This window comes from Pelophylax lessonae (genome assembly GCF_965119305.1).
Source record: "Pelophylax lessonae genome assembly, chromosome: 9".
NCBI classification, from domain to species: Eukaryota; Metazoa; Chordata; class Amphibia; order Anura; family Ranidae; genus Pelophylax; species Pelophylax lessonae.
The window spans coordinates 84,393,784-85,436,283 of NC_138776.1; the positions used below are offsets into that span (position 1 = coordinate 84,393,784).

Here is a 1,042,500-nt window from a genome sequence, read left to right on the forward strand (position 1 = left end):
AATAAGGTAAGGAGACTTGCGCTACATCTGCAGAACTCTAGTGGCACCACAATGATCAGCATATTAATACAAGCTAAGGATATTTGTGCTACATCTCCAGAACTCTGGTGGCACCACAAGGATCACCAAAACAGGCAGACTTGTGGTACAGCTCCAGACTTTTGATTGCACCACAATGATCAGTATAGCAAACAAGCTAGAGGGACTTGTGCTACATCGCCAGAACTCTGGTTGCACCACAAGGATCAGCATAACAAGCAAGCCTTGGAGACTTGTGGTTCCTTACTATTCTAAAGTTGGTTCCTCACTTCAGATAAAACAACACAAAATAAAGATGAAAGAAAGCAGGCACATTGGTTCTCACCTGCACAAGCCAGTGTAGAGTCTCCCCAAAAAATGGCCAGCCCATGGAGCCTTTGGGAAGAGGCAGCGTGTTAGCCCTGTCCCTGGTGCTGTGCCATCTGAAGGACCAGAGCTGGTGGGACACTGCCAGGAGAAGCGCCAAGGACAAGACTGATGTGATCGCAGCTTCCAAGAATGATATGTAATTGAGGTCTGTACTCAGAAACATTTTCTGCCCTCCTCTGAGTTGCAAAGCTTCAGCTTGAGGATCTTGTGGTGGGATTAGTGTCACCTCCAACTGTACAGTGATTAGTTGTGGAAAGAGCCAGTCACTTGGTGCTTTAATTGACAGTGGGAGGCGGATCTACACTTCGGGATGCTTAACACTTTGATTAGTCTATGAAGAAATCCAAAGCATGCAAAAGAACACAAACATGTCTTATAACCATGGACAATTCTATCTGCACTTCTTTTCAATAAATGTTAAAAAAGTAAAAATTAAAAAAAATAAAATAAATAAAAAAACAACAAATTCAGTGGGTGATCTATTTAGGTGACCCCCTCCCAAAAATGAGGTATTTTTAGTCTAGGAAGAAATAAATAGTCAGGTCTTAGAACGCAGCTATGATGATTATAAGGGCTAAAATTGCAGCTTTCATGTTTTTATTATATATTTGGCATGCTATGGGGAAGAGATATATTTAGTCTTCTACAAAAAGAAAAAAAAACTCTCATAAGGAAGTTTTTGACTGATAAGATTTATTTCTGAAAGATAAAGGGGGTTAGCTGCAGGCTATATAGTGCAATTTCCACTTTAATAAACACCCTGCTGTTTCCTTTTAACTCCCAGAAAAAAAAAGAAGTATAGGTAATAATCCAGAAGGGGAAAATGTATTTAAAGCAATTAATGACTTTGCATTCCCCTTTGGAACTTCCTAAAGTTTCATAACAGGTGTTTAAAAAAAAATTAAATAAAATAAGCTTTTTTATTATTATTATTATTTGAGGCTGATGATGAGAAAAGGAATACTCACCTAGCATAGATCTCACCAGGCTGCTCCAGCACAATGGTTGATGTCTTCAATGGGCTTCCTAGTTGATCACTGCAGAGCTCAGCCTGCCTCTTGGCTAGATTTATATACATATTGGCTTAATATACGTTCCACCTTCAGGGGGTGACGTGCTAGTTCTGCATAGTTAAGTAGCTGGGGAAAGGGCTGGGATTGGGCACTGGGGTAGGTGATGGTATTGATTAAAGGAATGTGAGGACTAGGCTGGGAGCTCACAGGGACATTCAGCATTATCCACATACAGTGCATATGATGGGGTCCTCCAGGTCTGGGGTGACTACAAGTCCCAGCCTGCCTGCCTGTACCCTCTGATGTTCTTCTATATGGCTGATTTATCTTTCTCTATTGAAAAAGTACAGTAAGTGATTAGAGAAGGCTTCTGCCTTTAATTGAAGTGTCTGATTACAATTAACGCATATTTATTTTATACACAGAAGGATTTCCTCCTAGCTCTGGTTATTCCAGGTGACACACAAATCATTTCACTTTCTGCAGCTTCCGATCCTTTTCTTCTGTAGGGAGCAGATGATCCCTAATGATTCATATGCCCCTAGCCTAACTTATCTGTATAGGAAGGTGACACAGTGACACCAGCAGAAAGGTGACCGCCTCCTATACTGCAGGAGGGCTGATTAACCCTTCATAGCCCGGGCACTCATCTACACAGCCGGGCTGGTTCTACTGGAAACACCTGTTGTAGTGGCAGAGGGTGATATATGGGATAGAAAATGCCCAGACCGCTGATGATCGCCCTACCTACAAAGCCTGAGCCTGGGGGGACAATGTCCAGACACACATTAGTGGCAGTAATGTCACATTCCTGATAGTAATAATATGCACCTGACAATGACTACTCCGGATGGAAGGAAACAGATTCCAGAACAAACAAAATACTATGGCCAGGGTCAGGTATTGGGGGTTCTGAGGGTAAGGGAGGCACAGCATGGGGGGATTAGGTAGATTATAGGGTCCAAGATTGGGATCTATACATAGATGTCCCACAGGAGGACCTGAAGGGTGACAAACTCTTCAGCTGCAACACATCATAAACCTGAATGACCTGGAGGCATCATCTGAACATAGGTGGATGATTGGAGGGATGAGGATTAAGTAGAAATACTGATAGAGAAGACAAGGGAGATAGATAGATAGATAGATAGATAGATAGATAGATAGATAGATAGATAGATAGATAGATAGATAGATAGATAGATAGATAGATAGATAGATAGATAGATAGATAGATAGACTGTATATGAAATAGAAAGACAGAGAGACCTGGATTGAGTAATTTACATAGGATAGATAGGTAGACGAAAAATAGAGATGGATATATAGACAAGAGAGAGACCTGGATAGAAAGCTTGATTTATATGGATTAGAGAGAAAGACTGAGAGATACCTGGATAGGGAGAGAGTTTGAGTCATTTACATGGAATAGATAGGTAGATTAAAAAGAGAAAGGAGAAGAGAGAGAGCAAAAGAGGAGAGAGAGAGAGAGAGAGAGAGAGAGAGAGAGAGACATAGGGAAAAAGAAAAAACAGAGAGAAAGAAAACAGAGGTAAAGAGATAGATAGATAGATTTATATGGAAACGAGAGAGAGAGAAAGGGAGGAAGATAGAAAGGAGAGAGAGGGGGGGGGAGGGAGGGAGAGAGAGAGAGGGGGGGGGGGGAGAAAGGGAGGGAGAGAGAGAGAGGGGGGAGAGGGAGGGAGAGGGAGAGAGGGGGAGAGAGAGAGAGAAAGGGACGAAGATAGAAAGGAGAGAGAGGGGGGAGAAAGGGAGGGAGAGAGAGAGGGGGGAGAGGGAGGGAGAGAGAGAGGGGGAGAGGGAGGGAGAGAGAGAGGGGGGGAGGGAGAGAGAGAGAGAGAAAGAGAGAGAGAGAAGGGAGGGAGAGAGAGAGAGAAAGAGAGAGAGAGAAGGGAGGGAGAGAGAGAGGGGGGGAGAGAGAGGGGGAGAGGTAGAAAGGGAGAGGGAGAAAGGAGGAGAGGGAGGGAGAGAGAGAGAGAGAGCAAGAGAGAGAGGGGGGGAGGAAAGAGAGAGAAAGGAGGGAGGGGAGAGAGAGAGGGAGGGAGGGAGAGAGAGGGGGAGAGGTAGAAAGGGAGAGGGAGAAAGGAGGAGAGGGAGGGAGAGAGAGAGAGAGCGAGAGAGGGAGGGGGGGGGAGGGAAGGAGGGAGAAAGGGAGGGAGGGAAAGAGAGAGAGGGAAAGGGGGAGAGGGAGGGAGAGAGAGAGAAAGGAAAGAGAGGGAGAGATACCTGGACCAGTTGTATATTGGATAGATAGATAGCCAACAGGCAGAGATAGATATAGACATATGAAAGAGAGATACCTGCATAGGGAGAAAGTGAGTTTGAGATAGATAGAAAGATAGTAAAGGTTTGAAGATAGATATATAGATAGATAGATAGATAGATAGATAGATAGATAGATAGATAGATAGATAGATAGATAGATAGACAGACAGGCAATAGAAAGAAAGATACCCGCATAGTGTTTTATAAGGGACAGACAGATAAATACAAGATGTCATTCAGGGGACAATCTAAAACTACAGCAGGACCCCAGCAATGATCCCACCATCACATTGGCACTGTTTATCTGACACACATGTACTTGGCAGATCAAACTTGCTATAAGAAATGATGGGCACAGTGCTGGATTTTGGCTGCACAGTAAAAAGAGAACAATTGGCATCATTAGACAATATTCCAGCCTCACCGGACTGACATCATACTGATGGTGTTGATTAAGTGGTCTGTTGCCATTGCTGTGCTCATACATTGTCAATTTCTTGCACAATTGTATCAGAACTCCTTGTATTGTATGTCTGTCTGTCCTTGCATGGGTACTGATGCAGGGAGGGTAGAGACAGGAAATAATTGGCTTATATTATAGCCAGTGTATGCCAATTTGGTATGCAGAGCTGGTATTAAATCATTTCTCAAATTGAATATTTATAGCAGAACACTAGCCAGATGTGAAAAAAAAGTCATATATTTATGCTTAATGCAGCTTTAAACAACTAAAGTATTAGAATACTGTCTTTATTTGAGCTTCCTGCAATCTGCACAGCAGCACTCAGATTGGGAGATGTGCTTTTCAAGGCTATTACCTTGTGCCTTTTTGTCAGTCTAACACTGTGAACATGGTTACAGGATGGCCGGATGATGTCATCTGTGTTCTGCTTCTCCTCCATTGGCCAATCAGCAGTCGGGGGCGGTCCTTAAGATTGTTTTGCCCTAACTGCACTAGAAGTCAGGGATCTGGTTGTGCTTTCTAGCAGGAGGCCCACTACACACAACTGGCCATAAAGAATTACAAATCCGTTCACATGTTTGCATTTCTACTGTGTATTTAGCGGTTTGGGATCAGCTTTTAAGTTCTTTGGATTTACACGTGGATGTGATCAGCTTAATGTAAATAATCTCATTAATGTGTTTGAGAAAAAACAGTTTCAGAGTCTAGCTTGTAATAAAAGTGAACCCTACATATGAGAAATGCTGATCTTGTTCAGAAAATATTAGTCTGGGTCACATGCTGATCCTTATGGTTTTTGGATTTTTAAAAAACTGACCCAGAAAACGTATATAAAGCATGAGGGTCAGCGAAAAGTCAGAGAATTTATCAACATGTTTGTTCTGGATCACCGACTCCAAGTACTAAAATCAGTGAGGCCCCATGAAGGCCAGGCAACTAGCATCTAGTATAAGAAGCAGGGCCACTGATAGGGGGGACCACCAGTCCTCTTGTAGGGGGCCCGGGCACACAGGGGGGCCCAACAGCACGGGGAATTGGTGCGGTTGGACGGAGGGGCAATTACAGAAGGAAGCCCTGTGCAGCTCTCTACAACAGCTGAAAGCCAGTTACTCCCACTCCTGCCAGCTTTCAGCTACTGCAGGGAGAGACACAGGGCATCGTTCCTGTAATTGCGTCTCCAACACCAATCCCCCTCCCTGTTCTGCCTGCTTCTGATCCCCCCTTCCCTGTGTGCCCCCATTTCACTGTGCCTCTTCCCCACCCCTCCCAGAGTGCTGCAGGCTTCCCTGTCCTGTAAAAAAATAACAAATTCTAAAAAAAAAAAAAAAAAAAAAATTAAACATTGTAATAAATCATTTAAAAAAATGTAAAATAAAATAATTGGAAACATTTAAAAAAAATTATATATATTTTTTTAATGTAAAAATCTATTAAAAATGGCTAATTCACAAGGGTTCTCTGTTATATTTGTGTCTGCTTATAATGATTTTAGTGTATTTTTAGGGTCCTTGATATGTTCGGGGGGGGGGGGGCCTTGATATATTTGGGGGGGGCCTTTATATATTCGTGGGGGGCCCTGCCAGGTAGGGTGTGCCGGGTCCAATGATTTCTAACAGCAGCCCTGATAAGAGGCAATGGAGGTGTCCATATTTCTCGAAGGTTTACATTAAAGCTGAACTCCGGGAAAATTGAAAAGTGCAGGGATAAATCGGTATGTTATGCTTGTGTGAGCATGCGGATGTGTACCCCATTTCTGAACTTATCTAATAAATCCAATACATACAATACAATAAATGTCCAATACATACAGTGCATGTCCAGCTCACTGTGCAGATTGAAAATCCAAATAATGCTGCTTCTGCACTATGGAATGCATGTGGCATCCTAACAGTTACAAAATAAATTAAAATAATGTGACCAGCAGGCAGCAGCATGATTGAAACAAGGCACACATTCACCAACACACCGCCGATCATCAGATAATATTCACAACTTTTATTGCAGAAAGATCACATCACAATGGAGCAAGTGCAAGGTTTCGGGGGCCGCGCAGGACCCCTTTGTCAGGCATGTGATGTGTGCGATAGGAACATAGGAATATGGACAAGCACCATGATTGCTCACTAAGGAATGAAGTGCGTATGTATGAAGAAAAGCAGCAGGTCTTTGTTCATCGTTCTGTAAGAACAAGGAAGGTAGCATACATAGAGCTATTTATTACTGGCATCAGCATATGAAACTGAATCCAAAAACAGAGAAAAATCACATTTTTATTTTAGGCGTGCCGCTGCATAGCTCACATACACATTTTTACCAAAAGTATTGGGACGCCTGCCTTTACACACACATGAACTTTAATGGCATCCCAGTCTTAGTCTGTAGGGTTTAATATTGAGTTGGCCCACCCTTTGCAGCTATAACAGCTTCAACTCTTCTGGGAAGGCTGTCCACAAGGTTTAGGAGTGTGTCTATGGGAATGTTGACCATTCCTTCAGAAGTGCATTTTTGCAGTCAGGCACTGATGTGGACGAGAAGGGCTGGCTCGCAGTCTCTGCTTTAATTCATCCCAAAGCTGTTCCATTGGGTTGAGGTCAGTAATCCGTGCAGGTCAGTCATGTTACTCCACCCCAAACTCATTCATGTCTTTATGGACCTTGCTTTGTGCACTGGTGCACAGTCATGTTGGAACAGGAAGGGGTCATCCCCAAACTGTTCCCACAAAGTTGGGAGCATGAAATTGTCCAAAATGTCTTAGGATGCTGACGCCTTAAGAGTTCCCTTCACTGAAACTAAAGGGCCAAGCCCAACCCCTGAAAAACAACCCCACATCATAATCCCCCTCCACCAAATGATTTGGACCAGTGCACAAAGCAAGGCCCATAAAGACATGGACGAGCGAGTTTGGGGTGGAGGAACTTAATTGGCCTGCACAGAGTCCTGACTTCAACCCAACGGAATTAATTAGAGCGAAGACTGCAAGCCAGGCCTTCTTGTCCACATCAATGCCTGACCTCACAAAGGTGTTTCTAGATCTAGAATAATGGTGAAACATTCCCATAGACACACTCCTAAACCTTGTGGACAGCCTTCCCAGAAGAGTTGAAGCTGTTATAGCTGCAAAGGGTGGGCCAACTCAATATTGAACCCTACAAACTAAGACTGGGATGCCATTAAAGTTCATGTGTATGTAAAAGCAGGCACCCCAATACTTTTGGTAATATAGTGTACGTTCAGATGCTGGAGCATAAACTCCACAGCAAACCACGCTTTTGGTAAATTCATTGCATGTACAATTTACCTATGCGCATGTCTCCACTAGGCATCTACTTACTTAGTAAGTACCATGAGGATAGGATTTGGCTGCCTATGTAAATCGATGAGCCGTTGTACACAGGTAGGGTTTATTAAATCAGGGCTAAAGTGTTTACTGGTCTGCGTAAAAACTATATACTCTGGAGTGGATTTACTAAAGGCAAATAGACTTTGCAAGTTCAGTGGCACTCTGGAAATTCAGTTGCTACCGAGCTTTGTAAATGAGGGGAAGTGCTGCTGACTTCCATCATCCAATCATGTTCAAGCAAAAATGCTGTTTTTTTGTTAAAATTTTCCTTGCATGTGATTGGGTATTCTTTGCAAAGTGAGGCTTCCCCTTTACTGAAGCCACTGCACTTGCAGAGTGCAGTGTCTATTTGCCTTGGTTAAACAACCCCTCTGTGTGGCAATTTGAAATGATGATGGCCATGTTCCCTGGCCTACATCTGGCCTTACATAAATATTACTTTAAAGTGGTTGTAAACTGCAGACATGAAATAATTACAAAGCATTTCCCTCTATAGTGTGTGCTTGTCTCAATCCAGAGCACAAAGTGTAATTTCTGTCTGACGTCTCCTTCCCCTGCTATAAGCATTAGTCACTTCTGATGAATTTTCCTGACACCAAGAGAAAAAAGGTGACAGGGGAGGGATCTCCAGCAGATTGACAGCCTCAGCTCTGTTCCTGTGTGCTGTGTGAAGGGGGGCATGTCATTTTCCGCCAATCAACTCTTAGAGCTCTCCTCACTGATGTACCTTTAGCTCTCTGCCCTCTTCTTTTCAGAGCTTAGAGATCTCATGTAAATTCTGAACTTTGAATAGTTGTAGGGGAAGGATGTCTATAGATAAACAGGTGCAACGTATGTAGCAGGATTTGTTTAATCTCAGTGTATCACCTGAGGCCAGTCACTTCACTAGGTATATGTAAGGGTTTACAACCATTTTAGGGCCCATTGCATTGCTGTACATGTGCCAACAAATGTTACACAAGTAGCTGCATTGCAATGCCATTAGTTCCATATGTCACTCCAACTCCAGAGAAGGGCAACTAAACTAATTAGGGGATTGGAGGACCTTAATTATGAAGAGAGTCTGCAATCGCTTGATTTATTCTCCCTGGAGAAGAGAGACGTCTGAGAGGGGACATGATAGCAATTTATAAATATCTCAATGGGGATCTCAGCTTAGAAAAAAAGCTGTTCAGTCGAAGGGATTGCATGAGGACTTGAGGGCATACAATGCGATTAGAGGAGAAGCGTTTTAACCTCAGACAACGTGGAGGGTTCTTTACTGTTAAGGCTACAAGATTGTGGAATTCTCTACCACAAGAGGTGGTTTCTGCGGGTAGTATGGTGGCTTTCAAAAGACTCTTAGACGTACATCTCAAGGATCAGAACATTCAGGAGTATGAGAGATGATTACGGCCACACACACCTACACAGGTTGAACTGGATGGACTATTGTCTTTATTCAACCTCAACTACTATGTAACTATGTAACCCACCAAGGTATTGCATTGCCATGCACCATAGCGTGTTGCATTGCACATTTTGTACTACATCTGTTTTGACATTTGACATCACAGCCAATTATTTTCAATGGGCTGCCTTAACACAGCCAACACTGCAAAAATGTAAATGTACCCTCAATAAATGTAATGTGTACTCCGTAGAAATGCACTATAAAGAGATCCTAGCTGTTACTGTGACATTGTTCTAGCCTCCATTGTATGACACTGATGAAAAGAGTTAACTGTCTGCCTCTTATCAGAGGAGAGGAGGCTGGAGGCACACTGCCCAGGTCCCTGTTCATGCAGTAAAAGTCCTGGACATGGGCATGTGAGCTCAATCAATATACATGTCTTCCTACATTCCCAGCATTATCGGTGGCAGCACAAACATGAAATACACTCGCTAATAATTTATAGCGCCATCAGTATAAATCTCTTTGGAGTTGGAGTCCACTCTCTGATAATTTACGGCTTCAAATGTATCTCCCATGAAGGCCAATTCCCCAGATCACAAACTGCAATAAAAGCAGAGTAGCTGGCCCTGCACACCGCTAAGGAACGCACACTCATCTGCCAACTGCCATTTGGAAAGCCACCAAAGCCAATACTGGAGTAACGCTAAGTGATCGGAGCAGGTTTTATAGAGAACAAAAGAGGAGCATTACGTCAAAATCCGACTTGTAAATAAGGCCAAAGCAGTTACTGTTATTTCTCCGAAGACTGAACAGAAGCTGACTCTGGAAGATGCCACATCTAGGCTTGGACTATCTCAGGACTTCCATGGATTGAGGGACTGCAAGTCTCAGCATGTGCACCAACCTCTAAAGAGCCAATACACAGGCCTGTAACAAAGATCCCAATAGGACCATACCACCTTTGGGTCAATATTGAAAAATATACTGTTGGGATTTTTTAACAATGCTGTAATTTAGATTATTTAAACAGTTGTGCCCAGATTCCTATAATTGACTGAAATGCCTAAATTATGTATGGTATTTTATGCAAATTTAAAGTCCACTTGATTTGCCACACTACATAAATTACATAAATTACACAGCCGGCCTTAATATAACGCAATTGAGCAGGAAATTCTATCTATACTATTATAAACTACTCTAATGGAGTCAAAATGTACAATACTGTACAGTCAGGTCCATAAATATTGGGACATCGACACAATTCTAATCTTTTTTGCTCTATACACCACCACAATGGATTTGAAATGAAACAAACAAGATGTGCTTTAACTGCAGACTTTCAGCTTTAATTTGAGGGTATTTACATCCAAATTAGGTGAAAGGTGTAGGAATTACAACAGTTTGTATATGTGCCTCCCACTTTTCAAGGGACCAAAAGTAATGGGACAGATTAACAATCATAAATCAAATTTTCACTTTTTAATACTTGGTTGCAAATCCTTGGCAGTCAATTACAGCCTGAAGTCTGGAACGCAAAGACATCACCAGACGCTGGGTTTCCTCCCTGGTGATGCTCTGCCAGGCCTCTACTGCAACTGTCTTCAGTTCCTGCTTGTTCTGGGGCATTTTCCCTTCAGCAAGTGAAATGCATGCTCAATCGGATTCAGGTCAAGTGATTGACTTGGCCATTGCATAACATTCCACTTCTTTCCCTTAAAAAACTCTTTGGTTGCTTTCACAGTATGCTTCAGATCATTATCCATCTGCACTGTGAAGCGCCGTCCAATGAGTTCTGAAGCATTTGGCTGAATATGAGCAGATAATATTGCCCGAAACACTTCAGAAATCATCCTGCTGCATTTGTCAGCAGTCACATCATCAATAAATACGAGAGAACCAATTCCATTGGCAGCCATACATGCCCACGCCATGACACTACCAGCACCATGCTTCACTGATGAGGTGGTATGCTTTGGATCATGAGCAGTTCCTTTCCTTCTCCATACTCTTCTCTTCCCATCACTCTGGTACAAGTTGATCTTGGTCTCATCTGTCCATAGGATGTTGTTCCAGAACTGTGAAGGCTTTTTTAGATGTTGTTTGGCAAACTCTAATCTGGCCTTCCTGTTTTTGAGGCTCACCAATGGTTTACATCTTGTGGTGAACCCTCTGTATTCACTCTGGTGAAGTCTTCTCTTGATTGTTGACTTTGACACACATACACCTACCTCCTGGAGAGTGTTCTTGATCTGGCCAACTGTTGTTAAGGGTGTTTTCTTCACCAGGGAAAGAATTCTTCAGTCATCCACCACAGTTGTTTTCCGTGGTCTTCCGGGTTTTTTGGTGTTGCTGAGCTCACCGGTGAGTTCTTTCTTTTTAAGGATGTTCCAAACAGTTGATTTGACCACACCTAATGTTTTTGCTATCTCTCTGATGGGTTTGTTTTGTTTTTTTCAGTCTAATGATGGCTTGTTTCACTGATAGTGACAACTCTTTGGATCTCATATTGAGAGTTGACAGCAACAGATTCCAAATGCAAATAGCACGCTTGAAATGAACTCTGGACCTTTTATCTGCTCCTTGTAAATGGGATAATGAGGGAATAACATACACCTGGCCATGGAACAGCTGAGCAGCCAATTGTCCCATTACTTTTGGTCCCTTAAAAAGTGGGAGGCACATATACAAACTGTTGTAATTCCTACACCTTTCACCTGAGTTGGATGTAAATACCATCAAACTAAAGCTGAAAGTCTGCAGTTAAAGCACATCTTGTTTGTTTAATTTCAAATCCATTGTGGTGGTGTATAGAGCCAAAAAGATTAGAATTGTGTTGATGTCCCAATATTTATGGACCTGACTATATATAGTCTACAGCACAGTTATACAGGCACAATCAGCACACCATTCTCTCCCACACTTTAACCTACAGTATACAGTGTCCAAACTTGTTACATTTGAATCCTATTCTCTATGTATATTAACTATCATTTTGATTATAAGCTGATTTTTGAAGATACTGGGGTTGATACCTGTGGTCTCCAAACTGTGGCCCTTTATTGCCTTTATATGGCCCTTGGGGCACTTTTCCTCCCACTGATATAAAGCACTATTCCTCCCACTAATAAGGCAATCTTCCTCCCACTGACACCATTAATTGGGAACTATTCCTCCCACTGACACCAACAATGGGGCACCATTTCTTCCACTAACACCAACAAGGGGGCACCATATCTTACACTGAGACCAACAAGTGAGCAGCATTTTTTCCACTGACACCAACAATGGGGCACTATTGCTCCCACTGACACCAAAAATGGATTTGAGTTTTCCTGGCTGCCTTCCCCCCCCCCCCTCTTCTGGCCTGGTGGAGCTTTGCCCTCCTTCCTGCCCTCCCTACCTGAGAAAAGTCAGAGGAGTCTCTCCTCCCCACCCAGAGCAACTATTTTGTTGGGAGGCAAGCTGGTGAATACGCGGTACACCTGAGAGTACTGGGCAGCGCAGTGTCAGCTGGATGCTGAACTCGAGTGGTGACGTGGTTACGATGTCATGGAGATGGCCGAGGGCAGACGGAGCAAGCTGAGCGGGGACTGCCGGAGCCCGGCGGTGTCTGGAGGCGCTCCGGGCGGAGCAGAGCAGATGCAGGAGAGCTGGAGGTGAAATATGTCCTCAGACTAAGCAGCTTCGCTGGGGAAGAGCTGAGTGTGGAGAGAGTGGAGGGGAGCATTCCTGAACCTCCTGGAACCAATTAACCCCACCACAGGAACCTGCATTTCCCTCTAAGGCAAAATAAGTATACCTCTCTAGACCCCTCTAACAAAGAGGTGAGTCCTTCCATCTTACTTTGCTTTTTTATTTCACATTTTTACGGCTGCGGACTTTTTTTGCACTGACTGTTGACTTTGAACAGCCACACCAGGGACATAGGAACATCATAGGGGTTTAAGAGGGTTGAGTAGAACATATACAAACATGAGAGGTAAAACAGTAAGAAGGGGAGCAACAGAAAAGTCACCCAGAGTAAGCTCAAGCCCTGGAACAATCAAAAAATACATGATGCAAGAAGATGGCTTAGATAAACAGGCCTTAGAGAAACAACAAGTGACCCGTGTAAGACAGACAGAGGTAAAAGAAAAAAGTGGACAGAAAAGACCACCATCTGATATAAATACCACAGGGTATTCAAGATTCGAGCAGGGTTTGGAAAGTGACCCAGAGCAGGACCTCACAGTAGAACAAGGGGTGAACACCCAATTGCCCACAAAGGGGGAAATGGCCGCTATGTTTGCAGCGCTAGAAAAGTCCTTAAAAACAGAAATGACAACAATACATAATGATCTGGGCCATTTACTGTCACACGTGGAAAATATGGAAAAAAGACAAGATGAAGGATGAAGGATTTAAAAATGGAACAGAGAAACCTGGAATCTAAATTGGAAGATCAAGAAAACTGGAATAGAAGGAAGAACTTGAGAATCAGAGGCCTACATGAACCAACACATGGAGTGGACTTAGAAAATGAGGATAATATTTATTCCAATATTGGACAGAGGAGAAGCCAAACACCAATGAAAATGGAAAGAGTACACCGGGTGAGAAGATCAAAAGGTGCACCAGCAGAGGCCCCACGAGACGTAATCATAAGATTCCAGAATTATACAGAAAAAGCCCAAATCTGGGAGAGTTTGAAAAGAAAAACACCCACAAAATATGAAGGTGCCAATATCAAGATCTTTACAGATCTATCTCATGTTACATTAAGAAGAAGGAGATTATTGAAACCATTCTTAGAGTCGATGCAAAACCATGAAGTAGGGGAGGAGAAAAAAACCTATCTGGGCCCTGAATCATTTCTCCCGAACAGGGAAAACGAGCTCTACAAGCGTACTAAATAGAGCACCACCTAGAGGTATAGTAGATGGGCAAGGAGCATCCAACAGGGCTAATATTAACTACTCCAGAACCATTAGTTGATCAATTCTACATTACGCTAAGTATAACAGCAGAATAGTGGGGGGAGAAGGGAGGGAGGTAGCAGGGGTAGAGGTAGGGATGGGGGGCAAGGGGTGGGGGAAGGGAGGTAGTGGGTTGGGGGGGGGGAGTTAAGAAAAAAAAACTGTGTAAAATTGGTAAAATTACTTGTCCATGTTGTCTTCCCTCCTAATCCCAGGTCTAGCTGTATAGTCTTTGGGAATTGGCCCCTGTCCCTGCACTCGGTGTTGGCTGAGAGTGGAGTAAAGGGGGGGCAGAATGCAGGAGGAGGGAGAAGGAGGACAGATAACATAAATACCCTAAATTTCATAACATATAATGTAAGTGGACTAAATATGCCAGCTAAAAGGCACAAGGTTCTAGAAGAACTCAGATGGTACTCTGCTAGTGTAATATTTCTACAGGAGACACATATAGCACAGGATACAAATGTGAAACTATACTCAAAATATTACGCAACATGGTTTTATGGAGATTCACTATCTAAAAGAGCAAAGGGAGTAGCAATTGGTTTGGCAAGGGATGTTAGGTTTTCCCTAGAGGATAGGTTGGTTGACCCAGAGGGACAGTATATTTTTTTGAAGGGACAACTGCAGGGAATGGAACGCACAGTGGCAAACGTATACTGCCCAAACAAAAATCTGAAGGGCTATTAAAAAGAGTATTAGAAAAGTTGATGCAGTTTAAAAAATGTAAATTGATCCTGCCAGGAGATTTTAATTTTTGCATGGACCCATACTTGGATTGTACATCTTGTGTACAGGTGACTGGAAATCACCAATTTAGGGCAGTGAAAAATATTTTTTTTCACTGTCAGCTGGTAGATGTTTGGAGAACACAATACCCCAGGGTCAGGGATTACTCATTCCACTCCCCTGTGTATTCAAGACTGGATTACATCTTGATCGAACATAGAATGTTGGAATCAGTCGTTAACACCTCAATAGGAATTATGACGCTTTCAGATCACGCCCCAGCAATTATGAAAATAAAACTGATAGGACCTCAAAAGAGCGTAAATATTTAGAGGCTTAATGAAGAACTGATATAAGATGAAGAAATAAGGGAAAAGATGGGAGAAAAATTGGAACAATACATTAAAAGTAATGAAACCCCAGACATATCAGATGCGATAGTGTGGGAAGCTCACAAGGCATACATTGGGGACGTACTGATTTCGATAGGCTCTAAGAAGAAAAGGGAAAGAGTTATCAATATAAATAGATTATTAACAGAAATACAAAGAACAAAAACATAAAAAGAGTGTAGAAGCAGAGATACAACAAGCCCAAGTAATAAAAAGGAAAAAAAAAATAACCAGATAAAGATATAAATGGGGAAATAAGCCAGGAAAATATTTAGCAAGAACATTAACCACTTCAGCTCGGGAAGGTTTTACCCCCTTAATGACCAGGCTATTTTTTGCGATTCGGCACTGTGTTATTTTAACGAAAAATTGCGCGTTCGTGCGATGCTGTACCCAAACACAATTGATGTTCTTTTTTTCCCACATATAGAGCTTTCTTTTGGTGGTATTTGATCAACTCTGCGGTTTTTAGATTTTGCGCTATAAACAAAAAAAAGAGCGACAATTTTGAAAAAAACACAATATTTTTTACTTTCTGTTATATAACATTCCCAATAAAAAAATATATTTTTTTATTATCATTTTAAGCCAAATTGTATTCTGCTACATAATTATGGTAAAACAAAAATCTCAAAAAGCGTATTTTAATTGGTTTTCGCAAAAATGATAGCGTTTACAAACTACCGTATAGATTTTTGGACTTTTTTTTTAATAGTAATGGCGGCGATCAGGGATTTTTAGCGGGACTGCGACATTGCGGCGGACAGATCGGACCCCTAACTGAATTTTTTTTACACTTTTTGGGGACCAGTGACATTACTACAGTAATCAGAGCTAAATAATATGCACTGTTACTGTATAAATTACACTGGCAGGGAAGGGGTTATCACTGGGGGTGATCAAAGGGGTTAATGTATGCCTAACTGTGCTTACTCACTGTGGGGGGGGGGAGGGGAAGGACTCTGTGAAAGGCACAGAGAGATTGGGGTTTTAGCTTAGCTGAAACTCCTGATCTCTCTGAGAGAAGACCCGCCTACTTTGTTTACATAAGCAGGCGGGTCTTCTGTTAGTTTCTCTGACGATCGCGGGAGGCCGGAGGCGATCGCTGCTGCTCCTCCCACGGCCTGCCTTCCGCTGTGTCTAAACACGCGTGTGCCGCCAAGACCGCGTGCACAAAATCACGTAGATTTACGTGATTTTGCGCAGCCAAGCCGCCCTGCCGCAGTATATCTGCATGGGCCGGTCAGCAACTGGTTAAAGAATAAAAAAACGATCAACTATATTGAAAGCATAAAAAACAATAGAGGAGAAATGGTACATTCAACAACAGAAATAGCTAAAGCATTTCACAGTTATTATGAAGCTTTATATACAGTGAGGCAAAAGGGATCATATGAAGAAGAACAAAAAGAAAACAAAAGATGCAAAAATATATAAAGGAGGCAAAATGACCTAGAATAACAACAGAACTACTACAATATATAGTTTAATCACAGTGTATTATTTTAGCAATATTTTTTTTACACAGCACACTCTGTGCTGAAGCGCTGCTATTGTGTGATTAATATTTAATTATACATATTATTATATATTTACATTGTTACTATTTATAGTGGCTGCTATTTGTGGGTGTTTAGTAACATGTTCAAAACTTTTAATTATATTTTGGCACTGGGTGGATACATTAATTGAATTTTCCATTGATGTGTCCCTTATTTGCTAGAACTACTACAAGCCCTCGAGGTACCAATCTCACAGGAGGAGATAAAGATTGCATTAAAAAAATTCAGCAATAGTGAAGAGCCCAGGACCCAATGTGTTTACCACTCGCTACTACAGGATTTTTAAGGAAATATTGGTACCAAAATATGTACATATATGAATGGGATAGGAGAAGGAAAGGAAATGAGAGCAGAATCCTTACTAGCGTTCGTAACGGTTATTCCAAAAGAAGGAAAGGATGCAACTTTGTGCTCTAGCTACAAGCCGAATAGCGTTATTAAACTCTGACATAAAACGTTATGCAAAAGTCCTAGCAACTAGATTAAAAGAGCTAATGCCTGAATGTGATTCATGCAGACCAGACAGGTTTCATTCCAGGTAGAGAAGGGAAAGATAACAGGGTAAGAAGGTTACTATTACTACAAAAATCTAGAGGTTTTAAGGCCCATGATTTGCTACTGTCAATAGATGCTGAAAAAGCATTTGACAGGGTGGACTGGGGGTTTATGTTGGAAATAATGGAAGAATTAGGCATTGGCCCTAGGATGAATCAATGGATTAGATAGAGCACTATATAGGAACCCAACAGTCTCGGTAAATATAAATGGAAACCTCTCTCCTCCGTTTGTAATATTTAACGGGACAAAACAGGGGTGCCAACTCTCTCCCCTGTTGTTGGGACCATTATAAGTCACCATTCGGAATAACATAGACATAGGGGGAGTAAAAGTGGTCCTGTTTTACATCATTAACCCTACAATAACCCTCCCAAATGTAATAAAAGAACTAAAAATATACGGGGAGATATCAAACTTTAAGATCAATCCAATAAAATCAGAAATTTTGAATATAGGGCTAAATAAGAGAGAAGAAATAGTCTTGTAGAAGGAATTCCCATTTAAATGGGCAAAATCAGACTTAAAAGATTTAGGGATGAACCTAACTCCATCATTAAAGAGCTTATATCATGCCATCTACATCCCCATGTTAAACGAGATAAAAGCAGATATTAAAAAACTATCAATACGGCCCCTTCCTTGGCTGGGACAAATAAATATGGTTAGGATGGTAATACTTCCCAAAATCCTATATAAATTTCAAATGCTACCAATAGACATCCCACAGACATCTTTAAATCAGTGAAAACAATGATATCAAAGTATGTTTGGCAGGGAAAGAAGCCATGAATACCGTACACGACACTTAGTAAAGGGAAAACACAGGGGGGGTTGGTTAGCATCACCACATTTTAAAAGATATTATAATGCAAATATAATATCACAAATGATAGAATGAACAAAAATAAATTCATATAAAAGATGGGTTAAGATAGAAACCACATTGTCCCTGAATGAATGGAGGTACTTTCAGTTAAAGCACTTTGTGGGATCCCTACCACAAGCGATTAGATCCAAGAAGGATCTGAACCTAGTGGAAATACTATGTAACCCACAAACAAAAGTAAAACACAGCATATCCCAGATATACAAAATGCTTACGGAAATGGTGGGCCTGGGGAGACCTCCATTCATAGAGACATGGGAGATGGAGTCAGGAACACGATTAAAAGAACAAGAAGTAAATGTATTGTTGAAAGCTGCCCATGATTATGTGGTCGATGTAAACACCATTGAAATGAACTATAAATGTTTATTGAGATGGTATAGGACACCGGTAAAAGTACAAAAATGTCAACCAGAGAAGTCCCCTCTATGTTGGAGGAACTGTGGTATGTTGGCCCACGTCTGGTGGGATTGTCCTAAGATCCGTGATTATTGGCAGAAGGTGCAACAATACATTGGGGAAATCCCAGGAGTAGATATTATCTACTATTATTCTATTTCATAAAACTGGTAATTCAAAAAAACATTATAAAGGTATGAGTCCCAAATTTAATAAATGCAGCCAAGGGGACAATCCAAAAAAATGGTTAGAATAAGAAAGTCCTGCAATTAGAGATTGGTGTAAAAGAGTAGACTATATATTCAATATGGAGTTCCTGGGAAGCAGAGAGGAAGATCAGATGGAGAGTTTTATAAACAAATGGGTAAAATCGTCAGACTTTAAGAAGACGAGTAAATATGTAGAAATTTGGGCGGACTAGGGTATAAGAAGAAACAAGGGTAGACGAAGACGAAAGGGAGGAGGTACAATAGATGAATAGACAAATAATGCCGAGTGGAAGGGGAAGAGAACCTGAGAGGGGGGTGGTCTGGGTAATTGTTTCAATAATATGTTGAAGTGTATTTGTATTTTTGGATTAACCTGAAACTTAATAAAACTTTTGGATAAAAAAGAAAAGAAAGCAATGTTATTTCCATTGTCATGCAATTCAGTGCAACCCAAGCCGCATCTGAAATCTCCTCAGTGTGAACCAGGCCTAAGTGAAAACCCTCTAAATTAATTCTAATTGAATGGCAGGATCCATGATTTATATCCATAGGCTGTAGGTAGGGTGAAAAAACATATACATGGGACACTGTTTTAGCAGTTATCCTTGCCCTCAATGAAAATGCCATGTTTAACTTAGGAAATGTAACAGGCCATGATACTTGAGAAACATATATAAAAGGAGGTTGTAACGGCGCTACCTTAAAGTGAATAAGTGCTTGTTATATGTGCCAACTTAAAATAAAGTGCCAATAAGGAAAAAATGTGTCATAAAAAACGTTGGTTTAAAATAAAGTGCACTAGTGATTTGTGGTGTGACCAAGTTTCTCATGATACTTGAGACTTACAACAAGACTTGCTGACGTGATCCAAAGGGTCTAGTATAATGGGATACCTTGCAAGTGAATTACCGAAAGTGGTCCCTGGTGCCATTTTGCAAGACCATGTGTGATTGGTAAGAGCAGCCTCAGCCCATACTCCACCCAGACCATGCCCCCCAATGCATTTTGCCTCGCCCACAGGGCTTAGTCATGGCTAAGCCCCATGGGTGGGGTGAAAATCGTCAGGGGCGTAACCTGGGCGGAGTCCGGGCTGAGGCTTCTCTTACCATTCACACAGGGTTTTGTGAGATGTATGGCACTCGGGACCATTTATTTCACTTGCATCTATTGAGCGTAGAGGAGCTCCTTCCTTGCCTGCACTCCCAGTGGTCGCTAGCGGATGAGGACTGACAGGAGCCTGGAGTGGCACCCCTCATTCTTGTAAGGGTTCATAATGGGATACCATGCTTGGTTGCATATTGAGCTTTGATTACACCTACAATGCCATGTTCTTTTGCGTTTATTAATTTATTTTTCTTCTTTAAAAATTTGAAACATGAAGAATTTATAAAAAAGAAAATGTCGTGTTTAAATTTAGTAAAATTTGAAGTGCCTGTTCATCTTCTGTAGTATAAACATGGCGTAAATTAACTCGCTTTCTTTATTTTTGAAATTTGTGCTGAAAAAATAAAAATCCATTTGTTAAGGGGAACATGGTTAGTTTTTCTATCATTTTCTCTGTGAGGCTAAGCGTATTCTCACAGTTCAAGTGCAATTACAAAAAACAAACATACAGGTTATTTGTCAACATTCTTTTTTTTATTCCCAAAAGAGAATAAAATCCATTATTTACAGGTATAGTTGAAAATCACAACCCTGAGAACCAAGAATATAATAAAAGTGGATAATGGCAGCCACGTGCTCAGATCGGAAGACATGTCCATTTGGAGGCCATTGATCCAAGTCTGCAAGATAATGCCACACCGTTTCCGGTACCAATGCTTGCAGACAGTTCATCTCAATGACCAGTTCTGCCCTCGTCATGGTACTGAGGTCACATGACTCAGAAATCCCAGCATGAAACGCCCTAGAAAAGTGGCAGCCTTTAGCAGCAATATTTAAAATACAATATTCATGATCCATTCTTTATATGCACCTTTCAGTGACTTGAATTACCCAGGCAATGCTGAACCACTTCTGTGCAATGTATAAAACATATTCTTAAAACCTAAAAATATGGTATCACCCCACCCAAGCAAGCCAGCATCTGATCTCCCCTCTTTACTCAGCAAAACAGTAAAAACAGAAGAAAAGAGATGTGCTGATTGGGATATTTCCATATGTACACTGTGCAGGAGAAGGGCCATCACTAGGAGTGCTGTGACATCCCGTTCACCAAACTTCTAAGCTGCTTCACCACAGTGTCTATTAACTTCTGTCTGTCCCGATCATTCTTCTTGAACTGGGCAAAAATATTATTCTTCTTGTTGACGTCCTTCATCCTAGGGGAAGTAAAGGAAAAAGTGAAAGACTTAATTTCATTCCCCACATGAGACTCTTGGCTGTGGCAGAACTTTTAGCATGCTCTGGTATTTGGTGGCCAGCAGGCAATTGTAGTTCCTTCTCAACTGGGGAACTGAACATTGCCTAAACCTGCCACACGCAATGATAGCACATAATGGGCTGCCATAACTTTGTTGAAGTGATCTGTAGGCACAATCCTATGGTAGTAAGGAAGTATAAAGGAAGACAGTGTCACAGGTTTTTAATAAGCCCAGGATGGATTTTTTTAGTCTTGATAAAAAAATCAGTAAGAAAAAGCCAAAGCGTTTCGGGGGCTCACAACTCCCTCTTCATCATGGCTAACAGATAAAACAACATAAAACTTTACCAATACGTAAGCAGAGCAATCAGTAAAAAAAGTATACATACATCTCAGAAAGCAAATCATATTACATGACCTCCATAATATAAATAAATACATGTGAAAATAAGAACAGCAAAGGCAACAGTGAACAAATTAACAATTATATATCATATTGCGTGCCATAAAACCCATAGGTTTTATAACTGGACAAATATTTACTACGTTTAGATCCATCTATTGATAATGTTTTATGTTGTTATGTCTCATAGCCCTGGTGAAGCAGTGAATCCCTAAAACACATTGGATTTACCTACTGATCACTTATCAAGAATACAAAATCTATAGTGTACTTATATTAAATGTGTGGCATTCTCTTTCTTTACACTGTCTTTGGGCCCCATGAGGATACCTCTAAGTATAAGAGAGTGGGACTAGCGTTCCACCAACACACAACAACTGTCAGGAGAGAAGGGTGAAGTGTGGGCACATTCTTATTTTTGCATCAACAACAGTAACTGGATAAGAGTTTTTCAATTTTCCTGAACAATTGTATTTCCTTCAGAACAGTTAGTTGGACATCTCTGAAACTCTCATACACAGGGGGAGTTTGCCTGACCTGGCTGGTTATAAATAGTAATCTCATGTCTATGGGTGGCTTTAGTGTAGTAGCAACTATATATACCAATATATACACTGCAATCAGGAATATTCGTAGGCAGTCAAAATAGGCCAAACATGTTGCTTGCAGTAACTGGGAAGTACTTGCCCTTAAAACTTTTACAACAGGCTAAAAACCCTCTGACAAATCAGCAACTGCTCCCTTTTCTCCATAGACAATATCCACTCTCTAGCAAGGGCTGCTGTAATATGTTGCACAAGTTGGATTTAAAAGTCGTAGAAGGTCCACAAATAAAGACAAAATCAGCCCAACTATACCCTTCTTGAGTGGAAATACAATGATCCAAAACCGAAGCAGGAGGTCATGTGGATCTTTAGCTGCAGTGGAACAGTAGCTTTTGTACATCTTGTGATGTGGTCCTGATACGTACTGCTTTTATGTATATCAAATTTCAGGGTGACCAACTCAGCAAAAAGTTTTGTTTTTTATCTTTTATATGTACTGTATGTATGTTTCTATCCACTCTATCTAACATGGAATACTGTAGGTTCTGATCACATATTCCAGATAACAGCGACCATTATTTTATGTAAAATTGTATACAAGATCATTGTTTTTGGGAAACACAAACACAGAGGTCCTGAAAAACAGTTAGAACAAGCAAGAAAATATATACTGTAGAATGTATACTTCACAAAAAGATATTTCAGTTCTCTTGGGGATTCTGCTCCATGATATAGTCCCTGCCCACCTTACACAAACGTTCTGCTTTGTTCTTATTATGTATATATGATGAAGATGGTCAGCAACTTCTTGTGTCAAAAATTATATTTATCTTCTGCTTTGCATTTTAAAATGTCACATAACTATACAGCAGTGCTGTAAGTAACTTTCGCCTTCATCAAACAGCTTACAAAGAGAAACCTACTTTGAAACTGTTTTTCAACACACATATGCACATGCTGCAACTGAGCATGCCATTGTCAGTTATTTTCCTACCCTTCCTGTAGCAACACACCAGAAATAAAACAGGGGTAGAATGACCCATTAAGATCCACTGAAAGCAGAATCATACATTAATCTGAACTGAGGAAAGTAGCAAAATTAACAAATACGTGGACCCCCAGTTATACAAAATCTAATGCTTGTTTTGTCTTCCTCCTTGACAGCTCTGGTTTTAATGACTGCCCCCTTCTCTTCTTGAACTGTTCTAACTTGGCACTAATGTCATCACGTATAATGATGGACCGGATGCCACGTTAATCCTGAATTAAATGTGAAGATCTACATCATACCAAAGCTGAGGGAAAGGGAGTAGGGAGTTGGTATATTTATTAGTTTGCTACTTCCTGGAATTCAGCTTTAAAGAATCTAGGTGTAATATTAGATCTATAAACTATAAGATAAGGACATTTCACTCATGTTTAGTATTTATGTCACTGAGTACATTAATGATGAAATATGGAAGTGTGTTATGCACTAGGGGGCAACCCTAATGACATATAAAAAAAACTTGCATATCCACTCTGTACAATGTACAGGACACCAGGGATCAATCCTGAATAACAGGTGTATTTACCCACTATTTGGTTTGTTGTCCCATTAGAAGAGGAGTACTCAGGGGTTCTTCACCCATGCAAGGTTCCGTATTAGTCTGGCTGGAGAGGACAAAACTGATTTTCAGTACTCTCTAAATTGTCCTCATTAGGAACCCTGAATTTCTGATTTTTGAATCATTTTGGACAGGAAGAACTTCCAAACCCTGAATAAAGGGACTCTAGTCCTGGGGGGTTAAGCCACATACAAGGGAGCCTTGAAAAGCAGCAGGAAGGAAGCATCGGTGGTCTTTGCGATAATATGGAGTGGTTCACAGCTGTGAAAAAGGGTGGATCCTCTGGAGAATTGAGACTCTGGTTTTGCTGAATTCCTGCTTGTCTTGTACCCCAAAAAGTGTGGAATTGAAAGACTGGTGGTAAGCTATGTTGTAGGGTTTTCTTTATACCAGGTTTGTGAATTTGCTTTACTTTTGCTGAAGAAAGCCCTTTGTGTTTGCCTGGTTTGGAGAAGCCAATAAAAACTACTTTTTACAAGCACCTTGCTGCTGATCTCGGACATCACTTATGTAAAACCGTAATTTTTGTCACTAACTTCTTTTTTCTTCCCTCGTCACCAATTTCTATGAACCTTTTAAAGAGTTTTGTGCTGCTTCCCATTTTTGGGGCTTTTCATATCCTCGTGCATATTCAACAGCTCTATGAGCTCTAAAGTGTATCGAAACCCCCAAAAAATTGTATTATATTGTAGCCTACTGGTTCTTTTTTTCTTTTCATGTACAGTAGTGATAAGCCAATAATACATTTCCTGTCCTATGGTTATAATGCTGATTCGCACTGGAGCTATGGAGGAGCAGCGTTGTCACCCTAGGTTGCTCTCCTGGTTTGAACTACAAACATCTCCCTCTGTCTGTTACATAGAGAGATGGTGTCAGTTTATAGTTCCCAGTGGACAGCTGGGGAAGCTGATAACATTGTTTGAAATTTCAGTTCAGTCCACAGAGGATCAACAGGCAATTTTATTTGTACTTGCAGAAAATGTACTTAGCCTCAAAAAAGAAAACTAATACTGCACTGCATCTAACGCTTGTAACATGCTATACATTACATTTTTTATTCTTGCGTATGGATAAGTTTTAAGTAATTAGACAACACCTACCCTTGCAGTAACCCCCCCCCCCCCCAATGATGGTTGCAGCAATAAGGTGTATTACTTACCCTATCCCTTGCTTCAGTTCTGTTGTTCTCTTCTGCCCTTAGCTACCGGCTATGAGCGGCCCCTGTGTCATCACGCATGGTACAGGGAGACAAGAGGGGAGCTTACAACCAGGGCCTGAAGAGCCTTAGAGAGGTCACTACACTGGACCGGCTGCATGAACCAAGACTAAGGTAAGTATTACACCTTATCCCTGCACCCCTAGACTAAACAAACAAGAGTAGTTTTTGTCTAACTCCTGCAGTTTAGCTTCAGGAAAGGCATATGACCTTGAGCTCTATCCCGCTTCCTTATTTTTCCTATAATAACTATTGTGATTCACATTTTCTGATGTTTGCCTGCCTGTGCCTGTTTTGTATCTTGCTCCACCCTAGGTAATGCATGCGAGTTGTGCCTTTGCTGTTCTGTATGTCGTTTTATTTGAATATAAATCTTGCTTTTCTTTCAATATTAGATGCTGAATCAAGCTCTCTCTAAAAGTTCCTGAGGAAGCGGTTAAATTCTGCGAAACATGTCGGGCAGAATCTACTAGGATGATGCTCATTGCAGTCAATACACTGTTTTTTGCTGTTTCATCCGTGGTATTTGCAATATAGCGCTCCTTCAGATGTGATGTATATTCATTTATGACTTGTTTATGTGTATGTGTTTTCCACAAATGATTTTATGGTGATTTAATAAATACATATTTTTATACAAAAAATTGGTATTCTCAGTTTACATCCAGTGTTTATGGTACTATCAAAGTCCATTATGCCTCCATTTTTTTCTTCTATACATATTGTGATTCACAGCATAACTACTACTGCCAGAACATGATGAACTCTTGTATCTGTCCTATTTTTTTAATTGTATGCTCATTTAGACAGCACTTCTGGTTGCTGTTGTCACATATATGAAACATGAGCTTGATGGACTTGTGTCTTTTTTAAACCTGACTATGTAACAATTGTAATTTTTTTTTTACACATTGTTTCTTTATTAAACTGTGTTTTTACAATAGCAGTACATAACCAGTAGCAGAATATATCATTTCTCAGGATCTGTATTCTTACACTGACAGTGTTACACAAAATATTGGAACAATATGTCCCATCAGTTATAATAATGTGTACTCCCAGAGCTATATACTCACTTCTCCAGCAGAATTAGCGCAGTACTGGGATTCACCCTCAGGTATTTGGAGTTGGGTTGACCATAATCAGCGAGATAAGTAGACCAATCCCAAATCATAAACAAGTCAAGAAGCTAAAAGACACAAACCAATTTGTTTGCATTAGCATAACATGCATACATAAATGGCATCTTTCGTAAAAGAGATCCACATGGTACAAGAATCTCCTATTTGGTAAAAATAGTTTTATAAAAATTGGAGCAAAACTAAAGCCAGCCAAGGTTTCTCTTATCCAAATTAAATCATACATTTGGTAGATAAGAGCTCTATTTCTGCTCCAATTTTCATAAATTTATACTAACTGGGAAAGTATGTGCTACCATAGTTACTCCCCAAACTGTGTAGGACAGAGGGTATGGTACACTGCAATGAGTGTATACATAGTATACAAATATTTATTATACACACACGATAGGGGTCCTGGGTTCAGCTCAGTTTCTAAATTCTCTCTGTATTACTGTATTTGTCTTCGTGTGCTCTAATATTCCACCCTACTTGTCTTCTATTGGATATGCTTGGTTAACAACAGTAGACCACATTCTTTTTTCGGGTAATGGATGCAAGTTGTCCATGTATTTGTAATGCATAGATAAACCAGTTAATGCTATACAAATAAATGAAATATTTTTTACCTTTTATATGCAACTCTATAAATTTTATTTTGAAAAGTCAAGATAATAATTTGGCTCAAAGCACAGCTCAAGGGACATTTGTCCAGAAGGTGGGGCTGTCCCTGGAAATGAGCCATACATATAGGGCACAGTCGTGATGTTAAGTGCCATGCCATTTGTAATACAGTACTTCCGTTTTCACTGATACTTTAGCGACAGGGTGGGGTGTGTGGAATTCCAAGCTAATTTAAACCAGATCTTTACCTAGGCCTAATTAAGCACATTAAAACAGTCCCTTTCAGATTATCCTCGGTAGGGAATCCGTGGCTGAGAAGCTCCAAGCTTCAGCAAGACTCCAGGGATTCCCTCCCTCCAAAACAAAATAAAATGATACCCCCTCAGCTCCCATCGTTATTGTAAGATCTGCTACAATGGTTGTTGGTCAATATACAAATAATCTTTTAAAAGCTAATGTGTCTGAACTAAAACAGCCAAGCATTTATTAAGCTTTAAATCCGTAATCCCTTTAAGCCATTTTAAACCCACTTCCTATCCCGTTTATAATTGTTTGTAACACTTAAATACCATGCTTACAAACTTACTGGGCTTCGCTACAGCTTTCCGGTACTCAGATAGTCTACACAGAGATCTATGCATATACAATCAATATACATCCAAAATCAGTAACGGCAGGTGCCCCTCTATGCAAATCGGTTTTTGTAAAGAATAAAAAATTCACAGCTGCCCTGTAAATATATCAGTAGGACATATAGGCTTGAAAGCTTGAATAATAAATACATATATATATATACGGTATATATATATACATACACACACTATATAAATATTATATATATATATATATATATATATATACATATACACACACACACACACACACACACTATATTGGCAAAAGTATTGGGACACCTACCTTTACACGCACATGAAGTTTAATGGCACCACAGTCTTAATCCATAGGGTTCAAAATTAAGTTGGCCCACCCTTTACAGCTTCATGGATGCATTCTTGGATGAGAAGGCCTGGCTCGCAGTCTCCGCACTAGTTCATCCCAAAGGTGTCAGGTTGAGGTCACATTCCTCCACCCCAAACTCGCTCATCCATGTCTTTATGGACCTTGCTTTGTGCACTGGTGCACAGTTATGTTAGAACAGGAAGGGGCCATCCCCAAACTGTTCTCACAAAGTTGGGAGCATGAAAGTGTCCAAAATGCCTTGGTATGCTGACGCCTTAAGTGTTCCCTTCACTGGCACTAAGGGGCCAAGCCAAACCTCTGAAAAACAACCCCACACCAAAATCCCCCGTCCACCAAATGGTTTGGAGGGGTGGCCCAATACTTTGGCAATATATTGTGGATGAGTGAGTTTGGAGTGAAGTAACTTGGCCTGCACAGAATCATGACCTCAACCTGATAGAACATCTTTGGGATGATTTATAGCAGAGACTGTGAGCCTGGCCTTTTCGTCCACATCAGTGCCTTACCTCACCAATGCGCTTCTGGAAGAATGGTCAAACATTCCTATAGATACATTCCTAAACCCTGTGGACAGCCTTCCCAGAAGAGTTGAAACTGGTAAAGCTACAAAAGCTACAAAGGGTGGGCCAACTCAGTATTGAACCCTACAGACTAAGACTGGGATGTTATTAAAATTCATGTGCATGTAAAGGCAGGTGTCCCAATACTTTTGGTAATATAGTGTTTATACATATGTATGTATGTATATACATACACACACACACACATTTATTTCTGTTTTGAATAATAAGGGGTTAGGACCCTATGTGTGTCCCTAATGGGCAGATTCCCCCTCTATTTATCCTGGTGACCATTGTCACTGTGAATGAAAGTTAGAAAAAATGTGGAGCTTTCACAGGAAAAGAGAGGAATACACAGGAAAAGTCTTGGTTTTAAATTAACTTTAATGCATTCAAAATGACCAATATTGCATGTATATTTAAACACATTAGAATATACTGTATTTTTTGTCACTATTTATTGCTATTTCTTTTTTCTCCACCAAAAAGGGGAAGGACTCTTAATTGTGTGACGAATTGTGAGATTTTGCCATCAATTGGCACTTTTCCACTGCAAGTACCGGCTCGGCTCTACTTGGCCCTGTTTGGTTTTCCACTGCATGGTACCGCATGGTACGGTGTTGGAACGGTTCGGTACGGTTTGGTATGGTTTGCTTTTCCACTAAAGTAGTACTAAAGTAAGTGGGTGGGATAGTGGGTGGGATAACAACGATTCTCTGACCAATCAGTGGCTAGTAGTGACAAACAGTCAGCTGCATGCAAAGGATTGTGGGATATGGTACCGGTACGGTACCTCTTGGAACCACAATCGAGGTGGTACTGTTTTAGAGAGCCGTACCGTTCGGTTCCATGCAGTGGAAAAGCGCCGCCGTACCGTACCGAACCGTTCCTACACCATACCATGCGGCACCAGCAGTGGAAAAGCACAAAAGCGAGCCGAACCGTTCGGTTCCATGCAGTGGAAAAGCACCAAATGAGCAGGCTTATGTTGAGTATGGTACAAGGATATTGGTGCAAATTTGGGAGTATTGCCTAATGGTACTAAACACAATGCTTAAAAAGCATTGCCCGTGCGCTCCATGGCTCCAGGAAGTGCCGGCATCCACTGGCAGCACCCCCCCGAGTCACAGTCGCTTGAAGCCATCCTGAAACACCACTCCGAAGACAGGGATGATTTGCAGTGCTTACCTACATGCCCTTTGATGTTTTTACTTTGTCAGAAATGACAGAAATGATATGATTTGTATTAAATGCTTCATGTGGTGCACTTAGTATGGCGCTTGTGTTCTCTTCTCAGGTATGTTGAGTATAGGCAGCCTTACAGTAGTTGCCTATATATACTTCCATGACACATTTGCCGACCACTCAGAAAAAGCTGGACAGTTCCATCTGGCGCTCCAGTGTGCGACTGGCCATTCCTGAACACAGAACAATGTAAGTGGACATGGCACATGCTCCAGAGGAAGGGCCAGGACAAGAGGGGGTCAGGAGTGACAGCCGCCTTGGGTACAGTGAAGAGAATACTGCATGCATGATCCAGATCGGTGGGGGCCAACTAGCGGATCGTGGCTTCTTTTCGACTAGGCTGCGACTTTTCCGTCTGCTCTGACAGCTACAGCTCTCATGCCAACTTGCATCATGCCCACTCTCTTCCCTCCTCACCCCAACTGCCCACAGCTGATATAAAAGATACACCATGCATGCACAACTGCCCATCCACCCCTAGCTCCTAAAAAGCAAGTTAATGGCAATGCTTTTGCAATGCATGCTCTATTCCAACTATGATCAGCTTGAGCACAGGGTAGCGGAGAATGGATGTGCCAAAGCATGCAGGCTAGTCCTATTACTTCATGCAGCAGCAGAAAGCAAGGGGATTGGAGTTTAACATCTTCTCTCTGTGTGCTGGACAATCCGATCCCATCACTGCTAAATACAGCAGGCAATTAAATAACTTTCCATTAACAATAATGTGCGAACACATAACTACATTAAATATAATGATACCCAGTCTTCTGACATTACCACTTAAAAGTACAATGGCACGCTACATAAATACGAACATTGCATTGCACATACTGACAATGTCCTACCATCTCTGCCTGAAATTGCAGGAACGCCTATTAATTCTATTGTTTTGATTAGTTAAAAAAAACTAGGAACCCGTGAGGTCAAAAGAGTAATAAAACTGCCATTTATGGATTTAAGGCAACTGCACAAAATTGAAGTCCTGAGTATTTATATTGTGACCCCAATGTAAATTTTACCACCTATCTAATTTAGCTGACGTTTAGTGTAAGGGTTATTGCTTCTCTCCTCTGTGTTAGGCGCACTGGGATGTAATATGTAACTCTGGAGACAAATTTATTGAAATAAGAAAGCATTCAAAGAGTGCTCGGAGCGAGGGTGGGGGTGCATCTGTCCTGTATAGGTCTGGCTGCAGAAAGACAGATTTGAGTGGACTGAATGGTGAGGCTCCTGCTGTGAGTATGTGATCAATCCTTCCATAGTCACAATGGACCCCCTTCTGGTGTTTGCTGCCTTTCTCCATAAAACAGTTAGCTGTCTTTCACTGTCAATCAAACATTACAATTTTATTATTTCCTAAAATCCTTGCCTACACTGATGGCTCTTGTTTAAGAATGACGTTCTTGCACAAACAATACAAAAAAACACAGTGGCCAAGAGGTTGGGAACAGGGTCCCTTCATTTATATAAATGAATGTATATAATTGCCAGCACACCATGGATCTTCAAATATCTTCCCAAAGGTTTTATTCAAAGCAGTCACATCACAGCAGAAAAGTGCAACGTTTTGGGGCCGCACAGGACCCCTTTATCAGTCATATGATAAGTGCATACCATAGTGAATCATTAAATAAAATCGTTTGGATGATATTTGAAGATTCATGATGTGCTGCTAATTATATTCATTAACCTGTGAAATTTCCAGTCTCCAGCACCCACTATTCCGCTATTATTGCTTCATTTATAGAAGGAAAACACAACAGAGTTATTAAAAGTTCAAATTCCTGGTGGTGATCACACTGCAGACGTAGCTTTAAAAGAAACGTAATGGTACTGTCTTTGCCAGACATTGGTTAGCTGTATTCATGTACCGTATTTTTCGGACTATAAGGCCCACTGAAAATCCTAAAATTTGATCAAAAACTGGCAGTGCGCCTTATAATCCGGTGCGCCTTATATATGAAAATAGTTTGAAAATTTACCGTTAACTGGATGGTTTGAGCAAAGGGGTGCAACCACTGGTCATAAGTGTCAATCGTTCCTTCAAGGCGAAACTGCGAATCACGTGGGAAAACTGGATGATGGAAGGAGAGCACTCCATCACGAAGACCGGGAGGCAACGCCGGGCCAGTTATGCCACTGTGTGCCAGTGGATAGTGGATGCTTGGCATTAAGTATCCGCCAGAACTGTCATCCGAGGGTCCGCGATGAGCAACTGCCAGTAAACCTCGCGCGGATCAACGTTCCAAAAAAAAAAAGTGCGCCTTATATATGAAAAAAGTTTGAAAATTGACCGTTCACTGATACTGCGCCTTATAATCCGGTGCGCCTTATAGTGGTGAAAATACTGTAATTCTTGCATTATTTGGAGAAGGATGTTTGCAATATATATGCATTAAATGTTTTTTCTTTGAGTTGTATGTGCTAACATTTCATTCTAGTGAGGTGTGCCTGGTAATAGATTGGGGATTCTGAACTCGGGATTTGGGAAGCAAATGGTGGGAGGTATGAGATGGCATCTTTGAATAATCTCTGCATTATTAACCCGAAATTAAAGTGGCGAAATCTTGATATGACAGATTCAAGAACATCAGCAATAATGGTACCTCAATTTCTTGCTTTGGGTGCACAAAAACAATAGCAAAAATGCACTAATTGTAGCCAACATTTTTATATAAATAATTCTGATAAAATCTTTATGATTTTCTTTAAACTGTTCTGTTTCTAAACAACCCTATTTAAAGTAAAACCAACCTATGACATTATTTAAAGGCATATTGGTACCTAACAGGGCTGGTGATGATGATTTTGACAGTCTGGTGAAGGAGGTATGGGGACATATTGGGCAATCCATGCAAGTATGGGAATAAAAAACAAACAAACATGAATAGTCACTTCTTTAGAGCCGGTTCACACTAGCGCGACTTGTCAGGCGACTTGTCCATTGACCGCTACAGGACCCGTTCTAATAGGAGCGACACAAGTCGCTCGAACTTAGAAAAAGGATCCTGTACTATTTCGGGGTGACCTCAGAGCGACTTGCATAGACTTCCATTATGTGAAGTCCCTGCAAGTCGCTCCGAAGTCGTGGTGCATGGTAATGCACAAGTCGCCCCCGAAGTAGTAAGGAGTCGTTTCGCCTCAGTGTGAACCAGCTCTTACTGTGCCATTCATGGCAGTTTACTCCCCATCCACGGAGGGTGGCATGCAGTTGGTTGGAGTCTCTTAGGGGTATTTTTATTGGCCCCTCTACCTGATGTACTTAAGTGAATTATATTACCTATTCTATACTGTGCAGTTATGCATTCTCCAGTATATATTTATTTGGCATACCAGCTGGTGTGATATATGTCTGAGCTGCTGGCCAATAGTGATTTGCAGTACATCTTTGATGATTCTTTGATGACTTGGACTCCTTATCCACTCTCCCCGTTATGTGCTACTTCTTTGCTTCTAACGTTTATGACTTGCTGATTTTGTACAGAGCATTGATCTATTAGCTCCAGAGGAAGCTTAATGCGAAACATGTCGAGCAACACGGCTCAATGAAATAATATACCTATGTATTAACACATCGACCGATCTCCCTGGGAAGACAGTATACGTCCCTGTCACCTTCGGTGGATCGCCTTGATGTGAAGTATTGTTTAATCTATCATGCTATTCCAATGATCTGTATTTGTTCACTATTTATCAGCAATGTAACTGCTAGAGTTGGTTATTTTGTATATTTTTGTCCATTTTTCATGAATGGGATACTCATGTTATTGTTTCCTTTTTTTTTTATGTTTTAACGTATGTGATTCAATAAAATGTTATATTTTATGTACCCAGTGCCTTCAAAGTCCCTGTTTCTTTCCATTTTTGTTTATACTGTGGCATTGGTGTGAAGCAGAAGCTGTCCCGCATTGACTCTAAGACTGAGAACTGAGCGATCACAAGACCACTGGTTGCCCGGTTCTTGATCTGCTTGGAGCGAAAGGCCAGTGACTGTCAGTCACTACACTCTGCTTTGGCCCTCCAGTGCTCACTGGACCCCAGGCTGGAGTCAGAGCCAGCTGTAAATCAGGCAGCTGGTTGAATCCTGGCAATATCTTGCTACAAAAGCTGACTCACAGTCTGGGTCACTGGGAGCGCAAAAGTAAGTGCACGCCTGTGACCCAGAAGAAAAGATTTGGTCATATCTCTCTTTTAAAGACACCTGTTTAAGTGGGAACACAACAATTTAGGTCCTGGAGCCAAATTGTCCTTTTATACCCTCTTCATCCAGCCCACTGTTTTATTCCAAATGCCACCCAGTATAATCACTCAGTCACCTAGATGTGTGCCATCTATGTTATGTGTATCATTGGGAATAGCGTGACATTATCATTAAGTTTTAAGTCAATCATTTTAAAACAGATATAGAATAAAGAAAGGTCATTTGAAACTGGTCATCTCATCAGCATACAGTAGGGAAATTAATTATTTGATTCCCTGCAGATTTTGTAAGTTTGCCCACTTACAAAGGAATGAAAGGTCTATATGTTTTATCATAGGTGCATTTTAAATAATTGAGACAGAATATCAACCAAAAACCCATAAAAGAACACGATACAAATGTTATAAATTGAGTTGCAGTTCAGTGAGTAAAATAAGTATTTGATCCTCAAGCAAAACATGACTTAGTACTTGGTGGAAAAACACTGACAAGCACAGAGGTAAGACGTTTCTTGTAGTTGGTGACCAGGTTTGGACACATCTCAGGAGGGATTCTGGTCCACTCTTCTTTACAGATCTTCTCTAAATCCTTAAGGTTTCTTGGCTGTCACTTGGCAACTCGAAGTTTCAGTTCCCTCCATAAATTTTCTAAAGGATTAAAGTCTGGAGACTGGCTAGGTTACTCCATGACCATAATGTACTTCTTCTTGAGCCACTCCTTTGTTGCCTGGTCGTATGTTTTGGGTCATTGTCATGCTAGAAGACCCATCCACGACCCATCTTAGTGTTCTGGCTGATGGAAAAAGCTCCTCCTCTGAAATTTTACAATACATGGCCCCGCAAAGTCGGCCTGTACCTTTAGCAGAGAAACAGCCCCAAAGCATAATGTTTACACCTCTGTGCTTGACTCTAGGGATGATGTTCTTAGGGTCATAGTCAGCATTTTCCTTCCTCCAAACAGTTAATGCCAAAGAGCTCAATTTTAGTGTCATCTGACCACAGCACATTTTCCCAATCCTTTTCTGAATCATTAGGATGTTAATTGGCAAACTTTAGATGGGCCTGTACATGTGCCTTCTTGAGGGGGGGGACCTTGCAGGCACTGCAGGATTTCAATCCATGGTGGTGTATTGTGTTACCAATGGTTTGTTTTGTGGCTCTGGTCCAAACTGCTTTTAGATCATTCAAAAGCTCCTCCCATGTAGTTCTGAGGTGATCCCTCACTTTTTTTCATGATCATCTTTACCCCATGAGGTGAAATCTTGCATGGAGCTCCAGCCGAGGAAGATTAATGGTTATTTAGTATTTCGTCCATTTGTGAATAATCGCTCTAACGGTTGTCTCCTTCTCACCAAGCTTCTTGCTGTTCTTGTAGCCCATTCCAGCCTTGTGCAGATCTGCAATCTTGTCCCTGATGTCCTTTGACAGCGCTTTGGTCTTGCCCATGATGGTGAGTTTTGAATTGAATTAGTGCCGGTTCACACTACCACGGCACGACTTCGGGGGCGACCTGTGAAGTCGCATGCACCGCGACTTCGGTGCGACTTGCACGGACTTCATATAATGAATGTCAATGCAAGTCGCTCCGATGTCGCCCCGAAGTAGTACAGGAACTATTTTCTAAGTCGGAGCGACTTGAGTCGCTCCTATTAGAACGGTTCCCATAGCACTGCATGGACCGTGACTTGTCAGGCTGACCAGTCGCCTGACAAGTCACGGTAGTGTGAATGGGCACTAAAGGGATTCTGTGGACAGGTGTCTTTTATACACATAATGAGTTGTCGTTAGGAGCACCTTCTTAAATTGACAGGACTAATCTGTGTACCATATGAGCACATACTGTAGCCAGTCTGTGGGAGCCAGAAATACTGTTGGTTGGTAGGGGATCAAATACTTATTTTACTCACTGAACTGCAACCCAATTTATAAAAATAACATCTGTATAGTTTTTTTTCCTGGATTTATGGTTGATATTCTGTCTCTATCATTTAAAATACACCTATGATAACAGTTATAGACCCTTCATTTAAACATGCTGGTTAAAAGGTGATTCCATAAGAACAGCTTTAGGCAAGGTGTATAGAGGAGGTTCTGGGGACTGCCCAATCCATTTCTGTCTCTGCTGTGCTCAATCTAAATCGGAGAAAGAGCAGTCCCTTATCTGCTTTTAGGGTGTACTAAGCTCAAAGAGCAATGCTCCAGAATAATAAACCTGCGCTATTCAGCAGAAAACGGTTGGTAATACTGCATTCATTCAGAATGGTCAAAGTGTGCACTGCAGGGAAACAAGGTTCAAGAACTACTAAACACAGTCATTGGAATGTGCTGCACCAGCTCCAGGTTGAGTTACACAAAGGGACTGGTGGGACTCCTCAGAAGCCCATGTACTACCCTAATAAATGATTAAAAACATGCAATCAAGCAGGGTTTTTTTTTTTTTGGCAGAAAATTTGTAAAGTATTGAACATATGATTTACACCAATACCTATTGTGCAATATGGATGCCCGACTTTAAGAAATTGACAACATTTTTCACACTTTTGCACACTGTATGCCACTGCATTGGCTCAAGCCTGTTATTTGACCAGCTAGTGAACTTAAGCTGGCCATACATTAGTAGAATTTTGTTAAAAAAATGTTTTAAGGGAATTTGTTTGATTTTTTAATGGTTTGTGGGGTCAAAACAACGTGTTTTCGACAGCAGAGAGGAGAACGTTTAAAAAGCAGAACAGAAAATTGTTCTTGAACGAATGAATTTTAAATGTGGTTTTTAGGGATGCACCGAAATGAAATTCTTGGCCGAAGCCGAATAATAATGAAATGCTTGGCCGAAGGCCGAACACGGTGTTTCACATTTTTTCCATTTATTTTGCCAATTTTTTGTCCTCTCTCTTGTCCTCTCGTGTCTCTCTTTCTCTCTCTTGTCCTCTCATGTCTCTCTCTCTCTCTCTTGTCCTCTCATGTCTCTCTCTCTCCCTAAATGTTACTGTAGGGAATGGGATTCAGTGCACACTGCAGCCTTGTACCATAGGGTTAATGTTAGTGACACTGTAGGGATTGGGAAGGATGCTGGGAATGGAAATCAGGAAGCATGCAGGCAGACTTGTAAATTTTAATTGCAGATACAGGGCACTGGGCAGGTCAGGGTTAATATGGTAACATCAATTACTCAGTGACAGTCAGTCAGTGTCAGTGTGGACTCGATCAGATTATACAGATAGTCTCTCATAGTGGTGGTAGTAGGAGGCTGGAGGTTGACTAGTAGGAGCCTGGAAAGGAGCACAGCCGCATACATACATTACTCACTCGTGCACTGCAGCCCACCCCACACATTCAGTGAGTCTTACTCTCCTCCCTAGTTTTTTCAATGGCACATTCATATGAATATCGCCTACGGCCACAGGACGATAGTCAATATCATATCGACTATCGTTCAGCCCTATTGTTCGGCACAAAATTATTCGGCCTTTTGACTTATTCGGCCGAACACCGAAAGTGCTATTTTTTCTATTTTCGGCCGAATAATGTTCGGCCGCCGAACATTCGGTGCATCCCTAGTGGTTTTGGTTGGGCAAAGTTCATTCACTCCATAATCTAAAGTTAAAAGCAAACATTTTTAATCCCTTCCCACTGCTGCACCAGCTCTTTAAGTTAATCAAAATGCCGGGAGACAAAGGCGGGCATCCTGACCACATGACCGCTGTGATTGGCTGTCACAGCAGTTACATGGTTGGAAGCTCCAGATTTGTAAGTATGCATCAGGAACTTCCTATGACATTTTAGTTACTGTGCTCGGAGTGCACAGCATAAAAAAAAAAAGAAAGAAAGAAAAAGAAAAATCAGCCCAGAAATGTTCCATGATAAAAACCAACCACTGATGATCTTATATAGCAGTGACTCTCTGTTACCATACTAACTATGAAAACTTCAACACTGCAACTGCCCCCCTGGTCACATCTATACATGATTGTCCATTAAAATTAACGTTCACTAGTCACTGCTGCAGTTGTGGGAGACTTCAGGAAGGTTTTCAGACAAAGAACTTCAAACTGATCCCTAAGTTTAGGCTTTAGTGCACCTACACCATTGTAAAATGCATGTCCACTGCATGATATCTATGCAGCATTTACCATATTGGATGCCCCATAGTTCTCAAATTTAGGAACATGTTCTAAGCAGGAGGCAGGAAAGATAGTGTTTGTTTCATAGGAAAAAACTGCTGGTTTGCACAGACAGCATCTTCAGTTTAGTCTATGTCTGCATCTCAAGCCTTTTCTTTTTTTTTTTATTATTAGGCCTTGTGTACACATTTGTACTTAAAGCGGAGTTCCACCCTCAAAGGTGACTTTGGCCCATCCGCTTGCTCTGTGTCACCTGAAAAAGAAATGGATGACAATTTTTTTTTTGTTTACTTACCTTGTTTTTGAAGAAAATATACTTACCTTACTTCCTCTTCCTCCCTCTGCGGCCGCGGCCTTCGTCGTCACTTCCTGCTTGCGTCGACTCCTGGGAGCTGAACGTCATCGATCCCAGGAGTCAATGCGCCTGCACCGACCCGACTCGTCAGTTCCGGTGCAGGCGCATCATTCCCTGCTAAACAGCTTCTGGGCATGCCCAGAAGCTATGCAGGGATGACGCGCCTGCACTGGAAGTGACGAGTGGGGCTGGCGCAGGGCATTCCGGGGCCGAAGAGGACACGGAAGAGGACACAGAAGAGGACGCCCTAGCTTCAGCTGCCCACACCAGAGCTGGCAGCGCTGGACAAGAAATTTTAAAGGTAAGTATTTCTTCTAAAAGGTAAGTGCAACCTGGGACAGTTCAGAGGCTATCCATTCTGAAATGCACTAGCCCTGACTGTCCCGGGGGGAATTTTTATTTAAAAAACCTTTCCGAGGCTGGAACTCCGCTTTAACCGTATATCAGTAAGAAGGGATGTGTTTGCCTGCAAGGGATGCACAGGTAGTGTATGCATCCATGTACAGGCAGTCCCATTCATGCCCACTGGAATGCAGCAGCTGCATGGACACAGCTGCTGCTTTCCAATTTGATAGCTGTGCAGGTACGGGTCTCGGAATGCAGACAGTGTCCTTCATATAAATGTATACTGAAGAACGCCTGTATGAATGAGGCCTTATGGGAGTTGAAAGTTTTAACTTGAAAATTGTGTCAATGTTTACTTCAATTATCCAGTTATGCGCAAAGCAAATTCCTGTCCACTTTGAATACCTAATCATGGGCAGATGCTTTTCATTTAATTAGATAACTGAAGTGAGCAATGACTGTAAACTTCTTAGGTAAACCAGCACAAGTACATCTGCATACATCTGTGCTTACATGTCCCATAAAAAGGAGTCAGAAGTAGGCAACAAGCAGACCAAATACGTCAATAAAAATGACGTCTAAGGTAGAAGTGCATTATTGAACCACATGGTCCAATAATCCAATTAAACAATTTTCCTGCAAGGAACTATAAATACTGCAACAGTAAAATCAGTATTTTCTGATATAGCAGTAAATAGTCTTAAAGTGGTTGTAAAGGCTGAAGGTTTTTTACCGTCATGTATTCTACGCATGAAGGCAAAAAATCTTCAGTGTCCATCTGCCCTCTCAGCCCACCCTAATACTTACCTAAGCCTGATCTCTTTCCAGCGATGTGCACAAGAGCCAAGGCTCTCCTGGGTCTCTCCCTCCTGATCGGCTGAGATGCAGCAGCATGAGCCATTGGCTCCCACTGCTGTCAATCATAGCCAGTGAGGCGGAAGTGGGGCAGACCCATGCTCTCTGTGTCTTATGGACACAGAAAGCTGTCTCGGGAACAAGCAAGCATGAATGCCCCCATAGGATGCCGCTTTCTATGGGGGCACTCTGCAAGGGAAGTGAGGGGCGGGGGAGGCGACCCTAGAAGAGGAGAATCAGGGCTGCTCTGTGCAAAACCATTCCACAGAACAGGTAAGTATAACATGTTTATTTTCACTTTACAATCACTTCAACTTAGCAAGGATATTTTCCCTTAGCTTAGTGAATAAGGCAAAACTCTGCTGACTTCCTTCATCCAATCTTGTTCAAGTACAATCATTGTTTTTTTTTTTAATTTTCTTTGCACATGGGCATTGTTTGCAAAGTGAGTTTTATCACATTCACTAGAGAACATTCCCTTGAAAATGAAAAGCCTATTTGCCTTTAAATGAACTCCAATTTATTTTTTTAGATTCTCAGATGTCAGCAGGCACCCAAGCCAACCTATTCTGCACTGAAAGCTGTTTAGATGGGTTGAATTTTCTTTCTGAATGCTGCTAGACTGGAATCAAAACAGTGTCCGCATCATGTTATATAGGCATGGTTAAAGAAAATTTACATAATTGCATATATAATGGCATTTTTATATATATATATATATATATATATATATATATATATATATATATATCTATACACATACAGTGCCTTGAAAAAGTATTCATACCCCTTGAAATGTTCCACATTTTGTCATGTTACAACCAAAAGCTTTATTTTATTAGGATTATTGGGACCAACACAAAGTGGCACATAACTGTGAATTGGAAGGAAAAAGATAAATGGTTTTCCACATCTTTTACAAATAAATATGGAAAAGTGTGGCGTGCATTTGTATTCAGCCCCCCCTGAGTCAATACTTTGTAGAACCACCTTTCGCTACAATTAAAGCTGCAAGTCTTTTTTCATATGTCTCTACCAGCTTTGCACATCTACGGAGTGATAGAACACTTTTGGGATGAATTAGAGCGCAGACTGCAAGGCAGGCCTTCTCTCCAACATCAGTGCCTGACCTCACAAATGCGCTTCTGGAAGAATGGTCAAACGTTACCATAAAATGTCAGGTTTCTGTGAAGTAAAAAAAATGAGACAAAGATATATATTTTCAGAACGTTTTCCACCTTTAATGTGACCTATAACCTGTACAAGTTAATTGAAAAAAAAAATGAAATTTTTTAGAGGGGGAAGTAAAAATAAAAAAACCTAAATAATGTGGTTGCATAAGTGTGCACACCCACATAATTGGGGATGTGGCTGTATTTAGAATTAACCACTTCTGGACTGGAAGGTTTTACCCCTAATGACCAGGCCACTGTGTTTTTTACTTTAACGGCACTGTGTTACTTTAACTGACAATTGTGCGGTCGTGCAACGCTGTACCTAAATAAAATTGATGTCCTTCATCTCTCACAAATAGAGCTTTCTTTTGGTGGTATTTGGTCAACTCTGCGATTTTTATTTTGTGCGCTATAAACAAATAAAAAATCTAATTTTTTTTTCATTTTAGGCAAAAATGCTACATATTTTTGGTAAATAAAATCCCTAAAAGTATATATTGATTGGTTTGCGCAAAAGTTATCACTTCTACAAACTAGGGGAAAGATTTATGTCATTTTTATTTATTTTTACAAGAATTGGCGGCGATCAGCGATTTTTAGCAGGACTGCAACATTGCGGCGCACAGACCGGACACCTAACTGACATTTTTGACACTTTTGGGGGGACCAGTGACATTATTAAAGTAATCAGTGCTAAAAATATGCACTGTTACTGTACTAATGACACTGGCAGGGAAGGGGTTAACACCAAGGGTTATCAAAAGGTTAAATGTGTCCCTAGTGGGTGCTTTCTAACCGTGTGGGGGATGGGTTAGCTTAATGAACCCACAGACCTGTGTTCCTAAATAGGAGGAACACAGGATCCCTGTGTTCATTACTGACAAAACAGCGGTCTGCTGTGTTTACAATGGCAGACTGCCGTTCTGTCTCTAAGGGGAGCAATTACGGGTTCCCAGTGGGCATTGTGGCTGTAAGCGCTAAAAAAACACTAATAACAACATAAATCATTAGGGAGAAAATCAGAGTCCATGCACAAAGCCCGTGATGAGAAGTGAACACACTTTCTGGCAGGATCAACAGGTGCTCTAAGTGTTAGAATCCACCACCGAGTGAAATGGCCTCTCACCTTAGGCTTATTGGATATAAGCATATGACTCAAAAACTCTTATAGCGATCTCCCCTTGGTGGATGGGATGTACTCCTTCTTGTACTTCACCTCCAAGAGACCTCACACTGAACAGAAGCAACACCACAAAGTTCCCAAAGCGGACTATGTTCTGCTCACAGATAGGCTTCAACCAGCAACTCCCCTTGAAACCATGGAATAGGGAAAAACACCGGGCAAGCCCATAGCGTGATACTGATAAACTTTCTCTGATATAAAGTGATGTTTCAGAAGAGAGGAGAGGATGAAACATCACTTTATATCAGAGAAAGTTTATCAGTATCACGCTATGGGCTTGCCCGGTGTTTTTCCCTATTCCATGGTTTCAAGGGGAGTTGCTGGTTGAAGCCTATCTGTGAGCAGAACATAGTCCGCTTTGGGAACTTTGTGGTGTTGCTTCTGTTCAGTGTGAGGTCTCTTGGAGGTGAAGTACAAGAAGGAGTACATCCCATCCACCAAGGGGAGATCGCTATAAGAGTTTTTGAGTCATATGCTTATATCCAATAAGCCTAAGGTGAGAGGCCATTTCACTCGGTGGTGGATTCTAACACTTAGAGCACCTGTTGATCCTGCCAGAAAGTGTGTTCACTTCTCATCACGGGCTTTGTGCATGGACTCTGATTTTCTCCCTAATGATTTATGTTGTTATTAGTGTTTTTTTAGCGCTGCCTATTGTACCACACATTATTTACACAGGAATTGTATTTTGACCTGAGGAGTGCAGCTGCTTTTCGATTTGATATTGTCCTTCTGCGCCGATATTATTTTCTCTCATATTGTGGCTGTAAGACCTGCTGATTGGCTCCCCATCTGCCCAATCGTCGCGTGCCCCCCATTAGCGGTCCCACGAAGTGACGTACAGGTACGTCGTTTCGCGGGACAGAGCCGCCCTGCCGCAGTAAAACTACGACGGCTGGTCGGCAAGCTGTTAAGCAATCACATTCAAACTAATGTTAAACAGGAGTCAGTACACACCTGCCATCATGTAAAAAGCCTCTGATTAACCCCAAATAAAGTTCAGCTGTTCTAGTAGGTCTTTCCTGACGTTTTCTTAGTCGCATCCTACAGCAAAAGCCATGGTCCACAGAGAGCTTCCAAATCATCAGAGGGACCTCATTGTTAAAAGGTATCAGTCAGGAGAAGGGTACAAAAGAATTTCCAAGGCATTAGATATCCCATGGAACGCAGTGAACACAGTCATCATCAACTGGAGAAAATAAGGCACAACAGTGACATTACCAAGACCTGGACATCCCTCCAAAATTGATGAAAAGAGGAGAAGAAAACTGGTCACGGAGGCTGCCAGGAGGCCTACAGCAACATTAAAGAAGCTGCAGGAATATCTGGCAAGTATTGGCTGTGTGGTACATGTGATAACAATCTCCCGTATTCTTCATGTGTTTGGGCTATGGTGTAGAGTGGCAAGACGGAAGCCTTTTCTTACAAAGAAAAACATCCAAGTCCGGCTAAGTTTTGCAAAAACACATCTGAAGTCTCCCAAAAGCATGTGGGGAAATGTGTTATGGTCTGATGAAACCAAGATTGAACTTTTTGGTCATAATTCCAAAAGGTATGTTTGGCGCAAAAACAACACTGCACATCACCAACAGAATACCATACCCACAGTGAAGCATGGTGGTGGCAGCATCATGCTTGGGGCTGTTTTTCTTCAGCTGGAACAGGGGCCTTAGTCAAGGTAGAGGGAATTATGAACAGTTCCAAATACCAGTCAATATTGGCACAAAACCTTCAGGCTTCTGCTTGAAAACTGAACATGAAGAGGAACTTCATCTTTCAGCATGACAACGACCCAAAGCATACATCCATATCAACAAAGGAATGGCTTCACCAAAAGAAGATTACTGTTATGGAATGGCTCAGCCAGAGCCCAGACCTGAATCTGATTGAAAATTGGTGGGGTAATCTGAAGAGGGCTGTGCACAGAAGATGCCCTTGCAATCTGACAGATTTGGAGAGTTTTTGCAAAGAAGAGTTGGCAAATATTGCCAAGTCAAGATGTGCCATGCTGATAGACACCAAAATGACTGAGTGCTGTAATAAAATAAAAAGGTGCTTCAACGTAGTATTAGTTTAAGGGTGTGCACACTTATGCAACCATATTATTTTATTTTTTTATTTTTACTTCCCTCTACCTAAAAGATATCAGTTTGTTGATCAACTGAATTGAACAGTCACACTTGTGCGACTTGTGGGACTGCAAAGTGCACACTTGTGGGACTGCAAAGTTGCATGACAAGTCGTACTCCATGATTTCCAAAGAGTACCGTTCATATTTGTACGACTTCAAGTCATGACGACTTTAAAGTAGTCCCTGCACTACTTTGGGTGGATTTTAATGCGTTTTGAGGTCCATAGACATAGGCATTGCTTTAGGCCCAGTCAAAATCGCGGCAAAAAAATTGTGAATAAATCGATGTAAAATCGAGTGACTTTTAGGTCGCATAAGTGTGAAAGGGTTAAGATCAGGAGACATACTTGGCCACTTAATCACTTTCTTCAGAAATGCAACAGTGGTCTTAGATGTGTGTTTTGGATCATTGTCATGTTGGAAAAGTGCACAACGACCAAGGGCACGGAGTAATGGTGACATCTTCTCTTTCAATATAGAGCAGTACATCTGTGAATTCATGATACCATCCATGAAATGCAGCCCCCTGACACCAGCAGCAACCATGCAGGCGCACAGAAGGACACTGCCACCACCATGTTTCACTGTAGGCACCATGCATTTTTCTTTGTACTCCTCACCTTTGCAACGCCATACAGTTTTGAAGCCATCAGTTCCAAAAACACTTATCTTGGTCTCATAACTCCAGAGTACAAAGTCCCAATAGTCGTCTTCTTATTCAGCATAGGACCTAGCAAATTCTAGGTGGGCTTTTTTGTGCATGGGTTTTAGGAGAGGCTTCCTTCGTGGATAACACCAATGCATGGCATTCCTCTGCAGTGTTCACCGTATTGTGTCATGGGAATCAATCACTCCAGTTTAGCTTTCTACTACTTTAGCTAACTGCAGTGAACTTGCATGGTGAATTTCTTCAACCCTTCTCATTAGAAGACGCTCCTGTCGAGGTGTTAACCTCTGTGGACAGCCTGGATGTCTCTTTGAGATGGTTGCAGTTCCATCTTTGTATCACTTTTGCTACAATTTTCTGACTGATAAGTAAAGCTTTGCTGATCTTCCTGTAGCCTTCAACTTTCTTATGTAAAGAAATTATTTTCTTTCTATTCCATGTGGTGCCATTGCTGACAGCATGAAATGAGAAGGGGTTTTCTTTGTTAAGTAACGCCCTTTTATAATCATCTATCTGCTGGACACCTGTTTAATGAATAATTAGACTCATCTGTAGTTGAATTCTTGTTAATTAGGATTTTGTTGTCTAAGGCCTCTTTCACACGGAGCGGACCGTATTGCGATCCGCTCCGGCACTTTTTTTTTTTTTACGGACACGGATGACACTTGTGTCATCCGGTCCGTATGTCCGCATATCATCCCATTAATTTGCGGATGATATACGGACATAATATATGTCTATGGGATTGCGGATGTCAGCGGATGACACCGCTGACATCCGATTTTGCGTCCTTTCCGTTTTTTAAACGGAAGAAAAATATAGATTGGGGCACCTGATGTAAGAGGACACTCTGATTGGGACACCTGAAGTAAGGGGGCACTTTGATGGAGACATTTTATGTAAGGGGCACTGTGATGGGGACATGCGATGTAAGGGGGCACTGTGATGGGGGCACCTGATGTAGAGAGGGCACTATGATGGGGAGACCTGATCTAGGGGCACTATAAAGGGTATATCTGATGTAAGGGGGCACTGTGGCAGAGACACCTGATGTAAGGGGGCGTTGTGATGGGGACACGATATAAGGGAACATTGTGATTAGGGCACCTAATGTAAGGGGGCACTCTGAAGGAGATACCTGATGTAAGGCGACACTATGATGGGGACACCTGATGTAAGGGGACACTGTGATTGGGACACTTGATGTAGGGGGGCACACCTGATGTAAGGGGGTACTCTGATGGGGATTTATTTTCTGACAGACATATAATGACTACATCTTATTCATAGCACAAACATAGGATTCAGACCTCTACTGCAAGAACATTTTACTGACTGGTCCTCTTTGAATTTTAATTCCCTACCCCTGTACAAGATTAGGGCTACTCTGCAATTCTTTTGCTACTGACAATTAGTATTAATTTAAGTCCCTGCCTTTGCATGGAATTAGTTACTGCAACATAAATCTATCGAGCCACAATTACAGCAACATTTTGTACTCTGCATTGTACTGTGAATGCAGAATGCTTTGGTGACACACCCTAGGGGGCAGATCCATGACACCCTGCACTCACAGAAAGTGGGTTAAAAGATGCTGGGTGTTCTTTAATCCTTAAGAGGACCAGTAAATTGCAGAGTGGGTGAGTCTGTGGGGAACTGCACTAAAGTGGAGGTGAGTATTGCAACAAGATCTTTATCTCAGTTTTACTGAGATATTTTAGCAAGAAAATGGTTACATTCTATGTCTAGAGGCTCGACAACATTACAATACACAGTGGACCCCCCTGGAAGTGAGATTGTTAAATGAGAGTCTATTGCCAATGGATATCTTTCTGCAGGGAGCTAATCTGTTCTCTCATTCTCAAAACTGAAAGTGATCAATCCATACCTTGCTCTACCCCATCTATCTCACTTGAGCAGATATCTTTAGGCTCTTGGCAGCCACAAGCTAGATGATGATCCATTAATGGCCGGGTGATTGTGTTATTTCACTGCGGTGCCTAAAATTCATTACAAGTATTTTTCTTAAATGCTTTGTTTGTTTTGTTGTGAGAATGAGAAAAAGCCTAATGCTTCAGTAGGAGACAGATTTTATCTCAGTTATCCTAAATTGTAGGTAAAGCTGTCTGTATTTTTTAAAACCCTATTTAATTTCCACGTTGAAGTTTCCATTTTCAATAGGAACTCCGTTTAGACCCAGGTGAGGTGAAAGACAGCTCTTCGTACAATAGAAGAATTATGTATCTGCCATAATAAGGCATATATATTAAAGTAAACCAGGAAAATTCAAATAAGCAAATGAAAAAAAATTAAAGCCGTCACTCAGAACTTCATGTCAAAACCATCAGTAAATCCAAAGCTATAGGCTGCTGAGATTAAATGCAAAGATTGACATTTCCTGTAAAATGATGAGCTTGGTCCGTTTCACCACTAGACCCTCCCTATTGGACAATTGGAATATTTATTCCATTAAAAGGCCAAACTTGACTTGTATAGGAAAAGTCACAATATGCTTTAGTCTCTTATAACTCTGGATCTTCTGATTATTATTGTGGTGCATACTTTAAATTTAAAATAATCCCTGCTTAAGACAAATCTTTTTTAGAAGCTAAGTTCAATTGTTCAATATTTATGACAGGTTTATTTTATACAGCATCTGTATTTTGTAAAAGAATGCTGGAATATGCACTTATTCTCAAATCAAAGTATCATTTTCACCAAGTCTCTCTGTGTTTGGATAATTAACAAATTACCTTGGGCTAAAAAAATTAAACAATTCTCTGTCTACCTACACCTAATAGGTTTTACAAAGATTTAAAGTAAAAGTGATAAAACCACAGATTTTTCTTGGCCTGCTCTGCAACAATATGGTTTGCAGCTATTTGAACCCTTATCTTTTGTAAAATGTTTTCTTTTTTATGGCTTGTTTTTTACAGTTCAACTTTTGCTAGCCATTGTCCAAGCATTGTTACAATATTTTATTGGAAAACATCACATTTATTAGAAGGTGTACATGAACTTTGATAACAAAAAATTGCCATGTAAGTATGGCCTATAAAAGTGATAAGGACAATTACTTGTAATACTGCCTCCCCTTCTGGCAGACTTGTCCCAGTTTGGCAGGTCACCATTTTAACCCAAAACATGGCACCTATTTTATAATACATATTCCCTTCTTTTTACAAATTTCACCGTTTTTCCCGTACATCGATAGATGATGAGTTCTTTACAATGTGGTTGTTATTATTTTGTGCAATAAAGCCTAGCGAGCCATGTCTGAACTCATTGCAGCTTGCTATGTATTGTTGTAAATGAGAAGACTTTATTATCGTCAAAAACATTTTAAGTTTATTCGTGATCATGAATATTGCTACAGGTAACAGGACTTATAACTTCAAATTTTTTCTGGCCAGGCATTAAATCACACGAGCCAAAAAGCCAAAAGCAGAGAACTGTACATAAATTCGATAAATAATATCAGTGCATAGTTCTTTGTGCATACAATCAATTTACATCTTTATGACTAATTGCACAGATATACCTAAAAATAAATAAATCTAAAGCAAAATATTTTATTTCGTTTTGGATAGAGTAGAGCATCATTAACCGCTTCCATATCGGGCGAATTACGGCATTCGTCTCCTACATATAAAATCATCATTTTTTTGCTAGAAAATTACTCAGAACCCACAAACATTATATTGATTTTTTATAAAGAGACCCTAGGGAATAAAACTTTTTTACGTCACACGGTATTTGCACAGCAATTTTTAAAACGCGATTTGTTATATAAAAAACACTTTCAGGAATTAAAAAATAACATAACAGTAAAGTTAACCATATATTTTTGTATAATGTGATAGATGATGTTATGCCGAGTAAAAAGATACCCAACATGTCATGCTTTAACATTGCGCACACTCATGGAATGGCGCCAAACTTTGGTACTTAAAAATCTCCATAGGCTACGATTTAATTTTTTTTTACAGGTTACCAGTTTAGATTTATAGAGGAGGTCTTGTGCTAGAATTATTGCTTTTTGCTTTCTAACGTTCGCAGTGATATCTCACATGTGAGGACGCAACCAAAGTATGTGTTCGCTTCTGCATGCAAGCACGAGGGGGACACTTTCATTTTTTTTATTGTTTTATTTATTTTTTACACTTTTTCTTTTAAAATCACTTTTATTACTATTACAAGGAATGTAAATATCCCTTGTAATAGGAATAGGGCATGACAGGTCCTCTTTATGGAGAGATGTGGGGTCTATAGGATCCCACATCTCTCCTCTAGGCTGGAAAGCCTGAGATAAAAAAGAAAAAGGAAAATAAAAGATCTCAGGCTTTCCAGCTGAACACACGGCAGTGTTTACAACTGCCATGTCTGGGCATGATGCCATTACGTTGCACCCGGTCTTCGAGAGTCAAAGAGATGTTCGGGGGCGGGAGCGACATATTCCCTCCCGCTGCCTGTAAAAACAATCAAGGGTCTGAATTGCCGCTATGATTGTTTTTACTGTGCAGGGAATCGCTGGCTGAAAAAAAAGCTATCTGGATGATGCCTGTAGCTGCAGGCATCATTCATATATCTCCACTCAAGCCTAAGGACGTCAAATGACAGCTGGCGGTATGGAAGTGGTTAGGGCTCCATGCACTTTAGCATTTTTTTAAGCTATTAGCATTTTTTTTTCTGCTCCCTAGAAGCTAGTGTTATCCTGTGTCCATGCACACTGCTTTAGGCTATAAGCGTTTTTGAGCTTCAGCGTCTAGGAGCAGAAAACAAAAATATTTTTGTAGAGATCCCTGGAGCGTTTTTCCAGCTAATCACTCCTAAATCCTAATATAGTATTTTTTTTTAGCTTTTTTTTTTTTTTTTAAAGGAGCTGCAAAAAGCCTTGAAAAAATGCTAACGCTCTTAAACACTACTACGAAAATCTATTACCAGAGTTTTTTATACAGCATTTTTTTAGCTTAAAAATGTGCATGGAGCCTAAAACCCTGTGAGATTTGTTTTTCTGTGTCCATTGTGGAAAATTCCCTTCAACCCCTTTCCTAAAGACACCCCAAAAGAAACAATAAATTAGTAAGGGGAAATCACCACTGATAGTTGCTGCAGGAACTGGTGTGCACATTGAAAGAATTACTTAAGGCCCGTACACACGATAAGAAAATCTGTAGGGAAAATTTGTCCGACGACCGATCTGCCGATTTTCGGATTGTTAGTATGGTGCTTTCGACAGCCAACTCCGACTGTTCGGCTGACAAAATCCTGATGTGCAGGCTATAAAATTTTTGTCGTCCGTAATACAACGTCCGATTTTCGTCTCATTAGTACAGATTTTGATGGAAAAAAATCTTAAGAGCAAGACTAGGCATGCTCAGAGACGAAAGAACACCTACAAATCAATCCAACACATGACATCACTTCTGAAGTAGAATTCTGTCCTACGGGAAAATTCGTATGAAAATAACCTCTTCACTTTCCACATCAGACTAGCATGCCACAAAAAACGGACGACAGACCGTTCGATAATCTGATCGTGTGTACGGGGCTTAACTCATCAATTGTTTCTCTGGTGACAACTACATTGTGTGTTTTTTAATGATTGTGTAATGTGGACTAATGTGGACTAGAGGAGGAGCCAAAAGCACTATATCCTTAAATACATTATAACAGGAAAAAACTACAAAAACCTGGGATTTTTTAGGTGGCAAACAGTGCAAAATATACACATATAATAAAATATATACAGTTTTAGTCACATATAGTAACATGAAGTTGTCTCAACATGTTTCACTTTGAATGCAGCTTCCTCAGTAGAATTTACACTAAACTGTTGTAGTGAAAATTCTCCTAAGGAAGCCACATTCAGTCTAAGTTCACACTGAGAGAGGGTTTCAGCTGAACTCGCACAATTTCAAACCAGCATTTTCAGTCCAACTTCGATTTGACAGACAACTGTGCAAGTTCCTGCATAGATGTTGCCCCCTGAAGTCACCAAAAGTAGTGCAGAAACTACTTTTGGGATTCGGACAGTGCCATTGCAGGCAACAGGCTCTGATTTGACATGTCAAATCGGTCCAATGTGAACTTGGGCTCAAGGCAAAAATTGTTGAGATGACTATGATTGGCGCAAATAAAGTATTCAATGATATATAAAAAAATCACCAATTATATTTGCATGGTTTTAGATACATTTTGATATGTTTTATGGATTCTTTAAAAATGTGAATAAAATGTATATTTTTTTTATATGTATGAATTTTTCCTCTGTTTTATAGGTATGATTTTTTCTCTGTTTGGCAGTCGCCAGGAAAATAATTAGGGCAAAAAATTATAACATCTCTTGCCCTTCTGCATAATGGGGTGACACTGCCTCCACATAATCAATAGGAAAATACTGTAAATAACATATTTCCAATTACCTGATTGACTTGAATGATAAGAGAAGAAAATGTTGTCCATTATTGCCCCTGACCATCACTGAATAAAATAAAGAGTGAACACAAAAGCTTGAGGGGATAGCCTCCAAAGTCAGGGGTTGGGTGGAAGGAAGAGCTGAAAGCTATGAATGGGAGTTTGACAGCCACACAGCCAACTACCATTTAACAAACCCAAGGAAGCTATGGGACTTGTGGAGTGGAGAAGAGGGATGCACATGAAACACACTGCAAAAATGTAGGAGACAGCAGGCCTTGTTCAGCAAGGACTGGGAAAAAAGAGGCAACTGGTCTAAATAATGCCCAAAAGTGAGATAGATGAAGCAGCTGGGGCAGGATCAGAGCGAGCTGACAAAATGAATGATGGGTGGAAAACAGCATCACAGAGAAGAGCAAAATCTGAGGACCATGGGGTGAAGAATAGCATTTCTGAGTAACCGGAGGATGGATGGGCTGAAGGTGAGAGCCAAAACATGAAATCATTGGAAAAGCAGTAAGGGTATGACCCCTCAAAAGAGCTGGTACAGGTGGACAAAGCTGTAAGCCAACTTTTAGCAGTCTGGTTGGGATATATGTGATGCTGGTGGTGAGATATGAAAGTAAAACATCACTAATGGCACCAGTGCACAAAACAAGATTCATAAAGACATGGATGAGCAAATTTGTTGTAGAGGAACTTGACTGGCCTGCACAGAGTCCTGACCTCAACCTGATAGAATACCTTTGGGATGAATTAGAGTGAAGACTGCGAGCCAGGCCTTCTCGTTCAACATATGCCTGACCTCACCAATGCGCTTCTGGAAGAATGGTCAAACATTCCCATAGACACACTCCTAAACCTTGTGGACAGCCTTCCCGGAAGAGTTGAAGCTGTTATCAATGCAGAGGGCAGGCCAACTCAATATTGAACCCTACAGACTAAGACTGGGATGCCATTAAAGTTCATGTGCGTGTAAATGCAGGCGGTCCCGATACTTTTGACAATATAGTGTATGCCTGATTGGTGTACATAGGTATCTAAACCAAAAAAAAAAAAGTAATATAGTGTAGAGCACCAGTCCCTATAAATGTGGTGGCTACATTAGTTTTAGCTGTTTTTTAAACTTTTGTTCCTTCATTTTCATCTGGTGATCCTACCAGCAGCACACTTCCTGTCCTAGGATAACAACATTTACATGCACTGTAATTATGGAACAGCAGCGTTGTCACCTTAGGACAGGACTATAGATAAGGACTAAAGAACACCTCCCCTCTCATCTAATCCACAACATGGGGGGGGGGGGGTGAAAGTTCTGTAGTTAACAGAGATTGCTGGTTCAACAAGTATTTGTATCAAGTCCTTATAACTCATTATTTGTTTCAACGCAAAAAAAAAAAATGGCTGCTGTTTACAAATATTGCACATATATATTCTTTCATATTGGGCTAAATCAAACTTTACTTACCTATGAGCAAACTAGTTCAAATGCTTAATATTTATTAAGCCCTAATCAGGCAGTCTTCTCTACATTTAATTGTAGATGTAATTACCTTTTTGTAAGGTGCAATTTACTTGATAAACACGTTCGAACACTTGCTGGTGTTCCGTCTGAGCGGATAAATGTCATCGTTCCCCACCCTGGGGGCATCATTATCACAGAAAAAGCAGTTATAAAAACACATAGGAGCTGAATAGGGGTGCAAGAGAAAAAAAAAATAAAATCCCTTTCTGACCTTTGAATAACCCAAGCAAGAGATTAGCCCATTTCCAAGCAAGTATGTTGTCACACTGTTAGGCCAATTGCTGCTATTGACACTTTGCATAAGCACCTTAAACTGGGTGCTTAAAGAGAACCATCATGCCATTAACTCATAAATATTTTTATACAGCTGGATTTAAGAGAATAAAAGAGTGCTGGAAAGTTTCAGCAAGTTGAAAAGGTCACAATGTTTGCGCAACAGGGCATTCACAGGGTTTGCGGTCAAAAAAATATTATGACTGTATCTAGGGTTAACTGGTGTGGTATCAAATAGGCTTGCTGGACTTAGAGTCTATATATTGTATTATTACGGGTAACAGAAGCGTACACCCTGTTTACTCACTACTGAATAATTGTTTCCTTTTAGAAGGATTATACAGACTGTAAACTCAAACTGATGACTGCAGGGAAAATAACATATTTAAAGGCTCCTCTAAGTGAATGTTCCCAGGAACTAATAATAATTTAGTGTTTTTGTAAAGGGTGATTGGGACCTTCCTCCAGCCCTTATTGCCAGTGGCAGTTACAGAGGGCTTTCATATAACAATATAGTTCGGTCCTCCTCCAAATGACAGCAATCACAATGCACTTTTGCTTCCACTAGTTCAAAGAGGTTCTACATCTCAGTAGTTAGGGAACCTGCAAACCTAGAATAAATCTGCGTGGATGCAAAAAGCAACTTGAAGCAACCCAGAAGCAGTTTAGAACTTCTGAAATGAAAATCAAAGCAACCCAGAAGCACCAGAAAGCAAACTGCACTTAATCTGCATTTAAGTCCGATGCTTTGTATACATGATCTCTAATATTGGCCTCTGCACTCCCAATACAAAGGATTTTAACTGCAAAGTTCAGGTCTTGGCATGCTTCTGTCTTTTGTGCACCACTCTGAAGATTGACAGAATCATCTTTGGCTCCATATGTGTCAACAGAGACAGCTGGCCAGTTTAGGAGTGATTTTCAAATGGAGGGATGTTGGAATCAAACTCTGCAACTGGAGATGTATGGATAAGGTGTATTCTGGAAAGCATCAGTATATGTTTTAAAGAAGTTGTATTCTGTCTTGGACACGCATTATGGGTTGTTGTACTGAATCAGTGGATGGCATCACCATGTAATCATAGGATAATCCAATCACTGTCCAAATATTGTACATTTCATCTCCAAAATACATCCCTTCCAAACCAATGAAACCACATAGTTGCTCCTTCGCTCCCCGATTTCTCTTGCATTGACTAATGCAACTTCCTACTCATAGGCCCTCCTCTACACAGGTTTTCTTCCCTTCAGTCTATTCTGAATGCTGCTTTTAGACTCATCTACCATACCAATTGTTCCATCACTCCTCTCTGCCAATCTCTCCACTGGATTCCAATTGCCCAAGAAATAAAATTCAAAATACTAAGATATTAAACCATTTACAACTCTGCCCCAAGCTACATCACCAATCTTGTGTCAATATGTCGCCTAAACCGTCCTCTCCATTCATCCCAAGACCTCCTGCTCTCTAGCTTCCTCGTTACCTCCAGGACTTCTCCAGCTCTCATGCTCTGGAACTTCTTAACTCAATCTCTCTGGATACCTCCTATTCTCTCCACCTTGACGATCTCCAAAAATGCTTATCTTCAGGGAAGTCTATTCTGCCTTCACCTAAAAACTGAACTTTGAATTTTCCCATCAGCCCATTCCTCTCACCGTTATTACCTTTTGTATAACTGTACCTATTAGGTTGTAAGATTTGGGCAGGTCACACACAGTTTGACTCTTTTGGACGGTTCAGCAGGAACCGGCCAAGATTCAAACTGTGTGTGAGCAGGCTAAATGTACCAAGTTGATCGATTAATCAACTTAGGTACAAGCCTGCCAGATTCCCTTGCAATTATCGCAAGCCGCTAGTATAGGCGCTAGCGATAATCACTGTCTTTTTCCTGGCAGGGACAGCTTCCCCTGCCCGCCCCCAACCGGTAGAAGACAGGCAGGAGGGATTCCCCTGTCAGCACATTCTGTATTGAAGGGGGGAATCGTGTGCATTTGTTTCCTGCATCCAAGAAATTCGCACCATGTATGGCCTGCCTTAATGAGCAGGGACCTCTAAACCCTCTTGTATTGAATTGTATTGTAACTGTACTGTCTTCCCTTATATTGTAAAGCACTGGGCAAACTGCTGGTGCTATATATATCCTGTATAATAATAATAATGATAATAATAAAGATCTTCACCAGTGAAGATCCCTATTATTGCACTGGTGAAGATTATTATTATTAACGCGCAACTATAATATTACTCACTGTGCACTGAAATATGGAGTATGCAACGTTCCGGAAACATCACCCTCTGATGCCTATTGCTTTATGTGAATAAAGGACAGGATTATCACTATACCAAGGTGTACTGGTGGGGATCCATATTTTCCTAGAATATGTTTTACATCCAATTTGCTGGATTAACAAAAATTCTGTATGTGTGCTCACATCCCTTATACAGCACTCCAGATTTGTACATCTCCATATCTAGCAAAATGAGATTGACATGTTTTGGGTGTAACATTTTAATTTTCTTCTCACTTGAAAACAAAACTTTCACTCCTGAAAAACTAACCCCACACCTAGTCCTTGACCCTTAATCTGAATCCATTCCTTATTCTTACACTTTAACTAACCTCCCAATCATAAATCACAAACCTTTCAATTGTGCTATCATGCCAATGCCCACTATTAGTTAACCTATGACATTATATAACTCAGAAAAACTTTAAGTAGAAATGATTTCACCCCAGAAGAATGCCACTATCCCTGCATCTTGAAACAAACAGCTGCACTTTTCTATATGGGACATTTCATTCATTCAAACCTGGCTACACAAAGATAAAAAAAAAAAAAAATTATATATATATATATATATATATATATATATATAATGATCAGATAAAATATCCATTTTGACCTCAATGTATGAAGAAATCTGATTTTTTTTTGTTTAAATAGTATTGAATATTTTAGAACAGAAAGTAAAAAAAGTATTGTCTTTATTTCAAAATGTATGCTATTTTTTTTGTTTATAGCTCAAAAAATAAAATACTTAGGGGTGATCAAATAGCACCAAATGAAAGCTCTATTTGTTGGAAAAAAATGATAACATTTTTGTTTGCAAACAGCATTACATGATGGGGCAATTGTCAGTTAAAGTAACGCATGTGGAATAGCAAAAAATGGCCTGGTCATGAAGGGAGTAAAATCTTCTGGAGTTGAAGTGGATATACAGTGGGGAAAATAATAATTTGAGCCCTTGCAGATTTTGTATGATTGCCACCTTACAAAGAAATGAAGGGTCTATATTTTTTACCATAGGTGTATTTTAAATGATTGAGACAGAAGATGAACCAAAAATCCAGAAAAAAACTAAATAAATGGTATAAATTGAGTTTATAGGTATTTAAACCCCTATCAACCAACAATAATTCTGGCTCCCACAGACTGGCTATAGTATGTGCTCATGTGCTACACAGATTAGTCCTGTCAATTTAAGAAGGTGCTCCTAACGACAACTTGATATGTGTAAAAAAGACACCTGTCCACAGAATCTTTCTTCAATTCAAACCCACCATCATAGGCAAGACATAAGAGCAGTCAAAGGACGTCGGGGACAGGATTGTAGATTTGCACAAGGCTGAAAGGGGCTACAAGATCATCAGCAAGAATCTTGGTGAGAGGGAGACAACTGTTAGAGGGATTATTGGCAAATGGAAGCAATGCAAAATACCATCAATTGCCCTCGGTCTGGAGCTCCATGCAGGGTTTCACCTCTTGGAGTAAGGATGATCATGAGAAGAGTGAGGAATCAGCCCAGAACTACACGGAGGAGCTTATGAATGATCTCAAGGAAATTAAGACCACAGTCACCAAACAAACCATTGGTAACACAATACACCGCCATAGATTGAAATGCTGCAGTGACTGCAAGGTCCCCCTCTTCAAGAAGGCACATGTACAGGCCCATCTTAAGTTTGCCAATGAACATATAAATGATTCAGAGAAAGTGCTGTAGTCAGATGCGACCACAAAATTGAGCTCTTTGGCATTAACTCAACTTGCCCAGTTTGGAGGAAGAAAAATGCTGACTATGACCCTAAAAACACTATCCCTACAGTCAAGCATGGAGGTGGAAACATTATGCTTTGGGACTGTTTCTCTGCTAAAGGTACAGGTCGAATATGTCACATTAAGGAGCCAATAGACAGGGCCATGTACTAAAAAATATTGGATGAGAACCTTCTTCCCTCAGCCAGAACACTGAAGATGGGACGTGGACTGCCAAGGCAACAAAGGAGTTGCTCAAGAGGAAGCACATTAAGGACATGGAGTGGCCTAGCCAGTCTCTAGACCTTATTCCTATAGAAAATTTATGGAGGGAGCTGAAACTTTGAGTTGCCAAGCGACAGCCAATAAACCTTAAGGATTTAGAGAAGATCTATAAGAAGAGTGGACCAAAATCTTTCCCAAGATGTGTGGTAACCAACTACAAGAAACATCTTACCTCTGTGCTTGCCACGCCCATGGGCTATCCTCAGCTTGGTATATAATCCCCCTCTCTGCTCTAGGTAATCAGTTTAGTAGCAAGCAGTATAAGAGGTTTTAGAACTCCATAGAGGGGTAAGTGCTGTGTCCGTCGATGAACTCAGAGAATGGATTTTACGGTAAGCACAAAAAAATTGATTTTTGTAAGAACTTACCGTTAAATCCTTTTCTCTTAGCTCATTGACAGACGTAGTCCTCTTTGATTAATATCAAATTGGGTTATACTGCCCTCTACAGGAGTAGGACACTAGGCAGAAGAAAACGTTCTGGCCACACCTTAGGGGCAGTCCCAGAGGGTATATCCTCTCTCTCTCTGCTACAGGATGTCAGTTATGTCACAAAGCAGTGTCAGAGAATTTAACCCAACCCAACTCAAAAATAGAGGGGCGGGTACTGCGTCTGTCAATGAGCTAAGAGAAAAGGATTTTACGGTAAGTTCTTACAAAAATCCATTTTTCTCTGTCGCTCATTGACAGACGCAGTCCTCTTTGATTAATATCAAATTGGGACGTCCCAAAGCAGTGCCACAAATGAGGGGTGGGATAAACGGAAATCAAAATCCAATCCAGAAGGCCCAACCGGTGCCAACTAGAAGTCTTAAAGGCTCATCAGACAAAAGGATGAGACTCAACTGAAAACCCAACAGAAAAACCCTCGAGGTAGACCCCCGTCTCCTCAAATAGCGGCCTGCAGAACCTTGCCGCCAAGAGAGGCATCCGCCGATGCCATCACATCAACTTTATAAAATTTTGCAAAGGTATGCACCGACGACCATGTAGCCGCCTTGCAAACCTGAAGCACTGACGCCTGATGGCGAAAGGCCCATGAAGCACTAAGCGCCCAAGTGGAGTGCGCCTTAACAGGGAACGGAGGCTCCCGACCCTTAATAGAATAAGCCTGTACCACCGTCTGCCTGATCCATTTGGAGATAGTCGCGGCAGATGCAGGCAACCCCTTCTTAGGGCCATCCGTGATCACAAAAAGTGAATCCGTCTTACGAAATGAATCCGTAGTATTCAAGTATACCCTGATCGCCCGAACCACATCCAAGGAATGCAACGCGAATTCCCGAGGATGAGTGGGCTTAGGACACAGGGAAGGCAATACAATGTCCTCATTCAAATGAAACTCTGAAACCACCTTAGGAAGGAAGGATGGATTCGGACGAAGAACAACCTTATCCCTATGAACCACCAGATATGGGGAACGACAGGATAATGCAGCCAGTTCTGACACCCTGCGTGCAGAAGTGATAGCCACCAAGAAGGCCACCTTCTGGGATAAAGTAAGCAAGGGAATCTCCCTGATATTTTCAAAGGGAGGTTTCTGAAGAACCGACAGCACCAAATTAAGATCCCAGGGCGGTAAGGGTGCGGCGTGCACTGGTGGAGCCAGGTGCCGCACTCCCTGGATGAAACTCCGCATCAAGGAATGAGTAGCCAGAGGCTTCTGAAAGAAGATTGCTAACGCTGAAACCTGACCCTTGATGGTGCTCAAGGACAGTTTCTGCTCAACCCCCTTTTGCAGAAAGGCCAATATTCGGGCCACCGAGTAAGAACGTGGAGGGAACCCAAGGGATTCACACCACGCGATATAAGACTTCCATGTGCGATGATAGACTTTTCTGGAAGTCGCTTTCCTTGCTTTAATTAGAGTAGGAATAACTGAAGTTGACAACCCCTTGTCCTTCAGCACCTGGGTCTCAATCTGACTAGACAGAAAAAAACTGACATCCTGTAGCAGAGAGAGAGAGGATATACCCTCTGGGACTGCCCCTAAGGTGTGGCCAGAATGTTTTCTTCTGCCTAGTGTCCTACTCCTGTAGAGGGCAGTATAACCCAATTTGATATTAATCAAAGAGGACTGCGTCTGTCAATGAGCGACAGAGAAATCACATTTTCTCTTTTGTTCATCGACGGACACCGCTTCATAAATCATAACCACTGGGATGCCCAAAAGCAGTGCCAAAAGAAAAATGAGGAGTGGGGAAAATAACCCAAGGCTAAATATAAGTGCCCTTAACCAGAACACAGGAGCCTTTATCGGGTCACAGGAGCCCCCCCCCCTGAAAAAATAAAAGTTTAAAGAAAAACACTCCTCAAGAGGGAACAGCCCCTCTTAAACAGCAGCCTGCAAAACTTTGCAGCCAAAAAAGCATCTGCAGATGCCAAAGTATCTACCTTATTGAATTTTGTGAAGGTATGCACCGACGACCAAGTGGCTGCCCTGCAAACTTGCGATATTGATGCCTGATGACAGAAGGCCCAAGAAGCACTCAGCGCCCGAGCAGAATGCGCTGTGACTGGGAAAGGTGGAACCTGATCTTTGTTGGAATAGGCCTGAGACTCTGTCCGATCCCTTTTCTTGGTCTGTCCGTAACAAAAAGTGAGTCTGACCTCTGAAAGGACTCAGTAGCTGCCAATTACACCCGAATTGCCCAAACCACATCTAAGGTATGCAAAGCAAGTTCCTTGGGATGAGCTGGCTTGGGACACAAGGAAGGCAACACAATGTCCTCATTCAAATGGAAGTCAGAGACAACTTTGGGCAGGAACGATGGACAGGGACGAAAAACCACTTTATCCCTATGGACCACCAAATAGGGACTGGGACAGGATAATGCCGCCAATTCCGATACCCTGCAGGACGAGGTAATAGCCACCAAGAATTTCACCTTCTGGGCTAATGTAGACAAAGGAATCTCCTGAATATTCTCAATGGAGGTTTCTGGAGAACCGAAAACACTAAATGCAAATCCCATGGTGGCAAAAGAGACTGTACAGGTGGAACCACATGTCGAACCCCCTGAATGAAGGTACGAACTAAAGAGTGGGTGGCTAGGGGTCACTGAAAGAAGATTGCCAAGGCAGACACCTGGCTCTTGACGGTACTCAAGGCCAACTTCTGATCAACCCCGTTGAAGAAAGGTTAAGTTCTGAGCCACAGAAAAGGACGCCAACCGACTCACCCCAAGAAATGTACGCTTTCCACGTACGATGGTATATCTTGCTGGAAGATAAATTCCTTGCCTTCACCATATTAGGGATCACTGATCCAGACAAACCTTTATCCCTCAGTACCTAGCGTTCAATAGCTAAGCCATTAAAACCAGCGACTGTAAAGCAGGATGGTAGATTAGCCCTTAGGACAACTGGTCTTCTCTAAAAAGAAGAAGCCCCCAAGGGATGTTTACAGCCACCAGGATGATTGGAAGACCCTTGCTCTTGATTCCTTGCAGGAACTGCAGAAGAAGCCTGAGCCGGCGATTAAACTGGCCTTACCATGGCCCTTGGACGCCTGCGGAGTCTGTCAGAGGACCTCGTCACAAACTTCAGTATCCTCCTGTGGAGCCGAACCTGCTAAAGGAGCTGCATGTAGGACTGTGAAAACAGAACTGTCTTGAAGGTGGATACCACCAGACTCAGAACCTGTATGCAAAGCGGGAGAGAGAACTGTCTGTGTGTCAGCAGCCAGTGAATCACGACCTGTGGTTCCTGAAATTTGTCCAGAGGAAGGACCATCCTGGTCAGAATTAAAATCAGACCTAGGTAAATCAATTCCCTGGACAGGGACAGGGGGACCTTAGGTAGTTCCGACATCACCTGAACCTTTGCAGGAATTAAATCCGCACAAGGAAACTCGGTACCTAAAAAAACCTGAAAAGAACAAGCTTTGCCCCCCTTTCTGGGTACCCCCAAAAGAAACATTTTGCGGATGTCCTTGAAGCTCACAAAAGAAGTCCACGGGGCCGGAAACCAGCAAAGATGTCCCCCCACCCCAATAATGTGTGAGGGCAGACCTTCATGCTGAAGGGGTCTTGTCTGCTGGTCCGGAAAAGCTAGCTCTTTTAGACAAAGGTTGCTTGGAACCTCCCGGGGAAGATTTAAAAGACCTATTTCCCTTATTCTCTGTCCCAGAAGCACAAAATAATTTTCTATGAGCTGAGAAGGAGAGCCTTCATCTGAGACAAGGCTCCTTCCCTTTCCTTGACTGTGGCAGGAAAGTACTCTTTCCCCCCGTGATACCCTTAATGATGTCATCCAGGGTAGTTCTAAACAGGCGATCGCCTTGAAAGGGCAGATCAATGAGAGCTCTCTTAGAGGCTTGGTCTGCAGACCAATTCTTAAGCCACAGCATGTGCCTAATCACCACCGCTGAAACAGAAAGTTTGGACAGCACAGGAGTTGTATCCAAAGCTGCATCACAAATAAACTGCAGCCCATGGACCAACTGGTCCACTAAATCAACATAAGCAGTGGGGACCTGCTCACTCCCCAGTCCCTGGCACAAAAGCTTGGCCCATTTAGTTAGGGTCTGAGACACCAGGGCTAAGGCAAAGACTGGCCGCAATGCAGAACCAGCTATAGTAAACATGCTGTGTGCCACAGCCTTTCCCTAAAGGACGGGGATTCCTCTAATGGGATCATGGTTGCTTTATTCAACTTACAAACAGGAGTTTGCTTTTTTTCTGGATTTTTGGTTGATTTTCTTTATCATTTAAAATACACCAATGATAAGAAATTATAGACCCATCATTTCCTTGTAAGTGGGCAAACTTACAAAAATTTGCAGGGGATCAAAAAATTATTTTCCCCACTTTATAGCACTAGGTGTGGGTCGAAAAGAATGCTCTGGTGCATATAAACATTGGCAGCCTTGATATTTTTACATATACAACAAGCTATGTTTGATCAAATGATTACAATAAAATGATTTTGCTTTATGTCTTTGTGTAAGCACATTTGAATACCTAAAAAGTCCAAGCTACGAAAATTCAGTGACATAATTTAACTGTCAATAATGTCAATGTCAAACATACCACAAAGGAAAAGCATCCAATACTAAAAGATTTGCAATGTGTTGTACCAGGAACCCTGAAACCTGATACACACTTGTTATGGAAGTCTAACAGAGGCTCTCATACAGGAGATGTGGTCCTGTCCCCTTCCACACCCTACTATTGCTTCATAGCTTTAATGGGGAAATTAGCTGGTCAAACCTGTAAAACATAAGCGCCTTGGGTTTTAGGGTTCTAGAGAATTAAAATAGGGCATGCAAATACAAACATTCTTATCTGTGCGGCCCACTGAGCATTTTAAAAGTGACTACAAGCTTAGTTTATTGTGAAAAAACTGTCAGACTTTTCTGTATGCACTAATTTATGATCTGGTGAGCTGCGCAGTGTATGCACTGCAACTCTAGGTGAGTATAGATCACCCATAATAACCAGGAAAAAGTCTGGAAGTGGGCAGGGCACAAGGGATAAAAATGTGAAAAATAAAAAAGGGAGAAGAAAGGTAACTTGCTGTAATATTAAAGAACAGTAATTGATTATTTATTAGGTGGAAGTAAATACAATTTATTGCTACTAGTTATATACAGAATGTGTACTGATTACATTTGATACTGTAAACATCTGCACTAATTGTAAAATCACAATTACAATCCCACAAAAGAAAAAAAAAAAACATATTGCACACCGAATGAGCTATACTCAGCTCCATTAAATCTTCCTAACAGAGCTGCACAATCCGTAAATAACACCTCCTTGCTTTGATCAATGATGCAAGTCTCTTTTCTTTTTTGCAAGACTGGATTTAGAGTCCCTGCAGTGGACAGGGTATTGAGGAAAATAGACAAATTCCTTAAATCAAGACATTCTGCCTAGATCTTTGCAAGTCACAGGATAATGATCTGAATAGCTCATGACAATGAGATTACAGGGACCCTGTTTTATTAGTATGGTGCTCATGGTCAGATTTCATGAACATGGATTATCGACTAAAGTTGCCAGAGGATGACATTCTTAGACCTAAGACCATTTCGTAGGAATCTGGACGACAAAGAACTTCTAACATTGGTTGGGCTTACAGTGCAAACTGCAACATCTACATTTTCCTAATTTGATGGTTATCAGGTAATACCATCCTCACATTACTAATACTTACAAAATTGCTTATACTGTTATTAAAATGCTGCACTTGTAGACTGTATCTAGCATGATGGACAGGTAAGAGACTCAAATTTAAAGCTGAAGTTGAATCAGCTTATATTTTGCCTTAGCTTCCCCCTCCCCCCACCGCATCAACATGCAAATACATTTAAAAAAAAAAATGTTTTTGTTACATTTTTTTTTAGACCCAGTGATGTCATCAGGGTCTCTGTATTTTCTATGCAGTGCAGGCTTATCATGGCTTGTGGGAGGTGCCTCAGTACTACTCTAAAGAGCACTGATGCAAGCAGCGGGCTGGGCTCTTGGGAGAAATCTCGGTGAATTTACCATCCCTGTTAATGCCAATAGCCCCGATACCTCTCAACATCTTAACCCAACCTCATCTTTTGACTTACTGGTTTTAATAAAAGTTTTTTTTTCCCTTTCATGCATTCAAAAAACCTTCTGTGTGCAACGACCCCCCCCCCCCCCCAGCTCCCCCTAATATTTACCTGAGCTCCCTTTCAATAAAGTGATGTGTACGAGAGCCAAGCTTCTCCCGGGTCTCTCATTTCTCATTGGCTGAGACAGCAGTAGGACCCATTTGCACCTGCTACTGTCAATCACAGCCAGTGAGCCAATGAGGAGAGAGTAGGGGCAGGGCCTGTTTTTTTTTTTTTTAATGCTACTATAACACAATTGACACACAGTCTTACTCATTCTGATTGCAACACCCTTGACCTTGTATTTGCCTGTCTCTTCTCTCTATTTTTAACCTCTTATCCTTCCAACCCGCAGTTACCCAACAAAACCACCGCCACGTCAGCCCTTCTCTTCTCAGTTCTGCTACTGACAACTCTTTGACAAAATCTCATCCCTCTCCTGCCCTGACCTGGACTTTATTGTCTACAACAGCTCACTCTCCCCCTCACTGGACACACTTCCCCCCCTCACTACACACACAATTAGGCCCCAACTGCTACAACCTTGGCAAACAAATGACACCAGAAGTCTCAAAGGATAAAGTCGCGCTCTTGAGGGGGTTTACAAGACTTTAGCCTCTAAAAAGCTGCCCAACTAAAATATAATTCCTCCCTCTGTCCTGCCAAATGGACCAATTTCATTACAATTATTATTACCCCCCCTCATCCAGTTCTTGTCAACTCTTTTTTAATTTTAAGGGTTCTTGCACACGGGCCAGCTGAGCCCATTCAACGCAATGGCCAGTGTATTCCCTCCACCCAGCCAACTCAGGTACAGCATACAGCCTGCTATTGGCATGAATGACTGTGCGTTGCTGTAGTCATGACTACAGCATATAGGTGTATGCAAAAAGTTGAGAATTTTCAATCATTCAACAATGTGTGAGCAAATATCCTGTTCTTTTTTTTTTCTAATTTCATACATGTAGAGGTGCTGCTGCACTAGACAGGGGGAACCAATTGGTGCACAATTAAATGATACACAAATTTATGAATTTTGAGCCACGTGCCAAGTAACGAACCCTAGATTGTTTTATTGAATGTGTTAAGAACACTGAGGGTTCAGATTCTATATGGGACTATCCCCTGATATCAATCAATGCTCAGTGAAAACCTATACTGCAAACTGTGCAACTCCTAATACTGAATGTAAGAGTTCAAATGTAGGCCTGCAGAAAACAATATACTGTAAGTAAACTAGGTGGAAAGGGTAGGTACTACTACTGTTTATTATGAAGGGTGTTTTGCAAAAGTGATATAAAGCCCCACCTTGTATGCCTAAACTCCATCCATATTGTAAATAGCTGCCTTAGGCTTTGTTCACACCTGAGCGTTTTTCAGCTCGTAAAACGCTTTTCTCTGAAGTCTCAAAACGCCCACCAAGCAAAATCCCATTCATTTCAATGGCCCCTGTTCACATATGAGCGTTTTGTTGCCTCAAGCAAAACGACTGAAGCTCAAAAAAGTACATGAGCTTCTTTTTTGGCAGATTACAAGTGTTTTTGTTAGATGTCAATGCCTGCCTCCAAACACCTGCAAAAAATGCCTGAAAATGATACATTAAAGTGGAGTTCCACCCTAAAATTGAAGTTCCGTTCATCTTCTTGCTCCGGGTCACCTGAAAAACAAATGGATAATCGCAATTTTTTTTTTTTTACTTACCTTGTTTTAGAAGATAATATACTTACCTTACTTCCTCTTCCTACCCTCGGCGGTCACGGCGAGTCGTCACTTCCTGACTTGCAATGATTCCTGGAAGCTGAACGTCATCGCTCCCAGGAATCAATGCGCCTGCACAGCCCCCGACGTCAGCTCCGGTGCAGGCGCCGTCGTGCCCAGAAGCTGTGCAGGGATGACGCTGCAGCCCCGGAAGTGACGGCGGGGCCGGTGCAGTGCATCGTGGGACCGAAGAGGACACAGAAGAGGATCGCAATGGCTTCAAGCTGCCCACACCTGAGATGGCAGCGCTGGAGAAGACATTTTCAAGGTAAGTATTTCTTCTTGCAGGTAAGTGCAAGCCGGGACAGTTCAGAGGCTATCCATTGTGGAATGCACTAGCCCTGACTGTCCCGAAGGTATTTTTATGTATTGTTTTTGGTTTTAGGTGGAACTCTGCTTTAAGGTGTGAATGGAGCCTTAAGGGGATTATGATGTTGAAGAGTTTGGGGTCACAGCAATGTTTTGAAGTGTTTATTCAGACCAAACTGTACCAAAAGCTAACCTACTAGCTGACTTAGTAACAGGAAATCAGTATGGAGATACACAAGACTGGACTGAGCTTAAATAAGAACTATAAGTAAAACTTTTTATTAATTTTGGATAGAGCAAGAGAGGGTTATTACCCAATAGTTTTTTTTTTCACCTTCTGTGTCCCATTGCAGTGTTTTCCCTTCACTTCCTGCTCCAAACAGGAAGTGAGAGGAAATACCTGCAAATTAAGGGAATTCCTTGGGGACCCCTAGGTCACCAGAACTAGTGTCCCCATTGAAAGATTTCCCCTCTATTACTTTTCTTTTTTACTTTCACTTTCAATGTTAATGGTAAACAGGACAAATAGAGAAGTTGATATGCCTTAACCACTTAAGCCCCGGAAGATTTTACCCCCATTCCGACCAGGGGGTATTTTGCGATTCGGCACTGCGTGACTTTAACGGACAATTGCGCGGTCGTGCGACGCTGTATCTAAACGAATTTGGCGTCCTTTTTTTCCCACAAACAGAGCTTTCTTTTGGTGGTATTTGATCACCTGTGCGATTTTTTGATCACGTGCTATAAACAAAAAAAGAGCGTCAATTTTGCAAAAATAGCAATATTTTTCACATTTTTTTATATGAAATTCCCCCCCAAAAAATGTAAAAATCAAAATTTTTTAACATTTTCGGGCCAATTTGTTTTATGCTACCTATGTTTGGTAAAAAAAATCGCAAAAAGCGTATTTTGATTGGTTTGCGCAAAAGTTATCGCGTTTACTAACAAAGGGAAAGATTTTTGTCATTTTTGTTGTTTTTTTTTTAACGCGTAATGGCGGCGATCTGCGATTTTTTTTTTGCGGTACTGCGACATTGCGGCGGACAGATCGGACCCTTGACTGACATTTTTGACACTTTTGGGGTTACCAGTGACATTTCAACAGTAATCAGTGCTATATATATGCACTGTTACTGTAAAAATACACTGGTAGTGAAGGGGTTAACTTTATTTGGGAGGGAGGGGCTGTGTGTGTCCCTAGGGGCGTGCTTTCTACTGTGATTGGCTGTGGCTTGAGCTGTAAGGACACTGATCAACGGATCTACATAGTAGATCCATGTGATCAGTGTCTTTACAGCGAGGAGAATGACAGGTCGCTTGTTTACACAAGCTGCCTGACATTCTCCCTCTCCCCCGCCGATCGCCGAGTGGCCGGCGGACATCGGGTCCGCTGGTCACACGCGCGGGGGGGTCCGTGACCACGCGGGAGCGCGCCTCCGGCGGCGCGCGCACGCTCCCTAGACCCTCACAAGCAAGCAACGTAGCCCTACGTTAGTTTGCCTGTGAGGGGCTGACCGCCGACGTAGATAGTCGTGCGGCGGTCGGCAAGTGGTTAACAGGGGCACAGAAAGCAAAGAAAAAAAAAAAAAAAAAATGACACGTTTTCTAATCCCTCCCCCCTCTATCTAAACATTAAAAAAAAAGTTTTACCTTTAGTTATACTTTAACCCACCTCAGCCCGGAAGGTTTTACCCATTTTTTGCGATAAGGCACTGAGTTATTTTAACTGACAATTGCACGCTGTACCCAAATACACAAATACAGCTTTCTTTTGGTGGTATTTGATCACCTCTGCTGTGTTTATTTTTGCGCTCTAAACAAAAAAAGAGCGACACTTTTGAAAAAAAAAAATATATATTTCTTTACTTTCTGCTATAAAACATATCCAATAAAAAAAATGTGAAAAATCGAATTTCTTCATCAATTTAGAACAATATGTATTTGACTACATATTTTTGGTAAAAAAAATCCCAATAAGGGTATATTGATTGGTTTGCACAAAAGTTATCCCGTCTACAAACTATGGGATATTTTTATGGTATCTTTATTTATTTACTTTTTTACTAGTAATGGTGGCGATTAGCGATTTTGAGTGGGACTGTGACACTGCGGCGGACAAATCTGATACCTAACTGACACTTTTTTTGGGAACCAGTGACATTATTACAGTGATTAGTGCTAGATATATGCAAGGCAAGGGGTTAACGTCAGGGGCAATTAAAGGGTTAAATGTGTCCCTAGGGGGTGCTTGCTAACTATGTGCCACCTGTGTCCTGTTGCCGAGATTTCCCTTCACTTCCTGTCCCATAGCCAAACAGGAAGCAAGAGGAAATTCCTGCAAATTAAGGAAATTCCTTGGGGGCCCCCAGGTCACCAGAACTAGCGTCCCCATTGGAAGATTTCCCCTCTAATACTTTTCTGGGGACAACCAAAATGTGAGATTTTCCTTTACTTTCAATGATGATGGTAAACAGGACAAATAGCAAAAGGTAAATTTCCTCAATGGGGGCACAGACAGCACTACAATTTGACAAGCATTCTAATTCCTCTCCACTGTATCCAAATTTAAAAAAAAAGTTTTGCCTTTAGTTATACTTTAACGTCTCCCCATGTTATTCTATGTGTCCACACACACACGCTTTTAGGAGCTGTAAGTGGCATAGGCTGCAAAAAAAAAAAAAACAGGGCCAGTGCGTTCTGCAGCAGCAGCAGTACAGCCATAAAAACGCCTGACGTGGCTAAATGCGTGTTAACGCTCTATACAGCGTTAAGTAATTGGATTCGGGAGTGGAAAATAGAAAAGGGCAGAGAAACACTGCTTAACGCTAACGTGGCTAAACGCGCAACAATGCCAATGCATAACGCTTCTAAAAGCGTGTTTTTACAGCCGCCTTTAGCCGGCGTTGGTACTGGTTTTGCAGCTTGTTTTTTTTTAAAATGCCCCATGTGCATGAGGCCTAAAGCTCGACTCTAGACAAGTTTTTCTTTTCTTTTTCCTTTTAGTAGAACTATAGGCAAAACTTTTTTTTCATTTTGGATAGAGCAAAAGGAGGGTTATTTTTCGCCATCTATGTCCCATTGCAGAGACTTCGCTTCACTTCCTGACCCCATAGCCAAACAGGAAGTGAGAGGAAATCTCTGCAAATTAAGGGAATTCCTTGGGGACACCCAGGTCACCAGAACTAGTGTCCCCATTGAAAGATTACCCCTCTATTACCTTGCTGAGGACAACCTAAAATGTGGGATTTTCTTTTACTTTCACTGATAATAGTAAACAGGATCAATAGAGTGGGGGAAAATCTCCCTAACGGGGACACAGACAGCAATAACAACTGACAGGTGTTCTAACCCAAAACGAAAAAGAAAAGTTTTGCCTTTATAGGCTAAGGAACCCCTGTGCCAAGTATAAAGCTATTTGTATACTTACTATACTTACAGTGCATTGCGAAAGTATTCGACCCCCCCTTGAACTTTTTGACCTTTTGCCACATTTCAGGCTTCAAACATAAAGATATAAAACTGTAATTTTTTTTTGAAGAATCAACAACACAATCATGAAGTGGAACGAAATTTATTGGATATTTCAAGCTTTTTTAACAAATAAAAAACGGAAAAATTGGGCGTGCAAAATTATTCAGCCCCTTTACTTTCAGTGCAGCAAACTCTCTCCAGAAGTTCAGTGAGGATCTCTGAATGATCCAATGTTGACCTAAATGACTAATGATGATAAATAGTATCCACCTGTGTGTAATCAAGTCTCCGTATAAATGCACCTGCACTGTGATAGTCTCAGAGGTCCGTTTAAAGCGCAGAGAGCATCATGAAGAACAAGGAACACACCAGGCAGGTCCGAGATACTGTTGTGGAGAAGTTTAAAGCCGGATTTGGATACAAAAAGATTTCCCAAGCTTTAAACATCCCAAGGAGCACTGTGCAAGCGTTAATATTGAAATGGAAGGAGTATCAGACCACTGCAAATCTACGAAGACCTGGCCGTCCCTCTAAACTTTCAGCTCATACAAGGAGAAGACTGATCAGAGATGCAGCCAAGAGGCCCATGATCACTCTGGATGAACTGCAGAGATCTACAGCTGAGGTGGGAGACTCTGTCCATAGGACAACAATCAGTTGTATACTGCACAAATCTGGCCTTTATGGAAGAGTGGCAAGAAGAAAGCCATTTCTTAAAGATATCCATAAAAAGTGTTGTTTAAAGTTTGCCACAAGCCACCTGGGAGACACACCAAACATGTGGAAGAAGGTGCTCTGGTCAGATGAAACCAAAATCAAACTTTTTGGCAACAATGCAAAACGTTATGTTTGGCGTAAAAGCAACACAGCTCATCACCCTGAACACACCATCCCCACTGTCAAACATGGTGGTGGCAGCATCATGGTTTGGGCCTGCTTTTCTTCAGCAGGAACAGGGAAGATGGTTAAAATTGATGGGAAGATGGATGGAGCTAAATACAGGACCATTCTGGAAGAAAACCTGATGGAGTCTGCAAAAGGCCTGAGACTGGGACGGAGATTTGTCTTCCAACAAGACAATGATCCAAAACATAAAGCAAAATCTACAATGGAATGGTTCACAAATAAACATATCCAGGTGTTAGAATGGCCAAGTCAAAGTCCAGACCTGAATCCAATCAAGAATCTGTGGAAAGAACTGAAAACTGCTGTTCACAAATGCTCTCCATCCAACCTCACTGAGCTCAAGCTGTTTTGCAAGGAGGAATGGGCAAAAATTTCAGTCTTTCGATGTGCAAAACTGATAGAGACATACCCCAAGCGACTTACAGCTGTAATCGCAGCAAAAGGTGGCGCTACAAAGTATTAACTTAAGGGGGCTGAATAATTTTGCACGCCCAATTTTTCAGTTTTTTATTTGTTAAAAAAGTTTGAAATATCCAATAAATCTAGTTCCACTTCATGATTGTGTCCCACTTGTTGTTGATTCTTCAAAAAAAATTACAGTTTTATATCTTTATGTTTGAAGCCTGAAATGTGGCAAAAGGTCGAAAAGTTCAAGGGGGCCGAATACTTTCGCAATGCACTGTACATCCGATTTCCCAGTCAAGGCCACAATTTGCATATATCTGCTAAACTGAAGGCCACCACACACCGATCAGCTATAACATTATGACCACCCACCTATTATTGAGCATAGCCCTGACCCATTGAGGCATGGACACCAAGGTAACATCTACATGAATGGCAGAACCCAAGGTCTCCCAAGAACATTGCCCAAAGTATCACACTTCCTCTGCTGACTTACCTTCTTATACCGCATCCTGGTGCCATCTCTTCCCCGGGTAAGTGAAGCACACGCACCCGGCCATCCACATGATGTAAACGAAAACGTGATTCATCAGAGCACGCCACCTTATTCCACTGCTCCGTAGTCCAGTTCTGATGTTCATGTGACCATTGTAGAAGATTTTGGCTGTGGACATGGGTCCCCATGGGCTTCACAGCCCCATACACAACAAACTTCGATGCCCATTTTTTTCTGCTTTCACCACATCAACTTCATGGACAACATATTCTAATATACACAAATTTTCAGATGCCATTGTAACGAGATATTCCCTTTACCTGTCAGTGGTTATAATGTTAAGAAGCCTTTGGTTGTTGATGTTGGGTTTCCAGTGAAAGGAGGTCCTTTAAAAATAAGTGCGCTTGTGTCAAATAGCTTCCACTGTCTCTATGACAGTTCAGTGATTACTAAGAGATTTTACAATCTCCCTTCTCACATTAATCATAGCACAAGAAAACATTTCCTAGACATTCGTCAGTACAGATGTCATACAGAGTATATCGGTTATAGATTTATGAGGGTAAATCCCGAACGAAAACATTTCGTCTACATATGCCACAAATGGCTTCCTGTGGAATCTATTACTGGAGAGGGAGAATGAATTGGAATCAAACAATTTCTAACCCCTGGGCAGAGAAAGATCTGGAAAACACACTTAAAACCTCACTCAGCAACGTGTGTGAGTTGAAGACCTCACCTGCTGGGCTGGGAATTCATGCAGTGCACTGATCACCACTGCTCTGTCAGATGAGAGGTTAACCAGGAACAGGTTTGGTTGCCTATATTCTGGCTTCCCATGATGAGCAAGAATACCACCACTGATAAGAGATGTCTGTCAAATTGCTAGGTTTAAAGAAAACCAAAAAAAAAAAAAGCTTGCCCATTTATTAAACAGATGGAATTTGTATATCTCAGTGGTATGGATAGCAATGTCTGGATGAATAGCAGAGTGGAGTATATAACGTACAGCACAGTATTTAGGGCCAACTCACATTTGTGCTAGTTGGCACATTTTTATTTTTAGAAGCCCAAAAAACACACCCCACTTATTTCTTAACCACTTAAGCCCCGGAAGATTTTACCCCCTTCCTGACCAGGGCCTATTTTGCAATTCGGCACTGCATGACTTTAACGGACAATTGCGCGGTCGCGCGACGCTGTACCAAAACGAATTTGACGTCCTTTTTTTTTCCCACAAACAGAGCTTTCTTTTGGTGGTATTTGATCACCTGTGCGATTTTTTAATCATGCGCTATAAACAAAAAAAGAGCGTAAATTTTGCAAATATAACAATATTTTTCACATTTTTTTATATGAAATTCCCCCCAAAAAAATGTAAAAATCAAAATTTTTTAACATTTTAGGCCAATTTGTTTTATGCTACATAAGTTTGGTAAAAAAAATTTGCAAAAAGCGTATTTTGATTGGTTTGTGCAAAAGTTATTGCGTTTACTAACTAAGGTAAAGATTTTTGTCAATTTTGTTGTTTTTTTTTTTTTTTAACGAGTAATGGCGGCGATCTGCGGTTTTTTTTTTTGCGGTACTGCGACATTGCAGCGGACAGATCGGACCCTTGACTGACATTTTTGACACTTTTGGGTTTACCAGTGACATTACTACAGTAATCAGTGCTATACATATGCACTGTTACTGTAAAAATGACACTGGCAGTGAAGGGGTTAACTTTTTTTGAGAGGGAGGTGTTAAGTGTGTCCCTAGGGGCGTGTTTCTAACTGTGATTGGTTGTGGCTTGAGGTGTATGAACAGTGATCAACGGTCCTACATAGCAGAACCGTATGATCTCAATTCTTACACAGGGGAGAATGACAGGCGGCTTTGTTTACATTAGCCGCCTGCCTTTCTCCCGCTCTAACGGACAATCGCGAGTGCCCGGCGGACATCGGGTCCGCCGGGCACACGCACGGGGGGGGGGGGGGTCTGTGAGCGAGCGGGAGCGCGCCTCCGGCGGCGCACGCTCGCTCCCTAGAGCCTCACAGGCTTTGCCTGTGAGGGGCTGACTGCCGACGTAAATCTGCGTTAGGCAGTCGGCAAGTGGTTAAAGTGCACAGCAGTTCTTTACTGTGTAGACTGCGCTGCTAGGTGTGTTTTTTGTATAAGAATGCCTGTAGCAGTGCCAATAAAGCAGAACTAAACTCTCTCAATCAAAATTAACTATTTTTAATACTCATGCTGCTAGCATTAGTAAATTGATAAGAAGGTATATTATATTTACTTCTTCAGTTGCTTCCTGGTTTATGACCTAGGTCCAAATGATGTCATACATCCCAGGAGTCTTAATGGCCATTTTTTCTTTCTTTCGTCTAAGCACATCCTTCTGTCTGCATGCCTGAACTAAAGGCAGATGGATTCCAGGAAGTAAATGGTACAATAAATATCTGACTATTGCAACTCCCTTCTCATTGGCTTACCTCTCTTCAGTCTATCATGAATGCCGCTGCCAGACTTATCCTCCTTACTAACCACTCAGTGTCTGCCACCCCTCTACGCCAATCCCTACACTGGCTCCCGATCGCCCAGCGAATTAAATTCAAATACTAACCACACTATACAAAGCCATCCTCCACTCTGCCCCGAGCTACATCACCAATCTTGTCTCCAAATATCACCCACGCTGTCCTCTCTGCTCATCTCAAGATCTCCTGCTCTCAACCTCCCTTGTCTCCTCCTCCCATGCTCATTTTCAAGATTTCTCCAGAGCCACTCCCATCCTCTAAAACTCTCTACCTCAACCTGTCCTATCTCCTACTCTAGCTGCCTTCAAGCAATCCCTGAAAACTCATCTCTTGAGGGAAGCCTATCACGCCTCCTTCCCCACAGTTACCACTTGCCTCACCCTATTAGATTGTAAGCTCTTCTGAGCAGGGCCCTCTTAACCCTCTTGTATTTTATTGTATTGTAACTGTATTGTCTTCCTTTTAAATAAATCTGAATAGGCTATAATTGAATTGGACCTTTATTGTTCTTTTTTTACAGTGTGATTGCAAGCACAAGCCTAGTCAGCAGCTGGTTTGGATTGTCCCCCCTGACTTTTCTTGGAATAAAATTGTATCTGGACTTCCTACCAGTGGTGTTTCAATTTCCATTTTTGGTCTTGCTTTAACCTCTTTAGGTCCACCTTGTAGTAGTTTTATTGCTACAGGGCAGCACCTGTGCACCAGATCATGCATATATATGTGATCTGACACTTCTGAGTAGGGAGCACGCATGGGCGCCGCCAGCGGCTCGCTTTCGCTGTGATTACACAGTGGAAGCCGATTGGCGATTGCATGGAACCTGATGTCCTCGGGCACCTTCTGATCACTAAGCAGAGAGAAAGAACTGCGATTTGCCTATGTAAACAAGGCAGATCGCCATTCTGACAGGAGGGAAGAGATGGAGTTTGTGTCCCTCAAAGCAGGGAATAAATTCCATCCCTTCCCCTAGTAAGAGCACCAAACACAGTATAGTAAAATACTAGTTAGGCACACTGATAACTCTTTGATTGCCCCTGATGTTAACCCCTTCCCAGCCAGTGTCATTAGTACAGTGACAGTGCATATTGTTAGCACTGATCACTGTATTAGTGTCACTGGTCCCCAAAAATTGTCAAAAGTGTCAGTGTCAGAATGTCCGCAGCAATATCGCAGTCCCGCTATAAGTCCCTGAACGCCACCATTACTGGTAAAAAAATAAAATGAAATTAAATATATCCCATAGTTTGTAGACGCTATAACTTTTGCGCAAACTAAAATACGCTTACTGGGATTTTTTTATCATCTGTAGCAGAAAACATATTACCCCAAACTTCTGAAGAAATTTGATTTTTCCATTTTTTTTATTGGATATGTTTTATAGCAGAAAGTAAAAAATATTGTTTTTTCTTTTCCAAATTGTTGGTCTTTTTTTTTTTTTATAGTGCACAAAATCAAGGAAAAAAAACGCAGTTGTTTAAATACCACCAAAAGAAAGCTCTATTTGTGGGAAAAAAGGACATACATTTTATTTGGGTACAGAGTTGCATGACTGCGTATTTGTCAGTTAAAGTAACGCAGTGCTGTATTGAAAAAAATGGACTGTTCATGAAGTGGGGTAAATCTGCTGATGGTCAAGTGGTTAACCTTCTGTGCATGTTGGTAGAGAAGAAAATCTGAACATTAAATAGCCTGCCCAGTTCCCATCCGAAACTCAGCACATGTGCCAGGTAGATGCCATTATTTTCTATATATAGATCTGACTTCTGCTCACTACTATGCCAACTTTAAAGTTATTGTAAAGTCTCAATTAAACAAATAAACATGTTATACTTACCTGCCCTGTTGCAGTGGTTTTGCACAGGGCAGCCTGGATCCTCCTCTTCTCGGGTCCCTCGTTGCTGCTCCTAGCCCCTCCCTTCAGTCGAGTGCCCCCACAGCAAGCAGCTTTCTAAAGGGGCACCCGAGCCGAGCTGCAGCTCCGTGTGTCCATTCACATATGGAGCTGCCATTCAGTCCCACCCCCTCTTTCTCCTGGAGGGAGAGTCCCAGACGGCCGAGGGGCTCGTGGACATCGCTGGACCTAGATGGAGTTCAGGCTGGGGAGTACCTAGAGCATTTGGCACCCGGGGGGATCCTATATCTGGCCGCCCCCCACAGGACCTATATTTGCCCCCCCAAATACATTTTTTAACTTCTTGCCGCCTGCGCTATAGCCGAAAGACGGCTACAGCGCGGGCTCTAATTTCCGGGAGGCCGTCTTTATACGGCCTCCCAGTGACAGGCTCCCCGCACGCTCCCGTGAGCTCACATCGGGGAAAATCTGTGTCGGCCGTGTCCCTTGGACACAGCCAATCACAGATCGTGGTAAATGGCCAATCACAGCGGCCATTTACCACGTGATCGGACCATGCAATGAGAGATGATCTCATATGTAACATATGAGATCATCTCTCATCGCCAGCTCTCCTTCCTCACACAGAGACTGCGTGTGAGGAAGAGGTGAGCTGCTCAGCGACACAGAGAAATGTAATCAGGGCACTGATCACCAGTGCCCTGATTACACAAGAGGAAATAAATGCCATAACTGCCCACCATCAGTGCCCACAGTGCCCGCCATCAGTGCCCCCATCAGTGCCCACAATCAGTGCCCATAGTGCTGCCAGTCAGTGCCCATCAGTTCCTGCTCATCTAGGAACTGACTAGCAGCACTATGGGCACTGAGTGTGGGCACTGATGGTGCTGCCCATCAGTGCTCATCAGTGCCACCAGTCAGTGTCCATCAGTGCCACCTCTCAGTGCCCATCGGTGCCGCCCGTCAGTGCCACCTCTCAGTGCCCAGCAGTGCCACCTATCAGTGCCGCCTATCAGTGCTCATCAGTGCGGCATATTAGTACCTCCTCATCAGTGCCACCTCATCAGTGCCCATAAGTGCCACCTCATCAGTGCCCATAAGTGCCACCTCATCAGTGCCCATCAGTGCCGCCTCATCAGCGCACATCAGTGAAGGAGAAAAATGTATTTATTTTCAAAATTTACTCGCAGAAAATAAGAAAAACTTTTATTTTTTCAAAATTTTCTGTATTTTTTCTTTGTTTTTTTGTAAGAAATAAAAAACCCAGAGATGATTAAATACCACCAAAAGAAAGCTCTATTTGTGTGAAAAAAATGATAAAAATTTCATATGGGTATAGTGTAGCATGACCGCGCAATTGTCATTCAAAGCATGAGAGCACTGAAAGCTGAAAATTGGTCTGGGCAGGAAGGGGGTGAAAGTGCCCGGTAGGCAAGTGGTTAATATACCAGGTTTTTATCATACAAATCATGAATTGGCTCTACCATACATAAATGGCTATTATGGGTCATATAGTCCTTTCACCTATTATCACATTGGGGGCAATTTAATACACCAGGAGCAGCTGTGAATAGTGACCAATCAGCTTGTAGCTTCAGCTTGCTCAGTTAAACTTTGCAAATAAAAGCTGGAAGCTGATTGGTGGCCAGTCTTAAGATTGGTACACACTAATAGTTGGTCGGCTGCTGGTTTTCAAGCATGCTTGTCTGACATAAGTCGCCCAAACGTACAGACCGACATACACACGGGCGGAATGTTGGACGTTTTTTATGGAACTGGCCAATGTCACCTGGTATTTGGCCCATGTGTACCCGGCTTTAGTAAAGAGATACTGTGTCCTGGGTGAAATTAAATTGGAGCAATTAACTCCTGATGAAGGAGAACTTCCAGCAGTCAGAATTGGATGGGTAAGCACACTCAGCTAAAGGTCCTGTGCCCACTGACAGGTCAGCAAGAATGTGCTCTGATCCCCCATTCATTCCTAGAATTAGCATCCAATCAACAGCTACAGGTCCAATGATGCCCCAGCAGCCTGTATCTGGCTGGGCATGCTGGGATGTGTAGTTCCTGAGCAGACCCAAGGAGATGGGAAGTGACAGGCAGGACTCACATGACCTTTTTTCCTGTTTGGGTCCTTTGTTTCTTGCTACCCCGAGCCATGTCTGCAGTGTGCAGACTATGTGCAGTATTGCACACTGGAGAGGAGATCAGGGAACTGCAGCAAGCATCACCCATATGGGTTCTTCACACAGCAGGAGATCCAAAACATGATGGAGAGGGGGACGAACCAGGAAATGAGAGGACATGAGGCCTCCTACTGACCCTGATCAGTCAGCCCTGGCTGGAGAAACATCTTGCGGGCAGCACAATAGGCTTCATTTAAATGACAGGACCCCGGGGCAACTGCCGCTGGCCTGACACCCACCCCCCCAATGTGTGACACCCCCCTCCCCCCTTGGTACGTCACATGGTTCAGGTAAGTATGAGGGGGTGCTGGGGAGGCTGCTACACACAGAAGACTTTTTATCTTAATGCATAGAATGCATTAGGATAAAATATCATCTGCCTTTACAACTGCTTTAAGGCATGGGCTATGCTGTGAGTTAGACTTTGCAGTACAATACTTACTTTCCGTTCCATCATATAACAAAGCGCTATCAAGAGTCTGAACAGGTAAGTAATACACAGATTCCAGCACTTCTTCAGGCATTCAAGCCATACAAGTGTTAAATTAGACACATTTATGTCAGAAGTGCATATTATCCTAAGCACAGCTTTTGTCAGGACCCAGGTCTGAACCTGCAACCTCTACTGTGTCTGGCTAAACCACCTGGGATGCTGGACAGCAGCCTGGACAATTCCTTGAACAATTTAGCCTTGTTTCTCTTGAACCTTGAACCCTTTGCTCCTCCCATGAACTGTTTGACAGATTTTTGTGCTCTTTCCAGTCAATATCTCTCTTGTATCTACTGCTGCCGTCTGCATCTTTGCTACAAATCGTTACCGACTTTTGGCTTGTTCCTCGACTACACTTCTACTTGATCCCAACCTGCAACCACTTGTTACCCACCTTTGGCTTGTTACTGAATACAGTTTTCCATGATCCCTACCTGCTATATCTGCTACTGGACCCCGGCTTGCTCACCTCCTTGGGGGCAATCCGGAGAACCATAATCTGGTACTAACATGCAGCGAAACCCATCTCCAACTTTAGGAGCTCTAGTGAACACCGGTTTTTGCTTAGACTCTGCACCTCGGGTGAGCTCATGTCATCCACCAGGGTGGTCTGCTTCCTACTTATATAGCTGGTCAGTGGGAGCCTCGCTACTGCTATAGCTACTGGTCTCTGAGCCTGACCCCTGACCGTGACAGCTTTTTGGAGATGGCTGAAAAACTCTGCAATAGCTAATTGTTATCATTCCCACATAGAAGATGAAAAAATCCTATTCATAGCGCATATGCTGCATTGTGACACCATGCAATTGTTATGGGGGAATCCCTCAGCATGGCCATTTGTGGAAGAACAGACACGTCTCTTATCACTCACTTTTTGCCTTCTGTAATAGATCTGCCTATTGATGACCATCATAACAATTCTGCATAACAGCGATATATAGTGCATGATGGTTTGCTGCAAAATGGTCTATACCTTGCTCACTGAACAGATCAGTTCCCATATATTTCTCCCAACATTGCTCCTTTCTGCTTTGTTGTTAATTTTATCAGTTTACAAGGAGCTTGCGTTTCATGGTGATTTAATACTGCTCCTCAGCAAGATGATTTATTTCTGAGAGCACACTTTTACTGCTCTCCAGTGGTGTAACATACGCTGCATATTTAATCAGGTCTACCACAATATATATCCCCAGCTACTTACAAGCACACTGCATAGCGCTGACATGTAATTTACTCCTATAGGGTAAAGTCCTGTGTTCGGAATACAGACCTGCACACATCTTTCAAATTGACATAATTGCTTCATTTGTACTCCCAGCAAGAATTTAAATAATTCCCCCACCTTGTCCCTGACTGTGTCTTTGGTATGTGTAAGAATAGCATTATTCCACTGTTAGCAGCTTGGATAGGGGCCGGACACCTGTAAGATGTACAACATTGTCACTTGTCCATCTCATTCATGACAGAGCAGAAAACATGTCCTCATTTTCTCACATTTAACTCATCCACTGAGCTTTCTGGAAATGGTTGAGTTTTTTACAGTGTCATGTTGGAAATGTAGTAAATGCATACATGCCGTGTCCTTCCAACCGATTTAATGTGAACCTAATGCTAAAAACACATTTCACATTAATCAATAGGGCATGGGTCAACCTTAACAGATCACAATATTCTTTTCAGCCAAAAAGTACCTTTTTCTTGATAGGGCTAAAAAACAGCTGCCCCTGAGCTCTGTCATGTGACCTATGGCCTAGGCCAGCCTTTTTCAACCAGTGTGCCCAGGCACACTGGGGTGCCTTCACGTTACTTCAGGGATGCCTTGGCAAAATGCCTACAAATTGTATACAGGCCAGTGGGTGGATAAAGCCTGCCTTTTACTTACACAAAGCAGGGGAGTAACTACAGGGGTTGCAATTGCAACCGGGCCCCATGCTCCAGGGGGCCTATGCAGCTCCCCTGTACACCTGGATAGGAGGGGGGGGGCAGCATGTACAGAAATCATTGTCCTCCTTTTTCCTCCTGTAGCTGCAGGAGGAAAATGGAGGGGATTGGTTCCTTTGTATGCTGCCCCCGCCCCTCCTCTCATCCAGTTCACTTGTGTTCTGCTGTCTCTGGGCCCCTGTGTGCTCACCTGGTCCCCCCCCCCTCACTGTGTCCCCCCCCCCTCCCTCAATAGAGAACCAGAAAGGGGTCGGTAAATAAGGAATTTACCAGATCCTTCCTTTTCTGAATGGACAGAGTCATAGTCAGTGACATTGTAATAAAATAAATTATAAAAAATAGTACAATTAAAATACCAAAAAATAAAAACTACTGACACCAGTGGGTGAACTTCCAGGATCACAAAGGTCACACTTGCGACCGGGCCCTGGCATTCCGCCACTGTGGGGAGGCCCCAAGATGGCAGGAAGGGGGCCCATTGCAGAACTTGTGAAAGGGTCCCGCAACGAGAGTAAAGGGCCCCAGGATCAGTGGGAAGAGCCCCAGGCTTGAAGGGAAGAGCCCCGGCCAGGGGACCGGGGAGCCCTTCATGGTTTCTTGCACCCAGGCCCTGAAGGTTCTAGTTACGCCTCTGACACAAAGCCACAGGTTTTCATTGTGCACAACCTTCTACCATGATGACAAGTTGGGAATAGGTACATACACACAGCAAAGGTTAAAGTGTATGAAACGTAAAATCTCTAAAAATCAAAAAACATGCCTCATACGGTTTTCTTAAGCAAATATTTTTTTTGGGATTTGGGAAAAATTTTCTGGAGATCCAGCCACTAACAAAATGTCCTGTTTCAGGTTGACAACGCTAAGCCACCGCCTTGCAATTACCAGCAACGTTTCACACTAGGCTAAAGCCAAAGAACATGCAGGGCCAAAAGTAAAAAAAAAAAAAAATGAAAATGAAAGAAAAGGAGACACTGCTGGAACAAGAGGAGGATAAGCTATTATTTAAAAAAAAAAAGTTTATTATGACATAGGAAAAAATGAGGAGGTAAGTGGAAAGCATATAGTTTAGCCATACAAGGTAGACACCAAAAAGGTAGAGTGTTAAATGTGACAATTATGACATTTTCTTTTCATTCTTCTCAAATATCCAGAGAATGTAGGTAATCGTACTGTGAATAACCTCAGCAATATGAGACACTTTCTCTTGTCTTGTTTTTATTTGGATCTTTAGATGTATGTAGGCTAGATGATATTTTTTCACATGGCCTTCCCTCCCGAAACCACTTAATATCATTAGTAAATGGCACAGTCTTTTAAGTCTATGACATCAGTTGGAACTTGAAAGAGAGCCGCTATAAGGATCTTGCTAAAGTGACAGTATTAGTAAGAAACAAAGCTAAAAATGTTCCATAACCTTTCTGAAGTCACTGACAAATGTCCAGATGTTCCCTGTACAACTGCCCTGAAGATATCATCTCCCTAAGCCATGAAAAGACAGGTCTCCTTGAAGTTGACTGCTTCCTAGTTGTGAAGTGACAACTGCAGGACAGCTCTCCAGCATTACACACCCCATATCAAAGAAACAGTTACATGTTTCAGTTCCTCCAGACTCACTACATGTCAAAAATGTCCAGCAGGAAATCATTAAGCCGTCTGCTTAACCTGCAGAAATGTGATCCCCTCTGTCAAATGAACACATATAATAAACAAAAGCAGGCATTAAAGACGGGTATTACACCTCCAACTGCCATACAACACAACCTCAATGTAATTCCAGAAAAACCCTTTCTTTGGAAAAAAACACATAGGGCCTATTTATAGTGGATTGTTTCATTAAGGTGCAAGTTTTTTTTCTTTTAGCACCAATAATTTGATAAGTTTGATAAAGGCATCAAATCTTTGTTTGTAAAGATTTGTTATGGCACATGACAATTTTGGCATCATAGTATTAACAACATTACTCTTAAAGTAATAGTATTTATTGCTAAAATAATTCACCTGAGGTTAACCACTTAAGCCCCAAAAGATTTTACCCCCTTCCTGACCAGGGCCTATTTTGCGATTCGGCACTGCGTGATTTTAATGGACAATTGCGCGGTCGTGCGACACTGTACCTAAACGAATTTGACGTCCTTTTTTCCCCACAAACAGAGCTTTCTTTTGGTGGTATTTGATCACCTGTGCGATTTTTTACTTTTTGCGCTATAAACAAAAAAAGAGCGTCAATTTTGCAAAAATAACAATATTTTTCACATTTTTTTATATGAAATTCCCCCCCAAAAAAAGTAAAAATCTAAATTTTTTTAACATTTTGGGCCAATTTTTTTTTTTACCATATGTTTGCAAAAAGCGTATTTTGATTGGTTTGCGCAAAAGTTATTGCGTTTACTAACAAAGGGAAAGATTTTTGTCATTTTTGTTGTTTTTTTTTAAACGCGTAATGGCGGCGATCTGCGATTTTTTTTGCGGGACTGTGACATTGCGGCGGACAGATCGGACCCTTGACTGACATTTTTGACACTTTTGGGGTTACCAGTGACATTTCTACAGTAATCAGTGCTATACATATGCACTGTTACTGTAAAATTACACTGGCAGTGAAGGGGTTAACTTTTTTGAGAGGGAGGGGTTATGTTTGTCCCTAGGGGTGTGATTCTAACTGTGATTGTGTAAGATTCTGGTACCTCTGGTACCCTTATTTTCCATTTTCTTTTCAAATATGCGTCCCACCTTTCTAATTAGGTGGTACGCATACACCTTTAAGACGGATGACGTCATCGCCGAGCGCCGCAGAGCGGCTATTTCAACCGCCGGCGTTCTCTCTCACATTGTTCGTTCAACCTGCCTGTGTGTCCACATGCTTACAAGCTTGTCTTGCTACCGGAACCTCCAGCTACTCTCTTTTACTTGGAACAGACCGGAACCTCGCTACTGATCCCTGTATCTCGCTACTGGATCACTCCCTCACTACTGGACCCTTCTACTACTAACCTTACTAGTGATAAGTACCCCACAGGGGAATCCTCCATAACCTTACTTACACTATCTACCTCTGCACATAAAGGACTGTTACTATCTATGCATACTAATTCTATCATCTGCACTGTTACATAGATTGCTAGCTCTTGAGTCTACTACCATCTATCCTTGCACTGGGTTAGTCTATCCTGTATTTGTCATCTGCTATCCTTACCACCTGTTACCATTACGATTACTAACCTATCTGCATTCTACCTAATACCATCTAGTACTCTCCTGAACATTTCTATCAAGTGCTTACCATCTCTGTCACTGTTCACACCTGTCCCTTCAGCACATCATCTTCATACTAACATATACATCCTATCACTCCAGGAACATCTTATTGAGTGTGTATATCTGTATGCTGAAGCTGACAGGCCCACAGTGATGAGTCTGGAGAGTTGGATCTGGTTATTCAACACATCTCTACATGACTACTGAGTGGAGATTCTGCAGCTGCAAATCCAGCCTACTACAAAAACGCAGGAGCGTTACAGATTGGCTGTGGCTTGAGGTGTAGGAACAGTGATCAACGGTCCTACATAGTAGAACCGTGTGATCACCATTCCTACACAGGGGAGAATGACAGGCGGCTTGTTTACATCAGCCGCCTGCCTTTCTCCCTCTCCACCGACGATCGCGAGTGACCGGCGGACGATCGGGTCCGCCGGTCACACGCGCAGGGGGGGTCCGTGACCACGCGGGAGCGCGCCTCCGACGGGGCGCGCTCGCTCCCTAGACCCTCACAGGCTAGCGACGTAGCCCTACGTCGCTCTGCCTGTGAGGGGCTGACCGCCGACGTAAATAGTAGTGCGGCGGTCGGCAAGTGGTTAAGGATAAGGCTGAGTTTATGGATTAAATGCAGAAGTTAGGTTGAAGTTAAAGTGGTAGTAAAGGTCTTTTGTTTATGTTTTAGCTACAGCTAAGCCTATAATAAGACTTACCTGTAGGTACTGTAAATTTCTCGTAATTGTGCACTGTTTAGGAGATATTTATTTGTGAAGCTGTCGGTAAAATCACCGGCGCATGCCCTTTGAAGGAATGCATACTCGTGCCATTCCTTCAGAGCCTTGTGCCGTAAACAGTGACTCCCACAAGCATCGTCATAGTACCCTGGCCATTTAAAGCAGTGGTCCTCAACTCCGGTCCTCGGGGCCCACTAACAGGCCAGATTTTAAGTATTACCTTGGGGAGATGCAGACTAAAATACTGCACTCACTGAGCAGCAAATTAGATCACCTATGATGTAGTTTAGTTATCTTGCAAACATGGCCAGTTGGGGCCGGAGTTGAGGACCACTGATTTAAAGGACCGAAGCCCATGGAAGGATGACCGGCAGAAGGTGGAAGTTCTGTCAGTGGTGACCGCGCACTGCTGGAGGGCTTTGTTTTAAGGTAAGCTTCACATAATGTACTAGTATGTGATGTATACTAACACATTATAACATTGCCTTGTAGGAGGAAAAGTTTTTTTTTTTGAGTTTTACTACCACTTTAAGTGTTTAATTTTTAAGGATCAAAATGAGGTTATAGTATATGTTAAAAAAAAGTGTACAGTAAGCATATGCACAAAATGCAGGAACCCTGAAATGTCTACATATGGCTTCAACATCACGGCAGGACACCCAAAACGTGGGCGACTTTAATTTGAAAGTGATGACACTTCAAAGGTAGCATTGAAGGCTAGTCTGGCCACGCCAGCTTCCTACACCTACCTCTTGGCCATTAAGACCACCCATCATAGTGATAGGCCACATAGGGAGCCAGGACAAGCCTTTAACACCACCAAGAAGTAGAGATCCTTGTAGATTAGAAAAACCTAGGTTTAGAGAGTCCTGCATAGCCTAGAACACCTTTATGTGCAGATAATGAATGTGGAAATGTGTTATCCTAATAGATTTCACCTTTTTAATAACTTGAGTGGCAGGTAGCTTATAACAGTCAGATTAACTTCAAACATATAAATACTCTTTAGTCGATTAATATCCCTATTTAAAGGATTTTACTTCAGCTACTGAAATTACATGAAATCCTAATTTCTAGGTTCTGCTCACCAGCTGAATATTGAATTTAGGTTTCCAAAATGATTGTCTGCTGCACATAATACATGGTATATGTGCACTGTGGTGTGTGTGGCCTATCAATCCGAATGGCACCCAAAGGCAAATATACAGTACAGTAATAACAAAGACACTTGTGCACTACAGTGCAATGATGGGACTACTCCATAAATTGTATTGTTCTGTGTTGTTCAAAAGTAGCACAGGTCCTTTTTTATTATTCATTGGGGAGCGTTTTATTGCAAAGCGCATCAACACACAATGAACACATAGCTGGGAATTGGCCCTTAGGCCTCTTTCACGGGGGACGGATCCATTTGGATGGACTCTGCTAGATTAGCGGGGATTGCTTTATTCATCAGTCCCTGATCACTGTGCAGAGATGGACCCATCAGAGTCCCAGTTTCCTCTATGGAGAGATCGGATGAAAACAGACAGCCTGCCCATTTTCATTCGATCCCATCCGATCCAACCCGCTGGACGGATGGCAAATGTATCGCCATATGCCTGTTTTCAGCGGATCTTGTCGAATTGGATGCCAGACGGGTTTCAGCGGATCCGCCTCTCCATAGAGGAGAAAGTATGACCCGATCTGGTTTGCCTGAAAAAGGTACAGGCGGACCTAATTGGTCCAATCGTGTGAAAGGGTCCTTGGGGTTTGGTTTACAAAAGGGAAAGCTTAGGGTGAATATCACAGATGTGGTTGCCTGCCAAAAGGGCATGCAGGAGGTGGGGCAGTGGCACGGTGTGGGAAATGTGTTTCCACCCTCATTATGTGATGTAGCCAGCTCAGGTAGATCACAGATCTAAAACAGTATTATAAATGTATATGTAGCCATTATGCTTATGTTGAGCTTTGGGTTTCTGTGAGTGGTATTAGTTTGTCATCAGTTTGAGACACTTCTGAGATCATTCAGAATTAAAGCTGAACTCTAGGTATGGTATGGTATTGCATATCTGCCTTGGACCAATATAAGAAAGAATATGCCATACCTGTAAGGCTGTTGTGGAAGTGGAGAATTAGTGTAGTGGTCTTAGCTACTACAATTATCGCTGCTGTCTCCCGGGTCTCAGAAAACAGCGGTAACAACATGGGGTCACTCGCTCGGCATTGAAATTATTCACAGAATATCTTGCATTTTTCTCAGTGAATGCAAGGTGTTCTCTGATTGGACAAGATTGGCTGATGTCACATCACAATGTCTATCTTGTCCAATCAGAGAATGCCTTGCATTCACTGAGAAAAAAGCAAGACATTCTGTGAATAATGACCATGCATTGGACCTGCAGTTGACCGAATTCTGACCTGTAACTGACCTGCTTCAAGTAGATTTTGCATCCCCAAAGACTTGTATCAGAATGCAAAAACCCATTTGAAACAAACAAAAGGCTACCCACACAGGCCCTAAATAATAACTGTATTGTAGCATGACCAGCATATTGCACTTCTTTTCGTCTACATGCCTGTGAGATGGGGAATAGAAATCATTTAAAATAACAATAAATGTCTGATCACATCAAATTACAGTTTTTACTCAATTGCCTTATTTTCCAGCAGTTTGTGCCCGAAACAAATAACAGGGAACAAACAATAAAACCAGATAATGGAAGCCTTGGCAGAACAGTGTATTTCACTCTTCTGCAATGTCCTAATATAACAGCTCAACTCTGCATTAACAAACTAGAGTATTCATCGACAAAGGCTGCTCCTGTGTATAATCTAATTTATTGCTCTGCTTTAACTAACTCGCTGCTACATCAAATTTACGCTAACTGCTGTATTTTATAGTGCACAATGCACAAATGTTCAGAAGGAAATTAGTTCCTAAAATTTGTATTCTTGTCCTTCAAATCGGCAGTTAGCTCAGTCCTTATATTACCTCTACAGACTTCTTTTTTTTTTTTAAGTAACAAATGTCAATTCTGATTAGCACACAGTTTTGGAAAAAGCCTGCAAGACCTACAGCAATTATTTGCATGACAGAAGAAGGCAAGGAAGGTACTGAAATCAATGAAAATATACTGTATAGTTCACTTAGAGGGGATAGATTTTATTTCTCAATGAAAATGACGATGTACTAAATTATTGGGGAAGATGAAAAAATGTAGAGTAACAGGATATCATCAGGGAACGTTTTTAGAAGTGTTTGGAGCAATAATATCAAGCATGGACTTCTCCTGTGGCCCGCAGAGGATCCCATCTTCCTGCTGAAGATTGGCAGACAGAAGGACAAATCTGTACTGTAAAGGCGTTGGCTAGCAGGCAGGAGATGCCACTGTGGCTAACAGTGACAGGTGGTGGGGAGGCAAAATAACCAGATTCAGGCAGTAAGTGACAGGCGGAGGGAGAGAATGATACTCTGTGCAGCTCTAGCAATGCAGGGGAGGTAAGATATTTGGATGCGAGGCTGTGTGAAGCTGTGTGAGCTTGGCCTTGTCACTGTTTGAAGGTAGTGGACTGGTAGGGATCCAGTTCTGAGGTTGGTGGGCAGTGAATATAAGCTGAAGAGGTTGGAGGTCCCGATCTCACATGAAGATGTACACACACAGCTAGGTAAATTTAGACAATTGCCACCTGTGTGACTTTGGATTGTGGGAGGAAACCAGAGTACTTAGAAGAAACCCAAGCAAGCATAGGGAGACCAGGCAGACTCAATGCAGGTGTTCTGGTTGGGATCTGAACCGAAGACCCCACTGCTAACCACTAAGGAGGCTGTGAATTTAGGCTGAAAAACTGCAGGCAGTGAATCTGAGCTGGAGAAGTTAGTGGGCAGTGAATCTGGGCTGGAGAAGTTGGTGGATAGTGAATCTGAGCTGAAGAGTGTGGCAGGCAGTGAATCTGAGCTGAAAGAGGCGGTGGGCAGTAAATCTGACCTAAAAAAGTAGCTGAACAGTGAATCTAAACTGAAGAAGCTGTTGGGCTAGCTGCAAAAGGTGGTGGGCATTGCATCTGAGCTAAGGAAGTTGGTAGGCAGTAATTCTGATCTAAAGAAGTTGGTGGGAAGTGAATCTGAGCTGCAGAAGGTGTTGCGGAGCTAATCTAAGCTGAAAAGGGTGGTTGCCAGGGAATGTGAGCTGTTTGTGAATTTGAGCTGGAAAAGAGAGTGGGCAGTACATTCGAGCTGCAGAAGATGATGGACTATGGTCAAAGATTTTATAAGATACGTTTTGAAATTAAAATAAACTTTTTTGATTTGAAATATTTCCAATTACTATTTATTTGCTAAAGTGTGGCCCATCCTGACCTATGGATGACACGTTTTTTTTTAGAAAAATGTGCAAGTTAGAAGATAAGTCAGTGTTACAATAGCAGCCAGATTCCAGGTTTCTATTTTTTTTCTAATGCGCATTGGAAAAAGATATGCATAGCCTTTAGGGTGTATTTTGCCAATAACTATTGCCTCTTTAGATGTTTTCAATTGAGTAGATTTAACTAGTTTCCTCCATTCTTCCAATGTAAATACTGTCTAATTTCTACAAGGATTAACATTTCCTACAATAAAACTAAGGAATGTACATTGAAACTAAACATTCACCAGCATTCTCCTTGTCATGCACCAGAAATGTTTAAAAATATGAACCCCGTTTACCCATTATGCACACCCTTCTTTACCTGCAGCTAGTTATGCGCTGGTATAGGCAGGGCCACCATCAGGGGGGTACAGCCAGTACTCCTGTATGGGGCCCGGGCACATAGGGGGGCCCGGGCAGCAGGAGGATTGGTGGGGAGAGGGATCAATGACAGAGCAATGCACTGTCTGCCTCTCCCTCCACCAGCTGAAAGCCGGTTTCTCCCCCTCTCGCCGGCTTTCAGCTGTTTGTCCCCCGCCCACACTCAGAGCTGGGACACGGGGACAGCAGTCTGGAGAAGTGGTGGAGTCATGGAGAGGTAAGACCTTGGAGGAGGTGCGCTGTGTGCTGCTCTGTGGGCTCTCCCCTCCTGTCTGAACAACACTCGTCCCTGCAGCATAAGAGACAGCCAGGTTCGCTCTTACATTGCATCGCACTGTACACACACACACACACACACAGTTTAATTACCACCCCCTACATCCTCCACGGGCTGCTCATTTCCCGACAGCAAGAAATGTGGGTAGGGGGCGGTAATCAAACTGTGTGTGTGAGTGTACAGTCCGATGCAATGTAAGAGCGATCCTGTCTCTTATGCTGTGTGTTGTTCAGACAGGAGGGGAAAGCACAACACAGTGCACCCCCTCCTGGCTTAGTAGTGGTTTCGTCCTGTCGGTTTGGGGGGCTTACAGAAATAATAATGGGAAAATAATTTATGTCTTGGATGTTTAAGGGATTGGCAGCTCTCTTTGCTAGAAAGTGTAATGGGGATTTGGTAGAAGGAGGAATGGGGGGGGGTATGTGCTTGTAGGAGGGTTTGGGGGATTTGAGCCAGAGGGGGGGATTGGGGGGAAAGTTTGTGCTAGGAGCAGGGCTGGGGGATTTAGGCTAGGAGGGGGGATCGGGGGGAAAGTTTGTGCTAGGAGGGGGGAATTTGTGCTGGGGGGATGGGGTTCTGAATTTGTGGAGGGATTTGGGGGGTTATGCTGGGAGGGGTGATTGGGAGGAATTTGCGCTAGGAAGAGAGATTGGGGGGGGGGGGTGATAATATAATTTTCAGATTTTTGCCGGAAGTGGGGGGGGGGGGCTGTCAGGTAGGCTGTTTGGGGCCCTGGGATTTATAGCGGCAGCCCTGGGTATAGGCACTAAGGCGCTGACAGATCATCGAATCACCAGTGTGTAGTGGGGAAAGCGTATGATCACCTAAAAGTGACAGTCAAATCTGCTTACCAGATAGTTTGACCCTCCTGTTACAGAGCGGACAAAAAACGCCAGAGCATTCCAGAAGCACTTGACATAAAGGATCCCTCAGAGTTCCTCCGGTCTGTGATGACACCTAAACTCTCCACTCACAGGACAATGCAGAAGGACAACACCAGCCTGAACCACTTAGAAAGCTCCAACCAGAAAGGTAATACCTCAGGAGGACAGAAGCAGGCCAATGGTGTAGTACGTAAAAACAAGCAACTTTATTAAAAAAGTAATGCACTTACATGGATGTAGATTCAAACAACATGTGAATAAAAACCGCAGTATAAATAGAGCGTGCTGTACATCAGAGTGGCCGGTCCGCCTGCACTATTAACATGTAAATGGGTATACTTTTTGTGCTGAACTTTAGCATCTCTTTTTCTCTTGTATATCTTTAGGATACTGTTCTAGAATATACTGATACATCAACAATGCTTATACAACTACATATGGCTGTAGTTTGTATTCTTTAAAACTTTAATAAAAAAAATATTGAAAGAGAAACTGAACATTATGTTCTATACAAAATAACCATTTTTTACATGGTGTGGTCCAAGAGTCTACAGCAGTGGTTCTCAACTCCGGTCCTCAGGGCCCACCAACAGACCAGGTTTGCAAGATAACTGAAATACATCACAGGTGATATAATTTACTGCTTAGTGATTGCATTATTTTAGTCTTCATCTCCCCAAGGTAATGCTTAAAATCTGGCCTTTTAGTGGTCCTGAGGACAGGAGTTGAGAACCACTGGTCTAGAGTCCTTTTTATAAATTGGTATTTTTTGGGTTTTGTATCAGTTGTTAGTGGTGTTTAATTGAACATAGAATTATAAACCCTACTTTAATCTTCTATATAAAAACACTCCTTTAGCAGGGTAGTTTAGAGAGGTTCTATGTGTACCCTATAGCTTTATAAACAGTAATAAATACCTGACAGTGGTTCTCACATTTCCCTCCTTTACAAAACTTAAAAAATAGTTTTAGGTTGCTGTTGCACTTTAACCGCTTGCCGACCGCCGCAAGTAAATTTACTGCGGCGGTCAGCCCCTCACAGGCAGAGTGACGTTAATTAATGTCACTAGCCTGGGAGGGTCTGGGGAGCGAGCGCGCGCCGCCGGAGGCGCGCTCCCGCGCGGTCACGGACCCCCCCGCGGGTGTGACCGGCGGACCCGATGTCCGCCGCTCACTCGGCGATCGTCGGGGGAGAGGGAGAAAGTCAGGCAGCTTGTGTAAACAAGCCACCTGTCATTCTCCTCAGTGTAAAAACACTGATCACACGGTTCTAGTATGTAGAACCGTTGATCAGTGTCCTTACACCTCAAGCCACAGCCAATCACAGTAAGAATCACGCCCCTAGGGACACACACAGCCCCTCCCTCTCAAATAAAGTTAACCCCTTCGCTACCAGTGTATTTTTACAGTAACAGTGCATATGTATAGCACTGATTACTGTAGAAATGTCACTGGTAACCCCAAAAGTGTCAAAAATGTCAGTCAAGGGTCCGATCTGTCCGCCCCAATGTCGCAGTACTGCAAAAAAAAAAAATCGCAGATCGCCGCCATTACGCGTTAAAAAAAAAAACAACAAAAATGACAAAAATCTTTCCCTTTGTTAGTAAATGCGATAACTTCTGCGCAAACCAATAAAAATACGCTTTTTGCGATTTTTTTTACCAAACATATGTAGCATAAAACAAATTGGCCGAAAATGTTAAAAAATTTTGATTTTTACATTTTTTTTGGGGGAATTTCATATAAAAAAATGTGAAAAATATTGTTATTTTTGCAAAATTTACGCTCTTTTTTTGTTTATAGCGCAAAAAGTAAAAAGCGCACAGGTGATCAAATACCACTAAAAGAAAGCTCTGTTTGTGGGAAAAAAAGGACGTCAAATTTGTTTAGGTACAGCGTCGCACAACCGCGCAATTGTCCGTTAAATCACGCAGTGCCGAATCTCAAAATACCCCCTGGTCGTTTAGCAGCCAAATCCTCTGGGGCTTAAGTGGTTAACATAAAACCATACTTATTTTTACCTAATCCCTTTACCTCCATACTTAAGCTGAGTTTACCCCAAATAATGTCACTTTACTGACCAGGTACTTAAAGTGGAATTCCAGCATTGATCTAACTAAGCTTAAACCTGCTCCCACCCACCTCCTAACTCAAATATTAACTACCCTGTAGAAGGAAGATGCTTATACTTGCCTATTCTTAGGATGCTCTGGTCTGGTCATGTGATCAATTCTCAGCAGCAAGCTTCAGAGGAGAGGAGGGACTAGTGACATTGGATGCCCAATAGTAGGTTTATGGGTGACGCCACTGTTCTAGCAATCAAGCCAATGTCACTGGTCTCTCCTCTCCCTAAAGCAGGCTGGGGAGGTCATGTGACCAGAATGGAGCGTCCTGAGAATAGGTAAACATAAGCATCTTCCTTCTACAGGGTAGTTGGTATAGGAATTAGAATGGGGGTGGGAGCAAGTTTAAGCTTAGGTAGATCAGATCTGGAATTCCAATTTAACTTATTGGCACCCAAAGCTAACAGTCCTATGATGAAAGGTACCCATGCCTAAATAGTGCAATTGAAAACAAATTATTTGAGCAGTAAATATAATGTACAATAATACTAGAGGAAGTGATGGACTGCAGTATCAACATTACCAACTGACAAAGGAGACAAGTAAGCGTTCTCTCTTTGGTTTACCATGTCATCTCAGTTTTCCTTGGAGGGTGTTAAGAAATGCTACTAATTGGAAAGAGAATCCAGGTCAAGCACCGATCAGCAAACATTCCCGGCAGTCCAGTTCATCTCCAGAGATCAGTTACAACTTCTTAAATGTGTTAAGGATTGTTTTTGACATATCAAGTTTTGTGAGCTATTATAATGATTGTATGCAAAGTGCTGCTACCAAAAGTGAATCCAGGAAGAAAAGCCAGCAGCATTCAAAGCAGATGTAGCTTAATTGTTCCCAACAAACAGACATGCATTCCCCACCTGGACCCTCCTCCTCTGACGTGTTTCGTTCAAGGGACTGGGCTTAATCATAGTATCTGTGATTAACTCCAGTCCCTTGGGTTAAACGTATCAGAGGGGGTGGTCCCAGGCAGGGACCCCATGTCTGTTTTCCACAACAATAAAGCTACATCCATTTTAATGGAGTACCCAACGCTTTTTCCTGGATTCACTGGCAGTTCAGGGCATGGGATGATTTCCTAACTGGCTTATGGCATACAACAGGTTGAACTCGATGGAATTTTTTCAACCAGATTAACTATGTAACTGCTCAGAGGGTGACCCAGCATTATGGGCTTGTGAGTGACAAACCTATATTTTTTTATGGAAAGCTCTCAGTTTACAACAGTGAGACCACTGAAAGATTGGTTTCTGAACTCTGACTTTGTTCTTTCTCCCCAAAGAGTGAGCCGGATTGTAAAATTGTTTACAGTGACATGTGAATGGAGTGTAGTGAATGAGTTGAAGCTTTGCGGACTTCAATTATCCAATCACCTATGGTCAAAAATCCTGTATTTTCTGTTTTTTTTTCCTTGCACATGTTTGAAAATTCAAAGTGAAAACTCATTTCACAAAGTGAACATGCCTTACCACTTTCGTAAATCCACCCTGACATGTCTGAAGTCAGAAATTACAAATATAAAAATCAGAAAATGGCAATGGGGACTATTCATATGTTCTATAGCTAAACCACAGAGTCGCTAAAATTAATAAACTTTGTTGAGGCAAGTAGGATTGAATTCTGACAGTGCAGCTTATGAATGATGTATGTTCAAAGGTTCGCCACACACTTCCAATAATCTTATGTCTGCTTTTCGGCTTAAGGTGTGACAACGGATGCAACTGAGGGATTTCCTTTGCATTGTGTCTCCACAGTTTTTGAAGCAGTAGGTCTTTTGAAGCCTTACTTACCACCACCCTCCCAGTGATATACAGCCCTTGGAAATTTCAATTAGAAATAGTGCCCAGGGCTGTGTGAAGACTAGATCTGTTCTATAGGAACACCTGACTGGGACAGACTAGGTATTGTGGAAGATCTTTGACCAAACCCATTTGGTTGTGTACATTAAGCAAAACATTACTACAACCTTCCTTACAACGGTAACTATTTCATTTCATCTAGCTAAATACCATGGGCCTCTTACCACCGCGGGCCCTCAATTCAAGGTAAAGCTGAACCATAGTATATATGTAACTGTTTTATGTGTCAAATGATCAGATTGCTCATCAACCTGCATCTCCCCTGTTACGTAACAACAAAGGAGGCACAGCACATTAATGAAGTCATCACTTTGCTTTCTCCTCTAGTGGACATGTTCAAGCTGATGCCTGACAGCACAGTTGAAAGCAATAGAGCTCTGACTGGCTCAGAATATATCCTTTCTTCTCCCAGTGTGATTACTGCTGTGTAGGGGACTACAGGAGGTCTGTCCCAGCACAATTTCACATGTTTAGCCCACTTCTATCTAAAAATACATTTGATATTTTTATAAATACAACACTAGAATAATACAGCCCAAAGTAGTAATAAAGTAAATGCCCACAGTTCTTTAATGCCTTTGTAGAAACCTGTTCCCCATTTTCCAGTGTGCATACCTAAATTTCTAACTGCAAACTATTGTTGGCCCCAGGTTGAACAGCGCTGTGTCCCCAAATTTTCTGGCAAAGAGAGTGCACACCCTGAGTATCTCCGAAATCAGGGGTGTCAAACTCAATTTCACTGAGGGCCGCATCAGCATTATGATTGCCCTCAAAGGGCCGGTTGTATCTGTAAGATTAGGTGTCCAGAGCACCCCATCCCCTCTATATCAGATGTAAAGAGCCCCCTCACTATCAGAAGTCAAGAGTCCCCCACCCTCCCTTACATCACAGTAAAATCAGAGGAGGGCTGGAGTCAGCTGCATGGTGAGTCCAATGGAGGAGGAGATGAGGGGGTGCTGCGGCTACTTAGATAAGTGCAGGATCTGTAGGAAGAGTCCTGTCCTCCTCTCTGTTCCTGACTGCTGACATAGGGTGGGGTGAAGATAAGGGGGGTGCCTCAGGAGAGGTGTGAGGGCCACATGAAATGGCCTGGCGGGCCGCATTCGGCCCGCGGGCCTTGTGTTTGACACATGTGTCCAGCCAGGACAGCACAGGTGCAGGGAGGAGCAGGGGAGTGACTTTCATCAGGGCTGTCTGTTTTAGTTGATGCGCACAGCATCAGCTTGAGTCCCAGCCAAGCAAGGGCGACTCCATGGGATCCTGCAAGGTAAAGGAGCCACACTAAATCCAGAAAGCAGGGCAGGCACTGAGGGGGCCAGGTAATTATGGGGGAAAGGACAAGTTTAATAAAATAAGGAACTGCATAGGCTGTAAGCATATATCTCAGCACTGGAAAAAAAATGATATGGATAAATACCTTATGCTGGCCATACACTGTATGAAAAATCGTTCAAACAAATTTTCGAAAAAAATGAACACTCAGCCGTGAGAGCACACAATTGTGCCATCACGTAATGACTGATAAATCGTTCAATGGACATAAATGAATGTGTTTTTTGTTCGTTTTTCCAAATATATCTAGTGGAAACAGTTTGGATGAGAAACACATTAACCTTTCAATTTATCGTTCGTTCGGCAGAAAATTTCCAAACTTGTACTTAGTTTTTTTGGCTGAAAAACCTCACAACCAATTACCGATTTGTGCCCATTAACTGGCCAAAAAAACAAACAAACTGTCTAAATGACTTCGTATAGTGTATGGCCAGCATTAGTCATATACTTGAGATAACAGCCAAAGACTGCACATTGACCCAACCACCAAAAAAGTTTGGACATTTGTGTGCAAATGTTTAAATATATCCTACCAGCATGTGTAGACTGTAAACTGACAACACGCTGACCTCAGCACTGGTATTGAAGATAACAGATCAACCAAAAATCTTGTAACCACCTGATAATTATTTTGGGCTATGCCGGTGTCTTGGGGTCATTGGGTAAAATTGTTCATGCTTCGTAAACTGATTGCTGTACAAAGGTGCCAAACAACTAGTCCTTCTGAATGGATAGCATTAAAGCTGCAGTAGATGGTTGTTGAGATAACTGGATTCCATTAACATGTTTTTGATTGGCAGAGACCACACTTTTTTTTTTTTTTACAGGTCAAGTCTTCTTTAGAAAAAAGGGCAATCCCGCTGATCTTAGTCTGAGCTGTAGTGTCTGCTCAGGTCCCAAATCCCCAGCTAAGCATCCTGACTAGAGCTCAGTGCCTCCTTAGCAGCAGCTCCTACCTGTCATCGGTTCCTCTCTAAGGCCAGGACACATCAGGACCCTGACCTAAGGGCGCTGACCGGGTGGGCAGGTAACCCTGTGCTACTGGACCAACTTCCTTATCTTTCATAAGCAAGATCCATGTAAGAGTATCACATTCTATTCAAGAAAACAGAAGCCTGACCTTTCTAAGGCATTTTACAAAAGGAAAAAGGCTCAGTTACTTTCTAACAAACATCAGAAAAAAAGCTGTCATTCAGCATATTAATGGGAGTACGTCACATGAAAACAAACAGAGAGGCTACAGAGGTGAAACACCATAATGATACTTTGATGGTAATCTCACCAACTAGGTCTTCCCAGGGAGACTTCCATATAACATTCTTTTACACTCACACACATTCTGTATTTCCACAGGGAGCAAACATTGTTTTGAGCACAACTCTATAGAGAAAATTTAACTAATATCTATAGTAAAGTGAAATTCCTGCTATTCACCTAACTAGTCTTAAAATTGAACTCCCCCTTCTAAAACCTAGGCTAACCAATCTGTGCAAGAAAGATGTACTTACCTACTGTATTTTTAAGCTGCTCCGTACCAGTCACATGATCCAGCTGCCCTGTGTTGGCCAATGTGGCTGCAGGAGAGAGGAGGGAGCACCAACAGATGTGTCATTGAAGCCTATGGGAGTCGTCACAGCTCCAGGCTATACTAGCCATTGTCAGAATGCTCTCTCCTTCCCCCTGCAGCCACTGCTGACTGATACAGAGGATCACATGACCAACAGCAGGTTTTCAACTTTAACTAATGCCCCTAAAAGGTTTAGTTGGAAGAAATTTAAAATAAAATTCTTCTCAATCAGCGGCTTCAACCACAGATCAATGTGTTCTGGCAGCAGCAGGGTGGTGGTGGGGGAAATCTTCCAACTACCTTATTCCGCCTGCTAGGTGAACAAAAACGGTTTAACAGTGTATACCCAGCTTTACAGCCTGGCTATCAACCTATTGTATATATCTATGTATGTATCTATCTATCCTGTTCTTTTTTTTTACACTTACTAGCAGGATCCCAGATATGATCTCCCCTCCTAATTTCCTGTTATGGGCTGAAAATGTGAGAATGCAAGAAATGGTGTCAGCCCCCCCCAGTCGTCTTTTGCTAATCCCACCTATTCCCCTCATCTCCACACCACAAACTGTTTTGTAGCCCAGTATAAGAACTGAGAGAGCTTATTAGACTTCTTGAGATAAAACAGGCAAAGAGCACAAGACACAGGACCGCTCTGAATTTCTGACAAGATCAACTATTATATTAAGTATCTATCAAACAAATATGACAAAATACTTTTAATGGTATATTTAGCAGACCAAAACAGAGCAAATAAGATATGTTTGTTATAGTTAACATAAAGTTTCAGCTAGATTAATTTATAGGAGATTGGCTTTTTTGGTTGTTTGTGTTATCTCAGTCATTTGCAGTTACACTAGATTTGTAAATGGCATTTTTGCTTTGTTTCCTAGGTTCTTTACATCTAAATTCAGTGGCACTAGAGATAATCATTAGATAATCTGTACAGAAGCTTCATAGAAGTGACGGGAGAAAAATAACTATTTATCCAATGACCTCCTTATCATAAATAACCACACATATCTGAAAAATACACATATGGACAAATGGGGTATTCTTAGCCTAGAAACATGAAAACCTATTTCGACTTAGTTGTCAACTGTTCTTACTAAGTGATCCATTTAGTCAACTCTAACCTTTCTGCAAGGTTTTCGGCTAAAATAGAGTTTCTCATTTCGGACTATAAGGCTCAGGGGAGAAAAATTATTTCACTAGCCCTGACATCAGACCCAATAAAACCCAAGAGGCTCTTAACGATGTAACATAAGTGTTTGCAAAGTTATGTTTTTTTTCTCTAGGCCCTGGTGTCATTTTCCATCCCTAAAGAAAGATTGTGGGTGACCTTTAAATCCTCTAAATGGTGGAAGAAACAGTTCGATTGCTATGTATAAAATCAGGGCTTTTTACATTCTTGTATTTTTATGATAAATGACTTGCAAAGCTGTCAACACCCAGATATTTATATTTAATTTCAAGTGAGAAAATTGTACTTAAAGGACAAATCTACAAAAAAAGCACCCTTTAGTCAAGCTATTTATTCATTACAAATAAATAATTAGTTTTAAATAAAAAAAAAAATAAAAAATAGCGTATTAACAAGAACATTTCTTTTGTCCATTGCAACTAATCCAAAAGTATATCATGCTACACTTAGTACATAGTACAAGCGGTCTTCAAAAAGTTTCCACACTTTTATATATGTTACTTAGTAAAAAAAAAGTGTGGAAACTTTTTGAAGAACCCTCGTAGTACAGTGTAGTATTCCTATACATCACATAGGCACCCTGTAAGATCCTCTGTTAAGTTCTGTAGTGTTTACAAAAATTAACAAACTGAAAAATGTATCATGATTAGCAAATGCAAGAGGACAGCCGCTATTGCATTGTCTACATAACTTAGGAGCAAGTCACTTATTCTAGTTTCAAGCAATGACTCTATACTGCCAGGTTGTATCTCTACTATAAATTAGCGGTTTTAGCAGTTCTGGATGCCGAGTTAGCCCCAAGAGCCTAAAGGAATAATTTGCATACTTCCACATGCTATTCTACAATAAAGGCATACGCTCCTTCTTTCTTGGACTGCAATTACCTTCTGTTTCTGAGATTCTGCTGTGCTTCAGCGTGGTTTAGTGGAGGACCTTTGGTAGAATCAAAGCCAAAGCTTTTTATTTAATTTTGGATAGAGTAATGGAGGATTATAACCCTTGTCTGATTTTATTTTTTTTATTTTTTGCCATTTGTGTCCCATTTGGGGAGATTTACCTTTACTCCCTGTCCCATAACCAAAACAGGAAGCGAGAGGAAATCCCTGCAAATTAAGGGAATATCTTGAGGCCCCCCCAAGGCAATCAAGACTGGTGATTCCCATGGGAAAAATTCCCCTCTATTACTTTTCTGGGGACAACACAAAATTTGGGATTTTCTTTTACTTTCACTTTTAATAATGGTAAACAGGACAAATAGAGAGGATGAATCTCCCTAACAGGGACACAGACAGCAATAGAAACCTAATAGGTGTTTTAACCCCTCTTCACTCTATTCAAAACTGAAAAATAAAAACAAAAGTTAAGCACACCTTACCATAACACATCTGCTAATACTTTATGCTTGGATTTGGTACAGAATTCAAAATAACTGTGATAAAATTGTTAGTATAACTGTGATAAAATAATTAGTTATAACCCATTAAGGCTCGGTTCACACTTATGCGATGCGGGAAGGCTGCGAATTCGCAGCCTGTTCCTGCATCGCAAACGCACCCCCGGCAGTTCACACTGCCATATGCGATACGCTGGGGGTGTCAATGTAATCTTGACGACACCCCCAGTTTGATCGCATATCGCAGTGCGATCTTGCAGTTCGCACAGGATCGGATCGCACAAGTGTGAACCGCTGTGCGATAGATCCTGATGCGGCTGCAAAAAAGGGTCCTGTGCGTGTTTGCTGCGGGTGCGGTGCGAATTTAGCCATACAAAGTGTATGGCTAAACTCGCACCGCACAGCCGATCGCATGTAATGAAGGAGCAGTGCGCTCCGATATTACATGCGATCGGCGCAGCCGCATAAGTGTGAACTGGGACTCACAATTACCTTGCCTGGAAGTGATAACACAGCCCAGACACTTCTAGTTATGTGTAAAATTAAAAGGAATAAGACACTTGTCTTACTTGTCTGAGGTCAAGGAAAGCCAATTGCAGGGTGTCCTCCTGGAATCCTGGAACAGGATCAGAACTGGCAAACACTGTAAATACAAATATAAACACATGTTATCTGGAGGACTTTAATCACAAATGTGATTTTTGACTTACCATAAAATCAATTTTTCTGATATTCATTGACAGACGCAGCTCCTGATTGTCTTAACCATTGGGTCATACTGCCCCCTACAGGAGTAGGACACTAGGCAGAAAAAAAAGTCTGGCTATGCCTATGGGCAGTCCCAGGGGGGTATACTCCCTCCCTCTGCTATAGGTTCTCAGTTTTGTTACAAGCAGTGTCAGAAGAAAATACAACTCCACAGAGGGGTGGGTGCTGTGTCCATCAATAAACATCAGAGAAATGGATTTTAGGGTAAGTCAAAAATCCAATTTTCTTTTTTGTTCATTGACGGACACGGCTCCTGATTTTCTTAACCATTGGGACGTCCCAAAGCAGTGTTAAACATGAGGGGTGGGAACAGCAAAAAAATTCCAGGCAACAGGAGCTCAAACAAAACAACTGGAGCTCATCTGAAAAAAAAAAACAAAACACCCTCAAAGAGGACCAGGTCCTCTAAACAGCATCCTGCAAATCCTTGCGGCCAAAACAAGCATTAGCAGATGCCAACACATCCACTTTATAGAACTTTGTGAAAGTGTGCACTGATGACCAGGTGGCCACTTTGCAAACTTGCATCCCCGACGCCTGATGACGGAAAGCCCAGGAGGCCCTGAGCGCCTGAATAGAGTGCGCCTTGACAATAAAAGAAGGCACCTGACCCCTGATGGAATAGGCCTGAATCACCGTCTGTCCGATCCATCTGGAAATGGTCGCAGAGGAAGCGGACAACCCTTTCCGAGGCCCATCCATAAGCACAAATAGTGAGTCTGACTTCCTAAAAGACTCCGTAGCTGCCAGGTACACCCTAATTGCCCAAACCACATCCAAGGCATGCAAGGCAATTTCCTTAGGATGTTTTGGCCTGGGACACAGGGAAGGTAACACACTGTTTTCATTCAAATGGAAGTCAGAGACAACCTTTGGAAGGAAAGACGGACAGGGGCGAAGAACCACTTTATCTCTGTGAATCACCAAGTAAGGTGAACGACAGGATAAGGCCACCAGTTCCGACACCCTGCGCGCAGAGGTGATAGCCACCAAAAAAGCCACCTTCTGAGACAGCGTAAGCAAGGGAATCTCCCAAAGATTCTCAAAGGGAGGCTTCTGGAGGACCAAAAGCACCAAATTGAGGTTCCAAGGCGGCAAAGGAGACCGCACTGGAGGAACCAAATGTCGAACCCTGAAGAAAGGTATGCACCAGGGAGTGTGTGGCCAAGGGTCGTTGGAAGAAGACCGCCAAAGGCGGCCAAAACGCCAAAACCCTTTATGGCCAGTTTCTGTTCAACCCCCTGTTGAAGGAAGGTCAAGATCTGAGCCACTAAGAAGGAGCTAGGATTAACCCCAAGAGACCACACCACGCGATGTACGTCTTTCACGTATAATGGTAGATCTTCCTAGCTGTTAACAGCGTTGGAATCACAGATTCAGACAAACCCCTATCCCTCAGCACCTGGCTTTCAACAGCCAAGCCGTCAAAGCCAGCAGGAAGGAAGATTGGCCCCTGGGACAGCAGATCTCCCCCCGAGAGGAAGCTTCCAAGGATTGTCAGCGACCAGCCTCACTAGATCAGCGTAACAGGCCCGGCCAGGCCAGTCTGGGGCCACTAAGATGACCGGAATCCCTTCTGCCTCGATCCTGCGTAGAAGGAAAGGCGTAAATCAGACGATACTGACTCCAAAGGGCCACCAGCGTGTCTGTGGCGTCCGCCAGAGGATCCCATGACCATGCCACAAACCTCTGCACCTTTCTGTTGAGCCAAGACACCAACAGATGTGAGTGCCAAAGGGAACCTGCGCCTCCATCACAGCTGCGTCCTCCCATCTTTAGGGTCCACGCACAGATACAATCAGTGCGTCCACCAGTGCCTTTTCGTGCGTGGTTGCAGAAGTGGAGGAAACCTCCTTACTATCTGAGAATTTAGGGAGAGTGGTTGCAGACTTAGCAGGGTGATTCACATCCACGGCGGCCGAATCAGATTCAGGGTCTGATGAGACAAATGAGGCAGGGGAAGTCGGGGGGGGGGGGGGGGGGATATGACGCTTTTTGCCAGGCCAAAAGACACCTGCACCTGGGACACGAAGGACTCCAGGACCGCCGTCAGTGCATTGATGGATGGTTGGGACCCGGAGGGCCCTGCAGGATCAGAGAGGGGATCAGGTGGGGAGATGTGCTCAACCCCACTGCACTAGCACCACCTGGTTGCCAGTCACAAAGCACCAATAGAACCTCAGCAGAGATGGAGAGGACCCCACCAGACTCACCACCCCGCAGAAACCAGGCACCACAGCCACCAGGAGAATCTGCACTGCAGCGATAGGAAATGAAAGGATCCAGGAGTCAGCACCAGGGGATGAGGAGGGGCTCCCACCACCGAAAATGCAGCACAAGGATACAAAAAAAAAATGGCGGCCCCATGAGGCTCCCAGGCCTCAAGGACAGGCACAGGCAGGACAGGGGGCCCTGGCAGGAGCCCCCACCAGGTACAGCCCCCCACACACAGCCGATCATCCACATGATCCGCCACCCCCATTGCCAACATAGCGCCCTGCCCCCACCCCAGGAGGTGGACCAGACCACACACTCAGCCCCAGCATAAGTGGAGGGGGGGTAGGATGGGGTGGACAGATGAGGGGGGCGACTGATGGGAAGGAGGGGAACCTGGGGGTCCGACCGTCCCATGGAGGGGCCCACGTCCACTCCAAAACCCCCACGGGGGAAAGGGGGGGACAGCTACTCACTATGTCAGGAACCAGGCAGGCACCACTCCAGAGAGAACCCCTCGTCATCGAAATGGGGGGCTGTCAGCCAGGAGGAAACCCCGTCCGGTGGGGCTATGTTGCGGCTGACCTAGCACAGAGCTGAGGTCTGCAGACTGGGGTGACCACTGAATCTAGATTATCCAGCCCATCGCCCAGTTCGGCAGTTGTAGATCTCACAGGAAAAAACAGGAGAAAAAATCTATCTAAAAAGAGAAAATTTGCCAGGACAAGAGATCCCAGTAAGAAACTAGGTCCTTACTCCTGACTAGGCAAAAAACTGAGTACCTATAGCAGAGAGGGGGAGTATACCCCTGGGACTGCCCACAGACTTTTTTTCTGCCTAGTGTCCTATTCCTGTAGGGGGCAGTATAACCCAATGGTTAAGAAGATCAGGAGCTGTGTCCGTCAATGAAGAGAAGAGAAAACTGCTTTTGCAGACATAAGACACCATCTCGATTTAGCTACTAAATTAATAGAATTATTGTACAATTTCCCAACTTTGAGAAAACAGTTTAGCACTTCCAACTATCAGTGTTATTCATTATAACTCTTAAAGTATATGTCAAGGCAAAAATAAGCACATGCAATACATCTCTACTATACAAGCACATTTACCCATGTTTCATCCATAAGGCTGCATTCTAGCCTGAGCATTGCATTTTTGAGCATTTTTTCTAGCGTTTGTATGCATGTTTTGGAGCGTTTGTGTACAGTGTTTTTATAGGGTTTTTGAGCTTTGCTGTTTTTTAATTAGCCAACAGAGAAAAATATAATCTATTTCCTCATTTGTTACTATGTTTTTAAGCTTTTTCATCTGCTTTTTTTTTATTTTTTTACTTTTTTTTGTAAGGGGTTAAGGGTTATGGTTTAAGGCAGGCATGTCCAACATGCGGCCCAGAGCCGCAGGTAATGCGGCCCACTGCCCCCTGACAATTTTTTTTTGCTGGGAAGGAAGGAAGTTGGGTCGAGGGCACGGCCACAGCAACTTCCAACTAATGGTAGGCAGAGGCTGCCTCAGAGGGGGGGGGGGGGGGGGGGAGGCGAGCATGTGCATTGTTTCTGACTCCTACCACCATGACCACTTCAAATCACTGAAGTGGTCATGGTGGTTAGAGTGTTCCTTTATTATCTCTCAGAAGAAGTAAACCTCTGTATACAGATTCCATTTCATTTGATCATCCTCTAATTGTATTAAATTAGTGCGGTGGCGCGGGAAGGGCCCAGCGGCATTTTATTACATACCTTAACTATAGTATACATTTTATATGCGGCCCGAGAAAAAAATCTCTACACTCAATGTGGCCCAGAGAAGCCAAAAGGTTGGACACCCATGGTTTAAGGGTTAGGAGTTGATTTATTATTTATTTTGATAGGTTAGAGGTTAAGGTTAGGATTAGGGTTTCATATTAGGGTTAAGGGTTGATTTTTTTTTTCTTTATTTTATTATTTACTTTCATTTTATTATTGCATTTGAGCAGACAAACCCAACAAAACAAACTAAAAACACTAAAATCAAGCATTTAAATGCATTTCTATTGAACAAAAAATGCTTCATAAACGCACCAGTCTGCGTGATTCAGTCTACAAAAAAAGCTCCAGAACTTCTTTGCGCTTCAGGCATTTTGCTTAAAGCGACTTGTAGTGGAGATGTGAACCAACTCCATACAGAATCATTAATTTTTTTTTCTCCTCCAGCATTCTGAAGCTTCGAGCTTCAAACTACAAAACGCTAAGGTGTGAATGAGGCCTTAACGAGGGAGGAAACATACTGAGAGATACCTGTTGATCTGCCAGAAACGCACGCAGCTATTAAGTCCCATTGTTGGCTGACAACATACAGCATTTTTGTAGACCAAGTAGTGTCAGCCCTGCCTTGTTGTCTTAAACTATTAAAACCCTTCTAAGCTCCCTATTTCTACAATAGGCACTAATTATTTTAGAGTCCCAGATAAGAACCAGGAGGGCTAATTTGACTCTGTGAGACATCACAGGCAGGGTACACAGGAGAGCTCTACATTTCTGACAAGAATTTTTTGCACTTATCAACAGATATAACAAACACTTTCAATTGTATATTTAGTAGACCAAAAGGGAGCAAATAAGAGAAGTTTGTTGTTATGGATTACATACACTTTAAGAACATAAGAACTGGTCCAAACTTGCAAGCAATAATTCAAATCAGAAGCATTACTGCCTTTTAATGAGAAATTTCTGAGCAGGCTCAGTTTGGTATTCAGGGTAAGAAGAATCCATGGCTTAGTAATTTGGAATAATGTCTGGCATTGAGTTCTCAGAGTTGGGATGCCTTGCTGAGCCTATCATATAAGAAAGTGCACTTATAGGTTCATGGGAGTAATGAGTGCCCTATGTTGCTGATCCGCACCTCCTCAGGTATGATCTGCTATGGAACAAGAGACAAGAGTGAAAAGGAAAGGTCCTAGATTTATTAATCATTCTTCATGTTTGGCACTCCCAGTTTATAAACACCCATACAATGAAAATGCTGGTGGAATTCTGAAACCACAAACTGATGTTACATTATGTTCTTAGTTAAGATAAAACAATGGTAAAATCTAAATTTATCTGACGCTCTGATGTAAGGGGGGACCTAAGATGGGGACTCTGATGTAAGGGGGGCTGTCATGGGGACACTGGTATAAGCGGGGCTGTGATGGGGCATCTGATAAAAGGGGGACTGTGATGGGGACTCTGATATAGGGGGGACTGTGATGGGGACTTTGATATAAGGGAGACTGTGATGGGAACTCTGATGTAAGTTTGGACTTATTCAGAATTTCTTTGCTTTGCTAACTGAAGTTTTTATTTCTCTATCATGCTGATTATACAAAATGGCAAGTAAAATGTATTAATTACTTTAAATTTGTTCATTTATAACTATTTTTTTTTTTCACCCTGGAAAGATTCGTAAAATATACAACGTGGCCCTCATACTAAAAGCTCCTTTGAAAGATGTGGCCCTCGTACTGAAAGTTTGAATACCCCTGCTCTAATGTATCAAAGGGAGCTTGTAAAACAATCTCCAGTAAAATTTTTAATTCCAATGCAAATATACATACAATTTTGGTTTCTCACTGCCACAGCTCCTGGTCCCCAGATTCCACTTTTCCAAACTTCTGGGTGCCCGGATTACATCACATCAGGCCTGTACTAGGGCCTGTGCAGGCTCCAGCTGTGCCCTAAATATTACTCGCTTGGAGGTGGGAGGATCAGGGAAGTAGTTGACACCCTATGGATGCAGGCTGGAAGTTGAGCCTCCAGTGGAACCCTGGGAGGGGAGGGAGGCACCTGAAACCCCCACCAGGAAAGACAGCACTTTCTAATGGGGAAATAAAGGCAACTGCACCTCTGGAAAGAAAGGACCACAGGAATGTCGGTAAGTGCTGATGTTTGCAGCACTGTATGCATTTTACTTCTAAGGGTTTAATCTCACTTTAATACTACTCATTCAGCTGTAAGTCTCTTGTAGCATGTTAATCGCTGAAATTGCTACACATATTGTATTCTTAACATGTTAGGTATTCAACATTTTGTCCCAATCACAATACTTTTTTTAAGAGCTTTTCAAAGTTTAAAAACATGGACTATGCTGTACTCATGGAAGAAGCTTATAGATGTCCCAAGGGAAATGATTACTGCAGGATTCTGAAAGATACTAATTCTTAAGCTGTCAACTTATTTTAAACATCTGCTTTTGTTATAACAGTTGCACAGTAAAAGGTCTTCATGTAGCAAGACAGCAATCAAAGAGAAGCTCTCAGGTGGGCGCGAGCTTAGCATGCTCACATTAGGTGTAAGCCTCTAAGTACTGCCTAAGAATGCTATTCTCTCTCTCTCTATATATATATATATATATGTAACCAATAAAATGTCTGAGGCAAATATACTTTACTAGACTGGGTCTTTCATGTGTTTAGGAAAACACTTAAAGGGGAATTAAATTTGTACGCTAGTTCAGTGCATGCTAAGAGAATTTTCTGTTTTGAATATGGCAGTTGTGAGAATTCAATGGTAATTTTCAATGATCACAGACATCTAGGAAGTCATACATATTTGTTGCTAGGAGGAAGCTGGGCAACAATTCAGATCTACTAGGCTATGATACCCTCATCATTTACACTATAACTTGCATACTTCATGTAAAAATGTATATGTGTGGGTAAGACATGGAGGATTAATAAACTACAGCCAACGTCTCTAGTTCATCCAACAGGTTTTCCTATATTCATGGGGTTATCTGTACCACCTTACTCAAAATCGGCTATACAACCAAATTGAAATGAAATCACAAGTACTAAAAACTAGGCATTTCATGTCTTTAGGTTCTTTATGTATTGGGGGAACTACTGCAGAGGTTGTAGCGGAGACTCCGTTTTTTATTTTTACGATCAATTATGGTCACCTCTCTCTATTCTTCAGTTCTCTGATTATATCAGACAACGTGGGGTATACAGTGCTTGGCCATTCCCGTTACTCCGGTGCCCGCCCAGGGAGACTCTGTATGCATACGTATTCATATTCAGGCAAGGTGAATATAAATGCAATTGGGTATATTATGTATAAAATATTTCCATTATATATTTTTTTTTTCACATGCAACAATAGATATAATGCAATGTGATTTATTTTTTTCATCTATACAGTGAGGCCTGTTTTTTTCCTGTATTTCCCCTTTGTGTGTCCTGAGGAAGAGGGATAGTGAAACGCGTTAATGCCCAGGGGCTCACCTGAGATCACGTAACATTAAGAGAACTTTGGAAGTACCCAGCCATTGTTGGCCATATATGAATACATGTTTTTAAATGAAACTTTGTTTTTTTGTCTATTTAAACTCTTTTTTTTATTTTCTATGTATAAATAAAATATTATTTTTTTATATAAATGTTGTGGTTCAATCTGCCTCTAAAGTCCGACCTAGTGGTTTTCTGTTGTTTAAAATTTTGGGACACCATTTTCTAAAAAAGTCTGCATATGACCACTCATCTCATTGATTACAGTGGATTAGGGACTGATGTGTCCTGGGCTTTTCATCTTCCTGGAAAATAGGCTTTTCACTTTGCAAGGGCATTCTCCCCTAGCTTAGTGAATGTGTAAAAAAAATCACTTTGCAAAGAACACAATCACATGCAAGTAACAAAAAACAGTATTTTTGCTTGTGCATGATTGATTTTTTTTTTTATATTGGTTGAATGTTGGACTGTTATCCTTTTTTAACCTAACTATGCACCTATGGATGATGGAAGTCAGCAGAGCTTTACCTCATTCACTAAGCTAAAAGAAAACTCTTTTGGATGCTGAACAGCCCATTTGCCTTCAGTAAATGAATCCATTTGGGTCAGATTTACTAAAGTTTTACAGTTAGGTGAAGTGTAGCATTTTACAGAAGAAATTCCTAAATCAAAGTGGGTGTGGCTATTGCATATGTGAGCTTACCTAAAGAGTATTTCCACTTTTGCAGCCAAATTGGCACTGTTAATTTTGTCAATGAAAATATTTTCGTAGACTAAAATAATACTATTTTAGTTGACTAATATATGGCTAAAACTAAAACAATTCAGATTACTAAAATGCAACTTAAACAAAATGGCATTTTAGTCAAGAGACTATGATTAAAACTAAAATCGAAATTTGATGTCAAAATGAACACTGCACTACCATATAAGGAAAAGTAGGGGGCATCTACTAAGCTGCTGAAAGAAAAGAAAATTAAGGAGAAGGCTTTTCTTATTTTTTTTTTCTTAATATTTAATTTTGGTAACTTATTCAAGTAATATGTGCAAAGGCAATACAACCAATAGAGTTTATTGTTTTTTGGTGTTTATTTTATATTTTAAAGTTGCCCCTCTGTTTGTCAAAAAGCCATTTTTTTGTTTGTTAATGAAACTTGGTTTTATTTATAAAGACGTTATTTATCACAACTAAGGCCCCTTTCACACACGCTGTCCGTTTGTCCGTTTTTCATCCATCCGTTGACGGATGAAAAACGGACATCAATGCATCTCTATGTAAAAACGGATGACAACTGACGAAAAACGGATAACAACTGACGAAAAACGGATAACAACTGACGAAAAACGGATGACAACTGACGTTGTGTGAAAGGGGCCTTAGGGCTCATGTACACTACAGCTTTTAACCACTTGCCGACCACCCGCCACAGTTTTACTGCAGCAGGCTGGCTTTGGCTGCGCAAATCGACATAGGGGTACATCAGTTCGCAGGAGTGATGCTGGGGGGCAAGTGCGCTCAATAGGCAGCGGGGATGCCGATCCAGGGGACCCACCAGCGATCGCTCCCTGCTGAGAGAGAAGGGCAGTCAGCTGTTGTAAACACAGCTGACCGTTGTTCTCACTGAAATGATCACAGAGCGCCTGTGATCCTTCTATATAGGATCACAGGTCTCTGTGTTCATTTCACAAGTCACTCCCCCCACTGTTAGAAAACACTCCCCTAAGCTCACAATTAACCCTTTGATCACCCCTAGGTTAACCCCTTCCCTGCCAGCGTCATTACTACAGTAACAGAGACCTGACCTCAACCAGATAGAACACCTTTGGGATGAATTAGAGCAGAGACTGCGAGCCAGGCCTTCTCGTCCACATTAGTGCCTGACCTAACAAATGCACTTCTGGAAGAATGGTCAAACATCCCCATAGACACACTCCTAAACCTTGTGGACAGCCTTCCCAGAAGAGTTGAAGCTGTTATAGCTGCAAAGGCTGGGCCAACTCAGTATTGAACGCTATGGACTAAGACTGGGATGCCATTAAAGTTCATGTGCGTGTAAAGGCAGGCGTCCCAAAACTTTTGACAATATAGTGTAGGTTAACATGGAGGGAGTTTAGAAGCAGAGAGAAAAAAGCTCAAACGCCTGTAAAAGCAGCGCTTTTAAGCTCAAGTGTACAGCAAGGAAAAATTTGAACGTGTTCTCTTTGTTTGTGAGTGGGCTGGGCAACTAGGTTTGCCATAACAGACTCACTCTAATACTGTTTAAAAAACCTTGCAGTCAGCCCTGACACCTTTTCCTGAGAAACATCTAAAAGGCAAGAAATATTTTTAAAAACTTTTTGCAGGCATGCTCTGTAAATGGGAACACATAACAGACATATAGTGCGGGTTTCCTCAAATTTGACTGTAAAAGTGGAAATCAGAGTGAATAAAAATCAATGATTAAAAAAAAAAAAAAAAAATCTGATTTTTTTAAATTTAAATCAGATTTTACAAAATAGCATTTGAAGTAAAGATCTATCTAAAATATTTTTCTATTTACCAGCTTTCGACTGCCCGCCGCACATTTACTGCGGCAGGCTGACCCTCCTGCGTGAACCGACGTAGCCTTATGTCGGTCGCGCGCTAGGTGCTGGGGGGCGAGTGCGCTCCCGCCCCTACTAGGCAGCGGGGATACCGATACACAGGACCCGCGATCACTTTCTGCTGAGAGAGAAGAGCTGTCAGCTGTTGTAAACACAGCTGACCGTTCTTCTCTCTGAAATGATCACAGAGCGCCTGTGATCCTTCTATATAGGATCACAGGTCTCTATGGTCATTTCACAAGCCCCTCCCCCCACAGTTAGTAATCACTCCCCTAGGCTCACATTTAACCCTTTGATCACCCACTAGGTTAACCCCCTTCCCTGCCAATGTCATTATTACAGTAACAATGCATATTTTTAGCACTGATTACTGTAGTAATGTCACTGGTTCCCCCAAAAGTGTCAAAAATGTCAGTTAAGGGTCCGATCTGTCCGGCACAATGTCGCAGTCCCGCTAAAAATCGCTGATCGCCATTACTGGTAAAAATAAATAAAAATTACATAAATCTTTCCCCTAGTTTGTAGACGCGATAACTTTTGCGCAAACCAATAAAAATATGCTTATTGGGATTTTTTTTAACCAAAAATATGTAGCAGAATAAAAAAGGATGAAAAATGTAGAATTTTAATTTTTTTTTTTTTTTTTTAGAATGTTGTATAGCAAAATCTGAAAAATATTGTTTTTTTTTTGTTTTGCAGAATGGTCGCTCTTTTTTTGTTTATAGCGCAAAAAATAAAAATCGCACAGGTGATCAAATACCACCAAAAGAAAGCTCTATTTGTGGGAAGAAAAGGACATCAATTTTATTTTGGTACACTGTCGCACAATCGCGCAATTGTCCGTTAAAATAAGGCAATGCAGAATCGCAAAAAAAAACCTGGTCATTAAGGGGGCAAATACTTCCGGTCCAAAAGTGGTTAAGATGTATTAATAATTTAGTTTATTCAGCAGGAAATGGAGCTTAGTTATGTAGTATGAAGCTGTAAATTCTTCAATATTTAAATTTTTTGGTAAACTCATTTAATGAATCCAATCTCTGCAAGCTGAGAAAACATGCACTGCATTGATGCATTCACACAATTTCACACTAACTACCAGCAAGAATGAGTCCTTACATTAAAAGAGCACCTGTCATTACAGATGCATCATGGCAGCGCCTGTGAGCGGGCATCCAATCATCTGCTGCTGCCACATCCCTCACCTTGTTGTGTCACTGCCGCTTCACCAGCCGTCCCACTAAAGTGAATAGGATTGTCTGTGAGTCAACAGCGCTGGTCAGAGAAGGAGCCGCTGCAGGACAGAGATGACAGTTCCTCTTTAAAAATGATGATTTAAATCAAATTGATTTAAATCAAGCCTTTTTACTAGTGATTTAAATCAAACCCACCGTAATGGAAAGACACTTTAAAGTGAACTGTACAGCACATCACCATGTTTTGCAGCTCATTGAGCACTGGTATTGTTTGTACAGGTCTGTAAAATTGTATGTGGTGCATTCCCATGCTGAAAAGTGATCCTTTGTGACAACAGAGCAAAGTAAAGGGCTTATCGCAATAAATACCTCAAAACCATTTCCTACCGATTATACATGAAAAACAACTGGGCATGAAGTAGTTGCCGTGTTCATGATGTAGAGCTGCCAGGACATCTCTCTCCGGTAATAATAAAACACAGCAGTCGTAAACAGATGAGAAAACATATCTGAGTTTTACAGGACACGGGAAAGACAAAAGTGCATCATATCTGTCTTATAGCTTTCCCTAGGGAGGGACAAGTCATATGATTTCTCCTATACAGATGGCCATGCATAATTTATTCCTTGCATCAAACACACCTGCCCATATGTACCCCATCCAAACACACCATAAATCATAGAGTCATGTCTGGAATTTCATATCTGCTCTGTGTGCTATGACTCTTAATGTACACACATCTCAAACAGACTTTGCTGCTAAGCTTGACATATACATCTGTAGGCTTCTGGCAATGTAAAAAACTATTATTAATTCCTCACCTGCCATCCACATCACTGCCAGCTTACAACCCAATATCCCTACCATAGTACATGAAGGCCAGTCTAGTCAGAAGCCATGTAGCCTAGCTGTATGTTTTTGTGGTAAAGGAGGAAAGAGGATAACGTAAAGTTTGGGAAAGCAAATTCACATGAATTATCAGTAGAGATTAATATAAGGACTTCAGTGCTGCTGCAATACAGGCATGCTATCCACTTGCCTGCTGTGCTGCAAATGAGAACATGTACAATTCCTATTGCTAGCGGCTATAGCAGCCGCTAGCAATAATCGCATGCAAAGCTGGCCATAGAGGGTTCGAATCTCAGTCGGTTCAGCAGGAACTGGTTCAAACCATGTATGGGCAGGCTAAAGGGACCCAAGTTGATAGATCAACTTGGGTACAACAAGCCTGCTGAATTTTACATGTGATTATCACTAGTGGCTGTTATAGCTGCTAGCAATAATGACTGTGTTCTCCTGGCGGGAACAGATCCACATGATGCTCCTATTGCCAACATGTTTCAGACTTTTAGGAACAGAGACAAACCATTAATATACACACTTCTGTGGCTTACATAACTTCACAAAACCTACAGTATTATTCTAGCTTATCAACATTTTTTATATAGAGTTCTCTTTCAAAGTGAACCTGGGCTCAGATCATGCACACAAACGTGTTTACATATTCTCAACAAGTAGTAAAATCACTTTAAATCAAGCCTTCATGGACCTATGTATCCATAGACATTGTTGAGAAACAATTTTCAAAATTCTCAACTGAGGCGATGTCAGGGCCTGGACTTGAACCTGGGACCTCTGCTGTGTCTGGCAATGACTCTTCTCACGGAGTTACCTGAGATGCTGGAAAGTGCCCTGTCTGATCCATTGGACAACGCTGCCTTGTGCGTTGACTTTTGCTGAACCTTGAATTCTTTGCGCCTCCCATAAAATTCCTGCTTTAAGCCATGTCTCTGCACATCACTTCCTGTTTGCCAGATTATTGTACAATCCTTAGCCAGTTTCACGCTCTCTTTCCTGCTGCCATCCATATTGAGCTACCACTCATTATCAACCCTTGGCTTGTTCTTCGACTGTGCTTCTGCCTGATCCCAACCTGCAACTACTCGTTGCTGAACTTTGGCTTGTTTTACTGACTATACTTCTGTTTGATCCTTACCTGCTTATCCGCTTCTGTACCCGGGCTTGCTCACCTCCTGGTGGGTTGATCCTAAGAATCGTGACCTGGTACTAACACACAGCAAAATTCATCTCCACCATCAGGAGCTCTGGTGAACACCAGTTAGTACTTAGACTCTGCATCACCCTCTGGGGAGCCCATGCCATCCGCCAGGGTAACTGCCTGTGTACCTATTCTGCTGGTCAGTGGTAGTCCTGCTACTGCTATAGCAACTGGTTTTCAAGCCTGACCCCTGATCGTGACAGGCAATGAACTTCACTTTTGCTTTTTCTAAGCTGTTAGAAACTGACTGCAACCTGACTCTAGAGTATCTGTTGTGATCCTTGAGAATTAAGTACTTCACATTACAAGCAGCTAGAGAGGTAAAAGTTTGCTTGAAAGCTCATTCGCTGCTTGTTAATAAAACAAAAATAGTTTATTGTCCATAGTCTGGGCACAGGGGTGCTTTAAAAGATAAAGACTCTTTTAAACTCTCCCGCTGAGCTCATCAACCTCACTCGTTTTTCCCAGATGCAAACTCGCCTCAAAATCATGCCCATTTGTTTATATCCTGGCCGGTCAATCTTCAGTTTACTGAGCACCAGCATATCCTATAGGGCTCTATAGGCCACCTCCCAAGGTTAAATTCTTAAGGGGCCAATTTAAGAAAGGTGGAGGTATGAATAAACATCCACTTTCTGTTTACAGTGGAACATCAATTTCAAGAAGACATATGACAGATGTGTTTGGCTTTATGTTTATTTTTAAGAGGTGTGGTGCATTTTTTCTCATATATTTTTTAAGAAAATTGGCACAGTACAAAAAGTATAAAACCATACCACAAAGAAACAGGTAAATTAAAAATGGTACATACAGAACGGGTGCACTGTGCTAAAAGGGAATGGGGTTCTAAGTTTCTTATTTTTCTGAATTTAAGTACAATCGATAGCAGGGTACAATCTGGTTTGACAGAAAATAGTAAGTAAAACATGACCTACATAATGACTGAACCTTTAAGGCTGGTGGGAGAGATCTAGGTAGACAATGGATCTCCTTCTTCATAGTCCATGGTGGCCTCTGTCATCATCTAGTTCTAAATCAGCAAGGGTCCCTGTAAATTTTTTAGTGAAACCACACAGTGTTTTTTAAAATAAAGAGAAGTTGTTTAAGGTGTGTTTGGGTAGTGCGTGAATCATAAATGGAGTTCATGCTTTAAAGAACTTTTTGGCCTTGTTTCATTTACGTTTTTCTTGCTAGTTTATCTTTGTGCATAACTTTATTGAGAGTATAAATAATATTTATTTTATTTTTGGAGCACTGGGCCACCAGTAGGCAAAATGCTCAAAGTGGCAGTTCTGGAACTGGGCGAGCTTAGGAAAGAGTGTTCTTTTCTGACCAATCATGTCTTTGAAAAAGGTATAGGTCAGTTGCCAAAATCTCTGTATAGATGGGTATTGCCAGAAAAGATATTTTAAGTCTGGTTTTTCTAGGTTACATTTAGGACAGGCTGTAAGATATGGAATGGATGATGTTAATTTTAGGGTAATGTGTAATAGGTTTGTGTGTGTTTCACATAGACTAGTATTCATCACTACAGTGTTTTTGTTAAAACTGCATCAAAAATGCACCAAGCAGGATTTTTTTAAATGCGCCATATCTGCAATGCGACAAAACGCATAGGTGGGAAATCATTCTCAAAAACGATATGTATGCATAGAGCTTACAGCAAGAACATAATTCTGAGATCATTTACTGCAATTTGTAAACTAGAAAAAAAAAAAAAAAATAACGATGAAAAAAATTGTTCAGCAGCCATTAAATGCTGCACATTAAAACATAAGATAGTATAAAACACACCTCCCTCCCCTTCTGTGTCTGTAAAACAGAGAAAGCCATTTATCAATACAGTAGGAAGCTACCTGCCATTTGTGAGTTATCTGCACACTCTGAGTGCTAATGGAACTGTCACCATTGTAGCCATTAATCCCAAGATGTCAAAGCAGAAAAGCTAGAGGAGGCCGATGGGAACAGTTATAAATCACACAGAGCATAGGGATGCACAGAATGCCTCTGACAGGGCTTGTGAATGAAATCCCTGCAACAAAAGCAGATTTTCTACCCAGATCTTCCTCTATCTGACAAGCACTTTACAAAAAAAATAATATATATATGTATATATAATTTTCTCCCTTAAAACTGAAATGACAAAGTCATGTGTTTTGTAAACTGATGTTGCAGCTTTGTAAATCCCTTGTATGTGCACAAAATGACTGTAAAGAAAGTGATGTCTTCACATAACACTCAAAAACAGAGCTGACTAAAGTGCCACTAAATAAATGCCAGCAGGATTGTGTAGAAGTCACTATAATACCCTTCATAAATGAATATACTGTATAGAAGTTTGAAGACACTTTTAGGAGATATTCAACAGGACAAAATAGTCACCGGCAGCATTCATCTCTGGCACACTCCTGCTCCCATGAGCAGGTGGACTCAGGAGTCAGTGGACATACTAGGCTTTATTTTCAAAGGTTTGGGCCCAGGACCATTAAAAACAGGTATTCTTGGGAGTATGGGGACCAAATGATGGGGGTATGGGACTTGATTCATGAACAACTTAAAAAATATTCTTAGATTAGAACACAAATAATAATTTAATCATTAGATTGGTAACTATTAAACACTTCTCTCCATGAAAATGAATTTCCTGCTTCACTGAACCCAAAATCAAAGAGGAGGTATTGACTTTTTGCCAGTAACAGTACCTCGAGATTCCATTTTTTGATTGTACAAATCTTACTATTTGTAGCTTATTTGTGTATTTATGATTTGCAATTTGAAATCAATAAATTAAATTAAAATAAACAACGGTATCACACAGTGCATTCCAATAGGCAATAAATAGGGAAGAGGCTGGATGGCTAGCCCATAATTTAAAAATTCTTATTAGAGAGAAAAAAATGGCGGAGGGGGCATTGTCAGCATTTCAACACTACAAGGAATGCAATAAGAAGTGTAAGAATGAAATAAGGGCAGCTAAATTAAAGACTACGAGAGACACATAGAGAGTAAAAAAAAACACAAGGAATTCTCTAGATATAATAACAGTAAAAAAGCAAACTCAGAGCACATTGCCCACATAAAGACGATGAAGGGAGGGTGGTTACAGAAGACACAGAGATGACACACACTAAATGCTTTCTTTTCCTCAGTTTTTACACAGGAAAAGGAGGGGGTATACTGATCACGAGAGTATTGTTCGTAGCTAATCACAGGATGTACCCTCATGACTAACAGAGGCTGAAGTCAAGAAAAGACTAGATAAGCTTAACACAAATAAATCACCAGGAACAGATGGCTAACACCCAAGAGTCCTCAAAGAACTTAGTCAGGTTAAAGCTAGACCATTGTTCCAAATCTTTGCAGACAGCATACTGACAGGAATTGTACCAGCTGATTGGAGAAAAGCCAATTGGGTACCAATATTCAAAAAAGGGCATAGACCTATTCCCGGAAACAACAGGCCAGTCAGCCTAACATCAATAGTAGGTAAATTATTGGAGGGGATGATAAGGGACTATTTCCAAGAATTTGCTGAAGAAAACAGTATCATTAGTAGTAATCAGCATGGGTTTTGAAGGGTCGTTCTTGCCAGACCACTCTTTCAACATTTTATGAGGAAGTGAGCTGCCATCTAGATAGGGGGAGGCATGTGGATGTGGTGTATCTGGATTTTGCAAACGCATTTGATACAGTTCCCCATAAATGCTTAATCTACAAGCTGGGTCTGCAGGCATGGACCATAAGGTTTGTTCCTGGACAGGGGCACGTCCAAAGGGTATGTAACGCTCTGGGTTCTTAGTTCAATGGGGCTGGATCTACAGCTGCAGAATTCCACTCAGTAGTCTTGTAGAGATATGTTAAATCACCTGATCCAACACTCTTGACTCATCACAGTGGTTCAGCCTGATTCAGTATGCACATACACAAACACTCAGTTAATGATGTTGCAGGAGTGATAGGTAATTATGCAAGTAGCAGTGAAATGATACACTGAAGGTATAGGCTTTGAAGAGTGACAGTAGATGATGATAAGCACTCAGATAGTGATGTTACAGGAGTGATAGTAGTTATGCATGTAGCAGTGGTATGATACACTGAAGGTATAGGCTTTGAGGAGTGATAGTAGATGATGATAGGTAGAAGTAATAATTACACAGCTATGTTAGTCTCTTTGTAGGTGTGTGGAGGTAGTTTGATAACTGATGCGAGAATCAGATATAGCTGGTAACCGATGTGAGAATCGGATAGGGCTGGTAACTGATGTGAGAATCAGCTAGGCTGGTAACCAATGTGAGAATCGGATAGGCTGGTAACCGATGTGAGAATCGGATAGGCTGGTAACCGATGTGAGAATCGGATAGGCTGGTAACCGATGTGAGAATCGGATAGGCTGGTAACTGATGTGAGAATCGGATAGGCTTTTGAGGAGTGATAGTAGTTGATGATAGGTAGTAATGACAAGAGCTAGCGATCTAGTACACTCAACAGGTGGTAGGTAGTAGCAGGCAAGATGTACAAGCAAGTTCAGCAATGCAGGTTTTAGGTAGTGGTGAGCAGTATGTACAAGAGCTAGCAATCTAGTTCAGTAATACAGGTTGTAAGCAGTAAGCACAAGAGCTAGCAATCTAGTTTAGTAATGCAGGTGATAGATACTAGGGAGCAAGATATACTAGAGCTAGTAACAGTTCAATATTGCAGGTATTAGATAGCAAGCGTTGTTGATAAGAGGGGGTCCCCTGTGGGGTACTTATCAATAGCCAGTAGTGAGGGAGTGTAGGACAAGGTAGCGAGGCTCCGGTCAATCCAGGTATAGGGTATGTAGCTGGAAGATTCGGCAGCGTCAGGTTAGGCAGGTATCAGGAGCGGTTGCACGAACACTGTGTGAGTGCAGACTGTCAGTTGAAATAGCCGCTCAGTGCGGCGCCTGATGATGACGTCAGCACTGTTAAAGGAATACACTTTAAGTGGTGGAACGCAACCCGGAAGTGAGGAGATAGAAAGGCACTGAGAGTGCCAGGATCTTACAGGGTAGCGATAAATAACATGTACTGGTCTGGAGTGGTAAGTGGGGTACCCCAAGGCTTTGTCTTGGGACCAATTCTGGTAATTTATTCATAAATGACATAGAGGATGGGATATATAGATCAATCTCAGCTTTTGAAGATGACATAAAAATAAGCAGGGCAATACTAAATGAGGTTTGATGTGGAGAAATGTAAAGTAATGCACTTAAGGGCTAAAAACATAAACGCAAACTACTCACTAGGGGGAGAACCTCTGGGAGAATCAAGGATGGAGAAAGATCTGGGAGTCCTAGTGGAAGAGAGACTGAGCAATAGCATGCAATGCCAAGCTGCAGCTACCAAAGCCAGCAGAATATTAGCATGTATAAAAAAGGGGATATACTCCAGAGATAAAACTATAATCCTAGGGAGTAAAGAAACCTAAGCGCTGACCATATAACAGGATGTAGTGCGTGGAGGGTAAGATAAATGTGACAGAATAATGAGTGGCAGCCAATTCTATGTAGTGTCACCACATACGTAAAAGCATAAAAATATATAAATAAATTGGCGCTAATCAATCACAAATAAATCTCATAAATAACAAGAATTCCAACAAATAATCATAAAAATCACATGGGTGATGTAAACTAAGCAATACATTATAATATCAGCAGAGAGCGGAAAATAAATAAAGTGCCAATAGCAAGGTAATGGTGAGGTTGAAAAGTGCACTGTGCTAAACGGTGATCATGAACTCGAAGAAGTGTGAACCGAATAGAGACTACACTAGTCACTTAAGAGCTAGAAGGTAAATGTAGCAGCTAGAGGTGACAGTGGGTAAAGGTGCACTGTGCTGAAAATGATCAAGTAAAAATTATGATCAGAGAATTAAAGCATAAAACGAAATGTAAAATATAAACAATGCTACAGCATCAAAGTAGAAATAAAATAGTGGGAGCGAGATAAATTTGCACTGTGTAAAAACACAACAAACCAAAAAATAAGTGGGTAAAAATAACAGTAATGAAAGGGCAGTGCTGAGACACCCTAAGAAAGTAAGTAAAAAAGTGAAGAAAGTCCTTGTGCATCAAAAATGCATATAAAACATTTGTGCACTCTCAAACGAGAGGATTTTAGCATAAAGAATCGGTGATGGTGTCTTCACAAGTTGCCGGTAGTGCGGGAAATGATATCACCCAGTAGTGAGCATGTATCCATAAATAAGTGAAATGGCCGCTCACCTCCAAATCACTCATAAAGAGCGTTTGTACCAATAGGTAGTAAGGTCTCAGCTGAAGGTATTTTTCTCCGCTTTCCGGTAGCCAGGGAGGGGAAGGGAGTGTCACTGTTAAGATTATCTCCTCAATCACTTAGACAGCCAACATGGATCATCCAATAAATAAAGTATCCTGGTGAGGTTTGAAGCTCAAACCATAGACAGAGGAAGGGACTTCATAGTGTAGTAAATTCACATAAATTTATTGATAAAACATAGTAAAAACTCACATTTCAATATGGGTAAAGCAGCATAGCAGAGTAACAGCCGCTCACATAACTTCCGGTCTCGGCCGAATACCGGAAGTGACGTCAAACGGCTTCTCCCGACGCGTTGCGTCACAGCACGACGTGACTTTTTCAATGGTCGAAAAAACCCTTTTTTGACTCCCTTGAAAAAGTCACTATTAAAGCATTAAAGTAAATGGGAGGTGAAACGTGAAATTCAAATGCCTCTTTTTTTAAGGCTAAACAACAGGAATCGGAAGCTGAGCACTGCCTTCGGGGGATATGCACCAATGCAAACATTTTTAAAAATACCATTCGGCTGGAAGCATCTTTTTAAATAAGATTTAAAGTAAAACATTAAAAATGCATGCTTTTGGACTTCCCTAAACCTGCCTGTGAAGTGGCACATGTGTAGAATGTAGTAAAACAAAGGTGACAATAATCAAGAAAACAAAAAACCATATACTGTGAAATTACATTTCCCAGCCAGCTTTATTCTACTTGTAAACAAAGTGATTTTCAAGGCTAATAGGCAAGGGGTAGTCAAAGGGCATGGGGAGTAGGCCCCACTGCCCTTGGAGACATGTACCAATGCAAAAAAAAATGTAAAATTATTGATCAGCGGGGAGCAATTCTTTTAAAAAGACATAAGCTCCATTCACACCCAGGCGATTTGAATTTCTCGGTGTTACTTTCCCGCAATAAATCACGCTGCAATCACGGCAAATTGCAACAAGTGACACTGTTGCCCAAAAGAAGTTCCTGCGTTGGGATTTTGCAGTGCATCGTGGCAAAATCGCATCGCGTCCCACGTTTTGCCATACATCATGTTGTGCACCCGTATTATGTACTAAAGCAAAAGTGACGTTTACAAAGAAAATTTACTGCTAAATTACATTTTCCGACTGCAAATTTCCCTCAACATTCATATCAGACTTTAATCTTAGATGAGGATCTGGTATGGATTGTAAGAAAGAAGCCCATTGAAAAAAAAAAAGCAAGTGTTCCCCTATGAATCAATACAAGACCCTTATCCCTGATGAGGGTCTGGTATAGAATGGATTAAGGGGGGCCCCTTGCAAAAAAACAGGGGAAAAAAGTGTGGGCCCCCCCCCCAAAATCTATACCAGACCCTTATCCAAGCATCTAACCTGGCTGGCTAGACGGGGACGGGGGCACGGGCAGGCGTGCATGCCCCACCCTCCTAAACCAAGGGAAAAATGCTCTGTGCAGCAATGCAGATCCCTGTCTTTTACAATGAACAACGCCCACCAAAACAGAACACACCGACCTCCAACTCAATATGCTCCAGAAGGACTCTCACCAGATTTGGTCAATGATGCCACCTGAGATCCCCTGTCCCTATGTTTTCATGCAGCTGCCGGGCTGGGAAATGTAATTTGCTGGAGAGTCTGGCTGGACAGTATCATGTAGGTGGTTGGCATGTTTTGTTTCATCAAGTTAATTTTTGCCCAGAGATGGGCTTCAAATAGATTTCACATATCAGTCTGTGTAAATGCAACAAGATTAACAAGGTTTAACCTTTTAAATGAAGATCGTATATTAGAGAGTTACATTTTCAAACCGAAAGAACCATACCCTCTGAGGAATCCCTTTTAGGCAAAATGTGCCAGAGTACCATGAACATGTGGACCCCTTGCTTGCACTGTTCAATACCGGAGCAACTGGATGAGGAAGCCAGAGTGACTGTTCATTCCAATATTGGGGATGCACATGGCGGTGAAATCCCTCTTTATTCATGAACAGATTGTGTGCTTATCAACAGCATCCACAGATGGATTAGTATTTCTCCATGATTCCATCATCATTATAGCTTTGGCATGTTTCTTTAACAGGAACTGCTTATTCTGTCTGTATTTTTCTGGGCTTTGTGGCATTGACATGTGCAGTTTATGAACTTTGCTCACAGGGCATCCTGGCTTTGGGTTCTGGGCTAAAAACTACTGTAAATAATACAACAGTACAAGCTCAACAGACTGCATAGACAATATAGTTATTGAGCCGAACTGATTTGCCCATGAGAATATACTTATTGCATTTACAACAAAAAAAAATTGAGTAATTTTTTTATTGGTATTAACATTTAGAATTTCAGGAAAAACTTTTGGGGTGTTCGCTTTTTGTTGGTCTTCTTGGGCCAAGAAGAAAGAAACCCCCTAAAAGATTGTCCTGAAAATGTAAATAATAGTGCAAACCAAAAAAGTATCATGGACAGTGCTGAATTTTTTTTGTTTTCACTTACCCAAAAAATCTCTTTCTCGGAGTACAGTTCAGGACACAGGAACTTTAGTCTTACCCAGAAATGGATTTTACAGGTAAATCAAAACTCCTATTTTCCTAATAAACCATTGGACATCCGAAAGCAGCCCAACTGAGGGGTGGGCAACACAGCAAACAAACAACTAACAGGCTCACGTAACAACGGGCCAAAAGAAAGGCTCACTAGAGCTCAGAGAGCAGTTTGAAGCACTTTTTGCCTAAATTATGAAACCTTTAGCAGGTAAAACATATCACATACAGTACCTTGAAAAAGTATTCATACCTCATGAAAGTTTCTAAATGTTATCATGTTACAAACAAAAACATAAATGTGTTTTATTGGAATTTTATTTTAAGTGGCACATAATTGTGAAGTGGAAGGAAAATCAGAAATGGTTTTTACATTTTTTACAAATAAATATCTGAAAAGTGTGGCATGCATATGCATTCAGCCCCCAACCAATTGCCTTCAGAAGTCACCTAATTATTAAATAGAGTCCATCTGGGTGTAACTTAATTTCAGTATAAATACAGTTGTTCTGTGAAGCCCTCAGAGGTTTGTTAGAGAACCTTAGTGAACAAACAGCATCATGAAGCCAAGGAACACACCAGACAGGTCAGGGATAAAGTTGTGGAGAAGTTTAAATCAGAGTTAGGTTATTAAAAAAAATAGCCCAAGCTTTGAACATCTCAGGAAACACTGTCCAATCAATCATCTGAAAATGGAAAGAGTATGGCACAACTGCAAACCTACCAAGACATGGCCATCCACCTAAACTGACAGGCTGGGCAAGGAGGGCATTATTCAGAGAAGCAGCCAAGAGGCCCATGGTAACTCTGGAGATGCTTCAGAGATCCACAGCTCAGGTGGGAGAATCTGTCCACAGGACAACTATTACAGTAGTCGTGCACTCCACAAATCTGGCCTTTATGGAAGAGCGGCAAGAAGAAAGCCATTGTTGAAAGAAATCCATAAGAAGTCCTGTTTGCAATTTGCGAGAAGCCATGAGGCGGACACAGCAAACATGTGAAAGAAGGTGCTCTGGTCAGATGAGACCAAAATTAAACTTTTTGGCCTAAAAGCAAAACGCTATGTGTGGGGGAAAACTAACACTGCACATCACCCTGAACATACCATCCCCACCGCGAAACATGGTGGTGGCAGCATTATGTTGTGGGAATGCTTTTCTTCAGCAGGGACAGTAAAGCTGGTCAGAGTTGATGGGAAGATGGATGGAGCCAAATACAGGGCAATCTTAGAAGAAAACCTCTTAAGAGACTGCAAAAAAGTTCACCTTCCAGCAGGACAACAACTCTAAACAAACAGCCAGAGTTAAAATGTAATGGTTTAGATCAAAGCATATTCATGTGTTAGAATGACCCAGTCATCCAATCTAACAGAGCTTGAGCTATTTTGCAAAGAAGAATGGGCAAATATTGTACTCTCTAGATGTGCAAAGCTGGTAGAGACATCCCCAAACAGACTTGCAGCTATAATTGCCGGGAAAGGTGGCTCTACAAAGTATTGACTCAGGGGGGCTGAATACAAATGCACGCCACACTTTTCACATATTTATAAAAAATTGTTTGAAAACCATTTATCCTTCCACTTCACAATTATGTGCCACTTTCTGTTGGTCTATCACTTAAAACCCCAATAAAATACATTTACGTTTTTGGTTGTAACTTGACAAAATGTGGAACATTTCAAGGGGTATGAATACTTTTTGAAGGCACTGTATATGTATTTCAAAAGTGCATTTAAGTGCTTGGCATGCAGCTGGTTTTTAAGGGGCTTGGTAAGCTTTAAAGTGATTCTAAAGGTTTAAATGAAAATATATAAAAAAAAATTAAAAAATTAAAATAAAAAAAAAAAACAGGTTATACTTACCTGCTCTGTGCAATGGTTTTGCACAGAGCAGCCCTAAATCGGCTTTTTTTTTTTTTTGGGTCCCCTGCTGGCGGTTCAAGCTTCCCCCCCCCCCGCCAAGTGCCCCCAATAGCAAGGCAAGGCTCTTGCTATAGGACACTGGAGCAGGCTAGCTCCCGTGACAAGCTCCTGTGAATGGACATTGACTTGGCACCGCCCCCCACTCTCTCCTCATTGGCTCACTGGCTATGATTGACAGCAGCAGGGGCCAATGAGGAGAGAGAGGCCCGGAAGATCCGCTGCTCTAATGCACATCGCTGGATCGAGATGGGGTCAGTAAGTATAAGTGAGGGGGCTGGGGGGGAAGCTGCACCCAGAAGGTCTCCATTAGTTTGCACTGACACCAATATCGGTGCCGATACCAAGTACTCAAATGCAAATGCTCCGATACCTAAAACAGATACCTTTGCAGTGCAATTTGAGTCAATGCAAAATGGGCTCAAATTGCACTGCAAGGAATCACATGCGATTTAAACAGGAATTTGGTGTGATTCCTGTTCGAATCGCATGCTGTTTCCCCCACTGCTCCTGTGTAAACCCACAATAGAAAGACAGAGAAGTGCCATCTAAGCACAGCAATGGGCAGTTTATTAAAAAATGTTACAACAACTCACATGTTAAAAGTATCTTGCATGTCAAATCCAAATCTGCAAAGGGTTAAAGCGGAGTTCCACGCTGGGAATAAAATTTTTAAAAAAAATACCCCCGGGACAGTCAGGGCTAGTACATTTCACAATGGCTAGCCTCTGATCTGTCCCGGGTTGCATTTACCTTTTAGGAGAAATACTTACCTTGAAAAAGTATTCTCCAGCGCTGCCATCTCAGGTGTGGGCAGCTTGAAGCCAGAGCGATCCTCTTCGGCGTCCTCTTCCGTCTTCTTCGGTCCCACGATGCACTGCACCGGCCCCGACGTCACTTCCGGTGCGCGCGCGTCATCCCTCCACAGCTTCTGGGCATGCCCAGAAGCTGTTTAGAAGGGAATGACGCGCGCGCGCCGGAACTGACGTCCGGGCCGGTTCAGGCGCAATGATTCCTGGGAGCGATGACGTTCAGCTCCCAGGAATCATTGCAAATCCAGGAAGTGACGACGGGCCGTGGCCGCAGAGGGAGGAAGAAGGAAGTAAGGTAAGTATATTTACTTCTTTACGAGGTAAGTAAAAAAAAAAAAAAAAAAATGTGATTATTCATTTGTTTTTCAGGGGACCCGGAGCGAGAAGATGGAGGTAAGTATAAATTTAGGGTGGAACTCCACTTTAAACTTGTGCCTAGCCAGTGTTTATGTGTACAGTGTGAGGTGCTTTTACTAGGAGAAGTAATCAATTTCATTCCTTGCTTTGTGGGGAAAGAAAATCCATTACTTCCCCATTGGGCAGAGCCCTGTCCTGTGTGTGTTCCAGATTATCGGCTGGTGCCAGGGGTAATCTATTGACCGGCAACCGCTGATCGGCATCTACTGTGAAAAATCCTACTCAAAGGGGTAGTAGCAAGAACAGAGGGGAGGGTTTGACCTAAAACAGAAAGTATATAATGTATAGGGTCAAAGACTAAATGTACAAGAGGGCCACTGGTGTCTTGTGTGTCCAGCCAGGGTCCCCAGAGTCTAGTAAACTTCCTTGGACACTCTCTGGCCTCAAAGTGGGAGGTTCTGATTAATTAAACATTTCAACAAACCAATGTGCAGGGGGTCAGAACATACTGTATTTAATATAATGCAATGGTTTTTCTGGCGTAATAGAGCAGTATTCTTCAGAATCGTTCCGCTGCAGCAGTCAGAAGACCCCACTTAGGACTACAGACATTGGGGAAATCTAAATTAACCACTTAAGCCCCGGAAGATTTTACCCCCATTCCGAGCAGGGGGTATTTTGCGATTCGGCACTGCGTGACTTTAACGGACAATTGCGCGGTCGTGCGACGCTGTACCTAAACGAATTTGGCGTCCTTTTTTTCCCACAAACAGAGCTTTCTTTTGGTGGTATTTGATCACCTGTGCGATTTTTTGATCACGCGCTATAAACAAAAAAATAGCGTCAATTTTGCAAAAATAGCAATATTTTTCACATTTTTTTATATGAAATTCCCCCCCAAAAAAATGTAAAAATCAAAATTTTTTAACATTTTCGGCCAATTTGTTTTTTGCTACCTATGTTTGGTAAAAAAAAATCGCAAAAAGCGTATTTTGATTGGTTTGCGCAAAAGTTATCGCGTTTACTAACAAAGGGAAAGATTTTTGTCATTTTTGTTGTTTTTTTTTTTAACGCGTAATGGCGGCGATCTGCGATTTTTTTTGCGGTACTGTGACATTGCGGCGGACAGATCGGACCCTTGACTGACATTTTTTACACTTTTGGGGTTACCAGTGACATTTCTACAGTAATCAGTGCTATATATATGCACTGTTACTGTAAAAATACACTGGTAGTGAAGGGGTTAACTTTATTTGGGAGGGAGGGGCTGTGTGTGTCCCTAGAGGCGTGCTTTCTACTGTGATTGGCTGTGGCTTGAGCTGTAAGGACACTGATCAACGGATCTACATAGTAGATCCATGTGATCAGTGTCTTTACAGCGGGGAGAATGACAGGCAGCTTGTTTACACAAGCTGCCTGACATTCTCCCTCTCCCCCGCCGATCGCCGAGTGGCCGGCGGACATCGAGTCCGCTGGTCACACGCGCGGGGGGGGTCCGTGACCACGCGGGAGCGCGCCTCCGGGGGCGCGCGCTCGCTCCCTAGACCCTCACAAGCAAGCAACGTAGCCCTACGTTAGTTTGCCTGTGAGGGGCTGACCGCCGACGTAGATAGTCGTGCGGCGGTCGGCAAGTGGTTAACTGATAAATGCAGTAATCACTGACCAAAATGGTCTGACTTTAATGCGGGGTGTACAGCTGTGGCCAAAAGTTTTGAGAATGACACAAATATTAATTTTCACAAAGTCTGCTGCTTCAGTGTTTTTAGATGCTTGTTGTCAGATGTTACTATGGTATGGTGAAGTATAATTTCAAGCACTTCATAAGTATCAAAGGCTTTTATTGACAATTCAATGATGTTTATACAAAGAGTCAATATTTGCAGTGTTGACCCTTCTTTTTCAAGACCTCTGCAATTAGCCCTGGCTTGCTGTCAATCAACTTCTGGACCCCATTCATGACTGATGGCAGCCCATTCCTGCATAATCAATGCTTGAAGTTTGTCAGAATTTGTGGGTATTTTTTTGTTCACCTGCCTCTTGAGGATTGACCACAGGTTCTCAATGGGATTAAGGTCTGGGGAGTTTCCTGACCATGGACCTAAAATTTTTATGTTTTGTCCCCAAAGCCACTTTGTTATCACTTTTGCCTTATGGCATGGTGCTCCATCATGCTGGAAAAGGCATTATTCGTCACCAAACTGTTTTTGGATGGTTGGGAGAAGTTGCTCTTGGAGGATGTTTTTGTACCATTCTTTATTTATGGCTGTGTTTTTGTGAGTGAGCTCACTCCCTTGGCTGAGAAGCAACCCCACACATGAATAGTCTCAGGATGCTTTACTGTTGGCATGGCACAGGACTGATGGTAGCGCTCACCTTATCTTCTCAAGGCAAGGTTTTTTTCCGAATGCCTCAAACAATGGGAAAAGGGGATTCATCAGAGAAAATGACTTTACCCCAGTCCTCAGCAGTTCAATCCCTGTACCTTTTGCAGAATATCAGTCTGTCCCTGAAGTTTTTCCTGGAGAAAAGTGGCTTCTTTGCTGCCCTTCTTAATACCAGGCCATCCTCCAAAAGTCTTATCCTCACTGTGTGTGCAGGTGCATTCACACCTTCCTGCTGCCATTCCTGAGCAAGCTCTGCACTGGTGGTGCCTTGATCCCGCAGCTGAACCAACTGTAGGAGACGGTCCTGAAACTTGCTAGACTTTCTTGAGTGCCCTGGAACCTTCTTCACAAATGCAGTGGAAATGTTTTTTTATACGATTCATTTCATTTTTATTATTTTATTAAGTACTAGCAGCAAGAAAGATGTATGTAGGGAAATCTGTATACTCCACTGAAGGGTGTGATTGGATCTGTGGTACCCAACCTGCAGACACATGTGGCCCTTTGGCCTGTGATGAGGGGCCCTTTGCAGACCCCAGCAGTCAGTAGCGGCATTATTCATCAATCATGGAGAAGAAAAGTCCATTCATTGTAAAAATGTAACTCCGTCTCTCTAGCAGTAGAAGCTGCGGTTCCCTTTTTGTACCCCTCTCCTACTGAAGTGCCCAAGGCAGTTTATCTCGTCTGCCCCCCCCCCCCCCAAATGGTTGTTGGGGTGTCGGTGTTTAGTGATGGGAGGATTTCAAAGTAAGAACTAACAGAGAGAAGATGGCGACCTGGAAAGGAGTCAGTAGTTCTGCTGATTTATAAACCTGCTGTGTTGGAGTGTTGGAGGAGATATCCTCTGGTGTGAACCCCCTTTTTGTCTTGCTCGGCTCAAGACCTGATACCACACTAAAAACACAGTAGCTGTCGTAACAAGGCAGCATATCGGTCTGGTGAGTGCGCATTCCTATCTTTGGTGAAGGATTGTTTATTTAATTATACCGGCACCGAATATCAATTGTAGATTTATTTCAGACTTTACATGGACTGAGTTATCATTATTTTGTCACTTTATCACTGTTTGTCTAAGCGCTGCAACCTATTTTATATATTCTTTTTGGTGTTTGTATATTCACACTGTTTGCAAGCTGCTACCCTAGAATTATAAGGCGTTGACTTTACCTTATTATTTCATTTTTATTGCAAAGAGGGACTTCGCAATTCATCTGATCACTCTTCATAACATGGTGGAGTACATGCAAATTGCCATCATAAAAACTGGGGAAGCATACTTTGTGAAAATTAATATTTGTGTCATTTTCAAAACTTTTGGCCATGGCTGTATAATATGTTCTGTGTACGTATCTAAATTGTGTGAGTTTGTCCCTAACAGAGATTACAGTATCTGGATAGGAGGCATACACCTCCTTCCAGTTATCTGGAGAGAGGTTCGGGATATCAACTACCCACCTGCCTTGTACTTTAGTTAGCTGGGTAGAAGGTCTGTCTAGTAGTAAGGAGTAGTAAGTAGAAATAAGTTGTGTTAATTAAACGCACCTCCTGGAGTCCCAGCTGTGCCACTGCCACATGGCGTAGTTGTAAGTACCTGAAGTGCCACCCCAAGAGAATATGCAGCTCTCTCTGCAAGTGTATAAAAGTTTAAAATATGCCCCCTTGATATAACTGATGAAGATAAGTTAAAACGTACCTAGCCCAATGCAGACTATCTGGTAGGTCGTAGAAGTGTGGCAAACGGGGATTTAATTATAACAGCTGATTGGGGGAACAGAGGTGCTTGGCCTCATCTAAAATATTTTAGCAGTGGTTATAATTCTGCAGAGAGGCCTTTTGAGTTACCGTCCCTGTAGTAGTGTTAAATGTTTGTCTCTAAATAAGATTACCCAATGTCTCAAATGAGGAGACCAGAGCCACTTCGACTGCATTGCTCTGTTGGACGAAAAGCTACCTACCAGTGGATATAAACCAGTTAGGCGGTATAATAATAGAGATGCAAGATAGGCAATGCCAGACCTCCTCTGTAGACAGGAAGCTGCAGAGTCTCCAAAGAATGTCTGGGTAACTTAGGGTATCTTAGGGTGTCAAAGGAAGTGAGTACATTTTCTGAAAGTAGTGTTTGGAAACATATACTGCGGTATTAGCAAGAATATAAAGAAATTTTAGCCAGAAGACCATTTTAAATAGAATTGCATGCCCCCAAAGAGGTAGAGAGGTGAGAAGTAGCTTAATCCAATTACTAATTTGGGTGCGAAAAGAGGAGATGCAGGGGAGGATATTGTTGACCATTTGTATATTTAATGGTCAATCTGATCTGGTAAGAATCTGAAGTGTGTACTTTTCTTGGGTGCACCTATCTTCATTTATTGTCCTACAATTGTAAGATTGAAGCAAAACTTTATTTTTTGTGCGGACTCTGTATGGACACTATATGCTGTTAATGGGTCAAAATTAACCAGTGGGTTTATGACTATCACTTATTGTTGGTTTATTTATGATTTTAACAAATATATATATATATATATATATATATATATATATATATATAATATTATGGAGTACTTGCTATTTGTTTGATATGATTTAGCACTGCACTGTGTTCATAATATTTTTGGTGTCACAAATTTTGTGCTGGCAGACATTTTGTTTTTTTTACCCAAGCACCATCACTTTTTGGTTTTGTACCAGCCGTATACTGAGCATGTGGGGTTCCAAAGTAAAATGTTGCCATTGTTTCCCAGTAGCTAGGAACAAATATATGTTGCCATTTTCTGTTAAAAATAAAACCTCTTTAAATAGGTCAGATTTGCTAATATTCTGCCAAATACTAAAAAGGTCAGACCCTTCCAACAATGACTCCTGACTGTTTTTACATATATATTATTCAGGATGATAGGTCTCACATTTCTCTTTGAAGCTGTTATTCGTGACTCTTGAACATTTTCTGAACATAGATGTCTATTCATTAGTTATGAAGCAACAAGGACCCATATAGGAAAAGAATTCCAAAATGTTCCTTGAATGTTCATTGAATACCTATTCCACCCACTCACAATGGCCTCTAACCCCAGTCACTGACCACAAGGGTCGCCAGTCTGTCTGGAAACACACATATAATGAGGGCATGAAGCGTGCTGATGTTATGATGGTTGATGACGCTGCTAAAGAAACTCCTAAGTAGATAAGAGTCTATACTCCCTGAGCTGTGCTACATACTACCCTTACATTTCCTAGGTGGCACAGTTAATTAGTGTGACATCAGTAGTGAGGCTGACATGTTTAAACTTGGTTTTACGAAAGTGATGACAAGAAGAGAATTCCCTTATTAAGTATGCACACTGGCACTCTGATTCTCTTGGCATCTTAAATTACTACACAAATCACAAAGTGCATTTATAATACAGCTTTATATCACACTCCATGAATAATATATAAATATCAGATCTACAATATTGTCATCAGTGGCGGCCGGTGCATAGGGGGCGCCAGGGCGCCGCCCCCCCTGAAAAAAGGAAGAAAAAAAAAAAGATAAAAAAAAAAAAAAGATTGCAAAACGAGCAATAAAGTTTGGAAAAAAAAAAAAATTGCGTTCGCCGCCGCCGCCGCCAGCCGATGTGGAGGGGGTGGGGGGGTGGGGTTACCACCCAGAAGAGGCGCCGATTGGCTGCCTTCTGGGGGGCGTGGGGGGCGTAACCTGGGCGCAAGGCAGATTCCTTGGAAACCCCCACTTCGTGGATTCCTGGCTGTGATTGGTCCAGCCTCCAGCCTGGACCAATCACAGCATCCAGGACATCCAACGCTGACCCCGCTGACGTCACTCGCAGCAGTGGACCGGACCGCGGGCGATGGAGTCGGGTGGACACCGGACGGGAGTGACGGCGGCACCGGAGAGGAGACCAGACCACCGGAGGTCATCTGCTGGAAGAAGACATCACCACCGGTGAGTCCTCGTGGTCCTCCTGTCCTGTCAGTCCTCCATGACCATCCATCCAGCTTTTCCACCGCCATCCCCCTATGCTCTGCCTCATCCCATGAGTCATGGGATGAGGCAGAGCAGAGGGGGATGGCGGTGGAAAGGCTGGATGGATGGATGGTCATGGGATGAGGCAGAGCAGAGGGGGATGGCGGTGGAAAGGCTGGATGGATGGTCATCATGGGCCATGACCATCCATCCATCCATCCATCCAGCCTTTCCACCGCCATCCCCCTCTGCTCTGCCTCATCCCATGACCATCCCTCCCACCGCCATCCCTTTGCCTGATCCCATCTCTCCCACTGCCATACCTCTGCAGGGGGCATGTACGCTGGTCACTACATTGAAAGGGGGCCTGTATACCGGTCACTGCATTGAAAGGGGGCATGTACGCTGGTCACTACATTGAAAGGGGGCATGTACGCTGGTCACTACATTGAAAGGGGGCATGTACGCTGGTCACTACATTGAAAGGGGGCATGTACGCTGGTCACTACATTGAAAGGGGGCCTGTATACCGGTCACTGCATTGAAAGGGGGCATGTACGCTGGTCACTACATTGAAAGGGGGCATGTACGCTGGTCACTGTATTGAAAGGGGGCATGTACGCTGGTCACTACATTGAAAGGGGGCATGTACGCTGGTCACTGCATTGAAAGGGGGCATGTACGCTGGTCACTACATTGAAAGGGGGCCTGTATACCGGTCACTGCATTGAAAGGGGGCATGTACGCTGGTCACTACATTGAAAGGGGGCATGTACGCTGGTCACTGTATTGAAAGGGGGCATGTACGCTGGTCACTACATTGAAAGGGGGCATGTACGCTGGTCACTACATTGAAAGGGGGCATGTACGCTGGTCACTACATTGAAAGGGGGCCTGTATACCGGTCACTGCATTGAAAGGGGGCATGTACGCTGGTCACTACATTGAAAGGGGGCATGTACGCTGGTCACTGTATTGAAAGGGGGCATGTACGCTGGTCACTACATTGAAAGGGGGCATGTACGCTGGTCACTGCATTGAAAGGGGGCATGTACGCTGGTCACTGCATTGAAAGGGGGCCTGTATACCGGTCACTGCATTGAAAGGGGGCATGTACGCTGGTCACTGCATTGAAAGGGGGCATGTACGCTGGTCACTACATTGAAAGGGGGCATGTACGCTGGTCACTGCATTGAAAGGGGGCATGTACGCTGGTCACTGCATTGAAAGGGGGCATGTACGCTGGTCACTACATTGAAAGGGGGCCTGTATACCGGTCACTACATTGAAAGGGGGCATGTACGCTGGTCACTGCATTGAAAGGGGGCATGTACGCTGGTCACTGCATTGAAAGGGGGCCTGTACGCTGGTCACTGCATTGAAAGGGGGCATGTACGCTGGTCACTACATTGAAAGGGGGCATGTACGCTGGTCACTGCATTGAAAGGGGGCATGTACGCTGGTCACTGCATTGAAAGGGGGCATGTACGCTGGTCACTACATTGAAAGGGGGCCTGTATACCGGTCACTACATTGAAAGGGGGCATGTACGCTGGTCACTACATTGAAAGGGGGCATGTACGCTGGTCACTGCATTGAAAGGGGGCATGTACGCTGGTCACTGCATTGAAAGGGGGCCTGTACGCTGGTCACTGCATTGAAAGGGGGCATGTACGCTGGTCACTGCATTGAAAGGGGGCATGTACGCTGGTCACTACATTGAAAGGGGGCATGTACGCTGGTCACTGCATTGAAAGGGGGCCTGTACGCTGGTCACTGCATTGAAAGGGGGCATGTACGCTGGTCACTACATTGAAAGGGGGCATGTACGCTGGTCACTGCATTGAAAGGGGGCATGTACGCTGGTCACTGCATTGAAAGGGGGCATGTACGCTGGTCACTACATTGAAAGGGGGCCTGTATACCGGTCACTACATTGAAAGGGGGCATGTACGCTGGTCACTGCATTGAAAGGGGGCATGTACGCTGGTCACTGCATTGAAAGGGGGCCTGTACGCTGGTCACTGCATTGAAAGGGGGCATGTACGCTGGTCACTACATTGAAAGGGGGCATGTACGCTGGTCACTGCATTGAAAGGGGGCATGTACGCTGGTCACTGCATTGAAAGGGGGCATGTACGCTGGTCACTGCATTGAAAGGGGGCATGTACGCTGGTCACTGCATTGAAAGGGGGCATGTACGCTGGTCACTACATTGAAAGGGGGCATGTACGCTGGTCACTGCATTGAAAGGGGGCATGTACGCTGGTCACTGCATTGAAAGGGGGCATGTACGCTGGTCACTACATTGAAAGGGGGCATGTACGCTGGTCACTGCATTGAAAGGGGGCATGTACGCTGGTCACTACATTGAAAGGGGGCATGTACGCTGGTCACTACATTGAAAGGGGGCATGTACGCTGGTCACTGCATTGAAAGGGGGCATGTACGCTGGTCACTACATTGAAAGGGGGCATGTACGCTGGTCACTACATTGAAAGGGGGCATGTACGCTGGTCACTACATTGAAAGGGGGCATGTACTGTGTGGTCTGTGCTAGGGGGTCTGTACTGTGGGGTTTGTACAAGGGGCCTGTACTGTGGGGTTTGTGCCACTCTGTCAGTGTATCCCATAATAGGGCCCCTGCTCCCTATTATGGGATATACTAGTACTGATGGAGCCCTTAATATGTGATATATTGGGAGAATTGGTTCACGCAAGCAAAATACAGGGGACAAAATGGGTGGGGTCTATAAGGGGTGTGGCTTCTGAGAAATGGGAGGGGCCAAAATAGAAGGGCGGGGTCTTGCGCCCCCCCATCTTAAAACTTCACCAGCCGCCACTGATTGTCATGCTGATCACTAAGATCTGACATGGGTTCCTGGAATGTGCTGCAACTTAATATTACATTGCTTTCAGAGTGAAGACATTCTTCATATCAACACACAGTATTATAAAATAGGCTTCAGATCCACATTAAGCATGTTCCCACAACAACATAAACCAAAAGCAAACTTCCACATCCAAAACGCTAGAATGTAAATTACAGCTGGTTGGGTCATCTGGCTTCACTGGATAAGTGAGGTGAAGCTGATATATTTAGGTTTAACCACTTCAATACCGGACACTTTCATCCCCTTCCTGCCAAGGCCAATTTTACGCTTTCAGCTTTTTTGACAATTGCGCGGTCATGCAACACTGTACCCATATGAAATTTTTTTTTTTTTTTTTCACACAAATAAAGCTATCTTCTGGTGGTATTTAATCACCACTGAGGTTTTTTTTTTTTTTGCTAAAAAAAAACAAAAATGCCAAAAAGTTTGAAAAAAAAATGTGGTTTCTATTATAAAACTTTGCAAATAAATAATCTTTCTTCATAAATTTAGGCCAAATTGTATTCTGCTACATTTCTTTGGTGAAAATAACCCAAATCAGTGTATATTTTTTAGTCTGTAGGAAAAGTATAGAGTCCACAATCTATGGTATATATCTGAAACTTGATCAAGCCTGATGTACTGACGGCCTATATCTTGAAGCATGAAAACACCAGGACAGTAGAAATGCCCCCACCCCAAAATTACCCCTTTTTTAGAAAGTAGACAGTCTGGAGGTAATTAGTAAGAGGCATGGTGCATTTGTTGAAGTTGTAATTTTTTGTCACTTTATTCATTTCTTACATACTGTCACCAGCACAGTACAGCATCATCATATAACTGGTGTGGCGGTGACCTAGGACAGTGGTCCTCAACGCCGGTCCTCGGGGCCCACTAACAGGCCAGATTTTAAGTATTACCTTGAGGAGATGCAGACTAGAGTACTGCAATCACTGAGCAGCAAATGATATCACCTGGGATGTATTTCAGTTATCTTGCAAATCTGGCCTGTTAGTGGGCCCTGTAGGCCAGGGTTGAGGACCACTGACCTAGGACACTGACTGGTGACAGTATAATATTTCTTTTTTCAAATTATTATTTTTTTTTTTAACATACTGTGACCAGAGCAATACAGTGTTACCATAGTAACATTGTACCACTTTGGGGAGTTGATCATGATTTTTTTCTTTTTTTTGTACATACTAGGTTTGCTTATAGCAGTGAATTTCACTTCTTTAAGCAAATATTTTTTCTGAATAACAGTGTGTAGACACTGTCTATTGTTGTGATTAGCTGTGGATTTTCACAGATAATCACATGGTACAAATGGACTGTGATTGGCCGTTTGTACCATGTGATCACTGTGACCAATCACACCTAACAACACAATTGTATGCAACGAAGGGCATGAAAGGAAGCCATTCATTCGTGGCCTGCTCTCGGGAAGACGTCATGTGACATCCTCCTAGAACAATAGGGTTCCTGCCTCTCCATCATTTTATAATGACGTGGGCAGGAAGCAGTTAACAGGTCTATGCGCCTAATACAGGTTTTAAAGTCCCACTACCTATAATGTAGGTTCTTTTTTTAGCTAACTGTAAAGATTGGATCCAAAGCTTACGCAAAATCTCTGATACCCAGCTAGAGCTAGAGGCAGTGAATAGTATGGTTGTACAAATATAACGTAGACACCGTTTATTTACGTTATGGCTGCTCATCTTCACTTAAGTACAAACTCTAGTGGATGACACCGCATCACATGCCCACTGCTGACTTTAAAGTAGGACTATACGCAAAACATTTTCTTTTCATTTTGGCTAGAGAAAGGGAGGGTTATAAGCCCTGTCAGGTTTTTTCCCACCATCAGTGTCCTATTGCGGAGATTTACCATCACTTCCTGTCCCATAGCCATACAGGAAGTGAAAGGAAATCCCTCCAAATTAAGGGAATTCTTTTGGGGACCCCCAGGTCACCAGAACTTGTGTCCCTATTGCAAGTATTTATTACTTTTCTTGCTTGGGACAACCCAAAATTTGGTATTTTTCTTTTACTTTCACTTTCCTTAATGGTAAACAGGACAGATAGAGGGGGTGAATCTCCCTAATGGGGCACAGACAGCAATAAAAACTGATAAGCAATCTAATCTCTGTCCACTCTATACAAAACTAAAAAAAAGTTTTGCCTTAAGTTATACTTTAAGTTAGAGCTGTTCTAAATCTAAAACCGTTTTTACCTTATACATTCCCTGTATTAGAGTAAAAAACGATTTAGGACTTGCTGTCTCCTTACCCTCTCAACACCTACTTGACTCCTGGATCGATCCAGCGCTGTGCATGACTGCAGGCTTCTCTTCTTTTTCCCCTTTTCACACAGGGGCTGACAGGACGCAGTGGGAGCCATTGGCTCCTGCTGCTGTCAGTCAAATCCAGTGAGGAGGGAATGGGGGCGGCAGCTGAGCCACGCTGTGTTTGTCAATAGACACAAGCAACTTCCTATGGGGGCACCAAGAAGAGGAGGAGGCTACAGCACTGGTGGGGAAACCCAGAAGAGGAGGCTCTGAGTTGCTCTGTGCAATGCAATTGCACAGAGCAGGTGAGAATTACATGTTTGTCATTTAAAAAAAACAATAATAATAACTAAAAATAATAAATATAATAATAATAATAATAATAATAAAGCGATGTGCAAACTGTTGGCGCTATATACACCCTGTACAATAAATAACTGTGTTCTCAAAAAACACTTTCTTGTTTCCAGAGTTCCAAGGGGCTTAATGTTGCTGGACTGAAGAATCTTTGAAATTATTTAAAATAAGCACAAAGGTTGCTCCACTTGCTAGTTTAGGAGGTTTTTTTTTATTGGAGTCCCCTTATGTCCTGTACTGGTATCTGCAGTGAGGTAAATCTCTGTAATGGGCACATAGACCACAATAATACCCACACAAGTTCAATCCCTTTCCCACCTAGTCTTCCAAATAAGTGCTTTCAGTAAATCCCCATTGGAGACATTCTGCTCTCTTAGGGCTTGTTACAATTGTGTTGCTGTTTGAAGCATGATCCATGTTCAGATCGCTCTTCAGACAGATCGCTGTAGCCAACCTGTTTTATTAATTTTATCTATTTCTGGTACTTATATAGCGCCAACAATTTACACAGCGCTTTACATATATATTGAACATTCACATCAGTCCCTGCCTCCAAAGAGCTTACAATCTAAAGTCTCTAACTTCTCTAACTCACATTCATTTTAACACACAAGTTTTTTTAACAGATGGACTTTTATTCACGATATCTTTAGATATTTTTATTGTGACATTATTGCACTATGTATTTTTTCCTTTACTCTTTTTTATATCTGGGAACATGGATGTGAGGAGATTTTATCTACTGACATTGGATGAAGATTAAAAGTCAAATGTTTTTTAGCATTGATTTTAGTTTCCCAGGTGAGCGGATTGGTGGAAGAATTTGATTTTTTTATTATACAGCATTTCTTGATGAATTTATCATTCTGCATATTTTTAATGAACTGATTATGGTGAACTTTTATATCTTTATATTTATTTATTTTTCAATTTTCTCGCACATGTAATTATTAGATCACGGACTGGTATACATTTTATGTTCTTGCTTTTAGAGGACTATTAGCACACTTGAATAGCACACCACTTTGGTTTACATTTTTTCCTCAGCAAGCACATGAGTACTTAAATTGGTGGGAGCTGCAATTCAAGTTAAGGTTGTTATTGTGTTTGCCATAGCAGCACACCTTTACACTGTTTCTTGTTCTCTAACTCATATTGAAACACATACTATACTTATGTTAGCCTATGTGACAATGCACACATAGGCGTAAACAGGCGTATTTGAAGAAGAGTCTTTATAGGCAGGAAAAAAAAAAAACACGAGAAGCGTTTGGGCAAAACACGCAAACGCGCATAAAAACACTACACGCGCTTAGGCGTTTTCGTTTAATGAATTTTAATGGCTAGAACAAATTAATATTTTAGCCAATATAATGCATTACAGTCTCACTAAACCCACAACAGTAAAATCAGTCTGTATATGCAGTAAAGCATGCTTGTTATACTCACTGTTGAACCTAAGGGGTTAATCATCTGCATTGTGTAAAAAAGTCTGTTTTATCCTGTCTTCTCTGTTCCTCCCCTTCTTCCACTGTCCCCCATCCATCTACTGATAGAACAGAGGCTAGGGGACAAGCTGCACATGCTTAGTTTGGTGTGTATTGGTAGAAAGTTTTTTTTTTTTCTTGGGAGGGTACATGTGATCAGCACAAGGCCAATCAGCCCTGTCCACACAGAGGGTCAGGGGTCCTGCATCCTCATAGGACAGCTGGAGTAGAATGAAAACTCCTCCTACAAACTTTAACCAGACACTGATAGAAGTCACAAGACTGCTCTAACTGCTGATGAAAAAAGTATTTAGCAGTTTGTATTTACTAAAACTATTGCATTTCCATGTTCTGTGCGAGACCAGATATAGTGTAACACTTTAAAGCTAAGCTAAACATGTGAATGCACAAAGACACATATAAACGTGAAAGCAATAGGTGGCTTTAGGCACGTTTTTAAAGATGCTTTTTCCCTGCCGGGAGCAAACGCATCTAGGAGAAAAAAAAACACATGTCCAGTGTGCATGAGGCCTTATATCTGCCTAGAGTTCAGTTTTAAAGCTACCGTGTTACCCCGAAAATAAGCCCTACCCTGGAAATAAGACCTAGCGTGATTTTCGGAAATGGCTGCAATGTAAGCCCTACTCTGAAAAAAAGGCCTAGTTAAAGTCCTTGTTAAAACATATATTCCTTTTTGTAAAAAGATTATATAATGTGCAGTGTCTCCTTTGTGTAACTTTATTGTGGAAAATACCTTATTTACAGCGCCGATGGGTGCTCACGTGACCCACCGGAGATCTTCTCCTCTCCTCCTGGCTGACGTCAGCGGCCCCTCCCTCTGCAGTGCTCGAGGCGGGGCTGACCTCAGCGGGGATCTTGGCCCTTCCTCTGCAGTATTCGGAGCGGGGAAGAAGAGCTGCAGCGGATTACGTGAGCGCCCAGCGGCGCTGTAAATAAGGTATTTTCCACAATAACGTTACACATGGAGACACGCTGCACATTATATAATCTTTTTATAGAATGGATTACATCATTTAAAAGGACTTTAACCAAGGTTTTGGGATTACAGGATGTCATAATGCTAACTCCTGGGCTGACGGGGAGAGAAGACAGGGGACACAGGAACTTTTTAAAAAGCATTTTATTGTTTTATTCCAGGTTTTTTAGAACATAGAGGGGGGAAATGACACAGCACAAGCACTGTGCTGTCTATCATGCTTTAAACGATCAGGATATTTTACATTTTTTTTTCCAAAAGATGACGACGTGACTGTATTTGAATAAATGTAGATTATTATACATAGCGTAAATAAATAAATAAGACATCCCCTGAAAAAAGCCCTAGTGTGTTTTTTGTAGCCAAAATTAATATAAGACCCGGTCTAATTTTCGGGGGAAACACGATATTAATAAGTATACACTAGGTTACTGAGACACACCCAACATTGGATGGCTATAGCAAGTATCAAACCCTGGACTTACGTTCACACTGGATAACATCAAGGTTGAATTGCTGGATGGCGCCCATGCTGATCTGTTTGAGTTCACTGTCCAGGAGCATCTGTGTTAGTGATGTGGAAAGGTGTTTGCAGGCTGACATACAAGCTGTTTGTGCAACTTTTCCCTGGAAAACAAAAATAGTGTGACATTGCATTTATTGATGTTACGCGTAAAATAAATTATGTTTGTACCACTTCTTAATAAACGGAAATAAACAAAAATGACCCAACGTGGAAAAAGTATGTAAAACTTACAATTTTGGTTATTGCCCAAAGGGCAACAATTGTTGATCCTCATGCTACTTTTATGAATTTCATTTTACAGATCCAAGGAAATAAATTTAAAAATATGGAATGATCACATAGAAATTACATTAAAGTATGTTAATATACTGTAAATAATTCTCTTACTAAATGTCACTTTTTATAAAGTGAAGGTGGATAAAAATAATCCCACAAGGAAATAATGGATGAAGCAAATATTTGATCAGTCCTCCCAAAACTCTAGATGGTGGAGAATTAGGCCGGGTTCACACTTATGCAAATTGGATGTGGGTTTCCCAATTCCAATTGGCATCACAGGAGAGTGTTACCGGCTTGCAATGGAGTTGGTTCACACACCTCTGGGACAGCCGCTGTCCGCATTTGTAAAGGGCCCGCAGCCACGGTCCGCATTTGTAAAGGACCCTGTGCGTCTTTGGTCCTGATTCAGGTGTAAATCCAAGCAAAAATTCGGACCTAATTCGCACCTGAGCCGGTGAACAGAGATGCACCGGTCCCATGCTACGAGCCGCGGTGGCAGCATGTGTGAACCCAGCCTTTAAGGGCCTGACAATTTTCTATATCTCTTGAAGAATCTGTGAGATTTCTGCACTTGGGTCTGCAGACTTGATGTGCCCATTACAAAAGGGTCCCACCCTCCCTGCTGGATATATTTACGTAAAATGCATCTGGAGGTGCTGGAACCTACAAAGGTGGGCAGAAAAACCCAATAACCCTAAGATGGACAAGAACAATGGGGTTGATTTGCTAAAACTGGAGAGTGCAAAATCTGCATAGAAACCAATCAGCTTCCAGGTTTTTTTTCGTTTTGTTTTTTTGCTGAATTGAAGAAGCTGAAGTTAGAAGCTGATTGGCTACCATGCACAGCTGCAGCAGCTTTTGCACTCTCCAGTTTTAGTATGTCAATCCCAGAGTCTTAGGCCCCTTTCACACAGGCGGACCGTTCAGATCCGCCTGTCCGTTTTTTTGGCGGATCTGAACGGTCCCCCCATGCATTCCTATGGGGCATCGGATGTCAGCGGAGACATGTCCGCTGACACTCGATCCAATCCGTCAAATCTGGACGGATGGAAACCCTATTTTCCATCCGTCCAGCGGATCGGATGAGAACGGACCGACGGTCCATTCCCATCTGATTTCCCCCATAGAGATGCATGGGGAACTGACAGCTGTGTCTCTGCACACAGCGCGGAGACACAGCTATCATCCTCCTGCTCAGCGGGGGATTGGCGGCTCGATCCCCCACTGAGAAAAACGGAATCCGTCCGACGGACGGATAGTGTGAAAGGAGCCTTATAGAATCCAAGACACAAGAAGTCAGCGGCTGACCCAGTTAAACATGCTTCACTGATGAGTATTTTACCACCTTTGGGTGGACTGATCATTTAAAGAGATGTTCCAGCTGGGAAAAACTAGTTAAAAGTCAGCAGCCACAAATACTGTATAAACAGAAGGATGCAGCGCCAGAGAAAAAATAAAACAATAAGATACAACGAAGTTCATGAAATTGAATCGAGAGACTGCAGTAGAACTGGTCCCCACACCAACTCCAGTGATCTGGAAACACACGTCACCACAGTGATGCTACAGGCAATCCTGCTTACCAGATCATAAGGACCCTCAAGTTATAGAGAGGTCAGTAGGGGCATATGAAGAAAGCGGAATATATCCATGGTGCCAACAGAGGTATGGTGGATAATCCAGAGGCAACGATACTCCACAATCACAATTGGTAGATATCCAACTGAAGAGTAGTGAATTGAACCAGCCAATTAAATCATAAAAATGGCTACTCACAAACAGAAGTTAAAAATGATCATATCAGACTCAATCGCTTGAGTGTCAGGAATAGTCCATGTCCATAGTCCTGTTGAGATGACGGCTGACGCGTTTCGAGGCTTAGCCTCTTCCTCAGAGCCACCAGAGCTCTGAAGAAGAGGCTAAGCCTCGAAACGCGTCAGCCATCAGCCGTCATCTCAACAGGACTATGGACATGGACTATTCCTGACACTCAAGCGATTGAGTCTGATATGATCATTTTTAACTTCTGTTTGTGAGTAGCCATTTTTATGATTGATTAATAAAGCCATACTATTGAGGATAATGCGCTAGGTCGGTGCGCCCTTCTTTGTTTTCTTGTGTTTGAAGCCTTATATACTCCTGAGGTAAAAGTTGGCTGGTTTCATTCACTACTCTTGGGTTGGATATCTACCAATTGTGATTGTGGAGTATCGTTGCCTCTGGATTATCCACCATACCTCCGTTTGCACCGTGGATATATTCCACTTTCTTCATATGCCCCTACTGACCTCTTTATAACCTGGGAGTCCTTATGATCAGGTGATACATAAAGATGAAATTCATTCTCCTACATAAGTTGTACCTGTTTATCTGCGGGAATTCTCTTCTCTACATTCAAAATGCTGAATTATACTGTAAAGTTTGTCTGAGAGTTCAGGAAAAAGAGGGGGTGGAGAGCTGAAGTTACACTATGCAGAGCTCAGTGAGGAGAGCTCTGAGAGTGGATCGGAGGGAAGGGACACATCCCCCTTCACACAACCCACAGGAACAGAGCTGAGGCTGTCAATCTGTCACCTTTTTTCTCTTGGTGTCAGGAAAAGTTGTCAGAAGTGACTTACGCCGATAACAGCAGACAGAAATGACACTTAGTGCTCTGCATAGAGGGATATGCTTTGTTCATATTTCATGTCTGAGGTTTGCAATCACTTTAAGAGTGTTGGGACAAACCATTTGCCACTGACAGGGGTGCTTACAATATTCAGCTTCTATTTATTCATGTAAAACCTTTATTCCAAAAGAAACAAAAGTTTGCTGTAAATGATGCTGTAAATGCTATTGTAACTGCAGTGAGTCAAAGTTTGGCTTCAATTTGCAAGTACATCTGAACCCCCTTCCCCCAGACTAACGGTGCTGCTGTCTGCTGTGCCCCCGTGCTCCTTCATACAGAGTAAGGGCATTCTAATACAGGAAGTGTGTTACTGGCCAGATGACCAAGAGAAAACAGAGGGGGAAAAAAGACTAAAAAAAGAAAACTAATGCAGTCACCACATCTAATAGTTGGTAAGCTGCAATATATTACATTTTTTGTTTTGGGTTTAATACTGCTTTGAGATCAGTGTTGAACTTCCTGTTAGCCCAGGCAGGCACTTGTGATACAGTAAAACAAAAGGGTGCAGCACCAATAATAATGATATTCAGTCCAATATAGGAAGGTCCATAAGTAAACGTAAAAAAGGAAAGACAACCCCCACATAAAATCCCGTGATTCCTCAAAGCACACGTCACCACTGTGTCAGGAGAGAAGATCCTGTTTACCAGAAAGTAATGACCCTCAAATTATACAGTGGTCAAAACAAATGTGTGGAAAGCCCATAACCTCGATCTGCAACTGAACCGGATTTGCACTGTGTCATCAGAACGCCAACGATCGGTTCACCTCTTCTCCAAACCAACAGGCAATTAAACCCACCTCCTGTCAGTGTGTATTATTGCCCCTCTCACCAAGCCACAAGGCACTTGTGATATCTGTGCCCTCTCATGCCCACTTTGGGCAGAAAAAGATTTATAACCTACGGACTATGCTGATTGCAAAATAAAGTCAAACATGATGGAGGGAGAAAAAGAGCTCTGAGGAAGGAAAGTAGGAAGGCAGGACTTTGGGAGGATAGAAGGAAAGAAATCAAAAGGAAAGTAAAGTAAGGAAGGGGCCAAGAAAGAAAAGTTGGATAAAAGGAATTGAAGGAAAGACCAAAGAAAAGAAGAAAATGAAGAGGGGAAAAAATGAAGAAAGTAGGGATCGACCGATTATCGGTAAAGACGATATATCGGGGGCCGATATGCACTTTCCCCGATATATTGGAATCGGCCCCGGAGGTTACCGATATTGCTGATATTTCAGGAAAGAGCTTGTACCGGAGTGATGCCTGCAGCTAGAGGCATCACCCCGGTATCGGCATCCATAGCCGACAGTCGGCTGTCTTGTAATGACAACCGATACGGCTGACCCCCCCCCCCCTGCCGCTGCCTTCCACGGCTCGCCAGAATCTCCCATCCCACCGGGAGACCCGGGCAACCAGCCTGCACGGCCGCCGAAGAGAAGACCCGATTAAAGCCGCATTCGGCTCTGACCGGGTCTCCATGTAGAAACCCGGAAGTGATGTCATGACATCACTTCCGGGTACTCGGCGCCAAATTAAAAAAAATTACAGCATTCAAAACAGCCAAGCTTGGCGTTTTGAATGCTTTTAAGTGCAGAGGAGGGGTTTGGGGTCTTTTAGACCCCCAGATCCCTCCACAAGAGTACCTGTCAAAAAAATAAATAAATAATTTTTCATGTACGAAAATATCGGCCGATACCGATATGCGATGACCAAAATATTGGTATTGGCAATAAAAAAATGATATCGGTCACTAGAAGAAAGGTCAAAAAACAAATAGTAAAGGAAAGGCCAAAGGAAAAGGAAAGGAAGGAAGGCGTGAGCTCGTGGGAAGGAAAGTTGCGTTGAGAGAATTAATATTTGATAGCCCTATAACAAGGGGAAACACCATATAGGTAAGTAATCAGGGTAGCTGAGACGTCTCTTTTATTGTTTTGAATGCAGATGGAAAGAATGTCTTTATTTGCTTTCTGTGTGTCTCCTTAATTAATGTCTGGAAATTGTGGTCACTGGGACAAGAAGTAAAGCCGGCCATAGACGGTAAAAATCTGGGCCGGTTAAGAAGGGACGGCCGAGATTCGAGCCATGTATGGGCAGGCTGAATGTACCCAATTTGATCGATCAACCAACTTGGGTACAACCAACCTGTTGGATTTTGCATGCGATTTCCAATCATTAATCAGTATTCCCCCGTCCAGGATGGCGCCCCCTGCCCGGAGAATAGCTCTGTGGGAGGGATTCCCCCATCAGCACTGATTGTGTTGATGGGAGAATTGGGCGATTTTCTTTCCCGAAACCCGTGGTTGCAGGACAGAAAATCGCAGTCTATGGTTGGCTTAAGTTAGATTCCCAACAGAACACATACAACAAACACTTACCAGATATCATAACCTGTCATCACACAATCCAAAACTAAACAAGTTCTGGCTGGAGTTCTACTTTAAGTGTCACTGAAATATTTTGAAACATTTTAAAGAAAATCAGCTTTTTCAATAAAGGTTGTCATAACCTTTACCAGAAGGCCGTGTTACCATTTGTAAATTCCATAGTTGTAACAACTCTTCTGATTAAATAAGCTCTGCTAATCTACCATGAGAGTCACAATTTTACAGCTAAAATCACAAGTCTACTGCTCACTGAAAGAACTTACTAAGGAATTCTGTGACAACAACAACCCAGAAACAGCACTGGTAATGACACCGTGACACGCTGCGCTATTCCACAAGCAGGGCCGTATCAATACAAGCGGAGAATGGAAGGAGAAAAGAAGAAATCAATGGTCCACAGTTCATTTAATTACAATGTAATATGTTGGAGATACCTAATGGCTATGTCATTTTGATTTAATGGAACAACTAGTGCATTTTAGTTTAATGTACTGCTTCATTAGATAAGCTGTGCCTCCTATTTGCTCTGCAATGATAATGAAATAACTGTACAGGCAGACAAATTGGTTGTCGAGAAAAATTCCAAGGAACAATTTGTTTTTTTCTTCCCTAGACAGCGAAAAAGTTAAAGTCATTAAAAAAAGAATGAGAAACTTTTAGAGAGTCCTTTTAATGCTCTCAGTGGCGCTGTAATATACTGACTACCTTGGAAGAAGGCAGAGAGCTTTTGAGGTTGGAAGTGTATATGGAAAAACATGGACTTTATAGGCACGTATATAAAAAAAATACCAAGATTTATTAATAAATACAAAAAGGACATACAATTTAAAAAAAATTAAATCATGAATATCACATGAACACAATATAAAAACATGAGCCTTGATAATAACCACGGTAATAAAACCAATTCCCCTAAGGGGAAAATTATAAATACCAGAAGCCCCTCAGGGGATATCGGCATGGCCGTGGCACTAGTGGTGGTAAATCAGATGTTAGTTAGCTCAACATGTTGGGGGTTTTTTTTGGTGCCTCAAACCAATTAAAGTGTGGGACTTTATGGGCAGGTAGATGCAAGTACTGATGTGTTTGTATACAGTATACAATGTATATAAGGTATATACAGAAAATAATACAGGATATATTTTTCTTTTTTTCAAAGGATAAAATAATAATTTATTTACAAAAAGAATTTTCCAAGTATAATGGATAGCATAATGGTGAGTATTGTGCTTGGGGTAAGGAGCCCAAGTGTGAAAAGTAGGAAAGAAGTTGATTCCACAGAATCAGTGACAATGGTGCAAGGTGACAAATTGTTAGGGATTTTTTGGGACTGTTTTCCAGTAGTTGTTAAAGGGACTTTGGTCCTCCCAAAAAAGAGTCCCCGTTTGCTGACGCGTTTCGGCTCGCAGGCCTTTTTCAAAGCTTTACGTCACTCAATGCTTGTTCTATGAAAAAGAAAATATATTTGAGCCTATTTGGGGCCTTAATGTTACCATAGTTGTGATACAGATAATGGGTAGGAAAACTATTTCCACATACATTTGTGTAGCTGGCGGCTACTGCATCAGGGTCCCCTGTCCTTGTAATAGTCACAGCGGGATCAAATTCTGCGCAAAGACCTGGGGTGGTATAGTGGAGGAAAGAGGATAATCATTGGATACTGTGTGTCCAATTAGTATCGGATTTATATTTATATTATATTATTTTTATGATCACTTACAGTTGCGGGGGTTAATACGCGCTTCCTCTTTAGGGGGGGGTGTGGTTATTCCTCCCTCTGACCGTATCAAATGCTGGTCTGATAAATGATTTTCTTAAATGTGATAGAGTGCTTGTAACAGTATATAGGGTGACTTGTGAGTACCAAATTTTATAGATGGGGATTCCCCTGTAGAACTTACGTTTGAAAGGTCTTGAATAGGCAGAATAAATCATCCGGTCGGCGCAGGTAGTGTCCGTCTCCTTTCTCCTGTTAGGGAGAAGTGAGCGCTGACTGTCGATCCCCGGCCTTTTAAAGACGTCCGCACATGCGCAGTGGGTTCTGCATGTGGGACGACTTGGGTTCTGAGCGTGACGTGGCGTCTGTATAGTAAACCTGCGCCCGTCGGATGCGCGCGCAGGTTGCCACGGCCCGTTGTGAAGGACGCTCTTCTGGCCGCCAGCACGGAAGAAGGTACCCTCCTTCCCTCGATTGGGATTGGTGGGTCCCGAGCCGCCCCTACATCGGAATGTAAGGGCTACCCGTGCTGGGTGTGACTAAGAGGAGTGTGGGGAGCCGATCTGCACCGCCGATAGCCGCAATCAATGTATGTGGAGTATCTCAATACAAATTAAATAGCAAAAACTGATCTTTTAATGTAAGTTAATAACCATAAACAAGGCGAAGTATGCTAAACAGACATAAATCATGTAAATAAAGATAAATAAATAAATAAAGGAAAAAGACAATACATAAGGGTAAATAGAAAACGGTTTTAAGCAGTAGAATATATTGATCCCACTTGGGGGTGCCTGATGGATTAGTATGGAGCAATCTAGATATCCGGACATTCCAGAGTTGTTCCAGGGCAATGTCTAGCATGATTAGGTGTCAGTGGTTGGTCCATGGATGAATGAAGACCGATGTATGGGAACATATTGAAAATCCCCATAGAATCGGTCAGTATGTGAGTATCGGATAGAGGATGAGATGGATGGATGGATGGTGTGTTGATCTTATGGTAAAATACCATAATCAATACAGCGGCTGTCGGAATTAGGACACCTTGTATAGAGATATATGTTGGTGACTGTCAGTAATTAAGAATTGATTGTTTATGAAGGTGAGGGAAGGTTTTTGATTTTCAATCCGTTTTTCCTGACGAAAAACCCTCCAAGAACGGGCGAAAACTCTCGTTCTCGTTTAGTCCAGGTGATTTTGTGGCCTGAAGGCGTCTTATCCACCTCATTTCCATTTGTAGCAACCGTTTGTTCCAGTCCCCCCCTCTACACGGTATGTGTATCCTTTCCAGGGCTGTAAATGTTACTTTTGGCATTATGTTTTTGTGATGTTGTGCAACGTGTCTGCCCAAAGGTACGTAGAAATTACACATCTCCATACTGTTGATGTGTTGATTTACGCGTTTGCCAAATTCCTGTTTTGTTTTTCCTATGTAATAGGATTCGCATTGGCATCTCATGATGTAGACCACCCCCTTCGTCCGACAGTTAACAAAATGTCGGGGTGTAAAAAGGTCTCCATTAGGTAGTGTGAGGTTTGTACATTTCTTGATGACATTACACTGTCCACAGCTCCCACATGGGAATGTGCCCTTCTGTTTACAGGGGTCTTTTCTGGATTCCTTGTACTCACTGTGTGTGAGTAACTGTTTCATGGATCCCGCTTTCCTATAAGTGATCTGGGGATTTTCTGGTATAAATGGTTGTATCATGGAGTCCTCCCTGAGGATCTGCCAATGCTTGGCTATGATGTTTCTTATTTTGGGGTGGTCGTTGGTGAATCTCATAATGACCCTTGTTTGGTTTTCTGATTCATCGGATGTCTGTTTCTTTTTCTTTTTGAATAGAATGTCCTGTCTCTCTTGTTTCTTGACTCTATTGAAGGCTTTTCGCAGGGTCGTCTTTGTATAGCCCCTTTTCCTCAGTCTGGCTGTGAGTGAATCAGCTTCTCTCTGAAAGTCCTGTTCTTTAGTGCAGTTCCTCTTTAACCTGAGGAATTGGCTATATGGAATTGCACTTTTGAGTGAGGAGGGATGAAAACTGGATGCATGTAATATGGAATTACCTGCGGTTTCCTTACGAAATAAGGTGGTTTTTAGAGATCCGTTTTTGTCCTTTATGATCCATGTGTCTAGGAATGGTATTTTTTCTTTGTCGTAACTCATGGTAAAGTACATGTTATACGTGTTTCGATTCATGGCTTGGAGGCATTCTTTAATCATATTTTCCGGGCCTGTCCAGATGATGAAGATGTCGTCGATAAATCTTTGCCAGACAATTATATTGCTGGCAAAGATACTGTTTTCCTCTTGTGCAAGAAATTCCTGTTCCCACGCTCCAAGGTATGTGTTCGCATAGGACGGGGCACAACTTGTGCCCATTGCGACACCACATATCTGTAAATAATAAGTGCCATTGAAGACAAAAAAGTTGTTGTTAAGGATGTAGTCCAACATCATAATTATGAAGGAGTTGAAATTATAATCATATCCACTCTGCTCTTCTAGGGTTCTTTTAATGACTTCCATACCTTTCTTATGCGGGATGTTGTTGTAGAGTGCTTCAACGTCGATGGTTACTAAGAACGCATCGTCAGGTATAGTTATACCATCCAAGATTTGAAGAAGGTGTCCTGTATCTCTGGTGTATGAAGGAAGTTTGGTTACATGCGGCCTTAAGTATGCATCGATAACCTTGCTGGTATTCTCCGTTAGGTTACCATTCCCCGAAATGATGGGTCTGCCTGGGGGGTTGATTTTGTCCTTATGGATTTTAGGTAAAGCGTAAAAGGTCGGAGTTCTGGGATGTTTAGTCCTTATATATTGCCAGAGTGATTCCGATATCATCCCTTGGTTTCTTGCTCCATCTATTTTTTTATAGAAGTCTTCTTTATATGTTTCTACCATAATAGGTATTATTTTTTTATAGCACTGAGTATTATCCAAGATCTTCTGACACATGGTTTTGTAATCGTCGTTGTTCATTAAAACAATGTTCCCCCCCTTGTCGGAGGGTTTTATTGTTATGGATTCGTTTTCCTTCAGATTTTGTAGGGCTGTTCTTTGGTCTTTAGTAAGGTTATGTAATGTCTTTTTCCCCTTAAGTTTCTCTAAATCCTTAGTAGTTTCCCTTACAAAGAGGGCAATTGAGGGGTTCTCATTAAGTGAGGGGAAGATGTGGGATTTTTTCTTAAAAGAGGGGCCTTTGGCTCCTTTTGGGTCTTCTGTCTCTACGTTTTCATTTTCAGTGTGTGTGTCTTCATCTAGCCAATCGTCTATAGCTCCTTCCTCGAGTAGCAGATTGAGATCTCTTATGGCCCTGAATTCAGCTGCTGTTAGACTGGTTGGAGGTATTTCGGTAGATGTTGATTTCTTGTTGTATTTGACCTTAAGGAGTAGGTTCCTCGCGAATAAATTAATATCTTTGATAGTTTCAAAGGTGTCAGTCCCTCTATTGGGACAGAAGGAGAGTCCTAGAGATAATACTTCCCTTTCCGCTTTTGTTAGAACATGTGTGGACAAATTAATAATAGTCAGTCCCTCATGTTCCATGACTTCATTTAGTGTTATTTTTTCACTTGTTTGGTGTTCTGTTTCACGCCTAAAAAAGGCCTCTGTGATCTCGGGTTGTCGTCTTTAGGTTGTTGTGATCTGGTGAACATTTTGGGGTATTTTATTGGGGCTGTAGCACCTTCGTCAGGGAAGGAGGTTTCAGGTCTGTTTTGTTCCTCTGCATCTTGTGAAGATTGGTCATCGTGGTCGTCCGTTGGTTGTGGGTTCTCAGGGGGCTTATTGTGGCCTCTGCGTCTCAGGGGTTGTTGTTCCTGTCCCGATGTGTATGCTGATGAGTCAGACGAGTATTGTGGGCCAGGGTTCCGTTGTGTTTTGTACATGGTTCTCCTGTTTTGTCTGTTATTCGTCCATCTATAGGCACGATTCTGTGAAAAGGCATTTTTGTCTCGCCAATACTTACGTTCCTTTTTCTTCAACATCTCCTTACTGAACTCTTCAATATGTTCTTTTAGTCTCCTCTCCTGTTCACTATATAGTGGTATACTTCTGAGGGGGTTAAGTTTTTCATATATCTGTTTTATCTCTATGTCTAGGTTTTCCATTTGTCGAAGGTATTCTGTTTGTAGGAGGATCATCAGTTTTTTAGAACACTCATTAAGAATTTCTTCCCATTCTTTCTTCATCGTTGCTGAGATGTTATCCATTGTCGGAAATATCTGGATTCTGAGACCAACTGGATTAATATTTTCTGTCACGTATCTTTCAAAGCTCTTTATATGCCAGAATAGAGCTGACTTCCGTTCTAATTGTCTTTTTAATGTGTTAAATAATGCTGAAATGTCAGATGCCTGTTGCTCATTACCCTGGAAGCTCCTCTGGATATCCAACATCAGGCTGCTCCATCCATCTCCAATCAGGTTCCCCGTGGGTGGGTCCTCCCTGTCGGGAGCACTCATTTTCTCTTCACTTGCAGTGAGAGATTGTGGGCTCAGTGGTCGTCTGGGTTACCTTTTCCCTTGTGACTCCAGGTCACACCAAGGACGGTAAGAACTCCCAAGTTTCTGAGTCCTTGTATTAAAAATAAAAGGTAGGGTCCTGCTGTGTTAACCCTGGTATATAAACAAAAGTTGGGTGTGCAAACCAAAAGAAAAAGAGGCAATGGATGTGTTATCCATCCGAACAATAGGTGAAGGGGGAAGTTTTTTTCTTTTGTGCACAAGGTAAGTAGGTGTTGCCACCGTCCCTAACAGGTATGTTGGGGGTTTTTTTTGGTGCCTCAAACCAATTAAAGTGTGGGACTTTATGGGCAGGTAGATGCAAGTACTGATGTGTTTGTATACAGTATACAATGTATATAAGGTATATACAGAAAATAATACAGGATATATTTTTCTTTTTTTCAAAGGATAAAATAATAATTTATTTACAAAAAGAATTTTCCAAGTATAATGGATAGCATAATGGTGAGTATTGTGCTTGGGGTAAGGAGCCCAAGTGTGAAAAGTAGGAAAGAAGTTGATTCCACAGAATCAGTGACAATGGTGCAAGGTGACAAATTGTTAGGGATTTTTTGGGACTGTTTTCCAGTAGTTGTTAAAGGGACTTTGGTCCTCCCAAAAAAGAGTCCCCGTTTGCTGACGCGTTTCGGCTCGCAGGCCTTTTTCAAAGCTTTACGTCACTCAATGCTTGTTCTATGAAAAAGAAAATATATTTGAGCCTATTTGGGGCCTTAATGTTACCATAGTTGTGATACAGATAATGGGTAGGAAAACTATTTCCACATACATTTGTGTAGCTGGCGGCTACTGCATCAGGGTCCCCTGTCCTTGTAATAGTCACAGCGGGATCAAATTCTGCGCAAAGACCTGGGGTGGTATAGTGGAGGAAAGAGGATAATCATTGGATACTGTGTGTCCAATTAGTATCGGATTTATATTTATATTATATTATTTTTATGATCACTTACAGTTGCGGGGGTTAATACGCGCTTCCTCTTTAGGGGGGGGTGTGGTTATTCCTCCCTCTGACCGTATCAAATGCTGGTCTACGATATATAGTGATAAGTGTATCAGAGCGGTCTGATAAATGATTTTCTTAAATGTGATAGAGTGCTTGTAACAGTATATAGGGTGACTTGTGAGTACCAAATTTTATAGATGGGGATTCCCCTGTAGAACTTACGTTTGAAAGGTCTTGAATAGGCAGAATAAATCATCCGGTCGGCGCAGGTAGTGTCCGTCTCCTTTCTCCTGTTAGGGAGAAGTGAGCGCTGACTGTCGATCCCCGGCCTTTTAAAGACGTCCGCACATGCGCAGTGGGTTCTGCATGTGGGACGACTTGGGTTCTGAGCGTGACGTGGCGTCTGTATAGTAAACCTGCGCCCGTCGGATGCGCGCGCAGGTTGCCACGGCCCGTTGTGAAGGACGCTCTTCTGGCCGCCAGCACGGAAGAAGGTACCCTCCTTCCCTCGATTGGGATTGGTGGGTCCCGAGCCGCCCCTACATCGGAATGTAAGGGCTACCCGTGCTGGGTGTGACTAAGAGGAGTGTGGGGAGCCGATCTGCACCGCCGATAGCCGCAATCAATGTATGTGGAGTATCTCAATACAAATTAAATAGCAAAAACTGATCTTTTAATGTAAGTTAATAACCATAAACAAGGCGAAGTATGCTAAACAGACATAAATCATGTAAATAAAGATAAATAAATAAATAAAGGAAAAAGACAATACATAAGGGTAAATAGAAAACGGTTTTAAGCAGTAGAATATATTGATCCCACTTGGGGGTGCCTGATGGATTAGTATGGAGCAATCTAGATATCCGGACATTCCAGAGTTGTTCCAGGGCAATGTCTAGCATGATTAGGTGTCAGTGGTTGGTCCATGGATGAATGAAGACCGATGTATGGGAACATATTGAAAATCCCCATAGAATCGGTCAGTATGTGAGTATCGGATAGAGGATGAGATGGATGGATGGATGGTGTGTTGATCTTATGGTAAAATACCATAATCAATACAGCGGCTGTCGGAATTAGGACACCTTGTATAGAGATATATGTTGGTGACTGTCAGTAATTAAGAATTGATTGTTTATGAAGGTGAGGGAAGGTTTTTGATTTTCAATCCGTTTTTCCTGACGAAAAACCCTCCAAGAACGGGCGAAAACTCTCGTTCTCGTTTAGTCCAGGTGATTTTGTGGCCTGAAGGCGTCTTATCCACCTCATTTCCATTTGTAGCAACCGTTTGTTCCAGTCCCCCCCTCTACACGGTATGTGTATCCTTTCCAGGGCTGTAAATGTTACTTTTGGCATTATGTTTTTGTGATGTTGTGCAACGTGTCTGCCCAAAGGTACGTAGAAATTACACATCTCCATACTGTTGATGTGTTGATTTACGCGTTTGCCAAATTCCTGTTTTGTTTTTCCTATGTAATAGGATTCGCATTGGCATCTCATGATGTAGACCACCCCCTTCGTCCGACAGTTAACAAAATGTCGGGGTGTAAAAAGGTCTCCATTAGGTAGTGTGAGGTTTGTACATTTCTTGATGACATTACACTGTCCACAGCTCCCACATGGGAATGTGCCCTTCTGTTTACAGGGGTCTTTTCTGGATTCCTTGTACTCACTGTGTGTGAGTAACTGTTTCATGGATCCCGCTTTCCTATAAGTGATCTGGGGATTTTCTGGTATAAATGGTTGTATCATGGAGTCCTCCCTGAGGATCTGCCAATGCTTGGCTATGATGTTTCTTATTTTGGGGTGGTCGTTGGTGAATCTCATAATGACCCTTGTTTGGTTTTCTGATTCATCGGATGTCTGTTTCTTTTTCTTTTTGAATAGAATGTCCTGTCTCTCTTGTTTCTTGACTCTATTGAAGGCTTTTCGCAGGGTCGTCTTTGTATAGCCCCTTTTCCTCAGTCTGGCTGTGAGTGAATCAGCTTCTCTCTGAAAGTCCTGTTCTTTAGTGCAGTTCCTCTTTAACCTGAGGAATTGGCTATATGGAATTGCACTTTTGAGTGAGGAGGGATGAAAACTGGATGCATGTAATATGGAATTACCTGCGGTTTCCTTACGAAATAAGGTGGTTTTTAGAGATCCGTTTTTGTCCTTTATGATCCATGTGTCTAGGAATGGTATTTTTTCTTTGTCGTAACTCATGGTAAAGTACATGTTATACGTGTTTCGATTCATGGCTTGGAGGCATTCTTTAATCATATTTTCCGGGCCTGTCCAGATGATGAAGATGTCGTCGATAAATCTTTGCCAGACAATTATATTGCTGGCAAAGATACTGTTTTCCTCTTGTGCAAGAAATTCCTGTTCCCACGCTCCAAGGTATGTGTTCGCATAGGACGGGGCACAACTTGTGCCCATTGCGACACCACATATCTGTAAATAATAAGTGCCATTGAAGACAAAAAAGTTGTTGTTAAGGATGTAGTCCAACATCATAATTATGAAGGAGTTGAAATTATAATCATATCCACTCTGCTCTTCTAGGGTTCTTTTAATGACTTCCATACCTTTCTTATGCGGGATGTTGTTGTAGAGTGCTTCAACGTCGATGGTTACTAAGAACGCATCGTCAGGTATAGTTATACCATCCAAGATTTGAAGAAGGTGTCCTGTATCTCTGGTGTATGAAGGAAGTTTGGTTACATGCGGCCTTAAGTATGCATCGATAACCTTGCTGGTATTCTCCGTTAGGTTACCATTCCCCGAAATGATGGGTCTGCCTGGGGGGTTGATTTTGTCCTTATGGATTTTAGGTAAAGCGTAAAAGGTCGGAGTTCTGGGATGTTTAGTCCTTATATATTGCCAGAGTGATTCCGATATCATCCCTTGGTTTCTTGCTCCATCTATTTTTTTATAGAAGTCTTCTTTATATGTTTCTACCATAATAGGTATTATTTTTTTATAGCACTGAGTATTATCCAAGATCTTCTGACACATGGTTTTGTAATCGTCGTTGTTCATTAAAACAATGTTCCCCCCCTTGTCGGAGGGTTTTATTGTTATGGATTCGTTTTCCTTCAGATTTTGTAGGGCTGTTCTTTGGTCTTTAGTAAGGTTATGTAATGTCTTTTTCCCCTTAAGTTTCTCTAAATCCTTAGTAGTTTCCCTTACAAAGAGGGCAATTGAGGGGTTCTCATTAAGTGAGGGGAAGATGTGGGATTTTTTCTTAAAAGAGGGGCCTTTGGCTCCTTTTGGGTCTTCTGTCTCTACGTTTTCATTTTCAGTGTGTGTGTCTTCATCTAGCCAATCGTCTATAGCTCCTTCCTCGAGTAGCAGATTGAGATCTCTTATGGCCCTGAATTCAGCTGCTGTTAGACTGGTTGGAGGTATTTCGGTAGATGTTGATTTCTTGTTGTATTTGACCTTAAGGAGTAGGTTCCTCGCGAATAAATTAATATCTTTGATAGTTTCAAAGGTGTCAGTCCCTCTATTGGGACAGAAGGAGAGTCCTAGAGATAATACTTCCCTTTCCGCTTTTGTTAGAACATGTGTGGACAAATTAATAATAGTCAGTCCCTCATGTTCCATGACTTCATTTAGTGTTATTTTTTCACTTGTTTGGTGTTCTGTTTCACGCCTAAAAAAGGCCTCTGTGATCTCGGGTTGTCGTCTTTAGGTTGTTGTGATCTGGTGAACATTTTGGGGTATTTTATTGGGGCTGTAGCACCTTCGTCAGGGAAGGAGGTTTCAGGTCTGTTTTGTTCCTCTGCATCTTGTGAAGATTGGTCATCGTGGTCGTCCGTTGGTTGTGGGTTCTCAGGGGGCTTATTGTGGCCTCTGCGTCTCAGGGGTTGTTGTTCCTGTCCCGATGTGTATGCTGATGAGTCAGACGAGTATTGTGGGCCAGGGTTCCGTTGTGTTTTGTACATGGTTCTCCTGTTTTGTCTGTTATTCGTCCATCTATAGGCACGATTCTGTGAAAAGGCATTTTTGTCTCGCCAATACTTACGTTCCTTTTTCTTCAACATCTCCTTACTGAACTCTTCAATATGTTCTTTTAGTCTCCTCTCCTGTTCACTATATAGTGGTATACTTCTGAGGGGGTTAAGTTTTTCATATATCTGTTTTATCTCTATGTCTAGGTTTTCCATTTGTCGAAGGTATTCTGTTTGTAGGAGGATCATCAGTTTTTTAGAACACTCATTAAGAATTTCTTCCCATTCTTTCTTCATCGTTGCTGAGATGTTATCCATTGTCGGAAATATCTGGATTCTGAGACCAACTGGATTAATATTTTCTGTCACGTATCTTTCAAAGCTCTTTATATGCCAGAATAGAGCTGACTTCCGTTCTAATTGTCTTTTTAATGTGTTAAATAATGCTGAAATGTCAGATGCCTGTTGCTCATTACCCTGGAAGCTCCTCTGGATATCCAACATCAGGCTGCTCCATCCATCTCCAATCAGGTTCCCCGTGGGTGGGTCCTCCCTGTCGGGAGCACTCATTTTCTCTTCACTTGCAGTGAGAGATTGTGGGCTCAGTGGTCGTCTGGGTTACCTTTTCCCTTGTGACTCCAGGTCACACCAAGGACGGTAAGAACTCCCAAGTTTCTGAGTCCTTGTATTAAAAATAAAAGGTAGGGTCCTGCTGTGTTAACCCTGGTATATAAACAAAAGTTGGGTGTGCAAACCAAAAGAAAAAGAGGCAATGGATGTGTTATCCATCCGAACAATAGGTGAAGGGGGAAGTTTTTTTCTTTTGTGCACAAGGTAAGTAGGTGTTGCCACCGTCCCTAACAGGTATGTTGGGGGTTTTTTTTGGTGCCTCAAACCAATTAAAGTGTGGGACTTTATGGGCAGGTAGATGCAAGTACTGATGTGTTTGTATACAGTATACAATGTATATAAGGTATATACAGAAAATAATACAGGATATATTTTTCTTTTTTTCAAAGGATAAAATAATAATTTATTTACAAAAAGAATTTTCCAAGTATAATGGATAGCATAATGGTGAGTATTGTGCTTGGGGTAAGGAGCCCAAGTGTGAAAAGTAGGAAAGAAGTTGATTCCACAGAATCAGTGACAATGGTGCAAGGTGACAAATTGTTAGGGATTTTTTGGGACTGTTTTCCAGTAGTTGTTAAAGGGACTTTGGTCCTCCCAAAAAAGAGTCCCCGTTTGCTGACGCGTTTCGGCTCGCAGGCCTTTTTCAAAGCTTTACGTCACTCAATGCTTGTTCTATGAAAAAGAAAATATATTTGAGCCTATTTGGGGCCTTAATGTTACCATAGTTGTGATACAGATAATGGGTAGGAAAACTATTTCCACATACATTTGTGTAGCTGGCGGCTACTGCATCAGGGTCCCCTGTCCTTGTAATAGTCACAGCGGGATCAAATTCTGCGCAAAGACCTGGGGTGGTATAGTGGAGGAAAGAGGATAATCATTGGATGCTACAGCCCCAATAAAATACCCCAAAATGTTCACCAGATCACAACAACCTAAAGACGACAACCCGAGATCACAGAGGCCTTTTTTAGGCGTGAAACAGAACACCAAACAAGTGAAAAAATAACACTAAATGAAGTCATGGAACATGAGGGACTGACTATTATTAATTTGTCCACACATGTTCTAACAAAAGCGGAAAGGGAAGTATTATCTCTAGGACTCTCCTTCTGTCCCAATAGAGGGACTGACACCTTTGAAACTATCAAAGATATTAATTTATTCGCGAGGAACCTACTCCTTAAGGTCAAATACAACAAGAAATCAACATCTACCGAAATACCTCCAACCAGTCTAACAGCAGCTGAATTCAGGGCCATAAGAGATCTCAATCTGCTACTCGAGGAAGGAGCTATAGACGATTGGCTAGATGAAGACACACACACTGAAAATGAAAACGTAGAGACAGAAGACCCAAAAGGAGCCAAAGGCCCCTCTTTTAAGAAAAAATCCCACATCTTCCCCTCACTTAATGAGAACCCCTCAATTGCCCTCTTTGTAAGGGAAACTACTAAGGATTTAGAGAAACTTAAGGGGAAAAAGACATTACATAACCTTACTAAAGACCAAAGAACAGCCCTACAAAATCTGAAGGAAAACGAATCCATAACAATAAAACCCTCCGACAAGGGGGGGAACATTGTTTTAATGAACAACGACGATTACAAAACCATGTGTCAGAAGATCTTGGATAATACTCAGTGCTATAAAAAAATAATACCTATTATGGTAGAAACATATAAAGAAGACTTCTATAAAAAAATAGATGGAGCAAGAAACCAAGGGATGATATCGGAATCACTCTGGCAATATATAAGGACTAAACATCCCAGAACTCCGACCTTTTACGCTTTACCTAAAATCCATAAGGACAAAATCAACCCCCCAGGCAGACCCATCATTTCGGGGAATGGTAACCTAACGGAGAATACCAGCAAGGTTATCGATGCATACTTAAGGCCGCATGTAACCAAACTTCCTTCATACACCAGAGATACAGGACACCTTCTTCAAATCTTGGATGGTATAACTATACCTGACGATGCGTTCTTAGTAACCATCGACGTTGAAGCACTCTACAACAACATCCCGCATAAGAAAGGTATGGAAGTCATTAAAAGAACCCTAGAAGAGCAGAGTGGATATGATTATAATTTCAACTCCTTCATAATTATGATGTTGGACTACATCCTTAACAACAACTTTTTTGTCTTCAATGGCACTTATTATTTACAGATATGTGGTGTCGCAATGGGCACAAGTTGTGCCCCGTCCTATGCGAACACATACCTTGGAGCGTGGGAACAGGAATTTCTTGCACAAGAGGAAAACAGTATCTTTGCCAGCAATATAATTGTCTGGCAAAGATTTATCGACGACATCTTCATCATCTGGACAGGCCCGGAAAATATGATTAAAGAATGCCTCCAAGCCATGAATCGAAACACGTATAACATGTACTTTACCATGAGTTACGACAAAGAAAAAATACCATTCCTAGACACATGGATCATAAAGGACAAAAACGGATCTCTAAAAACCACCTTATTTCGTAAGGAAACCGCAGGTAATTCCATATTACATGCATCCAGTTTTCATCCCTCCTCACTCAAAAGTGCAATTCCATATAGCCAATTCCTCAGGTTAAAGAGGAACTGCACTAAAGAACAGGACTTTCAGAGAGAAGCTGATTCACTCACAGCCAGACTGAGGAAAAGGGGCTATACAAAGACGACCCTGCGAAAAGCCTTCAATAGAGTCAAGAAACAAGAGAGACAGGACATTCTATTCAAAAAGAAAAAGAAACAGACATCCGATGAATCAGAAAACCAAACAAGGGTCATTATGAGATTCACCAACGACCACCCCAAAATAAGAAACATCATAGCCAAGCATTGGCAGATCCTCAGGGAGGACTCCATGATACAACCATTTATACCAGAAAATCCCCAGATCACTTATAGGAAAGCGGGATCCATGAAACAGTTACTCACACACAGTGAGTACAAGGAATCCAGAAAAGACCCCTGTAAACAGAAGGGCACATTCCCATGTGGGAGCTGTGGACAGTGTAATGTCATCAAGAAATGTACAAACCTCACACTACCTAATGGAGACCTTTTTACACCCCGACATTTTGTTAACTGTCGGACGAAGGGGGTGGTCTACATCATGAGATGCCAATGCGAATCCTATTACATAGGAAAAACAAAACAGGAATTTGGCAAACGCGTAAATCAACACATCAACAGTATGGAGATGTGTAATTTCTACGTACCTTTGGGCAGACACGTTGCACAACATCACAAAAACATAATGCCAAAAGTAACATTTACAGCCCTGGAAAGGATACACATACCGTGTAGAGGGGGGGACTGGAACAAACGGTTGCTACAAATGGAAATGAGGTGGATAAGACGCCTTCAGGCCACAAAATCACCTGGACTAAACGAGAACGAGAGTTTTCGCCCGTTCTTGGAGGGTTTTTCGTCAGGAAAAACGGATTGAAAATCAAAAACCTTCCCTCACCTTCATAAACAATCAATTCTTAATTACTGACAGTCACCAACATATATCTCTATACAAGGTGTCCTAATTCCGACAGCCGCTGTATTGATTATGGTATTTTACCATAAGATCAACACACCATCCATCCATCCATCTCATCCTCTATCCGATACTCACATACTGACCGATTCTATGGGGATTTTCAATATGTTCCCATACATCGGTCTTCATTCATCCATGGACCAACCACTGACACCTAATCATGCTAGACATTGCCCTGGAACAACTCTGGAATGTCCGGATATCTAGATTGCTCCATACTAATCCATCAGGCACCCCCAAGTGGGATCAATATATTCTACTGCTTAAAACCGTTTTCTATTTACCCTTATGTATTGTCTTTTTCCTTTATTTATTTATTTATCTTTATTTACATGATTTATGTCTGTTTAGCATACTTCGCCTTGTTTATGGTTATTAACTTACATTAAAAGATCAGTTTTTGCTATTTAATTTGTATTGAGATACTCCACATACATTGATTGCGGCTATCGGCGGTGCAGATCGGCTCCCCACACTCCTCTTAGTCACACCCAGCACGGGTAGCCCTTACATTCCGATGTAGGGGCGGCTCGGGACCCACCAATCCCAATCGAGGGAAGGAGGGTACCTTCTTCCGTGCTGGCGGCCAGAAGAGCGTCCTTCACAACGGGCCGTGGCAACCTGCGCGCGCATCCGACGGGCGCAGGTTTACTATACAGACGCCACGTCACGCTCAGAACCCAAGTCGTCCCACATGCAGAACCCACTGCGCATGTGCGGACGTCTTTAAAAGGCCGGGGATCGACAGTCAGCGCTCACTTCTCCCTAACAGGAGAAAGGAGACGGACACTACCTGCGCCGACCGGATGATTTATTCTGCCTATTCAAGACCTTTCAAACGTAAGTTCTACAGGGGAATCCCCATCTATAAAATTTGGTACTCACAAGTCACCCTATATACTGTTACAAGCACTCTATCACATTTAAGAAAATCATTTATCAGACCGCTCTGATACACTTATCACTATATATCGTAGACCAGCATTTGATACGGTCAGAGGGAGGAATAACCACACCCCCCCCTAAAGAGGAAGCGCGTATTAACCCCCGCAACTGTAAGTGATCATAAAAATAATATAATATAAATATAAATCCGATACTAATTGGACACACAGTATCCAATGATTATCCTCTTTCCTCCACTATACCACCCCAGGTCTTTGCGCAGAATTTGATCCCGCTGTGACTATTACAAGGACAGGGGACCCTGATGCAGTAGCCGCCAGCTACACAAATGTATGTGGAAATAGTTTTCCTACCCATTATCTGTATCACAACTATGGTAACATTAAGGCCCCAAATAGGCTCAAATATATTTTCTTTTTCATAGAACAAGCATTGAGTGACGTAAAGCTTTGAAAAAGGCCTGCGAGCCGAAACGCGTCAGCAAACGGGGACTCTTTTTTGGGAGGACCAAAGTCCCTTTAACAACTACTGGAAAACAGTCCCAAAAAATCCCTAACAATTTGTCACCTTGCACCATTGTCACTGATTCTGTGGAATCAACTTCTTTCCTACTTTTCACACTTGGGCTCCTTACCCCAAGCACAATACTCACCATTATGCTATCCATTATACTTGGAAAATTCTTTTTGTAAATAAATTATTATTTTATCCTTTGAAAAAAAGAAAAATATATCCTGTATTATTTTCTGTATATACCTTATATACATTGTATACTGTATACAAACACATCAGTACTTGCATCTACCTGCCCATAAAGTCCCACACTTTAATTGGTTTGAGGCACCAAAAAAAACCCCCAACATACCTGTTAGGGACGGTGGCAACACCTACTTACCTTGTGCACAAAAGAAAAAAACTTCCCCCTTCACCTATTGTTCGGATGGATAACACATCCATTGCCTCTTTTTCTTTTGGTTTGCACACCCAACTTTTGTTTATATACCAGGGTTAACACAGCAGGACCCTACCTTTTATTTTTAATACAAGGACTCAGAAACTTGGGAGTTCTTACCGTCCTTGGTGTGACCTGGAGTCACAAGGGAAAAGGTAACCCAGACGACCACTGAGCCCACAATCTCTCACTGCAAGTGAAGAGAAAATGAGTGCTCCCGACAGGGAGGACCCACCCACGGGGAACCTGATTGGAGATGGATGGAGCAGCCTGATGTTGGATATCCAGAGGAGCTTCCAGGGTAATGAGCAACAGGCATCTGACATTTCAGCATTATTTAACACATTAAAAAGACAATTAGAACGGAAGTCAGCTCTATTCTGGCATATAAAGAGCTTTGAAAGATACGTGACAGAAAATATTAATCCAGTTGGTCTCAGAATCCAGATATTTCCGACAATGGATAACATCTCAGCAACGATGAAGAAAGAATGGGAAGAAATTCTTAATGAGTGTTCTAAAAAACTGATGATCCTCCTACAAACAGAATACCTTCGACAAATGGAAAACCTAGACATAGAGATAAAACAGATATATGAAAAACTTAACCCCCTCAGAAGTATACCACTATATAGTGAACAGGAGAGGAGACTAAAAGAACATATTGAAGAGTTCAGTAAGGAGATGTTGAAGAAAAAGGAACGTAAGTATTGGCGAGACAAAAATGCCTTTTCACAGAATCGTGCCTATAGATGGACGAATAACAGACAAAACAGGAGAACCATGTACAAAACACAACGGAACCCTGGCCCACAATACTCGTCTGACTCATCAGCATACACATCGGGACAGGAACAACAACCCCTGAGACGCAGAGGCCACAATAAGCCCCCTGAGAACCCACAACCAACGGACGACCACGATGACCAATCTTCACAAGATGCAGAGGAACAAAACAGACCTGAAACCTCCTTCCCTGACGAAGGTGCTACAGCCCCAATAAAATACCCCAAAATGTTCACCAGATCACAACAACCTAAAGACGACAACCCGAGATCACAGAGGCCTTTTTTAGGCGTGAAACAGAACACCAAACAAGTGAAAAAATAACACTAAATGAAGTCATGGAACATGAGGGACTGACTATTATTAATTTGTCCACACATGTTCTAACAAAAGCGGAAAGGGAAGTATTATCTCTAGGACTCTCCTTCTGTCCCAATAGAGGGACTGACACCTTTGAAACTATCAAAGATATTAATTTATTCGCGAGGAACCTACTCCTTAAGGTCAAATACAACAAGAAATCAACATCTACCGAAATACCTCCAACCAGTCTAACAGCAGCTGAATTCAGGGCCATAAGAGATCTCAATCTGCTACTCGAGGAAGGAGCTATAGACGATTGGCTAGATGAAGACACACACACTGAAAATGAAAACGTAGAGACAGAAGACCCAAAAGGAGCCAAAGGCCCCTCTTTTAAGAAAAAATCCCACATCTTCCCCTCACTTAATGAGAACCCCTCAATTGCCCTCTTTGTAAGGGAAACTACTAAGGATTTAGAGAAACTTAAGGGGAAAAAGACATTACATAACCTTACTAAAGACCAAAGAACAGCCCTACAAAATCTGAAGGAAAACGAATCCATAACAATAAAACCCTCCGACAAGGGGGGGAACATTGTTTTAATGAACAACGACGATTACAAAACCATGTGTCAGAAGATCTTGGATAATACTCAGTGCTATAAAAAAATAATACCTATTATGGTAGAAACATATAAAGAAGACTTCTATAAAAAAATAGATGGAGCAAGAAACCAAGGGATGATATCGGAATCACTCTGGCAATATATAAGGACTAAACATCCCAGAACTCCGACCTTTTACGCTTTACCTAAAATCCATAAGGACAAAATCAACCCCCCAGGCAGACCCATCATTTCGGGGAATGGTAACCTAACGGAGAATACCAGCAAGGTTATCGATGCATACTTAAGGCCGCATGTAACCAAACTTCCTTCATACACCAGAGATACAGGACACCTTCTTCAAATCTTGGATGGTATAACTATACCTGACGATGCGTTCTTAGTAACCATCGACGTTGAAGCACTCTACAACAACATCCCGCATAAGAAAGGTATGGAAGTCATTAAAAGAACCCTAGAAGAGCAGAGTGGATATGATTATAATTTCAACTCCTTCATAATTATGATGTTGGACTACATCCTTAACAACAACTTTTTTGTCTTCAATGGCACTTATTATTTACAGATATGTGGTGTCGCAATGGGCACAAGTTGTGCCCCGTCCTATGCGAACACATACCTTGGAGCGTGGGAACAGGAATTTCTTGCACAAGAGGAAAACAGTATCTTTGCCAGCAATATAATTGTCTGGCAAAGATTTATCGACGACATCTTCATCATCTGGACAGGCCCGGAAAATATGATTAAAGAATGCCTCCAAGCCATGAATCGAAACACGTATAACATGTACTTTACCATGAGTTACGACAAAGAAAAAATACCATTCCTAGACACATGGATCATAAAGGACAAAAACGGATCTCTAAAAACCACCTTATTTCGTAAGGAAACCGCAGGTAATTCCATATTACATGCATCCAGTTTTCATCCCTCCTCACTCAAAAGTGCAATTCCATATAGCCAATTCCTCAGGTTAAAGAGGAACTGCACTAAAGAACAGGACTTTCAGAGAGAAGCTGATTCACTCACAGCCAGACTGAGGAAAAGGGGCTATACAAAGACGACCCTGCGAAAAGCCTTCAATAGAGTCAAGAAACAAGAGAGACAGGACATTCTATTCAAAAAGAAAAAGAAACAGACATCCGATGAATCAGAAAACCAAACAAGGGTCATTATGAGATTCACCAACGACCACCCCAAAATAAGAAACATCATAGCCAAGCATTGGCAGATCCTCAGGGAGGACTCCATGATACAACCATTTATACCAGAAAATCCCCAGATCACTTATAGGAAAGCGGGATCCATGAAACAGTTACTCACACACAGTGAGTACAAGGAATCCAGAAAAGACCCCTGTAAACAGAAGGGCACATTCCCATGTGGGAGCTGTGGACAGTGTAATGTCATCAAGAAATGTACAAACCTCACACTACCTAATGGAGACCTTTTTACACCCCGACATTTTGTTAACTGTCGGACGAAGGGGGTGGTCTACATCATGAGATGCCAATGCGAATCCTATTACATAGGAAAAACAAAACAGGAATTTGGCAAACGCGTAAATCAACACATCAACAGTATGGAGATGTGTAATTTCTACGTACCTTTGGGCAGACACGTTGCACAACATCACAAAAACATAATGCCAAAAGTAACATTTACAGCCCTGGAAAGGATACACATACCGTGTAGAGGGGGGGACTGGAACAAACGGTTGCTACAAATGGAAATGAGGTGGATAAGACGCCTTCAGGCCACAAAATCACCTGGACTAAACGAGAACGAGAGTTTTCGCCCGTTCTTGGAGGGTTTTTCGTCAGGAAAAACGGATTGAAAATCAAAAACCTTCCCTCACCTTCATAAACAATCAATTCTTAATTACTGACAGTCACCAACATATATCTCTATACAAGGTGTCCTAATTCCGACAGCCGCTGTATTGATTATGGTATTTTACCATAAGATCAACACACCATCCATCCATCCATCTCATCCTCTATCCGATACTCACATACTGACCGATTCTATGGGGATTTTCAATATGTTCCCATACATCGGTCTTCATTCATCCATGGACCAACCACTGACACCTAATCATGCTAGACATTGCCCTGGAACAACTCTGGAATGTCCGGATATCTAGATTGCTCCATACTAATCCATCAGGCACCCCCAAGTGGGATCAATATATTCTACTGCTTAAAACCGTTTTCTATTTACCCTTATGTATTGTCTTTTTCCTTTATTTATTTATTTATCTTTATTTACATGATTTATGTCTGTTTAGCATACTTCGCCTTGTTTATGGTTATTAACTTACATTAAAAGATCAGTTTTTGCTATTTAATTTGTATTGAGATACTCCACATACATTGATTGCGGCTATCGGCGGTGCAGATCGGCTCCCCACACTCCTCTTAGTCACACCCAGCACGGGTAGCCCTTACATTCCGATGTAGGGGCGGCTCGGGACCCACCAATCCCAATCGAGGGAAGGAGGGTACCTTCTTCCGTGCTGGCGGCCAGAAGAGCGTCCTTCACAACGGGCCGTGGCAACCTGCGCGCGCATCCGACGGGCGCAGGTTTACTATACAGACGCCACGTCACGCTCAGAACCCAAGTCGTCCCACATGCAGAACCCACTGCGCATGTGCGGACGTCTTTAAAAGGCCGGGGATCGACAGTCAGCGCTCACTTCTCCCTAACAGGAGAAAGGAGACGGACACTACCTGCGCCGACCGGATGATTTATTCTGCCTATTCAAGACCTTTCAAACGTAAGTTCTACAGGGGAATCCCCATCTATAAAATTTGGTACTCACAAGTCACCCTATATACTGTTACAAGCACTCTATCACATTTAAGAAAATCATTTATCAGACCGCTCTGATACACTTATCACTATATATCGTAGACCAGCATTTGATACGGTCAGAGGGAGGAATAACCACACCCCCCCCTAAAGAGGAAGCGCGTATTAACCCCCGCAACTGTAAGTGATCATAAAAATAATATAATATAAATATAAATCCGATACTAATTGGACACACAGTATCCAATGATTATCCTCTTTCCTCCACTATACCACCCCAGGTCTTTGCGCAGAATTTGATCCCGCTGTGACTATTACAAGGACAGGGGACCCTGATGCAGTAGCCGCCAGCTACACAAATGTATGTGGAAATAGTTTTCCTACCCATTATCTGTATCACAACTATGGTAACATTAAGGCCCCAAATAGGCTCAAATATATTTTCTTTTTCATAGAACAAGCATTGAGTGACGTAAAGCTTTGAAAAAGGCCTGCGAGCCGAAACGCGTCAGCAAACGGGGACTCTTTTTTGGGAGGACCAAAGTCCCTTTAACAACTACTGGAAAACAGTCCCAAAAAATCCCTAACAATTTGTCACCTTGCACCATTGTCACTGATTCTGTGGAATCAACTTCTTTCCTACTTTTCACACTTGGGCTCCTTACCCCAAGCACAATACTCACCATTATGCTATCCATTATACTTGGAAAATTCTTTTTGTAAATAAATTATTATTTTATCCTTTGAAAAAAAGAAAAATATATCCTGTATTATTTTCTGTATATACCTTATATACATTGTATACTGTATACAAACACATCAGTACTTGCATCTACCTGCCCATAAAGTCCCACACTTTAATTGGTTTGAGGCACCAAAAAAAACCCCCAACATACCTGTTAGGGACGGTGGCAACACCTACTTACCTTGTGCACAAAAGAAAAAAACTTCCCCCTTCAGTTAGCTCAACATGTTTTGCGATGCCGCTTCTTCAGACAATTCAATCGGTGTAAAAAAACAGAGGGTGAAGTTGGCTGTACATATAGGGATCTGATCACTACGAAGCAATGGGATTTCTCCAAAATATAATCTGTGCTGACTATATGCACATTGTCTATTTTGTGAATGTCAAGTGACCCTTTCATTACTACCAATGGCTGGCTTTGCCTCCTTACCTCTATTGATTTTCATAGAGATGAACAGCTGAATTGAGAATACCAAACTCCCTACTCTTCAATGGCTTGGCTTTCCAAATGAATAACTTTTTTGGGCCAAGCATTGCATCAAATATTGTACAATCCATACTACTGCAAACTATCTCTGCGATAAACGCAGCACCAAGTCCCTTTTTAGAAATCCAGTTTGTTAACTCTGGCAGGGCAGGACGCCAAATTCCCAGTTACACAGTTTTTCCTAGTTTTTGCTGACCTGTAAGTAACACTTAAGTGGGCCATAGATGATATGTTTTTCTTTCCTGCAGGTTGCAGGAAAGAAAATCGCTTGATTCCCCTATCAACACAGTCAGTGTTGATGGGGTAATCCCTCTCATGGAGCTATTGTGTTCTCCAGGCGGGAGGGAGCTATCCTAGACGGGAGAACACACAGTGATTATTGCTAGCAGTTATAGCCACTGGCAATAATTGCATCCTAAAAATCCGACATGCTGGTTTTGTTCAATTAGCCTGCCTATACATGGTTCGAATCTCGGCCGGTTCAGCAGGGACCAGCCGAGATTCGAACCGTGTATGGGCAGGCCAATTGTACAACCAGCATGTCAGATTTTTAGCATGTGATTATTGCCTGCGACTTTAACCGCTAGCAATAATTACTGTTTTGAACCGTCTATGGCTGGCTTAACAGGTCTTATCCCTCCCCCAGCTTTTGACTGGACAGTGAGATGAGAAGAAGCTGATTGATGAGCACCTCTCTCTGTCAATCTGCTCCCTCCTCCAACCAGTACCTTCCTGATTAGCATATGAGCACTGTAGCTTGACTTTCTCCTAATGCTTCCTCTCCCTCCTCCAGTCTGAGATCTGCTGTATAGTGGATTGCAAGAGGCTGGTACCTGATCAAATTCAGGCACCTACGCTTCTTGCCTTTAAAAAAATACATTTAATGATGTATAATTGACGACAGAGTTGGGGTAAATTGTCTACTTTAGAATTGAGTACATATGTAGAAAGATGACCCGCACACCGGTAGTCAGACTAAGGCCTTATAGGCTGAAACACGTCAACTGATCTTAGCAGTTGTGTACTGTGGTTCCTGAATAAGATGAAGATTTTTTTAAGAGCAACTACCGGCGTGTGGATTCCGGCGTGTGGATAATTTTTCTACATATGTACTCAGTTAAACGGCTATGGATTGGGCACCCGGGAGCTCGTTTGTTGGTGAGCTGTATGGGTAGTAGCACTGCTCCTTCTGTTTGCATTTTCTACTTTAGAATTGCCTAAAAATCAGCTTTAAGGGAGGGTTGTAAAACAGTCAACTCTGTAAATAGTATTTATTACCTGTTTTCCATAAGCTGGCCATAACATGCCTGACGTGCATCTGACTGGCTAACCACTCTTTTAGAGATTAGCACATTTCTGAACACATTCTTCAAAATGCAACTTTGTGAATTCTATAAAATGTTCACAGTTGTAGGGATTCAGTAGCAGACATGGCAATAGCCTTAATATTATTAATAGCTTAAATATTATAAACTTTAAATACATTCTGTCCACCGTGTTCCTCTAGTACCACGGTATGCAAAAACACAAACAAAAGAGGATGCACCAACCCAATGCATTATCCCATACGATATTTATTGATAATCAGTATAAAATGTACTCACAAACTATGTAGAATTGACAGCATGTCAAGCTACTCTTCCATAGCACTGTGGTTTGTCAGACCCATGTTGCTCCTTTGTCAAGGGGAGCACCGTCTCGGACCCTAGCTGACTAACACGTTTTGGGGGTAAACCCTCTTCTTCAGAGCCAAAATCACAGAAATATTTGCCAGGAAAAAATCCCATCCAGGCATCTAATAAATGGCCATCCTAATTCAAAGGCCATTATCCCCTATATTTATATAGCACTGGGAAACGCTATCTAGATAATGCCCTTAATGGGATTTACACCCAGGATTTAGTAAAGCAAGAGTGTTAGCCAATAGGCCTCCATGCTACCGATCCATTTACATGCAAAGAAGGGGTTGACATATGGTATGGTATGTCAACCCTCCAAATTCCATTCTATACAAATCTCATAAAAAGTACCGACACCATAGCCATAATGAAAAATCCAACTTGCACTCTAAAATGTTTAAAGGCTTGTATTTTGCTTCAAGCTAAACCAGCTTATGGAGTGCTTTGCTTAGGCATTCTGTTCTATAACAGCAGTACCTTTAACCTTTCTGAACTCTACTGACTCATGGTAAATGTTAAGTAGACAACAATGTCCCAAATAAAATGCCTAACACCTGCCCTCAAAGTTGTCTAAATGTCTTGTGGGTTCTCCACATAGTGCTGAAACTTTAGTTCCTGAAGAAAAGAACCCCTTAGACCAGCTTCTTATATTTCAAAGGAACTTGGAAAAGGAAATCTGCTGACATGCTGAATACTTTCTATAGTGGCCAAAAAGCTTTCACTCTTCGGACCATTGTTACCCAGAGACATTAGGCTCCCGGAAAATTCCCAAAAGGTCAGCCACATGCATCCGTCCATGCCACCTTCAAGCTACCGGTCTCCACGCTCCCTGGATTCATGCTCATAGCCTCAAAAGCTGCTTTCATCGTTTGCAAGGGTGTCAGTCAATATGATTTATGGACTGCATTCAGAAAAGTCAAGGCAGATAGATGAGAAATATGACTACAATCTGCTAATTTGTTTTGCATTGAGCTACTTACTGCTCAAAGTCCTGATGTCAGGCTGAAATCGGCAACACAATTAACCAGCCGGTGACAGACTCATCCATCCTCCCTGCCAGACTGTGCCAATCAAGGACAGCATGAGGTGACATTTGGGGAGGTCAGTAAGAAGCCTTATTCTCTGTGTTGTTTTCCTGATTGACAGTTTTGGAATTTAGCTTGTCGAGGTGGGTCATCCTTTACCCACTAGCTTTTTACTACAAGCTGTGAAATAATAATAGAAACCTTAGTTCCTTAGACAAAGGCAGCAGGATCCTTAGCAAGCAACTTAAATTAGGTTGAACACCCAAACTATGGCTGAGTATCCAAATTTGTAATTCATTTACATTAGGTGTTCTATGAAAGCATGAGTTATTGCTCACATAGATATCTTACAGTATATATGTATTACATTCCAACCACAGTGCATGACAGCTTGTGTGTTACCGCACGCAAAGTTAGAAGCTGACTGCAACTGGGAGTAAGGTCAATCAAACTTGTTGCAGAAATTTTGATGTTCTCTTCCAGAGTAGCATATTCGATTATTCTATAGACGGTGTACAACTGTTGCTGAAATGTACATGGACAAGGAGGTAAAGATAAAAGATTGTTAACAGCTTTCTGTTTATGTGTAACTACTGTCAATTTTCAATATAAAAGGATATTGTTGTAAAGTCATAGGACAGTCTGATTGCTGGACAGTGCTTTCAACGGCATGCCTCTACTACAGCGCACATACAGTACGTAGTACCCGGTCATGGAGAGCTAAGGAAAGTCCATCTCCACCGGAGATGGACAGGACAGAAATATACACATCACCATATCAATAATTCAGAATAATTCAAGTGTATATAATTAAATAAGTAAAACTGTAATTTGTACATTTATAAAATGTATATTTTGCTCAGTACAGCCTCCATTCACTAAGTTATACAAATTTATCTGTATTCATTATTTTATCAAATGATAATTTTCTCATCAAACTGTTCAGTTTACCTTTCTAAATATTGCATAGATATTGAAGTAGTAATTAAACTAATATTTAACAATTGGAAGCATTTATTTTTCATAACTCGTCATTTATATCTCCACCTGCTATGGCTTAATTTTCTCCTCTCCTTATAGAACCTCTCAATAAATGTCAAGGAGAAGCTAGTAATATTTTAAAAGATAATTGTACTTTTAGAACAGTGATCCCTTCAAATGTCACCCCGACCCCCAAGAATGTATAAAGTGATATTAAAATCAAAAAACATTTTTTTAAACTTACCTCCTCTGTGCAAGTGGTTTTGTCACAAAGGAGCCCAGATCTTCCTCTTCTCGGTTCCTACGCCAGTGCTCCTGGCCCCTCCCTCTTGCCAAGTGCCCCCACAGCATGCAGCTTGCAATGGGGGCACCCTTGCCATGGCTCTGCGTGTCCATTCACACACAGAGCAGTGGCTTGGCCCCACCCCCCTCTCCTCATTGGCTCACTGTTTGCGACTGACAGCAGTGGGAGCCAATGGCTCAAATTTTCTCCTCTCTTTATAGAACCTCTTAATTAATGTCAAGAAGAAGCTAGGGATATTTTAAAAGATAATTGTACTTTTAGAACAGTTATTCCTTCAAATGTAACCCTGACCCCCAAGAATACCTTAAGTGATGTTAAAGTCAAAACATTTTTTTTTTTAAACTTACCTTGTTCTGTGCAGTGTGTTTGCACAGAGCAGCCCAGATCCTCCTCTTCTCGACTCCCATGCTGGTGCTCCTGGCCCCTCCCTCCTGCCCCCACAGCAAACAGCTTGCAATGGGGTCACGAGCCGCTGCTCTGCGTGTCCATTCACACTCAGAGCCATGGATTGGCCCCACCCCCTCTCTCTCCTCATTGGCTCACTGTCTGTGATTAACATCAGTGGGAGCCAATGGCTCCGGCTGCTGTCTTAGCCAATGAGGAGGGAGGATCCCCACAGAGCCATGGTTCTCATGCACATGTCAGGAGGAAAATCGGGCTCAGGTAAGTAAGGTAAGAGAAGGTTTTTTACCTTCATGCATTCTAAAAAACCTTCAGCCTTTAAGCCAGCCATAGATGGATTGAACCTCCACCTGTTCAGCAGGGACCGGCCAACATTTGATCCATCTATGGGTAGGCTGGTTGTATGGAAGTCAATCCACTGATCAACTTAGGTACAACCAGCCTGTTGCACTTTTTACATGCAATTACTGCCGGCGGCTATAGCCGCTAGCAATAATCATTGTGCTCTGCTGGCCAGGAAGGCCCTGCTGACAGAATACAATAGTGCAGCAGGAAGGGTTCCCCCATCAACACTGACTGTGCTGATGGAGGAATCGAGTGATTTGAATAACCTTTGGCTTGTCTTACCTGACCAGGATACTTTTGGTGTATAGGCTCACACACAGCCAGTGAAGTAATGGGGACAAGTTGTTCTATATAAGAACTTCAGTTTTTTTTTTTCAAATAGTGTAGCTGCTGCCTTTTTAAAAATCAGGTACTTACCAGTGCTTGGAGTCCAGCGCTATCTTCCTGCAATTGTTTTTTTACAAAGAATACCGTGCTATTACTCTCCAGAATTAAAGCTGCTAGCACCATAAATGACAAATTACTGTGCAAAAAGAAAAGTGTAGTGCAAGTGCTGCACTAATATAAAGTGATTCAATATATAAATCATAAATATAAAAATGTGCATGTTCCAGTTAGAAAACAATAGTAGAATTATTACAGAAAGTCTCACATGCACATAAAAATATAAAATAGTGATAGTCCAAATAAATAGTGAAAAAAGTCTGATTATTCAATTCCAGTGTTATTCCAATGATTGTGGATAGCAGCCACGAATATCCATGTGCAAATCACCACAATGTGATTATCCACCACCAAGGGGGGTAAATGCGCTTAACAGGGATCTTGGACTCAGATACCAGTGGTACTGAGTCAGACAGGCTGACATGAGCGTATGATCCAAAAGGCAACTTCCAGGGTCTTACACCTTAACAAAGACGCCGGGTCCCCTCTCTCTTAGTTGCATTCAACGAACCAAATGGAAAATGAATTTAAAAGTACAGAACACTTACATCCAGTTTGTAGTTAAAGCGCTTATTAATAAATCCAACAGGTATAGTAGCAAGAGACATGTAGCACGCAAAGGCCTGGATAGGACTCGACCCGATGCGTTTTGTCTACATCATCTTAGACTTCATCCCAGATGATGTCTAAGTAGACGAAACACGTTGGGTCGAGTCCTATACAGGCCATTGTGTGCTACATATCTCTTGCTACTGTACCTGTTGGATGTATTGATAAGCGCTTTAACTACAAACTGGATGTAAGTGTTCTGTACTTTTAAATGAATGTTCATTATTGCAGTTTCACACTATGTGAAGATATTTTGTCTTTTTTGATGCTTGATTCGCTTATGTCAGCTTGTCTGACTCAGTACTGCTGGTATCTGAGTCCAAGATCCCTGTTAAGCACATTTACCCCCCTTGGTGGTGGATAATCACATTGTGGTGATTTGAACATGGATATTTGTGGCTGCTATTCACAATCATTGGAATAACACTGGAATAGAATAATCAGACTTTTTTCACCATTTATTTGAACTATCACTATTTTGTATTTTTGCACATGACACTTTCTGTAAAAATGCACTAAATGCTGTTAACGTTTTGCAACTGGAACATGCAAATTTTGATATATATATATGGTTTATATATTTCACTTTATATCAGCGCAGCATTTGTACATCTTCCTGCAATTGCTTCTTCTCACTGCTGTGGGTCCCTGGCGCCATCCTTTTGGTTATGGGAGCTGGCTGTAGCTTCCTGAGGAACCACAGCCCGCTCCACATGGTGCACTGGTAATGGTTCGGCCGCCTAATGGGACAAGTGACGTGTCCCAGGAGACTGGGGTAAAGGAGGCTGTGGGGCAAGGAACCTCATCCTTGGCTAGGCAAGGACTGTGGAAGTGGGAGCAGGTACCAATAAAAATATCAATACTCACCCCGGCTCCCCCTCCTGAGGGGAGAGATCGAACCAGTGGGACTTCACTTTTTGAGTGAAGTTCTGCTCTTAGGAGCCAAAATCTGTGCAATAATTTAAGAAAATTTACTTTTACATACAAAATACCACAAACATCGATAAGTCAAAGCTGATTAATCCAATAAAAACCTTTAACATTTCCAATATTGTAAACTCACAAATAATGCAAGAAAGTATGCTTTAAAGAACTGACTACTAAAGCCCCTTGACCACGCAATGGAATATACCAATGTACCTAACTATGTAATTATATATACACTATATTATCAAAAGTATTTGGAAGCCTGCCTTTACACGCACATTACATTTTTTGGCATCCTAGTCTTAGTCCGTAGGGTTCAATAATAAGTTGGCCCACTCTTTGCAGCTATAACAGTTTCAACTGTTCAAAGAAGGCTGTCCACAAAGTTTAGGAGTGTCTCTATGGGAATGTTTGACCATTTTTCCAGAAGCGCATTTGTGAGGTCAGGCACTGATGTTGGACGAGAAGGCCTGGCTCGCAGTCTCCGCTTTAATTCATGCCAAAGGTGTTCGGTCAGGATGAGGTCAGGACTCTGTGCAGGCCAGTCAAGTTCCTCCACCCCACACTCCCTCATCTATGTCTTTATGGTCCTTGCTTTGTGCGCTTGGTCCAAACCATTTGGTGGAGTGGGGTTGTTTTTCAGGAGTTGGATTTGACTCCTTAGTTCCAGTGAAGGGGTCAAAGGTGTCAGCATATCAAGACAATTTCATGCTCCCAACTTTGTGGGAACAGTTTGGGGATGGTCCCTTCCTGTTCCAACATGACTGCACACCAGTGCACAAAGCAAGGTCGATAAAGACATGGATCAGCAAGTTTGGGGTGGAGGAACTTTACTGGCCTGCACAGAGTCCTAACCTCAACCCGACAGAATACCTTTGATGAATGAATTAGACTGGAGACTGCGAGGCAGATCTTCCCTCTAACATCAGTGCCTGACCTCACAAATGCGCTTCTGGAAGAATGGTCAAACATTCCCATAGACACTCCTAAACCTTGTGGACGGCCTTCCCAGAAGAGTTGAAGCTGTTATAGCTGCAAGGGTGGGCCAACTCAATATTGAACCCTACGGACTAAGGAGGCCATTAAAATTCATGTGCGTGTAAAAGCAGGCGCCCAAACAATTTTGTTAATATAGTGTATATATAATTACATAGTAAAGAACATTGGTATATTCCACTGCACGGTCAAGGGGCTTTAGTAGTCAGTTCTTTAACCACTTGCCGACCGCCGCACGACTATCTACGTCGGCGGTCAGCCCATCACAGGCAAACTAACGTAGGGCTACGTTGCTTGCTTGTGAGGGTCTAGGGAGCGAGCGCGCGCCCCCGGAGGCGCGCTCCCGCTCCCGCGTGGGCACGGACCCCCCCGCGCGTGTGACCAGCGGACCCGATGTCCGCCGGCCACTCGGCGATCGGCGGGGGAGAAGGAGAATGTCAGGCAGCTTGTGTAAACAAGCTGCCTGTCATTCTCCTCGCTGCAAAGACACTGATCACATGGATCTACTATGTAGATCCGTTGATCAGTGTCCTTACAGCTGAAGCCACAGCCAATCACAGTAGAAAGCACGCCCCTAGGGACACACACAGCCCCTCCCTCCCAAATAAAGTTAACCCCTTCACTACCAGTGTATTTTTACAGTAACAGTGCATATATATAGCACTGATTACTGTAGAAATGTCACTGGTAACCCCAAAAGTGTCAAAAATGTCAGTCAAGGGTCCGATTTGTCCGCCGCAATGTCGCAGTACCGCTAAAAAAATCGCAGATCGCCGCCATTACGCGTTAAAAAAAAAAACAACAAAAATGACAAAAATCTTTCCCTTTGTTAGTAAACGCGATAACTTTTGCGCAAACCAATCAAAATACGCTTTTTGCGATTTTTTTTACCAAACATAGGTAGCATAAAACAAATTGGCCGAAAATGTTAAAAAATTTTGATTTTTACATTTTTTTGGGGGGGAATTTCATATAAAAAAATGTGAAAAATATTGTTATTTTTGCAAAATTGACGCTCTTTTTTTGTTTATAGCGCGTGATCAAAAAATCGCACAGGTGATCAAATACCACCAAAAGAAAGCTCTGTTTGTGGAAAAAAAAGGACGCCAAATTCGTTTAGGTACAGCGTCGCACGACCGCGCAATTGTCCGTTAAAGTCACGCAGTGCCGAATCGCAAAATACCCCCTGGTCGGAATGGGGGTAAAATCTTCCGGGGCTTAAGTGGTTAAAGCATATTTTCTTGCATTCTTTGTGAGTTTACAATATTGGAAATGTTAAAGGTTTTTATTGGATTAATCAGCTGAATTTACTCCCTAATGTCTTGTTCCTGTCTTATCGATGTTTGTAGTATTTTGTATGCAAAAGTCAATATTCCTAAATTATTGCACAGATTTTCGCTCCTTATACAATATAATATATTGTATATATATATATATATATATTGTATATATATATATATATATATATATATATAGATATATATATATTGCTAACTTAGCTCATCCAAAACAAAAGTTTTCATACTGGAGTATCACATACTGGCAATATTATGTGTATAGTAGGCAATGCAGAGAGAATATATAGATATATAGGTATACATACACACAGTAGGTGTATTATATGTAAACTCCTGGTCAGAACTTGATTGACATTTTATTTAACATAACAATGGTGGTATTATTTGATACAGGGAGTTAGCCCAAGGCCAGCTAATCTGCATATTTCTCAGTAGAGGAACTTTAGTGAGTCCTTAGGGGATGTCCTAGACAGAAAAATCACTCAGAGAATACCAAGAGGTGAACAGAGCAGAATTTTGACGACATGTTGCCCTCTAGGCTGCCCTTTAACAGGTCAAAAATTGCAAGCGCCACTTGTCACAAGATTTTTTTTTTTTTTTCTGTTGAAAAACAGTGAGCTATATTGAAGGCAGTCTGCCATCTGCTTTTTATGTACAGTTACTTTTCGATTGTATAGACTACCAAACAAACTAAAGGGGAGTTGGTCCCATGTTAGCTGAGCTGTAGTGAGCCTTCTGACTCTTCTGAACAGTCTCTGTGCCTCCTTCCACCCCCAGTTCTTCAAAATGTATTCACGTTTCAGGTCAGATAAGAAAAATATAGTTTGAGAAGCTGTAAAAAGTTTGAAAAACTTTGTGGGCAAATGTTGCCCCCTTGCCCTGCTGTCTTGCCGCTGGCCCACAAGGTTTGCCTTGTTTGCACTGTGCGCTGCAGGATCCCACCCCATTAGAGTTATGTTATTTATTAAATCCATTGTGACATTTTGCTTTACCCAAATGTAATAGCTAAACACTAAAGCCTTGCTGCTATCAATTGACAATCAAGCAGGAAATTAGTACAGATACTGGGGCTGACATTATTATTATTATTGTTACAAATATTTATATAGAGGCGTCAATTTATGCAACACTTTACTTATATATTATACATTAATATCAGAACTTATAGTATAAGGTCCCTAAGGGTCCTTTCACACGGTCCGCCTCCGTTGGCGAACTCCGTGCTGCTCAGCGGGGGGATCGATCCGCCGATCCCCGATGAGCAGGCAGGTGACAGCTCCCTCTCTGCTCTGTGTGCGGAGAGGGAGCTGTCAGAGCCCCGCTGCTCTCTATGGGGGAATCGGATGAGAGTGGACCGCCTGTCCGCTCTCATCCGATCCCATCCGATCTGATCCCCTGGACGGATGGAAAATAGGGTTTCCATCCATCTGGATTTCATGGACAGGATCGGAATCGGATAGAAGTGGGTGTCAGCGGACATGTCTCCGCTGACATCCGCTGCCCCATAGGGATGCAAGGAGGATCCGATCAGATCCATCTAAAAAACTGACAGCGGATCTGATTGGATCGTTTGTGTGAAAGGGGCCTAACTCACATTCATACATAGTTACATACATGTATAGTAGGGCCAATTTAGACAGGATCCAAATAACCTACCAGCATGTCTTTGGAGGGTGGGAAGAAATCGGAGTACCCAGAGGAAACTGACGCAGGCACAGGGAGAACATGCAAACTCCATGCAGGTAGTATCGTGGTTGGGATTTAAACCCATGACCCTAGTGATGCTAGGCGGCAGTGCTAACCACTACACCACTGTGCCTTACTAAAGGAGTAAAGCATGTCCACTTTGCAAAGGGAATTTTCACTTAGTGAATATGGTACGGGTTTCCTAGCATCCAATTTGCATGATAGGAGAGTGTCGGCTCTCAACGGAGCCGGTTCACACACCTCTGGGGAGGCCGCGGTCCACACTGAAAAAGAGTGCTGTGCATCTTTGGCTCCATTTCAGGTCCGAATTCAGGCAAAAATTTGGACCTGATTCACACCTGAAATGAAGAACAGGGACACACTGGACCCCTGCTGTACGCTTAGTGCTGTGAACCTAGTGTTAACCCAGCCTCAATTTTCCCATTTAAAAAACAGGACAGGAGAAGACAAACACACTACTGCCCACTGCCAGGTAGGCAATCAGGACAGATGCGTTTGCATTCCTTGCATTTCAGTGGAGTGTTTAATGTCAGAATTCCCCATCCCATGTGATGGTTACCTCCTCTGACACCTGCATCACTGCATACACCACTCCTTTATAGTCTGATTCATGTAACACATCCTCAAGTTCCTGCACCTTCCATCCAAATATCTAGCTAACCCTCACCCTATATTTCATTAAACTCTATTGGATTTAAAGGGTAACTCCACTTTTGTAAAACAGAAAAAAAATAAAAAAATTATAATCTAGCATTTTTAATTAGCAGAAAATTACTTATCTATTTCAATCCGCATCACTGTCATATTCTGACTCACTGGCTGACTTGCTAAAAGGCAACCATAGACTGTTCACTTTGAAAGTGCAGATCAGTTGATCCAGAGCTTAGTAAATGAGGTAAAGCTTCACTTTGCAAAGAATACCCAATCATATGCAAGGAACATAAAAAACAAAAACAAAACATTTCTGCTTGTACGTGATTGGATGATGAAAGTCAGCAGGGCCTCCCATCATTTATTAAAGTGGAGTTCCACCCAAGTGTGGAAGCTCCGCTTATCTGTCTCCTCCCCCCTTTTCAATGCCACATTTGGCACCCTTCGGGGGGGGGGGGGGGGGAGCGGGTACTTGTTTTTGACAGGTACCCGCCCCCACTTCCATCAGACCTCCCAGCGGCGAGGTCTGTCAGAAGTTCGGCCCCTCCTCCTTCCCCGCCGCAGGGCCATTCGGAAAGCACAGCGAACTTCACGCATGAGCAGTAGGGAATTGGCTGTGAAGCCGCAAGGCTTCACTGCTGGTTTCCCTTACAGGCTATGGTGGCTGGGGTGCCGACATCGCTGGATTCCAGGACAGGTAAGTGCCCTAATATTAAAAGCCAGCAGCTACAGTATGTGTAGCTGCTGACTTTTAATTTTTCCGTGGGGTGGAGCACCACTTTAAGTTCTGTAGCAAATTCCCTTGCAGAAAGCAAATGCATCTGCAAAGTGAACAGTCTATTTGCCTTTAGTAAATCAATTTCAATGATTTTCCAAGAAGTCTCCACTAAGATACAAGTCAAAGTTTAGGAATACTCTGCAACAGAGATTTCATTTTGGGTGAGATATTCCCTAAAGGTAATATTACTTCTAGGAGGGATGCAGACACTGCAACTTTTCTATTCAGAACACTAAAAGTGCACCAGGTGATTATAATGAACCAGATGTTCCCATTCATGATCAGTCTGCATCAGAAATGGTAATACAAACAGCTTTTCTTCAAAGCAGAAACAGGTAGGAATTTGCAACAAAGTTTGTTCAAATCCCTGCAATGTACAGTGATCACCAAGAACCGTTTTTGTCTCAACCGAAGTGCAGTTACTCTTTAAAATGGTCATTGCCGTGTATCAGTTAAAACTTGCTGATGCCAGAAGAATATGCCAGTAAATGGGGGTGTTGAAGTGAACATGGAGTAAAGAATGCTGAAAAGGTCACCAAAGAATAAAAGACTGCAACAAAAGTAAGGTCAGTATGGACAAAAACTATAGGACACGTGCTGTATTTCCAAATAGACCAATGTGCTCTACTCTGAAAATCCAATTTGCTTAAAATGTTGAGTTAGCCATTAAAAGTTAGGCAGGGCTTTAATATATAAACTGTTTTTTTTATGCAGTCAGCAAACAGAGGCATACTGGCTATCTAAAATGCCCTAAAAAAACATTAAAAATAAGGCTGGGTTCACACATCTGCGTCACAGAAAACAGATTTATAAAAATCTGACTCTTTTTCAAATCGCACCACACAGAGTCTGGCACCGTGCAATATGGTGAGTGTGAAAACGCACTGAGATTTTTAGATACGTGGGAGTTACATTAAGAATTAATACCACCCCCGCGCATCCCCTAAACAGCAGCAGTTTCCTAGGGCCAGGAACTTAGCTTACACTTTGATAAAACAATTGATACAACATATAGTATATACCAGCGACACAAGCCATTTTGTAATTTAAAGCCCAACTCCTGGCTTACGGTCCCCTCTCCCAACCCCTGGAGGCCCCCCAGCATGTGTCTAAAATCAACCTTTTCTAAAAGACTTCAGGCTCATAATGATACCTGGGGTTCTATTTGGCACTTCTCCAGTGCTAGGTGGTCCTCGATGATGCACAGAATGGCACTGACATAATGACATCAGTGCCACTTTTTGCATTCCTTCTAAAGGTCATTCCACCAGGAAGACCCGGATGTGGGGTCAACAACAGACAGTGCTGGAAAGGAAGGGAGTATTGCAGCCAGAGCTGGGGTTTTTCCGACATCTGCCCATTAACTGCAATTTTTTTTCCTGATTTTAATCTGGATATAAAATACCTTTCTAATCTACACCTAGCTATTATTATTTTATATAAATATTTAAAATGTATACATTTGTTTTCTTGCAACCTGGGCAACAGTATATTTTTAGGTATAACATACACTAGTATGAAAAAAAATCTAACAATAAGATCCCCGAGCTACTCTCACAACACTAGTGTAAAAAAAAATAAAGAAATAAACAAAAAATAATAATAAAAAAAAAAATATATATATATAAATATATATATATATATATATATATATATATATATATATATATATATATATATATATATACATACACACACAGTGGATAAAAAAAGTCTACACCCCCCTGTTAAAATGTCAGGCTTCTGTGATGGGAAAAAAAAAAGACAAAGATAAATCATATGAGAACTTTTTCCACCTTTAATGTGACCTATAAACTGTACAACTCAATTGATAAACAAACTAAAATCTTTTAGGTGGAGGGAAGTAAAAATATGAAACTAAAATATTGTGGTTGCATAAGTGTGCACACCCTCCTATAACTGGGGATGTAGTTATGTTCAGAATTAATCAATCACATTAAAATGCATGGTAAATAGGAGTCAGTGCACACCAGCCATCATTTAAAGTTCCTCTGAATAACCCCAAATAAAGTTCAGCTGTTCTAGTAGGTCTTTCCTGACATTTTCTTAGTCGCGTATTACAGCAAAAGCCATTGTCCTCAGAGAGCTTCCAACGCATTAGAGGGATCTCATTGTTAAAAGTAGTGGTGCACCGAAATTTCGGCCACCGAAATTTTCAGCCGAAAATGGGCTTATTCCATTTCGGCCGAAAATTGGTTAAAGATGCCGATACTAAATATGGCCGCCGCGGGCGCAGGTTTAAAAAGACACGCCTCTGGCCGGCGGCCCGCCTCCCGGTGATGTCCCTACTACTACTACGATGTGTATGAATGAACTAACACACCGGGCGGGCGAGCGAGCGGCCGCTAATAGCTGTAACTATGTGAGCGCTTCACTTCCCTATCAGGCGGTTATCTCCTCTGACAGGGAAGTTAAGCGCTCACATAGTTATAGCTATTAGCGGCCGCTCGCCCGCCGCCTGGTGTGTTAGTTCATTCATGCACATCGTAGTAGTAGTGACATCACCAGGAGGCGGGCCGCCGGCCAGAGGCGGGTCTTTTGAAAGGAAGGACACAGAAGCAGCCGAGTGAAAGTAAGGAGATTGCATTGATGGTGAGGGACGCTGAGGCAGTGGGGGGGGGGGGGACGCTGAGGCGGGGGGGGGGACTCTGAGGCGAGCTTACCAATAGTATTAGTATTATGCAGCATGAGGGAGTTAATGTATTGCCACTGCTGGCCACTGATGCATTAACAACCGACCAGTGGCAGTTAATTAACCCCTTTGTGCTGCATTAGTGCAACCAGTAGCAGTGTTAATTAACACTGATACTGGTTGCACTAATGAAGCACAAAGGGGTTAATTAACTGCCACTGGTCGGTCACTAATGCATCAGTGACCAGCAGTGGCAATACATTAACCCCCTCATGCTGCATAATACAAATACCATTGGTAATTAAATTAACCACTATACTGCGACAGGGTGGCAGCTAGCCTGTTTTTATCCCCCTGTTCTATCTATTTTAAAATCATTTGGGGGAAAAAAGTCATTTTCGGTTTTCGGCCAAGGGCATCCTGCATTTTTGGTTTCGGCCCAGAATTTTCATTTCGGTGCATCCCTAGTTAAAAGGTATCAGTCAGGAGAAGGGTACAAAAGAATTTCCAAGGCATTAGATATACCATGGAACACAGGGAAGACAGTCATCATCAAGTGTAGAAAATATGGCACAACAGTGACATTACCAAGAACTGGACGTCCCTCTAAAAGTGATGAAAAGACAAGAAGAAAATTGGTCAGGGAGGCTGCCAAGAGGCCTACAGAAACATTAAAGGAGCTGCAAGAATATCTGGCAAGTACTTGCTGTGTGGCACATGTGACAACACTTTCCTATATTCTTCATATGTCTGAGCTATGGGGTAGAGTGGCAAGAAAGAAGCCTTTTTTATGAATGAAAACATCCAAGCCTGGCTAAATTTTGCAAAAAGACATCTGAAGTCTCCCAAAAGTATGTGGGAAATGTGTTATGGTCTGATGAAACCAACGTTGATCTTTTTGGCCATATTTCAAAAGATATGTTTGGCGCAAAAACAACACTGCACATCACCAAAAGAACACCACACCCACAGTGAAGCATGGTGGTGGTAGCATCATGATTTGGGACAGTTTTTCTTCAGCTGGAACAGGGGCCCTAGTCAAGCTAGAGGGAATTATGAACAGTTCCAAATACCAGCCATTCCTTTGTTGATTTGGATGTATGCTTTGGGTTTTTGCAATGCTGAAAGATGAAGTTCCTCTTCATGTTCAGCAGAAACCTGAAGGTTTTGTGCCAATATTTTTCTCACCTTAAACAACAGCCTTATCCATGTCTTTATGGACCTTGCTTTGTGCACTGGTGCGGTCATGTTAGAAAAGGAAGAGGCCATCCCCAAACTGTTGTCACAAAGTTGGGAGCATGAAATTGTCCAAAATGTCTTGGTATGGTGACGCCTTAAAAGTTCCCTTCACTGCAATTAAGGGGCCAAGCCCAACCCCTGAAAAACAACCCCACATCATAATCTCACCTCCACCAAATGATTTAGACCAGTGCACAAAGCCAGGTCCATTAAGACATGGATGAGCCAGTTTGGGGTGGAGGGACTGGCCTGCACAACAAATCCTGATATCAACCCGATAGAACACCTTTGGGATGAATTAGAGCGGAGACTGTGAGTCAGACCTTCTCGTCCAACATCAGTGCCTGACTCACAGATGCACTTCTAGAAGAATGGTCAAACATTCCCATAGACACTTCTAAACCTTGTGGACAGCCATATCAAAATACTGCTGCCGAAACCTTCCCTTAAAACTCCACAGCGACATGAAAAGATCCACCTTTTGGATTTTCAGAGATATAACAATTTAATGTGAGTATGTAATCATTAAAAAAAGAAAAAAAAAGAAAAAAGAATTGAATGTATTTTTAAACAGAACAAGGATTAATACCCAACTCTGTTATGACATCAGCATCCTGTAATTTTTTTGATGAACCGCAAACAGACTGGAATGACAAATTTATTTGCAAATTACAAATTTATTTCAGCTATACATTTATCCTAATGCTTGTAGCACAGCTTTAAAGTGGTTTTATGCATTAAGGTAAAAAAACCTTCTGCAAGCAGCCCCCCCCCCCCCCCCACTTCCTCCTTACATCAACCTGAGCCGGATCTCGATCCAGCAGAGGCTCTTCCAGCTCTCTCGCTCCTCATTGCACAGAGAGGCAGCAGTCGGAGCCATTGGCTCCTGCTGCTGTCAATCACAGCCAATGAGGCGGAAGCAGGGGGTGGGGCAGGACTGTGCGCTGTGTGTCAATGGACACACAGAGCTGGCACGGGAGCAAGCTCTGATGAATGCCCCCATAGCAAGTGACTTTCTATAAGGTCACTCAGCAGGTGGGAGGAGCCAGAAGTGACAGCATGGGACCCGAGAAGAGGATCAGGGCTGCTCTGTGAAAAACCAATACACAGAGCAGGTAAGTAGAACATGTTTGTTATTTTTGTATCCTTTTAATTTTACCTTTTGAATCACTTTAAAGCCCAAGTCCAAGAAAGTGTCAAAGTATCCCTTGCACTGGGGCTGTGCCTGCACTGCAAGCTATGGTTGCTTACTTTGTCTAGGGGAGGGCAGAAACAATTTTACTTACCTGATTCTCCACTCCCCTGGAAAATGGCACCCCCCCCCCCGGCTCCAGAGGTGGACTGTCCCTTGGTGTCACCATGTCTAATGCAGGGCAATGGACCCTCCTTTGGTCTTAATGACTTCAGGACCCTAGACTGCTCAAGGAAAAAAAGCTACAGAGACCAGTCTAGCTGTGCAGAGGAAGCGAAATTTAGGTAAGATTTTTTTTTTTTGTTCTCTTGGGCTAAAGCAAGTAATTAAATTGGTATTAAAGGTTCGGCTCTTTAAAAAAACATGTCACACTTACATGCACTGTGAGGGGTTTTGCACAGAGCAGCCCTGATCCTCTTCTTCTGGGGTCCCACGCCGGCGCCCCTGGTTCCTCCCCCTTAATAAGTGCCCCCAACAGCAAGCTGCTTGTTATGAGGGCACTGGTGCGTGCTTGCTCCTGAGCCCTGCTCTATGCGTCCATAAGACACATAGAGCCGTGGTTCCGCTCCACCCCCACTCTCCCCTCATTGGATCACTGGCTGTGATTGACAGCAGTGGGAGCCAATGGCTCCTGCTGCTGTCTCAGCCACTGAGGAGAGGGAGCCCAGGGACAGCTGAGGCTCTCGTGCACATCGCTGGATCGAGAGGGAGCTCAGGTGAGGATTATGGGGGCTGGAGGGGGAGCAGCACACAGAAGGCTTTTTTACCTTAATGCATAGAATACATAAAGGTTAAAAAACGTTGAGCCTTTACAACCACTTTAACCTGCAGTGCAGGCAAAGTTCCATTGCAGGGGTTTATTTTTATTTTTTTATTGCCCTGAATTGGACATTAAAAGAGACCCAAGACTGCATTGTTTTGCTAGAGACTATTTTGATGGAGGGCTCCAATCACTTGGAAGACTACATATTCTACATCAGACTGTTCTTGTTAAATGAAGAAGCTGAGTCACTTGCTACAGGTCGCAACAAGATAAAGAGCAATCAGCATAGAACAACAATACATATAATTGTTTTTAGAGAGAGGTCAATAGCAATGTGCAATCAGCATGTGTAAATGGTCTGATGACAGTTCATCTATACACAAGCATGGCCTTATCCTCCGTTCTGGCAGAACTTAATACAGAAACACTACACTGAAATCATAGGAGCTTCAAATATAAATCAAATTGGAGACACATGCTGACAAACAGCCTTGCAGTCGGGGGCGACATGAACCCGGGATATGTTACTCTTGGCAAATCTGCAAGGAGCAGAATACAAAGTCATATTTATTCCCCGCTGATAAGAAGCTATAATGCTTTCCAATATGGGAACACTGGCAACAGAAACATTTAACCCTTCAAACAAGGATATGTCCTCCCTAAAGCTTTGAATCTTAGCTGACCTCGCGGGCAGTACAGGGGTTACACCGAACGTCAGGATAATATTGTTCTCTGCAAATAAAAGATTCTAATTTGGTTAGAATATCCACAAGGTTCTTATGTGAGCCTCTGAAAGATTAGACAAACCGCAAGAGAGGCAAGTGGAGATTTGCAATGACAAGATTCCCTGTGCCAGTAATTCATTCCGCTCATGCTTAAAATATGTATGCGTGGCTTTATCACATTCTCATCAGCGCATAATATTAAACCTGAGCCGGAGCACAAGCAAACACCCCACTCTGAGCTTGGCTAGAGAAAGGTCATTGTATTCCACATAATTCATTCTCGACTCTAGTGACATTTACTGTATTCCTGGCAAATTAATCCCATCCCAGAGAAAAGGCTAAGCTTCCATATTCATGTCTGGAGGAAAAGAGCGGCCTTGAGAAGAGAAAAAAAAAAAAAAAACCTTGGGTGACTTAGAGCTACATGAATAGAAGTAACTAGCTGGCATATGAATGTTTTATGACTTAAAGGAGTTCTATGGTCACAGCAAACACTTTAAAGCGGAGTTCCACCCTCAATATTGACTTTGGTCCATCCGCTTGCTTTGTGTCACCTGAAAAAGAAATGGATAATGACTATTTTTTTTTTTGTTTACTGACCTTGTTTTTGAAGAAAATATACTTACCTTCCTTCCACTTCCTCCCTCTGCGGACACGGCCGCCGCCGTCACTTCCTGCTTGCGTTGACTCCTAGGAGCTGAACGTCATTGCTCCCAGAAGTCAATGCGCCTGCACCGGCCCCCGCTCGCCCAGAAGCTGTGCAGGGATGACACGCCTGCCCCGGAAGTGATGAGCGGGGCCGGTGCAGGGCATTCTGGGACCGAAGAGGACACTGTAGAGGACGCCCTGGCTTCAGCTGCCCACAACCGAGATGGCAGCGCTAGACAAGAAATGTTCAAGGTAAGTATTTCTTCTAAAAGGTAAGTGCAACCTGGGACAGTTCAGAGGCTATACATTCTGAAATGCACTAGCTCTGACTGTCCCGGGGGTATTTTTATCTCCAAAAAGTTTTTGAGGGTGGAACTCCGCTTTAAATTTATAACATCAGTGATAGCAATACAAACACTAGTTATATTTGACAATCCAATATAATCTTACTTGAAAGATCTCCTTTCATGATGTGAGTGCTGCCTATCTGCTGCCATCTCTTTCCACAACTTCCTGGATTCCCTGCATGCTTTGCAGCTTTTCCTCTGCTGTTTACTTTCACTTTCTTAGGACTACATATCCCATGGTACCTTGCATGTGTGCAAGCAGTGACTCCTGTACTGACTCCGCCTCCCAAAACTCCTCCTCTGTAGATCAGAAGGCAGGCTCTGTGAAATGTGACACAGCAGTGCCTACTTACAGGGCATAGTGAATATTTGTCACAGAATTCAAGAAAATAAATGTAAGGGGGGTCTTCACAAAGTAAGTTTACAAACTTCAAGATCGGTTCAGAGTAATAGGACTGGGATAGAAATAATTAAAATATGTACAATGTGGAATTTAATATATTTAAAACTTTAAACTGAACCAGAGTGTGGGTCCGTACACTACACAGTATTGTATGAACTCTGTGGGCACCATCCCTCCATGATAATCAAATCAAATCAATTTCTTCAACTGTCCATTAACAGTGTTTAGGATTTTGATCCTAGATGCAATTATTGGACAGCTGTAGATATTGAAGACTGTTATGTCAGATTTTAAAGAAGAACTAGGAGCAAAATGTTTATTTTCCCATGCAGTGGGGCTGTGCCTACACTGCATGGGTTAACTGCTCGTTTTTTTTCCAGGGGCGCAAGGAAAAGCTATACTTGCCAATCCTTCAGAAAACCACACTCCCCCACGTCCAGCGGTGGACTGTTCCTGTCTTCCTCACATCCAGAGCCAGTCTAGGGGCATTATAATATCAGTGTAGCACTGCCTCCTAGAGGACTGCTGAGTATTGCGCTTTCTGGATTCCCCTGGGTTACCCTTAGCAACGGATAGCAGACAAACAGCATTGAAAGTCCTTGGCTCAGTCAATAATCAATCCAGGGGATGTTGGTTTTTTGTGTTTTTATTGAGAACTGGGATAGGAGAAGGGATGAGTGGGATACTCCAACTATGAACTATGCACAATCTTGAGGACAACTAGCTGTAGTGTGCGACAAGGCCGCTGCTTCACCTTGCCACTGAAGTGAAGATAGTTTTAAAGGTTCCTGTTTTAGTTATTCTCTTCAGGGTTCTTGATCTGGCACCCCCTTTCCTCTCAACACTGGTGTGCTAACGCCTGTCCGCTGACCCTAGCTTCTGGAGTGGTCCCCTTCCTGGCAGACCCCTGGGCAAGTTCCTCTGTACTCACGGACACTGTTTTTCCAGAGTCACCGTTGCCTCCAAACTCCACTTGTCAGCATCCACTGGACCTCTGCATTCAGCAATACCTTCAGGGTCACCAGGCCAACTGCCTGTGACCACCTTTCCCAGTTGCAGAATGAGAAACAGCCATACTCTCCTTCTGGGTCTTGGCCTCCCGCCCAAAGACCCCCTGCCTCATGTGCTCTCGGCTTTTGTACCCTATCCCATGATGCACCTCTCTGTGCGCCAACCCACTGGGACAGTTACAAAAGCCTGTGTATCATTGGCCAGGTTTCCTCCACTGTCCAACAGGCCTCCCTATTGGATACAGTGGGAACACTCCCTCAGACCAAATGAATACACACTGAGCACAATGAGCAGGCCTAACTATCGATCAGGGTCCCCTGATAAGCAGAGAGAGCAGACTATGTTCTACCTGTCACTCTCCTGATAAGCAGGCAGAGCAAAAATACCTAGCACCTATCTAGGAGGGTGCTACATCAGGAACAGTCAATTCACAAGACCACTAGTGTGCGGGGGCAGACAGGAGTGTTGGGGACCGGTATGGCGCTCGCAGGATTGGGTAAGTATATCTCTGCTCTGTAATCCCCTAGACAAAAATGAGTGGTTAACCGATGCAGTGTGGGCACAGTCCCACTGAATGGTAGAATAAAAAATTTTGCCCAGAGTTCTTCTTTAACTTGAATTTGGTTGACCATGATTACAAAATGATTCTGTCCTTTTATTCTTACTTTTACAATAAAGCTCTTATGGATTTATATACTGTACATCTTTATTTTCTCTGTGTAGCACATTTCTCCTTCACCTTGTTTTATTTGGGGTGAAAGGTATTACAGATTTGATGTTTTAAATTTTCATCAGATATATGCTTTAAAAGGATAAGTTCACCTTTTAAAAAAAAAAAACAAACGTATAAATGCACATGTGTTTGCAGGTAAAACAATTGTATTTATTTTTTTTATTTTTTGCCCGTACCTTCATAATGCTTTCTGTTATAAAGCTGAAAGAAGAGCGAAATGACCACAACAGTGCTTATCAGCGCTCTCACAATCTATTGAGAACAAGCCATCTGCCGCAGTGGAAGATGGGACTTGTAGTTCATTCATTTACAGATTCCTGTGAATGAATGACATGGCTATGCGGCCAGAGCAGCTGCTTAATCGTAACATGTTACATGTCACACCCTAAACACAGGTGTAACATGTAACATCTTACTAAAGGTGAACTTATCCTTTAATGCATTTCCAGTAAGGTGGACTGCGTCTGCAGGGGGATAGAATAACATCCCAGGAAACAGAAGGCCTAATCACCCAAAAGTCATTTTTTTCAATGCTGCTCAGAAAAGGAAAGGAGGAATCTTATTTGTTGCTACCAATAGATACCTTTATATATAGGGCCCAAGGTTTTAAATAAAAGTTAGCTCAGTTTACTCTTGAACTAGGTTTGTGAAAGCTGCACAGGTGTGTTAATGTGGACATACTTGCTACTTTTTAGGGAACACATAGAAATGGTAATTGTTCCTGAGCCGTGACCCGAAAATTGTCCCCTTTTCCTTGAGCTCCTCCTGAGAGATATTGGTCCTTTATTTAACCTCATAGAGCTACATGTGCAGCTTGAGACCTAAGGCAATGCTGCCTCTGACTACTAGTCTTATAACTATTGTGATAATGTGTATATAAATTCCAGCGCAGTGAAAAGGTGAGAGTTTATGATTTTTCACAAGAAGGGAAAAGGCAGCACTTGATTATAAAGGACTTTTTGTGGACACTGACCTAATGTATAAGTGCTGGAATTTATATACTCATTATCAGGATAACCGCCCAGTGGGCGAGGGCGAGGGATATACAGTAAATAAAGTATGGGATCATAAATGAGCGCTGGATTGTGAATTATTGATGTCACTATTGTGCTGCTCACTGTTCTCCTTGCTGGAGAGGAAGCTGTGCCAGAGGACCTGCAGTGCAAGGATCTCAATGCATCTGCTCCATTCATTCTGTGCTTCTGTGTTTTTGCGCCTCTCCTGCTGTTGTTTGATTACTCCATCAGTCATTAGATCACTAGTTATCAGAGAGGACAACTCTTACTTGAGTAAAAAATGTCCTACCCCACCAACAAGATGGCCACCTCCACACAGACACAGTAATAGGTCAATAATAGGGAAATGACCAGCTATAGAAAGCCTACCTGCAATGCCAATTCCTATTTGTCATCTGCTGTTTTGGGCATTGCCTAAATCATTCAGGTCCTCTTTGAGTGCCCATGAATGGACCAGAAGACTTGGCCATTAGTGGTTTAAGATCTAATTTGCAAATGTTCAGACTGTGTATGTGAAAAGAATGGCTTTCCTTCCTTTTACTGTTTATATGAAAACAGAATATTTGATCACATAATGAACACTCGCCATTTTATGTGGTTTTCATACAAACATTTCTATTGTTCCCCAGATGATCAGCACTGGGGCATAAAGTCTGGATATCACACATCTGATCACATCTGTACATGACCAGTTTTGTTACATATCATACTGCCCAAAATGTTAGGTTTTCCCATTCTTACAAGCAACAATGAGAATAATTTATGATTTAAATAATGAGCAGCAGCAAGTGTTAGTGGCGCCACCACACAGCCGATTGTATTGAGATAAGCGATGCTGTTAGAGTAGTTGTTAACCTTTGTTCTGCTTGGCAGCAACCTCTGAAATGTCTATAGAGGAGCCTACCCGGGCAGAAAGAAATGATTGTTTACAATTTTTTTAGAATAACTAGTAAAAAATATGTCTTAATTTTTTCTCAGTATGTACCTGAATACTGCATGTAAATAAGATTATTTATTTTAAAGCATGCTACAAAAAGAAAGCCAAATCTTTCCAAAGAAAAACAGCATACTTTTCCATTAATACACAAAGCAGTTATAGCTGAAATAGTTGCAGGAAAACGATACTCCTATTATAAAAATAATTAATACTCTCTTCTCTCTTGCTGCATACACCACCAATCTCTGCTGAAAAGAACACAAAACGCTGGCTGAAGATGTGAAACCAATGCTTCCGGGAATGTCGGATGCATGGCCCCCCCTAAGTTCAGTGGTTCAATCACTACTGTGTCTAGAACATAGGGGTTGGTGGAAGGAACCACAGAGCTTAATGGGGGGACTAGGAATCCAACATTCCTGGAATTGACGATTCCTGCAAGATCTTCAGCCGGCGTTTGCTCCTCACTCCAGGACAGGTATTAGCAGATAAATTCTTACTGCAAAATGGCTAAATTCGTCCTGGTCATAAATTTATGAATTAGCCACAATCAAGAATGGATTCTTGAAGATGTGTCACTTGTGTATAACTTGTATCTGCCGTCATGATTGAAATGCTAGCACATTATCTCACATCTTCCACAGCTCATTGGCAAAAATGACCAATTCTTGAGTTTGGTCTGCTCCAATAACTTGTACGAGCACCTATCATAGTTATGGATCAGTTATCAGATGGTATGGTTCTAAGGCCAGTTATAGGTGGGGGCAGAGGCCATTTTCTTTGTTGTATATGTGTACTGGTGAGTGGACATACTGGGTGCCTTTGCTGTAATACTATCAGCTGGGCTTCCATTATGCCCCCAATTACCTTTCAGGAGGGATGGGCCACCTCCAGGCTCACCTGCCCCCTATCTCTGCATTAGCTTGCATGTGCTCCCACTGTGGAGACTCTTTAAAATTCATTAGAGTTAGGACTGCAGGTAACAGGGAGCCTTGACGTGGCCCTGCAGCTTTCACATGCGTTTGCAAATGTGTGCTAACTAAACCCCTGTATTGACGCAAACTGTTAGACAGGCCAATTTGGTTGGTAAGCAGACTGGTTGGCAAATTGAACTGAGAATTTTATCTTTGTTTGTTTCATGTGCGTTGCCCTTCCATGTGTTCTTTGCTATGAAGGCCAGTTATAGGTGGGGGCAGAGGCCATTTTCTTTGTTGTATATGTGTACTGGTGAGTGGACATACTGGGTGCCTTTGCTGTAATACTATCAGCTGGGCTTCCATTATGCCCCCAATTACCTTTCAGGAGGGATGGGCCACCTCCAGGCTCACCTGCCCCCTATCTATGCATTAGCTTGCATGTGCTCCCACTGTGGAGACTCTTTAAAATTCATTAGAGTTAGGACTGCAGGTAACAGGGAGCCTTGACGTGGCCCTGCAGCTTTCACATGCGTTTGCAAATGTGTGCTAACTAAACCCCTGTATTGACGCAAACTGTTAGACAGGCCAATTTGGTTGGTAAGCAGACTGGTTGGCAAATTGAACTGGGAATTTTATCTTTGTTTGTTTCATGTGCGTTGCCCTTCCATGTGTTCTTTGCTATGAAGGCCAGTTATAGGTGGGGGCAGAGGCCATTTTCTTTGTTGTATATGTGTACTGGTGAGTGGACATACTGGGTGCCTTTGCTGTAATACTATCAGCTGGGCTTCCATTATGCCCCCAATTACCTTTCAGGAGGGATGGGCCACCTCCAGGCTCACCTGCCCCCTATCTATGCATTAGCTTGCATGTGCTCCCACTGTGGAGACTCTTTAAAATTCATTAGAGTTAGGACTGCAGGTAACAGGGAGCCTTGACGTGGCCCTGCAGCTTTCACATGCGTTTGCAAATGTGTGCTAACTAAACCCCTGTATTGACGCAAACTGTTAGACAGGCCAATTTGGTTGGTAAGCAGACTGGTTGGCAAATTGAACTGGGAATTTTATCTTTGTTTGTTTCATGTGCGTTGCCCTTCCATGTGTTCTTTGCTATGAAGGCCAGTTATAGGTGGGGGCAGAGGCCATTTTCTTTGTTGTATATGTGTACTGGTGAGTGGACATACTGGGTGCCTTTGCTGTAATACTATCAGCTGGGCTTCCATTATGCCCCCAATTACCTTTCAGGAGGGATGGGCCACCTCCAGGCTCACCTGCCCCCTATCTATGCATTAGCTTGCATGTGCTCCCACTGTGGAGACTCTTTAAAATTCATTAGAGTTAGGACTGCAGGTAACAGGGAGCCTTGACGTGGCCCTGCAGCTTTCACATGCGTTTGCAAATGTGTGCTAACTAAACCCCTGTATTGACACAAACTGTTAGACAGGCCAATTTGGTTGGTAAGCAGACTGGTTGGCAAATTGAACTGGGAATTTTATCTTTGTTTGTTTCATGTGCGTTGCCCTTCCATGTGTTCTTTGCTATGAAGGCCAGTTATAGGTGGGGGCAGAGGCCATTTTCTTTGTTGTATATGTGTACTGGTGAGTGGACATACTGGGTGCCTTTGCTGTAATACTATCAGCTGGGCTTCTATTATGCCCCCAATTACCTTTCAGGAGGGATGGGCCACCTCCAGGCTCACCTGCCCCCTATCTATGCATTAGCTTGCATGTGCTCCCACTGTGGAGACTCTTTAAAATTCATTAGAGTTAGGACTGCAGGTAACAGGGAGCCTTGACGTGGCCCTGCAGCTTTCACATGCGTTTGCAAATGTGTGCTAACTAAACCCCTGTATTGACGCAAACTGTTAGACAGGCCAATTTGGTTGGTAAGCAGACTGGTTGGCAAATTGAACTGGGAATTTTATCTTTGTTTGTTTCATGTGCGTTGCCCTTCCATGTGTTCTTTGCTATGAAGGCCAGTTATAGGTGGGGGCAGAGGCCATTTTCTTTGTTGTATATGTGTACTGGTGAGTGGACATACTGGGTGCCTTTGCTGTAATACTATCAGCTGGGCTTCCATTATGCCCCCAATTACCTTTCAGGAGGGATGGGCCACCTCCAGGCTCACCTGCCCCCTATCTATGCATTAGCTTGCATGTGCTCCCACTGTGGAGACTCTTTAAAATTCATTAGAGTTAGGACTGCAGGTAACAGGGAGCCTTGACGTGGCCCTGCAGCTTTCACATGCGTTTGCAAATGTGTGCTAACTAAACCCCTGTATTGACGCAAACTGTTAGACAGGCCAATTTGGTTGGTAAGCAGACTGGTTGGCAAATTGAACTGGGAATTTTATCTTTGTTTGTTTCATGTGCGTTGCCCTTCCATGTGTTCTTTGCTATGAAGGCCAGTTATAGGTGGGGGCAGAGGCCATTTTCTTTGTCCTCCATGGTTCCAAGCTCAACTTCACAAATTGAGATCAGTATCTAAATAAATGCTAGAATTACTAATATACAGTAGATGTAGAAGGGAAAAGAGAAAACAAAACAGCCCAAATGCTGATTATAGCCATATTCCAGCAGGTCATCAACCCAAAATAGCAACAATATACAGAAAAGAATATAAGGGGTGTCCAAGGAGGGCCTACCGGTAATAAAAAAACATAACTCACAACCAAGTTAAAAATACCATACCTTATGTTATTTTTAACTTAGCTGTGAGATATGGTTTAATAACCATCCTTGAACACCCCTTAGGGCTCTTTCACACGGGCTTTCCGTATGTCCGCAAATCATCCTATTTTTTTGCAGATGATTTGCGGACATAATGTAAGTCTATGGCATTGCGGATGTCAGCGGAATACCATCCGCTGACATCCGATTTCCTTCCTTTCAGTTCTGTTCCGTTTTTTCGAACGGAACAGAACCCTATTTTTCCTCCGTTCAAAAAACGGAAAGGAAGGAAAATCGGATGTCAGCTGTGTCATCCGCTGACATCCGCAATCCCCATAGACTTACATTAGGTCCGCATATCATCCGCAAACGGATGGGATGATATGCGGACCTACGGAGCGGATGACAGAAATGTCATCCGCTCCGTGAAAGAAAATAAAAAAAAAGGACCGCAGTGGAGCTCTCACACGGAAAGCCCGTGTGAAAGAGCCCTTAAATTATTTTCTGTATAATATTTAAATAAATGGACCCCTCAAGTTTCAAAGATGCAGATGCAATGCACATGACAATGCATGCCGGAACCTCTGCCTTATTAATGGCAACTGTTTAGAAGGCTTGAACTAATCATAGGTTTACTTTAAAACTCTTAACCCTTTGAATGATCAACTGCTATCAGGTTTGCATTTGGTTGGGTTTGCATTTTGTTCATGTCGCACAGTCTGTGCATGTAGCAATGTACAGACATCCAAATGTGGCTTGCCATACATGTACGATGCGCCGACCAAACATTATAATGAGAAAGTGTGCAAGAACAACGTACCGAAAGATTGCTGTGCAAAGCTTAGGAATGATTTAGCTTGATGAAAGGCAATAGTAATCGGTAAAGAAATGTTATTTTGGTTGATTACGTTGTCATGACTGTCTAGTCTTGGTCGGGAAGGGTCTACATACAAAGAATCCCAGATCCAACCATAAATGGTCTGGCTGAAGGATTGGTCTCTGATTTCTCATTGACATTTAAAACTACTCTATTGATTACACACATATCCTTTGGCTGAAAGCAGAATTAGGGATAGTAGGCCATTTGTCCATTATTACCTTTTTCTGGCGAATAGTACATCCAAAAAACAATACACAGACATAGGTAAACAGATATTCCTATGGCTTAATTATTAAAGCATCTTGTGTTTTCTGGTGTAGTACTTCTTTAAATAGCCGTATAGTCCTTAAACACTATACCACCTGAAAGAACTCTGTACTGCCATCTAATGGTTACACATGTTACTGAATTCTTTTCAAGAAATGACTAGTATCTTTGTGACAACTTTATAGACATAGTGGGATTTTAAATCCACTTCCAGCATTCCAGTGTGTGACTTTCCTGTCGACTGCACAGACCACAGTGTAAGTATAATGTACATAATAAAGTTTTTTTTTCCACACTAATAAGACCCCGAGCCGCCAACAACAAATGCATCCATAACTTTTACACGCTTAGTTTATTGGTTGTCAATTACTCACCGACATAGCTCCATGGTCATTGTTGTTACTCTGGAGGGAATGCAGCATAGTGGTTAAAAGACAAAAAGAGGGAGATGTTAATGGCAAAGAAAATGTTAGAGGCAGACATTAGGGAGAAGTATGTTAGAATTAGTTAGAAAAGCACAGAAATTTGAAATGCATTAGTCTATGAAGTATTTAGCATATTGCCCAGCAGGGCATGTTGGGTGGTTGCTGCTGCGACAGACAGGCTCACTATAGCCAGCCACATTCGTTATAATATGATCACATAAATCTATGAAATTCAATTGAATCCTAAGCATTCTTAAACCCCAAAACAAAAATGCAATCTATTGTAGCATTCCAATTCTTAGGTGTGGTTGCTGCATATGTTTATTTTTTTAGCCTTTTTTTTCTTTATTTTTACCTGGTGATCTGACCAGTAAAACGCTTCTTGTCTTAAGCCTGGTACATGCGTTGAGATCATCAAATGGGTGATCACCCATTTTTCTTTTTTGCATGCTAATCTCATACCAAAAATGAAGAGGTCACTAAAATTACAAACATTTTCATACGACAGAAGAAAAATTTGGGAGCTCAAAAGCTGTGTACTAACGATCAGAGAATCGAACAATTGCTTAGAGAGCGGTATTTTTCGTCCAAATCTCTGATCATGTGTATTAGGCTTTCACACCAATGCGTTTTGCAGTGCGTTTGCAGAAATGCACTACAGTCCATTTAACATTAGTTCCTATGGGTCATGTCCACATCTGTGCAGTTTCTACCGGTGTGTTTTTGGAAGAGTGCATGGACTTTTTTTTTTACACGCAACATGGTGCCTTTTTGGCTCCATAGACTTCAATGGAATCGCATAAGAAATGCATGTAAATGTGTTTTGGTGCATTTTCCTGCATTACAACAAACGTCTCCTTGCAACATTAACACATCCCAAAAATGCAAAGTGCTTTAAAAGCGTATCATAAGGGTGCATGAAAAAAATTCAAAAAATAGGCGTCAAAAACACATCAACTGCACATGCATAGATGTGAACCTAGCCTTAGGGTATCTCCACTCTGTAAAGGAGCAATGTAGATGCCTTTGGACAGCAGCATTGTCAGTCTGGGGAGAAGGTAGTGCTAGATGTGCTAGCAGATTTAGATGGACGGCTGACTTAAAAGTTAAAGGTCAGATAGCGGCTGACTTTTAACCGGTTTACGACCGCCTGCCGCAGATGTACTGCGGCAGGCAGCCGCTCCCAGGCAAATTGCCGTACATGTATGGCACTCGTTCTCAGGAGTCTAGGGGGCGAGCACGCGCCGCTGCCGGTGCGCTCCTGCCCCCGCTCGTCACAACGGGCAGGCGGCTCCGATTGCCGCCTGACACCAGCGATCGTTCCCCGCTGAGAGAGAAGGATGATCGGCTGTTTTAAACACAGCCGACCGTCCTTCTCCCTGGAATGGTCATAGAGCCCATGTGATCCTTCTATATAAGATCACATGTCTCTAAGGTCATTTCAGAAACCACGCCCCCCCACAGTTAGAATCACTCCCCTAGGTTCACATTTAACCCCTGGATCCCCCACAGGGTTAACCCCTTCCCTGCCAATGGCATTATTACAGGAACAGTGCATATTTTTAGCACTGATTACTGTAGTAATGTCACTGGTACCCCCAAAAGTGTAAAAAATGTCAGTTAGGAGTCCTAACTGTCAAAACCAGGTAACTGCCCCCCCCCCCCCGAAAGGTGCCAAATGCGGCGGCATACAGAGGGGGAGGAGGCAAATAAGTGGAACTTCCCCTTTTGGGTGGAACTACGCTTTAACAAATTAAAGCAGAACTCCATTTAACACTGTTTAAGCAATTACAGCAACAGTTTTTTCCTATTGGGATAAAGGTTTTACACTAATCAATAAAAGCTGACCACTGTAACCACCCCCTTTGCTGGACAACTTGGTCTGGTAAAGGAAATTGAAAAGTAACATACTTACTAGCCGGACTACCAGGTGAAAAAAGCCTAAAAAGAAAACTATTGTAGCTTCCACCCATTAGAATTGGTAAGTTGCAATGTAATACATTTTTTTTTTTTTTTTTGATTTAATACCACTTTAAGCACGTGGACACATTTTCAAAACAATACTGTTAGATGAGCAGCATGGCAGCTACTGCATGTGATTATTACTATGGTCCCCCAAACCTCTGCTCCAATCCAGGCACCCCACTAGTAGCTAAACTGGCCCTGGGCAAAGTGCATGCTTGCATAACTTTTTTAACGAAATTAGATGGTAAGTTGCAAAAACTTCTATTACGCAAGTGCTGATATGAACATATGAAAAAATGAAAACATGAAACATGTAACTTATGTAGGGCTCTTGCAAAATGACTTCTTTCTAATCTAATTTAATGTGGAAGGAATGGCATGATATTTTTGCTGCCTTTCTGATTCAGCAAATGCGGGATTTAATAGGCACTATAGTGCCGACAGTGCCATGTTCTTTACACCAAAATCTTACACATTTCACTGAGTTTACCAAGCTGTGGGGTAATGTAGATTAGAATAGAATTTGTTCATGCAAGGTCCACTGTACTATATAACACATCCCTAGACAGACCTTGTAACAAGGCTTACTCTGTTCTCCCGGCACTGTGCTACAAATGAATAGTGTCGAGGAACTGCCAACTGTCACTGATTTGCAGAGACAGTGCCAATTTTTAATTGTCCCTGGAAATTCTCTCTCTTCATACTCGCTATTATCTGATTTGTTAAATTATTGGTCAGCAGTGCAGAATTCATTCTTTTTATTCTCTGTGACGTACTCAGACTCAAGCAAAATGATTAACACACTGCAAGGTGTAACATGCAAATTAAAAAAAAAAAAAACAGACAGCAAAAAGGATGATAAAGAACAACACATTTACACTGCATAAAAAAAACACTTTTAATTATTTGCAATGCCTGAATGAATCAATGAGGTGGGGAGGCGGGGCGGTGACATCCCGCTCTCTACTTCGTCCAATCAGAGAATACTTTGCATTCATAGGTGTGCACAGCCTATTGCATTAGGGTGTGCCCCCCCCCCCCCCCGAAAGCTCAAACACATACTGTATGCAAGTGTGTGCATGTATACATATACTGATGGTGTCAGTAGAGTTGTGGATGGTGTCATAAGGGCAGAAAGTGGTGTCAGTAGTTTTTATTGTTATTATTTTTTACAATTTTATTTTTTTTAAATATTTCTTTCGAATTTTTTTTTAGCAGAAAAAAAAGATTTATTTTTACTATTTGGTGAAATATCAGGGGTCTAAACAGGGGGAATATGCATCACGTGGTGATTAGGGTGTGCCAAGGTACATCTGGCACACCCTGTGCGCATGCCTATGTCTGCATTCATTCAGAAAATGCAAAGCCTTCTCTGAATGGCTATTTCAACTAAAGTGGGGTCGCTGTTTCTTTAAAATTCAAAAGTGCGACTGTGCATACAATAAAGTTATATCATATACTATTACTATACCATGAGAAGGTACCAATAGTGTAAGCTTAGTGCATACAATATATTTGAAAAATAAATAAATAAATAATGAAAAATAATTAATACTGAAGTAGTATCTTAGGGCTCTTTCACACGGGCGATCCGATCAGATCCGCCTGTCTGTTTTTTAGGCGGATCTGATCGGATACTCCATGCAGCTCTATGGGGCAGCGGGTGTCAGCGGAGACACCTCCGCTGACACCCGCTGCCATCCGCATCCGATCCTGTGCTTGAAATCTGGATGGATGGAAACCCTATTTTTCCATCCGTTCAGTAATCGGAGCAGATCGGATCTGATGAGAGCGGACAAGCGGTCCGCTCTCATCCGATCCCCCATAGAGGGCAGTGGGGGCTGAGACACCTCCCTCTCCGCTCTGCAAGCGGAGACAGAGCTGTCACCCGCCCGGCTCAGCTAGGATCGATCCCCGCTGAGCAACACGGATCCGCCTACGGAGCGGACCGTGTGAAAGAGCCCTTAGACGTGCCAAAAGACACTCAAGCCCTAAAGCATATATATTATAATATGATAATTCACCCACAACCTAAAATAGGAATAAACATATAAAGTGTATAAATCTGTAGCCGCGGACGAATGTACCTATGGACAATTCAAACATGAATAAACAAGCATATACAAACGTGTTATTTAGTGACAAAGAAAAAGATTATAAAATTGAATAAAGCTGAAAAAAAAGGGAAATGGATATAATGTATAATGTCCATACAGATGGATAAAAATCCTGGTGAACAGTCCAAAATCAAGTTTATGATCATGAGACGTCTTGCTGTCCCACAGCACCAAATATTCAGACACACCACTCCATCTAGGTATGATTCTGTGTAAATGTGCTCAGCACAGAGGGGTTAAAAGTAAGTAGGGACCACCATAGTGCAGAATTTTTAAAAGCATATACTTTTTAAAAGGTAATGTACAGTGAGGGAAAAAAGTATTTGATCTCCTGCTGATTTTGTACATTTGCCCACTGACAAAAAAAAAAAAAAGATCAGTCTATAATTTTAATGATAGGTTTATTTTAACAGTGAGAGACAGAACAACAACAAAAACATCCAGAAAAACACATCAGTTATAAATCAATTGCATTTTAATGAGTGAAATAAGTATTTGATCCCCTATCAATCAGCAGGATTTCTGGCTCCCAGGTGTCTTCTATAGAGGTAACAAGCTGAGATTAGGAGAACTATCTTAAAGGGAGTGCTCCTAATCTCAGCTTGTTACATGTATAAATGACAACTGTCCACAGAAGCAATCAATCAATCAATCAGATTCAAATCTCTCTACCATGGCCAAGATCAAAGAGCTGTCCAAGGATGTCAGGGACAAGATTGTAGATCTACACAAGGCTGGAATGGGCTACAAGACCATTGTCAAGCAGCTTGGTGAGAGAGTGACAGCAGTTGGTGCGATTATTTGCAAATGGAAGAAACACAAAATAACTGTCAATCTCCCTTGGTCTGGGGCTCCATGCAAGATCTCACTTCGTGGAGTTTCCATGATCATGAGAACGGTGAGGAATCAGCCCAGAACTACACGGCAGAATCTTGTCAATGATCGCAAGACAGCTGGGACCATAGTCACCAAGAAAACAATTGCTAACTCACTACACCGTGAAGGACTGCAATCCTGCAGAGCCAGCAAGGTCCCCCTGCTCAAGAAAGCACATGCACAGGCCTGTCTGAAGTTCGCTAATGAACATCTGAATGTTTTAGAAGAGAACTGGGTGAAAGTGTTGTGGTCAGACAAGCCCGAAATCAAGCTCTTTGGCATCAACTTAACTCCCCGTGTTTGGAGGAGGAGGAATTCTGCCTATGACCCCAAGAACACCATCCACAACGTCAAACATGGAGGTGGCAGAATTATGCTTTGGGGGTGTTTTTCTGCTAAGGGGACAGGACAACGTCACTGCATCAAAGGGACGATGGACGGGGCCATGTACCGTCAAATCTTGGGTGAGAACCTCATTCCGTCAGCCAGGGCATTGAAAATGGGTCGTGGATGAGTATTCCAGCATGACAATAACCTAAAACACATGGCTAAGGCAACAAAGGAGTGGCTCAAGAAGAAGCACATTAAGGTCCTGGAGTGGCCTAGGCAGTCTCCATACCTTAATCCCATAGAAAATATGTGGAGGGAGCTGATGGTTCAAGTTACCAAACGTCAGCCTCAAATCCTAATGACTTGGAGAGGATCTGCAAAGAAGAGTGGGACAAAATCCCTCCTGAGATGTGTGCAAACCTGGTGGCCAACTGTAGGAAACATCTGACCTTTGTGATTGCCAACAAGACAACAAGAATTTTTCCACCGAGTACTAAGTCATGTTTTGTGAAGGAGTCAAATACGTATTTCACTCATTAAAATGCAAAGCAATTTATACATTTTTTAAATGTGTTTTTCAGGATTTTTTTTGTTGTTATATTGTCTCTCACTGTTAGGCCCCTTTCACACTTATGCGACGCAATTTTACAGCGATTTTGCGGCGTGATTTTGCAGCGATTTTGCCGCAACTTTGACGCGATTTTGAAAGCAATGGCAAGGCTATATGCCTCAAAACGCATTAAAATCGTGGCAAAGTAGTGCAGGAACTACTTTGAAGTCGGTGCGACTTCAAAACGCACTGATATGAATGGGGCTCATTGAAAATAATGGAAAACGACTTGTCATGCGATTTTGCGTTCCAAAATTGCGGGACAAGTCGCACTATTGTGAATGGGGCCTTAAAATAAACCTACCATTAAAATTATAGACTATTTTTGTTAGTGGGCAAACATACAGAATCAGCAGGGGATCAAATACTTTTTTCCCTCACTGTACTTACAATAGGAAGACAATCACAGGCATAGAACATACGACAAGCCCCGCCAGGTTCCTGCCAGCGTGCATAAAGATGTCTTTTGGCACTTCTAAAAATAATACTTAACTGCACTTTTGCATCTTTTTTGAATATTTGTTTATTTTTTACTTATTTTTCATTTAAATTGTATGCACTAAGCTTACACTATTGGTACCTTCTCATGGTATAGTAATAGTATATGATATAATTTTGTTTTATGCATAGTAGCACTTTTGAATTTTAAAGGGACAGGGACTTTCGTTGAAATAGCTTTTTTGCGTCTACTGTCTAAATTGGGTGGTGGATGCAACAGTCCTTATTTATGTTTTATTTCCTAGCACGAGGAATTTACTTGGTTTGTATTTACTATTCTCTGAATGGTGCCTGTGCTGAGCAGCCGTCCTCCTGTGTTCACAATGCATCCGGCCAACTGTTCAGCAGGAGAACCAGAAGTAAGATTCATGGAGTAGTGGTGTCTACTAGTGATTTCCAGCTTCAAGGGTCATTGGTCAGGTATTGTATATACATATTAAAAAAGGACCCACTGATAATGGGGTACTTTGACGCAGTAGTGGGCTTGAGCACGATATGGCCATATGGTGGGACCAAACCCCCATTTTTATTTATGGATTGTCTTCAGATTTGGTAGTAATTTCTTTTGCATTTGCGCGCTATTCTTTTTTAATATACATGTCTTTTGGTTCATAGCTGCAGCAGCTTTAGAAATACATGGGTATGCTCCCCCAAAAATTTTTTGCCTGTTTATTATGTATTCGGTCTGACCAGACTATCGAGGTTGAGCAACCCTCCCCACCCCCCACACACACACCTGTACTCAATCAGTGTCCACCATCAAGTGGATATAGGAGGAGTCCCCTGTAGTGCATTTGCACAGCTTTCCCAGCAAGGAGTATTATCTCCAAGGGTTAGAAAGGCTGGATTCATCTCTTTTTCATGGATAGTGTAGGACCCACTGATAATGGGGTACTTTGACGCAGTAGTGGGCTTGAGCACGATATGGCCATATGGTGGGACCAAACCCCCATTTTTATTTATGGATTGTCTTCAGATTTGGTAGTAATTTCTTTTGCATTTGCGCGCTATTCTTTTTTAATATACATGTCTTTTGGTTCATAGCTGCAGCAGCTTTAGAAATACATGGGTATGCTCCCCCAAAAATTTTTTGCCTGTTTATATTGTATATACATAGTTACATTAGTCCAAGCTGGATCAATGTAACTATGTATAAAATATCCATATCTAGAATTTCTCTTTACCTTCTTCCACCAGCAATCTACTTAATCTACTCTTACATTTACAATAAATCCCCTAATCCTTAGGCGAAGATTGAAAAATAACTCTTAATAAGACTTAGCATCAGATATACTGTATATTTTCATCCTAAATGCATGCAGACAATGTCTTTATCTTTATTTCTCTCTGGAGCCATCTTTGTTTAGGCATCATCCAGGGTCACCAACTACTTCCTGGACTGAGATGTTGACTCAGGGGTGACACATAAATCCTGGTGGCTGTGCAGTTTTGGCTGTATTCACAAATGTCTGTTAGCTTGGCCGCCCGCTACAGCCTCTGACCTTGTGATATGTTACAAAGTTGCAATATTGCAGTCAGATCAATAGGGAAGAAAAGAAAGAGGAAATGCTTCCTCCTGCCTACAGCAAACTGATGACATTGTCTAGGCAAGTCCCTTGACTGAAACAACAAGGACTGCGTTAAAAAAAAAAAGCTTTTCTGAAAAAATATGCTGTTGCTGTACATGTCATGAATTTATTAATGAACACTAAAGATTCAGAAAATTCCCCTTTTAAATATACCCACAGGCCTCCAGCCCTAATCCAATTATAACTTAGCAATAAACCTCCTTATTGACGCTAACCAATCACCTGAGTTAGCCACGTGCCCGCCTGAAGATGAAATACTGTAGTGATAAGTTAACAGTCATACACCAAGAGATACCTGAGCGTAACCACTTGCTGAGGGCGCTACAGCCGAATGATGGCAACAGCACAGCCGGCCAGTTCTGGGATGGCGTCATGTGATGTCCTCCCGTGATCGTGTGCAGGCGGCGCGCACTGTGATCGCTGTGTCCCTCGGACACATCTGATTATAGATCGGCCCTTTACAATGTGATCAGCTGTGTCCAATCACGATGTGAATACAAGCCGGTTATCAGCATTCCTTTCCTCAAACTGACAGCATGAGGAGAGAAGAGCCGATAACCGGCTTGTGTGAAAGGGACATCTACACTGATTATCAGGGCACTGATTATCAGTGCAGTCCCAACAGGGCCCACCAGTGCTGCCAATCAGTGCCCACCAGTGCTTCCAATCAATGCCCTTTAGTGCTGCCAATCAGTGCCCATCAATGCCTCATTAGTCTCATTATTGTCACCTACTAGTGCCCTTCAGTGTTGCCTATTAGTGGCCTCATCAGTGCCCACCAGTGTCCATTAGAGCAGCCTATCAGTGCAGCCTCATCAGTGCCCATCAGTGAAGGAGAAAATGTATCTGTTTGCAAAATGTTATAACTATGAAAAATGTTTACTCTATTTTTGTTTATTTAGCAAAAATAAAAAACCCAATGGTGATTAAATACCACTAAAAGAAAGCTCTATTTGTGTGAAAACAAATGATAAAAGTTTCATATGGGTACAGTGTAGCTTGACTGCACAATTGTCATTCAAATTGTGACAGCGCTAAAAGCTGAAAAATGGCCTGAGCAGGAAGGGGGTAAAAGTACCCAGTAGGCAAGTGGTTAAACTGCAGCTTTAAAATCATTAAATAGGGTAAAGGGAAGACCCTCGTTAGCCCAGTTCATCCTAGGTTTATCAGCAGTGAAGGACAAAAAACTGGACATTACATAATAACCAGCAAGATTCTTCCCAATACCATTCCCATGAATTGTCTTAATACTTACATACAGAATCCATACATGGTGAGACTGCTGCACAATTATGTGAAACATTTTAATATCATACCAAATTCTCACTACCAGGCCCATTCTAAAAATGTAGAAGTCATCACAGTCAATATTTATTCAAATGTTTGTACCTTTTATATGCCACATTGAAATACTTCTAGCAGCATGTTAAAGTATATATAAAGAGAAAACATGAAACTTTACAAACTATAAAACAGGTAAGTTAAACCCAATGGCATTTATTTGGTAAGAAGGCAATGGTAAGGGTTGTGATCATTTGTAGGAGTGGGTTATATGGAACAATGAAGATCCTCACCAAACTCTTTAGTCATAAATGCAACCTGCGCACGTTGAGACCGATTTATATCCTTGAAGTGGTTGTGCCCAGTGATGTGCCCGAGAGCAGTGTCTCTCTCCTCACGGGACATGGCGGTAGCAACGGGATCCATTGGCCTGCGAGGAAAGAGTGAAAGGGCGGGTCTGAGCCACACTCTGTGTGTCTATGGACACACAGAGGATGGCTCAAGATCGAGCCTGAATGAGTGCCTCCATAGCAAGCAGCTTGCTATTATGGCATTGGGTGGGGGGGAAGCCAGGAGTGCAGATGTGGGTCCCCAGTAGAGGACGATTGGGGCGTCTCTGTGCAAAACCACTGCACAGAGCAGGTAAGTATAAAATGTTTGTTATGGAAAACAAAAATCCTTTTACAATCACTTTAAGCAGAAGGAAACCTCTATTGGTGCTGGGTAATATGGGATGCAGCCTGGGCTCCCAGAACTACGTAGTGCCCCCAGTGCCCAGTCACTGCAACCTCCTCCCTCCATGATTACATACATCAAGAAACTTTCACGCAGAACTAGGAACAAGGAATGAATGCTGGAAGTAGTGTTGTCTTTTATTCTCATTTGTATGGAAAGTTCACTTGGTAAGGGCAAAAAAAAAAAAAACAGCTGCCCAAGTTAAAAGCAGTGGAAACACTGGAGAGGGCATCAGGGGACTTGTGATCCCAGTTGGGCAGCATAGGATGAAATGTGCCCTGAACAAATGTGGACACATAATGTGCACAATGATGCAGCTGTAATGTGTGCCTAATTTTATTATCACGTTATATTAAAAATATCGGCTCATCACTGAGGCCTAAGCAATTATATATGTTGTGAACGCACACAATAGTAAATGTGCCAAATGTGTTCCTATTATTTTCGCCGTTAATACATCAAAGTCAGATTACAAGTAAATACATTGCTGTACAAGCATTAGTGGGCATTATTTTCTGCCCGCCTTTACCTAGAAAGATTACTGGAAAGAAAAACTAATGAGCAATAATCTTTAGCTCAATGTAAAAAATATTCTTATAGAAAGTCATATGCCGTCACTGCCCGGATTACCGCTCAGAAGAGTTATTTTAAGAGGATCTGCATTAACTATTCTCCATCCTAAATGGAGGGCATTTCTAAAGTCCATTCATTCAAAATGAAAAACAAAAGTATAAATGAACTAACTAGGTAAACATTATGCATACATTTAATTATTACGTTATAATTGCATGTACATTATATGGCTACAAATTTGGGACACCTGACCAACATAACTATATGAGCTTGTTGGGCATTCCATTCCTAAACCATGGAAATTAAGATTCAGTTGAACCCCAGCCCCAGCCCCCGCCCTCCCCCCACCCACACCCATACCCCCACCCCCACACCCCCACACCCATTCCTTTGAAGCTTTGGCTCTTCTGGGACATCCTTCACAATAATTTGGAGTGTGTCTGATGGAATTTTTGCCCGTTCAATCCAAAGAGTTTTTTATGAGATCAAGTACTGATGCTAGATGAGAAGACCAAAGATCCCATTCAGTGATCCAATCGATCACAGAGGTGTTCATTAACGTTAAGTTCAGGACTCTGTCCAAATCAATTGACTTTTTTAAAGCTGAACTTCAACTTTCTTTTCACTAGAACTGAATGAAATCAGTCCCAGCATAGATTAGACCTCTGTACAATGTTGCTCTGTTGTCTGCAGATCCCCTGATATTCTAGGTTTAGTTGTGGCTTTGTACCATGTGACATTCTCTATAGTCTAATGTAGACTGAGACCCTTCCACAACCACTTCCTGCTGCTTCCTAAAACACACCCCTCTGTAGTCTTTGAGCCTGTGCAAATGATGTAACTTCCTTCACAGCTCTAATGGTGGGTGGGATGGAATACATCCTAATTAGCATTTGATTCTGTCCAGTCACACCTACAGGAAGAGTCCAAACCTCCCAAGTCCCTCCTCACAGATCACAGCATTATTCAAAAAGGAAACCCCTTCATATACAGCCTGTTCTGAAAGCTAGCTGTGCTGCTGCTTGGCAGGATTGAATAGATCATAATAAGAATTCAGTCCTGCTTAGTTAACCACTTAAATACTGGAAGGATTTGCCCCCTTAATGACCAGGCCATTTTTTTCAACTTGGCACTGTGTGACCTTAATTGACAATTGCACGGTCGTGCGATGCAGTACCCAAACAAAATTTATGTCCTTTTTTCCCACAAATAGAGCTTCCTTTTGGTGGTATTTGAGCACCTGTGCGATTTTAATTTTTTGCGCTATACACAAAAAAAGAGCGACAAAAATCAATATTTTTCACATTCTGCTATATAACATTCCCCCCCCCCCCCCCCCCCCAAAAAACACCTTAGACCAATTTGTTTTCTGTTACATATTTTTGGTAAAAAAAAAAAAAAAATCGCAATAAGCATATTTTGATTGGTTAGTTTCCTTGTAATGGCGGCGATCTGCGATTTTTTGGGGAACTGCGACATTGCGGTGGACAGATCGGACCCCTGACTGACATTTTTGACACTTTTGGGGTTACCAGTGCCATTACTACAGTAATCAGTGCTAAAAATATGCACTGTTACTGTAATAATGACACTGGCAGGGAAGGGGTTAACATTGTGGGTGATCAAGGGGTTAAATTTGAGCCTAGGGAAGTGATTCTAACTGTCGGGGGCGTGGCTGGTGGCTCGCCCCCTAGCCTCCTGCTCGCGACCAACGTACAATGATGGCGATTCGCGCAGGAGCTGCTGCCTGCCGCAATATATCTGCGGCGGGCAGTCGTAAAGAGGTTAAATATGTCGACCAGTGTAAACAGGGAGAGTCCCACCCCTCAGATCCCGCCCTCCTAGAGAAATGCTCCCTGTGAACGGATTAATTTACATATGAAGGAAACACCTTCATAATAACCTCCCATAGCCCTTCCTCTGTAGTCTCACAGTAAGCCATTATTCTTTGGCAGGCTGCAAGACAGGAATAACACATTTACACCTGCTTTGCAGACTGAAGAGTGATCTTTTAGACCCCACATCTCTCCATAAAGAGGACCTGTCATGCCATATTGTTATTACAAGGGATGTTTACATTTCTTGTAATAAGAATAAAAGTGATTATAAAAAAAAATGTAAAAGGAAAGTGTAAAAATAAAAAAATAAAATAAACAAAAAAAATTTAAGTGCCCACATTGCCGCACGGTGAAGCAAATACATACATACATCACACCCACATATGTAAATGGCGTTCAAACCACATATGTGGGGTTGGAAACCAGAAAAGACAGAGGGCGCACCGGCTCAGATAAAACGGCTTTACAGTAAGTAACAGTAAGGTAAGATGTATACTCACAAAGATAACAAAAAGGCATATGAACAATATTGTTGACGTCTCTGGGTTGTCGCATCAAATCAATGAAGTCGTTTGCAGCAACTGGCTAACGCGTTTCGAGGACCTGCCTCTTACTCAGAGCCTGCTGCACTGAGACACTACCTCTAAATTTATACAAACAAAATGTTTACATGGAGGTAGGAACCGAGGGGTAGCCCCTCCCAGGTGGGTGTGCGCTCTCTCACTCTACACCCCCACCTGGTGAAGACAAAACAATTACACTATATGGACAAGAATTATGTGAATACAAATACCATAAATCAGGCAGGCGGTCCGCTTTAACATAAGGGTGTTATTAATATAAGGGTGTTTACAGCGAATTACCTTTATGGGTGGCGGGAGAGGTGGACCCCCTCTTCCCAGTCGTTTTCCCCGCTTATCGGACCCGTCAGTAGCAGGGAAAATGATCCGGTCCACTGTCCTCTCAGGCAGGAGGTTGATTGAGGGCAATATGGTTTTAAAGAGCCCATTTTTTTCATCATGAAAAAAAATGACTTTTTTCTTTTTTAGTGTAGATGTGAGATCTGAGGTCTTTTTAACCCCAGATCTCCCATTAAATAGGTCCTGTCGTGCTTATTTCTATTACAAGGGATGTTTACAATAGGAATAAAAGCAATCAAAATTTTTTTAAAAGGACAGTGTAAAAAAAATAAAAAAAAATAAAAGATAAAATAAATAGGAAAATAAAAAAAAAATTAAAAATGAAAGCGTTCTGTCTCCGTTATCTCGCGCGCAGAAGCGAACGCATATGCACGTCGTGCCCACATATGTAAACGGTGTTCAAACCACACGTGAGGTATTAACCGCAATTGATAGAGCGAGAGCAATAATTTGAGCCCTAGACCTCCTCTGTAACCCTAAAATGGTAACCTGTAGAATTGTTTAAAGTGTCGCCTATGTGGATTTTTAAGTACCAATGTTTGTCGCCATTCCATGAGCGTGCGCAATTTTGAAGCATGACATGTTGGGTATCTATTTACTCGGCGTAACATTATCTTTCACATTCTAGAAAACAATTGGGCTAACTTTACTGTTTTCTTATTTTTTGTTTATTCAAAATGGGGTATTTTTTTCAAACAAATTTGTAAGACCGCTGCGCAAATACAGTGTGATAAAAAATATTGCAATGATCTCCATTTTATTCTCTAAGGTCTCTGCAAAAAAATAAAAAATAAATATATATATATATATATATATATATATATATATATACATATATATATATATATATATATATATATATATATAATGTTGGGGGTTCTAAGTATTTTTCTAGATAAAAAAATGATTTTAACTTGTAAACAACAAGTGTCAGAAAAAAGCCCGGTCCAGAAGTGATTAAAAACACTTAAAAACATGTTTGTAAGCCAAATGGATATTTACATGTTTCATAATGTGTTCAGATATGTTGATTCATGCACACCCTAAAGTGGTAATTACAAGCTTACCCTTTGATGCACACTGTCTCTTTACTGTTGTATTGCATTGCACCTAGTTGCAACCATAGGTGATATCTCTTTTGATCTTTACTGATTTGGGGAGGGATCTGGCAGAGTGGAAAAAGCACATGACACGTGCGGTATGGCCACAAACGTTAGAGCGAGAACAACGATAGCCCAAGACCTCCTCTGTAACTGAGTCGCCTATGGATATTTTTAGGTACCGAAGTTTGGCGCTATTCCACAAGTGTGCATAATTTTAAAGCGTGATATTCTAGGTATCTATTTACCGGGCGTAACATCATCTTCCACATTATACAAAACAATTGGGCTAACTTTAGTGTTTTTTTTAATTCATGAAAGTTTTTTCATGAAAATGATGATTTTTACATGTAGGAGAGGAGTGCCAGAATAGGCCCTGTATGGAGGTGGTTACATTTGATATCAGTTATTAATAGGCGCAAGTTACAGCTTTTTATTTATTGTTTTTTTGCTGGAGGGTAAACTGTAACCAGAATTTGATCATAGTCACTGTATATAAAAAAAACATATATATATATATATATATATATATTTATATACAAATTAAGGGGTGTCCATAAATGTTCCTCATTTTCATTTCCTCATAGAATACATTCAGTTAGACAACTTTAGAAACAAATTGTCCCTGAAAATTGTTAGCATTTAAGCATGATCTAAAACTGCAACATAAACAGATGACCTAGGACTATTTGTTTTTATATTGCATTTATTTTTTTCCACTGCTCCACCTTTTGCACTGACTTGCTTCAATTGTTTGGTTTTACTTCTCCTTCCCTAAGAGGTTTAGTGCCCAGTATGGACACTGGCCTCTCCAAAATGGCAGCCATAGTTTACAGTTAGCAGACATTTCCGGTCCACAGGTGGTCTACCCAAGCTATCTCTAGTGTTTTCTTCTCCACAAAGATGCCCATTTGATAATAGGGAGCAACCGATATGGGGAGCAGCATCGTACCCCCTCCTCAACCAACCTCCTGATCATGTTTTGTGACCTGCCATGTCTCATCCAAAATTTGGAAATCACTGCCTTAGTGGATGGTTCTGGGAAATTTCAAAGTCCTTAAACACGTTTACAAAGTGATGAGCTGTAGAAAATTATGAATCAGTTATCACACAGCCCAAAACCAAAACCACCCAAAGTAATTTGTCACATTTTGCTATGCTGACAGCACAGCTTACACAAAGAGAGTGTGATCTTTTTACTACGAGATCAAAACTTAAAGGATAAGATTTACTTGTTTGTAGGTAAAAAATGTACATTTACGGTTTTATTTTTGTAGGAGCCTGGAAAGCATTGGAGCAGCAACCAGCAGACTGCAGGTGCAATGCAGGGCTCCTGCAGACTGTCAGTGTAAGATGTTTGGTCGTACCTTGTACAGGCAGCCAGTTAACAGGAGAATCAATTAACTGCCTAGAGAACTCAACAGCGTCCTGGTAGTTCATTGAGAACTACAAGCTGTCAGCTGCAGAAGATACCAGTACTTGTAGTTCATTCATTCACAGAACTCTAAACAAAAAACACTGTTTTTGATCCCTGTCAGTCTCCGTGGAGGAGCCGACAGGTCACCACTGTGTCACTTCCGGTTCCGGTCTCCGGTCACTTCCGGTTCCGGATACCAGCGGATGCTAGCAAACTGCCCATCCAGGGACCATTTGCTATTTGCAGGCCACAGCCCAGTGCCAGGACTGTGAGTTCTTCACATCACAGAACCGCCATCCGGACCTTACAGCCCACAATACATCATCTGGCTTCACTGTGGAGATCCTTCTCCGACACCACACAGGCTGATCCTGTTTTACCTACATGTAAGGTTGTCTTAATAAAATTGCTTTTGTTGTTCATCCATCCTTGTGACTTGGCACCCTTGTTTTCCTTTTTTATTGCATTCATAGAACTCTGTAAATTAATGATGTGGCTGTGTGGGCAGAGCCCAGCATGGCTATGCTCTTTTTAAGGCCCCTTTCACACAGGCGGACCATTCAGATCCGCCTGTTTGTTTTTTTTGCGGATTTGAACGGTCCCCCCATGCATTCCTATGGGGCATCGGATGTCAGCGGAGACATGTCCGCTGACATTCGACCCGATCCGATCCGTCAAATCTGGACGGATGGAAACCCTATTTTACATCCGTCCAGCGGATCGGATCGAATGGGATCGGATGAGAACGGACCGATGGTCCGTTCCCATCCGATTTTCCACATAGAGATGCATGGGGAACTGACAGCTGTGTCTCCGCACACAGCGCGGAGACACAGCTGTCATCCTTCTGCTCAGCGGGGGATCAGCGACTCGATCCCCCGCTGAGAAAAGCGGAGTCCGTTTGACGGACATAGTGTGTGAAAGAGCCCTAAATAGTGACAGTGGATGCAGGGAGAAGAACCCTGGCCTGCTGTCACGGGGGGATCTGGGAACAGGTGCAGGGGCAGGAACATGTTACATGTACCACCCTAAAAACGTATGGAACATGTGACATGTTCCAAAAGTGAGCTTATCCTTTAAGCTGGGCATATACAATGGACATTTCTATGAAATGATGGCCCTGTCGAGCACCTCCTGTGCTCAAGTGAAAAAATGGGAGGAGTCAGGTAGGAAAAGTGTCCTCCAAACAGCGGCTGCATTCAATCAGAATATTTTCCTTTATTTCTTTTGTATATCTATTATTCTTCAGGGCTCCATGGGAGACATTTCTCTTTGTTTCATGCCTGGCTTACAATTATTTCACCAGACAGGAAGACAGAATAAATCTCCAACAATAACATAGAAATAAAAACACTTTTTCTCTTACGTCCTCCGACAGTCGCCGCCCCTTCATATTCGTCACAATAGGGTTATTGACCTTTGCTCCGTAGGAGTGGCTAGACAACAGAATATGTTAATATCAAAGCTTTTAGCATACCCCACCCCCAGGGGGTGGTCCCCTCAGTCAATACCCTCCTGCTTCCTGCATTCCTACCTCAGTTTCATTTGTCTAGCTCAGGAGTAGGTTAGACGTTTCCTGTGCTGGGGCTTTTCAGTCTCAGCTTCTTTTCTCTTTTTGGTTTTATTTGGAGTTTTTTTCTCTTTCTCTACTTAGCTGTTTATTTTCAGCTCCAGTTAGGTCTTCTGATGAAGATGATCGTGCGGTGCTGGGTCTCGGGCTGGCCTCCCTGGTTATCCGGGGTTCAGGGCCAGTGGCTTCCCAGCCTGCCATCGAGCGTTCAGCTAGGTTTCCCTGGCAAATATGAACGACCCATCCCTGTCCGCTGCGGGGGTGCTGCGGTGAGGTGGCTACCTCACTGGACGCCATGCGGTTTCGCACCACAATTCCACTGCGTCCTGGCTGCGACTCTCCCTGTCCCTAGTGCAGCGGTTTGATCGCTTGTGCAGGCTCCCCACGCCATCCGGATGGTAAGTGTATTTCTGTGTGGGGAACTGTCTGTCTTGGGTGTCAGTCTGGGACTGTGGGACCCTGCATGTCTGTGCATAATGTTGAGCTCCCTGTCAGTATAGCTGCTCTCTGTGGGCTGCAGGGGGGGGGGGGGCTCTCCTGCTCTGCTCTGTGTAACAGGCTGTGTGACATGCTGTGTGCTGTGAAGGACATGATTGTGAGACATGTTGTGGGCATACTGTGCGGCGACCGCTGCTGCGGTCCGCCATTTTTTTGTGACAGTTTTGTGGTGGCCGATCCTGTGTGGTGAGAGCGCTCGTTTTGGCGCCAAACACCGCCATTTTGGCGACGATCGCGCGGGCCACATGTCAGTGTTTCTGCCTCTACAGCCTCGGCCGGCGGCCATGTTTGTGTAGCCTTACATAGGCTTTATGGGGGCGGTCAGTCTCACATCACTTCCTTTTGCTCTGAGGACAGCGATCGATGAAGCAGCAGCCTGTGTGACCTCTCCAGGTTTTACCTTCCACTCCTGTATTCCTTGCCTTTGTATTCCTAGCCCGGTGGGTCAGTGTGTTTTGTGAGTGCGGTGGGCTGCGATCGCCGCGACCTTAAAGGGGCAGTACTCCTTTTTTTCCTAAGTTACTGGGGCATGGATTCTCAGGAAAGCAAGTTTCCTCCCTCCTTGGTAGGGGGCCAGGGGGCTGCTGCTGCTTCCCCCGAGGGGGCTGATCTGGCTACTATTGTGGCTAACCTTGCTGCTCAGGTGCAGATGCTGGTGGCTGATCGATCCACAAAAAGGCCCAGGGTGTCCATTTCCTCTGATTCAGAGGGCGATGGGGATGCTATGGCTGGAGTGCCCTTCTCAGGGTCTCGTTCTTCTCTAGACCTTGCGGGGTCTGAAGGGGAGGCTGAGGTAGAAGGGGTTGATAATTCTCCCTCTGGCTCGTCTGAAGAGCTTGCACTCATGGATGAGTTGGTATCAAACAAACGCTGCATTTGGGAGGATGAACCATGTCCTCCAGCTTTGATGTCCTCTTATGGGACGCAGAGAAAACGCAAAACGTCGCAGGTTTTTCCTTGCTCTACGGAATTTCGGCGCGCTGTTGAGGAGCAATGGCGCAACATAAAGAAGCCTTTTGCTGTGCCGAGTAGGTTCAAGCTGCGTTATCCTTTTACACCAGCTACTGATGAGCGTTGGTGTGTGCCGCCTCAGGTGGATCACACGGTGGCGATTTTGAATAAATCCACTGCGATTCCTGCTGAGGATACCCCGGTGTTCCGGGACCCTACGGACAGGAGATTGGAGTCTCTGGCCCGTCACTCTTATACGGTTGCGGGCTCTATGCTGAAGCCTATTTTTGCTTCCATTATGGCAGCCCAGGCTATTGCCGATTGGACGCAGGTGCTCAGGCGCACTCTGGTGGCTGACTCTGCTTCGCCGTCGACATTGGCTATGGTGAATCAGATTCATCAGGGTGTCATGTATTTGTGTGATGCGGACCTAGATCTGGTCCCTTTGGCTGCGTGTCTGCAGAGTGTGGCGGTGTTGAACCGTCGCCTGATCTGGCTGAAATGTTGGTCTGTTGACCAATCTTCTCGCAAGACTTTGGCTAATTTGCCTTACGCGGGTTCTCGCCTTTTTGGCGAATCCTTGGATACTCTGATCAAGGGTGTTTCTGGGGGTAAGAGTACTCTTTTGCCCCAGACTCACAAGTCTAAGCTTGTTCGCGGTAAGAAGAATGCTTCGTTTAGACCCTCTCAGGGGTCCTTTCGTGCCTTTTCGGTCGCACTATAAGGGTAAGCCCTTCATGGGACAAGGCTCCCAGAAAAAGCCGTGGGCAGGTAAGCAGAAGTCCGGCCAGTCCGGGTCCGCTGCCCATAACAATGCGGCCTGAAGGGGCGCCCTCACCCAGTTCTGGGGTGGGGGGGGACGTTTGCTCGGTTTTCTTCAACCCTGGCTGGCCCGCGTTCGGGACCGGTGGGTTCAGGAAATTGTTCGATCTGGATATAAGATCGAGTTTCTCTCTCGGCCGGCGGGCAGATTTTTTCCCTCAAATCTTCAGCGGTCTCCGGAGCGCTTGCGGATCTGCACCTGGCGGTGCGGGACCTGCGGGCTCAGGGAGTGGTGATTCCGGTGCCTCATCGGGACAGATTTCGGGGATTCTATTCAAATCTGTTCACTGTGCCCAGAAAGGAGGGCAAGGTACGTCCGATTCTGGACTTGAAAGCTCTGAACCGCTTTGTGCGGGTTCGCAAGTTCCGCATGGAATCCCTGCGCTCGGTGGTGGCTGCCCTGGTTCGGGGGAATTCATGGCCTCCATCGACTTGAAGGATGCGTACCTTCACATCCCCATTTTCGAGGGTCACCAGCAGTACCTTCGATTCGCCATTGCGGAGGATCACTACCAATTCGTGGCGTTGCCCTTTGGTCTCGCCTCGGCTCCGCGGCTTTTCACCAAGGTGCATGCGCCGGTTCTGGCTTTGTTGAGAGCCCAGGGCATCTCGATCCTGGGGTATCTGGACGACATTCTGGTTCGGTCTGCGACCAGTCAGGGCCTGGTGAACGACCTGTCCGTCACGATGCAGACTCTGCAAGAGTTCGGTTGGACGATAAATTTTCCAAAGTCGACGCTGTGTCCGTCGGTTCGTCTTCCTTACCTGGGAATGATCCTGGACTCTGTTCAGGCGAAGGTCTTCCTGCCGGAAGACAAGCTCCGGAAGCTTCAAGAAGAAGTCGGGTCCCTCAGGGACGTTCAGTGCTCGTCCCTCCGGACGTGCATGAGGTGTCTGGGACTGATGGTCTCGGCTTTTCGAGGCGATACCCTTTGCCCAGTTTCACACGCGGGGTCTCCAGAGGGAGATTCTGGCCAGGTGGGACGGACAACCGCAATCTCTGGATCTCTAGATTTCGTTGAGTCATCGCACCAGAAGGGACCTTCTGTGGTGGCTCCAGTCCCCGGCGGTGTCGGGGGGGCAAGTCCTTTCGTCCTTTGTCATGGACGGTGATCACCATGGATGCCAGCCTGTTGGGCTGGGGTGGTGTTCTGGGCGTTCTGTCTGCCCAGGGAACTTGGTCGGAGGAGGAGTCCTCCCTTCCGATCAACATTCTGGAACTGCGAGCAATAAATCTCTGCCTTCGGCGTTGGTCGGACAGGCTGCAGGGCCGTCCGGTTTGGGTGCAGACGGACAATGCCACAGCGGTGGCCTACATCAACCACCAAGGGGGCACCAGGAGTGCCCGAGCGGCTCGGGAAGTGGCCGACATTCTGTCTTGGGCCGAGACGCACGTCCCGGCGATATCTGCTGTTCACATTCCGGGGGTGGAAAACTGGCAGGCGGATTATCTGAGCCGCCAGACCCTGGACCAGGGAGAATGGTCCCTTCACCCGGATGTCTTTCTGATGTTGTGCGAGAAGTGGGGGTCCCCAGATGTGGACCTGTTCGCGTCTCATCTGAAAAACAAGGTGGAAAGGTTCGTGGCAAGAACGCGCGATCCTCGGGCAGACGCCTCAGACGCGTTGGTGGCGCCCTGGCATCAGTATCGTCTGATGTATGCCTTTCCACCGATTCAGCTGCTGTCCAGGTTCCTTCGGAGGTTGGTCTCGGAACCGAAAACGGTGATTCTGGTGGCAACAGACTGGTCTCGCCGGTCTTGGTACGCAGACCTCGTGAATCTGGCGGTCGACGCTCCATGGCGTCTGCCTCTTCGAGACGATCTCCTGTCTCAGGGGCCGATATTTCATCCTGCTTTACAGTCGCTGGCTTTGACGGCCTGGCTGTTGAAACCCAGATCCTGAAGGATAGGGGTCTCTCCCCTGAGGTCATTCACTGATTAAGGCTAGAAAGTCCTTTTCGGGGAAGGTTTACTACCGTACTTTGTAAGGCCTATTTTGCCTGGTGTGAGTCCAGGGGGTATTCCCCTCGTTCATACTCGGTATCAAGGGTGTTGGCTTTTCTTCAAACGGGCGTGAACCAGCGTTTGGCGTTGGCCACGATTAAGGGTCAGATTTCTGCTCTGGCCGTTCTCTTTCAGCGCCCTGTGGCGTCTAATTCTTTAATTGGCACCTTTGTTCAAGGGGTGCGGCATCTGGTCCCTCCTAGGAGGGAGCCTTTGCCTCCATGGGACTTGAATCTTGTTCTGTCTGTGTTGCAACATGCTCCCTTTGAAAAAATCAGGGAGATCTCGTTGTCTATGTTGTCCAAGAAGGTCGCCTTTTTGGTGGCAATCACCTCGGCTCGCAGGGTGTCAGAGCTGGCTGCCTTGTCCTGCAGATCTCCGTATTTAGTGGTTCACTTGGATAAGGTGGTCTTGCGTCCTAACCCGTCTTTCCTTCCGAAAAGGATTTCGGAATTTCACCTCAATGAGGACATTGTCTTGCCTTCGCTTTGCGCAAAGCCTAAACATCCAAAGGAGGTGGCTTTGCATTCCTTGGATGTTGTTCGGGCGATCAGGGTTTACCTGTCATCGACTGAATCCTTTCGCAAGACGGATTCTCTCTTTGTCCTTCCAGAGGGGCCTCGGAAGGGCATGGCGGCGTCGGCCTCTACCATCGCCAAATGGATCAGGCAGGTCATTGAACAGGCCTATGCTTTGAGGGGGAAAGTTCCTCCCATGCCTGTGAAGGCGCACTCTACAAGAGCTCTGAGTACGTCTCGGGCCTGTCATCATCGGGCTTCTGTGGCCCAGGTGTGTAAGGCCGCGACTTGGTCGTCCGTTCACACCTTCTCAAAATTCTACAAGGTGGATGTTCAAGCATCGGCAGATGCTTCCTTTGGCCGTAAAGTTCTTAGTGCGGCAGTGCCTTAGGGTCCTTTGTTTGGGTCCTTGGCTGTTGGGGTGTTTTTACCCCTAGGTTACTTGTTCTTTCCTGGGTTGTTGCTCCTGTTGAGCAAGTTTTTTTCATGTTGCCCAGTTGGTTTCCTTCCTTTGGTAGGGTTCTTTTCTCTGATGTGGGTATTGCGTTGCCTTAGGCGCGGCTGCTTTTTTTCCCACCCCTCATGTCTACACTGCTTTGGGACGTCCCTATTGTGACGAATATGAAGGGGCGGCGACTGTCGGAGGACGTAAGAGAAAACTGAATTTTTGTAAAATCTTACCTGTAAAATTCCTTTCTCTGAGTCCTCCGACAGTGGCCGCCCCCGCCCCTCTTTTGGGGTTTTGTTTATGTACTCTACTGCTATGCTACTGAAACTGAGGTAGGAATGCAGGAAGCAGGAGGGTATTGACTGAGGGGACCACCCCCTGGGGGTGGGGTATGCTAAAAGCTTTGATATTAACATATTCTGTTGTCTAGCCACTCCTACGGAGCAAAGGTCAATAACCCTATTGTGACGAATATGAAGGGGCGGCGACTGTCGGAGGACTCAGAGAAAGGAATTTTACAGGTAAGATTTTACAAAAATTCCATTTTTTTTTAAATAGCGCAGCAAAAGGCTAGAACCCCCCTCAGCTTTTTATTGCTGTCTGTGTCCCTACTGCAGATTTTCTTTTACTTTCGGAGGTTGATTTACTAAAACTGGAGAGTGCAAAATCTGGTGCAGCTCTGCATAGAAACCAATCGGCTTCCGGGTTTTTGTTTTGTCAAAGCTTTTGAACAAGCTGAAGTTAGAAGCTGATTGGCTACCATGCAGAGCTGCACCAGATTTTTCACTCTCCAATTTTAGTAAATCCACCCCTCTGTCTGGTATAACTGTTGTCACCCTCCCACTCTCTTCCAAAAGTAAAAAGTTCAGTCTGGACATACATTTTAATTCAACTTTATTTGCCTGTTAGACACAAGATGACCCAAAACAAGTGTTTTTCCAGCAGATAAAATGATCATTAAAAAAAAAAATGCAGATTGGTGACATTATGTGGGCAGCTTAGATGCAGTACTTAGATGATGTACTTAGTGGCTTCGTTCAAATTCATTATTTATCAGTCCACCGAGACTTGCTGCTTATTTCTCCTCCAAAAGATGGATAGAATTATGGGGAATATCTATGAATAAACATCCTATTTATCAAAATGTCTAATTATTCCTTGGGTATTCCATCTTGGTGGAATTAAAATGTTATTTTCTCCACATGGATAAATAAATCTATTTGACTGTGTTGCCTCTTAATATATGGCCTCCAAAACGGGAATATCAACACTTTGCATACATTAAGAAAAAAACATTCTTTATATATTTTTAGACTTATGGACAAGAACAATGGTTATCTCAGGTAATTCTATTATCACATAGTACAGTAACACTTTTTTTTAGTTTAGTGAATATTTTCAAGGTGTAATACTATGTGAAATAACAACATTAATGTAATTATTACTTAAAATGAAGTCATAGCATTTTGTATATTAGATTTACAATGAAAAATTATTGATTTATTGTAAATATTCTTATCAGTTAGCAGAAATGGAACTGAACAGCAAAATATAGGTAATGCCTTTTGGCTAGCGGAATATACACTATATAGTCAAAAGTATTGGGACGCCTGCCTTTTTATACACACACACACACACACACACACACGAATTTTAATGGCATCCCAGTCTTAGTCCGTAGGGTTCAAAATTGAGTTGGCCCACCCTTTGCAGCTATAACAGCTTCAACTCTTCTGGTAAGACTGTCCACAAGGTTTAGGAGGGTGTCTATGGGAATGTTTGACCATTCTTCCAAAAGTGCATTTGTGAGGTCAGGCACTGATTTTGAAGAGAAGACCCGACTCGCAGTCTCCGCACTAATTCATCCCAAAGGTTTTCTAGCGGCCGGCTGGTTGCTCGGGTCTCCCGGTGGGACGGGAGACCCGGGCAAAGCCGCGGAAGGCGGCGGGAGGGTGGGGGGGGATGTCCCCTCCCGCTCACTCGGGTAACGATCGAGCGGCTTCCCAGCCGCATCGGTCGTTACCGACGGAAAGCCGACCGCCGGCTCTAAACCACGGTACCGGGATGGTGCCTCTAGCTAGAGGCATCACCCCGGTATAACACCGAAAAGTCTGCCGACGTACCCCTACGTCACTTTGCGGTAAGTGGTTAAAAAACTAAATTTTCCTATTTATTTAAATTTTTTATATTTTTCACTGTTCCTTTAAAAAAAAATCTAATCAATTTTATTGCTGTCATAAGGAATGTAAACATCTTTTTTGACAGTAATAGGCAGTGAGAGGTACTCTTTATGGAGGGATCAGGGGCCTAAAAGACCCCAAAATCCCTCCTTTGCACTTAAAAGTTTCCAAAATGCCAAAATCTGCATTTTTGAATACTATCACTTTTTTAAATTTGGCACAATTGGCAGCCGAGTAAACAGGAAGTGACGTCGCTTCCGGGTTACTTCATCAGAGACCCGATCAAAGCCGAATCCGACCAGCCGGCGGACATGTTGGCTGGTCACTCAGGTCTCCCAGTGGGACGAGAGACCCAGGCAGAGCGGTGGAAGGGGGGGGGGACGTTCCCTCCTTCCCCCAGTGACAATGATTGAGCGGTTGCTGTGCCGCATCAGTTGTTGTCACCAGAAAGCCGACTGCTGGCTCTAAAATACGGTACCTGGGTGATGCCTCCAGCTGCAGGCATCACCCTGGTACAACTACTTCTTCAAGCTGACGTACAGGTACGTCGGTTTGCGGGAAGTGGTTAAAGTTCATGTGTGTGTAAAGGTTATGTGTCCCAATACTTTTGACAATATAGTGTATTTTGTAATGTGAAGATAGAAAAAAGATAACACTATACTAGTTTATCTCCCCGCACCTCGGAAAAGGTTTAGTTTAAATATAAGATAAAAATATAAAAATGTGTGTAATTAGCGAGATATAAATATAAAAATATATATTGTGTGGCAGCAGCTGTAGATTTAAAATGGATGATAGAAAAATAGCCTAGGCTATATACAGCGCTTGCCGCAGAAAAACAATTAACTTAATGTATGTGAACAATGTTGAAAACTTATCTTTACAGTATAAGTGAAAATACAAATCAATTAAACACACAAAAATTAATAAAAAGTTTCAAAGAATTGATAAATAGATAAATAAGTATTTTCCAGTGGTGATCACAGGAAGTGACGAAACGCGTCAAGGTTGTGGAACGCACGTCAGCACGCTACGCACCACGTGGAACGCAAGCCGGAACACTCGGCTCGCTACTCTGCTAGGAGGTGTTTGTAAGCGGTTTCTTTGCCTGCAAACTTGGAGTTTGAGTCTTTCTTCGCTCCGATTTTTATGAATATTTGATGAATAAACTTTTAAAACAATAATACACTATCTGGAGCCTTTCTTTTTTCACCCCATATCCTGAGGATCGAGATCGGGTAAGGAGGAACCTAACCTGTATCCCACCAGGATCATCCACAAAGGGGATCCCCCATCCGGCCTGAACGGCCTCCAAGCGCTGTAGGTCCTAGTGCTATACAGCACATAGGACCCAACAATTCTAGCAAGTCATTTATTTCTACCACAAGCCACAGGAAAAGAGGAATCCACATCACAAAAGTCACAAACTTTTATTTATTGAGCAGGAAGCACTTTGCACCTGATCACCACTTGAAAAGACTTTATTTATTGAATTTTACATTTATTTTATTCACATATACTGATCACCACTGGAAAAGACTTATTTATCTATTTATCAATTCCTTGGAACTTTTTATTAATTTTCATGTGTTTAATTGATTTGTATTTTCACTTATACTGTAAAGATAAGTTTTGCACATTGTTCACATACATTAAGTTAATTGTTTTTCTGCGGCAAGCACTGTATATAGCCTAGGCTATTTTTCTATCATTTTGTAATGTGAGCTTTTGAATCTTGACATGCCTAACAATCTTGAAGGATTTGGACTACAAAATTATTATTATTATTATTGTTATTATTATTATTCAGGTGGTTAACTAAGTGTATTGCCTATTATTTTACCTTCCTGCTACTATTTTTGGCTAGCACAGTACTCTTTAACCTAAACTGCATATAAACCTAATTACTAATTTCTTTTGGTGCCCTTTTGGTCTGTTTACTACACAACTGAAAGCATATATCTGTTTGATTAATACCAGTTCATCTTGTGAGCTGATAATTTCCTGCGCTCTGACTCTACTGCACCCTTATTAGTTATTTGTACAATGCTCAGCATAAATGAGTACACCCTTTTGAAAAGTAAAATTTTAATCAATATCTCAATGAACACAAGAACAATTTCCAAATTTTTGACAAAAATTATTTTTATAGAACATTTGTTTAGCCCATTTTACATTAAAGTAAGGTTAAAGTAGAACTATTGGCAAAAATGTTTTTTTCATTTTGGATAGAGTAAGGGAGGGTTAGAACCCAAGTCAGATTTTTTTTCGCCATCTCTGTCCCATTGCGGAAATTTCCCTTCACATTCTGTCCCATGGCCAAACAGGAAGTGAGAGGAAATCCCTACAAATTAAGGGAATTCCTTGGGGACCCCAGGTCACCAGAACTAGTCTCCCCATTGGAACATTTCTCCTCTATTCATTTTCTGGGGACAACCCAAAATTTTGCAATTTTCCTTTACTTTCACTGTCAATGATAATGGTAAACACCACAATTAGAGAGGTTGAATCTCCTTAATTAGGGGCACAGACAGCAATAAAAATTGCCAGGTGTTCTAATCTATCTCTACTCTATCCAAAACTAAAAAAAAAAAGTTTTGCCTTTAGGTATACTTTAATAATATAACTTAGGTTACAAAATCTTCAGTTTTACTTAAATTAGTTGATGCAAAAATGAATTCACCCCACAAAAAAAACGACTACATCTAGTATTTTGTATGACCTTCATACTTTATAAGGACAGCACCAAGTCTTCTAGGTATAGAATGAAGAAGTTGGCGACATATTGAAACATCTATCTTTTTCCATTCTTCAAGAACGACCTTTTAGAACCTGGATGCGGGATGGAGAGTGATGCTTAACTTGTCTCTTCAGAATTTCCCATAGGTGTACCATTGGGTTCAGATCAGGAGACATTCTTGGCCACTGAATCACTTTCACCCCATAATGCAACAGTGGCTGTGACTTGATGTGTGTGATGTGTGTGTTGCATCATTGTCATGTTGGAAAAGTGCATTTTCTCTTTCAATATAGAGCAGTATATCTGTGAATTCATGATACCATCAATGAAATGCAGCTCCTCGACACCAGCAGCACACATGCAGCCCCACAGAAGGACACTGCCACCACGTTTCACTGTAGGCACCATGCATTTTTCTTTGTACTCCTCACCTTTGCGACGCCATATAGTTTTGTACCATCAGTTCAAAAAACATTTATCTTGGTCTCATCTCTTCAGAGAACAGAGTCCTAGTAGTCTTCATTTTTTAGCATGGGCCCTGGCAAATACTCAAGTCCTTCAATAGAACATAAGTCCAAACAACTCATAAATCCAAGTGGAAGATGATATTCTGTGTCAATGTGAATTCATTACTGACATCAGCTAGTATTTCTCCACCAAAGTAAAAAGTGAACACTCACCAGAACCATATGCTGTCTTTTCAGGACGGCTAAAAGCGTGTGAGATGAAGCCAGAGGAATCAAGCAAGGAATGATCTTCTTATCCCTTCACTGGACATGCTTTCCTCAGATGTTAAATCCAGAGTGGCAAATAACAGGCAGGAGAGAAAAGAGATCTCCTTAATGCTCCTGAAGAAGCGCGTGGAACGAAACGCCCGTAGAGCAGGGTTATATGCCAGAGGTCCATAAGCCACCAGTCGATTTTTAGTCTGGTGGCTTTATATGTAAGTGCCATATATGTTGTTGCACTGTATGAATCTCCATTTGTGTTTTGTACATTGTTTTTTAATCATTGTGGAGGTTTTAATAAATACTACACCATGAGGAGATCTCTTTTCTCTCCTGCCTGTTAATTTGCCACTCTGGATTTAACATCTGAGGAAAGCATGTCCGGTGAAGGGATAAGAAGAACATTCCCAGCTTGATTCCGCTGGCTTCATCTCACATACTTTCACCTGAAAAGACAGCATATGGGTCTGGTGAGTGTTCACTTTTTACTTCGGTGGAGAAACACTAGCTGATGTCGGTATTGAATTCACATTGACACAGAATATCGTCTTCCACTTGGATTTATGAGTTGTTTGGACTTATGTTCCATTGAAGGACTTGATTTTTTAGACACTTTTCATAATATTGTTTAGCGCTGCAGCCTTTTATTTATTTATTTCACTGGTGTTTGTATGTTCACACTGTTTTGCAAGCTGCTATTTTTTTGTGGATTAGGCGCTGACATTTTTCTTTTTATTACCAGGCAAATACTAGTCAGGCTTTTTTGTGCATGGGTTTTAGGTGGCTTCCTTCGTGGACGACACCCATGCATGCCATTTCTCTGCAGTGTATGCCATATTGTGTCACGAGAAACAATCATTTGGCTTTCTACTTCTTTAGCTAACTGCAGTGAACTTGCATGTCGATTTTCTTCAACCCTTCTCATCAGAAGATGCTCTTGTCGTGGTGTTAACTTTCGTGGACGGCCTGGACATCTCTGTGAGTTGGTTGCAGTTTCATCTTTGGTTAATTTTTGTATCACTTTTGCTACAGTATTTAGACTGATAAGTGAAGCTTTGGTGATCTTCTTGTAGCCTTCACCTTTCTAGTGTAAAGAAATTATTTTCTTTCTCAGGCCTTGTGACATTATTCTTCCATGTGGTGCCATTGCTGACAGCATGAAATGGGAAGGGTTTTTCTTTGTTGAGTAACACCCTTTTATAATCAGTTGTCTGCTGGACACCTGTTTAATGAATACATAGACTCTGTAGTTGAATTCTTGTTAGTTAGGATTTTGTTGTCTAAAATTTAGCTTTGCTCCTAAGACTTTCATTGGGTTGTATTTATTGCTACATGGTCTTGAATGAATTTATTAGGAAAAATACTTTTTTTGTTTGTGCAGATTAAAAAATGTTGGTTGCCATCAATGGCCCGCATTTGTGCGAGTATTTTGTAGTATAGTGTCCCATAGAAAATGTTGATTCTAAAAGGAAATTAAAGGTTTTTTTAACAAAACAGTTGGGGTGTATTAATTTATGCTGAGCACTGTATATACCTCATGTTTTAGAAAAACTGTCATTGTTTCTGGGAAAAAAAAAATAATCACTATTGGGTCTCCATCAGTAGCTTCACCAATGCAGGTAAATCAGTCCACTAAAAGTGATATATCAGTTTTGGTGGATATTAGAGAGCAAAACCAACTATCATCATTCAAAGACTTTGATTTCAAGATGTTCCAGGTCCCAGAACTTCACATTAGTGATGGGAATTAGGTCCCAATCTCTGCTGTAATTTTGAATAAAATTTGTAATGACAGAGAATGCAACAGGAGGAATATTGAATGAAGGTAGAGCCAGGATTAGCTCATTTGGGGCTAAAGTTGAAAGTCAGCTCCATGAGACTTGCTAGCACAATTTGTACAGTTCAGCATCCACCTGGAAGCGGGAGGTAGTTTCACCATCACTTAAAGTTGTGCTATCAGGTGTTATGGAGCCAATCCCAGAATCCCAGAGATCTTTCAGCTACAGTCCCTGTTACTCGCCATGGCTGGAGGGGCTTCATGGACTAACTACCATCCTGGGCCACAAATAGGTGTTAATTACATTCTCCTCCTGTGAGGGTATTTTATTCTCACTTTGATTTCTATCAACCCATTACCGCTAACATAAAACACATTTTTGCAGCAGCAAAAGGGTGGGCTTTAACGCCCACATGCTGCATATATGCGTCGCTGGACGACCAGTGTTTCTGTGCTGAGAGTGTGCTCACTGCATACTCCCTACACAGAGACCAAGATAACTCTCCATGCCATACATTTGAAACCCCCTTTAGCTCATAAGTTGACAACCACTGATCTTAAACATTCCTGTTACAGCAAAATATTGGGCGTTCTAGCAGATAAACCTCCGAAATTTTCAGGTAGCATTGGACTTTAACGATAAGCCGCACCCCTAGAACGAAAGTGAACTGGGTAGGCAAGCTTCTGTATTAGGAATGCCAAAGCTTTGCCTGTCAGAATGGTTATAGCAGAGTTTTAGAGGCTGCTGCAGGTACCTCTTGGTGCCCGAACTTTGTACAGGTAGAAGTTTCTTTATTGGTTTTGCATGGCAATGTCTCTTTAAAGGAATGTTACATCTAAAATGCAAACACATACTTGTTCAGAATAATTAGTTTACCAATCCAATAAGTACTTCTGATAATACCGTAATTATGATTTTCTCATCGCAATGTCCCAGCTAGACCCTAGATATCTGTGGGCACTTGCTCTGTGCTAATTGCGCTGCCACCCACAGTCTAATTCTAAACTTCCATTTAGTCTTCCAACTGGTGACACGTTCAAGATATGTTTGTGAGGTTCATAGCTATGTTCTGGCTGAATACACCCACTCCCATATGTTCCCATATAATAGTGTCATATGCTACGGCTAGGAAAGCTATAGTGAATATTAGGAGTTTTCTTTATTAAGCTTTTTTTATATTTAAAGTGTAAAATAGGTGTACCCTGTTCAATTTCTTTACACTTGTAAATATAAAATATTTTGTATTAAAAGTCCATAAATGTGTTGAGTGTAGCACTCTCAAAACACAGTCTAGATTCTCTCCCCAATCTCTCAACTTTACTCAGCTGACTTAGTCGACGTTCACACCTATGGCTTTTAGACTAATTTCACACTTGCAGCTAAGCAGCTGCTGTCAGGTGTTCAGGAGCTGATCCTGCAGCCTCGAGAATACTTTTTTTTTTGTTGCTTTTATTTTTGCCAAATGGTAATTTTCAGTTAGACTAATGCTCCACAAGTGTAAGCCAAGCTTTTGCCTGGCAGTTGAGGGGTAGCCGCATTGACGTGAATGGCCGGGACTGACAGGCATTGCTGTCTGTCAACTTGATTTGCTACAATAAATCTGCCACAATGCCCATTTTGTTAGTATTATAGGCATTAGGCAGGCAGGTTGAGGGTACTTAAAACTGCAGCTCAACCTCCGGTTTTTACTGCCCCTGGCCACCCTTGTGAAAGTTGCCTTAACCGGTTGCCGACCGCCGCACGACTATATACTGCGGCGGTCAGCCCCCGGCCAGGCAGAGTGACGTATCGATACGTCACTCGCCTGTCACTGACTTGCGAGCCTATTGCGGGCGGGCGCGCGCCCGCCGAGGCGCGCGCCCGCCGCGGCTCGTTCACAGACAAGTCAGTGCGTGTGACCGGCGGACTCGATGTCCGCCAGTCACACTGCGATCGCTCCTGTGAAGGGAGAAAGACAGAGCGGCTTGTGTAAACAAGCTGCCTGTCAGTTCTCCCTGTGTAAAAGTGAAGATCTGACCATTCTACTATGTAGAACTGTTGATCTTTGCTTTTACACCAATAGCAATGTCCCTGCACAGTAGAAAGCACGCCCCTAGGACACACTTAACCCCTCCCTGTCCAATAAAGTTAACCCCTTCCCTGCCAGTGTCATTTTTGCAGTAACAGTGCATATGTATAGCACTGATTACTGCAGTAATGTCACTGGTACCCCCAAAAGTGTCAAAAATGTCAGTCAAGGGTCCGATCTGTCCGCCGCAATGTCGCAGTACCGAAAAAAAAATCGCAGATCGCCGCCATTACGCGTTAAAAAAAAAACACCAAAAATGACAAAAATCTTTCCCTTTGTTAGTAAACGCGATAACTTTTGCGCAAACCAATCAAAATACGCTTTTTGCGATTTTTTTTACCAAACATAGGTAGCATAAAACAAATTGGCCGAAAAATGTTAAAAAATTTTGATTTTTACATTTTTTTTGGGGGAATTTCATATAAAAAAATGTGAAAAATATTGTATTTTTGCAAAATTTACGCTCTTTTTTTGTTTATAGCGCGTGATCAAAAAATCGCACAGGTGATCAAATACCACCAAAAGAAAGCTCTGTTTGTGGGAAAAAAAGGACGTCAAATTCGTTTAGGTACAGCGTCGCACGACCGCGCAATTGTCCGTTAAAGTCACGCAGTAAAAAATCGCAAAAAAACCCCTGGTCCTTTAGCAGCCAAATCCTCCGGGGCTTAAGTGGTTAATGTACGACTCATCAAAACACAAGTTACTTGGTACTGCTTTGTTTTCAATGGGTCTAGTTAAATATATGCGTTGGGTTGAGGATCGTCCTGGAAAGCAGTTAGGGAACTTTTTTTTAATCCATCAATAGGCACTATGAGGGCCATAGAAGCCAACTGGAGCACATGAAAATGCACAACACATGCAAAAATGGAAATATGCTTTGAACTTACAAATGTTCCTATAATAAAAAACTACACATTCATTTACTTCAAGTAGACAGTAAACATAGGTAATTCAAAAAACTTACAGGCAAGTTAGTAAAAACTTGAAATGTGCTTCGTAAAAAATTAATCAGATCCATTAGGTACCCGCTGGCCCTTCCATCTGGCTCCGCCATTATCCAGTCATAGTCTGCGAGCTGGATGAATTCATCAATTTTTTGGTTGAGTTTGGTGTATATTTCCTCTTCGGCTGCATGCCTTGCATCCTGAACAGAACAGTGCACAGGTTACAGAGTGTTATCCATTACAATCAATCAAAACTGGATACTGCGTGAAACTCCAGTGCTTCTCCTACATGACAAATAGAAATTTGCTTTTAAATTTAGATCTACAGTCTTGCAGCTCATTAGTATTATATTGAAGATAATCAATCAAAGTGTCATGGTTATAGCAGTAACTCACTTACCGCTGACTTGCCAGTCCATCCTTTACTAGTGAACAAAACGCCCAAATTAGCAAGCCTGCTATAGATCATTTTTAAAAGCTTGTTAATCAGTAATGAAATGTTCTCAATAAGGGAGCCCCGTGGGCAAAGAAAAGGGATTTTCTGTGCAGGTACAAACTTTAATAAATGTCAAATGAAAGTTATAGAAAGCAACATTCTGTTCCCTATATTACAATGTAAAATATTAGAGTTGTAAAGGAATTATAAAATCAAAGAGTATTTCTGTAAGGACTAAACTCAACAGATCTCAATGTGGAAGTGATTCATTTGTATGTCTGTATATTTCTGCAATACAGTATCGCACAAAAGTGAGTACACCCCTCACATTTTTGTAAATATTTTATTATATCTTTTCATGTGACAACACTGAAGAAATGACACTTTACTACAATGTAAAGTAGTGAATGTACAGCTTGTATAACAGTGTAAATTTGCTGTCCCCTCAAAATACCTCAATACACAGCCATTAATGTCTAAACCGTTGGCAGCAAAAGTGAGTACACCCCTAAGTGAATATGTCCAAATTGGGCCCAGTGTCAATATTTTGTGTGGCCACCATTATGTTCCAGCACTGCCTTAACCTTCTTGGGAATGGAGTTCACCAGAGCTTCACAGATTGCCACTGGAGTCCTCTTCCACTTCTCCATGACAACATCACAAAGCTGGTGGATGTTAGAGACCTTGCAGTCCTCCACCTTCCATTTGAGAATGCCCCACAGATGCTCAATAGGGTTTAGGTCTGGAGACATGCTTGGCCAGTCCATCACCTTTACCCTCAGCTTCTTTAGCAAGGCAGTGGTCGTCTTGGAGGTGTGTTTGGGGTTATTATGTTGGAATACTGCCCTGCGGCCCAGTCTCTGAAGCGTGGGGTTCATGCTCTGCTTCAGTATGTCACAGTACATGTTAGCATTCATGGTTCCCTCAATGAACTGTAGCTCCCCAGTGCCGGCAGCACTCATGCAGCCGCAGACCATGACACTCCCGCCACCATCTTGCCACACACGCTTGACACCATCTGAACCAAATAAGTTTATCTTGGTCTCATCAAACCACAGGACATGGTTCCAGTAATCCATGTCCTTAGTCTGCTTGTCTTCAGCAAACTGTTTGTGGGCTTTCTTGTGCATCATCTTTAGAAGAGGCTTCCTTCTGGGACAACAACCATGCAGAACAATTTGATGCAGTGTGCGGCGTATGGTCTGCGCACTGACAGGCTGACCCCCCACCCCTTCAACCTCTGCAGCAATGCTGGCAGCACTCATAAGTCTATTTCCCAAAGACAACCTCTGAAAAGGATGCTGCACACGTGCACTCAACCTCTTTGGTTGATCATGGCGAGGCCTGTTCTGAGTGGAACCTGTCCTGTTAAACAGCTGTATGGTCTTGGGCACCGTGCTGCAGCTCAGTTTCAGGGTCTTGGCAATCTTCTTATAGCCTAGGCCATCTTTATGTAGAGCAACAATTCTTTTTTTCAGATCCTCAGAGAGTTCTTTTGGAAATTTACACTGTTATACAAGCTGTACACTTACTACTTTACATTGTAGCAAAGTGTCATTTCTTCAGTGTTGTCCCATGAAAAAATATATTTACAAAAATGTGAGGGGTGTACTCACTTTTGTGAGATACTGTATAAGCACAATTTCCCATAATGTTTCTCCTTAAATTTACTACAACCATGGAAGAATGTGTGTTGATCTGGCTGTATTGTCAGCCCTCTCTGATGGACTACAGAACTCCACCTATCCTCCACCCCTCTCTCTGTGCCTCTCCATATGCATACACTGGGATTGGTTTACAAAAAGCAAATAAGCTGTTCACTTAGCAAAGGAAATTGCACTTGAACTTACCCTTAGCTTAGTCAAAAAGATGATGCTCTGCTGACTTCCATCCTCCAATCATGTGCAAGCATAAATACTGTGATTGGGGTTTCTTTGCGAAGTACATTTTCACCACATTGACAAAACTAGGGGGACCTTTCCTTGCAAAACGAACAGCCTTTTTGTCTTTAGTAAATCAACTCCAATGACATATCCTAGCAAAACAATGCTGCCTTGCTTCCCTGGAGCCTGTCAATACATTGTGTGTAGGGAAAAAGCACTTGGGAGATATAGCTCTGGGGAAGGAAAGGGGGGGGGGGTACTTACATTACTAGCTTCCCTAGAGAAAGTTCCCAGCAGCTGCGCTTGAAGACATCTGGACATGATGTCCCAGGGAGTAACCAAATCAGTTTCTTGCTACAGGTGCAACACACTAGAGCAAATTTGGTTGGAAGCTGAAGAAAAAAAAAGTACCCCAGCACAGCAAAGCCACTGTGCTAACCAAAGCTACTGTGCTGTCCTAAAATCAATTTGCTATTTATTCATAATAAATCATGCCAATTTAAAATTTTTTATTGAAACAAGTATAAGAATGTCTTAACCTCGAAAAGACAATGGGATTGATTTACTGAAGGCAAATAGACTGTTCACTTTGCAAAGGAAGTTGCACTTTGCAAGGGAATGTTCCCTTAACTGTGTTGGAAATTCACTTTGCAAAGAATATTCAATCGCATGTAAGGGAAAAAAAAACATCATCTTGCTTGTACATGATTGGATGAGGCAAGTCAACAGAGCTTTGCCTCATTTGTTAAGCTAAGGGAATAATTCCTTGAAAAAGTGCAGACTAAGCTCTAGTAAATCAACCTCAATGTCCTTCTACTTGTAAAAGCAAATTGTATGTACAGTAGGGAAAATAATTCTTTGATCCCCTGCAAATTTTGTAAGTTTGCCCACTTACAAAGAAATGATGGGTCTATATTTTATAAATTTCAGAAAAAAACACATAAAACAAATGTTATAAATTGAGCTATTTGGAATGAACTCAACTCGCCGTGTTTGGAGGAAGAAAAATGCTGACTATGACCCTAAGTACACAATCCCTACAGTCAAGCACGGAGGTGGAAACATTTTGCTTTGGGGCTGTTTCTCTGCTAAAGGTACAGACTGACTTTGCCGCATTAAGGTGCCAATGGACGGGGCCATGTATTGTAAAATATTAGATGAGAACCTTCTTCCCTCAGCCAGAACACTGAAGATGGGTCATGGAAGGGTCTTTTAGCATGACAATGACCCAAAACATACCATCAAGGCAACAAAGGAGTGGCTAAAGAAGAAGCACATTAAGGTCATAGAGTGGCCTAGCCAGTCTCCAGACCTTAATCCTATAGAAAATTTATGGAGGGAGCAGAAAATTTGAGTTGCCGAGCGACAGCCAGGAAATCGTAAGGATTTAGAGAAGATCTGTATAGAAGAGTGGATCAAAATCCACCCTGAGATGTGTGCAAACTTGGTCACCAGCTACAAGAAATGTTCTACTTCTGTGCTTGCCAACAAGGGTTTCTCCACTAAGTACTAAGTCATGTTTTGCATGGGGATCAAATACTTATTTTACTCACTGAACTGCAACTCAATTTATAACATTTGTATCGTGTTTTTTTTTTCTGGATTTTTGGTTGATATTCTTTCTCTATCATTTAAAATACACCTATGATAAAAATTATAGACCCTTAATTTCTTTGTAAGTGGGCAAACTTACAAAATCTGCAGGGGATCAAATAATTATTTTCCCCACTGTACTGTTCTCCTCCATAATCTGCAATGTTTATAATAATCTGTAAAGAATGTGAACGAATTTCTAAAGCAGGTGCGGTGTTGGCTATCCCCGCCTTAAAGAAAGCTATGACATATCAGGTCCTATCATCTTCAATTGTTGGGGCTATGAGTGACCCACCCAGCTTAGGACTTTACCACACTAATAAATAATACTGAAAGTGGAAAATCCCTTTAAAAATTTACAAAGGTTGACTATTTAGTGAGCATTATGGGACAGCAATTACTTTTGTTACTAGAGCTGGTTGTGTCACCTTTGAGGAGAAGAACAATTAAACTCACCTTGAAAGTGGACAGGCCATAAAGTCTTGTGGTGTGAACAGTCTCAGGTGAAATATTTGTAATATTGGTAATAAAGTCCTCCAGGTATTTACAGGCTTGTTCCAGGTGTGTGGTGTTTATGATGATCTGCACAAGCTACAAAGCAGAAAAAACAACTCATAATAGGCATTTACCACCCGGTTCCACCTGATTTTATTCTACAGAGCTACTGTTCTTCCTATACTGCTGTAATTACTGTATTACAGGATTCAACCATGCTACATATAGCCCAGAGCTGTGCTCAGAGAACTATACAGCTTCCTTAATGCAGGGAGGAACACCCAAACCTTAGGGTTAAGCAAGTTTATGTAAGTAAATGCTTTTAATACAAACGTAATGACATAATGAAGACACTGACCTATGTGAAGTGACTGTCTTATTAAGCGTTTTTCAAACAGAATCATCTAGACCTGTAATTGTGCCACCTATACACCAACCATCCATAACATGATGACCCACCTTATATTGAGTAGGTCTCCCTTTGCCACCAAAACAGCCCTGTTTCATTAAGGCATGTACACCACTAGACCTCTGAAGGTATGCTATGGTATTTGGCACCAAGCTGGCAGTAGCAGATCCTTTAAGTAATGTAAGATACAAAGTGGGGCCTCCATGGATCAGACTTGTTTTTTCGAGCACATTCCTCAAATGCACTGGGATCTGGAGAATTTGGAGGCCAAGGGAACACTTTAAGCTTATTGTTGTGTTCCTTAAACCATTCTTGAACCATTTTTGCAGTGTGGTAAGGCGCATTACCCTGCTAAAAGATGCCACTGCCATCAGGGAATACCATTTCCATGAAGGGGTGTACTTGGTCAGCAACAATGTTTAGGTAGATAATATATGTCAATGACATCCACATAAATGGCAGGACGGTTTCCCAGCAGATCATTGCCCAAAGCATCATACTGCCTCCAAAACCTTGCCTAGTTCCCATACTGCATTCTGGTGCCATCTCTTCCTCTGGCAAAAAAGGCACATGCACTCAACCATCCACATAATGTAAAAGAAAACGTAATTTATCAGAGTCACCTTCTTCTTTTGCTCTGTGGTCCAGCTCTGATGCTCACGTGCACATTGTAGGCACTTGTGGCTATGGACACGGGTCAGCATGGGCACCCTGACTGGTCTGCAGCTACGCAGCCCCCTACACCATAAACCACAATGCACATTTTTTTCTCCTTTCAACACATCAACTTCAGGGACAACATGCTTACTTGCTGCCTAATGTAACCCACTGACTTTTAGATGCCATTGTAATGAGATAAATAATGTTTTTCACTTTATCGGTCTATGATCTTAATTTCATGGCTTATGTATTTGTTTATACAGTATATGCTTCTAGGTGCCAGGATATCAGGCAAAACATAGCATATCATTGCTTCATTCAAATAGATTGTAGTGTGTGTGGTGGTAGCTTAAAAATGTGCGTGTTTTGTTCAAAATATCAAACACTTTCTTGAAAGACATTGAAAACATACAACTTGACACATGACAGGTCCCATTTACACAGGCATACTTAAAGCAGAGCTCCGCCCAAAAGGGGAAGTTTCTCTTTAAGCACTCCACTCCCCCAAATATGCCACATTTGGCATGTCATTTTTGACAGCTACCTGATCCCACTTCCACTTGAGCCACCTAGGCGGCTCGAACGAAAGTTCTCCTCTCCCCCTCCCTCCTTGCAATCTTCTGGGACACGTCAGAGGTCCCAGAAGATTGCCCAACCAATGGGGAGGCGCTGTGCGGCTCGCGCATGTGCAGAGTGCACACCCAGCTGTGAAGCTGCAAGCTGTCACAGCCGGGCGCCCACACTTGCCGTGGAAAGGCTACGGGCGACTGCATTGCTGGACCCCGGGACAGGTGAGTGTGTGTTTATTAAAAGTCAGAAGTTACACTTTTTACAACTGCTAACTTTTAATAAGCACAAAAATGAGTGGAACTTTGCTTTAAGAGTACATGCATGCATAATTGTCCCCATGGGATGCACAGGTGTTTTGTGCATCCCTGTGCAAGCAATCCCATTCATGTAAATTAGGATACACGGATACAGCCGCTGCTTCCAATTTGACATTCCTGTGGCTGCAGGTGCAGGTCCTCCCCCCACATAAGTGTACGCTTAAGTACACCTGTGTGAACAAGGCCTTACATGCTTTGATGAATAATCAATTTATTTTCTGATTAATCTCTCCCGATATGAATATTTGAATTATAGTCAACAACCTAATCAATATGCCACATGATGATCAATCAAATTACAATCAGAGTCATAACCAAAGCATGTTAGTGGTGTAGATCAATGCATAATAAATAATTTTCCACCCTGGCTGATCGACTAAGTTTGATCGAATCCAATCTAAACTGAATCTAAATTGATCAGAAGAGAAATTATGGCAATTATTTTATTTGCGGATTTGTTCATTTTAATTGAATCATACATTGATCGGATAATAAAATGGAAGCATATAGGGCCTCCATTAGAAAGATTTAGTCCAACCGGATGAAAAGAGTTGAGATATGTGTGGGCACATAAGAAGTAAAAATCTTATTACGAAGAAAGTAAGTAACTGCTCTTTAAGAGACTACTAAATCCTAAAAGCTGAAGTTTAGTGAAATTTTTTCTTGAAGTGGAACTAAACCCTCCTATCCTTTTCAGCCAAGGAAGTTACCATCTTAGCCTTTGTTTGATCTGCAATTGCCATGGTGCTGCACAAGGGATCTGTTATGACACCAGCCATTTGATGGTTTAACAGTTTGGTTGAGAACACAAGCAAATGTGACAGTTTGCAATCCTGGCATGCTGGGAATGTATCTGTTTTTTTAACCCCGGTAAATCCATGGGTTAATTCCACTTTAAAAAAACAGCACCAGGGATGGTACTTACCATTAATGAAGAGTGCCCCGTGTGCTGGTGGCTGCTGTGTTAGGCTAAAATCTTCCAGTGCTGTAGGGCTTAAAAATGAATTTCAGTATTCTTAATGTTGGCCCCACTGCCCTTTCACCAGTACTGCCATCTCTGAAGGTCTGGCACATGTGCAGATGTGGCGAAGGGCTCTGCCCAGCCTTCGTGACCTAGCAGTGCTCTGTAGCACATCTGCAATTGTGCCATGAAAAAAAATTATTTTAAATATTGAAATGTTGAACAGAACATTTTTTCAACTTGCAACTTCGGCCTTGGTGAAGTTTCAGAAGCTGTTTAGGTGTGAAATGATGTGCAGATCTGTGGAAGGCCTAACCAAAAAATTCAGGGCCTTATTCAACTTGGGCCAGCCAAGACCCCCAAGGAAGGAGTAGTATGGCTCCATGCCCAAAAGGACACAAGTTTATTCTGCTAGCTTAGAAATGTTGCGGCAGGTACTCTTTCATTCTTGGTATTCGGTAGGTACATAAAGCAAATAATACTTACCTCAGTTAGACCTATATGAGGCTTTTTGATAAGGTTTTGCAATCCGCTATTTAAGGTTCTTGTGAGAAGTAGGTTGGTAGATTTCCTAAGCATATCATCAATTTCTGTCGAGCTGGAAAAAGGTCAGGAAAACATATGTATTAAACAGCACGGAACACCTAGAATACATCCTAAAATATGAATGAGATAAAATGTCCACAGAATGTGCTTTGTCTGCGGCTGCTGGTAACCCCGCCATTTCTCGGTTTCTTTCCACTGCAGGCGCCACCAGTAACAAACCTTTGACTTCTGCTCTCTGACACCGCCTCAACTGGGAATTATTACAACCCCACAATATGACTGTTTCTTTGTCTGCGGACTTATCTCTGAATCCATCAAGCAGCAGAAAACAAAACTAGGTTTCTGCTTTGCAAATGCGTAAGAGAAAAATCTAAAAATAATCCTATTTAGATTAGCTTCTGTCCCTGTCTTATCCTGAAACAAACCCCAAATTTGTCCAGTCAAAAAAGAAAATAGTTGAGATTATTTACATCTGATGGAAATTATATTTTGAAGTGTAGCTGTCATCAACACACAGCAGCAGCCAGAGTGATCTGCCCAATGAAGTTACACTGGAGATTTCCTCCCCTATATACAATATCTCACAAAAGTGAGTACACCCCTCACATTTTTCGTAAATATTTTATTATATCTTTTCATGTGACAACACTGAAGAAATGGCACTTTGTTACAATGTAAAGTAGTGAGTATACAGCTTGTATAACAGTGTAAATCTGCTGTGCCCTCAAAATAACTCAACACACAGCCATTAATGTCTAAACCGCTAGCAACAAAAGTGAGTACACCCCTAAGTTAAAATGTCCAAATTGGGCCCAAAGTGTCAATATTTTGTGTGGCCACCATTATTTTCCAGCACTGCCTTAACCCTCTTGGGCATGGAGTTCACCAGAACGTCACAGGTTGCAACTGGAGTCCTCTTCCACTCCTCCATGACGACATCACAGAGCTGGTGGATGTTAGAGACCTTGCGCTTCTCCACCTTCTGTTTCAGAATGCCCTACAGAAGCACAATAGGGTTTAGGTCTGGAGACATGCTTGGCCAGTCCATCACCTTTACCCTCAGCTTCTTTAGCTAGGTAGTGGTCGTCTTGGAGGTGTGTTTGGGGTCGTTATTATGTTGGAATACTGCCCTGCAGCCCAGTCTCTGAAGTGAGGGGATCATGCTCTGCTTCAATATGTCACAGTACATTTTATTTATTTCAGGTACTTATATAGCGCTGTCAATTTACGCAGCGCTTTACATATACATTACACATTCACATTCACATCAGTCCCTGCCCTCAATGAGCGTACAATCTAAGGTCCCTAACTCACATTTATACATACATAGTAGGGCCAATTATATAGGATCCAATTAACCTACAAGCATGTCTTTGGAGTGTGGGAGGAAACCGGAGTACCCAGAGGAAACCCACGCAGGCACAGGGAGAACATGCAAACTCCACGCAGGTAGTGTCATGGTTGAGATTCGAACCAGCGACCCTCTTGCTGCTAGGTGAAAGTGCTAACCACTACACCACTGTGCCGCCAGTACATGTTAGCATTCATGGTTCCCTCAATGAACGGTAACTCCCCAGTGCTGGCAGCAATCATGCAGCCACAGACCATGACACTCCCACCATCATGCAGGACATACTTGTCTTTGTACTTCTCACCTGGTTGCTGCCACACAGGCTTGACACCATGTGAACCAAATAGGCTTATCTTGGTCTCATCAGACCACAGGACATGGTTCCAGTAATCCATATCCTTAGTCTGCTTGTCTTCAGCAAACTGTTTGCGGGCTTTCTTGTGCATCATCTTTTGAAGAGGCTTCCTTCTGGGACGACAGCCATGCAGACAAATTTGATGCAGTATGTGGCGTATGGTCTGAGCACTGACAGGCTGACCACCCCAACCCTTCAACCTCTGCAGCAATGTTGGCAGCACTCATACGTTTATTTCCCAAAGGCAACCTCTAGATATGAAACTGAGCTCGTGCACTCAACTTCTTTGGTTGAACATGGCGAGGCCTGTTCTGAGTGGAACCTGTCCTGTTAAACCGCTGTATGGTCTTCGCCACCATGCTGCAGCTCAGTTTCAGGGTATTGGTAATCTTCTTACAGCCTAGGCCATCTTTATGTAGAGCAACAATTTTTTTTTCAGATCCTCAGAGAGTTCCTTGCGATGAGGTGCCATGTTGAACTTCCGGTGACCAGTATGAGAGTGAGAACACCAAATTTAACACACCTACTCCCCATTCACACCTGAGACCTTGTGACACTAATGAGTCACATGACACCAGGAAGGGAAAATGGCTATTGGGCCCATTTTGGACATTTTCACTTAGGGGTGTACTCCCTTTTGTTGCTAGCGGTTTAGACAATATGGCTGTGTTGAATTATTTTGAGGGAACAGTAAATTTACACTGTTATACAAGCTGTACACTCACTACTTTACATTGTAGCAAAGTGTAATTTCTTCAGTGTTGTCACATAAAAAGATATAATAAAATATTTACAAAAATGTGAGTCTCACTTTTGTGAGATACTGTATATTATCTGTGTCCAATTACTTAAAAAAAAAAAAGAAAAGTTAGAAATAAAACTACACTTTTAACCTTTTACCGACCACATATGGTAGGGCGCAGCATACACGCATAAAGGTGGCAAGAAGTTGTATGCTCAAAGCTAAGAGCGCTAACAGCTCTCAGTTAAGGCTTCTGATTGGGAGCTAGCATTGCAGGCTCCCGATCATGTGACCGCCGTGAGAGCCAATCACATAGTCACATGATACAGACGCAACACTTAAGGGGTTACACATAACATTGATTGATAATAATAATACTGAAAGCACTAAAACATTACATATATGGTCATTATTCAGACGAACAGTGTAAAGATCACATGTCAGAGACTGACAAAAGGACCGTTCAGATGAGGCAAAAGCGTGGAGAAACTGGTGTCATAGAAGCACACAGGGCACACTAGGAGTCACTAGATGACACAGGATGCTCTGAGGTGCACTGGAGTCACAGGGCACATAGAGCCACACAGGAACAATAGAAAACACAGAATATTCTGAGGTGCACTGGAGTCACACGGCACCCAGGGGCCCACTGGGGTGTATAGAAGACACAGGATATTCTGAGGTGCAATGGAGACACACGGCACATAAGGGGAAAATTGGGGTCAATATAAGAATCAGCATACTCTGAGCTGCACTATAGTCACACGGCACATAGGGGAACACTGGGTACAATAAAAGACCCAGGATACTCTGAGGTGCACTGGATTTATATGGCACATAAGGGAACACTGGGGTCAATAGAAGACACAGGATACACTGAGGTACACTAGAGCCACAAGGCAAATTGGGACACATTGGGGCCAATAGATAATACAGAATGTTCTGGGTTGCACTGGAGTCATGGAGGTGCAGAGGCATCCCTAACACATTGGCACTGGATGACACTTGGATATTCAGGGGTGCTCTGGCGTCATGGGGCACAATTTGCACACTAGAAGTCATGGTGTACCCAGAGGCTAGAACAGAGAACTGGTAAAGAAAGGGGATATAGGTAAGGCCAGAAGCAGGGGAGGTTCAGCTGAACCATGCATGAACCATTACATTGCTTGAATGCAGAGCCATGCGTCATCTTACAATTTCAGGCCGCATCAATCAGAAGAGCTGTCGCCTGATTGACTACAGCGCTGATCAGGATGTCTGCCTCCTGACTGGTCGTGACACCGGCAATATGGGTGAAACCAGAAAATTCCAGCAACCACGCACCAAAGAGGAAGCCCAGTGCTAGATGTCCGGAGAGGTAAGTGTATAAGCAATAATAAAGTGCCACATAAACCAACCAAATTTGAACTCACAGAAAACAGAGCAGTAAAGGAGGAATTCTGATTAGTTGCTATAGGTTACTGCATTTGCACACTGCAATATGGCTAACCGGATAAACCTCTAACTTAAACAAATCATATGAACATTCCCAAAGATCTAAGGAATGTATTTTAGATCCCTAAATGTACACAGATTTCTGTCCTATGTTGTTACACTGTCTCTCTCCAATACTGATTCAAAACAGGAAAGGTGTAGACCAGAGGTTTATTTAGGTTTTGTGCTCCCCTAGGCCTAGCTAAACTCATGCACCCTCTTATTTAAATATGACCCACCCTTCCTGTCAAGGCCACACCCCTTCCTGTTTAAGATCCGCCCTGTCATCTGTAAACCGGCACTGCGGTGGTGTGCACTGAAAAAGTACTGCGTGCAGTAATTTTTTCCAGCGCAGCATGAGTCATGGCAGCCAATAGAACTCTATAAATGTGACAATTCAATAAAGTTTATTTGCAAATAAATAAATAACAATGCACTGCACTGGTATCAGTGCACAACACTGCGCTGGTCCTGCTGCACACCTCACCACACCCCACATGTTGCCACACAGCGGCTGTTGTGAATGGACCCTAAGCTCCTGTGTTGAGAGGCTTTTGCTTGCTTCAAGTAGGTTTTCAATACCTATGCAAGTCTATTGCAATGCAAAATCTGCATGAAGCACAGGTAAATGCAGGTCTGGAGGAGGTCAAGTGCACCTGTCAATGAATCCTGAATGATCATAGAAACATCTCAAACTGATGTCAGAACAAATGTCAGTGCGAAGTGATAACAAAAGTACTTGTGATGGAAGTGCTCCTATTCACCTGCTAAAATACCACTGAATGGCATCACATTGGGCCAGCAGATAGAGTTGGGCTAGATTATGGGATATACAATGCTGATCTGACCACACAGGTCTTGGCTGTCAATGCCACTTATCCCAGGAGGAACACCAGGGATGGGGACCGGCCATTTGAAGGTGGTCATGTGACATTCACTAACCAGTTTCATAGTCAAAAAATGAGGACTCAATAAGGGCAAAAATTAGCCCAAAATATATCAACACACAGACTGAAAGATCTTTAACCTGTGTATGATAAGTTAAAATACATTTTACTAAAAACAAAAAAAACAGGATTAACCTCCCTGGCGGACTGATTAGGTCAGAATTTTTGTGCTAAAAGCGGTACATTGATTTGCATGGAAATATTTTATATTTCATTGTTATTATATATATATATATATATATATATAATATTGTTTTATATTTTAGGCCTGTAATTCTTAGGAATAACCCACTTAAATCTGTCTAGTAGACATCTCTCAATAATATAATCAAATCAAACCAAAAACACTAAAATATGTACAAACAAGGGGTGCAATATTACTAGTCACTGTAATAATGGTTTAGTAAACATCTCGGGTATGAAATATTTTGAAACATGGGACTGCACAAAGTCCGACGTCACAATAGGGACAATAGTATCTGGTTTCTTTTCTTATTTTCCTTCCACTGTCCTCTCTTTTTGAGCAACAAACCACGCACATCCTTGTAGGTTCCGACTTTTTCTCAGTTGGTGGGATGTAGTCCATGAAGTGACGACCAGTTAAGCGTTCCGGGTTGACAACGCCAACAGCACGACGTCCAGATCTGTTCACAGCCATTGATGGTGTTTGGTGACTCCGAAAGATTTGTTCGGCAACTTTCCAAATAAAGTCCGCATGAATCAAAGACTTGTCACTTTTTTTTTTTTTTTTAAGCAGAATGTATGGATTTCACAAGCATTGCTCATGAAGATGTTTGAAGATCTTTTTATAGTATTTTTTTGCTGCTTCCTTATAGCTGGGTAGAATGTCATTGCTTGGTCGGCTCTGATGACACCTCCCATGGTGTTGTAGTCTATCACTACTTGTGGCTTCATTACTTCTTTCCCACCTTTCATGCGTACCATAACAGTGGAGGTGTTATGCACTGTACTGATTAGGCATACATCTTCCTTGTCCCGCCATGGCAGTGCCATCATTTTGCCTTTCTGCCAGGCAACCATTTTTCTTCAGCTTCTTTTTGACAAACATTGGCGGCAAGTCGCGCTGGTTAGCCCTTGCGGTTCCATAGTCATCAGTTTTGTTCTGCAGTAGAACCTCATAAAGTTTAGGAGACGTATAAATGTTGTCTGTTGTTACACAATAGCCCTGATTTAGCAATGGCTCAATCAGTGAAAGAACAGAAGATGTTGCCACTCCATAATTGCTTTTGATGATTCGCACAGCATGTAGGATTTTACACCAAATCGTGCCCTCTTTGATGCAATGTATTGCACTCAGCTGAGCCTTCCCTTGTTGGCCATTAGACTTTCATCTATGCAGATGTCTCTTTCTGGCACATAGCTCCGTTGGAAATGCTGTAGAATCATTTGATATACTTCCCAAATTATTTCAGTTTTGGTGCAGGATGAGTTGTTTCATCAAATTCTTCATTATTTTCAAAGTGCAGATATTTCATTATGAGGAAAAATCTGTATTCTGACATGACCGTGCCAAAGAATGGAGTGGCAAATAATGAATTGGTTGTCCAATACTACTTCTGCAGGGGTTTTCCTACCACTCCCTGAAGAATTATTAGGCCCAGAAATTTCCAAATGTCATCTTTGGTCACTGATTCCCACTTTCTGCATCTTGCAAACCTCTGATGCATAGCGCATTGTTGGTCTTTGTACCAGTTGGTCTCGGTAACAATTTTTTCAATAACCTCATCGGTCAAAAACAATTGGAGGTATGCCAAGGGGTTGTCATGGTCAACACCAACTTTTTATACCAGATGCTCCTGTAAATGGAAATCTTGGGGGCGCTGCCTGATCTGTACCGCAGTCAATAGAACACCAAGTGCACACATTGCTGAGCTCAGTTGCAGAATTGTCGCTGTCGTCACTTTCCGTACCTGATGACGAATTTTCCCACAAATAGCTATCGTTCAGTTCTAAGTGACTCAGTTTCACTGTCACTGTTTTCCAGTCTATCTAAAAGCGCTTTAGCGCAAAAAGAACGCTTTTTTGGACGCCATGGTCGTTCTCAATTTTCCAGGCACAAAGAACTGGAAAAGCACAGGCAGGGCACTGGAAAAGTCAGCAGGTGAAATTCTGACGTAAATTACTTGATACAGTGTAATCCATTAGGATAACAACTTCGTATCATGTCATTTATTTTATTTACTTTTTGAATTCCACCCCCCTGCGTCGCAACGCTCGCAGGGAAGAGAACTGGAAGACAGGTGCCGGCACGGCCCAACACACAACGGCCGAGACAGAGTGAGGATGTCTGGAGGATGGCTGGGGAGGATGGCGAGGGATAGCAGGGGAAGGTGAGCTTTATTGTGGGGTAATCTCGAGTGTGGCTCGGGGTTACCGCTTTTGGTACACTATATTAACCCCCGAGCCACACTCAGGAATACCACTAGGGAGGTTAAATGGGATACAAAATTTTCCTATAGAGAAAAACCAGCAGGTTGCAAAAACCATGAGCAAAAAAAGTATACAGACCCGCTTTACTTCTCATCCAGAAGACTACAACGCCCGGTATTTTCATTACACGATAACACCGGAGCTCTCAAGATTTAACCCTATCAATTCAAGGACAACAGGTAAGATTCATTAGCACTCAGTATGAGTATGTCTGACTCACAAGGAAATAATCCCATAATCACTTTATACAGTATCTCACCAAAGTGAGTACACCCCTCACATTTTTGTAAATATTTTATTATATCTTTTCATGTGACAACACTGAAGAAATGACACTTTGCTACAATGTAAAGTAGTGAGTGTACAGCTTGTATAACAGTGTAAATTTGCTGTCCCCTCAAAATACCTCAACACACAGCCATTAATGTCTAATGGACAAATGGACCAGAAGGCGCACAGAGCCTTTCTGCAAGCTGCTCCCCAGCCAACACAGAGCTGTGTGAACCATATCCATTGAGAGGCGGGCACAATCTCCTGTCCTGCAAATTGGATGCAGAGAAACCCGAATCCAATTGGATGTGGAGAACCCACATCCAATTCGCAACAGTGTGAACCCTGCCTAAATCTCTTTTCCTACAGAAGTATAGAGTGCCCCTTGTCCTCTTTGATTACCTTAAAGTAAATAACTCTACACCAAGTTCACTATACGGACCCCTTATGTATTTATACATGTTGATCATATCCCCCCTTAATCTCCTCTTCTCAAGAAAGAATACATTTATTTCCTCTAATCTTTGCACATAACTGAGCTCCTCCAAGTCTCTTATCAGTTTGGTTGCCCTTCCCTGCACTCTCTCTAGTTCAATTGCATCCTGTTCAGGGCTGCGGTTAGAAATTGTGGGGCCCCGTACACAGAACAGGCCTTCCCTGAAAATATCAAAACAATGTATTCACTAAAAATACATGAAAATCATTATTAGTGGACAGAAACATAACACACCTTACAAAGTTCCTGCTAAATATAACTGCATTGAGTTAATAAAGTTCTGGGTGTAAATGAGGTCTTGGGGCTCATGCACATAGGTGCTGTGGCATGTTTTTTTTTTTTTATGTGGCTATTGTTGTGTGCAGGCAGCCTATGTTATGCTATGGGGATGCAGCAACTGTACAAACACAGTCTCCGGTCCTAATTTAACAAGTGCGTGGGTGCAGGTGTACGGCCCCAAACACAGACAGTGCATTCGGGGTCACTCACCCACACCTGCACACTTATCAAATTAGGACATGCGGCTGGGTTCATACAGCTACTGCATTCTCATAGAATACCAGGCGGCTCTGGCCACACAAACTACTCATTCACAGGGAACCCATGTGAATAAGCCCTTCAACTTTTTTTTATTATTTTTTCCAATTTTTTAAATTATGTTCCACAATTTATTTTTAAAAATGTTTAAATTATGCTTTACAATTCTTTTTTTTCCAATGCTATTGGAATTGGGGGGGGGGGGGAGGGCACCTGGGTGAAAAGTCAGGAGTCAGGAGCCTAAATCTCTCCTTCAAGACAGAGAAAGGAATTGAGGACAATTTCTTTCTCTGTAGCCTCAGCTGCCCTGAAGATAAATGAACAGGAGACAGCGGCTCCGGTCTATTCATAAACTGAAGCAGAGGAAACACAGTTTTGAACGGACACAGGAGCGATCTGTACTGAGTGATTGGGCACAAGGGGGAATCAGATATGGAGGGTGATCAGTGCGGCAGGGGGGACAACTACAGAACAATGCACTGTGTCTGGGTCTCTCCCTCCAGCAGATAAAAGCCAGTGGCAAGGAGAGGGGGAGAAACTGACTTTCAGCTGCTGGAGGGAGAGACACAGTACATCATTCTGAATTTGTCCTCTCATTCCACCACATTGATCCCCCTGCTGTCTGGGCCCCCTGTGTGCCCGGGCCCCCTACGGGAGGCCTGGTGGTACCCCCCTGTCGGCGGAACTGATCCCGTTTAGAATAAATGGCTTGATAATATTAGGCTATATTTTACTATACACCAGTGGCTATGGATAAACATCTGGCCAGAGGAGCAAAAAGCAGTAAGGAATGATCCTTTTATGTGATGGAATGAATTATGTGAATACCTTCTTTTTTTAAAAGGCTTTACTGTGCTTGGTTCCATGTAAAAAATGATTCTTAAAGCTGCTCATACATGGGGCAGTTTTCTCCATTCGGCCAGCCGGCTGAATGATAAAAACTGACCTGATTCCCTCTCCTCGACCCCCCCACCTTTGCTGTGTCTTTGTATCTATTGACTGCAGCGCTGATGGAACTGAAAGCAGAGTTCAGGCCTCAAATACCTTTTTTAACTAAAAATACCCCTATAATACTAATCCATCGCCCTTTACAGAACCGCTATTCTCATTCTTACAAGGTGTACAGTATTGGATTTTAGTCAAAATCGTACTTTTAAAAACGCTGTCTGGGCGCGGCTATCTTAGACGTGGGCATCTGAAGCCAAAGTAATTTGCTGTATCCTTCTTCCTGATTCCAGGGAGTGTTCTGGGAATTCTTCCTGATTCCAGCCTCCTGGGAGTGATGACAAACAGCTCCCAGGATGCAATGCAAAGGCGGAAGTGATGTCGGTGGCCGCGGCCACAGAGGAGGGAGAAGGAGGAAGTACAATCAAAAATGCCCTGAAAATAAGGTAAGGGACCCCTGAAAAAAATTGAAAATGCCCAATTGCTGATCAGCATAGCTAGCACTCCAGGAATCACTAAAGTTGCAAAATAGGCCGGAACTCCTCTTGAAATTCTCCAGCAGTCCCATTCATGACAAGTCAATCGATAGATTTAATTATTATGAACGGAACGCCCATACATACATCAAAATCCAGCCGGTTTGCTCCATGTATGGCCACCTTTATGACTCTGAACTATTAAACACACGGATTGTGTCATTGTTTCCTTTGAGCTGACACCAGATCGTATCAGAACGGTGTGACGCTGAGTTGTTGTGGGCACACGTCAGTTAATTAGCGCGGTGACACTTTATAATTGCTGTAGTGGGCTATTTCTTCACCTCTCGCAAACTGTTTGTCTAATTTTGACATGCAGTTAGTCGGTGTATACTCTACCTGTGTTTTGTCAGTAAATATTTACAGGTTAGGTCAAAAGGTTACTCGTTACTATGTGTAAATTGTACTCGGGATCAATTAAGGATGTGTGAAGCTCTGCTCATTTCCATTCATTAACAGATAAGAAATGAGAGATAAGCTGGAAGGTGGCTTCTGGCTGCTGTGTTTTCAAGCTGAGCTCTCCAATGTTATTCTATCAGATTGAAAGCAGGCCAGGTAGAGAAAGACAATTACAGAGAATGCGTATCACAATAGAACAGGTTAAGCTGCTCAGACTAAACAAACAGCTCATTTGGTCAGTGCTTATATACAGTGTAGAGGACACAGATAATGAGCATTATACGAGATCCTGGACGGTCGTGGATACTTTCATTCTCTTTGCTCGGATGCTATTTTAGACGGTAAATTTTACGGATGCCATTTAAAAGGATCGACCTTCACTAAGCAGACATTTTATTATAGGGTAGATACTGGCGGCATGATCCACCTACTGACATCTTATATCTCTCAACGTTTCAAACAGCGAGATCTCTGCATGAAGGGTCCCGGCTTCACTTACATCAGCATCTGGCAAATGTAGGTACTTTGGGATTTTACTAAACTAGGCTGACCCTTTAACCTTTCACTACCACGTGCCAGCTCTAATAGCTGAGCTTAGTTTTCTATGTAGAAACCCAAAGGTTAAAATGGAACTAAGAAAAAAAAAAGAGATTTGACTTTCAAAAGCCTGTTCACACCATGCGCAGAGACGCACGTACAGTATTTATTATGTACGTCTTTGCAAGGACACAGGAAATAATTATTCTCTATGTGCGCTGTTCACACCATAAGGCTCCATTCACACTGCCACGACTTGTCAGGCGACTTGTCAGCCTGACAAGTCGCGGTCCATGCACTGCTACAGGACCCGTTCTAATAGGAGCGACACAAGTCGCTCCAACTTAGAAAAAGGGTCCTGTACTACTTGCATTGACTTAAATTATGTGAAGTCCGTGCAAGTTGCGCCGAAGTTGCGGTGCACGGGACTTCACAGGTCGCCCCCGAAGTCGTGCAGGATTCGTGTCGCTTCAGTGTGAATGCGGTCTTACACTGCTGTCTCATCAGTTTTTTATCCATTTAGAAAATTGCAGGCATGTTGTGCAGAGTAAAGTCACACAGTACTAGTGTTGTGGTGTGAACAGGGCACATAAAGAACAATGGTTTTCTTTGTGTCCTTGAAGAACGCGTACAGAAAAACTCACGCTTCTGCACATGATGTGAAGGAGGCCTTAAGAGTTATAGTAGCAATAATAATAATAATCATTACAGTATTTTATACTATAAAACGAGAGGCGATATGACAGCAGTATATCAATGCCTCAATGAAGAACCCAGCGTAGGATGAAAACTATTCAGTCTCAGGGAGTATAAGAGCACACTAAGAGATTGGAGGAGAAGCCGTTTAACCTTAAGCTGTATAGAGGGTTTTCACTGTCAGGGCGATAAAGATGTGAAACTCTCTTCCACAATTGGTGGTGTCAGCAGAAAGTATTGATAGTTTTAAACCATTCTTTAAAACGTGCATCTTAGTGATCACAACATACAAGGATATGGGAAATGATTATCGACCTTGACACACGTACACCTACACAGGTTGAATTGGATGGACTGGTGTCTTTATTCAACCTTACCTACTATGAAACTACAATTGTTAATGCTCCTGGACAATTATTCATTACAACCCTAATAGAAATTTCTTAAAACTCATCATTTTTGCATAACTACAAATCTCAACTGTTTAATCTATTTTTATCTGAGGAGACACTCTTACATGGTTAATTTCAGTGCTGGCCGAGATGACCAGAAGCTCTGAGGGCAAAACAGTTACACTGTTAAGACAGCTAAACAAATTTCCCATAGTGCACCGCCTGCCAAGAAGGTTTGTGACTAGCAACATCGATGATCTTGAAGATTCCTCCATCCATCTGAAGTCAGCCTTTCTTGACTGGAGTCTTCTCAGGGGGTACAGGGTAGGTTTTAGTAGCAACCACCCTAACCCTTAATGATATAGTACTGGATGTGTTTTCTTCACATGCAAAGAGATTTGAGCTTGCCTCAACTTGGCTGCTATGGCATTTGTTACACCACTGGCTGATAAATTCAAATCAGTCTGACTGTTCGCCCCAGAAAACCAATGTGTGCAGCCAATGTGTTGCTGTGGTCTTAAAGGACAAATATCTAAAAACAAAGTGTTCGTTTTTTTATTCTGTGATTTTTTTTCTAAAATAACTACATACTGTATGTGGATTTTGAACCCTCTATACATTAGATATCTTTTTTACTATTATTCATAAGCCTTTAATAATTAAAATATTTGTATAACATTCTATGCCAGGGGTGTCCAGCCTGCCGCCCAAGGTGGATACGAATGCAGCCCAACACAAAATCGTAAACATTCTTAAAAATTTTGATTTTTTTTTGGGGAAAAATGTGTTTACACTTAGTGAACACATGTGGCTAAAAAAAATTGACAATGTCTCTTTACTGGACTTTTATACGTTTTATCTTCCCAAAGAAAAGTATCTCAGTCTTTACAATCACGCCTTATTCATGTCAGCAGTTTTTGGCAGCAGCTGTATTTGTGAGCAACTATTTTCAAGGATGAAGGGCAAAATTAGATCCAAAATATCTGATGAGTACCTTGAGAATTCATTAAGAATTGCTACCACATCCATCCAACCAGATATTGATGCTTTGGTTTATCAAAAACAGTGTCAAAGCAGCAAGTTCCCCGTTGGGGGTGTCGGAACCCACAATGATTCACCACACTGCTCTACCCGTTTCAAAACCCCCAGATTTTGCTTACAGCTGGGATATCTCTATATATATATATATGACCTTATATCTGCTGTATTTGTTCCTCATGCCTTATTAACCTCTTTTTTATGTGAATTCTATTTAGCCATGTTTTTCATGTTGCAACACTTGTATGCTCACTTTTTGCTTACTTTGCCTTGTACTGGTTTTTTGTACTATTCTAAATGTTCAATAAACTGTTTAAAAAAAAAAAAAAAAAACAGTGTCAAATATCGCACTAGTCTCCCTTTTTTACTTTTATAATAACAAATATTATCAAAGAAATGAAGTTGTATAACTCAGATAGGTACATTATCTATATCAGTGATCCCTAACTTGTGATCTGACCAACTTTTTCTGCTCATCAGCTATCCTTATTGTTAGTGTATATTATGTGTGGCCCAAAACAATTCTTCTTCCAATGTGACCCATGAAGATCAAAAAGTTGGACACCCCTGTTCTATTCTCTGTTGCATTTCTACTTTAGTACTAAGTTTACAAAGCAGAATGGGGACTTAAGACAGCACATGTATGTCACTGCCAATGACGCAAGACTGTAAAAGGTTATCACTCACTTCAAAGCTCATCTAATGGATCTTTCCTGGGTTTTCACACTTGCTTAGAAGCCAAGGAAATACCAACATAATGCGGCACACAGAAGTACTACTACTAAGAGTGAATGTTTTAAAAAATGAACAGAAAAAAAAAAATGAGTAACCCATTTCCTTCCTAGTGTAATCAAGTCCCCACCATCAATGTAAAGACACAACTGTCAAATCCAAAGACATGCTGGTAGGTTAATTGGATCATGTATAAAAAAAAATGTCCCTACTGTGTATGTATGTGAGTTAGGGACCTTAGATTGTAAGCTCCTTGAGGGCAGGGACTGATGTGAATGTACAATGTATATGTTAAGCGCTGCGTAAATTGACAGCGCTATATAAGTACCTGAAATAAATAAAAAAAATAAAATAAATGCAAACGCTTTTTATAAATCAAGATTGTTGAACTCAAAAAATGCAGGTTGATATAACAGCATTCGTAGGTAAAATGAACAAACTGACTTAAAAAGCAATGTTTTTTCCTACAGTTGTCCATTTTAGAAAATTTATTAAATCATTTAGTTTTTATTGTAACCTTAAAGTGAATTTATGAGGCAAATAAATAGGCAAATGAATAGGGCAAAAAAAACTATACAAAATGCGGTAACTCTTATCAATCCTTTCAGACCTTCTAATACCAGTTAATGCTGAGGCTTTATTAGAGAACTATCATATTCTGCAATATGTCTACAGTATGTAATATAGTACATGTCTACTACTGACAACCTGCTGTCAGTGATCATTGGTAAATAGGATTAACTTTGCCATTCATGATGTAAAATGTATAAGAATGCTTACCTTCGATGAATCGATTCAGAAAATTTAAGGCTTGCATAAATAAACTCTTTGACTTGCATATATATCTGTGGTACTGAGTGAGACATGGGGAGCTTCTTTGGAAAGGATAGCTTAAAAAAACAAAAAAAAAAACATGTTATCCCTGTGCAAGTATATAATGTATAATCGTCCAAAAATCAGCTATGTTACATAGTAAACCTAAAGTTTGAAGACTCTAGAGGCTACCTGACTCTTGTTTCACACAACCAAAAGCCGTACTCACAGGGCCATGTCAATAATAACATCTAAAGGAGAAATGCTTTTCATTGTCCATAGCAACCAGGCATCCCATTTCTCTATGATACTGCACTCTGGGGTATAAAGTGGGGTACACAATAGTAGAAAATCTGCCGAAAATTCCCGTCCGCGGTAAAATCGTCCGATTTTTGCCTAGTGTGTACACAACTTTCAGCAGCCGATGCCGACATTTTCAACGAAAGAAAACGGAGGGACAAACACCAAAATTTTTATTGTCCGTCCCCAGACGACCAATTTTCGTTTAATGTGTATGCAGTACGTCTGTGAAAAATCAGATACGCATGATCTGAAGTTGCTGACGACCCGGAAGTCTATGAACAAATGTCCCAAAAAAAATAAAAAATAAAAATCGGACGTGAAATTTTGTGAACATTATGCACTGTCAACTAAAAACGGTTATTACCGCTGAGCATGAGAGAGAAAAATCGGAGGATATTTCGTCCGATTTTCGTCAAGTATGTACGAGCCTTTAGAGATAGTCTGATTGGTTGCTTAAGAAGCTCTGCAGACTTCCATCATCCAATCATGCGCAAGCACAAAAATACAGATTTTTTTTTTCCTTGCACATGATAAGTATTTTTTGCAAAGTGAAATTGCACAGCATTCTCTGAACCCAGAGGAAGGTTCCCTTGCAAATACTTCCAAAAGTGAACAGCCTATTTACCTTTAGAAAATCAATCCACTTGTATTTCTTGAAAAGAATACAGACACTTTCTGAATGGAGGTGTTGCACAGTGAGTAATCGCTGTGCTCCAGGCCTGACTGTTAGTTTCACCACCAGAACTTTATTGGTGACATCACTTTCAGAGGCTGCATGTAAGTAACATTCTTTAGGCCCTGTTCATACTTCTGTGTTTTGCAGCTTGTTTGCTCGAAGCTCAAAAACACTCAACAAGCAAATACCTATTGTTTTCAATAACCCTAGTTCACATCTGAGGGTCCTGTCACTGTAGCAAAACTACTACTTTTCGGGCAGAATGAAGCATTTTTGTTCCAACAGACTTCAATTGAAATGCCTGAAAAGCGCGACATGAGCTTTCCTAAAGCCTTTTGTTGAGCATTTTCTGCTCCAACAGCGGCTCTTCTCCCCTTTTTCAGCAGCACCCCACACTTTTTAGCAGAAAAACGCCTGAAAAACACTTGAAAACGTGTTGCTTAGGTGTGAATGTATACTTAAGAAAGAAGCCATCAGTGGGGCAAACATCATTAGAGGTACCTTATCTGTGCCTAGCTAATTTCCCAATTAAGTTTTTTGCCCACACTTCAATTTAAGGCCCCTTTCACACTGTTCGCTCCGTCGGCAGACTCCGTTTTTCTCAGCGGTGAGCAGGCGGATGGTAGCTCTGTCTCCGCTCTGTGTGCGGAGATGGAGCTGTCAGGTTCCCACTGTCCTCTATGGGGGAATCGGATGAGAACAGACCGCCTGTCCGTTCTCATCCGATCCCATCCGATCCGGTCCGCCAGAGGGATGGAAAATAGGGTTTCCATCCGTCCGGATTTGACGGACAGGATCAGATCGGATTTCAGCGGACATGACTCTGCTGACATCCACTGCCCCATTGAGATGCATGGGGCATCCGCTCAGATCCACCTAAAAAACTGACAGGCGGATCTGAACGGTTCGCATGTGTCAAAAGGGACTAACTGGTTTCCCAACGCACCTCTGTAATGCCTTGTACACACGATCAGATAATCAGACGACTTATCGTTCGCATTTTGTGGCATAATACTAATATCGAATTTAACAATGCGTACTAAAACGTATGATTTTTTTCATAAAATTCTGGAAAAAAGCTTCCTGTTTGTGTAGTTACATATCAGAAGTGATACCATATATGTGTGATTACCTGATCATGTGTACAAGGCATTGGCATCATGCGTGGTCTTTGTCTATCGATTTTTATCGAACGCATACTGTACTGATTATACGATCGTTGTTCGATAGGCTACACACAAGAAAAGTTTTCTTGTTTGTCCCTTCAGATATTGTTGGACGAACTGTCTTGATCGGCTGTCGAAAGCTGTGTACTAACGATCAGATTATCATGCGATCAATTCGAAAACTATTACAGTATTTTCTTTTGATTATCTGATCGGTTGTGTACGAGGCATAAGTATTGCTCACCTTGTCACCTTCGGGATCTTGAAAAGGAAATTTGCTGACTACAGCTCTGTACTCTTCTTCATTAGCTACTGGAATTGGACTGTAGTTGTCAGCCTCAAAAATTTCCCTATGAGCAGAAAAACAAAATGGCATTGCATGTTAAATGAGTAAAGTCTTTGTAATGTTGGCCATGCTCTCAAATATTGTGCCTCCATGGCACATTGGAGAAGGCATACGTAATAGAGAAAAGCAGCATTTCCTAATATTATAATGAGCTAAGCAAACTAGCTTTAATTTAAGGCGCCTGTAAAAGAAGACTTTTAATACTTTCTGGTCCCACTGACTATGCACTCATTTTCACTGACTTGAAAAGCAAGCTCCAACAAAGAATCAATAAACATATACATATAAATATATATATGGCACAGTTGTGGAACCATAAAAAAAATATGAATAATATCGAAGAAAAGTAAATGGAGTAGAGTGTTTTTTCCTGTATGGATCTACAACAGAGCATATAGTGGATCATATACATATGAGGATTACAGAGCGATGTGTGTTTAAGGAATTGAAACATTAAACATCATACAAGTAAATGGGGGTTGATTTACTAAAACTGGAGAGTGCAAAGCTTGATGCAGCTGTGCATGGTAGCCAATCAGCTTCAGCTTGTTCAATTAGGCTTTGACAAAAAATTCAGAAAGCTGATTGATTTCTTTGCAGAGCTGCAGCAGATTTTGCACTCTCCAGTTTTAGTAAATCAACCCAAAAGTGTTTGCAGTGAGTTAAATTTATTAAAGTCCTAATAAAGGTTTTATACTGGAACGAATAAAGTTGTATAAAATGCAGTTTCCATTGGCAGAATATTCTTTTTTTGGGATACGTAAAGGAAGGTGTAATCCTGTGATTAACAAACTTCCCGGCCCTGGGTGGCTACACGCCTCAATTTTATCTGTGGAGGGATGTATGATTGTCAACTTAACTGGACTTCAAATAGGTCAGCTTTTGTTCGTCTCTGTTACTTACACATGGAATGATGGGCTTGGTAGTTTACATAGGAAAGATAAGATAAGTTTTGCTTTCTATCCCGCTCATGGAAACTGACAAGGACACTTTTTCTGGTAGGATCAACTGGTATTTTATGTACTTGCGGAAAAAGTTCTTAGCCTGAAAATTGGCAACTAATGCAGTCACCACATCAAGGACTAGTAAGCTGCAATACATAACTGTTTTGTCCTTGGGTTTAGTTATTCTTTACAGAAGATCTCCACCATTTCTATTTAATCTGACCACAACAAAGAATGCAATTTAAAGTACTGTATAACAAAAGTTTTTCTGTAGTTTTATACAGAGTGGAGAGGGATTAGGACACCAGGTATTTATTACCACCTGTGTCTCCATTAGGGAGATTCGCCCTCTCTATTTATCCTGGGAACCATTATCACCGAGAGTGAAAATGAGAGAAAATCTAAAATTTTCCAATAGAGACACTAGTTCTGGTGAACCTGCAAAATACCAGGGATTTCCCTCACTTTGGAGAAATTCCGGAACCTTTCCCAGGCTCTCCCATCCCATTAGGATGCTCCAAACCAACACAACTGATCTGATCGCATACACTGAGAAGAACTGAGGAACTTAAACTTCCTTCCCCCTTCTCTGACATCAGAACCTGGAAGCAACAAGGATTGTGCCACTTCTAGCTTTGGTTTATTTACAAGCAGTTTGATAAGATGCTTTGGAGGCCAGAGGAGAGATATGGGGTCTAATAGACCCCAGATCTCTCCAAAGAGAGGACCTGTCACAGCTCATGCTATCACAAGGGATGTTGAACATCCCTTGTAGCAATATGGTTGATCCAAAAATAAATAAATGTACAGTAGAATCATTTTTTTTTTAAATAAAATAATATATATATTTTTTTAAGCTCTCATTTCCCCTCCTCCCCCCTGCTTATGAGCAAATGCAAATTTGCATGTGCATGTAGGTCCTGCACACATATTTAACCAGCAATCGCACCACACATCTGAGGTATTGTTGAGAAAATCAGAGAAAGAGCCCTTAAACGTTGCCTATGGATAATTTATTGTACCATAGTTTTGTCAGCATTCCACGGGCTTGTGCAATTTTAAAGCATTTGGTATCTATTTGCTTGGCGTAACATCATCTTCTATATGTTACCCAAAAAATTTGGCATTATATTGGGTTTGTGTTCAATAAGATCCAATAAAGTGTATTCTTCCAAAAATATTGTGTTTATAAAAAACCCTTGTGCAAATATCATGCGACATAAAAATTGCAAAACCCCCCATTTTATTCTGCAGGGCCTCTGTTTAAAAACATAATGTTTGGGGGTTCTAAATCATTTTCTAGCAAGAAAATGCTTTTTACAAACATTTTAAAAAGGGTTTTACATGTATGTCAGAATTGGCCTGGACACAAAGCATTTAATGTCAAATATCTCATGTTCTGCTCAGGTATTTTCCCATCTAGGTTTATGAATGGTTTTGGTAGATCTTCTGCATAGATTTTGCTTTCAGTCTTGTAGATTAGATACCTGAACACCCCAGCCCATTTTTTCAGTAGAGTTTCATTATACTTGTCTCTGACTTCATATAAAAGATCGAACAACCGATTTACAGGAAATCCATATCCCTGAAAAAGAGAAAGAGTACAAAATCAACATGTGACTTTTGACTGCCCTCTAAAAAGATAAAATCTTGTAAAATCTTTATATAATAAAATCCCCGGCGCAAATTAAGTAAAAAGTCATACCGCCACTCCATCACGCCTTACATGTGGGTTTGAGATTAGTTTGCTTTGGGACTCCGAAGCAACTGAAACACCAATCATTCTAATTATTTCCAGGGAAAAATGAGAGTAGGGGGAAACTGGTAACATGGTCTGAAACAGATAATGTGAGTCTTTGCAGCATTATGCAGAGAACACACTACAGGAAATTAGGCTTGATTCACACCTATGCATGTTGCTTTTAAGCATTTCTGTAGTCCTTTTTGCTGTGCTTTCCACTTTTTTTACTGCGATTTTACCACAATTCGCATTTTTTATGCTTTTCTTTGGAGAAAATTTGTTGTTGGGCAGATTTAAAAACACAAATCGCTGGAAAATTGCACTAAAATGCACTACCTGCTTTTCTGCAGCCTCTTCATTGAAGTGTATTGAACCAAAAAAGCAAAAGAAGCACAGTTTTGCGTTTAAAAAAAGGCCCTGACCCTTTCCAAAAACGCAGAGGCACAAAAATGCATTGATGTGATTGTGTTCCATAGGAAACCCATGTTAAAAAAAAAACGCCCCGCATTTCTGTAAAAAGCAAAATGCATGAAAAAAAGCATTGGTGTGAATGGAGCTTTAGAGGCGCCACAACACACTTTGTACTTTATAAATATATAAAACATAAAATGCAGGCACAGTGTGGAATATTTCCAGCTGGCTGTATAGAGAAGGGACATCATGCAGATCTTTATAAATAAGCCCCATCAAGTTCATGGTGCCCAACTGGCTACAAAGGAGGGACTAGGAAAAACTGAAAAATCAGTAGCAGTGTGTCACCAATCTTCTTGCTAAGCATGTCATAAACCATAGGTTTGAACCAAAAAAAAAAAAAAACTCTGCGTCCATAATGCAACAGGAGATTCTACTTTTCCACAATATAAACTGTGCTGTCAGTCAGCATAATGTACTAAAGAAGCTGCAGTCAACGTGTGACTTATCCACTGGCAAAAATAATTTGGGGGAAAAACTATGCTCTCCTAATATACTGAACAAAATTATAAACGCAACACTTGTTTTTGCCCTCATTTTTCATGAGCTGAACTCAAAGATCTAAGAAAACCGGAAATCATCTGTGAAGAGAACACCTCTTCAAAGTGTCAGACGCCATCGGAAATGAGCATTTGCCCACTCAATTTGGTTACGATGATGAACTGCAGTCAGGTCGAGACCCTGATGAGGATGTTGAGCATGCAGATGAGCTTCCCTGAGACGGTTTCTGACAGTTTGTGCGGAATTTTTTTGGCTGTGCAAACAAATTGTTGCAGCAGCTGTCTGGGTGGCTGGTCTCAGACCATCTTGGAGGTGAAGATGCTGGATGTGGGCTGGTGTGGTTACACGTGGTCTGCGGTTGTGAGGCCGGTTGGATGTAAAGCCAAATTCTCTTAAACGCCTTTAGAGACGCCGTATGGTAGAGAAATGAACATTCAATTCATGGGCAACAGCTCTGGTGGGCATTCCTGCAGTCAGCATGCCAATTGCACATTTTAGAGTGGCCTTTTTTTGTAGTCAGCCTACAATAACATAATGATCATGCTGTCTAATCACCATCTTGATATACCACGCCTGTGAGGTGGATGGATTATCTTGGCAAAGGAGAAGTGCTCACTAACACAGATTTAGGCTGGCCATACATGTTCAATTTTATTGTACAATTTTCTGTTGGATTTACCAAAAACCATATAATATGAGGTCAAAACTAAACAACACCTTCAATTGTATCCAATTAGGCAGGCCTTTGTACTGCATAGTTGAAGGTAAATCTAAAGAACATTGTACAGAAAATTGTATAATGTATGGCCAGCTTAAGACAGATTTGTGAACAATATTTGAGAGAAATAGGCCTTTTGTGTACATAGAAAAAGTCTTAGATCTTAGAGTTCAGCTCATTATAAAAAGGGGGCAAAAACAAAAGTGTTGCGTTTTTTTTATTTTGTTCAGTGTAAGTAAAAGGATCAAGTGTTAAATGTGTATTTTGCACATTGAACACCCAATTCCATTTGCATACTGCTATTACTACATAGGACTAGAGAAGGAAAAGCACTGCATCATGGAAGCATGGGAGTTCCCATTTTTCAGGCACAGACCTACTCATTTAAAGGAGTACAAAAGTCACATTCATTACATTGAGCATTGACAAAAAAACAATCACTGACTCAAAAGGAGGATTTATTATTGATTAAATCTTTTTATTACTTTATAAATGTGTGCATATCCTCAGTCCATTCCTGTAGCTGCAGCTGCTGTTATTTAAGTATTTCCAGTTATTCATAGAGATGGGATCGGGCACGTTCGGAATCCCTCCAGCCCAATCCCACACACGGCTAATCTGTGCCGCTGCGGGCCGGGAAATGTCTCACTGCTTGTGATTAGCCGCGTGCAGTGTCGGCTTCCTAGCGGGATCGGGCAGATAGGATCCCGAACATGTCCGAGTCCTTTCCTAGTCATTCATAACGGCTGGTGGGGGAGAGGGTGATACTTTGGCCTGAAGAAGGAGCGCATGCTCCGCAACGTGTCGCCGTAAGTCTACAGCCCGGCATCTAGGAAGTGACGTCACGGCCCCCGGACGGACGAGCCTCCGCGAAGTGAGGCCCAGGGAAGCCTCCTGTCAGTTCACAGGCGGCCCTTACCCCCAGCCACTGCTACAACTGCATCCAGAGAACCCCCCCCCTGATGCCAATACCTATGACCAGCCTTATATCCCATGATCGTTTTTATACTACTCTTGTGAGGAAGAAAGTGTTCTTTAAATGTATTAAATGGTTTACTGCTACACTTAGAAGGGCGCTTGTGGTTTCTCCCCTTCAGTTCATGGCTAACTTCAAAACGACATCTCTATAGTTCTTTGCAGTGTCCCCGTCACTGTACTACTGGTCAGTCTGAGCCACAAAGAAATAACATATCCCCAGGCTTTAGATATGCATTTTCCAGGCAGCGAAGAAGCTGGCTGGTGTAAACTTTAGCTTTGCAGTCTGCCCATCAATTACATGTGTGAGGAATTAGCTTAGTAGCGGGTAATGCATGACTCCCTGATTGAGTCGCACCATGGTATAAAAGGCACAGCAAGACAGCAGGATCTTGGTGAAACACAAGTGTGGTTTATTTACGAAGTCTGTGTTCACAAAGTGCAGATATCAAAATGGCAGAATCAGAAAATAAAACCCTTTCCCCGTTGGGCATCTAACTACAAAAACAGGAGCTGATCTACTTGTCCTGGAACACCCTACTGCTACCCAGACGCTTGACTTTCACACGGAATAAATTAGAGTCCATAGACACATAGACAAAGTATAACTAAAGGCAACATTTTTTTTTAGTTTTGGATAGAGTAGAAATAGATTAGAACCCCTATCAGTTTTTATTGCGGTCTGTGACTTCATTAGGGAGATTTACCCGCTCTATTCATCCTGTTTACCATTATCATCAAAAGTGAAAATAAAATAAAATCCTAAAATTTTGGGTTTTCCCCAGAAAAGTAGTAGAGGGGAAATTCTCTCATTTCCTGTTTGGCTACTAGACAGGAAGTGAAGGGGAATCTCTGCAAAAGACAGAGATGGCGAAAAATATCTGACAGGGGATCCCTTGATCTACCAAATAAAAAAAATTGCCTGTTTAATCTCACCATACAAGCTAATGGCTGCTCCCCAGTCTGTCCTGCACAGAAATCTGGTTCCAGGGTTAAGGGATCTTCCCTAAGCAGAATGGGAGTTTTATAGGAGCCTAGAATACTCAACCTGCAACATCTGAGCTTGTTAACCCCTTTAGTGAGTCAAACAGGCTCACTACACAGCACAAAAAGGAAAACCATTTGTATACTGCATGAACCTGGGACAGATTTACCTCCTATCCAACACAACCCTTAGATTTCCCTGGCTTCCTGTCACACTTGCTAAAATTCTATCAGACCTGCTTTTGAAACAGTAGGCAAGAAACTTATCAGAACAGCTAAAATCTGCACCATCCAATGGCTGGCAGGGAGGAACATGCTCGTCTAAAGGGATAGTGGGGATGTGTTCTTTCACTAGGGCTTACCACTAAATATCACGTACACTTGAAGTATCTGCTCCCAGTACACCTGAATAGGTGGCTACTATGGGAGATATTGAGAGAGCAATATAAATTGTGGACACAGGCAAAAAGGAAATGAATGCAGATGGGGATTTCTGGAAAGATTGTAAGGTATTGAAGGGGACTAAATATACAAATGACTTTAAAGAAACAGAAAGAAACCATTGAGAATTGAAACTTGAAGCACATTTGTACATTTTGTTTTCCTATTTTAGTTTTAGGATGCACACAGCAGCAAAGTGTACATTTTCGATATATATATTATATATATATATATATATATATATATATATATATATATATATGACAGTTAGTGGCTTGGGGACACTATAAACTATTTTTTCAGCTAAATGGCTGTTGATTTTTTTACATTTGTATTGAGGTAATATGTGGCTTTTGTGCAAACACCACTGTTTAGAAGAATTATATAATATACAGTTAAAGTGGAAAAAAAAATCAGAACACCTTCTTCACAGTACCATTCATTCTTACATCTCAGAGATTTACCATGAACAGCTAAAGAGTTAAACACGCTGATTTTTTTCTTCTATTGGCACCTAGAGATATTTTGCAGACAGCAGACAATTTTAAGATTGTATGTTAGAGAAACAAGAATATACTGACCTGTAGAGTATCAGCGAAAACCACGATCAGATTCTTCAGCTCCAAAACCAGATCAGGGTCAGTGCAGAATGACTGCAATTAAATTAATACCAGTATTACTGATTATGGCACCTTTATGGCTTCATACAGGGGTATATATATATATATATATATATATATATATATACTGTGTAGCAGGGTGAGGGAAGCCCTCGTGCCACTAGATTATGATAACTCAGCACCATTATTAAAGCCTAAATTCATTCAAGTGGAAAGTCCACAAAGGGAAAATGGGGGAGGATTGGGACTATGCGATACCAAAAAGTGGAGATAAAGAAGGAATTGCAATGGAAAATGAAAAAATGATATTCTAAAATAATAATTTTATTTGTACAAAAAGCAATAAAACACCTTGATAAATAACCATTGCCATGTGAATAGTAAAAACCATGAAGACATACAAATAAACATAAACGTGCAGTATAGACACAAGCAGGGCTGCTGTTAGAAATCGCCGGGCCCCGTACAGACTACCTGGCAGGGCCCCCCCAAGGAAATATATATTTAGCTAAAATTACAACAAAATCACTATTATCAGACACAAATATAACATAGCTCGCATAATTCCTGCTAAATCTACAAAAAAACAATGTTAAATAAAAAAGAAGATGAGATGAGAAAAATATACAGGCTGTGCAGTTGGAGCTCAGTGATAAGAGAGATAGAGAGAGAGAAACAAAGTTACAATTTACAAATAAACTCCTGAGCAGAGATAAGTGCTGGGAGGGGGCCACACAGAGAAGGGGATTAGTGAGGGATGACTGTCTCTTTCTCAACAGATAAAAGCTGATAGCAAGTAGAGGGACAGATCAGATTCAGGTGCTGGAGGAAGAATTCTGTATTTGTTGTCCATCACTAATCCCCCTCTCTGTGTGGGCCCCCCTGTGTGCTCGGGCCCCCTACAAGAGGGCTGGTGATCCCCCCCTATCAGTGGCCCTGGACACAAGTGTTAAGAATAGTGTGTTGAGTCATTGATGGGTCGTTCAATGTGCCAGGGTAAAACCTAAGCTGAACGCTCGATGGCAGGCTGGGGATCCATCTGGCTCTCAGCCCTGCGATCCATGGCGACCAGTCCGAGACCCAGCTCCGCATGATGATTCTTCATCAGAAGATCCCTAAACTAAGGCTGACAAAATAACAGCTAGTAAGGAAAAGAGAAAAAAACTTGAAATAAAATCAAATAAAGGGTAGAAGGCTGAGACTGAGCCCCAGCACAGGAAAGCCAGCTACTCCTAAGCTAGGCAAAGTCAAACTGAGTTGGGAATGCTGGTGCAGGGAGGTATTGACTGAGGGGACAGCCCCTAGGGGTGTGTCTATGCTAAAAGCTTTTGTATTAACAATTCTTGTTACCTAGCTACTCCTACGGAGCAAAGGTCAATACCCATTGGTGAAGAAATGGAGGGGGCGGCGACTGTCGGAGGACGTAAGAGAAAAAGTGGTTGTGTTCTAAGCGGCCTCCCTTGGTTCATATGAGGCCCTTAGCCCTTCCGTAAGTCTCCTCACTCCTTCACCTATTCTAGGAATTCAGTGGTTAGAGCTTGGCTATTGGCTAATCCAAAATGGATGGATGCTTGCTGGTACTCCATTATGGCTCAACCCCATGTTTTCTGAATTTCTGACACTGCCGGATCCCTCCATTTGGGCTGTTATGGGTATCAAACTGTGCAGCACACTTGTGATGGGACCACTTTGAAAAGCTTTAAACACCTGACAGTAAAGTTTAACTTTTCCAACTCTCATCTGTGCAGACACCTGCAGCTCCGCCATATCTACTCTCAGCAGGTTGGGACCTCTCCGATGACCCTGTCCTCCTCCTCTTTAGAGGAGCTGCTGAGAGATCCTGATCTCACCAAACCACTCTCTAAGGCTACGTTCACATGTTAGCGCAGCAGACCGCGGCAGAATCACCGCGATTCTGCCCGCGATCCGGAAATCATTGCAAATCGCGGGATGCCTGTGCATTGCCGTTGATTTGCAATGGCCCCCCAAACGCTGTGCGATGTTGCTGCGATTTCCGCCTGCTGAATCGCGGTAACATTGCACAAACAAAATCGCGGGTCACATTACGCCCAAAAAAGGTACAAGAGCTTCATTGGGGCGTCATGCGACCCACGATTTTGTTTGCGCGATGTTATCTCGATTTGGCAGGTGGAAATCGCGGCAACATCGCACAGCGTTTGGAGTGCCATTGCAGATCAACGGCAACGCACAAGCGTCCTGCGATTTGCAATGATTTCCGGATCGCGGGCAGAATCGCGGTGATTCTGCCGCGGTCCACTACGCTAACATGTGAACGTAGCCTAATATCTACAAGGCCCTCCTGCCTTCTGTACATAAAGGATTGGGGTCCCTGCAAAAAAGTAGGAGGCACATATACAAACTGTTGTAATTCCTACACCGTTCACCTGATTTGGATGTAAATACCCTCAAATTAAAGCTGAAAGTCTGCAGTCAAAGCACATCTTGTTTGTTTCATTTCAAATCCATTGTGGTGGTGTATAGAGCCAAAAAGATTAGAATTGTGTCGATGTTCCAATATTTATGGACCTGACTGTATATATATATATATATATATATATATATATATATATATATATATTTAGCAGAGACCTTTAAGAATAAAACGGCGATTGTTGCAATCTTTTATGTCACACTGTTTTCGCGAAGAAGTCTTTCAAACGCAGCTTTTTTGGGAAAAAATACACTTTAATGAATTTAAAAAAAACAGTAAAGTTAGCCCAATTTTATTCTAAGCAAAAAAATTATGATTCTCATTTTATCCAGAATCGTGCAGCTCTACTTTACACTGGGAAGTTTACTTGCCCTGCAGGGCTTTCTTCTTTTTGTGTAACCCCCTGATGTCCTTGTCAAGTTTACCAAAAGTGAGAAGCTGTTTCTGTTCTTGTAGCCATTTCTTTGTGTTAAAATGTACTCTTCTGGCCTGGGAGTGCCTAATAGGCCATGCTTTTTTCCCACCTACTTTTTATATATCTTAAAGAGAAGTTATTTTAAAATGTACCAACACATAATGAGAAGTGTCCCTTGTGCTGGTGGCTGTAGTCTTAGTTGAAATCTTCTATCTCCTGCCTCCTGCCCCAACCCCCACCCCCCGAAGGTGTAAGCTTCAAGTGATGCAGGAGTTAATACAGCTACTGGAACTGTCATAGGCACTTAATAAGATAGCCCACTGTGCCCGCCCTTTCCACTTCCTCCTACATTGATAGAAACTGAACTATATCTTCCATTAATCAAATGTGCTCTATGAATGGAAGACAGCCAGATGTATCCCTTGTGTATGTCCCTAGTGCTGATATATTTTTTCTTCTTTTATTAACTAAACCTAAAGTTGATAGTAAAGTCTTGTGTTCTTTTTTTATAACAAACATGTGGCCAGGATCCTCCTCTTCTCGGGTCCCTGTTCTGCTCTCCTGGCCCCTCCCTCCTGTTGAGTGCCCCCACAGCAAGCAGCCTGCTATGGGGGCACCCGAGCCGAGTCACACCTCCCTGTGTCCATTCCGACACAGAGCCACAACACGGCCCCTCTCTCTCTCTTTGCTGATTGGCTGGTGTAGTTTGATTGACAGCAGCAGGAGCCAATGGCGCCGTGCTGCTGTCTCAGCCAATGAGGGGAGTCCTGGGCAGCTGAAAAACTCCTGCAATATCCCTGGATAAACATGGGCTCAGGTAAGTTTGAGGGGGGCTGCTGCACGCAGAAGTTATGTTTTTATATTAATGCATTAATTACTCCTTGCGTATGCAGTTTCACAATATAAATAGCTCCGCAAGCTAGCATAAAGGTATAGTGGGAAATGATCTAAAAGCTATCATTCGAATTAGAAAGGGGGAGATGTTATTTTCACTGTGCATGTGTTATGTGGTTAAATTAAAATACAGAGGATGATTTGGAAAGAGACACACTGGTGGGGATAATGGTCACAGGCAGAAATAGGAAGGGAGGTTCCAATAATGCTATGAATTAAGGATCTGTTTGTACATCTATGATCGGTGCTAGCAATGGCTACACTTTAAGTGTTTGCAAGGAAGTCAGAAAAATGATAAGTATGGAGAAGGATTTGATAGTATGAATTATGCAGCAGAGGCTTATCTCTCCTGTTTCAGACACTTTATTGCTTGGCAAAGCTACATCTTCTTCAAAATGGTGTAAAAGACATTGGCATGGGGTTACAACTGAACAATGCCGACTGCCGAGTTCTGTAAACTGTCCTGAAGACTGGAACCTTTACAGTAAAAAAGAAACACTCTATGCTGTAATTCTGTCAATTCCACGTGTAATTACATACAACTCCGGGCCAAGATAAACCATACTTTGTAGTCTATCTGAATTAAACAAATGTTAGTAGAAGCTGTCAAGACCTACGCAGTACTGACTTTTAAGCAAAACTTGTCATTAGAGGGGAAAAAAGAAAAGTAAAAAAAAAAATCAATGTGGCCAAATAACTGTAGACAGCATAAGGGGAAATGACATACCTTGCATTTTTCACAACCATCTCTCCAGCGTGCCCCTGATGGCCCAAGTATACTATGTAAATACTGACTTTCTGAAAGTCAGAGTATAGGCACGTTGCTATATATCCCATATGGCAGTACCTTTGCATTTCAACAAGTCACTTAAGAGACTAGTCAATGCTCCAAATATAAAGTCAAAATTTACACATGAAGTTCAGAGAGCCCCCAAGCCATGATCTGACCCCCCCCCCCCCATATATACAGTGGGCAAAAATACTTTTTTGATCCCCTGCAGATTTTGTAAGTGTGCCCACTTACAAAGAAATGAAGAGTCTATAATTTATATTATAGGTGTATTTTAAATGATAGAGACAGAATATCTACCAAAAAAACACGATACAAGTGTTATAAATTGGGTAGCAGTTAAGTGAGCAAAACAAGTATTTGATCCCCAAGCATAGCATGACTTAGTACCTGGTGGAGAAACCCTTCCTGGCAAGCACAGAGGTAAGACATTTCTTGTAGTTAGTGACCAGGTTTGCACACATCTCAGGAGAGATATTGGTCCATTCTTCTTTACAGATCTTCTCTAAATCCTTAAGGTTCCTTGGCTGTCTTTTGTCAGCTCCCTTTATGAATTTTCTATAGGATTAAGGTCTGGAGACTGACTAGCCACTCCATGACCTTAATGTGCTTTTTCTTGAGCCACTCCTTTGTTGCATTGGTGGTATGTTTTGGGTTATTGTCATGCTGAAAGACCCATTCATGACTCATCTTCTGTGTTCTGGCTGAAGGAAGAAGGTTCTCATCCAAGATTTGATCCCGCCCATTGGCCCGGCAAAGTTGGTCTGTACCTTTAGCCGAGAAACAGCCCCAAAGCATAATGTTTCCACCTCCGTTGTTGACTGTAGGGGCGGTGCTTCTAGGGCCATAGTCAGCGTTTTTGCTTCCTTCAAACATGGTAAGTCTCCCTCCTCAAGAAGGCACATGTACAGTCATGCCAATGAACATCTAAATGATTCAGAGAAGGATTGGGAGTAAGTGCTATGGTCAGATGAGACCAAAATTGAGCTCCTTGGCCTACAGTCAAGCACGGAGGTGGAAACATGATGCTTTGGGGCTGTTTTTCTGCTAAAGGTACCGGCTGACTTTGCCGCATTGAAGAGCCAATAAACGGGGCAATGTATTGTGAAATCTTGGATGAGAACCTTCTTCCCTCACCCAGAACACTGAAGATGGGTCGTTGATGGGTCTTCCAGCATGACAATGACCCAAAACATACTGCCATGGCAACAAAGAAAGGGCTCAAGAAGAAACACATTAAGGTCATACAGTGGCCTAGTCAGTTTCCAGACCTTAATTCTATAGAAAATTTAAGGAGGGAACTGAAACTTTGAGTTGCTAAAAGACAAGAAATCTTAAGGATTTAGAAAAGATCTGTACAGAAGAGTGAACCAAAATCCCTCCTGAGATGTGTGCAAACCTGGTCACCAACTACAAGAAACATCTAACCTCTGTGCTTGCCAACAGGGGTTTTCCCACCAAGTACTTAGACATGTTTTGCTCAGGGATCAATTACTTATTTTACTCACTGAACTACAACTTCATTTATAGCAATTGTTCTATGTGTTTTTTTCTGGATTTTTGGTTTAAATTCTGTTTCTATCACAAAAAATACACCTATGATAAAAAATTATAGACCCTTCATTTCTTTGTAAGTGGGCAAACGTACAACCTCTGCAGGGGATCAAAACATTTTTTTCTCACTGTGTGTATGTATATATATATATATATATATATATATATATATATGTCACAAAAGTAAGCACACCCCTCACCTTTTTGTAAATATTTTATTATATCTTTTCATGTGACAACACTGAAGAAATGACACTTTGCTACAATGTAAAGTAGTAAGTGTACAGCTTGTATAACAGTGTAAATTTGCCGTCCCTTCAAAATAACTCAACACACAGCCAGTAATGTCTAAACTGCTGACAACAAAAGTGAGTACATCTCTAAGTGAAAAGGTCCAAATTGGGTACAATTATCCATTTTCCCTACCTGATGTCATGTGGCTCGTATGTGTTATAAGGTCTCAGGTGTGAATGGGGAGTAGGTGTGTTAAATTTGGTATTATCGCTCTCACTGTCTCATACTGGTCACTGGAAGTTCAACATGGCACCTCATGGCAAAGAACTCTCTGAGGTTCTGAAAAAAAGAATTGTTGCTCTACATAAAGATTGCAAAGACCCTGAAACTGAGCTACAGCACGGTGGCCAAGACCATACATTGGTTTAACAGGACAGGTTCCACTCAGAACAGGCCTCGCCATGGTCTACCAAAGGAGTTGAGTGCACGTGCTCAGTGTCATATTCAGAGGTTGTCTTTGGGAAATAGACGTATGAGTGCTGCCAGCATTGCTGCAGAGGTTGAAGAGGTGGGGGGGTCAGCCTGTCAGTGCTCAGACCATATGCCGCACACTGCATCAAATTGGTCTGCATGGCTGTCGTCCCAGAAGGAAGCCTCTTCTAAATATGATGCACAAGAAAGACAAGCAGACAAAGGACAAGGTTTACTGGAACCATGTCCTGTGGTCTGATGAGACCAAGATACATTTATTTGGTTCAGATGGTGTCAAGTGTGTGTGGCGGCAACCAGATGAGGAGTACAAAGACAAGTGTGTCTCGCCTACAGCCAAGCATGGTGGTGGGATTGTCACGTTCTGGGGCTGCATGAGTGTTGCCATTACTGAGGAGCTACAGTTCCCTAAGGGAACCATGAATGCCAACATGTACTGTGACATACTGAATCAGAGCATGATCACCTCCCTTCGGAGACTTGGCCGCAGGGCAGTATTCCAACACGATAACGACTTCAAACACACCTACAAGATGATCACTGCCTTGATAAAGAAGCTGAGGGTAAAGGTGATGGACTGGCCAAGCATGTCTCCAGACCTAAATCCTATTGAGCATCTGTGAGGCATCCTCAAATGGAAGGTGGAGGAGCGCAAGGTCTCTAACATCCACCACCGCCATGATGTCATCATGGAGGAGTGGAAGAGGACTCCAGTGGCAACCTGTGAAGCTCTGGTGAACTCCATGCCCAAGAGGGTTAAGGCAGTGCTGGAAAATAATGGTGGCCACACAAAATATTGATACTTTGGGCCCAATTTGGACTTTTTTTTATTTAGGGGTGTACTCACTTTTGTTGCCAGCAGTTTAGACATTAATGGCTGTGTGTTGAGTTATTTTGAGGGGGCAATACATTTACACTGTTATACAAACTGTAAACTCACTACTTTACATTGTAGCAAAGTGTAATTTCTTCAGTGTTGTCACATGAAAAGATATAAAATATTTACAAAAATGTGAGGGGTGTACTCACTTTTGTGAGATACTATATATATATATATATATATATATATATATATATATATATATCAGTAATACACTATGTATACTATAATTCCAGTAGGCTAACTGTGAAACTAATTTTCCTTCAGCAGATGGTCTGCAAGGATGTTGACTCCAATTATGACACACTGATAACAACTGTCAAAGCTGTGCATGAAATAACATCATGAAAATATAATATGGCAAGCAAAAAAAGAGAAGATTCAGATACATTTTACAATACCTGCTTAAATCATGCACAGATAATAAACTACAGCAGTCTAAGATCAACTGGCAACAGTGCAGGGAGACACAAGAATGAAATGACCCTACTGCATTCATGTACTCCACCTAAAGTGCATGTCCACCTTTTTCAGCATCTCCTACCTGCAGGATACCTTCCTGGAAATATCGTTCATTTTACGTGTTTTCATAAAATTGTGTGCTTTGGCCTTGTCCAATTTTTAGATTCTGCTGATTGCCACAGATCATCTACCCTTTTTATACTGAAAGAAAACAGCCCCTGCAATCGCCTTATCTAAAGAGTAAGTCCCAGTTCACATATGTGCGATGTCAGACATCGCATGTAACTCAGAGCGCACTGCTCTGCAAATCACATGCGATGTCTGTGCAATGTGAATTCAGCCATACAGATTGTATGGCTGAATTTGCATCATATTCAGACACAACTCGCACAGGACCCTTTTTTGGGTCCGCAGCCGAATCGGATCGCATGGGTGTTCACATCTATGCGATCCATTTCATGTTCAAACTGACAGTTCGCACTGCGATATGCAAACTGATCTGGGGGGTGTTGGTAACTTTGTATTGACACCCCCATTAATTCGCATATGGCAGTCAGAACTGCCTGCGAGTTGAATGTGATGCATTTGCAGTGTTCCCGCACCGCATTTATGTGAACCGGCACTAAATATGTTATGTGAGGTGTAGGATGGTAAAACATAAGGCAAACCTTAGTTAAATCTGGTGCCGTATCCACTACCCCAGGTTTTCTGTTTAGAGTGCCTTTTTCTTGGAGCATCCTATGAAGCCACCCTTGCATGCAGGGACTAGAGCTGTGTTTCCATACACTGTTCTTATATAATGTATTGGAATAAAAACCAGAATGTGCCACTACATCCTAAGAGTACCAGAGTAATACATATACCTATTTCTGAGAAGTCTCCGACAAATCCAACAAACAGGCCTTTAAAGGTGGTTGGTCTCTCAAAAACATAAAGCAAGTCCCAATGCATTTGGCCCACAGAAGACTTCCTCAGGGGTTCTATGGGGTAGCGTTCTGTTAACAAAGAGAATTTATTACCAGAACACAATCCCCATAATTCCCCTGAGGAAGGCACCTGTGGGTGAAAAGTGTAGGGAACTGCTTTACGTTATTGTTTTTTATTAATCAGCCAACACCTCATGAGACCAAATTAAGATAGTGTTTGATTAGGTACCAACATTTGCAAGTGTTGGAAATGTATCATATAAGCATTCTTTGGGGATTATGTTTAATGATCAATCTGGGTTCGTTAAGTTATCTGCGATTTAACTGAGGGATGTAACCATCCTATCATATTTTAATGTGCTTATCTAATAAAGCTGTTTGATTTTTAATTGTCCGTATAAGTGTTTCTTTGAGACACCACTCACCTTTAAAGTCCTGTTTCTTCAATCTGTCTGAAATTTCTCAGAAATAATTATATATCCCTACACTGTGTCCACCAATAGAAACTCAGCCCTATAGCCTAGGATGGTAAGACACTCCCCTGCTCCTCCCTTCTCTAAGCTAACAGACTGGCTAGAGATTGCACAGTCCGCTGTTAACTCTTTTCTATGAAGACTGGAAGTTCAGGGAAGCAACACAGAGGGTAGGAGCCAGAAGAATTAAAAGTTGTATTCTGCAGGTATATTCCTATTGCAGCAGGATATTTAACAAAGAGCTCAATGGGGAATGTTTATGGTATTGTGCTCAATGTGTTAAACTAAAAAAAAAAAAAAAAGGTTAAAAAAACTTTAAAGTGGTTGTAAACCTCAGACATGGACTATGAACAAAGCACATCCCTCTATAGTGTGTAGTAGCCTGCATCCAGAGCATTAAGTGTACTTTCTCTCTGCTGCCTCCTTCCTCTGCTATTATCATGAGACACTTTGGAGAGGTTTCACTGACACCAAGAGAAAAAAAAGGGACAGGGGAAGGAGCTCCAGCACACAGCCTGTGATTGACAGCCTCAGCTCAGTTCCTGTGTGCTGCGTGGAATTCGGGAGGGGTGTCCCTTCCCTCTAATCAGCTCTCAGATCACTCCTCATTGAGCTCTGCAGAGTGTGAAATCAGCTCCCTGCCCCCTGCTTTCTGAAGGTTTAAACAAGCAGTATAAATTCTGCACTTCGAAGGGCCATAGAGCAGAAAGAGTTGCAGATAAACAGGTACAGCTTATGTAGGTGGATTTGTTTAATCTCTGTATTACTTGAGGATTGTCACTTGACTGGGCATATGTGAGGGTTCACAACCACTTTAACCACCTCAATACAGGGCACTTAAACCCCCTTCCTTCCCAGACCAATTTCCAGCTTTTAGCGCTGTTGCAATTTGAATGACAATTGCGCGGTCATGCAACGCTGTACCTAAACCAAATTTGTGTCATTTTTTCCCCACAAATAGAGCTTTCTTTTGGTGGTATTTGATCACCGTCAGGTTTTTTCTTTTTTGGTGCACAAATAAAAAAAGACTGAAAAGTTTGAAAAAAAAAAAAAAGTTTTTTGTTTAGGTTATAAAATTTTGTAAATAGATATGTTTTTTCCTGCACTGATGATGCCGCACTGACAGGCACTGATGAGGAGACACTGATGGGGTGGCACTGATGGGGTGGCACTGATATGCAGCACTGATGGGCACTGATAGGTAGCACTGATATGCAGCACTGATGGGCACTGATATGTGGCACTGATAGATAGCACTGATATGCAGCATTGGTGGGCACTGATAGGCAGCGCTGATGGGCAGTGATAGGCAGCACTGATGGGCACTGATTGGCGGCACTGATTGGCACTGATAGTGGCACTGTTGGGCGGCAATGATCGGCACTGATCGGCACTGATGGGTGGCACTGATCGGCACTGATGGGGGGCACTGATCGGCACTGATAGGCAGCACTGGTGGGCAATAATGGGCACTGGTGGGCGGCACTGATAGATGGCAATAATGGCACTGGTGGGCAGCACTGATAGATGCCATTGGTGGGCAACACTGATAGGGAGGGCACTGGGGGGCTCTCTGAGCCCTGCTTGCCATCCCTGGTGGCCATAGTGGGCATCCCTGGTGGTCATGGGTGGGCATCCCTGGTGGCTTAGTGGCACCCCTCCCCCCCCCAGGGCTGCACTGGTAATCAATGTTCTGATTACCAGCACAGACCCCCCCTGTGATCAGTGAGTAATTAGAAATACTCACTGATCACCCCCGCAGCAGCACCGATCCTCTGATCTTCTCCTCACTGACAGGATCTGTCAGGAGGATAAGAGATTGAAGCCGTTACAACGGCTCTATTTACATTACATGACGGCTGTGATTGGACACAGCCGTCATGTGATCAGGAGGGCCAATCACAGGGCCCTCCTGCCGAATGATGTCGCTCTGTGTCCGAGGGACACAGGCACATCGAGATCGCGCCGCTGCGCGTGCCCGCAGCGGCGCGATCTCTCTCCTTCTGAAGGACGTTCCGGAACGTCCATTCAGAAGGACGAGACTCCCGCCCGGCCGTATATGTACTATGGCCGGGTGGGAGGTAGTTAAGGGAGAAGCAGTGTATGGAATACATTTTTGTGTTTAGTTACATGAAATTCCACTCCAATGCACACAGCATAATAATCACAGAAATCAGCAAGTATCTAAACATACAAATCACTTCAAAATTGAAGGATGTACCAGCACACGTTATGCATAGATAGTAATGACAACACTACTTCTGCTTCATTTAACTCTCAAACAGTGCTGTCAGCCTTGCTTGAATTCTCCCTGCTGGACCACAGAACACCAACCCTTCTCCTGATTTCCATAATATAAGTGGGTGTTCTGTAGTCCAGCAGGGGAGTATTCAGGCATGATTAACAAGGGTGCTTAAGATTTCAGTGGAGCAGTGCATCAGTCAGTTCCTTGTAGAAATGTTTGCAGCTCATCAATTTCCTGGCAAATCAGCAGGTATTTTTCTGTACTTTCAGCATTTTTTTAAACAAACAAAGGGTCCTTTCACACGGTCCACATCCGCCGACGGACTCTGTTCTGCTCAGCGGGGATCGATTCGCCGATCCCCGCTGAGCAGGCGGATGGCAGCTCCGTCTCCGCTCTGTGTGCGGAGAGGGAGGTGTCAGTTCCCCGCTGTCCTCTAAGGGGGAATCGGATGAGAACGAACCGCCTGTCCATTCTCATCTGATCCGATCCGCTGGACGGATGAAAAATAGGGTTTCCATCCGTCCGGATTTCACAGTACATCCGCTGACATCCGCTGCCCCATAGGGATGCATGGAGGATCCGATAAGATCCGCCTGAAAAACTGACAGGCAGATCGGATCAGGACCCAAAACATACTTTAGAGAGCTCTCCTTTTTTTATAATGGATGGTGCAATCGCAATCTGAACGCCTAATGAAAGATCTATATGTTTTTTTGTCTTTTGTGCTGTTTTTTCTATCTGTTCGATTTACCTCATATATGTGTTTATAAGGAACGGGCCGTTGCACAGAACATGAAGGAGAGGTGTGCAGTCTGATCCTATTGTATTATGCCTATTCTGACCTACAGCAACCAAACAGCACTGACAGGTGAACACTGCAGCAGACAATGAAAATTATACACGAAGGTCCCATTCACAACGGTGAGCTTTGTAATGTGCATTATTTCATATGTTTACGCACAGTGTTGTATATTTTAAATGCACATTTTTTTTCATTCTGCATTATGCAACATAAAGAAGAAACATCTAGCGTAGGGATTTGCCATGGTATGGATGTCTATAAAATGCACAAAACTGCATGATAAATGGGTTTGTGTGTATTTAACGGCCCTGCACAATACATGTATGTCCGCTTTTTTTAAAAACCTTCCACACAGTAATGAAAGGGCTTTCTACATGAAATGCAATTTGATGCAGTAAAATGTCTATATTGTACAGCAGGATAATAAGTGTGAACAGGCCCTTAGGCACAATTCACATCAGCAGGACATACCTGTGTTAATGTGCCATGTAATAAAATAATTTGAATATTATTAAATGGTTCAGTTCCCATGAATAATGACTCCATGCTTCCAAAAGTTTTCCTCTGCTTATCTCAGCCAAAGACCTTTGTTGCTTCCTAAGGCCTCATTCACATGGGCACAGTGTGTGACCCCAAACACAGACAGTATAAGTTTGGGGACTAGCACTCTCACCTGTGCGGGTGTCAAATTGGCACTGTGCAGCTGCTGCATCCCAATAGACATGAATAGGACTGTCTGTAGATCCCATGTGGGTAAAGACAGCCCTTTGCACAGGTGTATGGATAGGTACGCCTGTGTAAATGAGGCCTTGCACGATGGTGGGCATAAAACTGATGAGGACTTTTATATGTAAAGTGCAAACCTGTGTGCATTTTTTTTTATCAGTTTATTTCCTAGCCAATGTATTTAAACTGATATTTTCTGATACAAAAATGCTAATTTATGTCAGTAAAATTATGTTACATGGGGCAAATTCATATAAAAGCACAAAACCTGATGTAGCAAACGTAAAACTGAGGTCAAAGAAGCCTTTATTACTTCCTCCTACAACACACCTTCTGCAGACTGGGATAAAAACTACTTACATGAATCGAATCATACAGGAGGGGTTCATAACCCATTGACAGCACTATGCTGCAGTAACAAGTGCATTACCACAAGGCAGCCCATAGATAATTCGATTTTCTTTCCTTTCACTATTGGTGGAAGGAAAGAAAATCACTTGATTCCCCCATCAACACAGTCAGATGCAGGGAGCCTTCCCAGGTAGCAGAAAACAATGATTACTGCTAGCGGCTATAGTCACTGGCAACAATCACATGCCAAAAATCCAACAGGTTGGTTATACCCAAGTCGATTGATGGGTACAATCAGCCTGCCCATACATGGAGCAAAATCCAGCTGGTCCCTGCTGAACTGGATGAATTTTGATCCATGTATGGCTGGCTTAAACCACTTACCGCATATCGACGTATATTTACGTCGGCAGACTTTGCGGGGGTATACCGGGATGATGCCTCTAGCTAGAGGCATCATCCCGGTACCGTGGTTTACAGCCAACGGTCAAACCCCTACCGAAGAAGCCAAACGGAGCCCACGCTCCAGGCGTAACGCGTATAGGGAGGCGGAGCCTGCGTGCCTGACGCCGATCGCTCGGGTGCTACTCTCCAACACTGAATGCCATAATAGCAGGCACGGCTGAGTGCCCAACAAATGTGAGTTACCCCTTTATGCTCAATAAAAGCTCATTATTTACATTCAGAGAGCACTAGATCTTTGCTTTATCTTTATTTTATGTCCTGGCGACCCCCGGAGGTGAAGGCTGGAGAGGTTACCTGTGATAGTCTGTTTATCCCCTGATATGCTCATGCTGGCCCGTTTGGGTCTGGTATCAAGGTGAGAGGCCAATCTTACTGGTGGAGGGAGTTCACACACTGGTGGTTCCTGCTTGATTCACAAGGGATTGAGGCTGTCCTGTCATCACCTGGATATACTAATCATTACTTTGGAGCACTTTATATGAACATTTATGTAACATGTTGGGTATCTATTTACTCGGCGTGACATCATCTTTCACAATATACAAAAAAAATGGGCTAACTTTACTGTTTAGTATTTTTTAAATGCAGTGGAATGTGATTTTTCAAAATTTTTCCAAAAAAAAGGCTTTTTAAAGACCGCTGCGCAAATACCGCGTGACAAAAAATATTGCAATGACCGACATTTTATTCTCCAGAGTCTTTGCTAAAAAAATATATATAATGTTTGGGGGTTCTAAGTAGTTTTCTAGGAAAAAATACTGGTTTTAACTTGTAAACAAAAAGTGTCCGAAATAGGGCTGGGGCTTAAGTGGTTAATGCACACAGGTACATTGCCATTTTTTCTAAATGGCATCCCATTGGACCTTCCTCGTGCGGTCATATTGCATCGCACCACAATTTGTGATAATCCACCACTGTGCATTGCACTGCCAAAGATGCCGCAGGAAAGATTTTCGGTCTTTTGTGGTGCATTAGGCAGTCTATTTAAATAAATGGGCAGTCAAAACACAACTAAGGTTAACTCGCTATCATTCGGCCTATTAGGTACCAATATGACTCAAAAGATGTCAAAAATGTGGTTATCACATGGATCCCTAGAGACTGAAAAACTGGAAAACAATCATAAGTCCCCGTTCACACTGGGGCGACCTGTCAGGCGACCTGGTCGCCTGACAGGTTGCCGTAGGTCGCCTTCCATAGAGAAGCTATGGACCCGTTCTAATAGGAGCGACACAAGTCGCTCCGACTTAGAAAAAGGGTCCGGAGCTTCTTTGGGGCGACCCGGAGCCAACCTGCATAGACTTCAATGTTATGAAGTCCGTGCCGGCCGCTCCGAGGTCGCGGTGCGAGCTGCGCGCCGCGACCTGTGAGGTCGCCCGTGGAAGTCGGATCGCGCCAGTGTGAACGGGGCCTCAGGATTTCATAATTTACTGTTTTATAAAAACAGAAAATCAAAAATACACAAGCTAGCTTTAACTAGTGAGGTTTTTGCTGCTGTTTTTGTGCAAACAAAACATGGAATCGAGGTACCATTACTGATAACGTTACTCACATGTCATCTGACACACAAAGTTAATTTCCTGACTTTGATTTCAGGTTTTATTTTTTATTTTTTTTAATTATTCAGAGAACCAGTCCCAAACGCCCTCATTTGGTCCCCATACCCTTAATTTGTATTTTTGGTACAGATACTTATTATGTTATTTGCCTGTCCCTTTACAAACATCAGATATCTTGCAACAAAGTCAGTCACTTTAAGACCCAAGTATGACCCCAAAGTCAAGCTCTGCAACGTGAGGACATGTTATAAAGCTTTGCTGGCTGAGCCTATCTTGAGGCCTAACTATTTGGGATGATAATTAGGAACTATTTCCTGGTGGTGCTCCCAGTACTGAACTATTCAGTCTGTTCTAATGAAGAGGTCAGTTGAGACTAATGAGGACAGATTGCAATAATAACAGCAGATTAACTCTGCATATTCTAAAGTAGAGGACTCAGAGTGAGTTTTGAGGACCCAGTCAGTTGTAAATCAGAAAAGGATTATGCAAATAGCCCATGGCTGTGGCTCACAGCCTGAGTCTTCTGGGAAAAAACAAAAGCCTGGCAGGTCTCCTCCTAAATCTGAGCAACATCTAATTACAAAAAAAGCACCATGATGGAAGGGCAATTTCTCACTTTGACATCACTCTTCTTTTCAACGTAAAGAAGGCTCTTCTTCATAAAAGAAACCCGCGGTCAGTATCACTTACTGAATGTGTGCGTAGGGCAGCTATGATCTTTGACTGCGCCATGGTCCACAGCTCTGTGGTATAGGTCCCTGTTACCAGACCTTGAGTTACGTGCAAAATGTGATCTTCCACAACAAAAAACCTGCAATCAGAATAATGGAAAAACATGACATATTTTGCATACAAATCAATACAACCAACTCCACCCAAAACTTTAAATTAGGATTTGCTAAGATTGGATCCCAGTAAGACCTTCGTCAAATTTAAAGAGGAAAGGATCACTGCTACTCCCAACCAGCCCTGGTGAATAAATATAAGGAGCGACCTCAGCCTACATGTCTCCACCACACCAATCTTTGAGGTCGCTCCTTATCTTTTTATTCACCTAGGTCCTATCAGTTTTCACGTCCTAAGGTCTGTCTAGGAAGTAATGAAGAAGCTTTTGTATAAAACAATCACTGACACTGAGATGCATATACTATGGATATTATTCTGTGCACTGTCTACTGGGAAAACACATCTGCAAGCTGTTGACCTTACTGATTTGGAAGGGCTTAAAGTTCGATGTATTAGCTGATGGATCGGACTGTCTTTTGAGCTATCCCTGGAGCAATATTGTGTGTTTTGACCACCTGTAATAGGGTGGTCAATCACATCTGGTAAGAGGCTGTGTGTGCTTCTGCTGGAGGTGGTGGTCTTCTGCCTGTGGTATATCCCTTTTTCACCCTATTAAGGACTGTTTCTGGAGAAAGGAAAAAGACTTTATATGCACTTAGGTGTGACCTTTAAAAAAAAAAAAAAAAAAAAGCACTACACTTATTTGTTTTATGTACCTAGGCTGTTTGGGAGTAGAGGCGATCCTTTCCTCTTTACACTTACTAGCCCTCTGGATTGGTATCGGCATAAGCCTGCACCCCATGTTCTGGGATACAGGGATATGCTTTCACCTCTACTTTGAGGGGTGCCAAAAGCAATATACCAGGTCACCTTTGTCTAGTTGTTAGTGCTGTCTGTTATAAAACCTGGTTCTAACTCTTCCCCACGCCACTAAAAACGGAATTTTTGTAAAATCTTACCTGTAAAATTCCTTTCTCTGAGTCCTCCGACAGTCGCCGCCTCTTCATATTCGTCACATATGGGGTATTAGACTTTGCTCCGAAGGAGTAGCTAGGCAACAGAATATGTTAACAATAAAGCTTTTAACATATCCCACCCTCAAGGGGTGGTCCCCTCAGTCAATACCCTCCTACTTCCTGCAACCATATCTCAGTTTTAGTGGAATAGCAGTAGAGTATACAATCAAACCCCAAAAGAGGGGCGGGGGCGGCGACTGTCGGAGGACTCAGAGAAAGGAATTTTACAGGTAAGATTTTACAAAAATTCCGTTTTCTCTTACGTCCTCCGACAGTCGCCGCCTCTTCATATTCGTCACATATGGGGACGTCCCAAAGCAGTGCAAACATGAGGGGTGGGAAACGCATCCGCGCCGAAAGGCAACGCAGTCTCCGCATCAAAGAAGGAACCTTACCAAAGGAAGGAAACCAGCTGGGCAACAGCAAAAAACAAGTGCTCAACAGGAGCAACAACCCAGGAAAAGACAAAAAACCAGGGGATACAAAACTTATCCCAACAGCCAGGAGTCCCCAACAAGGGACCCTAGGGAACAGCCGCACTAAGAACCTTGCGGCCAAAGGAAGCATCCGCCGATGCCTGAACATCTACTTTGTAGAATTTTGTGAAAGTGTGCACGGTCGACCAAGTCGCCGCCTTACACACCTGGGCTACAGAAGCCCCATGACGACAGGCCCAAGACGTACTCAGAGATCTAGTAGAGTGCGCCTTCACATGCACAGGGGGAACCTTCCCCTGCAAAGCATAGGCCTGTTCAATGGTCTGCCTGATCCATTTGGCGATGGTAGAGGCCGAAGCCGCCATGCCCTTCCGAGGACCCTTGCATGTAAACCATGCGGCCGGAGCGGGTGTAGGCAAAATGGCGTCGTTTGGCGCCGAAACCGCCGCTCCACAGTGCATTAAAACACACATTACATTCCAATATCAGAATACATGTCAGATCGCCGCAGCGATTGCTGTATATGCCCAAACATGCCAAAAAAACATGCCCCACAGCACACAGCTTCTCACACTGACCAGTCTGATACACACAGTGTCATACAGCTCCCCCCCCCCCCTTGCAGCCCACAGCATGCAGCCGAGAGATAGGGAGACAAGCAGTGTGAATAGAGGCAGGTTACACAGTCCCAGACTGACACCCCCCCAGACAGACAGGTCCCCACATAAATACACTTACCTCACATGGCGTGGGGGACCCGCACAGGCGAACAAGCCGCTGCACATGAGGCAGGGAGAGTCGCAATTCAAGACGCACAAAAAGGGGGTTAAGAAACCGCACAGCGTCCAGTGAGGTAGCCACCTCACCAATCATCCCTGCACCGAACAGGGATGGGTCGTTCACTATGCCAGGAGCGTTACCTGGCTGAACGCTCGATGGCAGACTGGGAAGCCACTGACCCACGACCTGCGACCAGGGGGATCAGCCCGAGACCCAGTCCGCATGATCCTCTTCATCCGAAGAACTAACTAACGCTGACAAAATAACAGCTAAATAAAGGTAGAGAGAAAAACTCAAACAAAATATTAAAAAGAAGAAAGAGTCTGGGACAGAAAGTCCCAGCACAGAGAGAGCCAGCCACTCCTGACAAGCTAGACATTAAAACTGAGATATGGTTGCAGGAAGTAGGAGGGTATTGACTGAGGGGACCACCCCTTGAGGGTGGGATATGTTAAAAGCTTTATTGTTAACATATTCTGTTGCCTAGCTACTCCTTCGGAGCAAAGTCTAATACCCCATATGTGACGAATATGAAGAGGCGGCGACTGTCGGAGGACGTAAGAGAAAAAGTGTTTTTATTGCTGTCTGTAGCCTCAGTAGAAAGATTCTTCATCAGTTCCTTTGCATGTGTCACAGAATCCCTAGAGTAGAGGAGACGTTACTGGAAGTGGCAGCAGAGGAGAAGTTCGTTCATGATCTAATTGAGGGACCGGACGTGGTGGAAAGTGATGGTGACAGTTTGTCAGAGACTACTCCCTTGACCATTGTCCTGTTATTTCCATATCCGCACGTGGTTGTCTCTTTGCCACTGGCAGTGGAGTCCACATGTTCCGGTAAGAGTGTTGACTCGCCCTTCTGCGTGGCGGATGCATGTGTTCTGGTGACTCCTTGAGTGGATATTGGATGTTCTATTATTTCTACTGGAGTGGATTTCATTTCCATCTTTTCACATCTGGACTGTCTTGATACTTACAGTTCTTACGTGCGGACTTTTACACTATTTGGATTTTGTTTTGCACATATTCATTCATTTGCATATTGCACTTTATTTATTGTTGCATGGTAATATTACCGTTCATTTATATATTGAGTAAACATTGTGTTTATTTTTAGCATCACACTTGCATTTTTGCACATCGCACTTTACCGTGTGATATATGTTATCATTATAATTCACGTAAATCGGTTTAAACATCTATTATGCTTCATATTTAGCGCTGCACTTTTTAATTTTTTGGATTGTTACACAATATGTTGTTGGATTGTTGGATGTGCCAGCAGCTGTTGTTTATTATGACATTAGCGCAATCATATTTTATAAAATAAATCAAATCATGTTAAAAAAAATTGTTTAGGTGAAGGGAATTTTAAAATATTATCCTGTGTATGGTAAATACTATCAGTAAGGAGATGGGTATCCGATTTTCTAACACTGTCGATTTCCTGTTTTAATAAGAAAAACTGCTGTCTCCATTAGCCTGTGAAGATAAATTAGCAAAAGTCTACCCAGAAATAACAGAATTTTTGTAAAATCTTACCGGTAAAATTCCTTTCTCTGAGTCCTCCGACAGTCGGCGGAAGTCAATACCCAACAGTGATGACTTAGAGGAGGCGGCGACTGTCGGAGGACGTAAGAGAAATAATAGTTTTGATAAAGGTATTATTTATATTTACATACTGTATATGTAATGAAAGGTATATGCAGCTTTTCCTGGATTTTTTTTAAATTCATAAGTTAAATACAGCAGATGCTTCACTGTTTAAAGAACAAAGACACCAATTCTATATTAGTAACATCCTTCTGATAATTTAAATTAACCTGGGTTCTTTTAGCTATCCTTTCTAATATTAACTGTGGATAGAGGCTATTGTAAGGTATGTACTGTATTACTCCCTCTCTACTGTCACAGCTATCCAACAATCCCTAGATAGCAGCCGTGAAAACTCAAACTAGAAATCAGATTTCAGAAGGTACCGTTGGTTCTTACACTTTGCATACAACCCCCTCTTTCCTAATTTGCTGGAACAAGGTCAAACAACAGGAAGGAAAAAAAAATTCAGCCAAAGAGGAAAGGGGGATAAAGAAAGCAAAAGGGCAAGTTGACGTATATCAAGTGCGTTGTACAGTGTTTCACAACAGCTATCAAGGGAATGCTAAAGAGATGTCACAACTGCCTCTATGTACAGGTACTGTTAGATGTGTTGGTAAGAGGAATGACACGGTTTGTTTAACCAGGACCTTGAACTGTCAACAGCTACTAGTCACTTGATAAGCTGCCTTCTCGGAAATAATGGAGCAGTCCACAAAATGGGAGCCTCTACACTATACATCATTTTTGGGTAGAGGCCAAAGTGTGACAAAGTCTTAATCTCTTGGTTACAGTTTATTCTACATTACAAAGAATGCAGTACATGTAATAGAGGTTCGCAGTGGCCGTGGGCACACTCAGGACCTCCAGTGGGTATCTTAACTATGGAGATGCTGAAAAATAAAAGTAGTCAATAATTGATTCATCTCACTGATACACATTCATGTTTGGCATTGATTTGTGTGGACTGGCCTTTTCTCATTTCTAAGAAAAAATATCAGATGCCATATACATTTAAATCTTCCTAGCAATATTATACTTACCCCACAATCTGGCTGAAATACTTTCTGTATCCTTCAACCGTCTCATGCTATAAGGGAAAAAAAAAAAAAACATTGTTTTTTAAATTCTGCAGCTAACCATTTTCAGAAATGTTCCTAATAACAGTATTCAAATGATGATATATACCATGTTTGCCTGGGGCTGGAGAACTAATCGAGCTTGTTTTTTTCTTTGCTTTCTGTAGTAGTTCTCAAATACTTCCTTATCACCCTAGAATGTTAACCAAAGACAGAGGTTAGCATTTTATTTTTCATATTTACCCTTCTAATTTTGCAAAAAAAATAAATACTGTAAATAAAATGCAATTGCAAAATTCCAGTACTTGTTTACATTCTCCTACCCTTTATCATCTTCCATAACTATTTTTTTTTTACTGCACATGATAACTTCATTAATAATACAGGATTGGGAGCCTACCCCCATTGCAGGAGTGGAGGAGAGCACTACAACATTTTTATAGCTGACTGTAGTTCAGAAATAAAACAAACCTTCGCTTTACATTTCACATTAGTTCACATTAGTGATAAGAAGGCAGAAGATTGCCAAGTCACTGCTGGAAGCGCAGCAGAATATTAGCTAAGCTGCTGGAATTGAATTGCATTCTGCTGTGAATTTTGAGGTTGAGGTTACTCCATAATGCCTGCATCTACAGAAAAGAGTGTTGGCTTGTTTAGAATATGTTGATATTCCCTATAAGAATATGTTAATATTTAAATGGCCACAGCTCAACTTTTATTTGTTAGATTTTTTTATAGACATATATATATGTGACACCATCATTTTAAGACCTATGACAGGAGTAATTACTGCTAAAAATAAAGTCTAGTTATTAATTGGTTAAGTTCACCTTTTCAAAAAATAAAATAATAAATGCACATCTTTTTACAGGTAAAAAAAATGTGCATTTATTATTTTATTTTTTTTTACTCTGTAGCCTTTAAACCAAAAATTCAAATAATATTATTTGATACCTTTCAATATCATCTGTCCACTACTATGTGAATGACAACATATCTTGTGCAATTCATGTATGAAAATGTACATAATAAACTTTCCCCATAAAGTGCAAAGAAATTCACAAGTGAATAAATATATTTGATAAGCAAATAAGTTGAAAATGAAAGTGAAGTCCGAATAAAGTCCATCCAGGTGCAAAAAAGTGCTCTGTGCTGAAGATTTAAATAAAAGTGCTTCTGTGTCACCACTGTGCTTCTTAGGGCAAACAGGCTGGGATGTTTTCAAATTGTGACAGTGGGAGTGGGGAGAAAATCCCCCATCTGCTGTCACAAAGCAGGAAGCACTGGCAGTGGGAGGTTGCTGCATAAGAGCATGGTACATATTCCATTCTAAAGGTGAACTTCGCCTTTAAAACTGAACTAAAAGCAAACTAGCTAAATCCAGTTACATACATTGGTGAAATACATATATGAAAGCAGCTTTACCTGCCAAAGGATTTGTATTTATCTCTATTCGGTCCTAAGATTTACAAACTTTGCCACACAGTGCAGTTTTAACTAAAGGGAACGTTTTTCTGCTGCAGTCAATTTTACTTACAGGTCTCCCCCCATTAGGGACGCTAGATGGACTGCAAGATGATTTGATAATAGAACTCAAGAACAAGATGGCAATTGTCTCTTAATAAAATTAAGATAATAGATCCCTTTATTTTCATATAAAGGCACCATAAAATAAATATGGGAATACATAAACTGTGGTAATGTGAGAACTGGAGATTTTTTTAACCAAAATGGGAAAAATAATTTATATAATAACAAATTAGGGGAATGTAAGACGCTTCACTTGCAAAAGAATCTGAACTTGTATTCATCTAATCTTGTCAAATAAAACTCCTTTCAGACAACACAAGTATGTTTTCAATTTTCAATGAAGCAGCTGCATAGCTTGGTCAAGAACACACCAAAAGCATGTTGAATGGAAAAAAGGAGCAGCAGCTCACCAATGGGGTCATCCCTCTGCTGTCTCTTCCTAAAGGTCAAACATTGCACATAAAAACCAAGAAAAAATACAAATGTGCAGCGCTAATAATGATAATAATGTCCGACAACATATAGAGTCCGATCAAAAATTTCATATAGAGAAAAATGGTGATGAAAAGAAATCCAACACGAAAAAATGATGGAAAATAGTTGTGCTGCACAACTATTTTCCATCATTTTTTCGTGTTGGATTTCTTTTCATCACCATTTTTCTCTAAAATTATTTTTGATCGGACTCTATATGTTGTCGGACATTATATCATTATTAGCGCTGCACATTTGTATTTTTTCTTGGTTTCACTGTTTATCACTCTTTTGTCTAGTGATTGGTGTCAGCTGCTTTTTACACTTTTGAGTTAGCGCAGTAATTTTGTTAACATTGCACATAATTTTAGCTAGCCATATCTCTGCATCTGAATTAAAGTTGCAAAAAAAACACATAATAAACCCACTTCAGATGCAACCTGAAGGTGTCAAAATTATCTCCATATTTATCCTTTAATTTTCTAGCTTTAAAAACAATAAAAACACAATATACAACTAAAACTTGCTGTATAGAATAAAAAGGGGCAAAAGTGTACAAGGATAAAATAAATAATAATAAAAAAAATAAATAATAATAACCCTTCAACATGTAAAACTAATTAGCTCCTGTGACACTAGAACTGAGGGTGACTAGGTACAGTCACGAAGGAAGTGCTCTGCTGCATCGTATTAGTAGCTTAGTGGTTAGCATTTCTACCTGGTTTGAATTCTGGTAGGAACCTATGGAGACATGAAGTTTGCATGTTCTTCTTGTACTTGTGTGGGTATTCCAGTTTTCTCCGACACTCCAAATCCATGCTTGAGCATGATTGGCTCTTGTCTAAATTGTCTCTAGTAAGTGTATGAATGCATATGAAGGGCTCTTGACCCCTGTAGGGAAAAAGAGCCTTGACTGATGGGGGCATGGCCAGTAGTTGGGATTAAGCAAGATTAAGCAGGATGCTATATGGGACAAAAGGATTGGACGGAGCCTTGGGTATGGGGATGGGCCTGAGCTCAGTTAAGAGGACCTTCCCAAGGAATTCTGGGTCTTTTGAGAAGAATTGCGGTGAAGAGCTGCCCACACCCCCCACCCTGTTGTTCGGTTGGTCTGTCACAGCTTTCGTGGTGGTTTTTGACCTTGCCAGCAGCTAAAGTTCCGGTAATGGGTTACACCCTTGTTTGTAAATTGGGGGTAGGCTGTCTGTCAGGCACTGATGGTAAGGACAGACCCTTCCCCCTTACCCCTTTTTGGAAGTTAAGTTAATGACTAAGAGTGCTCACAGTACAACTGTAACTGGCACTGGTCTAGACGTGTTCTCATTTGTTATTGGAAAATAAATAAAAGCTGTGGCCTTGCCCTTTCCAACTTAATCGTGGTAAGCGTGGTTTTTTAAATGGGGAAGGAGTAAGGGGGTGTTGGTTACTACGTTAACTTTGTTTCTGGGCCTATGCGCCTCAGCAGTCATGAAGGTAGGGACCTTAGACTGCAAGCTCCTTGAATGATAGTATGTAAAGTGCTGTGTAAATGGTCAGCATTATATAAAATGCCTGTAATAACAACATGCTAAAAGGTACAAATTTACCACAATAAATTACACTAATGAATTCCTGTTTGACAGACAAACCTTAGATTTTATGTAGATTTGAACCCTAACCAAACAGCGTACTGTATAGTTAGCTAAACCACTGTTATTCATAAACCACTGCCATTTTTTAAGAATAAAATCATATTTTCACCCTTTGCATCTTAGTGGCGCTGATCCCCTCCAGACTCTTTGAGCAAATTTCCGTCTACATACACTCACTATAGTGAGAGCTGTACAACATTTTTCTCGACTGGCTCTAGAAAGTCACAATAGTGGACCATATCTTAACAGTAAGTGTCGCCAGGGCAGCTTGCAGTTTCCACCATGGCTCATGTGGAAGGCTTTCAATGCAGGAGCACAACTGTGAGAGAGTTGTCACCTCATAACAGGACCCCCATGGTCAGATCACAAAGCATTATTGAAAGCTTTAGATTTTAAAAAACCTTTCTAAAGACATTTTTTAAATTACATAGTAAAGCTTATATGCAATTTTAGTGATCATTATTTCATTAGCTACATCCTCTTTAAGTATAGGTACTATTTAAACATTAAAGTGGTTGTAAACCCTTACATATACCCAGTGAATGACCTATGCTCAGGTGATACACAGAGATGAAACAAATCCTCCTACATGAGTTGTACCTGTGTATCTGCAGTCCTTTCTTCATCCGTTCTAAGTGATGAATTTTTAGGTTTGTCTGAGAGCTCAGAAAAAAGGGGGTGGAGAGCTGAAGTTACACTCTGCAGAACTCTAAAAGCTGATTGGAGGGAAGAGACACACCCCCCTCCACACAGCTCACAGGAACAGAGCTGAGGCTGTCAATCTGCTGGAGCTGCCTCCACTGTCACCATTTTTCTCTTGGTGTCAGGAAAACGTGACAAAATTGACTCATGCTGATAGCAGAGGAAAGAAGCGGGAGACAGAAATTACACTTGGTGCTCTTAATTGGGACAAGTACACACTATAGAAGGATATGTTTTGTTCACATTTTATGTCTGAGGTTTACAATCACTTTAAGCTTGGCTCCAGGCAAAACCATAGTTAACACATATACCTGTATATAGGCAGGTGAAATGCTGTAAAGTAAGAATACTTTCACATTTTTTTATTTATTTTTTTATCAATTTACAAAATGCACAGTAAGTGTACAAAATCAAATCAATATTTAGTGTGAGTACCCTTTGGCTTCAAACCATCATCATTTCTTCTAGGTGTACGCAGTGCTTGTGCACACAGTTTTTGAAAGAATTTAGCAGATAGATTGTTCTAAACATCTTGGAGAACTAACCACAGACCTTCTGTGGATGTACGCTGCCTCGTATCCTTCTGTCTCTTCATGTAATCCCAGAAAGACTTAATGATGTTGAGAACAGGGCTCTGTGGAGGCCAAACCATCAATTCCAGTACTCCTTGTTCTTCTTTACAATGAAGAACGTTTTTAATGACATTGGCTGTATGTTTGGGGTCATTGTCCTGCTGCAGAATATAAATATGCCTCCCTGATTGTATGATTGAAAGGGGAACTTTAAAATTTGTCCTCAAGACTGAATAGGGAATGGGGGAAAAAAAGGAAAAACAACTCAATTAAGTTCTATTAAAGAGGTTGTAAACCCCCCCCCAAAAAAAAAAAAACCCCCCAAAAAACCCCTGTAAGACAAAGACATAATAAACTAGTATGCATCTCATACTAGCTCATTATGTAATACTTACCTTAGATCGAAGCCCCACAGCGGCGCCTGCACATTGGTGTCACCGCTGCTAATTTCCCCTGAGTTACTTCTGGGTTCGCGTGCTCCGGCGCTGTGATTAGCAGGAGTTGCGATGACATCACTCCCGCGCATGCGCACGGGAGCTGCAGTTCATGGCATGGGGCTCGGCAGGAGCAACATGGGTGGCCGTTCCTTCAGAGCGCATGCACCAGTGATGTCACTGGCTGCATGTCACGTAAATATCTCCTAAACGGTGCACGTTTAGAAGATATTTACACTACCTATAGGTAAGCCTTATTATAGGCTTACCTATAAGTAAATGCTTGTAGAGAAAGTTTACTTCCTCTTTAAGAAGGAGCAGTTGGTATATACACATATAAGAAAAAGGAACCATAAAAGCCTGACTGAGCTCAACTTCAATACACTCTATATCAGTGGTTCTCAAATCCGGTCCTCGGGACCCACCAACAGGCCAGGTTTGCAAGATAACTAAATTACATCACAGGTGATCTCATTTGCTTCTCAGTGATTGCAGTATTCTAGTCTGCATCCCCCAAGGTAATACTTAAAATCTGGCCTGTTAGTGGGTCCCGAGGACCGGATTTGAGAACCACTGCTCTATATGTTGTATCCATTGATAGGTGTAACAGGACCCAGTGATCTGACACATGTATAGAAATGTAGAAATCAACTCTATTAAACACAACTATCTAGACAATACAAAGCCCACATAAAAACATAATTGGCCAACTATTAAAAATACACACAACCATGGCAGCTGCAGGGAAGTTGTGTAAACAACCTCCTCTCCCAAAAAGGGGAGAAAATTAAAAATATATGAGCACATATATATTTGAATGTATATGCCCCAATGGGGGGGGGGGGGGGGTGGTCCAATATGTGTCAGCAAAATCAATATTTGTATACAAATGCCTCCTCCGATTGTAGGATGATAATTTATAGCTCCTGACTGAATGTTGCAGGAAATTCCTTAGAAAGGGATTCTATGGTGAATTATATTCCAGAGCTAGTTAGAATTGCATGTTATACAAAGTCCGTCAAGAGACCTTCTCCTGGATATGTAAAAAAATCCAAAAAACATGTGGACAATGTCGCCCCCGTGTGGTCAGTACTGTTTGGACCGTACCCAGATGAGGGTGATGCAATGGGCCACTGTATGTGGTTAGCAGCCTGTGAAGACCATAAGGGTATCCTATTTGGAATCAGTCCTTATGTATCCAGCTTGAAGTGAGAGTGAAGTGGTGGCTTATATGGGAAGCTTCAAGTGAAAATGCAACTGGAAAACTCCCAGGCAGGGATGAACTCATTATCACATAGTGCTCTTATGGTTTATTAGCAGGCGTCTGCTGTCTTCCCTTAATTAGCAAGTAATTCACATTTGAAACTTCTTCAACCATGTGATATGTGGTTTATCATTGCCCAGTATGGGAGCCAAAAGACATTCAATACTCAAAAAAAGGAAGTGTTGCATGATGGTATGGCATGATGGAGAAGTATCTGCCCGCATTTCTCAGCATTGAGGGCACCACTGATCAGGGAACATTGAGGACCATAGAGCTAATGGTCAGCCAAGGAAACTTAATGCAGCAGATTAAAGATACATCATGCTTTCTTCCCTTCAACACTGGAAGATGTCCAGCAGTGCCATCAGCACAGAACTGGCAGAAACCAGTGGGACCCAGGTATACCCATTTAGTGTCCAGAGAAATCTGGCCAGAAGTGGGCTTCATGGAAGAATTGAGGTCAAAAAGCTATACCTCTAAAGTGGAAGCAAGGATCAGCAGCTAAACTATGCACAAAAACACAGGGAATGGGGTGCAGGAAATGGCATCAGGTGCTCCAGACTGACAAGTCAAAATATGAGATATTTGGCTGTAGCAGGAGGCAGTTTGTTGGGGGAAGAGCTGTAAAGCGGTACAATAATGAATGTCGGCAGGCAGCAGTGAAGCATGGTGGAGGTTCCTTGCAAGTTTGGGGCTGCATTTCCGCATATGAAGTTGGGGATTTGGTCAGGATCAATGACGTCCTCAATGATGAGAAATACAGAGAGATACTTATCCATCATGCCATACCATCAGGGAGGCATGTGATTGGCCTCATATTTGTTCTGCAGCAGGACAATGACCCCAAACATACAGCCAATGTCATTAAGAACTATCTTCAGTGTAAAGAACAAGGAGTCTTGGAAGTGATGGCTTGCCCACTTTCAGAAGCTGGCTTAGTCATTTATTGAATATTCTTCTCCTTTATCTTTTAATCCCTGCCTATTGTGGTGCTGTGACTGCTGCCCCAGATTTCCTGTTTCAGGGTGGCTCCTTTCCCTTGCGGTTTCCTATCAATGGAAACCCCCGGCCCCATAGCCTAGGATGCCAAGACACTCCCCTGCTACACCCACTACCTTCTCCAAGCTAACAGACTCTCTAAAGACTGCACTTTCCACTAACAGTTTGCTGAGGAGACTGGAAGTTCAGGGAAGCAGCATTGAGAAAGCAAGAGCAGCAACATTAAAAGGTGTAAACTGCAAATGCCAGGGTAAGAATTTTAACAAATAGTTTACTGGGGAATGGTTATTTTATTGTACTCAATATATAATATAGGAATGTGAGAGTGCTATGAGGTTGATTTACTAATGGCAAATAGGCTGTTTACTTTGCAAGGGGAGTGGAAGTGTCAAGGTAGGACAAACGGGTACAATGATTCAGAGCAGGAAACATTTTGCTATTAAAAAGGAGAACCTACAGTGGGTAAAGAAAGACTCACCCCCCTTTAAAATAATTACATTTTGTTGCTTTGCAGTCTGAAATGAAGACAGACACATTTTTTTGTTTTATCCAGCTTTATTTACTCAGTGCACCTTATAAACATCCAAGGGAAAGATATAACACAAACATGTCAGAAAAAAAAAATTAAAAACAGAATCACTGAGTTGGAAAAAGGATCACACCCTCCTAAAAATGACTTGTAAACTTAATCAGGTGCAGCTAATCATCTTCTTAATGGCACACAAAGCCATTTGACTTTCAACTGTGATCAGCTGTGGTCATTTTGATTAGCTCAGCATGAAAAGAGCTTTCCTGGAGCATTTCAGTCCCTAGCAGTGCAACTTAAGCAAGCACTCAACTATAGTTGGCAAGGCACTGTCAAAAGATCTCCAGGATAAAGTTGTGGACAGGCACAAGTAAGGAGATGGATACATAACAATTTTGAAGGCTTTATCAATGCCTAGAAGCACAGTGAAGTCTATTATTAGGAAGTAAAAGGTATTTTGTATAACACAGACCCCCCCCCCCCCCGGATTAGGACGTCACTCCAAACAGGATGAAAGATCCAGGAGGAAACTGGTCACAGGCTACCAAGAGTCCTACAGCAACTCTGAAGCAGTTGCAGGAATTTATGACAAAGAGTGATCCGTGTGTACAGATGACAACAATATCACAAATGCTCCACAAATGTGGCTTGTATGGGAGGTTTGCAGGAAAAAAAGCCACTCCTCTAGAAAGGTCACATGCAGTCACAACTGAGCTTTGCCAAACGCACCTTTAAGATTCTGAGGTCATATGGTCAGGTGAGACTAAAATTGAATGATTTGGCCTCAAAACCAAACAATATGTCTAGCGAAAACACAATACAGCTCACCATCCAAATAACACCATTCCTACAGTAAAGCATGGAGGTGGTAATGTCCTGTTATGGGGGTGTTTCTCTGTAGCCGGGACTGGAGCACTTGTCAGGATAGAAGGAAAAATGGATTGGAAGAAATACTCTAAAATTATTGAGGAAAATCAGCTGCCCCCTGCCAGAAAGTTGTCAATGGAAAGAAGGTTTACATTGCAACATGACAATGACCCAGCAAAAATTACCACACAGTGATTGAAGGAGAAAAAAATTAATGTCTTTGCACGGCCTAGTCAGAGCCTAGATTTAAACCCCATTGAAAATCTGTGGAATTACTTAAAGACTGCAGTCCACAAACGGTCACCATCAAATTTAACAAAATTTGAGCAGTTCTGAAAAGAGTGGGCAAATATTGCAAAGTCTAGAAGTGCAAAGTTATTAGGGATATATCCCAACAGACCAAATGGTCCAATTAAAGCAAAAGGTGGTTCAACAAAATACTGACACAATAGGGGTGATCCTTTTTCCAACTTGATTCTTTTGAATTTTTTTTCTGACATGTTGGGGTTATATCTTCAACTCAGTTATAGGTTGCACTGAGTTAATACAGTTGGATAAAACAAAATCTGTGTCTGTCTTTATTTCAGGCTGCAAAGCAACAAAATTAGATTATTTTAAAGGGGAGTGATTATTTTCTATACCCACTGTAAATGAACAGGATTAAAAAACAAAATGGAAGAGTAATATTACAGAATAAAATATAAGGGTACAAAATATCAAAAATGAATCACGAAAATGTCACGAGGCAGGTAATGAGAATATACGACTACATACAAAGACATTATTTTAATATACAGTACATGACCTGCTTAACTACCCTTTCTTATGCGGATTTACAAAAATGTAGTCATATTTGTTACATGTGTACATTTTGTGCCAGAAATACTAATGATGACTAACTCCTGTTTGATTGCAATGGCAACTGATTGTTAACGAACAACATGGGAAGAATTCTGCAATCAGGTCAAAACTACCAGAGTAAAAAATGTAAGTTTTATTTCATTCAAATATAACTACAGAGCAACAGGTAATATAGAACATATTTAAGCCAAATAATAATTGCACATCAAGACTAGTTAAACAATAGAATATAAATTATACTACTGAATGTAAAATGCCATAAGGAAAAGCAGATGACAGTAGAGAAAGTAAACAGCGGGAACATGAAAAAGTATGTGCGTTAGGGGTGGTAGATTGTCCCTTCCACCAGGCTGAATCACCCAATCATATTAGGGGTATCCTGAATATATAGGAGTCCAGAACTTCATTTGTTTATATCAAGTAATATCTAGAAATGTGATTTATTTCCTATAGTCAAAACTAATGACAGATAACTTTTACAAGCTACTCCATCGTGATTTTAGCTACCAGAAAGAAAAAGAAAGATATTTCTTTGGGAGGCAACAGAAATGTCTGGAATCATTTTGTTTCACAAGGTTACAGATGGTTAACTCTATAAAAGATGTCATATACAGTGTGTGTGTGTGTGTGTGTGTGTATATATATATATATATAGTGGGTATAGAAAAAAATCACCCCCTTAAAAAAAGTCACATTTTGTTGCTTTGCATGAAATGAAGACAGACACAGTTTTTATTTTATTCAGCTGTATTTACTAGTGCAACTTATAACATCCACGTGAAAGATAGAACATCAACATGTCAGGAAAAAAAAAAAAACAGAATCACTGACTTGAGTAAAGGATCACTCCCTTTATGTCAGTATTTTGTTTGACCACCTCCACGTTTTACTGTAGGAATGGTGTTATTTGGATGGTGAGCTGTATTGGATTTCTACCAGACATATTGTTCGGTGTTGAGGCCAAGAAATTTAATTTTAGTCTCATCTGACCATAACACTTTTTTCCATGTGGCCTTAGAATCTTCAAGGTGCATTTAAGGTGGTCAGATGAGCCTAAAATGGATATATTTGGCCTCAACACCAAACAATATGTCTGGTGAAAATCCAAATGAATGACTTGAAGACTGCAGTCCACAAACGGTCACCATAAAATGTAACTGAACTGGAGCAGTTCTGCAAAGATGAGTGGGCAAATATTGCAAAGTCTAAATGTGCAAAGTTAGCAGAAACATTCCAAAAGACTAAAAGCTGTAATTAAAGAAAAAGGTGGTCCAGCAAAATACTGACATAAGGGGGCTATCCTTTTTCCAACTTAGTGATTCTGTTTTTTATTTATTTTTTTCTGACATGTTGGGGTTATATCTTTCACTTGGATGTTATAAGTTGCACTAGTAAATACAGCTGGATAAAACAAAAATGTGTCTGTCCTAATTTCAGGCTGCAAAGAAACAAAATGTGAATATTTTAAAGGGGGGGGGGATTCTTTTCTATACTCACTGTACTATATACATATATATATATATATATATATATATATATATATAGGTTAAAAAAGGACTTTCAGGGTGCCATTCTCAACCGCAAGAAAGTGAGTACTCCGAAGTTAAAATACAAGGATACTTTTAGAATAATGGCACCTTGAAAACACTTTTTTTAACCTATTTTTGCTCTTTTCATATGTCTATGGATGTGGTGCCAGATTAATTAATTGTGCTTCATGTTTATATATATATATATATATATATATATATATATATATATATATATATACACACACGGTGGCATCAAATCCATAGTCTGTGCACAGACCACCAAGTATAGCACACTTCCCATATTGTATGTACCTTCTAAAACAGCCAACAATGGTTTGTGTCAATAAAGTTGCTAACCAAGCATATCACCATTAGATTCTTGTAGCCTACTACTGTTAGAGAACCATTTACGCTTCTAAAATTTTACCCGTCGTTTCATAGCAGTCTGCATTTTGTCTTTAATTTGTAAACACATTCTCATTCTATTCCTAATTCGGGTCATGCTTTGACTCCTTTGTAAGGACCTTGAGTGAAATCCTGGTGATCTCATTAAGGAGAACCTTTCAGAAAGAACCATCTGTGCGTTTGAAACCAGTGCACCACGAGCGCCTCATCTACCTACTGAATACAACATCATTTGTATGCAAGAATAAAGCAGCTTAGCATTTTGATTTTTTTTAGGGGCACGAGGTTATCGCTGGGTCACAGTTACTTAACATTCCATTACTTGATACCAACACTCCCCCCTTCTGAGTCAGGAGCACAGCTAGAGGCACGCAACAGAGGCAAAGGAGGACACAGAACAAAACCAAACAACAGGCTTCACCACTGAGCTAAACACCCCATAGATTAACCAATATAACAAAGGTTCACAAGCATGGTTGAACAACAAAATTTATGGGACAGCATTAAAAATTGCTTACAGAAGACAAGCCGATTGTACTGAAGTACATGGCAGAAATCCTAGACACCTACCTAGACACCAGGAAAACCTTGGGTAAAACACAAAATTTTCTGATAAATTTAGAGAAAAAAGCCATTTATCAGTCTTTACTTTTTGTTTACAGAGGCTGAGTTTGACAAAAAAACTGAATTTTTGTAAAATCTTAACTCAGTTTCAGTAGCATAGCAGTAGAGTACATAAACAAACCCCAAAAGAGGGGCGGGGGCGGCGACTGTCGGAGGACTCAGAGAAAGGAACTTTACGGTAAGATTTTACAAAAATTCCGTTTTCTCTTACGTCCTCCGACAGTCGCCGCCACTTCATAATCTTCACTAATGGGGACGTCCTAGAGCAGTGTAGACATGAGGGGTGGGAAAAACGCAGCCGCGCCTAAAGCAACGAAGTACCCACATCAGAGAAAGGAACCTTACCAAAGTAGGAGAACCAACTGGGCAACAGGAAAAAACGTGCTCAACAGGAGCAACAAACCCAGGAAAGAACAAGTAACCTAGGGGTAAAAACACCCCAACAGCCAAGGACCCAAACAAGGGACCCTAAGGCACTGCCGCACTAAGAACTTTACGGCCAAAGGAAGCATCTGCCGATGCCTGAACATCCACTTTGTAAAATTTGGAGAAGGTGTGAACGGACGACCAAGTCGCCGCCTTACACACCTGGGCCACAGAAGCCTGATGACGATAGGCCCAAGACGTACTCAAAGACCTGGTAGAGTGCGCCTTCACAGGGAAAGGAGGAACCTTCCCCTTCAAAGCATAGGCTTGCACAATGGTCTGTCTGATCCATTTGGCGATGGTCGCAGCCGACGCCGCCATGCCCTTCCGAGGACCCTCTGGAAGGACAAATAGAGAATCCGACTTGCGAAAGGATTTTGTCGATGACAGGTAAACCCTGATCGCCCGAACAACATCCAAGGAATGCAAAGCCACCTCCTTTGGATGCTTAGGCTTCGCGCAAAGCGAAGGCAAGACAATATCCTCATTGAGGTGAAATTCCGAGATCCTCTTCGGAAGAAAAGAAGGGTTAGGTCGTAAGACCACCTTATCCAAGTGAATCACCAAGTAGGGAGAGCTGCAGGACAAGGCCGCCAGCTCCGACACCCTGCGAGCCGAAGTGATCGCTACCAAAAAGGCAACCTTCTTGGACAACAGAGACAACGAGATCTCCCTGATCTTCTCAAAGGGAGCATGCTGTAACACGGACAGAACAAGGTTCAAGTCCAATGGAGGTAAAGGATCCCTCCGAGGAGGGGCCAAGTGCCGCACCCCTTGAACAAAGGTGCTAACCAAAGAATTAGACGCCACAGGGCCACAGAAAGAGAACGGCCAGCGCAGAAATCTGACCCTTAATCGTGGCCAACGCCAAACGCTGGTCCACGCCCGTTTGAAGGAAGGCCAACACTCTCGATACCGAGTATGAGCGAGGGGAGTACCCCCTGGACTCACACCAGGCAAAATACGCCTTCCAAGTACGGTAGTAAATCTTCCCCGAAGAGGCCTTCCTAGCCTTAATCAAAGTGGGAATGACCTCAGGGGAGAGACCCCTATCCTTCAGGACCTGGCTTTCAACAGCCAGGCCGTTAAAGCCAGCGACTGTAAAGCAGGATGGAATATCGGTCCTTGAGACAGGAGATCTTCTTGAAGAGGTAGACGCCACGGAGCGTCGACCGCCAGATTCACGAGGTCTGCGTACCAAGACCGGCGAAGCCAGTCTGGCGCCACCAGAATCACCGTGTGCGGTTCCGAGGCCAACCAGCGAAGGAGCCTGGACAGCAGCTGAATCGGTGGAAAGGCATACATCAGACGATACTGATGCCAGGGCGCCACTAACGCGTCCGAGGCGTCTGCCCGAGGATCGCGCGTCCTTGCTACGAACCTTTCCACCTTGTTGTTTAGACGAGACGCGAACAGGTTCACATCTGGGGAACCCCACTTCGCGCACAACATCTGAAAGACATCCGGGTGAAGGGACCATTCTCCCTGGTCCAGGGTCTGGCGACTCAGATAATCCGCCTGCCAATTCTCCACTCCCGGAATGTGAACTGCCGTTATCGCCGGGACGTGCGTCTCGGCCCAAGACAGAATGTCGGCTACTTCCCGAGCCGCTCGGGCACTCCTGGTGCCCCCTTGGTGATTGATGTAGGCCACCGCTGTGGCATTGTCCGTCTGCACCCGAACCGGACGGCCCTGAAGCCTGTCCATCCAACGCAGAAGGCAGAGATTTATTGCTTGCAATTCCAGAATGTTGATCGGAAGGGAGGATTCCTCCCCCGACCAAGTTCCCTGGGCGGACAGAACGCCCAGAACACCACCCCAGCCCGACAGGCTGGCATCCGTGGTGATCACCGTCCATGACAAAGGACGAAAGGACTTGCCCCCCGACACCGCCGGGTACTGGAGCCACCACAAAAGACCCCTTCGGGTGAGGCGGCTCAACGAAATCCGCAGATCCAGAGATTGCGGACGCCCGTCCCACTTGGCCAGGATCTCCGCCTGAAGATCCCATGTGTGAAACTGGGCGAAGGGAATCGCCTCGAAAGCCGAGACCATCAATCCCAGACACCTCATACACGTCCGGATGGACGAGCACTGAGTGTCCCTGAGGGACCTGACATCGTCCTGAAGTGTCCGGAGCTTGTCTTCCGGCAGGAAGACCTTCGCTTGAACAGAGTCCAGGATCATCCCCAGGTAGGGAAGACGAACCGACGGACACAGCGTCGACTTTGGAAAATTTATCGTCCAACCGAACTCCTGCAGAGTGTGCATCGTGATGGACAGGTCGTTCACCAGGCCCTGACTGGTCGCAGACCGAATCAAGATATCGTCTAGATACCCCAAGACAGAGATGCCCTGGGCTCTCAACAAAGCCAGAACCGGCGCAAGCACCTTGGTGAAAACCCGCGGAGCCGAAGCGAGACCGAAGGGTAACGCCACGAATTGGTAATGATCCTCCGCAATGGCGAATCGAAGGTACCTCTGGTGACCCTCGAAAATGGGGATGTGAAGGTACGCATCCTTCAGATCGATGGAGGCCATGAATTCCCCCGGAACCAGGGCAGCCACCACTGAGCGCAGGGATTCCATGCGGAACTTGCGAACCCGCACAAAGCGGTTCAGAGCTTTCAAGTCCAGAATCGGACGCACTTTGCCCTCCTTTCTGGGCACAGTGAACAGATTGGAGTAGAACCCCCGAAATCTGTCCCGATGAGGCACCGGAACCACCACTCCCTGGGCCCGCAGATCCCGCACCGCCAGGTGCAGATCCTGCAAACGCTCCGGAGACAGCTGAAGATTTGAGGGAAAAAATCTGCTCGCCGGCCGAGAGAGAAACTCGATCTTGTATCCAGATCAAACGATTTCCTGAACCCACCTGTCCCGAATGCGGGCCAGCCAGGGTTGAAGAAAACCGAGCAAACGTCCCCCCACCCCAGAAGGCCAAATTGGCATGGGCAGCGGACCCGGACTGGCCGGACTTCTGCTTACCTGCCCACGGCTTCTTCTGGGAGCCTTGGCCCTTGAAGGGCTTGCCCTTCAATTGCGACCGAAAGGCACGAAAGGACCCCTGAGAGGGCCTAAACGAGGTATTCTTCTTACCGCGAACAAACTTATTCTTGTGAGATTGGGGTAAGAGAGAACTCTTACCCCCGGAGATCCCCTTTATCAGAGTATCCAAAGACTCGCCAAAAAGGCGAGATCCCGCATAGGGCAAATTAGCTAAAGTCTTGCGAGATGATTGGTCAACCGACCAGCATTTCAGCCAGATCAGGCGACGGTGCAAAACCGCCACACTAGAGAGGCGTGAAGCCAAAGGGACTAAATCCAAGTCCGCATCACACAAATACATGACACCCTGATGAATTTGATCCACCATAGCCAATGTTGTCGGCGGAGCAGAGTCAGCCACCAGGGTGCGCCTGAGCACCTGCGTCCAATCCGCAATAGCCTGGGCTGCCAAAATGGAAGCAAACATAGGCTTCAGCATAGAACCGGCAACCGTATAAGCATGACGGGCAAGAGACTCCATCTCCTGTCCGTAGGGTCCCGGAACACCGGGGTATCCTCAGCAGGAATCGCAGTAGATTTATTCAAAATCGCCACCGCATGATCCACCTGAGGCGGCACACACCAACGCTCATCAGTGGTGGGCGTAAATGGATAACGCAGCTTGAACTTACTTGGCACAGTAAATGGCTTCTTTAAATTGCGCCATTGCTCATCAACAGCGCGCTGAAATTCCGCAGGGCAGGGAAAAACCTGCGCTGTTTTGCGCTTCCTTTGTGTCCCATAAGAGGACAGCAAAGCAGGAGGACATGGTTCATCCTGCAAATGCAGTGTTTCTTTGATAGAAGCAACCAACTCATCCATGAGTGCAAGCTCTTCAGGCGAGCCAGGGGGAGAATTATCAACCCCTTCTACCTCAGCCTCCCCCTCAGACCCCCCAAGGTCCAGAGATGAACGAGACCCTGAGAAGGGCACTCCAGCCATAGCAGCCCCATCGCCCTCTGAATCAGAGGAAATAGACAATCTGGGCCGTTTTGCGGATCGATCAGCCATTAGCATTTGCACCTGAGAAGCCAAGTTCGACACAATAGCAGCCAGATCAGCCCCCTCGGGGGATGCAGCAGCCCCTTGGCCCCCCACCAAGGTGGGAGGAAACTTGCAATCCTGAGAATCCATGCCCCAGCAATAATTGAAAAAAGGAGTACTGTCCCCTTAAGACCGCGGCGAGCGTAGCCCACCACACACTACTGCATAGATCGACCCCCACAGGGATAAGAACACTGAGCAGGGAAATACAGGATAAGGAGAAGTAAAAACCTGGAGAGGCCACACAGGCTGCTGCCACCGATCGCTGTCCCAGAGCAAAAGGAAGTGATGTAATGACTGACCGCCCCATAAAGCCTATGTAGGCTACACAAACATGGCCGCTTGGCTGAGGCATTTTTTGGGCAATTACAAAATGGCGCCGACATGTGGTTCTACATTGATCGCCATCAAAATGGCGGCGTTTGGCGCCAAAACACAGCGCCCTACTCACTTAGGGCCGGACACCACAAGTTTGCCTCAAAAAAATGGCGGACCGCAATAGCGGCCGCCGCACAGCATGTCTAACCCCAGTCTGCCCACACAGCACACATAGCAGATCGGGAGAGCCCTCCCCCCCCCCCGCAGCCCACAGAAAAGGCAGCTATTCCACACAGGAATCTGACAGGGAGCTCAGCACATATACAGACATGCAGGGTCACACAGTCACAGACTGACACCCAAACAGACAGGTCCCCACATAGAAATGTACTTACCAGTTCGGATGGCGTGGGGAGCCTTCTCTAGCGACCAAACCGCTGTACTGAGGACAGGGAGTGTCGCAGCCAGGACGCAGTGGAACTGCGGTGCGAAACCGCAAATGGCGTCCAGTGAGGTAGCCACCTCACAGGCAGCATCCCTGCAGCGAACAGGGATGGGTCGTTCAATATGCCAGGGAAACCTGACTGAACGCTCAATGGCAGGCTGGGGAACCCCTGGCCCTGAGCCCTGGGAACCAGGGTGGCCAGTCCGAGACCCAGCTCCGCATGATCATCTTCATCCGAAGAAACTAAACTAAATGCTGAGAAAAATAACAGCTAGTAAAAGAAAGAGAAAAATACTCAAATAAAATTAAAAAAGAGAATAGAAAGCTGAGACTGAGAGCCCCAGCACAGTATCAGCCAAGCTACTCCTAAGCTAGGCATTAGAAACTGAGTTGAGAATGCAGGAAGCAGGGAGGTATTGACTGAGGGGACCGCCCCCTAGGGGTGTGATATGCTAAAAGCTTTTATATTAACAAATCTTGTTGCCTAGCTACTCCTACGGAGCAAAGGTCAATACCCCATTAGTGAAGATTATGAAGTGGCGGCGGCTGTCGGAGGACGTAAGAGAAATTGGATTTTTGACTTACAGTAAAAACCATTTCTCTGATGTTCATTGATGGACACAGCTCCTGATCTACATAACCATTGGGTTATACTGCACCCTACAGGAGTAGGACACTAGGGAGGAAAAAAGTCTGGCTATGCCTATGGGCAGTCCCAGGGGGTATACTCCTTCTCTCTGCCATAGGTACTCAGTTTTGTTACAAGCAGTGTCAAAAGAATTACAACTCCACAGAGGCGTGAGTGCTGTGTCTGTCAATGAACATCAGAAAAATTGATTTTACAGTAAGTCAAAAAAACAATTTTCTCTTTCATTCATCGACGGACACAGCTCCTGCTCTTCATAACCATTGGGATGTCCCAAAGCAGTGTTAAACACGAGGAGTGGGAACAGCAAAACATTCCCATGGCTAAACAGTAGCCAACCAGGCAACAGAAACTCAACCAAAACAACTGGGGCCCACCTGAAAAAAAACAATACACCCTCAAAGAGGTTCAGGTCCTTTAAACAGCAGCCTGCAAAACCTTGAGGCCAAAAGAAGCATCCGCAGATGCCAACACATCCACTTTATAGAACTTTGTGAAAGTGTGCATCGCCGACCAGGTGGCCGCCTTGCAAACCTGCGTCACTGATGCCTGATGATGGAAGGCCCAGGAGGCACTAAGCTCCCGAGTAGAGTCCCCCTTTTCGAAAAGGAAGAACTTGACCCCTGATGGAATAGGCCTGAATCACCGTCTGTCTGATCCATCTGGAAACGGTCGCAGAGGAAGCGGACAACCCTTTTCGAGGCCCATCTGTGAGCACAAATAGTGAGTCTGACTTCCTAAAAGACTCCGTAGCTGTCAGATACACCCTAATTGCCCGGACCACATCCAAGGCATGCAAGGAAATTTCTTTCAGATGTTTCGCCTGGGACACAGGGAAGGCAACACAATGTCTTCATATAAATGAAAATCAAAGACAACCTTTGGAAGGAACGAAGAACCACCTTATCTCTGTGAACCACCAAGTAAGGTGAACGACAAGATAACGCCGCCAATTCCAACACCCTGTGCGCAGAGGTGAAAGCCACCAAAAAGGCCACCTTCTGGGACAGTGTAAGCAGGGGAATCTCCCAAAGATTCTCAAAAAGAGGCTGGCAACAGAGACCACACTGAAGAAAAATATGCGCCAGGGAGTATGTGGCCAAAGGCCATTGAAATAAGACCCCTAAGGTTGACACCTGACCCTTGATAGTACTCAAGGGCAGTTTCTGCTCAACCCCCATTGAAGGAAGGTCAAGATCCAAGCCACCAAACAAGAGCGATGATGAACCCCAAGAGACTCACAGCACGCAATGTATGTATTCCACGTACTATAGTAGATCTTCCTAGAAGTAGATTTTCTAGCTTTCAACAGCGTTGGAAACACCGACTCATGACTGTAAATCCGGACGGAAGATTGGTACTTGGAACAGCAGATCCTTCCTGAGAGGAAGTTTCCAAGGAACGTCGGCGACCAGCTGCACTAGAGTGGCGTACCAAGCCCTGCGAGGCCAGTCCGGGGCCACTAAGATGACCGGAATCCCTTCTGCCTCGATCCTGCATAGAAGTCTTGGCAGAAGCTTGAGAGGAGGAAAGGTGAAAATCAGACGAGTCTGACCCCACAGGGCCATCAGCACGTCTGTGGCATCCGCCAGAGGATCTTGTGACCGAAACCACAAACCTCTGCACCTTTCTGTTGAGTAGGGAAGCCAACAGATCCACCTTGGGGATGCCACATGGGAGACACAACTGATGAAACACCTCCAGATGAAGGGACCACTCCCCTTGGTCCAATGCCTGCCAACTGAGGTAATCCGCATGGCAGTTTTTCACCCCAGGAATGTATACGGCGGAGAGGGCTGGAACGGAACGCTCTGCCCACCTTAGAATGTCGGTTACCTCCAGAACTGCCAGGACACTACTTGTGCCCCCCTGGTGACTGACATAAGCCACGGCCGTGGCACTGTCTGATTAAATACGCACTGGAAATCCCTGAAGACAATCCGTCCAATGTTCCAGGCACAGTCTGATCACTCTGAGTTCCAAAACATAGGACAATAGTCTGGACTCTTCCAGTGTCCAGATCCCCTGAGCAGAATATTTATCGAGGACGCCTCCCCAACCAAACAGGCTGGTATCCGTGGTGACAACTGTCCAATACAAGGGGAGGAACCAGAGACTGTGGATTCTTGTCCCATTTAGCCAGAATCTCCCTTGCAGAGACCTCGTATGGAACTGTGCAAATGGAACCGACTCAAACGTAGACACCATCAGGCCCAGCACTCGCATGCAAATCCAGAGGGATGACCATCTGCTGGACAGCATGAGACGAATTGCAGCCTGTAGTTTATGGAGTTTGTCCAGAGGAAGGAACACTCTGGCTAAGGCCGAGTCCAGAGTCAGACCCAGATAGTCCAGCTTATGGACAGAACCAGAGCAGACTTCTGAAAATTCAGAATTCAGCTAAACTCCCTCAAGCCAAGTAGCCCAGTCCCGCAATCCTCCATTGGCATAACAATGCAAGCAATGGGGCCAACACTTTCGTGAAGACCAGAGAAGCAGAGGCGAGACCAAAAGGTAACGCCACAAACTGAATATGCTCCTCTCCCACGGCAAAGCAGAGGAAGCGCTGGAGACCGACACATATTACAATGTGAAAGTAAGCGTCCTTGATGTCAATGAAGGCAAGAAAAGCCCCCTGATGCAAGGAAGCCACCACTGTGCGAACAGACTCCATTCTGTTCTTCTGCACCCGCACAAAGCAGTTCAGTGCCTTAAGGTCCAGAATTGGACGCACCCACCTTTCTTCCCAGGGACTGTAAACAGGTTTGAGTAAAATCCCTGAAAACGTTCTGAAGTCGGACCTGGGACTATCACCCGTAAAGAAAAGGTCTTGCACCGCCCCAAAAAGAGCCTGTAAGCGGACCAGGGACAGTCGCACATCAAAAGGAAGAACCTTGGGTAAGAACGAAACTCGAACTTGTAGCTGAAGAAAATGTGTACCAGGGGAGTCTACGGGTCCAGGAACCAGCGAAGATGCCCCCCCCCCCACCCCAGATACGGATGATAGCGCACCTTCCTGCTGAAGGGGTCTTGTCCGCGGGTCTGGAGAAACCCGCACTTGACTTGCCAGACCAAGTTCGCTTGGATCCTCCAGAGGAGGCCCCGAAGGGCCCTAATCCCTTGTCAGTCGACCCTGAGGGACGATACAAATTCCTATGAGCCGAGAAGAAGGGCTCACATCTACAACTAGGGTCCTTGTCCTCAGTAGCCTGTGGAAGAAAGGTACTCTTTCCCCCTGTGAGACCTTTAATGATGTCATCAAGGGTAGCACCAAACAGGCCATCTCCTTAAAAGGAAAGAAAAGTCAAGGCCTAGATAGAAGTCTGGTCAGCAGACCAGCATTTGAGCCAAAGGACACCCAGAAGGACCACTACTGAAACAGAGAGCCGAGCCACTAGGGCAGCCGCATCCAAAGAGGCATCACAGATAAACTGCAGCCCATGGACCAGCTGGTCCGCCAGCTCAGAGTCTGTGACACCAGGGCAATGTTGAATATCGTGTACAAATTGCGGGCCACAGCCTTCGCCTTCCTGTCAGCTGGGTCCTTTAAGGCCGGGACTCTACAAACACAATCATGGTTGGCTTGTTTAATCTGGAAACCAGGGGGTCCACCACCAGTGGAACAGTCCATTTCTTAAGAAGAGACTCCTCATAGGGGTATCGACTAGCAACTCGCTTAGGGATGCCAAGGGGACTCTTTGGTCGTCCCCACTCTTCAGTGACAATTATGTCAAAATAGGAGGGGAAAGGGAACTCCTTTGCCGCTCTGGATAGCTTGTGAGTGCCAAAGGGAACCTGCGCCTCAGTCGCAGCCACAGCTGCATCCTCCAACTTAAAAGTCTCAACTATAGATACAATCAGTGCGTCCACCAGCGCCTTTTAGTGCGCGGTTGTAGAAGTGGAGGAATCATCCTCACTATCTAGGTATTCAGGGTGCGTGGTTGCAGACCCAGCAGGGTGACCCATGTCCACGGAGGCCGAATCAGATTCAGGATCTGAGGAGACAGATGAAGCAAGGGAAGGTGAGGGGCGCTTTTTGATAGCCCGTCACCCACAAGCCACCTCCACCCGGGACACAAGGGACTCCAGGATCGCCGTCAGTGCCAGAGAGGGGATCAAGTGGGGAAACATGCTTCAAGGACTCCATGAGTCACCAGGGGGGCCCCACAAAAGTGTAACATACTGCTAAGGGACAACGCCCACCGCGCTGGCAGCACCACCCAGTCGCTAAGCACAAGGCACAGAGCGATCCTCAGTAGAGAGGGAGAGGACCCCACCAGACTCATCACCCACTGACACAGGTACCTGCAAGAACCCAGAAATTCTACACTACACGTGTGGTGATCAGGAAGCTAAATGATCCAGGAGTCAGCACCATGGGATAAGGAGGGGCTCCCACTGCCCAAATTGCACAAACATGGCCGCTGTGTACAACCCCCCCCCCCTCCACCGCAGGATTGATGATCTGACTGCGGCGGCCCCCTTCGCCATTGGCGTCCTGCCCCCACTCTAGGAAGGTGGCCAAGAAAAATACATCCCCAGCGTATGTGGAAGGGGGGAGACAGGATGAGGGACTTGACAAGGGGAGAGGGGTGCCTGCGGGAAAGAGGGGAACCCGGGGATCCAAACATTCCAAGGAGGGGCCGAAGTTCACCCCAAAATCCTGCAGGGGTAGAGGGGGGAGAGCTACTTACCATACCAGGAACCAGGTGGGCACCGCTCCAGACAGATCCTCCTCTCCATCGAAATGGGGGGCTGTTAGCCAGGAGGAACGCTGCAACTCAGGCCGAGGCCAGGTTATATGCAACCTCGCAGGGCCAGCACCCGTCCAGTGGCGCTAAGTCGTGGCCGACCTAGCACAGGGCTGGGGCCAGCGTGCGCTCACTGGCCAGACTGGGGTGACCACTGGATTTAGATTATTCAGCCTGTCGCCCAGTCCGGCAGTTGATAATAGAGCTCACAGAAAAAATCCAGGAGGAAAAAATGTGCTATCTAAAAAATGTTGCCAGGACCAAAGATCCCAGCAAGGAACTAGTTCCTTACTCCTGACTATAGCAGCGAAAGGGAGTATACCCCCTGGGACTGCCCATGGGTGTAGCCAGCAGTTTTTTTCTGCCTAGTGTCCTACTCCTGTAGGGGGCAGCATAACCCAATTGTCAAGAATGACAGGAGCTGTGTCCGTCAATGAACGAAAGGGAAAATGCATTTTAATTACCCACTTTAAATAACCACTTTACCCTATTTTGCCACAAGAATTTTCTCCAAATTAAAAGAAATTTAAAATGTAAATGTGGAATTAGTCATGAAAAGAATAGAAAAAGTAAACAGCTTAGTGAATAAAGTGGTAAAACACCACCACTCAAATTGTAACAACTTTGGATAAAATAATTCTCCAGTTTCTCTCCATTGAAAATAATGGATTGTACCTTTTCAAGCGTGGCATAAAACATTTAAAATATGGAGGTGAAAGCAGGGTAAGTAGTCTTGTTAATTATTAATAGGTGTTATCCAATAGGAAAATGTAATTCACCAAGATAATAATGTATAAATAAACCATGTGAAATACTGATGAAAGGGTTTATTAAACACACCACAAAAGAGTGAAATAAGTCAAATCATTCCTTAGTCAATTCTAAAAGCAAATGAAATTCTAAAATACTTTCGAACAACATTCGTCAAATCATCACTGTATCATCAAGGTTTTCGCATTAATTTGTTTGTTCAAAAATCTACTAGTGGTGAAAGGTCTGGGGGATAAAACATATTGAGAGTGACTTCAGGAACTTAATACTTACATTCTGGAGGAAAGAAGGGAGAGAGGAGAAATGATTGAAACCTACATTAATACATCAAGGGGGTGAATAAGGTTCAGGAGAGCAGTTTTTTTAGTATGAAACCAAAATCAAGAACACGGGGACATGACCTCATACTAACTGGAGGAAAGTTCAAAACTAATCTTAGAAAGTATTATTTTACTGAAAGGCTAGTTGAAGTTTGGAATAAACTTTCAGCAGAGCCAGTCAACTGTAAGTGGCTTCAAACATGCTTGGGACAAACACAGATCTGAACTCATACAAAAAAAGTTACCAAAAAAAGGGGCAGACTGGATGGACTACTCAGTCTTTTTTCTACGGCCACTTTTCTGTGTTTCTTGTATATGACCAGCTTAACACTTTTTTTTTTTTACTTCTGGATAGAAAAGTGAAGGCTTAAAGAATCTAATAGGATCTTTTGTAGCAGCTGGGTGTAGCCTTGTTTGGGGATGTTTTATGCTTTTTTTGTATTGTTATGTTTTGTGTTGTTGAGCCAGGGGATGCCCAACGGCTCTGTTTTGTATTCTGTTTTTTTTCTCTAAAAACTTAATACAAATAATTTTCAAAAAAAAAGAATCTAATAGGTTTTTACCAATGTACCGTATTTTCCGGTGTATAAGACGACTGGGTGTATAAGACGACCCCCCCTAATTTTCAAGTTAAAACATAGATTTTGGGCTATACGCGCTGTATAAGACTACCCCCCTTCCGAAGCAAGGCAACACCATTGAAAAACATCAGATTTCTCATAGATCTCCAAGGTACCCTAGTACTGTAATACAATGTAATCTCTCATATCTCCAAGGTACCCTAAGTATAAGTATTACCAGTAGATGTAATCTCAAGACGCTGGCTGTGCGGGAATCCTGTACCAGTATACCGTATGTACCGTAGCTTCGGCTACATACAGTATACCGCGCTGAGCCAATCACAGTGAGCGATGTATTCTATTATTGAATGCAAAGCCTGCTCGGATTGGCAGAGTCAGAGAGGCGGGCTGATGTTACTCCGCCAATCAAAGCAGGCTTTCCATTCAGTAATAGAATACATCGCTCTCCCTGATTGGCTCAGGGCGGTACACTGTATGTAACTGAAGCTACGGTACATACGGTATACCGGTACAGGATTTCCACACAGCCAGCGTCTTGAGAGATTACATCTACCGGTAATACTTATACTTAGGTTACCTTGGAGATATTATACTTGGCGTATAAGACGACCCCCCATTTTTGGGGGATTTTTTTGAGGTTCAAAAGTAGTCTTATACGCCAGAAAATACAGTATATGTTCTGAAAGGGGAGATTTCTCTGGTCCTTTTCTGATAACCACTGTACCTGTACATGAAGTGACAGGAAATCTCCTCCATGGAGACCAAGATGACAATAAAAGCCCCTCAAATGTGACAAACTTTACATACTCTACTGAAAAGCGGTTTTATTGCTGTATATTCCCCCACTGGAGAAATGTATTGTCCTATGCATGTCCTTATAAAAAGCAAAAAAATGCTTTGCCTGGATACCCAGTTTAAGGTTCCATGCACACTGGGATTAAAAAACATTGCTTCAATTGAGTTTTGATTTTTTTTTTCTCCTGCCTGTAGAAGCAGCTCAATGTTATCCTATGTGTCTATGCACATTAGCGCATTTAGAGGCATATTTCAAGAGGAGAGTTTAGACAAACAAAAAAACCCCAATACAAATGCCAAACATTCGTTAACCCACCTAAATGTGCCATTTAGAAGCATTGAGCATTTTCAAGTGTACATTGATTATAATGAATAATGAGCACAGGAAAACATTGTGGGAAAAATGCCTATAAAAGCAAATGCCCATAAACTCTCCTAAACTCTTCTGCAATACAAGCTACTATGAGCATTTTTCTGCCATGGATTTTGGCATTTTTTTCTGCTCCTAGTGTGCATGGACCCTAATGAGCCTTATTTACTAAAGCATGATTTCATTAAACTTCAAACGTCCAATGTGCAGAAGAATTAAAAAAAATAAATAAATAGTTCTTTCACGTGATTGGATGTTTGGCGCAAAAACATAGGTTCTCTTCACACTTTAGTAAATCCCCCCCAGTATTGGACTTTCCTATGCTATATTTCTTCCTTTAGAAAAAGACAAGACAGCACAAGATTTACACTGTGTACATCTTCACCGAGACAGACGTGATTTGTACAATATCACCGCATAATGTTCCCTTGCCTTGGCCACGATACAGTATATCAAACCAGTCAAAGTTGCAGGCTCTGCATTAGAAATTTGCTTTTCTCTACTAAACTCGGACTTCTTCATCATTATGACACAACTATAAAATTTTTATTACCAGAAAACAGGTCTAAGAAGATTTACTGCACTTGGGAACATCCTGGACTAATCAGAGGAGTCTGAACTGAGAAGCAAAGGGAGACTATTAACAGAGGAAGGTGAAGTACTAGAGCCCAATAAAAAGCAGCTAAAGGTCACTTTTGCTTTTTTATGGCGGGACAGGAGCAAAAAAAACAAGTGATTAAATTCAAATAAGTCAATTAGAGAAGTGTCAGAAACAATTTGGCAGCTATAGCTGGTCATCACACTGGAAGAGCAGCACATATTCATACAGCCACATCTGCACGATAAAACTATTCAAGGAGCACACAGACATCAGATGATTACTTGATCTGGGAGATTCTGGCTGGGTAAGGTGTTGATTGTTAGATTCATGGGAACCTTGCCATACACCTAGAACTGGGCCATCCACAAGGTAACGTAGATATAAGCCTAGGGTCCAGTGGATATCTAGGGAATCCAGCTATAATCTTCATTCTCCTGCAGTGAACCAGATGATTTGGGCAGTTAAAAGCTGGGTGCCTGACTGTCATTTCACAAGGGAGGAAGCGTTTGTAGACAGTTAAGTCTAATGGGGCCGACAATGCTAGTACAGACAATGCAAATTGAGCAGCATTTGTCTATGGGTACCTGCAGCAGACAATCCCAACTAATCATTCTTGGTGGGAGTGAACCAAATGGGGCAGCATCTCTGTGCTTATTGCAGTTTTTATCAGTGACAATCAAAGGGATGGGGATCAGAGCGGCTAACTTGCCTAGGGTTCATTTCTGCAGGGTACCAGTCAAAAGTCCCTGGGGAATAGGTGATCTCAGGTTTTATTTTTATGCACAATTACTACTGTTATCATGAGATGAGGCTAACAAAGGTAGTTTGTAAACATGTACGCCTTATAGCCGGAATACACAATAAGAAAATCGGCCGAAAATTTCCATTCAGTAAAGGATCGGCCGATATTCTACTCGTTAATGCCCAGCCATCAGTGACCGAAATCGATATTGTGAACGAAAAATCCAGTTTGAAAAAACCGAAAAATTCTGTCGTCTCGTTTGCAAACGAACTGTATTCTATACGTTGGTGTTAAGGTCGTTCATTTAAAATCTGTAGAACATCATCACGCATGCACTGTTTCGATGGTCGGCGGTCAAACGGTCGGGCGATATTCGGCCTATGTATGTTGGCAACGTTTTCGACCAACGAACACTTTTTCATAAGTCGGTGGTCGAATGATCGGGCGATATTCGGCCCGTGTATTCCAGCCATTAGGAATTCAACTGCACATGGTTATGTTCCAACTTTTCCAAAAATGGTTGCTTGATGGTCAGATAATGCTTGACAGTCCTCCTGCCATCTTAGGTCTAGGTTTCAAAGAATTTTAAGACCACTGGATGCGGTTGAGGCAGGTTGTATGATGTGCTGTACATATGTCTTTGTGACCCCATCTTTAGCTGAAAAGTTCTGTCTCCAGTATAATTATTCTCTGAAAGCTGTTATGTAGTTGGCTGATTGTCAAGAAAACCCACCACCAATGTTAATTTTGACGTCAAATTTCGATTTAGTTTTAGTCATAGTCTTTTGACTAAAATGCCATTTTAGTTTTAGTCGTATTTTAACATAAAATATGTGCTACATAAACTAATGAATGGAAAATGTACCTTCGTCCTATATATTCACATATTGAGTAGAAAGTTGGATTGAGGCACTGAGGACTTTCACGGTACAGTATGACCTCACAACAACATGATTATATATAAATATTCAAAAGTTTATTACATCAATGAATATTAAAAAAGCACCCAAAGAGGGAACAGTGAGTAGGAGAAAGGATTGTCCACTTAAGGCACAGGTGTCAAACACAAGGCCCCAGGGCCGAATCCAGCCCTCCAGGCCATTTCATGTGGCCCTCACACCTCTCCTGCAGCTGCAGCAACCCCTTCATTGTTCTCCCCACCTAGTCTCAGCAGTCGGCAGCAGAAAGGACAAAAATCCCCCACCAGATCCTGGACTTCTCCATGCAGCCACAGAGAGGCTTGTATTAACCCTCCCCCCCTTCATCGTCTTAGCAGTCCGCAACAGAGAGGAAGACAGATCTCCTCCTACAGATCCTGTGTCTCTCTGTGCAGCCCTAGCACCCCCTCCTCTCCCCTTCCCCTGGTCTTAGCATTCAGTGGACTCCAGCCCTCCTCCAGACTCAGGTGCGCACTGTCATGTAAGGGAGGGTGTGGGACTCTTGACTTCTGATGGTGGAGAGGGGGGCTGCTCTTGACACCAGATGGTTGGGGAGGGGGGGTGCTCTGGACATCCAGTCTTACAGATACAACTGGCCCTTTGGGGGTGACCATAATGCTGATTCGGCCCGTGATGAAATTGAGTTTGACACCCCTGACTTAGGGAAAGACACACAATTAAAATAAAACACAGCAAAATTCCTCTAGTACAGATTGGATATTAACCAAGATGTCCACCCAAGTATGGAGGACCTCCAATAGTATATCTCCAATCATACTCAACTATATCATACTGAGATTTACTATTGGAGGTCCTCCATACTTGGGTGGACATCTTGGTTAATATCCAATTTATACTAAAGGAATTTTTCTGTGTTTTATTTTAATTGTGTGTCTTTCCCTAAGTGGACAATCATTTCTCCTGCTCACTTTTCCCTCTTGAATATTGAATATTTTTATATATTCACATCGTTGTGAGTTCATACTGTACCAGGAAAGTCCTCGGTGCCTCAATCCAATTTTCTACTCTATTAGTTGTATTTTAGTCATCTGAATTGTTTTAGTTTCAGTCGTATTTTAGTTGACTAAAATCTCCAGTACATTTTAGTTGACTAAAATCTTCAGTATCATAAACAAACAAAAATATTGCTATTTGACAAACAGAAGTGCAACTTTAAAATATAAAAATACAACAAACTGTAAACTCTATTGGCTGTAATGTTATTGCACATATTACCTGAATATAAAAACTTCACCAATTCTCTATTAATAATGAAAACAAATATCAAGTGACATCTTGAAAAATAAAACCAAGCTTCATAAACAAACAAGAATATTGCTTTTTAATAACTGGTAATTTTGTCGTCAAATTTCGATTCAGTTTTAGTCATAATCTTTTGACTAAAATGCTATTTTAGTTTTAGTTGTATTTTAGTAATCGGAATTGAAACTGAATTTTATTTTCGTTTAGTTTTGTCACTTAAAACATACACTAAAAAACACTAAAAAATTAATGGCTACCCTTTAAAAAAAATAAAATTTAATGGCTGACCGCAGAACAGCATGCCAGGAGGAACGCTGCGATTCAGGCCGAGGCCAGGTCGTATGCAACCTAGCAAGAGGTTTAACTCGCAGGGCCAGCACCCATCCAGTGGCGCTATGTCGTGGCTGACCTAGCACAGGGCTGGGGCCTGCGTGCGCTCGCTGGCCGGACTGGGGTGACCACTGGATCTAGATTATTTAGCCTGTCGCCAAGTCCGGCAGTTGATAATAGAGCTCACAGAAAAAATCCAGGAGGAAAAAATTTACTATCTAAAAAAATGTTGCCAGGACCAAAGATCCCAGCAAGGAACTAGGTCCTTACTCCTGACTGTAGCAGGGAGAGGGAATATATCCCCTGGGACTGCCCATGGGTGTAGCCAGAAGTTTTTTCTGCCTAGTGTCCTACTCCTCTAGGGTGCAACATAACCCAATGCTCAAGAATGACAGGAGCTGTGTCCATCAATGAGCAAAAGGGGAAATGCATTTTAATTACCCACTTTAAAATAACCACTTTACCCTATTTTGCCATAAGAATTTTCTCCAATTTAAAGAAATTTTATTTTACCCAATCCGGAGGCCTGACAATCCTGGGTGCTTAGTTAATGTGCTGAACTTGGCTCCAGAAGTGGTTACGCACAATAATGGTATACACTGAACGCACACTTAAAGCAGTAGTAAACCCTGCTTAGTCCTTTTTATCCACAGGTAAGCCTATAATAAGGTTTACCTGTAGGTAAAATGAATATCTCCTAAATGTGCACCGTTTAAGAGATATTCACCAGTGACATCACCGGCACATGCGCTCTGATGGTCCAGCATACATTGCCAGAACATCAGAGCTTTGTGCCGGAACCGTGACGTCATCGCGGCTCTGGCCAAACACATATCCAGAGGGCACCTACCTGGAAGAAAGAAAGGTGACAATACAGCACTGGAAGGCTTTGGCCAAGGTGAGCATTTCATAATGTGCTAGTATGCAATGCATACTAGCACATTATGCCATTGCCTTGCAGGGTTTTTCTTGCAACATCCGCGGTTTACAACAGCTTTAAAGGAGTTCTAAAGTCAGAAGGTTTTTTTTATCTTAATGCATTCTATGCATTAAGATAAAAAGCCTTCTTTGTGTAGCTTTCCCCCCTCAGCCCCCCAAATAACTTACTTGAACCATCTCTATCCAGTGATGTCCACGAATGCCTCGGCTGTCCTGGGACTCTCCCTCCTGATTGGCTGAGACCCAATTCCAATCCCTCTAATTGGCCATTGGCTCCCGCTGCTGTCAATCAAAGTCAGTGAGCCAATGAGGAGAGAAGGGGGTGGGGCCGGGCTGCAGCTCTGTGTTTGAATGGACACAGAAAGCTATGACTTGGCTCGGGTGCCCCCATAGCAAGCTACTTGCTGTGGGGGGCACTCACCAGGAGGGAGGGGCCAGGAGAGCAGAAGAAGTGGGACCCGAGAAGAGGAGGATCTGGGCTGCTCTGTGCAAAACCAACTGCACACAGCAGGTAAGTATAACATGTTTGTTATTTTGTATATAAAAAAAAAACGGAATTTTTGTAAAATCTTACCTGTAAAATTCCTTTCTCTGAGTCCTCCGACAGTCGCCGCCTCTTCATATTCGTCACATATGGAGGTATTAGACTTTGCTCCGAAGGAGTAGCTAGGCAACAGAATATGTTAACATTAAAGCTTTTAACATATCCCACCCTCAAGGGGTGGTCCCCTCAGTCAATACCCTCCTACTTCCTGCAACCATATCTCAGTTTTAGTGGAATAGCAGTAGAGTATACAACCAAACCCCAAAAGAGGGGCGGGGGCGGCGACTGTCGGAGGACTCAGAGAAAGGAATTTTACAGGTAAGATTTTACAAAAATTCCGTTTTCTCTTACGTCCTCCGACAGTCGCCGCCTCTTCATATTCGTCACATATGGGGACGTCCCAAAGCAGTGCAAACATGAGGGGTGGGAAACGCATCCGCGCCGAAAAGGCAACGCAGTCTCCGCATCAAAGAAAGGAACCTTACCAAAGGAAGGAAACCAGCTGGGCAACAGTAAAAAACAAGTGCTCAACAGGAGCAACAACCCAGGAAAAGACAAAAAACCAGGGGATACAAAACTTATCCCAACAGCCAGGAGTCCCCAACAAGGGACCCTAGGGAACAGCCGCACTAAGAACCTTGCGGCCAAAGGAAGCATCCGCCGATGCCTGAACATCTACTTTGTAGAATTTTGTGAAAGTGTGCACGGTCGACCAAGTCGCCGCCTTACACACCTGGGCTACAGAAGCCCCATGACGACAGGCCCAAGACGTACTCAAAGATCTAGTAGAGTGCGCCTTCACAGGTACAGGAGGAACCTTCCCCTGCAAAGCATAGGCCTGTTCAATGGTCTGCCTGATCCATTTGGCGATGGTAGAGGCCGAAGCCGCCATGCCATTCCGAGGACCCTCTGGAAGAACAAACAAGGAGTCCGTCTTTCGAAAAGACTCAGTCGATTTAAGGTAAACCCTTATCGCCCGAACAACATCCAGAGAATGCAATCTCACCTCCTTTGGATGTTTAGGCTTCGCGCACAGCGAAGGCAAGACAATATCCTCATTAAGATGGAATTCCGAAACTCGTTTCGGAAGAAAAGAAGGATTAGGTCGCAAGACCACCTTATCCAAATGAATAACCAGGTACGGAGACTTGCAGGACAAAGCCGCCAGCTCCGACACTCTGCGAGCCTAAGTGATCGCCACCAAAAAGGCGACCTTTTTGGACAACATAGACAACGAGATCTCCCTGATCTGTTCAAAAGGAGCACGTTGTAACACAGATAGAACGAGATTCAAGTCCCAAGGGGGCAGAGGATCCCTCCTAGGGGGAACCAGATGCCGCACACCCTGAACAAAGGTGCCAACCAAGGAGTTGGAAGCCACGGGACGTTGAAACAGAACGGCCAGCGCAGACACCTGACCCTTAATCGTAGCCAGCGCCAAACGCTGATCAACACCCGTCTGAAGGAAAGACAGCACACGGGAAACCGAGTACGTGCGGGGTGAAAACCCCCTGGACTCACATCCTGACAAGCTAGACATTAAAACTGAGATATGGTTGCAGGAAGTAGGAGGGTATTGACTGAGGGGACCACCCCTTGAGGGTGGGATATGTTAAAAGCTTTAATGTTAACATATTCTGTTGCCTAGCTACTCCTTCGGAGCAAAGTCTAATACCCCCATATGTGACGAATATGAAGAGGCGGCGACTGTCGGAGGACGTAAGAGAAAGCACTGGTCCTCATTGTCACAGGGACAGAAAATTATGGGAAACCCAAAAATCTTCAGCTGTCACCAGAGCAAAAAGTGATCAAAAATCCAAAGGGGACGCTTGTTTCAGTGACAAGCATCCAAGAGGGGATTTCCCCTCATTTCTATTTGTGAAGTGAAATCTCTCCAATGAAAAAAAAGGAAAGGTTTGGCTTTACATATAGTTTAAGGCCTATTTTAAAATTTCTTTTCATTTAAAAATCTGTTTTAGGCCCCTTTCACAATTGTGTGACTTGTCCTGCGATTTGGGACTGCACAGTCGCATGACAAGTAGTACTCCATGATTTCCAATGGGTACCATTTATATCTGTACGACTTCAAGTCGCAATGACTTCAAAGTAGTCCCTGCACTACTTTGGGCCAATTTTAATGCATTTTGAGGTCCATAGGCATTGCTTCAAGTCCATTCATAATCACGCCAAAATTGCTGTAAAATCGCTGCAAAAAATCGCAGTAAAATTGCGTGACTTTTAGGTCGCACCAGTGTGAAAGGGGCCTTATTACAGTGCTTTGCGAAAGTATTTGGCCCCCTTGAACTTTTCGACCTTTTGCCACATTTCAGGCTTCAAACATAAAGATATAAAACTGTAATTTTTTGTGAAGAATCAACAACAAGTGGGACACAATCATGAAGTGGAACGACATTTATTGGATATTTCAAACTTTTTTAACAAATAAAAAACTGAAAAATTGGGAGTGCAAAATTATTCAGCCCCCTTAAGTTAATACTTTGTAGCGCCACCTTTTGCTGCGATTACAGTTATAAGTCGCTTGGGGTATGTCTCTATCAGTTTTGCACATCGAGAGACTGAAATTTTTGCCCATTCCTCCTTGCAAAACAGCTCGAGCTCAGTTAGGTTGGATGGAGAGCGTTTGTGAACAGCAGTTTTCAGTTCTTTCCACAGATTCTCGATTGGATTCAGGTCTGGACTTTGGCCATTCTAACACCTGGATATGTTTATTTGTGAACCATTCCATTGTAGATTTTGCTTTATGTTTTGGATCATTGTCTTGTTGGAAGACAAATCTCCGTCCCAGTCTCAGGTCTTTTGCAGACTCCATCAGGTTTTCTTCCAGAATGGTCCTGTATTTGGCTCCATCCATCTTCCTATCAATTTTAACCATCTTCCATGTCCCTGCTGAAGAAAAGCAGGCCCAAACCATGATGCTGCCACCACCATGTTTGACAGTGGGGATGGTGTGTTCAGGGTGATGAGCTGTGTTGCTTTTACGCCAAACATAAGGTTTTGCATTGTTGCCAAAAAGTTAGATTTTGGTTTCATCTGACCAGAGCACCTTCTTCCACATGTTTGGTGTGTCTCCCAGGTGGCTTGTGGCAAAGTTTAAATTACACTTTTTATGGATATCTTTAAGAAATGGCTTTCTTCTTGCCACTCTTCCATAAAGGCCAGATTTGTGCAGTACACGACTGATTGTTGTTCTATGGACAGAGTCTCCCACCTCAGCTGTAGATCTCTGCAGTTCATCCAGAGTGATCATGGGCCTCTTGGCTGCATCTCTGATCAGTCTTCTCCTTGTATGAGCTGAAAGTTTAGAGGGACGGCCAGGTCTTCGTAGATTTGCAGTGGTCTGATACTCCTTCCATTTCAATATTATCGCTTGCACAGTGCTCCTTGGGATGTTTAAAGCTTGGGAAATCTTTTTGTATCCAAATCCGTCTTTAAACTTCTCCACAACAGTATCTCGGACCTGCCTGGTGTGCTCCTTGTTCTTCATGATGCTCTCTGTGCTTTAAACGGACCTCTGAGACTATCACAGTGCAGGTGCATTTATACGGAGACTTGATTACACACAGGTGGATTCTATTTATCATCATTAGTCATTTAGGTCAACATTGGATCATTCAGAGATCCTCACTGAACTTCTGGAGAGAGTTTGCTGCACTGAAAGTAAAGGGGCTGAATAATTTTGCATGCCCAATTTTTCAGTTCTTTATTTGTTAACAAAGTTTGAAATATCCAATAAATTTCGTTCCACTTCATGATTGTGTCCCACTTGTTGATGATTCTTCACAAAAAATTACAGTTTTATATCTTTATGTTTGAAGCCTGAAATGTGGCAAAAGGTCGCAAAGTTCAAGGGGGCCGAATACTTTATACATGACTGCGGGCTAATTTGTATATTGGTTCATTAATCTCTGCATTTTCTATAATGTTCAAGGTACATGGACTGCGACAATTCATATTGCCTATTTTAGGCCAGCTCAGAACCAAGTGGTGTTCAAGTGTTTTAAATAATTGATAAGATACTTACTAAAACTGAATAGATATGAAGACATCTATACACAGGTGTGAAGTCAACCAAATCCTGGACACTCAGGACCTGCTGAAAATAGAAGAAGTATATTATATATTGAAGAAAAGTAGAGTATTTATTAACTTACAATTACTTCTGCTTTATTTTGTATGCATTGCTCATAGTTATAGTAACCAATGGCTTCTTTCTATTTAACACTTAAGTCTACCCAAGAATGTGACACCATAAACACCATTCAAGCAGCCCTGATGTATTGGCTTTGTCCATAAATAAAGAAAGTGGCCAAAGTTTCATTCCAATAAATAACACAGTTAGATATATGCATAGAACTACTTATCTGGTAGAGCAGGGGTGTCAAACTCAATTTCAATGCAGGCAGCATAAGCATTATGGTCGCCCCCAATGGTCAGTTCTATCTGTAGCCTCCCCCACCCTCCCTTACATCACAGTGCACCCCCTTAACCTTGTGCTGCTACCGAGAAAAAGCTGGAGACAGAGATAGGAAGCAGAAAGTACAGGTTCTGGTGGAGGACCAGAGGAGTGCTGGAGTCAGCTGTTGGAGCTTGCTAAGTGCTGAGACCAGTGGAGGAAGAGATGAGGGGGTTCAGCGGCTGCACAGAGAGCTGCAGGGTCCATAGGGGGAGTTATGATCCCCCTCTCTGCTGCCAGCTGCTGAGACAAGGTGGGGGCAGAGATGAGGGTGGTGCAGCAGCTGTAGAAGAGGTGCGAGGGCCACATAAAATGGCCTGGAGGGCCGGATTTGGACCGCGGGCTTTTCAAAAGTAGGAAACACCTCTAAACTAGAAGCGCCGCCATGCAGCATTTCAGATAGCTGATTTGGTTACAATTAAAATGAGACTGGAAATTGTGGGCATTTAAAATAATCAGCATGCCTGGTAAATTGAATAAAAGGCTGTGCTACTAACCAGCAAAAAGGATAAGTCACTGTAAAGCCTGGTACACACTATGAGTTTTTTCTGCTGGGTTAAACGAAAAAAAAATGTCAGCTTAGTTCGGGGCCACTGTACTAATGATTCGAGATTAGTACAGCAATCTCCCCCGCTGAGCTGTTGTGCTCTGACAGGGGGGTGCCCCCCAGAACACTCCAGTGAGTACTCTCTGCAATTGGCTGAGAGCGCTGTATGGCAGCCGGTCAGCTGTTGGTTTTCAAGCATGCTCGTCCGACAGAAGGTCGGTTTTTACTGATCCGACCAATGTCTCCTGACATTTAGCCCGTGTGTACCGGGCTTGCGTTTTTAGTCACCAACTACCCCTGTTCAAGCTGCTTTTACCAATATCAGGGAAAAAAAAATGATACCTCTTCTTCGGTTTCCTCATCTTCCAGCATTGGGCTTTTTGATTTCAGTTCATTTTCATCTTCAGAACCATGGCCGTTTATGATGTACATTGGCTTTCTATAGGAGACATTGGTTTGCCTGTGTAGGGTGGCATGGAATGTTTTCTGCTGTTGTGCCTGGGTTTAGGAGAAAAAGCAGCAAACTGAATAAATGGAGAAAACAAAAATTCTCACAAATGTTAATACAGAAACATTGAGGAAGATAAAAAACATACACTGCCTGTCCCAGCTTTACCAACAGGCAGTGTAGAATAATATGAAAAACCAGAATAGTCCTAGCGCTGGACCTCCAGACAACCACTTCTTGGGGTACTTCATAAACCACACCCATATGGTAATAGTGGCAATAATGATGAGAATTAAAATCTTAGGATATACACCACTCACGGTGCAGCCAGTCCCTAGCACAGGATGTGGATGCAATAAGTAGAAAACTAGAAGAAGTCCTGGGCATCACATGAAGACGTTGTAGGGGTCCCAAGCGGTCAGGTGGAATAAGGATAGCCCCATGACCAAATCCACTTGGGGAACAAGGGGTGGACCCTGTTGGAAAGGAGGAGCGGAGCTGGGAGGAAACCCGGAGTGTGTGTTGGCCGTAGCACACAACGGCCGGAGACCACGTCACTTCCGGGAGCCGCGTCACACCAGCGTCAATCAGACACACCTGGAGCAGAGCAGGGACCAGCGTGGAACACAACTTTCTCGTTGCCGTGACTACATGTTTCGCACGCATGCGCTTTGTCAAGTCTGACTTAACAAAGTCAGGTTTCCTCCCAACTTTCCTCCCAGTTGAGTTTCCTCCCAGCTCCGCTCCTCCTTTCCAACAGAGTCCACCCCTTGTTCCCCAAGAGGATTTGGTAATGCGGCTATCCTTATTCCATCTGACCGCTTGGGACCCCTACAACGTCTTCATGTGATGCCCAGGACTGAATGACCTTTTGCTGGTTCATTTTTATCTGGTAACATTAATATATTTTTATTGCTTATCCCCCACTGACTGTTTCTTAATCCTGGGGAGTCTATCCATACACGCCATCTCTATGCGCCATCCCTCCTTCTAGTTTTCAGTGTAGAATAATAGCTAGTAGTTGTTAGATACTTCCAGCCAGACTTGTTCTGCAGTGTTAAACATGTTTCCACACTCATTCAAGAAGCTTTCTCAATTCTGAGTGTCATCAAAACTTAAGATATATTACAGCAATCTGAAAATTGTTAGTCTGCGATAATTTAGTGTAAGTTCTTCAACTGTGTGGTGTGAGGTAACTATTGTGACTGCCTGCCTAAAAGACATAGTAAAAGGAGGGAGAGAGAGAAAAAGAAAAAAAGGGGGGGGGGGGGCTTGGGGAAAGTAGATAGGTTTGCTGACTCTATTAAAGGGATAACAGGTCTTGGCCAAAGCCCGCCAGTCGATGACAAGATGCCCAAGGTCACCAGATGGCTTAGAAGAACCCCTTAACTTTATCAGTGAGCTTCACCTGGATCTTTTCTTATAGGAGAACATTATTAATCCTTGATTCGGATTCACTGAAGGATAGGGTAAGCGATTGCCACGCCTTAGCAATTGTTTGTTTCGCAGCTGTGAAAATATGTAGCAGCATTTTAAAAGTGTTTTTGTTTACTCCCGGGGGCTTACAGGCTAAGTTCACCTTTGTTCGGCTTTTTTTTCTTCGAAATACCAGCTCCCCTATGTACCATTATAGCATTAATGTACTTCTTTTGCAAAAATAAAACAGTTTTCAATTTATTCTACACACTAGGCCTATTTCACTGTCTTCAAAGCGGTTTAAACACACTGCTTGATTACTTCTGCCTTACTTCCTGGACAAACACAGGAAGGAGTTGATCAGCTGATCCCATTCGAACACACCCTGCATCATCCACCCTTAGATGCTTAACTCCTTCCTGTGTCATGACCTAAAGTCTGTCCAGAAAGTAAGGCAGAAGTAATCGAGCAGTGTGTTTAAACAGCTATGAAGACAGTGAAGTAAGGGTGTGCAGAATAAATAGAAAGCTGTTTTAATTTTGCAAAATAAGTACATTAAGGCTATATTGGTACATAGGGGAGCTAGAATTTAGGGGGGGGGGGGGGGGGAGGTGAAATTAACCTTTAAGTGCATACAGGGTTACAAAACGAATGGTAGTTTCTGATAGGTCTGAGACCATTCAGTATATAGCAGTCCAAAAGTGTTTCAAAACAGAACATGACCACCAGATGTGGAGAAAGGAGCCAATCTGTCCACAGTTTAAAAAGCAATGGGGAGAGCACCCTGGATTGTGGCAAGCCATGCTTGAGGGACAAGATACCTGCAATGTATTTTTTTTATTTTCAGATAAAAGGAGTTTCCTTTGATATGCAAAATATGAAAAAAATATATAAAATATGAAAATATATATATTTTTAATTAATTCTGTACCTTTCAAAACTCTAATAAGCCTCTAATTAATTTTATTCAACTTTAACTAACATTTTCCTTCTCTCCTCATTTATTATTTTTCTGCCTTTTTCATTTGAATTTTTAATTCCTTTATTTATATTTAAACTTTTTTTTTCACATTTTGCTTGTTTCTTTTTTGTATTGACGCAGATAAAAAGTTTAAATTGTATTCTTTTATTTGTACTAATTATAATGACCATAACATTTCATATAAAGAGCCTGGTGCATAGCAATGTAAATTTCTTTACTAATGAAATAAAGTTTTTATTTTTTTTGTTTTTTTTTTTTTTGTTTTTATCTACAGTAACACTAATTGTTTTACAACACTGGTAAAATTAGAGAAACCTTGTACTGTTTTGTTACATCTCTCTTTAAAAATAAAAAAAAATATTTTGAAAGATATGTTAAATTACATTGATTGACTGTTCCATAAAAACATATATAGGTAATACTTTGTTTTTTTAAGTAATGACAAGCTAATGAATAGGTTATATCTCAAATTTTAAAATTGCTTTCGTCCATAAGGGGTTTAGTGGTGCATCAGTTTAAGAGATTACGTGTGATTGCTGTCTCTGGACCAATTGTTTTTTTTCTGCACATAGTATATCGGTGATTAGGAAAAAATGTTTTAAGCAGCACAATAGGGAGTGGCTATGGGTGAGGCTTAAGGCCCCAGATTATCTTGGAAATCCAGCCCTTTTATAAATCATTTATAGCAGCATGTGTAACTCAGTCGCCTTAATCCATCCTGGGTGTCATTTAATGTGACAAAGCAGATGCGGATTATCCAAGAAGATGTCGGGAGGTGTGAAAGTCTCATCTATTCTCATAATCTAATCACCATTATGCCACAAAATATGTGGCAGGTAATAAAAGTTTGACTTACACAGCTAAAGTGGTGAATTGTTATGAAATTGTCAAGGTACAGGAATGTAATATATATATATATATATATATATATATATATATATATATATATATACGCAAACTACATTAGCAAAAGTATTGGGACGCCTGTTTTTACACTCACATGAACTTTAATGGCATCCCCCCCTGTAGGGTTCATTGAATATTGAGTTGGCCCACCCTTTGCAGCTATAACAGCTTCAACTCTTCTGGGAAGGCTGTCCACAAGGTTTAGGAGTGTGTCTATGGGAATGTTTGACCATTCTTCCAGAAGCGCCTTTGTGAGGTCAAGCACGCAGTCTCCGCTCTAAGTCCTCCCGAAGGTGTTCTGTCGGGATGAGGTCAGGACTCCGTGCAGGCCAGTCAAGTTCCTCCACCCCAAACACGCTCATCCATGTCTTTATGGACCTTGCATTGTGCACTGGCGCAAATCATTTGGTGGAGGGGGGATTATCATGTGAGGTTGTTTTTCAGGGGTTGGGCTTGGCCCCTTAGTTGAAGGGGCTCTTAAGGAGTCAGCAATTTAAGACATTTTGGACAATTTCATGCTCCCAACTTAGTTTGGCGTTGGCCCTTCCTGTTCCAACATGACTATATACCAGTGCACAAAGCAAGGTCTAAGAGTCCTGACCCTAATCCCTTACAGCAGGGGTCTTCAAACTATGGCCCTCCAGTTGTTCAGGAACTACAATTCCCATCATGCCTAGTCATATCTGTGCATGTCAGAGGTTTACAATGCCTCATGGGATGTGTAGTTCCGCAACAGCTGGAGGGCCATAGTTTGAGGATTCCTGCCATAGAACACCTTTGGGATGAATTGGAGAGCAGACTGCGAGCCAGGCTCTCTCCAACGCCAGTGTCTGACCCCACAAATGCGCTTCTGGAAGAATGGTAAAACATTCCCATAGACACACTCCTAAACCTTGCGGACAGCCTTCCCAGAGTTGAAGCTGTTATAGCTGCAAAGGGTGGGCTAACTTAATATTGAACCCTACAGACTAAGACTGGGATGCCATTAATTTTCATCCGGCGGGGGACAGACGCAGCATTGGACCGACGCTACATCCGCCTAGGTATGTATGACTTTAAAAAAAAAAAAACATACATCTCTTTTAACGCTATTTAAACAGTAGGCTTTCTTTGAACATAAGCCCCTTGATAGAGCAGCTGACACAAGACTCGTAGACTCTTACTTGCTTCATGGCGGTCTCTCCTATTTTGTCAGAGTGTTTCCTGATACTCTCTAGGAAGTCTTTCAGACCAGACATAGAAATGTCCTTGATCTCTTCTCGTAACTTGGGGAGGTTCTCAACCATGATCTGGCAGAAACGATACTGGGAGACTTTGGGGAGGTAAACGAGTTCTAGTTGGTTCATTGTCTTTAGAGCAGAGTAATACCTGTGAGTAGAAAATGACATTATGGATCAGTAAGTCTGTAAACACACATTATATAGCCTTTTTACTGCAACAAACAGTCAACAGAGATTATACCTGGCCGCCAGACCACACTATAAATTTCATAAGACTCTGGTTACATTTACATGTGTGTAGAGATGTAAAGAGCATCTTTACTTTGCAAAGTGAATTGTTACTTAGCTTACTGAATAAGATAAAGCTAAGTAAAAATTTATTTTAAAAGATAATAATTGAAACCCGCGCTCTTTACCAAAATATATAAGAACTTGAACGAAATAAAATGAAATCAAAAGTAGTGATGCAGCTGCTGTTGCACCAAGTAAAAACTTAGAAAAGTATGGTATAATCAAAATTAAAACAGCCCTAGCATAAAATGTAGTTAAAAAATTAAACTATTAAAATAAATATATAATGTGCATATAGCGAAAAGAATCATACAGATACAAAAAAGGCAATATAAATGAAATAAAGTCCTTTCATTAAATGTGATCAATAAATCTAAAAGTGCTCCAGTGCAAAACTGAATATAAAGTGCTCCAGGTGGCGGTGACCCCTCCAGGTTCCCCACTCACCAGAACAGCAAATGTAAAAAGCCTGTAATCACTGGGATATTACACACAGACTTCTCTTATGGAATGCCACGTTATACCAGGTGTTTCTTAGATAAAGATGGCCCGAGTTGCCTCCAAGAACCCCAAATCAAAAACAAAGGACCGCATATGGTGAAGTACGTTTCAAACAATTTATTAGACTCCAAATGGAGGAAAAAACATACTCACAAATGGGATGGGTAAACGAGCAATGTATTATCTACAAGGAACTGTGGACGCCGCTGTTGGCGTGCGTTCCACAGCCGATCCAGGAAGTGTAACCGGAGGTCTTTGAAAACGCCCAATAGGCGGGCGAAAGGCGTTGATGCACTTCCGGTACGGCTTGCATGTAATCGTCACTTCCGGTTACACTTTCTGGATCGGCTGTGGAACGCACGCCAACAGCGGCGTCCACAGTTCCTTGTAGATAATACACTGCTCGTTTACCCATCCCGTTTGTGAGTATGTTTTTTCCTCCATTTGGAGTCTAATAAATTGTTTGAAACGTACTTCACCATATGCAGTCCTTTGTTTCTGATTTGGGGTTCTTGGAGGCAACTCTGGCCATCTTCATCTAAGAAACACCTGGTATAACGTGGCATTCCATAAGAGAAGTCTGAGTGTAATATCCCAGTGATTACAGGCTTTTTACATTTGCTGTTCTGGTGAGTGGAGAACCTGGAGGGGTCACCGGCACCTGGAGCACTTTATATTCAGTTTTGCACTGGAGCACTTTGGATTTATTGATCACTTTTAATGAAAGGACTTTATTTCATTTATATTGCCTTTTTTGGATCTGTATGATTCTTTTCACTATATGCACATTATATATTTATTTTAATATTTTAATTTTTTAACTAAATTTTATGCTAGCGCTGCTTTAAATTTGATTATACCATAAAAATGTATTTTGCAAAGTAAACCCAATCACGTGCAAGAAAAAAAAAAAAACATGATTTTTGCAAAAAAGATGGTGAAGTTAGCATAGCTTCATCTCATTCATTAAGCTAAGTAAAAATTCACTTTGTGATCGAGTGAATTTTCAATTTGCACGCATGAGACTCTTCAGTAAATACAAACAATTGATGGATGCACATAAACGTACAAAACAACTATCGCATGCATTTTAGGTGTTATACTACATCTCTATCAGTACCTTCAGGCCACATTCACACTTGAGCTGAGCGTTTTTTAGCATTTTTTTTTTTAGCAGATATGAAATATTATAGGCATTTTTTTGTTTTTTCTGTGGCCAAAAGAAACTTGTGTAAGGTGTGGAATGATGCTAGAAAAGAGGAGGGAAGCTGCTGTTTGAGCTGAAAATTCCTGAAAAAACACTTGTATATTAAAATTTTCGCTGTTAAGAGGTTTTCATTGAAGTCGATGGGGACAAAGATGCTCAAATGTGAACAAGGGCCATTGAAATAGGATTTTGTTTGTTGAGCGTTTCTGAGCATCAACCTGAAAAATGCTCAAATGTGAACTTAAAGCTGAACTGCGGGGAAAGTAAGATTGCAATTGGACTACCCCTACCACTTAAGGGTTAAAAGCTTGTCTATCTAGGGGCCTTGGACACCCCCCCCCCTCCACATAGGCAGAGGAACGAAGGAACATGCAGAGCTGTGCTGTTCCCTCCCCGACACAAATTTCCAGCAGCTTTTATCTCCTGTGTCGGAGAGCTTGTCAGAAGTTACCATGCTGATAACAGAGGAACAAAGCAGCAGAAAGACACTGGACTTAGGGCTTTGGAGAGAGATAGGTAAACACCACAAATATATGTGCTCAGGTCAGATTTCATGAATGGGGTTTACATCCACTTTAAACCCTTAAAGTGCAGGGACAGACCCAATGCAAGGGAGGATTTTAACCTCCCTGGCGGTATGATTATGTCTGGAAGTTCATACCAAAAGCGGTACAATTATTTTCATGGAAATTTGGTGTTATTTATTATAGGCCTACAATTCTTAGTAATTACTGACTTAAACCTGAGCAAAACAAGACTCTAGTAGACATCCCAGATGTGATAAATTTTGAAATTCAAACGCATGAATTATAATCTCATAAATAATGTAATTTTATTCAATAATGCAGTAAATAAGGAAATTTGTCAAAGAAAGAAAATTCAATACAAATGCTGCGTGTGATAAATCTTGAAACAAGGAACTACACAAAGTCCAACGTCACAGTCAGGACATAGGAACCTAGTTTCCTTTCGGACTTTCTTTCCATTTCTATCGCGTTTCGAGCAGCAGACAACACACATCCTGGTTGGTGCTGCCTTTTTTGCAGTTGGCGGAATATAGTCTGCAAAGTGACGGCCGGTCAGACGCTCTGGGTTGACCACGTCAACAGCGCGACGTCCAGGTCTATTTTCAACTCCTGATGGTGTCTGGTACTTTGCAAAAATCTGCTCAGCCACCTTCCAGACAAACTCGGAATGAGCAAGAGGGTTTTCACTGTTGGCTTTGTGCAGGATGTAAGCGTTCCATAGACATTGTTCCAGAAGATGTCTAAATATTTTTTTATAATATTTTTTTTGCTGTTTTCGTACAGCGGGATAGAAGGTCATGGCCTGATCGGCTCTGTCCACACCTCCCATTGTTTTGTTATAGTCAATTACGACCTGTGGTTTCAGCACATCAGTCCCACGTTTTGTATGGACCGTGGCAGTGGAGGTAGTATGAACAGTGCTCATAAGACACACATCCTTCTTGTCTCTCCATCTCATTGCCATCACCTTTCCCTTCTGCCAGGCAACCATTTCTCCGGTTTTTAGTTTTTTTTTGGCAAAAAAAGATGGCATGTCTCGACGGTTAGGCCGAACGGTACCATATGCGTCGGTTCTATTTTGTATCAAAACATCATATAGTTCCGGGGAGGTATAGAAGTTGTCCGTCGTCAAACAATATCCCTGGTTCAGCAAGGGGTCAAGAAGTGTCAGGACGGATGATGTGGCAATCCCATAGTCGCTGTACCTCGGGTTGAATTTAGTGCCTTTGCCGGTGTAAATTACGGAATTCCATATGTACCCCGTGGATGACTCGCAGAGCATATATGATTTGATGCCAAACCGTGCTCTTTTTGATGCGATGTACTGAATCCAACTTAGGCGACCTTTGTAGGCCATCAAACTCTCATCCACGCTGATGTCCCTTTCTGGCACGTAGGTCCGCTGGAAATTTCCCACAATAAGTTGCCATACCTCCCAGATCTTTTTCAGTTTGGGCGCAGGATGCGTGGCCTCAACAAATTCCTCATTGTTTGTGAAGTGCAAATACTTCATAATCAGGGAGAAGCGATACTCAGACATCACGGTCCCAAAGAACGGTGTGGCCAGTAACCTGTTGGTGGTCCAGTACCATTTTTGGAACGGTTTCCCCACCAACCCCTGAAGAAAGAGGAGTCCCATAAACAGCCACATGTCCTCTTTCGTTACCGGTTCCCACCTTCTGCTTCGGGAAAGCCTGGCATGCAGCGTTGCGGATTGCTGCTGTTGGTAGCGATTCGTCTCGGCGACAATTAATTCAATTACCTCCTCAGTGAGAAATAATTGAAGGTAGGCCAGAGGATTGTCACGCTCGACATCTACCTTCATCCCAGGTGATCCGGTGAAGGGGAATCTTGGGGGCGCTACCTGGTCCGCATCGCAATCAATAGCGCACCAAGTGCGCACATCGCTGAGGTCAGGGTCATCGCCGTTCTCACTTGCCAGATCCGTGTCAGTGTCAGTGTCGGACGACAAATCACCGCATGACTCGCTATCGCTCACTTCCGCGAGCACCTCTGGGTCGCTGTCGCTGCCGCTGTCACTCAGCTGGTCCAAAAGCGGTTTAGACTGGCGCTTTTTTGATGCCATAATATATTTTTTTTTTTTGGGCACAAATCACGTTTACTGAAGAGAGGGGCACTGTAATATCAGATCTGAGGTGATCTGTGGTGATACAGTGTAATCCTATCAGATTACAGTGTATCACCTCTTTTATTTACTTTCACTTTTCAAAATTCCCGCCCAGTTCCGCTCCCGTGCGCCGCCTCTGCTCGCAGGGAACGGAACCAGGAAGTCAGATGCCGGTCACCCGGCGATCGGAGCGAAGGACATCGCTGGATCGCCGGGACAAGGTAAGTGGAATGCTTCTGGGAGCCAAGGGAGGCTCCGCTGGCACTCTGCAACTCTACCCCGAGCGTGACTCGGGGTTACCGCTCTTGATATGAAAATTCAACCCCGAGTCACGCTCGGGATTACCGCCTAGGAGGTTAACTTTTTCCAGAATTGGACTACAGTAGAAAATAAAGTGCAGGAACTATATAGGAGATCACAGCAAGTTACCTGCCTTAACCACTTTAAGAACGGAAGATTTTACCCCTTTCCTGACCAGGCCCTATTTTGCGATTCGGCACTGCATTACTTTAACGGACAATTGCGCGGTCGTGCGATGATGTACCCAAATGAAATTTACGTCCTTTTTTTTCCCACAAATAGAGCTTTCTTTTGGTGGTATTTGATCACCTGTGCGATTTTTATTTTTTGCGCTATTAACGAAAATATTTTTCACATTCTGCTATATAACGTTCCCAAAAAAAAATTAAAAAATCTAAATTGTTTAACACTTTAGGCCAATTTGTTTTCTGCTACATAATTTTGGTAAATAAAATTGCAATAAGTGTATTTTGCGCAAAAGTTATCGCGTTTACTAACTACGGGAAAGATTTATGTCATTTTTATTGTTTTTTTTTTTTTTTTACTAGTAATAGCGGCGATCTGAAATTTTTTATGCGGGACTGCGACATTGTGGCGGACAGATCGGACCCCCAACTGACATTTTTGACACTTTTGGGGGGACCAGTGACATTACTACAGTAATCAATGCTAAGAATATGCACTGTTACTGTAATAATGACACTGACAGGGAAGGGGTTAACACTGTTGGAGATCAAGGGGTTAAATGTATGCCTCATGCTTACTGAAGTGTGGGGGAGAAGGGGGGGGTTCTGTGACAGAGATCGCAGGTTCATGCTGAATCCTGTGATCTTCTCCTGTCTGTCACTGAGAAGATCTGTCTGCTTTGTTTAAATAAGCAGGTGGGTCTTCTCACCGTTTCCACGATGATCGGGGAAGGGAGGCGGCAATCCCCGCCTCTCCTCCCCCGGCCCGACTCCCGCTGTGTTTAGACACAGCGGGAGCGAGCACCGCTGGAATCACATGAACTCCAGCGACGTAGGTCTACCCAGGAGAGCCGCACTGCCGCAATAGGATTACTGTGAGCAGTCGGCAAGTGGTTAACATGTGCAATTCTCTGCACTAGTTCTATCATAGGATGAGACAATGCAAGAGAAGTTGCTACAGAGCTTAGTAAGTGAGAAGCTCTGCCGATTTCTATCCAATCATGTGCAAACAAAAATTCAGTTTTTTTTTTTTTTTCTTGCATGCGATTGGGTATTCTTTGTAAAGTGAAGCTTTACCTCATTTACTAAGCTTGGGATCTCTATAGTAAATCTATAGTAAATCTATCCTAATGTCTTCAGCAAGGTGCACACAAGTGAGGTTACAGCAGGATCAGGGAAACTAATGCTGGCAGCAAAAGTAGCAAGCAAAGGTGACTCAAGGTAATTTAGTTAAAGTATTCAAACATTTAAAGGATCTCCCATAATTTTCAGAAAATTGAGCACTTTGAATAAACGAGCACAGCAGTATTTAAAATAAGCGGTAAGGACTTTACAACCCAAATTGTAGATATGTTTTTCCCTTTAACAGTTGTCCTCATATTACTTTTTAGCACCGTACTATAAACTCCCGACATGCAAATCGCAATGTTTGTTGTTTTGCTCAGCGCAGAGCTGTGGCTGCGGTTAATAGGATCACACTGGCAAGACATTAAAATAAATAACGTGGTCAGCGAAGGAGTGAATTGTGTAGGATGGCGTAAGCTGTAAATTAGAATGCTACAGATGAGTTTCAGGACTTCTTTCATCCAATTTCTAAAAGAGCAGCTTCACATGGCGTGACCTCTCGGGAGATAATTCCATAACGGCATTAAAATCATATAAACGGTTTTATTCAAATTATATAAATCAGCTTATCGCAACACTGTTGGTTCATCTGGAAGGTTTTTCCAATGCAGTTACTGAAATCAGAATTAGCATAATCCAACTTAAACCCATTCTTGAGCCCCTTGCTAATTATATATATCTCCAGCTCAAGGCCTTGCCCTTTCAACATCTGCTCCGATGGGAGCTTTGAGACTTTTTTAATTTGTAGGTCATTTGCAGGTCAGGATTTATGTTGTATTGCTTGCATTTGGAATTTTTTACACACAGAAAATTGTCATGTAGTACTCAGCCTTAGGATAATGCGTCTACAATGGATATGAAAAAGCGGCTGATCTCATGGAAGGGAACAGGAAAAAGGTGTGGCAGTATTAAGTAGACATTATAATAACACCAAAAAGCATTTGGTGAATAGTTAAGGAATATATTGAAGAATATAGTTATAGTCTAGAACAGTGTTTCTCAATCTTTTTTCAGTCAAGGCACCCTTTAAAAATGATGAAAATCTCGAGGCACTCTTTAAAAATGATGGTCAATCTCGAGGCACCCTTTAAAAATTATAGACAATCTCGAGGCACCCTTTAAAAATGATGGTCAATCTCGAGGCACCCTTTAAAAATTATGGACAATCTCGAGGCACCTTTTAAAATGATAGTCAATCTCGAGGCACCCTTTAAAAATGATGGTCAATCTCGAGGCACCCTTTAAAAATGATGGTCAATCTCGAGGCACCCTTTAAAAATTATGGACAATCTCGAGGCACCCTTTAAAAATGATGGTCAATCTCGAGGCACCCTTTAAAAATTATGGACAATCTCGAGGCACCCTTTAAAAATTATGGACAATCTCGAGGTACCCTTTAAAAAAAGTGGGGTTGTGAACCTCGCGCTTATGGAGAGTGTATCATATGTATTGTGTTTATCTTAAAGTTAGCTGCCTGCTGCAAGAAAAAAGTGCTAGTGCTTTTTGATAGTTGAGGTCAGTGTTTGCAGCGCTGCTATAAAATAACTAGATTCACTGTGTCCTTATAGGCTCACCTGTGCTAATAGGTTCTTAGTAACTAATCAATAAAGTGCCAATAATGTGCAATAGCTGTGCAAAAACCATAAGAATGTGCAAATAATGCAATATGAAAATCATATAATAAAGTGCAATCTTAGTGCATATTCATAAAGTCCATGTAACAGTCCTTCAGTGGAAAACAGAAGCTTGGTGCTTGTTCCGTGCTGCTTTGGGGTATCCCCCTTTGGGTATCTACTTACCACAATGTGGTTTGATTGAAGCAGAATGTGCTGACACTGAATTCCTTAGGCTCCTGAAGGGCTGTTGTGCTGTTGTTGGAAGCGATCCTGTCTCAAGGTAGAGTAATCCCAGGTATGCTCATAAAGATAAAAAGGCTCATCATAGTGAGGACCGTTTTAAAATTAATTTATTGCAGTAAAAACAAAAGGGATACTCACAAACATAGTTAAAATAAAAGCCTGTGTCACAAATCCTATACACGGTACGGTGGTATGCTGCTCCCGCAGCGTGCGCTTCACTGACCGGAAGTCACGTTAGCCATTGGCCGAGAGGCAGCCACGTGACTTCCGGTCAGTGAAGCGCACGCTGCGGGAGCAGCATACCACCGTACCGTGTATAGGATTTGTGACACAGGCTTTTATTTTAACTATGTTTGTGAGTATCCCTTTTGTTTTTACTGCAATAAATTAATTTTAAAACGGTCCTCACTATGATGAGCCTTTTTATCTTTATGAGCATACCTGGGATTACTCTACCTTGAGACAGGATCGCTTCCAACAACAGCACAACAGCCCTTCAGGAGCCTAAGGAATTCAGTGTCAGCACATTCTGCTTCAATCAAACCACATTGTGGTAAGTAGATACCCAAAGGGGGATACCCCAAAGCAGCACGGAACAAGCACCAAGCTTCTGTTTTCCACTGAAGGACTGTTACATGGACTTTATGAATATGCACTAAGATTGCACTTTATTATATGATTTTCATATTGCATTATTTGCACATTCTTATGGTTTTTGCACAGCTATTGCACATTATTGGCACTTTATTGATTAGTTACTAAGAACCTATTAGCACAGGTGAGCCTATAAGGACACAGTGAATCTAGTTATTTTATAGCAGCGCTGCAAACACTGACCTCAACCCTTTAAAAATGATGGTCAATCTCGAGGCACCCTTTAAAAATGATGGTCAATCTCGAGGCACCCTTTAAAAATTATAGACAATCTCGAGGCACCCTTTAAAAATGATGGTCAATCTCGAGGCACCCTTTAAAAATGATGGTCAATCTCGAGGCACCCTTTAAAAATTATGGACAGTCTCAAGGCCCCCCATTCTAAAATGTAAAAACATTTCTAATAGTTTTACATAATGTAGCAACATCCACACAAGTAGGAAGCCCAACGTTAGAGGTGATTTATTCTTCCAAAGCAAATACACTTTTGCAAACTGGTACTGACTAGTATTCCAATGTTTCTCTTCTCCCTCAGTTTTTTTCCATCACTCAGCTAATGTGACCCCAAAGCTGATGGAGAGGAACAGAGGAGGACAAACAAGGATGATATGTAGGCGACTGACATCCTCCTTGTCAACTGATGATGCCATCAGCTAGAAGGTTGTAATGATGCACAATGAAGACCTGTGGCTTTGTGTAACTAAAAGGCCGGCTTCCTCCACATGCAGGTTTGTATACAATTTTTTGGGTAATTTTTAGGCATTTTGCCAAGGCTCCCCTGAAGAAACCCCAAGGCACCCTGGTTGAAAAAGGCTGATCTAGAAGGGAGAACGTGACATGGATTTCTGAAATTCGGTGTACAAGGTTTGTAATGAGCCAAATAATTTTCTACAGATAAGAGTTCCAAAAATGTTTGATTACTAATCAAAAATTTATGAACAGATTTCTAATTAAAACATTGACTAGCTAGATTACTGGAAAAGAAGGAGGACTTTATTTGGGACATTGGTAAAAAAAAAAGTACATATACTTGGCGGTCAGCCCCGGCCAGGCAAAGTGACTTATGGGTACTTCACTAGCCTGTCACTAGCTTGTGAGCCAATAGTGGGCGGGCGCGCGCCCGCCCCAGCTCGTTCCCTAAAAAGTCAGTGCGTGTGACCGGCGGACCCGATGCCGCAGGTCACTCGCGATCGTTCGCCGTGAAGGGAGAAAGGCAGGCGGCTAATGTAAACAAAGCCGCCTGTCATTCTCCCCTGTGTAAAAATGGAGGACCGTTGATCTCTGTTCTTACACCAGTAGCCATTTCCAATCACAGTTAGAAACACGCCCCTAGGGACATACTTAACCCCTCCTTCCCCAAGAAAGTAAACCCCTTCCCTGCCAGTGCCATTTTTACAGTAACAGTGCATATTTATAGCACTGATTACTGTAGTAATGTCACTGGTACCCCCAAAAGTGTCAAAAATGTCAGTCAAGGGTACGATCTGTCCGCCGCAATGTCGCAGTCCCGCAAAGAAAATCGCAGATCGCAGAACCCGGAAGGAACACCGGGGAAGAGGTTAGCTGTCTCAGCGGTGAGCGGGCGCCGCTGGAGGGCTTCGTTCTGCAATGCATACTAGCTCATTATGCCTTTGTCTTACAGGTTTTTTTTTCTCAAGGTTTACAACCTCTTTTAAGTTGAATTTATATTTTACACAAAAAAAAAATCTTTTTATCAGTCTCCTGTAACTTTCTTCACAACAGCCAAATGAATGCCTATCAGATGATATTTCAATAGTATGGTTCAATATAGCTTGTGTGTGCGCCACATGCTCCTGTGTGCTCCTGCATTAGAGCTGTGTCATCAAACAGTCTGGGAGAAGAAGGGACAGGAAAGTAGAAACATTTCCCTTGGGAATCTCCTAAACAAAAATAAAGAGGAGGGCTCCCCCATGTGGTCAACTTGCAAAGTACATAAGCAAGTCAAGTATATAGGAGAAATAACAAAATGGACAACTAATGTGTTTGTTACCCCAGCATTTCCAATTCCCTGATATGTGCCTGCTGTACCATGTACTTGTATGAAAACTATCGTCTTCTCCTTTCTTGATTCCTTTGTGTGAAATCCCTGGTGTTCCTGGCAGCCCCTAAGCTTTCCTGTAAAAAAAAAAAAAAAAAAAAAAAAAAAAAAAAAAAAAAAAAAACTGACCACACTAGGCCAGAGAGCTCATCATGGTCAGTTCCCTAGCTGTGCTGGGAATTCAGTCTGCTTTCCTCCAATGATCAGACTTGTCCAGGTACACCCCCCCCCCCCCTGGATAGCTTTTAACTGGGAAGATCAGTGTACTGTTACTTCTCCTCCCCCTAGCACTCCTGCAGCTGAAAACAGAGGGAAAAAGGGTATATATATATATATATATATATATATATATATATATATATATATATAGTATAATATATATATATATATATATATTTGGTATCTATACATACATTTTTGCCTTTCATTTAAATTTTAAACTGAATGGGTTGTTTTACAAGGTGATCGTTTACAATCACTTTAAGTACAGATGCTACTGTAGAAAATAGCATATAGGTAGTCTCAGTACTTAAAAAGAGGAACCTTAACCCTTCTGGGAATGAAAAATAGTGAATTTCAGAGGCAGGCATGGAACAACTGTTTTAGCAATCTGCAATAATCCTGGGCTGTCAGGAGCTACAGTCAGGACTGTGTGTGTGATGGTATTCAATCACTTCTATAGAAGTTATTGGGTGCCATTAGTACTAAATTTCAACCAGCTCACAGTTTCTTTTAGCCTGTTCACTGCCAAGAGCTGTGAGGCATGTCATTGGCAGCAAAAAGGTTAAAGTATTTTTACTACTACCCCCACATTATCTGCCAGCAGCTGAGGGATCCTGAGTGGGACTACATCCATGATTCTGGAATGATTGTTGCCCTGCATCTGTGGTGTCTTTGTTTGCCTGGTAAATAGGCCCTTAACCTTGTTAATTTTTCAAGTTTCTCTTAATATCAATACCTCTCTCCCGTGATGTTTCCATCAATCTATTGAACATTAGTATACCTTGGGATTATTTTAGGTTTATGGAAGGAGCCTCCTTGTCCCCTTTGGCTTATTAGTACTGATGGGGCTGGCTCTCTCTATGCCTGAACTTTAGTAAATCCTTGCAAAGGCTGTTTAGTCAATCTTTTGAATATTGATGTTGTGACAGTATTTATAATGCTTTATGGCTCCTGAAGATGCCGACTGTCGAAACACGTCGAGTAAAGATCATTTGTCAACAACATGAGAATTTGTATAGGATATACCATGCTTGATTGTAATATTTGTTTGTATTTACATATTTTAATGTTGGAGTAAAATAATAAAAAATTGGCATTTTAGGATACAGGTGTTATGGCATCTTTAACCACTTCTGGCAAAATCACGTACCTGTATGTCATTTTGCTCAAGTGGTTGTACCAGGGTGATGCCTTTCAGCTTCAGGCATCTCCCCGGTACCGCTTTTTAGAACGAACGGTCGGCTTTCTTGTAATAACAACCGATGCTCGGGTGGTATTACAAGCAGCAGGAGGGGACGCCCCCCTCCCGCAGCCTTCTGCCGCTCCGTCCAGGACTCCTGGGATGTTTACATTCTTTGTGACAGAAATAAACTGATCAGAATTTTTTTTTTAAAGGGACAGTGGAAAAAAAAAACATATTTAAGCACCTTATGCCTCCGTGCTCGCGCGCCAAAGAAAATCCATATGTAAGTCGCGCCCGCAAATGTAAACAGTGTTCAAATCACACGTCAGGTATCGCCATGATTGTTAGAGCAAGAGCAATAATTCTAGCACAGGACATCCTCTGTAACTCTTATCAGGTAACCATTATAAAATTTTCAAAGCGTCGCCTATAGAGATTTTTAAGTACTGTATTTTGTCACCATTCCATGAGTGTCACCATTCCATGAATTTTAAAGCGTAACATGTTAGGTATCTATGCACTCTGCGTAACATCATCTTTAACAATATACAAATAAATTGGGCTAACTTTACTGTTTAGTTTTTTTAATTCACTGAAGTGTATTTTTTTTTAAAATTGCGTTTGAATGACCACTGCGCAAATACAGTGTAACACAAAATTTTGCAACAACTGCCATTTTATTCTCTAGTGTCTCTGCTAAATAATATATATATATATATATATATATATATATATATACATATATATACATATATATATATATATATATATATATATATATATATATATATATATATATAATGTTTGGGGGTTCTAATTAATTTTCTAGCAAAAAAATTGGATTTTTGTAAGAACTTACCGTAAAATCCTTTTCTCTGAAGTCCATTGACAGACACAGCAGCAATGCTTCTTTACCCTTGGGTTATGCGCCATCTACAGGAGTAGACTAGGCAGTGAAAAAAATTCACTGACACGCCTATAGGGGCTGTCTTTCTCGGCATAACCCGCCACACATTGTGCTCTCAAATCAGTTTTGTAGCAAGCAGTGAAAAGAAGACACAAACCATCCCCATAATAGAGGGGCGGGTGCTGCATCTGTCAATGGACTTCAGAAAAAAGGATGTTACGGTAAGTTCTTACAAAAATCCAGTTTTCTCTATCGTCCATTGACAGAAGCAGCAGCACTGTCAGATTGAAACCGAACCGGGGAACCTTGTAGCCGATTCGTCCAGTGGAGCAGGCTGGATTGCTCTGAGTTCCAGGACATTTATCGGTAAAGAGAACTCCTCTGTCGACCAGACCTGGGCACAGAGATTGTCCAGCACTCCACCCCAGCCTGACAGGCTTGCATCCGTGGTGACCACCATCCACAACAGCGGTAAAGGACTTGCCCTGGCTCAGGTGACAGAAGCCACCACAAGAGCATTGACCTCGTGAGTCTGAACAAACATATCATTCTGTCCAAGGACTGGGGATCCTTGTTACACTTGACAAGAAAATGGATTTTTGTAAGATCTTACCGTAAAATCCTTTTCTCTTAAGCTCATTGACAGACGTAGTCTTCTTGATTCTCAAGAGCTGGGTTATGTTGTCTCCGCAGGAGTAGGACTAGGCAGAATGACAAAACGTTCTGGCTCCACCCCAGGGGCAGTCCCTGAGGGTATACCCTCCCTCTCTCTGCTACAGGGAATCAGTTCTGTTTAAAGCAGTACAGAGAATTTAACCCAACCCAACTCAATGATAGAGGGGCGGGTACTACGTCTGTCAATGAGCTTAAGAGAAAAGGATTTTACGGTAAGATCTTACAAAAATCCATTTTTCTCTATCGCTCATTGACAGACGTAGTCTTCTTGATTCTCAAGAGCTGGGACATCCAGAAGCAGTGCCACAAATGAGGGGTGGGATTGACAAAATCAAATCCAATCTAGAAGGCCCAACCGGTGCCAAACTAGAAGTTTTAAAGGCTCATTATAAACAAAGAATGAGGCTAAAAAAAAATTTTTCCAACGGAAAAAACCCTCGAGGTAGACCACTGGTCTCCTCAAATTGCGGCCTGCAAAACCTTGCGGCCAAATGAGGCATCAGACGATGCCATTACATCAACTTTATAATGTTTAGAGAAGGTATGCACCGACGACCAGGTAGCCGCCTTGCACACCTGGACCACTGACGCCTGATGGCGAAAGGCCCATGACGCACTAAGTGCCCGAGTGGAGTGCGCCTTAACAGGGAACGGGGGCTCCCGACCCTTAATAGAATAAGCCTGCACTACCGTCTGTCTGATCCATCTGGAAATGGTCGCGGCAGATGCAGGCAACCCCTTTTTGGGTCCATCTGGGATCACAAAAAGTGAATCCGTCTTGCGAAACGAGTCTGTCGTTTTCAAGTATACCCTGATCGCCCGGACCACATCCAAGGAGTGCAAAGCAAATTCCCGAGGATGACTGGGCTTAGGACACAGGGAAGGTAATACAATTTCTTCATTCAGATGAAATTCTGAAACCACTTTTGGTAGGAAGGATGAATTCGGACGAAGAACCACCTTATCTCTATGAACCACCAGATATGGTGAACGACAAGATAATGCGGCCAGTTCTGACACCCTGCGTGCAGAAGTAATAGCCACCAAGAAGGCCACCTTCTGGGACAACGTGGGTAGAGGAATCTCCCTAATATCTTCAAAGGGAGGTTTCTGAAGAACCGACAACACTAGATTAAGATCCCAGGGGGGTAACGGCGCGTGCACTGGCGGAGCCAGATGTCGCACCCCCTGGATGAAATTCCGCACCAAGGAATGAGTAGCCAAAGGCTTCTGAAAGAAGATGGCTAATGCTGAGACCTGACCCTTGATAGTACTCAAGGCCAGTTTCTGCTCAACCCCTTGTTGCAGAAAAGCCAATATTCGACTAATCGAATAAGACCGAGGACGGAACCCCAAAGGTTCACACCATGCAATGTAGGACTTCCATGTGCGATGATAAATCTTTCTGGAAGTCGCTTTCCTTGCTTCAACTAGAGTAGGAATAACTGAAGCTGACAAACCTTTGTCCTTCAGCACCTGGGTCTCAATAGCCAGGCCGTTAAAGCCAGCGATCGTAAAGCAGGATGGAAGATCGGTCCCTGAGACAGTAGATCCTCCCTGAGAGGAAGTCTCCATGGGACGTCCGCCACCAGTCTGACCATGTCGGCGTACCAAGCTCGACGAGGCCAGTCCGGAGCTACCAGGATTACTGGGATTCCTTCCTCCTCTACCCTGCGAAGAAGTCTTGGCAGTAACGCGAGAGGAGGGAAGGCATATATTAGCTGGTATTGCCCCCACGGGGCGATCAGTGCGTCTGCGGTTTCTGCTAGAGGATCGCGGGAGCGAGCCACGAATCTCTGAACTTTCCTGTTGAATCGTGATGCCAACAGATCCACATCCGGGGTGCCCCACCGTAGGCACAACTGGTGGAAAACGTCTGGATGGAGGGACCATTCCCCCTGATCCAGGGTCTGACGGCTGAGATAATCTGCCTGCCAATTCTCCACCCCCGGAATGAACACCGCAGAGATTGTTGGAACAAATCGTTCCGCCCAGCGAAGAATGCAAGCCACTTCTTTGGCCGCTCGGACACTCTTGGTGCCCCCCTGATGATTGACATAAGCCACGGCCGTGGCATTGTCCGACTGGATCCGAACCGGGCTGCCCTGGAGCTGCTCGGTCCAGTGAATCAGACAAAGTCTGATCGCTCTCAGTTCCAATACATTTATCGGTAACCTGGATTCTTCCGGGGACCAAAGTCCCTGGACAGATAACTGACCAAGAATTCCTCCCCATCCGGATAGACTGGCATCCGTGGTCACTATCGTCCAATATATTGGCAGAAATGACTTTCCCTGGCTGAGCATTGGAGACCGAAGCCACCAAACCAGAGACTCTCTGGTCTGTTTGCTCAATCGTATCTGATTGTCCAGGGATTCCGGATTCCGATTCCATCTGAGAAGAATCTCTTGCTGAAGAATTCGGGTATGGGACTGGGCAAATGGGACTGCTTTGAATGAAGCCACCATCAACCCCAGAACCCTCATGCACGTCCGAAGGGAAGACCAGCTGTTGGACAGTAACAACTGGACTGCTGATTGAATCTTTCGAAGTTTCCCTACCGGAAGGAAAACTCTCGTCCTGACTGTGTCTAGAATTAGACCCAGATATTCGAGCCTCTGGGTGGGAACCAGAAATGACTTTTGCTGGTTCACCAGCCACCCGAATTTCTGTAAAGAAATCATAGTAATTTCTATGTTTTGTAGCAAGGTCTGAGGAGACTCTGCATGAAGCAGAAGATCGTCTAGGTAACCTAGAATCGATATACCTCTTTGGCGCAGAAGTGCCAACATTGGGGCCAACACCTTTGTGAAGACCCGCGGAGCCGTGGCGAGACCGAAAGGTAACGCCACAAACTGATAGTGGTTCTCCTCTACGGAAAAGCGTAGAAAACGCTGATGTCCTGCGAAAATGGGAATGTGAAGATAGGCGTCCTTGATGTCTATGGACGCTAGGACATCCCCTGGATGCAGGAAGGCTGCTACCGTGCGAATGGACTCCATTCTGAATCTTCTTATGTTGACGAAAGAATTGAGTGCTCTTAAGTCCAGAATTGGACGCACTTTGCCCTCTTTCCTGGGTATTGTGAACAGGTTTGAATAAAACCCTTGAAACCGTTCTGTCCAAGGAACGTGGACTACCACTCCTTGTTGTAGTAAATCTGTGACTGCTCTCCTCAGATCTTCTAAACGATCTGCGGATAGACGGATATTGGAAGGGAAGAATCGCGCCGGTGGGAGAGATCGAAACTCGATCTTGTACCCTGACCTTATGACTTCGCAAACCCAATTGTCCGGGATTCTGGAAAGCCATGGATCCGGGAACCGGCGAAGACGTCCCCCCACCCCAGTTATGGGTGGGGGCGCACCTTCAGGCTTTGGATGGTTTATCTTCAGGTCTGGAGGGGGCGGGCTTTTGCTTGCCCGACCAACGACCCCTGACGCCTCCTGTAGGAGCTTTGGAGGACTTAGTTTTTTCACCCGCTGGACGAAAAAACCTCTTGTGAGCAGAAAAAGAAGGCCCTCGTCTTTGACGAGTTCCTCTACCTTTAAAATTTTGCGGTAAAAAGGTGCTTTTTCCACCGGTGAGATCCTTAATGATCTCATCTAAGTTGGCTCCAAATAGACGCTCTCCTGAAAAGGGGATATTAGCCAATGCTTTTTTGGAACCTTGGTCGGCTAACCAACCTTTTAGCCACAGTGTACGCCTGAGAACCACTGCTGAGACTGATGCTCGCGCCATTAATGGAGTGGCGTCTAACGCTGCATCACATACAAACTGTAACCCCTGTATCATTTGTTCCAACAAATCTGATACCGCCTGAGGGTCCCGGCGTAACCACTTGGTCCATTCAGTTACAGCCTGCGAAACCAGACCAATAGCAATTATTGGTCTGAGAGCTGATCCAATCAAGGAAAACATGGTGCGAGACATAGCTTCTATCTTGCGATCCACTGGATCTTTAAAAGACGGAGCGTCTTCTAAAGGAATAACCGTGGCTTTATTCAATCTAGCAATAGGTGAATCCACCACAGGTGGTTCTGTCCATTTCTTAATAAGGGTTTCCTCAAACGGATAACGCCTGTCAATGCGTTTAGAAATATTAAAAGTGCGTTTTGGCAGACGCCATTCTTCTTCGATTGGATTGCCAAAACATTTGGGCAATGGAAAAACCTTCGCCACTTTGATGCGCTTTTTAGTCCCAAAAGGGATCTCAGTTTCAGCTATTTCCGATGGAGTACCCTGTAACCTTAAAGTCTCTTGAACAGATACAATGAGTGCGTTTACCAACGCTTCCTCTCGGGCTATGGCGGATGCCGAAACATCCTCCTCACTGTCTGAAGAGACAGGACCCGAGACACCAATACCAGATGAAGTACCTGCAACTGCAGAAAAAGGCTCAGAGTCTGAATCCGAAGTTTCAGATAATAAGGGGTTAGGCGGGGGTCGCTTTCTTGCGCCCTGTCCCTGACAAGCCACTTCCACCCGGGACACAAAAGTTTCCATAATAGCTGACAAAGATTCAATTGTCAATGGGGTGCTGGAGGATCCCGCAGACCCCTCGAGGGGATCCGGAGGAGATACATGAGTGGCAGGGTCCATGTTAATACAGGACACCTTTGCCAGCAAAAACAAAAAAACTTTTTCTTTTTTTTTTTTTTTTTTGTGTGTCTCCCCCTAGCGCAATAGCGCCCCTCAGAGTACCTGCTTCTCGATCCCAGAGAGAGAGAGAGAGGGACCCCCAAGGCTCACCAACCGATGCAGTGCAGTTTCCAACAAACTGCAGTCAGCGTCTGTCTTACACAGACTGGAAGGAGCTGTTTGCTTTTTTCCCGGGCAGAAGGCGTGGCTCCGCCCCCTGTGTACGCCTTCCGGCGTTCCCAGCCCTCCACGAGGTAGCTGGGCTCACAAAACATGGCCGCCCCCATAGAAGAGACATAAGACTCCAAAAACATGGCGGCCGGCGTGACCTGAGGACATACATGCATTCGGTCTACGGCAAAATGGCGGCGGACCGCCGATATCGTCTTCCCAGCACATCCACCTGCACTCTGCTAAGAGGTGACATATGGATCTACAGAGATACACTGCACATAAGGTAGGATTATACCTCCTATGTCTGCTGTAATTTACAGTCTGCTGGGTAGAGTGTTAGCTCTTGAACCAAGTCCACTTCCCACAAACACATGCTGTATTACAAGGGGGACTTGTAAGTATCAGATATATACTGACCATATATGGAGGGGCCCATAATATATACTGCCTCATAATGAGGAAAAAAGGGAACGTTTACTCACCATACCGAACCGACAGGCACCCTCTCTTCACAATACCCTCTCCACCGGGGTGGGGGTTTGTGGACGCCTCGACTCTCTGGTACCTGGCGTCCAAGCGAGCTTTTAACTCGCAAAGTCAGTCCCTTTGCTGGGACTCCGTCGCGGCCGACTCAGCGCACTGGTCTGCACGCGCTCTTAGGCAGAAACCGGGGTGACCACTGGATCTCAACATCCAGCCCGTCGCCCGGCCCCGCATACTTACTTGAATATGTCGCGGCCGACCAAGCGCAATGCCATGGTCTGCGCGCGCTCGTAGGCCGGCTGGGGTGATCACAAGTGTCGCCCAGTCCGGCATTTTTGCTTGAAGATCTCACAGGAAAAAAACACTGGAGAAAACTACCTAAAAAATGTCTTTTTCTTAAAGAAAAAAAGTCTTGCCAGGACCAAAAGATCCCAGCAAGGAACTTAGGTCCTTACTCCTGACTAGACAGAAAAAAACTGTATCCCTGTAGCAGAGAGAGGGAGGGTATACCCTCAGGGACTGCCCCTGGGGTGGAGCCAGAACGTTTTGTCATTCTGCCTAGTCCTACTCCTGCGGAGACAACATAACCCAGCTCTTGAGAATCAAGAAGACTACGTCTGTCAATGAGCGATAGAGAAATCTCCTTTTGCAGAGGCCTGGAATGAAATTGAGCAAATGGGACCGCCTCGAAGGTTGACACCATTAGCCCCAAGGCTCTCATGCAAGTCCGCAGAGATGAGAGATCGTTCTCCATCAGCAACCTGATCTCTCCCTGCAACGTCTGAAGTTTGTCCCCGGGAAGAAAGACCCTTGCCAGAGAGGAGTCTAAAGTCAGACCCAGGTAATTCAGTTGCACCAACAGGGTCAGCACAGATTTTTTGAAGTTGATGGTCCACCCCAACTCCTGAAGGGTCTGGACCGTGATTGACAGGTCACCCAACAAGGTTGGGTGAGAGTTTGCTCTCAACAGGAGATGGTCCAGATATCCGAGGATCGCAATCCCTCTTTTGCGGAGCAAAGCCAACCCCCGGAGCCAAAACCTTGGTGAAGACTCTGGGAGGAGAGGCTAGACCAAAGGGTAATGCCACAAATTGAAAGTGCTCTTCCGCCACTGCAAAACGGAGATACCTATGATGTCCCCCGTGTATAGGAATGTGCAGATAAGTATCTTTGATATCGATGGAGGCTAAAAAGTCCCCTTGATTTAAAGATGCTACCACCGACCAAATGGATTCCATCCGAAACTTCTGCACCCGCACAAAGTGGTTCAGTGACTTGAGGTCCAAAATTGGACGCACCTAACCCTCTTTTCTGGGCACCGTGAACAGGTCTGAATAAAAACCGCAAAACCATTCCCGCTGAGTAACTGGCACAATCTCTCCTTGTGCAAGGAGATCCTGCACCGCCTCCCTGAGATCCTTCAAGCGATCCGGAGACAGACGAAGATTTGAGGGAAAAAATCTGTCTGCTGGGCGAGACCGAAATTCGATCTTGTACCCTGAACGAATTTGTTTGTGAACCCATTTGTCCTGAATCAAAGATGTCCAGGGTTCCTGAAAGTAGCGCAGATGCCCCCCCACCCCCGGAAGGGGTGAGGGCGCCCCTTCATGCTGAAGAGAATTTGTCCGCCAAACCGGACTGGCTAGTCTTGGGATTATTCGACCAAGCCTTCTTGTTCCCTCCAGAGGCTCTGAGCAGTTTACCTTTTTCTTGCGCCCTAGGCACGAAAAAACTGCCTATGAGCCGTGAAAGAAGGCCCCCACTTACTGCGGGGTGCCTTACCTTTTGAGGATTGGGGGAGAATAGTACTCTTACCGCCCCGTTAAACCTTTGATCAACTCATTTAAGGAGTCTCCAAACAGACGTTTACCCAAAAAGGGGAGATCTGTTAAGGCCATCTCAGAAGCATGGTCCGCCAACCAGATGTTCAGCCACACCATGTGGAGTATGGCAATCCCTACCACTGACACTGGCAACCAGAGGGGCCGCATCACACAGGGACACCAGGGCCTGGGCCATCTGGTCCGTGAGCTCAATCAGAGTCAGAGACAATATCTCAGTGGTCAAGTTACCCCTAAGCAATTTAACCCATTCCGTTATCGTCTGAGAAACCAGAACGGACACAAACACAGGTTTTAGTATTGAGCTTGCCAAAAAAAGGTGGCGGGAAAGGGATTCCACCTGTCTGTCCACTGGGTCCGTAAACGCTGGGGAGTCTTCCACAGGCACCACAGTAAATTTGTTTAACCTGGAAACAGGGACAGGCACCACAGTAGATTTGTTTAAACTGGAAACAGGGTGATCCACCCTAGGTGAAACCATCTAGTGGTTCGAGACTGAGTCAGCAAAGGGATAACGGCATTTAAAGCGCTTTGGCACCACTAGCACGTGCTTAATGCACTACCATTGCTCATTTACAATATTGTGAAAGACCTTGGGACAAGGGAACACCTGACCCGACTTCTGGGCTTTGCGGGAGCCAAAAACTACCAGCTTTTTCTGACTGTGAGGGCTCATCATCCAATTTCAATATTTCCCTTAGTGAACAAATCAGTGCTTCCACCATAGCGCGTTCCCACGCTGCAGCCGAGGAGGACATATCCTCCTCACCATCCGACTTTGAGGACAGGGATCCCTCAGGGAGGGGGGTTGTCCGAGGCGATATCAAGCTCTGAATCAGAAGACAGAGACGGCTAGTGATATGTTTCATTACAAAATCCACCTTTGAAGCCAGATTTTCCAATGCTGCAGAAAGAGACATGAGAGACTGCGATCTGGATTTACCGGCAGTCGCACTGAGGGGGTCTGGAGGAGAAATAACTGCTTGAGACTCAATTTTGCAAGTTGTATAAAAAAAAGAAGAAAAAAAGGTGTATCGTCTCTTTAAATCGAGATTGCGGTCCGCATCGCTATATCGCGCTGTAAACAGAGTCACCTTTAACTAGTGGCAGGAGCAGAATGTGCCCGATTAATGCCAAAAAGAAGACCCCCTACACTGTACCATCTCACAGTGTAATCAGCAACTCTGCAGCATGGAGATTTACATGAAACGTCTCACAAGAAGTGACATAGAATCACAAGAGGCCGAAAACTGCCTATGTAGCTCCGGGCTACAACAATATGGTGCCAATGCAAAAGCATAGGAAGCTCAGGGAAAATAGCCACTGTTAAAATCAAGGGGGGAATCCTGCGCTTAATGGTAAATGAGTTCAATATAGTAAATGACATAAGCAAATGACATAAGCAAATAGCAGCTAGAACACTGGATTCATAGCAATCCCATTCATAATGTACATCAAGTAGTGCAGCACTATGAACATCAAAATTAATTGTGCTTAAAGAAAAATTAACAAATGCAATATGGTAACATAATATGCATCAAAACGTGAGTCCATTCAGTATATGGAGATGTAAAAAGTCCACTTAAAGAATGAAGATCCCAAGATGTGGAAAGCAGAATGGAAAACAGGCACCCGTGCAGATAGACAAGGTGGCAGCTTACCGCAATGCGTGGGCCTCCAAATTAATGGAAGGGCCACTTAAAGCATGAGATGTTAACTCTTATGGACTGGACTCTCTCCTCTGCACGAACAGACCAGGCTTACACTTCAGCTATCTTCCGCTTACTCATAGATCCAGGAATGACTCCAGAGTATATGGCAATATGTGGAGGATAAAGGATAACATAGTGTACTCCCGTATGGTAAAAATGCAGCTTTATTACAGGTTCTACTTGTGTATATCAACTACTGTGTAAGTAGAACCTGTAATAAAGCTGCATTTTTACCATATGGGAGTACACTATGTTATCCTTTATCCTCCACATATTGCCATATACTCTGGAGTCATTCCTGGATCTATGAGTAAGCGGAAGATAGCTGAAGTGTAAGCCTGGTCTGTTCGTGCAGAGGAGAGAGTCCAGTCCATAAGAGTTAACATCTCATGCTTTAAGTGGCCCTTCCATTAATTTGGAGGCCCACGCATTGCGGTAAGCTGCCACCTTGTCTATCTGCACGGGTGCCTGTTTTCCATTCTGCTTTAAGTGGACTTTTTACATCTCCATATACTGAATGGACTCACGTTTTGATGCATATTATGTTACCATATTGCATTTGTTAATTTTTCTTTAAGCACAATTAATTTTGATGTTCATAGCGCTGCACTACTTGATGTACAAAATGGCCACTGTACCTTACATACAGAGAACCAACGCCCACACTTAAGATGGCGACTGAAAACGCTGCCATGCGTTCAGGACCCAGACATGAGGCCACAGGACAAGGTAACAGTGTACACCCCCCCCCCCCCCCCCGGGCGCCAGGTGCCAAATATAGCTTCCCCATGTGGGAGCAGGGAGGGTAGGGCCTGGTCCTGATATGCCGGGGGATCTTTCAGGAAAAACAGAGTCCTGTTATCCCCAGGAGTGGGCCCACATCAGAGGCCGCTGAGGGGTTTAGTATTAGTTACCATACCATGGACCGGGTGGGCTCCGCTCCGGGCAGGCCGCCTCCCACCCTTAGTGAGGGTGCTGCCAGTCAAGGGGTACGCTGCGACTAAGGGAATTCCAGGTCGCAGGCTCGTCCCCATCCACAGGGGCTCCATCGTGGCGAGGTCTAGTCGGACCATAACCTGCTCACGCTCGTTGGCCAGGCTGGGAGACCGTAAGAATCTAGATTATTCAGTGCGAAACCGCAGCCGGCAGTTCCTTGTAGTTCACCAGGAGGATCCCCCTGACACTAGTTAGTGATAGTGAGTAAAGATAAATAAATATAAACATTCTTAAAAGAATTAAAAAACTGAGACCGAAGTCCCAGCAGGTAACCTAGGTCCTACTCCTTCACTAAGCAGCAAGAAACTGATTTGAGAGCACAGTATGTGGGGGGTTATGCCAAGAAGGACAGCCCCTATAGGCGTGTCAGTGAATTTAGATGACGCATAACCCAAGGGTAAAGAAGCACTGCTGCTGCGTCTGTCAATGGATGATAGAGAAATACTAATTTTAACTTGTAAGCAACAAATGTCAGAAATAGGAATGGTCTTGAAGTCCCCTCTTTTGCAGTTTCAAGAAAAATTGACTTTTACTACTTATTGAGAATATGTAAATACTTTAGTGTGCATAGTCTGGGTATAGGCAATCTTTAAACATTAAAGCAGAGTCTGCTTAACATATCTGCACCCCTCCCCCCAAACACAGCACAATGCACACACCATAAATAAGAGGTTAAAAAGGTAAAGAAAAAAAAAAATAAATATATTTTTCCAACCCCTGATCCTGCAAGAACTCAAAAAATGATGAATATCTTATAGGGAACAAGTGTCTTTCTTCTTGCAAGACTTGGGACACTCAGCATACCTTCGGAATCTAACCAGAAGGATCGGCGCATAACCCTCACCTATGTACTGTGGTTAAAGGTAAGTATATGTAATATCTTTTTTTTCTATGGGTTTTTTATTTTTACTTTATTTTAAATATGCTATTTATGATTGGAAAGGACCCTTATGTGTTAAATTAAGTTTGCAATTGTACTGCAAGGTCTACTTTAACAGACAATGGGGAACATTTATCAATTCTGTCACATAGTAAGCCAGTGATAAATAGGAGCAGTTTGTTAATGAGACAGATTTACTTTACAAAGAACTTTAGATTTCCTTTAAGCCATATAATTGTGCAGATGTACTGGGTACTCAAACTTTTAAATGTTTATGTCACATCTTCTTAAAAAAAAAAAAACTATAAAAGCCCAACTAGCTCAGTTTGAGATGAATGCCTTATATAATAAAATAAATTATACTAAGAACTAGAAAAAATAGGTACTACTCTAGTGAAAACGGCTAGCCCAGAGCTGTATGAAGGACACAGTCAAGGTCAATTGTCGTGCTGTTTAAACTGTAAATTCATTTATGATGTGTTATGATAGATTAAGTAGATATTAATGAACTAGGAAGAGATCATTATTCCTCTGTTCCAACTGTGCTCTCCAAGGATCTCATTTATTGCTGCTTCCTAAATTGTTTTAGATGGTGTAAAATATTAAGGGATAATATTCAGTCTCCTATGATTCTATTTTCATTACATTTCATGCTGTTTAACAAAAAATTGTTTTTTTTTTTGAACCCTTCATTACACTTTTGACAAATTGCCCCATTTATACTCAACATCTGGCTGTTGTCAAAACTAGATACATGAGTGAAGAGTTTAAATTTACTTTTTGCTGAGAGTTTGTCATGCAGGCCCTTATTTAAAATTACTAACTCCAGGTTACAATCTCTTCTACCTGTCAGAGCCAGGCACAATATTAATACCGAATAGGCGGGTGCATTTCTTAAAAATCGTTACTCAGTAGGTTGCCAACCTATATACAGTTGTGTTCATAAGTTTAGATACCCTGGCATAATTTATGATTTCTTGGCCATTTTTCAGAGAATATGAATGATAACACAAAAACTTTTCTTTCACTCATGGTTAGTGTTTGGCTGAAGCCATTTACTATTAATCAACTGTGTTTACTTTTTTTAAATCATAATGACAACAGAAACTACCCAAATGACCCTGAACATAAGTTTACATACCCCGGTTATTTTGGCCTGATAACATGCACACAAGTTGAAACAAAGGGGTTTGGCTATTAAAGGTAACCATCCTCACCTGTGATCTGTTTGCTTGTAATTAGTGTGTGTGTATAAAAGGTCAATGAGTTTCTGGACTCCTGACAGACCCTTGCATCTTTCATCCAGTGCTGCACTGATGTTTCTGGATTCTGAGTCATGGGGAAAGCAAAAGAATTGTCAAAGGATCTTCGGGAAAAGGTAGCTGAACTGTATAAAACAGGAAAGGGATATAAAAAGATATCCAAGGAATTGAGAATGCCAATCAGCAGTAGGGATCGACCGATTATCGGCAAAGCCGATATATCGGGGGCCGATATGCACTTCCCCCGATATAGCGGAATCGGCCACCAAGGTTGCTGATATTGCTGATATTTCGGGAAACTGTTTGTATCAGAGTGATGCCTGCAGCTAGAGGCATCGCCCCAGTACCCGTGTCCATAGCCGACGGTCAGCTGTCTTGTAATGACAACTGATGCGGCCGAGAAGCTGCTCGGCTGTCATTACAGGGAGCGGCAGGGGACGCCCCCCCCCCCCACCGCCGCCTTCCGTGGCTCGCCCGGGTCTCCTGTCCCACCGGGAGACCGGGGCAACCAGCCTGCACGGCTGCCGAAGACCCGATCAAAGCCGCATTCGGCTCTGATTGGGTCTCCATGTAAAAACCCAGAAGTAATGTCATGACATCCCTTCTGGGTACTCGGCGCCAGATTTAAAAAAATGACAGCACTCAAAACAGCCAAACTTGGTGTTTTGAATCCTTTTACGTGCACAGGAAGGGTTTAGGGTCATTTAGACCCCCAGATCCCTCCACAACAGTACCTGTCAAGTGCTAAAAATAGAAAAATGTTTTAAATGTACGAAAATATAGGCCAATATCAGCGATACAGATATTCAATGGCCAAAATATCGGTATCGGCAACAAAAAACCGATATCGGTCGATCACTAATCAGCAGTGTTCAAACTCTAATCAAGAAGTGGAAAATGAGGGGTTCTGTTGAAACCAAAGCACGGCCAGGTAAACCAACTAAAGTTTCAGCCACAACTGCAAGAAAATTGTTCGGGATGAAAAGAAAAACCCACAAATAACTTCAGGTGAAATATAAGACTCTCTGAACATGTGGTTCGGCTGTTTCAAGATGCACAATAAGGAGGCACTTGAAGAAAGATGGGCTGCATGGTCGGGTCGAAAGCCATTACTACGCAAATACAACAAAGTATCCCGCTTACAATACGCCAAACAGCACAGAGACAAGCCTCAAACCTTCTGGCACAAAGTCATTTGGAGTGATGAGACTAAAATTTAGCTTTTTGGCCACAATCATAAACGCTACATTTGGAGAGGAGTCAACATGATGAAAGGTAAACCATTCATACTGTGAAACACGGAGGTGGATCGCTGATGTTTTGGGGATGTGTGAGCTACAAAGGCCGAAATTGATGGCAATATGAATGCAGTATATAATCTAACAATGGTGGAGGAAAATTTGCATTCATCAGCCCGGAAGCTGCGCATGGGACGTACTTGGACATTCCAACATGACAATGATCCTAAACACAATACCAAGTCGACCTGTCATTGGCTACAGCAGAATAAAGTAAAGGTTCTGGAGTGGCCATCTCAGTCTCCTGACCTCAATATCATTGAGCCACTCTGGGGAGATCTCAAAATGTGCAGTTCATACAAGACAGCCCAACAATTTACAGGAACTGGAGGCTTTTTTCCAGGAAGAATGGGCATCTTCACCATCTGAGAAGATAAAGAGCCTCATCCACATATATCACAAAAGACTTCAAGCTGTCATTGATGTTGAAGGGGGCAATACACGGTATTAAGAACTGGGGTATATAAATGTTTGATCAGGGTCATTTGGGTAGTTTCTGTTGTCATTATGATTTAAAAAGAGTAAACACAGTTGATTGATAATAAATGGCTTCGGCCAAACACTTACCATGAATGAAAGAAAAGTTTTTGTGTTATCATTCATATTCTCTGAAAAATTGCCAAGAAATCATAAAATCTGCCAGGATATGTAAACTTATGAGCACAACAGTATGCTGTTTTTGACTTAAGCCAGAAGTAAGCTTTCAACATGAAAAATGGGTGAACCCACTTGTGCTTCCCCCCCTCAGGTCCACGCTCACCGGAAGACTGAACCCCTACAGGGGTCAGAGGCACCACAAATATGTTGTTTTCCAATCCTATATCTCATTCTCCTACTCGCCAGGTCTGGTCACTGGGAACACTCACATAGAGGTAGATGGACAAAGAGGCATCTCATAGCGTAGGTTTGTAAATTACAATTTATTAAAAACAAAAGCTAAAAACTGCACTTACAAAGGTACGGGAGAGTCAGAGCAATACAGTCCAACAATATGTCCAGGACGCTCTGTGTTCCAGGGACAGGAGAATTCCTGATGACGTCACTCTGACTAAACGCGTGGGGTGGAACTTGGAGCATTATTGTGTCACTTCTGGTTTTGAATACTCTGGTCTGTGAAACACACGATGTCCCGGACATATTGTTTGACTGTATTGCTCTGACTCTCTAGTACCTTTGTAAGTGCAGTTTTTAGCTTTTTGTTTTTAATAAACTTTAATTTACGAACTTACGCTATGAAATGCCTAGAAAGATTGTATGGGCAGCCTAAGAAGTCCAATAATCCTAGATGTAAAAAGAAGTAGGTGTCCCTAAGCACAGCCTACCTATCTAAATATGCCAGTGTTACACCAATTTTTATTATGCCAGGTTACTAAACCCAACAGTTAGAAGGTGAAGGCTATGAGAAAACTAATATAAATATGATCAATATGTCTGCAGTGCTATTTATGAGATCAGGCACAGAAGTCATCCATACACTGTATTTTTAAATGAATAAAGATTATTTTAAGCAGGGCAGGCAGGCTAAGCTTTGTTTAATGCGAAACCTATAAACCAACAGAAACCACAAATTTTGCAAAGTTAGGCACACTTTTTAAAGTATACGTTCACCTTTCTGAACTGTACATGTTACATCCATATTTAACATCAAACCCCTTTCCCCCCTTCCTCCTTGTGACAACGAGCCAGGGATCTTCTCCCTGTACTCGCTGCCACAATTCAAAGAGAGCGTGGCAGTGTGGGGCTCTGCCCACCCAGCCGTGTCAGGCTCTGCTCACACAGCTACCTCATTAATTCACAGATCCCTGTGAATCAATCAACTACAAGTACCGGCAGCCTTTGTGGCTGTCGAATTGTAGTTCTCAATGAACTACCACGACACTGTTGAGCGCTGTGGTAGTTAATTGATTCTTATGGTCAGTGTACAGGCAGACAGTTTACACTGACAATCTGCAAGAGACTTGCATGACATCAGTGATTTGCTGTTCGCTGGTGCAATGCTTTCCAGGCTCCTAAAAAAAAAAAAAAACATTAAATGCATGCAAAAAAAATCTGCATTCATTATTTTTTGTTAAAAGGTGAACGTATCCTTAAAATTATCTTATAAACCCCTTTTCAAAAAGACTAAGGAGAGTTCTCCTTTAATACAATTAATTTAGCAAGAAGAAAGATATGTAAAGTCCACGGTATAGAAGACAACACAAGTCATCTGATTCTACAAAAAGTACCCGTCAATATTGCAGTTACACTCACCTTTTCCCACTCATCTGTTCCTTTAGCTTACTGTACATTTCTAAGGCTAAAACAGACATGAAAAAGTAACAAATTAAACAATGACACATTCAATATCATTTTCTTCTTGAATTTTTATAAAGAAAGAACATTTTCCTAAAAAGCTAAACAATATTCCATTAACCACTTTGCCCTCCTTAGAGTTTTGAATAATGTAGGTATGACGACCCTTGTATGTGCTTATACCGATAGCGGTAAGGAATGGTAACAAAACTAACATTGGGTTCCTCTAGTTATAAAGTTTTCCCTAAGCAATTCAACACTATGACTGCTAGCCCAGGAAATGTTTTACAAAGTCATGAAGCTCTAGCCAGGGTAATTCCAAGCTCTAATATTTTCACCTCAGATAATTGAAGACAGTAGGACCCTAGCCACACAAACTGAGAGGCGCCTGACGCTACTTCTAACAAAGCGTAGACTGTTACTTTTTCTTCCCTAATTAACACATGCCTTTTCTGGGCCTCTGAAGCACAATGCATGCTTTCCTCCCGGGGGTACCAAGCTAGTGCAAGAGCTGGTCATCAGTGGTAAAAGTTCATCAGTAATTTTTATCAGTGAATATCAACAAATTAACTATTTATAATATTAAACCATGTAAACATCTACTGTTCACAGCAACAACTCTTGGCAATAACATTCTTTTTGTTTGTGCAAGCATAAAGAACGGACCTCTAATACAATTCCACTGAACACCATCTGCTCCTAAAATGATTTCATATCCCAATGTGATTACAGAAAATCGACATCCCTTTATTAGAAAAAAAATTGATTTTTGTACTTCTTGTAAAACCCATTTCTTGGAATTCATTGAGGGACCCGGGATTCAGAGACAATTGGGTTATGCTGCCAACTACCCTCAACCTCCCCACTCCTGACATGCCTTGTATTGTAGAAAAGCAAGATCAGAGACCTAGAGGGATGGGACCTACAGGGGTTGGACAAAAATATGGAAACACTACATGATTTGCAAGTGTGAAAGTGACAACATGTTTCGCTTTGAAAGCAGAAGTCATGTAACATGGGACGGTAAGTGGCAAAAAAACTAAACATACAAAGAACACTAGGCACACCAAACTGGATTAATAACGGCCACTGCCTTGTTTATTGATTTTTACAAATATAAACAATTAGAGCCGGTTCACACTGAGGTGACACGACTTCGGGGGGCGACCTGTGAAGTCGCGTGCACCGCGACTTGCAGGGACTTCACATAATGGAAGTCTATGCAAGTCGCTCCGACTTCGCCCCAAAGTAGTACAGGACCCTTTTTCTAAGTCGGAACAACTTGTGTCGCTCCTATTAGAACGGGTCCTGTACTACTCAATGGACCGCGACCGACCGCGACTTGTCAGGCTGACAAGTCGCCTGACAAGTCGCAGCAGTGTGAATGGGCTCTTAACAATTCACTAAAACTCTTTTAATCAATAAATACTTTCAAACTGTAAACAAAATCAGTCAAAAAACAGTGGGGCGCTCTTCAAATATCCCTCTGGCAATTGGCAAAGGCCACCCTCAGCCTCCTGCTTAAACAGGGGTCAGCCATGTGCACACCATGGTGCATACACTGTTTCCCCCGAAGACAGCACCATTTACTAAGACTATAATGCTACAATTCACACAGCCAGTGTTGTCAAATCGTGGTTTGATGAGCATGCAGACGAAGTCTCGCACCTTTCCCGGCACCACAGTCGCCGGAGCTCAACATCATACAGTCACTATGGTCAATTTTGGAGAACAAGGTTCGGGCTCATTTTTTCTGCCTCCAGCATCTCTGCAAGAACTGGAATGATTTTTGCATGAACAGTAGTATCAGATTCCATTATCCACCATCCAAGACTTATATTTGTCAATTCCCAGAAGAATTTAGGCAGTCTTGGATGCCAAAGGCGGTCCAAAACCATATTAGGCAACGATTTCATTATTTTACCTGGTGTTTCCATATTTTTGTCCAACCCCTGTATGTTCCTCAGTGAACTCCAAGAAATGAATTTTATAAGTACAAAAATCCCAATTCAGACACTGGGACATCCAAAGGCAGTCAAACTAAGGGGTTGGCAAAGTTAACAAAACACTAACAAGCCAACATAAAGAACGTGTGAACAGAGGACTAGGTGGCAGCCTTGGAAACTGGGGAAAGTGACCTGATGCTAACAAGCCAAAGAGGCACTGACAGATCTAGTAGACGTGCCTTGACAGAGAAGGGTAGAACATGATCCTTACTTCCATGAGTTTGAATGAGGATCTGCCACCAAGAAATGGTGGAACAAAAAACTGGTCCCTGTTGGGGAAACCATCAGTAATGACAAAAGAGAATCAATTTTTTCTAATGCAATCAGTGACTTTGAGCTAAACTTGCACAACATGAACTATAATGAAGGGAAATCTCCTTTTGATGCACTGGAGCTGAAGAGAAGGATGGAAAAAAGATTTCCTTGTTGAGGAGAAAGGCTAGAAAATTTACAATGGGTAAGATCTGACTGCTTGTAATATTTCTGTTCATGTTGTGATCAGTAACATTCATAATATGTTGACAAAGACCCTAATATTTACAGAATTTCACTTGATGGCACTTACCTTTTTATGATACTTGGTTATGCAATTACCCTTACGATTCAACTAAACAGACGAATTACCCTTGTTAGGTTACATCTTCTTCGTAGAGTTGAGCTTTGTTATTTCAAAGCCATTTGGCTCAATTCACATAGAGTTACTAAAATAGCGCATAGCGTTTTTCAATTTTTTTTTCTCGCAATTTACAAAAAAACGCTACTAACAAGCATGAGTTATTCCATCAAAACGTGGGGTATTTATTTCATTAAACCATGCAGTATTTTATCTCTTAAAAAACATAAATAAAACCTATGTACTATGTGCTAAAACAGCACCTACAACAATAATCACCATAAATATTACTGAAAAGAATGATACGTGATAAGTGTCAATAAATATGAAGTGCTTAGTCCCAATATTATTGCTAATGAAATCCACAGTGAGAGCCCATACAATGTGACAAAAAGTCCATTCAATATGCTATACAAAATGTATCCCCTGGTGCTGCTGGGTCACCATGTGCTCAAGTGAAGGGCTGCACCCACCAGACTTTGTTGACCAGCTTGTTGGTCACCCAGGGACCTGAGGATATCTGTCGACTGCAGTCTGGTATCCTCTCCTCATGGTGGTGTGACTCAGTGGTTCCAGTGGCAAATCAATCAATTGGTTATAAAGAGAGAGAAAAAGGGCCTCTCATAGCGTAAAAAAGTTTCTTATTTATTATTAAAAACATTTGTTTTACATGCAAACGCTGTAAAAAAAAAACTCCATATATCCAAACCTATGCTCCCTGGACATACAGGAAGCCGCTGGGCATCCACGTGCGTTCCAACTTAGCCGGATGTTGTGCATGTGAGTTACACTTGCCGCGTTTCTTCATCATGTGACATCCTTATGAAGTCATGTGACGCCCACCTATAGCATATTGGATGTACTATGTATGGACAAATTGTTTGGACATTGTATGTACAAAAGGTATTTGAGGTATATACATACTGTCCCTTGGTTCTACCCTCTACCCATCCAGCAGTACCTACCCTTTTAGAAATACAGAGCCAAGTATAATTTGTATAGAATTTGTTAAAGATAACAAGAAAATCATTAAAATAGATCTCCCCCAGTCAGCAGCAAAAGACACCTCACAGGGGAGTCAGTGAGAGCAGAGGGAGCCATTCGCTCCTGCTGATGTCAATCAAATCCAGTGACAAGGGAGTAGTCCCGGGCTGTGGGTCAATAGACACACGCAGTGTGGCTTGGTATCGAACCTTTATGAATCCTCCCATAGTAAGCGGCTTATGGGGTCACTCTGAATGCAGGAGGAGACAGGAGCTCTGGCGGGGGACTTCAGAAGACAAATATCAAGGCTGCTCTATGCAAACAATTGCACAGAGCAGGTGAGTATAATATGTTTAAAAGAAAAAATGAAAAATCTTTACAATCACCTTAATTTCTAAAGTTAGGAAGATACTTGAAAGTTTAATAAAAGACCACATAAAATAAAAGACCACTACACTGTATAATTATAATGAGGTTTAATGTTGATAAATGTAGAGCTTTTGCACTTGAGGGCTAAAAATGTGCATGCATCGTACATTCTAGGAGAACAGCTGCGGGAGTCAATGGCTGTGAAGGACCTGGGTGATCTGGTAGATGATGGACTTAATAATAGCATGCAATGCCACCTGCAGTTTCTAAATCTAGCAAAAACCTTTCTTGTATTAAAAGAGGTATAGACTCCACAGAGAGACATCATTTTGCCAAAAGTAACTCTCCTGAGCTCAGGTGTTATGCTTTAAGAGAAGGAAGGGTATCTTATACTTTGTTAGTAGCGCCTAGAGTCTTGCTGCCCTCTCAGGACCATGGGTATCCACAAGAACTAGAAAGATAACAAAAGCAAGAGAAGGGCGCACTGACCTAGTGCAATTTCATTAAACATTTATTGAAAGATAAAACAAATGGTGTCATACATCATACTCACAAACGCATGTAATCAATACGCATGGCAAAGCACTGTATGGACAGATATCCTCCAGGACATGGACTGTTCCAATGCTGCAAGAAGGTCAGATGGCTTCTATACAAGGTAGACTGACGCGTTTCAAAGGAGAACCCTTTTCCTCAGAGCCTTCAATTTTATTTTTTTAATAAATGTTTAACGGAATTGCACTAGGTCGGTGCGCCCTTCTCTTGTTTTCGTTAGACATCATTTTGCCCCTGTACAATTCATTCTGCAGACCTCAGCTAAAATATGCAGTTCAGTTCAGTGTTCGCAACCAGTTCACATATCGGAGAACTGGAGAAAGTACAGAGAAGGACAACCAAACTGATAAAAGGCTTGGAGGAGCTCAGCTATGAGAAAAGATTAGAGGAACTGAATTTATTTTCTCTTGACAAGAGGGGATCAGGGGGGGGGGGGGGATATGATCACCATATATAAATACATAAGTGGTCCACATAGTAAACTTGGTGTTGAGTTATTCATTTTTAGGTCAATACAGATTACAAGGGGCACTCTTTATGTCTGGAAAAAAAGAGATTTCACCTCCACATACAGAAAGGCTTCTTCACAGTAACAGCTGTGAAAATGTGGACTAGACATTCTCGAGACCTTGTCCTGGCCAGATCAGTAGATTGGTTTACTAAAGAGACAGCTCTTAAATGCACAAAATATAACTGGATACCAACATTTATAGATAATACCACCAAGAGTAGTTGATGCCAAGAAAATTCAATTGCCTCTTGGGGGATCAGGAAGGATTTTTCCACTGCTGGAGCAAACTTATTAATGCTTTATTTGGGGGTTTCTTTTTTGCCTTTCTCTGGATGAACTGTGGGTATATAATTGTGTATATGGAGGTTTTATTTGTTATTTTTTTTCTACTGGTTGGACTAGATGGACTTATTGTATACCTTAGTTCAACCTAACTATGTAACTCTAAATGCTGCCTCAACAGTCTGGATCTGGGATCCTCCTTTATCCCAGGCAGCCCAGACATTGTCCCCTTTATCCCAGTTCACAATATGGCCACTACCTGTACCACAATTATGAAGATTTTGTGCCTTGAGATTTTAAAAATAGCTCAGACTGTGCAAGCAACTGAGTAACACCCCAATGCTTAAGGGAACAACCCCCCCCCCCCACACACACACACTCACACACACACACACACACACACACTATGATCAGTTTGCTGAGGACACACATGCCATGAACCATTGTCTTTTGACAGAAACCATAGACACTTTGATAACTGCACACAGCTCCCCCTCAAATGAAGGTTATAACACAGGAGCTCACGAAAATTACATTTGTACTGTCTATGTTGCTAATGAGGTCCTAGGGGGGAATAATGGCGCACTTCGGAGCTGATAACTGTGGAGCCCCCCCCCCCCCCTTAATTGAACAACAGCCTGGACTTCTGCTGGTATCCTCTCTTTAGCTAACCTTGAAGGATGGACTCCATGACCTCAAGGGACCAGATCACTCCCCACTAGGATAACGGTTTGATGCACTTCCATAAAGCAGGCTTCACTTGTATGTTTACTGTGTGGTGATGCGTTTACTAAGCCACTTGTGTACTAAAAATTGGGTGTTAACTATTGCTTGTTTTTATCGATGCGTGCTCTCCATGTGCATATTTGGACTGACCTCACAACCCTTTTTATACCCACTAACCTGGTATTGGTCTTGCACGGGGAGATATAGACATCCCATCTAGGTTGTAGTTCAAATCACCTCTAAATTGCACTTTTTGCTATTAAAGGACCTTTTCATTTGCCACTGCCTATAGCCCATACATTAGTCAGTTTTTTTAATTCAACAAGTGAGTTGAAAGAAAAAAAACGTACCCGATTCTACCATCCACACATTTGAGGAGAATGGGGGAATCGCGTTAAGCAAGCGTATTCTAACTAATGGCAGGGAGACTACAGATTACACTAGCCAGAGCTGCAGTCTACTCTATAGCCTGCAGTGCTGATTAAGCAGGCAACATCTGACAGGACGGTTGAACAGAAGTTGAGCAGTGGATCGACTTCTGTACAACCACAGTGCCCATACATGGATTGAAATTTGTCTGGTCCCTGCTGAACCGGACAAATTTCCATCCATGTATGGCCAAAGTTACTCAGGTCTATTTACATCAGGCATTCTGTAGGGGCAATAACCCTTTGAAGATCTGCAAAGGCTGAATGGAGATCCGTCACTGTGCTGAGACACAGGCAGGTAGGAAGACATAAAGAGACAGAGAGCGGAATGTTAGCTTGTTGCCCCTGGCAACCACCTCCTGTACTCAGGCACCTGACATGCTGTCAGTCCAGGTGTCTGCAAAGGCTAATAGATCCCCCCCCCCACTTTGGAAATTGGGGGAGTTCCTTCACATTGAAGTGGATTTTTCAGCAGGTTTAGTAGATTTGTGGTGATACTGGCAGCTGGCTTGGGTCAGTTTTTTAGTAATGAAAGGAACTCTTCTTGGTCTCAGAAGGGGGGAAATAAGACCTACCCGAGGCCTAGGCTTCTTCTGCTGTGGCAGAAGAGTGCAACTCCTGCCACTGACATCCGTAATGAGGGAGTCAGGGCAGCACCAAAGAGTTGCTTTGTAAATGCATTTTGCGTGCCTGTTGCAAAGCCCTGCATTTTAGCCAAACAGTTCTCTGCATGTTCACTAATAGGAGACCGTAGATTCACTGATAGGTGATGTCTACCTGCACATCAACACAATAGCCCAAAGCAGAAGGCATCAGATCTAAAAGTTTCTAAAACAGGGAATAGAAAACAGGGTTTTGGAAAGGATTTCCAAACGCTTTTCAATGGGATCCATTAAAAACAGGTGCATGCTGTAAAGGGATCGTTAGCGCTTTAATAATATGGGATATTGCCAAGTATGCAGCAAGAATGTCCCATTGCTTTATAAAAGCATCCTAGTCCATAAATGATGTCTGGGACTAGCATGTGCACTGGGAAGTTCTTGGTAGTCCTAGGATCGCTTAGAGAACCTAGACAGGTAGCAGCACTAGTAGAGGTTACAGACTGCTTTTAACCATTTTAAAGTGGAGTACACATTATTAATGAGAACTAAAACAGTCTCTTAAAGCCTGCAAGAAATGGCAGCTGCCTGAAACTCCTCAGTGACAATGTCATCCATTAATCATTTCTGAAATTTTTCATTGGAGAAAGTCAGTGGTAGAAGGCTCAGAGGCTGTTAAGGTAGCAGGTAGGTCAGATTTAGATTCAACAGGGGAAAGCCTTTTAGGTCTGCAATTAGTTCCATAAATCCCTGCACAACTGCAGTGAATACCTACTGGACTGATGAAGGGGCAAGGCTGGATGAACCTAAGGAAGACTCTGGGGACTCCAGCAGAGGATACCATTCAATGCTGTCAGTGCCAGGTGTTCATGTATGTGTACTGCAGGCAGCACCAGAACCATTAGTGGAACATGAGCTAGACAGACCCATTACAATGGGCTAAACCTTGGGTGCTTATAACCGAATGTTGGTGGCAGAAGAGGTTCATGGGTCCAAAGGTGACCAGGTCACTGTAATGGACAGCAAAGACCAACCAGGAAATTTCCTTGTGCTTAAGAGCAGTAGCAGGAAGCTGATTCCTCACACTGAGTGGCAGAAAACAGGAGTGCAGAAAACACTCCCCTACGCGGCATTATCACTTAGTAATCAACAATGACTCTTTCTACAGTAAACTGACAGAAAATAGGGATAATAAGGGCACCCAAAGGTCCTGATAGTTGGGAATTCCCAATGCTTAGCCCTTGCTGCCTACTTACAAAGCAAGTCTTCAGACACTGGGTTGCACCAGAGGTTGTGCCATGGCTCTGGACCTGGAAAGCACTTTGTGGGTAACACAGCCCACCAAGGTATAGAAAGAGCCACAATATGGAGCCCAGTGTGCTAATGATACAGTCCAGGTTATCCCAGAAAAAGTCCAGTCCAGGGTTCTTTTAAATTTCCTGTGTCCAAATCCTCCTATAGGCAGCAGTATACCCCCCAACTGCCTCTGACTCGTGTCTCTCCAAAATAAGGTCCCCATGACTCTAACAGTCAAACCCATGGGGAAGCATGTCATAGCTGAACAAGTCTGATCCAGGAATGCAACACTGTAATGATACATTTTCTACAACACTATCCTGGCTATATATTGGAATAGATTTACAATCCTGGTTTCAACATTGCTTTGTTAAAATGACAGTATTTGGGTCTATAGCTGTACTGTTGTGGGTCTCTTATTAGGCTCTGCTGTAACTGTCATTAAAATTTTGTATTGCTAAATTACATGAGGAAGCATGGTTTGTTATCAGTGGTTGCATCTGGAGCTACAAAAAATGTTACCAGAGCAAAAGTTAACTAGGTTGATAAATGCGGTAATAGGACAACTAATGGCTTTATTTTTCTGTATAATGACCAAACATAATGTAATATGTGTTCAAACTCCCAACAAAATTAACTGCTCACAATTGTCTTAAACATAACATTCAAGCTGGATTTTGTATTATTCATGTGGGACCAAAACAGCCTAAACATCTATCACATCTGCATTTGGTAAAACTCCATATAACTGGATATAGAATGAGCCTACGCTATATTAACAAAAGTATTGGGATGCCTGCCTTTACACACACATGAACTTTACTGACATCCCAGTCTTAGTCTGTAGGTTTCAATATGGTGTTGGCCCACTCTTTGCAGCTATAACAGCATCAATTCTTCTCGGAAGGCTGTCCACAAGGTTTAGGAGTGTGTCCCAGTCTTAGTCTGTAGGTTTCAATATGGTGTTGGCCCAACCTTTGCAGCTATAACAGCTTCAACTCTTCTGGCTAGGCTGTCCACAAGGTTTAGGAGTGTGTCTATGGAAATCCTTGATCATTCTTCCAGAAGCACATTTGTGAGGTCAGGCACTGATGTTGGAGACAAGGCCTGGCTCGCAGTCTGCACTCTATTTATCCCAAAGGTGTTCTATCGGGTTGAGGTCAGGACTCTGCGCAGACCAGTCAAATTCCTCCACCCCAAACTCACTCATCCATGTCTTTATGGACCTTGCTTTGTGCACTGGTCCAAATCATATGGTGGAGGGGGGATTATGATGTGGGCTTTTTTTTTTTTTTTTAGTGTTTGGGCTTGGCCCCATAGTTCCAGTGAAGGGAACTCTTAAGGCGTCAGCATACCCAGACATTTTGGGTCAATTTCATGCTCCCAACTTTGTGGGAACAGTTTGGGGATGGCCTCTTCCTGTTCCAACATGACTGTGCACCAGTGCACAAAGCCAAGTCCTTATGATAATATAGTGTATGTATCCAAGGATATGCTTCATCACATTAAACAGTATAAACTCAGTACAAATACATTTGTTAAATGTTCTTCTAAGTAAGCTGTTTTTTTTAAGGAGAAACTTTATATTTACCAAATTTTTACAAAAAGATTTTTCCAATCCTAATAAATTTAGATTTACACAGATCACATATGCACAATTATTTAACTAAATGATAAGTTCACCCTCAAGCTAAAATCCCTGCATCTATAGATCTCAAAATTCTAACACTAAACTATCTAGCCCTGTAAAGAAGAAATCAGCATACTTACCTTTTTGAAGCCGATCCGACCTGATCTCCAGCGGCGGAAGCTCTGCAGAGGACACGGCCGACAACGGCTGTGAAATGAATGGGAAGTGACGTCACTCATAGACTTACTATGGGTCTTCTGTTGTTGGCTGTGTCCTCCAGCTCAGCATGGGATCAGGACGGATCGGCTTCAAAAAAGGTAAGTATACTGATTTTTTTCTTTACAGGGCTAGCTAGATTGGTGTTAGAATGTGGAGATCTATACATGCACGGATTTTAGTTTTAGTATGGACTTAAAATATCCACTACTGAGTCATTCATGTTTGTACAAGCGAATTGCTAACTTCTTAGCGAATTGATAATACTCAGGTAAAAAATTATGAGACCTGTCTAATAATGTCACATACATATAACAATATAGAAGTACAGAATATTACTCACCTGGAAGGCACAACTGCAGCCTATCGACCACAGTTGCAATATTTCTCTGCTGTATTCTGCATCTTATGATATCTTCTGTCTTAGCAATGACCTGGTATATATAAAAAAAAATTGTTATATTAAAAGAGGAGAGCATTTTCTTCTAAATAAAACACATAGCAAGTGGCAGCTATCACCGCTGCCATGCAGAACTTGGATCCAGAGATGAATCAGCACACATTTGATTCACCTGTTTGACTTCTGAAAGTACATTCGATAAGTAATCAATTAAACAAATTCCCAGGAAGCAGATGAGAGGAAAGTGGCAAGTGAAAATTTTTCTTTATCAATATAACAATATAAAATGTTTTTCATGGAGTCCATTGAGGGACAGGATTGTAGAGTGGTCTACAGAATGTTAAGCCCCCTCATAAACCTTTTACGATCTTTAACGGTCATGCCTCAGTTTTGCAAGCAAGCAGTACATAAGACTAAAAAAAGAGATGGGCAGGACTTGTGTCCCTCAATAGATTCAAATTAAATATATTTTATTGTACAAAATTCCTACTTTCTTTATCGCCCATTGAGAGACACAGGATTGTAGAATAGTCTTTGAAATCCATAGCGCCCAAAAGTAATTCAACTGAGAGGTGAGCAAAGCCACCGGAAAAATGAACAGATGTGGAATTTAACTAGCATCAATGGCTGAATGGAGGCTTAGTGAATAACAATGTACTTATAGCAAGTCCTAACCCACGTGCCCCTTCCCCTGAATTTCTCATTGAGATCAGTAGCACAGCCATCAGTCCACCCTCTTGTGCCTGTAATCCTAGACTTTGACCTTTCCCTTGGCCCACACTTCTAATCATTGTCTAAATCTTGCTGCTGTAACTTCTGGAACATTTCCAAAATTGACCCCTTTAAAACCAATACCACAAACCGTCTAAAATTCACTCCCAGGTTATCTCCTGCCTCAAGTACAGAAACTGTCTCCTTGTTGGCCTACCTTTAGAGTCGGTTCACACTGGGACGGCACGGTACTACTTCGGGGGCGACTTGTGCATTCCCATGCACCACGACTTCGGAGCGACTTGCAAGGACTTCACATAATGAAAGTCTATGCAAGTCGCTCCGAGGTCACCCCGAAGTAGTACAGGACCCTTTTTCTAAGTCGGAGCGACTTGTGTCGCTCCTATTAGAATGGGTCCTGTAGCGGTCAATGGACCGCGAGGGAGCGCGACTTGTCAGGCTGACAAGTCGCGCTGTTATGAATGGAGTCTAACACAGGCTATCCCCTCTTTTGTCCATCATTCACCTTACCAACCATTCAGTGGCTCCCCCTTTCTGCCATTCCACCACTTCCTTGCACTGGGTCAATCTATAAATTCAAAATGCTAACAACAAGCAAAGCAATCCACAACTCTGACCCCAACTACATCACTAGGCTCAACCAACAAAAACACCCAAACTATCCACTCTGTTCCTCCCAAAACCTTCTGCTCTCTAGCTTCCTCGTCATTTCCTCCAATGCTCACCACCAGGACTTCTCCAGAGCACCTCCTATCCTCTGAAACCCCCTACCTCAATCTGTCTGGCTTTAAGTGAGCCCTGAAAACTCATCTCTCTCATCTATTTTTTAAAGTGCTGCATAAACTGTATAATAAATCATTTATATTAAAGTGATTCTGAAGGTGTTCATTAAAAAAAAAAATACCAAACATGTTATACCTATCTGCCTGTGCAATGGTTTTGCAAAGAGCAGCCCCAATCAGGATAATTTACTGTTTCTTACCTTTCCGTGCCATATTATTCATTTTTTGGTATTATTTACAACTGAGCCTTTTCATGGTGGAAATAAGGTAATAATTCATGAGAAAAAACACAGATCCATGAGAAATAAATGCTTGTAATAGCTGATTAACAATTAAATACCTATTAATGAGAAGAATACTGATTGTTCAAGCCTAGGAAAATGACACCAAACTCTTATTATGCAAAGGTGGTAGGATTTAAAGCGGTATTAAATCTAAAACCAAAAATGTAATATATTGCAGTTTACCAATCATTAGATGTGGTGGCTTAATTTCTTTTCTTTGGCATTTTTCCCTCTTTTTTTACCTGGTGATCTGGCCAGTCACATATTTTCAAGTATCTCTGGATGAAGGAGCAGAGGGGGCATATTTGGACAGCAGAATTGTCAGTCTGGGGGAAGGGGTGTGTTAGATAGACTGTAAGATTTAGAAAAACTTACAAATTAAAGCTGAACTCCAGCTAACATTTTATAAGCAGTTACAGCAAACAGTTTTTTCCTTTTGGGATAAAAGGTTTTACTTTTAAAGTGATACTAAAGGTCCAACTTAAAAAACAAAAAAAAACACGTTATATTTACCTGCTCTGTGCAGTTGGTTTTGTGCAGAGCAGCCCCGATCCTTCCCCCTGCTGAATGCCCCCATAGCAAGCTGCTTGCTTTGGGGGCACTCGTGTGTACTTGCTCCTGAGCTGCCTTCATGTGTCCATAAGACACATGGGCCATGGCTCTGCCCTGTCCCCTGCTCCCTCCTCGCTGGCTGTGATTAACAGCAGCAGGTGCCAATGGCTCCTGCTGCTGTGTCTAAGCCAATGAGGAGGGAGAGACCCAGGAGAGCCGCTGCTCTCGTGCACATGGCTGGATTGAGCTCGGGTAAGTATTAGCGGGGGCTGAGGAGGGAGCTGCACATTAGAGGTTTTTTACCCTTTACCTGCAAAGAATGCATGAAGGTAAAAAACCTTCAGCCTTTTCAACCACTTTAAATAAATAAAAGCTGATCACTGTAAACACCCCCTGCCAGTGACAAATGGTTTGTCTCATCTCTGTTAGGCCCCTTTTACACCAGCGGACCGATTGGGTCCGCCTGTCCAATTTTCAGGCGGACCCGATCGGACCACCAATTGGAAAGCTCTTAGTCATTAACCGGAGACTAAACTCCTGTAACCTACAATCAGGCACTATAACAGCAACATGGTGGAGACAAGATTAAGTAAAAAAAAAAACATAATCTTTATTATACAAAGTAAAGAATACATTAAAATAGAAGTACAAACCCCAGACCTCTGGAGAGTGTTGTGATACTATCTATGAATTATATGTAGTTCACAAGTGAACAATACAAACATATATGTACATCCAAATGAATGCAATCACAACAGATGATGTGCATGATGAACTTCTATCTGTAAGGACCACCCGTTGTTCTCTATAGAGCAGCGGATGTCAGCTCACATATGTCTGCTGACACCTGCCAGCATCCAATCCGTTCCACTAAAAACAGATGGATGTGTATCTGTTCCCAATCCTTCCGGCAGACAGGATCTGATGACAGTCCAATGGAAGCAGCCAGGCGGTACGTTTCCATCCAACCGCACCATAGAAAACAGCGGCTGTGTCCGCTCTGCATAGAGGAGCAGGCATGGACCTGTCATCCACCTGCTCAGCGGGGATCAGTGGAGAGATTCCCCGCTGAGCAGGCAGATCCGCTTGATAGTGTTCCTCGTCTGAAAGGGGCCTTACTGATACATCTTGCAAGAGAGCTTGTTCTTTTGAAAAACAACAGACTTACTGGCTAGGTCCCCAGGGAGACGTCATCTGTGACGAAACGCGTTGGGAGGGCGTGCTGACGTCACCACGTGATACCCAGAAGTCGGGCGGCGGCGTTCTATCGAACGAGCTGTGAACTAGCGCTATTGATTCTACACAAATGCTCTGGAGGAGTTTTGGCTTTGCATGGTGTTTGGTGGATATCGCGGCTCCCTGCAGACTGTGTGGACCACCTAGAGAGAGGCATTACGCCAGGATTCCATTGATGTCCTTACCCTGTGTTGGATGCTGACATACATGTGCGATCTGGTAAGAGTTTGGTGTATCTAGAGCATGCAGCACTAATTGCGGGTGAAGTCACACTAATTGGTAGTGGATTCTTTTCCTGCACCCTACACTGGATTCTTGCAGTTTTTGGACATTTACTTTACTATATTATTATACTATTTTTTTAACGCTTAATTGCGTTATCTTATTGGGACATTTATCACTGAATACTTTATATAATTTGTATATAAGTTTACACTTTATTGGTTGATATAATCACATGATCGCTGGTATTGCTTTATGCAGGTTGATTTATTATCAATACCTCAATTTAGCGCGGCTTTTTCTTTAGAATTCTTTATAATTTTACTGGCTAGGTTGCCAGATGAAAATAGAAGAAAGAAAGCCTAAAAAAAGAAAATGAATGCAGACATCACATCTAAGAATTGGTAGGATATAGAGGGATGCACATAGTATGATGAGGAAATAAATCTATGAATGCAATGGAGCAAGGGGTTGGGGCACACCGGGACAACGGCGATCAATTAAGCTAAATGGATATACCTTGGCATAAAGAGATTATGAATACTAAGTAAACAGATAATTATTTGGATATTGTATAATTTTTTTATTTTATATTGTTTTGTCCCTTTGTTGAAAGGACGTTTGGAATGTTCGTTTTTATGCACATATTGAAATAAAAAGAATTAAAAAAAAAGAATTGGTAAGCTGCAATATAATAAATGCTTGCTTTTGGGTTTAATACTGCTTTAATTAAACAAGTGAAGCTAAAAAATCACACTTCAACATACAATAAAGCCTTCATAAAGAAATAAAAAAGGTCACTTCCTACCTTGCCTTTTTGCAATAAACCTTTGCTGTAAAAATGGCCGATGCATTTTAATCCAAACACATGCAACTATGGTTGTATTTCAAATGGCCACACAAGTTTGGGGTCATAGGTGGCATAAAAGATGCTTGGGTGGGAGAACATAAGTGCAATCAGGCCTAGTTTTGGGTCCAGATCTATGAAATTTATCAATCCGTTATGAATAAGTAATAAATAATAAGTGCGTTTCTTACCTCCTTCCCAGCTTCCTGAAATCCTCGGTTGGTATCAGTAACCTGGACCTTTAAAAAAATGATTTTGTCTTGGTTAGAGAAATAAGCACACAGGGCTCTAATGTAACTGCTCACCCTTGTAATCAGATCATGATTCATGAGGAACTTAGAACAAAGCGGGGCAAATTCAAATTAACTCTACAGTTTGAACTTGAACTTTTAACCACAAAGGCCTTTTGTTGCCTTTAATTACTTATGACAGCTCGGACTAACAGATTCCGTGGCAAACTTCTCAAATTTACTTGGGATTTTTGAACTCTTCTTGTTCCTGTGGGTCTGTCAAACAATTCAAATCATTGACCCAATTGGCCACTGGTCCCTTTTTGATAACCTCAATGAGGTCTATGCTCCATTCATTGTCCGCGAAAGATGGCGATGGCATTTTTCTTGTAATTAAACATTCATACTTTGCTGAATGCAAACATTGGGTGGCTGATTCACATCAAAAGTGAAAATCTACAAACCCCAGCAAGATTTTTTCATGCCGCAGGTGCAGCCAGAGCGCGACCTCATATTTTCCCACATATTGAGTGACCCATTAGGTCATCGTAATAAGGAAGCGCATTCGGATGGATTCAAAATCTCATTAATTTCAGAACAATGTTGTTCAATGACCTCATTGACGCTGCGTTTTGTCCCCTGTTATCTGAATATCATTTAGATAATGGTTTGCCAATCACAGGCTCTGCTGAACTGCGCTCGACTTGTCTGCTGCCCACATTTGTGTTCTGCAGAAGTGTAAAAAGAGCTAAAAGGGTTGGTACAGTGTGACCTCTGCTCAAGCTCCTAACACTTCTCTGGAAGACGAAGCGTAATCTTTCCCAAAGCTAAAACACTAAAGCACAATTACCAGCGGTATCCCACACGTAATTGAAAATCCTAGCTGGCTCCCAATGGGTACAAATGTAATTTGGCAGGGCCTGCTGGAAGGAAATGAAAAGAGGAAAAAAGAATGTTTTGTGTGTTTTGCTAAAACTTGACGGCGACATTGACGCACCTGCAGAACAAATGTTCTTCTTGATAAAAAATGGGGGCTCAAGACTATTGATGTGCAGGTGTTGACCCACACAAGGGACCGTCGTACGTGCAAAAACCATTGCTTTGATTGGAACAATGGAAAAGATAGTGAGCTAATGAGGATTTTTTATCATTACTGAGAAAGGACAGGAAAAAGAAGGTTGTTACGGTATACATCAGTGCCATGCAGTCAGCAGGCAATTGGCCACACAGAGCTTTCTAAGGCCATCAACTTTTCTGAAACCATCAAAGATTCTATTCATGATCCAAAATTTGTTTATTACAGGGTGTACTCAAACTAGGGTGAACATACCGTACCCAAGCACATTATGAACCTCAAAGTCCAGGTTCCCAGGGCAGTCCGTCAATAATAAGGGGGGGAGGAGCTATTTGGTGGTTTATTGGGCTTAGGCTGTCACGCCAAGGCTAAAGTCTTGTACACACAGGCCGAAAATAAGCCGAAATCGACCGCTTCAGCAGGAACCGGAACAAATAAGATGTAGATGGCCACACACTCCATAGGAATGTCAATACAGTAATAGGTAAGCACTTCATCTCCTTCTGTTAGTAGTGCTGTCATGATTTTATCTTTCTATTTTTGAAATGTATCAATTAAGTATTGACATTCTTCTGGAGTGTGAGACCATTTACCTCTCATTTGTTCCTGCTGATCTCAGAAGTGAGCCAGTTGGGCATCTGTTTTTGGATGTTAGACAAGGCATTACACACCTTAAGGCTACGTTCACATGTGGGCATAGCGGATAAAGGGCAGAATGGCCGCGATTCTGCCCGCGATCCAGAATCATTGCAAATCGCAGGAGGCCTGTGCGATGCCCGTGATTTGCAATGGCACCCCAAATGCTGTGCAATGTTGCCGCGATTTCCGCCTGCCGAATCGCGGTAACATCGCGCAAACAGAATCGCAGGACGCATGATGCTCAAAAAAGGTATAAGAGCTTCTTTTGTGCGGCATGTGTCCCGCGATTCTGTTTGTGCGATGTTAGACAAGGCATTACACACCTTAAGGCTACGTTCACATGTGGGAGTAGCGGATCACGGGCAGAATCGCTGCGATTCTGCCCGCGATCCGGAATCATTGCAAATCGCGGGACGCCTGTGCGATGCCCGTGATTTGCAATGGCACCCCAAACACTGTGCAATGTTGCCGCGATTTCCACCTGCCGAATCGTGGTAACATTGCGCAAACATAATCGCGGGAAGCATGATGCCCTTCTTTTGTGCGTCATGCGTCCCGCGATTCTGTTTGCATGATGTTACCGCGATTCGGCAGGCGGAAATCGCGGCAACATTGCACAGCGTTTGGGGTGCCATTGCAAATCAGGGGCTTTGCACAGGCGTCCAGCAATTTTCAATGATTCCGGATCGCGGCGATTCTGCCTGTGACCCGCTACGCCCACATGTGAACGTAGCCTAAGCGGTATTTACCTATCATTCAACATCAGCAGGTACCGGACGGCTTTTGGCCTATGTGTACAGCTGTCTGTTCTACAGAATCCCATCTCATATCTGGCTTCTGTCGAATGGACATGCTGGAAAAGCATAATCTAACCTGTACCTGATTAGTGTGCTCTCTGGGATGGGGGGGGGGGGGCTGTCACTGGTACAGCAGGGAGATCACTGCACTAACATTGCTTACGTTCTCACTTTGGGACAGAGAAAGGGACTGAGGACAGAGATTACCCAGTCCCTTTCTCTGCAGCCTCAGCTGCACTGGACCGTGATTGAATGGGAAGCGCTCTGTGCTGAGCGGCTTTCTGTTCATTCACAAACCGAAGCATAGTAAACACTGTCTACTATGCATCTGTTAGGAATGAACACATTGAGTGATTGGTACTGATCACTCACTGTGTTCACTCAGAAAAGGAAGGGGCCGATAAATGACACAACCTGTGCACACGTGTTTTGGTTATTTAGGGAAACACAGTCCAGACTGAAAAATGTGTCCGAGTTTCAGGCAGTCTGAAACCCGGGCACACAATTTAAAACCCGGACTGTCCACGTGAATCCCAGACGGGTGGCAACCCTAACACACAAGTGCCAATTTCCAAGGCTATGAACAAGGGGAGAGAAGGAAGAAATTCCAGGTGCCAGCCTTTCCATATGTGGTCACTGAACAACGGTCAAACCTTACTGGTAGAAATGTTGCCTGTATACTTTTTAGCTATAGATGGTGGAGGAGCGTTCCCATAAATTAAATAAGTGTTTTCCAAACCTGTTCTTAAAGTGTTACTAAACCCACAACAGTAAAATCAGCCTGTATATGCAGTAAAGCATGCTTGTTATACTCACTGTGGAACCTAAGGGGTTAATCCTCTGCATTGTGTAAAAAGGCTTTTTGATCCTGTCTTCTCTGATCCTCTCCTTCTTCCACTATCCCCTATTCATCTCCTGATAAGACAAAGCCTTTGGAATCACTCTGCACATGCTCAGTTTGGAGTGTATTGCTAGAGAGTTTTTTTCTCTTGGAAGACTGCATGTGATCAGAACAGGGCCAATCAGCACTGTCCAGACAGAGGGTCAGGAGTCCGGCAACCTCATAGGGCAGTCTGAGTAGAATGAAAACTCCTCCTACAAGCTTGAACCAGACACTGAAAGCAGTCACAGGACTGCTATATACTGCTGATGAGAAAAGGTATTTAGCAGTTTATATTTACTAAAATAATTGCATTTCCATGTTCTGTGTACTGTGGGAGACCAGATATAGTGAATGCAGGGTCCTGGGTTTAGTAACACATTAAGTTCCACCAACTGTGCAAACTCTGCAGCCAACTTAACATGTGCAAAGACTGAGTAATTCATGCTTCAGTGATATGGTTACATCCACATACATCCATGGTAGCAGTTGAGGATAAGTTTGAGATACACAACAGCTCTGCAGCAGTTAGCAAGGGTGTTTGGATGCTTTTAATCTTTTGTATATCAGACATCAATAAGGCCTACATGCCACATTTTGGTGCATCAGTTTTTGTCAATTAACTTGCTTATAACTATGAAAAATTTGCCTACCTTAATAATTATTACATCATTTTAAGGACATATTTAGTTATTATTTTGTATGCTTTTTTTTAACAAAAAAAACTGTTTTTTATACTATAGACTGACAAAATACATTTTATTAAATAAATGTATCATTATTTTATTTGATTTACTTTATATTGTTATTTAAATTCATTTATTATTGTTTTTTTTATGCTGCAATTGTATGTGATAAATACACAGTGGCTTAGCAGTTAGCACTTCTGCCTTCCCCCATTAGGGTCCTTGCTTTGAATCCCAACCAAGATGCCACCTGCACAGAGTTTGAATATTCACCCTTTTCTTGTGTGGGTTTACTCTAGGTACTCCGGTTTCCTCCCACACTCGGAAGCCATGCTGGTAGGTTAATTGGCTTCGGTGTAAATTAGACCTAGTATGAGTATGTGTTTATGTGAGTTAGGGACCTTAGATTGTAAGCTCCGTGAGGGCAGGGACTGATGTGAATGTACAATATTTAAAGCCCTGCATAAATTTTCAGCACTATATAAATACCGTAAATAAATAAAATACAGTATTTCACAGGGTCACACTGCCATCTTCAGGACACAGTGGCAACTGAACATCTAGCCAGCATGTGATCAGTATTATTATTTTACAGGATTTATATAGTGCCAACATCTTGCACAGTGCTTTACAATATAATGGGAGACAGTACAATTATAATACGGTTCAATACAAGAAATCTAACAAGAAATGTAAAAACGGAATCAGGACGGCTAAAAATGACTTCGAAAGACACACAGCAGAGGAGAGTAACAAAAACCCTAAGAAACTCTTTAAAAACATTAATAGCAAAAAAGCGAGGTCAGAGCACGTTGCACACATAATTAACATTGATGGGAGGGTGGTTACAGAAGACACTGAGAAGGCAACTGTGCTAAATACTTTCTTCTCCTCGGTTTTTACACACGAAAAGGAGGGGTATGCCGACCAGGACTGTCTGGTTAGCACAACACCGCAAGACTTGCTGCAGTGGCTATCAGAGGGCGAAATCAAGGAAAGACTTGATAGCATTAATACTAATAAATCGCCTGGACCGGATGGCTTGCACCCGAGAGTACTCAAGGAACTCAGTAGGGTTATATCTAGACTGTTGTTCCTAATCTTCACAGACAGTATATTGACAGGAACTGTACCGGGTGACTGGAGGAAAGCTAATGTGATACCAATATTCAAGAAAGGGAGGAAGGATATTTTGGGAAACTATAGACTGGTCAGCCTGACATCAATTGTATGTAAATTATTGGAAGGGTTGATAAGGGAGAATTTGCTAAGGACAACAATATCATCAGCAGTAATCAGCACGTGTTCACAAAAGGAGGTTCTTGCCAAACCAATCTGCTAACATTTTACGAGGAGGTGAGCCTTGAGCTAGATAGGGGGAGACCTGTGGATGTGGTGTATCTGGATTTCTCTAAGGCCTTCGACACACTTCCCCACAAACGCTTAATCTACAAGCTAAGGTCTGCAGGTATCAACCTCAAGGTTTGTTCTTGGATAGAAAACTGGTTACATGAGCGGATCCAAAGGGTGGTGATAAATAACGCGTACTCAGAATGGTCTAGAGTGGTAAGTGGGGTCCCCCAGGGCTCAGTCCTGGGACCAATTTTGTTTAATTTTATTAATCTATAACATAGAGGACGGAATCAGTAGCTCAATCTCAGTTTTCGCAGATGACACAAAGATATGTCGGGCAATAACTTCTCATCAAGATATAGAAATCTTACAGAATGACCTGAACAAAATAACAGAGTGGGCAACTACGTGGCAAAAGAGATTTAATGTAGAGAAGTGCAAGATATTGCAAATTATGCTCTAGGGGGGGAACCTCTGGGGGAATCCAGAATGGGGAAGGATTTAGGGGTTCTAGTGGAAGTGAGCAAAGGAGAAGGAACAAGGTGGAACCTCACTCTCTAGAATAGATCAACATTGGCTATTTTGAATTCTTACTGTATTCTGCTAACATTAGTAAATAGATTGGAAAGTATATCATATTTAAACAGTTTTTTACATTTCTTCAGTTACTTCCTTGTTTCCAGGCCAGGGCAAATAATGTCATACATCCCAAGAGTCTTCAGGAGGGGGGGGGGGGACGGGTTCTCTCAGCTAAGCACACCCGCCTGCCTGAGCTAAGGGAATATGGACTCCAGGAATTAAATGCTACATGAATCATCTGCCCTTACTCAAGATGGCCATGGCCAGAAATGCTAGGGGGGTGTTCTTAAACTGATTTCTCAGAATAATAAAGCATAGAGAGGTGGATGGATGAGTTTGTTTTAAACATTAAAAATAAAAAAATTGAACTTTTGGTGTGCACAGTGTAGTTCTGCTTTAACAGAGAGGGGAAATAGAAGAATCCTTACCTTAAGCTTTTCAGCATCAGCCCTCACTTTTAAGAGTTCATTAATTGCATCCACAAATCCCTGATGGTGAAAATTGCACATTTTTTCAATTTCCCGGTCATGGTTACGGATCCGGGTGTCCAGTTTTTCCATAAATCTTTGGTGGGCATTTGGCTGGTCATCATAGACAGAGCTGTGGAGACATAGGATGTGTATGGTTACTGACATGGTAAAAATCAGTCTGATGTCTGGATCCCCCCCTAGGCAGCTCTGCACAATAAACATTAGTAACGGAGCAGATGACATCACAAGGATAGAAAACCCTAATTAATAAAAAGGCATTCATTGTTAAAAAAAATTAAGCCTTTATTTATTGTAGATTGGGAAAGAGAGATAAGGGTTCAAAGTGGGCAGGATCTTGGAGTTAGGTTCAGCAGCCAATCATAAATTAACAGAGGAGAAGTGGATTTTTTGAAAAATGGGAAATGTGTCTTTTTATAATTAATGATCATAGGTGTGCCCTTGCTGCCTTGACCCCCCCCCCCCCCCCCACACTCCTCATGTCCCCCCTGCACCACTGCTGGCTTCTCTCCTGCAGCATGCTGCAGCGGATCATTTCAGGATGTAGAACGGGCAAAGAGGTAAGTAACTTTGTCATTTATCAGCCCCTTCCTTTTCTAAATGAACACAATGAGTGATTGATACTGAATGCTGCCTGTGTTCATTTATAAGTGAAGCATAGGAAAGTGATTATTATGCTTCAGTTTGTAAACAGGAAGCCACTCAGGAAAGAGCTGTTCACATTCATTGGCTGCAGAGAAAGGGACTGGGGAATCTCTGTCCTCAGTCCCTTTCTTTGTCTCAAAAGTGAGAGGGTTTGATATTTGGGGTGCGCACCCCAATGCAATAGGCTGCACACACCTATGTCAATGGGGCTGATTTAAAAAAAACTGGAGAGTGCAAAATCTGTATCAGCTCTACAAAGAAACCAATCAGCTTCCAGGATTTATTGTCAACGTTTAAATGAACAAGCTGAAGTTAGAAGCTGATTGGCTACCATGCACAGCTGCACCAGATTTAGCACTCTGCAGTTTTAGTAAACCAACCCCATGAATACATCTACTGTAAATAAACACTTCCTAAAAATGATCTTTCATTAATCCCACATTTTGTCATCATAATGCATTGTTCATACAGTCTGAGGATTGCCCGGTGGGTGGATTTGGTCACGGTGTGCTTGGCCAACCATCTGAGATGGGCAGAGCTTGATGTAACTGGTCACTCAGGTATGTCTATCATGCTTGTCACATTGTGTCTGCCTGGTAAAGGTACATAAATCTCCTCCCATCTGTCACCATAGTCCGTCAGTGTCTGTCACCTTCTCTGTCCCTCATTACTCATCCATCTTAATCTGTATCTGCCAATATCCATCACCCTGTGTCCAACAATCATGATTTGTGTATGGCTGGCCATAGATGGTTTGCATTGTGTGCGATTAGGCAATAAATTCAAGCCGTAGGGCCCTGCAAGCACCACCCAGTGCGACAAAAGTGGAAAATTATCGGCCCAACAGGAACTGCATTCTATGGGATGCAGCCACTGCCTGGCAGCGCCATTGTATTAGAGCAGTGAGGGGTGCCATGGCTGCTGAACACAATAGTTAGCAGTGGAGAGACCTTCAGCCATGCTTTCAGCATAGATGGGGGAATCAACTGATATTCACACCGTGTATGGCTGGCTTTATGCCTCTGTGATTGTGTATTGGTGTGTTAGAAGGAATACCGCCCCCTGCAGGAGATCAGCTTTACTTTATATTCCCATGATCATTAGAAATACTTGACTGCCGGTATTTGAAAAGGACCCCGCTTTTCTTGCTGATTAATATATATCTAATTGTTATTATCCCTGCATCCCAGAGAACATTTATTACCATGCCAAGGGCATTGGGGAGCATGAGTGTATTGGGTGTCCTCTCTGTACACTGTGCTATACATGGCATACTCCACACTGCCCCATGCTGTACACTGTGCTATACATGGCATACTCCACACTGCCCCATGCTGTACACTGTGCTATACATGGCATACTCCACACTGCCCCATGCTGTACACTGTGCTATACATTGCATACTCCACACTGCCCCATGCTGTACACTGCGCTAGAGATGGCATACCTCCCACTACCCCATGCTGTACACTGTGCTATACATGGCATTCACCACACTGCCTCATGCTATACACTGTGCTATACAAGGCATACTCCACGCTACCCCATTCTGTACACTGTGCTATAGATGGCATATTCTACACTAACCAATCTGTACACTGTGCTATACAGGGCATACGCTACACTACCCCATTGTGTACACTGTGCTATACAGGGCATATGCTACACTACCCCATTGTGTACACTGTGCTATACAGGGCATATGCTACACTACCCCATTGTGTAGACTGTGCTATACATGGCATACTTCACACTACCCCATTCTGTACACTGTGTTATATGTGGCATACTCCATACTATCCCATTATGTACACTGCACTATAGATGGCACTCTCTACACTACCCAATTCTATATACTGTGCTATATCTGGCATGCTCCACACAATATTATTATTATATTCTTAATGCCACTAATCTACACAGTTTTGTCTTTTTTATAGACAATGGGAACTTCCAAATTCCAACCCGGTACAGGGAGAGCTCATAAATGGTCCCATCTATTCTCTCAGCCTCCTCCACATCTCTACTTTTCTTTTTTTGCTGCTCTGACTTCCTATTAGAGGGTGGCTACATTCATTCTCCCTGGTCCCTCTGTATGTAGGAAGGTAGTCACCCTCTCCCTGGTCCCTCTGTATGTAGGAAGGTAGTCATCCTCTCCCTGGTCCCACTGTATGTAGGAAGGTAGTCATCCTCTCCCTGGTCCCACTGTATGTAGGAAGGTAGTAATCCTCTCCCTGGTCCCTCTGTATGTAGGAAGGTAGTCATCCTCTCCCTGGTCCCTCTGTATGTAGAAAGGTAGCCATCCTCTCCCTGGTTTCTCTGTATGTAGGAAGGTAGTCACCCTCTCAATGGTCCCTCTGTATGTAGGAAGTTAGTAATCCTCTCCCTGGTCCCTCTGTATGTAGGAAGGTAGCCATCCTCTCCCTGGTCCCTCTGTATGTAGGAAGGTAGTCACCCTCTCAATGGTCCCTCTGTATGTAGGAAGGTAGACACCCTCTCCCTTGTCCCTCTGTATGTAGTAAGGTAGTCACCCTCTCCCTGGTCCCTCTGTATGTAGGAAGGTAGTCACCCTCTCCATGGTCCCCCTGTATGTAGGAAGGTAGTCACCCTCTCCCTGGTCCCCCTGCAGGTAAGAAGGTAGTCACCCTCTCCTTGGTCCCCCTGTATGTAGGAAGGTAGTCATCCTCTCCCTGGTCCCCCTATATGTAGGAAGGTAGTCACCCTCTCCCTGGTCCCACTGTATGTAGGAAGGTAGCCATCCTCTCCATGGTCCCCCTGTATGTAGGAAGGTAGTCACCCTACCCTTGGTCCCTCTGTATGCAGGAAGGTAGTCACCCTCTCCCTGGTCCCTCCGTGTGTAGGAAGGTAGTCACCCTCTCCCTGGTCCCTCTGTATGTAGGAAGGTAGTCACCCTCTCCCTGGTCCCCCTGCAGGTAAGAAGGTAGTCACCCTCTCCTTGATCCCCCTGTATGTAGGAAGGTAGTCATCCTCTCCCTGGTCCCCCTGTATGTAGGAAGGTAGTCATCCTCTCCATGGTCCCCCTGTATGTAGGAAGGTAGTCACCCTCTCCCTGGTCCCTCTGTATGTAGGAAGGTAGTCACCCTCTCCCTGGTCCCTCTGTGTGTAGGAAGGTAGTCACCCTCTCCCTGGTCTCTCTGTATGTAGGAAGGTAGTCATCCTCTCCCTGGTCCCCCTGTATGTAGGAAGGTAGTCACCCTCTTCCTGGTCCCTCTGTATGTAGGAAGGTAGTCATCCTCTCCCTGGTCCCTCTGTATGTAGGAAAGTAGTCACCTTCTCCATGGTCCCTCTGTATGTAGGAAGGTAGTCATCCTCTCCCTGGTCCCTCTGTATGTAGGAAGGTAGTCACCCTCTCCCTGGTCCCTTTGTATGTAGGAAGGTAGTCATCCTCTCCCTGGTCCCTCTGTATGTAGGAAGGTAGCCACCCTCTCCCTGGTCCCTCTGTATATAGGAAAGTAGTCACCCTTTCCATGGTCCCTCTGTATGTAAGAAGGTAGTCATCCTCTCCCTGGTCCCTCTGTATGTAGGAAGGTAGTCACCCTCTCCCTGGTCCCTCTGTATGTAGGAAGGTAGTCACCCTCTCCCTGGTCCCTCTGTATGTAGGAAGGTAGTCACCCTCTCCATGGTCCCTCTGTATGTAAGAAGGTAGCCATCCTCACCATGGTCCCTCTGTATGTAAGAAGGTAGCCATCCTCACCATGGTCTCTCTGTATGTAGGAAAGTAGTCACCCTCTCCATGGTCCACCTGTATGTAGGAAGGTAGTCACCCTCTCAATGGTCCCTCTGTATGTAGGAAGGTAGACACCCTCTCCCTGGTCCCCCTGCAGGTAGGAAGGTAGTCACCCTCTCCATGGTCCCTCTGTATGTAGAAAGGTAGTCACCCTCTCCATGGTCCCCCTGTATGTAGGAAGGTAGTCACCCTCTCCCTGGTCCCTCTGTATGTAGAAAGGTAGTCACCCTCTCCATGGTCCCTCTGTATGTAGGAAGGTAGTCATCCTCTCCCTGGTCCCTCTGTATGTAGGAAGGTAGTAATCCTCTCCCTGGTTCCTCTGTATGTAGGAAGGTAGTCATCCTCTCCCTGGTCCCTCTGTATATAGGAAGGTAGTCACCCTCTCCCTGGTCCCTCTGTATGTAGGAAGGTAGTCACCCTCTCCCTGGTCCCTCTGTATGTAGAAAGGTAGTCACCCTCTCAATGGTCCCTTTGTATGTAGGAAGGTAGTCACCCTCTCCCTGGTCCCTCTGTATGTATGAAGGTAGCCACCCTCTCCCTGGTCCCTCTGTGTATAGGAAGGTAGTCACCCTCTCCATGGTCCCTCTGTATGTAAGAAGGTAGTCGCCCTTTCCATGGTCACCATGAATGTAAGAAGGTATTCACCCTCTCCCTCTGTATGTAGGAAGGTATTCATCCTCTCCCTACTCCCTCTGTATGTAGGAAGGTAGCCATCCTCACCATGGTCTCTCTGTATGTAGGAAAGTAGTCACCCTCTCCATGGTCCCCCTGCAGGTAGGAAGGTAGTCACCCTCTCCATGGTCCCTTTGTATGTAGGAAGGTAGTCACCCTCTCCCTGGTCCCCCTGTATGTAGGAAGGTATTCTACCTCTCCATGGTCTCTCTGTATGTAGGAAAGTAGTCACCCTCTCCATGGTCCCCCTGTATGTAGGAAGGCAGTCACCCTCTCCATGGTCCCTCTGTATGTAGGAAGGTAGTCACCCTCTCCCTGGTCCCTCTGCAGGTAGGAAGGTAGTCACCCTCTCCACGGTCCCTCTGTATGTAGGAAGGTAGTCACCCTCTCCATGGTCCCTCTGTATGTAGGAAGGTAGTCACCCTCTCCCTGGTCCCTCTGTATGTAGGAAGGTAGCCACCCTCTCCCTGGTCCCTCTGTATGTAGGAAGGTAGTCACCCTCTCCATGGTCCCCCTGTATGTAGGAAAGTAGTTTCCCTCTCCATGGTCCCTCTGTATGTAGGAAGGTAGTCACCCTCTCCCTGGTCCCTCTGTAGGAAGGTAGTCGCCCTCTCGCTGGTCCCTCTGTATGTAGGAAGGTAGCCATCCTCTCCCTGGTCCCCCTATATGTAGGAATGTAGTCACCCTCTCCCTGGTCCCTCTGTATGTAGGAAGGTAGTCACCCTCTCCCTGGTCCCTCTGTATGTATGAAGGTAGTCACCCTCTCCCTGGTCCCTCTGTATGTAGGAAGGTAGCCACCCTCTCCCTGGTCCCTCTGTATGTAGGAAGGTAGTCACCCTCTCCATGGTCCCCCTGCATGTAGGAAAGTAGTTTCCGTCTCAATGGTCCCTCTGTATGTAGGAAGGTAGTCACCCTCTCCCTGGTCCCTCTGCAGGTAGGAAGGTAGTCACCCTCTCCATGGTCCCTCTGTATGTAGGAAGGTAGTCACCCTCTCCATGGTCCCTCTGTATGTAGGAAGGTAGTCACCCTCTCCCTGGTCCCTCTGTATGTAGGAAGGTAGCCACCCTCTCCCTGGTCCCTCTGTATGTAGGAAGGTAGTCACCCTCTCCATGGTCCCCCTGTATGTAGGAAAGTAGTTTCCCTCTCCATGGTCCCTCTGTATGTAGGAAGGTAGTCACCCTCTCCCTGGTCCCTCTGTAGGAAGGTGGTCACCCTCTCGCTGGTCCCTCTGTATGTAGGAAGGTAGCCATCCTCTCCCTGGTCCCCCTATATGTAGGAAGGTAGTCACCCTCTCCCTGGTCCCTCTGTATGTAGGAAGGTAGTCACCCTCTCCCTGGTCCCTCTGTATGTAGGAAGGTAGTCACCCTCTCCCTGGTCCCTCTGTATGTAGGAAGGTAGTCACCCTCTCCATGGTCCCCCTGTATGTAGGAAAGTAGTTTCCCTCTCCATGGTCCCTCTGTATGTAGGAAGGTAGTCACCCTCTCCCTGGTCCCTCTGTAGGAAGGTTGTCACCCTCTCGCTGGTCCCTCTGTATGTAGGAAGGTAGCCATCCTCTCCCTGGTCCCCCTATATGTAGGAAGGTAGTCACCCTCTCCCTGGTCCCTCTGTATGTAGGAAGGTAGTCACCCTCTCCCTGGTCCCCCTATATGTAGGAAGGTAGTCACCCTCTCCCTGGTCCCTCTGTATGTAGGAAGGTAGTCACCCTCTCCCTGGTCCCTCTGTATGTAGGAAGGTAGTCACCCTCTCCCTGGTCCCTCTGTATGTAGGAAGGTAGCCACCCTCTCCCTGGTCCCTCTGTATGTAGGAAGGTAGTCACCCTCTCCATGGTCCCCCTGTATGTATGAAAGTAGTTTCCCTCTCCATGGTCCCTCTGTATGTAGGAAGGTAGTCACCCTCTCCCTGGTCCCTCTGTAGGAAAGTTGTCACCCTCTCGCTGGTCCCTCTGTATGTAGGAAGGTAGCCATCCTCTCCCTGGTCCCCCTGTATGTAGGAAGGTAGCCATCCTCTCCCTGGTCCCTCTGTAGGAAGGTAGTCACCCTCTCGCTGGACCCTCTGTAGGTAGGAAGGTAGCCATCCTCTCCCTGGTCCCCCTATATGTAGGAATGTAGTCACCCTCTCCCTGGTCCCTCTGTATGTAGGAAGGTAGTCACCCTCTCCCTGGTCCCTCTGTATGTAGGAAGGTAGTCACCCTCTCCCTGGTCCCTCTGTATGTAGGAAGGTAGTCATCCTCTCCCTGGTCCCACTGTATGTAGGAAGGTAGTCATCCTCTCCCTGGTCCCACTGTATGTAGGAAGGTAGTAATCCTCTCCCTGGTCCCTCTGTATGTAGGAAGGTAGTCATCCTCTCCCTGGTCCCTCTGTATGTAGAAAGGTAGCCATCCTCTCCCTGGTTTCTCTGTATGTAGGAAGGTAGTCCCCCTCTCAATGGTCCCTCTGTATGTAGGAAGTTAGTAATCCTCTCCCTGGTCCCTCTGTATGTAGGAAGGTAGTCATCCTCTCCCTGGTCCCTCTGTATGTAGGAAGGTAGTCACCCTCTCCCTGGTCCCTCTGTATGTAGGAAGGTAGTCATCCTCTCCCTGGTCCCTCTGTATGTAGGAAGGTAGTCACCCTCTCAATGGTCCCTCTGTATGTAGGAAGGTAGACACCCTCTCCCTGGTCCCTCTGTATGTAGTAAGGTAGTCACCCTCTCCCTGGTCCCTCTGTATGTAGGAAGGTAGTCACCCTCTCCATGGTCCCCCTGTATGTAGGAAGGTAGTCACCCTCTCCCTGGTCCCTCTGTATGTAGGAAGGTAGTAATCCTCTCCCTGGTCCCTCTGTATGTAGGAAGGTAGTCATCCTCTCCCTGGTCCCACTGTATGTAGGAAGGTAGTCATCCTCTCCCTGGTCCCTCTGTATGTAGGAAGGTAGTCATCCTCTCCCTGGTCCCTCTGTATGTAGGAAGGTAGTCACCCTCTCCATGGTCCCCCTGTATGTAGGAAGGTAGTCATCCTCTCCCTGGTCCGTCTGTATTTTTGGAAGGTAATCACCCTCTCCCTGGTCCCCCTGCAGGTAAGAAGGTAGTCACCCTCTCCTTGGTCCCCCTGTATGTAGGAAGGTAGTCATCCTCTCCCTGGTCCCCCTATATGTAGGAAGGTAGTCACCCTCTCCCTGGTCCCACTGTATGTAGGAAGGTAGCCATCCTCTCCATGGTCCCCCTGTATGTAGGAAGGTAGTCACCCTAACCTTGGTCCCTCTGTATGTAGGAAGGTAGTCACCCTCTCCCTGGTCCCTCTGTGTGTAGGAAGGTAGTCACCCTCTCCCTGGTCCCTCTGTATGTAGGAAGGTAGTCACCCTCTCCCTGCAGGTAAGAAGGTAGTCACCCTCTCCTTGATCCCCCTGTATGTAGGAAGGTAGTCATCCTCTCCCTGGTCCCCCTGTATGTAGGAAGGTAGTCATCCTCTCCATGGTCCCCCTGTATGTAGGAAGGTAGTCACCCTCTCCCTGGTCCCTCTGTATGTAGGAAGGTAGTCACCCTCTCCCTGGTCCCTCTGTGTGTAGGAAGGTAGTCACCCTCTCCCTGGTCTCTCTGTATGTAGGAAGGTAGTCACCCTCTCCCTGGTCCCTCTGTATGTAGGAAGGTAGTCATCCTCTCCCTGGTCCCCCTGTATGTAGGAAGGTAGCCATCCTCTCCATGGTCCCCCTGTATGTAGGAAGGTAGTCACCCTAACCTTGGTCCCTCTGTATGTAGGAAGGTAGTCACCCTCTCCCTGGTCCCTCTGTGTGTAGGAAGGTAGTCACCCTCTCCCTGGTCCCTCTGTATGTAGGAAGGTAGTCACCCTCTCCCTGCAGGTAAGAAGGTAGTCACCCTCTCCTTGATCCCCCTGTATGTAGGAAGGTAGTCATCCTCTCCCTGGTCCCCCTGTATGTAGGAAGGTAGTCATCCTCTCCATGGTCCCCCTGTATGTAGGAAGGTAGTCACCCTCTCCCTGGTCCCTCTGTATGTAGGAAGGTAGTCACCCTCTCCCTGGTCCCTCTGTGTGTAGGAAGGTAGTCACCCTCTCCCTGGTCTCTCTGTATGTAGGAAGGTAGTCACCCTCTCCCTGGTCCCTCTGTATGTAGGAAGGTAGTCATCCTCTCCCTGGTCCCCCTGTATGTAGGAAGGTAGTCACCCTCTTCCTGGTCCCTCTGTATGTAGGAAGGTAGTCATCCTCTCCCTGGTCCCTCTGTATGTAGGAAAGTAGTCACCTTCTCCATGGTCCCTCTGTATGTAGGAAGGTAGTCATCCTCTCCCTGGTCCCTCTGTATGTAGGAAGGTAGTCACCCTCTCCCTGGTCCCTTTGTATGTAGGAAGGTAGTCATCCTCTCCCTGGTCCCTCTGTATGTAGGAAGGTAGCCACCATCTCCCTGGTACCTCTGTATATAGGAAAGTAGTCACCCTTTCCATGGTCCCTCTGTATGTAGGAAGGTAGTCACAATCTCCCTGGTCCCTCTGTATGTAGGAAGGTAGTCACCCTCTCCCTGGTCCCTCTGTATGTAGGAAGGTAGTCACCCTCTCCATGGTCCCTCTGTATGTAGGAAGGTAGTCACCCTCTCCCTGGTCCCTCTGTATGTAGGAAGGTAGTCACCCTCTCCCTGGTCCCTCTGTATGTAGGAAGGTAGTCACCCTCTCCATGGTCCCTCTGTATGTAAGAAGGTAGCCATCCTTACCATGGTCCCTCTGTATGTAAGAAGGTAGCCATCCTCACCATGGTCTCTCTGTATGTAGGAAAGTAGTCACCCTCTCCATGGTCCCCCTGTATGTAGGAAGGTAGTCACCCTCTCAATGGTCCCTCTGTATGTAGGAAGGTAGACACCCTCTCCCTGGTCCCCCTGCAGGTAGGAAGGTAGTCACCCTCTCCATGGTCCCTCTGTATGTAGAAAGGTAGTCACCCTCTCCATGGTCCCCCTGTATGTAGGAAGGTAGTCACCCTCTCCCTGGTCCCTCTGTATGTAGAAAGGTAGTCACCCTCTCCATGGTCCCTCTGTATGTAGGAAGGTAGTCATCCTCTCCCTGGTCCCTCTGTATGTAGGAAGGTAGTAATCCTCTCCCTGGTTCCTCTGTATGTAGGAAGGTAGTCATCCTCTCCCTGGTCCCTCTGTATATAGGAAGGTAGTCACCCTCTCCCTGGTCCCTCTGTATGTAGGAAGGTAGTCACCCTCTCCCTGGTCCCTCTGTATGTAGGAAGGTAGTCACCCTCTCCATGGTCCCTTTGTATGTAGGAAGGTAGTCACCCTCTCCCTGGTCCCTCTGTATGTATGAAGGTAGCCACCCTCTCCCTGGTCCCTCTGTGTATAGGAAGGTAGTCACCCTCTCCATGGTCCCTCTGTATGTAAGAAGGTAGTCGCCCTTTCCATGGTCACCATGAATGTAAGAAGGTATTCACCCTCTCCCTCTGTATGTAGGAAGGTATTCATCCTCTCCCTGCTCCCTCTGTATGTAGGAAGGTAGCCATCCTCACCATGGTCTCTCTGTATGTAGGAAAGTAGTCACCCTCTCCATGGTCCCCCTGCAGGTAGGAAGGTAGTCACCCTCTCCATGGTCCCTTTGTATGTAGGAAGGTAGTCACCCTCTCCCTGGTCCCCCAGTATGTAGGAAGGTATTCTACCTCTCCATGGTCTCTCTGTATGTAGGAAAGTAGTCACCCTCTCCATGGTCCCCCTGTATGTAGGAAGGCAGTCACCCTCTCCATGGTCCCTCTGTATGTAGGAAGGTAGTCACCCTCTCCATGGTCCCTCTGTATGTAGGAAGGTAGTCACCCTCTCCCTGGTCCCTCTGCAGGTAGGAAGGTAGTCACCCTCTCCATGGTCCCTCTGTATGTAGGAAGGTAGTCACCCTCTCCATGGTCCCTCTGTATGTAGGAAGGTAGTCACCCTCTCCCTGGTCCCTCTGTATGTAGGAAGGTAGTCACCCTCTCCATGGTCCCCCTGTATATAGGAAAGTAGTTTCCCTCTCCATGGTCCCTCCGTATGTAGGAAGGTAGTCACCCTCTCCCTGGTCCCTCTGTAGGAAGGTGGTCACCCTCTCGCTGGTCCCTCTGTATGTAGGAAGGTAGCCATCCTCTCCCTGGTCCCCCTATATGTAGGAAGGTAGTCACCCTCTCCCTGGTCCCTCTGTATGTAGGAAGGTAGTCACCCTCTCCCTGGTCCCTCTGTATGTAGGAAGGTAGTCACCCTCTCCCTGGTTCCTCTGTATGTAGGAAGGTAGTCACCCTCTCCATGGTCCCCCTGTATGTAGGAAAGTAGTTTCCCTCTCCATGGTCCCTCTGTATGTAGGAAGGTAGTCACCCTCTCCCTGGTCCCTCTGTAGGAAGGTTGTCACCCTCTCGCTGGTCCCTCTGTATGTAGGAAGGTAGCCATCCTCTCCCTGGTCCCCCTATATGTAGGAAGGTAGTCACCCTCTCCCTGGTCCCCCTATATGTAGGAAGGTAGTCACCCTCTCCCTGGTCCCCCTATATGTAGGAAGGTAGTCACCCTCTCCCTGGTCCCTCTGTATGTAGGAAGGTAGTCACCCTCTCCATGGTCCCTCTGTATGTAGGAAGGTAGTCACCCTCTCCATGGTCCCTCTGTATGTAGGAAGGTAGTCACCCTCTCCCTGGTCCCTCTGTATGTAGGAAGGTAGTCACCCTCTCCATGGTCCCCCTGTATATAGGAAAGTAGTTTCCCTCTCCATGGTCCCTCTGTATGTAGGAAGGTAGTCACCCTCTCCCTGGTCCCTCTGTAGGAAGGTGGTCACCCTCTCGCTGGTCCCTCTGTATGTAGGAAGGTAGCCATCCTCTCCCTGGTCCCCCTATATGTAGGAAGGTAGTCACCCTCTCCCTGGTCCCTCTGTATGTAGGAAGGTAGTCACCCTCTCCCTGGTCCCTCTGTATGTAGGAAGGTAGTCACCCTCTCCTTGGTCCCTCTGTATGTAGGAAGGTAGTCACCCTCTCCATGGTCCCCCTGTATGTAGGAAAGTAGTTTCCCTCTCCATGGTCCCTCTGTATGTAGGAAGGTAGTCACCCTCTCCCTGGTCCCTCTGTAGGAAGGTTGTCACCCTCTCGCTGGTCCCTCTGTATGTAGGAAGGTAGCCATCCTCTCCCTGGTCCCCCTATATGTAGGAAGGTAGTCACCCTCTCCCTGGTCCCTCTGTATGTAGGAAGGTAGTCACCCTCTCCCTGGTCCCCCTATATGTAGGAAGGTAGTCACCCTCTCCCTGGTCCCTCTGTAGGAAGGTGGTCACCCTCTCCCTGGTCCCTCTGTATGTAGGAAGGTAGTCACCCTCTCCCTGGTCCCTCTGTATGTAGGAAGGTAGTCACCCTCTCCCTGGTCCCTCTGTATGTAGGAAGGTAGTCACCCTCTCCATGGTCCCCCTGTATGTAGGAAAGTAGTTTCCCTCTCCATGGTCCCTCTGTATGTAGGAAGGTAGTCACCCTCTCCCTGGTCCCTCTGTAGGAAGGTTGTCACCCTCTCGCTGGTCCCTCTGTATGTAGGAAGGTAGCCATCCTCTCCCTGGTCCCCCTATATGTAGGAAGGTAGTCACCCTCTCCCTGGTCCCCCTATATGTAGGAAGGTAGTCACCCTCTCCCTGGTCCCCCTATATGTAGGAAGGTAGTCACCCTCTCCCTGGTCCCTCTGTATGTAGGAAGGTAGTCACCCTCTCCATGGTCCCTCTGTATGTAGGAAGGTAGTCACCCTCTCCATGGTCCCTCTGTATGTAGGAAGGTAGTCACCCTCTCCCTGGTCCCTCTGTATGTAGGAAGGTAGTCACCCTCTCCATGGTCCCCCTGTATATAGGAAAGTAGTTTCCCTCTCCATGGTCCCTCTGTATGTAGGAAGGTAGTCACCCTCTCCCTGGTCCCTCTGTAGGAAGGTGGTCACCCTCTCGCTGGTCCCTCTGTATGTAGGAAGGTAGCCATCCTCTCCCTGGTCCCCCTATATGTAGGAAGGTAGTCACCCTCTCCCTGGTCCCTCTGTATGTAGGAAGGTAGTCACCCTCTCCCTGGTCCCTCTGTATGTAGAAAGGTAGTCACCCTCTCCCTGGTCCCTCTGTATGTAGGAAGGTAGTCACCCTCTCCATGGTCCCCCTGTATGTAGGAAAGTAGTTTCCCTCTCCATGGTCCCTCTGTATGTAGGAAGGTAGTCACCCTCTCCCTGGTCCCTCTGTAGGAAGGTTGTCACCCTCTCGCTGGTCCCTCTGTATGTAGGAAGGTAGCCATCCTCTCCCTGGTCCCCCTATATGTAGGAAGGTAGTCACCCTCTCCCTGGTCCCTCTGTATGTAGGAAGGTAGTCACCCTCTCCCTGGTCCCCCTATATGTAGGAAGGTAGTCACCCTCTCCCTGGTCCCTCTGTATGTAGGAAGGTAGTCACCCTCTCCCTGGTCCCTCTGTATGTAGGAAGGTAGTCACCCTCTCCCTGGTCCCTCTGTATGTAGGAAGGTAGCCACCCTCTCCCTGGTCCCTCTGTATGTAGGAAGGTAGTCACCCTCTCCATGGTCCCCCTGTATGTATGAAAGTAGTTTCCCTCTCCATGGTCCCTCTGTATGTAGGAAGGTAGTCACCCTCTCCCTGGTCCCTCTGTAGGAAGGTTGTCACCCTCTCGCTGGTCCCTCTGTATGTAGGAAGGTAGCCATCCTCTCCCTGGTCCCCCTGTATGTAGGAAGGTAGCCATCCTCTCCCTGGTCCCTCTGTAGGAAGGTAGTCACCCTCTCGCTGGACCCTCTGTAGGTAGGAAGGTAGCCATCCTCTCCCTGGTCCCCCCTATATGTAGGAATGTAGTCACCCTCTCCCTGGTCCCTCTGTATGTAGGAAGGTAGTCACCCTCTCCCTGGTCCCTCTGTATGTAGGAAGGTAGTCACCCTCTCCCTGGTCCCTCTGTATGTAGGAAGGTAGTCATCCTCTCCATGGTCCCCCTGTATGTAGGAAAGTAGTTTCCCTCTCCATGGTCCCTCTGTATGTAGGAAGGTAGTCACCCTCTCCCTGGTCCCTCTGTAGGAAGGTGGTCACCCTCTCGCTGTTCCCTCTGTATGTAGGAAGGTAGCCATCCTCTCCCTGGTCCCTCTGTATGTAGGAAGGTAGCCACCCTCTCCCTGGTCCCTCTGTATGTAGGAAGGTAGTCACCCTCTCCATGGTCCCCCTGTATGTATGAAAGTAGTTTCCCTCTCCATGGTCCCTCTGTATGTAGGAAGGTAGTCACCCTCTCCCTGGTCCCTCTGTAGGAAGGTTGTCACCCTCTCGCTGGTCCCTCTGTATGTAGGAAGGTAGCCATCCTCTCCCTGGTCCCCCTATATGTAGGAAGGTAGTCACCCTCTCCCTGGTCCCTCTGTATGTAGGAAGGTAGTCACCCTCTCCCTGGTCCCCCTATATGTAGGAAGGTAGTCACCCTCTCCCTGGTCCCTCTGTATGTAGGAAGGTAGTCACCCTCTCCCTGGTCCCTCTGTATGTAGGAAGGTAGCCACCCTCTCCCTGGTCCCTCTGTATGTAGGAAGGTAGTCACCCTCTCCATGGTCCCCCTGTATGTATGAAAGTAGTTTCCCTCTCCATGGTCCCTCTGTATGTAGGAAGGTAGTCACCCTCTCCCTGGTCCCTCTGTAGGAAGGTTGTCACCCTCTCGCTGGTCCCTCTGTATGTAGGAAAGTAGTCACCCTCTCCCTGGTCCCTCTGTATGTAGGAAGGTAGTCACCCTCTCCCTGGTCCCTCTGTATGTAGGAAGGTAGCCACCCTCTCCCTGGTCCCTCTGTATGTAGGAAAGTAGTTTCCCTCTCCATGGTCCCTCTGTATGTAGGAAGGTAGTCACCCTCTCCCTGGTCCCTCTGTAGGAAGGTGGTCACCCTCTCGCTGGTCCCTCTGTATGTAGGAAGGTAGCCATCCTCTCCCTGGTCCCCCTATATGTAGGAAGGTAGTCACCCTCTCCCTGGTCCCTCTGTATGTAGGAAGGTAGTCACCCTCTCCCTGGTCCCTTGTATGTAGGAAGGTAGTCACCCTCTCCCTGGTCCCTCTGTATGTAGGAAGGTAGTCACCCTCTCCATGGTCCCCTTGTATGTAGGAAAGTAGTTTCCCTCTCCATGGTCCCTCTGTATGTAGGAAGGTAGTCACCCTCTCCCTGGTCCCTCTGTAGGAAGGTTGTCACCCTCTCGCTGGTCCCTCTGTATGTAGGAAGGTAGCCATCCTCTCCCTGGTCCCCCTATATGTAGGAAGGTAGTCACCCTCTCCCTGGTCCCTCTGTATGTAGGAAGGTAGTCACCCTCTCCCTGGTCCCCCTATATGTAGGAAGGTAGTCACCCTCTCACTGGTCCCTCTGTATGTAGGAAGGTAGTCACCCTCTCCCTGGTCCCTCTGTATGTAGGAAGGTAGTCACCCTCTCCCTGGTCCCTCTGTATGTAGGAAGGTAGTCACCCTCTCCCTGGTCCCTCTGTATGTAGGAAGGTAGCCACCCTCTCCCTGGTCCCTCTGTATGTAGGAAGGTAGTCACCCTCTCCATGGTCCCCCTGTATGTATGAAAGTAGTTTCCCTCTCCATGGTCCCTCTGTATGTAGGAATGTAGTCACCCTCTCCCTGGTCCCTCTGTAGGAAGGTTGTCACCCTCTCGCTGGTCCCTCTGTATGTAGGAAGGTAGCCATCCTCTCCCTGGTCCCCCTGTATGTAGGAAGGTAGCCATCCTCTCCCTGGTCCCTCTGTAGGAAGGTAGTCACCCTCTCGCTGGTCCCTCTGTAGGTAGGAAGGTAGCCATCCTCTCCCTGGTCCCCCTATATGTAGGAATGTAGTCACCCTCTCCCTGGTCCCTCTGTATATAGGAAGGTAGTCACCCTCTCCCTGGTCCCTCTGTATGTAGGAAGGTAGTCACCCTCTCCCTGGTCCCTCTGTATGTAGGAAGGTAGCCACCCTCTCCCTGGTCCCTCTGTATGTAGGAAGGTAGTCACCCTCTCCATGGTCCCCCTGTATGTAGGAAAGTAGTTTCCCTCTCCATGGTCCCTCTGTATGTAGGAAGGTAGTCACCCTCTCCCTGGTCCCTCTGTAGGAAGGTGGTCACCCTCTCGCTGGTCCCTCTGTATGTAGGAAGGTAGCCATCCTCTCCCTGGTCCCCCTATATGTAGGAAGGTAGTCACCCTCTCCCTGGTCCCTCTGTATGTAGGAAGGTAGTCACCCTCTCCCTGGTCCCTCTGTATGTAGGAAGGTAGTCACCCTCTCCCTGGTCCCTCTGTATGTAGGAAGGTAGTCACCCTCTCCATGGTCCCCCTGTATGTAGGAAAGTAGTTTCCCTCTCCATGGTCCCTCTGTATGTAGGAAGGTAGTCACCCTCTCCCTGGTCCCTCTGTAGGAAGGTTGTCACCCTCTCGCTGGTCCCTCTGTATGTAGGAAGGTAGCCATCCTCTCCCTGGTCCCCCTATATGTAGGAAGGTAGTCACCCTCTCCCTGGTCCCTCTGTATGTAGGAAGGTAGTCACCCTCTCCCTGGTCCCCCTATATGTAGGAAGGTAGTCACCCTCTCCCTGGTCCCTCTGTATGTAGGAAGGTAGTCACCCTCTCCCTGGTCCCTCTGTATGTAGGAAGGTAGTCACCCTCTCCCTGGTCCCTCTGTATGTAGGAAGGTAGCCACCCTCTCCCTGGTCCCTCTGTATGTAGGAAGGTAGTCACCCTCTCCATGGTTCCCCTGTATGTATGAAAGTAGTTTCCCTCTCCATGGTCCCTCTGTATGTAGGAAGGTAGTCACCCTCTCCCTGGTCCCTCTGTAGGAAGGTTGTCACCCTCTCGCTGGTCCCTCTGTATGTAGGAAGGTAGCCATCCTCTCCCTGGTCCCCCTGTATGTAGGAAGGTAGTCACCCTCTCCCTGGTCCCTCTGTATGTAGGAAGGTAGTCACCCTCTCCCTGGTCCCTCTGTATGTAGGAAGGTAGTCACCCTCTCCATGGTCCCCCTGTATGTAGGAAAGTAGTTTCCCTCTCCATGGTCCCTCTGTATGTAGGAAGGTAGTCACCCTCTCCCTGGTCCCTCTGTAGGAAGGTTGTCACCCTCTCGCTGGTCCCTCTGTATGTAGGAAGGTAGTCACCCTCTCCCTGGTCCCTCTGTATGTAGGAAGGTAGTCACCCTCTCCCTGGTCCCTCTGTATGTAGGAAGGTAGTCACCCTCTTCATGGTCCCCCTGTATGTAGGAAAGTAGTTTCCCTCTCCATGGTCCCTCTGTAGGTAGGAAGGTAGTCACCCTCTCCCTGGTCCCTCTGTAGGAAGGTTGTCACCCTCTCCCTGGTCCCTCTGTATGTAGGAAGGTAGCCATCCTCTCCCTGGTCCCCCTGTATGTAGGAAGGTAGTCACCCTCTCCCTGGTCCCTCTGTATGTAGGAAGGTAGTCACCCTCTCCCTGGTCCCTCTGTATGTAGGAAGGTAGTCACCCTCTTCATGGTCCCCTGTATGTAGGAAAGTAGTTTCCCTCTCCATGGTCCCTCTGTATGTAGGAAGGTAGTCACCCTCTCCCTGGTCCCTCTGTAGGAAGGTTGTCACCCTCTCGCTGGTCCCTCTGTATGTAGGAAGGTAGTCACCCTCTCGCTGGTCCCTCTGTATGTAGGAAGGTAGTCACCCTCTCCGTGGTCCCTCTGTATGTAGGAAGGTAGTCACCCTCTCCGTGGTCCCTCTGTATGTAGGAAGGTAGTCACCCTCTCCCTGGTTCCCCTATATGTAGGAAGGTAGTCACCCTCTCTTCCTCGCTCCCAGTATGGAATATAGACTCTAGGATGTGTAGTGTGCATAGACCACAGAATATGCCTAAACACAGGGAATCAAACCTTCCCCGCTCTTCACTAATCTCCAACAGCCAATGAAAGGAGCAGGCTCACTGAGGACATCAATAGACTTCCCAGTGCAACATAGAACACAATGCAAATAGAAAAATAGCAAGCAGCTCATCAATTTATAACCGGCAATAGCTGTACATAGGAGGACAGTTCACACGGCTGGCAAAATACCCAGCCCTCTCTGTAAGGTGGTAAAAAGGACACCACTAAAAACTTGATTCTAAAATCCAGAACAACAGTAAAGTTTAGTCGGACTCAATAAATATTAGTAATAAACATTGCATAAAAAAATCCATCAACTGAAACTGAACTGAAAAAAGTCATATAGACTTTGTGCCAGAAACTAACTTATCAATGGATAGCCAGAGAGCGCCATCTTCTGGTAAAACGGATGAAGTACCAATAATTTACAACAACTGAGAAAGTTATAGAAATCACAAAGTGAAATAAACACACAGAATATTTAAAAGACATATTTTTCTTTTACTATCGTTTTTATGGAAGTTAATAACTAAAAAAAAAACAAAAAAAAAACAAAAAAAGAAAGAATAAACAACAAAAAATCCAGAGACGGCTTTAGAGAGTGACCATGTGACACAAAATAAAGAGTGTTGTCTTGAATAGTATAATGTTAAAGATTAATGAAATTATTTTTTATAAGCTTGTAATGGTATTGTAATTGTAAAGTGGTTGTAAACCCTTACATATCCCTTGTGAAGTGACTGGCCTCAGCTGATACACAGAGATTAAACAAATTCTCCTACATAAGTTGTACCGGTTTATCTGCTATCTTCTCGTCTCTACAGACATTCAAAGTCCAGAATTTATAAAGCTTGTCTATTATGTCAGAAAAAGGGGGCAGAGAACTGAAGTTAGACTGCAGAGCTCAGTAGGGGAAGTTCTAAAAGCAAATTGGAGGGAAAGGACACACCCCCTTCACACAGCGTACAGGAACAGAGCTGAGGCTGTCAATCACAGGCTGTGTGGTGGAGCTCTTTCCCCCGGTCACCTTTTTCTTTTAGTGTCAGGAAAACTTGTCAGCAGTGATTCATACTGATGGCAGCACAGTGGCATTTGTGGTTCATGCTCCTTCCCTTTCCAGCACTGGGGTCCTCAGTTCTACCTACATGGAGTTTGTCCTGTGATTGCATGAGTTTCCTCCAGGTACTCCGGTTTCCTCCCACACTCCAAAGACATGATAGTGGGTTAATTGGCTCAACTGAGTGCGCTCAAGATGGCTGCCTCACCCCCTAAGCATTATGTGGCTATAGAAATGAAAAAAAATAAAAAATAAAAAAAATCATCCTGAGTGTGAACACGGCCCGCTGTGTACCATCGGAAAACAAGTCCACCCTAAGCAATAAAATATCCCATTCAACGTTCTATTCATTAGCGCAGGAAGTTTTCATCCTGTGACAATAAACAATAGATGATCCAGTTCATATGTACTCAATGACAGAACACCAGTAAATGGGTCATTTGGGTAAACAGTGGGGCATGTTCTGGGTGTTGTATGTGATAAACACACACACCTGGCACTGCCTAATAACCATAGACAGCCATAGAGGACTATCTGTCCATAATATAAAAGCAATAAACCTTTCATACAATTTAATTAAATACATAAACCAAAGATAAGGGTTCAATCATCTGCACAATACCAAGCTGTCATAAAAGTCACAAAACAATGCAGCAATAATAAAATGGTCATGTTACCAGCCTGGAGTATAAAACACACACAATAGATGTTCCCAAAGGGGACCTGTCACCTACACCCAATAGAGTCACAATGGTGAACACCAGGCTAAGCACAAAATGCAACACTAAATATATAAACGGGTTTGATCTGCTAAAGGAGTACAGCAGCCCTCAAAATTTCCACTCGTCTGATCGCATTAGGCGAGTGGAAATAGGCTGAGGGTGAGTGTGGAGCCGCATTTAAGGGAAGGCAGTCAGACAGGGTTGCACAGGAGCCAATTCTCCTCCCAGCCTCCGCCCTCTGTCATTCTTTTAGCAGGGCCTGGCATACAGCAGGAATCGACAAAGAACTAGATGAGGTGGGGGCGGGGCAGTAAACGGGGTTGGGCGGGAGCTGCCAAAGTTTACTTTTCCTATTAAGAAGCTGGTGATTGGTTGCTCGGACCGCCTAACAACCAATCACCAGCTTTTTATTAGGAAAAGGTCATTTTGGAAGCTCCCGCTCCCCTGTCTAGTGCTGTGCTCTGCTGTAAGTTTCTCTGCATCCTAAATCAGTGAAAGTGTTATTCATTGCTTTTAATTTTTTTAATGCTATATTTAATATAGCAATAAAATATATGCTTAACAAGGCAGTAATGTTGTGTACAGTGACTATAGTAGCCAATCATATTTTATCCCAAAACGCTGTATTAGTATTGTCGAATTATTATTTTTTTACTTTAAAAATATCCTCAGTCCTTCCCTGTAGCTGCAACGGCTGTTTTTTGGCTCTTCATAACAGCTAGTGCGAAAAGCAATACATCAACTGCCTGCTGATTGTAAAAGTGAAAGATCATATCCCTGGGCACCTTTTAGATGTGTATGTTCCAGGCAGGAAGACAATGCATAGTGTAGACTTTAGCTAAACAGCTTTCCCATCAGTTTGCTTGATTACATTATCAGACCTGCTTCTGGAACTGTAAATAAGCAACTGAACAGCACAGCTAAAGCTTGCACCATCCAATGGCCAGCTCGTCTAAAGGGTCACAGGGTATGTGCTCTTTCACTCAGGCTCATCACTCATTATTTGCACTCTGTCCCCAGTGCATCTGAAAGCATGACTAAAAAGGGAGATATTGAGAACAGAATAAATGGTAGACATTGACAAAAGAAATGGAGGCAGGCACGGAGCTCTGTAATGATACTAAGGTATTTATGGAGACTAAATGTACAAAGAGATTAAAAGAAAAAGGATGAAACTGGAAACTTGATGTATATATATAATTTTCATTTTTTTTTTAACTTCATCATTCAACACATCATTAAATGATGGGAGTCGCCAGAGCTTCACATCATTCATTAAGGCTGGTTTCACATATGTGCGAATTGGATGCGGTGTTTGGATGCGCATGACTTGTGAGTGTGACCGGCTCTCAATGTCCCTATTTGAGTGTGATATTCAGTAGGCTGAGGTCTTTTGGGTGATTTTTGTTTCTAGAGGCGCTATTTGGAAGAATAAATACAATTTTTTGCTTCTTTATCAGGGGTCTCCAAACTACGGCCCTCCAGTTGTTCAGGAACTACAATTCCCATCATGCCTAGTCATATCTGTGAATGTCAGAGTTTTACAATGCCTCATGGGATGTGTAGTTCCGCAAGGGCTGGAGGGCCATAGTTTGAGGATCCCTGTTCTATATTAATGAATAAAACCTGTATGCTTATTATGTTCTCTGACCCACAAAAAGGCCAATCTGTGCTGTTCTGTCCACAATAGAAAGAATTCATATCCCACTATATATTTCATGTTGACATCATGTTTTTTTTCAGAATGGGCTGTTTTTTTGAGTGGACTGAGATAGCATTCCTTTTCAACAAGGATGCCTTGAAGTTTCTTCAGGGGTGCCTTGGCAAAATGCCTAAGAGTTGTCTAAAAAGGTATACAAGCCAGCAGATGGACGAAGGCTGCCTTTTAGTTATTTTGCACCATTGCAACCTTCCAGCCACCGCCATCCTAACAACCAGTGATGTCATCAGTGTTGATAAGAAGGGTGTTGATTGCCTGCACAGCATCCTTGTTTAACCCTCCCTTGTCCCTCTCTGTCAATACTGGGATCACATTAGCTGAGTGATAGAGAGAAGCTGAAGGAGAGGAGAAACACTGGAATACTAGTCAGTATCAGTGCGCAAAAGTGTATTTGCTTTGGAGGAATAAATCACCTCCAATGTTGAATGTCCTATATGTCAATGCTGCTGCATTATGTAAAACTATTAGAATATTTATTACTATTTAGAATGGGGAACCTTGAGACTGTCCATAATTTTAGAGGGTGCCTTGATTAAAAAAAAGGTTGAAACACTGCCAAAGTCAATGTAGACGTAAAACAGAGCTTACAGCAAGAATGCATACAGTAAACCAACCACTAGATGGCAGTCTCATCTCATGAATTGCACAATAGGCTTAAAGTGGAACTTTAGCTAATAAATAAATATGGGCAAACAAGAAGGATTTTTAATTCAGAAGAGATGTACATGCTTTGTCTCTTCTATATAAAAATGACCTATCTGCCCCTCCACCCCTTGCACATGCAGCTCACTGTAGAAATTTGGCAATTTCTAAAGCCGCCAGAGTCATCCTCACCCAGCCAATGAAAGCGGCCGGCGTTCAACACCCCAAAGCCAGCCATTCAACCATGTCAGTGGCAAACAGGGAGCTCCAGGACGTTCCGTTTCTTATGGACTCACACAGCGGGGCTCAGGAGCGAGCATGCACGTGTGCGCTTGCTATAGGGGGGAGAGGAGCCAGGAGCACCAGCAGGGGACCTGAAAAGAGGAGGAACAGGGCCGCTCCATGCAAAACTATTGCACAGAGCAGGTAATTTTAACATGTTCATTAAAAAAAAAACTACCTTCAGTATCACTTTAAATCCCTTTTTTGTGTGCATTCATTTTTACTAAAGAATGTGACAGAGGGGGATCATAAGATCATTAATGCTGTAGATCAGTGGTTCTTAACCTTGTTGGAGGTACTGAACCCCACCAGCTTCATATTTACATTCACCGAACCCTTCTTAATTGGAAAAATAAAATATGATTTTATAAGTCTAGTCTCGGGAGGGGCACTGCCAGAAAATAAGGTGTTGTTTACAGAACTGAATTAAACGTATCATACAAAGTAAAATGTACAGAGGTCAGTAGTATGTAGGGCAGTGTACAGAGGTCAGTAGGCTGTAGGGCAGCGTACAGAGGTCAGTAGGCTGTAGGGCAGTGTACAGAGGTCAGTAGGCTGTAGGGCAGCGTACAGAGGTCAGTAGGCTGTAGGGCAGCGTGCAGTAGTGAGTAGTTTGTAGGGCAGTGTGCAGTGGTCAGTAGTTTGTAGGGTAGTGTATCGAGGTCAGTAGCATGTAGGGCAGTGTATAGGGGTCAGTAGTTTTTAGGGCGGTGTAGAAAGGTCTGGGGGAGGTGTTGGGAGGGCATACCATGGGGTATCAGGAGGGCACACACTGGGGGGGTTGGGAGGACATACCATGGGGTGTCAAGAGGGAACACACTGGGGGGAGGTGTTGGGAGGGCATACCATGGGGTGTCAGGGGGGCACACACTGGGGGGGTTGGGAGGGCATACCATGGGGTGTCAGGAGGACACACACTGGGGGGGAGGTGTTGGGAGGGCATACCATGGGGTATCAGGAGGGCACACACCAGGGGGCATTCACAATGCTTATTGAGCTAAATGAAAAGGACATGCATTTCCATTTGTCAGCTAACAGCACCTCTATGCTAAGCTGCAGTAACTCAGCAGACTTAGCATAGAGGTGCTTGCAAACTAATCCACCATGTACAGCTAGCTGAGGCTACCTCCAGGAACATTCACTCGGCTCCCTCTGCTCAGCTGCTCACACTTCCCTCTTCCAGGCGGGCGCGATCTCCATGATCAGGTACATCCCCATCCCGCCCACATCCCGCCCAAGCAGCCTGCAGGAGATAGGCTGGAAACCTGCTGGGGGAGGTACAGGGGGCGAAGCATCAAGTATCTATGTGTAATGGCTGTGAGTTGTCCCGACCGCAGCTCTGATTTCCCGGGGGAGGGTTGGCCTCACAATCAGTAATATTTTCTCGGGGGGAGAAATTGCCCTGTTGCCCCCCCCCACCGAACCCCTGAGACTGACTCACCGAACCCCTGGGGTTCGATCGAACCCAGGTTAAGAACCACTGCTGTAGATATATGTGCATGCCTAGAGGTGCCTTTTTTATAGCATTAGTCAGGTGCATTTTAGATGCATTAATGTGCATTTCTTTTATGCGTTAACATATATATTGATGTGATGCATTTTCAAAGCATTTTTGAATCTGGAGATTGGAGTGGACAGGTTTGATAGCCACTGACTAAAGCTTGTTATTACCTGCAGCCAACACACCCAAAAGCGTTACATTTATACCCAATACCATACATATGCTGTCATTTCTGCTCCAATAGCATGTTAAATAGTTTTCATAGGCCTGACACTTTGCTAACCATTTTCATTCCTTTCTGAAACAGTCACTTTTCAGACATTTATTTATTGCCTAACTTAAAGCTGAAATCCAGGCACAAAAACTTTTATTTAAATATATTCATCAATAGCCAAAAAGGATAGAAATCAATTTTATGTGCACTAAATGCCTTTGAAAACGCAGATTTTGCCTTGTGGGATGAGATCAGTGGCATCGGTGGTGGGATGGGATGGGTGGCAGAGGTGGTGGGATGGGATTGGTGGGCAGAGGTGGTGGTGGTGGGATGGGATTGGTGACAGCAGTGGTGGTGGTGGGATGGGATGGGTGGCAGCGGTGGTGGGATGGGATCGGTGGTAGCGGTGGTGGGATGGGATCAGTGGCAGTGGTGGTGTGATGGGATGGGTGGCAGCGGTGGTGTGATGGGATGGGTGGCAGCGGTGGTGGGATGGGATTGGTGGGCAGAGGTGGTGGGATGGGATTGGTGGGCAGAGGTGGTGGTGGTGGGATGGGATCGGTGACAGCAGTAGTGGTGGTGGGATGGGTGGCAGCGGTGGTGGGATGGGATGGGTGGCAGAGGTGGTGGGATGGGATCAGTGGCAGCGGTGGTGGCAGTGGTGAGGGGGTTGGGGATCGATGGCATTAGTGGAGGTGAGAAGGTGGGATCAGTGGCAGTGGTGTTGAGGGGGGGTGGGATCAGTGGCAGCGGTGGTGGTAGTGAGGGGGGGTGAGATCAGTGGCAGTGAGGGGGGGGTGGGATCAGGCAGTGGTGGTGGTGAGGGGGGTGGGATCAGTGGCATAGGTGGTGGTGAGGGGGTGGGATTAGTGGCAGCGGTGGTGGTGGGGTCAGTGGCAGCAGTGGCGGTGATGAGGGGGCGGGTGGGATCAGTGTCGGTGAGGGGGGGTGGGATCAGGCAGTGGTGGTGGTGAGGGTGTGGGATCAGTGGCATAGGTGGTGGTGAGGGGGTGGGATTAGTGGCAGCGGTGGTGGTGGGGTCAGTGGCAGCAGTGGCGGTGATGAGGGGGCGGGTGGGATCAGTGGCGGTGAGGGGTGTGGGATCAGTGGCGGTGAGGGGTGTGGGATCAGTGGTAGCAGTGGTGCCATTCTCCCCCACCACCACATCTGCTGCTTACTGATCCCACCCCCCCTCACCACCACCACCGCTACCACTGATCCCACACCCCTCACCACCATCATTCCTATCTCCCCTCCCCCATTACCTCTGTTGTAGAGGTGATGGGAGGGGGATAGGGATGAGATCCACAGTGGTGGGGAGGATCAGTAAAAGGCAGAGGTGGTGGTAAAGGGGGGGTGGGATCAGTTGCACTGACATCTGGAAGTTATTAATTTACTTGGTCAGTCAGTTGATTCCCCTTCAGCATTCATGTGCCTCCAGGGATACCTCTATGTCATGGGGTCGCCTCGCAGAGGGGAGGGCTCCTGCCCCTTCATTCTATTGGTGTCAGCTGGCTTTCGTAATCAGTGTCCACCTCCGCCTCCCTATGGCTTCTATGATAGACGGGGCGGACTGGACTTAAGTAAAGTGACAATGCTCAGCTCAGCCTTCCCTTAGCAGGTGGCTGGGTGTAACACCCCCCCATGCGCGTGGCGGAACGAACGAGCAGGCAAGAGGTCGGCACAGCCAGGATGAGTGGGCGGGCGGTCGGGCCCCCCACAGTGGCGGAACTCCAGGGTCCAGTCGCAAATGTGGCTGCTGCGACCCTGGTAGTTCCGCCACCGTTCTAGCATTATTTAGATGTTCTGCACACGAAGTATTAGAGGATCTTCAGCCAGGAAGTGAAAGTACCTTCTGCCTGCCCCTCCTCCGCTCCGCTACATGTATACAGTAGTGCCTTTTTTTTTCCCCCCTTTTTTTGTTACCCTTTGTCTTGGAAAAATGGTTTAGACCAGCCCTCTACACACACTTTGCCTAGGCGTATGACGAGTACTGTGTAATTCACAAAGAATGAGGGGACGGGCCTAGTGGCGTGTCATCAGGAGGCCCGCTCGCTGAACCCGGAAGTGCCAGCGGGCCTCTCGATGACATCATAGATAACATGGCGGTGCAGAACTTAGTGGTGGCAGGGCATATGAGGATCTCAGTGGGACAATGCTGAATCCGCTGGATGGGTGAGTATCTGGAATGTGCAGCACCCACCTCCCCGTAAGCGGGGGGGGGGGGGGGGCAAGAGAAAAAAAAAGGGAAAAAGGGTGGGTGGAGAACCACTTTAAACATAGACAAGTTCAGGAACTGTAATCACATCAGTCCATTCACAAGCTGCTGTTACCCTTTGTCTTGGAAAAATTGTTTAGACAGGCCCTCGGAGGTCTCTGTGGGTTTCCTCTGGGGTACTCCGGTTTCCTCCTACACACGAAAAACATACTGGTAGGGTAATTGAATCCTGTCGAAATTGGCCTTATTATGTGTATGTAAGAATGTGAGTTAGGGACCTTAGATTGTAAGCTCCTTGAGAGCAGGGACTGATGTGAATGTATATGTAAAGCACTGCGTAAACTGACAGTGCTAAATAAGTAGCTAAAATAAATAAATAGTATGTTATAGAAAAGTCATTTTATGTTTCGATAAAACACACGAATGTAGTCACGCTGTCCAGGGCCATCTCAGAAAGTGTAAGCACAGCCTATTTATTTTTCCTAAACTATTCAGTAGAAGTTTCCGCAGATGTGCTATGAAATCCCGTCTCCATTCTCCTCGGCCCATGCCCAGGTGCTTCCTGTGATTGAGCTGCATATTCTCCAGCGGTGTAAACTTCTCTTCCATATTCTCCATTGTTAATATGGAACAGCAGTGCAGACATTGCCCAGCCAGCAGGAGACACTAGAATCTGCCACCATGGAAAATGAGTCACAGAGGAACAATGTTCATCACAAGTCTGGGTCACAATAATATCAGAGTTCCACCTACCAGATAACAGAACAGATTTCATCAGGAAAACGCAGCAAAGTGTAATAGTGACACAAACCCTGAATATTAGAAGGGAGCGTGCCGCAGCTTTTGGGGCAATGTCACGTCAAGCTAAGTTTAACCCCTTCATGCCGACATGACGCAAATATGACTCGGCTTTAACAGGTTGTACTGGGGTGATGCCTGCAGCTACAGACATCATCAGTACCGTTGTTTAGAGCCAACGATTGGCTTTCTTGTAATAGCAACTGATGCAGCTGAGCAGTCGCAACAACTGATGCAGCTGAGCAGGCGCTTGGTTGTTATTACAAGGAGCGGGAGGTGATGTCCCCCCAGGGGATGCCCCCCCCCACCTTCCGCAGCTTGCCTGGGTCTTCCGTCCCACCGGGAGACCCGATCGACCAGCCGGCACCGTCCACCAGCTGGCAGGGGACCCAAACAAAGTGTCAGGTCACCTGTGGCCAGGTGACAGCTGCACCCTGTTGGAGGCAGGGGCGCAGCGCAAGGTAGTGAACCCAATAGCAGACTGCTGCGGATGGACCGGAACGTGAGCCCAAGATTCCCCAGGGCGTGGAGTCTAAGACCCAGCAGGTGTTCACCAGAGCCTCTAGTGGGGAGGATGGACTTGGCTGCAGCTGGGCCCAGGTCGCGGCCCCTGGGGTCCCCCAGGTCATGCTCAGTAGGGAGAGAAGGGAAGCAGCCACTCAGGACACACAGAATGGTGATGGGTAAGCGGAGGTCGGGGTAACAGGCAGACAAGGGTAGTCAAGGGACAGGCCAAAGGTCAGGGTAACAGGCAAACAGTAATAGTCAGAGACAAGCCAAAGTCGGTACACAGAAGAGTCGTTCAAGCACACGGCAAACAGGAAACTAACACTGTTGAACAGCAAAGCAGACCTGCAGTGCACTGGTTAATATAGACTTCCTGTGATGACCTGGGGTGGGGCAGGAACAGGAAGGAGAGGTGATAAAAAGGAACCAGAAGTGCAGTCTGACCTCTAATACAGACATGATGGGACAGGTAAGCTTGCAAAACTATTGCAAGTCCATGACACAAAGCTAGATTCGGCTCTGATATCCAATGTAAAATCCCAGAAGCAATGTCATGACATCACTTACTGGAGCCTTACAGGTGCCAGATTTTAAAAAACAAGACAGTCTTCAAAACAGCCAAACTTAACATTTTGAATACTTTGAAGTGCATATATATATATAATGTTTGGGGGTTCCAAGTAATTTTTTAGCAAAGAATACAGATTTTAACTTGTAAGCAACAAATTTCAGAAAAAGGCTTAGGCATGAAGGGGTTCAGATAAAATACATATAAGGTGGTCGTATTAGCCGCCAAAGGATTTGTATTTGTCCACCCTCTTCTGGAATTCACACAGCTCTGCCCAAAGCCCAGCCCCTTCTAGCGGGGCATGATACCTGCTTTAACTCTGCTGACGTTTAAGAACATTTGCAGGTCTACCCCCTCCCCCTCCACTCTGTGATTGGACAGTGAAAGGATAAACAGCAGACTAACCAGCTCCCTTCACTTATCGCCATGTTCTTCACACTTAACATCTTTTACTGCTTCTCCCTCCTCCTGAGCTCTGCTGTAAAGGGGTTGCAGGAAACTGATCGCAAGCAAGTACTCAGCTTGCACTAAAAAAACATTTAAACATTTACACCTTGTTCACACCAGTGCGACTTGTCATGTGACCTGATAGGTCAAAGTCACATGACAAGTTGCACCCTATTTGCAGGAATAGAAGCGGTCAAATCCTGCACTATTCCTGTGCAATTTCACAGCGACTTGCATTGACATCTGCAAAATGAAGTTGCACATGTCAGCAGGCTGCACATGAAATGGCACTGATAGACGACTTATGCACAAACAAGGTCAATAAAGACATGAGTCCTGACTTCAACTTGATAGAACACCTTTGGGATGAATTAAAGTGGAGACTGCAAGCCCGGCCTTCTCGTCCAACATCAGTGCCTGACCTCACAAATGCACTTCTGGAAGAATGGTCAAACATTCCCATAGACACACTCCTAAACCTTGTGAACAGCCTTCCCAGAAGAGTTGAAGCTGGTATTGCTCAATATTGAACCCTACGGACTAAGACTGGAATGCCAAAAACGTTCATGTGTGCGTAAAGGCAGGCGTCCCAATACTTTTGACAATAAAGTGTATATTCTATATGTGCTACTTTCACGGTAGGTATACATAAAATAAAAGGGATTCTATAGCTGGCAGTAAATTATTCTTGTTACTAATAGATAACATCTAATTACTGATGACAGGTACCTATTAATTCAAGTGCCTATTAATTAAAAGCTATTGCCTTTTAGCCATTAAAGTGGTTGCCTAAAAGCAGAACTGCAGCCAATAATAACAAGATAAAATAACATAAGCAGCTTTTGTTGCAATATTCAGTTTCAATTTAGAGAATTCTCCCATAGTACTTTTTTCTGCCACTAGGTGGCAGTCTAATGGCCAGCATCATTCAGCCCACTTCCCATGAGCGCCTGTTGTCCTGGACCTGACCAGCCTTTTTTTGGTGCAATTGCTGGCACCCAACACAGCGGAGTCTCTTCTTCTTTTCCTTTATCAGCCGTGACTCTCTTGTCACACTCTAACCACTCCATAGGTATGCATTTCTGAATATCCAAAACAATATCTACACATGCAATGATTAACCACTGTTCGAAATTTACTTGAATGTAATCCATCCTATACTATGCAACTAACAAAAATAATGTTTACTATGTTATGTAGGAAATCAAAAATCTCCCCACTTCCAGACCCCTGAAGAAAGGCCTGCGTGCCTGAAACGCGTCGGGTGGGAGGATTTCCTTCAAAGCAAACATATGCCATTGAGTATATGCATCACCATTCTCTTTACCTCCTTGATTTACATTCTCTGTATAGAACAGTATACTTGTGACCCCTCAGATCTGTCTTAGATCTATTTTATTATTTTTTGTTAATAAAATGATTTAAATGTTACTCTATTGTGGAAGTGTATTTGCCGTTAAAGTCCCACACCCTAGGGGGACCCCCTATCCTTTTTGACCTGACCAGCCTTTAGTGGACAGTAAAAGGAGAAGTAAGGCAGTGATGAGCTCATCTTCCTGTCACTCTGCTCTCTTCTCCTATCAGCATGCTTACTGTCAGCATATGAACTGATTGGCTTCTTGTTCTGCTACTTCCGTGCAAACATCAGCCATCCTGCAAGAGGCTGCAACTAGAGCAAATTCAGCTACTTACAATGCTTGCGCTAATACAATATAATTATAATGTATTCATAATTACAGTGCTGCATTTTCTTCTATCTATACACTGATCAGCCATAACGTTATGATCATCCACCATACCATAATGGCTACCCATCTAATATTACGAAGGTTCCCCTTTTGCCACCAAACTCTTAAGGCGTCAGCATACCAAGACATTTTGTACAATTTCATGCTCTCATCTTTGGGCATTTCTGTGCGCAATTCCTGCACGTGCTGCCCTTGCTAGACACATGGGTGCCATCAACGGGTGATTGGTACCCTAAACACATCTAAGAAAAGCAGTGCATTGCAGCCACTAAACCACATGGTATCATATTATCATATAATCATATTATCATATAATCGTATTATCATGCCGTTTGGTAAGGTGCAATTTTTTAAGGTAGCGCCTGCACTACTTTTTGCTCATTCCCCTACGTTTGGCAGCTCACTGAAACAAATAAGCTGTTAGAACTGAAACGCACAAAAATGGTTGCATTCCAGTGTGTACCGACCCTTAAAGGCCTACCTACTACCATTTTTTTTGTAAATCTCAGACATGAAATATAAACAAAGCATATCCCTCTATGGTGTGTACTTGTCTCAGTTAAGAGCACCAAGTGTCACACTTCTGACAAGTTGTCCTGACACCAAGAGAAAAATGGTGACAGGGGAGGGGCCTCCAGCTGATTGGCAGCCTCAGCTCTGTTCCTGTGGGCTGTATAAAGGGGGGGTGTCCCTTCCCTCCAATCAGCTCTCAGAATTCTCCTCACTGAGCTCTGCAGAGTATAACTTCAGCTCTCCGCCCCCTTTATTTTTTCAGACAGCTCTGGAATTGAAATGGCTGTAGAGAAGAGAGGACAGCAGATGAACAGATACAACTTATGTATGAAGATTTGTTTCATCTCTGTATATCGCCTGAGGCCAGTCACTTCACTGGGCATAGGTAAGGGTTTACAACCACTTTAGGACTTTATTTTGCTTGAGGCTGGGTTCAGGTATGCTGCGGCCGCGGTTCACAGAATGGGATCCGATGCGTCCCTGTTCACCGATTCAGGAGCGAATCATGTCCGAATTTTTGCCTGATGAGGACGGCGGCCGCCCCGGAGCTGTGTGAACCGGCTCTATCAAGAGCCAGTCACACTGTCCTGTCATGCGAATTGCATATGTGTGATCCCGGCCTTAAAGTGTTACTAAACCCAGGAGCCTGCATTCACTATATCTGGTCTCCTACAGTACACAGAACATGGAAATGCAATCATTTTAATAGATGTAAACTGCTAAATCCCTTTTCTCATCAGCAGTATATAGCAGTCTTGTGACTTCTAGCAGTGTCTGGTTAAAGCTTGTAGGAATTTTCATTCTCCTCTGCAGTCCTTTGGGGTTGCAGGACCCCAGACCCTCGGTTTGGACCATGCTGATTGGCCCTGTGCTGGTCACATGCACCCTCCCAATAAAAAAAAAACTCTAGCAATACACACCAAACTCGGCATGTACAGAGCCACTCCAAAGGCTCTGTACTATCAGGAGATGAAATGGGGACAGTGGAAGGAGAGGATCAGAGAAGACAGGATCAAACAGCCTTTTTACACATAGTGCTGGATTAACCCCTTAGGTTCCACAGTGAATATAACAAGAATAATTTACTGCACATACAGACTGACTGTTTTTTATCTTAACCAGTTCCCGACCGCCCACCACATATATACTGCAGCAAGGCGGCCCGGCTGCGCAAAATCACAGACATGTAAGTGATTTTGCGCACACGATGTAGGGGGCGCGCGCATGTCCCCGAAACGCGGCTTCCGCTGTGATTGGACACAGCAAGAGCCAATCAGCGATGGCCACTGGGACCCGCCGATCGTTCTGTGGAATGACAGAACGGAGGTCTAGCTATGTAAACAACGCTGACCGCTGTTCTGTCTGGGAGTAAAAGAGAGAGCTTGTGTTTCAGCTAAGCTGTAACAAAGATCTCTCTTTTCCTCTAGTGCATCCACTCCCCCCACAGTTAGAAAGCACTCCCTAGAAGCACATTTAACCCCTTGATCACTCCTGGTGTTAACCCCTTCCCTGCCAGTCATTTATACAGTAAAAGTGCATTTTTTTAGCACTGATCACTGTAGTGGTGTCACCGGTCCCCAAAAAGTGTCACTTAGATTTGTCTACCGCAATGTCGCAGTCTACCGCAAAAAAATAAAAAGTCCATAAATGTATAACATAGTTTGTAGACGTGATAACTTTAGCGCAAACCAATCAATACACTCATTAGGATTTTTTTTTTTACCAAAAATATGTAGCAGAATACATATGAGGCTAAAATGATAAAAAAAATTATTGATTTTTTTATTGGATATATTTTATAGCAGAATGTAAAAAATGTTGTTTTTTTTTTTTTTTCAAAATTGTGGTTCTTTTTTGTTTATAGTGCAAAATAAAAATCGCAGAGGTGATCAAATACCACCAAAAGAAGGCTCTATTTGTGGGGGAAAAAAGAAATAAATTTTATTTGGGTACAGCGTCGCACGACTGCGCAATTGTCAGTTAAAGCAATAAAAAGCCTGGTCATTAACCACTTGCCGACCGCCGCACGACTATTTACTGCAGCGGTCAGCCCCTCCTAGGCAAAGTGACATTGGGGTATGTCACTCGCCCACGAGCCTGTAGGGGGCGAGCGCGTGCCGCCGGAGGCGCTCCCGCCCCCGCTCATTCCCTAACATCCCCGCGTGTGTGACCGGCGGCTCCGATGGCCGCCGGTCACTCGCGATTTCATGCAGGAGAGGGAGAAAGGCAGGCGGCTGATGTAAACACAGCTGTCTGTCATTCTCCCTGATGTAACTGCAGAGACTACACGATCCTATGCTATGCTATGTAGGATCGTATGTCTCGTATGGTTACATCACAAGCCACGCCCCCCCCCGCACAGTTAGAATCACACCCCTTCCCTGCCAGTGTCATTTTTACAGTAACAGTGCATATGTATAGCACTGATTACTGTAGTAATGTCACTGGTAACCCCAAAAGTGTCAAAAATGTCAGTCAAGGGTCCGATCTGTCCGCCGCAATGTCGCAGTCCCGCAAAAAAAAAAAAAAATCGCAGATCGCCGCCATTACTAGTTAAAAACAAAAACAATAAAAATTACAAATCTTTCCCGTAGTTAGTAAACGCAATAACGTTTGCGCAAACCAATCAAAATACGCAATTTTTTTTTACCAAAAATATATAGCAGAAAACAAATTGGCCTAAAATGTTAAAAAAGTTTGATTTTTAGATTTGTTTTTGAGAATTTCATATAAAAAAATGTGAAAAATATTGTTATTTTTTCGAAATTGTTGCTCTTTTTTTGTTTATAGCGCAAAAAGTAAAAATCGCACAGGTGATCAAATACCAACAAAAGAAAGCTCTGTTTGTGGGGAAAAAAGGACGTCATTTTTATTTAGGTACAGCGTCGCACGTCCGTGCAATTGTCCGTTAAAGTCACGCAGTGCCGAATCGCAAAATAGGCCCTGGTCTTTGAGCAGCCAAATCCTCCAGGTCTTAAGTGGTTAAGGGGGTAAAACCTTCCGGAGCTGAAGTGGTTAATGCATTCTTTGCATTAGGATAAAAAAAGCCTTCAGTGTGTAGCAGTCTCTCCAGCACCCCCCTAATACTGACCTGAGCCCCATCTCTATCCAGTGATGTCCAAGAGTCTCTCGGCCCTCCGGGACTCTCCCTCCTGATTGGCTGAGACACAGCAGTGGCACCATTGGCTTTTAATCAAAGTCAGTTAGCCAATCAAGAGAGAGGGGGCGGGGCAGAACCACAGCTCCGTGTCTAAATGGACTTGGCTCGGGTGCCCCCATAACAAGCTTCTTGCTGTGGGGACTCTCAACAGGAGGGAGGGGCTGCAGCACCGAAGAGGGACCCAAAAAGAGGAGGATCCGGGCTGCTCTGTGCAAACCAACTGCACAGAGGAGGTAAGTATAATAGGTTTATTTTTTTTTATTTTTTTTAAAGGAGACTTTACAACCACGTTAATGAAACAGCGCTCTATATTTAGGGCTCTATGTAAAGCAATTACACCTTCTAATTTTAGCACAGCTGCAGTATTTCCTGGATAGCTTTAGCAGGTTATTGACTGTTACCTGAGCCTGCTCCGCATCCATTGGGTTAGAATTAAGAATTATCCTTGTCTGTGATACAAGTCATTCTGCCTTTCCTCCAATCCCGGAAAGGCGCTACATTTTAAAGGCAGAGATGGAGATAAAGCGTGTGCAATGAGAAAAATGTATAGCCCTGAAAAAACAACAAACATGCTGGCTGGTGACTGTGCCGCATGAGAAATGTCTGTTATTCTTGTTGGAGTGTGAGCTTTGAAATCTCCTGGCCCAGTTCCCCTTAATGTATGTTTTATATTCTCCTAATAGCATCCTGTTTGTGTGAGCAGGAAGGGTAGAGCAGAGCTAGCCTGGTAACATTGCTTCCTATAGCCAGGGTCCATCTCTAGCAGAGGAGTCATTGTTTAGGAGATGGCCAGCAATGAATGCCTGCTAACGGACACGCTCCGCTCACAGCGCACAGCTCATAATCTATAGCTCCACATTTCTCATTCACTTCCTTTTTCCTGTGCATTGTGCTGCCTCCAGATATGCACCTTTCCTTTATCTTTTGCAGTTAGCTGTTGAAATAACATAACAATAAAATAAATCTTGTTTGCTTTTCTCCGCCTTGGTTTATTTAGAAAAAAAAGAAAATGGGACCAATAAAGTGAATTGCATATAAGCATTTTCCTGTGGAACTAAAAAAAATAAATAAATAAATAGGACACATATGTGGGCGGTCACTATATTACATCGGGCCTGATTTACCAACAATTCCTGGAATTATTACCCATAATAACGTGATTCTCTCCAATTTTCCAAAGAATGGAAGAGAAAGTGTGCGTCATTCTTTGCGCTGATATTTATAAATCCGCCTCACAATGTATTGCTCTGATATGCATAGAGGTAAAAGAAACATATGCAATTTAAGTATATATATATATATCTATCTTACACTGTTGTGTGTGGCAGTGACATATCCACAAGGCCAGACATTACCCCAACCCCATGTTTAACAGATGTTGGCTCAGTAAAAATACACTTTTTCAAATGAGGACATTTTTTTTTGTTTTTTTTTCAATTAGAATTCATCTTGTGCTTTTCAATTGTAAATTAATCTTGAATGGAAAATACTGCATTTGGCCACTAGATGGAGCAAAGTATTATAGGAAATTCCAATAATACTTTGCCTCCATCTAGTGGCCATATGCTGTGTTTTCTGTTTAAAATCAATGATTCACAATCAAACAGCACAGAATATAGACTTCTAATTTTGTTTTTTGCCCCATTTGCACAGTGCAAAAGTACATGCATTTTCACTAGACCAGTGTTTCTCTTCTTCTCTTCTTCCTTTTTTTCAGTTAAGGCAGGGCTTGGCAAATGTGCCTGAAATCTAGGACTCAGCTAAAAAAGTTAGGAGCCAGTTTTTTTTTTAAACTAACAACCAAGCTTTATTTAATAAAACGGATACTAAATTTACACATAAATACGACTAGAACCCCACTCTCCTCTATAGCGCAATTGGATGGAAACAGACTGTCTGTCTCTTTCCATCCGATGCCATCTGATCCGATCCATGGGATGGATAGAAAATAGAACCACCATCCGTCTGTTTTTGGCGGACAGGATCAGATGGCGGCAGATTACTGCTCCATAGAGGAGACTGAAGAGTCCGATCAGATCTGCCTGAAAAACTGACAGGCGGACCTGATCAGACAGCCTGTGTGAAAGGAGCCTTCGGCTGTGGCATGGCGATGAGGAAAAAAAAAAAAAAGATTATATATATATATCATTTTTTTTTTTTTAATAATAAGAATTGAAAAAAAATAACACATTTTTATTTATTTTTAATAATTAAAAAAAAACAATTATTATTTTTTTTTTTTTAATTTAAAAAATAAATTAATAATAACCACACTCCCTGTCCACTTACCTTTAAGCATAGGTAACTGGATAGGGAGATGAAGCCTGCAAAAACTTCCCTCTCATCTCCTCTTTGGAAGAAGATGGGAAGGCATTGAGAACAAGGCAGTGGAAACAGTCAATACTCCCGGCCACCACAGGAGGGTGCCAGTTCCTCATTGGAAGCCTCATCTCACAGAAGAAAGCCGAAAAGCTGTGGCCTCAATTTTTGGACGGCGCGGAAGTCCCTGCACTCGGGGAGGAGGTAGGGGCGCAAAAAGGACAGGACACCCTTCTGCAGGGCACCCCAGGCGCCAGGTCGCTAATTCTAGTCGCAAATGCGACCTGGCGCCTGGGGTTTGTCGAGCCCTGAGTTAAGGCACCCTTAAACATTAAAGACAATCTCAAGGCACCCTTAAAAATTATAGACAATCTCAAGGCACCCTTTAAAATTATGGACAAAAGGCAAAAAAAAAACCTAATTTGGTGGGACTATGTAGGCTGCCATGCATCTAGTTGTATAAAAAATATAAATTTGTTCAAATCATTAAAAATTATAGATAACTTGACACATCGTGTGTCTAAATGCATGTTACAAAACATACAAGATCAACAATGAAGTATATGAAGAAATGAGACATATGAAATTTTAAAAATGGTAAACATGGCTTGCAAGAGATGTTCATCAAGAATATAAGAATGACAGTAGGGAAATTCTCCAAACCCGACGCATTTCAGGTAGGATCACCTTTCCTCAGGGGTATGCAAATGGAGTTGTGTGATTTCCAATTTGAGAATTCTAAGCAATGAGAAAGCTGTGTAGGGTAAAATCACTGGAAGACGAACAAGAGAAAGAGGGGCGTCTACAGTATGGTCAAATGTACAGTCAAAAAAGTTCCTCAGGGTCAATAGGATACAATGTGGGTGTATATATACACTTCCACACAGTGTACCCTAGATCATATAATCTTGCTGTGTCAGAATCCCGCAAAGTCCGTCCCGTCCCGTGTATGCATCTCCAGCTCCTTGCTGGGGAGGTGCGTATATATACAGTGTATATATCATCAGTTGACCATACTGTAGACGGCCCTCTATATCTATATACTTCCAGATACAGCTAGATCCATCTTACATACCGAGGGACGATTGATCAGCCTGCCTCAGTTGGGACCCTTGTGGGACCTTTTGAGATTTGGCGGTGGCGGTGGCAGCACCCTTGTTGTCTCTAGTGGGGCAGCATCATTACACCTTGCAGCTCCAACCACGCAACTCCCATTTCCTCACTCTTGTTCATTTTCCATTGATTTTAACCTACACAGCTTTCTCATTGCTTAGTATTCTCAAATTGGAAATCACACAACTCCATCTGCATACCCCTGAGGAAAGGTGATCCCACATGAAACGCGTCGGGTTTAGAGGATTTCCATACGGTCATTCTTATATTCTTGATGAACATCTCTTGCAAGCCGTGTTTACCATTTGTATTATTACATGTGTCTCATTTCTTCATATACTTCATTGTTGATCTTGTATGTTTTGTAAAATGTATTTAGACACGTGATGTGTCAAGTTATCTATAAGTTTTAATGATTTGAATTAATTTATATTTTTTATACAACTGGATGTGTGGCAGCCTACATAGTGCCACCAAATTAGTTTTTTTTTTTGCCTTTTGTTCTTGTCTCATAGGGACGACGGCAACCCATATCCTGGATTCCGAATTATTGGGGAATATCTACATAAAATTATGGACAGTCTCGAGGAACCCCATTCTAAGATGTTTACCCAGGAACTTGGTGACAGATAGTAATAGTCCCTAAGTAAAAAAAAAAAAAAAAACTGTGTAAAAACCCCTTTAACCCACCTCAATACCGGACACTTTCACCCCTTCCTGTCCAGGCCAACTTTCCGCGCTGTCACACTTTGAATGACAATTGCACAGTCATGCAACACTTTCCCCATATTAACCACTTGCCGACTGCTCACAGTATATTTACGTCGGCAGTCAGCCCCTCACAGGCAAAGCGACGTAGGTCTACGTCGCTAGCCTGTGAGGCTCTAGGGGACGAGCGCACGCCACCGAATGCGCGCTCCCGCTCGGTCACGGACCCTTCCGCGCGTGTGCCGTCACTCGCGATCTTCCGTGACACCGGGAGAAAGGCAGGCGGCTAATGTAAACAAGCCGCCTGTCATTCTCCCCTGTGTATGAATAGCGATCATACGGTTCTACTATGTAGGACCGTTGATCACTGTTCTTACAGCTCAAGCCACAGCCAATCACAGTTAGAATCACGCCCCTAGAGACAAACACCACCCCTCCCTCTCAAAAAAAGTTAACCCCTTCACTACCAGTGTCATTTTACAGTAACAGTGCATATGTATAGCACTGATTACTGTAGTAATGTCACTGGTAACCCCAAAAGTGTCAAAAATGTCAAGTCAAGGGTCCGATCTGTCCGTCCCCATGTCGCAGTCCCGCAAAAAAAAAAAATCGCAGATCGCCGCCATTACGCGTTAAAAGAAAACCAAAAATTACAAAAATCTTTCCCTTAGTTAGTAAACGCAATAACTTTTGCGCAAACCAATCAAAATACGCTTTTTGCAGGTTTTTTTTACCAAAAATATGTAGCAGAAAACAAATTGGCCTAAAATGTTAAAGTTTGATTTTTACATTTATTTTTTTTTTGGGAATTTCATATAAAAAAATGTGAAAAATATTGTTATTTTTGCAAAATTGACGCTCTTTTTTTGTTTATATCGCATGATCAAAAAATCGCACAGGTGAAGCTCTGTTTGTGGGAAAAAAAGGACATCAAATTCGTTTAGGTACAGCGTCGCACGACCGCGCAATTGTCCGTTAAAGTCACGCAGTGCCGAATCGCAAAATAGGCCCTGGTCAGGAAGGGGGTAAAATCTTCCGGGGGTTAAGTGGTTAAATGTGATCTGTTTTTTTCACACAAATAGAGCTTTCTTTAGTTGCTATTTAATCACCTCTGGGTTTTTTTTATTCTTTGCTTAATATATAAAAAAAGACCAAATGTGAAAAAAAAGGTTTTTCTTTGCTTTGGTTATAACCTTTTTTAAATAAATAATCTTTCTTCATACTTTTAGTGCCAGTTCACACATATGCGATGCGGGAACCCTGCAAATCCACTGCGGGTTCTCACATCGCACCCGACTCGCAGGCATTTCACACTGTCATATTCAAATCGCTGGGGGTGTCAATACAGAGTTAACAACACCCCCAGATCATTTTGCATATCGCAGTGTGAACTGTCAATTCGGACATGAATCGGATTGGAAAGGTGTGAACACCCATGTGATCTGATTCTGGTGCGGACCAAAAAAAGGGTCCTGTGCAACTTTGGTCTGAATGCGATGCAAATTCAGCCATACAAACTGTATGGCTGAATTCACAAAGCACAGACATCGCATGTGATTTGCAGAGCAGTGCGCTCCGAATCGCATGCAATGTCTGACACTGCATATGTGTGAACCAGCACTTCGGACAAAATGTATTCTGCTACATTTGTTAGGTGAAAATTACCCAAATCAGTGTATATTATTATGTAGGAAAAATAAGTATATATATATATATATATATATATATATTAGTCTGTAGGAAAACTCTGGTATATACAGTATATCTGAAAATTGATCAATCCTGATGCACTGAGATCTCATTTCTTGAGGTCCAAATATGCCAGAACAGTACGAATTTCCCCCAAATCACCGTTTTTGAAAAGTAGGCAGTCCAAGGCATTTAGTAAGAGGCATGGTGAATTTCTGTCTTTTTTTGTCACAAATTTTTTGAAAAATGGAGATATTTAAAAAAAATGTTTTTTGTTCACAATTTTTTGAAAATGTTTACATACTGTCACCAGTGCAGTACAGCATCATCATATAACTGGTGTGGCGTGTCGGGGATCAGGGACACTGACTGATGACAGTATGTAAAAAAAACGTATTTTTAAATATATATATTTTTTTCATACAGTGACTAGAACAATACACTACTCTGGGGAGGTGATTAGATTTTTTTTTATACACTCTATGATTGCTTATAATCTGTGAATTTTATACTTATAAGCAACCATTTTTCCTGAATGAAAATTATTCATTCAAAGTTTACTACTGTGATTAACTGTAAATTGGCACAGCTAATCACATTGTATGGGCCTGTCTGTACCATGTGATCACGGTACCCAATCACAGGGCTCATCACAATAGTACACAATGAATGGCATGAATCAAAGCCTTTTATTGTGTATAATTGTCATGTGATCTGCTGTGATTGGCCACAGCGATCACGCGGTACCGGCAGCAGTGATCCGTCATCTGTTGTGTCCGTAACAGCTTGCGCCGGAGCGAAAAGGGCTCTCACTCGGCCCTCATATTACAATAGGCCGGGAGGGGGGCGGAGTTATTGTTGAGAATAGGTGTACATGCATACGCGTATAGATGAGCAAAATTATTCTTTATTGCCAGTGTTGTAATATACTTATTTATACCTACGTAGCCATGTTTATACACAAGTAAACATGTGTATGCGAGAAATTACTGCGCTTAAATGTAACATTTTCGGTTTTTGTTTTATGGCTCTGTATTCATCTCTGTATGCCACTGACAGCAATGCATCTCATTTCAAATCAGTAAAAAATGTGGCGTTTTTTTAGTGGTGCACTGAAATTTCGGCAACCAACATTTTCAGCCGAAAATGGGTCATATATGCCAAAAATCATAGCTGCCAACTGTCCCGTTTTTGACGGGACAGTCCCGCCAAATAGGATCTTGCCCCAGCCAACTTACTCTGCCGGGACTTGTCCCGGCCAGTGGGGGAGCGTAGGGGAGGCTGGAGGGGCCGTCTGACCTTTATTTTCCTTAACGGTATCTCCCTGCTCCAGCCGCCATCTTCAGGCTCAGGATGGCCAGCGGGCGCCCTGTGATTGGGCGAATATGGCGGGGGCTGGACTGTGCCTGTCCAGTCATGGCGTAGCGTGGGTGGCGGTTTCTTCTGGAGCCGGGCCCCGCTCTCGCAGTCTCAGACCAGTGCACTCAGCACACCACCCGCCTGCTGCTCAGCTCCGGACCCGACCGTGGACGTTCTTCCTCTTACTGTAAGTGATTGCCGGAATAATTGTCACTGATGTATGCCAAAAGGGGGGGACAAGGAGTTTGAGGGCAAGAAAAGAATAGAAAGTGAGTTACAGAAGTAAGTGACTGCTAGAGGAAGAGAGCAGAGTGCTGTTTATTAACCACTTAAGCCCCGGAAGATTTTACTCCCTTCCTTACCAGGGGGTATTTTGCGATTCGGCACTGCGTGACTTTAACGGACAATTGCGCGGTTGTGCGACGCTGTACCCAAATAAATTTGACGTCCTTTTTTCCCCACAAACAGAGCTTTCTTTTGGTGGTATTTGATCACCTGTGCGATTTTTTGATCATGCGCTATAAACAAAAAAAGAGCGACAAATTTGCAAAAATAACAATATTTTTCACATGTTTTTATATGAAATTCCCCCCAAAAAAATGTAAAAATCTAAATTTTTTAAATTTTTTGGCCAATTTGTTTTCTGCTACATATGTTTGGTAAAAAAAATCACAATAAGCGTATTTTGATTGGTTTGCGCAAAAGTTATTGCGTTTACTAACTAAGGGAAATATTTTTGTCATTTTTTTTTTTAACGAGTAATGGCGACGATCTGCGATTTTCTTTACGGTACTGCGACATTGCGTCGGACAGATCGGACCCTTGACTGACATTTTTGACACTTTTGGGGGTACCAGTGACATTACTACAGTAATCAGTGCTATAAATATGCACTGTTACTGTAAAAATGACACTGGCAGTGAAGGGGTTAACTTTATTGGAGAGGGAGGGGTTAAGTGTGTCCCTAGGGGCGTGTTTCTTACTGTCATTGGATGTGGCTGTGTGTGTAACAGCACAGATCAACGGTCCTACATAGCAGGACCGAGTGATCTGTGCTTTTACACAGGGGAGAATGACAGGCGGCTTTGTTTATATCAGCCACCTGCCTTTCTCCCTCTCTACCCGACGATCGTGAGTGACCGGCAGACATCGGGTCCGCTGGTCACACGCGCCGGCTTCTTCGGTATGAGCGGGGGCGGGAGCGCGCCTCCGGCGGCGCGCGGTTGCCCCCTATTCGCTCCCAGGCTAGTGACGTACCGGTACGTCACTTTGCCTGGGAAGGGCTGACCACCGCCGTATATAGTCGGGCAGCGGTCGGCAAGTGGTTAGAGAAGAAGGGGGAACAAAAGAAAGATATTGGAGAAAATGAGAGGGTGCCTGGGATGCTAGAGAGGGACTAGTCTCAGCAGTGCCATAAAGCAAAATTTCTGTCTGAAAGAGAAAGATAGGGAACAGGGAGAGAATATAGAGACACTGAGAATACACTTTCTCTGTATTCTCTCCCTGTTCCCTATCTTTCTCTTCCAGACAGAATTGTTGTTTTATGGCACTGCTGAGACTAGTCCTTCTCTAGAATCCAAGGCACCCTCTCATTTTCTCCAATATCTCTCTTTTGTTCCCCAATGTACTAGAAAAACTATTTTAAAATCATTTGGGGGGGGGGGGGGGTTAATTTTCACTTTCGGTATTCGGCCAAGGGCATCCTGAATTTTCGGTTTCTGTTTCGGCCCAGAATTTTCATTTTGGTGTATCCCCAGTTTTTTACCCCCGCATGCAAGAAAGTGCCGGTTCACATTAGTGCGATCACAGAGAACGCATTTAATTTGAAGCGAACTGCTCCTAAATTACATGCGATCTGTGTGCAGTGCAAATTTCAGCCATACAGTTTGTATGGCTGAATTTGCACTGCAATCGCACTAAACACGCACATTACCCTTTATTTTATTGGCAGCAGAATCGGATCGCATGGTGGTTCATACTAGTACGATCCGATTCTGTGCGAACTTGCAGATCGCCCTGCGATATGCCATCTCATCTGGGGGTGTTGTTAACTTTTAATTGACAGGGGTGCGGATGCGATGCGGGAACACGCTGTATATTCGTAGCGTTCCCGCATCGCAGAAGTGTGAACCGGGACTAAGGTGCTGATCCTCGCTCTCCTTCGCAGAAGACTGCTGAGATTTTTTAATTGACTTTTGTCAACCTAAGTGGTGCAGACAAGGAAGGAAGCAGCCAAAATGTAGCCTGTGTATGGCCAGCCCAAGCACATTACATTATGATCAAGTACAAGGTGATTCACATGTTAAAATAAAACAAAGCTAATGAGAGCCAGATCAAAATCATACTATGGGAATAGTAAACTGAAGGGCTCAAAATAAACACGCTCTTGTGAGGGCTGTGGGAAATAAACCGTATAAAGATGGTTCCCATGAATAGTGAAGACAGCTATGTACTATTGATGAACAGTTTGCAGTTAGGAGAGGTTTCTTCCCGTAGATTAGAGCCTCTAAAGCTGACATTTTTCCTTTCCTTCAGCCTGAAAAAAAAATGAAATGCCTCCATGCACGCTATACAGAGCAGATGGATGTATCTGCAGTGACAGCTATTGTATTAGAACTGGCGGCTGTCAGAAACCCAAACAGCGGCTGCATCTAAATGGATGCAGCTGCTGTTCAGCTGACAATTTTCGGCCTGGCTCCTTGTTTCAATCAAAGGATGATGGGCAGGAGGGTGCAGACAGGGTCCGCCGTGAAGAAAAATTTGCATGGTGTACGGCCATCTTAAAGTGTTTGTTACCCCAGCATTTCGTACTCCTTATATGTCCCTGCTGTACCGTGTACTTGTATGAGAAAGTATCCTGTTCTCCTTGTATTGCTTCCTTTATGTGAAATTCCTGGTGTTCCTGCCAGTCCCTCTGCTTTCCTATTTTTAAAAAAACTGACCACACTAAGCAGGAGAGCACATCATGGTCAGTTCTCTGGCTATGCTGGGAACTGAGTGTACTTTAATCCAATGATCAGACTTGCCCTGACACGCCCCCGTTGCACAGCCTTTCACTGTACATTCAGTGTGATGCCCCCCCCCCCCCCCCCAGCTCTAATGCAGCTGAGAACAGCAGGAATGTGATCACTTATAAAAAGGGGGGAAAAGGGTATTTATAATGTTTTTTTATATTCATACTTAAAGTGGAGCTCCAGTCATTTTTAAGAATTACCCGCATTGTAACGTAGATCGCTAGTGGATTAAGGTTTGGATATTGATGTGTTGAAATTTCTGCAGAAAGTACCTTTCTTTTTAGTAGTGTACCCCGTGACTTCCAGTCACAGCTGCCTAGGCGATTACGTCATCAACCAGGCCCATTGACTCCTGAGATATCTATGTCATCAATCCCAGAAGTCTTCAGGCGTCTAATGCAATTACACAAAGCGTGCCGCAGTGTTGTTACTGCGCAGGCGCAAGATCCAGAGGTGCATGCTGGGTAGCCAGCTGCATGAAATCCAGGAAATGAAGCCAAACCAGCTTCAGCTGCCCAAATCCTGCATGTCCTCAGCCAGAATTGAGGGGGCAAAAGAAGAAAAAGGAGTCTGTAAGTAGATGCAATGTGTACATGGGCAACATTTTCCATTATGCTTATCAGGAATTACAACGATTTCTGCAATGCTATTAATGCATTGTTGGCTAGGAGACTGGAACTCCGCTTTAATGTTTTGCCTTTCAATTCAATTTGAAACTCAATGGGTTGTTTTAAAAGGTAATCGTTTACAATGACTTTAAGAGTCCAATGTTGTATACTGGCTATCACATTTTGAACTGTTGGTAGTGATTGGTGGTTCACAGAGACCTAGCGGTGGTGAATATTTCTGATGTTGATGGTTTCAGCATTTCCATTTTGGTGTTTCTTTATAACTCAGACAGACCAGAATCAGTTTCAGAATAAGGTCCCTAAACAACCATGGTATTTCAGTTCTGGGTGGGCACTGGATGGCTGCTGGTTTCTTATAGCTCAAACACTTGTATTTTATTTCTCCGCAGGGTATGAAAGTGTCACTGTCTTGCAGATATACCCCCAAATATTTGTTTCTTCCACATTACAGAGGTTCCAGGGGCGATGTATGCCATGGTCATTAACCACTTAAGCCCCGGAAGATTTTACCCCCTTCCTGACCAGGGCCTATTTTGCGATTCGGCACTGCGTGACTTTAATGGACAATTGCGCGGTCGTGCGACGCTGTACCCAAACGAATTTGACGTCCTATTTTCCCCACAAACATAGCTTTCTTTTGGTGGTATTTGATCACCTGTACGATTTTTTGATCATGCGCTATAAACAAAAAAAGAGCGTCAATTTTGCAAAAATAACAATATTTTTCACATTTTTTTATATGATATTTCCCCAAAAAAATGTAAAAATCTAAATTTTTAACAGGCCAATTTGTTTTCTGCTACCTATGTTTGGTAAAAAAAAATTGCAAAAAGCGTATTTTGATTGGTTTACGCAGAAGTTACTAAGGGAAAGATTTTTGTAATTTTTATTGGTTTTTTTTTAACGAGTAATGGCGGTGATCTGCGATTTTTTTTGCGGGACTGCGACAATGCGGCGGACAGATCGGACCCTTGATTGACATTTTTGACACTTTTGGGGTTACCAGTGACATTACTACAGTAATCAGTGCTATACATATGCACTGTTACTGTAAAAATGACACTGGCAGGGAAGGAGTTAACTTTATTGGAGAGGGAGGGGTTAAGTGTGTCCCTAGGGGCGTGCTTCTAACTGTGATTGGATGTGGCTGTGTGTGCAACAGCAGAGATCAATGGTCCTACATAGCAGGACCGTATGTTCTGTGCTGTTACACAGGGGAGATTGACAGGCGGCTTTGTTTACATTAGCCGCCTGCCTTTCTCCCGGTGTAACCGACAAAAGCGAGTGACCGGCGGACATCGGGTCCGCCGGTCATTCGCGCGGGGGGGGGTCCGTGAGCAAGCAGGAGCGCGCCTCTGGCGGCACGAACGCGCTCGCTCCCTAGAGCCTCACAGGCAAGCGATGTAGTACTACGTCACATTGCCTGTGAGGGGCTGACCGCCGCCGTAAATAGTCGTGCGGCGGTCGGCAAGTGGTTAAACGTTGTGCCACAACTAGAAAATTTGGTGAACATATCTAGCCAGCGGCATTCTCAAAGCAATAGGAAGCCAGCATGTGATTCAGCCTGCCCACAACCACAGAAATCTTCAAAATCACTTTAGGACAGACTTGATTTTACTTAAAGCCCACCTCAGAGAAACATGAAAATTATCTCTTGCAGTGGGGCTTCACCTACACTGCAAGGGATAAAGCTGTTGTAAAAGCAGAAGATTAAGAAAAAAAGCCTTCTGTCTGCAGCAGCCCCCCTAATACTTACCTGAGCCCCAGCTCGATCCAGGGATGTTGCACGAGAGACTCGGCTGTCTGGGACTCTCCGTCCTCATTGGCTGAGACAGCCATTGGATCCCGCTGCTGTCAATCAAAGTCAGTGAGGCCATTCCTAATGCACCTCCGAACTACCTCATGTGATTTTTGCAATCTGAGCTACTTTACTAGTGCCAACAGGTATATCCCCACCCCCCCCTCTCCCTTTTTCTCCCTCCTTTCCCTTCTCCTCACCCCCTGCTTCCTTCTCCCCTATGGCCCTTTGTTATACCATACTAACAACCATGCATTTCATTATAGACACGCATATATTTACATACTTCGCATCTGCTCCTGATGATTGGTCACAACCATGAACCATGAAACGCGTAGAGCTGTTTAGGATGCCACGTCATGACTATCATGTGTCTACTATCTTTTTATGTATTATAATGAATTTTAACCCCAATTTATTAATTTATCTATATTATCTATGCTGGTGTTTATCCGTAATATCCTATTGGACACCATTGACATCATTATGTTCAATCGTATCATGCTTGCTGCAATGGGCTTACTTATATGCATTTCTTAATGTCATCTACTAGTAGTGATGCATCTATGTCATTTTGGTTTGATGTGAGATGTATGTACATATTTATTGATCAAATATGATTTTTATATATTTATCTATGTTATCAACCAGTAATGATTATCGTTGTCATTATGCTGTAATGTTAACATGTACATTTATCTATTAAAATGTGATATATATTTATGTTGTTATGGATTTCATATACATATATGCAATACCTATGCCAGCCCATTGATACATTTATATTTTAATTCCCCTGATTGCTGCCATATGTTTCATTTAAAGTCCCAACCTCCTTTTGTTTCAAAGTCAGTGAGTCAATGAGAAGAGAGAGGGGTGGGGCCAAACCACGGCTCCTTCTCTGAATGGACACACGGAGCTGTCGCTCACTTCGCGTGTCCCCATAGCAAGGGGTAACTCGGCAGGAGGGAGGGACCAGGATCTCCGAAGAGGGACCCAAGAAGAGGAGGATCTAGACTGCTCTGTGCAAAACCAACTGCACACAGCAGGTAAGTATAACATGTTTTTATTTAGAGCATAGGAAAGAAGATTTACTTACCTGATCCTCTGCTCCTTCTTGTTGCTAGACTTGTCCCTGCAGCAACTTCTCCCCCATGCTCCAGCAGTCTAAGGTACTGACATCATCGAGACTAATGTAGGGTTCATAGCCCTGCATTGGACGTGATGTTGCCAAGGGACAGTCCACGGCTGTAGCATGGGGGAGCACGATCTACCAAGGCAACAGAGAATCAGGTATGTAAAATGCTATTACTCTTCCCTAAACTAAACAAGCAGTCAACCCTAGCAATGCTGGGGTAGCCCCACTGCAAGGATAACTTTTCAGATTTCCCAAAGTTGGCCTTAAGTCCCGGTTCACACTGGGGCAATTTGTCAGGTGACTTAGCCGCCTGACAAGTCGCGCTCCATTCAGTGCAATGGAACCGTTCTAATCAGAAGAAACTCAAGTCACTCCGACTTAGAAAAAGGTTCCTGCACTACTTTGGGGGCGACTTGCATTGACTTCTATTAGAGAAGTTGTATGCAAGCCCCGCTGAAGTCGCACTGCACGGTGCGGCGCGGCTTCAGAGTCGGGCGACTTTAACCGGTTGCCGACCGCCGCAAGTACATATACTGCGGCAGTCAGACCCGGCCAGGCAAAGTGACGTATGGGTACGTCACTCGCCTGTCACATGCTTGTGAGCCAATAGGAGGCGCGTTCCCTGGGAAATCCGTGCTCGCGATCGTCCGCCGTGAAGGGAGAAAGGCAGGCGGCTAATGTAAACAAGCCGCCTGTCATTCTCCCCTGTGTAGGAATAGTGTAGGAATAGTGATCATATGGTTCTACTATGTAGGACCATTGATCACTGTTCCTACACCAGTAGCCATGTCCAATCACAGTTAGAAGCACGTCCCTAGGGACACACTTAACCCCTCCTTCCCCAATAAAGTTAACCCCTTCCCTGCCAGTGTCATTTTGCAGTAACAGTGCATATATATAGCACTGATTACTGTAGAAATGTCACTGGTAGCCCCAAAAGTGTCAAAAATGTCAGTCAAGGGTCCGATCTGTCCGCCGCAATGTCGCAGTACCGCAAAAAAAATCGCAGATCGCCGCCATTACGCGTTAAAATAAAACACCAAAAATGACAGAAATCTTTCCCTTAGTTAGTAAACGCGATAACTTTTGCGCAAATCAATCAAAATACGCTTTTTGCGTATTTTTTTTTTTTACCAAACATAGGTAGCATAAAACAAATTGGCCTAAAATGTTAAAAAATTTAGATTTTTACATTTATTTTTTTTTTGGGAATTTCATATAAAAAAATGTGAAAAATATTGTTATTTTTGCAAAATTGACGCTCTTTTTTTGTTTATAGCGCAAAAAGTAAAAATCGCACAGGTGATCAAAGCTCTGTTTGTGGGAAAAAAAGGACGTCAAATTCGTTTAGGTACAGCGTCGCAGGACTGTGCAATTGTCCGTTAAAGTCACGCAGTGCCGAATCGCAAAAAAAACCCTGGTCGGAATGGGGGTAAAATATTCCGGGGCTTAAGTGGTTAAAGCCGCCACAGTGTGAACCCAGCCTTAAAGTGGCCCTGTCATTATTTGGTCACTTGTAAAAGGAGCCGGGGATGTAAAAAAAGATCATGTATACTAATCTTTCTAATAGCTTGTGTCTTCATATGCTGCTGCTGCAGCTTTTCCATGCTGTAATCCCAGCTCCTACTGCCGCACGTTGTATTTCTTCTCACTGGCTCATATGCCAATACAGGAAGAGTCAAATCCCTGCAGCAAGCAGGATGCAGAAAAGTAGTGGGGTGTGAAGACAAGGTTAGCCAGGAACGATAAGTAAGCATAATCTTTACAGCCCAGGCTTCTTTTACACATCACCCTGTGATGATAGGGTCACTCTAACAACAAAATTCAAAAACTTCTATTTCCTGTTTGAGGTTTATAACGATTACAAAAAGTATAACACGAGCCCTCAAAATCTACCTACCACTGCACCACACTAACAATACCTAAAGATTTGTAGTCAATTCTGAAAATGGAAAGCATTAATGACCCAAGAGTAAAAAAACTATTAAGTGTATTTATTAAAAAAAAAAAAATTCTCTGAGCGAATGTCCCAATCACATAGCCATCACGAATAATCCCAGCACTTGCCTGATATGTTTTCGATGATCATCCATCTAGTGGCCATAATGTAGTAATTTCCTGATTGAGGTATTTTAGGAAAGTACCGCATAGTGGCCTCTAGATGGAGTAGATCCTATGGAAAAAAGTATAAGGCTAGTTTAAAACGGGCGGTCTCCATAATGCACATCTGCCTACTCAGCAGGGAATCTCTCTGTTAATCCTGGCTGAGCAGGCGGATGACAGGTCTGTGTCCCCTCCGCTATGCAGAGCGAACACGGACACAGCCTCGCTGTTCTCTATGGGGCTGTCAGATGGAAATGGACCTCGGATCGGATGCCAGTGGACACATGACTCCATAGAGATCACTTACTATCATTATAATGATTATTTGTTTGTTCCAGTTTCATCACTAAAGCTCCTGAAGAAGCGGCATGTAGCCGCGAAACACGTACAGCGTGGATGGGCTTGTGCTTGGCAGATGCAGAATAGATCTATTGCGGTTACAGCTGTTATATTTGAAAATATGGGAAGCCTGAAATCCATCACACTGTGAACAGCAAAGTGTGTGCTCTGTAATCATTTTAGGTGCTTTTGGGGTTTTTTTTTGGATTTTTATGACAAATACATTTTAACAATCTGTTTCTCTGTAAAATTAATAAATACATTTTTCTACTTTTTATCTGTGATTTTCCTAACATTTTACTGTACCATTAAAAGTCCCAATAGTTCCCTTGTGGCCCGAAATTGCTGCTTACCTCACTCTATATCCCCCTTTTTAGGGACAGGAGGGGGTGAGGCAATTTAAAGACCACGTATCCCTATTTTCTTATTTTCTGAATCGGGCTGTAGGTACCATTTTTCTTGATATCGTTTCTACCATTAGACACAGCCACACGTAGTTTTACAAGGCTAGATTAAAACGGCCAGTCCCCGTAATGTGCATCCACCTACTCAGCAGGGAATCTCTCCGTTAATCCTGGCTGAGCAGGTGGATGACAGGTCCGTGTCCCCTCCACTATGCAGAGCGAACACGGACACAGCCTCGCTGTTCTCTATGGGGATGTCAGATGGAAATGGACCGCCTGTCCGCTTCTAAACGTCTGTCATCCAAACCGCCAGGCGGGACCAGATCAGATACCAGTGGACACATGACTCCATAGAGATCAATGGCTGGTCCGATCAGATCCGCCTGAAAAACTGACAGGCAGACCTGATCAGATCGCCCGTGTAAAACCTGCCTTAGGCAGATTATGAGGATTGTTCGTGGCAGCTGTGTAAATGTTTGAGACATTCATGCTACAATTTATTTATGAATTGACCCTTATGTGTTAGGCCCCTTTCACACAGGTGGACCGTTCAGATCCGCCTGTCAGTTTTTCAGGCGGATCTGAACGGATGCCCAATGCATCTCTATGGGGTATCAGATGTCAGTGGAGACATGTCCGCTGACACCCGATCCGATCCGTCAAATCTGGACGGATGGAAACCCTATTTTCCATCCGTCCAGCGGATTGGATCAGATCGGATGAGAACGGACAGACGGTCCGTTCCCATCCGATTCCCCCATAGAGATCTATGGGGCTGTGACAGCTGTCTCTCCGCACACAGCGCGGAGAACAGCTGTCATTCTCCTGCTCAGCGGGGGATCGGCGGATCGATCCCCCGCTGAGAAAAGCGGAGTCCGTTTGACGGACACACTGTGTGAAAGGAGCCTTAGGCAGACCTGATCAGATCGCCCGTGTAAAACCTGCCTAAGGCAGATTATGAGGATTGTTCGTGGCAGCTGTGTAAATGTTTGAGACATTCATACTGCAATTTATTTATGAATTGACCCCTATGTGTTATTTATTCTGTTTCACTCAGAACGGAACTCACCTGGGGTTTTCCTGAAACCTGCAAAAAAACATACTTCTTAATGCTTCCACTCCTCCAGCCAATTGCCTACCAAAAAATATGTTGGTAGACACACATACATACATGTTTGTATACATACATACTTATGTTAAGGTGGTTGTAAACCTCAGATTTGAAATATGAACAAAGCACATCCCTCTATAGCAGCCGTCATCAAGTGGTGGACTACAGTCCGAACAAGGACTGAGCAAAGCTCCTGTCCTGACCATCAGCCCGCCAGCCTAAAGTGCACATCCACGCCGGTCGTCAGTCATTGGTTGCTGGGATCATGGGCGTCTCAGCAACCAATGACGTAGTATGTGCACCCCAACCCCTGCTGCTCTCTATCTCGCGGCTCCCAGGTTCTCACTCCCTGCCTGCAAAGTGTGTGACATCACATGTGCACCCCACCCCCTTCAGCAAGGTTCTCGGCGCAGCTCCCGCCCCTGCAGCTCACTACCTCTGCTGGCTCCCGCGCCCTGCCTGCCCTCAAGGTACACAGAGATTTAATTAACAGTGATTTAAAGGAGCACACTGATGGGCACACACTTTATGTAAAGGACACGCTGATGGGCACATTTTATGTTAATGGACACACTGATGGGCACATTTTATGATAAGGGGCATGCTGATGGGCACATTTAAATGTTCAATATAGTTGCTGGTATTCCATACAAAGACAAGAGCAAATGTAAAGCTATTTTAGTTCCAACTGTCCACATGTTTAATGTCGTAACTAAAACTTGATAATAAATATTGTTGAGATTCAGACCTCAGCGGGAAGAAACTTTTAGTGACCGTACCCCTGCTCTATAGTGTGTACTTGTCTCAATTAGGAGCACTAAGTGTCATTTCTGTCTGCTGTCTCGTTTCTCTGCTATCAGAATTAATCACTTCTGACTAATTTTTCTGACACCAAAAAAAAAAAATAATGACAAGGGAGGGAGCTCCAGCTGATTGACAGCCTCAACTCTGTTCCTGCACACTGTGTGAAGGGGGGTGTCCCTTCCCTCCAATCAGCTCTCAGAGCTCTCCTCACTGATGTAACATCAGCTCTCTGCCCCCTTCTTTTCAGAGCTGGGAGATCCTGGGTAAACTCTGCACTTTGAATGGATGGACAGTAGATAAACAGGTACAACTTACGTAGGAGGATTTGTTTCATCTCTGTGTAACACCTAAGGCCAGTCACTTCACTGGGTATATGTAGAGGTTTACAACCACTTTAAACATTAAGGAGTAAATGTACTGGTGAACTGATTTACCTTCTGCATCAGGTCAAAGACAAGTTTAGCTTTAGTCTTAACAGTGCTAATCAAGCAATGCAATGAAACAGTGGATTTTAAAAAGGTACCTGAACTAGTCTTCTGAATTTAACTGAAGAACAAGAACCCCAAAGCCTGGGAATGTTACTATGTTAGCTAAGAAAATTGTGTTTTGGTACCTTCCACACCTAAGCTTAAGCAGACTCCATGCAGTTGGAAGTGTGTGTTATTGCAAGGTAGTAGTGGCTTAGAAATTCTGAGATCACTATAGGTACACATTGAAGAAGAATTGGAAACAGAAGGTGAAAATCCTTCTTGAATCTCCAGGGGATCCCAGTGCACATTGCATTTCGTTCTGTTCACATCCATTAAGTGGTTTCTGAAAAAAAGGAACATTTCTTTTATGTTTGCTCTACACTGTAGGTCCATCCCAGTCTGAAGCCCAATTTATGGGTGTACCATTTGGGAAGCTACAGCCAGCATAGAAGCCACCTCCTCTTCTTCATTCTGCAGCTCTGCTCTATAATCTTCCAGCCCTGTGTCTCTTCTGCTCTACGCCTCTGCATTGTACATGGAGAAAAGACTGAGCTCAGACCAGCCCACCAGCTATTCCGAGGAGGGAGACTAGAGTAGCAGCTTTTGGTTTGTATTGTTGTGAATGATGGTGTGCTGGAGATGAGTGCCGTTACTCACAAAAACAGAAACCCACAGCAACATTACTCACCAGCTACTACTCTATTTACCCATATCCACCCACCAGAATGGTGGGTGGATCTGGGCTCCGTAGCCTTCCTTCTGATGTACAAAGCAGAGAGGCACAGCAGAAGAGGTACAGGACAGAGAGTTGTGCTGGGTACAAACCAAGAATTGTTTTAGCTGGCTTGTCACAAAAAAATTGTGTAAAAATAAAAACAAAATAAAAAAATATATAAATACTTTTTTCCCTTTTTTATAAGTGATCACATTCCTTCTGTTCTCAGCTGCATAACAGCTGGGGGAGGAGGAGGAGAAGCAGCTGCATAAGAGTTGGGGGAGGAGGAGCAGCAGCACACTGAGCTTCCCAGTTAAAGACTGTAATGGGGGAATCCCTCACACTGCGCTAATGTATTCTGGTAATGGCAGGTTTACCAGATTGTCAAAATACAATAATTACTGCCGGCGGCTAAAGTGATCAGCAATGATCGTACAAGAACAACCCAACAGGCTTCAATAGATCGACTTCAGTACAGCCAGCCTGCCTATAGATGAATCAAAATTCGTCCGATTCCTGCTGAAATTTCTATCTGTCTATGGCTGGCTTTAGACTGTACATGGAAAGACAGAACAAAAGTACCTAATGTACTTTGCCCCCTGGGGGGCAGGAGATCTGAAAATAAACATATGACATTTCTTTTTTATTATGGAACAAGCAGCCAGGATCACCAAGTTTAATTTTTACCTAAAACTGTGGCCAAATCTTTCAATGTTTCAATGATCCACACACTGACTGGCTACTACATTACCAAATAGCATAGAAAAGGATAAAAGTCAAACTCTGTAGTAAATGATTATGCTGCTGTTTAATAGATTCTCCAGGTCCAATATCCATTCAGTATACATAGTGGTAAGACACATTGCTAAGTAACTAAATAACATAGTAGGAGACAGTTGTGCTTGTGCATTTATGAAGATATAAAACAAATTTAAGATATGGAGTAACTGAAGTATATTTTTGGAGACCACATAACGGATTTAGTAAAGTAAAGCATGTTCACTCTCTAAAGTGATTTTTTTACTTTGCAATTTTCACTTTGGAAATTTCCTTTACCCTAGTAAATGCAATGAAAAAAATTCACTTTGCAAAGAATACCCAATCGCGTGCAAGGAAAATAGAAAACTGAATTTTTGCTTGCACAGCTTCCCCCTAAGTGGAAATTCCCTTCAAAATGTACAAAAATTCACTTTGAAAGTGAACATGCTTAACCCTCAGAGCTCATAAGCGTGGCCATATGATTCCAAGTGAGATCCTGTTGGCACGGAGCTCCTACATAACATCTTGACTCTATGCACAAAGCAAATGCACCCTATTGGTTGCAAGACACAGTGATCACATGCCTGACGAAGGGGTCACTTTTTTGCTTGTGATGTGATCTTTCTTCAATAACAAAACATTCAGACTTAGGCTCCATGTACACGGGACGTTGTTAAAAGTCCCTTTGAATGCTGGAATTTTTAGGACGTTTGAAACGTCCGTTCGGTCGCGTTTGTAACCGCGTTTAGCGGGCGTTTGCGTTTAGAGCCGTTCCTAGAGGACAAAAAAAATTATTCCCCTTTAAAATGGAAAAACGCGAACGCCAAACATGGGTCATCGCGTTCGGTCGCGTTCAGTTGCGTTTTTGCGTTTGAAACGCCGGGAAACACACGTTCGAACGCAAATAATTGCGTTCTAAAAACAGTCCCTGAACGCAACTGCCCGCAAACGACCTGGTGTACATGGACAGATAAGATAAAATGTAGATGGGTTCAGGGGCTTCTAAAAAAAACGCCCAACTGCTCCTAAACGGCCATTTCCAGCGTCCCGTGTACATGGAGCCTTATTGTGCAGATCCGTGTTGTGCTGGTGAATCTTTTCACTGTGTCGTGCATGCTTCAGTATCCAGCTGATGGTCGCTGCAGCACCTGGTACTTATTAAAGCCCATTCCAGGAGCGCGTGCAATGGGAATATGGACTATTATCTATTGGTTGCTAGGACACAGGCGGCTCCAGCTACCTAGCATCCTAGGCTGTCAGGATGAGGGTGACCCTTCCGCTCAGTGCCCATGGTTGCTAGGGGGCTCTTGCCACTCTACCACTTATAAACCTAGCTTGCTAGGACGCAGGTGGTTCCTGATGCCTTGAGCCCTTGGAAGGTAGCTACCTAGCATGCTAGGCTTACAGGAGGAGGGTGGCCCTTCGGCTCAGTGCCCATGGTTGATAGGGGGCTCTTGCCACTCTACCACTTATAAACCTAGCTTGCTAGGACGCAGGTGGTTCCTGATGCCTTGAGCCCTTGGAAGGTAGCTACCTAGCATGCTAGGCTTACAGGAGGAGGGTGGCCCTTCGGCTCAGTGCCCATGGTTGCTAGGGGGCTCTTGCCACCCTAGCATTCTAGGTTGCTAGAATGCAGGCAATCCCTACCACTTATAAACCTAGCTTGCTAGGACACAGGTGTTTCCAGATGCCTTGCGCCCTTGGAAGTTAAAAGATAGGTGGTCATTCAAGGCCAATGTGTTATGTCAGTCCTAAGCAGGCCAATAGAGTACATACTACATTTGCATGTATACGTTAGCACAAACGTTTACTTACGCACAGCTTAAAATACACTCCACGCAGGAATGTGGATGCAGATTTTCTATTTTAATTTTACGAATCTAAAAACTATGCAAGATTTCTGATCATTACCTATATGTGTGCATGGGACCATAGAAAACTATTTGCTTGTGTTGAGATCCCCAAAAAAAAAAAAAAAATCTGTACTGAAAAAATGCTGAGCTCTTAGTAAATCAGCCAATAAACATCTCGTTATGCTTTCTTAACCTAAATAAAGGCTGGTATTTGACATCCTGCTATATTACAAATAAAGGATCCAACCAGGAACTGGCAAGCTTTAAAGAGCAACTCATTTTACTTTCAGTTATCAAATCAGCCGGGTCAAGGTCCAGCCTGTCCTGTTAGTAGGTTGTAAGGTTTTACTGCTCAAAGACATACAATAAAATAGGATCTGTTGATGAACACAGCGAAAAAGGAAAGTAATGCTATAATACCGATCTTCACATTTAATCTTCAATTAAAAGGGACAAGAACAGTATGGCAGATTGATCCAGTAGTTTGACCCAGCAATTTACTGCTGGTTTCTGGTCAGAATTTTGAAATAACAAAAAAAATTGACTCTACTTTACAATGGTTTATAAACATTTTACTTTAGAAATTTTACACAATGCAATTGGTTACAAACTTTCCTTTTTCAAATTGAATTATTTTTATTTTTAATGCAAGTCCAATAAATGCCAATTGCTACAATAGGGCATAGAAAGACAATTTACAGTAGTCTGAATAGCAGGGACCTCCTAAAACAGTCAAGTGGGCAGTGATAGGACCAGCCACCCAGTGCACAGGGTGACTGGTCTTCATCATAGGAAGCTCCTCCCACAAATTACTTCCCGGTCCTGCTATAGAAATTTTTTTATGGACTGACAGCGTTTCCTTTAAAAAGTCGTTTCAATTTGGGTAAGCGGATTATACTGCAACATACAAATACAATATTTCAAGTATTTGCCCAGAGTTCTGTTTTAACTCTAGACTTGAAATAAAAAATTAAGGAGTGACCAAAAATGAAAAGTTACTGACTGGTGATGGACAACATCTCCAAAGGAGACCTGTCTTTAAAGCACATAAAGGCTGCCAATGCTCACCTTCTGAAACAGAAAACATGAAGATAAGGACTTTTCTCTGACCTCATCTAAACTTCATACTTGGACTGGGACAGTGACTCAGAAAGTATTGATCTGGATACGAGGTCCTGGATATTGGATATTACAGTCTGATACTGTGTAACTGCTTCTGGATGTTGTAGTTCAATGACGACGGTTGGGCAGTTTACATTACCAGGGTTCTCGCAGGACTCCCTGGATGGAGAACCATGATGAAGAAAGTATTGATAGTGCCAGACTAGGACTTTTGTTATCCAAAAAGGCCATGCTTTTTAATTGACCAACACAATGGCTAGCAGCAAGATGCCTTTTTCCTTTTTCTTTAAATGGGTCGGGATGCCAGAGGTCAACAGGGGGAGGGGGGGGGGGGGCTTCTGTACATTTGTTCATTGTTATTGGCCGCACAGTGATGTTGCAAATTTTCCACCCATCCCAGTCAATTTTTTGCCAGCAAAAACACTTATTGAGGTTGTACACGTAGTACAGGTCAAGTTAAAAAAAAAACATTGCATAGGCAGAAAAAGGCACTAGGGAAGGTGAGAGGAATAAAGAACAAAGGACACCAATCAAGTATGCCCTCCAAACGCCATAGAAGAACTTAGTTTGGCCGGAGCTGTGACCCTTGGTACATGAAGAATATGCAAGAAGTGAAAAGCATCAAACAGTGATCCCTTTGGCATCTATCTAGCTGGACCAGTTTTGTCAATTTTTTGGGGGCAATTACGACTCCCATATGTCAATTTAAATAGTGGGAGAACCGCGTTTATGGCCGCCTTCCACTGAGCAACAGTGGAGACTGTGGAGGCTTTACCTCCTAAATGACCAGGCCTTTTTTTGCGATACGGCACTGCGTTACTTTAACTGACAATTGCTTGGTCGTGGGATGCTGTATCCAAATAAAATTGATGTCCTTTTTTCCCACAAATAGAGCTTTCTTTTGGTGGTATTTTATCACCTCTGTGATTTTTATTTTTTGCACTACAAACAAAAAAAGAGCAACAATTCTGAAAAAAAAAAACAATATTTTTTACTTTCTGCTATAAAACATTCCCAATTAAAAAATTTTTTAAAAACAAAATGTTTTCATCATTTTAGGCCAATTTGTATTCTGTATAATTTTGGTAAAAATAAATCCCAATAAGTGTAAATTGATTGGTTTTCACAAAAGTTATCGCATCTACAAAACTAGGGGAAAGATTTATGCCATTTTTATTTATTTATTTTTTTTACTAGTAATGGCGGCGAGCAGTAATTTTGAGCGGGACTGCGACATTGCGGCAGACAGATCAGACCCCTGACGCTTTTGGGGGGGGGGACCAGTGACATTACTATAGTAATCAGTGCTAAAAATATGCACTGTTACTGTACTAAAGACACTGGCAGGGAAGGGGTTAACACCAGCGGCGATCAAAGGGTTAAATGTGTGCATAGGGGATGCTTTCTAACTGTGTGGGGGTTGTATTGATTGGATGAACACAGAGACCTGTGTTCCTAAATAGGAGGAGTACAGGATCCCTGTGTTCATCACTGACAGAACAGCGGTCTGTCGTGATTACATCGGCAGACTGTCATTCTGTCACCATGGGGAGCGATCGTGGGTGCCCAGTAGACATAGCGTCCACCAGACCCGCTGATTGGCTCCCCCTCCAGCCAATTGGCACGTGCGCGTGCCCCCACTAACTGCTACATGAATCGACTTACATGTACGTCGCTTCGCGTAACAGAGCTGACCTGACGCTGTATAGCTACGGTGGCTTGTCGGCAAGTGGTTAAAATGCAAAGTAAAATAAATACAACTTACCATACTATCAATTATACCCAATAGGAAGATAATGGCACTTTTCCACTGCAAGTACCGGCTCGGCTCTACTCGGCCCTGCTTGGCCCGGTTTGCTTTTCCACTGCTGGTACCGCATGGTACGGTGTCGGAACGGTTCGGTACGGTACGGTATAGGTTTGCTTTTCCACTAAAGTAGTACTAAAGTTAAGTGGGTGGGATAACAACGGGGTGGGTGTGATTCTCTGACCAATCAGTGGCTAGTAGTGACTGCATGCAAAGGATTGTGGGATATGGTACCAGTTTGGTACCTGTTGGAACCACAATCGAGTAGGTACTGTTTTTTCAGAGCCGTACCGTACCGTTCGGTTCCATGCAGTGGAAAAGCAAACCTATACCGTACCGTACCGAACCGTTCCGACCCTATACCATGCGGTACCGCAGTGGAAAAGCACAAAAGCGTGCCGAACCGGTACGGTTCCATGCAGTGGAAAAGCGCCATAAGAGGATCTCGGACAAGCTAAATCTCCTTCAATTTTTAAACTGTCTTTTGCCAAGCCAGTTAGGGCCACCCAAAGCTCCAATTTCAGCCCATTCAGCAGAAATTGGCTAGCCTAAAACTCAAAGGCCATAAACTACTTCAAGCTATTCAACAAGTTCGGTGAAAATGACACTCTGTCCTACAAACAGTATGTTAGAAAGAAGGTCTACAATGGCTACGGCCATGAATACTCTTAAAGAGTATCCATGTGGAACATTTTTGGTTAATATATGAACAGTCATTCGGCATTAAGCCTCTTCCAATTCCACGGAGTGCTATTCCTTGAGGCACTGGAATGCCTCATTAAAACAATAGTAAAACCACATTCTGGCAATATGATTTATGAAGTGTTAAATAAAAGAACATATAAGGCCTCTGTAAGTTATTGAGCAGGTCTAGTCTGGATGACTAAACAGTGTTGATTCTCTAGGGTGGGAAACAGGTGTTTCCAAATGTTGAAAGTGAAAGCTTTATTAGTAGTCAGGCTGAAGGACATTGTGCCAAAATCTGAAAATCTATCCCACATCCAAACATATTACCAAAAGGATTAAATGACTAATCATTATGAATCCTGTATTATTAATATAAGCCGCTAAAGTATGTTTAATAGCTCAAAAAAAAAATAGATTTTAGGGGTGATATGCCGTAGAACAGGTGAAAATCTAACACACTGCCAAATGACGTTTATCACAGTTCAATGCAGATGACATGCATTAGAACAATGAACACATGGTGATAAACAATGCATGGATTTAAAAAAAACGGGCCTTTTAACGTGTATGGCGTCCGTTCTGGTCAGCAGGGGATCTGTGAACAGATCTCTTGCTTAATAGGATTGGAATGGAATGGATGTCACTATTGTAGCATCCATATCTGTTCAGGTTTTTCCTCAAGCCTGAAACAGACTCACGTTAGGTCTATTGCCAGGCTGAAATAAACAGTCATGTGTCTGTTTATATCATTTTACCTCCCATCTGACACGTTTAGGTCCTGTATACACTTTCATCTGCATATGATAAGGTAATCAGCCAGAGGGGAGGGATTGTGTACACTGTATAGGAATGACTGAGTGTAAAACCCTGTTTCTATTGGAATGTGAATGTCATGTCCTGTTCCCAACAAGGTCCACCTGGGCGGTAAACTTATGGGGGGAAACTGTATAAAAGAGCAGCTGTACCATTAAAAGTTTGAGTTCTAATTCACCCTCAATCTAGAGTCCTGTCTCTCATTAGGGGAACCCGCTACAAGGGATTGCTATACTCTTTACTCCCTTGGATAATCACTAAGCTCTTGTAAGAGCTTGTTACTGCTACATTCTCTGGGGAAAGAGAGGGTCACCCACAGGAACCTGGAGCCTTGTCGTAGGTCCAGGGTGGGTAGGAGACAGCGAGACCCCAACCAAGCTGTGGGTGGGGTCTGAGGTGATTATGGTGTCTGGTGGACTGCTTGGAGCCCTCGGGAACCAATAGGAGCATCCGTCAACGGAGGTACCAGGTCAGGGTGCCGGTTGATACGTTACATAAACCTCTGCCTCTAAAACCTCCTGGTTCCTTCATGCCAACTTTCAGGCTTCTGTACCTGTCTCCCCAAACCCAAGTTGCTCAGTAATGCAACTAGTTATCCTCTTCCATGGCTCCATCTTCCACATTGTCAGGGCCTGGACTTGAACCTGGGACCTCTGTTGTGTTAGGTAATGTCTCTTCTTGCTGAGCCACCTGGAATGCTGGACAGTTCCCTGGACAATTCCTTGAATGATCCTGTTCTGAACCTTGAACTCTTTCAACCTCCCATGAACGTCCTGATTTAAGCCATGTATCTGCACTTCCTGATTGCAAGATTATTGTGTTCTCTCCAGCCAGTATCTCTTCTCTTCCTTGCTGCCATCCATAGTTTCTGCCTGATCCCAACCTGCAACCACTTGTTACTGACCCTTGGCTTGCTTACAGACTACGCTTCTATTTTATCCTTACCTGCTAAATCCGCTACTTGATCTGGCTTTCTCACTTCCTGGCGGACACAACAAAACCAATCTCCACCATCTGGTGTTCTGGTAAACTACGGTTAGTACTTAGATTCCGCACCTCAGGTGAGCCCGCTACATCCCCCAGGGTGACTTGCTTGTATACCTATCCTTTTGGTTGGTGACCCCCTGATCCTGGCACACTACTGTGATGTGGGGGCTCTTTAACCAATAATAATAACAGAAGGGGGCATATCAGATTTATCACAACTAAAGCTGTAGTAAATGTTGGTTGCATTACGTAGGTTTGGGAGGAGGGGTGCCTAAACGTTCTAGAGGGGAATAAAGTTGTCGGGGAATGGGGGACAAAAATAAGTGTTGTATTCTAAAAGAGAACTTACTGTATGTTTTAAGTACCGATAAAAGTTGAACCCTGGGCACAAAACTTTCATTTAAATATTTTCCGCATTAGGTAGAGGATATAAATGCACTTTCTGTACACCCAATCCTTTTGCAAACCCAGTTATTACAATATGAAAGTAGTGGTGACATCATCATTGTACAGTACATAACCTGTGCCGAGTGCAGAGTTGTGGGAGGTCCATCCCCTAATGGTGACCTGCAGATAATTACAGGAGGGGAGGACACACAACCAGTCACCCTGCACATGGAGAGAGCAGCAGTGATGGTCTTTAAAGAGGTTGTAAACTCAGTTACATTTTTTTTTTTCTTACAAGCTGAAAGAGAAACACATAATGAGCTAGTATGCATCACATACTAGCTCATTATGAAATACTTACCTTAGAACGAGCCCCCGCCGTGCCGCCCGCTTACCTCTATGGACATGTCGCCCGTCTTCCGGGATCACGGCATCCGGCCATCTGATTGGCTGGAGCCGCGGTGACGTCACTTCCGCGCACGTGCGCGGGAGCCGACGGTCACGGCACGGGGCTTTGAAGGAACGGCACCAGCGGCCGTTCCTTCAGAGCGCATGCGCCAGTGACGTCACTGGCTGCATGTAAGGTAAATGTTTAGGAGATATTTACAGTACCTATAGGTAAGCCTTATCATAGGCTTACCTATAGGTAAAAGTGTCAGAGGAGGGTTTACTTCCTCTTTAATACAGGACATTCCTGCACAGATGCAAACTTTCACACTGGATTACTGCACAGATCTGGAAGAAATACACAAAGCACACCAACATTCAAGAGAGAACACACAAGGTGCTTATATTTAGACAAGCCTTTTTTCAATTATGGTTCTGTGGAGCCTTAGGCATCCTCAAAAGGTTACTAGGGGTTCATTGACCAGTTGGCAGTGAATTGATCTCCTGCCTGGAGTGCCTACCTACCTCTGACACCATTGCCACTTGGCAGAACCAGTGGTGTGAGACCGATGACACCAATGATCATGTTAGCTGTCTGGAAGGAGGGCATTCTTCCAAGTGACTACCAATATAAAGAGCATTTTACCCAATGGTCACAAGTGTAAGGGGACCCCTCTCTCGCTAACCACCTTTGTGATGTAGATTTATTCGTTTTTACAGAGATTTCCTAAGACCTGTAAAATATTTCAAGGGTTCCTCCGAGGTTCTAGAATTCAGCTTTTATTTTATTGCATTTAAGGACATACATCTTTTTCCATTAATCTTTAGTAAAGGATATAGTGGTATCAGGTTTTAAGAATTTTCTTCAGTTGATCGTGAGAGACAGACAACGGAAGATAGGAAGATTGACGGATAATTATATACCGATATATATATATATATATAAATAAACAGGCAGACTTTGGCAGTCAATGATTGGCTTACAGCATTGGTTGTACAGTGTTATCTCTGGTAGAATGTACTCGGCCGTGTCCTGCGGTTTGTGCACCTTACAAAACCTTACGATGGGGGCAATCACTTCACTGTTATAATCTGAAGCAACATCATTTCCTTAGAAAGTATTTTGTAACATTGCGAAGTGTTGTCCTATCTTCAACTGACTTCCTAAGTAAGATCTAATCTCCCTGCAAATTGCTTGTGCTGTAACAGTAACAGAGACATCGTATGTGTCTTGTCAATAAAATAAAAAAATGACATATATATGCTTGTGTATAGATAATATCAAACACAGCTCAAGCCCTGTGAGAATATCTAGATCTGCTGCACTATTAGGAAGGGCGTTGGGAATCAGTCAGTGGTCAAACAGAGCTCATTAAGATAGAAGCAGGAAATCCCTCCCGACAACTTCTACTTACTTCTCACTTTCTTTTCTAAGCTGTGTGCACCAACAACCACTGAAATGTGAGAGCAGAGGATTTCTCACCAGGCCTCATGCATCACAGGGTCAGTAATAAGAAATGTTACTTTGCCATAGACCGCCAATCAGTGCTGTATCTTGGCCTAGGCCAACAAGGCCCAGGCCTAGGGCAGCACTTTGTAGGAGGGGCAGCAAAAAAATTGGACTTGTGTTTGCTGCCAGTGATTATTTCACTTATTTGTATAAGGACTATGGACTTTCTATTTATTATACAAATAAGTTACATAATCCTAGGACTACAATCAGTGGCAGAAAACACAAGTTCAAATATCTTAAAATAATGATGGGGCTGCACTGATGGTCGCTAATGAGTTGCCAATGGTGGGTACTGATAAACTGCACTGATGGGCACTAATGAGGCTGCATTGATGATGCTGCGCTGATGGGCACAAGGCGGCACTGATAAGCTTCACTGATGGGGCTGAACTGATATGGTGCCCTGATGAGCACTGATATGTTGCACTGATGGCCACTGATGAGGCTGCACTGATGGGCACTGATAAGGCGGCACTGATAGACTGTGGTTGTGGTTTACAAATGACAGGGCGGGTAATAAACAGGAAAGAGTGTGGCCTTTACAGGAAGGGGTGGGTCATATTTCAATTAGGGGGTGTACGTTTAGTCAGGCCTAGGGCAGCACAAAACATAAATACACCACTGCCGCCAATGAGATTTAATTCTAGTTTTCGCATTCCACAGTTGACTTCAATCCTCCACAACCTCATTGTTTTCAATCCTCCACAGTGTTAACACAGAGTTTCCCCACAAAGGGGCTTTAGCTTCACAAAGCAACAAGAAGTAATAAAAAAAAAACTGCTAGCCCACCTGGCTACGTTCAGCAGCTCTGCCACTGTTGGCAATGGTCTCCCTAACCACGGGTTCCTCAGGCCCACTCTTAAATCTCGTACACACTAGTTTTCTTTTGTTTAACCCAGCAGCTCAGGTTGGAGCCACTATACTAACTATGCGATGTTAGTACAGCGATCTCCCCTGCTATGCTATTGTGTTCTGACAGGGGGACGGTCCCTGCCAGAACACTCTGGTCAGCGCTTATGGCCATTGGCTGAAAGCTCTGATAAGAAAGCGTTCAGAAGACCTTTTTCGGTCATGATCCTTCAACAGAAGCCTGCCGTCTTCTGTTGGACTGGCTGCCGTACACACAGACCAAATGTTGGCTGGTTTCTATTGAACTGCCCGATGCCACCCGACATTCGGCCCGTGTGTACTAGGCTTTAGCCCCTAGGTCAGGGGGTTCTCAACTGCTGTCCTCAGGACCCATTAACAGGCCAGATTTTAACCAGTTTAGGACCGGAGGATTTTCCTGCTTTACGTCCAGGCCACTTTTTGCAACTTGGCACTGTGCCACTTTAACTGACAATTGCGCGGTCATGCAACGCCGTACCTAAACTAAATTTACGTCCTTTTTTTCCCACAAACAGAGCTTTCTTTTGGTGGTATTTGATCACCTGTGCGCTTTTCATTTTTTGCGATATTAATAAAAAAGAGCGAAGATTTTGAAAAAGTAACAATATTTTTCTACTTTGACAGTTAAAAAATATCCAATATATTCAATTTTTGTCATATATTTAGGCCAAAATGTATTTAGCTACATGTCTTTGGCAAAAACATTCTCAATGAGTGTATTTTTAACCACTTTAAGACTTTACCCCATTCCTGACCAGGCCATATTTTGCGATACGGCACTGCGTTACTTCTATGCTGAATCCTGCAATCTGACCCTGCCTGTCACTTAGGAGATCCGCCCGCTTTGTTTACACAAGCAGGCGGATCTCCACACTCGATCCCCAACGATCGGGGAAGAGCAGCGGTGATCACCACCTCTCCTCCCCTGGCCCGACTCCCGCTGTGACTGAATACAGTGGAAGCGCGCCGCCGAGAAAGGGGAATGTCTGGTGACGTAGGTCTACGTCGCCAGACGATAACGAACCACTGTGCCGCAGTCGCAGCACAGTGAGCAGTGGTAAAGCAGTTAAAGCAGAACTGCACTGCATCAGAGCAGCACAAACCAAAAACGCTATTGAATTCATTTTTAATATTCAAAGCAAACTCACGTATCCTCCCATGTCTCCATGCTTTATTTTGCAGAGAAATTATTTAGAAAAACACCCTCCTAGCATTTTTGGCAGTGGCCATCTTGAGTAAGGGCAAATAATTCATGTAGCCATTACTTCCTGGAATCCATCTGCCCTTAGCTCAGGCATACAGGTAGGATGGTGTGCTTAGCTGAGAAATCCCCTCCTTCTCTCCTGAAGACTCCTGGGATGCTTGACATCATTTGCCTAGGCACAGAAACTAAGAAGTGACTAAAGAAATTTAAAAAACAGTTTAAAACAAGTAAATACAACATACGTTCCTATTTATTTACTAATAATAGCAGATTCAGAATAGTCAGTGCTGATTGAGAGAGTGAAGTGCTGCTTTCACGACTTACTGACCTCGCACTATAACTTTACTGCTACAATGCGGGCCAGCTGCGAAAAACCATGTATATATATATATATACGTGATTCTGCTGTTCCTTTGAAGGCAGCCTGCGCCCGCCGGCCCAGCTGTGCATTGATTCGTCACAGCACATGTTGATCACTAGGTGCCAGCCAATGATTGACCGCTGGCCCCCAGCAATTGGCTCTGATCTTCCTAGAACACCGCTCTGTGAATGTAAACAACACAGAGCTGTGTTCAGTGACAGAGGTTCTCGTTGCTTTTTCATTCCCTGCTAAGCAGAAGATGAAAGCAAGTCGATCCCCAGTAAAAGCAGCACACACAAACACTTGTTAGGCACATATTAAACCCCTTGATCACCCTAGATGTTAACCCCTACCTGCCCAGTGTCATTAGTACAGTGACAGTGCAGATTATTAGCACTGATCGCTGTAATAATGGCACTGTTGATTTCAGTGGCAGTAAGTAAGTTCCTCCACAGCATTAGTCAGATTGCCCGCCGCACTATCGCAGTCCCGCTAGAAGTCACTCATCTCCGCCATTACTATTTTAAAAAATACATTTAAAAAAATTTCAGCATGCAGTGTCTTGAAAAAGTTTTCATACCCCTTGAAATTTTCCACATGTCATGTTACAACCAAAAGTGGAAATGTGTTTTATGTGATAGACCAACATAAAGTGGCACATAATTGTGAAGTGGAAGGAAAATGATGAATGGTTTTTAACTTTTTTTTTTACAAATAGCTGAAAAGCGTGGTGTGAATTTGTATTCAGCCCCCTGAGTCAATACTTTGTAGAACAACCTTTCTCTGCAATTACAGCTTTTTGGGGATGTCTCTACCAGCTTTGCACATCTAGAGAGTGAAATTTTTGTCCATTCTTCTTTGCAAAATAGCTCAAGCTCTGTCAGATTGGATGGAGAGCGTCTGTGATATCATTTTCCTTCCACTTCACAATTATATGCCACTTTGTGTTGGTCTATCACATAAAATCCCAATAAAATACATTTATGTTTTTGGTTGTAACATGACTATTGTGGAAAATTCCAAGGGGTGTGAATACTTTTCCAAGGCACTGTAAATCTCAGTTTGTACACGCTATAACCAATTATTATACACTTATTGGGATTTTTTTTGACCAAAGACATGTAGCGAAATACATTTTGGCCAACATTTATTAGGAGATTTTACATTTTTTTTATGGGATATGTTTTATAGTAGAAAGTAAAAAGTATTGTTTTTTTTTTTCAGAATTGTCTGTGTTTTTTCTTTTATGTAATAAAAAATAAAAAACCCAGAGGTGATCAAATACCACCAAAAGAAAGCTCTACTTATGTGAAATAAACTATATACCAGTGGCGGCCGGTGTGTTGGGGGCGCAGGAGCGCCGCCCCCCCCCCCCCCCATCCATGTGTCCGGCGCCTAATCTGCATGCAGGGGCGCCGGACGCATGGAGTTCAATGGGTCTTTTTTTTGCATCACCTGATTAGAGCCAGAGGCTCTAATAGGGCGATGCAAAGGGTGGACCCGGGGCGCAGAGCAGTGCGTTCCGACTCCACCCATTGTGTGACAATAGTGAATGAAAATTCGCTATTGTCACATGGGTCCTCCTCCTGGCCAATCAGGGAGCGGGTCTAATACCTGATTCCTGATTGGCCACAAGGCAAACCCCATGCCATTGGCCGAGGAGGAGGCGGGAGCAGAAGGACCCGAGGAGACGTGCCGGGGGACTGAGGAGAAGTCGTGCAGCCGCTGATGATCCAGGTAAGTGCACTGGATTGAAGGGGGCATGCACTCTGGTCTCTGCATTGAAGGGGGCATGTATGCTGGTCACTACATTGAAGGGGGCATGTACGCTGGTCACTACATTGAAGGGGGCATGCACTCTGGTCTTTGCATTGAAGGGGGCATGTATGCTGGTCACTATATTGAAGGGGGCATGTATGCTGGTCACTACATTGAAGGGGGCATGTACGCTGGTCACTACATTGAAGGGGGCATGTACGCTGGTCACATTGAAGGGGGGCATGTACGCTGGTCACTACATTGAAGGGGGCATGTACGCTGGTCACTACATTGAAGGGGGCATGTATGCTGGTCACTATATTGAAGGGGGCATGTATGCTGGTCACATTAAAGGGGGGCATGTATGCTGGTCACTACATTGAAGGGGGGCATGTATGCTGGTTACTACATTGAAGGGGGCATGTATGCTGGTCACTACATTGAAGAGGGCATGTATGCTGGTTACTACATTGAAGGGGGGCATGCATGCTGGTTACTACATTAAAGGGGGCATGTATGCTAGTCACTACATTGAAGGGGGCATGTACGCTGGTCACTACATTGAAGGAGGCATGTACGCTGGTCTCTGCATTGAAGGGGGCATGTACGCTGGTCTCTGCATTGAAGGGGGCATGTACGCTGGTCACTACATTGAAGAGGGCATGTATGCTAGTCACTACATTGAAGGGGGCATGTACGCTGGTCACTACATTGAAGAGGGCATGTATGCTAGTCACTACATTGAAGGGGGCATGTACGCTGGTCACTACATTGAAGGAGGCATGTATGCTGGTCTCTGCATTGAAGGGGGCACGCTGGTCAGTGTTTTGAAGGGGGCACGCTGGTCACTGTGCACTGAAAGGGGGCACGCTGGTCACTGTGCATTGAAAGGGGGCACGCTGGTCTCTCTGCATTGAAAGGGGGCACACTATACCTTAATTACTGAAGGCCCCTTTCACACTTTTTTAAAGGCAAGAAGCAAGTAACTAAATGTAACCTGGTATCAGCTGCTTTCAGTGTATTGTATCACAAAGTTCAGAGATGGGAAGGGAGAAGCAGCACAAGGAGCCAATCAAGTGTGTTGCAGTACAAAGAGCATGCTGATTGAAGGAGAGAGCAAAAGACAAGGGAAACAGAGACCTGAGCTAATCAAAAGTAGTTTCTTCTTTCACTGTCCAGTCTTATGGTGAGGCTGGGGAGACCTGTAAGTGCATGTGAAACTGTAGCAATGATCAGTTCCTCTCCCCTGCCAGGAAGGGGCAGAACTGTGTAAGCCTCTAGACAGGATGGGAAGAAATGCAAATCCTTTTGGAGTAAAATAGCTCCTAGATATATATATATATATATTTATTTATCGTCATATATTTATCTATGTGTATTCAGCTTTTTGCACAGAGCTCAGCTTTGAGTCTGCATTCATACTTGAGCTGAGCATCTTTGGTGGTTTTGAAGGCTGTCATTTTTGAGCCTGTGTACAGGTGTTTTGTGGGCATCTGAAGCTTTAACTATTTTTTTTTTTTTATTAATTATTTTCAACCACTTCCATACCACCGGCCGTCATATGACATCCTTAGGTTTGAGTGGAGATATCTGAATGATGCTTGCAGCTACAGGTATCATCCAGATAGCTTTATTTTTTCTGCTGCTGATTCCCTGCACAATAAAAACAATCATAGCGGCTATTCGGCTGCTTGATTGTTTTTACAGGCGGCGGGAGGGGACGTCCCCCCCTTCCTGCCACCCTCAGGTGCTTCTACCTGCTCGTTAGTGCAATCTGCGAGCCGGAGAATGAATCTACCGATGGCAGGAGTTTCCCATAGAGCTGACCGAGGATCAGATGGTCCCCGGTCATTTCTGTGACCTTCGTAGGCCGGGCGTGATATTATGACTTCACATCCGGCCTCAGCAGATGTAAACACTGCCGTTTCTTTGGCTGGGAAGCCAAGATCGTTTTTCTTTTTTTAATCTCAGGCTTTCCAGCCTAGAGGCGAGATCTGGGTACTTATAGATGCCAGATCTCGCTGTAAAGAGGTCCTCTTATGCCCTATTCCTATTACATGGAATGTTCACAAAGTATAAGTGAGGAAAAAAAAAATTCAAGGTAAAGTGTAAAAATAAAAAAAAATGAAAATAAAATAGACAAGAAGAAAAAAAATTAAAGTGCCCCGTCCTCTTGCGCTCGTACGCATAAGCAAACACATAAGTAGGTCGCATCCGCATATGTAAACAATGTTTAAACCACACGTGAGTTATTGCCACGATCACTAGAGCAAGAGCAAGAATTCTTCGTTCTCCTCTGTAACTCTAAACTGGTAACCTGTAAAAAATGTAAAAGTGTCACCTATGGAGATTTTTAAGTACCGAAGTTTGGCACCATTTCACGAGTGTGCGCAATTTTAAAGCATGATATGCTGGGTATCTATTTACTAAATACAAAATAATTGTGCTAATTTTGCTTTTTTTGCTTTTTTTTTTAATTCATGAAAGCGTTTTTCATCCTAAAATTGCTGCGCAAATACCATGTGACATAAAAAATTACAATGACTGCCATTTTATTCCCTAGGCTAAATATATATACACTGCTCAAAAACATTAAAGGAACACTTTTTAATCAGAGTACAGCATCAAGTCAATTCAACTCCTGGGATATTGAGCTGATCAGTTAAGTAGCAGAGGGGGTTGTTAATCAGTTTCAGCTGCTTTGGTGTTAATGAAATTAACAATAGGTGCACTAGCTGGGCAACAGTGAGACAAGCGGAGGCCACTGAAAATTTTTTTCCCTACTCATTTTTTCTGACTGTTTTTCACTAGTTTTATGTTTGGCTAGGGTCAGCGTCGCTACAGGTAGCATGAGGTGATACCTGGACCCTATAGAGGTTGCACAGGCCATTCAACTCCAGGATGGCACATCAATACATGCCATTGCCAGAATGTTTGCTGTATCTCCCAGCACAGTCTCAAGAGCATGGAGGAGATTCCAGGAGACAGGCAGTTACTCTAGGAGAGCTTGACTGGGCAGTAGAAGGTCCTTAAATCATCAGCAGGACCGGTATCTGCTCCTTTGTGCAAGGAGGGACAGGATGAGCACTGCCAGAGCCCTTCAAAATGACCTTCAGCACGCAAATGGTGTGAATGTCTCTGACCCAACAATCAGAAACAGACTTCATGAGGGTGGCCTGAGGGCCCAACGTCCTCTAGTGGACCCTATGCTCACTGCCCAGGACCGTGGAACTCGATTGGCATTTGCCATTGAACACCAGAATTGGCAGGTCTGCCACTGGTGCCCTGTGTTTTTCACAGATGAGAGCAGGTTCACCCTGAGCACATGTGACAGACGTAAAAGGATCTAGAGAAGCCGTGAAGAACGTTATGCTGCCTGTAACATCGTTCAGCATGACTGGTTTGGTGGCGGGTCAGTGATGGTCTGGGAAGGCGTATCCATGGAGGGAAGCACAGACCTCTACAGGCTAGACAATGGCACCCTGACTGCCATTAGGTATCGGGATGAAGTCCTTGGACCATCGTCAAACCGTACACTGGTGCTGTGGGTCCTGGGTTCTTCCTGGTGCACGACAATACCCGGTCTAATGTGGCAAGATTATGCAGCCAGTTCCTGGAGAATGAAGGAATTGATACCATTGAATGGCCCCCATACTCACCTGACCTAAATCCCATAGAACACCTCTGGGACATTATGTTTCTGTCCATCCGACGCCGCCAGGTTGCACCTCAGTCTGTTCAGGAGCTCAGTGATGCCCTGGTCCAGATCTGGGAGGAAATACCCCAGGACACCATCCATCGTCTCAATAGGAGAATGCCTAACATTTTCAGGCATCCAGACAAGCACATGGGGGCCATACAAACTACTGAGTACCATTTTGAGTTGCCTCAAATTTCAGCAAAATGGACTAGCCTGTTGCATCATTTTTTCACTTTGATTTTCGGGGTGTCTTTGAATTCAGCCCTCTGTAGTTTGATCATTTTCATTTCCATTAAATGATTTGGCATTTTTTCTTTCTTTTTACCCAGTCCATATTAGTATAGATATCCAGCATGATATTTTTCCCCATAGTGATCTGATGTGTTTTCAAAGTGTTCCTTGAATTTTTTGGAGTAGTGTATATATATATATATATATATATATATATATATATATATATATATATATACATACACACACATTGTGGCAGAGCATTGCCCTGCCAGGGTCTAGAAGGAGGTTGTGACCCAGAATTCTCAACCGGACAGGTTGAGGGGCTCCAGGGAGCTTGTGACGTTATGAGGAAGCTGGCTTTTCAGTTTCCTCAGTGTTTTCTTAGCTTTGTTTTGGGACCTGGAGCCTACGTTTTGTGTTTATTGAACTTTCTTTTTTAAAAAAATGGGCAAACAAAGCCCCTAAAAAAGAAGAAACAGTGAGTGGCGGTGTCCTTAACCACTTAAGCCCCGGAAGATTTTACCCCCTTCCTGACCAGGGCCTATTTTGCGATTCGGCACTGCGTTACTTTAACACTGTACCCAAATGAAATTGACGTCCTTTTTTTCCCACAAACAGAGCTTTCTTTTGGTGGTATTTGATCACTTATGCGATTTTTACTTTTTGCGCTATAAACAAAAAAAGAGCGTAAATTTTGAAAAAATAACAATATTTTTCACATTTTTTTTATATGAAATTCCCCCCAAAAAATGTAAAAATCTAATTTTTTTAACATTTTTGGCCAATTTGTTTTCTGCTACATATGTTTGGTAAAAAAAAAAAAAACGCAATAAGCGTATTTTGATTGGTTTGCGCAAAAGTTATTACGTTTACTAACTAAGGGAAAGATTTCTGTCATTTTTGGTGTTTTTTTGTTTTAACGAGTAATGGCGGCAATCTGCGATTTTTTTTTGCGGGACTGCGACATTGCGGCAGACAGATGACTGACCCTTGACTGACATTTTTGACACTTTTGGGGTTACCAGTGACATTACTACAGTAATCAGTGCTATACATATGCACTGTTACTGTAAAAATTACACTGGCAGGGAAGGGGTTAACTTTATTAGAGAGCAAGGGTTTAAGTGCGTCCCTAGGGGCGTGCTTCTAACTGTAAAGGGGTGTGGCTAGTGGTGTCACAACAGAGACATACAATCCTACATAGCAGGACCGTTTGATCTCTGTTCTTACACAGGGGAGAATGACAGGCGGCTTTGTTTACATTAGCCGCCTGCCTTTCTCCCTCTCCACGGGGAGATCGCGAGTGACCGGCGGACATCGGGGTCCGCCGGTCACTCGCGCGGACTGCTTAGGGAACGAGCGGGGTCGGCGGCACGCACTCGCCCCCTAGAGCCTCACAGGCGAGCGACGCACTTTGCCTGTGAGGGGCTGACCGCCGCAGTAAATAGTCGTGCGGCGGTCGGCAAGCGGTTAAAGCTCTACATTTGATGCTAGTTCTTACAATATATATAATGTTTGGGGGTTCTAAGTAATTTTATAGCAACAAAAACAATGATTTTTACATGTAGGAGAGGAATGACAGAATTGGCCCGGTATGGAGGCAGTTAACCAATAGAAAGCTAGTTCCTAAGGACAAAAACAGCGCAATGTGTTTTCACGTATTTTCCTGGGGGGCTTTTCAGGCACTTCGATTTAAATCTATGCAGGCCAAAATGTGTATGAAACGTGTATGAAATGTTGATGGTTTATGAAGATAGTGACTCCTCCTCCTCCGCAGCCCCTGACCTTTATAGAAGAGAGACGGCGGTATGAATATAAGTGAATGTGTTCTAGAGGGTGGTACCTGAGAAACAGCCAACACTTTCTTAGAAAACAACCATCATATATAGTTACCGTATACAGAATGACCTTTAAAACACTAGTTTGTGTCACACGTTATTAATAAAAATGATTCAGGCCACCATAATCTAATGTACTTTCACTAATTACACGGTATATACTGTCAGGCTGTATTATGAAAGAACACATAACAGCTTAAAGAGGAAGTAAACCCTCCTCAGGAAGTTGTACCTATAGGTAAGCCTATATTAAGGCTTACCTATAGGTACTGTAAATATCTCCTAAACATGCACCGTTTAGGAGATATTTACCTTTAATGCAGCCAGTGACGTCACTGGCGCATGCGCTCTGAAGGAACGGCAGATCGTGCCGTTCCTTCAGAGCCCCGTGCCGTGACCGTCGGCTCCCGCGCGCGTGCGCGGGAGTGACGTCACCGCGGCTCCGGCCAATCAGATGGCCGGATGCCGCGATCCCGGAAGACGGGCGACTATACATGTCGCCCGTCATACAGGTAAGCGGACGGCACGGCGGGGGCTCGTTCTAAGGTAAGTATTTCATAATGAGCTACTATGCGATGCATACTAGCTCATTATGTGTTTCTCTTTCAGGATGTAAAGAAGAGAAAAATTTTTTTTCTCGGTTTACAACCTCTTTAATAATGGGTATTGCATGTGAACATGTCAGAACTATCTCTACTTCTCCACCCACATATTGTGTATCACAGAGTAACAGATGCAGTCCACATACACCACCGTACAATCACTACAGCTGAGGATAGAGTTACTCTTTCTGCAAGTGGGCTTGAAAGCTGAACTCCAGGGGTGAATCACTTTGCATACTTATACTGGGCCAGCTTGGCACAATGTAGGTATGCAAATGAGATACCCAATCGGCTCTGCACGGAGGATATTGTTGTAGATGACATGTTCTTGATGAATGCAAAGCATTCTCTGATTAGACAAGGTGGAGAGGAGGGGTGTTGAGGTCTCAGTCTCCTCCTTGTCCAATCAGAGAATGCTTTGCATCCACAGAGAATAATGCAAGGCGTTTTCTGAATGGTGCATCACCCAGTAGACTGCGGCCAATTGTTGTAGTACTACAGTGATTTGCAGTTTCTACAGAGCAGGGGTGTGGACATTTTTTTAAAAACTTCTTGGCCAAGGGACTAAATTAGGGTCCCAATCTACTTGTCCTGATAATTTTACAAATAATTTTTAAGGAGAAGTACAGCCAAGTTTAGTTCGTTCTGCGCTCCTGTAACCCGTTTTCAGCTGACAGTGGGCTGAAGCCCGCTGTCGGCTGACATCACAGAGCCAGCCCAGGCTCGGGAAAGATTGCAATCATATGGTCGGGATCCACTCACATGCCTGGACCGACACCGAGCTCAGCCTCTCAGTGATCCATTAAGATCCTGAGCTTCTGCCCCCTTCACATACCCCTTGTAAAATTTCAAAGGGTATGAATACTTTTTCAAGGCACTGTACATACACATACTAGGGCCAATTTAGACAGGAGACAATTAACCTACCAGCATGTCTTTGGAGTGTGGGCTAATGTGTATCTCCTGCTCACCTCCCAGCCTATCTCCAGCACCACCCCTGAGGACTAGCAGGGAGGGGAAAGAGCTTGCAGTGTGACGAACACCGATTGGGTGCTCTTCAGGAAAGGGGAGTGTCAGGCTCTCTTAATGCTTAGCATAAGCGCATCTACTGAGCAAATAAATGAGGCACCAGCTCCAGTGAGAAAAAAAAGAAGTATTTTTTCTTCAGGTTACTGAAGTCTTACTTTCCAAACGGAAGCCCTTGGGTTCACAGTACAACCACATGATGAGCAACCAAATCAAGCTCTGGTGTCAGCTCTGTTAACCACTTTAAGACCAGGCCTTCTTTGGACACTGTTTGTTTACAAGTTAAATTTTTGCTGGAAAACTACTTTAGGACCCCCAAACATTATATTTTTTTTTTTTTTTGCAGAGACCCTAGAGAATAAAATGGAGATAGGTGCAACTTTTAATGTCAAACAGTATTTGCACAGTGGTTTTTAAAATGCAATTTCTTTGGGAAAATTACACTTTAATATATTTTATTGCAAAAAAAAAACACAATATATCACCCAATTGTTGGTAAGGTATAAAAGATGATGTTATGCTGAGTAAATAGATCCCTAGCATGTCACACTTTAAAAGTGAGCACACTCGTGGAATGGTGACAAACTACAATACTTAAAAATCTCCACAGGCGACGCTTTAAAAATGTTTGCAGGTTATCAGTTTAGTTACGGAGGAGATCTAGTGCTAGAATTATTGCTCTTGCTATACCATTTGTGGCAAAACTTCACATGTGAGGCACGAACACCATTTACATATGCGCACAGCCGGGGGAGAGGGCAGGGGCGCTAAAAAAATTCTGTCCTTTAAATTTTTTTAATCACTTTTATTGCTATCACAAGAACTGTAAACATCCCTTGTGATAACAATAAAGCATGTCAAGTCCTCTTTATGGAGACATCTGGTGTCTATAAGACCAAGATCTCCCCTCTACCCTTGAAAGGATCAGATCAAAAAAAAAAAAACATCGATTTGATAATTTCCAAAAAAACTAATTGTTTACATCCACCCTAAACAGGAAGTGACGTCATGACGTCGCTCCCGACCTCCTAGATCATAGAGGGGATGAGAGACAATCTGGTTTCTCCTCATCTCTATGGCCAGCCTTGTTTCCAGGGCTCACCAATGAGAACGGTAAACCCGAGAGGAAAAAAAAACGGGGACAAAAAAAAAAAGGAAGGGGGGAATCAGCTGCTCAGAATGCTTTTGGTGAAAAAAGTATCACCTGCTGAAAATAAAGTAAACCCTGCTGTTTGCCCACAACAGGGCAAAATGAAGAAAAAAAAAAAAAAAAAACAGACGACTGGGACATCAGGGAATATGATTTGCACATCAGTACAGAGGCTGATCAGGTATTCCATTTTCATACTCACATTGGGCCTAGCTTTCTCACTGTAAGTATACAAAATATGTAATTGCTGGAATTCAGCTTTAAATGAGCCCTCCAACATTCACTACTAAAAAGGCAACATATAATCCAACTCAGGAGATCTGCTCAATCAATCAGCTGGAGGGATCCAATGGAGATGACTGACCGCCCTGATCTGACTACAATAGGTCGGATTAAATAATGATCACCAACCACTAGGGTTACAATCCAATGCCTGGTACACAAAATTAGATTATTGAGCGAATGATGGTCGGAATGGATGATTTTTTTTTTTTGCATGCTAGTCTCATATCGAAAATTAAGAGTTTACTAAAGTCACAAAAATTCTCTTACCACATAAAAAAAACTTGTAAGTGATGTAATGTGTTGCAGTGTATATGTATTGTATTTTATTACAACAACTGTACTAATTAAAAGGAAAATTGTATGATCTGGTATCGTATGAGAAAAATTTGAGTGCTTGCCCTATCAGATTATATCGGATGAACTGTTGTGATTGGCTCTGGAAAGCTGTGTACGAACAATCAGATTATCGTACGATCGCTTTGAAAGCGGTATTTTTCATACGATTTTCTGATCGTGTGTATGGGCCTTTACTCAGATTTCTGTTGCTGACTGTGTCCTCAATGGGAACATTTCACATCGCTTTTCAGTGTGGTGACAGCTAGCAATAAAAAAATGTAGCATTAGGTTTTCCACATATCTGTAAGGCCTCTTTCACACGGTCCGCCTCCGTAGGCGGATCCGTGTTGCTCAGTGGGGATCGATCCGCGATCCCTGCTGAGCCGGCGGATGACAGCTCCGTCTCCGCTTGCAGAGCGGAGAGGGAGGCGCTGCCCTCTATGGGGGATCGGATGACAGCGATTCCGATCCGATTACTGAACGGATGGAAAAATAGGGTTTCCATCCGTCCAGATATCACGGACAGGATCGGATGCGGATGGCAGCGGGTGTCAGCAGAGGTGTCTCCGCTGACACCCGCTGCCCCATAGAGCTGCATGGAGGATCCAATCAGATCCGCCTAAAAAACTGACAGCCCTTATGGACACATTCTGAAGCTGCTCCTTCTTATCATTTAAATATTAGCTATTCATCAAAAAACAGCATGCAAAAAGGATTTTAATATCAGCCCATCAATACAGTAATTTTAGTAATGTATATTTGAATCAAATTCATTCTTTATCTGCACATAACCTCTAAAAGGTCACATACATCACAAATTGCAACATGGTCAAGCTATGTATAATAAGGTTTTATGTGAGTTTAAAGAAGATCTATCGTTATATTTTTTCCTGTTCTCTCCCATATGGGACTAGGTACATGAAGTACTTAGTCTTATGTTGCTAGGTGCTTCCTAACCCTAGCTATGAAGTCCAAACTGCCCCCCTCTCCTCCCGCTACAGCCAAACCGACAACAGCTAGGAAGGACAGTTTGTTTCAGCGCTGAGTACTTTCCCTAGACAAGCAGTGGCAAGAGGAATGCAGGATGGGAAAGGAGGGCGGCCTCAGCCTCTGCATTCCTCTTGCTGCTGCTTGTGTCAAGAAAGTGCTCAGAGCTGAGACACGCTGCTGTTACGAAGCAGCCGTCTCCTTCCTAGCTGTTGTTGAATTGGCCACCGCAGGACGCGGGGCGGGTTATGAAGCACCTGGCAAAATGGGACAAAGTACTACATGTACAGACCAGTAAGAAAAAAAAATAATGATAGATCTTCTTTAACAACTGAATGGTATAGGGGAATTAATAAGTAATGCGTCAATAGGAATTTTCTTATTGGTCTGAAATGATAATATTTTTTCATGTAAGTAACCTACACATAGCAATGAAACCCTAACAGATTTTCTATCCCGTGAAAGAGCTTTTAAAGTGTTACTAAACCCACAACTGTAAAATCAGTCTGTATATGCAGTAAAGCATGTTTGCTATACTCACTGTGGAAACCTAGGGGGTTAATCCTCTGCATTGTGTAAAAAGACTGTTTGAATCTGCCTTCTCTGATCCTCCGCTTCTTCCAATGTCCCCAATCCATATCCTGACAGTACAGAGTCTTGTAGGCACTCTGAACATGCTCAGATTGGTGTGTATTGCTGGAGGTTTTCTTTCTTTTTCTTGGGAGGGTGCATGTGATCAGCACAGGGTCAATCAGCACTGTCCAGACAGAGGGTCAGGGGTCCTGCAGTCTCATAGGAGAGTCAGAAGAAAATGAAACTCCTCCTACAAGCTTTAAAGCGGAGCTCCACCCAAAATGGGAAGTTCGGCTTTAAGGACTCGTCCCCCGCTCCTCTTGAACAATTGTCACATTTAAGGAGCGGGTACCCGATTTTGACAGGTACCTGCTCCTACTTCCACTCCGATCGCCTAGACAATCGGTGCTCCTCCCTCCCCTCGCAGTCTTCTGGGACACGTGACAGGTCTCAGAAGACTGCATCCAAATTCACAAAGCGCAGTGCTTCTCGCACATGTGCAGTGGACACCCAGCTGTGATGCCCGCAAGCTGTTACAGCTGAGTGGCCATAGTGAAGATGCCGGCGCAGAGAAAAGGTATTTAGCGGTTTATATTTACTAAAATATTTGCATTTCCGTGTTCTGTGTACTGAGAGACCAGATATAGTGAATGCAGGCTCCTGGGCTTAGTAACACTTTAGGGGCTCATGCACACTGGTGTACAATTTAGGGATTACAGATCTCAACTAGGAATCGACTGATTATCGGCAAAGCCGATATATCGGGGGCCGATCTGCACTTTCCCTGATATATCGGAATCGGCCGCTGAGGTTACCGATATTGCCGATATTTCGGGAAAGTGCTGTACCGGGGTGATGCCTGCAGCTAGAGGCATCAACCCGGTATCGGCGTCCATAGCTGACGGTCGGCTGTGTTGTAATGACAACCAATGCGGCTGAGAAGCAGCTCGTGTCATTACAAGGAGCGGGAGGGGACGCCCCCCCCCCCCCTCGCGTCGCCTTCCGCGGCTCCCCCAGGGGTCTCAGTGCCACCGGGAGACCCAGGCAACCAGCCTGCACGGCCGTCGAAGACCCGATCAAAGCTGCATTGGGCTTTGATCAGGTCTCTATGCAAAAACCCGGAAGTGATGTCATGACAACACTTCCGGAAGTTCCGTGTACTGCCGCTAGATTTAAAAAAATGACAGCATTCAAAACAGCCAAACTTGGCGTTTTGAATGCTTTTAAGTGCAGAGGAGGGGTTGGGGTCTACAGATCCCTCCACAAGGAGTACCTGTAAAGTAAAAAAAAAATATATATTGGTATCAGCAATGAAAAAACTATATAGGACGATCACTAATCTAAACGCAGCAGTATTGTATGCTATTGGCCCATGCACACAGTTACAATTTTGTGTACAGCGTTTTTGTGTAAACCAAAAGCTAGAAAAATCAGCATTCAGGGTCCTGTATATGGATTGTATTTTACTTTGTACACGTGTAAAAGATTATGCTAACGCTTACATGCATACAGTGTACACGGATCCTATTGGATGCCATTCAATTCAAACATGTAAACACCAACAATGCGTGGCAAGTGTTGCCGCCGCTGATTACACACTATTGATGTGTACATTTCCCTCTGAAAAATCACTCTTATGGCAGCAGCCATTCAGAATTGACTGAGGTTATTCTGTGCATGCGTTACATGAATGACTCATTCAGCCAGTGAGATCCTACGATTTCCTTGGTAAAACGTAGTTGACCCGTCTCATAAGTCATTGTTTTGAATACAATAACATTTGCAAAATAAAAATTATAATTGGTATAGAATTTGAGGTGAGGGTCCCCCGAAAAACTTGCATCAGTAAAAGCCTAAACTACACAAATCTGAAACAACTTTGGCCGCGTGGAATGTACTCATTAAGGCTGCTGGCACACTAGTAGCTTGCCTGATGTTTTTTTTTTTTTGTTCACTGTGACTTTGCCAAAAAACTTTTTTTATTACAGGTACCTATATAGCGCTGTCAGTTTATGCAAGTCTTTACCTATATATTGTACAGTCACATCAGTCCCTGCCCTCAAGGAGCTTACAATCTAAGGTCCTTAACTCACATTTCTACATACACATAGTAAGGCCAATTTATACAAGTTCCAATTACTTACCAGCATGTCTTTGGAGTTAGATTGTAAGCTCCTATGAGCAGGGCCCTTTTAACTCATTTGTATTTGATTGTATTGTAACTGGACTGTCTCGGTTTTATATTGTAAAGTGCTGCATAAACTATTGGCGCTATATGAATCATGTATAATGAAAAATAATATTAAACCTGGCATCTATGTCCATAAATCCATTATTAAAACCCTACTGAACGCTGCCAGGGCCTGCATGCCCATCATGTGGAAATAACAATCTCCACCTACTATACCACAATGGTTTGCCAGAGTGAACGATATTCAATGCATGGCAGACATGGCTGCCGCCCCTAAACCAGCCATAGACGGATCAAAATTTGGCCGCCTCAGGAGGAAGGATTTATAGGCAGGCTGCTTGTACTGATGTTGATCTATCGATGAACTTCTGTACAACCAACCTATCTGGGATTTTTGCATTTGATTTTTGCAGGTAGCTATAGTGGCCAGCGGTGATCATTTTATTCTGAAGGGTGGGAAACCCACCGCTGTCACAAAACAATATCGCAATGGGAGGGATTCCCTCATCATCACTGACTGTATAGGAGAATCGATTAAAGGTTCAAAGAAAGAAAATAGCATGTATGTATGGCCAGCCTTAGAGATAAAACCAAGGCACATAAAGTCTGCTGTGCTGGATCCACTGGGACTCCATTTTTCTAATGACTACCTAGCAAGGTGACCTTCCCCCCCTCAGCTGCCATCTCTGTGGCCTCCCTTTTCCCACCCCCCTTCCTTTTTTTTTTTTGCTTTCTCCCCTCCTTTTTTTCATAAACTTCTACACCTCACTCTTATGCCTCGTACACACGTACCGATCGTCGGCCGACCGATCGGCCGTCTTTTGTCCCCGGCTGTCGTGTCCGCTTAAAAGTGCAAAAGACTGCACACGAATTTTGTCCGCCGACTGCAGAAGTGATGTCATGTAATGGTTAACTTTCCCTGTGTTTTTTCTTTTCTGAGCATGCCCAGTCTTGCAAATCTGCTGTCTGTCGGCCGAATTCTGTATTGACTGGCGAACAATCGGCCGCTCTGGTGTCGGCCTACAAAAATTTTAATGCTTGCATGACAGATTCTTGTCGGCAGAATGTGCGCTGTCGGCTGTCAAAAGCATCATACTAACAAGCCCACAATCGGCCGATCGGTCGTCGGCCGAATCTTTTCGGCCGACAATCTGCACGTGTGTACGGGGCATTACTTTACTACTTGTTAACCGCTTTAAGACCGGAAGGATTTGCCCCCCTTAATGACCAGGCCCTATTTTGGATTCGGCACTGCGTTACTTTAACAGATAATTGCACGGTCGTGCGACACTGTACCCAAATAAAATTGACGTCCTTTTTTCCCCACAAATAGAGCTTTCTTTTGGTGGCATTTGATCACCTCTGCAATTTTTATTTTTTGCACTATAAACAAAAAAAGAGTGACAATTTTGAAAAAAAATATATATTTTTCACATTTACTAGTTTCTGGATGCAAATCTATAAATAAAGAATTTTTAAAAAGCCTTCAGAACCAAATAGATTTTTATGGGTAACACAGCCGCAGTGGTAGAACTAAGGCCTGGTTCACCCCTATGCTTGTTTTGGTGCTTTTCAATTTAATTTATTTAACATGGTTTACTACTGGACCCATTCACATCTAGGAGTTTTTCAGCCGCTGCATTTTTGGAAATATCAGGGACTTTTTAAGTACAAAACCATGCTTTTTTGGTTCAATAGACTTCAATGGAGAAATGTAGTGTGCTTTTGCCATGATTTGCATTTTTTAATCTGCCCAACAACAAACTGGCCAAAGAGACAAACAAAAATGAAGGCAACAAAAAAAATGCAAAAAGCACTGCAGAAATAGATCCAAATCAAACTGCACAGGTGTAAACCAATCCTTAAACCCCAGATTTTTGTGTTTCTTCCAAACCTTTTTAGTTCCGGTGTTCCGTGAGAATTACCTACCCGTGAGAAAAACCTACCCCTCGTCACTTCCAGTTCTCGGCACTGTATGTAACGCAGCGGTTACATTAAAACAGCTGTGCTGAAATATGAGTCATCTCCGCTCCTGTCACTGTCACTTCCCTGATCTCGGATAGTAAATATAAAAGCGGCGGCGGGTGTATGAAAACATTAATCACGGAGCCAAGAGCCGCTTTTATATTTACTTGCCGAGAGCAAGGAAGTGACAGGCACAGGAGCGGAGATGACTCGTATTGCCGCACAGCTGTTTTATGTAACCGCCGCGTCGGTAGGTTTTTTTCACGGTACACCGTGATCGTTTCATACTAGTGCGCATGCGCACTAGTAAGCTCCTCAGTTCTTCTATTAGGTATCCGGGGCTCTGAGCATGCGCACTGCTGCGCTGCTCAGCTGTTTCTGCCCGGAAGTGACGAGGGTAGGTAATTCTCACGTTACACCGGCAATAGTAAGTGCACTACCGACACTGCCTGTCTCTGGTCTACTCAGACGCCTATACAAATATTAGCACTAGAGTTGCCTTTTTTGCCCCTTGAAGACACTGTAAGCTGAGCCCTACTTATGGGAAGAGATGTATCTACAGGACGAGACTCCAGGCTGTTCCAGACAATACTTTGACTCTAGTTTTTGGTAAGCCGACCTGAAAAGCTAGTAATGAATGAACAGTAATGTGTTCTCTGCAAGTGTTATTCTCTAATAATCATCTCTTGGCAGTTATGGTAGCTAAGATAAACACAATGTAGACCTGGACAGTTGGATAAAGACGTGAATTGTCAAGGACTGCCTGGGGGGACCACATACAGCATGTCACATGAGCACACATTATTGGGGACACAATGCTCCATGTTTATGTGGTTTCACATGACCACCGCCACCAGCAATCCTACACTGTATTCACTTCCTGCAACAAGGAAGGCTGAGTATGGCCTCTGAGAGGCACCGTAACAGACTGTGACCACAACAGTTTGCAGATACAGAGCCATAAAAACATCTTTTTTGTCTATTTTAAATAACAAACATTTTATACTTACCTGCTCTGTGCAGTGGTTTTGCACAGAGTAGCCCCGATCCTCCTCTTCTTGGATCCCCCGCCAGCACTCCTGGCCCTTCCCTTCTGCCAAGTCCCCCCAGAGCAAAGAGCTTGCTGTGGGGGTACCCAAGCAGGCTCGCACCCGAGCCACTGCTCTGTGTGTCCATTCACACAGAAGAGCCACAGCTTGGCCCCGCCCCCCTCCTCTCATTGGCTCACTGGCTGTGATCGACAACAGCAATGGCTCCCGCTGCTGTGTCAGCCAATGAGGAGGGAGAGTCCCCGGACAGGCGAGGCGGTCGTGCACATCGCTGGATCGTGATGGGGCTTAGGTAAGTATTAGGGAGGGTGGGGAAGGTTTTTTACCTTCATGCATAGACTGCATGAAGGTAAAAGAAAAAATGTGGGCTTTTAGGACCACTTTAAGTGAATGACATTGATTATCTCATTACAATGGCATTCTCACAGTTGGTGGGATATGTTAGGCAGCAAGTAAACAAACATATTACCCCTGAAGTTAATGTGTTAAAAGCAGAAAATAATGGGCATTGCAGTTTGTTGTGTATGGGGCCAGTCAAGGTGCCTATGCTGACCTGTGTCCACCAACAATGCCTACAATGGGCATGTGAGCATCAGAACTGGGCCACAGAAGAAGATGGTCTGGTCTGATTACATTTTCTTTTACATCATGTAGATGACCGGGTGTGTGTGCATTGCTTACCTAAGGAAGACATGGCACCAGGATGTAGTATGGGAAGAAGGCAAGCTGGCAGAGGCAGTGTTATGCTGTGGACGTTACTTTGACACAAACCACCTACCTAAACATTGACGCTGACCAAGTACACCCCTTCATGGAAACGGTATTCCCTCATGGCAGTGATATCTTTCAGCAGGATAATGTGCTCTGCAACACTGCAAAAATGGTTCAACAATAATTTGAGAAACACAACAAGTTTGAGGTTTTGACTTGGCCTTCAAATTCTTCAGATCTCATTCCACTGAGTATCTGTGGGATGTGCTGGAAAAACAAGTCTGACCCATGGAGGCCCCACCTCACAACTTGGACTTAAAGGATCTGCAACTGATGGCTTCGTACCAGATACCACAGCACGCCTTTAGAGGTCTACAGAAGTCTATGCCTCAACAAGACAGGGCTGTTTTGGAGGCAAAAGGGGGACCAACTCAATGTTAGGTGGTTAGTCATAAAGTTATGGCTGATCGGTGTAAATGGATAATACTTAAAGCAGTGTTAATTTCGTCGACTAAATGAACACAATTTTAGTCGACTAAAATAAGACTAAAACTAAACCAATTCAGATGACTAAAATACGACTAAAAGTAAAATGGCATTTTAGTCATAAGACTAGAACTAAAACTAAATTGAAATTTGCTGCCAAAATGAACACTGGTGTAGTGCTGTGCTAGTGCATGCTCAAAGCTTAATACCATAAATAATAACATATTCGATTTTTCACTCCAGGACCAGCAGTAGTATATAAGTTTGGAAATTGTAGAGAAATGCTTAAATAATGCATTACAAATTATAATTGAACTACACCCATTCGATTATAGATGACTAAAATGAGTTTTATTTGATGTAAATGTAAATGTAAGATGTTTTAGTCAACTAAAATGTACTGGAGTTTTAGTCGACTAAATACGACTAAAACTAAAACACTTTCAGAAGACTAAAATGGGACTAAAACTAAAATGCCATTTTAGTCCTAAGACTAAGACTAAAACTAAATAGAAATTTGCTGCCAAAATTAACACTGACTTAAAGTGATTGCAAAGGGAAATTAAAAAAATAACAAACATCTCTATACATACGTGCTCTGTGCAATGTAAGAGAGTGACCCGATCTTCCTCTTCTCGGGTCCCCCGCCGGCGCTCCTGGCCCCTCCACTCTGTCCAGTGCCCCCATGGGAAGCGGCTTCCCATGGGGGCACCTGTGCATGCTTGCTCCTGAGCCCTGCTGCTGCGTCTTTTTACCTAGACAGCAGGACTTGGCTCGGCCCCCAGCTGCCTCGTCACTGGCTTTGATTGACAGCACTGGGAGCCAATAGCCCTGGTGCCCCCAGCAAAGTCAGTGGGACCCAGAAGTGAGAGGAGAGAAGAGCTGCAGACATGCAAAGCACTGGATTGAATGAGGGTTCAGGTAAGTATAAGAGGGGCGAGGGGCCAAAAACAATGCCTAAACATTTTTACCTTAATGCAAGGAATGTATTAAAGAAAAAATGTTTAGGCTTTAGAACCACTTTAGGATTATGCAGGTAGAATAATCCGAGTACTTTTTATCTAAATTATCAATGGGTAAGTGTCCTCAGCCTTGCCTTTCCAGCTCAGGTAAAGCATGAAAAATCCAATAAAAGTAAAACCCCTTCCTGCAGTGGGGATGTGCCTGCATTGCAAGGGTTAAATGCTTGTTTATGTCAAGGGGATGGAAAAGCACTTTTATTTGCCTGATTATCCATACCCCCAACAGATGGTGCTTACCTATGCTCAGGCAGTAGACTGGTACTCAGCATCATCCCATCCAATGCAGGGGTAAGAGCCCTGCACTGGCCTGGATGACAGAGGATCTTAGACTGCCGAAATGTAGGGGAGAAGAAGCTGCAGGAAGCCTACGAGGACAGAGGATTAGTGAAGTATATAAATTACATAAATTAATATTTAACCCTTGCAATGCACAAGCAGCTCCACTTGTTCTACAGTCATTCCCTATACGCAAAGTGACAGTTCTGGAGCAAGTTCCTTCAAAAGCAAATCACCAGTAACAGACCTGTATGTCTATGCTGAGAGATTCCCAATCCATGAATGATTTTGAAAGCTATTTATAAAAAGAAAAAAAAAGAGAGAATCAAATGGGAACAAAAGCCAAGTATTGGCTCAAAGTAACTAATCAGAATCTTTATTTTCATGTTCCCAGGGGGGCAGGAATTAGGCCTGGCTGGGTACCATGGCTAACAATTCTCATTTTGTTCCCATGTTCTCTTATCTAGTTTTTTATAAATAGTTACTGCTCTAAACTGATGACAGCTGCAGTCCACGGGTTGAGTTACTATGAGTTACTGTACTTTGACCTGTCTAATGCAATGATGTTTAACTTTAATATAGGGGCTTCTGACATCACCAAAGACCTGCACATCATTTTCACTAAATGTAATGCTAAAAAAGAGTCAGAAACTGAGATGGTCAGAGACTACAGACATGTTACAAGAGATGGTCAGAGACTACAGACATATTGCAAGAGATGGTCAGAGACTACAGACATACTGGGAGAGATGGTCAGAGACTGCAGACATATTGTAAGAGATGGTCAGAGACTGCAGATATACTGCAACAGATGGTCCGAGACTGCAGACATATTGTAAGAGATGGTCAGATACTAAAGACATGCTACAAGAGATGGTCAGAGACTACAGACATACTGCAAGAGATGGTCAGAGACTGCAGATGTACTGCAACAGATGGTCAGAAACTACAGACATACTGGGAGAGATGGTCAGAGACTGCAGACATATTGTAAGAGATGGTCAGAGACTACAGACATACTGCAAGAGATGGTCAGAGACTGCAGACATATTGCAACAGATGGTCAGAGACTGCAGACACACTGCAAGAGATGCTCAGAGACTGCAGACATACTGCAAGAGATGGTCAGAAACTGCAGACATGCTGTAAGAGTTGTAGATTGGAAACATGCTTCTTGAAACATTCATAGGCTGGAGATACATTATAAGAGACCCTTGGGTTCACCCTGCTCTAGGCACCAAGAGTCACAGAGCACACAAATCAGAATCACAGCCGGTGAAGGACTAGAACAGATGGCAGGACTGTGGACCAGGACAAAATGTTCCAGACAACCAACAAAGTTTTAGACAACCTACAGACACAGGTAACAAGGATAGGGATACATGCCAAAGTGTAAGGCCAGCAGCAGACATGGATACCCAGGATACTAGCTGTAGGTCAGGGCAGGCAGTGGACAGTAATACCCAGGATACAAGCAAAAGGTCAGGGCAGGCAGCAGACAGGATAGTCAGAATACAAGCAATAGGTCAGGGCAGGCAGCAGACAGAATAGTTAGGATACAAGTTAAAGGTCTGGGCAGGCAGCAGTCAGGATCCAAGCTAAAGGTAAGTGCAGGCTGCGGACAGCCAGGCCAATGATCAGTATTGAAGATACTATGAAGATGGAATACAGTAGAAAAGCTCACCAGGAACTTAATAGCTGTGCCAAGTTTAAAAAGGACAAGAAAAGAAAGCCACTCTGATTGGTTGCAGGCCATCCTCGCAATGGCACTGTTCTGATTGAATGGCACTGAGTGCTGTGGCCTTTAAGGGGAGGACACTGGCCTGACTGGACATGACCTCAACCATCTGGGTAAAACCTGGAAGTGTATATGACTGCGTACCACAGAAGCAAATGCGGCAAGGGATTGTGGAAGGTAAATAGCACTGACACCAGGTAAGAAAAACACAAACTACCATCAGCAGAAGTCCAGATGGCCGTGCAGTAAGTGCCAAAAAGCTATATGTGGCCCCCAAGCTGCAGGCTGGGCATCAGGGGCCTAAAGGGCTTTTATAGATGGGCAAATGCTGAATGGTTTAAGCTTGTACCCAAGTTATTCCACTGCTCAGGTTCCTAATAAGAGATCTTTAACTTACATAACATCCTCAGGTCAGCACTTATCACTGGAATGCCAATTAGTCAAAGTACATCAAATCAGCAAACTAATGACATTAGATAATAACATTATACATTCTATATGCAGTCTTCAGTAATTACTGTAACATCTTTAACAGAAGAGAAATCTCTGTATGGGGGGGCTGAAACATTTACCAAGACACGTACACATGTTATGTAATCACTCTGTTATATCAATATTAACATTACTGCAATAGAGATTAGAAAGAGACTTTTTACCTACAAAAAGGCGATGATAACCACAAGCATGTCCAGCCTGACATCAACTTAAAATATATCTCTAGGCAAAACTTATTTTTAATTTTGAAGAAACAGCCCTTTCTCCTCTAGGAGTGGTCGGATGTGAATGGACTGCCTGTCTGTTGACACCCGCTAACATCCAATCCTATCCACTAAAAACAGAAGGACAGGGAACCATTTCCCATCTCTCTGGCAGATCGGATTGGATGGCAGTGAGCTGTAAACGGACAGGTGGTCCATTCACATCGGACCGCCCATAGAGGAGAGCGGGCTGTGTCTGCATAAGCGGAGCATACAAGGACCAGCCATTCGCCTGCTCAGCGGGGATCAGCGGTCAGATCCTCCGCTGAGCAAGCAAACTCCAACATAGCCTGTCCCATTCGGAAAGGGTCTCAAGGCTCGTACACACTATGGCCCCTTTCACACATGTCCAATCCTGTCCGTTCCGTCGCTGAGCAGGCGAATGACAGTTCCGTCTCCGCTCTGTGTGCCGAGACGGAGGTATCAGATCCCCGCTCTCCTCTATGGGGGAATCGGATGAGAATGGGCCGCCTGTCTGTTCTTATCCGATCCGCCAGACGGATGGAAAATAGGGTTTCCATCCGTCCGGATTTGACGGACAGGATCGGATCCGATGTCAGTGGACATGTCTCCGCTGACATCCGCTGCCCCATAGGGATACATGGGGATCCGCCTGAAAAACTGACAAACTGATCTGAACGGTCCGCATGTGTGAAAGGAGCCTATAAGAAAATCGGGTGAACATTTTCCTTCAAAGAATTTTCGTACGATTTTCGTATAGTGTGTACAGAACTTTCAACAGACGATTCAGAATTTTCGTACGAAAATTCTCAAAGGAACAAACTCCAAAATTTCTCTTGTACAGGAAAAAACAAACAATTTTCATTTAATGTGTACCGCTTTCGTATGATTTTTGTACAAGAAAAATCAGAAAAGAAAGACTGCGCATGATCAGAAACAATAAACAAAAAGAAAAGCCTTTGTCGTATGAGAATTTTCGTACAAATTTTCTTAAGAATTTTTGTTCATCGGTTCCAATGTGCTGTGAAACAATGAGGAAAATCGGACAATCTTTCCCCCGATTTTCTTATAGTGTGTACCCCACTTTAGGCTTTATTCACATGGCCATACTGATGTTATTACACGTGTTTTCTAGGAGAAAAGTTCCTACAAAATGATCAGTCAAATACTTGTGCATAGATGCATTTAAACGCATAAAGATGTGTAAGTGTACATAATCCTTCATTTTTTTCGCTAAAGATGTGAATACCATTGAGATGAACTAGAAGTGTCTCATGAGATGGTATATTTCACCGGTCATAGCACACCAATGTCAACCAGAGAAGTCAAATACGTGCTGGAGGGGGGTGTCAGGTAAAGGGCTCAATGATCCATATATGGTGGGAATGTCCCAAAATCTGGGAGTATTGGTTAAAGATACAACAATTTATTAACCGGATGACGGGCGAAGACATCTTGGATGACCCTTGGACATGCCTTTTTCATAAAACAAATAGACCTTTATAGAGATTCAATAGTCCCAAATTTGCCTAATGCTGGGGACGATCCCTAAAAAATGGTATGAAACAGAAGCCCCTACTGATAAAGAATGGTGTGGGAGGGTTGAATATATATATATATATATAATATGGAATACATGTGCAGTAGGGATGAAGAACAAGTTGATAATTTTTCAAAAAAAGTAGAGAAAGTGATTGGATTTAATAAAAAAAAAACTAGAGAGTATATACAAATTTGGGAAAACCAATGAAATTAGCGTGAACAGGCTGTGATAGAGGTACGCTGAAAAGATGGAGAGGATTAAAATGGTGGAACGAGGTAAACATAAAGTGATATGAGGGGAACGGGGAGAGGGGATATAGAGGGGGAGGGGAAATTGTTTGTGTAATATGTTTAATCGAAGGAACTTTGTTTCTTTTTGATGGTTTTGTAGAATTGATTGAAATAAAAATTATAATTAAAAAAAAAATCCCTAATTTTTTTCCCTTTATTTAGACGTAGTTTATGTGCTTACAAATGTGTATACATGTGCTTATATGTGTAAGTGAGTAAAGTTCCTAAATGCAGATTTTTGGATTCTGTGTAACCGATCTGAATGTGGTGGATGCTTACACACCTGTGTGAATGGCTCCATTGAAAATATCGCAGCGGTGTTCTAATCCATAACTAAAGACTCATATATGAGTTTTTTTTACGGCTTTGCGAACGAAGCCTAAAGCTTGAACATCATTCAAAATTACTTCAAAATGTTGATTCCCTTTAACCGCTTGCCGACTGCTCACAGTATATTTACTGCGGCGGTCAGCCCCTCACAGGCAGAGTGACGTAGGTCTACGTCGCTCGCCTGTGAGGCTCTGGGAAACGAGCGAGCGCGCGCCCGCGGAGGCGCGCTCCCGCTCGGTCACGGACCCCCCCGTGCGTGTGACCAGCGGACCCGATGTCCGCCGGTCACTCGGCGATCGGCGGGGGAGAGGGAGAATGTCAGGCAGCTTGTGTAAACAAGCCACCTGTCATTCTCCTCGCTGTAAAAACACTGATCACATGGATCTACTATGTAGATCCGTTGATCAGTGTCCTTACAGCTCAAGCCACAGCCAATCACAGTAGAAAGCACGCCCCTAGGGAAACACACAGCCCCTCCCTCCCAAATAAAGTTAACCCCTTCACTACCAGTGTATTTTTACAGTAACAGTGCATATATATAGCACTGATTACTGTAGAAATGTCACTGGTAACCCCAAAAGTGTCAAAAACGTCAGTCAAGGGTCCGATCTGTCCGCCCCAATGTCGCAGTACCGTAAAAAAAAAAAAAAAAAAATCGCAGATCGCCGCCATTACACGTTAAAAAAAAAAAACACCAAAATTGACAGAAATCTTTCCCTTTGTTAGTAAACGCGATAACTTTTTCGCAAACCAATCAAAATACGCTTTTTGCGATTTTTTTTACCAAACATAGGTAGCATAAAACAAATTGGCCGAAAATTTTAAAAAATTTTGATTTTTACATTTTTTTGGGGGAATTTCATATAAAAAAATGTGAAAAATATTGTTATTTTTGCAAAATGTACGCTCTTTTTTTGTTTATAGCGCAAAAAGTAAAAATCGCACGGGTGATCAAATAACACCAAAAGAAAGCTCTGTTTGTGGGAAAAAAAGGACGCCAAATTCGTTTAGATACAGCGTCGCACGACCGCGCAATTGTCTGTTAAAGTCACACAGTGCCGAATCGCAAAATACCCCCTGGTCGTTTAGCAGGAAAATCCTCCGGGGCTTAAGTGGTTAAAAGAAAAGTCTGGGATTTTTTTTATTTTAGAATCATACTTACCTACGCGGATGCAGAATTGGTCCGATGCTGCATCTGTCCCCTGCTGGCTCTAAGACTGAGAACCAAGCGACCAAACACCGCTGATCGCTCAGTTCTCACAGCTCCCTGAGCAGAGAACTGCTGACTGTCAGTCACCGCTGTCTGCTCTGCCCCGTCCTTACTTACTGGAGTGCTGGGCTGTGAAGGGGTGAGAAGGGTGTAGACTGAGCCGGGTGCCAGTCCAGCCACGTGGGTGGATCCCGCACATATGGTCGCAATCTTTCCCGAACCTGGACCAGCTCTGTGACATCACAGGACGGGTCACAGAAGTGCAGAACAAACTACATTCCTGGGATCCACAGGAGAAGTACAGCCAAAACAAGCTTTGGCTGTGCTTTTCCTTTAAGGCTTGGTTCACACTGCCACAACTTGAAAGTCGCACAACTTATGGTAAAACTTTGCCAAGAGACCTCCTGGCAACTTGAGTACTACTGAGGCACAAGTCTGATAAAAGTTGCCTTGAAGTAGTACAGGAACGTTTTCTAAAGTAAAGGCAACTTCAGTAGTGCTAATTAAGACAGCTCTCATTGACTAAGATGGTATTTCACATGATGCCCGACTTGGGGTCTCATAAGATGGATCCCAAGTCGTGGCAGTGTAAACCGAGCCTAACTTTTAAAGTGTTTGTAAATCCCGCTTTGCTATTTTTACCTACAGGTAGGCCTACCAAGCGGGAGCTTCAGAGCCGGAACCAAGGACTCCGGCACACATGTGCGGGAGTGACGTCATCGCGGCTCCGGCCACTCACAGTACTGGAGCCCATGATCCCGGGAGGAAGGAAGAAAGAAGATGTCAACCCTTTCAGTGGTGGGTGGGACCGCTTGAAGGGCTTTGTTTTAAGGTGAGTATTTCATGTGGCGTATACTAGCACATTATGCCATGGTCTTGCAGTTTTGTTTTTGTTTTTTTCAGGGGTTTACTTCCACTTTAATTTTGGAACAAATGTAATGTTCCAAACTAAAACAGCACACAGTTAGAAATGAGTTTGTTCAATAATAACTTTTCCTGCTCCTTCTTATTTTCTTGGTCACTGTGGTCGAAAATGAGCATCAATTTGATACCACTAACCATTAGAAAATCAAACAAACGTTCTTCAAACAAAATTTCAAATGGAATTCTACTAGCGTATGACCAGCTTTACAGAAAACAACAATGTGTGCAGCGCTAAAATAATCTATAAAAATAACAATTATTAGACAAACAAATCCGTGATGTCACAAATAATATGTGCAAATTATGACCACACTGAACATAAATAATAATGCAAACAATACAGTGGCTATGCATGTATAGCAAAATGAACAGAAATCATATAATATTATAAATGTAAAAACAGAAAAAAGTCAATAAACAATTACAAATCAATCACTAAAGTGTTAGCTATAATTCACATAATGACATACATACTGTATAAGACCTGGTCACTAGAAAGCAATCAACTCATAATAAGTGCCATAAAGTGCTAGTGAATAACAGTCCAAAATTGCAAAAGAGCAAATGCAGAGGTCTGCAGACCCAAAGGGAAAGTTCATGAAATGGACAACAGAGTGTCTCCAAAGTAATAGTAGAAAGAATCCAAATTCCCAGAGTGAAGGGATAGAGGTCACACCACCCTGGTGCAGTAAAAAAGGAGGCTTACCAGAAGTGTTTGACCACAATGAAGTGTTTCCGCAGGCTGATCACAGGGCAGAATGCAGACCAGATCGGCTTTGTTCGGCTCTGTGATATCCACTTAAAGTGATTGTAAAGTCTCATTTTTTCCCCATAAAAATAAGAAACATGTAATACGTACCTGTTCTGTGCAGTGGATTTGCACAAAGCAGCCTGGATCCCCCTCTTCTCGGGTCCCTCGTTCCTGCTTCTGGCCCCTCCCTCCTATCGTGTGCCCCCACAGCAAACAGCTTGCTATGGGGGCACCCGAGCCGAGTCACAGCTCCCTGTGTCCATTCAGACACAGAGCCCCGACCTGCCCCCCTCTCCCCTGATTGGCTAGCTGACTTTGATTGAAAGCAGTGGGAGCCAATGGCGCCGCTCCAGTGTCTCAGCCAATCCGGGGGGAGAATCTCGGACGGCTGAGACACTCGTGGACATTGCTGGACAGAAAGGGACCTCAGGTAAGTATTAGGGGGGCTGAGGGGGCTGCTGCACACAGAAGGCTTTTGCATTTACAACCCCTTTAAGGACCAGGCCTATTTCTGACATTTGTTGTTTACAAGTTAAAATCAGTATTTTTTGCTAGAAACCGCAAACATTATATATTTTTTTTTAGCAGAAACCCTAGAGAATAAAATGGAGAATGTTGCAATATTATATGTCACACTGTATTTGCGCAGCTGTCTTACAAACACAATTCTATTGTAAAGAATACACTTTTTTTGAATAAATAAAAAATAAAACAGTAAAGTTAGCCCAATTTTTTTGCATAATGTGAAAGATGATGTTACGCTGTGTGAATAGATATAAATAGAAAGTGCAGCGCCTAATAATAATAATAATAAGCCTAATACATATAGGTATGATACACATAAATGATAGGAAGATGGAAATTGATATCCTATACAATCACAGGAATAAACATGGCTTGTGTGTATGAAGACAGTCCTAGTAAGAAAACAGTCTCTAAACTGAATGAAGGCCGTCAGAGCGAGGAGGAGCAGCGGCGCGCGTGGACGGTCGAGACGTCTCTCCTAAAGGCAGCACACAGCAGTCGGTCGGGTGAGTCAGCCAGAGCCAGCCCAAGAGCAGGTCCACTTCATCTGGCACTTGTGGAGGAGCAAGGGATGGTTCATATCCTATTAGTTTACTCCCATTCCGGTTTTGAGAGTCTATGGAGGTTGATGATCAATATCTGTTAAACCGACCCCTACTACTTTTGCCTGACTGACCTTTCATTAATTTGAAGGTCCACCTCATCTGGTAAGAGTACCCTGGTATCAACATTACGGTGGTGAACATCACTCTACAGCAGGCATGTCCAACCTGCGGCCCAAAACCGCAGGCAATGCGGCCCACTGCCCTCTGACAATTTTTTTTCATGCTGGGGAGGAAGGAAGTCGAGTCGGGGGCATGGCCACAGAGGCTGCCTCAGAGGGGATCATCCACTAGTTGTGTTAAATTAGTGCTGGGGGGTGGGCTTTAGCACGGGAAGGGCAAAGCGGCGTTTTATTACTTATATACCTTAACTATAGTATATATTTTATATGCGGCCCGAAAAAATTTCTCTACACTAAGGTGTCCTTTTATGAAACGGAGATGAGCAGTGATCCTGCTGATCACAGCTCATTTCCGATCATTCTCAGTTTATGAAACAGAAATGATCAGCGGAGAACATGTTCTTCGCTGGTCATCTCTTCACACGGGAATCTGTCATTGCCTGACACAGAAACAGCCAGGTTATGAAGCTGCGATCTCCGCACTTCACTGACGATCTGTGCCAGAATTCACACTCCCGGATTCACCAGCCTGGAGCTTGTGAAGCGGGGAGTGAAGACAGAATCGGGGGAGAACTGAGGGGGGAAAAAGGAAGATTATCGACTTCCTTCTTCCTTGTTCAGACCCCCCAACACAGTAATCATGTCCCCCTGCCATATTTATGTATATATATATATATATATATATATATATACACATGTATACATGTAGATATATATTTAATGTGTGTATATATATATATATATATATATATATATATATATATATATCTATATATATATATATATATCTATATATATATATCTATATCTCTATATATATATATATATATATATATATATATATATATATATATATATATATATATATATATATAATGTATGTATGTGTGTATTCAGTGTATATATATGTATTTATGTAAGGGGACTATTATTTATTAACATTAGTGGGGATCGTGTACTCAGCAGTGATAATTTATCACTGCTTGTTAAAGAGCGCCAGTGATTTTCATACTACGGTAATCTCTCGCTTTGTCTCACGAGATTACAGGCGTTCCTATTCACTTCTACACAGATCTCCGAGCAAACACTTCTCCTCTGATCACCCTGGGAAAACTGAAGTTCTCCGCTTCATAAAAAGGGTGTCAGAGGAGATAATTTTCCCCGAAGAACTGCAGAGAAGAGAATAGAGAAAAAAATTCACCCTTTCATAAACGTACACCTCAATGTGGCCCAGAGAAGCCAAAAGGTTGGACACCCATGCTCTACAGTGAAGCGGCTTTCTATCATCACTTCCCTTCATTCAGTTTTCTTACTAGGACTGTCTTCATACACACAAGCCATGTTTATTCATGTGATTGTATAGGATATCAATTTCCATCTTCCTATCATTTATGTGTATCATACCTATATGTATTAGGTTTATTATTATTATCATGAGGCACTGCACTTTCTATTTATATTTTGCATCTCTGGACTTGGTTTCCTGTTGTGCTGGCTGCCGTTTTTCTCTTCATATATCTATTATTTGCTGAGGATTCACATGCTTGGAACTGGTCAATAATATTGTCCATCTGTATACTTTGGGATTAGCGCAACGTTTTGCTTATTTATTACTGTTTGAATAGATACCTAACATCTTATGCTTTAAAATTGCGCACGCTCGTGGAATGGCGGCAAACTACGATACTTAAAAATCTCCATAGGCGATGCTTTAACATTTTTTACCTGTTTATTACAGAGTATGTATTGTGCTAGAATTATCGCTCTCATTCTCTCAATCGCGGCAATACCTCACATGTGTGGTTTGAACTACATATGTGGGCGCGACTTGCGTTCACTTCTGCATGCGAGCTCGGAGGAACGGCACTTTAAAAAAAAAAAAAAATGTCTCTATTTATTTTTACACAAAAAAAAAAAAGAGAACAAACGTTGTTTGCCTCCATGTTTTCTATATTTTTTGTAATTATTCATTTGAACATGAAAAATCCCTTCAACCTATAAATCTGGGTCTAACTTTTTTCAATTTATTTTTACACGGCCCCTTAAATTTTTTTTTTTTTAATCACTTTCATTCTTACTATAAGGAATGTAAACATCCCTTGTAATAGAAATAAGCATGACAGAGCCTCTTTATTGCGAGATCTGGGGTCGAAAACCTAGAACCTTAGAAAAACAAAATAAATAAATCAGGCCGATCTTGGTGTGATTTAATGCTTTTAAGGGCAGAGGAGGGATTTGGGGTCCTAAAGACCCCAGATCTCTCCATAAAGAGTACCTGTCACGTGCCTACTCTTGTCACATGTGATGTTTACATTCCTTGAGAGAACAATAAAATTGACCAAAAACTAAAAAAAAAAAGTAAAGCGACAGTGTAAAGTGTAAAAATATCAAATAAATTATTTAAGAAAATTTTTTTAAAGTGCCTCCAACTCCCCATGCTCACGCGCAAAGGCAAAGGCACGTGTTGGTCATGCACACAAACTGCGATCATCCCACACGTGAGATATCACCACAAAACATCAGATTATAAGCAGTAATTGTAGCACCAGACCTCCCATGTAAATCTAAATTGGTAACCTCTGAAGGCTTTTAAATCGTCCCCTATGGATAGTAAAATCTACGCCGTTTATTGCGCTTGCACGGGCGTGCACAATTTTAAAGCGTGTCAAATATTTTTTTATCTATTTACTCAGGGTAACATCATCTTTTATATTTTACCAAAAACTGGGTTATGTATTGTGTTTTTTGCATCAAACATTTTTTAACAATTGTGTTTGAAAAACCATTGCACAAATACTGTGTGACATAAAAAAATTGCAAAAGCCACCAATTTATTCTCTAGGGCCTCTGCTTTAATATATATATATATATATATATATATATATATATATATATATAAAAATATTTTTATATGAGGGCTCTATGAAATTTTCTAGCAAAAAATACTGATTGTTACATGTAAACAAAGTGTCAGAAAAGGCCTCGGGGGTTAAGTGGTTAAAGCTGGCCATGTGGTTAAAGCTGGATCAGATTCCCCCATGCACATAAGTGAGGTAGATGGGGGAATCCTCCCTGCTGTGTAATGTATTCTGAAGGCAGGGATGACTCCGCTGTCAGAATACCATGATCAGTGCTGCAGTCCATTGGCTGCAGCACTGATCAAATGAAAATTTACTAACGGTCCCATTCGAGAGTAATTAATCATTAGATCGACCCCTCTCGAACAGGAACGGCCACAGATGGCTTCAAATATCGGCCGGTCCCTGTTAACCACTTCCAGCCCAGGGACGTCATATGAGGTCCTGGACTTTGAGTGAGGATATCTGAATGATGCCTGCAGCTACAGGCATCATTCAGATATCATCTTTTGCAGCCAGCGATTTCCTTCACTATAAGAATAATCATAGCGGCAGTTCAGCCGCATGGTCATTCTTACAGGGAGTGATTCTACCGGCTCGCCCTTGCGATCGGCTAGCCGGAGAAGGAATCCAACAGCAGCAGAAGTTCACCATAGAGATTACTGAGGACCAGATGGTCCCCGGCACTCTCTATGGCTCTCGGAGGCCTGGGCACAACGTTATGACATCACGTCCGGCCTGGCAGTTGTAAATACTGCCGAGATCTCAGCTGGAAAGCGGAAATTTTTTTTCCCTTTTTTTTTTTTAATCTCAGTCTTTCCTGCCTAGAGGAGAAATGTGGGGACTTATAGACCCCACATCTCTCCATAAAGAGGACCTGCCATGCCCTATTCTTATTACAAGGGATGTTTACATTCCTTGTAATATAAATAAAAGTGATAAAAAAAAGGAAAGTGTAAAAATATGAAAAAATAAAATAAACAATAAAAAAAAACCCTGTCCCCGCAAACAGAAACGAACGCATACGCAAGTCACCCCCACATATGTTAATGGCATTCAAACCACACATGTGAGGTATCATTGTGAACCCTTAAAGTGAGAGCAACAATTCTAGCCCAAGGCCTCCTCTGTAACCCTTAACTGGTAACCTGTAAAAATCTTTATAGCGTTGCCTTTAGAGATTTTTAGCCACCACTAACAGAGAGATCAGAAAATAATAATAATATTACAGAAACATGCTGGGGGGGGGGGGGTCAGATTGTCCCTGGAGTCAGTCTGTATGTCTGTAGTAAGGTCAGTAATGTCAGTGTCTGGTGTGACTGGCTTGGTGTTTATTTATTATGAATGAGCTTCACTCTACTGCACAGGGCACTGGGGTGCAATTCATGAAGAATGACACCACGCGACATAAAGAATGACACCACATGAAGAATGACACCACATGACATGAAGAATGGCACCACATCACATGACATGAAGAATGACACCACACCACACGAAGAATGACACGACACAACACGAAGAATGACACCACACCACATGAAGAATGGCACCACACGAAGAATGACACCACACGAAGAATGACACCACACGAAGAATGACACCACACAACACGAAGAATGACACCACACCACATGAAGAATGGCACCACACGAAGAATGGCACCACAGCACACGAAGAATGGCACCACAGCACACGAAGAATGGCATCACACCACACGAAGAATGACACCACACCACACGAAGAATGACACCACACCACACGAAGAATGACACCACGCCACACGAAGAATGACACCACGCCACACGAAGAATGACACCACACCACACGAAGAATGGCACCACACCACACGAAGAATGGCACCACACCACACGAAGAATGGCACCGCACCACAGGAAAAATGGCACCGCACCACACGAAAAATGGCACCGCACCACATGAAGAATGACACCATACCACATGAAGAGTGACACCACACCACATGAAGAATGACATTACACCAATGATACAGCACCGCATGAAGAATGGCACCACACCACATGAAGAATGGCACCACACCACATGAAGAATGGCACCACACCACATGAAGAATGGCACCACCACACCACACGAAGAATGGCACCACGCCACACGAAGAATGGCACACCACGCCACACGAAGAATGGCACACCACACGAAGAATGACACCACGCCACATGAAGAATGACACCACACGTGAACAGCAGGTGCCCTGACATGTGTTGTCACACTTTAGCTGCATGCAACCCCAAAGCGTGGTGAGGCCTTTTTTTGAACTTTGTGATGTATTATTCATGTGGCCCATTAAAGTCTATAAGGCCAAAAACGCGCCTCCACCTTTTCTAAAGTCACCCTGTAGCACAATGCACAGCTGTAAATGGGTGACAGACAACCACTGTCACAGCTTTAATGTAGAACCATGGGCAAAACTTTTTTTTTTATTTTGGATAGACTAAGGGAGGATTATAACCCCTACCAGATTTTTGTTTTTCGCCATATGTGTCCCATTGTAGAGATTTCCCTTCACTTCCTGTTCCATAGCCAAACAGGAAGTAAGAGGAAATCCCTGCAAATTAAGGGAATTCCTTGGGGACCCCCAGAACTAGTGTGCCCACTGCAGGATTTCCCCTCTATTACTTTTCTGGGGGCAACCCAAAACTTGGCATTTTTTCCTTTCACTTTGAGACTGGGGTCACACTGTGTGCGGAGGCGGCTCACAGCAGGGGTCCGGTGCGTCCCTGTTCTCCGTTTCAGGGACAAATCAGGCCTGAACATTTGCCTGAAATGGGGCCAAGGATGCAATCCGCTCCGCAGCCGCTCCGGAGATGTATGAACCGGCTCCATTGAGAGCCCGTCACAGTCTTCTGTCAGGGGAAACCCACATCCAATTCCCATCAGTGTGAACCCAGCCTCTCTGATAATGGTATACAGGACAAATAGAGGGGGGAAATCTCCTTACCAGGGACACAGACAGAAAAAAAAGAGGGCCAAGCTTTCCAATCCCTCTGCACTCCATCCAAAACTAAAAAAAAAGTTTTGCCTTTAGTTATATTTAAGCCCCTTCCCACCGGCACTAGAGCGTGGGCTTACTTTGCTGGGAGAGCATCCATTGACGTCCTCCTGTGGTCACACTGCCCACGCTGATTGGGTTAAATGGCCAATCACATCAGCCCTTTACCACGTGATCACCTGTGTCATGTCCAATGACAGCTCATGGATGTAAACACAAGCCGGTTATCGGCTTTTCTTTCCTCATGCTGACAGTGTGAGGAAGGGATAAGAGAGCTGATAACCAGCTTGTGTTAAAGGGACATTTACACTGATTATCAGTGCAGTCCCAACAGTGCTGCAAATCTGTGCCCACCAGTGCTGCCAATTAATGCCCACCAGTGCCCACTATTAGTGCCCCCTATCAGCTCCCATCAGTGCTGCCTATCAGTGCAGTGTCATCAAGTCCGCCTCATCAGCACACATCAGTGCTATCAGTGCAGCCTCATCAGAGCAGCCTATCAGTGCCCATCAGTGCCGACTATCAGTGCAGCCTATCAGTGCCCATCAGAGCAGCCTATCAGTGCCCATCAGTGCAGCCTATCAGTGCCCATCAGTGCAGCCTATCAGTGCCCATTAGTGCAGTCTCATCAGTGCCCATCAGTGCAGCCTATCAGTGCCCATTAGTCCGCCTCATCAGTGCCGCCTCATCAGCACACATCAGTGCTGCCTATCAGTGCAGTGTCATCAGTTCCGCCTCATCAGCGCACATCAGTGCTATCAGTGCAGCCTCATCAGAGCAGCCTATCAGTGCCCATCAGAGCAGCCTATCAGTGCCCATCAGAGCAGCCTATCAGTGCCCATTAGTGCAGCTTCATCAGCGCACATCAGTGAAGGAGAAAAATTACCTGTTTACAAACTTTTATAACAAACTATGCCTTTTTTTTGCAAAATTTTCGGTCTTTGTTTGTTTGTTTAGCAAAAAAAAAAAAAACTTAGTAATAAATAAATACCACCAAAAAAAAGCTCTATTTTAGTGTGAACAAAATGATAAAAATTAAGTTTGGGAACAGTGTTGCATGGCCACACAATTGTCATTTAAAGTGTGACAGCGATGAGAGCTGAAAATTGGCCTGGGCAGGAAAGGGGGTAAAAGTGCCCGGTAGTAAAGCGGTTTAGGGATAGATTGACCCAGACACAATCAAGCAGTGTTTTTAAACGCAGTATGAATGCAGTAGGCAAGACAAATAAATGCAGTTGAATGAGCCTAGTTTACACCGATGCAGAGCTGTCATGTGTTGGCATAATTCATCTTTACCAAAAAACTGCCAATGTAAATAAGGGGCATCTGTAGATAAAAACAAACTGTGCAGCTCTGACTAAAGATGAATAATGACCTTGCTATAGGTGTAGGTCATTTACATACCTCATGAAGCCTGACTGAAAAACTCCCACGGGTGGCATCATCCCATACTGCTGTGTTGCTAGGACATGGCTAAAATACTCCCAGCTGTTACAGCTCTCCTCCACCATGACAGGAGCGAGCTCTCTGTCTAAATCAGTCCCCCCTCCATACTCTCTTCTCTGATGTACCAGCTCTGAGCTCAGCATTGGATAGGACACTTCTGTGACGGTGGGGTGAGCAGTAGAAGTTGGGTCTCTCTGGTGGGGGTGAGCGGTAGGAGCTGGGCCTCTCTGGTGGGGGTGAGCAGTAGGAGCTGGGCCTCTCTGGTGGGGGTGAGCAGTAGGAGCTGGGCCTCTCTGGTGGGGGTGAGCAGTAGGAGCTGGGCCTCTCTGGTGGGGGTGAGCAGTAGGAGCTGGGCCTCTCTGGTGGGGGTGAGCAGTAGAAGTTGGGTCTCTCTGGTGGGGGTGAGCGGTAGGAGCTGGGCCTCTCTGGTGGGGGTGAGCAGGAGGAGCTGGGCCTCTCTAGTGGGGGTGAGCAGGAGGAGCTGGGCCTCTCTAGTGGGGGTGAGCAGGAGGAGCTGGGCCTCTCTAGTGGGGGTGAGCAGGAGGAGCTGGGCCTCTCTAGTGGGGGTGAGCAGGAGGAGCTGGGCCTCTCTGGTGGGGGTGAGCAGTAGGAGCTGGGCCTCTCTGGTGGGGGTGAGCAGTAGGAGCTGGGCCTCTCTGGTGGGGGTGAGCAGTAGGAGCTGGGCCTCTCTGGTGGGGGGTGAGCGGTAGGAGCTGGGCCTCTCTGGTGGGGGGTGAGCGGTAGGAGCTGGGCCTCTCTGGTGGGGGGTGAGCGGTAGGAGCTGGGCCTCTCTGGTGGGGGGTGAGCGGTAGGAGCTGGGCCTCTCTGGTGGGGGTGAGCAGTAGGAGCTGGGCCTCTCTGGTGGGGGTGAGCAGAAGGAGCTGGGCCTCTCTGGTGGGGGTGAGCAGTACGAGCTGGGCCTCTCTGGTGGGGGTGAGCAGTAGGAGCTGGGCCTCTCTGGTGGGGGTGAGCGGTAGGAGCTGGGCCTCTCTGGTGGGGGTGAGCGGTAGGAGCTGGGCCTCTCTGGTGGGGGTGAGCGGTAGGAGCTGGGCCTCTCTGGTGGGGGTGAGCGGTAGGAGCTGGGCCTCTCTGGTGGGGGTGAGCGGTAGGAGCTGGGCCTCTCTGGTGGGGGTGAGCGGTAGGAGCTGGGCCTCTCTGGTGGGGGTGAGCGGTAGGAGCTGGGCCTCTCTGGTGGGGGTGAGCAGTACGAGCTGGGCCTCTCTGGTGGGGGTGAGCAGTACGAGCTGGGCCTCTCTGGTGGGGGTGAGCAGTACGAGCTGGGCCTCTCTGGTGGGGGTGAGCAGTACGAGCTGGGCCTCTCTGGTGGGGGTGAGCAGTACGAGCTGGGCCTCTCTGGTGGGGGTGAGCAGTACGAGCTGGGCCTCTCTGGTGGGGGTGAGCAGTACGAGCTGGGCCTCTCTGGTGGGGGTGAGCAGTACGAGCTGGGCCTCTCTGGTGGGGGTGAGCAGTAGGAGCTGGGCCTCTCTGGTGGGGGTGAGCGGTAGGAGCTGGGTCTCTCTGGTGGGGGTGAGCGGTAGGAGCTGGGCCTCTCTGGTGGGGGTGAGCGGTAGGAGCTGGGCCTCTCTGGTGGGGGTGAGCGGTAGGAGCTGGGCCTCTCTCTTGGGGGTGAGCAGTAGGAGCTGGGCCTCTCTGGTGGGGGTGAGCAGTAGGAGCTGGGCCTCTCCGGTGGGGGTGAGCGGTAGGAGTTGGGCCTCTCTGGTGGGGGTGAGCAGTAGGAGTTGGGCCTCTCTGGTGGGGGTGAGCAGTACGAGCTGGGCCTCTCTGGTGGGGGTGAGCAGTAGGAGCTGGGCCTCTCTGGTGGGGGTGAGCAGTAGGAGCTGGGCCTCTCTGGTGGGGGTGAGCAGTAGGAGCTGGGCCTCTCTGGTGGGGGTGAGCAGTAGGAGCTGGGCCTCTCTGGTGGGGGTGAGCAGAAGGAGCTGGGCCTCTCTGGTGGGGGTGAGCAGTACGAGCTGGGCCTCTCTGGTGGGGGTGAGCAGTAGGAGCTGGGCCTCTCTGGTGGGGGTGAGCAGTAGGAGCTGGGCCTCTCTGGTGGGGGTGAGCGGTAGGAGCTGGGCCTCTCTGGTGGGGGTGAGCGGTAGGAGCTGGGCCTCTCTGGTGGGGGTGAGCGGTAGGAGCTGGGCCTCTCTGGTGGGGGTGAGCGGTAGGAGCTGGGCCTCTCTGGTGGGGGTGAGCGGTAGGAGCTGGGCCTCTCTGGTGGGGGTGAGCGGTAGGAGCTGGGCCTCTCTGGTGGGGGTGAGCGGTAGGAGCTGGGCCTCTCTGGTGGGGGTGAGCAGTACGAGCTGGGCCTCTCTGGTGGGGGTGAGCAGTACGAGCTGGGCCTCTCTGGTGGGGGTGAGCAGTAGGAGCTGGGCCTCTCTGGTGGGGGTGAGCGGTAGGAGCTGGGCCTCTCTGGTGGGGGTGAGCGGTAGGAGCTGGGTCTCTCTGGTGGGGGTGAGCGGTAGGAGCTGGGCCTCTCTGGTGGGGGTGAGCGGTAGGAGCTGGGCCTCTCTGGTGGGGGTGAGCGGTAGGAGCTGGGCCTCTCTCTTGGGGGTGAGCAGTAGGAGCTGGGCCTCTCTGGTGGGGGTGAGCAGTAGGAGCTGGGCCTCTCTGGTGGGAGTGAGCAGTAGGAGCTGGGCCTCTCTGGTGGGAGTGAGCAGTAGGAGCTGGGCCTCTCTGGTGGGGGTGAGCGGTAGGAGTTGGGCCTCTCTCTTGGGGGTGAGCAGTAGGAGCTGGGCCTCTCTGGTGGGGGTGAGCAGTAGAAGTTGGGTCTCTCTGGTGGGGGTGAGCGGTAGGAGCTGGGCCTCTCTGGTGGGGGTGAGCAGGAGGAGCTGGGCCTCTCTAGTGGGGGTGAGCAGGAGGAGCTGGGCCTCTCTAGTGGGGGTGAGCAGGAGGAGCTGGGCCTCTCTAGTGGGGGTGAGCAGGAGGAGCTGGGCCTCTCTAGTGGGGGTGAGCAGGAGGAGCTGGGCCTCTCTAGTGGGGGTGAGCAGGAGGAGCTGGGCCTCTCTGGTGGGGGTGAGCAGTAGGAGCTGGGCCTCTCTGGTGGGGGGTGAGCGGTAGGAGCTGGGCCTCTCTGGTGGGGGGTGAGCGGTAGGAGCTGGGCCTCTCTGGTGGGGGGTGAGCGGTAGGAGCTGGGCCTCTCTGGTGGGGGTGAGCGGTAGGAGCTGGGCCTCTCTGGTGGGGGTGAGCGGTAGGAGCTGGGCCTCTCTGGTGGGGGTGAGCAGTAGGAGCTGGGCCTCTCTGGTGGGGGTGAGCAGAAGGAGCTGGGCCTCTCTGGTGGGGGTGAGCAGTACGAGCTGGGCCTCTCTGGTGGGGGTGAGCGGTAGGAGCTGGGCCTCTCTGGTGGGGGTGAGCGGTAGGAGCTGGGCCTCTCTGGTGGGGGTGAGCGGTAGGAGCTGGGCCTCTCTGGTGGGGGTGAGCGGTAGGAGCTGGGCCTCTCTGGTGGGGGTGAGCGGTAGGAGCTGGGCCTCTCTGGTGGGGGTGAGCGGTAGGAGCTGGGCCTCTCTGGTGGGGGTGAGCGGTAGGAGCTGGGCCTCTCTGGTGGGGGTGAGCGGTAGGAGCTGGGCCTCTCTGGTGGGGGTGAGCGGTAGGAGCTGGGCCTCTCTGGTGGGGGTGAGCGGTAGGAGCTGGGCCTCTCTGGTGGGGGTGAGCAGTACGAGCTAGGCCTCTCTGGTGGGGGTGAGCGGTACGAGCTGGGCCTCTCTGGTGGGGGTGAGCGGTAGGAGCTGGGCCTCTCTGGTGGGGGTGAGCGGTAGGAGCTGGGCCTCTCTGGTGGGGGTGAGCGGTAGGAGCTGGGCCTCTCTGGTGGGGGTGAGCGGTAGGAGCTGGGCCTCTCTGGTGGGGGTGAGCGGTAGGAGCTGGGCCTCTCTGGTGGGGGTGAGCGGTAGGAGCTGGGCCTCTCTGGTGGGGGTGAGCGGTAGGAGCTGGGCCTCTCTGGTGGGGGTGAGCGGTAGGAGCTGGGCCTCTCTGGTGGGGGTGAGCGGTAGGAGCTGGGCCTCTCTGGTGGGGGTGAGCAGTAGGAGCTGGGCCTCTCTGGTGGGGGTGAGCGGTAGGAGCTGGGCCTCTCTGGTGGGGGTGAGCGGTAGGAGCTGGGCCTCTCTGGTGGGGGTGAGCGGTAGGAGCTGGGCCTCTCTGGTGGGGGTGAGCGGTAGGAGCTGGGCCTCTCTGGTGGGGGTGAGCGGTAGGAGTTGGGCCTCTCTAAGTCACCCATACGCGCCCTGTAGACACAGGTTAGACATTTCAGTGTGAATGAGGCCCCGGGGTGTGGCCTGTGTGTCCTCTCCATACGGCTGTGCTGTGCGGGGGGGGTCAGGCCTTCCTTTGGGGTAACACAGGACTTCAATACGTCATGGGGGTGACTGGGGTGGGATGTGTCTTGGGAGTGACCCGTGTCCTGGGGTGGGATGGGGGTGACCCGAGTCCTGGGGGTGACCCCGCATCTGGGGTGGGATTCGTCCTAGGGGTGACCCGCGTCCTGGGGTGGGACGTGTCCTGGGGGGGTAAGATGCCCTAAACCCGCATGCACCTGTTGTATCACCGCAGAGCGCGGAAGCACCTGACATAGAGAAAGGGGTGTGGTCCTCAGGTCGGGGGTGGGGATCCTCAGAACCACAAGTCCCATCATCCCTCTGGGCTGTCAGTCCTGCAATACATCCTGGGACTTGTAGTTCTCCACCACCTGGGTGATGAGGCTCCGCCCCTGTGTGGAGGAAGGGCGGACTCCTCTGAAAGAATAAATAAATATCCAGTGACGTTTACAATGACAGGTGGACTGCAGAGCTTACAATCTAATACTACAGAATCAGCCCCTCCTGTGCCATCCAATCATAGGGATGATCAGTCCTCCGTACACCATCATCATCCTCTATTCTGGAGGACTACAAGTCCCAGCAATCACCAGAGGATCTCTCCGGCCTACCGCCCAATGACAGGAGGAGAGGACACCCCTCCCCCACCACCGATGTACAACAACCGGGAGCACCGGGGACCATCAGAGCCGGGGGGGGGACAAAGGAGGAAATCAGCACCTGACACCCCGCCTCTCCCCCGACATCTTACCGCAGGGTGGGCCCCACACATGCCGAGTCCGTGCTCTCGATCTCCTGCAGGATCCTCTCGTGTTCGGTGACGCTCTCACCCTCCGCCATCTTGCTGGGATCCGGGCGGCCCGGGCCGGGGACAGGCTGCTGGTACAGCGGGGAAGGGAGAGCGATTCCGGCTACGGGACACTAGAGGGCGCTCCGGGGACATCCTCCTACTATTCCCAGTGCAGGAAACTCACACACAGACAGGTGATAGACCGGGAGAGACAGAGAGAGAGAATGTGATCTCATCATCACCCTCCTCATCATCATTACTATCACCATACCTCATCACCCACCTCCATCATCATCACCCATCATCATCATCATCACTATCACCATCCTTCATCATCCACCTCATCCCTCATCATTATCATCATCATTACTATCACCATACATCATCACCCACCTCATCCCCCATCAGTATCACCCACCTCATCATCATCACCCACCTCATCCCTCATCATCATTATTATCACCATCCCTCATCATCACCCATCTCATCATTATCTCCATCCCTCATCATCACCCACCCCACCTCACCCCTCATTATTATCATCATCACTCGCCTCACCTTATCACCCCTCATTATCATCATCACTCACCTCATCCCCCATTATCACCCACCTCATCATCATTACTATCACCATCCCTCATCATCACCCCTCATTATCATCATCACCCACCTCATCATCATTACTATCACCATCACTCATATTATCACCTACCTCATCCCTCATCATTATCACCATCCCTCATCATCACCCACCTCACCCTTAATTATCATCATCACCTACCTCATCCCCCATCATCACCCACCTTTTGTGGTTATGAGTAAGCGAGTGTAAACCCGGGAAACGCGTCACCCTTTTGTCCTTGTCTGTGATGTTTTGATGTCTGGGTTTGGATCTACAGTGATGACTAAACTTCACATCTTCACTTCCATCTGTGTGCGGTCAACACTTTGTGTTTGAAGATATCACTCACCTCATCCCTCATCATCACTCACCTCATCCCTCATCATCACCCACCTCATCCCTCATCATCACTCCCCTCATCCCTCATCATCACCCACCTCATCCCTCATCATCACTCCCCTCATCCCTCATCATCACCCACCTCATCCCTCATCATCACCCACCTCATCCCTCATCATCACTCCCCTCATCCCTCATCATCACCCACCTCATCCCTCATCATCACTCCCCTCATCCCTCATCATCACTCCCCTCATCCCTCATCATCACCCACCTCATCCCTCATCATCACTCCCCTCATCCCTCATCATCACCCACCTCATCCCTCATCATCACCCACCTCATCCCTCATCATCACTCCCCTCATCCCTCATCATCACCCACCTCATCCCTCATCATCACCCACCTCATCCCTCATCATCACTCCCCTCATCCCTCATCATCACTCCCCTCATCCCTCATCACCCACCTCATCCCTCATCATCACTCACCTCATCCCTCATCATCGCCCCTCATTATCCTCATCATTATCACCATCCTTCATCATCACCCATCTCACCTCACCCCTCATCATCATTATAACTCACCTCATCATCATCCCTCATTATCATCACCACTCACCTGATCATCATCACCTACCTCATCCCTCAACATTATCACCATCCCTCCTCATCATGCACCTCATCCCTCATCATCACCCCTCATTATCCTTATTACCCTCCTCATCATCACCCACCTCACCCCTCATTATCCTTATTACTCTCCTCATCATCACCCACCTCACCCCTCATTATCATCATCACCCTCACCCACCTCATCATCATCACCCACCTCACCCCTCATCATCATCATCACTCACCTCACCATCACCCATCTCACCCCTCATCATCACCCATTTCACCCCTCATCATCACCCACCTCATCATCATCACCCACCTCACCTCACCCCTCATCATCATCATCATCACTCGCCTCACCATCACCCATCTCACCCCTCATCATCACCCACCTCATCCCTCATCATTATCACTATCCCTCATCATCACCAATCTCACCCCTCATCATCATCATCACCCACTTCACCTTTCTCCCCACTATCACCCACCTCACCCCTCATCATTACCCACCTCACTCCTCATCAGGGCTTTCTTTCAGCAGGAATGCGGGGGAACGCAGTTGGGGCACCTCCAGTACTGAATGTATGTAATAGGAAGGGGTGTGGGGTGTGCTGGAGGGTCTATTGATGCTGGCTGTTGGATCTATAGTCACTCTTGGGGATCTGTTTTTGTGTGAGGGCCTATTGTTGCTGGTGGGGGATCTATTGTTGCTAGGGGGCCTTAGGTTGCTGGTAGGGATCTACTATTGTGGGAGAGGTCTATTATTTCTGGCTGCTGAAGGATCTATTGATGCTGGCCACTGGTGATCTGTTGTTGCTGCTAGGGGACTAATATTGCTGGGGTGAATCTTTGGTTGCTGGGGGTGGTATTTTGTTGTGGGTGGTCCATTGTTGCTGTGTGTGGGGGGGGGTGTCTATTATTGTGTGGGGATACTAGTGTTGCTGGGGGGGATCTATTGTTGCTTGGGGAGTCTATTCTTATGTGAGGGATCTATTGTTGCTGGCTCCAGGGGATCTTTTTTACTGCTTTATTTGTTTTTTTAGACAAGAACAAATTCCATAAAAATGTATTTAGCACCACAAAACGATACTTGGGGTAGGGCTGGGAGGTGGGTAGGGGGTGGAACCAAGGGACGGGGCTTGGAGGTGGGTGGGGGGGTTTCTGTATCTATTCTCTGAGACAAAAAGCCCTACTCCTCATCCTCACCCACCTCACTCCTCACCCCTCATCATCACCCACTTCATCTCACCCACTTCACTCCTCATCACCCACCTAACTCCTCATCATCACCCACTTCATATCACCCACCTCACTGCTCATCATCACACACCTCACTCCTTACTTCTCATCATCACCCCCCTCATCATCCCCCACCTGTCTCTTCATCATCGCCCATCCCATTCCTCATCATCACCCACCTCACTCATCACCTACGTCATCTAACCCACCTCACTCCTCATCATCACCCACTTCATGTCACCCACCTCACTCCTCATCATCACCCACCTTACTCCTCATTATCACCGTCCTCTCACCCATCCCTCATCGTCACCCCTCATCATCATCACCCACCTCACCAACTTGTTCATTCTATGCCTAGAAGACTTGGTGACCTGCTGAGAATTACACTTCTTGGGTTACCATCGGCAACAGGAAGCAGACACACGGCAGTAAAAGTTCTTGGCTCAATGAACAGTCCATGGGATTTGTTTTTTTTTGTGTTTTATTTTAGAACTTGGATGGGAGAAGGGAATGATTTGGATACTCCAACTATGCACAATTCCTGAGGACAACTGACTGCAGAATGTGGCAAGGCTGCTGCTTCACCTTGCCACTGAAGTGACGATAAGGAATATGGACTCTCATTTGGATTACTCTTCAGGGTCTAACTTGGCACCCCCTTTCTCACTGGCTGTGTGCGCCGACCTTCTGTCCACTAACACCCTCCTGGAATGGTCCCCATCCTGGGCAGACCCCCTGACAAGCTCCCTGGTACTCACAGACACTGTTTTTCCTCAGGTCGCTCTGCCACTTGCTCCACCGTCAGTATACACAGGACCTCTTGGCTCAGCACCACACTTCTGGTCCACTAGGCCGACCGCCTGTGACCACCTTCCTCATCAGCAGGAGGAGAGACAGCCGTCACCCTCCTCCTGGGACCTGGCTTCCCACCCAAAGACTCCCTGTCACATGTGCCCCTGGCTTTTATAACATATCCCAGGATGCATCACTGTTGTGCCAACCCACTGGGATAGTCATAAAAGCCTGTGTGTCACTGGCTGGGTTTCCTCCACTGTCCAACAGGCTCCCCTATTGGATACCGTGGGGACACTCCCTCAGACCAAGTGAATTACACCTGGATACATGTAACAGGCCTAACTACCGATCAGGCTCCCCTGTAAAGCAGGCAGAGAAAACTATACTTTTCCTAGCTCCTACCTAGGAGGGTGCTACACAAAAATGACATTTATATATTTTTTTCACACAAATAGAGCTTTCATTTGGTGTTATTTGAGCACCACTGTATTTTTGATTATATAAACAAAAAAAGACCCAAAATTTAGAAAAAACAATATTTTCTGCTTTCTGCTATAAAACCTGTCCAATAAAAAATGTAAAAAATAAAATGTCTTCATAAATTTAGGCCAGAATGTTTTCTGCTCCTTATCTTTGGTAAACAAAAAAAAACCCAATAAGTGTATATTGATTGGTTTTCATTAAAGTTATAGCATCTACAAACTATAGTGGAGAACATTGGGATAGAAAAGGCGGGGCTTTGCGGGCCAGTGGGAGTAGAAGGATCAGGAGCCAAAACCAATTGTAAAATCAAAAATACATTTTATTATAGAAAGTAAAAAACAAAAAACAAGCATGGGTTACCATGCATGTATAATAGCACCGAAATAACATACAAAGTTGTTAAAACCAAATTCTAACATCACTGTTTAAATAGAAACAAATCCCACAGGGGATTAGAGCGAACAACAAAGCCTGTGTAGGTGGATGATGGGTCTCAAGCTGAATTCGGTCACGGTAGGTCCCCAGCAAGCCGACGCGTTTCGCTTATGGCTTCCTCAGGGCCTGAGAGACCATAACAGACCGAGTGTTTCTATAAGTAACATAAATACAAATAATTACAATTCAGTTTACATGTTCAATAATATAACATATATCATGCTGCTGAATATTTTTATATCTAGCTCAAGTTTCGTACTGACCCTTTTTGAACAGTGACTTGTGTTAGGCGACAGGGCTATAGCGATGCATAGGCTGTTTGGAAGATAATATCTCCGTGTTCACCACATATACATTGTATAGGCATCAAACAGAAGTTTCTTGCATAAAATCTGATATATTAGATCCCAACTGTGTCATCAAGGTCAAGGCTGTGAATCAAAGTATCAAATAGGTGTATATTTATATTTGCAAACTAGCTGCCAATAGTTTGAATAAAAGTCTGTATTGTATTCTATGTTATATAACCAACCTTCTAAATACGACTCCACTTAAGCCTCTTGGGGTATAATCTACAAACTATGTTATATATACTGGAATGTTTTTTTTTTTTTTTTTTTTTTTTAAATGAGACCCTAGGGAAAAAAATGGCGATCGTTGCAATTTTTGTTATGACACACTCTAGTTGTGCAGCAGTTTTTCAAATGCAATTTTGTTTTTTTGCAAAATATGGAAGATGATGTTACGCCAAGTAAAAAGATACCTAACATGTCGTGCTTAAAAATTGCGCATGCTCGTGGAATGGGGGCCAACTACGGTACTTAGAAATCTCCATAGGCGATGCTTTAAACATTTTTACAGGTTACCTGTTTAGAGATACAATGGAGGTCTAGTGCTAGAATTATACTTGCCTTGCTTTGTGTACTAGTCCAAGTCATTTGGTGGAGGGGGGATTATGGTGTGGGGTCGTTTTTTTAGGGATTGGGCTTGGCCCCTTAGTACCAGTAATGGGAACTCTTAAAGCAGAGTTCCGAACTCGGGGGTGAATTTTAGATAAAAATACCCCCGGGACAGTCGGGGCTAGTGCATTTCATAATGGATAGCCTCTGTACTGTCCCAGGTCGCACTTACCTTTTAGAAGAAATACTTACCTTTTAAAATTTCTTCTCCAGCGCTGCCATCTCAGGTGTGGGCAGCTGAAGCCAGCGCGTCCTCTTCTGCCTCCTCTTGGGTGACGTCGGAGTCCCAGAATGCCATGCACCAGCCCCGCTAATCACTTCGGTTGCATGCGCGGTATCCCTGCACAGCTTCTGGGCATGCCCAGAAGCTGTTTAGCAGGGAATGCCGCGCCTGCACTGGAAGTGACGAGCGGGGCCGGTGCAGGGGCATTGACTCCTGGAAGCGATGACGTTCAGCTCCCAGGAATCAATGCAAGCAAGAAGTGACGGCGCGGGCCGCAGCCGCAGAGGGAGGAAGTGGAAGGAAGGAGAGTATATTTTCTTCAATAACAAGGCAAGTGAAAAAAAAAAAAAATTCGGGAGCATCCATTTCTTTTTCAGGTGACTCTCAGCAAGCGGATGGCCCAAAATCAATTTTTTTTCGATTTTGAGGCCGGAACTCCACTTTAAATAAGGATGGGCCAAATACCCCCCCCCCCCCCCCCCCTATTGGTTGCAGCAGATCTAGCGAACGGGAAATGAGCTAACCCGAACAGCGAACCTAGTTGGAGTCTATAGAAGCCGAACAGGAGAAATCAACAGTCCCCATTTTGAAGGCTTAATTATGGCAAAAGTGCAACAAGAAAAAATGAAAAATTCCTTTAAATATAGTGCGCATCTGTAAAAAAAAACTAGTCAAAGCACATAAAAATCACAGCAAAAGAAAAAGAAAGGGCGTGTCCCATGTTGATGGGGACAAGGGCCTCTCTCCAACAACCCTGGGCTGTGGTGGTCGAGGTCTGCAGGTGGAGGGCTTATAAGAATCTGGAAGCCCCCTTTAACAAGGGGGCCCCAGATCCCGCTCCCCCCCCCCATGTGAATGGGTATTGGGTACATAGTACCCCTACCTGTTCACCAAAAATGTCACAAAATAATAAACACAGGAGACAGTTTTTGACAAATCCCTTATTAAAATATAGTGTCCCTCAATGTAAATCCATCGTCAATCAAGCTGCCTGCCGGACCGGAAAATTAAAAAAAAATTAAAAACTCTCTCGCCTAATTTTTCGGGTCCAGTGGGTGGCATGTTTGACGATGGATTTACATCCAAAGCCCCAAAACACCCATCCCCCCCATGTTGAGGGCATGTGGCCTGGTATGGTGCAGAAAAGGGGGGCACTCGCTCGTTCCCCCCCCTTTCCTGACCGGCTGGGCTTCATGCCCAGATAGTGGACCCCACACTTTGTGTTTTTTGTTTTAATTTGGTGTAGGGTTCTCCTCCAAAGTCATACCAGACCCTAAGAGCCTCGTATTGACTGGGGGGGGGGACATTATGCCGTTTTTTTCTTCATTTTTTTTTTTCCACCATCACTTTTTTCTTTTTCATTGTTCAGCTGTCAGCGGGGAAACCCATTGACAGCTGATGACTCATCGGTTGTTAAAGGAGTTGTAAAGTCTCAAGGTTTTCACCTTAATGCATTCTATGGGCGCAGAATGCACTGTGCGGAGCTCAGTGCACTGCAGGGTGTTCATCAGGGCCAACACCCTGCAAATTTGGGTGTTTGGCCCAAACGCATGCTCGGGCCAAACCATTCGCTCATCTCTACTCTTAAAGCGGAGTTCCACACAAAAGTGGAACTTCCGCTTTAAGTAGTCCTAACCCCCCGACATGCCACATTTGGCATGTAATTTTTTTAGGGGGGGAGTGGGTACCTAGTTTTGACATGTACCTGCTCCCACTTCCGCTCAGTGCCGCAGCGCCCTGAGCCGAAGTTCTTCTCTCCCCCTCCCTCCCTGCAATCTTCTGGGACATGTCAGAGGTCCCAGAAGATTGCCGGCCAATCAAGATGCGCAGCGCAACTCGCGCATGCACAGTGCGTACCCGGGTGTGAAGCCGCAAACTGTCACAGCCGGGTGCCCACAGCAGTGATGCGTGCGCCTGCGGAGAGGATCGAGGTTTCGGGCGGCCGCATCGCTGGATCCTGGGACAGGTGAGTGTGTGTTTATTAAAAGTCAGCAGCTACACTTTTTGTAGCTTCTGACTTTCAATAAACACAGAAAAGGCTGGAACTCCGCTTTAAGGAGTCAGCATACCAAGACATTTTGCACAATTTTATGCTCCCAACTTTGTGGGAACGGTGCGATTCCCCCATGCGTTTGGGAAGCTCGGTATCTGATCCAGCAGTGCCACTGGGTGATCACATAGCTGGGCAGGGACCTTCTGGTCCCCGGTCATCTCTGTGGTCTAGGAGGCCAGAAGTCACTTCCGGTTTGGCAGATGTAAACACTGACCTTTTTTTTTTTTTTTATTGATCTCATGCTTTCCAGGATAGAGGAGGGATCTGGGGTCTTAAAGGCATGACAGCTCCTGTCTGTCTCCATAAAGAGGGCCTGTCATGCCTTCTTATTTATTATTTTTGTTATTTCTTTTTTTTTTTTTTTTTTTTTTTTTTTGTACGCTGCCCCTTTCATTTTTTTTAATTAACACTTTTTTTTGATCACAAGAAATGTAAACATCCCTTGTGACAGAAATAAAAGTGTTAAAAATAAATTAATAGGGCAACGTAAAAAAAAAAAAATATTAACAATAAAACTTTTTTTTTTTTTTTAAAGAGCCCCTATCCCTCCATGCTTACACACAGAAGAAAACGTATACACATGTAGGTCACTCACGCATATGTACACAGTGTTCCCACCACACACGTGAGGTATCACCATGAACATTATAGAAAGAGCAATAATTCTATTGATTGATACCCAGAAGCCAGCCACTGAAAGATGCCCGCAGCTGGCAGGGAGCTTCAGGATGCTGTGATGCTGGACTTAGGGTGAGTATTATTCTGCTTTACTTCATTTTTTCAAGAGGGATTGTTTGGCTACCAAAACGCGTAGGATACCTCTTTATCCTCCTGTGGTCCAAATTTTATCAACAATACATGTCAGTAAGCATAAGGCATATATTTAACCCCTTGATCACCAACAGTGTTAACCCCTTCCCTGCCAGTGTCCTTATTACAGTAACAGTGCATATGTATAGCACTGATTACTGTATTAATGTCACTGGTACCCCCAAAAGTGTCAAAAACGTCAGTTAGGGGTCCGATCTGTCCGCCGCAATGTCGCAGTCCAGCAAATAAAATCGCAGATCGCCACCATTACTAGTAAAAAAAAAATAATAAAAATGACAAATCTTTCCCGTAGCTAGTAAATGCTATAACTTTTGCGCAAACCAATCAAAATACGCTTATTGTGATTTTTTTTTTTTTTTTCCAAAAATATGTAAAAGAAAACAAATTGGCCTAAAATGTTGAAAAATTTTGATTTACACTTTTTTTTGGGGGAATGTTATATATCGGAATGTAAAAAATATTTTTATTTTTTTAAATTGTCACTCTTTCTTTCAAAAATTAAAAATCACACAGGTGATCAAATACCATCAAAGGAAAGCTCTATTTGTGGGGAAAAAAAGTACATAAATTTAATTTGGGTACACCGTCGCACGACCGCGCAATTGTCCGTTAAAATAACGCAGTGCCAAATCGCAAAACATAGCCTGGTCAGGAATCGGGTAAAATCTTCCGGTCTTAAAGCGGTTAAAAATACACTCATTGAGAATTTTTTTGTCAGACATGTAGCTAAATAGATTTTGGCCTAAATATATGACAAGAATTGAATATATTGGATATTTTTTAACTGTCAAAGTAGAAAATATCAATTTTTTCGCAAAATGTTCGCTCTTTTTTTATTAATATCGCAAAAAATGAAAAGCGCAGAGATGATCAAATACCACCAAAAGAAAGCTCTGTTTGTGGGGAAAAAAAGGACGTAAATTTTGTTTGGGTACGGCATTGCATGATCGCGCAATTGTCAGTTAAAGGCAATTGTAATTCCTGGATGTGCAGCCGTTTCTTTTCTTGCAAGGACGGGGCTAGCACTCTATGGGATATTTCACCTATAAGCTACCATCACACACCTGGAGCAGCGTTTTCTCCCCTCAGTACAGGGATGATTGGGGGTATTTGTGGTATGAGGGGAAATTTGAGGGGATTTGTGCTAGGATGAGGGATTGGAGAGAATTTGTGCTGAAAGGGGAGGGGAGATTTGGAGTGGGGGGGAGAGGATTTGTGCTCAGAGGGGAACTTTTAGGGGTAGAGGATTTGTACTAGGAGGGGGGTATTTTTTAGGGGTAGGGTGGATTTGTGCTGGGGCATATGGGGAATAAGACGATATGAGCTATGGGGTTTGGGAGGAAAAGATGTGCATGCAGATTAGTGCTCATTTCTTTTTATTTGGCGGGGGGGGGGGGGGTTGCTGATACATAATGCTCACACATCTGGGGGGCGCAACTTGGAATGTTCACCCTTGGCTGTAGATGACCTTGTCCCAGCATGGTGTGTATATCATTGCATGTTCATCTATTTAATAATGTCACAGTCGTTATCTGGTGTGTCCGAACCGGAGCAGCTTCAAAAAAGGTAAGTATACTGATTTCTTCTATACAGGGCTAGATAGGTTAGTGTTAGATCAGGGAGGTCTATAGATGCAGGAATTTTAGTTTTAGGGTGGACTTCTCCTTTAATGTTTGTCAAATGTAATTAAACATACATGTTTTTACTATATTTTATTACTTATCTTATCTTTTCCTTATGTTTCGTAAAGCTTTTTCAGCTGCCCCCGACTAGTGAGGTGAACAATGCACTTGTATTTTTGGGGGTGGGGCTGTTTATGTTGCGGCTTCTAATGACTTTTACAGTATTTAAATTGGAATTTCACTCTCCCAATCAACATTGATTATTTGTAATTCCTAAGCTGCTAGCATTAGTAAATAGATAGGAAAGTACATCGTATTTACTTGTTTTAAACTTTTTTTTTTTTTACATTTCTTCAGTTACTTCCTGGTTTCATGCCTAGGCAAATGATGTCATACATCCCAGGAGTCTTCAGGAGGGGAGGAGGTGGGGTTTTCTCAGCTAAGCTTAAGCCTCGTACACACGCGTCAAAAATCGGCAGGGAATTTTTGTCCAACGACCGATCCGCCGATTTTCGGCTTGTTAGTATGATGCTTCCGACAACCGACTCCGACTTTTCGGCCCAAAAAAATTCTGGTGTGCAGGCTATAAAATTTTTGTCCGCCGTCAAAACACGGCCGATTTTCGTGCAGTCAGTACAGATTTCGACAGGGAAAAATCTAATGAGCAAGACTGGGCATGCTCAGTGAAGAAAAAACACAAAGAAAGCAAACCAACACATGACATTACTTCTGAAGTAGAATTTTGTCGGGCGAGAAAATTCGTGTGCAGTCTAGGCACATTCCAACCAACAAAACACCACTCTGGACAAAAGACGGACGATCGGTCGGCCGATAATCGTTGCGTGTGTACTAGGCTTTACTCTCCTGCATGCATGCTTGACTGGAGGGCCGCCAATTTGACACCTGTGACCTAAGGACAGGTGGATTCCAGGATGTAAATGTTACATGAATCATTTGCCCTTACTCAAGATGGCCACAGCCAGAAATGCTAGGAGGGTGTTTTTCAAAATTTCTCAACAAAATATAGCGTAGAGACATGGATGGATGGGGGAGTTTGCTTTAAATATTAAAAATGAATTAAAAAGCATTTTTTGGTTAAGGTGCTCAGGTTCAGTGAAGATCCGCTTTAATGAATGCATGGATAAAAATTAGAACAATGCAGTACATCTTCATCTGGCCCTATTCTCCCCAGCCTTACTGTCCCTTGCCTGCCCCTTTCATTCTTTGGATTTTAGTCATTTCAGTCATGGAAGCTCTGCATTACTTTGTGCCATATAATCTTTTGTTTGGAAGGACACACATATTTCCTACCATAAAATGCATTAAGGTAAAAAGAAAAAACTTACAGCTCAACCACTTCAGCCCCGGAAGGATTTGCCCCCTTCCAGACCAGGCCCTATTTTGCGATTCAGCACTGCGTTACTTTAACGGACAATTGTGCAGTGGTGCAACGCTGTACCCAAATAGAGGTTTCTTTTGGTGGTATTTGATCACCTGTGCCAATTTTATTTTTTGCGCTATAAACAAAAAAAGAGCAACAATTTTGAAAAAAAAAAAACAATATTTTTCACATTCCGCTATATGACATTCTCAAAAAAAAAAATTTAAAAATCAAAATTTTTTAACATTTTAGGCAAATTTGTTTTCTGCTACATATTTTTGTTTAAAAAAATCGCAATAAGCGTATTTTGATTGGTTTGCTCAAAAGTTACTGCGTCTACTAACTACGAGAAAGATTTATGTCATTTTTATTGATTTTTTTTTTTTACTAGTAATGGCGGCGATCTGCGTTTTTTTTTTTTACAGGACTGTGACATTGCAGCGGACAGATCGGACCCCTAACTGACATTGTTGACACTTTTGGGGGTACCAGTGACATTAGTACAGTAATCAGTGCTAGAAATATGCACTGTTACGGTAATAATGACACTGGCAGGGAAGGGGTTAACACAGTGGGTGATCAAGGGGTTAAATGTGAGCCTAGAGGATGATTCTAACTGTGGGGGGCGTGGCTTCTGAAATGACCATAGAGACATGTGATCCTATATAGAAGGATCACATGGGCTCTATAATCATTGCAGGGAGAAGAACGGTCAGCTGTGTTTACAACAGCCGACCGATCTCTCTCAGCGGGGAGCGATCGCGGGTGTCAAGCGGCAATCGGAGCCGCCTGCCCGCTGCATCGGCTTCCCCGCTGAAGGCGTGCGCTCGCCCCCTAGCATCGTGAACGAGCCCGACGTACAGCTACGGTGATTTGCCTGTGAGCGGCTGCCTGCCTGCCGCGTGCGGTCGGGAACAGGTTAAAGTGATGTTAAAGGCTCAGGTTTTAAAAGAACAAACATGTTATACTTACCTGCTCTGTAGTTTTGCACAGGGCAGCTCTGATCCTCCTCTTCTAAGGTCCATTGCTGGGGCTCCGGGCCCCTTACCTCTGCTAAGTGCCCCCAAATCGGAGTTCCCATGTGAACCGGCCCTATGGCAGGCTACAGATTATGCGATTTTCTTGCTGCAACCTGTGCCCTCGATTCCCCCATCAGCACAGTTAGTGTTGATGGGGGAATCCCTACTGCAGAGCTATTGTGTTCTCCCAGCAGGGGGGCACAGAGAGTTGTCCCTGCCGGGAGAACACAGTAAATACTGCTAGCAGTTATAGTAGCTGGCAATAATCGCACGCTAGAACTCTGACATGCTAGTTGTACCCAAGTTGATTGATGGATAGATTTACAATCAGCCTGCTATAGATGGTTAGAATCTCGGCCTGTCCCTGCTGAACCAGCTGAGATTCGAACCATCTATGGCCGGCTTTAGAACCACTTTAAGTTCTCAAATTCCAAAAGCCACATCACCATTTCCCGATAGGGGATTGGATAGGGCAGTGATGGCGAACCTTGGCACTCCAGATGTTTTGGAACTACATTTGCCATGATGATCATACACTCTGCATTGTAGTTAAGCATCATGGGAAATGTAGTTCCAAAACATCTGGGATGCCAAGGTTTGCCATCACTGGGATAGGGCTAGAGAGGATTTTCTGCCCCTATTGCTTAAACACTGGCTTAATTGCAGCCACAGTCCCTGCTGATGCTGTTCCAATGCTATTGTGATTTAAGATTGATGTACAATGTTGCAAAAATGTAAATACTTTCTCAACATGATAATTATTATTATTATTATAGATAGGGAAAAAAACCTGGACAAAGATCAGCAGATACAAGAACAAGCAGACATTGTGACACAAGGTGAGTCACACCTGGGTAGGGCCATGTACAGAAGCTATGGCACGCCCAGTGAGACAATACCATGTACACAATAACAGGATTCTGCATTATAACTGAAAGTACAGCTAGAGTCTTCCCTATATTCTATAACTTGCACTAGAATTCTAGAAAGGGTCCTATTGAATGCTAAAAGCAGCATACGTGTTTTTTTCTAAGACCTTTAAGAGGCTTAGTATGCCATATACAGGGCATACACATTTATTGCATGGTGCAGAATTAAGGTGACCTTGTCACCAGATTAGACTTTGCAGGCGGAACATATCATTAGAGTGTTATATACTGTATATAACATATATATACAATAGAACCAAGGTACACTAGTCCTTTAAGTCTTTTATTAGGGTAACCAAAGCAATAGTGGGGTGGTATACCGTGCGGGGGGGGGGGGGGGGGATTACATACATGTACGTCATCTAGCATGTTCCAGGTTAGGACACAGGATGCAGTGGGTTGCGGGTTGTGGTACCCTATGCTATGCGATCACAAGATCACAATGTTAACAAAGGTGTTATAAATTTATTTCATTCAAAACAGCTGTGTTTCCTGCAAAATGATGCTGTGATTGGCCCACAGCTATCACATGGTACTGGAGCCAATCACAGCACCCTGTACCATGTGATTTACCCAATCACAGATCATTAGTAATTACAGCTATACTGTAATGACTGTAACCCATTTATGAGAGTTGAAAACATTGCTGTTACAATGATCATCATTGTAACAGCAATCAAAGTGTGTAAAAAAAAAAAAAAATGCCTGATCAACTCCCCCTTGAGAGTAGTACAGTGGTATTATAGTGACACGGAACTACTCTGATGAGAGTATGTAAAAAAAGAATAGTAAAATAAAAAAAATGGTATAAAAGGAAAATAAAATGTTAAAAGTTAAAAAAAAAAGAAAATTGAATAAAAAATAATTTATCTATTTTTTTTTTTTTCCACATACTGTCACTGGTCAGTCTCCCTGATCACCGCCACAAACAAAAAATTACAACTTCAGAAAATTCACCATGCCTCTTACTGAATGCCTTAGACTGTCTACTTTCCAAAAAGGGGTCATCTGAGGGGGGGTTGGGGATTTGTACTGTCATTGCACTTTAAGGGCCTCAAGAAATGAGATCAGCTGTTTGTAGGTGTTTTTTTTTTTGAACGCAAACAATTAATATACACTTATTGGGATTCTTTTTTTTACCAAATACTTGTAGCAGAATACACTTTGGCCTATATTTATGAAGACATTCGATTTTATTGGACATGCTTTATAACAGAAAGTAGAAAATATATTTTTTAGGGGGGGGGGGGGGGGGTTCAAAATGATCGGTCTTTTTTCATCTAGCAAAAAATAAAAAAAAATTTGTGGTGATCGAATATCACCAAAAAAAAGCTCTATTTGTGTGAAAAATATATACATTTTATTATGGTACAATGTTGCACGACCACGCAACTGCCAGTGAAAGCATCACAGTGGTGAGTAGCAAAAAAAAATGGCCTGGCCATGAAGGGGGTAAAACCTTCCACAGCTGAGGTGGTTAAAGATGCTCGCTTTCAGGGGAACTCAGATCCCTACTTCAGGTTTTGCTAGTATTTATACTTTATTGTGTCCAATCATGTCATTTAAAGCTGACGGTTAGGCAGATATACAATTATTTTAGTTATATAATCATTATTTTATTATTAAATGTATTTTTTAAATGTAAGTAGTGTAAGTATTTGAATATAACCAGGTATCCGCTTTTTGCAGTCTCTGTAGTGCAGGGCTCAGGTGTGGGGTGAAGAAGCAGCACAAGAAGGCATTTCATTAATGTGCTCACAGTATATATTCTTATTTTATGGGATTTTTAAAGCAATTCAAACATTTATATATATTAAAAATATATTTTTTTGTCACTTAAAAAGGGAAATGTGGGGGGCGTGTCCTGACCATGGAGGAGTGAAGACGCACGCTGTCTCAGCTCCGCACCCGCCGCTGCCTTTTCATCAGCTTCCGCCAGCCTCCCACCTCCTTACCGGCTCCTACGATGTCCACCAGACGCCGGACTGCTTCCCAGCCGCCGAGGCCGGATCGTTCCAAGCCGGGCCGCATACCGGCCTTCTTCCCGGAGGTCCGCGGCCGAGATCCACAGCCGTCCAAGATGGCGGCGGCAGCGGCGGCGCCGGCCTCACCGCGTCCTGCGGCCAGCCCTTCATAGAGTGCAGACACCGGGCTCTCCCCGCAAAGGTCGGTACATACCCCGATCCCCCCCTGCCACCCCCTGCCTCTCGGAGTCCCAGGAGGGGGGCCCCGATCTTGCAGATACCCTGGGAGATGGCGACCTGAGGAGACACATTTGGGCCCTACCCACCAAGGCAGACCTGGACAGATTTGTCTCCAGGGTCGAGACTGCCTTTAAAGAGGACATCGCTCAACTTAAGGCGGACACTTCCCACTTGGGGTCCCGGGTGGAGTCTGTAGAGCAGCGCCTGGATGAAGCTCTCCCTGTTATTTCCCAGCTGCAGGCACGCTGTGTGGGACAAGATCAGAAAATTGAGGCCCTGCTCTCCCAACTTGACGACTTTGAAAACCGCAGTCGCCGGGGGAATATTAGGATTCGGGGCCTCCCTGAAGCCACGGCCCCTAGGGATATTGTCCCCACACTGACAGACATATTCAGAGAGATTCTGGGCCTCCCTGCCACTGCCCCTATCGAAATAGACAGGGCACACAGGGCCCTGCGGCCCCCTTCGCAGGATGCTGACAACCCACGTGACATCATCTGTAAGCTCCACAAATACACCATCAAGGACAGCATTATGCGTAAGATGAGGAATAAGCCTTTTTCTGACTTTGATGGCGCACGCCTTTACTTTTATCAAGATTTGTCACGCCGCACTCTTATGCAACGCAGGGCTCTTCGTCCTTTGCTCGAGTCACTTCAAGCTGCAGGCCTCACCTACTGCTGGGGCTTCCCCTTTTACCTACAAGCTACTAAAGGCGATACCTCGGCTACCCTGCGCACCAAGGATGATCTCCCGGAGTTCCTTTCAGCTTTGGGCCTGGGCCCAGTGGACTTCCCGGACTGGAGGGCGCTGCCCGAAGTGTCGTCCATCCGGCTACCTCAGCCCTGGCAACCGGCTTCCCGCCGGCAACGCAGGCGTAACCGCACCCGCCATGCGGAGGGACCCGGTGTGGCCTCCTCTCCTCCTGGATCCTAGTCGCCCATGACTCTGGTTTTGCTTATGCCCTGTTGAATGAGTAGAGGGGCTCCTGCTTGGGGCTCTGAACTGTGCCTTATGGCCTCCCAATGTTTCTGCCTTTGCCCGGCTGTTTGCTGGCTCCTTCCGCGGGAGGGAGGTGGGAGGGGGGGTTTTCTTTTCTCCCCTTAGCCCCTTTCTCCCACCAGGGACTTGTTGGGCGGGTGCGGGTTGGGTCCCCTACTTCCTGTTGGTCCCTACCCTAATCCTGAGAGCGTCTTCCCCTTGGTGGTCGGCCTAAGTTCCCCCAGTAGGTTTCCCTCTGTGGGCTTAGTCCCCTATTGTGGACCGAAGCCGCTGCCCAGTGTGCCTCTCCATCTGGGGTGGCGCGCTCGGCCCGGCCTTTAGTTCCCTCCCCTATTGGGGTCAAGGTGGTTGCTCGATCTCTCGGTCAACCTCCATTTTCGGGTTTTCCTTTTGTGGTTTTTTTTTCTTTTATTTTATTGACTGTGGTATTATTGTCATGCATGTTGTATTTTTTCTCACCCTTTCTTCTTTGTTCTTTTCCTCCTCTGTGCCTGCACATCCGGAAGCCGGTCCTCCTCATCTCGCCATGTCGTCCCCGCTGCCTCCCTGCTGGCTCATCGCGACCCTGGTTTCGAGATGTCATCATTTAAGGTAATGTCGTACAATGTGCGGGGCCTGTGTTCCCCGCACAAACGCAACAGATTGTGGTGGGAACTGAAGAAGCTCGGGGCGCAGGTGGTTCTCCTACAGGAGACCCACTTCACCCCCCGCTCCCTCCCGAAGCTCCCCACGCACCTCTATAGTCAGTGGTATCATAGCCTTTCCCCTGTTAGCAAATCCCGAGGTACGGCTATTGCCATTCACCGGGCCTGTCCTTTTCAACATGTAGACCACGTGGTTGACCCCCAGGGACGCTACGTATTCCTCAAGGGAACGCTCCAGGGCAAAATGATTACGTTGGCCTCACTCTACGCTCCCAATACAGGGCAACTCTCCTTCTTAGATGCCACCCTTGCACGTTTAGCGGACTTTAGGGAGGGGTCCCTGGTAGTAGGGGGCGATTTTAACGTTTGCTTTGATCCCCTCCTGGACACTTCCCATGGCAGATCCTCCCACTCCTTCTCTTTCCTCAAACATTACCGAAAGACCCTCTTATCTCTTCGCTTGGTGGATTCCTGGCGGATTCTCCACCCCCAGGACAAGGACTTTAGTTACTATTCCTCCTTGCACGACGTCTATACACGTATAGATGTAATTTATGTTGATCAGCTTTCCTTGGAGTGCCTGCGGAGATCGTCGATCGGCAACATCACGATCTCCGATCACGCACCGGTCCTGATGGAACTTGCCCTGCCTGCTAGCACCCATAGGTCCTGGACGTGGCGGTTGAATGAAAATCTGTTGGATGACACCCAGGTTGTCTCTAAAGTTTCAGAGGTCTTGCGGTGCTATTTTGATGAGAATGGGTCGGATGGTCTGCCTGAGGGGGTGGTGTGGGAGGGCCATAAAGCGGTTGTCCGGGGGGAACTGATTTCCTTGGGCGCCAAACTTAAGAAGGAACGGCAGGTAGACTTTGCAAGAGTCCTGGCCTCCCTTCAGCAGGCCGAACTCACTCATAAACAAACTGGTGACCCTGATGCCTTGACCCGCCTGACGGAGCTTCGGGTGCTCTTTTCCCGCCTCTGGGACCGTGGCGTCCGGGCTCGTCTTCGCCACGCCTCCCATAAGTTCTACGAACATGGCAACAAATGTGGGCGGATGCTGGCCCGGGCGCTGCGTAGACAACAGGCCAAACTCTGCGTGCCTAAAATGCGGACCCCCTCGGGTGGCCTAGTACACAAACCCTCTGACATAGCGGACTGTTTCCGGACTTACTATGCTGACCTCTATAACCTGTCCGGCCGGGACTCCTCTGCCGCTCGCCGCGCTAAGACTGCTGGGATCCAGAACTACCTTTCAGATCATGCCTTCCCCTCCTTGACTGCAGAACAGCACTCCGCTCTGGAGGCTCCGATCACCGCGATCGAGCTGGAAAGTACTATTCTCTCCCTGCCCAATGGCAAGAGCCCGGGCCCCGATGGCTACACGAAACCTTACTACAAGACATTTCTCCCGTTACTGCAGGGGCCGATGTGCAAGTATTTTAATTCCCTGGCCACGGGTGGATCGATCCCCTCTGAGTCGTTGCTGGCGCATATCACGGTGCTCCCTAAGGAGGGCAAGGACCCCACCTCCCCGTAGAGCTACCGCCCCATTTCGCTACTAAATACCGATGTGAAGATACTTGCTAAAATCCTGGCCAACCGCATGAAATTTTTAATGCCCCACCTCGTTCATCTAGACCAGACGGGATTCATCGCTGGTAGGGAGGCCAGAGATAATGCATTTGATCCACTGGGCCAATTCACACCCTGAATCCCCGCCCTACCTGATCCTCTCGACCGACGCCGAAAAGGCGTTCGATCGAGTGGACTGGCATTATATGCGAGCAGTGTTGGAGTCCCTAGGCCTCGGTTCCCATATGATGGCTTGGATTCTGGCGCTCTACGCGGACCCCAGGGCTAGGGTTCGTGTCGATGGCTGCTTATCGGCGGACTTCCCGATCAGGAACGGTACCAGGCAGGGTTGCCCCCTTTCGCCCCTTCTTTTTGCCCTTGTTCTGGAACCTTTCCTGAGCAAGGTTTGGGCGAATGGCGATATTAGGGGTGTGACAGTAGGCAACATGGAACACAAGCTCTCGGCCTACGCTGACGATGTGTTGTTCCACCTCACTGACCCCTTGCTCTCACTGCCGGTCCCGATGCGGGAACTGGAACGCTTCGGCGCTGTTTCCAACTTTAAAATTAATCTCACCAAGTCGGAGATCCTACCGGTATCCATTCCCTCATCCCTCTCCGAGTCCCTTAGGGCTGCCTTTCCCTTTACGTGGACTACCGCGTCTCTGAGGTACCTTGGCATCCAACTCACTAACAGTTTCGACACGCTCTACGCCCAGAACTACCCCCGACTGCTATCTAACATTAAACAGGACTTCCTTCATTGGACTAAGACGGCTTTTACTTAGCTGGGGAGGGTTAATATTGTGAAAATGACTGTCCTCCCTCGGGTGCTGTTTTACTTGCAAATGCTGCCTATCCGCCTGCCCCGCAGTTTCTTCACCCACCTAGACGGCATGCTCATTGATTTTGTTTGGAACGCAAAGCGTCCCCGCCTGGCACTGACTACCCTGAAACGCTCGAAAAATCTGGGTGGCCTAGGCCTGCCAGATGTGCGTCGCTATTATAGGGCAATTGTTCTTCAGCGTATCCTGAACTGGCGCTTCCATACCCACTCCAAGCTTTGGGTTTCCTTAGAAAAGTGTATGGCAGGTAGGAACCTGTCCTATGCTCCCTGGCTGTCCCGGGAGTACAGGGGGCTGTCGGCTTACACGTCTCCTCTGACGACCCAGGTCCTAGACGTTTGGGATCGCATCAATAAGCTGTTGGACCTGGCGCCCCCTGTCTCCCCGCTGGCGCCCTTGGGAGGTTTCCTCTGGTTTCCTCCGGGTGAGCAGATGTCATTCTTCGACCCCTGGGTGGACGATGGGAACGCCAGTTGTGGTAAGCTGCTGGAGGGTGGCAAGCTATTGCCCTACGAAAGGCTGGGGGGCCGCCGGGGTGGTTCCCCACTAAATTTCTGGAAGTACCGCCAACTGCATCATTTCTTCCGGGTTCACGGCCCCTCGATTCGCCCCCCTGCCTCTCTCAAGCCCTTTGAGCGTTTGTTCGTTCAAGACGAGGCTCCGCCACGTCTTGTATCAGAGATGTACCAACTTCTGGGGGAGGCGGCTCCTGCTTCCAGGCCCGGATTTCTCCGGGCATGGGAGCGGGACTTGGGCCAGGAGCTCTCTGAGGAGCGGTCGACTCATCTCTACCAGCTTACACACTCGAGCTCTGTGGATTCCAAAATGCAAGAGACGAATTACAAAATACTGACTCGTTGGTACAGGGTCCCTGCCGACCTTCATCGCATTTTTCCCTCCGTTCCTGCTACTTTCTGGAGGGGATGCGGTGGCCGCGGTACTCTCCTCCATATTTGGTGGGAGTGCCCGGTCATTGCCCCCTTCTGGCGGGAAGTCCGAGATCAGATTAAAGCCGTCTTGGATGTTGAGGTTCCCTTCGACCCCCTCCACTTCTTGCTGCACGTTCCATGCCAACCGCTTAGCCGATACCGGCGCAGTATACTGCCCCATCTTCTTAATGCGGCCAGAAGATTGATCCCTATATACTGGAAAAGGCCACAGGTGCCGGGCGGCTCGGAGTGGAGGCGGGTGGTAGACGGCATCAGAGATGCGGAAGAATGGCTTGCTAAATGCAGGGGGACCAGTGACCGCGATGCAGAGAAGTGGAGACCCTGGCTGGATCATGTTGGTGACCCTGCCCTTGTACCCTCCAGCCTGGATAGAGCCCTATTAGTGCTCGCCGACCCGTCCTTTGCGGACTAGGCTAGCTTCTCGCCCACGGCCCGGCCCCTAGACCCAGCTTCCTCCTCCCCTTAGGTTGCAATTGGGCGCTGCTCGCCGCCGGCAGCTGGAGAGCGCTAAATGGGACGTGTGGCGGAGATGGGTGGGCCCCGGATGGCAACAGGTATGTTACTCTCTTCCCCCCTTTTTTTCTTCTTTTTTTTTTTCCCACTGTCCCCCCCCCCTTTTGTTCTTTCCTATTTCTGTTATTCTTCCCCTCTCGTTCTGTTCCTCTCACTGACTGTGTGCTGCTGACAGCTTATGTTGTATACGCCCTGCGATAGGTATGCTACCGGCGTCGGGTTCGTTGACCCAGTGGGTTGCGGACGCTCTGTCTGATATCAGTACTGGCTACTATGGTGTGCCGTAAACCTGCCCCCCCCTCCCTCCCCGCCGCCCGGCTTGGGTGGTGGGTCGAGCAGTGGGAATGTCCTCTGCTGGGGCGACTCCCCAGGGAGCGGTATGTTGGAGGCCCTATTTGGCCCCCCTCTCCCTGGGCGAGCCCCGCCGGAGGCCCCCAATGGGGTGCCGTTCCTGTTCCTGATTTTTCTTTTTTTTTTTTTTCTCTCTCGCACGCCAGGCAGACTGAGTGTCCCCCCCCCCTTTTTTTTTTTTTATTTATTTAATTTTTTTTTTTTTTAGTTCACCGCTGACGCCTGGTGGCATGCCTCTCGCCCCTGGGCTATGGTTCACCAACCCTTGTTATTTCCTGAAGTTTACGAAGCCATTACACCTTTGGATGCTTGGGATTGTTGTTCCCCACATGCAACACTTGTCACTTTGCCTGTTGGTTAATTCGCTGTTTTTGCTATGCGTTTTCTTCTTGTACTGTGTGTTTTTGCGATAAATTGAAAATAAAGATTGTTAAAAAAAGAAAGGGAAATGTAAAAACAACAATTTTTTAAAGCTCATAGATTTTTTTTACAATTACATATAACACAATAGTGTCCATCATGTAAGCGCATCAAAGATATTGCCCATTGCTGCGCTGCTTGTCCTTCACTGTCCAGTTACAGGCAGGGGGCAGAGACAGCTTGAGCCCAGAGGAAGTGGGTTGAATGATGCTGGCAGTCATTTGGCTCAAAAGACTAAGACTGAGGACATCTAGTGGCTGAAGAGAGTGCAGCAAAATCTGACTTTTTTTTTTATTGTTTAACCATTTGACGACCACCCACCGTAGATTTACTGCGGCAGGCAGCCGCTCCTGGGCAAACCGACGTAGTACTACGTCGCTCGCTCTCAGGAGGCTAGGGGGCAAGCGCCCGCCGCTGTCGGTGCGCACCCACCCCTGCTCGTCAGCTGGGGAGCCAGTGCGTGTGTCAGGCGGCTCCGATTGCCACCTGACACCGGCGGTCTCTCCCCGCTGACAGAGAAGGACGTATGATGTAACCACAGCCGTCCGTCCTTCCCCCTCGGATGATCACAGAGGCTATGTGATCCTGCTATATAGGATTGCATGTCTCTGTGATCATCTCACAAGCCCAACCCTCCCCCCCACAGTTAGAATGACTCCCCTAGGCTTACATTTAACCCCTTGATCACCCATAGTGTTAACCCCTTCCCTGCCAGTGTCATTATTACAGTAACAGTGCACTGATTACTGTAGTAATGTCACTGGTCCCCCCAAAAGTGTCAAAAATGTCAGTTAGGGGTCCGGACTGTCTGTTGTCCCGCAAAAAATCGCAGATCGCCGCCATTACTAGTAAGAAAAAAAAAAAAAAAACAATAAAAATGACATAAATCTTTCCCGTAGTTAGCAGACGCAATAACTTTTGCGCAAACCAATCAAAATACGCTTATTGAGATGTTTTTTTTTTTAAGAAAAATATGTAGCAGAAAACAAATTGGCCTAAAATGTTAAAAAAATTTGATTTTTACATTTTTTTTTTTTTTTTTTTTTTTTTTTTTTTTTTGGGAATGTTATATAGCAGAATGTGAAAAATATTGTTTTTCTTTCAAAATTGTCACTAATTTTTTTGTTTATAGCGTAAAAAATAAAAATTGCACAGGTGATCAAATACCACCAAAAGAAAGCTCTATTTGTGGGGAAAAAAAGGACATCAATTTTATTTGGGAACGGCGTTGCACGACCACGCAATTGTCAGTTAACCACTTGCCGACCGCCCACAGTATATTTACTGCGGCAGTCAGCCCCTCACAGGCAAATCGACGTAGTACTACGTCGCTAGCCTGTTAGGCTCTAGGGGGCGAGCGTGCGCCGCCAGTGGCGCGCTCCCCCCCGCTCGTTCACAGACCCGCCCGCCCCGATGTCCGCCGGGCACTCGCGATTGTCCGTTACAGCAGGAGAAAGGCAGACGACTAATGTAAACACAGCCGCCTGTCATTCTCCCCTGTGTAAGAATTGAGATCATACGGTTCTGCTATGTAGGACCGTTGATCTCTGTTCTTACACCACAAGCCACATCCAATCACAGTTAGAATCACGCCCCTAGGGACACACTTAACCCCTCCTTCTCAAATAAAGTTAACTCCTTCCCTGCCAGTGTCATTTTTACAGTAACAGTGCATATGTATAGCACTGATTACTGCAGTAATGCCACTGGTACCCCCAAAAGTGTCAAAAATGTCAGCCAAGGGTCCGATCTGTCTGCCGCAATGTCGCAGTCCCGCAAAAAAAAATCACAGATCGCCGCCATTACTCGTGAAAAAAAAAACAACAAAAATGACAAAAATCTTTCCCTTAGTTAGTAAACGCAATAACTTTTGCGCAAACCAATCAAAATACGCTTATTGCGATTTTTTTTTTTACCAAACATATGTAGCAGAAAACAAATGTGGGAAAAAAAAGGACGTCAAATTCGTTTAGGTACAGCGTCGCACGACCGCGCAATTGTCCATTAAAGTCACGCAGTGCCGAATCGCAAAATAGGCCCTGGTCAGGAAGGGGGTAAAATCTTCCGGGGCTTAAGTGGTTAAAGTAACGCAGTGCCGAATCGCAAAATAGGGCCTGGTCATTAAGCAGCAAAATCTTCCAGTCTTAAAGTGGTTAATTGGGTGCTTATTTAATCTTCTTTAATAGTTATATTGGCAGTTGGGTTGTCCTACAGCACTTGGGGTTGTTCACTTTTATTGAGGCAGGCCGTGTGAGCACTTCTTTTATCAATAGTTATATTGAGCCTAGTTGTCCACAAGACTGCATCTGTTTTCTGCATTGTCATTCTGTGCCTCACTTAGTATTCTGCAGCATAGCTAAACATAATGTTTTTATGGATGACGCACTGTTTTAACATGCTTGAAATCACCCTGAAATGATTAAGCCAGTTATTTAAATGATTTGGCACATAACGTTTATGTACTGCGTGGATGAGAACTAATGCTTCTTTTATGGCTGTATATGAGCAGAGCTTCATAGCAGAACTGTCCAGGCCTTAGAGAAGTCCAGTCTAGATTCACCTAGAACTCCACTTTATTTTGAAGGACCAAACATAAGAAGTAATTAAGCCGCGCTGTCTGAAGTCCTTTCTACAAGCCTCTTTATAAAGAATACATATTATCACAGTATGCTCTGCAAAGAGTTTTAGTTAAGCTTTCACTTTGATCTACAATGATATCAAAACTCAAAGCAAAACTCTAGCTAAAAATCACAAAATTAAAAGCAATAGCTAATTAAAATATACATACATTTTTTTTTTGTCTTCTGCAGTACATCTTTATCACTTACAGATGTTCTCAGTCTGATGGCTAATATAGAGTAATTTACCATTTGAGGGTAAGCCCCCGTTCAAACTGGGGCGACCTGTCAGGCGACCTGGTCGCCTGACAGGTCGCCGTAGGTCGCCTTCCACAGAGAAGCTGTGGACCCGTTCTAATAGTCGCTCCGACTTAGAAAAAGGGTCCGGAGCTTCTTTGGGGCGACCTGCATTGACTTCAATGTTATGAAGTCTGTGCATGCCGCTCCGAGGTCGCGGTGCGAGCAGCGTGCCGCGACCTGTGAGGTCGCCCCAGGAAGTAGCGTCGCCCCAGTGTGAATAGGGCCTAAGTCACTCTGTTTTCTCAACCTATTAGTAAAAATGTGTCTAGAAAGCGCTAGTACCAAAACAAGTCAAGCTGCCAGCACAACATAATTGATAAACAAATTATAAAATAACAAGTGGAAGAAAAAAGTGCAGCGCTAATGAGTGTACATAATATACAAGTGTACAATTGAACATATATATATAGGATATTGTGAAATAAAGTCCAATACTGAAATAGGGCTTAAATAAAAGTCCCAAAGAAGTGATCCATCTTGTTGGTATACATATATAAATCCAAACGTGATGAAAAGAATCCCAACACCAAGTGAACAGTAAAAGTGGGCTCTCACCAGATCAAATGGATCTGAATTGCCATATAGCAAACAGACCTGTTCAGGCTTTACAAGGTGATCCTGATTCCTCCTACGATCATTACCATGGAAGTCGTTTTCAGCTCATAAGGTGGTAGGCAGAGGGATGGATGTCTCTCAAGACCAGATGACATGAAAACTGTTAGATGATCAGGTTGTCTAATCTGGAGGTGGCTGTAGAGCCACACAGGTGGCTTCTCAATATGCCGTTTACTGTTTTCTTGCCCTCCTGTTAGCAGCCTATTAGTATGCCCCTTGTCCGCACATGATGGCTCCTTCCTCTTATTTTCCAGACTTACTGTACCCTGTACAAGGATTGCAAGAGGGCCCAGATTTAGATCTTGAGGGATCCCAGAGCACTTCAGGTTTGTTATGCAGGAATTCAAATAAATGTCTACAAATACAGTTTGTAAAGTAATAAAATGCCGACACTGGTTCACCTTCAGCCAATGATCACTGCCACATCCCTAATCAAATATAGGAAAAAAGTGTACAAGGGTGTTCCTCATCTGTATCAATCCCCAAATTAGCCCCTAAGGGGGAAGCATACAGTGATAGAACCACCAAACATGGGACTTTGGAGACAGTGATCTCTATGGCAAAAAATAGATAAATATAGACAAAGCAGTTAAAATGGTATGATTTTATTATCAAAATGATCAATCATTTAAAATCATGGATGCAAAGTGGCATCAAAAACGTAGACAATATGCACAATTAATACATAAAAAATCTGAACCAAGAGATACAGTAATGGGGTCACCAAGGTCCGACATGTTTCGCCAACATGGTGGGCTTCTTCGGGGACCGGTAATGAGGGTGACCTCTTTAATGGTTCTAAACATAAATAACAAAAAATTAATACTTGGTACAATATTGTAGTACAATGTCGCAATTCTGCAGAAAGGTGCAGAAGTGCAGTGTTTTATACATCAATTAGAATACAACATTATACACTCACCAATAATTCAGAATTAGGGCATATAACCATTGACAACGACAGGAGTCATAGCGTGCACATACCGCCAGGAGGTAACCCAAACCAGGTCACGGGAGACCAGGGAGAAAGTGTCCTCAGAAAATGGCAGATACTGGACCGGATTGGGACGGCAGGGGATCACATATACTAGAGGAGAGCAAATATTTTTTGATGCCACTTTGCATCCATGATTTTAAATGATTGATCATTTTGATAATACAATTATACCATTTTAACTGCTTTGTCTATATTTATCTATTTTTTGCCATAGAGATCACTGCCTCCAAAGTCCCATGTTTGGTGTTTCTATCACTGTATGCTTCCCCCTTAGGGGCTAATTTGGGGATTGATACAGATGAGGAACACCCTTGTACACTTTTTTGTCTACAAATACAGGTCATAAACAGTGAGGGGCAAAAGTATTTGATCCTCTGCTGATTTTGTACGTTTGCCCACTGACAAAGAAATGATCAGTATATAATTTTAATGGTAGGTTTATTTTAACAGTGAGAGACAGAATAACAACAAAAAAATCTAGAAAAACTCATTTCAAAAAAGTTATAATTTGATTTGCATTTTAATGAGTGAAATGAGTATTGGACCCTTATGCAAAACCTGACTTAGTACTTGGTGGCAAAACTCTTGTTGGCATTTAGTAACTTGAACCTTCAGCCATCTCCACATATTTTCTTTGGGATTAAGGTCTGAAGACTGGCTAGGCCACTCCAGGACCTAAATGTGCTTCTTCTTGAGCCACTCCTTTGTTGCCTTGACCGTGTGTTTTGGGTCATTGTCATGCTGGAACCACGACCACATCCACAACCTATTTTCAATGCCCTGGCTGAGGGAACAAGGTTCTCACCCAAGATTTGTTGGTACATGGCCCTGTCCATCGTCCCTTCGATGCAGTGAAGTTGTCCTGTCCCCTTAGTAGAAAAACACCCCCAAAGCATAATGTTTCCACCTCCATGTTTGAAAATGGAGATGGTGTTCTTGGGGTCATAGGCAGCATTCCTCCTCCTCCAGACACGGCGAGTTGAGTTGATGCCAAACAGCTCAATTTTTGTCTCCCCTGACCACAACACTTTCACCCAGTTCTCTGAATCATTCAGATGTTTGTTAGCAAACTTCAGACGGGCCTGTACATGTGCTTTCATGAGCAAAGGGACCTTGCGAGCGCTGCAGGATTTCAGTCCTTCACAGCGCAGTGTTACCAATTGTTTTCTTGGTGACTATGGTCCCAGCTGCCTTGAGATCATTGACAAGATTCTCCCGTGTAGTTCTGGGCTGATTCCTCACTGTTCTCATGATCATTGAAATTCCACGAAGTGAGAACTTGCACGGAGTCCCAGACCGAGGGAGATTGACAGTTATTTTGTGTTTCTTCCATTTGCGAATAATCGCAACAACTGTTGTCACCCTCTCACCAAGCTTCTTGGCAATGGTCTTGTAGCCTATTCCAGCCTTGTGTAGGTCTACAATCTTGTCCCTGACATCCTTGGACAGCTCTTTGGTCTTGGCCATGGTGGAGAGATTGGAATCTGATTGATTGCTTCTATGGACAGCTGTCTTTTATACAGATAACTGTCAGGGAAATGGCCGTAGGAGAACTGGCAACATTTCCAGTAATAGCAATGGACGCTCCTGGCTCAATCGACACAGCCCTCTGCTGGCCCGTCAGGGAAATGGCCGTAGGAGAACGGGCAACATTGCCAGTAATAGCAATAGTCATTCCTGCCTCAATTGACACTGCCCTCTGCTGGCCTATAAAAGGTGGCCAGACTCATTGCTGGATTATCTCTCAGCTTCCTGTGTTCCTGTGCTTCCTGTGTCCTGTTTGGACTTCCTGTTGTGACCTTGTTCCTGATTCCGTTTGATCTCCTGCTCCTGGTTTGACCCTTGGCTTCTTCCTCTGACCGTGCTTCTGTTACCTACCGTGTATGACCCCGGCTTGCTTCAAGACCTCGGCTATTCTGGTTGTCTCCTGTGCATGACCTTGGCTTGTACCACGGTTCTGTAATGTTCCGGTACCTTTGGTACCCTAAATTACACTTTCCACCAGTGTATGCGCCCCACCATTTACTTTTGGAAAGGTGCGCATACACCTTTAAGACTGGAGCTGTCATCACCCAGCGCCGGACTAGATGGCTATTTAAAGCGCCGGTTCTCACTCACATGTGTTCGTTCAAACACCCTTACCTGGATGCTAACCTTGCTTGAAGCTTCCATGCTTGCAAGCTTACTTCGCTGACGGAACCTCGCTGCGCTGATCACTGTATCCCGCTACTGGATCATCCGCCTCTCCTGAACCACCCCTCGGCTGTATCACTAATAGTGCTAAGTACCCCGCAGGGGAATTCTCTATAAACTTATACTAAGCTTACACTATCTAGCTCTGCATAGTAAAGACTGTTTATCACATCTGCATAACTAGATTGCTAGCTCTTGAGACTACTGCTACTTTTCTGCACTGGGTTGATCTCTTTTGTATGTCCACCTGCTATTCTATCATCTGCTATCATACAACATTGCTAAACCTTCCTGCATCCATCTGCTACTGTCTCACCTTCAAGTGTCTATCACCTACCACCTCCACTCAACCTATCCCTCAACCTTCATCATTGTGTTACCACATACATAAAGTCACTCTAGGAACCAGCTTGCTAATTGTGTGTATTTACTGGCTGAAATAAGACCTTCCACACATGATGAGTCATTGAGGTTGGGAATGGTATCTCAGCATATCTCTTACATGACTACTGACGTGGAACTATTTCTGCAGCTGAAAATCCACACCATATAAGAAACGCAGAAGCGTTACAGATTGAACGAACCAAAAAATGGATTCAGCAGAAATAACCACTCAGGTGACACAATTAAAACAGCAAGTATCTGCGTTAATACACGCACTTGCTGAATTAAAAGAAGACAATCAGGCTCTGTCGCAGCAGGTAATTAGACTGACACAACTTACCTCTGCTCAGTCCCCTGAACCCAAGATAAATCCCCCTTTGGTATTTACAGGCGATCGCAAAAAATTTCGCGAATTTAAAAACGCATGTGAGTTACTTTTTTTGTTAAAACCTCGTACCTACCTTACTGATCACATTAAGGTTTGTACTATTATTTCTTACCTATCAAACGATCCTCGAGCCTGGGCAGATTCTCTTTTTGAGAAAAACGACCAGCTTCTCAACTCCTATGCCTTGTTCCTGGCAGAGCTCACTAGCCTATATGATGACCCCAATAGGCAGAGTACTGCTGATCTTCAGTTAAGATCCTTGAAACAAGGAAGGAGGCCTGTAGAAGACTTTGTCGCAGAGTTCAAGAGATGGACCCTTGATTCAGAATGGAATGATGCATCTCTGAAAACCCAATTTAGGCTTGGCCTATCAGAAGCCGTTAAGGACGAGCTCGCCCGAGCGGATCTGCCAAAAACCCTGGATGCATTAATACAACTCAGTATTACCATAGATAGAAGACTACGAGAAAGAAAGGCTGAAAAGATGGGAATGCCATTATCCGTTTCCTCTCGGAGTCTGGCCGTTCCTATGGAGGTAGGAACCATACGCCCACCGCTATCAACTATGGAAAAAGCCAAAAGACGAAATGAAAATCTCTGCTTGTACTGTGCATCCCCGGATCACAAGATAAACGTCTGTCCCCTAGTCAACAAAAAGAAGGGTGAGTGTTCACATGTCTCCCTAGGAGGATTGACAACTTCATTCACTAACCCCTACATTTCTGTTTTTTTGACATTACAGTGGGACCAGAACAGGATTACTACTAAGGCCATGATTGACACAGGATCTTGTGGAAATTATATGGAAATATGTTTTGCTGCTTTAAATAAAATTCCTATTATTTCTAAACTCAAACCTGTCTCAGTAAGTCTTATTACCGGTGTTCCGTTATCCTCTGGTCCGATCACCGATCAGACACAAGCACTTCTAGTCACTATTAACGAGTCTCATAGGGAGACTTCTACCTTCGATTTAATACCATAACCCCACTTTCCCATTGTGTTGGGACTTCCCTGGTTGCACACACACCAACCAACCATAGATTGGAAGAAACGGTCCTTGACCTTCCCTTCTTGTTATTGCGAGGAAACGTGTAACCTCCCATTTTCCGGGAAGATTCTGTCTGTGGTGACAGATGAGATTGCACCACTATGTTATCAGGATCTTTCTGAGGTTTTTCTTGAGAAAAATGCTCAAGCATTACCTCCTCATCGAGACTATGATTGTAGCATTGATCTACTCCCAAATAGCAAATTGCCGTTCGGTCATGTTTATCCTCTTTCACAGGATGAACTTGCCCATCTCAAAACCTATTTGGATGAGAACTTGGAAAAAGGTTTTATTAGACCTTCCACTTCTTCCACAGCAGCAGGACTCTTTTTTGTTCGCAATAAAGATTCAAGTCTCAGACCTATCATCGACTACAGGAAATTGAATGCTATCACAATAAAAGATCGCTATCCTCTACCGCTTATCCCTGAGCTCATTGAGCAGGTGCGTGGAGCTACCTATTTTTCAAAATTAGACCTGAAAGGAGCATACAATCTCATTCGAATCCGTGATGGACACGAGTGGAAGACTGCATTCAGAACTAGATACGGATTGTTCGAATATCTTGTGATGCCATTCGGCCTATGCAATGCCCCTGCAGTTTTCCAACGATTTATAAACAATATTTTTAAAGACTTACTAGATGTCTGTGTGGTGGTATATCTGGACGATATACTTATATATTCACGGACCCTGTCTGAACACATAAGACATGTAAGACTTGTATTATCGAGATTGCTTGCACATAATCTTTATGTGAAGCTGAAGAAATGCTTGTTCCATAAAGATGAGGTATTCTTTCTAGGCTACATCATATCCAAAACAGGAATCGAGATGGACATGAGTAAAATATCCTGCATTCAGGATTGGCCTACACCAACTACACGCAAGGCGCTACAGCGATTCCTGGGATTTTCAAATTTCTACAGGAAGTTCATAAAAAACATTTCTGCTATTGTGAGACCCCTAAAACAGCGCACTAGCATAAAAATACCATTTAAATGGTCAGAAGATGCAAATAAGGCTTTCCACTTGTTAAAGACAAGGTTTACTTCCGCTCCCATATTACGCCATCCAGACCCATCCCTCCAATACATTCTGGAGGTAGATGCGTCAAACATGGCAGTAGGAGCAATACTCTCCCAACGACCTACCCACACTTCACCACTTCATCCAGTCGCTTTTTTTTCTAAATCCCTGAGCAGTCCCGAGATAAATTACCCCGTGGGTGAAAAGGAACTGCTTGCTATAAAATTGGCTCTGGAGAATTGGCGACATTTACTCGAAGGCACCCAACTAATAATAATAATATACACGGACCATAAAAACCTCCAATATCTTCAGACTAGCAAAACTTTCTCGCATCGACAGGTACGATGGTCACTATTCTTTCTAAGGTTTAACTTCCTAGTGACCTACACACCTGCAGATAAGAACAAAAAGGCGGATGCACTATCACGACTAACTGAAGAAAACTACTTTGAAATCCCTTCCGTTCCTATAATACCTCACAAACGCATTATTGGAGTTGTCCGTTCCTTAAAGGAAGAGGTTCTGCATGGTATAAGTTTGGATTCACCCCCACCACAACTAACTACTGATGCAGAAGGCTTCCTCTACTACAACGACAAACTTTACATACCACCTACCCTACGCACCAAGATCTTGGAATTATCGCATGATGTGCCTATGGCAGGACATATGGGTATGACAAAGACTTTCAATTTGATTTCTTGACAATTCTGGTGGCCTGACATGAAAACATCTATACAAAAATTCGTCTCTTCATGCAATGTCTGTGCCAGGTCCAAAATTGACACTACGAGACCATCCGGTCTACTATGCAGTCTACTAATACCCCAAACTCCATGGGAGGTTTTGTCATTGGACTTCATCGTAGAATTGCCTCCTTCCAAAGGATTTAATACCATCTTGGTGTCAGTGGACCATCTGACAAAGATGGCACATTTCATTGCTATTCGCAGACTACCTTCGTCCAAACAAACGGCAGAACTCCTGATGAAACATGTCTTCAGATTACATGGTATCCCAAAAACTCTTCTGTCTGACCGTGGATCCCAATTTATTTCTAAATTCTGGCAAGAACTATGTCACATACTACGGATTGAGCGGAAGCTCACTTCTCCTTACCATCCGCAGACCAACGGACAGACTGAAAGAGTCAACCAATGCATCGAGCAGTATTTACGTTGTTACACTTCTTACCAACAGGATGATTGGTTGGATCTTCTCCCCCTGGCAGAATTTGCCTACAACAACGCAACTCACAGTACAACCAAGCAGAGTCCGTTCTACTTGAACTATGGGTTCCATCCCTCTATTCTCCCTCCACGCATCCTTCCTTCAAATAACCCAGTAGCCTCAGACTATCTTACCCAAATAAAGGATTCTCTGGGTTTACTAAATACTACCATTGCACACGCTCACAGTCAACAAAAGAAGTACTATGATCTTCGTAGAAGACCTTCTCCACAGTATACTATCGGGGACCTCGTTTGGCTCTCAACAAAAAACTTGAGACTGAAGATCCCTAGCAAAAAGCTTGGACCTCTGTTCTTGGGACCTTTCCCAATCAAGAAACTTATTGGAAAAGCTGCAGTGCAGCTTACATTGCCAATGGACCTAAAAATCCATCCCATTTTCCATGTGTCGCTACTAAAACCCCATGTTCCGGACCAAGGAATAAGGCCTAATATTCCACCTCCCCCTCCTGTACAAGTTGAAGGTGGAGAAGAATACGAGATAAAAGAGATTCTGGATTCTCGTATCTACAGAAGAAGACTTCAGTACTTGGTTAGATGGAAGAACTATGGGCCCCAAGACGACACCTGGCTAAACACCTCTGACATACATGCCCCTAGATTAATCCGCAATTTTCATGCGAGATACCCAGACAAACCAGCTCCAGAGGCCTTCAGGAGCAGGCCTTAAGGGGGGGGTATTGTAATGTTCCGGTACCTTTGGTACCCTAAATTACACTTTCCACAAGTGTATGCGCCCCACCATTTACTTTTGGAAAGGTGCGCATACACCTTTAAGACTGGAGCTGTCATCACCCAGCGCCGGACTAGATGGCTATTTAAAGCGCCGGTTCTCACTCACATGTGTTCGTTCAAACACCCTTACCTGGATGCTAACCTTGCTTGAAGCTTCCATGCTTGCAAGCTTACTTCGCTGACGGAACCTCGCTGCGCTGATCCCTGTATCCCGCTACTTGATCATCCGCCTCTCCTGAACCACCCCTCGGCTGTATCGCTAATAGTGCTAAGTACCCCGCAGGGGAATTCTCTATAAACTTATACTAAGCTTACACTATCTAGCTCTGCATAGTAAAGACTGTTTATCACATCTGCATAAACTAGATTGCTAGCTCTTGAGACTACTGCTACTTTTCTGCACTGGGTTGATCTCTTTTGTATGTCCACCTGCTATTCTATCATCTGCTATCATACAACATTGCTAAACCTTCCTGCATCCATCTGCTACTGTCTCACCTTCAAGTGTCTATCACCTACCACCTCCACTCAACCTATCCCTCAACCTTCATCATTGTGTTACCACATACATAAAGTCACTCTAGGAACCAGCTTGCTAATTGTGTGTATTTACTGGCTGAAATAAGACCTTCCACACATGATGAGTCATTGAGGTTGGGAATGGTATCTCAGCATATCTCTTACATGACTACTGACGTGGAACTATTTCTGCAGCTGAAAATCCACACCATATAAGAAACGCAGAAGCGTTACAGGTTCCCGCTACCAGAGACTATTCCTTGGCACTTGGCACTTGGGGTGCTACACCCTCTGTACCATCTCCAGGGGTGTGCCGCACTGAGCCGCAAGGGGAGCCCTCTCAGCACCTCGGCCTCGGAGCAGGTAATCCTGACAATAACAAGATGAGATTAGGAGCACCCCCTTTAAGAAAGTGCTCCTAATCTCAGCTGGTTACCTGTATAGAAAACGCCTGGGAGCCAGAAATCTTGCTGATTGATAGGGGATCATATATTTATATCACTCATTAAAATGCAAATCAATTTATAACATTTTTATGGTCTCAGTTGTTGTTTTTCTGTCTCTCACTGATAAAATAAACCTACCAATAAAATTATAGACTGATCATTTCTTTGTCAGTGAGCAAATGTACAAAAACAGCAGGGGATCAAATACTTCAATCATAGAAAATAGTTATATAACATAGCATACGCCAATTTGTGCTGTAGCCGAGCTCCGGGCCAGACTGGCCTACCGGATACCAGGAAATTTCTGGGTAGGCTGCCTGCCCGGGGGCCGCTTTGGGCTGTAGGCAGCTGCGGCAGTGCCAAGGACCGATCCTGGGCGGGTGGCCGTGTACACCGTGAGCTGAGACAGAGGTAAGGGTGCGTCAAAGTCCTCTTCTCCCTCCTCCCCTCCTTGTGTACGACACACAATTCTTGAGTCTGAAATGTAAGAAAGTCCTGCCTCCTAGACCGGCTCCTGAGATAGATGGCACACTGATCCAATGCTGTGAAATTTAATCAGTGTGACGTGATCATAGGAGCCGGTCTAGGAGGCGGGGCTTTCTTACAGTGGCATCCTGGGCAATTCAAATCCAAGCTCCCTGACACCGCAGGAGATTGCTGATGTATGTGATCCAGGCACGGATGAGGCTTCATTTGGTGGGCACTGGTGAGGCTCCACTGATCTCTTGTATCATGTCTGCAGTCTCTGGCCATCTCTTGTATCATGTCTGCAGTCTCTGCCCACCTCTTGTATCATGTCTGCAGTCTCTGCCCACCTCTTGTATCATGTCTGCAGTCTCTGCCCACCTCTTGTATCATGTCTGCAGTCTCTGCCCACCTCTTGTATCATGTCTGCAGTCTCTGCCCACCTCTTGTATCATGTCTGCAGTCTCTGCCCACCTCTTGTATCATGTCTGCAGTCTCTGACCATCTCTTGTATCATGTCTGCAGCCTCTGACCATCTCTTGTATCATGTCTGCAGCCTCTGACCATCTCTTGTATCATGTCTGCAGCCTCTGACCATCTCTTGTATCATGTCTGCAGCCTCTGACCATCTCTTGTATCATGTCTGCAGTCTCTGACCATCTCTTGTATCATGTCTGCAGTCTCTGAGGGGGGAGTCTGGAGAGGAGTCAAGAGTTGGAGTGGCGCTGGAATGGGGGTCATAGGAGAAGTCAGATGTGTGTGGAATGTTGAGAGGAGACTATAGGATAAAACCATAGCCACCAAGCTGGAGCCAACTAACTGAGCCCTGCACGGTGCACCTGAGAGGAAGTCAGGGACAGCGCCACCAGGCCAGTTTGAGGGGGGGGGGGTCAGTGATGTAAGAGGGCATTAATATAAAGGCTCCCCTTCTATCATTACCCCCCCCCCCCACACACACACACACACACCCATTCCCAGAGTTCCTGGGGTCCCCCTGGATTGCTCCACCTTCACCACTTTTAACCTGAATTTTCTATATATATATATATATATATAATAAACTCCAATGTGCTTTCATATCTGTCTTATCTATAAAACACTCTTCAAATGTGCTTTCAAATGCATGGTTTTCCCTTTTAAGAACAAAAAAAATGGCGTCATGCTGTTGGGCCGGTATAATAATGCTATGGGGCTGGTATGAAATTATTTCCAGGGCTGGTTTTTATTCCCAGTCCGGCCCTGCATGACACCTTTTTCTGTAGGCACTGTTTGAATAGAAATCTAATGTTTGTCTGTTAAAATATTTTTAAAAACATTTTATGGGGTGTACTTAATGTTTTCACATGACTATATTGAACCTTATGCTGTATAAGCAAGGGCACAGTGTTTCTTTAAAGGGTAACTCCACTTTTAATGGGGAAAATAAAATAGAAAATAAAGAAAAAAGAATATAGCTTATACAATTGTGACACAAATCATATTGTAATGGAATGTTATTAAAAAATACCTTTCCTTTTCAATCTGCAGCCGCTGTAATTTTCTGTAAAATACAATGCAATACGGCGACCTGGAGGTATTCTGTACACAGAATGTGTACTGAACCCCCCCCCCCCCCCCCAGAAACCTAATTTTTTGCTTGTGTGATTGGCTCATTGATTTTCCCAGAAGTCTGCACTAAGAAACAAGGAAGATATCTGGCATCCCCTGCAATAAAAATGTCATTTTTAGTAAGATACTCCCAATAGGAACACGTCTAAAGGGATGCAGGCCCAGCAGATTTCCTCATTAGTGCTCTGCATCTGCACAGCTAATTGATAGTTATAAAACCTTTCCCATTAGACTCACTCAGCACAGGGGAACTGAGGAACAAATAGTGATTTATTCAGAATAACAAAAGGTAGGAATATGCAATAAAGTTTGTTAAAATCCTTGCAATGTACATAGAACACCCAGAGGGGAATATTTTTTTTCTCAACAAAAGTGGAGTTACTTTTTAAGTGAATCAGCTGAGATGTTTTAAGATCAGTCTTGCCATCCTATTTGGAAATCTCAGTGGTATATAAAGGCCCAGTTTACAAATACCATCTGTGAAGACTGATGCATGGTGGAAATAATGATGTATGAATGGTGTGTATTTGTAATGTTCTGGTACCTCTGGTACCCTTGTCTCCATATTTCTCCTTTCCTAATTGTGTCCCATCTTGTGTAACAAGGGACGCATATACCTTTAAGACCGGATGACATCATTGCCGAGCGCCGCTACGAGCGCCTATTTCAATCGCCGGTTTGCTCTCACTCATCGCTCGTTCAACCGCCATGGTTGGAGCGTCCCGCTGTCTGAAGTCAGCATACCAGTTCGACACGTTCCTGTATCTCGCTACCTGAACCTGTTTTCGGATCCTGTGTCTCGCCACCCGATCACCCCTGGCATGCTGTTTTCACCTTCACCGCATGTTCACCGCACCTACTCCTGTGAAGTCGGAGCTGCTGACATTCTCCCTTGCTGAACTGAAGCCGGAAACCTCGCTGGTGATCCGTATCTCGCTACGGGATCACCCCTCTCCAATGGACACTGTTACTCCTAAACCTATCTAAGTGATAAGTACCCCGCAGGGGATTCTTACTAACCAATCTCCTACTGTCATCTACTGCAATTACCAAGACTATCTGTATCTATCTATTCACTATCATCTGCATAGACTGTTAGCTCTTGGGACTACCCTCAACTATCCTTGCACTAGGTTACTCTGTCTAAGTATACTCCATCTGTGTCCTCTTACCATCTGCACTATACTTGACATCAGAACCTATCTGCTTTACCATCACCTGCAACTCTCCTAATACTACTTCTAGTGCTCACCATACAATAGCCTCATAGTCTCTCATCTATATATCCTCATATATTCTATCCCTCCATTAACATCTATTAATATATATATGGTATATAACAGGCTGTACACGGTGATGAAGTCCTGTGAGTTGGATATGTTTGTTCAACAGATTCTCTACAAGGCTACTGAGTGTAATAATTCTGCAGCTGTAAATCCATCCACTAACAAAAACGCATGAACGTTACAGTATTGTCCCTGACATGGCCTTTCTAACACGTGTATCCAATGACCTATTCTGTAAAGCCAATGCTTAGTTTAATGTTGTCCAGCAAATTGCTAAAAGCGCTGCATCATTTCTCACACTGATTGCTTTGTCATTGTTCAGACTATTACATTGAAACCAAGCATGAAATGACACTGCTCAAGTCATTAAAACTAAAGAACATTACTTTTAACCCCATGTATTTGTCTTTAGAGTGATGGACACAAAGCTGCCTTGTAGCTCCATTTGAGTATATGCCGTAATCTCTAGCCTACACAATCCCTTTCCGCCATCATTTCTGTCTCACTTAAGGTGATCATTTGGTCTTGGCCTGATACATACATAAATGACAAGTGTCCTGTGTGCTGGTGGGTTCCCTGTTCCTAAAAATGTTTTGTCCTCAGCCCCCTAGATACCCCCAGAGCCACGACCTTCCAGTTCTGCAGAGTTTAATATAAGAGGTTTCACCTGTCATAGACACTCATCAAAAGTTTGCACTATGCCTTCTTTTTCCACACATCTGCTCCATTCATAAAAACTGTACTGTCAGTTCCCACAATGAAAAGTGCTTGTATTTCCCCCCACAATTTGTGCTAACCAGCCTTTTAAACAAAACTGAAGTCCACTTGCAAGCAGGTGAGCTTTTGCCATACTGTGGAAGCACAGTATACAGTAAAACCTTGGATTGAGAGTAACTTGGTTTGAGAGCGTTTTGCAAGACAAGCAACATTTTTTGAAAAAAATATTGACTTGATAAACAAGAGATGTCTTGATATACAAGTAACATCATGTGAAAACAGAGTATAAAAGAGAAGAGAGGCGCCTCTAAGTGTAGCAATATGGTTACATTTAATGAAGGTAAAACATTTAGCAGCTCACATGGTTGATGATTAAAACAGGCACATCTAAGTATGCAGGCATCAGGGGTAAAGCTGTAAAGATAGACCATCCTCCGCTTCATTAAATGCAAGCAGTGCAAGTACCTAATTTTGACCTGATATCAGCATCTTGCAGTCCGTGACCGTAGACCGTAGAAGACAGTCTTTCCAAACATTTTGCCTGCCGACATTATAGAGACCCTTCCTCTTTAGAAGTAGTGGGGATTGAAAAATATACCCCACACTGGCTGGGTAGTGATTTCAGGAAACATATATCAAGACTGGATATTTGACTTAAAAACTTTTCATCTATGGGGTCTCAATAATGAGTGTGATATAAATTATTTTATGAATAATAGCTGAGGTGTTTACCATTTTTCACTCCTAACTCAATGTATGTATGTATGTATGTATGTATGTATGTATGTATGTATGTATGTATATATATATATATATATATATATATATATATACACACACACACATTTTTTTTTACATATTTTGGAAATTTATTTTTCACATTTTTATTTATGTTTACATTTATTTTTTTATTACTTTTTTTTTTTACATGATCGGTATCTAATTTTTATTAAATAGTTTTTCGATTTGATGATTTTTAGTGGATCATGTTGTGCAGGACATATGGCCATGATTCAGTTTCATGATCAGGGGTCAGGCTCAAAGACCAGTATCTATAGCAGTGGAAGCTCACACAGGAACCAGCAGGATAGGAACACAGGCAGAATACCCTGGCAGATGACGCAGGCTCACCTGAGCTCCTGATGGTGGAGATGGATTTTGCTGTGTGTTAGCACCAGGTCACGGTCCTCAGGATCGCCCCACCAGGAGGTGAGCAAGCCAGGGTCCAGTAGCTGATATAGCAGCTAGGGATCAAGCAGAAGCATGACAAGCGAGATATTGTCTGGAGAAGGCACAATATTCTGGAAACCAGAAAGTACAGAGACATTGCTTAAATCAGGAAGTTCATGGGAGGAGCAAAGGGTTCAAAGTTAAAGGCAATTAAGATTCACGGCAGGATCATTCAAGGCATTGTCCAGACAACTGCCAAGCATTCCAAGTGGCTCAGCAAGTAGAGTCATTGCTAGACACAGCAGAGGTCCCAGGTTCAAGTCCGGGTCCTGACAATCAGAATGTTATTTGTGTAAACTGTACTTATGTTTATATGAAGATTAGACCAAAGGTTAACATGTGACCAACTGAATTTTTAAAATAGAAATACATTTATATTTTTACAGTTTTTAAAAAAAATTAGGATTCATTTTTCTGAATCCGATAGGCCTGCTTAATATGGGCCGGTGCATCGTGACTCAGAATTTGGAGGCGAGATTCATATCTAATCAGCTTTTTTGGTGCGACTCCCAGGTCAATATGTTTTCCATCTGACTTCCGGTTTCTCGGCCGCTTTAAGTAGAGTGACAGACGTCCCAACTCCATCCTCCAATACCAGCAGACACCTGTTACGGGGAAATGCGTTGGGTGGAGTCAGAATTGTGACATCACTACGCTCGCACCTGCTGGTGCATCTCGCGTCTGGATTACCTGTTACTGCAATACTTGATTGTTTAATCTGTAAGTGCAATCATTTTCAGTTTTTTAACAAACCGTTCTAAACGTATTGTGCTATGAGCCATCTTCCATTTTTTTTGTGTGTTAACCATTTGCCATTGCGAGAGAGAAAGGGAGGGCTGATTTGTGGTTTTCTGCAGGGACGCTGATCATCCTGCATGGCTTTATCCAGACCAGCCTTGCTGTGAGGACAAGACTGACCATTTAAGGATACTTCTTAACCCTATGTTCATAATGATCTCTTATTTTTTGAAGATCATAATTATCTGGTAAGAGGATAACACTTCACTTTTCACTGGTGGAGCACAAGAGTACTTTATGAGTTTTTGAGCACTCAGCACGCACTGGAAGCAGCACACTTTAACCACTTGCCGACTGCCTAACGCCGATCTACGTCGGCAGTCAGCCCCTCACAGGCAAAGTGACGTAGGGCTACGTCACTAGCTTGTGAGGGTCTAGGGAGCGAGCGCGCGCCCCCGGAGGCGCGCTCCCGCGTGGTCACGGACCCCCCCGCGTGTGTGACAGCCGGACCCGATGTCCGCCGGTCACTTGGCGATCGGCGGGGGAGAGGGAGAATGTCAGGCAGCTTGTGTAAACAAGCTGCCTCTCATTCTCCTCGCTGTAAAGACACTGATAAAACGGATCTAGTATGTAGATCCGTTGATCAGTGTCCTTACAGCTCAAGCCACAGCCAATCACAGTAGAAAGCACGCCCCTAGGGATACACACAGCCCCTCCCTTCCAAATAAAGTTAACCCCTTCACAACCAGTGTATTTTTACAGTAACAGTGCATATGTATAGCACTGATTACTGTAGAAATGTCACTGGTAACCCCAAAAGTGTCACAAATGTCAGTCAAGGGTCCGATCTGTCCTCCCCAATGTCGCAGTACCACAAAAAAAATCGCAGATCGCCGCCATTACGCGTTAAAAAAAAAAACAACAAAAATGACAAAAATCTTTCCCTTTGTTAGTAAACGCGATAACTTTTGCGCAAACCAATCAAAATACGCTTTTTGCGATTTTTTTTACCAAACATAGGTAGCATAAAACAAATTGGCCGAAAATTTAAAAAAATTTTGATTTTTACTTTTTTTTGGGGGGAATTTCATATAAAAAAAAGGTGAAAAATATTGTTATTTTTGCAAAATTGACGCTCTTTTTTTGTTTATAGCGCGTGATCAAAAAATCGCACAGCTGATCAAATACCACCAAAAGAAAGCTCAGTTTGTGGGAAAAAAAGGACGTCAAATTCGTTTAGGTACAGCGTCGCACGACCGCGCAATTGTCCGTTAAATTCACGCAGTGCCGAATCGCAAAATACCCCCTGGTCAGGAAGGGGGTAAAATCTTCCGGGGCTTAAGTGGTTAAAGCATCTTTGGAACTGGTAATATGTAAATTTTTTTCGATTTTAATATTTTGGATGTATTCACTCATATACTATATTGTCAAAAGTTTTGGGACGCCTGCCTTTACATGCACATAAACTTTATTGGTATCCCAGTCTTAGTCTGTAGGGTTCAATATTGAGTTGGCCCACCCTTTGCAGCTATAACAGCTTCAACTCTTCTGGGAAGGCTGTCCACAAGGTTTAGGAGTGTGTCTATGGGAATTTTTGATGTCAGGGCTCTGTGCAGGCCAGTCAAGTTCCTCCACCCCAAACTCACTCATCCATGTCCTTGTGGACCTTGCTTTGTGCACTGGTGCACATTCATGTTGGAACAGGAAGGGGCCATCCCCAAACTGGTCCCACAAAGTTGGGAGCATGAAATGTCTTGGTATGCTGATGCCTTTAAGAGTTCCCTTCACTGGAGATAAGGGTCCAAGCCCAACCCCTGAAAAACAACCCCACACCATAATCCTCCCTCCACCAAATGATTTGGACCAGTGCACAAAGCAAGGTCCATAAATACATTACAATTTGGCCCTTGTCAAAGTGGCTCAAATCCTTATGCTTGCCCATTTTTGTGCATTCAACACACCAACTTCAGAGACAACATGTTCACTTGCTGCCTAATATATCACCCCCACTTTCAAATGCCATTGTCACAAGATAATCAACATTATTCACTTTACTTATCAGCGGCCATATTGTTATGGCTGATGGATGTATATCTGCCTAGAGTTCAGCTTTCAGCATGTAGCTCTTCATGTATTAAGACCAAAGAAAATAAATGTTGCAGCCAATCACATTTTGGATTTCATTTTTCTCATGCAGATTGTAAAGAGAATACAAATATCCACAATGTAATACATTTTCTGTTATTTTTATACAAACGGCACTTTGTTCGAATAATATCAATATACTAGAAAATTAGGATCAGATAGCATGAGGGCAAACGTATTTTAAAGTGTATCTAAATCTAAAAATACAAAAGAAATATGAGTCAACTTACCAGGCCTTAGATGTGGTACAACTCCAAAACTACAGCTCTTGTGGGATGTCCCCAGCCTGCAGTGATCAGGACCCACAAAAAGTTACCCAAAGAAAGAAAACCGGTGACAGGGTCTTGGGTGGCCAAGGCTCATTGATGCACGTGAGGAGCAAAGGTTGTCCTGTGTAGTCCGATCCAATAAAAGAATTACTGTAGTTCAAATTGCTAAAAAAGTTAATGCTGGTTCCCACAGAAAGGTGTCAGAAAACACAGTCCACTGCAATTTGTTGTGTATGGGGCTGCGTAGTTGCAGACCGGTCAGGGTGCCCATGCTGACCTGTGCCCACAGCCAAAAGCGCCCACAATGGCCATGTGAGGATCAGAACTGGACCATGGAGGAAGGGAAGAAGCTGGCCTGGTCTGATGAATCAGGTTTTCTTTTACACCATATGGATGGCCGGGGGTTTGTGAGTCACTTACCTGGGGAAGAGAAGGCATCAGGAAGCACTATGGGAAGAAAGCAAGCAGGCAAAGGCAGTGTGATGCTTTGTCTAGTGGGGTCCATGCCTCAATGGGTAAGGGCTGTTTTGGTGGCAAAAGGGGAACCTTCCTAATATTAGATGGGTAGCCATTATGGTATGGTGGATGATCATAACGTTATGGCTGATCAGTGTACAGATAGAAGAAAATGCAGCACTGTAATTATGAATGCATTATCAATTATATTGTATTAGCGTAAGCATTGTAAGTAGCTGAATTTGCTCTAGTTGCAGCCTCTTACAGTTTTGTACAGCATGACTGAAGTTTGCGCGGAAGTAGCAGAACAAGAAGCCAATCAGTTCATATGCTGACAGTAAGTAAGCATGCTGATAGGAGAAGAGAGCAGAGTGAAAGGAAGATAAGTTCATCACTGCCTTACTTCTCCTTTCACTGTCCACTAAAAGGCTGGTCAGGTCCAGGACAACAGGCGCTCAGGGGAAGTGGGCTGAATGATGCTGGCCTTTAGACTGAGGGCCCCTAGTGGCAGAAAAAAAGTACTATGGGAGAATTCTCTAAATTGAAACTGAATATTGCAACAAAAGCTGCTTATGTTATTTTATCTTGTTATTTTTGGCTGGAGTTCTGCTTTTAGGCAATCACTTTAATGGCTAAAAGGCAATAGCTTTTAATTAATAGGCACTTCAAGTAATAGCTACCTGTCAACAGTAATTAGATGTTATCTATTAGTAACAAGAATAATTTACTGCCAGCTATAGAATCCCTTTTATTTTGATGTATACCTACTGGTAAAGTAGATACTTTACAATATGCACTTTATTGTCAAAAGTATTGGGACGCCTGCCTTTACACACACATGAACTTTAATGGCATCCTAGTCTTAGTCCGTAGGGCTCAATATTGAGTTTGCCCACCCTTTGCAGCTATAACAGCTTCATCTCTTCTGGGAAGGCTGTTTACAAGGTCTAGGAGTCTGTCTGTGGGAATGTTTGACCATTCTCCCAGAAGTGCATTTGTGAAGTCAGGCACCAATGTTGCATGACAAAGCTTTAATTCATCCCTAAGGTGTTCTATTGGGTTGAGGTCAGGACTCTGTGCAGGCCAGTTAAGTTCCTCCACCGCAAACTCACTCATGTCTTCATGTCTTATGGACCTTGCTGTGGTGCACTGGTGCGCAGTTTGTTGGAACAAGAATGGGCCATCCCCAAACTGTTCCCACAAAGATGGGAGCATGAAATTGTCCAAAATGTCTTGGTATGCTGATACCTTAAGAGTTCCCTTCACTGGAACTAAGGGCCCAAGCCCAACCCCTGAAAAGCAACCCCACACCATATTCTCCTCTCCACCAAATGATTTGGACCAGTGCACATACCAGTTATAGTACCCACCACATACATTTAGGTTATAATTAATTTTATCATTCTGATTAATGCCGCAGTTTTAGTAGTCCAACAGACACTCCCAATACCTGTTGTAGAGAGGCGACCCCAGGTAACTGTGTATGTTAGCCATCTACACCTGGTTTTGGTTAAGACAGGCCTGCTGATTGCACACCTGTGGGCTGGGTTCATATCATTCCCAGGATTAGCACTCAGGGCTCCCAGTTGAAAACAGCTACACCCAGGCAGAACGGAGGTCTGGCCCAGGAGTCAGGAGGGTTCCCAGTTGGAGACAGCTGCACCCGGGCAGACAGGAGGTCTGGCCCAGGAGTCAGGAGGGCTCCCATTTGGAGACAGCTGCACCCGGGCAGACAGGAGGTCTGGCCCAGGAGTCAGGAGGGTTCCCAGTTGGAGACAGCTGCACCCAGGCAGAAAGGAGGTCTGGCCCAGCCCAGGAGTCAGGAGGGTTCCCAGTTGGAGACAGCTGCACCCGGGCAGACAAGAGGTCTGGCCCAGGAGTCAGGAGGGCTCCCAGTTGGAGACGGCTCTGCCCAAGAGAGACGGGAGGTCTCTAGGAGTCAGAGGCTGCAGGTGGCAGCCAGAGCACGTGTGTCTGCCAGAGACCGGTGACGGCCTAAGGACTAAGGCCATAGTGAAGCTGCCAGCTTAAGGGAGTTCATGGTCTGGGGACCAGTGAAAAAAGCAGAGGTACTGCTACTGAGAAACTGTGGCTGAGAAAAATCCTTATTTTTCAAAAATAATCCATACACATCCGCTACTTAATGACCCTGTAATCTGTTTTTCATGAAATAATTTCCTAATGTGCGTTTCTGCCTTCTTGTAAGACCTCTGGAACAATGTTCCCTCTAATTTATTACTGTGCTGAGCAAATAAAAAATTTTCTGAGCGCAAACCTTTAGATTGCGCAGACTAGTGGTGCGCCAGATTTAAATAAAAGGAACAGTGTTATTACTCATATTCATAACATGTGAAGTGCACAATCCAAACAATTCAAATCAAAAATATATAATCCTTAGATATGTGTCCTTGTAACTTACAAGGACACATATCTAAGGATTATATATTTTTGATTTGAATCGTTTGGATTGTGCACTTCACATGTTGTAATAACGGTGTGATCATCCACAGTGTCCATACAAAATGATATCAAAAGTGCAGTACTCCAAGTGTCCACACATTAGGCTCTGTTCACATGTTAGTGTATGGATCACGGGCAGAACCGCCGCGGTTCCGCCCGCAATCTGGAGATTATTGCAAATCGCGGGACGCCTGTGCGTTGCCCGTTGATTTGCAATAGACCCCCAAACGCTGAGCGATGTTGCCGCGATTTCCGCCTGCCGAATCGCGGTAACATCGCGCAAAAAAAATCGCGGGACGCAATACGATCCAAAGAAGCTCTTGTACTTTTTTGGTTGTAATGCGTCCCGTGATTTTTTTTGCGCGATGTTACCGCGATTCGGCAGGCGGAAATCGCGGCAACATCGCTCAGCGTTTGGGGGTCTATTGCAAATCAACGGGCAACGCACAGGCGTCCCGCGATTTGCAATAATCTCCGGATCGCGGGCGGAACCGCGGTGGTTCTGCCCGTGATCCATACGCTAACATGTGAACGGAGCCTAAACAATCCAGTATTCCTTTTTGAGTGATCTATAATCCCATCATGTGAAGTGGTCTCTCACCTCCACAAGCCCAGGAGACTCCAGCCAGCCTCTCCCCGATCACATAAGGCACAATGCAGGCGCTTCAATCGCGCATAGCAGTCAGCTAGCCTAGTACGTTTCCAGGAAGAGAGACGTCATCCAGCACGCAGGCTCCGCCCCTACGTTACGTCGGCGCTTACAAAGCGTTGACTTCTTCGGTAGGGGTCACTAAATTCAGACCGCGCAGCCGCAGACGACGTGAAGGTAGTGACTCACTACCTTCACGTCGTCTGCGGCTGCGCGGTGTGAATTTGTGCTCCGCGGGACCTTCAATTAGACTGCGTGTCCACGCATGCGCGCAGCTTAAAGCAGTGATGGCGAACCTTGGCACCCCAGATGTTTTGGAACTACATTTCCCATGATGCTCAACTTCGCTGCAGAGTGCATGAGCATCATGGGAAATGTAGTTCTAAAACATCTGGGGTGCCAAGGTTCGCCGTCACTGGCTTAACCACTTGCCGACCGCCGCACGACTATCTATGTCGGCGGTCAGCCCCTCACAGGCAAACTAACGTAGGGCTACGTTGCTTGCTTGTGAGGGTCTAGGGAGCGAGCGCGCGCCCCCCGGGGCGCGCTCCCGCTCCCGCGTGGTCACGGACCCCCCCGCGCGTGTGACCAGCGGACCCGATGTCCGCCGGTCACTCGGCGATCGGCGGGGGAGAGGGAGAATGTCAGGCAGCTTGTGTAAACAAACTGCCTGTCATTCTCTTCGCTGCAAAGACACTGATAAAACGGATCTGGTATGTAGATCCGTTGATCAGTGTCTTTACAGCTAGAGCCACAGCCAATCACAGTAGAAACCACACCCCTAGGGACACACACAGCCCCTCCCTTCCAAATAAAGTTAACCCCTTCACTACCAGTGTATTTTTACAGTAACAGTGCATATATATAGCACTGATTACTGTAGAAATGTCACTGGTAACCCCAAAAGTGTCAAAAATGTCAGTCAAGGGTCCGATCTGTCCGCCGCAATGTCGCAGTACCGCAAAAAAAATCGCAGATCGCCGCCATTACGCGTTAAAAAAAAAAACAACAAAAATGACAAAAATCTTTCCCTTTGTTAGTAAACGCGATAACTTTTGCGCAAACCAATCAAAATACGCTTTTTGCGATTTTTTTTACCAAACATAGGTAGCATAAAATAAATTGGCCGAAAATTTTTAAAAATTTTGATTTTTACATTTTTTTTGGGGGGAATTTCATATAAAAAAATGTGAAAAATATTGCTATTTTTGCAAAATTGACGCTCTTTTTTTGTTTATAGCGCGTGATCAAAAAATCGCACAGGTGATCAAATACCACCAAAAGAAAGCTCTGTTTGTGGGAAAAAAAAGGACGTCAAATTCGTTTAGGTACAGCGTCGCACGACCGCACAATTGTGCGTTAAATTCACGCAGTGCCGAATCGCAAAATACCCCCTGGTCGGAATGGGGGTAAAATCTTCCGGGGCTTAAGTGGTTAAAGGGAACATTGCTCTGGAATCTACTTTTGTTTGCAATGTAAGCTGCAATCATAAGCACTGCTCTATGCATACTATAAGTCCCATAGTCCATACATCTCAGGAGCAAGCAAGAGAGGGTGGCTACACTCCTACATACTGAACCATGGAAAATGAATGTAGCCACCTTCTAACTGGAAGCCAGATCACAGCAACAAAAATAAAAGAAATTCGGAGATTTGGAGGAGGCTGTGAGCAAAAGAAGGGTCTTTTTGAAGTTAATAATACATTTTTTTTAAACCATGGTATAGTATTGCTTTAAATAAATTTGTGAACGTAAAAACATATCAGTTATCAGACATTATAAAAAAAAAGCTTATGTTTAATTTACTCTGTAATGGACCCACTTTTTATATTCTGACACTTGATTGCTTTTTAATATATTCTAGTTAAATGAATTAAATACATTTACATGTAGACATTTCATTCGATTTTTCTTATGTTTTCCATCCTATAAGTTATGTATTCGTGTGACTAGCCCCTCCACAACTATTCATTCTTGTGTGTCCTGGCTATGTCCAATATCTGTCCCAGTTAAAAGCCGAGGTGTCCCCAAGTGCTGAATTGATTTTACCTTAGCGTAGATCCCAGAGGCAGCTCCAGTGTCTCTATCTCTGCACACACCTTCTCATATATCTTCTCCCCATTACTCTCCTCTAAGAACATCTCTGAGATACCAGGGTTGCTGGCTGCAGCCATGGCTCGGATCATAAACTGCCCTACAGTGGAAACTTCAATTTTGTTTTTATCCAAAAATGACATGTAGTCAGCATACAAAGGCAGAAAAATATCTTGCCCTAACCTGACCTTAGAAATGCTGAATAAGTTTATTGGAACAAACAAAGGAAACAAGTCCGTAGATAGCAAAATATGAGTGCAACTCAGTACATGAACAGTGGTGATGCTCATTGTTGTCTGATATAACACACCAGCTTAGCAGAGATTTAATTCATAGCCACAGAGCCCTGGTAAAAAAAAAATGTAAAGAGAACATCTTTATATCTGAATTATCTTTAACCACTTTAAGACCGGAAGGATTTGCCCCCTTCCTGACCAGGCCCTATTTTGCGATTCAGCACTGCGTTACTTTAACGAACAATTGCGCGGTCATGCGACGCTGTACCCAAATAAAATTAATGTCCTTTTTTTCCCACAAATAGAGCTTTTTTTTGGTGGTATTTGATCACCTGTGCGATTTTTTTATTTTATTTTTTTCTTCTTCTTTTTGCGCTATAAACAAAAAAAGAGCGACAATTTTGAAAAAAAAAAAAACAATATTTTTCACATTCTGCTATATGACATTCTCAAAAAAAAAAAAATTTAAGATAAAAATTTTTGAACATTTTAGGCCATTTTTTTTTTCTGCTACATATTTTTGGTAAAAAAAAAATTGCAATAAGCGTATTTTGATTGATTTGCGTAAAAATGATCACGTCTACTAACTACAGGAAAGATTTATGTCATTTTTACTGTTGTTTTTTTTTTTTTTTTACTAGTAATGGCGGCAATCTGCAATTCTTTTGCGGGACTTCGACATTGGGGCGGACAGATCGGAGCCCTGACTGATATTTTTGACACTTTTGGGGGGACCAGTGACATTACAACAGTAATCAGTGCTATAAATATGCACTGTTACTGTAATAATGACACTGGCATGGAAGGGGTTAACATGGGTGATCAGTGGGTTACATGTAAGTCTAGGGGAGTGATTCTAACTGTGGGGGGGCAGGGCTTCTGAAATTACCATAGAGACATGTGATCCTATATAGAAGGATCACATGGGCTCTATGATCATTGCAGAGAGAAGAACGGTCAGCTGTGTTTACAACAGCCGACCGTTCTTCTCTCTCAGCGGAGAACGATCATGGGTGTCAGGCGGCAATCAGAGCCACCTGACACACACATCGGCTTCCCCTAGCCTCCTGAGAGCGAGCGATGTATACCTACGTCACTTTGCCCAGCAGCGGCTGCCTGGTGCAGTATATCTGCGGTGGGCAGTCGTAAAGTGGTTAAAGGAATAATTATCAATACATAGAGGCGTATTTATTTAAAAAAAAAATCATATAGAATGTAGATTCATTCTGTGCGAATGGGGGCAGAATCTAATATTCTCCAGCTATATTTTCTGCAATTTGAATGTGTTAATGTGGAAAATATGGCACAGGGGCGTAACTACAGGGGTTGCAATTGCAACCGGGCCCCATGCTCCAGGAGGCCTGGGCGGCTCCCTGTACACCTGGATAGGAGGGGCGGCTCGGCAGCATGGGGCCACCAGCACAGGCCCCCTACTGTGCTGACACCCCCACTGTGCTCCTTTCCCTCTCCTGCCGGCTGGGGATGTGTCACAATAGAGAACCCGGAAGGGGTCGATAAATATGTAATTCACCAGCTCCTTCCTTTTCTGAATGGAGTCATAGTCAGTGACATTGTAAAAAAATAAAATAAAATGATAAAAAATAATAAAATTAAAATACCAAAAAAATAAAAACTACTGACACCAGTTGTGACCGGACCCTGGCATTCCACCACTGTGGGGAGGCCCCAAGGAGGCAGGAAGGGGGCCCACTGCAGAACTTGTGAAAGGGCCCCACTGCGGGACCATAATAAAGGGCCCCGCAACAAGATTAAAGGGCCCCAGAATCAGTGGGAAGAGCCCCAGGCTTGAAGGGAAGGGCCCCGGCCATGGGTCCCTTCATGGTTTCTTGCACCGGGGCCCTGAAGGTTCTAGTTACGCTTCTGATATGACACTATGGACCCTGGTGCTGACTTATCATAGGCCATAAGTGTGCCCATCAGCAACACCTAGTGGCCACAATGCAGTATTTTCCGCATTGGCACATACAAATTGTCATTGACATACAATTTTTCTTATATATACTCCCCTTTTACATATTTATATTTTTTTTAAATAAAGATATTTATATTTATTTAAAACTGAAGCCCAAGCCAATTGATTATATTTCAGTTACTGCAGCTCTGTAAGCGTTGTTACATAAATAAATGTATTTTTTTTAATACAAGCAATGTAAGCACCTGAATTTAACTGGGTATACGTCTCTTGGAATGCCTTGTACAGCAGAGCTCAGGCTTGGAGAGCTAGAAGCAGCACAAGTACCCAATTAATTGTGCTGTAGCGCTCATATGCTAACAAGGAACATATTGATAGCAGGACAGAGCAGAGTGACAGTACATATTTTAATCAATGGCACTATTAGACCACTTACTGTATAGTGAATATGTTGTCTTGTTTGTTCATTAAAGGTGATTTATAGATGTCAACTGATTATCTGGGTTCTGTAAGTAGCAATGAATATTATTATAATTATTGTTGATAGAATAATAAAAAAAAAAAAAAATCTAAAAATAGTGCAATTATGCTCTGTGGGTCTGTCCCTATTGGGTACCCATGATCTTTATTTGGTGACACTTTTCAATGGACTTTTCTTTGTCCTGATCTGTTACCCTTTTTCAATTCTCCCCTTTGGCTTGCAACCAGCATGTCAGACTAAAATTGTGTTCCAAGTTTTCTGGGAACTATATTACTTAAATGTTCTCCTCTACTAATCTGAAATAAAATGTTATCAGATGTTTCATTTCAAAGAACACACGCAATATGTTTTAGTATAATTGTTTTTATACAGTTAGGGGTTATTGGATTATTGGATTATGGATTTGAATTAACCACATTTAAAGGGAATGTATGGTGTTTTGTACAAATCTCTGCTTTAATTATGTTCAGGACTAAGGGTTTGCTTGCATTGGCCCACACAGTTAAACAGAAGTCTTGTCCACACTGTGCCTCCTTTTTACAATGTGTAAAGCCCCATCACAAGACACAGACTTCTTCTTTTTTTTTTCCATTAATTCAAAATAATTGGAATTAATGTCAGAGCTTTGAGTCCCTGATGCAAACTAAGCATTAAAGACATAGTCCATCTTTCATACCATATTGCATTTTACACCCATATTTAAGGTGTAACGTGAAACATGGTCACATTCCCCACTCCCCTAGCCTCAAACCACCCTCTACACCCACACTTACCTTATCACAGGGTGTTTCTCCTTGCAGATTGGCTCCACCTACACAGCCAGATTATACATTCATGGGGATATGTGAATGGGAAGCAGGGGAGGACTGGGGCAGGGGGGAAATTGCCCCCTGGGCCACTCTGATGTCCTCTAAAAAGGCTGCACTGCTTCTGCTACTGACATGCCTAAAGGATTCCTGGTGAAGAGAAGTAAAAAGTATCTGCTACTGGCCTACTGAGTGCCGGATGAAGACAAGGACAGAGTGCAGGCCTCCCTGCCCAGCATGGATGGTCTACACTGTGTTTGAGGCCGGTTCCATGCCCAACTTGAGACTCTTCTCTCCAGCCCCAACTGAGCTGTCCCATCTCCCCCCAACCACTCCTGCTGGGCAGGTGGGGAACCTGGATTCAGTCGGCGAGTAGAGAGTACCTGGTGTAGGGCTTCAGCCTGGAATAGGGGTCAGGAGGAGGACTGGAAGAGGAAAAGTGGGAGGGGGCCGAGTAACTGCACCATGAGCCTCTGGTTTGTACTTGCCCCCTGGGCTGAAAGTTGCCAGTCTGCCCCTGATGAGAAGACTACAATTCCCATCTTTCATCACGGCAGAGGGACTCACAGATTGTGCCCCTAACCTTGTAGTTAATTGTTTACTTCCTCCAACCTTATACCTGGGGGCTGGGGTAGACAATGCATGATCCTGTGCATTGCACCCATCCTAGTGAATAGAAGTAAAAAGTATCTGCTACTGGCCTACTGAGTGCCGGATGAAGAAAGGACAGAGCGCAGGCCTCCCTGCCCAGCATGGATGGTCTAAACTGTGTCTGAGGCCAATTCCATGCCCAACTTGAGACTCTTCTCTCCAGCCCCAACTGAGCTTTCCCATCTCCCCCCCAACCACTCCTGCTGGGCAGGTTGGGAACCTGGATTCAGTTGGCGAGTAGAGAGTACCTGGTGTAGGGCTTCAGCCTGGAATGGGGGTCAGGAGGAGGACTGGAAGAGGAAAAGTGGGAGGGGGCCGAGTCACTGCACCATGAGCCTCTGGTTTGTACTTGCCCCCTGGGCTGAAAGTTGCCAGTCTGCCCCTGATGAGAAGACTACAATTCCCATCTTTCCCAGATTGTGCCCCTAACCTTGTAGTTAATTGTTTACTTCCTCCAACTTTATACCTGGGGGCTGGGGGTAGACAATGCATGATCCTGTGCATTGCACCCATGATGCACTAATACACGTTTGCAATGCTCTCCAGACCTGAATGCAATTTAATAATTTTTTTTTTTTCAAAAGGCGGACTATGCCTTTTATAATACACTACTGTGCTTTCTAAATGTGCTTAAAAGAAAAAAAAACAGCAGTATGGCTGCAGGCAGGCTATATAACTGGGCCCCTTAGTCTTTAACATAGCAAATTGGGCTAAAGTGAACCATTCGTGTCAATACACTTATTGTACACTAGATACCATGGACTTCTCAGGAAGAATGATTATTAAAAAGTTAATGGGAAAGTGTGAGGTTTTTGTATGTAGAACATTTCAAAACTAATGGGACTTTTCAGGCACTATTCACACATGATGAAGAATCCTTGAAATGCGTCAGTCTTAACCAACATGCATCATAAAATTGGATATACCAACAGCAAATGTGTACTATGGAGAATGTATAAACATTTGGAGATCAAGTGCAATACTGTGTCACCCATGTTTTTTTTACATGAACATTGTTTTATTCTGATGTACAAGTTATAAATATTTGTTTGTATTCTTTGGATAAAGTTTGGATGTTTGAGATGAACATAGTTTCACTTCATTGTACTTCATCATTAGTAAATCACTCCCGGGGCATGCTGTTTTACAGGAAATCTTTGCTGAGAGGAAATATGTATTGAAACTAAAGGTGTTCTTCACCAAGGACTTCAAAAAGTTCTTTATATAAAAATAACTCTTTTATTTCATCATCAAAAAAGCAGCAAACAGCCAACACCAACTCCTTTTTTTTTTTTTTGGTAATTTATTTTGTTTTCTGCTTTTGTGTAAATGTGCTTTTTTTTTTTAGACAAAGCACCTTTTGAAGTTATTGGTGCTGAACACCTTTTTGTGAGTTAATGGTGACTATAGCACAAGATATATTTTTATATATTTTATATTTTATATATATATATATATATATATATATATATATATATATATATATATATATATATATATATTTATATTTTTTATAAGTTATAATTTAATAATTATATATTATATATATATATATATTTATATATAATATATATATTATATTTAAATGTTTATATTTAAGTTATAATTTAAGTTATATATTTATATATATTTATATTTTTATATTATATATATATTATATATATATTTATATGGTGATCCAATAGTTTGGATATATTTTAATGTGTATTGAAAAACAAATTTGCTTTTACAGTTTTGGATAGAGTTGGGAATAATTAAACAGTTTTTTTTTTTAGACTGTTTCCCATTGGGGAGTTTTCCCTTCACTTCCTGTCCTCGAGAGGAGAGGAAATTTCCCAGATGTAAAGGTAAATTCCCCTTTAGACAGTTTTAATCATGCCAATATATCCATTGGAAGATATGCCTCAATTGCTGTTATAGTGATAATTCAAATCTGTGGATTTCACTTTCTATCCTGGTGACAATGGTCAGCAAGAACAATAGGGAGGGTGAATCTCCCATTAGGGGTCTGCAATAGCAGCCTAAATATGTCTTTCATTAGAGATTTTGCTATTAGTTTACTGATCGCTATTTCTAAAGTTGTAAAGCCAGTTCTCGCACTAGGGCTTTCTGTACATAGCATTCTGTGATGAGGGGTCTGAAACCCCTGTGTGCTCCTGCTCTCCACTCCTTGGCCTACTGGCCACATCAAGAAAAACACTTGGTTATGAGAGTGACATTTAGGGGAAGTTGGGTGTATTAGAGATGGTCTGCCAAGGTCCTCATTGAAATCATACAAAACTGAGTGCAAAGATTGCAGAAAAAAACCCATCATAGGCAGACTCATATATACTGTAGAGTAAAAAATATATTTTTATTTTAACATCAAATTTTTTTTTATAAATGTAGAAAAATCGACATATATACACAGAACATATAAATATAGTAGCGTAGCGCTATGATCCTACAGAATGGATAACTCATTAGTCCATAAATATCAATATGAAGAGAAATAAATCATTCCGAGGAGAAAGAGTTCCACAGAGATGGTGCTTAATCCCCAATTAATGTTCATGCGTATCCTTAAATACCAGAAGCCAAGTGCAAGAAAGCCACCACCATGAGGGATAAATCAGCCTCTTACCGGAACACTATGATCCTTATTACAGGGATCATAGACAGCAGAAAACAATTTACTGGTAGATGTCAAGGGGGATCTCTTAGTTATCCTCTCATCAATCGGTCCAGCACTTCTCCCAAAGGTTACCCAGCCATGTGAAGAAAAACACTTCCCATAGTGTAATACTGTCACATACATTCGGCCGAGATCAGCAGAGCATGTCATGTAGAATCCCCTATCTTAAATGTGGATCGGTTTCAAACCAGGAAAATGGCCGCCGTGTCCCCCGTCCGTAGCGGCGTGACGTGCCGCAAGCTCCTCCTACGTGTTTCGTCACACGTCTGACGTCACACATAACATAGATCAAAAGCATTGGTACATTGCATATCCATACCCAAAACACAAAATCATGGCATCCAAAGAGCTACCCTTGTTCATTTCCAGGTTAGCTCCCATGAACAATTGTGGAAAGACCCAACATGTTTCAGACATTTTGAGTCCTTATTCAGGGGGTTAAAGCTGGGTATTATTTTTGTAGAATGCAAATATATATTATATAAGTGAACATCAAGATAGATATAACAGTGTTTTTTTGCAACTCTCTTGTATACATATTATAATCACTTTGCATAACACATAAGCTGTTTTAAACACTTACAAGCATCAGATAAAAGCAAAGTATGTTTGAAATAATATACCATAGTTCCTGCTGGATGTGGCAGATATGTGGAAGAGCCCTGTGAGAGATGGGCAAATGCAGCAATGTCTGAGCCAAATTCTCATACACAGGGACCCCTAAAAGGGGCACAGGGCCCCAAACAGCTCCAATTGATAAAGTGTAGATCTAGAGATAAATAAGCAGTGGAAAAATACTGATATGTTTGATAACCATTATAAAGATAATTAGAGAAGGTTAACTAGCAAAAAGAAGGAGAGGCACATGTATGTTGAGAGCCTTCCTCCAGGGAGAAGTGTTATGCTATTGTATTGTATTTTATAAATACTATGCTTTCATCTGATGCTTGTAAGTATTTAAAACAGTTTGTGTGTTATAAAAAGCAATTATAGTATGCATACAAGATAGTTGCAAAAAAACACTGTTATATCTATCTTGATGTTCACTAATATAATATATATTTGCATTCTAGAAACATAATATCCAGCTTTAACCCCTGAAGAAGGACTCAAAAAGTCTGAAACATGTTGGGTCCTACACAATTGTTTATGGGAGCTAACCTGGAAATTACCTAGGGTAGCTCTTTGGATGCCATGATTTTGTGTTTTTGTTAATAATATGTAATGTACCGTTGCTTTTGTTCTATTTTATGTGTATATGCCTATTTTTCCACATTTTTAGTCACGTCAAAATAAAAATATTTTTTTTAGTCTATATATGAGTCTGCTTCAGAGTCCATGAGGGTTATTTGTGCAATCGATGCATGATTTACTTGCTTATGAGGAGTCTTTCAAATTCTGGTGGTTACAGACCCAGTCCATTAGGGATCGCATGAAACACCCAGACCAAAAAATCACAAGGGTTGTGGGTTACTAGGCAAGTGGTGTAGCAGGGGAACCCATCTCACCACCTCTAAGTCATGAGGTCAGTCTCTGTATTTGCTCCCCAGTTAAAGGTTTAACCATATTTTCCAGCTTCCCCTCCTTTGGAGGGACTGTCCCCTCTTTTGAGAACAAATCACACTGTCCCTTTTACAGCCTCAGTTGTGCCTCTTTTTGGTCTGATGGGCATCGCTATACCAAATATACTATTTTATCATCAGAAGGGTTATGCTGCACTAAATGTTGCCTTCAACCTCTATATTACTAAATTTTTTATGTTGAAATGCAAATATCAAAGAAAAAATAGAGGTCAGAAAGCACTTGTGTGGTTTAGCCAATAATTTTCTGCATATTAGATCCTTGTAGTCTGTGTAACTGGGGTCATAGCAGGGGTCGGTTGCTTGCCTACATCATTTATGTTAAAAGGTGTCCCTATTGAAACCAGCTTTTGTCAGTTCAACTGCATGCTTGGTACCACAAGCTAGCCATTCACAGTCCCGAGGTGCTTTCCTCCTCTCTCTTCTTCTTCTTCTTCTTTCCTTGCTGTCTCTCCTCTGTGCTGACTTTCTTTCCCCCCTCCCCCCCTTTTTTCTTTTACTCTTCACTGTTTTTGGGCGGGTGATTCTCATCTGTCCCCTGTGTGCCTTCCTGGGGATCCAAATACCCCTGTGGATCCCACCTATGCCAGAGCTCAGTGATAAGTGGGACAGGACCCCGAGAGGGTCAACATTGTGCTGTTTGTGGACTTTAGTTATGATTATATTCCGCTCCACGTTTGTATGACTCTTCAAGGTTTTTTCTTGAAGGTAATTGGTTTTATTGATTTTATGATTCAAAAGCCTTTTGGCTCCATTCACACTAAAGTGACTTGTCAGGCGACTTATCAGCCTGACAAGTCGCGGTTCCTCGCGGTCCATTGACTGCTACAGTACCCGTTCTAATAGGAGCGACACAAGTCACTCCAACTTAGAAAAAGGGTCCTGTACTACTTCGGGGCGACCTCGGGGCGACTTGCATAGACATTCATTATATGAAGTCCGTGCAAGTCGCGCCGAAGTCACGGTGCACGGGACTTCACAAGTGGCCCCTGAAGTAGTACAGAGTCGTGCTACTGCAGTGTGAATGGGCTTACTGCTTACCTGTATGCAATTTTGTATGATGAAAACTTTAATAAAAACATTAAAACAAAAAACAAAAGTGTCCCTATTTACCATTTCATAGAGTTGGTAGGTATGGCATACCCTCTATCCCATATGAATGAAGAGGCTTAGTCTGAATCCTCCTTTCCTCTCATTTTTACTGTACAGAAAAGTTGTACAGACAAACATTATTCCATCTTGCATGGCTGACCAAATTCAGATTTCATGCCAACCAATTGGGTTTTCTTTTGTAATAACTTCCATCTTATCCTGGTGGTATCCTCTTCAGAGAGAACAGATGTCATTCCCCTGAAGGAGAAGGTCCCATAATTTGGGCTTTATGTCTTCTAAGCCAAGGCCCTAACTCTCCCACAAGGGCTCAAATCAGATCCTCTCACACTCTTAAACTATACCCAACTTCGCTCTACACTACACTACACTACACCAAAATTGTAGGTGCCAACTCCACTCCAACTACACAACCATTACCTCCAGCCAAAGTGGAGACCTTGCCCCTCACTAACAGGCTTTACAGGTACCACATTCTTGTTGAGATAGACTGGACCTGCCTTAAAGTAGTTGTAAATGCAGAGGGGTTTGTTTTGCATCTTAATGCATTCTATGCATTAAGATAAAAAATCTTCTATGTACAGCAGCCCCCCCTAATACGTATATCAGAGCCCCAACTCGAACCAGTGATAATGTACAAGTGACTCGGCTGTCTGGGACTCACCCTCCTGATTGGCTGAGACACAGGAGTGGACGCCATTGGTTGGCTTTCAATCAAAGTCAGTAAGCCAATGAGGAGAGAGAGGGGGCAGGGCTGAGTCGTGGCTCCATGTCTGAATGGACACACAGAGCAGCAGCTTGGCTCGGGTGCCCCATAGCAAGCTGCTTTCTGTTGGGGGGCACTCAGAAGGAGGGAGGGGCCCAAGAAGAAGAGGATCTGTGCTGCTCTGTGCAAAACCACTGCACAGAGCAGGTAAGTTTAACATGTTTGTTATTTTTAAACAAAAACAATGAGACCTTAATATCACTTTAAACAATGTCATTTTCTATCCTATTTACCTATCTTATCTCACAATCATTATTACAGAGCCAACCTCACACATTTGCTCATCTATTCATTTAAAATATTATTTTATCATGTTTTATTTCAAAACAACATACACAGTACATTGAGCATAATTGTTCTAGCGCAGGCAGCCATGTATTATTGGATTATAAACTAGATTTAATCATATTAACCAAATTGCGGCCTATAGATTTTTATGTCTAGGGAGAGGAAAGCAATTGTAGCTAATTCCGAATAACTTTGAGTATATATATCAAATTTGTTTTGCTCCATTGATTTAGTCTACAAAGCACGAGGATCCCTCTATCACTAAAAGCCATCCTTATATGGTAGAAGCAATAAGTATCACTAAGCATCAAACCATAAGACCTATTTTGCCATTTATTGTAATTCGCTTCCATCACATAAGACTGGTTAACTAGCAAAAGATTGTTTTTCCAGGCATGCATGCTAACCCCATAGTCTACAGTAAAATGTATGATACAGAATCTTTAGACAAGTACCTAGTTGAAATGCATATAAATGAACTGTTTTCTTGATAAAATATATGTTCAGCTGTTCTTGTTAACTTTTTTCAGTACAGTTCAATGTGGTCATCAGAAGAAAATGAATTTTATGCTTGTATTTTAATATCTTAAAAATGTTTTCTTTCTATATATAGCTTGTAATTATATACAATGACCCTGATTTACTAAAAAAGCAGAGCATGTCCCCTTTAAGTGTGAATTTTCACTTATCTTAGTGAATAAGGCGAAATAAAATAAAAATTGCCTTGGAAGGAATACCCAACCATGTGCAAGGAAAATGTTTAAAAAGCATTTCTTTTGTTCATGATTAAGAAATCAAAGTAAGTGCAACTTCACCTCATTTACTAAGTTAAGTATAAATTCCCTTTGTAAAGAGAAAATGAATTTCACTTATTGAATGAGATGACGCTGTACTGACTATATTCATCCAATAATGTGTGAGCAAATATCCTGTTTTTTTAAATCTCCTTGAACATGATTGGTTATTCTTTGCAATCTTTTTATATATATTTGAATTGCTTTCTTGATAAAATATTTGCTCAGGTGCTCTTGTGATTTACATACTTCTGTTACACTATGTAGCCAGAGGATAATACAAGTATATAGAGGCTGTTATCCCCTGCTCACTTGACAGTGATTGGACATTATCCCATTCTGTGTGTAAGGTCTGGGGGTAGCTCAGGGTGACAGGGTCGTTGTCTCGTCCTCTGTTTCCCTCCTCATTGGGTGCCAATCAAGGGTTACTTAAAGTGGAGTTCCATCCAAAAGTGGAACTTCCGCTTTAAATACTGCTGACCCCCTGACATGCCACATTTGGCATGTCATTTTTTTGGGGGGGGAGCGGGTACCTAGATTTGACAGGTACCCGCTCCCACATCCGCTCGGGCTGCCTAGGCGGCTCAAGCAGAAATTTGCCTTTCCCCCTCCTTCCCTGCAATCTTCTGGGACACGTCACGGTTCCCAGAAGATTGCCCGGCCATTCTCAATGTGCAGCGCAACTCGCGCATGCGCAGTGCGCGCCCGGCTGTGAAGCCCCAAGCTGTAACAGTCGGATGCACACACTAGAGATGTCGGCGCCGCCGAGAGGAGAAAGAGAGGAGTGAGGCTTCGGGCGGCCACATCGCTGGACCGTGAGGACAGGTGAGTGTGTGTTTAATAAAAGTCAGCAGCTACACTTTTTGTAGATGCTGACTTTTAATAAACACAAAAATGAGTTGAATTCCGCTTTAAGAGGCCTACCCTGGGGTAGGTTCTTCTGAGCTATGCTGGGCACTTTGTACATGGTCACTTTACTACACATCAGTTACCTTTGCTTGGTGTTGTCTTCTCCAATGCCCGGGGACAAGGCTAAGGCTGCCATGGGGGAACACTTGACCTTAAGGCCGGCCTCTACTCTTAGAGATGAATGTACACCATGTACAATGACACCACAACTGTTCTCCAGTTAACTCTCAGTTCCTCGTGACAATTTACACCTTCTCTGTAACTAACATTTAGGAGGAACACGCTGAGCCAATGTCAACATCCCCCTGTCCAGCATTTTCCACTACCACTCCCTAGTAGCGAGTGGGCCCCACCGTGCACTTAACCTAACTCTTAAGCTTCCGTACCTCTGTACAGGATAGGAACCTCTGCAGCGTAAATCTGCTCCTGTTGCTCTGGGGAACAGACCCCCGATGGAAGGAGTGCGGACAACATCTCCCTCGCTGCTAGAGTCCGTTCCACCTATAACTGGTACACGCTATCGGCAGGCTGCTTGTTAAACTTCCGTTACCCCTAGGTAACTTGTGTCATCCCATTACTCCACTCCACACCATTGTCTTCATACCCCAATGTGTTAAGACCCACTTAGTGAACTTTGTGTGTGTTGGTTACTTGCGATACACCCCTTTCAGTAACAAAAGACCAAAGAACCTGGAAAGGCATTAACTCTTACCCTCCAGCTGGGACAGCACCACCTATCTGGCTATTTCAACCTGCTTACATGTGCACCTGCTAAATACACCTACCTCCAACCCCAGTGCTTGAAACATGTAAAAGCTGCAGCACTGAACTAGCTCACAGTACTAGCGCTCTTGTCCTAAGCCTGGCTGCTGCTGTGCATTGGATTATGGGAAGTTAAACACTTTCACCTTGCCTATTTAGAGCCAAATGACTTTGTCTTCAGAAAGCGCCCGCCTTCCAAATCCCTGTTTTTTACCTTGTTATTACTTCCCTGATGATTCTTCCTCCCTAGTGTAGGCTGTTGTCAGACTGTAAAGTGTACCTTGTTGTCAGTCCATTGGGCATGTGACAGTGCTCAGGCCTAGTGGTTGGCTGAGCATTATTGGGATCCACCTGTTGGGGCATGGCTGAGAACTAAAGCCAGCTGTATGCAGAGGTGTTGGCAGGAGGGGGTCTGCCCTGGTCCATATGGTATCATGTGAGGTGGGGGGTAGCTGCAAGGAGATTGGGGGAGGGGGATTTGTGTTAGGAGGGGAAATTGGAGGGGGGTGCTAGGAGTGGTGATTTGGGGGAATTTGTGTTGGGAGGGGATATGCAAGAGAATTTGTGCTAGGAGGAGGATATGAGGGGTTTGTGCTAGAAGAGGTCATATGGTAGAGGGGGAGGGGATTTGTGCTAAAAAGGTGATTGGGGGAGGGGGCAAACACTTCTGCTAGGAGGGGGTATTTCAGGAGAGGGGGTGGATTTTTCCTGAGAGGAGGGGAAATTTATGCTTTGGGGGTAAGCATGTAGACTAGTGCTTGATTTGGTTTTTGTGGGGGGAGGGGATTTTTTCTGACAGTTCGGCTGCGCAGTTTGTCATGTTTACCCTGGGCTCTAGATGATCTTGTCCCAGCACTGGCTGTATGCCGGCCCACGTCCCAGCGTGTGGCTCCAGGGACCCTGCAGTGAATGAGATTGACTGTTCTCTGCTGCAAGCTTACTGAGAGTTAGCTGATTAGCGGTAACATGATCTGTCAGCTCTCAGTCTTAAGCTGATTTTACACTGGTCGAAATTTGCTTTTTTAGTAGGGACTGGCCAAATTTCAGTCAGTGTGTGGTCTCAACGGAAGCTGACCATTTAATTGACTTTATTGATGGAAAATATTGGAAAATTTTCATCGTTGAGTGGCTGCAGCCTATGAGTTGCAGCTGCTGCTCAATGGATTCTGACAGCAGCAGGTCCTGTTAGTATATAATGCCCCGGTGAGTGGGGGATTCCTCCATCCATCTCAGTTGTGTGGATGGAGGAATCTGTTTGACAAAATGGCTGGCTGAGCCCAAAAAAACTAAGCAGGACCTGGCCGAGATTCAAACTGTTAATGGGCAGGCAGAATGTACCAAGTTGATAGATCAATCAACTTGGGAACAGCCAGCCTGCCAGATTCTCTTGCGATTATTGCTAGCGGCTGCTATAGCCACTAGCAGTACTCACTGTATTCTCTTGATGGAAGAAGACAATTGCTCGGCAGGAGGGATTCCTCTGTCAACACTGTCTGTGTTGATAGAGGAATTGCAACCCGTGGTTGCGGGAAAGAAATTTGCACTGGTTATGGCTGGCCTAACTGTTTATAGCCAACTTTAGAGCTGGCATGGTGAACTTGCATTGTCACATGGATGCTGCAGCACGGAGATGAGCATGTATGTTTTTGTTTGTTTTGTTAATTTTTTACTACTTCCCCTATAGGACAGGTTCACACTAGTATGACACGACTGTTGTACGACTGTCGGACCAACTTTTCTCTGCGACAACGGTTCTACATTGATCCTACTTCCATCTGACTTGAACGAACAGGATACGATTTTGCTCCGACTTTGAGATAGTCCGACTTGTCCTTTGTCCAGTCAAAACAATCCCAGTGTGACATAAATTCCTTTTTCTGCTGCTGTAATCACCATGTCAGATGTCACAATGGTTGAAACGAAGGTCCGACTTTGATCCGACTTCATTTATATTGAATGGGCTGAAAACTCACCAAAGTTGGACCAAAGAAGTGATGGAACCTTTTTTAAAGTTGGACCAACTTGTGTCAGACCAGTTAAGACGGCTCTCATAGGGAAGCATTGATTTATACAAGTCATGCGACATGTGCTCCCAAAGTCTGAGTGTATGTCGCACCAGTATGAACCAGGCCTTAGGCCAGAGGCGTAACTAGAACCTTCAGGGCCTCGGTGCAAGAAACCATGAAGGGCCCCCCGGACCCCTGGCCGGGGCTCTTCCCTTCAAGCCTGGGGCTCTTCCCACTTTTCCTGGGACCCTATACTCTTGTTGCAGGGCCCTTTATTACGGTCCCGCAGCGGGACCCTTTGACAAGTTCTGCAGTGGGCCCCCTTTCTACCATCTTGGGGCCTCCCCACGGTGGTGGAATGCCAGGGCCCGGTTGCAAGTGGGACCTTTGCGATCCTGGAAGTTCACCCACTGGTGTCAGTAGTTTTTATTTTTTGCTATTTTAATTGTATTATTTTATTACATTTCTTTACAATGTCACTGACTATGACTCTGTCCATTCAGAAAAGGAAGGAGCTAGTAAATTACATATTTACCGACCCCCTTCCTGGTTCTCTATTGTGACACATCCCCTGTAGCAGCTGGCAGGAGAGGGGAGGGAGCACAGTGGCGGAGGGGGGGGGGGGCAGGGGAGCACACAGGGACCCAGAGACAGCAGAACACAAGTGAACTGGATAGGAGGGGCGGCTGGGGCAGCATACAGAGAACCAATCTCCTCCATTTTACTCCTGCAGCTACAGGAGGAAAAAGGAGGACAGTGATTTCTCTATATGCTGCCCCCGCCGCCCCTCCTATCCAGGTGTACAGGGGAGCCACACAGGCTCCCCCTTCCCTGCCAGTGTCATTATTACAGTAACAGTAAATATAGTTAGCACTGATTAATGTAGTAATGTCACTGGTACCCCCAAAAGTGGAAAAAATGTCACTCAGGGGTCCGATCTGTCCGCCGCAATGTCGCAGTCCCGCAAAAAATCGCAGATCGCCGCCATTACTAGTTAGAAAAAAAAATGACATAAATCTTTCCCGTAGTTAGTAGACACAATAACTTTTGCGCAAACCAATCAAAATACGTTTATTGCGATTTTTTTTTTTTTTTATCAAAAATATGTAGCAGAAAACAAATTGGCTTAAAATGTTAAAAAATTATGATTTTAGATTTTTTTTTTTTTGGGAATGTCATATAGCAGAATGTGAAAAATATAGTTTTTTTGTTTTTCAAAATTTCGCTATTTTTTTGTTTATAGCGCAAAAAATAAAAATTGCACAGGTGATCAAATACCACCAATAGAAAGCGCTATTTGTGGGAAAAAAAGGACGTAAATTTTGTTTAGGTACAGTGTCGCACGACCGCGCAATTGTCCGTTAAAGTAACGCAGTGCCGAATCGCAAAATAGGGCCTGGTCAGGAAGGGGTAAAATCTTTTGGGGCTGAAGTGGTTAATATCATTAAAGTCGGATCCTTGTCCTAACCACCCAACTTGTGACATCCGACATGGTGATTACAGCAGCAGGAAAAGGAATTTATGTCACACTGGGATTGTTTTGAGTGGTCAATAGACAAGTTGGACTTTCTCAAAGTCGGAGCAAAATCGTATCCTGTTCATTCAAGTCGGATGGAAGTAGGACCGATGTCATAAGGCTAAGTCAGATCGACAGTCATGGGCATCCACAAGGGGGGCAAGCGCCCCCCCGGAATCTCAACTTCCTCTTTGAAGTGGTTGTCAAGCCACTTTTTACCATCCTGTCTTGTCTGTTTAATAATCCTGTGTGCCCACGCCCTTGCGTCTGTGTTTTTAAAAAATAAGCTGTTCTTTACCAGTTTTCAGAGCGCCGATCTCTGCTCACATGACCCGCCGGCTCTCTCCTCTCCCTGTCTGACAGCTGACTGCAGCGGGCGGGGCCGAGGATTCCCCGCTGATGTCAGTTGGCAAAGGGAGGAGGAGGGGAGGTGGAGAGGCCAAGAGGAGGCGAGAGGCAGTGGGTCACATGAGCGGCGATCCCCGATCTTAAAACTGGTAAAGAATGGATTATATATATAAAACACAGACACAGAGGCACACAGGATTAAAAAACAGATTGTAGACAGGATATGAAACTTTAAATGAAACTACAGCAGCAGCAGGGGAGGGGGCGGGCACTGACACAGGAGCAGACGGGCAGGGCGGGAGGGGGGAGAGAGGACAGAGGAGGACAGGAGGGCTGCAGATGATGGAAGCACGTAGACTGACCACAGTGTCAGGACTCAGCAGCTATGGAATACCGTGGTCAGTTTACAGGGGGGGAGGACAAAGCCAGGCAGGATCAGCCAGGTGTTTTAGTTGATAGAAGGGGCCAAATTACAAAATTACACAGCACAAGCAGGATTTATTTTCTTTTAGGTTAACAAATGCTTTAAAAATAAATTCTGTCATTTCCCCTTTAAAAATAAATACTCGCGAGTCGCGGCTCATGCAGTAACTGACGTTGCCTTTATGACAATGGGGAAAAGGGGTAAAGCATGGGTGACCTTAAAAGGGTGCCCCCCCCCCCCCGAAAATTGTTCTGTGGATGCCCATGTCGACAGTCATACAACAGTCATGTCGTACCAGTGTGAACCCAGCCTTAAAGGCAAAGGTAAAATATTTTTTACACAAATCCACATTCTTTTTACTGGTATACTTTTCTTCAGTACAGGTCAATGTGATCATCAGAGAGAAAAAAAATGTTATCCTTCTTTTAATGTCTTAAAAACCTTTTTTTTCTCTTTATAGCTTGAAATGACATACAGTGACCCTGATTTACTGATGCTCACTTTTAGTGGGAATTTTTAGATATCTTATCTTTCAGATACCCCATGGTGCAGGGAAAATGTAAAAAAAAAAAAATCACTAAGCTAAGAATAATTTCTAAAAACAGTTTAGTGACCCGGAGCAACCACAATGGGGGGCCTCCATCCCTAAATAACCCCTCCATAAAGGAGGTCATAGGACTTTGAGTGAGAATAATTTCTCCTCGCAAAGAGACAATTTTTTTATCTTAATGAATGAGACAAAGATGTACTGACTTTAAAGAGACTCCGTGACCTACGATGACAGCTTGACGATGAAACGCGTAAGCTGAGGCTGGAAGTGTGACGTTATTCCGCAAAGACTGTGCAACTCGTGGTTTCAGTGAGAAAACCGGGGCTGACAGCTTCATTGTATCTGAGCATGGATCCTTAATGTTGGGTTGACACACGCCAATGTAAGTGGAATACTTTGTATGTAATTGAATAAACATTGAGACATTTTACCCTATGATTGCCTTTTTTTTCCTCCATATATATTTGAAAACATTTGATCAACATATACGAATAAGACCAACCCTGTCTGTGCTGTCAAGAACAATGGCTCTATTCATTTAATCAAAGAGACTCTGTCTCACATGGATTGATTTTGAGATTGCGTGTCTGCAGCTCGGTGAGTAAGTGGTGTCCTCAATATTCAGAGATTATTTGGTTTTATTTGAGTTTATTCTCTTTAGGTAACAAGAAATGGAATTTCGATGGTAGCGCGGTTACACACACAAATCCTACATCTAATTTCGGTTAGTAACTGCAGCTTGGCATTTAGGACACGGATTACCTGAGTTTTCCATTTTGGCGCAGATCACGTTTGCGTTAAAGGGTTATCGCCTTTACAGAAAAAATTTAAAGGTGAACTAAGACTGGTCACCTTACCCACCCCCTGGTCCCTGCTGTACTTACCTCTGGGATTGCTAAGCTGTCCGCACTCCCACAGCCGGTCCATATCGCTTCCTGGACAGATCACCGCGATTAACTGGGACATCACTGGCTATTCGGAATCGATCTGGACCTTTTCTTGAAGCCTTGGCCAGAGTAGAGGGGGAAGAGTGGAGAATTCAAATCTTCCACACCGCTTGGGCCCTGGCAGCTCAGCCACACCAGAGGTAAGTACAGTGGGGACCAAGGGGGGTGTCCAGTTCTAGTTCACCTCTTCATTTTTATTGTAAAATGAAACTAACACTCTAATCATGCAATAATGTATGAGCAACAACCTTGTTTTATATTTTATTTTCTAGCACATGATTGGGTATTCGGTTATATTTAATTAAACAGGAGTTCCACCCAAAAGTGGAACCTCCGCTTATCTGATTCCTCCCCCCCTCCCCTCTGGTGCCACATTTGGCATCTTTTGGTGGGGGAGCGGGTACCTGTTTTCGACAGGTACCCTGTCCCCATTTCCATCAGACCTCACCGCGGCAAGGTATGTCACCAGTTTGGCCCCCTCCTCCTCTCTCCTCCTACCACCACTGCCAGACCAGTAAGAGAGCGCAACGCGCTTTGCCCATGCACAGTGGGGAACCGGCTGTGAAGCTGCAAGGCTTCACTGCTGGGCTCCATTACCGGCAATGGCGGCGGCAGCACCCGATAACCGATGGAAACATTGGCTGGCTGGGTTGCCGACATCGCTGGATTCCAGGACAGGTAAGTATTCTAATATTAAAAGTCAGCCACTACAGTATATGTAGCTGCTGACTTTAATTTTTGGAGGGGGGATCGGCACTCCATTTTAATGTTAAAAAAAAGTAGCAACTCACAATCCCCCCACTTATACCAGTGTACATTTGACCAGAGTGGGGGAGGACAGCCCACACGCCATGGCGGGCATTTGCAGCTGTCAGTTCCTCAGACAGGACCTGCAGTGGGAAACTGTGATAATGGTCTCTGGGCAGTACCTCTAAGAGAATGGGGTGCAAGCTGTATCAAGGAGGGGGACCACGTAGTAGGTTTTGAGGGGGTTTTGATAAAGATGGAAACCAATGTAAGCATACAAATTCCATACCTGTGGGATTGTTCTGGAAGTAGTGGAGAGGATTGGTGGTGAAATCACAATGTCCACCTTGTCCAGTCAGAGAAAGCCTTGTATTCATTGAAAATACAAGGCATTCTGTGAATAATGGATGTGCTGAGTGTTTGACCCACAGAAGGGCAGCCATTCGACACAGGACCCAGAAAACCAAGGCGATCACTGTAGTATTGATGACTACCACAATAATTCCCCACTTCCTCAATGGCCCCACAGGTATGGAGACACCGCAAGTATTGGCCCAAGCTGGACCAATGTAACTGCAATAAAATCCATACCTGGAGTTCAGTTTTAACAACAGAAAAGAGAATTAAAAACATTTTCATATCAGTATAAAGATACTGCACAGCAAGCATGTAAAAATATTTATATATACAGTATACAGTATATATATATATATATATATATATATATACATATTTTTTTTTTTTTTCAGCTTAATGATACAATAAATAAAAACTATTTTGTGTTTTTTTCGTTGTTATGACTGAGGGAAACCACAAGAGGGAGTCAGTGCACAAAGAACGCGTAGTGTGCTCAGTTGTGTCAGGGTGAAGGAACATGTGATAATAAAGTATTTCATACACACTGATTACATACAAGATAATGAAACTTTGTGGTCACATAAACTTTGCACATAGCTGTGTAAATGAAATGATCTACTGTTGATTAGATAAAGGGTGGCTGTCTTTACACATTTCACCAACATTGCTTGATTTATGACCTGTAATTAAAAAAAAAACAAAAAAAACAAATATAATATTCATGGTGTTCCACACTTGGTGCATGGAATACTGATTTAGGCTTGGTTCACACTTATGCGATGCGGGAAGGCTACGAATTCGCAGCCTGTTCCCGCATCGCAAACGCACCCTTGGCAGTTCACACTGCCATATGCGATACGCTGGGGGTATCAATGTAATGTTAACGACACCCCCAGTTTGATCGCATATCGCAGTGCGATCTTACACTTCGCACAGGATCGGATCGCACAAGTGTGAACCGCTGTGCGATCCGATCCTGATGCGGCTCAAAAAAAGGGTCATGTGCGATTTTACTGCGGGTGCAGTGCGAATTTAGCCATACAAAGTGTATGGCTGAATTCGCACCGCACACCCGATCGCATGTAATGAAGGAGCAGTGCGCTCCGATATTACATGCGATCGCCGCAGCCGCACTAGTGTGAACCGGCACTTATGCAATGTGTCTAATAAGTACTGGGACAAGGTTTTCTATAGCCTAGGGTGAACATGCCAAACTGCGCCCCCCTCCCCAATATAATATCCTCTAAGCATACAATCTCCCTACTCACCTGCTAAAATCCCCTCAGCACAAATGCCCCCCCGCCCCAAAAAAAAATTCACCCCTTCTAGCATAAATTCTATACCCTTCAAACCCTTCAAATCCCCCCACTCCAAAACCCTCCTCCCAGCACATACCCCCCCCCCCAATCTCCCTCCTATCTCAAATCCGCCCCCTAAAGATGTCCCCTTCTAGCACAAATCCCCGCTAGAAAATTTCCCCTCCTAGCACAATTCCCTCTCTACCAAATCACCTCTTCTAGCTCAACCCCCCCCCCTTCTCTTGCAAACATTTCTTCCCCAACCCCCCTCAAACCACTCCTAGTACAAACCCCCAACTTTCCCCTTCTAGAACAATTCTTACACCCTGCTGCCCCCCAAATTCCCCCTACCAACAAATAAACACATATCCCTGCCATCTCTTTGTGGTGCCCCCCATTTCACATAATACCACAGTGCCCAGGGCAGCCTTCCCTCCTGCCCACCCCTTGTCCCGTCCCTGTGTCTAATATATGTTCAGGTTGAAGGTTGTTAACAGTAAGATGCTACTAGTGTGCCAAATGGTTATAACAAATATCTCAAAGCATGATATGTTGCATAATCTACAGCAAATAAATCATTTAAATAAGTAATTGTTTATTGTGTCAATAGTTGGCGTGACGGAGGTGTACATTGTTGCCCAAAGAGGATAATGGTGCAAGACAGTAAAGATCATGGTTTCCTAATAAACTATACGCATCATGACATAATATTTATGTGAGCTGCAATGCCCGTGAGACACTTTGCATTACTGTACATGGTTTACCAGGCCCAAGAACTTTATGTCATCACTTGACTGGATGTTTGACGTTAATACATGTTCGTCTTACATCAGTGCAATTTACATCACATTTAGTAAATCTCCCACCAACTCCATCCCTGGACTGCATGCAGACTTCTGCTAAGGAGTAAACTTCAAAGGCATCTCTTATTTGATGTTATGGTGTATGTCAGTAGACTTGTTTTAAAGGGGAACTGTAGAGGAACCTTTTCCTGCAGAGTACTCTTTGGTCCTAGTCCCAGGCTGCACGTGGGGCCTCAACTTCCTACCAAGTCAAGATTAGACCCTGACCCTTCTGGCACCAAAGCTGGCCATAACTGACTACAATTTCTACCAAATCCAGCTAAATAGCCAAAATGTGAGTGGTAGGTGGCCCTGCAAGCAAGGAGAGAGAAGAAACCGAGCGCCAATCTAAGTGTAGCAGTATATAGTTCTTTAATGGCAAACAAAACAGTATTACTCACAAAGGTATGATAAAAACAGGCATCACAAGGATGATGGAGAATCTAGGTGTTAGTCATCCAGGGGGTCCTTCTGGATTTCCTGGTGGAGCTGGCGCTGTGGAGGATGAGCTGCGATCTACTGTGGAATGGCAGGGGATGTGCTGATCACTCGGTGGCGGCTTGGTGGCGTAGGTCCGCAGGTAGAAGGGCCATGACGTCACTTCCTGGAGACAAGGTACAGAACAACGGCGACGCGTTGCGGAGCATGCGCTCCTTCTTCAGGCCGTCCTGCCCTGCAAGCAACACCTGGCTCAACAAAAGTCAATTTAAAAATAGACTATGCTTGGTGGAAAATGATTACGCTAACGGTCTGCAGGCTGAATGAGAGAAAACTGAGTAGTATAAAACAAAAGTCAAGTTTAACCACTTGCCTTCTGTGCACTTAAACACCCTTCCCATCCAGGCCAATTTTCAGCTTTCAGCGCTCGCACACTTTGACTGACAATTGCGCGGTCATGCTACACTGTACCCATATGAAATTTTTACCATTTTTTTCACACAAATAGAGCTTTCTTTTGGTGGTATTTAATCATCTCTGGGTTTTTTATTTTTTACAAGAAAAAAGAAAAAAGACAGAAAATTTTGAAAAAAAAAAAAAGTTTTTCTTATTTTCTGCGAGTAAATTTTGAAAATAAATTTTTCTCCCTCACTGATGTGCGCTGATGTGGCGGCACTGATGGGCACTGATAGGCTGCACTGATGGGCACTGATGAGGTGGCACTTATGGGCACTGATGAGGAGGTACTAATATGCCGCACTGATGAGCACTGATAGGCGGCATCGATAGGTGGCACTGATAGGCGGCACTGATAGGCGGCACTGATAGGCGGCACTGATAGGCGGCACTGATAGGCGGCACTGATGAGCACTGCGAGGCGGCACTGCTGGGCACTGAGAGGTGGCACTGCTGGGCACTGAGAGGCGGCACTGATGGGCACTGATAGGCGGCACTGATGGGCACTGGCGGATGGCACTGATGGACACTGACGGGTGGCACTGATGAGCACTGATGGGCGGCACTGATGAGCACTGATGGGCAGCACCATCAGTGCCCACACTCAGTGCCCATAGTGCTGCCAGTCAGTGCTCATCAGTGCCTAGATGAGCAGGCACTGATGGGCACTGACTGGCAGCACTATGGGCACTGATTGTGGGCATTGATGGGGCACTGATGGCGGGCACTGTGGGCACTGATGGGGGGGCACTGTGTGTATGTTTTTTTTACCTTTAGTAATCAGGGCACTGGTGATCAGTGCCCTGATTACATTTCTCTGTGTCCCCAGCGGCTGTCGGCTCCCCCTCCTTCCTCACACTGCAGTGTCTGTGTGAGGAAGGAGCGCCGGCGATGAGAGATGATCTCATATGTTTACATATGAGATCATCTCTCATTGGACGGCTTGATCACGTGGTGAATGGCCGCTGTGATTGGCCATTCACCACGATCTGTGATCGGCCGTGTCCAAGGGACACGGCCGACACAGATTCTCCCCGATGCGCGCTCGCGGGAGCGCGCGGGGAGAGTCTTTCTGGGAGGCCGTTTAAAAACGGCCTCCCGAAAATGTGAGTCCGTGCTGCAGCCGTATATAGGCTGTAGCGCGGATGGCAGGTAGTTAAAGAGAAAGCGGGACTTTATATAGGCCAAAGTGGAAGGGATGTCTATAAATAGAGCACAATAAATCATAAAAAATACATATTTATTAAATCATGTTGTAAAAACTACACATATACATAGTAAAACATTGATAGAGAAATGCTCCAAGCCGGAGTGCTGATACAAAAGTACCGCGTTGGTGACCATGGTCACAATGGAAGTGCAGTCTAGCGGTCCCCGGAAAACTGACGTGTTTCACACTGGGGCTTCCTCAGGGCCAAAGGGACCAAAAAGACCAGCATTCCATATAGGTCAAAGGCAGGGTGAAGCATATATCCCTGGGCAGGCGTCAGGGTCACTATATAGTAGAGGCTGCTGTATCATAAAGCAGTTGTATCCAGTGATTGGAAATATCAACATAACAACACGTCCTCCAATGAGCTGGAGAGTTTGAAGTATCGCAACAACGAGTCACCTGTTATGGTGTTGTGGTACTCGTCCAACCTCATGGTGCTTATAACTCAGATGGGGATATTAATGGTTGGTATTGAGAGTCATTTACACATATACGTGTCACTAGATAATGCAGCCTGAACGGGTAAGTGTCCAGTGTCGGTTCCCCAAGTACCAACATCCGTGGACCAAGCAGATTCCCCTTTTGCCAGATGACCCCTCAGAAATACCTGGGAGAGTGGTATTTGAGCTGGGTTTTTTATTTATTTATGTTTTTAGATTTATTTATTATTATATAAAAAAAGACCAAAAAGTTTTAAAAAAGAACTATATTTTCTACTTTCTGTCATAACACATATCCAATAAAATTAAAATTTCTTCATAAATTTAGGGCAAAATGTATTCTGCTACATGTCTTTGGTAAAAAAAAATAAATGTATATTAATTGGTTAGTGTGAAAGTTATAGTGTCTACAAACTATGGTATACGGTATATACTGCAATTTGTGCATCTTTTAAGCAGCTCTGACTTTCCGACTGCCTATCACATTTCTTGAGGCTCAAAAATACCAATACAAAAATTCCCCAAATGACCCCTTTTTGGAAAGTAGATATCACAAGGTATTTGCTGAGAGGTATATTGAGTCCATGGAAGATTTCATTTTTTTCCACAAGTTTTTGAAAAATGGCAATTTAATTATTATTATTTTTTTTTTTTTCCACACAAAGTTATAACTTTAATGAGATTATTTCCTACACATACCATGGGTATATGTGGAATTACACCCTAAAACCCATTCCACTACTTCTCGCAGGTATTGGGATACCATATGTGAGAGACTTTTTTGGCAGTCTAGCCGCATACAGGGGCACTTTTGGGTTTTCAAGGGGATTAATTACGCATTGTATTTCCTTACTACCGTTCGCTTTTACAAAGCTTTAAAATGCCAGGACAGTATAAACACCCCCAAATCACCCCTTTTGGGAAAGTAGACACCCCAAAGTATTTGCTGAGAGGCATGTTGATTCTTTGGAAGATCTTATTTTTTGCCACAAGTTTTTAGAAAATTAAAAACATTTTTTTTATATAAAGTTGTCAATTTACTGGGATATTTCTCACACATGTCATGGGTATACATGGCATTACAACCCGAAACACATTTTGTTACTTCTCCTGAGAATGGGAATACCACATGTTTGAGACTTTTTGGGAGTCTATCAGCATACAGGGCCCAAAATCCAATAAGCACCTTCAGGCTTTTAAAGGGTATAACTTGCACATTTGATTTCCTGACTACGTATCACAGTTTTGGAGGCCATAAAATGCCAGAATAGTACAAACACCCCCACATTACCCCTTTTTGGAAAGTATATACTGAAGGTATTTGATTTGAGGCATGTAAGTATTTTGCAGATCTAATTTTTTGTCATAAGGTTTTGAAAAATACATTTTAAGTTTCTTTCTTTATTTCCCACAGGCTGAACAAAAAAGAATCAATGTGAACAAAGAAATCTCTGCCAGAAAAAAAAAGTGAAAAAAGTATATGCTGTGCATAGGAGCTACCGCCCCCTGACCACCCCACTCCCCTAATGCTGGGCATACACGTTCTTTTTTTTTTAACTGCTGATGGAGAAATCTCCCCCTGCAGCCCTGCAGGCACTGACCTATGTATTCTGAGGGTATCCTGATGCTCTCAAAATACACAGATCAGTGCTGCAGCTGAATGACATTTCTGCAAAACAAACATCAGTTAACAATAACACACAGTGACAATATAACATAAATTCAATAAAACAACAACTTTTTTTTTTTTTTGTAGCTTAACTTTTCAGAACAATAACCTTACCACCTTTTGATTTTAGGGTCTCTCAAAATGTGATAGACAGTTTCCTGGCTACCTAACATCTTTAGAGAGGCTTCTTGTGCAGAGTTGTGTGGACCCCTATACTGTGCCATGCTGTACCCTGGACCAGTGTTTCTCAACCTTTTTTCTGTCAAGGCACCCAATTCTAAACTGGAAAAAAAAATGAAACTAATAGTTTTACATAAAACAGTGGGCAGTGACATCTGCACAAGTAGGGCACCCAACATTAGAGATTATTTATTCTTAAAAATGTGATGTACCTTTGCACATTGGTACTGACTAGCATTCCAACATTCTGCCCCAGTTTCTCTCTGTCAACTAGATAACATAACCCCAGTGTTGACAGGGAGTGACAGGTAAGGGGCAAACAAGGATGTCCTCAGGCGCCTGACATCCTTCTTATTAACCGATGCCATCATCAGTTGTTGGGACACCAGCAGCTGGGCAACACAATCCCCAAACTTGTAATGCTGCACATTAAAACCCTGTGGCTTTGTGTAACAAAAAAAGGCAGGCTTGATACACCCTCTGGTTTGTTGTCATTTTTTGGACAACATTTAGGCATTTTGCCAAGGCACCCCTAAAGAGCACGGAAGGCACCCCAGGGTGCCACGGCACCTTAGTCAAAAAAGACTGCCCTAGACTAATAGTTCACTATGATGTGGTAGCGACGGAAGCAGTCCTTGATACGGAGGCCAGGTTGGCCAGGACAAAACAAAAAATTGGTGTAATGCCTTATTCCGGATTTACCACAGACACAACATATTTTTTGGGGTGACCTTTGTGTTGGGGTAGGTTGTTGGACATCTTGCAAATGCCTCCCATGCAGCCAGCCAACTGCATCTTGATTTGTGCTTTGTGCCACAGCTCCTTCTGGATACAAAAGGGCTGAGATGGTCGCTTCCTGAAATTTTAGAAAGGATCCACTTCTTCCAGTAGCTTTGTAAATAACAAACATATTGTATAGTGCCAATTAAAATAAATATATAGATGCTTTTTTGTACCAGTGTCTAGCTCTACAAAGGGCTAAATACAGCTTCATCATTTGGTCTTTGAAGTCTACACGTGACACGTCCCATCCCATATTTTACTTATAGTTGTGGAGGCCGAGAGGTTTTTTAATGATACCAGATGCCATGTGAATTTGGGCAATCCTGTCTGGGTGCCTGTAAATCCAGAAGTTTCCCCACCACGTACTCCTACGTGGCAGGGAAACAACAGAGCTACCGGCCAGCAGTAAAACTTAAATTGCTGGTTGCCAAATAGTTAAAGTGATTTTACATTTTTCATTTTTTTAAACTTTATAAAGCTTAGGTGAAGAAGACTAAGACCCCGTTCACACTGGGGCGACGCTACTTGCCGGGGCAACCTCACAGGTCGGGGTGCGCAGCTCGCACCGCGACCTCGGAGCGGCCGGCACGGACTTCATAACATTGAAGTCAATGCAGGTCGCTCCGGGTCGCCCCAAAGAAGCTCCGGACCCTTTTTCTAAGTCAGAGCGACTTGTGTCGCTCTTATTAGAACGGGTCCACAGCTTCTCTATGGCAGGCGACCTGTCAGGCGACCAGGTCGCCTGACAGGTCGCCCCAGTGTGAACGGGGTCTTACTATGGATGGTGCTTTCTAATGTATAAATGTTCTCATTTTATTGCTATTCTGCTGGTCCCATTTGCATTGGCCCCACTTTCCTGTTTCAGTGTGGCTCTTTTGCCTTGCAGGGTTCTAAGGAGCCACTCTTTCATTCCTGTTCACGGGATTTGAATACAGGGTGACATGATCATGCTGCCTGTGCCAGCATGTGCCAGCAGATTGAGAGGAGACGCACAAGGCACTCCTTCTGCTGCTCCAGGGACAATAAATGGAACGCAAATTATGGAGCACTGTTTCTAGAGCCAATGTCAATCACATTCCTAGTCCTGGCTGACAGTGTGTATAGATGCAGGCCACTTGATCATGCCGTGCTTATTTTTTTATGAATTAGGGGTAGACATTCGGCAATAGTGCAAATAATGATGGGACATGTAGTCTGCTGCTTCAGACAGCTAATTTGTGATCTTTTAAAGAGAGAAAAAAGTAATATATGAACATAACTGACTGCAGGGATGTCATTACTGTGTGAGCTTTGCTCCAAAACTCCATATTCTCCCACTTTAAAATATCATAAACAAAGGGTAGCTTTGCCAAATTAGTTTCTATAACAATTTCAGGGACATAAGGAATAAGCTTTTTTGCATGACCTATATAATAATGTACATGTAAACTGTGAAAAAATGACATTAAGTTTGCTGATGTACTTTGCTGCATATCAGCAGTGCTGATCTCCTGCAATAATTGCTGCACTTCATTTATCAGAGCGAGTTTCCTGATGACAAGGGTGGAACGTTCTTGTGCAATTTCTGTCCGCACAGGCGCTTATAGTCTCTATTGGGAGAGCATGTGACAGGTGACAACAAAGGGGAACAATTATAAAAATGGGACGGAGCATTGTAACTCTACTAACTGACTCCACAAGGACTGTCATGGCAGAATACCCAGGTTTTTTTTTTTTTTTTTTTTAATGAAATCTAGTTTTTAATGTTTGTTTAATGTTCTAGTTTTTTAATGAAATCAGTTTTAAAAATACTGAAAATTGCTTTTACAAAATAGGTACATCACTCTGACCATATTAAGGATGTAACATGAAATATGGTCAAATATCACAGCCCCCTGCCCTCAAATTGTACACCCCCCCCCCCACTTACAAAATCTAGGGGTTCTTCTGTCTGCTGGCCCTTGCTATTTGAATTTGAAATAAGTGAATGAAAAAACTACTACTCTAGTAGAGGCACTGTTTAATGGATCGATTGAAAACAGACATCCTCCTGCCCATAGGCCGGACCTGGATCCATTAAGCTCCCTGAGGGCAAAATTGAAGGGACACAAATTTCACAAAAGTGACATCCATATCGTTGAGTTCAGATTTAGCAGGGAATTTGCTCACATATCCCCTGCTGATCTGAGCAGACACAGCTGTTGTGAAAGGGCCACAAGTTGATTCTTTATTTTTCCAACAAAGATCACCATATGTCCATGATGGATGATCTTTTTGTGTTTCTTTTTTTCATTTTACCATCTTAAAAATACTAGCAATAGAATAGCAACATTTTTCTGGTGATATGGCCCCTTACAATGGCCTGTGCTAGATTCAAAAATCTCTCCCGACCATTTTGGTATCGTTGCAGACACGTGGCAGTATCAAGTTGTTCTTAATATTACCATTTTTACAAAGTGGTACCATCACTGCATTAAATTCAAAATAATTTCCTCCAATTCATATATAAAGATACCAGAGGCAATTAAGACCAACTGTATGTTGGTATACAGAGATAGGCAGAGTGCCTGTCGCTGTGTAGAAGGCAACATTTTTTCTCTTCTGACACTGGTTGTTAAGGACACCTTTGCAGCTGACACTCTCCTGGCAACCAGTGATGCTGAAGGTGGACGGAGTCTGATGGGGCAGCTGAGACACTAGTTCTCCATCAGGTCTACTCTCTCATTGTGGCTAACAGCAGGTCATGGGTATATTCTATAGGCAATAGCAGGCTGCCTATTAGCTATGAATCCACACAGTGCCTGCTGTCAATTGCAAGTAAAGAGCGGACCTAATGGGGGATTAGTGTTTCTGAATCTCTATCAGGGCTGCTCACCAAGGTACAAAAATTCCTGTTTCTATCCAGTTAACAACAGTTACATGAATCTGTTGCTTGCGCCAACTTTTGTCCAGATCAGTGGTCTCCAACCTGCAGCCCAAGGCCAGTTGTGGCCCTTTGCTTGAATTTATCCAGCCCCTTGGTCACTATTCCTTCAACTGATATGAGGCATTATTCCTCTCACTATCAACAAGGTTGAGTCACCACTCCTTCTATTGACACCTGTAGTGGGGCATCATTCCTACCACGGACACCAACGGTGGGGCACTATTTCTTCCACTGACACCAATGATTGGATGCTATTCCTCCCACCAGTATCATTGATGGGGCATTATCCCTCCTCCTACTAACCATATGTGCTTTGTCATTTTTTATTTATTCCTACTAACCACCAAACCTGAGAAATTGTTTACTTCCATTGACTCTGGGGCATTTTCTACTTCCACTGTCCGCCCCCCTTAAAGTCTGAAAGACAGCAAACTGGCCTTTTGCTTAGGAAGTTTGGAGACACTTGATCTAGATGAAGCACAATGGAATTCTAAAGAGTGTCATAGACATCCTATAGGAATTCCCCTGTATATGCAATAGTTGCAGATTTCCTATACCTGGAAGAATTGTTTCAGTATCATTTAGTGGTCTTATCTGCAGATATTTGTAAAACAAGGATGTTTTTCGTGGAGAAGATCATTATTATGAGCAATCTCGTGAATGGAAGACTGATCACAAATCAGTAAGCAATGTCTTATTTCTGCAAGCAGTCTAGCTCAAAATTACACACCGATAACTACTCCTTCAAACTGAAGTAATGCAACCGATTCTACATTGTTTTTCTTGCTGATAAGTGTAGATATGGTGTTACTATTCTATTCTTTGCATTGGAGGACTGTACAGATGAGGGGTAACAAACAGGGTTGTATAGATAAGATGCTTGTTACATTGTATTGCCCAGCAGTAACAATCAGTCCCATTTGCAGGGTTTGCTGATTCATTACACAGGAAGTGCTCTGTTGAGAGAGATTGCCAGGAAAGCAACAATCAACAGTGTTTCATATGAAATAAAGGCCAATTACTTCACTGTTCTCACAGCATTTGATAATGAACATTTTCCTGTTTTGTGAAAATAATAAATCACAATTGGTTTGTGGCTCAGAACACGTCAGAGTGCACAAACTGAAGTGTAGAAGAAGGGATTTTTTTCCTATTTTGGGTCCGATCACCTATTTCCATGACTTTTTTACATTGAGTATGGCAGCTGATTGACCATAATTATAACAGTGCAGGAGCTAACACTCCTATTTTAAACTACCATAGCCAAGATGAGCTTTGCTTCAAGGTTTGTGTGTCTTATAACATCTTATAAGGGTGGGCAACATTCCTGATTCCTCAGAAAAGACGGGGTTTAGTAAGGATTTATCAGGAGCTGAATGCTTACATGTTCATCCCATTTCAAATATTTATAAACCCAAAATATATTTTCAGTATGTCTCTCTGTAAACAGTTTTCTTAACCACTTTAGCCCCAGAAGATTTTGCTGCTCAATGACCAGGCCACTTTTTTCAACTTGGCACTGCGCGACTTTAACCACTTTACCACTGGAGGATTTTGCTGTCTTACTTCCAGGCCACTTTTTACGATTCGGCGCTGTGCGACTTTAACTGACAATTGCGCGGTCGTGCGATGCCGTACCCAAACAAAATTGACGTCCTTTTTTTCCCACAAACAGAGATTTCTTTTGGTGGTATTTGATCACCTGTGCGATTTTTACTTTTTGCACTATAAACAAAAAAAGAGCGTTTATTTTGAAAAAATAACAATATTTTTAAAAAATTTTTATATGAAATCCCCCCCCCCCCCCAAAAATGTAAAAATCAAAATTTTTTACAATTTTTAGCCAATTTGTTTTCTGCTACCTATGTTTGGTAAAAAAAATCACAATAAGCGATTTTGATTGGTTTGCGCAAAAGTTATTGCGTTTACTATCTAAGGGAAAGATTTCTGTAATTTTTGGTGTTTTTTTTTAACGAGTAATGGCGGCGATCTGCAAATTTTTTTGCGGGACTGCGACATTGCGGGGGACAGATCGGACCCTTGACCGACATTTTTGACACTTTTGGGGGTACCCGTGACATTTCTACAGTAATCAGTGCTATAAATATGCACTGTTACTGTAATAATGACACTGGCAGGGAAGGGGTTAATTTTATTGGAGAGGGAGGGGTTAATGTATGCCTGGTGCTTACTAACGTGTGTGGGGGGAGGTGACTGAGTGACACAGGGACAGATCGCATGTTCAGCTATGCTGAACCCTGCAATCTGTCACTGTTTGTCACTTAGAAGATCCGCCCGCTCTGTTTACACAAGCGGGCGGATCTCCAAACTCGATTCCCTGACGATCGGGGAAGAGCAGCGGCGAACGCCGCTGCTCCTCCCCTGGCCCGACTCCCGCTCTGACTGAAAACAGCGGGAGCGCGCTGGACGGAATCGAGCCAATTTGCCGCAGTACAGTCCCAGTGACTGGTCGGCAAGTGGTTAACTGACAATTGCACGGTCATGCAATGCTATACCCAAATGAAATATACGTCCTTTTTTTTCCCCACAAAGAGTTTTCTATTGGTGGTATTTGATCACCTCTGGGCTTTTTATTTTTTGCGATATTAATAAAAAAAAGAGCAAAAAGTTTGCGAAAAATTGACATTTTCTACTTTAACTGTTAAAAAATATCCAATATATTCAATTTTTGTCATATATTTAGGCCAAAATGTATTTAGCTACATGTCTTTGATTAAAAAAATTCTCAATGAGCGTATTTCTATCCACTTTAAGACCAGATTTTACCCCCTTCCTGACCAGGCCATATTTTGCGATTCAGCATTGCGTTACTTTAACCACTTGCCGACCAGTCACTGGGACTGTACTGTGGCAAAGTGGCTCGATTCCGTCCAGCGACGTAGACCTACTTCGCTGGACTCCTCCCCCTGTCAGGGTTCTTAACTGTTACCTTCTCCATCCAAAAGTTTGAAAAAAAAAATTAGAGTCTGTCAAGTTTTCGTTTGTTGGTTTACATTGGAAAAATATCCCCCTCACTTCCTGTTCTAGTAATTGTTACCATTTGGGGCGAGAAGTGATGGGAAATTAACAGAAACACCAATAAATCGACTTTTTTTTTTACTATGAGCAAGGGTTAGAACCTTTGTCATTTATTTTTGCTGCCTGTGACCCCACAGGGAGATTTCCTGTCATTTTCTGTCTACGTTACTGCTGCCCCAGAACAATAAAATGAAAATGTCCACGGTGGGGACACAACCAGCTGTTAAAGCAGAACTCCAGCCAAAAATAACAAGGTAAAAAGAAATCTTGTAGCCCATAAAATTGAAGTTTACCTTCAATTCAGAGATTTTGCCAACAATACTTTTTACTACCACTAGATGTCTTCAGTCAGATGGCCAGTATCATTCAACCCACTTCCTCTGAGCTCAGGTAAGCCTAGGCCCACCCCAGCCTGTGACCGGACAGTAAAAGGAGAAGCAGACCAGTGATGAGCTCATTTCTCTGTCACTCTGCTCTCTCTTCCTATGAGAATTTCCTTCTTTGCATATACCCAGCCATAACATTAAGATCACTGACAGGTAAAGTGAATAACATTGATGTTACAATGGCATCTGAAAGTCAGTGGGATATATTAGGCAGCAAGTAAACATGTTGTCCCTGAAGCTGGTGTGTTGAAAGCAGAAAAAAGGACATTGCAGTTTGTTGTGTATGAGGCTGTGTAGCTGCAGACCGGTTAGGGTGCCCATGCTAACCCGTGTCCACGGCTAAAATTACATGCTACAATGGGCATGTGAGCATCAGAACTGGACCACAGAGCAATGGAAGAAGGTGGCCTGGTCTGACCAATCACATTTTCTTTTACATCATGAGAATGGCTGGGGGCATGTGTATCACTTATTTGGGGCACCAGGATTCAGTATGTGAAGAAAACACGCCAGCAGAGGCAGTGTGATGCTTTGGGAAATGTTCTGCTGGGAAACCTTGGGTCTTGCCATTCATCTGAATGTTACTTTGAGATGTACCACCTACTTAAACATTGTTGCTGACCAAGTATACCCCTTCATGGAAATGGTATTCCCTGATGGCAGTGATATCTTTCAACAGGATAATGCAACCTGCACTGCAAAAATGGTCGAAAATGGATCGAGGAACATTGCAAGTTTGAGGTGTTGTCTTGGCCTTCAAATTCTCCATATCTTATTACATCTGTGGGATGTGTTTGAAAAACAAGTCTGAAACTTGGAGACCCCACCTTGCAACTTACAGGAGTTAAAGGATCTGCTACTAACAGCTTGGTGCCAGATACCACAGCAGAGGTCTAGTGGTATCCATGCCGTGGTGGGTCAGGCCTGTTTTGGTGGCAGGTACCTACTGAATATTGGGTAGGTTATTATAATGTTATGGCTTATGATACAATTGGCCTGTTGTACTGATTCTTCCCCTCACACTCCAACCCTGCTATACAGGGACTGCAAGAGTCCGATACCAGGTCAGATTCGCATACTTAGGCAGGCCATACACGGTGCAAATTTCTTTCCAGCAACCCACGATTCCCCCATCAACACAGACAGTGGTAACAGGGGAATTCCTCCTGATGAGCAATTGTCTGCTGCCAGTGGGGAGGAGGGGAGGAGGGCAAACATAGACGGGGGGAAGCTATTGCCACAGAGAGAAGATAGTGATTATCGCTAGCGGCTATAGCAGCCGCCAGTGATAATTGCAAGAGAATCCGGAGAGCTGGCTGTACCTTAGTTGATTGATAGATCAACTTGGTGCATTCAGCCTGCCCGTAAACTTGGCTGGTTCCTGCTGAACCGGCTGAGATTCAAACTATACATGGCCGGCCTTACACTGCTTGCGTATAAAAAATTAATTTAAAGATGTACAGCTGAATTCATTTGTGTCTTTTTAGTGTTGGGTGAACGGTTTGGCCCTGCCAAACACCCTGCAATGCACTGCATGCTGCACCCCCAAAAGCCACAGTCCAGGGTTGTTGGGAAGAGACCCTTGTCCCAATCAAAGAACCCCCCCCCCCCATGATGAGGGCCTGTGGCCTGGTATAGTTCAGGAAGGGGGGGATTCGCTCCCCCACCCCCTTTCCTGACCTGCCAGGCTGCACACCTGGTTAAGGGTCTAGTATGGACTAGGGGGGACCCCACGCTGTTTTTTTTTTTCATTTCTTTAACACCCGGGTGCTGGCAATTGCAACCATGAGTCAATTTAAATGTGATTTGACTAATTTTTTTCTTTAGAAATTTAATTTTTGCTGCAGCATGTTATATACACAGTATAGATGTGCCACTTTACAGGCACATTAACCACTTCTGGACCAGAAGATTTCCCCCCATAATGACAGGCCATTTTTTGCAATTCGGCACTGTGTTACTTTAATTGACAATGGTGCGGTCGTGCAACGCTGTAACCAAATAAAATTGATGTCTTTTTTTCTCACCTCTGCGATTTTTATTTTTTGCACTAAAAACAAAAAAAGAGCGACAATTCTGAAGAAAAAAAAACAATGTTTTTCACTTTCTTCTATATAACATTCCCAATAAAAACAAATTAAAAATCTAATTTTTTTTATCATTTTAGGCCAATTTGTATTCTGCTACATATTTTTGGTAAAAAAAAAATCCAATAAGCATATTTTGATAAGTTTGCGCAAAAGTTATCGCGTCTACAAACTAGAGGAAAGATTTATGTCATTTTTATTTATTTATTTATTTTACTAGTAATGGCGGCGATCATCGGTGTTTAGCGGGACTGCAACATTGCGGCGGACAGATCGGACACCTAACTAACATTTTTGACACTTTTGGGGGGACAAGTGACATTACTACAATAATCAGTGCTAAAAATATGCACTGTTACTGTACTAATGACACTGGCAAGGAAGGGGTTAACACCAGGGGTGATCAAAGGGTTACATGCATCCCTAGGGGGTGCTTTCTAACTGTGGGCTTATGAAATCAACACAGGGACCGGTGTACTGTGGGGGGGGGGGGGGGGTGGGCTTATGAAATCAACACAGGGACCGGTGTTCCTAAATCGGAGGAATACAGGAGTCCTGTGTTGATTGCAGACAGAACAGCGGTCTGCTGTGTGTACAACAGCAGATTGCCGTTCTGTCTCCACTAGGAGCGATCGCAGGTGCCTGGCGGCAATCGCAGCCGCCGGCCCTGCAGATCGGCTTCCATGCTAGCCAGAGATTTACGGGTAGGGCATTTCGTGGGAACCAGCGGACCTGCTGACGTATATTTGCAGCGGCTGGTCGGCAAGTGGTTAATTTTTCATTTTTATTGTTGCACTTTAAGCATCAATAAAATCAATGTTCTTAAAAAAAAACAATCGTTGTTAAAAAATGACTTGCATATAAGGCTTCAAAATGGGCACTTTTGATTTTTCCTGTTCGGGTCCCATAGGCTTCAGTGGGGTTCACCGTTCGGGTTAGAATTTGTCCCAGGAGGGTGTTCGGCCCATCTCTATGTCTTTTATATCTGATGAGAGTCCAGCTTTAAGAACCTGTCAGAGGTTCTAACCCTTCTATACCTTATCCAAAATATTTGAAAAGGACGTTTTTTTGGTTGACTTTTCCGTTACTTCACGCAATGACAGACTCAACAGGAACATGTTATTTTATCCCATTAGTGAAGTACTGCTTGTCCAGGCATGCCGGTTTCGGTGACCGATTTCCTTAAAACCCCTGGCCTGATAAAAAGACACATATTCCTTTACTAAAACATCACATAATCTTCCACAGGGGAACAATCCAGGGACATCTAATGAGAAATGGTTTTATGGATGTGTGGCTTTTACCGATAGATTTTAGTCATTTCCGTCTTTTCATTTTCCAAGTCTGAAAGATTAAGGAAAATGAACAATCCTCGCGGAGTGTAATCACAGCACAGCCAGGGTTCAGCAGTTCACCTGTATGTTTCCTTTTTTAAAGAATACATTTTTAACTTCTTTGTTATTCAGGAAGTAATCAGGATGTCACTATGGAAATATATGAATGCAAAGGAAATGTAACAAGGGGAATAATCCAGCCAGAAAATTCAGCTGCATTCATTTTTATTTTATACAATAACAACATCCTAAATTAATCAGGAAAAAATATAATACGGGAAGGCGCTGTCATTACGTAAGTGATTGAAGTTAGAAAAACACTGATAAGTTTTATTGTGCACATTCTGTAAGGCTAGATGGTCGCATATTAAATATTCTTGTCTCATATCACTGTCTAATGGCCATACACTAGTGGAATTTCAAACACTGGTACCAACATTCATATGAAAATTCTCATCAGTACATTTTTTTTTTTTTATTAAATATCACAGTTTTGTTTTTTAAGGGTAATGCACAATTATATCTCACGCTGCTGAGGATGTCTATGACGAAACGCGTACAGCGTAGTAGCGTCACTTCCTGATCCAGGACCGTTGTGAAACGCATCTGCGTTCCGGAGCTGCACATACCGGCAGTCTACCCCCACGGTACCCTTCGGTATTTCGGATGCTTAGAGCGATTTGTATTTTGATCCAAATGTGAGTACCTAATCTATATTCTACCAATAAAACCTTTCAAAACGGTATCACACTATATGTCCCCCTCCTCATTTCTTTATATACCAAACTGCTGGAGTACACACCCGGAAGTGTATTGATTACTGTGGAAGCAACAACTGTTCCCCTATCCCCTTCCTGGTGCTGAGATGTACGGATGCAGGAGTATCAGATAAGGACACACGAGACCAGCCACCCTGAAGCTGTGGTATACAGCCTAATAATACCCCCACCTAATACCCTGATTACTGTGGAAGCAACAAATGTTCCCCTATCCCCTTCCTGGTGCTGAGATGTACGGATGCAGGAGTATCAGATAAGGACACACGAGACCAGCCACCCTGAAGCTGTGGTATACAGCCTAATAATACCCCCGCCTAATACCCCGATTACTGTGGAAGCAACAAATGTTCCCCTATCCCCTTCCTGGTGCTGAGATGTACAGATGCAGGAGTATCAGATAAGGATACACGAGACCAGCCACCCTGAAGCTGTGGTATGCAGCCTGATAATACCCCCGCCTAATACCCTGATTACTGTGGAAGCAACAACTGTTCCCCTATCCCCTTCCTGGTGCTGAGATGTACGGATGCAGGAGTATCAGATAAGGATACACGACACCAGCACACCCTGAAGCTGTGGTATACAGCCTGATAATACCCCCGCCTAATACCCCTGTGTGGGGTTAGGCACTCTGGTGAATGCAATCTATTTCTTAATCACCCGGGCACCCTCCTTCAATGGAAGATCTTTTGGGGATTGCCACTGGAAGATTGAGCACTATCAGCCTGTGGACATTTATTTATGACCTCCACTGTGCATACTTTCACTGGCACTTTTATGAGAGGATTAAATCTTTCTAACCCTTCAAAGCACCAGTTTGCCTTTTAGTTCATGATTGCACCTTAGTTTCAATATTTATACTCACCATTTGCACCTTGCACTTTATATATATTTTATATAAATTTTTCCACTCTATTTAATTTTTTATCACAGGATATACATCTACTATTTCCTATATATACGTATATGTTCCACAACTCACGTGAGTCACCAATATATATATATATGTGTTTTAATTACATTTTTTATATATCATTTTTTATATCTGTCTGTGTATTATATTAATTTATTACACAATAACAGGCACTATACATCACCAATCACCTTATTGGAATCTATTCTATCTTATATCACCTAGCACCTTACAATGATGTTTATTTATATTCTGGTTTTATTCATGCTGTTATGACAATTTGTGCAATTTCTTTTATTATATATTGATGTGACATACCTTGCCTCCCCCACCCTGTACCTATATGATACTATAGCTTTACAGGTATAGACTACACTTACACCAACACCCCTTTGATCTACCTAAATAGGCAGCGCCATATTCCCTACCCCCATCAAACCATATATCTCAATCTCATCAGTATATTTGATGATATGAAGAATGTTGTTCAAAAATACTTTTTAAAAAATTTGCTTTTAACATCCAATTTTGGAGTCAATGGACCTCCTTGAACAAAAATCACATTCACTGTTCGAAATTTGTTGGTTTGAGAAAAAGTTTCCATCCTGTTCCTTCAACGTTTCCCATCACTATGGTCTAAAATGACTACACTCATGGTTATGGAATCAAACAAACTTTCCTAAAATTAAAATTTTGTAACAAAATTTTATTAGTGTATGGCCAGCTTACGGCTCCATACATGTGGCCAGCTAAACAGGGAAGCCCATGTGAGCACCAAATGATGCTCAGAGCTACTTGGTTCACAATCACACAACAGCTTCATAAAGATTCACTTCATAATGTATCATCAAGATATTGGGGTTGATTTACTAAAAGCATATGAAATGTTCTATTTGCAAAATAATTTTCCCCACAGCTTAGTGAATGAGGTGAAGCTTTGTTGACTTCCATTATTCAATCATGTGCAAGTAAAAATTATGGTTTTTTTTTATTTCCTTAATTGTAATTGGGCTTTAATTGCAAAGTGAATATTCACCACATTTGCTAAGTCCTGGGGAAAGTTCCATTTTGTAAAGTGCAATTTCTCATACAAAGTGAACAGCCTATTTTCTTTTAGTAAATGAACCCTATCGCACTCACATGTCCCTCCGTGATATAGAGGTTGGTGAAGTCATCGTTTCAGTGTTAGATAGATAATGATAGATAATGACAGGATAAATCAGCCATCTCCTGAGGGTCTCATGCTTGTGTCAGTGAATTCTCTGGTTTTTTTTTTTTTCATTTTACCATAAAGCCACAAAAGCGAGACTGCCTTACATTGTTGGCTAGTGGTGAGCGGAATTTGTCAGTCAGAAGAAAGTCTGCATCATTCTCATATCAGTGATTTCCTCCTCTGTAATCTGTTCTACTGTTAGATGTCCTCAGTCTAAAAGCCAGTATCATTCATATCAAGTCCTCTGAGCCCAGGTCATCTTGAACCCACCCAGCTTGTGATAGGACAGTGAAAGGAAAAGTAGCACAGTCATGAACTCATCTCTCTCAAAGTGTAGATACACCTAAACAGACATCAAACCAAATAGTGGTTCCTCCCCTTCCCCTCCTTTTTTTTTCCTCTCTTTTTTTCCTTTTTTTTTTCTTCTCTTCTCTTTTTTGTATGTTTATTTTGTATTATGTGTTGTATTTTGTCTGTATATAAATCTTTTTGGGAAAATCAAATAAAAACGTATTAAACAAAAAAAACTAAATAGTGAAGGATACCAAGATACTTTACATTTGGGGGGCAACACTTTCATTTCATTTCATGATATTATTTCATTTTATGTGATCATTTTTTTCAATGGTATACTATGGTATTTCACTTTTTTCTTTTCTTACGTATATATGATAATTAATTTCACCTTAGCTTACTACAATTTTACACATTTTATAAAAGTTGGTTTTACCAGCAATGAGATTAGACACAGCATTCGCTGTTTATATATTTATGTTTATGATTGATTCAAAGATAATTAAAAGAACATGTCTTTCTCTTTCCCTTCCTTCTCCTATCAGTATGCTTCATTTCAATATATGAAAGGATTGGCCCTTTGTGCTGCTTCTTTCTCCCTCATTCCAACTCTGCTGTACCAAGTCAAATTCAGGTATTTACACTGCTTGCATTTAAAAAAGTAAATGTAATGTAGGATCAGTGATTATAGAACTAAATTAGTGTGCGTCTTTTACTGTATGTCTGCCTAGAGTTTAGCTTTAAAAAGACCAAAATCAATTTAAGGATTTACCTATACAGTGGCAGTAAATTTTATTTCTCCTTAAAATATGTTCATTGTGTAAAATGACTTTTGGATTATTAGCTGGCTACGGTAATATATGCAGGTCATATTATTCTTATTTCGTTTCTGCACTGGATCATACCTTTTGTTGTGCATGACACAAGGTACAAGGCAGCACAAATGATAACATTTATAAAGTTTGGTCAGTGACACACAGAGTCTCTCTCCTAAATGCATGAAAGCATGCAATACCTTGGCAGAGCATGCACCAATGTTTCAAGGAAAGCTGAGGACTGCGAGATGTTCTGATTTGTCTACCTGTCCAAAGACATAATACTGTGCATACTTTTGATTCTCAGTTGTTGATCACACCTATCTAAAAGCTACCCAAAGACAAGAAAGCAGCCAGGCTAAAAACTTGCCCTAACCTTATTACCCCCCACCTTAGTCGTAACTGCTGATGCCCCCCATCCTCATTTTTTCTGGCACCCATTCCAGTTGAAAATGTTAGCAACTACAGCCTATTCCCTTCCCTTTCCCATTTTCGCTCTCTATGGGTTCATCAGGAGATTGTGGTACCTAAGGGCAGTCAGATTGTTCATACACGCTCAACTGCCATCTGAAGTCTTGGCAGCTTAAAGCGGAGTTCCGCCTTCCCCTCCACCCCCTCCAAAAATTAAAAGTCAGCAGCTACACATACTGTAGCTGCTGACTTTTAATATTAGGACACTTACCTGTCCTGGAGTCCAGCGATATCGGCAACGCAGCCGATGTATTTCCATCGGCTGTCGGGCGCTGCTGTCGCCATTGCCGGTAAGGCAACCCGGCAGTGAAACCTTGCGGCTTCACGGGCGGGTCCCTACTGTTCATGCGCGAAGCGTGCTGCGCATTCCTATTGGCTCGGCGGTGGGAGAAGGAGGAGGGGGCCAAACTTCCGAGGGACGGTGCCGCAGCGCCGTATCCCAGAAGTGGGGAAGGGTATCTGTCAAAAACAGGTACCCGTTTTCCCCTCCCCCCACCAAATGTGGCACCGAAATGGGGGGGGGGAAGCAAAAGAGTGGAAGTTCTACTTTTGGGTGGAACTCCGCTTTAAGGCTCCATGCATACTGGCTTAGAAAATCGCTGTTTCTACAAGAGTTTTGTATTTTGCATGTAGAAGCAGCTCAATGTTATCCTATGTGTCCATGTACATTAGGACGAATACAGGCATATTTAAGCTCAATGTTTAGAGGCATGAAAAAAAAAACCCTTCTGGTTTGCATTTCTGACTGGAGCTTTCTTGCAGAAAAATTGCAAAACTCTCCTAAGCTTGCCTAAACTATGTACAAAAAACGCTCTATATGAGCCCTTTTTTTTTTTTGCCAAGGGTACAGACTTTTTTTAAGCCCAGTGTGCATGGAGCCTTAAACTATACTTTCAACTATCCACAATAAATATTGTTCTCTCCTACCCACACTTGTGAACAGTGACTTCTAATATGAACAGTCTGGTCACACAACTTCCAAATTTGTCAACCTATTATTTTATTGTACTGCTTTATGGTTGTTAGGATGATCAACCAATTTACCTGGCATATAAAGATATTTTGCCATCTCTGTTGACATCATTGAAATGGCAACATTAGATAATTGTCAACAAGCCTTAATAATTTCAGTCAAATTGAATGATGGCTGAACTGTCTATGGACACCTTGGACATTACTCAAGTCAATCAGAAAAATCCCATACTAAACAGTGAGGATGTTTCCAGACAAAAGCTGATGCACTTATAGTGATGATGTGATAGCTGCCCATGCCACAAAAAAAGCATTTTAAGAAACAAACATGTAAGTTGGCAAAAGATCCAGATCCAGATGTATTTTCCTAAGCATGGTTAACCACAGATGGATATAGACTCATCTTGCCAATTTGCTCAGTGGTTTTACGTCCTATGTACAGTTTCAATGACTATGTATGTTTAAAACCCACCAGAAAAAGAATTACTTCAATAGGAGGGTCAGTTGCCAAAGATATGAAAATTTTGAGCCAATGAAGGCTTTAAAAGAAAGAAATATGATTGTTTTTTTAATAACTTAAATTGAAACTTTGATCTAATAGTTTATTTGCAAACCAACTGAATCATTGCACCACTGCGGTCGCCACCACATATATGATTAATTGTTGCACTATCTACAGTATGCAGACCTAACTAATGTATGCATGGAAGAAGACTGCCCTTTTGATAAATACTAGACATATATTAGTCACAGTCTATGGACACTTTAGATTTCACCCATGATTGTGATCTGACTGTGGAAATTTCAATTAGCTGGATAAGATTATGCTAGGTCTATTATCATCTCTATCACCCTACTAATTGACATAACATAAGATTTTTTTTGTTAAGCTAATGAATATCATGGTGATCTTTGACCTACAAATGTTTGTGAAGAGCGACTGGAGAAAAAGTGCACTAATACCACGTCTAGGAATAATCAGCCCATTCACAAGAAGGGCTCAGAACATAATGTGACAGCATGGATGACCCTTCTTTAATCTGAGACATGGTGCCATGGTCTGTTATAGAATAGATAGCCAGTCTAGGTCAATGTGTTCCAATCCAGTCCAATGATTACCCTTTGTGATAAGCATTCAGTGCGGTAGTCTATTACATTTCATGTACATCATTTCTATTACTGTTAATATGTCATTTGCATGGCTACTTTGCTTTATTTAAAGTTCATTTCCAGGCAAAGTTTTTATAGTTTTGGATAGAGTGGGGAAGGATTAGACCCTCTGTCAAGTTTTTTTTTTTTATTGCAAGTTTTGCTGTATGTCTCACTATTGGGAATATTTACCCCTCTATTTGTACTGTTAATCATTATCGCCAAGAATGAAAGTGAAGGGAAATGCAACATTTTCTAACTGTCCCCAAAACAAGAGGTGAGGGGAAATCTCCCAATGGAGACACCTGTTCTGGAACAATTCCCAACACTTTGGGTCCTTTCACACGGGCAGTCCGTATGTCCGTTTTTCATCCCATTTTTTTGCGAATGAAAAACGGACATAATGCATGTCAATGGGATTGTGGATGTCAGCGGATGGCCATCCGCTGACATCCGATTTGCGTCCTTTCCTATCAGTTCCGTTTTTTGGAACGGAACAGAACCCTATTTTTCTTCCGTTTAACAAAACGGAACGGACGCAAAAAGCGGATGTCAGCAGTGTCATCCGCTGAAATCCGCAATCCCATTGACATACATTATCTCCGTTTATCATCCGCAAATGGATGGGATGATAAACGGACATACACAAGTGTCATCCGTGTCCGTAAAAAAAAAAGTGCCGGAGCGGATCAAAAAACGGTCCTCCCAGTGTGAAAGGACCCTTTGGCAGATTTCCTCTAACTTCCTGCTGTGTCTCTTGGAAAAGAAGGAAAATTTCCCCAACTGTACACAGATAGCAAACAATAAACTAAGCAGGGTTTTAACCCTTTTCTACACTGTTAAACGCTAAGAAAAAGGTTCTGGCTATAATTTAGTAATTGCCTTTGTTAAATGTGCAAGTTATTTATTTGTTGTGTCTTTTGTGTTAGAGGAGAGGGGAAGGAGGGAGTATAGAGATACCCCCAACACCAGCCTATTGGAGGAGGCTGATAGTAATAGAAGGGTCTTTTTGAGTTAAGAATACAGACTTTAATTCATTTTTTTTCTTTAATAACCAGAGTTTAGTGTCACTTTAAAGAAGAAATGTTCTATTTGTCCACACTTGCGAATTACTGCATATTTGAAAAGGTAGAGAACTGTTAAAATTGGCAACAAATTATGTTTTCATAAGAAGATGTTTTTATTATCACAGATACCAGTCAAATTTAAGGTGTATCTATACCCAAAACTTTGGGAGGTTGTGGGCAATGTGGAGGGCTGGAGGCTCTTCAGCAGGTTGGGAGAAACCCTGGGAGGCTGAGTGGCATTCTGAGAGGTTGAGGTGCACTGTGAAGGCCGAGTGCTTTCACGGGGGGCTACAGTGGGGGGTTGTGGGTCACAGCCCAGTGGTTGAGAATCACTGCTACAGATAACTGCTTTTTATTGTTGGTTTATAATATTAAAATTAATATCGAGTACATTTAAACTAAACTAGGTGGTGATTTAGCAATTTTTTTTTCTCCAAAATTATTTTAGAAAAAAAAAAGAGATTTTAAGCAAACTAATACTAATCCCAGTGTTCGCATTCTGGTAGCAGTGGAGATAATAATGGGATACCTGGCATAACCTACAAAAAGTTACTTGAGCGCTACTCTGCCTCTTGAGTTTTTAGAGAGGATTAAGTTCAGAGTTCATTGTTTTGCCTGTCATTCTGGAGATTAAATAGTTTAGTTAGGCTCCTACTGGCCATGTAAGTGACTCTCTATTTATTGACTGTCTAGGACTATTATCAAAGCCTGCAAACGCAATCGACACCCTGCAAACAAAAAGCCCATTATATTTGTAGTTTTGATAAGACTTACATGGGACTTCTATCTCTGTTATGATTGATTAAGCAGATAAATGGTTTAGTAGTACACTGTAAAGCATTATGATCTTTGTGGAAGCATTCATTAAACAAAACCATCATTTGCATTGATTTAGATACAGAGCACAATTGTGGATGTATAAATTACTGTAATTAGGATTAATGAGGAAATCATTACAGTGATTGCATGTTACACATACAGTAAAGCACACAAACACACATATATATATATATATATATATATATATATATGTACTGTGTATATATATATATATATATATATATATATATATATATATATATATATATATATATATATATGGCCTGGGTTTTTCTCTGCTGAGCTCATTTCAATTATTGGCCAAAGAAATGCAAATTAGCAACCGAGAAGAGCGATGGCAGAAACAAGACTAAGTGGCCCATCAAAATTGCCCCAAACCGAGGGGAAGTAGCCTAACACCAGAGCAGTAACAGCCTTTATACCTGTATACAGCCTTTGAAATACACAGATGCCTCCTGTGTATTTAAGTAGATATATTAGATAAAACGTGTCGAAACTCACATTTAAAATAGTTTCAGAGCGCAGTGTCTCCCTGTGTGTGCGTCTCCTCCGGGTTTGTGTCACTTCCGGGTATGCTCTGTACTGCCCTACACGTTACGTCACGTGCGTCGTGACTTCTTCTGGGGGTAAATACTACACCATGAGAGGCCTCAAGTTTGTACCCTTCCCCCAAGAGCAAAAAAGGAGTAGTGGATACAAGGCAAACCGCGAGGGCCCCTCCCATTCAGGACCCCCAGGAGGCATCTGTGTATTTCAAAGGCTATATACAATATGGTATGCTCAGTAAAGATTAACAGTACCACTCATCTACATGTCAGATTTCTCTCTTTCCACTATTAAAGTAAACCCAGCGCCACATGTCTACCTTTCTGTGTCAAAAAAAAATAAATACAGAGGGAACACCAGCCTAGCACATTACCTCTGCGACAATTTTATTAAAAAGGAATTTCTGTACATCATACTCACAAACGGAATGAATATATATATATATATATATATATATATATATATATATATATATATAAATCTTAACAAGCCTCCCATCTCCACCCAATAAAAGTATTAACAGCACAAGTATGGCTCCTCACAACACAAAGAAGTTAATGGAGCCTCACCTTTACCATGCACATGAAAGCAATAATAAGAGCACTTCAATCACATTTATGTCTTCAGTGTACCAATTTACTGTGGCCCAAATAGCTCTTATTATAGAGAAATGCTTTTCTTTCCAATGTTAGAAAAAGATTAGGGCGACGAGCTTTTAGAAATACAATCAGACGAATTCCGTCTTTTTAATTAGTCTGTTAAACATGAGAGCTACCAACACAAATATTTAACAATGGTTTTTACCTTGGCCATCAAAAGAAAATTTATGGATGGCTTAAATGTCCCTTTCCAATGAATTTCTCGGGTTATGGACTCTACAATTGTGGTTTATTGCCAATTGCTCTACATCTGACAGAAATGAGATGGAAGAGATTAACTCAATGTCCCAGTAAAGTTGTTTAATCTACGCTTCGGCTCACTTAGAGAAACCCAGTCTCTGGAGGCTGAAAGACTTACCTATAAACAAGGTTAGCTATTTTTACACAAACTCATGAATCACTGGGCTTGAAACACTCTTTGGGTTGCTGCCAAGCTTTGTCACTGTTGGTTAATTTTTGGAGAAATGTTATCACAGCATGCACTGAACAATTGAAGCACAAAAAACCCTCACAGTTTAGTAGTCTAAAGAGGAAGGATGTAATCATCTAAACAGAGATAGATTGGTGTGACATGGAATTAAACAGGAAGGCAACGGTGCACAATTGCTTGATATGTACATTCTTTGTTACAAAATTGGACTGCTGATAGGTTGGCTGGAAGTCTACACCTCAGTGCTCACTGAGGTTCTTACTACTTACTGTAAGTGCTTCAAATGGCTCTTCATATAGGTATGCTTTTACAATACATTGGAGCAGGTTCAACTAAAACCAACTTTTCCATTTCGAAAACAATTTTTACATTAGATATACTGTAAGTAGGCTGCCATTCCTTTCCTCGTTGCCTGCCTGTCCTCCCAAGATGGAGCATCTCTAGCTTTGATACTTTCTGAGACAATGACTAGAAACAACCATGGGAGATAAAGAGTTCTGACTTTAATTATTTGTGCTCCACACTTGTTTCAAATTGAATAACCAAGATTTTGAAAGAGGCAAAGAAAGGTATTTTAAAGGTGCCATGACAAATAGATTTATAAAAACTTGAATTTTTATTCAAACATAATTGTTAAAATTGGGCATACAATTGCTCCAAAAGAATATTACTTAAAAACTCCACATATACAAACACATATACAGATTTGTATGCTGTTACCAATGCTTGTTGGTTAAAATGAAGAAAAGAAAAATTAAATCTGCGCTAGTGAAGCTGCTGAACACTAAAACCTATGATACCAGGTACGTCAAATTTCATAAAAAGGAAAGTGCAGTGCATATATAAACAATATTCATGGGAGTGTGATAATTAACTATAAAACAACATCATTGAAAAACTCCTTTTTAAAAATACACCGTGATAAATTAATAAGTGCACCTCCAAAGAATGGAAAAGAGAAAAAGTAAAAATAAAAGTCCCGTAAAACAATTCCTTGTGTGTTTGAAAAGAAATCCAGGAGCAGCCAAGGTGATACCCAAGAGAAAGTCCACACAGGAGGATTACCGGAATGCCAGTTACCCCCCTTATACAGGGTGATCGAAACTCGCTTCAATGGCCAGGGATGGATCACAAGGAAGGAAAGGACACCGACACAGGAAACTCCCGGTAGCAATATAAATATATCCTGTAATCAGATGAACCCCAGCTTGCTCTCAGCAGACCAAAGTATATGTAAAATAAGGGCTCAACATAGTGTGATACCTTAAAAGCACCTTTGTTTATTAAAAAAGTATTGCACTTACATTGTATACTCTTGTAAACAGTATGTAAAATGCCAGAAGATAGAGACAGGTCCTTTCTTCAATAACCAAAATGGCAGATGTTCAGCCGCGCACGTGCAGTGTGGCTCTGCCCTGTGCATTTCGTCATATGTGACGTCACCAGGGGCACCTAAATGATAGATTGATAAAAACTTAGTTAATTACAGTTGGTATAGAGAGAGGGCCACCCACATTGGGGATAGTAGATCGTAGGGAGAACAAATCACATTTTGCACTTGAATTGATGTCCAACAAAATCTAGGTGCCATCATGTGTACCAATAGTCATAAATGAATATGCCACTGAAAATTCCTCCAATAAAGCAGCCAGATCACCACAGTATATTTGAGCTAGAAAATGGACACAGACAGCATCCCTTGGCTCCCTGCAGGCGCTGTAATCAAAATAAAATTATATGAGAGCATAACACACTCCAGCTATTTTACCATCACATTTTAAAATCCAACTTTTTGCCCCCCTTCTATTCTTTAAAGTGGGTAAGGTTTTTTGCAGAATATATTTTGCAGCAGCAAGGTCTTATGATATTCTTTACTATTAAACTGTCTATTTATGGGTTCCTTAAATATAAGTATGTACATGAGCCACATGAGTGGGCACACTGTTAAAAATGGGGAGTGGTGAGCCTCAATCAGTATGTAAACAAATAGCACTCAAAAAGACCATCTAATAGTGAAATTACACTATATTAGTTAAAAAGCAAACTTAAGCCTTAGTTTAAGCAACAGATTTACTTTAACCACTCCACCTCCAGGAGCACATATGCACTTCTGCAGCTAGTTAAGTAGCTCCCTTTTTCCTTTCTTTTCCCTTTATCCACTTTTCTACTTTGTTGTTAAAAAAAAACAAAAATTGTGTTCAAAGAGAAGAGTTCAATAGCTCACATTGTAATTTACATACAGAAGGTGTGGGGTGGCTCTATCCAATAAAAAAAGATATATATATATATACAGTATCTCACAAAAGTGAGTACACCCCCCACATTTTTGTAAATATTTTATTATACCTTTTCATGTGACAACACTGAAGAAATGACACTTTGCTACAATGTAAAGTAGTGAGTGTACAGCTTGTATAACAGTCAAAATTTGCTGTCCCCTCAAAATAACTCAACACACAGCCATTAATGTCTAAACTGCTGGCAACAAAAGTAAGTACACCCCTAAGTGAAAATGTCCAAATTGGGCCCAATTAGCAATTTTCCCGCCCCGGTGTCTCGGGACTCGTTAGTGTTACAAGGTCTCAGGTGTGAATGGAGAGCAGGTGTGTTACATTTGGTGTTATCACTCTCACTCTTTGGTCACTGGAAGTTCAACATGGCACCTCATGGCAAAGAACTCTCTGAGGATCTGAAAAAAGAATTGTTGCTCTACATAAAGATGGCTTAGGCTATAAGAAGATTGCCAAGACCCTGAAACTGAGCTGCAGCATGGTGGCCAAGACCGTACAGCAGTTTACCAGGACAGGTTCCACTCAGAACAGGCATTGCCATGGTGGACCAAAGAAGTTGAGTGCAAGTGCTCAGCGTCATATCCAGAGGTTGTCTTTGGGAAATAGACGTATGAGTGCTGCCAGTGTTGCTGCAGAGGTTGAAGGGGTCAGCCTGTCAGTGCTCAGACCATACACCGCACACTGCATCAAATTGATCTGCATGGCTGTTGTCGCAGGCGGAAGCCTCTTCTAAAGATGATGCACAAGAAAGCCCGCAAACAGTTTTCTGAAGACAAGCAGACTAAGGACATGGATTACTGGAACCATGTTCTGTGGTCTGATGGAACCAAGATAAACTTATTTGGTTCAGAAGGTGTCAAGCGTGTGTGGCGGCAACCAGGTGAGGAGTACAAAGACAAGTGTGTCTTGCCTACAGTCAAGCATGGTGGTGGGAGTGTCATGGTCTGGGGCTCCATGAGTGCTGCCGGAACTGGGGAGCTACTGTTCATTGAGGGAACCATGAAGGCCAACATGTGCTGTGACATACTTAAGCAGAGCATGATCCCCTCCCTTCGGAGATTGAGCCGCAGTGCAGTATTCCAACATGATAACAACCCCAAACACACCTCCAAGATGACCGCTGCCTTTCTAAAGAAGCTGAGGGTAAAGGTGATGGACTGGCTAAGCATGTCTCTAGACCTAAACCCTATTGAGCATCTGTGGGGCATCCTCAAACACAAGATGGAGGAGCTCAAGGTCTCTAACATCCACAGCTCCATGATGTCGTCATGGAGGAGTGGAAAAGGACTACAGTGGCAAGCTCTGCTGGAAAATAATGGTGGCCACACAAAAAATTGACACTTTGGGCCCAATTTGGACATTTTAACAGTTGCTTGAAACTGTTCAGTTGCTGTTATTATATTGTGATGGCATACTGATTTGGAAGAAAATAATTTTAGCATTTTTTTTGGGCACAGAATACATCCTTTTTGATATAGATGATTTTGGCGAAATAGTGGGAGCCCACTTTGATGAGGAGCATCCATTAGTTTAAAAAACAAGAAAAAAATTACTTTTTATAGTACTATATATATATATATATATATATGGGACAATTGGCTGCTCAGCTGTTCCATGGCCAGGTGTGTGTTATTCCCTCATTATCCCATTTACAAGGTGCAGATAAAAGGTCCAGAGTTAATTTCAAGTGTGCTATTTGCATTTGGAATCTGTTGCTCTCAACTCTCAATATGAGATCCAAAGAGCTGTCACTATCAGTGAAACAAGCCATCATTAGGCTGAAAAAACAAAACAAACCCATCAGAGAGATAGCAAAAACATTAAAACATTAGGTGTGGCCAAATCAACTGTTTGGAACATCCTTAAAAAGAAAGACCGCACCAGTGAGCTCAGCAACACCAAGAGACCCGGAGGACCACGGAAAACAATTGTGGTGGATGACCGAAGAATTCTTTCCCTGGTAAAGAAAAAACACCCTTCACAACAGTTGGCCAGATCAAGAACACTCTCCTGGAGGTAGGTGTATGTGTGTCAAAGTCAACAATCAAGAGAAGACTTCACCAGAGTGAATACAGAGGGTTAACCACAAGATGTAAACCATTGACGAGCCTCAAAAACAGGAAGGCCAGATTACAGTTTGCCAAACAACATCTAAAAAAGCCTTCACAATTCTGGAACAACATCCTATGGACAGATAAGACCAAGATCAACTTGAACCAGAGTGACGGGTAGAGAAGAGTATGGAGAAGGAAAGGAACTGCTCATAATCCAAAGCATACCACCTCATCAGTGAAGCATGGTGGTGGTAGTGTCATGGTGTGGGCATGTATGGCTGCCAATGGAACTGGTTCTCTTGTATTTATTGATGATGTGACTGCTGACAAAAGCAGCAGGATAAATTCTGAAGTGTTTCAGGCAATATCTGCTCATATTCAGCCAATCGCTTCAGAACTCATTGGATGGCACTTCACAGTGCAGATGGACAATGACCCGAAGCATACTGCGAAAGCAACCAAAGAGTTTTTTAAGGGAAAGAAGTGGAATGTTATGCAATGGCCAAGTCAATCACCTAACCTGAATCCGATTGAGCATGCATTTCACTTGCTGAAGACAAAACTGAAGGGAAAATGCCCCAAGAACAAGCAGGAACAGTTGCAGTAGAGGCCTGGCAGAGCATCACCAGGGATGAAACGCAGCATCTGGTGATGTCTATGCGTTCCAGACTTCAGGCTGTAATTGACTGCAAAGGATTTGCAACCAAGTATTAAAAAGTGAAAATTTAATTTATGATTGTTAATCTGTCCCATTACTTTTGGTCCCTTAAAAAGTGTGAGGCACATATACAAACTGTTGTAATTCCTACACCGTTCTCCTGATTTAGATGTAAATACCCTCAAATTAAAGCTGGAAGTCTGCAGTTAAAGCACATTTTGTTTGTTTCATTTCAAATCAATTTTGGTGGTGTATAGAGCCAAAAAGATTAGAATTGTGTCGATGTCCCAATATTTATGGACCCGACTGTGTGTGTATATATATATATATATATATATATATATATATATATATATATATAAATAAATACACCTATACACACTGAATCATGTCAGTGGTTAGACTTGAGTCTGTAGTAAGCAAGTAAGTGTTTGCCATTTTGCAGAGTAGGTACTAGCCAGAGTGATTAGTTTAATGTAGTTGGGCAGCTCGAACATGTATTGCAATATATCTAAACCAAATATACACTGCTCAAAAAAATTAAAGGAACACTTTATAATCAGAGTATAGCGTCAAGTCATTTAAACTCCTGGAATATTGATCTGGTCAGTTAAGTAGCTGCTGTTTCAGTTTCAGCTGCTTTGGTGTTGATGAAATTAACAACAGGGGTGCTAGATGGGCAACAAGGAAAAGACCTCCAAAACAAGAATGGTTTTACAGGTGGAGGCCACTGAAACTTTTTTTCCCTACTTATCCTTTCTGGTTTTCACTAGTTTTGAATTTGGATAGGGTCAGTACCACCATTGGTAGCATGAGGCGATACCTGGACCCTATAGAGGTTGCACAGGCAGTCCAACCCCTCCAGGATGGCCCATCAAAAGGTGCCATTGCCAGAAGGTGTACTGTGTCTCCCATCACAGTCTCAAAAGCATGGAGGAGATACCAGGAGACAGATAGTTACTTTAGGAGAGCTGGACAGGGCAACAGAAGGTCCCTAACCTATAAGCAGGACCTGTATCTGCTCCTTTGTGCAAAGAGGAACAGGGTGAGCAATGCCAGAGCCCTACAAAATGGCCTTTAGCAGGTCACTAGTGTGAATGTATCTGACCAAACAATCAGAAACAGACTTCATGAGGGTGGCCTGAGCACCCAACATCCTCTAGTGGGCCCTGTGCTCACTGCCCAGGACCAGGGAGCTTGATTGGCATTTGCCATTGAACACCAGAATAGGCAGGTCCACCACTGCCGCCCTGTGCTTTTCACAGATGAGAGCAGATTAACCCTAAACACATGTGACAAATGTGAAAGGGACTGGAGAAGCATTGGAGAACGTTATGCTGCCTGTAACATTGTTCAGCATGTCCGGTTTGGTGGTGGGTCAGTGATGGTCTGGGGAGGCCTATCCATTGAGGGACATACAAACCTCTAAAGGCTAGACAATGGCACCCTGACTGCCATTAGGTATTGGGATGAAATTCTTGGACCCATTGTCAGATCCTACGCTTGTGCAGTGGGTCCTGGGGTCCTCCTGGTGCACAACAATGCCCGGCCTTATGTGGCAAGAGTATGCAGCCAGTTCCTGGAAGTTGGAGGAATTAATACCATTGAATGGCCTCCACGCTTGCCTGACCTAAATCCAAAAGAACACCTCTGGGACATTATGTTTTGGTCCGTTTGACGCCACCAGGTTGCACCTCAGTCTGTTTAGGAGCTCAGTGATGCCCTGGTCCAGATCTGGGAGGAAATACTCCAGGACACACATCCATCATCTCAAAAGAAGCATGCCCTGACATTGTCAAGCATGCATACAAGCAGGTGGGGGCAAAACAAACAGTATTACATGTTACAATAGTAACATTTTGAGTTGCCGCAATGAAATTTCAGCAAAATGGACTAGCCTTGCTGCATCATTTTTTCTCTTTTCTCATTTCTAAGGTGTCTTTGATTTCAGCCCTCTGTAGATTTAGAATTTTCATTTCCATCAAACAATGTGGCATCCTTTCGTTCCTAACACATTACTCAATCCATATCAGTATAGATATCTAGCATGATATTTTTCCCCATTGAGATCTGATGTGTTTCCAAAGTCTTCCTTTAATTTTTTGAGCAGTGTATATATATATATATATATATATATATATTTTAAAGGTTTTCCAGAATATTTAGGGGTGTATAGCATTGTGCTAAGGATTAAGATGGACAACCAGGGGTCAGAATGAGAGAAATTGATCACTAAACAGCATGGATGAAGGACTCTCTCCTGCCATTGTTTTCAGCAGTGCCTGGTGTAACCCAGACAATGCTTACATCTTATTGGGCAGGTACTGTTTAGCTAAAAATGTTCTGACTGGCTCCTGCGACAAAAGTCAATTGGCAAAGGAATCATCCAGAATCAGCCAAACTTCGAAACGTGTATGACCACCTTTAATTCCACACTTTCTGGGTTAACATGTGGTCACACCTTCCTTACCACCTGACGGTTTATATATTATATGTTAGCTACTTCGACTTGAGCACAGACACATCTTCTCCATTTATATATCTATGTATACACATAAACATCTGTTTGTATATTTAAAAAACTTTAAAATGAAATAAATAAAATAAATGTGCCTATCACATACCTGGTGTTGGAGGTCAATGGTGAGAGGGCTTCCCTTGTGGCAAAGCTCCAGGCTACCCTGAAGGTGATAACAGGAGGTGCCAGGCTCAAAGAAGCATGGGTCACCAACTGGGGCTGTTTGCAGGAATTTTCAAACTGGAGTGAGACATCCAAGTATTCAGCTCAGGCACTAAGGTAGTGACGGCAGAAGTCAGAAGAGTGGTCAGTTCAAAGCCAAGGCCAGATACCGGATGTGGACATAGGAAAGTGTAGTCAGGAGGATAGCCAGAGTCATACACAGGAGAGTAGAGAGACCAAGTCCAATAAACAAGCTGGGGTCAAACCAGGAGGCAGGCAGAAGACAGGTCCAAGCAGAGTCACTTACAGGAATCCACAGAAGCAAGGTTTCACAAGAACAAACACACTGGAGAGCCGAAGATCAACCAGCAATCACATAAGGCAAGCTCCCTTATGAAGGCTGCTTGGCGCCAATCCGGGCTGGGAGCATGCACGGCCTTGCACCAGTGCACATCCATGTGTCAGCATATATTCGTGTGTCCTTGCACATCCATTATGCACCAGCGTACATTCCTGTAGCCATGTAAGGTGCTGTCAGGAATGCCAGGTCTTCGTGAACCTCTGCTGCGGATTGTATCCTGCCAGTGCCTTATTGTAGTTTTCCTTTAATGCTGCAGTTAAAACACAGGCAGTATGTTACTAATACAATCTAGTAACTCAACATATGCAAAACTTGCATGAAAATACAAAATAGGGAAAAATATTTCTGTCTGGTCAGAAGAAGAACAAAAGCAACAATTAAGTCAGCACAAAGAGATACTAAACTTAGGGGAAGAAGACAGGTGGCACCTGAAACAGACCAAAACCCAAATATTGTCCCTAACCGTAGAGGTGGCACATGAACACATCTGCAGACATTGCATGTGATATGGCCTGAACTTCCACTGGGGCCACCGTTGGCACTTGAAGTGATCAGCAGATCCAGACAGCTCCCCTATAAGTGGTAACATCCTAACAAAAACATCTTCATGCTGGACCACAGCTAAAGGATCTCAAATAGATACTCGCAGGGTTCTGTTACAGCAAAGATCTCTAAACTATGACCCTTGGTCCACATGCAGCTTGCTACAAAATTTTACCTGACTGTGCAGCAAATCTGATGTGAAAGGGGGACCCTGGCTCTGATGGGGGCTTCTGATTTAAAAGGGGGATCTGATGTGAAAGGGGTATTCTGATGGGGGGGATGCTCTAAATTAACAGGAAATCTTCTAATGAAAAATGGGAACCCTAATGCGAACAGAGGACCCTGAAGTTATGGGTGGACTTCTGTTGCAAAAGGGGGGACTTCTGATGTGAAGTTATTATTATTAATTATCATTTATTATCCATAATTTGTAAAACATCTTTTTTTCAGCCTGCAAATACTTGTAAAATATGCAATGTAGTCTTCCTACTAAAAGAATTGGAGACCCTTGTGCTAGAGTATTTCACAGTTTTAAAAATATTCAGCATACCCAAGAATACAGGAATACTGGAGGAAGGTGTTGCAACAGATACGGGAGATTATGGGTATAGGCATCTCTAACGACCTGTGGTTTCGTTTATTTCATAGTGCGAAAAGCACAATAAAACAATATATGAGTACAGCGATACCATACTACGATACCACACAACGCAGTAAAAGGGTTGATACCAAGAGCCCTACAATAAGACTAGTAGTGTAGAATATACATATAAAATGTAACACTTGCATTGTAGCGGGAAAGATGAGATTGAAAGATTAACTAACAACTGGAAAAGCTGGATAGAGTTTAAGAACACAAGGAAATATGCTGCAATGGGGAACATAGGAGAAGGGAGGGAGAGAAGGAGAGGAAGGAGAGAAAAAAATAAAAGGAGGGCGGGGGGCAGAGGGGGGGGGGTGTAGGGCAGTGATTCTCAATTCCGGTCCTCGGGACCCACTAACAGGCCAGATTTTAAGTATTACCTTGGGGGATGCAGACTAGAATACTGCAATCACTGAGCAGCAAATTAGATCACCTGTGATGTAATTTAGTTATCTTGCAAACCTGGCCTGTTGGTGGGTCCCGAGGACCGGAGTTGAGAACCACTGGTGTAGGGGAGGGAATAGCGAGATGATTGTTGTAAAAATGTTTGTAATATTTGATTTTTTGTCTATTTGGCATATCAGAAAATTAAAGTGGTTGTAAAGTTTAATCTTGTACTTGTACCTATAGGTAAGCCTATAATAAGGCTTTCCTATAGGTACTGTAAATATCTCCTAAATTTTTTTTGGAGATATTTACTATAAATGCAGCCGATGATGTCATCGGCGCATGCACTCTAAAGGAACGGCCACCCAGGTCGTTCCTTCAGAATCCTGTGCCGTAAATGGCGGCTCCCCCACGCATGCACGGGAGTGATGTCATCGCGGCTCTGGCCAGAAGAAAGATGGGTGAAGATGGAAGATATTTTCAGGTATGTTTCACATAATGTGCTAGTATGCGATGCATTCTAGCACATTATGGCTTTACTTTGCAGGTCTGTAAAAAAAATGCACCCAGTAGTTTACAACCACTTTAATAAAGATACAATTAAAAAAAAAAATATATATATATATATATATATATATATATATATATATATATATATATATATATATATATATACATATATAAATATTCAGCACATCAAGATGCAGAATTTTGTATGTAATAGACTGTTCTAAAGACACATTCTGGCCTGTGTCCATACCAGTTCTACACTGTCCCCTTTCCATTGCTTAGGGGCACTAGGCAAGGCTATCCACTTTCCCGGAGGCTTTTTGCCTTAGCGCTTGAGTCGCTTGCGTGTCTTTTCTGCTCAGAGACGTCACTATGGGGATTACCAGTGAGTACCTGGGAAGAAAGAATATCACTGTATGCAGATGACACCCTGCTATATCTAGGAGATTCGGGCCCTTCCCTCCGCTCTGCCCTTGTGCTTATTGATACCTTCAGCATTTTTTCGGGCTTTTGAGTGAACTGGGATAAGTTCCTAGTGTTTCCTATTACCTCAGGAACCCTGCCCATAATTTATTTTGCTCCTCTTAAGGTTGTGACTATGTTTCTTTACCTGGGTGTAGAAGTTCAATGTAATCTTTCCTGCTATATAACAGACAATATTCTACCACTGCTTCTTAATTTGGTTAGAAAATGTACTACATGAAAATCTCATCCTCTTAGTACCATTGGTTCGGACAAACCTTGTTTTTTTTACCTTAATTCCTGTATTTTTTTTTGTCAATCCCCGGTGCCTCTACCTAAGTCATTTTTCACGAAACTTGAAAAAACAATCACTACCTTCCTCTGTGCCAGGAGCCTCCCTAAAATAGCTAATTCGACCTTGTATCTTCCATTAGATTGTGGCCGCTTGGCTCTCCCAAATTGTGTGCTATATTACTGGGCTATATTACTGCGCACCCTCAATCTCCTGTTAGAAGTATATGGAATGAGGTTTTCAACTGCTGGCACTTCCAGACAAGGGAAAAAAGTTATATAGAGATGTTGTCAATATTGCTGGTTAATATATATGGCTGGACTCTGGTTTGAGGGTCTCTCTACTGTAGATATAATTATTAAAAACAGTATATACTTTAGATATGCACAAAAATAAATGTAGCCATTTAAATGTATCACATCGGAAAAATTAAAAGCAAGACTCTAAAATCCTTCTAACATGTGAGGAGTTAAAATGGCCATCATGGCTAGCCTTATCTTTGGACAGCTCACTTTCAAATCTTACTGACAAACCCAGTTTAAATATTAGCACAGTCAAATGACTAATTATCATCTAGGAGTAAACTTTATCTGACTTTCATACCATAGAAGCGGATCAATATACCTCTCTGTGACAGTTGTAGGAGTACAATATGACTGTCTGCAGGTTATAATTTTGTAAGCTAATTGCTGAGAATCGTCTGCTGTACATGCAAAGTAGTAAACAACAGTGAATATCAGCATGGCTACCTAACTTTTATCAAAGTTAGCACAGATTTCCACACTGATTGTAGCTGGCTAGCTGGCTATACACAATGGGCTTGATTTATTAACATAAGTGTGTACACCAATGGATTGTTGTGTGTAAACAACACATCCTCATGATATTTTCCATGCACCCTCATGAACCTTTATATTTAAAATGTCGTAGTCCAGTTTAGGACACCCAATTTTCTCTCCATGTAAATGTTATCATCCCCTTTTTTGTGTATTTTTTGTGTTGGTGTCTCCCCAATTTTTTCTCTCCTATGAGGATTTAATGCAGTCATCCAGGAAAGCTCAGTGTTCACCTTTTTTTCCCCCTCTTTATTCCTTTTTCTTCCCCTCTTTTTTCTTCTCCTAATTCTACATACCCTTTCCTCATTGTCACTTCAGTCCCCCCTTGAGCTTTTATTTTTGTTTCAGTCACTTGGATTATCAGCTTGCCCTCTTCTTTATGGCAGCTTCGAACTTTCCTCTATACCTCAGAATGATACTGTACACTTTTTTGGTTATTGCTTGTAATTATGGATATATATATGGGTCCTCATTTCTGTAATGTAAAGTTATCTTTATTTTCCTATGTTTGTCTTTTTTTTTTACAAAATGTCAAAAATACTAAAAACGTATTAAACCTAAAATGTGTGAGTGTGTGTGTGGTGGTGGGGCTGGGAGAATATTGTACCATGTGAACACATCTCTATGCACATGCAAAGAACCTCACACACCAGGTAGTGTAAAAGATTTCATATGCTTGGGACATTGCCTAAGTTCTTTATTAGCAGCCCTTTCATATCCCATGATCCCAGGAGATCTCCCCCCACCTCTGGTGCTTCCATTACAGCCATGGTGCTTTTGTGACTTAACACTCCGGGTCCTTTAGTGCATCACCTATATCAGTGATGGCGAACCTTGGCACTCCAGATGTTTTGGAACTACATTTCCCATAATGCTCATGCACTCTGCAGTATAGTTGAGCAACATGGGAAATGTAGTTCCAAAACATCAGGGGTGCCAAGGTTCGCCATCACTGACCTATATGTTCCTTCAGAGAATCCACAGCTAAGATGCTGACACCATTTTTTGGTGTCACCAGGCCTAAAATGCAGGAGGCCTCTTAACAGTAGAGCCCTGGTTGTCACTGTAGGTCAGGGGTCTCCTAATATTTTAAATAAAGGGCCAGTTTATTATCCTTCAGACTTTAGGAGGGCCGGATTGTGGCCCGCAGGGGCAGTAAATGTCCCGGGCTCGGCATCAATGAAAATAAATATGGCCTCAGGTTTGGTGGTCAATAGGAGAAAGGAGCAGTGCCCCTATTAGTAGGGGGAATAGTATCCCATTATTGGTATCGGTGGAAGAATTTTAAGAATAGTGCCTCATATCAGTAGGAGGAATAGTGCCCCGCGGGCCAGATAAAGACTAGCAAAGGGCCACATCTGGCCCTCGGGCTGCAGTTTGGAGACCCCTGCTGTAGGGCCAGTGGAGGGAGGGATATCACTTCACCAGGGCCATGTATTCATGCCTTACCCCATTGTAACCAAAACCAAAAGGAATCGTGTTGGGTAGAATTTTTCTTTAAACTGAAAATATAATCAGAATAAATGAACATTTTGTTATTCTAGTAAAACTCGGAGGGAACTCATTTATATTTCTATAAGGCTGCAAAAACATGTCCTTTTAACAAGGAACAAGAAGTGGATAGTGGATAACCACTGGTGTGAAAGGTTGGCGCTTTATGCTTCCTTTATTCGTAATACTGTGGCACAGAACAGGTCACAAAGTCAACAGGAAAAGTCTGTCACTGTCTACAAGCAGGGCTTAAACTGCAAAGATACTCTGTAAATGTATAGACTCAGGAAGCCTGGGGCACATGAGAGACATTACCAAAGAACATTTCATAACCAGACACAATCTGTCCCTAACCATCATACACCATCTGTGTAATATATTACTTAAAGAGACATTGAAAACATTAAACTGAATTTAAAAAAGCCGTTTATATATATGAGTCATAATTTATAATCATATTCATCATATTATGCTGAAATGTACTATGTAAATGCAGTAAATAACATTTCATATAGTAAGGCATTAGTGAATCTTTATAACAGTTTGTCTGGACTGGTGTCTGAGCAGTTAAATACCGTGGTTCCCAGAGACAACCATTGTATTTTATGGTAAGATTTTACCAGCTGATGGAACGCCAGTTAAAATCTGTCATTACTGATGTCTATTGTGAGACAATTTAAGAGCTCTGGGGGAGAGAACTCCAAATTTCCAAAAGAGTGCAAAAAAGTGGGTTTGCTGTTTTCCTTGAAGTTCCCTGTAATTCTGTAAAATTATAGAAAGAAGGCCACAGAATGAAAAGCACCGGATAATAAAATGAAGTCCCGCGCAATGTAGTGGGAATAGTTGGAGGAGATAGAATGTAGAATTTAAATATAGCTGCTGCCTACCCGATTACTAACCCAAATAGAGAAAAGTAATGTGAAAATAAAAGTAAATACTGGGTCTTGCGCTGCTAGATGTTAATCCTTACTATGACATCATACTAGTGGTATCATTCCATGTGTAAAAAGAAAAAAGGAAGAAATGGAAATTTCTTTTTTACCAACGAGTGTTGTGACCCTCAGAAAAAACTATTACAGTAAACCCCCGCTCCATCGCGGTTCAGTTTTTGCGGTCCCGGTATATAGCGTTTTTTTTTTTTGTAATGTTATTTTACTATATAAATCATTAAAAATGAAATATTTTTGTGTTTTCTATAGCTCTTGCTATGTCTCTCAGTATCTTTTATGTGTTTAACCACTTGCCGACCAGTCACTGGGACTGAACTGCGGCAAAGTGGCTCGATTCTGTCCAGCGACGTAGACCTACGTCGCTGGACTCCTCCCCTTCTGGGCGGCGCTCGCGCGCCACCGGAGGCTCGCTCCCGCTTTTTTCAGTCACAGCGGGAGTCAGGCCAGGGTAGGAGCAGCGACGATCACCGCCGCTCTTCCCCGATCATCAGGGAATCGAGTCTGGAAATCCGCCCGATTGTGTAAACAAAGCGGGCGGATCTCCTAAGTGACAAACAGAGACAGATTGCAGGGTTCAGCATAGCTGAACATCCGATCTGTCCCTGTGTCACTCAGTCACCTCCCCCCACACACGTTAGTAAGCACCAGGCATACATTAACCCCTCCCTCTCCAATAAAGTTAACCCCTTCCCTGCCAGTGTCATTTTTACAGTAACATTGCATATATATATAGCACTGATTACTGCAGTAATGTCACTGGTACCCCCAAAAGTGTCAAAAATTTCAGTCAAGGGTCCGATCTGTCCGCCGCAATGTCGCAGTCCCGCAAAAAAAATCGCAGATCGCCGCCATTACTCGTTAAAAAAAAAAACACCAAAAATGACAGAAATCTTTCCCTTAGTTAGTAAACGCAATAACTTTTGCGCAAACCAATCAAAATACACTTATTGTGATTTTTTTTACCAAACATAGGTAGCAGAAAACAAATTGGCCAAAAATTTTAAAAAATTTGGATTTTTACGTTTTTTGGGGGGGGGGGGGAATTTCATATAAAAAAATGTGAAAAATATTGTTATTTTTTCAAAATGTACGCAATTTTTTTGTTTATAGCGCAAAAAGTAAAAATCGCACAGGTGATCAAATACCACCAAAAGAGAGTTCTGTTTGTGGGAAAAAAGGATGTAAATTTTGTTTGGGTACGGCGTCGCACGACCGCGCAATTGTCAGTTAAATTCGCACAGTGCCGAATCGCAAAAAGTGGCCTGGACGTAAGACAGCAAAATCCTCCGGTGGTAAAGTGGTAAATGAGTTTCTATTGTTTTAAAAGTGTGTTTAAAGACCTTAAATTGCTTTTACACGTACAGTGACAGTAAAAAAACATGCCTACAATGCATTTTAATAGGGTTTTTCTATTTTGCGGATTTTCACTTTTCGCGGCTGGGTCCGGAACGTAACCCCCGCAATGGAGGGGGGTTTACTGTACACCTGATCCATTACAAGGTGTGGTATCACCTATATCATATCTGAGGTATATAAATCAAGTGTAGATTATATGAAAAATGTTTCAAATTATGTAATCCAGTGTTGAGTGCATTGCAATGAACTCAACGCTGGATTACAGCACATAATTTGAAATTATAGAAAATCCTATTACTAATACTGGAACATTATCATACTATAAAAAAGATAAGATACCTACAAGCAAAGGAGGCCAATCGTTTATAGATCCATTTGATACCTTCATAGTGCAGCGCAACAAATGTATATATATTACTACATTCTCTTGCAAATAAACAAATATTATAGTGTCATTCTCTTTAAGAGTCGGTTCACACTATGGCGACACGACTTCGGGGGCGACTAGTGAAGTCGCCGTGCACCGCGACTTCAGCGTGACTTGCACGGACTTCACATAATGGAAGTCAATGCAAGTCGCTCCGACTTCGGTCAAAAGTAGTGCAGGAACCATTTTCTAAGTCGGAGCAACTTGAGTCGCTCCTATTAGAACGGTTCCGATAGCACAGAATGGAGCATGACTTGTCAGGCGACCAAGTCACCTGACAAGTCGCGGTAGTGTGAACCGGCAGTAAATTGTGATAGTTGTACAAAAAAATCTAAAAATAATAATACTTTTTAGAATCTTTTGTGCAACTATCACAATTAGAGAGAATGACGCTATAATATTTATTTGCAAGAGAATGTACTAATATACATACATTTGTTGCACTGCACGATGAAGGTATAAATTATTGTTTGGTGTTTTGAGATCACTGAGTGTTCAGTTTGCAACAATTTTGAAATTAATTTGAGCTTCTTATTTAAGTTATATAGTTTTTTTAGGTTCACATATGTTAAGATATTTTTGATTGCTCTGATTTTCGCTATATACTTGATTTATAGCTCTATCTCACTGAGAAAACCAGTGGTCAGTTATGCCTAAATACCAGATGTATTAAATCATATTTGGATGTGAACAGTTCCATCAGTACATACAATATATTAGTGTCTAGTAAGTTTGGAATCAGATCCCAAACTCTTAAAATTTTTGTAAAGAAAATGTTTGCATTGGCTCCAACTAGTTTACAAAGGACAATGCTATACTTGACAAATGAAAACTGCAGTTTTGCACAAGCCTGGAAACATTTTTCTATTGGCTTAAAAAGGCTGTGATATCACCAGACCATTTATGCCATCAACAATCTTCCCATAAAATGATATGTGAACTTAACATATTTTAGGCATGTTATGTCACTGTAAAACCTCCCTTGTGTAGACATCCAAAAGTCCTGAGACTTCTGCTGGGTGCCCCCATCTTGGATATAATGTCTGGAGCCTCAGCAGACCCAGAGTGGCCACTCAAGGGACACTTATGGTGGCCTTTCTCAACCATTTTAACACAGACAAACCCTTGAAATAAGTTTCCAGGCTCTGGGAACCCCTGCCAATAATTAGTATATCTACAGTTTACTGTACATTAGTGTGATGATCACTGAGACGAATGCCCCCTATGTTTGTGGTAATTAGGAAGAATCCTACCCTCACTGAGAGATAAAAAAATCATTGGTGTCAGTGGCTACTTATCTCAGAGGCAGAGGTTGCTTATTGCTCAAGGAACCCTTAGCGACCTCCAGAGCAGGGATATGCAAACTGTGGCCCTCCAGATGTTGCAGAAGTATAAGTCCCATGAGGCATAGCAAGACTCTGACAGCCGCAAGCATGACACCCAGAGAAAGAGGCTTGATGGGACTTGTAGTTTTGCAACAGCTGGAGGGCCACAGTTTGCATATTCCTGCTCTAGAGGAACCCTAGGGTTCCACTAAACCCTGGTTGAGAAAATCTTCCTTATGGTAATTCCTTTTACTCCTTCCCCTGTCCTACATAAAATGTTATGTAGGGATGATGAAGGGAGGGGTGGAGGATTTGGTCCAGCACAGACAGTAATTAGACACTCCCAGAAGAAGCAGAAGAGGAGAGGGTTATGATGTGCATGGAGGAAGGGGCTGTGCTGGGGAACTGACTCTCCTGAAGTAGTCTGAAGTGGTTTCCTGACAACTTTAAAGTAAAATTAAATTTTCTGTGTTTTTACATGATACTGTATGTATGCAGCTTTTTTTAAAAGACTTATAAAGATGTGTCTATGCATACCTGTAGCAGGCTTCAAATTCCTGCAACTACAGACAAATCCCTTAATTGTCCACAAACTTTGTCAAATCTTGCATGTCCCTTCCGTCCACTTGTCCATTCCTATTGGGAAGCCCATCATAGGGATGAACCAAACAGAATGTGTGAGGATTGGGAGGTAGCGGAAATCTCTAACACTACCTGCAAATTTTACCTGTCAGAACAATGCAGGGGCAGACTGGCAACTTTCGGCCCGTGGGGCAAGTAGAAACCAGAGGCCCATTGTGCAGCGACTCGGCCCCCCTCCCACTCTTCCTGTCCTCCTCCTGACCTCCATTCCAAGCTGAAGCCCTGCTCCAGATACTCTCTACTTGCCGGCTGAATCGGGGTCCCCAACTGGCCAGCAGAGGGTGGTTAGGGGGAGCTGGGACAGCTTGGTTGGGGCTTGCCGGGGGAGGAGAGTCTCTGGTGAGGCATGGAACCGGCCTCTGCTCAGACACAACTTACACCATCCATGCTGGGGGGAGGCCTGTGCTCTGTCCTTGTCTTCATCCCGCACTCAGTTGGTCAGTGGTGGGGACTTTTTACTTCTCTTCACCGGGAATCCTTTAGGCATGTCTGTGGCAGAAGCGGTGAAGCCTTTTTTTGGGGCATCAGAGCGGCCCAGGGGAGAATGAGAGCTGCTATCGGCATGTGATAGCTGATTTCTTTAAAAATCTGTGAGAATGGAACTGATGAAACAATACCACCACAGCCACATAGTTTAGAGATATAAAAACAGAGTCCAAGATACAGTGTATTCTTATAGCTGGGAATAATTGTTCAAAGAAGCAGGTGCTTAAAAATTCCTATTGCTTGTGTTGTTGTGTCTAATTTCAGATAACCTATGATCCCACATGCAATACCTTCACAACCATAGTAAACGTTTGCATCAGATTTTTTTCTGCAATAGTCAATGGAAATTTGGCTCTAGTTATGTTATGTTAATACAGCAGACTATTTGACATACAACTTTTGGAAAAACAAATTGACACCAATTGTCAGTGAGAAACTGAAATACATTCAGCTCATCCAGGGCAAAGTGACAGTACCCCCTGATTGTCCACATATCTATCTCTCCCAATGGCAAGGTTTAATAACCATGCAAACTTTCTTGAGGAATAACAGAGAGGGGGAGAGGGGGGGGGGCTTCCAGATAGGGGGGAGCCGGTGACCTCTCCTATGTGAGAGCAATCAGGCCTGAGCAGCCAGTCACCAAAACTGTCACTTGCGGGGTGATGAGGTTATGCACTTGGGTATGCTCCACTTCCATCTTTTACTGAAGCTTTCTCCGGGTGGACTACTTCAGAATGGAGGTAGAGATTGAGTGCAAATCAGTGAGTATACTAGGGATCAGCTCTGTGTTCGAGTCAAACGCAAGTTCAACTGGAACATTCGCTGAACACACGAACAAATGGGGTGCTCAACGGGAAGTTCGCCCACCGATGAGCGCCCCATAATTCACTGCGCTGTTGCAGTGCATTGAGTGTTTATGATTAGCAAAAGCATGCACCTGACCTGTATGCTTCGGCCAATCACAGCACAATGTGCTGTAAGAGCCATGATTGGCCAAAAGGCAGGGTGCCTTTAGCCTATCAAATTTCAGGGGCTTAGCCTACGCCCCATACTATATAAGGCTGCTGCTTACATGGCAGCCGTGTATAGTGTGTGACAATAGAGATTAGACAGGTAGTAAGTGGATAGTGTGTTGAGTTAGTTTAGTGCAGTCAGTGTAGTGTACAGGCATACCCCACTTTTAAAATGTATAGATATGTTGTAGTCCTGGGTCCCTTCTCGGTACTCCCCAAGTTTTGTGTCCCTGTCACTTATGGATCAGGAGCAGTGCCATGTCTAGCTGACCAATATTTCCTATAGATGCCAATGTTAAAGATGGGGAGCAGTGCCATGTCAAGCTGACCAAGATTTCCACTAGATGCAAATGTTAAAGACAGGGAGCAGTGACATGTCAAATCTGACCAAGATTTCCCATAGATGCCAATGTTAAAGACCAGGAGCAGTGCCATATCAAGCTGACCTGTCATAGATGCCAATGAGTACTAAAAGGTGAAAAATTGGTCTGGGAAGGAAGGGGGGTGAAAGTGTCCTGTATTTAAGTGGTTAAGGGGAACCTTATGACAGAATTTAAAAAAAACACATGGGCTCCCCCCACACCCCAAATCTATACCAGGCCCTTTGGGTTTGGTATAGATTTTAAGGCAAACTCCATGCCAAAATTTAAAAAAAAAAAAAAATGGCGTGGGGTCCCTCCCCAAAATCCATACCAGGCCCTGTGGGTCTGGTACAGATTTTAAGGAAAACTCCATGCCAAAATTAAAAAAAAATAACAACAGCCTGGGGTCCCCTCCAAAATCCATACCAGACTCTTATCTGAGCATGCAGCCTGGCAGGATAGGAAGAAGGGGGGAATGAGCGAGCACCCCCCTCCTGAACCATACCAGGCTGCTTGCCCTCAACATGGGGTGGGTGCTTTAGGGTTTTCCCCAAAGCACCTTGTCCCCAATTCCTCCTAATCCCATCCTGGCCCAATCCACCACCCTGATTCCATTTCAGGTCCATCCACCTCCCCAATTCCATTCCGGTTCCATCCACCACCCCGATTCCATTCCGGCTCCATCCACTACCCCGATTCCATTCCGGCTCCATTCACCACCCCAATTCTATTCCGGCTCCATCCACCACTCCGATCCAATCCCGGGTCCATCCACCACCTTGATCCGAACCCGCCTCCATCCCCTGATCCCATGCCAACTCTAGTCATTCCCCGATCTCATCCTGGCTCCATCCATTCCTTGATCTCATCTCAGCTCCATCCTTCCCCCCACACCCATCCCAGCTCCATCCATCTCCCCACACCCATCCCAGCTCCATCCACCCCCCTCCCTTACCCATCCCAGCTCCATCCTTCCCCCTCACCCATCCCAGCTCCATCCATCGCCCCTCACACACCCCCGCTCTATCTATCCCCCCTCACCCATCCCAGCACCATCCTTCTCCCTGATCCCATACTAGCTCCATCCATCCATCCATACCCCACACCCACCGCAGCTCCATCCTCCCCCCCTCACCCATACCAGCTCCACCCATCGCCCCTCACACACCCCCGCTCTATCTATCCCCCCTCACCCATCCCAGCACCATCCTTCTCCCTGATCCCATACCAGCTCCATCCATCACTTACACCAATCCCAGCTTCATCCTTCCCCCTGATCCCATACCAGCTCTATCCATCCCCCTCACCCACTCCAGCTCCATCCATCTCCCACACCCATCCCAGCCCCTCCATCCCCGCCCCTCCATCCCCGCCACCCATACCAGCTCCATCTATCCCCCACACCCATACCAGCTCCATCCATACCCCACACCCATCCCAGCTCCATCAACCTCCACCACATCCACCTAAGCTCCATCCATCCCCCCTCACCCATCCCAGCTCCATCCATCCCCCCTCACCCATTCCAGCTCCACCCATGCCCCTTCACCCATCCCTGCTCTGTTCCTCCCCCCTTCACCTAACCCTGCTCTGTCCTTTCCCCCTTCACCCATCCCAGCTCTGTTCATCAACCCCCTCACCCAGGAAAACACAGAAAGGAGGAGGGACGGGTTCAGTGCACTCAGCTCTGCACTGGTCTGAGAGTGACTTGTCAGAGGCAGCTGGGAAGAGATGCTGGCTGGCATGTATTGCTCGCGGCATGCGGGAACCAAGCCGCCCGTACCGCCATGGGCATTCCGGGACTCAGCCCTTATTCGCCGGGACACGGACCATTTTCCGGGACTGTCCCGGTGAATCAGGGACGGTTGGGCTGCATGCATTACGGTGCTTTATGCGCCTCTGCAGCACAGTTGGCCCATGTTATTTGTTTTCTGTGATTTTGGCAATTTTGTTGTATCTACCCATTCCTACTGAAAGTTCTTTCTATTGACAGAGCATGTTTTGTCTGTTTTTTGTTATGTACCTAACTGTACAAAATCGTACAGCGGGCTCCAGACTCCTTCAGAAAAAAAAAAAATCAGCAGCTACAAATACTGTAGCTGCTAACTTTTAATATTAGGACATTTACCTGACCACGAATCCATCAGTGTCTTCACCCGAGCTGATTTTTTAATCGGCTCTCAGGTGCTGCCGCTGCCATCTCGGCTAAGGGAAACTGTCAGTGAAGCTTTGCGGCTTCACTGCCAGTTCCCTATTGTGCATGTGCAAAGCATGCGGCGCTTTGTGAATGACCCGGCGGAGTTGGTAGGAGGAGGGGCATCAAATTTACGGCTAAGTTCACCACGATCAAAGTCAGCCGAAAGTGGGATTGGGTACCTGTCAAAACCATGTACCGGCTTCCCCCAAAAGGTGCCATACACTATATGTGGCAGCAGAGGGGGGAGAAAGGCAACTAAGCGGAGCTTGCCCTTTTGGGTGGAGCTCCGCTTTAAATAAAGAAATTGAAAAGAAAATGCATTAGGTAAAAGGGCTGACTAATTCTGGTTGGTCACTGCACTTTTATCTTTTTCATTTTGAAAACTGAAATAACACTTAGTCATTTTTCATGAGAAACCATGGTATTTTTATACAGGATTTATATATATCTGATGAAATAGAAAAACACATACTTTAAGAATATTTTAGATAAAATGATAAGATGATTCAGCATAGAGATAATGTTCTTGTATTGGGAAGTTGATGTTTTTGCCTAAATTAAAACTTTTTTCAGCAATTAAAAAAAGATATTACCTTTTTGCACAAAATTTAAAACAAATAAAAAGTTTATCATTTTAATACCTTACATGATTGTGTATCTACAACTATTTCTAACACTGATGTTAGGTGGGTCAATCGATATGTAAGATAAAAATAAAAATGGCTTAAAGGGGAAGTCCAGCCTAAAACTAAAATCTCAAATCTACTTGCAGGCACAATCTAAGACTAACCTATCTAACCCTGTAAAACTCACTATACATACCTTTTCTGAAGCCGATCTGGGCTGTCAGCGGTGGCTTTTCTGTGAAGGCGGGAGCAGGGGAGGCAGCTGACAGGGGATGCTCCATAGTAAGTCTGTGGGTGACGTCACTTCCCAGGCATTTCACAGTCATTGTCAGCTTCCGCCGCTGGAGACCGGACCAGATTAGCTTCAGAAAAGGTATGTAAAGCAAGTTTTGCTTTAAAGGTTTAGATAGGTTAGTCTTAGATTGTGCCTGCAAGTAGATTTAGAAATTTTAGTTTTAGGCTGGACTTCCCCTTTAAAGTATATCTAAAGCCAGACTTTTATATGTTTTAGATGGTGAGAGATAGAAACCCTGTTGACTTTTTATTGCTGCCTATGTCCATGTTAGGAAGATTCGCCCTCTATATACGTATGTCTTGGTGACCACTGTCACACATACTGAAAGTGACAGAAAAACCAAAATCACCAGAACAGAAATACGCTGTGCACATCTCTGCAAAAAAAACAGCACATCTGAAGGGTTGTGACAATGTAAATACATTTTCTTTAGGAAATCAAGTTCAAGGTGTTCTTATCTCAATGCTCTTCATTATCTTGAATGTTAATGTAATTTCGAAAGTCATGTTTAATATTTTAAATAAGCAGCGTTTATTAATACAATACTTGTTGGTCCTGCCACGAAGGTCCGTGTTCAGACACTTCCTGGTATAGGGTGACAAAGCTTGGTCCCTGTCACTCAATTGTTCTCCTGCATTGTTACCCAGTCACAAGAATTACTGATGGACACTAGGGCAAATTTACTAGATGATTTGAGAATGTGGAAAATTGTTGACTGAAAAGTGACTGCATCCAATCAGATAAAGTCACTGATTGGGTATCCAGACAGCCACAGTGCTGCAGCTACCAGAATACAATAGCCCCTAGGGGAGATTTCGCCATCCAATCACTGTAATGGTAAGAATTTGTTTGATTTCTCTTGTTCACCTGATAGAGAGAAATCTATATATCTATGCCATTGCTGGAGTGAATGCATGTCGACAGGATGTGACTGCAAATAGGCTGTCGGAGATCATCAGCCCAAAGATACAACAAAGGATTTAAAAATGGGGAAAACAAATATCTTTTTAGAAAGGGCAATCAATGCCTGGGGATAGGAAGATTAAAACACACTCTTACTGACTACTATTACCTGGTGGAGTAGAGGATGAAGACATGCTCCTACTGACCACCAATGCCTAGGGAAGGAGAGAATGAAGGCATGCCCCTCCTGACCACCATTACCTGGAGGAGGAGAGGATGAAGACATGCCCCTCCTGACCACCAATGACTAGGGAGAAGGAATGAAGGCATGGCCCTAATGACCACCAATACCTGATGGAGGAGAGGGTGAAGACATGGCCCTACTTACCATACCTGGGGAAGGAGAGGATAAAGACATACCCCCTCCTGACCACCAATGCTGAGAAAAAAGGGAATGAAGGCATGGCCCTACTGACCACCAATACATGGTGGAGGAGCGAATGAAGACATGGCCCTACTGACCACCAAGAAAGAGATGTACACCACTCAGGCAGTTTGGAACTTCACAGCCAGCCTTGGGTGCAGGACCTCGGATCGCCACCGCAAACAGGATATACAAAAGAAATGGCCGCACACCAAGAGATGGCTCACGATGAAAGGCTTTTTGATCAAGGATGCAAGGTACAGCAAAACGGATGGTAGACATGTTTCACACGACTCACAGCGTGCGTTCAAGCACACTGTGAGTCCTGTGAAACATGTCTACCATCCATTTTGCTGTACCTTGCATCCTTGTTCAATAAAGCCTTTCATCGTGAGCCATAGCTTGGTGTGCGGCCTTTTATCTTGTATCCTACTGACCACCAATACATGGTGGGGGAGCGGATGAAAGCATGGTCCTACTGACCACCAATACCTGGCAAAGTAGAGGATGAAGACATGGGCCTAATGACCACCAATACCTGGAAAAGGAGAGGATGAAGTCATGGCCCTACTAATCACCAATACCTGTGGAGGAGGGAAAGAAAACATGTTGCTACTAACCACTAATACCTGTGAAGGAAGGAATGAAGACTTGCTCCTACTGACCACTAATGCCATGGGAAAGAATCATACTTTCTCTGACGACAGGGAATTTCTTCTCTCAGTGACCAATGCCAGAGCATTTTTCCTCCTGCCAGCACAGACAGGTTTTCCTTCTCCTACATACCTTTGATACCAGGGCCTTTTTTCTTCTTATGCCGACAATGGGGCATTCTTTCAATACCTGACCACGGAGTATTCTTTCACTTCCCATATTATGATGATGGGACATTTTTTTCACATCTCTGACAAGCAATAAGCACTATGCTAAATACTTCAGAATTATACACTCTATATTTTGTACCCTACATTAAACTTCTGGCCCTTGCATTCTTTAAGTAATGTTATACTCTTGATATCTCCACTCTATACCTATGTTCCATTTTACATACTTCTGACCCCTTCATTCTTTGCATTATATTGTTGTCTGGACAACTTTACTCTTTTGGCTGTGCTGTACTTCATGTAGCCGTTACCAAAGTCTTCATTATCTTAGCAGTTGCCAGTTGCCAAGTAGTCTTCTACTGTTTTATTAAAATTCTTCTTTAACCACTTAAGGACCGGAAGGTTTTACCCCCTTAATGACCAGCCAGGCCATTTTTTGTGATACGGCACTGTGTTACTCTAACTCAGTGGTCCTCAACCCTGGCCTACAGGGCCCACTAACAGGCCAGATTTGCAAGATAACTGAAATACATCCCAGGTGATATAATTTGCTGCTCAGTGATTGCAGTACTCTAGTCTGCATCTCCCCAAGGTAATACTTAAAATCTGGCCTGTTAGTGGGCCCTGAGGACCGGAGTTGAGGACCACTGCTCTAACTGACTATTATGCGGTCGTGTGGCGTTGTACCCAAATAAAATTAGTGTCCTTTTTTTCCCACAAATAGAGCTTTCTTTTGGTGGTATTTGATCACCTCTGCGATTTTTATTTTTTGTGCTATAAACAAAATATGACAATTCTGAAAAAACTATATTTTTTACTCTCTGCTATAAAGTATTCCCAATAAAACAAATTAAAAAATCAAATTTTTTCATAATTTTAGGCCAATTTGTATTTTGCTACAAAAAGTGTATATTAATTGGTTTGCGCAAAAGTTATCGCGTCTACAAACTAGAGGAAAAGATTTATGTAATTTTTATTTATTTTTTTTTACTAGTAATGGCGGCGATCGGTGATTGTTAGTGGGACTGCGACATTGCGGCTGACAGATCGGACACCTAACTGGCACTTTTGACACTTTTGGGAGGGACCAGTGACATTACTACAGTAATCAGTGCTATAAATATGCACTGTTATTGTACTAATGACACTGGCAGGGAAGGGGTTAACACCAGGGGCGATCAAAGGGTTAAATGTGTGCCTAGGGGATGCTTTTGAACTGTGTGGGGGATGGGCTCACTGGAGGAACACGGAGACCTGTGTTCCTAAATAGGAGGAACACAGGATCCCTGTGTTCATCACTGACAGAACAGCGGTCTGCCATGTTTACATCGGTGACCGTGGGCGCTCGGCGGACATCGCAGTTGCCGGACCCGCTGATTGGCTCCCCCTCTAGCCAATCGGCGCGTGCCTACAGTGGCACACGCACGCCCACACTAACTGCTACACGAAGCGACGTACATGTACGTTGTTTCGCGTAACAGAGCCTACCTGCTGCCGTATAACTATGGCAACTGGTTGGCAAGTGGTTAAAGGAAGAGTGCACTTTAGGACAAATCTCACTTAGGATTTTTGACCCTTTTCTCTTACCTAAACTAACCCATCCTCCCTCTCCACAGATGCATACCAGCAGAGAAAAAACAGGTTCCATGTGTGGATCTGCTGACCGGCAGGGCTGTGTAAATCTCAGGACATCCAGCTGGACGAGATTGCAAACCCAGAAACAAGTAAACAAGCTCCCATATATATATATATATATATATATATTATATTTTAGAGTGTATCTAGCTGTTTGCATGAAGTGGAAGCATACTTTGTAATACCATATTTCTCTCCACCCAAGATTGCACAAAAGTAAAGGGAAGGATAAGCGAATAGCCCTTAATAACAACTATCATACAGCTGTCCAAGGGAGTTTCGAAATGCTTGCAACAAGAAAATCAAAAAGCTTATTTGTCAACCACAAGCAGTTCCCTTTTAATGTTCTACAAACCATCATGTGCCCTTTTTCCAGGCTGTGGAAAGTGTTATCTTAAGCAGCATTTTTTCAGGCAGGAAGTTATGTTTATCACTTCCCCTCAGTCACAGTGCTCTACAACTTCAACGCAAGAGTTCAGATTGCATCAAAACACTAAGTTCTTGTGTATTTAATGCATCAAAGGAGTGGACTCCAAGGAGTTCATATCACTTCACTGCATGTGCAGTCATGTAATAAAACAAAGGCTATCTTAGGAGTGCAAGGATTCTAGTGGTTTACCCTTCCAGACCTGAAAATAATATATATATATATATTTGTTCTTGTGTGTGTATGCATTACATATATAATATATAAGTACACACATATACTGTATATAGACACAGACAGGCAGACCTTGTAACATATGTGTTTTAAACTTTATGTAAGTAGTACAGTTAATAGAGGTAAGTGCATTCCAGTAACAATTAAACACACAATATACATTTGAATGGACTTAGGAGTTAGAGCCCTACAGCTAAATGGCCCTTATTTTTATCCTGATTAGGTTAAAGTGTATCTTAACCACTTAAGCCCCGGAAGATTTTACCCCCTTCCTGACCAGGGCCTATTTTGCAATTCGGCACTGCGGGATTTTAAAGCACAATTGCGTGGTCGTGCCACGCTGTACCTAAACGAATTTTACGTCCTTTTTTTCCCACAAACAGAGCTTTCTTTTGGGGGTATTTGATCACCTGTGCGATTTTTTGATCATGCGCTATAAACAAAAAAAGAGCGTAAATTTTGCAAAAATAACAATATTTTTCACATTTTTTTATATGAAATTCCCCAAAAAATGTAAAAATCAAAATTTTTTAACATTTTCGGCCAATTTGTTTTATGCTACATATGTTTGGTAAAAAAAATCGCAAAAAGCGTATTTTGATTGGTTTGCGCAAAAGTTATCGCGTTTACTAACAAAGGGAAAGATTTTTGTCATTTTTGTTGTTTTTTTTTTTTAATGAGTAATGGCGGCGATCTGCGATTTTTTTTGCGGGACTGCGACATTGCGGCGGACAGATCGGACCCTTGACTGACATTTTTGACACTTTTGGGGTTACCAGTGACATTACTGCAGTAATCAGTGCTATACATATGCACTGTTACTGTAAAAATGACACTGGCAGTGAAGGAGTTAACTGTATTGGAGAGGGAGAGGTTAAGTGTGTCCTAGGGGCGTTTTTCTAACTGTGATGGGACATGGCTACTGGTGTAAGAACAGAGATCAACGGTCCTACATAGTACAACCGTCTGATCTCCATTCTTAGACAGGGAAGAATGACAGGCTGCTTTGTTTACATCAGCCGCCTGCCTTTCTTCCGGTGTAATGGACGATCGCGAGTGCCCGACGGACATCGGGTCCGCCGGGCACACGCGCGGGGGGGGTCCGTGACCGCGTGGTCCCTAGAGCCTCACAGGCTAGCAACATACTACTACGTCGCTTTGCCTGTGAGGGGCTGACCGCCGCAGTAAATAGTCGTGCAGCGGTCGGCAAGTGGTTAAAGGATAAGTTCACCTTTTTTAACATGTTAAATGTTACACCCATATTCAGGGTGTAACATGTAACATGTAACTGTTGCAGCAGACCCCCCCCCCCCCGATTCCCCATTGTGACAGCGAGCTGGGGATCTTCTCCCGCACCCGCTGTCGCAATCTTAAAAAAAATGTGGCTGTGCGGGGCTCTGACCATCCGACCGCGTCATTCATTCACAGAGTTCTGTAAATGGGAGACTACAAATACCGACAGCCTTTATGGCTTTCAGCTTTTAGTACTCAATTAACTACCTGATGAGCACTCCAATGGCACTTTTCCACTGCAAGTACCGGCTAGTACCAGCTCGGCTCTACTCGGCCCTGCTTGGCCCGGTTTGCTTTTCCACTGCGGTACCGCATGGTATAGTGTCGGAACGGTTCGGTACGGTACGGTATAGGTTTGCTTTTCCACTAAAGTAGTACTAAAGTTAAGTGGGTGGGATAACAATGGGGTGGGTGTGATTCTCTGACCAATCAGTGGCTAGTAGTGACTGCATGCAAAGGATTGTGGGATATGGTACCAGTTTGGTACCTGTTGGAACCACAATCGAGTAGGTACTGTTTTTTCAGAGCCGTACCGTACCGTACCGTTCGGTTCCATGCAGTGGAAAAGCAAACCTATACCGTACCGTACTGAACCGTTCCGACCCTATACCATGCGGTACCGCAGTGGAAAAGCACAAAAGCGTGCCGAACTGGTACGGTTCCATGCAGTGGAAAAGCGCCATATGTAATTAATTGATGCTTCCTGCCATTGTGTAACTGCCAGCCCACACGAGGTACAAGCAAACAGCTTACACTGACAGTCTGCAGGAGCCTTGCAGTGCACCCACAATCTGCTGATCGTGGGTGTGATGCTCTGCAGGCTCCTTAAAAAAAAAAAATGCACACTTTTTTACCTGCAAAAAGATGTGCATTTATTTATTTTATTTTTTTCCAAAGGTGAACCTATCCTTTAACCCAAAAAAACAAAAATGTAATATATTGTAATGTACCAGTCCTTAGATGTGTTTTTGCTTTATTTTTATTTGGAAATACAGTATGGGAATAACAATCTGTTCCTTTGTGGCTACACTCAATCAATAGTTTATAAAAGAAAAATAAAGTTGTCTGTGCCTTCTTTTAACCGATTCCCGACCGGCCGCCACCTATTTACTGCGGCAATGTGGCTCTCCTGCGCAAACCGATGTAGGGCTACGTCGGTCGCGAGCAGGGAGCTAGGGGGCACGATTCATCAGCGGGGAAGCCGATGCATGGGTCAGGCGGCTCTGATTGCCGCCTGACACCCGCGATCGTTCCCCGCTGAGAGAGAAGAACGGTCAGCTGTTGTAAACACAGCCGACCGTCCTTCTCCCTGGAATGATCATAGAGCCCCTGTGATCCTTCTATATAGGATCACAGGTCTCTATGGCCATTTCAGAAGCCACGCCCCCCCACAGGTAGAATCACTCCCCTAGGCTCACATTTAACCCCTTGATCACCCACACTGTTAACCCCTTCTCTGCCAGTGTCATTATTACAGTAACAGTGCATATTTTTAGCACTGATTACTGTAGTAATGTCACTGGTCCCCCCAAAAGTGTCAAAAATGTCAGTTAGGGGACATGAAAATTTCCCGTAGTTAGTAGATGTGATAACTTTTGCGCAAACTAGTCAAAATATGCTTATTGCAATTTTTTTTTTACCAAAAATATCTAGCAGAAAACAAATTGGCCTAAGATGTCAAAAAAATTTGATTTTTAAATTTTTTTATTTTGAGAATGTTATATAGCAGAATGTGAAAAATGTTGTTTTTTTTTTTTTCATTTGTCGCTATTTTTTCGTTTATAGCACAAAAAATAAAAATCGCGCAGGTGATCAAATACCACCAAAAGAAAGCTCTATTTGTGGGAAAAAAAAGGACAATGATTTTATTTGGGTACAGCGTGGCATGACCGCGCAATTGTCCATTAAAATTACACAGTGCCGAATCGCAACATATGGCCTGGTCATTAAGGGGGAAAATCTTCCGGTCCAGAAGTTGTTAAGCTCACAGGAAGTTGCTAGAATTCTACATTTGTGGAAAGATTTAAGTAGAACTATAGGCAAAACTTTTTCTTGGGTCCTCCATGGCAGCATATTGGTGATAGAGTTCCACCTCGACTCCTCCCTCAGGACCAGTGAATAGCATAAATGAAAGGCTTAGCCCCCTGTACCATCATTCTCCTTTTTTTTTTTCAATACCTCATACCTCTTGACTGGTGAAGAGTAGCAGGATGTCCAAACTTCTGCCTTCCACAACTTCCGCCGGGTTCATCCTCTCCCGTGGGCAGTCCCTGTTCTTGGGTTGCTCATAGCACTAATAAGACTGGGAGCCCTTCTGTGGATCTTCCTCACAGGAAAACATTCTGCTGTTGAATAATTTGGTGTCTGTCAGGTGGATTTGCCAGAGGATCGGCTCATCTCTGTGCTCTTTTTTACAGCCAATCTTGCCCAATCCTGCCATGAGGCATTCATCTTGCAAACAAGATCCTCCCTCCAATAGGTATGAGACCAACTGTATGTGAGTATTTAAAAAAAAAAAGAGTGCGCATTTGGAGTGACGAGTATCCTTTTATTATAGCCCTGCTCACTCCAAGAGATCCAGAAAATCCTCGAGACATTGTGACGATTACAGCCCAGATCGCAGATCCCATTCATCACGCCACAGGTCTTCAGAGAGGTCAAGGTCACGGTGACAGTATTGTTCTCCCTCTCCTCCTTCTCACTCGTCAAGGAAGAAATGCATGTGGCGCTCTTCCTTCGCCAGATAAGTTGGTCTGCAAAAACTGTTTTAGAGACTACGTGGCCAACCGAGAACTGGAGAGTCAGCAGGTTGTTCACCTGTTTAAACAAACAATGAGGGATTCCTTCTCGGTGCTAGCGACTCTAGTTCCAGCTCAGCCAGTCCCTCCTGTGGCTCAAGTTCAGGATGTAGACCCCAATACTCCCCTCAACGGTTAGTACCCCTCTGCCTCCATCAAGCTGCCTAGCTAGGGATGCTTCTCTGGAACATCCCTCAGAAGAATCCTCAGAGGAGTCGGACCCTTCTGGGTTCAGTTATTCGTTGGTGCAACCCTTTATTCAAGCGGTCAAGGCTGTGATCGCCTGGGAAGACCCTGAGGAACCGCTTCAGAAGTCCAAGAAATATTTTCCATTTCTTAAGAGGAAGTAAATTGTGTTCCCTTTAATGGGAGAGATCAAGGAAGTCATCGAGAAGGAGTGGAAGAAGAGGGCCGAGAAATTTTTCTTAGGTCGTCTTAACAACCCTTACCCCTTGGCAGAGTCAGATTTGCAGGCGCTGAATTCTATGCCAGTGGTAGATGCAGCGGTAGTCCCTCTTGCTAAGAACATTACTCTCCCCATGGAAGACTCTGCTTTCTTCAAGGACCCTCTAGATAGACGGATCAACTTAGATCTAAAGAGGAGCTATTTAGCCGCAGGAGCGGCTTGTAAGCCAGCCTATTGCTCTTACTTCCGTATCAAATGCCATCAGAACCTGGACAGATAATATTAAAATTGGTTTGCGCCAAGAGGTTTCCAGGGATGACATAATTAAAGCTCTAGAGGAGCTTAAATTGTCATCAGACTTCGTTGGGGCGGCGGCTATTGATAAAATTCGCTGTTCAGCAAGATCAATGCTACATTCAGTTATGGCAAAGAACCCTATGGCTAAAGCCCTGGGTGGCTGACCTAGCATCAAAACAGAAGTGGTGCAAGATCCCTTTTGATGGAAAACTATTGTTCAGAGACAAGCTGGACAAGGCTATTTCCAGAGTAACAGGGGGCAAGTCTGGCTTATTGCCACAAGACAGAAAGGTGAGAAGATCTAGAATCTATACTTCTAGATTTCGTCTGTCAAACCCAAGAGACTTCAGAAAGACAATACAGCAAAGGGACAACAGAAGAGAGGCACCCAGGCCTCCTTTTCTAACACTTGTAAGAGTAAGGCTCTCCCCACCCCCCAGGAGATGACGAAGTCCTTTTGACACCAGGAGAGCTCAGTCTCTTCCAGTAGAAGCCAGGCTGAAGTATTATTTTCCAATCTGGGCCTCCCGTTGCCAAGACCCTTGGGTCCTGTCAATGATTTGGTTAGGACACTCTTGGGATTTTTCTCGTCTCCCCCCCTTGAGCTTCTTTTCAAAGGACAGAGATCCCAGCCTCTCCACTAAAGGCTCTGTCTTTATCACACTTCATGACGTCACTCCAGAGTCAGGGGGCAGCCGTACCAGTCCCCTTGGCAAAACGCTTCACAGGTTTTTATTCCAACCTTTTTCTGGTTCAGAAAAAGACAGATGGGTGGAGACCCGTAAAGACCTAAAGAGGCTCAATCGTTACATAGACCTGGAAAGTTTCAAGATGGAATCCTTGCAGACAATTATTCAGGTGGTCCAGCCAGGAGATTGGTTAATCTCGGTTGATCTGCAGGACGCCTACTTGCATGTTCCAATCCTTCTGTTTTACCAAAGGTTCTTGAGGTTCACAGTGGGCCAGGACCACCTACAATTCCAGGCTCTGCCCTTTGGTCTCTGCACCTCTCCCCAGGTGTTCACAAAGGTTTTGATATCAGTTCTGGCTCCCTTACGAAAGAAGGGGCTAAGGGTATACCATTATCTGGACGATATCCTCCTCCTAGTCAGCGATCGGGGTCAGCTCATATCCCACAGAGAGGTACTTCTGCAGTCTCTGATGGAACTGGGGTGGTTCATAAACTTCGACAAGAGCCAACTATCTCCCACACAACAGATGGTCTATCTGGGCGCAATGTTCAACATGCAACTGGGGACGGTGTCATTGCCACCCCCGAGGGCGAGTAACGTCATTCAGAGGATGATCAGAGTCATAAAGAGTTCCCATCTGACGGCGTCTCAATGCCTGAGCCTCATAGGCACAATGTTCTCATGCATTCCCCTAGTTCCTTGGTCCCACTGGCATTTGAGGTACTTCCAGACAGGTTTCTTGGCGCAGTGGAGGAGACAGCGACTCTCTCAAAAGATCCTGCTAACCGAGATGATGCGCAGAAGCCTGCATTGGTGGACGGATCTGAGGAATCTTTCCAATCCTCCTAATCTAGGGTCATTTTCTTGGACCATAATTTCACCCGATGCAAGCGGGCAAGGCTGGGGAGCCCATTGCGGAGACACCAGACTGCAAGGAAAATGGTCTTGCCCCACCAGGGGGGGGGTTGTCTCCAATGTTCTAGACATGAGAGCAGCATTCCTAGCGCTAACTTCTTTGGCGCCTCAGGTTCGGGGACAGAGCATTCTACTCCATCTAGACAATAGGGAGACGTTGCATACCTGCAAAAGCAAGGCGGAACTCACAGCAGATCTCTCCTCAGGGAAGTGTAACCAATGATGCTATGATGCTATAGGCAGAGAAGAATCCTTTGGAACTCAGGGTAGTGTACCTCCAGGGCAGTTTGAACACGGAGGCAGACATGTTGTCGAGAAACTTTTTGGACAACAACGAGTGGGCACTTCACCCCCACGTTTTCCACCAGATTTGCAGCCTTTTGGATCCCCTTCAGGTGGATATGTTCACCACTCCGGAGAATGCGAAGCTAGCCAGATTCTTCTATCGCCTTCCCCACACACAAACGGAGGCTGGCAATCCTATCATTCTGCCCGAAGAGGCCATGGTTTCTCCTAGCCATGCGCCTCAGTGTGAATCCTCCAATCAGGATTCCTCTGGTCACTTTCCTCAGATGGGTGTTGAAGATGCAACCACCCATCAGACGCCCTTTCCCTAAATGGGACCTGTCCATGGTGCTCGAAGTTCTATCCAGTCAGCCATTTTCTCCTATAGAGCAAGCATTAGTCTGGAATCTTACGCTGAAGACTGCATTCTTGGCTTTTACATCAGGCAGAAGGATTTCACAGCTCCACCCCTTAGGGATAGATGATGACCATATCTCCTTCCCGGACAGGGTGGAGATTCATCCTCTTCATGGTTTTACACCTAAAGTAACAACTCCAAGTCACCTACTGGAACCTTGGGCTTTACCGGTATTCATAGACTCAGATGCAGAATCCTGTCATGACTTAGACATCTCTAGAGTACTCAGAGCCTACCTGGAGGCCACTAAATCATTCAGAAGCTCTGAAAGAATATTTGTTATCCCCGTCGGTAGGAACAGGGGCAAGGAAGCTACCAGCAGGACCTTGGGGTTGTAAAGCTAATTCAGAAGGCCTACAAAACAAGAAACATGAACCCCCCACCCCCCCCCCCCTTCCCAGGTGAATGCTCATTCAACCAGGGTGGCTTTGGCTTCTTGGGTAGCAAGGGCTAATGTTTCTTTGGAGATGGTTTGCAGGACTGCCTCCTTAGTCTTCTCGTCATACATTAATTAGGCACTACCATATTGATCCGGGGGATCTCATGACCGTGGAGTTCGGGAGAAGGACAATTCAAGCTGCTATGTCCTTACCTAATTAAAAATAAATCATATTTACCGTAATTTTCCTTTCCTTGTGCCTATCCATGGCAGCATACGCTTCCACCCTTGGTATTCTATATTACAGAGAATGATGGGACAGGGGGGCGAGGCCTTTATTTTTTGCTATTTACTGGTTCTGAAGGGGGAGTCGAGGTGGAGCTCTATCACCTGTATGCTGTCATAGATAGGCACCAGGAAAGAAAAATTACGGTAAGTATGATACAATTTTCCGTTTTCTTTCATTTTGGATAGAGCAAAGTAGGGTCATAACCCCTGTCAGATTTTTTCGCCACCTGTATCCCATTGCTGAGATTTCCCTTCACTTCCTGTCCCATAGCCAAAAAGGAAGTGAGAGGAAATCCTTGCAAATTAAGGGAATTCCTTGGGGAACCCCAGGCCACCAGAACTATTGTCCCTATTGGAATATTTTCCCTTTATTACTTTTCTGGGGACAACCCAAAATTTGGGATTTTCTTTTACTTTCAATTTCAACAATAATGGTAAACAGTACAAATAGAGAGGGTGAGCAGGGACACAGACAGCAATAAAAACTGACAGATGTTCTAATCCCTCTCCGCTCTCAACTAAAAATTAAAGTTTTGCGTTTAGTTATACTGTACGGCTGCATTCACACATCTGCATTATGAATCGCGGGCAGATTTGCTGCAATTCTGCTTGGGCTTTCAAAGCGGTGAGGCGTGAATGACAAATCGCAGAACGCACATTTGAGATGCCATTCATTTGAAGGGTAACTTAAATCAAGATGCGGTTCTGCTGCCATAAATCTTGCTGCCGTCCCTGCAACCCACATTGTGTGAAGCATGTCACCCAAAAGTAGCTCCTGAACTTTTTTTGGGCGATATGCTTCACGCAATGCCTGTTGCCGCGATTGCAGCGCGATTTATCTCACGACAATTGCGGCAGAACTGCACTGTGATTTTAGGTGCCATTCAAATGAATGGCATTTTAAATGTGTGTTCTGCAATTGTCATTCACACCTTCCTGCTTTGAAATCGTGGGCGTAATCCTGAAAAATCTGCCCACAATTCAAAATGCTGAGGTGTGAATGCAGTTTAACAGCCATTTTCTGTACTTGCTAAAAATATTTTTAGCCTGAATATAGAAAACAAATGTAGTGAGCACAACTAAAGACTGCTAAGCTGCGATATGTTACATTTTTGTTTTAGTTATCTTCTGAGCTAACATAAAAAACCTGATATATAGAGGTTACCTTTAAATAAAAGCAAATGTCAAGGTGACCAGTAAGTAGGCAACATATAAAATGGCTACTCACAAACACAGGTATAAAAATGATCATAACAAGCTCAGTTGCTCCAGTGTCAGGAGTAGTCCATATGAAAGTCCCTAATCCAATGAGATGACGGCTGACGCGTTTCGAGGCTCAGCCTCTTCCTCAGAACCACTCCTGACACTGGAGCAACTGAGCTTGTTATGATCATTTTTACACCTGTGTATGTGAGTAGCCATTTTATATCTTGCATAAATAAAGCCTATTATTGAGGATAATGCACTAGGTCGATGCACCCTTTCTTTGTTTCTTTTTGCCTGTAGTACCGTTGGACTACCCCAGTCCCAGGGCCGGCCTTAGGTGTTCAGGCGCCCTGTGCGAGCTAATCCTGTGGCGCCCCCCCCCCCCCATCTTCACCCCTCGCCCCCTGGTCACCTAAATATATAAGTTTTATTACAGAGTATATCCAATATTCAGTTTGGCGACACACTCTAATTAATCCTCCTCAAAAAGCCAGGGACTTTATGAGGTGCATGTGAAACAGGCAAAAATAAATAAATAATGCAGCGCCAAAGTGCAAAAAATGACTACAGTGTACAAACGGTGATGGAATAAAAATATGAACTCACATAAAAAAAATTCCTCAATACCGTGACTGTATGCATCAAAATACAGTGCATTAGATGTGTACCACAAATATTAAAGAAATCTCAATACACAAATATATCATATAATGTGCTAAAAAAACTGGGTGCTCCAAACAAAAAGTCCACAATAAACTTTTTCTTCTTCCACATGTGAAACAGGCACCTCCATCCCTATTCTAGACAATGAAGGGGAGGATATAAGGGACTTAACATAAGACAAATAACAAAGGAGTAAAATACAATAAAATAATTAATAAAAATAATATGTTTATTACAATATAATTGCATTGGTAATGGCAATTATATACATGCATACATTACACTACATACATACATACATTACATGCAAGCATACATTACATACATGCATACATTACATTACATACATGTATACATTACATACATGTATACATTATATACATGTATACATTATATACATGTATGTAACTGCCATTACCAATGCAATTAGTAAACATATTATTTTAATGTATTTTTCTTCTTTTTTTTCCCCTTATATCCTCCCCTTCATTATCAACACAAAATAAAAAGTATTTAGCCTAATTCCTCTTAAAAACTGGACAGGGCTCAGTGACACTTACCTTTCTGTGACTTCTGTGGACGGTGGCTCTCTTTGCATTTAAAAATGGCGCCTCCCGGCGCTTAGACGCCACTGCGCATGCGCCGTCTGCCCGAGAATAGCCGAGCGTGTTCGGGTTTTCCCGAGCAGCGGCGCCTGCGCAGTGTGCCTTTCGGGAGCCGTCAGCAGCCATTTTTTTTTCAGTTGCCGATGCGGCGATGCCTTCACCCAGTCCCAGGGCAGGGGGACCTGGCAGCGCCTGCTGGTGTGATTCGTTTGGATCCGACTCCACTGATGTGATTCATGTAACTAATTGCGACTCACAGTCTGCGAGCTGTGATGGCCGCACGGCGCCCCTGTTGCCCATGGCGCCCCGTGCGGCCGCACAGCTCGCACACCCCAAAGGCCGGCCCTGCCCAGTCCTTTTTGGGCTGCAAGACCTAGCTATCCAATACGCCAGCTGTAAGTCCCGTGGTGTGTGGTCAGGGAACTTGGATTCTAAGTGCAGGAGAAGGGTGGTATCACCTTATTGTTTTGGACCAGTAAGTAGGTCCGGGGATATAGCTAGCTCATGGCAAGTTTCCTGATGATGCTGGAGGACTAATAGGGAGGATCAGGAAACTAGAGAAGGTGGACAGAAAAGGTGAGATTTGCATAGGACTTTATCTACCTATTTCTCTGGATCTACTAATTACTTTGACTTGTGGATTTCACGAAAAACATCACTTATGCTAGGTTTGCATTGCCCAAGTCTGCGGCAATTTTACTTTTTCAGCTTTGAAAAGAATCTTTAGCATCATATAAAAAAATACCCATTTGAAAATATGTAAAGTTTCCCTTTAAATGTTGATTTTGCCTTCATAACTTTGGAGGGTTTCACTTCTTGTTTCCTCTACAATTTACTGTTTCTGATTGTTACGGTTTGTATATCTATTGCAGATTAAAATAGACACACAAAGCTTGCAAAAAAATAATGAGAATAATTGTATTCATTGAAGCTTGCAGTGGTCTTCGGATCTAAGGGAACCTCTAGAGTCCATCAGGCACTGAAAACTTTAGAAAAAACTATGCACTTGGTGTCCTGCTTACCTGCATAGCTGTGTTTTTGTTCTCTATACCAGCCTTTTTCAACCAGGGTGCCTTGGCAAAATGACTAAAAATTGCCCCAAAATTGTATACAAGCTGGTGGGTGGATGAAACCTGCCTTTTAGTTACACAAAGCCACAGGTTTTTATTGTACACCATTACACCCTTCTAGCTGCCAACCTCCTAACGACCAATGACATCATCATTTAATATGTAGGATATCATCCTAGTTTGATCCTCCCTTTCCTCTCTCCATCAGCTTTGGGGTCTCATTAGCTAAGTGATAGAGAAAAACTGAGGGAGAAGAGAAACATTGGAATACTAATCAGTACCAGTTTGCAAAAGTGTATTTGCTTTGGAAGACTAAATCACCTTTAACATTGGGTGCCCTACATGTATTGATGTTGCTGCATTATGTAAACCTATCAGAATAGTTTTTAAATTTTAGAATGGGGCGCCTCAAGACTGCCCATAATTTTGGAGGGTGCCTTGAGATTGTCCAAAATTTTAAAGGGAGCCTTGACTAAAAAAAGGTTGAGAAACACTGCTCTATACTGTAGTGCAGTTAGTGTAGTGTACAGGTTATACCCCACTTTTAAAATGTATAGATATGCTGTAATCCTGGGTCCCCTCTCAGTGCTCCCCAAGTTTTGTGTCCCTGCCATTTATAGTTTGTGAGCAGTGCCATGCCAAGCTGACAAAGATTTCCCATGGATGCCAATGTTAAAGACAGGGAGCAGTGCCGTGCCAAGCTGACCAATATTTCCCATAGATGCCAATGAGCAATGAAAGCTGAAAATTGGTCTGGGCAGGAAGGGGGGGGGGGGAATGCCCTGTATTTAAGTGGTTAAGGAACAGAATTAAAAAGAAAAAAGGCATGGGGTCCCCCCAAAATCTATACCAGGCCCCTTGGGTTTGGTATAGATTTTAAGGGGAACTCCACATCAAAATAAAACAAAATGGTGTGCCCCCCCTCCCAAAATCCATTCCAGGCCCTTTAGGTACCAAAGGGCCTTGGTATGGAATGGAGGGGAGGGGGCCTACACCATTTTTTTCATGTTTTTTTATCTGTATTGCTGGGATCCGGAAATACATTACAGCCGCAAGCAAGTTTAAATTACATTTTTTCCTTTAAAATTGTCAGGATTGCTGCAGCAATTCCCATACATTGTACAGATGCGCCACTTTGCAGGCACATTAGGGGACCCCCAAGGCCCCCAAATTTTTCATTTTTATTGTTTCACTTTAAGCATTATTAAAATCACTGCTCCTGTAAAAACAATCATTTAAAAAAAGTTTTTGCATTGATACAGTCCCCCAGGGCAGTACCCAGGTTCCCATACACTTTTTATGGCAATAACTTGCATGTAAGTCTTTAAAATGAGGACTTTTTATTTTTCATGTTCGTGTCCAATAGACTTTAATAGAGTTCACATGTTCCCTAGAACTTTTTCCCTGTTCGAGATGTTTTGCTGGGAACGGAACAGGAGGGTGTTCGGCCCATCACTAGTTAGAGTCACAAGCTGAAGCACCACAAGCAGCAACAAGCGTTAAGAAATAGTAACAAGAATAGATTTAAAAAAATTGATGTGGACAAGAAATTACCTGAATGGCTAGTTGGAACAGTTCAGGCTACTGGTTCTGTTTGCATGCCTAGTGGTCTACAAGGTCAAAGCTATGATTATCTGCTAAGGAAAGAGGCATTTCAGAGTTTTTCAAGATGCTGCTCATAGTTAGGTAGAGTGCCTCATCTTCAGTGCGTATCCTAGCAGAAAAAATTTATTCACTCTGTCAATAAATTGGTAAAAGGAACAGTAAAGCACTGATGTAATGGGAGTGGAGAGGGGCCTCATCCTCAGCAGAACTCGCAACAGAGTGCTCAAAACCTGCTGAAAGCTGAGTGCAGCACATAGGTTATAAATACTTTACTTTGGCTTTTTTTTTTCTGGAGCACCAAAAAAGCTTCCAAGCTTCGGCATTGATAGGGAAGGTATAAAAGCTGCTCATTAATCATCAATCTCTTCATACTGATGATACTCTTGTCTGGAAGCAACAATGCATGCACAGACTAAAATCACATGTTTTACTGTCTGTGTTCCCTATTGCTATAATTCATCATCAGCCTCAATATTATTATTTTGGATACATTTGTTAAATAGGGGGTACTCCTCATAATTTAGCTTCAGCACTATCAACATACCCTTCTCATGACATCTATACTAGGGGATCGACCGATTATCGGCAAGGCCGATATATCGCGGGCCGATATGCACTTTCCCCGATATATCGGTATCGGCCCTGAAGGTTACCGATATTGCCAATATTACTTTATGTAATATTAGTGTATGTAAAATCCTAGCATCCACTTTATTAGTGTTTTATATGATGTCCAGTGTGTTTTTTTTGTAATCTAATAGTGTGAAATACCTTCATTACATCGCCGCTTGGCCCTTAAAACACACACTGGACATTATATAAAACACTAATAAAGTGGATTCTAGGATTTTAAAGACACTAAACTAGGTTCACACGGGATTCCTGGCAGGCAGGGAGTGAAGGGAGCACCGCACATTACAGCTAAAAGACCTACCACACATGTTCAGTACCAGATTTGTGTCAAAAATTGTCTTTATTTTTCAAAACTTTAAATGTACAAAATATCGGCCCATATCGGCCAATACCGATATGCAATGGCCAAAATATTGGGATCGGCAACCAAAAACCGATATCGGTCGATCCTTAATCTATACATTGTTTTAGGTCCTCCTTATCATCTTCCACCTACTTCTGTGCAGTCTCTCCAATATAGGTGGAAAGGGACATATCAGTCTTGAATCCTAAAATGGAACTTGTCAGCCTTAACAGGCTGATTGTCTGATTGCCTGAGACACTTCAAAAATATGTTTATTTTATAGAAGCCTTATTTCTATGAAATACAAAGCTTTATTTTATTACAAAGGTTCGAGAAAAGAAAACTTAAAACATTTGACTTAAACGCTACAAAAAGAATGCGTGAAAATATAGTAATGCCTAAGAACACCATTCTTTATGTTTTTTTAATTAATATTTTTACTAGTTATACAACAAGTAGACAAGTAGTGTGTGTGGAAAAAATAGCAATTCTAAAAACTATAGTCAGTATCATCTGGAAAATAATAGTACTTTTTTTAAATTATTATCAGACAAATGTGCATTGAATGTTTTTTTGTTTGACTTGACATACCCATAGACATAAGATTGTCTGATCCTTGTCTAGCTTGTGTGATGAATCTGATCTCATATCTATGAGAGCTGCAAATGATCACCATGCTATGATGGTCTGGAGGATCAATCAATTAGTATTGTTTATCCTGCTGATGAGCCAGCATTACTTCTAGCCCCCTTTTTCATTTACAATATTTTTAGTCCCGGTTCCCACATATGCGATGCCGGAACCCTGCAAATCCACTGTGGGTTCCCGCTTTGCATTCAACTTGCAGGCAGTTCACACTGCCATATGCGAATCATTGGGGGTGTCAATACAAATTTACAACTGTTACAATGACAACCCCAGATCAGTTCGCATATCATGGTGTGTCAGTTCGTACTTGAATCGGATTGCATAGGTGTGAACACCCATGTGATCCGATTCTGGTGCGGACCCAAAAAAGGGTCCGGTACGAGTTGTGTCTGAATCCGATTAAAATTCAGCCATACAATTTGTATGGCTGAATTCTCATCGCACAGACATCGCACGTTATTTGCAGATCAATGCGCTCTGATTCACATGCAGTGTCTGTCATCGCACATATGTGAACCAGCACTTAACCTCAGTTACATGGGCTTACAGATATATACAGTCTTACATTTTACACAGAATCACCTAATATTCTTAGTTGTATTCCAGGATTTGTTGTGATGTTAGGCGTTTGTCTACAGTACTATAGACTTACATGGAATGTATATTAAAGGGTAAACTACAACAAAATACATAAAAAGCAGAAACATTTTTACATGGTGTAAGTTCTTTTTTAGATAACTTTGTAAAAGTTATCTTTAGTAACAAAAGTCATCCCAACATGGGTGTAACATAACGATTCTAAAGTTAGCACCAAACTATTTTGCATGTGCAATCATAACAGGAAATATCCAGAGGCTTGATAAAAATAAAGATTCTGGTGGGTCGGATGTTGATCACTAAAGTAGTTTTCATCCTGCCACTCATTGTAGGATGAGTTTATGTTCCCAGAAAGGGCAGTAATGGGAAGAAGGGAGCCAAGTGGTTGTGATGGTAAAGCTGGCCATACACAGTTAGTTATTTTCATTCAGCCAGTGGACTGACCAAAAAAACATAACGGATAAAACAAATAAGGTGGATGGAGAAATTCCCCCCTCCGGGATACTGTATTCTGACTATACTGGATCAGAATACATTGATCAATGGCTACAGCTAATTGGCTGCCACTGCTGAGTGATGGAAATTTTCCAACATGTCCTTTTAATAGAAGTCGTATAAACAATCATCTTTTGTTGAGTGGGTAGGCCCAAACACTGACCAAAATTTGGCCAATTGCCGTTGGACCAGACAAATTTTGACTAATGTATGGAGATCCTAAAGGGGTTGTAAAGTAAGAAGGTTTTTTATCTTAATGCAGTCTATGATAAGATAAAAATAAGATACAAATCCTTCTACGTGCTGCTGCCCCCTTCAGCCCCCCTAATACTTACCTGAGCCCCATCTAGAACCAGCGATATCCACAAATGCCTCAGCCGTCTGGAACTCTCTCTTCTGATTGGCTGAGACACAGCAGGGGTGCTATTGGCTCTTGCTGCAGTCAATAAAACTCAGCCAATCAGAAGAGAGGGGGGGGGGCGAATGGCAGCTCCATGTCTGAATGGACACATGGAGCTGCAGCTCGGCTCGGGTGTTCCCATAGCAAGCTGCTTGCAATGTGGGCACTTAACAGGACGGAGGAGCCAGGAGCACCAAAGAGGGACCCAAGAAGAGGAGGATCCAGGCTGCCCTGTGCCAAACCATTACACAGAGCAGGTAAATATAACACGTTTGTTATATTAATAGAAAAAAAATTTAGACTTTACAATCACTTTATGAATAGGGATGGTAGCAGGGGTGAAAAACCCACCAAATGGTTGTAGGGAAATGGTGGAATGAGAGATGTTTGGCCATTTGGCCTACACAATTAGTGGGCCTTGTGGCATTGAAGATTGCAATCCTGCTGTCAAGGCAGAATTCTTTGGGCACCACTTAAAAAACCCACCAAGCTAAGGCCTAAATATGTGGATTTGCTCTTGGTGCCCTGCCATCTTTGGCCAAGTTTCCACAAGAACTTCAGGATTTCAAACTTACCGCGGGTGAGTTCAGTCTTTGTTGGCGGCATTTTGTACTCTGGGTGGCTGGCTGAGCTGGACCAAATAAAACCTCCAGCTCATACAGGAGATCAGTTTCAGTATCCTGATGTTCAGTGTCCTCTACTGTCTTTGACTGCTGTCATAGATGGCTTCAGTTCTATTTGAAAAGAAAACATCTGTTATTATAGTCATTTGGCCTAAAAATGTTTAACACACCCCAGATGTACAAAGTGTTAGCTTACCTATGCATTTCCAGGATAGAAATTAGGAATCCTGGTTCATAAACATGCATGCATCTGCAATAACGGTTGAAGTTATCTTTTATGTTGCACCTTCGGGTCTTTCATGCATCCACTGTAAAAAAAAATGTGGATCCTGTGAAATTTGTAGTTTTTTTCGCAGCTACTGGCCAGTCATTTTCCGACCTATGCTGTACATTACATCTTCCTGGTTTGCATGCGGCATTGTCCATCATCCATGCCTTCTTGGATGTACTCAGTAAGAAAGTGATGAAGGAGCCAACTGTGAAAGAATGGAGCAACCATCTGTGCCCCATGTTGTGTCTATAGTGAAAGCAGCTTGTGTCCTCCATTATTATGTACATATAAAAAGGGAACACCCGCCAGCCAGAAGGGTAAGCAGGAGTGGGGCAACAAAAAGGAACAGGGTAACTCCATCCCCTGCAGGACAGGGCAAGGTAATTGCAGCATGAAAGTATATAGCTGTTATTATGCAAATGTTGTTTGTGACATATTATTTTGTTCTTCTCACTAAATAAATTAATTTGAAAAACAATAAAATACAACTTCTTAATTTCTTGTGCTACACAATGTGGTGGGGATACCATAGACCCGTGTCTGATTTTCCAAAGTAGTTGAGAATCCTAAATCAATCGATTGTGTGAATATCCTCTTCAATGAGACAATTTTGTGAAGACCATCTGCACATGATTGGGTATTTTAATTTAAAAGAAATTTGCTGTTCACATGATTGGATAATTAAAGTGAATATTCAGAACTCCATATGTAGAGTAGCACTATTGCATACTACTATCTAGACAGGTCTCACAATGTAATCAATGCTTTTGAATAATAGATACAATTGATTATACCAATATCTGGTATTAAAGTTAATTTCAAAAACTGTGTGGTGTTCAAGGCAAATGTCCTTCCAGCAGTGAAAGAGCAATACAGAAAATGCGTGTGAACGCATGGCTTTTTATTACTGGCATGAAAGGTAAGCAGAAAACCCAAGTGCATGTATTTAAAGTAAGCTGCAAATTTTAAGTTTTACTCCAGCAAGAACATTTTTTTTAATGTCTTGGAGTGTCAGGAGAATAGCCAAAGGAGAACTGGCAATATTGCCAATGCTCAGCATAGCTGCATCTGGCGTGCTCCCGTGCGCATTGGCGCATGCATGGCAAATTGGCGCACATGCCGAATGCGTAGTGGCATGCACATAACGTAACGGATACTGGTGCCCATTGGCCTATAAAAGACTGCTGCTTTGCTCACTAAATTGCCGAATGATCATGGATTCTCTGTTACCGACCCGGCTTGCCTCTGACATGTCTTATCTTGATACCCTGCTCTAACCCGTGGCTTGTACTATAGACTCTGCTGCTGCCTGATCACCTGTGTAAGACCCCGGCTTGGCTCATTGAGTCTGCTGCTACCTGTCTGCCTGTGTATGACCTGGCTTGTTCCAGTTCCTGCTATCCGCCTCTGATCCACCGTGTATGATCCTTGGCCTGGCTTCCGGAACTGTTTTGTGTTTGCACCCCTGCAAAGTATGCCTGGAACTGCTGAAGGAAACCTGCCCTACAGTGCATCCTGCTTGTTCCTGCCACCATACTGAGATCAGCTCTTTAGACTACTACAGCAGGCAACCCGTGCTCCTTTGGGAACTACACTCCCTCTACCACCTTCAGGGGTGCTCTGCAGTCAGCCGCAAGGGGTGCCCACTCAGCACTCCAGCCTCCGACCAGGTACATGACATGGATAGAGTTGGAAACAGTTCAAACATCTGTCTAATGGGCTTTATAGCTGTATATATCCCATTAGGTAGGTTTCCCTGTACTTTCTTGCCTCACAGACACAATATGAACTTAGTGGACATAGAACATGATTGTCTATGTTATATACAATAACCTCTTCTGGACCGCCCCAAGCGGATATATTGCGGCCCTCCTGCGCAAATTCATGTACCTGTGGTTGAACACAGCGGGAGCCAATCAGCGGGTCCAGCTGAGCAGATGTTCACCAGCACCTCGTGATCATTCGGGAGAGAGGCAGAACGGCGGCCTGCCTATGTAAACAAGGCAGACTGCCGTTCTGTGAGAGGGGAAGATGGAGATCTTGTATTTCTGCTAAGCAGAAACATGGATCTCTTTCTTCCCCCAGAAAAAGCACCCCACACACATTTACAAAGCACTCCCAGAGAACATATTTAACCCTTCGATTTAACCCCTTCCCTGCCATTGTCATTAGTATAGCGACAGTTCATAATTTTAGCATTTATCACTGTATTAGTGTCACTGGTCCCCAAAAAAAAGTGTAAGTTAGTGTCTGATTTGTCCGCCGCAATGTCGAAGTCCCACTAAAAATTGCTGATCTCCGCAATTACTAGTAAAAAAATAAAGTAAAATATTAAATAAAGATATCCCATAGTTTGTAGGCGCTATAACTTTTGCGCAAACCAGTCAATATACTCTATTGGGATCTTTTTACCAATAAAATGTAGCAGAATACAAATTGGCCTAAACTGATGAAGATTTGGCTTTTTACATTTTTTTATTGGATGTGTTTTATAGCATAAAGTAACAAATATTGTTTTTTTTTTCAAAACTATTTTGTTCATATTGCAAAAAGTAAAAAACACAGAGGTGATCAAATACCACCAAAAGAAATCTCTATTTGTGGAAAAAAAGGACATACATTTTATTTGGGTACAGCGTAGCACGACCACAATTTGACAGTTCAAAGTAACACAATGCCGTATCGCAAAAAATGACCTGGTCATGAGGGGGGGGGGACCTTCTGGGGCTGAAGTTGTTAATATTAAACTGGTATATTTTTGTAGAGGCCCAGGCACATGTGATCTTGTATATTAATAAAAAGCTAAGTACACATCTAAGATACTTTACACACTGAAAACGTTGTTTATTGCCAATCAAAAAAAGAGCAAGAATGAAGATATCATAGAGCAACGTGCAGTGTGTCACCTGCCATTTTGATGCAGGCCATTTAGTATGTTTAAGAATGAAGCTGCTTTGTGAGAAGCAGAAGACTAGTGTTGAGCGAACACAGACTGTATTATTCGTGTTTGTACCGAATAATTGGATTTTTGTTACCCGAACATGGACCCGAAAACTTTACTGTATGTTCGGGTTTAAAATCCGTGTTCGGTCATTTTATTTCCTGTTTTGTATGTAATGGCGCGCTTTTAATGGCGGGCTTTCAACAGCCAATCAACAAGCGTTTAACTGGTGTGCCTTAAGCCATCCTAGCCATGCCTACTAATGTATTAGTAGCTGTGATTGGCCATCTGAAGCATGTGACCATGTTTTTATAAGTTCGAGAGCCCCAGCGCGCTGCGTCATTCTGCTGTAGATTAGGGAGAGAGCACACATCATACCTGCTGGCTGCTGATTAGGGACAGACAGTGATTCTGTAAAAAATTGTGTCCGAAAATAATGCAGGGTCAGGTCGGAGTGCAGGCAGGGAGAATTATTAGAGCATTTTAGGGCGAGGCTGGAGATTAGGCAGGGTCAGTGTTCTACATCGATTTTGCTGTGTGGGGGGTGGTGCAGTGAACACAATCTTTTTGCCCTCACTTGAGCCCACTGAGGAGGAGGAGGGAGAAAAAAATCTATTTTTATCAGTCAGTTGTGTGCAGCGTTCATCTTAGATCTATTTGACTACAAGTTAAAAGGGTTTTTTTTTTTTCCCCCTTCATAGCCTTTTTGCTTCAGTGCTGACTGTGATAAGACACTGCTGTGTTCACATGTGCTATTGAGTGATTTTCAATTTTATACACTTTTTTCTATTCCACTATTCAATATACACCCTTTTGGGTTAAAAAAAATAAATTGTGGCATAGTCTGTACTAATCTATTTAAAAATTACAAACTTAAAGGGGAATTTTCTTTTTTTTCCCCTTCATAGCCTGCAGCAGAGCTGACTGACATAAGACACTGCTGTGTTCACATGTGCTATTGAAAAATCACCAATTTTATATCATATTTTCTATTCTGCTATTCAATCTACACCCTTTGGGGTAAAAAGAATTAAATTGCGGCATAGTCAGTATCGGTACGTGTGAGATACACCTTTCCAATTTTTGGGGCGCATCTTAACTACGTTTTGCTGCCATTTGCAGCACTCTAGCCCTTTCCATTGGTGTTTTAGAGCCATTTTAGTGCCTGAAAGTTCGGGTCCCCATTGACTTCAATGGGGTTCGGTGTCCAGTTAAAGTTCGGGACACGGACCCGGACTTTTTTTTCAAGTTCGGCCGAACCCGCCGAACACGGACATCCAGGTGTCCGCTCAACTCTACAGAAGACTCAATGTTTGCAATTATCTAAGCTACCGACTTTTACATTTCATGGATGTGCCAATACTTTAAAAAAGGTACACATTGCCTACGCAGTAAATCATAATAAAATGCATGGCATAAAAATGCCTTTTAGTTTCATTGCAGAAGCACTGAGGGTTGACCAAGTGTGGTAGAAGATGCCCCCAAGTTTATCCTGCTCTCAACTCCTCTGCTTGTTTTCATAGAAAAATCTGTGGTAGGGATCAATAGAGCTCCATACCTTGTCATTTATTGAGAAGGTAAATAAATTAATGATCTGCCACAAGGAAAAAAAGAAAAAGCCTCCATCCCTGGAAATGTGTTTAAGCCCCGGTTCACACTTGTGCATGTGCGGGGTTCGCATGTAATGTCGGAGCGCACTGCTCCGACATTACATGCGATCGGCTGTGCGGTGCGAGTTTAGCCATACAAACTGTATGGCTAAATTCGCATCGCACCCGCAGCAAACGCGCACAGGAGGCATTTTTGCAGCCGCATCAGGATCGGATCGCACAGCAGTTCACACTTGTGCGATCCGATCCTGTGCGAACTGCACGATCGCACTGCGATATGCGATCAAACTGGGGGTGTCGTTAAGATTACATTGACACCCCCAGCGGATCGCATATGGCAGTGTGAACTGCCGGGGGTGCGTGTGCGATGCGGGAACAGGCTGCGAATTCGCAGCCTTCCCGCATCGCATAAATGTGAACCGAGCCTTAAGGAGAAATTGGGGCAGTGGGACTTTGAATGAGGCATTAATTGAAAAAAGAGGAATTTATTTTGAAAACATAAAATTTATACAGTTAATGTGTTTATAAACAAATATTGAAACAGTATACAATTCATAATGAGAATACATATATAATATAAAGAATGGGATCTCAAATGGGATCTCTACAATTAATTCCAATATAAAAACACTGTATATAATATTTCATACATGATCAGAATAAAAAAATAATGAGTTTTTTGCATCCGAGTTATAATGTAGACTCGACGCGTTTCCTGGACCTCCGTCCATTCATCAGGAGTAATGGATACATATAAAAAGTATCTGAAGAAAAAAGGGAATTTATATATTTTTGCACCAGAACAAGTGAGTATATACAAGATGTATCAATCTGAAAATCTGTAGACATAATTTATTACCTTTAACATCTCCGGTCAATTATGACACAGGAGAAAATGGGACCCAACCCAGGAGGGAAAATGGTGGCATCTGAGGCAAAGTCTCCCCCGGGGCTGAGGTGCAGAAAGAGCCAGTCACGATCGGGGACAATCCGGGCAGGAAGTACAGACCTCCTGTGTTGGGCAATGATAATTGCAATATAAGATATCCTAGGGATCGGTGATGATCTGAACAAACATAAAATAAATATATATTGGGTCACATAGGACTACCATAAATTGGCATATTGCTAGGAGCAAATGAACCGATCCCAGGAAAAAGGTGGGTAAAGAGAAATAGAAAGAGGGTGATGGAGAAGGTAAAAGAGAGAAACTGATAAGTGGAATGAGAGGAAAACCAAAAAAAAACAGTGAAAGGGATGGTGCATCAAAGTGCTATGAACTGGAGTTCAAAGAATAGAACTGACAGTCCGAACAGAAAGTGCAAGCCTCACAGATGGAAAGATGGTAATTGTAATGGGGTATCCATGGATCGGTATTGATCTATATAGGCATACAAAATATTAATTGAGAAGGGCCTTGTCATTCATTGAGGAGGGACCTGTCATTCCTTGAGAAGGGCCTTGTCATTTATTGAGGAGGAACTTGTCATTCATTGAGGAGGGACTTGTCATTCATTGAGGAGGGACTTGTCATTCATTAAGGAGGGCCTTGTCATTTATTGAGGAGGGACTTGTCATTCATTGAGGAGGGCCTTGTCATTTATTGAGGAGGGCCTTGATATTCATTGAGGAGGGCCTTGTCATTTATTGAGGAGGGCCTTATCATTCATTGAGGTGGGTATTGTCATTCATTGAGGAGGGCCTTGTCATTTATTGAGGAGGGCGTTGTCATTCATTGAGGAGGGCCTTGTCATTCATTGAGGAGGGTATTGTCATTCATTGAGGAGGGCCTTATCATTCATTGAGGAGACATGTCAGCCAAACTTTTTCTGGAGCACATAGCATGAGATCAGAATAAACAGACTACAATGCATGCCAATAAATGTACACACCGTAACCATTTGACCTCCGGTGGACTTACCCCCTTATGACCAGTTTATTTTTTTGCGATACAGCAGTTATTTCAACTATTGCGTGGTCATGCAATGCTGTACCCTAGTAAAATTGTAGTCCTTTTTTTACCACAAATAGAGCTTTCTTTTGGTAGTATTTGATCACCGCTGAAGTTTTTATTTTTTACTATATACACAAAAATACAGACAATTTTGAAAACAAAAATATATTTTTTACTTTCTGCTATAAAACATATCCAATAAAAAAATTAATCCAATTTCATAAATTTAGGCCAATATGTATTCTGCTACATATTTTTGGTAAAAAAATCCCAATAAGCGTATGTTGATTGGTTTGCACAAACGTTTTACCGTCTACAAACTATGGAAAATTTTTATTTATATTTTTTACTAGTAATGGAGGTGATCAGTGACTAATAGCTGGAATGCAATATTGCGGAGGACATTTTCTGATACTAACCGACACTTTTGACACTTTTTGGGGGCCAGTGACACTAATACAGTGATCAATGCAAAAAATATGCACTGTCACTGTACTAATGATACTGGCTGGGAAGAGGTTAACATCGGGGCGATCAAAGGGTTAATTGTGTGCCTAACCAGTGTTTATGTGAACTGTGTGAGGTGCTTTTACTAGGGGAAGAGATGGAATTTCTTCCCTGCTTTGCAGGAACACACGTTCCATCCCTTCCCTCCTGTCAGAAGGGAGATCTGCCATGTTTACATAAGCAAATCGCTGTTCTGTCTCTCTGCCTAACAATCGGCGGGTGCCGGTGGACATTGGGTACCATGAACTCGCTAATCAGCTTCTGCTGTGTATAATGACAGCGAAAGCGAGCCGGCAGTGGCACACATGTGTGCCCCCTACCCAGATGAGTCAGATCCTGTATATATACGTGACCAGGCACAGAGGCTCTATAGGGCTGACCTTAAGTGGTTAATATGCATCCTCATTGACTGTGTAGCACTACCCCCAGAGGAGCCGCTGAATTGTTCTGTGATTTCCCTGCACATCTGAAGAGGACATGCCTCACTCACCTAGCACTTAATGACGCACCTTAAGGTATTTCAAAGAACTTATTAGGCCAAGCATAGCCTAAAACAGAGGATTAGCAAGTGGTCTTTTACAAACAATCAATAAGACAATAATGTATGGTTAAACTTCTGCAGTATTCTGAATAATAGTAATTAACAGAACTGAAGTGCATTTACCTAGCAACAGTATATAAAGACAGTCCTAACTTGTTATAACAGTCCCAGTTTTATCTCACTGGCCAGTGATTGATAAAAAAAAAAAAGCTTCCCAGAAATCTTGTGGCCTTTGAAGAAAGTGCAACAGTTCCCAGCAGACAGCAGATGAACTTGTTAGTCATAGGGTGCCCTCCTCTGAGTCTCAGGGCACGTGCTCTAGTTCAGTTTAAGTCCTCAGACAGGGATAGGAATTGCTGTGATGTGTCTCACTTTCAATCTTGCTGAGACAGTCCCTCCTTTCCTTCATCATAAGTGGTAGAAGTGCTCTCCAGTAAATTAAAATCTTACCAGGCACCCAAATCACAGCTCACACCCTCCCAGGGAAAAAGCTTCCAATCTCTGACGGCAAGGTGAATAGTCTCTTTGCTGCTCCAGATTGTGGTAAGGTATGGCAGGGTTCTGATCAGCTAATAGCAGCAGCATCCCAGTCTTTTCCCCACACACCTGCTTCCTTCCAGACAGCCCTCTCCTTTTTCCTCCCCAGCCTGCCGACCCAGTTCTCCCTGCTCTGTGTCATCAGCCAATCACTGTCCTCCAGAATCAAATCAGACCCAGCCAAGATGGCTGCCCCTGCACTGGAGACAATCCAAAGCAGTCTGCCTAAAGATGGCTGCTGCACTTCTGTGTTATTGAATATTCAGTTTAACCCTGTCCACACTGCAGAAGGATAATCCAGCAGCAGCAAAGGAAGACGTTCCGCAGCAGTTATCAGTTACAGTCTAGGTTACAATTGTTTGGGCCATACAAGCTGCATTGCACCAAAAAATACTCAAATCCCCTCTAGAACAATACAATGCACAAAAACAGAGCCAAAGAAATAATTAAAGATTACAACACATGTGTTGTGGTGGGTTTCAAAGCGTGAATTGTAACACACAAATGTGAATGGACACTCAAAGATTTGTGAATCCTTGCTTCAAGTGAATCTGACCAGTAAGATTTCAGCCTTAAAAATTTAAAATGGTGTATGATATCTCTTAACTATTCAATGGCGGTATAGGAACAAGCTACCAAAACAGTTTTTAAATCTAAAATAAAAAATAGAATAAAATATAAAATAAAAATCAGATTGACTCTTTTTAAGAGAGGAATAAACAGGAAAATCAAAATATTGCAACAAGTTACGGCTCTGAGGTCAGGATGTACATGTTGTTAACAGTAATTTGTCACACCCTGTAGCAAACTTAACAAGGAATTGTTGCATGACAAACCAGAAGGTATGGATAGTAAACACGACGATGACTCATAGGGGATTTTTTACTGTGAATTTTGCACAGATTACATTAAACCAAAAAAAAAAAGAAGTTAAGAAAATTCATTCCAAAACTAACTGTCAAACATACATGCATATATACAAAGAGGGGGACCCACTATAGCCACAAATTCTGCATCTCCTCTCAGGAAATGCATTTACACTGAGCTGAGAGTTCAGAATGACATTATTGGTGGTGCAGTGAGCGGCTGTTGTCTGTCCTGCAGAGCAAGACCAATTGTACCTGTGAACAAAGCATATCTCTCTATAGTGTGCATTACACTTCCAGGTGATAGGCAGAACCCCTCCAACACACACCAGGTGACTTATACCCTCAGCTATATATATATTTCTATGAGCCTGTGTAGAGAGAGGTGTGTCCCTTCCCTCCACCCAGCTATCAGATTACAGGGAACACTCTACTCTAGTTCTGCAGTGTGTGTGTAATGTCAGATCTCTGCCCCCTGCTTTCTGCTGCTGGGAAAAATCATTTCAACTGTGTGTTTTAGAAGTCTATACAAAAGAATATGTTGCAGATAAACAGGTACAACTTTTACAAGAGGATTTTTTTCATCTCTGGTTAGTCACATCAGGTATATGCACCACTTGCCGATAAGGCTTTTTCTGGAACTTTTCATTTAAATTAGTATTTTTTGCTAGAAAATTACTTATAACCCCGAACAGTATACATTTTCAAGCAGAGACCCTAGGAAATAAAATGGCCATTCGTGCAATTTTTTATGTCAGAAGGTATTTGCGCAGCAGTTTTGCAAACGCAATTTTTTTGGAAAAAATACATCTTAATGAATGAAAAAAAAAAAAACACAATAGTTACCCCAATTATTTGTATTGTGCGAATGATGATGTTACATTGAGTAAATAGATACCTAACACGTCATGCTGTAAAATTGCACATGCTCATTGAATGGCAACAAACTACGGTACTTAAAAATCTCCATAGGTGACGCTTTAAACGCATTTACAGGTTACCTGTTTAGCATTACAGAGAAGGTCTAGCACTAGAGTTATTGCTCTTGCTCTAATGTTTGTGGCGATACCTCACATGTTGGGTTAGAATACCGTGTACATATGAGTGCGTGACCAACACATGTGTTCGTTTTGCGTGCGAGCAGAGAAGGATGGGTGTACTTTAATTTTTTTTTATTATTATTTATTTTACTTTTTATTTTTACACTGTCCCTTTAATTTTTTTATTTTTTTTTGATCTCTTTTATTCTTATTACATGGGATGTAAACATCCTTTGTAATAAAAATAATTAGGCAATGGTGGTAATATGTCACCACAATCCCCAAGACAGTATTGTGAGCAATGAGCTTAGGAGCATTATTTCAACAAAAAGAGACCATGAAAATCATTTTAAAATATTGGCAACTATTAAGGGACATTCCCTATTTTTAAGAAAAAAAAAACTAATTTTAATATATTGGTGTCATTAAAACAAATGAAAGTGAATGCACAAGATAAACATACTTTATGTTTGCATTCCTTTTTTTATGCAATTAATGCAGGCATGTCCAAATTCCGGCCCGCGGGTAGTTTGGAAAGATATATTGGCATCATTCATGACTATTATTGCTGCCATCATTAATCATCATTGGTGGGTTCATATAGAGCTTATATGTGACTGATTAGGGAGCAAGCATTGAGATGAATACATTGTAAAATCTCAGTTAATGTCAGTTGGTCTAAATCAGTTATAAATATATTTGGACACAACATGTATACTTGGTGTTATGTTCCTCTTCATATTTTTTTAACTTAAAAGTTGACAGTTAACCTTTATTACCAATAATAAGTAATGTACTTTACAATGTTCCTGACATATATTTTATCTTCCTAGATTTTTTTTTTTTTCATCTGGCCTTCAGATATTAAAGTCAGAGTGATTTAACACCTGTTCAGATTTTTCATCCATGTGACGAAATGAAAAGTATGTCGTTTGCAATAAACTTTGCATAAAATAGTTAATTTGCATTTAATTTTAATGGTCCAAAGAATTTAAGGCAAAATGGTCGGCCCTCACGCATGTTCAAATCTGGCCCTCTTTGAAAAAAGTTTGGACAACCCTGAATTAATGTAACTTTAGGGTGAGCAGTACTTTATGACTTTAAATATAGGGCTTACTCACACTGGGATTTTGCACCTACATATCGACTTCCAAATCAGTTACAGTATCTGAAATGAGTAACGCAATGCAACATACATTAATGCAAATCGAATGACTCTACTGCACATATTAATGAATACATTTTAGGATCAACCTCAAATTCAGCAACATACACAGACAAGAGAAAAAAACGTTTACTGAATGCATGCATTAAAAGAGGGGAAGGGGGTACAGTTCAACATCCTTGCCCTGGGCACTAGATGAACCTGTCCTGGTACTGATAGGAGGTCTGACATGGCATGAAGGTGTAAAACAATGGGTCATCCGAACAAAGGACATCAAACGGCACTTTACATCGGGATTAGACTGTGCAGTCCTCCTCCTGTTCCTCTAAGATGGCTCATATAAAAAGAGAAACCTCTGTAGTGTGTTACCATTTCAAATTGTATTAAGTAAAGGTTAAAAACGACTTACAAAATGCTATCTTGTGATCATACAATGCATAGGACACGCCACTGGTGCTGGCTCCAGCAGAGCATGGGTGACGTCAGCACAAGCGGCATGTCCTATGCATTGTATGATCACAAGATAGCACTTTGTAAGTCGTTTTTTTAACCTTTATTTAATTTAATTTGATATGGTAATACACTATCAGAGATTTCTCTTTTGACTGAGCCATCTTAGAGGAACAGGATGGCAGGGCTGCTGTTAGAAATCACGGGGCCCCATGCAGCCTACCTGGTAGGGCCCCCCCCCCCCCCGGACCTGTGTGAATTATCCCTTTTTAATTGTTTTTTACATTTAAAAAAATATATATCTATGTTTTAACCACTTGCCGACTGCCTAACGCCGATCTACGTCGGCAGTCAGCCCCTCACAGGCAAAGTGACGTAGGGCTACGTCACTAGCTTGTGAGGGTCTAGGGAGCGAGCGCGCGCCCCCGGAGGCGCGCTCCCGCTCCCGCGTGGTCACGGACCCCCCCGCGCGTGTGACCAGCGGACCCGATGTCCGCCGGTCACTCGGCGATCGGCGGGGGAGAGGGAGAATGTCAGGCAGCTTGTGTAAACAAGCTGCCTGTCATTCTCCTCGCTGTAAAGACACTGATCACTCGGATCTAGTATGTAGATCCGTTGATCAGTGTCCTTACAGCTCAACCCACAGCCAATCACAGTAGAAAGCACGCCCCTAGGGACACACACAGCCCCTCCCTTCCAAATAAAGTTAACCCCTTCACAACCAGTGTATTTTTACAGTAACAGTGCATATGTATAGCACTGATTACTGTAGAAATGTCACTGGTAACCCCAAAAGTGTCACAAATGTCAGTCAAGGGTCCGATCTGTCCGCCCCAATGTCGCAGTACCGCAAAAAAAATCGCAGATCGCCGCCATTACGCGTTAAAAAAAAAAACAACAAAAATGACAAAAATCTTTCCCTTTGTTAGTAAACGCGATAACTTTTGCGCAAACCAATCAAAATACGCTTTTTGCGATTTTTTTTTTACCAAACATATGTAGCATAAAACAAATTGGCCGAAAATTTTAAAAAATTTTGATTTTTACTTTTTTTTTTGGGGGAATTTCATATAAAAAAATGTGAAAAATATTGTTATTTTTGCAAAATTGACGCTCTTTTTTTGTTTATAGCGCGTGATCAAAAAATCGCACAGGTGATCAAATACCACCAAAAGAAAGCTCTGTTTGTGGGAAAAAAAGGACGTCAAATTCGTTTAGGTACAGCGTCGCACGACCGCGCAATTGTCCGTTAAAGTCACGCAGTGCCGAATCGCAAAATACCCCCTGGTCAGGAAGGGGGTAAAATCTTCCGGGGCTTAAGTGGTTAAATGTTAAAAATATTTACAATTATTACTATTTATTACAATGTTTAATTATTATTACTTTTTTTATACATTGTTATTTTTTTACAGGACAGGGAAGCCTGCAGTGCTGTGGGGGGGGGGCATTTTTTTACAGGATAGGGAAGCCTGCAGCGCTTTGGGGGGGGGAGCACAGTGAAAGGGGGGCACACAAAAAGGGGGGGGGGACAGAAGCAGGCAGAACAGGGAGTGGAATCGGTGTCAGAGAAGAAATTACAGGAATGATGCCCTGTGTCTCTCCCGGCAGCCGCTGAAAGCTGCCAGGAGGGGAGAAACTGGCTTTCAGCTGCTGCTGAGAGCTGCACAGGGCTTGCTTCCTTCTGAAACTGCCCATCCACCCCACTGCACCGATTCCCAATGCTGTTGGGCCCCCATGTGTGCCCGGGCCCCCTACAGGAGGCTACTATCAGCTGCCCTGCAGGAGGGGGACGTATAATGGACACTATTTTGTGAGCACTGTGGATTAGATCCATTAATGTGGTCTCAAGATTCGATTTGTGGACTTCAAATTGTTTCACAACACCGGACTTCACAACTTTATTTATGCATTTTTTTTATGTACACAATGTATGTTTAATTATGTTTCACTCACACAACACAACTATGTTTGTAGATGTTTAACTAGCGGTTTGGTATTTTATGTGATAGGGTGCAGTTGTAGCGATTGTTGAGTAGTGTTATCACTTCATTTAATTTAGGGCACTGATTGCAGTTTTTTTTATTTAGTTTATGTCACTCTAGGGCCAATTTGTTGGCTACTTAATATAACAACATGTTACAAATGGAAGCTAGAACAGCCAGTGGTTGCCCATGTAAACCCAGGGACAACACACAATTTTTAGTAGTTAAGATAGCATACAAAACACATAAAAAAGAGGAAAGTGGGACTTTCAAAGCCATAAAGGAGGGATGATCACAAATAATTAAAACAATATCAAATTTTATTATTTCATATAGCTAAAAAAGTATGTATACACACAATATAATACACATAAAAAATATTCCCGTAGGAATGTACTAGATACAAAATACCAAACTGGCAAAAACAATGTCCCTGCTAACAAAGTCTGTGGGTCCTCAAAGAGCCGACGCATTTCACCAAGGGCTTCTTCAGGGCAAGAGAGACCTTCTAGACATTTTTCCCATATACAGATACAACAGGCATATCACCTCCGGGGTGAAGATAGCATGTATACAGATTTATTTATTTTTTTCCAGAGAACATCTTTAGTGACTGACATCATACATTTACCTTGATACATCACTGCTGTCATTGAATATCACGTTCCTCAAAGCACTTACACATCCCTTAAACTTTCCATCTGAGCTCCAGGGAGCTCCAAATCCTTGGGCAATCTGCTATGCAAACATGCACTAGCATTTCTCGCCCACATTGTGGAGCTACACATTTGCCTGACAATTGGTTGGTGAGACCGTGTTTCACAGTGATTAGGTCATTAGTGGGGCAAAGAATGCAGGGAGGAGAGGGCCAGGATGCCCACTACAAGAGTTGATCAGAATTTGTATACTGGAGCACCCCAGGATTCAAAGTTCTGCGGCTTTTCCTGCTACCTGGAGGTGCCAGCTATTACGTATTACGTATTAAGTGACAGTGGAGCTTGAGAAGGATACATTTTAATTTGGGTCATTTAAATTAGATGGCAAAATTGATTCTGCTTTTCTATAGAAAAATTCCAGTCTAAGAGAAAAGTAGGATATTGTTTAAAACAAGGATCTCTTAACATGTTTAATTAAAACTATCACCTTCAATTGTATTTCTTGCAGGGGGAACCCAATTTGCCATCTAAATTGGGTTTCTGAAATTTTAGTCTGCACCCAACCTCTCCAATACTACAGGCTGTATATCACAGGTTGTATCAGGGATCAGAATCAGGGGAACTCTGATTGCATTGTGGGAGGAGAATTTTTCCTGATTGAAACTTCATTAGATCTGATATGACAGGTTTGGACATTTCTCCTAGATAGGGTGGAGGTTATATTATGTGGTCAATTTATATATAAACAGTTCTTTGTAAAATGCTTACATTTTGGAATTAAAGCTGACCTTTCATTTCCAGAACTTGCTGTTTCTCAATCAAAACAGTTATCTCCTGTTTAGCACATGATAGATTAATTATAGCATTCTGCAACATGCCCTCGTTCTTCCTCTTTAATGCAGAGGCCTCCATGTGCCTTCTTTGCAGCTTTAAAGTCCACGTTTAAAAAAAAAAAAACAATCAATACACAAAATATTTGCTTCATTAAATGTGCATTTATTATTTTTTTGGCAAATGAGCCTGCTACAGACTCTTTCTCCAGCTCCATGGCTGTACAGTGGTGCCATGTTACACCCTTAGGCAGTGCCATCTTAAGAGCATTAAAGGGCCCCGGGCAATGCAGTGCACTGAGGCCCTGCCTACACAATCACCCACGAGAATAAAAATGCAAATTATTGATAAGGCGATATTTATTGGTACAGCAGTTCCAGGCTAATGACAGCTTCCAAGTTGGGCAGCTGGGTCCGGTGAACACACACACGGACGGGAGTCAGACTCGACTGTCCTGTGTGTGCCTGTTCCCATGGAGGCGGACAGGCATTCCTGCAGTTGTGGGCTCCCTCTCCCTCCACGGCCCAAGTGGCCTGACAGAAGCGCTTGCCACCTGCTAAGTTCCGCGGCAGGATGCACACAGGAATCAGGACTAATGATTGGCTGGAGCTGGGTTGCTGGGCAGGTGGGGCCCCCCAGGCAAGTGGGACCCCCGGGCAACTGCCTAGTGTGCCTATTCGGTAAGATGGCCCTGCCCTTAGGGCTTGTTCACATCCCTTGCCACCCCTCTGAAAGGCGTTCCAGGGTGGATCGCTTTACAGAGGTGTTTGACAGGCTGTAAGGAGGTGACATGTTGCCTCCTTACTGTTTGATTTAACCTGCACCTGCTGCATCACCGCCCAAATTTGCATGCAATTGCAGTTGCAGGGCGTTTGCAGCTCCACACCACAGACCTCTGGCACAGCGGCAGCATGTCTTTAGCCCTGAGCAGCTGTATGCCCTCATTCAGGCTGGTGATTGAGGGGTTGTAAAACCACAGTTCAACGGCCTGGTTATACTGCTCCCTGGCTGCACGTGTGAACGAAGCCTCATATGGGTATAACGCGTAATATGGTCCAAAAAGTAGAGTTAGGTTTTAAAGCAGAGTTCCTGCCACATACACATTTTTGAGATAAAAATCCCCCCTTAATCCTAAGCTAACACCAATTCCACTAACACTAACCCCACATTACAGTACAGGATAGTAATTGAATTAAGATAAAAGCTTACCTTTAATATTGATTGCAGAGCGTGGACATCTCCGATGTGGGTGTCTGAAGCCGCTGTGTCCCCCGCTGTGACCTTCTTCCTGGTTTCTGGCTCTCAGAATGCCAATCGCAATCTCGCGCATGCGCTGTAGATTGCGATCGGCAATCAGAGTAGCGGCCAGTCATTCCCATTGCATCCTGCGATTGATGACTCACATCTCCCAGGACGAAATGCTAAAACGGAAGTGATGTCTGGGGCCTCAGCCGCAGAAGGAGGAAGTCAGACGGAGATGCCCCTAAAATAAGGTACGTGCCCCCCCCAAAAAAAAATGGCAAATTCTTTTTTAACATGCTTTTCCCAACAGGAATCTGAAAAGAAGAAAAAGAGGGTGGAACTCCGCTTTAACAGGGCTCCAAAAAAGGAAATCAAGCTACCTTTACCTTCTCTTCCTTTCTCCGGGACAATAATAACCAGGACAGGAAGCGAGGAGAAATCTCTCACAAAAAAACACATTGGTAGTACCTACATTCCTGCTAAAACATCGGAGGGGTTTGTTCTTTGTAAAACTCCAGTCTGTAATCCATATATTTAAATAATCTGGTGTTTATATTATTGGACCAGCATCAGATCTTACCTTATCTATGTATTTCATAGATAATGTAGCAAACATATTGTGTATATTTTACCAGCCTTAAAGTGTTGCCATGTTACACCCTTAGGCAGTGCCATCAACTAAACCCAGGAGCCTGCATTCACTATATCTGGTCTCCCACAGTGCACAGAACATGGAAATGCAATCGTTTTAGTAAATATAAACTGCTAAGTACCTTTTCTCTTTAGCAGTATATAGCAGTCTTGTGACTCCTATCAGTGTATGGTTAAAACTTGTAGGATGAGTTTTCATTCTACTCTGACTGTCCTATGAAGATGCATGACCTCTGACCCTCTTTCTGAACCGTGCTGATTGGCCCTGTGCTGATCACATGCATCCTCCCAAGAAAAAAAACAAACTCGCACAGGTGAGGGGGCGTGGCTAAGCCATGGCGGAGTAGAGACACGCATCTACTGAGCTCCCGGCTCTCTCTCCGACCCTAACCTAACCGGCATGTTTGGATCATTATAGCGGACATGACTCTGACTAAGAAGCGTAAAACTAAAGGCTCAGTGCAGAGAACGAGATCAAGCAGAACAGAAGGGGAGATCTCACAGTTTTTCCCTGCGGCAGTCCCTGGTTCATCTGGCTCTAAGGTGGCGTCGCAGCGTGGTCGGCAGACTACAGTGGCGGACCCGGCTTGTATTGCGAGTTCTCATTCAGGATCCCCGGCCATGTCGGAGATACTTGAAACACACCCGGACCACCCGGCCGACCCCAGGATGGGGGAAGGGGTCCTGTCATTGAGGGCGGATGCTGAATTACGTGCCCTTTTGCAAGCTTTGCCTACTAAAGCAGATATTGAGGCATTGGTGATCCGGATGGAGGAAAAACAACAGGCCGCCATAGCAGAGGTGAGAGAGGAGATGCAGGCAGTAACACAGAGGGTGATGGCGGGTGAGTCGACTCTTACCTCTTTGGAAAGGCGAGTGGGGGATCTGGAAACCCATACCAAGACACATTTGGAAGCAGAGATGTCCTTGCAGCTCCGCATGGAGGAGCTAGAGGACAGAAGCCGACGTAATAATGTGCGTTTGAGAGGTCTACCGGAGGCTATAGTGTCGAAAAACCTAGCAGAAGTCGCAAAAGACATATTTAAGATAATTCTGGGCGATCGGTATCCGACCAGACTCCAGTTCGACAGGGTCCATCGAGCCCCAGGTCCCCGACCTACCGACTCTGACGGATCAAGGGACGTGGTCTGCCGGATCCATCACTTTACGGACAAAGAACTGATACTACGGGGGGCATGGGACAAAGGTACTGTAGACTATGAGGGGGTACCCATTAAAATCCTCCCGGACCTATCCAAAGCCACACTGCAGAGGAGGGCTATTTTAAGGCCCATTCTTGAGAAGGCCAGACAGTTAGGCCTGACTTATCATTGGGGGTTCCCTTTTTCAGTTACTTTTCGTAATAAGCAAGGCTATTTTATTTTACGATCGCCAAGCGATCTGCCAACGTTTTTCTCATTTTCGGGAATAGATCCCTTCCAGGTTCCAAATTGGTTAACTTTCTTCCCGGGACAGAGGAGTGGAGGTATAGGATTTCCTGGAAAGAGGCGCCTTGCACAACAGGAAAAAAAGGGTTCCCCTAAGGAAGTGCAAGAGGCTGGATTAACATGAAGAGAAACAAAGAATTAAGCCTTGATGTAGATATTACAAGCTGCCTTTATGTATTAGTTATGGAATGTTTTTTTTGTATTCTCCTTTTTTTTTTTTTTCCTCTTTGCTTGGTTCCCCTTTTTTTTTTTTTTTTTTTATCCCCTTTAAAGAAGGGAGGGGAAAAAGGGAAAGGGAGGAGGTTTTCTTCTTTTTTTCTTTTCCCCTTTTTTTTTTTTTTCTCCCCCTGGCCTACTCTAGTATGATAAAGGGGGTTGTAGGGGACAGATTGTGATGGGGAGGTCTCCTCTCATGTCCAAGGGGGGGTCGGGGGCCAGGGGAATGGCTCAGCATAATAACTAACACTAATACTCAATAGCTTATGGGGGTTTTCCCCCCTCTTTTTTTTTTTTTTTTTTTTTAATGTGAGCGTGATGTTTTTTCCTTGAGAGACAAGAACTCTCCTTAAGCACAGGTAATAAATATGAGGTCATAGTGTCAGAGGCCTCTCGTTTTTTTTTTTTGTTTTTTTTTTTTGTTTTTTTTTTTGTTTTGTGTCACATTAAGAAATTTTTTTTTTTTGGGAGGCACAGGTTATATAAGTAGCACAACAAATTTCCTAATACACATTCACTTGGAATGCTGAGTGTTGCCAGGTGCCCGGGCCCGGGGCGCGGGAGGGGCCCACATATGGGAAACAGTACTCGACCACCCCTAGTAGTAAGGGACCCAGTTGTGTATGAACTCTCCCCTACGTATTTTAGAAATGGTATTAATAACTGTATACGGAGAAACTTTTTGATGACCTTAATTAGGGGGTACTTACAGATAAAGAGAAGGGGGAAGATATCTTTAAAAGAAGAAGGGGAGAGAGGTGTATCACCTCTACTTCTTTTGAGTGGGTGAGGGGTTTTTTTTTTTTTTTTTAGGGGGAGGTAAATAGTGCCCTTTATTAGGGACAAGATGATTGACACCCTCCCTTCTCGCTTTCCCTTACCTATGAGGGCTTGGGATCGGGGGAGGTGGGGGAGAGATTTATTTATTTATTTATTTAATTTTTTTTTTTTTTTTCTCATCAGGAAGAATAGCTAGAAGAGGTCGGCTAAGGGCCTTTGACTCTCAATTCTAAAAACAGTCAGGATTCAGAGTGGGGTCCCTGTCTTTTGTTTTTTCTTGTTGTTGGTTGGGGGGGTTGGAGAGGGTCCGGGAGAGCGGTGCTCTTATTTTTTATTCCTTTTATTTTTTTTTAGGTGCTCTGCCCGTACATGCTTTGGATCACTGCCCCATTTAGGCCAGTACACTGAGGGGTGACTTCGGTCACATAGTGTACATGGGAGTTTGTCCCTGTTAGTGATAGGGGGAATTGAACCGGGGAACGGGTGGTAAGAGACTAAGTGACTACCCTGCTTTGCCTGGGTGTGGGGAGGTAATTGTGTGAGATTGTGTTTTTGTTTGTGTTTTTTTTTTCTTTTTTTTTTTTTTTTCTTTTCCTTCTTTTTTTTTTCCTCTTCTTATCCCCTTCCCTCTCCTCCTTCCCCTCTTTTAGCCTACCCCGATGATGGAGGACCTTGTCATCTTCTCCTTGAACGCTAGGGGTCTTAATATACCAGAAAAGAGGAAGATGTTGCTTAATGACCTCAAGCGTTCGAGAGTGGATGTAGCTTTCATCCAAGAGACCCACTTTAGGGGGGATAGAGTGCCCAAACTCACGAATAGATGCTATAATACAGCCTATCACGCCACCAATGCGGAGGCTAAGTCCCGAGGAGTGACTATCTTGTTATCCTACAAACTTCCATGGAAATTGAGTGAGATATTGTCTGATCCCGAGGGACGATATTTGTTTGTGAGAGGGAAGATTGGAGACATACAGTTTACTTTTGCAACAATATATGCTCCAAATGATCGCCAAGCAGGGTTTCTCAAAAGAGTGACTAAATCGCTGTTGGAGTTCGTGGAAGGACAGCTTATTCTAGGCGGAGATTTCAATGTCCCATTGATAGCCCGTTTGGATGCGTCTACAGGCAGATCGGCTATTTTGCCGTCGGCCTGTAAAAGTATCGCACAAACGTTTTATAATGCTCAATGGATAGATGTATGGCGTCTGTGGCATCCATCGGAGAGAGATTATACATTTTATTCATCTTCCCATAAATGTTACTCACGGATTGACTATTTTTTAATTCCACACAGACAGCTACATGCGATTAAGGCATCGTCAATAGGTGACATAACATGGTCAGACCATGCGCCAGTGATGATCACTTACTCTCTGTCAGACCAAGCCGTGGCCTGTCAACGCTTTTGGAGGTTGAATGAGACCCTCCTACAGACCCCTGATGTTCTGACAGAGATCTCGTCGGAATTACAGGATTATTTTCAGAGGAATGACCTGGAGGAAAGTGGGATAGGGAACATCTGGGAGGCCCATAAATCGGTCCTAAGGGGGCTCTTTATTAAACACGGGTCGAGACTTAAAAAGGAACGAGACAAACATTTAATGCAGCTTCTAGATACACTCCGTCAGCTAGAATCGCAATATAGACATGCTGCGACGTCTGTATTGGAGACAGAGTTGATAAGAACACGCCAACAAATAACAGACCTGCACCTGTATAGGGCCAAAGCAGCCCTACAGAGGAGCCGAGCCCGGGGATATGAATATGGGGATAAATGTGGGAAACTTTTAGCAAATTCGGTGAGAGAATCGAAACTCTCAACCTATGTCCCTAATATTGTCTCAACACAAGGCCATACGTTGACCCCACCTAAACAGATTGTGGAAGAGTTTAGCCGATTCTATTCCTCGCTGTATTCATTGAAGGAGACTGTTTTTTCTAATTTGGAGATAGAGGAATATCTGGAAAGGTCTCGGCTCCCTACATTACCTAGTGAAACCAGAGAGCAGTTAGATAAACCGATTTCACTGTTAGAGGTCCAACAGACTATAGGTGCTATGAAGTTAAAGAAGGCTCCCGGGCCAGATGGATTTACATTACTATATTTCCAAGTTTTCCTTTCTATTTTGGGCCCGTACCTGGTCAGGCTGTACAATTCGGTAAGGGAGGGCACCAATATGCTTAGAGATACACTAATGGCACATATTACCATCCTACTGAAAGAAGGGAAGGATCCTACATTATGTGGAAGTTATAGGCCTATTTCTTTACTTAACATTGATTTGAAAATTTTTACGAAAATCTTGGCCAATCGTTTAGCCCCGCATCTTATGGACCTTATTCACCTTGACCAAGTGGGGTTTGTCCCAGGCCGGGAGGCTAGGGACAACACCACCAAAGTGTTAAACCTGATCCATGTGGCTAACACTTCTCGAATACCGAGTGTTTTTATTAATACCGACGCGGAAAAGGCCTTTGATAGGGTGAACTGGCGTTTTATGTTTGCGGTTCTTAAATACATTGGCCTGGGAAGCAATATGATGCGATGGATCACTAATGTATATTCAATCCCTACAGCACAGGTTAAGGTGAATGGTTATCCGAACCCTTTTTCATTAATAATGTTACGAGACAGGGTTGTCCCTTGTCTCCTCTTTTATTTGTTCTCACATTGGAGCCTTTCCTTTGTACTGTGCGCCAAAATCCAGACATACAGGGAGTGGGGATAGGTGGAAGCCAACATAAGATATCAGCCTATGCTGATGATCTTATGTTTTCGGTGACGAATCCTTCCCTCTCTCTTCCGATTTTGCTGCGGGAACTGACCAGGTACGGATCCCTTTCAAATTTTAAAATTAATTTTAACAAATCAGAGGCAATGGGAGTGGGAGCACGTTCGTATCATTTACGCACCCTCCAAACGAGTTTTGGTTTCCGATGGACAGATAGGGCCTTAAGATATTTAGGTACTTTAATTCCATCTTGTTTATCTAAGGTTAAACATGACATGAATTTTCCCCCATTGATTGGGGAGACACGTTCTCTTTTGGATAAGTGGCATTTGGGTATACACTCATGGTTTGGCAGGTGTAACCTGCTAAAAATGAGTATACTACCCAAGCATCTGTATCTGTTAAGGACCCTTCCGATACGGCCGCCCGCCAGGTACTTTCATCTGATTCATTCCCTTTTCATTAAATTTGTGTGGGCACAGAAAAGACCTCGTCTGGCACGGACGCAAATGATCCGACCAAGAGCATTTGGCGGTTTAGCTTTACCGGATATACAGAAGTATTTTCAAGCAGTTCATCTTAGCAGAGTGGTTGACTGGTGTCGACACCAGGCATCTAAGCTGTGGATTAACATAGAGCAAGCACAGACGAATATTCCCTTGAAGGGTGCACTGTGGTGTTACTCAGACCTGCCCTCGCAGCTACGTTTGCATCCTCTTATGGGTACAACACTGCGAATATGCAATCAGGTCCTGACACGGCATTCTCTTTCCCCGCCATGTTCTCCATTAATGCCAGTAATTGGAAACCCACGGTTTACACCGGGCCTAGTCTCACCAGATCTAGTTGCATTGGGAGCTTCTGGACACACCCGGGCGGCCCAGTTTCTGATGTCGGATAGATGGCCGACACTGGAGAATTTAACAAACATGGATGGACATTTTAGACTGACTTTTTGGTCAGCCTTACAACTTCATCATTTTTTACATACACTGCCGAACCCAGTAGATTTCGCAAGAAGTTTGACTAAATTTGAAGAGTACTGTCTGAAAGAGGGGGTCCTGTCACATACCCTTTCTTTACTTTATAGTTTATTAACGACTCCGATGGATGACTCTCCCCCGACGTGTTTGACCAAATGGGCATCTGATTTACATCGTACTTTTACACCACGGCAAATACAAAATATTATCTTGCTTTCCTTTAAATCGTCTATTTGCACCAAAATTCAAGAGACTAATTTTAAGTTAATGTGCAGGTGGTACTATACACCCCATAGACTTCATAGGATCTTTCCAAATACATCGGCGAATTGTTGGCGCTGTGGGGGGGAAGATGCAACGCTGCTTCACATTTTTTGGTCATGCCCCAAACTCTCAGTATATTGGTCTGAAATTAGAGCTATTGTTCAAAAATTCACGGAATACTCTATTCAAGAGGATCCAGCTTTTTTTTTGCTCCATCTTTCAGACATACCCGTGCAGAGATACGTGAAATCGGTGGTAAGACACTTAGTGAATGCAGCAAAGGCTTGCATTCCGGTATTGTGGAAAAGTCCTTGCCCCCCGACGGTAAAAGAGTGGATACGGAGGGTAGAGGCCATTAATAAGATGGAGGATTTGGTGTTAACATCACAAGGCAAGCGAGAATTATATTGTGAGACCTGGGAATCCTGGAATACTTATATTCTGTCTGATGAGGGTACATCTTGGCTGCGTACTTAGATGGTGAAGTAGCCTACTATGTCGGAGATGGGGGGAGGGGGGGGGGGAGGAGAGAGAAAATTCCCCTTTTTTTTTTTTTTTTTTTCTTCTCTTGTGTGAGTGTGTTCGTTGTTGTTCGTTATTTGGTTCGTCTTTAGTTAACAAAAAGGGCAATCTGGAAGGGAAGGGTAATGTGAGAATTTATTTAATTATAAGTCGAGACAGATGATGTTTTAGGAAGGTATTTAATTTTATGGGACCCTCCAGTAGAGGTACAAGAGGGTGCCGGGATGACCTGTATTCCCTTTTGCCTTTCGTTATCTGTTGATCAATGGAATGTTGTTGGTATCCTGATAATTTGTTTTGGCATGTATGTAACTGATGTTCCAAAGTATGCCTTTCTGTGTTTTTGGTTTCTGTTTATTTTTAAAAAAAGTAAATAAAAAATTATATTTGAAAAAAAAAAAAAACAAACTCCCTAGAAATACACATCAAACTGAGCATGTGCAGAGTGACTCCAAAGGCTCTGTACTATCAGGAGATGGATTAGGGACAGTGGAAGAAGGGGAGAATCAGAGAAGACAAACAGTGTCAAACAGCCTTTTTACATAATGCAGAGGACTAACCCCTTAGGTTCCACAGCGAGTATAACAAGCATGCTTTACTGCATATACAGAAAGACTGATTTTACTCTTGTGGGTTTAGTAGCACTTAACTCTACAGTACATGATGTTTTTTTAAGCTTGTTTCTGAACTAACGTATGTTTTTATAAGATGTACTGTATGTCTTTAAACCTTTAACCAGTTCCAGACCGCCCACCGCATAAATACGGTGGCAGGGTGACAGGGCGGCAGGGCTGCCCGGCTGCGCAAATTCACGTACATGTACATGATTTTGAGCAAGTGATGTAGGGCCGTGTAATGACCTTTCGAACCGCCGATCGTTCTGAGGAATGACAACACAGCGGCCTGCCTGTGTAAACAAGGCAGACCGCTTTTCTGTCAGGGAGTATAAGAGAGAGCTTTTCTTTCAGCTATGCTGAAACACAGATCTCTCTTTTCCTCTAGTGCATCCACTCCTCCCACAGTTAGAAAACACTCCCTAGGAGCACGTTTAACCCCTTGATTGCCCCTAGTGTTAATCCCTTTCCTGCCAGTCATTTATACAGTAACAGTGCATTTTTTTTTAGCACTGATCACTGTATTGATCTCACTGGTCCACAAAAGTGTCACTTAGTGTCAGATTTGTCCACCGCAATGTCGCAATCCCACCAAAAATCACTGATCGCCGCCATTACTAGTAAAAACAATAAAAAAAAAATGAAAAGTCTATAAATGTATCTGATAGTTTGTAGACGCTAAAACTTTTGCGGAAACCAATCAATATACACTTTTTAGGATTTTTGTTTACCAAAAACATGTAGCAGAATACATATTGGCCTAAATTTATGGAAAAATTTGATTTTTAATTTTTATTTTAATTGGATATGTTTTATAGCAGAAAGTAAATAATATTGTTGTTTTTTTTTTTTTCAAAATTGTGGTTCTTTTTTGTTTATAGCGCAAAAAATAAAAACCGCACAGGTGATCAAATACCACCAAAAGAAAGCTCTATTTGTGGGGAAAAAATACATAAATTTTATTTGAGTACAGCTTCGTACGGCTGCTCAATTGGCAGTTAAAGCAACGCAGTGCTGTATCGCAAAAATGGCCTGGTCAGGAAGGGGGTAAAACCCTCCGGAGCTAAAGTAGTAAAGTCCCAGTTTTGTATTTTGTAGTATGATTTATTTACACACTGGTACAATTACTGTATACTAGGTGGAGTCCTGGTTTGTACACAAGGTACAGTCTACTTTACATTTGTATTATTTCAGAATAACTATTGTAACACTTTGCTGCATGAGCAGTAATGCAGAATAGGGATGTTATAGGTTCCGAATTTCTGTTCATGTTGTGTGCAAGCAAATATAATGAAACCAAAAGGGAATCGATGGACCTTACATGGAAACTCCATGCTCTAATAAAGACAGAACAACCTTAATCGTATATTGGTCTTATTTTTAATTTCTGTTCCTGGTAGCCAATGAAGCATTTTAAAGAGTAATTCCAGTTAACAAGTGAAAGCAATCACAGAGCTACTCTATGCTGCAAACACTGCAACAGTGCTAAAATAAAAACCTTTAGTCTGTTTCCCTGTAGGACAGCACAGTGGCTTAGAGGTTAGCATTTCTGTCCGGTGGCTCAGTCTGGAGCCAAGACTCCAGTGTGCAACATTCCATGGTTGTTTTATTGGCTCTTGTCTAGTTGGCTCTAGTAGGATTATGTACTCAATGTGCCGAAGATGACTGCCTTACCATCTGCCTCAACAACAGCTAAAGGAGCTTTGAGACCCCAGGGAGAAAAGAGCTCTATTAATTAATAATATTTACCCTGATCTGCGTTTTCTGTTTTCCACTGCAACCAGAATCCAGAGAGCATTACATTATGCAGCCTGGACCCACATTGGAATGGTGCATAGATCAGTGCCTACATGTCATAATATGAGTGCCACTCTATGCAATAGAGCACCAACAGTAATAACAATAAAAAAAATGTTGAAGACTCATGGAATTAAGGTGTTCCTAATCTTGAATTACAAAAATAATTTAAATTATCCCCTCCCCATGAAGGATGATTTTTGTCTAGAGGATGGATTAATGCCAATACTCACCCTAATAAATGGTCCTGTGACCTTCCTCCTATCCTTTACCGCATGTGATGGCTGATCCTTTGAAGCCAGTCTTTTTCCTGCTCTTTCGACCAGTCTTGTGACCAATCCTCTTACTGATATCATCACATACAGTGGCAGGACCAGTGACAATGTCATCAGAATAGAACACGGCTTCTGGTAGGAATGATAGCCCACATTTCAGGGCTAGAAAGCAGAAAACCAAACCAGCTGTTGTGGGACTGCAAGTTAAAGTAAATATAAGTGTGTGTCTAGCCATTTAACAAAAAGAGCACTAGATTTATGAGCACTATATTTATGAGTGGTGATAGATCATTTTAAATATTTTTGCATTTTTAATTGATTATAACAGGGAAGAAGAATATTTCAAATGTGTAAAGAGTGAGAAGGTCTCCTTGAAGGTGTTGTGTCAAGCAATCAGTAAAGTATCAGCAAGCCCATCCTCCTTGAAGGCATGGATTATAAACCCATCTGAAAGTGGCCAATGTGTCACCACGCCAAATCCAACAAGCAAGCTATACAAGAAAAGAAACCACCGCAATTTATAATTATCTTTTGAAGTAAGGTGCACATGGAAGGCCATTGCATAGTACAAACAAACAGAAAATTTCCCAGCACACTTACCAGCTAGTTTGCAAAAAACTAATTGACACTGTCTAACAATTTACGTTAAAAACATTTGCAGATATAAGTAAAAGCCACACTGCCTCACCCAGGCCAAGATTATTTGTTATCCAATTGGCCACTGAAACCTCATTGATTTTTTTAAGCCATGCAAAGAAAAAAATAACCAGATTAAATTTTGTCAAAATCTGTAATTTCAGCTGTAGTTTTAATCAAATCAAAAAACAGCAGGTAAATGGGAAAATGAAAGAAAATGCTTCCAAATATGAATGTATAATATGAATTAATAAAAAATGCTGCAGGACTGATGAATGTGGCCATCAAGCCCTTCAGTCCAAGAGTGCAGGTGTGACATTGAGGTCCTTGCTGGTCTGGCCTTCAACACAGTGGTCAGTTCTGTAGTCTACCGAAACCTATACACGTGCCCAAGGCCGCTGATAGGGGGGGACCACCAGCCCTCTTGTAGGGGGCCCGAGCACACAGGGGGGCCCACACAGAGAGGGGGATTAGTGATGGACAACAAATACAGAAATCTTCCTCCAGCACCTGAATCGGATCTGTCCCTCTCCCTGCTATCAGCTTTTATCTGTTGAGAAAGAGACAGTCGTCCCTCACTAATCCCCTCCCTGTGTGGACCCCCCTCCCAGCACTTATCTCTGCTCAGGAGTTTATTTGTAAATTGTAACTTTGTTTCTCTCTCTCTGTCTCTCTGATCACTGAGCTCCAACTGTCCAGCCTGTATATTTTTCGCATCTCTTTTTTATTTAACATAGTTTTTTTTTTAGATTTAGCAGGAATTATGCGAGTTATGTTATATTTGTGTCTGATAATAGTGATTTTGTTGTAATTTTAGCTAAATATATCATTAATATTTTCTTGGGGGGGCCCTGCCAGGTAGTCTGTACGGGGCCCCGCGATTTCTAACAGCAGCCCTGCACGTGCCATTCTTTTGGGAATGTGGATGTGCATCTTCATGATCTGAGCCTCTCCAATGCTAGTGGTCAATCTGAACTGATTTGTGTTTCTTACATACTGTATATCCAATCTATTCTATGTATTAGGTGCTTCCATACATTCAATAATATATATTATCTTCTAGACATGTGTGTCCATAATGATCATTTTAATAACAAAAACGTCCTCCCCCTGAAATACCAGTGCCTGAAAGTAGAGCGGTTTCTGATCGGCTGACCAAACACTTTTAATCATACCTACACCAGTACATACCTACAGGATTTATACCTAAAGGATTGTCTGACTTCTGCGTGTTTCTATGCTTTCACCCCTCTAAATAAACCTCATGTTAAAATCAAATAATCTGGCACTTAATACAGAACTCCAGACTGGTTACACACCGAGGTAGGACGTAAGAAAACTCCCCCAGTGGGAGCCTAGGCAGTATTAAAATATTTTTTCACTAAAGGAGAGATGGGTAGGATTACCATTTCCATCATGTTTCTACTGCATCTCTGTGTCCTTGCTGAGGGGGTTTTCTCATGCCATGTTGTCACCAGGACAAGAAGAAGGCAACAGGGACACAGAAAACAATAAAAAACCAAATGTTGTAACCCTTCCACATTCTAACTAAAATGACAATTATTTGATGTTATATTAGCCAAATCCTAAGCATGCTAGATCCTGCTTCACACACATCGAAGGTCTCCACAACCTTACCAAAATAATAGACCTTTTTCATAAATTTGTAATTTATAGCTGTGTTATTTCCTGTAGATATTTCTTTATAGAGCGTTTCCTTTAGGCTTTGTGCATCAAGCTATTCAGGTAGCTATTAAGGGCGTCAGCCTCCTTTTTCATCTTTGTTATTTCAGACTTGGGCACTGGTGGAAAGGAAACAGAAGAGAATAGCTGTATTTGTAATGCCCTCTCTCTACTGATAATTTGCCTGTGGAAATATTCAGAAAAGAATAACTTCCTGAAATATTTTAATGAAAAGTTTGAAAGCATGTTAAGAGAAAAATCTCCAACCACTTTTGAGTTCAAATGTATCTATTTTTTTCTTTACTGCGAAATGTAAGAAAACAGACATTTTCCCAAAATCTATGCAGAGTATCTCTCAAATTATTAAAAAAATAAACAAACATTTAAATATGTCATTCAGCACTTTGAAACTGTGACCAACTCAGCTTCAATGCTGGCATCTAAATTGATGGCATCAACTCTATCAACCAGCCGTATTAGGAAACTTCATACTGCTAGTGTGCATTTAACATTTCCAGTTGAATATCAACTGAATCCACCATGTCAGTGGCTTAATAAATGGCTCACGTCAGTCCTCAATTGTGTCCTGTAATGCATTTAAAACAAAATAAGGAGTTCTCAAACTTTTTAATCTGGGGACCCAAATAAGAAAATTTCATGACACTGGAACCCAAGATCATTTTTACCAAAATGGTAACACATAGAACTTTGCCTGTTGGAACCATTGGAAGGCACTCTTCTCCATTTATGTAAGCTTTAGTAAAGCCAAGAAAAATAAAATACAATGCTGTAGTTTTTGTATTCTCTTTTACTAGAATAATGTCTTAAAATACATTTCTAACTAGTGCTCAATCTTTTCCCACCTTCCTCTCATATTCCTTTCTGGGTAATTGACCTACCTTACATGTGCTGTAACTCGTCATACATGTCTGTGTTGTCAGTTTAATATCACTTGTAAATTAACTGATTTCATTCTTGGACAAAGTAAAGTGTCCACCCATCCCAAATATATCTGCAACTGAATTTTGGTCCCAACCTAGCTTAAGAAACCCAGTGCTAAGGGAAATATAAACAATTCCCTCACTTTTCTTGATGGTCATACAGCTCTATTTTCCAGCATTCCTATCTTTTGTCTGATTAACGACCATGCCCAAAGTCCATCTGCCCTAACCTGTGCTGCTACTGGTTATTGCCTGACAATTCAACACTTTACTTCAGTTGTCAGCTCGTTGTCTGCCACTGGTGGAGCCAACCTGAGCATCACAATTGCAGAAGTATAGCCATGTCTTTCATGTGACAACTCCAGGGTCCTTATAATTGGTTATTGCTTATTTGCAAAACATTGTATTGTAGGGTGAGGTAGGAGGCAGGCTTTTTCATAACTACAAGAAGTGAAGAAAATTCAGGGGAACCTCGGGTGGTACTGGGAAGCAGGGGAGGATTGGGCCAGGGGGCAGGGGGGGATTGCCCCCTGGGCCACTCTGATGCCCCGTAAAAAGGCTGCACTACTTCTGCCACAGACATGCCTAAAGGATTCCTGGTGAAGAGAAGTAAAAAGTCCCTTCTGCTGACCTACTGAGTGTGGTTTGAAGACAAGGACAAAGCGCAGCCACCCCCCCCCCCCCAGCATGGATGGTGTAAACTGTGTCTGAGCAGAGGCCAGGTTCCATGCCCCACTAGAGACTCTTCTTCCCTGGCCAGCCCCAACTGAGCTGTCCCAGCTCCCCCCAACCTCCCCCTGCTGGACAGGTCAGGAACCTTGATTCAGCCGATAAGTAGAGAGTATCTGGAGCAGGGCTAAAGCTTGTAATGGGGGTCAGTAGGAGGATTGGGAGAGTGGGAGGGGTGTGAGGGAAAGTTGGAAGAGGGCGGAGTCACTGCACCATGGGCCTCTGGTTTGTACTTGCCCCCTGGGCTAAAAATTGCCAGTCTGCCCCTGCTGGGAAGACAAACAAGTTACACAACTCCAATTGCTATTTTGCCATGATCGTAAGCAGCTTCCCTGGTTATTGAAAGTGACTGCTGATTTTGTAGCCAGCTGAAAACACTGTCAAAGAGGAAATGATCAATGACTGAGCAAAAAAATGCATAATTATTGTGAAACAACAATTCCATCCACTTCATTTTTTTTTTTTGCAAGAAGCAATATACTAGTCCAGGAGTTCCCAAACTGTGGGTCGCGACCCACTGGTGGGTCACAAGCTGCATCTGAGTGGGTCGCCGGCGGATTTAGAACAGTCAGAGCTGTCCAGGCATCGGCAGCGAACTGTGTTACGAGCAAGCAGGTGGGGCCTTGAGCTCCACTGACGCCCTGACCCCACCCCTTGCCGTGCACTCTGTTCTATACGGGAGGCTGTGCCTCGGGGTAGGAGTCAGACTGAGTGGAGCCATTATCAGAGTGCAGGCCATCGCATCGGAGCTGAGCGCCTGGACCAGCCACCAGGTAGGCCAGACACTGCTTGATGGCTTATTTTAGGCCTGGTTGGCGACGCACATTTGCACAGGCATAGCAGCCCATTGATTCAAATGGGCTGCTATGCCTGTGTTTTCCACTGAAAAAAGGTGCATGCAGCATTTAAAAAAATCCAATGGCCTTGAAATCCATCCTGCTTTTGCACCATGCGACTTACCTGCAGTTCCTTTACACGCAAACTGTGTTTTTAATTGCTGGACCCACGTATATAAAAACTCAGAAAGCTTGCTAGTGCAGGAACTGCAGGTAAGTCGCATGGTGCAAAAGCAGGATGGATTTCAAGGCCACTGGATTTTTTTTAAATGCTGCATGCACCTTTTTTCTGCAGAAAATGAGGGCAAAGCAGCCAATTCAAATCAATGGGCTACTATGCCTGTGCAAATATGGGCCGCCAACCTGCATACATGTGAACCAGGCCTAAAACGGTAGTAAAGTAATTTACAAATAAAAACTGCGACGGGCGGTCAGGAACCAGTTAAGTCATACCGCACTATTATAACACTGTGATATGTAAAGGGCACTATGACATGAAAATGGCTACAGTGTAATGGGACGCTGCGATGTGTAAAGGAGCACTATGATGGGAAAATGGCTGCAAGTGGGTCCCGAAAAATAACTGTATTCAGATGTGGGTCTCGGCCCAAAAAAGTTTGGGAAGCCCTGTATTAGTCTATAAAAATACAAATTGCTGCTATAAAGATGCCCACTTGACGTGGCTCAAACACAGAATGTGAATGTCTGCTTTGGCCATACACTAGCAGATTTTCATTCGGAAATGTTTGTTTTAAGAGTGTTTGTTTAATTTTTTAATCACGGGGTTAACTCAACAATCGTTTTTGACTTTAGTGATTAGAAAATCCAAAGTTGCAGGATAGACATTTTTTTGTGGATGAACAAATTCTAACAATGTTTGTGGTTTTTGTTCGGGAAATTCCATCCAATCCAATGTCAAACGCAAACTAAATTTTGAAGTACTTTTTGAAATAACATTCGTCAAGTCTCAGTTGGTATTTTTTGCATCAACATTTATAAGAAAATCTACCAGTATATGATCATTTTTAAAGTAGTGGTACTATCCATTCTATTACCATAACAGTGCTATGAGCTAGGGTTGTTGAAGGTTTATGACTGACAGATAAAACTGTTCTTTAGCACCTCAGAACACTATTTTTAAGTATCCTCTGCGATAGCCTCATTTCAGCTACTGTCATAAATGTGCCTATATAAACCGCTCAAAAAAATTAAAGGAACACTTTGAAAACACACCAGACATCGATGGGGAAAAATCTCATGCTGGATACCTCTACTGATATGGACTGGGTAATGCGTTAGGAAGGAAAGGATGCCACATGGTTTTATGGAAATTAAAATTATTAACCTACAGAGGGCTGAACGCAAAGAAAATCAAACCCCGAAAATCAAAGTGAAAAAATGATGCAGCTGGCTAGTCCATTTTGCTGAAATTTCATTGCAGCTACTTAAAATGGTAGTTTGTATGGCTCCCACGTGCTTGTATGCATGCCTGACAACATCGGGGCATGCTCCTAATGAGAAGACAGATGGTGTCCTGGGATATTTCCTCCCAGATCTGGACCAGAGCATCACTAAGCTCCTAAACAGACTGATGTGCAACCTGTCATTGTCAAATGGACCTAAACATAATGTCCTAGAGGTGTTCTTTTGGATTTAGGTCAGGTAAGCATGGGGGCCATTCAATGGTATGAATTCCTTCATCCTCCAGGAACTGGCTGCATACTCTCGCCACATGAGGTCGGGCTTTGTCGTGCACCAGGAGAAACCCAGGACCCACTGCACTGGCTTAGGGTCTGACAATGGGTACAAGGATTTCATTCCGATACCTAATGGCAGTCAGGGTGCCATTGTCTAGCCTGTAGAGGTCTGTGCGTCCCTCTATGGATATTCTTCCCCAGACCATCACTGGTCATCACCATCAAACTGGTCATGCTGAACTATGTTACAGGAAGCATAATGTTCTCCAAGGCTTCTCAAGACCCTTTCACGTCTGTTACATGTGCTCAGGATGAACCTGCTCTCATCTGTGAAAAGTACAGGGCGCCAGTGGCAGATCTGCCAATTCTGGTGTTTAATGGCAAAAGTCAACCGAGCTCCACGGTGCCAGGCACTGAGCACAGGGCCCACTAGAGGACGTTGGCCCTGCTTGTTTTGTCAGAGACATGCACACCAGTGGCCTGCTAGAGGTTATTTTGTAGGGCTGTGGCGGTGCTCATCCTGTTCTTTGCATAAAGAAGCAGATACCGGTCCTGCTAGTGGGTTAAGGATCTTCTACGGCCCTGTCCAGCTCTCCTAGAGCAAATGCCGTTATCCTGGAATCTCCTCTATGCTCTTGAGACTGTGCTAGGAGACACAGCAAACCTTCAGGCAATGGCACATATTCCTCTGTCATCCTGGAACAGTTAGACTGCCTGTGCAACCTCTATAAGGTCCAGGTATCACCAGTAGGGAAAACAGTCAGAAAAGATGAGTAGGGAAAAAAAGGTCAGTAGCCTCCACCTGTAAAACCATTCCTGTTTTGGAGGTTGCCTCATTGTTGAACCTTTTGTTAATTATATTAACACCAAATCAGCTGAAACTGATTAACAACCCCATCTGCTACTTAACTGACCAGATCAATATCCCAGGAGTTTCATTGACTTGATGCTATACCCTAATTAAAAAGTGCTCATTTAATTTTTTTGAGCAATGTATAATGTAGAATGAATTATGACCTTGTAATGCTGGCTGTAACAACGGCTGGGCTGCAACTGACACCTTTCTTGATGACTGCTGAACCTCCCTTGCTAGTAAAAGAGCAGTGACAGAGAAAAATGTCAATCTCTTGGTGAGTGAGCCACTGACAACATAAGATAAGGTAAGTGGTCTCCTAATCCTGCCACTGGCAAGTTGTTGCTAGTGTGATTAGTGCACTAATGGAATACCAGAGGGCCTTGATCATTCAGTAAGTAAAACTTCAAATCACCTTTTCAAAATATGCTAAAACCCTTTATCAAAAAGGCCAGGTGAGTGTTCTTTCAGCTGGCAAAAGACATTTAGGAATTGTTGGAAGTTAATAAATGATACAATTATTATGACTTTATCCTCCTGATCCCCCTAAAAAGCATCTACTCTAAGGTCATTACTACTGCCCCACAATGACAAGATGGTTTGGAATGATATAAACAAAAAGAATTAAGTGTCTTATATGCAAAATCAGTTCCTCATCAGCTCACTGCAGTGGCTGAAATATGCTGTTTTCCACATTCTAATACAATGCCAGTTAAAAAAGAAAAAGGAACACATTACTGCTGACCAAGTACTCTATGCCCTAAAGATTTGTTAAACTCTTAGTTGTCTACAACACAATGTCTAGAATAAGCATTGTGTGGTGGGTACTTCACTGATTGTGAAACAAAAGGGGAATTATTAACCTCTAACAATCTGAATTACTCAATGTCAAACAGCCAAACAAGTACAATGTATGCATCTCTTTGTCATCTTTAGTGCCCTTCATTATTAAAAATTAAAACCAACGTGCTTTCTTGGTGCCAATATTATGGCACCCATCTATAAATGCCCTAAAAATGTCTTCATTATGATTCTCTTTGTCACCCATGTATAGATAGGTGCTAGATTAGGTAAATGTACCGTAGTTCTGGCTCACTGTAGTCAGTGGAGCTGCGTTTGATTGTTCTGTGTTTCAGGGGCTCCAGGACTAACTGCTTCCCCTGTCTGTCTGGAAATGTTCTATAACAGTGGTCCTCAACCCTGGCCTACAGGGCCCACTAACAGGCCAGATTTGCAAGATAACTGAAATACATCCCAGGTGATATAATTTGCTGCTCAGTGATTGCAGTACTCTAGTCTGAATCTCCCCAAGGTAATACCTAAAATCTGGCCTGTTAGTGGGCCCTGTAGGCCAGGGTTGAGGACCACTGCTCTAGAAGATAATGGGCAGGGAGGGTCAAATCAGCAGCTGCATATTTATGCAGCCCTGGGGAATCTCTGGGGAGCGCTGCTCAGATAGTGGCTGGGAGAGTGTATAAATACTCTGAGACTTAGAGCAGAAGTGTCTTGTCCATGATGAAGAGATCACAACTGGGGGGGGGGGGGGGGGGAGGCTGCTTACCCACTAGGCAAGCTGGCCATGTGTCTGCAGTTTATCAGAGACCCAGATACACTAGCTGGTGCTCATTCTAATGAAAGTTGTTAAAGCTCACTGAGGGGCTTTTTGTCTGAGGATTTAGTCTGGTATCAGAAGGAGAAAGTGTCTGGAAGACAGTGGAAGGAGGCAACAAACCATCCATGACATTAGTGAGTACAGACTGGTATGAGAGATCCTAGAGAATGTGTGCTGTTGCCATCCCTCTGGTGCTATAGAGTCAGCTGTGTTCAAAGATGACATTGTGTCTGGTGTCCTGAAGAGCTCAGTTGATTTAATTCCTGGAAGGACTCTGCTCAGATTACTAAGAGGAAGAATTATATTCTCGAGTTGCCACTACAAAGCTCAGTCCATCATTTACTTGTGCAACCACTTAGCTCATAGTTCTAAAAAAGAAAGTTTAGTGTCCTCAAATTGCTACTAAAGGTCACTAGAATATTCCACAATTACCCTATTCCTATCCAAAATCAAGTTCTACAATAAAACACCAAAAAGCATACCCTTAGATTGTTCAATGAGCAAAAAGAGTGACTGTGTGCCTGGCTGTGGGGCAACTACTGGAAAAGACTTAAGGGACCTTTGTTTCTGCAGGCTCCTAAGGAGTATTGCTGCAGGAATAACTGCTTCCCACTGTCTGTCTGGAAATGTTCTAGAACAGGGGTGTCAAACTCCCATTTCATCGTGGGCAGCATCAGCATTATGGTTGCCCTCAAAGGGCCAGTTATATCTGTAGGATTAGATGTCCAGAGCACCCCATGTCCTGGGGGGGCAAAGAGAAGCCTTTCTACAGCTGTACAGAGGAGTGCAGGATCTGGCAAAGGAGTTCTGTCCTCTCTGCTGTCGACTACAGAGAAAAGATGGGGGCAGAGACAAAGGGGTGCCGCAGCTGCAGGAGAGGTGCGAGGGCCACATGAAATGGCCTGGGGGGGCGCATTCGGCCCACGGGCCTTGTGTTTGACACCTGTGTTCTAGAAGATAGTGAATGGCAGCTGCATATTTATGCAACCTTGGCCAATCTCTGGGGAGAGTTGCCCAGATGGTGGCTGGGAGGGTGTATAAATACTCTGAAACTTAGAGCAGAGGTGTCTTGTCCATAAGGAGGAGATCACAACCTGGGGGGCTGCGTACCCCTAGGCAAGCTGGTTATGTGTCTGCAGTTTATCAGAGACCCAGCTACACTAGCTGGTGCCCATTATAATGAAAGTCATTGAAGCTGACTGAGGGGCTTTTCGTCTGAGGATCTAGTCTGGTATTAGTAGGAGAAAGTGTCTGAAACATAGTGGAAGGAGGCAACCAACTATCCAAGGACATTATAGAGGACAACTATAGAGTCAGCTGTGTTCAAAAGGGATATTGTATCTGGTGTCCTGAATTGCTCCGTTGATTTAGTTCCTGAAAGGACTCTGCTCAGATCTCTAAGAGGAAGAATAATATCCTCAAGTTGCTACTACAAAGCTCAGTCCAACATTTTCTTGTGCAAGGACTTACTGTAGTTCATGGTTCTAAAGAAGAAAGTTTAGTGTCCTAAAAAAATCGTTACTAAAGGTTACTGGAGTATCCCGCAATTACCCTATTCATATCCAAGTTCAAGTTCTACAATAAAGCACCCGAAAAGCATACCCCTAGACTGTTCATTGAGCCAAAAGAGCGACTGTGACTTTGTGCCTGGCTGAGGGGCAACTAATGGAAAAGACCTAAGGGACCTTTAACACTGCAGGCTCCTGAAGGGGTATTGACACACACACACACACACATATAGAAACGTTTTTGCTTTTGCATTTCTCTTTTGAACTGATTGGATTGTTTTACAAGGTGGGTGTTCACATATATTTTAAAACATCTTTTTCTGTTGGCAATAAAAGCAAATAATTTTTCAGGCTACTGATGCAGACGTGTGTATCACCTATGGTTAGGGGCGTAACTACAGGGGTTGCAGGGGTTGCAATCGCTACCGGGCCCCATGCTCCAGGGGGCCCGGTAGCAAACCAGTGGGTGAACTTCCAGGATCGCAAAGGTCACACTTGCGACCGGACCCTGGCATTGCACCACTGTGGGGAAGCCCCAAGATTGCAGGAAGTGGGCCCACAAGATTGCAGAAAGGGGGCCCACTGCAGAACTTGTGAAAGAATCCTGCTGCGGGACCGTAATAAAAGGCCATGCAACGAGTGTAAAGAGCCCCAGGATTAGTGGGAAGAGCCCTGGGCTTGAAGGTAAGGGCCCCAGCCAGGGGTCTGGGGGGCCCTTCATGGTTTCTTGCATCAGGGCCCTGAAGGTTCTAGTTACGCCTCTGCCTATGGTCCCTTTAACACCCACGGACTGATAGGGTCCACCTGTCCGTTTTTCACGTGGCCCTGATCGGACCACCTATTGTTCTCTTTGGAGCAGCAGATGTCAGCAGACATGTGTCCGCTGACACCTGGCAGCATCTGATCCAATATGGTCCACTAAAAACAGATGGATGGGAATCAGTTTCCCTTCCATCTGGTGGATCGGATGGCAGTCCGATAGAAATAAACAGGCAGGCCGTTTCCTAGATCCTGAGGAGATTTTAAACATAAGAAGGACAAGTAACTCTTGCACAAAGATGTTGCTACTGGAGCCCCCAAGAGATAAGGGAAACTATTAGGTTATTTTATTCTTCATCACTTTCCAAAAACTAAAGTATCGGTTTTGGTTGTGCTACCCTTTTAACTACTTTACAACCGCCCACCGCAGATATACTGCGGCAGGCAGCCGCTCCTGGGCAAAGCGACATAGGTATACGTCGCTCGCTCTTAGGAGGCTCCTCAGCGGGAAAGCCGATGCAGCGGGCAGGCGGCTCCGATTGCCGCCTTACACCCGCGATCGTTCCCCACTGAGAGAGAAGAATGCTCAGCTGTTGTAAACACAGCTGACCGTTCTTCTCCCTGCAATGTTTATAGAGCCAATGTGATCCTTCTATATAGGATCACATGTCTCTATGGTCATTTCAGAAGCCCCGCCCCCCACAGTTAGAATCACTCCCCTAGGCTCACATTTAACCCCTTGATCAGCCATAATGTTAACCCCTTCCCTGCCAGTGTCATTATTACAGTAACAGTGCATATTTTAGCACTGATTACTGCAGTACTATCACTGGTCCCCCCAAAAGTGTCAAAAATATCAGTCAGAGGTCCGATCTGTCCGTCACAATGTCGCAGTCCCGAAAAAAATCGCAGATTGCCGCCATTACTAGTAAAAAAATAAAAAACAATAAAAATGACATAAATTTTTCCCGTAGTTAGTAGACACAATAACTTTTGCGCAAACCAATCAAAATATGCTTATTGCGATTTTTTTTACCAAAAATATGTAGCAGAAAACAAATTGGCCTAAGATGTTAAAAAATTTTGATTTTTTAATTTTTTTTTTTTGAGAATGTCATAAAGCAGAATGTGAAAAATATTGTTTTTTTAATTGGCGCTCTTTTTTTGTTTGTAGCGCAAAAAATAAAAATCGCACAGGTGATCAAATACTACCAAAAGAAAGCTCTATTTATGGGGAAAAAAAGGACATCAATTTTTTTTGGGTACAGCGTCGCACGACCGCGCAATTGTCTGTTAAATCAACACAGTGCCAAATCGCAAAATAGGGCCTGGTCATTAAGGGGGAAATCCTTCCGGTCTTAAAGTGGTTAAAGCAGACCTTCCCCCCTTTTCTAACACTTGCATCTGCATCCAGTCATTTCTTTAAATATATACAGTATAGATATATATATATATATATATATATATATATATATATATATATATATATATATATATTCCTTACTGCTTTTACTTATCTTTGTGTGCTCTCTCTTTCTAGTTCTTCTTGGGCACTGTTGATGTAACCAGGGCCTCACAGATTTCCCCTGGGTAGGCTTTGTCCCTAGTGAATTCCGGAGAGCTCTCATTCCTAAACTATGAGATCTCAGGGGTAAAAATACTTTTTTAAGTGTATTTTTGTATTGCACACACACGAGATGAGACTTATGGAATCACAAGAAGAAGAAGCCAGTAACTGATGATGTTATTTTTCAAAATGGCAGTATTGAAAATCTGTTTCAGTAGGAATTTGTCAGCATTTAAAAATTAAGGCAACTTGACTTAGGTAAGTGTATCTGCTTCCCTAAATATTTTAGGATACTTTGACATTTTCTTTTAAGAGGAAGGGGGAAATGTCTACAATAAAGTGGGAGTAAACTCCCATGTATCATTTTTACCTATAGATAAGCCTATAATAAGGCTTAACTATAGGTGCTGTAAATATCTCCATACCTTGCACTGTTTAGGAGATATTTAATTTAGATGCAGCCAGTGACGTCTAAAGGAACGGCATACAGTTGCTGTTCCTTCAAAGCTGTGCCGAAACAGCGACTCCCGCGACCATGCGCAGGAGTTATATCATTGCTGGCTCGGTCAATCAGTTAGCCAAAGCCTGTGAACCCAAAAAGAAGACCAGATGAAGATGGAAGCACCTTCAGTAGTGACAGCATGCTGCTGGGAGGCATTGTTTTCAGGTAAGTCTGTCATAATGTGCTAGTATTCCTCAACTGCCCAGGGCCTGATTTTGTTTTTTGGATGCAGTTTACTACCACTTTAAAAGCCTGAGAGAGCAAGACAGCATTTTACCATTATCCGTAAAGGGAATCTAATTCCTAGAACGAAAATGTGCACATTGCAGCTTACCAATCCTTAGATGTAAGATCAGTAATACACTTTCTGTCCAATATTGACAACACTCACTGTCCTGTACTAAGGAGAAACAGTGTTGTCATACTTGGACAGGAAATATGTTAAGACGACAGAATACCTACCCTTCCCCTCTTCTCCATTCCATTGGTAGTTTGTAGTCTACAGGGTAGAGCTGATAATACTGCAGTGCAGCAGGGGCAGAGCATATGGGAAGTTATCAGCTTACTATTTTTCCTATAGGATACCCAGTTTTTTTTTTTTTTGGACTTACGGAAGAGATAAAAAAAAAAAGGTTTTCAATTACACATTTAAGGCTGGCCATACATTATACAACAGCATTAGCGTTATACAGTCTATACAAAACTACCGTGTAGTATAGGCCCTTACCCCTGTGAGAGATTAACAAAACAATAGGGATAGAAAAAGATGGGGCTTTGCGGGCCAGTGGGAGTAGAAGGATCAGACAAGGAACCGGTTGTAAAACCAAAATTACATTTTATTTGTATAAAGAACAATAAAACCAAGCATGGACTGCCATGCATATGTGATAACAGAGGACTGACATGACATACAGTAATAAAATCAAACAATTAACGTCACTCGTAGTATAGAAACATGTCCCCAAAAGGGATTATAACCAAAAAGCAGAGCCTGTATAAGGTGGAAAATGGCTCTCAAGCTGGATTCGGTCACGGTAGGTCCCCAGCAAGCCATTGGCCCATTGGGGACATGTTTCTATACTACGAGTGACGTTAATTTTTTGATTTTATTACTGTATGTCATGTCAGTCCTCTGTTATCACATATGCATGGCAGTCCATGCTTGGTTTTATTGTTCTTTATACAAATAAAATGTAATTTTGGTTTTACAACCGGTTCCTTGTCTGATCCTTCTACTCCCACTGGCCCGCAAAGCCCCATCTTTTTCTATCCCTATTGTTTTGTTAGCGTTTACAGTCTTGTACAATTTTCCTTTAGATTTACCAAAACCATATAATATGAGGTCCAACTTAAACATTTTTAATTTGTATGCAATCGGACAGGCGATTGCGCTACATAGTAGAAGGTAAATCTAAAATTGAATATTAACATTGTATAATTTATTGCCAGCTTTACACACCAAAAGAGAGCAAATAAAAGAAGTTCATTGTTAGGGTTTACATGTACTATAACAGAAGGGTAATCACGATTCTTGGTTCCTCAAGCCAAGCAGAAATGGGACAACAGAAGGGTAAATTAGAAGTGCGATTCACCAGACTTTACCTTGCAAACAAACCTTAGAGTAATACCTGCTGGCAAATATTCTGTACATAGGCTGTTAATACCACTGAAACATGTGAAAATGTGCTAACATTTTCACAGAGACGTATGTTTTGACATACAAACTTTGTCACCAGTGGCACAATGCATTAGTAGAAGAGTAAAAAAAAAAAAGTGTTTGTAGCCGAACTCCAGCTAATGTTTTATTAGTTTTATAGAGTAGGGAAAGGGTACAGCTCTCGCAGATTTTTTTATTTATGTATGTGACCTTACTGGGTAGATTTCTCCTCCTTCCCTTTACCTGTATTGCATTTACAAGAAATGTGCATTTGTCAAAGAAACAGCACATGCAGCAATTAAATCATTGACAGTGGCTCTAACCCTTCCCCACTCTACTAAAAATGGGTTTTTGTCCATGTCCATGTTGGAGTGATCTTCCATTACTTCCTTTCCTGAATCTCCCCAGTTATGTTACAGAGAGCAATAAAAACCTAAGGCTATAACCCATCCCTGGGGTGTCCTAAATAGATGGAACATTTTGGCTAGAGATGAGCTTTAAACATACAGTATCCCACAAAAGTGAGTACACCCCTCACATTTTTGTAAATATTTTATTATATCTTTTCATGTGACAGCACTGAAGAAATGATACTTTGCTACAACGTAAAGTAGTGAGTGTACAGCTTATATAACAGTGTAAATTTGCTTTCCCCTCAAAATAACTCAACACACAGCCATTAATGTCCAAACCGCTGGCAACAAAAGTGAGTACACCCCTAACTGATAATGTCCAAATCTGGCCCAAAGTGTCAAAATTTTGTGTGGCCACCATTATTTTTCAGCACTGCTTTAACCCTCCTGGGCATGGAGTTCACCAGAGCTTCACAGGATGCCACTGGAGTCCTCTTGCACTCCTCCATGACGACATCACGGAGCTGGTGGATGTTAGAGACCTTGCGCTCCTCCACCTTCCATTTGAGGATGTCCCACAGATGCTCAATAGGGTCTAGGTCTGGAGACATGCTTGGTCAGTCCATCACCTTTACCCCCAGCTTCTTTAGAAAGGCAATGGTCGTCTTGGAGGTGTTATCATGTTGGAATACTGCCCTGCAGACCGGTCTCCAAAGGGAGGGGATCATGCTCTGCTTCAGTATGTCACAGTACATGTTGGCATTCATGGTTCCCTCAAAGAACTGTAGCTCCCCAGTGCCGGCAGCACTCATGCAGCCCCAGACCATGACACTCCCACCACCATGCTTGACTGTAGGCAAGACACACTTGTCTTTGTATTCCTTGCCTGGTTAATGCGGCACACGCTTGATACCATCTGAACCAAATAAGTTTATCTTGGTCTCATCAGACCATAGGACATGGTCCCAGGATCCATGTCCTTAGTCTGCTTGTCTTCAGCAAACTGTTTGCGGGCTTTCTTGTGCATTATCTTTAGAAGAGGCTTCCCTTTTGCACGACAGCCATGCAGACCAATTTGATGCAGTGTGTGGCGTATGGTCTGAGCACTGACAGGCTGACCCCCCCAGCCCTTCAACCTCTGCAGCAATAATGGCAGCACTCATACGTCTATTTCCCAAAGACAACCTCTGGATATGACGCTGAGCATGTGCACTCAACTTCTTTGGTTGACAATGGCGAGGCCTGTTCTGAGTGAAACCTATCCTGTTAAACCACTGTATGGTCTTGGCCACTGTGCTGCAGCTCCGTTTCAGGGTCTTGGAAATCTTCTTATAGCCTAGGCCATTTTTATGTAGCGCAACAATTCTTTTTTTCAGATCCTCAGAGATCTTTTCCATGAGGTGCCACGTTGAACTTCCAGTGACCAGTATGAGAGAGTGAGAGAGATAACACCAAATTTAACACACCTACTCCCCATTCACACCTGAAACCTTGTAACACTAATGAGTCACATGACACCGGGGAGAGAAAATGGCTAATTGGGCCCAATTTGGACATTATCACTTAGGGGTCTACTCACTTTTGTTGCCAGCGGTTTAGACTATAAAGGCTGTGTGTTGACTTATTTTGAGGAAACAGCAAATTTACACTGTTATACAAGCTGTACACTCACTACTTTTTACCAAAGTGTTATTTCTTTAGTGTTGTCACATGAAAAGATATAATAAAATATTTTCAGAAATGTGAGGGGTGTACACACTTTTGTGAGATACAGTATGTTTTTGTTAAAGGAATGTAATACCTCTCTTTTTGAATGAGACTGTGTGCAGTAAAACATATGTAAAATGGTTTCTACATGTAATACCATTCATCATTATGGATGATAAGCTTGCTTCAGCTACATTGCAGTCTTTGTGCTGTATAGGTGCAGTTTTGAGATATGGAAAGTCACACAAAAAAACATACATAAACATAGCCACTCTAACTTATTTTAAGTCCTTGTCACTCCAACTAGCCAAGCTTCTGGTGCTTGTTTATTGCTGTTTCACTTGTTGCTGAGTCATTGCTCTGTGCAGACTGGTTCTGGTTGCCTTTTTACCACAGTCACCAAGGTCTTCAACCTACACCTGCTCAAGCTGTTAGTTATGTCTTCCATTTCAATGCCACTCATTCTGAGAACTGTCTAGCTAGAAATGATTGCATTCCAGAGTCAGGAACTACCTTTGACCCATTACCCTGTGAAATGACTCCTAACACTGTGCCAAGCAGTTTTTGCGTTTTTTATTACAGTATATGTGAGAAGCCCCTAGGTTAACAATGTGGCACATTGTTGAACAACTGGGCTGCTGTTCTTTCTTAGCTGTGAGAAGAGAGGAGGCTCTGTGAATGTGATGGTCAACAACCTGTGGTTGGTTGAAAAAAGAGAAGTTTTGATGATCCAGAGTTGGGCTGGTTGCGCGCATTCAGCATTGTTAAAGAGCAGCAAGATATCCTCCAGCCATCAGCGTATCAAACAGATCTGGATCCCTGTATCACATGTCAAATTATGAGAAACCATTAGTGCAAGTTGCCATGATTATGATCACTTCAAACAAAAGTATAAACATCACAATTCGACGACTGAAGTACAATACAATAGCCATTTTTCATGTCAGGTGGAATAATGAATTAACCAAGATGTTGGTCACCTTACTTTTATCATTCTCAACATGTGTGGGTAAAATTTTCCAGGATACCAAAAGTGTCAAGCCTCGTACACACGCAACGATTTTCCGCCGACCGGTCGTCCGTCTTTTGTCCAGAGTGGTGTCTGTTGGTTGGAATGTGCTCTAGACTGCACAGGAATTTTCCTGCACGACAGAATTCTACTTCAGAAGTGACGTCATGTGTTGGATTGCTTTGTATGTGTTCTTTCATCTCTGAGCATGCCTAGTCTTGCTCATAAGATTTTTCCCCTTCGAAATCTGTACTGACTGCACGAAAATCGGACGTGTTTTGACGTAGGACAAAAATTATATAGCCTGCACACCAGGATTTTTTCGGCCGAAAAGTCGGAGTCGGTTGTCGAGAGCACCATACTAACAAGTCGAAAATCGGCAGATCGGTCGCCGGACGAAAATTCCCGGCCAAATTTCCACTCGTGTGTACGGGCCTTTAGATGCTGAAGAGTCTGGCAGATGTTTTAGCATTTCAGCGAGAGAAGACAGGGGACTTGGGCTCCACTTCTATTACAAGGAACTGCATTAGGGCTACTTTTCAGGCAATGACAGTGTCACTTTTATCCAATACAATTTACCCTTAAACTATATCCATGAAGCTAAAACCTAATCTTTCACTTAACCCTTTAAACCCTAACTGCAACCATAAAAAGTTAAAAATATTCCAAAGAGTCAGTACTATAGGTTAAGGAGGAATTGTACGAATAATGAAGATTATTTGGAACAGAGTAAACATTTGAGAACAAAATTTATTGAAAAATCCTTCCCCGAAACTTTGGTAGATACTGCACAGAACTTGTATCAAAAAGGCCCCCTGGCAAAGAAAACAAATAAATTTGACACACAGTCCCAAGGCCCACGGTTTGTGACATAGTTCCACAACAAGTTCAGGAAGATGGAGAAATTGATCACTAAACATTGGTCTATCCTTCTGGAAGACCCACATTTGAGGGGTATTTTACCCCCCAGGCCTTTAATTACTTATAGGAAAGCTAGAAACATTAGGAGTTTGGTGGCCCCGAGCAAACTCAAAAGCATCCCCCTTACATCCCATTTAAACCTTATCCCGCTAGTGGGTATGTTTCAGTGTGGGAAAAAACTTTGTCTGACATGTAAACATGTGACACACGGGCAAAAAGAGTATAACATCAAAGGGCAAATTTATCCTATTAAAAAATTCTTTAACTGCTCTACAGAGTTCGTGGTGTACTGCTTAACATGCCCTTGTGGCTTGTTTTATGTAGGGAGGACTATCCGTACACTCAGGAAGAGGTTTGGGGAACACCGTAGGTTTGTCGAAGGAGGTGATGACAAGCACAGTGTCCCCCGCCACTTCCTGACTCACCACAATCATTCTTCTCTAGGGTTACGAGTCTGGATTTTGGAATCAATACCCGCTATGCCTTCAGCAGCCCAACGTTTCAAACAGCTGTGCCAAAGAGAAGCTTTTTGGATATACACATTAGATAAGTACCTGGGGGCCTTAATGAGGAAGTAGAGACTAATTCCTTGTTGTAGGGCTTCTGTCCCATGGGGTTGGGATCAGCCATTTGTTTTGATAGGGTTACTCCCCGAGGGGAGAGAGAGAGAGGGATGTTTCTTCCGAATTAATATGTCATTGTATGTTTAATTGGTTCCTGAATTGGACACTACCTATTTATGATTTTAATTATGATATAATCTTACAAATTTAGGTCCTATTTCCATTCAACTATCACACTTATATGTTCTTAGGTTAACGTGATAGTTCTTATCATTACTTCTATCATAATTTTTATTCATGTATTTTTAACATGCGTCAGTGTGGTTTTATTGTGTACTTTTAAACTAGGTTGCGAATGAAGGTTGCGAGACCATGTGCACAGAAGTGGATACGCACACAGCTCCCCTTCTTCATATTTTTAGTCAAGGTTGCGAGAGTGTATGGTAAATGTACACTACTCCCCTTTTCTTCTTTTATTTAAATTTGCCACTCGTTTGATCCACTCCCATCAATTCCATCTAATTTTATATATATTTATTTATTATAATTATATATATATATATATAATTATATTTATATCTTTATTTTCATCCTTATTTTTATTATTATTTTTATTATTATTTTTATTTTTATTTTTATTTTTATCTATATTCATTTTTATTTTAATTTATATATTTTTATTTAATTTTATTTCATATTCATTTTTATTTTTCCCAGGGTAACTTGTATTGTTTCAATTTGTATTGTTTTTATTTTTATCCTTTGCTATCATTAGGATCGGTTCCAGGTATTTTCCTTGATATTTTTCTTGACATTTTCCTTTTTAGTAGTAGGACCTTTTTAGTAGTAGGTCTCCATTAAACTTGTATGTTATTGAAATTGTATTGTAATATACGACCACATCGATGTATATTCCCTCATATATTTAACATCATCCATGATTAGTCATTAGGTCTCAGTGCCGTTCAGGTGTCTTTAGCTAGGTATTCGTTATAATGGACTCTTCTTAGGACCCTGCGGCAGCAGACTGTTCCTTCCCTATATAATGCCCCTTTCTAAGATGGCGGTTTCAGAGGCCTGAGGAAGGAGCGCATGCTCCGACAACGCGTCGCCTACGTCATCACGTCCCACGCTCCACGCCCAACCCGGAAGTCCGCCGCCGGAGGCGCTGCTGGTGTCCCCTAGGTCCGCATATCGCTGACTCTCGTAGTCAGACACGGATTTGTTCGGAGCACAACAGTCCCCCCTCGCTGAGGCCTTGGACCTACCGATCCTTTGAGGAATTCATCATGCTTTTACATTTTTTATCTTGTGAGTACCCATGATGGTATATGGCTAATAAAGTACCGAGTTTACTGCACTCAGAGTGGCGCTTTTCTTTTTCTTCCAAAAAGTTAAACCCGACAATCTTAAGGTAACCTCAGTAAACTGACCTCAGCAAGCCCACACTTACTTTGAGGGACACAGAAACTATTGGTAATAAAGGTTTCTCACCTGCATCAAGATCTGGGTGTCAAACAAATATGCTTTAGTCAACCTTTTTTTTCCCTCTCATCTTCTTTTTATATTGATATAACCAGGAATGCTTGACTGGGACCTCAGGTGTAAGAGGTGCTAGAGAGTGGTCATCTGGTTTCTCCAAATCTTTTTACCCTCTTATGTCTATGAGTAGCCTTGTATTGAGCACTAAATTCTTGCTAAAAATCTACATACAAATGGCTAACATTTCATATTACATATGTTACCAAGGAAAAAAAGCAGCATCTAAAATTAAAAAAAAGGCAGCAGACACTCAACTACACAACAGTTGATGAAGGTAACTTGGATTTCCACAGATCAATGAAAACAATTGAGCTCAAACAATCACTAAGATAGGATCTTGTCCTTTTGATTTTGCCGTCTCTCCAAATAATGGCAAGAAAAGGCAACATGAAATGCAAGCACGCTGTTAATTATTACTTAACTATGGTCAAGTGCCTGGGTACAGTAGCCTTGATGGATTTTCTCTGTAGATGAACAAAGATAAATCACTGAAGTGTGTTGCCACAGATTTCCCACTTCGATACGAAAATTATTAATATAGCACAGACAAATCCAAAGGGAACACAGATTAAAGTGATTAATCAAATTATGCTTGATAGCCATCCATTAATGTGTGTTACCAGTCAAACAACTAAGGAATGCAAGTTTACATGTTGTTGACCTAGGGTAACCTATGGCCATTATGTTGAGTTAGTTTGATAAATGAGTGAAAGGGAATGTTTACCTGTCATTATTGAAGCCCAGGTGGCTTTCTATAAGACTCCCTGGCTACTGTGTATCAGATGAATCTGGAATGTAAATGAATGACGTGTGGCACAACGACTTGCAATGATAAGGTTCTTTGAACAAACCAACTTTGCATGAACTGCTGAATGCATCAGTTTTGGTACTCTGGAAGCATATATTTACTTCCTGATCATCTAAACCTTTGAATGTCCTTGTAATGTTGTATATACTCACTTCCATACAACATGTTGTAAGACTGGGGTGATCAGACTCAAACGGTAGGTGTGTTTTCAATGAGTAGGACATTCCAAAACTATATTTTTGAGGACATGGTAGCCTACTTTTATTTGAAAGAACAGAAAAGTTCACAAAATACATTAGTAGCCCACAGAGGGGGTTCCACCATTACTGTAGCTTTTACACTCAGAATACTTCAGCCTCCTGGCTTACCCTCTTGCCACACGGCTGCTTTAGGCCTCAAGCCTAGGCCTTAGGTCTGTTCCTCCGACCAAAAGATTTTCTTAGAGTAAGCTCTCTCATAGCTTACTGACGATCAGCTCCTTCCTGCTTTGTCACAGACAAAATCTGCCTCCTGTAGGCATGCACGCTCTGACTGCCCCTTGTAGCCTCTCTGACTCTTGGAGAGGATGGGAGTCCTCCTGACTCCAATGCACAGACCTCTTGTCTGTTGGGTGGGGGCCTGAGCTCTAGCTCTGGGCTATTGTGAAACTAGCCCCCACCTGGATAATTAGCATGCCTGTTTCTCCAGGAATCGGGTGTAAACTACCCATCATCCGAGTAGCATGGAGTCCCACTGCTACAATGTAAAAAATGGTAATATTTGTCTTTAGCCCATTTTTTACATAAAACATTGCTGGGATTGAATACAAAAGGCATGCATTAGGATGTGCCAAGTGCCCAGTGCTGCCATGTTTTAAAGTGACCACAAAGGCCCCAGTATCAGCATGCTCCCAATTAGTGAGAGATGTAGCATCAGTGCAGATAACTTCTGCTGTCTACATTGATTTTAGTGCCAAACAGCAAAAATAATGCTTCACTGAACTCTGGAGTGTATTAACTCTTCAGAGTTTATAAGTTAGCCATACATTAAGAAACCAATGGAAGCCACCATAAGTACATCTATCCATAGGAGTGATGATGGCAGACAAGCTTAGTATGAAGAGAACCTAGCTGCCTGGGACCTTGTCAGAAGAAAGATCACTGAAACAGGATGGAAAGTATTATCCCAGGTGTGTTGCTCTCCGGAGTATAAGGAGGTTGATTAAAGACAATTTGGCAACATTTATCTCAGATTTTTACTCTGATTTTATGAAATTGATAACTCCCAGTTTTGATCCCCCCTAGCTATATAAAACAAAAAGAAAGAAAGAAAGAAAAACCTAAACTGTAAAGGGGCTGTACAGATATAATGATTACATTTGCAAAAAAAGGGAAAAAACACAAATATAAAGAACACTATATTAAACAAACCCCAACACCCCACACACACAGTTCTGAATAAACCCTCTGCACACTGCTATACCTGTACACCCTTCCTAGCAAACTTTGCACAAAAAAGAGATTGTTAGTCCACATACCCTGCAATTCATGTTTAAGCTGGCAGATTGCATCAAATGTATCCCTCTCTGGCCAGTCCCTACTCTGCTCTGCAAGATGCAAATGCTCAAGTGGATATAGTGCCATTGTGGGGCAGAAAGACACAAGTTGTAGTAGAGTTACAGGTGCAGATCTAGTCACTGACCTACACTATACAGTAGAAATAAGATATACCTGTGCTCAAATCCCAGTAGCTAATACATATATTTCATCCATCAGGTGCTAAAGGGGTGACTACATGTTAACAGTAAAAAAATTCAGAATGAACCCTCTGCACACTGCTTTACACCTTCTTTAGCAAACTTTTCCCAAAACCAGGGATTGATAGTTCACATACATTGCATTACACATTTTAGCTGGCCAGCTGCATAAAAAAAATCCCTCTCTGGCCAGTCCTTACTCTGCTGTGCACAATGCAAATTCTTCAGTGTTTAAAGTGAAATTATGGGGCAGATAGACACAAGTTAGAGGAGAGCTACAGATGCTACAGATCCCAATAGCTAATACATATACCATTTTGTCAAAAGTATTGGGACTTCTGCTTTAACACGCACATGAACTTTAATGGCATCCCAGTCTTAGTCCGTAGGGTTCAATATTGGGTTGGCTCACCCTTTACAGCTATAACAGCTTCAACTCTTCTAGGAAGGATGTCCCATACCTTTGGGATGAATTAGAGCAGAGACTCAATGGCTTAGGTATAAAAGCTGATTTCCGGCAACAAACAGAAGCTGAACCCATGAAGATTGTGATGTTAATGTTTCCCTCCTTCTTTTATTACTAGTTTTTCTTCCCTCTTCTCTTTACCTCATGCACATACTATTCATACAATTCATGTGCTATATTTTTATACCTAGTCTTGGTGAAGTGTTCATGGTTAAGGCAGATAAAAGGTAAGTGGTAACAACTTGTATTTCTCAAAGTAATTTATTCATCTATAATTTTATACTTACCAACACGTAAACACGCAATGTGTTTGTTTTTCCTCTGCAACATTATTTAAGCAGGACTCTGTGTCATTTTTTTGAGTGAGTCTTAAAAGTTTTTGTGTTGTTCACACATGTCTAGTGTTAATTTTCAATCAGCGACTGCCAATACCCTTTTGATTAAAGCTGATTAACCTGAAACGCGTAAGCATCTTTCTGTACTGGATTTTACCATGTAGTAAACAAAGAATTGATTTTTGAAGACGAGTCTATGGTACTGGCTTATTCAGTCTATCTATAAGAAAAGGTAAACTGCAATACATTAAATTTTTGATCTTGGTTTTAAAGCTGAACTCCGGGATAAGCACATATTGTCTAAATACAAAAGTAATTAATGTGTATTCTTACTTGAATCTTGGTGTGCTTTGGCTATTTCTTCAAGATGTGTGTTGTAATCCAGTATGAAACTTCACCTCTGTGCACGGGCTTCCTGTAATAAAGACTGGTCACTGCTGCCTTTCCTTTTACTGGATGAGTGGTCTTGTATCCGCCCCTTCCTGCAGTTTTCTACAGGCAGCCTGTAGTGGACAGAGGGGAACAACACAGTGATGATTATAATATAAGTCCCTCGCACTAAAACTAAAATGACACAAATGAATGCCGTTACTTCAATAAATCAAAAATAAACATATAAATATAAACTCACACCTAGTTATGTGAAAACACCAGCAGCGCAAGTAAAATAATAAGTGAAAGGTAATTAATTATAAACATAAAACGTGAAGAAGGTATTCCTAAAATAGGAATAGTATGAATATTATAACAGTGTCCCAAAATTTAGGTCCAAAACTGTTTTTTTCGTGATAAGTGCACAGTCCAAAAAATAATAGTAATGTAGATTAAATGCATCCAAAGATAAATTGGATAAATGTGAGTCCCCTGAATGAAGATAACATTAATCACCACCATCGCTGTGTGACATAGACTTCCACTCCTATTAGATGGACACTCACCAAATATTAATGCCCCCCATTCGCATGGTTGGGCAAAAGAGCGGATATGCAGAGCATTATGTAGAATCCTCTAGGTGGGCTTAATCCTTTCCTGCCCTCTCCTCTAATAGTCACTCCATAGGTAACATGTAGAAAGAAAAGCTCCACTAGTGTGATACCGTAACACACTTAAACATTTATTTAAAATGAGCTACAATCCCCTCACATATAATACAAAAGATCAACGCTTAAAACATATGTCAACTGTGATCGATCCGTTCCCCTGAGTCCTCACCACCTCCATACTTGCTGTAGTAACTTCTGGAATCTTCCTATGATCTCCTGACTGATAATCCGGTTGCTGTGTAACCATGCTCTGACGCGTTTCGTCACTTCTGACACTTCCGTCACTTCTGACTTCGTCACAGGGGGAGCTACACGGCCCGGCAAAACAGCTTATCAACTCTTTGTATTCAGGCTGTTAACCCGTTCCAAGGTCCCCGATCCACCATGGGAAGGTGATGGAATGATATATCAACTGGCAGCAATACCATTTATCCATCTGTTCACTTAACCCCTCAGTTACCAATGTGGATCAATTACAGGACCATTTACATCCATCTGTTCCCCTAACCATTCCCATTTTTATCATTAATCATTAATTGTTCGGCTAGCTTGGTCTGGGTTACAGTTACCATATCAATTAACATTAATAAACAATGTACACAAGTCAAATAAATAATTAATCTAAAATAACCACAGATGAAATCACAGATGTATCACTATCCTCATATATGAGACAGTGTACAAATCATGTTATGCAGTAAGCATCACAAAAAATCTAATAACATACCAAAAATCTTTATAATTAATTACCTTTCACCTATTATTTTACTTGCGCTGCTGGTGTCTTCACAGTGATGATTATACTGCTCCTTTTACAAGGTAATAACTGGCTTTCCAAAGGCATTTGGTGTACACAAAGTGGATTTGTGTACTTTCTGTTTATTGGTTAATATATTCAAATTAAAGTATTTTTGCCCGGAGCTTTAAATACGTAAATAACATCCTACTCAGACCCAGCTGCACGCTAGTCCCCCCACACCTGTTACATTGTGACTTTGTTTTTGAGAATCCACAACTGTCTGTTACTATCTAATGCAGACAGCAGGCATTCTACTGAACACTCCCTGTACGCTAGATCAATAATAAGCCAGTTCAAGATGGACATGTCTTTTTATTGCAGCTCCAACAATTAAATGGTGAGTAGATGGTTTCCATATCAGTTCCTTTTATCTGCAAACACTTTACTAAATGAAGCATAAAACAACCACTTTTCAAAAAGATGACAAACACTTCCTAATTTAATAGTGTGCAATACACCCAGACATTTAGCTGTGCATTAGAACGCTATGAAACAGGCGCTCATGAAGTTTCCATTTGTTAAAAGGCTCTAAATATCGTCTTGATTTCATGCCTGACCGGCCACCCATAATTGATGCTCAGCTTGGAAATCGTTGTTTGACATTGCAAATGTATCAGCAAACAGAAAGAGACAACACACAAAGCTGTGTGCATTTTCCATTTAATCCATTTCCAGTGGCTGTTAATTTATATATATTTTTTTTTACAACTGAGGCTGTTAACAGATAATTGCCCTCCCAGGGAAATGATAGGATCCATGAAATTTTACGTACACGGTCTGATTACATTCAGGAAGAGGTAATTAGTCAGTCCGCTACTTGTGCTAAGTGTGGTTTCTTGAGGGTTTCACATCATGAGTGTTGTTGTGAAACAGTTTTTATTGCTTGTCCTATTGATGGACACCTGTCATAATATTCCTGCAATGCATTTGAGGTCAGTAGAGTTTCACTGCATTTCAGTCAATTTCTATCTGATTAAAGGCTTTGTGACTCGTGTGTATGTATGTAATGTTGAACTAAATAAACCATGCATAAACTTGCATTCTTTACTAACATAATAACCTAATATCATTTGTGACATACTATATACCGTTAGGTACAACTAGGACATACTATATACCGTTAGGTACAACTCCAGCTATATGGAGTAATAGAAACAAAGAGCCACATTTTTAAAGTTTAAACTCTTCGCGCCTAAGGGTAAAACAAATCTAAATGCAACAGCAAAAAACACTGCACTAGAGTAATTTCTAAAGCTGCCAGCACTAAGAGCAATGATACATACTCCAGATAGTAGAATTAAAAAGAAAGTGCAGCGCTAAGGACAATTAATGCATTCAATGCTAATAGAGAGGAAAATTTAAGTCTGCATATATATATATATATATATATATACAAAAGATTCAGTCCCAAGCAAATCATCCACAAGAATGGAAGGGGTAAATCAACCAAGAAGATGTGCCAAGCAAGACGGGGCAACTTAAAGAACCGGTCCACCTCACACCCAAGGGGAATAGCAGATATGCTTACCAGAACCAGTAGACCACCAAATAAGTGGTCACATATGCCTCGTTTCCACTGAGCGGTACGGTTCGGTTCGGTACAGTTCTGTACAGTTCGGAATGGTACACCTTGATCGGGCTTGCGTTTCCACCTCCAACAGTACCTCAGAAAAAACAGTACCTCAACAGTGTAGCTCCACCCTGTTGGTACGGTACTAATGTGCTTGGTACCCCAACGAAAGGGTCCCAAAAAAGTGGTACGGTACGGTTTGGAATTATGGTACCATTCACAACTTTTGACAAAGGAAACGGCAAAAATTGCGTACTGTACCGAACCGAACTGAACCGTGCCGCTCAGTGGAAACAAGGCAAGAGAGCATGAGAGATAAGGGTCTTTCTCCAAACCGCAAGCCTGAAATCACTTAGGGTATTTTATGAAACTTCCGCAATATCTTAGTCTGGAATAAACTACACTGGAATCCAGAAGGGGGGGGGAGGATCATGACCTGCAAAAATCCAGTGACTGGACCTCCCTCCCTGGTAAACATATGGAAAAAGGCAGAAAGTTGTGGGACTTTGAGTGAGGTATCCAGTCATAAATAGTAATATGAAATGTTATAAAATTGAATAATTTATTGCATATTTTGTTAGGGATACAGCAATATAAGAATCAATATAAATATTATACAAATCAAAAGCTGAACATGAAGTATATCAATTCATACAAATATATTTTTTTACATAATAATCAGTCAATGAATAAATAAATCCGTCAATAACTTGTATATATAAACAACATGTAATCAGTCTTCAAATGGTATATCTTCATATCTTATAGGCTCTACGCGTTTCATGGCTCATTGCCCACTCTTCAGGAGCTAATTTGAGACTTAGGTCTGTAAATGTAAATTGATATCCAATAAATATAGAAAAATAACGAAAAAATAACCAATGCTCCAGAGTAAATAAAAAATACTACTTACTGAGGTAGTTAAAAAAGGCGAAAATTCTGAGAGGGGAGGGGAATCATCCCCCCACACACAGCAACTGTCTTACCCGGGGCTGAGGCGGGTGTGTTGGCCGAGGTAAAAGTGGGGGAGAGAGAGAGATGGAATCCACTTTAAATCTTCTTGGCGAGTTGACGTTGCCTGTGGATTTCCTTCAAATCAGCAAGCTGCCACTTCTGTCCACACAGCCTGGCTCTCAGGAGGTATGTTCAATTTCTATATATAGTGGTAGATAGCTGTGTGAATGAGGCCTACGTCTGAAGAAGAGCACCTTATAGACCTGAGTAATGTGGATGCCAAGATCTTGGCTAAGGTCTTGGCAAACCGTTTATCTAGGGTCCTTGAGGAGTTAATTCATGTGTATAAAATGGGGTTCATGCCTGGGAAGGGCACCGACATTAACCTCCGACATCTCTTCCTGAACTTATCGAGACCCCATGCTAATAGTGAGCGAAGAGTCTTTGCCTCCCTCAATGCCGAGAAGGCATTTGATTCGGTAGAGTGGAGGTTCCTGTAGTAGGTGATGCGTAGATTTGGACCGAAATTTCTTCAGTGGCTAGAGATGTTGTACAGTGCTCCCAGGGCTCCTGTGGTAGGTGATGCGTAGATTTGGACCGAAATTTCTTCAGTGGCTAAAGATGTTGTACAGTGCCCCCACGGCTCGGATTTGCGCTAATGACAGGCTATCAGGATTCTTTCCGCTACAGAAGGGTACCCTTCAGGGCTGTCCCCTTTCCTCTTTACCCTGAAACCGCTGGCCATTCTAATTTGGGGCTCCCAATCAGTTGAAGGGTTGAGAGTGGGTCCCCGGTAGAAAAAATCTCCTTGTACGCCGACGACGCCCTCCTGTATTTGCATGATGCAGACTCCTCTCTTTGGGCAGCCCTTGCTATATTAGATGAATTTGGGCAGTTATCCAGGGTTTGCATTAATTGGGCCAAGTCCACTTTACTCCTTCTAGACCCCCAGGCATGGGCGGACATGGCAGGATCCCAATTGTTATGGGTTGATTAATTCTGGTACTGAGGTACCCAGGTCCGGCGGAACTCTACCAATTTTTCTGATCTGACCCTAGCCCCCCTGCTATCCCAACTACGTGCTAAATGTGTGTCATGAACCTCTTGGGGCGTATCAGCCTCCTTCAAATTATTCCCCCCCCCCAAAATTCCTTTATGTCTTCCGTAACTGCCCTATCCTGGATACCCAACTCCCTTTTCAAGGAAGTAGAACAATGTATGGGGTCTTTTATATGGGGGGGGGTGCCACCCCCAGAGTGTTGCGATCAACTATAGTTCTCCCTGTGCAGTGTGGTGGCCTGGCACTACCAGATCTCCGGATCTACTATTGGGCGGCAGTTTTAGTCACCACCTGTGGTGGTTTACACAATTTCGTGCTAATGCTGCAGTATGCCTCGAGGCTGCCACTCTGGGTTCCCTCCTGGAGCTGGGGAATTTGGTCTATCAGTGAAGTTGGGCTTACTCTGTCGTGCGGCATTCTATGAGGACTACACTCAGGGTTTGAGTAGTGGCCAGGAGAAGATTCCTTAAGGCAAATACGTGGTCCCTCCTTTAACCTACTGTGGGGTAATCCTAATCTTATGCTTTTTTGTTCCCTTCCTGACCTCCAGCTTTGGGCTAAACATGGAATTAGGACCCTGAGGGATGTTTTATTGGCAATTACTCTACTCCCCTTCTCAGACCTTGGGCCTAAATTTAAATGACCAGGGTGGATGCTCTTTCGGTATTTCCAATTGCGCCATGCCACACGAGCCCAATTTCTCATCCCCCTAAATTAAAAATGGATCCTATTGAGGAAACTTTGGTTTAAGAATCCCTATCTAAACCCTTATCCACCCTTTATCTGGACTTGTTCTCTACCAACTCTCCCAAGATTGACAAACTATGAGACTCCTGGAAAACTGACTTGCCTGACCTTGACAGGGAGGACTGGGAGAATTGTTTTGAATTAGATTAGATTTGATTCTTAATACCCTCACGTGATAATACAGATTAAATTCCTACATAGGGTTTATTTCACACCCCAGAGACTGCATAGAAAATTTCCCCTGAGGTTGCTAGAGTGTACAAGTTGTGGGGAAGCAATAGGTACAAAATTCCATATGTTCTGGAGATTTCCAGGAGTGGCCGGCTCCTGGAGAGAGGTGGTTTAACTCATAATTCATCTTCTTCAGCTGATTCTCCCACTTACTCCTGCGTTGCTGTTGCTAGGTATCCAGAATGAGGAGCAGAGGCCTAGATAAGATAATCATGCACTAACATAATCATTTCTTACCTGTTCTATTATGCTAAAAGAGAAATTATACTTAAGTGGAATTACAGCTCCCCTCCAATTGTAACTTCCTGGGAAAAGTCTATTAGCGCTGCTCTTTCCATGTATAAATTGTTTGAAAGGGTGTGGAAGCCATGGACTGCGTAGGTGTTATGTACTCCTCCCCACGCAACTGTGCACTTTGCAGTGTGGCTGGAACGCCCTCCTATGTTATCCCTTTACGTTTCGGTCAACGGACATTGTTGTTTTAGACTTCTTACTACTTTGTATTCATGGTTATTTCTGTTATGTGGAATATGCTTATTTCTTTTCCCATTGTCAAAGTATATCATACTGCTTTGCTTATTTCCATGTTATTTAATGGGTACTATGCCTTTGATTCAATAATGGAACATTCTGTTTTGTTAAAAAAAAAAAAAAAAAAGCCTGGAAGCTCCACAATACCCCCTATACAATGCTGTTTTATACCTTTAGCACAAAAAATGTAATTAAAAAATAAATTAAATCATGGGTTAATCCGGGTTGAACACCCCTCAGAAGCTCACTACATAGAAGTGACAGGTTCCTAGAACATTGGCTTATGCATGTGTAGTCAGGTGCTGGGCTACAGCAATATGGAGACAGAGACATTGGGGTTGATTTACTAAAACTGGAGAAAGCAAAAACTGGTGCATCTGTGCAGGTAGCCAATCAACCTCTAACTTCAGTTTGTTCAATTACGCTTTGACAAAAATACCTGGAAGCTGATTGGTTTCTATGCAGAGCTGCACAAGATTCTGCACACTCCAGTTTTAGTAAAATCAACCCCAATACCTTTTATTCCTCTCTTCCTCTACTGAGATACTGATGTTATGCTGCACCACTGTACTCTGGCCAGCAGCAGGAGAGCTAAATCAAGCAAGCCCATAGACCTATTTGCAGAGTGCCAAGAGTTGTAGTTTGAGATGACAGCCATATAATGGGACAAATGGACTTCTACAAATGCAAATACCAATAGGCACTAAGCAGTAGGAGGAGCGGAGAGATGATTTTTATTAAACTGCCAGGGAAAACTCTTCTTTCTTGGAACTGAGGAAGTTAGAGAGAGAGCACCTCTGTCTGGATAATTGTCTGCCAGTGGGAGACCATATCAACAGACATCTAAGCCTGAGACCTGGAGTGAGGACACCCTGGGGCACCGCCCACATCACAACACCTGCACTACTGCAGCAGGGAGATTTGAGCGTCCACTCACCCTCTGCTTCCCACCATTGATCACCACAGGCTTTCAGGGAGAGACGGGGGCCCCACCCTTTGACAGTGAGAGGTCACTTCAGCATCCCGGGGACTGGTCAGAGGGCTATTCGCCCAAGGCTGATACTGCTAGCTACTGAGCTACTGAGAGTAGGACACCAAGTTTACCCAATCCATACCACACCCATATTGCACTCTATACCGCTCCTATTCCAAACCTGGACTGTACCTATACCAAGCCTATACTTCAATATACCAAACCTTTACAGCATCTGAACCACTTCTAACTTGCACCTGTGCTGACACTGTACCGCACTCATACTGCACTCTATACCACACTTATTCCAAACCTAGACTGTATTTATATCAACTCTATACTACATTATACTGAATCTTTACCACCACATCTAGTTTGCACCTGTGCCAAGACTATACTATACCTATACTGCATGTAGGTTAACTGAGACTGTCGTTAAGTGCAAAGACACTCCTAAAGAGCCGCAATGATAGCTGGAATAAGAGCATCACAAAGGGCTGCCCCTCCTGTAATACCTATTCTTCAATCCCTCTTTGTTCCCCTGCCCCCTCCACTACCATCCTCCTTTTCTTATGGACAGTGCATACCTAGTCAGTCTTGGACTAGCAAAGCCATCATGCGCTCTGGCAGTATAGTTCCAGCACTCGGAAGATCAAACTTTAGTACTGCTCACTGCTGCACTTTAGGTGGCCTTGCTACTGTTTATGCTGATCTGGATGCCAAACATCATCTTATGCCTAGTCCTTACTGTTAATTACATTGTATGCTAAATTGTGTTATTACCATTGCTAATACATTTTATGCGTGCTTGCTTAGTTACCAACCATATTGAGTGATAGTATATTACGTTTGCTTATATTACCTGGTTTGGTGCCTGTTTTCTTTGAGATACCACTACTGTTGAATACTAAGTATTACTTTTAGTAATTTTCTGTAATATTGTATGTTTGCTTACTCAACCTGGTATGTCAGAGGGGCTGAAATTTTTGAGAAGAACAGAGAACCCATCCTATCTAGTGGCTCCTATGGGGGTAGTGCTACAGATATTTTCTAGAAACCTTCACTTCTACTCAGCTTTATGTTCATTATAGGGGTGTAATCTGTTGTTATGATAAGTATGGATGATCTTGCATTTTCTCAGAATCAGGCTTGAGTCTGAACCTAGAAGTATGCAGTCATTCCTGTTCCAATGCACTATGAGAGGGAGATTCCCCACCCCATAGATGATGTATACAAAGTGGCAGAGATGCTTGTGATATCATTGACCTAACATGGTCAGTGACATAGTACTAAAATGGCCATGCAGCCATGTTAGCTCAATGATATCACAAACATCCCTGCCACTTTGTATACATCCTGCACTTGCAGCTTAATGGACCAAGAATGATAGCTGGCATTAGGTTTACACCCAAATCTGGTTTCAAACAAATGCAAGCTCAACTATTATGATGAGTAGCACCAGAAAGCATCCAGGAGCCCTCAGAATAGGATAAAGATAGTCTTCTAGAGACTTCTTCTGATGTTGTACATTTTAAAATATCAAAGCTGATTTATTAAATGTGTTGAATTCTTTAGCTAAATTGAGTAAATAACTGAAGTGGCTTGGAGATACAACAACTAGTATTCAACCATACAGAACAAGTCCATTTGAATGTGACATACTACTACTAGCTACACCATGACCTAGAATAACGAGAACCTACAGACATATACGTGAATATAACTTCTATTATCTGATTATGTGAGATCAAAATTTCAGACCAGCTTCAATGTTTTACTTTGTGCATTCTCCTCACCCACACTTTCCAACTATCCCATAGGATGAGCAAAGAAATTAGAAGATTCTGGATGGCCACGCTCCAAATGCAAACATCTTTATTCTAATGATAAAATTCATACAGCATAAGAGAACACAGGTGCAGCAACAGCTGACGCGCTTCACACCCTTGACTGGTGCTTAATCATAGCTAACAAATGCCACAAATGAGGGGACAGGTATATATGCATCAAATGAACCACAAACCAATTAATCCTCTGGCTAATCAGTTGCAAAAACCCACCCACAATCACGTGTGGTGAATGAACCCAAATACGGGTGATGAAATGGTAAAAGAGACAAAACCCAACTATCCAAATGAGGGCTGTAAACTCTTCCTCTCACCAGAAGCATCATCTGTATAAGTATATGGATGTAAAAATAGAAACAAAAATACCAATGAAAAAATACTATTTACAAAAAATATATGCAGAAAAGATCCATGTGAATAAACATTCATATATAGACAATCCACAAGTTACAATCATAATCATATGGTCATCATAAATAATATATGAAATATACATTTTTTGGACCACAACCAATATACAAAAAGAGAAGCTAAACCTATGTGAAATGGTCATGGGATATATAAAGTATATAAAACTATTGAAGAATATTGGGGAGTATATATGTATGCATATCAACATACAGCTAATAAATCTCATATATGTCAAACAAACCCCCAACATTCAAACAATAGATATAAACTATATACACTTACAGTATCTCACAAAAGTGAGTATACCCCTCACATTTTTGTAAATATTTTATTATATCTTTTCATGTGACAACACTGAAGAAATGACACTTTGCTACAATGTAAAATAGTGAGTGTACAGTTTGTATAACAGTGTAAATTTGCTGTCCCCTCAAAATAACTCAACACACAGCCATTAATGTCTAAACCGCTGGCAACAAAAGTGAGTAAACCCCTAGTCTAAATTTGGCCCAATTAGCCATTTTCCCTCCCCGATGTCATGTGACTCGTTAGTGTTAAAAGGTCTCAGGTGTTAATGGGGAGCAGGTGTCTTAAATTTTATGTTATCGCTCTCACTCTCTCATACTGGTCAGTGGAAGTTCAACATGGCACCTCATGGCAAAGAACTCTCTGAAGATCTGAAAAAAAGAATCGTTGCTCTACATAAAGATGGCCTAGGCCAGTGATGGCGAACCTTGGCACCCCAGATGTTTTGGAACTACATTTCCCATGATGCTCAACTACACTGCAGAGTGCATGAGCATCATGGGAAATGTAGTTCCAAAACATCTGGGGTGCCAAGGTTCGCCATCACTGACCTAGGCTATAAGAAGATTGCCAAGACCCTGAAACTGAGCTGCAGCATGGTGGCCAAGACCATACAGTGGTTTAACAGGACAGGTTTCACTCAGAAAAGGCCTTGCCATGGTCGACCAAAGAGGTTGAGTGCACGTGCTCAGCATCATATCCAGAGGTTGTCTTTGGGAAATAGATGTATGAGTGCTGCCAGCATTGCTGCAGAGGTTGGAGGGGTGGGAGGTCAGCCTGTCAGTGCTCGGACCATACACTGCACACTGCATCAGATTGGTCTGCATGGTTGTCTTCCCAGAAGGAAGCCTCTTCTAAAGATGATGCACAAGAAAGCTCGCAAACAGTTTGCTACAGATAAGCAGACTATGGACATGGATTACTGGAACCATGTCCTGGGGTTTGATGAGACCAAGATAAATGTATTTGGTTCAGATGGTGTCAAGCGTGTGTAGTGGCAACCAGGTGAGGATTACAAAGACAAGTGTGTCTTGCCTACAGTCAAGCATGGTGGTGGGAGTGTCATGGTCTGGGGCTGCATGAGTGCTGCCGGCACTGGGGAGCTACAGTTCATTGAGGGAACCATGAATACCAACATGTATTGTGACATACTGAAGCAGAGCATGATCTCCTCCCTTCAGAGACTGGGCCGCAGGGCAGTATTCCAACATGATAACAACCCCAAACACACCTCCAAGACAACCACTGCCTTGCTGAGGGTAAAGGTAAAGAAGCTGAGGGTAAAGGTGATGGATGGGCCAAGCATGTCCCCAGACCTAAACCCTATTAAGTATCTGTGGGCACCCTCAAGCAGAAGGTGGAGGAGCGCAAGGAGTGGAAGAGGACTCCAGTGAAGCTCTGGTGAACTCCATGCCCAAGAGGGTTAAGGCAGTGCTAGGAAATAATGGTGGCCACACCAAATATTGACACTTTGGGCCCAATTTGGAAATTTTCACTTGGGGGTGTACTCATTTTTGTTGCCAACGGTTTAGACATTAATGGCTGTATCTTGAGTTATTTTGACGGGACAGCAATTTTACACTGTTATACAAGCTGTACACTCACTACTTTACATTGTAGCAAAGTGTAATTTCTTCAGTGTTGTCACATGAAAAGATATAATAAAATATTTACAAAAATGTGAGGGGTGTACGCACTTTTGTGAGATACTGTAAACCAATAGGATGCCTCTCCCCTGGCCACGGAGAAGCCTCATTGGGTAGTGGGACAGTAGGGGAAAATACCTAAGATCAAAAGTTAGGGGTGAGTCGACTCCTCTATGTGCTAAGTTCAGCCCCATCTAGGTAAAAATCAGAACAGTTAAATGTAGCTGAAGCAATAGTGCCTGCTGTTAGATACTACTATCAGATATAAGTATTTAATGTTATGACAGGTTTGGTTTAACTACTGCCACCTAAAAATGACATGAGTTCTGTGGAAAAATGTAAATGTGACTCAGTGACAGTAGTCACATAGCTTAGACATGTCAGCATTCAGAGGAATAAGCAAGCAACATTGCATCTGACTGCATATCATAATCCTAGATATTTTTGTATGTACTTCATCCAGTTAGTGGTGAAAGGTCAACAGCATCCTGGATGCATTTCAAATAATGTGCAATAGAGCATGATCTGCAATATTCACAATTGCCATTTACAGTATCACAAGTAACATGTAAAATATTCTTGACATACAACTTAAAATTGTTCAGGTTCATTTCCTACTTAAATGTATTTGTTAGAGGCCAAGTTGACTAGCAGACTTCCCTTACACATTTTACCCAATACCAACCAAGAGTTGGTAACAGGGTGTACTGGGGCACAGAGAGCTACGGGTGCCTGCAATGGGTCCAGACACCACAAATTTGTGACAGTGTTGAATTGTAAGTCTATTAACTTCTTGCACAGTATCACTAACAAGTTATACACTTGCAGAGCACTTGCTGACACTTTTCCAATTTGTAGCAAATATGTGCGGCAAGTCTCTAGCAAGAGCAAAGTTGCAGTGGTGAGTGTACAGCAAGAGCTCTGCAAGTCTACAGCATGAAAACTCAGTCACAGTGACCCCTGTGGTGGAATGACTATTGCACTACATAACTGAACAAGAACTTGCAGCAGACTTGCATAACGTTTGCAGAACTAGAGAGTTGATCTAGAGTCATGTAATGCAGCCTTTCTGCAATTGTGCAACAAACTTGTGAAGCCTGGCAAGTCTAGCAATAGCTTAGCGAGTCATTTTCAAACTTGCAGCACAATTGCCTGCTATTTGGGTAGATTGTCTGGGAGCTGCTGTGCTGCTGAAGATGCTTGGGCCAAGTCAGCATTGGAAGCTGGTATACAGACCAAGCACAGGAACTTGCAGGCTCAATGGGAAGAATCATAGTCAGGAATAGCAGGGTCAGTAACAGCTGGGCAGCAGAGGTGCCATTTCAGAAGCAGGACCAAGGTCAAAGTCCAGGCGAAGGTCAATGACAGATGGGCAGCAGAGGTACCAAGGCAGAAGGCATAGTAAGGCTAGAGGCCAAGCTCAGCAACGAGAGATCTGGTTACAGCAAGAACAGGAGGCAAGCTGGATAGCTAATCATAGGTCAGGTCACAGGAACTGACATCAAGTCAACAACTTTATCTCAGTTGTGCTGTGTTCTAAATAAAGCTCTTGACACGAAAGCTAGTGCTGGAAGTGCATGCTCATTTATGCTAACGCACATACATTAGCACAGGCACCAACACGCGTGGATGTACACACATCCATGACCTATGCAGCAGGCCACAAGCTGTAAAATGTGCATGCAAAAACCTTTGGTCACGCACTCAACCTTCCAGACAACTGCTCATTTGTGACTTAGCAGGTTCAGTTATCAGATGCAAATGTGAAATTCATTTGAGTGCTACATATTCTTACTGCTCGTACAAGATGTCCCCTAAGAAGATACAGTTAGAAAGATCATCACCGTCTTTCTCTACAACACTGCTCTATGTTGCCGATAGCAGTTTTATGTTTATCTGACTACCTACAGGGGATATAAAGGGTATGAAAAAAAGACTGGGCTCATACATATCTGTAACTGCTTCAGTCTTTCATTTACTGGCTGGCACATCCTTGGCACCTTATTCACACTTTAACCAATTTCCTTTGTGATAGAAGGACAGCTGACAGAGAGATTAAGAACACAAAACTTCACAAACCATAAGGCCAATTCACTAATTTGTGTGCCTTGGTCCATTGGCAGCCCATTAAAAAAAAATTGCACAATGCGCATTAATGCATGGTAACACAATGCACTGTATACAGACAAGTGTGTATTAAGGAGAAATAATCTGTGATAATCTTTGTGAACTGACTCAAAACATTGCAAAAATCATTTAAAGTATATGTGGTGAATTCAGCTAATCTGTATGAGAAAACCTTTTGTGAACTGAAAAAACAAATCAAAAAGAATGACCTATTTATTGTGGTGCAGTAATGCACTTGCATTAACGTGAATTATGTCATAATGTGTGTTGCATTATGTCTGCTGAAACCAATGGACTTTCAATGCATCCAAACATGCCAAGAATTGGACATTGCAACACATTTTTTTGCCACCACACTTCATTCATCTATGAGGCATGTGTGTTGCTGGGGTACTATTCAAAATGAATGGCACTGCAATGTGTCAATGCATGTAACATGCAATTCCAACATGCAAGTGTGAATAGGTGCATTTCACCAATGCAGAGATGTATGCAACAGGCTTTAGTGACCCAACCCCTTGGTGTTTTGGCCCAACCTCTTCTCTATACTATATATTAGCAAATAACCTCTAACAGTTTTTGCTGGAATAGACCATAGCAAGACCAGGGGAGGACTGGGCCAGGGGGCAGGGGTGCAATTGCCCCCTGGGCCGCTCTGATGTCCTGTAAAAAGGCTACACTGCTTCTGCCACAGACATGCCTAAAGGTTTCCTGGTGAAGAGAAGTAAAAAGTCCCCACCACTGACCTACTGAGTGTGGGTTGAAGACAAGGACAGAGCACAGGCCCCCCTCCCAGCATGGATGGTGTAAACTGTGTCTGAGCAGAGGCCGTTTCCATGCCAAACTGGAGACTCTCATCCACAGCCCCAACTGAACTGTACCAGATGCTCCCAACTGCCCCCTGCTGGCCAGGTTGGGAACCTGGAATCAGCCAGTGAGTAGAAAGTACCTGGAGCAGGGCTTCAGCCTGGAATGGGGGGCAGGAGGAAGGCGAGATGAAGGAGAGTGGGAGCGGCCAAGTCACTGGACCATGGGCCTCTGGTTTGTACTTGCCCCCTGGGCCGAAAGTCAGCCCCTGTAAGCAGGAGGAGGGCACGAAGAGGGAGAGTGGAATGGGGGCTGATTCGCTGCACCAAGGGCCTCTGGTTTTTACTTGCCCCCTGGGCTGAAAGTTGCCAGTCTACCCCTGAGCAAGACTGTACTGTATCATGAGAACTGAACTATCTCCTCATTTAGGCCAACTAAGCTATGACATGCTTAGTAAGAGTAATCAACAGTAACATTTAGATTTATCTTTATTTATGTATTGTATGTAACAAAGGCTTTTAAAAAGACAGCACAGACAGTTTCTTTTTTAGAGAAATGGTTGTAGATTTTCTAAACTGTATGTGACCTATGCTCTGTAACCATTTTACATAAAGCGTTTGGTCAAGTTCTTCTTTAAATAATGGCAGCTTCTCCTGAGAAGATATTGTGTTTATTATGTCATATTAACATTACTTTTCATTGGTAAATACATTTAAATATATTCTGAGCTTCATCCTGTAATTTTCCATCATTAGCCATCTCCTCTCATGTAATAATGGGACCATACAATACCATAATGGAACTTAAGAACATTGGATCAAATATTTGCAGTGATTATTTGTCCCATCAGCAAATCTATTTTCCCTAATACCTGGAACAATATCCCATTGATAGCATGGGGTTGTTGTCAGAACGGTAGTTTATTGATTTGAAAGGACGTAGGAAGATCAGGTAATTGACCAACCGAGCTACAAAATTTACATTCAATTAAACAATCAACAACTTTTTGCTTGAGTTAGCAGGCCTCAGCGATCAGGTCATTAGCAGGCAGCAGTTGTCTGAGAAACCACTTCTGCGTTTCCACTGCAGCACTCACAGGCCTGTTTTAAAAATGATTTAGTCAATTGTGCGGGTGTGACTAGCAAATAATGGAAAGTATGTAGTAATGCACATTCCAGGAGCAGCTAGGGAACATGGTTATCCCGGTCAGCCACTTGCAAGAAATCACTATTTGTTATCCAATTACATTTATTATCATCAGTTCAGAAACCTATTCTCTCAATACTGTTATCTTTCTGCCTGAACACCCAATTTATGGAAGCTTGGCTACACTAAGTTGATAAGTAAAGAGTCTCTCTGACTGTGATTTACACAAGAACAGGTACCTACAAGGTGAGGGGGTTCTATCATTGGAGGCCTGCCTGTCCTCCTCTGTTTATCACCGTGCAGAATTTTCCTCACTTCCAGTGTAGTCCCCAGAATAGGACACCAATAAAATCCTACAAAGTATTGACCACTTCCCACTCAATTCAAAACAATAAAATTGTGGACATGGGCTTTATGGATTCCCATACACGGAAAGATGGGACTGTCTAAGTAGATTCAGACGGCCAAACCTTTGGCCACAAACAAGGATTTCCATATGTAAGGTCTTGTTAACAGACCTGTGCATGGGAGTGCATGAGCAAAGTAATTTGTAAGGTGGATTTCGTGAACTTGATGCATCTGATCTTTATTAGCAGTTTACACATTTGAACTCTACTTTTCAGAATCCAGGAATTACATGACTCTGTAAAGGTTAGACCAATGATTAGAAATCCCTAAAATAGCTTTAAGGTCTCAGGGAACCTCTGCTATTAGTTACTGTATCTACAGCTCATTAGCATAAACAGTAAGGCAGTTTCCCACTTAAGATATACCTCTTTATATTGGTGGTCAGTGAAATTCTCCCTTACATAGATGGTCAGTGGGGACAGGCTCCCTTTGTTTGGTAACCAGTGGGGAAATGACCAATTACTTTGCAGGTCAGAGGGGAAATTGCACTTTACATTGGTAATCAGTTAAAAGAATGTTCATAACATTGGTAATCAGTGGAAAGAATGCTCCTTGTATTGGTGGTCAGTGGGAAGAATGCTCCTCATACAGATAAGTAAAAAAGATCATTGGGGTCAGTGGTAGTTTATCTTAAAGTCAGAAATTTCTCATTACTCAATGAACCCCTTTCAACCTCTGGAAAAGCTCTAAGGCCCTGTTCACACCTGAGCGATTTTCAGCTTGGAAAACGCTCAGCTCTAAAGCTCCAAAATGCCCAACAAGCAAAATTCTATTCATTTCAATGGCCCCTGTTCAAATATGAGCATTCTGTTGCCTGAAGTAAAATGCCTGAAGCTTAAAAAAGTACATCAACTTCTTTTTAGCAGATTACAAGCATTTTTGGCCCCATAGAATTAAAAAAAAATGCTGGACTTGAGCAGAAAAACGCTTTTGTAAAATGCACAAATAGCAGCTGTCCACCCCTAATTTCCTCTCCCTTTCCTCCCCCTAGTGCTTTCTACTGGCTAAACAAAAATGCCTGAAGCTGTAAAACGCTTGTAATACACTTCTAAAACACTTTAAAAAAGCTTCTAAAAAGCTGCAAAATAGCTTTTAAAAAAGCCCAAAAACGCCAGGTGTGAATGGAGCCTAAGAGTCCACTGGATTCTGGCTGAGAAAATGCCTGCATTGGATTAGTCAACATATCCATATCTATGAATACATTTACAAATCACTAAAATATATCAGACTGAACTTACCAGAATGCAGATCACATAATTCATTATTGAGATATATATACATATAGAATATTGCTGAACACTTACCAACCAGCCGCCGTCGTTATATGGCGGCAGGTTCCTCTGAATCACCGTACCTTTATGGTGGTTCACTGCAGCGATCCTGGGGGGCGCGAGCACACACCCACTCGCCAGCGGTGAAGCCGATCCACAGGGCCGGTGGCCACAATCGCCACCGGGCACACGCGATTGCTCCCTGTAAAGAAAGAACTGTGGTCTGCTGTTGTAAACCAACACAGGTCTCTGTGTTGATTTCACAAGCCCATCCCCCTCACAGTTTGAAAACACCCCCTAGGCTCACATTTAATCCTTTAAGCGCCCCTGGGTTAACCCCTTCCCTGCCAGTGTCATTATTACAGTAACAGTGCACTGATTACTGTAGTAATGTCACTGGTCCCCCCAAAAGTGTCAAAAATGTCAGTTAGGGGTCCGATCTGTCTGCCCCAATCTCACTAAAAATCATTGATTGCCGCTATTACTAGTAAAAAATAAATAAATAAAAATGACAGAAATCTTTCCCCTAGTTTGTAGACGCGATAACTTATGCGCAAATCAATCAAAATACGCTTATTGAGATTTTTTTTTACCAAAAATATGTAGCTGAATACAAATTGGCCTAAAATGATGAAAAAATTAGATTTTTAATTTTTTTTTTTATTGGGAATGTTATATAGCAGAAAGTGAAAAATATTGTTTTTTTGTCAGAATTGTTGCTCTTTTTTTGTTTATAGTGCAAAAAATAAAAATCACACAGGTGATCAAATACCACCAAAAGAAAGCTCTATTTGTGGGGAAAAAAGGAAATCAATTTTATTTGGGTATAGCATTGCACGACCACGCAATTGTCCATTAAAGTAATGAAGTGCCGAATCACAAAAAATGGCCTGGTCATTAAGGGGGAAAATCTTCCAGTCCAGAAGTGGTTAAAGTGTATATTTTATAAAAAAAAAAAAAAAAACATTCAGTACCTGTCTGCAACACATGAACATTTTTCTCCATGTTGTGATGCGGTGCAGGTCCTCATGACACTCTGGTCTGCATAAAAATGCAGCATTTTTATTGGGCCAACTGCAAGGGTGTACTTTTTTAAATTCCTGAAGATGGGCTTTAAGGATCATGCTCACAGTTACATATATGACTGTTTTTAAAATTCATCCTGAATACTGACTGATAATTATTAAGACCTGCATGAATAAGTCATTGTGGATAAGCCATTGTGTATCAAACAGAAAAATATGATCAGCTCCACACCAATCACATTTCCCTGTTGTTACTTTGACATTGGTGACACCCTACTGATGGCATATTAGCTATTAAATTACATGCTAACCTTGAATTGTGGGCTCAGTCTAATATTTTTTTCCCTCCTAGAACAATGTAATACTTGTCTATGGCTATTGGTATCTATTGCAAAACTGTTTAACTTGCAGATGTAAGTGTTATTTTAAAAGTCAAAGTACAGCACAAAAAGTAGAAAATCAATATGTTATTTTGTTTGAGTTTTTCATTTCAAAGGCCAATGTACCTAATGACTAAAAATACAGGTACATAAAACAGGAGATTGATCACCCAATGTCATGTCGAAATTGGTGAACTTCTCCAAATCATTAACAAAATTGGGCCTCTATGTTTGCTTTCCTGCTAAATGATAACCGTTTTCAAGTTGAATCTCCTGATAAAAGAGAGTGAAAAAACAAAACCCGAGTTGTTCTGAAAAGGTTATACATGCTGATTTGACATGAAACATTCTGCCAGCAAACAAATAAAAATACTTTTGGCTTCCAGGAATAAAAAAGAAAACAGACCCAACCGTTATTTATCATGTTGATCTAAGTACTAGTGTCATTCTAAACAACCATGATTGAACTACATAGACTGGAATTTCCTTCTTGTAGTTACCTGGCTATATTGAACCTCTGGCTTTACAGAGAATGGATGTTCAGATCTGACTTTCTGCAAACCTGATTTGATTCAGGTTGGTGAATAAGGCAAAATTTTCATCCCAGTCCCCAGGACACTGTTACCCAGGCCCATGGACCAAATTTTCAGTCCCATCTTCCAGGCATTCCCATCCAGATATATCTATGTAGCACCCTCCTAGGTAGTTGCTAGAGTGAGTGTTTATAGTTTTTGGTTTCTCTGCTTATCAGGGAGACAGCTAGGCAAATGTATGTGCTGTCTGCTTAGCAGAGAGCTTTGATTGTTTAGTGAGGTCTGTTCAGTGTGCTCAGGTACTTCTCATGCTATCTTGATGTTTTACACTGATCCAATAGCTATAAAATAAATTGGGCAAATTGGACAGTGGGTGGAAATCTAGCAGATGAGAGCATGGGTGTCTGTACAGCCCTGTCCAATTAGAAGAAGGTGTGCCCCAAGGCATGCTGGGTATCTATTTTTATATCTGAAGACCATATGGGCTTGTGGTCCAGTCCAGCCCTCTATAGGGAGAGGTCCAGGTGGGGAGAGGGCTGCTGCCTCTCCCCAGCACAGGCTGCCATGCGGCCTCAGGTGGTCAACCTGAGGGCCTGAAACATTAAAGTTGCAACCCATGGCCCTTATGAGAGCTGACTGAGGGAGGATGTCCATGGATCCTGTGTGGTACTACTAAGGAAGGCTGCCATGTGTGCTTCAGGAGCCTTGTGAGCACAGACCCCCACAGGAGATCCTTGGGACTTGTGCTGTTAGAGCCTCCTCTGGGTGCTAGAAGTCAGCTACTGGGTGCAAGCTAATGGAAACAATGGCTAGTATCTTGAAGAGGCAAAGTGCATTGCGTCCTTTCTGCTACAAAGGGACTTGTTTATCCCATACAGGCGCTATATGGTCCTGCAGATGATCTGCTATACGGTTCTATTAAGAGAGTTGTCCTCATCTGTGAATAGTTATTTTGGAGAATCCTTCTGAATCCCTTCTCCTATCCAAGTTTTCCAAATAAAACACAAAAACAAATCCCCTAGACTGGTAATTGAAGATAACGAGCAGGAGAGTGTGTGCACTTGGCTGTGTGAAAAAATCCTGTGTCTGCCTGTGGAGTAATCAGTGGGAGGCCCAGGAAAACCAATATACAATCGGCTCCTGTGGGGGTACCGCTACACCTACTTTATGAGTTGCCCTGCCAGATCATGGGCCCCTTTTGGGCAGTTCCTCTCCTAATTATGTACTTACTGCCGTAATCCCCTCAGTTAATGTCTGATTTTGAGTTATCTTTCATTTCATCATCATTCCTGATGAATAGGCCAAAATTTGAGCCATGGATGTCCCTGGTTTCACCATTCAGCTCAACAGAAGTTGATTTTTTATTCAACTTTTGTCAGAGGAGTTGGAAGGAAAATTGTCAGACAAACAGTGACTGTATCCAATCAGCCAATACAAAAACTGGCAAGAAGGATTCCCCCATCTAAGCTGTTTTGTGTAAATGGAGAAAACTATACATGAATGGTTAACATTAATTAGTCAGCTATAAAATATTGTTCAAATTAACTTGTGTAGGTTAAAAAAAAGAAAAAACAAAACAAAACAAGAACTGCTGGGCTTTGTACTTCTCCACTGCTTGGTCTCATCTCCTCATTGGTATGGCTCACATATAGAACAAATAGCAAGAAGGGCAGACATAGCGTGACTCCATCTACTACAGACTTTTACACATATGGTTTACAATCACTTAAAAAACTTAATTAGGTAAAAATTTAATTAATGTGATTTCTATGCATCTTATTACTGTTTCTTGTTATGCATTGTATGCCACAATCCTAAATAAAAATCTTTTGTGGAAAAAAAAAAATAATTAATTAATGAGATAACTCGGATGATGCCCTGTGGGAGGGGTGAAACGCGTTAGCCGTCACATCCAGCCGGTGGAGAACACACTGCGGCGGTACTTCCAGTTTGGCACACATGCTTTTGAGTATCTTTCTTTTTAAGTGAGTGTAAACCAATTTTTGAAAACGTTTTTAATAAATGGAGTCACACTATGTCAGACCTTTTTGCTATTTGTTCCATATGTGAACATCAGAAGAGATAAGATCAAGTGGTGGAGAAATACAAAGCTCAGCAGTTCCAATTCATTTTCACTGTGGAGAATACTAGCACGAACGTTATTATAATATTATTTGCCTTGAGCTAAGGGTCTGGTATGGATTCTAAGGGGAACCCTGTGCCAAAATAAAAAAAATTAAAAACGACATGGCCCCCCCCCAAAAAAAAACATATAACAACCTTATCTGAGCACCCCCCCCCCTCCTGAACCATCCCAGGCCGCTTGCCCTCAACATGAGATGGATGCTTTGGGGTGCCCCCCAAAGCACCTTCTCCCCATATTGATGAGGACAAGGGCCTCTTCCTGACAACCCTGGGCTGTGGTTGTGGGGGTCTGCGGGTGGAATCTGGAAGCCCCCCTTAACAAGTCTTTGCCAAGTAACTATAGACCTGTTCATTTAACTTCTATAGTCGGATACTGGAGAGTTTAATAAAAGACCACATAGATGTGTTCTTGCTGGAAAAACAATATTTTAAGCAATTGACAGCATACTGTAGATTCATGAAAGACAGAAGTTGTCAAACAAACCTGATTTCTTTTTATGAGGAGGTAAGTAAAACCTTGGACAGAGGGGGGGGGGGGGGGTCTGTGGACATAGTATACTTGGATTTTGCAAAAGTGTTTGACACAGTTCCCCATACACGGCAAATGTGTAAGGTAATACATAAAACTAACACTATACAGTGTTGATCTCCTCTGAGAAAGGGGGGATTTTTAAGGCAATAATACATGAAAAAACAATATAAATAAAATATAAGAAATTTATTGGTTAAAAACAGCATTTCATATCATGGATACATAGATATACAGATTCCCTGGCCGAATGTGGAAAACCACAGCAGGCCATGGATCACAAAAACATGTGACATATATCTTGTTGTACAGAAATAGAAATCAAAAATGTGGAGATGTGTAAGAAAGCAGGGGATGTAGTACCTCTCCTGCACCAGGGTGCAACCCTAGGTGAGGGAGAGCATCAATCCAACGCGTTTCGAATGATTAAACGAACTTTTAGTTCCAGTCTTCGTCAGGGATATATATACTAGTCGCTTTATTTTCTTACCTAAAGGAAAATACCAACAAAAAAACACACACAAAAAAGAGAACAATGGAAGACTACATTAGAGGTATGAATAACGTAACCCATCCAACACCTGAATCCAAGATCATGGATGTAATAGATGGACAAAAGTGAAAGCAATGTGTATGTATATATGTAAATACCCACCATTGCCTCCTCCTGGCAACAAAATGTTGTTCTTGCTGAAAGGATCCAAGCTTCAGCGGAAAGATAAAACTGTCACTGTTATTCCAAAAGGAAAAACCCGAATGGCTTACAAATAGTCCTGGATATAAGGTCTGGCACTCATCATTTGCCCTTCCAGTAGACTCACGGGGTATGTATCAACAAAAAGGTACCCCTTAACATATGGTGCCTAAAAACAATAAGAGGTGTGTATATTATTGGGAGCGGAAACAAATATAGAAAAAATAATAATAAGACATGAAGTGGTGCCTGTAACCCAATTGACCCGACTGCAAAGATTCCAGTAAGGGGTGGGGACACAACTGGGGGCATATGCCTATACGTTGAGCCAATGAACCCTAATGCCTAGCCAAAAGTAAAGTGAACCCCCCAAGAAGAAAAATCGTCACCCAATTGTTACTTACAGGCATCCAAAAAAAAAAAAATGTAGATCAAAATCCTTCAAGGATATGGGTTCAGCCCAAACAGGTCCCAATGGAATTGCAGAGAAGCCGACAAGTAATGGATATGCAAAAGCCGATAGCTCCCAGATAGCTGGCTACCTCCTACAGCGTGGAGGAGCAAAAGGATAAGGCGCCGTGGTGAGCCTTGGCGTCCTCTATTTAAAGAGAGGCGTGAACGCGCCCTCCTTACATTCCCGTGGGTTCGCGCCACCCGGAAGTGGCTGCGTTCCCGCGTCTGAACCGGAAATGACGTACCCGGCGCACCGGAAGTGACGCGATCGTCAACATCCGGTTACAGAAGGGAATGAAAGCAGAGGACTCAATCACCACCGACACATATTAGAGCGCCGCACAAGGCGGCAGAGGAAATCTCCACCTTACCAAGCAGCATACTCAGGCCCCCAACTGGAATGCATCCAAGTATGGGGGCCCACATGTGCCGGACCGGAAGAGCAAGAAAATATGGAGGCCAAGCCATGTAACACTGTAAGTCCTATAAGGGCATAACAGTGTGTATGGAGGACAGGAAATATTCAAAAAAGAAAAAAGGGAATAAAAATATAGGGCAAATACATATAAATAAAGCTTGGATCCCACCAAAGAGGAGGAATGACTGGAAGTTGATATGAAGAGGAGGCAAAAGGGATAAGGACCCCCCCTCCCCCAAAAAAAGGGAAAGGGGAAGTGAACCTCCCTAAACAACAAGCCACCAAAACGCCCATTATTATGGTAACCATCCTTCGGTCGTGGTGTCCAAATGCCAGTGGTAACGCAACAGTAAACCATGCCACAATGTGTCAAAAACATGAAAGACAAAATTGTCATAATCACAATCATACAAATAACAATTATTGTGAAACACCACAAAATCTATCAACTATATAAATTATCGCTCTGTTGTAAGAAACATATCGAGTAGTGAGAGGGGAAGGGGGAAAAAAAAAAAACCTGGAGGAGATTCAATCGGTCTTTCCTGAGCTGAACCCCTGTAAAAAAGGTCTGTAACTTTCTATCTCATTTAGACCCGGACGCGTGGTGGCATTCAGAGTCTGGATCCAGCGTGCCTCCCTCTGGAGCAGCTGCTTGTTCCAATCGCTGCCCCTTGGTGGAATGTGGACGTGGTCCAGGATGGTAAAGTTGACTGGAGGCATGCGGTATTGGTGATCCCATGCCACATGTCTGCCCAAGGGTAGATATAGGTCACCAATACGCATGCCCGCTAGATGTTTGGTGCAGCGAGCCTGGAACTCCTGCTTGGTCTTACCAACATAAAAGGCACCGCATCGACACTCCACCAAGTAGACGACCCCCCCTGGTCTTGCAATTCGCAAAATGGCGCAGTTGGAATCTGTCACCATTGGGGAGGGTGAAGGAACATCTCCTCTGCACAAAGGGGCAGAAGGAGCAGGAGCCACAGGGGAAGGTACCCCATGTACGACAGGGGTCGCGTCTGCGATCCCCCTTGTATTCGCTCTGGACCAGTTTTTGGCCAATAGACCCAGCTCTACTGTGTGTAATAGACGGTTTTTTGGAAACAAATTTGGACAACGAGGAATCATCTGTTAAGATGTCCCAATGCCTACCAAGAACTTTGAGTATGGTCTCCTGTTCTTTCGAATAGCGTGTAATCACGCGAACTGTATGATCTTCTTGTTGCTTTTTGGACTTAAAAATTAAATCCCTACGTTCCAGGTCCTTGACCTTATTGAAGGATTTTCGCAAGCATGACTTGCTATACCCTCTTGCCAGAAAACGCTCAGTCAAGCTGAAGTTGATATGAAGAGGAGGCAAAAGGGATAAGGACCCCCCCTCCCCCAAAAAAAGGGAAAGGGGAAGTGAACCTCCCTAAACAACAAGCCACCAAAACGCCCATTATTATGGTAACCATCCTTCGGTCGTGGTGTCCAAATGCCAGTGGTAACGCAACAGTAAACCATGCCACAATGTGTCAAAAACATGAAAGACAAAATTGTCATAATCACAATCATACAAATAACAATTATTGTGAAACACCACAAAATCTATCAACTATATAAATTATCGCTCTGTTGTAAGAAACATATCGAGTAGTGAGAGGGGAAGGGGGAAAAAAAAAAAACCTGGAGGAGATTCAATCGGTCTTTCCTGAGCTGAACCCCTGTAAAAAAGGTCTGTAACTTTCTATCTCATTTAGACCCGGACGCGTGGTGGCATTCAGAGTCTGGATCCAGCGTGCCTCCCTCTGGAGCAGCTGCTTGTTCCAATCGCTGCCCCTTGGTGGAATGTGGACGTGGTCCAGGATGGTAAAGTTGACTGGAGGCATGCGGTATTGGTGATCCCATGCCACATGTCTGCCCAAGGGTAGATATAGGTCACCAATACGCATGCCCGCTAGATGTTTGGTGCAGCGAGCCTGGAACTCCTGCTTGGTCTTACCAACATAAAAGGCACCGCATCCACACTCCACCAAGTAGACGACCCCCCCTGGTCTTGCAATTCGCAAAATGGCGCAGTTGGAATCTGTCACCATTGGGGAGGGTGAAGGAACATCTCCTCTGCACAAAGGGGCAGAAGGAGCAGGAGCCACAGGGGAAGGTACCCCATGTACGACAGGGGTCGCGTCTGCGATCCCCCTTGTATTCGCTCTGGACCAGTTTTTGGCCAATAGACCCAGCTCTACTGTGTGTAATAGACGGTTTTTTGGAAACAAATTTGGACAACGAGGAATCATCTGTTAAGATGTCCCAATGCCTACCAAGAACTTTGAGTATGGTCTCCTGTTCTTTCGAATAGCGTGTAATCACGCGAACTGTATGATCTTCTTGTTGCTTTTTGGACTTAAAAATTAAATCCCTACGTTCCAGGTCCTTGACCTTATTGAAGGATTTTCGCAAGCATGACTTGCTATACCCTCTTGCCAGAAAACGCTCAGTCAAGCCATCAGCCTCCACCCGGAAGTCGCCAAGGGTCGAACAATTCCGTCGAGCCCTGAGAAATTGGCTGTAAGGAATCGACCTCTTGAGCGACTCCGGGTGGAAGCTGGCAGCATGCAGAACGCTATTACCAGAAAGAAGAGTTTGTAAATAGATAGAAAATTGGCTAAAAGATAGAATTCAGAGAGTAGTGGTTAATGATTCTTACTCTGAATGGTCTAAGGTTATCAGTGGTGTACCCCAAGGTTCAGAGTTGGGATGTTTACGTTTTAATACCTTTATAAATGATATAGGGTCTGGGATTAAAAGTACCATTTCAGTCTTTGCAGATGACACCAAGCTTTGCAGTGGAATAACTTCTTTACAGGATGTCTCCAACTTACAAGCTGACCTCAATCCACTGTTTCATTGGGCAACTATGTGGCAAATGAGGTTTAATGTTGATATATGTAAAGTTATGCACTTGGGGGCTAAGAATATGCATGCATCATACATACTAAGGGGAGTAGAACTGGGGGAATCCATAGCAGAGAAGGATCTGGGTGTTCTGGTAGATCATAAGCTTAATAATAGCATGCAATGCCAAGCTGCGATTTCCAAAGCAAGCAAAGTCCTTTCTTGTATTAACAGAGGCACCGACCAAAGAGAGGTGGATGGATGATTGGCTAACCTGCAGATTTTGTGGATAAAGGTCCTCATCTGATCAGTGGGTCTCCTACCATAAACAATGGCGTCCGGTGTTCCTGGAGTGGGTTGAGACTCCCTCTCCTCTGAAGCCATCCTATGACCACTGATTGGAACATCCGAGGCCATTACAGGCATTTGAAGTTATTAAGAACATAATATACCAGCTCATTTGACCCTTTTGCCATAAGGTATTTTGGGTCCAAAGTCTCCGGTGAGTGCATTATTATTTCTCCTCTGATGGTGTTGGTCTGGCTGCCACTGTGACCACATTTACCACGCTTGGATGATTTTTTGCACTACTCACATGGGACTTTTTTATATGTTTATTCACCATCTTTGGTGAATTCTTATGTATATGGACTTGTTTGTTCAGTCCCTATTATTAGCGCTGCACTTTATTTATTTTGTTCACATTTTGCTAACCCCTTGTCTGGTTTTTGTGCTAGCAGCTCTTTTTGTGTATAGTTAGCGCAGTTGATCACTTCTTCCAAACCATTAGTAAGACCTCATCTGGAATATGCAGTTCAGTTTTGGGCACCAGTTCTTAAAAAGGATATCGGGGGAACTGGAGAAAGTGCAGAGAAGGGCAACCAAACTGATAAGAGGCATGGAGGAGCTCAGCTATGAGGAAATATTAGAGGAACTGAATTTATTCTCTCTTGAGAAGAGGAGATTAGGGGGATATGATCAACAAGTATAAATACATAAGGGGTCCATATAGTGAACTTGGTGTTGAGTTGTTCACTTTAAGGTCAACACAGAGGACAAGGGGGCACTCTTTATGTCTAGAGGAAAACAGATTTCATCTCCAAATACGTAAAGATTTCTTCACCGTAGGAGCTGTGAAAATGTGGAATAGACTCCATCCAGAGGTGGTTCTGGCTAGCTCACTAGATTGCTTTAAAAAAGGCCTGGATTATTTCCTAGGTGTACATAATATAAATGAATACTAATATTTATAGGTAAAGTTGATCCAGGGGAATATCCGATTGCCTCTTGGGGGATCAGGAAGGAATTTTTTTTCCCCTGCTGTAACAAATCCGATCATGTTTTGCTGTTTGTTTTTTTTTGCCTTCCTCTGGATCAACTGCAGGTTGTGTATATAGGATTGTATGGTTGGGTTTTCTTTACTGTTTTTTTCTTTTTATTGGTTGAGCCAGATGGACTTGTGTCTTTTTTCAACCTGACTAGTTATGTAACTATGTAAATCCATCGTAAATCACGATGCCTGCCGACCCAAAAAATAGAAAAAAAATTCAAAAACGCTTCACCTCTTCTGAGGCTACCCGCCATATGCCGCTCTTCAGCTTTGACAGCTCTTTTATAGGAAAGGGGCAGGGCCACCCGGTTACATTACCCGGTGGCACCGCCCCTTCCGACGTCACATGACATAAAGAGTGCCCCCTTGTAGTCTGTGTTGACCTTAAAGTGAATAACTCAACCCCAGGTTCACTATATGGACCCCTTATGTATTTATACATGGTGATCATATCCCCCCTTAATCTCCTCTTCTCAAGAGAGAATAAATTCAGTTCCTCATAGCTGAGCTCCTCCATGCCTCTTTGTGCACTGGTCCAAATAATTTGGTGGAGGGGGGATTATGGTGTGGGGTTGTTTTTCAGGGGTTGGGCTTGGCCCCCCAGTTCCAATGAAGGGAACTCTTAAGCATTAGCATACCAAGACATTTTGGACAATTTCATGTTCCCAACCTTGTGGGAACAGTTTGGGAATGGCCCCTTCCTGTTCCAACATGACTGTGCACCAATGCACAAAGCAAGGTCCATAAAGACATGGATGAGCGAGTTTGAGGTGGAGGAACTTGACTGGCCTGCACAGAGTCCTTACCTCAACCTGACAGAACAGCTTTGGGATGAATTAGAGTGCAGACTGAGAGCCAGACCTTCTCATTGAACATCAGTGCCTGACTTCACAAATGCGCTTCTGGAAGAATGGTCAAACATTCCCATAGACACACTCCTAAACCTTGTGGACAGCCTTTACCGAAAAGTTGAAGCTGCTATAGCTGCAAAGGGGTGGCCAACTCAATATTGAACCCTATGGACTAACCCATACTTGAGCAGACATAATAGAGCAGCATGTCATTGGAGTCTAGAAGGAAAACCAGAGCATCTGAAGTAAACCTATGTGAACACATAAACTCCATGCAGTTTGCTGGCCAAGATTCAAATCATGGTGCTGCAAAGCGGAATGGCTAATCGCTAAGCCACTGTGCCAACTAGAAATAATTTTATGGTTTTTGTTCTTTGCATGTAATTATGACACAGTACTCCTTTTTGAGCTACGCCTATTACATAGTTTAGCAAAAACCCTTACTTACCACCCCTGGTTGACATCTCTGATATGTGGAGCTGGCAGGATGGCCATTAAAGTGAACATGCTTCTTTGCCCTGCATAGTAAATTGACAATGTAACAATGTTTTTCATCACTTACAGCATACAATTTTATAATTTGGTGACTAGTAAACATTTTTGGTCACAAACCGCTTAAAAGCAATACAACTGGCAAGTGTTTAATTACTACTAATAGTCCCGCTTATAAGTGACATATGCCTGTAACAAAATGGTGTGTATGCAAAATACGCAAATGACAGGGCTGAAAAGATATTTTTCATTATAGTGCCACATCCATGTCATATGATTCGCTATGTAGACGTTGCCTTTACCTTAGTAGTATGGTCTAGGAAAGATGTCCCACAATGTATTGCAGTATTGCATATAGGCTGCACTGCAAAACATTACGCTGTGCCAAAAAGACTATAGCATGTGTGCAGGAAACAGTGACGACATTTTATAATTCTGCGTGAGGGAATATGTTTACTAGTTACTTTCCTTCAAAATAACCATACCAGCGTGTTACAGTTATACTTTATTGCTCTGTAATGGCAGGTTTCCCAGTATTTGTATCATACAACATCTGCTCATGGAAGGAACAGTAAACCTACATTTTAAAACCTTATTATTAACATTGAACCGCTTTCACTATTAAAAATAGGAGGAAAAGTTGACAATAAGGCTTAGAAAAGCTTTTACGTCATTAGAAACATAGAACAATACTGAATAGGTGAATTGGTATTGTTCACTCGAACAACCGCTCTGCAGATGGCGTTCTGGACACCATAAGCGCCTGTGTTGACCAGTTTTGGGATTGTGTGTCGATGGAATCAGTATAGTATCTGTTTGAGGAGCTTTTGGGATCATGTAGAATTCATTGACATTTGACTTGCTTCATGAGGGTTTTGAAAAGCCTACTAAAATAAGGTAGGTGTCTCCAAACCAGGGCCGAACCTGGGGGGGGCTGGGATGGGCTATGTAACCCTAGATTTTGGTCTTGCCCCCTCAGGACCAGTGCCATAAGCAGGACAGACCTTTTTAATGAGGCACTAAAGCCCAGCTTAATCCAGATGATGCACAACAATCAATGCAGTGTTCAGCCAGAAGCCAGCGTCAGCTAGAAGCTGGAGAACAGACTGCTGGCCACACCATCTTACACACAGGCTGAATATCGGATGGCCTCTGCTGGTTCAAACTGCCCAACAATTTGCCTATGTGTACAGCAGCCTGTTCGACAGAAGTTGGTCTACAGACCAGCTTCTGGCAAACAAGCATACTGGAAAACCAGCATCCAATCAGCACTGGCAGCCAATGGCTGAACCCCTGTCAGACCACAGTAGTTCAGCAGGGGAGATTGATGCACTAACATTGCTTAGTTAGTATGGTGACTTCTCTGGGTTTTTTTTGTTCAGCCCGCTGGCTTGAACAAAAAAAACCTATAGTGTGTACCCAGCTTAAGGCGAGGTTCAGACTAGTGTGAATTGGATGCGGGTTTTCTCGCATCCAATTCGCATGACAGGAGATTGTGACCCAGGCTCTCAATGGAGCGGGTTCACACAGCCCTGGATCAGCTGCCATCTTTGGCTCTGTTTCAGGTCTGAATCCAGCCATAAATTCAGGCCTGATTCCTCCCTGAAATGGAGAACAGGGACGCACCAGACCCCTGCTGTCAGCCACATCCCTCTGCAGTGTGAACCCAGCCTTAGAGTTCTGTTTAATCATCTCCTTTAAGCCACTCCCACTGGTACGTGCAATCTCGCCATACCTACCATTTACTGCAGTGCACATAGCTTCAAGGGTACAATGAAGGTGTGCACAGATACCATGCACCCCTAGATTAGATAAGGCTAAATCCAGCTCCATACTACAGCCTGTGGACCACATCCAGCCTACTACAAGATATTATCCAGCCCACAACAAGAGTCAGTGGTGTACCCTTAAAGTGCACAGAGGATTAAGGTCAGCAAAGGCTGCCTGTGGCCTCCGATTCTAAACCCCCCCCCCCCCCTCTATGTAACTGAGAAGTCTGATGGGGACCCAAATATAGATTTTTATCAGACCGTGACTATTTATAAAATATATGATGTGGCCTTTGTATTGAAAAATTTGGAGACCTCTGACATAGGCTCTAAGGCTTGGAGCACACTGCCCATTTTTAGTGTTATGATTGTGTAAATAAAAGTGCTAGGGATCAGTTGACCCCATTGGAACACATAAGGTTCAGTGGAAGCAAGCTCTTGTGCAACTTTAGTTATTGCAAACGTTATCATATTCATATAATTTTTGACTTGGGAATTTTTTTTATGCTTTGTTTAGACTTTGCAGAACAATGACAGTTTTGATATTTCTCTCACAAAAGCTTTCTTTAAAATACATTTTAGACAGAAACTATTGCGCAAGGATAGGCAATGAAACTTATATAGGGAAAATTAAACGCTCATTCAGACCTTGCAGTGACATGCAGGGAAGCGTATGTTGCTTGCAAGGAGATGGATTGTTTTGTGGTGCCACCTGTTTTGAATGCCAATAATACAGAGTAATCCAACAGACCCGTCTTGCGCTACACCCCAATTCATGGTAATGCATATACTGGACATTGTGGTGTGTTGTGTTGGCTGAATAGTGCAGGTCTGATTTGGCTGCACTGTGGTGAGTTGGTAGCCAACTCATTTGTATGGGCTACTATGATGCAATCCACATTAACCCATGACACAACACTTCATACACATCTGAATTATCATTGTCCTGTTAAAAATATAGAAAATGTTGCTCAACGGCAGTGAAACTTTTATGAAGACACTTAAATCATAAATAACAGCAAGATAGAAACACAAGCACTGTAAACTGCATTATATTTTCTACATCAGGAAATATGATGCACGACCCTTGACCTTTAGGTATTGTAAATTTTCTGAACAAATTGTAAAAATAATTTTCATTCACTTATTTTTAGACATGAAATAGCATGATTGTGTATCTTTTTAATTGCATAATTAACAATCGCCTGCGTGCATCCAGCCAAACCCGCAGCTGTGTAAATTGAAAATAAAGGGGCATGAGAAGGGTGATGGCATTGACAATTTATGGTGAAGTTATGTTTCCTGTTACTGTTTAAAGTGGATCCTCACCCAGAGAAGGAAAGGCAGCTTATCCTCTTCCTTTCCCCAGGCTCTAAAACATCTGTAGCTATTTTTTTTTTCAGGGAGTAAGTACATTTTTTTGACAAGTACACATTCCTGGTTCTTAAATCTTTGCCCAAGTGGGAATTGCAAGAGTTTGATCTACCTGCAGCCTCCCGGGGCACATCACATGTCCCAGGAGGCTGCAGGACCAATCTTCCTGCACTAATATGCCTCATGCAGGAAAGGCGGCTGTAAGACATCAGGAAGTCACAGCTGGCTCCCAAGTCCAAGATAGTGGCACAGAAAAGCTGAAGCCCAGCAAAGACTCGACTGCAGAGAAGCCAGCGAGGACTCTAGGCACTGGTAAGTACCTGTTTCTTAAAAGTCAGCAGCTGCAATATTTGTAGCTGCTGACTTTTAGCATTTTACAAAACTCTCCGAAGTTCCTGTTGAATAATAATGGCAACCTGTGCATGCTTATACAACTTATATATACTAAAAGAAACAAAAATACATTTGGCAAATGCAACAATAATAATATAATGAGTGCCAACTTATGAATAGTAATATAATAGAATATGATGAAAAATAAAATATTATGAAAAATTAGGTAAAAGTTATATATATATATATATATACACACACACACATATATATATATATATATATATATATATATATATATATATATATAGAGAGAGAGAGAGAGAGAGAGAGAGAGAGAGAGAGAGAGAGAGAGCTTTCAAATTAGAAGAATAAAGGGTTGCAAAGAATCTGCCCCATATCATCAAGGACCATTGGTGCACTAGTGACACAAATTTATAAAATAAAATCACCATTTTATTTAAAAACAAGTCATTTCTGCTGCCCATATGCTCATATATCAGCAACGACAACACTGATTTATGGAGTAAATGTGATTTATGCAGTTGGGTGGATTTACTAAAGGAATAGACTGTTCCTTTAGCAAAGTGACTGTTCACTAGCTTAGTAAATAAAGAGAAACTGTAATTATTTTGAATAGTCAATTATGTGCAAGAAAAATTAGTATAAGGATTACTTGCACAAGAATTGAATAGTGTTGGTTCTCCTTATAAAGTAAGCTGAACATATACTTTGTAAAGCAACAATCCCTTTACTAAGTAAAAATACTTTATTCCTTTAGTAAATAAGCCCCAGTTTCTTAGCCTGATCTACAAAAATGGGGTTTTGACTTATATAGACGTTGGTTGTCTTAAACGCCGCTTGAAAAAAAAAAACCTTATTGATAGAAACATCCTTAATTGATATTATATTTGTATAATATATTTATATATTATATATTTCTTTATTTCATGTGCATTCAATTGTTCCTTTATTTTATATGCGGTGAATTAGTAAATAAAACAGTTACAATTCTTCTTTTACTTTCTGTCCTAAGCATAAACATATTTCGGTGTTTAAGAAAAAAAAATCTTGTAAAAATGAAATGTAAGAAATGTCAGAATATATAAAATGATATAAAGTCTATCAGCTAGCTCATTGTTTTCTGTTCAATATATAGGTTAAATATATATGATGTGGGTAAAGGCATTCCATTTATGAAATAATTAAAAACAAAGTTACATTGTTTTTAGTAGTATATGTAGTATAAAGTAAAGCTGGCTATACATGTATACCATTTTCTTATTCACTTTCCTTTAGAGTTACCTTCAACTATGTAGTACACGAGGCCTGCCTGACTGCATACAAATTAAAAGTGTTTAGGTTTATTTTATATGGTTTTGGTAAATCTAAAGGAAAGTTGTACAAGAAAATTGTATAATGTATAGCCAGCCTAACAGTGCAGCATATACAAGGTATTAAGTGTAGTTACATTGTTCGGTGCTGATAGATTGTACGAATGGCAAGTTACAAAGACCATAGCAATTGTTTCCAATATACTTTAATAGGACAATGTTTTTCACTTTTCTGGTCTAGTTCCCAGAAACAAGTCATTTCAGAGAAATAAGATAACCTTTATTAACTACAGAGAGGTCGTTGACTGACAGTTTTTGGATGTTACCAAGGCATCCCAATCCTTATTAATCAATATAAGCTACTCTGACTCACAGCTACGTGTTGTTTTTTTTCTCATTGCCTTCTTCCTCATGTTGAAAACCCCTTTTGTGTTATCTAGTATAAAATTTGTAGCTATTCTCAAGATCCTTTTTACTTAAAAATTAAAATCTACCACAAAGTTTCTTTTCAATTTTCGTTTTTATTACACAGGTTTAGCCAAAAAAAAATTAAATATATATTTCATTGTTTTAGGAAAAGTATATGTACAAGTCATATAAACAACCTGAGGTATACAATCACAGAACATGTACAAAACGTATATAAATTACATATATACAATATAAAAACAGTAAACTTTCTGGTAAAATATATTTTGGATTCAGGTTAACTTACATTCAAAACAGTTTTTCTTTGAGATCTGGACACGAATAAACATATATATACAAATATACATACACCAGTGCATAGAAAATAATGCACCACAGGCCAGATTCCATGAAGAATGCTAATTATTAAAGACAATGACCTCTAAGATCTAACCAGAAATTATCTTTATCTGGTTTGACTTCAGCAAAGGGATCTCTGATCGGTTGCTTTAGGTTACTATTATTAAGAACCAATACTTAAGAAATAGCATTTTTATTGGTGTTAGATGGATGTTTTTGAAACAGTAGACAGTTTTTGTGTGGTTTTACCAAAATATGTCCATTTAACATCAGATCTGCAAACTGGTTAAAGAAATACTCCACTTCCACCCAAAAATGTAAAGTGTACACCGTTCCACATTAGGATTACATTAAGACCCCTCCGCCAACTCCTCTACTTAAATCATGCATAAGAAAACCTAGTTACTAACTAGTTCTCTTGTGCCTGATTTGACGTTTGAAGAAACACAACTGTGTCCAATTTTTCGAAAGTGGAATTTTCAAAATTGTTAAACTAGACAAAATAAAATAAAGAGCACCTGTGCTCACATTGGGCATACAATCATGTGAAGAAGTTCTGTTTTTTTTTTTTTTTCACTTTTGTCACTTCCCCTGATCTCACCCTTAAAAAGTCATGTCCATCACTTTACTAGTGTGAAAATGGCTTCTCTAATTCAGCCCCACACCTCTACTAAAAACAGATTCCCATCCCAACACTAAATTATGCAGACCCAACTTATAGTCAAATTATAAATGCCTACCACATGAAAAAATACATATATAAATATGCAATAATTAAATTATAAATGGTAAACAATAAAATAATTTTGTGTAATTCACGTCTGTCAAACTCCTTGAGCTCACAAGGTATGGCCATTATAAGGTTATGGTGGCTATTATCAGGCAGACTGAAATGGAAAAATAGTGTAGGGGATATAGAGAGGACATATGGAGAAGCAAAGGTTTTGAATTAGAACCCTTTTTATGAAAATTACAAGGTTCCATATACATTTACCATAAATCACCTTGTTATGTGAAATAATCAGAGAGCCGCCTTCACTAAGGACCTGTCCTTGTAGGATACACTGTCAAGTATTTTGTTGCATTTTCCAGAATGCACGGACAAGAGAAATTCTTTTGTCTTCAGTAGGCCATGTGCCCAATGTCCTACCGATGCATTGCATTGTAATGCTTTGGAATAAAAAAAGTCCTGTATTCTTCATTTTTGGTACTTGAACTGCATTTTGACGTTCAAATCAACCGAAATGAAATATATAAAATATCCATTACAAAGCATCCAAAAGGCACATCGGTGCATTTTACTGCAGTTTGAATTTTTGTGTGAACCAAGTCTAAACTGAAAGCACAGTAGTGTATCACATAAAACACCAAAACTTGTTGTTCCATGTTTACTCAAAAACTGTGGTTACTGGTTCTGCTTTGGAAAATAGTTATTTTACTTTGGTTTTTAGCTACAGAGAAGTCAAAACCAGAGATTTTTTTTCTAGTTCGCAAGTCCAAATCATGAAAATATGATTTATGAAATGCAATTCCTAGTATGAATTTATTCGTTATTCAATATAAATTTGTGTATCACAAATGTCAAGTATCAGTTCACATATACATTATCCCAGACCACATGGAAGAAAAATATATTTTAAAAAAACATTCTTAATTTATTTTTCCCAAATATATTGGAAATATATTTGAAATGCTACAATTTTGGCCATATTCAATATATTTCTAAAAAAAAATTCCTAAATATATTGGAAATATATTTTTCTTCCATATGGGAGGTTACACTGATGGGCTATGATTTCCAAAAAACGACAATATCTCTCCTGCGCTCGAGTGGTATGCGAGAAGGTGAATGTTCTAGACGGTTTTATGACACAAATGAAGTGGTCTTGCTGCCCCCCTCAGGACCAAAGGTATCCAAAAGGCACTATAAGAAAACAACAAGAGAAGAGCGCACCGACCTTGTGCATTACCACTTAAAAATTTATTAAAATCAAAGGGTAGCGTACAATATACTCACAAACGTAGCATATGAACAAGCATATAGGAAATGGGCACCGCTCGCTTCCATTCAGGTGGCGATTTTGGCTCTGAGGAAGAGGGTACTGCCTCGAAACGTGTAAGCTACATCAGGTTGTGAGGACGCCATCACGCTATCCAGCAGTAGAGAAGTGTCCTGAAAGCGAGCAGTGCCCATTTCCTATATGCTTGTTCATATGCTACGTTTGTGAGTATTTTGTACGCTACCCTTCTTTGATTTTAATAAACTTTTAAGTGGTACTGCAAAAGGTCGGTGCGCCCTTCTCTTGTTGTTTTCTTACACTGATGGGCTAACCTGGCATTAGTCGTGGTAAACTTAACATGCTTTATTATATTGCTTGGTGCAATACATCATATGCATCAGCTACAGTTGACATTTGCCAAGTGATAGCAGTCTGTTAAGGCTAATTAAAAACTTTGGAAAAGTTTAATAAATCCAGTGAAAAGTCTTCAAGTCTACTTTTATCAAAACTTATAGGCACTTGTATATTATTAAAACATGCCCTGTATAATGATTAAACCACTTAGTTTAATGTACAGTATGACATAAACATTTGACCCTTACCTCCACTATTTATATTGCAGCTAAGGCATTATACGGTACATCAAACTCTACCCTCGTCCTTACCCCACAGAAATATTAGGGGGTGAAGAATCCAGCTCCTGTTAAAGTGCAAGCTGAGTTTAAAGGTCCTTGGTGAGAAAGATATCAGTGGGTACACTTGTAATAGCCTTTGTCTCCTTCAATGTCGACTTCTTCATCAGAATCCTCCGATATGTCTGTGTCCAGGTTCTCCTGGGAATTAGGGGAGGGAGAGCACTGGGAGCCATCTAAAGAAGAGTCTTTAATTTTCTGCTCAATGCTCAAACAGTTCTCTTGGCCCTCCTCGCAGTCATTTTCTAGACTTTCGGTTTCTTCTTTCTTATTTCCCTGGGGGTTCTCCTAAAATAGAAATTTCAGTTAGCATTTTAATGAACTGCAGCCTCTCTAGCCTCAAACTCTACAATCCGTGTTATGATAGTACGTTTCAAAACTAGTACATTTGTTTTCACACTGGGCCTTGTTCATTACCATAAGGGTGTAGCTTATTTACAACTATCATGGTTGATTGCACTGTTATTTAAAAATCATATATTTTATGCTTACAAGCATTCTTCAGTCTATTTTCTTCAACATTCTTTCACACTGCATTAAATTGCCAGTACAGGGGTGGAAATGTTCTCAGAAGCCAATCATGCCTAACAATAAAGGTTTTTACTTCACCTTTACGAAAAAAAACTGCCTATGCAGATAAGGGGTGCCTGTAGATAAGAGCAAACTGTGCAGCTTTGACCAAAGTTAAAGTGATTGTAGGGGCCCCTCCTTATACTTACCCCAGCCCCTCCTAATATGTATATGATGCACATCTTATAATAGTGGCGTCTATGAGAGAAGAGGCTTTCTTGGCTCACTCTCTCCTCATAGGCTCAGAGACAGCAGCGGGAGCCATTGGCTCCTTCTGCAAATCACAGCCAATGAGAAGGGAGCAAGGGGCGGGGGAGGAGCCTCACTCTGTGTGTCTATGGACACACAGAGCAGTCTCAGGACCGAGCACGCACAAGTGCCCCCTTTACAAGCAGCTTGCTATGGGGCACTTGGTGGGGGGAGAAGCCAGAAGCACTGGACGGGGGACCTGAGAAGAGGAGGATTGGAGCTACTCTGTGCAAAACCATTGCAGAGTGGATAAGTATGATGTTTGTTATTCAAAAAAAAAAAAAAATTGGAGGTTTACAATCGCTATAGGACATCTATGTACCTCTCAAAACATGGCCCAGATTTGGCATCATCTCATCCTGCCTTGTAGCTAGGACATTGCTAAGACACTCCCTACTGATTCAAACCCCCTTGCATGCACTCCCTTTCGCCTGTCACAGTAGTTCTGAGCTCATTGATTCTGTGACGGAGGACATAGTGGACCACACATGTGCTGGAATCAGAAAGCTCATTCTGGTGACAATTGGGATGAGAAGTAAAGGTTGGAAGTGTCTTGGGAAAATCCGAGCAACAAGGCAGGACGGAACAATGCCATCTCTGGGAGTTATTCATCCAAGCTTCTGGAGATGCACAAGTGGCCTACACTTATAGCAAGGTTATTATCTAATTTTAGTCAAATCTTCACAGTTTGTCTTTTTATCCAATGGTGCCCCTTACCTACATAGGCAGTTTTTTTTTTTTTGGTAAAGGTGTAAACCTTTAAGCCAACATTACTATAGTACAATGGTCTTTTCTATTAGGAGTAACAGACAGCTGAAAAATAAAACATTAGTTATCTGGTTTAATTGTTTTAGGATTCCTAGCTTTTGATTTCTTAAAGCAGTTCGAGCTGTGCGAGCAGAAGAGACATATATAACATATATTATGTTATATTAACAGCTAATATGACCAGGATCAGCACAGCAGTCCTGAAACCTGCACCTTAAAAAAGGGAGGTCATGGCTGTTCCCATATTTCTATCATGTTCCCTTTAAGTAGAGGAATACAGCTCAGTATTCCAATGATGGGAAGACATTAAAGTATTTATCACTTTATTAGACAAGCTAACAGAAGCTGTGCAGCCAACTAAGTCCCCCCATAAGTAAAGATTTGCATAGCTTAGTAAAGAGATAAAGTCGTTATGACTTCAGTCATCCAATTATGTGCAAGCAAAATTCTGCTTTTTTTATTCAATTTTCCTGGCAGATAACCTCATTTACTAAGCTAGGTGAATGTTACACTCCTTTGGTAAATCAACCACCTAGTATGTACTGAATTTATTTATCATTCATTTTCTATTATGGTTATTGCTGTTTAGGCCTTTGGGTTTACCGGGCTTAAAGCGGTAGTAAACTCTTTAAGAAAAAAAAAAAAAAAGTTTCCATCTGCAAGGCAATATCATAATGTGCTCATATGCACCTCATACTAGCACATTATGAAAGACTTACAGTACCTTAAAACAAAGCATACCAGGGCACACTGTCACTGCTGCAGAGGCTTCCATCATCAGCCGGCCTTCTTTCCAGGTTCAGGGACTCCGGGCATCTCTGACTGGCCAGGCCAGGATGACGTCACTCCTGCACATGCGTGCGGGAGTTTCAGCTGTGGCACACAGCTCTAAAGAAATGGCACAGGCATGCCGTTCATATAGAGTGCATGTGCTGGTGACCTCACCAGCTGCTGCTTGCTAGAAAATGGAAATATTTTTTTTTTTATCTCCAAATGTTTTTACCTGTAGGTAAAAGTAAAAAACAAGAGTTTACAACCACTTTAATGGTAAAGAGCAACCTGGCTCTCAAAAGATTTCTGTGTGCCATTTGACAGAATCTTTAAAATTTACAACATGACAACTTATGCCATCCTCACCCCTTGGCTGTATCCTTCTCATCTCCTATTGGGCACAATTCACTAAAGGTTATTGCAATTTTTTCAGAATTTCAAAAATTTCAGAATTGTCGCTCTTTTTTTGTTTATAGCGCAAAAAATAAAAATCGCACAGGTGATCAAATACCACCAAAAGAAAGCTCTATTTGTGGGAAAAAAGGAAATCAATTTTATTTGGGTACAGCGTTGCAGGACTGCGCAACTGTCCGTTAAAATAACCCGGTGCGGAATTGCAAAAATGGCCTGGTCATTAAGGGGGTAAAACCTTCCAGTCTAGAAGTGGTTAAGACATACTTCGGAAAGATAAGAGATTTTAGGGAGAGTTTCTCTGTGAATTACACAGTTTTTTTTTTTTTTTACTGAACATTGTGTTATTTTACCGCATACTCGGATGCGGTAAACATCGCTTAGTGAATTGTGCCCATTATGCAATTAGGATATGGGAGGTAAGGTCTGTAAAATCCTACTTTGTGAGCCAACACAATAAGACCCCCACCTTCTGCTACTGTAAGTGCTCAATAAGTGTAGGGGGGCTAAGCAGGCAGGGGAGGACTGGGCCAGGGGGCAGGGGGGAAAATACCCCCCGGGCCACTCTGATGCTTAGTAAAAAGGCTGCACCATTTCTGCCACAGACATGCCTAAAGGATTCCCGGTGAAGAGAAGTAAAAAGTCCCCACTGCTGACCTACTGAGTGCGGGATGAAGACAAGGACAGAGCGCAGACCTCCCCCCAGCATGGATGGTGTAAACTCTGAGCTGAGGCCGGTTCCATGCCCCACTGGAGACTCTCCTCCCCCAGGCAGCACCAACCAAGCTGTCCTAGCTCCCCCCAACTGCCCCCTGTTGACCAGGTCGGGAACCAGGATTCAGCCAGTGAGTAGAGCGCACCTGGAGCAAAACTTCAGCCTGGAATGGGGGTCAGGAGGAAGCCGAGATGAGGGAGAGTGGGAGCAGGCCGAGTCACTGAACCATGGGCCTCTGGTTTGTACTTGCCCCCTGGGCCAAAAGTTGCCAGTCAGCCCCTGTAAGCAGGCACCATCTATTTGCTGAGAGTCAGGTGAGTAAACTGCTATTTCTGCTAATGAAAGCACAGCCTTTTGTATTTAATTGTACAATACCTAGCACAGTTATTTGCCCAATATATGGTTTGGTAGTAGTAGACTATGATAGACAGACAACAGCTTGTTCAGTTAAGCTTTGACAAAAAACACCTGGAAGCTAAATGGTTTCTTTACAGAGCTGCACCAGATTTTGCCCTCTCCAGTTTTAGTAAATCCACCCCTAAATGTTTAAGTACATCTTTCAGAAAACCTCATATAAAATATAGGTAACCAAGAACAGTGTAATACAGTCAAAGACTTAGACCTTACAGACATACTTGAAAGTGTTGTATACTGTCACAGGAAATACAGTTTGGTTTGTGCCAGACTATACCTGGAAACATCTACATGGTGCTTTCATTCCAGTTACACTGTTTGACCAGACTCTCAAAAACCTCAAAAAGCCTATTTTACAAGTGGAAAATGACGTTTTGTAACCTCATGTAGTAACTTCAGAAAACAATATAACCACATAACCATAAAGACTACATTCTCATGTGAGACAAGTCTGAAAAAATATTTATTCCTGAATTTGGTCAGTCTTGAAATTCTAACAAGTGTAAACTAAACTAATGATTGTTTCTAATCCTAGTAATGCTTTGGCATGAATATTGCCAACAAAACTGGACCCTGTGAGGATACACAACACTTCAGACTTCTTATGGTAATAATATTGTTTGTAGCGAATGGAGCTTCAAAAGTTTAGCTTTTCATTTAGACTCCGTGCACACTAGTGCGATTTTAAATGAAACTCGAGTCACACAGAATCACATGACAATGGAAATCACACTGTTTTCAATGGTGCCTGTTCACATCAATGCATGATTTTGGAAAAGAGTCCTGTACTACTTTGGTGCAATTCCCACACAATTTTGGACCCATAAATTATGCAAACCACGTCAAAGTAGCATCTAAGTAGCATCCAAGTGGCACTTCATAATCGCACTATAAGCTGGATCAAAATCAGATTGCAGCAGTGTGAAACCAGTCCTAAGTTCACGATTGGGTCAGAAGGAAGTTGTGACCTATGTGTTACTTATCTGGCCAATGATTAAAGATCACATTCATCACTTAAAGGAAGATAAAGAGTCATTGGCTTCCTATATGACCATAGGGGTTGAATTTGGACAGCATTTGGACTTGTAGGCACAATTGGATTGGCCTTTAGGTATGCTGGCATGCCAATGGAGGGGAGGGCAATTCTGCAGGTATGTTTGGCGCTGACTTTTTAGGGGGTAAACAATAACCTGACCAGTTTTTATTCCTTTTATTCCTTATATGAGACTTGGCTGATGGAACCTGGTACTTAATAGACATTATATCAGTGTTTCTCAACCTTTTTTCAGTTTAGGCACCCTTTAAAATTATGGACAGTCTCGAGGCACCCCATTCTAAAATGTAAAAGACTATTCTAATAGCTTAACACAATGCAGCAACGTCCACACATAAGACACCCAACATTATAGATGATTTATTCTTCTAAAGCAAATACACTTTTGCACACTGGTACTGACTAGTATTCCAATGTTTCTCTTCTCTCTCAATTTATCTCCATCAGTCAGCTAATGTGACCCCAGTGCTGAGGGAGAGGGGCACAGGAGAGTCAAACAAGGATGCTGTGGAGGCAACAGACATTGTCCTTATTAATTGATGACGTCATTGGTTGTTAGGATGCCAGTGTCTAGAAAGTCGCAATGGTTCATAATGAAAACCCATGGCTTTGTGTAACTATAAGGCAGGCTTGATCCACCTGCTGGTTTGTATACAATTTTTGATAATTTTTTAAGCATTTTGCCAAAGCACCCATGAAGGCACCTTAAAACGAAGTTCCACCCATTTGCTTCCTCCCCCCCTCCGGTGCCACATTTGGCACCTTTCAGGGGGAGGGGGGTACGGGTACCTGTTTGTTGTCCCCCCCCCCCCCCCCCCGCCGAGCCAATCCAAATGCGCAGCGCACTTCGCGCATGCGCATTAGGGACCCGCCCGCGAAGCCGCAAGGCTTCACTGCTGGGTTCCCTTACCGGCAATGGCGGCGGCAGCACCTGACAGCCGATGGAAACATCGGCTGCGGTGCCGACAACGCTGGACTCCAGGACAGGTAAGTGTCCTAATAGTAAAAGTCAGCAGCTACAGTATGTGTAGCTGCTGACTTTACATTTTTGGAGGGGGGGGGGCAGAAGCTTTAAGGCCTGGGCACCCTGGTTGAAAAAGGCTGCATTAGATTGTTGCCTGATAGAAATAAAAATGGCTAGATCTTCAAACACCTTCAGATTTAATGCTTTATTGGCCTTTTTCATAGTGAAAAATACCTCTTAAGATTGAGAGGCAGGATGTCTGCTAAATTTTCAAGGTAAGTGTAGGCAAATGGTCCAAGATGAGTAAAAGCCATCTAATGTCTATAAGTTTTATTAGGAAGTGATTAATTGGCTATAACTGACTGTACTTCAATGCCACAAGCAACTGCCCATCCCTGCAGGGCTGAGAGTATTAACAGATACAATTCAAGACAAGGAGGTAGACTGGGGAGTTAGTTCACAAAAACAGTCATTAGCATTTTTAAATCAACCTGTATCTTTCCCAATGTAGGCTGCCAGTATAGTTGGCACCTAGAACTTTAGGGCATTTAGATCTGGTGAAAGAAACCTAGCCTGTAATTTGTAGCTGAATTCTATAAAACAAGTATTCATGATATTCATGGGTGGATATATAAAAGTTACAGAGCTTACCAAAACTAGTGGCATTATCACAATGGGTGGATATTTTAACACGGCTGACTTCCTGTGTCATAATCCCACAGAAGAAAAATACCAAATGTCACTTGGTTGCTTGCGTTTGACTTCCCTGGCTGTTTACAAAGGGGCTTATGAATTCAAGTGTTTAATATGAATGATTTGTAATGCCCAAAAGCAGTAAATCATGTTACAAGCATCATGAAAATGAACACAGGAATGAAATGCTTTGCAGCTCCAAGGCTTTGGTTTCAATCTCACCTAGAATGCTGTCTGCCATGGGTGTCCGCAGAACTTTTTTTCAGGGGGGGGGCATCATTTTAAGGTCACCCATACTCCGCCCCTTTTCAACATTGTCATCAAGGGGAGGGATTTAATCATTATACTTATTTTGAGTATTTATTTTTAAAGGGCAAACGGCAGCATTTATTTTCAAAGCGAAAATGATCCTTTTCCCTTAAAGCATGTTATACAGCAGAGTGCTTGTGCCCCCCCGTATCACCTAAAAGAACTAGCTGATCCTGCCTGGCTATATGTCCTTCCCTCTGTAAACTGACCATGGTATACCATGGCTGCTGAGCCCTGACACCATGGTCCGTTTACAGGCCTCCGTCATCCACAGCTCACCTGTCCTCCTCTGTCCTCTCTCCCCCCTCCCTTCCTATCTGCTCCTGCATCAGTGCCCCTCCTGCTGCTGTAGTTTCATTTAGTCCCGGTTCACACTACCGCGACTTGTCAGGCGACTTGTCAGCCTGTCAAGTCGCGGTCCATTCTGTGCTACGGAACCGTTCTAATAGGAGCGACTCAAGTCGCTCCGACTTAGAAAATAGTTCCTGTACTACTTTGGGGCGACATCGGAGCGACTTGCATTGACTTCCATTATGTGAAGTCCGTGCAAGTCGCGCCGAAGTCGCGGTGCACGCGACTTCACAGGTCGCCCCCGAAGTCGGATCGCCATAGTGTGAACCGACACTTAAAGTTTCAAATCTTGTCTACATTCTGTTTAATAATCTTGTGTGCCCCTGTGTCTGTGTTTTATAAAAATAAGCCATTCTTTACAAGTTTTCAGAGTGCCTCACATGACCCACCACCTCTCTCCTCCTTTCCCCCTGCCCTCCACCTCCCCTCCCCGCAAACTGCAGTGAGGAATCCTCGACCACACCTGCTGCAGGCGGCTGTCAGCCGGGTAGAGGAGAGAGCATACGGGTCACGTGAGCGGTGCTCGGCACTCTGAAAACTGGTAAAGAACGCCTTTTTTTAAAAAACACAGACACAGGGGCACACAGGATTAATAAACAGACCAGACCGGATGGTATAAAGTGGCTTAACAACCACTTTAAAGGGGAAGTTGAGATTACAGGGGGGGGGGGGGCATTTGCCCCCCCCCCTGTCCCTACTTGCGAACGTCCATGCTGTCTGCATGGAGTTTGTTTATTCCCCCTGTGTTTCTGTGGGTTTCCTGACACAATGCAAAACATTCTGCCATATTAATTGAATTTCTTCCATGTTTGGCTCTAGAGAGTTTGGTAGGCCATTAGACTGTCTCCGCGTGGGGCAGAGACTGGTGTATATGTCACTATATACTCTGAAAGGTGCTGCATAATAAGTTGCCACTATATAGATACTGAAAACAGTTAAAGAAAGGCTTAATCTGATTAGTTGCTGTGTGGCAGACAATTCTTAGTACAGATAATTTGATAAATGTAGCTGACAACAGCAATAGGCCACAAAAGTATCTCAATTTGAATTTAGGTGTTGGAACTTTTACATACACTCACCGGCCACTTTATTAGGTACACCTGTTTAATTGCTTGGTAACACAAATTGCTAATTAGCCAATTTAAATAGCAGCAACTTAATGCCTTTAGGCAGCTAGTCGTGGAGAAGAAACTTGCTGAAGTTCAACCAGATCATCAGAATGGGGGAGAAAGGGGATTTAAGTCACTTTGAACGTGGCATGGTTGTTAATGCAAGACGGGCTGGGCTGAGTGTTTCAAAAACTGCTGATCTACTGGGATTTTCACACACAACCATCTCTAGGGTTTACAGAGAAGGGTCCGCAAAAGAGAAAATATCCAGTGAGTGGCAGTTGCGTGGATGGAAATGTCTTGTTGATGTCACAGGTCAGAGGAGAATGGGCAGACAGGTTTGAGATAATAACCAATAACCACTCGTTACAACCAAGATATGCAGAATACCATCTCTGAACGCACAACACATCGAACCTTGAAGCAGAAGACTGTACTGGGTGCCACTGCTGTCAGCTAAGAACAGGAAACTGAGGCTACAATTCGCACAGGCTCACCAAGATTGGACAACAGAAGATTGGAAAAATGTTGCCTGGTCTGATGAGTATCGATTTCAGCTGCGATATTCAGATGGTAGGATCAGAATTTGGCGTAAACAATATAAAAGCATGGATCCATCCTGCCTTGTATCAAAGGTTCATGCTAGTTGGTGGTATAATGGTGTGGAGGACTTTTTCTTGGCACACTTTGGGCTCCTTAGTCCCAATTGAGCATCGTTTAATCTCCACGGCCTACCTGAGTATTGTTGCTGGCCATGTCCATCCCTTTATGACTACAGTGTACCCATCTTCTGAAGGCTCCTTCCAGCAGGATAATGCACCATGTCACAAAGCTCAAATCATCTCACCACTGGTTTCTTTAACATAACTGCTGAGCTATTGTTTTCTGACAGGGGGACACCCCCCCTGCCAGAATACTTCAGTTAGCGCTCTCAGCCATTGGCTGAGAGAACTGTTCAGGTGCTGATTGGCAGACCTTTTTCGGTCATGCACCTTCGACAGAAGCCGGCTGCTCTGTCAGACCGGCTGCCGTACACATGGGCCGAATGTTGGCCAGTTTCTATTGAACCGGCCAATTCTGCACAATATTTGGCCTGTGTGCATGGCCCCTAAGGTTTCTCTAGAGCAGTGATGGCAAACCTTGGCACTCCAGATGTTTTGGAACTACATTTCCCATGATGCTCGTACACTCTACAGTGTAGTTGAGCATCATGGGAAATGTAGTTCTAAAACATCTGGAGTGCCAAGGTTCGCCATTACTGCTCTAGAGGTTACTAGGGGTTTCTTGGGCTGTGGCTGATTAACCTCAAATTTGATGGTTTGTGCATAATTCCTGGGGGGGGGGGGGGGGGTGGGCTATGCCACTTGGTAGAATTGCACCAGTGATCTTTTTAACCGTCTGTAAGGATGGCATTTTGACCACCACTGTGTTAGCCATTCTTTCCAATAACCCCAAAATAAAAAAAATTTGCAGTGGTTCCCTGAAACTTAAAAGTTATTCTAGGGTTCCTCTGGGATAAGAGGGTTGAGTAAGGCTCGTCTAGACTATCAATAGACATACATAGCATCTGAGTGTGAATTTGTTAAGTCTAGCACCTACTTAGCTGCATAGGTGTGAATAGTACAAACTTACATGCGGACCTGGGTGTAGCTTGTGAAAACACCGATTTGATGCAGGCGGGTCATTAACAGGATTGCTTTAGGTGCAGGCTAATAAGATGAGCAGCATATGGCTTGACACAACAATTAGTGGCAGTTTTAATAGCCGCTATGGGATGATAGTAGCCTGAGCCATCTATCTGCTCCTGTTTAGAAGCTTTTAGCATTATTTCTGCCTGAGCAGGTCCCCGATTCACTTAAGGCACTGTTTGCTTTTCTAATCAAGTTGAAGAGTTTATTTAACCACCCAAATGACTTGGGCATACAACCAGGAAAGGCTGATCACATTAAATGATAAGTCGATTGTAACCACCATAGAAACCAATGTATTTGATGTACCTGTTTAAGCCGCCTCCATTTGGCTCTGCGGTTCTGGAACCAGGTCTTCACCTGCAGAGGAGGGAGAGGAGATTGTTATCAGCACAGAAATGAAGCAATATGCATTTTCATGAAATGGATTCATGCTTTAGAACCCGGCCCCTCCTGTGTGCTGGTCAACAACTGAGACAGTGGGGTTGATTTACTAAAGGTCTAGAGACACTGTTCACAATAGCTTATTGAATAAGACGATACTGTGTTCACTTGGAACACCTTATTGGTGTGCAAGGGAAATTTAAAAATATATATATATATTATTTTGTTTGCACTTGATTGGATACTTGAAATGAAAACAGCTTCAATCTAATTGCTAAGGTTAATGAATATTAATTTGCAAAGAGGACAGACTCGACTCCTTTAGTAAATCAACCCCATAGAGTGAATGAGCAAAGCAAGGTGTAAATAGCACTGCTATTGTGTACATAGCAATGAGGTTAATTTACTAAAAAAAATGTAAAAAAACTATGCATAGTGGATTTACACTTTGCAAAGGGAATGTTCACTTAATTTAGTGCAAACACATTTTTATTTTACTTGCTCGTGATTGGACATCATTCCAATTGAACCCAGCTTATTTACTAAGCAAAGTGAATATACACTTTGAAAGTGAACATACTCTTTGCTATGTGAACAGCTTTTTACTGTTTTAGTAAACCAACCACAATGAACTGGTTCAGGGTAGTGATAAGATGAGAAGAGGAAATGTGCAAGAAACATCCTAATTGCCTAATCATTAGTGATAACTCTTTAATTACCAAGTATTAGTGCTACTAATAATCTTTACAATGACTCACAGTTTTGTACATAAATAAGTATATATTATATATAGAGATATATATATAGATATATATATATCTATAGATATATATATATATAGATAGATAGATAGATAGATAGATAGATAGATAGATAGATAGATAGATAGATAGATAGATAGATAGATAGATAGATAGATAGATAGATAGATATGTGTGTGTGTGTATATTCAGTATGTTTGAAGTAATACTGCTAAGAGCAAGAATAACCGCAGTAAACAGAATAACAAAGCAACAATATGAATAACAGGCATTGTAACTACTTAGGGCTCATTTACACTGCTGCATTTTAATGCACACTTTCCAACAAACCAAAACTTATGTGTGGAGGTTCCCCATAATGAAAATAGTGTATGATCCCATTCTATCAGTGCAGTGTGTTTTTTTTTTAAAAAAAGGACATGTCTGTTTTCCCCTGCATTTCAGTGCATTGAGAGGCTTATAGAAGTCCATGGCAGTGCCTACAAATGCATCTAACATGTGGTTTGATGCATAGGCAATATCAGTGCACAAAGGAAAAAGCAAGTTGACTCAGGACAGACCACACCTCTATGCACATGCAAAATCTAAATGGGCTATTATGAGAATTATTCTAACATTTTATCACTTTTTTTCTTTCTCCCCTAGAACAAGTCCCTAAAATCTTACAAAGGTAGATGGGTGGCTTTATGGCTTATAACAAAACAAATATAAAATGCTTGTAATAAATAAATAAATGAATAAAAATTATAAATTATATATATATATATATTTTTTTTTTCTTTTTTTGTTTATTTGTTTATATTTATTTATTTTGCCTAGAACTCCTCTTAAAGTTGTCACAGGTACAGTTGCCCATTGGAAGTTTCCCCTCATTCCTTGCTCTATTAAGAATTGTGGAGTTTTGGATTTCCTATCACAGTGGTAATGGTCTCCAGGACAAATAGAGAGGGTGGAAACGCTTAGAGGAAAAACAGACCACAATAAAAAAAAAAAAAAAAAAAAAAAAAAAACCTGGCAGAATTTCTAGTCTCTCCCTAATCTACCCAAACCTGAAAAATAGGTTGGCTATACATACATAGGCAGGTGACTGGCAAACATCTACATTATAATCATCTTGGGGGTGAAGGGTCTGGGGGACCTCCTGCAGCAATAACATTCTCATATTGGATTTCAGCCTCTGCTTTCTCCTTACCTGTCTCTCACTGAGCTGCAGCATCTTTGCCAACCTCTTCCTCTCTGGTGGTGACAAGTATTTCTGAGACTCAAACTTTTTCTCCAGCTCAATGGTTTGGTCATTAGAAAACCGGACCTGACCACCTTTTCTCTTGTGCAGGGGTCTCTGGATGAAGGGGCTCCACAAAAGAGGTTTACCTGCAAACAATATTACAACATCAGGCACCTTATCCACATCATATGATAGCAGTGCAGCAAGTTCGGGTATTCATGTCTATACTGTAAAATAAGTTAACAAGGTAAATTTACTGGCATTAAAAAAAAAAAAGTCAGCCTTTCAACTAAACCTCAGCTGAGATTACTGATAATGATACATTTTGTAGCCTTCTTTAAAGTCGTATTGAGTGGTTTTGTATCTATTATCTTGAGAGCTTTTGATGCTGGTAACATTTTAGTTTGAGGGGATTTTTTGGCATCAGAAAGTTTGGAGAACAAAAAACACAGTGTAACCAGTTACAAATAAGAAATCGATATTAACTTGATTCTGTATCCATCTTGATATCTTGATATTGTATCCATCACATATAGAAATATGACATTACTTGGAAAACATGGGGACACAAAGAAAGAGTGATGTCAATAATAAGCACACAAGAGATCAATACACACAACAGAAACTTTGTAGCAAAAGTGTGGTTTTATATTGAGCTAGATAATTAAGTTATGAAAATACCACGTACTTACAGCTGTGGATTGATTTTAATTAGCGGGGAAATATGGAAACGCATAGCCGACAAATCAGAAGTCTGTGTGCACAGTACAGTGCGTGTATATCGCTCCAGCAAAGGAAGCCTAGAGGTTAGTACATACATCTGTACACTGGGGTTTATTTACTAGGAATAGAGACTGTTCACCCAGCAAAGTGGATGTTCACTGAGCTTAGAAAATAAGAAGTTGTGTTCCCTTCAATCAACCAATCATGTCTTAGCAAAAATTGTGCTTTTAAAACTTCTTTCAACCATCATTGAGTAATTAAACTTTACACAAGTTTGCCTTATTTACTATCCTTCCTTTTTAAAATGAACACTCATTTTGCTTAGTGAACTTCCTTAGTAAATCATTCTTAGGGCTTATTGCAACAGAGACTAGAACGCTGTGTTATTTCACAGGACGTGTATATATAAATTGCACTGCAGGACAAAATAAATATATATATATATATATATATATATATATATATATATATATATATATATATATATATATATATATATATATATATATATATTACATATTAATTAATTGTTATCCATAATGTCTTCATCATCCTCCGATGGAAGTGCTGTAGGTCCAGCAGATGTTTTAATTTTAGTGGATTTATAAAATTGAAATAAGGTCATTGGGAAGAAAAAACAAGTACAGAAGGAATGTTCATTCTAGATTAACATTCATAATAGCTAATTGCAAAGATTCTATTGAATCGTTATTTGCTTTCATTAGCAAAGTTGTTCTTTTCTATTGGATGTTTTGGGAGAATTAGCCATCAGCCCCCCGACATCACTTTTTAATTAGACTTTAGACTTTTACACATGCATCTACTAATTCTGTAAAAATCTATGTTACCTAAACCAGTTTATAAAAGTTCTCTTGTATTTTAGAAGAGCTGCTCCTGTCTTACACCGAGAGTACCACTGTACCACCAGAGGCTGCAAAGGTGCCATGTAGGCATGATGGGGCTTCCATGCACACTGGCTTTAAAATCGCTGCTTCTACAAGAATTGTGTGTTTTGCCTGTAGAAGCAGCTCAATATCCTATGAGTCCACGCACATTAGGACGATTACAGGCATATTTTAAACTCAGCATTCTGTTTCCAGTGTGTCTTGAAGCCCCATAATAAGCCCCTTGGACCTGACAAGGCATGCTGATACTTGTAGTTTTATTGCCTGATCTGTTAGACTGTAACAAGTGAGAGGATGTCCACACTTCCGTGAATGTATTTCCTGATCTCTATCAGATTGTCGTACAGCTTTACAACCCTTTATGTCCCCCTGTAATATGTGTTGTATTGTTAAGAATGGAATAATAAGTTAGAAAAGGCATCGATTGCCAGTGTTGAGTCTGCATAACACAATCAGGCTCTTGGGAGAACTAGAACCAGCCAGTTCCCCTGTGATCTATCAGCTGTGTTGTATTCCTCATCATAAAATATAACCAATATATAATTGTCAACATGTAAAAATATAAACGCTATAGATATAAATGGGATATTAAACCTTCAAATAATTTCTGTCTATAGAGCCACTAAGATTTTAGGGTTTATATAATGCTCCTATATAACATTCATGTATGACTATACAAAACTTTCAAAAGCTTTTCAACCTGAACCAGAAACTACTACAGTGGGGAGTCACGATTTCCAAAACACAGATGACTTCCTGATCAGTTACTGGAGAGAATGCTGTCAACTGTCACTTGTCTGTTTTAGCCTGGAATGGCAGTTAACAGAACAATAATCTGAAAGTAATATTCCTGACAGAGGTTTCACATTCTGTGCAGGTACTGTGTCTATTAACAGATTTAGAAATATCGGCAGCTCTTTTATTTAAATTGAATCTATTCTATGCTTACTAATTTGTTAAGAAATTAAACAAATGCATGCAACAGTGCAATTTATTGTGTGGTGCTTGTTATTACAACCATGATACATAAAAAAAATATATATATATATATATATATATATATATATATATATATATATACATACATATACATATATATATATATATATATATATATATATATATATATATATATATATATATATATATATATATATATATATATTGGCGATTTATTAATGCAATAGATAATATTATTAGAAAAATGTTCACTTTGCAAAATGATACATTTATAGGGTTGTGTTCACTTCAATTATCCAAAAGGTGCAAGCAAAACATGTTTCTGAAATTTGTCCTTATGAGGTTTTCAAAGTAAACATAGCTTCACCCTATTTAAAAAGTTAAGGGGGTCATTGGTTTTTGCAATGTGAACGTTGACTTTCTAAAATGAACATTTCCTACTCTTTTGGTAAATCCACGTCTATGATACCCATACATAACCATTATTCTCGTTCTAATAAATGCAAACAAGTTCATTTTAGATCTATTAAAGTGAAGTAAAAGTAAACAATTTTTTTTACCATCTTGCCGAAAATATTTTGTGCAGACCCCCAAGATTGGAGGTGGCTATATGTGTTTCACCTACATAAATGTGTTATTAAGGGCTCATGCACAGTGCAGCTCAAAAAAAAAAAAACTGCTATATTTGAGCTTCCATTTCTCTGTCTAAAAGCTTGAAGAAGTTTGGGCTTTTTTGTGCTTTCACTTTTGGGGGCTTTTTTGCCAATTTTTTGAACTTTTTGTAGCTTTTTTTGAGCTTTTTCGCGCTTCTGTGAGCTAATTGTTCTTTTATTTTACAAACCCTCCCCTCAGCTCATGTTTCCATATTTTTTTTGTGCTTTTTAATTTTTTTTTTCAAGCATTTTTGGGTGCTTAGGCGTCTTTTCAGCTCAAAAGCTCCCATCAGAAATTCGAGTTTGGTGGGGTGATTTTTTGTATGCCTGTAAGCTTATATGCCATAGACACATTGGCTAACATGGAGGTTAGTTTCCATGCAGAAAAAAAATGAGAGCTCAAAAAAGCTCAAAAACCTGTAGGAGCAGCTTCTTTGAGCTTTTTTGAGATGTAGTGTGCATGAGCCATACGCAGGAATTAATGTAATTATTAGCAAGCACAGCAAGACTTCTACAACAATTTTCCAAATTTCACAGAATCTAGAGGTGAGACTATACTGAGTTAAAGAAAGACTGCTGTAGGTAAAACTGGCTTCATTCACAAAGCTAACACACCAATAGAAATCTTTTTTTTTTTTACAGTTATTTCCAGTTGAGTCCAAAGAGATTTAAAAATTATAGTCACATGGGTAAAATAGAAGCTTGTGTGAACTGAGCTTAAAGTGGAACTTTAGTCAGAAAATGAAGGCCTGCTAGATAACTTCAGGCTGGCCCCTTTTGCAGGTATAGTTATGTAAAACATTAAAAATAGGTGCCTACACTGTTTAAAATCCAGTAATACACTGCACCCTCTTCTGCACATGCTCAGTTACTCTCCATTTTTAGGCACTTTTAGACACTGCCGAGTTTTTAGAGGCTGATCTGCTGACAACCTTAAAGCGGAATTAAACCCTCCTATCCTTTACAGCCAAGGAGCTGCTTCTGTTTGATCTGCCATGGTGCTGCAAATGTGATCAGTTATGACATCAGCCATTTGATGGTTTGACAGTTTGGTTGAGGAAACAAACAGATGTGGCAGTTAGCAATCCCAGGATTCTAGGAATGTAATTTTTTTGGAACTGTAAAATCGATGGCTTTAGTTATGCTTTATGATTTACTGCTGTTCATGAGCCCTTGGCTTCAGCAAAATGGCAGCCTCCAGCAAGAGGAAATAGGAACAATGCTGGAGGCAATTTACAGCACATACTAATTTTGGTAGCTTAATTATTGATGTGGAATGTATGTTCCTTGCTAAAGAACATTCTTTTTTATTATTATTATTTTTTTTTTTTAAGTAACAAACATGCTATACTTACCTGTTCTGTGCAAGGGTTTTGCACAGAGCAGCCTGGATCCTCCTATTCTGGGGTGCCCCGACATCGCTCTTGGCTCCTCCTCTTCATTGGGTGCCCCCACAGAGAGCGTTTTTCCATGGGGGCACCCATGTGGGCGTGCTCCCAGGTCCTGCTCCTGTATCCATTGACACAGACAGCAAGACTCGACCCCGCCCCCTCTCATGTCACTGGATTTTATTGACAGCAGTGGGAGCCAATGGCTCCCGCTGCTATCAATCTATCCAATGAGGACCTGAGACAGTGGCTGGAGCTGCTGGGCTTGTGCTAGTTGCTGGAATAATTGGGTTCAGGAAAGAAAAGGGAGGAGGGGTCTGGGGGAAAGCTGAAGCAAAAAAGGTTTTTCACCTTAATGCATAGAATGCATTAAGGTGAAAAAATATGAGACTTTACAACTCCTTTTAATATCTCTATCATCAAGCAGTCTTCTAACCGTTATTTCTGCATTATGAAAATAAACATGAAAGGTGGACCCTGGACAGTCCCTACTCTGTACTTCAATTCTAAAAATTAAAGTAGGAGTCTGGATGTTTGCTAGTGGCAACAATAAATGTTCTGCAGCTCATGTTTGAAAATGTAAGGATTCAGAACAGAAAACAGTGTGTAGTTCAGGTCTAAAAGTTAAAGTAGGAGTCTGCACTGTTGCTAGGGCCAATAAAAAAATATTCTGCAGTTTATGTCTAAAAATTAAAGTAGGATGCTAGATGTTTGTTAGGGGCATCAAGAAATATTCTGCAGTTCAAGTCTAAAAATTAAAGTAGGATGCTAGATTTTTATTTAGGGGCAAAAAGAAATATTCTGCAGTTCAATTCTAGAAATTAAAGTAGAATGCTAGATTTTTATTTAGGGGCGACAAGAAATATTCTGCAGTTCAAGTCTAAAAATTAAAGCAGGAGTCTGAATGTTTGCTAGTGGCAACAATAAATATTCTGCAGCTCATGTTTAAATATGTAAGGATTCAAATCAGAAAACAGTGTGTAGGTCAGGTCTAAAAGTTAAAGTAGGAGTCTGCATTGTTGCTAGAGCCAACAAAAAATATTCTGCAGTTCAAATCAAAAAATTGAAGTAGGATGCTAGATGTTTGTTAGGGGCAAGAAGAAATATTCTGCAGCCCAAGTCTAAAAATTAAAGTAGGATGCTAGATTTTTATTAGGGGCATCAAGAAATGTTCTGCAGTTGAAGTTAAAAAATTAAAGTAGGATGCTAGATGTTTGTTAGGGGCAACAAGGAATATTCTGCAGTTCAAGTCAAAAAATTAAAGTAGAATGCTAGATATTTATTTAGGGGGGACACAAAATATTCTGCAGTTCAAGTCAAAAAATTAAAGTAGGATGCTAGATATTTATTTAGGGGGGGGCAAGAAATATTCTGCATTTCAAGTCTAAAAATTAAAGTAGGTGTCTGGATGTTTGCTAGTGGCAACAAGAAATATTCTGCAGTTCAAGCCTAAAAATTAAAGTAGGAGTCTGAAAGTTTGTGGGTGACAACAAGAAATTTTCTGCAGCTCATGTTTAAAAATGTAGGGATTCAAAACAGAAAACAGTGTGTAGGTCAGGTCTAAAAGTTAAAGTAGGAGTCTGCATTTTTGCTAGAGCCAACAAAAAATATTCTGCAGTTCAAGTCTAAAAATTGAAGTAGGATGCTAGATGTTTATTAGGGGCAACAATAAATAATCTCTAGTTAAAGTCTATAGATTAAAGTAGGATGCTAGATTTTTATTAGTCTATAGATTAAAGCAGGATGCTAGATTTTTATTAGGGGGACAAGAAATATTCTTCAGTTGAAGTTTAAATAGTAAAGTAGGATGCTAGATGTTTTTTTCTAGGGGCAACAATGAGTGTGTGCACAGAGCACATCTTTCATAGATCTGCTCATGTGCCCATATGCCCATGTATGTGTAGAAGTCATGGTGGTTTGGTTGCTATAGGTTAGTGCAGTTGGCAGTCCTTTGTACAGAGTTACAGCAGACTAAGCCCTGCTCTGACCATGGTGGTTCAGCTGTCTTGTGAAAGGCTCTGCTTGCGTCAGTTGGTGCTGTGTAAAAAATAAAAACAGCCCTTAGAAAAATAGGAAGCAACTGGTTATTTTAGCCACTGCACCGTCTCATCCCACACAGAGGAAATGAACAATATCAGAAAAACGGATCCTGGCTATCAGAAGCCGAGTGTTTCCTGAATTTGTCTGTATTGAGGATGTCGATAAAATAATCAACAGTGTGCACGAATTCCGAGGAAGAGGCAGCCAGGAAAACACTTAACAGCTTCTGAGGCCAGATTTACTCCTATCAAGAGCTCAAGGTTTCCTGTATGAACGGAAAGGGGTCAGTCTGCACCTCTCCGACCAGTCCCGACTAATGAGCAGCACAGCCAAGGCACTGCTTGTTCAGCTTCACCCCTAGGGACTGAGCACAGGAACCAGATACAGCTCAGCATCCCTCCAAACCTGGCCCATCACATACATATACTGTATGACCTATACATAGACAACCCTATAGGAACCAGATACAGCTCAGCATCCCTCCAAACCTGGCCCATCACATACATATACTGTATGACCTATACATAGACAACCCTATAGGAACCAGATACAGCTCAGCATCCCTCCAAACCTGGCCCATCACACACATATACTGTATGACCTATACATAGACAACCCTATAGGAACCAGATACAGCTCAGCATCCCTCCAAACCTGGCCCATCACACACATATACTGTATGACCTATACATAGACAACCCTAGGAACCAGATACAGCTCAGCATCCCTCCAAACCTGGCCCATCACACACATATACTGTATGACCTATACATACATAGACAACCCTAGGAACCAGATACAGCTCAGCATCCCCCCAAACCTGGCCCATCACACACATTTACTGTATGACCTATACATACATAGACAACCCTAGGAACCAGATACAGCTCAGCATCCCTCCAAACCTGGCCCATCTCATACATATACTGTATGACCTATACATAGATAACCCTATAGGAACCAGATACAGCTCAGCATCCCTCCAAACCTGGCCCATCACATACATATACTGTATGACCTATACATAGACAACCCTATAGGAACCAGATACAGCTCAGCATCCCTCCAAACCTGGCCCATCACATACATATACTGTATGACCTATACATAGACAACCCTAGGAACCAGATACAGCTCAGCATCCCTCCAAACCTGGCCCATCACACATATACTGTATGACCTATACATAGACAACCATAGGAACCAGATACAGCTCAGCATCCCTCCAAACCTGGCCCATCACACATATACTGTATGACCTATACATAGACAACCATAGGAACCAGATACAGCTCAGCATCCCTCCAAACCTGGCCCATCACATACATATACTGTATGACCTATACATAGACAACCCTATAGGAACCAGATACAGCTCAGCATCCCTCCAAACCTGGCTCATCACACACATATACTGTATGACCTATACATAGTCAACTCTATAGGAACCAGATACAGCTCAGCATCCCTCCAAACCTGGCCCATCACACACATATACTGTATGACCTATACATAGATAACCCTATAGGAACCAGATACAGCTCAGCATCCCTCCAAACCTGGCCCATCACATACATATACTGTATGACCTATACATAGACAACCCTATAGGAACCAGATACAGCTCAGCATCCCTCCAAACCTGGCCCATCACACATATATACTGTATGACCTATACATAGATAACCCTATAGGAACCAGATACAGCTCAGCATCCCTCCAAACCTGGCCCATCACACACATATACTGTATGACCTATACATAGATAACCCTATAGGAACCAGATACAGCTCAGCATCCCTCCAAACCTGGCCCATCACACACATATACTGTATGACCTATACATAGACAACCCTATAGGAACCAGATACAGCTCAGCATCCCTCCAAACCTGGCCCATCACATACATATACTGTATGACCTATACATAGACAACCCTATAGGAACCAGATACAGCTCAGCATCCCTCCAAACCTGGCCCATCACATACATATACTGTATGACCTATACATAGACAACCCTACTACTTCCAGGGACATTCTATACCTCTCATAACTGTCCATGGAAACACAGCTACTCTGATCTCATCACTAACCGACAGACCTAAACATCATGTATTCTAGGAGCTTAAAGATAACCTGTCACTGACATGCACAGAAAGGGAGAATGGTTTACTAAAGGAGTAGTAGAGGCTGTTCACGTTGTAAAGCGAAAGATAGTAAAATTTTTTATGCAAGGTGATGGAGGGAGCACAGGCTTACCTTATTTACTAACATTGACTTTGCAGAATGGACATGCACTTCACGAAGCAAAATATATAAAATTTTACAAATGTAGTATATATGAGTGTGTGTGTGTCTTATACTTTATATACATGTTATGGATATATTATTGATGATATCTCTTCTCCTCTATGTATATATACTGAGTATGTATATATAAAGAGAGCGAGAGAGAGAGAGGGAGAAAGAGAGAGAGAGAGGAGGGAAAAAACGAAAGAAAAAGAGAGAAAAAAAAGATTCCTTATTAAACAATATATGCAATGCAAAATGTGTGTTAATTTCAGAATAAATCTGACCATACATTATACAATATTCTTCTACAATTTTCCTTTAGATTTACCAAAACCATATAATATGAGGTGAAACCTAAACACTTTAAATTTGTATGCAATCAGGCAGGCCCTTCCACTACATAGTTGAAGGTAAATCTAAAGGAAATTGAACTGTTCAACCCCAATATTTCACTATATTGTATAATTATAAACTTGTTGGTTTTTCCTTTTTGGATTTATGTTTAAAACTTCAATAAAAATCATTGAAACTAAAGGAAATTGAATACGAAATTTGTATAATGCATGGCCAGCTTAAGTGCCTTCAGTGGCCATGGGAGAAGTGGATTTGAACCAACTCAGCTGTAAAGGTTCATGAAAACTGTTTACACTTTGAAGGGTTTGATGTACCAAAGAAACAGAAAATGGTTCTAGTTTAGTAAATGTGGAAATTAATTTCCCTGCACATGATTGGGTATCCTAACATACATAGAGCTGTGAACATAGCTGCCCTTTCATTTTAGCTAAGTCACAATTTTCTACAAATTAGCGAGTCAATAAAAAAAATCTCTAATATTTACTATAACTATTTATAAACAAAAACGGTGCAAAGGGCAGACACATATACCAACCCATTGCAGAGCAGTGCAAAGGGCAGACACCTATACTAACCCATTGCAGAGCAGTGCAAAGTGCAGACACCTATACTAACCCATTGCAGAGCAATGCAAAGTGCAGACACCTATACCAACCCATTGCAGAGCAGTGTAAAGTGCAGACACCTATACCAACCCATTGCAGAGCAGTGCAAAGGGCAGACACCTATACTAACCCATTGCAGAGCAGTGCAAAGTGCAGACACCTATACTAACCCATTGCAGAGCAGTGCAAAGGGAAGACACCTATACTAACCCATTGCAGAGCAGTGCAAAGGGCAGACATATACCAACCCATTGCAGAGCAGTGTAAAGTGCAGACACCTATACCAACCCATTGCAGAGCAGTGTAAAGTGCAGACACCTATACCAACCCATTGCAGAGCAGTGTAAAGTGCAGACACCTATATCAACCCATTGCAGAGCAGTGTATAATGCAGAAACCTATACCAACCCATTGCAGAGCAGTGCAAATGGCAGGCACCTATACCAACCCATTGCAGAGCAGTGTAAAGTGCAGACACCTATACCAACCCATTGCAGAGCAGTGCAAATGGCAGGCACCTATACCAACCCATTGCAGAGCAGTGTAAAGGGCAGACACATATACCAACCCATTGCAGAGCAGTGTAAAGTGCAGACACCTATACCAACCCATTGTAGAGCAGTGTAAAGTGCAGACACCTATACCAACCCATTGCAGAGCAGTGTAAAGGGCAGACACATATACCAACCCATTGCAGAGCAGTGTAAAGTGCAGACACCTATACCAACCCATTGCAGAGCAGTGTAAAGTGCAGACACCTATACCAACCCATTGCAGAGCAGTGTAAAGTGCAGACAACTATACCAACCCATTGCAGGGCAGTGTAAAGTGCAGACACCTATACCAACCCATTGTAGAGCAGTGTAAAGTGCAGACACCTATACCAACCCATTGTAGAGCAGTGTAAAGTGCAGACACCTATACCAACCCATTGCAGAGCAGTGTAAAGTGCAGACACCTATACCAACCCATTGCAGAGCAGTGTAAAGTGCAGACAACTATACCAACCCATTGCAGGGCAGTGTAAAGTGCAGACACCTATACCAACCCATTGTAGAGCAGTGTAAAGTGCAGACACCTATACCAACCCATTGCAGAGCAGTGCAAAGGACACACATCTATGACAACCCATTGGAGAGATCAGTGCCATCTGCTTTTTAATTGTGGCTGCACTTTGCATCAACCTATTAAATCGTCTGTCTATGAATCAAGTAGACCCGACCCTTCCACACACAGCAGCAGCAGCAATACACATCCAATCCACAGTGATCGCAGAGGAGATGCAATCTGTCGGATGCTGTCACAGCAGGGTGCACACAGAGTACATGACCTACTTTTAATGTATCAGATTTGGGTTGTTACTTTTTTTTTTTTAGTTTTGATTTGTTTGTCATCTTCAAAAGTGAAGATTAGATCAGCTCGGTGGGTATGGAATAAACCTGCCTGTGTTCCTGAGTGATGAGAAGCTCTTTGTGGTTACTCTGAGCTCAGTCTGAAAGATCTGAGTACAAATCAAAACAGCCACAGAGGCAGATTTCAATTCCTCCAAGTGATCTATAGTAGTACACAGGGAAGCAAGTTACAAGAAACCTCTGATGTACACTGTACAAGCTGATGGATGGGGCACCCTGGGCATACACTATACAATCTAACTGTACAATCTCTGTAACATAAGGACGAACCTAAACAAAAGTGTATCCAATCAAGCAGTCGCTTGCACTACACAGCTGATGATAGATCTAATAGAAATTATGCAATCAGATTGTATATTATATGGCCATAATTGTAGCCATACACACTTAGATGTTTATATCTGACCCATGTGTGAATCAGTCTAAATGATGCAACCGGCAACAAATCTAATGAGCATAACTTCCTTTCCAATCGATCCAGATCGGATTCGATTAAACTGATTCGATCAGCTAGAATGCAAAATCAATTCGGCAGCACTGAGATGCTTTGGTTATGAATTTGATCGATCAGATTATGAGATTGCATGGCGGAAGCAGATATTTAATTAATTGATCATCGAAGATTATATCTTCCAACTATCAATACCAATCTGCTTCTCCAAGTGTGGCATAATACTATTATTATATTACAGAATTTATAAAGTGCCAATGGCATATCGATGGATAGGGTTGTGGATTATAGATCGATTATCCCTATCGGGAGTGGTGGATCAGAAAATAATTTGATCATTTATGGAAGTCTTTATGGTGGCCTGTGATGGCCTGCAATCTGAACTTGGACCAAATCCCCCCCCATAAACAATCAAGTAACCTGGAACTTACCCAGAGTGTCGTGTCTGATGAGGGCATGGGCATACTCCCCCATGGGTCTGTGGAAAGGGTAGAGGGGGCTCTGGAAGGTGGTGCTGCCATAGGAAGCGGCCAGGGCTGCAGGGTGGGAGAAGGCTGGGTGGATAGGGGTGGGTTCGTAGATGGGGGTCCTGTAGGTGGCTACCAGGCTGGTGAAGGATGAATTCGGAGATGGCATGGTGGGCGCTGTCATGGTAGATGTCCCATTAGAAGCTGCATTCCTCCCAAGGATGTCATCGATGTAGAAGGGTGTGGGGTGCACTGCCTGCAGAGGGGTGGGTGCATACAAGGGCACACTGAGCCCCATGGCAGAGGAGCTGGAGTGCTGGTACTGCATGGCTCCTCTCTACTCCTCCTCTCCTAGTCCTGTCCACACTGATCAGTAAATCCACCCAGAGATCTGCCCGCTCCTCTGCCCAGGCTGGATAGAAATGGCCCAAGCAGGCACTGTCCGTTCACTGACATCTACCCAGCCCCACACCAAACCTCCATGCCTTTCTATTGCCAGTGGGCGGCACCCTCGTGCGTTTCCTGCCCTGGCGTTTTCTCAGCCCGATTGGTTCAGATCGCTAACCACGCCCAGTCCTGCCTTGTCCCTGTTCTAAGTGAAGTCTAATGGGAGCCAATCAGAGGCTGAGAGCAATCTGTATGCTGATCTGGAGGCAGGCTGGCTGACTGTACTGTGAGTATAATGTCTGCTGAATGTACTCATCATCGAGGGGGGGCAATGGAGTCCTGGCTGGCCTTGTGTATTCTGAGTGTAAAACTCCTTATCACAAGAACATAGGAAGGTAACAACATTAGTCATGAATAATAATGATAATAATATAATCATACTAGTGCTACTAGTACTGATAATAATAAAATCATACTACAGCTACAAGTACTAATAATAATACAATCACACTAATGCTACTAGTACTAATCACAATATAATCATACTACAGCTACAAGTACTAATAATATTATAATCATACTACTGCTACTAGTACTAATCACAATATAATCATACTACAGCTACAAGTACTAATAATAATATAATCATACTAATGCTACTGCTACAAGTACTAACCATAATATAATCATACCAATACTACTGCTACAAGTACTAATCATAATATAATCATACTAATACTACTGCTACAAGTACTAATCATAATATAATCATACCAATACTACTGCTACAAGTACTAATCATAATATAATCATACCAATACTACTGCTACAAGTACTAATCATAATATAATCATACTAATACTACTGCTACTAGTACTAATCATAATATAATCATACTAATACTACTGCTACTAGTACTAATCATAATATAATCATACTAATACTACTGCTACTAGTACTAATCATAATATAATCATACTAATGCTACTGCTACTAGTACTAATCATAATATAATCATACCAATACTACTGCTACAAGTACTAATCATAATATAATCATACTAATACTACTGCTACAAGTACTAATCATAATATAATCAGAATAATACTACTGCTACAAGTACTAATCATAATATAATCACACCAATACTACTGCTACAAGTACTAATCATAATATAATCATACTAATACTACTGCTACAAGTACTAATCCTAATATAATCATACTAATACTACTGCTACAAGTACTAATCATAATATAATCATACTAATACTACTGCTACTAGTACTAATCATAATATAATCATACTAATGCTACTGCTACTAGTACTAATCATAATATAATCATACCAATACTACTGCTACAAGTACTAATCATAATATAATCATACTAATACTACTGCTACAAGTACTAATCATAATATAATCATAGTAATACTACTGCTACAAGTACTAATAATAATATGATCATACAATTTCTACTGCTACAAGTACTAATCATAATATAATCATACTAATACTACTGCTACAAGTACTAATCATAATATAATCACACCAATACTACTGCTACTAGTACTAATAATAATATAATCATACTAATACTACTGCTACAAGTACTAATCATAATATAATCATAGTAATACTACTGCTACAAGTACTAATAATAATATGATCATACAATTTCTACTGCTACAAGTACTAATCATAATATAATCATACTAATACTACTGCTATAGGTACTAATCATAATATAATCATACTAATACTACTGCTATAGGTACTAATAATAATAAAATCATACCAATACTACTGCTACTAGTATTAATAATAATATAGACATACTAATACTACTGCTACTAGTAACAATATTAATATAATCATACTAATACTAGTGCCAGCACTAATAATGTTAATAATGACAAAGACAATAATGATAAACAATAAAAATACCAATATAAGCAAGGTAATACCACCACCACTACTACTACTAAAACTACAACTACTACTACTAATAATAATAATATAGTAATACTACTACTGCTAGTACTACTATTAATAATAATGATTTAGTAATACTGCTACTGCTAGTACTACTACTAATAATAATATTAATGACAAACAATAATAATACCATTATAAGCAAGGTATACTACTATTACTAATAATATAATAGTCATAGTAATACTGCTAGTACTTATAATATTACTGCTAAAAATATAAAAATAATATTAACAACAACAGTATTGACAAACAATAGTAATACTAGAATAAGCATAGTAATAGGATTATTACTACTACTACTACTACTAATGTAAAACTACCACTACTGCTAGTATTACTGCTACTAATAATAATATTAGCAGTAGTTATACTACGATTATTATAATTGTTGTTATTATTATTAAAGTAGTATTTGTAGCAGTAGTCGTGTTAAGTAGAATTACTATGATGATGATAATTATTATTATTATTCTCGCCATAATAATTATCATCACCACTAGACTTAGCATCCTTCATGAGACAAAGCCTGACTTCCTAAAAATGAACTGGATCTGGAAGTATGGAAGCATACAGTATCAGGCTCTTTGTTTACTATAAATGTAAGTTGTGTCATAGGTGTGCTTGAATATATACTTAGGTTCGGCTTTTATACATCCTATACAATCACATTCATCACAGTTACTTTATTATTTACATGCAAGAAAACTGCTAGGGGTCTGCGTATTACTATTTTTACTTAGGATTCACACAGTGAGTCTGATTTACTAAAGGGGTTGAGAATGATCTCTCAATAAAAAAGAGTGAACACTCACTTCAATCATCCATTCACTTGCAGATTAAATAAATAAACAGGAATTTGCTTTTTTACATGATTGGATAATTGTAGTCAATCTTCACATTTTAGTGAACATTCTCAACTCCTTTAGCAAACCAGGCTGATTTTTAGTCATATATATTCCATTAGAAAATGTATAAACTTTGGGTTAAAGTTGGGCAAACCTTGAGTGAAAGTTGTGTTAACCTTGGGTAAATGTTAGATGAGCCCTGGGTGAATCTTTGGTGAAAAAACTTTGATCAATATGCCCCCTGAAAGTTTTTTTACATTCACATTGGATACTGTAAAAATAGGGACAGTGGTCAGTCCAATGGGTGGAAGTCTAATATGATCACTGGACACTGTTGGGAAGGACCAATAGTCATAGGGCAATATTTTGCTCCCTTCCTATTATTTACAGAGATAAATACTAAAATCTGGTCAAACACAGAACAATGCACAGCAAAGCTATAAAAGTGACAAAAAACCTTCTTAAAACCAGGGGCTGATGCCTGATGTGAATGTAAAATATATGTGTAAAGCGATGCGTAAATTGACTGTGCTGTAAGTCAATGTAATAATAATAATAATGTTCTGCCATGGCATTGAAGGAGTATTACACTCACAATAACAGTTAAACCCACCACACTTTCAGCTCTGTACATCAGATTATAAAGGCCTATAAATCACTTGCAATACTAAATATCCTCTTTATAAAGGTAGAAGATAAAAGCTTTTGGTTTGAAAGTTTGTATATAAATAAAGGGAAAAGATCAATGAAATAGGAACAACATATTTTATTGGAATTGTTGTCAGTTTTTTCTTTAGTTGATGACAAAGGTCATATCTATATAACAAAATATAATAGAATGGGACAGACTGGGAAATGGATCGTTGAATATGGGGGTACATGTCTGCTGCCCCCCTTCCTCCATCTGATGGGGTGTTATCTAAAAACACATCCTGCTGGATGAAAGGCAATCAGCAGTGCTCATTAAGTGATGATGACAGGACATTAGCACACTCTGCGATAATTAATTAAAATGAGGCACCCTGGTGGCTGGGGGAAAGCTGCTTACAGCCCTTTGTACGGTATGATATATATCTATACGATTGTGATTGTATTAGCAAATGGGGGCGATGTGCAGGCTGCAGGGGGTACAAGGATGGTAGACTGGCCGGGTCACTTGGTTTAATAATTGTCCTACTGCAATAACTATCAGCACAGCTGGGTGCATAGTGATGGCAAGAAAGCATCACCCAATAATAGAACAACGTGTAGTGCAATGGGCTTCTCATTATGGAGATGTGGATAAAGGATCAGCAGAGAAATAAATCTTGCGTTTAAACCCAATATTTATCATAGAAGTTCAGCAAACTAAATATGATACTGCTATTTGTAAAGCTGGCCAAATAATATAGTTATTTGTAACTGATCTGGTATCAATCTATTTAGCTATCGATCTTCAGTATTTCTGTTTATATTTTGTTATATATTGTTTCAGTATCAATCTTTCTAGAAATCTGAATTCAGTATCTCTTTATGGCATTATCTCATTTTATTATCGTCCGTATTATACATTTTTGAGAATATATCTGTATATCATATTACATTTAATTTCAATATCCATGCGTATATATATATATATATATATATATATATGACCTAATATCAGTGTCTATGTTTATATTAATATATCTAATTTTAGTACATGTGTTCAAATGTATTAAATCTAATTTCCGTATCTCTTTTATTTATATTAAATCCAATTACAGTATCTATACTGTATACTATGTATATATCTCATTTCCATATCTATCTATGTTCATATGCATTATATATAATTTCAGTATCTATCTGTATTCATATCTGTATATATCATATATCTATTATATCTATATGTATTATGTATAATTATATTATGTATCATATCTATGTACACTATGTTCATCTGTAATAAATATAATTTCACTATCTGTATTCATATGTATTATATGTAATTTCCATATCATGTGTATTATATGTAAGTTCACTATCTGTGTTCATATGTATGTAATTTTACTATCATGTGTATTATATGTAAGTTCACTATCTGTGTTTATATGTAAGTTCACTATCTGTGTTCATAATGTAATTTCACTATCTGTGTTTATATGTAATTTCACTATCTGTGTTCAAATGCATTATATATCATTTCACTATTGAAATGCATTATATATCATTTCGCCATAGTCAAGTGTGTTATATACATTTTCATATCTATAGTTATATGTATTATATATAATTTCCTCCTCTGTATTCATATGTATTATATATAATTTCACTATCTATATATTCATATGTATTATATATACTTTCACTATCGGTATTCAAACGTAATATATATAGTTTGACCATATATGATCATATATATTATATATACCTTCAGTATCTGTCCGATATTGAAGCGATAAAAATGTCACCTATGATCTGTGCTTGTCTGCCCATAATATCATTATATAAAACTAACTAACTAGCTAGTATGTACTAGGCAGGTATACAACAAACAGGGAAATATTTCCCCCAAAAGAAGATAGCATCTACAGACCCCAGAGCAGATGTGACAAGTTATTCAGCAGGGAAGGAGGCTCGGGGAAGGAGGTTCGGGAAGGAGGTTCGGCGTCTGTCAATATGCATTAAAAAAGGTAGCGCCTACTTTTCTAAGAAGATGTGGTGGGATAGCGCCTGTGATTTTATATCTACTATACATTATTCCATAAAAAAATAATAGACATGTATGAAAGCTCCACGGATCCCAGATAAAAAAATATTGCAGTATGGTTCGGAGGTTGACGTTCGGCATTAGATATTATTTTAAAGCATGGCCATAAATGAGAGCTTTAGAGTTAAAAAGTAGGCGCCAGAGGGGCGCTGAAAGGGCGCTGGTGTGCCCTGGTGTGCGCCTACTTTTTTATTGTGCAGGCGGTAGACTTTGGTAAAATAACATCTGATTTGACATAAATATTCTTAAAAAAAATGGCCATGTATGGGAGCTTTGCAGATAACAAGTCAGTAGGTGTCCTTGCAGGGGACTGTGGTTCGGCATCATGTATTTAACAATTCTGGTATTCGCAGAGCCTACTTTTCTTATCGGAGAGTTGTAAACCTTGGGGGAATATCGCCTGTTTTCATATTCTTCCAAAATGAATAGCCATGTATGAAAGCTCTACAGATCATTTCAGGTGTTTCTGCAGGGGAGGGAGGCTCGGGTTCCCAATATCTAGGGAATTCGTCCATAGCCTATACCTGATGGGGAACTACATAAGAGTCAGGCTCCGCCCACCCAACAGGCGCAGCACAGCAGCTGTGAATTTGAATTGTCGGTTGCAGGTGGGCAGAGCCCAATAGAGAACTCTGAAGCCAGTTCCCCATCAGGTCCGCCTTGCCTTTGAAAGACAGCGCATAGCAGTGGGCGGATTCCAAAGTCCCTATTAACCCCTTTGGACCAGCCCATTTCTGACACATGTTGTTTACAAGTTACAATCAGTATTTTTTGCTAGAAAATTACTTAGAACCCCCAAACATTATATATATATATATTTTAGCAAAGACTCTGGAGAATAAAATGGCGGTTGTTGCAATATTTTTTTGTCACCTAGTATTTGCAGAGCCGTCTTTCAAACGCCATTTTTTTGGAAAAAATACATTTCACAGCATTAAAAAAACTAAACAGTAAAATTAGCCCATTTTTTTTGTATATTGTGAAAGATGATGTTACGCTGAGTAAATAGATACCTAACATGTTACAGTTTACCGCCGGCTCTAAAAAAATGGTACTGGGATTATGCCTCTAGCTGCGGGTATCACCCCGGTACAACCACTTCTTGCAGCCGACGTAGACCTACGTCAATTCGCGGGAAGTGGTTAAATAGAATAGGCTATGGATGAATTTCCCAGATATTTCAGAACGCAAATCTCCTTCACCAGCGGAAACACATACTTTTTTTAAACTTTTCTGAGAGTAGTTCCTCATCAGTTTTGCCTTAACTGAGATTGACAACATATGGCAGTGGGGCAGACTCCAAAACCGATATGGGACCGCAGGGCCATAGATTATTTTTTCTCCTGTGGGAGGGGGGTCAGCCTCGGGCACCCAGAGAGGAATAGTTAGGAGTCAGTGGAACCAAGAAAAACTCCCAAAACTGGTGTCAGTGGAAGCATGAATAACCCTTGGTGTTAGTGGGTGCAATAATAACCCCCTGCACTGGTGTAAGTGAATGCAATAAAAAAAAAAAAAAAAAAAAACAGTATTGGTGTCAATGGACGCAATATTAACCCCCAATATTGGAGAATATCCTCCTGCGTTGATGTCAGTGGCAGGGCCGGTGCAAGGATTTTTGCCGCCCTAGGCAAAATAAAAATTGCCGCCCCCCCATATGCTCTCCCACCCCCCACCCCAAGATGCTGAAGGGGTTAAAACCAGTGGCGGCTGGTGCTCCATCAGTCTTAAGGCGGCAGACGGACCTGGCCACGGACCGCCCCATCACTCCAGAGTCCAGTCCACACCATATTCCCCCCAGGCACCAGATCACTTACTTTGTTCCATCCGGATGGCGACGGCTTCCTCCTCAGTCTCCTCCCCATGTCCCCTCTCGGCGGCCATCTCCTCCCTCCTCCTCCACCAATAGGATGCCTTCTCCTTTGGCCAATTGGGAAACAGTCTCGAGACCCACTTCCTGATTGGCCGGGAGGAAATCAGTTTGGCAATAGCAAATATACTCTTGTCACACAACTGGGTGGGCTCAGGACGCAGTGCTCTGCGCCATGAGCCCACCCTTTTTTGAAGCCTATTAGAGCCTCCGGCTCTAATCACATGCTTCAAAAAAGAAAAAAAAAAGTCGTTGGAATCCATGCATCCGGAGCCCTGCGTGTAGATTAGGGGGCTGGACGCATGGATAGGGGGAGCAGCGCCCCTGCGCCCCTGATGGACAGGCCACCACTGGTTAAAACCCCTTCAGTGACCTACGGTAAGTCACTTACCTTGGGGCAGGCTCCGACGGTAACCCCTGCTAAGTTGCGCCCTAGGCGGCTGCCTAGGTCGCCTTACTGGTAGCACCGGCCCTGGTCAGTGGATGCAATAAAAATTCCTAGCACTTGAGTCACTGGATGCATTATTAAACCCCAACATTGGTGTCAGTGAATGCAATAATAACTCCCAGTATTGATGCCAATAAACACAATATTAACTCCCAACATTGGTCCAAATGAATGAATTATTAACTCTCAGCAATGGTGTCAATGGATGCAATAATAACCCCTAACATTAGCGCACATGAACTCATTAATAACTCAAAATTGGTGCAATTGAACGCAATATTAAGCCTCAAAATGGATGTCATTAGACACAAGCCCTCCAGGTATTGGTGTCAATGGACGCAATAATAACCCTCAACATTGGTGCAAGTGAGCACATTATTAACCCTTAACATTTGATGATGTCAATAGACTCAAAAATAACTCCCAGTATTGGTGTCAATGGATGCAATAATAACCCCCAACACTAGTGTAAATGCTATTAATCCCCACCTCCTCCACAATGGTGGTCAGTGGCATTGAAATTTAACCCCCCCCCCCATGACCACCAATGCAGAAGGGGGGGATAAATGCCACCGCAATTACCACCAATGTAGGGGGGGCAATGACAGTAAAAATGAACCCGCATGGCAGTGGCACTTATCCCCCCCCCCCCCCCTCATTGCTCTCTCCCTCCAGTTTGCAGGCATAGGACACACACCCCTGTCATGCCGCCTTAAAGGAGAATTATTAAAAAAAAAGATTAATTAGGGGGTAAGCAACCCTAAAGAGGTGGAAATCTACATGAACAACATGGGAGAAGTCAGAGATCACTGGGCACAGGGTCTCGCTTCCCCACACCTGATTTAAACCTCTAATTGCTGTACTACCATGTCGCAATCATATGCATTGCACTGCAATCATGGCTTGGCTTTAAATCAGGTGATTAGGAGGCAACATACTGCTTCCTCACCACTTGTGACTTTAAGCCCTTAGTTCCATTCAGCAGGGACACCCTTAGGACTTCTTCACACAAAAAGATGGGGGGGGGGGGGGGGTTGATACAACCCTGTGATTGATTCACTGATTTACTTCCCCCAATCCCTAGCTCCTTTAGCGGCTGGGGCAGCAGCCAAAGGTGTACACATGCCACGGCAGGAATTAAACTCCATGTTACTTTTGGTGGGTTCTACCGCCTGCCAAACGCGACCAATTACCAATTAAAGTAAATGAGGCCACTCTGCAAGCGCCCCGCAACTACATGCTTCTGTGGGGTCCTGGGGGTTAAAGCAGGTGGTGAGAGAGCAACACAATGCTGCCTGCTTTTACCCGTGTTTGCTGTACTGCACAAGGTTGCAGGGCACTTGATGAGTGGCCTCATTCACTTGAATGGGTCATTCTTGGCAGATGCTACACCCACCAACCATGAGGGAGCATATAACTGTTGCTGCGGCTGTGACGTGTACACCCCAGGCCACTGCAGCTAAAGGGGGTGCGGCTGGGGCATGGGTGGTAAAAACACATCTTAACTATGGGGTTTTACCAATCCCAAAACTACAAATGTAAATTAACCCTTAGTGTTCTGAGCCCCCTATGAGGCTGCTTTCACACTGATGTGCTGTGGTTTACCCACACCGCGGGTGCAGTGCAGTGTATCTGCGACCTTCCTGGGTTGGCTGCACTTTGCCATGTGTGGTGCACTCTCTGAAAGCACACCAAAACTCCAGCATTCAGAAAATGCACCAAACCCGCAGGATAAAATTGAAGTCTATGACTAAGAGCAGCAAACCTGCAGGAAAGCTGCACTGCACCGGCAGTGTGGGTAAACCGCAGCAGATCAGTGTGAAAGCAGCCCTAAAATAATTTGCACAGTGTATTGCTTCACACTGACCTGAAGATCTCTTCTTTCCTGCTGGTGGCACCACTCTGGAAACAGCTAGCTGGGATAAGAGATGGAGTGCAGTTGGTATCATTCCTCGTGGGACAGGAGCCAGCACTACAAAGGAGCCATCAGCTTATGTATCTCTTGCTCCTTACTACAGCTCCAACTCTACAAGTAGTCCCTCTACATTGCCCAGATCGTGATCTACCAGTCACCTTGCCGCGATCTACTGGATGCAGACCCACAAGTGCTTGTTTTTACCACTGCTATTCCTTTATATTGGCTTTTGAATTTTACAAAATGCAGAAATTTAGAAATTGGATGAAAGGTTTATCATTGGGAAGCACTTTTTGAGAGATGGATAGTGAATTTTTTATACAACTATATAGATCAGACCAAAATGAGGGACAAATGAGGAGGAAAGAGGGAGAGAGGCACTTTTCCAAATCAGAAACAGTCCCTCGAAATCAGGGACATTTGAGAGCTATGCTCATACAGTGAGGGAAAAAAGTATTTGATCCCCTGCTGATTTTGAACGTTTGCCCACTGACAAAGAAATGATCAGTATATAATTGTAATGGTAGCTTTATTTTACCAGTGAGAGACAGAATGACAAAAAATCCAGAAAAACACATTTCAAAAAAGTTATAAACTGATTTGCATTTCAATGAGTGAAAGAAGTATTTGACCTCTTTGTAAAACATGACTTAGTACTTGGTAGCAAAACCCTTGTTGGCAATCACTGAGGTCAGGCGTTTCTTGTAGTTGGCACACATCTCAGGAGGGATTTTGTCTCTATCCTCTGTGCAGATCCTCTCCAAGTCATTAGGGCTTTTAAGCTGACGTTTGGTAACTTGAACCTTTCACATTTTCTAAGGGATTAGGGTTTGGAGACTGGCTAGGCAACTCCAGGACCTTAATGTGCTTCTTCTTGAGCCACTCCTTTGCTGCCTTGGCTGTGTGTTTTGGGTCATTGTCATGCTGGAATACCCAACCATGACCCATTTTCAATGCCCTGGCTGAGGGAAGGAGGTTCCTACCCAAGATTTGATGGTACATGGCCCCATCCATCATCCCTTTGATGCGGTGAAGTTGTCCTCTCCCCTTAGCAGAAAAACACCTCCACAGCATAATGTTTCCACCTCCATGTTTAATAGTGGGGATGGTGTTCTTGGGGTCATAGGCAGCATTCCTCCTTTTCCTCCAAACACGGGGAGTTGAGCTGATGCCAAAGAGCTTGAATTTGGTCTCATCTTACCACAACACTTTCACCCAGTTCTCCTCTGAATCATTCAGAGGTTCATTAGCAAACTTCAGACGGGCCTGTACATGTGCTTTCTTGAGCAGGGGGACCTTGCAAACGCTGCAGGATTTTAGTCATTTACGACGTAGTGTGTTACCAATTGCTTTCTTGGTGACTATGGTTCCAGCTGCCTTGAGATCATTGACAAGATTCACATGTGGAGTTATGGGCTCCTAACCATTCTCATGATCATTGAAACTCCACGAGGTGAGATCTTGCATGGAGCCCCAGACCAAGGAAGATTGACAGTAATTTTGTGTTTCTTCCATTTGCAAATATTTGCACCAACTGTTGTCACCCTCTCACCAAGCTGCCTGGTGATGGTCTTATAGCCCATTCTAGTCTTGTGTAGGTCTGCAATCTTGTCCCTGACGTCCTGGGAAGCCTCTTTGGTCTTGGCCATCATGGATAGATCGGAATCTGATTGATTGCTTCTGTGGACAGGTGTCTTTTATACAGGTAACAAGCCAAGATCAGGAGCACTCACTTTAAGAGAGTCCTCCTAATCTCAGCTTGTTACCTGTATAGAAGACACCTAGGAGCCCAAAATCTTGCTGATTGATAGGGGATCAAATACTTATTTCACTCAATAAAATGCAAATCAATTTATATTTTTTTTTAAATGCGTTTTTCTGGACATTTTTGTTGTTATTCTGTCTCTCAATGTTAAAATAAACCTACCTTTAAATATATAGACTGATCATTTTTTTGTCAGTGGATAAACATACAAAATCAGCAGGGGATCAAATACTTTTTTCCCTTACTGTAGGTGCCTCCAAACATACCTATTTTTTGCACGTTCCCGTGCATTTTTAAAATCGCATTGCACCAAACTGCATGGTACTGTGGCTCTAAGCGTTTTGGTGGCTGCGAGCACACCAGCATTTGGTGCCACTAAGAATTATTGGGACTTGCATGCACCTGCACAGGGCAGCGCATTTCCGTGCGGTGCAGGAAAACATATGCTATTGTGCGCTTCCAGACCACAAGTGTTGTGATCTGGCCCTATAATGTGATGAACACACAATATCACCCTCCCCCCTGACATTAATGCTTTATTGAATTCCCCTGTATGTGTTTAAACATTTGGCACAAGATGGCTGCTAAACTGGTGCTCCCGGTGCCATCTTATTCTATTAGGCTGCAGTATAAATCCTAACTTATCCATACTTTGCCTACAAACCTATTTAGGAAACTTTAAATACCTAAGGACCTGTCATACAGTGCTGTGAAAAAGTATTTGCCCCCTTTCTGATTTATTTGTTGCATATTTCTCACACTTAAATGTTTCAGATCATCAAACAAATTTTAATATTACACAAAGGTAACCCAAGTAAATACAAAATACAGTTTTTAAATGATGATTTAATCTATTAAGGGAAAAAATCTGTTCAAAACTGTCTGGCTCTATGTGAAAAAGTAATTGCCCCCTAAAGCTAATAACTAGTAGTGCCACCCTTAGCAGTAACAACTACAATCAAGCATTTGTGATAACTGGCAATAAGTCTTTCACATCTCCATGGACAGGGGCGGAGTGATAACTCATAAGACCCCCCTGTGCCCACACTCAAGCCACACCCACACAAAACCACACCTACATATATTGCACTGCTCACATTACATGCATTTGTGGCAGCCAACCTCCTCATATTGCAGCTCAGTTGCACAGAGGAGCCCACCAGAAAACTGCAAAAGTTGTTGTGCCTCGTGTTCAAGTATGGGCCAATGCCCAATTCTTGTCTGCAGCCTAGGCTCACGGGGATTCCAATTGGCATTGCTGGGAAGGCACTGAACATCTGATAGGTGTCATGGCGGCCATCTGTCAGGTGCCTAAAGGGTTCCCAACCATGCCTTCGGAAACCCGATCATTTGGTTATTGCAGCTCAGCTGCATAGAGCGGGCATCTAAATAATTACCACAGTATTGCCTGTATGGAAGCTCCTGGCTTCTTTCCATAGAAGCCACTGGGCACTTCCAAGTTTAAAGATGGCCACTACCTGGCAGCCATCTTTATGATGCAACCAGGGGCGTTTTATGGAAGCAGTGGGCCTTTGTGCAAGATCATAATTTGGGCCTAAATTTCAGAGAAGGAAGTGCGGCTTTTGCAGCATGGCAAAATTAGATGTGGTTTTCAGGGGTTGTAGGCAGCATCTACTGGTTACATAGTACAGTAAAGGTGCCCGATGACTAAGATGTTAATTTTCTTGTGCGTTCATTCTATTTTCACTCAGCCCCTTCCTGACAGCGTTGTCAACTCTTCACAACTTTTTTTTACACTGAGAAAACATGGAAAACCTACTGACAGAACAAATTTTTTACTGAGAACCTAAAATATGACAGAAACTATTAGAAACTCAGAGGGGAAGAGAGGGTGGAAGGATAGAGAGAGAGAGAGAGAGAGAGAGGGGGGGATAGGAATAGGAGGGAGAGAGAGAGATGGGGAAGATGGGGGGGAGGGGAGAGGGGGATGGGGGAGAGAGATAGAAGGGCATTTAGGGAGGGGGGACAGAGGGGGAGAGAAAGAGAAAAGGGGGATGATAGAGAGAGGGAGAGAGAAAGGGGGTAAGAGAGAGGGGAGGAGAGACAGGGGGAGACAAAGAGAGAGAAAGGACGGAAAGGGGAAAGAGAGAAATAGGAAAGAGGGGAGGAGTCAGAGAGAGGGAGGGAGAGAGAGAGAAAGAGGGGGGGTTGGGGAAAGAGAGAGAGAGGGGGGAGAGGAGGGGGGGAGAGAGAGAAGAAGAGAAAGTGGGGATAAGTGGGGGTGAGATAGAGAGGGGGAGAGAGAGAGGAGGAGAGAGAGAGGGGGGAAGAAAGAGAGAGAAAGAGAGAGAGAAGGAGAGCAGGGAGGTGAGATAGAGAGGGGGGAGAGAAAGGGGGTGAGAGAGTGAGGGATGTGAAAGAGAGAGGGGGGCGTGAGAGAGAGAGGGAGATGAGACTCTCTGTCCCCCCTCACTTTCCCCCGGGTCATTACCCCTCAGTTGCTTCTTGTACTTTCTGTCCAGGCATACAGCTGGCTCTGCCATGCTCATAAGGGGAGAGAGCCTGAGGCTTTAAGTGAGGGGATGGAAGGGGGGGAAATGACTGCGTTTCCAGAAACTATTCCCAGCATGTGCTGTGTGTGCCCGGACCAAGCTGTGTACAGTGCCGGGTATCACAAGGATGGAGGATTACTCACATTACACTCCTATCTGGTCTCTTCCTTCCAGGTCCCTACCAGCTTCCTCCATGGTTTCTCCTTGTCTGCCTTGATTATCACAGATAATACTAATAACCATACCTAAGAAAGGTACTGAGGTTTCTCATAGGGCCCTACTGACCATGGGTCCTCTGGCAGTGCCTGAGTATCTAAAATGGTTAGTCCACCCCTGGCTGTAGAGGAATTTTGGCCCACCCTTCTTTGCAGAATTGTTTTAATTCAGCCACAATGTAGGGTTTTCGAGTATGAACGACCTGTTTAGTGTCATGCCACAGCATCTCAATCGGATTTAAGTCTGGACTTTGACTAGGCCACTCCACAAATGTGAGACGAGCCTTTATGTTCTGTTTGGTCAGCAGTGGCTTTCGCCTTGGAACTCTCCCATGGATGCCATTTTATCCTAATCTCTTTCTTATTGTTAATTCATGAACACTGACCTTAACTGAGGCAAGTTTTTATGACCTCCTGGATGAGTGGTCGTTGTGCTCTTGGAGTAGTTTTGTCAGGCCGGCCACTCATGGGAAGGTTCACCAATGTTCCAGGTTTTCTCCATTTGTGGATAATGGCTCTCACCGTGGATCGCTGGAGTCCCAAAGCCTTAGAAATCTCTTTGTAACCCTCTCCAGTCTGATACATGTCAATTACTTTAACAATACAGTTAAACGGCTAATGTGTGGTTCTCCCATACAAGAGGACCCAATACATCAATACATGGCGGACTGATAGATATCCTTGAAAGCAAATGAGGAGACACTAATACAACAACAAATATTTAACATGACCACAGATCATATAAGGAGTAATAGAGTTACACACATAGTTACATATAGTTACATAGTAGGTGAGGTTGAATAAAGACAATAGTCCATCCAGTTCAACCTGTGTAGGTGTGTGTGACTGTAATCATCTAACATAGCCCTCAATCTCCTGATCCTTGAGATGTAAGTCTAAGAGTCTTTTGAAAGTCACCATACTACCCGCAGAAACCACCTCTTGTGGTAGACAATTCCACAATCTTGTAGCCCCAATTCCACAATCTTGTAGCCCTAACAGTAAAGAACCCCCCACGTTGCCTGAGGTTAAAACGCTTCTCCTCTAATCGCATTGTATGTCCTCGAGTCCTCATGCAATTCCTTCGAATGAACAGCTTTTCTTCTAAGCTGAGATCCCCATTAAGATATTTATAAATTGCTATCATGTCCCCTCTCAGACGTCTTTTCACCATATAATAAAGTGACTAATACTTCAGTCACTTGTCTAGAAAAAAAATTTGGGATAACAAATCCTACATTTTCTCAGTCTTCATTTACTAGATGCTTATTCCACATCCATGCTTCAGATATTTGGTAAATCAGACAGCCAGGAAAATTAGCATTTTCAGATAGGGCAACATGTGCAGCTCATGCATTTCTCTTTTGTTATAGGTAGAAACAGTCACAGTTATTAATTAGAATAAAGCTATTGGCTGTTGGGCCATCATGTCTGCTAGTCTTCTATGGTTTCTTAACAATGAAGTTTATTCTGCTTACATTTGCCTTCCTTGCCCCCCACCCACCCATCCCCCACCCATCAACATGAAATGTAAAAACTTTTCCATTACATACAGAATCTTAATTTATATCCAGTGACATCATCACTGCTTCTCAGTTGTTCTCTATGCAATGCAGGCAGGTCATGGTTAGGGATGAGTGGGGTTCAGATGCAAACCTTCTCCAAACCCATGGGAAGCTGTCACATCATAACATCCCTAATGGTTTAATACATTATGGGTAAGAGATTCTCTGCCAGGAAATCCCCTGTTCACAGCTCATTGGCCCAGCAAAAGAGCTAACATTCAGTGCCATCCCAGATGAAGACTGGTTGGAGGGGCCAGCAGGGTGTTGTGCATAGCTTCTTGAAGACATCCCAACACCCTGCCCTAGTACTCCTCTCAATTGCTTTCAGCTCTGATGTAAGCAATGGTATGGATCCTAGGAGATATAAAAATATCAAGAGAGATGGTCAATGGTGTCACTAGGGTTGGTGTCACCTGGAATGGTAAAACACCAGGTGGTACACCCCCCCCATCTGGCTCATTCCTTTCTTGCCTGACACAGTGCCCTGCAGGGTGCTGGGCAAGCTAGTTTCACACTGGCCCCTGTAAATGATGCGGTCAGTGCCAGTGCGCCAATCTGTGTGCTGTCACAGATGAGGGTGATACCATGGATGATAGTGACACCACGGATGAGGGTGACACCAAGTGTCAATCATTTGCGATGCGCACCTCCTGGACACCCATATCAACGCTACTGGGGATGGGTGAATGACAGTTTGGATAAGTGCATGCAGACGACCCTTGGTAAAGCTTACATGAGCCTCCACAATTAACCACTTGCCGACTGCCTAGCGCCGATCTACGTCGGTAGTCAGCCCCTCACAGGCAAAGTGACATAGGGCTACGTCACTAGCTTGTGAGGGTCTAGGGAGCGAGCGCGCGCCCCCCGGAGGCGCGCTCCCGCGTGGTCACGGACCCCCCCCGCGCGTGTGACCGGCGGACCCGATGTCCGCCGGTCACTCTGTGATCGGCGGGGGAGAGGGAGAAAGTCAGGCGGCTTGTGTAAACAAGCTGCCTGTCATTCTCCCCTGTGTATGAAGGATGATCATACGGTCCTACTATGTAGAACCGTTGATCACTCTTCATACATCTGAAGCCACAGCCAATCACAGTAGAAAGCACACCCCTAGGGACACACATAGCCCCTCCCTTTAAAAAAGTTAACCCCTTCACTGCCAGTGTAATTTTACAGTAACAGTGCATATGTATAGCACTGATTACTGTAGAAATGTCACTGGTAACCCCAAAAGTGTCAGAAATGTCAGTCAAGGGTCCGATCTGTCCGCCGCAATGTCTCAGTAACGCAAAAAAAATTGCAGGTCGCCGCCATTACGCGTTAAAAAAAAACAACAAAAATGACAAAAATCTTTCCCTTTGTTAGTAAACGCGATAACTTTTGCGCAAACCAATAAAAATACGCTTTTTGCGATTTTTTTTACCAAACATAGGTAGCATAAAACAAATTGGCCGAAAATGTTAAAAAATTTTGAATTTTAAATTTTTTTTGGGGGGAATTTCATATAAAAAATGTGAAAAATATTGCTATTTTTGCAAAATTTACGCTCTTTTTTTGTTTATAGTGCGTGATCAAAAAATCGCACAGGTGATCAAATACCACCAAAAGAAAGCTCTGTTTGTGGGAAAAAAAGGACGGCAAATTAGTTTAGATACAGCGTCGCACGACCGCGCAATTGTCCGTTAAATTCACGCAGTGCCGAATCGCAAAATACCCCCTGGTCAGGAAGGGGGTAAAATCTTCCGGGGCTTAAGTGGTTAAACTGAAACTCAGTGAATGAAAGGGAAAGGCCAAGGACAGTCAGGCTGGGTAGAAAATAGCTAGATGAGGTCTTTAAGAAATGAGGTGGGCTCTAGTTGACTTACTGCAGCTTTGAATGCACACTGTAAAAGCTCACAGTATGTAGTGAATTCAAAGTACCCAAATTCATCAGAGGAGAAGAGCTTGTACAACTGTGCAAGACTGAAGGTAGGGCTGATGTAAAGCTTTAAAATTCCTTGTCGCAGGTATTCTATTGGATATGTTCCCAACTCTATGGCCGTTCTCTGCTGGTTTGGTGGGACCGAGTCCAGGGTGAAGTCTTCATTTCCATAGACAGTTAGCGATGGTTTTTCCTTCTCCACCGTGCAGGCTGTAAGGCTTTAACTGGAAAGTTTAATAGGCCAGTTGTTACATTCCAGCCTCGCTGCATAATCCGTTCAACAACGAGAATGAAGCGTTTAATTTTGCAGCGCTGGCTAACACCTGCTTTCAAGTGGGTTGTGAGACCCCAGCGCTCCCTTCTCTCTATCTGGAAAGCCATAAAACCTATATGCATGCAATGTCACAGTTATTGAACTAAATATTGTTTTAATATTGCTAGAGCTGGTTTTATGGTTAATTGTATTATGTTTACAGCCAGACTGGGCTTTGTATTTTTCACTTTTCTCAGTTTGATTTTTTTTTCCTTTCTGCTGTGTTCACAGTCACAACTAATAAAGTGCAGCAGTTGTGCCCTTTTTATATAGAGGGTGAGGGACTTCCAATATTTTCACTCTGCTGGATACTGGAGCCAGTAAAATTCATGAAATTTTAATTATTTTTTGGATTAAATAGACGTCTTTTAGGACAAAACTTATTTGCACTTCCTATTGTAAAGAAGTGCAACAAAGGAAATTGTTAAAACGCCCTCCCCCCCACTTCTGTTGGTGACATTTTTTATTGAGTGAATTAGATGCATTTTATGGCTATTTGAAATTATTTTTTATCCTACCGACGTGGTGGATTGAAAGTGGGAATACATTAAAGAGGTGTGAGGCTTTTATTGTCCGCCTTTTTACACAACAATAAACATCCATTCATTTCATGCTTCAAGGAGCGAGTTCCATATGGAGGTAAAATAGTACTTGCTGCCTGGACCGAAGGGTGCTAAACTTCCAAAAATAACCCTAGGATTTATATATATATATATATATATATATATATATATATATATATATGCAGAAGTTTTAGGCAGGTGTGAAAAAATAAACTAAGAATGCTTTTTCAATTAACAAGATGGAAAGTAAATGAACAGAAAAGAAATCCAGTTTAGATCAGTATTTGGTGTGACCACCCTTTGCCTTCAAAACGGCATAAATTCTTCTAGGTACACTTGCACACAGTTTTTGAAGGAAATCCGAAGGTAGGCTGTTTCAAACATCTTGGAGAACTAACCACAGATCTTTTGTGGATGTAGGCTGCCTCAAATCCTTCTGTCTCTTCATGTAATCCCAGACAGGCTTGATGTTGAGATCAGGGCTCTGTGGGAGCCAAACCATCACTTTCAGCACTCCTTGTTCTTTACTGAAGATAGTTCCTAATGACATTGGCTGTATATTTGGGGTTATTGTCCTGCTGCAGAATAAATTTGAGGCCAATCACACACCTCCCTTATGGTATGGCATTCTGGATAATTATCTGTCTGTATTTCTCAGCATTGAGGACACCATTGATCCTGTCCAAATCTCCAACTCCATTTGCAGAAATGCAGCTCCAAACTTACAATGAATCTCCACCATGCTTCACTGTTGCCTGCAGACACTCATATTTGTACCGCTTTCCAACATCGAACAAACTGCCTCTTGCTACAATAAAAAAGAAAATGTAACCCGCACCCCTATGGAGCTAAAGCAGCAGACTCCTAACTCTGGTAAGTTAAGGGTAAATAAAGGAACAAAAGGGGGAGTTGCGCTATAGCATAAAACAGATCTCACAAAAACCAATGACAGGAATGTGTTAGATACAGTATATGTCTGGACTAAAATACACAAATGACTAAACTGCACGGATGTATGACAGTCTCAAGATCAAATATGTGTAGGTTTGAATCATAAACCAATATAATCAAAATTAAAAATGATGCACAGTCCAAACAGATGTATTAAAGATGATCCTCCCAACCAATGAAGCCAGTGGTACATGAAAAAGAAAGTTCAAATAGGTATACAGCAGAGGTCATCCACCCAGGTGATTAAGGAGATGACAGACAACGTGAGGTCCCAACCACCATACACAGCCTCTTACCAAAAAATGGTGGGATAAGCGCATCAGGTAGTTTAGGACTACTCCAGCCTATCTCCCAAGTGTAGCTGCTCCAAGGGTATCCACGCCACCTGATGGAACCGGCACAGGCTTCCCTCGAGATTCCTCACAAAAAGTGGGGGACAATAAACAGACGGGACAGGCCCATAGTGTATTACCTCAATGACAATTTATTTAATGATAAGGATAGGGTATGCACTCACCCACAAAGGATAAAACAGATCATATAAATGCTGCAGTGAACCGGAGACTCTAGGCGATACAACTTCCTAGTACCACCAAAAAGATGGCCGACCTCGGGCTTCCGGGTGTGACGTGGTGACGCTGAACTGATCTTGCTACAGCCCAAAATTTCAAATTTTGGCTCATCAGTCCAGAGCACCTGCTGCCATTTCTCTCCACCCCAGTTCCCCAGTCTTCGTGTATAGTTGATTCAGTTAGCCTTATTTCCATATCAGAGGTATAGCTTTTTGGGCAAATTTCTTTCATGAAAACCACTTCTCGTCAGACTTCTATGGACAGTAGATGGGTGTATTGGGTTCCCCAGTCTTCGTGTATAGTTGATTCACTTAGCCTTATTTCCACATCTGAGGTAAGGCTTTTTGGGCAAATTTCTTTCATGAAAACCACTTCTCGTCAGACTTCTATAGACAGTAGATGGGTGTCCTTGGGTCCCGCTATTTTCTGACAGTTCTGTGCTGATGGAACTGCTGGACATCTTCCAATGTCAAAGGGAAGTAAGTGTGGTGTGTCTTTCATCTGCTGCATTAAGTTTCCTTGGCCAGTCACTACGTCTGCAGTCCTCAACGCTGCCTGTTTCTATGTGCTTCTTCAAAAGACCTTGAACAGCACATTTCGAAACCCCAGTCTGCTTTGAAATCTTTGTCTGGTAGAGACCTTGTACACAACCTCGCCTTAGTAGCAGAGTTTGGTTGTTCCTCACCCAGTTTTTCCTCTTTCACAGCTGTTTCAGTTTATGACTGTTTCAACCCTCATAGGAAATTGATGATCGTTGGCATCTGCTTGGTATAGTTAGTTATTCATACACCTGACTCTAATCCTACAAAATCCCTGACTTTGTGCAATTGTACAAAGTGTAAAAATTAATTCTGGTTGGAAGCCACAGGGTAGTCACACCAAATATTGATTTTATTTAGATTTTTCTTCTATTCGCTCATTTTGCATTTTGTACATTGATAAACATAAAAATTCGAAAAAATATTTTTGAAAGTATTCTTACGTTACAGCATTTCTTCACACCTGTCTAAAACTTTTGTGCAGTACTGTATATATTCTTTTTTTAGTCAGCAGCTACAGTATTTGTAGCATTTATATTTGCTACAGGCAAGTAAAGTTCCCATTTAAGTCAAATATTATTTTATTACAGGTACTTTTATAGAGCTGTCAAGTTACACAACGCTTTACATATACAGTGTACATTCACATCAGTCTCCGCCCCCAAGGAGCTTACAAAAAAAAGTCCCTAACTCACATTTATGTGCGCAGTACACATATTAGTGACAATTTAGACAGGATCCAGTCAACCTACCAGCATGTCTTTGGAGTGTGAGAGGAAACCAGAGTACCCTGAGGAAGCCCACGCAGGCACAGGGAGAACATGCAAACTCCAGGCAGATAGTGTCATGGTTGGAATTCGAACTGACGACCCTAATGCTGCTAGGTGGATGTGCTAACTACTTAGCAACTGAGGTGCCCCCATACTGTATATATCCTGGCTTTTAAAGTACTTTACCCACAAATGTTGATGACAAAGTACTATTATCCATATGTATAAATAACTTGAAGGGATGTATTCACATAATATTCACACAGCTATTTGTCCTGCAAAACTGCATTTACATCAATTTGGTGCATGTTCTTCATCCATAAGAATAGCATGAATTGGAAAATACCACACTTTGGCCAGTAGATGGAGCTGAGGATTATACTACATAAGTATTTTTTCCTTTAATCATCAGTTCAATCCAGTGTCTATTATGTAGTATTTTGATTTAAAGCGGAACTTCACTTTCTCAATCAACATCGACTATTTTTAAAGAAGAAATATAGTCAAAGCTATTTTGGCTGTACTTCTCCTATGGATCACAGCCCACTGTTGGCTGATGTTATAGAGCCAGTTCAAGCTCTGAACAGATCCTGACCATATGGGACCCTGGGATGGCAATTGGCTCAGCCTCTCAGCGAGCTATTGAGAGCCTGAACAGCCGCTCTTGCCCCCTCTACAGCCCAGCATTTTTTTAAAATACATTTGAGGTCTCTTTTCATTTATATCACAAAAAATGAAAAAACCCAGTGTGATCAAATACCACCAAAAGAAAGCTCTATTTGGGTGAAAAAAAATTATATAAAATTTAATTTGCATAGTGTTCCATGACTGCGCAATTGCCAGTTAAATTAGCACAGTGCTAAATAGCAAAATGCTCTGGTCATAAAAGGGGTAAAAACTTCTGGAGGTCAAGTGGTTAACAACACTCTGTGAACGTCTGGGAACTGAGGAGACCAGTTGCTGGAGTTTTGGGAGAGGAATGTTGTCCCATTTTTGCCTGATATAGGATTCTAACTGCTCCTGGACCTTCTTTGTCATATGCACCAAATATTTTCAATTGGTGACAAGTCTGGACTGCAGACAGGCCAGTTAAGCACCCCAAGTCTTTTACAATGAAGCCATGCTGTTATAGATGCAGTATGCGGCTTAGCATTGTCCTGCTGAAATATGCAAGGCCTTCCCTGAAAAAGATGTCCTCTGGATGGAAGAATATGCGGCTCTAAAACCTGGATATATCTTTTAACATTGATAATGCCTTTCCATATGCACTAATGCACCCCCATACCATACTGCAGACTGAATGCTGATAACAAGCTGGACAGCAGTGTTAATTTTGGCAGCAAATTTCAATTTAGTTTTAGTCTTAGTCTTAGGACTAAAATGGCATTTTAGTTTTAGTCCCATTTTAGTCTTCTGCAAGTGTTTTAGTTTTAGTCGTATTTAGTCGACTAAAACTCCAGTACATTTTAGTCGACTAAAACGTCCTACATTTTAGTCGACTAAAACTCATTTTAGTCATCTATAATCGAATGGGTGTAGTTCAATTGTAATTTGTAATGCATTATTTAAGCATTTCTCTACAATTTCCAAACTCATTATATACTACTGCTGGTCCTGGAGTGAAAAATGTAATATGTTTATGGTATTAAGCTTTGAGCATGCACCAGTGTTAATTTTGGCAGCAAATTTCGATTTAGTTTTAGTTATAGTCTTTTGACTAAAATGCCATTTTAGTTTTAGTCGTATTTTAGTCATCTGAATTGTTTTAGTTTTAGTCGTATTTTAGTCGACTAAAATTGTGTTAATTTAGTCGACTAAAACGTTTTAGTCGGTTTTAGTCGACGAAATTAACACTGCTGGACAGTCCCTGTTATTTTTAGCCTGGAGAACATAGCACACATGGTTGCCAAAAAGAATGTCAAATTTCTATTCATCTGACCACAAAACAGTTTTCCACTATGCAACAGACCATTTTAAATGAGCTTTGGCTCAGAGAAGATGGTGGAATTTCTGGATCATGTTCAGATATGGCTTCTTCTTTCATGATAAAACTTTACCTTGCATTTTTGGATGGCAGGGAAAACTGTTCACAGGAAGTGATTTTTGGAAGTATTCCTGAGCCCATGCAGGGATGTCCAGAATCATGCCTGTTTTTAATGCATTGCCGTCTGAAGGCCCAAAAATTACAGGCACCCAGTATTGCATTGCAGCCTTGTCCCTTGAGCTTGAGATTTCTCCAGATTCTCTGAATCTTTATATAATATTATGTACTGTAGATGATGATATATTTAAGGTCTTTGCAATTTTACCTTGAGGAACACATCATTCTGAAATTGTTCAACAGTTTTTAGACGCAGTTTTTCACAGATTGCTGAACCTCTGCCCATCTTTACTTCGGAGACACCCGGACTTTCTAAGATGCTTTTTTTATACCAAATCAAATCATGTTACTGACCTGTTGCCAATTAACCTAATTAATTGCAAAATGTTCTTCCATCTCGTCCTTGTTAGTAACACTAACTTTTCTGACTTTTTGTTGCCCTCTACCAATTTTTTTAGGACATGTTGGTGCCATCAATTTCAAAATTGCCTTATTATTTTCTTAAAATGGTACATTTTCTCTGTTTAAATATTTGATATGTTTTCTATTGTGAAAAAATATGGTCCTACTCCTATGAGATCTGCAAATCCCAACTTTTTTTGGAATTGGGGTACAGCTTTCAGTGCACCCCTTAAAGCAAAATTAAACCCAAAAGCAAACATTTATTACATTGCAGCCTACCAATTCTTAGATGTGATTGCAGAATTATTATTAGGCTTTCTTTCTTTCTTTTATTTTCACCTGGTAATCTGACCAGAAAGTTTTTTTTTAAGATCACAAGCTGTCCTACAAATCAGTTAAGCGTGTTGAGACAAACTATTTACCACCGATGGATGCTTACAATGATCAGCTTTTATTTCTCATGTAAAACCTTTATCCCAAAAGAAAAAAAAATCTGTTGCTGCAACTACTTGTGTGTCTGCAGTATGACCTGGAGCTTGGCTTCAATTGTTTAAGCAGGTCATAGCCGGATTAAAACTCGACCGGTTCAGCAGGAACTGTGGTTGCAGGAAAGAAAATCGAAGAATTTATGGCCAGCTTTAGCGTATCTAAATCTGCTAGTACATCTTACACTTCCCTCTCCCCAGATTAACTCTGCTGTGCCCCCTGTGCTCCTCCATTTTCTCAGTTTAAAGATTTGATATGTTTTAATTTTCTACTGTAAATAAAATACGGGTTCATGAGATTTGCAAATCATTGCATTCTGCTTTTATGTAGATTGTATACAGCATCCCAAACTTTTTGGAATTGGGGTTGTAGAACCTGTCTTATTTTCTGGCTGAGAGACTTTTAGCATTATATTGCACTTTTGTCCCCAGGGTTTCTGTCTCTGGCCTGACCCTTTTACTCATTGATTTTCACTTCTCTCCATCATGGAGGCTCGGCATCACATGTGGGCATTACCCAGGGCCAATGGCGGGGGGGGGGGGGGGGGTTGTTATCCTGTAGTTTCACTTTAAATATCCATATCTATTTATCTACATAGTTAACTCCAGTATGGGTAGACATCCTAATGACTCAGTTAAAAAAAAGTAAGAAGTCTAGATATTTATAATTGTACTAGTTCAGTGCTTCTATATAAATAGAGATGAGGTTCAAGTTTGCCACTACCATGGGCTCACTGTGAATCTCTGGAGTTTTCGAGGTTCATGACTTACAACGTTTTGGCTGAAAGCTCTACAGATTTGCAACCAGAAATAAGGAACAACCTATAATGAAGTTCTATACTATGCAATAATGTGCTATGCTGTGCTATGCGGCAGTGGCGGCTGGTGCTCCATGGGCCGGGGGGGCACCATACCCCCCCCCCCCGGACCACACTAGGCCGCACACCATACCCGCCCCCCCCCCAGACCACAGTGAGACAGGAGAGACAGGAGAGAGCGGAGACAGGACAGGGGAGACAGGAGACAGGAGAGACAGGACAGGGGAGACAAGAGACACGACAGGACCCATCCTCACTCACCCTGCCTGGATGCAGCAGCAGGCAGCAGTGGCTCTGGCTTCTTCCCCCTGTCTTCTGCGTCTCCTCCTTCCTACTCCATGCCTAATGGCATGGCTTCTCCTTTTGGCCAATAGGGAAACGGGTCTCAAAACCCGCTTCCTGATTGGCCAGGAGGAGAATCCGTGTGACAATAGCGAAATTTCATTCGCTATTGTCACACAACTGGATGGGCTCGGGGCGCAGAGAAGTCCACCCTTTTTTGTAGCCTGTGAAAGCCTCTGGCTCTAGTCACATGGTTAAAAAAAAAGCCCCATTCAACTCCATGCGTCCGGTGCCCCACATGTAGATTAGGGGGCCGGATGCATGGATAGGGGGGGTGGCGCCTCTGCGCCCCCAATGCACCAGCCGCCACTGCTATGCGGTAGTGTTCTATAGTGTGCTATACTGTTATATGCTGTACTGTACTGTTCTATACTGTGCTACAATGTGTTATACTGTTTTATTCTGTTCTTTACTGTGCTATGGTGTTCTATCACATGGTATAAAGTTATATCTATTGTGCCTTAGTGTTCTCTACTGTGGTATACGGTTCTATTCTGTGTTTTAATTTGCTATAGTGTTCTATACTGTTATCTATTGTGCTGTACTGTTCTATACTGTGCTATATTGCTCTATTCTGTGCCATAATGTGTTATACTGTGCCTTAAGCTGGCCATACATGGATTTAAATTTGTCTAGTTTAGCAGGGACCGGCCAAATTTCGATCCATATATGGGCAGGCCGATTGTACCCAGGTCGACTTTGGTACAACCAGCCTGCTGGATTTATCTTCTTTTTTCAATTACATGAAAGCTGTAGCTGCTAGCAGTAATCATATTTTAGCCAGCTGGGAAGGTTCCCCAGCCCCCCAACCGCAGAATACAGTAGCACTGCGGGAAGCATTCCCCCATCACTACTGAGATCGATTGATTGGGGGATCGCCCGGTGTAATTGACCAAGAAAAGAAAATCGAGTAATCAGTGAACTGCTTTAGTGTTCTCTAGTGTAATATTCTGTTCTATTCTGGACTATACTGTGCTATAGTGTTTTATACTGTGCTGTACTGTTCTATACTGTACTGTACTATACAGTAATGTGTTATACTGTTCTATACTGTACTATACAGTAATGTGTTATACTGTTCTACACTGTACTATACAGTAATGTGTTACACTGTTCTATACTGTACTATACAGTAATGTGTTATACTGTTCTATACTGTACTATACAGTAATGTGTTACACTGTTCTATACTGTACTATACAGTAATGTGTTACACTGTTCTATACTGTACTATACAGTAATGTGTTACACTGTTCTATACTGTACTAGACAGTAATGTGTTATACTGTTCTATACTTTACTAGACAGTAATGTGTTATACTGTTCTAAACTGTGCAATAACATACTCTACTGAGCTATACAGTTTTATACTGTGCTTTTAACTTTGGCCTTAGTACATGCCCCCCATGGAAGTGCCTGACTTCCCATGCCCTTTGTTTTACAGTTGCCCTGTGAATGACTCAAACTGAATAGTAGGAGGAACTCCCTATAGACTTTATTAGAGTTCGCTGTAAAGTTTGTTTGCAAATTGAACTCAGGCAAATTGGCTCATCCTGAGTATTGAAGCCATTGGATCAGTATGACAGGCAGGCAACTGCCATTCTCGGCAGGAAAGGTTGCCAAATGCAGCCTGCATATTCATTTCATATAATGAAGGAAGTCATAAAGCAGCATGTACAGGTGACAATTTTACAGCTCAGATAAATGTGGTTGCCACCACCCCCATCCCTTGTGTATAGGACTAAAATGGTTTCATAATTTCTTTAGAAGGCTCCACGTAACAAATTTCCTTTTCTATGTAAAGTTGAGCAAAGTGGAGAAGATATTTGCAAAAGCTCCTATGAAAAATAATACAGTTGGGGATTACGTCAAACTTTGAGATAAAAAACTATGGAGATATTATATACAGAGGCAGACCTGCTGCTATAAACATCTTCACCAATACAGTATATAAAATGGACCTTTATGGCACTTTTCCACTGCAAGTACCGGCTCGGCTCTACTCGGCCCTGCTTGGCCCGGTTTGCTTTTCCACTGCTGGTACCGCATGGTACGGTGTTGGAACGGTTCGGTTCGGTACGGTATGGTTTGCTTTTCCACTAAAGTAGTACTAAAGTTAAGTGGGTGGGATAACAACGGGGTGGGTGGGATTCTCTGACCAATCAGTGGCTAGTAGTGACTGCATGCAAAGGATTGTGGGATATGGTACCGGGTATGGTACCTGTTGGAACCACAATCGAGTAGGTACTGTTTTTGAGAGCCGTACCGTTCGGTTCCATGCAGTGGAAAAGCGCCGCCGTACCGTACCAAACCGTTCCTACACTATACCATGCGGCACCAGCAGTGGAAAAGCACAAAAGCGCGCCGAACCGTTCGGTTCCATGCAGTGGAAAAGCGCCATTACTGGAGTGCGCAGGTATATTGCAGCCTTATATACAGCATACAGACTGCACCATGTATAAGAGGAATGTGCACATCTTTTAGCAAAACGTGCAGCCATTTTGAAGCCTGAAAGGCATTCACATGGAAGGGGGCAGGATCTGGGGGTCACCTTGTTAAAGAGGACTTTCAGATCCGGATAAGCCCCCCCACCCGCAGATCCCCGTAAACCAAGCAGCATTTTTCTGGCTCTGAGGAAGGGGATTCGCCCCTGAAACGCGTCAGCCTGGCCACAGCAGCTCCATAAGACCATCTGCATGCTTATTCGCTACATTTGGGACCTTGGCTACCTTGGAGATTGTACATGATATGTTGATGTGAGGTTTATCACACCAGTTTTGTGAGTATTCTGTACACTTTTTTAACATTTTAATAAATGGTTTTAATGGTAATGCACTAGGTCAGTGCGCCCTCTTTTCTTTTTTTCTTTTCTCCCCGTAACCCAACGCCAGGGTTGTGGGGAAGAGGCCCTTAGGGGTGGGACCCCACGTAATTTTTTTTATTCATTTTTTATTGCCATTTTTTTAATTCATTTTTTATTGCCGGCATTCTTTTTTTTACTTTTTTTGCTGTCAGTGGGGAAATCTGCTGATAGCGGATGAGTATTGGGTTGTAAAGGACATGGCGGCCGACTTCCCGGCCACCTCTTAACAACCAGTCATTCTTCACACAAAATTTGAATCAGTCATTCAATTTAACACCAATGCGAATTCAAATCTTTCTGAAAGTTTTTTAGAAAATGAAGAAACAAAATGAAACGAAACATATCTTTACAATCTTTACAACAAATGCAAGCAGCTCTGCAAGATCTGTCATCTGGTGGGTAAGAAGCATTTGGGAGTGAGGAATAATATCGATACATACAGCACTAATGGTGGGTTGATCACTCTCCACCTTCCTCTCCCCTCATCCATTCACAAAACATCTTGTACTATTTAGATCTCATCCATAAGGCAAGCTGTGAACGGATGAGGGGAGAGGAGGGTTGGATGAATGCCATGAAAAGTATATACAGTACAGTAAGATGGTTTGTGAAAAGACTAGAAGAAGAAGGAGGGAAAGAAAAACACACACACACACACAACACAAAATGCAAAAATGCATAAAAAAACGGGTTTAAAAATGCAAAAAAACACACCGCAAAATGTGTCTGAAAAACGCATCAACTGCAACTGCATTAATGTGAACCTAGTACACGCGATGAGATTATCGGACGAATGATCGTCTTTTTTTTTTTTTGCATGCTAGCCTTTATATCGAAAACAACTAGGTTACCAAAGTACGAAAATTCTCTTACGAAATAATAAAAATTAGCAAGTGATGTAATGTATTTGTATTGTACTTTTGGATGAAAACTGTACTGAATAAATTAAAATCGTGCGATCTGGTATCGTACGAGAAACATTTTTGTGTTTGTTCCTTTGGAAAATTTCAGACGAAAGCTGTGTACTAACTATCAGATTATCATACGATCGCTTCATTTTTTTTTGTACAATATTCTGATTGTGTGTCCGGGGCTTTAATCACTTCAGCTCTGGAAAATTTACCCCTGTTCCTGACCAGGGCATTTTTTTGCGATACCGCACTGCGTCACTTTAACTGACAATTGCACGGTCGTGCGATGCTGTACCCAAATAAAATTCATGTCTTTTTTGCCCCCACAAATAGAGCTTTCTTTTGGTGGTATGTGATCACCTTTATTTTTTGCGCTATAAACAAAAAAACTGACAATTCGGAAAAAAAAAAAACAAAATGTTTACTTTCTGCTTTAAAACATATCCAATAAAAAAATGTAAAAAATTGCATTAAACATCAATTGAGTTACGTATTTTTGGTAAAATATCCCAATAAACGTATATTGATTGGTTTGCGCAAAAGTGATAGCGTCTACAAACTATGGGATATATTTATGGAATTTTAATTCATTTATTAATTCTATTTCTTCTGGTAATGGTGGCGATCAGTGACTTATAGCATGACTGCAATATTGTTGCGATAATTGGACACTAACTGACACATTTTTGGGGACCAGTGACATTAAGTGTCCATTCACACTAGTCCGACTTGTCAGGCAACTTGGTCCGCCTGACAAGTCACGCACTGTCGCGGTCCATTGACTGGTACAGGAGCCATTCTAATAGGAACGACACAAGTCGCTGTGACTTAGAAAAAGGGTCCTGTACTACTTGGGGGCGACCTGGAGCGACTTGCATAGACATTCATTTTAGGAAGTCCGTGCAAGTCGTGCCAAAGTCGCGGTGTCTACTTCACTTCACAGGTCGCCCCCAAAGTCGTGCCGCTGCAGTGTGAACCGGCACTAATACAGTGATCAGTGCTAAAAATATGCACTGTACTAATGACACTGGCTGGGAAGGGGTTAACAACAGGGGCGATCAAAGGGTTAAAATGTGTGCCTAGCTGGTGTTTCAGTGTAGTGGGGGAGGTGCTTTTACTAGTGGAAGGCATGGATCCTAGTCCCTGCTTTACAGGAACACAGGATTCATGTCTTCTGTACTGGCAGGACAGCAATCTGCCTTGTTTACATAGGTAGACTGCCGTTCTACCTGTGTACAGAACAATCAGCGGGTGCCATTTGGCATTGGGTCTACAGAACTGGCTGATCAGCTCCCGCTGTGTAGAATCAAAGCTGGAGCAAGCCAGCGGCGGCACGCACTTGCACCCGGAAGTGCAGGATTACGCACGGCCACCCTGTAACAGTAAAACTGCTATGGAGCAGTCAGCAAGTGGTTAATGAGCAACAGAATTTCATTTTTTGATCACTCTGTTCTCTCTTGCAGTCAGCGTGCTCCTTATGGCTGATACCAAATCAAATTAGATATCTAAATTAGCTACATTCAAGCTTAAACTACTATATTTGTTTCAGATTAGAAGCCAGATCCAGATGAAAGCCCCAGATATTGCTTCCATATTCCTGTCTTCAGTTTTCTTTTATGGGAAAATGGAAATATGGGAGATCTTGTTGATTTATAAGCTGCAAGCTCTGGAACAGTCACGGCAATTGCCTGGTGAGTTACTTACCTATCACCCAGGAAAAATCTGCAGCCAGTGAGATATCTGGAAATCCGATATGCACATTTCTGGGGCTGATCAAAAGAAGACAATCTATTCCCCCATCCATGTTGACAGCATGGATGGAGGATTCTCCTCTACTGGCTATTGTATTCAAGCAGTCCCGGCACCTGAGGCTGTGTAAATACCTGAACAGTGACTAAATCTGATAGCATGCAGTTGCAGTTTATCTGAAAAATTTTCCACCCAGCTCTGTCAATTTTTGAATGAACTTTTGTCAAGCAGGGTGGTTGATGCTGGGCCACCCATAGCTTGAATTTCAACTGATTCAGAAAGAATCAGACAAAAAATGAGCTTTTTATGGCCAGCCTTACTGGATAGCAAAACTAAAGCTGGCCATACACTAGTACAATTTCATTCAAATACTCAAAAAAAAAAAATGTTTGTTAGAGGATATGATAAAGAGTGAATGAAGTAATCAGTGGATAGGTGATTACCTATAGCGCTTGCTTCAATTAATAAACCATCTAATAAATTACATATAAAATTCCATGAACTATATCATTTGAGTGAAGCTGAAAAATAAAAGTAATAAATACAGTATATATGTTGTGACAGTAAAAAATATATATGAATCAAAAACCGTGATAAAAAAATCACTTAAAACGTTACTGCACTATCTGTTTTTTTTTCTTCTATACGTCCCCTCTGTTTGGAGGTGATCAGCAGGAGGATTGTTACCGCAGAGGAGCAGGTCTGCTTGGAGGGAACGCACCCATTTGGAGGTGACCAGCAGTAGGAGTGGTACTGCAGAGGAATAGTTTTGCCTGGAGGGAACGCATCCCGACCTGGAGAGGGTCATTTAAGCACGATTGGTCCTAGTGTCATAAGACATATAGGACCCACGAGTTCTGGTGAGTGTGAAATTTATCTACCTTTCACGGTGAAACACTAGAAGGGACACCAGGGCAAGAGTGAGAGCACCAGCACTAATCACTTTATTTTTCTGGACATTTTCATCAAGAAGTCACTACTGTGTTTTCTGCACTTTTATTTATGGATTGTTTATCTAACAACAATTTTTTGTGCACATGAACTTTAAGGATTTTTTTCTGAGAGTGATTTATATACAACTTTATACATTTTTTATATATTTTATATGTCTAAGTTATCACAGATTTTGATTCATATATATTTTTTACTGTCACAACATATATATTTATTACTTTTATTTTTCAGCTTCACTCAAATGATATAGTTCATGGAATTTTATATGTAATTTATTAGATGGTTTATTAATTGAAGCAAGCGCTATAGGTAATCACCTATCCACTGATTACTTCATTCATTCTTTAGCACATGCACTTTACTATAGCAGCTGCGAATCACATTAATTAATTTATTTATTTAGGACCTACATTTTCATAGGTCTCCTCACGTGGCGCGTGCAATATACTCTGTATATTTTACCTGCAGAGGATATGATATGCTTGATCTATTTTGGTTCGAAAGCTCTAAGAATTTCATCCAGACCTGGTACTTGAATGGAATTACAAACTTGTAAACTTATATTGACCACCACCAAGAGAGGTATCTTAAATACCCTTACCAGATCTCAGCATATGTTGAGCAGTACACAGATATAGACATCAATAGGCATAGGATCGGTCCCAGCAGATATCCAAGGTACACTAAATCATAAACGCTGATATCCTCTCGCACTTGATCGGCTCCCAGTAATTGAAGGTTTCATCGCAGTCTGAGATATTGCTGAGAAGAGCTGCACAAAACCTAGCAGATATTAAGCATTTAAATGCAGAGTTGTATAAAGTACTCGAAACCCATACTTGAGTAAAAGTACAAGTGCTCGATCAAAAAGTGACTTGAGTAGAAGTGGAAGTGCTCAATCAAAAAGTGACTTAAGTAGAAGTACTAAAGTATTCAACATTTTTTGTACTTAAGTGTTGCAAGTAGTTTTTTTTTTAAATTTTGCTACTCAAGTACTGAAAGTAAAAGTACCAGTAGTTTTGAAAAAAAAATTGCTACTCAAGTACTGAAAGTAAAAGTACAAGTATTGTGTTATGTAGTTATTAAAGAAAGAAGTCAAAAGTTTGAACATCATATTGTTTTTTATTATTTCAAATGATGCTTTTATTTATACATACAGTAGCTTTTATTTTCGTATGCGCTGATAATACACATGTTTTGAGCTTCATGAAACCTGCCGTCTACTGGCAGTGGTAATTTTTATAATTGTAATGAGTAACTATGCAGCGCAAAAAAAAAATATTGGAGTAGAAGTACTGAAATCATCGAAAAAATGTAGTGAAGTAAAAGTGGAAGTAGGAGAAAAAAATTCTACTCTAGGAAAGTACAGATACCGCCTTTCGGTACTTAAGTACAGTAGTGAAGTAGTTCTACTTAGTTACTATACATCTCTGTTTAAATGCGGTAGCTCCTTCTGGCGCCCACACCTGGCCTGCTTTACTACACGTAGACTCGGCTCGGTGCTCGGACAGACGGCTTTCTTCTCTTTGCTTTCCGCTATTTTCTTCCATTTCACCACCACCGGTGCAAAGAGAAGAAAGCCGGCTGTCCGAGCACCGTGCCGAGTCTACCTGTAGTAAAGCTGGCCAGGTGTGGGCGCCAGAAGGAGCTACCGCATTTAAATTCTTAATATCTGCTAGGTTTTGTGCAGCTCTTCTCAGCAATATCTCAGACTGCGATGAAACCTTCAATTACTGGGAGCCGATCAAGTGCGAGAGGATATCAGCGTTTATGATTTAGTGTACCTTGGATATCTGCTGGGACCGATCCTATGCCTATTGATGTCTATATCTGTGTACTGCTCAACATATGGTGAGATCTGGTAAGGGTATTTAAGATACCTCTCTTGGTGGTGGTCTATGTCACGTGGCCTTTCAAGGGAAAACGGACTGTACACGATAATTTCCATCCACACGTGGTTATCCATTGCTTGGATTGATTTTAAAGGACCTTTCCTTTTAATTATACAGACTTTTTACTAATAATTTTAAGCGCTACAATTTTATACTTTTTATGCTTTATGATTTTTTCAGGATCATTTTGTGTAGCTGCATTTTATACAACTATATTTATTTATGTAATTTATTTAATTAAGTGCTATATGAGTTCTAGCTAAGTGGTGCATAGCGCAGCTATTTTATACTATTTGTAAACTTATATACTTGTTTCTTTTGTGCTTAGAACATGCGCTTCACAATATCAGATTTTTTTTTCCCAAAGAAGAATGGCTGGTTTCACACGGGCTGTCCAATTAGGTCCGCTTGTCAGTTTTACAGGCAGACCCGATTGGACCATCCATAGCTCTCTATGGAGTGGCGGATGTCAGAGGATATGTGTCCGCTGACACCCACCGGCATCCGAACCGATCCTGTCTGGCAAAAACAGCAGATTGGATTACTGTCGGACGGAAATGGAAAGGTGCTCCGTTTCCATCTGACCAGAACATCAGAACATCAGAACAGCGGGGCTGGGTTCGTATCCGCTCTGCATAGTGGAGGGGACACAGACCTGTCATCCGTCTGCTTAGTGGGGAGATCCCCAACTGAGCACCCGAATGCGGACTACGGACTACGGAGAATACCCGCATAGTGGAGGGGACATGGACCTGTCATCCATCTGCTTAGTGGGGAGATCCCCAACTGAGCACCCCGAATGCGGACTACGGAGAATACCCGCATAGTGGAGGGGACACTGACCTGTCATCCGTCTGCTTAGTGGGGAGATCCCCAACTGAGCACCCGAATGCGGACTACGGAGAATGCCCGCATAGTAGAGGGGACACGGACCTGTCATCCGTCTGCTTAGTGGGGAGATCCCCAACTGAGCACCCGAATGCGGACTACGGAGAATACCCGCATAGTGGAGGGGACACGGACCTGTCATCCATCTGCTTAGTGGGGAGATCCCCAACTGAGCACCCGAATGTGGACTACGGAGAATACCCGCATAGTGGAGGGGACACGGACCTGTCATCCATCTGCTTAGTGGGGAGATCCCCAACTGAGCACCCCGAATGCGGACTACGGAGAATACCCGCATAGTGGAGGGGACACGGACCTGTCATCCGTCTGCTTAGTGGGGAGATCCCCAACTGAGCACCCGAATGTGGACTACGGAGAATACCCGCATAGTGGAGGGGACACGGACCTGTCATCCGTCTGTTTAGTGGGGAGATCCCCAACTGAGCACCCGAATGCGGACTACGGAGAATACCCGTGTAAAACCAGCGTAAATCATTTTCACAGTTAGGACTTTGTTTCTTTGTCAAATATTTTCCATTCTGCTCCTTCGAAATTGCTTGTCATACGGCTTAAACCTATAGCTAGTTTGACCCCATTAACCATTGTAAATCAAACAAAGCTTCAGGGGAAAAAAAAATGTATCAAATAAAAAATTCTACTAGCAATTAGCTAGCTTAGGATAATTATGATTGCCCTATTGTCCTAAAACTCACACCTTCAAAAAAAGCAATGGCAGCCCCCATTTCTTACAAGTTACATTTACCATATCAATGCCTATCATTTTTCTTTACTAGTTTTATTCCTATCATCTCACCCCCTTTCACCTTTCCATCATGTCTCTTCATTCTTGCTGATATTTAACAAGACAGCCTCTTTGTCTGATGGCGCCGGTGCTTACAAGAGTGTTGACTTTGCACTTTAATTGCTGTTTTATCTCCTTTGCAGAGTGAGCACTTTCAAACAAATTCCCCATTCCTAGGATGAGCCACACCAACTACCACCACTATGGACACTGGAGACCCACAGCCCATGCTGGGCAACATTAAACCACATCTTCTCTGTGATCTATTCAATTCATCCCTGAAGCTTCGCTGTGAATATGTGACAAATACTGCCAGAAACATCACACATTCCTAATACAATCACTAAGAGCAATTACATCATTATGCATGACACCTGCTATATTTTATTAGTGACTTGTCACAGTAATTAGAATCCTTATCACACAATGTAATGAATTGGGAAATACTTCTCAATGTGCAATGATGACTAGAAGATTAACTAGCCATCCAGTCTAAGGACTGCAATGTTTTTCTATTAGTTCCTCCGCCTCTCAATGTATCAACATAAATGGATTTCTTATTGCCCCCTGCAGATAAATCCAGTGTATAGCTGGTTCAGATTAGGCTGTAATGACAGCAGGTGTGCCAGACTGGGGGCGAGCAGTTGATAAATGCAGAGGCTCCCAATGGTGCAATCTCTCTCTTCTTGTAATAGGGTTGATTAATAAAGTAGCAACTGTTCACTGTGCAAAGTGATTGATAACTGAGCTTAGTAAAGAGTTAGCTGTGTTCACTTGGATCAACCAATAATGTGCAAGCAAAATCCTGTTTTTTTATTTCCCTGGGACATAATTGGGTATACAATATGAACCTTATCTACTATGATTTATTTTGCAAAGTGAACATAAACCTTTCAAAGTGAACATTGAGGCTGGGTTCACACCTATGTGAATTGGAGGCAGGTTTCCCAAGATCAAATATTGCATGACAGGGGATTGTGACCGGCTCTCAATGGAGGTGGTTCACACATCTCTGGGGCGGCTGTGGAGCAAATTGGCAGGGGTCCTATGCAACGTTGGCTCTGTATCAGGTCTAAATTTAGGCAAAAATTTGGGCCAGATTCATCCCTGAAATGGAGAACAGGGACGCACTAGACCCCTGCTGTCAGCCGCATCCGTTTTAAGTGTGGACCCAGCCTCAAGCTTAGTTTCCACCCCCACCCACAGCAAGATGTCATTTGACCTAGAATAGGGGAGTCTGTGGTTGGTAGGAGGTAAGTCTTGCAGTGGGAGACAGCTCCAGACAAGGGGTGAGAATAGCTTTTCTTTTTAAAAGGCCTGGGCAGCAACCAAGATCTCTAAAGTCCAACCATCCTTCCACTTGGTTGAGAGACTGCCAAACAGAAGGCATTTTTTTCTGTTTGGTGGGAGTGTCCATCCATGAAGTGCTACTGGCCCAAAATATACTGACAGATCCATAGGATTATGGGCTTCCCTTTCCAGAAAGACTCCTTTGAAGCAATACTGAACAAAAGGCCACTGGGATATACCCCAAACTGATTTACACCACATACAGTATCTCACAAAAGTGAGTCCACCCCTCAATTTTTTGTAAATATTTCATTATATCTTTTCATGTGACATACTGAAGAAATTACACTTTGTTACAGTGTAAAGTAGTGAGTGTACAGCTTGTATAACCGTGTAAATTTGCTGCCCCCTTAAAATAACTCAACACACAGCCATTAATGTCTAAAACGCTGTCAACAAAAGTGAATACACTCCTAAGTGAAAATATCCAAATTGGACCCAAAGTGTCAATATTTTTTGTGACCATCATTAATTTCCAGCACTGCCTTAACTCTATTGGGCATGGAGTTCATCAGATCTTCACAGGTTGCCACTGGAGTCCTCTTCCACTCCTCCATGAGACATGCTTGGCCAGTTCATCACCTTTACCCTCAGTTTCTTTAGCAAGGCAGTGGTCGTCTTCGAGGTGTGTTTGGGGTTGTTATGTTGGAATACTGCCCTGCAACCCAGTCTCCGAAGGGAGGGCATCATGCTCTGCTTCAGTATGTCACAGTACATGTTGGCATTCATGGTTCCCTCAATGAACTGTAACTCCCCAGTGCCAGCAACGCTAATGCAACCCCAGACCTTGACACTCTAACCACCATGCTTGACTGCAGGCAAGACGCACTTGTCTTTGTACCCCTCACCTGCTTGCGACCACACACGCTTGACACCATCTGAACCAAAAAATGTATCTTGGTCTCATCAGACCACAGGACATGGTTCCAGTAATCCATGTCCTTAGTCTGCTTGTCTCCAGCAAAATGTTTGCGGACTTTCTTGTGCATCATCTTTAGAAGAGGCTTCCTTATGGGATGACAGCCATGCAGACCAATTTAATGCAGTGTGCTGCATATGGTCTGAGAACTAACAGGCTGACCCCCCACCCCTGCAACCTCTGCAGCAATGCTGGCAGCACTCATACGTCTATTTCCCAAAGACAACCTCTGCATATGACGCTGAGCACGTGCACTCAATTCCTTTGGTCCACCATGGCGAGGCCTGTTCTGAGTGGAACCTGTCCTGTTAAACCGCTATACGGTCTTGGCCACCGTGCTGAAGCTCAGTTTCAGGGTCTTGGCAATCTTCTTATAGCCTAAGCCATCTTTATGAAGAGCAGCAATTCTTTTTTTCAGATCCTCTGAGAGTTCTTTGCCATGAGGTGCCATGTTGAACTCCCAGTGACCAGTATGAGAGAGTTAGAGCGATAACACCAAATTTAACACACCTGCTCCCCATTCACACCTGAGACCTTGTAACACTAATGAATCACATGACACCAGCGAGAAAAGTGAATAATTGTGCCCAATTCGGACATTTTCACTTAGGGGTGCACTAACTTTTGTTGCCAGCGGTTTAGACATTAATGGCTGTGTGTTGAGTTATTTTGAGGGGGCAGCAAATGTACACTGGTATACAAGCTGCACACTCACTACTTTACATTGTAGCAAAGTGTCATTTCTTCAGTGTTGTCACATGAAAAGATATATTTAAAAAATTACAAAAATGTGAGGGGTGTACTCACTTTTGTGAGATACTGTATATCTACAACTGCAAAAAAGTGATAGCACTTTCCTTGAAGACCACTATGCTCTCCCCCTAACAGTTTTTCACTTTTTTGTCTCACACAATGTTTTTCGAAATATTTGATGCACAATACAGTTGTGTTCAAAATTATTCAACCCCCACTGAAATTGATTGTTTTGGCCAGTTTGATTTAATTGTAAGCAGGATGACTGAATGATCAAAATCAATGTCAAAGAGGCACGTGTAGGTCAGACAAATATAACATAACATTTATAATGAAATAACCACAAATGTCTTTTCTGTGCTCACATCATTATCAGTTTTATTCAACCCCCAAGTGACATTCAATCTTAGTACTTAGTACAACATCCTTTTACAGTTATAACAGCTTTTAAACGTGAAACATAGCTTGATACAAGTGTCTTGCAGCGATCTACGGGTATCTTCGCCCATTCGTCATGGGCAAAAGCCTCCAGTTCAGTCACATTCTTAGGCTTGTGCACTGCAACTGCTTTCTTTACGTCCCACCAGAGGTTCTCAATCGGATTTAAGTCTGGTGACTGTGATGGCCACTCCAAAATGTTCCAGCCTTTAATCTGCAACCATGCTCTAGTGGACTTTATAGGTATGCTTGAGATCATTGTCCTGTTGAAAGGTCCAACGTCTCCCAAGCCTCAGGTTTGTGACGGACTGAATCACATTGTCATCCAATATCTCCTGGTACTGAAGAGAATTCATGGTACCTTGCACACGCTGAAGCTTCCCTGTACCTGCAGAAGCAAAACAGCCCCAAAGCATGATTGACCCCCCGCCATGCTTCACAGTAGGCAAGGTGTTCTTTTCTTCATAGGCCTTGTTCTTCCTCCTCCAAACATAGCGTTGATCCATGGGCCCAAAAAGTTCTAATTTTGTTTCCTCAGTCCCCAGAACACTATTCCAAAACTTCTGTGGTTTGTCCACATGACTTTTGGCATACTGCAGTCAACTCTTCTTATTCTTTGGAGACAGCAAGGAGGTGCGCCTGGGAGTTCTGGCATGGAGGCCTTCATTACGCAGTGTGCGCCGTATTGTCTGAGCAGAAACATCAGTACCCACATCTGACAAATCTTTTCTCAGTTCCTCAGCAGTCACATGGGGACTTTTCTCCACTCGACGCTTCAGGTAGCGCATAGCAGTCGAAGTCAGCATCTTCTTTCTGCCGCGACCAGGTAGCGTTTCAACAGTGCCCTTTGCCTTGAATTTGCGAATGATGCTTCGTATGGTGTCTCTTGGTATGTTTAACGTCTTTGCAATCTTCTTATAGCCATTGCCATTGTCATATGGTTCTTTAAGAAGTCCTTGTAGGATTTCATTCTGAATACAATTACAAATGTACACTAAATTCCCTAAAACCCTTTACAGCATTGGGGGGTTGAATAATTTTGAACACAACTGTAAATCAAAGTGAATAAATATGACAACACCTGGTCCCCATTGAGAGAGCTTTTCCTTCCAAGCTTCCATAGAGATTCCTTGACAGTGTAAATTATTATGATTTTATGACCCCCTGTTGTATCGAGGAACGAGGCCTCTGTCCCTTACCCTTTCCCCTCATTTCTTCTGCTATCATTTCTTTCAACCTTCACACCTTATACTGCCAAGTGATCAATCCCATTTTCTTCCCTTTAACTTGTATGTAGTTAGACCCTAGCTAATGCCAACTCACCTTTCCTAATTCACATTAAAGGCCCATGCAAACTCTATAGAAAAATCTACCATTGGGTGTTCCTGATTGATATCCTCACTTTACTCCCTTCCATCCTGTGGCCTGACCATACGGACTGCACAGTCTACTAGTTGGCAACTTTTTTGAGTCAGGTCTAAGGATATCTTGGCTTCCCATTCTATTGTAATCCAATGCAAATGCATTGTAACTTTATTGGTTTGATTGTAACTCTATTATAATTAAAACAATTATATATATTGAACAAAATAAAAAAAAAGGCATAGGTAGACATTTTTTTTCTTTTAAATCTAAAAATTGGGTTTTTACTTCACTAAGTGAGCAGCCTTTACTAAGTGAACAATTATCACATAACTGGCGTCCGCTTGGAACCTCCAGATCAATATGAAGTTGTCAGCTATCTTGGTGTCTGCTGGTTTATCTGGGGACACCTGCTATACAAATGTACCTGGATGCTCGGAAACAATTCTATCTATGAGTGTATTCTCTGACCCACACGCCAAAGCTTACTAAACACAAGGGACACTGTGGGGGGAAATAAGTTATAGGATTTGCATTGCATTTCCTGATTGAAAAACAACAGGATATTGATTTCCTCACCACAAATAAAATCGCCTGCTGAACTCACTTAATAGATTACCCATTGGCTGAGCTTGTGTTTGCTCTGGGCTTTATAGAAGCCATCTCAATTTAATTATCCTTATCATAGGGAATAATGCACTGTTTTATAAAGCAATGAATATCTCCTGTAAACAGAAAAGCAATCAAAAGTCTCCAATAAAACTAAGGAAAAACAGCTAGCAATAATTGGATTGGCAGCAACCAATAAGGCTGTTTAATTTGACTTTGCCAGATATATTGAACTGCCTAGTGTATCAAACAAAGCCAGCCGTTTTAGTGATCCTCACAAGGGGTGCTACATGGCAGTGGATAGTAACCCAAACTATATTATATATTATATATACATGCAAGATATCATCGGCCAAGTCTTGTGCATGAAGGTAAAACAGCGTTTTATTAAAACATTCTAAAACATATCTTAACACATAATAATGCCTGATATGGGCCATCTCATTTTCAGTCTGTGCACTTATTTTGGTCCCTTGACCTTTTTATAAGGTAAATTGCAGAGGAATCGTTCTTGCTGATCTACTTTAAAATTGTTGTCATATACAACAAAGAAGGAAAATTCCACTAAACCTGATTCATCTGACTTTACGTTCACCCCTGATTACAAAAACATGCAAACCCCCATGAATTCTGAACCAGTGGTTTTGGTAGGAACAAGCCATTCCTAAATATGCCTTGTATATATTTATAGTCCTAACCTAATTGCTTTACCAGATGTGACCTACTTGTTGAGGCCCCCCCCGCTGCAAGCTCACTTACCTAAATTACCATACACTTGGAGCTCAGCCCAACGCATATGGTGTGAACATGTCACCTACCTGACAGGATATTGACTCGACAAGGGTGGCCTCTCTTGTATCCCCTGCCCAAGCACCCCTAGAAGTGGAACAGATGGTATCAAGGGACAGGAGGAACGCATGTGCCGGAAGATGTTGATTGCAGAACCTCGCATTGGAGATGCTGACCAGGAAAATCGAGTAGGGCATACAGCCAGAAGTCTATGTCAAAGAATCAGCAGAACTATGAAGGAAATCAGCAGAAGTTAAAAGGGAAATTTGGGGACGGCACAGATTCTGGGTGGCAGAGTCTACTAATAATCTTAAAAGGCAGTAAGCAAGAATATGCATTGACAACTGTAGCTAGTTCTAGAGGAGTCCAGAACTGGCACTAGACTAGGTGATTGTGTGTAACAGAATCAGAGACAGTAGCGGAGTCACATAAAAAGCTGGGGTCAGCAAACAAGCAGGCAATGCAGTACAAAATCACAAGCTGAATTAAGGTCATGCATGTTTAGCACTACCCCCGTAGGAGTCGCTAGTGTCCCAGGTCCCCACTACTGCACAGCCAGTCACATAGCATTTTCATCACACAGTCCAACACAGAAAACAGTCCTTGCTTATTTTTAAAGTTTTATTAGGGGGTTGAAAAGTTGGATGGGGTGGGGAATTATGGGAATGCGTAAATTGAAAAATGTCCAACAACTATGAACAAAGGCAAACTTCTTCCCTATTTACAAAAGTCCACTTTTCCTTCCTCCTGCACAAACTTGGTTTCCAGTACTGCTGCTCACTCTTGGGGAACTAACAGTCCTTTTGTGTCAGTTCAGCAAAGGCCCATCACAGGCAGGAACTCTGCGTCCCTAGGCTTAGTAGTGTAGTGAGCAAATGGCATAACATTCCTCCTTCTGCTCCCCTGTGGCTACTGATCCCAGCTCCACTTGCTTGCAGAAAAATACTAGCCTGCCTGGCTGCTCTTTCTCCTAGTCCTCCTGACTGACTTCTGCCCCAGTCCTGCCCGACTGGCACACACACATGGAGACCTCCCAGAGTGAGGTTAGATGAAGACATGGAACCATGCGGTCTTCAAAAGAGGCCTGCTGCAGATGGCAGCCTCCTCCCTTGTCCGTCCCTGCTCTGTGCTGAGTTACTCACTGTCTCTCCTAGCTCCTTCCCGCTGGCTCTCCAGCATGGATTCTTCCATCGCCTCCTGTGTCAGGATTCTTCCAGGCCAGCTTTCCTGAGCACCCGATTAGCTGTACCACCGCTCCCCAGCAAGGGTTTCTCTTAAAGGCCACTCTCCAGCCTCTCCTTAGCACTCGATCTCCATCTTCCACCGACTCTCATGTTGGCATGGCCTATGTCTATTTATGGGGTGATCCAAGTGCCCTGCCAGCCCACCGCTGGGGATTGGCTGGGGCCCCATATATATTCATGGAAGCTCCTCCTTACCCCCACGCTCTATTTCTAGAAGGTTCTCCAAACTTCCAGACACCAGGAGAAGGCACCAGAGAGCTGCCAGTATGAGTCACCCGGCCCTGTTCTCTAAATACCCTGACCCAATTTAGACTCACAAGTTTACAGCATGAGTCAGAGTTAAATTTCCCTATACTACACTTCTAGCAGCACACACTAGAGGGTGCTACACATGAAGCCAAGGAACTAGTCGGCAGCAGTGCAGAGCAGGATCCGAAATCAGGTTGGGGAGAGTTTTGTCAGCAGCAGGATTTATGTGCAGGTTAAAGGGCACAACTCGAGAACATATTGAAGACCTGTCTGCACTGACAATAAGAGCATTCCTTATATAGGCCATCTGGAGCCAATACTGATTGTGGGATACAGTAGATGGTCCTATTATGGTAATGACAAGCAAACTCTTACCTGGCTAACGTGTTAACAAACACTGGAGCCACAGACAGGGTGCAGACAGATGATCCCACAACAAACAGCAGGGTGCAGACAGGCGATCCCACAACAAACAGCAGGGTGCGGACAATGATGCACGAGATGGTCAGAGACTGGGTGCGGACAATAAAACAGATGGTCAGAGACTGTGTGTGAACAATGATACAGGAGATGGTCAGAGACTGTGTGTGACAATGATAAAGGAGATGGTCAGAGACTGTGCAGCCATGATACAGGAGATGGTCAGATACTGTGTGGCCATGATATAGGAGATGGTCAGAGACGGTGCGGCCGTGATACAGGAGATGGTCAGAGACTGTGTGCGGACATTGATACAGGAGATGGTAAGAGACTGGGTGCGGACATGATACAGGAGATGGTCAGAGACTGCGTGGCCATAATACAGGAGATGGTCAGAGACTGTGTGCGGACATTGATACAGGAGATGGTCAGAGACTGTGTGTGGACAATGTGCAGACCACAGACAGGGTGAAGAGTCAGACCACAGACAGGGTGCAGACCATAGACAAGGTGCAGAGTAAGATCATAGACAGGGTGCAGAGTCAGAGCATAGACAGGGTGCAGAGTCAGACCTTAGACAGGGTGCAGAGTCAGACCTTAGACAGGGTGCAAGATGATCCCACCCCATCTGTCCCCTACTACAAGCAGAAGGAGAAGCAGACACATTATCTTAGAGCCGAACGCCCTGCATTGCATTCCGAGAGGTGTAGTCTGTGTGTGGTGTGGAGATCTAAAACTCCCGCCATGCAAAGTGGTGCCGCCTCCCACTGGCTTTGGGGGAAGGCTAGGACGGTGCCACAGCGGTAGAGCCTGCTATTGGCTGCAGGCTGCTTATAAGATGTTCTTCCTCATCCATGTGAGGGAGCCGGCTGGAAGCTCAGAGGCAGGACATGGTTGCTGACGAGAATGGCATTCCTGCTGCAGAAAAAGTATAGGAACGCAGTTCCGATGCATTTCTGCAGGACTCGAGCCATGCCCCTCATAATGGTCACAGCGGTTGTGCAGACCCAAGAACTTAAAGACCAGCTTCAGGAATTTACCCTTGCAGTGGGTAACCCCCCCTCACTCTTTCCTTGTCAAGGTTAACTGCTTGTTCAGTCTAGAGATTCAGGAAAAAGAAGTAATACTTACCTTGTTCCTCACTATAGTAGGGTCCCTCCAGCAGTGCGACCATTCCCGCAAAGGCTCCTAAATAGCTCCCGGGCCCTTGTCTGCCTCCTCCATGTAGAATGCAAGCTTAAGGCTCCGTTCACATGTAGGCGTTTTGGGGCGTTTTTGGGGAGTTTTTCTGCTCTAGGATCAGCTCTCAAAATGCCCAACAAGACAAATCCTATTCATTTCAATGGCCCCTGTTCACATCTGAGCGTTTTGATGCTGTATACAAAACGCCCAACGCTCAAAAAAGTACATGAGCTTCTTTTTGGGCAGATTACAGGCATTTTCCATTGGTCTCTATTTAATCTAAAAACGCCTGCACAAAAATCGCTGTAAAAATCGCGGTAAAATCGCTGTAAAAACGCGCGAAAATGCTACGCTCAGGTGTGAATGTAGCCTTAAAGTCCTGTACATGATGACACTGAGGGACTGCTTACAGCCTGGAGCAATAGACCGAGAGGAGGAGAGCGTTGTAGCTGGCCAGAGCAGGGATAAAGTGTTACAGACTTTTCATCTTTCCCTAGATGTAACAAGCAAGAGTGGGTTATGTCTAAATCCGGGAGTTGGCCTTAATGCTTACGTTTTTTTTTTTTTTTTAAATCAGGACAACAGACTGTACAGAAATTGAATGATGAGTGTACCTTGTGTTGGTGTCTGCTCTCTTAGTTGAAATCTCCTTTATTTTGCCACCCAACATCCCTCCTTTACACCCCCTTCCCGCTGAACCCCCAGGGTTGGTAATTTTCCAGTGTTGCAGGGGTAATACGTGCCACTGAACCTTTCCACCCCCTTTCTCTATTCATAAAAGATGTAAGTACCACTCCTGCAGCTGGTTAAAAAATATGTATATATATATATATATATATATATATATATATATATATATATATATATATATACAGTATCTCACAAAAGTGAGTACACCCCTCACATTTTTGTAAATATTTTATTATATTTTTTCATGTGACAACACTGAAGAAATTACGCTTTGCTACAATGTAAAGTAGTGAGTGTACAGCTTGTATAACAGTGTAAATTTGCTGTCCCCTCAAAATAACTCAACATACAGCCATTAATGTCTAAACCCGCTGGCAACAAAAGTGAGTACACCCCTAAGTGAAAATGTCCAAATTGGGCCCAATTAGCTCGATGTTACAAGGTCTGAGGTGTGAATGGAGAGAAGGTGTGTTAAATTTGGTGTTATCGCTCTCACTCTCTTACTGGAAGTTCAAAATGGCACCTCATGGCAAATAACTCTCTGAGGATCTGAAATAAAAGAGTTGTTGCTCTAAATAAAGATGGCCTAGGCTATAAGAAGATTGCCAAGACCATTGAACTGAGCCTCAGTACAGTGGCCAAGACCATACAGTGGTTTAACAGGACAGGTTCCACTCAGAACAGGCCTCACCATGGTTGACCAAAGAAGTTGAGTGCACGTGCTCAGCGTCCCATCCGGAGGTTGTCTTTGGAAAATAGACGTATAAGTGCTGCCAGCATTACTGCAGAGGTTAAGGGGTGGGGGGGTCAGCCTGTCAGTGCTCAGACCATACGCTGCACACTGCATCAAATTGGTCTGCATGGCTGTCATCCCAGAAGGAAGCCTCTTCTAAAGTTGATGCACAAGAAAGCCCGTAAACAGTTTGCTGAAGACAAGCAGACTAAGGACATGGATTACTGGAACCATGTCCTGTGATCTGATGAGACCAAGATAAACCAATTTGGTTCAGATGGTGTCAAGCGTGTGTGGCAGCAACCAGGTGAGGAGTACAAAGACAAGTGTGTCTTGCCTACAGTCAAGCATGGTGACGGGAGTGTCATGGTCTGGGGCTGCATAAGTCCTGCCGGCACTGGGGAGCTACAGTTCATTGAGGAAACCATGAATGCCAACATGTACTGTGACATACTGAAGCAGATAATGATCCCCTACCTTTGAAGACTGGGCTGCAGGGCAGTATTCCAACATGATAACGACCCCAAACACACCTCCAAGACAACCACTGCCTTGCTAAAGAAGCTGAATTTAAAGCTGATGGACTGGCCAAGCATGTCTCCAGACCTAAACCTTATTGAGCATCTGTGGGGCATCCTCAAACGGAAGGTGGAGGAGCGCAAGGTCTCTAACATCCACTAGCTTTGTGATGTCGTCATGCAGGAGTGGAAGAGGACTCCAGTGGCAACCTGTGAAGCTCTGGTGAACTCCATGCCTGAGAGGGTTAAGGCAGTCCTGGAAAATAAGGGTGGCCACACAGAATATTGATACTTTGGGCCCAGTTTGGACATTTTAACTCAACTTAATGGCTGTGTGATGAGTTATTTTGAGGGGACAGCAAATTTACACTGTTATACAAGCTGTACACTCACTACTTTAAATTGTAGCAAAGTGTAATTTCTTCAGTGTCGTCACATGAAAAGATATGATAAAATATTTACAAAAATGTGAGGGGTGTACTCACTTTTGTGAGATATTATATATATATATATATATATACAGTGCATCTGGAAAGTGTTCACAGCGCTTTACTTTTTCCACATTTTGTTATGTTACGGCCTTATTCCAAAACTGAATAAATTCATTATTTTTATCAAAAAATTCTACAAACAATACCCCATAATGACAACATGAAAGAAGTTTGTTTGAAATCTTTGCAAATTTACTAAAAATAAAAAACGAAAAAAAATCACATGTACATAAGTATTCACAGCCTTTGCCATGACACTCAAAATTGAGCTCAGGTGCAAGTGAAGCGCTGTGAATACTTTCCGGATGCACTGTATATATACTAAACTTAGCCTTTAAATATACGTAATGCCAAACTTTTTTCATTTTGAGTAGAGTAAGGAAGGGTGAATTGGATCCTATCTAGTTTGGCCCCAGTATGTTTGCATGTGAGGTAGAGACCTTGGATTGTATGTTCCTTGAGGGCAGGGACTGTTGTCAGTGTGCAGTGTATAAATGCCGCGTAAATTGATAGCGCTATATAAATAAATGTAATAAATGATAAATAAATACATGAGCAGATTTTTTTTTACTGTACAGTGAAGCCAAGTGTTCTCTATAAGCCCAGATCACAAGCACTGAAGTAGGACGAGCCCGATCCAAGTTCTACTCCAATGGCTCCCTCTGGCTCCACTTTTATTTGCTCTGGTAAAACAGCATGGTCCTCATTGCAATAAAATAGGTGGTTTGTTCCATACAATGCTGTTTATGATTTTAATCAAGGCAATGTTTACACTAAGGTGCTCAGGATTTTATGTACGATTATAAACAGCGCTGTCCCCACATGTTCGTGATTGAGCGAGACATTAAAAAAAACGAGATTTGGCCTTAAATATAAATTGAGATTTATGTGGAAAGTGATCCTCACACAGGCCAACAAATTGCATTTGTCTGGCAAACAAAGCACATTTAAGTTATTCCAGCTTTACAATACTCACAACTGCTGTGTAAACTAAGAACAAAGATGTGATTATTCACCCCACGGATGAAAAGACGCGGGACAGCAGGACTGCTAATAGCCCAGATTGTTATTTAGATGGATTTGAAGGACAACTCCACTTTTACTTTACTTTCTATAAGACCACCACAGACTTTCTCCAAATGAACTTTAATTTAAAGAGTAACTCCACTTTTGTTGAGAGAAAAATATTCCCCTGTGGGTGCTCTATGTACATTGCAAGGATTTTAACAAACGGAATAGAATAACATGCATCATATTTTAAAAATAGCTGTTCGTTTGTCTGTGTCCATATGTAAAGTGATTGAAACTGGAGTGATATTATAATTATCAATGCAGGATTCTAATGAGGAAAGTAGCAGGGTCTGCATCCCTTTAGATGTGATTTCCCTTTGGGAATAGCTCACCAAAAATGACCTTTTTGTTGCAGGGATGCCCAAAATGTAGCATATATTTTAGTGCATGCTTCTGGGAAAATCAGTAAGACAATCACTCAAGCAGGAAATTACATTTCCTGACGCCAACATGGCAGCATACACATGATATAGCTCTGCCCCTATATCCACCCACAGGACCTGTTTAAATCTATAAAAGTGTGACTGAGAGCAACCTCCCCATTCTTCGTAAAAAGCATAAAGATCAAGAGGGAGGGTCCGTATGCTGCCATGTATTGGCGTCAGGAAAGGAAAATTACGGTAAGTATTTGATACAATTTTCCATTTTCTGGGGCATTCTGTACACCATCTATGTAGAGAAGGCCTCCAGGTTGTCATATTGCATTGTATTGTACAAAAAAATGACACTGCTGAGGATCGAAAAGGAAAGGTCATTTTTAATAATATTTAATTACAATATGACTCGTGTAGCAATTGCTATATTATTTTTTTTATTTGCTATTTTGTCCTTGTTTTCCCACAAATAGAGCTTTCTTTTGGTGTTATTTTGATCACCACTGCCTTTTTTCTTTTTTTGCGCTATAAAGAAAAAAAGACCGACAATTTTGAAAAAAAAAAAAAAAAACAATATTTTTTACTTTCTGCTATAAAACATATCTAATAAAAAAAATTAAAACAATTAAATTTCTTCATCAAATTAGGCCAATATGTATTTTGCTACATATTTTTGGTAAAACAAAATCCAAATAAGCGCATATTGATTGGTTTGCGCAAAAGTCATAGTGTCTACAAGCTATGGGGTATTTTTTTTTTTAACTAAAAAAAAAATGGCAACGATCAGCGACTTATAGCGGAACTGCGATATTGCAGCAGACAATTTGGACACTAACTGACACTTTTTGAGGACCAGTAACATTTTTTACAGTGATCAGTGCTAAAAAAATATGCACTGTCACTGTACTAATGACACTGGCTGGGAAGGGGTTACCATCAGGGGCAATCAAAGGATTAAATGTGTTCTAGCCAGTGCATGTGTACTGTGGGGGAGGTGCTTTTACTAGGGGAAGGCATTGCTCCATGTTCCTGCTTTGCAGGAACAAAGGATCAGTATCTTCCCTCCCGACAGAACAGAGATCTGCCTTGTTTACATAGGCAAACCGTTATTCTTCCTGTGTACCGAAGGATTGGCGGTTGCCGGCGGACACCGAGTCCGCGGTGTCCACAGATATGCTCCCACTGTGTAAAATCACAGCGGGAGCAGGCTGCCAATGGTGCGCCTGCAAGTCACAGACCTGGTCGTTTTGGATCAGTTACTAGGCAGAAGCGCAGTGGGCGCAGCAGTGCCACCTACCCGCTGTATAAGCAAGTTATGTTGGCGGCAAGTGGTTAAGAGATTACTGCAGCAAAACTAGAGAGGAGAAAGAAGAGGAGTCAATGGCTCACTGACAACAGAGAAAAGTCCCCAATGGGAAAACATGTTGGTTGATTAAAAAAAAAAACAGAAGACAAACTCCCAAATGAAAGTGAGAATTTTGTTTTCATGAAGCACGCAGCACAAGATTAAACTCTGTGGAGGCCCCTAGGCATTTAAAACCTTGGGGCCCCCCTAGCAGGTTTCTGGAGGTTTCTTGTGCATGCGATCTAGTTGGATAACTTTGAATTAACCACTTTCCACCGATCCTATTGTCAAATGACGGCTAGATGAAACATTCGTTGTTCTGGGTGGACGTCATGTGATGTCCTCCCGACACGCACTTAGTGCACGCCCCACAGACCACGCTCCTGCATGATCTGTCACCGAACACAGCCGATGACTGATCAGTGTATTGGCCCACTGCCACTTTATCACCACCATGTGATCGCTGTAACCAATCAGCAGATCACATGACAATTGTAAACAATAAATGGCTTCATGGGCGTAGCATCAAGGGACCCCGCCCCTAGCTCCAGGGGTCCTGCGTGGCTCCCCTGTCATATTAGCATGCTGCATTCCCTCCTAAAGCTCCGATCTGCCTTGTTTCCCAAAGCCAAGCTCTGTACTCCAGTAGCCAGAATTAGTGGTTGGTTGCTAGGGCCGCCTGGCATCTAGCAACCAACCATGTGCTTGGTCCTACCTCAGCATTCAGTGGAGGCACGTAAACACTATAAGAAAATTGGGCAAGAATTTTCGTCCAAAGAACTTTCGTTAGTGTGTACACAACTTTCGAAAGCCGATTCCGACTCTTTGTACGAAAATTCCCAAAGGGACAAACTCCAAAAAATTTCTCGTACGGGAACAGAACGAACGATTTTCATTTAACCGCTTGCCGACCGCCGCAAGTAAATTTACTGCGGCGGTCAGCCCCGGCCAGGCAGAGTGACGTTAATTAACGTCACTAGCCTGGGAGGGTCTGGGGAGCGAGCGCGCGCCCGCGGAGGTGCGCTCCCGCGCGGTCACGGACCCCCCGCGTGTGTGACCAGCAGACCTGATGTCCGCCGGTCACTCGGCGATCGTCGGGGGAGAGGGAGAAAGTCAGGAGGCTTGTGTAAACAAGCTGCCTGTCATTCTCCTCGGTGTAAAAACACTGATCACACGGTTCTACTATTTAGAACCGTTGATCAGTGTCCTTACACCTCAAGCCACAGCCAATCACAGTAAGAATCACGCCCCTAGGGACACACACAGCCCCTCCCTCTCAAATAAAGTTAACCCCTTTACTACCAGTGTATTTTTACAGTAACAGTGCATATGTATAGCACTGATTACTGTAGTAATGTCACTGGTAACCCCAAAAGTGTCAAAAATGTCAGTCAAGGGTCCGATCTGTCCGCCACAATGTCGCAGTACCGCAAAAAAATCGCAGATCGCCGCCATTACGCGTTAAAAAAAAAAACAACAAAAATGACAAAAATCTTTCCCTTTGTTAGTAAACGCGATAACTCTTGCGCAAACCAATAAAAATACGCTTTTTGCGATTTTTTTTACCAAACATATGTAGCATAAAACAAATTGGCCGAAAATGTTAAAAAATTTGGATTTTTACATTTTTTTTTGGGGAATTTCATATAAAAAAATGTGAAAAATATTGTTATTTTTGCAAAATTTACGCTCTTTTTTTGTTTATAGCGCAAAAAGTAAAAAGCGCACAGGTGATCAAATACCACCAAAAGAAAGCTCTGTTTGTGGGAAAAAAAGGACGTCAAATTCGTTTAGGTACAGCGTCGCACGACCGCGCAACTGTCCGTTAAAGTCACGCAGTGCCGAATCGCAAAATACCCCCTGGTCGTTTAGCAGCCAAATCCTCCGGGGCTTAAGTGGTTAATGTGTACCGTTTTGGTACGACCTTCGTATAAGAAAAATCTGAAAAGAAAGACTGCGCATGATCAGAAACAATAAACAACAACAAAAAAAATCCTATGTCCTACGAGAATTTTTGTACGTATTTCAATCATTGGTTTCGATTCACTGTGAAACAACGAGGAAAATCAGACGATCATTTGCCGATTTCCTTATAGTATGTGTACCTTACTTTAGTCAGGACTGCACTAACTGTGCCACTTTAAAAATAAAAAAAACACTGATACCGAGCCCATCGAGTCACGTTCACTGAGTGCCGGCTCCCATCCAGCCCTCGGTAAGAGCAGACTAATGAAATCCTACGTGGGGGGGGAACTGTGTCTTTTCCCAGCTGTCAGTGTTGAGGGACACTGATGGGGAGCTACAGTGAGGGGGGCATTGTTGCCAGGAAGCTCTGATGAGGGGACACTGATGGGGAGCTACAGTAGGGTGGCACTGTTGCCAGGAAGCTCTGATGAGGGGACACTGATGGTAGGGAGAGCAGAAGAATACAAAGGACAGGTTGGGTGTTGGAAGGTAATTTGGGGTATTTTAATAGGTTTGTCTACTTCAAAGAGTAGGGGGGCAGTGAAAGTCCATAGAGGGGGGGAGTGACCCCCCACTGATGGGAAGATGCCTCCAGACTGGTGAGTGTTGGAATAGGGGAGGGTTAGGTACAGAGCTGAGTGATAGGTTGGGGGTAAGGCCCACTGCCCGCCCGGCTCATCCACAGTACACACCATTGGCTGGGAAAGTTCAACGTTTGTATCGGGGCCCACAAACTTCACTCAACGCCTCTGGATGGTTTCCTTTAATGCTAGCCAATGTGTACAATTGTGTTGCTAGCTGTGATTGGTCACAGTGATCACATAGTACAGACAGGGCCAATCACAGCCCATCTGCACCATGTGATTAGCCAATCACAGCTAATTACAACAATACACACTGAATGAATCAGTTTCATTCATTAAAAATGGTTGCTTAAACCAGTGAAATTCACTGGTATAAACAATCCTAATGTGTAAAAAGAAAAATCCTGAACACTTCCCCTTAATAGTACTGTGGTAAGAATGTGTTGCTCTGGTCATAGTGTGTTAAAAAAAAAAATCGTAAAAAAAAAATGTAATAAATGTCATAATTAAAATATTTCTGATTGGTTGATATGGGTCACTGTACTTCATTTATTGCTTTTGCCTTTATTCAAGTCACTATTCTAAATTCCAATGTTACTTACAAGCAGAACTATCTGGTAGATCTAGTCATTTCAGAGCCAACCACCTGATAATCGGGAAGTTATATGGAATGAAAATAAACCCCCTGCTGACAAATATCCATTTAGACATCAAGTAGGTGTGCTAGGAAATTTATTGGCCATGTGACCTCATCTACCCATAAATGCACTGACTGTATATTGATTGCTGTTGTCACTGCAACATTCAAAAGTCTAGATAAAACATTAAAACACCAGAATTTACACTTTATGCCAGACGCCTTGTTATCTCCAGGAAAACAATTTGCAGACTAACCACTTGAAGATCAGACAGACACATTGTTTACAAAAAAATATGTATTTTTTTGCTAGAAAATTATTTAGAAGCCTCAAACATTAAATATTTTTAGCAGAGACCCCAAGAGAATAAATTGGTGGGTTTTACAATTTTTTGCCACATTTATTTGTGCATTTTTTCGAGTGCACATTTTTAGGAAAAAATAAACTGTAATGAATTTTAAACACTTGTTGGCTGCGCAAACTGCCGTACCTGTATGGCAGTTTGCGGGAGCGCTCCTGGGGGGGCGCTCGTGCAGCCGGAAGGCACGCGCCCGCCCCATTAGGAAACGGGGAAGCCGATCCCCGCTGAGAGTTGTGAACACAGCAGACCCTTGCTCTCTCTGGAATGAACACAGAGTGCCTGTGATCCTCCTATTTAGTCCCTCCCCCATACAGTTAGAAAACACTCACCTAGGCTCACACTTAACCCTTTGATTACCCCTTTCCTGCCAGTGTAATTATTACAATAACAGTGCATATATTTAGCACTGATTACTGTAGCAATGTCACTGGTCCCCCCAAAAGTGTGAAAAAATGTCAGTTAGGTGTCTGATCTGTCCGCCGCAATCGCGCTAAAAATCGCAGATCGCCACCATTACTAGTAAAAAATAAAAAAATAAATAAAAATGACATAAATCTTTCCCCTAGTTTGTAGACATGATAACTTTTACGCAAACCAATCAAAATACGCTTATTGGGATTTTTTTTTTTTTACCAAAAATATGTAGCAGAATACATATTGGCCTAAAAGGATGAAAAAATTAGATTCAAAAAAAGTTTTTTTTGGGAATGTTATATAGAAGAAAGTGAAAAATATTGTTTTTTTCCAGAATTGCCGCTCTTTTTTTGTTTATAGCGCAAAAAAAAAAAATTGCACAGGTGATAAAATACCACCAAATAAAAACTTTATTTATGAGAAAAAAAAGGACATAAATTTTATTAGGGTAAAGCGTCGCACGACCGCGCAATTCTCAGTTAAACTAACGCAGTGCCGAATCGCAAAAAATGGCCTCGTCATTAAGGGGACAAAACCCTCTGGTCCAGAAGTGGTTAATGAACACAAACACAATATAACAAATTTTTGGTAAAATAAAAAAGATGATGCTACGCCGAGTAAGGAGATACCTAACATGTCGTTCTTTAAAATTAAAATCGTGAAATGACGACAAACTACGTCGCTATAGGCGAAACTTTAAAAGCCTTTATAGGATAGTAGAGTAACGTTACAGAGAAGGTCTGGTGCTAGAATTATTGTTCTTGCTCTGACGTTCATGGCAATACCTCACATGTGTGGTGCGATCGATGTTAACCTATGTGTGCGGGACCAAAGTGTTAGTTCGTCTTTGTGCGCGAGCACAGGGGGGTGATGGGGAGCTTTAGATTTTTTTTTTTTCATTAATTTTTTTTTTTTTACACTGTTTCTTTATTTTTCTTTTTTATTTAATTACATTTATTGCTGTTACAAGGAATATAAACATCCCGTGTGACAGCAATAGACAGTGACAGACACTCCTTATGGAGAGATCTTGGGTCTGTTAGACCCCAGATGTCTCCTCTGCCCTGAAAGCATCCGATCACACCAAGATTGGTGTGTTCAGATGTTTTACCAACTTAGAAATGGCGCTGTTTACATTCAGAACATCAGCAGTGACGTCGTTTCTGGGTTCCTTTACCACAGAGATGATCGGGAACTTTCAGGATCTCTGTGGTAAGCCAGGACATTCCAGGCTCGTCACCGGGAAGGGAGATCCTGGAGAGGCACCGACAGGCGACGGGAGTGGAAAGAGGGAAGGCCACCTCTCCGGCTGCCTGTAAAAGCAATCCAGCGGCTAATTAGCTTCTAGGATGGCTTTTACATAAAACCTGGTCGCTGACTTAAAAAAACTATACTGGGATGATGCCTGTAGCTGTAGGCATCATTCTGGTACAACCACTTAAAGCCAACTGAAGTACTTTTATAAACGCAAGTACTTTGGATGCATATTTTTAATGCACCCCTGAAACCCAGAATCCGTTGACAGCGGGCTAAAGTCTGCTGTCGGCTGACATCACGGACCCACTCTGGTTTCTGAGAGGATCCTGACCATAATGGTGGGATAAACCCACATTCCTGACCAGAAGCTGTCTCAGCCTCTCAGCATGCCACTGAGAGCCTGAGCCAGCCACTCTCACCCCCTCCACAGTCCAGCGCTGCAGTGATGGGGAGATGGAGGGCGCTCTAGATATTGGATTCTGGCCAGAGTCGATGTCCGCAACGGATTGGATACAGAACAGGCAAGCAAGTGTCTCAGCAGCACTAGGGCAGCAACTCCAAGAGGGGCGCAAACTCTGGTACAAAGAAAACAAACAGAAGGCGCCTCTCAGTGCAGAAAACAAAAGATTTTTATTGTCAAAGGATAAAAATGCACTTACTAGCACTAAAATAAACCAGGATCATCATAGGATGTGGCAAGGAATCCAGTGACAGGTGGTCCCAGGGGTGGTCTAATGTGCAGCTTGATGGCGATCCCAAACGACCAGCAGAGGGTGGCTGCAGGAGAAAGAACCAGGAGGGACGGCTGTGCTGCCAAGACCAGCGTGGAACACAAATGCCAGGAAGTGTTGTCAAAAGGGGCAGTACGCATTTCAGGGCATCGATTGGCTCCTTCTTCATGCCGATAACTGAGACACATGGCCGTGTCTTTATATACTCACTGGGGGCGAGGTCATAGGCGGGACTATGGGCGGGAACTGGGATATCAGCAGCCCGGAATGTAGATTTATACAGAAAAGGCATAGGTAAAAGGTGATCAATAAATATAGATACTAAATAAAATTATATGTGAAAAAATACATACTGAGGGAAATGGTACAGTGAAATGGAATTATTGAAAATTTGAAAGACCATTAGGTAGGTGGCACAAAAAACACAAAAGAATGAAGGTGGAGCAGAGGAATTACAGATGGCAGTAAAGCATATATGGAACAATAGGGGGGGGAAAAAAAGAAGAAAAATAATAATGAGGGAGAGGGCAGACAATGAATGTATAAAAGACTGTATAAAATAGTGCAAATATACATATATATGCGTGTAATATGTATATAAAAATGACCAGCAGAGGGCGCACATTAAAACAAGGGAAACATGATATTGCATAGGTAACAAATATAACTGGATTTTATGTAACCAATAATAAATAAATGGATAAACAGCACTATATGCGTGTGGGGTATATGCATATAAGCTATATGGACTTGCAGTTACAAGTACAGATACATGTTAATAAAGTCTCCAATATGTGTATATGGGATATAGGTGAACCAGGAGGAAACACTCAAAATGACTATTAAAAAAAAAGTGAAATTAACAGCTATAACAGTTTTTTTTTTTGTTTTGTTTTTTTCAGTCCCACACTTTTCCCTTTAACCATTTCAGCTCCAGAAGGTTTTACCCCCTTAATGACCAGGCCATTTTTTGTGATTCGGCACTGTTACTTTAACAAAAAATTGCGCGGTCATGCGATGCTGTACCCAAATACAATTGATGTCCTTTTTTTCCCACAAATAGAGCTTTCCTTTTGGTGGAATTTGATCACTTCTGCAATTTAGATTTTACACTATAAACAAAAAAAGAGCAACAATTTTGAAAAAAATGCCATATTTTTTACTTTCTGCTAAAAAAACATTCCCAATAAAAAAAGAAAAAAGAAAATCTAATTTTTTTTATCAGTTTAGGCCAATTTGTATTCTGCTACATATTTTTGGTAAAGCAAAAAATCCCAAAAAGCATATTTTAATTGGTTTGCGCAAAAGTTATAGCGTTTACAAACTACGGGATAGATTTTTGGAACTTTTATTTATTTTTTTGTTTTTTTTTTAGTAATGGCGGCGATCAGCATTTTTTAGCAGGACTGCGACATTGGGGTGGACAGATCGGGCCCCTGACATTTCTGACACTTTTTGGGGATCAGTGACATTAATACAGCAATCAGTGCTAAATATTATGCACTGTTACTGTATAAATGACACTGGCAGGGAAGGGGTTAACACTGGGGGTGATCAAAGGGGTTAATGTGTACCTAAATGTGATTACTAAGGGAAGGGTTCTGTGACAGGCACAGAGAGATCGAAGTTTTAGCTTAGCTGAAAAACATGATCTCTCCCTGTCTGTCTGACAGAAGACTCGCCTGCTTTGTTTACATAAGCAGGCGGGTCTTTTGTCAGTTTATCTGGCGATCGCAGGAGGAAGGCGGAGATCGCCGCCTCTCCTCCTGCGGCCCACCTCCCGCTGTGTCTAAACCTCGTGCACGAAATCACGCAGTACTACGTGATTTTGCGCAGCCGAGCCGCCCTGCCGCAGTAATACTACGGTGGGCAGTCGGCAAGAGGTTATGCCCTGGTTAACATTGATGCTACTTCTAAATCGTGTTTCTTCACTTGAAGTATCACGATTTCAAAGTAGCAGGTCAGCGCGATTTCAGGAGCTACTTGAAAGACATCTATGCGGCTTTATGCACAGATGTCTATTGAAGTCACACCCAAAATCAGCCAAAAGTAGTGCAGGAACTACTTTTGCAAATCGGTGCAGCGACACAAAGTCGGCATTGCACCGATTGGAACAATGCCATTGCTGGCAATAGGCTGCAACTTGTCATGCGATTTGACCTGTCAAATTGCATGAGAAACTGTTCCAATGTGAACGAGGGCTAAATCTTAAGAAAAAAAAAAAAAAAACTGTTGCTGCAACTGCTAAAACAGCTCCTGCAGCTTGTAGAAGTCCCTAACTGTCACTTTCAGTAAACAGTTGGGTCTGTATGTAAATATAGGATAAAAAAAATAATTTCTGTATACTTTGATACTTAAATCAGAGCACAATATTTTTTTTCAATCACAGTTAAAGTGGGATAAACCCTGGAATATTTACTGTTGTCTCTTTTACAATAAAAATCCTTCTCGCTCGCAAATTTTTAAATTTGGGACAAAAGTGCACTTTAACAGTGTGGAAAGAAAATGTAAATAACCCTCTCTATTTTAATCTGCTGAATTAAACAAACTTCTCCAGAACAAGCGAGTTTACACCTGTGAAAAGCCTCTAATTTCAGCACTCGTTAGGTAAATAATGTTTGTCATTATACAAAAGTTACACTAACACAATTAGGAAAGTGTTAATTGCCAAATTAAATGTACAAATCATTTTGTGATTAGCCATAATGGTTAAAGAACAATATGCTGCCACCTACTGGCCATCTGTGTATGTAATAAATCTAGGGGGAAACAAATGACTGCAGGTACTTTAGAAGCTCTGGGGCCCAACCTGGGGCCCTTACAGACACTAATCTGTCTTTCCTTATTGCCCTCTTTTAGTAGTTATTTTCTAGCAGCCTCATGTAATATGTCTCCAGTTTCTTTCAACTCCTATAGCATGTTCAGTCTCCAGTAATATGTCCGCAGTCTCGAACCTTCCCATGACTGCCTAAAGGCAAATAGACTGTGCACTTTGCAAGTACAGTTGCACTTATTTCCCTCAGAGATTACAAAATTAGATGAAGCTTCATTTTGTAGAGAATACCTAATTATGTGCAAGGAAAATATTAACCACTTAAGCCCCGGAAGATTTTACCCCCTTCCTCACCAGGGCCTATTTTGCGATTCGGCACTGCGTGACTTTAACGGACAATTGCGCGGTCGTGCGATGCTGTACCTAAACTAATTTGACGTCCTTTTTTCCCCACAAACAGAGCTTTCTTTTGGTGGTATTTGATTACCTGTGCGATTTTTTGATCATGCGCTATAAACAAAAAAAGAACATCAATTTTGCAAAAATAACATTTTTCACATTTTTTTATATGAAATTCCCCCCAAAAAAATGTAAAAAATCAAAATTTAACATTTTAGGCCAATTTTATTTTTTTACCATGTTTGGTAAAAAAAAAAAAAAAAAAAAGCATATTTTGATTGGTTTGCGCAAAAGTTATTGTGTTTACTAACAAAGGGAAAGATTTTTTTCATTTTTGTTGTTTTTTTATTTAACGTGTAATGGCGGCGATCTGCGGTTTTCTTTGCGGGACTGCGACATTGGGGCGGACAGATCGGACCCTGTAGCTGGAGCGGTTACATGTTCCAAAGATAAACTTATCCTTTAACCACTTCTGGACCGGAAGGATTTTCCCCCTTAATGACCAGGCCAATTTTTGTGATTCGGCACTGCGTTACTTTAACAGAAAGTTGCGCGGTCGTGCGACACTGTACCCAAATAAAATGTATGTCCTTTTTTACCTACAAATAGAGCTTTTTGGTGGTATTTGATCACCTGGGCGATTTTTAGATTTTGCGCTATAAACAAAAAAGAGCGACAATTTTAAAAAAAACGCCACATTTTTTTGCTTTCTGCTATAAAACATTCCCAATAAAATTTTTTTTAAAACTTACATTTTTTTATCAGTTTAGGCCAATTTGTATTCTGCTACATATTTTTGGTAAAACAAATCCCCACAAGCGTATTTTAATTGGTTTGCGCAAAAAATGGATTTTTGTAAGAACTTACCGTAAAATCCTTTTCTCTTAAGCTCATTGACAGACGTAGTCTTCTTGATTCTCAAGAGCTGGGTTATGTTGTCTCCGCAGGAGTAGGACTAGGCAGAAAGACAAAACGTTCTGGCTCCACCTTAGGGGCAGTCCCTGAGGGTATATCCTCCCTCTCTCTGCTACAGGGAATCTGTTTAAAGCAGTACAGAGAATTTAACCCAACCCAACTCAATGATAGAGGGGCGGGTACTACGTCTGTCAATGAGCTTAAGAGAAAAGGATTTTACGGTAAGTTCTTACAAAAATCCATTTTTCTCTATCGCTCATTGACAGACGTGGTCTTCTTGATTCTCAAGAGCTGGGACATCCAGAAGCAGTGCCACAAATGAGGGGTGGGATTGACAAAATCAAATCCAATCTAGAAGGCCCAACCGGTGCCAAACTAGAAGTTTTAAAGGCTCATTATAAACAAAGAATGAGACTAAAGAAAAATTTTCCAACGGAAAAAACCCTCGAGGTAGACCACTGGTCTCCTCAAATTGCGGCCTGCAAAACCTTGCGGCCAAACGAGGCATCAGACGATGCCATTACATCAACTTTATAATGTTTAGAAAAGGTATGCACCGACGACCAGGTAGCCGCCTTGCACACCTGGACCACTGACGCCTGATGGCGAAAGGCCCATGACGCACTAAGTGCCCGAGTGGAGTGCGCCTTAACAGGGAACGGGGGCTCCCGACCCTTAATAGAATAAGCCTGTACTACCGTCTGTCTGATCCATCTGGAAATGGTCGCGGCAGATGCAGGCAACCCCTTTTTGGGTCCATCTGGGATCACAAAAAGTGAATCCGTCTTGCGAAACGAGTCTGTCGTTTTCAAGTATACCCTGATCGCCCGGACCACATCCAAGGAGTGTAACGCAAACTCCCGAGGATGACTGGGCTTAGGACACAGGGAAGGTAATACAATTTCTTCATTCAGATGAAATTCTGAAACCACTTTTGGTAGGAAGGATGGATTCGGACGAAGAACCACCTTATCTCTATGAACCACCAGATATGGTGAACGACAAGATAATGCGGCCAGTTCTGACACCCTGCGTGCAGAAGTAATAGCCACCAAGAAGGCCACCTTCTGGGACAACGTGGGTAGAGGAATCTCCCTAATATCTTCAAAGGGAGGTTTCTGAAGAACCGACAACACTAAATTAAGATCCCAGGGGGGTAACGGCGCGTGCACTGGCGGAGCCAGATGTCGCACCCCCTGGATGAAATTCCGCACCAAGGAGTGAGTAGCCAAAGGCTTCTGAAAGAAGATGGCTAATGCTGAGACCTGACCCTTGATAGTACTCAAGGCCAGTTTCTGCTCAACCCCTTGTTGCAGAAAAGCCAATATTCGACTAATCGAATAAGACCGAGGACGGAACCCCAAAGGTTCACACCATGCAATGTAGGACTTCCATGTGCGATGATAAATCTTTCTGGAAGTCGCTTTCCTTGCTTCAACTAGAGTAGGAATAACTGAAGCTGACAAACCTTTGTCCTTCAGCACCTGGGTCTCAATAGCCAGGCCGTTAAAGCCAGCGATCGTAAAGCAGGATGGAAGATCGGTCCCTGAGACAGTAGATCCTCCCTGAGAGGAAGTCTCCATGGGACGTCTGCCACCAGTCTGACCATGTCGGCGTACCAAGCTCGACGAGGCCAGTCCGGAGCTACCAGGATTACTGGGATTCCTTCCTCCTCTACCCTGCGAAGAAGTCTTGGCAGTAACGCGAGAGGAGGGAAGGCATATATTAGCTGGTATTGCCCCCACGGGGCGATCAGTGCGTCTGCGGTTTCTGCTAGAGGATCGCGGGAGCGAGCCACGAATCTCTGAACTTTCCTGTTGAATCGTGATGCCAACAGATCCACATCCGGGGTGCCCCACCGTAGGCACAACTGGTGGAAAACGTCTGGATGGAGGGACCATTCCCCCTGATCCAGGGTCTGACGGCTGAGATAATCTGCCTGCCAATTCTCCACCCCCGGAATGAACACCGCAGAGATTGCTGGAACAAATCGTTCCGCCCAGCGAAGAATGCAAGCCACTTCTTTGGCCGCTCGGACACTCTTGGTGCCCCCCTGGTGATTGACATAAGCCACGGCCGTGGCATTGTCCGACTGGATCCGAACCGGGCTGCCCTGGAGCTGCTCGGTCCAGTGAATCAGACAGAGTCTGATCGCTCTCAGTTCCAATACATTTATCGGTAACCTGGATTCTTCCGGGGACCAAAGTCCCTGGACAGATAACTGACCGAGAATTCCTCCCCATCCGGATAGACTGGCATCCGTGGTCACTATCGTCCAATATATTGGCAGAAATGACTTTCCCTGGCTGAGCATTGGAGACCGAAGCCACCAAACCAGAGACTCTCTGGTCTGTTTGCTCAATCGTATCTGATTGTCCAGGGATTCCGGATTCCGATTCCATCTGAGAAGAATCTCTTGCTGAAGAATTCGGGTATGGGACTGGGCAAATGGGACTGCTTCGAATGAAGCCACCATCAACCCCAGAACCCTCATGCAAGTCCGAAGGGAAGACCAGCTGTTGGACAGTAACAACTGGACTGCTGATTGAATCTTTCGGAGTTTCCCTACCGGAAGGAAAACTCTTGTCCTGACTGTGTCTAGAATTAGACCCAGATATTCGAGCCTCTGGGTGGGAACCAGAAATGACTTTTGCTGGTTCACCAGCCACCCGAATTCCTGTAAAGAAATCATAGTAATTTCTATGTTTTGTAGCAAGGTCTGAGGAGACTCTGCATGAAGCAGAAGATCGTCTAGGTAACCTAGAATCGATATACCTCTTTGGCGCAGAAGTGCCAACATTGGGGCCAACACCTTTGTGAAGACCCGCGGAGCCGTGGCGAGACCGAAAGGTAACGCCACAAACTGATAGTGGTTCTCCTCTACGGAAAAGCGTAGAAAACGCTGATGTCCTGCGAAAATGGGAATGTGAAGATAGGCGTCCTTGATGTCTATGGACGCTAGGACATCCCCTGGATGCAGGAAGGCTGCTACCGTGCGAATGGACTCCATTCTGAATCTTCTTATGTTGACGAAAGAATTGAGTGCTCTTAAGTCCAGAATTGGACGCACTTTGCCCTCTTTCCTGGGTATTGTAAACAGGTTTGAATAAAACCCTTGAAACCGTTCTGTCCAAGGAACGTGGACTACCACTCCTTGTTGTAGTAGATCTATGACTGCTCTCCGCAGATCTTCTAAACGATCTGAGGATAGTCGGATATTGGAAGGGAAGAATCGCGCCGGTGGGAGAGATCGAAACTCGATCTTGTACCCTGACCTTATGACTTCGCAAACCCATTTGTCCGGGATTCTGGAAAGCCATGGATCCGGGAACCGGCGAAGACGTCCCCCCACCCCAGTTATGGGTGGGGGCGCACCTTCAGGCTTTGGATGGTTTATCTTCAGGTCTGGAGAGGGCGGGCTTTTGCTTGCCCGACCAACGACCCCTGACGCCTCCTGCAGGAGCTTTGGAGGACTTAGTTTTTTCACCCGCTGGACGAAAAAACCTCTTGTGAGCAGAAAAAGAAGGCCCTCGTCTTTGACGAGTTCCTCTACCTTTAAAATTTTGCGGTAAAAAGGTGCTTTTTCCACCGGTGAGATCCTTAATGATCTCATCTAAGTTGGCTCCAAATAGACGCTCTCCTGAAAAGGGGATATTAGCCAATGCTTTTTTGGAACCTTGGTCGGCTAACCAACCTTTTAGCCACAGTGTACGCCTGAGAACCACTGCTGAGACTGATGCTCGCGCCATTAATGGAGTGGCGTCTAACGCCGCATCACATACAAACTGTAACCCCTGTATCATTTGTTCCAACAAATCTGATACCGCCTGAGGGACTTCTTCTAAGTCCCGGCGTAACCACTTGGTCCATTCAGTTACAGCCTGCGAAACCAGACCAATAGCAATTATTGGTCTGAAAGCTGATCCAATCAAGGAAAACATGGTGCGAGACATAGCTTCTATCTTGCGATCCACTGGATCTTTAAAAGACGGAGCGTCTTCTAAAGGAATAACCGTGGCTTTATTCAATCTAGCAATAGGTGAATCCACCACAGGTGGTTCTGTCCATTTCTTAATAAGGGTTTCCTCAAACGGATAACGCCTGTCAATGCGTTTAGAAATATTAAAAGTGCGTTTTGGCAGACGCCATTCTTCTTCGATTGGATTGCCAAAACATTTGGGCAATGGAAAAACCTTCGCCACTTTGATGCGTTTTTTAGTCCCAAAAGGGATCTCAGTTTCAGCTATTTCTGATGGAATACCCTGTAACCTTAAGGTCTCTTGAACAGATACAATGAGTGCGTTTACCAACGCTTCCTCTCGGGCTATGGCGGATGCCGAAACATCCTCCTCACTGTCTGAAGAGACAGGACCCGAGACACCAATACCAGATGAAGTACCTGCAACTGCAGAAATAGGCTCAGAGTCTGAATCCGAGGTTTCAGATAATAAGGGGTTAGGCGGGGGTCGCTTTCTTGCGCCCTGTCCCTGACAAGCCACTTCCACCCGGGACACAAAAGTTTCCATAATAGCTGACAAAGATTCAATTGTCAATGGGGTGCTGGAGGATCCCGCAGACCCCTCGAGGGGATCCGGAGGAGATACATGAGTGGCAGGGTCCATGTTAATACAGGACACCTTTGCCAGCAAAACAAAAAAACTTTTTCCTTTTTTTTTTTTTTTTTTGTGTGTCTCCCCCTAGCGCAATAGCGCCCCTCAGAGTACCTGCTTCTCGATCCCAGAGAGAGAGAGAGAGGGACCCCCAAGGCTCACCAACCGATGCAGTGCAGTTTCCAACAAACTGCAGTCAGCGTCTGTCTTACACAGACTGGAAGGAGCTGTTTGCTTTTTCCCGGGCAGAAGGCGTGGCTCCGCCCCCTGTGTACGCCTTCCGGCGTTCCCAGCCCTCCACGAGGTAGCTGGGCTCACAAAACATGGCCGCCCCCATAGAAGAGACATAAGACTCCAAAAACATGGCGGCCGGCGTGACCTGAGGACATACATGCATTCAGTCTACGGCAAAATGGCGGCGGACCGCCGATATCGTCTTCCCAGCACATCCACCTGCACTCTGCTGAGAGGTGACATATGGATCTACAGAGATACACTGCACATAAGGTAGGATTATACCTCCTATGTCTGCTGTAATGTTACAGTCTGCTGGGTAGAGTGTTAGCTCTTGAACCAAGTCCACTTCCCACAAACACATGCTGTATTACAAGGGGGACTTGTAAGTATCAGATATATACTGACCATATATGGAGGGGCCCATAATATATACTGCCTCATAATGAGGAAAAAAGGGAACGTTTACTCACCATACCGAACCGACAGGCACCCTCTCTTCACAATACCCTCTCCACCGAGGTGGGGGTTTGTGGACGCCTCGACTCTCTGGTACCTGGCGTCCAAGCGAGACCTTTAACTCGCAAAGTTAGTCCCTTCACTGGGACTCCGTCGCGGCCGACCCAGCGCGGAGCTCTGGTCTGCACGCGCTCGTAGGCAGAAACCGGGGTGACCACTGGATCTCAACATCCAGCCCGTCGCCCGGCCCCGCATACTTACTTGAATATGTCGCGGCCGACCAAGCGCAATGCCATGGTCTGCGCGCGCTCGTAGGCCGGCTGGGGTGACCACAAGTGTCGCCCAGTCCGGCATTTTTGCTTGAAGATCTCACAGGAAAAAAACACTGGAGAAAACTACCTAAAAAATGTCTCTTTCTTAAAGAAAAAAAGTCTTGCCAGGACCAAAAGATCCCAGCAAGGAACTTAGGTCCTTACTCCTGACTAGACAGAAAAAAACTGATTCCCTGTAGCAGAGAGAGGGAGGATATACCCTCAGGGACTGCCCCTAAGGTGGAGCCAGAACGTTTTGTCTTTCTGCCTAGTCCTACTCCTGCGGAGACAACATAACCCAGCTCTTGAGAATCAAGAAGACTACGTCTGTCAATGAGCGATAGAGAAAGTTATAGCGTTTACAAACTACGGGATAGATTTGTGGACCATTTATTTTTTTATTAGCAATGGCGGCGATCTGCGATTTTTAGCGGGACTGCGGCGGACAGATTGGACCCCTAACTGACATTTTTGACACTTCTTGGGGACCAGTGACACTAATACAGTAATCAGTGCTAAATAATATGCACTGTTTCTGTATAAATGACACTGGCAGGGAAGGGGTTAATACTGGGGGTGATCAAAGGGGTTAAATGTATGCCTACTGACTGTGGGGGGGGGGGGGGGTACGGTTCTGTGACAAGCACAGACAGATCGCAGTTTCAACTTAGCTGAAACTGCTGATCTCTCCATGCCTGTCTGAGAGAAGATCCGCCTGCTTTGTTTACATAAGCAGGCGGGTCGCCTCTCGGTTTTCCGGACGATCGCCGCCGCTGCTCCTCCCGCAGCCCGCCGAAACCACATGCAATCCAGTTATGTAGTACTACGTGACTGGACACAGCCGGGCCGCCCTGCCCCAGGAAAAAGGTGGCGGGCGGTCGGCAAGTGGTTAAAGTGTATATACACTATATTGTCAAAAGTATTGGGATGCCTGCCTTTACATGAACTTTAATGGCATCCCAGTCTTAGTTCAATATTGAGTTGGCCCACCCTTGCAGCTATAACAGCTTCAACTCTTCTGGGAAGGCTGTCCACAAGGTTTAGGAGTGTGTCTATGGGAATGTTTGACCATTCTTCCAGAAGTGCATTAGTGAGGTCAGGCACTGATGTTGGACGAGAAGGCCTGGCTTGCAGTCTATACTCTAATTCATCCCAGTTCCTCCACCACAAACTCATTCATTTCTTTATGGACCTTGCTTTGTGCACTCCCGCCCCCCCCTCCCTCAGCACTCTCCCGCCCACAGTGCTCTCTGCCCCCCCCCCATTGTGCTGTCCAGCCCCCCTTTCGCCTCCCCTCTCCTAGGGCTCTCAAGCCCTACTTGTGCTCTTAGCCCCCCATGCTCTCTGGCTCCCCCCACTGCTCTCCAGCCCAGTGCTCTCTGCCCCCCCCCCCCCTGCTCACCTCACCTCCCTTAGCTCTCTCCAGCCCCCCCGTTTGCATCCCCTTTCTCAGGGCTCTTAAGACCCCCTGTTCCCTCCCCTCTATCAGAGCTCGCCAGCCCCCTCCCTGTGCTCTCTGCCACCCCCAGTGCTCTCTATGGCCCCCCATGCTCTCCAACCCCTCCTATGATTTGCAGCCCCCCTGTTCCCTCTTCCCCCCTCATGCTTTCCACCCCCCCATGCTCCTCCGTGCCTCCCGGTAAATAAGTCATGGACTGTTCAGTTTAAAATGCCCAGGTCTATTTTTTGTCCCAGTCTGGGCCTCACTGGCAACCTCTAGCCGACGATCTCTGTAGATACTGGCACCCTCTAGCGGACCATCTCTGCAGATACTGGCACCCTCTAGCTCAGTGTTTCTCAACCTTTTTTTTAGTCAAGGCACCCTTTAAAATTATGGACAGTCTTATATACCAAATGCTCCAACCACTGGGAAACAGCCCTAGAAGCTACACCAGAGATGGTATTTTACTCCGTATCTGATAGCAAAGTTTGCGAATCAAAGTGAAACGGGTTCTGATAAATGCTGGCGGGGCTTTGGCAACGTGGGAACACTGCTCCATATGCTATAGTCGTGTCTCCACTTGCGCAGTTTTTGGGCAGCAACCTTTAAACTCATTTGAAGCGTCACAGGATGTATTCTTAGGCCAAATCCAGCCTTGGCTATTTAGAGTATAGGATCCGACTATGTCCATGCCTCTACTAGACCGATCTGTGTGCACATTTTTTACGCAGCTAGGGCAATAATAATGAGAAAATGGAAAAAGAAAAAATAAATAAATGGACAGTCTTGAGGCGTCCCATTCTAAAATGTAAAAGCGATTCTGAGCATTTTACATAATGCAGCAACATCAATACACGTAGGACACTCAGCATTAAAGGTGATTTATTTTTACAAAGCAAAAACATTTTTGCAAATTGGTACTGACTAGTATTCCAATGTTTGGCTTCTCCCTCAGTTTTTCTCCATCACTTGGCCAATGAGACTCCAAAGCTGCCATTGCCATTAGGAAGTTGGCAGTTAGAAGGTTGTAATGGAGCACAATGAAAACCTGTGGCTTAATGTAACTAAAAGGCAGGTTTCAACCACCCAACAGTTTGTATACAATTTTTAGCCAAGGCACCCTGGTTAAAAAAGGCTGCTCTACCTCCGGCTGACGATCTCTGCAGACAGGGGCAGACGGCTTCATTACATAGTATGGATGAGTATCACACCAAGCTGGATGGAGATTAATCTCTTAAAGCTGCTTGCTTATGCGGTGTCCTGTAATTGTATTATTGAAGCACTGTGTACGTGATTCATAAATAAAAACGGAGAGCACAATTTAGATGTGTTTTGTTTTAGTTTTATTCGTTACATGCACAGTTGGAGCAGAGAAGGAAGGTTCCTTTTAACCATTTGTGGCACTGGTCCATTATGATGCTCAAATGCGGAGGAAATTAGCCCCCCCCCCCCAATTCTCTCATTTACTGCTATTGAAATGCACCACAAGCGCACCGTAAATGCCCCTATGGGGTTTACAGTGCATTTAAGATGCAGTTCTAAAAATTCAAAAGTGATCATTTCCCTTTTTAGCCTTGTGCAAAATAAAAAAAACAAAAATAAAAACACATTGTACGTGCTGAAAAAGGGAGTTGGTGCCACATTTAAAAAGGACAATTCCACCTTAAGCAAAAAAAATAATGTACCCATTTTGCACAAAGCAAAAATGTAATTTCTTTATGCATTTGAGCCTGAAAAGCATTGCAACTGCAATCAGTTGACCACAGGTGTAATACTTTTACTCCAGCTCAGCTACAAAGCATAAAATGGACTACAAGTGCAGGAACATTATACTTGTGCTCCATTGAAAACTACAGTCCCTCTGTTGCGGTGGCAGATGTGATTTGTAGTTTTTCCTCATTAAGGGGGTTCCGGAGAATGAATGACGTGGCTGTGGGGGCAGAGCCTCCCTGATTTGAAATCTGAAAGGCGCCAGTGAGGTCGGACCAAAAATAGAAACACATGCAGTATTGTAAGACTTTAGACCATGGGATTTGTAGCGTGCATGGAGCAGTTCACAGGATCACAGCCAACATGCACTACTCATTACAAACAAAGGAATTCGGGGAAAAAAGAAAAAAAAAAAAGGAAGAAGAAGAGGTTTGGAGATCATGGAGGACATTACAAGGAAGCAGAATAAATAAAAAGCACATTCCTAAAAAATGAATTACAGGGCTGTGCATGCTGATCATGTGTATCCAGACACATAGCAAGACCGATAGCTCTTTCCACATCTGAGTTTGTAGTGCACCTCTTTTTACTCCATCAAGATTCTACTCGAGCGCAGGAGATTTGGTCTTACTACATGCTGATCATGTTTCATGCTGCATCCTAAATAAAGGATAACATGAAACATGGTCTAAAAGGTTGAGTTTGCTTTTAAACATACAAAAATGTAGACAGCAAATGGTACACCTGATAAAAGGCAAGACTATTTACTTATTAAGAATACAATTATTTATTGCTGAACTGTTTGAGCTGCCAAAAAGTGAATGAGCTTGTAGGTTTAATGTTAAAACATATAAAAAAGACAGTTATATAAACAAACATAGTCTAAAATACCCGCGTATGAAACTACAAAGACTGAAATATATATAAAATATTTTCCACGAGGAAAGGCGTACACTATTTACACAGAAAGTCCCATTTCTCAGTTCTGGATCCTCAGGGGAAGTTTGGATCTCGGGAGAACGGATTCTCCATCTTCTGACACTTTGGTTCTTTCCAAAATGCTCCCATTTGCTTTATTCTCTTTTTCTTTCCTGAGTCCTTTCTTTTGCTAATTTGCAAAGTGAGAAGAAAAAAAAAAAAAAAAAAAAAAATGAAAAAGGTCAGCTTTTTATTTTTACTCAAAAGCACCTACATATTCTATAGCACTTTACAGTACTGAACCTTCTACACCAGTCCCAGACACTGAAGGTGTTAACAGTCCATACAGTCCAATATTCCCAATCATACAGTGCCTTGCGAAAGTATTCGGGCCCCCTTGAACGTTGCAACCTTTTGCCACATTTCAGGCTTCAAACATAAAGATATAAAACTGTAATTTATTGTGAAGAATCAACAAGTGGGACACAATCATTAAGTGGAACAAAATTTATTCAATATTTCAAACTTTGTTAACAAATAAAAAACTGAAAAATTGGGCGTGCAAAATTATTCAGCCCCTTTACTTTCAGTGCAGCAAACTCTTCAGAAGTTCAGTGAGGATCTCTGAATGATCCAATGTTGACCTAAATGACTAATGATGATAAATAGAATCCACCTGTGTGTAATCAAGTCTCCGTATAAATGCACCTGCACTGTGATAGTCTCAGAGGTCCGATTAAAGCGCAGAGAGCATCATGAAGAACAAGGAACACACCAGGCAGGTCCGAGATACTGTTGTGGAGAAGTTTAAAACCGGATTTGGATACAAAAAGATTTCCCAAGCTTTAAACATCCCAAGGAGCACTGTGCAAGCGATAATATTGAAATGGAAGGAGTATCAGACCACTGCAAATCTATGAAGACCTGGCCGTCCCTCTAAACTTTCAGCTCATACAAGGAGAAGACTGATCAGAGATGCAGCCAAGAGGCCCATGATCACTCTGGATGAACTGCAGAGATCTACAGCTGAGGTGGGAGACTCTGTCCATAGGACAACAATCAGTCGTATACTGCACAAATCTGGCCTTTATGGAAGAGTGGCAAGAAGAAAGCCATTTCTTAAAGATATCCATAAAAAGTGTCGTTTAAAGTTTGCCACAAGCCACCTGGGAGACACACCAAACATGTGGAAGAAGGTGCTCTGGTCAGATGAAACCAAAATCAAACTTTTTGGCAATAATGCAAAACGTTATGTTTGGCGTAAAAGCAACACAGCTCATCACCCTGAACACACCACCCCCACTGTCAAACATGGTGGTGGCAGCATCATGGTTTGGGCTTGCTTTTCTTCAGCAGGGACAGGGAAGATGGTTAAAATTGATGGGAAGATGGATGGAGCCAAATACAGGACCATTCTGGAAGAAAACCTGATGGAGTCTGCAAAAGACCTGAGACTGGGACGGAGATTTGTCTTCCAACAAGACAATGATCCAAAACATAAAGCAAAATCTACAATGGAATGGTTCACAAATAAACATATCCAGGTGTTAGAATGGCCAAGTCAAAGTCCAGACATGAATCCAATCGAGAATCTGTGGAAAGAACTGAAAACTGCTGTTCACAAACGCTCTCCATCCAACCTCACTGAGCTCGAGCTGTTTTGCAAGGAGGAATGGGCAAAAATTTCAGTCTCTCGATGTGTAAAACTGATACATACCCCAAGCGACTTAGAACTGTAATCGCAGCAAAAGGTGGCGCTACAAAGTATTAACTTAAGGGGGCTGAATAATTTTGCATGCCCAATTTTTCAATTTTTTATTTGATAAAAAAAGTTTGAAATATCCAATAAATTTTGTTCCACTTCATGATTGTGTCCCAATTGTTGTTGATTCTTCACAAAAATAGTTACAGTTTTATAGCTTTATGTTTGAAGCCTGAAATGTGTCAAAAGGTCGCAAAGTTCAAGGGGGCCGAATACTTTCACAAGGCACTGTACATGCAATTTGCTTCTGTGCTGTTAGTCTACTAGACAGTTATTGTGGAAAACAAAACCTAGGCAAATGTGTGATCAATTTATACACTCCATACATCCCAGGACCATTAGCTGTGCCAGGCAAGCATCTTGTTTATCAAGCTCAATATTACAGTACTTAAAAAAAAACTGGAGTGATGGGTGTTCTACAATGTTGTGATATCAAACAGGAAAAAAACTTTTAAAGCGACATTAAGCTCCTATTGCTCTCAACCTCCTTTAAATTCTTTTTTTGCTGTTGTGATCCAACATTGTCAGAGCAAGGTTTCTCAACCAGGGTATCCATGGAGCCCTAAAGATCCTTCATAGATTGCTAGGGGTTCCATAAGCAATTTCTGCCTCTCAGATAATTTCTTACTGACACTATTGGTATTTTTAAACTATCTGTAAGGGGAAAATTCTTCCCAATTGTGGGAACAGTGTAAGGAGCATTATTCCCACTGACCATCACTAATGTACCACGAGTTGTAGATAGTCATTTTTAGCAGGGGTTCCCCATGGCCAGAAAGATATTTCAAGGGTTTCTCTGTGTAGAAAAGGTTATGAAAGGCTGTGTTAGAAGATGGCAAGCTTCACTCTCCATGGTGGTCCCATTGAATGTAGCCATGCTCTCTCCCAAGATGGATGGGATTTGTAACATGCATGGAACAGTTCACATGATCACAGCCAACATGCACTGCTCATTCCAAACAAAGGAATTCGTGAGACAAAAGAGGTTTGGGAGATCATGGAGGACATTACAAGGAGGCAGAAAAAACAATAAGAAGCAATTTCCGCAATTTAATTAAAAAAATAATTACAGGGCTATCAAGTAGTAAATGTTTTTAGATTATTTGTTGGAGATTAATGATATAGTTTGGTGTCACTTTAACATCAACACTCAACTCTTGGCTGGAATAATTAAAAAAAAAAAAAAAAAACCCTGCCAGACACTCCACAGATATAAAAACGGTTGCCTGATCCAATGATAGTTAGCCAAAACGGCTTGATGTCATTTTAGGGTCTACGAGCAGCTTTTACATACAGGAAACTATCAGCTGGTATAAATAATTGGGAATTAGAGACCATCTGCAGTTTTCTGTTTTTCCAGGTCTCATTAAATCATCCTTGCCACCCATATACACCAGCATGAACACATGTCTCAGGAATCAGGACTGGCAGAGACCAATTTATTGAAATTTTTTTTTTTTTTTTTAAAGTGTCACAAACTCTTTACTGGTAATTGCAACAAATGTTAGGGAAGATACTTCTAACCTTGGCAGGGGGAAGGGGACAGGGTTTATTTTGGGCTGGCACATCTGTTTGTGACACTAGAGCAAAAGAGTCAAACTGAATTTAATCACGGGCCGCATCAGCATTACAGTTGCCCTCAAAACGGTCAGTTGCATCTGTAAGACTGGGTGTCCATAACACCCACCCCGTCTTACATCAGACGTCAGGAGCCACCCCCCCCCCCATCATCATTCCCCACCCTCCATTACATCACAGTGCTCCCCCTTAATTTTTGCTGCTGCTGGGAAGAAAATGAGGGCAGAGCTGCAAAATCAGAAAACTGGAGGAGTACCAGAGGAGGGCTGGAATTGCTTTCCAGAGTCTGATGAATGCTGAGACCAGGGGAGGAGGAGACGGGGGGGGGGGGGGGGGGGGGGAGGTTGTGCTTTGGATCTGGTGGAGGAGTTCAATCCTCTCTGCTACCAACTGTAGAGAAAAGGTGGGGGTAGGGATAAGGGGGTGCTGCAGCTGGAGGAGAGGTGTGAGGGCCACATGAAATGGCTGGCAGGCTGCATTCAGCCCACAGGCCTTGTGCTTGACATATGTGCACTAGAGGAATACCCTAGAATAAAAAAAATTGCAGTAATCAGACAATGGCAGTTTTCAGTGTTGGATATGAGCCTTAGCTGAAAAGTAGAGGCGACGAGATGGGATCCGTTTAAGGTTAAGTGACAGGCCAAATTTAATTTGCTTTAATACAAGTTTCGCTGTGTTCCACTACAGCAAATATTTAGTGGAGAGAGTGCAACTGTTGAATTTTCAGCCCACTTACACTACAAAATTTTCCAGTAAATTCCTTGAAGATATAAACCTAGCGCCAATCAATGCTTGAAATCCTTTGTCTAGGCAGATTTTCAAATGCTGCTAAAAATTAAGTATTATTTTTACCTGGAAAAATGGGACACCACCATTTTCTTGGCAGAGAATATTGACATCCACTGTGGATTTCTCACTTATAATGCTGTCATTAACAGTCACTGGCTCTTCTTCCAGGGAATCCTGATCAAAAAAAAATAATACATTTGGAAAATCAAATCATAGGACAAAGCTTAATATTAGTAAAATACTCCTATACAGATGCACTTTAGGTAAAATGGAAGAAAGGCCTAGGTATAACAATTACAAAAAAAAAAAAAAAATGTTCCTGCACCATTACTGCCCAAACTGCAGGGAAAAAAAAAAACAAAAGTGTGTGTGTATACTTACCTGTTCTTAATCTGTTTGGTTTAATCCTGTGATCCCACAACTCTGGCTCCCATGTGTCATTGAGCAGCTGCTGCAGGGGAGAAGAGAGTGCATCGACAACCACTAGGCCATAGGATCCTATGGCTGGTGTCATGGACCTGGGAATTTCCAGTTGTTGCCGAGCACTCCCTGAGCTGGAGCTGCTGGATGGCACTCGGTTTTAAGAATATATAACACAAGTTATGTTTTACATTTTCCAGTCTATCCCGGTTCTTGACTTGGACATGTATTTTTGCCTGAATTAAGGCCTCAATGTAACTCTACGATGACTTGTGCATTGCATTACCCATTCTGCATATTTCTTTGTAAAATCAAACACAGAGCGCGACAAATCCCAAGTGTCAGTTCCCCATGGCGACTAAAATTGCATCACGGCACCTGGGCTTTTGTCAGCCCATTTACTGTTGCAGGGATGCACAATTCGTATCGCCCAACATCCGGGACATGCAGTTCCAGGCAGGTAGTTTTTTTTTACATTTAGTGCATCCAGGAGCTTGTCAGGTAGAAGCATTCAGATGGCTCTCCTGCCGCCCAACTGCTTCCGCACACGCGGGTAAAGTGCCCCCCACTATGTATCCTGGGCACCGCTTGCCCATCTGCAAGCTTGGCATAGTGGGCATCGCAGGGGAGAAGGAGAGCGGACATGTCTGCTCTCCTGACCCGGAAACTACGTGTATGAGGTAATTTCCGGGTCCCAGTCAACAGTTTCCCCAGCCAGCAAAGAATGTAATACAGTGCGATCTGCACTGCACTACATTCAGTGGAGCACGGGGGAGACATACAGGGTCTTTAGACCCTGCATGTCTCTCAGTAAAAAGAACCTGTCACCACTTTGTCCCCTATATGATGAAAAAAAAAAAATAAGATTTTTATACTTACCATAAAACCCAGTTCTCTGAGTTCAAAGAACACAGGTCTCCATAAATCAGACATACTGGGTTAACTAAGCCCATGGGCTGTCCTCAGCTTGGTATATTACCCCCCTCTCTGCACTAGGTAATCAGTTTAGTAGGAAGCAGTATTAGAAGTATCAGAACTCCACAAAGGGGTGGGCGCTGTGTCCGTCGATGAACTGGATTTTACGGTAAGTAAAAAAATCCCATTTTCTCCTTTGTTCATCTGCGGACACAGCACTCCATAAATCATAACTCGTGGGATGTCCAAAAGCCCTGCCAAAATGAAAATGAGGAGTGGGAAAATAACCCAAGGCTAAACATAAGAGCCCTTTATCAGGACACGGGAGCCTTAACCGGGTAACAGGAGCCCTGTCTGAAAAATAAAAGTTTAAAGAAAAACACTCCTCAAGAGGGAACAGCCCCTCCTAAACAGCAGCCTGCAAAACTGTACGGCCAAAAGAAGCATCCACCTACTAGGATTTTGTAAAAGTATGCACGGACGACCAAATGGCCTCCGTGCAAACTTGCGATATTGATACCTGATGACTGAAGGCCCAAGAAGCACTCAGCGCCCGAGTAGAATGCGCTGTGACAGGGAAAGGTGGAACCTGACCTTTAATGGAATAGGCCTGAGACACCGTCTGTCTGATCCATCTGGAGATGGTAGCCGAAGAAGCAGCCAGCCCTTTTCTTGGTCCGTCCATAACCACAAAAAGCGGGGCTGCCCTCCGAAAGGACTGCCAGATACACCCAAATCACACGGCCCACATCCAAGGTATGCAAAGCAAATTCCTTGGGATGAACCAGTTTGAGACACAAGGAAGGCAACAACACAATGTCCTCATTCAAATGGAAGTCAGAGACAACTTTGGGCAAGATTGATGGACAGGGACGAAGAACCACTTTATCCCTATGGACCACTAAATAAGGACTGCAACGGGATAATGCTGCCAATTCTGATACCCTGCGGGCCGAGGTAATAGCCACCAAGAAGGTCACCTTCTGGGATAACGTAGGCAAGGGAATCTCCAGAATATTCTCAAATGGAGGTTTATGGAGAACCGAAAGTTATAAATTTAAATCCCATGGTGGCAAAAGAGATCGTACAGGTGGAGCCACATGTCGAACCCCCTGAATGAAGGTACGAACTAAAGAGTGCGTGCCTGGGGGGGGGGGGGTCGCTGAAAGAAGATTGCCAGGGCAGACACCTGGCCCTTGATGGTACTCAAGGCCAACTTTTGATCAATGCCCTGTTAAAGAAAGGATAAGATCCGAGCCACAGAACAGGATCGAGGATGAGCGCCAATCGACTCACACCAAGACACGTGCGCTTTCCACTTACAATGGTATATCTTGCTGGAAGAAGACTTCCTCGCCTTCACCATAGTAGGGATCACTGATTGAGACAGACCTCTATCCCTCAGTACCTGGCTTTTAATAGCTAAGCCATTAAAACCAGTGACTAAAGCAGAATGGTAGATCAGCCCTTGGGACAACTGGTCTTCTCTGAGAGGAAGCCCCCAAGGGATGTTTATGGCCACCAGACTGATTGGAAGATCCTTGCCATTGATTCCTCGCAGAAATTGTGGAAGCCTGAGCTGAGGATAATACTGGCCTTACCTTGGTTTTTTTTTACGCCTGCAGCGTCTGCCAGAGGAACCCGTGATCTCGCTGCGAACCTTGGTATCCTCCTGTGGAGCCGAACCTGCTAAAATAGCTGCAAACAGAACTGTCTTGAAGGTGGATACAACCAGACTCAGAACTTGTATGTCAAATGGGAGAGAGAACTGTGTGATAGCAGCCGGTGAATCACAGCCTGTGGTTATTGAAACTTGGCCAGAGGAAGGACCACTCTGGTCAGAATTAGAATCAGAGCTAGGTTAATCAATTCCCTGGACCGGGATAAGGGGGGGCTTAGGCAGTTCGGACATCAGTTGAACCTTTGCAGGAATTAAATCCACACAAGGAGACGCAGGACCTAAAAACCTGAAAAGGACAAGCTTTGTCCCCCTTTCTGGATATCCCCAAAATAATAATTTAGTGGATCCCCTTGACGCTCATGAAGGAGGTCCATGAGTCTGGAAAACAGCAAAGATGCTCCCAACCCTAATAATGGGTGAGGGCAGACCTTCATGCTGAAGGGGTCTTATCTGCGAGCATGGAGAAGCTAGCTCCAGGCTTACCAGAACAAGGATGCTTGGAACCTCCCGGGGTAGATTTGAGAGATCCATTACCCTTTTTCTACGTCCCAGAAGCATGAAAGAATTTTCTATGGGCTAAGAAGGAGGGCCCCTGTCTGCAACAAGGCTCCTTCCCTTTCCTAGACTATGGCAGGAAGCCATAGTCTAGGAATATACCCTTTATGATGTAATCCAGGGTAGCCCCAAACAGGCGATCGCCTTGACAGGGCAGATCAAGGAGAGCTTTCTTAGAGGCTTGGTCTGCGGACCAATTGTTAGCCACAGCATGCACCTAATCACCACAGCTGAAACAAAGTCTAGAAAGCACAGAAGCTGTATCCAAAGCTGCATCACAAACTGCAGCCCTCGGACCAACTGGTTCGCTAAATTAACATAAGCAGCAGGGACCTACTCACCCCCCCCCCCCCCCCAGGCCCTGGCGCAAAAGCTTGGCCCATTCAGTTAGGGTCTGAGACACCAGGGCTGAGGCAAAGACTGGCGGCAATGTCCAACCAGCCATAGTAAACATGTTGCATGCCACAGCCTCTGCTTTCCTGTCAGCCGGGTGCTTAAAGGGCAGGGATTCCTGCACTGGGATGATGGTTGCTTTATTCAACCTGGAAACAGGGGGGTCCACCACTGGTGAACTTATCCACTTTTATAAAAGGGACTCCTCAAAAAGGTAACGTACAGCAAAGCGTTTGGGAACAAAGGGTAATTTTGGTTGCTACCCCATTCCTTACAGCAAAATCTGTCACAAAAAAGCCACATAAAGGAAACTCCTTTGGAGTGCGTGATGATTTATGCGTACCAAACGACACCGCCACGTCCATGGCCATGATAAGTGCATCTACCAGTCTTTTTTAATTTGCTGCTGCGACAATGGAGGAATCACCCTCACTATCGATGGATCTGGGGGTGTGATATTAAGTCCCCCTGGATGGGCCGCGTTCACGGCAGCATCAGGCTCAGAATCAGATGAGACAGACTGAGAAGGAAAAGGTGGAGGACACTTCCTCCTGGGTCCTTGCCCACACGCCACTTCCACCCGGGACACTAAGGACCACCGTCAGTGCAACCATGGGAGGCTGGGGTTCCAAGGGACCTGCCACCTCCATGAGGGGGGTCAGTGGGGGAGATGTGACCCTGAGGCTCCATAAGGTAAGGAAGACCTTGCAGTACAAAAACGATCTTTTGGCACCACTAAAGGATCCCCACAGAATCTTCGCCACCGAAGTAGGAGAGCTGTCGGCCAAGGGAACTCTAGGACACAGACCCAAGCCTGGTCGTATACAACCCTGCGAGACGTTTATCTCGCGGGCAAGCCTCTGTCTGTGAGGCTAGCATAGCTGTGGTCTGCATGTGTTCGCTGGCTGGGCTGGCGGGGAGGGGAAATCACTGGATCTAGATTATCCAGCCCGTCGCCCAGCCCAACAGTTGATTGTAGATCTCCCAAGAGAAAAATCAAAAAGGTGTAAGGAAGGAGAAAAAACATTTCTAGGACCAGAAATCGCAGTTGGGAACCTTGGACCGTACTCCTGACTAGACAAATTAAAAACTGATTAACTAGAGCGGGGGGGGGGGGGGGGTTAACTACCAAGCTGAGTATGGCCCATGGGCATAGCCAGGTTTTTTTGGTTCTGATTAGTCCTACTCCTGGAGGAGGCAATATAACCCAGTAGTTATGAAAATGTTGATTGCAATACAAGTTATATTACTGCGCACGCCGGAATGAGAGCAATATTTCTAGCACTAGACCTCTGCCGTAATGCTAAACAGATGACCTATAGGGGGCTTTTAAAGCATCACCTATAGAAATTATAGGGTACTAAAGTTTGTCGCCATTTCACAAGCACACACAAATTTAAGGTTGGACATGTTGGGTATCTATGTACTCGGTATAAACTCATCTTTAATATTACACCAAAACATTGAATAATTGATGGCGTTTTTGTGCCCTAAAATTAACTTTAGTGTGTTTTTAACTGCAATTGTGCGTCTCCTTTGCGGTATCAGCATGGGACATCCCTTGAAATTACCTAGTGAGAAAGCAGTCTCATTCAGTAGCATTGTAACTGAAGGAAATGTTGGAGTTTTAAATAAAATAAAAGCCATAAAGTACTTATATTTGCCTGCCTAATGGGACTGGCAGGGTAAGTTTAATTTATAGCTTTCCTTTTATTCTGCATTTTATACTCTGAACAAAAAATAAAGCTTTGTTATAAAAAAAAAAAAAACCTGGCTCCTAACTTTTTCAGCTGGCTTGTAGATCAAAAGCAAATTTGTCAAGTCCTGATCCAACTTATGGTTAATTATAAAAAGCAAAACTGAACTTTTGAGGATAATGAGAGGTCACCACAAAACCTAGTAGCTAAAAATTAAAATCTACACAAAGCTTATTAAAAGATCGAGCCATTTAGATAAAAAACGCAACACGTAAATATTAGACCCCATCTAAAGTTTCGATATAATGAGCTGGTTAACTCAGTCATAACCCAGTTACATCAATAAAACATTAGGGATATGCAATAGTACTCCTTGGTACTATTACCAAGGATATAGTAGTCGTTGGACAAGGTGGACAAATATCCCCATCTAGATGTTTAATATAGTCAATAGACTGATAAGCTTAAGTTTGTTATTGATATCAGCGTTCAACAGATCCTTAGCAGTTCCGTAGCTACTCACCTGATCCACAGGCTCCTCTGCTATGGACAGCACACTGGTGATTGCCGTCTGAATCTCCTCTTGTTTTTTTCTGTGCTGCTCCAGTAGAACCTGCCTGGGTGCAGTCTTTATGAGCACAGACGGGTAATTGTATTCCTTTCTCTGGGGTGTTGTACCTGGAAACACAAATTGGGTAACAATACATAAAATGCTCAGTCAAATAAGCCTCTTTTAAGTACGATCATTCGATGTTTGAAGCCAGATACGGACCAGCTCATTTTGACCTGGCAGTCTTTTAATAGACTAATAGTGCCCAAGGCCAGGCATCCAGATAAAGCTTTTGTACTTTCCTAAATGCATTGCAGCTCCAGAGGCACTGTACAGTCTGCACAATGCTTTGTTCTCCTGGCACATTGTAAAAAAAAGGATGGGTGCTCGTGGATATTGTGTATTGTTCAAAACTAATGCTGGAATCTCTTGATTCTTTTAATTTTAAGAAAACCTTTAATAGAAAATATTGAAACAAAACAGGATGGGTGCCTGTGATATCAGGTGTACAGAAAAGACATTGGGCAGGCCACATCCAACAAGGAGCCTCACCTCTTGTAAGAGCAGACACAGTATTGCACTGCAAAAGGGGAAGCTCCGCTTGTTTGCCTCCTCCCCCCCTCCGCTGCCACATTAGGCACCTATTTGACAGGTCCCCGCTCCCACTTCCAGCTCAGTCGCCATGGTGAAGTGAGCCAGAAGTTCAGCCCCCCTCCTTTACCCTGCAGCCAGCCCCATTCACAAAGCACTGTGCGATTCACACATGTGCAGCGGGAAACCAGCTGTGAAGCCACACAGACTTCACTGATGGCTTCCCTTAGCCAAGATAGCAGTGCTAGCACCCAAGAGCCAATTGAAGAATCAGCTGGGGTGACGACAGTATTTGTACTTTAAGTTTTGGGAGGGGGTGGGGGCTGGAACCCCCTAAGACACGTGTGCTTGAATGAGCGCAGTATCAAGACAAAAGCTCACAGTAACCCGACGTACGTTTCGTCCTCTTGGACTTCCTCTGGGGACACGTCGGGTTACTGTGAGCTTTCATCTTGATACTGCGGCCATTCAAGACACGTGTTTTATGCTTGTCATTTATTTGGAAAAAGTAAGTTATTTCCTTTTAATAAATACTCTAATTTGAACGTCACACTATGTGGAGTTTCTCTGTCTTTTTGAGTATCTGAATCAGCGAGAGAGAGATCATATACCAAGAGTAACTTCAAGTCGATACTCTTAAAGCCCATGCGACTCTCTTGCCATGTGGTAATTAAGAGTCCACTACTTCTGGTAAGCACTCAAGTTTTCCCCTTTGGTGATTGGAGCACTGGTGGTGTCATTTCCCATCTTGGAACACAGGACTCTTTCCTTCATATGGATATATATCTGGATTTGGACACTTTGATTTTTTTTTTTTTAATTAGTTGGTAAGATTTTTCATTCTCCTGACTTCTACTGGATGGTGGAAGTAATTTTGGACTTTGTGACCTCTTTTTGCACGTTTCTTATTTAAATACGGGTTTATACTGCATGCATTATGATTTTATTATGTGTTATAACAAGTTTAACCTCTTTATATCAATTTTAGCACCTCATTTTGTATATATAGTGATTTTACCAATATTGTTGTGATGTAGTGCCTGCAGCTGATTTTGTAACTGTTTTTAGTAAGCGCAATAGTATCTCTCTATTTACAATCCTGCATTGATACAGAGAACGGCTGCCTTGTGATTGCATGAATGTCATCCCCGTGCACCGGGTCTGTCCTGGGAGAGTCCTGCCAGCGTACTCAAAAAAGGTAAAAAAAATAAATATAATATTATATATATTTTATATAATTTTGCCCCCAGACGTTACTCGGGGAGGTCACGTGACCCTGCCGCTGTGCTGTCCACTCAGCCCCTCCCACTGTAACCTATAGATCGGAAGAGGAGAGCGGCTGGAGGTCACATGACAGGCCACAAAAGATCAGAGAAAAGGTACTGTATTTTCTGGCGTATAAGACTACTTTTGAACCTCAAAAAAATCCCCCAAAAATCGGGGGTCATCTTATACACCGAGTATAATATCTCCAAGGTAACCTAAATATAAGTATTACCGGTAGATGTAATCTCTCAAGACGCTGGCTGTGTGGGAATCCTTAACCAGTATACCGTATGTACCGTAGCTCTGGCTCAGCGCGGTACACTGTATGTAGCCTATCAGGGAGAGTGGTGTATTCTATTGAATGCAAAGCCTGCTCGGATTGGCGGAGTAACATCAGCCCGCCTCTCTGACTCTGCCAATCCGAGCAGGCTTCGCATTCAATAATAGAATACATCGCTCTCCTTGATTGGCTCAGCACGGTATACTGTATGTAGCCGAAGCTACGGTACATAGGGTATACCGGTACAAGATTCCCGCACAGCTAGCGTCTTGAGATTACATCTACTGGTAATACTTAGGGTACCTTGGAGATATTATGAGAGATTACATGTTTTACAGTACTTTGGGTACCTTGGAGATCTATGAGAAATCTGATGTTTTTCAATGGTGTTGCCTTGCTTCAGAAGGGGGGGTAGTCTTAAACGGCGAGTATAGCCCGAAACCTATGTTTTAATTTGAAAATTAGGGGGGGGGGGGTCGTCTTATACGCCCAGTCGCCTTATACGCCGGAAAATATGGTATTTAGAGGCATCGGTTTACACTAACACAGAGTAGGGATGGATTCATAAAAACAGAGGGTCTGGCAATGATTTTTATTTTTTTTTTTAAACTTTAGATTACACTGGCAGGGTTCTTCCGGGAGTGCAAGGGGGCTGTGCCATTTATTATTTACAGTTCTGTTACTGTTGTCTGCTTTTTTTTATTTTTTTAAGAGCAGATAAAATAAAGAAATTAAGTTCTGACTGCTTGAATTTTTTTTATGAAAACCATGGGTAGTAATCATGATACATTGTGGAATCAAATCAAATCTTTGAAAGGATAATCGGAATCGAATCGTTAGACCAGTAAAGATGTGCTCCTCTAACGGGTACATACAACTAACATACACATAAGTGGTATAGTTGCAATTGTCAGGAGGAGAGATTTAATTTGGGTTGTTCTTCAGTAGACAGTTATGGTAGTACCAAGAAATATACAGTTACATTTTTTTTTATATATTTTGGCCCAGTTTTCCTTTGCTTAAAAATAAATAAATCATAAGGGGAGGTATCCATTACCATTTGCCGCCAAATAAAAGCTCAATTTGTCCTAAGAAAACAATGTATAATCCACCTGGATGCACAAAGTTGTGATATGTACAGTTTTACGAACACATGTTAAAGTAGATTTGTTTTACCCTTAGGCGCAAAAGGGGTAACTTGCGTCTTTTTACTTTGCCTGGAGTTTACTTTTAGGACTCTTTTCTCATATCACAACTAATTGCACTAATAGTCTCTACATATCAAGTGTAACCAACTAGCAGCGGATAAAGATGCACACATGAATAGGGCTGCAGGTCAAGGGAAAAAAAAAAAAAAGCTAAAATAATCAATAAAATAAATATAATAATTATAATAAATCTCACCAGTGGGAATATCATTCCTGAGCTCTTGTGTAAGGTAGGAGTAAACTTTACTTAGGCCATCCTGTGCTTGTTCACAAAGTTCCAGCTTCTGCTCCACAATTGTCTGCTTGTCATCATTAACTCGTTCAACCAATTTTGATAAATCCTTCTCCTCCAACACGCGCTGCTGGTTCACCATACCCGTAATACTCTCCGTCGAGGATTCACAGAAGCTTCCCACATCCTAAACATCACAAGAACAGTTCTATCTCTGTACAATACCCAGTTTTAAGCAATTAAAAATATTCAAATGCCTGGCTTGCTCTACCATTATAATATAGTAACTTTTTGTGGCCTGCACTAGATCCTATGAATTGTGTCCACAGCTTTAATTGCCAAATGCAGTTTGCGTTTGACATCTGTTTGAGGCACTACTAAGGGCATTCAGAACTTAACTGACGGGAGCAGTGACCTGGTTTCAGCTGCTTTTGCATCCCCCCATAGACATGGATGGATGTAACTTCTGTCATCCTCCTGGTCACTACTATTCAGGTGCTATTGACAATTGATGTGTGTCTGTTGGGTCTGGTATATTACCTAGCTCCTCATAGGGCCCCTAGGACTATTTTGGGTCTTCTACTCTTTTAAGCACGTAAAACATTTGTTCTGAAAATGAGGTCTTCCTCAGCCCCCTCACTGAATTTTTGGAAGCATCTAGTTAATTCAGCCTTACCCTTATTATATGCAAACTATTTAGCTCGTGGCTGTGCTATAAAGTTTCATAAAGTTTTGGATATATGGATAGATTCCCCAACTACAAACAGTGACTTTCCCATCTAAAAAAGTGCTGCGCACTTAAATATCAAATAAATTAATACTCTGTGTATCCGGTAAAATTTCAATATTACGCTACAATATAGTGCAAATAAATAAGGCTAATTCACAAGTTGTTGTAAAAATTGAAACCAATAAAAAAAAAAATATTTAAATATAGTGATAATAAACTAATATGTATCTCAATATTAATATAGACCTTTTTAATATTAAAGTCCCAATAAAATGCAAAAAACGTGTGCAAACACCGCAAATCCGATGCCATTACAAAAGTGGCAGTGCTTCAGCGTTGGATCCAATATCCGCGCATCCCTTCACCTTTAATTAGATGGAAGCTCACTTCAGTTTCTGACCCATGTTTTACCGATGGGTCAGAGCATGCTGTTCCCTTAACAGGATAATCACAGTAGAAGGGGATAGCCAAATCATCCAACAAAAATCGGATCAAGATCAGCTCAGAGGTGTCCAGCAGCAATCCCACAGAGATGTAAGAAAAAATGGACAAGATCCAATGCTCTCTGTATGGCAATTTTATTGTGAGTAAAGGAAGAAATACACTTACAATTGCCGGCACAAGCAGCTGTACGGGCTGTGACAGGCAATCCGTACTCCAAGAGACAATCCGAGAACTGGCATCCGATAGCAGGCTCTGCCCCCTATACGCGTTGCGTCATCCGTTGACTTCGTCAATAGGAGCCCCTACACGTAACGCGTATGGGGGGGGGGGGGGGGGCAGAGCCTGCTATCAGAGGCCAGTTCGCTGTTTGTTTTTGAGAGTACGGATTGCCTATCACAGCCCGCACAGCTGATTGTGCTGGAAATTGTAAGTATTTCTTCTTTTACTCGCAATAAAGCTGCCGTACAGAGAGCATTAGATCTTGTCCGTTTTTTCTTACATCTCTGTGGAATTGCTGCTGGACACTGCTGAGCTGATCTTGACCCTGTTTTCGTTGGATGATTTGGCTATCCCATTCTACTGTGATTATCCCGTTAAGGGAACAGCATGCTCTGACCCATCAGTAAAACAAGGGTCAGAAACTGAGGTGAGCTGCCATCTAATTAAAGGTGAAGGGATGCACAGCTATTGGATCCAATGTTGAAGCACTGGCACTTTTCTAATAGCATCGGATATGCAGTATTTGCACAAATTATTTGCACACGTTTTTTGCACTTTAATATTAAAAGTGTCTATATTCATATTGATATATATTTTAGTTTATAATCACTATATTTGAATAGATATTTTTTGCACATAAATTTTTTATTGGTATAAATTTTTACAACTCATGAATTAGCCTTATTTGCACTATATTGTAGCACCTTATTTTGAAATTTTACCAGCTACACAGAGTATTAATGTAATTGATATTTATGTGGCGCAGCACTTTTTTTGATTAGAGATACGGTATGTGGTGAAAATATACTCAGTGATAACAGCCACTTATAGATTCATGTACACTACTTTTAATGATCAATTCGCTGCGCTGATTTTTGCTAATTTTAGTGACTTTCCCATGCCCAATTTCTGATGGTCAATTTTCTGTGTACTTGGTTTAGTGATAGCGAATATTCCTAAACCTAGACTGGTGCTGAGTTTTAGGGTAGTGCCATAAAACATATCGCCACCCTGAGTCTTATTTTAGTAGTGTGACTTGTTCCGCTTTTGTGGTCTGAGTGTATTGTTTTGTTTCATACATACAGTATATATATATATATATATATATATATACACACACATATATCTACACACACACACACATACACATGTACACACACACACACCAGGTTTTCATACAAAAACATACCTTTTGTAAACTTTGGAGCTGTATCCGGGCAAGCTGCAAATAGGCATCCTGTTGTTCAGCGGCAGAGGCGATTTTCTTGGTAGTAACCTTGCACCACTCTTCTGTGTCATGCGATATGGCATTAATACTCGAACGGAGCTTCTCACATTGTTTGCTGGACTCCTCTACACTGCTTATGTTCGATTCTGCCTGCTGCCGAATCTCACCCCCTATATCTGCACACTGGTCCACAAATTTATTGTGGTGGGTGGACGTTTTTTCAATGGCTTCAGATGTAACACTGCAATAAGAACAATGGTAAATAACATATGAAATAGACCTATGACAGATACCGCTCTGGGATAGTTTCCACAATAAATTGTTTAAAAAAAAAAAAAAGAAAAAGAAAAAGCTACATTTAAAACTTGGAAGAACTATTTTTTTTGATTTATAGAAGTCATCACCATGCTTGGTAAAAATTCAGAAGGTCTGATATAAGCAGTAATGGTTTCCACTAGGGAACTCCTTCACTGCTGTCCAGACAAAAGTCTTTACAATGAAGCTTATTTCACTAAAGTAAAAAATAAATCATATATATATATATATATATATATATTTAGAAAAGATACAATCAATCCTTCAGCAATTCAGTCATTCTGTTCCAGAAAATCCTTGTTTTCTTGAAACAATTTACAACATATTCATTAGCTTCAATACAACTTATCGAGTAGGTAAACACTGCTAAAAGTCTTACTTATCCAAATCTTCCCGCAGTAAGCCTGTAGATTTTTGTAGCTTCTCTTCTTTATTCAGAAGGCCTTGGAAGGTGCAAGCAAATAGGTTCAACTGATTTTGCATGGAACTTATAAGCTTATTTACTTCCTGTGTTAGAAAAAAAAAAAAAAAAAATATATATAAGTGAGAAAAGCATAAAGTTTCTTTCCTTCACATGATTGTGAATGAGACATCCAGACTATGAAGAGGTTATGTTACTTGGACTAGTTGAGTGTGCACACTGTCCCGAATAAAACTAATTAGAAGAATCTTACAGATCATTTATCTCAAAAATGCTTTGAGGAAATGAAGGCTAAAGATCAGATTTGTAACCCACCTTCATTTATCCCCTCCCCATCCTCCCCCCCCCCCCCACCCGGTTCTGCTGTAAAAGTGTCCCGCAATCCCCCGGTGTTGGGCACTGGGGCGCTGCTTCCTTGGTCCAGGAATTGGAAATCCTCTTCGCTTTCTTTTCTCGCAGGATGGGCTTGACACATTCGGTTTGGTCAGCGCGATCCATGCGACAGTGCTGACCAATAGGAATGCTTCTTGTCCATACACGCTAAGAAGTACAGATTGATTTGGCTGTGGGGATTTCAAATCCCCAGACATGTGAAGTGGTGTCCCGGTGCCAGACACAGGGGGATTGTGGGACACTGGTACAGCGGGACCGGGGGGTGGATGGGGTCCAGTGTACGGTCACTTACAGATTTGCATTTCTTACTCTTATGAAAATCTTCTGATTAGGTTAACTTTAACAGAAATAAGACTCATGAGAAGATTAGGAAATGCAATATAGGAAATTCTATAAACATCTGCGCTAGGTCACCAACAACTGAACAGAAAGCGGCCATTTGTAAAGCTGTGATATCAGCTCATAAAAGAACATAAAATGAATATAAGCAGCACAAATAATAAAAAGTGCAAATATACAGAAAAATATATGTAGAATAAATAAAACAGGCCTTCGTTCATATGAACTTTTGGGTCTGTAAGTTTAAGTGTTCACTATATATATGCACTAATTTGCTGTACGTTTGCACTTTATATGGATTCAATTTATTCTACATATATTTTTCTGTATATATTTTCCCTTTATTATTCAAGCTAATTATTTTCATTTTATAAAAAATACAATTTAGCAAGAGTTCTAAAACGGAGCAGTGAAAACTAGGAGAATTTACTGAGCACTTAAAAAATCCTGCTTTGAAACACAAATGGAGTAGAAAAAAAATAAAACTATAAAATCAGATACACACTCTAAATTAGAGCCAGACAGTCAGCATTTTCAGGAGGAACTGAACGACAGGCCATATTTGTGGTGCATCACAGATCTCGAGTCTAGGTTTACATTATGCAGGCTGCACTGGATGCATTTTTCAGGCACGTTTTACGGTGTGTTTTTAAACCCTCGTTTTTGCTTGCAGTTTTCATGTGGTTTATATTTTTTTTTCCTCTCTTTAAAAAACATTGTATATAGCTGGTTGCTAAGGAGCGAGCCAGGAAGCAGGTCGCCGTGTCCTTAACCGATGAGTCGTCCGGTTCCCCGCTGAATGTTAAAAAAAAAATAAACAGCGTGGGGTCCCCAAAATAAAAAACAAAACAAAAATGTCATGAGACCCCCCCTCCAAAACCCATACTATGCCCTTATCCAAACATGCAGCCAGGCAGGGCAGAAAACAGAGCAAGCGCCACCCCCTCCCCCCTCCACTGAACCATACCAGACGGCATGCCCTCAAAATGGGGGAGCGGATGCTTTGGGGCAGAGGGGTTCTTCGGGTGACCTCACCAGATTGCCATTTCTTATATAGCCATGGGGCGTGACTAACAGCGGGAGCCGACACAATGGAGGCAGCCAGCATCTGAGGAAGGTCAGCGGCGAGAGAGAAGAAACCACCGGAGGGAAAAGACATGTTATGTAAGAGCTACGACGGGGGACATTCTTCATTTTTAAAGGACTTGTCAAAAACCATCTTTTTTTTTTTTTTTTTTAACACTTCTGGGTATTTTTTTTTTATGGTGAATGAGTAGAGGTACAATACAGTACAGTATTAACATGGGGGGGCAGGATTTAGGAGCCCTCCTTCTTAAAGGGGGGCCTCCAGATCTTGATAAGCCCCCTGCCCGCAGACCCCCACAAGGAGGAGGAGGGGGAAGGGCGGGGCACGCTGTTTTATTTTTCTTGGTTTTCTTTTTACATTCAGCTATCAGCAGGGAACCTTGCCAACAGCTGATGACTTATCGGTTGGTAAGGACGCAGTGGACAGCTTCCCAACTTAGCTATATACAGTGTTTTTAAAAGGGGAAACCAAAAAAATGAAAAATGCATCAAAAAAATATCACAAATGCATCACCTGCGTTTTTGGTGCAATTGCATTGAAGTCTATTACACGCAAAACGCAGCTGAAAAACGCATAAATGTAAACATGTTAAAACGGACTGTAGTGCGTTTCTGCATACTGCAATCCGCACTAAAAATGCATCGGTGTGAACATAGGGTAAAGCACTATTTAAGACTGAAAACCAAAAATGCAATATACTGCACCTTACCAATCAGTAAATGTGATTGCTGCATTACTAAACCATCACATCTAAGAATCGGTAAGCTACAATATAATAAATGTTTGCTTTTGAATTTAATACTGCTGTAATTGCCACAATGGTGTTCGCTGGATATATCAGGTGAGAAGACATGTCTGGGGCTTTACCTCAGAATGCATTGTCTGAGCAGCTTGAATCTCCTCTCTCAAACACTGAGAATCGGACTGAATACTGGACAGGGCTGATGTGGAATCCAGACGTAACTTGTGTAGCATTATAGAATGATCAGTGAAAAATTGTCTCATTTCTTCTCCATGGGTAGCAACCTAAAGACAAAAAAAAAAAAAATTCCATAAAAACACACCATCGCTCAGCAAGATTACAGCAAAATGCATTATTCCTAACTGAATTTCAATCATTTACATTATTGCTCACTTAATGACACTGTAGGGGTTAAAGACCTGCTGTATACCACAGCAAATGTAAAGCAACTTCAAGTTTAGAGGCGATAGACTAAGTGCCGGTTCACACTAATACGACTTGTCAGGCGACTTGGTCAGCCTGGCAAGTCGTGCACGGTCGCAGTCATTGAGTAGTACAGGACCGGTTCTAATAGGAGCGACACAAGTCGCTCCGACTTAGAAAAAGGGTAAAGGAAAAGGAATTGGAAGCACTCCAGGTTGAGTCAAAATCCAGATTTATTGACTGGACATCCAAATATGACAATCGTGACAAGGTAGACGCGTTCACACACTGACTGTGTGCTTAATCATTACATCAATGATTAAGCACACAGTCAGTGTGTGAAACGCGTCTACCTTGTCACGATTGTCATATTTGGATGTCCAGTCAATAAATCTGGATTTTGACTCAACCTGGAGTGCTGCCAATTCCTTTTCCTTTATCAAGTTTCCACGGAGGCGAGCCGGGGCATGCACCGGTGTGAGTCATCAGGCAATTACACCACCTTGAGCAGCGAGTTCTTGTCTCTTCAATTAGAAAAAGGATCCTGTACTACTTTGGGGCTACCTGGAGGCGACTTGCATTGACTTCCATTATGTGAAGTCCGTGCAAGTCGCGCCGCGCGCGACTTCACAGGTGGTCGCCCCCTAAGTCGGAGCGACCTAATGTGAACGGGCTCTAAAACAAATGCTTAAGTTCTGTGAGTAACGGTCAACAGAAGCCGATCGATCTACCAGTAACCTCCCCCCCATTCAGTCCATAGTACTAACTGGTCTGTGTGAGACTGCATCAAAAATGAAGCAAGAAGCTGTGTGCATGCTCTGTGCAATTGTCCAAATGTGTGCTACAAAAGCCGGGGCGAGAGGCTGCTGAAAGTCACATTGTGGGCCTACTTCCACTTTTATAGTTTTAAAATCACATGCTTTTTGCTTCTAGTTTGCATGTTCAGCCACTGAAAACAAGCAAGCATTTCCTGCAAATGCTGCATTCTACATTTATTAAACTGAAACCCACAGAAAAGCATGAAGAGGAATTTTAATACAGATTTTTTTTTCCATTCGTGTGCAGTCTACATTTTTACCAAATTGCTACAGTGAAGGAGAACTCTATGGTGTTGATTTACTAAAACTGGAGGGTGCAAAATCTGGTGCATAGAAACCAATCAGCTTCCAGGATTTTTTTTTTTTGTCAACGCTGAATTAAAACAAGAAGTTAGGAGCCAATTGGCTACCATGCACAGCTGCGCCATATTTTGCACTCTTCAGTTTTAGTAAATCAACCCATATGTTTAGTCAGCATAAATTGTTAGCTGATCACATTTTCAGAAAAGAAAGTCTAAGAAAACCTTTTGGGGCAAGCAGCTTCTCAAATGGTGACTTAAGACTGGTCTATGAAAACTGTAAAAGGAACAAATCTTTGAAAGAAATAATAGACATGGAAACTTGCCTTGTCCGCAACACCATAGAAATTTTGCAAGCATTGACTCAAGTGAGAATTGAGATTCAAAACCGAGGAAACAACTGGCAGCAAGTCTGCTGTGATTGCTTTCTGGAGTGTGGAATGGAGTTCAGCCTGACAGGGAAAAAAAAAAAAAAAAAAACATTAAAAAAGGAAAAAAAGGACACCAGCGAGTAAGTAATAAAAACACATCTCAATGGAAGACACCAAAATATGTAGAGTAAAAGATTAGTTAGAGAAGGTTTTTTTTTTTAAAGAAATTATACCTACCTAGGTGTATGCTGCATCTGCCTCTCGCCGGCTCTAAGACTGAGAACTGAAACATCAAAGACCGCTGATCGCTCAGTTTTCAGAGCTCCATAAGCAGAGAGCTGGTGACTATCAGTCACTGGCCCTCTGTTCTTGCCCCCGGAGAACCAAGCTAGGGGAGGGTTGGTGGTGAGAGGATGCGCCGGATGCCAGTCCAGGCATCTGGGTGGATCCTGACCATATAGCACAATCTTTTCCCCAGCCCGGACAGACTTTGTCTGATCAGCTTCAGCCTGGGTCACAGGCGTGAAGAACGAACTGCACTCCTGTGATTCACAAGAGAAGTACAGCCAAAACAAGCTTTGGTTGCATTTCTCCTTTAATTCTAGTAATATGATTTACTAAAACTGGAGTGCAAAATCTGATGCAGCTCTGCATAGAAACCAATCAGCTTCCGGGTTTTTATTGTCAAAGCTTAATGGAACAAGCTGAAGTAAGGGTACTTTCACACTGCGCTCCAGCAAAATCACAGTTGATGTGAATTTCTGGGTTGCCTGCACCTGTGAAAATGGACAGGTGACTAAAAAAAAAAAAAAAATGCACAAACCGCGGTGCGTCTAACGCAATTTTTATTCATTTCAATAGGAAGCTGCGTTTTTCAAAACCACACCAAAGATGCAGCATGCAGGACTTTTCAAAACGCACTGCACCTGTAACACAGTGGTGTGAAAAGTCTCATAGTATTTAAAAAAGGGAAACATTTTTCTTTTGTTATCTTGCAAGGAAAAAACGCATCAGTGTGAAAGGGCCCCAAGAAGCTGATTAGCTACCATGCACAGCTGCACCAGATTTTGCACGCTCCAGTTATAGTACATTTCTCCCATGGTGTGACCTAGGTTTGACTTCATGTAAACTGATTTCTACTGAAGAACCTTCATATTAGTACAGCTTAAATACACACGATCAGCAGTATTTAGTGCCATGACTACAAAAGATTGTAGTTGCGTAGTATATTTTAAATTTGGCTAGAGTAGGGAGTTTTTTTTTTTTTAATGCCTCTAAAACCCATCAAAACAAAGAAATGCGTGGCTATACAAACACTTGGATAGAATGTTTTTCGTTTAATACAAAAAGCTTATAAAGTTCACAGAAGAATGTAAGCAAGAGAAAAAAAAAAACCAAACAGTCCACACACAGTTGCAATAGGCAGATCATGTGCTACCAAACAGATGAAACCATGGAAGACGTCCCCCCACCCCTGATACAGGGTGAGGGCGCACCTTCATGCAGGAGCCAGCTTTCGGCTTGCCAGACCAGGTTCATTAGGATCTGCCAGACGAGGCCCTGAAAGACTTTGAGCCCTTGTCAGTGGACCTCGAGGGACGAAAAAAACTTCTTATGATTCGAGAAGGAAGGTCTACAACGAAGTTCCTAGCCCTTAGCTTGCGAAAGAAAGGTAATCTCCCCCCCCCCCTGAGACCTTTAACCACTTAAGCCCCGGAGGATTTTCCTGCTAAACGACCAGGAGGTATTTTGCGATTCGGCACTGCGTGACTTTAACGGACAATTGCGCGGTCGTGCAACGCTGTACCTAAACGAATTTGACGTCCTTTTTTTCCCACAAACAGAGCTTTCTTTTGGTGGTATTTGATCACCCGTGCGATTTTTACTTTTTGCGCTATAAACAAAAAAAAGAGCATACATTTTGCAAAAATAACAATATTTTTCACATTTTTTTATATGAAATTCCCCAAAAAAAAAAAAATGTAAAAATCAAAATTTTTTAACATTTTCGGCCAATTTGTTTTATGCTACCTATGTTTGGTAAAAAAAAAAAAAAAAAAAAACTCGCAAAAAGCGTATTTTGATTGAATTGCGCAAAAGTTATCGCGTTTACTAACAAAGGGAAAGATTTTTGTCATTTTTGTTGTTTTTTTTTTTTTAACGTGTAATGGCGGCGATCTGCGATTTTTTTTGCGGTACTGCGACATTGCGGCGGACAGATCGGACCTTTGACTGACATTTTTGACACTTTTGGGGTTACCAGTGACATCTCTACAGTAATCAGTGCTATATATATGCACTGTTACTGTAAAAATACACTGGTAGTGAAGGGGTTAACTATATTTGGGAGGGAGGGGCTGTGTGTGTCCCTAGGGGCGTGCTTTCTACTGTGATTGGCTGTGGCTTGAGCTGTAAGGACACTGATCAACGGATCTACATACTAGATCCGTTTGATCAGTGTCTTTACAGCGAGGAGAAGGACAGGTGGCTTGTTTACACAAGCTGCCTGACATTCTCCCTCTCCCCCGCCGATCGCCGAGTGACCGGCGGACATCGGGTCCGCTGGTCACACACGCGGGGGGGGGGGGGGGGGTCCGTGACCGCGCGGGGGGCGCGCGCTCGCTCCCCAGAGCCTCACAGGCGAGCGACGTAGACCTACGTCACTCTGCCTGTGAGGGGCTGACTGCCGCAGTAAATATACTGTGAGCAGTCGGTAAGCGGTTAATGATGTCATCCAGGGTAGCTCCAAACAGGCGATCTCCTTGAAAGGGAAGAGCAGTTAAGGCCTTTTTAGAAGTCTGGTCCACAGACCAGCATTTAAGCCAAAAGACACGCCGAAGGACCACCACCAAAACAGAGAGGCAGGAACATCCAAGATGCATCACAGAGAAACTGCAGAACCAGCTGGTCCACCAGCTCAGCAAAGCTGTTCTCCCCCCCCAGTTCACGGCATAGGAGCTTAGCCAACTCGGTCAGAGTTTGCGACACTAGGGCAATGGTAAATACCGGCCTCATTGCCGAACCAGCTAAGGTGTGCATAGTGAGGGCCACAGCCTTCGTCTTCCGGTCAGCTGGGTCCTTAAAGGCCAGGGACTCTTCAACCCGAATCATGGCTGCCTTGTTTATTCTGGAAACCGGAGGGTCCACCATGGGTGGAACAGTCCACTTCTTAAGAAGGGACTCCTTGTAGGGGTAACGCCTAGTAAAGAGCTTAGGAAACCTACGGGGATGATTTGGTTGTCCCAACATATTAGCGACAATTCTGTCAAAATGAGCAGGGAAAGGAAACCCCGCTCTGGGTGGCATGCGAGTGCCAAATGGTACCTGCACCTCTGTTGTAGCTTCAGCTGCATCCTCCATCTTTAGGGTCTCACGCATAGATACAATCAGTGCATCCACTAGCTCCTTTTCAAGCGCAGTCGCACACGTTGAGGAATCATCCTCACTATCAGAGGATTCAAGGCGCGTGGTCGCAGACCCAGAAGGGTGAACCACGCCTGCGGTGGCCAATTCAGATTCAGGATCTGATGATTGTTTTTGCGCCTGCAAGCCACCACCACCCGGGACACAAGGGACTCCAGGACCACAGTTAGTGCATGGATGGATGGATGGTTGGTACCCAGAGGGCCCCACAGCCTTAGAGAGGGGATCAGGTGTGGAAATGTGCTCCAAAAACTGCATGATTTACTAGGGGGGAACCCAAAAAAGAGTGTAAACGCACTGCTAAGGGACAACCCCCACCGGGCTGACAGCACCACCCTGTTGCCAATCACAAAGCGATCTTCAGCAGAGAGGGAGGGGACCCCACCAGACTCACCACCTGCCAACACAGGTACCTACAAGCACCAGGAGAATCTGCACTATACGTGCGGCGATCAGGAAGCGAAATATCCAGGAGTCAGCGCCAGGGGATTAAGGAGGGGCTCGCACCACCGAAATTGCCGCCAACAGGGCTCCACTATCATGGCCGTCGCTATTTGCAATGGCAAATGACAAGAAATGGCCGCCGGACTACACATATGGCACTTTTCCACTGCAAGTACCGGCTCGGCACTGCCTGGCCCTGCTCGGCTCGGTTTGCTTTTCCACTGCGTGGTACAAGTCGGCACCTTTCGGCACTGTATAGGCTCTACTCAGCTCGGTTTGCTTTTCCACTAAAGTAGTAAGGGGGTGGGATTACAACCAATCAGTGGCTAGTAGTGACAATCAAGGCTGCTGGCGAAGGATTGAGGGATATGGTATAGGTACGGAACGCTTGGAACCACAACCAAGGTGGTAGTGTTTAAGCGAGCCGTACCATGTAGAGGAAAAGCGCTGCCGTACCAAACACGTACCATGCAGTGGAAAAGCGCCAAAGCGAGCCAAACCGATCCATTCCATGCAGTGGAAAAGCGGCTAAACATGGTGCCGTGCATAGAATTACACAGGCTACAACAAAACGGCGGCACCGCGAGGAGATTAGACCTCAAGGACAGATCCAGGCAGGAGTCCCCACCACACAGTTGATGGTCTGGTCGCCAAATACGCACCCCCTCCCACATCGCTAGTTAGCGCCCTACCCCCATCCCAGGCAAATAACCAGACCACCCAAACAGCCCCAGTGTATGTGGAGGTTGGGCAGGCTGAGGGACTCGGCAAAAACAGGAGGGGGGGGGGCGCCTGCGGGGAGGAGGGGAACCCAGGGATCCGACCGCCCTAAGGAGGGGCCCATGTCTGCCCAAAAACCCTCTAGGGGCAGATTGGGTACAGCTACTCCCCATACAAGAAACTAGGTGGGCAACGCTCCAGTCAGACCCTCCTCCCCATTGAAATGGGGGGGTTGTCGGCCAGGAGGAACGCTGCGACTCAGGCCGAGGCCGGGTCGTATGAGACCTTGCGAGAAGTTTAACTCACCGGGCCAGCCCCGATCCACAAAAAAAAAAAAAATTTTTAAATACATTTAAAAATAAATACATAAAAAAACACAGAAGAGGATCCGTCCATCCTCCACCTAGGATGATCAGATCAGGGGCAGTCGGGTGTGAACAGACAACAGAGTCCGTTTACACCTGGTCGCTCAGAGCAGAGCGGGCTCTGTCCATGTCCGCTCTGCATAAACAGAGCGGACACAGACCTGTCATCCGCTCAGCAGACAAATCCCCTGCTGATCAAATACAGAGTCCGCCTCATGTGAAAGGGGCCTAAAGTGCTGATGCAATGTTCACAACCCTAGGCATTTTGGATATCATCTCAGTGGTGGGAAGGGAGGGCCCTTTAGGCTGAATCAGAGTAAATAACTTCCAGTAATTTTTTGAAAGAATACCTTTTTGATAGAAGCAAATTATTGTACTAACGCTACAAACTCACCATCTGTTTTTGCAGATCTTCCTTTGCTTGAGATGAGAGACCCTCCTGCTTTAATATTTCTTCAGTACTCTGAGTCACTTGTCTTGACACAGTCTCAGCAACAGTAGCAAAGGATGTGGACACAGCAGAGGTCGTTGCATTTGATGCTGAAGACAGTGCTGCCAAGTGAGTATCTGCCAAAAACAAAATTTAAAACACAAAAATTCAAACTATTTTCTGGGAGCAACTGCAATCATTCACCTAGAGTTGTTTATATATAAAAATAATAATACACACACACACAATATATTTATTTATTGATTACCGGAAGTGGCAGCAGAGGAGTAATTCGGTGCAGAGTATATGCAAGAATCCACATTTATGGATCCATGTATAAGAAGTCACCTGCCTGCATGCTGATAAGGAGAAAGAGTGTTCTTTGAGAGGGAGATTCATGGGCCTACTAGATTGTATTCCGGTAAGAGGCTTGCTTGATTAACCTCACAAGGAGTTTTGGCAGCACTGGTGGAAGTTTGTTCTTCACAAGTTTTATTTGTATCAATTTGGCACCTTATCTTTTCCGTCGGGTAAGGAGGAAATCCACAAGGTGGTGGGAGTCTACACATTGTTTGAAAAGCACTTATGAACATTTTGGTGGAAAATTTGGAAATTATTTGGGACTGTTTTGTTTTGGCATTCACTGTGTAATCAATTTTTTCACAGTTCACCTTATTCACTTTTTTACGTCACATTTCACTATTGTCATTTATGATTGTTTGATTTGTTTTAGCGCACCACATATCACATCAATTTACACATTTATTCACTCACTGAATACTGGTAGCAGCTTTAACCATCTATCAGCGCACCCCTACACCTTTTTTCATACATATTACACACACACACATACATATATATATATATATATATATATATATACACACACACACACACACACACATATACACTTTTTTTTTTTAATAAATAAAGCACCACACACCAACTATAGGCAGATTCTTACCTATAGAGCAGATATAGAAATCCTGCATCCCCTGATGCTTTACACTGTAATCTTCCACAGATTTCTGAATCCTTTGAAACCTTTTATCCATCTGTTCTGCAAAGCTCTCATGGACCAGAGCGTTATGTTGTTCCACGTCCTTTTTGCGATCCAATTTGGCATGGAGGCCAGAAACATGTGCAGTGGTTTCATGGACTGTGACCAGCAACTAGAAGAAAAATGCCCCAATAGATGTTAATTGTTTTCAGTCTTGTGTACATTTTAGAACTTGGACTTTTTAATTTAGGGGAAAAAAAAAAAAAATCACTCTATTAACAAGGTTACACTGTAACATAGCAATTAGAAATGTAATTTTTTTTTTTTTTTTTTTACACTACAGAGTAGAGAGTGGGGAAAGATTAGACCCCTTGTCATTTTTTTTTAAAGGAGAGTCTGTGCCCTCGTTAGGGAGATTCACTCCATTACTTGTACCCACTGTCACTGTGAAAGATTGGAAATCCAACATTTTCACGCAGTTCCCAGAACAAGAGGTGAGTTCCCATCCCTTCGAGAGATTTAGTCTAACTTCTTGTTGCATCTCTGGGACAGGAAGGGAAGTTTTCCAAATGGTACACTAATGGGGAAATTTCATATTTCCTTATTAAAGTTGTCTCACAATATCTAATAAAACTCCCAAAGCCTGGATACCTTCGTTGAATTCATACCTAAGAAATGCCATTACAAGCTGACCAAGTTCATAAAGTTCATGTTGCTTTCAAGTGGGGGTTGGCCATTTAACAAGCAGATATCTCTTACACGTGCACTGTTTAGGAGAGATTCACATGTTTTGCAGCCGGTGACATCACTATCACATGCACACAGTGATCTGAATTGAGGTCACACTGAATGTGCCGTCAATCCAGAACGCTGTGCTGCGACCGATTCCCATGTGTATGTTTGCAGGGGTAACTGATACCTTGTTGGCAGTATGATGAAGGGTTTTCTCTGTGGTCTCCAGAGCGGACACCACAACCTCCTCCTCGGATAGACGCAGCTTAGATTCCTGTAGGTTCTTCTGCGTTTCCTCCAGCTCCTTCTCCTTATACTGCAGAACCGTGCTACACTCCTCCAACTCCTTCTTACTCTCGGAGAACAGCTCAGTCACCTGACAAAGTATAAAGTCAGTAAATATGCTATAGGTTAGTTGAACATTAGACAAAAATATTCACATATTCTAAAAATCTCAAAAACTTGAGAGATAGGCATTACATTGATATTGGTCAGTGAGAAGTCCTATTACAGAAATTATATATATTTATTTTTTCTTAATTTATTGAGGCAGATATGCACTTCTCCCGATATATTGGTATCAGCCCCCGGAACTGGCTGATATTTTTGTGACATCATTCTGTCTCCTTAGGCCGCCTCCCTCGCCTTGGACAGCCTCGTCTGGAGTCGGGACTAGTCTTGCGGGCATGTATCACAGCCATACACCCACCCACAGCAGCCCAGTGCCAGCCAGCCACCCACAGGCCCTGTACCAGCCAGCCGCCCACCACAGGGTGCCAGACAGCCAGCCGCCCACCACAGGGTGCCAGACAGCCATTAAGCATTAAACAAAACAAAAATTAACATGTTCAGTACGAGATTTGTGTCAAAAATTGTCTATTTTTCAAAACTTTAAATGTACAAATTATCGGTCAATACCAATATGCAATGGCCAAAATATCGGTATCGTCCCTGAAAAAACCATAATAAAAATTATATATATATATATATATACATACACACATACATACATACACACATATATACACACACATACATACACCTTTATATATACTATAAAAGTAGGTGAGGCTTGAGAGGTGTCGTGATCTAGCAGGGGTTGGTTGCTACTTGCATACCCTGTAATATGGAGCATGTGGTGTCAGTATTAAAATGCATTCCATAAGAATAGCACAGCTGTAACAACCACCATGCAAAATCAGGTGTTTTAACAAACTTTATTGAACACAATGGAAACAAACAACCCTACCACACCTACACATTTCACCCCAAACAGGGGCTTAAAGGGGTTGTAAGGGCAGAAGATTTTTTTTATATCTTAGTGTATTCTATGCATCAAGATAAAAAGCCTTCTGTGTGCAGCAGTCCTCCTAATACTTAGCTGAGGTCCCTCTAGCTCCAGCGATGTTGTAGGAATGTCTGGGCGATCCGGGCCTCCCCTCATTGACTGAGACAGCAGTGCAGCGTGATTGGCTCCTGCTGCTGTCAAAGTCAGTCAGTCAATAACAATAGTAAGAGGGCGGGAGTGGGCCGCAGCTCCGTGTCTGAATGGACACATGGAGCTGGGACTCAGGTCGGGTGCCCCCACAAAAAGCTGCTTGCTGTGGGGGCACTCAACTGGAGGGAGGGGCAGGAGAGCCGAAGTGGAACTTGAGAAGAAGAGGATCTGGGCTGCTCTATGCAAATCCACTGCAACACGGTAGGAAAATATTACTTTTTTTTTTATTACAAATAAAACAAAGGACTTTACAATCATTTTAACGGTTTAGCTGTTTAGCTGAGAATAGGGACAGGTGAATACATTTACAGTAAACCCCCCTCTATTGCGGGGGTTACGTTCTGGACCCAGCCACGAAAAGTGAAAATCCGCAAAATAGAAAAAGCATTTTAAGGTCTTTAAACACACTTTTAAAACAATAGAAACTCATTTAAACACATAAAAGATACTGAGAGACAGAGCAAGAGCTATGGAAAACACAAAAATATTTCATTTTAAATGATTTATATAGTAAAATAACATAAAAAAAAAAAAAAAAGCAATATACCAGGACCGCAAAAACTGAACCGCAATGGAGCGGGGGTTTACTGTATACTCATGTCCTTGTAGCTCCAATGTTTTTTTTAAAGCTACAGAACACATACCATTTATTCATTTGGGGCAGTGTCATTTTTTTTTGAAGTTTGGAACGGTTCGGTCAATATTAAAAGGAGAGGGGGCCCATAAAAGACACTTTGAAGTAAACGCGTCATGACAAATATGGAGGTGCCCACTTGTTTTAGATGTTAGCAACCTTGAACAAGTGGGTAGAGCAGGAAAGTCAGAAAACTTATCTTGGATCAGGGCCATTTTGAAGCATTAAGGCCAGCATGTAAGCCAGGCAGCCTTCAAGTTTCTCTTGATAGGGTTACTTTAAGGATACGTTTTTTTTTTTTTAGATTGTCCCAGTTCATGACATGTGTTTGTCAAAGTGGCTGCAAAACTTATACGTGCGTCATCGCTTTACCGAAAGAGTTTGTTTGCCAGGCGGAACTGTTTTTCTTAGTGCACAGTACTCTGTTCTTTGGATGCAAGTGAATTTAAACTCCTGATAAATTAAATATACAAGATTTCACACTAGGTGTTTTTTTCCTATTCTTTGGATCACGCTTAGAGATGTGGAGACTGATGGAGGCAGTATATGGGGCACTGACATCTTGGGACAACCGCGATACCCAGGGGAGTAAAGCCTTTTACACACGCAACGATTATCGGCCGACCGATCGTCCGACTTTTGTCCAAGTTGTGTTTTGTTGGTTGGAATGTGCCTAGACTGCACACGAATTTTCTCGGCCAACAAAATTCTACTTCAGAAGTGATGTCATGTGTTGGTTTGTTTTCTTTCTTCTCTGAGCATGCCCAGACTTGCTCATCAGATTTTTCCCTGTCGAAATCTGTACTGACTGCACGAAAAACGGCCGTTGTGTTGACGGCCAACAAAAATGTTATAGCCTGCACACCAGATTTTTTTCGGCCGAAAAGTCGCAGTTGGTTGTCGGAAGCATCATACTAACAAGCCGGAAATCGGCAGATCGGACGTTGGCCGAAAATTCACGGCCAATTTTCGACACGTGTGTATGGGGCTTAAGTTGGAAGTTTGGCTAACGTGAAAAAATTAAAGCCATGTGCTGTATATGACTTATGTGTAGCAAGAGTCATAGATTATTGGTAAGCCTGTATGTGTGCCCAATGGTGGTGGAGATTCTATTTGGTGTGGGATTACAAGTTGAACTTTTTTTTGGACACATTTATAATTTTTTTCAATTCTAGTTTAAGCATAAAGTCAACTTTTTGCACCAGTGGACATTTTTGCTGTCCAAATTAGAGGATGTGATTAGTTGTACATTTAAACAAAACAAAAAAGGTGCTCTCAGCTGCAAATATGTGAAATCAAGAAACTGCTGAAATCAAACACTCCCTGCATAGTGAGGAAAAAAATAAATAAAAAAACGTTGTAAAATAAATAGGATGCGCTGTTTTCGACTGAGATATTATCCTAAAAATTATCAGGTAACAGATGCAATAAACAATGTGCAATAAGCAAAATCAAACAATAGTGAATGTTCAAATGGCAAAGTGTCACTAAATAAGTGAAAACTCTTGCTGCCATAAACAATGTAACAAGTTAATATCAAAAATATATATATTTTTTTAATAAGTAGCCACGATCTGTTTACAAAAAAGAAATAATAAAATGGTTCAAAAAGTTCATAAATAGTCCAGTGCTAGGATGGGAGCCTTCATCCCAGTTGAAGCCTTCTGAGAGGAAACACGTTGGATTGGAGCTAGCAAAGTGACGTCAAATAGCATGGACCACACTACAGGCAGCCATGCAAGATTCTATCTCATACCGCTCAAATTCATTGTCCTTCATGCAAGTGCAATTGTTTTATAATAAATCAGCTTTATAAAGCATTAATGCGCTATGAGCGTCTGCCATTATCTTTTTTATAACCACATGATGTGATTATCAAGTTTAAGGAGCACCATAAGCCTGGATACATTCCCAGGAGCTGGCTGACCACTTGTCTTTAGAGGCGCTTCCACTCGCACGCATATGATCTCTTGGTGGGATCATTTGATTTGGTAAGCGGCCAATTTTCACATATAGATCACAGCGGTGACACTTTCCTTTGCAAGCATCATCTTTTTACTAAACACATTGAATTGTGGAGTACTGGACTATTTATGAACGTTTTGCACCATTTATTAGTGTTTTTTTTTTTTTTTTTTTTTTAAACAGAGCGTGGCTACTTATTCACAAAAATTTTTTTTTATATATTTTACTTGATGCATCATTTTAAGCAAGAGTTTTCACTTCTCTTCTCTGACACTATGGCATTTGAACATTCACTATTGTTTGATTTTGCTTATTGCACATTGTTTATTGCATCCGTTACCTAATCAATTTTAGGATAATATCTCAGTCTAAAACAGCACATCTTATTTATTTTACATTAGTTGTACATTGGTACCCGTTTTCAGCGCAACAACTTTATTTACATAAACTTATACTGCAACTCATTTTTTCAGAGAAATATGGAAAAAAAAATAAAAAATACCCTCTTCAGCTCCTCTTCCATGACAGCAATCTTTTCCATATAGTCGGTGATTTGTTCTTCTTGATTTACAATTTTCCCTTGGAGCTCTCTGAAAAAAAAAAAAAAAAAAAAAAAGCCATTTAAAGCTAATCTCTTGGATCCCAAACACAAACTTTCAGTAGCTCCTGCTGATACATTAAGGAGTTTAATAAGTAAAAATGCTTTAAAAAGGTCTACGATGAAATGCAGCCTCCTAGATGCTAGTCTGGTGGTGGATTCATCAATAAAGGCTGTTAAAAGCTGGGTTCACACTTATGCAAATTGGACGTGGGTTTTTTCGCATGACAGAAGACTGTGACCGGCTCTCAATGGAGCAGGTTCACATATCTCTGGGGCGGATGCAGAGGGGTTCTGTGCATCTTTGGCTCCATTTCAGGTCCGAATTCAGGCAAAATTCAGCCCTGAAATAGAGAACAGGGACGCACTGGACCCCTGCTGTGAGCTGAATCCGAATTCAGTGTGTACCCAGCTTTAAAAGATACAAGCAGTTTCTGAAATGATTAGGAGTAGGGCTGCACAATATTGGGAAAAAAAAAAAGAACATTGCGATATTTCGTTTTCAACTATATATATCGCAATATTTCTCTGGGTGGAATGCAGAAGACGGATTAGTCGGGACTCACAGTTGTGGTAGGAGGTAGAAGAACACAGCCCAACATGACATCTGTCCCACACGTTCCCCTCTGCCGCCCTGGAGCTAGTTCTCTTGACCGAGCGGTGAGTGTGGCACAGCGAACCAATCACGTGAGTATCGGCACAGGGAACCAATCAGGTGTGCAGGCAGGCGTGATTGGTTAGCTGTGCAGCTGCTCACGGTGCGCTGCTCACCGCTGAACGTGTGGGACGGCTGCCAGCACTGAGTCCTCCTCACCCCCCCCCCCGGAGTCCCGACTTCTCCCTGCCTAATGGTAAATATCGTGTCTTCGGCGATGTGAATCGCCCACGCCCGCAGAACGATAGTCGATATCACATCGACTATCGTTCAGCCCTAATTAGGAGCAAGCAACCTAGTAAGCCAGCTCATTCTAAACTACATATGAACATTCCTTTCTAAAAAGGAAAATCCTGGACTGTATGTGAACGGAGTGTGAAACGATTGTAAAAACTAAACACATACTCATAGTTTTCACTGGAGAGGTAGACTCCATTCTTTTCTCTGGCTACAGCAAGGTCCCTCTTTAACCGTTCAATCTCCTCTGTGTATTCCTAAAGAGAAATGTATACTGTCAATACAGCAATTGTCATGGCACAGATGGTTCCAACACTGCAGCATGTAGAATGGGAGACATTTACCTTGATCAGTGCCCGCTTGGTCAGTTTCTGGTTAACTTCAGGCTTGTTCATGATACTCTTAGCTCGGTTGGCGTATTCCAAAGTGCTCACTGTTTCCTGCAATAATGCACACATGATGTATTTGGAGATCATATATTGCTTAACAAACATTCCTAAAAACACAATATAAAAAATGAATACCCAGAGCGGTCATGTGAACAGTCAAAAAAGGGCGAGGAAAAAAAAAATGCATTGGTTCCAATGTAAAGTAGATCCATGGTAGGAGAGAATGGACAAACCATATTTACCTCCAGGTTAATAGAGGCTGGAGAGACTGTAGCAATGATGGATGTTTTTGTTCTTCCTCCTAGAGAGTCCTGTAGGATCCTTGTGAGTTTAGATTCTCTGTATGGGATATGTGGAGCTCTCTCTACCAGGGCTGTGATCACCCTGCCCAAAGTCAACAAAGATTGATTGATATTGCCAGCTTCACGGGCTCTCTTGTCTACAGCCCCAGAGCGGCCAATGTTCTCACTGCCAGCCAAATCGACCTGCGAAGACATTCATACAAGATAGGATTAATAGGGTCTTCTACACTGGGTCCATACAGGATATCATTGACGAGTGCAACAGACTGGACTTCTTTCTATAACTGAATAGCAGTAGAGATGATGCAATTTTCTGGAGCAATGTCCTGCATCTCTTCAGATAATGGAGAAAACGGAATTTTTGTAAAATCTTACCTGTAAAATTCCTTTCTCTGAGTCCTCCGACAGTCGCCGCCTCTTCATATTCGTCACATATGGGGTATTAGACTTTGCTCCGAAGGAGTAGCTAGGCAACAGAATATGTTAACAATAAAGCTTTAACATATCCCACCCTCAAGGGGTGGTCCCCTCAGTCAATACCCTCCTACTTCCTGCAACCATATCTCAGTTTTAGTGGAATAGCAGTAGAGTATACATTCAAACCCCAAAAGAGGGGCGGGGGCGGCGACTGTCGGAGGACTCAGAGAAAGGAATTTTACAGGTAAGATTTTACAAAAATTCCGTTTTCTCTTACGTCCTCCGACAGTCGCCGCCTCTTCATATTCGTCACATATGGGGACGTCCCAAAGCAGTGCAAACATGAGGGGTGGGAAACGCATCCGCGCCGAAAGGCAACGCAGTCTCCACATCAAAGAAAGGAACCTTACCAAAGGAAGGAAACCAGCTGGGCAACAGCAAAAATAAGTGCTCAACAGGAGCAACAACCCAGGAAAAGACAAAAAAAAAAACCAGGGGATACAAAAAACTATCCCAACAGCCAGGAGTCCCCAACAAGGGACCCTAGGGAACAGCCGCACTAAGAACCTTGCGGCCAAAGGAAGCATCCGCCGATGCCTGAACATCTACTTTGTAGAATTTTGTGAAAGTGTGCACGGTCGACCAAGTCGCCGCCTTACACACCTGGGCTACCGAAGCCCCATGACGGCAGGCCCAAGACGTACTCAGAGATCTAGTAGAGTGCGCCTTCACAGGCACAGGGGGAACCTTCCCCTGCAAGGCATAGGCCTGTTCAATGGTCTGCCTGATCCATTTGGCGATGGCAGAGGCCGAAGCCGCCATGCCCTTCCGAGGACCCTCTGGAAGAACAAACAAGGAGTCCGTCTTACGAAAAGACTCAGTCGATTTAAGGTAAACCCTTATCGCCCGAACAACATCCAGAGAGTGCAATCTCATCTCCTTTGGATGTTTAGGCTTCGTGCACAACGAAGGCAAAACAATATCCTCGTTAAGATGGAATTCCGAAACTCGTTTCGGCAGAAAAGAAGGATTAGGTCGCAAGACCACCTTATCCAAATGAACAACCAGGTACGGAGACTTGCAGGACAAAGCCGCCAGTTCCGACACTCTGCGAGCCGAAGTGATCGCCACCAAAAAGGCAACCTTTTTGGACAACATAGACAACGAGATCTCCCTGATCTGTTCAAAAGGAGCACGTTGTAACACAGATAGAACGAGATTCAAGTCCCAAGGGGGCAAAGGATCCCTCCTAGGAGGAACCAGATGCCGCACACCCTGAATAAAGGTGCCAACCAAGGAGTTAGAAGCCACGGGACGTTGAAACAGAACGGCCAGCGCAGACACCTGACCCTTTATCGTAGCCAGCGCCAAACGCTGATCGACACCCGTCTGAAGGAAAGACAGCACACGGGAAACCGAGTACGTGCGGGGTGAAAACCCCCTGGACTCACACCAGGCAAAATAGGCCTTCCAAGTACGGTAATAAACCTTCCCCGAGGAAGACTTCCTCGCGTTGATCAAAGTATGAACGACCTCTGGAGAGAGACCCTTCACCTTCAGGACCTCGGTCTCAACAGCCAGGCCGTCAAAGCCAGCGACTGTAAAGCAGGATGGTAAATCGGTCCTTGAGACAGTAGATCGTCTCGAAGAGGCAGACCCCAAGGGGCGTCGACCGCCAGATTCATGAGGTCTGCGTACCAGGACCGGCGAGGCCAGTCCGGTGCCACAAGAATCACCGTGCTGCGTTCCGAGTGTAACCTGCGAAGGAACCTGGACAGCAACTGAATCGGTGGAAACGCGTACATCAGCCTGTACTGATGCCACGGGGCCACTAACGCGTCCGACGCGTCTGCCCGAGGGTCGCGCGTCCTTGCCACGAACCTCTTCACCTTGTAGTTGAGGCGAGACGCGAACAGGTCCACATCTGGAAGACCCCACTTCGCGCACAACATCTGGAAGACAGCCGGGTGGAGAGACCATTCCCCCTGATCCAGGGTCTGGCGACTCAGATAGTCCGCCTGCCAGTTCTCCACTCCCGGAATGTGAACCGCCGTTATCGCCGGGACATGAGTCTCGGCCCAAGACAGAATGTCGGCCACTTCTCGAGCCGCTCGGGCACTCCTGGTGCCCCCTTGGTGGTTGATGTAGGCCACCGCCGTGGCATTGTCCGTCTGCACCCGAACCGGGCAGCCCTGCAGCCGGTCCGTCCAGCGATGAAGACAGAGCCTTATCGCACGCAATTCCAGAATGTGGATCGGGAGGGAAGACTCCCCCTCCGACCAGGTCCCCTGGGCGGACAGAACGCCCAGAACACCACCCCAGCCCGACAGGCTGGCTTTTCCCTGGTGCGATGACTCAACGAGATCTGAAGATCCAGAGATTGAGGTCGCCCGTCCCACCTGGACAGGATCTCCGCTTGGAGACCCCGCGTGTGAAACTGCGCGAAAGGAATCGCCTCGAAGGCCGAGACCATCAATCCCAGACATCTCATACACGTCCGCAGAGACGAGTGTGGAATGTCCCTGAGGGACCTGACTTCCTCCTGAAGAGTCCTGAGTTTGTCTTCCGGCAGGAAGACCTTCGCCTGCACCGAGTCCAGTATCATTCCCAGATAGGGAAGACGAACCGACGGACTCAGTGTCGACTTTGGAACATTTATCGTCCAACCAAACTCCTGCAGTTTGCATTGTGACAGACAGGTCCTCCTCCAGACCCTGTCTGGTCGCAGACCGAACCAGAATGTCGTCCAGATACCCCAGGACAGAAATGCCCTGGGCCCTCAATAATGCCAGAATCGGTGCAAGCACCTTGGTGAAGACCCGCGGAGCCGAGGCGAGACCAAAGGGCAACGCCACGAACTGGTAGTGATCCTCCGCAATGGCAAATCGAAGGTATCTCTGATGACCCTCGAATATGGGGATGTGAAGGTACGCATCCTTCAAATCGATGGAGGCCATGAATTCCCCCGGAACCAGGGCAGCCACCACCGAGCGCAGGGATTCCATGCGGAACTTGCGAACCCGCACAGAGCGGTTCAGAGCCTTCAAGTCCAGAATCGGACGAACCTTGCCCTCCTTCCTGGGCACGGTGAACAGATTGGAATAAAACCCCCGAAATCTGTCCCGATGAGGCACCGGAACCACCACTCCCTGAGCCCTCAGGTCCCGCACCGCCAGGTGCAGATCCCGCAGGCGCTCTGGAGACAGTTGAAGATTTGAGGGAAAAAATCTGCTCTCCGGCCGAGAGAGAAACTCGATCTTGTAACCAGATCGAACGATTTCCAGAACCCATCTGTCCTGCACACGGGCCAACCAGGGCTGAAGAAAACCGAGCAAGCGTCCCCCCACCCCAAAACTGGGTGAGGGCGCCCCTTCAGGCCGAACTGTTATGGGCTGCAGGTCCGGATTGGCCGGACTTCTGTTTCCCAGACCAGGGCTTCTTCTGAGAGCCTTGGCCTTTGAACGGTTTGCCCTTGTAGTGCGGCCGAAAGGCACGAAAGGACCCCTGAGGGGGCCGAAAATTAGCATGCTTCTTCCCAGAAGCCCCCTTAGCCTTGGGGAAATGGGGCAAGAGAGTGCTCTTACCCCCGGTGATCCCCTTAATCAACACATCCAGGGACTCCCCAAAAAGGCGAGACCCATCATAAGGCAGATTGGCTAAGGTCTTACGTGAAGATTGGTCCACCGACCAACATTTCAACCAAACCAGGCGGCGAGACAACACCGCCACGCTGTGCACACGTGCAGCCAACGGAATCAGGTCCAGGTCCGCATCACACAGATACATGACACCCTGGTGGATCTGATCCACCATATCCAGGGTCGCCGCCGAGGACGAATCGGCCACTAGGACGCGCCTAAGCATCTGCGTCCAACTTGCGATCGCCTGGGCCGCCATGAGAGAAGCAAACAGAGCCTTAAGCATAGAACCCGTAACAGAATAAGTATGACGGGCAAGAGACTCCAGTCTCCTATCCGTGGCATCACGGAAAACAGGGGAACCCTCTGCAGGAATCGCAGTGGCTTTGTTCAAAACCGCAATTGCATGATCCACTGGCGGAGGCACACCCCACCGTTCATCAGTGGCAGGCGAGAAAGGATAACGCAGCTTGAATTTACTTGGTACCGCAAAAGGCTTGCGCAGATCGCGCCATTGATCCTTAACAGCGCGCTGAAAATCAGCATTGCAGGGAAAAACCTGCGGCGTCCTGCGTTTCCTCTGCGTCCCATAAGCCGCCAAGGCAGCGGGGGGACACACTTCGTCCTGCAAACGTAGCGTCTGCTTAATGGAAGCAATCAACTCATCCATGATTGCAAGCTCTTCAGGCGAGCCAGGGGGAGAATCATCAACCCCCTCAACTTCAGCCTCTACCTCAGACCCCACTAGATCAAGAGAGGAGCGGGACCCCGATAAGGAGGTCCCTGCCAGAACAGCCCCATCACCTTCACCCTCAGAATCAGAGGACAGAGCAACTCTGGGCCGTTTAGTAGATTGAGCAGCCACCAGCATTTGCACCTGGGCAGCAAGGCCAGCCACAATAGTGGCTAAATCCCCCCCTGGGGGGGAAACAGCGGTCCCCTGGCTTTCCACCAATACTGTAGGAAACTTGCCCTCCTGAGAATCCATTGCCCCTGTAATGCCAGACAACCAAGGGTTAACTGCCCCCTTTTAGCAAGCGCGGCAAGCGCAGCCCACCGCACCACACTCAGGCACAATGAGACCCCCACAGGGAATATACAAACTGAATACAGGCAATGGATAGCAAGAACAGAAGGATAAAACCTGAGGAGACCCCGCTGCTGCTGCTGCCTCGATCGGTGTTCCTGGAAAGAGGAAGTGATGCTGCCAGGGCGCTCTATGTAAGCCTATGGAGGCTACAAGAAAATGGCCGCCGTGCATGTAAACCATGCGGCCGGAGCGGGCGCCGGTAAAATGGCGTCGTTTGGCGCCGAAAACGCCGCTCCACAGTGCATAAAAACACACACATTACATCCCAATATAAGGATACATGTTAGATCGCCGCAGCGATCGCTGTATATGCCCAAACATGCCAAGAAAAAACATGCCCCACAGCACACAGCTTCTCACACTGCCCAGCCTGACACACACAGTGTCATACAGCTCCCCCCCCCCCTTGCAGCCCACAGCATGCAGCCGAGAGATAGGGAGACAAGCAGTGTGATTAAAGGCAGGTTACACAGTCCCAGACTGAGACCCCCCCAGACAGGTCCCCACATAAATACACTTACCTCACATGGCGTGGGGAACCCGCACAGGCGAACAAGCCGCTGCACATGAGGCAGGGAGAGTCGCAATTCAAGACGCACACAATGGAGGTTAAGAAACCGCACAGCGTCCGGTGAGGTAGCCACCTCACCAATCATCCCTGCACCGAACAGGGATGGGTCGTTCACTGTGCCAGGAGCGTTACCTGGCTGAACGCTCGATGGCAGACTGGGAAGCCACTGACCCACGACCTGCGACCAGGGGGATCAGCCCGAGACCCAGTCCGCATGATCCTCTTCGTCCGAAGAACTAACTAATGCTGACAAAAATAACAGCTAAGTAAAGGTAGAGAGAAAACTCAAACAAAATATTAAAAAGAAGAAAGAGTCTGGGACAGAAAGTCCCAGCACAGAGAGAGCCAGCCACTCCTGACAAGCTAGACATTAAAAACTGGGATATGGTTGCAGGAAGTAGGAGGGTATTGACTGAGGGGACCACCCCTTGAGGGTGGGATATGTTAAAGCTTTATTGTTAACATATTCTGTTGCCTAGCTACTCCTTCGGAGCAAAGTCTAATACCCCATATGTGACGAATATGAAGAGGCGGCGACTGTCGGAGGACGTAAGAGAAAGAAAAAATTTAAACTGATGGGATCATGGATCATTTCAAAGTACAGCAGAAGATACCAAAAATTAAAGGTTATATTTGCAAACAGAAATATTTCCTGGCTATATCAATAAGCACATGTAGTGCTAGAGAAACATGTATGCTGTAAAGCAGTGGTCTCCAAACTATATACCCTTTGAGCATTATTTAATTCACTGACACCAACGAAGGGACCAATTCTTACCAATGACATTGATGAAGTACAATTCCTTGCTCCTACTGACACCAACAATGGGGCATAATTTCTCCCACTGGCACCAAAGATAGGGTATTGTTTACTCCAGCTGATGCTGGGACATTTTGTACTCCTGATCGCAAATCTGTCCCTCAAAGTCTATAGGATGGTAAACTGGCCCTTTCTTTAGAAAGTTTGGAGACCCCTGCTGTAAAGCTTACAGGTAGACAACAACAACATGGATTTAGCTATCTGTAAGGGGATAATTCTTCCCAATGACGACAAGCGTAAGAAGCTCTCTTTCCAGTGTCCATAACGATAAATGTATCATGACTTTTAGATATAAATAATTATCAGCAGGGGTTCCCTGACACGGGAAAGTTATTTCAAGGGTTCCTCTGTGTTATAAAAAAAGTTGAGAAAGGCTGCTCTATAGTATCGCCCTCCACTCTGCCCCTGGCTGCTACATAAAAGGTTATATAGGGCACTGAAGGGAGGGACATAGAAGCAAAGCAAACCATTTGCCACTCCCAGAAGAAACGGCTTTGACGTAGGAGGAAGGGGGCTGTGCTATGGAGCAGTCCTTCCGGAATTAAAGGCTAAGTTCAAATTGGGAAAAAAAAAGCAACTTTTTTTTGCAGGTAAAAAAACATGCATTTTTGTTTTGTTTTTCCAAGAAGCTTGCAGAGCATTGCACCCAAGATCAGCAGGTCGCAGGTGCAATGTTGTGGTCCCGTAGACTCGCAGGATAGAGGTCTATCCATACCTCCGATACAGGCAGGCAGAGCAAAGCTCTTTGCGCAGTTCAATAAAAACTACAAGCCACTAGCCGCAATGGAACCTGTGAATGAAGAGCCACGTTGTTGACAAATTATGACAGGGAGGGAGGAGAAGGCGCAGACACTGGAACATGTAGCGTGTTCCAAAAGGTGAACTTATCCTTTATTTAAATTTGCTAACTCAGAAGTGCATTGCATATTAGTAAAATGGTTTATAGAATGGAAAAACACTGCAAATAACCATATAAAACATTTGATTTCTATGAAAGGTCAATGGCTATCCAACATGCCATCGGATGTCGATAAATGGATTAGAACAAAAACCAGTACACAGACTCATACACTAAATACAAAAAAGCTTACCAAATTCAGCTTGCCAATTTTAACCAGCTCTTCCCCATCAACAGTGGTTTCTTTCATGTGAATTGTGATTGAAAACACAGAGTGAGAACGACTGCAAAAGGAAACAATATACATGTGTGTTTTCTGTAAAATAAAGTGCAACCAAAAGGCCAAAAAAAGACCAAAAGGCCAGAAATCATCTCAAAATTGCTACAAGAAAATAATGAGAGCATAGTAAATATGTAAGATTAGGAGATATGAGAAAGGGTGAACAAATGTTTGTACTTACCTGGAGTAGGCATTCATCAGAGTAGATGCAGTGGTCCTCTTGGCTGCGCCCCTCTCTAAGATGTGATAAACTTCATCCTTGTTGTGTACAGTTACTTCCTCCAGTCCTTTGATTATCACTCCTCTCTGGAATACAGAGTGCATCAGATTTTCTTCAACAATACTGGGAACACAGAACTTGTACACCTTCCAAAGGATTACCCAACACATTAATGCACAACTTATCAAATCTCAAAAAAATTAAGAAATTATAAAGTTCACCTGTTGTCACCAGCATTTTTTTCATGTTCATGGTTCCAAATTTTTACTCCTTAGCATGTGCTAGTTTAGGATACAAGAACTGGCTTAAAAGTGCCTAAGGTAATAGTATGCTGTCTGCCAGCATCTGTGCTAGCCTTCCTATCAATCCCCCTGACATCCTTTTAGAGACTAGGTACAATATGTAACAATGGAGCTGGCTTCTCCATATGTTGAGATTAGGTCCTACCCCTCCCCAACACTAAATCCTGCCCCCATCCTTAAAGCGGAGTTCCAGCCTAACTGCACACTCACCTGTCCCACGGTCCAGCGATGCGCCGTCTTCTCCCTCTCTGCTCTGCGGCATCACTGATGTGGGCACCCGGCTGTGACAGTTTGCGGCTTCACAGCCGGGTACGCACTGCGCATGCGCGAGTTGCGCTATGCGTCGTGATTGGCCAGCAATCTTCTGGGACCTCTGACATGTCCCAGAAGATTGCAGGGAGGGAGGGAGAGAGGAGAACTTCCGCTCAGGGCACCGTGGCGCTCCGAGCGGAAACCTGTCAAAACTAGGTACCCGCTCCCCCCCCCCCCCCCCCCCCCAGAAAAATGACATGCCAAATGTAGCATGTCAGGGGGTTAGGACTATTTAATGCGGAAGTTCCACTTTTGGGTGGAACTCCGCTTTAAGCCGTTGAATGCCAAACCTCTAAAGTCTGCAGAGATTCTGATATTAAACACCTAAATGACAGGGGAGTGTAAACTTAAAAAACGTGGAGAAATTTGAAGTCCTGTGCACAGCCTGGGCAGAGCATTAAAAGGAATCTACAAGGTCAGCCGTGTTAGAAGAACCCCCGTGAACTTGTCAGAAGTACCCTTAAAAGATTGATATACCAAAAGTCGAGAACAAATAGTCTAAATTGTAAAGAACTCATCTGATGAGTGTACATTGAAAAAAACATCACCTTATTTCGGGGATCATCAAACATCTGCAGTCTTTCTGAAACATCTGGTGATGGGCTTAGAAGATCAAAGAGCTCCTCATTGTAGATTTCCAGCAGAGACACCTTCACTGAAAACTCTGTACCGTTCTCTGAAAGCTTCTCAAATATCTGATGAAGGGTTCGAGGGATTATGCCTGCCAGAGGGTCCTGGGGAGGAGGAAATAACTCTTATAATATGTAAGGGTATACTGACAATGCATCAAGTCAGCATTCCATAAAGAACAAAGTGGCAGAAGCAAATAGATTTTGGCTTTTGGCTTTTGTCCAGAGTAAAAATGACTTGCGCCAACAATATACAGTATGTCTTAGAATGGCAGAACAAAGATCTCATAGAAAGGCTGCGACTTCCTTCAAAATGTCAATTTCCAATCATGTAACTTCATAGATGAGACCAATGGCTATGAGATCCCTTAATCCCTAGTTAACCTCCAAGTATGTCTGTGCCTCCTTAGTCTCGATCAGCTGTATATTTTAAAATGGCCACTAGAGGGAGAAATCCAAAAACTAAAGTTTTACAATGTATTGCACACTACACATGCTAGAATCAATTTTCAAAAGGTGTACCATTGATGAGCTGTACATAGCTCATATCTCTAAATTCACAAATGTGCATAACCTGCTTTATTTAGCTTGCCCTATAAAAGTATTTTTTTCCATTTACTAGTGCTAATGCAGTGTTATTTAAAACAGCTTTAAAAGATAACTCACAAAGATTAATGTACAGGTTACGTTATCACACCTCTTAGATAAAACTATCAGCCAGGTGAAAGCTAACCTTCAATAGTTCATTAGTGGGTGGTAATAAATATAATGTAATAAAACGAACAGTTAAAAGGCAAACTCCAGGCAAAAAAAATAATAAAAAGTATCAATTGTGCCGACACTGCAAGGGTTAATTGGCCTTTTTAGTATGGGGGGGGGGGGGGGGAGGGAGGGATCTCTCTCCTCCAGTTTTTGTGGACAGAACCAAAGCAGACTATTGAATGTTCAGGATCCAACCAAACTCCCTCAGAGTTTGCAGTGCAATCTCCAGTAGTCCATCAAAGCAGTCGGGGAGACCGCCCGCAGAAGATCGTCCAGGTAATCCAGTACCGCGATCCCCCGCTGACTCAAACAATGCCAGCACCAGTGCAGAAGGGAGACCAAAGGTCAGCACCACAAACTAATAATGCTCATCGTCCACAGCAAAAACTGAGTAAGCGCTAGCGACCAGCACATATTACAATGTGCAGGTATGCGTCCTTGATGTCGATAGAAGCGAGAAGAAATCCCCCTAAAGTAGGGACACCACTACCATGCGAATGGACTCAATGCGGAACTTCTGTACTTGCACAAGGCAGCTTGGTGCCTTGAGGTCCACAATTGGACATACCTTGCCTACCTTCCTGGGGACTGTAAAGACGTTTGAGTAAAAACCCCTGAAGATGTTCTGAAGTCGGAACCGAAACAATCGCCCCTTAAAAGTAACAAGTGTTGGACTGCCCGGAAGCGATCTGGGGACATGTGCAGGTTGGAAGGGAAAAAACCTTTCCGGAGGACAAGACCGAACGCAATCTTGTAGCCTGTCTGAATAAACTTAGTGGCTCAACTTGACCTGTACCAGGGAGGTCCATGGTTTCCGAAACATGCAAAGACGTCCCCCCACCCCAGATACGGCTGGGGGCACCCCTTTATGCAGAGGCAGCCTTGTCCGCAGGTCTGGAAGAGCCTGCTTGTGGCTTGCCAGACCAGGTCCTCTTGGAACCTCCGGTGGAGGCCCTGACTTTTGATCCCTTGTCTTTAGACCCTGAGAAACGAAGAGGCTGCTTAGGAGCCGAGGAGAATGGCCCACGTCACGACGGGGCTCCTTGCCCTTAGTAGCCTGCAGAAGAAGAGTACTCTTCCCTTCGGTGAGACACTTAACAATATCATCCAAGGAAGCTCCAAAAAAGGCGATCCCCTACAAGAGGGAGATCAGATAAAGCCTTCTTAGAAGTCTAGTCCAGAGACCAGCATTTCAGCCAGACAATATGCCGAAGAACCACCGCTGATACAGACAGCCCAGAAATCAAAGGAGCCGCATCCAAAGAGGCATCACAGACAAACTGTAGCCCCTGGACCAACTGGTCCTCCAGCTCCGCAAAGACAAGGGGAAGCTATTCTCCCCCCAGGTCCGGGCGCAAAAGCTTAGCCCGGACCTGGGGGGAGCCACAGCGCACATATAGCGGGCCAGAGTATCCGCCCTCTTATTAGCTGGACCTGAAAAGGTCAGGAACTCCTCAATAGGGATGAAGTCAACTTAATTTGACCTGGAAACCGGCGAGTCCACTACAGGTGGGACCGTTCACCTTTAACGCAGTAAATCCTCATAAGGATACTGCAAGCAAAAAACGTCTAGAAACCACTGCGTTTTGGACAAAAACACTGTTTTGTGAAAAGTTAGGTTTAAGGTTAGGGGAAAGAGGAACACCCTCACTGCTTTGGAGGGGTGCCAAAAGGAACCAATGCCTCCGACGCGGCTCTAGAAGCAACCTCCATTTTTAAAGTTTCACGCACGGACACAAACTGTGCATTCACCGGCATGGCTAGAGGAGCAGAGGAATCATTCTCATTATCTGAGTACTCAGGGTGCGTGGACGCAGACGCATTAGTGTCGTTATATACTGAGCTCACCACAAAAACATAACAAATCAGGGGAGGCAGACGACTGCGATTCCACAAGGGAACGCCGGCCGAGGGTCCACAAAAAAACAAGCCCTCCAAAAAGGAGGACATAATAGGACATAGCCCCTTAAAAAGGGTCGCCCACCGTGACACGGACGCACAGGCAGAGTACCCATGCTAAAAAAAGGCAGGTGCCCCACACAATAATGGCGGCAGACTGTCATTAAAAATTAAGCGCGGCGACAGCCACCCCGTCCAAGGGAGGTGCCAAGCTGACCATATGGCCCAACAGGACGCAGGCCTAAATTTTTGTGGGGGTCCAGCCGCAATTGCACCGATCCTCAGCCCAGCAGACGCCCAAAAGGAAGAGTGGGGGGCTTCAGCTACACGCACTGGGGACGCCCCCCCCAAAGGGGGCACCCGACTCTGCTTCTTGGTGGCCTAGTAGGACGTGAGCCGCAGCGGAGCTGACCACCCAGGGGAAGCAGAGGGGAAGGCGGATGCCTAAATGGGAGGCAATGGCTTTAGCCACGTTCACAGGGGCCGTCCCATGAAGTTTCCAAGTAGTAGACTGCAAAGGCGCGTCCTGAGGCCCACAGATGCTGAACTATTCGCTCCCCCAGCCCAAACAACCGCCGCTGGGAGCCCAGAAGACATCCCTGCCCTAGTCACCAACCCCCAGAATCATAGGGAACCCTGCTCAACCCCCCGTTGTGCACCAGGAAAACCCGGTTAGCAGCTCTGTCAGCAACAACTCCAACCAGCCAGCTCATAACCTCACCCAGGGAGGGGCGAAATACCCAAAGCGACCAAAAATTTAGAGAGGCTGGGGGGGAAAGAGAGGGGAACCTGGGTTGCCCGACCATCCCTGGGAGGGGCCCACATCCACCCCAAAACCCTCCGGGGGAAGTGGGAGGACAGCTACTTATCACACCAGGAACAGGGTGGGCACGGCTCCAGACAGGGCACAGCTCCTTCATAATGTGGGTGCTGTCAACCAGGAGGAAACGCTGCGACTATGGCCGAAGCCAGTACACATGCGTCCTCGTGAGACGTGTAACTCGCTGGCCAGCCCCCATCCAGTAGGGCTATGTTTCGGCCGACCTAACGCAGAGCTGTGGTCTGCACGCGCTTGCTGGCCGGACTGGAGGGACCCTAAGGATCTAAATTATCCACATGTCGCCCAGTCCGGCACTTGATTGTAGTTCTCACAGGAACAAAATAATAAAAAAAGGAGGAAAAAAAAAAAAAAAAACAATTCCATTTAAAATGAAAAAAATTGCCAGGGCCAGAGATCCCAGCAAGGCAGTAGGTCCTTACTCCTGACTAGGCAGGAAAAAAAAACCTTAGTGCCTATAGCTGAAAGTGTGTGTATACCCCCTCGGACTGCCCATATGCGTAGTCAAGCTTTTTCCTGCCTAGTGTCCTACTCCTATAGGAGGAGGCAGTATAACCCAATGGTTAAGAAGAAACAGAAGCCGTGTACGTCAATGAACAAAAGAGAAATTACATTTTAGGCTTAAACCATCATGATTTATGCTGTTAAAAAAGCTCATCCACGTTAGTCAGCTGAGTGTCATCTTTCATTGCTCCAACCTTTGTAATGCTCCTCTCCCGACTAATCTATAAAGTCTTACTAGGAATTTTAATATTCACATCCATTTCTTTTTTCCAGGGTACACAGTGCATATGACTGGACACCAGTTGAGCGTGCAGGGTAAAACATACCTGTTCCCATGTAAACTCCCCTTCTGATGACCTCTCACCTTCCATAGTAAATGTTTTACCGGTACCAGTTTGACCGTAACTAGAGAAAAGAGGCCATGAATTATATATCAGTCATAGCTTATCTATTTTTTATTATCAATAAATTAATATTTCATACGGTGTTTAGTGCAGGAAAAATAAATACTCCAAGCTGAAAAGACACTCACGCAAAAATGGTGCAATTATAACCCATTATAACTTCATCCAGGATAGGACATACAACACTCCTGTACACTTCAATTTGCTTAGCAGATGGACCAAATACCTACAGAAAAAAAAATTGGGGTTAAATTGTTATACGAGTGAATTTTTATATACACATCTATACTGTAAGTTTATTTTTCTTCTTTTCTCTACATTTCTCACATATGCAGCAGTGACCCTGATGTGCATGCTTCTTGCCAGAGTCGCAATCCCCCCCGCCCCCCCCAGGAGTAGTTTGGAGAACACCAAAGCCCCGGAGAGCTTTGTTCTTTGTTGTGTCATGTCTCTGCCTGTCCCCAGAGTTAATTTAGATATAAAGTTTCAATTTGGTTAAAACTAAAATGCCATTTTTAGTCATCTGAATTACTTTAGTCGACTAAAATCTCCAGTACATTTCTATCAACTAAAATCGAATGGGTTTAGTTAAATTTTAGTGCATTATTTAAGCATTTCTCTAAAACTGCCAAACTCATTATATACTCCTAGAGTAAAAATCTAATACCATGTTATTTATGGTAATAAGGTTTGAACATGCACTACAGACACAGATTTAACCATTGCGATATAGAATGTGTATTAAGTTTCATAAACAAAAATATTTCTTTTTGACAAAAAGTAGTACAACTTTGAAATATATATTATATATATTATATATATATATATATATATATATATATATATATATATATATTTTAAGTAAGCTGGGGAACAGGTAGCAGGTGCAAAGCTCCCTGGGATGAGCAGTCTTTCAGGCACAGATACCAAATCCAGCATGGTAGTGACAAACAGTGCGGTGTTTATTGGTGTTATATACAAGTTTATATACAGGTGCAGTACAGTGCTTTAAGGAAAACAAGCAGGAATAATAATAATAATAAATAATAAACAAAAGCCTAGCCCTGTCCCGGCGCTTACTACACACAATGGAGTCCCTCACTAACACAGACTGAGCAAGCCTACAGCTTGTCAGCTTCCAAAGACACAAACTGGTGTCTGTTTTCCCAGGCTGAGAGAGCACTGGCTGTCTGTCTCAGGTGAGTTTAAATTGGCCTGGGGAAGAGGACCAAGACCTGAACTGGATCATGGATCAGAGATCCCTAAAAGGTATACGAGAGATGCCTGGGAGATGTATAAACCCCGAACAGGACTTTTCCTGGCTCTCTCTGGGACGCTCTGCTACAATATATATATATATATATATATATATATATATATATATATATATATATATATATATATATATATATATATATATATATATATATATAAAAATAAACATAGATAAATTGTAAACCCTATTGGCTGTAGGGCCATTGCACATACTACCTAAAAATATAGGGGTTAGTGATAGCGGTGACATCTTATCATCTGTAAGGATGCCAGACGTTGTGTGTAACCCATTTGCCTATAATAGCCTTCTTTCTTGTAAGTACATGTTTATACCAATAAATAGTTTTTTTATGGATGTCTGTGCAATGAGTTGTTTCCTCCTTTTTCATGTGCGACACGAGCTGGAGTGTGGATTACTAGCACAGCTTGATATTAAAATATAAAAGCTGCAAAAAGGCCGTGTTAGACCTGCAAAGGTCAATCCATCTGGTAAGAGGCAGATCCTCTTGTGTGCAGTCGTGCACGGTGTACATAAATAGGTTCACAAATATATTCAGGAAGAATCCCCTCTGAATGGTTGGTGCGAATCTACATCTGAACACACCATCTTGTGCATGGGACTTTTTCTCATTTACCCATGGACTCACTTTTGGTTAATTATTTCACTTTGTGAAAAATACCCTTTTTTAAAAGAGATTAATAATGATTTTTTTTTTTTTTTAAGCACGGTTTTGGATAAGCACATTTTCTATACCTGAATATATTAGAAAAATTAAATATTAAAGGGGAGAAAAAAATAAGGGGGGGGGGGGGGGAAGCCTTTTTCTTAAAGCAGAGCTCCGGTCTCAAAATCCACTTTGGGCCATCCGCTTGCTCAGTGTCACCTAAAAAAAAACAAAATGGATAGTCCCGATTTTTTTTTTTTTAATTACTTACCTTGATATTGAAGAAAATATACTTACCTTTCTTCCACTTCCTCCCTCTGCAGCCGCAGCCCACGCCGTTACTTCCTGCTTGCATTGATTCCTGGGAGCTGAACGTCATCGCTCCCAGGAATCAATGCCCTGCACCGGCCCCGCTCGTCAGTTCCGGTGCAGGCGGGTCATTCCCTGCTAAACAGCTTCTGGGCATGCCCAAAAGCTGTGCAGGGATGACGCGCCTGCCCCAGAAGTGACGAGCGGGGCCGGTGCAGTGGATTGAGGGACCAAAGAGGACGCGCTGGCTTCAGCTGCCCACACCTGAGATGGCAGCGCTGGAGAATACATTTTCAAGGCAAGTATTTCTTCTAAAAGGTAAGTCCAACCTGGGACAATTCAGAGGCTATCCATTGTGGAATGCACTACCCCCGACTGTCCCGGGGGTATTTTTAGTGAAAAAGTTTCCAAGGCCGGAACTCCGCTTTATGGTTTTTTCTTTCAGCGGCTTAGTAGATGCCCCCTACTTATTCTTGTGGTAGTGCAGTGTTAATTTTGGACTTCAAATTTCAATATAGTTTTAGCCCCCGTTCACACCGGTGCCATTTGTTATGCGATTTGATAGGTCCAAGTCACATGGCAAGCTGCACCCCATTGTCGGCAATGGAACCGTTCAAATTGCCACGACTCGTGTCGCAGGGACGTTAAAAAAAGGTTCCTGCACTACTTACTGACAATTTCATTGTGACTTGCATAGACTTTTGCTGTATGAAGTCACAGCCGCAATGAAATTGTGAACGGGGGATTAGTCTTGACTAAAAAGCCCATTTAGTTGCATTTTAGTTGACTAAAATAGAATTTTGTCAATGAAACTATTTTAGTCGACAAAATTAACACAGCCTGTCCCCATCTTCCCATAACCAGAAGAAAAGGTCTTACCTAGCATCAGACCACAAAATGACAAGCTTTGCTGCATTACATACAGTACAACCACTTACCATATCAAACGCGTAGTTCTTTTTCCCCAGTTTGTCATTTATCCCCCCCGTCCGCACCGACACATCTTTTCTCACAGGATCAAATTCCAGCACAGAATGGGAATTAGCCTTCCGCTCCAACTGATTAAAAGGTCTATAGGATGGAAAACAAAAAGTGTTAATATTTTAAGTATTAGCAAGTTGTTTTATGTCAAAAGGCACCTAATTGACTTGCTTCTATAAAGCGTATCCCCGACACAGAACTTTAGTTGGGAAAGTTTATAACCTCTATCAGATTTCATTATTCTCTGTGGCCCTGCTGGAAATCGGAGATGTTTCCAGCAGATTTATGCACATAAATAAAAAGCAAAGCCCTAGTTTTTCCACACACCACCCAAGAAACATGTATATTGCAGTTGCGTCCCTATTATAGAGGTTATTTCAGTTCCTGCTCCAGTGACCAAGTCGAGAGGGCAAAGGGGTTGTAAGTAGGGATGCACCGATCCGATATTCGGATCAGATATCGGCGCCGATATGGCCATTATAGCTGGATCGGGGGGGATCGGTAATATTGACCGATCCACGGGCCGATCCGTTTTTTTGCTTAGTAACGGCTCAGCCATCCCTTACTTGGTGCAGTAGTAGTATGGGATGGGAGCCGCTACTTCCTGTATAGTCCCGGCTCACAGGCGGAGTGATATCAGATGCATTCCGCCTGTGAATGGAGGAGCCACACACATGAAGCAGCGGCTTTGCTCTGTACTGCAGCCGCTTGCTTTGTGTGTAGCTCCGGATCGGTTCCGGTATCGGCGATTTCACAATGCGAGATATCGGTATCGGGTCCAAAAAAAGTTGGATAGGTGCATCCCGTTGTAAGCTCTCTTGGGCCCCTTGACCCTTCCTAAAGAGAGACAGAGGCAGGGCCATTTGAGGGTATAATGGGTTAGCTTCCCAGATGAAAACCATTCTTCGTCATAATGCAGTGACATGGATTCTAATAGCAGAACAGTACCAAGGGTACAGGCGAGTCAGTATTCTTCATCCTGATCGTGGATCAACTTTGCCAAGTCCTCCATGTTGCAGGTAGCCTTATTTACATCAGCCTTGTACAGTGGGGGTGAATTGTTTTTGCAGAATTTTGGAATCGAAATTAGAGCAGCATTTTTTTAGGATGCAGAAGTAGCGACTTTATATATTTGTCAGGGTAAAATAGAAACCTTTTCGGGCTCATTTACACTTGTTTAACCATTAAAGCGCCTACCTCTTCAACATGCTTTTTTGATGCTTCTGTGACAGTTTTCTGAAGCTTAGAAAATGCCCTGTGTGTTTGTTGATCTTCTATTGGGTTTTTTAGGGGGCCAGTAGAACCCTAGTTCAGTAGCAAACCCACTCAGCAAATTCAGAGGTCATTAGGCCCATTCAACAGATCCCCTGCTCAGTAGTTACCCCCACTCAGCTAATGACCTACTCAGTAGTACCCCCAGCTTTAATAATCTTCCACTCAGTAGTAACCTCCAGCTTTGCTGATCTACCTCCCTCTCCAGTCCCCACGCACCTCCCACTATATTACTCCCACACTGATGACCATGTGTGACATTGCTAGTTTCTCCTGCTCCATTCCCCCAGCTCTGCTGATCCTCCCTCTCTCCGGTTCCCTCTCGCTATATTGCTCCCACGCTGTTCACCACATGCGACATCTTCTAGTTTCTCCTGCTCTGGTTCCCCCAGCTCTGCTGATCCTCTCCAGCTCAGTCCTCTCTCTCCAGCCCCACCCCTCACCTTCTGCTATAGTGTTCCTATGTTGCACAGCAAGTGTGCTGTCAGGTAGCTGCTCCGCTTCAGTCTGGACCCAGCTTACCTTAGCCACTTCCAGAATACATACACATGATCCCAAAGTGACTGCTGATGACGTTGTTCCTGTTCACTTGTTGACTTCCCAATGCATCCTGGGAGTTTTTAAAACTTGTCATACCTCGGAGGCCCCTTTTACATGGGCCGACAGATTGGGTCTGCCTGTGAGTTTTTTTTAAGTGTATCGGAGGGGCAGACATGTGTCTGTTGACACCCATTGATATCCAATACTATCTGCTAAAAACAGACGGATGGGGGATCCGTTCCCCATTCGTCTGGTGGATCGGATGTAAGCCGGATGGAAATGAACAGGCGGTCTGTTTTTATCTGACCGCCCATAGAGGAAAGTGAGCTGTGTCCACTCTGCATAAGCTGAGCGGACACAGACTTGTCATCCACCTGCTGAGCAGGCAGATCCGTTGGCGCAGTCCGCCCGTCTGAAATGGGCCTAAAACAAAGTGAAGCCAACACTGAATAAAAGAGCCTCAAAAGCTTCAGGTGCTAGAAGCAAGCTTTGTCAGACTTCTATGGAGGCTTTGGAGACGGTTTGAAGCGCCAAGAAAGTGACATGGGGTATAGTTTTGAACCAAAGAAAAGCAAACAACAATCTATGAACAGGACTGTAAGGTAACCATTTTATCCAAGAGGCAGACACTCCTGAAAGACCACTTTCCTCCACACTTTGCATGAAAGATTTCTAGTTAAGCCGGATTCCAAAGGCAACACGAAAAAGTAAAATGTTGACCTTTAACCATTTGCCTACTATGCCTATTTTTGACACTTGGTGTTTCCAAGCTAAAATCCTTTTTTTTTTGCTAGAAAACTACTTGGAACCCCCAAACATTATATATTTTTTTTAGCAGAGACCCTAGAGAATAAAATGAAGATTATTGAAATATTTTTTTATCACACCGTATTTGCGCAGCGGTCATTCAAACGCAATTTATTTGGAAAAAAATAACTTTTTTGAATTATAAAAAAAAAATCAGTAAAGTTAGCCCATTTTTTTTTCCATCATGTGAAAGATAATGTTACGCCGAGTAAATAGATACCCAACATGTCATGCTTCAAAATTGCGCATGCTCACGGAATGGCGACAAACTTTTGTACTTAAAAATCCCCATAGGCGACACTTTCTACACGTTGCCATCTTAGAGTTACAGAGGAGGTCTAGGGCACAAATTATTGCTCTCACTCTAACGATCGCGGCGATACCTGTAGTGTGGTTTGAACACTGTTTACATATGTGGGCGGGGTATCCGTATGCGTTCGCTTCTGCGCGCGAGCGAACGGGGACAGGGCGCTTTCATTTTTTTTTTTTTTTTTTACTATTTTTTATTTTTACACCGTTTAAAAAAATAATTGATCATTTTTATTTCTATTACAAGGAATGTAAACATCCCTTGTAATAGAAATAGGCACGACAGGACCTCTTTTGTGAGATCTGGGGTCAAAAAGTCCTCAGATCTCACAAGTACACTAAAAGATGAAAAAAAAAAAAAAAAGGGGACCATTAAACCGGTTGCTAGGCAACGACATTTGCCATCGCTCCGGTTCTCCAAGACCATAGATTAGAGTGAGTGGGGAAAAGGTAAGCGGGGAAAAGGACCGGGACGTGGCGGGAGGGGGGGCACCTCTTCCGCCATCCCGGAAGGGTGATCTCGCGGCGAATCTGACGCTGGGACCACCCTTATCGGAAAGCCGACCACCCGCCGTTTAAAAAAATACCAGGGTTATGGCAGCTATATGCTGCCATAACACCGGTATTTAGGTTTAAACAGAGGACGTATATACATTGGCCAGTTGGCAAGTGGTTACATTTTTTGTGAAAAAGTGGACTTACATTGTAAGGGAAACCTGTGCTGGAAGAAATATGGAGGCTGCTAGTTGCCTGGCTGTCTCCAGATTCAATACACAATTCACAGTGACCTGGAATAAGCATGCAGCAAGTAAAGTCGGAGATTAAGACTTGTGCCTGGTCTGTAACTCCAAACATTAGTGGTTATCCCGGGTCAAAGCGGAGTTCCACCCGTTTTTGTGTTTACTAAAGTCAGCAGGTGGAAAAAGTGTAGCTGCTCATGTCCCACGGTCCAGCGATGCGTCCGGTGGGAGCCTCGGTTCTCTCCCTCTTCTCCCTGCGGCGCCGGCATCTCTAGTGTGGGCACCCGGCTGTGACAGCCAGGTGTGCACTGCGCATGCACTAGTCACACTGCACTTCCGGAGTGGACCAGCAATCTTCTGGGACCTGTGACGTGTCCCAGAAGATTACAGAGAGGGAGAGGAGAACTTCCACTCGACCCGCCTAGACCGAAGTCGGTACCTGTCAAACCTAGGTAACCCCCCCCCCCCCCCAAAAAAAAATGACGTGCCAAAATGTGGTATATCAGGGGGGCAGGAGGCCTTAAAGCAGAAGTTCCATTTTTAGGTGGAACGCCGCTTTAAAGAGATTTCCCCTGACTTCCTGTCCTGCTGACAACGTCTTAAAGTGATTGTAAAGCTTTATTTATTTATTTTTTCATTAAAATAATAAACAGGTTATACTTGTCTGCTCTATGCAGTTGGTTTTGCACAGAGTGGCCTAGACCCTCCTGCTCTCGGGCCCCCCCCCCCCCGGCGCTCCTGGCTCCTCCCTTCTGTCAGGTGCCCCCACAGCAAGCAGCTTGCTATGGGAGCTGTGGTTCCACTCCGCCTCCATCTGCTGATTGGCTCACTGGCTGTGATTGACAGCAGCGGGAGCCAACAGCCAATCAGGAGAGAGTCCCTGAAGAGGCAAGGCTCTCGGGGACATTTCTGGATCGAGAGGGGGCTCAGGTAAGTATTAGGGGAGGGCTGGTGCACACAGAAGGTTTCTCACCTTTATGCATAGAATGCATGAAGGTAAAAAACTTGTTCCTTTACAACCACTTTAATAGACAGTAGTAAGGTTTGCTCTCCAACTTCAATACAGACAAATACAATTTTTCGTTATTTATAAAAGGAAAAGTAAGGAAGGCTGGAACCACCGTCCGATTTTTATTGTCACTGGTGACTACGATGTGCAAGCTTCCAGTGCCTGCGCAGACTATCAACTGAACTTTATGGTGTCCTCTGGAGTTTGCATCGTAGTGTCTGGCTTCCCACTCCTCATCTTCTAGGGTGAATCTATGTGGACCATTGGGTGATTCCGCCCGGCTATTTTACTGATGTTCATTTGAAAGACCGGTCAAACCAGTTTTTATCTGTCATACTAACGAACATGTGTGGAGTTTCTTAGAATCTACCCAATATATTATATTCATCTGTACCTCTGAGGAAGCAAGTTTTTATCTTGCGAAACGCGTAGAGAAAATCAGTACAGATTATCTACCTTATGGAAGTTTAGCTCAACTTTGATTGATTTAATGATTATTCATGTACATATAGCTTTGGTAACTATGCATGACAATGTAAATGTATGCAATATTGTTTTTTTGTAATATTATTTTCCTGCATATTTTATTTTCTTGGCTGTGCTTCGTGAAAGCCCCATGGGAAAATGTTTGTGTGTGTGTAGATTTATATTGTCACCTGCGTTCCTGTTGTAGATATTACCCTCAGCTTCTGTCTGAAGCATTGTTACCATGAGAAGAAAGGGACAAAATCCTCTGACGCAGAATAACGGGTAAAAAACAGACTGGTTTCAACCCTTTCCCACTCTATCCAAAATTAACCAAAAAAAGTTTAGGCTTGACGTATACTAAAACTAGAACATGTGATGACTAAGAATGAGCTAAGGTTCAGCCTGACCACCGCGGCAAACAGTCACTTGATAGATGCCCGTCAGCCCAATCAGCTGTGGGCGTGAAATTCCCCGCACTGCGGCCGTACATAAAGGAGTGAGAGTGATGGTGATATGGCCACATGACCAAATTCGGCCCAAAACTTAGCTCATCCCTAGCTGATGACATTGAATCCAAATGATTCCTAAAACTTACCTGCATCTCACAACCACCTGGATGTTCTTCCCCTTTTCGTCCTTTTTGCTGTACATGGCTGAAGGCTGTGAAGACATTGACACTCACGTGTGACCTAAAACACAGAGGAAAACAAAGAATCATGGATTTTGACCAATTAGAAATTTGTTATGTTCAGAAAACTAAATAAGGACAGATTATATACATATATGATATTGGTTTCTTCTGCCAATTTTTTTTTTTAAATCCCATTCTGAGATTTACTCAGCTCTGCCAAACAGGACAGCCCTGTCCAAAAGGAAAGGTGCGCCAATCTTTTCCTAATGCAGTTTCTCTTTCACTTACAAGACTTTTCCCACCATGTGACTGGACAGTGAAAGGAGAAGCAGCCTGATGAGTGAATCTGTCACTCTGCTCTCTCCTCCCATCAGTATGGCTTCATGTACTGCAGCACGTCTGATTGGGTCATCTGCTGCTTCTCCATTTTCTATCTCTGAGCCCTACTCTTCGGGAATGTGCAGTAGACAGCAAGAGGCTGATACCAAGTCATGTTCAGGTACTTACACTGTTTGCATTTACAAAACACACTTCATTATGAATAAATTAATACAGAGTTTTATTTATTTTTGCCTTTTAAATGTGCCTGGAGCTCAGCTTCAATAGTATGACTTTTTACTGAGCAGATAAACATATTTCTATGTTCACGCACAATTTTGTGTTTGTAAGGAATACTGGGCTTTCTAATATGAAGGTTCAGTATTGCCTCTGGAGTAGCTGAGACCCTGGGACACACGGGGGGTGCATGGTTTTTAGTGGGTCAGCAGACACAGATTTGTATTGTGACAAGAACAGTAAAGTGCAACCATTGTGTACCACCAATATATTTCCACCAAACTTAACCACTTCAATACAGTGCCCTTTCACCCCCTTCCAGCCCAGGCCAATTTTCAGCGCTGTCACACTTTGAATGACAATTATGCGGTCATGCTACACTGTACCCATATGAAATTTTTATCATTTTTTTCACACAAATAGAGCTTTCTTTTGGTGGTATTTAATCACCGCTGGGTTTTTTATTTCTTACAAAAAAGGGACAGAAAATTTTGAAAAAAAAAAAAGTTTTTCTTATTTTCTGTGAGTAAATTTTGAAAATAAAAAAAGGTTCTCCTTCAATGATGTGCGCTGATGAGGTGGCACTTTTGGGCACTGATGAGGCGGCACTTTTGGGCACTGATGAGGCGGCACTGACAGTCGACACCATCAGTGCCTAGATGAGCGGGCAATGACTGGTAGCACTATGGGCACTGATGATGGGCAATGATTGGCACTTTTTTGTAATCAGGGCACTGATGATCAGTGCCCTGATTACCTGTCCTGGTCTGCCCTTTGAGGAGAAGCAGCTGATCGGCTCTCCTGGCCTCACACTCTGACAGTGTGAGGCCAGGAGAGCCGATAAACGGCACTTCCTCATGGGTAAAGAGCCATGTCATTGACTCTTTACCAAGATCGGGGTCGCGCCGTGTCCTAGCAACAAGGCGCGGACACAATTAGCGTGCGAGAGAGGCCGTTCTGGTGCGCAGTCATATGACGGTGTCCCAGAACAATAGCTGCACCGATCCGCCATCATTTGACCGCGGGCGAGCAGTAAGTGGTTAAAGAGTAACTTCACTTTTGTTGAAAAAAAAAAAACATCTCCCCTGGGTAATCTATGCATTGCTAGAATTTTAACAAACTTTGTTGCAGATTCCTACCTTTGTTATACTGAAGAAAATCCTGTGTGTTTGCCCGAGTCCATGTGGGAAAGTGGATCTAATGGGAGTGGTTTCATATTTATCAATCAGCTGTACACCTGCAGGGCTCTAATGATGAAAATTGCTGGGCCTACATCCCTTTAGACGTAATTTCCTATTGGGAGCATCTCACCAAAAATTACAATTTTGTTGCAAGGGATGCCTGAAATCTGACTTGTATCTTAGTGCAGACTTCTGGGAAAATCAGGGAGCCAATCAGACAACAAGGAAATGACATACCCGGGGGATGTTCGGTATACATTCTGTGTACAGAACTCCTCCAGGTAGCCATATTGCATTGCATTTTACATAACATTACAGTGGTTGCAGATCAAAAAGGAAAGGTAGTTTTAAAAAACAATTACAATATGACTTGTGTCGTAATTCTATACACTATATATATTTTTTTTTTTGCTATTTTTTTTTACATGAAAGTGGAGTTACCCTAAATTACCAAAGGCATTTTACATGATTTTCTTCTACAAAGAAAGATTTAATTAACACCATAAGAAGCATTGCCAGTACCTGCTTTATAGTATATTAAATGGGCGCATTTTCCAGCAAGTCAATTCCTGAAATGGTTGACCTTTATGAAATGTAAACAGGAAAATGTATGCTGGCACGAGGTGTATAAATAATAATACCTCGTATTTGAGGCACGAGTTCCGTGTTCTTTTAGAAAGTTCTAACCAAATACCAGAATTGAGGTATAGAATATAAAGTTGTGTTATATATAGTTTCTATACTCTATTTAGAACTAAAGAGAATACATTTATTTCAATGTATTAGACAGTGCATGCACTTTAAGGCTTTGTTTACATGTGTGGCTAGAGAGTGGTAAAACCAAGTGGTTGAGCCGCAGTTTTATCAACCCTTAACCACCTGCCTTAACCTAGGCCTGCAGCTGCCCAGGGCTGTATAAATGCACAACTAAAATTAAACAGCATGTCGCATTTGGCGGGCGTTACCGCCACTGAACAGGGCCAATGGAGGTCTATGTGGCCGAGCTGCAGTGCAAAGCACGCAAATGTGGCTATTACAGGGTTAAATCCGCTGGTGACGAGGGGGCATAACGCCGCCTCACCACCTGTCAAATGCCGTCTGAATAGCCTCCCAACACAGATTGCTCTTCTGAGGGCACAGCACATATGAAAGTGTCCTAAAGCTGTGGGAACAGAGGCACAGGCAGATGAGAGGCACCATAACAAAAAAATAAGTAAAAAAAAAAAAAAAAAAGCGTAAAAGGGAAGAGAGAGGCACCATGAAGGTAGGCAAGTGTTTTAGGTTTTAAGTCTTATTCGGTTCCCTTTCCATAAAAGGGTAAAGGGGTAAAGTGTTTGTTACCCCAGCATTTCCTATTCCTGATAGGTGTCTGCTGTACTATGTGCTTGTATGAAAAAGTCTCCTGTTCTCTTTGTATTACTTCCTTTGTGTGAAATCCCTGCCAGTCCCTCTGCTTTCCTATTAAAATCTGACCACACTAAGCAGGAGAGCACACTATGGTCAGTTCTCTCGAACTCAGCCCGCTGTTCAATTATTAGATTTGTCCTGACACGCCCCCACCCCCACATAGCCTTTTACTGGGAAGATCAGTGTGCTGCTGCTTCTCCTTCCTCCAGCTCTTAGAAGAAAAATAAAAACATTTTATAGCTATACACAAATGTTAGCTTTTCATTTCTATTTTAAATGGAATGGATTGTTTTACAAGGTGATCGTTTATGCCCTGACGGAGAGCAAGGCTCAACTCCCTGCAACATGCTGGCCAAGTCTACAGTCTCAATGTGATTTACATTTGAATAAACCTACACCAGGATTTTTATTCGCACATTGTGGCACTACAATTATACATTGTACTGTATTGTTTGGGGAGTAGAAACTGCCAGGCAATGTCCAGAAACCATGAACTCTGCACGCCCATTGGATAATGAGAAAAATTCCAGGAAATCCAGCACCATCTTCCCACCTTCTCACTACATCAATAGAGCATCCCTTCAGAGCTGCAGGGGCACAGGTGCAGTAGAGGCTGGCAGGGAACCACGGGGGAGCAGTCCACCCTGCCGTGCCGCTTTTCATTCTAGAGCGCCCTGCAGCTCCCAAACACTGGGCCTGAATGCAAAGAACAACCAGATTTTATGATAGCCAGATCCTACTGCCTACCTTGCACCGGCCACTTCTGGTTAGTGAGCCCACAGAATAGTGATGGGTTAATCTTGATCAGGGTGGATTTGATTAAAATCACGAGTAAAAAGACTTGATTTAAATAATCATTTTTAAAGAGCAGCTGTCATCTCTGTCCCGCAGCGGCTCCTCCTCTGACCTGCTGTTGACTCACCGACAGTCCTATTCACTTTAATGGGACGGCGGGCGATGTGGCAGTACACCTAAGCACATAACCCCCCTCCAAAGAAAAATTTGAACCCCCCCCCACATATATGCATTTATGAACGTGGGACGCCTATGCATTAAAACGCTGATTGTGATACACAAATTACATATCGCAGTGCACGCCAGAATGAGGGCAATAATTCTAGCACTGGACCTCCTCCGTAATGCTAAACTGATAACTTAACCACTTGCCTACTGGGCACTTTTACCCCCTTCCTGCCCAGGCCAATTTTCAGCTTTCAACGCTCTCACGCTTTGAATGACAATTGCGCGGTCATGCTACACTATACCCATATGACATTTTTATCATTTTTTTTCACACAAATAGAGCTTTCTTTTGGTGGTATTTAATAACCTCTGGGCTTTTTATTTCTTACAAAAAAAAAAAAAAAAAAGAATAAAGACAGAAAATTTTGAGAAAAAAAAAAAAAAAAAAAAAAATAAAAAAGATTTTCTGTGAGTACATTTTGAAAATAAATACATTTTTCTCCTTCACTGATGTGTGCTGATGAGGCGGCACTGATGAGGTGGCACTTATGGGCACTGATGAGGTGGCACTTATGAGGAGGTACTAATATGCCGCACTGATAGGTGGCACTGATGAGCACTGAGAGGCGGCACCATCAGTGCCCACACTCACTGCCCATAGTGCTGCTAGTCAGTGCCCATCAGTGCCTAGATAAGCAGGCACTGATGGGCACTGACTGGCAGCACTATGGGCACTGATTGTGGGCACTGATGGCGGGCACTGATGGCAGTTATGGCATTTTTTTCCCCTCTTGTGTAATCAGAGCACTGGTGATCAGTGCTCTGATTACATTCCTCGGTGTCCCCCTAAGCGCTGATCGGCTCTGCTCCTTCCTCACACGCAGTCTCTGTGTGAGGAAGGAGAGCTGGCAATGAGAGATGACCTCATGTTTACATATGAGATCATCTCTCATTGCATGGTCCGATCACGTGGTAAATGGCCGCTGTGATTGGCCATTCACCACGATCTGTGATTGGCTGTGTCCAAGGGACACGGCCGACACAGATTTTCCCCCATGTGCGCTTGCGGAAGTGCGCGGGGAGCCTGTCACTGGCGGCCTCCCGGAAATTAGAGCCCGCGCTGTAGCTGTCTTTCGGCTATAGCGCAGGCGGAAGGAGGTTAAAGGCGGCTTTTAAAGTTGCGCCTATGTAGAGTATAGGGTGCTGAATTTCTGTCGCCATTTCACGAGGTGTAACCTCATCTTTTATATCTTACCAAAATTTGGGTAATTTATTGGGATTGTGTGCCCTAAAATTAACTTTGGTGTATTTTTATTGAGGTTTTGAGTTTCCTAGACCTTTGCGGTTATATTGTGTGACATGAAAAATTGGAACTACCACTTCTATTCTCGAGGGTGTCTGCTTTCAGAAAATATAGGTTTTGGGGGAAGTTTATATAATCTTCAGGCCTAAAATATAATTTTTTTAAGAATGTGTGCAAAAAATGATTTTGGCACCAAAAAAGGTTAAAGCAAAACTAAACCCTCCTATCCTTTGCAGCCAAGGAAGCTGCCATCTTAGGATCATGCAATTGAGCAGTAATTTATAGCAACTGTTTTGGGACACCCTTAAAGTAGAAAACTTTTTCCCCCCCATTTTAGATAGAGTAAGGGTTAGTTATAACCCCCGTCAGTTTTTTGGTCTTTTTTCGCCATCCGTGTCCTATTGCAGAGATTTACCTTCACTTCCTTTCCCGTAGCCAAAGAGGAAGTGAGAAGAATTCCCTGCAAATTACGGGAATTCCTTGAGGACCCCAAGGTCACCAGAACAAGTTTCCCCACATTGCTGGGGACAACCCAAACTTTGGGATCCTCTTTAATTTTCAATGATAATGGTAAACAGGACAAAGAGAGGGGAAATCACCTCAACATAGACAGCAATAAAAACTGACAGGAGTCGTAATCCCTCTCCACTCTAACCAAAATGTAAAAAATAAATAAATAAACATTTGCCTTTATTTATACTTTAAATCGAAGGGTTTAGTTCCTCTTTAAACACTCCCCTCTGTATGACAGGTTGCATCCTCTTTAGCAATCCCCAATACATATTTACATATTTGTTCCCCCATGGATGAAAACACTTCTTTTCTTATCCTCCATCAGCTGTGGAATCACAGCACCGCTTCCCTGAACTTCTGGGTAGGGGAAAGCACACCTTGTACCCTTCCCATGTACAGGGGCACAGGGAAGGGGGCAGCTTTCCAGAATTATGTGTTGCTGCAGACATAAACCATGCCAGCCAGAAGCATGCACACACACAACGGTGCCACCCAGAAAAAGGGACAAGCAATCCCCAGCAAGGATTACAAAGACATGCAAACATGGTGTCTGTAGAATTTCAAGTAGAATTATAGGCAATTTTTATTTCATTTTGGTTGGAGCAAGGGAGAGTTATAACACCTGTCAGATTTTTTTATCCCGTCATCTGTGTCCCATTATTGGTGACACAGACAGCAATAAAAACCTGACAGCTGTTCTGAACCCTCTTGATCCAAAACAAAAAAAGTTTGCCTTTAGTTATACTTTAATGCTTTGTCTGATTAGGGATCATTACCATGGGCAGTCTGTACTCCTGCCCAGCATGAGCAGAGAATGGGGTCACCTTGGAAAAGTGACCCACCACAGATCTCATTCAGAGGGGTGCAAGGGCTGCTGGAAGGGTGAACAGTCCTTGAATCTCATTATAGGACACAGAGCGCAGTGAAAACCTGACAGAGGGTCTGACCCCACCCCCCAATAACAATTACAAAGACGTTTTGCCTTTAGTTACGCTTTAAATAAAATCAACACCCCATCAGCAGATCCCGTGTGATGAGTATGATAACAGGGGCGGGTGTGACCGATCTGCTGATGTGTGATCTCCTCTCCCGGTAGGTGATCGGTGTGTGATGATCCTTACCTGGTGTCTCGGCTCGCTGTGCCGGGATCGGAGCCGCCTGGGTATCCGGGACGTTATACAGATTACAGCAGCGCTCTACACACGGCACATTTGAAAATTGCGCTTCCGATTGGTACAGCCAATCACGTTACGGAATTATCCGTGAGCTGTAATTGGCTACACCACGGAAACCTTCTTTGTTATTGGGCAGAGCTATGACAGGAGGGAGGGCCGAGGCGGATTGGCTGGAGCTTAAAACATGTGATCACATTTAAACTCCAGACGCTGCAGGGAAGGGGAGGGGGTAATGACGTCACATATAGGGGGCTGTGTATGATTGGACTTCGCATTCCTCATACTCACAATGGAGCTTTATATCTTCTGTATTAGTTCGTTAGGCGTCCAGTCTTCTCCTTATATACATTGGATACATAGAGGGGAGTGTACGGGGGGAGAATACAGGGCAGATGTGCATGCCAACCAATCAGCTTATAGCTTTCAAAGCTAAACCGAAGATAGAAGCTGATTGGTTACTATGCACAGCTGCTCCAGATGTGATAAATTCCCCCATAGAGGAGACAGATTTCTAAAACTCCTAGATGCAATCACCTTAAAGTGTAAGTCCACCCTGAAACTAAAAATCCTGCATCTACAGACATCTGTGATCTAACACTAACCTATCTAGAAGAAATCAGTATAATTACCTTTTTTTGAAGCCGATCCGACTCAATCTCCAGCGGTGAAAGCTCTGCAGAGGACATGGCCGACAACAGCTGTGAAATGAATGGGGAGTGATGTCACCCATAGACTTACTATGGGGCTTTCGTTGTCAGTTGTGTCCTCTGCACCCTCCTCCACAGTGAAACTGGGGCTAACAGCTCAGCATGGGATCGGGTCAGGTCGGTTTTAAAAAGGTAAGTATACTGATTTCTGCTTTACAGGGTTAGATAGGTTAGTGTTAGATGGTGGATGTCTGCAGGGATTTTGGTGTTAAGGAGGACTTCTACTTTTAAGCGGAGTTCCACCCAAAAGTGGAACTTCCACTTATTTGCTTCCTCCCCTCCGGTGCCACATTTGGCACCTTTCAGGGGGGAGGGGGGAACGGGTACCTGTTTTTGACAGGTAAACTTCCCCACTCTAGGGATACGGCGCCGTCCCTAGAAAGTTTGGCCCCCTCCTCCACCGCCGCCGCCGAGCCAATCCAAATACGCTTCGCGCATGCGCAGTAGGGACCCGCCTGTGAAGCCACAAGGCTTCACTGCTGGGTTCCCTTACCAGCAATGGTGGTGGCAGCAGCACCCGACAGCCTATGGAAACATCGGCTGCGGTACGACATCGCTGGACTCCAGGACAGGTACAGTCAGGTCCATAAATATTGGGACATTGACACAATTCTAATCTTTTTGGCTGTATACACCACCACAATGGATTTGAAATGAAACAAACAAGATGTGCTTTAACTGCAGACTCTCAGCTTTAATTTGAGGGTATTTACATCCAAATCAGGTGAAAGGTGTAGGAATTACAACAGTTTGTATTTTAGGGACCAAAAGTAATGGGACAATTGGCTGCTCAGCTGTTCCATGGCCAGGTGTGTGTTATTCCCTCATTATCCCATTTACAAGGAGCAGATAAAAGGTCCAGAGTTCATTTCAAGTGTGCTATTTGCATTTGGAATCTGTTGCTGTCAACTCTCAATATGAGATCCAAAGAGCTGTCACTATCAGTGAAGCAAGCCATCATTGGGCTGAAAAAACAAACCCATCAGATAGATAGCAAAAACATTAAGTGTGGCCAAATCAACTGTTTGAAACATTCTTAAAAAGAAAGAACGCACCGGTGAGCTCAGCAACACCAAAAGACCCGGAAGACCACGGAAAACAACTGTGGTGGATGACTGAAGAATTCTTTGCCTGGTGAAGAAAACACCCTTCACAACAGTTGGCCAGATCAAGAACTCTCTCCAGGAGGTAGGTGTATGTGTGTCAAAGTCAACAATCAAGAGAAGACTTCAGAAGAATACAGAGGGTTCACCACAAGATGTAAACCATTGGTGAGCTTCAAAAACAGGAAGGCCAGATTCGAGTTTGCCAAACAACATCTAAAAAAGCCTTCACAGTTCTGGAACAACATCCTATGGACAGATGAGACCAAGATCAACTTGTACCAGAGTGATGGGAAGAGAAGAGTATGGAGAAGGAAAGGAACTGCTCATGATCCAAAGCATACCACCTCATCAGTGAAGCATGGTGGTGGTAGTGTCATGGTGTGGGCATGTATGGCTGCCAATGGAACTGGTTCTCTCATATTTATTGATGATGTGACTGCTGACAAAAGCAGCATGATGAATTCTGAAGTGTTTCTGGCAATATTATCTGCTCATAGTCAGCCAAATGCTTCAGAACTCATTGGACCTGAATCTGATTGAGCATGCATTTCACTTGCTGAAGACAAAACTGAAGGGAAAATGCCCCAAGAACAAGCAGGAACTGAAGACAGTTGCAGTAGAGGCCTGCCAGGGCATCACCAGGGATGAAATCCAGCGTCTGGTGATGTCTATGCATTCCAGACTTCAGGCTGTAATTGACTGCAAAGGATTTGCAACCAAGTATTAAAAACTGAAAGTTTGATTTATCATTGTTAATCTGTCCCATTACTTTTGGTCCCTTAAAAAGTGGGAGGCACATATACAAACTTTTGAAATTCCTACACCTTTCACCTGATTTGGATGTAAATACAGGAGATATTTACATTGCATGCAGTCGATGACGTCATCGGCGCATGGGCTCTGAAGGAACGGGCACCCATGCTGTTCCTTCAGAGCCCTGTGCCGTCAACGGGGGGCTCCCGCACGCGTGCGCGGGAGTGATGTTATCACGCCTATCAGATGGCCGGAGGATGCAAACCAGGAAGAAGGATGGCTGAAAATGGAAGGCGTACTAGCTCATTATGCCTTTGTTTTTCAGGAGGAGCCACCCTGAAACAGGAAACCTGGGGCAGCAATCACAGCACCAGCCTAGGCTGGAACATAGGCTAAGATTAAAATATAAAGAAGATGCTTATTCCGTAAGCGATTAAAGCGGTAGCAAGCACCGCTTGGTGCCTTGTACTTACATGTAAGCTTATAATAAAGCTTACTGTACCTATAGGTACAAGGAATATCTCCTAAACATGCACCGTTTAGGAGATATTTACTATTTATGCAGCTAGTGACGTCACTCACCGGCAAATGTGCATTGCACTCTGAAGGGATGGCATATCCAGTAGAGCTGTGCAGTGATAATGGTTCCCGTGCGCAGGCGTGATGTCATCACACAGCAAACCAGGAAGGAAGACCGAGTGAAGATGGAAGCCCTGTCTGCGGTGACAGGACTGTTTTTTTTTTTTTTATTATTATTTTGGATAGAGTAAGGGATGGTAATAACCTTTTATTGCCATCTGTGTTCCATTGGGGAGATTTTTCTTCACTTCCTGTCTCATAGCTAAAACATGAAGTGAGAGCAAATTCCTCCAAGGGAGGGAATCCCTAGTTTACATGAAGGACACCAGATCTAGTGTCCCCATTGAAAGGTTCTTCCTTTAGGCTAGGTTCACACTTGTGCAGGTGCAGGAACCACACTTTTTCCTGCACCTGTAGACTAAATGTGCTGCTCTATTACAGATGTGCGGGACTACCATTTATTCTTAATAACACCCTCACACCTCTAAACACGACATGCGTTTGCAAGTGTTAGAAATTCCATGGTGCAAAACCCATGCGATTTCCCTGCGGCTTTAACCAGCCAACCCCTCTGTGTTCTTTGATTACTTTTTTTGGAGATGTGTAGCATAGTCAGTGTGTTTACAATTGGTTAAAGTGTATATATAGCCAAAACTTTTTTTTCTTTAAGGCCCGTACACACGATAAAAAAATCGGAAGTAAAATTTCATCCGACGAATGATCTGCCGATTTTCGGATCGCTAGTATAATCGCTTTCGACAGCCGAGTTTGAATTTTCGTATGACAAAAACTGGATGTGCAGGCTATAACATTTTTATCATACATGAACACAGCGTCTGATTTTCGTTTAATTAGTACAGTTTTCATCCGAAAAAAATCATAAGAGCAAGACTACGCATGCTCGGAAACGAAAGAATGCATACAAAACAATTCAACACATATCACTTCTGAAGCTGAATTCTGTCGTACGAGAATTTTCGTATGAAAGTAATCTCTTCACTTTCCATATGAGACTAACATGCAACAAAAAACTAAAGAAAATTTGTCCGATAATCTGATCGTGTGTACGAGGCTTTCGATTTGGATCGCATAGGTAATGCTTGAAACTGTTTTTTTTTTTTGGTTTTTCTGTCTGTGTGACATTGAAGATATTTCCCTTCACTTTCCATCTTTAGAGATTTAATAGAAAGTTAGAAGAAATCTCCCAAAATATGGGGAATTCCCAACTTTCTCCCCCTCCCCCAGAACAGGTGTCCCCAGTGGAAGATCTCCCTCCACCTCTTGGTTTCAGGATAGCTCTAAAAGTTTATTTTTCCTATCACTTTTTTCTTGGTGACAATGGTCACCAGTATACATAGAGGGGCAAATCCAGAGGCAAATTTAATTAATCTTATTGGGCAACTGTTCACAGCAGCAGGTGAGGGTGATTACAGCTCTGCATGCTGTACAGCTGTGTGCATGAAGCCTTAACCACTTTACTACCACTGTACATTAAAAAAAAAACAGTGGAGTGGTGAATTTTTGGTTTTTCAAACGGCAGTGTAGAAAACTCCCTTGGGAATCCAGATCATAGGCACAGAGCCAATCTGAGCAGCTCTGTACCTTGTACTTAATATATTGTACAATTACACACACAGGCTGGTGTCTATTGTGTGCCAGTGGTGGGGAGCAATGCCTTGCATTATAACAATGCAAGCATGTTTACTTTTTTTATTTTTGCAAACTTTATTGAAATGTCTAAGTAACATTTCGTTTATGTCTACCTACTGCAGCAGAGCTAAGGTGTGGTGACCGGAGCTGACATCCGGCGAGCTGTGGTGTGCATGTCTGTATTTCTCTACACTGCACCGCACATCACACCAGCATTGTAGTGCGAATGGGGCACATAGAAAACAAGTGTTTTCTATGTGCTCTTAGGGATACTCTTGGTGTTGAAAAATGCCATTCAGTGCACATAATGGAGGAGATTTACTAAAACCGGAGCACTCAGTATCTAGTGCAGATGTGCATGGTAGCCAATCGGCTTCTAAATTCAGCTTGTTCAATTAAGCTTTGACAAAAAAAAACTGGAAGCTGATTGGTTTTTATGCAGAGCTGCACCAGATTTTGCGCTCTTCAGGTTTAGTAAATCTCCCCACAATGTGCCCTTGGGATAATGTATAAAGGATGCATCTGAGAAGAAGTCTTTTGTGTTATTTGTGAGGTTCATGGCCGCTTTTGAACTATAATTTTATTAGTTGCATTTTGTGTCTTGTGTCAACCAAGCCCTAAGATCTTAACAGATACAGAAAAGACTTTCACCACAAATAGAGCATAGGCATAACCCTCCCAATGAATATTTATATGGTATGTAATTATACATATTCATTAGAGAAACAAAGGTAAACAGAAATGTGGCAATACACAAGATCATCCTGTCATGATTGCTATTACAAATTTTCACACCCTAGCAATCAGACATGTGATATTACTTAATGTTTTCTCCTAAAGTGTAAGTCCACCCTAAAGGCCCGTACACACGATAAGAAAATCTGAAGGGAAAATTCGTCCGACGACCGATCTGCCGATTTTCGGACCGTTAGTGTAGTGCTTTCGACAGCCGACTGCGACTTTTCGGCCGACAAAATCCTGATGTGCAGGCTATATAATTTTTGTAGTTCGATAATCTGATCGTGTGTACGGGGCTTTACACTAAAATCCCTGCATCTACAGACATCCATGATCTAATACTAACCTATCTAACCCTAGAGAAGAAATTAATATACATACATACCTTTTTTTAAGCCGATCTGACCCGATCCTATGCTGAGCTGTCAGCCGGGGCTTCCCTGTGTAGGCGGGTGCAGAGGACGCAACCGACAACGGAAGCCCCATAGTAAAGGCCCGTACACACGTACCGATCGTCGGCATACAAACGTCGGTGGACGAAGGATCTGCCGATTGTACGCGTGTTAGTATGGTGCCTCCGACAGATGTCTGCGCACAATCCGCGGACAAAAGTCTTTCTTGCAAACATGAAAATTTTTGTCTGCGGACACCAGAATGGACGATTGTTCGCCTGTCAGTACAGAATTCGGCCGACAGACCGCAGATTTGCAAGACTGGGCATGCTCAGAAAATTAAAAACACAGGGAAAGTTAACCATTACATGACATCACTTCTGCAGTCAGCTGAAGTCTGCAGACAAAATTCTTGTGCTGTCCTTGTGCTGTCTTTGCACTTTTCAACAGACACCGACATCCCGGGGAGAAAAGAGGAACATTTGTATGCCGACCATCGGTACGTGTGTACGGGGCTTAAGTCTATGGGTGACGTCACTTCCCATTCATTTCACAGCCGTTGTTGGCCATGTTCTCTGCAGAGCTTCCGCCGCTGGAGATCGGATCGGCTTCAAAAAAGGTAAGTATAATGATTTCTTCTTTACAGGGCTAGATTGGTTAGTATTAGATCGTGGATGTCTGTAGATGCAGGGATTTTAGTGTTAGGCCCCTTTCTCACGGGCGCACCGCCCGACGGAGTCAGTTCTGCTCAGCGGAGGATCGATCCGCTGATCCCCGCTGAGCAGGCGAATGACAGCTCCATTCTCCGCTCTGTGTGCAGAGACGGAGCTGTCAGATCCCCGCTGTCCTCTATGGGAAGATCGGATGAGAACGGACCGCCTGTCCGTTCTCATCCGATGTGATCCTCCAGACGGATGGAAAATAGGGTTTCCATGCATCTGGATTTCACGGAGAGGATCCGATAGAAGCAGTCAGAAAAACTGACAGGCGGATCGAATCGCCCGTGTGAAAGGGGCCTTAGGGTGGACTTGCACTTTAAATGAGAGGACTCCTTGTCATCTAATATGATCTGTTTTATTGATCACACAGTTTTAGGCCCCTTTCACATGGGCGCTTCCATTTAGCGGACTCTGCTTGCTCAGTGAGGGATCGCTCTGCTGAGCAGGTGGATGACAGGTCTGTCTCTGTTCACTGTGCAGAGCGGAGACAGACACAGTCCCACTCTCCTCTATGGGGAAATCTGGTAAAAACGAATCGCCAGTCTGTTTTCATCCGATCTGCCAGACGGATGGAAAATAGGACCACCATCCCGTGTGGATTTTGTGGGCAGGATCAAATTGGATAGTGTCCGCTGACATCTGCCGCTCCGAAGGGGAGAGTGCAAAGTCCGATCAGGTCTGCATGAAAAACTGACAGGCGGCCCTGATAGGTCAGCCCATGTGAAAGGGGCCTCATTGTCTGGGTGTAGTTTTGTTGACCAAAGGTAGCCAGATTTTGTTTTCCATTCCATTTTCAGTCCTTCAGGTGTGGCAGCCTGATGAAGTCACTCCAATTTTTCTTGTGCTATGGCAGTGACCCAAACATGTCTTGGTGAAGATGTTATGGGTTATATCATTCCTATAGCACCATTTGAAAAATATTACCGTAAATTAAATATGTAGTGGAGTGCTGATTTACTAACCGGGCTGAGAGATGCAGACCCCTTTGTTTCTTTTCCTACATTGTCCTGGATACAACCAAAGAGTATACATTTGTCCATTTGCCTCCATCAGCAGCACAGAGAGGCCACTTTTGATGAGCACGAGGTAGCGAGGAAAGTGATCCGCAGCCAGGTGAGAGGGTTTCAACTGTTAGAACCGATGTGCAGGTTGCCGGGCAGCATCTCTGGACCACTCAGCTTTGTGGGGAGCCCCTCCTTAATTGCTACCAGAATAAGTAGGGTAGCCCTCTCATCCCTCCAGCTGTTCACTGTATTACCAGAGCTACTTTTCAACTTTACTCTGAGGGACGCTGTTTATGAGGATCATCACAAGTATCTGTTTGTGTTCTAATCTGTTTAACTGAAGTAGTGATTCTCAGCTAGATTCTCTGTTATGGGCTCTTAAAGAGACTATGGGGTCAATTCACTAAGAGATAATTCCTGCATGATTTTTTGAGTTAAAATAACTTATGCGGTATTTATCTTAAAAGTAGTCAAAAAACATGCGTTATTTACCGAATGCTTTAATCACTTGCCGACTGCTCACAGTAATCCTACTGCGGCAGTGCAGCTCCCCTGGATCCAGCGATGTAGACCTACGTTGCTGGACACCTAGTGAATTCTGGGAAAGTGTGAGAAGACCCGCCTGCTTATGTAAACAAAGCAGGTGGATCTTCTCAGTGACAGACAGGAGGAGATCACAGAATTCAGCATAGCTGAACCTGCGATCTCTGTCTGTGTCACAGAACCCCCCACGCACACACACGTCAGTAAGCATGAGGTTCACATTTAACCCTTTGATCACCCATAGGGTTAACCCCTTCCCTGCCAGTGTCATTATTACAGTATAAGTGCATATTTTTAGCACTGATTACTGTAGTAATGTCACTGGTACCCCCAAAAGTGTCAAAAATGTCAGTTAGGGGTTCGATCTGTACGACGCAATGTCGCATTCCCGCAACAAATGGCAGATCGCCGCCATTACTAGTAAAAAAAAAAAACACTAAAAATGACATAAATCTTTCCCGTAGTTAGTAAACGTGATAACTTTTGCGCAAACCAATCAAAAAACACTTCTTGCAATCTTTTTTTACCAAAAATATGTAGCAGAAAACAAATTGCCCTAAAATGTTAAAAAAATTTGATTTTTACATTTTATTTTTGGGAATGTCATATGTGAAAAATATTGTTTTTTTTTTTTCAAAATTGTCGCTCTTTTTTTGTTTATAGCGCAAAAATAAAGATCGCTCAGGTGATCAAATACCGTCAAAAGAAAGCTTTATTTGTGGGAGAAAAAGGACGTCAATTTTATATTTGAGTACAGTGTCGCACGACCGCGTAATTGTCCGTTAAAGTAAGGCAGTGCAAAATAGGGCCTGGTGAGGAAGGGGGTCAAATCTTCCGGTCTTAAAGTGGTTAAATATTTATGTTTTCTGATATCTAGCGATTACATTTTTGGTGTTGCTTTTTCGTACTTTTTGTTTTTTGCAGGCTAAGATCCCTTTCACACGGGTGGTAAGATTTCAGCTTTTAGATGCGGATAGAGGAACTTATTTACTGCAGCTAAATTCAGACAATGCATCCCTATGGCCCCGTTCACACACTGTGTTTGACCACGTTTTCATAACGTATGGTTTTGTGCATTTGACAGCGTCCAGGAGCTATGTATCGCAGCTATCTGTTCATAAACACAGTTAATTGCAGTACAAAGAAAAAATAGGAAACCGTTGCTATAAAAAAGGAAAGAATTTACTACCGCAGCTAAACGCAGCCACATGTAAACGCAAGTAATCGCAGATAAATGCAATGTACAAACGTGAGTGATCCCTGTGCCTGGAGTGTTGGAATTTCAAAAAAACAAAACAGGCTTTTACCAGCAGCAGAATAGCCAGCGGTGTGAAAGGGCCTAACACTACACCAGAAGGCACACAGCAATATTGTAGAACTATGAAAACATTCCAGTGTGCCTTCATTAAAAAGGAAGTAAACCTACTTCTTTTGCTTTTACTTCTAGGTAAGCGTATAATAAGGCTTAAGTGGGTACACACTATAAGAAAATCGGGCGAACGATCGTCCAATTTTCCTCGTTGTTTTACAGGAAATCGGAACCGATGAAAGAAAACTCGTACAAGAATTTTCGTACGACAAAGACTTTTTTTTTGTTGTTTCTGATCATGCACAATATTTCTTTTCTGACTTTTCTGGTCCAAAAATCAGGCAAAAACGGTACACATTAAACGAAAATCGTTCGTTTTTTTTCCGTACGTGAAAAATTTTGGAACTTGTCTCTTCGAGAATTTTTGTACGAAAATTCAGAATCGGCTGTAGAAAGTTGTGTACACACTATATGAAAATTGGATAAAAACTTTTTGAGCGAAAATGTTTTCCCGATTGTCTTATATTCCTTTGGAGCCCTGTCCCCTGTTTGGTGGCTCCCCTGTGCATGTACGGGAGTGACGTCATTGCCGCTCTGGCTAGTCCCAGAGCTGAAGTCTGTGAACCCAGAAGCAAGACGGATGAAGATGGAGGCGCCTGCAGCGCTAACTTCTCGGCGCGAGAGGGCTTCGTTTTCAGGTAAGTTTAACATAATGTGCTAGTATGCGATACTAGCACATTATGGCTTTACCCCACAGGTTCCCCCCTCCTAAAAAAAAAAAAAACCTCTAGCGGTTTACAACCATTTTTACAAAACGATCTCCCTCTGATGAAATGTTACAATTTATTTTCATTCCTGAGCTCAGAGGAGGACACTTTCACATTGATACATTGTATACTTTATTTCCTGGCTAGATTTCCTCTAATTGTTATTTTGTACAATTCCAAAATACTGCCTGCAAATACCAGGTGATGAAAAACAAAAGTGTGTGTTTTTTAGTTAATTTCCTTTTTTTTGCAATATTTATCTCACTAATTTAATAAATGTGCGATAGTTACCTCACGTTCAATAATTTACTTTGATAATAATTGACTTTTATTATCTCATGCGATATTTCTGAAAAATTTGTCATGTGACTTTCATATTGCATTCAGTAATGAATTGACTCCTATGCTATGCAGCTATGTTACTTTGAGCCAGTGGTGGCTGGTGCTCCATGGGCCGGGGGAGGGGGGGTGGGGGGCACGTCAGACAGACCGCACCATACCCCCCCTCCCCCCCAGGACCACAGCAGGACAGAGCACAGGACAGGACAGAGGACAGGACCCCCCCCCCCCTGCTCACTCACCCTGCCTGGATATCTGCAGCAGCAGGGGGCTTTGGCTTCTTCCTCTCCTCCTGTCTTCTGTGTCTCCTCCCTCCTCCTCCATTTCCAATGGCATGGCTTCTCCTTTCGGGCCAATCGGGAAACGGGTATCAAGACCCGCTTCCTGATTGCCCAGGAGGAGGATCCGTGTAACAATAGCGAATTTTTATTTGCTATTGTCACACAACTAGGTGGGCTCGGGGTGCAGTGCTCTGTGCCCCAAGCCCACCCCTTTTTTTTTTTTTTAGCCTATTAGAGCCTCTGGCTCTAATCACATGCCTAAAAAAACATAAAAAAAAGCCCCATTGAAGTCCATGCGTCCGGCGCCCTGTATGTAGATTAGGGGGCTTGGACGCATGGATAGGGGGGGTAGCGCCCCTGCTCCCCCAAAGCATCAGCAGCCACTGCTTTGAGCCACAGAGACATTGCTGTGAAGAGTTCATGTTTATGCAGTTTCTATATTGTTTTGTATTATTCTGCAGTACACAGTGCATCCGGAAAGTATTCACAGCGGTTCACTTTTTCCACATTTTGTTATGTTACAGCATTATTCTAAAATAAATTAAATTATTTTTTCACAAAATTCTACAAACAATACCCCATAATAACAACGTGAAAGAAGTTTGTTTGAAATCTTTGCAAAACTTTTTAAAAATAAAAAAATGAAAAAAATCACATCTACATAAGTATTCACAGCCTTTGCCATGACACTCAAAATGTAGCTCCTGTTTTCACTGATCGTCCTTGAGATGTTTATACAACTTGATTGGAGTCCACCTGTGGTAAATTCAGTTGATTGGACATTGTTTGGAAAAGCACACACCTGTCTATATAAGGTCCCACAGTTAACAGTGCATGCCGGAGCACAAACCAAGCCATAAAGTCCAAGGAGTTGTCTGTAGAGCTCGGAGACAAGATTGTATCAAGGCACAGCTCTAGGGAAGGGTACAGAAACATTTCTGCAGCATTGAAGGTCCCAATGAGCACAGTGGCCTCCATCATCCATAAATAAAAGAAGTTTGACCAGGACCAGCTAAACTGAGCGATCAGGGGAGTAGGGCTTTAGTCGGGGAGATGAATAAGAACCCAATGGTCACTCTGTTAGAGCTCCAGCATTTATCTGTGGAGAGAGGAGAACCTTCCATCTGAACAACCATCTCTGCAGCACTCCACCAATCAGGTCTGTATGGTAGTGGTCAGACAGAAGCCACTCTTAAGTAAAAGACACATGACAAGCACCTGAAGGACTCTCAGATCATAGGAAACAAAATTCTCTGGTCTGATGAAACAAAGATTGAACTCTTTGGCCTGAATGGCAAGTGTCATGTCAGATGGAAACCAGGCACCGCTCGTAACCTGGCCAATACCATCCCTACAGTGAAGCATGGTGGTGGCAGCATCATGCTCTGGGGATGTTTTTCAGTGGCAGGAACTGGGAGACTAGTCAGGAGCGAGGGAAAGATGAACGCAGCAATGTACAGAGACACCCTTGATGAAAACCTGCTCTAGAGCGCTCTGGACCTCCGACTGGGGTGAAGGTTTGCATTCCAACAGGACATCAACCCTAAGCAGAATGCCAAGATAACAAAGGAATGGCTATGGACAACTCTGCCAATGTCCTTGAGTGGCCCAGCCAGAGCCCAGACTTAAACCTAATTGAACATCTCTGGAGAGATCTGAAAATGGCTGTGCACCGACAAACCCCATCCAACCTGATAGAGCTTGAGAGGTCCTACAAAAAATGATCGGAGAAACTGCCCAAAATTGGTGTGCCAAGCATGTAGCATCAAACTCAAAAAGGCTTGAGGCTGTAATTGGTGCCAAAGGTGCTTCAACAAAGTACTGAGCAAAGGCTGTGAATACATTTATGTACATGGGATTTTTTTCGTTTTTTATTTTGAATAAATTTGGAAAGATTTTAAACAAACTTCTTTCACGTTGTCATTATGGGGGATTGTGTGTAGAATTTGGAGGAAAATAATTAATTTAATCCATTTTGGAAAAAAGGCTGTAACATAACAAAATGTTGAAAAAGTGCTGTGAATACTTTCCAGATGCAATGTATGCATTTTCTTTTCCATCCTGAACCTGTTTTACATTATTAACTAACTTCATTTTTCATCAGTTTTGAAAACTGCCAGTTACAGTTAAGCCTCTTCCACACGATCAGATTATCGGACGATCTTTTATCCGTTTTTTGTTGCATGCTAGTCTCATATGGAAAGTGAAGAGGTTACTTTCATACGAAAATTCCCGTACGACAGAATTCAACTCCAGAAGTGATATCGCGTGTTGAATTGTTTTTTATGTGTTCTTTCGTTTCTGAGCATACCTAGTCTTGCTCTTATGATTTCTTTCGGACAAAAACTGTACTAATTAACCACTTTACCTCCGCCCACAGTAATATTACTGCGGCAGAGTGGCTCGTTATCGTCTGACGACGTAGTACTACGTCGTCAGACACTACCCCTTCTGGGCGGCGCTTGCGCGCCGCCGGAGGCTCGCTCCCACTGTTTTCGGTCACAGCGGGAGTCGGGCCAGGGGAGGAGCAGCGGCGATCGCCGCCGCTCTTCCCCGATCGTCGGGGATCTAGTGTGGAGATCCGCCCGCCTGTGTAAACACAAGTGGGCGGATCTCCCAAGTGACAGGGAGTGACAGATCGGAGTGTTCAGCATAGCTGGACATCCGATGTGTCCCTGGCTCACTCAGTCACCTCCCCCCCCACACGTCAGTAAGCACCAGGCATACATTAACCCCTCCCTCTCCAATAAAATTAACCCCTTCCCTGCCAGTGTCATTTTTACAGTAACAGTGCATATTTATAGCACTGATTACTTCAGTAATGTCACTGGTACCCCCAAAAGTGTCAAAAATGTCAGTCAAGGGTCCGATCTGTCCGTCGCAATGTCGCAGTACCGCAAAAAAATCGCAGATCGCCGCCATTACGCGTTAAAAAAAAACACCAAAAATGACAGAAATCTTTCCCTTTGTTAGTAAACGCAATAACTTTTGCGCAAACCAATCAAAATACGCTTATTGTGATTTTTTTTTACCAAACATGGGTAGCAGAAAACAAATTGGCCAAAAATTTAAAAAAAAATTGGTTTTTACATCTTTTTTGGGGGGAATTTCATATAAAAATATGTGAAAAATATTGTTATTTTTTCAAAATAAACGCTCTTTTTTTGTTTATAGCGCAAAAAGTAAAAATCGCACAGGTGATCAAATACCACCAAAAGAAAGCTCTGTTTGTGGGAAAAAAAGTCTGTAAATGTCGTTTGGGTACAGCGTTGCACGACCGCGCAATTGTCAGTTAAAGTCGCACATCGCTGAATCGCAAAAAGTGGCCCAGACGTAAGACAGCAAAATCCTCCGGTGGTAAAGTGGTTAAATGAAAATTGGACGTTGTGTTCACGTACAATAAAAATGTTATAGCCTGCACATCCAGTTTTTGTCCCCCGAAAATTTGTAATCGGCTGTCTAACAATCCGAAAATCGTCAGAACGTTCGTCGGATGACATTTTACTTCCGATTTTCGTATCGTGTGGATGGGCCTTTACTCTCTGTCTGATCATTCAGCTGACAACATATTCTGTTGTTGTTGAAGTTCAGTGAAAATATTTTTCTTTTTTAAACAGCTCCAGGCTATTTACCAGCAAAACAGAGTGTCTCAAAGTAGTAACATGACAAACACAGTTTAAGATCACTGCCCTTTTCACCAACTCATGACAAACGACTGGTCGACCTCACACTGCACTGTCACTGATATGCAAAAATGCCATTCTTACAGCCCATTCAGACTGGCGCGATCCGACTTCGAGGGGCGACCTGTGAAGTTGCGGTGCACAGCGTGCACCGCGACTTCGGCGCGACTTGCAGGGATTTCACATAATGGAAGTCTATGCAAGTCGCTCCCAGGTCGCCCCAATGTAGTACAGGACCATTTTTCTAAGTCGGAGCGACTTGTTTCGCTCCTATTAGAACGGGTGAAATGGAAACGGGGGAAAATGAACGGGGGGAAATGGCGAGCGACCAAGCGCGACTTGTCAGGCTGACAAGTCGCGCTAGTCTGAATGGGGTCTTAGCCTCACCCTGCACAAAGATTCTCCAGCTCGTGAAACCACACTCTAGGTGTCATCAGCCTGTTGGTCTTTACCACGTGATCAGCTGTGTCGAATCACAGCTGATCACAATGTAAGCAGGATTTGCCAGTTAAACTGATAATCAGGGCACTGATCATCAGTGTCCTGATGATCATTGCAGCCTAAACAGTGCCCACCAGTGCTGCCAATCGGTGCCCAACAGTGCTGTTAATCAGTGCCCATCAGTGATGCCTGTCTGTGCCTATCAGTGCCGCCTGATCTGTGGCTATCAGTGCACCCTCATCAGCTAAAGGAGAAAATTTTCTTATTTAGAAAATGTTATGACAGAAACATGTTTTTTCCCTTCATTGTCTGTCTTTTTTCATTAGTTTAGGAAAAAAATAAAAACCATAGTTGTTAATACCACAAAAAAAAAAAGATAAAAAATGGGTTTTTTGACCTACCATAAAATCCATTTCTCTGATGTTCATTGACAGACACAGCTTCTGATCTCCATAACCATTGGGTTATACTGCCCCCTACAAGAGTGGGACACTAGGCAGAAAAAAAGTCTGGCTATGCCCATGGGCAGTCCCAGGGGGTATACTCCCTCTCTCTCCTATAGGCACAAGCAGTATCAGAATTATTACAACTTCAAAGAGGGGTGGGTGCTGTGTCAGTCAATGCACATCAGAGAAATGGAATTTACGGTAAGTCAAAAATCCCATTTTCTCTTTCGTTCATTGACGGACACAGCTTCGGATCTCTATAACTGTTGGGAAGTCCCAAAGCAATGTTAAACATGAGGAATGTGAACAGCAAAAAAATCCCCAAGGCTAAACAGTAGCCATCCAGGCAACAGGAGCTCAACCAATACAACTGGAGCCCACCTGAAAAAATAATACACCCCCAAAGAGGATAGGGTCCTCTTAAACAGCAGCCTGCAAAACCTTGCGGCCAAAAGAAGCATCCGCAGATGCCAACACATCCACTTTATAAAACTTGGAGAAAGTGTGCACCAACGACCAGGTAACCCTTTAGGAGGCCCATCCATGAGCACAAATAGTGAGTCTGACTTCCTGAAAGACTCTGTAGCTGCCAGGTACACCCCCATTGCCCAGACCACATCCGAGGCATGCAAGGCAGTTTCCTTCGTATGTTTAGGCCAGGGACACAGGGAAGGCAACACGATTTCTTCATTCAAATGAAAATCAGAGACAGCGTTTGGAAGGAATGACAGACAGGGGCGAAGAACCACCTTATCTCTGTGAATCACCAGGTAAGGTGAATGACAGGAGAATGCCGCCAGTTCCAGTTCCAACACCCTGCACACAGAGGTAATAGCCACCAAAAAGGCCACCTTCTGGGACAGCGTAAGCAGGGGAATCTCCCGAAGATTCTCAAATGGAGGCTTCCGGAGGACCGAAAGCACCAAATTTAGGTTCCAAGGCAGAAACGGAGACCGCACTGGAAGAACCAAAATATCGGACACCCTGAAGACAGGTACACACCAGGGAGTGTGTGGCCAAGGGTCGTTGGAAGAAGACCACCAAAGCCGACAACTGGCCCTTGATGATACTCAAGCAGGGTTCGTACACATTTTTACCAATAAAACTCCATGACTTTTCCATGACTTTTCCATGATTTCAAGTAAATATTCATGACCTAATGTTTCATGAAATGTCTATGTAACTTTGTAATTTAACCAATATTATCAACTATATTCGAATATACTGGGGAAAGAAAAAGATTTGATGGGCGCTCCTGCTTGGGGATAAAGCTTCAGTTCAGGCAGTCATGATGGATAAGGTGCAGCCGGACTGGTATGGATGGCACAGATGCACAAATGCGACGCTTACATCAAAGGCAGCTTTTTGTTAGGCCGAAGCAACAGTCCCACGAACAGGCAGAAAAGAGAGAAAGGCGCCACTCAGTGTAGCAGATGTAAATAATTTTATTGACACATATTAAAAACTTACATGGAGGTAAGCGTCTATCTTCATAGTTCGGCATCCTTCCGGGTACACAGTGTTTCAGTCCCTGAGGCTGGCCAGCAGCCGGGAGATGACACTAGGGGAGAGCCAATCAGGGGACTCAGTCAGATCGAGGCAGCGGTGAAGAACATACCTCACTGGAGGGCCGCATGGACGCGGGGGGGGGGCGGTAACCAGTTTCGGAGCATGTGTGAACCGCTCCTTCTTCAGGGTTCCACTGATTGGTTCTCCCCTAGTGTCATCTCCCGGCTGCTGGCCAGTTCAGGAATGGAAACACCGCGGACCCGGAAGGACACCGAGCTATGAAGATAGATGCTTACCTCCATGTAAGTTTTTAATATGTGTCAATAATATTATTTACATCTGCTACACTGAGTGGCGCCTTTCTCTCTTTTCTGCATATTCGAATATACAGTGATTGTGAAACAAATTTCCATGACTTTTCCAAAACTTTGTGGGTTAAATTATTTTCCAAAACTTTTCCAGGCCTGGAAATTGCCATTTTAAAATTTCATGACTTTTCCAGGTTTTTCATGACCGTATGAACCCTGTCAAGGCCAATTTCTGTTTAACCCCCTGTTGAAGGAAGGTCAAGATCTGAGCCACTGAGAAAGAGCGAGGATGAATCTTAAGAGACTCACGCAATGTACGTCTTCCACGTACGATAGTAAATCTTCCTAGAAGTAGATTTCCTAGCTTTTAATAGCACAGGAATCACTGACTCAGACACACCTCTATCCTTCAGCACCTGGCGTTCACCAGCCAAGCCGTCAAAGCCAGCAACTGTAAAGCAGGATGGAAGATTGGTCCTTGGGACAGCAGATCACCAGATCGGCGTACCAAGCCCAGCGAGGCCAGCCCAGAGCCACCAAGACGACTGGAATTCCTTCTGCCTCGATCCTGCGTAGAAGTCTTGGCAGAAGCTTGAGAGGAGGGAAGGCATAAATCAGATGATACTGACCCCAAAGGGCCACCAGCGCGTCTGTGGCATCCGCCAGAGGATCCCTTGACTGAGCCACAAACCTCTGCACCTTTCTGTTGAGCCGAGACGCCAACAGATCCACCTCGGGGGTGCCCCACAGGAGACACAACTAATGAAAAACCTCCGAATGAAGGGACCACTCCCCTTGGGCCAACGCCTGTCGATCCGCCTGCCGGTTTTCCGCCCCGGGAACGTGTACGGCGTAGAGGGCTGAAATGAATCGTTCTGCCCACCTTAGAATGCTAGCTACCTCCAGAGCTGCCAGAACACTTCTTGTGCCCCCTTAGGGATTGACATAAGCCACGGCCATGGCATTGTCAGAGTGAATGCGCACTGGACAACCCTGAACAACCCTAAAGACGATCCATCCAATGGTACAGACACAGTCTGATTGCTCGGAGTTTCAAGACTTTGATCGGAAGTCTGGACTTCCAGTGTCCCCTGAGCAGAATGCTTGCCGCTGACACCTCTCTAGCCGGACAGTCTGACATCCATGGTGACCACTGTCCAATACAAGGGGAGGAAGGGTTTACCCAGCCAAAGCACCGGAGAACAAGGCCACCATATCAGGGACTCCTTCATTCCCCGATCTGATTGTCCAGAGACTGCAGAGTCTTGTCCCATTTGGCCAGAGTCTCCCTTTGCAGGGACCTCATATGAAACTGTGCAAACTGAACCACCTCGAAGGTAGACACCATCAGACCCAGCAACCACATGCAACTCTGGAGGGATGACCATTTGAACAGCAGGAGATGAATTGCAGCCTGCAATTTCTGTAGTTTGTCTAGAGGAAGGAGCACTTTGGCTAAGGCCCAGTCCAGAGTCAGGCCCCGATAGTCTAGCTTTGTGGATGGAACCAGAGCAGACTTCTGAAAATTCAGAATCCAGTCGAACTCCCGCAGAGTTCGTATTGTGATCTCCAGGTTTTCCACCAGAGCAGAAGGAGACTCCGCTCGCAGAAGGAAATCGTCCAAGTAGGACCCTCTTGTCTTGCACCAGAGAAATCCACGGGTCCGGATACCAGCGAAGTTGTCCCCGCACCCCTGATAAGGGTGAGAGCACACCCTTATGCTGAAGGAGCTTTGTTCGTGGGTCTGGAGAAGCCCGCTCTCGGCCTGCCAGGCCAGGTGCGTTTGGATCCTCCAGAGGAGTCCCTGAAAGGCTTCGAGCTCTTGTCAGCCGAGAAAACTTGTTATGAGCCGAGAAGGAAGGCCCATATCTACAACGATGTTCCTTGTCCTTAGTAGCCTGCAGAAGAAAGGTACTCTTCCCCCCTGTGAGACCTTTTATGATGTCATCCAGGGTAGCTCCAAGCAGGCAATCTAATTGAAAGGGAAGATCAGTCAAGGCCTTTTTAGAAGTCTGGTCCGCAGACCAGATTTTGAGCCAAAAGACACGCCGAAGGACCACTGCTGAAACAGAGAGCCAAGCCACTAGGGGAGCTGCATCCAAAGAGGCATCACAGATAAACTGCAGCCCCTGGACCAGCTGGTCCGGTAGCTCAGCAAAGGCAGGGGGGAGCTGCTCCCTCTCCAGATCAAGGCACAAAAGCTTAGCCCCTTCAGTAAGAGTCTGCAACACCAGGGCAATGGTGAATATCGGCCTCCAAGCCAAACCAGCCAGGGTGTACATATTCCGGGCCACAGACTCGGCCTTCCTTAAAGGCCTGGGGACTCTGTCAACCAACATCAGGGTTTCCTTGTTTAATCTGGAAACCAGAGGGAATCTGGAAACCGGAAGGGTCCACCACCGGTGGAACAGTCCACTTCTTAAGAAGGGACTCCTCATAGGGGTATTGCCTAACAAATCGCTTAGGGACCCCAAAGGGACGCTTTGGTCATCCCCACTCTTTAGTGACAATTCTGTCAAAATAGGAGGGGAAAGGGAACACCTTTGCTGCTTTGGATGGCTTGTGAGTGCCAAAAGGTACCTACGCCTCCATCGCAGCTGCGTCCTCCATCTTAAAAGTCTCACGCACAGATACGATCAGTGGATCCATCAGCACCTTTTTGTATGCGGTTGCCGAAGTAGAGGAATCCTCCTCACTATTTGAGGATTCAGGCTGCGTGGTCGCAGACCCAGCTGGTTGACCCACGTCCGTGGTGGCCTATTTAAATTCAGTATCTGATGAGACAGATGAGGCAGGGAAAGGTGGGGGGCGCTTTTTGCCAACCCGTTGCCCGAAAGCCACTACTACCCATGACACAAAGGACTCCACAACCTCCGTCAGTGCATCAATGGATGGTGGGGACCCGAAGGACCCTGCAGCCTCAGAGAGGGGATTAGGTGGGGAGGTGTGCTACAAAGACTCTATGAGTCACCAGGGGGACCCCATAAAAAAGTGTAAAACACTGCTAAGGGACATCCCCCACCGCTTTGGCAGCACCACCCAGTTGCCAGTCACAGAGCAACAATCGACCCTCAGCAGAGAGGGAGAGGACCCACCAGACACACCACCCCGCAGAAACCAGGCACTGCAGCCACCAGGAGAATCTGCAATGCTCATGTGGCGATCAGGAAATGAAAGGATCCAGGAATCCGCACCAAGGGATGAGGAGGGGCTCCCACCACCGAAAACGCCACCCAGAAGGCTCCACATGGCTGCCGCTGTTTTCTATGGCAAACCACCGCCAAATGGCTGCCGGACTAAATAAAACATGGCCAACGTGCATTACAGCAAAAGGCTACAACAAAATAGCGGCACCACATAGCTCGCAGGGACCCAGGAGGGATCCCTAGACCTCAAAGACAGGCACAGGCAGGACAGGGGGCCCTGGCAGGAGCCCCCACCAGGTGCAGCCCCCCAGCACAGCCGGCGACCCACTCCCCGCCTCCATTGCCAGCATAGCACCCTGCCCCCACCCCAGGAGGTTGACCAGACCACCCACATAGCCCCAGCATAAGTGAAGAGGGGTAGGATGGGGGGAAAGGTTGCCTGATGGGAAGGAGGGGAACCTGGGGGCCCGACCGTCCCATGGAGGGGCCTACGTCCACCCTAAAACCCCCCCAGGGGGGGAGGGGTGACAGCTACTCACCATACCAGGAACCAGGCAGACACTGCTCCAGACAGAACCCTTTGCCATCAAAATGGCGGCTGTAGGCCAGGAGGAACGCTGTGACTCGAGCCGAGACCCAGTCGTATACGACCTCGCAAGGCGTGTAACTTTGCAGGCCAGCCCCCGTCCGGTGGGGCTATGTCGTGGCCGACCTAGCACAGAGCTGAGGTCTGTGCGCGCTCAATGGCCAGACTGGGCTGACCACTGGATCTAGATTATCCAGCCTATCGCCCAGTCCAGCAGTTGATTGTAGATCTCACAGGAGAAAAACCAGGAGATCAAATTTACCAGGACCAGAGATCCCAGCAAGGAACTAGGTCCTTACTCCTGACTTGTCAGAAAATAAACTGAGTACCTATAGCAGAGAGAGGGAGTATACCCCCTGGGACTGTCCGTAGGCATAGTCAGACTTTTTTTTCTGCCTAGTGTCCTACTCCTGTAGGGGGCAGTATAACCCAATGGTTAAGTAGATCAGGAGCTGTGTCCATCAATGAACAAAAAGAGAAAAGTTTTGCCTATAATTCTACATTAATGTTTTGGGGGCCTGTTCAAAAAATAGCCAAAAAACATGTTTTTTTCCCTTGTCAGCTCATCAACCGCTTTACTTGTTACTGATAAAACTTTACTTCTGGCAACACTTTTTTAAAGCCCTTTAAAATCCTAGGTCATTACTAGCTGCCTGAATAGTGTTGGGCAGACCCCAGATCAGACCCTAGGAATTTGGCAGCCCTACAGCACTCCAGCCTGGTGCACAAAGGTTTCTGAAACTTTTACCTTTATTGCGTAACAGCAAAACAATTGCATAGACTTGTGCAAGCTTACCAAAACGGAAGTGATGGCAAATACCATAATTTATTTTTAAAGGAATGGGATCATTTTCATGTGACCAACATTATCCAAAGTTATATTAGTAAAGTCTTAAAATAGCCCTGTCCGGGGAAGTGACACAAGTTTGTGGGTCATAAAGGAATTTATCTTCTCTTATAAGGAAAGAGTGGGCACAGCTGCCATCCTCTGGATGAGAGAGGCTAACCTTAACCTCTTGCCGACCGCCCACCATAGTATTACTGTGGCAGGGCGGCTCGGCTGCGCAAAATCACGTGATTTCGTGCACAAGGTTTTGGCGGCGCGCACGCTTTTGGAGCCGCGCTCCCGCTATGTTTAGACACAGCGGGAGACGGGCCGCACGGGAGGAGTGGCGACGATTGCTGCCTTCCTCCCGCGATCGTCAGATAAACTGACAAAAGATCCGCCTGCTTATGTAAACAAAGCAGGCGAGTCTTCTGTCACACAGGCAGGGAGAGATCAGGATTTTTAGCTAAGCTGAAACCCCAATCTCTCTGTGCCTGTCACAGAACCCTTCCCCCACACAGTTAGTAATCACATTTAGGTACACTTTAACCCCTTTGATCACCCCCAGTGTTAACCCCTTTCCTGCCAGTGTCATTTATACAGTAACAGTGCATAATATTTAGCACTGATTACTGTATTAATGTCACTGGTCCCCAAAAAATGTAAAAAATGTCAGTTAGGGGCCCGATCTATCCGCCCAATCTATCCGTTAGATTGTAAACGCTATAATTTTTGCGCAAACCAATTAAAATACGCTTTTTGGGATTTTTTTTACCAAAAATATGTAGCAGAATACAAATTGGCCTAAACTGATAAAAAAATTAGATTTTTAAAAAATTTTTATTGGGAATATTTTATAGCAGAAAGCAAAAAATATTGCATTTTTTTTAACCACTTAAGCCCCGGAGGATTTGGCTGCTAAAGGACCAGGGGTTTTTTTGTGATTTTTTACTGCGTGACTTTAACGGACAATTGCGCGGTCGTGCGACGCTGTACCTAAACGAATTTGACGTCCTTTTTTTTCCCACAAACAGAGCTTTCTTTTGGTGGTATTTGATCACCTGTGCGATTTTTTGATCACGCGCTATAAACAAAAAAAGAGCGTAAATTTTGCAAAAATAACAATATTTTTCACATTTTTTTATATGAAATTCCCCAAAAAAATGTAAAAATCAAAATTTTTTAACATTTTTTGGCCAATTTGTTTTATGCTACCTATGTTTGGTAAAAAAAATCGCAAAAAGCGTATTTTGATTGGTTTGCGCAAAAGTTATCGCGTTTACTAACAAAGGGAAAGATTTTTGTCATTTTTGGTGGGTTTTTTTTTAACGCGTAATGGCGGCGATCTGCGATTTTTTTCGGTACTGCGACATTGCGGTGGACAGATCGGACCCTTGACTGACATTTTTGACACTTTTGGGGGTACCAGTGACATTACTGCAGTAATTAGTGCTATACATATGCACTGTTACTGCAAAAATGACACTGGCAGGGAAGGGGTTAACTTTATTGGACAGGGAGGGGTTAAGTGTGTCCTAGGGGCGTGATTCTAACTGTGCAGGGACATTCCTATTGGTGTAAAAGCAAAGATCAACCGTTCTACATAGTAGAACGGACAGATCTTCACTTTTACACAGGGAGAACTGACAGGCAGCTTGTTTACACAAGCCGCTCTGTCTTTCTCCCTTCACAGGAGCGATCGTAGTGTGACTGGCGGACATCGAGTCCGCCGGTCACACGCACTGACTTGTCTGTGAACGGGCCGCGGCGGGCGCGCGCCCGCCCGCAATAGGCTCGCAAGTCAGTGACAGGCGAGTGACGTACCGATACATCACTCTGCCTGGCCGGGGCTGACCGCCGCAGTATATAGTCGTGCGGCGGTCGGCAACCGGTTATAAATTGTCGCTCTTTTTTTGTTTATAGCACAAAATCTAACAACCATACAGGTGATCAAATACCACCAAAATAAAGCTCTATTTGTGGGAAAAAAGGACATCAATTGTATTCGGGTACAGCGTTGCACGACCGCGCAATTTTTTGTTAAAGTAACGCAGTGCCGAATCGCAAAAATGGCCTGGTCATTAAGGGGGGTAAAAGCTTCCGGAGCTGAAGTGGTTAATAGATATAATTCCTTTTCAGTTTTAACCCAATTCCACCCAAGGCACGGGCTACAGATTCCATTGAATCCAACCCTTTCAGGATAGTCTGATATCTGGTCATCCCCTTCTGTACGCTGTGGTTAGATCTGCTGGCCCCTACGTCACTACTGAGCCCTGCTGGAAGCTAGGGGTGAAGGGGAGAAACCAAGCTGCACAGCAGGGGGATCAGGAGATTGACACTTCCAGGTGTGTCAGTTTCTGCAGGATCTTGCAGTTTGTCTTTAATTTTTCAATTTTTTATTTACATTTGTTTTTATTATTGATATCAAAGCTGCGGTTATCTGATGTTTACATGGTGCATGCGTGCTCCTGGTATGTGGCTCTGAAATGACAGAAGCCATTGAGCACCAGGCACCTAGCATTGTCAGGTGGAGGACAGCAATGACATGTCCAGTCACCTCAGTTCAGGTTGAAGTCATTGTTCATGCAGAGTGACTAATCAGCAACCAGTTTCTCAAGCTCCATCCCCTTTCTTTTTTTTTATCAAAGACCCAGGCGTGGAGAGAGGAGGCAGACTGGCAGCTTTCCAGCACTGGCATTCATTATAACCGAGCAGGTACGCTTCAATGATAGTAAACAGATGCGGCCTAGTTTAGGCCGCAGACGGCGAAGTTTCCTGCTGCACGCTTGGGTGTACCTCCTAAGTGTCGCGGGCGGCTTGGTAGGAAAGACCGGGGACTGGGTTGGAGGTGATTCAGCAGCACGGCAGCTGACTCCGGAGACTAAAGGGTGAGTAGAGGTAGTATGCTGGAGGCCGGGCCTGTGTGGTGTCTAGGAGGCGGGCTCCATAGGTCAGGAAGGGAGGGAGGACTTCCATAGGCCGCTCCCTCCTCGAGTGTTTGCGGTGCCGGGCCATGTTGCAGGGCTCACGCCGTTTCGCCAGCTGCCTGTGGGGGTTCCGTTCAGTCTCAGCAGGGTAAGAAGGTGGGAGACCGCGGCCTACAAGTGTACCCTCCATCTCCCTCCCCTGACACCCCACACCCGGCCCAGTACGTTCCTCCACTTCGCCCCGACACTCTGCAAAAGTCGTGAGTGAGTCAGCAGCCTGTCTGCTATGGGGTGGAATATTCCAAGGACAGCCCGAGCTTCTCCTCCTCTGTCCCTGGAATGTTCCTCTGATGGACAGGCGTAGGTTATGTGTGTATGAGGTGTCATTCCCAGCAGACATATTGTCCTGGGCCTTCCTCATGGGGGATGGCAGTCTCTGAGGTGCTAATTGGGGGGGGTCTGTCTGTCTGTCTTCTCTTCCTATTATACAAACTCAGGAACTCTAAATTTGCATTGTAGTTGATAATGCTTTGGATGCTATTAAAGTGCTAGTAAACGCTTGTGTTTTACCTGCGGGTAAACTTGTAGTAAAGCTTACCTGTAGGTGAAATGAATATCTCCTAAACCTGCACCATATAGGAGATATTCTAGCGAACAGCAGCCGGTGATGTCACCGGCACATGCGTGCTGATGTGATGGCATACCATTGCCATTCCTTCGGAGCTTTGTGCTACGATGAGACACCTGCGTGGTTCGGATAATCAGACGGCCGGAGACCCTGAACCCAGAAGGAAGAGTGGGGGAAGATGGGAGCCTCTGCAGCGGTGACAGCGCGTCCTCGCCGAAGGAAGAGAAGGTGAAGATGGAAGCCTCTGCTAGCGCGCCCTCCCCGAAGGAAGAGAAGGTGAAGTTGGAAGCCTCTGCTGTGGTGACAGCGCGCCCTCCCTGAAGGAAGAGAAGGTGAAGTTGGAAGCCTCTGCTGTGGTGACAGCGCGCCCTCCCTGAAGGAAGAGAAGGTGAAGATGGAAGCCTCTGCTGCGGTGACATCGCGCCCTCCCTGAAGGAAGAGAAGGTGAAGTTGGAAGCCTCTGCAGCGGTGACAGCGCGCCCGCCCCGAAGGAAGAGAAGGTGAAGATGGAAGCCTCTGTAGCGGTGACAGCGTGCATGCCCCGAAGGAAGAGAAGGTGAAGATGGAAGCCTCTGCAGCGTTGACAGGGCACCCTCCCACCAAGGAGGACCGGGTGAAGATGGAAGCCTCTGCTGCAGTGACAGTGCGCCCTCCTGGAAGGAAGAGTGGGTGAACATGGAAGCCTCTGCAGCGGTAAAAGTGCGCCGCTGGAGGGCTTGGTTTTAAAGTAAGTCTTTATTTATGTGCTAGTATCCGATGCATACTAGCTCTAGAGGTGCACCGTATGGAGGTTTTGGTGCCGGAACCAAAAATTTAGGATGCATGAAAAAAAAAAAAAAAAAAAAATATATATATATTTATTTTTTTGATATATAATTGTGTTATTCAACCTTTTATTTTAAAATCATTAATTTAAATAAATATGAACTTATTGTTGGCCATTATCGGGCACTTTAGCGTAGGAAAAGCTCAAGAAAGATGCTTCCTTAAGTTCTGTGTATGTCTTTTACACTGCTTTGTTACGCTTCCATTGTGGCGTTACAAATCTTGCTTGCTGCATTTTTGGTCAGTTAAAAAAAAAAAAAAAAAAAAAAAAAAAAAAAACAAATGCACCAAAAACGTATCTCCCCATTGAAATGTAACAAGAACGCACCAATGTTACGTTTTTGAAGAGGTTTTTGAGTCACATGACCTAATGAAAAAACAAACGATAAGCTCAGTAAAATCGTCGCAGAATCAAGTGCATTTTCAGCGTCATTATTGGCACCTTTTTCTTGATTGGCAAAATTCCAAAAACACCATTTTCGGCCGCTGCAATTTCAGTGCATCTGTAACTACTCTAACACATTATATTGCCTTGCAGGTGTAAACTTATTTTTTTTCTGTCAGCATTTACTACCACTTTAAGAATTCTTGTTCCCCCCCCCCCCCCCCCCCTCAGCATCTACTATAGTACAGCGCGTTTCTCTGTGGGTAAGGAATGTGCACAATGTTGCGTTTGCTCTCCATCTGAGATGGCCAGAGATGTGAACCTAGCCTTAGGCGAGGTTCTTACTATACTGGTTTCCTGGTGGCCACATTTGCATTGGCACAACAGCCTACTCCTTTAAATGAGCTGTTGCACCTTCTCCAAAATCGCAGTCATAGTGCTATTAGATTTGCAGTTTGGGGGTTCCGTTAAAATGTAATGGCTCCCCCGCTCCTCTAACAGCAGCATGTTTTTGATGCTGGTAAGTGTGTGTGCCATGCCTGCATATAGTGTTAACTTTAGCTTCTTTGCCTTAGGGTCCTTTCACACGGTCCGTTCCGTAGACGGAGTCCGTTCTGCTCAGAAATCTAAAAGCTAAAGAGTTTTCCTTTTGTAAAGAGGAGTTTGTCACCTGTTGTAAAAATAAAAGTCAGCAGTTACAAAAAAGTGTTGCTACTGGCTTTTAAAAACAGCCACTTACCTGTCCCAAGATCCAGCGATGAGCTCACCCGCTGTCTTTGGTCCCCGGCGCTGGCATCTTCACTATTGGAAATGCGGCTGTGACAGCTGGTGGCTTCACAGCCGGGTGGTCACTGTACATGCACGAGTTGCGCTGCGCATCCTGAGTGGTGGATGCAGTCTTCTGGGACCTGTCAGTGTCCCAGAAGACTACAGCGCTCGGAACGTAAGTGGGAAGCGGGTACCTGTCAAAATCTCAGGTACCCGCTCCTCAAAAGTGCCAATTGTTTAAGAGGAGTGGGGAACAAGTCCTTAAAGCAGAACTTCCCCTTTTGGGTGGAGCGCCACTTTAATGTGTTCTATGCATTAAAGTGATATTAAAGCTTTGTAAAAAAAAAAAGTTATACTTACCTGCTCTGTGCAGTGGTTTTGTACAGAGCAGCTTTGATCCTCTTCTTTTCGTCACTCCTGGAATTTAACGTGCATTTTCAATTTGTGTTGCAGTGTACGTTTTACTGAACATCCTCACACATCATAACGCATATCAACACTCACTGATGCTTTACTTGTGCATTATAAGTGAAAGTTTTCTTATTGAATATGAAAATATATATTTTTTTTTATCAGAAACAAAGGTGTGAATCCAGTCTTGTGGCCTCGTATTTTATATTATTAATAATAATAATTAATATACTGTATGTGTGTGTATGTATATACCGTATTTTCCGGCGTATAAGACGACCCCCCCCCCCCCCTAATTTTCAAGTTAAAACATAGGTTTTGGGCTATACTCGCCGTATAAGACTACCCCCCCCTTCCGAAGCAAGGGAACACCATTGAAAAACATCAGATTTCTCATAGATCTCCAAGGTACCCTAGTACTGTAATACATGTAATCTCTCATAATATCTCCAAGGTACCATAAGTATTACCAGTAGATGTAATCTCTCAAGGCACTGGCTGTGCGGGAATCATGTACCGGTATACCGTATGTACCGTCGTTTCGGTTACATACAGTATACCGTGCTGAGCCAATCACAGTGAGCGATGTATTCTATTATTGAATGCAAAGCTTGCTTGGATTGGCAGAGTCAGAGAGGCGGGCTGATGTTACTCCGCCAATCCGAGCAGGCTTTGCATTCAATAACAGAATACATCACTCTCCCTGATTGGCTCAGCGTGGTACACTGCATGTAGCCAAAGCTACGGTACATACGGTATACCGGTACAGGATTCCCACACAGCCAGCGTCTTGAGAGATTACATCTACCGGTAATACTTATACTTAGTTACCTTGGAAATATTATGCTCGGCGTATAAGACGACCCCCCCCCCCCCCCCCCCATTTTTGGGGGATTTTTTTGAGGTTCAAAAGTAGTCTTATACGCCAGAAAATACAGCGTGTATGTATGTGTGTGTATGTATGTATGTATGTATGTATGTATATATATATATATATATATATATATGTGTGTGTGTGTGTGTATAAAAAAAAAAAAAAATTATAAAGTGAGAAAGAGTAAACATTTCTGCCAGGTCCTTGTTTCGGTCAGTGACGCCACTAGGGAGATTTTTCTTTCCAGTCTTGGTTTCCCAAATACAGTGATAAGCTCTGATGTGTTCAGACTAGGATTCAAACCCACGTGTGTGAGCCGATCAGGGAACAGTCATGTGTACAGGCCAATCTTCTGCAGTTGGGGTGTTCCCCGCCCCGCAGCTGCATATGTATATAGCTAGGGGGAATGTCCCAGCCTCAGAGGGTTGGCTGAGCACAAGTAAGAGTTGCCTGGCGTTCTCACACAGGGGTTTGGATCCTAGTTGAAGCAGGTAAGCTCGCTTTCTCTTAACAATAGCACTGTAAAGTGAACAAGCCAGAAAGAAAGCATTTTTGATGAGATAGATATAAAAAGCATTATTTTATCGCCACACGTTGTATTAATAAAGTCCTATTTTATTTGCTGTGTGTATGTAAAATATTTATATATTTCATTGGGAACATGACAGATGCTCTTTTCCCCCCTTTGGTGTATACTGGCAGACGCCAGAACTTTGGTAGCCATATATCATTTTACTGACTATGGGATCATTACAAAGACCAAAAGCATTCATTAATATTGCATTCCCCAAATTTCTCATACATCCCTTTTTAGTAAAGGTACGTTTGTTTGAAAATAATGAAACACAAGGACTTGCTCTGTAATCCATTTGAACTTGTTGACATTAGAAGTTGTCCCTAGTAGTCGTGACTCAACACCACAACGTGAACATGAAGGCAGCTCACGGCAGTGCTGAGCAAGTCTGACCTTTGAGATATTGGGTGACATGACCCAGCAGTGCTTCTGGCATTGTTTACACTCATATTTTTCTTGCCATGGAACCCTGCAGTGCGATCTTTTCTTCTATTACACCTGCGGATATTCCATAGCAATATTTTTCCCTGTTAAATATTAATGGATAATGGCTTTAAGTGCCGGTTCACACTAGTACGAATTGTCAGGCGACTTGGTCAGCCTGACAAGTCGTGCACCGTCGCGGTCCATAGTGTAGTACAGGAACGGTTCTAATAGGAGCGACACAAGTCGCTCCGACTTAGAAAAAGGGTCCTGTACTACTTTGGGGCGACCTGGAGCAACTTGCATAGACATTCATTTTATGAAGTCCGTGCAAGTCGTGCTGAAGTCGCGATGCACGCGACTTCACAGGTCGCCCCTGAAGTCGTGCCGCTTCAGTGTGAACCGGCACTTAAAAAATATCTTTAGTTTTGCATTTGTTTAGTTTTTTTTTTTTTTTCTCGCTTTTAGTCTCTCATGGGCTTCTTAATTCTCTTGTATTTGAGTTGTATTCTAACATTTTACTTTCTCCCTTCAGTATGTAAAGCACTGCACAAACTGTTGACTTTATATAAATCCTGTGTAACAATTATTTCCAATGAACTTATGCCTAGTACAAACAATTAAATTGTACGAAAAATAGATTCAGAGCGATCGTCCGATATTCTGATTTAGTGCACAGCTTTCGAGGGCCAATCGTGACAGTTCATGTGAAAATAGCTGAAATGACAAGTGCAAGACTTTTTCTCGTACAATACCAGAACAAACAATTTTGGTGTCATTAGTGTAGAATTTGTATGAAAAAAAAACAATTGTGTAACCAAGAGACCGCGCATGCTTGGAAACAAAAGAAAACATTACAATACAACATCACTTCCGAAGTTGTATTCTGTCGTACTAGATTTTTCGTAGCTTGAGGTAACCTACTGTTTTTTTGAACCGAAGACTAGCATGTGTTAAAAAAAAAAAAAAAAAAAAAAAAATAAATAAAATTATTCGTCCAATATTCTTAGCATGTGTACTAGGCATTACACTGGACTAGGCAAACATCAGAGGGATGTGATTCCATTAAAAGATAAGTCCACCCTAAAACTAAAATCCCTACATCTATAGATGTCCACGATCTAACACTAACCTTTCTAACCCTGTAAAGAAGAAATCAGCATACTTACCTTTTTTGAAGCTGATCTGACCCGATCTCCAGCAGTGGAAGCTCTGCAGAGGACACGGCCGACAATGGCTGTTTAATGAATGGAAAGTGACGTCACCCATAGACTTACTATGGGGCTTCCATTGTCGGCTGCTTCCTCTGCACCCACCTACACAACGAAGCCGCGACTGACAACTCAGCGTGGGATGAGGTTGGATGGGCTTCAAAAAAGGTAAGTATACTGATTTATTCTATACAGGGCTAGATAGGTTAGTATTAGATCAGGGAGGTCTATAGATGCAGGAATTTTAGGGTTAGGGTGGACTTATTCTTTAAAAAACGGACACGCCTTCCAAAGTTGAGCTCAGGCAGTATTATTTTTTTTTAAAGACAATTTGGCCTCATACATACAGGCTTTGTTTTCTTCCTCCCCTGGACCCTGTTACTCCAGGGGAAGAAAACACAACTTAATAAAATGCACCCAAAGCTTTTTGCGTTTTGCATGCGGGTTTGATGTGCTGTTATGCACGCTTGGCGTTAAATACATTATTTTGTGTAGAATATTGATATTACCTAAATGCATCAAGTTTTAATGCACATTTGGCATTTTTTTTTTTTTCTGCCCAAATGCTCCCCTTCTGAACACACAAGTGATGTGATGTTTCTTTCATTAGGTAATTTTCCTATAAAAGTGGCATATTTGATGTCCTGTGTGCATGAGGCTTTTGGGTATGTAGCTGCTGAGATTTTTCCAGCTCTGGATAATTGTTTTAAAAACTATTAACTTATGCGTAAAGCTGAATTAAACCCAAAAGCAAACCCGGTTCTTAGATAAAACCGCTGCATTTTCGTTTTTAGGCTTTTTCCTTTATATTCATCTGGTGATCCAGCCAATAAGGCTGTGGGTTTTCAAAAGAACAAGCTGTCCAGCAGCTGTAGCAGTTAGTGTTGAGACAAACTATTTACCAGTGATGGGTGCTTAAATGATCAGCTTTTATTTTTTCGTGTAGGACCTTTGTTCTGGAAGAAATGGCTGTAACTTTTTGTGTAACTTGCAGGGTGAGTTGGGGTTTGTCTTTAGTGTATCTAAATCTACTCGTATATCTAAGGGTCCATTCACACTAGCGCGACTTGTCAGGCCTGAGAAGTCGCGGTGGGTCGCTCGCCATTGAATAGTACAGGACCCGTTCTAATAGGAGTGACACAAGTCGTTCCGACTTAGAAAAAGGGTCCTGTACTACTTTGGGGCGACCTGGAGGTGACTTGCATTGACTTCAATTATATGAAGTCCATGCAAGTCGCGCCGAGGTCGCCCCACCAAGTCGTGTCGCCGCAGTCTGAACGAGGTCTAACACTCTCCTACTCCCCCCCCCCCCCCCCCCCCTCAGACTGACAATACTGCTGTCCAAAGGTGCTCCTTCAGAATGGAGGTACTCTAATACAGGAGGTGTGTTACTGGCAAGATTAACAGGTGAAAGCGGGGTAAAAAAGAGAACCAATGCAGCCACCACATCTAATGATCGGTATTACAATTTTTTTTTTTTTTAGGTTTAATACTGCTTAACCTCTTCCCCACCAGCCACCGTAGTTGTACTGCAGCAGGTCAGCTCTATTAGGTGAAACGACGTGTGTGTGTGTGTATGTGTGTGTGTATATATATATATATATATATATATATATATATAATATATATTTCGTGTAGCAGTTAGTGGGGGCGCGCACGCACCGATTGGCTAGAGTGGGAGCCGGGCGCAATCTCCGCCGGGCAACCGCGATCGCTCCCCATGGAGACAGAATGGCGGTCCGCCGATGTAGTAAACACGGCAGACCGCTGTTCTGTCAGTGATGAACACAGGGATCCTGTGTTCCTCCTATTTAAGAACACAGGTCTCCGTGTTCATCCACTGAATACATCCCCTACACAGTTAGAAGCATCCCCTAGTCATACATTTGACCCTGGTGTTCACCCCTTCTTTGCCAGTGTCAGTACAGTAACAGTGCATATTTTTAGCACTGATTACTGTAGCAATGTCACTGGTCCCCCCCAAAAGTGTAATAAAATGTCAGTTAAGTGTCCGGTCTGTCCGCTACAATGTAGCAGTCCTGCTAAAAATCGCTGATCGCTGCCATTACTAGTAAAAAATAAAGACCTCAATCTGTCCCCTAGTTCGTAGACGCGATAACTTTTGCGCAAAACAATATACACCCTTTAGAATTTTTTTTTTAACAAAAATATTTAGGATACATATTGGCCTAAAATTATGAAAAATTAGATTACATGTTTCCTTCTTCTTTCTTCTTCTTTCTTCTTCTTTCTTCTTCTTTCTTCTTCTTTCTTCTTCTTCTTTCTTCTTCTTTCTTCTTCTTCTTTCTTCTTCTTTCTTCTTCTTTCTTCTTCTTCTTTCTTCTTCGTTTTATAGCAGAAAGTAAAAAATTATATATTTTTTTCAAAATTGTCGTTCTTTTTTTGTTTATAGCAGAAAAAATATCGCAGAGGCGATTAAATACCACCAAAAGAAAGCTGTATTTGTGGGGGAAAAAGGACAGTTTCATTTGGGTACATCATCGCACGAAATAACGCAGTGCCGTATTGCAAAAAATGGCCTGGTCATTAAAGGGGGTAAAACCTTTCAGTCCTTAAGTGGTTAGAGGAGTTCTAGCCTGGGGGAAAAATTAAAAGAAAAAAACAAAAAAAAAACCCCAGAAGTGATGTGAACAAAATTGCCTACTGCGCATGGGCTATGCTTTCCAACATGGCCGCTATGCGTTTCAATAGATTTCCTTATCTGACAGAACATGAAGGCGGCAGCGAACGTCTTACACCCAGGCAAGTCTTAAATGTCACACTTATTTTAGCAGTAAACTCACCTTGTATAGACTATTTCACCATGACCGAGTGAAATAGTCTGTTTTGCGCTGAGCAGTGCGGGGTGTAGTAAGATGGCTACGCCACCTTCTGCCTGAAGGCTTGTCGCTCTATATACTATAATAGTAATAATACTATAATTGTATCTTGTATTTGAGGATATAAGTTGAGTTTAGTGCTAAAATATGTGTGAAATTGAAGAATTGGCTGGGTGTAAGAAGATGTCAGATGGTGCCTTCCTGTTCTGTCACATTTAGGAAACTTATTGGAACGCATAGCGGCCATGTTGGAACTCATGCTCAGTAAGCATTTTTGGCTCAGAGCGTCGCCTCCGTTAAATTTTCTGATGAAGTGGTATTCTGACAGAACACCGGCATTATTTGAGCTGCTTAGCTGTATCGGTTGTTGTTACAAGAAAGCTGACAGTCCGCTCTAAAAAAAACGGTACCGGGGTGATGTCTGTAATATAGGCATTACTCCGGTACAACCACTTGAAGCAATATCGGCAAGTTTGTGGCCGATAACATTACTTAAAAAAAAAAGTGAATATCGGCCCCACCGATAATCGGTCGTTCCCTAATTCAACCCACGGAGAACTATAATAAACTAGCTCGAGTGGCAGGGTTACATTAAGGAAACCTGCTGTACTGAGAAAATATGGGGGCTGCTGTTTCTGATCTTCTGAAAATGCTAGGTCTTACTGATCTATCACATGCAGTTCTTTGTGTCTCTAATACCTGCTGAATGCTTTTTCCAGGTCAGTGACTAATCACACTGAGCCAAAGGCCTTGTTCACCTTGGTAAAAACAGGTGGTTGGGCCAAAGTACAAGCTTCCCCCTAAAGAAGAACCTACAGCTACTCAGGGCTGTACACATGCAAAAATGAAATCCCCAGTCACGGTCGTTGTGCAGTACTTTAACGGAATGGGGCGTGTGCATTGCATGTGATTGCAGTGAAGTGGTTTGGCCTTTTTCTGGGCTAAAACAGGCAGTGAGGAGGTGACCCTATCGCCTCCCAGTCACCTGTCAAATGACCTCTAAAAAGCAGTCCAGAGGGGAGGCAAGAGTCTGTGTGAAAGAGGCCAAAAAACAACGGTCAACTTGCAGCTTCTGGTATGTGTGGTGTCGGGAGCAGTGCCAATGCACTGAAAACAACACTTGGCATTAGAACAGCTTTTTTCCATTTTTTTTTTTTTTTTAAAGTGAATAAAAACTGCCCTCAGGTCATGCACAGATCCTCCTACATATGTTGTACCTGTTTATCTGCAGTCTTCTTATCTCGGCATCTGTTCAAAGTCCAGAATTTCTAAAGCTTGTCTGAGCTGTCAGAAAAAGGGGGTGCAGAGCTGAAATTACACTCTGCGGAGCTCAGTAAGGAGAGCTCTGAGAGCGGATTGGAGGAAAGAGACACACAGAAACTGAGGCTGTCAATCTACTGGAGCGTCTTCCCCGTCACCATATTTCTCTTGGTGTCAGGAAAACTTATCAGAAGTGATTCATACTGATAGCAGAGAAACAAGGCCGCAGACAGAAATTAGATTTAGTGCCCTAGGTTGAGTACGTACTATGGAGGGATATGCTTTGTTCATATATCATTTCTGAGGTTTAGACCTCGCTCACATTGGAGTGACTTGTCATGCGGTTTGTAGGTCATATTGCATGGTAATTCGCACCCTGGTATCGACAATGGCTCTGTTCAAATCAGTGCAACTCTGACTTTTCTGTGCTGCATCAATTTGAAAAAGTCGTTCTTGCATTACTTTTGGTCATTTCAGGTGATGACTTGCATAGACATCTGTGCATGAAGCTGCTCAGATGTCTTCCAAGTCGCACTGACATGGTTTTGAAATTGTGTGATTTCCGATGAAGTTGCATAATTTCAAAGCTGCATACAATGTGAACGAGGTGTTATAACCACTTTAAGTTCTCATCGCTGCAGCAGTGGTATGAAGCGCAGTGTAGCATAACACTGCTGCATCATCACATGGTACGATGGAAAAAAGACCCCATGCTGGGTTTTATTTATATGTACACCACTGCATCCCACTGGAGTTATCTGACCTAATTGGGCTGACTGTGTGCAGGGAACAGCTGTACAGCACAGCCCAATGCACCTGGTGTGAACCGGCCCTTAGGAGGGCTGCATAGTACCCCACATATTTCTCTAGTGTTAGAGGATGCTGCATATTGTTCTGTTCATTTATGTCCAAGGGCATTGGAATGCTCTGGCATGACTCATTTCATTAAATGTCACTGCATAGCTGGCAGGGCATACTGTTACTGTATTTTAGCAAACATCTCAGACATACATACATTCCTTCAGTCTTTTATGTAAACTAGCACATCCCACTTACAATCTAAAATGATTTTTTCAGTCTCTCAAATAAGCATATGGTTCCCTATTTTCATGCTTTATCAGTGTGCACCTGTAGCTGTGTATACCAGGTAATGTCATCTTCTTTTCCTTCCCTTTTTGCTCATCATGGTTTATGTTGTGGTGATTTTCTGTGTGTAGGTTTACATGCCAGGTATTTATTGTATTTGCATGATTTCAATACATTTTCATACATAGGGTGGCTTACTTTGGTTGTTTTTCTGTGTTTTCTAGTAGTTTTCTTTTAGAGATGAGATTAAATAGCTGCAGTGCAGTTGATATGTGTGTTTTAGTGATTGGTGAGCTACGCATGCTTGGAAATGAAAGAATACATACAAAACACTTCAACCCATTACATCACTTCTGAAGTTGAATTCTGTCGTACCAGAATTTTTGTATGAAAGTAACCTCTTTACTTTCCATATGAGACTAGCATGCAACATTAAAATGGATGGAAATTTGTCTGATAATCTGATCGTGTGTACGAGGCTTAAGGCCTTGTTTACATGGGCATACTACACCATACACCTGTGTGAGGACCTGTGTTTGCCTGCATGGAGATGCACAGGTATTCATGCAGGCATTCCCAATCATGTCGCTTGGAATGCAGTGGCTGCATGGACAGCATGTGTTCAGGGTCATGCACCTGCACTGCTGTCAGATTGGGAGCAGACACTGCGTCCCAGTTGACATGAATGGGACTTGTGCAAGAGATGTGCAGAACACCTGTGCATCCCTGTGTACACCATAGTATGCCCATGCGAATGAAGCCAAATCCAGAAAGCATCACACATGGTTACTGGAATTATTCTTTTTACAGCATCACCAGTCCTAATCAAACTTGCTGGGCAAGTTGCTCTAAAAACTCTAGTTACTGTTCCTCTTCTTTTTGTATGTAATTGACAAGGAGCCCTACAGTGGGTGTGTTTAAGAATCTTTCCTGTATTACAAGCAGGGGTTGCTTCTTGCTTGCTGACCCGCCATTCCAGAGCATCAGAGTGCAATGCCCCATAAGCCGATGGCTCCTCTGTAGCGCTGGCTTCCGTCCCATGTGGAGTGATAGCAACTGCACTTCACCTTCTATTCCGGCTAGTGATCTCCAGAGTGGTGCCAGCAGCTAGAAAGAAGAGCTATTCAGGTCAGTGTGAATCAATACACTGGGCGGAATAGTATAGGGCTGCTTTCAAACAGATGTGCTGCAGTTTACCTACACTGTGTGTGCAGTGTTCCTGCAGCTTTCCTGCAGGTTTGCGCTTAGTCATAGACTTCTTTTATTATATCCTGTGGGTTTGGTGCACTTTCTGAATACAGGAGTTTTGGTGTGCTTTCAGAAATCACCACACCTGCAGGATATAAAAGCAGTCTATGGCAAAGCGTAGCTGACCCAGGAAAGTCGCATATGCACTGCACCTGCGGTGCAGGTAAAATGCTGCTCATCTGTGTGAAAGCAGCCTTATAGGGGGCTCAGAACAGTAAGGGTTCATTTACATTTGTAGTTTGGGGGTTGGTAAAACCCCATAGTTTTTACCACCCCTGCCCCAACCGCACCCCCTTTAGCTGCAGTGGCCAGGGGTGTACTCATGTTGCAGCCGCAGCAAGAGTTATACCCCTGTCATGGTTGGTAAGTGTAGCACCTGCCAAGCATGTCTTATTCAAGTGAATGAGGGTACTCTGCAAGTGCCCTGCAACCTTGTGCAGTACAGCATACAAGGGGTTAAAGAAGGCAGCGTTGTTACTTTCTCACCGCCTGCTTTAACCCCTTGGGCTCTGCAGAAGCTTGCAGAATGGCCCCATTTACTTGAATGGGTCACATTTGGAAGGCGGTAGCACCCACCAACAGCAACATGAGGTTTAATTCCTACTGCGGCATGTGTATGCCTTTGGCTGCTACCTCAGCAGCTAAAGGGGTTGAGATTGGGGGCAGTAAGTCCGCAAATCAACCGAAGGGTATTACCACCCCCCAACTTTGTGTAAAAAAAAAAGCCCTAAGGCTTCCAGCACGGGCAACAATCGCTGGAAAATCGTGTTGCGATCGGAAATGCCATTGAAAGTAATGGGGATCGCAAGCACGTCCCATGTTTTGCAGCGATTTGGGATCGCGGGCAGAATCAGGGCGATTCCGCCCATGATCAGAACGTTATGGTGTAAACGGAGCCTAAGGGTACCGCTGCCAAATGCAACTAAGGGCCCATTCACAAGTGCCCCAGACACTGCTGCTCCTCTGAAAGGTGATCCGAGTGTTTGACATGTGGTGAGGAGGCGATATGTTGCCTCCTAACCACGTGATTTAAACCCATGATTGCAATGCTTGTGATTTAATCCTCTAATTGCTGTGCTGTGTTGCAGTCAGGTGTGAGAAGGTGACACTGGGTGACACTGTGCCCGGTGATGTTTGACTTATCCCATGTTGTTCAGGTAGATCTGCAACTCTTTAAGGTTGCCTACCCCTGTTTTAGAGCCTGTTCACATCCTATGCATTGGACTTCACTGGTCACCCTTGCCCAAGGCATAGACAAAGCTTTTTGCCATAAAGCAGTATTAAACCCAAGAACAAACATTTCTTATATTGGAGCATACCAATTCTTAGATGTGGTGGCTGCATTACTTTTCTTTTCTTTTGGCTTTCTTTCTTTTATTTTCACCTGGTGATTTTGGCCAGCAAGTCTCTTGTTTTTCAAAAGCACAAGTTACAGGGATGAGACAAACCATTTACCACTGACATGGGTGACTACAATGATCAGCTTTTATTTATATAAAACCTTTATCCCAAAAGGAAAAATAACTTGTTGCTATAACTGCTTATAAAGTGTATAGAAAAGAAAGGAAGAGGAGGCGCAAACACCTAGTGCATTACCCGTGGTCAATGTAGCAAATATTTAATAAAAAATGCCAAATGCATACTCAGACGTAAAGATAAAAACATGTTACAAGAATCCACCATGTGTGAACTGGAACAAGTCCTTCAGTCAGGACCGCTAACGCGTTTCGGGGGTCAGGCCCCCTTCCTCAGCTCAGAGGAAGGGGGCCTGACCCCCGAAACGCGTTAGCGGTCCTGACTGAAGGACTTGTTCCAGTTCACACATGGTGGATTCTTGTAACATGTTTTTATCTTTACGTCTGTGAGTATGCATTTGGCATTTTTTATTAAATATTTGCTACATTGACCACGGGTAATGCACTAGGTGTTTGCGCCTCCTCTTCCTTTCTTTTCTATGTACCCGTATTGGAGTTCCCTGCCTGAGGAGAGCAGCACGCCAGTCTTCCCATTCGGAGTGAGCGCTGGGCTGAATTTTTTGTGCTTATAAAGTGTAAGCTGGGGTTTGGCTTCAATTTGTTAGTGTATTTTAATCTGCTAGTCCATCTAACACAACCCTCCCCCAGACTGACAATTCTGCTGTCCAAAGGTTCCCCATGTGTTTCTTCATCCAGAGTGGGGGCAGTTTACCACTTGCCGACCAGCGGGCGTGCTTGTACTGCGGCAGGTTGGCTCTGTCGTTTCACGGAACAGCTAGTGGGGGCGTGCGCCAATTGGCCACAGGGGGAGCCATTCAACGGGTCTGGCAGCCGCAATCACTCCCTGTGGAGACAGAACAGCCATCTGCCGATGTAACAGCAGACCGCTGTTCAGTCAGTGATTAACACAGGGATCCTGTACTACTCCTATTTAGGGACACAGGTCTCTCTCTGCCCCCTAGGGACACATTTAACCCTTTGATTGCCCATGGTGGTAACCCCTTCCCTGCCAGTGTCATTAGTACAGTAACAGTGCATATTTTAAACACTGATTACTGTAATAATGTCACTGGTCCCCCCAAAAGTGTCAAATGTCAGGGGTCCGATCTGTCCGCCGCAATGTTGCAGTCCTGCTAAAAATAGCTAATCGCCGCCATTACTAGTAAAAAAATAAATAAAAAAAAATGACATAAATCTTTCCCCTAGTTTGTAGATGCAATAACTTTTGCGCAAACCAATCAATACACTTATCAGGATTTTTTGTTACAAAAAAAAAATGTAGCAGAATACATATTCTTTAATTAAATTTTTATATTGGGAATGTTTTATAGCAGAAAGTACAAAATATTGTTGTTTTTATTTTTATTTTTTTTTCAGAATTGTCGCTTTTTTTTTGTTTATAGCGGAAAAAATAAAAATCTCAGAACAGATCAAATACCACCAAAAAGTGCTATTTGTGGGGGGGGGGGGGGGAGGACCTCAATTTTATTTGGGTACAGCGTTGCATGGCCGTGCAATTGTCAAAGTAACGGAGTTCTGTATCGCAAAAAATGGCCTGTCATTAAGGGGGGTAAAACCTTCCGGTCCAGAAGTGGTTAATACAGGAGGTGTGTTACTGGCCAGCTCTGTGAAAACAGATAGAAGCCTATAAAAAGAAAACAAGTGCAGCCACCAAATCTGATTGGTAAGCTGCAATAATTACATTTATTCAAAAAGATCTATTTATATTTCAGTCACCTGGAATACAAGTTCAACAAGTACAACAGCCCTAGAACACTTAAACAGGAGATTTAGAGCGCTCCCCGAGTCCTCACCACCTCCAACCCCACCCCCACTACATGTAAATGCAATGTAAATAGATCTTTTTGAATAAACGAAGAATATGAGACAGTATTACACTATTGGAGCTTTCTATTTTCTTACATGTTTTATATGGAGCCAATTTTAGAGAAAGACAAGGCAGCTACATCTATCTATAGGGATCTGTAATTTTACAGCTCGACTGCCCATACCATGTAAATGGGGGGCAAATATTTTTGGTGAGTGGCCAGCTGATGGGAGTGGTGTTGGGATGTCTCATTGTTGGTGGAATTTATGGTGATAGAATCACTTTTATTCCCGGGATCCACGGCATTGGATAACCAAATTAAGCACCTTTTTCACGGAGCTGTGCGATATCTATTATCCATCAATATATTTTTTTGGACTTCCATTAAATATTTTCTGAGACACTTATTTATTCATATTAATTTATTTATTTAGCATTTGCGCTGCTTGGTGTTTTCCTTTTGTAAGTGGTGTATTCACTATTTTGTTACAATTTTATTTAAGTAAAAGCGGCTGCAGTTTATATTATATTTTTTTTTACATTTAGTTTTGTGAATATGTTTAGAGCGAGAGATTTCACTATATTTACACAATATTACGTTTTTGGTTTTGGGTTTAAGAGTAGTGGCAAAGACACTGCACTGCACTCTTGTGACCCAGATGACATCACAGAGCTGGTCCAGGCTCTGCAGGGATCCTGACAATGCTGTCTGGATCTACCCAGATGCCTGACCTGAAGCTGACTTGGCCTCTCAGCGCGCTGGTAAGATCCTGAGCCAGCCGCTCTCTCCCCCCTGCACAGCCCGCCACCCCATTCAGTGCTGGAGAAGATAGCTGGTGACTGACAGTCATGGCTCTCTGCTCAGTGAAGACCAAGAACTGAGTGATCACCTGTCATGTGGGGGTCAGCTGCATCATCAGACCAATGCAACAGTCACATATGTGGATGAATGTATGTTTCTCCTTGGAATCTGGATACAGCTTTAAATCACAGCTCTAAAAAGAGTAATACAAAGAGTATTTTTTTCCCCAGCTTTTGCAGTGGAGTACTCCGCATCACAACCTATTCCAGTAATTAAAGTTGAATTTAATGTCACTTTCTCACTTCACTAAAGTTAAAAAAAAAAAAAAACTGTTTGTGTGAACGGCCCTTTCATTTGTTTCATCTGAAACATGCCTTTAAACACTGTTTTGGGCTGCAAGTCTATGGAGTTTAAAGCGGTTGTATCCTCACAACAAAAAAAAAAAAACCTGCAGGACAAAAGCATAATGAGCTAGTATGTGAAATACTTACCTTTAAAATGAAGCCCCGACATGGTCGCCCAGACAGCTCTTAGGGAGCTATCATGTTCCCTCAGCGTCTCTTCGGGATCGGCGGCTTCGTCGCTGTGAATGGCCTGAGCCGCGATGACGCCACTCCCGCGCATGCGCGCGGGATTTTACTTTCCGGCAAGGAACTCTGAAGGTCCGCCAGACCTTCAGAGCGTGTGCGCCACTGGTGTCAGCGGCTGCATGCAGGGTGAATATCTCCTAAAAGGTGCCGGTTTAGGAGATATTAATTTTTACCTACAGGTAAGCCTTATTATAGGCTTACCTGTAGGTAAAAGTAATGGCGGAGTATACTAACGCTTTAAAGCTCAGCTGTGGGATAAGCAAATATTTTCGAACTAAAGAGTCATGTGTATGTTTGCTTAAATGTTGGTGTGCTTTTGTGTACTTCTTCCAGATTTATGTAATTATTATTAAACTTTGTGCAGAAGGTTGCTGTAATAAAAAATAAAGCCCAGTCACTGCTGCGCTCTCTCCTTTTGCGGGGTGACTTTTCTTTCCCCCGTCCCCTCTTCTTGTTTTCTGGAAGCAGACTGTAGTGGGCGGAGCCTGCTGAGTCCCTCCCACAGCTCTGTTTGCAAAGGATTTTGTGTAGCACTGTGATGTGGCTGGGACTTTTGAAAATGAATAACTAGGTTCAGAAAGCCATTTGATACACAAAGTAGTAGAAGTATCATTATTGGCTACTGAGGAATACATTTAAAATTAGTGAAGCACCCAAAAAAATATTCTGGTGCTGAAACCTAAATTAACGTTTAAAAAAAAAAAAAATGCTTTTATATAGAATTGTATTAAATTGGAGTTCCCCCCCCCCCCCCCACCCCAAAAAAAAAAAAAAAATGAAGAAATTAAATTAGGCAGCTATAAATACTGTAGCTGCTGACTTTTATTAGGGTACCTTCCTGTCCAGGCATCAAGCGGTGTCCTCCTCCTCCTATTCTTGAATCGGTTCTCGTGTGTTGTGGCCACCATTTTGGCCCTGCGGCCTCAAAGCCGGTTTCCTACTGTACATGCACGAATCGTGCTGCGCTTATTCAATGGGCCAGCTGCAGGGGCAAAGGAGCGGGTACCTACCCCAAAAAAAAAAACATGGTGGAGGGGGGAGGAGACGGGGCTTCCTTCTTTAGCCTTTTGGGTGGAGCTTCACTTTAAATTAGAATTTTTAATAAATGAATATGAATTTATTTCTGGCTCCTTTTCAACTGATGGGCTGCTTTCATACTAAGCAGTCTTTGAAGCACTTTTGCATTGAATAAAAGCTCAAAGAAAATGCAGCCCTTTAAATTTTATGTATGTGTCTTCACACTGGTCCATTGCACTTCTGTTACGTTGTTATAAAATATGCAGCAAAAGGATTTTTTAAGATGAAAAAAAAACGCACCTCCCCATTGAAAACGCAGCAAGAATTTGGGTCATATGACCTATAAAAAACGCACCATAAGCCCAGCAAAATCATGCTAGTTTTTGTAGCCGTTATTGGGCACCTTTTTCCTATTAGCAAAACACTGATAACCCTATTTAAGCCCAATTAATGTTCGGCAACCAAACTTTCGGTGCATCCTCCAGTTTAATTAAAAGTGTTTGTGCTTGAGATTCAGCTTTAAATGTGATAATGTCCAAGCTAACAAATATTCTACACATTGACCTGTGATTTGCAAGATCCCACACAATTTCTTATCTGGAGCAAGTACATGTAGAATACATTTCTGTTAGGAATAAAACTGATCCTTTAGGCTTTGTCTTCTAGTTTAGTGCAACACAACTATTCTACTTTTATCACTAACTAAAAAATAAATATATTCTTTGCGGCACAGCCATGCCATTAAAAACTTTCTGTAAACTGCGATTTACTTGCAGTTTGTAATTTATATTTAATTTATAGCTACCTTCTCACTTATTGCCCAAGCTGAACATCTGATCCTGTGTGTGGATACACTGCTTGTTGACTCTGGGCTCTCCTAGTGTCATGCGATACTCCAGGGTGGATTCTGATGTTACTGTCAGACTTGAACTCTGTTTTTGGCATTTTTCCAGGCAACACTGCCTAGTATTTCTCTCCACTTAAGATGATTATTGTGGTCTGAGAAATAAATGCCCTGAAATGACTCTTATTGATTTGATTCCATGGCTGCCTCGGTCCATGCAAGCACAGGCAATTGTGCAGAAATTAGATTAGAAAGCATCATTATTCCTTCAGCCTCACCCACAATGTTTGCTTTTGTTTTTGGGTGGAGCAGGGAATGGCTTTATCTTCCACAGTATCTTCTATGCTTTCCAAAAGCTTGGGGAACCCCCCCCCCCCTCCTATCCCACCATGACAGGATTAGAAAATCTTAAATTGCTTGTAATCGCCAGCATGCATTTTTTTCTCTTTCTATACAAGGTTCGTTTTAGGCCAACTGATCTTTTAAAGCTGAACTTAGTGTTTGTAACCCTTTAAAAAAAAAAAAGCGCTGTTCCTTTTCAAGCATATTACATAGCACAGTACTTGTGCTGTGTAATTTGGCCCCTTCTATTCCCTGAAATACCTGGCTTTTCCTGCCAGATTCTGCCCTCTCCCCTGTAAACTGACCAGGGTTTATCATGGCCGCTGAGCCCTGACTTTGTGGTCAGTTTATGTGCCTCCGTCATCCTCAGCTTGCCTCTGTCCTCATCCCCCCCCCCCCCCGCATGTCGGCTTCAATTGCTCCCCCGGCCTCCCCTCCCGCTGGTAAAATAACTAAGTGTTTGTGCATATTTTCTTAAAATAAGCTGCTCCTCGTTTTTTTTTTTTTCTTTTTGCGATGCTCATGTGACTGGCTGCCTTTCTCCTCTCCTCCCCCTGGCAGATGTCGGCAGGGGATTCTCGGCCCCTTCCAACTGTAGCTGTCAGATCGAGAGAGGAGGCCGGTCACGTGAGCACTGGAGCAGTGCTATGAAATAAGGTATAAAGGCAGCTTTTTTTTTTTTCAAAGAAACATACACAGGGCACATCAGATACTATAACGGAGGGGATTGTAGCACAAACACTCAGTGGCTTAACAACCACTTTAGGGTTAAATCCATAGCTGCAGTACATACAGGGGTTGATTTTTACTAAAACTGGAGAGTGCAAAATATCATGCAGCTGTGCATGGTAGCCGATCCGCTTGTTACTTCAGCTTGGCTTTTTAAACCGGTAGTGAATGGCCCCTGCAGCGTTATGCCATAATGTGCTAGTATGCAAAGCGCTGTCACGGCTCACCCGGTGCTTCTATTTTCACCTGGTCTTCCTTCTGGCTTTGTGGGCTCCGCTTGTTTGAATGGCCAGAGCCGCAATGACCCCGACCGTGGCGCTGCTCTCTTCATTCTACGGCATACTGTATACCCTGGAATGCACAGCATCACTGTGCATGCACAGAAGACATCATCGGATATTGCCAATGTAAAACGCTTCTAAATGTTGTATTAGGAGATATTCTTTGTAGCTACAGGTAAGCCTGATTGGTTACAAGTAAAACAAGTGATTTTACTACTACTTTAAGCTTTGACAAAAAAAAAACCCAAAAACTGAAAGCTGATTGGTTTCTATTCAGAGCTGCACTCAAGTTTTTCACCATCCAGTTTTAGTAAACAAATTGCATAGTCTTTACAGCTTTATCTGGCAATGGATTTTCTCTGTTTAGCCAGTATTTTCATTCATATACAGCCAGGACTCCTATTTCACGGTACAGATTTTCCACTCTTTGGAGAGTTAACTAACCAAGACATCATGCTGGCTGTCCGTATCTCAGACTGGTGGGGCCAAAAGGTGACACATGAACCATGATTATAGTGGTGTCATCTGTCTTTGCAGACTGGCAGGGGTAGGGAGTCTCTGGACAGGCTGAACACATCCATTTGTTGGCGTTGGGGCTTTTTCACATTCATTAGCGGAGGTAATGCAGAGTAAGGGCCCATTCAAACCAGTCATCAGAGTACCCGTGAACCTGTCACCAGCCCATCAGAGTACCTTATGGGCTGGTAACAGGTACTCTAATGGGCTGGTGACAGGTACTTTGATGGGCTAGTGACAGGTCCTCTTTATTGGGGGGCAATCAGTGTGTTTTAGGGTGCTCTATGATCGGTAACTAGCTGTTTCTGCAATATCCTCCTCACCCAGGATCAGTGTGTGAGGAGGAGAACAGGGTAACAGCGAGTTACCGTTCTCCGTTGACATTCTGTGACCGGCTGTGATTGGACACAGCCGGTCATGTGGTGAAGAGCCAACTTCATTGGCTCTTTACCCTGATCAGGGATGGACTCTGTCAGAATGGCACTCTCCATCCTCATCACCGCTCTGCGCGCCGTGCACGAGGGAAGTACATGTGGCTGGCTGTGATTGGACACAGCCGGTCACATGGTAAAGAGCCATTTTTTTTAATGGCTCTTTACACCGATTACACCGATTGGGGATGGGCTGTGTCCCTACGGAAACGCCACATCCCCAATCGCTGGGGGGGGGGGGGGGGACACGGCAGAGCAGCGGATCCAAGCGGACGTCATATGACGTTCGCCTAGATCGACGAAGTGTTCCTGCTGGCGTCCTTTTACAATGGCCCGGTAAGGAAATGGTTAATCTGCCCAACAGCAAATTAAAATTAAAAAAAAAAAAAAAGCAATAAAAATGCAAATCGCTGTAAAATTGCAGGTGCGGAAACTATCAAAAGCGAACTGCATAGGTGTGAACTGAGCCTTAATGTGTTACCATGATTCTATTCATTTTGAATTAATTGGTTGAAGTTGGGTTGCCATTCATTTTGAACACCTGAAAACAATAACCTCTTGCCGACTGTATGCTGTGTATATATACAGCGGCAAGGTGGCTCTTGTGTGCAGGATAACAAACCCTAGTACATGATCCTGCACTTCAGGGTCACGCACATGCGCTGCCGGGGACCCGCTTCCGCTGTCCGCTGTGATTGGACACAATGGGAGCCAATTCGGCAGGTCCGGCGGACCCTATGTCCACCAGGACCCGCCCATTGTTGCCGACACAAGCAAAATGACAGTCTGCCTATGTAAACATATTTCTGTCAGTGAGGAAGATATTGATCCCGTGTTTCTGCAAAGCAGGGACACTGATCTCTTCCAACTGTGAAACGCCTGGGAAGCGACAGTCACTTCCCAGGCGTTTCACAGTTGTTGCCGGGTTCTCTGTTGCACACAGCATCCACCACTGGAGATCAGACCGGATCGGCTACATACCAGGTATGTATAGCGATTATTGCTTTACAGGGCTAGATAAATTAGTTTAAGAATGTGGCATAGAGTAGGATTAGTTAGTTTTTGTCTAAACGTCCACTTTAACTCCTCTTGGTTATAGTCTTGCATGTTGTAGGGCTCTCAGATGGGTTGCTACTGTTGTACTGTAGGGTCAACCCTGAACATATATTTCCTTCCTATGCCACCTAAAGAAGATCTGTGCAATGCAAGGGCGATTTATGAAAAGACACATGGAGAGCAAATTCAGTTATTGTCTATAGTAACCAATCATTATTCATCCCTTTATTGTCTGGGAAAGTACTGTTTTTTATTGCTTTACTTTTCTGCCTTCTCTTTCTCTACCTTTTCACCAATAGCTTTGTATGTCAGCTGTTTTATACAATTGTAGTAGTACTACCACATTCGAAAGAAGAGAAACCCCTTTTAAACAAGCTTCTGCTGGCAGCGTTACATTCACTTAGTTTTATTCTGAATGAGTGGAGCTCGCTGGAAACCTAACAAAGAACGAGCTTATGCATAAAGCAGCCCCCTTCATCTGTAATGTAGACTAATTTTGATTTTCTAAATGCTTTTCCTTTAGTGATATACTTGGTGTTTTCTGTTAAAAAAAAAACAAAAAAAAAAAAATTATTTTCTATTTTTATCCTTGCCTCATATTTACCAGCCACATTTTTTTAAACAGATTTCACACCTACAACAAGATGAATACTCTTATGGTCAAGCAAGTCACTAATGACATTGTCAAGTCTCATGAAGATAAGCGGGAATATCGGGGTGTCGAATTATCCAATGGAATAAAAGCAGTCCTGATAAGCGACCCCACAACTGACAAATCTTCAGCGGCTCTGGATGTTTACATTGGTATGTCTGCATTGCAAATTATTTTGGAGGCTCCCACAGGCAGCATTACAACTGCTTTTCTCTGCAAATTTGTATTAATTTTTTCAATTACTGGTTCTTTATGTGATTGTACTTTGTTGTTTGAGTGTACTGTATGTATGTATGTGCAAAAAAAAAAAGAAATACCATAACTCCAGTGAGCGCCTATAGTCCACTGGCAAAGCTGCTTCTGTTGAATTGAAAGACCAAACATTGTCACTTCTCCCCTGCTGGACTACATACACCTCCCAGTCTCCTCAACTTGTTGCTGTAGTCCAGAGGCAACAACACTGCTTTCATGCAGTAGAGGCAGTAATTGTCATCTTATTAGAAAAAATTGTCATCTTATTAGAAAAAGATGGGTACAGAATGGCGTTCTGGCAGGATCAACATGTATTCTTTTGTGTGTTGTTTTTTTTTTTGCAGTGATTAATGATTAAGGGCTATTTGGTGTGTATGTTGAATTTGATTAAATGCTTGCTTTTGAAAGGTTCTAGCCACCTACCACTATTTTGGTTATGGTTAGACACTGGGGAGGGGGGGGGGGTCTAAATCACCATTGTATTCAGGCATCCTAAAAGGCTCCGTTAGAGAGATCTTCCCATTGGGGACCTTGCTTTGGAAGCATGTAGCTCAGGGGTCCCCAAACTTTTGAAAACAAAGGGTCCATTTATGATCCTTCAGATTTTAGGTGGCTGCACTGTGGCCGGTGGAAGTAGAAAATGCCCTGACATCTGTGGGAGTGAAGAAATACATCAGGCTTGGTGGTCAGTAAAAAATTGCTTAGCACTTGTCGTCAGTAGGAGGAGTAATAGTTCTACATCATTGATATTGGTAAAAGGAATAATGTCCAATTGTTGGTGTCAGTGGGAGAAATAGTGCCCCATTGTTGGTGTCTGCAGGAGTAGTGTCCCATTGTTGTCGGGGACGAAATAGTTCCTTATTGTTGGTGTCAGTGGTAGGTATGGTGCCCCATTGTTGGTGCCGGCGGGAGGAATAGTGCCCCGACGTTGGTTCCCGGCGGGAGGAATAGTGCCCCGACGTTGGTTCCCGGCGGGAGGAATAGTGCCCCGACGTTGGTGCCGGCGGGAGGAATAGTGCCCCGACGTTGGTGCCGGCGGGGGAAAGGAGTGCCCCGACGTTGGTGCAGAGGGACACATCCAGCCCAGTATGGGGACCACTGATATATCTCAATAAACCTTCACAAGCTCCTCAAGTTCTGACACACTCTAATATAGATACTCTATACATTTTCTAGTGATGTTGAAAACCAGTCTACCACCTCCTACCAGCCATTGGAAAAAGATAAATATTTTAAATGGGATACATTTCTGCCTTTTGCTAGTAATAGAAGCAGTGCTGTGTTAAATGGACATACCTCTGAACATGTTCGTTTTTAAGATAAAAGTAATAGCAAGTGTTCTATTACAATTGAAGTAAATGTATGCAAAATGGTCAGTTGGCTGCCTGAAATATACCAATGCTGGTGGCTGCATGCACACACTGGCAGAAGGCAGCAGAGTTTACACTAACCAGACATTTAAATAAATTAAAGCTTTTGTTACCCCCAAAAAAGAAAAAATAAAGATCCTGTTTCTTTAAAGCATGTCATACAGCACAGTGCTTGTGCTGTGTAATTTGTCCCCTTCTATCACCTTAAAGCGGAGTTCCGGCCTCGGGGGTCAATTTGAGCTAAAAATACCCCCGGGACAGTCAGGGCTAGTGCATTCCATAATGGATAGCCTCTGAACTGTCCAGGGTCGCACTTACCTGTAAGAAGAATTACTTACCTTGAAAATTTCTTCTCCAGCGCTGCCATCTCAGGTGTGGGCAGCTGAAGCCGCAGAGTCCCTCTTTGTGTCCTCTTCCGTGACGTCAGAGTCCCACAATGCCCTGCACCGGCCCCGCTCGTCACTTCCGGTGCAGGGGCGGCATCCCTGTACAGCTTCTGGGCATGCCCAAAAGCTGTTTAGCAGTGAATGCCGTGCCTGCACCAGAAGTGACAAGCGGTGCAGGCGCATTGATTCCTGGGAGCAATGACGTTCAGCTCCCAGTAATCATTGCAAAGCAAAAGTGACGGCGCGGGCCGCGACCGCAGAGGGAGGAAGTGGAAGGAAGGTGAGTATATTTTCTTCTATAATAAGGTAAGTAAACAAAAAAAAAATCGCCAGTATCCATTTCTTTTTCAGGTTGCCCTCAGCAAGCGGAAGGCCCAAAATCGATTTCGAGGCCGGAACTCCGCTTTAAAAACCTGGCTGTTTCTGCCCTCCCCTCTGTAAACTGACCACAGTGTATCATGGCTGCTGAGCCCTGACACTGTGGTCAGTGTACGTGCCTTCGTCATCCGCAGCCCGGCACTGTCCTCCCCCCCCCCCCCCCCCCCTCCCTGCTTTCTGCTCCTGTGTAAGGTGCCCGTCCCCTTCCCTTCTGCTACTGAAAAACTTTTTATTATCTTATATAATCCTCTGTTTCCCAATGCTAGGTGCTCCTGTCACTTTGTTTTCTAAAAAAAAAAAAAATGCTGGCTTTACCCGATTTCAGAGCGCCGCTGGGTAGTAATGTGACCGGCAAGCTCTCCTCCTCCCCTCCTGACTGATGGCTTTACCCGATTTTCAGTGCTCTGAAATCGGGTAAAGCCAGCATTTTTTTTATAAAACACAGTGACAGGAGCACCTATCATTGGGAAACAGAGGCAATTTAGCAGTGCGGGTTAACAACCACTTTGCCAGTAAAGACTGGCACTATTGTGTTTAAGTGACTCTTATTAGTGTAAACCTATGTAACTGCCACTGTCTTGGACTGAGGCTCCTTCAGATGTTTGCACATCCGGTCAGATTTTCATGTAGCGTGTCTTTACTAGCTGTTATGGAAACCAAGCCCCATAGGTCATTTTTAAGACTGACCGCCACATGTATGAGTCCCAGAGGCATGATGGTATTTGTAGTCTCTCCACAGCAGGGGTGACGAGGTTAACTTACCCCTACCTTTTATTAGCATGGCTGTTTAACATGTAAAAAAATACCATGGACTTAGTCATGTAAAATGCTATCATGGTATTTGGCCTCTGTTTTCTCTTGTTGACCCTTACTATTACATGTCACTTTGATGGGCAGACTCTTTAACCAATACTGAGGCATAGGAGTTGTGTTCATTTTTATAGGGGAAAAAGCACAGGTTTGCTTTAAAACAGATGTATTTTACATGCCACTAGGCGAAGTACCTGAGTTTGACTTAATACCAGCCTATTGTAACCAACTGTAAAGTAGAACTTGACTTGAGCAAGGGAGGGGCAGCACTAGGAATCAGTCAGATGTTTTGTATGCCTATGTGTAGATTGAGCAGAGGGATGAACTTTTATTGTCCAGTCACAGGCTGGAGGCAGGAAATTAACCAGACTGTATATGCTTAAATTCAGTAGCAAAATGTCATTTAAAGTGATATTAAACACACACTCTTTAATTTACATTGTCCCTTCTTTTTCTGTATATGGATGATGGCACTGTAATTATTTTAATTATAAAAAAACAAAACCAAAGAAATCATTGAAGTACCTTTTCCTAATCAATATACAGCTGTCGCAGAACCCAGATCTTTCCCAGCCTGTCTGCAGGGACCCAAAAGCAAGAGGGAGCTTCTAGTCCTCTGCTGCTGGTCACATGTTCACAATTAAAAAAGTAAAAGAATAAAAAAATCAATTCACTGTTTGAAATTAGCAAATATATATTTGAAATCAAAATCTTGATTTTGTGGAAATTACATGGTGTGGGATATTTTCTGCCAGTCACACCCTTCCAGCTTGTGTCTTGGAATAACAAGTAAGTTAGGCAACCTTTTTATTCTAAATGTAATATCCCGCCCCCGTTGTGTTTAGCTGGTTAGTGGGCATGAGGAGGGAGAGAGTGGGCTGTCATTTACCACTGTGTATACGCCCACATGTGTGACTACAGAGCAGTGATGGCAAACCTTGGCACCCCAGATGTTTTGGATCTACATTTCCAGTGACGCTCAACTACACTGCAAAGTGCATGAGCATCATGGGAAATGTAGTTCCAAAACATCTGGGATGCCAAGGTTTGCCATCACTGCTCTATAGTCACATTGGCTGCTCAGATGTAATAGGAAGGAAATACCATAGAAATTCACTGAAAACTGAGAATTTGCAGAGTTGCCACCACAACTGCAAAATCCTTAGCTGAATTGGGGACATAGACAAAAGGTGGAGATATAGAGCAGCAAGACCAACCAGGTTTTTCTGAATACAAAGAATACAAAGCACAAATCCCACAGTGAATATGGACAGCATGTAATACAACATTTTATTAATAGTGTTTTATGATGTGGGTTTAGTGACACTTTAACCACAGCTGTGCTATTTGACAGAGCTGTGGAAATCTCACTGGATGGGAAAAAAAAGACTGTTCCAATGTATATTTTTAACTGTGTATTTAGTTTTTTGCTTACTGTTACACTTTAAGCTGATAATAGACAACATCCATAATTGTATGTATTTTATTCCACAGGGTACTTGTCTGATCCTGATAACATCCCGGGTCTTGCCCACTTTTGTGAACACATGCTGTTCTTGGGTACAGAGAAGTACCCCAAAGAAAATGAGTATACCCAGTTCCTCAGCGAGCATGCAGGGAGTGCCAATGCCTTTACCAGTGGAGAACATACAAACTACTATTTTGATGTGTCTCATGAGCACCTTGAGGGAGCCTTAGACAGGTAAGTCAACCCAGACTCTTGTTGGATCATTGCTATTTTTACTGTAACATTATGAACCTTTTACCTGTTCACCTACAAATACTACCTAATATTAAATAAAATGGCATTTTAAAATTGTCATGCATGTAAAATGGCTTGAGCAGAACTTATTTATGATAAAGTTAGTAATACAATTTACATACCAGTACTCTGAATTTGCTCTTTCTTTGGATTGTGAGCTGCAGTAGTAGCTCTAGGTCAATGACTGTGGCAGTGCAGTAGGCATGTTTATAATTAGTTGTGGTTTCTGGAGATATCTACCAGTATTTGCCCTGGTATCTGGCACTTTTGAGGTGCGTTGGCTGCCTGGGTTATGGCATTTGGCCAGCCTCATTTTTGATTTGGATCAACGTTTTTTTTCTTAAATAATTTTTGGTTAACAAAATGGTATGAGATGATTAAATACATAAAAATGCACTGATGATATGTATTGTTTTCCTCCTCCAGCACAATGCTGTGCACATTAAAACATTGTTTACAATTGGCGATATTAATGTTTCTCCCATGTAACTTTTATAAATGCTTTCGAAGTGTAAACTTTTTAAAAGAGAGTCCACCCAAAACCGATATTTCTTTCTTGTCCATTGGGGAACACAGGAGTCTTTAACGTTCCGTTATGCTGCCGTCTACAGGAGGATTAGATGCTGGCAAACAAACTGTAGGTCAGTCCAGGATAATTTTTCCTACTACCAACATGTTCTCAGTTTTTGGTTAGTGTCCTAGGAGGATGGACATCTTTTCCTAAGCCTTTTTATGTCAAAAAACTAAACGTCTTTTTTGCTAGTGTGTGGGTTTTTTTTTTTTTTTTTTTACATCACTAGTAGAGCTTGTCTCTCTGTAAACTTTCAAAAATGTCTTCCACTATACTGGGTGTCCACAGATAACTCTTTTTATAATGGCTCTATGTCTGCTTCCAGTGCACCTACTGATAATACTGATATTGCCAATGTGCAGCCTATAATCATGTTGCCATCTACTCCTAGAGTCTCTCCTTTCATTGGGAGTCCTCTTTAGCTCCAGTAAGCATGGCTGCATCCTCTGCCTTTTTGGCTGAGCTTTTGATGCTATCAGTGCCCAGGTTTCTGCCCTTTTCTTTTCGGTTAAAGACCCCATTTGCATCTGACTCTTTGACCTTTTTGTACAGGGGTCTCCTATGTTGCTTCCCCTGTTCGTTCCCACGTGACTTTATAGATTCTGAATCTGGTGTTCTCTGCGCTCTAGAAAGCCCTGTTTGAACCCATTAGAGGCCTTCTCTCATCCACAGTTTAGTATTCATTGTAGTCATTACCTTTACAAGGAAAATGTCTAAACTTGCAGCTTTATTCTGCAAGGGACTCTTTATGTTCTTGCAAAGGGGCTTTGCGGTTTTGAAGCCCAGGGGATTTTTCTGGCCTGGGCAGTTTCTGCCGTTCAGTTCAGCCAAGACATCGTTCTTTTGTCCTTCTGTATGGCTCAATTGTCTAATCAGATTTGGACTTTGAGAGAGTTTCCCATCTTCCCCTCTCCCCTCATAGATCAGGTTCCACTGTTTCCTTTTAATGTGAGTGCTTCTTGGGCTATTTGGCATGATGCAAATGTTTTGCAACGCTGCCACCTGGTCTTCTGTTCTCATGTTTTCTAGGTTGCGCCTTTTGGCCTCATCTGATGCCAGCTATGGACATAAGGTCTTTCAGGCGATTAATAGAGCTGCAGGAAGTCCCCAAGTCTCTGTTTTTTCATGGGCCTGTTAGCATTTCTTTTTGCTGTATTCCCCACCCCTCAGTTGGACTGCTATTGGACATACTGAAACCATAACATCCACATCTTGGAGTCCATTGAACACCGGTCCCACCCCAATACTGCTTTTGCCTTAAAATTGAGTTATGCTGGTAGTAGATGGGGTTATTCTTTGCTGGCCCAGTGCCCAATCCTCCTGTAGGCATCATTATAACTAAAGGTAAGGACATCCTGTGTCCCTCAATGGATTCCTAGAAAAGGATTATTTGGTGAATACAGAAATATCATATTTTGAGTTTTGGATGGATGTCAGCAGGTTGCATCACCCATTATGTCTATACATATCTCTGACATAAGTCTCTACTGGATGCGGAAAATGTACCCAAATTTGAAACTATTCCCGCCTGCCGAGACTATTGCGCAAAGGGGTATCCTGTAAGTGTAGTCTCACTCCTTTTTGTTGCGGCTAAAAGATTCCCCATTTTATTATCGCAACTCAAGACACGATACTCCAATGCTGGGAGAAAAATTAGGATCTCCAGTGTAGAGTTCTCACCATTTTTTGTTTTTCAGGGAAACACTTCAGAAATCATAAACTAAATGTCAGTAATGGGTGAACTGGATGGGATGAACCCTTAAATCTTTACAGATATCCAGTGAAATTATATCAAATCATCACTTTCCATGCTCAAAGATCTTTCTCTGTTTCCGGATATTCATAGAAACATAGAAACATAGAATGTGTCGGCAGATAAGAACCATTTGGCCCATCTAGTCTGCCCAATATATCTGAATCTGAATCCTATGAATAGTCCCTGGCCCTATCTTATATGAAGGATAGCCTTATGCCTATCCCATGCATGCTTAAACTCCTTCACTGTATTTGCAGCTACCACTTCTGCAGGAAGGTTATTCCATGCATCCACTACTCTCTCAGTAAAGTAATACTTCCTCATATTACTTTTAAACCTTTGCCCCTCTAATTTAAAACTGTGTCCTCTTGTGGTAGTTTTTCTTCTTTTAAATATGCTCTCCTCCTTTACCGAGTTGATTCCCTTTATGTATTTAAAAGTTTCTATCATATCCCCTCTGTCTCTTCTTTCTTCCAAGCTATACATGTTAAGGTCCTTTAACCTTTCCTGGTAAGTTTTTTCCTGCAATCCATGTACTAGTTTAGTAGCTCTTCTCTGAACTCTCTCTAGAGTATCTATATCCTTCTGGAGATATGGCCTCCAGTACTGCGCACAATACTCCAAGTGAGGTCTCACCAGTGTTCTGTACAGCGGCATAAGCACTTCTCTCTTTCTACTGCTTATACCTCTCCCTATACATCCAAGCATTCTGCTGGCATTTCGTGCTGCTCTATTACATTGTCTTCCCACCTTTAAGTCTTCTGAAATAATTACTCCTAAATCCCTTTCCTCAGATACTGAGGTCAGGACTGTGTCAAATATTCTATATTCTGCCCTTGGGTTTTTACGTCCCAGGTGCATTATCTTGCACTTATCCACATTAAATTTCAGTTGCCAGAGTTCTGACCATTCTTCTAGTTTTCCTAAATCCTTTTCCATTTGGCGTTTCCCTCCAGGAACATCAACCCTGTTACATATCTTTGTGTCATCAGCAAAAAGACAAACCTTACCATCGAGGCCTTTTGCAATATCACTTATGAAGATATTAAACAAAATTGGTCCCAGTACAGATCCCTGAGGTACCCCACTGGTAACATGACCTTGTTCTGAATGTTCTCCATTGACTACAACCCTCTGTTGTCTGTCACTCAGCCACTGCCTAATCCACTCAACAATATGGGAGTCCATGCTCAATGACTGCAGTTTATTGATAAGTCTTCTATGTGGGACAGTGTCAAAAGCCTTACTAAAATCTAGATATGCAATGTCTACTGCACCTCCACCGTCTATTATTTTAGTCACCCAGTCAAAAAAATCTATAAGATTTGTTTGACATGATCTCCCTGAAGTAAACCCATGTTGTTTTTCATCTTGCAATCCATGGGATTTAAGATGTTCCACAATCCTATCCTTTAATAGGGTTTCCATTAATTTGCCTACTATTGATGTCAGACTCACAGGTCTATAGTTGCTCGATTCCTCCCTACTACCTTTCTTGTGAATGGGCACGACATTTGCCAATTTCCAATCTTCCGGGACGACTCCTGTTACTAATGATTGGTTAAATAAATCTGTTAATGGTTTTGCCAGCTCACCACTAAGCTCTTTTAATAATTTTGGGTGTATCTCATCAGGACCCTGTGACTTATTTGTCTTCACTTTAGACAGCAATCTTAGAACGTCTTCCTCTGTAAAGACACATGCATCAAATGATTCATTAGTCATCCTTTGAAGTGGAGGTCCTTTTAAGAAGAAAAAACATTTCTGTAGCTAAAGATTAGGAGATAACTCTTAGCCACCAGTGTAGCCTTAGGAAATTGCTGCCACTGATCTTTAATAAAATGGGTGACGCAATGTTTGTATGTTGCCTGTACTGCAGGAATTCAATGCTGACTGGATGCAGTCATTTTGCTTATGATTTTTACATCTATATTACTGCTCTACAGGTTTTCTCAGTTTTTCCAGACTCCTCTGTTTGATGAGAACTGTAAGGATCGTGAAGTAAATGCTGTGGATTCTGAACATGAGAAGAACCTGATGAATGATGCCTGGAGGCTTGCCCAGCTGGAGAAAGTCACAGGGAACCCCAAACATCCCTTCAGTAAATTTGGAACAGGTTGGTAGTGTCCTAATGGCCTCTCGCTGCTTTCTCATCCTAATTTGCTGTAGCCTCTTCTGCAAGCATTAGTTTGGTTACTTAGGATTTGTATTAGTGATAGATATAGATATATAGATATATTCACATCTCTGTTTTCAGAGGATTTTAATTAAGAGGGGCAGAGGAAAAACAGCAGCAGCTGTTTATCAATTTTGAGGATGGTTTGCAAGTTTAGTGTTGTAAAAGTACACAGTTGCCCTAGAGTAGTAAACCTAGGTACGAGCAACGGATTACAACGACCCAGGATAATCACTTGAAATGTATCTACACACCTGGTCCCGTTGGAGCCATTTACAAACTACTCCAGAATATCAGACTCATGGGAGACCTTCCATAATTGGCTTCTTGAACGAAAAGCTCTTGATTTTGGAAACCTCAGACTTCCACCAACCAACTTCCTCTCTAACTCCCCAAGCTTTACCACCTTTCCTTTCTTTCCTTTGGGGATGTAGAAATCCTAGGAGCTAGGTGGCCCTTATCTTGGAGCCCCCCCCCCCCCCCTTTTGGCCACATAGCCACAATTCAGTCAGCTAAAACAAACCCCAACACCTCGTCTTCTGTCCATCGGCCCCCCTATAGGGACCTTTTTTTTTAGTTTTTAATTTTGTGGCTTATATTTAGTAATTTCATATTTAACCTGACCGTGCCCTACACTACACATATTGTAACTGCTCCTTAAAGGCTGTACTGACCCTCTTTTATGGGAATGTTTTTCTATGCAGGTGTTTAGTTTACCTTTTTATTATTGTATTTTATGTTTAAAGGAGTTAAAAAGTCAGGAAGGTTTTTTTTATCTTAATTAATTCTGTGCATTAGGATAAAAAGCCTTCGGTGTGTAGCACCCCCCCCCCCCCCCAGCACCCCTAATACTTACCTGTGCCCCCTTTCTGTCCAGCAATGTCCACGAGTCCCTCGGTCATCCTGGGACTCTCCCTCCTGATTGGCTGGGATACAGCAGCTGCACCATTGGCTCACACAGATGTCAATCAAAGTCAGTGAGCCAATCAGGAGAGAGAGGGGCGGGGCCGACAGCAGCTCCATGTCTGAATTTGCCCCCCGGAGCTGCAGCTCGGCTCCGGTACCCCCATAGCAAGTTGCTTGCTGTGGAGGCACACTATAGGAGGGATGGACCCGAGAAGAGGAGGATCTGGGCTGCTTTGTGCAAAACCAATTGGAGGTAAGTATAACATGGTGGTGTTTCTTTTTTTTTTTTTTAAGGAGACTTTGCAATCACTTTAAAGAGGTTGTAAACCCAAATTAAAAAAAACCTTGTAAGACAAAGGCATAATGAGCTAGTATGCCTCGCATATTAGCTCATTATTTAATACTTAACTTAGAACTAAGCCCCCGCAGCGGGGCCCGCACATCGGTGTTGCCGCTGACCTTTTCTCCGGAGTTGCGTCCGGATTCATGGGCTTCGGCGCAGTGATTGGCCAGAGCCGCGATGACGCCCCGCCGTTCATGGCACGAGGCTCCTAAGGAACGGCACTCGTGGCTGTTTCTTCAGAGCGCATGCGCGAGTGATGGCTGCATGTCATGTAAATATCTCCTAAACGGTAAACATTTAGGAGATATTTACCTATAGGTAAGCCTTATTATAGGTAAATGTTTTTAGAGGAAGTTTACTTCCTCTTTAAGGCCCTTTCAGCTCCCTTTCCTTCCCTGTATCTTTTGTACCTGTTATTCTTCAATAAAACTTTGTGGAGAAAAAAAAAGCTGGGTACAAACGGATCAAAAATCAGTGGGTAAACGGGGACCAGCCAAATTCCAATCTGTATGTAGCCCTCCTAATTTGACACAAGCCTATCATTGGATCTGCTTCTGTTGAATGGTCCTGTTGGAAAATCTCCTTTTGATCAGCGTCAGAAAAAAATAGCACAACGGGGAGGATTCCTGCATCCATCTTGCTGGTTGAACACAAAAAAAAGAGCGGTGTACTACGCTTAACTTTGCGAGGGACAGTGCAGTATTAACATTTCAGATGTTTGGAGGACACTGTCAGGTTGCATTCATCCAGTACCACATTGCACACATGCAAGATTTCCATGTCATCCCAAAAGAAAAGAAGGCTCTGACGAAATTCTTCTGGTAGCGTTCTTCCCTGGCAGAATATTCCTACTTTTGAAATACACAAATAACTCGACAAGTTAAGTGCTGGCGGGTGATATAGCACAACAGTTCTCACCTAAACTGAGCTGAATTTTTTAGGAGAAGATTTTCACTGAATATCCAGGTTAAAAACAACCCTGCTGCAACCACCCTTAAATGGCCCATACATGTACATGGCTCAATCCTTGCAAACATAAGAAGTGAGAGAATACACCTAAAAGGAAAGATTTTTTTTCTGACTGTTTTAACCAGATCAGGTTTTCACCTTTAAAATCGCCACCAGGTTGAATAGAGACCTGGCTCTCTTCAGAAGGGGCACAGACTAATGTGAAAAATTGGAACAAAGAGATTATAACCCTTTCATCCTGCATCCAAAAATAAAGCATTTTGGCTATGCAATTCTATAAGGATTTTGGGGAGTACTTTTTTTTGAAGTGACTGTATGGGAGTGCTGTATGTGCAGACAGCTGTATTGGCTAGGAAACTTCACCAATAGCTGTTAAAGGACCTGCAGTGCAGCCACTTACTAGCTTTAAAGTCTCCCTGCTTCCATGAAATGCAGTGGCGATGGATCTTGGGTGTACCTTTCTTTCCGAATGTGTACTTAATTGAGCCCAATTTACATATTTTGCATTTTTAACAATATTTTTGCAATATTTAATGCATATTTTTGCTCATTTTTAATGTACCTCTCATGCTTTTTGGTACAATTTACAAGAAAAAAGATGTGAGAACATGTAAAGTAACTTTTTTTTAAAGCTGTATCTTGGAGACACCAAGTCTCGGGTAACAAAATACCCGAAAAACTCCAACTAGCTCTCCACTCTTCTCCTTTTTTGTTCTTTTTTTTTTTTTCTTTCCATTTCTGCTGTAAGTCAGTCATACCTATGTAGTGGAAAAAAATATAAATGCACAATTGATGTGCTAATACCCCTCATGGACTGAAAAAGGCATACCATATAAGTATGTATAAAAAATCCTTTTATTAAATTTGTAAACATAGTATAAATAAAAGCATCAAGGAATAGAGAACGTGTTACTAATTAAAAAATAAGATAAAATTAAAAACAACCATAACAATTATGCCCATGATATATCATACACCAATACTCATTGGAAAAACCAATAGTGCGTCACCACTTGAGGTGAAGTACATGAATTCGTCTAACATGTTTCGGACTTAAAAATTATTTGTTGAGTCCTTCAGAGACGTACCAAATTAAGGGCTTTACATTATTGTTCTGAAAGAATAAATATTAGCTTATTAGTGACACACATTCATATCCATATTCATTATTCAGTACCATATTTTCCGGCGTATAAGACGACTTTTTGAAACTCAAAAAAATCCCCAAAAATGGGGGGGGGGGGGGGGGTCGTCTTATATGCCGAGTATAATATCTCCAAGGTACCCTAAGTAATAAATATTACCGGTAGATGTAATCTCAAGACACTGGCTGTGCGGTGCAGGAATCCTGTACTGGTATACTGTATGTACCGTAGCTTCCGCTACATACAGTATACCGCGCTGAGCCAATCACGGTGAGCGATGTATTCTATTATTGAATGCAAAGCCTGCTCCGATTGGCTGAATAACATCAGCCCGTCTCTCTGACTCTGCCAATCTGAGCATGCTTTGCATTCAATAATAGAATACATCGCTCACCGTGATTGGCTCAGCGCGGTATACTGTATGTAGCCGAAGCTACGGTATACTGGTACAGGATTCCCACACTGCCAGCGCCTTGAGATTACATCTACCGGTAATACTTATACTTGGGGTACCTTGGAGATATTATGAGAGATTGCATTTATTACAGTACTTAGGGTACCTTGGAGATATTTGAGAGATCTGAGAAATCTGATGTTTTTCAATGGTGTTGCTTTGCTTCGAGAGGGGGGTAGTCTTATACAGCGAGTATAGCCCAAAACCCAAAAAAAGTTTTCACTTGAAAATTAGGGGGGTCGTCTTATGCACCGGAAAATACGAGATATGGTTTGTCTTCATGATGATATGATCTAGTAAACCTCTAACAAAAATGAGCTTGATCTGATACTCACAGATGTAACTAACATTTTATACAAAGTCTGACATAGGATACATGGTGGTAAAGGGTTATAGGATTGTGCAATAGTGCCAAAATGTGACCAAGACCCTCAATTGGTGGGATAATGTTGGTAAAGAGGCTATTCACAAGGACCCCCAACAGCAGCCGGACTATGCCTCTGCTTAATTTGTTGACAGGCGATGTCTAGGAATGAGATATAAAAATTTAGGATATACAAATATAAGAATGAAGGCTAGTAAGCCTCAGGATAAGTAGTTTCCCTATTGATCATTTGTATTGTTTAGGTGAATTAATGTAGCTTAAACCTAGTTAACCCTGCCCTGATAAGTCCTTAAATGATTTTATAATAAATAATAGGGGAAAAAAAATCCCACCAAAAAAAAGAAAAATAATAATAATTCATAATAAATGGACCTCTTGAAAAGTCCCCTTGTGAATTTCATGTGGCCAGTAAGCCATTGGGCAGAGACAGAGAAAAGGGAGAAATAAAGATTGTTTCTCCTACCTAAAGAGTAGTCAATCAGAACTCAGCCGATGAAAGGGTGTGTACCGCCATTCTCTCCATGCTGGGATCTGGGCGTGGGAGACGGTGGCAATAAATAACCCCCATCGGGCTGAGGTAATTAGAATTCCCGGCCGACAGCTGGCCGGGGCCAATCAACGGGAGCAGGTGTCATGGTGACACCTGATGCTCCCATAGTCCCCTGGTGAAGTGGCGCTGCCCCGTCCCACGTCATAGGGGTGGGGCGGGGCACCGTCTTGCAACGCCACCGACGCAGGAAATGCAGAAAGCTTGCATCCCAGGCCGAAGCACAAGCTGAAGGACGGCCAAACGCCACTTCCCTCTACTACAAAAGATAGGGCTCCAGCCTCACCGGAGGGGAGAAAGGGGCCCTTTGTGTGCCGGGTGAACAAGCTTCCATCCCGGAGGATACAGTCACTAGGCAGCATGGGACAACCTTTTACAAAAAATGAATAATAAAAAAGAAAAGAGGAGAAAAAAATAGAAAAAACAAGGAAACAAATATGGTTAACAGCATGTACCTGCAATAAAAAACCTAGTTAAATATATATACACATACAGAGTACGTAAGCATAATATATACACCAAAAAAAGGGGGGGGGGCAAAAAATTGATTAGATGTTTGTTATTGGGGTGAAGAACCCACCGAAACATAGCCACACCAACATCCGCACTGTTAACATTGTGGTCTAGTTCCCAAGGATTTGTTTATTTATAAAGCCTATAGGTCACCCTCATAAGGCCTAGAATAAAAACCTGTTAAGTAGGGTTTAAAATTAAAGGCTTTGTTCAAGCTTGGGGGCGTAGTCGCCTGAAGATGAAAATCCACCTCAGTTCACTTTGAAGAAGTTACTTGTTAAGATCCCCTCCTCTAGGTTTGGGATGTATATGGTCGAGAGCTAAGAATTTCACTCTGGGGATATTCACCGTGAACTAAAGCACTATGTCTTCCCAGAAGTAATTAAAGATCTTTTTTACTAATACTGGTCAAATGGCGATAAATCCTTCACCAGAATTCTAGGTTCTCCCGACATAACATCCACATTCGCAGGTCAACAAATACACAACTCCTGAGGTGCGATAATTTACATTTAGGTTTAAATTTGATATTGTTTGTTAGAATGATTCGTGTTCTTGTACCCATGTGTGTGCAGTACTTACATCTACCACATTGGAAAGTTCCCTGCATTTTGCATTTGTCCTTTCTGTTTCGTTTAAATTCACTATGAGCCAAATTGTCCCTCAATGATGAGGCTCATCTACATGTTATCATAGGTGGTTCCGGTACAAAGGCTGACGGGGAGGCATCTGTACTTTAAAAGGTGCCAATATTTGGTGTAAATTCTTTTTATTTGTTGATTGTCGTGTGGAATATTGGGTAATAATACAGGTAAATTTATCCTCCTTCGGTTTGTGTTCACCAAAGAGGGGATCGCTCCGTGATCTGCTCTTAGCTTTTTTGTAAGCCCTTTTTAGGATTACCCTCTTTCCAATAATCTGGATTGTAGGTTTTTGGCTTCACGTTCAAAAAAGAGCATCCGTTGAGCAATTACATCTTGCTCGAATGTGTTGTCCAAATGGAATGGTTTTGAGGAGGGGCTTCGGATGAAAACTAGAAGCCTCTAGTATTGTATTACCCGCTGTGGGTTTTCTATATAAATCACTTTGTAGTTGACCTTCTTGAGTCTTGTGTATTGATACATCCAAAAATGTGATGTTTTATTTGTCAAAGGTCATGGTGAATTTAAGGTTTGAGGAGTTAAAATGGTTGATGTATTCCAAAAATTCCAAAAGCTGCATCTCAGAACCATCCCAAAGAAGGAAGATGTCATCTATGTAACGGTACCATGCATGGTCCGTAAAGATTTTGGCAACTTTGTCAGCAAAGAGTGAATGTTCCCACTCCCCCAGGTACAGATTGGGGTAGGTAGGGGCACAACAGGAGCCTATAGCTACGCCCTGTACCTGGAGGTAGTGGGAATTAAAAAATTAGAAGATATTGTGTCTCAAAATTAATTCTAAAGACAAGACAATAAATTCATTAAGTGATTGGTCATATCGACTTCGCTGGGAATGGGGGGATTACTCCTGTCTCGTTCGGATAGGTCATTGGGAAAGTAGAAAACTTGACAGTCCCGTTATAAAGTGGACATAACCGATACTACATTCATGGTTACTTTTGTATTGATCTCTGTGCTCGAACTCCCACACCACCTTTTTTCTCTAAATCCTTTCTCATACAATACAACCCTTCTATTAATACTTTCTTTGCTTTAAGGGTTTATATTTTGTCTATTACTACTGTTATTTTATTATCACAAGTAGATGGGAATGTGAGCACTCCCCACAACGAGTACAGATTGGCACTGGAGTCACAGATGAAAATGTTGGCATGTACACTGGTCATCAATGGAAATGTGTTGGACACCGAGATAGATGGCAGGCAATACCTGTGATGGGAGCCAGGGTTGCGGAGTGAGGGCGTCTCATGAGTCTCAAAACAACGAGGAAGGCCTGATGGAGTAGGACCAGCCCAAAGAGCGACCTCACATGGTGGAAAGCAGAGAGGATCTGCAGCCTTTAAGGTGTGTGGCAGGCAGCATTCGTGCTGATCGAACAGCCACAGAGCCGTGATGGATTGGCATCTCCTCTGCTCGACGTTCACTAGCGGCGCTGGCAGATGACGTCACAGGGAGTCAGCAGAGGAAGCCGCGGCAGGAAAGGATGAGAGGCGGCACCACACACCAACGAACATACCGAAGTGTTGAAGCCAGAAGGAGGCACATAAATTAATTAAATGCCACAAAGGGGAGATTATGAAGATTACATGTTTCAGGACAAGCCCTTCATCAGATCTGTGCAGCGGTTTTGCACAGAGAAATCCAGATCCTCCTCTTCACGGGTCCCTCGCTGGTGCTCCTGGCCCTTCCCTCCTGCCCTTACAGCTAGCAGACACAAAGTTGGGGCTCGGCTCCCCCCTCTCTCTCTCTCTCTCCTCATTGGCTCACTGACTCACCTAGAGCGGTCTTCCCTGTTTGGATTCTGCCTATTCCTCACTGACATTGATATCAGTAATAGCCAATGGCACCCGTTGTGTGTCTCAGCCAGTTAGGAGGAAGAGTCCTGGACAGTCGAGTCTCTTGTTCAACATCGCTGGATGGAGATGGGGCTGCTGCACACAGCTTTTTTTATCTTCATGCATAGAATGCATGAAGATAAAAAAAACCTTCTGCCTTTTATAAACACTTACATTTTTTCCAGCAATACTGTGCAGACTACTGGCTCTGAATACGCCCTTATACACACACTCTGAAAATTCTTTAGTGAGTCATACTCCTTCAGCTTGGTGCACAGCTGGTCTCCTATTTCCATACATAACCACCTAGTGGTGGCTAGTAAGGGTTTATTTGGAATTCCTAAAAGTTAAAAACCTTTTACGTGAAGCTGAACCTTTTACCTACAAGTGTATGTGGCTGTTTATCTTCTCAGGGGTGGAATTGGCAGTATATGTTCCAATGATTTGCGGGTGGAGAATCATGAATGTGTTACTCACTGGGTGAGTTCCTGCACAGCCCACAGATCTTTTGTCTTAAGATATATCTACTGCCAATAGCTACAATAATACAATAATGCTTGCTCAGCTTTTCTTACTATGGGGCTGGACAAATTAGAAAATAAGAAAAGCCATTACTAGCTATGTATGTATGTGTGTGTGTATGTATGTGTGTGTGTGTGTATGTATGTGTGTGTGTATGTATGTGTGTGTGTGTGTATGTATGTGTGTGTGTGTGTATGTATGTGTGTGTGTGTGTGTGTGTGTGTGTGTGTGTGTGTGTGTGTATATATATATATATATATATATATATATATATATATATATATATATATATATATATATATTAGAATCTACCAAATTATACAGTATATTGCATTCGGTCAAATGTCAATATTTGCTTTAACCCTTCATTTGCCATGCCTTCCTCCTTCTTCTTTTTTTTTTTTTATTTTTTACTAACCCATGCTTTTATTTTGTGATAAAATTTTCCATACTGAAAACACATTGTGTTTTTGGAGGGCAAAGTTTGAGGTTTTCCTGATATATTAGATTACCCAAAGAGTCCAAAGTTGTCTTTTACACACCTCCAATTTTCTTCTGCTGCCCCCAAAATCCACTTGCATAAACTTGAGATTAGCGACTCACCCTTTTCCAAGTACCACACTAAGGGAAGGTCTCCAATACCCAGAAATGCAGATTGTTTGACTGTGTGTGGTTTTTAGGTACTGGTCAGGCTGTTTGCACTCCATAGAATCTATTAGAAAAACAAATGATTTGCAACTTTTCTGCTTTTAAGAAAGCAGAGGTCACCTCTCACCACTCTGAAAGGTTGGAGCCTCCCTTAGAAGGGGTGGCGCTGTGGGGGTGGTTTATTTTTTGATGGCAGCCATGCCGCTTTTATTTTGTAGGGCTCCTGCCCCTATTTTAGCATTGCTAGACCATCAGGGTACCCTTCCTGTGCGTCCGCTTCACGGTGGGTGGCCCGCTTTAAGTGGGTTGATTCCTATTATGCGCCCCCCCTGTTTTTTTTTTTTTTTTTTGCGGAGTCCAGTAGGTTGTCCATTCGTGGGCCCTTGATATGTGTCCCCTTTGCGGGATCACAGTCAGCGGCCCTCTCCTGATTGCGTGGAGGCGCCGGTCCCTTTTGACACCTGCAAGCCCTCAAATGCCGCGAGGGTGTTCCCCCTTTCCTGCTTACTTTGACAACGTTGTCACAAAACAGCAGGGTTGTCCAAAATTCACTCTTATGGTCCCTAAGTGTTTTGCTATGCCGCATCCTTATGAGGATTCCTTGCTTAAAAAGTGGACGGTCCCACCTGTAGTGGACTGGCGGGTTTCCAGGTTAAATAAAGCTACCTTCATTCTGGTTGAGGAGTCCCCGGCTTTTAAAGATCCGGCTGATAGGAGGGCCGAGGCTCTGGCCCTCCATATGTTCACTGTGGCTGGTTCGGCACTTTGGCCAGTATTTACTATTGCTCTGGTGTCGCAGTTGGTCCAGGGGCTACAGTTTATCGGTGATCCCTCTTTGGTGCGGTTCCCTTGATTTATAGGCTGTCTATATCAGCAGTGGCTCTTAGGCATATTTCTTGGCTAAAATGCTGGTCTGCGAACCAGACTAAGAAGGCCTTATCTGATCTCCCCTTTTTTAGGGGATCGCTGCTATAGAGCTTCCTTGGATGACACCGTTGAGGGTCTCACAGGGGGGTAGAGTACTCTGTTTTTACAGGCTACCAAGGGCAAAGAGCCCCATAGTAGAAGTGGGCCATTCTTCTCAGCTCATAAGAGGCCTTTTTGTTCCTCAGGGTCTCAGTCATTGGGTCCGGCTACAAGATTGAGTTTCGGTCTTATTCTCCCGAAAGATTTTTCCCTTCCAGCCTGCATTTGTCCCCAGATCGCTTACGGGATCTTTTTGGGGCAGTGCATGACTTGTTACTTCAAGGGGTGATTGTCCCGGTTCCGACTTTTGAACATTTTCTGGAGTTTTACTCAACCCTCTTTTCAGTTCCTAGGAGGGAAGGCAAGGTACGTCCAATTTTGGACCTTGAGGCGCTAAACTGCTTGTGCGGATACAGAAGTTCTGAAAGGAGTCAAATCGCACGGTAGTGGCATCCCTACCTTAGTGATTTTATCACTTCTATCGACATCAAGGACACCTACCTTCACATTCCAATATGTGCCGGTCACCAACGCTTTCTCCGCTTTGCCGTGGGCAAGGAGCTTTATCCGTTTATGGTGTTACCCTTTGGTCTCGCCTCCGCTCCTCAGGGCTTCCCAAACGTGTTGTCTCCGGTGATAGCATTGCTACGTCAGCGGGGGATTGCGGTTCCAAAGTACCTGGACGATCATCTTCTGCGAGCGGAGTCTCCCAACTGCTTTGAAGGATACTTTGGCGATTACTCTGTGATTACTCTGTTTGGTTGGATTCTGAACCCTCAGACGTCTGCTCTGGTTCCGTCCACAAAACTGTACTACCTGGTTCTGACTCTGGACTCTGCCTCAGAGTGTTTCTTCTTCTGGAAAAACTCCAGAAAATTGCAGGAAACAGTTCAGCTTCTATTGTCTGGGCTTACATGATATTCTGGGTCTGATGGTGTCTACCTTCGAGGCAGTTCCATTTGCACAGTTTCACACGAGATCTCTGCAAAAAGAGAACCCAAAGTCTCTAGACAATCTGATCCTGTTGATCCGGGGTACGAGAAGGTACCTGATCTGGTGGCTTTGTTCTCCAGCACTTCGACAGGGAAAATCCTTCTCTCTCATCCCCCCCCACCCCCCCTGTACTGGACGGTTTTCACCACAGATGCCAGCCTGTCCGAGTGGGGAGGTGTCCTCGGCACAGATTGTGCTCAGGGGGCCTAGACACCTGGAAGAGTCCAGACTGACGATCAATGTCCTGGAACTCCGAGCGATCAGACTTTGTCTGGATCATTGGACAATTCGTCTTCAGGAGTGTCCGGTACGTATTCAATCAGATAGTGACACAACCATGGTCTATTTCAATCACTGAGGGGGCATAAGAAGTGTCCTGGCGGCTTGGGAAGTAGCCGGCCTTCTAAGGTGGGAAGAACGATTCATTCCAGCCCTCTTTGCTGTACACATTCCAGGGGTGGAAAATTGTCAGGCGGATTACCTCAGTCGACAGGCGTTAGACCAGGGCGAATTGTCCCTTCATCCGGAGGGGTACTCCCGAGGTGGACCTGTTGGCCTCTCGTCTCAAAAGGAAGGTACAGAGATTTGTGGCATGGTCTCTGGATCCTCTGGTCAACAGACGCATTAGTGGCTTCTTGGAGTCCATATCGTTTGATTTACGCCTCCCCCCTCTCAAACTTTTGCCAAGACTCCTGTGGAGGATGGAGGCAGAAGGGGATTCTGGTTTATCTAGTGGCTCCAGACTGGCCTCGCCGGTCTTGGTACGCCGATCTGGTAAAGCTGGTCGCCGATGCTCCTTGAAAACTTCCTCTCAGGGAAGATCTGCTGTCCCAAGGGCCAATCTTCCTCCCTGCTTTACAGTCGCTGGCTTTAATGGCTTGGCTGTTGAAAGCCAGGTGCTGAAGAATGGAGGGTTGTCTGAATCGGTGATTCCTACGCTGTGAAAGGCTACAAAATCTACCGCTGGGAAAATCTACTATCATACTTGGAAGACTTATATTGCGTGGTGTGAGTCTCTTGGGGTTCTCCCTTACTCCTTTTTGGCGGCTTGGCTTTCCTCCAACGGGGGGTGGGGGGGGGGGGACTGAGCAGCGCCTGGCCTTGAGTACCATCAAGGGCCAGGTTTCGGCCTTGGCAGTTTTCTTTCAACGTCCATTGGCCACACATTCTTTGGTGCATACCTTTTATCCAGGGGGTTCAACACTTGGCTCCCCTGGTGCGGTCTCCTTTGGTGTCATCAGTTCCCCAGAAACCTCCCTTTAAAAATATTCTGGAGATTCCCCTGCTTGCGTTGTCCCAGAAGGTGGCCTTTTTTGGTGGCTATTATTTAGCTGGTGGGCGTATACCCCCTGGGACTGACCCATAGGCATAGTCACGCTTTCCCTGGCTAGTGTCCTACTCCTGTAGGGGCAGTATAACCCAATGGTCAAGAAGAAAAGGAGCGGTGTCCGTCAATGAAGAGCAGAGAAAGGGATTTTACATTTTCAAAAATCACTTTTTTTTTTTTTTTTTAAGTTATATTTATTGAGTTTTAAAAGAAGTACATAAACACAAAAACGGCCACGCAGGGTCAAAAATACACAAAAACATTAAAAGGAACAAACAATCCCAACATCCCCAGACCCCAAAACACCCCCCTCCCCCCCCCCCCCCCCCCCCTCAGGCAACCCCACAAAAAAAAGGTCCATGGAGTCAAAACAAAAAACAGGTAAAAAGTCCCTCAAGGGCAGAATCACCAATCTAATCCTTTCAGTTTAGTAACACAGGAGGGTAGATACTATGGCATCGTGGGAACAACGAACGAAATGCAGAGCAGATGGGAAAACAGCCGGCCTGACATGGCCGAGGCTCAGAGGGCATAGGTCTGACATGCCGGTCGGACTCACCCAGTTCAGTCTAGGCAGCCGTCACGGGACTCTCAAGCCAAGCCTGCCAGACCTTCTCAAATTTTGTTGGGCAACCCCTACTCATATATGTGGCTCGATACAGCGGCAAAGCAGTATTAATCAACCCCTTCCAATAAGAGATCAAGGGCGTGGTAGGTTTTTTCCAGTACAGGATCAGAGCATTTTAGCATAATAGAGCAACAGGGACAACAGTGTGCGCTGAGCTTTCTTGGGTGCTAAACCATCCACTAAACTGAGTAAGCAGACTGCCACTGTCATCGGAACCTTTTATGGAAGTAACCTCTAAAATACAGTTGAGTATGTCCCTCCAGTAACCTCCAACCAGAGGACAAGACCAGAATACATGCCCGAAATCAGCCGGAGAGCAAGTGCAGTGCCAAAAATAAATTTTGTTATTCGAAACTATCTGGCTTCAGTGTGTTTATGGCAATTGTTAAAATCTCATAAAAAAAAAAAAAAAAACTTTCCTGCATATACTTTCTATCCAGGGATGTTGGTGCCTTTTTTGAACCTGTCACCAACCCACACCACAATCTCTACCCTTGTATAAAAAATATAGTTATCCTTTAGGCCTATTGCTTTTTAACTCTACATGTAAACAGTATTGCATAGCTATTGAGTATAAATACTTGATGTGCTGCCAAAGGAAGATTAGTGATTATGCCTAACCTGTTCCCCTTACCTCACCTGAAGTCTGAGGTCAGAAGGATAGATAACAAGAAAAGTATGATGCAAATGTTAAAATATTTAATATGAGAGGAATAGAACCCAAGAATATATCAGTTTTAATTTAAATAACTTTGTTTCTTTCCAGGTAATAAGCTCACTCTTGAAGCAAGGCCAACACAGGATGGGATGGATGTCCGTGAGGAACTGCTAAAATTTCACTCAACTTATTACTCATCGAACCTCATGTCTATCTGTGTGCTGGGCAGAGGTAAGAGTTTTTTCTTTTTATACACGTTTTTTTCTTTTTGGATTTCTGTTTGTATTTAGTGCAATATAATCTACAGTGCAATGTGATAAAAGCATAGGGTTTTTTTTCCTAATTTTGATAATCTGGTAAACTAAAAGGGTCTAAGAGGAACATTAGCGTGGTAGGGATGTAGCAGCATTTGCAATGTGCATCCATGCATAATTGCACATGTTGGCAGACTTAACTTTTTTAGTTTTCCCTCTTCCAGAGGTGCAAGGTTCACATGTTCTATTGCTGCTGTAACCATCCCTTGCTGTTCTTTTGGAGCCCATCTCTTCCTCTGATGTAAACTCTTGCACGATTGTGCCAGAGATGTGGTGGTTCCTGGCTTCTACTTTTCACTTATAGATGCTGAATGTGTACATTGCGCATTTGCAGCTGGCAGTGTAAAAAGAAAAATGCTAAGAATCCAGTTTTTTTTTTTTTAACTTCTATTTAAACATATTGAATAGGACCCAGCGCCGGAGGAAGCAATTAGTTCTTTATCCGAGCTTTGATTTGGTTGTTGTGGGTTACGAAGGTCAAAACAAGACCGGAGGTGTGTTGGTAGCATCAAATGTTCAGGCAGTGCAACAGTGTAATTGATAATGCTTGCATAGTAGGGGGAATTCAAGTTTTTACCTCGCGGTATTCAAAGGGATGTATGACCTTGTTTGGCTAGGCCAGAAACCAGGAAGTAACTGAAGAAATGTAAAAAAATTATCTTTTGTTCACTGATGGACACAGCTCCATATCTTCTTAGAGCTGCTTATGCTGCTCTCTCTTCAGGAGGACTAGGTGGAAACAAATTTGGCAATGCCCCTGAGGCAGTCCCAGGGAGTATACCTTAACTTCCTGCTATAGGACTTCAGTTTTTTTCTGCCTAGTTAGGAGTAAGGATCTGGCTCCCTGCTGGGATCTCTGCGGTCCTGGCATTTTTTTTCCTTTTTTTTGAATGGAATTTTTTTTCTTCTGTTGCCTTCCTTCCTGGGAATAGTAAGGTCTGCGCGATCTTGTACCTCAAGGCTCTGAACCACTTTGGATGGAGTTTATTCGCACAGTAGTGGCATTCCTTCATCAAGGGGACTTTCTGGCCTCTGTCGATATCTAGGACGCTTATCTTCATATTCCAATATATGTCTGAAGGACAGAGGGCTGTCAGAGTCCGTGATTCCTACGCTGTTGAAAGCTAGGAAATCTACTTTCAGGAAGGTTTATCATTGAGTTTGGAGGGCATATATTACTTGGTGTGAGGTTTTGGGGGGGTTTCTCCCTGTTGCTTTTCTGTCTCGTCTGCTGGAGTTTCTACAACTAGGTGTAGATCAATGTTTGGCTCTGGGCACCATCAAGGGCCAGATTTCTGCCTTGGCCATATGTTTTCAATGGCCATTGGCTGCAAATTCCTTGGTCCACATTTTTGTGCAGGGGGTTCCCCATCTGGATCCTCCGGTGAGATCCCTGGTACCTCCGTGGGATCTCAATTTGGTACTGTCGGTACTTCATAAGCCTCATTTTGAAAATATTCATGAACAACTTCTACTCACTCTCACAGAAGGTGGCCTTTTTGGTGGCTATTACTTCTGCCCGTAGGGTGTCTGAGTTGCCTGCGTTGTCTTGGCGGCCCCCTTACCAGGTGGTTCACAGGGAGAGAGTGGTGTTATGACCCTGTCAGGCATTCCTTTCTAATGCCATCTCGGGGGTTCGTTTAAATGAGGATATTGTGTTGCCGTCTTTGTGTCCTAAGCCGAAACATCCTAAAGAAATTGTCTTGCACGCCTTGGATGAGGTTTGGGAAATCAGGGTGTACCTGGCGGCGACGGAGTTATTTGTTTGTCCTTAGATGGATCTCGTAAGGGGCAGACTGCATCTGCTGCGACCATTTCCAGATGAATCAGACCGACGGTGGTGCAGGCCTATTCTATTAAGGTTCAGGTTCCTCCTTTCCCTGTCAAGGCGCATTCTATGAGGGCGCTTAGTGCCTCCTGGACCTTCCGTCATCAGGCGTCAGTGGTTCAGTTGTGTAAGGCGGCTACGTGGTCCCCTGTGCACATATTCACAAAGTTTTATTAGGTGGATGTCCTTGCATCTTCGGATGCTGCATTCGGCCGCTAAGTTTTGCAGGCTGCGGTTGCAGAGGCTCCTGCCTCTTGAGGGTGTATTTTTTACCTGGCTGTGAGTGCCAGTTGTTGCTGGTTGTGAGTGCCAGTTGTTGCTGGTTGTGAGTGCCAGTTGTTGCTGGTTGTGAGTTGTTATGTATTCTTCTGACACTGCTTGTTACAAACTGAAGTCCTATAGTGGGAAGTGAGGTTATACCCCGTGGGAGTTCCTCAGGGGCATAGCCAAATTTGTTTCCGCCTAGTCCTACTCCTGAAGAGAGAGCACCATAAGCCCAAGGGTCTAAAAATATATGGAGCTGTGTCAGTCAGTGAACCTCAGAAAAAAGGATTTTACGGTAAGTCAAAAATCCATTTTTTTTTTTTTTAAAGTGAGTTATGATATACTTGTTTTGAGCTATGCCTTGTGAGGTGCTATTGTGTTATTTTGATGCAAAAATACTAAAGTTCTAAGCAGCAGCTTCAACCCTAACCCACTCTCATATATACATGCTTATAAACCATTAATATCCAATGGAGTAGCGCTTCTTACATATCCATATGTGATCATACTCTTTTTAAATACCTCTTTCTGACACATTATTAAAAAAAACCTCAAAATGCAAATCTATAAACAATGAAGACAATAATAAAGTCTTGTAAACCGTTTTTCTTGTGATGTGCTTCCGCCAACAATCCACAATTTCGTGCTATGTAGGGTTATACAAGGCTTTTGTCCCTCTTAGTGGACATATAGTATCTCCGTGGGTTTGCTGATAACTCTTCCTGGGCTCTATATACCAATTCTTCCTTTGGATAATTGGTACTGCCTCTTAAAGACACACTGCAATTCTCTCCTTCTCAGCACCATAAAGGAAGAAACCCTACACATGACTTTCCCTCTAATAAAGTTCCTTGACCCTGTGGTAAAATTCATAGCGGAGGAGAGGATTGAGGTGGGTCTTAAAGAGGCTCTACCTGGATATCCAGAGGAGCTTTTGGCATACAGAGCCCAGGACGTGGGATCACCACCAGGGAGAGGTATCAGTGAACCAACAGACACTGTATGTCTACTGAGAGGGAATAAAGCCTTTCATGACCCTACGTATCATGTAAGGTCATGGAGCCCAGGTGAGAGCACAACTGATGGTGGTGACACGGAATTGTAGGTGTGTGTGTGTGTATGTGTGTGTGTGTATATATATATATATATATATATTATAGAGAGAGAGATGCCGATTTTCGGTAATGTGATATATCGCGGTATCCCATACCCACAGTATTGTTATTGTGGTCATTTTTAAAATACGGTGCTTTTCTGCTCTCCAAGTCTGCCTTTTAGATTGATACTTTTCACTTTTCACTGAGCTGGATGACTCTTTCACTTAACAGTTCACTCACTCAATAGAAACAACTCTGGTAATATGATCCTAGATTGAGAGAGCTTAGCTCCTCCCTGTAACCAATCGGACGACTCCCAGCACACACCCGCATGCTTCCTTCCCGGGCTCACACAGACAGAAACACTGCCTATTACAAGCAAGTCTTTGCAAGTACCTTTATCATATACTGTCACTGTATAGATAGAGATATGGAGATAGACATATGGATATATATATATATATATATATATATATATATATATATATATATATATATATAATATATATGATAGACATACAGGCATGCATGCATAGCAGCATATATATTATATGCACAGGCATAGCAGCCCAAATTACATAATTATATAGCCATCAAGCCGTGTCTGGCCTACCTGATGACTAGTCCTGGCGCTCAGCTCCGATCCGATGGCCTGCAGGAGGATCAGTGTTTTTATTTATAAATTACTTTACTATTGCTTTAGGCCTGGTTCACATGTATGCGGGTTGACGGCCCACATTTGCACACGCATAGCAGCCCATTGATTTGAATGAGCTTGGGCTGCTATGCCTGCATTTTCGGCTGAAAAAAGGTGCATGCAGAATTTAAAAAAAATGCAGTGGCCGTGAAATCCATCCTGCTTTTGCACCATGCAACTTACCTGCAGTTCCTGTACACGCAAACTGTGTTTTTAAATGCTGGGCCCACATATATAAAAACGCAGAAAGCTTGCCAGAACAGGAACTGCAGGTAAGTTGCATGGTGCAAAAGCAGGATGGATTTCAAGGCCACTGCATCATTGGGCTGCTATGCCTGTGCAAATGTGGGCCGCCAACCCGCATACATGTGAACCACCAACCCGCATACATGTGAACCAGGCCTAAAGCAATAGTAAAGTAATTTTATAAATAAGAACACCAGTCCTGCAGGTTTAACCACTTCTGGACCGCAAGGATTTGCCCCCTTAATGACCATGCCATCGGATCAGAGCCGAGCGCCAGGACCAGTTATCCCCAGGTAGGCCAGACACTGCTTGATGGCTTATTATAGGCCTGGTTCAGAGTCTGTGCTGACTGACTATATAATAATGTGCAAAAGTGAACCAAAGTCCCTAAATTCAGCAATAAAATAAAGTGAGGTAGAAATTTAATAATTGAATACCGTGATAATACCGTGGCAAAACCTTAATCAATTAATCGCAGCATGGAAATCTGATGCAGTCACATGCATGCGTATATACAGTGCCTTGCGAAAGAAGTATTCGGCCCCCTTGAACTTTTCGACCTTTTGCCACATTTCAGGCTTCAAACATAAAGATATAAAACTGTAATTTTTTGTGAAGAATCAACAAGTGGGACACAATCATGAAGTGGAATGAAATTTATTGGATATTTCAAACTTTTTTAACAAACTGAAAAATTGGGCATGCAAAATTATTCAGCCCCCTTAAGGTAATACTTTGTAGCGCCACCTTTTTGCTGTGATTACAGCTGTAAGTCGCTTGGGGTATGTCTATCAGTTTTGCACATCGAGAGACTGAAATTTTTGCCCATTCCTCCTTGCAAAACCGCTCGAGCTCAGTGAGGTTGGATGGAGAGCGTCTGTGAACAGCAGTTTTCAGTTCTTTCCATAGATTCTCGAATGGATTCAGGTCTGGACTTTGACTTGGCCATTCTAACACCTGGATAGGTTTATTTGTGAACCATTCCATTGTAGATTTTGCTTTATGTTTTGGATCATTGTCTTGTTGGAAGACAAATCTCCCAGTCTCAGGTCTTTTGCAGACTCCAGAATGGTCTTCTATTTGGCTCCATCCATCCTCCCATCAATTTTAACCATCTTCCCTGTCCCTGCTGAAGAAAAGCAGGCCCAAACCATGATGCTGCCACCACCATGTTTGACAGTGGGGATGGTGTGTTCAGGATGATGAGCTGTGTTTCTTTTACGCCAAACATAAGGTTTTGCATTGTTGCCAAAAAATTTGAGTTCGGTTTCATCTGACCAGAGCACCTTCTTCCACATGTTTGTGTCTCCCAGGTGGCTTGTGGCAAACTTTAAAAGACCCTTTTTATGGATATCTTTAAGAAAGGACTTTCTTCTTGCCACTCTTCCGTAAAGGCCAGATTTGTGCAGTATACGACTGATTGTTGTCCTATGGACAGAGTCTCCCACCTCAGCTGTAGATCTCTGCAGTTCATCCAGAGTGATCATGGGCCTCTTGGCTGCATCTCTGATCAGTCTTCTCCTTGTATGAGCTGAAAGTTTAGAGGGATGGCCAGGTCTTCGTAGATTTGCAGTGGTCTCATACTCCCATTTCAATTTATCGCTTGCACAGTGCTCCTTGGGATAGTTAAAGCTTGGGAAATCTTTTTGTATCCAAATCCAGCTTTAAACTTTTTCCACAACAGTATCTCGGACCTGCCTGGTGTGTTCCTTGTTCTTCTTGATGCTCTCTGCGCTTTAAACGGACCTCTGAGACTATCGCAGTGCAGGTGCATTTATACGGAGACTTGATTACACACAGGTGGATTCTATTTCTCATCATTAGTCATTTAGGTCAACATTGGATCATTCAGAGATCCTCACTGAACTTCTGGAGAGAGTTTGCTGCACTGAAAGTAAAGGGGCTGAATAATTTTGCACGCCCAATTTTTCAGTTTTTTATTTGTTAACAAAGTTTGAAATATCCAATAAATTTCGTTCCACTTCACGATTGTGTCCGGCTTGTTGATTCTTCACAAAAATTACAGTTTTTATATCTTTGTTTGAAGCCTGAAATGTGGCAAAAGGTCGCAAAGTTCAAGGGGGCCGAATACTTTCGCAAGGCACTGTGTGTATGTGTGTGTGTGTGTGTGTGTGTGTGTGTGTGTATATATATATATATATATATATATATATATATATATATATATATATATATACATAACTGTTTGTTGGTGGAAATAGAGAAGCACATTACAAGAAGAACTGTTTGAGACTTGTATTGTTTTCATTGTTTATAGATTTCCACAGGTTGTTTAATTTAATTTTCTCTGTCGCTCATTGACAGACGTAGTCCTCTTTGATTCACATCAATTGGGTTATGCTGCCTCCGCAGGAGTAGGACTAGGCAGAAAGAAAAAACGTTCTGGCTCCACCCTAGGGGCAGTCCCAGAGGGTATATCCTCTTCCTGTCTGCTACAGAGAATCAGTTTTTTTCTGTCTAGTCAGGAGTAAGGACCTAAGTTCCTTGCTGGGATCTCTGGTCCTGGCAAGATTTTTTAGAAAAATTTTTTTTCTTTTAGGTAGTTTTTTGTCTCCAGTTTTCCTGTGAGATCTTCAAGCAATCACGCCGGATCTGGGCGACGGGCTGGATGTTGAGATCCAGTGGTCACCCCAGCCGGCCTACGAGCGCGCGCAGACCATTGCATTGCGCTTGGTCGGCCGCGACACATTCAAGTAAGTATGCGGGGCCGGGCGACGGGCTGGATGTTGAGATCCAGTGGTCACCCCGATTCAGCCTACGAGCGCGTGCAGACCAGAGCTCCGCGCTGGGTCGGCCGCGACATAGTCCCATTGGACGGGGACTGACCCTGCGAGTTAAACGCCTCGCTTGGACGCCAAGAACCAGAGAATCAAGGCGTCCGTATTGGTCAACAACCCCCCACTTCGGTGGAGAGGGTATTGTGAAGAGAGGGTGCCTGTGGGTTCGGTATGGTGAGTAAATGTTCCCCCTTCCCCCCCTGTGGGGTCTTTGGGATACGGGCCCCTCTGTGTATGGTCGGATCCTTTCTGACATTAAAGTTCCTCCTTGTAGCCTATGACATGTTCACATATCCCCTGTGATAGTGTGATCTGGTTTGGGAGCTGACACTTCAGCAGGCTTGGTTTGGGAGCTAACACTCCAGCAGGCTTGGTTTGGGAGCTGATACTTCAGCAAGTCTGGGGTTCTCTAGCAAGGAAGCCGAGTTCGATTTGCTATAGTAAACACATAGGAGGTATAGCCTACCTTAGATCGCCATACTCCCGCAGGCCGACAGGCCGCCATCAGCTGTTTTCAAAGCATGCAGGCCGCTGTACTGGAGGAGCCACGCTAGATCGGCAGTCCGCCGCCATTTTGTTGTAGACCGCATGTCCTGCATTGTCTACACAAGCTGCCCGCAGGTCACGCAGGCCGCCATTTTTTCGTAGCCTATTGTCTCCTGCATGGGGGCGGCCATGTTTGATGTGCCCAGCAAACCTCGAGGAGCAGCTGGGAACGCCGGTAGGCGTACACAGGGGGCGGAGCCACTTCCTTTCACCCGGGAAATCTAGTGCAAGACTTCCAGTCTGCACAAGACAACGCTGACAGCAGTTTTAATAAGAAACTTCTTTGCATCTGGTGATGAGCTCTTGGGGTCTCTCTCTCTCTTTCTGGGGGTCCTAAGCAGGTACACTGAGGGGCGCTATTGCGCTGGTGAATTAAAAAGAAGTATTTTTTATTTTAAAAAAAAAAAAAATGTTTTTTTCTTTTTTACCGGCAAAGTGTCCTGGATTAACATGGACCCTGCCACATGTATCTCCACCTGATCCCCTCAAAGTGGCTGCAGGCCCCTCCAGTTCCCCACTTAATAGTGAGTCATTGTCAGCAGTTTTGGAAATTTTTTGTCTATCCCGGGTGGAATTGGCTTGTCAGGGACAGGGCGCAAAGAAGCGACCCCCGCTTACCCCTATTTCATCTGAAACTTCTGATTCAGAGTCTGAGCCTATGCCTGCAGTTGCAGATACCTCATCTGGGGTTGGTGACTCGGGTACTGTCTCTTCAGACAGTGAGGAAGATGTTTCGGCATCTACCTTAGCCCGAGAGGAAGCGTTAGTAACGCATTAATTGTATATGTTCGGAGGTTACACCATCAAAAGTAGCTGATACTGAGATCCCATTTGGTACTAAGAAACGCACCAAGATGGCGAAAGTATTTTCCTTACCCAAGTGTTTGGTAATGTAACTAAGGAGGAATGGGGTCATCTAGGACGAGCCCCTACCATTTCCTAAACGCATTAATAGGCGTTATCCGTTCGAGGAATCACTCCTCAAGAGATGGATAGTACCATCTGTGGTGGATTTTCCAATATCCAGATTGAACAAAGCTACGGTTATCCTATTGGAGGATGCTCCGTCCTTTAAAGATGATCGTAAGGTGGAAGCTGTGTCTCGCGCCATCTTTTCCCTAATTGGGTCAGCTTTCAGACCAGTAATTGCTACTGGTCTAGAATGGACCAAGTGGCTCAGAGGGGAGAGATATCCCCCAGGCGGTATCAGATCTGGTGGAACAGATGATACAAGAGTTACAGTTTGTCTGCGACATTGCACTAGACGCCACTCCACTATTGGGGCGAGCATCAGTTTTCAGCAGTGGTCCTCAGGCGTACACTGTGACTAAAATATTGGTCGGCAGACCAAAGCTCCAAGGAAGCTTTGGTTAAATCTCCCTTTTCAGGGTGTGCGCCTATCTTGGGGCCAATTTAGATGAGATTATTAAGGATCTCACTAGAGGAAAGAGCACTTTCTTGCCACCAAGTACTAAGGGTAAAAGATCCCGTCAGAGACGGGGGCCTTCTTTTTCCGCTCATAAAAAGTTTTTTCAGCCCACGGGCGAAAAAAGCAAAGTCCGCCAAAACTCCTTCGGGAGGTTTTTTAAGGGGCGCTGGTCGGGCAAGCAAAAGCCCGGCTCTTCCGGACCTGAAGATAAGACTACTAAAGCCTGAAGGTGCGCCCCCGCCCATAGCTGGGGCAGGGGGGACGTCTTCGCCGGTTTCCGCAATATTCGACTATCCCCGGATCGCTTAAGAGCTTACGGGGGGTAGTCACGGATTTAATGCAACAAGGAGTGGTGGTCCACGTTCCTTGGACAGAGCATTTCAAGGGTTCTATTCGAACCTTTTCACAATACCCAGAAAAGAGGGCAAAGTGCGTCCAATTCTGGACTTAAGAGCACTTAATCTTTTTTATCAGGGTACAAAAATTCAAGATGGAGTCCATTCGCACAGTAGCGGCCTCCCTGCATCAGGGGGATTTTCTGGCGTCCATAGACATCTAGGATGCCTATCTTCACTTTCTTATTTATGCAGGACATCAGCGTTTCATGCGTTTTTCCGTAGAAAGAGTACCATTATCAGTTTCTGGCGTTACTCCTTGGTCTCGCCTCGACTCTCCGGGTCTTCACAAAGGTGTGGGCCCCAGTCTTGACGTTGTTACGACAACGAGACATATCGATTCTAGGTCACCTAGACGATCTTCTGCTCCGTGCGGCTCTATTACTAAACTTAGAGATCACCATGACCTCTTTGCAAGAGTTCGGGTGGCTGGTGAACCTGCAGAAGTTATCTTTGGTTCCCACCAGAAGGCTGGAATATTTGGGTCTAATTTTAGACACATCCAGGCTTGCATGAGGGTCCTGGGTTTGATGGTGGCTTCCTTTGAAGCAGTACCAGTTGCCCAGTCCCATACCCGAATCCTTCAAGGAGAGATTCTTCTCAGGTGTAACCGAAATCCAGATTCCCTGGACAATCGGATCCGGCTGAGCGAGTGGACCAGGGAGTCCCTGGTCTGGTGGCTTCGGTCTCCGATGCTCAGCCAGGGGAAGTCATTCCTACCAATATTTGGACGCTTATCACCACGGATGCCAGTCTATCCGGGTGAGGAGAAATTCTCGGCTCAGGGGCTTTGGTCCCTGGAAGAGTCCAGGTTACCGATAAATGTATTGAAACTGAGAGCGATCAGACTTTGTCTGATTCACTGGACCGAGCAGCTCCAGGGCAGCCCGGTTCGGATCCAGTCGGACAATGCCACAGCAGTGGCTTATGTCAATCATCAAAGGGGCACCAGGAGTGTCCTGGCGGCCATAGAAGTGGCCAGCATTCTTCGTTGGGCGGAACAAATGTTCCAGCTCTCTCTGCGGTATTCATTCCGGGGGTGAATTGGCAGGCAGATTATCTCAGCCGTCAGATTCTGGATCAAGGGGTATGATCCCTTTATCCAGGGATATTCCACCAACTGTGCCCCCGTTGGGGCACTCCGAATGGGAGCTGTTGGCATCTCAGCTCAACAGGAAAGTGCGGAGGTTTGTGGTTCGTTCCCACAATCTTCTAGCAGACACCGCAGACATGCTGATCGCCCCGTGGGGGCAGTATCAGCTACTTCCCTCCTCTCAAGTTACTGCCAAAGCTTCTTTGCAGGATAGAGGTGGAGGGAATCCCAGTTATCCTGGTAGATCAGGACTGGCCTAGTCGGCCTGGTACGCTGACCTGGTCAGGCTGGTCACAGACCTTCCTTGGCGACTTCCTCTTACGGAGGATCTGCTGTCGCAGGAACCGATCTTTCATCCTGCTTTACGATCGCTGGCTTTAACGGCCCGGTTATTGAGACCCAGGTGCTGAAGGACAAGGGATTGTCAGCTTCAGTTATTCCTACTCTAGTTAAAGCAAGGAAAGCGACTTCCAGAAAGATGTATCATCGTACATGGAAGTCTTATATTGCGTGGTGTGAATTCCTTGGGTTCCCTCCACGTCTTTATTCGGTAGCCCGAATATTGGCTTTTTCTGCAACAGGGAGTTGAGCAGAAGCTGGCCTTGAGTGTTATCAAGGGTCTGTTTTCAGCATTAGCTATCTTCTTTCAGAAGGTTTTGGCTACTCATTCCTTGGTGCGGAATTTCATCCAGGGGGTGCGACACCTGGCTCCGCCAGTGCGCGCGCCGTTACCATCCTGGGATCTTAATTTGGTGGTGTCGGTTCTTCAGACACCTCCCTTTGAAAATATCAGGGAGATTCCCTTGCTTACTTTATCCCAGAAGGTGGCCTTCTTGGTGGCTATCACTTCTGCACGCAGGGTGTCAGAACTGGCTGCATTATCCTGTTGTTCCCCAGATCTGGTGGTTCATAGGGATAAGGTTGTTCTTCATCCGAATCCATCCTTCCTTCCTAAGGTGGTTTCAAAGTTTCATTTGAATGAGGACATTGTATTGTCTTTCTTATGTCCTAAGCCCTATCATCTTCGAGAATTGCGTTGCATTTCTTGGATGTAGTTCGGGCGATCAGGATATATTTGAATACTACGGATTCATTTTGTAAGACGGATTCACTGTTTGTGATCACGGATGGCCCTAAGAAGGGGTTGCCTGTTTCTGCCGCGACCATCTTTAGATGGATCAGACAGACGTTGGTATAGGCTTATTCTATCTAAGGGTCGGGATCCCCCGTTCCCTGTTAAGGCGCATTCTACTCGGGCGCTTAGTTTCCTGGACCTTCCGCCTTCAGGCGTCAGTGGTTCAGGTTTTCAAGGCGACTGTTTGGTCGTCGGTTCATACCTTTACAATATTGTATAAGGTTTATGTGATGGCATCGTCAGATGCCTCTTCTGGCCGCAAGGTTCCTGCAGTCCGCTGTTTGAGGAGACTGTTGGTCTACCTCGAGGGTTTGTTGGGTAGGTCTCATCTGTTTGCTCGATGAGTCCCTTGATACTTCTGGTTGGCTCCGGTTGGGCCTTCTAGATTGGATTTTGATTTCTGTCAATCCCACCCCTCATTTGTGGCACTGCTTCTGGATGTCCCAATTGATGTGAATCAAAGAGGACTACGTCTGTCAATGAGCGACAGAGAAAATTGGATTTTTGTAAGATCTTACCGTAAAATCCTTTTCTCTTAGCTCATTGACAGACATAGTACCCGCCCCTCTATCATTGAGTTGGGTTGGGTTAAATTCTCTGACACTGCTTCGTAACAGAACTGATTCTCTGTAGCAGACAGGAAGAGGATATACCCTCTGGGACTGCCCCTAGGGTGGAGCCAGAACGTTTTTTCTTTCTGCCTAGTCCTACTCCTGCGGAGGCAGCATAACCCAATTGATGTGAATCAAAGAGGACTACGTCTGTCAATGAGCTAAGAGAAAAGGATTTTACGGTAAGATCTTACAAAAATCCAATTTTATTTAATTTTGAGGTTTTATTAATCGCCTGTCACAAAGCTGTATTTAAACTGCGTGTTTTGCCTCTCTAGACATAGAAAGGCTTTTGACACTGTTGACTGGCTCTATTTTTGGGAGGTATTGAGGAGGATGGGGTTCCCCATGCTTTTTATTCGCTGGTTACAAACGATTTATCAAAGCCCTACAGCTGTAATTGGGTTGGACAGAGACCCTGTCAGCGCAATTTGCATTGTACAGTGGTACCTGGCAGGCTGCCCTCTCTCTCCTGCCCTTTTTGCAATCACAATGGAGCCAGTAGCTGAGGCCCTACGGGTATCTCCACTTATCCATGTTTTGAGGATTGCATGGCTGGTGGAGAGGGTGGCTCTGTACGTGGATGATTTGCTACGGTTTCTAAACGATGCAGGTCCCTTCTTGGAGGGGGCGCCTCAGACTCTAGAAGCATGCTCTAACATTACTGGTCTGAAAATTAATTGGTCTAAGTCCTTACTCTTCCCAATTTACGCTGACGCCCCAAAATGTGCTCCTCCGACTTTGCAGATGCAGTGGGTAGTGGAGTTAAATATTTGGGTGTCAGTATCTATATGTGCTGCAGATTGTTAGGCTCAATCTCCTTCTTCCAGTGTACCAGGCTTCAAAAGTTTGGTTAAAAGCATGGGAGAATTTACCCCTGTTCCTCCTGGGCGTGTAATTTTGCTAAAAGTGAAGATACTCTCCAAATTTCCTTTTCAGGCACTTGCCCCACTGGATTCTGAAATCTTATTTGTTTTTTACACAGCTTAACCCACTCTTCTCTTCCTGTGGGGATCCTTCCCACCACGATACAAATTGACGACTTTGATGATACCTACCCTCAGGGGGGCTTAACCCTGTCAGATTGCTATAAATATTTTGGACATCACAGCTAGTAACAGCTAGGTGGTGGCTTTGCCCTGACAGGTATAATACCTCTACAATTTTGGACGTGGTGATCCTAAATTCTTTGGAGGCCCTACAACAACTTTTTTTTTTTTCCGTGGCCCCAATGCCCTCTACTCCTTGACACCATCTATGACAATACTCTAAAAGCATGGAAAGCGGGCCTAGCTTACAGGGCTATACCACATAGCATAATACCTCCAAATACTCCACTATGGTGTCATCCATCCATATCACATTTTTACACTCTCCCGGATCCACAGGCATGGGCCAAATATAAAATTACTTCCCAAATTCTTGTTAATGGTTCCCTGCGACCCCTCTCATCCCTTTCTACTGTTTATAATATCCCAGCTTCTCATTCATTCAGATTTTTTCAGTTGTCTTATGCTTTCCATAGTCAATTCCCTAACACTTACCTCAGGTTGGAGCAGTCTGAGTTGGAACACATTCTCTCGATTGAGTGTAAAGAGAAGCCCACTTCAGTGCTATGCCTCCCTCCCTGACCTCTGTGCCCTTCGCCGGAGGTGGTTGAGGCATGTACCTGAGCTTGATGAGGACTGGGAGGACGTCTGGGACCTCCCTTTTTTCGTCGTCTGGTCTCCCAAAGGGACAAGCTCATCCAATTTTTAAAATTGTGCATAGAACTTGGCTTTCCAAGATTGCTGGTGATGTGATTATTCCCTGGTGGATTTCTCACATATATTTTGGAGTTGCCCCCTTATTGTCAAATACTGGGAGGAGGAAATCGCCTATTAATATTTCAATAACTGTGATCTCCCTGGTACCTACAGTGAGCATCTGTCTATTGGGGTTAGTGGAGGAGCTATTCCCTGCAATGGGAGGGCAGACCACGCGGAGTTTACTAAAAGCAAAAAGAAAAAAGAAAGGGCGCACCGACCTAGCGCATTATCCTCAATAAAAGGCTTTATTTAAGTAACATTAAAAATAGCTACTCACAGACCTAGATAAAAACCAAAACCTAAGAGACAGCCATGACACAGTGGCTCTGAGGAAGAGGCTAGGCCTCAAAACGCGTCAGTCATCTCATCGGTCATGGACGATTATATGGACTAAACACGGACATTTGAGCAATCCAGCTTGACACGCTTTATTTTTATCTACGTCTGTGAGTAGCCATTTTTAATGTTTTTTAAATAAAGCCTTTTATTGAGGATAATGCGCTAGGTCAGTGCGCCCTTTCTTTGTTCTTTTTGCTTTTAGTACCGGTGGACTACCCCAGTCCGATAAGGGCAGCAAGACCTTAGCCATCTGAGAAGCCAGTTGTCAGTCCCGTGAGGAGTGTGGTCGAGGGGCTTGGATACCAAGCGCAGGAGAAGGGTGGTTTCACCTTTATTTTTTGGAGCTTTCACGCTGAGTTTACTTATGTTTTATGCCCGCAAGGTCATAACCATGTCTTGGAAGAAAACTGCTCCTCCTTCCCTCAATTTCTGGCAGCATCTGGTAAATGTCACCCTGCCTATGTATAAAGATACCTATTCTCACAGGGGTTGTCTGAAGAAATATGATAAAGTATGGTCCAAATGGCTAGCTGACCTAACCACAACCTCAATGTTGGCTAAATATTAATACGTCCGGGTACTGTTAGGCCACTTCTTGTTTTTTGGATATTCCTAATAGAGGCACAGGATTTTCCACTTAAGTAAGAAATGCTGGATCTATGTTTAGATGTGAGCTTCGTAAAGCTATTAAAAAAAAAAAGTGTGTGTTTTACTTTACATATGGTATACTTCAATACCTACTTACTATTAGCAGCATAATGACTAAAAATCAGTGTTAATTGAGAGTGAAGTTCTTCTTTAATCTTAATCGTACAGGACACACACAAAATATTTATAGGCCCTGGGTTATAGGCTTGCACCATCAGGTGATTTGACACTAGTAGAGCTTTTGAGGACATGCCCCTTGAGTGCCTCCTTTTATAACCCTCCCCCCTCCGTGAGTCCTCAGTTTATTGTTCGTGTCTCTTTGTTACATTTGCTATACAGTTGAGATGATAGCTGAAGTGACCCTTATTTATGTATCATCTTGCCATATGTAATTTGAATGTGTCTAATTGGTTTTCTATTCGTATGCATGCTTATGATGCATTTATCATTTATGGGAAAGCTGTCCAGGATAATGTATATTGGAGACAGGATTTATACATTGTCACGGATCTTAATAATAATTGATATGAAGAAGCCTAGGCAGGTAGGGACCTAGAGACCTAAGTAAGATAGGGAACTCCCTTACACACACCCAGACGATTGAGTGGTAAGTGTTTATGTATGTACATTTGTAAATAACCCTAAAGTGATAATGGCTTATTTTATGCATGCAACTATTAATTAAGTAGCTTTATTGATACGTTTCTAGGGACTATCAAGGCGCAATGTGTTCCTCCGTAAGGGTTAGCCTGCCCGTGGTCTTGAGAATGCCAGTAGGCAGATTGACATAGCCAGTATAGTAGTGTATAGTGTATTTTTGAGTGTGACCACATTAACTCTCAAAAGAAACGCCTGGCTGGTTGACCGCCCTAGCCAGTGAGTAGTTGCGCTCTCAGTAATACATAGGCCTACTCTCATTATTTATTTATTTTTTCCCAGGATGAAGGATTCCTTAGGTAAAGGGAAGGTCTTCGCATTGATCTATAGCATCATGTAGGATGTTAAGAAAATAATGTTACAGAAATGAAAGGAATTCAATGTGTTCACAAATTGATAGTATGCTTTTATTACATGTTATAGTTTTTTTTTTTTGCTTAAGACTTTGAGGCTTCCAACAACTATTGGTAAGCTTATGGGATGTGATGGGTTCATATTATTGAGCCCATTCCCAATGCACTGTTTAATTTGATTGCTTTGTGAGAAACATGATATCGCTACTAAATTACATGTATTTAATGGTACCAAAATTCCTCTCCTGAGGAACCTGATAGGATAGATTTAAATTTTAGGAACACTGCAGTTGCAAATTTATAGAGAGAAATTAAGTGTAAAATACTGTAATGTTTTAATGTAGGCGTAAAGTTCCACCATAAGATAATGTCTTTATTTGTTTAAAATATTTTGCGAAATTGAGAAGTTCGCTTAGCTTTTGTACTGTTTGTTCATGAAGAAATCATTCTTTGCTTAATTTTTTATTTTTTTTTCCTTTTGATTTTATTTTTGGATTTTTTCAGTCAGCCCTTCCCTGTCTTCTAATGCCACAGATAGAAACAGTGTATCCAGATTGGTGCAACCTCTGTAAACCTTGGAAGCTGTACTCTGACCCCATCATGCTGTGGGGCAGCCTGTAATGTTGCTCCAGGCACTGGATTCTGCATGGTCACTCTCCTTGGCACTTATTGCAACACTTGTCAGCTGCAGGGTGCTATACGTGCCTAGGGCCATGGCCCATCCCTATAGAACCCAGTCCTTGAAGACCCCTAGGGGGGTATGCCCAGAAGAACCTGGTACAAGGACATCTAACAGATGACCCCTGGGCTCTTGCCATGCCAATAGGCCAAATCTGCTTTGGCCCTCTATTCCATCCTCCTTGTCAGTCTCTGACTTTAATGGCATGGCTGTTAAATTCTAGGTCTAGGCCGATGTCCGCCGGTCACACTACGATCGCTCCGGTGAAGGGAGAAAGGCGGAGCGGCTTATGTAAACAAGCCGCCCGTCATTCTCCCTGGTGTAAAAATGAAGATCAGACGGTTCTACTATGTAGGACCGTTGATCTTTGTTTTTACACCAATAGCCATGTCCCTATACAGTTAGAATCACGCCCCTAGGACACACTTAACCCCTCCCTCTCCAATACAGTTAACCCCTTCCCTGCCAGTGTCATTTTTGCAGTAACAGTGCATATATTTTTTTTTTTTTTTACCAAACATGGGTAGCATAAAACAAATTGGCCGAAAATGTTAAAACATTTTGATTTTTACATTTTTTTTGGGGGGGAATTTCATATAAAAAATGTGAAAAATATTGTTATTTTTGCAAAATTGACGCTCTTTTTTTGTTTATAGCGCATGATCAAAAATCGCACAGGTGATCAAATACCACCAAAAGAAAGCTCTGTTTATGGGAAAAAAAGGACGTCAAATTAGTTTAGGTACAGCGTCGCACGACCGCGCAATTGTCCGTTAAATCACGCAGTAAAAAAAATCGCAAATAACCCCCTGGTCTTTTAGCAGCCATATCCTCCGGGGCTTAAGTGGTTAAAGATGGAGGGGTCTATGAGTCTGTTATTCCTACCTTGCTAAAAGCAAGCAAAGTTGCCCTGGGAAGATCCACTATCCTACATGACAATTTTTTTTTGCCTGGCGTGAACATAGGCACTTTAATCCTAGTATTTACTCTGTGTCTCACATTTTGGCCTGCACTCAGGTTTTGACCAGAACTTTGCTGTAAGTGCTCTGAAAGTACAGGTTTTGGCCTTATCCATTCTTTCTTTAACCACTTAAGCCCCGGAAGATTTTACCGCCTTCCTGACCAGGGGGTATTTTGCGATTCGTCACTGCGTGACTTTAACGGACAATTGCGCGGTCGTGCGACGCTGTATCTAAACGAATTTGGCGTCCTTTTTTTCCCACAAACAGAGCTTTCTTTTGGTGGTATTTGATCACCTGTGCGATTTTTTTTTTTTTTGATCACGCGCTATAAACAAAAAAAGAGCGTCAATTTTGCAAAAATAGCAATATTTTTCACATTTTTTTTATATGAAATTCCCCCCCCCCCCCCCCCAAAAATGTAAAAATCTAAATTTTTTAACATTTTTGGCCAATTTGTTTTATGCTACCTATGTTTGGTAAAAAAAAATCGCAAAAAGCGTATTTTGATTGGTTTGCGCAAAAGTTATCGCGTTTACTAACAAAGGGAAAGATTTTTGTTGTTTTTTTTTTTTTTTTTTTTTTTTTAACGCGTAATGGCGGCGATCTGCAATTTTTTTTTTTTTTTTTTTTTTCGGTACTGCGACATTGCGGCGGACAGATCGGACCCTTGACTGACATTTTTGCCACTTTTGGGGTTACCAGTGACATTTCTACAGTAATCAGTGCTATACATATGCACTGTTACTGTAAAAATACACTGGCAGTGAAGGGGTTAACTTTTTTTGAAAGGGAGGGGCTATGTGTGTCCCTAGGGGCATGCTTTCTACTGTGATTGGCTGTGGCTTCAGATGTATGAAGAGTGATCAACGGTTCTACATAGTAGAACCGTATGATCATCCCTTATACACAGGGGAGAATGACAGGCAGCTTGTTTACACAAGCCGCCTGACTTTCTCCCTCTCCCCCGCCGATCGCAGAGTGACCGGCGGACATCGGGTCCGCCGGTCACACGTGCGGGGGGGTCCGTGACCACGCGGGAGCGGAGTGCGCCTCCGGCGGCGCGCGCTCGCTCCCTAGACCCTCACAAGCTAGTGACGTAGCCCTACGTCACTTTACCTGTGAGGGGCTGACCGCCGACGTAGATAGTCGTGCGGCGGTCGGCAAGTGGTTAAAGAGCTTTAGCTTTGCTCTTACTTTAAAAAAAAAAAAGATTATTGGTTTATCTCGCATTAAGCCTCCATTCCTTGGGATCTCAACTTGTTTATCACTGCCCCGCAGAAACCATCCTTTTAAACCCATCAGTGATATTCCCTTAGATGGCCTCTCCTGCAAAGTAGCCTTTTTGTTTGCTTTCTCATCTGTCAGATATGTCCCCAAGTTGGTGGCTGTCTCAATGTAAGGATCCTTTCCTCTTATTTCACAAAGATCAGGTAGTCTTACTCTTAAGACCTTCTGTTCTTCCCAAAGTGGTATCAGTCTTCCACATAAATAAGGACATAGTCTTACTATCCATATGCTCTGCAACAAAGGAAATCTCACTTCATTGCCTAGACCATGGGTGTCCAACCTTTTGGCCTCTCTGGGCCACATTGAGTGTAGAGAAATTTTCTCGGGCCGCATATAAAATATATACTATAGTTAAGGTATACAAGTAATAAAAATAAAATGCCGCCACGCCCTTCCCGCGCCACCGCGGCCCCCCGCAATAATTTAACACAACTAGAGGATGATCAAATTAAATTGAATCAGTATACAGAGGTTTACTTCTTCTGAGCGATAATAAAGGAACACTCTAATGATTTGAAGTGGTCATGGTGGTAGGAGTCAGAAACACTGCACATGCTTCCCCCCCCCCCCCCCCCCCCCGAGGCAGCCTCTGCCTACCATTAGTTGGAAGCTGCTGTGGCCGTGCCCCCGACCTGACTTCCTTCCTCCCCAGCAAAAAACAAATTGTCAGGGGGCAGTGGGCTGCATTGCCCGAGGTTCCGGGCCGCAGGTTGTACATGCCTGGCCTAGACGTAATCAGCCATTAGAGTCCACTTCAAAGCTACAGCTTCATTCAGACAGATGGATTCTCTAGCCAAGGGGAAATCAGGCCTTACTATATGTGCAGTGGTAAGGACCAAATAAGGATAGTGGGCCTGAAATTGTAGGACTTTCAAGGGCATAGGGTTAACTCTAATGAGCACACATGAAAATAAAATTCAAAGATTTTATTAAATTCTTGATTAAAATACCAGACTGATACTTAGATTCTATTAAAGCTATAGACGTCATAACACAAGGACATCCTATACATAGTTCAACGCGTTTCACAATTGAATTGAAGATAGCTTCTTCAGGAACCATCATAGTAATGTTATATCCTTATATCTTGAGAAAAAGACAGAGAGGAGAGAACAAAAACATCATATTATCAGTATGTCTCTCGACAGTCTACTCTTTTCATATGAACGCTAACAGTCATAGGTTTAAAAATCTTTAACAAAGTAACAGTGCTCACCAGCATAACAGACTCTACTTTTGGCATTAGTTTGCCAGATTGGCTCAATCAGCTCGCCAGACAGGCATACACGTCCAACCGATTCCCCAAGGGCTGGTGTGAGTCACCAACCAGACCATGGGGATGTTGCAGACCGGACCAGACTTCCTCTAGATGGATTCTCTATTTTTCCGTTCCAGGACCTCGCAATGGACACTCTGCTTCCAATTCGTCCATTGCAAAATAATAAATCCAATCGCTAGAGCTTACACACTCAAGGACTAATCTCCTCTTACACTTTTTTTGTACCCATTCCACCAGATTGTGGGAGTTTCCTGGGTTTTTCTACACCAGGCTGTTTAAGGCTGCAATCTGGTTCTCTGTCTATACTGTTTAACCAGTTTGGTGTCCAATTTTCTGCAGATGCAGCTTTCAGCCACGAGGCTCGTGCAGCAACTCTGAGATTTGTGTTTTTGTGTTTAGATTCTGCTGAAATTGCCTTTTTTTTGTATTCAGCTAATACATATGTAAATGCATTCATACATGTGTAATGTGATGCATAATGTGAGTTAATTAGGATACTGAACCAATGATCTCCACATATTATAAAGCCAAGCTTAGTGATAGTGCTGATGGTGGCTTTTCTGCACATAGCAGTAGTTGTCCTCTTAGCATCTGGTACAATTCCAAAAGAAATGTGATACCAAATAGCAATAGGCTTTTTATAGAGTGCCATGTACATGTTTTTGTTGCTGGGACACATCCACTTGATGTGAGCGTTATGTTTTTATTTACTTCATCTATTAAAGTGTAACTGCAGGAATATATACTTCTGCAACTCAAGTCGTCTTTTTTTTTTTTTTCTTTAACCTTTATAGCAAAATAAGATATTTTGCATTTTCGGTTTTGGTCAAAAATTTCCATTCGGTGCACCTTTACTCAAAAGGGCTTATCCCGGGGAAACTGGGATTGACGTTTGAAGCCTAAGATCATATCAAAAACATCCAAGAAGGCGGTGAGTTTAGGGCAATCCCAGAACATGTGGAGATAGGAACCCAGGTAAAGGCAACATCTTGGGCACATAGGCTCATGCACCAGATACGTGAACTTATCCTTTGTTACTGACTTGTGCACATTTACTCTGTAGTTAATAAGGACCTTAAGGGCATCGGTGTTAAAAACAAAATTCCATTTTCTTTCCCCTTTTATCTTCAAAAGGTATTTGCGCCAATATCAAAGGCAAACATTTGTTGGCAGTCCTTTTAAAAAAAAAAAAAAAATTGATTTTTTTTTTTTTTTTTTATGGTTCATAGAAACTCTGGATGAATTGACAGATTTGCTGGTAAAACTGTTTGCAGAAGTAAAGAATAAAAATGTTCCTGTCCCGGAGTTTCCTGAAAATCCCTTCACACAGGAATACCTCAAGGTAAGAGAACTCAGCACTATAATATGGTGTTAAAGATGGAAAGGAGAATCCAGCATATAACCAACTGTATATAATGAAAATAAACTGGTAAAATACTGCTGTTGTTTTTTGGGGGGTTTTTAGCGAAGACCAATGATTATGGTTATTTGAGTACAATAAAATATCTCAATGTAGCCTACCCTTATACCTTTTTATTATATACAATTTATATTGTATATAGCCAGCTAGTGATGGAGGAATCTACAAATCTTTTATGATTAATTCATCAAAGTATTTCAAATGTACTAGATGCAAAAAAAAGTGACTGGTCACTAACTGTAACTGGAAGGTGTTGGCTAAGAATTACACTATAAGTCTTCTACAGCATACACCAATGAGAGAGCCGTGTTTGCCTGTATGGGGATGGAGAAGTGTTTTATGCATCCCCATGCAGGTAGTCCTATTCATGTCCTTTGGGATGCAGCTGCTGCACAGACACAGCTGCTTCTCCCAGTTTGACAGCTGATGCAGTTTGACTCCATGCTTACTGAAGACTGAACATTCTATGTCTGCCTGATCCTTAAAGTATATGTAAACCCTCATCTTGTAAAAAAAAAAAAAACATTCAGTTTTAAAAATAAATGAAATGCAAGTGTGTGTGTGTGTGTGTGTCACTTTTTTTTTTTTTTTATAAAGGAACTCATGACCTCTGCTGCATAAGGAGCTTAGCTATGTTCTCATGCCTAGCGTCCGTTTTTAATAGGAAGAGAGTAACTGGCAGGAACACAAGGTATTTCATGCAAAGGAAGCAATACAAAGAGAACAGGATACTTTCATACAAGTACATGGTACAGCAGGCATATATCGGGAATAGATGTTGGGTTTACATACTCTTTTTAATAAATTTTCTAACCCCCTGAAGTGAACCCATAACTTGCACTTCATCGTCTTTATTCAGACTCTAACCTATACCTCAACATTTATACTTAAAGCGGAACTCCACCCAAAAGGGTAAGGTCCGCTTTACGGACTCGTCCCCCGCTCCTCTTGCACTTTTGAGGAGGTGGGGGAGGGGAGCAGGTACCTGATTTTGACCGGTATCTGCTCCCACTACCGCAGCGCTCGGGAATGGAAGTTCTCCTCCCTCCCACCTGCAGTCTTCTGGGACACAGGTCCTAGAAGACTGCATTCACCAATCCAGTATGCGCCGCACGCATGCGTAGTGGGCACCCGGCTGTGAAGCCACAAGCTGTCACAGTCAGGTGCCCATAGTGAAGATGCCGGTGCTATCGAGGGAGGACAGAGGATGAAGAAAGCTGGGGTGAGCTCACCACTGGATCCTGAGACAGGTGAGGTGGCTGTTTTTTAAAAGTCAGCAGCTATACCTTTTGTAGCTGCTGACTTTTTTTCTTGGCCACTCCCGCTGCTTTCTGGCATATATCAGGCTTACCGTTTCCAATCAGATGGTGCCACCAGCTGGTCACAGAGGCGATAAGGCTAGATTGAAAAAAACAATACTGGGGTGATGTCTGATATCTTCAGCCATAATCCCAGTAAACCATATATATATATATATATATATATATATATATATATATATATATATATATATATATATATATATATATATGTATTGCTGTTGGCAAGTGGTTAAAAGCCCAGCTCCAGAATGGTCCCTCCTCCCTTAAAGCACCCCTGTGCCTTTTATAAACTTAAAGATGCATAAGGCTCTTATACAAAGATTTTCTTCATGGGTGTTTGGTCTAGTTGTGTGATGCCACAGAACTCTTCTAACTGGTGGTTTGTGAAATCTGTAGCAAATGGCACCACAAAATTACATGTAGCTCTGTTTCCTGCAACACTAAGTCAGAAATGGTTTGATGAAGAAGCCTCAGGGGATGGGTCTTTGATGACTCTGAATTCAGAGATAGTGGGTTATTAGGGTGATTATTGCAGGGAGAGCGTTTTTTATTTTAAAGTGTTTGTAAACCCTTACGTATACCCTGCTGTTTGCAGTGTGGATATAGTGCAGGGGGGGTCCCAGTGCAGAGACCAGTGCTGAGTGCACAGCAGAGTCTCCCATAATCTTGTGTCCTACCTTCAGGGGGGGGGGGGGTCCCCTTGCAGAGGGTGCAGTAAAGATCCTGGCACCATGCTTCAGTGTTCCACTTGCTTCTGTGGCCATTTTATCTTAGTCTAGCTGGTCTCCGGTTGGCGGCCATGTTTGTGTAGCCGGTTGTCACGGGGTGCCAATTTCCCTTAGTCTGGGAGATGCTGGAAACTGAAGCCTCATGGGGATGCCGAAGCTCCTCCTCTTCCTCCTTCCTCCTTAGTTTCCTCTTCCTGTGCCCGGGACATATGAACAGGGCTAGCGTCCATGATGATGCTGGGTTTGAATTCTCTGTGCTCCCCTGGTCGGTAGGGTGAGTCTTTGGGGGTCCCTGTTATCTCTCTCTCTCTCTCTCTCTCTGTTGATGGGTACCCTGAGCCTTAAGGGGATCCTTTTAGTGGTGCCAAAAGATCGTTTTTGTACTGCAAGGTCTTCCTTTCCTTACGGAGCTCCAGGGTCACATCTCCCCCCACTGACCCCCAATGGAGGTGGCAGGTCCCTTGGTACCCCAGCTTCCCATGGTTGTACTGACGGCCATCCTGCAGTCCTAAGTGTCCGTGGTGGAAGTGGTGGCGTGTGGGCAAAGGCCCAGAAGGAAGCGTCCCTCGCCTTCCCCTGCTCAGGCTGTCTCCTCTGATTCTGAGCCGGATGCTACAGTGAATGCGGCCCTTTCAGGGGGATTTAATATCACACCCCCTGACCCCAGCGAACGAAAAGCCGCTGGTAGACGCACTTATTACTGCAGTGCGTGAGACTTTAAAGATGGAAAATGTGGCTTATGTAGCCACTGACGTGGCTGTGTCATTTGGTACGCATAAGTCACATCGTACTCCAAGGGTGTTTCCTTATGTGCCTTTTTTTTTTTTTTTTTACAGGTTTTCCTGTAAGGAATGGGAACAACCAAAATTACCCTTTGTGGGCCCCAAACATTTTGCTGTACGTTACCCTTTTGAGGAGTCCCTTTTCAAAAAGTGCACTAGTCCACCAGTGGTGGACCCTCCTGTTTCCAGATTGAGTAAAGCAACCATGATCCCAGTAGAGGAATCCCCATCCTTTCAGGACCCGGCTGACAAGAAAGTGGAGGCTGTGGGACGCACAATGTTTACTATGGCTGGTTCGGCATTGCAGACTCTTTGCCTCAGCCCTGGTGTCTCAGACCCTAACTGAATGAGCCAAGCCAAGCTTGTGTGCCAGGGCCTGATGCAGCTTTGGATACTGCTCCTGTGCTGTCCAAAATTTCTGTTTCAGCGGTGGTGATTAGGTACGTGCTGTGGCTTAAGAATTGTTATGCAGACCAAGCCTCTAAGAAAGCTCTCATTGAACTGCCCTTTCAAGGCGATCGCTTGTTTAGGGCTACCCTGGATGATATCATTAAGGGTATCACACAGTCAAGGGAAGGGAAGCAGCTTGGCCACAGGCGGGGGCCCTCCTTCTCTGCCCATTGGAAATTATTTTGTGCTTCTGGGACAGAGAATAAGGGAAATAAACCTTTTAAATCTTCCCCCGGAGGTTCCAAGCAACCTTGATCTGGTAAGCCTAGAGCTAGTTTCCCCAGACCAGCAGACAAGACTCCATTAGCATGAAGGTCTGCCCTCATCCATTATTGGGGTGGGGGGACAGCTTCGCTGGTTTCTGGCCCTGTGGACGACTTTGGTGAGCATCAAGGAGATCTGCAAAATGTTTCTTTTGGGAGTACACAGGAAGGGGGAAAAAGCTTGTGTGTGTGTTTTTTTTTTTTTTTTTTTATTTTTAGGTCCTGAGTCTCCTTGTGCGTATTTAATTCCTGCAAAGGTTCCGATTATGTCTGAACTACCTAAGGTCCCCCTTATCCCTGTCTAGGAATTTATTTACCTAGGTCTGATTCTATTTCTGACCAGGGTGGTCCTTCCTCTGCGCAAACTTCGGGGACAACAGGCCATGATTCAGCATCTCACAGATAGTTCGCTTTCCCATTTTGCATACAGGTTCTGAGTCTAGTGGTATCCACAAGATATTTCTGTTTGCACAGTCTTACATGCAGCTCTTTTTAGCAGGTTCGGCTCCACAAGGATACTGAAGTTTGTGACGGGGTCCTCTGATAGACGCCGCAGGCGTCCTGGGGCCACGGTAAGGCCAGTATCATCCTCAGCTAAGGCTTCTTCCGCAGTTCCTGCGAGGAATCAAGAGCGAGAATCTTCCAATCATCCTGGTTGCTGTAAATTCCCCTTAGGGGCTTCCTCTCAGAGAAGACCAGTTGTCCCAAGGGCTAATCTACCATCCTGCTTTACAGTCGCTGGTTTTAATGACTTGGCTATTGAAAGCCAGGTACTGAGGGATAGAAGTCTGTCTGGATCAATGATCTCTACTATGGTGAAGGCGAGGAAGTCGTCTTCCAGCAAGATATACCATTGTACATGGAAAGCGTACATTTCTTGGCCCTAGCCACACACGCTTTAGTTCGTACCTTCATTCAGGGGGTTCGACATGTGGCTCCACCTGTACAGTCTCTTTTGCCACAATGGGATTTAAATTTAGTACTTTCGGTTCTCCAGAAACCTCCATTGGACAATATTCGGGAGATTCCCTTCTCTACGTTATCCCAGAAGGTGACATTCTTGGTAGCTGTTGCCTTGGCCCGCAGGTTATCGTAATTGGCGGCATTATCCTGTCGCAGTCCCTATTTAGTGATCCATAGGGATAAAGTGGTTCTTTGTCCCTGTCCATCATTTCTGCCCAAAGTTGTTTCTGACTTCCATTTGAATGAGGACATTGTGTTGCCTTCCTTGTGTCCCAAGCCAGCTCATCCCAAGGAATTTGCTTTGCATACCTTGGATGTGGTTTGTGCGATTCGAGTGTATCTGGTAGCTACTGAGTCTTTTTGAAGGTAAGGCTCACTTTTTGTGGTTACGGATGGACCAAGAAAAGGGCTGGCCGCTTCTTCGGCTACCATCTCCAGATGGATCAGACAGACGGGAACTCAGGCCTATTCCATTAAAGGTCAGGTTCCACCTTTCCTTTTCACGGTGCATTCTACACGGGAGCTGAGTGCTTCTTGGGCCTTCCGTCATCAGGCTTCAATATCGCAAGTTTGCAAGGCAGCCACCTGGTCGTCCATGCATTACTTTACAAACTTCTGTGAGGTAGATACATTGGCATCTGCGGATGCTTCTTTTCACTGCAAAGTTTTACAGGCTGCTGTTTGAGGGGGTGTTTTTTCTTTAAACCTTTATTTTTCAGACAGGACTCCTGTGACTTGGTTAAGGCTCCTGTGTCCTGGTTAAGGGCACTTAGCTTGGGTTATTTTCCTTACCCCTCATTTTCCTCTTGGCACTGCTTTTGGACATCCCATTAGTTATGATTTATGGAGCGCTGTGTCTGTGGATGAACGAAAGAGAAAATGGGATTTTTCATGGATGCAGCACCCACCCCTCTATGGAGTTCTGATACTTCTAATACTGCTTACTACTAAACTGATTATCTAGTGCAGAGAGAGGGGTTATATATCAAGCCGAGTATGGCCTATGGGTGTATTCAGGTGTTTTTTGTTCTGCCTAGTCCTACTCCTGGAGGAGGCAATATAACCCACTAGTTATGATTTATGGAGCGCTGTGTCTGTCAAACTCAGAGAAATGGATTTTAGGGTAAGTACAAAAATCCCATTTTTTTTCTTTTTTTTTTTTTTTGAAGCTAGAACTAGATGGCATACATTCCTGTTATGACATTCTGTTTTTATAACTTTGCCCCTAATGGACTGTCTATAAGAATGGCAAAATGGCTCCTTAAAGGACTAGGGACTGGCCACTATGTCCGGATCAATAGTGTGTGAGAGTTTTATTTCTAAGGATCCCAAACTGTGGTAAAGAATAAACCCTGATCTGTTTAGTGTCCCCCACTTTGCAAAAAGGCGGTGTTCCATTTTAATAAATGGTAATTTCCCATTGTTTTTATTTTTATCTTGTAGAAAACGTACAAAATCGTGCCTATTAAGGATATCCGAAACCTTTATGTTACATTCCCAATTCCTGACCTCCAGAAATATTATAAATCCAATCCTGGTCACTACCTTGGACATCTCATTGGCCATGAAGGGCCTGGAAGTCTGCTTTCTGAATTGAAGTCTAAAGGTAAGTTTTTGTTTAGCGTATATGCCATAATTGGATAGCACTGTGTTTGCACATAAACAGCTAAGGTCCGGCCATACATGGTTTGAATGTCTGCCGGTTCAGCAGGAGCCTGCTGAGATTCGAACAGTTGATGGGCAGGCTGAATGTACCAAGTTGATCGATCGACTTGGATACAACCAGCATGCCGGAGCCCCTTGCGATTATCCACTAGCAATAATCACTCTCTCTCTACTTCAGGGGGGACGGCTTCCCTGCCGGGAGCAGACAATGGCCTGGCAGGAGGGATTCCTGCATCAACATGGTCTGTGTTGATGATGGAATCAAGCAAATTTCATTCCTGCAACCAGGAAATTTGCACCCTGTATGGCATGCCTTCCATAAGACCTTCACAACTGCACTGGCCATCCACAACCTGCACAAAGAAAATGATGGTATTCTCTCTATGTTCCATCCAGTCCAGACTATGGATTTGAGAAGAATTACATATACACAATATTACCAAAAGTATTGGGACGCCTGCCTTTACATGCACGTTATTGGCATCCCAGTCTTAGTCCGTAGGTTTCAATATTTCATTTACCAACCCTTTGCAGCTATAACCGCTTCAACTCTTCTGAAAAGGCTGCCCACAGGAAGTGTGTCTATGGGAATGTTTGACCATTCTTTGAGAAGCGCATGTGGACGAGAATGGACTGATGTGGACGAGAAGGCCTGGCTCGCAGTTTTTGCTCTAATTCATCCCAAAGGTGTTCTATCGGGTTGAGGTCAGGACTATGCTCAGGCCAGTCAAGTTCATCTACCCCAAACTCACTCATCCAAGTCTTTATGGACCTTGCTATGTGCACTGGTGCAGTCATGTTGGAAGAGGATTAGGAAGGGGCCATCCCCAAACTGTTCCCACAAAGGAGCATGAAATTGTCAAAAATATCTTGGTATGCTGACGCCTTTAGAGTTTCCTTCACTGCAACTAAAGGGCCAAGCCCAACCCAACCCCACACCATAACCCCCCCCCCCCCCACCACCACCACCAAATGATTTGGACCAGTGCACAAAGCAAGGTCCAAAAAAACATGGATGAGCGAGTTTAGGGTGGAGGAACTTGACTGGCCTGTACAGAGTCCTGACCTAATGGAACACCTTTGGGATGAATTGGAGCAGAGTCTGCGAACCAGGCCTTCTCTCCAACATCAGTGCCTGTCCTCACAAATGCGCTTCTGGAAGAATGGTCAAACATTGCCATAGAAACACTTCTAAACATTGTGGACAGCCTTCCCAGAAGATGTGAAGCTGTTAAAGCTGCAAAGGGTGGGCCAACTCAATATTGAACTGTACAGACTAAGACCGGGATGCTATTAAAGTTCATGTGCATGTAAAGGCAGGTGTCCCAATACTTTCTGTAATGCAGTGTATGTTCAGATTTAGTCACACATAAGAGTAAGTTTCAACTGGACTTGGCGATATAGAAAGTAGATGGAAATGTTCAGTTAGTTGCAGAGGATGCAGATTGTTGAATTGGCTAAATGGCATGTCATTAAACAAGTGAGGGGTGGAGTAGACTGCTTGGGTGAGCCCTTATGATGTTGTAATTTACTGAAGGGAGGAGATAGAGAAAATAGAATGGTTGATAGATAAAGAAGGTTTGAAAATGAATAGAGAATAAGCACAATGTGTTCCAATTCGCATTCAAAATGCACTGCAGCTGCGTTCTGCAGCAGGTGTCAGTGCCAAGTTAATGACGCCCCAAAAACAGGTTGTAAACTTGCTGCGTTTGTCTGCACTGGTTCGCATAGTAATTCTGTACCATGCAATCTGGTTGCTGTGTTTTTTTAAAGTAGTGCATGCACTATTTTTGCTTTTTTTCTGTCGCGATTCAGCCTATTCATACTCAAATTGTACTGCACAGAACCACGGAGCATGAACAAGTGCTAAGAACAAAAAAGAGGGAAATAAAGGGACATACCAGGGTGAGGAAGAGAAGATCCTAAAGTGTGAAATGGACACTATTTTTGCTAGAGATGCACTGAAATTTTGGCAGCTGAAATATATCTGCCAAAAATGATGTTATCGGCATTTTGCCGATTAAAGGAGCTGCAAATTTAGATTTTTCTGTGTTTTTCATAGGACATGCGATTCAAAATCTCATCAAAAATGTAACACGGGTGCGGTAATGCGTTTTTTGCTGCGTTTTCAATGCATTTCAACGGGGAGTTGCGTTTTTTTTTTTTTTTTAACTGACCAAAAATGCAGCAGGCAGAATTTTTAACACCACAATGAAAGCGCAACGGAGCAGTGTGAAAGCAAACATGGAATTTAAAGCAGAACTCTGGGATATGCAAAAAAAATACCCCCCATTACTACACCCCCCCCTTACACTAAACAGTTAATACATTTGTGAAGTTCCTTACCATTGAAAGTCTAACTGAATTTTCAGGAAGTTTTCTCTCTTTATTCAAAAGATTATAGCTCCTGCTCTGCCAAGGAGGAGGTGTTACAGCAGGGATTGCATTATATCCTCTCCTCTCACTCCTCGTTCTGTAGGAAAGAGAACTACATTTCCCATGAACCTTTGGGAATTGCAGTAAATGTGGGTGGGTACACTAGGCCTGTACATGTTAAATATGAACTCACCCACTTCAACATAAATCATACCCTCTCATTCTCAGCCACACTGCTGAGCATACAGACAGATGACAATCTTACAAATGTAAAGCACGCGTTCTATGTACTCTACCTAAATGAAATATTGAATTCTCCCTCCACCGGGCTTTCTGTTGCTGTGGCTGCTACCTTCCCATGCCATCTCTCCCCCTCCAGCCACAACAGGAGATAAACATATTGCCCTTACATGCTGAACTGTAGACACATGCTCATAATTATATATTTTACCCGCTATATTCTGCTTCAATTCAGTATTGGAACTATATTCCTTCTTCTGCAGCTTTGAGATCTTAACAGCTTCCAGTGCTTGTAAGGTGTATGTGAGCACCACAGAAAGAGCCTGGACATGCTGCATTACATCAGCATAAGAAAAAACATTAAGCGCAGTGCTAACTTACTAATAAAAAATGGTAAAACCCCATAAAAAAAAATAAAAAAAAAATATATATATATATATATATATATATATATATATATATATATATATATAATATATTTTTTTTTTTTTTTTTAAAAAAACTGTTGTTTTCGGCCAAGTGCAACCTGCATTTCTCAGTTTCGGCACCAAAATTTCCATTCGATTCGCTTCTACATTTTGCATTCCACTATTTTTTTTCACCTAGTCTTTATTTTTGTGATCGTTCACCGTTTCATCCCTTTTTGTATCTTCCTTTTGATCACCTGTATTGGCCATATGTTAGTAATTCTGTTTGCTTTCAGGATGGGTTAACACTTTGGTTGGAGGCCAGAAGGAAGGTGCCAAGGGATTCATGTTCTTCATTGTAAATGTGGATCTGACCGAAGAGGGCTTGTGTGAGTATCAGTTATTATTGGGCGAGCTGACAAATGTATATTTGGGAGAGTTGGTAAAGGTTTTCTCATACAAATGTTGTTCTTCCTGTGTAAAAAACCTACATAACTATACTTGGCTGATTTACTATTCTATACTCATTGCACTCATAATTATGTGTTTTTTATTCAATCAGTATGCCACACATTCTACAACCCCATTTAAAATGATTGAACATTTTGCAGTCTGATCACTTCCTTATCGGTTTGACATCAGCAAAATTTATTAAAAATAACCTTTTTTCTCCTCCCTTACAATTCTCACACACAAAGTCAAATTGAAGCAAATAGACACCTTCACTCATATTTGAGTTTTTAAAAACCGAAGAAGGGGGTGGGTTTGCGGACGTTGACGTTGTTTTAGGGAATAAAGCCTACTACACACTAGTTTTTTTTTTTTTTTTTCTCATTCAACCCAGCAGGGCTGAATGAAAAAAAAACGCCAGCTCAGGAGGAGCCGCTGTACTAACTATCTGGCATTAGTACAGTCATCTCCCCTACTGTTCTATTGTGTTCTGACAGGGGGACAGCCCCCCTGCCATCTGACATTTGGATGTGTGTTACTAGGATTAAGAGTTAAGCTGGACATATATTTTACACTTTTGTTCAATTTTGTTTAGATTTACCTTCCAACTATGTAGTGCAAGGGCCTGCCTGATTGCATACAAATTGAAAGTGTTTATGTTTGACCTCATATTATATGGTTTTGGTAAATCCTAAAGGAAAATTGTACAAGATAATTATATAATATATGGCCAACCTTAATGTTAAATGAATTTAAAGGGGGCGTTTATGGTGGGAAGTGAGAACTGATGGTGGAAAAAAGACGGAAAACCAAACAGGATCTCTTCCAGTTTTAGGTGCTTATGTTGAGGTTTTTTATTTGTATTTCATATACTAAACCGTTACTGGATTTTTTCTCTTCCAGTACATGTTGACGACATCATTTTGCACATGTTTCAGTACATACATATGTTGAGATCAGCAGGACCCCAAGAATGGGTCTTTCAGGAATGCAAGGTGAGCACTGCTCCTCCATATTTTGTTCTTGTTGGCCATTTATTGATGATCTTGTCGGAGTCCAGTCAAACATGAAAAATTGTATTTTAAATAGATACAAGAGACAATGTCTACCTTTTTGTATTATCTGTCTTTGTCACAGTACTGATTTTGTTAACCAGGACTTCTCCTATCCTTTGTCATCAGTAAGCCAGATGCCTGGTTATAAGCCTAGGACTTTGCTAGGCAAATTTCAGTTTCTGAAACATTGTGTCAACATTGTGCTCTTGTAAATCTTATAGTGGAACTCTGATCCAGGTTTAGACAAAGCTGGGAAAGGTAAGAATCTCTCTCAAGCTTTTGTTTGTATCCTCATTGGGAAGGTTTATTCTCATTTTCTTTGATAGAAGCACAATAGGACATTTGGGTAAATATGTCCTACAGTGAAACAGAATTTCAGCTTTAACCACTTCTGTATCGCCTGCTGCATATATACTGCAGCAGGGCGGCCCGGCTGTGCAAAAATCACGTATATGTACGTGTTTTTGTGCATGAGACTGGGGCGGATGCCGCTCTCGCTGTGAATAGACACAGTGAGTCTGGCGGCCACAATGGCCGCAGGGATTTACTGATACATAGCAGGATCGTATAGTCTCTGCAGTTACACCAGGGAGAATGACAGGCGGCTTTGTTTACATCAGCCGCCTGCCTTTCTCCATCTCCAGCGGGAGATCACGAGTTGCCGGCGGACATCAGAGCCGCCGGTCACACGCGCGGGGATGCAGGGGAACGGGCGTGGCGCGCCTCCGGCGGCGCGCGCTCGCCCCCTGCAGGCTCCTGGGCGAGTGACGTAGTACTACTTCGCTTTGCCCAGGAGGGGCTGACTGCCGTAGTAAATATACTGTGGGCGGTCGGCAAGTGGTTAAAAGCAAAAATCAATACTGGAGGCTTTCATTATATTTTCCTCAGGTTCACGTGCAAGATTATTGCAGGTCACTTTGGTATTTGCATAAAATGTAATGTTTTTATAAAAAATCATGACTCAGTTGGGGGTACTTTGACACAAATGTCCTTAATGACCTTACCTGTGCAAATCTGTTTCTAGAGATAAGACCGAAAACATTGTCCCAGTGTTTGCTTTGTGTTTGGGTATCTGTTTATAAAAAAAAATACTATTTATTATTGATGGAAAGTGGTTCAGTAGACAGAACTGGGGCATTTAGTGCCGATATTTCTTTTTCAGATTGAGAAAAATTGACTAAATTTTCCCTAAAAGCACCATAAACTGCTGTTAAGTATAGACATGGTTCTTGTTAATATAGCATTAGCACAGTGATTTATTTTGTTCAACTGGTCTCTAATGAATGTTAACCCCTGCCATTTAGGGACCCTAATCCTTTCCAGTCTGCAATCTGTAGGTTAACATTCCCTTGTGCAGAAGAAGCATTAAAGGACAGCTGTACCTTTTTGGTACAAGTAGTCTTTTAAAGAATGCAACAACCACCTTGAGTGCAGCCCACCTGGTTTTATAAGCTCCTTATTCCCCAAATTATCATTCTTTGTTTCCAGCATTTTTCACTTCAGCTGCACAAAAGCATGCGTAGTGTGGCCCCAACAATTTCCATGGGAAGAACTGTACTCTGCAGGACCGTTGGATCTGGCCATGAGTATTGATTCTCCTATGAAATAATGGGGCCGTAGCGCACGCTAAAGAGAACCTAGTGAGCATGTTTTGTGATGCAAGGCTGTATGGCACCAGGAAGGGCCACACATCTGAGGGTTAGGGGATTAAGGGGGAAGGTAGAGTATATGACTAAATAGGCTACATTTAGGGGGGGTTTCTGCATTCATGAAAGGACAACTTGTACAAAAGAAACAGTTGTCTTTTAAAGCGGCAATCTATTTTAACAGCTAGTAGCAACACCGAACTAGATAGTGCTGTCACTGACCACTCCCAGTCTCTACTAATGCTTGAAAACCAACCAGTTTGCTTCCTGAACATTTGATCGCCATGTCAACCCCAGATCTTGACACCAAATATCTTGCACCTTCATTGTTGTTACCTGACATGGTACAAAGCCCCAAAAAATCAATTTATTCCAGGTTATAATGCAGTTCCAGGTGGTATTGCAACAAAACCAGAAAACCACCAGGGGGGTGAATTCGTTTGCAAGGCACTGTTTGTAGGCTGCCATTAGTAACCACCTCCTTTTAAAATACTGGATGCCTTATCAGTGAGGTTAAACACCTCTATATGATTACTTTTCCTAAGTCAGAGCTCAAAGTATCGAGAGGCCACGCAGCCAAATACCTAGCATTTTCATGGTAAGAAGTCATCATATTGGTAGCCTTCATGAACCTTTCATGACAAATTTGGTTTAAAGTGATATTGAAGGCTTTCTTTTTTCTTTTTAAAATAATAAATGCCATACTTACGTGCTCTGTGCAGTGGTTTTGCACAGAGCAGCCCCGATCCCCCTCTTCTTGGGTCCCTCACAGGCACTCTTGGCCCCTCCATCCTGCCAAGTGGCACCAGAGCAAATTCTGGATAACTCTCTGCACACTGCTATATACCCCTTCTAGCAAACTTTGCAATAAAAACAGGGATTTTTAGTTCACACATATTGCAATACATCTTTAAGCTGGCCAACTGTATCAAAGTAAGCCCACTTATGGCCAGTCCTACTCTACTCTGCCATTGCAAATGCTACGGTGAACACTATGCCAACATGAGGCAAACCACACCAAAATGAGATGGAGGTACTAGGTTCAGGTCTGGTCACTGACCTGTATTGTACAGAAACGAGATTTACCTGTGCTCAGGTATATTTTGTTTCTTTTTATTTATACACACTGCCATGACACTCCTCTCTCTCCTTATGGCTCACTGGCTGTGATTGACAGCAGTTAGAGCTCCTTTGGCAGCCAATGGCTTCCGCTTCTGTATCAGCCAACAAAACCAGAGGGAGGGAGAGTCTCCGGAGAGCCGAGGCTGTCGTGCACATCGCTGGAAGAAGAATTGGCTACAGTAAGTATTTGGGGGTGGGGGGCGGTGGTGGTGCTGCTGCACAGAAGAGGTTTTTTAACTTAATGCATGAAGGTTAAAAAAAAACCTTGAAACCTAGTGCACACTGGACATTAATAAAAAGGCAGTAGCGTTGGCTGTAGAGTGAGTTATTTAGCATTTTTGCAGAAGCTTTTTTTGACGTTTTTTTTTTAGCAGTAGTGTTTTTTATCTTTTTTTTTTTTTTTTTTTTTTTTTTAGCAAAACTATACTCCCACAAAAGCTTATGGCTCAAAAATGCAGAAAAGTGCTGAATAGCCGCGTTTTTCAGTGTTTTTGGCATTTTTAAGCTTTTTTTCAGCTTTTACCAGAGTTGGAGCGTTTTTACAGCTGAAAAACTCCTCTCAATACCCCCTAGTTCTGGGTTTTTTTTTTCCAGCTAGAAAACGCCCCTGCCAAAAGCTGCTAACAGCCTGTGTGCATGGACACATAGGATAACATGCTGGGGCATTTTCTCTATCGCTCATTGACAGACGTAGTCTTCTTGATTCTCAAGAGCTGGGTTATGTTGTCTCCGCAGGAGTAGGACTAGGCAGAATGACAAAACGTTCTGGCTCCACCCTAGGGGGCAGTCCCTGAGGGTATATCCTCCCTCTCTCTGCTACAGGGAATCAGTTTTTTTCTGTCTAGTCAGGAGTAAGGACCTAAGCTCCTTGCTGGGATCTTTTGGTCCTGGCAAGACTTTTTTTCTTTAAGAAAAAGACATTTTTTAGGTAGTTTTCTCCAGTGTTTTTTTCCTGTGAGATCTTCAAGCAAAAATGCCGGACTGGGCGACACTTGTGGTCACCCCAGCCGGCCTACGAGCGCGTGCAGACCAGGCATTGCGCTTGGTCGGCCGCGACATATTCAAGTAAGTATGCGGGGCCGGGCGACGGGCTGGATGTGAGATCCAGTGGTCACCCCGGTTTCTGCCTAAAAGGCGCGTGCAGACCAGTGCGCTGAGTCGGCCGCGACGGAGTCCCAGTAAAGGGACTGACTTTGCGAGTTAAGGCTCGCTTGGACGCCAGGACCAGAGAGTCGAGGCGTCCACAAACCCCCACCCCGGTGGAGAGGGTATTATGAAGAGAGGGTGCCTGTCGGTTCGGTATGGTGAGTAAAACGTTCCCTTTTTTTCCTCATTTATGAGGCAGTATATATTATGGGCCCCTCCATATATGGTCAGTATATATCTGACACTTACAAGTCCCCCTTGTAATACAGCATGTGTTTGTGGGAAGTGGACTTGGTTCAAGAGCTAACACTCTACCCAGCAGACTGTAACATTACAGCAGACATAGGAGGTATAATCCTACCTTATGTGCAGTGTATCTCTGTAGATCCATATGTCACCTCTCAGCAGAGTGCAGGTGGATGTGCTGGGAAGACGATATCGGCGGTCCGCCGCCATTTTGCCGTAGACCGAATACATATATGTCCTCAGGTCACGCCGGCCGCCATGTTTTTGGAGTCTTATGTCTCTTCTATGGGGGCGGCCATGTTTTGTGAGCCCAGCTTCCTCGTGGAGGGCTGGGAACGCCGGAAGGCGTACACAGGGGGCGGAGCCACGCCTTCTGCCCGGGAAAAAGCAAACAGCTCCTTCCAGTCTGTGTAAGACAGACGCTGGCTGCAGTTTGTTGGAAACTGCACTGCATCGGTTGGTGAGCCTTGGGGGTCCCTCTCTCTCTCTCTGGGATCGAGAAGCAGGTACTCTGAGGGGCGCTATTGCGCTAGGGGGAGACACACAAAAAAAAAAAAGAAAAAGTTTTTTTGTTTATTGCTGGCAAAGTGTCCTGTATTAACATGGACCCTGCCACTCATGTATCTCCTCCGGATCCCCTCGAGGGGTCTGCGGGATCCTCCAGCACCCCATTGACAATTGAATCTTTGTCAGCTATTATGGAAACTTTTGTGTCCCGGGTGGAAGTGGCTTGTCAGGGACAGGGCGCAAGAAAGCGACCCCCGCCTAACCCCTTATTATCTGAAACCTCGGATTCAGACTCTGAGCCTATTTCTGCAGTTGCAGGTACTTCATCTGGTATTGGTGTCTCGGGTCCTGTCTCTTCAGACAGTGAGGAGGATGTTTCGGCATCTGCCATAGCCCGAGAGGAAGCGTTGGTAAACGCACTCATTGTATCTGTTCAAGAGACTTTAAGGTTACAGGGTATTCCATCAGAAATAGCTGAAACTGATATCCCTTTTGGGACTAAAAAGCGCATCAAAGTGGCAAAGGTTTTTCCATTGCCCAAATGTTTTGGCAATCCAATCGATGAAGAATGGCGTCTGCCAAAACGCACTTTTAATATTTCCAAACGCATTGACAGGCGTTATCCGTTTGAGGAAACCCTTATTAAGAAATGGACAGAACCACCTGTGGTGGATTCACCTATTGCTAGATTGAATAAAGCCACGGTTATTCCTTTAGAAGACGCTCCGTCTTTTAAAGATCCAGTGGATCGCAAGATAGAAGCTATGTCTCGCACCATGTTTTCCTTGATTGGATCAGCTTTCAGGCCAATAATTGCTATTGGTCTGGTTTCGCAGGCTGTAACTGAATGGACCAAGTGGTTACGCCGGGACTTAGAAGAAGTCCCTCAGGCGGTATCAGATTTGTTGGAACAAATGATACAGGGGTTACAGTTTGTATGTGATGCGGCGTTAGACGCCACTCCATTAATGGCGCGAGCATCAGTCTCAGCAGTGGTTCTCAGGCGTACACTGTGGCTAAAAGGTTGGATAGCCGACCAAGGTTCCAAAAAAGCATTGGCTAATATCCCCTTTTCAGGAGAGCGTCTATTTGGAGCCAACTTAGATGAGATCATTAAGGATCTCACCGGTGGAAAAAGCACCTTTTTACCGCAAAATTTTAAAGGTAAAGGAACTCGTCAAAGACGAGGGCCTTCTTTTTCTGCTCACAAGAGGTTTTTTCGTCCAGCGGGTGAAAAAACTAAGTCCTCCAAAGCTCCTGCAGGAGGCGTCAGGGGTCGGTGGTCGGGCAAGCAAAAGCCCGCCCCCTCCAGACCCGAAGATAAACCATCCAAAGCCTGAAGGTGCGCCCCCACCCATAACTGGGGTGGGGGGACGTCTTCGCCGGTTCCCGGATCCATGGCTTTCCAGAATCCCGGACAAATGGGTTTGCGAAGTCATAAAGTCAGGGTACAAGATCGAGTTTCGATCTCTCCCACCGGCGCGATTCTTCCCTTCCAATATCCGACTATCTCCGGATCGTCTAGAAGATCTGCGGAGAGCAGTCACAGATCTACTACAACAAGGAGTGGTAGTCCACGTTCCTTGGACAGAACGGTTTCAAGGGTTTTATTCAAACCTGTTTACAATACCCAGGAAAGAGGGCAAAGTGCGTCCAATTCTGGACTTAAGAGCGCTCAATTCTTTCGTCAACATAAGAAGATTCAGAATGGAGTCCATTCGCACGGTAGCAGCCTTCCTGCATCCAGGGGATGTCCTAGCGTCCATAGACATCAAGGACGCCTATCTTCACATTCCCATTTTCGCAGGACATCAGCGTTTTCTACGCTTTTCCGTAGAGGAGAACCACTATCAGTTTGTGGCGTTACCTTTCGGTCTCGCCACGGCTCCGCGGGTCTTCACAAAGGTGTTGGCCCCTATGTTGGCACTTCTGCGCCAAAGAGGTATATCGATTCTAGGTTACCTAGACGATCTTCTGCTTCATGCAGAATCTCCTCAGACCTTGCTACAAAACATAGAAATTACTATGATTTCTTTACAGGAATTCGGGTGGCTGGTGAACCAGCAAAAGTCATTTCTGGTTCCCACCCAGAGGCTCGAATATCTGGGTCTAATTCTAGACACAGTCAGGACGAGAGTTTTCCTTCCGGTAGGGAAACTTCGAAAGATTCAATCAGCAGTCCAGTTGTTACTGTCCAACAGCTGGTCTTCCCTTCGGACGTGCATGAGGGTTCTGGGGTTGATGGTGGCTTCATTCGAAGCAGTCCCATTTGCCCAGTCCCATACCCGAATTCTTCAGCAAGAGATTCTTCTCAGATGGAATCGGAATCCGGAATCCCTGGACAATCAGATACGATTGAGCAAACAGACCAGAGAGTCTCTGGTTTGGTGGCTTCAGTCTCCAATGCTCAGCCAGGGAAAGTCATTTCTGCCAATATATTGGACGATAGTGACCACGGATGCCAGTCTATCCGGATGGGGAGGAATTCTTGGTCAGTTATCTGTCCAGGGACTTTGGTCCCCGGAAGAATCCAGATTACCGATTAAATGTATTGGAACTGAGAGCGATCAGACTTTGTCTGATTCACTGGACCGAGCAGCTCCAGGGCAGCCCGGTTCGGATCCAGTCGGACAATGCCACGGCCGTGGCTTATGTCAATCATCAGGGGGGCACCAAGAGTGTCCGAGCGGCCAAAGAAGTGGCTTGCATTCTTCGCTGGGCGGAACGATTTGTTCCAGCAATCTCTGCGGTGTTCATTCCGGGGGTGGAGAATTGGCAGGCAGATTATCTCAGCCGTCAGACCCTGGATCAGGGGGAATGGTCCCTCCATCCAGACGTTTTCCACCAGTTGTGCCTACGGTGGGGTACACCGGATGTGGATCTGTTGGCATCACGATTCAACAGGAAAGTTCAGAGATTCGTGGCTCGCTCCCGCGATCCTCTAGCAGAAACCGCAGACGCACTGATCGCCCCGTGGGGGCAATACCAGCTAATATATGCCTTCCCTCCTCTCGCGTTACTGCCAAGACTTCTTCGCAGGGTAGAGGAGGAAGGAATCCCAGTAATCCTGGTAGCTCCGGACTGGCCTCGTCGGGCTTGGTACGCCGACATGGTCAGACTGGTGGCGGACGTCCCATGGAGACTTCCTCTCAGGGAGGATCTACTGTCTCAGGGACCGATCTTCCATCCTGCTTTACGATCGCTGGCTTTAACGGCCTGGCTATTGAGACCCAGGTGCTGAAGGACAAAGGTTTGTCAGCTTCAGTTATTCCTACTCTAGTTGAAGCAAGGAAAGCGACTTCCAGAAAGATTTATCATCGCACATGGAAGTCCTACATTGCATGGTGTGAACCTTTGGGGTTCCATCCTCTGTCTTATTCGATTAGTCGAATATTGGCTTTTCTGCAACAAGGGGTTGAGCAGAAACTGGCCTTGAGTACTATCAAGGGTCAGGTCTCAGCATTAGCCATCTTCTTTCAGAAGCCTTTGGCTACTCATTCCTTGGTGCGGAATTTCATCCAGGGGGTGCGACATCTGGCTCCGCCAGTGCACGCGCCGTTACCCCCCTGGGATCTTAATTTAGTGTTGTCGGTTCTTCAGAAACCTCCCTTTGAAGATATTAGGGAGATTCCTCTACCCACGTTGTCCCAGAAGGTGGCCTTCTTGGTGGCTATTACTTCTGCACGCAGGGTGTCAGAACTGGCCGCATTATCTTGTCGTTCACCATATCTGGTGGTTCATAGAGATAAGGTGGTTCTTCGTCCGAATCCATCCTTCCTACCAAAAGTAGTTTCAGAATTTCATCTGAATGAAGAAATTGTATTACCTTCCCTGTGTCCTAAGCCCAGTCATCCTCGGGAATTTGCTTTGCACTCCTTGGATGTGGTCCGGGCGATCAGGGTATACTTGAAAACGACAGACTCGTTTCGCAAGACGGATTCACTTTTTGTGATCCCAGATGGACCCAAAAAGGGGTTGCCTGCATCTGCCGCGACAATTTCCAGATGGATCAGACAGACGGTAGTGCAGGCTTATTCTATTAAGGGTCGGGAGCCCACGTTCCCTGTTAAGGCGCACTCCACTCGGGCACTTAGTGCGTCATGGGCCTTTCGCCATCAGGCGTCAGTGGTCCAGGTGTGCAAGGCGGCTACCTGGTCGTCGGTGCATACCTTCTCTAAACATTATAAAGTTGATGTAATGGCATCGTCTGATGCCTCATTTGGCCGCAAGGTTTTGCAGGCCGCAATTTGAGGAGACTAGTGGTCTACCTCGAGGGTTTTTTTCCGTTGGAAAATTTTTTCTTTTAGTCTCATTCTTTGTTTATAATGAGCCTTTAAAACTTCTAGTTTGGCACCGGTTGGGCCTACTAGATTGGATTTGATTTTGTCAATCCCACCCCTCATTTGTGGCACTGCTTCTGGATGTCCCAGCTCTTGAGAATCAAGAAGACTACGTCTGTCAATGAGCGATAGAGAAAAATGGATTTTTGTAAGAACTTACCGTAAAATCCTTTTCTCTTAAGCTCATTGACAGACGTAGTACCCGCCCCTCTATCATTGAGTTGGGTTGGGTTAATTTCTCTGTACTGCTTTAAACAGAACTGATTCCCTGTAGCAGAGAGAGGGAGGATATACCCTCAGGGACTGCCCCCTAGGGTGGAGCCAGAACGTTTTGTCATTCTGCCTAGTCCTACTCCTGCGGAGACAACATAACCCAGCTCTTGAGAATCAAGAAGACTACGTCTGTCAATGAGCTTAAGAGAAAAGGATTTTACGGTAAGTTCTTACAAAAATCCATTTTTTTGGCTGTAGAAAAAAAACGTCTGACGCCAAAAACAGCAGCCGTAAAAACATCCAGTGTGCACGAGGCCTTACAAACCACTCTAGGGTTTTTCAGCGTTTTGTTGCTTTTTTTTTTGTTACAAAACTATATTCCCACTAAGAATTTGTTTGTTTGCAGGGGGGGGAGAGTAAAAATTAGACAGGCATCAAAACGACTGGAATTTTATGTATTCATTTATTTTTTTCCCTTAGGACTTAAATGCAGTTGCCTTTCGGTTTAAAGACAAGGAGCCTCCACGTGGGTACACATCAAAGCTTGCTGGATTGTTGCATGTAAGTGTATACACACTATGTTTTCTATTGGCATTAAAGAAATTCTACAGTGCCTTAAAGTATTCATACCGTCTTGAACGTTTCCACATTTTTCCCATGTTACAACCAAAAAAAGTAAATGTATTTTATTGGGATTTTATGTGATAGACCAACACAAAATGGCACATAATTGTGAAGTGGAAGGAAAATAATAAATGGTTTTGAATTTTTTTTTTTTTTTTTTTTTACAAATATCGAGTCAATACTTCATGGAACCACCTTTCACTGCAATTACAGATGCAAGTCTTTTTAGGTGTGTCTCTACCAGCTTTGCACATCTAGAGAGTGACATTTCTGCCCATTCAAAATAGCTCAAGCTCTGTCAGATTGGATGAAGAGCGTCTGTGAACAGCAATTTTCAAGTCTTGCCACAGATTCTCAGCTGGATTTTGACTGGGCCATTCTAACACATGAATATGCTTTGATCTAAACCATTCCATTGTAGCTCTGGCTGTAGGTTTAGGATCATTGTCCTTCTGGAAGGTGAACCTCCGCCCCAGTCAAGTCTTTTGCAGACTTTTACAGGTTTTCTTCTAAGATTGCCCTGTATTTGGCTCCATCCATCTTCCCATTAACTCTGACCAGCTTCCCTGTCCCTACTGAAGAAAAGCCTCCCTACAACATGATGCTGCTATCACCATGTTTCATGGTTGGGATGGTGTCAGGGTGATGTGCAGTGTCGCTTTCTGCCACACACAACATTTTGCTATTAGGCCAAAAAGTTAAATTTTGGTCTCCTCTGACCAGAGCACTTTCTTCCACATGTTTGCTGTGTCCCCCACATGGCTTCTCACAAACTTCAAACAGGACTTATGGCTTTCTTTCAACAATGGCTTTTTTCTTGCCACTCTTGCATAAAGGCCAGATTTGTTGAGTGCACGACTAATAGTTGTCCTGTGGACAGATTCTCCCACCTGAGCTGTGGCTCTCTGCAGCTCCTCCAGAGTTACCATGGGCCTCTTGGCTGCTTCTCCTTGCCTGGCCTGTCAGTTTAGGTTGATGGCCATGTCTTGGTAGGTTTGCAGTTGTGCCATAATCTTTCTATTTTTTGGATGATGAATTGAACACAGTGCTCCATGAGATGTTCAAAGCTTGGGATTTTTTTTATAACATAACCCTGCTTTAAACTTCTCTACAACTTTATCCCTGACCCATCTGATGTGCATCTTGGCCTTCATGATTCTGTTTAACTAAGGTTTTCTAACCAACCTCTGAGGGCTTCCCAAAACAGCTGTAGTCATACTGAGATTAAATTACGCACAGGTGGACTCTATTTACTAATTAGGTGACTTCTGAAGGCAATTGGTTTCACTAGATTTTTGTTAGCGGTATCAGAGTAAAGGGGGCTGAATACAAATGCATGCCACACTTTTCAGAAATTAATTTGTAAAATGTTGAAAACCATTTATCGTTTTCCTTCCACTTCACAATTATGTGCCACTTTGTGTTGGTCTATCAAATAAAATACATTTACGTTTTTGGTTGTAACATGAAAAAATTTGGAAAATTTTAAGGAGTGCGAGTACTTTTTTAAGGCACTGTATATAGAGAAACAAATAGCTGCATTTGCTGTCCCTCACTTGAAAATGCTAATGGTAATTTTTTTTCCATTTTTCATTCATTTTAAAATTCCAAAGGAACCAATTTTTGTGTTACCGAATGCCAATAAGTGGGGCCTTTATTCTCACTTTTCATTAGTTCTTAAAGTCTCGTTCACACGGTGTGCGGTGACCTGTTTTTCACAGAATTGCTTTCTATGTGCCCTGTTCACACCACAGTGCTGGTACGTCTGCCTTCTTTTGTACTGCACTGGATGGCACCACATGTCACAGCAGCACAACTTGCAGTGCTGCTGTGCAGTGATATGAATGCAGTGTCACTGTATGACACTTCATATAAAGTTGGGGGGGGGGGGGGAGTGGTGCTCCCTGCCACCACTAGCCTGCATGCTAAAATGCTTTGAAACATACTACTGATAAAGATACATCTGTATCCTAAACCCTTCCAGGTGTGTTGGATCTCTGGTCCTTTACTTCACATTATGGTTCTCTCTAGTGGCCTGTACACTGCTATTGTCTGGCAGTGACATAGGCCTGGCAAATGAAACCACAGTACCCAAAGGAGGACCAGGCATCTGACACTTTCAGATTCCTTGGCAGTAATCAAGACCTTATAGGTCAATTACAATGGTAAGTATTCAACTACATTCATGCCTGGGTTTTGTCCTAACAGCCTGAACATACGAGAACCCCATCTGGAGGTCTTGGCAATTAGCTACAAGAGGCAACGCCATTGAAAGCAATGGGTGGCTGCCGGATCCCACCGCTAATTGCAGCTGCTAGCATGTATTCGCGATGTGGCAATCACCAGCAAGTAATCGGCCCTAGATACAGGCAGGCTCCTTCAGCTTATCGACAGGACCTCTCAATGGGCTTCTCGCATACACAAGCTGTCGTGCCAAAACGCGGATGTGAATGTAAACTTAAAAGTCACAGGCAAAATCTCTGAAATGAGATGCAAGCTAGACTATACAATTGTTACTTTTATCAGTCTTGTGGCCTACACTGCCCTCTAGTGTACTTTAAGTGTAATGCAGAGCGATGGTGAATGGTCTTGAAAACGTATTGTTTTATACATTTTTTCATCACCCCCCAATACTTTACATTTTGGAAAAACCTATCAGCATGAGATATTTCAGGTACAGCCATCAGTCAATGTGCAGATCCAGGAGCAGTGTAAAATTTCAGCTAGACTTCTACTTGCCATACACTGATAGAATTTTGGCCAATTCAGCAGTGACCTGACGAATAGAATTTGATTATTTGATCGACTTCTGATAAGGGGACAAGCTAGGAAACTTTTCTTGATCTGCAGATATTCCACTGAGTACTGTATTCTGACAGATGCGGGTGCGGTTGTCGGAATACAGTGTCCTGGTAGGGGGATTCCTCATAATTGTGTAGGCCACCTTTACTAGAAGATTGTTTCCTGATTCTGAAATCGATTATGCCCGTTGTTAAAGTCTTGTTTTTTTTTTTTTTAAATCGCAAGCATGTTATACTTACTTACTGCTCTGTGCAGTTGGTTTTGCACAGGGCAGCCCCGATCCTCCTCTTCTTGGGTCCCTCTTTGCTGCTCCTGGCCCCTCCCTCCGGTCGAGTGCCCCCACAGCAGGCAGCTTGCTATGGGGGCACTCGAATCGCGCTGCAGCTCCGTGCATCCATTCAGAAACGGAGTTGCGGTGCAGCCCGCCCCCTCTCTCTCTCCTGATTAACTGACTGACTTTGACAGCCATGTGAGCAAATGGCACCACAGCTATGTCTCAGCCAACCAGGAGGGAAAGTCCCAGACAGTCGAGCGACTCGTGGACATCACTGGATAGAGATGGGGCTCAGGGAATTATAAGGGAGTGCTGGGGAGGCTGCTACACACAGAAGGCTTTTTATCTTAATGCATAGAATGCATCAAAATAAAAAAAAAAAAAACTTCTGCCTTTACAATTTTAATGAAAGATTAACAGTTTTTCTTTTACACATAATTTACTCATAAGTCCCAAAAAACAAACTTTTTTTTTTTTTCCATGCAAACCAGCCTTTATGGTATGGATGTCTTACTCTTACACAGTGCATTCTGCTAAATCTTTATTTTAATATACCGTGTTTCATGCGGTGTAGGCGTATACGTTGAAATGTAAATTCACATAAGCACAGTTTACAGTTAGACTGACCACTTTATTTGCAGCCTTTGTAGATTCGGAAAGTGAGGCCTTGTAGTTAGGCTACAGGTCTGAACACCTTTTGCCATTAAAACCGTTTGATATCATTTTTTGGCTTATTTTTATTGAGACTTCTTGCTTAAACATTTGTATAAAAAAAAAAAACCCTAATCCGAACTTCATTAGGTGCATGTTTAACATTTTGATCTTTGCTTTCTTTTCTTTCCTTTTTTTTATTATATGAAGTATTACCCCATTGAAGAGGTTCTGGCAGCTGAGTATCTACTGGAGGAATTTCGGCCAGATTTAATACAAATGGTGCTTGATAAGCTTACCCCAGACAATGTCAGGTAAGGTCACTTGGATGTTTACAATGGACACTATGCAAAAAATTGATGGATTATTTTGCTTAAAGATCTGCCAAAATATTTTAGACATCATCTTATTCACCATCTTCTTGGTGTGCATAATCTGTGATATAAAAAGGGGGCCTTCGGTACTATTTATTTAAAAAATAATCTTTGAAAGGCTCATGCACATGACTTTAAGAGTGGTGTACAATGTGCAAGAATGTACAGTACCTGCACAAAATCACCCCCCCCCCAAATCTCTTTAATCACCCCCAAGCCCCCCTCCCCTGATACTTACCTAAACGTGCACTGACATACAGCTCATGACTTGTGTACAGACGAATCCTGTAATTGCTTTCTTTGAGAGGCTGTATGCAGAAGCTGGGGCTCCCAGGGTAGATTTTATTTATGTTCATTACACTCTTGCATGCTGTACAGCCCCTTTGTGGCCATGTGTATGAGCCCAGAATCTTTGCTCATAGCTGGCTTTTTAAATAGAGGATGGTGTAAAAACTTTTTGTCCGTTGACCTTTGTGTTTTTCATGTTTCTCTGCATCACTGTAGTTTCTAGTCATGTGGAGAAACTAAACATCCCAAGCAGTCCCAACGGACAATGTTCTGTGCCAAGCTGTGCTTTTTCTGATTTGATGGTTGTGTTTTGTTTAAGTAATTGGCTTTGATGGTCTTTGTGATGGTATAAAACAGTAATATTATCAAATTAATGATAACATTTCATTATCTCCATGTACAAAGTAAAATTGAAGCAAGATACAAACTTCTGGAGATACTTTTGGGATTTATTTACTAAAGCTGGAGAGTGCAAAATCAGTCTCCCTTCTGCAGAGAAAACCATTCAGCTTCCAGGTTTTATTACCAAAGCTGATTGGTTTCTCTGCAGAAGTGAGACTGATTTTGCACTCTCCAGCTTTAGTAAATAAATCCCAAAGTATCTCCAGAAGTTTGTATCTTGCTTCAGTGAGACTGAATTAACCCCTTTGCGACATTGAAATGTTTGTTTCACCGAACACTTCAAATTCCTGATATGTGTCTGCTGTACCATGTACTTGTATGAGAAAATACCCTATTCTCTTTGTATTGCTACCTTTTGTATGAAATCCCTGGTGTTCCTGCTTTCCTATTAAAAACTGACCACACTAACCAGGAGAACACACCATGGTCAGTTTTCTAGCTATGCTGGGAACTCTGTGTACTCTCCTCCAAAGATCAGACTTGTCCTGACACTCCCCCGCTGTACAACCACTTATGTTTTTATGAATGGTTCTTTTATGAATTATATAGTTTAATAAAAAAAATATACATTTTTAATTATTGGGTGCCCACAAAGTCCATATTTTTTCCAATTTGACACCGTGGCACTGTTTACATGCTTTGTACACCTACAGTACCACCCTGTAGCAGTGTACTGTTCATCTCGCTCCATTCAAACCTATGCAGTTTGCTTTTAAACGTTTCTGCAGTTTTTTTGTTTTTTTTTTTGCTCTGATTTGCGTTTTTACATTTTTCATGGTTTTTTTTTGGGCATATTAAAAAACCGCAAATCGCTGTAAAAACGCACTACATGCGTTTCTGCAGCTTTTCCGTTGAAGTCTTTTTAACCCAAAAAAAGCAACAAAAAAAAAATCACCATTTTGCATGACCCAAAAATGCAAAGGCACAAAAATGCATTGATGTAAACCTGTTCCATAGAAACCCATGTTAAAAATAATATGTCATTGGCACACCAAGGATTCCTTGAAAAAGTCCAAAGCTTTATTTTTCATGGTCACATGATAAATCTACAGACAATATTCGCAGCCACGCAGGGCCCCTTTATCAGGCAAGTCCATCCACTGAGCAAAGTTTGGGTGGTTTTTCAGGAAACGGACAAAATTCAATGTAAAGCCAGCTTTAGGCTCCTTTCACACGGCCGCTCCGTGTGAAAGGTCCGCTGCGAGACTTTTTTTTTTTTTTTTTTTTCCACGGAGCGGATGACATTTCTGTCATCCGCTCCGTGTGCCCGCATATCATCCCATCCGTTTGCGGATGATATGCGGACCTAATGTAAGTATATGGCACTGCGGATGACACCGCTGACATCCGATTTTCCTTCCTTTCCGTTTTTTACACGGAAGGAAAAATGGGGTTCTGTTCCATTCGTAAAAACGGAACAGAACTGACAGGAGGAAAATCGGGTGTCAGCGGATGGTATTCCGCTGACACACGCAGTGCCATTCACTTACATTATGTCCGCAAATCATCCGCAAACGGATTGGATGATTTGCGGACACACGGAGCGGCCGTGTGAAAGGACCCTTACTGTGGGCTGTGCATTTTTGAAGCACTTAGAACAATAGAGAATGGACAGCTGACATGCCTATGCGATGGCACACCTGACTCCTTAACAGAAAAAGGGTTGCAATGCCCTGTTTTGTACTCGGCTCCTAATTGTATTTGGCATCTTTACAAGGCAAGCACCATGAGCAGCCGCTAAATGCGGATAAAGTATAAATCAGCAGTTCCATTAGAACACAGTCTCAGAATGTATCTTTAAAATGAGTCTTTAGAATATGCACAGGATGGAAACAAATGAAGAATGATCACAGTTTGGAAAAATGCTTTTAACAAGTGCAGCCAGTGGCTGTGAGGATTTCACTCCTGCGCTCCTTTGATAAACAGCTCCTGCAAACTCCTCAGCTGTTTGGTTATTGAATGTTTGTTCAGCTCCTCACCAGCTGGTACAGAAAGTCTGTGAAGCAGCGATGTATGAAGCTCTGCATTTCATGCCTTTGTCACAAATTTGCTTTCCTTTTCAATGGACAGAAAAACCTCTAAAGCTGTATAGACTGACAGCTGTGTTATGCAGAGCGCTAATGTGACTAGGCAGATCTGTACTGTTCCAAAGCTGAAAGTGTGTATTAACAGGTACAGCCCACTCAAAGTTTTTAGAGAAACTTCCGCAGGGAGCAAAGCCTGTAATAAACAGTTAATTTTTATGCAGATTCAGTTTAAAGTGATTGTAAAAAAAACAAAAAACAAACCTGTTATACTTCCCTTCTCTGTGCATTTGGTTTTGCACAGAGTGGCCAGGATCCTCTTCTTCTCTGGTGCCTTTTCGGTGCTCCTGGCCCCTCCCTCCGGTTTCTTGCTGTGGGGAAACCACAGCTCCCTGTATCCAATCAGACAAGGAGCTGTAACCTGGCCCTGCCTCCTCCTCTTTCTCCTGATTGGCTGACTGACTTTGACAGCAGTGGGAGCCAATTGCTCTGCTGTCTTAGCCAATGAGGAGGGGAGTCCCGGGCAGCTGAGCTCTTGCAACATCGCTGGATAGAGAGGGGGCTCAGGTAAGTATTAGGGAGACCGAGGGGGGGCTGCTGCAAACAAAGTTACATAGGTGAGGTTGAATAAAGACAATAGTCCATCCAGTTCAACCTGTGTAGGTGCGTGTGGCCGTAATCATCTCGCATACCCCTGAATGTTCTGATTCTTGAGATATACGTCTAATGCCTCATACACACGCATCGATAGTTGGCCGTGAATTTTCGGCCAACGTCCGATTGGCCGATTTTCGGCTTGTTAGTATGATGCTTTCGACAACCGACTCCGACTTTTCGGCCGAAAAAAAATCTGGTGTGTAGGCTATAAAATTTTTGTTGGCCGTCAACATAACGGCCAATTTTCCGTCAGTCAGTACAGATTTCGGCAGACAAAAATCTGATGAGCAAGACTGGGCATGCTCAGAGAAGAAAAAACACACGGAAGGTAAACCATCACATGACATCACTTCTGAAGTTGGTTTTTGTTGGCCGAGAAAATTAGTGCGCAGTCTAGAGTACATTTCAACCAACACAACAACACTGGACAAAAGACGGCCGATCGGTCGGCCGATAATCGTTGCGTGTGTACGAGGCATGAGTCTTTTGAAAGTCCATACTTCCCGCGGAAACCACCTCTTGTGGTAGAGAATTCCACAATCTTGTAGCCCTAACAGTAAAGAACCCCCCTCGTTGCCTGAGGTTAAAACGCTTCTCCTCTAATCGCATTGTATGCCCTCGAGTCCTCATGCAATCCTTCCGACTGAATAGCTTTTTTTCTATGCTGAGATCACCATTGAGATATTTTTAAAGCGGAGTTCCACCCAAAAGTGGAACTTCCGCTTTAGGGAGTCCTGACCCCCCGACATGCCACATTTGGCATGTCATTTTTTGGGGGGGGGAGCGGGTACCTAGTTTTGACAGGTACCCGCTCCCACTTCCGCTCGGAGCGCCGCGGCGCCCTGAGCGGAAGTTCTCCTCTCCCCCTCCCTCCCTGCAATCTTCTGGGACACGTCAGAGGTCCCAGAAGATTGCCGGCCAATCACGGCGTGCAGCGCGACTCGCGCATGCGCAGTGGGTACCCGGCTGTGAAGCCGCAAACTGTTACAGCCGGGTGCCCACAGCAGTGATGCCGGCGCCGAGGGAGAGGATCGAGGCTTCCGGCGGCCGCATCGCTGGACCGTTGGACAGGTGAGTAAATGGCTGGAACTCCGCTTTAAATTGCTATTATGTCCCCTCTCAGGCGTCTCTTCTCCAGGGAGAATAAACAGTTTTTTATTTTTTTTATCTTAATGTGTGGAATGCATTAAGATAACAAATATTCTGCCTTCACAATCCCTTTTCAGCCTTCTGATATGCTGCTAGTGATTTGTCAACATGCAATGCAAGTAAGAGGAAAAAGGCTTGAAAGCATCCTACTCCGCTCTGATCACACAAGTCTAATATCCACCTATTAATCCCTACTTACGAATTGACAGGTTCCATCACTCCTTGGGATACAAAACAGATGGCTGAGGGACATATTTAGCTTGGTTAATATTCGTGGGAGACCCACCCCTACCTGTCGTAAATGTGCATGCGAGAGAGGTGATTATATATATATATATATATATATATATATATATTGGATTCGTAATAGGATCCGTCCCTTTTGGTCACAGGTTACAGCATTTGTTGCGGTCACTTTTTTAACTCTCAAACGTCTGCTATCCTAAGTGGTGCCTTCTTGGTATATTTGAGGATCTGGATGCCTCAGCTGCAACCAAACTTTTCCTCTGCCTTTTCTACTATGCCAGGAAAACGATTGTCCTACACTGGACCCGTACAGACGTCCAGCATATTAAGTTATGAAAAACCTTTTTAATCAGACCCTGCCTTTTAGCGTATGAAGCAATGGGATGCCCCAAAAGTTTTATAAGATATGGGGTCCATGGCTTGATACTTGAGATACCAGCGACTCTATGTTGGCTTTGAAAGCAGTGAATCTCTTAAAGATGCTGTTACTTCTGGGAGTGTGTGTTACTGGCCTTATTCCTCATCTCTTTTTCTTTTACATATTGCGTATGTATAATTTACCCCAGTGACTGAATTTGGTTATACTTGTTTGTGGTTCTGTACATGCAGGTGTGTTCCTGCATTGTTTTAAGGTTTTTTTTTTTTCCTTTGTGCTTCAAAAATCAGACAAAGTGTTTAGGACCCTGTCTTACATGTACTGTATTGTTCAATGGAGGTACATCCCCTCAGGTACTCCTTTCTGTTTCATTCTCTAACTTTTTTAAAAAAATCTTTTGTATGATTGTAACTCCATTATGCAATTGTACACTCGTCCATGTTTGCTTTGCATATTTTCAACAAAAAACAGTTTTAAAAAAAAAAGGAGCAAAATAAAACAAACTCTTTTAAGGGAAAGATGTTGAATGCCATTCCAATCCTTTTCTGAAAATGCTAGTCGTCTGGTTGTGGTGATTTTTTTTTTTTTTTTAACTTCCAAAACCACTTCCCACCCAAGGACGCACCCCTACATCCTTGGGTTTCAGTGGTTTTACCGGGATTACGCCTGCACCTACAGGCATTATCCCGGGCCCATTATTTTCAGCCGGCGATTCTGTAGAAGGCAGAAGTGATCTGAGAGTCTAATTAGCCACTTGATAACTTCTGCGGGTGGCAAAAGGTGGTCGCACCCCCCTCCCGCCTCCACCTCTCCCAGGCTGCCTGGTCCAATCACAGAGGCTGGGATCAATGTGGCGATGGCTGCTTGGGACAGAGACGTCGTTCCCCCCTCTCTCTCTAACCCTGGAAACCAGGAACGATGAGTATTCATTACTTCCAGTTCCGCCCCTTTGTTTACCTGGCCACCAGCGGCCGGAGAAGCAGCCGATCGGTCCAATCTCGGTCCGATCGGCTGCATAGGTGGCCAGAGGAGAGATGTGGGGTCTAATAGAGCCCACATCTCTCCATAAAGAGGACCTGTCACAGCTCATGCTATCACAAGGGATTTTGTTCATCCCTTATGATGGCAATAAAGTTTGTACAACAAAAAGTGTAAAAAAAATAAATACATTTTGTATAAAAAAAATTAAAGCGCCACCGTGCTTGAGTGTAAATGCATACTTTACTCCCGCACGCATTTGTAATCGGTGATCACACCACACATATGAGGTATTGTTGCAAACATCAGAGCAAGAGCTATAATTCTAGCACCAGACCTCCTGTGCCACTCAGAAACTGGTGGAGAATTTTAAGCACCGTAGTTTGCCACCATTCCACGGACAGAAGCAGTTTTAAAGTGTGACATGTTAGGTATCGATTTACTCGATGTAACATCATCTTTCACATTATAGAAAAATTGGGCTAACTTTACTGTTTTTTTTTTTTTTTTTTTTTGGTGGGGGAGGGGGGGGGGGTGGGGGTTTAATTCATAAATGTCTTTTTTTTTTCCCAAAAAAATTGCATTTGAAAAACCGCTGCGCAAATACCGTGTGCCACAAAAAATTGTAACACACACCATTTTATTCTATAGGGTCTCTGCTAAAAAAAATATATAACATTTTTGGGGGTTCCAAGTGATTTTCTAGCAAAAAGTAGATTTTTACATGTAGAAGCGAAGTGTCAAAATAGGCTTGGGAAGGAGGTGATTAAATGCTAAGTCAGTGATATAAATGTAGACATGGTTTACTTTAAAATCACTTGCCTGTAAAAAGATGATGGCACTTTGTTACAGTGGACGATGAAGGAAATGTTAGTATCAGCTATGCTAACCAAAAAAGTCCACTGGCTCTTTTGTAGTGCTTTAAACAATTATAGGTCTAAAAACACTGTTAACCAGTTTCTGGACTGGAAGGATTTACCCCCTTAATGACCAGGCCATTTTTCCCGATACAGCACTGCGTTACTTTAACTGACAATTACGAAGTCATGCAATGCTGTACCCTAAAGAAAATTGATGTCCTTTTTCCCCCACAAATAGAGTTTTATTTTGGTGGTATTTTATCACCTGTACGATTTTTAGTTTTTGTGCTATGAACAAAAAATAGTGACAATTCTGGAAAAAAAAAACAACCCAATATATTTTACTTTCTGCTGTATAACATTCCCAGAAAATACAAATTCAAAATCGAAATTTTCCATAATTTTAGGCAAGTTTGTATTCTGCTACATATTTTTGGTTAAAAAAAATCCCAAAAGGTGTATATTGATTGGTTTGTACAAAAGTTATCACGTCTACAAACTAGGGGATAGATTTGTCATTTTATTTACTTTTACTGGTAATGGCGGCGAACAGCAATTTTTACTGCAACATTGCGGCGGACAGTTCGGACCCCTAACTGACATTTTTGACACTTTTAGGGGGACCAGTGACATTACTACAGCAATCGGTGCTAAAAATATGCACGGTTACTGTAATAATGACACCGGCAGGGAAGAGGTTAACACCAGGGGCGCTCAAAGCATTAAATGTGTCCCTAGAAGGTGCTTTCTAACTCTGTGGGGGATTGGCTTGCTGAATAAACACAGAGTCCTACATGAGAGGAACACCGGATCCCTGTGTTCATAACTGACAGAACAGCGGTCTGCCGTGTTTACAACGGCAGACCGCCGTTATGTCTCCACAAGGAGCGATCGTGGGTGCCCCGGCAGCAATCACAGCCGCCGGACCCGCAAATTGGCTTCCCCTGTGGCGAATGGGCGTGCCCGCACTCCCGCTAGCGGTCCTGCGAAGCGACATACAGGTACGTAGTTTTGCAGGACAGAGCCTACCTGACGCAGTATTTGTACTGCTGGCGGTCGACAAGTGGTTATTATGACTGTAATTTGCCACTGCTTAAGACCCAAAGCAAATTTTACTGATACATTTATTAGCAAGTTTGGCAATCTTCCAGAAGTTGGACATGACACTGTTGAATAAATGTATGACTTGTGCAGCTGCAAGTCTTTTTGGAAAAACCCTTGTAGTTGCTGTTTTACCTTATTTTCTAAATAAAATGGAAGGTGATGGCGCTGCTTATTTAATAAAGTGCAAATAAATATGAGATGCTTAAATATAAATATGATTGAGGAATAAGTTAATAGATAAAAGATGCGGAGGTGAAAAACCAAGTAAAAAGATCAAACGTATGGTGTTATAAGGGATATAAATTAATCTAAAAATTCCAAAAGTATATAAGAGAAACAACCACCAGAGGGCGTAATAAATGGCAAGATGTGACAATAAATATGCTTGTGTATATGCCAAAATAAAATAAACAATGTGAATATATGACAATACTAAATAAATTAATAAAATTTATACAAGGTGTTAGTTCCGCAAGTGATAATATAAATAATAGTGAATGAATTAATAAATAGGTGATAAATGTGCGGGAAACTTTTATGCACGGGATGGGTGTGCAAAAAAACAATTGATATACAGTGCAACAAAAAGTGATAACAATATATCAAGGTGAATCAAAGATAAATGTGCCAAAAATAATTTTTTATATAAATATGCAGGTGAATATAAAGGTGCGGGAAGTCTATTTGTGCAACGTGCAAAAAAATCCAAAAAAATGAGTCCATAAAATAATGGTGATAGCAAAAAATATAAGTGTACAGGATATCTTACGGTGACCCCCAAGGTGGGTGACTGGTGAGTGGTAAGGTGGCCCCTGGTAGAAAGACCTACTCACCAGATGTACCCACCCCACACAGGGGTATAGAGCGGGTACTGAAGAGGTATCTTTTAATCCTGGATCTGTGTAGTGGTTCACTTCCTAGGGGAGATGTGTTATGGAGTCCGGAGTGTCCTAAGTGGGGTCCGGTAGTGAAATATTGTGGTATCCAAAGCCTCGTGGGTAAATCAAGTGTGGCCACTCAAGGGTATATGGATGGAAGGAAAAAAAGGAGCTCGATAGTGTATTATCGTTTAGCTAGAAAGTTTAATGTAAATTACAGCAGCAAAATGGGTACTCACATATACAATGTGGGAAAACAGCGAGGTATCAGCGTCCCGGAACGCAATGCGTTCCAACCAGAGACCGGAACCGGAAGTGACGTGACGGCGCTGTACGCGTTTCGTCATGTGACGTCTTCTGCAGCCTGGCTGCAGAAGACGTCACATGACGAAACGCGTACAGCGCCGTCACGTCACTTCCGGTTCCGGTCTCTGGTTGGAACGCATTGCGTTCCGGGACGCTGATACCTCGCTGTTTTCCCACATTGTATATGTGAGTACCCATTTTGCTGCTGTAATTTACATTAAACTTTCTAGCTAAACGATAATACACTATCGAGCTCCTTTTTTTCCTTCCATCCATATACCCTTGAGTGGCCACACTTGATTTACCCACGAGGCTTTGGATACCACAATATTTCACTACCGGACCCCACTTAGGACACTCCGGACTCCATAACACATCTCCCCTAGGAAGTGAACCACTACACAGATCCAGGATTAAAAGATACCTCTTCAGTACCCGCTCTATACCCCTGTGTGGGGTGGGTACATCTGGTGAGTAGGTCTTTCTACCAGGGGCCACCTTACCACTCACCAGTCACCCACCTTGGGGGTCACCGTAAGATATCCTGTACACTTATATTTTTTGCTATCACCATTATTTTATGGACTCATTTTTTTGGATTTTTTTGCACGTTGCACAAATAGACTTCCCGCACCTTTATATTCACCTGCATATTTATATAAAAAATTATTTTTGGCACATTTATCTTTGATTCACCTTGATATATTGTTATCACTTTTTGTTGCACTGTATATCAATTGTTTTTTTGCACACCCATCCCGTGCATAAAAGTTTCCCGCACATTTATCACCTATTTATTAATTCATTCACTATTATTTATATTATCACTTGCGGAACTAACACCTTGTATAAATTTTATTAATTTATTTAGTATTGTCATATATTCACATTGTTTATTTTATTTTGGCATATACACAAGCATATTTATTGTCACATCTTGCCATTTATTACGCCCTCTGGTGGTTGTTTCTCTTATATACTTTTGGAATTTTTAGATTAATTTATATCCCTTATAACACCATACGTTTGATCTTTTTACTTGGTTTTTCACCTCCGCATCTTTTATCTATTAACTTATTCCTCAATCATATTTATATTTAAGCATCTCATATTTATTTGCACTTTATTAAATAAGCAGCGCCATCACCTTCCATTTTATTTATCTCTTTATAGCCTTTGGCTATAGTTTAAGGGAGGCTGCAGCTTATTTGTGCATATATTGTTACAATCCCTTGATATCCTTAGCGCGGATTTATTTATCCACATTACCTTATTTTCTGTGCATTGTTTCACAGGTGGCCATAGTGGTTTTCTGATTAATCCCCCTTTTCACTGTTCCATCTGCAGCAAAAACAAAGTTGTGTATGGATATACCTGATTTTTTTTTATTGTAAATTAATGCTCCCTAATGTCATGTAATTTGTGTAAAGGCAATATCTGGAGCATGGCATTGGGCCCAAAAATTAAATCTGGCCTCGAGCATGTCATTTATCACTAATCATGTATGAAGGCCCTCGCCTTAACCTTGTTACGTTAACCTAACCACAAAATGAGCCAATAATGCGTAACCTGCTTCTGAACTTTTTTTTTTTTAAACAGTAAAGTTTAAGCTTTCCAGCAGAAATACAGAACTGCCAGATATCATCAAGCCATATTACAATGTCGGTCACCTTCAACAGCACATAAAGTAAATGCGTTAAACAGGAACTAAAAGAACAATTAGTCCTTCAAATAAAAGAGTAGTTGCATAAACATTCATTAAAATAAAGAGCATCATCCAGCCCTGTTAGAATAACCTAAAGAGTGTTCTGAGAGGCCGCAGACTGATGGCTGAATGGACCTCCTCCTGAACTTTAAACTTATTAACCACAGATTTGCTGCAGTCTCCCTCCCTCCTTTTTGGTCATTAGTTTAGAGTTAACCATAAATAAAGGTCCTAGAATTATTGCTCCCACTTTGTGATATGTAACCTCTGCAACGCAATCTTAGTACAGAGGTGCCTCACCTTGAGACGGCTGGTAAGCACTCTGTCCCATGTATCCAGGAAGTTCTCTCCTATGAGATTCTTCCTTTCCGTAAGCTGCCTTCTGATCTTCCAGAACATGTGGTTACCTCTACTTTGTGGGATTCAGCCTATGGCAAAGTCTCAAGGGTCAGATTCTGTTAGACACCATTGAGATATTGCGGCGTTTTCACCATTGGGGGCAGATGGGGTCCTTTCTGCATCAGGATAAGTAGTCTAGTCTCTTGGCTGAACGATACTAAAGTATTCCTCCTGACTGACAGCCCCCGAGGTTCTGTTTGGATCGGTGCCTGCGTAGCTCCCGTGGGTGGGGGGGACTTTACCTGCTTGGGTGCCCTATGCCTGGTTACCCCTTTCCCTCAGGTTGCAACCTGGGTTCCAGGGATCCCTCTTGGAACCGCGAAGGGTAGCCATTTTGTTGCAGCTTGTGTTTTTCAATGGCTGGCAGGGCTTGCTGGTGTAGTCAGATGGCCATTTTCGTTCATTTGGACATGTTTCATCAGATATGCCTCCAGCAGGGCATCTCTGAGGTGGATCTTTTGGAGTACCGGCTCAACAGAAAGGTTCTGAGGTTTGTGGCAGAGTCTCGGGATCCTGTGGCGGACACAACAGATGTTCTGGTGGCCCAGTGAGGACAGTATCGTCTGATCTACGCTTTCCCTCCTCTCAAGCTTCTGCCACGGCACTTGCGCAGAGTCAAGGCAGGGGGGATTCCGGTCATTTTAGTGGCCTCAGACTGGCCTTGCTGGTCTTGGTACGCGGACCTGGTGTGGCTGGTCATCAACGTCCCTTGGAGACTGCCTCTCGGAGAGAATCTCTTGTTCCAAGGGCCAATCTTCCATCCTGCTTTGACGGCTTGGCTGTTGAAAGCCAGGTGCTGAAGGATAGAGGTTTGCCTGGGTCTGTGATTCCGACACTGCAGAAAGCTAGGAAGTCTTCAGTCTTCTAGTTTCAGTGACACCTGGCCACGCACTCCCTGGTGCGTACCTTTTTATTCAAGTATTCGAGGGGTTTGACATCTGACTCTGCCGGTATGGTCTCATCTACCACCCTGGGATCTTAACTTGGTGCTTTCAGTTCTTCAGAAGCCTCCCTTTGAAAATATTCAGGAGTTTCCCCTGCTTACGCTGTCCCAGAAGGTGGCTTTTTTGGTGGCCATTACCTCTGCCCGAAGGATGTCGGCAGCGTTTCCTGTCACATTCCCTTACTTGGTGGTCCACAAAGATAAGGTGGTTCTTTACCCATGTCTTTCGTTCCTTTCTAAGGTTGTCTCTAATTTCCATTTGAATAAAGACATTGTGTGTTGCCTTCCCTGTGTCCCAGGCCCAAACACCCTAAGGAATTTGCGTTGCATACCCTGGATGTCGTTACGGTGTCTCTGGCAGCTATTGTGTCTTTTCGGAGGTCAGACTCTCACTCTTTGTGTTCACGGATGTGCAAAGGAAAGGGCTGTCCGCTTCTTCTGCGATCATTTCAAGATGGATCAGACAGACTGTGACTCAGGCCTATTCGTTCAGGGGTCAGGTTCCTCCTTTCCGTGTCAAAGCGCACTCTACTCGGGCACTTAGTGCTTCTTTGGCCTTCCGTCATCAGGCGTCAGTGGTGCAGGTTTGCAAGGCGGCCATTTGGTCGTTGGTGCACACTTTTACTAAATTCTACAAAGTCGATGTGTTTGCATCTCCGGATGCTTCCTTTTGGCTGCAAAGTTTTGCATGCTGCAGTTTAGAGGATCGGTTTCCTCTTTGGGGGTGTATTGTTCAGGTTTGGCTCGTCTTTTTTTTTTTTTTTTTTTTTTTTTTTTTTGAGCTCCTGTTATCTGGTTGGCTGTTTAGCCTTGGGATTTTTTTGTTTTCCCACAGGTTTAGCATTGCTTTGGGATGTTCCAATGGTTCCATAATCCTGGTGAGCAGTGTCAGTCAATGAACGAAAGAGAAAATGGGATTTTTTACTTACTGTAAAATCCTGCGTTCATTGACAGACACAGCACCCACCACTGTAATACTTCTGACACTGCTTGTTACAAAATTGAGGACCTATAGCAGGGGTCTCCAAACTGTGGCCCAAGGGCCAGATGTCGCCCTTTGCCAGCCTTTATTTGGCTCTTGGGGCTATATTCCTCCCATTGATATGAAGTGCTTTTCCTTCCACTGACACCAACAAGGGGGCACTATTTCATCCACTGATACCAATGATAGGATACTACTAATAGGGGCACTACTCTTTCTCCTACTCTATTATCACAGATGCTGGGCCCAGGACATTTTCTGCCTCCGCTTGCCACAATCCGGCCCTCCTAAAGTGCGAAGGACAATAAACCGGCCCTTTGTTTAAACAGTTTGGAGACCCCTGACCTATAGCATAGAGGGCGGGAGTACACCACCAGGGACTGCTCATAGGCGTAGTCAAGCTCTTTTTTCTGCCTAGTGTCCTACTCCTGCAGGGGGCAGTATAACCCAATGGCACCTGAATCCTGGAATACTGTGTCTGCCAATGAACGAAGAGAAATTTATTTTCCGGTAAGGCAAAAATCCCAATTTTACCTCTATGTATTTTCAACTCCCCCCTCACCAGTTGATCAGCTGTTAGCTTGATTAAGATTGTGGGTTTCCTCCCGTGTGGAGTTATCCCACCTCTGGCAATAATTCTCTTCCTGGCCTTGAGCATCAGGTTGATTCCCTGGTTCCTTTGGTCAAATCTCCATTTCGGCGTTTGCCGTTTAGATGGCCCTTGGGCTGTTAGGCAGTTCCCCTGTTCTGTCTTGTCGGACCCCTGGGAGTTTGTTGTTCTCCACTCAGCTGCAATGTTTTTGGATGTCTCAACAGTATCTAAATCTATATGCTATTTAATGGACCAGTTGTACTTGCTGCAAATTCCTATTTTTTTTTTTTTCTTTTTCCCTATGGGTTTCTACATTTTGCATCTTTATTTTGGGTTGCTAAGTCCATTTACAATTTACATTGATGAAAATGAAATGCTTCATGTATCAGCCTAAACCATTCCCATTTGCCTTCAGTGTATTTTTAAACCTACCAGAAGGCTTGCGTAAAGATTACATCTCCATGCTGTACTCTTCCAGCTTTGTACGCCTCTTTCTGTAGATTTGTGTTTAGTAAGCAGCGAACATCAGCTGAAAAGACAGCACTAAGTGCCCATATGCCGCGTTATTTCCACCCTGCACCATAAAATGGAGTTTTATGCTCTCCCCTCTGCTTGCTGCAAGCAGAAGCTTGTTTACGATTGCAGAAAAACAGCCCCAGAGACAGAAGGAGCACTATTATCTGTAAAGTCATTTTGGATTGGGTTCTGCCTGCCATCTGTAGAGGCACAAGTCGCATGCTGATGAGACACACTGCAGAATTGTGCTGAGAAGTGTCTCATTTACACACACAAGCTCTGTTCCTCATCTTCCCTGACATCCCTAACCTTGATGCTTTGCTGTTTGACAAAAACAACAGGGAAATGTGCACTGATTTTGCTGATAATGGTGTAGTTGTTTCTGGTGGCTTTGCGGGCGGGGGGGGGGGGGGGTTGCGCAAGGCTATTCTGCATCCTAGTAGCACATGCTGAAACGTTAATGATTTGTTTACACCAAGCTAATTTTTTTTTTTTTTTTGGGCAAAGATGACAATAAATATGATTGCTAGCAGAATTGCTGTGCTGGAACATAATGAATGGTGTAGATGGGTCTAACCATTTTGATATAACTAGCCATGCTACAGTGCCATGTACTGGAATGATTTAATGCAATAAAGGTTAAAGAGGATTTACAGTCTTCTCTCAAAATTTAAATAAAAACCTCATCTGGGCGCTTATAAATATCTTCATCTAATATGGCTGTTGCCTTAAAATGTTAATGCAGGGATTAGTTGCCTAAACTGTAGAGGATCTGCTTGTTGTGCAATTCTGATGGCAGCCATTGCATCTGTGGGCACCTCAAGTCGGCTCCCATACAATTACCAGACTACCCACCATGCACTGCCAGGTCTTGCATCTGCGCAGTAAAGGCACTGCACAGCGCACATCGCTATCAGGTTGTCATTGCAGTGGCAGTTTTGGTGGGAGTTTCTGCCCTGTTGTAGCAACCTGTTAACAGGGAACCCGGAAGCAAGCAGCAGAGGCAACTCCCACCTGTAATCCTGTAATTTCCGGTTTTAAAATAGTGCAATGTCAGAAGCGAAGGATGCGTGTTGATTCCTGGGATTGATGCCGATATCTCAGGAGTCAACGGGACATCCTTTTGACGTACATTACCACAGCGGACAGATCTGGAAGTGGTGAGAATATTTGAAACTAAAGATATTTACAGTGGGGAAAATATTTAATCCCCTGCAGACTTTGTAAGTTTGCGCACGTACAAAAAAAAAAAATGAAGGGTCTAAAATTTTTATCATAGGTGTATTATAAATGGGACAGAGTATAAACAAAAAATCCAGAAAAAATGCCATGATACAGATGTTTTAAATTGAGTTGCAGATCGGTAAGTAAAATAAGTATTTTATCCCCAAGCAAAACGTTACTTAGTACTTGGTGGAGAAATCCTTCTTGGCAAGCACAGAGGTAAGAACATTCTTGTAGTGTGTATGTGTGTATGTGTGTATGTATATATATATATATATATATATATATATATATATATATATATATATATATATATATATATATATATATATATATATATATATATATATATATATATATATATAGTTCCTGCGCTATCGTGGAAATTATTTTCTCCTTAATGCTGCACCACAATTACTGATACTACAAAACAGTATAACAATTGGTTAAAAAGGGGGTGATGGTGCGCTTCAAGGGTGAAATAAATTATGTAGGAGTGTTTGTAGGTGTTGGTGTCACAATTATTGCTTTAGGCTTGATTTAACTCTATTTAGGTGTTTAAGTGAATATCATATTCTTAAAAAAATAAAATAGTGCTCCAATACATAAATATCATTAAAAAGTGTTTTTTTTAAAAACGTGATGAAAATTTATATCTAAAGTGCTCCGTGCTTCCAGTGCTGTATCTCCTTAAAGTAAACAAAAATTCAAAATGCTGACAAAATATGTGATTATTAAAATCCGCATAAATAATTATCCAAAAATTGTCCAATAAACAAAGGTGTATCTTCAATCCAAATAAAGACGATTCAAAGGTGCATTCGTGAAAGTAATAGTGTGACTTATTTCCTCCACCTGGTGCCACTTCTAGGTGCTCTAAATTCTCACCTCAAATAAAGGAATAAAACGCCTGTGTTTATGTGCCTTTTCTCTAGCGTAGTATCTTATGGCTCCTCGGGCCTTCCTAGGCTATCCTGTGTGTGTTCCCAATCGCTGGTTTATCTCTGGGGCTCCTTACAAAGGCTTCCTTGTAATGCGGGCTCTTTGTTTGATACCTCCACCTCGGGGGGCTCATTAAATAGAAAGGGCCATCATGGTTCAGTATTACAAACACTTTTTATTCAAAGTAAAGTAGTGCACTTACAATTTTCTTGCTTGTTTCCAGCATAAAATAAAACTTGCACGAACAGCGCTATGGGGACACCGTCCCGTCCGACACGTCACTTCCGTTTTTTTTGGGTACTTAGAAGTGGCACCAGGTGGAGGAAATAAGTCACACTATTTTACTTTCACGAATGCACCTTTGAATCGTCTTTATTTGGATTGAAGATACACCTTTGTTTATTGGACAATTTTTGGATAATTATTTATGCGGATTTTAATAATCACATATTTTGTCAGCATTTTGAATTTTTGTTTACTTTAAGGAGATACAGCACTGGAAGCACGGAGCACTTTAGATATAAATTTTCATCACGTTTTTTAAAAAAAGACTTTTTAATGATATTTATGTATTGGAGCACTATTTTATTTTTTTAAGAATAGGATATTCACTTAAACACCTAAATAGAGTTAAATCAAGCCTAAAGCAATAATTGTGACACCAACACCTACAAACACTCCTACTTAATTTATTTCACCCTTGAACCGCACCATCACCCCCTTTTTAACCCATTCTTGTAGTTTATTACCGGGTTTGCACACATCTAAGGAGGGATTTTGGTCCACTCTTTATTTTTCTTTACAGATCCTTAAGGTTTCTTGGCTGTTTGGCAATTTTCTTTAGGTTTAGGGTCAGGAGACTGGCTAGACCACGCCATGACCTTAATGTGCTTCTTCTTGAACCACTCCTTTGTTGCCTTGGTGGTATGTTTTGGGTTATTGTCATGCTGGAAGACCCATCTTCAGTGTTCTGGCTGAGGGAAGAAGGTTCTCATCCAAATTTTACAATACATGGGCCCTGTCCAAAGTCATCCTGTACCTTTTAGCAGAGAAACAGCCCCAAAGCATAATGTTTCCACCTCCGTGCTTGACTGTAGAGATCCTGTTCTTAGGGTCATAGTCAGCATTTTTCTTTCTCCAAACATGGCAAGTTGAGTTAATGCCAAAGCGCTCAATTGTGGTCTCAACTGACCCCAGCACTTTCTCCCAATCCTTCTCTGAATCATTTAGATGTTCGCTGGCAAAATTCAGATGGGCCTGTACATGTGTGTTTTTGAGGTAAGGGGGAAATTGCGGGCACTACAGAATTTAAATCCATAGGGCCCTATTGTTACCAATGATTTGTTTGGTGACTGTGGTCCCAACTGCCTTAAGGTCATTCACAAGCTCCTCCCATGTAGTTCTGGGCTGATCCCTCACTTTTCTGATGATCCTCTTTACCCCATAAAGCGAAATCATGCGTGGAGCTCCAGACCGAGGGTGATTGATGGTTATTATGTATTTCTTCTATTTGCACATAATAGTTCCAACAGTTGTCTCCTTCCCACCAAACTTCTTGCTGTTGGTCTTGTAGCCAATTCCAGCCTTGTGCAAGTCTACAATCTTGTCCCTGGTGTCTTTTGAAAGCTCTTTGGTCTTGCCCATGATAGTGAGGTTTGAATGGAAGAAAGAGATTCTGAGCTGTCTTTAGGAGCACCTTCTTATGTTGACTGGACTAATATGTGTACCGCATGAGCATACAATGTAGCCAGTCTCTGGGAGCCTGAATTATTGTTGTTTGGTACAGGATCAAATGCTTATTTTATTTATTGAACTGCAACTTAATTTAAAAAATGTTTTCGTGTTTTTTCTGGATTTTTGGTTAAAGTTCTGTCTCTATCATTTAAAATACACCTATGATAAAAATTTAGAGACCCTTCATTTCTTTGTAAGTGGGCAAACTTACAGAATCTGATGATTGTTTTCCCCACTGTAATAAAAATAATTTTTTTTTTTTTTTTTTAAAGGCAATATCCAAACATTTAAGAACAAGGCATTAGCTTCAACATGGTACATGCTTATTAAAGAGGGTGAAGAGCCACCTTAAGTATTTTTTTAAAAGTAAAAATACACTCATCCTTACTAGGGATGATCAAACTTTTGAAAAGTTCGGTTCGACCAGAACACCCGAACTTCCCGAAAGTTCGGCCCGGATTTCAGAACCCCATTGAAATCAATGGGACCCAAACTTCGGTTATCAAAAAACACCATTTTGAAGCCCTAAAACCCAATAAATGCCCCTAAAAAGTGCCTAGGGTTCTGGGTCATGCCCCAGGGACTATTAATCACACAAAAAAAGTTCTTAATTGTCGTTTTTGATAGAGAGCCAATTATTGAAAAAATTATTGAAAGAAAAAAGAGATTTCTTTTGGTTTTAGTGTCTGGGGGGTCTAAAAAGTGTACCTGTGAAGTTCCAGCTCTGTAGCATGTCCAGAACCAGAAAAAAAATTGTTTGTATTAGAATTGCAGTAGAGCAGGCATAGGGCTCCGCTATTTTCACACCCGGCCATTTTTGTTGCAGGCGTTTATTGGGCTTTTTTGTGGACGTCTTTGGAGGCAGGCATGACAGCTGAACTTCTGTGTAGGGTTATATATACACACACACATATATGTATATATACACATACACACATATAGGTGTGAAAGTAGCGGAGCCCTATGCCTGCGCTAATGAAATTATTTGCAGGCAAAGGGCTCCGCTCCTATCACACCTATGTGTGTATGTGTATAAATGCATATATGTGTGTGTGTATATATACACCCCTACACAGAAGTTCAGATGTTATGCCTGCCTCCAAAGACGCCCAAAAAATTCCCAAAAAAAACACCTGCAACAAAAACGCCCAGGTGTGTTGTTGCAGGCGTTTTTTTGGGCATTTTTTGGGCGTCTTTGAAGGCAGGCATAACATCTGAACTTCTGTATAGGGATATATATATATATATATATTATACATACATACATACATACACACATATAGGTGTGATCGGAGCGGAGCCCTATGCCTGCAAATAATTTCATTAGCGCAGGCATAGGGTTCTGCTACTTTCACACCTATATGTGTGTATATATACATATATGTGTGTGTGTGTATATATACCCCTATACAGAAGTTCAGACGTTATGCCTGCCTCCAAAGACGCCCAAAAAAAACGCCCAGGTGTGTTGTTGCAGGCGTTTTTTGGGGCATTTTTTAGGCGTCTTTGGAGGCAGGCATAACATCTGAACTTCTGTATAGGGGTATATATACACATATATGTATTTATACACATACACACATATAGGTGTGATAGGAGCCGAGCCCTATGCCTGCAAATAATTTCATTAGCGCAGGCATAGGGTTCTGCTACTTTCACACCTAAATATGTGTATGTGTATATATACATATAGGTGTGTGTGTGTGTGTGTGTGTGTGTATACCCCTACACAGAAGTTCAGATGTGATGCCTGCCTCCAAAGACGTCCACAAAAAAGCCCAATAAACGCCTGCAACAAAAACGGCCAGGTGTGAAAGTAGCGAAGCCACTACCCTGCTCTACTGCAATTCTAATACAAACAATCTTTTTTCTATGGCTGTCACCCTGACATGGAAGGGTTTGGTCGCCCTGCCATAGCAGTCAGAGTCAGTTCACCCTACACTACACTACGGTCCCCCTGACACTTAACACTTTCCCTACAGAAACTAGATTTTTGAATCAAACTATAGTGGAAAATAGTACCCTAACTACATTAGATATCCCTTTCCTCACACTAATAATTGCTAAATGACACTTTTGAAGCAGGAGTAACAGAACTGCTTCCACTCTCTTCCACAGCCCTGTATTACAATGCTAGAGATTTGGCGGGGCTATCTTATATACTGGGGGGCGTATTCACTACTGATTGGCCTCTGGACCCCCTAGTCACTCCAATCACATTCCTAGCATCCTCCTGCCCCCTTGATGGTTCTGGTCCAATCACGGGCTTTTAAAGCCCAGTTCCTGTCCCATTGCATTTTGGTCGGTTCTGGTTGCCGAATTCCGAACTTTTTCAGCAAAAAGTTCGGAATTCGGCCGAATTTCGAACAGTCAATGTTCGGGTCGAACCGTTGGTAGACCCGAACCGTTCGATCATCCCTAATCCTTACCTTAAAGTCATGGAACCAACAGTTCTATCATTGCAGGCAGTGTTTTATACATTGGGGAATCTTTAGGCACAAAGCTTTTAACTATTCTACCTCCTCACCTGGCTGCCTAGCAAGCTAAAATTAGGGTTCTCTTCCATTCCAAAAAATGGAACTGATAGGAAAGGACGCAAATTGGATGTCAGCTGATGGTCATCCACTGACATCCGCAATCTCATTGACATGGATTATGTCAGTTTTTCATTCGCAAAAAAATGGGATGAAAAACGGACATACAGACTGAAAGGACCCTAAGAGTCCATTTTCTAATTTTGACATGAGCAGTTCAGACTGACTCCTTGTCTGGAGATTTTTTTTTTTCTCATCTTTTTAACACTTTAAAAAGATGGGGTGGGTGACCGTGCCAACCAGAATCCATCTCTAACTGAAATCCATTTTAGGTTGACCTAATCTTTTCTTTGCACCCAAATGCAGTTTTAAAGAGCTTCTCTTACTTTTTTATAGCATCCAACTTTAAAGGCATCTTTGCTAATATCTGATAAATATGTCTGGATATTTTTACAGCCTGATATTTCTTCCTCCTGCGGACAAAGTTGACTTTATGTGAAAAATGACATGTTTGAACGAGTGTTTTTTTTTTTTTTTTTACTTCAGTTATTAGTTTCTGCAAGTTTTGACATTTTGTACTAATGACTATTTTGCTATAAAAGTGCCGCTGTGAATTGGGGAGTTTGTTAAAATTAATGATGTGACCTTTCTGAATCATAAGCCTGCGTTTAGGAGCCTCATTAAAAGGAGCTAGTTTTATGGCTGCTTGTAATCCAGTTACATAGAGCAGCCATTTTATAAGGAGAATACTCCAGAGGTGCTGTGAATACACAAAACAAATGAATAATGCATATATTTATTAGCCAAGTATTTTACTTGTTTCACTCTATACTTTGTTCCTGATATATGTTTAATATGGTCACCTTTTTCCTGTTATCTCCCCCCCCCCCCCCCCCTCCCTTGCACCTTCATCATATACTTTTCAGCAGTTACAAGGCTGAAGTCTAGCCATTTAAAGATAATGGCTTTTGTAGTGAATCATTTTGCACATGCTGCAATACCAAATTTAAATAGGGGAATTTACAGGTGTTTTTCAGCCTTCAGTGCAAGTTATATTCTAGATTTGTAGATGGAGCACCCAGTTGGAGGTAATATACTGGCAAAGTCTCGTACAAACAAAATACTGTATTGGAAGTTTTAGCAAATACATTCTTTTAATGGTTATAGTTTCAGTTCACATTGGGTGCTGCTGATTTAAATAGTTCACGCTCACCAAATTCACGCTCACCTAATTCTGCTAATGTTGTCCTTTGCAGGGTGGCAGTTGTATCCAAGTCTTTTGCAAGCGAGACTGACAAGACAGAAGAGTGGTACGGTACACAGTACAAGGATGAGGACATCCCTGCAGAAGTTATTGATGTAAGAAGATTCAATTGCTGAAAAAAACAGCAAGCAGTGAAAACTAGCGGTTTCAAAGTAAAACTTGTACTAGTGTTGAAGTCGGACATGAGAAAACTGTATGGGTGTTAATGTACAAATGTGTGTGTGTGTGTGTATATATATATATATATATATATATATATATATATATATATGTATGTGTGTGTGTGTATATGTATGTATGTGTATATATCTAATATATATATATATATATAATATACGCACGCTCAAGACAGATATTCTAGTTTTTGGTAGGTGCTATAGAGATAAAGGACCTGAACAGTGAAAACCGCCCCTAAAATGGCAAGCAAAGAGAAAAGCAATACTATTGCTTATATTCTTCCCGCATGTGATCATTTCCTGAGGCCTTCTTCTGCCTGTGTTGAGGCGGCCATTTTGGTTGAAAATCGATCTTTTCTTCCGTATCTCAGAGCTTGGTCCCCCCTGATCACTGATGATTTGATAACTGGTAGGGGAATATTGTGAAGTAGAATCACAGAATGAATAAATCAGAATTGGGGAGATTTTTCACAGTATTTTCCCGTCCAGTAAGAAGAATATTGTGTAGCACAGTAGTGACCTCACCAAATGAAACTCCAAATCTCTTGAAACCTGCAGTGAGAAGCAGAAATGTATTTAGATTCTCTCACAAAGCAGATATACAAGAAGGAATTCTAAACACAAGGCAGATTTTTCAGGGTCCTGCCGGAAATGATTCTAGTATAAGGGGCGGGGCTGTCGGGGAAACTGCATGCAGAAGTTTTTTGTTATCTTAATGCATTGTTTTTTTATAGAATGCATTAAGGTAAAAAAAAAAAAAAAAAAAAAAAACCTTCTGCCTGTAGAACCCATTTACGCACAATATACATCTCTAGATGTTCCCTGTAAAACCGCAAACCTTTACTTTTGATTTCAGGTCCACTTAACTCCCCTTACATGTTTTTAAACTTTCAGGGTGAGTTCTCTGTGCTTAGATACCCAAGTAAGCAGCCCTGCTGCTGTGATCACAAAGGGGTCTTTCTCTGTGTTAGATTTTAATTTAGAAAATGGAAAGTCTAGGTCTTGTGCATAGTATATATAGTTCATGTACATCGATGTATCCTAATTTTTTTTTTTTTTTTAATTCTTTATTAGAAAGAAAAGATGTACATGATTTTTTAATCTGATTTCTGTTTGGTTGCTATGGAATACTACTAGCACTATTAAATAAGACTGGTGTATAGCAAATTTTTATATGAAGTCTGCATTAAAAATAAACCTACTTTGAATTGAAGGAGAACTTCCTTTTTTTCCGTGACTGTTGTTCTCAGTCTTCAGTCCACGTTGGCCCACACATGTGCATTGCCTGTCTGTCCCCCCAGCCTGCCAAATTTGAAAATGATTTATTACCAGAATCATTAATAGACTGTTTTTCAAATTTCGGAGTCTGACAGATTTAAAACACATGCAAAATAAAGCAGTTTGCATGTAGTAGCAACCAGCTAGGTTTTTTTTTATTATTATTTTATTCAAGTATGTAACTGGCACTGTTGAGTAGAAACCTGACATTTTGATACAATGGGACACATCCACTCTTCAGTCGCAATTCATCACCACTGTAGCTTAGTAAAAAAACGGGACCCTATTTGTAAAGTGTCCAAGAAAAAAAAATAGTCTTTTAGGCTGCTTTGTTCCATAGAAATTAATGGTCAAGGTTCAGGTTAATGTTTGTTGTCAATCTGTGTCCCAACCAAGATGCCATAAGACCCCGTTCACACAGGGGCGACGCTACTTGCTGGGGCGACCTGGGAAGCTGTGCTCCGCGACCTCGGCGTGACATGCACGGACTTCATATCATTGAAGTCAATGCAGGTCGCCTCCAGGTCGCCCCAAAGTAGTACAGGACCCTTTTTCTAAGTCGGAGCGTCTTGTGTCGCTCCTATTAGAACGGGTCCTGTGCTAATCAATGGCGAGCGACCCACCGCGACTTGTCAGGCGACTAAGTCTCCTGACAAGCCGCGCTAGTGTGAATGGGGACTAAATATCTCCATTATTTGTCTTGCCAACTAATCCTCACCTTTTTTCTTTTCTAGAAATGGCAAAAAGCAGAAATAAATGGAAAATTCCACCTCCCTATGAAAAATGAATTTATTCCCACCAATTTTGAGATATCGTCTTTGGAGAAGGATGCCACACCATTTCCCACCCTCATCAAGGTAGGAGGATTCTAGCAACAAATTGTTTCTTTGTATTGATGCATTTATATATGAAAACTGTATTGCTTGAGGTTTAATGTTGTGTCCCAGTTTCTGTAGTAAATCATAATATTAAGTTTTGATTAGTAAGAAATTGGCATTGTTAGGCAGATGACACACAAGTGACTCTGCCACCAGCGATCCTGCAGCTGTAATTGCCAGTGGCAGGATCACTGAGAAGCTGCCTTTTTGGCAGCAAAAGGTAATTTCTATCGTTGGTGATTGAGTTTCAGCAGTATTCAGACCAGTGACATCTCACTGTATTTTGACTGCAGATTAAGCCATTCCATAGGGACAGGTAGACAACCTCTTAATGATCCTGCCGCTAGTGATTTATGTAAGGAGAGTTTCTTGGCAACTTTCACAACATTTGGTCAAACTGAGGATTTATGGCAGTGAAAAGTAGAACAGGATAGGAAATGGTATATTAGATACAGCTGAATAGAGGAAAGAGAAGTGTCAAAGTTAAATGCCTTGTGTAGAAATTTTTCTTTGGCGTTTAGTTTGTGATCTCTTAAAACCTGGTGGTGAAAGGTTTCAAAAGACATCCTTGAACCTTTGGGTCTGTTCACATTGTACCACTTTTAAACCTGTACATTTTTATATATAGCTTTTTAGCAATTTTGCATTTTGTTTAGGTGCCTTTTTGGTGTTTTATATTTATATATATATATATATATATATATATATATATATATATATATATATATGCCAAAACATACCAAAAATGCATGCAGAGCACCCTGTAGCATATTAGGAATCAGAATAATGCACTAAAACTGCATATGGATTGCTGTCCTGACTCTTTTTTTTTTTTACCATCCCCTACATCCTCTTTCTCCTACAGTTATTGAGACACACATATTTAGTAATGGAAAGAAGATGCTTGGTGCTGCTACTTGTATCCCTGCTGCTTTAGACACTAGCCCATGGGTGCCTTTATGATAAAGCCCTGAGGAGAACCAGATTAAGTTGGGGTCCTGGTAAGGGTTATGGTTTTGGACAAGGTTTTAAAATGACCCATAAGCTTTCATTTAATTTTTTGTATCTCTGTGAGCATGTGGCTATTCCACAGTCATGGCTGTTTGAATCAGGACCATGATAAATGTACTTCCATGATACAAGGCCAGTTTTTAGTGCTTTGTTGTTTGTAAGCTGTGCTGACGAATGGCATGCTTGAGGGAGGAGATTGGACACGTTGGCATATTATTATGATGGATGCTTGTTACTGGGCAGCATGGTAACTTTCAATTCCATTGCATTAAAAAGGGGAAATTTGATGCATTTAGTGACTTAAAAAGAAACCATTCTATTTTAGGTGGATTGCAGTTCTTTATAAGAGGGCTATATTTAGAAGGTAGCAAAAATATCAGATGGGTAGTTAAAACCTAGCTCCAGTCGTTCTTTTTTGATGGCAAGGGAGGGATCCTCTGCTGATTTTATAGCTTTCTTGGGAAAATGTGCCCCACTTCATGGGACTTGAGGAAAAAGTCTAAATAAAAAAAAAAAAAAAAAAAAAAAAAAACATTTTTAGAAAACTAATGAATTTGCATGTCATCCTTGCATGAGGGCCATGCTATAGGGAGAATTTTGGAGAAGAAGGTGGAGATGTGTGGCATGTCCTGCAACTTTTCACCCTAGGGAGATTTCTTCTAATTTCTTCTCCCATTGCGGAAAGGTGTCATTGCGACAGGAAGCGAGTGAAATCTCTCTTGTGGGTACAATTCGCAATTAAAACCAGATAGCGGTCCTCATCCTTCTAGACTTTATCCAAAGCTAAACATCTGACAGGTTTTTCTGTGAGCACAATGCTAGCCGTTTCCAGTTCTGCGCTTTTATAATTATTTCTGTTTTTTTTTTAGGACACTGCAATGAGCAAATTATGGTTCAAGCAGGACGATAAATTCTTCCTCCCTAAAGCCTGCCTCAACTTTGAATTTTTCAGGTATGTAGCAGCTATCATGTCATTAGATTTTATTCAGCCACAATTAAAAGTTATTTACATTAACACCTCTGTCAGCATTTGTGTACTAATTTCCAGCAACTATTTTCCAAGCCTGGATAATAAGCACTCACAAATTTTTATGTGGCAAGCTATAATCGGCAGTCATCTAATGTGCTGACACCAAGCACTTAATCATTTTTTTTTTTTTTATTGCTTGATCTGCAGTAAAATGTTCATAATCTGTGCTGACCATAACTATAGATAGTTTATCTTGTATTTATGGATGTAATTAAATTCCGGCAATTGCTAATGCTCATATATTACCCATTAAGCAGTTCTTGTTGGACATTTTTCATCTTGTAGCTTTTTGCTCTGAGGATTAAATGTTGCTTTTGACACTGCTTCCTTAATTTTTTTTTTTTTTTTTTTTTTTTTTTTTTACAATATCACTGTTTATAGTTGGTGGTGTACATTTAAAAAGACCTGTCAGGTTATTTAATTGTATGTTTTTATATAGTTTTGTTTGACCCAGCCTGGATTAATTTAGCTGTACATATACCATACCTTGCTGATGCCCCTGAAACCTGGAAATCACTGAAGTAGGCACCGCTACTCTTATGATCTACACTTGCTGCTGCGTTTTGAACACAGGAGGTTAGCTGCTCTGCATGTATGCCATTCAGAGAACGCTTTACACTTTCTGAATGCATGCCAAGTGTTCTCTGACTCGATAAGGTGGAGAACGTGACATCAGCGACCTGCCTCTTTTCCACGTCCAATCAGAGAATGCTTTGCATTCATTCAGAATGCAGCAGGGCAGTTGATCTGCATGGGACCCAAAAGAAAATTAAGATCAGTGGAGTAGCGCCTTCTACTTCGCTGATTTCCTTTTTCCAGGAGCATTGGCCAGATATGGTAAATACAGTGCCTTAATTATTCAGACCCCTTGAAATTTTCCAAATGTCATGTAGTCATGTAACAACCAAAAATGTAAATGTATTTTTTTGGGATTGTATGTGATAGACCAACACAAAATAGTACATAATTGTGAAGTTGAAGGAAAATGATAAATGGTTTTCCAAATTTATTTACAAATACCTGAAAAGTGTGGCATGCATTTGTATTCAGTCCCCTTTACTCTAATACCCCTAACTAAAATCTAGTTGAACCGATTGCAGAAGTCACCTAATTTAGTAAATAGAGTCCACCTGTGTGTAATTTAATCTCAGTATAAATACAGCTGTTCTGTGAAGCCCTCAGGTTTGTTGGAGAACCTTAGTGAACAAACCGCATCATGAAGGCCAAGGAACACACCAGATGGGTCAGGGATAAAGTTGTGGAGAAGCTTAAAGCGGGGTTAGGTTATAAAAAAAAAAATATATATATATATAATATAATATATTCCAAGCTTTGAACATCTCACGCGGAGCACTGTTTCAATCCATCTTCCGAAAATGGAGTAGGGCACAACTGCAAACCTACCAAGACACGCCAGTCCACCTTAACTGACAGACCAGGCAAGGAGAGCATTATTCCGAAAGGCAACCAAGAGATCCACAGCTCAGGTGGCAGAATCTGTCCACAGGACAACTATTAATCGGGCACTCCACAAATCTGGCCTTTTATGGACTAGTGGCAAGAAGAAAGCCATATGAAGTCCAGTTTGCGAGAAGCCATGTGGGGAACACAGCAAACATGTGGAAGAAGGTGCTCTGATCAGATGAGACCAAAATTGAACTTTTTGGCCTAAAAGCAAAAACGCTATGTGTGGCGGAAAACTAACACTGCAAATCACCCTGAACACACCATCCCCACCGGGAAACGTGGTGGCAGCATCATATTGTGGGGATGCTTTTCTTCAGCATGGACAGGGAAGCTTGTCAGAGTTGATGGGAAGGTCTATGGAGCCAAATACAGGTCAATCTTAAACGGAAACCTGTTAGAGCCTGCAAAAGACTTGAGACTGAGACTGAGGTGGAGGTTCAACTTTCAGGAGGACAACGACCCTAAACATGCAGCCATAGCTAAAATGTAATGGATTAGATTAAAGCCTATTCATGTGTTAGAATGGCCCAGTCAAAATCGAGACCTATAGTATCTCACAAAAGTGAGTACACTCCTTTACATTTTTGTAAATGTTTTATTATATCTTATGTGACAACACTGAAGAAATGACTTTGCTACTATGTAAAGTAGTAAGTGTACAGCTTGTATAACAGTGTACATTTGCTGTCCCCTCAAAATAACCCAACACACAGTCATTCATGTCTAAACCGCCGGCAACAAAAGTGAGTACACCCCTAAGTAAAAATGTCCAAATTGGGCCCAAAGTGTCAATATTTTGTGTGGCCACCATTATTTTCCAGCACTGCCTTAACCCTCTTGGGCATGGAGTTCACCAGAGCTTCACAGGTTACCACTGGAGTCCTCTTCCACTCCTCCATGACGACATCACGGAGCTGGTGGGAGTTGGAGACCTTGTGCTTCTCCACCTTCCCTTTGAGGATGCCCCACAAATACTCAATAGGGTTTAGGTTTGGAGACATGCATGGCCTTTACCCTCAGCTTCTTTAGCAAGGCAGTGGTTATCTTGTAGGCCTGTTTGGGGTCGTTATCATGTTGGAATACTGCCCTGCGGCCCAATCTCCAAAGGGAGGGGGATCATGCTCTGCTTCAGTATGTCACAGTACATGTTGGCATTCATGGTTCCCTCAATGAACTGTAGTTTCCCAGTGCCGGCAGCACTCATGCAGCCCCAGACCATGACACTCCCACCACCATGCTTGACTGTAGGCAAGACACACTTGTATTTGTAATCCTCACCTGGTTGCCGCCACACATGCTTGACACCATCTGAACCAAATAAGTTTATCTTAGTCTCATCAGACCACAGGACATGGTTCCAGTAATCCATGTCCTTAGTCTACTTGTCTTCAGCAGACTGTTTGCGGGCTTCCTTCTGGGCCATGCAGACCAGCTTGATTCAGTGTGTGGCGTATGGTCTGAGCACTGACAGGCTGACCTCCCACCCCTTCAAACTCTGCAGCAATTCTGGCAGCACTCGTACGTCTATTTTCCAAAGAAAACCTCTGGATAGGACGCTGAGCCCGTGCACTCCACTTCTTTGGTCGACCATGGCGAGGCCTGTACGGAGTGGAACCTGTGCTGCTAAAGCGCTGTATGCTCTTGGCCACCGTGCTGCAGCTCAGTTTCAGGGTCTTGGCAATCTTCCTATAGCCGAGGCCATCTTTATGTAGAGCAACAATTCTTTTTTTCAGATCCTCAGAGAGTTCTTTGCCATGAGGTGCCATGTTGAACTTCCAGTGACCAGTATGAGAGAGAGAGAGAGAGATAACACCAAATTTAACACACCTGCTCCCCATTCCCCCCATGAGACCTCTTAACACTAGCAAGTCACTTGACATCGGGGAGGGGAAATGGCGAATTTGGCCCAATTTGGACTTTTTCACTTAGGGGTGTCCTCAATTTTGTTGCCAGCGGTTTAGACATTAATGGCTGTGTGTTGTTATTTTGAGGGGACAGCACATTTGCAGTGCTATACACTCACTATTTTACATTGTAGCAAAGTGTAATTTCTTCGATGTCGCATCAAAAGCTATAATAAAATATTTACCAAATTGTGAGGGGTTTACTCACTTTTGTGAGATACTGTAAATCCAGTTGAGAATCTGTGGCAAAACTTGAAAATTGCTATTCACAGACGCTTTTCATCCAATCTGACAGAGCTTAAGCCAGGGGTAGGGAACCTATGGCTCGTGAGCCAGACGTGGCTCTTTTGATGGCTGCATCTGGCTCGCAGACAAATCTTTAATAAAGGGGGGCGTGTCCGGACGTGAGCCGTGCTGGACGTGTAGTCCCAGAGCTCTAGCTCGTCTACCACTCAATCCAGTGCCATCCGCGTAGCTGTGCCCGATGCCAAGGTGATTTCTTCACCCATCGACTAACGACGCTACCCTCAGTTCGTCTCTGGGTGACCGGATTGCCGCGCTACGGACCCCTCGGCCTACTCACGGTACCGCCGACGGCCCCTGTTCTGTGCATCTGAGGGCCTTGGCAATCACCGCCCGGTAAGACCTGCCATCCGTTCCCTGTGCCCCGATAGACACGATCTCCGTCCCCTCTGACACTCGCGGGAGCTGCCTCTCACATCCACTTCTGAGGCCTTCAGCTGCCGGCCGCCATTTTCTCAGGGCCTATACTCGCCTCCATCACTCGCAGGCCTGCAGGCGCTTCACCACTCTTTCCTCATTGCCTGCCTGCTCTGCTCTCTTCCCGACCGGACTCCAGACACTTTCACACGGCTCCATCTACTCACTGTATAGCTGCGGCCCATGAATATGAATATTAAATAAAGGTTCCCGACCCCTGAAATATGGTGTATGGCTCTCACGGAATTACATTTGAAAATATGTGGTGTTCATGGCTCTCTCAGCCAAAAAGGTTCCCGACCCCTGGCTTAAGCTATTTTGCAAAGAAGAATTCACTCTGTAGATGTGCAAAGCTGGTAGAGTCAGAGTACTGAGTCGGGAGCTGAATACAAATGCACGCCACACTTTTCAGATCTTTATTTGTAAAAAAAATTTGAAAAACCATTTTATAACTTTCCTTCCACTTCACAACTATGTGCCATTTTGTGTTGGTCTATTTCATAAAATACATTTATATTTTTGGGTGTAACATGACAAAATGTGGAAAATGACAAGGGGTATGAATACATTTTCAAGGCACTGTACACAATTACATTGATCCGAGCTGGACCAATGGCACTTTGTATAAAATTTCTTTACCTGGAATTGAGGTTTAAACGGTTTGAACAAAGCACACACGTGTAAAGAAGAGACAAATTCCCTCTTGCCACCAATGCCACTAAAAATTGCTCCCCAGAAGTATGCTGGGAAGCTGACACTCCCGGAATGTCGATCTATGGCCCACAAACTATGGCCCTCTTGCTGACCTGGAGTGAGGACACAGGATGGGTGTTTAAACTTTTGGCCGTTCTTATTGCACTTCAGGAACTCACTAGGTAGTGAAGCTTCAGTCAGCAGCATCTCCTGATCCCAACAATGCAGGATAGTGGAAGTCACCCATGTCAGCATATCAAAGGGTTTCTTATAGCGTCTGATGTTTAGCAGTAATTTTTAGGCAAAACAGAGGTTTGGTAATGTCTAAAACATCTATTAACCAGTTCTGGACCGGAAGTATTTGCCCCCCCTTAATGACCAGGCCATATTTTGTTATTCGGCATTGCGTTTTTTTAACGGAAAATTGCGCAGTGGTGTGACACTGTACTGAAATAAAATTGATGACCTTTTTTTTTCCCCACAAATAGGGCTTTCTTTTGGTGGTGTTTACCTCTGCGTTTTTTTTGTGTTTTTTTTTTTCAAACAAAAAAAAGAGCGACAATTCTGAAAAAAAACATTTTTCACATTCTGCTATATAATAATCCAAAAAAAAAAATAATAATCATATTTTGGTTTGCGCAAAAGTTATCGTGTCTACGAACTGGGTGAAAGATTGGTCTTTTTTTTTTTTTACTAGTAATGGCGGCCATCTGCGATTTATAATGGGACTGCAACATTGCGGCGAATAGATCAGACCCCTAACTGAGATTTTTGACACTTTTGGGGGGATCAGTCACATTACTACAGTAATCAGTGCTAAAAATATACACTTACTGTAATTGGCAGGGAAGGGGTTAACACAGTGGTGATCAAAGGGTTAGGAGCCTAGGGTAGTGTTTTCTAACTGTATGGGGGTTGGGCTTGTGAAATGACCACAAAGACCTGGGATCCTATATTGAAGGATCACAGATACTCTGTGATCATTTCAGAGAGAATAATGGTCAGCTGTGTTTACAACAACTGACCGTTCTCTCTCAGTGGGGAGCGATCGCAGGTGCCCGGCAGCAATTACGGCCGGCGGCCCTGGTGGTTCAACATCCCCGCTGCCCTACGTTGTCTCGCGCCACCGAGCCGGCCTGTCGCAGTAAAACTGTGGCGGGCGGTTGCCAAGTGGTTAAAAAACTGTTAGAGAACTGTTAGACTTTAGATGGACCATCTAAATTATTATAATTCAGGAGTTTTATAGCATCAGCAGTTTGCGTAGTGCTTTGCAAAAATAAGGGAGACTAGATTTCCAGTGCCATTTACTGCTCATGAGAGGTTAAGGGGCAAATGGTACAAAAGCGGATAAAGGGGACGGATTAGCTAAAGGTGGAAGTAGAAGTGCAGTTTTTAGGTGTCTTAATAGTTTTGTGATGGTGTTAAAAGAGGCCTGGATAACACTTAGCACCCTGGTATAATAGAGTAAATAGACTGATCATTTGATGGAAAAGCCAGTGGAAGAAAGAGAAGGAGCAGGGTGGTTGGAAATATGAGCTGCATTTTTGAATGTTTGAGGAAGTGGTGTGACATCCATATCGATATGTCTGTTAGTAAGTTAGTGACACATGAGGAGACAGAGTTTGAACTGAGGAGTAGAAAGATAGATTTGGGTGTTGAAAGCTGTTGGAGGTAATCAACTGACCCAGATTTGATTTATAGATGGAGAACAGAAGGTAAAATAAGGTGGATCTAAAGGTTTTTTTTACCCTAATGCATTCTCTGCATTAAGGTAAAAACCCTTTTAAAAACTGCTTACCACTTGACCCCCTCTAAACACTCCGAACTCGATCCAGCGCTGCACTCTTTCTCTCGTTAAAAAAACAGCAGTGGGAACCATTGGCTCCTGCTGCTGTCAATCAAATCCTGCGGAAAGGGAGGGAATGGGGGTTGGGCCAAGCTGCGCAGTGTGCACAATGGCCACACATAGCCCAGCTTGGGAGTAAGCCCGCACGAGTGCCCCCAAAGCAAGCAACTTGCTATGGGGACACTCGGAAAAGAGTGGGAGCAGAGAACACCAGAGGGGGACCCCAGGAAAGGGGGTTTGGGGCCACTCTGTGTCCGGTTGCACAGAGTTGGGAAGTGTAACATATTTATTATTTACATTTAAAAAACAAAAAAATTAGCAGCTTAACATTTTACAATCACTTTAAAACCCAAATTCCCTAACGGTAAATAGGATCATGTGAAGGGAAAAAAAAAATGGACGTAAGCCATGTCCGCCTTTTTAAGGCTCCAGTAACCGGAAGGGATGTCATGACATCACTTCCGGGTCACTACATCGGAGACCCAATCAGAGCAGATTCCCGCTTTGTTTGGGACTTCAGCCAGCCGGTAGATGTGCCTGCTGGTTGATCGTGCCACCCAGGCGAAGCGGCGGAAGGCAGAGGGAGTGGGGGGGTGGCATCCCTTCCCTCTGCTTGTAATAACAGCCGATTGGCCACATTGGTGGTGGTTGTTACAAGAAAACCGATGGTCTGCTCTAAAAAAAACAGTACCGGGGTGATGCCTGTAACTGCAGAGATCACTCCGGTACACCCACTTGAAACAATATCGGCCATATCTGCAAGTTTGGGACCGATACTTCAAAAAAGTGAATATAGGCCCCCCAATAATCAGCCCCACCAATGATCAGTCAATCTCTACTGTAGATTCTGGACTAACTTTGGGTTTGTAGGTCTTGGTTTAGCCAGTGGGTAATATAATGCTCTTGTAGGGGACATGAGATTAGAGCCAGTAACTGTTTATTTTTGATGCCCTGGCCAAAGTGAATAGTTCCAAACTGCTGGCTTAATTATGAAGTGAAAGGTGTGGGCAGGCTTGTAATCGTATACTATATATTTCTACCTTTTTAAAACAAAATGCTCTTTGATCTGTCTTGTTCCTCTTTTCATTATAGTTTAATGTCTGCAGAGTGATAGTATTGTTGGTTTCTGGCATTTTGACTGGTTGGTTACACTTTGTGTGTTTGGTGATTGACTCAGGCTATGTAATGGTGTAATAGCTGGACTTAATTAACATGTAGTGCTGATGGTGCATTTTTTTCCTCCCCTGGACTATTTTTATGTTATTGTCTATAATCCACACAATTCAAGGTTTAATAAAGGTTGATCTATTTTTAATTAACTTTTTTGCTTCTCTGAATTGTTTCAAGTCTTATGTTCCACTGTTTCATGCTATAGTCTGCATATAGCTTTAATAACATGGATTTCATTTTTTTTCTTCTACGGTTTAGTTATTTAGCATTGCAGCTTTTGTTTGTTTTGTAATTAGGAAATGTTATGTCGTTCAAGTCCTAAACCTGCTGGCATTGTAAACTGCTAGTATGAAGAGCATAAGGTTTAGCAAGTTTTAACAAAGTATTTACTAAGTGTGCAGTAGACTTCTTGAAGGCTTTATATCACCTTTTCTGGAGGTGTTGGGAAAGTTTTCAGACTTTTGTTGCTTGAGAAAGTGGATAGGGGGGTGCTGGAGTTTTTGTATGTTTTATATTGTCATCTTTATCTTTAATAATACGGCAATGGTGTAAAAGTAGAGAGTACACTCACCGGCCACTTTGATGGGTACACCTTGCTAGTACCCAGTGGGACCCCCTTTTGCCTTCAGACCTGCTTTAAATTATTGTGGCATTGATTCAGCAAGGTGTTACAAACATTCCTCAGAGATTTTGGCCTGGATTGACATGATGGCATCACGCAGTTGCTGCAGATTTGTCCACTGCACATCCATGATGCGAATCTCCCATTCCACCACATCCCAAAGGTGCTCTATTGGATTGAAATCTGGTGACTGTGGAGACTATTGGAGTACAGGGAACTCATTGTCATGTTCAAGAAACCAGTGGTGAAATGATTTGAGCTTTGTGACATGGTGCATTATCCTGCTGGAAGGAGCCATCAGAAGATGGGTACACTGTAGTCATAAAGGGATGGACATCATCAGCAACAATACTCAGGTAGGCCTTTGAGTTTAACCACGTCCCGTCCGCGCTATAGCTGAAAGAAGGCTACAGTGTGGACCTTAATTGCTGTAAGGGCATACATTTACATCCTCCCGTGCATGGGCTGCCTGCACGATCCTTGCGGAGCACTCTGTGATTAGCAGAGTCCATGAGACTCGGCTATTCACAGATCTGAGTATCATGTCAGTGTATCAGTACCACGTGATGATCAGCTGTCACCCAATGACAGCTGATCACGTGATGTAAACAGCAGCCAGAGATCAGGTTTTTTTGGGGGGGGTTTTTTATCCGATCGCAGGCTGCTGTTTGAGGGACATCGTTCCCAAAGAGGAGCGGATGATCTGTGCCTCAGTGCCACCTATCATTGCCACATCATCAGTGCTAAGTCAGTGTCACCTACCATTGCCAATCAGTGCCAACTTTTAGTGCCCATCGGTGCCTCCTTATCAGTGCAGCCCATCGATGCTGCCTCATGAGTGCACATCAATGAAGGTGAAAAATTACCTGATGCAAAATTTTATAACAAACTATAAATACTGTTTTATTTTTATTTTTCAAGATTTTCGGCCTTTTATTGTTCAACCCAAAAAAAAAAACCCCAGTAGTGATTACCACCAAAAGAAAGCGCTTATTTGCTTGAAAAAAAAAAAAAAAATGTAATTTGGGTACAGTGTTGCATGACCGCGCAAATATTCAAATTGCAACAGCGCTGAAAGCTAAAAATTGCCCTGGGCAGGAAGGGGGGTTTTAGTGCCCAGTAGGCAAGTGGTTAAATAATGCTCAATTGGTACAAAGGGGCCCAAAGCGTGCCAAGAAAATAACCCCCACACCATTACACCACCACCACCCCGAACCGTTGATGCATGGCAGGATGGATCCATGCTTTAATGTTTACGCCAAATTTTGACCTCGCCATCTGAATGTCACAAGTGGTTATTTGCGTTACTGTTGCCTTTCTATCATCTCGAACCAGTCTGCCCATTCTTCTCTGACATCAACAAGGCATTTTTGTCCACACAACTACTCATATTTTCTTTTTCAGCCCATTCTCTGTAAGCCCTAGACATGGTTGTGTGTGAAAATTCCAGTAGATCAGCAGTTTGACATCAACAACCATGCCACGTTCAAAGTCACCTAAATCCCCTTTCTTCTCCATTCTGAAGCTGAGTTTTAACTTCAGAAAGTCATCTTGACCACGTCTAGATGCCTAAATGCATTGAGTTGCTGCCATTTGATTGGCAAATTTGTGTTACCAAGCAATTGAACAGGTGTACCTAATAAAGTGACTGGTGAGTGTATGATTATTGATATGGCCGCTTCTGCACATGGAAGGACTTCCACAACCACCTTGGGCTGTGATGAGAACAAATTAATTTTAAATTTGAAGCGCCACACACTGCTTTGCAAACAATCTATCTTTACAATAAACTTGTATTTGGATTTGAATATTACAAAAATGTGACAAAGTTTACAATAGTTGGAACACATGTAAGGTTTTGTTGTCTATGTTTCCACTTAGAAGAGCTCTGCTAACTTTGCGTCTCATCTAAATCAAGCCTCCAGGAAATAAAGAAATCTTCCCAACAGTGACAGAGCAATTAAATGTGACCCTAAATTCTAACCATATACATTTGATGTATTTCCGAAATGTTTTGGCAGATTACAGTTAAGATTTTAAATGTGGTGATAAAGTTAAATGGCAGTTTTTATAGTCCACTCTTGTTGTAGGTTGTTCCAATTCCATTATTGCATTGTGGGTGTTCGGGAGCTCTGGCTGTATGCTTAAATTTTGAAGGGCAGTGGCAATTTAATCCTAACCCTTCCCTTTTTCCTGTCTCCATGTACCCCAAAACCCTTCCCCTTGCCCATTTCCATGTACCCCAAAAGCCCGCAAACAGAACAGCTGCTTGTGGTAGTATCCTTATGGATATAGTTCTGCAGGTTGTATTTTGCTAAATTTATTTAATGAACAGGAAATTGGACAAGAAATGAATGAAGCCAGACTTAATTTTAATGTTCTCTTTCAGCCCATTTGCTTATGTGGATCCTTTGCATTGTAACATGGCCTATTTGTACATTGAACTGCTTAAAGATTCTCTCAACGAGTATGCATATGCAGCAGAGCTAGCCGGCCTGAACTATGACCTCCAAAATACCGTCTATGGGATGTATGTAAGTACCCAAATCCAAGGCTGATACTGGACTTTCTTGATTGCCTCCTCCCTGTACAGCCTTCAGGGAAGAGCTGAACCCAATACGTTCTTTCCCATCTCTATATTTTCATAGAAGTAATATTTGTTCAGCCTCTGTCAACAAAGCCTTTACATGTGAAAATGAGAGACTGATCTACGTTCAGATAGTCTGATCCCAGAGACAACCAAAACTTTTATGCTGCATATCCATACTCTTTTTGTCAAGGTCCTCCATCCACATCATATCATTGCTTGCAGTATCAAGCTTAATTTCCGCTCATCTGTTTTTATATTTTTATTTTTCCCTGTTGTGTTTTTTTTTTCTTTCTGTTAGTCGTTACCTTTATGCTGACCCCCTCCATTGCAACATGACATACCTGTTTCTAAGGTTATTGAAGGATGATTTAAAAGAGTATACATATGCAGCGCGTCTCGCAGGTGTCACCTATGGCATTGCATCAGCTATGAATGCAATTCTTGTAAGTAAGAGTAACATGGAAGCTTAGACTTCCAGTTAAGGCATGGAAAGGCATATTTATATACAGAACAGTGTGGGTGTTTGGCTTTTACATGTACCTTTCCTGTAAGCAAAAGCATTGTGCTTCTTCTATTTATGTGCTTCTGTCTTTAGGGGCTTATATTTTTGATTATCATGTAGAGCACCTGATTCATAAAAACTGAAGGAAAGAAATGTGATTTGTCCTAAAATGGCCAATCAGGTTTCTCCTTTTGCCCCAGGTTTTTTTTTTTTTTTTATTTGGCTCCCCAGCGTGGCCAGAACTATTGTTGGCCTGACTAGCTAAACATCTGATTGGTTGATAAAAGCTCATTTAGTAAGCCCCTTTGGTCTTGTGTGTTGCTTCTGCTCTTCACTAAATTCTGTGCTGCTTGCTTTACTAATTCACTGAGACTACAGTTAGTTGTTAGATGCTTACCGTGTGATCTGTATGCTTTCTGACTATGATCTTGTTGTCTGTGATCGACTTTTGCCTGACTACACTTCCGTGCATGAGGGTGTTATACATAGGAAGGGATACCAAGGAGAATCATAAGAGACACGTGTTTGGAGCTGCTCTACTTTTACCAGATAAAGACTGGAAATGAGGGGTCCTTAAGTGAACTTGTGGAAAAGCTATGGATGTTCCTGTATTTTCATACTCTTAGCAAGTGCCAAGCAAGCTTTAAAACAGGACCTCACTGACCTTTATAGCTGCAGACACTTAAAATTCAGAAATGAAGCACTGAGGTCATTCAGGTTATTCTCTGAGCAGCTGAGAGATCCTGCTATTTGTTTCTATTAAAGGTTAGAAGGCAGGGACTTGGGAGCAAAGCTGAGCTGGCTTAAAAAGTGACTTTAGTGCTTCTGCTGTGAACTTTGCTCCACAGTGCTTGCAACTACAAAGGTTAGCATGAGCTTATTTAAATAGTTTTATGGCTTGTAAATATGTAAAAAAAAAAAAAAATCTGAATGTCTATAGCAGTAATGGCGAACCTTGGCACCCCTGATGTTTTGGCACTACATTTCCCATGATGCTTTTGCACTCTACAGTGTAGTTGAGCATCATGGGAAATGTAGTTCCAAAACATTTGGGGTGCCAAGGTTCACCATCACTGGTCTAGCCTGGCCACAGGTTCACTTTAAACCCCTATTTTCATCATCCAATATGTAAGTACACATATTTCACCTGGTAACATCAGGGACGCATGTTTCCACCATGTTGGGAGATTCTTATGGTTTCTGTATATTAAAGCACTGTTAATTGGTGCAATGCATGTTGCTCTTTGGGAGAGTTTCTCAATGCCACTACCAGGTGGATGTCAATGTGGGATGAATAAACACTGGAGGGGCTGATTGTTTTGATGCCCTCATGTATGGTTACTAATGAGGACCGGTTAACATCTATGTAAATTACCTGATCAAGAATAAGGGTGTTCAGGAAAGATTATTATTTGCTAGTTGCATGGACCTTATGCTGCTAAATACTGCAAGTTCTTAGCTAACACCAAAACGAGAGGTGTTCTTGAAACTTTAGATTTTCCATAATTTTTTACTGACGCATCCCTGCTTGTTTAATAAGAATAATGGTGTGCAGTAAATCATAGAAACCAAAAGGGGTTTACCTTGCCTTTCAGTATAAAGTGGGCAAAATGACTGCTGTGGATTACTGCGATCATTAATGGCTTTATTAAAGAGCTATATTCTTTACTGGTGTGCAGGTTTCTTCCTGGAACTAGCCTTTGGTATATGTATGTTCTGTGAGCCGAAACGTATGAAATATGACAGCAAGGTACTTTGTCTAAACTCAATTTAATAGACTTAAGGATTGGTGTACTTGGGCTCCTGAGATGCATTTGCCTTACATTTGTTGTGCATTCGTTTATGAATGTGGAGGCATAAAAGCATTTTTTCTCAAGCTAACTTGAGTTTATCTCAAAGACCCATGTACACCATCCCTAAAGCCTCAGTAATTGCTTAATGTATGTTTTGCGAATGCATTCTTGGTGATGGGTGATGTATGCAGTGGGTATACTACTTTGAATTTCTTGACTGTTTTTAGAGTTCTAAAAATAAAAGTTTTGATAAGGGTATGTGAATTTCTTTTATATCAACCCTCTTGTAATTCCCTTTACAGAAGCTCTGACTGGTAGAGGGGAGGGCCAGCTTTAGGAGCCAATTGGGGCTGTTAATAAAATTAGTGACAGGACGGAAGAGCAGAAGGATAATATTATGGCACTTTTCCACTGCAAGTACCGGCTCGGCTCTACTCGGCCCTGCTTGGCCCGGTTTGCTTTCCACTGCTGGTACCGCATGGTACAGTGTTGGAACGGTTCGGTACGGTATGGTTTGCTTTTCCACTAAAGTAGTACTAAAGTTAAGTGGGTGGGATAACGGGGTGGGTGGGATTCTCTGACCAATCAGTGGCTAGTAGTGACTGCATGCAAAGGATTGTGGGATATGGTACCGGGTATGGTACCTGTTGGAACCACAATCGAGTAGGTACTGTTTTTGAGAGCCGTACCGTTCGGTTCCATGCAGTGGAAAAGCACCGCCGTACCGTACTGAACCATTCCTACACTATACCATGCGGTACCAGCAGTGGAAAAGCACAAAAGCGAGCCGAACCGTTCGGTTCCATGCAGTGGAAAAGCGACATTAATCTACTGCTGCTTCTTCTATGTCTTGCTTTGACAGCTAGGTTGCTGCTGCTTCATGTGTTGATGAACTGGCTGCATAACCTGGCTGGTGTGTGAAAAATTGCACATTCTTTAACAGGGTGAAACGTTCCCATATATGTCTTTTGTTGTGTATTTGACATCTTGCCTAGAGGTCAGGCTGAAGTTTATTAAGCACACAGCTTTCCAGACTTTCCATGGCTTAAAATATATGTGACCCTCACCTTGTAAAATAATTCAGTTTAAAATAGAAATGCAAGGCAATACAGAAGTAACAGCAGTACACAGATCCTCACAGTGAATGGCTGTGCAGGGAAGCATGTCAGCACGAGTCTGACCATTGCAGGACAGGCAGGCTGTTATCCCAGCACAGCCAGTAAACTGACAACTCTGGGAAGGATAGGTTCTCATGCCTAGTGTGGTCGTGAAATAGGAAAGCAGGGGACTGGCAAAAACACCAGGTATTTCATACAAAGGAAGCAATACTAAGAGAACAGGATACTATTTAACACAAGTACATAGTACAACAGGCACATATCAGGAATATGAATGTTGAGGTAACATACTTTTTAAAGCCCTGCCCTTTGGCAGTCTTTTACAACGAAAGCCGCATTATACATGGGAATGGTGGGTGGTAGGGGCCTTAATTCCAAGGGCAAGTTTTATCCCTGAAGTTAAAGAAATCTGGCCCTCAACAGTAAAGTGAAGTCAGGATCAGAGGGGTGCAGAAAAGGGTATTTTCTTGCATTAAAGGAAACAAGTCTGACACAGGAGCAGGCGGGCAGGAAGAGGAGCACAGAGAGCTGCGGATGAGGGAGGCACGTAAACTGACCACAGTGTCAGGGCTCAGAAGCCATGATATACCATGGTTAAGGGAACAGGATCTTTTTTTTTTTTTTTTTTGTGGGGGGGGGGGGGGGTGTAACAAACGCTTTATTTTCTTGGATCTATCACATTTTTAAAAAATGGCTGCCTCCTACGCATAGAACCTAAATTGTATGTTTGTGTATGACACAAAAGGTTGAATGTGTTTTCTCTCTTCAGACTGATAAACTGCTCATAGTTGTAGTTATGTCAGGTGGGATACACATGTTAGAAATGTACAGATTAGACACTGGAGACAAGTTTAATGGTGATATACTGACATAAATGGCTTACTTTCCAGCTCTCTGTAAAAGGTTATAATGACAAACAGCACATCTTGCTAAAGAAGATCATTGAAAAAATGGCCACTTTTGAAATAGATGAAAGGCGGTTTGAGATTATAAAGGAAGCGGTAAGTTATTTCAATGCTTCGTCATTGTCTAAAATGTTATGAATATCAAGGTCCAAGTTTTATTTGTATTTATTTGTATATTTTTTGTTTATAGTGGGGTATAGTTATTGTTCCTTTAGGCTCCATTCACACCTGGGCGTTTTCAGCTCCAAAAACGCTCAAAAGAAACGTTTCCAAAACGCCCAACAAGTAAAACCCCATTCATTTAAATGGCCCCTGTTCACATCTGAGCGTTTTAACGCCTGAAGCAAAACGCCCAACGCTCAAAGTACATGAGCTTCTTTTTGGGCAGATTACAGGCGTTTTCCATTGGTCTCTATTCAATCTAAAAACGCCTGAAACAAAAACGCCCAGGTGTGAATGGAGCCTTAATGTAGAAGGCCCCTGTCTGGGGCCTTCTCTTCAAGCAAGCAGTCTTTCAGCTGACTTGACCTGCTCACGCCAAACAACTCTCCTATATTGAAGATAATGGTGCTGAAAAATCTTCATTGTCCTGCATGCTTATGGGTGGGTCGCATACCTGGTCCTGATGTGCTTTGCAGTTCCTTCCACTGCCTTCTGTGTCCTGCAGTGAAATAAGGTTCAGCACATGAAACCAGACAGTATAGCATGGGTGGGTCCTCAGTATCCAACAAACTCAGAAGTGTCAGATATAGAAACTCTTTCTGCAAAATTATCTCCAGCACCTGAGGCGTAAGGTGGTGCAGGCAGCAGGACAGACTATTTCTTGCTTTGCAGGTAATATCACTGTTAAATGGTTTAAAAAGTTTAAAACAACATTTGGCTCCCCTTTTGGAGCTGGAAGAAATTTAAATTATGGAAAAGTTTAGTGACTTATTTTAGAAGGGCTAAAAAAAAACAGATGTGCTTCACACCAAACTTTTCCACAGACCATCCTAGTAGAACTGGCATGGTGGTTTGCAGACACACTGGACTAGAGTTCATCTTAATATGACACTTCCAAGATCTGTTGGAATTAGATTTAAAGCGGAGCTCCAGCCAAAAGAAGAAGCTCCGCTCGTTTGCATCCTCCACTGCCACATTTGGCACTTTTTTGGGGGGAGCGGGTACCTGGTTTTGAAAGGTACCCGCTTCCAGGTCAGATCCCTGTGGCGATCTACAAGGAAGTTTGCCCATTCACAAAGCGCAGAGCGATCAGAGCATGCACAGTAGGAAACCGTCTGTGAATACGGAAGACTTCGCTGCCAGTTTCCCTTACCTAAGATGCCCAGCCCCTGCACCCGAACCCGATTGAAGAATCAGCTCAGATAAGGACATTGCTGGATCCACAGGCAGGTAAGTATACTAAAAGTCAGGAACTACAGTATTTGTAACTGCTGACTTTTATTTTTTGTGGGGGAGAGCCTGGCGCTCCCCTTTAATTATAGTGCAGTGTTAACTCATCCTATCACCCTAATTAATAACAATATATGAATAAAGATTTTGTGGAAATCTGAGTTTTGATGTTATATGGGGTTGGGTCTTGTTTTGCAGTACATGCGTTCTTTAAACAATTTCCGGGCAGAGCAGCCTCATCAGCATGCCATGTATTACCTGAGAGTACTGATGACTGAAGTGGCCTGGACCAAAGATGAGCTAAGAGACGCTTTAGAGGGTAAGATCTGTAGACCCAATTCTGAAATCTCCATTTTTTTTATTTTTATTTATAGTAGTTGTGAAGGATAAATACAGGCTTATGTGTCTGAGTACAGTAATCCATAGCACTGAATTATGTTCTAAAAGGAAATGGGTTTCCTTCTCCGGAGTCGTCTTTAGGTTTGAATACAAGAGGGCAGGAATGTGCTGACATCACTGACCCAAAATGACCATGTCACCACCACCCGCCTCTTTGCCTGTAAGTGAATAGGCCCGGTGACATCATTGGCTGTTTTTGACTTAGCGGTGCCTGCACCTTTCGGCGTCCTTAACCATTGACAGCTGGAAGCTAATGTATATAGCTGTAGCAATACCTCTATTTTACATGATCAGGTTCCATTTGTTTGGGCCAAACCTTATGCTCATTCCTACTCCTTGTATGTCATTTTTCACAGGTACTTCAATTTGTACATTCTCTGTGAGTCTCTTATTTTAATCATACCATACAGGACACAGGCCGATTATTAATTCAGATTGTGTCCTGTACTGTACTCCAAGATATGCAGTTTACAGACAAGTCAAAATTCCTTTTTCTATATGTATGTCTTTTCTTCCAAGCAGCCCCTTTCACTTACAAATTATAAAAAACTAGATTTGTTTGTTTCAAGTCTGGATCTAGTATGTAATAAACTTTTAAACCCAGATTGTATTTAAATAGACTGTGCGGCTGCAGCATATCCACTCATTTGCTCAAATTTTGAATTTTATCTCCTACACCAAGTTTATTATCAAACTAAGCTGATATGCTCTTCTTTAAATGGCCAAATTTGAGCCTGAAAAGATTGTTGGCCACATGTTTCCTGATTCCAAGTACCACTTTTCTCTTTGCCCTTTGCTCCCTTTGCAAACATTTTGACATCCATCCGCACAGTAGCAGGGTTTCCCAACAGCATTAGCTGTTTATTGCATTTGTGGACAGGAATGTCACATTAACAGTAGATCCAGCATGGTGGATTTAGTTTGGATGGCATGGGAAAGATTTAGAACTATACTATATTTTTATTGCAGAGTGCATCTATCGAAGACCTTCCCCCCCTCACCTCTGTCATGCTAAAAGTGTTGTATTTGGGAGAGGAAGTTGGGGGAAATTTCAGACAAGGTCAGGACTGCAAAGACAGGACAGCAAATGTTACCTGCATCCCATCTCCAGTGGAGATGATGGGTAAATTTCTCCAGTGTGGTCACAGACCACATAAAAAAAAACCTGAACAAGGGTCTGACTTAAACCAAAATAGTTTTGTTTTGAGGTACTCCGTTTTTGCAGTCAGACTTTGGGTGCACCCACTAATTGGTATCATAGCTTTACTGTACCTCATAGCTTATATCTGCTTTATAAAGGCTTTAGTCTCATTTAGTCATTGTTTGGCTAGGCTACCAGTAGGAAGGACATTCACGATGTAGTCTTGGTGATAGATGGCACTCTGTTTTTTATGATTTATATGGGACTTGCATGTGCTCGGTTGCCCTTTTACATGCAGATAAACTGAGTTAAGTCCTTTTTTCCCCCTAAAACATTTTGTGTGTCTGCATTTCTTCAGCTATTTTTGTGCCGTGGGTGTTGGTAACCGCTGTTCTAAAAGAGCATTTTCCTGTTCTATAATACTTCATTTGCCATCCCAGCAGCCCCATAAATCATATTCTGTGCACTGCAGAGAGCCTAGCTTTATCTCTGAACAGCACCTGAACAAGCGCAGCTATTAGCTGTGGAGCGTGAAGACATGTGTTGGAAGATTGCAAAGCACTAGCATGGAAACTGGGTCACACAGCCAGTGGATTAGAAGCATACACTATGCTCATGTCATTTAATGCAGAATAAAAACATTCTGCTCAACTGTTTATCACTGATATATGTTCTAGTACTGGAACCATATTTCAGGGCTACTTCTCCATCTTTACTTCTGATGTCCAATTCTCTGATGTTTCTTTATAGTAAAAATGTAGATGTATTTTCTTTCTCATCTCTTCAAGGACACAGGAATTCAAATACAATCGGGTTATACTGCTAGCTACAGGAGGTTGGGACACTTGAAAATATTTGAAACCAAGTCCACATATAACCCTTTCTTTACCCTGCATGTCTGTTTTTTTGCTAGTTTTGCAGGAGGTTGGACACCTTTTCTTCAGCTGTGATGGAAAACCCATTTTTTGCTAGCCACCTCACTTTGTGATATTTTGTCCTTGGTGATTTCACACAATATTCCTTGCTGCTCTGCTGCTTGGCCTGATCTCTATATAGCAGCAATGCAGATCTGTGTTTCTGCAGCACTAGATTAGGAGGCCAGACACTGCTGGACTGGAGGTGTGGGGTTAGCTTGGAATATGATCCTTGGGCACTGGGTGCTGAATGAACACTCCAGTCTTTCCCATCCTTCAGCCTGAAGTAAACTTTATCCCACTGCTGCTGCTGAATTTTTATGTGGATCTCTATTCTGTTTACACTACAATGACTTGGTGACATTTGGCCTCTTGAAACCCTTATCAGCACTAGCTGCCCAGGTTTGTGAATTCCTGAAGATGTACTTTTACATCTGGCCTTACTTACGTTACCTCTGTGCAGACACAACAGTTCTTCACTGAGACACACTGAAGACCTGCTGTCATGGGTGACCCCAGCCTGAACTCCACTATTGGTTCTGGGGGAGTTTAGCCAGTATGCCTAGAAGGGAACTGATGTCCATAATCCAGAACCTTTATTTTTGTGCTCAGATACTAGGGAACTCTGCCTGCAGAGGTTCTAATCATCCTCTGGCGCTATCTCCTCCTTAGTCTGTTTCAGATCCTCCAGAGCTGGTAAATCAGACCAGGACTGTGCCTCATTACTATCTCTGGAGAAGACCGTTTTAAGGCACAGCAGTCTTCTGCATTTGACTCTGATTTACAGTAGGTTGTTTTAAAAATTGATACTATTCTAGGCATTAAGTCTTTTAGAGCTTCTTTTGCTACCCCTGTTATTTAAGCAATTTCTCTGAGGACTTTAAACATCTTTTGAAGGTCCCTGGGCTGCGGCTGAATGTGAGAACTTTTTTCTCTTAGGGTAAATCTCTAAATTGTTGGTCCGTTCCTATCATAAATGCCAGTAATCCACATTAACAGGCATGCCAATAAATGTGTTGAAGGTGTGCATCTTTTCGGATCTCACTGATGGACAGTTCCATTCCATTCTTGGATCCCAGTGGTTAGGATGCTAATAAAGCATCCAAGGAGCATCTGACTTGGTAATAATATAATGTCAAGGGACATTCTCTTTGGCTCTGCTTCTTACATCATTGTTAGCAATGTCACAGGGGAACAGAGTGTACTCCTTCCGCAGCACAGGTGGTCTGTGGATGGTTCAACGTACTCTCACCTTTCCCTTCATCTCCATCAGTGGTGAGTACAAATGGGCATTCAGAGCTTAACTTCCTCGAAGGCCATAAAGCTTGAAAACGGAGGTCAGTTAATAACCGTCTGCCCGAAGATTCACCCCCACTCCGAAAATTGGGTAGAATGTATGTACAGCCAAATGGATCCTTGGGTAGTTTGCTTCCTCAGCAATTGGGTGCTCAGGTCACCCTCTGTAGCTGAAAGGCTAAACCCTTGTGTCTGGCTTCTTTCTGCTGCCCCTCACCATTTTTCTTGTGTTCTTGTACTCAGCACTGTATCTTCCCAGGTCTTTCTGGGTTCCCCATACCCTGCAACCCCCTGTTCTTTGATTCCACATGTGGCACCCCACCTGGAATTGCGTTTTTTTTTTTTCTGGAAAGTTAATTATCCTCAGATATTGTATAACCCCTCATGGTACGAGGTATCCCTATATTTTACCACTTTTCCGAGGGCCCCCCTGACTTCACAAGGTCAGCAAGGACCAATTCCTACGGTCTCCTTCCCTAGTAAGGACCTGACCCATTGGTGTCCTACGGACGCACCTGTTATTTTTCTTTGTACTAGACCTTATGTATACCCTAGTGCCCCTTCCTAACATTTCTATTGTGGAATGTTCAAACCACCTTCCCTAAAGGGGGTCAGCTTTCTGGAGTCTTGCAACCTGAACCCTTCTGTAGGGCCCTACATGTGCCAGTTTTGAAGTCCATTCCCAGTCTTTTTTCATTCTTACCTACTATGTAACTGTGTAGAGAATACGCTTCCAACGTGGTCTCCCCTTGACTTGTTGCTTTTCAGTTCTTTTCAGCCTCCCACTTTGTGTCCGGGAGCCTATATTTAGGGTGAGAATTTCAGATGATCTTTGAACCAAGAAATCCATGATGCAACCCATCAGTGTTTTCGGCTTGCATGGGGGTGGTCTCTCTCTCCTGCCCTGGGGATACTCCACAGCCGTTGTGTACCCATTTCTGAGGCTTTAGTTTGGTCTCCCCAGAACAGACAACTCTTGTTTAATCAAGGGACCCTTTCGTAAGTCGGTGTTCTGACTTAGTCACTGTTGGACATCAGTTAAATGTTGTAGGACTTTGACCTCCTGGAAGGTTTGGAAGCTTTCCTTTTGACAGGTCAAGCGACCTGATTCCTACACTAAATTACCCTGAGTGCACTACTGTTGACAACACTGCAGTCTTTTTAGAGACAAAGCTTTGCCTTCTAGATTTCTTCAGCTGGGGATCTCCACACTAAGAGAATGAGGATTTTGCACTTGGGTGATCCTCCTATCCTACATGGCAAGTGTATGCATCGCTAGATGGCCCTTTGCTACTGTGTATTGTTGACAGCACACTGTGATCCTGCTGTAAGGTAACGCCTGTGGGAGATAGTACCTTGAGTTTTTCTACCAGTTTCAAGGATCATTTAGCTAATCTGTTGATTATGCTGTGAGGATTTTCACATCCCATTGATGTCTCAGTGCAAGATTGGTTGCCTGACTAGACAACCTCTTTTTCTCATCATAAAGCCTCCTTTACCTGAAAACTAATAACAGACCTGGTCTTTTCTTATAGGTTTTTTTTTTTTTTTTAGTTTCCAAGGTATACGGCATTTGTCATCCTGTCCCAGTATTCAGTTATATGGTGTTTTTTTTTTTTTTTTTTTTCTTTTGGACCACATCTTTTTGAAGGTCTTTCTCCCATTCGGGAAAATGTGTGGTCTCCCTGTTTTGGTGAATTGTGGGTTGATTCTCTCTCTCTGTCAGCTTCTAACAGACTTGGGCTCTTTGTTCTTCATGTAGCATCCTTTCTCCTTGGAATTTATTTTTGTCCTTGTCTGAAACACCAGGTTGACCCTCTGTGGCTTCGCTTTGGCTGGAGCGTCTCCCCTGTCTCTGTAGGGCTTCACCTCACCTGGTTCAGATTTGAGCATTATCCTTCCAACACTCCTATAGATTCCTAATGTTCCCAAAATTTTCATGGGCCTGTCTGTGGCTTAAGCCAGCCTTGAAAAAAGAAAAAAATGTTTTTACTGTGTTTTTTTCTTGGCGTTCATTTATAGACAGGAGTTCTGCCCCCTTTATTTTTTGCTGGTCCTTAGTACTTTTCTCACAAATGAGATTAAAGTGATATTAAAGTCCGTCTGTTGTTTTTAAAAGAAAAAAAAAAGGCATACGCACCTGATCTGTGTAATGGTTTTGCACAGAGCAGCCCAGATCCTCCACTTCTTGGGTCCCATGCCAGCGCTCTTGGCCTGTGCCTCCTGCCAAGTGCTTCCGCAGCTTACTATAGGGGCACCTGAGCTGAGCCCCTGCTGTGTGTGTCCATTCAGACACAGAGCCGCAGTTTGGCAACCCCCTCTCCTCCTCCTCCGGTTCCCATGCTGAAACCTCAGATAACATAAATGGTAGATTTCACTTGAAAAGCTAATATTGTAGGGAATAACTAATTCTTCTGTGATGTGAGAATGGTATGAAAACCCAGCTTGTAGAAACTTTGGGCTAGATTAAAGCGGTTGTAAACCCTAATAAAAAAAAATAAAACCTGCAAGACAAAGGCATAATGGGCTAGTATGCATCGCATACTAGCCCATTATGTGTCTTACCTTAGAACGAAGCCCCGACACGGACCCCCGGACATCGCTGCGGGCGCTGCCATGATCCCTCGCCGTCTCTTCCGGGTTCGGCGGCTCCGGCGCGGTGATTGGCCAGAAGAGACGGCTCCGGCGCGATGATTGGCCGGAGCGGCGATGACGTCACTCCCGCGCATGCGCGCGGGAGTGATTTTTCCGGCAAGCTCCCGGCAAATTAATTGAAGGTCCCCCCGGACCTTCAGAGCGCATGCGCCGCTCGCGCGAGCGGCTGCATGCACTGTAAATATCTCCTAAACCATGCTGGTTTAGGAGATATTATTTGTACCTACAGGTAAGCCTTATTATAGGCTTACCTGTAGGTAAAAGTGTCAAAAAGCGGGATACTACCACTTTAATTAGACTTTCTGAAGAAGAGTTGTCTATCTGTTGCTTATAGTAACCAGAATTCTTCATCCTGGACCATAGCCCACTGTCAGCTGACGTGGCAGAGCTGCTGCAGGCACTGGAAGGATTCCAACCATATTGTCAGGATTCACCTAGCTGTCTGATTGACAGATGGCACGGCTGAGAGCCAAAGCCATTTGTGCCCTCCCCAGTCAAACACCCAAGTAAGTGCTGGAGGGGGGAGAGTGGCGATTGACAGTCAGTGCTCTCCACTACAAGAAGACCAAGAACTTAATGCTCAGTTCTCAGTCTTAGAGCTGACCGGGGACTGCTGCAGCATCATAGGAGTATGAAGGTTAATGTTTTTAAACCCCAAACTCCTCCTTTAAAGTATGCCCAGGATAAATGGTGGATTCCAATGTTGTGGGGTTCGGTTTTTTTTTTTTTTTTTTTTAAATGTATTTTTTTTTTTTTTTTTGTTCTACACAGAGTAAACTTACTTTTAGTCCAGAGCAAGCTCATAACCACAACTCCTATGATAAATAAGTTTTAGCCGGCCATACATGGATCAAAATTCAGCCAGTTCAGCAGGCACCAATCAAATTTCGATCTTTGAATGGGTTAGCTGGGTGTACATAACCAGCCTGTCAGATTTATTTTTTTCCCCAAATGGTTTCACCTGCTAATGGCTGGCAAAACCAAAACTCATTGTATTTTGCCTGCAGGGAAGGCTCCCCCTTGACAGAAAACAATAGCTCAGCGGGAGTGATATCCCCCCATCCACATCGAATCAAAACAAAAAACATGGAGTGTTGGACTTTTTAGGGGTGCTAAGACAAAACTACTCAAGTGTTATATTTAAAAACAATATAAACTTTTATTCATCAAAAACGAAAATAAAAACATTATAAAACAGGCATATGCTTGATAGAAAGATACGTCATTCATTGTGCTTTTTGCTGCGGTTTACAACTGGTTTCACCAAACTGGCTTCTTCAGGAAACGCATACAAGTTTTTAACTTTATACTACTAAACAAACAAAAATACACTAAGTATCAAGCAGAAATTTAAATGTTACATAGATAGCAAGCAAATTCAAAAGATTGCACTTGATCAATCATGTGAGGGTTAATCCAAATATCGCCATACCTATATTGGCATGGAGCTCTGTAAGTTATGAAGATAAATCTGTCAAACGTGCATCCTGCAAACCCGGACTAGGTGGCCCGCACATCAGCCCTCCTGCAGAGGGGACACAAAGGTGTCAATTAAGGTAAGCTTAGCCTGTATTAACAGCAGTAACACGTTAATATGGGACTCACACTTATTGTTTTCTATGTATCATTTGTAATCATGCTCTACAAAAAAAGGTAATTGTATTCTAATATATTCTCACTTACTGGGTAAAACACTTCCCATAATAAATGATCTACAGGGAACACTGCTTCTGCTTCACAAACACCATCTTGTATTGATATAGTGAACGTTTAATATATATCAGTCAATGTAGATAGGCTTTACCTGAGCCCAGAATGGACACCGGCCTACATGGATAAAAGAGTCCCAAACAAAATTTGTTATTGGGCTAGTTGACCTATAGTCTAATCTACTCTCACATCAATATAACAACCTTTTCTTTGGACACATACCTCGATACTGCTCCAGCAGGCCGACGTAATGTCTGTCGCTTCCTTTTATACCCCCACCCCGCACGGAAAGCGAATAGATAAGGGCCCCACGCATGCGCAGTGGCAGGGTCCCGCAGCCCTACTTCAGCAGTCCAGCTTAATAGCTCCCCTACCTGGGCACGGTAAAGATGGAACACCATGCCTACCCG

At 43.1% G+C, this 1,042,500-nt stretch overlaps 5 protein-coding genes across 16 annotated transcripts in view; 1 reads left to right on the top strand and 4 right to left on the bottom strand.

Annotated features, from left to right (window-relative positions):
• Nucleotides 1-841, bottom strand: part of CYP26C1 (cytochrome P450 family 26 subfamily C member 1) — a 30,067-nt gene extending 29,226 nt beyond the window's left edge. The window contains exon 1 of the mRNA XM_082269127.1: nt 365-841. Coding sequence (XP_082125253.1) covers nt 365-571 — 207 coding nt within the window. The 5' untranslated portion in view covers nt 572-841. The remainder of the gene's footprint in view (nt 1-364) is intronic.
• A 19,361-nt stretch (nt 842-20,202) lies between these two features.
• EXOC6 (exocyst complex component 6) lies at nt 20,203-533,389 on the bottom strand (the record flags this gene model as incomplete). Of its 7 annotated transcripts, none has more annotated exons than XM_082267958.1 (23): nt 20,203-20,923; nt 25,812-25,924; nt 99,705-99,778; nt 139,936-140,077; nt 197,143-197,172; nt 230,313-230,492; nt 234,661-234,795; nt 238,103-238,214; nt 252,840-252,949; nt 255,262-255,367; nt 257,795-257,892; nt 262,720-262,791; nt 279,166-279,286; nt 284,127-284,173; nt 284,272-284,355; nt 319,498-319,566; nt 320,819-320,974; nt 325,392-325,596; nt 354,809-354,854; nt 365,409-365,499; nt 370,312-370,359; nt 376,788-376,959; nt 533,265-533,389. In XM_082267958.1, the coding sequence occupies 23 exons, from the start codon at nt 533,387-533,389 to the stop codon at nt 20,791-20,793; spliced, it is 2,469 nt and encodes an 822-aa protein (XP_082124084.1). In that variant the 3' UTR covers nt 20,203-20,790. The 7 variants fall into 7 exon arrangements, with proteins under 7 accessions (XP_082124084.1, XP_082124083.1, XP_082124086.1 ...); XM_082267957.1 differs by having other exon boundaries at nt 319,498-319,569; XM_082267960.1 differs by lacking the exon at nt 533,265-533,389 and adding an exon at nt 484,576-484,760 and having other exon boundaries at nt 20,204-20,923.
• Nucleotides 533,390-713,207: 179,818 nt separating this feature from the next.
• HHEX (hematopoietically expressed homeobox) lies at nt 713,208-738,754 on the bottom strand. Its single transcript, XM_082269541.1, has 4 exons — nt 738,232-738,754; nt 725,983-726,161; nt 723,955-724,005; nt 713,208-713,867 (listed from the first exon to the last, which is right to left on the bottom strand). Exons 1-4 carry the CDS (start codon nt 738,593-738,595, stop codon nt 713,634-713,636), a joined length of 828 nt encoding a protein of 275 aa, XP_082125667.1. The 5' UTR covers nt 738,596-738,754; the 3' UTR covers nt 713,208-713,633.
• A 69,706-nt stretch (nt 738,755-808,460) lies between these two features.
• Nucleotides 808,461-866,392, bottom strand: KIF11 (kinesin family member 11). Its single transcript, XM_082268448.1, has 22 exons — nt 866,297-866,392; nt 860,514-860,646; nt 857,455-857,552; nt 857,249-857,327; nt 852,839-853,024; nt 851,638-851,762; nt 851,370-851,460; nt 843,683-843,925; nt 843,396-843,491; nt 843,220-843,308; nt 842,064-842,151; nt 837,652-837,840; nt 836,697-836,904; nt 835,697-835,869; nt 830,306-830,431; nt 828,565-828,723; nt 825,837-825,964; nt 825,104-825,383; nt 822,486-822,708; nt 818,918-819,072; nt 812,797-812,907; nt 808,461-808,794 (listed from the first exon to the last, which is right to left on the bottom strand). The coding sequence occupies exons 1-22, from the start codon at nt 866,371-866,373 to the stop codon at nt 808,666-808,668; spliced, it is 3,186 nt and encodes a 1,061-aa protein (XP_082124574.1). The 5' UTR covers nt 866,374-866,392; the 3' UTR covers nt 808,461-808,665.
• A 31,593-nt stretch (nt 866,393-897,985) lies between these two features.
• IDE (insulin degrading enzyme) overlaps nt 897,986-1,042,500 on the top strand; it is a 168,325-nt gene continuing 23,810 nt past the window's right edge. Inside the window, exons 1-17 of one of the 6 annotated variants that reach the window (XM_082267651.1) lie at nt 897,986-898,149; nt 921,258-921,436; nt 925,975-926,182; nt 930,516-930,685; nt 944,355-944,477; nt 965,941-966,053; nt 972,083-972,245; nt 975,624-975,716; nt 976,681-976,772; nt 986,533-986,613; nt 990,614-990,717; nt 1,012,873-1,012,975; nt 1,015,069-1,015,191; nt 1,017,093-1,017,175; nt 1,028,564-1,028,708; nt 1,032,569-1,032,679; nt 1,034,174-1,034,294. In XM_082267651.1, coding sequence (XP_082123777.1) covers nt 898,001-898,149; nt 921,258-921,436; nt 925,975-926,182; nt 930,516-930,685; nt 944,355-944,477; nt 965,941-966,053; nt 972,083-972,245; nt 975,624-975,716; nt 976,681-976,772; nt 986,533-986,613; nt 990,614-990,717; nt 1,012,873-1,012,975; nt 1,015,069-1,015,191; nt 1,017,093-1,017,175; nt 1,028,564-1,028,708; nt 1,032,569-1,032,679; nt 1,034,174-1,034,294 — 2,161 coding nt within the window. In that variant the 5' untranslated portion in view covers nt 897,986-898,000. Of the gene's footprint in view, nt 898,150-898,184; nt 898,453-902,485; nt 902,571-921,257; nt 921,437-925,974; nt 926,183-930,515; nt 930,686-944,354; nt 944,478-965,940; nt 966,054-972,082; nt 972,246-975,623; nt 975,717-976,680; nt 976,773-986,532; nt 986,614-990,613; nt 990,718-1,012,872; nt 1,012,976-1,015,068; nt 1,015,192-1,017,092; nt 1,017,176-1,028,064; nt 1,028,210-1,028,563; nt 1,028,709-1,032,568; nt 1,032,680-1,034,173; nt 1,034,295-1,042,500 lie in introns of those variants that run through there. The other 5 variants (XM_082267650.1, XM_082267652.1, XM_082267653.1 and 2 more) reach the window with 5 other exon arrangements.

Bases quoted from the DNA above. Each gene is read 5' to 3' on its own strand.
- HHEX (XM_082269541.1), bottom strand. From the start codon at position 738,595: ATGCAGTACCAGCACTCCAGCTCCTCTGCCATGGGGCTCAGTGTGCCC. The intron at 726,162-738,231 runs GTAAGTTCCAGG...TATTGTTTGCAG, and splicing joins CATCAGACACGACACTCTGG to GTAAACCTCTTTTGTGGAGC. The intron at 724,006-725,982 runs GTAAGGAGAAAG...CCTCCTCTGCAG, and splicing joins TGCAGCTCAGTGAGAGACAG to GTGAAGACCTGGTTCCAGAA.
- KIF11 (XM_082268448.1), bottom strand. From the start codon at position 866,373: ATGTCTTCACAGCCTTCAGCCATGTACAGCAAAAAGGACGAAAAGGGG. The intron at 860,647-866,296 runs GTAAGTTTTAGG...TCCATCCTATAG, and splicing joins CAGGTGGTTGTGAGATGCAG to ACCTTTTAATCAGTTGGAGC. The intron at 842,152-843,219 runs GTATGTGTTTAG...TTTTTTTTTCAG, and splicing joins CTCTCCAGTGAAAACTATGA to AGAGCTCCAAGGGAAAATTG.